This window comes from Mus musculus, chromosome 9 (assembly GCF_000001635.26).
Source record: "Mus musculus strain C57BL/6J chromosome 9, GRCm38.p6 C57BL/6J".
Taxonomy (NCBI): domain Eukaryota; kingdom Metazoa; phylum Chordata; class Mammalia; order Rodentia; family Muridae; genus Mus; species Mus musculus.
Window position 1 is genome coordinate 59,965,293 of NC_000075.6, and position 1,074,311 is coordinate 61,039,603.

General features: G+C 45.5%; 4 protein-coding genes, 9 long non-coding RNA genes and 2 pseudogenes across 44 annotated transcripts in view; 10 read left to right on the forward strand and 5 right to left on the reverse strand.

Moving 5' to 3' along the window:
• Positions 1–1,638: 1,638 nt before the first annotated feature.
• Thsd4 (thrombospondin, type I, domain containing 4) lies at positions 1,639–556,821 on the reverse strand. 5 transcript variants are annotated; one of them, XM_006510906.4, is made up of 18 exons: positions 556,574–556,821; positions 531,806–531,913; positions 517,131–517,203; positions 462,872–463,233; positions 428,807–429,254; positions 410,661–410,763; positions 287,358–287,494; positions 91,559–91,763; positions 37,559–37,734; positions 34,649–34,745; positions 31,714–31,989; positions 23,672–23,801; positions 22,633–22,837; positions 21,967–22,140; positions 17,432–17,605; positions 14,477–14,656; positions 10,896–11,040; positions 1,639–7,246 (listed from the first exon to the last, which is right to left on the reverse strand). In XM_006510906.4, the coding sequence occupies exons 2-18, from the start codon at positions 531,832–531,834 to the stop codon at positions 7,104–7,106; spliced, it is 3,057 nt and encodes a 1,018-aa protein (XP_006510969.1). In that variant the 5' UTR covers positions 531,835–531,913; positions 556,574–556,821; the 3' UTR covers positions 1,639–7,103. The 5 variants fall into 5 exon arrangements, with proteins under 5 accessions (XP_006510969.1, XP_006510970.1, NP_001035516.2 ...); XM_006510907.3 differs by having other exon boundaries at positions 556,503–556,578; NM_001040426.3 differs by lacking the exon at positions 556,574–556,821 and adding an exon at positions 545,549–545,743.
• Positions 368,817–369,676, forward strand: 2010001M07Rik. Its single transcript, XR_003948171.1, has 2 exons — positions 368,817–369,027; positions 369,491–369,676. It is a non-coding gene; the product is annotated as an RIKEN cDNA 2010001M07 gene (long non-coding RNA).
• Positions 454,571–454,693, forward strand: Gm22099 (annotated as a pseudogene).
• On the forward strand, positions 554,530–561,711 carry Gm51679. Its single transcript, XR_003948172.1, has 2 exons — positions 554,530–555,884; positions 560,790–561,711. It is a non-coding gene; the product is annotated as a predicted gene, 51679 (long non-coding RNA).
• On the reverse strand, positions 558,675–580,590 carry 9230112J17Rik (RIKEN cDNA 9230112J17 gene). Of its 2 annotated transcripts, NR_040463.1 has the most exons (5): positions 580,434–580,590; positions 577,904–577,968; positions 563,024–563,138; positions 561,091–561,203; positions 558,675–560,672 (listed from the first exon to the last, which is right to left on the reverse strand). It is a non-coding gene; the product is annotated as an RIKEN cDNA 9230112J17 gene (long non-coding RNA). The 2 variants fall into 2 exon arrangements; NR_040464.1 differs by lacking the exon at positions 563,024–563,138.
• Gm17853 (predicted gene, 17853) lies at positions 582,903–584,251 on the forward strand (annotated as a pseudogene).
• Positions 621,932–722,875, reverse strand: Lrrc49 (leucine rich repeat containing 49). Of its 18 annotated transcripts, none has more exons than NM_145616.4 (17): positions 722,520–722,842; positions 721,847–721,903; positions 719,743–719,830; positions 715,213–715,410; positions 714,777–714,879; positions 711,788–711,991; positions 706,003–706,069; positions 700,997–701,140; positions 684,188–684,249; positions 656,277–656,424; positions 649,802–649,885; positions 644,966–645,129; positions 637,287–637,524; positions 636,011–636,196; positions 632,794–632,903; positions 628,314–628,467; positions 621,937–622,599 (listed from the first exon to the last, which is right to left on the reverse strand). In NM_145616.4, exons 1-17 carry the CDS (start codon positions 722,565–722,567, stop codon positions 622,396–622,398), a joined length of 2,259 nt encoding a protein of 752 aa, NP_663591.3. In that variant the 5' UTR covers positions 722,568–722,842; the 3' UTR covers positions 621,937–622,395. The 18 variants fall into 18 exon arrangements, with proteins under 18 accessions (NP_001298024.1, NP_663591.3, NP_001139519.1 ...); NM_001146047.1 differs by lacking the exon at positions 722,520–722,842 and adding an exon at positions 722,119–722,242; XM_030243986.1 differs by having other exon boundaries at positions 621,943–622,599; positions 649,707–649,885; positions 722,520–722,809.
• Positions 722,876–747,828: 24,953 nt separating this feature from the next.
• On the forward strand, positions 747,829–773,509 carry Larp6 (La ribonucleoprotein domain family, member 6). The gene is made up of 3 exons (NM_026235.4): positions 747,829–748,113; positions 758,855–759,065; positions 771,698–773,509. The coding sequence occupies exons 1-3, from the start codon at positions 747,914–747,916 to the stop codon at positions 772,763–772,765; spliced, it is 1,479 nt and encodes a 492-aa protein (NP_080511.2). The 5' UTR covers positions 747,829–747,913; the 3' UTR covers positions 772,766–773,509.
• A 29,107-nt stretch (positions 773,510–802,616) lies between these two features.
• On the forward strand, positions 802,617–804,984 carry 1700036A12Rik. 2 transcript variants are annotated; one of them, XR_001779186.1, is made up of 2 exons: positions 802,617–803,460; positions 803,556–804,984. It is a non-coding gene; the product is annotated as an RIKEN cDNA 1700036A12 gene (long non-coding RNA). The 2 variants fall into 2 exon arrangements; XR_001779187.1 differs by having other exon boundaries at positions 802,617–803,452.
• A 22,929-nt stretch (positions 804,985–827,913) lies between these two features.
• Positions 827,914–915,139, forward strand: Uaca (uveal autoantigen with coiled-coil domains and ankyrin repeats). 7 transcript variants are annotated; one of them, XM_017313609.1, is made up of 21 exons: positions 827,914–828,568; positions 828,712–828,827; positions 829,275–829,400; positions 875,548–875,681; positions 880,701–880,789; positions 883,330–883,394; positions 884,153–884,210; positions 884,838–884,908; positions 885,009–885,115; positions 889,024–889,211; positions 890,906–890,943; positions 893,848–893,925; positions 895,760–895,867; positions 898,099–898,131; positions 898,308–898,406; positions 901,073–901,109; positions 902,140–902,192; positions 904,283–906,991; positions 908,741–908,893; positions 911,070–911,135; positions 914,882–915,078. In XM_017313609.1, the coding sequence occupies exons 3-21, from the start codon at positions 829,317–829,319 to the stop codon at positions 914,951–914,953; spliced, it is 4,242 nt and encodes a 1,413-aa protein (XP_017169098.1). In that variant the 5' UTR covers positions 827,914–828,568; positions 828,712–828,827; positions 829,275–829,316; the 3' UTR covers positions 914,954–915,078. The 7 variants fall into 7 exon arrangements, with proteins under 7 accessions (XP_017169098.1, NP_001344337.1, NP_082559.1 ...); NM_001357408.1 differs by lacking the exons at positions 827,914–828,568; positions 828,712–828,827 and having other exon boundaries at positions 829,150–829,400; positions 889,024–889,205; positions 904,283–904,738; positions 905,249–906,991; positions 914,882–915,139; NM_028283.3 differs by lacking the exons at positions 827,914–828,568; positions 828,712–828,827 and having other exon boundaries at positions 829,150–829,400; positions 914,882–915,139.
• Gm33643 lies at positions 899,391–903,136 on the reverse strand. The gene is made up of 3 exons (XR_379504.3): positions 902,751–903,136; positions 901,946–901,980; positions 899,391–899,614 (listed from the first exon to the last, which is right to left on the reverse strand). It is a non-coding gene; the product is annotated as a predicted gene, 33643 (long non-coding RNA).
• Positions 915,140–1,022,749: 107,610 nt separating the features above from the next.
• Positions 1,022,750–1,068,373, reverse strand: Gm51680. The gene is made up of 3 exons (XR_003948176.1): positions 1,068,175–1,068,373; positions 1,030,751–1,030,882; positions 1,022,750–1,024,224 (listed from the first exon to the last, which is right to left on the reverse strand). It is a non-coding gene; the product is annotated as a predicted gene, 51680 (long non-coding RNA).
• On the forward strand, positions 1,048,138–1,050,697 carry LOC115487176. The gene is made up of 3 exons (XR_003948175.1): positions 1,048,138–1,048,267; positions 1,050,115–1,050,229; positions 1,050,402–1,050,697. It is a non-coding gene; the product is annotated as an uncharacterized LOC115487176 (long non-coding RNA).
• Gm5122 (predicted gene 5122) lies at positions 1,051,777–1,054,505 on the forward strand. Its single transcript, NR_040767.1, has 3 exons — positions 1,051,777–1,052,346; positions 1,053,090–1,053,298; positions 1,053,648–1,054,505. It is a non-coding gene; the product is annotated as a predicted gene 5122 (long non-coding RNA).
• The window catches only part of Gm33699, a 24,693-nt gene continuing 17,320 nt past the window's right edge, over positions 1,066,939–1,074,311 (forward strand). For all 3 annotated transcript variants that reach the window (XR_001779190.2, XR_003948173.1, XR_003948174.1), the window contains exon 1: positions 1,066,939–1,067,554. This is a non-coding gene — a long non-coding RNA (predicted gene, 33699). The remainder of the gene's footprint in view (positions 1,067,555–1,074,311) is intronic.

The following is a 1,074,311-nucleotide window of genomic DNA, read 5'->3' on the forward strand; positions in this document are numbered from 1 at the left end:
GCCTTTTCTGCAGTGTGACCGAGTTACTTCTGTAGTGTATTTCCTCCATGCTACTCATCCAATTCAGATAAGGTGATGTCCTGCAGAACCAGCAGGCGAAGGCTCTGTTATAGGCAGCTTGTGTATTGTGCTTCCAGATTGTCTCTCACCTGAGTGGTATTCAAGTTCAAGGTCTGAGCCACCAGTAGTTGTAGTCGGAATGAGAAGTTACCCCCTACCCGCTTCTAAACACTCAATTCCCAGTTGTTGGTGCTGTTTAGAAGGTGTGGCCCTTCTGTACTGGAGGAAGTACTTCACTGGAGGCCGGCTTTGAGAATTTAAAGCCCCTCTCTATTTGCAGGTCATTTTCTCTGCTTCCTGCTTGCAGGTAAAGCTTTGATCTGCCCCTGCCACCACTCCTGGCACTTACTGCCTTGCTGTGATGGGCTCTTAGCTCTCTGGAACAGTAAGCCAAAATCAACTGTTATATAAATTGCCTCTGCCATAGCATTAAATCACGGCAACAGGAAAAGTATTTAGTATTCCAACTCCCCCACCCCACCCCACCCCGCCCCCTACAGGGCTCAATTCTCCTCTTGGGAGGCATTTTGGAAGTCATGTAGAAAAGCCATTCTCTTAGCTCCAGCTGTCAGCTCGACACAGCCTAGAGACACATGAGGGAGCCTCAGCAGACTGTCCAGATCAGATTGGCTTGTGGCTACTTTCGATTGATGATTGATCTCGGGAAGGCAAGCTCACTGTGGGCAGCCCACTGTGTCCCTGGGCCGTGTAAGAAAGCTAACTGAGCATGAGACAGTGAGCCAACCATCTAGCAGCACTGCCCTCACTTCCCCTCCGTGATAGCCTGTGACCTGGAAGCGAAAACCAGATACCATCCCCAGGTTACTCTGGGTCATTTGTTACTGCGGCAGAATGGAGCTAGAAGAAACATCCTTGTTGAATGCCTGTCCTTTGGGTTTATGGATGTTAGTTACCCTCTTGAACTCAGTAGCTTTGATTATCCATAAGAGAGCTATCTGTGCAAGATGGTGCCCAGTAACGTCTGCTGTGGAGGGGGAGGTGCCGAGTTCCCCTTCTCTTGGATATGCAGCCATCGCTGGGGTCAGAGCCATTTTCTTCAGTGGTTAATTTATTAATTTCATTGACTCACTAAGTTAGACTTGAATGGAATTGTTCTTCTAGTTTCTTAGTGCTCTCTCTGAGGTTGGAGGCTACTTGTTCACCTCTCTGGGAAAATTTCACACAGCTGAATAGAGCAATGTGGTGGTTTGAGTAAGAGCGGCCCCCATAGACTTGTACATTTGAATGGTTAGTCACCAGGGAGTGGCCCTATTTGAGAAGGGTTAGGAGGTGTGACCTTGTTGGAGTAGGTTTGCCTTGTTGAAGGAAATGTGTCACTGGGGGTGAGCTTTAAGGTTTAAAAAGAGCATGATAGGCCCAGTCTGTCTGTCTGTCTGTCTCCTCTCTCTGCCTACAGATCAGGATATAGCTGTCATGCTCCCCACCATGGTGATAATGGACGAAGCCTCTGAAACTGAGCTAGTCCTCAGCTAAATGCTTTCCTTATATAAGAGTTACCTTGATCACTTCCCAGCGACGGAATGGTGACCAAGACAAGCAAGAACACAGACAGCTAACTAAGCAGATCTTTTAACCACTTTATTATATTTTTACAATGAAAATAAATTAGTTGTACACAAAATAGTGCTGGAAACCAGCTCATATTTGCTCATATAATTCACCGTCTACCTGCCTCCCCCCTCCCATAATAACTTAAGCCTGCAGAGGAGACACGGAACTGGCGGTGTCCTCGGGTTTCTCAGTTTTAATTCTGCAGTTCACTGGTCATCCTCAAGGCCCTGGCCCCCACAGTCCCCAGCAGGGACCCTGGGGTTGCTGTGTGCCCCCAAGCCTCTCCCAGTCCCTCAGCCCAAGGCGTCCACAGCTCTGACCTGAGCAATGAGGTGGGTGAAGCTAACGGCCAGCCACACTGAGAAGGGACGAGAAGGGCTAGTCACCTTTCCTTCTCCAAGTGTTTGGGTGTGAGGAGAGGGCAGATCATATGAGAAAGTATATTTAAGACAGAAAGGTGGCAGGCTTAGTCAGGCACAATACCAGGGGGAGAGCCCCTGAATACGTCAAAAGCGGAGTTAGTTATATTTTGTTTTAAACCCCCAAAAGTTTGGCCAATTACCATATAAACAACTGTAAGGATTGACATAGAATAAGACACTGTGGTGCAGCAATGTGCCAGGAAGCTGGCTTGGCCAATCAAACAATTTTATGTAAATGTGGATGGCATATGTAAATAAATACCTATTAGGTCCCTTTACAATGCACATATTCTAAATAACAGAACTATTCTGGTGTTGCAGTCCACTCTGCAGATATAGTTCAGAATACATATTTCCTATAAACATCTTGTATTTACAGGGAACAAAATAATAAGTTATAGCAAAGTATATCCTTATGTTGGAGAGCTGGGGGGCTCAGGAAGGTGGGAGTTAGTGGATGTAACAGAATGGACTTTTGTCCACTGAGGCAGGGGCTGATCATCTGACAAGGCTGGGAGTTTCTATATTCTTGGGGCCACTTTCCACAGAACAGCACAGCACGGATCCCAACAGAACAACGATTCAGAGGATAAAGGACCGTGTGGGGTAGAAAGCCATTGCTCTTTGTCGGCAAACAGTCCCTCAGGAAGGCAGCCTGTTCTTACAAAAGGGATTGGAGACAAATAGCCCAGGCTAGTCCAGGCTGCCTCGGTGGAGCGTTGTGACCCCAGGCAGGCAGTTAGCTGCCCCCATGCCTGTTTGTCCCTCTGTGAAGCAGGCACAGGGGGATGGCTCTGCCTGGGTTGCCAGTGGCTGCCATATGACGGCACACACAACTTACAGGAAGAGGCACTGATGGGTTTCAAATGGCAGCAAGGTAGTAGCAGTTAGGAAGGATATGAATGAGCCACTCAGAGCTGTTCCACTTTGGGGAGCCTCTCCCCACATCCTGACACAGTGCCATCCTGCCTCAGCTGCTTATCATCTCCAGCATCCCTGCCCCGTAGAAGGTGCTTGCAGAAAGCTTGCCATTCTATAGGAACAACCTGTTTCACTCAACTTCCTCCCTCTGACTCCTGAGAGGGCTCTCAGGGTGTCTCTTCCGCAGATATCCCACCTCACAAGTTCCTCACACTGTCTCCGACAGGCTGTCCTCTTTTATCAGGATTGGGAAACCCCATCTAAATGTTACCTGTGAGCAGTAGTCTTCCTACAGACACCAGCTTGACCCTCGCCCGTGCTTTCTCTGTGGCCTTGGTGGCTTGTGGAGTGGCTTACACACGTGTGTGTGTGTGTGTGTGTGTGTGTGTGTGTGTGTGTGTTCATGTGGAGGTCAGAGGACACCTGTTGCTCTTCAGGTGCTATCCACCATGTTTTGAGACACCATCTCTCACTGGCCTGGAACTTGCCAAGTAGGTGGGGCTGGCCAGCTGGTGAGCCCCAGCGATCCTCTCAGTCTCTGCCTCCCTAGTGCTGGGATTACAACTGAGTACCACCACGCCCGGCTTTTTGCATGTGGGTTCTGAGACTCAACTCAGTTCTTCAGTGCTTTGCTGACTGAGCTAACTTGCGAGTCCAGGGGTCCTTTATATTCTAATGCTTCCTCCCACTCTTTGATTTACTTTGAACTTAGCTGGAATTCTTCTCTAGCACCTTTCAACTGTACAGTTATTCTTTTATTCCAAAGGTAGGACTTTCACCACCTCCCAGGGAACTGTTGAAACATATACAGGCCTTCTCGTCAGGGTTTTTATAACATCTTTTCAGATCCCTCTTACCCTAGCTATTGGCTCTCCAAGATCAGGACATCAGCCAGTTTTCTTCAAAGACATCTAAGCTATGTGCAAAATGTTTTATCTGGCAAGGATCTGGCCTCCACCTGCAGGGCTGACAGATCATTCACCCTGTTGTGACCGTCGTTTTGTTTCATTTTGTTCCTTATAGGAAAGCTCTATAGTGTCAACACTAAGACAGCTATTAATGAAACGAGGGGACTATCTTGGGCAGGTGCTAGCCATATCTAGATTTCTCCATACCACACAACGAATTAATCTAGCATCTCCCGTTTCTCAGTCCTTTAGAGAGCCACTGTTTAAAAAGAGAAGTTTGGGTGTAAATGAGTAGAGAACAAATAGATGATGTGTGCTAAAAGCAAGGAGGGAAGGCGGAACAGAAGTCCTGGGCTGACAAGCTCCCCTGGCTGAGCATAGCCAGGCTGAGCCTGGCTATGAGCAGGGAACTCCCTCTAGCGGCCAGATAGCATATTCCCAGCCTGCCCTGAGAGGTAAAGGGAAATAGAGACTCAATAGAAGCTCAAAAGGAAGGTTGTTTTGTTTTGTTTTGTTTTGTTTTGTTTTGTTTTGTTTTGTTTTCCAGTGAAAGGGAGACAGCACACGCTTTTCATTTGGGGCTTTGTTGACTTTTGTCGAGAAAGGCTACACAGTAGCTTTAATTTACCTAATTTTTCATTCAGAGAGCATGATGTGGCCAGCTGGCACACCAGAGGAAAATCAATATTGAAATATATAATTTCAGTTCCAAACCACAGCCAATGAAGGGAATGTGAAGAGGCCCAAGAAGAAGGTGGCATATAGAGCACCATCTCCAGGGACAGGCATCCATCCCTGGTAATCAGTGGGGATCCCAAGGCCACACTGCCCACACAGTGTACGGAGGAGGCTATGTAGGGGACAGAAGGAGGAACCAGGACCTTTGCAAGATTGGCCTTCTAAACAAAGTAGTTAATTGCCCCATTCTAAAAATCTGCAACCTTCTCAATGGGACTGAACTCTCAGGAACAGCTGATTTCCCTGGGAAAAAATCCCCTGAACTCAGATGAGGTGTTTTCTAGTTTTGTTGGTGGTGTTTTGTTTGGTTTAGTTTGGTGTTTGCCTAAAGACCAGAGCCTGCCCCATTTTCTCTGACCTACACTCACTTACAAGAGGATCATTGTCCTTCTTAAGAACTGTGTGGTGACATCTGAGACATAGGATAGACAAAGCCATCACTAACCCAGCCCAGCCCTGAGAATTTGTGAATTTGAAGGACCAGAGCGCTCACCCTCCACAGAGAAGTCCTTTAGGCCCTGTGACCATCCATTGTTGGGTGGCTTTGGTTGCTAGAACACCTTCCTTTCCTGGAGCTGACGCCAGCCTGCATTTTACCCACAGATCCGGCCTGCACACAAACACCTTCCAAGGAATCCTTCAAATGTCTGGCTTGTCCAGCAAGATCTGAGAATGGCTGCATAGAGGGAAAGCTGCCCAGGACAAGCAGAGGCACAGTGAGAGGGACAGGCAGGGAACTGGATAGAAGCTGCTCATGTGGTGGCTTCTCTCTGTGCTTAGCATGGCGAGTGCGGTCTCTGCTGGGCTGTGTGTCTCCTGCTCCACAGGAGAGGTGGGCTGCTTACGGATGGAAGCAGTGCTTCGCTTCTCAGGCAGAGACAAAGGCTGAGGGGACACTTGCAAAAGGTGGAGGCCATTGGAATCCTCATGAAGTGCAGACCGGACAGCTTATACCATCCCCACAGCCGTGAGCGGTCGGTCATAGTGCAGGCTGCTTCATGGAGAGATCGTATGCTAAGAGTATGTGCTTTCTTTAAGGGAAACATGCCCAGGACCCGAAATAAGATCCTTTCTGTAAGTTTACAATTTTTAAGAAAGAAAAAAGACTTCTCCTAATTGTCTCTCCCCAGTCCCTGGCACCCCAGGATGGTTCACCTTTCAATAAACACTGAGTCCCTTCAGGCCTGGGCCTTTGGAATTACAGTTGGGCAGAGTGAGTCAGCAGAGCTACGGAGGGCTTCCTAGCTCCTTCTCTCAGACCTGCAGCATTAAAGTTAGTCTCGATGGTCAAGGCTTGTGGGAAGAAAGAGTCATGAGTCACAGTGGAGGGGAGCGATGCGAGACCACTAGATAGAAACTCCAGACAGTCCACAGGCTCAAATAAGACCCTTTCTATTGCAATACGGACATCTTGCTGGTTTAACTGGCGTGGCTGTACACGAGGTGGTACCATGAAGAACCCAGGAGAGATGGTAGAACAAGAGCCTGTGGGAGTTTGTTCCAGTTCCAGAACGGCCCAGAGAATCCCTGGCAACTGGCCAGCTCTCCCCATGGCTCTCTTGTCTCCAGGGACAGTTCTGTTAAGAATGGAACTTAGCAAACACCAGATTCCTGTCAGCAGGAGTTGTGGCTGAGGGAAGGGGGACAGGGGTGCAGATATCTTGAAAGAACTCATTTGAGGCAGCACTTGGGGACAGAGGATGGGTCTCAGAAGCCTGGGCTGTTCATAGAATGAGAAACTTCTCAGCCTCCTGGTCAGACAGGAAGCCCCATTCATCCTTCAGACTATAGGCCCTGGAAAGAGCCCAGGTTGAAGGTGCTGTGGGGAGAAGGTTGTGCTTAACCATCTGGGGTAGGCACTTAGCCTTGTTCCCAAACAGCAACTCAGTTATGTGAGTAGACCTCAGTCTCCTTGCTAGTAAAGTGGGAGCACATATTCACCCCCTGCCTCCCATTCTGCGATGCTGCAGCCTCCAGGGAGCTAATGTCAGAGAACGTGTGTACCTGCTAAACAAAAAAGCACTCTGTTGTGAGATACCTCTGTCCGGAGACAGGGAACTGTCTCTTGTCTTTAAGAATGGCAACAGATGCAGCTGGGCTGAGGTATCAGGGGTGCACAGGTTTGTCGATGCTGCAGGATGGGGTGTTTCCCTCTCTTGACTTTCCAAAGGGGTTCTAATTTTGGATAGGCCAGTAGCACCAGGAAGGAGGCTGTGCTTGGTCAGGGGTCCAGCTGCTGCCCTGGATGACGGCAGGTCTGGAGTTGGGATGAGAGCTCTATGCTGGATTTTCAGAAGGCACCATCAGTAGGCGCCAGGTCCCAAGGAAGTTCTCGTCATCAGGACAGGGCAGTGTTCAAAGGGTCAGCCATGGCTTTCCAACATCCTGGCTACCATGTGGCTTTATGAAGGTGAGAGTGGGGTCCCTGGCAGAGCAGCAGCCAGCCGGGTGCACTGCTTGTAACCCCAGGAGTGCAGGTGTGTTATCGGCTCCCCAGAAAGCCCACGTGTCTGTTAGCCACTCGGGTGCAAGAGGCACAGCAGGCAGTCTTGTAGTAGTTGTAGACACAGAGGCGTGCCTGGACCACCACGTTGCAGTTGTAGTACTTGTCCTTGCAGTTTTCATCTACGGTGGAAGAGAACAGAAGAGACTCCTCAGCCGAAGAGGCAGCCAGGGACAGTGGGAAGAGAAAGGGGAGGGGACACAGCACTTCACGAGGGCCCTGCTTGTGTGTGTGTATGGATACATGTGGGGGTATGTGTATTTATTTGTATGTATGTATGTATGTATGTATGTATGTATGTATGTATGTATGTGTCTAGGTGTGTCTGTATGAGTCTGTGTGAACACATGCAGAGACCAGCGTAGGATGTCAGAGATGTCAGGGAGGAGCCTTGTTAGGGCTCAGTAGTAGTAGGAAGGGGTTGAGAGAGAGTAATGGGGGGTGTAAAAACAATTTCAAATATTAAATATGTATATGAGAATAATAAAAAATAATAAAGGAGTGCCGGGTGGTGGTGGTGCACGCCTTTAATCCCAGCACTTGGGAGGCAGAGGCAGGCGAATTTCTGAGTTCGAGGCCAGCCTGGTCTACAGAGTGAGTTCCAGGACAGCCAGGGCTACACAGAGAAACCCGGTCTCAAAAAACCAAAAAAAAAAAAAAAAAAAAGGAAAAATTATTTCTCTTATTTGAGAAATAATTTGAAGAGCAGTTGAGGAAGATAGTGGATGACTCTGGCCTCCACATACATGCACACACATACATACACATACATGCACACACATATATACATGCACATGCGTGTGGGCAGAAAGGTCACCCAACTTTAACATGGGTCCTGTGGATCCAAATTCAGACCTTCAGGCTTGTCCAAAAAGCACTGTACCAACTGAGCCATCTCCCCTGGCTCCTGTATGTGATGGTGTTTTGTTTATTTTTTAAAAAGATTTATTTATTTTATGTACGAGTGCTCATCAGATCCTATTACAGATGGCTGTGAGCCACCATGTGATTTCTGGGAATTGAACTCAGGTCCTCTGGAAGAGCAGCCAGTGCTCTTAACTGCTGAGCCATCTCTCCATCTCCCATCTCTCTTTAACACTGTATGACACCTAAACGTAAGACATTCATAAACTCTTGGCCACCTTTTTGAAATTGAACTTATACATTTGTTTATATCACTCAGGAGGATAGCCATGTAAATATATAATGTATCCATTTTCCACTGGTAGACATGTTTCCAGTTTTTTTTTTCTGTTATAAATAGTGATCTTTTAAACAAAATTTAAAGTGTTCTTTTTGAGTTTTAAAACACATACAGCCTTATTAGATGTGATGGCTGTCCTCCAAACTATGTGAAACTACTTGTATTTCTCTTGGCAGAACAGTGGAATCCATTTTGGGGGGTGAGGTGGGGTGGGGTGGCATGGCAGTGAGAAGAAGCAGGGTCTCACGTAGCCTCAGCTAGCCTTGATCCTGGGGGATGAGAAGTCCTAATCCTCCTGCTGTCATCTCCAGTGCTGGGGATGATTCTAGGTGTGTGCTACCATGTGATGATTCTAGGTGTGTGCTACCTACCATGCATGGTTTATGCTGGGCTGGAGATCAATCCCAGGGCACTGTGCGTGCTAGGCAAGCACTCTGTAGCTGAAGTGCATCCCCAGATCAGTAGAACTGTATTTGTGTCTATCTAGTGAATGCTGACCTCTCCCTGGGTGAGGTGAACACATTGTATCAGTGTTTGCGGATCAGGCTCCCTTTGCAGGGGGTAGCTCTCCTTCTGCCTGTGAACTCACCAAGTTCTCTTTATGCAATAGATCCCTGTCTTTACTGGCTGCCGAGTTGCTGGCATCTCCTCTAAGCTTGTAGCACCTCTGGGCACTTCTTTTATGATGTCATGTGATAAGCAGACACTTGACATTTTAACATTATTGGTATTGTCATATTTTCCCTTGTAACCACTCCAGGGTTTTCATTTAAAAAATTCTTCCCTACTCTAAGATAAAACAGTTTTCCCCTCAAAGTCTTTTCTTAAAGTTTAAATTTCCTGATTACATTTATTTCCTTAATTCTCCAGGAACTGGTGAGGGTGGTGGTGATTGTGTTTGTGTTTGTGTATGAGTGTGTATAAATGTGTGTCTGTGTGCATGCACATGAGCACGTGTGTATTGAGAGACAGGGATTCAATGTTGCTGTTTTTCCATATATGTAAGTGTATATGAACTGTTTCATTATCGTCTAACAGCTCATCCATTCCCCAGACTCCTACGCTAACTCTACCACAGACCAAGCATCTCTGGTTCATTTGAGGGCTTCCTATTGTATGCTTTTACCTGTTCATCTCTCCTGTGCCGGGCATGCCTTGGTTTGTGGCAGAATAAGTCCTCCAATGCTGTTATACTCAAAGTTGCCCTGGATATTCTTTGCTGTTATTTGATATATTTGATTCATATTTGATATATCCAATTTAAAATCCTGTATGGATTGTGACTGACATCACGAGAGCGATGGGAAAAAGGAAGGCTCAGATGTGTGAAGACCTGAGTGAGTTTGAGCCTCAGGACCCACACGGAAGAACTGTGTATGTAGTATACCTTTGTCATCCCAGGCCTGGGAAGCTCTCTGAAGTTTGCCACTAGCCAGGCTACATAAGCCAAGCAACAGGCCAGTGACAGACACTAGCTTGCATAAATAAAGGGAGAGGGTAAGGAAGAAGAGATGTAAGAAAATACTTGAAACACATCTTAGGAAAATATGCTACAATCAGTATAAAGGACTCGGTAGGCAGGAGGCTTCAAAATAAATATTGATAGAATTCCTAAGTCTGAGTCATGCACACAAGCTATTTACTTATTTGTCTTGGCAACACCACACAGTTGAAGTGACTTAAATTTGGATCATCAATTGTTCCTTGCGTTGCTTTTGAAAAGGCTGCATTAAAACACAACATTGAAAAAGAAAGTTGTCTCAGGCACATAGACCTGGGGAATTAAGGAGGGCTAAAATTGCCAGATCCTTGGAATTGATTGCATAGATTTTGGAGCAAGGCGTGGCTGCCATATCCAGTCTGTGCATTCTGGAGGCTCATCTCTCAGCCAGCACACACTTGTCAAAGGCTTCTCACTAATAAGATGTGAGAGGGCTTTGTTCTGAAAGAGGTTTTATGTATCCCTGGCTGGCCTTGAGTTTGGGATTGGGAGGTGCTGATCTTGATCTTCTGATTCCCCTGCCTCAGGCCTGGAGTGCTGGGATCAGGCACTCACCACTACGCCTGTTTATGTGATGCTAGGATCAAACCCGGGGCTTTGAGAATGGTAGGCAAGCTTTCTGACACTCAGCCCTGGTCTATGAGTTTTCTTTAAAAACCACTCTGGTTTGGTCTTCCAGACTTAGCTATGGCGTCTTTTCAAGGGAGGAAAATGTCATTTCCAACATAAAATCCAATAAAGGGGAAGAAAAGGAAATTATAAGGTTAACAAAATAGAATATATACATAAACCTTGATGACTGTCTTTAAATGACTCTCAAAGCTAAAGTTAAAAATGCCCAAACCAGTAGCACACATTATGAGAGTCAGAGGACATCTTAGAGTGTGGTAGTCTTAAACTATGAAATTATAACATCAAAGCCTTCCCCCCTCCTACTGACACCCCCCCCCCCCCGTGGCTGTGCACAAGGTCACAGAGAAAGGCTCAGCCATTTTCACCCTGGATAACTTGACAGAGTGAGAGGGGGCTCATTTCTCTTTTCTTCAGATGGGGACCCCAAACTCACCAACTTCAGGGACACAGTCCTGAGTGTTACAAGACTCTCTCTCTTCTGGTTTCAACTGGGGGTCGCAGAGGCTACTTGGGGTCATGTCATCTGAGAGACACCGAACTTCCCGCACCCGGAATCCGCCCTGACAGCTCTTGGAGCACTTGTGGAGCAAAAAGAGAAAAAATGTCAGATTTCTCAGCAGCCTGTTAGGTCCCCGAACCAGGGAGGAAGATGAGGGAAACTCACAGAGCTCCCATAAGGGAAAATGAGCACCAGAACATACTGCCACATGGCACCAGCAGGTGGGCCACCTGGTCCTGTGTGCCCCACTCCCACGCCCCTCCATGCATGGTTCTGAGTGAATTCTAGTCTCCCACCACACCTTCCATAATATTTTATGGCTCCAAAAAGAAGGAACCATAAAAATGTACCATTGCTGTGCCTTATTATGTTAAAATCTATAAATTTACTGTTTCTAGTCTCATTTTAAAAAACTTGGTGAATCTTTCATATTTAAAATATATATATTTTTTTAAATCAGGGTCAGGATGGAGGAAAGTAGACACGGGTAGACATGGAACGTATTGCATAAGTGTAGGGCATTTCTAAATGATAAATACAAAGTATTATTTTAAAAAGAAAACCTAAACAAAACAGGGGCTGGAGAGATGGCTCAGAGGTTAAGAGCACTGACTGTTCTTCAAAAGGACCTAGGTTCAACTCGTAAGTCTCCACGAGTGGCTCACAATAGTCTGGAACTCCAGTCCCAGGAGAGTGATACCCTCTCCTTTGTGCTCCAAGGGCACTGCACACAGGTAGTACACTTCCATATATGTAAGGCAAACACCCATACACATAAGATAAAAATAAACATGAAATAATAATAATAACAACAATAACAATAATAATAAAAACTAGGGTCTTATCTCAGTTCTACATTGTAGTTATAATTCTTAATCTAAACCTGCGGGTCTTTCTTCTATTACCTTATGCTTGTTTACTTTTAATGTTAAAAATTAAAACAAATTTTCTTTGAGACAGGGTCTCACTGTGTAGCCCTGATTTGGCCCGGAATTCACTCTGTAGACCAAGTTGGCTTGGAACTCATGGAGATCAGCATCTTCCTGAGTGCAGGGGTTAAAGGTGTGGGCCAGCACATCTCTAATGAATATTTCTCTTTAAGTACAGTTATCATGTGTGTTTGCGGGTTCCATGGCCTGTGTGTGGAGGTCAGAGAACAACCTGAGGGAGTTGGTTCTCTCCTTCCACCATGTGGGTCCCAGAGATGGAACTCGGGTCTTCGGCTTGGCAGTTACGTGCCTTTATGTGCTGGGCCATCTCACTGCCACTTAATTTTTATTAATTTAAAAATTTAAATTAAAATATTTAAAACAAAAAAAAGATTGATTTTTCTGGAGACAGGGTCTCATGTAGCCCAGGCTAGCCTCAATGTAGCCAAGGATGATCTTGAATGTCCCTTACTCTTTTGAAAAGGTGTTATTCTTTGACAGTGGACACATGCATTTGTAGCTTAGCTATTTTCTTCCCTTACTGCCTTTACTCAGCTCTTCCCACTCCCGCTGACCCCCCTTCCTCTCGACGACAAGTCCCTTCCTCTTTTCATGTCTCCTTTGTGTGTGCTTGTAACCCACTTTAATTAGGGTTGTTTGCATGAACATGGTGGGGGCAATTTATCAGTGATTAGATTGCTAAAGAAAGTGATTGCCCCTCCCCCAGCAACCCTTAACTGAGGGCAGTTTCTCAGAGAGGGGTGAGGCCTCATGAATCCCTTCTCCTTCTGTGAGGGAGTGTTGCCGAGACCTATCTTGTACAGGTCTTCTGAGGATAGCCTCAAACGTCTCCTGCCTCCATCTCCCAAGTGATGGGATTACAGGCCTGTGCTGCCATGCCCAGTTTATGTGGTGCTGAAGACGGACCCCAGGGCTTTGTGCACGCTAGGCAAGCACTCTGCCAGCTGAGCTGTGTCCCCAGGCATTACAGTTCTTTTGGAGAAAGAACCTCGAGTAATCTGCTCTGTGGAACCTTCCTTGTCTTGACTGCTGACCCTATCCCCATAGCATATTTTAATACATCCCTGTGTTCTCCATTTCCTGGAAACTGTTAGTTGGATCTATAAGAGGCCTCAGCAAAGCCTGAACCACAGAGTCCTATGGTTGTCTGTCTTTTGAGGATGTCAGCAGCCAGTGACATGCAATGTCTCAAACTATTTAGTTCATCTGGTGTTGTAAGATAGTGACATTTGCATCCTGAAGAGGATTCAATATTAAAGACTCGCTGGCTCCTACTAGTGTCAATCAAAGCTGCATTCTGGGGGGCTGGTGAGATGGCTCAGCAGGTAAGAGCACCTGACTGCTCTTCCGAAGGTCCGGAGTTCAAATCCCAGCAACCACATGGTGGCTCATAACCATCTATAACAAGATCTGACGCCCTCTTCTGGAGTGTCTGAAGACAGCTACAGTGTACTTACATATAATAAATAAATAAATCTTTAAAAAAAAAAAGCTGCATTCTGGCTGGGAGAAAGTCCCTTTGCTAGTGGGTCTATCTGGTTTCTTGGCTCTTTCAGTGGGTGGAACTGGGAAAAAAATTAAAAGACAATTCATTTTTAAATTTACCATCATTGTTATTATTATTAGTTTGGTTTATCGAGATGGGGCTTCTCTGTGTTATAAATAGCCTTGGCTGTCCTGGAACTCACTTTGTAAATCAGACTGGCCCTGATCTCACAGAACTCTCACAGAGTTCACTGTACAATGTAGCACTTTAGTGTGTGTGTTCATATATGTGTGTGTAAATGTGTATATGTGGGGGCATGTGTTTGTGGGTCTGTGTGCACATGTATGGACACATATGTGTAGGCCAGAAGTTGATGGTAGATATCTTTTCCAATTTTCTCTCCACTGTATGTATGTATGTATGTATGTATGTATGTATGTATGTATGTATGTATTTTTGAGGTAGTCTTTCTATGTAGTTCTGGCTGTCCTGGCACTTGCTATACAGACGAGGCTGTCCTTGAACTCATGGAGATGGCTTGCCTCTGCCTCCTCAGTGCTGTGATCAAAAGCATGCTCCAGCATGCCTTGCTCTCCACTTTGTTTTTTAAGCTAGCATCTCTCGCTGAACCTGAAGCTCATTATTGCAGCCAGCCTGTCATCCCAAGGCTGTTCCTGTCTCCATCTCCCCAGTGCTGGGGTTGCAGGCTCAGGCGGTGGTACCCAGCTCATAATGCAGGACTTTAAGCAGTATCTTTGAGGCCTTTCAAACTCCAATATTGTCTGCAGCAATGTCTGTCAAGATGTAGCCCAAGGATACCTGTGTACTGCTTGGCCAGGAGGGGCCCAGAATTAGTCTTCTCAAGCAAGACCCACAAATACACCCCAAAAACTTGAGAATCACTGGATTATGAACACTTCTGTGTAGAAACCCAAATCTGTAAGTTTCTGGGTTCCCCAACAGAGCAAGGTCTCCCTCATTGTGTCTACTGAGAGTAGATGCCACAGGGAATATAGCATCTCTTCATGGGCTGGGCCCAGGACCCTCCCCAGAGTCATCTATGGACCACCGTGACTTACCATGCTCCATTCTGTGCTAAACCATTTAGCTCCACAAGGCTTGAGGTGGCAGGCCTGCTGGCTTGGGGGCTTCTCCAGGAATGAACACTCATAAGGGTCTAGCACTTCAAAGGTGTCTGCATTCTTCCTAACACAGATCACTTCCCTCTGCTGTGTCCCACTGCCACACTCGATGGAACACTGGAGAAGAAGCAGAGACAGATGGGTGTCACATGATACAAAGGGGGACGAAAACCGTGATGGTGGAGGGACATCCTTAAGTCTTCCACTGAGGCATATGAAAAGGAGCAAGACAGAGGCTACAAGAATAGAAATTGGGGATGGAAAGATGGCTCAGTGGTTAAGAGCACCAGCTATTCTTCCATAGGGTTCAATTTCCAGCACCCACATGGCAGCTCACGACTATGTGTAACTCCAGTTTGAGAGGTTCTGACACCTTCAGTCACACATGCAGGCAAAACTCCAAGGCACATACAAATTAATAGAAGTTGGTGTTGATAAGGAATATAGGGGGCCAAAGAGATGGCTCTGTGGATAAAATGTTCGCTGCACAACTGAGAAGACCCGAGTTCAAATCCTCAGCAACCAGGTAAAAAGTGAGTGTGGCTTTTGGTGTTGAGAGGCAGAGACAGGGAGCTCCTGGAGGCTTGTTGGTCAGCCCATCTAGTCAATTAGTGAGCTCCGGGGTTAGAGAGAGAACTGGTCTAAGAAAACTTAGCTCCAGCTGCATATGTAGCAGAGGATGGCCTAGTTGATCATCAATGGGTGGAGAGGTCTTTGATCCTGTGATGGCTCTATGCCCCATTATAGGGGTGTGCCAGGGCCAGGAAGTGGGAGTGGGTGGGTTGGTGAACAGGGGGAGGGGGGAGGAGATAGGGGGGTTTTGGAGGGAAAATTAGGAAAGGCGATAACATTTGAAATGTGAATAAAGAAAATAATCTAATAAAAAATAAAAATTAAAAAAATAAAAGAAAACAAGGTGGATGCAGATGAAGGAGGAGACACTGACAACAATCTGTGTGAGGGGTGAGACAATGTCTTGGTGTAACCAACACCTGACCCCCGCTGCAGCCATGTCTGTGTGACTGCATCAGCACCAAGGCTCAGAGAAGATTGGCCAGGGCCTGGGTCTCAGTGGGTTCTCAAGGACAGGGTACACTCCAAAGAGAGATCCATTTTTATCTGTAGGTGACAGCAATCTTGGGGAGAGGTGGTGATGTTTGCAGGGGTGACAGCAGCCACACCACTTGGGGTACCCTCTGTCTTTTCCACTTCACTACTGTATTTTTCCCCAGAGGGATAACATTTGAAATGTAAATGAAGAAAATATCTAATAAAAAATGTATTAAAAAGATGTGGGGTGACTGAGGAAGGACAAATGGTGTGTTCTGCCTCCTGCCCTTTGCTGTCAACTTGCTTTCCAAACGGTCTGAATCAGTTACAGAGAAAAGCATTTTCATCAAAGCCTGTCTTTTAAGCTACTTTAAAAAATTCCTACGGAGCAAGTGTCTGAATACTGTGCAAATCATGACCTTCAGTCAAAGGCCTTGGAGAATCAGCCAGGCCTGGGAGCCAGAGCTAAAAGGGCCAAGAACTCAAATCCAGGCAGGCAGTGGGGGTGGTGGGGTAGGGGCTGTGACAGTGCAGTCACTGGGATGGCTCTCTAGATTTTCCTCAGGGGTTCATATTCAATGCTGGAACAAGGAGGAAGAATCAGCCTGTCAATGTGTAAGTTACTTTAGTTTCTTTATTATCTTCTCTTTATAACATACACTCCACCTGAAAAAAATTGTGGTGAGCTGGTGAGATGGCTCAGTGGTTAAGAACACTGGCTGCTCTTCTAGATGTCCTGAGTTCAATTCCCACCAACCACATAGTGGCTTAAGACCATCTATAAACGTATCTGATGCCCTCTTCTGGCATGCATGTGTACACACAAACTAAGCACTCCTATACAAGCAAACAAATACATATCTGTGTGTATGATGTATGTGCGCATATGTGTGCATGTGTGTGCATGTGCGTGCATGTGTGTGAGTGTAGGCAAACATGGACCATGCTGCATGTCTGGAGGTCACAGCAAGCTTGCACATTGACCTTCACTTCTACTTCGAGGCAGGGTCTCTTGCTGTTTGCTTTCTTGCTGTATTCCAGGCTGGCTGGCCTGCAAACCTCCATGGACTCTTCTCCATTTCACATCTCAGCCGAGACGTACCGGGATTACAGATGTGTGCTGCTGTGTCTGGCTTTCACGTGACTTCTGGGGAATATGAATGCGGGCCCTCGAGCTTGTGGGACAAATGCTTTATCCATTGACCAATCTCTCAGGCCACCACCCCCAGATTTTTATTTTTATTTATTTATCTTGTTTTTCAAGACAGGGTTTCTCTGTGTAGCCTTGGCTGTCCTGGAACTCAATCTGTAGACCAGACTTTTCTTGAACTCAGATAGCTCCACCTGCCTCTGCCTCCTGAGGGAGGGGATTAAAGTTGTGAGCTACCATGCCCGGCCCCGTCTCCAGATTTTTAAAGGGCAGTTTCTGACATTGTTGAGTACTAACAAACCAGCTAATGGCAACGATACAGCGGCGGCGGCAGCAGCCACCTGCTGCATTTACTGTATGCTAGGCTATGCACTCATTCCCTGAGGCACGGAGATTTGTTTTGCTCACAGATGTAGCTCACATGCTTAAGTGAGCACATCGTAGGTACACATTGAATCTTGTTGGCTGAGCAAGGTGCTTAAGGGAGCACACAGTAGGTGCACACTCAACCTTCTTGGCTGACCAAGGTGAGCACGCAGAAAGGGTGCCTGAATGATATACCAAGAACATAGCAGCTTTTCCTGGTCACAGCAGGCAGCTAGTAGCATAGCCAGATTCAAAGCTGTCTTCTAACCCCTCTGCTAATTGCCTCTTCCAGGAACAGACAGATGTACCCAGCTCTGGCTACGTACCTGACTCCAGCTGCCAGTGAACCACTCCACCTTGCCTGTGCAGGGCCCATTGTCACACGGCGTAGCCTCCACTGGCCTGTTGTTCCCACAGCCTTCCAACGGCAGGCTGCTGACGTGGTTGGTCATGCACACCACTGAACGTGTCCTCACTCCTGCCCCACACTCCGCTGAGCACTGTGAGACAGAAGGAAGGCACATTAGTGGGGGCCCATGCAGGTTCTGGGGATCCTTCCAAATGATGCCAAGGGCTCACTGACCTCTGGCGCTTTCTTCTATACATAGCTGACAACCTTTTCTCACTCAGTACACTCTCTAGGATGGGAGTCTCCTCATCTATTACTTTTGTCTTCTAGGGTTTTAGTTACTCACAGACACATGTTTGTACGTGTTACGTGGGAAACTCTAGAAACAAACAATTCATCCATTTTAAGTGGTCCTGACTATCCCATTCTTCAAGAATTCCAGTTCCAGTATTCCACCCTGTACCCCATTCTGGATAGTCAGTGTTGCTGTAGTCCCATGACCACATGAGGGGCTCTGAGAGCACATGGCTCCCTCTTCCTGGATGTTTTCCCCTTCACCAGGAAACAGCAGAAGCTTGAGGACTGGGCTCCAGCGCCCTTCCTCTAAAGCACCCCTGCCTGCCCCTTGAACAAACTCTTTGTAGCCTCTGAAGTCATGTGGTTCTCTACCCACTCCCTCCCTTTGTTTTCCAAATTGTTTAAAATTTTTGTCTGTAAGTACAGTGTGTAAATATGTATATATGCTTGTGTGTGTGTGCATCTGGGGGCCTGAAGTTTATGTTGCTGTGCCCTCCTCAACTGCTCTCTACCTTATTTTTTTAGGTCAGGGGCTCTCACTGTACTGGATGCTCACTAATTTAGTCACAGTGGCTGACCAAGGAGCCTCAGGGATCCATCCATCCAATGTCAGACGGGGTAAGGGCACTCTTACCATTAGAGACGGGGAGTTGGTGGTGAGATGATCCGTTAACTAACCTTTCTCTACTCTCACTTCTTCTCACATCTCTGTCACTCCCACACTCACCTCCCTCGATGGCCACTCCCCATCCTCTGATCCTTTCTCCACTATGTATCTTTCTCCTCACTGAAGGAGGGCACGAGCCCTCCAGACAAGCTCCCCTTCTGTGGTCTCCACAAATCGCATAAAATATCAACATCAAATACAGTCTATATACGGTTCTCTAGTTAATCATTTGTTAGTTCAAGTACAGGCTGAAGACAGACTATACAGGTAGAAGTAGTCCTGATCCTTTCCCCAGGGTCACACACTGTCATAAAACTTTAGCTCTGTTTGTACTGTTGTGAGGATTCTGAGACACCGAGTCAACTCCTTGGGTTAAAAAGCTATTTGTTACAGTAGGCAGAATAATCCAGGCTGGAGACCATTCGTGTGGTCAACTCAAGACAAGGTATTTAATCTGGGCGTGGTGGTACACGCCTTTAATCCCAGCACTTGGGAGGCAGAGGTAGGCCAGCGTGGTCTACAGAGTGAGTTTCAGGACAGCCAGGGCTACACAGAGAAACTCTGTCTTGAAAAACCAAGACCAACCAACCAAACAAACAAACAAAAGACAAGGTATTTAAAATCTCTTGTGAAGAATAAAAAGTAAAGTCTTGACCGTTAGAGAGGTGGCTCAGCGGCACTCGTGTTTGCTAGCTGGGCATGGTAGTGCTCACCTTTAATCCTAGCACCAGGTAGGCAGAGGCAGGCAGATCTCTGTGAATTTGAGGCCAGCTTGGTCTATCCAGTGAGTTCTATGTCAGCCTAGGCTACATAAAGAGACCCTGTATCAAAACAAAACAAACAAAACCCAAAAAGAAACAAAACTCTAAGTGCCAGCTGCTTTTGCAGAGGAACCAAGTTTGGTTCCAGCACCCACACTGAACAGATCACAACTGCATATAAGTCTAGAGTCATGGAATATGAAACGTTCTACTGTCATCTGTGGCCACCCATAAACATGGCATCCATACACATACACATGCATTCTTACATGTACACATAGCATCTTTACATATATACATACACATGGCATCCACACATATGCACATGGCATTTTTACACACACAGCATCCTTACACATACATATATACATACGCATGACATCCTTACACATACACATGGCATACACATACACACACAGACACACACACACACACAGACACACACAGACACACACACACACACACACACACACAGATAATAATTAAAAAAGCAAATGTTCAAAAAGTAAGCCAAATGTCATATTTGCTGCCTCAAGTTCTACAGATATTTCTCCCTACATAAGTTTCCTCTGCTGAATGGACTTATTTAATCTTCTGCCTTCCACACGGAGGTGTGTCCACCTGGGGCAAGCTGGTCTCCAAATCCCCATGGTCAACGATGGAGCCAGGTCCAGAGAGGGGACCAGGATGACAGGATTTGAAAGCTTCTCTATTACGCCATTGGCTGGGGGAAGCATGGACAATTTAGATCCGAAAGGAGCTTCTTGGAGCTTGGAAGCCTGAGAAATGGGGGGAAATGGGGGAAATGGGGTGCCCCCCTTACACAGCAGGGACTGAGCCACACATATCTGCTCTCCACTCCCTAGATGTGCTCTGGAAAGACTGATCATGTCTGTTGAGGTAGGCAGAAAAGAGACAGCATCCCAGTCACACTTGGGGGCTGCAGAAACAGGCACACAAGGGATTCCAGAGCCTCTCCTGGTGAGCGTCACCTTGCGTAAGGCTCTTATAACTATTCAACATTGGATACCTTCCTCAGTTGCTGTCTGTCTTGTTTTTATTATTTATGCATTTTCGTTTTGTGAGAAGAGTCTTATTATATAACCCTGGCTAGCCTGAAACTCACTGTATAGATCAGGGTATCCTGGAATTCCACAGAGATCCACCAACCCTCCCTCCTGAGTGGTGGGATTAAAGGTGTGCACCACAGTGTCTGACTTTACACTTTTTTTTTTTTTTGAGTCAAGGTCTCCCACTGACCTGGGAGATCCCAGGGTTCAGATAGGCTGGCTGACTAGTGACCTCTACCTCCCCTGAACTAATAGTACAGATGTTACCATCATGCCTGGCTTTTATATGGGTGCTGGGATCTGGACTCGGGTCCTCATACTTGAGCAGCAATCACCCACTAAGCCATCTCCTAAGTCCTTACATTTTTTCCCAATCACAGTGACTAGATGCAAGATCCACCATTTCAACCACTCCTGAGTTTCTTCTTCCTTGCTTGCATGCATCTTTTCTAGCCATCCCCAGAATCTGTCTTTCATTAGAAACTCTATTTCCATTTCTGGCAGATGAAGTCAACTGACTGCTGGCTTCTCTTGCATACAGTAATGAGCAGAGTGATGACCAGCCGCATCTGCCTGTGAGTTTCCTTTCATAGCTCAGCCCTGAGGAGTAAGTGTCTACTATATTTCAGGCACAAAAATCTATGAAGTCATCTCCTAACCTTGGAATGCTGAGGAGAGGCAAGCTATTGTTTTTTTCACACCCCCTCCTTAATTGCAGAGACCCTTGGTCCTCATAGGAGTCTATAAACCTGAGTCCGTCTCTAGCCTTTTGTCAAAGATATTGTGGCAGCTGGTGGTTCTCAGAGCAAACCAGCTGCCATCTTTAACAGATCAGCTGAGCCTGCTTGTAAGGGCCAGTCACAGATGGGGCTGTGGGATGGTGACATTTCTCAGAGATGGAGGGCTTAGGGAGGGTGCATGGACTTTGGGCTTCTGCTACTGGTGTGCAATTCTTCTCTAGCTTACACACGGCCTAGAAGGCCCTGAGAATATAGACAGGGGTGGGCAGGGAGGGTGGTAATTGTGGTGGTTTGATTAGGAATGGCCCCCACATCTCATATATTTGACTGTAGGATCATGGGGAATATAATTAGCTGAGAGGGATTAGGAGGTGTGGCCTTCTTGGAGAAAGTGTGTCACTGGGGATGGGATTTGAGGTTTCAAATGTTCCAGTCTGGCCCAGTGTCTCTTCTTCCTGCTTCCTGTGGCTCTGGATCTGGATCTAGAACTTTCAGCCTCTCCAGGACTCTGCCTGCCAGTGTGCTGCCTTGCTCCCCCACCATGATAACATTAGATTAAACCTCTGAAACTCTAAGCAAGCCCCCAACTAAATGCTGTCTTTTATAAAAGTTGCTATGGTCATGGTGTCTCTTCACAGCAATGGGACACCGACAAAGGCAGTAGCCAGAGGGGATCCATCCATAGATGCACACAGCCATGGATGCAGCTATGGGGAAGTTGTCACGTATTCACCCGGTGTTGCTGTGTTGGCATCGCCTACACTCCTGCAACAGTCCCTTGCCCATGCTCGCAAGGGAGCCCAACAAACACTTTGGATTCCCAGGGTGGACTTTGGTTTGCCATTGGAATCTTATGAGGACGAAGGAGACACTGTTGATGTCTCACTGGGGAGGGAATGGACTTTGGGATTCTGAGTTACAGTGTGTCCCTGAGTGGCTCAGGGGAAATCCTGTGACATAGCCGGGGGCACACTCACCCTTTCACTCCACTCTGTGAGGAACCAGCTCTTCGCACAGGGCCCCATGTCACAGTTCTCGATGTCATTTGGCCGGAGCTTCATGTTGCACTCCTCGTCATGCACCATGTCCCCGATGTTGCTCACACACTTCACGTCTCGGGTCCGCTGCCCCACGCCACAGGGCACTGAGCACTAAAACACAGCAGGCTTTGGTGTCTCGTTCTCATTCTTGGTCACCTGACCCCCAACAGATAATGTGAGGAGGACCTGTGTGTTGTTGGGTCCACTGCAATTCCCAGGGGAGAAAGTGATCATGGGAAAACTCCCTGGCCTGTTCCTCTAAGAACCTTCTTGTATGGCATACCGGCCGGCTCTGGGCCTCAGCCTTTCCAGCTCCAGGACGGATGCACAGCTAGAAGGCACTGGCTCTGACAGTAGTTGCTAACCTTTTCTTAACGCGTGGGAGACATAGGGCAGGTGAAGTCTGCAGACACAGGACTCACACAGGCTCACCCACGAGAGTGGATATAGGCCATGCATACTAGCCTGAACTCCACTGAGCGTTGGCAGGAGCCATGGGTGCTAACAGGCTACCCAGCAAACATTCCCCACCCTACCCAAGGGTTACGAATCACTGTTGTAGTAAGGAAGGATGGATATCGGAGGGAGGGGCAGGTCCTGTACCGAGGTCCAGTCGGTCCGAATCTGCCACTCGCTGCAGATCTTGAGCTGGCAGGTGCTGGTGGTCTCTGGCTTCTCCAGGTGCTGGCAGCGGTAGGGTTGCACCGTCAGGCTACGGTTGGCATACACCTGGCGACACAGGACCTGGCGGTGCTGCATGCCCAGACCACAGGTCTTGCTGCACTCCGACCACTCCCCGATGTCCCAGCTGGTTCATGGAATGGGTTGGGGTGGACAGAGAGGGGACATCGGTTAACACAATCACTGGGTGGGGGAGGAGCCCTTTCCCCGGAGCAGCGTCTAAAGGCCCTGTGATTGTAAGAGAGCCGGTTGGGCATGCTGTTCACCGTGACTAGACTGCCCAGATTCTTGCTCTACACAGTTATCGAAAGAGCGAGACGGCACAGATGATTTCTATTTAGTGATCAAAGCAGAATCTCTCAATGACGCCTCCAAATTAGCTTAATTTCCTTATGATGCTAACCCACTTGGGAGCTGAGAGATCTACAGCCAAGGTATCTTCTACTGCCTGTCATCTCATGGCCAGTCTCAGCAATTAGTGAACGAAACATGATTAGACGTACAGCATGTATTTGGATAAAAATTACATTTTTTTTAAATTCTAAGGATAAATCTTTGACCTTTTAGGACATGTCCTAATCCATCTAAGGCTGTCTCATTTATCATCCAACAACCCAATGCCAACTCCTCTCAGATATGCTCCTGACTCCTCCACACCAACTAGGCACCGTCTGTATACTCAGCTCACATATGAGCTTCTTTACTGGGTTCTCACTCCTATGACCTCCCGCTTTCCTGGATGAGCTTCCTGGCTATGCCTGTTGCTTGTTTCAGACCATCAGCTCCTCTAGAAAGGCAGGCAGGCAGGCTTGCTGAGGGGCCTGTATCTTGCACACAGACCCAGTCAGTGTCTGCACATCAAATTTGAATGGGGTTAAAAATCCAAATGCATGCGTTACTAAGCTCTTATGGCTGTCAGCCAGAAGGGACCTGGTGAGAGGTGACCAGGGAGGCCTCTTACAAGGCTGGGCAGGGGAAGAGGTTGCAGGGTTCCTCCTCTGGGGTCGGCTTCATGCTGGAGTCACAGTAGCTCTCGGGAACCTCCTCGTGTGTGTTTCTGTGCACGCAGCGGAAGATAGGGTACTGCGATCCTGTAATGACAAGGAAGATGGCTGAAGGCCGGCCCACACCTGAGATGCTGAGCTGTGGTAAGGATGAGCAGCCAGTGAACGCGTGGATATATGTATACGCACATGCACATACATGCATGCGCACACATAAATACACAGAGACAGTAAAAGAACTCACTAGTTAATGGGGTATGCATAGAGTGGGCACAAACAGAAACTTTCCCCCTTCAGGGTCTGGCTGGAGATAGAGAAATAGCCACATGTGTCAGGGAAAGGGGCTGTCCACTAACCAGAATAAACGGGCCTGCTAGGCAGGTGCATACAAGGGGTTGAAGCAGAAGAGATTCAAGACTTAGAGCAGAGCAGCTGCCTTTGTAACACATTTCCCACGACCCAACAGTGTCCCGATTCAGGGGCTCGGTCTTTTTTTTTTTTTTTAAGATTTATTTATTTTATGTATATGAGTACACTGTAGCTGAACAGATGGTTGTGAGCCTTCATGTGGTTGTTGGGAATTGAAGTTTTAGGACCTCTGCTTGCTCCGGTCAATCAATTCTGCTCGCTTTGGCCCAAAGATTTATTTATTATTATATATTCGTACATCGTAGCTGTCTTCAGACATGCCAGAAGAGGGCGTCAGATCTCATTATGGGTGGTTGTAAGCCACCATGTGGTTGCTGGGATTTGAACTCAGGACCTTCGGAAGAGCAGTCAGTGCTCTTACCCGTTGAGTCACCTTGCCAGCCCAGGGGCATGGTCTTTTTAGCATCCACCTGTTTTCCATGAGGTAGAGCTTCCCTGGACAGGTCAGTTCTGGTTTAATCAGAGGTCTAAGCTTGTAGTACTTTTCCAGAAAGCTAGTAACTGCTTCATGTTTTTGTTTTGAATATACAGACTAGTTTCATTGCCTTAATAAGGACAAACTATTTTCTATAAAAAGCAAGTTAAGGGAAATTTCTAGGTCTCAATTCAATTTTGCCTTTCTCTCTGCTGCCATCTGCTGGCAGAACTTGAGAGTTACTCGAGGCCATTATGAAACTAGGCCAACTTGCAACTCTTCCTAGGATGAGCATTGTCATTCATTTAAAACTATGCATATCTGTGCTTCTAACTGGTTAAACTCCCCCCTCCCCCAAGAGCTGTAACTCACCACAGTTTTAATTGTACCAGGCTAACTTTTTTTCTTTTAAAGTTTCTTTAAGAAAAAACTTTTTTTTTAAATTAACTTTGTTCTTAGACAGTTTTTTTTTTCCAAAATGGCTCAACATAATTTATGTTTTTATGTTAAAATGTACAGAGTTCTTTTGAAAGTACTTGCTAGAAAGGGGGAAAAGATATTACATACAAGGAGAGGGAGGGGGGCTGCCTGGCCAGGTACATACACAATGCATTCTGATTTCTTACATTTTCTACCCCTGCTATCACCTGCTTCCTACAGGGAACCCACACCTGGTACTCTAAATCTGGTTAAAAACCCACGGCTGAGGAGCTGTTGGCTCTAGGGGAACCCACTACTGTTGTAGTGATGGAAATCTCGTCTAGCTGCCTTGTAAACACTTGTGTTCACACCCATCTGCGACTCTCCGTGTTAGTCGGAGAAATGTCCTTTCGCCCTGGATGGCGGCGGATGCTCAGACACACAGCTGGCAAGAGACTGAGAGTATGTGATGGTCCAGTGCTCAGCTACAACTCTTAACACAAGTGCCTCATGTGATCCATCATGGATACAGGGCAGGGGTCCTTCAGGCTGGCCTCCTGCAACTCCCTGAGCCATAAATGTGACAGTCTGTGAGAGTTTTGAATCTGAAATAATCACTTGTTGAAACTACTGTGTTAGTAAATATGTACATGTAGCTATAATCTAAGACCATTATTTAATATGTTCCAATTAAGTCCAACTGTTAACTGAGTTAAAGCAGTTGTGACTATGAATTGAATAGCAAAAAAAAAAAAAATCCTGTTTTGGTATTAAATTTTGTTAAGCAACACGCCTATCTCCCTTACATAGGATATATTTTTGTTTAATATTTTAAAGATTGATTTATTTTTTATGTGTATAGGTATTTTGGCTGCATGCATGTCTTTTTGTGCAGTGGTCACAGAGGCTGGAAGAGACTGTCGGTCCCCTGGAATTGGAATGACAGACTCTTGTCAGCAGCCACGTGGGTGCTGGAAATTGAACCTGGATCCCCAGGAAGTTAAGCAGATAGTGCTTTTAACTGCCGAACCATCTCTCCAGCTCCAGGAGATATTTTTAAATTAAATTCAACCAACATTAAGCACACCGTGCTAAGTTACAACGATACTAAGACCCAGTCCACAGCCTGCAGTGAACATTTGAAACTCAGCTATTAGAGGATTAGGTGAAGTTCTTAGGTAGCCTGTTCCTTTCCCTCTAGACCGTGTGAGTCTAACTTTTCCACTTACAGCTTTGCGGACTGAGTAGCTAAAGTAAGGTACCCCGACTGCTTGGCACTCACAGAAGGGGAAACCTAATACACACAGCATAGAGGATATAGGATACTGTAGGAATGCTCTGTGCCTGGAAAGATGGATCTTGCTTGGGGTTGTCTGGCAGATGGCCACTGCCTGCCTCTCCTCCCATCTGACTGCTCTTACATGCACTGTGTATTGTCCATGGTCCAGCTCCATGGAAAGGTACCAAGCAGACGAAATGAGAGGCTCTTTGTCTCTCCGAGTCTGAGAAAATGTCAGCTTGATAACTTTTGCCTCTGGTGACTGCAATGGTTTCTTTCTTTGGGTTAGCTTTAGTATCTGCAGAAGGTATCATGCAGACTTAGCATGTCTCCTCCAGTGACTCCTCTGGTTGCCAACAAGCAAGGCCAGGGTGTAGGGGAGATGCTGGCTGGGCTCAGGCAGCAGGATGAACTTAAGATCAGTTGTCCAGACTCACATCAAGGCAAACTGGTCAACACAGAAGCAGAAGCACAACACATTGCAAACGGAAGCTGTGTGACACTATAAAGAGTTAGATAAAAGAAGTGTCAAGAAAAAAATTGAAAAAAGAAAGGGGAACTGCTGGAGAGATGGCTCAGCGGTTAAGAGCACTTACTGCTCTTCCAGAGGTCCTGAGTTCAATTCCAGCAACCTCATTGTGGCTCACAGCTATCTGTAAAGGGATCCGATGACCTCTTCTGGTGTGTCTGAAGACAGTGACAGTGTACTCACATACATTAAAATGAATAAATTAAAAAAGAATAATCTTTAACAAAAAAGAAAGAAAAGAAAAAATGAGTAAACGCAGACTTAGAAATACAGGAACCAAGAGAGCCCCATCAGGAGGTTGGCAGAGGTCTGGGCATTTGTGAGGGACAGGGGCTGATCTCTCCGGGACAGGGACCTGGGTTGTGTAGCTGAGGAGTACACAGTGGCGGCAAACTTGTCACTTGTGCTGAGCGCTCAGTTTACCCACGTGCCTTGTGCACCTGCATTGCATTGCCCATGCCCTGCATGTCTGCTGCCACCACTCTTAAGGGGACACAGGGTTCCAGGGGTGTCCCCCCTGTAGCCCAAGGGTGGCATGTGGTCAAAGGTAGCTATGAATGCCACTCGAGACAAAAGTTGTAAACTTATTTAAAACCAAAAAAAAAAAAAAAAAATTGAACTTGATTGTGAGGCTCATGAGCAGGAACTTTGTAGAGAGGACAATATTGTGGCACAGCGTCAAAGGTTGGCAATGCTTGCTGGAGGGAGCACAGGAGGTGTCCCACCATCTCCCGCTGTTTGTCACAGAGAGAGGAAGGGAACTGTACCCAGTTGTGCTTTATTTTCAAGGCACCCTTCAGAAGCTCTCTGGCTTCAGAGCCAGTGCCGTTTGCAGGGTAAAGAAGAGAATGAGACAGTTGTCTCAGATGCCTAGAGCAGCAAATGCCAAGGGTGGCACGCACAGGCACACATGGGTGTGCATATGTACAGTGTACATATTTGAAATGGATCATGTGGATATCACATTTCATACTTCACATTCTGGTGTGTGTGTGTGCGCGCGCATGTGTACAGTATAAAAGTAAAGACTGCCTTAGAAAAACATGATTTAATTTGGACATACAAATTTACATTCTTTGGACTGGAGAGATGGCTCAGCAGTTGAGAGTACTTCCATAAGATCTTGGTTCAGCTCCCACCATTGTCATGGTGGTTCATAACCACCACTTCTAGGGGCTTTGATGTCCCCTTCTGGGCACTTTGGGAACTTCATACATGTGGTGCAGATAAACTTCTGCAGGCACATACACACAAAGTTTTGGTTTTTTTAATTTAGAAAAAAATAAATTCACATTCTTTATGCCACAGAGCATGGGTAAAGGCAAGAATACTAAAGGTATAAGTACCCCTCTTGTGTCTTTTCTGATAGATCATATTGTGTACATTTAAACTGTGGTAACAATGTATCAATTTATTCAGGAATCATCTGAGGAGCTCACTCGGAGAAACATCAGGTGCTCACCATGATGCTGAGCACTGAGGCTACGAAGTGCAAACTTGGGGAGACAGACATTCCAGACAGCCAAGGAACATGCCTGAAGTGTTGTGAGTTCCTAGGAAAGAGTGCTTACTTGGAACATGCAGAGTCAGGCAGGCTCCACAGTGGAAGAGACACCTGACCCGGGGCTTGGAATATATGGTGGTTAATATTGTAACCTTGGAGACTCACCTATGAGACCAGCCTCTAAATGTGTGTAAGGGAACTTCTAGATTAACTGAGGTAGGAAGACCCACCCTAACTGTGGGCAGCTCCATTCCCAGGGGCTGGGTCCTAGACTAAATAAAAAGGAAGAGGGGAGCAAAACATAAGCGTTCATGGCCCTCTGCTTCCTGACAGCGGATACAATGTGACCAGCTGTTCCTAGCTTCTGTTGCCATGACTTCCTACCATGATGGACACTCACACTGCAAACCACAACAAAACAAAACAAAACAAAACAACAACAACAACAAAAAAACCCTTCCTACCTTAACTTTGCTCCTTGTCAGGTCTTTTGTCACAGACATGGGACTAATGGAGTATGAAGAGTAGTGTGCTGTGCTGTCAGGTGCCGGAGGATAGTAATGGAGGGAGAGGGAGGCAGCTAGGGGAAGGCTGAGGGCACTCTGACTCTGCGATGTTTCTCCATCACCTCTCTTACAGAACAGAGAGGGGCTTGCTGAATGACCACCTGGATGATCAGTTCTTCAGGCCATACCTCACTATATCCATAAATCAATATCGTGTGGTCTCTACACAGGGTGGGGAAGAATCTTCTACACACATAATTTTGGATTGCAAACCACACAGTGGCAGTTTCCTCTGAGCTATCCAGGCGCTGCATCAATTCATAAGTGGCAGAAGAGCTGGAAAGGAGTCCATTTGGATCTCAGGTTCCTTTGTCAATGCTGAGATACTCTGCTTATCTCTGTAATGCCTAGGATAAAATCTTATTAAAATGATTGTGGCCTTTTGGCAGAGTTATCGCTAGCTGTCTGGCTCTGTCAAGACACAGTCTACAGGCATCTCATTTCCCCTTACAGATTTACAATAGAAGCCAGTTCAGCTGCTCTTCAGGCCACATCTCGGCTCATGTAGTCTGAGCACAGCAAAATGGATGCAATAAGAGCTCATACATTAATTCTCCAATTACCAGGCGGAATCAATCATTTTGGAATCATCAAGGCTTTGAGCATAAAGAATTCCAACCACCCAGTCCTATCCTTCTACCCTCAAATAAAAACGAATCAAAGACTTAAACTCTAGCCCCAAAAGCCATTACACCAGTGCTCCTTTGAAAAAGATATCCTCAGATCCAAGACTTTCTTGGATCTGATCTCTCTCTGTCTTTCTGTCTCTATCTGTCTCTGTCTGTCTGTCTCTGTCTCTCTCTCTGTGTGTTCACATGTATAAACGTCAGAGGAAAACCTAGTGTGCTGGTGGTTTTTTCCTACTTTTTTTTCCAGACAGATTTTCCTTGTGGTTTCCTGCTGTGTAGGCCAGGGCAGGCAATTTGGGAGTTTTCACATCTCTGCCTCTCATCTCTCTGAAGGGAGCTGAGGATTATAGAGGCTTATGCTCCACGTTCAACTTTTATTATGTGGGTTTTGGGATTTGAACTCGGGTCCTCATGCTTGCATAGCAAGTGTTCTTGCACACTGAGCCACCTCCCCAACCCAGATTCAAGTCTCTTGAAGAGAAAAAAGACCACCAACAAAACAAACCAACCAAACACAAAACTCAACTAATCATCAAATCAATGCCTCTCTTGGTGGATTTCCAGGTTTTAGGAAGTTTGGAGTGGGGCAGAGCTTTTGTTTCTATAGTAACGCTTCCTCAGAGAACAACTGTTTCAGGGCAACAACAGAATCTGATGCCCTCAGCCTATATAGGGAGAAGATTATAACTATGTCTCAGCGGTTAAGAGCATTGACTATTCTTCCAAAGGTCCTGAGTTCAATTTCCAGCAACCACATAGTGGCTCACAACCATCTGTAATGGGATCTGATGCCCTCTTCTGGTGTGGCTGAAGACAGCTACAGTGTCTCATATACATAAAATAAATAAATCTTAAAAAAATAGATTGACTGTAGTTCATGGGTGCTTCCTTGTAAAGAGGACCATAAGTCACCTTGGAACAGAGGCAGAGTCAACTTGCAGACCATGGGGCAGAGCAGTCACACAAGGGTTTCCAGAAACTGATTCCCCGATCTTTCCTGACTCTGGAGTTGCCAAGGGAAGGGCACTGGGTCTGTGTTACAGTCTAGACCTGATGTGGACCTCTTCACGAATGCCACCCTTGATAATAAGCCTGCAGTCATGCTTTACTTTGAGCCTATCAAAATGCCATTTTATCTAAATTCACCCAAACGCCACCCTTCTCCTCAGTCCCATACCGTCTGCCTTTTCCTTGGAGAGAGGTTGTATGCACATACACACGGGCACACTGGCTCTCTTCTTACAACAGTTAACAGATGTGACATTGTTAGGGCAGGGGCTTTTCTCTGGTGGTCCTGGCTGACTGAGCTAGAACACTGGATGAACCTGGGTTAGCATTTTTATCAAGAGAGTAGGAAAGGGAGGGGAGGAAGATGAAAGCTTGCAGTGAAACGCTAAGACCCCAGGTGTATTGTCCCCCTGAAACCTTTAGGTCATGGCATTCACACCAGACATCTATAAACCCGATTTCTCAATTTTTTAGACTCTGGCGCCTGCATGCACATTCTCTGATTATAGCCACAGGAAAAGCTCAACTCAGATCTATGCTAGCTGTTTTGTTGTTGTTTTGCTTTGGTTTTTTTTTGAGACATGGTTTCTCTTGGCTCTCCTGGAACTCACTCTGTAGACCAGGCTGGCCTCAAACTCAGAGATCCATGCACCCCCAATGCCTGGCTCTGTATTTTTTTCAATTGTCCGTCTTTGTTGAGTAGCTTCTGAGACACAACCTTGGGGCACAGTGACACTCTGCTTGAGTGTTTCTTATGCTTGGGGTCTTGAGTCACGAAGACCTAATGTGACAGTGAAGGTCGTCTGTTTCTGTGTGCTTGATGCCCTACTATGTCAGTGTGACCTCTGAGGTGCTAGCGTGAGGCCTGGGAATGCTTTTGTAAACCCCTGTGCATCAAAGCTTGGATGAGCACGTCTGGCTGGCAGTCTTTGGTGTGAACGTATCATTGCTGGAAGGGAGCCCTGGAAGCTGGTTTCCTGGACTTGGTTCATGTGTCTACTTGCTCATTCAAATCTGTATTCGATCACTGTGATAAAGGGGGTGGGGGCACAGATTTTCTGAATCCCACTACTGGATGAGCCTGTGGGTTATCTTGGGAACCTGTCAGCCAGTCTGTTACATGAACAAACCATCTCACAGGTGGTTCAAGTTGGTGAGAGGCTGCCTCATTGGCTGGGCCCTCCCTTATCTGCTGGCTTGGGATTCCTACGCAGGCTTACCTTTCCCACAGGTGGTGGAGCATTCTGTTGTCCCCAGCTGCTTCCAGTTGTGGTCCCGGCTTCGCCTTGGGGGCTGTGGTGCTGGGGGCACCAAGTTGTCTGGTCGGTGGGAAGGGAATCTCTCCGGATGCCTGACTGGGAAGGTCTGCGTGGATTCTGACGTGAATACCTCAGGGGCCTCGACTTGTGAGTCTTCCTTTTCCTGGTTCTTCTCCCTCTCTTCTCTGTCCTCCTGGCCTCTGTCTTCCTCTTCCAGCTGCCCATTGAAAGGTTCTCCTAGGAGAGGCAGCACACGTACAGAAGTGAGAAGTCTTTGCACACTGAGTTGGAAAAGTGTGAAAAAGGGGCCTGCCACTGGACAGGATGCAGCAGGCGTTCATTTGAAATAGCAGTGATAGTTTTAAAAAGGAAATACTCATCTCTCTTATATTTAAAACATTATTAAAAATCAGTAATAAGGGGCTGGAGATATGGCTCATTGGTTGAGAGCACTGACCACTTTTGTAGAACACCCGGATGTAATTCCCAGACCCATACAGTGGCTCCCAACCATCTCTAACTCCAGTCCCAGGAAATGCAACACCCGCTTCTGGCTTCCTGGGGTGACACATGTGACACACAATGAGATACTCATACATAATTAAAAAAAATCTAGAAAAAAAATCAGTAAGGAACTGCAAAGGCCACAGGAAGATGCCCCCCCCCCCGCCCCAACAAACATACAAACAAGCCAAAAGCCATAAAAAAAATACTCTCTCAGCTTCACTCATAATGAACATATCACCAATGTAGACACAGGAGACTCTCAACTCTTTTCTACCTTATGATAAGAGTTAGAGAGTTTGGAAGCTCATGTCTCTGAGTCCTGTGGTGAAGCTGACATCCACTTCTTTCAGTATGCGTGATCTTACAGATGCCAGCTTTTGGCGAGCAGACTGGCACCAGCACTCTAAATTTTAAATGCACACCCTCTTTGACCTACTTATGCTGTTTCAAGAATAGTTATCCTATACACGGTCTCGTTCTTTTACTTAAAGCTGTACATAAAAATGTGGTTACTAAAATATCCTATGCCATAGCAAGACAACAGGCTTCAATGTGTAGTGACAGTAAAAATTAAATGACATCATAGCACAACTATGAAGTGGAACAAAAAAGGATGCAGCATATATATGCTCTAACTCAGCAGCATGACAGGTATGTTGTTTGCGGAACAACAATGCATAGACTTGGCTTTGTGCACACACGGACACACACGTGTGCAGAGAGATGCGGCAGGCCACTTTTGAGATATGGGGTCTCTCTGTTTTTGTTTCTCTTCAAGTCTGAAAGATAGCTATGCTCCAGGATTTTCTTGCTTGTTTTCATTTTAACAGATAATGAAAGCTGTCTGGTTTGAGGGGGGACCCTCAGGAAGGATAAAGCAGAGTTCCCACAAACATCAGTGGTGGGCAGGGCAAGGGCACAGCAGAGAAGGCCTAGTTAGACATCAACTTCCAATGGCCTGAGGCTTTGCATTTCCTGAGCACTAAGGGCCCCAGCATGGACCACACAATGTCCTAGGAACCTTACCACGTCTGGGGTGAGATTGGGGGTCAACTCTCAGTCTCACCCTCTATTTTTGCCCTCAGCAGGAGCTGGAAGGTTCTAGGAGGCTGCTCCTGTGGGCAGGTCAGCAGAGTCAGTGCAGAGAGACAGGACCCACACATCGCTTTAGCCCCTTGCAGATCCCAGGGCCTTTCCCTAAGCTTACTGTGAGCATGCATGCACACGGACACCCACCCATCAGGTGTCTGCAGCCTCTGGGTTGACGGAGGCGGAATGTTCTGCCAGCTTCAGAAGCACGTAATGTTCAGGTTGGTTTTGAACTGACTAACTGCAAGCAGTGATATTTGATATGTAGACAAATGCTCAAAGTATCAGCAGACATGCTTTATTTATTTATTTATTTTAATAGAAAGGGGTTGAGGCAGAGTCATCGCACTGGTAAGAGACATTCCGTCTGGGAGGAAAAGGGAATTAAAAGCTGATACTTTTTTGTTTTGTTGTGTTTTGTTTTAATTTGTATTATTATTAGTTTTTTCTCTGCATGTGTATATGTGTCCATATGTACGAACCTGTTTACATGTATGTGAATGCACACGAGTTAGAGTGCATGTACGCATGTATGTGGAGGTTAGGTTGATATCCAGAGTCTTCCTTGATTGCTCTCTATCGACTTTAAGGCAGGATCTCTCAGCTGAACCAGAATGCACTGCAACAGCCACTGTAGCCAGCCTGCCTGCTCTGGGATCCTCTGCCCTGGCTGTCTGAGCACTGGAACTGTGGGTAGGCTGCTGTGCCCATCTGGCAATTAAGTTGATTCTGAGCTCTGAACCCTGGTCCTTTCCTCACTGGGTACACAGTCCTGATGCTATTTTTGGAGCAGTTTTAGGTGGGCAGGAAAGACTCATCAGGTTGGCTTTGGGGGTGGAGGAAGGGTCAGAAGCCATGGAGGCTGAGGCTTCTAGTAGCTGAGACCAGAGAGAAATGGATTCTGCTTGGAGCATCTTGGTCTTGGCCTCATGAAACCCTTTTGAGACCACTGATCTTTAGAACTCTAAGACTGCTACCTTCATCTTGTTCTAAGCTACTGGTTGGAAGGTCATTTGCTACAGCAGCAACAGGAAGACAACGTAATCATCTCAAATGTGGGATCAGCATGTCTATCTGTGGCTTAGCATCAAGTGAATGAAAATAACCCATCAGTAAGGCTTAAATGGAGAAACATGTTCTGATACCAAGTCCACTGACTTGAAATATGTGCCCACAGGTTTTCTCTGCATTGTTCAGGACACAGAGGGCAGGGGCACAAGAAGAGAGAGAGAGAGAGAGAGAAAGAGAGCTTTAAGAAAAAGTGACCCAGCACGTTTGATGGCAAACCAAGGGGCTTTACCTGGTCTCCTGTGTGGTGGCACCTGTGGGCTGATGGCATTATTCCTCATGATCACGTACTCATAGTGGACTCCTGGGTTGGGCTGCTGGTGTATCATCTGAGGACACAAAGTCTATGTTACCACAGCCTGCATGCACACATTCCTTTCTGGATGGCTTTGGTCTCAATAACGTAACTAGTACTGTAATTAAATGTGTAAGTTCTCATCTAGTTGTAGCAATAAACCAACGGCATTCTTAGAGGTTACTTCCAGTGGCTTCTTGTAGGTTGCTCTCGAAGAATTAAAGACTTCATGTGCATACGAATCAGAAGAGAAGCGGGCAAATTGCAAAGATTTTATGAAGATAAAAGTTAAGGTTTTATAAAGTCCAAATTGGACAGTATCTACAGCAGGCGAACCTGTGGCTGGCAGCCATACTCAGCCAGGGCTTGGGTCAGTGGCCTCGAAAATGTTCCAAGACCTTCACACTGCAGAGGAACCTGTTTGAGTACTAGGTGGTGGCAGAATCAAGCAAACAAGGACCAGCTCTCCTGAGCAGGGCTAGCTTAGAACAGTAAGGGTCCTTTAATGTTGTCCTTTAACGTCCTTGACTAGGCCACTAAGGCTCGCTGGCTCAAGTCGGCCCCAGTCCTCAATCCTCTCCCTGTTGGCTGCATGGTCTTACTCATTTTCACCCACAGGAAGCCCCTGAACTATAATGAAATAGAGTAGAAAAACAAAATCCAGGCCAACAAACCAAACCAAACCAACAACAAAAACCCCAAACAAACAACAACACACACACACACACACACACACACACACACACACACACACAAAACCCAAAAAACCAAATGAGCAACAAAACAAAACAACAATAACACTTATAAAAGTATAAGGCTACCTGGGTCATATTCTTTGAGGAAACAATGATAAACACAAGCAAATGAGTAAGCAAACAATCAAAACTCCAAGTAGGCAGGATGGCAAGCCCGAAGCTAGTTGGGCTGCAGAGAACTGGGACGGAGGCACAAGATGACTGAGCAAGTCCAACAGAAATATCCCAGTCTACCAGCTCATCCTGTGCTCACAGCTATTATAGGAGAAGGCACAGTGACGGTGGATTGGAGCAACAGCACCCCCAAATCTATAAGTTAATTGGGAGCCAAGCAAGGGGACACAGTCTTGTTGGTATTTCCACTCTGTAAAGTGGTTCTTGCCAACCAGGTAGGCAATCCAGAGTCAGTCTCTAGACCTCTTGTTTGACTTTCCTCATGAGGAGGACTGAGGAGAATCCTGATTGGCTTTTGAGGGCTCATAGCCCTGCACACACCCATGAGTCACACCTGGATCTCCCACTTAGGCCACCCCACCTCTTGCCCTCTTCCCATTCGTGATGTGTTTCTTCCCCATCACTCACCCAGAAGCAGGCAGATGTGAGAGGCACACAGACCCTCACACCACAAGCCAAGATCCACTCACTGGTCCTGCAGGAACTGGGTGCTGAGCATGGGACCCCAAGGGACACTGCTGTGTGACTACAGACCCTTGCTGACCACCCCAGCCCTCTAAGTCCCTTCTGTACAAACTCTGTTTCTCCTTCTGCCCTTTCCTGTGCCTCTTTTCTGTGAGGAAGTGTACTAGACTCTGCCACTGAACGCCTTATGCTGTTTATGGGGTTATTGTTGGCCGCCTCTCCTAGACCACCCACAGGAGGCAGTTCACAGGCCAAGCCTTCACCTCTGAAGCCATTCACAGTTACCCAGAGTCAACCAACCAATGGATGACTCACAAAAAACACCCCAAATGAACTAAAACAAGGCTTCTTTTGTAACTTCCAGCCTACTATCCCTCAAGAGGAACAGACCAGAACTCGAGAGCTGGAGACACTATTTCTAAAGCTCTGACATAGCAAATATTAGAGACCACTGTGGCTCTGGGAACATTTGGAATAATACATTAATATTTATTAATAATAAATATCTGTGTATTTATTTTAAACCTTTGTTTCTTGACATTCTTTAGTTCTGCATCTTTTTAGAAGACTGGATTCTAGTGGCTTAGTGTGGGTGCACACGTGCATGTGTGCTTGTGGTGGTCAGAGATCAACTGTGGGTGTCAGACCAACCATGCTATTTGAGATAAGGTCTCTCACTGGGACCTGGGGCTCTCTTATTAGGCTAGGCTGGCCGGCCATTGAGTCCCATGGATCCTCGGGTCTCTGTTCCCATAGTTCTGGGATTATAGACATGTGTCACCACAACCACCTTTTACGTGGGTGTTGAGGCTGGAACACAGGTTGCGAGACTTTATAGACTGAGTGCCTCAGGCCCCTCTAGTAGTTTCTTTTTAAAAAAGACCATTAAAAACAACTCTTGGCCAACTGAATATTCTGGCTTCAAGTAAAGTAACTGTAGCCTTGTGTGTGTGAAGCAGGGAACTTGCACTGTAGCTAAAGCGTCATCGTCCCATCTGGGGTCATCTGGAGTGTTCCTTCTCCATTCGCCTTGACAGGGCTGAGATGGTTGAGCCCGTGGGCTGCTTTGCACTTGGCATTTTCTTTCTTTTGCCATAAAAGAAAACATGCCAAATTAGCGTTGGGAGGAAAGAGCCTGGAGGGGCTCCAGGCCTCGTGAAACAGGGGATTTGTTTGCCTCTGATTGGGTTCAACAAGTAAGATTGGTTTTACTGGGTCCATAAACTCCGAGGGTAATAAAGCACCCGGTAGAGTTTATGGTTTCTGTGGGCCTCATACACTCAGGGGTAAATGTCAAAGACCAATGCCAAGCACTGGAAGGAGTCCCTCAAACAGGCTTCACTCAAACGCTTCTATCGAGCCTGAGCAAGGATGTTTTGCTTATTCAAAGTGTACTCCTTGGAAGCGACAGAAGCCCAAACTCAGAGAGCACCCCCAGTACCCCCAAACTCACATAGACATCCAGGATCTCATTAGTGGGACCCTCAGCCAGAAAGGACTCCCCCGCAGTGCTGGAGACCTCGTTCGGTCGTTTGTAGGTGAACATTGTCCCTCCGCCCTCGTACTTCCCCGGGCGATCGATTGCCCAGTTCCCATTGATGATGGAGCGGCCAGAGCGACTTCGCAAGGCTGTGGAGACAAGAGAACCAGTTTCTCTGGTAAGCTCAGGTGTGCATAGGAAGATAACCCAAGTCACCTAGCTAATATCCCCGGGGCACTCATGGTTTGGAAGCATACCGCCTCTGGCTCGACTGTTCCCTCACCTCAACCATTCCCTTCCCTGTGAACTTGGAAGAAAAATGAAGGATGGGTGGGAGTGGCTGAAGGAGGAAAGGATGCAAAACAGAGGGGGAAGCCAGCAGGGGAAGAATAAGGCACCGGACAACTAATTTATGCTGTGCGTCATTACTGAGGTGAGGGGCTTCTACACCCCAGCCCATGTGCTAGTTTTGGCCAAGTTCAGCTCTTGTAGTGTTTTTGTTTGCGTTTTTGTTTTGTTTTTTAATATAATGAAGCATAAATGTGAGAACTGGGAGACACTGCATAAAATTTTGAGTCTTGGCTTTTCTTATAAAATAGGAAGGCATGTTAGCATTGGCGCAACATTATCTCAGGGCCTCAGACAACAGGAGCTCAAAGGAATGCCTTTCTTTCTTTTTTTCCACTAATCAATCAATTAATTAACTTTACATCCCAATCACCGGCACACCTTTCTTCCTGGTCCCCCCTTACAAGTCTTCCCCTTCTCCTCTGAGAATGGGGAGGCTCCATTGGGCCCCCCAATGGCATATCAAGTCTCTGCAGGACTAGGCACATCCTCTCCAACTGAGGCCAGGCAAGGTCGCACAGTTGGGGAAATGGGATTCACAGGCAGGCAACAGATTTAGGGACAGTCCCTGCCAGTTGTTGGGGGACCTGCATGAAGACTGAGTTGTGCGTCTGCTACATATGTGCAGAGAGCCTAGGTCCAGCCTGTGTATGTTCTTTGTTGGTGATTCAGACTTTGGGAGCCCCCAAGGGGGGGGCACCTCTTTCTTATAGGAGGCTTGTAAGCTCTGATCAGTTCCTGTTTTCACCCATCGCCCATCATTCCTCAACAGTGAGGTGAGTCTTGCCTTTTTCCTTACAGGATAGCATTAATTCCTTTGGATAGCTCTCTCTCTCTCTCTCTCTGTGTGTGTGTGTGTGTGTGTGTGTGTGTGTAAGCTTGGAGGCTGATGCCAGGACTCCTGCTCAATCATTTTCAATCTTGTTGTCTGCTTACTGAGGCAGGGTCTCCTGTCTTTGGATATGACTAGTGTGGCTGGCTTGTTCTTCGGCTCCCATCTCCACAGACTGTTTTTACTACAGGTGGGCTTCTCTTTCCACCCAGAATTTCTCTGAGTCCTGAAGATCTAAACTCTGGTCCTCATGCCTGTATGAAAAGTGTCTTAATCGATGGGCCACCTCCCCAGCCTCTGTGGGCTTTGGAGCCTGTGGGCTGTGTTGGAGACTTCTGTGGGTGCTGTCAGGTATAATCCTCGCCATGTTGCTAGGCAGCTGTTGCTAGCCTCAATTTTCAGGCACTCCAAGTTGTGGTTTGAATGTGGTGTTCACCACAGACTGAAGTACTGAACACTTGGACTCCAGATGGTACTGTTTGGGAAGGTTTTAGAACCTTTAGTAGGTGGAGCCTTACTGGAGGAAGTAGGTCACTGGGGGGTGGGCCTTGAGGGCTTATAGCTGAGTCCCACTTCCTGTTCATCTCTCTTTGGTTCCTGATTACAGCTACAGTGTGTGACCAGCTGCTGCCTCATCCTGCCACATGACTCTCCTGCCACTGGGAGACAAAATAAACCCCTTCTGCCTTGAGTAGCAACACACTGCTTCAGGAACAGCTTTAAGTTCATGAGGGCTCAGGATCCCAGTGAGGAAGGGAGAGAAGAACGGCAAGGAAGGTGTTGAACTAATGGGAAAATAAGTGGTGGGGTCCATATTGGGGGGTTTTCAGAAACACATGGCACCTGGAAGCCCACATGACACTGGTATACTGGGCTTAAAGATGCCCCCATTTTCATATATGTTGGCAGACTGCCTTCTGATACGTATGTTTGTATCCAAGTTAGTGCTGCCTTGGCTAGAGAAACTTGTTTCTGCAGTGGATATGCCATGCAGAGGCTCACAGCTGTCAAGAGTGCTGAGAGTAAGTGGCTGTTGAGAGTCCAGTCCTAAACCAGACATGTTCATCAAACCCCCAAGGCTCAAGCCACGTCCTGGGAACAGGCGACGGGGAGGGTGCTGAGAAATGCTGTCTTCTGGACAGGACTTGGCCACTGCTCTTATGCACTCACTGTGGTCGTGGTCACCTGCACAAGAGAAGGCCTGCAAGGACAGGTAGCAGTCCAGCAGGCAGCACTAACTGGACTCAATAGGTTAACCACAATGGGAGGGGGACAAGAAGGTAGAAGGGGACATATTAAAGACTGTCCCCAGTTAGTGGTGGGGGGGCTGGGTATCGTCAAGATTCAGGACTCATGTGTGGAACTGTCAAAGAACAAGTAAAGAGGTATTCTAAAAACAATTAAAACAGATGTTTAAAAAAAGAGACAAGTCCACATTTTTAATGTCACAAACATAGTGGAACTCCATATCTTTGTGCCTTTACTTTACAGAATAAATCAGTTTAACCTTTTAAAACTCCATTATGAGCTGGGTGGTGGTGGTGCACACCTTTAATCCCAGCACTTGGGAGGCAGAGGCAGGCGGATTTCTGAGTTCGAGGCCAGCCTGGTCTACAAAGTGAGTTCCAGGACAGCCAGGGCTATACAGAGAAACCCTGTCTCGAAAAGCCAAACAAACAAACAAACAAACAAACAAACAAACAAACAAAAACTCCATTATGGAAAATTTAGCTATAAACAAAATTAGACAGGACAGTGTAACACCCACTCCAATTATCCATCACCCAGGTCCAATAAGGGTGACATTCACGGACTATCTTACATATCTATAGCTGGCTTTCCCTAGGCCGTCATAGCCAGAAGATTCCCGAAGGGACAGAAGAGTCTCCATACTTAGGCATTGCCCCCTGTACAATGAAGTCTGACTGGAGTAGGCAGAAATTAAGGAAGAGTAGGTTCAGCATCTTAAAATGTTATTCTCAGAGGTAGAGGAGATGGACAGCTTGTTGGTGGATCTAGAGAGCTTACAAGGCATGCAAGAAGACCCAAGTCCTGCCCCCAACACTACATAAACCGGTGTGGGTGGCTCATGCCTGTAATCCCTGCACTTGGGAGCAGACAGAAGAGGATCTGAATTTCAAAGTCACCCTTGGTCATCTGGTGAATTTGAGGCCAGTGTGGACTATCTAAGACCCTGTCTCAAAAAAAAAAAAAATCAGGCTGGGCTGGAGAGATGGCTCAGCAGTTAAGAGCACTGACTGATCTTCTGAAGGTCCTGAGTTCAAATCCCAACAACCACATGGTGGCTCACAATCTTCTACATCTCCAGTTCCAGGGGACCCAAGGCCTTCTTCTGGCCTCTGCAGGTACCATTCTTGTATATGGTGCATGGACATTCATGCAGGCAAGACACCCATTCACACAAAACAAAAATGAGCAAATCTTTAGAAAAGAGGCACATTTGTCACATTTGGGAGAGACGGCTTGGCAGTTAACAGGACTTGCTTGCTACTCTTTCCAGAGGACCTAGGTTCTGTTCCCAGCACTCATTCTGGGGGACTCCTAACCACCTGTAACTCTCTCTCCCTCTTCTTATTTCCATGGTAACTCCCACATGATGCTCCTGTGAAAACACATTAAAAAGAATATTCTTAAGACAAACAAACAAACACACAAGCAACACATGCACACAGCTCATTTTTCTGAAGGTCCAGACAAGGTTTCCTTTGGCTTCTGTCCAACAGTTCATTGAAAGAAATGACAGTGATTGCCACTAATACTTCCATGTTGCTAAGTCTGCTCCTGGGTATCAGCTCATCTTATTCACAGCAGACCTCCACGATTTTTCTCATCTAAAATGTCCCCCAGTGTGTATGTGTGTGTGTGTGTGTGTGTGTATAAGAGAGAGACAGAGAGAGAGAGACAGACAAACACACACACACACACACACACACACACACACACACACACAGAGAGAGAGAGAGAGAGAGAGAGAGGCAGAGACAGAGACAGAGATAGAGACAGGATTTCTTTGTATAGCCTTGGCTGTCCTTGAACTTGATCAGTAGACCAGCCTAACCTTGAACACAGATCTGCCTGCTCTGCCTCTGGAATGCTGGGGTTAAAGGCGAGCACCACCACTGCCCAGCAACCTCTAAATCTTACTCATGCCTTAGATGCTGGTTTCCTCTGGAGTGTCTTCTGCCCAGCCCAGCCCATTTCTAACCTCCTGTGCTCTAAGACACACTGAGCCTCCCTGCATGGCTATCATCCATCTCTCACTAAGCTCCAAAGAGGCCAAGCCCCTGATGTTATCCACAGAACAGCTCGAGGGCACAGCACACTGCTGACCATATAGATATTTACTGAACCTAAGAGTACTGGAGAAGAAAAAAATAAAGGAAAAGATAGTCAGGGCAAGAATAACAAACAGGCCATTCACAGAGAGCCAAGTCCACATATTCCATAAACAAATGAAGTGCTGTATCGGGCCAACACTAAAAAAGTTCAATATCGCCAATATTGTCAGGTACAAAATAAGCAAGTCCCCATAATGCAGTTGATGAGAATGTAACTTGGCTCTGCCACACTGGAGGGCAATTTGATCTCACTGTAAAAACCCCATGTGTACTTTGGCCCAAGAGGTCTACTTCTGGAAAAGTATTTGAACAATATATTCCTGCAAGTCTACAAAAGTGTTTATAATGATGATGTTCTCCAAGTATATAAATGATCCTAAGGTCTATCAATAAAAGATTGTGAGAGCAAATTACAGTGCTGATATGCACACAACGGAAGCTCCATAAGTGAAGGAGGAGAGGAGTCTGGGTATAGGAAAGAACTCCATGATACATTTTAAATATGTATGTATGTATGTATGTATGTATGTATGTATGTATGTATGTATGAATGATGTTTTGATGCATGTGTGCGCATGCACATGCTTGTGTGTGCCATAATGTACTTGTGGAGGGTGTGAGGGCTGTCAGTCCCACCTTCTACTGTGTTTCAATAGGATCTCACCACCGCTATGTACACCAGGCTCTCCGGCCCATGGGCTCCTAGGCTTTCCTGTCTCTAACTCCCATCTTGCTGTAGAAACACTGGGATACAGATATATGTTGCCACACAGGGCTTTTCTGAGGTTCTGGGGATAGTGCTTGTGTGGCGAGTGTTTTGCTCACTGAGCTGTGCTCCAGTCCAGTGATTTTTAAATAATATTTAAAAATAATCAAAACAGAAAGGAAGACCTGTGTGAAGCTCTTTGATTGAGGGTTGCTTTCGATGACACTTTATAGATCTTTGTGTGTATATATATATATATATATATATATATATATATATATATGCACATATATAAATGCACACAGAACTAGAACAGTGGTTACACATCTGTCAGCAATTGGGACAGGAACTAGACATAGGTTACTGTGGGAAAAGGAAGACACTTGGTTCCCATTTGGCCCACTTCACTTTTGAGACAGTATCTCTCAATGTAGCCCTGGTGGGCCTGCTGCTTGCTATGTAGACTAGACTTGCCTTGAACTCACAGAGAATCCTCCTGTCTCCCCATGCCGAGTGTGCCACCGTTAGCCTTTCATTATCACTTCAAATTCATTTTGACATATACATGTATATTCATTAAAGTGTGAAGGTTTAACAGTTTAAATACATAGGACATGGTACAAGCAGAAACCCTCCTTCAGTATTTAGTGCACCCTCCATTTATCAGCTTCTCTCTAAAAGTCCATTTATAGCATCCAAAGCTCTGAGTCGAGGTTTCTGGCTAAGGCTTTATTGTTGGGAATGGCAATATGGAGGAAGAGGTAATGCTTTGGAATCCCAGAAGTCCATTCATGAAGCACTGGAAATATTTCATAGGAGGAAGCTACGGCAGCTGCTCTGGGACATAAGACCCCGGGGATCTGGAGTCTTTTTTACCACTGATGACTGTTCTCATCACATCCCCTCTGATCCTTCTATCATGCAGTAGCAACAAATTAAAAAGAACCTATCAGACTTTAGCAATATGGTCAAGGTTCTAAGTGGCTCGGCTGGCTTCTGGCATAGCTCCAGACAGAGCCTGACCTGGTTGTGCAGACAGAGAGCAGCTGCAGCCACACATTGTGTGCCTGTAAATAGCTCGAGGCCTGCTCTCAGAAAAGGTACAGGTGGCTCGGGTCGTGGCAAGAGGGTGGGCTCAGTGAAAGCAGAGCTTGAAGGCAGTCTGGGGCCTGTTACTGTGAGTCCTCACTCGGCTCCATCCTGGGTTTATTCAGGGTTAGAGGCTGGTAATGGGAGTGTTTCAAGCCTAAAGTCTGTGTACTAGCTGTGGCCATCTCTGTGACCCCTATAGAGATAGCTTATGCACGCAGGATCTGATACACACGCCCTTCACTCTATCTCCTGACTCTGATGCCTCCCTCTTTTAGAGACAGAGTCTCACTATGTGCCTCAGGCTAGGTTGGAAATTGTGAGCCTCAGCTCCAAGGTTGGGGTTACAGGCCTGAACTACCACCCTGGGTTTGCTCCCACATGTGTGTCTACCTTGTTTTTTTGAGGTGGTGTCTGCTCTAGAGCTTGCCAGTTAGACTAGGTATAACTAGATGGTCAAGGATCTTTTCTGTCTCTGCCTCCCTAACAATGGGGTTACAACATGAGACACTATGCCTGGCTTTTTATATGAGTGCTAAGGACCAAAGCCACTGTCAGTCTCTGGCCTACACACACACACACACACACACACACACACACACACACACACACACGAATACATGAACACATATGTGAGCAAACCACACATACACAATTACACACACACACACAAAGAATCCTAATGTTAAAACCACCCTCCTTTCATCAGGAATAAGTCATCTGACATGTGCAAAGCCGAGTAAAAATTCTGTTAACCAAACAAGAATCGGATACATCTGAGCAGAGCAGATCCAGTGTGATAGAACACCCAAAGGATGGTTCTTGTTAAACAGACACAGACCTGCCAACCCCTCTCTTCAGATTTACTTTGGACAGATCCAAACATGTGTGTGTCCTGCAATGAGCCACGTCACACTCGAACTGGAAATCAGGGGGTCTCTGAGCAAGGAGGTTGGGGTTCTTTGGGGGGCTCTCTGATCACCGGTTGCAAGGGCTCAAATAAAGGGAAACACCACGGCTTTGTTCTTATCTCATTGTAAAATTGTAGATAAGTATGGCTAATTATCATTCTTTAAAATGTCAGAACATTTGATTTATTCTGACTCCAAATTTCCTTTGAATCCTTAGTGACTTAGGAGAGTCTGTGTGTTGTTCAGCTTCCAATAGAGCATGAGATGGAGCCAGGCTGTGGTTTAAGTCAGAAAAGAAGCCAAACAAAGTGGTGGGGGGCAGTAGTAAAGAAAGGGCAAAGCCTGGGACTTTGGGAGGCCCCAGGCCTCCTGGCACCAATGCAACATGAAGAGAACAGCTGGTCTCATTTCCATGGAGTACAGAGAATCTTGGGAAGGGGTGGCATTTGAGCGTGGCTCTGCAGCAAGAGAGCTGACTGATTCTTCAGACAGAGCAGGAGGAAGGGCATTTGGGACAGGATGGCTGCAAGTATACTGTAGGGTACCCTAGTTTGGATTTCTATTGCCGTGATAAGATAGCATGACCAAAGGCAGCGTGGGAAGGAAAAGGTTTATTTCAGCCTACAGTTCTACATCACAGCCTACCATCACTGCGGGAAGCCAGGGCAGGAACTTAAAAGAGGGTAGCAGCCTTAACGCAGGAGCTGATACGGAGGCCATGGGGCAGTGCTGCTCACTGGTTTGCTCCTTATGACCTGCTCAGGCTGCTTTCTTATTGCACCAAGGACTCCCAGCTTAGGAATGGTACTGTCCACAGTAGCTTGGGCCCTCCCACATCAATCACCAATCTAGAGCATGCACCACAGACTTGTCCACAGGCGAATATGGTAGGGGCAATCTCAATGGTAGTTTCCTCTTTGGAAATGACACTGGCCAGGTCAGTTTGAAATAAAGCTCTCCAGCACAGAGGAATGGTGACCTGTTATGGCTGGATTAGGAATCTAGGGTGTAGCGTGAGACTCTCTATAGATAAGATTGGAAGAGAAGACTCCAGGGAGACTGAAGATTCTGGGCACTGGGAGCCATGAGAGGCTCCATGAGGAGAAGATTCAGGCTGGGGAGCCAACCCTGGCTACACTGTAGGAAGACAGACACATAGAAAGATCAAAAGTCTTTTCTTATTAGAAACACGTCCTGGGCATCTAGAGTTTCTCCTCTATTCTCAGACTCAGCTCAAGACCAGCTCTGTTCTTCAGGCTGAGCTATCCATATGCTACACATGCCCACCAAACAGAAGGGATTCTGGGAAGGTTATTCCAGTGACAGGTCTTAGAGAAACTCAGCTTTAGGGATAAACCTAGTATCTTCCTCTGGCGAGCCCACTTGCTGATGCCCATCTTTAAGAAAATATCCCATAATGCAGGTTCAAATTCTGACAGTCTTCTTTGTGTCTTGTCTTTCTTCCTCCCTGGCTAGGCTCTTTACCACTGTCCCCTATAACCTATGTCATGTTAGTCTGCCTCTCCTTCCCCTCTTGTCCAGTTACCTCAGACATTCAGGGTCCCTTGGCCTTACATCCAGACCACAGGAGAAGTCTGACTATGGGTTTCTCTGCATGCTGCCCAAGGTCACTCTTCACCCAATGCCATTACTTCCTTTTGCCTGTCTTCTGCTGCCAAGTTTCCATGCTTAAATTATAAAGCCCACCCACCGGCCTCTGGTTCATGGTCCAGGCCTTGTTTGATCTGTCCTGTTAACCACTCACACAATCCCCCTCATTGTCAGTCTCTCCTCAGGGCAGGAGTGCTGTTCTGTTTAGTATTTCAAGCAACAGATCCTGATGAATGATGTCAGCATCTCCCTGGGGTCAAGTTCAAGTTCTGACCATTTAACAACACTGTCAACCACCTGTCAGATGGCCTGACACTAGCTCCCAAGCTTGTCAGAAACACAGCACACTAGACAGCAACACACACACACACACACACACACACACACACACACACACACGGAGCTCCTATCCCAAGTACATGTGTTAATTAGAGTATACATACGAATACGTGACTATACTAATTTCTTCTTTATTCTAAGCAATTTTTCAAAGGCTACGAAATGCTGGGAATTCAGGTACTTTTTTTAAATTACAAAAATTGATTACTAGGAATAGATAGTTGAAGTTTATGTTTGAATCTAATGGCTCATCCATTCCTGAGCCAAGAAGTAGTGTCTTAGTCAGTGTTCTATTGGTATGAAAAGACACCATAGCCAAGACAACTCTTATAAAGGAAAGCATTTAATTGGGGCTGGCTTACAGTTTCAGAGGTTTAGCCCATTATCCTTGTGGCAGGAGCATGGTGATGTGCAGACAGACATGGTACTTGAGAGTTCTACATTTGGACCCATAGGGAGCAGGAAGAGAGATATACTAGGAAACCTCAAAGCCCACTCCAGTGACCCACTTCATCCAACAAGGCCATTCCAACTCCAACAAGGGCATACTTTCTAATCCCTTCAAATAGTAGCACTCTCCAAACATTCAAATATCTGAGTCTATGGGGCCCATTCTTATTTAAAGCACAGGCGGGGAGCATGGCTTTGAGAATAACCACACCAGAACTAACCAGAATTATACCAGAAAGATGCTATTTAAGGTTTCCGTACATATCTGGTCTGATAGAACACCACTGTGTAGTCTCCCCTCCCCTAGCCTGAAACCTGCTTGCTCGGGGTGGAGCTTCCTGCTCATTCGTTCTGCCACGCCCACTGCTGGAACCTGCGGAGCCACACAGGTGCACCTTTCTACTGGACCAGAGATTATTCGGCGGGAACCGGGTCCCCTCCCCCTTCCTTCATAACTAGTGTCGCAACAATAAAATTTGAGCCTTGATCAGAGTAACTGTCTTGGCTACATTCTTTTCTCTCGCCACCTAGCCCCTCTTCTCTTCCAGGTTTCCAAAATGCCTTTCCAGGCTAAAACCCAGGTTGTGGTCTGCTGGCCGGACACAACACCACTGGGCTGATGTCTTACTCATAGGTAAATGTTAACTTTTCAGGGCTCCTGGGGGGGCTTACTGGAGAAGTCTGTGCAGTGCTAGTGCAGTGAGTTTACCTCTAATCTACTTGGGAACTCAGAATAAACCTCCAGGGGTTGACCAGATGGCTTAGTGGGTAAAAGACACATGATGGGCAAGCCTGGTAACTTGTGTTCTATTCTTGGGATCCATGTAAAGCTGGAAGGGAAGAACCAACTCCACAAAGTTGTCCTCTGACATCCACACATGGGCATGTGCATCCCCCTCACTAATAATACAATTAACCCCTTATCTAGCTTATAACACTGCTGTAGTTTAAAGTATTGTGGTGGAATTTTAACCATATTAAAATAAGAAAAGCAGTATGGTCAATCTTCACATTCGTGTTGCCAAGCCTAAGAATTCCCAGCATGCACCTCTTCTTGTTTCCTGGGATCTCTCTAGTTGCTTCCCAGACTTTTTACTTCCTTATACGCGTGCATTGGAGGGATCCTTTCACAGTGACAAAATTTTGATTTTAGAACCAAATGGATATGAATTAAAATGAAAAATCATATTAGAAAGAAAATACCTAAGTATTAATGTAAGATATAAAATACTGACAAATAACCACTTTACCTCTTTGAGGCCAAGAATATTGACATTGTTTGTTTATTTTTATATCTATGCCTCCTTTCTACTTCCAGGTTGGAATAACAATGCAAGTCAGAGCTCAGAATGGACTTAACCCCAGCTGGGGCTGTTCTTACACTTGAGCAGCAGGTGAAGGGTGGCCCAGCTGCAGGGACCATGGTTCCCAAGGTCTGACTGCTGGACCAGCAGCATCAGGGGACTTGCTGCCTGGGGACTTGGCAGAGGTGGGGATGCTCAGCTTCCATCTGCAGTCTCCCGCCATAGTCCATTTTGTATTGCTGCAATCAGTCCATGACACTGGGTAATGTATAAAGGAGAGAAGCTTTCCCAGCTCACGACATGGTGGCTGGAAAGGCTACACAGCATGGCATTGCTGTCTGCCAAGGGCCTCTTGGCTACATCACAAGCATAATGGAGAAACACTAGGAGGAAGTGTGGGAGAGACTCAGGCAGAGGTGCGCAGTTGCTTTATGACAGCCTGTCCTTACAGGAACCAGGGACCAGGGAGAGAAGCATTTCTGTCTCAAAAGACTCCAAAGGGCTCAGCATGAGGGTTTTGTTTTTAAAAAATAATTGTGTGTGTGTTTGTATTTGTGTGTGTGTGTGTGTGTGTGTGTGTGTGTATGTGTGTTTGTGTGTGTGCATTAGCTGCTGGTCCTTGCCTCCTATCTTGTCTGAAACAGGGTTTCTTGTGTTCCCCACTGTGTATGCTGGGCCTGTGGCTGCCCTTGAGCTTCCTGGGAGTCTAATGTCTGTGCTCCCCCCCCCACCTCAACCCCCCCCCTAAGGAATGCTGGGATTACAGATGTACTCATTACCACATCCAACTTAAAAATTTTATTCTTTATTAATTAAGAAAAACCCATTGTGTCTGTGTGTGCATAGCACTGGCATCCAAGAAGGGCAGAGATGCCAGGCCCCTCTGGAGCTGGAGTTACAGGTGGTGGTGAGCCATTCAACATAGGGGCTGAGATCTGAACTCGGGTCCTCTGCAAGAGCAGTATGTGCTTGTAATGGCTCAGTGATCTCCTGCAGCCCTATGTCTGGTTTTTAAATGGAGGTTTGGAGATCAGAACTCAGGTCCTTACACTTGTGTGGCATATGCTTTACCTACTGAGCCATCTCTGCAGCCCTGCCTCACTTCCAGGCCACTCTGTTTAACACTGCAATAAGGAAATAGGATGAGGGATGTGTAGGTAAGAAAGGGATGTATAGGTAAGTAGACAGATCAGTTTTACAGAGACTCTGAGATACTGTCAAATACAGTTCTACCTAGGATTCCTATGTAATTCATCTACAAAGCCCTGAAGTGGTCAGGCCCACTGAAACACCAGCACACTCCTTTGATATAAGATATTCAGTAATTTCCTAATTATCCAGGAAGATGGCTGAAATGACCTCTTTCCAGCTTGGCAGAAACTGGAATAAATTTATCTGAGTTGGAGCAAGGCAGGAGACTGAATACCTACGTTCTACTTTGATCTCCTAATTGGTTCCAACGGTTACCGTAGTGGATTGATTCTTCCCTGATAACACTCTGGCTAGTGCAGTAATGGCAACAGACTACAAAATATGGCAACACCAGAGTCTTACAGGATCCTAACAAATAAATACATCTATTCTATACGAGACTCAATTGAGCATGCTACTATGACATAGAAGATGCTTGGAGAGTCTGTAACCTGACTGACTCACTGACTCTCTCTCTTTCTTCCTCTCTCTCTCTCTCTCTCTCTCTCTCTCTCTCTCTCTCTCTCTCTTACAGAACCCCAGGAGGTGGCAGATGCTCAAAGGAACAATGGCCATACAGGAGAGATAGAGGGCCTCATGTCCTCAATCTGGCAATCACCCACAAGGGACTATGGGACACATGAAGAGCACAAGCAAAGAGCAGTAAGAAGAACCAAGAAATCCAGAGCCCAAGATTCAGAGCGCAGGCCACGCACAGCCCCAGAACAAGGAAGAAGTTAACGTTTGGCAAGGAGACCACATGGTGGGCTGTCTTCCCCAGCACAGGGGGGCAGAGTAGACTGGTCTCTAGAGAGATTATACTGATGGATTCTTGGATTAAGACTCGTCCAGCTATTGTTCACTCTGGGTACCTAATCTCATTAAGCCAAGCCTGCCAGTTGCCTTGGCTGAAGCAGCCAGAGTTGCCTCCTTACTGACTGTAGCATTCAGGGTGAGCAGTACATTATGTTGATTCAATAATTACATTGATTTTCAGAGATAGGGATTCGATGCTTTACACTTGTATAGCCTCAGTTCTCTTGAGTGACCATTAGGTAGTAAAAGCCTTTCCAGCCCTCCATGAGGGCCACTGCCAATTTGCTCTCTATACATTCTCTATTTGCCAGACAAACAATAGTGCTCTATGGTTCCTTTACAGCCCATTTACCTCCCAGCACAGAGTTGAAGCACTTGGTGTTTGCCTCGCTCCCTCCCGAGGGACCAGGGATACTACTCTCAGCGCTAGATGGTCTCGCCAAGCTTGTCCTGGAGATCTTTTTAAAAACATCTGTAGGAATTCCTTTCCTTTTATAGTTTGCTTTTGTTCTTTTTTTTTTTTTTTTTAACAAAACAAAACAAAACAAAACAAAACAAAACAAAACAGGAAGAGGCCAAGGGAAGACATGAGGTGTCCTGCTCTATTACTCTTTATTCCCTTAAGCCAGAGTCTCCCAATGAACATGGAGATAGACTGGAAGCCAGCAAGTGCCAGCAATCCTCCTGTCTCCATCTTACATAGTGTTGGAGTTACAATTGTGTGCGTGGCCAGTCCCACCCTTTTGTATATGTGCTAAAAATTTGAATTCAATCTTTTAAGCTCACACAGCAAGCACACTTAGCTACAGAGCCATCCCCTCAGCCCAGATGTTGAATATTTAAAATTTTTTATTTTCTATTGAGATAATAATTTTTTTCTGCATCAGTCTGTTAAGATGGTGAATTACTGTAACTGAACTCTTATTATTAATGTTTTTGTGGGCCGGAGATGGTGCATGTTAAGCAAGCAATATACTAGTGACTATATTAAAATTAAAACTTTAGTGTGTGTGTGTGTGTGTGTGTGTGTGTGTGTGTGTGTGTGTGTGCAGGAACACACAAGCATATACTATAATGCATATGTGAAGGTTAGAAGACAACTTCTGAGAGTTAGACCTCTCCTTCCTCCATGTGGGTCCTGGGGATTTGAACTCAGATATTCATTCTTGTTGATATGCCCCCTCTGAGTCATCTTTATTCTAAGAAAGTAAATTTTGAAGGTGACACATAAACACTGTATATATTTATGGGATATCGTATAATGTTTCAATATACATATACATTATATAATTATTAAGTCAGGGCAAGGTATCCATTTAAATACTTTTTATTTCTTTGTGCTGGGACATGCTACATGATTGTCTGCAGTCAGCTATTATGTAGTAGACTCTCAGAAACCTGTCCTTCCCCATAGCTAGCTGTACCTTGGTACCCAAAGACCAACAGTTTGCCATTCACCTGGGAAATAAACTTCAGTGTTGAACTAGTCTTACATTCTGGGAGTAAATTTTCTGGGATTGCGATATATTGGCCCTTTATATCTGATATATCCTATTCTTAATATTTTAAAGATCCTTTTCTCTCTAGATTTTACACCTGTGTTGAGCAAGGATTAGCTCTGTCCTTTTTTTGCTTTTCTTACTGTGTCACATCTAGACGTGGAGTCAGGGTAATGAGGAACCATAAAGTGAATTGGAAAGTTTTCATTCATCTTTGCTTTTCTGGAAGAGATGGCAGAGAACTGGTATCATGATCTTTTCTCCCATAGATAGAGAGTAGGGTTACTTAATGCAACCACATGGCCTGCTTCTATGCTGGAAGATTTAAAATTTCAGAGTTAAAAACGTAAAGCATATTTTAAAAAGGACTATTCATATCACCTATCTCTTTGGATGTGTTTGGTAGCCTGTCTCACTCTAGGGATAAATTTCATTGAAGGTTCTGACTTTGTGGACATAAAGTAGTTTATATGATCTAACCCCCAAGTTCTCCCCTAAATCTGCAGAACCCATGGTGATATTCTCTTTTCAATCCCTGATCGTAGTATTTTGTGAGTTACCAATTTTGTATTGCTTTATTTTCCTTTTAAATATTTATTTTATTTTATGTGTTGTGGATTTAAATACACACACACACACACACACACACACACACACACACACACATTCGGCTTGTATTAGTTACCTCTCTGTTGCTCTGATTAAATACTGTGACCAAACAACTCAAGGAGGAGCGTGTTTATTTTGGCTTCTAGTTCCATAGGGAGGAGAGCCTGCCTACCACGGCAGAGAATCATGGTGGCAGAGACAGGCAGCCGAGGCATCACATCTTAGACCACAAAGCAGAGAACAAACAAAAGGAAGGCAAGGTCTTGAGAAAGTCCACTCTAATGAGGTACTTCTTCCAGCAAGGCTTCATCTCCTACACCTCTAGAAAGAGAGAGACCGACTGGGACCAAGCGCCAGAATAAACGCTCTTGTCCTCAAGCTGCATTTGATCACAGTGTTTAATCAGAGCAGAAGTGAAGTAAGTAATGGATACAAGCTAAATGTGTGTGTTCGTGGGATCATAGGCCACATATGTGTGGTTACTCTCATCTCTTGACTTATCAGAGGCCAAAAGAGGATGTCAGATCCCATGCAGTTATAGGTGGTTGTGAGCCTATGTGAGTGCCAGGAACCAACTCGGGTCCCTGGGAGAGCATCAAATGCTGCTAACAGCTGAGATATCTCTCTTAACACCATATTGTTTATTGCGACAAAATTCACACACTATAATACAAACACATAAAATAAACAAAGTGTACAATCCATTGGATTTTACTCACAGAGCTGCATGTTTACCTTAATGCATAATTTTAAGATACCTCTATTATTCTCCAAAATCTCATAGTCATCGTCGATACTATTTTGGCTCCTCCACTCTTAGGTAAGACTAATCATTCTATGGGCACTTCTTGTAAAGACGTGTGTGGCTTTAGTCATTGGCTTCTTATATGTTTTCAAGGGCTCTCTACATTGTGTTTATATCAGTACTTCATTATTTAAATTTTTCAATGGGGTGGGTGTCGGTCAGAGAACAATTTGTGGGAGTTGGTTGTTCCCTTCCACCATGCTGGACCTGGGGAATGAACTCAGATCATCAGGCACGGAGGCCAGTACCTTCACCACTGAGTTTTCTCTTTCCCCTGGGCTTCATTTTTAATTGGTTGATTATTTAACAGTTTGTTGCTTCATTTCCATGTATTATTCAACTCTACATACTTGGGAAGCTTCCAGTTTCCTTTACTGATTTTCATTTAAATACTATTGTTTGGGGGAAAAATCCTATTTATATGGTTGTAATTATAGTAAATTTGTTCAAGTCTGTTACATAGCCTAGGCTTATCATGTTGGCTGCTTCATGGGCACTCAGAGAGAACATGTATTCTCCTGCTGGGTAGAGGTCAGAACAGGGCGACTTAGCCAGTTATTTCATCAGTTGCTCTGAGGGGATACCAAAACATGCTTGTGGGTACTTCTGTTTCTCCATCAGTACAGTCTGCTTTCCTTTTTTTTTTTTTCCCTCTTCAAGACATTGTCTTAATCATGTAGCTCTAGTTTGGGACTTACCATGCAAACCAGGCTGGATGGACTTGAACTCTCAGAGATCTGCCTGACTCTGCCTCCTAGGTGCTGGGATTAAAGTTGAGTACCACCATGCCTAGCTGCTCTGTAACTTTTAATCCATCTGTTTCATTATAGCAAGAGTGGGTTTCTTGTAGGTAGCCTATTATAGGGCTTCCTTCTTCAGTCTGTTCTCATGACACAGCTCTTTACCTGGGGAGCTAGACAATAGATATAGATGTTGATGATTGGTCAGCTGCTGTTTTATTAATGTTCTTATCTCCTCTGCTATGTGTTTTCCTGTTCTTTTTTTCCCTTCCTTCCTTTGGGATTTGAATTTTTAAAAATATCCTATATAATTTAACTCCTGGAGTTTTGGTTGTAAAGTTTTGTACTACTATCTGGAGATTATAACACTCAAACCTAGTTTATCCCAGTAGTTTATTTGGATTTTATGTTTCCTACCGCAAACCAAACAATTCTTAAAGACACTTGTAAGGAACTGACTGACTGTCAAGCCAGTTGTTGTCTTTCACACATCCGTGGAAAGGAAGCTCTCTCCATCCTAGTACTTTGAGACATGCCGTGCTGCCCGGGCAGCACCCAGTCCTGAGAAACGGAGTTATAGTCCTGCACCCAGTTTCTCAGTTGCTCCCCAGTTCTTCCATGTTCTCTTTGTGTCAGAAGAATATTCTCACAATGGCAGAGACTGCTGTGGAGGGAAGCGGCAGGCCCACTGCAGTACACCACATATGCCATAGGTTTTAGCATAATCATACTATAATCTAGAGAAATAGGAGCTATGAACAGGAAATTAAGCAAAATGCTGGATGCTGTTAATCTTTTGTCTTATTTTTTTTTTCTGTTCTTAAACTACAAGCTATAGATGTCTTAGTTCTCACAGAACTTCTGTCTTTTTAAGCTAACTTGTGTATTAAAAAAAACAAAACTCTTGTAGGATGTTTTGTGCCATTGCCAGATGTCTCCTGTGATGCTTTCAATTGCCTTGAGATTTTTAAAAATGTAGCATTTGAACTTTTTTGCCAATGAAAAATAAATACTATCCTAGTGGGAAAAAAAAAAAAAAAGGACAATGGTGGTGAGGGTGTGAGGTGAATGTGACCTGATTATGACCCCTCAGAACCCATGTCAAAAGGAAAAGACTGTCAGGCCTGGTGATGTGCCCTTGTGACCCCAGTACCAGGGAGGCAGAGATATGTGGATGCCCAGAGTTCACCGGCCAGTCAGCCCAGCCTTCTTAATGATTTCCAGGTCAACAAGAGGCTCTGTTTTAGAAACCAAGGCAAACAGCACTTGAGAAATAACAGTTAAGGTTGTTCTATACATATACATATACATATACATATACATATACATATACATATACATATACATATACATTCATGACAGTCACACACTCTTCCACATACATGTTCATGTGAACGCACACACACACCAGAAGAAGACAATCTATGCCTATGATGAATGGGTGTATATGGGGAATCTCTCTCTGCATAGCTCAATCCGGGGGAACACTCAGCCAATGGATCGAAATCAGGGAGATTATCAAGCAAAGGGCCTTGCAATGCTCTCTCTGCGGCACACAGTGAGCCAGAAAGGGTAGCTCCTATATCTACATGTGGCACCAATAGCAGAGATTGACCTGGGTCTAGTTTCTAGGGCAATGGGTCAGCCACAGTCCAGCTGATGCCACTACTGTTCCCAGCTAACAAGCAGCTCCAGTCTGCAGTCATTTAGCTTGGCTCTCCTCCTCCTGGCGTTGGCTGCTTCAGTTCACCCAAATAATCAAGATTCCAACAGGAAGTGGCTGAGTATAGGATTCATCTCTGGGGAGACTCCATTTTCTTTCTTAGTGGTTTTCAAAGCTGAGTTCCTCAGAGATTTTTTTTTTCTTTAGTTAAGTTTGTGAAATTTTTTTCAGCAAGTTTCAAGATTTCCAAGCAATGTCCTTACAGGTCATCATGGAGAAGAGAATGGAGTGGGGGTGAGGGTGGGGGTGACATTTCCTTCTTTGTTCCTTGGAGCCAAAGAAACTTGACAGCTTCCACATCAGGGAATTGCTTCAGTAACCCTACCTCAAGGGAAAGACCTTGAGGACTATTGACTTTGGTATGACAATGGGTATCAGGCTCAAGTTCACCATCACTAGGTGTCATCCACTCTGGCTCTAAATGACTCCTTCTGTCTTCAGCATCTTAACCCTTTGCTAGGCTATGTGTAACCAGACCTTAAGTAGGTCATTGCTTCTCAATCTTGCCTGCCTGTGTCAAGTACCTGGTGAGTTATCAAAATGTATATACTAAAGCTTGGATCCTATCTGCAGAGTTTCTGATTTAATTAATTTGGAGGTGTAGGCGGGGCCACTGGAGGTATCGAAGTTTCCAAGGTGGTTCCAGTTTGGAGTAAAGTTCGATCCCGTTGCTTCAGGAGAGCTGAGACCCATACGTTTAGAGTGCCCATCCCAACCTCTCCCCACCCAGCCTTCAGCAGAGCGTTTCACAGTCTTCCCCTCCCAGTAATTACCCTGTTTCTCCCCCACAAGTGTCCTCTGCTCCCTAGCGCCTGGCTGGCCTCTTTCTGGAGACTGGCTTGCTTCCCTGCTTCCCAACACACCAAGATGAAACTTGTTCTGTGTACTACTTCCACTGCTGCAGCTTCCTCGGCCCATGTGTGGTAAGCCTTGTTTTCACACAGGTACCTCTACAACTCCCTACCCCCCAGTTTTGAATTCCGACAGTTTCTGACTGAGGCTTAGCAATAACCAGAAAATCAAATTAGTAGAGCCTGCAGACTCCTCCTTTTCCACTGTGTGGCATTTAATGGTTTACAAACTAAACCCACACACATATTTCCCCTCAGCCCTCCACCTTCCAATTCTCATTTTCAGGTGAAGGAACTGAATTTAAAATACAGCCATATACCCTAAGCCACAGAAGCTGGGGATGTGACCCAAAGCTCCTTTTAGCGGTCCTCATACAAGGCCTCAGAGCCACCCATGAACTGTGTTGTCCAAAGTAGGCTGGTGACGGGACCTCACAGAACTTGAAACCTCTAGCTAGTGCCGGTGTTTGACATGGCAGCACTCCAGGGCCACCCAGGCACAGTTGTGTGTAGCTGGACAACCACAGGGCAGGAGGCAATACCACAGTGCTGAGGGAACAGGCCAGGGTTCAGGGCAGCAGGGAAGGCCCCTGTCTAGATGCTGACAGAATTATGTGGTTACTTAAAAACATCTGTGGAGAAAGGTTGCCATGTGGTCACACACATATGCATGCAACACACACACACACACACACACACACACACACACACACACACACAAATTTATAGCAACCTGCTTGGCAAAAATCAAAACGTATCCCACACTGGAGGCCTTCCTGTCTGTGCCATCTTCTCCTAGCTCCTTTCTTGATTTTTCCCTCAGACTTGAAAAATCATTAGCAAGCACTCTTCACAGAAACTTTCAGATTCCGGCTCAGCTCTGAGGTGGACATTGTTTCTTGCTGCACATTAGGAATGTCTCTGGGGCTCCCTCCCTCCATGCTCTCATCACAAGCCTTAATTTCTCTTATTTAGCACTGGGCCAAAGGTGTGACACTCACTTGCAAGATCCTGAGCCTGGCCCATCCCAGGTACAGCCAATGAGGAGGGGTGCAGTCTGTAGGTCCCTTGTCTCCCTCCCCTCCTCTTTCAGCAGAGTCTCATTAGCCCTGGCCAACCTGGGACCTGCTATGTAGATCAAGTTGGCCTGGAACTCATAGAAAGGCTCCTGGGATTAAAGGCATGCACCACCATACAATGCCCACCTCTGCTTCTGGACTTCAAATCAGGAAAAAAAAAAAAAAAAGCAAAAACCTCAACAACAACCCACACTAGCACAAACCCCAGCAACTCACAATCTAGAAGCCATGTTTTATCACTGTTACAACTTTTACCTACGTTGGATTTGAGCTCTCTGGGTACATCTCTGGAGACATTCTCTCACAGACAGCCACCTTAGGTGCTATAGCCCTGGGCTCTGCTTCTGTCTTGTGCCAACAGTATTGGGCCAGGCAAAACTGACACGAAGAGATCTGGGGAGAGAGCCCGGTGGGTGAGAGCGCTTGCTGTGTGAGCTTGTGGCCCCGAGTCTGAGTGACAGCATCTATGTGAAAAACTGGCCATCGGTGCACATGCTGGTAACCTCAGCACTAAGGGGAAGCAGGGACAGGAGGGTGGCTGTTGCTTGCTGGTCACCTACATGGCTCCAGGTTTAGTGAGATATCTTGCCTCAAGGGAATAAGGCAGAAAATGACAGAGCAGGACACCCAATGTCTTCCCCCAGCCTCCACATACATGCACACACACACACATACACACAAACACACATGGAGAGGCACACAAGACACACATGCACACATGAACACACTCATAGATACAACTACAGACACATACACAAGCACACACAGACACACATGCAGAGATATACAAGACATGCATGCACATACACACACACACACAAAGACACACAGATATACACAGATACAACTGCAGACTCACAAGCAGACACATATACAAACACATACAGACACACACACACAGACACACATGCAGAGACACACAAGACACACATGCACACACACACAAAGTTATACACAGATACAACCGCAGACACACAAGCAGACACTGACACACACAGACAAACAGATATACACACATAGACACACACACACTGACAGAAGATGCAGATACACACAAAGATATACAGGGAAAGACAGACACACATACAGAGATATACATGCACAGACACACAAAGACACACACACACATAGATACACACCAATAAATAAATTCATGAATAGTGACTGGAAGAAGGCTCGGGAGGACTACCACAAAACTTCAACGAGAAGCCATATGTCCCTGTAAGACCGGAGCTTCTACAGCAGAAATAAAACCCCAGGAGAAAACTGGATTTTAAAGGCACCAAGAACGTTTCTTATACAACCCACTGGTTATTCCTAAGCACTGAAAAGAATCATGTTGGGAACTGACACCATGAAATCGTTCTTATTTGAAAGACATTTGTTTGGGAAAATGATGCTTTCTCCAAGCAAAATGTTAGCTCGCCTGGTTAGACGCTAATCACAGTATTTATTACTAAAAGCCAGCCTGGAATCTTGGCTTGAATTCTTAGAAGCCGATGAGTCAGGGTGGAAATTACCTATTCAACCCGAGGCCACTAAGCTAAATGTTGATCTGATAACTGCTTGTTTCAAAAGGGCCCAAGAGATAAGAAAGAAGCCTGTGACAGGATACAAACCAAACTGGGTTTAAACCCAGGGCTCTGATCATGGAGTGATGTCAGAATGCCTGTCACAGGGCCTGGAACTTCAGAGGGAGTGATCTGTGGGGATAAAGGGCCAGTTGTCTTGGCTCCTCAATTAATGACGCCCCTGCTCTTTTGATATCTACAATGTTTACATGTTGGTTTAATTAAAATATTTGGAAGCCGAAGTTCAGCATCAGGAGAGAAATCATGCATTTGATGCGTGGCTTAGTGTGCTTAAGTTTGATTATGGAATCTGTCCTTCCGAGCAAACCTTACCCCGTAGTCCATCTTCCTTTAGCCCCCCTCCCCCCAGACCACCAGCTGGTTTGGCTGCTCCAAATCAACAGCCTGCTTGTCAGCTGCTGCATGGCCTGACTCTTGGGGGTTTTGGGTGGATCCCTCTGGAGGATTTTCCACAAAAATGTAAATTCCAACTGTCAACAGGTCATGACCTCAGCTTTGATCTCTCCAGCCTCCACGGGGTTATCTTCTGTCATGCATCCCATTCTCTCCCACCTCCAACCTTCTCACAGCCAGCTCCCCATCCCCCCCCCCCGACCCCCCCTTAAAAAGGGAAAGGGAACTGTGTCTTGCCTTGGGCCTGGGACTCTTAAATCTTTCCCCTCCTCTGTTGTCATGCATCCTGGATAGCATTCCCCTGTACCTTGCCTTGTCCCTGCTCTCTGGCTGGATCCATCTGCCTCTTTGCCCAGGCACCATATCTGATCTTAACCACTGGTGCTAAGACTTAAGCTGCCCTTTCTTGAATCTCTTTTATCTCTGACCTTGGTCTCGTCTCTGACCTAATCCTTGGTCCCTCTCTCCTGCAGTTGCTATGGGATTGTAGGAAGGCAGATGCTCCCCACACAGTGCACACACAGTGAGTTCTGGAGCCTCTAGTTCCCCACGCTGAGCTATGACTTGGGCAGTATCAACTATACACACTGGAGAGATGACCCCGAGTGGTGGCACTGTGTTTCCCATCACCTGCTAGAATCTCCCTGCCCATTTAATAAACGCCGTCCCAAACTGTACACATCGTTTTCTCTCCCATACTCACTTTCTCTTGGTCACTGACCTAGTGTCTCCCCAGTCAGTGATGGTTTCCCTGGCTCTTCGTTCATGCTTCACATCTAATTGATTCTAATTCTCCCCACTCCCATCTTCCTCACTCTGCCAAATGTGGCCCGTAATTGCTGCAGGCCGAGGCTGAGCCCACACTATGACCCACTTGAGTCTTGCCTAGCGATAAGGCCTCCTTTAGGTAACAGCTTGTTTGGAACCAGTCTTCACTGGCTTATCTGGCACAGACCAAGGTCACTCTCCAGCTTGCTACCTTTTCCTTAGCACATAACAAGGTGGTTCTCAACCTGTGGGTCGAGACCCCTCCAGGTCACGTATCAGACACCCTATACATCACATATTTATATTATGATTCGGAACAGGAGCAAAATCACACTTATGAAGTTACAATGAAATGACTTTAGGGTTGGGGATCAGCACAACATGAAGAACTGTATTAAAGGGTCACAGCATTAGGAAGGCTGAGAACCATGAGTTTAGATAGATACCGAGGAACTTCTGGAGTCTCTGGATGCTATCCGTCATCTTGACAGCTCTTCCCTAACCTACTGGTCCTTCAGTATTCACTGAAGCAGCACCCCCCACTCCCACCCCTACTTCAGTGTTCTTTGACCCTGCCTGCCTTCCATCTGGATTCCTGCAACATTTATGCAGCTCTTTAGGGCAAATGTCCTAATTACTTCCCTCCCTTATCAGGTAGACTGAATGCAAGTCTTGGAGTGTTGGACCCACATGCTGTTCTTTGTTTTCTTGCTTTGATCCTCTGTGTATACAGCAGGCACTCATGGCATGGCAGTTATTGAATGAGTATCCTGAAAACCCTCCTTCTGGATGAAAAGCTTACAAGTTTCTAACTTCCCTCTGGCCACCATCCTGACATAGGGTCAGGATGGCTCTGTCATTCTGAGAGGGAGGCCAAAGGGTGGGCCAGTTGGGTAGATGGACAGCTGATGGAGATGTTAATACACAAGGCACTGAAAAACTTCAGGACAAGTAAGTAGTATCTACAAATGTAAAGAGACAAAGGACTCTCCAGGAGTGGTAAGAGTGACACCCATCTTAGTTGCCTCCAGCAGATGGAGACCAGCTTCCACCGCTGAGCAATGCTTACAATAGAGGTTGAGCTGATGCCTCTGGAGAATGCAGGGTTGCCTATCTTTGGGGCTTTGGCTTTGCTGTGTGGTCAGCATTGGCATCCCTTCCCCTCATACAGGAAATGACTTCGAGAAATGGGGCTGTAACAAGTACTGGAAGACTCAGTTTTAGGAGTGCCTGGCTATGGTGGATGCAGGGGTCCCTTTAGTTTTGGCTCCCCAACTTCCCAGCCAGACCCTCCCCACCAGTCATAGCTTTCTGGTGTCTACTACTGTCATCTTTGGCCTCTGTTTTTCTCTTCTAAATTCTACCCATTCTTCAAGGCTTGAGACTTATACTCGGCTTCCTCCACCTCCCCTCTGAGGCTGCTCTTTAGAGCGCTCCTTTCTTCTTGATTAGAAACATGAAGTCACTTTGTACATCCTTCCCAGGCCAAGCACTTTAATCAGAGTCCACTCTGTCCTTGTCACTGTCCCCGTCACTGCTCATGTGTGTCTGAGCCAGGGCTGTTGTCATGGTACCATGCTCCTCCATTCATCAAATACACTGTAGTAGAGGCTCCGTCTAACTGGTCTTGGCCTGTCCAGGGCCAAGGGCCTGGTTCCTAGTATTCTGGATAAATGAAATGTTTATATAACAAAACAAACACTTAACTTACAACTGTAATTAGTATTAACTTGTGTGCCCTTTTCATCCAGTCCCAGTGTTTCTCACAATAGGTGATAACTGTAAGACAATGGCATTGCCAGGTGTGCTGGTACACACCTTTAATACCAGTACTCAGGAGGCAGAGGCCAGCCTGGTCTACATACCAGTTCCAAGCCATCTAGGATTACATAGTCAAACCCTGACTCAAAACAAACAAATGGAGGACACGTTCCCTATCAAACGGTAGGTTCCGAAGGTTCCCTGTCAAATGGTAGGCAAACAGAAGGCTGAAAGAGAGGAGGATGGGGGAGGGCATCTAATTTACAGAAGAGATTTGGGACTTGCCTGAGTGTGGAGAAAGAGCTGCTTTTGGGGAAGTGCAGAGAAGTCCATATGAAAGGCAGGGAAATCCTTTGTGGAAGTCCCCAGGTCAGAAGAACTTAGTTTAAAAAAGGAACCGGTAACTTTGGTTCTCATGAATATAAATGGCTGTATTCACCCTTCTGCAGCTGGGCAGGCAGAGGCCTGGCAAGAACATTCTGTGTAGCAGGAACAGCAGTTGGCTCTGATAAAACCTGAGAAACTTAATGAGTCTGAGCCCCATTCATGGTCTTAAATTGGATACTATTTATTAACGGTCCTTCCCTGGACCTCTTATTCCTCCTGTATAACATGCTAGCATTGAACTAAGAAAGATCTCCAAGGTCCCTTTAAGTGAAATGGTCTTTACAAAGATCCAATTTAATTAAAACAATAAATTGAAAATGATGAACTCAATTAAGAGTTTAAATAAGACGGTGAGTTCTAAGGCATCGGTGGCAACTTCCTCCCTTCTCTCATGGTGCTGCTCGAGGTTCCAGCTGAGGGCAGTGCTATTTGGGGGGCTGAGTCAGCTCCTGGGCAGCCAGGAGAGAGCAAGGGCACCTGACACCTGCAGAGTCACAGAGCCTTTCTTAGACAGTTCAGGAGCCTTGGATGAGAAAGAGGCTGGCAGGGTGTGTCTGTCTAAGACACCTTCCAGATTTGATTTATAAGCTGTGGAGCCCTCTCACCCCTGGTACTTTCATGCTCCATATGTTTTTATAAGAACAATTTCAATTTTTTAAATAACAGCAATAAATCAGGATCATTTTTTTTAAATTAAGTGTCCAAAATGAAATGGAAGTTTTCATTTCTCCGTTTCCTTAGTCTGAAAGTCACTTCATGTCACTAACACAGTCACCTCCAGCCACTGATCTCCCTAACCCAGACTTTGTTATGTATATAAATACAATGATACATAATTGCATTTAAAAAGTACTTGTTTCTGTTTTACATGTATGGGTATTTTGCAGGTATGTATGTCTGTAAACCACATGCGCACAGCACCTACTTAAGCCAGAAGAGGGTGTCTGACCGCTGGAGCGTGAGTTACAGACGGTTGTGATTGGCCATGTGGATGCTGGGAACTGAACTTGGGTCTTCTGAAAGATCAGCCAGTGCTCTTAACCAATAAGCCATGGCTCCAGCCCCTAAACAGTACATTTTAAAAATACACGGATGGGACGCTATACAATTTGTTTCATTCCAACATCATTTCAAAGTTCTTCATTAGATACAGAGGTGCTCCATTATTTTCAGGGCTAAGGAACACTTCACAATAGCATAGTTAGCATACACATCTAGCTAAACATCTTATTGTTTAGTTAGACTGCATTTCATTTTTTTTTTCAGTTTGTAACACCAGTTGCAATGAACATTCTTGTGTGCTCATATGATTATTTTTCCCTTTTCTTATTTTGAGAATATATGTGTATATATGCCTGTGCATGTAGGTATATGCATGCATGCCTCTCTATCTCTCTGTCTCTCTGTCTGTCTGTCTGTCTGTCTGTCTGTCTCTCTCTCTCTCTCTCTGTGTTTGTGTGTGTGTGTGTGTGTGTGTGTGTGTGTGTGTGTGTAGAGGTTAACCTTTGGTATCATTCCTCAGGACCCATCCACCTTTTTACCTCTTCACTCGTTATGCTGTTTTATTCTGTGTATATGCCTAAATATACGGGTATATGTATACAGGAGCTGGAGGTCAGCAGAGAGCATCAGGGATCCACCATGTAGTTGTGAACTGAACCTAGGCCCTCTGCAAGAGCAGTAAGTGTTGTTAACTGCAGAGTTATCTCTCCAACCCCCTACCTCCAAATATTGCTTTCTGAGGCAGAGTCTTTCACTGGGATCTGGAGCTTGCCGGACAGGCTGAGCAGGCTGGTGAGTGAGTCCCAGGAATCTTCCCGCGTATGCCTGTGTATGGCGGCGTGTACACCACATACCCACACACCTGGCTTTTATGTCAGAGCTGAGGATCACACCCAGGTCCTCATGCTTTGTAATAAGCGCTTTCCTGACTGAGGTAGCTCCTCAGCCCTCAACTGGCCCCTTCCCCAGTCAGAGTTTGCATGTTCAGGCAGAGTATGCTCCTGACACACTTCATGAGGACGATCAATGTTGCCTTACTTTTCCCCTAAACTGTATTTTACAACATTTAAAATGTTTACATCGTGCTAGGCAAAATCTATAGCAAACTGTAACACTCTGCACCATCCTGGTCACGAGTCGGGCTACATACTTTCTCATGTGTTTACATGGCTGACATTTTCCCAGTGGGATGAGATGTTTCTATCATTTGCCTCATTTACAATCTGTTCTTTCCTTTTCCCTTGGGGTATTGCAAGGACTAGTTTTAAATATGAGAGATATTAGCCATTAGTTATCTTCTTGTTTACTCTGCATTCTTAAGTAGTTCCCAGTCTATTATTTATATTTAACAGAGCCTTTTGACACAGAGAAGCCTCCAGTTAACAAACTATTTTCATTGGGGCTGGAGAGATGGTTCAGTAGTTAAGAGCATTGGCCACTCTTTCAGAGGAGCCAGGTTCCATTCCCAGCACCCACATGGTAGCTCACAACTATCTGTAACTCCAGTTCCAGAGAATCTGTTGTATTCTTCTGACTGTCTTGGTGCCAGGCACACATGTGGTGTATATATGTACATGCAGGAAACACTCATATACACAAGATAAATAAATCTAAAACTATTTCATGACACTCATTTATTTGCATACATGCATGTGTGTCAGCATGCAGGGGGAGGAGGTCAGAGGACGACCTTTGGGAATCAGTTCTTCCTTCCCACTATGTGGGTGCTGGGGATTCATCTCAGGTCATGAGGCTTGGTGGGAAGCACTTTTATCTTCTGAGTCAGCTCACCAGCCCCAATTTTTAAAATTAAACCAGATTTATAAACCTTGAAAATGCTCATAGATCCTGAAATGATTTAGGGTCTTGCTAAGAAGTTCTTCTTGTCATGTGATTTGAAAGTGATTTCCTTGGGTATTTTTACAGAACTTATCTTTATTTTCTTGTGGTATATTTATAGTTTTCATTCTGGATTACATTATGAATGGGAACCAAACTTAATTTTTTTCCTATGTTGATAACTAATGTTGGTTATTGAGTGATCTAATCTGTGTTCTCAATTATCAATTCACACTTGGCCATGAACTGTATGCTTATGCACACAGGGCTCTGCATTCAGACTAGTTCATTTCATTGAGTTTTCTGTGACTCATACTATTCTCTGATCTTATACCATTTGTTATCTTACATGACATTTTGCTTCTATCTTTATTCAAAAATGTCTGGTAAACATTTGCTCTTTTAGACTTTAATGTAAAGTTTAACCTCAATTTCAAATATATAATACGATATTGTTAACTATAATACCAGTACTGGCTGGTTTTGTGTCAATATGACACAGGCTGGAGTTATCACAGAGAAAGGAGCTTCAGTTGAGGAAATGCCTCCATGAGATCCAGCTGTAAGGCATTTTCTCAATTAGTGATCAAGGGGGAAAGGCCCCTTGTGGGTGGTACCATCTCTGGGCTGGCAGTCTTGGATTCTATAAGAAAGCAAACTGAGCAAGCCCGGGGAAGCAAGCCAGTAAGAAACATCCCTCCATGGCCTCTGCATCAGCTCCTGCTTCCTGACCTGCTTTAGTTCCAGTCCTGACTTCCTTTGGTGATCAACAGCAACATGGAAGTGTAAGCTGAATAAACCCTTTCCTCCCCTGTAGCCTCCTTCAGCCTTGAAGCAGGCTGATCCAGACTTTGACCTTGCTGCTGCTAAGGAGATTACCTAGGGTAGAGCCTTCTGACCTTGATGGCTCTATTTGCTCTTCTCCAAGACTCTGTTTCCTGCAGAAAGGTCCTTGAGACACAACCTGTAGATCACCTATGAGCTGGCTCCAGGCACCAAGAATGGGCTGCCAGGGGATGGGCCTACCCTCTTTATAAGTACGGACTCTCAGTAAACTTCAGGGCCCTTGAACAGAAACATGTCTTGGCCTCCATTATTTCTCTCACCGTTTCCTTCCATACAGCTCTGGCCTCCCACTGAGGAACCCAGTTAGTGTGGCCACAGGCGGCTACAGGCGGCTTACACTCCCCAACTTGCTTCTTGGTCATGATGATAGAAACCCTGACTAATACAATACCTATGCTGACCTACCTTTAATAGTTGAATCTTTGAACCCTTTGATTATTTCTGTTTATTCTCTGCCCCCCATGCCCTAGTAACTATCACTGTGCTTTCTGGTTTCAGTTAACTATTTTAGCCAGTCATCTAAGTGGTGCCCTGTAGAGTCTGCTGTTCTATGTCTGTCTTTCACATAGGACATCACATATTCTAGGCTCATTTAAGTTGCCATAAATGTCAGAATTTCTTTCTTTTCTAAGGTTGAATAACATTCAATTGTATGGGCATACCACAGTCTCTTTACCTACCCATGGACTTTTAGGTTGCTTCTACATTTCAGATATTACAATGTTGTGAAAATATAGGAATATAGACATCTACTTGATGTTTTGATATAGATATATTTAATTAACTATTAATATTAATCTTTAATAGTAACATTATATTAATAGATATTATTATATATGGGTCATATAGTATTTTTGTTCTTAATTTTTAAAGAATCCCCATACTGTGTTCCATAATGGCTCCAACAATTTAAGTTTATGTGTAGGGTACCTAGAGGCCCCTTTTTCTCCAGATGATATTCACACTTATTTTTAATTTTTTTGATAGTGCACCTTCTAACAGGTATGAGGTAGTGGCTCACTGTATTTTTGATTGCACTTCCCTAAGGACTGATAGGGCTAGGTAACTTTGAATGTGTCTTTCTCATTAGGAGACACAGATGTTCAGGTCCTTTTGTAACTGGCAGAAACAATTCTCCCTTCCTCAGTGAGCCTGGGGTTCATAATACACTTGACACAGCTTTAGCACTGTCCTTCACGGTTAATCTGTGCTCCATCAGTTTGACAGCGACTAACACTTACAGAATGCTCTGTGCCCATTTACACTGGACAGTATTGCATGGTTTGTTTTCCTCAGTCTCTCTCTCTATGTCACCTTTGGGACTTTGTTGATCCTTCACAATCCAGTTCAGAGCCCTGGCAGAGGGTTGGTGGTGACTGTCACATTATGGTAGCTAGAATTGCTGTGTTCTAGTATGTTCTGCTTCCAACCGGCTCCTTCCTAGCTTTGCATTCCATGTATGTCCCTCAGTGTTCATGCTGCTGTTCCCACCCCCCCTTTCCACTCTGTCACCTCGTGTTCAGTTCATAGCACAGCTCCCCTGCGTCATTCGTTGCCTCCTGACTTGTTTCTTTTTCTTAGCTCTCTAGTGTAATTTTTCTTTAGGGTAGCTTCTCTGGTACATCATCCAACATGTTTCCCAGTCCCAGTTAATGACTCGTATCACGTGACCTTGACAGTATCTATCTGATTGGCCCTCTTTTGTTCTCCCACACTGCCTTCAGTCATGGATGGGAAGCCTCCCTTCTTTCCCCATTTTCTCTCCCAGGGCTGTGCAGTTCACCAGCTCCCTTTAAAGCCCTGTCTGTGCCTCTTCCATGGCCAAGTGCTCTCATGCTATATAATGTAACTGGCATTTTCAGGCCTAGGCATCTGGAAGCAGTTTCAAACTTTAGATCACACTGGCTCCCTTCTCTCTTCCCTACGGACAGATGGTCTCTGCTCACTACAAAGTCCTATGGCAGGGCTGGCAGAAGCTCGAGTTCTCTTTCCCTGGGACATGGTGTTCTTTGTTACGTTGTGTTGACACTCTCTGTCCTCGAGGTCCGTTGATGAGATGACTTTGGTATCATCTCATTTCTCCTTTTATGTGCATGTGCTAGGTGTACGTACGTGTTTGGGTGGCTGAGTGTGTGTGCATGCCCCGCAAGTGTCTGTGTGTCTGTTGCATGTGGAGGCCAAAGGTTGATCTCAATAATGATTGCTTTTCACTTTATTTTTGAGCCAGAATTTTACACTCAACACAGAGCTCATCAATTCATCTAGACTGGTGGGCCAATGAGTATTTGGGGTCCCTGGGGGTCTCTGCCTCATTCCCAGGGGTGAGGTTACAGAGATGTACTGCTGCCCCAGGGTTGGGGTTACAGAGGGGCACTGCGGGGTGGGGGAGAGGAGTGGAGAGAGGTGGGGTTACAGGGGAGCACTGCCCTAGGGTTGGGGTTACAGAGGGGCACTGCCCGGGGCGGGTGGAGTTACAGAGGAGCACTGCTGTCCTAGGCTTCAGGTGAAGGCTGGAATTCTGAGCTCAGGCCCTCACATACAGTCCATGTTTTACTGACTCTTCTCGATGAACATGGAGGGAAATTGGGAGACTGGTACCCAGTTGCCATCCTTACTCTCAGTCACTTATAAGTCTTTCCTTTTCTTCTTTTAGATGAAAGTAATTTCACATGAACAGAGCTTTGAAATGTCCTGAGAACTTTACAGGACACTCATAAAGCTAGCTGACAATTCCTAAGGATTTACAATGTCCCAGGCAAGCAGTGGGTGCTTCACGTGTATTTCCTCATTGATGATCATGGCTATTTTCTCAGGAAGATCCCTCTGGCATTCATGTCTTACAGGGGAGCAATTTCCCCAGCATGTGCACAGTCTCACACTTCAGCCTTTGGATCAGCATCGTGCACTGCACTGTATAGATGAGGAAGGGTTCAGAGAGGTGAAGTAACTGTCTAAGGCCACAAAGCTTGACTCTGGCTCCAGATTAGGCTCCCTGGTGCAAGGAGGGGAAAGTAGCATCTGCTTGGGCGAATGCAGGAGCTTGTGATGCTAAACATTGTGGAAGACAGGGCCCTTCTTACCTGCCTCTGCTATCTTCACCACCTCTCCTTCACCTAGCATAACAGGAGGGATGTTAGCATCTGGGCCAATCTTGAGCCTTCCTTCCCCCTGTGTGGTGGTCAGGGCAGAGGATACCTGGAACTTATACTGTGGCTGTTTGGCTTTTTGGGGACAAGGAGCATTTCATGGTCAGGCAGGTAGGCTTCTCTCTTGGAACTGAGGGTGAACTCTGAGGTTGAGTAAGGAGGAGCTACAGTTTGCCAAGACCTTTACCGAGCTTGGCCAACTCCCATGGGATCTGTGTCTCACCCACGGGACCAAGCCTGAATTAAAAGATCCTCTAATCTCATTCCCCATTCACAGGGACTAGATTTCAGAGGACCTGCAGGAGAGCACCACGCACCTCGGAAGATGGATGCACCATTGGAAGCATTGCTATCAAAGACCCCAAGTCAACCAACACAAGTGCTACACAGAAACAAAGATGGTGTGACAAAGACCTGCAGGTTGGGAGGAATTAAAAAGACCTAGTTAAAGATGAGCAGGAATAAACAAAGTATAAGGAAATGGGAGAAAGTGGCTCTTAGCACACAGGAGCTGTGAAATGGCCCACATACTTTGCCATTTTCGTGCTCCTGTGGGGTCTATACTGGTGGTGTCCAGTGCTATGAGGCCGTGGACTGCCACAGAACTATCTCAGCTCCTGACAAAGCTATATGCAGTTACAACAGTGTCCTTGATGTTTGCATTTGGGATATGAAAATTGCAAGATATTTCTCTTTTAATGTTTCTTTTTTTTTAAATTGGGAGTACATGTTTTTCACTGTTAGAAACTGAAATAATTACTCATAGTATTATTTCTCATAACTGCATTTGAATACACGATTATTTCAATAAAATTTTCAATTAAACTATAGAGAGGAGGAGAAAAAGAAGTTGCCAGGCAACATTATGAACAAATGGAAGCAAATGTTTAATTCTTGGAAAGCTTAATGAACCACTGCTAGGAGAAAATATCATGACCCCGAACCATGAGGGAACACGCCAGGTCTTCATTAAGAGTTGGCAGAGGCTGCAGGTCTTGGAGACAACTGTTGAAAAGTTAAGCAGATCCAAATCTATAGTTTAGGGTAAAACAGATCAGAAAGGAAAAGGCTGAAAGGGTAGGAGCCCAAACATCCAGGATGAGAACTGGCCACGACATCACAAGGACACGCACTCAGCTGTTGGTGGCTTTCCCAACGGAGCATCTCGCCGTGAGTGCCTCTCATGTGGTTCACACGGCAGGGTTGAGCCTCATCTGGAGGGGAATCTCTCTGATCACACATCTGTGGAGACCCACTCAGACACTGGCTTCTCACATTATTTTTTCTTCCAGTTCAGGGTTTCATATGTATGAGTGTTTTCCCTGCATGTATGTATGTATGTATGTATGTATGTATGTATACTATGTATTTTCAGTGCCCTGAGAGGTCAGAAGGGGGCATCAGGTCTCCTGGAACTGGAGCTAAAGATGGTTGTGATTCACTGTGAGCGGCCTAGGACAAAAACCCTAGTCCTTTACAGGGCAGCAAGTATTCTTGGTCACTGAATCGTCTCCCCAGCTGCTCAGGATTAAAAGAAACAGAGTTAGCTCTTTAAAAGTGTGTTTGTGTTCATGTGTGTATGTGTGTGTGAGCACCTGTGTGCACATGAAGGCCAGAAGAAAGTATCATATCCATTAACACTTGAGTTACAGGCATTTGAGTGATGCCACCTGGCTTGTTATGCAGGTCTGGGATCCGAACTCCGATCCTCACGAGTGTACAGTAGGCACTGGTCACCACTGAGCCATCTCTCTAGCCCTCTACTGTGGAGCTTTGCTGCCAGGGGATCTATGGAAATATTTTCTGAGATGTGGCCCTCCTTGTGCCACCCAGGAGTGTTTTCTGCTGAGAGAATTCTCCCCATATCAGTAGCACAGAGCAGTGGCACCTACTAGGGAGCATTCCTGATTTTCTTACCACATACACCAGATTTCTCTCTCCTCTTCTACATCATGAAATTAATAGTGAGTTAGTATCAGAGCTTATCTAGTCTCCAAATTTATTCCTAAACACACAGAATCACAGCAGGAAATCTGAGATGTTCACTTCTCCTTTCAGAAGAAACTATGACCTCATGTGCATTGTTGGTTAAGAAATGACTCCTTAAGTGATCATTCCTTCCATAATTGCAAGTTCTATGGAACGACAACCCCAGGATGGTAACTTAAAAACAGAGTTTAGCTACATAGAAGGTAATTCTAGGCAGTGCATGTCCAATTGCTTTTATTGGGACATGAGAATGGGTACAGAGCAGGGTTTTTTTTTTCCTGCCAAGACTATAGACAGCAATGCAGCCAGCAAACATCTACATCAGTGTCACCCCAGTCTCTCAGCTTGCTGTTGCTGCTTCCCTGAAAATGTCTTGAGATAGCAGAGCTATTCTTACACTTAAGATATCTCCTGGTTACCTCCTCTCCTCCCACAGCACAGAGAGGAGATGGAAGGTTGACCAGTTGGAGCATTAGATTTTGATGGCTGAATGGAGTTCATCATGACTGAGTCTTGACCTTCAGCTCCCTGTATACTGAAGAGCAAAATCTTGAACTCTAGTGAATAAAAAGAGATCCACAGGAAACTTTGTCCTGACATAAAACACAGCCTTTCTCTAGGATCACCTTGGCTTTCAACAGCAGTTGTTTAGAATGAGATAAAGCATTTTGAAGAATGGCTTGGAATGTGTCATCTCTGCAGTCTTAGCGATGCACAGCTATCAATTCTGCTGAGAATAATGGGCATACTAAAATTAGACTCATTATCATTTTTATGTGCACATCCAGTGTGGTTCATCTATAAGTTTGTGCCTGGGTATCTGGAACACTCATTTGCACACATTAATGCCCTGCTATTCTGTTACTCTGAAAGTAATCATGTGGGAGAGGTCCAGGGGAGGCCCTGGCCACTTGCATTGAGAACATGTGTGTGACTACTACCTGTTACTCTCGTAAACATCCTAGCTGGAAATTTGCCCCACCCCAGCCCACCCTGTTACAATGTTGTTCTGTGATTAGAGGCTCTTGACTTCTGTGTTGTTTTTCCTCCCCTGTGGATAGATTAGGCAAAAGCTTCATGTGTTCACTGTGTCTAGTCACCAGGCGCTTTCCTGAGCCTACTAACAACCGTGTCATTAGGGATCCTCAGAGCGAGTCTTTCTAGGGTTAGGTTGGGAATAAACTGTCACTCTTCCACTAAAAACAAACTCTTCTCTGAGAAGCAGAGAAGAGGGGCATCTCACCTCATCATCAGTAAAAGCAGCTATGTGCTGAGAATCAACTGCACACACTATCTCAACAGCACCATATCACAGACCTTAAACCGTCCATAATCCCACTGGGTATGTGAAGGAGATGAGCTTGGTAGTGTTCAAAGAACAATGCCTAAGAGCTGCAGGTACTAAGTAGAAGTTGTAGAGTTCAAAGCCTACCACCAGGTCCCTGTGTCTTCAATGAAAGAGCTTCCCTCTGGGAGCTCAGAGCTGCCCAGTGCCTTAAGGAGCTAGCTAGTAGCTTCCCTACCAGGGTGGCAACACCAGATCTGAAATCCAGATAAAGAAAACTTATCTATTTAACACTCAGTCAGGAGGAAGGACACTGAGGAGTTTGGTGGGTGGGTATAGGTGGAGTTTCAAGGTATGGCGCTCCTGATGCTCTTCTACCAGGTGAAGATGAACAGAAGACGAGGGGCAGGAAGATGCCTTTGCTGTCTAGAGGGACTGGCATATGCTTCTGGGACAACTGTCAGAATTGGGAATGAAATGTCAGCATGAACGACACAAGATGAAATAAAACAGGAAGAGTGGAGAAAACCTGGCAGGGCAATCACTCCAAGATGCTAACATTCCATTCCTCAAAGTAGCCTTTAAAAAAATTATAGGCAGGCACAAAAAGAAAAAAAATATTAAACAGGTAATTTAACAGAAGAGTGCTATTTTTAATTACCAAGGTTTTAATTTCCCTTTTCTCCTCACTTCGTTATTTCTGCTAATAAGCTTGTCATCTGGGCTGGGACTGATTATAAGGGTCTGGGGAAAAGGTTTTATTGTCTGGAATGACAGTTTTACATGTTAACATTTTACCTTTCAGTTTTATGAATCAAATGTAATGGTGGAGTCTCTTTAAAACTTAGGATGCAGTTCAGAACATTACCTCAGGATGACTTCATTTGAGCGTGCAGATACACCCATCCTTAGGGTAAAGTCTGGGTCCCTGTGGTGACTACACAAAGGCTTAAAGGCAGAAAGGAACCCGTGAGAACTGGCAGGGAGCTAAGTGAAGCATTCTGGATAGGGTTTCAGACAGAAGACTGAATTATAAAGGTCTCCTACCAGCCGGTAAATTAGAATCACGCACTAAATCTTTACTGTATACAGAACATTCAGTTGGGAACTGTGGGGGAAAAATCAAATCTGTGCTCACAGGAGCTGTTTAAAAGGCAACATAGAATCAGTTACAATGTAGAATATGTACGAACCTGTGTGAACAGGACAAATGTAACTAAAACAGAAGCCTTAGCTGTGGCTTGGAACAGACTGGGCCCATAGCAGATTCGGTAAATATTCCGGATGAAAGGATAAGAGAATCGATGAGAGAATAGGTAGACAGCGCACACAGTACAATCATCATTTGTGGCTTACAAATATTTGTGTTAAAATACATTTGGGCACTACAGATGAATTTCTGGGATGCTAGCTTTTAAGCTTAATTTGTGAGATTAGTCATCTATTTAGTGTGTGTGTGTGTGCGTGCGCGCACAGTGAATGCATATGTGAATGCATGTGTGTGTGGTGTGTGAATGTACATGTGCATATGTGTGTGCATGTACATGTGTGTGTGCATGTACATATGCATGTATGTGTGTATGCCAGAAGTTGATGTCAGGTGTCTTTGTCTATTTTTGATACAGGGTCTCTCATGGAACCTGCAGCCTGCTGACGAGCAAGCTTCTGGAATCCTCTTCGCTCTGCCTCCCAGAATGTTGTTTTTCCATGTGTGTGCTAGCGATGTGTACTGAGGCCTCGTGCTGGCACAGAAGCACGTCACTCACCAAGCCACCCTTCTAGCCCCTTAGCTTAGCCTTTTAAGTGGTAGTTCATACTCTACTTTTGTTTTATGTTTTTGAGTATTTTTCCTGAATGTATATGTATGCACCATGTGTGCACAGTACCTGTGGAGGCTAGATGAGGGTGTTGAATCCTCTGGAATTAGAGTTATAGTGTGGTTGTGAACTCCCATGTAGATGCTGGGAGCCAAACCAGGTTCCCTGCAAGAGAAAGTGCTCCTAGCCACTGAGAGAGAGAACAGGAAGTTGGGTGAGGCTATAAATCCTGAGAGCCCACATCCAGCAATGCATTTCTCCCCCAGCAAGGCTGCATCTCCTAAAGGCACCAGAACCTTTCCACACTCACACAGGGAGACCAAGTCACCAAATGCATAGGAGATGGTGGAGAAAATGTGAGAGACTAAGAGCTGCAGAGAAGTTCTAGAAGTTCTCCAAGTAATTTATTGTTTTTTAAAAAGTGTAGGAGTGCTCCCTGTATGCTTCTAAGGGTACAATATGTGCAGTGTCCATGAAGGACAGACGGGACATCTGATGCCCTGGACTGCAGTTACAGACAGTTGTGAACTGCCATGTGGATGCTGGGAATTGAACCTGAGACCTCTGGAAGAGCAGCTCCTTACCAACCCCCCCATCTAAGGTAATACATTAATAAAGTGTTCTAGAAGAGCTGAGGAGGAAGCTCGGTCAGTCACGTGCTTGCTGTGTAAACCCGAGGACCTGAGTTTGGTCCTGAGCACCCACAAGAGAAAGAGGCAGAGCTGCGAATGTCTGTAATGGTGGCCTGAGGGACAGTTAGTGTAGATGAACGAGGAGCCCCGGGTTCAGTGAGAGACACTATCTCAAACCTGATCAAGTATTTAGAAAATAAAGAAAACACCTACTACAGGCCTATGGTGCCCCCCCCCCCCCCACACACACATACAAACATGACACAGACATGACGCACACCAACACCAACCACCATTGGCTGGGAAGGTGGACTGATGGTTAAAGTGTTGGCTGCACAATTATGAAGTCTGGAATTCTGACTCTAGAGCCTGCGAGAGCCAGATGATCAGCTTCCTTTTTTTTTTTTTTTTTTTTTTAAAGACAAAATTTCCATCCTAATAATAAAACTTTATCTTCATAGTTAGCATTGGTCTGGAACTCTTGGACCAATTCTAGAAACAGCCAGCCTGGGATTCTTTTCAGGCTTGTTAAAAATAGAGGAATCCAATTTAAAGCACAGATTTAGGCTAGGGTGGGGCCATGCTGCCTGCTGCTAGGATCATGCCTTTCCCAGGGTGACACTCTTGCTCAATGCCCACTGACATTGGCTCAGAGCACACCACCAAACAATGAGCGATGGGATGAGGTTCCAATGTGCTGCTTCAGAGACAAGCAAGGAACTCAGCCACTCCCAAACACAACTCAGACCTCCCCTGGTATAAATCCACCCAGATTCCGAAATGCCCTATCTATGTCTCCTTAGCTTTTGCCCCTTCTCAAGATGTCAAGTGCAGCTCAGCCTGTCACTACCCTGCAGGAGTTACTTTGTGTCATGCTGTGTTACTTTCTTCTTCAGTAAGATACTTAACCTACATCCACATATTATAATTTTAAGGCCACAAACAGTACTTATTGAAGGGCAAATTTATTACTTGGATTCACTAAGCCCATGCATACATCTGTATCTTTGTTTGCTAGTCAGATGTCTCCTTCCCCAGACTCTTGTTATGGACCTGGTTTTCCTGCAGTAATAACTGTCTGTTATCCTTTCCTTCTGTTATGGCTAACATTGCCCTCAGAGGTTGGGTATGATCCTGTCATACCCAGCTCTAGTCACCATCACCAATGACTTGACACTGAGCAAAGACTTGACCCACACAATGTACTGTGGGATGAAGGTCTTCTGCAGTCTGGAGCCTGGTTGTTTCCTATGATTGTAGCCTCAGAGGTTATTGTTATGCCCGTCTGGTGAGAACCACTCCTATAGCACGCTCATTCATGTCTCCTCTGTGCTGCAGCCCACGCTGCACTTGAGGCAGAGATGCTCTTTCCCCTACTTCTACCAAAGCCCTCTTGTTCTGTACGGTGGGCTGGGAACTACAGCATGGCCACAAAATGCAGCAGTGGCTTTTTCATAGATGGAGTTCTCCAGTGCTCACCCATGTCCATCTATTAGCATCTTGTCTCCCATCCAAGTACTAACCGGGCTCAACCCTGCTTAACTGCCAAAATCAGAGAAGCTCAGGGAGGTATGACTGTGAGCTATTCTCCCACATCTGCTTTCTCATGACGTGGTAGGGCGGTTGTAGTAGAGTTGAGGTCCTGAAAAGATTCAGATATCTACTCTGGCATTCCAAAACCAAACCAAACCAAACCAAAAACCTAAGTGAGGATGCTGTATTAGTCAGGGTTCTCTAGAGTCACAGAACTTACGGATAGTCTCTATATAGTAAAGGAATTTATCGGCAGCCCAATTCCCAACAATGGTTCAGTCGAGTTGCAGCTGTGAATGGAAGTCCAAGGATCTAGCAGTTACTCAGTCCCACAGGCAAGCAGGCGAAGGAGCAAGAGCTAGACTCCCTTCTTCCAATATCCTTATATTGTCTCCAGCAGAAGGTGTAGCCCAGATTAAAGGTGTGTTCCTTAATCTTCTGGAATCCATAGCCACTATGGCTCAAGATCTCCATACCAAGATCCAGATAAGGATCTCTAAGCCTCCAGATAAGGGTCACTGGTGAGCCTTCCAATTCTGGATTGTAGTTCATTCCAAATATAGTCAAGTTGACAACCAGGAATAGCCACTACAGATGCCAACCCTCTCTCAAAGCCTCGTTCAGAGACTCATGGTGTCACCCCAGAGAGCCTCGTTGAGTACAAAGATGGAGAAATGACTTCTCAGTCCTTACAGGAGTCCCAAGCAGACTGTAAATGCATTGCAAGGCAGGGGCCTTGTATTGCTGTCCTCGCTGTAATATGCTGTACTTGGCAAGTGCTTAGATGTATCTGTTGGAACGCTTTCTTCAGGTCAATGTTTGTTTTGCACAGGTATCAAATCAGATAAGCAGCAGGCTTTTACTTAAACGAGAGCAGTTTCTGATTCAGATGGCCTGAGCACTAGATAATAAGAAGGGAACATAAAGTCTGGACAAGGAGGCACATTTTTGTTCCCCACGCTTAACAAATGTTGGAGCGACTCAGGTCATGAGAGGAGCTGATGGGGTAGGGCTAGGATGTCAGCATGAGAGCTGCAGATGCTAAAATAGTGGGAAAAAGATAATACAGGCAGACTTCAGTTAGAAAGAGAAGTGGTGAGGCCAGAGGGATGCTCAGGTGTTAACAGTGTGTATTGTCCTTGCAGAGGACCAGGGTTTGGTTCCCAGCACCCATTTTACAGAGCTGACAACCACTTGGAACTCTAGCTCTAGGGGATCTGATGCCCTCTTCAGGCCTCTTCAGGTACTGCACTCACAGGCATGCCTCCTTACATACACAAAATTAAAAATCAGAATAAAATCTTTTTAAAAAGAAAGAAAATAATCATCCAAGTTGGCTAAAGATCTAGAAGAGCAGAAGCCACGAGTGCTCTGTTGAAGGAGGAAGGGTAAAATACCCTGACCTCTGGTGGAAAGGCAAGACCTGGAGGAAGAGGGGTGGAATCTAAGGGCAGACCTCCTGTTTCTGAAGTTCTGACTCTCAGAGAAGGTGAGGGAGGGCCAGCTGAGAGCAGGGGTCTTGGACAGGTAGCCAGCTGCCTGCAGCTGGAATAGGACAATGTCAGAGTCGTCTTCCTCAGGTGTCACTTCTTTTTCACGAAGTCAGCCATGTTTAATGCGTGCTGCTACATGTCAGCTATCTCTGTGATTTACATACCACAGAAGGGCAGGGCGTGGTTCAGAGGGAATGCAGAGGTGTATTTATAAGTCAGCCATGGGTGGATTTTAGACTTGATGTTATCTACCCTGTACTGACTCAGGGATAGGGATCCTGATCTATTCTGTATCCAGGTAGGAGTAGCCTAGAGTGTGATTGGCAGTCCTGAAAGATGCTATGTGGGTGGGGGCAGAGGTGGGGGCTGGGGAGATAATGTTCTTCCTACAAGAATGAAGGTGTCAAATCACTTCTATAACAAACCCAAGACCAGGCTGGTTGTCGTGGTACATGCCTTTAACCCCAACACTTAGGAGGCAGAGGTGGGTAGATCTCTGTGAATTCAAGACCATCTGTGTCTACATAACGAGTTCTAGGCAAGCCAGGGCTACACAGAGAGACCCTGTCTCAAAAACCAAAACCAAAACCACCCAAGCGAACAGAAACCCAAGTTCCAGTTCAGGGGTTGCTTTCTTAATCCACAGAGAATGTCCCCAGTAGGAATCAAAAAGCAGGAGTTGACATTTTGCATATTTCTGAGACAGACAATACAACTAAAGGCAAAAACCAAGTCATAATTGAACTCTTTCCCATGGGACAAACAAGCCAACGTTTCCAGGGGAGCAGTGTGAACGCCTAAGGATGGGGGCCAAGGGTCATTTTGTTCCAAGGAGATCCAGAAGCTTGTCAAGCCGAGGGATGGTGGAAGAAAAAAGCAGGCAGATGTAGGGACATACGGGGTCTCCTAAGTCAAAGGGAGGGGCACTGCCAGACTCCAGGTGGGAGTAAACATAAAGATAAGCAAAATCTCAAAAAGTTACGTATAGCTGAAACAGATGTAGGAAGCAAACAGGTTCCACACGCACTTGCATATCTAGGCAGTGACCCGGAGGAAAGAAAGGTGTCACAGATCAACAAAAACTATAAAATACTTAAAGATACACCTGATAAAGCTGACAGAGTTAACACAAAGAAACCTTATTAAAGCTCGTGACCCAGGGCACACTTTGATGCTCCTGATTCAAAAGACTCAACGCTGTGGAAATGGCCCCTCTCTACCTCGAATTAACTTACTATACGGTTCCTGCAATCGCAGTCACGATCCCAATGGGTTTTTAAATAGATTTTGAAAATCTGACTTTAAAGTACTTTTAGAAGAACAAATGCATACACACACCCAAGAATATTTAGGGCAGAACCAAAATGACCAGGTGAGGAGTTAGGGGAGGGGAAGACTATGGCTCTAAAGTAAAGAAGACTAATCTTATCAATGGATTCGTGCTAAGGGTCCACCAGGGTGTCTATGCAGGTTTGCATGTAATATGTGACAATAGATATTTCAATTTAGTGAGGGAAATTTGATAAATGGTTTGGAGCAAGCTGTCTTATCTGGTAAAAGAAAGTTAAATCCCACTTCACACCCCACCCAAAGATCAGTTCCATAGGCAATAAATATTTAAATATAAAACTGGAGCTAGAGAAGCTGTGGCTTATGAGTAACTTTTATCACGCTGGCGGTGGGCAGGCCTTCCTGAGTGACACGCACACTGTCGAGCGTTCAGGAAGGTGATCGGCAGACCTGACTAAAGCTAAAAATCCGCGCACTACATAGGACTGAACACAAAACACGGAGCAGAAACACAAGATAAGGACTGAGATTTTCAACAAAGACAGGCAGAAAATACCTATTACTCATAACCGTGAAAAACAAAACAAGATAGCCGGCCACCTTCCGGACCGGAGGACAGGTGCCCACCCAGCTGGGGAGGCGGCCTAAGCCACAGCAGCAGCGGTCGCCATCTTGGTCCGGGACCCGCCGAACTTAGGAAATTAGTCTGAACAGGTGAGAGGGTGCTCCAGAGAACCTGACAGCCTCTGGAACAGGCAGAAGCACAGAGGGGCTGAGGCAGCACCCTGTGTGGGCCGGGGACAGCCGGCCACCTTCCGGACCGGAGGACAGGTGCCCACCCGGCTGGGGAGGCGGCCTAAGCCACAGCAGCAGCGGTCGCCATCTTGGTCCCGGGACTCCAAGGAACTTAGGAATTTAGTCTGCTTAGGTGAGAGTCTGTACCACCTGGGAACTGCCAAAGCAACACAGTGTCTGAGAAAGGTCCTGTTTTGGGCCTTCTTCTTCGGCCAGGAGGAGGTCCAAATACAAGATATCTGCGCACCTTCCCTGTAAGAGAGCTTGCCAGCAGAGAGTGCTCTGAGCACTGAAACTCAGAGGAGAGAATCTGTCTCCCAGGTCTGCTGATAGACGGTAACAGAATCACCAGAAGAACAATCTCTAAACAGAGTCAACTATAACTACTAACTCCAGAGATTACCAGATGGCGAAAGGTAAACGGAGGAATCTTACTAACAGGAACCAAGACCACTCACCATCACCAGAACCCAGCACACCCACTTCGCCCAGTCCAGGGAACCCCAACACACCTGAGAACCTAGACCTAGATTTAAAAGCATATCTCATGATGATGGTAGAGGACATCAAGAAGGACTTTAATAAATCACTTAAAGAAATACAGGAGAACACTGCTAAAGAGTTACAAGTCCTTAAAGAAAAACAGGAAAACACAATCAAACAGGTAGAAGTCCTTACAGAAAAAGAGGAAAAAACATACAAACAGGTGATGGAAATGAACAAAACCATACTAGACCTAAAAAGGGAAGTAGACACAATAAAGAAAACTCAAAGCGAGGCAACACTAGAGATAGAAACCCTAGGAAAGAAATCTGGAACCATAGATTTGAGCATCAGCAACAGAATACAAGAGATGGAAGAGAGAATCTCAGGTGCAGAAGATTCCATAGAGAACATCGGCACAACAATCAAAGAAAATGGAAAATGCAAAAAGATCCTAACTCAAAATATCCAGGAAATCCAGGACACAATAAGAAGACCAAACGTACGGATAATAGGAGTGGATGAGAATGAAGATTTTCAACTCAAAGGTCCAGCAAACATCTTCAACAAAATTATTGAAGAAAACTTCCCAAATCTAAAGAATGAGATGCATATGAACATACAAGAAGCCTACAGAACTCCAAATAGACTGGACCAGAAAAGAAATTCCTCCCGACACATAATAATCAGAACATCAAATGCACTAAATAAAGATAGAATACTAAAAGCAGTAAGGGAAAAAGGTCAAGTAACATATAAAGGCAAGCCTATCAGAATTACACCAGATTTTTCACCAGAGACTATGAAAGCCAGAAGAGCCTGGACAGATGTTATACAGACACTAAGAGAACACAAACTGCAGCCCAGGCTACTATACCCAGCCAAACTCTCAATTATCATAGAGGGAGAAACCAAAGTATTCCATGACAAAACCAAATTCACGCATTATCTCTCCACGAATCCAGCCCTTCAAAGGATAATAACAGAAAAAAACCAATACAAGAACGGGAACAACGCCCTAGAAAAAACAAGAAGGTAATCCCTCAACAAACCTAAAAGAAGACAGCCACAAGAACAGAATGCCACCTTTAACAACTAAAATAACAGGAAGCAACAATTACTTTTCCTTAATATCTCTTAACATCAATGGTCTCAACTCGCCAATAAAAAGACATAGACTAACAAACTGGCTACACAAACAAGACCCAACATTTTGCTGCTTACAGGAAACTCATCTCAGAGAAAAAGATAGACACTACCTCAGAATGAAAGGCTGGAAAACAATTTTCCAAGCAAATGGTATGAAGAAACAAGCAGGAGTAGCCATCCTAATATCTGATAAGATTGACTTCCAACCCAAAGTCATCAAAAAAGACAAGGAGGGACACTTCATTCTCATCAAAGGTAAAATCCTCCAAGAGGAACTCTCAATTCTGAATATCTATGCTCCAAATACAAGAGCAGCCACATTCACTAAAGAAACTTTAGTAAAGCTCAAAGCACACATTGCGCCTCACACAATAATAGTGGGAGACTTCAACACACCACTTTCACCAATGGACAGATCATGGAAACAGAAACTAAACAGGGACACACTGAAACTAACAGAAGTGATGAAACAAATGGATCTGACAGATATCTACAGAACATTTTATCCTAAAACAAAAGGATATACCTTCTTCTCAGCACCTCATGGTACCTTCTCCAAAATTGACCACATAATAGGTCACAAATCAGGCCTCAACAGATTCAAAAATATTGAAATTGTCCCATGTATCCTATCAGATCACCATGCACTAAGGCTGATCTTCAATAACAAAATAAATAACAGAAAGCCAACATTCACATGGAAACTGAACAACACTCTTCTCAATGATACCTTGGTCAAGGAAGGAATAAAGAAAGAAATTAAAGACTTTTTAGAGTTTAATGAAAATGAAGCCACAACGTACCCAAACCTTTGGGACACAATGAAAGCATTTCTAAGAGGGAAACTCATAGCTATGAGTGCCTTCAAGAAAAAACGGGAGAGAGCACATACTAGCAGCTTGACAACACATCTAAAAGCTCTAGAAAAAAAGGAAGCAAATTCACCCAAGAGGAGTAGACGGCAGGAAATAATCAAACTCAGGGGTGAAATCAACCAAGTGGAAACAAGAAGAACTATTCAAAGAATTAACCAAACGAGGAGTTGGTTCTTTGAGAAAATCAACAAGATAGATAAACCCTTAGCTAGACTCACTAAAGGGCACAGGGACAAAATCCTAATTAACAAAATCAGAAATGAAAAGGGAGACATAACAACAGATCCTGAAGAAATCCAAAACACAATCAGATCCTTCTACAGAAGGCTATACTCAACAAAACTGGAAAACCTGGACGAAATGGACAAATTTCTGGACAGATACCAGGTACCAAAGTTGAATCAGGATCAAGTTGACCTTCTAAACAGTCCCATATCCCCTAAAGAAATAGAAGCAGTTATTAATAGTCTCCCAGCCAAAAAAAGCCCAGGACCAGACGGGTTTAGTGCAGAGTTCTATCAGACCTTCAAAGAAGATCTAACTCCAGTTCTGCACAAACTTTTTCACAAGATAGAAGTAGAAGGTATTCTACCCAACTCATTTTATGAAGCCACTATTACTCTGATACCTAAACCACAGAAAGATCCAACAAAGATAGAGAACTTCAGACCAATTTCTCTTATGAACATCGATGCAAAAATTCTTAATAAAATTCTCGCTAACCGAATCCAAGAACACATTAAAGCAATCATCCATCCTGACCAAGTAGGTTTTATTCCAGGGATGCAGGGATGGTTTAATATACGAAAATCCATCAATGTAATCCATTATATAAACAAACTCAAAGACAAAAACCACATGATCATCTCGTTAGATGCAGAAAAAGCATTTGACAAGATCCAACACCCATTCATGATAAAAGTTCTGGAAAGATCAGGAATTCAAGGCCAATACCTAAACATGATAAAAGCAATCTACAGCAAACCAGTAGCCAACATCAAAGTAAATGGAGAGAAGCTGGAAGCAATCCCACTAAAATCAGGGACTAGACAAGGCTGCCCACTTTCTCCCTACCTTTTCAACATAGTACTTGAAGTATTAGCCAGAGCAATTCGACAACAAAAGGAGATCAAGGGGATACAAATTGGAAAAGAGGAAGTCAAAATATCACTTTTTGCAGATGATATGATAGTATATATAAGTGACCCTAAAAATTCCAACAGAGAACTCCTAAACCTGATAAACAGCTTCGGTGAAGTAGCTGGATATAAAATTAACTCAAACAAGTCAATGGCCTTTCTCTACACAAAGAATAAACAGGCTGAGAAAGAAATTAGGGAAACAACACCCTTCTCAATAGCCACAAATAATATAAAATATCTCGGCGTGACTCTAACGAAGGAAGTGAAAGATCTGTATGATAAAAACTTCAAGTCCCTGAAGAAAGAAATTAAAGAAGATCTCAGAAGATGGAAAGATCTCCCATGCTCATGGATTGGCAGGACCAACATTGTAAAAATGGCTATCTTGCCAAAAGCAATCTACAGATTCAATGCAATCCCCATTAAAATTCCAACTCAATTCTTCAACGAATTAGAAGGAGCAATTTGCAAATTCATCTGGAATAACAAAAAACCGAGGATAGCAAAAACTCTTCTCAAGGATAAAAGAACCTCTGGTGGAATCACCATGCCTGACCTAAAGCTTTACTACAGAGCAATTGTGATAAAAACTGCATGGTACTGGTATAGAGACAGACAAGTGGACCAATGGAATAGAATTGAAGACCCAGAAATGAACCCACACACCTATGGTCACTTGATCTTCGACAAGGGAGCCAAAACCATCCAGTGGAAGAAAGACAGCATTTTCAACAATTGGTGCTGGCACAACTGGTTGTTATCATGTAGAAGAATGCGAATCGATCCATACTTATCTCCTTGTACTAAGGTCAAATCTAAGTGGATCAAGGAACTTCACATAAAACCAGAGACACTGAAACTTATAGAGGAGAAAGTGGGGAAAAGCCTTGAAGATATGGGCACAGGGGAAAAATTCCTGAACAGAACAGCAATGGCTTGTGCTGTAAGATCGAGAATTGACAAATGGGACCTAATGAAACTCCAAAGTTTCTGCAAGGCAAAAGACACTGTCTATAAGACAAAAAGACCACCAACAGACTGGGAAAGGATCTTTACCTATCCTAAATCAGATAGGGGACTAATATCCAACATATATAAAGAACTCAAGAAGGTGGACCTCAGAAAATCAAATAACCCCCTTAAAAAATGGGGCTCAGAACTGAACAAAGAATTCTCACCTGAGGAATATCGAATGGCAGAGAAGCACCTGAAAAAATGTTCAACATCCTTAATCATCAGGGAAATGCAAATCAAAACAACCCTGAGATTCCACCTCACACCAGTGAGAATGGCTAAGATCAAAAATTCAGGTGACAGCAGATGCTGGCGAGGATGTGGAGAAAGAGGAACACTCCTCCATTGTTGGTGGGATTGCAGGCTTGTACAACCACTCTGGAAATCAGTCTGGCGGTTCCTCAGAAAATTGGACATAGTACTACCGGAGGATCCAGCAATACCTCTCCTGGGCATATATCCAGAAGAAGCCCCAACTGGTAAGAAGGACACATGCTCCACTATGTTCATAGCAGCCTTATTTATAATAGCCAGAAACTGGAAAGAACCCAGATGCCCCTCAACAGAGGAATGGATACAGAAAATGTGGTACATCTACACAATGGAGTACTACTCAGCTATTAAAAAGAATGAATTTATGAAATTCCTAGCCAAATGGATGGACCTGGAGAGCATCATCCTGAGTGAGGTAACACAATCACAAAGGAACTCACACAATATGTACTCACTGATAAGTGGATACTAGCCCAAAACCTAGGATACCCACGATATAAGATACAATTTCCTAAACACATGAAACTCAAGAAAAATGAAGACTGAAGTGTGGACACTATGCCCCTCCTTAGAAGTGGGAACAAAACACCCATGGAAGGAGTTACAGAAACAAAGTATGGAGCTGAGATGAAAGGATGGACCATGTAGAGACTGCCATATCCAGGGATCCACCCCATAATCAGCTTCCAAATGCTGACACCATTGCATACACTAGCAAGATTTTACTGAAAGGACCCAGATGTAGCTGTCTCTTGTGAGACTATGCCGGGGCCTAGCAAACACAGAAGTGGATGCTCACAGTCAGCTAATGGATGGATCACAGGGCTCCCAATGGAGGAGCTAGAGAAAGTACCCAAGGAGCTAAAGGGATCTTCAACCCTATAGGTGGAACAACATTATGAACTAACCAGTACCCCTGAGCTCTTGACTCTAGCTGCATATGTATCAAAAGATGGCCTAGTCGGCCATCACTGGAAAGAGAGGCCCATTGGACACGCAGACTTTGTGTGCCCCGGTACAGGGGAACGCCAGGGCCAAAGGGGGGGAGTGGGTGGGTAGGGGAGTGGGGGTGGGTGGGTAAGGGGGACTTTTGGTATAGCATTGGAAATGGAAATGAGCTAAATACCTAATAAAAAAAAATGAAAAAAAAAAAAAAAAAAAAATAAAACAAAACAAAACAAAACAAGAAAACAGCATGAGAGCCTCAATTTTAAACCTGTCAAAATTAAAATCCAGCAATTTAAAAAAATGGCAAATTTATAAGAATATGAAAAATAATTTTTAAAGAATCTGGTGGTTAGAAAATGCAAATAAAGGCACACAGTATTGGAGCTGTTAAGTTACAAGCACGGTGTCCGTATACTTCAAGGCTATTGGTTCAATGTAAGACTGACCATGAGGGGGTCCTGTCCTTCTTGTGTTCTATGTCCTGTATGACGCCACAGTTTTTCTAACATCCACAAAAAGGAAAATCTTTGGGATTAATTGTCATTTATGCATATGACATCATGTTTTTTCTTTTTTGTAAAGATTGACTTTCAAACTATTTTTAATTATGAATATGTGGGGGGTACATACATGTGTGTAGGTACAGGTTTCCTGAAGCTGAATTTACAGGCCGCTGTGAGCCATGGAAGCTGGGAACTAAACTTGGGTTTTCTATAAGAGCAGTATGTGCTCTTAATTGCTGAACCATTTCTGCTGTCCAAGATGTCACATTGTTTTAAATATCCTAAGCCTTCCCATATGGAAAGTTGCTCATCTAATGAAATCTGCAAATTACAGATGTTCCATGATGGTTTTTAAGATGTTAGGTGCTGGCCATTATTATTTAGAAAACATATTCATCTTTATCTTATATGTATGAGTCTTTGCCTCCACGAATAAAAGTGCCCTGAGCACATCTAGACCCACAGTGGCCAGTAGAGGGCGCTAGATCTCCTAGAATTGGAGTCAGGGACAGCTTGCGCTGCCTTGTGGGTGCTACTACCATGTGGGTGCTGGGAACTGGACCCAGGTCCTCTGCAAGAGCAGTGGCTTTTAACCACAGGGGCATCTCTCCAGCCCCAGGTATTATTATTTTAAACTTTCATGAGAACATGTTTCAGTGGAACTGTATTTGTTTTTAAGATCGTATAGATCTTCAAGAACTCCTTCCAAGTCTACAGTCCATGGAGGCTGTACTTGTTGGCAGGTTGACCGCGTCCTGAACAATCAGTCTCTGCCTGCTGTGCTTTCATGTCTGATATCTGAACTGTGGCATAATGACATTAGTAAACTGAACTGACTCAACTGCGCCAAGCTTTGATATTTCAGCTAAAATAATTTTACAACATCTTATTAAGGGAGAAGCGAGTGATACAAATGGCCAGCCGTTTTAAAAACATTAGATCCGTTGTTTCTTCTTCAAATAGCAGGTCTGAGAATAAGTCACACAGAAAAGGAGAATTCAGAGCTTAACAACAGACAGCAGTTTCTAATGTCTTTCCAATTAAAACCTAGCTCTGACTAACAGGCTAAGCTTTGAAGGACACTAACAATTGCTACTATACAATTTTAATAAACATGGTGCCACTCTTGGTGTGTTCTCAGTTTTATAACCAGAAATGAGAAGAACGTGTGTCATTTCTCACGCTATGTGTGCACCATAAGTATCCCAGTTTCCTCATGGTTGCTCGCTGGAGGTGGCCTGCTCCCACAGCTCCATGGGACCAGTCTTCCTACGAGCTATGGAAAGGCAGGGGCCAGCAGGCCAGGCCTTGGTGGCAAAACTCAGAGTTAGGTTTAATGCAGTGATATGACTAATGTATTCGCTAAGGCCTGTTAGTAAACATGCCTCCTTCTTCTATTTAGGCATTTAATTTCTTGGGACTGGATTTACAGACCTTTGTGAGCCACCATGTGGGTGCTAGGAGGCTCTACTGGAGGCTGAAGCAGAAGGCTTTCAAGTCTGAGGTCAATGTGGGTTCTATAATGATATTTATCTCAAAAATTTTGCCGTTCAATTCTCATACCCTAATTTTGAAATTGCACCTCTAGTTAGTAACTCTAAATGATTTTTTTTTTAAATGGAATTTTTAAAAAGTTAACTATGGTCTGGAGAGATGGCTCAGTGGTTAAGAGCACTGGCTGTTAATGGAAATACTGGCCTTGGAGTTTAGAAACCGAAGCTGAGCCTGTGTACTAACGGTTGTTTGTAGAACTCAGGCAATCTTATGCAAACAGCTTTCAACAGAGGCTCCATAGAGCAGGAATTGACCAATTGAGAGGAGTTAGATAAAGAAAGCCTGGTATAAAAAAAAAAAAGACCACCCTACCCACTGCACTGCAAACTGTATGTGACCTGTGTCCCAAGTTTTAAAAGGAGAAGGGAAATTGAGAACATTCCAGGTGACATAAATGCTGTGGCTGGAAGCTTGCACTCCTCACTCCTGGAGTCTCCACCTTAAAAGCCTGCTTCTGCTTCTCTCTCCTTGCAGAGAGCATCACATAAGGATGTTATGAATGATGTCTTTCTCATGAACACATTGGTTTCTGGGCACAGTGACTTTCTGAGTCGTTCTCCCATTGACTCCTAGTCCTATGGGAAGTGGAGATTTTTTATTCTGTAATTTTGGCATATATATATATGTGCATACATGTGTGAGTACATATATGTAAATATCTGTATGCATGTTCACATGTATGGGTTGTGTGCAGATAGACAATAGAGTTAGACATTGGCCATCTCTCTCTGTTGGTCTTCACATCTTATTTACTGAGGCAGGGTCTCTTGTTGAACTTGGAACTTGGAGCTCACTGAGTGGCTAGTCTAGTCAGCTTGCCCCAGGGCTCATGTCTCAGCCTCTTGAATGAGTGCTGGGATTCAGGGTTGGATTACGGAGCTGGGACAACATGCCTACTTGGCATGATCTCCAAGGCCCCATACTTGCTTTATCCACCAAGCCATCTCCCCAGCTGGATTCCATTTTAAGCTTTATATCCTGACTAACTCTGAGACAAAAGGAAGAAAGAAGAAACCTGTGAATCACCAATAAGAAAGTGCCGGAGTCCTTCCTGAGTATATCTGTTGAGTCTTATGACAAAGTCCCATACTCTAGATGGAATGAGCCAGGCTCTGGGCTGTTTCTATTCAGATACCATGCAAATGTTCACTAAGAATATCCATTGTATGTTCAAGGAGCCTGAAACTGATTACAAAATGGGGCCACTGATAGCCAGGGAACATTTACTAAAAACAACATAAAGCTAATAAAAACTGGCATTGTTTGCCAGCGTGCTTAAACACAATCACACTTCAAATAACCCCCAAGGAACATTTTCCATTGTAAGCGGCAGGATGTGTGTGGAGATGTGATCTTGTAAAAGCATCAGAGAAAGGCGGAAACACAGAGATCATTATTTGAGATTTAAAATAACACAAACTGCTCGCAGGGAAACTAGGCTTTCTGCCACTTTGGTGGCTCCTAGATGTGCCGGAGAAAATGTAACAGTTTTCTGCTTTAATTGGGTCTGTCTCAGAGACACATCTGCCACCCTTCCTCCTCTAGACAATCAAGCCAAGTGAAGTTGGTTTGGGCTGCGTTTGAATGGGCAGGGAAGGGATGGTTACAAAGTAACTGCTGGAGAGATGGCTCAGTCAGGAAAGTGCCTGCTTTGCAAACATGAGGACCTGAGTTTGAGTCTTAGAAACCCCAAATCAAAAGCAGGTGCAATGGCTCATGCTTGTAGCCCCAGTGCCGAGGACACAGAGACAGGCAGGTCCCTGAGACTTACTAACAAATCAGTCAGTATCGATTACACTCCGAGCTCAAGAGCAAGGTGGCTACCACCTAAGGAACGATACCTGAGGCTGGCCTCTAGCTTCATAGGTATGTATAATCATGACTACACACACACACACACACACACACACACACACACACACAGACACACCACACACAGACACACACACACAGACACACCACACACACACACACAGACACACACACACACACACACACACAGACACACCACACACAGACACACACACCACATCACAAAATGAATGGTATTTCAGAAAACCAAAACCCTCTGGTGGACACTGACTGCCACATGACCAGCGGTCTAGTGGAAGAAACCTATGGGTATTATCTCACACGAGACTTCCATGCCTAGAGCTATGCACCCCCTTGGTTTGATTCCCAGTTCTGCTGCTTCCTTGCTGTGTGACTTTGGCAAGTTCTATGATCTCTGTATGTCTGTTTTATTTATAAAATGAGCCTGGGAATAGCTTGTAAGTTATAGGCTGGTTCGAGTGCTTCAGGGTTTTATACAGGAAAAGCCATAAATATATTGCCTGGCACATTATTTGTCCTAAACAAGTTCCTGTTTAACAAATAACGAAAAACAAAATGTCTATTTCTGCTATTTCTGCTCATTGGAATGTCTTGAAGAAATGATACCTTCAGCCAGACTTGGTGGCTTACGACTAGGATTCCAGCGTGTAGGAGGAAAACCAGACTGGATTATATTATGATTTTCAGGTTAGCCTAGAATACAGATCAAGACCTTTCTCAAAAAATAGAAATGGCACCCCTATAACTAACTCCTGCTTAACGGATTGGCACATGCTGATCTGCGGGAGAAACTGGTAAACGCTCACTTTTGTGACTGCTGCACAGTGGAAGGGATCCAAATGACCTAATGTCCAGAGGAAAGGCCTGGAAGGCTCTGGCCTGCAGGGAAGTGGGTAGTGCTGAGGTGACAGCTGAGGGCTCTGCTGCAGTTCAGAAGACACACAAGGGCCTGCTGCTCCAGGCAGATGAAGCAGAGAGAAGGTGAGGATTGCTTTTGCTCTGGGCCTCCATCCGGGAGGAACCATCAGCCGCTCCTGTCCCCAACCCCCAAGACTAGCAGACCTCCCTGCTTGATAAAGAGCCCCTCTCAGCTCAGAAGAGTCTGTTGCCTGATTCATGACCACATCCTTCTTGAGAGGAGTAGAGCCTGATTTAAATATATAGATCTTAACCCTTTAGTTCTTCCAAGGATCCCCCCTCCACACTTCCCCTTCATTCCAGAGGGCAGGTCAGGAAGACCCTAATGGCACTTCCTGAATGTCCTGGAATGCCTGGCCACACTGTGTTCACCTCAGCATCTTGCAACAGATTCATTAACTGCACTGACGACAGTCTCTTGTGCCTGTGTGGAGAAGATCAGTGAACTCACCTAAGTAGTTGTTGCTCTTGTGCATCTCTGTAATGTTAATTTTCGTAGCTCCTTGGGGAATCTCTACAACCCGGTGGTAGCCCAGGCTGGTGAGGGCGTGCTTGAACACTCCCGACACCACCTGGCAGCCCGTGTTATCACCTCCACACACCCCGCACTTGTCCAAGACTTTGTCAGATCCCAGGAAGTCGTCACAGCCAATGCTCTGCAAAAAGATAGAAAAGGTTTACTGGCATGGGTCAGGAGCATCCGGAAGGAAGGAGCGAGAAGGGTCGGCAGATCTAGTGCCTCAAAGTAACCTTCCTCCCTTGCTCCCAGGACTGAGGAAATGGCTCAGGATGGCAAAGAGACACTTGGTGTACAAGCATGGGGTTTTGAGTTTGGAGCCCAGAGCCCATGTAAAAAAAATCCAAGCATGGCAGTAAATGCCTAGAGTCCTAGCACGGGAAGGCTCCTGAGGTCTCCTAGTCTCTAGGCAACCAGTGAGAAACAGTTCTGTAAGAGACTCAAAGAGTAATTAACATGGAGAGGAAGAGAAGAAAATAGCTCACGTTACCCGCTGATCACCACATGCACATGCAAGTAGTATGCCCATGTACCCATATGCACATACATATACATTCTTAAAAGTTCATGCATGCCTTCATTGAACAGTTATGTCCACAGCACCTACTCTGGGCAAGAGCTTTGCATCTCAGCTACTCATAAAATGTATCCTCCAGGGGGAGGTTGGGGGCCACACAGTAAACAAGACAGATCAACTCAATAGTTCACTTGGTCGAGGTAATTGATCAGGAGAAAATGAATAGGAAGGAAGCAGGGTTTGATATTTATATAATTGGGACAGTGGAGTTGTTTTTATATCCCAGGCTCCTACCCTGGACTATAGAGGGTCATGGATGCCCCATGCTGGGAATTTCCCAAATCTCTTTGGAGCCACAGTAAATACCTCACTTAAAACTAAGGTTTGCCTCCGAGTCTGTTCTACATTGCAGATCCTACCACCATGTGACAAAGTCACCCCCCGCCCCCCAAGTGCGGTTTCCTGGCCCAGTTTCATGGGAAATAAGAGCTCAGGTCCCGAGTCTCCACTGGTGACTGTTGTTCTGGAGACCCGAGCACAGGCACATTTGTGTGTTTCTCGGAGGCCCTTCCTCAAGCGCAATGCCTAAAGCACCACCAGGCTGCACGGCAGGCAGGCTTCCAATAACAGGCTTCATCATACGGTCAACCTCAATTGTGGAAACTCTTGTCTAACTTGAATCTCATCCCTCCAATTTCATTATTCAATTTTTTCTTCTTTGTTTCCCATCAACTGTCTATGTTTCTATTAGACAAATTTTATTTTGCATTAAAAATAAAGCTTTGGAACAAAACAGAATGATCTTGATTGAAATCTTTCTCCCACTGCCCAAGCTGGCTCCACAGGGCTCATGATCCCACTTCCTGAATTCAAAACTGGAACTTGATGTCTGAGCAGAGAATTCTGTCACATTTCCATGGGCAGATGGAAGCCAGCAGAATGTAGTTTGGATGATGAAATGTTGGGATTACAGGATTATTCACCGGGGTCTGGGGTTACAGAAGATGAAGTCAGAATGGTATTCTAAAACTTGAGACATATGTTCGCTGACTCACAAGCTTGGTTTGGATTTTGAATCTAATAGCAACCATGAGATCACATCGCGGGAGCGGAGTGGCCAGCAGACCATTCAAAGCTCACTTTTGATTGCCCTAAATAACCGTGGGTCTATCCACGTGGGTCCTACGGGTCGAATCCTGTAGCTAGGGTCAGATCAGAAGGTGTTTACTTTTGCTCCTCGGCTTTGACTGACATTTCTGCAGGCACCGTGTACTCGCCCTTATTGCTTCCATATTCCCGAGCCCACATTAGTCCATCAGTAATCACTGGTCTCTCCACAAATAGCTTCTCTGTAAAACATTATTTCTGACAATAACAGGACATCACCTCAACATGTTCACCCATATGCCATTAGCCTTTCAAAATGCCATGTTTGCTATGTCTTTCTTTCGCTTTAAAGGGAAGTGGTCCCCCACCCCCGAACATTTTAGCAGGAAAGTCACAAAAACGATAGCCACACCCTCTCTGTCTTGCATTCTCCCTTGAGACAAGAAATGCTACCACCATCAGATTAGGGGTTCTAGATGATAGAAACCCTGGGGATGGAAAGATGGCCCATTGGTTAAGAGCACTGGCTGCTCTTGAAGAGATGTAGAGAGAAGCTCTTGTTCAATGTATGAAAGCATCCCCTGTTAATAATAATGTTGGTCTATTAGTTTAGGCAGGAAATAGGGAGGTGGAAATTGTGGGGCAGAGAGAGGACTCTGGGTTAGAGACAGGAACAGGGGTGGGGGTGGGGAGGGATTCATCTTGGACCACTGATAGAGACAGACACATGGAACCAAGAAGAGGTGACCAGCCATGTGGCACTCACAGACTAGAATATACAGGATAATTGAGTTATGAGCTAGTTGGGGAACAAACCAAAGCTATTAGCCCAGGCATTTATCCATAATAATTCAGACTCAGAGTCATTATTTCAGGAAACAAAGTGGCTGGGTGACAAAGCATGTGGTTACACCCTGGGCTTGATTCCCATCACCTATATGGAGACCCACAACTATCTGTAACTTCAGTTCCAGGGGATCTGATGTCCTCTTCTGGTCTCCATGGACGCCACAAACATGTGGCTCACATAAAGATATATAAGCAAACATAAAATAAAAATAAACAAACCTAAAAAGAAATAGATTTGACTCTACCAAAGCTAAGAGTCTTAGTTGATGATTATGGACAATATGGTGATCTGAATGAGATGTCCCTCATCAGTCTCAGGCATTTGAATAGTTGGAACCCAGTTGGCTATTTGGGGATGAGAAGGCATAGTCTTGTTGAAGGAGGAATGTCACTATGGGTAAGCTTGTGCCATTAACAATAGATTCTCTGTATCCTACTGAAAGCTTGCTATGGGAGCTCTCATTTGTGCCTGATGCCAAGCTTTGGCTCTGCTATCATGAGCTCTTACACTCCCAGAACTGTAACCCATAATGCTCACTCTGTAAGTTGCTTTGTTCATAGTATCTTACCAGATTAACATATAACTAAGACAGAAAAATTGATCAGCCCTCGCTATAGCTCACGATCTTCTCCCTCTCTATGACCTTTGGTCCATTCTGGCTAACCCTGGACTCATCTTAAGTAGAGAGAACGTATGTATACACAAAGGCACAGAAGAAGGAATGAACAATGCATGTGCATAGAATGGTGAGGTATATCGATTAGCAGAGGCAACTTAAGGGTGGAAGGCTCATGGTTTGAAACAGTACAGTTCCGTGGTGGAGGAGGCATGGTGGAGTTCATGATTGGGAAGTGTATGACTGTTGCTTGTTCTTAGTACCAACCAGGAAGTAGTGAGCATGGACTGGAAGTGGCAGCCTCAAAGCTTTGGTGAAGGCTGTAGCTACACACTTGATGTCAAGAGATAACAGTGTTACCTCTCTTCACCCTTCTTCTTTTGGTCAGATCTCACCTTGGACTCTCAATGCCTACAGTTTACTCCTCAAAAGAGAAGTCAAAAAAAAGAGTATGGGACCCTTCCCCAAGGCATGGAAAAATCTCACTGGAATATCTTTCTGATGTTCTAGTAGCTTCTCAACTCTTAGAGAGATGGATTTGCTATAGAGTTACACAAAATGCCACTCACTTCACGAAGCTGGAAGGACAGCTCTAAAGTAAGGACTGGGCAGACAACATGCATTCAAGAGCTTCATTCCCAGCTCTAAGGCAACAGAAAATTTATTTAGATGACAGCTGACCTGTCTCCTGACAGGGCGATGCTGAAGAGAAGTGACCTAATGAAGGACAATTTGTCTGACTGAGAAAAATGACATTCAGACTCAAAGGATAAGAAGTATTGGTTTCGACAAGATCTAACCATGAAAATGTATCTTTTATTGATGATGTCATTGGGTGACTACATCAGGGAAGTCATTGGACAGTTGAATAAGACTGAGGTTTTACCTTCTGGGGTAGGGGTTAATTTTCAGGGCTAACTTGGCACACAAAGAAATTATCAGAAAATTTTATGTTTTCCTAGAACAGGATCAAATCTTCTTTAGAAACTGAAAATTGGCTACTTAAAGACTACAGGGTACTTCAATATCCTAGCTTGAAGTAGGGTCTGGGGTCTGAGTGCTTTTTAGATGCAAGATGAACAGGACCTTATGACTGGCTGACAAGAGGAAGGGAAGGAAGCTTTAATCTCCCCTCCCCATTTGTTTTCAACTTCATAGCGTCTAACACTCCGAGCATTTGCTATATTATGGCTCCTCTTGACATCAATCTTTTTTCCTCATTTTATTTTAAACACAGTCCACGCAATTGCTATAAAGTTCAGAGAGGCCAAATATCTCGGTAAGGCTGCGCTGTTCGTTTTAAGGTTCAAAATCAAGAATCACGTTTTAAAACTATTTAAGAAAGGATTAGAGGCCAAAAGACCAGTGGTCACACAGAAGATGACAGTTTCGCTGAAGGAGTGGATAGTGGCAGTGACCATGTTCAGAGAATAAGTTCAAGGTGATGCCACCAAGGAATCCTGGACAGAGCTCAGCCCAGAGGTGACACTGAGGTGCCTTTTTTCTAGTCTTATGAGAGACCAATCACATGACACATCTCTCCCACACTGGCTATTTGAACATAATACTCTACATGTAGCAAATGAATAAATATTTTAGCTTGTCTTCCTATTACATTAAATTCTTATTGTAAGCACTTTTTATTTACTTTGAAATACTTTGAATCACAAGAAGTTGTAAAAACAGTACACAGAGTTTTGTTGACCTTCTACCCAGATTCCTCTAATGATGACATCACACTATGCATTGTCAAAGTCATGTCTACTACTGGCATGGGCATTATACCACTAACTAAAGAGTAGACTATATTTGAGTTTTGCCATTATTTATATACATTTCTTGGAGGGTATGGTTCTGTGAAATACTATCCTATGTGTAATGTTTCCTTTTCAGAACAGCTGATTCTTCCTGTCCTGGTTAGCCTTCTTGTCAACTTGACCTAGACTAGAATCATCCAAGAGAAGGAACCTCAGTTGTGGACTTTCTTAGATCAGATGGTCTATGGGCATGTCCATGAGAGATTCTCTTGATCATTAGCAGGTGGAGGAGGGCCCAGCCCACTGTGAGCATTGCTGTTCCTAGAGCAGGTTCTCCTGGGCTATACAAACAATGTTAAGCTTGAGCCAATGCTCAAAACTGTTGAGTGCACCAGCAGGCAACAACAGTCTTCCGTGGTTTCTTCACCAGATTCTTGCCTTGAGTTCCGGCCCTGACTTCCTTCAACAATGGACTGAGACCTGGAAGTGTAATATAAAATAAAAACACTCCCCTCCTAACTGTAATCAGAGTGTTTAATCACAGCAAGAAAGATCAAACTAGGAAACCTTCCCTGATTAACACTGCCATGCAATTGTTAAGTATAATTGACACCACCATCTAGCAGGAAAAGCAGTTTGGAATGAGGGAAAGAATACTGAACTGGGAATAAGGAAGCCAGGGGCATAGACCTGGCTTTGTCTTTAACTTAATGTGAGAGGACAGCCAAGCCACTTCTCTACAAGGTGCTGGAAACAATCCTATCCTGCGATTTCAGGGAACCGTGGCTTGAACTCTTGCATGTGAATCAGGATGCTGACCAACTCATGTCTAATGGAGACGACTCAGAACTGGTGGCTTATTCCCAGACTCTTTTGGAGGCTCCAGCACAGTGTCATCATGTGCTTGAGGTGAGCATGGGCGCCTGTGAGCCCTGGGTCCTGTCCTTGCTCTGTGCTTATGAATCCTGGCCCTTTGTACAAGCCAGGTGAATTGGCTTCTGGGTGCTTTTGGAGCTGTGACTAGAGATGCGGTAGTATTGACCTCCTCAGGCTTTTGGAATGAGGAGACGAGGAAACCGGAGCTAGAACCCTTGATGTACCGTCGAAGCTTCTCGGAGAATGCTGGGGCTTGTTATCACCATTTCTATAGATTTGATTATGCCTGAAAAGCATCTAATTTTAAGTAAATCTCATCACCATGTAACCAGAGGACCCATCCCGTCTTCTATAACACTCCTTTACTAGAAACACTTTCTTCTTCATTCAGACAAAAAAAAAAAAAAAAAAAAAAAAAAAAAAAAAAAAAAAAAGGCTAAAAAGCCAAAAGGAGGGCATGGGAACCCCAAGACAACTCCTTACACGGCTTCTTCATTCTCGCTGTTCAAACAGCATCTACTGATGACAACCAGAGCCAACATCTGCTTCCCATCCCTCCACCACTGGTTTGTGTTCTCCGTTCACCAGGTACTGCCTTTCAAAAGAGGCACATGTCAATGTTACAAAGGTGACGGGACAAGTATCAGATGTTCTCAGTAGTTTTCCAGTGGTTTCTTTTGCAACACATTGTAGGAAAATTTTACACGTTGCAAGCCATCAAAAAGAGAAATTGCTCAAGAATTACCCTCAATTTATGTGCCAAAATTAACCTAAATGAGATTTCCTGAGGGAAATGAGTAATCTGGATGACATATTTGGTGGTGAATTTTACAGGGAGGAGGCTCTGTCCATCATGGCAGGGAGGGTGGGGCCAGGCCTTCAGATAGTGGGTGTGGTTCCCAATTCCCTAATGGGAAGCAGGTGTTCTCTATGTGTATCAGAACACGCAAAGCAGGGCAACCTCAACAGGCAGGCAGGCAGGCAGGCAGGCTAGGTGACCTGCATAGGTGACACATGGAGCCTTTAGAAGCATGCCATGACAACAGTGTGGGAGAATATTCAAATGATTTGGAGCTAACAGGAATTTTCTTGTATTTATGGTGAACTAATCTGTGGAAATACATATGGAGTCCAACACTTTTATGGCTGACATTCTGTTGAAAGAAGTCTTCTGCATGTGATGAAGCTCTGTGTCACTGTGAGGAATGCAGATGAACACTGCCTCCTTGAGAAAGCAATTTAGCAATCTATGCTGCTTCAAGTGCTGCATTCTTCTAGGAATGTAGGCAAAGGAAATGATAAGAAAAGAGGCCAACAGTTTCGGGATGACAGAGCCCAGCACAGTGTTATTATCAATAATAAAAACACCGGGACCATCCTTAGTGATCAACATAAGGAGATGGTTAAGCAGCACATAGGCTCCCTGGGAAATGTGGGCTCGCTCTTTCTCTCTGTGTTATTATTATTAAAATGTTCTCGAAGCTGTGCTTGTTCCCTTGACCCTCGAGATCATTCAGTAAGTTTTCTGAGCTGATCACAATAGAGGCCAATGTGCTGTGAGGGCAGAGCAGCCATGAAGAGGAACGAGACGTAGATCCTGCTTAGAGTCTAACCTGAGTTAGCAAACCACAGCTTCCAGGCCAAATCAGGCCCAAGCTTTGTGTTTGTAAATAGAGACCAACCTGGACACAAACATCCCGTTTATTTACTTAATGTTTATGGCTGCTTGCGGGTTATAACAGCAGGGCAGCGTAGTAACACAGACAGTTTGGTCCACAAAGACTAACATACTTATAGTCTGGCTCTTAAATAAAGCTGCCAGTCATTGGTCTAAGTGTAAAGACTCAAAAAAATGTACTTCAATGTGGCTCGAGAATGTTTTAGGGGTGGTGGGCACAGGGTCATATGAGGCAAGATGAGGCTCAGGGAGTTGCTCTCAATTGACCCCGATTGCCCAATCCTGAATCATTCATGTTCTCTTTGCTCTGTTCTAATCTGCTGTAATTGTTATACAGAATGCAAAACGTTATTATCTAAGGGTCTGGGAAGATGGGCTCAGCTAATTAAAGTTCTTGGCACAGAGGCATGAGAGCCTGAATTTGGAAACTGCTTTTAATCAAGCCTATGGCTGTCACATTTGCAAGGCCCATCCTGTTCCATCAGAGAGTAAAACCTCACTAGTGGACTCAACCAGAAGAGGACATTAGCACTCCTGTGGGGTACAGTTGGGTAGGAACCAAGTACAGCAGTGTTTACAGACCTGTCAGGCAAGCAAGACATCCCAAGCTACATGCCAAGCACTCAGTTCCCAGGGACTGAGATGGGGTGGGCGAAGGAGACATGGATTAATGACAAGCATGATATACAAAACTAAGGTGTCCATACATTCATCGAGTAGACGAATAGAAACCTCTGGACTTACAGTTTTTAAGCCTACAAGTGAATTCAGTTTAAAGATATTAGACAAATCTAGCAAAATTGTGTTGTAATTTCTCAGGGTCTCAGAACAAGGCTGGCATTAGGAAAGTCCTGCACTGGATGGGATGTGCCCATCAGAGGCTGTGGATGTGGTGATCAAGGTGTCAGAATGGGGAATTTCTACAATAAAGAAACAAAGAAACCACCTGTACTCTATAGCATTGAGTTCCAGAAGCAGACTTTCAACTAAGAGGGAAAGAGTTTGTTGGGCTGAGAGTCCTGCATCAAGTGGAGGCAACTTGGACACCGGCCAGATCTCTAAGCCCTCTGGAGCACAGGCAGCTTGGGTCCACGGATCTAAACACAACCAGAGGCACCTATTAGTCTTATGTGAACCCAGAGACCAGAAGGCAAGGATGGAGACTCGGATTTGCACCTCTGCCACCCCTGTGATGCACATTCTATCTGCAAATGTGTGTGTGTGCCCATGTGTCTATGTATGCAAATGTGCGCTGTTCTCCACAAGATGGAACCTATAAGCCTTATAGAGAGGCACTCACCTAAATGACTAGTTTAGGAATAAGGAGTAGTAGCCAAATATTTAGAGTAATCATCTCTGGGAAACATAAGAGGAAAGAAGGACACATCTCAGGCTGACTAGATAGAATGGTGAACTGGCTGGGGTAGGCTGGGAGTGGTGGAGTGAGAAGTTTTACAAATGATGCCTGGCAGACACAGGCTGTGCTCAGAAAATGGAGGAACCTAGAGGCTGAGAAGCACACAGTAGCCTGCATTAGGATGGACAGAAATGGCTGGGAGCCTGGATGCTGGGAATAGATTTAGAACAGAGGCTGAGGGCACAGAGGTGGTGTGCTGAAGGAAACACGATTGGACTGAGAATGGCCACCAGCAGATGAGGGCATGAGGAAGCCTGAAACACACAGCCAGAGACCTGCCAGGATGTCAGTGCTCTTTAGATCCAAGTCCTGGGCGGTAGGGATGGGGCAGTCATGTGATGGAGTCACCTTACAGCCAAGGTCCAGTGTGGACCCGAGATCATTTTTATCTATTTATCCATTACTGAAGTCGCTCATGTTCATCTTCTCGCTCTGCCTTGATCCCTGTAAACTGCTTCTGCAACTGAAAATGCTGGTATTTTAACTTTGGAATGAAAATCTTCTTAAAAGAACTCAAGGCTAAGAAGTTTACTTTAAGAACTGGGATATAGCTGAGTTGAGAGAGTGCTTGCCTCTAGTGCATCAGGCCCTGGGTTCCATTCCAGGTCTGTAGAAATTGGCCATGGTGGTGCAGGCTTCTGCTGAGGGAGACGACAGAGATAGGAAGATCAGACGTTCAAGGTTGTTATCAACTACATGGCTGGCGTTAGGCTAGAGCCTGGGCTACAAGAAGAGAACTTGTCTCAAAAAATACATACACAATAACTTATCACATCTGTTTCAGATCCTGGTTAATCAATGTGCAGCCATAGCACCACAGACTAGGTTTCACCGGTGGCTTTTATGTTCAGGAGAAGTCTTGGGGCCCTCCCTAGGCATGGACAGAACCTATAACTTACCCACAGGTGATTCTTGAGTCTGAGTACACAGAAGTCTGCAAAGTGTTGCTCTACTTCTCAACAGGCAGCAAATCTTTTGTACAGAGCTAGACCACATGGTCTCTGTTATCATGGCAAGCTGTCCCAATAAAACTTTATTCACAAGAACAGAAGATGACAGCTAAATAGGACTTCTAGACTAGATTCGGTTCCCCGGCCATATTTACTAGAGTCAGGCCGCAGGCAGTGTTCTAAGTCCCAGATCAGATTGTTCCCCGATGCACTGAAGGCTGAATCGCCAAAGTGGCTCCATCCCATTTGGATGCTGGAAGCCACATTTTGTAACTGCGGCCACCTTCGTGACTTTCCATGTGGTTGTTTCTTGTCACTGGGGAATAGCCAAAGGGCAAATGAAATAACCCAGAACTTTCCGGACCAAAAAAGTAGACTTTTCAGCTGTGCCCCATGCTCAGTGAAAAGTCTTGGGCAAGTTGGTCACTGGCTCCAAGGGCACGCTCTCTTGTTCTCTTGTTCCTCATACCATTTTGCTTGCTATGTGGAGGTTCTGAGAGAACGAAGAGAAACCAAACGACTATTACAATAGATGCTTGTTAAGCATAAAGCGTCCCACAAATCCAAGCTGTGGTGAATCATTTCGGTTGCTCCCTACTGACAGCGTCTATGTTCCTGAAGGGCTTCAGGGAGTGTTTCCCTCATGATGTTGAATTCCTACAGCAACCAACTCTAGTGAGGCCCAGCTCTCAGGAGATTTTGGAACTTGCCCAGGTTGCCCATGCACTAGTGAACAGAGCTGGCACCTGCCGCCGGTCGCATCTGCCATCGGCCTAGACCAACTTGCTCTATGCATTTTCAGGTCAATAAGCAGGATGTAAGGAGATTTGTGATTTCTCACAGGTTTCTCCTGCTGCCGTCTGGGATCATTTGACCTGTTAGGTCACTTTCTGTTTACTGTACACTCTTCCGTCTTTACTCAAGTTGCATCCTGGCCCTCTAAATGACAACCAAGTCTCTATCCAGTCAAAACTAAGACAACACAACATGAACACTCTTTGGCTTCAAATGGAAAACAAAATGCCTCTGGAAAGCTTCCTTCTGGCTGTGATATTTATAATAGTGGTAAAGGTGGAGAGAGGACATGTTTGAAATCTCATCCTCCTGAGAAGCCAGGTCCTCAAAAGCACTGACAGATCTGGAGTCAGCCCCCTTCTCTACAGACAAAGAAACCAAGTCCCAGGAAGTGAAGGGACTTCTCCAAGTTGGCTGGGTGAGGGCTTCCTGCCTACAGCCTCCTTCTCATGACACCATGGTGTCCTCCTTCTTCGTACCTATCTACCTGCCTTAAGAGTTTGGGCTTTAGGTCCTAGCCCCTCTCTAATTCCATAATCTGAAGAAATCTCCTCAGTGGGGCTGTACTTTGGGGAGTCTTTCTCTAGATCCCTGGCTGCAAGCCTAAGAACAGTCTCATGATATCACACAGCCACGGGTGACATTGCCACCTGTAAAATGACAGCATTGAAGGAGAATTCACAGACCTCCTGTGAGGCTTAGCAGACCAGGCAGGTGAAGGTAGCTTGTTCAGAACTGGCATGGGAAAGGGGCTAAGGAGAGGGCATATGGGTCTGCCCTATGCTTTCGAGGCCCCCCATGGTTCTTTCGGGACTCCGTTCATCGGGAGCCCGGCTGCTTTACCCCACACAAGGCAAACACACCTCTGCACCGGAAGGAGGGCTTGTATGCTTATACAGTCCCCTGAAATCCCACTTCTGTTCACACCTGGTTCTCAGGTGGGGTGTTTGGCCAGAGTGACAGTACAGCTGAAATCACAGGGGCCCATTTACGGTTTGATAATGTTCTGGGATAATGAACAAGACTTCTGCAGATTTCTTTTTAATTACTTCTGCTATTTTTTTAGATTCTGCTTTAATTATGCAATCTTCCCCTTCAGAAAGATTTCTTATAACTTTGCTTTATATATGTGTGTGTGTGCGTGTCTGTGCATGCTGGTTCATGTGCACATGTGAGGGTATGCAAGTGGAGCTCAGATGTTGAATGTCTTCCTTATCTTTCTCCGTCTTGCTTTTTTTTTTAATTAATTTTTATTTTTTGTAGATGGGTGTTTTGCCTGCATGTCTGTCTGTCTGTCTGTGCACCATGTGTGAGTAGCTAACAGATGCTGGAAGAGAGTATCAGTATCCTGGATTGGGAGTTACAGATGGTTATGAGCCACCATGTGGGTGCTGGGAATTGAACCCAGATCCTCTAGAAGGGCAACTACTGAACCCTACTCTAGCCCCTTTGCCATGTCTGCTGAGACAGGTTCTCTCTGTGTACCTGGAGCTCAGCAGTTGGCTAGAGTGGATGGCAGCAAGCTCTAAGGGATCCTCCTGTTTCTGCCTCTCCTGTGCGGGGTTACCACCAGACACCACCATGCCTAGTTTTTATTGTTGGTGCTAAGGGTCTGGACTCATGCCAGGCACTTGGCCAATGAAGACATCTCCCTGGCATTTATTTCTGTCTTTTAAAATGTGCCTTTAAGTGTGAAATTCGCAGTTTTTCGTGGAGGGCAGCTATAAGAAAGTCTCTGCTAGCAAACAAAGATCATGCTGACTTAGGAACAGCAAGGGAGGCAGTCCAAGGGAGCCTGGAACTCAGGCATGCTGGACCACAGCCTTCAGATGAACTGTAGACGCAAACACAGACTCAAGCGTCCCTTGGAAAATCCAATGGCAGAAAGCCGCAGGAATATATGGGACAGTTCTAGACTGGGGCACCCACATGGTCTCAAAATCTCACGTACCATCCTTTAGAAATCTCAAGAATGTTATAGGGATCCACCCCATAATCAGCATCCAAATGCTGACACCATTGCATACCCTAGCAAGATTTTATTGAAAGGACCCAGATGTAGCTATCTCTTCTGAGACTATGCCGGGGCCTAGCAAACACAGAAGTGGATGCTCACAGTCAGCTAATGGATGGATCACAGGGCTCCCAATGGAGGAGCTAGAGAAAGAACCCAAGGAGCTAAAGGGATCTGCAACCTTATAGGTGGAACAACATTATGAACTAACCAGTACCCCGGAGCTCTTGACTCTAGCTGCATATGTAACAAAAGATGGCCTAATCGGCCATCACTGGAAAGAGAGGCCCATTGGACACGTAAACTTTGTATGCCCCAGTACAGGGGAACGCCAGGGCCAAAAAGGGGGAGTGGGTGTGTAGGGGAGTGGGGGTGGGTGGGTATGGGGGACTTTTGGTATAGCATTGGAAATGTAAATGAGCTAAATACCTAATAAAAAATGGAAAAAAAAAGAAATCTCAAGAATGTTGAGAGGTAGAAATCATTCCTCTTACCTGTGGCAAAGCCCAGAGAGGTTTTGTGTCAGAGGTCACACAGGGGAGGTGGCTGTGAGGTGCCAGGATGGGCTTTATGGCTCAGGAGCCTGGGTTCCTTCTCTGCTGGTTGGACAGTCCTTAGGGCAGTGGACATTCCTCTTCCCCTGGTTGCCAGTTGCACAAGGGGCACACATACTTGTTTATATTTCTTGGGCTATTTCCAGTTTTCCCTAAGACCCTTCCACATTGGCTCAGCTCCCAGTCCAAGGCCACCCCTCACACAAGGACTGACTATAACATAGCAGTTCTCTTCTACAGCTTCTCCATTTTATAACTCCTGTGAAAACCTCTGTCGTACCTATTGCTCTTGCGGTGGGATGAGTGTCACACAAACCCTTCCTCCTATGCTGAATTTCATAGGTCCCAGAATTCTCACTGAAATCATGGCTAGTTTTCACACTTGTCTTTCTGGGGATGGAAACTTCCAGTTAGTATTTATGACTTAAGGAAAAACACCAGGCTTCTTGGGAGATGTTATGGCCCACTCTGAGCACCTACTCTTTCAGGCTCGGATAGTCACCATGGAATTAGAGATAACTCCTCCTTATTCTCTCTTCTAACCATATACACATCCAATATGAACAGTTATTTCACTAGGTAATAAAGACATTGCACTTTACACATTCTCAGAAGGAAGGCATTTGGCTAAAATATTTAAACATGAAGGCTCCTTTATACATCTTTCGAAGGATGGCTAAGAACAGGCCTATCTGTCAAAGTCAATGTGTTCCATAACAACAATGCAGGTGGCAGCCAGATGAATAAGGCTCATGCTGGCAGAGTATTTCCTTTCTTTGGTAACTCTAATCCAAAAGGTAGGGTAATGGCAGACATGACACCTGCCTGTGTGTGCTTCTCAGTGACCACACCAAGGATACGAACTTATAACAACCAATATCTGGGACATGTTAACCAGTTGGATAAATACTGATCCTTCACCTTCCTTGATGGAACCTTGACATTCTTAATTTTCTCCAGTCCCTTCCTTAAAATCCTAACTATATTTATGAGCATTTAAATCATGCCCCCAGATGTGGACACAGCAGCAAGTCAAAGCCTCACGGTTTGAGGTAATCTATTCTGCATGTGCACGTGAGATTTATCTTTCCAAGGTGCTGCTGTCAGCATGTCATTCCATGGGCTCAGAAGACTTCCTGATGTCACCTGTCACTTAAACAAGCTGATCATTTCCTCGTAGCCATTACGTATACACTTAGGTTCCTGATTCCAGATGGGGAGAAGCTAATGCCCGAGGCTGCAGCAGCTTCAGGACCATTTCACCCCAGGTGTGTATAACCCTGCAAATGCAGACCTTTTGAGAATGATCCATTGTCTTCAATGTTGGACAGCAAAGGCTTTGTTAAGGTGCTAAGACATACTAACTAGTGGCAGTAATTAATAAATATATATTCAAAATTTTCTGAGTTAGTTTTCTGACAGTAATGGGTCCCTTTGCTTATAGAAAGCACATGGGAGGAACTCAATGCTATTATTCTTTATTTAAAGTCAAGTGAAAGAGAGCATAGCAAATTCAAAGAGATACAAACAACTTTTTATCCATTCCCAGCTTAAACAAAGGCTGCCTTGGACCGCCAGTCAGCTAGAGAATGGACTTGGAGTAAGTACTGTAAAGACCCGTGGGCAGGCAATACAGAAGGACAAAGGGAGAAGCTTTTTCTCTGGGAGAACCAACGTAAACAAACAGTGCAGAGCCAACCACAGCAGGAGAAGAGACAAAGATTCACTTTCCAAAAGTGATGTCTCTGGTCACTTTGAGCTGCTGGCAAGGCTGCCCTCACTATGCAGAGGGATCACTAGGGGTGCTCATGGGCACACAGCAAAATAATAGAAAGGAGGATGGGTATTTATTACCATGAAGATGGGTGAAACTACTATTACAGATTTAGTAGGGAAGGGCGGCCAAGGTCACAACCAAAAGCCCTGATCTGAATCCCAAATGGCAGCTGCAGAGAGAGAATGTGGAACTTGAAAAGGCAAGACCAATGAAGGGATCAGAATAGGGAAGACTGTGGGGAACAGGCAGGAGGCAGCCTGGTGCCAGGATGCCTGCAGTCTAGGCAGCCCCGGGATGGGAGGAGCTAGAAGGACTTGGATTAAAGCACAGGGGTCACCACCTCACCATCACCAGGAAACACCAGGCTTTGAGCTGTATCTTCTCAGCTACACACATACTACCTGGAGCCCTGCATGAAAAGCTTTCTAAATGCTTCAGTTGCAACAAAAGAGTCTAATGCAGACCGCACCCCCAGCTAGTGTGAATCCAACAGACTGGGTCTTCACAGTCCTTGGGATGCGTTCTATTTCATCAGGTAATTCACTCTGTTTTCTTTTAAAATGGTATTTCTTATTACGTCTTTGAGAATTTCCTATGATGTATTTTGTTCATAGTCAATGCCACCCCTGACTCCCCAGCACTGTGGGCTGACATGGGCAGATCCTGAGTGCTCTAGGGCTGGCCCAGCCATGCCAGAACAGCGAGCTTCCAGGTCAGTGTCAGATGCTGTCGGAAGTCAATAAGGCAGAGACACGTGACATCCTGCAGCACACATATATGCTCCCCTTCAGCATACCACGGAATCGCCATCACTACACCTCTATACCCCCATCACTGCAGCACTACACCCCATCATCACACCACCACACACAAGAACTAAGGGATGAGAACAGCAGTCACAGCCTGTAAGTCACAACTATGCAAAGCTTTTCTTTTCTTTGGGTATATGCCTATGTGATGTGGATGTGTGTGTGTGTGTGTGTGTGTGTGTGTGTGTGTGTGTGTGCATGTGAGTACGAGCCAGAGGTCGTCATCAAATGACTTTATCACTCTCCACCTTATTTTCTGAGACAAGGTCTTAATTAACCTGGAACCCGCTGGTCAGGGAGGGGTCCATTTGTTTTCACCCCTGGCCCCTCATATGTACCATGTCCAGCTTTTACATGGGTGCTGGGGATTTGAATTTAGGTCCTCAAGCTTGAGTGACAAACACTTCACTGATAGCCACCTCTTTAGCCTGAGACCATATTTTTGTTGTTTTACAACTTCATTCGACAATAAGTTGTTGAATAGTCTTAAAGTCTGGCATGACCCACTGCCCATTGTCATTTCTCTTTAGAAAGGGACACATGGGATTTGACTCTGCCTCCCTTTCAGAATGAGCACACATTAGGTAGTAATAATTCTTGAATTAAGTACAATTCTTCTGGCTACAACTTAACTTGCACCTGATTCATAGAATGTCTCAGTTCAAGAATGAAGAGATGTCAGTTAGAATGGCTAAAATCAAAAACTCAGGTGACAGAAGATACTGGAGAGGATGTGGAGAAAGAGGAACACTCTTCCATCGCTGGTGGGATTGCAAGCTGGTACAACCACTCTGGAAATCAGTTTGGCGGTTCCTCAGAAAATTAGACATAGTACTACCTGAGGACCCAGCTATACCACTCCTGGGCATATACCCAGAAGATGTTCCAACTTGTAATAAGGACACATACTCCACTATGTTCATAGCAGCCTTATTTATAATAGCCAGGAGCTGGAAAGAACCCAGGTGTCCCTCAACAGAGGAATGGATACAGAAAATGTAGAAAATTTACACAATGGAGTACTACTCAGCTATTAAAAACAATAAATTTATGAAATTCTTAGACAAATGAATAGAACCAGAAAATATCATCCTGAGTGAGATAACCCAATCACATAAGAACACACATGGCATGCACTCACTGATAAGTGGATATTATCCTAGAAGCTTGGAATACCCAAGATACAATTCTCAAACCACATGAAACTCAAGAAGAAGGAAGACCAAAGTGTAGATACTTCGATCCTTCTTAGAAGGAGGAACCAAATACCCATGGAAGGAGTTACAGAGACAAAGTTTGGAGCAGAGACTGAAGGAAAGGCCATTCAGAGACTGCCCCAACTGGGGATCCATCCCATATACAGTCACCAAACCCAGACACTATTGTAGATGCCAAGAAGTGCTTGCTGACAGGAGCCTGATATAGCTGTCTTCTGAGAGGCTCTGCCAGTGCCTGACAAATACAGAGGTGGATGCTCATAGTCATCCATTGGACTGAGCACAGAGTCCCCAATGGAAGAGCTAGTGAAAGGACCCAAGGAGCTGAAGAGGTTTGCAGCCCCCTAAGAGTAACAACAATACTAACCAACCGGTACCCCCAGAGCTCCCAGGGACTAAACAACCAACCAAAGAGTACACATGGAGAGACTCATGGCTCCAGCCGCATATGTAGCAGAGGATGGCCTTGTTAGTTATCAATGGGAGGAAAGGCCCTTGGTCCTGTGAAGGCTAGATGCTCCAGAGTAGGGGAATGCCAGGGCCAGGAAGTAGGAGTGGTGGGGGGGAGGGGATAGGGATTTTTTGGAGGGAAAACCAGGAAAGGGAATAACATTTGAAATGTAAATAAAGAAAATAGCTAATAAAAAATAATGAGTGAAGAGATATGAGCTTAGATCCTTGTATTACAAATGGGAATAATAATAATAATAATAATAATAATAATAATAATAATAATAATGAAAGACATTGTTAATCAAAGTACAAATGAGCAGTGGAGTGGGTAAATTTGATTACTTTTCTACTGACATTTCATCCAATCTTTACAAGAACCTACAAAGCAACTATTCTTTTTCCTATTTCAGTTAAAGAACCAAAGTTGAAAACAAGTAAAGTGGTTTGGTGGAAGTCACATGACACAACATAACCATGATGCAGTGCTGGCCTGTCTCCATAGCTTGCAAGCTTCCTGCTCTGCCAGGATGAGGCACCACCGAGTACCAGGAACCTCACATGACACAGACCTCCTGAAACGGGAGAACTGACCCCAGCTATCAGATCTGTGACCTTGGGAAAATGGTCAAACAGGCTAAGCCTCCATTTTCTCATTTATAAAATGGGTATATAAGGGCTAACGAGATGGTTCAGTGGTCAAGAGTACATATTGCTTTTGCAGAGCACCTAAGTGGTTCACAGCATCCATGACAGCTCACAAGTGTATGCAACTCCAGCTTCCGGGGATCCAGTGCCCTCTTCTGGCCTCAGAAGCACCTGCACTTGTTTACATAGATCCCACCCCTCCCCCACACATATAAGGAATTAAAATAAAAATTTTGAAATCTTCAAAATGGGCACATATTAGTACCTACTTCATAGGCTTTGAAGAATCAAATGTGAAAATCCTTAAAGTGCTGACATTTAGAATGTGAAAGTGTAAACCCCAGTAAGCCCTTAGTCTTAGGGCTGTGATTATTGACCATATCAGGATTTCTCATATGATGCCCATGAGTCATAGCAATCTGGGGAAGAACACATATTGTAATTCTATGCAGTCTTTGCATAGCATGAGTTTGGATGATCGTTTTATTGATTGAGAGCTTCACCCATGTATGCAATGTGTTCTGATCAAGTCCAGCCCCCATTCCCTCCCCTCTAATTCCTTCCCTAGCTCCCCAATCTTTTCTGTCCCCTGATTTCTTATGCTAGCTCTTTTTAAATTTTGATTTGTTTTAAATCCACAGAGTCCATGTCACGTTGTCAGTACGCATGGGTGTAGGACCGTCTGCAGGTGCATGGGGAGCCTCGCAGGGCCACAGCCCTGAAGGACTGATTTCCAGCAGTATCTCTCAGCAGTCGAGAATCTGCAATAGTTCTTTAGCTAGGAGTGAGGCTTCCTGCCACCCTCCCCTCCTATGCTGGGATGCTTTCTGGTTCCATCCCGCACAAGTCCTGTGAAGGCAGTCACAGCCCCTATCAATTCATATGTGTGACTACTCTGTAATAGTGAAACCAGGAAATTGTTTCACTACAGTCATCCCCTATGGTTGGCTCTTTCAACCTCTCTTCCTCTCCCTTCTTGGTGATCTCTGAGTCACAGGATAAGGGATATGATGCAAGTATCCCATTAACTTGCTATTAACTGATCATTTGATAACTAGTCTGTTTTCCAATCAAGCAACCATCGAGAAAGACAAAAGAAAATACACTCAATTCTTATGCTTTCTAGTTGAGTATGTTTGTAAACTGATCCGTTTTTTAATCTCACAGAAAACTAAGCTGTTATCTTCAAGATTGATTTTCACTTTCCAAGGTGCCCCAGACAAAGTCAGTCATTCATTTATATTCTCTCTCTCTCTCTCTCTCTCTCTGTGTGTGTGTGTGTGTGTGTGTGTGTGTGTGTGTGTGTCCATCTGTCCATATTCTCACCCAATAAATCTCCTGTTTGGCAGAAAATGTTGATAGCTTCCATGAAAGAGTCTTTTTGTCCCCTTCTATCTAAGAAGCTTTTTCATAATATGCCTGGAAGTCAAGGTAAGTGCTGTGGCGATTCAAGGACCTCTTGGCTTTTCTCCCACATCCAAATTATCTCTTGGAAAAATGAAGTTCTCTATTTCTCGCAGTCCGCTAATAGAAGTGACAGTTCAGAGAGCTTCAAATCTGGCCTTAATTAATGGGCTGTACACAAATGTGACCAAGGCATATTTTTGTAAAAAGGGGGCTTTAAATAGCATTGAATGCTTGTGAGCACAAGGCCATGAGACGGCAGGAAGTATCTGACCATCTTAATGGGATCAGGCTTTTGTGCACAAACAATGGCGAGCCAAGCCCAGCCCAGCACACAGCCATTAGGATGGCTTTCATTTGTGGTGGTGTGGAGAGGCCCTTAAAGAGCAGCTAGTCAGAAAAGAAAAAAAAAGAAAGTGACTCAAGTACAGTGGACAGGGTGTCCATGAGAGACCTCATCCAGGGGACAGCCCAGCTTACATGGGATGGTGCTTGCTCCAACCCTGTTGCTTCCCTGGCGATGGCAGTTAGTTAGCCTTCTCCTCAAAGACTCTCCGCCTCTGAGCTCTGAAGTGAGTTTTAGTGCATAGTTTCGATATGCCCTTTCCCCATTTGTTCCTGTCTGTCCCATCAGTAAGGATGTTTGTTCCTAAGTTCTCCCCTCTAATCTGGGTCTCTGGTCTGAGATTTTGAGTAGGGTCTTTTTCAAATCACATGGAGATGTAAGAATATCACTTGTCCAGAGACTAAGGAGATGGCTTATTGGGTCAAGTGCCTGCCAAGCTAGCATGAAGACCTGAGTTCAGATCTCCAGAACCCACATAAAAAAGCCAGGCTTGGCCACACGTCTCTGTAGTCCTTGCACAGAAGAGGCAGAGATGGCGAAGTCCCTGAAGCTTGCTGGCCATTCACTTCAGCCAGTCAGTATGTTCCTGATGCAGTGACAGACAGACCCTGTCTCAAAAAGATGTTAGAAAGTAATTGGGGAAGACATGTAAAATGCATGAACATTTTACACCAGACACACACACACACATACACACACACACACACACACACACACACACACACACACACACACACACACACAAAGCCTAGCAGACACATCTCATCCATTTCAGCACCAGTTCCCAAGCATTGCTTATTAGAACCCATGGAGAAATGGCAACAGGAACAAGATGGCTATACAATAACCCATAAGCTATATGGCCAAGGAATCAGAGCTTGTGCTCTCAAAAGAAACACTGCTGACAAGTGCTACATGCTCTCACTTAAACATAGAAACTAAAACTAATCTCAGAGGAAGAAAGAATAGAAGAGTAGTTACCAGAGCCTGGACGGGGAGAAATGGGGTGAAAGAGAGGTTGGAAAAAGGATGGAAATATATCCACAGATGTAATTGGATGGAAGGGTCAATTTCTTTTTCAAAAATACTTTATTTTTAATTATGTGCATATGTGTCTGTATGTAGGTTTGTACATGTGAATGAAATCCCTGTAGGTTAGAAGAGGGCATCCCTGGAGCTGGAATTACAGGCAGTTATGAGGTTTCCAGTGTGGCTATTCAGGAATTAACTTGAGTCTTATGCAAGAGTAGTGAGTGCTCTTAACCATTGAACCATCTCTCTAGCTCTGAGAAGGACAACTCGTTCTGTAGCATGGTTGGCTAACTACCATTCACATAATGCAGCTAGGAGAGAGAGGGGGTGGAGGGAGGGAGAAAGGGAGGGAGGGAAGAAGAGAAGAGAAGAGAAGAGAAGAGAAGAGAAGAGAAGAGGAGGGGAGGGGAGGGGAGGGGAGGGAAGGGGAGGGGAGGGGAGGGGAGGGAAGGGGAGGGAAGAGGTGTTTCGAATGTTCCAACTATGCAGAAATGATGCCTGCCAGAGGTGACAGATAAGACAAGAGTCTTCATCTTAAAGGCATGTATTTTGATGTCACACTACACCCTATACATGGTGACAACTGCTACATAGTAATTAAAATAAAGTGCACTTAAAATAGCTTTTATAAAAGACTGTTGTATTAGTTAATTTTCTACCACTGTGATAAAAGACCATGACCAAGGAAGCTTATAAAACAAAGTGTTTAATTAGGCTTAGGATTCTGGAGGGTTAGAGTCCATTATGGAGGACCAAAGACATGAGGGCAGCAGGAGCTAAGAGCTCCCACCTTGAACTGCAAGCAGGAGGCAGAGGGAACGCATTTAAAATGGCCCAAGTCTTGAACCTCAAAATCCACCCCCAGGGACACACTTCTTTCAGCATATCATTTAAACCACCACAGCTGTCTGTAGTGAAGCACTGTGTGTTCTATTCAGATCTGACTCTGCCTTCAATGGGGTCTCTCTCCAAAGTAAGGGTGGTCATTGGTGCCCAAGAGACAACTGTGACAAAGGTCAAGATTTAAAGGGTCTAACTTTCAGAGTCACCAGGAAAATATTTCTGAGAGCATTTGCCTGCTGAAGGTTAACCAAGACCCAGAAGTCCTTAAGAGTTTGATTTTGAAGCCGTTTGTCTGTGTATATGCGCGTGCATGTGCTAATGTGCACATGTCTGTGTGTGTATGTGCTCCTGAGGGTGTGGGCACATGTGTCACTATTAGGTGTTGTCTTGGGTTGCTCCTTATCTTGGACAGGGTCTCCCACGGTACCCACAGCTCACTGATTTGACCAGGGTGAGTGGCCAGTGGGTTCCAAGCATTTGTTTGTCTTTGTCCCTTCCACACTAACCCAACCCTCCAGTGTAGTGGGTCTACCTTGCTCAGCTTTTAGGTTGGATTTGAACCCAGTTCCTCAGGCTTGTACAGTAGGCGCTTTCCCACCTGAGCGGTCTCCTTGAGACCGTCTGTCCTTTACCTCTCTTCTTTTATGCTTCTTTTCCTTTCCTATCCCAACGTCACTTTCAGATATAAGGCAAGCTTCAAGACTGATGTCAAACTGTGGAGACCTGAATAAAGCAACTGTAGAGGACAATGGCCTCGCACACAGCTTGTTGTTATTTGTGGGCTTGTGGTAGGGACAGGCTCAGACAAGAGCAGGAAGAACCTTGATTTCTACTTCCCCACACTCACAAGCTAGCCTTCATCGTATGTGTTGCCAGGAAAGAAAAAAAAAAAAACACCTCACGTGGAAGCTGCTTGTGAAGTTGTCTTGTTAGTGTAAATAAACAAGGTCCGTCATGAGATGCTGGCGAGAAATTAATCATGACCAGGCAATGCATCCAAACCACGCCTAGAGCTCACTGGGAAAACCTAAACGTTGTGTTTTAAACATAACAGAGGGAAAAAGTGCATCATTTTGGTCCAAAACACATAAACTGTGGACAGGGAACTTCATTTGACCAACACTGAGAGTGGCTTGAAAACAAGACAGGCATTCAGAATCCAGGCATGGAAAGCCAGTCAGCACTCTTTGGTCATGGGAACCACAGCTAACGATTCCAGCATGCTGGAGGACCACAGCGTTGCCTAAGGATTCTATTCTGACCGTATGGCATTTGGATTTTAGCCTGTTGGTTGTAGAAAACTGCAGGCAATGGTCATGAGTAGACAATGACTCTAGACACACCTAAACAAAGATCAGTTGAGTGGCAAAGAAAGGTAGACATTACAGGAAGGTGGCCCAGAGCTCTGGCAGGAAGGGGGAGGCAACCATTCAGAAAACATTTCCATGGAATACAGAGCAGGACTTCTTGAGCCCTCATGTTGGTGCCCAAGAATAGTCAGCAATAGAAGCTGATGTCCCTAGAGTGCCCCCCCCCCCCAGTGCTTGCTGGGTTATCTTATTCTTGGAGGCAGGTCTGATGATTACTCATTTGACAGATGGGGAAACTGAGGCCTAGTGAGGTCAAGCCGTTCATTTTCCTAAGCTCTTTCTGTTCATAAGACATGAGCCCAGAAGTTAAACATGCCATTTCCCTGTGATAGTAGAAATAACAGTGTGAAGTGGTCACACATCTGTAGCTCAGGGTCCTGGGTGGTATGACTGGAAACCTAGAAACCCAAGTGTCCTATTGCTTGGCTTCTCTCTTAAGGATGAATCTTATACATTACAGAGGAAAACAGTGGGTTGTCACAAGATACCCACTGTGTGTGTGTGTGTGTGTGTGTGTGTGTGTGTGTGTGTGTGTATGAGAGAGAGAGAGAGAGAGAGAGAGAGAGAGAGAGAATGAATGAATGAATGAATGAATGTACATGTGTCAGGCACAGAAGTGAAGGCAAGAAGTCAACCTTGAACGTTATCTCTCAGACCCTGTTGTTTGAGACAGGATCTCTCCATAGCCTGGAACTTGCTGATTATACAAGACTGGCTGCCCAGTAAGCACTGGGGATCCACATGTCCCCACCCCTCCCGAGCTGGGATTACAAGCTCACATCGCTCATATCACTGTACCTAGATTTTTCACATTGAGTGCTATGGATTGGGCTCAGGTTCTCCTCCTTACACGGCAAGCAAGCACTTTACCAACAGAGCTGCTGCCCTCAACTGACACTCTGAAATATTTCCTATTTCCCAGTTAACTAGAACTGTGGGCATTGAGAAGGGCTGACTGCTAGACCAAAGAGCCCTATCTCTGCGAGTGTTTTAGGTTTCAGTGCCTAAGACCCTTTCTTTCCCTTTAGGGATCCTCCTCTTACAGACTGGCTGCTCTTAGCTTTCTGCTGATGTGATAAACACCAAGACTAACAACAACCTGGGGAGAAAATGGTTTATCTCATTTTACAGGTTCTCCTCCATCATGAAGTCACAACAGCTCCAGACAGGAGCCTGCAAGTAGAAGCTGAAACAGCCACTATGAAGGAGTCCTGCTTACCAGTAAGTTCAGGTCCACTTGCCTAGGGATGGAACCGCCCACAGTGAGCTGGGCCCTCCTACACCAACTAACAATAAAGAGAAATGCCTCACAGACACGTCCACAGGCCAGTCTGATGAAAGCGATTTCTCAGCTGAGATGCCCCTTTCCCAGGTGACTGACTCTAGGTTTGTGTCAAGCTGACAGCTGAAGCTAAGGATGATACTGGGATATGAGCTGTCATCCAGTCTCCTCCCCTCTTTCTTTCCTGACACCCTGGAAGGAAAAAAAAGGCATAGGCCTTCTTTATCTCATGAGCTCTACCAGCCACTATGCAAGGCCAGGAAAAGAGACACAGGTATTTGGTAAGGCTGTTTGCCTTGCCTTGCCTTGCCTTGCCTTTCCTGCTCCCTAGTTAATGAAACTAAAGTGGCCCAAGCCTTCTTTGCTGGAGGAACTTCAAGCACCCAAGACAACATTTGGAAATATCTGGAGATAAGTTTGATTCTACAACTGGCAGCAAGGGAGGTGTGCTATTGGCATCTGGTGGACAGAGGCTGTGGATGCTGATGAAAGTCCTGCAATGCACAGGGCATCTCTGTGGCAAAGGGGGATGTTACTATGGAGAAATTACTGTTGGAAATGGAGACACACATTCATGAGTTTAATTTCCCAAGGAACACTAGGGCTCTGCTTAGAGGACCTCAGTCTTTGTGAGGCTCTTTCTTCTCTGGGTATTGTGGGTTGGTGTTACCATCCATCCTCCCTCCCCTCCCCTCCCCTCCCCTCCCCTCCCCTCCCCTCCCCTCCCCTCCCCTCCCCTCCCCTCCCCTCCCCTCTCCTTCCTTCCTTCCTTCCTTCCTTCCTTCCTTCCTTCCTTCCTTCTTTTTTTTTTTTCAGGGCCTTGTAAAAGGGCATGCAAAGTACTTGCATGCAAAGTAAGGCACATACCACTGAGCTATATTCCCAGCCCTCTGTGACCATCTTCAAACAATGCAGTGGAGGTCGATTAGTCATGCCCTGTGGCCTTCACACTTGGAGGTCGATTAGTCATGTCTTGTGGACTCCATGCTTGAGAGGGCCTCTCTCTGTCTTCAGACCAAGGACCCCAGCTTCACATTCTCCTGCACAGTCATGTTCAGAGCACTCACACCTCTTTAATTACATAAAGAGAGTTCTCAGGGAAAGCATGACAAGAAACAAGAACCCTGAAATTGCGGGTAAAATATAAACAAATGTTTTGGCTGATGCAGTGCACATTTTTTAATCACACAGCGTGTTTTCAGAGTGCACAGAGCCCTGCCCAGAATGGCTCAAATTAAAGATCAAAGGCAGTGCCGTGACAAGACAGAGTGGTGCTCCAAGCCAACTTCACATGCCTGCTCCCCCTCCCTGCAAACAGCTCTGTGCTCATCCCTTCCCCTAAGAGGAGTTTGTCTGAAGCCCCCATTAAGACAGTGAGCACTGATTAAAGGGTGATTTATCTATTTATTTATTTTTGATCTGTTTAGTTTCTCTTTCATGGTGGGGGATGTTTTAGAGTATAGTTAGATAGCACATATTTAAATAAACGGAAGACTGTGATAGAAACAGAGCCAGTTTTCAAAGACACATACGTCTGAGACTCAGAAAGTAGAAACTATCCAGACATTCAAACTTGAGGCAGGAGATAGAAAGCTGGCCAAGGGTGGGCGGAGGCCCCTCTGGGAACATGCAGGACACCTGGCCACATGAGCCTTGGGTGCAAAGGTGACTCCAAGAATCCAAGAGCCCAGATGTTCCTACCCTGTTGTGTGGGCAAAGCACAGATGAAATGAGCTAGAAATACAGAGGCTGTGTGGTCAGCAATCCTGAAGGGATACATTGGCTGCTGTGGGTATGATGGCTTTGATCTGGATGGGGACAGGGCACAACAAAAACAAAGAGAAGCTTACAGGGAGGCTGAAAACTGTGGGTTTGAGAGACAGCATGAGGGTGGATCTGGAGGGGAAGAAAGCATGTCAATCATTGTCACAAAGGAATAATTGGAGGTGGGGGAGGGAAGCTACAAATCATGCTATGTGTCATGTCTCCAGCACTGACCAATGGATAATTAATGGACCTAAGAGCCACCCCACATGACCCTAGCACCCAGAAGTGGAGGCAGGAAGACCTGGGGTCATCTTTAAAGACATACTCAGTTTGAGGACAGGCAGGCCTACGTGAGACGGCTGAGGAGATAACCCAGCGGCTAAAACTCTTGCCATGGAAGTGTGAAAACCAGAGTTTAGACCCTAGAAGCCACTTAAATTCCAGCTGGACATAGTGGTCTGCCTCTAAATCCAGCTTTGGGAGGTACAGAGAAAGGCTCTTCAGAGCTGGCCTGGGAGACTCTAGCCATATTGGTGACCTCTGGATGTCACTGAGGAACCCTGCCTCAAAGGATGAGGTACAGGAATGATGGAGATGATTGCCAGCTTCAACCTCTGGCCCCCACACGCATGCAAACACAAATGCATACACTTCCACAGACGTGTGCCCATCTATACACAGAAATGTGCACACCCCATAGTGAACAAATTGGAAAAAGGAAAAACAAAATAGCAATGAGTTGCCTGGTTGCCAGTGACAGATGTAAAACACCAGGTCCCTCTGAGGATGTGCTCAGAAAGAACTCTCAGCTCCTCCTGCACCACGCCCACCATGTTCCCGCCTTGATGATAATGGACGGAACCTCTGACCTGTAAACCAGCCCCAATTAAATGTTGTCCTTATAAGAGTTGCCTTGGTCATGGTATTTGTTCACAGCAGTAAAACCCTAACTAAGATAAACAGGACTGCTGGAGGCTCATGTACACACCCTGATCTCCACTGAAGTGGGGCTAGGCCTAGTACACCTCAGCTTAAAACCTGCTTTGTGCTTCTTGGCTCCTGTGCAGCCTTGGATAAATTAGTTGTTTTCATGGCAAGCATTCTCATATTTATTACAGGGATGAAAAACACACAGGGCTATTACACAGTATTAAAGGGGGTCACAGTTACAAAAGTTCCCTGGGGGAGAATCTGGAATATTCAAAGGCCTACTGAATATTTGTCTGGTTATCTTGGTGTGGTCTCCTCTAAAATACTGTCTTTCTGGGCATGCAGTATGCCTGTGGTTCCCACTTGCCTTCCACTGTATTTTAAAACCAAAATTTTGTCTTGAGCCAGGAGGTGAAACTTTTTGAAACACATCCTCTCTGCCCTGAGTGGAGGAAGACACACAGCTCAACTAGGGAAATGTTCATGCTGAAACCAAAGCCACTTCCCACTGCTCCCTGCAGGGATGGTGCACTCCACTGAAAACACAGAAACGTCTCACTCAGGGGAGTTTCGTTTTAAGGTTCAGAAGACATTTACCATACCCTCAGGACCATTCCCAGCCTGGCTTCAGCAGGTGGTCCTCATAAGAGATTTATAGCTTTCAGCAAGCTCTCTGAGAGGCTGTTATGAGCTATATGATATCTCTGTCCCTCTAAGAGATAATCTTACTTCTGGTTTAGTGAAAGGTCTGCTACTTGCAGCTGAGAGTACAGAAATATAGCCTAAGCTTAGCTTACCTTGGATTTTCTCCAAAGAAGTCATTTCAGAAGCATGGACCCTTGGCTGCCTGGGGACCAAGAAAGCCAGGGGCAGAGCTGAGAGTCACTGTCTCGGTCCCAGGTAAATATGACAGGGAGTTTATACCACACAAACTCACAGAAGCTAAACACTCGCCTCTCAAGAACCTGTCTTTCGGACAAGCGATCCGCTGATGAGAAGGAGCACCTAGGGTCCCTCAAAGGAACACAGATTCTGCCAGCCCAGTGACGGTGGCTCTCCTGCAGCAGCAGTAGGGACATTAGTTTTCATCCTGTAACCCCCAGGTGGGTATTTTCCTTTTCTTCAGTGATCACCTAAGTAAAGTGAGAGCTAGGGAGAGTACACAGAAACGTTGGACAGATCAGTATGACTGGCCACCTCAGTGACAAGATAATTAGTCACCTAAGGTGACACCTCTCCCTTCTCAAACACCAGGTCCAACATTCAAAAAAGTTTGTTCCCAATGATAGACACAGGAAAGTGGGCAGGGGAGAATAGCTCAGTTTGTAGAGTTGCCATGCAACTACAAGAGCTGAGGGTTACGATGGGTTCTGAGTTCAATCCCCAGCAATCACTAAACAATCAGGAAGCTGGGTGTGATGTTATCTAATCCCAGTACTGGGGAGGTGGAGAAGGAGGTTCCTTGGGCTTCACTGGCCAGTCAGCCTGGCTGAATCAACAAACCCCCAAGATACTTGGTCTCAACAGAGGTACTTCAAACATTCTCTATAATTAACAGCAATAGGATATACAATAAAATGTCCCTCTAAAAAACAGCAGAAACTATGATGTGTTTAGGATGCTAGCTCATGTACAATAAATATCTTCCTGGGACACAGCACAAAAGTCCTCTCATAGGACATAAAGATCCAAGTAAAGAGATTTGCCACAATTAAAGACGGGCCGATTACTGGATTTGTCCAGTAAGGAGTCCTCCAGACCTCCTTCAGGAAGCCCCCCTCTCTCCTCTAGGTGCCTAGGGACCGTGTCTGTGCCACCCTAAGTCCATGCCCTTCTTTCCCCTAACTCTGTCCTCTGTCATTCTCTTTCCCTGTCCTGACTGTGAGCTCCTTGCAGGCAGACAGTGATTCTTTCTCACCTTGTATGTCAAGCTTCTTGCTTGGGAACACAGTTAACTAATGCTCACTGCATGCATGAATAAAAGACAGGGGTTCATAGGTCCATGTTCCTGCTTACAGGATACCCATCAAGTAAACACAAGGCTATTTTCATCCAAGAGTACTGAATATGGTAATAAAAATAAGCAAGACAAAGATCCGAGGATTAGGGATTTCTCATAGAACCCCTGGTCTCTGGTCCCCAGTGCTGTCCTGCAGGTTTCTCCCATCATTTGGTTGTGACATTTTAAACAGACACCATCTTTCATCTCTACATGATACTTTCTATTTCCCTCTCTCTCACCCCTACGTGGTACTTCCTACTTTCCCCAAGATGATCTTTCTTTCTGAGCTTCAGCCTATTGAACTCTCATCTATAGACAGACTCATCAAAGGTGTTTGCTGGCCATTAGAAAAGGATTTTCATTCTGGCAATCCAGAGACACCATAAAAAGCCACTCTGCCCGGATCCCATCACAGCCATTGGGACTCTGCTTCCTTCAGAGGTTTCCTGCTACTCTCTAGTAATTTTGGCACATGCCTGCCTCTACATACAAGGCGGGCAGCATCTCTGCAAAGGACTTAAAGAGTAACTTCACAATGCCGTATTTGAGTTCTTGGCCTGTGATGGCAATCCATGGCCTTTGTTTAGACTGAAGCAGGAAAGTCAGACCAGACTTCTGTTTGAACAAGGCACCACAAAAAAGAAGATAGGTGTAAAATACCAAGGATTCCCACATTGACACCAAATGCACCCCAAGCAAATATTACAGTTGAGCATGCACTAAATGCCTTCCGTATTTGACTGCTTTCATGAAGAGCCAAGGCTGCCCCTCTGCAGCAACTCAACACTGACCGTTTTACTGGATGTCTCATGTTCACCAAAGTAGCACTTTGAAATGTTTTGTTCCAAGATATAAATGTAGGTGTTTGCACACCGAGAAGAGCTAATTAAAAACATATTTTCTTCTTTTAAAATTAAAACATGATCACACACATCCTCCTTCTCTTTCCTTCCACCAGCTCCTCCCATGATCCCATGACCTCCCCTACCCCATACTCCCTCTCAAGTTTCTGGCTTCTTTTCCTTAATTATTACATACACATATACAAATACAGCCCCCTGAGTCTATTTAATGTTGCTGGTATGGCTATGATTTCAGGGCTGGATACTTGTTACCCAGTTACCAATGGGGGCTCATCCCTGGGGAAAGCCACTTCTATTCGCAGCATCCTTAGTTGCCTGTAGTTTCTCGTCTAGGGGCAGGGTCCTATGAGATGTCCCCCTCTCATGTTATTATGTCTATCAGTATTGTCCGTGTTCAGGTCTTGTTTGGGTGCATATATGTGTGCACTCACGTAAACACACACACACACACACACACACACACACACACACACACACACACAGAGTCTAGCCTTTCTTCTGGTTGTAGCTGAGTTTCCAAAGAAAGATGGAGCTGAAGAGATGGCCCAGTGGTTAAGTGGTCAAGAGCAGTTGTTGCTACTGCAGAGGATCTAAGTTTGGTTCCCATCACCCACATAACAATTTACAACCATCTGTGTGCACTTGTGTGTATGTGTATGTCTATGTATGTACACACATACACAACACACACACACATACACACACACACACTGTGCTGATGTGGCATACTGTGGTATGGTGCTTCGTACTCCCGGAGGACTGAAGACAGAGAGTTACAGCTAAGTTCTTGCTCAGAGCCTGGCATCAGTGGCAGGAAGCTGGTCTCCTAAAATTCCTGCCCCATTCTCAGGGGAGTCTAATGGCATCTTGGTGAAGGTATAAGAAAGCCCTGGCACTTGGCATCACTGGGCCCCTCTGAAAGGCCAACTTGGCTCCTAGATTCCAGGAGTATCAGCTGAGGTCTCTGTTGTGCCTTCCCCATGCCCAGTGGGTTGTCCCTGGCATTCCTTCTCTCGAAAGATGCCCAAACACATGCAGCCTCAAAGCCTGTTTCCTATGGGACCCAATTCATGACACCTGTCTGGTCTTCAAGTGTTTCACCATTATAGAACTTGATTTCCTGCTTATTTCTTAAAGACCTGGGGTAGAACACAGTTGTCTTTAAAATTTTATAGCTTCTTCTTATTTCTGCCTTCCGAAGTATTCCAGAAGTCCCCTGTCAATCATATCACATGGTTCAGGTCAAGACCTTACTTAGGGGGAAACATGTAAATGAAATCCCTGGGAAATGAGACTCAAATAAAACATTTAAAATTACATAGAACTTTCCATTGCAGAGTCAGGAAGGATTTCCTGGAGGGGTCGGCAGAGTCGGGAATGGACAAGTCAAATGTGGCTTTCAATGTGAAGAAACTACAGATTTAGGATAAAATAGTTTTTCTCTCCTCAAATCCATGTAAAGTACACAGGGCACAGCACAGCCGCATAGGCAGCCAATGAGCTGCTGGCAACATCGCCCCCTGGTGTTCATCTGGTGGTAGCCTCTCTTTTCTTTTTTCCATGCTCCACTATGTACATTTGATTCTTTGTGTGTGTGTGTGTGTGTGTGTGTGTGTGCACATGTGCATGTGAATGTCTTGTTTTGTTTTTTAAATTAATTATTTTATTTGTTGACGTTTCTCTTCCATCATTTTTCTTCCATTTTGTTTTCCTTGTAATGATTCCTTTCAGTGTTCCCAGATTCTCTTAAGACAAGGTGTCATTTTGTCATTCTTCCACTTAAGATCATTCAGAGACTTCTGATGACCCAGACAGTGGCAAACAGGCACCATTGCACTATCCGACCACACTTGTACATCTGCTCCACTATACAGTCTGTGTGGCCCAAGGGACTGTCCAACCACACCCACGAGTCCACATCTCATACTGTCTGGGCGGCCCGAGGTACTGTCTAACCATGCTCTCATGCATGTTCCTCTGTTCTCATACAGTCTGGCAGGCTCTGTCTTAGTTTATTTATTTATTTATTTTTTTATCATTCCATATCTTCTCAGTTCACTGCAGGCCCCACCAACCTCACTGCCTCTCAGTTTAATTCCATATCTGACCCTTCTCTGAGCCCTCACTTCCGGCGTTTTCCTCCATTGTGTAACCAAAGGTGTCCCTAAAGGCCTAATCTTTCTTCTGGTCATAAGTGAGTTTCCAAAAAAAGTTGGGGCTGAAGATATGGCCCAGTGGTTAAGAAGAGTTGTTGCTACTGCAGAGGGCCTGGGTTTGGTCCCCAGCACCCACATGGCATTCACAACCATCTGTAACTCCAATTCCAGGAGATCCAGCGCCCATTTCTGACTTTCTTGGGCACCAGGCATGCATGTAGTACATATCTATGCATTCGGGCAAATCACTCAGACACATAAAACAAAATAAAGCAATCTGAAAACAGATGCTAAAAAAGGCTCACTTGGAGCTCTTCATTAGAATTTCCTGAAAATGTTGCTGTTCTGGGGCCTCCGTTGTCCTTAACTATTTTATACCATTAAGATTGATAAAATTATGAAAGTAAAATAGAATGGAGAGAGAGAGAGCGAGAGAGCAAGAGGGAGTGAAAGAGATTTAAAATATGTTAGGAAGAAAAAGCTTTCACCCATGAATAACGCATAAGACCAATGCTGCACTGGGGTGAGGTAAGGAGACATGGATCTGTCTAAAGGAGTCAACTGGCTTCCAGATTCAAGGCATCGATGCCTCTGAGTTATTTTTACTGGTAGAGACTCCAGTTTGTGAGTAACATGTGAGCCAGGATCAGCAGTCAATGGTTCACAAACTCTTGAAACAGCCTCCAGTAGAAAAAGGTTTAATTAAGCCTGACAGAAACTATCTCGCAGCTTTTATAAGTAATTGCTTTTGCTCAAAATAGGAATGACTCATAAACTGCATGATTTCAGAAATGATGAATCAATAAAAGTGTTTATAGAAATAGCCTTCTGATGAATTCCTTCAGACTAAAATCTGTGGGACATGTGATAAAGTGCGATTTCTACCATCAATTAGGAAGACTCCGAAATCAAACCCAGCTTTCCGGATAACCGATCCCAGATTCTGGAAGTGGGAAGGACTTCGAAGCAGCCTCTCCAAGGTCAACCACGTCACACCTCCGACCCTTACTCTTGAGATGGTCAGCTTCATTTCCAGCCATGCTAATAATAGCCAAGGGAGAATCTGACCATAACATATCAAGGTCATTACGGACGCTTGAGAAATCAAGCAGCCTGGTGATGGGAGGTGGCACAACTTCTTGTCCTGCCTGAATGCTCAACCACAAAGAGAAAGCATCAGCAGTCACAGCGAGGCAGGAGCTAACACGGGAGTACGAGCCACAAAGAGCACAGGACATATTTGTTTGCTATGTGGTACTTTGTTCACCGTAAATGCCTCTTGAGCTTCCATCAGAATCTAAAGCATGTTTTCGTGTGTATTTGCTGCGTGTGTGCATGAAAATACAGGTTTGCACACTGCCTGGCTCCTGGCTGCTACTTAGAAGAGAACCTTGGATGTTGATCTTTGCTTCCCACCTCGTTGGAGACAAGGTCTTTTGTTTACAGCTGCATATACCAGGCTAGCTGGCCTGTGAGTTTTGGGGGACGCTCCTACCTCTGCCTCCTACCTCACCATAGGTATGCTGGGTGATTATACCACATCTAGCTTTGCCCAGCCTCTGGGGGTTTGAATTCTTGTCCTCATGCTTGTATATCAAGCACTTTATCTATGGAGTCGTCTCCTCCATCCTAAAGGACCTTCCAAGCCATCAACAGATGTACGACTATTTTTGTACCAGTCGTAGTATATAAAGACAATCCCTGTATCACAGCTTACATAGCACTGAACTAACCAGAATGTCAGTTAACAGCACACGGACAGTGCATGTGTATAAAATTACTGGGATATTGGAATTTTCTGGTTTTGTACCTCCATATGCTTTGCAAACAAACAAACAGACAAACAAACAAACCACTAAGTACCTAAAATAAAGTTTGCATGACATAGCTCTTCTGGTCTAAGAAAAAAAAAATACATCCTGACAGTGATTTCTACAGTATTTTTTACTTATGATGTTTTATTGATGCTTCAAATGTTCACAGTTTAGAGCATTAAGGGTTTCGAACATTTGGGTTTGGCCATTTCTGTCTGGATTAACAACTACTTATGAAAGTTCTCCCTGGAATGGGAGAGTGTCTGTGTTGTTAGTTTGTGCACCCTGTCTGGGACCACACATGTGAAGTCCTAAAGTACTGAGCTAGAGGCTGTGGAAATGTTAAGTCATTTTAATTATCAAGCAGGACCAAAAATTTGCAGCGGTCGAGTGTGACCACAACTTCAGTCATTCAACAGGAAGCATGTATGGCTTTAGAGCAGGCTGCTGGAGGAGAATCATGAGTTGCTTCAGACACAATTCTTCTGTCCCCTCTGTCTTCTCTGAGGCTGGGGACTCGGCTTGTCTCCCTGGTGCTGAATCCTGCTTTCAAGCTTTCTGGATGTGAACACTAGTCTGGCTGAATTTGGAAAATATGTAATGACATAGAAAAGTATTAAAATGTTATATTGAAGTGTTCACTAAATTAGTTAATGCTTACATTTGCTTAGCTTAAATGATCTATTTATTTTACATTTATGTATGTATGTTTGTGTGTGTGTGCATGCACATATGTATGCCACTGTGTTCACATGGAGGTCAGAGGACAACTTTTGGGAACTGGTTTTCTCCTTATGATGTGGGCCTTGAGGCTTGAACTCAGGTCAGCCAGCTTAGCAGCAAGCACTGTCACCCGCTGGGTCAGCTCACCATCCCCAAGGCATTTTCCTTTTTAAGGAAACACTGCAGCACTAATGCTGAACCTTTGTATCCTTCTCCAGGGCTTCCTGCTCCCCAGAGGCAGCTCGGGAAGCTGAGGTAAATATCTGTGCTCTCGAATGTACGTTTTGTATTTTACTTAAAGTTTACATGATGGAGACTACATAATTGCATAGAGAGCGAGGATTCGCTGTATCTCTCATAGCTTTCTTCCCCTTGCGTTGCTTGGGGATCTATCCATGCCCACACATGAGCATCTGCTCTCTTCCTAACTGCAGTGATGTGAAGTGTGTGTATTCGTGTTGTGATCACAGATGGGTGTCCTGAAAGGTATAGCTAAAAGCAAGATTGCTTGTTATTAGTGTGTGTAGGCTTTCATTTTATCAGTATGCTCACTGTCTTTAAGCTTTGCCTACCAGCTCACACAGTTTCTACATCTAAATAAGTCCTTTTTTCAACCTACCCAGGGTAGGATAGCTGGGATAGCTAAGCACCATAGTTTTCTTCAGAAGGCTGCACTGGATGTGTGTGGCTCTTAGATCCTTTCATGACTGAGCCTGCTTCCAGGCTCTGGGCTAGACCTCTGGATGGACAATACAGACCCTTGTTGCTCAGAGGTGTGTGTTGATTATGTGGGGTCTCTGGACATTGACTGGTGCCAGCTGGGTAGGAATTGGTAAATGGCTCCTTTGAGGAAAAAGACAAACAGAAATAAAGAAATTCCAGTGCTAACCGGGAAACCGTTGCCATAATTCAATTTTGTTTTACATAACCTTGTTCCCCAAATGTTAGTAATTTAGCCCCATGAGCTGGTGTTATTAAATAGTCACCAAATGTTGCAGAGACAGCTCAGAGAAACTCACGAACAAACTATTTTATGACCATTGTTTCACCTCGAGGGTGGCTCTCTGCATTCTGTTCCAGGTTCCTAGGGCCCTGAGGGGATAACATCTGTATTTTTAAAGACCAGCTTTATACCACACCTGTGTATCAATTCTCCCGCTCCACTTTGGCTGCACATCTGGTTTCCGGGGCACCACTGGGCACTGAAAACAGAAGCTTGACCGCTCTGCTGCTCCTCACCCCATTTTAAGTGATGCTAATTGAGTTCTGGGAAGGTTTTAAATGTGGAATTCTTAGAGAGAAAGGAGATGAAAGGAAATGAAAGGGGGGGGGGAGAAGAAAAGGAGCAGGCAGTAAGAAATTGTGCCCAAAACAGAAGTTGCAGCTAAGCGATGGTGGAGACACTTCAAACAAGTGAGCTCAGAAAAATGAGTACATTTCCGTTTCATGGGCTTGCCTCAATTTACTTCTGGATGGCATCTGATTTCACTTAGAAGATAGAAGATTGCAATTAAATGTTCAAAAAACAAAACAAAACAAAAAAAGCCAACGGGAGGAGAGAAGGCTGTGGAATTAGCTCACGATGGCAGATCTGGCAACAGAAATCGCTAGCTACTGCCGTGTGCCACAATAACACACGACTTGGTGTGACTAAGTAACAAATCAGTGTCTAGTAATCAGAAGCGATTACAGACTGGCTAGTACCAGGTGACGGGCAGTTACTTAATTAATGGGTAATTCCTTTCTAGTTTTCCAAGCCCCTGATATAGCCTGGGTTACTGTGAACAGTAGGCTGGGTAAAATAAAGTAGACAAGGCTCTAAAGGGCTCTGCCAGAGGCTCTAGTTTGGAGAGATTCCCTGTAGAGAATAAGGTGAATCAGTCATGGGTGCTTGGCACACAGGACCACCCGTCCATACTCCTTGCCTACTGCAGGAATCCCATCTGTCCTTCCTAATGAGGATTTGCAGCAGCTTCTAGAACATTCGCTGCGAGGCAAGCTCTTTGCATCTGGAGGCAATTCTATTTTCTAAAAAAAAAAAAAATCTCCTTCAGGTGGACTGAATGCCTTTCATTACTTCAACCCATTAGACAAGTTCTCTCCCCGATAGTCATAGAAAGCAGGTAGACACTTGTTTTCTAAAGCATCACAGATGCAATGTTGCCTGCTTCTGCCAATCTCCTCCAACCTGCTGCAGGGTAAGTGGTCTTTTTTCCTTCTGAACGCTATTTTTCCAAAAGTGGAGTTGGAGTTTATTTAAAAAGGATTCTTAACATAGATGTAAGGATGAAGATTAATAAAATGAAAGCCACTCAGAGAAAGAAAGAAAGAAAGAAAGAAAGAGAGAGAGAGAGAGAGAGAAGAAGGAAGAAGAGGAGGAGGAGAAGGAGGAGGAGGAGGAGGAGGGAAGGAAGAAAAGACCCATTTAATCGTGGGTGTGGGTTTCTTGGGGGAGTCACCTCAACAGTGCTCATCTAAACCAATGGTCCTGGCCACCCTCCTGTGATTTTGTTCAAGTTTAGCACAGTCCACCTTAAAATAAGTTTCCAAGACAGAATACAGTATGGATGGACCAGACAAACAAGGGAGAATGATTGATCAGGACTCCCGTTTCTGTGAATGTAATACAAAGCTGCCTTTCCCTTTAAACATTTCCATGGTGCTACTGGCCTCTCTCTGAAGGTCAGCTCAGATCTGCAGGCCAGTGTGAGATGAGCTTCATTGTTCTAGACCTAAAAAGAAAGCACGGTGAAGCTGAGGTCTCTGGAGCTCTCAACTTGGAACCATTTTCTGTTTTGAAGCTGTTGACATCTGTCCAGCTCTCTTCTTCCAGTACCTCAAGGAGCTACTATATTTACACTGTACATCTATTCAGGGTAAGAATTAATCCTCTTTAATCCATTTAATCCTCAGAGCAGCTCACTGGCTCTGTGAAGTCCCAATGTTCATCCTGTTACAAGCACTTTGACCTTAAGCCCAGGCTTTCCCACACTACAAACATGCCTTTTACCCTGACCCTCTGTCCTGCTTCCCTGATTATCTGTGGGCCAACAAGGTATCAAAGCTGAGGGGTGACCCAGGTAGCCAAGTATTTGCTGCATAAGCAGGAGAGCTCAGGTTTGTATCCCCAACGCCCATTGAAAAGCCAGGTACAGCACTACATTGTGTAATACAGATCCAGGTAGAGCTCTGGAGGTCGGTGTCCAGTCCAGTAGGCCTAGCCAAATCCCAGAGCCCACGGTCACTGAAAACCTTGGTTCAAAACGTAACGTGGAGAAGGATTAGGGAAACACACTATCAACCTCTGTCCTCCATGTGCACACAGACACACAACAGCAGGTATACAGACATGTCCATAGGCACACACACACACAGACAGATAGACATATACACATAGGCACACACATACATGGACACAAAGATATACACACAGACACAAAGACAGACAAAGACAGACAGACCGACAGACAGACACATAGGTGTGTATGCTCGCGCGCACACTCACACATACCAACAGGCATACAGACATACACACAGACACAGACAGACAAATACATACAGAGACACACACCAACAAGCATACAGATATATACACACAGACATGCCCATAGGCACACCGACATACCCAAAGGCACACACATATATACTCTCTCTCTCTCTCTCTCTCTCTCTCTCTCTCTCTCTCTCTCTCACACACACACACACACACACACACCAACAGGCATGCAGGCACAGACACATACCAACAGGCACATGCATATACACACAAGACATAAACTATCTAGAACCCTTTTTCACACGAGTCCTAATGGACTCTGTCAGGCCTCCCCAGCTCTGTTTTCCCAAGTTCCATGTGCTGTGCTTTTCCATGGCTTCCAGGCCCCTTCCACACATCAGAATCACCTTTGGGAACCCAAGTTAGTAGTCTCATGGTTTCTTCCTTTCCCTTGTCTCAGTAGTGTTCTCCATCATAGAAAAGTGACCTGAATTGAGGGGCTTTGCTTGGTCAGCTTTTTGGCTTAATTCATGTTCCCACCCACCGACATTTAGTGTTTATTCCTTCATTCTGGCGCAACCGTGTCCATCTGGGGTTTCTGACCGCTTGACCCTGTTTATATGAAAAAACAGCAAACCAAACCAAACCATGGAGACTGCACACCACAGAAATCTCATTGCCATCTTTAACATTTGCATTTAAAAGAAAAAGTGAACAAGCCCAGAAGGCAGACATGGAAGGCTATGGAGCACTGGTCAATCATGTGTTACCAAGGCAAATCTATGCGTGGAATTTACATAGAGGGTGGCAGTCGTATGATCTTATGATCTGAGAAATAGCCTGAGTGCTGGCCCTCCCTCAGATGCTATTTCTGAATGTTCTCAGGCCCTCCTTTGGTAGAGAGACATCTTCCTGTCACCAGGCCACTTCAGGCTTAGGCCTTCTCTGCTGGCTGTAGTAGCTTGGAGAGGGGAAATGCCCAGGACAGCACCCAGCTTTAGGCTTGTACCTGGAGTGATATACAGGGGGCGTGGCTGCATTCTCGTGAGTTCCTCTCCCTTTGCCAGAGCCTAGCTCATCTCTGCTTTCCTTAAAAGGAGGAAGAGATGGTCCCGCTGATTCTCTGACCTTCGAGTATGAAAATATGCACGCACCATATCCATCTCCCCACAGACTGGGCTATGGGGACCTTCCATGATTTTCTAATTCGTGTTCTTCTCTTGTTTTCTTCTCAAGAAGGTCATGAAGGGGTGGAAAGGGCCAAGCTGTGAAGAGGGGTAACTGGCTCTGGGCATGTGCAGCATCCTTGGGAACTCTGAGATAGGAAACAGTGGCCACTGGACACGTGCAGTGTCCTTGGGAACTTTGGGATGGCAAACAGGAATAATTAAGTGGCAGTGAAGGAGGCAGCTGTGTCGTTCTTCTCAAACACTTTTGAGATCTTATTTGGAGAGGAGAGAGAAATACTTAGATAAAATAGTTAAGCTGCTTAATTTGGGAGAGGATGAAATAGGGCACTCTAGAGAGTAACAGATGTCCTACGCCAACCACAGAACACTGGTGTCTGGTGGTGGTGTCTAAAGTTAAAAGTTGAATTGATAACCCCTGGATTGAGAGAAGAGATATGGCCTATTTGTTCATGTGGTCATGATCTAGTCTGTGGTCTGAAAACTCTGGTCAGAATTCTGTTTAGAAGGCACATGGGTCATCTGGGAGTTTGGCCCGAATGATACACTTCCTGTCAATCAAGACTACTGAGTAACACGTGGATTTGCTGGTTTAGGAGAGATATGCTCCCGGGTATAGGCAGAAGCAGCCCATTAGAACACACGTGTGGAAGGGCCTGGGTCCACAAGGCAGGCTGAAGGGGGAAACATAAAAATGTGGTCAGATTGGTTTTGTTTGGGCAGGTGTGAGGAGTGTAGGTGGCAGGGAGATTCGGACAGAGAAATTGTGACTCATTTTACATAAGTAGCTCCATGTATCTTTTGGATCAGAAGATGCCCTGTGTAAACAGGGATACCTCCCGCACTGGGATCTCTGCTACCCTGTGCCATGAATATCCACTGAGACCAGAAAGGAGCTGGCATCACTGCGAGCCCAATGCTCTTTTCTCTTTAATACTGGTGTGTGCTGTAATTCAGGAAAGAAATGTACATGGCTGGGTGTGTTTGGAATGGATTATCCCAATCTGTTAGCAAGCAGTTTTCACCTCTTGATTGTAGATGATGGTCTTGGACATTTTGCCAGGGAGCCTGTATTTAATTTGCTTTGCTTACTGGGCCCCAAACATGCCAGAGGGAATTACTCTCCCTAATTGCCTGACATATAGTAAGCACTCAATAACAGTCGCTCTGGTTGTCATTATTCTTACACGCACTCCTGTTGTGTGACCATGTGAAGTGACTGACCTCGCGGTCTCTGAAGAGAGCAAAACGAATCCATGCAACTAATGTGCCTGTAGCTAAACCTCAGGGACCCCTGGGCCCTGGAAAAGCATCACCTCTGACCTGCAGGTCCAAAACTCAGAGATGTGGAAGGACTAGGAGACACGGCGGAATGAGACGGAGCACAATGGCATCCCTATGAACGACCCTGTCTGCAGTTAGGAGCCACTCTGCTCTTTAGAAAGGGCTGCGGCAAGTTGGATTTGTTGACAGGTTTGTGCAGATTCGTGAAACAACACTTATTACTAGTAGTAACTCACACCATGTTTTTCTGTTCTTTGTCACTCTCTTCTTGCCACAGAGCCAGCCAGTAGCCCAGGAAGGCTCTGAAGAATGATGTGACACTTCCTGGGCATCAGCTGACAGCGAAGTCTCCACCCATGTCAGATAAGCCAGCTCTAAGGTGTGCATGTCAGGGGTTCTGGACTTCTCTGACCAGGCAGAGGCATGTCTGCTGAGTCAGTCAAACCAGGCTGTGTTGTCTCTGTACAGAGCAAGTATGCAGCTGGGGATAGGTGGAAACATGGACTGGCCTCACTTTCTCTATCTGTAAACTAGGGCTATGACTCACTATGGAAACTACTCATTGCATGCAGATATACATGAGGATTAAGTGCTGTTGGATTTTAAGTTGTAACACTCATTGTGGGAGAGCCATTTGATGCTATACCATCAATTGCAACATAGACTCTAAGGACTTTTTGGAAGGAGGGCATTGGGTCTCGCTCTCTGCTTTATTCCTTTGAGGCAGGGTCTCTCCATTCATCTGGAGCTTGTGTTTTTGGCTACATTGGTGGCCATCAAACCACAGTGATCCTTCTGTCGCTGTCCCCTCAATGCTGGGGTTACAGGCATGTGTGGGACCATGCCTGGTCAACTGTGTGAGTTAGGAATTCTGGTCCTCATGTGTGAATAGGAAGGCCTTTTACCTGATGAGATAGATTTCCAGGCCCAACAAAGCATTAAAAATAATATGGGGAGCTGGGCTGGTGGTGCACACCTTTAATCCCAGAACTTGGGACGCAGAGGCAGGCAAATTTGTGAGTTCAAGGCTAGCCTGGTCTACTGAGTGAGTTCCAGGACAGCCAGGGCTACACAGAGAAACCATGTCTCGAAAAACCAATAATAATAATAATAATAATAATAATAATAATAATGGGAAGCATCCTTTGTAAAGTTAAGTAACAGAAAGGTGGTGGAGATTTGAGCAGTACAGAAAGATACATAGTGGTATGCTGCCAAGAGAGGAGCATTCCCTTCCTTGTATTTTTTTGGTCACAAGTTTTAAAAACATGAAGATCACAAATCAACGGAAACAAAAACAAAACCTTCCATGTACCAACCCTTGGCTCCTCTCTCAGCACCTCTCCCTGTTACATTACAAATATCTGGCCCCTGTACTTCCTTCTTGCCCATTTCCTACTCTCTTTCATGTTACAGAAACTTCCATAGTTCCTGATTCCTCTGCTCCCCTGGACATTCCAAGCTCTTCTACACTCTGGTGTGTGCCCATGCTTAAAAACTACAGGAAAATTCTATCATACCTGTCCTAGGTCTGTCTGTGTCTGTCTGTCTGTCTCTGTCTCTGTCTGTCTCTCTGTCTCTGTCTGTCTGTCTCTCTCTCTCTCTCTCTTTTTCTGTGTAGGGGCGGATACATCACATCTGTACCGAGACAAGACAGGCTCTGCCTCCTGGACTCTCGTGAGCTCCCTTCTCACTATTAATGTAATATGGGTGATGACTTCACACTGTAGTTTCTCCAAAATGACAGCAAACTATAGCATGTGTACAGACAGCACCTTTTCACCTGTGAGTTCTCAGTGTAGGGCAGGACATGTAGCTAAGTAGCTACATGGAGTAGCTAAGTCATACAAGCATTGGCACACAAGGCTTCTCTCCTAACCAGTGACTTATAGCTCCCAGCTCTCCAGTTTCTGGCATTCACAAATACCCTCTGCTCTTGCCTTTGAGTGTTCTTACAAGCTAAGGCACCACCTGGGATAGTCCCTCATTATCCCATATTCCCAAGATGGGGAATTTTCCTTTCCCTGATCTTTGCGGTAGCTCCTAAAATCTCACTCTGCTATGAAACAGGACCTCCTCCAGCATGTCCCAGTCTGAGGAGTGCAATCACATGCATGCACATGTGCCTTCTGGTCTCCAGTGGAGCATCTCTCATAACTTCCCTTCAAGAGCTTTTACAGCCTTACCATGTGGTCCCTGGTCAGTGCATTCCTGCAGGTGCTGCAGAGGCTTTGGCTTCTCTAAGTGCTCAGTGCATTTTTTTCTTTTCCTCTGTGTCCGGAGCAGCCAGCTGTTACCTGCCCCACCTGCTCTTTGCTCTTTGAAATTTTTTCAGACCATCTCCCAAGCTCAGGATTGCCACATTACAAGTGTCATTTGAAATACATCACTCTGGGAGGTCCTGTCCCTTTGAGCACTGTATCTTGTTTCCTTGCTAGACTTTGAAGCTTCCAAGCTGCACCCCACCTCTGCACCCCACCAGTTTAAGTGGCAGGGGATTTAAAGCAAATGATCTCACTGTTGCACAGTGGCCCTCCCCCCAAAAAGCCAGACCCTGACAGCAGAGAACAAGACAGCTTCTGGGGTCTCTCCACCGAGGCACGAAACAAGTCAATTAAGAAAGGTGTCTTCCTTTGCCTCTGTCTTGCCATAAGGATGGAGGAGAGTGTTTGAGGTTAGAAGAGGAACACTCAGAAACCCTTTTCTCTTGAACTTGCTGCCACTCAATATCTGCCCTTGCTGTGTTGTCATTTCCATCGTCAAGGTTAACAATGACACCAGGCTACTGAATCTGACTGCCCACACTGAATCCCCATCTTACCTATTGGACACAGGACACAGCAGGTTACCCCTGCCTCCTTGAGATGCTCTCATCAGCTGGCTTCCAGAATAGATGCCCTCCTGCCTGCCTGCCTGCCTGCCTGCATTCCTTTCCTCCACTCCCTCCCTTCTTTCCTTTCTTCTTTCTTCCTTTCTCTATTTCCTGGACTTTAAATACTGGAAAACCCCAGGGTTCAGTCCTTTGGCCTCCTCTCCTCTGTCCACACCTGGCAATCTTATCCAGTGTTTCAACATTAAATATCACATTCCTATCTCCAGGCCTAACCTCACCCTGAACCTTGTGTTTTTGTATTCACTGGCTCTTCAGCATCTCTGCTGAGGGGGTACTTTTAAAAGAGCCTGTAAACCTCACTGTCAAAGTCTAATTCCCTACTTTCCCTTCTGAATCTCTCCCTGCTAGTCTTCACCACGTTGCTGGCTAGCTGAGAGCCTTTCCATTGTTGAGGCTGAGAGCATCATCATGCCACCAGTGTGGCTCAATCACCTTTCCCATCTCCCTTGGATTTGCTCAATAGACAGCTAGCTCCCCTGCGTCTGTCAGAATGATCTGGTGGAAACACCAAGAGGCTCCCATCCTGGTATGCATAAAGCCCCTAGTCTCTAGATTGTGTATACTATAGGTGATTCTAAATCCCATAATCTAAACTCTGACATCCTTCTGAGAATGAAATAATATCTAGACAGCAAGCGAAAATTTGAACCACTCAGGGCCAACAAGGGTTCCGTCCTTCCTATAATGCCCTTAGAACCTTGCCTGATCAATTCTAGGTTCCCATCTTTATGTCCTTTGGTCCTGCTATAGTCACACCCTGGTGGCTCATTTGTTGATTTTAACAGACAATGTTCAGTTTGCCTGGTGCCGGTAGAATGCTGTATCTGGTATCCAAATACTCCAGGACCTTTCTGACTTCTCCTGTGAGTTCCCTGTGCCATTCACTCAAGGTCATCCTTAGCATGAAGTACATTTAATCTGAGAGTCTCAAATGGCCAAAGGAATGCTACAGTAAGTCGAACAACATGGGTTCATAAAAGCAGCCAGTAACCGAAAGATGTCAAAGCAACCTGCTAACTAGCAAGAGATACAAGCAATACACAGTGTAGGGAAAAAGCCAGGAGACCCTGGTTTGAATCCCAGCCTACCTACTTACCCACCAGCTTCCTGCTTATGAGAGCTTGTCTTTGAGTCACAGTTTCCCGCTGATTACTCTTTGATACAATTCACACAACTGGACACATTACCCTTTGAAAGTGTGCAATTCAGCAGTGTATTCACAGAGTCACATAACTATCCCTACCCTGTTCCAGCCCATAAGCAGCTGATCCCATCCCTCTTCCTCTCATGCCCTGGGAATCACTCTGCTTTCTGTCTTTCCAGAATTGAATATAACTTACATCCAGCATGGTTCAGGGCGGGTTGCCATTTTCCAATGCGTGTAGTTACAGATTTGGTATCTAAGAGGACCCCCAGATGATACCCTTCATTCCAGCTGTCTCGTGCTCTTCACCCTACCCCGCCTCTTTGGTTTTACCCCTCTGCTCCTCTCTGCTCTGCGGATCGATGCCTCTTGTACCCTGGCTGAGACCCATCTCCTCCATAGGACTCTTCTCCAGTGTAACCACCTTGCAATGGTTTTCTTAAGCTCCCTAGAGAGGAAGGAAATGTCCTTTGAGCTTAACTTTAAATATTTCCTAGAATGAGATTCTGGCTACAACTCTGGGATAATTTAACTAGTGTTTATTCTAGACTTTGTTTGGTACATATACAAGACTACATTCATATACAGAATATGCACACAAATAAACACACAATATACACATGTACACATACATACTCACAAACATACATGTACACATACTAATATAAGCAAATATGTATACATATGTATACATATACATTCACACACAACAGTTACATGCATATACAGATGCATACACACACTCACACATATATACATAAGCACATATATACATGAAAACACATACATACACACATACACACACATACACATGCACTCACATATATATGCATGTATACATATATACATACATAAATACATACATGTATAAGCACATGTACACATGTACGGATATAAATACATACATGCATACACATACATACTTACATATACAAACATGTACTCATATATACACATACACTATACACATACACACACACACATACATAGCTGCTTTGTTACAATAAAGAAAAAGAATGCTACAGAATTGTCTGGAGAGGTTTCTGATCTTGTAACCAAACTTCCATGACAAGACAACGCAAAAGCTACAGCCAGTGGCATCTCTGTGGCTCCCTATACGGGAGCTAGATTTTCTCACATTCCTATGATTCACAGGTTCAGAGCCATCAAAGATTATAACCTTTTTGGAATTTATTTGGTCTTGGAAACTTTTAAAAATGAATTTGACATTTTTATTAGGCTCAAAGTCATAGACCAAAGCCTGGTGCAATTACAGTCACTTATAAAGTACCCAGTATGAAAGGAGGCTCATGGCCATGCATGGTCCAGGCCAGCAGCCTGCAAGTGTTCCTTGGTTTGCCATTCCCTAGTTTTGGAAGCATAAAGATCCCTAGAGGATCCTAGGGTGTAAGAGAAGCACACACATACATACACATATAAATACATATACACACTTACATATATAAACATGCACTCACATACATACTCACATAAATACATGCACACACACACACAAACACACACACACACCCTTCCCTAGAAGATCCTTGGCTGTAAGAGCAGGCAGCCTGCAGTGCTCTTCCCAGGATCCAGATGTTTTCTTCATGATCTGAGGTTATAAGTGTTTCATGACCTGAGGTTATAAATGTATAACTTTCCCATTATATCTGCCCCTTGAGGGAATAAAGAGACAATTCACAGGCAGCCTTTGATGTAACAGAATGGTTCATGGCTCTTGCTTTGTCGTCAAGGGTCTGGCTTCAAATCTTACTTCTACCACCATATCAATGTTTGACAGTCTCATGGACTCCAGGGCTGATGATCTATCTAAAACCAAGGTGAGAGACACTGTCTCAAAAACAAAGTGGATAGCTCCCGAGGAATAAGCGCTGAGGTGGACTTCCAGCCTCCATGTTTGCTCATGCATAGGCACCTGCACACACCGACCATGCATCCTCCAAACAAAACAGGAGAGAGTGGAAAGAGGCACTGTGGCCCTCTGTTTGCCCGTAAACTGCCTGCACATCCTGAGGGATGAGCAAGCAAAACCCTATAGAAATTGAGAAGACAACTGCATTGAGGAATGACTATTGGAGAAGGCTTTCTAGAGGAGGTAGTTCTCAAACTTCTGGAGCAATATGATTTGACCTTGTGGGAGCAGTGGCACTCCAGAAAGACGGCACACATCCAACATAGGGACAGAGCTCTCTGGGAGTGACAACCTTACATGGAATTCTCTCTGGCCCACACTATGGACTGGAACTAATTAGTGGTATTTTCCTGAGGCCACACTGCTGTAACATCTTAATTGCTATGTCAGTCTTTAAGAAAATGCTTTTGTTGCTTGAATCAGTCACTTTGGGAGAGAAATTAATAGGTTTTCATCGGATGGAGCCACAACAGAAAGATGACTCTCAGCCTGGAGGTTTCAGAAACAGAAACAGGAGTTTACAGGCAAACAGAGGTCCACAGTACCTCCCGGTGTGCAGATCTAGGGCTTGGTGATAAAAATGAGTGTCCCAATTGTGGGGAGACACAGGGAGCTTTATGCTACACTTGGGTCTTTAGGCACAAAGCTGGCTTCTCCACAGTATGGGAAACATTTGTCCTTGGATGTACACACATGTATTCCCTCTGGGCTGGCAGCCAGAATCCACCTGGGAACTGGGCATCAGAATAGAGGTGCCCCAAGGGAGCACATACCGCTGCCCTGATGGAGTGTACTGTATTATGAGCTAGGCAAGGATCTGGGTTCTGGTAGGGCCTCTCCACTCTTGGAGACACTGTAGTGCATCTCTGTGACCTTGCAGGTGGTACAGGCCAAGTCAGCACAGTGAGGCATCTGCAGGATTCAGAGTTGGCTTTAAGCGCTCATAGAAAGCGTATGCTAAGAGCTCAGTGGGGACCCAACCTGTGTCTTGTCAGTATGTGACAGTGCAGATCAATACAGTGGCAAGAAGCTGGCCCTTTGCTCAAAGGACTGGTACTCTCGGCAAGGGACAAGCATCTGCATTTCTACTTGAACATCATCAACAACAAATCAACCAACTAACCCTTGTACTGGAAAAACTGTGCAGTCAGCTTTGTATCCTGGTAGATTCTTAAGACATCTAAAATGCTGTTACTAGTCACAAAGACTTATGGTTAAGAAGGCAAAATGAAGTCACATGACATACTCTTACCCAGTATCATTAGGGTTTACTGAGGTGTTCAGGTAGACCTGATTGTGACTATGGATCAACGTAAGAGAAATTCAGAAAGGAAAGAAATGGAACAATTCTGAGTAGCTGAAAGGTGTGGTAATGGGCTTGGGACTTAAAGCCACACCATTCCTAAGGTAGGTGGCAGGTACCTTTATCAATATCTAAACAAATTCTATTTTATGCACGAGTATATTTGTCTGTATATGTGTGAGGCCATAGGACAACCTAGGGTGTTATTCCCTAGAGACCACCCGTCTTGCTTTCGAGACAATGTCTCTCCCTGTCCTAAAGGTCACCAAGTAGTTCACTAGTGAGCCCCAGGGATCTGCCTAACTCTATTTCCCCAGGGCACTGGCTTTTTAACATGAGTTCTGGGGACTGAATTCAAGTCATGCCTGAAAAGCAAACACTATACTAACTGAACTACCAATCTGGCCCCTCTAAAAAAGTTAAGAGGAAAATAGGCTCTATCATATTTACCTAGAAAGCTAGTGGGGCGGTGGTTTGTGAGTTGGGTTGGTTTAATCAAAAGGTAAGACAGGATTTGCCCTCAAAGCTGTTCTTGAACCTTACCCAATATAATCCAACTCTCCCAAGTGCTAGTCTCACCCCAGGAATTATAAAACGATATGGTTCTTTCTGAAGCACTTTCAAAATAATATGACTTTCCTGGATCCTGCATTTACATAGCTGGAAGGGACAGAGAATGAAAATACAGCGTCTGACAGACCCGATCTGCTGTCCAGGGCATACTACATTAACAATCCACAGAGCAGCTGGACTTCCCACTTGAGAGAGTGATTATGAGAATACTGATCTTGGCATTGGCTTGAAGAATCTGCCATCTTTAAGAATGCCAGAAATCCAACAAGCGGAGATGAGCGGGGCCAACAAGGCATAGAGTGAGAGTCCTCACAGGGCATGGTGGGATTTTGTCAAACTCACCCACAAAGTCCTATTGGCTCTTGTCAAGAACATTTTTTGAATGTATATGAATGTTTCGCCTGCATGTATGTCTGTGCACCAAAATGCCCACAGAGACCAGAAGAGAACATCAGATTCCCAGAACTGGAGTTATAGATATTTGTGAGCTGCCATGTGGGTGCTGGGAATCAAACCAGGTCCTCTGGAAAAGCAATCAGTGTTCTTAAATGTTGAGCCATCTCTCCAGCTCTCTGCAGCATGTCCTGCTCATGAAAAGATACAATATAAATATCCTGTATTAAACAGCCAAGAAGAGCTGTGTGACACACACACACACACACACACACACACACACACACACATACACACACACACATACACACACACACACACACACACGCTCACACACACACGCTCATATGTACAATGCTCATGTGCCCGTGTTAACATGTATATTCTATTTAGCAACTCTTGAGAAACTTGCAAACACCATCAGTTTTAGCCAGGCTGTTTTTACACATTCCTTTCTACCAGAGAAAGAATTCTGAGTCCGGGTGGCATCAAGGACAGCCTCTGACAGGAAGCACACTCAGGAATCTCAGAAATTTGATGCTACAATTTCAAAATAATCTAAATAGTCTTTGGGTCTACCCAGAGACACAAGATTAAAAGCACAATATTGTTGGAACAATAAGAAAAGAAACAACTTCAAAGCTCAACTTTCAACAAAGAATTCAAGCTGAAAGCAGAAAGTGAAATCTAGTTAAATATTTTGGTTTAGCAAGAGTTCTTTGCCTCACCCAGCCCTGTTCCCTAAAGCTTGTGGCTTCAATATTCCTTGGCTTCTTTCCTTAGTCCCCACCTCCAACCCCTGGCTGTAGCTTCTAAATAATAGCATTCCAAAGCTGGAGGGCCAGGGTCACTCTGGGATCTAACAATGCACCAGTAACTCTTTCTATTATTGGGGAGGGGTTCTGCTTGCCCCTCAACACAGCAATGCACGCCCCCCATAGGAAACCTACATAATTCCAATTCCACCAAGCAGAAGGGGAAACGAAAGTTTGATCGCTGACAGCTTGGCCAAATTGAGTCTGAAGCACTTCATCCAAACAACTATCAGTCTAGAACGTAACCCCAAGGGACCTTAGCATTCAAAGAATTGCCCAAAGTGGAGCAATCTGGAGGAACCAGACATAGCTAAATATCTCAGCGGTCTCCATGGAGCCAGCCCTAGTTTGACATGACAGACAATCTCAACTACTCACCCTTTATTCACTACAGAACTCTTAGCCAATGTTCTCACCATACTGTCTAGAAGATAGACACTTGGATTTACTGTGTCGGAGAAACAGATGGCCACTTCTGGAATGTGGGGTAAGATGTTCGTATGAAATGAGCTTTTGGATAATGATCTTATGTTCGTCCTCAGAGAACACAGAGAGAAAAACCTCAATGATGTCACAGTGTCGAGTACATACCCACCCCCAGCAGGATGGCACAGCCTGTTGTTTGTGGAAGGCCACTCTCCCCTCAAACTAGTCAGCAAAGCAGAAGTAGTACCCATTCCACCCATCGCCACAGACACGGTGATGTGCTGCAGATGTGGCTTTAATAAAGGGGGGGGGACGAAGTCATAAGAAACACAAGCTTGGGAAATGAGAGAGACTTCAAGGACATTCTAAATGTGATTTCAAAAAACACAAGACAAGCAGAGCCTTTGGTGGAATGGAAACTCAGGTGAGGAGGTTGGAGACGCTTGGCAGGTCTGGGGAAAAGCTGTGGAGTCTCTCTTAGCCATACCCATGTGTCTTGTATGAAAATGGACTCAGATCCTTCTTGGTAACTTATGCTGACTTTAGCCAAGTTTTCTAGAATCTTTTGCCCCTCGTTTCCTCATCCACACAATGGTATAAAAGGATATAACCATCTTTAGCCAGAGAGCAATGAACTTGCAAAATCTAGAACAATGGAGACTTCTAATAATTCAACAAAGACTCTTCTTCATTGAAAGACATTTGCAGTTAAGGATGAAATACAAAACTAGGCAAAGGTGAGTCTCCTTCCTCCAGAAGTACATGCCTACATGTGCAAATGTGTGTGTGTGTGTGTGTGTGTGTGTGTGTGTGTGTGTGTGTGTGTGCGTGTTAGAGTTGCCAAAGGTCTAGCTCTGTTGCTTGTTTAAATATCATTAGAATTCATAGACTGCTCTCTGGGCCTTTCTGCCCAAAATGTCTTTCCCATAATTTCCTCTACCTTTATGTAATCTAATCCCAACCTGGTTAAAGAGGGAAGCTCGAAAACATAGTTTAGTAAAAATACCACCTGATTTTCAAACTTGGTTTATCTTTTTCTTCTAAATTGAACTTCTTTGGGTCACACTATACTCAGTTGCTACCACTGGGATTGCCTGACCCCTGACACAGTTGTAAATCCTTCTCTTCCTACTACACCCAACTGAGATGTCACCTTCTAAAAAGGCATCCCTAGTTATCTCCATCCTAAGGGAGACCAGGCTACTCACCTACTTCTATTCCCAGCTCTCTGTAGATATTTAGTGCATGAGGCAAACTCTGTGTCCATCATTCTCTCTCTTAAGTATGAACTCTGTCAGACTAACACAGTATACTGCTTTGCTTTAGGCTGTAACATATCACATGAAGCTGACAACCCATAATACTAAAATAAGGATGTTCCCAATGACCTCCTAGAGCTATGCTAGAATTCAGGGAAGACTTACTCATCACTCAGACTGACTCCTGGTTTGTGTGGCTGCTGTCTAAACATCAACTTTTTTCTTCTCAATCAGTGAGTACTTCTAATACCTCAATGCCTGATAGTCTAGTGTTGCAGACACATTAGGTCTCAGGTTAGGTGTTTAGCTGGAAGCTGAACTACAGATACGTCCCTGTGTTTGGATACTCAGAGCTGCCCAGGAAAGCCACTCTGGCCCATAGTGGACTCTGTCATTGCTCTGCAGATGAAAACTCAAACAAGGAGGATATGGTTTCCATGGAAACGACTGTTATGAATTATAACCTGTGCTGTCAGGCACTCACCTCACCCCCTCCACGGGGAGGTGACCACTGCGGATTGGGCTAGCAGCCTATGTGATCCAAAGCCATGCCTGGACAGTGCCAAGAGTGTCAGGAAGCCATTGGAAGGCTCCCTGTCACTCTTTCCTGAGTCACTTAGTCCTTTGTCTGTCTGTCTGTCTGTCTGGTACCTCGCCATTGTGTGGGAACTTCAAGGGCAGGGCTTTCCTCCCGACAATCATCTGCTCAAGAACCTTACGTGGTTTTGTCTTTGAAAGACCCGAGCGTCATTTTCTGGAGTCTGGGGTCCCCCGAGATCCTGCTTCTCCTTGTGACAGCCACATGCCAGCTTCTTCCCTTTGTCAAGCACACTGCATAAGTGATACAGAGAAAACACTGGACGTTGGAGAGCAAAACCCCAGTTCAAATCCTGGTCACTACACACAGCAACAGTGGGGACTGTGGTGACAAGGTGACAAGCAATGCCTTAGCTCTTTTCCTTCATCAACGCCTGCCTGGTGGAGTAGTGAACCAAAAGTCCAGCCTGAGACAGTGTCCTTTATAACTTACTGTTCCCGCCAGACATTAGGCCCACTGTTTTCCTTTAGTTTTTTAATATGGCAAACCACTTTGGGACATCATTCACTTGACTCCCTGTCAAACACCTACTTTGTCACTGGTTAGCTCCAGAAGATATCTGGGTTCACTTCATTTCTCCCCGCTCAGGGAAACTTCTGACCCCAGAGTAAGATCTTACTTGTGGACCAGTTGCAAACATTCTCTTATTAGGTTGTGCTGGGTTTCATGCTCCCAAACAGCAGCCACCCGACATCCCCTGAAACTCTGTCCCCCTGAGCCCACCCCCACCAGGTGTGTGCAGTGGGTAGCATTCTATAGATGCTGTCCACTTGGTTTTAGTTGTTTGCCTTTAAACAGCCTCTCCCTGGCCTGGAACTCAGGTCAGATAGGGTAGCTAGACAGCAAGGCCCAGGAGCTGCCTAGCTTCACCTCCCTAGCACTGAGCCTAAAGGTGTGCTGGTTCATAGCTGTATGTGCCAGATGTGTGATGTGACGACTGGTTTTCTGGGTATAATCATAAGCAACAGTTCTGCATTTTGCAACAATAAAGTGAGAAGACCTGTGTTGCCATGATTTTTCTATCTTGGAAAATTCTCCCATACTGCCCAGCATCATCGTCCTTTCTGATTTCACACATGCTTGGGGATGGAAATGGCCTCTTCCATCCCCCTCAAAGCCGTACTACTGCATGTCTCCACACCACACCACACTGGCTCATCAACAGCCTTACGACACTGCTCTACACAACTCTTATGCACTATGTCCGGTCTGTAGGCAAAGGGGCGGAGTGACCACACAGACATCTGTGTTCTCCACCTCAGATCTGGGATGACCCAATAGCCATGACTGAAATAGCCATGACCCTCTCCTCTCCTCATCAGGACCACTGTCCTCGATGTGAGAGTGTCATTTTCAAGCATAGCTATGTCCCTACAGATTTATAAATCAGTTAGTAGTGTTCCAACTTCTAAAAGTATCTACCAAATCATATAATAGTACGTGTATAAGTCAGAAACAATTTTTAAAATGAATCTTTTGGGCTTTTTTTTCCCTCCACGCTGCTACATATGGCTCTAGTTTTGTCTGTGTTTTCCACTGTGACTCTGAACTTCATTACACGCATAACTTACAACTTATTTATCTATTCTCCCGAGGACAGACACTGAAAAGTGTGTTTCTAGTTACCAGTGATTATCAACAGCACTGCTCACCACATTACTGAACTTGTCTCTGTATTCAAATAGGCTAACTTCCTCTGGACAGTGCGGATTTCCCAAACCCCCATAGTCTATTCCACAGAAAACAAAATATGTATGCACACATGCACAACCTGGAGCTGTTTTAAGAAATAAGATATTGGTCTTACTGTATCCTGTGTCCTTCCATTCACCCGATCCCATTTGAGTCTATATTTTAAATGGCAGTAAAAACAAAAAAACAAATACAAAAAAACCACTGGACTTTTATAAGGCAATAACAAGCCTAGGGTATCTACCAAGACCTGCAAAATGGATAGAAGCCTCTGCTAGGTAGGGCTCGGCCTGTCTATAACAGAATGATATTTGAAATCACTCTGTAACTAACAAACAAAGGCAACCACACCACCCACATCTCTGATGCACACAGTCTTCCAGCAAAGTCCTGGACTCTCCCACCAGGCTCCCCATGACCCAGCGACGTCCGTGAACACACTGTTAACACTCCTCTAGCTACCTTGCTGGTCACCCTCCTGCCCCACACCAGCCTTTGTTTGTTCTTCCCATTGCTCAGTGTTCCCTACCTCATGTTCTTTTCTCTCCCTTTCTGGATACTTGATAGCATTTCCCAGTGTGCAGCCATCCCTCCACAGCCCATGCTGCCCTGCAGCCTCAGCCCCAGATAAAGGCACCCGACCCTGCTTCCCTCTGCCAATGCTGTCCTGCTTCTCCCAGTGATAAGAGTCTTTTAAAAACTTTACTATGACTCCTAAAGTTTTACTTAGTATATCATTATATATATATATGAAATATATAATATTATGTATCATGAATTATATATAATTCATATATATATATATATATATATATAATGAATTTTTATATATGGTTTTGGTTGTTACCAATATATAAAAATTGTATACTTATATATAATTCATATATATTAATCATAGAATTCATATATGTATATGTATATATGAGTGTTTGCATGTATGTATGCATATGACCACATGAATGCAGTGCCCACAGAGGTCAGAGGAGGGTACCAGATCCCCAGGACCTGGGGGAATGAATGGTTATGAACCAGGTGGGTGCTAGGAACTTAATTATTCCTGTGCAAGAGCAGCAAGCACTCTTAACCACTGAGTCACCTCTCCAGCTCCAGTGTGTATGATTATTTTGGAGGGAAGGGAGGGTGTTAGAGATAGAGTTTCTCTGTACAGCCCTGGCTGTACACCAGGCTGGCCTTGAACTCGCAGAGATCTGCTTTCCTCCTGAGTGCTGGGATCAAAGGTGTGTGCATCACAATGCAAGCTCTCAAATGATAAGATTCTTGATAGTGGAGACCCAATATAAAGTTTCCACCTCGAGCCATGAGGTTTCACTCTTGAGGTGACAGTTCCACACCCCAGCCATTTGTGTTTGTTCTCTGTTTATCTTAACCACTCAGCTCCAGCTTTCTCCTTCATGAAAAGAAAATGTGGTGCCATGTAAAAGTTTTAAAACACTTTCCTTTTTGGACACACATGGTGGGAGGAGAGAGAGCCAACTCCTGAAAGTCATCCTTTGATGTACATGTACCATGACACATACACAACACACAAAAAACTAGCTTCATGGAAACTAATCTTCCCAGGGACCAGTGAGCTTCCAAGGAGACCCAGAACTCAAGATGACGATGGCTCCCTGGTAGATACCTTCATTTTAGTCCAGTGAGACCCTGAACAAGAAACCTAACCATTTAGGGCCTGAAAAGGAAGGGTACAATACATTTCTGTTGAAGGGGGTGGTAGCAAGATCACAGAAGTTGTGGCCCATGACCCATACTTCCTCCATAGAAATAAATACATGGTGTGCATCCATGGTCTCAGAGTACCAGCTGTGGACTAGAAGCAGCATAGGCTTCCTATGGACTGAACTTCAACTCTTTCCATGACAACATCAAAAGGAACCAATGAGGTGCCAGCAACTGTCCTGGCACTTTTAGGTCTACTTGACAGAAGTCAAGAGTCATTTGGGAAGACAGAACCTCAACCAAGATGCTCACCACCAGACTGAACCACAGGTGAGCCTAGGTGCATTTTCTTAGTAATGGATGTTGGTGGCCCCAGCTCATTGTTGGTGGCAGCATTCCTGGGCAGGTGGTCCTGGGTGTTATAGGAAAGCAGGATGAGCAAGCTGTAGGGAGCAGAGCCGTAAGTAGCACTCCTCCAAGATCTCAGCATCACCTCCTGCCTCCAGGTTACTGCCTTGAGTTCCTGTCCTGATTTTCCTAGATTATGGATTATAAGATCTAGGATGAAATAAAGCTTTTCTTCCCCAAGTTGCTTTTTGGTCATGGTGTTTCTCATGGCAAAGGTAAGTCTAACTGAGACACATCCAACTAGTGAACTCCCTGACTGCTTAAAACAATCAACTTAATGAAAGAGTGTAGATTGACAACTAGATGACATCAGGAAAGTACTATGTGAACAGTGATACACTCAACAAAGAGTAGAGGCCAGAGCTCAACAGCTCAGTTATTGAACCAAGAACAAATAGGGACTTCAACAACAGACAACAGTGCAGATAAAGCAGGGAGCTTGAAAACTGGTCATTTATAATGATCATTGAGAGAAACAAAAACTTAAAAGCCAAGAATGATAAAGAGTAAAGAAAGCCTAAAGCATTTAGAGCCTCAGGCTAATCAATATATGTAGTATAGGGTCCCAGGGAGGAGGGGGGAGGAGGGAGAAAGAGAGAGAGAGAAAAGGAAAGAGGAAGAAAGAGGGGAGAGAAGGGAAAAGGGGAGAGAGAGAGAGAGAGAGAGAGAAGAGAAGAGGAGAGGAGAGGAGAGGAGAGGAGAGGAGAGGAGAGGAGAGAAGAGAAGAGAAGAGAAGAGAAAAGAGAAGAGAAGAGAAGAGAAGAAAGAGGGGAGAGAGGGAGAGAGTTTAGTCAATGGCATAGCACCAAAGACGGGTAATGACTCAATGGTCATGGTTTACAAACCCCTTTTTCCATTTTGAAAACTTCCCACAACACATTTAATTCCACTCTCATGAAGGGGAAATGGTCACTCAGCACCTTCCACCAGTGCTGGAGAGCTGAGCCATCACGCTCAGCATTGGAGAAGCTCAGAATCAGATAGGCAGATGTTTCTGAACTTGCTCATCCTTTGTTGTTAAGATGGATTTTTTTTTAAAAAAAAGACAGGATCTCTCTATATAGCCTTGGTCTGCCTGGAACATGCTTTGTAGACCAGGCTGTCTTGAACTCACAGAGATCCGACTATCTCTGCCTCCTGTGCCACCATGTCCTGCACTGAGAAATTTTTTAAAAGAGAAATAATTACCCTATAATTTTTACTATCATTTCATACAAAACATTCTAACATCACAAATATAATAGAAAGGACATAAACCCAGGGTAAGAAGCAACTGTATATACAAATGAACAAACTTCCTGAAAGACTGCAAAATTGATTTCATTAGGGCGCTTGCTCAGGGCCAGGGCCCAGTGTACTGAGGGGCTCAGGAACCTTTGATTTCTACTATAATGCCTTGTAGCCAAGGCTAGTCCCATACAGTGACTCCTTCCTGACTTTTTTCATGGCCTTGCTAAATGCTTGTAGATACAACCTCATGTAAAAGTTAGATAGGGGTCATGCATCAATTTTCCACAGGGGGCCGGAGACACGGCACAATGGTTAAGAACACTTGCTGCTGTTTAGAGAAACAGGATTTGGTTCCCAACACTCACAGAGTAGCTCACAACCTTCAGTAACTCCAGTCCCAGGGACCTACCACCCTCCTCTGGCCTCTGAGAGCACCAGGCACACAGGTGGTATACAAACATACACATAGGTAAAATGCTTCAGTCCTCTGGGAAGAGCCCATGTAATCAGATCCATTTTAAACATGAAAACAAGACAGCATCACATAGTGGCCACAAAGACAGCTCCAGCCTTTCTAGAACATGGTATGTATTTTGACTCATTACAGAGCTTCCAATATAGCCTATTAAACAAACTAAACTTTCAGTATAGCTCTAGATATATGAAGGCTTTCATTTCCCTTGTCCATTTATTCCATGATTATTATTTTCCTAAAACGGTTAACACAAAGATCCAGAAAATAAGAGACTGCAGAGTGTTCAGTCTTGAGTGGGACATCTGTATCACACTCCTGCTTCCAAGGCTTGGGACTCTTGTGAAAGATGGGGACAAAAGACCGAATGAGCCAGAGGTGCTGCTGTCTCCAAGGGAGACAACAGAGCAGTTACACATAGGAACTCACAGCAATTATGCCAGCAAGCAAAAGACGGGCAAACTCAAGCCAGACAAAATCTCAGCAGGGAGAGGGGAGGTGGCACCAAGTCTGGGACCTCACCCAAGCAGCTCTTGAGATTCGATAGCTTCAAGGACAGGAGAGTCAGTTTTCCTTAAGGGTGTGGCCCGAGTAGATTGACCAAGCTTCAAGGACAAGCCCACACCCAAGAGTTTTTGGAAAACATAAACTGAGCTGAATAGGCAGGCAGATAGATAGATAGATAGATAGATAGATAGATAGATAGATAGATAGATAGACAGACAGACAGACAGACAGCTAGAGGGGGAGGGAGAGACAGGAGAGACAGGAGAAAGGGAGGGGAGAGAGAGAGGAGAGATGGGGAGACAGGGGAAAGAGAAAGAAAGGAGAGAAGCATAAATTTGGGTGGGTCGTCAGTGAGTGTGGAACTGAGAAGTATTGAGAGATTTGTCAAGATAAGCAAAACCAAATTCTCCAAGAATTAAGAAGAATATTTAAAAATGAATTTAGGGCAATTTACAAAAATATACAGTATGATAAAAGAAGATTTAAAGTAAGCAAGCATGAGATCCACTCAAGTCAACAAGAGGCTAAAATAGGTATGAAGGCATGCATCCCAAGTCTTCTGACTTGCTAATATGGACTAGACCTTGAAGCTTCCTAGCACATATCCTGAGAGGAACACAGCAGTGGGGTGCGAAGGGGCTCAGCTGGTAAAGGATGGACCACTGCCCTGGCACAGGCTTGAACTAAGAGCCGCACTTCACTGTTAGCCAGGATGAGAATGGGGCCATTCCTCAGAAGGGTGCACACTGAAGGTCTACCGTGACCACGGTGACCATGGCCTGGAGCACACAGGGAGCTGAGGTGACCTTCGCAAGTTTACAGTTAAGTCTGCGCTTTCCTGAACCACAGGGATCCCCTCTGGCTCCTAAGATTCCTTGGAGGAGCGTTTTTTAAAGCACGGAAAAATCCGCCATGGAGAGGGCACTTAGTAGGCACCTTGCTTGTTCCAGGCCTCTAGTAGGAGGTGGGATACAGTGAAAATCAAAGGTAATCAAAGCTGCACAATTAGTATTAAATTTCTAAATGAAGTCACAACCTGTGAGGCCGCAAGAGATCAATCAGGCCTCATACTGACATTTATTATGGGCCATAATCCTTCAGAAACAGTTGATTCATAACCAACCCCTACGGTGGTGGTGCACACGTGAATGAACGCATTGTAGAGGGGAAATTAGATTATCCAATTCCCTAGAGAGCCATTAATGTATACAGTGGGTTTCAGGAAATATTTTTACATTAAAACAGTACGGTGTTTAACCTATTTCACAGGTGGCATTTAGGGAAGAAGGGAGCCATTGACTAGAACCAAACTATGCAATTCACAAAGCAGAGATTAAAGTCTAGAAGGGTCTAGAAACATTCCATTGGCCAGTCTGCTCCTACGGCTGAATGCCTTCTCAAAAGTCACACTCTGGGTTTTGTTCTTGACTTCAAAAAAAAAAAAGGTGTGTGTGTGTGTGTGTGTGTGTATGTGTGCGCGCGCGCGCGCACGCGTGCTGGTGCTTAGCTTTAAAAATCAATTAATTGCATCCTGTCCCTTCCTTTTGTTGATGGGATCTGTCTTCTGTTCTCATTGTCAGTGTCCCTGGCATTTACAGCCTGGATTCCCATAACAGCCCCTTTTACAGGTATAGCAAATAGTGGGCATCCAGTGTGTAACAAACACTAGGCAAGGCTGTGGGTTAGTAGGCAACCGAAGTCACAATTCTGTCTGCAAGACTCAGAGTCTCCATCTACCAATCGTTCCCAGGAACTCTTGAGTCTCTCAATTCTGATGCCCAGTGATCTGCACAGATGCCACCATGAACTTAAATTCTGCCTCCGGTTCAGGCCTCTGTATGCAAATTGTTACAACTGCACCATGTCCTTGAGATAAAGTCCCCAGACCCCATGTGGCATCAAAGGCCTCTTAACATCTATCTGTGGCAGAATTCCCAGTGTAACCCCAGTTGTATCTTCAGAGACACCCTAAGCTGGGCCACATCACAGCCCTGGCACAACCCGGCCAGGCTCCCCTTTTCTGTGTCAGACTTTCCTTCAGCAACTGTTCCCTTCTCCACCCACCTCATTTTATCTTTACACAGCTAAAGGGGGTAGGGGCTGGGAGAGGACTCAGTTGGTGATGTGTGTATCTTGCAAGCATGGGACCTGGGCTTGATTTCCCAAAACCCACATGATAAAAGCTGGATGTACTTGCAGTCCAAGAGCATGGGAGATAGTAACAATAGCCAGCTAACCTAGGTACTTAAGAGAGTTCCAGGCAGGCAAAAGACCCCGTCTTACAAACAACGACATATGAAGAACAGTACCTGAGATTGCCCTGTGGTCTCTACATACTCATATACATGTGTGTATACTTACTTACATACACATGCACCCTTCATGCACATGTACCTGCGCGCGCACACACACACACACACACACACACACACACACATGCATACACATGAAAGAAACTAAAAGTCAGTTTTTCTTGGAGACCCCATCTTCCCCCACCCTTGGATACCACCTCCAAACAGTACCCCTCAGGTTACTCTGTGACTCTGAAGTTGCCTCCTGATTTCAGAATTACGTTAGCAGGCATAGTACACATTTAGTACCAGGGTCCCCTACTCCTCTTCCCAAAGGTAAGCTAGCATCTTCGTTTCCTTACCCCTGGAGGCAGCCAAGTGCCTAGCGTGCACCGAATAGTCTCTGTGTGGCCAACACATGATGGTGGCTGACTTGAAGGTGAGTCTGATGTGAAAAGGTGAAAGCTATGTGAAGCTGAGGGCACAGAAAGTGGTTAGAATAATGGCCTTCCTTATGTACATCTGCCTGGTACAGAGCTCTTGACAGTTCAGTGATGTGCGATCATTGTTTACGGTATCAAACAGCTTTTACCTTCTAGATGCAAATTTGCATTCTTGGCAAGGACTGAGGATAAATGTGCATAAGCACACATTTCAGGCTATTATTGTGTATTGTCTATGTGTGTGTAGAAGGGGTTGTGCTTCTGTATGCAAGGAGGCCAGTAGACAGTAGAATATGCTGGGTCTCCTGCACTACCAGGACTTCCCTTGCTCCCCCGAGACAGGGTCTCTCATTGAACCTGGAAGTAGGCTAGAGGCCAATATGCCCCAATGATACTCTGTCTCTCTCTAAGGCTCCCAGAGGAGGGATTGCAGGTGCACAGTCAGCCATGCTGGCTTGAACAAACATTTTTTTTTCATTCATTCATGTTTTGTTTGTTTGGATAGGGGATGACGTATGTGCCAGAGGGTTGTGTGTACGTGTCAAAGGACACTGACAGGACTTCACTCTCTCCTCTCACCATGTGAGTTCCAAGGAACAAACTCGGGCCATCAGGCACGGCAAGTGCTTCCGTTGGTTTAACCATCTTTCTGGCCCTGACTTCTGCAAATCCAAAATGCTAATAGCAGGAGCTCGAGAACTAACCCAACAGTTGTGAGTACTGACTGCTCTTTCAGAAGACCTTGGTCCAATTCCCAGCACAACCTTTTATAATTCCAGTCCCAGTGACCAATACCCCTTCTGGCTTCCATGGGTACCAGGTACAGACAAAATAGCCATACACATAGACTAAAGTGGAAAGAAAACCACCGATACCCATAAGCTTATTGTAGTGGGGCTTTAGTTGTTCTCAGCGTACTAGTCTAAATTCCTCCCCACAGTGGCTGTTTTTGTCTCTCTTTTCTCCACAATCACTATAAGTTAACAGCTATAATAAAAGACAAATACCCAGAGCAGGTTAGACTGGCAGAGATATGAGGATGGAAAACAAAACAAAAACAAAAACAAAACAAAACAAAACAAAAGAAATAACAAAAACTACTCTGCTACTTTTCTGGAGAAAGATACTGTGGGATACCACCCAGGTTGTTCCTGGATGTCATGCTAGCTAATGAGATAAGCCGTCTGTTGTCATCCAGCAGTTGGCTGTCCTGCCACTGAGTTGGACAGACAGCCACATAAAAGTGCAATATTGAGGGACTAAGGCGATGACTCCGTTGGTAAAGTGCTTGCTGAACAAGTACAAGGACCTAAGTTCAGATCCCTAGCACCCACATCATAAAAAAAGCCAGGCTCAGCAGCACACATCTGTGATCCCAGAGCCGGGGCAGAACCAGGAGCATCCGGGGCCTCCTGATCAGCCACTCCAGCTGAACCAGAGAGTTCCAGGTTCAGTGAAAGAGGAAGTCTCAAGAATACAGTAGAATTAAAGGAAGATATAATACTGACCCTTGCCCATTATCCATGTGTGTTCACCCCACATGTGCACTCACATGCAGACAAATGAACATGTGTGTGCATGTGCACACACACGCACACACACACACACACAGAGTGCAATAGTGTGTAGTATATAAGGGCACACACATAAGCACACAAGTGCAATAGTATGTAGAATAGAAAGGCTGGCACAAATGGGAGATGGGAGTGCCTGTGGACCATGGCAGAAACATCTACAGTTTCTTCAGCAACCTTTATAAGAATATTCATCTCCATCTCTCCTGCAGGGCTACGGGAGAGTCATGTCCACCATAAGTACTCAAAGTGTGTTCCAGGGGATAAATACAGGCTTAAAAGGAAAACAAAAACCAAGCCACGCCAGACAGCTGAGGATTCGGCGATGTGACCTTGCCTCACCGTAATGGGAACATGGAAATCGCATTTTGAAATACAAGCCTCGGGATCTCTTTTTTCCATTAAATAAGGAATTTCTTGGGATTTGCTAAACATTTCTGTTTTATTCAATACAGAAACTTTAAGGCGCGAGGGGTGCCAGAAACAAACCTGGAACCTTAAGCCTAGGATGGGGTTTGTTTATTTGGGCACAGGAAACCAGCACACAGCGTTCTGCACCCCTGCTCCCCGAGGGAAGCCCTTCCACGGAGGCACCAAGAGGAATGCAAGTGTGCATGGGTCCCTGGACTTGGAGGTTTTGTTTGTTTTTTTTTGATGAGTTCTGTAACAGGTCTGAGCCCAGTGTCTGGAGCTCTCTCCACTTTGCCTCTTGCTCAGATAATCCACGGGAGATTTCAAAACATCCATCAAGTGGCAACAAAACACACCCTGTGGGCAGCCTGGTCCTGTGGGCAGCTTGGAAATACCCTTTGTAGCATGTGGACTCACAGGGAGTTCTGGCTTTTCTCAGCCTGTAAGACTCGGCCTCCCTGGCCCCAAGCAGGCTGAGGCAACGGAGAAGGCTAAGTGATGCAGAAACACCGAGTCCTCCCGCAGAACAACTGCTAATGTGAAAATAACTCGGAACACCCTGGAGTGCAGTCTGGGAAACCGCCTGGAGCCACAGAGACTCTAGGCTGCTGCAGCTGGAATGAATCTTCCAGATAAGTCATCAGCCCTCTCACTCTCCAGCTGAAGAGGATGCAGCTCTGAGAAGAGAAGGGCCTTGTCCAGCCCTACACGGTCCCTTAATAGCAGGCCTAGGCCCAGACTCCCAAAGCCAAATGTTCTGATTTCTATCACCAGGGGCTGGCTCCCTGTCATGGTTACTGCTGAGTGTCGTCTTGATGAGATCTCTAGGAGATGAACCTCTGGGCATCTCTGTGAGGGATTTTCTAGACTGGGTTAATTGAGACAGGAAGACCCATGTGGGTTGTGGTCGGGCATGGGCTGGGTTCTAGGCTGAATAAAAAGGAAAGCTAGGTTGTAGCATTTGTCTTACTCTGCTTCCTGACTGTGGGTGTCTCTTGTTCCAGCCATCATGACTGCCCAGCTATGACAGACTGTATCCCCTCAAACTCTAAGCCAAGCAACCCCTTCTGCCCACAACTGCCTTCCTCAGCTACTTTGTCACATCTACAAGAAAAGTCATAACTATATCCCTTAAATAATGAAGTGGTGAAAAAGGCTATCAGAAAGTTCTGGATTCACAGTCCAGGTCGCTGTGGATGGATAAGTCATGTGATCTTACTTGCCTCACGTGTTATGAGCTGAATTTGAATCATTCCCCACAGGTTTGTATATTGAGTGCCTGTTCCCTAGTTGGCAGTGCTATTTGGTAGTATGTATAGCCCTGCAGAGGCCAGGCCGAGTGGGCAGAGGAGGTCACTGGGGTGAAATTTTCAAGGTTATTATATCCAGCCCCTGGTTCCAGTCCTGGATTCTCTGCTTCCTGGTCTGTTGCCAACATCATTTCTGCTTTCAATACATAAGCAGTGGACATATGGCGTGTTTGTGCTGTGACCGTGTTGGTTAAGGTTGTGGTTGACACATGACAAGTTCTGGGCTGGCATTAAGTTATCCGGGGAGCAGACCAACCATTTGGGAGTTAACCTTGCCTCAAACCCTCTGTTCCACTCCTGCAGCCTCTTGGCTCAGTAGCTCTCCCCAGACAAACGGCTTTATTTTTCTGCCCTACAAGTGGTATAATCGAATAGACTGGTTCCTCTGTTTTCACTGCTGGGAAATTCAGAGCAAAGTCTCCCACATATCTCCTGCAGTCACCCAAACACTGGGCTTTTCACAAGAGCATTATTTGTGTCTTTCTTTTGTTCTACCCAAGTTTCTCCTTTATTCCATTTTTTCCTTCCTTATTCTGCCTTACATACCATATCACTTAATTAAATAGGGTTGCCTCAAATCGTTTTTGGAATGAAGTCTCAAACAAATACCTTTCAAGAGATGATCGGCCAACACTGTCAATTACGGAAAAGGGAGGCAAACAAGGGCCAGCAAGATGATGGTTCAGCAGGTTAAAGACACTTCAAAGTGTGATGACCTGAGTTTGATCCCTGAATCCCACATGATAGAAGAAGAAAACTGGCCCCTGCAATCTGTCCTCTGACCTGCACACATGTGCCATGGCACACACGTGTGTAGTCACAAACACGCAAAGTAAACACATGTAAAAACAGTCACACAAGAGTATAATTTATCCTTTGATAATCCCTGCCTAATTCTTTCCTCCTTTTAACTCTTACAGGTATGATATTTTCCCTGAAATACAAAACCAAGTGGCAAAGAAAACCAAATGTGGGTCTGCCGCACATCTGTGAGCATCAGAGGGCAGAATCTACATCCCTTCAGAGCTTTGGACCAGTGAAGAGAACAACCAAAACGTTGAATTTTTCAGTGTCAGGTCGCATTTTATCTTGCATGCTTCTAGCCACACAGCTAGTTTTAGAAAGGAAACCATTTAGGAGAGAGGTCAAGGACGGGGAGGAACCATGATAAAAAGTACTCAGATGGGGAAAAATCGTTCCTGTTTCCTCCCCATGGGAAACAATGCATTTTCATTAGAGAAAAGGACCACATACTGTAAGATAAGCAGTGAAAAAATAATTGATAAAAATCATAAACGGAAGGGAATATTTTGAACATTAGCTTGGGAGGGCATGTGAGATTATAGCTATGGAAAGCTCTGAAGGCTGCTTCTGCAGGTCCTTGTTTTTGTGTGTTTGTTTGTTTAGCTTTTGGCCCTGGGGGTCCCTGGCATAGCATCAATCATGTGATGTAGTCTCCTATTTTATAACATCACGCGCAAGAGAGGCAATCTGTGTCTGTAGTCACTCTGAGGAACATGTGCATGTAACTTAATTTGCAGTTCCCTTGTGAGTCAGTTCACACTGGCTGCCTGAGCAAGAACCTGGTGGGGTTTGTGTTGTTGTTGTTGTTGTTACTGCTGCTGCTGTTGCTGTTGTTTTTCATGCAGTCAGAAAAACAACATCTTGACTGTAGAGAGCAGGGACTCTGATTTAAAACATAAATTTATATAAAACAAGAGGAGAGCCAGGAGTGAGATGGATGCTGAGGCTAGCCCCAGGCTTCACTCTGTTTTTGCTGAGTAACTGGGTTTTGTAATTATTTGTCCCCATCTGATACTAATAAAAGGATATGCAGGGTTTTCAAAGGCATAGAAAAATAGGATAAGGATAAATATGCAAGAAAAACGGGGCACAAGGGAAGCCAGGACGAGAAGTAAAGGTGAGAGGGGTACGAAGAGTCCTTTCCTGGAGAACTAGTAACCACAGTGGGCTACAGATTGGTCTTCAGCTTCTAAACGCCAAAAATGAAGATGCAGACAATGAGTCTTCAAATCAGCATTTGTAGATAACCCAAAAGCCTTCGTTGCACATTTGTGTGTGAGCACACACAGACCACAACACAATCACACAATATATACACACACATCACACACCCACACACACTCTATCTCTCATACATACCCCCCTCTCTCTCACCCTCCTCTCTCTCCCTCTCTCTCTCTCACACACACACACACACACACACACACACACACACACTCTTGTTTTCCTGGCTTTGACTGTTGATGGTCCCTCCTCTTGTGGACCCTTGTGAAGGGCATTGCTGTTCTGCCAATCCCCTGTGTTCTGTTAAACTTCTGAGAAGAGTTTTCCGGGATTGCCTGTGGCTCTGTCTTGGAGTGAGTTGGAGGTGCTGGACTGGGAAGGTGCCTGAGGTGTCTTGGCTGGAAAAGGTGTGGATGGATAAGTATACCATCCCTCTTGCTTCTCCATGGGATAATTCACAGCTCTGAGCTCTGAGCTGCAGTAACTCCCAGAAGTCCCCAGAAGAAAATAGCCTGGGTTCCCAATGTGGCCACTGAGTGATGATACCCCTGGGTTGGTCCTTTCTCTCCATAATGTGTCCTGGGAGAACCAGAACCAAACAGACTCTGGGTTCTAGTCAATGGTGGTTTCAACATGGCTCAGCACACAGTGGTGGTCAATACACACTACCTCCTATAGAGGTCCCCTTGACCATGCAAGGGCACATCTGCATGAACAATGCCAAGGCTATATCCAACATCACTCTGGTGAGGGACCATTTCATAGAGTGAACTTGTAGCATCGCTGTGTGAAGCTGAATAACTAGCTTTATTTAGCCCGCAGTTGTCTAATCTGTCTATATCTCTCCTCCACATACCTCTCCCAGCTGTCTGTGCGCCTCTCTTTCTCTGTACCTGCCCCTCTCTCCAGGGTCTGTATCCCAGACTAGCCTTAAATGTTATAGTTGAGATTGACTTTGAACTCTTCATCTTCCTGTCTCTACCTCCTTCAGGTGCTGATTATAGGTGTGTGCCACCACACCTGGCTGTATATGATGCCAGGGATTGAACCCTGTGGATGCTAGGTAAATACCACCAACTAAGCTGCATCCCAGCCCATTTTACTCCCCTTTCTAACAAGCGACAACCAACTGATCATTGGTCCGTCTGGCTCTGAAATCCCTTAACACACAACACGCTGCTTCTACATGAGTTCCAGTGTTTGAGGCAGGGAAAGAAAAATCAGAACCCTTTTTCCTGATGTGCTTTTTGGAATCCCAGTCCATTCTGCTCAAGTCTTCAGGGTGGAAAGCTACGCAGTGGCCCCAGAAGAGAGGAAAACCAGTGTCTCAAGTGGCTGTCACCTCTCTCAATGCGATACGTAAATGGAGTGGCTTTGGGAGGGACAGAGCTGTCACTGTGGTCCCAGGAGTATGAGGGCAATTTGTAAATGGACAGAAAATACCAAGGCCTTTGGAGGCGTGGAGAAGCACAAATAGCACCACCTGCTTACAGTGAGTGGATAGCAGGATGGGGCAGACTAGCCCGAGAGCAGCAGCTAAGCCCAGGAGCTCTGGGAGCCGGATGCTGTCATGCAGAGTGTCTGCGGGACAAAGAAGAATCCCAACCCTGCCCTCTGGCAAGCTATATCCAGTACACTAGACGTCTCTAACCCCGAAGTGTGATACTAATCTCCATCATGTAGGGCTATGGGGGAGAGTTACATGAGACTGTCTAGCCCCTGACCACAGCATGGATGTCCTGTCAACATCGGGGTTGCAGTTTGTTAGCTAATCCCGAGCTTGGGAAATACAAGGGCACCATCTTGGGCCGCAGACGTGCCAATGCCCTCAAAGTAAGCTTTTCTACTCACAGCTATTTCAGATCTACTTTGCATTTTTATTTGATTAAATCCCCATAAAGAGAAAACACATCCAGATTATGCCCTCTTACAGAATATCCATGCCTTAGGGCACTTGAATTCATGATTTGAATTTCAGGAGGAAAAGAAGAAGAAGAAAAGACAGAGAGAAAGAACTCTAAAATGAAACCAAATGAAATGGTTGGCCTGCTACTTTTCTGTAAGAGTTAGCTGGTATTATACTGAAGGACTCTCTTCCTTGGATCCCAGATGGGCCAGATGCACGGAAAGTGCTATTCTTTTGGATCGTTTGGTCTCTTTCAGTTCTGGGACCCCCCCTGAGAAAAGCAGTGAAATAAGTCCTTTGTGTGGTCAGAAAGAGCCACTTCTGTCCGCCACTGTCGCACTTGTGTTCTGAGCATCTTTGAAGCCGCTTAGCCCGTGTACCCCTAATGGGTCCTTTGCTTTTCTTTACTTGTCAATAAATTAGAGAATATTTTCCCCTGTGTCACTATTCTCCTGTAATTTATGTCCCGCAGTCTCGGGGGGTTCATTCAAGGCTCAGGAAACTCGGCTATTCCTTGAAGATTCATTGCAATGTTTGTTTGTAATTAAACTTACAGCTGAGTTCTGTAAGCAGAAACCAGAGGTAGTTGGTCTCCACTGTCACTCTCAGCAAGTCTTCCCAGGCTTAGCCCCGGCTCTGTAGAACTCAGTCTGCAGCAGTTCTCTTGTGTTTCTAAGCCATCTGATCTCTGAGCTGTGCAATTAGCACCTTGTTACGGATGTCGCAATGTTCCGATTGTCAGCATCACACACAACTGAGAAGAAGACCTAGTCCCTGCTGTATTCAAGCAGCCTGGTTTACAGTGGGCTCTAGAATCAGAGAGTTGGCATCCAGAACGACTTCTGCGCCTAAGATTGCATGGCAATAAGCCATATTGTGTGGTGACATTGTCGATCCCAGATATCTGTAACCTTTAAAGAGATTTCTTTGTATTATTTTTAATTACATGTATATGCATGCATGCCTGTGTGTATGCATGTGAGAAAAGGTGTCCTCAAAGCTCAGGACAATGTCAGAGTCCCTGGGGCTGGAGTTATAGATGGCTGTGAGCTGCCCAAGATGGGTGCTGGGAAGAAGATTCAAGTCCCCTGCAAGAGCAGCTCCTCCTCCAAATCTCTCGGCCATCTCTCCAGACCCAGAGACGTTTATTTTCTGCTTACTAACCTCCACTTTTTCGGAACTACAACCCCCAAGTCACTCTGTGATCCCAGCAGGCTGAACCTACTACCGATTTTCAGGTCTGTGCCAGGACTTAAGCTCCTCAACTCGTGCATTTCCCTCATGGCCTCTGGGCTGAGTGTATAGCCTAAGTCAGCTCTGCGACAGTCAGGAATCTGCTGGGACTGCAGACACGTTCTTTTATTCAAAATCTCTAAATCTGAAAGGCTTAACAATTCAAGGTGGATTTTTAGTGACTGATGTTTGGTTATTTATTCATGGTAAGTTTGGTTTTCTACTCATTTGGTTGTGAAACATGGCTTCACTGACGGCAGGCCATTAATACGAGTCTTGATGAACCCCACTTCTGTGACTGCTCAGACACAGTCAAGGGTTTGAGGAAAACCCAGGCTAAGTCTTATACCATACTGACATATTCTGAAACATCTGTGTTTTGGATAAGAAATATGAACTGGAGCAGACATTTTGCATTTGTACATACTATTTCCCGTCTGGAAAGTTCACCTACCCCACACCCATCCTTCTCAACTTAAAAAGTTCTGCTTATTTCACATGCTCCAAATGAAATCTCTTCTCTGTAGGGAAGCACACACCCTGACCTACTCGGCAGAATCAGCCACACTACTGCTTTGTTTCTGTAAGTGCCAACATAAGGGGCCAATGGCATAGCATGGGGTAGAGCTTTTGCCAAGCATGCATGAAGCCCTGGGTTCAAGTCTCAGTATCATTAAGAGAGAAAAAAGTCCCCAAACCCCAGGAAACCAAATATTGATCCATACACATTCCAGTGGTCTCTACACTGTACTCAATCAACTTTGTGAGCCACATCACCTTCCCTGTATGCTAGGAGCAGGGACTTGTCTTGGGGGTCTATGAGCAGTGTGGGCACGGTAGCAGTAGAGTATCTTACCTATATTGAGTCTCACAGAGGGAAATAGGGGAAATGTCACAGAGCCACTAAAAGCACACATCTAGTTCTTTTCGTTGGAAAGCATAAGTGTCAGCCTATTTTGTAAAAATGCAAACAACTGTATTTTCATCAATATAGAAAAATAGTGAGACATGAAACACAGTAGAGAATTGGCTAACAGGCACATCATCTGATTCCAGTGATGGACAGACACCTCCTAATCCCAGCGAGCTAAGGCTGCCTCAAACCTGTCAGTCACAAGACCTCTCTGGGGGCCTGTGCATGCCGAGGACTCAGTGTGTATTTGCCAAATGGAATGAAATTCCTATCCACTGGGTAATTTATTGGCAATGAGAGCGATGGCCAGGAAGAAGGGAGCCCCAGCTGCAGAGTAGCCCCTTTGAGACTGGCCAAGGCCTTATCTGTTAAGGATACTGACAAACATACTCCAAACCCAGGGAATCAGAGGCTATGAGTGTACTCACGACTCGATTATTTAGAACTGACTAATTAACATGTGTGGACTTTACTTGCTACTTCGTGTGCTTTCCTTTTTAGGAGTAAGTCAGTACCAAAATGACTGTTACTTGGCTTAACCACTGTGAGGTGTACCTGGCTTTAGGTGTTGATTTAGAATCCTCCTGACCGTGAAAATGCTTCACAATCAGAGGACTCCCTGCACCTGGCGGCCCTGACGTGCTTCTACAGAGTGCATATGTTTTCAATGGCGTTTGGGACTTCGATTGCCTTTGAATGGGGTTTCTGGAGCACTGAGAAAATACGGTTGCACGTGAGCTGCCTCGCACTAGAGCTTACACCAATGGTTCCTGGGGAGCCTGTGCTGGTGGGGTGGACTGCCAGCAAAACCCTGCTGTGCCTTGTCTTGACAGATAGCCCCAGCCCGTGTCACACCAGACAGCTTCTACCCCAGGATGATTGATGTAAAGACTAACCAATTGTGTGCTACACGCATGTAGTCAAGTGGCCAAAATGAGGGAGGGGGCGGGGAAGGATGGTTTCCCATCTCCACGTGCTTCCTGGCTCAATGGGAGACTGGAAGGTCAAAGGAAGGCCTGCCAACGCAGCAACTCAGGTCAAACCAGACCCAAGGATTTGTCACAGAATATGCCAAAGAAGGTATGGCAAGGCAAGTGAAAACCAGGGATGGGTGCTCAGGTGTCCCGGCCTGGGTGGGACTTTGCATGGGCAGAGTGCTAGAGGTAAACCCCAAATTGCATCCAGGCCAAGACAGTTCTCAGGCGTCTACTTCTGTTATACTTTCAGGGCAGGCATGCTAGACTGAAGTCAGGATCTTCTCTAACTCACTGGCATAAGCCTCCAGCCACGCGGAATGCTCCCCAGCTTTTATGAATAATGTGTTGAGTAAACGAGGGCCTAGGTGTGGTCCCACCCTTCCCCTCCTCCTTTACCTTCCCACAGTCTTAGGCTGCTGGTATTCAGCTCTAACCATGACTGTGAGGTCAGCATGCTCGGGGGAACAAACTAAATGCAACTGAGGTCCCCATACAAATAATGGTCAATACATTCAACATCTCCAGTTTAAACACATTCATTTAAAACCACATTCTCAAGCAACCCCTAAGCGTTTGCACATTCAGTGGTCTTTGATGGCACAATTGTCTCCTGAAGATCCAGTTGCTCTTGAACCACTCACCCGTTCAACTTTGGCTAAGCCATGCAGTGGTCTTGGGCACACCATAAAACCTTCTCAATGATTTCTGTGCCTCCTATGTAAAATGAGAGCGCTGGACTGGATGATGGCGGAGTCCTTCCCCTCATCCACTCGAGCGGGATTGTATTTAACATCTCTTTTTTGGTTCTAGTGAAGAGAGTGTTTGAATCAAAGTTACAGCTGAGGCTTTGCTGTGAAGACCATGTAGGCATGCTAGCTTTGTGCTCGTCATCTGGGATGATAGGACCAACCTGGAGCCTTAGGAAGCCCACTCTCATTCTTTCTCCCTTAACAGCATTCACCTCCTCAGTGCTGGGATTACACGCATGCACCACCATGCCTGGCTTTTTAAACATGTGGGCCCTAGGGCTCGAACTCAGGTCCTCAGACTTGGGTAGTATATAGTTTACCAACTGCACCATCTTCTCAACCCTACACCGTGCTTTATCTTGACATACACCCTCACAGAATGTCCTAATACCCCTACTGACCTTATGCTAGGCTTTTGAGACTAGTTATTTTCCTGTAGTTATGACCAAGATGTGTGAAAAACATGTTAAAAGATTAAGGACCTAATCTCATGATTCATTTCAGAGGTTCTGTCCACTATGTTGGTAGGAACATATTAAAGGAGTTCCTCATCTCTCTGTAGGCATGAAGGAGACTGGGAGGAGCCTGGGACAAAATATGCCCCCTTCTCCCCAAGACCTGCCCCAGTGACCTAGTTCCCTCAGGTTTGCTTCATGTGTTAAACTTTCCAGAACATTCCAAGACAGTACTATGGGCTGGAGGAATTGAATGTGTCTATGGGGGCATTTCATATTCAGATCATAACAGACATAGGCATTGCTTTTCCCAACGTTGAGAGCTGCCACCCATTGAGCATCTGCTCTGCATAAGCACTCTGTGGGAGCGCTCTCCTCAGTCTCCCTGACTCTGATGCTGATGTGATCATGAACACTGCTAAGTGATGCTTAGAGGAGTTACCCAACCCAGCTAAGCAAGAGACACAGAGGACCAGTGATTCAAGTAGAGGTCGGGCACCTTCAAACCAGTGGGCTCTAAGTGCCCTCTGTACTAGGCACTAATGCTAGTCAGGGTTTACAGCCTACATTTGTAGCTCAGACAATTTTAAAGTTGAAATGCATTTAGGAAATCATTTAATCTTAGCGAGTTCTTGGAGCACCTAGAAGATTTAAGAACACATCTAAACAGAATAAGAGAATGGCATAATTATATGGATGGATGCCCACACATTACACATGTCTATATTTATACTACAGATGTAAAGTCCCTCTTTACAAGCTGCCATGGAACACTCTCAAAAATCGGTATATATTTGGCCAGGAAACCTCCCCTCAATCCTTTTCATTTAAAATGCTGGGGTTGTATTGGGAACAACATGTCCTCCAGCCTACATGCATTATCTTCTCCGGTGGGGACTTAGTGTTCTAGCCAAGAGGAACAGAATTGCCATTGTCTAAATATACCCTGCTTTCCCCCGACTCAATACTTTCTTTGTCCATATTGTTCCTGGGGCTTAGAATGTCTCCCCCAAGTATCTGTCTATGGAACTTCTATGCATTCCTCAATCCCACCTCAAAAACTGTCTTCTTCTCAGGGCTGGTCCTGACCCTTACATTTAGATGAACTCACATGTCTGCCCTCACTACCATACATGGTAGTGCCAACCTTTGGCATGACTTTGGGTCCAGTCTTAGGAATCTCTAACACACAACATGAAACCTTCCATGCTCAACCGTACACTAGACATAGTCACATAGTCACTGAGTATAATTCAGGGGTGCTTGCACTGCAGGGATAGTGTGTGTGTGTGTGTGTGTGTATACACTGATTTCAATATATTCTAATAGAAACCACTCTGTTTTACATTAAAAACTCATTTTGCTCTTTATGCCTTTGTTGAAACTGCAGCATTCTTTCTATTATTTGCATTAACTTTCTAAGCTAAAGTAAATAAGTTTATATAATAGGCTGAATCAGCAAATAGGATTAAGTCAAAACATCTTTTAAAAGGAGAAATGGCTAATTGAGTGTGAGTGTCAATAGTTAATGTAAAGAAACAGAAAGAAGAAAAGTCACCCGTGATAGGATTTGTTTTTAGACAATCAGTACTTTTATTTGTAAAACATACAACTTTTTAAGAAGCATGTGTGTACAATGGTGTGTGTGTGTGTGTGTATTATGTTCATGTACATGTATATGCAGGGGTATACTGGTTAGGTTTGTTTTTTGTTTGTTTGTTTGTTTGTTTGTCAACTTGATACAAGCCAGGTCATCTGGGAAGAGAGACCGTCAATGGAGGACATGTCTCCATCAGACAGGCCTGTAGGCACGTCTGTGGGGGTGCCTCCTTGTCTAATGGTTGATATGGGAGGACTCAGATCACTGTATGCAGTGCCATACCTAGCAGATAGTCCTGGGTTGTATAAGAAAGTAGGCTGGGCAAGCCTCCATGATCCTCTATGGTTCTGCTTCAGTTCTTGCCTGTAGGTTTATGCCCTGAGTTCTCCCCTTGGTTCCTCTTGATCTATCTGTAAGCCAGACAGACCCTCTCCTCCTCCAGGTGCTTTGGTCAGTGTCTTATCATAGCAACAGAAAGTGCATATGCTCACGTAGAGTACAGAGGGGCAACCTTAGGTATCATTTTCAAGAATCTCACCCACCTTGAGGCAGGGTCTCATTGGCCTGGAGCTTACCAATAAGTCTGGTCAAGTTGGCTAGCAGTCTCCGGAGAGTCTCCTGTCAGTCTCCACCTTCCCAGTGCAGGGACTACAAGCATATGCCATCGTACCTGGCATTTTTATGTGGGCTTGGGGGGCTGACCTCGGGTCCTCACAGTTGCAAGGCAAGCACTTTATGGACTGAGCCATCCAGTTAGCCTCAAAGCATAGGACTTTCTACAAATGTAACCAGTAGTTTGTTGGCAAATGATACTCTCAAAAAGTGCATCCTAATTTTTATCTGAGCCTCTCAGGATATCTCAGCCACTACTGGCCACTTTCCTGTGGTGCAACTACACAAAAGGAAAAGTTAAAGGAAGATGCTGAAGACCACCCTTTGCATTTCACGGACCTTACCAGGCTCTATCAGCACCGTCGTATTGGTGCTGCATACACTACTGAGGTCAGTATTACCGTCACCATCTTATATGAGACAATGGACATCTAGAAAAATTGCCTATCCAATAGGGAGGGAAAGGACCCAAATACATCTTACAGGGTCAGATGGCTGACTTAGCAAAGGTGTTTGTCTTCCTCTTCCCTTCCGCCAATTACCTGGTAACGGCAGAAAAGATACACATACAACAACATCTATAAAACCAGAAAGGATGTGGTCAGCAGATAAAAGTTCTGAGGGATTTCTGGATGTGAGAGTTTATGATGGCGAGAAGCTTCAAAGTGGAAGGGCTACCCAGACGGAGCACTGTGGAGATGAAGACATCCTAAAGTCAGAAGTGGCTAGAACAATGAGAGGCAGGAAGCTGCTGAACACAAGGGGCCATGAGCACAAAGGACAGGGTGGCTTAATGAGTGACAGCAGCCATGGCCCACCCCTCCCAGGATGAGTGACAGCAGTCATGGCCCACCCCTCCCAGGCCTGTAAAGCTGCTGGTGGGAGATCTCAATAACCATCCATCAAATATCAAAAGATATACAAACACAAGTAAAGATATGGAGGTCACCAGCCATTTTATCTATAACCCTAGTTTAATGGATACACCAAGGCATCCCAATTTATTATTCACAAAAGGAATCAACCTAGGCATCCATACGTGGAAGAATGAATAAAGAAAATACGGCATACATATATACACACAGTGAAGTGTTATTCAGCTCACAGGGGTGAAGCTGTTGTTCACAGCACTTTGGATGGGCCTGGAGAACACTGTGTTGAGGGAAACAAGCTAGGAACAAAGAGACAAGGACTGCTTGCCCTCACTTACCTGTGGGAGCTTGAAAATGGCTCTCATGAAAGTAGACAGATAAGCGATCAAGGGTGGAAGGAGGGGTGGAGGAAGGCTGGTTGGCGGAGACAGGAATGCAATTGGATAGGGGGAACGTTTAACGGTTCTGCAACACAGGTGAATAGCTATGGTTGATATTAATTGTGTATTTGAGGTGATACATATACCAAGTATCTTGATCTAATCATTTTAAATTGTATTGTAATATTCCATAAATATGTGCATTTATTGAATCAATGAACAATTTAACAGACTAGCAGAGAGGCAACTCAACTGATAAAATGCTTGTTGCATACGCTGGAAAGCTTGAGTTTGGTCCCCATGTAAAACGCCGAGCTTAGTGGCGTCCTTTCATTGGGACCTGCAGCTTGACAATTTAGAGACCCTCATTGCTAGGGAGGCAAAGCCAGGGCACCCCTAAACTGGGAAGCCTCAGATCCCAGTGAAAGATTCTGTGTCTGACAACAAGGTGGATGGCTCCTGAGGAAGGATAGCCAATGCTGGCCTCTGCTCTCCATACACAGGCACAGGTACACTCACATTCACATGCATCTTAATACCTTGCTGCAAACGAGTACATAGCTCCTACCCACTCACCCCCATATACAACTGTAAAGTACACTCTTAAGGTTCCAGTACTCAATTATAAATGTATGCATCAAAATGAACATGCTCCTCAAGTAACTCTCACAATGTTTACAGGAAACCTGTCCGTAAAATAAGGCAGAAAGCAACAACTCTGGAAACCCCAGAGTCACAGACACTGCATTTTCTGACCATAGTATAATCAAGTTAGAGGTTAAATTGGGATTAGGAAAAAGGAGCCAGTTCTCCATACTTACCTTTCAAGTACATAACGCACTGGTCACATCGATTTTTAAAACACATGAGACTGAAAAATCAGCACTCTATATCAGATCTTACAAGATGTAACCTAAATAGCAATTTCCCATGCTGATAGATTAGCAGAAGAAGACCAAATTATCCCAGTAGACAGAAAATATCAAGTAAAATCCATGACCTAAAGCCAAGTGTGGTATAGTATGCCTTTAGTCCCAGCACTTGGGAGGCAAGGGCAGGCAGCTATCTATGAGTTCAAGGTCAGCCTGGTTTATGTGGAGCATGCTGGTGGTCCCGCCAAGGCTACATATTGGGACCTAGTATGAATAGCAATGGCTATTCATAAGAGAAGTTCATTATCTTGACAGAGTAAGAATCAAAGATACATTATTAAACTAGTAAAGTGTACAAGCAAAAATTTATGGTAAGCTGTTTTCAGTAGCAACATAAGAACTGAAAAAGGCAAAATGATCATTACTACAAATAAAATTATGCACTTAGAAAGAAAAAAGTTACATTTTCTTGAAAATCTTCAAAGACATAAGCAAATGTGAAGGTGATACTATGTTCACAGATAGAATGTCATAAAAGCAATGTCAGTGTTCCCGAGTAGAACTACAGACTCAAAAATAGGTTTGATAAAACTTCTAAAGGATTGTCAAGGAAAATTGAAAATTACAATTTTAAAGTTCATTAGAAAGTGCAAGTTTTTATATAAAGCCATAACAAGAAGGAGAGACAGGCTCTACGGATTGAGCTTTGCTATAAGCGTTAGTAATTAAGACCCTTAATTACAGATGTAAAGGTGGAGAGATGGTCAACCGAGGACAGATACAGAAGAAACTATGAGTGGAAACTCAATATCGGACAGAGTCTGGTGAAAGGAGGAGACTATTGCATAAACAGTCCTATCATTGAGGGACAAAATGAAAACAGATCCTACTCACAATACATAGAAAAATCAGCTCTGGGGATCTCCATGTTAAGTGAATTACCTATTAAATAGTATATGTTTTCTCTTATTTGTAGTTTTTAGGAGGTGTGTGTGTGTGTGTGTGTGTGGATGTGTGTGTGTGTGTATATGTATGTATTGTGTATATGTTTGTGTATGTGTGTGTATATGCATGTGTGTATGTATGTGTATGTATGTGTATGTATGTGTGTGTGTATGTATGTATGTATGTATGTGTATGTATGTATGTGTGTATGTGTGTATGTATGTGTATGTATGTATGTATGTGTGTGTGTATGTGTGTGTATGTGTGTATGTATGTGTATATATGTATGTGTGTGTATGTGTGTTTGTTTCTGGGTGACAGAAGAGACCATCAGGAAAGAGGAGAGGAGAAGGAGGGTGCAGAAGCATGGATGAGGAATAATCTCAACATACACAAGCTTGAAAATAAATAAAATTACAATGCTTTTAATCGTGAGTTGCAAGACTTTGATACTTTTAGAAAGAAATGTAAGAGATTAGCTTTATGTCCTTGGGAATAATTTCCTAAGAAGTAGAAAGACTCACTATAATGACATAAAACATGCATTTAAATTTATTAAAACTAAGGGCCTCTGTTGAGCCAAAAACACTATAAAATTTAATATGAGCTACTGGAAAAAATATTACAGGAGCTAACGAGAAAAACATTCATATTCAAACTATGTAATGAGCCTCTGACTTGGTGTTGAAATAGCAAAAATCAAATTTAAAACCAGGAGGTACAGACAGCTCACAGAAGATGTATGGACAGGCTACACAGTGATTGATGATGGCCAGAGAAATGTCAATTATACAGTGATACTATTTTATGCCTAATATAGCAGTAAAATTAATCCATTCCCTAATACCAAGTACTGGAAAGACGATGCACCCTTGAGAACTTGCCTGCACTTCTAGTAGGCATGAGTGTGGACATAGCAGCCGAGCAAGTCAACTCGGCATATCTTATGCCTCCCAGACATGTTCGGTGACCTAGCAAGGCAACGCGTATGCATACCCTGCAGGGATCCTTACTGATGCTTATGAGGACACATGTTCCAGAACATTCATAGCAGAATGTTTATAGCAGGAAAACAAACAAGAAAACCCAAATATTTGGGGCTGGAGAGTTGGCTCGGTAGTTAAAAGCCCTTGCTTCTCTTACACCGGACCTGGATTTGATTCCCAGAACCTACATGGTGGCTCATCATTGTCTGTAATTCCAGTTCCAGAGGATCTGATGCCATCTCCTGTCCTCTGAGGGCACCAGGCACACATGCAGTGCACACACATACATGTAGACTAAGCACTTGTACACGGGGAAAGAAAACTTTTTTTTTTTAAAAAAAGACAAGTATTTATTCAAAGAATGATGCTATATTTACATATATTAAGTTCCACATACTCATGCTGTGTTGTGCTAAAATGAAGGAACCACAGCTCAGTGTACCATTCATGTTAAATGAGAAATCAAGCTGAAGACAATGTAAAGACCATGCTAATACAATTTAAAACAAAACAATATTAAATAATATGACCTTTATAGATATATACATGTGTAGTTACCACTACTACTATTACCAAAAATTACATTATTTTAAGATGGTGTCTCATTATGTAATACTGGCTGTCCTGGAACTTGCTATGTAGATCAGACTGGCCTTGGATTTAAAGAGATCTGCATGCTTCTGCCTCCCCAGTGCTAGGATTACAGGTATATGCCACCCCCCCACTAGCTGCCATTATTGTTTTTAAAGGCAATGATGGGATAACATAAAATTCTGGGCAGTATTTTCTCTAAGGGAGAGAAAGCAGGGTGGCTGGAGCCCCTGGGAGTGGCACACAAGGCTAGGGATGCCTGGTGTTCTTAGCGGGGCAATGTCCACAGCTGTCTGTTAATTACCTGCTTGACAGTCTGCTTCCACAGGACATGTTTTCTCCTATACGTATTAAGTATTACACCTTCTATAGGAACAAGAGTCATGTTTTAAACACTTAAATCCTCGAAACAGCTTGGTGGTTTTATGATTCACTTTTAAAATCCTTTAGGCCAAGTGATAATTTCTCTGGTGTTTAAACTGTTTCAAAGCACGTGAGAAGATGAGGGACTGATTTGTAAAACTTTGGGCTAGCATCATTAGATTGGCAGGACCCAATGGCACTGACTTACAAAAGAGAGCAATGCAATACTCATAAGTCGTATCAGGTAGCAAAGGCAACGACTACATGGAATCTAGCAGGTGCATCAGTAGACAGGCAATTGTACAGACACAGACATCCACTGATCACATAGAACCACTATGTAAATGCAGCAGAGGAAACAGGCAAGTGAGTGTTTTAATGAAGGTGAACAAAATTTGGTAAAGCTCAACAACCTTTCCTTATAAAAATGTGGATAGGAACTTATAACTGGATAACAGTATCTACCATACATATCCGGCGGGCCACACACTCAGTGGTGAACTACTTCTAGAAATACTTCATCACTGGAATGAGTTAAATCTGGAAGGAGGTGAGACTGTTGGTTTCCATTGCTCAGACTCAAAAGCTTTGGGTTCCCGGGTCACTGAGAGATCCTGCCCTATCCCTATTGGGTTCCTGGCAATTGATGCTTGCTGAGGGAAGGAGAGTCACTCTCCTTTGGGGCTATGGCTGCTCGTAGGTGGCCCTTGCTCCAGTGGCTGGCTACATGCCCATGTGAATACAGGAAGCATTAACTGGACTCAGGGTTATTAGTAACAAACAAAAAATAAAAAGACATCAAGTTGGAAGAAGACGGAATGTAGGGCACTGGGGGGGTGGTGGATACAGTTAATATGTACTGTATACTGTGTGAAGCTTTCAAAGAATAAAGAATGTTAATGAACTGAACAAGGATGTCACCAAAGAATAGGCCAAACTGGACATGGCCAAACCCTACATAAAAACTACAGGCAACTGTGGAAAGCTGGGAGTGGAAGAGGAGGTCTTCCCCAGGGAAGAACACATTGATTGGTAGGCCAGTGACAAGTCAATCAGCCTTGAAAAATACACACAAGTAACATTATATGGGCATTATACACTATATTTAGTAATATAGATGAATACACACATGTAATATATATTATATATACACACATATGTATTTGATAACAATTAGTGAAAAAAAGGAGGTCATGAATTTGCAGGAGAGCAGGGAGGGTTATATGGGAGAGTTTGGAGGGAGGAAAGGGAAGGGAGAAATATAATGAAATATAATCTCAAAATTAAAAATTAACAAAGTAGAGAGATAAAATGTATGGCATTGACGTTTGACCTACACACACACCCACCCACACACACACACACACACTGTAATTTGGGGGTGGAAGTGTAGATTACATAACTAACATATATGATGTTCTAGGTTTATTCTCCAGCACATAAAATGGAAGGAGAGCTATCATAAGTGGCTTTTAGTGTAGTCACAGAACGGTGCAATCACCCTGCCACCACCTAACTCCTAAACATTTTCATCACCACAAAAGGAAAGTCTGCAAGCATTAGTGGATATTTCTTTTTAAGTCTGATAGGTTTTGCCACATTGCCTTACAAAGTTAAAATAGCATCCTTTAACACTGTCCCACCACAGCATCCTTTGACACAGTCTCACCTCAGTACACAGAAGTTCAAGGCTTTCAGGTTAGCCCTACTTCCTTCTCCTCCCTCCATATAACAGGACCTCACTGGTCTCCTTGGATAAGGACAGGAAATGCAGTCCCTCACTGCCTATCTCTATCTCCACAGAGACTCTGACTGCATCCCGGCATGCTTTCCACACTTGCAAAGGTACAGAGACAGCTTGGAATGGGGTGCGTGTGGTGTAGAGTTTCTGAATTATTGGAAATAGGGACTAGATGCAACAAAGCATGTTTTAAAAATTGCATCAGGGCTGGAGAGATGGCCCAGCAGTTGAAAGGCTGTTCAGAAGATCTGAGTTTAGGTCCTCATACTATGTCAGGTGACTCACAACCATTTGTAACTCCTCCTTCAGGAGCGCCCTCTTCTGGCTCCCGTGGGCACCACACTTATGTGCAGATGTCTATCCCACCCCACAGAATTACAAATAAAAACAAACACTTTTTAAAAATGCACTGAAAATCCAGCATGACTTCAAGTACTTTACAGTCCTTCAGAGGATGCACTGATGTCTGTAGGTATACATGGTTTCTATTCTGATATTGTCAAAGTTAAAGGCATTCTAGTGACCCCAAGGTTCTAAGTTCAATGCCAAGGCAACCAGGAAACAAAGGCAGCAACAGCTTTCCCCTCCACCTTCCTCCTCCCCCCACCCCCTGCAGTTAATACACTGACCTAATACCAGCTTGCTCTGTCCTGGACCAACAAGTACCTCCCCTACTCAAGCCCCCAATTATCTGCAAAGACTTCACACCCAAGACAACAACTGGTCCCAGCTCTGCTGCTTGGCTCCCAATCCCAGGCTGAGAACATAGCCAGCTCAGCAGCCTGGATGGACAACGCCTGCTCCCCTTTCCTCCTTTCCTCCTGTGTGTTTTAAAGAGCATCCAAAGAGAAGATAATTAGAACCTGCATGAAAACCCATTGGTGGGCAGGAGGAAAGAAAATTGTGGTGACTTAGGGACGCCACTGAATGTTTATGGGAATGCTTTTGTGGGTAACATGGCAATAAAAGAGAGGCCCCTATAAAATGCCACATTCTTCAAAGCTCTTTATAAACAACATTCTCTTTTAAGGAGTGGGGGGCTCAGTCATGCTCCTTCCTCATCATTTCGCTTCCAACAAGTGAAAGGAATTCTAATGATAGCATCTCCTAGTAGTGCAGGCATTTACAGAGCCAAGTGCACAGAAATATCCACATACTTACATGTATGCACACAAGCACACACATACACACGTGCAGGAGAGATAAAAAAAAAAAGAAGGAGGCATGGGGAGATCTTTATATGGTACAGCTGTGTAGTGCGGGGGGGGGGGGCGGGTGGTGGTGGCAGGACAGACATCTTACTAACCCTATTTGGGTCTTCTGACTGGTTGTATTAAGCATACATACTTGAACTCCAAAGCCAGTCTGGTCCCACTCTCCTGAGTGAGCACCCGGTGCTATCTCTATACCATCAAGGTAAGGGCATGCCTGTGTGCTCTGCTTCCCATGTCCCTCCTGTGTGAGAGGCTCCAGGACATGCATTCCAGAGTGGCCCTCTCCGGGAGCCAGTTGTGGGCAGGTAACCGAAGCTGCCTTCTGCCTTGCTGTTAATAAGAGTAATTGGCGCACCACGGAGGGCCTGCTACAGTGCTGTGATTTGCCCAGTATGGAGGTCTCCCCTGACCAGATGTGTCGGCAGCGGTGATAGAAATATTTTCCACATGAGCCTGCCTCTCGCCTGCTTAAGTGCTCTGGGCTGAATGAGGTGGGCCCATTTGTCATTTACTCCACACAGTAAAAAAATCAACAGGGAAGTCGCAAACTTTGACTTCAAGCAGAGACCAGTGGTCTGCTTTCGGCGGTCAGCATTTCTAATCTACTAGGCATCTTCGCTTCTCTCTCAAGAGCTCTGTTCCCCCAGAGGCTACGCACAGCACAGCGCAGAGGGCTTGGGTAACTAACAGGCAGGCAGCCTGGGACAAATGACCACCCCAGCCTTGCAGCATGGGCGTGGGTTGGGGAGCACGCCCGGGAGCACGGAAGCACGCTTAGGGGAAGAAGCAATTACATTAGCTTTCAGGGTTCTCTTGGCCCCTGACAAGGCAAACAAAAGGCAAAGCCGGGAAGTGGCCTTGTGGCCCTTTTAAAAGATATAGAGACGTAAAAGTCACTAGGCTTTTCAAGGAGGAGGACGGGTTCAGGAGCAAGGCTGCATTTGGATTATTCTTGTCTCTGAGAATTTCCATCCGAGTTAGAAGTGAAGGAGTAGAGGAAGATTCAAAGTTGGTGCCCGCTCATTTGCAGGGCAGGGTGGAGACATTAAGTGCTCCCTCCTCCCTACTCAGTGATTAACACTTCCAGACTCTGCTCCCATCAAGACCGTCTCTTGGAGGTATCGGTCATATCCAGAAACATACCCAGCAAACACAGGAGCCAGATCGATAAGAAGTTGTCCTCACAGACACTAAGACATGCCCTTCTGTTTTTCCCCTGTCAGATCTGGGCATACCACTCTTTCCCCTCCACACCCACGGCAGAAAGCAAACTGCAGGTTTACCCATGCACATCAAAGAGAAGGAGGAGAAATTACGGCATGAGGGCAGGGGGAGAAAGGTAATCTCTCACCCATGCAGATTCTCTCTGAACACAAGAGGAGAAAAGCCTCAAAAGCAGTGTCCGTCGTCCTGCATCAGCACCAGACCCTACTGGAATCTCACACGCATTCCCCCAGACCCCTGAAAACAGCAGAAGAAGAATGCATGCCTTAGACATCTGTCACCCAGGCCATGGCAGGTCCCCAGGGAGGCAACTGCGTGGACAGGCTCAGCATGAGATTTTAGAAAGCATAGGCTCCTTCAAGAGGAATAGAAATTTCCCTGCAAGAAAAACCTAAAACAAAGTCATAGAAAGCATTATTCTTTACACACCACAAAAACCTATTCCCCGATCCCTCTTCGTAGACAGAAGGGGAAATTTAATGCTGACAAAAATATAACTTCTGACAAGATATTTTATTTGGCTTACCTCTCCCCCAGGTCTTGCTAACATTGCTGTCTCAGTGTGGAACAATGTTAATAACAGGTAGCTGACAAACATTATTATCCAGAGTCAAAGCTACCCTGGAGGAGACTCCGTCTGCCAAGTGCTAACGCTAGCAGATGCACTTGTGTCTCAGGGATTCCAGCCTGGAGTTCCGTAGGCACCGCGCTGGTTCCCTGGCTCTTTTCCCCCACTGTACTACCCCGTGCTCTGAGCTCAGCCTCTGCTCTGAAGAAAACTGGTAAGCTGATCTCTTCATGTAATAACTTCTCCTGGCTGGGGGAGGGGACAGGAGCCAGCTGGGAGCTGGGGGGCTGCCTTTAACAGAAAGCAGAAAAGGGGAGGGACAGAAATGATCAATGTGGAGCGTGCATCTGGCCTCATTCATGAAAAGGGGTCCAAGGTAAGCACTCAGAATGAATGCAGGGGGATGGCTCTGCCTCCTCCACTGAGGCAGGCAGGAGGCAGTGGGCTGCAGCAGGAGGAGCTGCAGGCAGGCAGACTGGAGAAGCCAGGAGACCCGGGGCATGCACAAGTTGCCAGCCCTGGGATATAGTTTATTTTTCCCACTGGCCCCAAGTCAAGAGGTGGGTGGATGGCTTCTGCATTCCCCTTTCCATCCATTTGATAGTTGTAGAAATCTAGGCAAAGACACCACCATCAAAAGGCAGCATGGGAAGTAGTCACCAGCATGCCACTTGCTTGTCATATGACCAGGAATGGATGTGAACGGGGAGCCACTGTGTCCCCCTTCTGCTGCATTCCTGGGTTGTGGTACTTAAACCAGTATATTAAGGAATTATTGTAGAGGGTGTAAAAATAAGGTGTAAAGTGGGGACAAGAGAACTCTGGGTGGTAGTGTTGTCAAGAAGGCGTAAGGAGACTCTTAGCAGACTCAGAGTGACCATCAGAGTGGAATTGGGGGACACATGGAGGAGAGAGGTTTGCACAGACCTGCAGAAGCCTGAAGAACTCCAAACATCAGCTTTGTTCTGTAATAGTATGATTCAAAGTCCAAAGTGGGTTGCAATGTACCAAGTAATGGATTCTGCCTATGAAGGCACACAAAAGCATTCTGAGGGTACTGGTGGCCAGGGAGAACAGGGTGGCATCTGACCAGTAGAAATAGCTCCAGTACTAGAATCAGACATGTGTTGGTTCAAAACCCACTTCTATAATTAACACCCTTGAGCCGTGATGGTCCCTCCTGTGAAATGGAGAAATGTCACCCAATGGTCAGAAAGATACTTCAGAGGTCACATAGGCACATGACTTGGCACAATTTGTGCCATAGAAGTTCTGGAAGTGCCAGGCTTTGTCTTTGGCCTGATTTAAGTTCAGAACTCAACCCCAGAAAGTAAATTAACAAACACTTGAAAGCCCTGGGTTACAGGCATTATTCTGCACAAAAGAGGAACCGGTGAGCCTAACTACAGTTTGCAGCCTCTGATTACCACTGGCACTGGCCATATGGTGACATATTACCAGTGAGATTTCTAGGAGGACCTGCATGGAAAGCACTTAGAATTCCTTTCCAGAGAATCAAGAGAACGGAGGATGCAGTGGTCCCCATATCCACAAACTGTACTTCCATGGCCACTTGAGCCCGAGAGTCAGGTTTTATAAACCATTCTGTTTTCCATCCATTCTCCTGACAAGAACACTTGGGGTTCCCATGGTCCCACCCTAGCATCCTCAACAACTATTCTTCAGGCTATAGGGTTGCCCACAGTGACCAAGGAATGCGGCAAGGAGAAAGAAAGAAATGAATAGGGTTTACTTTATTTTATCTTTTGCCTCTGCATCCTCTTCCTTCCTATTCATTGTCATGTGCCCGCACTAGGTCCCTTCTGCTCCCTTTTTCTAAGAGGCAGTGTTACTGACTCAGTAGCCTGCCAGAAGTACAGGCATTATTTTAGAAAGCCCAATTCCTTAAATGACCAGGGATGTTTCCTAGCCAGGGGTTGGGAAATTCCCTTCAGAGGCTCTGGTAGTAAATATTTTCAGTTTTGCAGCCCATATGGTCGTGTCTGGGGCAGCTACTTAACTATTCATAATGAACACAAGAAGTCTCAGGCGATACACACATGATAGATGTGGCTGTGTCACAGTAAAACTTTACTTGTACAAATAGTCTCTTGTTGGCCTGGAACTTTGCCCAGCAGGCCAGGCTGGTTGGTCCTCAAGCTTCCACATATCTGTCCACCTCTGCCTCCCATCCCACTGCTGCTGAGCCTATAAGCTTATATCACCATGCTTGGCTGTAGATGTGCGCTCTGGGAATCCCAAGTCAGGCCCTCAGGCTTTCAAGGCAAGTGGTTTTCCCAGCTGAGGTTGTTTCTCCAATTCTGCAAGATGATTTCTGGCAACTCCCCCCACCCCCATCATAGAAGGCCTGGAAATGTCACCAGTGGCCCCACCATCTCAAAGTACAAGAGGTCATGTTCTAGCCATTCTGTGACTTCTCAGCATCGCTAACCATGATGCCCTTTTAAGGGAATGCATGGTGAGAGATACCCAACTCAAGATTTGACCACCATTCATTATGCAATTGAGCAGCATTGTAAACACTCCCAATACTGCACAGCCGCAGTAACTATTTGTTTCCAGCACTTTCTCATCATCCTCCACAGGAATTATGTGTGCTCATGCACAACTCCCTATTCCCGTTGTCCTTGGTAACCCCCAATCTACTTTCCATCTCTATGACTCTGCCTATTCCCAGAAATGGAATGACACACGTTGTCCCCTTCTGTCTGACTTGGTTCACATAGTGTACTGCTCTCAGAACTTCCTTATGCTGTGGTGTACATCAATTCATTTTTTTAAAAGGCAGGATAATAATCAGCTGTATAGATTCACTACATTGTATGCCCTCTTGACAACGGTAACACTCCAGAGAACACAGGCTTATGAGTATGTACCGGAATCCCCGCTTTCAGTTTGTCTAGACCTAAATCTGAGAGCAGAGTTGCTGGATCCGATGGTGACTCATGGTCCCGATGCTGCCTCTTCAGTGTATCCTGCCAGCACATGCCAACACAGATGCCACCACACAATGTTTAGCTTGTTGAGAACCAAGCACACAGTTTTCCAAGGTGGCTATGCCATTGACTTCTCTATGTGCAATGTGCAAAGGTTCAGGCAGTCTTCACCCCTGGCCAGTGCTCGTCATTTCCCACCTTCTGATACCAGCCATCACAGTAGGGTGACATGCATGTCCTCTTTGAGTCACTCTCTTCCATGGCTCCCTGAGAGCCCTGCTTGCTTATTTTTTCATCATCCAACAATCTCTGAGCACCTGTAATCACAGCAACATTCAGGCTGTGACTCATCTAGTGCTGACAACAGCCTTACTGTGCTAACTTGTCTCGTGCCATACAACGGGAATGGGTAGATGGTAGGACTGGTCCACCTCACGCTCCAGAGCTCATTTCTGAATGATAGAATGGCAACAGCCACCATTTTCCTGAAAATCCTCTAGTCTCCACGACACCTCCTGGGCTGAACTGTAGACACCTGTGTTCTAGCCATTTCCCTTCTACGTCTGCTCTCCCTGGGCCAGCTCACTATTTCACAAGGGAGGTCCTCAAGCATCCTTTGCGCATCCACGGCTGCCCCTGACTAATTACAGCCAGGACTTTCCCCTGACCTTCAGACCCACAGTTGTCTAGTGTATAGGTCTATCTCCCTGGTGTGTTTCAACTTCAACAGGTCTAAAACAGACCAGCATCCCTGAAACCCAGTCTTCCTCCTGTTTCTTGTCATTGCTCCAAGAATGACATCACTATGTATGGCGGTGCTACCTGTGTGACTGCAGAGGCCGACGGTGGCACGAGTCTTCCCAACCTCCTCCTTCTTTATTTAAACCACCGCTGGGTCACACAGAGATTCTGTCTAGCCACCGCTCTGGAGCCCTGCTGTCCTGCTCTCTTTAGGTCTGCTGTTATCTCAGTATGAAAAGTCACCCCTTTTTCTTCTTCCAGTCCCTTCTCCATCAAAAATGCCAGGAAGGCACAAGTCTTGTCATGCTGATCTGAATTTTTAAAACCTCTTTAGGCCTGAAAAAATTTCTAACATAATTTAATCTGGACAGAATAGTCATGCAGGGAGACAATATCAGTTCTCTCCAATGTTAGGATCTGAAATAGCTGGAATGCAGCTATGAAAACTAAGATGTTAACACTGTGCAATAATATTAAGTTAGCTGTGGACGTGCTTCTGATTTTTCCTGTTTAAAAAAAAAAAAATCTCCATTTCCAGTTTTAGAACCCAACCAGAATCAGAATCACAGGTTTGAGGAAACAATATCATGGACGTGATGTGCCCACCTGACTACATCCACCAGGGGCGAAACTACTGACATGATACATTGCTGACAGTGTTTACCTTGGGACTTGGCTAATGTGGTAACAGCCAGATATCTCACGGGTAAAAGTTACTATTACTTTCCTTTTCCAAATTCTACTCATTACAAATGAGTCTCTAAGTCTAGTGGAATTAAGTTCCACTTCCTAGAAAGGAAGTCTCAAAGTATATTTGGGTATGTGTTAAAAAAGCATCATTATAATTAGTAAATATGTAGAGGAGATGTTTTGAGGCAGGCAAGTATTGCATTTCTTAGAGTTTTACCGATTTTAACATCTATCTGTAGATCCTGTCTGCAGCAAATTGCTACTGTGGCATTCTGGGATGATTTCTCTGTTTCCCTTATATTTCCTACATAGACAATTCACCAGTATGGAAGGTTGCCTGTCTTCTCCCATTTGCTCATTAATTATATAATTTACACTCCCCTGCTTCTTTAATGGCTCTCCCTTAGGGCTGGTACCCAAACTCCTTAAGTGATAACTCTGATCCAGTCTCTTCTGATCTTCCAGCTCCTTCCAGTCTTCTGTCCATAGCCACTCCACTCTCCAGCCATCATTACGCACAAGAAACCACCACCACCACCACCACCACCACCACCACCACCACCACGTGTCCCTGGGTTCCAAGCTTTCTTCCATGTTAGAGTCTTCTAGGACGCCATTTTCCAACCCTCACTTCCTGAGCTCCCTCTGCTCAGTGCCTCTGACAACTCAGGTCAGAGAGTTTGGATGCAGTAAGTTTTCACAGCCATTTAAATGCCCACTGGGAAGGACAACTGGGACAACTGGTGACATCCACAAAATGAGACACTTGCAGCAATGCTTTTTGGTTATTTGTGGTTTTTGAGACAGGGTTTTGTTCTGCAAAACCAGTCTGTTCTTGAGTTTTCAATCTTCCTGTCTTAGCCTCCAGGTTCCTGAGAGTTCAACATCACAGTCTACTCTGCAGCAATGAAAGCAACAACAACAACAACAATAACAAAACCGCTATGTTGTTTCCTATGTAACGATAAGAAACATTAAGATTGACTATAAAGGGATGAAGAAAAGTTGTGCCGCAGAGCGCCCACCGACTCTCATGGACATACTTCTAAGTGCTCATACATGCACTAACCACCTGCGGCTACACACACGCAGAGCCGTCAGTGACTAACGGGAGGGAGGGCGACTGAAGAGCTTCGGAGAAGAGAGAGGAACAGATGCACTACTGTGTATCTATGCTTTCTTATGTGATAGATACTTAGTCACCTGTGGAGACTTGAGCACTTGAAGTGCAGAGTCCAACTTACAGTGTGCTGTAAATGTTAACATTGGGATGATATTAAAGAACTTCATTTCATTTTTTTTTCAGTGTGGCCATTAGTGGAATTTTAAACCACCTCAAATTTCTATTGGCAAGCATTTCCATATTCCCTTCACGCTGAATGTTCAGGCACAAACACATGGCTAGTTACTGTTAAATAAAGATGGCGTGATGGTAATGGCAATAGTAAAGAGTCAATGAGTTACTACACGCAGGTCCCACTCACTGACACAAGCCTAAGCAGCACCTTTCCCAGGAGTTACACTGCATCAGACCCCTGCCCAGTTGAGGCTGGGGACCCTGGCTCCTGTGTCACCTTCTGCTCACTCTCAGTGTGGCATTTACCATCTTTTGTGGTAACTGTTAACGGAACACAGAGTGGGCCCTCTGTGACAGCTGATGTGTCTTTGTGCCCATGCTCAGACTCCACAGGGGCTGCCCTGTTCAGGGTGGGCTGAGGAAGGGAATGGGGGCATAGGAAGGTCTCACAGACACCCCTGTTTCAGTAGGATGAGTGCACAGGGCTAAGAGTTCATCTTTGAAAGCAGGAAAGGTAAAGGGGACAGGGGAGCATCCAGAACACTGTCAGGGAACACCTAAGTGACAAGAAGTGTGTGTGTGTGTGTGTGTGTGTGTGTGTGAGAGAGAGAGAGAGAGTGCACAGAGATCTACAACCATATCGTTTATATTTTATGCACTTCTGTCTTACTAAGAATAAATTCACAGTGTATTTTCCCCTCTAAAGACCTTATTTTATTTCTTGCAAAGAATGTCACTTGAAGGAAGATGGAAGGTGCAGCCTTCTTCACAGAGGCACACACTGTATAGAATACACCAGTGGCAAGGGTGGGGCCGTCAGACAGGGAAGCCGGCCCCATTCACTCGGAGTGGGAGAAGCAGGTGCTAGTAATTAACTCCTGCTTTGTGTGAACTGAAGAGCCATTAACTGGCCACAGAGCTGGGATGTGGAAAGCACAGTTCTGTTACATTTCTAGCAACTTCTCTCCATTAAAGGCAAGGGAAATAATGAGCACCTATAACAAAGGGAGCCACCCTGCCCTTGTTTTTGCCCGAAGCCTGGCTGTATGAGCACCTTCAGTCAGCAGGGCAGCTCTGTGGGCTTACAGAAGGTAGGGTGACTATGTGGCTCAGCTCAGCTGGGTTCAGGAATGAGACACAGAACCGAGAGTAGAGACCTCAACAGGACAATGTCCACGTGCCGTGGTTCATCCTAACTCTAGAGACCACAAAGAATTACCTTAGAGAAGGCAGCGAGGCCATTCATAAGTTGGCCACATTTGTTATCTCAAGAATTTGCTTGAAAGTACAGTCTCAAAATGTATTCTATGAGGCTGGAGAGATGATCCAATGGTTAAGAGCACTGTCTGCTCTTCCAGATGCCCTGAGTTCAATCCCCAGCAACCACATGGTGGCTCATAGCCATTTATAATGGGATCTGATGCTCTCTTCTGGCACACAGGTGTATATGCAGATAGAGCACTCATATACATAAGATAAATAAAATCTAAAAAAAAAAAAAAACCAAAAAACTAAAAAATGTGTTTTCTGGATTAGAATCTTCAGGGAACTTTGCAGAGATACAAATACCTGCTTCCCACCTTTTATTTACTGAACCAGGAATTCAGAGAACAGGTCTCATCAGCTGGTTATAGCACAAGCAGATGCTCATCCAGGCATCCTCAGCAGGTATTCTCTGCTCATATGTATCATTATACATCACTACTAAGTGATAGTTTTGTCTAGTCAACCTTATTTCAAATTTCAGCACATGGTATTATTTTAATTATTTAATTATTTAAGATGAGCCCACCAGATATTATAGCATATTGCCAGTATACAATAAATAAAATTCACCCAGTGAAGGAAGAGACAAGCCCCAACTAGACATGTCTGAGCATTGGTCAGTGATCATCAAGCCAGTTCAAACCAGGAAAGGAAGGACGGAAAAGGTTAGGGACATCGCTAACCATTGTGGCCAATGAACTTACTTATCTAATTTCCACCATACGTCAAAATAATTTTCTGGTGGATTAAAGAGCTCAGGCAAACAAAACAAGTCTGAAAACTGCTTAAGGAGATGGGTGAGTATTTCTATATTCTTGATATGGAAAAGACTTATATGCACGGCTCTAATAAGGTCAGAAATTAGTTTTAAAAATTACGTATTTTATGCACCTTTTAAAAAATCTCACCCATCAAACACACCATAAACAGAATTAAAAGTCTAATACCGAGTAAGATGCATACTTCACTTGTTCATTTTCTTAAGATGTCAGATCTTTTTATGGGACCCGAGAATGCAGTGATCAGCAAACCAGACACACGCAGTTCCAGTCTTTGTGGAGCTGATTGTCTCAGGAGACAATGCTAATGAAATCCAAGAAATATGCCTAATAGCACAACGCTACGGGGGCTGCAAAGGAAGGCTATGTGGTGGTCTAAGGGGCTTGTCCTCCCTCATTATGGGGATTGCCTTGCCTTGGGAGCAATAATGGCTTTTATGACAACCAGAGAGGTAGCAGGTGTGGCTGAATAGAAAGTGAGCAAGAAAGAGGCCAGCATCAGCTTGGGCCGGAGACAAAGAGGCACACCATGAAAGAGTTTTGTCCTTCGTCCAGCAAGCATCTGATGAAAGGGCAGGGGCGGCAGTTCCTAGGACCAGATTTGCATTTTGCAAAGACTACTCTGTTGTACAGAGAGGAATCAAAAGGCATGAAGAAAGGAAGCCAGGAGAGGACTCGGAAGATTACAGCCACGATCTGGATTAAAAGGAAGAAGAGCTAAAACCAGGATGGTTGAAAGGGGTGAATGACTTCCATGCAAAATTAAGAAAATATATCACGGGAAAGGGGCCATGCCAGTAATATAGCTCTTAAAAGTGTATGATCACATAGAGGCAATTTCAACAGTGAAACGTCAGATTTGACACTCAGACACAGGAGAGTGCTTGAATAAAGCATGGTATGCCCCCAAAGTAAAATCCTACCCAATTAGAGTCAGCACATCATTTAATTATTGATACTGGCACATTCTTCTGCTATGCTTTAAGGCAAAATGAGCCCACACAGTGAAGAAATCTCTCAATCAGTAGAGTCAGGATAGAGGGACAGTGATGTTCCAAAGAAGGAAGATGGGTCCTCTAGCTTCTACTGCACAAGACGAATCTAAAGTGTCCATCCATATGTTCATTGTCTATAAGAGGCTCTGTTATATAGTAATACAGTGTATGTCGTGCCTGTATATAATATTGCATAGTGTACAGTAGCAGATTATGTTAGATTACATACTTAAAAGATACTCTCAGCAAATTTCCAGTGTGAGCCATAAAACCCGAATATGAGACACTAAGTATGTCAACAGTTTGATTTAGTCACTCCATGATGTATACATATATCAGAGCATACATATATGTGATTTTTTTACCTGTCAATTAAAAATAAGAGAAAAAAATCCCAGACTGAGTAAAGCCGCCATCATGTCTCCATCCTAATCCCTGGGGTCTGGGAACATGCTATGTGTGCTGGCCAGCATTTTGTCAACTTGACACAGCTGGAACCATCAGAGACTAGGGAACCTCAATTGAGAAATGTCCCCATGAGGTTGGTCTGTAGGCAAGCCTGTGGGACATTTTCTCTGTTAATGCTTGGTGTGGAAGGGCCTAGCCCATTTGGGGTCACTGCTATCCATGGTCCCGGGTGTATAAGGAAGCAAACTGGGAAGCCAGAAAGCAGTGTTCCCTCCTAGTCTCTGCTTCAGTTCCTGTCTCCATGTTCTTTCCCTGGCTTTTCTCAACTGAAAGCTATAAACTGAAATAAACCCTTTCTCCCTAAGTTGCTTTTGGCCCATGTTTTTCTATTCTTAAAAACATGGTTTTAGATTGATTTATTCTATGTGACAGTTTTGCCTACATGTATGTATGTGTACCATGAGCATGCCTGGTGCCCATGGAGACCAGAAGAGGTCATTGGGTCCCTGGGACTAGTGTTATAGGGGGGTTCTGAGCTGCTACATGGATGCTGGGAATATACCCAGGTCCTCTGCAAGATCAACAGGTACTCTTAACCACTGAGTCAACTCCCAAGCCCCTTTGGCCAGTGTTTTATCTCAGCAATAGAAACATAACTAAGACATGGCCACGGGAAATTAAAGGAGCTGGGAGAAGTACCATGGTTAATCTGGTGAATTTATACTAGGTAGGTTAGCTTGGATTATCTAGGTGGACTCAGTTAATGACAAGGATCCCACAAGCACGACAGAAGTGGGTAGATGATGATGTCAGAGATATCTGACTTGAGAGGAACTTAGCCAACCACTGCTGGCTTTGCAGTTGAAAAAGAGCCCTGAGCTGAGAAGCACGTGCAGTCTATAGAAGCTGCAAGAGACAAGAAGGTGGGACTCTCCCCTTGAGTCTCCTAGGTATCCAGTCCTGTGAACACCTTTTTTATTTTATTATTACCACTATTATCATATTATTATTATTATATATGTATGTATGAATATGCATGTACTGCTCATATATGCCACAATATACATGAGAAGCTTAGAGGAAAACCTTCAGGAGTCAGTTCTCTCCTGCCATCTTCACATGGGCTTGGGGGTTCAAACTCAGGTCACCAGCTTGCACGGCAAGTACTGTGGTATTTGGATATAAGAGGTGAAGCTACGCAATGAAGTACCCTTGAAAATATAAAACTAAGTGAAGGAGACCAGTTCCAAGAGAGCATTTGTTGGCTGATACCATTTATGTGAAAAGTTTGGAATATGCAAATTTATAAAGACAAAAATTAGATTAGCACTTTTCTAGGCTGAAGTGCTAAAGGGAAGATAGGAGAATGACTGCTAATGAATACAGGATTATTTGGAGGACTGTTACAGTATGTATGAATATGTACACATATATATTATATACCGTGTGTGTGTGTGTGTGTGTGTGTGTGTACACACTTTAGTTAGAAAACTGCATGATACATGAAGTAGATCTCAACTAAACTGATTTTCGTAGCAGCCAAAACACAGTGTCCTTAAAATTCTCTTTTGGGTAAGCAACCAAAAATATTAACCCCATTCTTGTTTTTCAAATCTTAGTTATTTTTTACTTTTCTTTCATACCAGGCCAAAATAAACAAGTCAGTTTAACCAACAAATTTATTTATTTGAAAAAATATGAAATAAAAGTAGGGAAGGCTATGAGCAGACAATCAGTAAATAGACACTGAATTGTGCAAAAGAAGTGGACTACAGAAGATATTAGAGGTATTTGAGGAGACTAGAAACAATGAGCTGCCACGCTCACCTCATCCACCTGCACAGAAAATTATTTACACGGGGAAGCAGGTGGTGTGAGGCACTTGATGCAATCATAGGCAGTACAGGAGCTTTCAGTGTGGGCTTCTCAAACGCTCTGTGTACACACAGGTCCCTGAAATCTGTATATCAAAAGACTGAGGTGGGTGATAGCCCCAGCGAAGCTGGTAGTCTTTGCTTGGAGAGGCAGTGTCCACACTGAGTCATAAAGCCTTTAGCAGGCAATACCAGAAGACTTACTAATTCATACGTTTTGAAATGATACCAATTCTCTATCTATGAATGACAGGAGTCCAAATTTTCTAAGGACAGCTTTCAATATTGTTTGCAAGAGGGAAAAGCCTTAGGAATGTAAATATTTAACCACAGATTCTGAGTCACCTTTCTGTTTAATTTCGACTGCGACTTACTTATATAAATAATATGTTGCTGGCCCACAGAATCCACTAAGCTGAGCTCATAGAAGCTCAGAGAGACTGAAGCGACAACCGCAAAGCCTGTATGGTTTGAGCTAGGCCCTTTGCATATATGTTATGTTGTATAGCCTGGTGTTCTCGTGGGACTCATGAGCGGTGGGAGTAGGGGCTGTCTTCTAACTCTTTCACCTGCTCTTAGGACCCTTTTCCTCCTACTGGGTTGCCTTATCCTGCCTTGATATGAGGGGTTGTGCCTTACTGTAACTTGTTATGCTGTGTTTGCTTGACATCCTTGGAAGGCCTGTACTTTTCTAATGGAAATGGAGGGGAGTGGATCTGGGGCAGAGGGGAAGTGTGGTGGTGGGGACTGGGAAGAGTGGAAGGAGGGGGAAACTGCAGTTGGGATGTAATGTATGAGAAAAGAATACTAAACAAACAAACAAATAAAATGTTGTGATGTTTGTGGACACTGGGGTTTACTGTATTGGCTGTCAAGTGAAGAAAAGTAGCAATGCTCAATGTCAAGGGTGGAACCATTTCATCGTGAACATACAGAAAAAGGTATTAAGAAGGTGACTTTCCAGCAGGATATGGCTAGTTACCTCTGAGCGGTAATTTTGATTTTTTTTTCCTCCTTGTGAATCTGCACCTTTTAATGTCCCCACCACAAACTCATGAAATTTTAATAATCTTAAGTAGTGAATTTTATTTGAATTCAGCTTAGATCCATGTAGCCCAGATCAGCAAAACATGCAATAGAGCCCTCTAGAGTTCATTCATTCAAACTGCAGACACCTGGTCCCAGAAACCCAGTGACACATTACTCAGTCCAAACATCTCACTTTACAGAAGATACACAGGTGGGTATCTCAGAAGTAGTAAGGTTTTTTTTTTTTGTTTGTTTGTTTGTTTTTTATACCAGTGGTGTTAGTTCTCTGTGTAAATGGGGGCTTTAAACCTCTTACCAGCTGGGCTAAGACAATATTTCCAGTGGATTCACAACAGTGTGCTAATTGATTACTTTCTCTTCTAAAGATCACAATGATCACCTGCTTCTAATGTTAATTTGACTTAGTTAAATATGGGTAATTTCCTCATTTGAAAAGAACAGAGGTGATTCTTTTTCTCTGGCTTTGTAGTAACAGGCCTGTCAAACTCCTATAGCAGTAAAGTAATACCCCACCTTTGTTGGTAGAATGGCTTAAACCTGTAAGATAACGTTCCATACGACAGTACTACCTTGCTACCTTCAAAGTTGTTCTAATTTCATTGATGTTAGGACAACAAAATACCTTGAGCAAAACCAATTCCACTTTATGGCCTACTGTTGAGGGGAAGCCAAAGGAGAAATGTAAACAGCTGGTTACGTCACATCCTCAGTCAAAAGCAGAGAGAAATGAACGCACTCAGGTTGTCGGCTTGCTCTCTGCTGCTTATGCCGAGATACAAGTCAGCCTGAGGCAGTTCAGTGCCCAGCCTAGGGAACGGTACCACCCACAGTGGGCTCGATCAATTAACAATCAAGACAATCCACCAGACATGGCCATGGGCCAACTTTATTTAGATAGATCTTCAACTGAGATTTTCTTCCCAGCCGATTCTAGGTTGTGATGTGGGAAAACTAACCAGTACAAGAGCTTTGGTCAATGCCAGGAGTTTAATCTTGGGGCTGTCCATCATATCTGTCTGTCTTCCTGCATCACTTCTTTTAGGCAAAGGCTATGAGATAAGTGCCAAAGGTTCCACAAGCTTTGTTACATTTCCAGTCATGGATGAAAACCTCTATGGCACAAGTGTGCTCACTTCTTAACATTGTGTGGGTCCTTATATCAGGCTACAAAGCTCACAGAACTTTCTGACGGTATGTAAAAATGTAGAAATACCCTTGTAATCTGAGTTTCAGGCTGTTCCTAATAGTGAGCTAGAAAAGTGGATAGGAAGTGGGGTATAGTGATGTGTACCAAGTCCATGAAGGATTTTGATGAAGGCCTGGGCTTGCTTTACCAACAATGCTCATCATAATTTAGGGGGCTGTTTCCCAGTTTTTGCAAGTTTTATTAGGCAACTGAAAAATACATATGGTGGTCTGCTGCCCCCAAAGCCTATGCAATAAGGGCTCTGTGAAAGTACATGGATACAGAGGCCAGAGGTGAGCGTATCGTGAGGTCATGTCAAGGTGTCTTCTTTGGTCATCCTCCACTGTGGGTTTTTTGGTTTGTTTTTGCTTTTGTTTTGTTTTGTTTTTGTTTTTAGGACAGAGTCTGTCTGTTTTACCTAGAACTTTCCAATTCATGTTGTCTGGCCAAGGGAGCTCCAGGGATCCACTGGGTTCTGCCCTCCCAGCACTGGGATTACAAGAGTATGTCATTAGATCCAGAGTTTTTATGTGAGTTCTTGGGAAGGAACCCAGGTCTTAATGCTTGCAGAGGAAATACTTTATTGAACGAACCACCTCTAAACTTAGTATCACCTCCTTATAACTTGCTTACCTCAGGTATTTTATCACAGCCACAGAATGCTAACAGATCTGAGAGAGTAATTCGGAGCAAGTTGTAAGTAATAGCATCATTGAGAGGTTATTGTTCCCTGCCTTTCAACAACAGAAAAACATTATTTACTGAAGACTTAATCTAAGCCACTAAACACTGTTAAGGGAGCATGATGGTGTTGTACCAATTACATCACACATCAAATTAATCTATCGGTTCTTTTTGCAGATGAAGGGACCAAGGCTCAGAGAAGTTGAATTGGTAGTCAACAAGCTGACCATTGATAGGTAAAGGAGAAATTCAAAGCCAAGGCCTCTGCCTCCAGACTGAGCCCTTAATCACCCTCAACAGAGATTAAATTCATCCACCTCTAAACAACTCCACTGCTTTCACTGGCCAAGCTATCCAAGCCCCTAGATACTTTCAATGGACTCCTAACTGGTCTTTGAGATTCTACCCTGATTAACACTGTAAACCGGGAGTGGAAACCAGTTGTCCCCTTATTACCTTAAAGTTTCCCATTAACTTTGAAATAAATGAGAAGCCTTTAGACCTGAATTAAGAGGCCCATAGCACTGTGGGAGTAACCACATGCCTAGTGCTGTAAATCTGGCCAAGAACCAGTGATGGGAAGCACTCAGCTGGAGGGTAAACCTACTACTATAATTTTGCTCGATGAATGTAGTATCATACTGCTCTCTAAATCCCTCTCTCTCTATCAGAGCATAGCATCATTCTCATACCTCATCAGATGTTCTTTGTGCAGTGGATGGTGGTTAATGTATAAATTCATAACTGATCAAATGCAAAGAGTATCAGTGGAGTGCTCGGTCACAAACGGGACGTCTATGTGCCCCCTCCCCTAAGTCTCAGGGTCTATAGTGGAAGAGGGGACAGAAAGACTGAGATCCAGAGGTCAAGGAGAACCAGAGTAAAACCATGTCTCTAGACATGACAGGAAGCTGAACTCATGCACTTACAGTAGCTGTGGCTGCCTACACAAGACCTGCACAAGAGCAGTCAACATTCTAGCGTGGCATGGGAAAGGGATTGGAAAACCCCCACCCCTGAGGTGCTATGGAGAGGTGATGGCTTCTGGGGGAGGGAAGGTCAGTGTTCTTTGAGTGTCTCTGGTAGGTTGACCACACTCCAATGACTGGCCCCATACCCGATGACTGTTTGACCTCATGAATGGCATGGGCAGCATCAGTGGAAATAGATGGGCTATTGAAGTTTGAAAAGCCTGACGTCTGAGCATGAAGCATGGATGGATCTAGACAGGGTGATGGGGAGGAGTTGAGGGTAGGTCTGATCAGAATATATTATATGAAATTCTCCAAGAATTAATTAAACTATTTACTTAAAAAAGACATAAAGTTGGGGTGGTAGGAAGGTCATGGAGGATCTGGGAGGAGATAAGAGTGAATATGATCAAAATACATTGTATGAAATTCACACAGAACTAATAAAAACATTTTAAGAGAAGTCCTTAGTAGAACAGGAAGTGCAGTGGGACCTGACCCTTCACACCCCACTCAACTCCCATTGCCATCCCTCCAGCTGTAGATCCTCCCTGCTCAGTTTGCCTATGGCTGAAAACTCCACCCTATCTCCTCCCCCTTTTCCCTTTGGCTAGGGCAATGTCCTCTCAGGTCTTATTCTCCATGAGGCCTGCTCACCTCAAATCTGCCCTCCCCACCCTACTGACACCAGCATGATTATTATTGTCCTTGCCTGTACTTTCCCCTCTGAGCCCCTTTCTCCATCTACAGCACAGATTTCTCACTTATCTAAGATTACTAACTAGATTACTAACTAGACTATGAGGCTTTGATGACAGAGCCCAGTGTGGGATTTTTTGGAGATGAGGGGTATGGCACATAGCAGACGTCAAACACCCTACGGAAAGAAGATAAACATTACCCAGATCCAAAGTGATTAGGTGAGATTTCCCTTGTCAAGGCACACTGGATGAAGAGATTAAGTCGCTGAAATGTCAACTGACTCTACCTAGAAAGCATCAGAATATTGGCACAATTCTGCTGGGTAACCAGATGGTGTTTCTATTGTTGTTTTAATGCCTGGTCACATCATTTTTAGCTTCAAAGTTATTTCAAACCCTGGACATCTTTTCTTCCTTACCTACTCCTCTCTCCATTTCTCCTAGCCATGTATGCCCAGCAAGATCGGCGTGAGGGCACAGCTCTGAGTTCTGCTAACCTCCACCTGTGTGGAACCAGCCAGGCTTGGTTCTAAATAAAGCAGCGCAAGCTGTTTTAAAAGCTGTTCCCCAGAAGAAGGTGTTTGAAGAAGACACAGGTCATGGTGAAGAGCCAAAAGTGACCAGAAGACACCAACCAAAAGGCAACAGTCACTGTGATGATGGAGTCGCCAGTATTGCTTAGTGTGTGTTGAGGGTAGCAGCCAAAGATGATAATCCAACTTCATAATTCCAAAGCAAATTTCAATGAACAAAACCTCGAAGGAAAGATCAAAGGCCTTTATATGTACTGTGTGTATTATTTATAAGCATTGTGTCATGCATTAGACCGGGAAGGAGATGTGACACTCCCCCCCCCCCCCCAGGTTGATTCTCTTATATTTTTGGTCATGAGCCTAGCCTTTAATGGCTGAACCATCTCTCTAGCCCCCAACTGCTCTCAATCCTACAGCATTATAGCCTTCATTTTCTAGACTTGCAGAAGCTCAAGTCTGGGAAGATAAAATTTCTTTCAGTGTGCTTCATTTAGGTCAATATAAACTAAGAGATCAACTGAAATAAGTATTTAGAGCAAACTTGGGTAATTTTCTAATTTCTGAGTTTGAAACTGAGAAAAATAATACAGTTGTTTCTCCTGTTCTTACTAAGGAGCCCAACTCAGGCCAGCACCTGGCAGCAGGAGTGTTTAATCTAATTTAAAGCACAATTCTTAGAGTTAATCACTAACTCCAGCTTCCAGCTGAAAACTGTTGGGTAAAAGAAAAAAAAACCACCAAAAACAGACCTCTAGCTGACAGAGAACCACATTCCATATGTCTTATGATCAATAAGCAAAGAGTATTTTAAATAAATGGTAGAGTTAATTTTTAGGCAACTGTGAAGTTTTTTCTTCGGTGGTAACCAGCCATATAATGTGCTATCCTGTTCAGAAGAGTGTCAAGTATTATCCTAAGAGAGGGATGCTTTTTTCAAAAATATTCTTTGTCTCAGCAGATTCATTAGTTAAGAGAAAGCTAGCACATTTACAGGGACTCCTTTGAATCTCAGCAGTATGGCAGAGCTCCTGTCCTATTTAGCTCAAGCCTAGAAGTTGGAGCAGGAGTGCATCATTCCTCAGTGCCTCTGAGGGACCCAGGTTTCCTGATGCACTGGAATTTGAGCATGTAATTTCTGACAGCATCCTAGACTTGCTACCCACCTGGCAAACAGGGAGGAGAGATGGCAGGGGATCCTCAAAACAGGCTCACCTTTCACAGATGCAAGAGAGCTGGAGAGACACAGGCACAGGTCTGGCAAAGACTCTGGTCTCCACACCACAGTAGTCAGGATATCCTGAAGCAGACATCTCAACCCCTGTATTATATATTTTTCAAAAGATGAAGTATGTTTGTGTCACACAGTCCAGACTCTTCCTTACCTTCTATGAGGAATAAATAAATAGCAGATACATCTAGTACTAAGATTTTCCTCTGCTCCTGATTCAGCCACATTCAGCCAAAAAAAAAAAAAATGGGATGAGTTCCTTTAAGAAGTATGTCTCACCATACCAACAGCAACTGTGTGGCTATTTCTCACCCAGAAATAGAGGTGGTAGCCCATTGAGGGAGTCTCAGCTTACATTATCAGGAGCAAGGAAGAGAACACTCATTGAAGGCTTGCTCTACAGATATCAGGGGACAACACTGTATTTAATAGCATTAAGAGAAGAGATTTTATGCCCATTTTCCAGATGAGAAGGGTGAGCTCTCTCTGGATGGGAGGACTCTGCCAGCACCATAAAAGTGGACCTAGGTAGGTCTTTGTGCTTAACATGACACACTGCTAACCATTGAGTCCCTGTGGTAGGGCCTAGAATGAGAAGTCACTGACAAAGCCTTCCAGAGGCAGCTCCTGATATTCTTATAACAACTCTGAAGAGTCACAGAGCCTCATCCATCATAAAAATCCCACAATGCACAGACAAGAGCACCTGCCTCTGGCCCTTCCATGACTTCTGACAATGGCAGAGATGGAAAGATGGCTGTGAACATCCAAGTCATCTGTCTCTCATACTCAACTTTTGTGATTTCCAGTAAAGAACATTTTGAAACTTAGAGGGTCTTTCCAAGACCAGGTGTGGTAGTTTGAATAAAAATGGGCCCACAGGCTCATATGTTTGAATACTTGGTCCTGAGTTGGTGAAATTGTTTGGGAAGGATTAGGAGGTGTGGCCTTATTGGAGGAGGCACATCACTGGCAGAGGTGGGAAAACTTTGAGGTTTCAAAAGTCAGTACACTTTCTTCTGTACATTGCCTTGATCATAGTGTCTATTACAGCATTTGAGAAGTAGCTAAGACACCAGGAGAATCTGATGCCCTGCTTTTCCCCAGGCCCCCTAGGCTACATTATAACACCAAAAACAGCAGCCTAAATCAACAAAAACCATGGTTGTATTAGTGAAAAAAATCACTTGGGGCTAGGACTGTAGCTCAGTTGGTAGGGTGCTTGCCTAGCATGTACAAAGCCCTAGGTTGATTCCAACCTAGCATTTCATAAACCGAGTGGAATGGTGCATGTCTGTGCCCAGTACTTTGCAGGTGGAGTCAGGAGGCGTGGACGTTCAAAACTGTCCTTGGCTATAGTGAGTTTGGAGCTAGCCTGTCTCAAAAATGAAAAAAGTCTACAAAATTTGAAGAAAGTCCAAAACATGTAAGTTACTGGAGGGGGATTCTAGGAAGGGAGAGATAGAAAAACAGAAAAACAGGGAGAGGGAAAAGGAGAGGGAGGGAGGGAGAGAAGTGGGGAGGAAGAAAGAGAGAGAGAGAGTTGATAGATTGATTGACTTTGTTAGAGCCTATTGATAATACTGTGAATGGGCCAGTGGTTTGCAATCTTTTAATGTGTGTCTACAAGGCACTTTCAAATACTCAAAAGTTGTACATATAGGGCCTAAGTATAACACTGATTATAAAAATCAATTTCATGAAGGTGCAAGAATTTGCAACATTCTCCATCCTGTGGTCCCTGCCATTTGAAAAGTATTGTTTTACTGTCCTGCCCACAATGCTCTTTCTTTTAGTCATGGGAAGAAGTGTTTGCATATTTCAATAAACAATTTTGTCCATGTACACTTCTATAAAAACGTTGAAACTGACTAAATGACCAAACTTCAAAGTTCATTTCTTACAGTTCCTGAAGCCAAGATTAAGGCGCTGTCAGGCTTGGTGTTGGTAGGGGCCTGTGTCTCCTAGGGAACTGGGATCTTGTTGCTGGGTTAGGCAGAAGAGGAAAGACCTCATGGCTCCGTTGCCTTGGAAACCTCCTACACCTCTTCACATTAACACATCGGGGATGAAGTTTAACAAAATTTGAGGGTCATTGGTTCCTAGCAGTGGCCATTTCGTACATGTGGTAACTTGACGTAGAATCATGGCACGGCACATTGTGCCTCACTGGGTGCCATGCCCAGAACCCACTCAGACACTAAGAAGCCTATCCTAGGTTGAAATAAAAATACATTTTACACAGAGACCAAAGCTTGGCAGAAGAGCTATTGTCTGCTCCGTGGTGATCCATCGCAGGGCTGGTTTTAAGGATCTGCATCACCTAACTGGAACTATGTCAAATAAGATCCCTGGCATTGGCACAAGTGATGAATGAAGTTTCCTTTCACATGTCTGGTCTGTCATCCAGCCCATAAACACGCCAAAAGAGATTCAAACTCGTGTATCCAACGCACACTGAAGAAATCATTTCTTCCAGGAACAACCCCCAGCCCTCAAACACAACCTTTAAAACGTCCTCAAATAAACTGAAGAAAGGCACAACATGACTGACTGCCAAGAATGACTGCCTGGCGAGCCGGGAGAGCTAATGTCTGTCTCCAAACGAGGAGGGGGAACTCAAGAATGCCCTGCCTGTGCCTGTGTTGTGTGATTTAAGAGAGGAAATACTTAGGGGCTTAGGAGACCTTTGCAGGGATCCTGGAAGCTGCCTGTGAGTTTGAAGACACTCACATCTCCCTGAATCCAGGCTCCTTTCTCTCTGGGAGCCACCAGGAAGTCGAGCCCATACACTGAGATTTTAGAAGCACTGTGAAGCAGGCAATGAATCAGAACAATTGAAACTCTGTTCAAGTAGATAGCAATATATTGTGCTGCTGTCACGGCTACAGGGAGAAAAGCTAGACTTTTACAGTGAAATAGTGGCAGGTCACCAAAAAGCTTTAACCCCGATAAGGTATCCAAGAGCAGATGCAGCTGAATGGGCCGGGCACCTCTTCTGCAGCTCCAAGAGGAGTCTGCAGGGTGCCAGGGGCTAGAAGCCCCTGGGTGAGCCACACTGCCCCTGCCCTCTAGAATGCAAAGGCTATGAGAACTTGAACAGTATTTCAACAGTTAGGGATGCTACAGGAAGCTGCAGAGGTCAGAGCCTTTCAGTATTTACCAAACACCATGGCTTTCTTTATGCGCATCTGACAGCCTCGGGTGTCATTCCTCAGGTGCCATCTACCTTTCTTCTTTAAAAGACTAAGAAACATTGTGTGTATGCATGTGTGTGTGCATGGTTTTACACACATGAGTGCATGCAGTACCTAAGGATGCCAGAAGAAGGGAGTTAGATGGACCGGAGTCCAGGCAGCTGTGAGCCACCTGACTAGGAACCTAAATGGGTCCTTTGCAAGTGCATTGTGTGTTCTTAACTGCTGAGCCACTCTTAGGCCTCCCCCTTTCTTTCCTGAGACAGGAACTTAGTAAGTTAGGCTGTCTAGTCAGTGCACACAGTGCACCACCTCCTCTCTGTCTCTGCCTCTGAGAGATGGGATTACAAAGGTGTACCATCCTGCCTGGCTTTCTGCACAGGTGCTGAGAAGTCAAATCAGGTCCTGCTGTTTGCTAGACAAACACTTTACCCGCTGAGCTATCTCTTGAGTTCGGCACCATGTTTTTCTCCTGCACACAAGTCAAAGGAAACCTCTCTACTTCTCAAAAGCTTCACTAGGTCCTGACACTTAGTGGGATTTCTCCTGCTGACTTCTGAGCCCGGGTCCTGTGAAATAGAACAGTAAGAATGCTCTCTCTGTCCATGGAGTAGGATAGCAGCAATCAACTCTTTGAAACTTGTCACTAGGAAAAGCACCCCACTGCTACACAAAACGCATGCTTAGAACTGTTAGTTGTGGCATTCAATTGCCTTGAGTCAAATGTAGGTAATATCATTCCTTTGCTGTGTGTCCTTGATAAATTTACTTAATCTCTGTGCCTACATTCCTCATCTATACAACAGATGAACAGCAGCACATATCCCTTAATGATGTTATAAGAATTAAATGATGTTATAAATTAAATGAGAGGCAGGCTGGATCTCTCTGAGTTCAAAGCCAGCCTTGTCTCCTGAGTGAGTTCTAGGACAGCCAGGACAGAAATCCTGTCTCAAAAAGAACAAAAACAAAAAGAAAACCTCTTCTGAATTTTTAACGTAGTCTCACTCAGTTGCATGGGTCAACCTTGAGTTCATTCTGTAGCCCAGGCAAGCCCTGAACTTGCAATCTTCCCAGCTCAGACTCTTGAGTTGCTGGGACTCCAGGCTTGTATCATCAAACTGGCTCCTGGCGCTTCTTACTCTTTGTTACACAACTGATGAATATGTTTCCATTCTGAGTAACAATGATTTCCCTTCAAAATGAGGAAAGCATGCCAGTGATTAGGGAGTCTAAGTTTAATGTGGCTACTGCTGGTCTCAGTTGACCCCTTTGAAATATATAAAGAAAGGGAGTGGGGTGTGTAGCTCTCTTTTGCTACTTTGTGGGTTCTTCTTTCTTCCACCTGTTCAACCCTGTAACACTAAATAAGATAGATAAAAGGCTAGAGAGGAAAGGAAAGAGATCCCTAAAGAAAGCCAGGGATTGGAAAGGGGGTGACAATATTGATAGACTGCTTAGGGATGATTAGGGGCACTGAGTTTCTTTGAGCATGTTTGATCATCATCAGGATATTGATTTTCTTCTTTGCCCACAACTACTTAACAAACCATGACCATCATCAACCAACAATAACCAACAACCCACCACCAACAACCAATAACCCACCCTGCCTCTAGGGGCCCTAGCATTTATATACCCCCTGAAAAGGTCCCAGAATTACAAATGTCACACAATGGCAGAAACTATCTACAGCTGGCAAAAGCTTACACGTCTACTAGAGCACGAGGCAAATCATAGTCAGCAGCTGTGGGTAGCCCGAACCAGCCCCATATCCCATACCTGGGATTAAAACAAAAACACATTCTTATGTCTGTGTTTTTCAACAAATAAATCAAAACTACAAGATTGTCACTACAGGGGTGTGAACAAGGTGAGGTCTTAGCTCCTTGTTTTTCTCCTGTACTCATGGCAGACATTGCTAGTCACCTGCGGCACTGTCTCCCACCCAGCCTCCCTGCATCTCAGAAGCTTAGCTTCCTCTACATGGCCTGAAAGTCAGCCACCCAAGGGATGGGAATCACACACAGATTGCCACACCTACTCCAAAGCAGCAGCTTCTGCCATGGAGAAGGTTCTAGAAAGACAAAAACTAAACCATACAATAGCTGTATAGTCTCTGAAGAAAATGAATGGAGTCTCTGTGCCAGTCTGCAAATGGCTTCTGGCAACTGCCATCTGCTGGTGTATGTCCCTGTGGCTCTCCTCAAGGTTGGCAGAGAGCTAAAGGAGGAAACCTGGCCTTCAACTGGCTACCTGGTTCAATTTTTCTCCTCTCCATCTTTCTGGAACCTCACGCCATCTTTCCTCAGAGGGATGGCAGGGAGCCACACAGCAGTATTTTTCAGAGGTGTGAGAATCATTTGGTTTTTTCCAGATAAACTGACAAAACAGGTCTGTGATCAACATCAACAGGAATAAAGTCTGTCCCCAGAAGGCCTAAGCCAGAACAATAAATATCACATTAAAGGCCAGAAATCCTAAAGGTCATAGGCCTGCCCAGTAATGGGAGACCCACTGGCCTCTCTTCTTACCCAGTGCCTACACTGTGCCTATCACATCTCAAGACCCAGCGCTCCATAGCACACAGCTCCCAGTAACATGTCTAATTAAAATGTTTTCCTCCTTATATGAAAAGAATCTTATATGACACCAGTCAGTCACTGAGCAGTTGTCCATAAAGTTTCTCCTTGTTCTGTATCCTTTGTATTCCCATGGCTTCCACTTGGGATTGCTCTCCATTGATTGGAGCATCCCATGAGCCTGAGGTTTCCTCCTGCCTCCCCTCATCACCCTTGCCATCCTACATCCCCACTGAACCAACTTTCTAACACCTCAGAGTCATTAAGACGTGTCCATTCCCCAACCCTTGGAACCTGGGAAAGGGACCTTATTTGGTAAGAAGGGTCTTTGTGATGAAAGTAATGAGATCATTTTGGATTATAGGGCTAGGCCCTAACCCCAATGGCAAATGTCACATCTGGGTGTGTTTATGTTTTTGTACATGAGTGTGGAGACCAGAGGTTGACAATGGGTGTCTTCCTCAATCACTCTCCACCTTGGTTTTTGAGACAGGAACTCTTGCTGAATCTAGAGTGCACTGACTTGTACAGACTGGCTGGACAGTGAGTCCCCTCTGGATGTCCCTTTAGTGCAGGGACTACAGACATTTGCAACCATATCTGGCTTTTTCCTTGAATACTGAGTATCCAAACTCAAGTTCCAGCTTCCACACATACAGAGACTGAGAAGCAACCAGAGGAGAGATATATATCGTGTTGCATGTGTGTGCAGGCATGCACCAGGATTATGTGCTACCAGATGTATGCTACCATGTCTGGATTTTACATGGGTTTGGGGGATTCAAACTTGGGCCCTTAGGTTTGCACAGAGAGTTCTTTACAAATCACTGAGCTATCCCTTCAGCCTTAGAGGACAGTTTTGAATTTATTTCAGTGGACACATTGTTGTGAGAGAGACTGGCTAAATAAATCCAGGCAATGATAATAAACAAATTGGAAAGGTTTGGAGACACACATAAAGTATACAACAATCACACAGGATTTTAGTTTAGATAGAGGAAAGGGTCCTAACAGAGTACCAGGGAGTAAATCTGAGGTCTGGAGCTCCATTCTAGATGGGTACCTCTCTAGGTTCCATCATTCCTTAAAAGGCAGGAGGGCTTCAGGATCTATAAAGCCATGACCTGTAGTGGGTACAGCTATGGGAAAATTATGAGAAATGTTCAAGTAGGCCCAGCTGATCCAGGTATGGCGATATGTGACTGCAAACAAAGCATTTGAGAAGCTGGGGCTGGAGGATTGAATCTTCAGGGTTAGCTTGGGCTATTTGGCAAGACCCTGTCTCAGAAAACAAAGCAAACTCAAAGCAAATAGACAAACTGGGATTGTGGTGGTGTAATCCCACAAAAGGAAAAGGGCCACAGACTGGGTGACTGTACAGGTAGGCATCTGCTGCTGACCTTTGTAATCACTCCTTCAGGCAACAGCCCCTGAGAAAAATCTCAGCTGAGGCACCGTGTTAAATCCGGGACAAGTATACATGTTTGTGAATGCTGAACAAATGTCCCTTATTTGTAAGAATTTCTACCAAGAAACTCAAGGAAACAGTTGGTTAGTGCAAAATGTTATCCACCACTGAGGCCAAAGAAAATGGACTGGCACGATAGCAAGTGAGTTCAGGACAGGACAAGGGACAGACAGCAGCCCAGGGATCACCTTGTCTCACAGGGCCAGCTGGTATAAAAGACATGGCCTCTCAGCAGTCTAGTTGCCCATGTGGCTAGGGACTGTCAAGTCAGAGGAACAGATACATGGCCATGATCACAGAGACCACAGGTCTAACCATTCACCCATACTTTTAGATAGGAATAGATACAATGCCAAAGAAAATGTATTCAAAAAAAAAAAAAGGAATGAAATAGATTCAATTAAATATACTGCCTACAGAATCTTATTTTATTTTATTTAAACAATTTCTTTTAGAGCTACCTTGTATTTGGGGTTGAATGTGAAGTGCCCTCCACAGGCTCATGTGTTTGCATACTGGGTCCTCAGCTGGTTGGTGCTGGTTGGGAAGGTTGCTGAACTAAGGTGGAGTCTTGCTGGAGGAGCTCTGCTACCAGGGACAGCAACTGAGGTTTTACAGCCTGGTCCTGTTGGGTGTCCTCTCTCCATTTCCCAAGCTAGAAGACATGTGATCGTCCAGCTTCCTGTCCCTGCTGCCATGTCTCCCCCAGCGGGATGTATTCTCCCCATGCTGACCTGTGAGCCAAAGAAAACCCTTCTTTCCTAAGTCACCTTGGATCAGCATATTATATCTTAGCAACAGAAGAGAAACTACACATTTGCTTCATTTAAAACTGTGGGAAGCTAGGACCGAAATTGTCTGTAATTTCCCTGCCTGTTTTGTTTGAGGGAAAGAATGGAGACGTGGACAGAGTTCTGGGTACGTACTGGGCAGCATTCAGAGGACATACATGGATAGCGTGACCTTTAGACTTGACCTTTAGACTGAGCGTGGAAAGCAGGGAAGCCTGTGGATTTTTGGTATTTACATCACCTTTGTCTTCCCTCAAGGTCAGCACCTTTAGGTCTTTCCTGGCACTGATGCTTCACCTATCAATGTTTCAAAATCTGTATGGCCACAGAAAGAGATACTGACTGCTCTTCTCCAAGCTTCTCCCCTGGTGTTGTAGCAGCCTGTTCCTTCCTCCTAGAGTGAGATTCCTGGGGAAACCCCCAGCTCCACAGGACCATTGTTTTGCTAGTCTGGTGGTGGTCGAAGGCAGCGAGGAGGGGCAGGCTTCTCTTTAGAACCTCTTCCCTCCTGCCAGGACAATTATGCCATCACTGTGGACAAATTATGGACCGTGTGTAGAGCTTAGGGGATCCATGAGAAAAGCAAAGGGTAGCAGCTTTGTTCTAAGAGGATCCTGTTTACTGGTGAGATGGCGCATGCCCAGGGCCCAGCACTGCATCTGGTACTTGGAAGGCTTAGTCATCACAACAGTTTCTGTTCTGGAGAATGGTAGCAGAAGTCTGTGCAAACCTTGCAAGCCAGGGATAGTAGGATAGGAAGGAGCAAGAAGATATTGCCTTGTTGAGAGGAAATCATTGCCCCATAAGCCACCTAAGACCATTCTTTGATGCAGGTCCTGGCGCCACCCTGTGGGAACTGCGGGACACAGCAGCTGGTGGGTGGCAAACTTCAAGTTTAAACGTGCCCCTCTGTCAATCACAGTAATTGGGACCATGGAGCAAGCTTTCTTACATCCACTGAACCCCACTTCACTGCTGTCTCTCTAATCTCCACAGCACCCCACCCCTCTTTAGTGAGATGGCTCTGTATCACTCTCTGATGAACCTCCTTCCTACTCTGACTCTCGGTTGTTCCAGCCTACTGCTTAGCTTAGCTGGTTTAACTTCGTGCCTCATTTCCCCATGGTAAGTGGGCTTATTAGCGCCGTGCAGGTCAGCTTTTCATGGCTGTGGCCAAGTGCCTGAGAGAAACTACTGAAAGGAGGAAGGCTTGTCTTGGTTCATAGTTTCAGGCCATGGCTGGCCGACTCTAGGACCATAGGCTGGTGGTAAGGCAGAATACAATGGCAGCAGGAGACTGTGCCAGAGGAGGGAGGGAGGGAGGGAGGGAGGGAGGGAGGGAGGGAGGGAAGGAAGGAAGGAAGGAAGGAAGGAAGGAAGGAAGGAAGGAAGGAAGGAAGGAAGGAAATAGATAAACAGACAGACAGAAACAGACAGTTAAACACACAGTCAGGAAGGAGCCAGGGCAAGATAAAGCCTTTAAAGACACCACTTCAATTACACTTCTAATCAGATGCCACCCTGTAATGGCTCATCAATTTCATCAATAGATAAAGTTAGTGTTCTTCTGATCCAATCATTTTTCAATAGGACCACTGCCTGGGGACCAAGCCTTCAGCACAGGAAACGGTTGGGAGGACAGCTTCTTATCTAAACCACAACAAACAGTATGACTGTGAGATCTAAGCCTTTGCAGGAAAGGTTTATGCTGCAGACACATCGGCTCAGGAGAGAATGGCCCCTGTTACTCGGGTTTGATGCAGGCACCATGTCAGTGAGTCCTCTATGCCATCTACTCCTCTCACCATACCCCTCTCTTTCACCCACTTACAGGGCCTGACCAGCTTCTTAGAGGCCCTGCTCAGATTTCAGACTTAGAGGGGGAAATAAACAGACTTTTCAAACCTCCCTCCCTGGCTGCAAAGAATTAACCCCCAAAGCCTTGAGTCTCTTTCAAGTTCATGTTCTTACAGACTTTTCTTCCACTGTCTCGCTCATATATGCTCTGCACCCCACACAGAAGCCAGTGTGACTGTTCCAATTGTCAACTAGAATTAATTTTTTTGCTTTAGGAGCTGTGGTGGTTTGAATAAAAATGTCTCCCTATGGGCTCATAGACTTGAATTCTTGGTCACCAGGCACTGGCACTAAAGAGGTATGGCCTTGCAGGAGTGGATGTAGCCTTGTTGGAGGAAGTGTATCCCTGGAGGTAGACTTTGGGGTTTCAAAAGCCCAAGCCAGGCTCTGTCTGATTGACTGTCTGTCTGTCTGTCTGTCTCTCTCTCTCTCTCTCTCTCTCTCTCTTTGTGCTGCCTGTAGATTCAGAGGTAGAACTCTCAAAGCTACTTCAGCACCATGTCTGCCTGCACGCTGCCATGTTTCCCATTATGAAGATAATGGACTAAATCTCTGGAACTATAAGCCAACCCCAACTAAAGGTTTCCCTTTATAAGAGTTGTTGTGGTCATGGTGTCTCGTCACAGCAACAGACCATTTGACCAAGACAAGATCCTTCTGTGGCATCCGTGATACTGGGAACAAACTCCAAATCCTAGCTACATTGCATAACTTGCCCCCACTTGCTACATTGCAAAGTTAACCTTGCTGCTGTTCCTAAATGACAAGAATGACTGCTCTACACCCAGAAACTTTGCAATCATGGTTTTCGTTGCCGTGACTACAGAGCCATCATTCCATCATGCCCCTCGGGTCTGATTAAGAAGTCATCTCCTTAGGAAATCCCCCAGGCATCCCAGCACAAAGGGCCCTGCATCCTCGATGATCTCAACATAGTGCTTTTAGGGCTCTACCAACATCTAATATGTAATATTTGTTTTAAACTTCCTGATTCTCTCTGCCTGTCATTTCCATGATATGAGTTGCATAAAATCAAAGGTTGTATCTTTTGAATCAATCTGTTAGGTCCAAAGGAAATTCCAATTCCCCAACTCTAAAAAGCAGTCCAAATATCCAGAAATGGGCTTGAACTGAACTATAGGAGGATTTCTGGTGGTTAGATAAAATCCAGCATCCCATAGGAACTGGTAAAGCTGGCTCCCATCTACTAAAAGGACTCATTTCAATTAACATATAGCTGTGGTACCCATCAGGCATATCAAGGTCCATGCTAACTTCCAGGCTCCCCCTGACCCTCTCACAAGTGCTCAAGGCCCCCCACAACAGTTTCCTGATCCTTCCCTCCCCCCAGCGACTCACCCTCCTTATAACCCCGCTGTTCTCTCTACCCTGTTCTCTCATCCCTTGCTGTCTCAGTTAGGGTTTCTATTGCTGTGAAGCTGCACCACGACTGCGGTAACTCTTATAAAGAAAAGCATTTACTTCTGGATGGCCTACATTTCAGAGGTTTAGTCCATCCTAATCATGGTTGGAGCATGGAGGCCTGCAGGCAGGCATGGTGCTGGAGATGTAGCTGAGAGATCTACATGTGGATCCATCAGCAGGTAGCAGGCAGAGAGTGAGCCACTGGGCTTGGCTTGGGCATTTGAAACCCTAAAGTCTCCCTGCCCCCTCCCCTCCCCACCCCCAGTGACACACTTTCTCCAACAAGGCCACACCCCCTAATGCCACTCCCTAAGCATTCAAAACTGTGTCTATGAGGGCCGTTCTTATTCAAAACACCATATGTGCTGATAGCCATGGCAATGTCCAGTCTGCTTGCTATGTTCAATCTACTACTTTTCCCTCTCTGCTCTGAACTCTTCCAGATGCCTTTGGATGCTTCTCTCTTATCTACAACAAAACCTTCCCCTTAACCATACCCTCGAATGATCATGTCGTCAGTTTCTTTACTGCACCCCTTTCATATACGTCTGGTGCAACTCTTGTATGTGATTTTATTTTGTAATTTATTTATCTCTTTATTTGTGTGTACACGTATGTTATGTATGCACTTGAGTATGTGTGTAAGTGCAGGTAGAGGTCAAAGGACAACCCAAGTGTCATTCCTCGGACCCTGTCTACCTCTTAAAATATCGATTTAATTATTTTACATGTATGAGTGTTTTGTTGCATGTGTGTAAGTGTGCCATGCACATGCTTGGTGTTCAGAGGTTAGAGAAGGATATTAGATACCCCAGAACTGGAGTTACTGATGGCTCTCTGCCACCATGTAGGTGCTGAGACTAGAATCCAGATCCTCTTAATCTCTGAGCCACCTCTCCTGCCCTATTTTTATATTTTTATTTTATATTTATATTATATTTTATATTTTTTATTTTATTTTATATTTTTATATTTTGTTTTATATTTATATTATATTTATATTATATTATATTTTATATTTTTCACGCCAGTCTCTTACTGGCCTGGACTTTGCCTGGCTAACAAACCTAGGAAATATACTTAACTCTTCCTTCTAGTATTAGGATTACAAAAATGTACCTTAAAAGTGTGTGTGTGTGTGAAAGAGAGAGAGAGAGACAGACAGACAGACAGAGTCAGAGTTCTGTGCCTCAAAGTCCACTCTTTGCTTGCAGGGCAAGCACTTTACCAACTGATCCCCAGTTTGGATTATATCTTCATTACTCATTATGGAGCCTCCTGAACCCAGACCAGTGCTTGGCCCACAGTGATCCTCAGTGAATACTGCTGGATGCAAAAGGACAGGACGGTGCAATTCAAATACCACAGAGCTCTGACATTTGACACAGTTGGCTTTGGATCTATATGCTGTGTGGTTTTTGACAACTTAATTCTCTGGGGCTCAAATTCTAACTAAAACAGGGAGGAAGGAGAATCACATCACTGGGCTACCGTGAGGATGCATGAGGGTGTGACCACACATCTATCACAAGATGTGATAGATCACCACATCTATCACACAGCTTCAAGGAACAGGTATTACAGTAGCCATGATCCACGGGAAGACGAAAACCTTAAATACGGTTAACTAGCCATAGGATATCTGTACCATCCCACCCAGGTAGAGACTTCACTTCTGGAAAACTGCCTTCCTTTGTCCAAGAAAGGTATCAGCGCATCATGCGGCCCTTCCTGATGAAAACCGAGCCCGTAGTTTAGGGCTTAAGGCTGACAGATGCAGGATCCCCAGGTATCCTAACGTCTTGTATAAATTAGCTAGAGGAACTAAAATTTTCCATAGCCTAATTGAATGTTTTAAGAATAGGGGGAAAGAATACAGAAACCTTTCAGCTTCATGCTCCCAGGGAATGACTTATTTTGTGCAATCAAAAAAATGCATGCCTGTTCCCAGAGCCTCCTGCGTCTCTGAGGCTTCCCAGAGCAGCCTCTCCTGTTCTTCCCTGCCTGGGGTCTCTGGATAATTAAGTAAAGAGAAGGTCTGGTCCATCCCATTTGCCAACATTCACAGCCATCAGAAGAATCATCTGCCTACATAATGTTTGACTTCCTCTAGGGACCCTCAACAGCTTCACAGCTCTGGCAGGAATATTTATATATATATATGTAAGTGATTCAAATCTGGGGGCTGGAGAGGTGGCACAGTTGGTAACATGCTTGTTGCTTGAGCATGAGGACCTGAGTTCCATCTCCAGCACACATGTACGGAGCAAGGCATGATGGGGTGCATCCGGGAGCTCAGCATTGGAGAAGTGGAGAAAGGACGGTTGGTCCCTGGGGCTCCACAGTCAGCCAGCTTTGTCGGGACACTGCAAAAGCAAGGCAGATAGCTCCTGAGGAATGACACCTGAGGCTAACTGGGAGAATCTGCATACATATCACACACACACACACACACACACACACACACACACACACACACACACACACACACTGAAGCTCTAAAAAGACTCTTGAGCCCAGAGAGTAAGAAGAGTGATATTTTAAGTCTCTGTCACTTTAGAGAGAATGAGCAGGGAATGGGGCATTGACTGGGTGACCTCCTGAGAAAGTGGAGATGGGTAAACTGAGCTCTGAGGTTATTGGAGAGCTCATCAGTCCACTCAACACCGATATGGTCACCATGGACACCATGGTGTGAAGCTGCCAAGGCATGCCCACAGAGCATGCAGACCATGGGGTGCCAAGTTCAAATGTCATCTTACCTGATTCCCTCCTTTCCCCACTTGCTAACATCTCAGGATGCTGTACAGACTGTTTTAGTGGCCCACGGATGCTTTTGTAAGGAATACAACCCCTGTAAGCTTTTAGCTCTATGTTTTCTATGCCCCTACACAGGCCCAGGGTGAGTACCCTGTAAAAGCCTGGCCTCTGCATTGTGAATGTCAAGAGTGTGTCCTCCTGTATGGAGGGCATCTCACAAGCCATTACATCGGCTGATCCTTTGAAAAACATGCCAGGGTTTTGCCAGAGTGTGCCTTGAAAGATAGCCAAGGCACAAATTAACACCCACTTTCCGGCAACGGGAACTGTTCCTGAAAAAGCCACTGCAGAACCGGAGGCAACCTGGCACAATCTGGGAGCCAACACACGATTTATTACTTCACAAAGAACAGAATTGTGGTCCAGCAGCAAGCTGGCTGCTGGGGTTTTTCCTTTCCCACCCAGCTGTATTTCAAAGGCATGACACTCAGTTAACAGGCCCGGCCTTTGAGAAAACAGCAGGCGACTTACAGGATGCCATAACTGAAATGCGTATAAAGTCTGTGCCCTCCTCAGTCCCTCACCCTAGGGATAGGAGCCCAGGGGGCCCAGAGGGCTAGGTCAGGCACTTGCCCACGATCCTACAGCAACACACTGTTGCAGCCAGCCCCCAAACCAAAGTACCAGGACCACAGAACCACTCTGGTTTTAGCTCCTCTAAGTTTTCTACAGCAGTCAACCCCTCCATGTGTTCAAATCAACATTTTTAAAGAACTATTTTTCATCTCACAGTGGCAGAATATGAAAGGCATCACCTGGGAGTTGGAGCTGGACAGTATCAAAGTAGATTTCTAGCCCTAAGAGATGATGGTTCTGTAGAGTACTTAACACAAGCACTGCCTAAGAGTTCAGGGGACATGAATGAATCCACTCACTGCTGCAGAGTATTCAAATTGATTTAAAAAAAAATCTAAAAGGAGATTCTGATAACACTATCAGGTACCTTAAAGACAGCAAAGCCTTTAACCCAGGCTTTGACTTCTAAAACTTTCCTTAAAGAAATTCTGAAAAATTGAGCAAACGAGATGCTTTCTCACAGAAGGACAGTAGGTAGTGGCAGCACGCTGGAAAAATTAAACAACAAAAACAAATAAACCCTCACCAAAACCTTAAATATATAATAACGGAGATTCTGCTTTAAAAAATTGGATATAATTATCTATAAAGTTACACACCTAACAGCAATTGATTTATTAGTGTGTGGACATGTCCTATGATAGAAGTATTTGTTGATTGCTGATCAAAAGGCACTTTATAAAATTAGTATATATGTTATAAGCCTATTTTTATTAAAAATTAAAGTATCTTTATTTGCCAGAACTGATTTAAAAGATGATTTATTATTATTGTTATAGATAATATCTTTTAGTTTATATTTCCCTTTTTTGCAACCGAATACATTGATTTTTTATGTCTATATGCAAATGTGGTGCACGTGTGAGTGTAGTGTGTGTGTGTGTGTATAGGTGCATGTTGTATATGCACTACACAGGGTGCTGTGCACACAGAAACTGGGGAAGGTTATCAGGTGTCTTGTTCTACCACAGAGCATGCAGACCATGGGGTGCCAAGTTCAAATGTCATCCTACCTGATTCCCTCCTTTCCCCACTTGCTAACATCTCAGGATGCTGTACAGACTGTTTTAGTGGCCCACGGATGCTTTTGTAAGGAATACAACCCCTGTAAGCTTTTAGCTCTATGTTTTCTATGCCCCTACACAGGCCCAGGGTGAGTACCCTGTAAAAGCCTGGCCTCTGCATTGTGAATAAAAGATAATTCACCCACTTTCTGCTGTATTCCCTCAAGACAGGATCTCTCACTGAAACTGAAGCTGGGCTGGTGACCCACAAACTCCAGCTATCTTCCTATCTTATCCCTCAGTAGCACTGGGATTATATAGATGTGCACAGCTCTGCATGGCTTTTTACATGGGTGCTAAGGATTTAGTCTTGGGGCCTCATGTTTACACAGCAAGCACTTTTTCCTGCTGAGACAATATCCAACTTGGAGAGATGCGCTACCATACCGTTTATGCAGAGCTGGGAATCAAACCCAGGGCTTCAGCAAGCTAGGCAAGCACTCTCCCTATTGATCTATGCCTCCAGCCCATAGTGAAGATGTTTACAAAGGTCTTAAGAAGTGGGCTGTGAATTACCAAACCCAGACATTATTGTGGATGCCAACAAGTGCTTGCTGACAGGAGCCTGATATAGCTGTCTCCTGAGAGGCTCTGTCAGTGCCTGACAAATACAGAAGTAGATGCTCATAGCCATCCACTGGACTGAGTACAGGGTTCCCAATGGAGGAGCTAGAGGAAGGACCCAAGGAGCTGAAGGGGTTTGCAGCCCCATAGGAGGAACAATATGAACCAACCAGTACCTCCCAGAGCTCCCAGGGACTAAGCCACCAACCAAAGAGTACACATAGAGGGACTCAAGCCTCCCTCTATATATATAGCAGAGGTGGCCTTGTGGGACATCAATGAGAGGAGAGGCCCTTGGTCCTGTGAAGGCTCTATGCCCCAGTGTAGGGGAATGCCAGGACAGGGAAGCAGGAGTGGGTGAGTTAGTGAGCAGGGGGAAGGTAGATGGCATAAGAGGGTTTTCAGAGGGGAAATGAGGAAAGGGGATAACATTTGAACTGTAAATAAAGAGAATATCTAATTTTAAAAAAAGAAGTGGGTTGTGAATATAGAGAGTGTTCTCTTACAGGGAGACAGTGTGCAGGTCATGACCTCTACTTATCAACTGGCAATGATCCCCATGGTTTTATTATTGATTATCTAAGTGGCTTCCTACAGAAGAGTGACATTAATGCCTACTCTCTGGCTAACACCTGCTCAGAGGACAATGCTGATCTCTGCTCTGACATCTGTCAAACCCTCTTGATTCCTGAAGGTGGCCATGATAGAACTTGCATTTCTCATATCAAGTGCCATCCCAGGACAAGAATATGGCCTTGGGGGTTACTGACATTCTTTTCCCTGATACCTGTCTCCCTTCCCCTCCCTAGCTGCTAAGCCTGGTATCGCTCACCTACTTCCTACGCCACAGCGTGAGTCCCTGACTCTGATGTTAGATGGCCCATGTTCAAGCACTGGCTCCTTTGTTCATTTCCTGCTGGACTTGAGACCTTTTTGAACCTATTTATTTTGAAAATGGATAATTTATACACCACAGGACACAAACCCCCAAGTGCATAGCTTGCTGAGTTTTGACAAACATTTACAAATGTGATATGTTTATACATGTGATTCTACAACCATAATCAAAATAGAGGATATTGCTATCATCCCAGAAAACCACTCCTATCTATTTCAAGTCTGTTCCCTAAACCAATGTGTCTTAGAGGTGCAGGCAAGTTGAATCCTACAGATCAACTTTATCATTTTGATGGAAGCTTCTTCTTCCCCCTCCTCCTCTTCTTCCTTCTTTTCTTCTTCCTCCTCTCCCTCCTCCTTCATTTTCTTCTCCTCCCCTCCTCCTTCTTCTATCTATAAGTATGTTTTTGTGTGTGTGTGTATGTGTATGTATGTGTGTGTGTACTATGTGTGTGGGTGCCCTAGGAAGCCAGAAGAGGACATAGAACCCTTGGAACTTGAGAAACAGATGTCTGTGAGTACCTGACATGACATGAGTACTGGAACAAAACCCAGGTCCTCTGGAAGAGCAGCAGGCCCTCGGCTGCTGAGCCGTCTGCCTAGCCTTATGCTTTTAATCAACACAATGGTTTTTGGGATCCATTATCCACACTGTTGCATCTGCTGAGAGTATCTCTCTCACTAATCAGCCACAACCTGTTTACTCATCCACCTACTGAATGATGTCTGGGTTCTTTCCATTTTTGAGTTAAGAATGCATCTGGTATTAATAGCCATGTCCACATTCCCTCTCTTCTCCTCTTTCTATCAATGAGTGTGCACAGGCTTGGCTTGATTTCTTTTCAGTAAATACAAAGAACGGAAATTGCCAGGGCACTTCTCCAATGGGTTGTGCAATTTCACGTGCCCGCTAGCAATGCATGTAAGGCTCTTTGGTCTCCCATCCCTTTCAACACTTAATATCTCCAGGGATGCCATCTTATGGCATTACCAGCATTCCAGATGGCTTAGGATGTTGAACATCTTCATACAATAATTGACCATTCATATCTCTTTCCATGCTACACACTGATTTGAGTCTTTTACCCTTAAAAAATTAAATTGTTAGTCTTACAATTCATATTTTGAGTTCTTTATATATTCTGCTTACAAGTCTTTCATCATTTAAAATGGTTCTAGGGATACTTTCTCATCAACCTTGAAGTCAGGACACCTGAGATGATGCTATGACATTTATGGAACTTTATCCTGCTCTTTATAAGCACAGCAACACTGGGGCTGGGAACAATGGAAGAATGACATAACCCCTATGTACAAGACAATGGATGCCAACATCTCTTTCCATCTTGGGAGTCCCCTAGCAGCACTGCACAGGTGGACGATCTACTATGCAACCACTGTGATTCTTTCTTCTGCCCCACGTGACTTCTCCATCAGCTCCTGTTGCTTTGTACTCTGACCAAAAGCAACTTAGGGATCCAAGCTTGGTCTCTTGCTTGTGAAGTAGGTGTTTTTGCCTCTGAGCCATCACCCTCTCCTAGAAATGCAGTATTTAAACAGTGCCAGAAGTAAGTAGAAATACATCAGAAAGCTAAGGGTGGAAGGAAACATTTCCAATACAGCATGCTTCTTCAAACTCTTAGGAAAACCTTAGTTCACATAACCATGTCTAGGGTAGATATTACATTTAAATTGAGTACATGAGCAGAAAAAACAGGCAGACGCATAGCGTGGGTAGTCTCAACCCCAGAGTGCCCTGTAGTATAGCACTGGGCATCTTGATGGTTTGACTAACATCAGATAGGCTGTATGAAACAAAGCCTAGATCTGTCTTGTGCACTGCTGTGATTCCCAAGTTGTGCTCAAAACAGCCTTGTTACTCAACAGTCGATAGAGAAACAGGTGCATGAACCCCTAAATGTGAGATGCTAGAGTGGTCTTGCCCTGCAAGCAGAACACTGCTGTGGGCCACATGGCATTCTATAGCACCCCAACTTTCTTCTCTCTGATCTTAACTGTGCTAGCATTTTGATTCTTATTTTGCATATCCACGTTCATTTACTACAACCTGAAAGTAAACATAGATATTTTATGCCTGTTTGAGAAAGGACATCAGGAAAGACTCCTTTTGTGAAATGAAATCTTAAAAATCCCCTAGGACTTCTGTGATGTGCTTTTCAGGGATTTCCTAGAACTAGCTCATATGGGCTGAGTCCTACATTCAAAAACACGAAACCCCAAACCTTATAAGTGCCGTCATCATGATGCTACAAGTGGAAAATTCCATAGCAATATACAGGGATAGGAATGGAGTTCCAGGAGTAAAGTGCCTGCCCAGCACACGGTATCCTCAGCACTAGTGTATGGTAACACCTGTAATCCTAGCACTCAGGGAGTGGAGGCAGGAGGATCAGAAGTATAGTGAATATATATGCATAGTGAATTCCAGGCCAGCCTGGGGCATAGGAGACCTTGTCTCAAAGTCTAGTGCCTTAGGTATAAACTACTAAAAATACTGCATGAATTACCTCCAGGCTAGCTGTACAAAAGGCAATTTTTAAACTACAGTGCATAAGCTATGGAAAACAGCCTGGCAGTCATAGAATGGCAGGAATACACCTACTTCATGAGTCTTTGTGAATGGGATTAGAGCTCTTAATTAAAGAGGTCAGTGGGATCTGTTTGTCCCCATAACCAGGCAGGATGCAGCCAGAAGATGTCACCTGCACGGTAGAGCCAGAGCCGACACCAGACACTGAGTCTGTCAGTGCTAGATCTTAAACTCCTGGCCTCCAGAACTGTGAGCCATGAGTATCTGCTGTTTATCAATGATGTAGCCTAATGTAGTTGGGTCACTGTACTCCAATGGACTAATACAACAGCCAAGAGTTAAGTCAGCACAAATGACATTGGTGAGTAGACAGACAACTACAACATGTGGAGTTGTATTTTGTCACATAATGGGGTGAAATATTGGCACATGCTATAACATAGATGAGCTTGGAGAATACTGTGCTAAGTGTAAGAAGCCAATCACAAAGACCATATACTGCTGTGTGATTCCATTTCTGTGGAATAGAGTAGGCCAATCTAGAGACATACAAAGGTTAGCGATTGTTTTCTTTCTCTTTCTTCATTTTTATTTTTCCTGTGACAAAATATCCTGACAAAAACCAAATCAGTAGAGGAAGGGGCTTATTCAACTTATAAGTTCAGATCACAGTCCATTGAGCAGAGAAGTCACAGTGAAGGCCATAGCAGCTAGTCATGTTCTATCCACTCAAGAGCGGAGACAAAACAAATGCATACAAGCCTGCCTGCTTGCTTTCCCCTCTCACACAGTTTAGGTTCTCCTGACTACAGAACTGTGCCACCCACAATGGTCTGGGGCTCCCTCAAATCAATTAATAGTCAAGATAGTGTCCTGTGGGCATACTTATAGGCCAACCTGAACTAGACAATTCTTCAATTAAGGTTCTCTTCCTGAGTGAATCTTTTGGGTTGCATCAAGTTGACATTTAAAAAGGAACCAACACAGTGATAATCTAGTGCTGGGGCTTGGTGGAAAGGAGGAGTGATTCCAAATGAGTATAGGGTGCTGTAACCTTACACACACACACACACACACACACACACACACACCACTAGAGCCAGAGCCAGAGCCAGAGCCAGAGCCAGAGCCAGAGCCAGAGCCAGAGCCAGAGCCAGAGCCAGAGCCAGAGCCAGAGCGTCAGCAACAGTGGGCTATGGTAAATGCAAAGGCTAAGTTAAGCCACCAAGGGAAGTCCAGGTAGGAGTTGCCACTCCAAGGTAAGGAGGGGCTAACACATGACCCATCATTAGTTTTTGTGGGCCTTCTATAGATGTTTAAGTCAACTCTTAAGAAACTACCAGCATGGTCTAATACGGAAGTTGCTACCCTGGGATAGCTAGTTTTAAATTGTCAACTTGCCACAACCTCAACTCACTTGAGAACTGTGCAGTTCAGGTTAGCCTGGAGCATGTCTGTGGATAATTGTGCTGGTTGTCAATCCATGTAGGGAGAGCCCTACATGATGGGCTGCACCATTACCTGGGAGAGGCCCCTGAAACAGAAGAAAGGGGGCAAGCAGCAGCATCCATGCATTCACATACATACCCACACACAGCTATTTACATTTAAGTTCTTAAATATGAAAAGGATTCAGAACCCAGCTCCTATTCTAACACTCAGTAGCCATGATCTGGCACACACCAAAGACTGCCAGCCTGGCAGAAGATTCTGATCCAACAGGGCTTCTCTAGATGGCTCTCATGATGACCTTTTGCCATCTACCCCGGGCAGTAATGGTGCTTTCTCTAGCATGTGATCGCTAACGTTGTACATTCGCACCACACGAAGAAGCAGGACCCTGTAAAGCACGGAGGCCCAACGGGGCCTTCTCCACATGGGTGTCACTCGACACATACGCAGTTGTCCTCTCCTGTGGGGGTACTGAATGCTTTCTTTCATTTCTTTAAAAGAAACACAGGAAAGAAGGCGGCAAAGAATCCTGGTTTTGTTTTTACAATGCTGGTGGAATAATAAACAACTGTTTAATGTTCTGAGTGGAAAGACTGAACCCCCAGGAGAACAGGAGGGAAGAGATCAATATTTACCAGCAGCCCTTATCCCACATTAAATATTAGCTTAAACTTAAAACCCAGGCTCTGGTTGCCACCTTCTCTTCAGCTCATGTTGCAGTGGTGGAGAAGCAATCACTTCAGCAGCAGTGGGAACAGTTTGAACTATGGCCATTCTAGATGTTTTACTGTCGCCTGTGATTGTTTCTGTAAATACAGGGGTCTCGGAGAAATACTGCGCCCCTAAAGTGACACGTAAACCTCGGAGGAGCTGTGGGCACAGCTGATGTGCTGAAGGAGAAGCATGGTAAAAAAATGATTTGTGGGCTGAGGGGAAGGCTGGAAGTCTTAGTGACTCAATACTCGTCCTGCAAATGTGAGGGACTGAGTTTAATTCCTAGCACTGGGAGAGAGCCAGGCACAGTAGCACCCGCCTGTGGTCCTATGGTTCAACAGGGGGCAGAGTCAAGACACCATCCATAACCGTACAGGCCGGGCAACCTGACAGGCACAGACACAGCACTAAGACCTGGTTTCAGGCAAGATGGAAGACAAAGACCCTCTCTTGAGGTTGTCCTCTGATCTTCACATGTGCACCATAGCAGGTGTGTGTCCACATGGGCACACAAGCACACACGGAGAATACAAAAGAAAAAATAAAGTAATTCGCTAGAGTGATCAAGAAAACGGTGTGAGCTGAACTGGAGGTCTGGCGCCACTTCACAGCTCTGCATGAACCCACAAAATGAGGAACAGTAGCTGGTGGCTGCTAGGCCTCTGCTGACAGTGTAAGAAATATGCTGAACTGGAACCTTCACACTAGAAAGGAACGCATGAAGCAAGGCAGAGAACCGGCCCTTTACTCATCCCTGGTGCCAATGACAAAACTTGACCTTCATTCTTAAAACAAGTTTGGGCTGGCCAGATGATGCAGTGGGTCAAGTTGCTCACTGCCAGGCCTGATGACCTGAGTCAACCCAGGGCTGGGTCCCTTCTACATAGTAGGAAAGAAATGATTTCCATTTAAATTGTCTTCTGACTTTTACATGAACACAATAACATGGATGCACCCACAAACACACACTCAGAAAACAGATAGATAGATAGATAGATAGATAGATAAAACAATTCTAAAAACCGCCAAACTAAAAAAGAATATTTAAAAAATCTAGTCTTTAGAGGGGTTAGAGGTTTTCTGTGGGGAATCTGGAGTCAAACAAGATGTCATTCTAGAACCCCTGGGAAAGTGCCAATCATTGAAATATTCTCCTATGTCACCCTGTCCAGGCCTTCAATAAAGATCCTTAACAAACACTGAATGAATACAACCCCCCACTGCCAGCTCTGAGGATGTGTGCGTTAAATCCCAGGCTTCTTCATCAACGGCCCAGGGGTAAGGGAACTGGCTTTAAGTCCCGACAGGCAGGCAGCCCAGGTGCTCTGCCATCTGAACACGTTTGTTGAACTTCGTTGTAATCACACAGAACCTGACAAGAAACAGTCACGAGACGGAACACTCTGGAGGCTGAGCAGTGATTTAATCAAAGTAGCTTAAATTATTCATGGTTGTAAGGCTCAAAGAATCAATGTTGAAGACAAAGCAGAAAGACAAAAATCAAATTGCGGGCAAACTGGGTGAGGTTTGGGGAATCTGGTTTCTCCCACATAGATCATTGATGAATTTGAACCAAACAAACGCTCAAACATTGGTAACGAACCTTTTGCTAAGACAGGATTCCTCGAAGGCCAGGCTGGCCTTGAATTTGCTGGGAAGCTCAGGGTGACCTTGAACTTCTGATCCACCTGCTTCTCCCTGCCAAGTGCTGGGATTACTGGCGTGTGTCACCATTCTGGATTTATGTGGTATTGAGGGATAGAACCCAGGGCTTCAGGCACGACAGGAATGCAATCCACTAAGTGAGCAACATCCTTAGCCTATGAACGTATGTTTAAATTGTTTTCCTCGGGGGAGGGGGCATCTTTTATGGTGCGAATACCCAAGTTTAAAAACTCCTCATCCTGTTACCTTCATTGCCAACTCTCACCTTGATATGGAGAAAAACGTGTGTGTGTGTGTGTGTGTGTGTATATATATATATATATAGCCCAGAGGAGATGTCCCCCGTCCCGCCCTTCACTCTATTCCAAATGTACATGAAAACCAACCACACTATGGTCAATTGTGTGACCAGGCCACAGACAACACAGCCTTTCCCTGCTCCCAGTGACCCCTGTTTCTCATCCCATTTGATTCCGCCCAAGTCAGGCTTCAGAATGTATCGTCTTTATCCTTGGTCAAAACTCCCCCAGATCACTGAGTCATCACACACCCGCCATCATCCACTGTCCAAGGCCTAGAATGTGGCAAGACTTGTTAAGTTCAAACAAGAACATACTTTCTGCCCTGCGGCAGCACCTGAGGTGACAGGAACTCTGAGCAGCCGTCCTTATGCGGAGCCTCTTCTGCCTCTGGCTCTGGGCCCTGGACAGTGGGGACTGAGGTTTAAGGGAGACCTGGGTCCAGAAGAGAGGAAAGGGGTGGGCTGTAAACAAACCTGTATCCTTTTCAGTTCAGTTTCATGCTGTTCTATATCTGGGGAGTGTTTCTCCCCGTCTCCATTGCTCCCCTCCGCCCAACACCCCCGCTTTAGTCACATTCTCAGCACATACCATGCCAGTGCAAGGGCCACCCTGACCATGCAATCTAAAACAGCTCCTTCAGTTTCTTTTTACTGTGCATGCACTTGTGTGTACCTGTGTGTGCATGCATGTGTGCGTGCACGTGTGTTGTATAAGTGTGGTATACGTGCACATATTTGGAGGGCAAGGGAAGACCTTCTCTATCACTTTCACCTTATACCCTTAATGACACAGTTTCTCACAGAACCTGGAGCTAGTCTGCCAGTCAGCAAGCTACAATTCCCCTGCCTCCACTCCCCCAACTCCTGCCCCAGCACTGGTGTTACCGGTTCCTATGTGGCCATACCTGCCATTTTACTTGGAAGCTGTGGATCTGAACCCAGCTCCTCGTGTTTTCACATCTGCTCTTACCCACTAAGCAATCCTCCCAGGCCCTAACTAGATGCTTTTTATACATTTTTTAAAAATCAATTGTGGGAGGGGCACAGATGCATCACGGCACGTGGCACGTGTGCATTTGGACAACAACTTTTCAGTTCTCTCTTTCTTATTCTGAGGCAGGTCTGTCTGGTTTTCTGCTGCTGTGCTGTGTATTGACCCTGCTAGCTTCCAAAAAATCTCCTGTGTCCACCTCCCATCTCCCTGTCAGAGTGCTGAAATTACAGACACACACCATGGTATCTACCTTTTCTTTAAATGAGTTCCAGGGTTTGAACTCGGGCAGTCCGCTTTCCTAGCTTTTACTCACTGAGCCTTCTATCCAGCTCCTTAGACGTCCTGCTGAGCTTGTCTCTAATATTGGATGTCAGATACTTGCCTACTTGTTACTCTTTGTAAGGGCAGCGTCTTCAGCCTCACCTACTGCTGCGCCTAGTATGGTGAATATCCTTTTAACAGATGCTCAGTAAGGCCTTTGGGACAGATGAGGGGATCCACAGGCAACTCTCATTCACTGGGAGAAATGGTTGCTAATCCCAAGCCCTAATTATTACTACCAGCTGCAGAGTGTTTTTTAGATATTAAGACACTATGCAGAGTCAGCTTTAGCAAGCAGCTCTCTGGGTGTTCCACCAAAGTGACTTTATATCAATGGGAAATGCTCTGGTTTAAATCAATACAAAGCCTCTTACCCTAGTACAACAGCGTCACATGTCCCTAGGGCTGTTCAGTACCCCTTCCTCACCCCAGTCTGGAGAGCTTATACTTTCTGCCAATGTGTATTAGAGTGATTCCTACTGTATTTGTTTCATTTTTAAGAATATTACTGGAGAAAGAAATTCTTTTTAAAGCCAATAAAACACCACAATAACCAGATTTGGATGTTTTCACTGAATCTGAATGAGCCAGTTGTGTAGCTTGCTGGATGAGTCCTCCAAATAAGTCACAGATGGTAAATGTTCCCCAGGGGAAGTGGCCTCAGCCTTGACACCTCGCTAAGGTCAGCGGCTTTCCTTATTGAGGAACCCATCTCAGGGGCTGAGTTCATTTCACACAGCATGTTTACATGGAAAAGCAACTGATAAAACTTGAGGTGTTGGGGTCCTAAAGGTCCAGGTTTGGTTGTAGCCCTGGTATGCATTGCATAACCCAGATGTCCCTGTATAACGAGCATGCACTCATTATTTGGTCCAGGGGTTGAATTTATCCCGCATACCAGCTGGGCCAACTTGGTGAGGTTTCACAGATACTGACAGATCTGAGATGGCTGGACAAGGAGACAAAGAACTTCTCTCCATGTGGCTCAGCCGGCAGCATGGGCATCCACATTTGCTCTCATCATGTTTGTTCCAAGTGCCTCTTGTAATGTGTTTGTGTGTGTGTGTCTGTGTGTGCGTGTGTGCGCGCACACGCGTGTGTATGAGGTCAGAGGTCATCACTGGTTGTGCTCCTCAATCACCTTCCACCTTTAATATTTGAGGCAGAGTTTGTCACTGAACCTGGAGATCAGTGGGGTCGGCTAGACTGCTGGCCAGCAAGGCCAAGGGATCCTAGTGTCTTTCCTTCCCCAGTGCTGGGATGGTAGGAACCCGCTACCACACCCAGCTTTTTAAAGTTGGTCCTGGGGATCAGACTCAGAGTCTCATGTTTATATAGCAAGCACATTACAGACGGTGCCATCTTTCCAGTCTTTGGATACCACTATACTGCATTGTCACCTACAAAGTTCACATGTGAGAAACACACAATCAACTTACAGGTTTTCTTCATAGTGCTGTAAGTTTATGATTTGTGTTGGGTAGCATTCATAGTTATCCTGGGACACATGTGGCCCACAGGTTTCGTGCTGGACACCCTGGCACAGGCTGCCCGTGCAGCATGTTGATCCAGCAGCAGTAGAATACAGACCTTGGAGATGCGAGGCTTTTACAGCACTCAGTAAACAAGACTTGAGACACGAAAGTCAAGCAGGGGTTAGGAGTTCCTGCCAGGTTGTCACGAGGACTGGAGCTCAGATCTCAGCAATCTATGATAAACCAGGAGCCCTGTGCACACCTGCAACCCCAGCTCGGAGGTGGAAGCAAAGATGGGAGGGTTACCCAGGCTCGCTCGCTTCCAGCCGAGCTGAGGAAATGTGAGCCTTGGGTTCAGAGAGAGACCCTGCTTCTAAGGACTAGGCGGAGACTGATAGGGTCGGGGACGCAACACTACTTTCCTAGAGTCTGTGCTCTCAAGCACTTGTCCATATACTCACAGTCATGTACACAAATAAATAGTGAATCTCAAAACATAAGCCAGCCTGTTCTTCACCCTAGAAGATGCCTCGCTCCAAGCACAATCTTGGAGAGTAGCTCAGGTAAGCAGCAGCTACGGCTCATAATCTCGGCATACCAGGAAGCCATCAGCATGAGCCACCCATGGGGAACTATCTCCCAACACAGAAACAATGTGATGACATCACGTTCTAAAGATGCTCTCTCTCATTTTTGTGAAGGCTGTCCTCCATGAAAGAACTCTCTCGTTGCTTTCAGAATCACTCCTCAAAAGATTTCTAAATGTTTCTTCTAGAAGGCTATTTTCAAAACAGTTTAAAGTGTTAGGAAGTCATTAAACCTGATACAGATAGGGTGTTGGCGTGTGTTGGCACGATGGCTCAGCATTCAAGACTTCAAACTGCTCTTGAAAATGACCCATGCTGAGCAGTTCACAAATGCCTGGAACTCCAGCTCCAGGGAATCTGACATCCTCTTCTAGGCTCAGTAGGCCCTGGAACTCACATGTGCACATACCACCCCCTACATACATGTAATTAAAAAAAAATAAAATAAAGCTTTAAAATTATATATGGAGGGTGAGAGATGGCTTGCTAGTTAAGAAAAGTGGTTGCTCTTCCAGGAGACTTGGGTTTGATTCCCAGCACTCGCATGGTGGCTCACAAACATCTGTAACTTCAGATCTGACGCCCATTTCTGCCCTCTATGGGCACCAGGCATGCATGTGGTAAAAAGACGTGCATGTAGGAAAAACAAATATAATAATATACATTTTTTTTAATTTAAAAATTGTACTGGGGTTGAGGAGATGGCTTGGCGGTGCAGTGCTTGCCAGAGCAGAAATGAGGAACGGTTTTGGTTCCTCGCACCTGCATAACTACTGAGTGAACATGGCAACCTGCTTGTAATACCAGTGTTCAGAAGGCAGAGATGGAAGATCTCCAGAACACACACTAATACACGCAACACGCCCACATACATGCAAAATCTGTATATGTAGGTCATGTTACACACACACACACAGAAGGATGTCTACTGGCCTCTGGCTGCCAGGAAAGCTGAGGATATGAAATTCTGGTCTGCTGAGGCAGCCATGAAAAAGTCCACATGGGAAGCCCAGCAAGTTAGAGGGAACCTAAGGCTTCTTTTCCCCTTGAATTTGCTTAAAACAGATACCAAAATGTTCCTGTGTACTTAGCCTCTTCTGAGTTTCTCTCTCCCTCTCTGCCCACTGTGTGTGTGCTCACATGTGTGTGTACACATGTATTTCTATTGAAGAGAATAATCCAATGCTCACTACTCTCTCTCATAGTTCAGGAAACAAAGTATAGATACAGATATAGATAGACGATATATAGATATATAGACATATAGACACAATTTCCCCATTGTTTGTTAACCAGCATCATAATATGAGATGGAACACCACAGGCTGCACTGTCTAGAGGGAGCTGGCAGGAGGCCCTGTCATAGTCGAAGCGTGATGGGAGGTGCCTCTTTTGGACACCCCTGAAGGCTTCAGAAAGAGCAAGCAAATCATGTTTCACTGCAACTGAGATGCTATTTTAGAATACATGCTCTCCGCCTGCACGGCAGAGGGGAAAACGAGAACTGTAAATAGGAACTTGTCTGCAGGGCTGGGGGTGTGGTTCAGAAGAGTCAGTGCTTGCCTAGCATTCACAAAGCCCTGAGTTCAAGTCTCAGCACCACGCAGAGCAGGCGCTGCTGCAAAAAAGGCTGCCTTTCAGAGCCACACAGCTCATAGCTACGACCTCAGCACCTGGAAGATGCAAGCAGGGGGATCAGACGTTCAAGACCACCCCCAGCTACATCAGGGGTTCCAGGTCTGTCAGAGGTACATGAGACCCTGTCTCAGAAAGCAAGCAAGCAACAACAGTTAAATTTGATCCCAGGGATTTGGTTCCCAAGACATAAATCCACAGAGCTGCAAATGGGAGTTAGGTAAGAAATAGATTTAAAGTAATTGCACCATGACTTCTTGTGGGCAGAAACCAACCCTTGACACCATGCCTGAGCGGACAAGGTCACACCACCTTCTCCTAGAGGAAAGAAAACATGAGTTATGACACTGTGGGCACAGGCCACGGTCAGCAAACACTTCCCTTGCACTTTCTTCTCCCTTAGAATAAACAAGCAAGATGCCATTTTGCTGACCTAGTATTTGTAAAAGATTTCTTCAGCTTTTTTTTAAAAATACTTTTTGCTGTTTGTTTCTCAAAACCAGACAAACATCTGGACCTCCTGATTATACAAAGAAAACAGGCCTAAGTGCTGGTTCTCTGGATGGTCCTTCAGCCTCCTCCTCCAGCCCAAGCTAATAGCTATTAATCACCTACGGCTGCCAAAAGGCTGTTTGTGCTTTCTAAATTATAGCACTTTCCTTCAGCAAGATCAGATAACTGTATTATTTGGCATTTCATTAAAAATCACTTTACCTACTAGAAATGTAGTTTCCATCTCTGTTTCTATTCCTATGCAAACTTGAACCACTTAAATTTCCTCTACTTTTGCAAAATTTTGAAGTTGGAAGCTCTTTCCCTCTCTTTTATTTTTAAACTTCAGCTCCTGACCATGGCTTTGCCATTTTGCCATTTGCCATTTCAGTCGCTAACTTTGGCGGCCCTGTTTGCTTTGGCCCTGTTTGCTTTTGGCCACCATCTTGTTTCTTTTCTCTATCTAACTTAGCATTTCAGCTCATTTTCTTTCCTATCCCCAAGCCCTGAGAACCTCCTTCTAAAACCTTTCTTACTTTCTTGGTAAAGAAAGCCAAACATAATCCTTACGGACATAGAGTCTCAGTGAGATCCGGAAAGACATCCCTGAGCATCCTTTAATGCCTCTGAAACCCTCGAAGACAGGTGCTGGGTAGACAAGACTGTAGCCAACACAAATCAATGTCAGTATCCCCAGCATGGTATGTGTGTACCATGCATCCTCTAAAACCAAGATGAAGATATTTTACCTCTGTGGTCCTCTTCCCCTAAAGCCATCGTCCCAGTATGACTTCTGGAAAAATGCCTGACTACCCATCTGGTCAAACAGTCTACAACACACCTGCCCACATTCTTCAAAAACATAGTGACCATAAAAGAAAAGTCTGAAAACTGCTACAGACCCGAGCAGACTATGGAGGCACAAAGATTCAGGAAAGCTGATCCTGGGACAGGAACAAACCCGAGAGGCTGAGAAATCCAGAGGAAGTCTGGAATACAGTTGATAGTAAAGTACAAAGGATGGCTTTGGTCTTGACAGACGTGATAGCTTAAGGAATTTAACGTGTTGGTGCCAGCACCAGCTGAGCTATCCCCAAATAAAATACCTATCCAGAAAAGGTGATCTGAGCATTATAAGGAGACCTGCAACTGCTTGGATGTATGGCATTAGACACAGGTTCTATTTGCTACCGCTCCTCTTCTCTTCCTCCTGTGAGCATTCACATAAGCTGTTGGTGAGATGAATGTGTGGGTCTAGTTTTCATTCATCTGTAATTTCCTTCAAGATCCTCTGTCTTAGTCCAGACTCTTAACTTTCATAGTTGGTCTAATGGGATGGCCAAAGTGCTTTCTTTGTCAACATGAGGGTCTGAGGTCAGTCCCCAGGGTACATGTGAGAAAGCCAGGAATGCTGGGTGGCCTGTGCTTGTCACCTAGCACTGCAGAGGCAGGGATGGGGGAATCCGGGGCTTGCTGGCCAATGAACTTCAAATGAACGTCAGGCTAATGAGAGACCTTGCCTCAAAGGAGATGGTTAGCTCCCTAAGCATGTGAACCAAAGTTGTTCTCTGGCCCCCATATATGTGCATATGTATGAACACACATACATGCACACATTGTGTCATGTATGAACATACATGAACACTTGCACGAACACATGTGTGTCTATGCATGAACACACACATGTGCATGAACACACATATACACACATGCAAAAAAAATTCCATGGTGCTTCTTAAAATCAACAATAGTGACTATCTTCACCACTAATGGTCTCACAATCTTTAACCTGCACACACGAATGTATGCATTTCCTCATGTATTCACGTGCCATGCACAGACTTGGGATCTACCACTGGCTAGGTCCTGAGCTACACCCTTGATCTGATCTGCTTCTTGGAGTGCAAGTCCTGCCATCATCATGATAAAGGATGTAGAGCTTTGTAGAGCTTGCTTATAACACGCCAATGGCTTATCTCAGGGCCCACTGCTGAACCAGGAAGTACAGCTTGCTGGACACTGGCCTGAGCACTGGTCGGATCCACTCTTCATAGATAACATAGCACAGAACCCTATCCTTGTGCTTGGCATATGGCTTTCCTCCCTTGAGAGGGACAGGAGGGGTGGCTCTGTGAGCGGTGAGTTTGCCTCAGTTAATGTCAAATCAAACGCAGACATTGAGGCCAACATCTCTAGCTGTCTTTAAGGAGATGGTACCCTTGTCTGGGGTGTAACTTAGTGTTCAGGAGCAGAGTACTTGCCTAGCAAGGCCTGGGTTCAATCTCCAGCATGAAAAGAGAGATGAAACTGAGTCCTCTTCCTTACTAAAGATGCCCTGGGGAAGCCCCCAGCATACAACACACAGAAGTCCTTGAACAGGGTCCTAAGAAGGCTCATGGAGTCCTGCTAGCTTCCTGCACATTGCAGACATATAGGGTGTCTTGGTTTTTTTTTCAGCTGTGGACCAGATGGGCTCTCAAAGGGTGGTCTGAGAATCCCAATGTAGAATGGCTCCCTACAAAATCCAGGCCATGAGGACTCAGAGATGGGGTCCGGGGATGGTGAGAAAGTATGTTATATACTTGAGTTGAGGAGAAAACAGTAGGCTTCATGTTCAATCTCACCTCAACTGTCTGCAAAGAGAGGGATCCACTCACATTTATCTAAAGTAATCCTTCCCTTGAACTACTTCCGTGGCTCCCAAACTGTCTTGGTTTATGTCACTCTAATCCATTTGGAAATCAGTTCTGAACTGTGCACGTTTAACTCAGCTCATGAACTTCACATACACATAAGCACAGACACACATATGTGTACACACACAAATATAAAACAGAATATGTATTATATTGTGTTCTATTTAAGCTCACATATCGTATAGGAGTTAATTTGACTCACTGTGACTTAAGTAGACAGAGGACCCTGATGCACACAGGGATCAAGACACTAGCACATTCAGTTTTAGGACCAAGGACTCTAGGATTTTGGCCATTTGTCAAAAGGCTTCATTTACAAAATAATTCATTCTCTCTCTCTCTCTCTCCAAATCTCACTTAAAATATTCCCTACCTTTATCCATATAAAGATGGCAACTGAACTTACCTTCTGTGGAGCAGCTTGCTTCTATGTATGTATGCATGCATGCATGCACACATACAGATGTATAATAGTCTCTATAGCATTAAATCCGTGGCATAGCAGATTTGATGCTTCAGAATGCCATGTCAGTTTTTCTGATTCTTCTGATGCTTTAGTGTACAGTGCCTAGTCCTACATCAACTTGATGTGTAAGTGAGGGGGCCATGGTACCCAGAGGGAGCTTCCCCTTCTAAAGGGAATGGGGAGAGGGTTTGCGTGAGAGGTTCTGGGAGGAGAGGAAGGGCTGATATCGTAAAGTGAATAAATAAATATAACAATAAAACAAAACAAAAATCCCTCTTACTGTTTTTTAAAAAGCTTACAATTACATTTATTTATGTGGACACTATGTGACATGGTGCATGTGTATAAAGGTCAGGGGACAACTTACAGGAGTCTGTTTTTTTCTCCTACCAGTGTGACCTAGATATTGAACTCAGGTGGCCAAGTTTGATGACAAACACTTTTACCTACAGAGCCATCTTACCAGCCCCCCTCTTTCTGGCTTCTGATGGCAGATAGGTTTTTTTTTTTTTTTTTTTTTTTACTATGGCATATAAAGACTTGAAAATTGCTCACGCTCTCTCTCTCTCTCTCTCTCTCTCTCTCTCTCTCTCTCTCTCTCTCTCTCTCTCTCTCAGGTGTGTGGGTGTGTATGTTTGTGTTTGAGGACACTGGGTGTCCTGCTGTTACCCTCTGCTGTATTCCCTTCAGGTTGGTCTCTCGCTGACCCTAGAAGCAGCCAGGAAGCCCCATCTCCCCGCCTCTACCTCACGCAGCACTGGAGACATAGGTGCACACAGCTATACCTGATTTGAACCCAGGCAAAGCTGGCTCTTACTGAGTGGCTCCCGCAGCCCTTCACACTGTTTTCTACCAAAAAGTTCACCTGGGAGAGTATGCATCATTTTCATTCATTTCTTGACCCTAGTACCATAAGTACTGTTACTATTCCTAATAATTTCTGAGACACACAGAAAGTTCAGAAGGGCATTCTGAAGCACTGCTCTGACAGCATTCAGGCATCTCTAAGAGGTCCTGGCCCCGCTCTGCCCATTCCTTTCAGTAACTATATCAACTCCAGCGACCTTACCATAGATTCCTGTACAACGAAGGCCCAGTTCCCACAAATGGTCTGTGATTTTATGAAATTCGTCTCTATGGGACCAGTATTGTGGATTAGATCTACTTTATTCTTGACATCCATCACTGTCAAAGACCTCATTCACAGCCTCACATTTACCCGAGGTCTGCATTCCTGGGCAGATCTGAAACAGAGAGTGGTCAGTGTGTTTCTCTGCACGACACATTCCTTCGTTGGTGGTAGAAATTCTGTAACGTGCACTAGATCAAGGATGCAGAGATAAGAAAGAGGAGCCCAGAGATGGCCCTGAAGGGTCACCAGGGGGTGGCATGAGCAGGGTTATTTATAGCTTTAAATGTACATTTACCTACTGATGTCAGCTGATTCCAAGGCAGTAGTTGAGTGTAGTGGCTGGAGCCAGGCCACTGGGCTGTTCTAGCCACTCAGCCTCACCGTGTTGTCAGGCTTTCTCCCAGTGGCCTTGGCATTATCTAGCACTGTTATGAGGATAGTCAACGGTTCACAGTGACTGACCTGGAGAACAACAGCGTGGAAAAGGGAAAGTGGGAACAGGAAAGGAGAGATTGGAAATGAGAAGCAACAGGAGCCACGCTGGAAAGCCAGACAGACCTGTGCTAGCTGATCCCATGCAGACAGACCTGTGCCAGCTGATCCCGTGCAGACAGACCTGTGCCAGCCGATCCCGTGCAGACAGACCTGTGCTAGCCGGTCCCGTGCTGCCACCACACAGCAGCCATGTGGCTCTTGTAAATACAAGTTAGTAAATGTGTCTCGGCCCTTTCCTTTGTAAGGAACGTAACCACACATTGCACAGTTTTACAGTGAGAATAACTGTGTGCGACAGTGATTGTGGTATATATCTATTAGCTGCTGCCTTCCATCTTCTCTGGAAGAAAATGGGGTGGGGCGTGGGCGAGCCTTAGTGGCTTTCTAAACACTATCTTATCATCAAGAAGTGTCTCATATATAAAAATCTATACTAAATAAAAATGCTCCATAGTTATGGATTATAAGACTCACTACTGGGGCTAGAGAGATGGCTCAGTGGGTAAAGGCGCTTGCTGCGAAGCCTGACAATCTGAGTTCGATCCCTGGGAGTCATACCCACACCACATGGTAGAAAGAAAGAACCAACTCCTACAAGCATGTCTCATCTCCAGGTAGAGCAAAGCTTGCGTGTGTGTGTGTGTGTGTGTGTGTGTGTGCCTGTGCATGAGTGCATGTGTATGTATTTGCATGTGTATATATGTGTGTATGTGTCTGTGCACATGTGTGTGCATATCTCTGTATGTGTTTGTATGTATGTGTGGTGTGTTTGTGTATGTGTCTGTGCACATGTGTGTGTATATCTCTGTATGTGTTTGTGTGTATGTGTGGTGTGTTTGTGTATGTGTCTGTGCACATGTGTGTGTATATCTCTGTATGTGTTTGTGTGTATGTGTGGTGTGTTTGTGTATGTGTCTGTGCACATGTGTGTATATCTCTGTATGTGTGTGTATGTGTGGTGTGTTTGTGTGTGTGCCTGTGCATGAGTGGATGTATATATATTTGCATGTGTGTATATGTGTATAAGTGTCTGTGCACATGTGTGTGTATATATCTGTGTGTGTGTTACCACAATCAAAAGGAAGACTAAGGGCTGGTGTAACTCAGTGCTACAGTACGTAGCTGGTGTGAGAGGACCTGGGTTTGGTCCTCAGCAATACAAATCAATGTGCCAGTCACCGGAGCAACTGAGTTGTCTGGAAGGGCCGAGGAGATGCTCATCCAGTAAAGCACTTCCCCTGCGGACACGAGGACCCAAGGCTGAGCCCTAGAACCATGGGGAAAAGCCAACTAGGGTGATATGTTCTTATGGTGGCTGTACTTGTAAGGTAGAGAAAGGCAGGTCCCTGGACCTTGCTGGCCAGCCAAACTACACTAAAATAGGTTATCTCCAAGTCAGAGAGAGAACCTGTCTACAAAAACAAAATAAAAGATGGACACCTTGAGAATACCACCTCTGGCCTCGAAACACATGAACACATATGTGCACCCACATGTACTTCCGTGTACACCTGGATACAGACACAATGGGATACAAGTTAGTATACAGACAATACAGCACGTGATTTCCTATGTGACATAGTGAGAACGTGCTGGGGACAGCATGACATTCAAACACAAAGTCTACTATTGCTTGGGTGGTCACAGCAAATGGAGAAAGGCTTTTTCTCAGGGCCCAAGAGGTGGAAGAACTCAGGAAGTGGAGTACGAGGTGGGTGGTGCTGGAGATGAGGAGTGTATTGTACAGACTGCAGGGATTAGACATCGAAAGTCTGTGCTTAGAGGTTTCAGGAGATGGAGTGGGATAGGCTGGACCCCAGCAGTGCACGAAGCACTAAGAACCAGTCCACCATCAGTTCAACACCAATGCACTGGAGTTTGCCAATCCAGGGACCGCGGCCTTGCCATATGAAGACTAACCTGGTGATAATGCTGAGATTTTATGGGAAAAGCAGAACTGAGGGTCAGAGAGCATGACCAGTGGCTCTTGCCATGTCTGGGAGCCCCTGGGGGAGTGTGTGCTTAGAGCATGAGAAGTCGGGGAGGGGGGATGACAGATGGTACAGAAGAACATCAGGAAAGACCCCCACAGAGGGGGAAATCAAGACATTACAAAACTAGAACAAACAATGACTGTGTCCCAGTGACTATTAGCCAGATTGCATTAACTTGCAAGTAAACCTAGAGTGGAAAAATGATAGAAAGAAAGAAAAGAAGAAGAAGAAATATGCCAGCATCCATTGCTGGCATTGAACACACAGCAGGAAGGTTCTGTGGGGCTCAGCTTGCAGCAAACTCTAAAATATTAGCATGTTTAATTAGGGAAGAAGTAATCAGCTTTCTCAAGAACAAGTCATTCCCTAGAAAGCATGATAAATGATCACGTCCCTCGATTCTTTCTATTTGTAAAGTGTTACAAAGCTTAACACCATCCAGGGTAGTCTAATCCAGCAGCAGGGTTTCTATTTGTTAAGCAGTACTTAATGGTTCAAGTGCTCTGAGTATTAGGTCCCCAGCAGTTTACCTTCCTGCTGCCCCGGCGGCTGGTAAACACCCTAATCATCCGGCTCACTTGCACCTGGCCTCCCTTCACAAAGGATTCAGATTCCTTTGAATATGATTTTAACCCCCCAAGAAAAAACAATGTGGAATTCCTCAGTCTGAGAAACCCAGTAGCATGGCCCAGACATTTAATCTCGGCTATAATCCATTAAGTAGATGGTCCCAGAGAGATGCCCTGATTCACAGAGCATCAGGAGCATTTATCTTGCTAAATGTGGCATTAGAAACTCACTATGAGAAATCTGTCGCCCCCATGGTTACACGCAGAGGCTGAAAACCTTATGCCAATAAGTGGAAAGAAAACCGCCCCAGGCTCCACACAAGAGGAAAGCTTGTGGTATTTATCCTTTTGAGTCTTGCTATTCCACTCAATAGGATGAGCTCCAGTTCTGACCACTTTTCTGCAGATGGTGTGTATTTTTATAGATTTATTTATTTATTATTTTTAAGTGTATGGGTGCAGTGCCCGTATATGTCTGTGCATTATGTGCATGCATGCATGCAGTGTCAGAGGAGGCCAGAAGAGGGCGCCAGATCCCCAAGGCTCTAGTCATAGATGGTCTTGTGTCACCCAGTGGGTGCTGAAACTGAATCCAAAGTCCTCCAGAAAAACAACATGTCTTAACTGTTGAGTCACCTCATCTCTCTAGCTCCCAAATGATATATGTTTTATCTTTACAGTTGAAAAGTCCCATTGTATAGATGTCTCTCATTCTCTTTGTGTAGTCTTTTTCTTATAGACATTTGGGCTGATCCCATAATTTGTCTACTGGGAACATGCACATACGCACACGCACACACACATGACAGAGCAGGAAGAAAGGGGGCTAATAGAAGGAAGAGGATCGGAGGGAGCCAGGGAGCAGGAATATAATCCAAGTATATGATATAATCGAATAAAAATATCACAAAGCTCGTTTCTTTGTATAATGAGCATACACCAATTAAAAAGAAACTTTTCAAGTAATAGCTAACAAAATAGTAATTTTAAAAAAGCCTTATCAGAGGCTTCATGAGCCGAAGACCCATGTACCCCATGAAGCCATCCTGGCAGTGTTACAAGATTTAACCTGATATCTGTATATAAGCTTTCTGGTATAAGAAGCGGACCGCTTAAGCCCTAGAATACAAGCTTATCTGAATATGCATACAGTCTTCTTGTTTAGAGTCTCATATATGCTAGGTTGGCCCTGAACTGGTATGATGGTGAGGATTGCCTTGGGGATTCCTGTCTTGCAGGTACTACAGGCATGGCTGCCACACTCCGTTTTTATGTTCTATCTGTGTACAGTCTTCCAAGGACATACATACGTTCAGAGACACAACCAAACACCCTCTCTCTCCTCCTCACTAAGGAGACATTTTGTGAAACTTTTCAAACTGTCTTCTTGTGGAAGAGTCCACTCTGGGGGTGACAGCTTCAGAGCCTGAGCGCACGCTGCCTTCCTTCTTGCCGACCCCTGTCTGGAGTTAGAAGCCGTTCTCAGTCCTCCTCGCCTGGGGAGGTCTGAGGTCCGTTCCAGGCTCTTGTGTTCTCTTCTTGTCATTCATTTCGCTACTCCATTCAGGACTGAAAGCTTTAAGAAAATGATCCCAGGGTGGCTTCTCGGTCAGCCACTGCCACACCCAAGCTGAGAGGCAGAGGACACACCAGGCTCCGTTTGTTAATACTGCTATGGCAGATGATCCGAGTCACTCTCCCGTTCCCAGCCTCCCCTCTTCCTGAGGGCAGATGCCGGTTATATTTTATACTCAAGACGCCTGGTTGGTTGAGTGCAGTGTCTGCCCCCTTCCCCAGGGAAAGGCCTTAATCAAGAACATAGAGGAATATACTCTCTGCTCTTCTCCTCTCCCATTAGTCTGGTGACTGGATTGCAGTTCTGTTGACAGGAACTCTGGCAGCCACCATGGAACTTTAAACAATATGGCTGAGAGGGGCATGCTGGGAGGTGGGGGTGGGGTTAGAAGAAAGACGGAGGAACCCAACATGGCGGCTGCCCACTGTCAGATTCTTTCAAGTGAAACTACTTTGGGACTGATGGTTACCTTTGAGTCTCCAGTGTGTTTGATTCCAATAGTGCTGTGTTGTACTCTAAATGAACTTTAATACATAGAGCTTATTTGGTTGTGCCATGGAAGTGGCATCAGGATCAAAAGCTGCAGCTCGGGTTAGTGACAGGTATGGTCGAGCGCACCTAAATTGGCTTCCCTCGGTGTAACCCAAGCATATCTCAGACCCACACAGAACCAGGGCATCTGTAAGTCAAGCAGCAGAAGTGGGGTATTTAGCCATAATCCACCTCTTCCCGCTCATGTGCAGCTGTCGCTGCTAGGCAGACACAGGGAGAGTTGGGTGTTTTGCTGCATGGGGGAGAGAGGCATGGGAGTCCTGGCTGTCCCTTCAGAGTAAAAAACGCCTCCAGAGCCTGGACTTTGAATCTGCCCCTCCAAGGAATGCCATAGCTTGTAAGGTGTGCTTCCGTCTCCTGAGGGACGCTCCAGAAAACAACCCGAAGCTGAAAGTACGGTGTCCGATGAGACCTGGGAGCGAGGAAGCGTGTGCGTGAAATAGTTCTCGGGCTGAATCATCCAGCTCACTCCTCTACGGCACACGAGAGGATTCACATTCCAGATGTGTGCACACGAGCAGGCATGTGCACATGGAAGCCAGAGGACCAACCTCAAGTGCCGTTCCTCCAGAGCCACCCATCTTGGTTTTTTGAGACAGGGTCTCTCACTATTTTGTGACTTATTTTGTTCTTTTTGATGGAGTGACCGGCCAGTGAGCCCCAGGGATCTGGCCATCTCTGCCTCTGTGGTTCTTTACTAAGTTAGTCCTGGGGTTAAATTTAGGTGCTCATGCTTGCTTGACTAACTAGTGCTTTACCAGATGAGGAACCTCACAGCCCACACTCCCAGACATCTATCCACCTCAAGGACAATGGTACTGGCCTTCATCTTCACCCGACATTACGTAATCCACACCCATTTGGTTTGTGGGTATCAGAAGCCTTGAGCATAGACATTAATGCTCTGTTCCCTCTCCTGCCATTGTCCAACAGAGAGAAATGACATGGTTAGGATCCTATTTCTGCTTACAGTATTACAGATAGGAGTGGAGAAGGATATTAGGGATAGCCCATGCTCAGAGTCCACTGCTGTCCTGGCAGGCCTTGGCTCTGGGTTCCTGGTGGTCTCTGTAAAAGGAACTTGGGTGTCTGGATCGAGGCCCTGTACTTGAGGGTAGGGCTGGCACCATTACAAGCCATAGGAGGAGGCCATTCATTTTGGCATTTTTTTAAAAAAATCACTCAGATGCCTCAAATTTACAGCAAGAAAAGTGAAGTTAGGTTGCTACCGCGAGCTGCCCCCATGAGGAATTGGCCATTTCTACCTTTCGAGGAAACCAACTCCAGTCTCTCCCTGCATGTCTCCCTACTTTCTGAGAATCCATAAATCATTCATGTTTCCTCAGGCTCCCTCCCTTCACCCTGCCAAGAGCCATAGCTGGGTCAGCTGTATCAATACTTGGGAAGGTGCTTGGCCCATTAAGTAGGGGAGCCAGAGGGGTCCTGTCTCCCGGCACCTCATCAGGTCCCATAAATCACTTCCTAGGCCCGGGAAGAGAAAAATACACCCCCAAAGCTGCCGATTTATAAAATGTTTTCCTATCTTTATTCTATTCCTCCAGCTTCATGTGGTATAAGCGGCGTGTAACCTGGATGCCGGGTCTTTCTAATAACCAGCTGTGAAATTTCACTAGCACTGGTGCAAAGTCAGGGGCCAAAAATAACTCATCCCAATGTATGAGCCCTCTGTCTTCATCAGGCTTTGATTCGCTAACGGCTTAGGGAAGCCATGCTTCTTCCTGGACAGAGGCAGAGCTTCAGAGAAACAGTCAATGCTCTCGATGGCGCCTGGCCAGAGGGTATTTCTTTCGGGGCCTATCATGAGGTGGTGGAAGGAGAGAGCTGGGATAGAGAATCATGAGGAGGAGGAAACACTATCTAATACAGACTTAGGTTTTTTGAAAGCTTTCAGAAACATTTAATTGAAAGCCAGTGTCCTGGGCTGGGGATGGTGGTAAGAGTGCTTGCCCCGCATGCATGAAACCCTGGGTCCCATTCCCAGCAACGGATGAGCTGGGCATCATGGTGAATATCAGCTACCCGAGCAAGAAGAGGATCCAAAGTCCAAGACCATCTTAGGTTACAAACCAAATTTGAGGCCAGCCTAGCCACATGAGACTCTGCCTCCATAACAGAAGTCCTGAGATTCTTTAGTGCAGCTCTTCATGTTGTGGTGACCCCCAACCATAAAATTATTTCATTGCTACTTCATAACTGTAATTTTACTACTGTTATGAATTGTAATTTAAGTATCTGGTATTCGGGATATTTGATGTGTGACCCCCAAAGGGTTGAGAACCATGCTGGTTTAGGGGCTGTCATGTTTCTCCTTTGAATCTGTGGAGTGTGAAGGCAACTTGTGACTTTTGGCACATCCAGGGCACAGGTTCCCATTTGGTGGACTCAGAGAGAAGAAGCTGAGGACGGAAGTGATCCCAGGCTGCCACCTTCCATGTTATTGACGTTTATATAACACCAGCCTTGAGCAAGCTCAGTTTCCAAACACAAGCAAGAGGAGCTCACCTGGAAAGTCGACATTGGCAAAGCTTTGGGCATCAGTTTGAAAACCTCCTATCAGTACATATAATTTCCTCAGAAGGTTCTGGGGCCTCTATTTATTCCACCATAAAATGGAGACAACGGTCATGTTTCCTCACACATGATAATGATTCCATGCAAGAAGTATGATGGGCGTTGTACAATCATAGGTTATTATTAAACCTGAGATGGTTCCGGTCCAAACTCAAAGGAAAGGATACAAATGTGTCAAAGTTGTAGGCTGGATGAGAATTTAGTAGCAACGTGCTTGCCTTGCAAGCATGAAGGCCTCAGTTTGATTTCCAGAACCCATTTATAAAAAAAGCCGGGGCAAGGTGTTGTATGCTTGCTATCCTAGCAATGGGGAGGTGGAGACAGGCAGGTACCTTGGGCTCCCTAGCAAGTCAGACCCCCATTTGATGAGTTCCAGGTAGTGAGGGCTCCTCTCTCAAAAACAAGGTGTATGGCACTTGGGGAACAATTGAGACTGTCCTCTGACCTAAACACTCCTGCACACATATGCTGGCACCCACCACACACATGTACCCCTCCCACACACAAGCATAGGTACAAACACTCACACATGTATAGACATGTACAAAACTCAGAGCAAAGGCCGTGATGGTGGCACATTTCAATGTCAAAAACCACTGACTCTGACACAAAAATTCTGCTACTGTCACACTGCCCCAGAGGATAGGGAGTCTGAAGAAGGGCAAGCTGGTCTAGTGCTCATGCTTGTCTGAAAACCCCACTGATAGCATCCCAAACTAGTGTTGCCTAGCAATGCAGGCAGCTAACTTCTTTCAACACATAAGGAGCACCCACGTTTCTCAGAAGTGCCTTTCTGTGGACTCTTTGCAGCCAAGATATCTAACTCAAGTCATGCTTTTTTTTTCTCCTTTTTTAAAAAATTCTTTTAATTTATTTTTATTAGATAGTTTCTTTATATACATTTCAAATGCTATCCCAAAGTTCCCTATACCCTCCCTCCACCCTGCTCCCCTACCCACCCACTCCTGCTTCTTGGCCCTGGCATTCCCCTGTATTGGGGCATATAAAGTTTGCAATACCAAGGGGCCTCTCTTTCCAATGATGGCCGACTAGGTCATCTTCTGCTACATATGCAGCTAGAGACACGAGCTCTGGGGGTACTGATTAGTTCATATTGTTGTTCCACCTATAGGGTTGCAGATCCCTTCAGCTCCTTGGGTGCTTTCTCTAGCTCCTCCATTGGGGGCCCTGTGTTCCATCCAATAGATGATTGTGAGCACCCACTTCTGTATTTACCAGGCACTGGCATAGCCTCCCACCCAAGTCACACTTTTTATTTGGAAAGTCTGAGGCCTGAAGCAGTGTTTTCAGGGGGCAACTTTACTCATTACAGAGATTAACCCCATTTACCAGCACGTTACATGGTGTCTGAAAATACACACAAAAAACCACGTAAATGTAAATACGGAGTATTCAGGATAATGAACGCCACAAGCAAAATGACCCCAGTTACTGGGCTCTTTGCACATGGAATTGATTTAGGGGCTTCTTCAGGAAAGTGGGGGTGCTTTTCTGTCTTGGAGAAATGTTGTGTTAATTCTAAAAAAAAAAAGCACAGAAAAAAAAAGTTGCTTCCTCTTAGCGGCAGCTATTTTCCTGAAAGCCTCCTTTTCTCAGGTTAAAAGACTAAAGGGAAGTTGGAGCCCAAGGATGGAAATAAGTTTCCATTGAGGGTGATAGGGCCATTGGTCCCTCCTGGCCACACTTCAGGGGTTCCTTCAAAGCAAGCCCACATGTAGGGGTGTTGACACACTCTCTCAGTCTCAATGCTGGGAGGCAGAACAGGTGGGTCCTTGAGGCTCACGTGTCAGCCAGCCTAGCATTCAAGGACAGTAGGAGACTGTGTCCGAAAAAAAATAATCAGATTGATAGCATTCCAGGAAGGACTGCCAGGATTGTTCTCCTGTCTCCACATACATGCACATACATATGTGCACATGTGCACACAGTACACCGGCACACGCATGCACGCACACACACACACACACACACACACACACACACACACGTGCGCGTGCGTGCACGAGCACTGTCCTTAATCCCTACCCACAAGACTGTGCTCATTGTCATAAGACTGTGAGCACGGGGACAGACTGTCACTCTCATGTCATAGTAGTGCATTAACTTTGCTGGTGGACAAATTGGCCACTGCCAGTCACACCCTCTTGACAGAAATACTTCCATTTCTTTGGGACAATACCGAGAAAACACATATATTCACAGAAATAAGCCTGTTTTGTAGTATGGGAACTTCTATTTGAAAGACAAAGTAGTTTATATTTTAGGCTTGGCAGGTTTCTTTTCTTTTTTTGCTTGACAGGTTTCTAAATGAGTATTCAACTCTGCCATTGTATCAGTGAGCCCACCATTGACAATACAGAAATAAATAGGCATGACTGTGTCCCAGTAAAAAAACCCATGGATAAAAACAGGCACCAGTGAATAGGTTTGCTCTATAAACTATAATTTGTCAACCTGAACATTACAAATTATAATTTAAAAATGGAGCCATCTACATTTCCACCAGTCTGGAAATGACAAAATACTTCATATGGTCCGTACAACCTTTTCTTAGGGGTATGGGGATGCGCTCGTGTGGGAAAAAAAAATCTGGACCCAGGCCATAGGCTTAGCGTAATCCTAATTCCCCAAGGGCCAGAAACTATGTAAGCATGGAAAAAGGATTAGAAGAAACGGACAAGATTTTAACAGCAACTATGGTTTTAATTTTCTTTTTATATTTCTCAGGCTCCAAATTCCCTATAATGTGTGTGTGTTTAATTTTTTTAAATTGAAAAAACAAAGTTTGGAATGACACAAGTGGACTTCTGTTGTGAATAGTATTGCATAAGTCAGTCATTCCCCAGGTTCATGTGGAAATAATCCAAACTTGAAAACAAAGAGGAAAGTCCCACCATTTTCCATCTCTGCCAGAACCTGGAGACAAACAGCAAAGTTTAAAAATATTAAAAAAAATTGTGCGTGTGTGTGTGTGTGTGTGTGCGCGCGCGCGCGCATGCGCATGCACATGTGCATACTGAGGCCAGAGGAGGACATTGACTCCTCAGAAACTGGAGTTACAGGTGACTGTGGCCCAATATGGGTGCCAAGAACAGAACTTGGGTCCTCTGGAAGAGCAGTATGTGCTCTTAACCACTGAACCATCTCTCCAACCCCTAACAAACACCAAGATTTTTAAAAGGAGATACACATAGGCAACACAATTTCTGCAGAGGTATACGTGGGTATGCATAAAGAAGAGACTTTTATAAAACCATAAAGATGATGCCCATAGGGCCTCTGTCTCTGTCAAGCCCCACTCCCAGAATGTCTCACCGCCACGCTACAACTTTCCCTAATTTTTTGTATACACAGCCTGATTCACATTTTAGGACAATACGCTTTAACATTCAGGAACTCAGAGAAGACTGCTCCCACGAAGCTTCTGGAAGAAGTCCTGGAAGATAAACCCTGGCCAACTGGGAAGTAACGGGGTAGAAACTGGGACACTCTGGATACACGGTAAAAGCTAGACCACAGAAAATGTGGGCTTTGTAAGTTACACTAGGAAAAACAAACTGAGGAGCGGCAGGAAGGAATTAATAAAAATAACATCAGGTATTAGAGGGGTGGAATAACTCACTAATAGTAGAATAACAGAACTAAAAGCTTTTAGAGTGGAGATAGCCATCTGCTAACTAGCTTAATCAGGGAAGGGGGCAGGAATAAACACTGCCAGTAAGACATGTTCTGACGAAATAACTACAAGATCTAAGCAGGGCTCATAAAAGACTACTTTACTACAATCAAGACCAACACATGTGAAATCCTAGATGGACGGGACAATTTTCAAACTAAGTCGAATATTCCTAACTCGAGTCCAGAAGAGCAAATGTAAACAGACTGATTTCTATAAAGGACTAAAAAGCAGATCATTGGTAAGGAGCCTCTTCCACTAAAAATACGTCAGACCTAGCTGGTTCCACAGAGGGCTTCTACCCAGCTTCACAGAGCAGGAAAGGCCAACGTTCTCAAAGCGACTCTAGAACCTAGATGTGAGACACGTCTCCCACATATTCCAAAGTCAATGCTAAAAAAATATGAATGAACCCCTTCAAAGAAGAATTAACAACCATTTTGTGTGCATATTGGTGCAAAAATCATGAGGTAAATATTAACAAACACTCCAGGACACTGACAGAACTATCATAATCAGGTGGTGCTTATGACAGTAATAAAGACCATTTAATTATAAAAGATACATTAATTTGCCCTAACTTTCTTTTTTGTTTTGTTCTCTCTTCTCCTCTCTCCTCTCTCCCCCTTCCTCCCTCTCTCTCCTCTCTCTCCCCCTTCCTCCCTCTCTTTCCTCTCTCTCCCCCTTCCTCCCTCTCTCTCCTCTCTCTCCCCCTTCCTCCCTCTCTCTCCTCTCTCTCTTTTCGGAGTGAGGAATTGAGTCAGGATCTCACTATGTAGCCTTGACTGTCCTGGAACTCATCTAGACTAGACTGGCCTCAACTCTTACTTCTAATTCCCAAGTACCAGGGTAACAGAGGTGCACCACCCCCACATCAGTTTCACTACCTATTCTTCATAGGAACATTTGAAAATAAGAATGCTACTTATGCTCCCTTATAATATAATATAATAACAGTAATAAATCTAGCTATATAGCTATTATGGCCACTGCAGACACAAGTCAACTATGAGTTGCTCTAAACCACACTGATATTCTGTTGACAGTTTCTTGAATGTGGTAGTTCTCAAGGCACTCACCAGATCTAGTCACATATGAGACCCAGAAACTGTGGATATAGTCAGCAAGAACAGGTTAGCACTGATCTTCTGCAGTGCAGTTTCCATGAAACTGGGGGGTTAAACACTGATCTGCAGTTGTTAGCAAAAGCCACTGAGTGCAGAGACAAAGGGAAAACAACAGGCTTTCTTGTTCCATAGTGAGATGTGAACTGACACAAACAGCCCATCTTCCTCTTCTAGGTACATGTATAGGTTTGTTCTGACACACACATAAATACACACATACACATATAGACAAAATATAGACACAGACACACACACACATGTACACACCATATAAAAATTCAGAATAAGAAAGAGAAACTTGAAGGTATTACAAAATAAATAGAAGAAATACAAAGTCAGATTTTATTTAATTATTCATTTACCAAAGAACTAGGAGTTGCACCAAAGGGGTCAAATGTGGTAGACTAATGCTTTGACACTGAGCTGCCTACATCCCAGACCCTGGCTGTGGTTTTAAAGCAGCTGCCATGCAGTTCATGAGTGTGATTGTAGCCAGCCACTTCCACACCCAGAGAGAACTAGATACGAGGAAAGTTCTCAGATAGACCTGGAAGCTTTAGGAAATGGTGGGAAGATAACAATAGTGTTTTCAGAAATGTAGACTTTAACATCAATGCTGTTCTATGCCAGCCTCACATACTCCCCATTGATAACCTATCTAACTCATACAAGGGGGTGTCTCTAATACAAGGACCCCTTATGAATTTGCTCACACTCTAGAATCTCGCTGCTGCCATCAAACAGCAGTTATCTCAACAAACAGAGGCATTCACAGGTAGAGATTGCAGGGAAGGGTCAATCTAAAGAGGCACTTAAAATTACATCAGAAATGTGTGTGTGTGTGTGTGTGTGTGTGTGTGTGTGTGTGTGTGTGTGTGTATACATGGTCTATAAGATGGATTACTGGATAAAGGTGATTGATGCCAAATGTATGGACCTGAGTTTAATTCTTGGAACCCACACAGTGGGAAGAGACAAGTGATTCTCACAAGTTCTGACTTCACACATGCACCACAGTATGCCTGCCCACCTAATAAAGAAATGTAACACACACACACACACACACACACACACACACACACACACACACACACGGACACGGACACGGACACAGGGGCAGGGAGATGAAAAAAAATCAACACTTGAGGAGAAACAGACTGAGGCATATGGGCAGCAAGTTCCCGTAAAGGTTTCATTAAGATGTGAGCAAGCCTGCAAGCTACAGTCAAGGCAGTACCACAAGGGAGAACGGACACTTGCTTCCAAACGATAATTATAGGACAGGCCTTGTTCTAGAAAGTGGCTTTCTCATTTCAACCATACAATGAGGACCCTGTGGGGTAAAAGCATTCTTCCCATTATTTTTAACTGGACTTTAGACAAATTAACTTTCCTGGAGTCACATCGGGAGAACCAGAACTTCCAAGCCAGCCAAGAAAGGGGGAGGAGGCATGGCTGCTAATGAAAGAATTAAGGGCTTCAAAACCTTCCCAGGAGGTAGAACAGAATGAAAGAAATGCTGATTGGAAAGGAAGATAGACACTAGTTCAGCTCTGACTACAAAAGATTTTAGGATGTGGTGTGCTGGTTCGTTCTGTCAACTGGAAAATCTAGAATTATCTGAGAAAGGAGTCTCAGTTGAGGGACTGTGCACATCAGATTGGCCTGTAGTAGACTGTCTTCAGAGCTGACCTAGTCCACTGTGGGCAGCACCATTCCCTAGGCAGGTGGGAGGGCAGGTGGGCATCTTGGACTGAATAAGAGTAAAGGGAGCTTCCTGAGCAAGCAGTAGCATGAGTGCTTTCTCTCCTTCTGCTCTTGACTGTGGATGTGATATGGCTAGGTTCTTGAAGCTTCCTGTCTTCATTTCTTTGAAGTAATGAACTGTAACCTCAAATTATAAGATAAAATAAATCCTTCCTCCCCTCATTTGTTTTGGTCAGAGTATTTTATCATGGTGACAGAACAAAAAGCAGAGAACATTCAGGAAGAGGTATAAAGGGTACTTGAGACTAATATATAATACGTATAAAATGTCTCATGTACCCAAACCTAATCTTCTCTAGCACAACCATTTTTGCAAGAGGAAAAATGATCTGACTTCAATTTGTTCAGCATTTATTTTCTTTAAATATATATATATTTGCCACAAGTAATTACTGTGAAAAGGGAACTATGCCTGGGTAGAACATTTTTAATCATGAAATGGTATTTGACAATGTAATTATTCCCATAGTCTGAAAAAGGAACCCATCAGTGGGCTACAGAGTTCACAGAGTGTGAGCAGAGAATGGTCTATGCTCCTGATACCTACAGACACCTACTGAGGAATGGCATAAAATTCCTATTAATACCAATGTGCAACTCTATGAAAAACAATGTAGGAAACTGTGTGTGTGTGTGTGTGTGTGTGTGTGTGTCTGTGTGTGTGTGTGTGTCTGTGTCTGCACCCATGCACATGCATGTGTGCAGATGATGCATGGGATCATTGTGTGGTGGTCAGAGATCAACCTTGGGATTCAATCTACTCAAGTTTTTTAGACAGGATCTCTCACTGGCCTAGAATTTGCCACCTATGCCAGGCTCACTGGTCAGCGAGATCCTGGGTTCTGCCATGCCAGTGGTGGGATGCAAAAGTATACAACTACAACCAGCTGTTTTCTATAGGTCCTGGGGTGGGGGTTAAGCCAAATCCTCCTGCTTGCAGTTACCAACTGAACTATCACCACTGCCCTCATTCTGTTCCTTGTAAAGAGTTCAGAACCTTGGAAGTTGTTTGGGTGTGGTCTCCTCTTCCATAGGTGAGGTAGGAGGCAAGTCTCCAAACTACAACTTTGCTTCCAAAGTCTACTCTGCTTAGGTCTTCTCTCCAGCAAGACTGGCAATGCCCAACAGTGCCGTGGCCATGACTAAGCTCAGTTTTCTCAGCATTAAATATTTCAAAGCATTTTAAAGATGAATTTACATTAACCTCTTCTCCTACCACTTAACCACAATCATTTTGAGCCAAAATTGGTCAATAATGGTGAGTCGTAACTCTGTTACAAAAAGAAAAAAGAAAAAAAATCTGGGGAAATTCCCTAGAGGGTTTCTTGATCAACTGTCTCAGCTAAAGGATGGTGATGGGAGGCCCAAGGATGGAGAGGAAGGTTACTACTGGGGCTAACCTTGGCCTGGAACCAGTTTCCTCTGGTTCTTTACCTAGGGCTTCACACTGTGCAAATGAGAACCAGGCCACTGAATAAAGACAGACTAAAAAATATACACAGAGATGTTGAGCCAACAAGATCTAGAAGAGGCCACCAGCACTGATGGGCACAGCAGAGGGGACAGTGATGCTAATTCATGCCACACCTTCCCTTGGCCGGCCCCTTAGCTTCCACATCTGAAAGCTCTGGCTGGGGAGAACAGTTGAAGGGAAATAATAGAGAATTGTCTTGCTTGAAGACGGACTGCTGCACACACTGCTGAAATGTCACCTAACCGTGTTATGCATAGCAGCAGGCTGGAGCAGAGGTTAGCTCCAGAGAACACGGCAAAGCTTCAGTGGACTAACTTGAATCTTTCATCAGGTCATGAACCTAGGGCATTTAGAAACCCTAATGCATCCCTAAGAGTGAGAAGGAATCTTAGCTCCAGGTCTTACCTCACAATGAGGTTCTACTCCATTGCAAATTGACAGGCATTGGAAACTGCCATGTCTCTGAACCTCAGTTTCCTCATATGCAAAGTGAGGCTACAAACTCAGTACCATCCCCCTCACAGAGTGAAGGAGAGGTTACATAAGATGTTCTTAAAGGAGAAGGAAGAAGAGGAGGTAGGGTTTTGTGTTAATGTTACCTTTGACCCCTGGCTCAAGGTGAGGTTAAGAATAATGCCTTAGAAGGATCTGCCCAATGGTGCAGGTCTGTTACAGGGGCAACCAACCATGTTCTGACTTGATGTGAGGCCCTCTCTGGAGAAAAGAATCCTCACGTGGTACTATAACCCTGGTCACAAGCATACCGCTAGGGACTGTCACAGTCTCTAATGGAAAAGCTACTGCTTCTATTTTATTAAGAGGACAGGACATGCTCATCAAACTGCCTTCTAAATAAATATATGTACACCCATAGGTTAGTGCTGCTGTCGGCCTTAATCAGAGCAGCTGCTTTTTGCAATGGGCAGAGGTAAGTGCAGAGGTTCATCACCGGTCAATGTGATTAGACTAAGTGACATTTGAATGCTAAGCCAGCAGTAGGGCATTTATATCCTTCTCCAAGGCCTAGGAAGAAGAAATGGCAGAAGGCATGTAAGAGCTGAAGGGGTGGAGGTTACTATGGAATGCTGGCTTTGAAAAATGTCATGGCCACTGCATTCCTGAACATATGACAGTTGTGATTCACCAAGCAAGCTCTTCACATGGTTGGGCTGTCAAGATGCTATCACAAGCAAGGAAGAGCTCATACAGCCATCTCATCCTTGAGGGTATGTATAGTTAGTGGATACATCCTGGGGAGAGAGAGACATTTCTTTTAGTGGTGAAACTGGTTAGGTATCCATGCTCCTGTAAACAGCTAGAATTTAACTTACCTCATTTGGAGAGAGAGAGAGAGAGAGAGAGAGAGAGAGAGAGAGAGAGAGAAACTTTAGCATCACTAGATGAGAAGAGAAGGAGTAGGAGAGACATAGGGAGAGTGACAGGAAGTAGGATGATTAAAAAACATTATGCAATATATGAAAGTGTTTAGTATATGAAATATATGTACTAATACAAAATAGCTCTACTTCAGGGTAAGATAGATTGTGTTTAAAGGCCAGGCTTTGAGCATATCAACACCAAGTTGTTTTCCTAAGTAAAGTGCCAACCGGCTAAACATTGTTCTCATAGCACTTCTCGAGAGCCACTCGGCCAAGGTCTAGGATATCACTCTCTCAGAAATAATGTCTGTCCAATCAAAGCCCAAACGTGCCTCAGACAAGAGCCATTAACAGTCCCTCACCTGTTATGAAGCCAACATATGTACACTGAAGTTGAAATAGGTACAAGCTTCACATACACTGACCTACTTGGAGACTGGGAGCAGTTTTAGAAGATGTTAACTTGTGTTCATCAGATTCATGTTACTATAACACAGTCCCTGAGATAAATAACTTATTATGGAAACTGGTTACTGGGGCTAACTGATTTGAAGGTTCTGGTCCAAGACTGGGTGGGTTCATTGATTGGCTTCAGGTGGGAACAGTAATGGTGAAGAGAGTTGGGGAGGGAAAGTGGCTCACCAGTCAGCCAGGGAGCAAAGACAAAGAAAGGACTGAAGGTCTAACACCTCCCACTGGGCTCCTCCTCCAGCAAAGCATCTCCCAGTGACATCACTCCAAGTGCCAAGCCTTTAAGTCTTGGGGCCTCCAGGAGGCAGTCAACATCCAGACCCATTAGTTCTCAAGAATGTACGGAGGTACAGGAGATAGCTCAGTTGGTAACATCATAACCCCAAGCTCCATCCTCAGAAGCCACAGAAAACAAATAAATAAACAAGCAAACAATAACACACACAGTGACGGACACTGTAATCCAGGGCTGGGGAGGTACAGATGGCAGACGCCTGGCTAGCCTACCTTCCTCAGCAAGTCTCAGCCAGTGAAAGACCTTGTCTCAAAAACCAAGGTGGATACCAAGGTGGTACACACACACACACACACACACACACACACACACACACAAACTAAGGTAATCTGATATGATATAACCAAACCAGAAAGGCTTTTGTGTGTCTGAACACTCACTGTCAGCCCCTGCCCAGCAGAGCTCATTTTACATCTCATTAGCCATTCCCATCACTAGTAATGACAAAGGTTGGGAAAATGAGCATTTATCTTAAATTTTTATCTATTATTGCATACACACACATATATACATATCATATAAAGAAATATGCACGCCATGATACATGTGAGGAGACTGTTAGACAATTTTGTGGAGTTTCCTTCTCCATAATGAGCCACCACCTTACTAGCCCATAAAATGGATAAGTGCTGAGAAGATAGTTGATCTTATACCTGTGAGCAGAAAGTCAAGAACAATATGGAATACAAAATACCTGAGTGTTGTCTGTAATAGAAAAAAAGAAAAAACCCCGGGTGTTCAGACACACAAAAGGAGGATTCAGTTTTCTGGCTTGGTTATATCATATCAGATACCTGTGTGTGTGTGTGTGTGTGTGTGTGTGTGTGTGTGTGTGTGTGTGTACGTGTAAAATGAGCTCTGCTGGGCAGGGTCTGGCAGTACACACGATTGTGTGCATGTGCATGCACAAGTATGTGTGTGAGAGAGAATTGTGATAGAATGCTTGCTTAGCAAGAGAGACTGCTTCCTCCAACAGTTCACTTTCAACCAATTAATAACTTAAGTAGCTAAGAGTTTCCAATCAATGGTTGGAAATGTACCAAGAATCCCCTGCCTCACAGGGGAGTGGTATTGGAGACAGCCTGTGCTAGAATAGTGTTTGGAGATGCTTATTGTCTATCAGTCTCTTTTCATGGACCCAGGGTACTTTCTTCTCCCTGACCTGAAGCTAGGAATCAAATTTGATCATGTATCTTGCTTTGACCAATGAAGCATTCATGCCCAAGGATGTCTTCTAAGGTGTGGACAACACCAGTGGTGGACATGCACTCCCATACTTCAATTGCTACCATGAGAACATACAGCACTAGCTGGTGTCACTAGGACTACTACCACTTCTACTCCAGAAGGCACAAGACACAAACAGTCTCCCATCTGTTTCACTGTCAATCAACGTCATCCGAACCATCATGAAAACTCAGGAGCAAGAATGTCTATGTTCTGCATGTAAAAGAGATTCTGGCATGGGCACACACTATATTATGACTGACACACAACCTAAATCTAAAAAGTAGATAGTTTAATAAATTGTGATATATATGATTTGTGGTAGTTTGAATGACACCCCCCACCCCCGAGACTCGTATATTTGAATGTTTGGTCCCCAGTTGGTAGAACTGTTTGGGAAGGATTAGAAGTTGTGACCTCAGAGGAGGTGTGTATCACTATGGGTGGACTTAGAGATTTCAAAGCCTATTCCATTTTCAGTGTTCTCTCTCTCTCTCTCTCTCTCTCTCTCTCTCTCTCTCTCTCTCTCTCTCTCTCTCTCCCTCTCTCTCTCTCTGTGTGTGTGTGTGTGTGTGTGTCTCCTCTCTCTCCTCCCTCCCTCTCCTTCTCCTCTCTCTCCCATCTGCTTATGAATCCAATGTAAACAAGCTCTGAAGCTACTGCTCCAGCACCATGCCTGCGTGCCTACTCCCCTGTGTGTTGCCATGTTCCCTGCCATGATGGTCATGGTCTCATCCTTTGAAACCACAAGCTACCATTAAATGCTTTCTTTTATAAGTTTCCTTGATCATGGTGTCATTAATATTAGTGATTTATATCTCTTTCTGAATAGATACAGAAAATGAGACATATTAAGAAAAACCAGGGAATAAACAGGGCTATAATTATATAAATCAGGGCTGGGGATATGGCTCAGGGTTCAGGATGGGTATTGGGAACCAAACTACAGTTCCAAACTACCGTTACAAAGGGCTGTAGTTTGGTTCCCAGTACCCACACCAGGCTTACAACCACTATAATTCCAACTCTGGGGAATGAAGTATCGTCCTCTGTCCTCTGTAGGTGCCTGCTTACACATGCATTCATACACATATACATAAATAAAATGAATCTTAAGAAAAAAAAGAGTGAGTACTTCAACACAAAATACAGATGCAGCATTTAACATGTTAACAGCATTTTTTTCTGAGCAGAAAGAATATAAATATTTTTACTTCCTTATTTCTATTAAAATAAACATATAGTAATTTTACTTATGATGAAAATAAATGATTTTATTTATATAAAAAACGCTTAAAACTTTTACAGATAATTTTGACTGTAAGTTGAGAAGGTGTTGTTATCATGATCAAGAAGAGAAAGCCTTTTGCAAACTTTCTAAAAAGTTTGGTTTTGTTTTTAATCTGGCAACTAAGGATTGGAGACTGCTTCAAAAGTTAGACTGGAGCCCCTTCAGCATGCAAGAAAAGAGCTTGGCCTGTTTCTTCTACAAATCTGTTTATTGCATCAACTAACAAAAACTCACTGCCTGCTTCAGCCTCTGAGCAGGGTGTCCACACATGTCCGTATTTCCAAAGGTCAAACTCTCCTCTTTCCCATGACTAGCCCTCAATGACTTGCCCTTGATCTACCCATAAAACCCCGAATCCAGAAGCCATGATTAGGAGACCACAGCCTCCAATAAAAGCAATTTCATAAGTGTCAGGGACAGAGAAAAGCCAATTAAGAAGGAACAAAGTTTGTCATCAAAAACAAGCTGTGGCTATGGTAAGTAATACAGATGCATAGATGGTAGACAGTGTCTACCTCTCCTGGGAGTCTGTATAGTACACCTAGCATCTCTCTATGGTGCAGGGAGAATGAAAACACTTCAATTATAAGAGAGAAGGGGGGGGAACACCCAAGCCAGCTGGCATTTACAGAGCCAGACCAGAGCTTACAAACATACATGGCCTAATTTCCTCACACATGTTTCTGTTCCCCCAGGACTGCTAGTCACTGCTGGGACCCACTGCATGCTGGCACTGAGAAGTAGAAACTGTTTCAGTTACTGGACAAGAAGCAGACCTGTGGTTTCAGGAAATATTAAAACCCTGTTCAATTGTAGAACAACGGCAGGAACTTTCATCTCAGTTAACTGGTAAACAGTCCTCTCTCCTAATGGCCCACTGGGGAAGACCAGGAGGGACAGACTCTCAGAACACCTTGCCCAGCGCCTACACAGGCTTCTATGGCTCTTGTCTCTCACACAGCCACTCAGTGGGTTGCTAAGGACCTCCCATTAAAAGAAACGCAGTCCTTATTTTGGTTATAGGTAGGCACGTTTAAGCTACGATGACTTGATGTTTGATTGCTACCTACCTACAACTGAAGTTCCTTCTGCCACGCCTAAATCTGAAATCCTCTCCTGTGGCAACCCCAGGTCTAAATCCCCTTATAATGTGGCACTGCTTGTGATACTGTTGCCAAAGTGCTGTGACTTGGACTCCTCCTTTGGGTAGACGCCATCAAATTGTGGTGTCTAGAAAAATGGCAAGTTTCTATTCAGCATATATGTCACTACAGATACTGTGTATGTATATCCACTTATAAAATGAATATGGGGGATAGAATTCTGTCTGTATAGTACCCCACTTTAAAGGAGGCTCATATATATATATATATATATATATATATATATATATATATATATGTGTGTGTGTGTGTGTGTGTGTGTGTGTATATATATACATATATATGGCAAGATACTAGATAATGTATATTTGAGGAAGTAGATGAGAGTACAAACCCAAGTGTAGGGTGAGCATGAAGTGGGACTGTAGGGACAATGCTACTGTGCCTGTGAAAAGATTACCCATATATTATTCAAATGCTGACTTTTATGCCCCCGCCCCTGATATCTGGTTGCAATTCTTATTCTGAGAACCTCCTGTCTCAATGTTGTGTATATTGCTCCCCAAACATCCCTTGATTGGTCAATAAAGAAGCTGACCAGCCAATGACTGAGCAGGAGAGAGAATAGGACTGGACTTCTTCCTCCAAGCCAGGGGAGGGAAGGAAGAAGAGAGAGGAAGTGGGAATTTGCCATGGGGAGAGTGTTCAGGATATACCATAAAAAAACAAAATAATAAAATAAACACACACACACACACACACACACACACACACACACACACACACACATACTCCTAGAGCCCAGAGAGCCATATCAGTACTAAAATGCAAGTATCATTGGGGATGGGGATGGGGTAGCCAGATTATCTCAAAGGATTAAAATAGCATAATACTGCTTAGTCATTGTGCCCTTAAAGCTTGTTAAATAAATATAATAGTCCAGTTTCAATTAATTTTGGAGCTAGCAAACTGCCACTAACATGGCTGGTTGGTGTGGACGGTCAACTGGACAGGACCTGGAATCACCTGGGAGATGTGTGTCCGGGCATGTCTGAGGGAGACTACTTGGTACCATTCATGATCTGGGAAGACACAGCTCGACTGTGGGCAGCACTAGTTTCTGGGGAAGGGATCCCAAACTCTCAAAAGGAGAAAGCAAATTGAGCAAGATGCATGCCTTCGTTGCTGTTTTCTAAGTGAAGACATAATGTGACCAGCTGCTCCAAGCCCCTGCTGCCTTGATTACCCCACCACAGTGGATTATACCTTAATCTGTGAGCTAAAATTATCCCCTTTCTCTCTTAGATTGCTTTTGCCAGGTTATTTTATCACAGCAACAGGAAAAGGAACTAAGATGTAAGATTGAGTTGTGCTATAGGCTCTAGGCTTTGTAGTGTGAGTGTCATCAAAAGCAGCTGCTTGCTCAGGACAGTGACTGCTATTCCCACTCAGCAACTCCTATATAAAGTTTATCCTGTCATAGGCTGCTGTGGAAAGTGGTGAGCAGCATCTTCAAGAAAAAAATAGTGCAAAGACACCAAGCAAGTGAGCAAGCAAACACGGTAGATGCTACTTACAGCAGTCCTCACTGTAAAGTCCCTAGAGCCACCTGAGAGCAGCCAGCTCTGCTACTCACTGCCTAAGGCAGAGCCAGATTCTGGCACGTGCAATAAAGTGTTTGTGTACGTGTGCATGCGTATATATGCAGTGCAGTTGCACGTGTGCCTTCAAGTGATTTTGAGACAAGGTCTCTCAGTGGTCTAAAAATTACTAAGTATGCTGGGCTGGCTAGCCAGGGAGCCCCAAACATCTGCCTATCTCTACCATCCTAGTCCTGGGATTACAAGCATGTGCCACTATTCCTGGCTTTATTTCACAGAGATTCTGAAGATGGGACACAAGTCCCAAGCATGTGACTGACTGAGCTACCTTGTCAGTCCTTTGAAGTGAAACTTAAGGGCTCTTTGGAAAGTTGGTTGGATGGTGTTTTGCTGGGGCAAACACATGAAGGAATGTTTAGCTGAAGTGGACACAGGTGAAAGACTAAGGCAGACTCATGAAGGAAGATTTCACTGAAGCAGACACAGCAGAGAGGACATTCTGCTAAAGCAAGCACATGAAAGGACACATGACAAAGGATTCTTTGCTAACAGCACACATGTATCGGTCAGCCTTACATTGCATAGTTGAACTCCATTTGTAGGGACTCCATAAAGAGAAATGCACCCCAAAACTTCTGGTGGTGTGCTGCAGTTTCTTGCTGCTTCCACAGACTCAGGTTGATTGGCAGGGTGATGTCAGCTGAGACAAACACACATGCTGAGGCAAAACCCATGGAGGAAACATGATGTTTGGGGGGTATAAATAGGACTCTACGGACAGTGATGGAGGCTGAGCTAGGCTTGCTTATAGAGCTAGCTGTGCACTACTTGTCGGTCTCTCATTGAGAATTTCTTCTGGCATTCCTCCGAGTTGCTCCTGCTGACTCATGCCAAGGCTGAGGCCTGATGGTCTCTGCTAGGTAATGTCACTGCTGCTGATTCATGTTTGCTATCCTGACTCTACCGAACTGGACTGCTGGCATATCCATGAAGTGTTTGCGAATGGACTGAGCAGCCGCAGCTGATCTGTGAACTGAACTGCCAATTTCTAGACAACACAGACAGGAGTTGCTCCAAAGAACCATTTCTAAACAGGTCCATTTCCCCCATATCCTTTCTTCCCCACTGCCTCTGGAGGGTGGTGGGCTACAAGGAAAGTTAAAGTGTTTAAGAACCATCATTAAAAACAAGGTTTAAAAAATTAAAGTTAAAGCCCTGAGTAGCACTTTCTTAAGGTACAAAGTCCAGCTCTCAAGTGAAGATTATCTTGATGGTTGGAAAAGTAGCCAGAGAAGAAGGATGGAGTCAGGGGAGGAAAGACAGCAGTTTCAGGGATGCTGGTGTGAGACTTTCAGCCAAAGGTGCAAGGAGGAGGCTGGGAGGAGACCTAGGCTACATGGTGAGGAAGCCGGAGACTCCACCTCCAGGAGAAGGTGACACAACAAGGCTGGAAAGGGGTGAATGCAGGAGGGACCAGGGGCCCAGGGCTAGCAAGGCACTCATGAATGAGGCACAGGAAGCAGTGGCTTTAATTTCTTTTTCCCATCCTGAGCAGCATTCTCCAATGTGGCCTCCATATCCCCATACCACTCCTGTCCACCCATCCTTTCATCTCTTGGCACCTAAGCTGCCTTCCACTTGGGGAAATGAATTCAATACCCGTGTCTGTGGCACGACACATCACTTCCTCTACCTCTGCACAGCTTCCAAATGGTCTCAGTGGCATTTTCCGCTTTCCACACATGTGCACAGCTGCACTTGCCGTCCATTTATGTTCTCCTTCAAGGGGATGCTAAACAGAAGAAGCTGGTGTCTGACAGGGCCGATTGTGTAACAACTTTACACAAGTCTGCATGGCGGGAGGGGGCGCAGGTGAAGTGCTGGCTTCCTTTCTGCAACTTCATGTAGAGCTCTGGGGTTTGAGACGTCTGTGAGTGTGAATCTTTAGTACAGACTGCTTGTATGTTTACCTTTGGAGAACTGTGCTACCTGGGGGACTTGAATTGCATATGTATTTCCACAAGGGCCTGTGTGTGTGTGTGTGTGTGTGTGTGTGTGTGTGTGCGCGCGCGCACTCAAGTGCATGCGTGTAATAATGGGCATGGTCAAGTTCCCCCAGGAAGCTGAGTTTGCACACAGCATATGATGTTTTGAACAATGAATAAAATATGGGAGAATGGTCCCCATAAGACTATAATAGAGCTGAAAAATCCCTGTCATCTAGTGATGTCGAAACACTACTGTTTAGATTGACAGACTGGTTTAGGTTTTCAGTGATGCGGGAGGATATCACTGCAGATCTCAGTGTTTGTGCTGCTGGTTCAAACACACCTTTGTGTTTTGCACCAATTTGTGAGAAGGTACAGCACACACAGATCTGAGCACAACTTGATGCTTGGTTCACTGACCATGGAGTAGTTTTACAATGCACTCCTACTCTTAGGAGAAAGAGCTCCAGTCAGCGAGTGTGCTGGTTGGTACTGCACAGGCATCCATCTCCTGCCTCTGATGTGTTACTGTGTCCCTTGACTAAGAAGTCACACTGGGAAGCATGGAGGTGGGCCAGTGAGTAAAGGTGCCATGAAATCTGATGACCGAGTCAAGTACCCAGGGTGCTCATGGTGCAAAGACTCTGGAAGTTTGTCTTGTGTTACATGTGCAATCCTGGGACACACACACACACACACACACACACACACACACACACACTATAAAAAGTAATAAAGATGTTTTAGCATAAGTCATACTGAGTCACTGATGAAGACTGTCTAGGTGTCTATTAGTATACGCTGACATTTGCATAACAACCACGCTGATCATGGAGACATGTTTAGATTTGCAGGCTGGTTTAGATTGTCAGTAGTTCGGGAGGGTATCACTACTGTTCTCAGTACTTGCATGGATGGAGCCCTGTGGATGAGTCTACAAGAATCCTCAACCACCATTCTGTCAGGAAAGCTTTATCATCCTGCCATATAGAAAGGGAAACTGAGGAAGAGTCAGGACTTATAAGTCATGTGGTCCCTGTTTTCCACTGGGAAGCTGCTACCAGGTCCTCAAGGATGTATCCTACAGGAAAAGGAAAACCAGAGACCTATCTGTCCAGAGCATGGACGGGGCAGCTGGGTTCCCTCGGGCTCATTTTTCTAACAATAGCAACAACAAAAATCCTGAACATTCATTGTTCAAACAGAACTTCCCCATTGCAGCATCTGCATGGTGTACAATTGCATAACCCAGGTACCTGCCTGTGTCACGTGAGACAGCTCCCACAACTTGTCCCCCCCACCCCACCCCCCCGCCCAATTGCTGCAAAGGTTTCATTTCCTCCTCAGGAGAGGTTTTCTAAATTTAGATACAGGTCACCAGCCACAGCTTCAATTAAGATGAGCTTTATGAGAATAACACGCCATGAAACACCTGCAACACCTAACCACTCTTAAAACCTGAATTCCAGTTCCACGTAGGTCAGTGAGCAGAGAGGGGTTTCTTTTTGGAACATTCATCTAGGAATGGAGAGGAAAGTCCTTAGGGAGCCCAATCCTGGATTGTCTGCTGTGGAGCTCTGCCCTTTACAGAGGCTCTGTTCACTGCAAATTGCAGAATCCTTTCCCTCCAACTGGGGGAGTTCTCACCAGGAACCACAGCAGACCCTTAAGTGGACGGAACAGAAGGTTCCCAGGGATGTCTGAGCCTTTCTGGGAAGGGTCTCTGCTCCTGTCCTCATGAGCCTTTTACAAACACTCAGCAAGCTTTCTCCAGAGGGGATCAACTCCTCATAGTGGTAGAGATGAGGCTAATGACTCAAAATAATGGTGACATTAGCTGGGTATGTTGGCTCAAGTTAGTAAGCTCCATGCCAGAGAGGCTGCAGTAGGAGTCTACTGCGATTTGAGTTTCTGATTGCTCTGGGTTGCAAAGAGAAAGCCCCATCTCTAAAAGTGAACAAAAGCCCTGAAAGCAGCTAATATTGATGACTTTTGAAAGTGTGGAGTGTACCTTGCAGCATCCTGGGCACTTGGCTAAACTAAGTCTCCAGCATACACGTAATAATGCAGGTGTTGTTATCATGAACATTCTACAGGGGACAATTGACAAGGTCACTTAGATGTAGCCAGGTAGGGATAGAACCCTCTATGTGCCCCAGCTCACTGGACTGTACTTTGCTACTTAGACAACTCCCAGTGCTTGCTTACATGGATGGGGGCCTGTGGACATGGCTACATGAATCCTCACCCACGGCTCTGTCAGAAGGCTTTATTATCCTGCCATAGAGAGGGGGAAACTGAGGAACAGAGAGCCTGGAAGAGTTTTCTAAGGCACGTGGCTGAGCTATGACGTGAAGCATGGCTGAGCAGGGCAGTACTTAATCCTCACCACGGGACTGATCTCCTGTTACCTTCCTTACACAAGGGAAACCATTAGCCAAAGGACCTGGAAGGAAGGCAGGCACAAAGGGGAAGCAGGGAGTGTTGGCAGGAGGGATAACTGGGGGGGGGGGGAGGGTCTGAGGGTGGACAAAATGACCCCCTAAGAATCCCAAGAACACCTTGGGACTGTTGATTCCTCAGTTTCCCTCTCTATACACAGGAGGGACCAGGAATCGAAGGGAGGGAGAGCACCACTGAGCTCAGCTTTCAGGAGGACGTGGACAACATCAAGCATATTTCCCACCCTGGAGGGAGCCTGGACCCCTCCCTGTAGGGCCACCAACACTCTAGAAAGTATTACCCTAGTAGGATACACAGGTACACACACAGACACAGTCAGACCAACAGACAAACACACACAAATAATTAAATGAAGTTTTAAAGAGATTTAAAAAAAAGATACAGTCTGCTAACTTCAATTGCAAGCTAAAGCTTTAGAGCTCTACAGTTGAGTTCAAAGTCCTGCCTCAGGTTCTTATTGGGGTTGTGACCTTGAGCAAGTTTCTAGATCTGTCAGCCACATACATTATATATACACATGCATACATGTAACATACATATGGTATACATTTTCTCTTTGCTCTAACATACAACGTGTGGCTCTCCATTTAGACTTTCAATTATTTTTGTATAGTCTGTGTTTGTCACACAATGTTGATTCATATCTTTATTAAGCAAACACTGATGGGAAGTCTACCATGTGTCAGGTCCCACTCTGTCCCTTAAAGGACAACACAATGGAGAGCAAGACAGGCACCATTTAGTTTAAACAGAGGGAGATAAAGAGACTGGGTTTCCTGCATTCTTCCCCTTACAAAGGCAGTCTTCCAAAGGTATATTAGATGCAGATGTGCTAGGCAGAAGGTGAACACACATCTGGCTCAATGTCTTCATGTGGAAGCTACTCCGTAGATAGATCCCAGCTGTACCTCATCTCACCGGAAGGGGCCATCAGAAGTCACTGGCTAGCCACATTGTTGCCAGCCCCAGGTACTTGTGCTTCTGGGAGACTGAGGATGGAGCATCCACAACACTCTTTCACTGTGCTTGCTGGTCCATGCATTTGTGACTTGCAATTCCAACTGAGAACTGGGCTATCTGACCTAATGAGCAACTGGGTATGCATGAGAAGAGCTATGTGTGGGGTTGGGGATGTGACTCGGTTGGTAGTGCTTGCTTAGCCCATGAAGAACCCTAGGTACAATTCCCAGTCCCACCTAAGCCCAGCTTGGTAGCACAAGTCCATAAGCCTAGCACTTGACAGGTAGAGGCTCAGAAGCTGAAGGTCACTCTCCAACAAAGAGCTTGAGGACAGTCTGAGAGGCAAAAGACCCTGTCTAAAAACAACGAGGAATAAACAACAAAACCCCAAGTGGTGTTGGTGGTATGAGGCACCCAAGGATGCCCACTGCTCAGACCTCCAACATCTTGATGGCCTGGGCAGCACAGGTCATGGGGGCTTACTGTGGCTCCCAAGACTGGCCCGCTGCTTCCTCTTTGGCAGTGCAGTGGGCTGTAGGTATACGGGAGAAACACTCACGTACTGTCCTTAGACACATGGCCTGAAAGAAGTGTAATCACATGTGAAATGAAGCAGGCCAAAAAGAGGGATGGGTGTTTATTGCTACAGGTGTGATAAAGTCAGCAGGCTGCACTGTACCCCTATATTGATTCTCTGTACCTCCAGAATCATATGACTAAGGGGTTTTTGTGAGGCATATGCCTGGATAGAATAAAGAGTACATTTCCCAGACTGTCGTGTCATGTCATTAGATGTTGCCATGTTACTAAGTTCTTGGCAAATAGGAAAGAAGCAAAGTAATGTGTCAAACTGGAGGGATCTTTTGGGGTTTTGACAGAGATGAGGGTAGAACCCGGGGCTTTGTGCATGCCAGGCGAGCAACTCCACTCCTGAGTCACACCTTCAGTCCCTCGGACTTTTAACATTTGAAACCTTTCAATTGTATGTGTATGTTTCTATGAGTGCAGGTGCCCCATGGAGGCTACATGAGGGAGTCAGGAGCCTGGAGCTGGAGCTGCAGGAGGTGGAGGGTTGTCCAGCTGAACACTGGGAATCAAACCTTTGTTCTCTGCAAGAGCATCAAGTGCGCTTAGCCATAGAGTCATGAGCGTGTATACTCGTCTTGCTGACAGGAATATGTGTGGAGGTAGGAGCTGCCATAACCCCTTTGGATGGTGTGGTCTTGATAACAGAAGCCATGCACACAAGAAGACAGCCAAGGGCTGGGTACTGCAGATACTACCACTACCCTGGACTTCTCATTTCTAGATTTGTTCAACGTGAGACTCTGTTGAGTGTTGAATATCACTTTTTTTTTAAAGGGACTAGAAAAAAGGAGGGATGTGTCAGTAAAGGATACTTATTAAAGTCCCTTCTGGTGGCATTCTGGATATGTCACTTCAAAATATATCACCTTGGCATACTGAGTACTTTAAGCTGAAGGGACCCTAAAGGTAACATGTGCAAGGAAGACTGAGGCACACTGTAGCATTTGTAGTAAATATATGTGTATATCCCCTGTTAATTTGTATAATTTTAGAATATACAATGGCTAAGGAAAAAGATATTTCACCAACTTTCATGCTTCATGATTACTCCAAACTTAAAAACATTGAGTTAGTGCCACGTAGATTTTTGTGTAAAGTGATTCTAGGGGCTTTATGTACAGAGACCAAGGTAACACCCAGGACTGCAGATAGGAAAGGTCAGAAAAAGGAAGCTCCTAGAAGTCTCTAGGGAGCCTCAGGATATTTGGGGCTTCTAGACTTTTCTATCTGAGATCCTTGGAAGTGAGAGGATATCCCCCTTTCAGGGAACTGGGTTAGAGATGAGGGCAGTACCCCAGGGAGGACATGGAACTAAAAGTCTGGCCACAGAAGGCTCTTTGGTGGGTACAGCCTCTGAGCAGAGAGCCTCCTGGAGGTACTAACTCCTTAGTTTTGTTTAGGTGGCTGGAAAGGGGCTAGCTAGACTGGGAGGTAAGCAGAGGCCTGGTCCTTCATGGTTTCACACCTTGTCAAGAGGCAGGGATTTTAGCTTAGGGTCTGTGGGAAATGAGCACAGACCAGAGGCCAGCTGACAGCAGTGTCTGAGCCAGTCAAGCAGGATGTAACTGTGACTTTTACTCCATGGGCAGGAAGCAGAGGGCTTTAGAGAAGGATCTAGAAGAAGAAGGAGCCTCCCGGGGAGCAAAAAGAAAAGGTGGGAGAATGCCCCCGAGGGCCTGGCTTTGTGGTGCACACATCCTTCCAGGGACAGGTCCTTCAAGTCATCCTTTCAGGTCCATCCGTTCCCTGGGTCAGTGTCTGTCTCTCAAGCTTCCATCCCTGGGCCAGTGTCTGCCTCTTAAGCCTCCGTCCTCCTTTTCCTTTCCACATCTCATTAGGTGGAAAGGGAGACAAGGAGGAAGCCCTATGCTTCAGCATCTGAAGGGAGAGGTGCAGAGCTCCTCCCTGCATCCCACATGCCTGGTTCAGCCGAAGGAACCCTGACCATCACACTATCCTAAATGGGAGGCTGACAAATGCTGTGAACAGACATTCTTTTCTTTGGCAAGACTTCATTTTTATATGTATGCATGTGTATGTGCTCATGTGAGTGTACATGGGGTGCCCTTATATGTGCACATTCATGTGGAGGCCATGGGTCAATGTCAGGTGTCTCCCTATACTGCTGTCCACTTTAGTTTCTGAGACAGAGTCTCTCACGGAGCCTGGGGCTCACCAGTTGGATTAAGTGAGCTTGCCAACAAGCTCTAGGGAGCCTCTTGCCTCTGCCTCCCAGCACTGAAAGGAGAGGCAAGTGCCACCAGGCCTGGCTGTTGACAGGAGTGCTAAAGAACAGAACTCAGAACGTATGGAGCAGGCACTTTACAGGCCAAGCCATCTCCCCAGCCCCCTGAATCTTATTTTGTTGTGACAGGGCCTTTCATATTTACCTGTATCTCAGGGATCAGTGGCCTGGCTGGCGAGGCAGCCCCAGGCATTCATCTGTCTCCACAAGCATGCCGTTATAGCTTGAGTTTTTTTAAAAAACATTTGGGTCTTCATGCTTGCACAGCAAGTATCTTTACCCATTGAGGTATCTTCCTGTCCCACTCTTTGCTCTTATTTAAAAACCCATGTAAGGGAATTGAAGAGATGACTCAGTGGTTAAGAGTACTGGCTGCCCTTGCAGAGTACTGAACTTAAGTTCTTAGGCCCCAGTTCCAGGAGAGCTGACAGCAGAAACGCGCATAGTATACAGATATACATGCAGGCAAAACACAAATACACATAAAAAGAAGATATCTTTAAAACTCATATGAATTGACCTAGGCCAGTTCAGGTCTCTCTCCTCTCTAACTGATGCTGGGAAGGTTTGGAAATAAGAACCAAGCTCAGGCAAACAACCTGGGGCTGAACCTCCCTCACAGGGCAGACAGCAGACAAAACCACTGTGGAGGTTTCAGTTCTGTGGGGGTGACTCGGGTCACAGTCTGGGCAAACACAGGTCTTGAATTGAAATGCGTGTCACCCAGATTTGAAATAATGAGTCCTCTTTCATCTGGACTCATTAACTATGAAGCCAACAGGGGCAGCTAGGGAGAAAATAAGATGTAAATCTCCCAGCTAGCTCTCTAATGCAGAAAGGACTTGAATTCCCCAAAAGGTATGAGGAAGCGCCTTTCAGCCCTGCCTTTTGTCTGTCCCAGCCTGCCTCTCACAGGCGCCCTAATTAACTGTAGCACAAGAGTCCAGGCCAAGATGCAGTAGAAGTCTGTGCAGCAGAGCTCAAAGGGGGCATCTTTGTTTGTCACTATTATGCACGGAAGGGTCAATCCCAGCATGCTCCTGTGGGAGGCCTCCCTGCAGTCAATACAGGCCTTGCTTGCTTCAAAACAGAATGCAAGAAGAGATTGGTTATGTTTGAAAACGGGCAGAGACAGGCTGGTTTAGTGGCTAACAGCTAAGATGTCCTCAGTTAAATCCTAGCAAGGATGAGGGATCTGTTTTCTATCTCTAGTCATTTACCTATGGGGTGGGGGGAAAGAAACTAGTTAGTTGTCACACACAAATAGAAATTTTACTGTTTTACATATTTATACTTGCTTTATTATTAGGGCATATGAACACATACTAGAAATGCAGAGGTAGGTATGGAGGGAGCACACCTATAATCCCAGCACTTGGAAGCCAAAGGTAAGAAGATTATGAGTTCAAGTCCCACCTAGGTTCTAGAGTGAAATGCTGTCTCAAAGAGACAAGCAAACGAAATTACTCATTTTTCTCAGTAGGGACTGAGAGTTTAAAGGAAGGAGTGTTTTCATCTCTTATGCTAACTGAAGTCAAGGTTTCCAAGATCTGGAAGAACAGGGAAGTGGGTACCCTTCTTAAGCTCGCTACCCAGAGGGCACTTCTTAAGAAGGCTTGTCAACGCTTGGACAGAAACAGTGTGTGGCTCTCAAAAGTGGGGCAATGGTAGCACTGTGGTTTCTGACCTGGAGGATTAAAGCTTATGCTTCGGAAGGAAAATGTCATGTGGTAAATGGTGACAGTATCATTTGAAGACAGTGGGTGTCCCAGAGGGAACCACCCAACCCTGTATCCCCTGTGAAGAAACTGGGCAGGCGGATGAGGGATGATCCTTGTAGACCGAAGGGTTAATGCAGTACTAATGCATGGAAACTCAGACGACTTGCTAACCACAAGTCTGTCTCCTAGTCCACCACCGCCTCTTTGGATCTTTCTGACAGATAAAGATGACAGGGTGGACCATAATTCCTCTCTTTACCCACAATGATTGACTCACTGGAAGGCATGCACGATGAAAAACGAGGTCTGAGCTAGAGGAGAGAAAACCTAGGTGGAGTTGTGCAACCAAGTTGAAACCAAAACGGAGGGCACAGTCAGAGAGGGGTACTGAGACACGTGGCCAGATAGCTAGGAATGTGGGAGGAGCCCAAGCTGAAAGGGCTTTCATTGAAGATGGAGCCAAGCTCCAAGATGGCTCATCCCAGACTCACATTTGGACAGTGTGGGGGAGCTGGGCAGGGTGTGCTCAAAAGCACTGGTATAGACTGGACATACCTCGCACACGACCTTGCATGTGTGATAAACTGTTAGGTGAAGATTTCTGAGAAAAGTCCATGACCCTGAGGTTGGAACCATGGTAGCGAGGAAGAAGTTAAAAGGTGAGGCAGGGTCGCCAGAGGAATAACTGACGGGGAGTTTGCAGCCTGGGCAGCACACCTGACTTATGAGGCCTACAAACAGTGAGATAAGTCCTAGAGTCTGAGGACGAGTCATCCAACAGATCTACCTTTATGAACCCAGAATTCTCCTCCTTTCGGGGCTAGGGGACTCTAACAGAGAAGACAATTCCCAGCTTGCCCTAGCCCTTTTCTTCCTCCGGAGCAAGAAGCAGGTCACGACAACTGACAACTGTGAATGTCAGAGACCCAGAATGTATTGATTAATCAAGGCATTTGGCAAAGCCTCTCAGGAAATTCTTGTGGACAAGATGGAGAAATGCAGACCAGATGACAGTATAATTTGGGCGACTCGGAGTTGGCGGAAAACCTGTTCTCCAAGAGTGCTGAAGGAAGAGGAGAGCGAGGCAGCCTGGGGCCCTGCCAGAAGGCGCTGTTCCTGCGTTAGCCTCCTCCTCATCACAGAGAACAAACACCGAAAGCCAATGCTGATCAAGAGCACGGAGGACACGAAGCCGGGAGCGGTAACTCACACGATGAAATCAGGATTGAAGAGCTAGCAAATATCAGATGAGCTCAACAGGCTGGAACAAGGAGCTGGACCAAAGAAAGGTTTGGATAAGGATGAATGTGAAGTCTTTAATTTAGGTTCAAAGAAAGCAATTACATGCATATCGACTCGGGAAGTCCTGATCTGCCAACAGTCCCCTTCTACAAACAGATATTAGTTCATCACAGCCAAAGATAATCCGGCAGTCTGATATGGCTGTAAAAGGAAGCCAGTGGAATCTTTGGGTTTAACAATAGAAATGTAATAACAGAAATAAATGGGTTTTGAAGGACAGTTTCGCTTGCTCCACTCCGTTCTTTTCAGACATCTGGCCTGGCACGGCCCCTTGCCAATAGACAGCATTCAGCAAATACTTGCCTTGCAAATGAATGGATAACACACTTTCAGATGGATCTCAATGTGAAAGGGATTTGGAGAGTGTCCTAGGAAGAGAAGCCTGAACAAACATGGAATGTACAGCCTGGAGCAAACCAAGGAGACCCCCATGAGAGGAGGTTTCAAATATTTGAAGGAATATCAAATCTGGTTTTGTTCCAGGGGAGAAAATCTCAAGGATCAATGGTCAGAAGATACACAAAGCTAAAGGTTGGCTCCAGTAAACAGGGAAAATTGTTTGTAGCTGGGTTTAGTAACACATGTTGATAAACCGAGCCGCTGGTGGCTGAGAAGGGAGATGAGTAGAAAGGTTACAAGTTCAAGTCCAGCCTGGGCTATGTACTGAGCTGGAAGCCAGTCTGTACTACATAGCAAGATGCTGTCTCAAAATATCCATTGCCCCCTTATAAAAGAAAGAAAAATATAAAGAAGTGATAGTAATGTGTCTTCTTATTGAAAGGACTAAAACAGAAAGTGGCCAGCCATGGTCATGCCTTTAGAGTTTGGGAACACATACACTGGAAGCCAGCCTGGACGGTCTCTACAAAAGATATGATTTTCAGGGCTTGGGAGATAGACAACACAGCAAAGCGCTTGAGGACCTTAGTGTGATCCTTAGCACCTATATTTAACAAGCCAGGGTGGCACTGCGAACTTGCAATCCTACTGTAAGGTGGATTGCCGGGGTTTGCTTGCCAAACAGCAGAGTCCATGTGGTGAGTTCCAAGCCAGTGAGAGATCTTGTCTCAACAAGCAATGTGGCTGGCACCTGAAAAACAACCCCTGAGTCATCCTCTGTCCTGCACATGTGTGCAGTCCCTCCTCCCCACACACTTGCATTAGTGTGTGTGCATGCATGTGTAACACACACATACACACACACACACACACACACACACGAATGTGTGCACACACAAAGAGAAGTGATCTTACAATGCTCTGTCGTTTTGCTCCTTCAGTTCCAAATAAACTCCTGGCTCACTGGAGAGCTCTGTGCCAGGCAATCTTGGCCGTGGACTTCAGAGCAGCTGCTAACAAAGAAAACTGGCTCCCATGCCAGGATGCGAACTCAGAGTGGTAACCTGAGTTCTGAATGAGGCCGAGTTCTGATTTATTTGTTTAACTTTCCTCAACACAGACACCAGTGGAAGGGAGAAAGCTGACAGCAAGCTTGCAGTTCCATCAGAGCGAATGAAAACCGTGCTTAGAAGTTATGATTAAAAGCACCCAAGCCTTGACTTTTCTGTGTGTCTCTCAACAAACATCAAGTTAGAAGTTTTGGAAGAAAGCGCCTTTAACAGAATAACACTGTTGGATAATCATATTGAACACTCAAGGGTTCCCATGTATCACAGCAAGATATGAAAACTTCCCACTAAAGGCCTCAAAGTCCTGAAGGGCCATGGGTAGTGTCGTGGCCCATCTCTAGAGTGGCCTCCAGGAGCCCTCACCCAACAGCATTCACACCCAGTGTAATACAGATAGATGAACCAGTGTCCTCAAACGTCCCTGTGCTGAAGGTCCTCAGTCCGGTGCTAATGGAAAGTGGTAGAGCCTTTAGGAGGTGAGGCTTATCAGGCAGTCCTCTAGTCACTAGGGACATGGAGTATAAAGGTTAGCAGAATCCCAGCCTTTTCTATTCCCCACCTCTTTTGCATCCCAAGCTATGTGTGGAAATAACTTTGGTTTGTGACACATCATTCCCCCCACCCTACTACACACACACACACACACACACATTTGAGACCAGAAGAGGGCACTAAGTGACCTGGTCTATCACCCTCTTTACTCTCACTGACTCTTGTGCTAAACTGAAGGCCACCAAGCCCCAGCCATCTCCTTATCTCCACCCTCTTGCCCATAGCACTCAAATTACAGGTACATGTAAGACCACACTCAGCCTTTAGGTATTTTCTGGGATCTGAACTCAGGTCCTCATGCTTGCCCAGTGAGTGCTTTTACCCATTGAGCCATCTCTCTAGCTTCTAGGTTGCTAGGTTTTGAAGCAGTTCATTATGCAAAAGAAAATGTATTGGGACATTAATGCAGAGTTATCATTGGTAAGGGACAAGGTTAGAGGCAGTGGCAGGGTACACCACGTATTGAGTATTTGCAAAGTCTGGGCTTCAATCTCCAGCACCCAAAATAAATGAAAAAAAAATTTCTTTGTACAACCAACTGATTGGGCAAGCATCTCCAGCGTCCAATCCTACCTTGATGGGTGACAACGATCAGACATAGCGAGATCACTTGTGGCCTTGGCACTAGACCTCAGACATGCTGAGCTAGCCTCAAACAGGTTAAACTTACTGTTTTCACCAGACAAATAAAGGGACAGCTACCAACCTCTCCAGAAAAAGCTTAAAACCCGGACAGTGCAGTTTCTGTGGACTTGGGTCCTGGTTAAGTCAGCCCCTGCAGAGCCACGTGCTTGATGGCCAGCTTCCGGCATGAGGTCAGGACTTGAGTTGTAAACCAGAGTGTTTCTAGAATGTGCAAATGTGTCCATATGCCACTCACTTCTGTAGAAGGTGGAATGTATACCACCCATTGACTTTATAGGACAGGTGTGACACTTAGGTACCTCGTGTCATACCTACTTAATCTACCCCTGGGCTGTGCAGGGCCAGTAGAATACTTGTTTAAAATGTCAGGTAACACACATTTCTCTCCTCCCTGCTTCTCTTATGTATTTTGGAAAGTGTTGGTGAATTATTTCTTCTCTTAGTAGAAGAGGCTCAAACCACTGGTCAAACATTCCAACCTTTTAGCTGTCCCCGAGGGATCCCTTTGGGAATGTGCTTGGAAAAGGAATTTACCACCAGTATTATGGGCCACAGAGTTCAAGAGTAAAGAGGAGGCAGCTCTCAACAAGAAAGGGTCGTGGATCTTCCTGTAGAAGAGACACAGATGTGGCCTCATGTGAAAAATCAGACACCTGCCTCCAAATAAGGAGGGCCGGCTACTCCGGGGGCACAAATGGGACTGTTGACTGGGAGACAATGGGTAGACTTTAACATGCTTTAAGCACAAGCTTATTTCCCTAATAATGCTTCTATAGAATATATCACCCAACCTTGACTCTAGCTCAAAACTGTACAGGTACAAAGTCCAGCGCTTTTAAAGATAAAAGCATCACGCTGGAATAACCATATTATTATCCATATATATAGATATATATGTCTGTGTAGATGCAATCACTTCAAAGTTTATAAATAATTTAACTATGAGGATTCTGAGTAAATTTTCATGGATATATATATATATATATATACTCCTTTTAAAAAAAAATCCAATTAAAAAATATTTTTCAAAGGTTAAAGAGCAGGCTGGCGGGGTTGCTCTGTGGTTAGAGCACATGCTGCTTTTGCGGAGGACCTAGTCTCAGCACCCATGTCAAGCAGCTCAAGACCACCTGCAGCTCCAGAGAGCCTGACGCCCTCCTCTGGCCTCCATGAGTACTACACCTCCCCCACCCCATAACACATACACTTAATAAAAAAAAAAGTCTTAAAAAAAGGTTAAAGAACAAGAGTAAGCCTTGCTTCCAGTGTTCTATTTTTATGCATGAGATGAGCCATTCTGAAGCAAGTTTACCATATAAATGTTTCAGTCTCCCTTGAAGCAAAAAGATAGACAAAAGTCATGCCTGGGACAGCATTGGACTCCTCTGGTCACCAGCTCAGGAGGTAGACAGCCAGGGGACAAGTGAACAGCCCATGTCCAAGGAAGATTAAAAAAAAAACCTAACAAATTCAAGGCCAGGAATTTACCAGGAAGCTGCTGTAAAGTGTGACCTCTTTCCTCAAATGTTTTCAGAAAGAAGTCATGACTGCTTATTTATACAGAGTGCCTTTGCAAGGGAATAACAGAAACAATGTTCTTAAAGAATCAGCTTTATTTAAAAGAAAACTGTCTGGGCTGACAAGATGGGCTGGTGGGTAAATTATGCTTGCCACAAGGCCTGGCGGCCTGAGCTCAGCCCCTTGGGGCCTGCATGGTAGAAGGAGAAAAACAATTCCTGCAAGTTGTTTCTTCTACAAGTGTGCACCACTGCATGTACATGCTATGCTAAGTGCATGCCCACACACATGCACAAATGTATGTGCTCACACCCCAAATAGATAAATGTGATAAAAAGTTTAAGACGATTCCATATGAAAGCTTAAAACACAAAGTCATAATGACCAAGGGTGACAAAGAATGACTCCCTCCTGGTACCATAAATGTCATAATTTTTTTTCTCATAGCATCTAAAGGTGAACAAAATTTCTATGTTTATTTCTCTCGTAGAGAGTTTCAGGGTGTCTACTGTTTTGAGAGGCCAATTACGTGGTGCTGCTCACAGACTTCTTTTGGCGTCTTGCTTTCTTTGAGTTTAATAACAGCTCCCAGAGGTGGATACCGTGCTGCTACGGGTGACTTCTGCACGTTCAGAAGTCAGTGAACACTTATTAAGTGCCTCTCGGGGCATGCTGGTCTGTGTGGGGCATTTCATATTCAATGCTGCAGACAGACCTAACACAGTCCTTTTCCAAATGCATAAGAACACTGATGCTTAGAAAGGGAAGTATGTTGCCTATAATAAATAGTATTACTATAAATATACAAAAATAAAGACTAAAACTAAATAACCCTTTTAAGCTCCAAATCCCAAGGATTTGAACAAAGATGTGTAACAAGACGAACAAACTATCTCCTTGTGAATCAATGTCACAAAATTCTTGTTCCAAAGTTGCACAGTATTGGGGTGTTGCTCCCAGACTTGGAAGCCTCTTTGCCAGCCATCTACTCGGTTCAAGACCTTAGATAAACTGCTGTGCACTGGGGATTCCCCACTATGAAATAAATTAGGATTATGACACAGAGTTCCTTATAAGCGTGTTCTGGAGTTGGGTGAGCTGGCCCAGTAATGTGCTCACAGCATGAAACTGCTGTCACAGCCTGTGATGAGGAAAGGGTTTGTTTGTTTGCTTTCTTTTGTTTTCCTGCAGGGAGCATTGCCTTTTAGCATCTTTACTATCTTACCAAGGCTGGTGACCTGAAGCCCTAGCTAGCATCCACCTCACAGAGATCCCTCTCCCTCTGCCTCTGCCCCCAAAAGCGCGTGCTTGGATTAAAAGTATATGTCCACCATGCCTGGTTATTTCACCAATATATTCTGGTGGAGCCTTTTTCTGTGGGCAAAAATTCTCTCTGGAAGAAGAATAAATTTCACAGGCCTAGAACAGCCACAGTGTGGGGGAGGGGAATACACAGGGTGGAAAATTAGATGAGCAAGCCCCGCTGCTGCCTTCCTGCCTTGGGCGCTTGAGGTGGCTAATAGGGAACGTTTCCAATCTATTTATTTAAGTAACCCAAAAGTAAGCCACAGGAGGTCAGAGAGGGTAAAAGCAGGCCTTCCTCCTATGCACAGGAAACTACAAAATAGCATTGCCACCCTCCCAGGGGTCCTGAGTAAGGAAGTCAGCCTGGCCTTACTTTGCAAAAGGTAGATCAGGCTAAAAGGCCAGTGGGTCTGTCCAACTGGGCTGAAGTGGACATGTGACTCTGGCAGGCTCACAAAGAAAAGAAACCAAGCTCACTGAGGGTGGGAGGAGTCAACAACAGCTTCTGTTGCTCAAAAGAAACAAGTGTCAGGGAAGCACAAGGCCTGGCTAGCCGCTTGCCTCAGTCCAGAGCCACAAGTGTGAAGACACCTACAGTGCCTTTGACACTTCCTGCTTCTCTTTCAGGGTCTACTTCAGCCAAATTTCTGCTCTTTGCCTCTTATCCAAATTACAGTCCATATGAGTTATACCCCAATTCATGTTTACACCAGGGAAGGGAGCAGGCTGCCAAGGACAACAGCAACGTATTATGGCCTGATTTCTGAAATTGAAGGAAAACTCCTAGGGCTAGGGATGAGGCTTGCGGCTAAATGGATGGGACATGACTTAGAATCAACACCGAAAGCAAGCTCTAGGCATGTCTGTGATGGAGTTTCTAGACTGGGTCAACTGAGGTGGGAAGACCCACACTACATGTGGGCAGCACCATCCCCTAGGCTAGAACATAAAGGGACACCATGAGACTACCTGTCTCAAGCTCTCCATACCATGCTTTCGCTGCCACTGTAACTATGAGCAGAAATACATCTGTCCTTCCTTAAGTTGCTTTGCCCAGTATTTTGTCATAACAAAAGGAATAGATACTGATAAAATGGACCTAGCTGAAGAGATGAGCTGCGGCACACACCTTTAATCCCAGCACTCGGGAGGCAGAGGCAGGCAGATCTCTGAGTTCAAGGCCAGCCTGGTCTACAGAGTGAGTTCCAGGACAGCCAGGGCTATACAGAGTAACCCTGTCTCGGAAAAAAAAAAAAAAAAAAAACCAACAACAACAACAAAAAAAGACAGAGGCTCCTCCCATCTAGGAAGCAAGTGACCTACAGGAAAGCTGGGTGCTACCTCCCCATGCTCTCCTCCAAAGCAGCACATCACTGAAACACAAGACACCGTCCCTAGGTCTAAATGATAAGCCCCTTACTGTGATGCCGGAATGGCTAGTTTTATGTCAACTCAATACAAGCTAGAGTTATCTGAAAGGAAGGAACCTCAGTGGAGAGAATGCCTCCAGAAGATGTAGCTGTAAGGCATTTTCTTCATTAGTGATTGGTGAGGTAGGGGGCTCAGCCCAGTCCATTGGCAAGGTGTCATCAGTGGACTGCTGGTCTTAGGTTCTATAAGGAAGCAAGCTGAGAAAACCATGGGGAACAAGCCAGTAAGCAGCTCTCCTCCATGGCCACCACTTCAGTCCCTGCCTGCAGGTTCCTGTCTTGTTTGAGTTCCTGTCCTGACTTCCTTCCATACATGGTGTTTAGTAGCAGCATTAGAAATGCTAGCTCCACAGAGGTTCATACAGCTTGCACCTTTGCTTCCGTGGTGCTGCTGGTGAACACGTTCCTCCCTCCAGCAGCCAAGGCTTCAGTTAGAGCTTTCTCCTCTCCCAGTACACAGCCTCCCCAGCAAGCTCACCCAGGGAACAGAAGTGGAAAAGCTTTGTGTGGGTAAAGAGAAGACACCTTACCACGGAGGGTCCAAAGGGGTCTGGCTTGAAAGAGAACACACACCTCTCTTCTCTGTCCCTTTAAGTGAGTTTTGGGGAACTTAGTTATTCCAACGGACTAAGTCTTAGCAATGGATTTGAATTTATTTGGTTGTTCTCTGGCATGAACTGAGTGCCAAGGATTGCTGATCAGAGAGAGAGACAGAGACAGAGACAGAGACAGAGACAGAGACATGTGGAGAAAGCCTTCATTTTAATTTCCAATCACCTTCCGGGCCACTCCAAACGAATTTTAACAGCCGAGCTTTTCCTGGGACATTTTTCCTTTGAACTCCCAGACTTCCCTTTACTGCCGTTGCTGTAATATGAACCAGATTTCTTTCCCTCCCTCTTGTTTGCTTAAAAGGCGTTAACTATAAATTAGAGTGTCTGAAGAGCGAGGTGTCACTCGTGGGGCCTGGGCTCCTCAGGCCCTGGAGCCTCATGGCTGGGAGGGAGGCCAGGCTGCCCCTCTCTTTGGCAGCCAGGCTCCCAGACCCAGGCCAGGGCTGATCTCACCCTCCCTTTCAAAGCTATCCAGTTACATCAACATACTCACTGCCTTGTTTGAATTGAGCATTAAACCATATTCCTCTTTCTTTTTTTCTTCAAACTCCTGTCCTAGAGGAGCAGAAAGGAGAGTTTTAAACACACACTTCTGCTGAGCTATTTTCCATGGGATGCCTTTGTTCTAATGAACCTTCACCCTGTATCTTTCATGGTGTGTGTGTGTGTGTGGTATGTTCACATGTGTTCAGGGGCACATGCCCATACATATGTGGGAGGACAGAGAACACTGGATGCCATGGTCTGCTAGGTTTTTCCTTGAGTCAGGGTTTCACATGGAACCTTGAGCTAGGTTAGTGGGCCAAGAAGCCCAGCAATCTTCCCATCTCCACTCCCAACAGTGCTGCGGTTCCTGGTATATTCTTGGCCACGCCTGGCTTTTCCCCATGAGTGCTACAGGTCTGAACTCAGGACTTTGTACTTGCACAGTACAGCAAGTGTTCTGACTTGCTCAGCCCCTGTCCTAACCCTGGTGTTAATTATTAAAATGTGTGTATCCATTAAGAGTCTGATGGGAGCAACTGCCTCAATTGCATGCACTTCCCTCTTTCTGGATCAGGAAAGCAGTCATCCACATACAGACCACCATGGCTTAGCTGTTTTTATGGTACCCAGACTCATAGCTGTCCCTCAGTTCAAACTGTAGAAAACAGTCACTGAGTAGCAAGGATGTTCAGTGGGTGTGAGTGGGGAGGCAGAAAGCAGAGAAAACTCTGGTGTCTTTTCTTTCTTTTTAAAGTTTATCTTATTATTTTATATGTGGATGTTTTACCTGCATGTATGTGTATGTACCACATACATGCCTGGTACTCAAAGAAAACAGAAGAGGGTATCAGATGCCCCTAGTCCTGGCTGCCATGTGGGTGCTGGTAGTTGATTTTAGGTCCACTAGAAGAGCAGGCAGTGCTCTTAACCTCAAAACCATCTTTGCAGCCCCTCCAGTATCTTTTCTTAAAAGAACATTTAACCTAAATAGCTTGCTCAGGGCTTCCTATCAAAATACCATCCAATTGAAGAGCATCTTTGATGTATGAAATGCATCTTTTTGAGAGTAGAAGAAGGGGAGGCACAGGGATTCAGAGATTAAAAAAAGCAGAAGGAGAGATTGACGAGCAGGAAGAGGCAGGAGGGAAGACTGGAGACTGCCAGCCATCCACTGTGAACATACCTAGTTACAGAGACCATGGCTGAGAGAAATGAGGTAAGGGCAGAAGTGTTGCCTAAAGCCATGGGCATATTCCATAACACTATGGCCAACAAGAGCCTGCAGAAAAGAGTCAGGACTGACACCCTTTCTCTGTGATCCTAGTACCTTAAGGTTTCCCAGGATACACTGGCCCACACTCTGATTCCACCCAAGGAAACAGTCAGAGAGTGGAAAGGAAGGGACTTTTGAGCAGGAAGGAAGACCCCTGAGAGTGCAGGGTATCCAAGAGCACGAGTCAGCACGGAAGAGATCTGGAAGTCAGAAACTGACAACTGACTTAAAGAAGAAGTGGCCTCCCTGCCTCGTGCCCTTGTCTACATTACATCTGTCAGGTAGAGAAAGGGGGCTATGAGCGACTTAGCTCACTTATGAATATGTGCTAGCTCACGGACTCCAACATGTGGCTAAGTCCTACTTCTTACACTACATTCGGTGCAGGAATGACTGGTTCCATCTCAGATGTTCTGGGACCAGAAACTGCTTGTCTACACGGCAGCAAAGTTGGATGTGAACTGGAATGTTCTGGGCCCGGGCTCAGTGTGCTTCCTGATGGCCGCCTGTTCTGCTAGCCCCGGTTTTCACTGTGCAGGCACAGCTCTGCCGGGTGGAAATGAGAACAAGAATGGGTGTCTCGCTGCCTCCTGCAGAGCCCTGGCAGGGTAAGCTCCCCACCCCACCCCGTGCTTGTCTTCTACTCCAGCTGTTTGGTGGCACTTGAGGCCCTGCAGTGGTGACAGGCACACTATTCCCTTGAGTTTTCAGACACACTGCTGGATGTATTTGTCTCAAGTCCAAACTCTCCTTCCCTGTTTCTGCCTTTAATTTCATCTGAGTTTAATATCCGTATCTCCCTTAGGCTGCTCACTGCCATGATGGAGAACTGTCCACTGTCAGGGCCCCATCCCACTGTGGTACCACTTTGATGCTATGTGTAGCTTCTTTCTACTTTTAACCTTAAGTGAGTTTTTTTTTTTCCTGTCTGCAAAGGCTTTGATGAAATGTGTGGCAAGCTGACCACAGAATAAGGTAAAGACTGGCTACTGATATTTCTTTTTTTTCTCTTTCTTTCTTTCTTTCTTTCTTTCTTTCTTTCTTTCTTTCTTTCTTTCTTTTCTTCTTCTTCTTCTTCTTCTTCTTCTTCTTCTTCTTCTTCTTCTTCTTCCTCTCCCTCTTCCTCTTCCTCTTCCTCTTCCTCCTCCTCCTCCTCCTCCTCCTTCTCTTCTTCCTCCTCCTTCTCCTCCTCCTCCTCCTTCTCCTCTTCTTCCTCCTCCTCCTCCTTCTCCTCCTCCTCTTCTTCTTCCTCCTCCTCCTCTTCTTCTTCTTCCTCCTCCTCCTTTTCTTCTTCCTCCTCCTTCTCCTCCTCCTCTTCTTCTTCTTCCTCCTCCTCCTTCTCCTCTTCTTCCTCCTCCTTCTCCTTCTCCTCCTCCTCCTCCTCTCCTTCTCTTCCTCCTCCTCCTCCTCCTCCTCCTCCTCCTCCTCCTCCTCCTCCTTCTTTTGAGAGACAGGTTCTCAGGTATCCCAGGAAATCCCTGAACTCCTTATATAGTTGAGGATGACTGCGAACTCCAGATCCTCTTTGTAGCCAAGTGCTGAACCATTACCACCACATCCTGTTCATGGGACACCTAAGAATCCAGGGCTTTGTGCATGCTAGGTGGCCATTCTACCAACCGAGCTACATCACCAGCTGCCCCCATGGATCTTACATAAGCACGACTGTGTTCCATATACTCTCACCATCTAGACAGGGAAGTCCTAATATGGCAGTTCTCTTCTGTGGTGACCATGTCAGACTATGTGACAAATGGAAGAGAGTTCTCTGCGTGCCTTGCTAGTGCTGAGGCCTCCAGGAAGAATTGGCCGGTCTGTGTCCTTCTTTGCCTGCATGGCTGCAGGGAGGCAGAGGATGGAGTCTACACAGGCACTGGATGTGTTTACAGACAGTCCTCAGGTTTCACCACCTCTCCTTTGACCGAATCCGTTCACCCAGCCACACTTGAGAGCCACTAATTCTGAACTTTTCACCACCTTTATTGGAGAATTTGTGATTTCTTAGGCAGTTAAAAGGTTATCCATCCCTGTATGAGCTCCACTTGGTGTGCGGGCGCCATCTAGGTGTGAGTGAGGGTGTCTGCAAGGCTCTTCCATGGGCAAAGTCTTTCCTTCCTGTTTCTAGAACTCTCCATCCAGAGAAAGCAAGAAAGACCATGACTGACACCTCCATGGTTTGACTTTATCTAGCATGCAAGGTAACTGTGGTTTTCTGGTTTTGAAGAGTCTGTCATGTAAGGTTGGAAAAATAAGTTAATAAATCCAGTTGTTATTATGTCAAAAAAATTTTATGTGCACTAAAACCATTCCTTCCCTCAAATGATGCAAAAGTTCTACTGAAAGTTAAGGGTAGGTTGTTTCCTAAAAGGTTTGTGTCACTAAAATATCTGATTTTGTCTTGGGTGAAAGGCAAATCTATGGACCCCAGTCTTTCCAGATGTGTTGTCTACATTCTTAGAGTGGTGTATATTCTAGTTAGCTTAAACTGTCAACTTGATACAGCCTAGAGTCATCTGAGAAGGGAGCCTCAACTGAGAGATTTCCTATATCAGATTGACCTCTGGATTTATCTGAACCAAGGAAGGCTGTCTTGATTGACATGGGGTGGGGGTGGGGGCTATCCCACTGTGGGTGGCACCATTCCCTAGGCAGGTAGTTCTAAATAAGAGAGCTAGCCTATGAGTGAACTTTTTTTTCTTTTAAAATGGTTTTGCTTCAAGTTCATGCCCTGATTTCCCTCAGTGATGGACTGTGACCTGGAAGTGAAAGCCCAATAAATCCTTTCCTCCCTTAATTTGCTTTTGGCATGGTGTTTGTCAAAGCAAGAGACAAGAAAGTAAAATAGCGGGTCATATGACATAAGCCATTCTTATAAGGACCATGTGTAATCCTTGCTATTATTTGAGTTCAAGCAAGTGTAAGAAATAAAGTTAAACCATCTTAAGACTCTTTGGAGCAGGGCTAGAGAGATAGCTGTTTTTCCAGAAGACCTGAATTCAACTCCCAGCACCCACATGGGGGCCTATAACCATATATAGTAATGTTTTCAGGGTTATATATAATGATATATAAATATGTTAAATATGTTTCATAATTCAAGTTTCAGGGGATCTGAAACTCTTCTGTCACCGTGGCACCAGTCATGTATGGGGTACATAGACATATTTGCTAGTAAATATTCATGCACATAAATAAAAATAATAAATCATTTTTAAAAGACTCTTTGGAAGTGACACTACCTAAGTGTATAAACAACAGCCAACTACTCTTAGTCCCTAACAGAACCATGACAACGCCTTGTGGGTTCCAAACAAACAAACTCATGTCTGGCTAATAGGATGCAACTGCAGGTCTGGGGGGTAGAGGGATCAAGACAGCTGCTGTTGATCCTTGGAAAGACACTGTCCATGGACAGCAGTTATACCAGTGGTTCTCAACCTTCCTGACGCTGTGACTACAGTTCCTCATATTGTGGTGACCCCATCATAATATTATTTTTATTGCTACCTCCTAACTGCAATTTTGCTACTGTTATGAATTGTAATGCAAATATCTGTGTTTTCAGATAGTCTTAAAGGTGACCCTGTAAAAGGGTCAACCCCACAGGTTGAGAACCGCTGCTTAAAACCCTTCCTCCTGTCTGGTCCTGGGCTCAGTGGAATAGAATAGTCAGTGAGTGCTCATGAGACCATGTGGTCACACACTGCAAATGCAGGGTGAGACCCTTGAAATACCCTGAGCCCATGATGAGTTCCAAGGACATCTGTCAGCACAGGGCTATTCCTCTAGCGCTGCCTTTCACATGCAAAATGTTATTCCCCATTGGTAAAAAATACTCCAGTGCTTTTCTGTGCCTGGAGGGAGTCTTTTCTAACAGTTCAATTCACAGTTTGACATCTGTGGCTTTTTGCTCAACCAGTATTGCAATATGGGATTGTGGTAGTGTCCAAGGAACAGTGCTGTTCAAGGTAACTCCATCTCAAAGCCTTGGTGGCCTGATGGGGGCCAGCTCCAGGTAACAATGACTCTTGGGAAGGATGGGGTGGTGAGAGAAGTCTTATCAAGGGGGCTCCTTACTGAGTGTCTTAGTTAGGGTTTTACTGCTGTCAACAGACACCATGACCAAGGCAACTCTTATACGAACAAAAATTATTTGGGACTGGCTTACAGGTTCAGAGATTCAGTCCAGTATCATCAAGGCAGGAGCATGGCAGCATCCAAGCAGGCATGGTGCAGGAGGAACTGAGAGGTCTACATCTTCATCTGTAGGCCTCTAAGAGAAGACTGACTTCCAGGCAGCTAGGACCAGGGTATTAAAGCACACACCCACAGTGACACACCTATTCTAACAAGGCCACAGCTCCTAATAGTGCCACTCCCTGGCCCAAGCATATACAAACCATCACAGTGAGCATTTGGGAATTAGCTTATCAAGCAAGAGGGAAGGCTTCAGGAGACACCACTGTTCTCAGTTCCATGAGGATCTTCTTCTCCTTTGCTGATACGTTCCTAGGTTTCCATTCCAGGGTCCTTATCTCCAAGTCCTGGCTACCCTAGATGCCCTTGCGGGTGGTTGGTTAACAGACAGGCATAAGGTGAATGTTCTGTGACAGACAGGTTCCAAAGACACTTTCTCCATTTGATCAGAAGATGCTCCCGGTAGAAGGGGCTCTTCCTTTAGATAGACCACATGTCTTCCCAAGATGCTCCAGACCCACATCAGACATCCTAGAAACTGGCTGGAAGTGAGTTTGAGAATCTACACCAACAGCAGTGGAATGGACAGGTGAAGGCCAAGTTTATCCTCTGTGATACGGTAACTTGCTTTTATCTACTCTGGAACCAGCAGATGCCAGGACTGGGGAAGGTTCACAAATCTTGGTGTTCAAGCCCTTGGGTGGGATTTTCTGTACCTGCAGCCAGACCTATCAAGGCCCTCCAGCACAGTGGTTCTCAGCCCTCCTAACACTGTGACCCTTAACACAGTTCCTCATGACCTCCAACTATAAAGATATTTGCATTGCTACTTTGTAACTGTAATTTTGCTACTGTTATGACTCCCCAGGTAAACATCTCTTTTCTGGTGGTCTTGGGTGACCTATGGAAGAATCCCTTGACCCCCCAAATGGGTTGCAATCCACAGGTTGAGAACAGCTGATCTAGATGGAAGCAGAAACCGACATGGAAGAACAGAGAGATGCAGAGGAAGATGACCTGTCTTAAAAGCTAGGAGCCCTATGCCGTGAATGTGATGACAGCTCACTGGGACAGAATGACCCAGTCAGTGCAACAGAGGGACACCTGAAGACCATGGAGAAACTTCTAGAGACATGTTTAGACTTGCATTTCAGAAGACAGCACTGGCAAGTGTGTATAAGAAAGAGCAACCTAGGAGACAGGAAGGCCCAGGCAAGTCACCTGATTCTCTACACAGTGGTGATGAAGACTTAAAGAGGGGGCACAAAGTTGCTAAGGAATATGTTCCCTTGGGGCCTCATCACTGTGTTCCAGGGGATGATGGAAGGAAGAATCTAGGCCGACGTTCATATATCAGGCCTGGCTGACTGGTGGTGTTCATGAAGACAGATAAACAGGGAGGGGAAGGGGAAGGGGGGAGGGGAAGGGGAAGGGGGGAGAGAGAGGGGGAGGGGAGAGGGGAAGGGAGAGAAGCATTGCTGATGGCCTATTGTCTTCTGGGGAGTGTGTGGGTAATGAAAGGAGTAAGCTCAGTGTTGACTACCCCAAGGCTTCAGGTTCCCATTGGACAGCTGGGTGGAGCTATTCTGCATGCTGTTGCTATGAGGGTAAGGTGTGGGCATGTTATGAAGCAAGGGAAAATATATCCCGTCGTTAATGCTTTGATGTACAAAGAAAATACTGGGAGTCCAGGCCCCTCAGGGGTAAGCTTTGACTCCTATGTTATCCTGCAAGCGCCTTCAGCCAAGACAATGTACCTATAGACTTGGGTACCCCGTTGTTCACTTGCACCTGCTATTTAGGACTGACCAGGAGGATCATCTAAAACCACAGAAAACCACCTGCCAATGGAGTTGATGGCATCAAAATGTGGTCTCTGGACACACATAGAGGTGACACACCTGTGCTGGATGGTTGTAGGGATATCCGGGTACACCTGGTAAGAAATGAACAGGTTGTATGAGGCTAGCTAGGTAAGTCCTGCTGCTTCCCAAGGCAGCCTTGTGTCAGTCAAACCTGTCTTCTGTGTAAAGACTGTGTGCTGACTCACTGTGGGGACAGTGGAGGATCAAAGATGAATAGGACAAGCTTGCTTCTAGGGCTAACGTGTTTCTGGGCATCCACGGGGAAGCAGACATGTGAATTTAAAAGAGCAATAGCGAATGGCAGGTATAAGGAGGCACGGTGGTGCACACCTATTACCTGACACTCCAGAAGTAGAAGCTAGAGGATCAGGAGTTCAAGGCCAGCCTGGGCTACCTAGTGAGAGCTTGTCTCCAGAAGAAATAGGAAGGGGAAGGAGGCCTCTTGTCAAGATCAGAAACTGAAGAGCAGGTTCAAGGTGAGAAGTAAATATAAGGAACTAGGCTTTGGTGGCAGAGGCCGAGGAGGCGCTCCGAGCCAGTGTGCAGAAGTGTATTGTAGAGTTTGGAGCCCAGGTGAGAAGTCCCATTGCAGAGGACACATGGATTCTTTTGCTATGGTCCCGTTCTGGATTTTCAAGTTTTCCTTTGAATTCTTCAGAACTTCGTACTTACAGGATCTTAGAAGCAGAGGGATATTGGGGTGTTGCAGATCCCAATTAACCCTACTCAAATCGACCCCTGTGGTGGTGGTGGTGGCACTCCTAGATACCCACCCCAATGTTCTGGGTTCCTGAATGAAAGACACCCATGCATACAAGCAGCCTTTATATTCTAATATGCCTTAAATAGCTCAATGGCTGGGCCTAACTTCTACGTGAAGACAGAGGTGGGTCTTTAAGAGTCCCAGGCAATTTTGGGGACCAAATTATACAACACAAGCAGCATTAGGCCAAATCCATAACATAGGGGTGATCCTGTCCAAGCTTGTGTTTAATTTAAACATCCCCACCTGTGCACCAGCCTATCTAGCTTGTCAGTCAGCCACCCACAGCCCTGACCCATTGGTGCCACCACTCTGCCCTGCCTGGCTACTCACCATGCACTTACAGGGTACTAACGCTGCTTTGGAAAGCGAAGACATCCCACACTGGAGAGGGCATTCCCTCTATTTCTTAGGACCTTTTTTTTTTTTTTTGAGACAGGGTCTTATTCATGTAGCCCAGGTTGGCCTTGAACTCATGTAGCTGAGGACATCTTTGAATTCCAGATCCGACTGGCTCCACCTTGTAGTGCTGGGTTTACAGGTGTCTGCTGCTATGCCCAGTACCATGCAGTTCTGGGAATGCCTCCTGATTCCGGGCAAGCATTCTATAAGTGAGCTGCATCCCCAGACCTCTTAGTGTTTTTTCTTTTCTTTCTTTCTGTATCGGCTGGAGATAAAAGCTTTGAGCTTAGGTGATTATGGGATTGTCAGGTTTTAAGTTGACAGGGTGTTCCTATCTTTCCTTCCAGCTTTTGCCTCAGACCTTCTTTCTTCCAAATAAACAAATAAGCAAGCCCTCAGAGAACATCTGTTGCACACCTTTGAAACATGTTGCAACCCCATTTTGCTTGAACCCAACACAGCGCGCTGGTTAAGTGGCGCCTGCTTCCTTAGAGGGAATGGGGCAGAGGATGGCTTTGAACATACATTTCAAAAATGCTTTCCCAAAGAAGAGCACAGCTTATTAATGACCCTTTAAAATGAAAACAAACAAACAAAAAAAACCAAACAAACAACAAACAAAAGTCAGGCTGGCGCAGTTCTGAAAACTGCCAGCAGGGGGCCCAACAGTGACCATACTGGGGCGTGAGCTAGGTGTTTTGCTTTACAGCACTGTTGTTTCGTTCTGTTTTCCTGCTTGGGAGCTGGAGGGCAAGCTGGGTCAAGAGCTTGGACAGCTCATCATGTTCTGGTTCTGAACAGTACTTAGGAAACCCAGAGAAGTCAGACAAGAAAGGGGAAGAACACAGGACAGGCTTCAGGGCTCCAGCCCAACCTCCCTCCACTAAAGACACACTTTAGGCAGGAAGGAAAATGGCAAACCTTCCACTTTCCCCTGTCCAACTTTGTACTTTGAAAGACTTCAAACCTAAAGAACGTGTGTAGGGACAGTTGGCCCAGGCTGGGTAAATATCGGCCTCTCTGCCTCCACCCCTGTATTCTCTGTGTATCAATGATCTCTGCGTATTAACAATCTCCGCAGAATGATCAATTCTAACAACAGTTCTTACGTTCTTAAGATCAATGTTCTGCCTTCAACCTGATCACGGCTTCTCAGGGTGCTCAGGTGTGTGAAAGATCTGAAGGGATCGTGGGAGACTAATGGGGCTGGAGCCAGAGACGCAGAGTAGCCGTGCCAGCCAGCCTCCCTGCAAAGCTCCCGGAAAGTTTCTGCCTGTGTGGAAGATAACACAGTTAGAGGGAGCTGCTCCCTGGGTCCCGTTCTTCGTCTTCTTCTCAACTCCGTCCTTCAGAGAGTAACAAGGCCAGATGAGACAAGGATCTATGTGCAGCTTCTGGTTTAATCTTCACAACCTTGCAGGGCTGCTACGTTACCAACCCCACTTTACGTGAGTGAGAAATGAGGCTCAGAGCAGTTAAACCTGGGCAGGGCAGTGTGAATTATCCCTACTGAATGTCAATTGTGTCTGTTCAGGACAAGTGGTCCACTCTCCCCTAGGCTGTTCAAGGCCAACTCCCCCAACCCCTGCTCTGCCTCTCCTCCTCTGCAGCCAGCCAGCAGCCTTCCCTACTCTAGGACCGTAGCAGCAACTGGCTCCCTTTGTCCGAGACTCACACATCCTGTATTTCTCTGTATGTCATAAGGTGGTTCCTGAGGCTCTCTGATCCCAGAATCTAGTCATGGTACCCAGGAAAACATCCATGCCTAGCCACCAGTTATTGCTAACCCCACAGATGAACCTAGACACATTCTTACACCATCACTTGCCTTCTGTCACTACAACTGCAGCCATCATTACCACCATCCCCCGGCTCAGCATAGTTGGTGTTGTCATAAGGAGAATTTTCTCTTCTAGTTAGAAGTTCACCCAGTTCTTAACCACAGAAATCTAGTTCCATTTATTTCATTTGCTCTATTTAGTCTATTGCCATCTCTCAATGAAAACAGTACTTTATGATAGTTTCCTTCTGGGCAGCTCTAAAGGATGTGCACTTTTGCCTCTGACCACTAGATGTCGCTGCCAACCAATTCTAGAAAACATCATGCGTGAACCCTGTAAAACATGTCCTGCCTTTAAGCTCCCAAAGTCTCAGCTGACGTGTGACATGATCTATCTACAAAGACTGAAACGCACATTAAGACTCAGGCCACTGCTGAAACATTACAGGATCCCAGGTGCAGTCTGGGGCGGGGGTGGGGACCAAATGTCTATTTTTATAAAGCATTTCCTCACAAACAAGTACCACTAACCCAGCAGACACTGTGTGATATTTTATATTGCATTTGAAAGTTCACATCATACACACGTGAACTTTCTAGAAACTGACCGGGAGCACTAGAGGGTGGGTATGCTTTAGGCTGGGGACTGAGCTCAGGTGGTAAAGTCCTCGCTTTGCAAGCATGGGGACCCAAGTCTGGCCTTCAGAAACCAGGCTTTTCCAAAAAGCCAGGTATGATGGCACGTGCATGTAATTCCAGTTCTGGTAAGGTGGAAACATTGGTTGGATCCATGTGACTCACTGGCCAGCTAGTCTGACACACATCTCCCCAGGAAGTAGGAGGAAAGTAGAGGGGAGAAAGCGATTTCTGATTCTTCAGAAGACAGATAGATACTGCAGACAAACTGCTATGATCCTGGGGCTGCAGAGGGGACTCAGCAGTTATGAGTTTCTATCATTCTTCCAGAGGGCCCAGGTTTCGTTCCCAGCAGCCACAGAGCACCTCACAAGGAGTCCCAGGGATCCAAGACTCCCTTCTGGTTCCCAAGGTATCAGGCATGTACATGGTACAGGTATGTACATGGTACAGATGTATATGTAGGCAAAACACCCATACACATAAAATAAAAACAATACAACCCATATGAGATAAAATACGACATAAGAAGATAGACACTACCTGCTTCCTGAAAGACAGTAAATGACTCTGAGATCCATGTTGTCCAAAGGCGCAGTGGTTTCCCCCACCACAATCTAGCTTGTTCTAAAACCAGGTAGACACAGGATTATTTATGTATGCTTAGCTGCAACTGTCCACTGACCTTTGATCTAGCCTATCTCATTTTGCCATCTGGAAAATTGCTACCCTAAAAGCCTTGGGAAATTCATTTTTCAAAATCAAGTAAAAATACAACATAAATTAAAAAGTTTATAGCCAGGCTGGTATACCTACCTGTATTCTAGGCAGTCGGGAGGCTGAGGCAGGAGCAGTTCAAATTTGGCACCAGCCTCGGTTAGAGAGAGAGAAGGAGGGAATGAGGGAGGGGAGGGAGGGGAGGGAGAAACAGATCCAGGCAAACACACAGAGAGACAGAAAGACAAAGATGTAAAGACAGAGACAGAAACACAGAGACAAGAGACAGAGAGACAGAGAGACAGAGACACAGAGACAAGAGACAGAGAGAAGAGAGATTGCACTAGAAGTCTGTGAGAGCATACTTGCTAACAGGGAAGAACAGGCTGTCTTTCCTGACCCTAAAATGCCTGTGTGTTTTACTTGTCTTTCAAAACATATAGATGGGAATGTGAATAAGGAAATACTCTACAGAGTAGCACAGAAGGTCCTACTATGCACCTACAGTAACAAAGTCCCAAAGACCATCAACAACAGAAAAAATGTAACTGAGGCACCACACGCAAAACAGTAACTAAAATCTACACCTCACAAGACACGTAGGACAAATTCCAAGTGGATTAATATAAAATATAAGAGCATAAATGCATAGAACCATGTGTTACTATTAGAAACACAGGAGGGAGGTATTCACTACATATCTCTGCTGGCTTCAACCCCCTGATCCTCCTGCCTCAGCCTCCTAAGTGCTAGAATTAGAAGGTCACATAACCATACCCAGCTTGAGAATTCTGTATAACATCACAGTGTAAAAGCCCTATGATATAAAATTCTTAATCATAAAAAAAAACCCTGATCAATGCACCACTCACAACATTTTAAACTTCTGCACCAAAGAAACCCCCACCAGTGAAGGCCCAGCTCAAAAGGCTACCTGGCCCCGCCCTCTAAAAACATTCTTGCAAATCACATTTTAAAAATGTCTGTCATATGAAACATTCTACTGCTGAAGAAAATGACCAACAGCTGATAGGTGAATGTGCAGAGGCTGCAAGAAGACAGATCATGTAGAGGAATGTAAATGGTTGTGCCTCATCAGGAGGGTCCATGACGGCTGGACCAAGGCAGGTCAGGAGTCTGGGGCACACATTTAAGGAGACCTGCCAATCAGCAACTGCTCCTTATGCCTCACACTCCACGTGAGTTCAGGCTCCGAGTGGTCCTGAAGGTGTGAAGAGTCACTATCCCAGTCAAGGTGAGACAGAAACAAGGTTGACCTGAGGCACCATTTCTCATTCATCAGACTGGCAAAAATCTAATGAGATATGAAAAATGGCCTCATTCGTTGGTGGTGGGAGTAGAAGCCCTGTCAATCACTCTCAGGAGCAATGTGCCAGCCATTGAAATTGCAAATGTACATGTACATATCCTTTTTAAAAAGATTTTGTGTGTGTGTGTGTGTTATGTACATTCATGTGTCATGAGTGTGAGTGTGTACAGAGACTAGAAGGAGGGCTTAGATCCTAGAGATGGAGCTATAGGCAGTGATGGTTCATATAACATGTACACTGGGTACAGAACTCTGGAAGGAAGGAAGGCAGGCAGGCAGGCAGGCAGGCAGGCAGGCAGGCAGGCAGGCAGGCAGGCATGAGTTCTTAACTGCTGAGCCATCCCTCCAGTCCCATATATGCACACACTCTTATGTTGCTTCTGAGACTTTATCAGGCCAATTCAGAAAGAGCACCTCATCTCTTCAGAATCCTATGGAAAGGGCCCTGAATCAATCAATCAAAATCAATCAATCAATCAATCTCTCTCTCTCTCTCTCTCTCTCTCTCTCTCTCTCTCTCTCTCTCTCTCTCTCTCTCCCCCCCCCCCTCCCCCAGGAGGAGACAACAGGATCACACTGGAAGCTCTGGACATCCTGTCCCCAGTCTTACCCACAGACCTGTTTTGCTATTGGATACCCTGGATGACCTCAAATTCTATTCTGGACTCATTCTGTCATCCTGTTTCCAGGGGAGTCTGCCGGGGTCTAGACAATGGCTTAGTGGAGGTTTCCATTGCTAAAGCCAGCACATGTCCAGGAAGACGGAGACGCTTCTTTAGCTAAGGATGGCCCCATCAAGAGACCAGATTAACTGTGGGCAGAGAGCAGGGCAAGCACAAACCAGGTACCTCTACATCTGCCAGCCCCTGAGCACCTCATGGGAGCCAGGTCTCCCCATCCCACAGCGGAGGTTAACAGCACTGTCTCCACTCGTTACCTGGACCCGTCCTCCTTAGACACCTCCCTGTGACACACCACTTAATGTGACTTTCCACAATTGTTCGTGCTTTCAGGACCCTGGTAACTGCCAAGAACGTATCCAACTTTGTAATCCTTTTGCCACTCAACTGGCTTTTTACTACTTTTTCTGCTAGGTTTCAAGCTCAGCGTGGTAGCAGCCCTGTTGATCTTTTCCATTGCTTTAGGGCCAGTGTCCAGCCCCAGCGTGTGGCAGGAATCTGTTAGCTGTTGAATGGATAATTATGTGCAGTATTGAGGATAACTAAGAATATGTGGTACCGAGTAGGCAAGAGTTACATAGGAGGTGACTGAGGAAGAAAGACTGCAGCTGTGTCTCACTCAGTACCCAGGCCTCTTGGTCAAAAGTCTGAAAAGCATTTAAGCCCAAGGCTCATTGCCCCTGTAGTACCAATGGCTAAGCCATCAGGGCATTTTCCCATACACATGTACTGAGGAAGGCTCTGTATCCTCAAAAGAGCTGGACTTCAACTTAATATCATGTGCACCGTGATCCTAGCACCTCCTTTACCTTTAGCGGTTTTTCTACACGATCATGAGGAGATTTAGCTCCCTAAAACCTAACTGCTATGATTTAAGAGGGCAAAGGGTTACCTTATACCATGAATATGCAATCTGACACATAAATATTCATTAAAAATTCTTTAGCATTCACGACACAGAATCTACTGGGTTGTTTCCCAGATTCTCTTTAGAGTGTGTGCTTTGCTACATGAACTAACTTCTGCTTTGACTGCCTATGCCTCTCGACTGAATTCTTTCCTTCAAGAAGACCCAAGAGACCCCAGTAATGTCTCTCTTTCTGTGTATGTATAAGTAAAATCAAGCATATATTAATCAAGAAATCAAGACAGATTTTAATATGTTAGGTAGTTGTCCAAGTGGTTAAAATGAGAGAAAGAATACCTAATAGAAAAGAGATATATAACTAGGGAACTACATCAGGTTTCTGATCAGTTTCAGCTTTAAACATGTTTAAGGCAGCTTGCCATAGGCAACGTTCTTTTGCTGGAGTCCTGAGAGCTCGGCTCCTCTACACTGCTTCACACACGGGCCCTGCAAGCTACTCTTGTGTTCTTGAGCAAGGAAAGTTCTTCCTCTTCTTGGACCGTGTATGACGCTTTAGGAGGGGTGCACGCCATGGTGCAGTGAGGGGAGGAGGCACCTGCCGAGCCACTGGATGGGCAGAGTCAACACTGATGACGGATGTGATGCTGTGGCCGGGCCCACGCACATCTTTCAGATTTTTAAAAGGTCCTCAAAACAGTGCAAGGGCTGTAAAATTACAACCCTCTGTAATCTTGTTCTTGATTCTATTCGAGAGAGGAGAATCGTCACTAACATCTCAGTTTGTCTATTCATTCAGATATTTAAGAGCATTTTCTGAATACTTTATAAATTTTATTAAGCACTGAAGATAAAATATGTGTGATCATGTCTCTCTCTCTCTCTCTCACACACACACACTCTCACACACACACACACACACACACATGCACACACAACATATAAAACAGTCTCCTGGTTTAGGCACTCAGGCACTGTTAACATAGCATGATGAGCTTTGAACGGTCACCGCAGGTACCATAAGAATGACTTTCTTGGAGTAGCAATCAGAGGGAGTCCCCAGTGGGGCTCATAAGCCTGGAATTCAAATAAATGAGAAGTCTTACATCCTAGCTCAAGACTGAGTCATGCAACTGTCTCTAGCAAATTACCCAACTCAATTACTCCAAGTGACAGTCTAATTCTAAGCAGATTCTCCATGCAGCTGGTGGGACGGCAGAGGGGGAAGAGGTGCTTGCTGCCCTTGACCCGAGTTCTCCAGAACCCACATGAGAGAAGGAGGGAACTGATTCTTTCAAGTTGTCCTCTGACCTCAAACTGAATGCCAATATACATACTAAAAGTGTGGTTGTGTGTGTGTGTGTGTGTGTGTGTGTGTGTGTGTGTGTGTAAGCAGAATCCACAAACTAAAGCTGGTAAGCAAAAGAGAGGAGGCAATTTGGAGTAAATGGGCAGAGACATAGGTGTGCACTAATAGTCCCAGGACTGGGAAGGCAGAGCTAGGTGGATAGCTGGAGCCTCCTAGCCAGTCAGTTTAGCCTTATCAGCCAATGCACTCCAGCTTAAGGAAGAGACCTTGTCTCAAAAACTAAGACAGAGAGCAACTGGAGAAGATAACAGAGTCAACTTCAGACTCTACATGCATGTACACACACACACACACACACACACACACACACACACACACACACACCAAAATAAAAACTCCAGAGCATATAGCACAGGGCCCAGCACAGAGCAACCCTCACAGGGAGCTTTGCCAAGCCTTGCCCTGTTGGGATGTTGAACTAGCCTGTTCTTTGCAGAGTCTACTCCTGGGCTGTTCCTTTATGACCAAAGATTTTATAAACGACAATGATGATGTTGACAGTGATTCCTGACAGAGAAGGTGGTGGGCCTTGTGGGCCTTCTGAACCTCAGGCCTGGAAGCCTGTGCTTTCCGAACAGCTGGTCACCGACTTGTGGCTAATCCTTTATACAATGTGACCAGGTTCCTTTGAACGCCAGCTTGACCTTTCAGGCCACGTTTCATCTCATTTTCTTAAGGTATGGTCCTACCAGCAAGGGGGTCAGTGCCTTTTAGGGTGGGGCACTGAAGAGATGGCTCAGTGGATGCAACATCTGCTGTGCCTGCAGGAAGGCCTAAATCTGGACCCTCAGCATCCACGTAAAGCCACACGTGGAGGAACATGCTTGTAACTCCAGCATCCGATGGTAAGATGGGAGAAATTCATGAAGCTTGGACCAGCAGGGCTGGAACCCCAGCAGGAACAATAAGAAACCTGTCTCAAAATAAGGTAAGAAGGTAAGGACTCCCAGCAGAGGTTGACCTCTGACCTCTACACACGTGCTATGGCAGAGGCATGCATCTGTATCCACACACATAAACACATACGCAGGGGTTTTGTTTTTGTTCTGAAGGTGATGATGGAGGAGGTTGTACATAGAGATATATAAATTATACTCTATTAGCTCTGATATTAAACATACAGAAATTTACATTTGAAAACATAGCCAAAGGGCTGGTCCTCAGATGAAAGTCACCATTGCTCGGTATGACCCATTAGCTAAGACAGTATTGCAGCCTGTCTTGTGTGGCTACAATTAGACCATAGCTCCAGAGAACCATTTATAGACAGAAGGAGGGTAGGGGGCCAGGTAGAGACACATATGGCTATGAGGCCGGCGTTCTCATATTTAAGATGAATGCTGACTAATGGTACTTTTTGTTACCATGGAACATCCCCCACTGAATGCAGGTGGGAAGTTTGTGGAGTGTGTTGGCAATCAGGCACATTCATGGACAGCTAGAAGTGACTTTATAAAAATCAGGCATCTTTACAGTTCACTCTCAAGGGACTCAGTGACAACACACATCATCTCTGGTGAACCAAGAGGTGGCAGCGTTGCTCCTGTGTCTGTCCCTTTGCACATGCACTATGGTCCTTGTCGCATGTCACTTTGTGCATGCACCACAGGCCCAATAAATACCTTGTTCTCCCCTTCTCTTCTTGCCCCCCTCTCCCAGAGGCTGCCTCTGTTTCCCCTCCCAATAAACCTCCCAGTGAGACCTGTTGCATGGTGTGGTTTGTTTGGGACTCGCCACTTAGTTCTAGCAGAGTAGATTTCAGAAGCCTGAGGAGATGTGAAACGCTGTGTTTAAAGTCCGTCATCTGCTACAAAAGGCACTCAACAACTTTCCTTTGGAGGCCTGCCTCACAGAAGAGGCAGGATAAAACACACCATTCTCTTAAAATGCCACCTGTACATTGGTGCCATCCGTTTCCAACTGAGACTGCTATGCCGGCTCTACAACCCCCATTCTGCAGATTGGGAAGGAACACCACGCCTCACCAGAAAAGACTGTCAAGGGTCAAGACCCCTGTGAAGCACACAGTGTGAACACAAATCATTAGACAGTAGAAAAGCTAGCATGACACAGGGCAACTCAAAGATCATAGGCAGGGAGCTGACAAGTTGGTCCATCTCAGCCCACTGCCCCAGAGCTCCTAGCTCCAGGCTATCCCTTCCTTCCCTGGAAAACCATAGATTGCGGGCTAAATACCCTGCAGACCCCCAAGTCCATCGCACTTACCTTGCACTGCCCCGACACACAGATTGCCGTGCCATTCTGATCACAGGGTGTGCCATCGATGACCTTCTCAGCTTGCCGGACGTAGAAGCGGTAGCCGGTTGCCTGGCAGTTCAGCTCACACTTGCGATTACCCTTTACTACAGAGAGAGAGGTGGGGTGGGGGGGAGAGAAAACAAAGATGAGGCTTGAGAGACCTCATCTCTGTAGAATCCACCCTCACCCTTCCACCTATATTATTAATGGAGATAAACTTCATATTGTTATGAGTTGACAGTTTTGATCAAAGTGGGGTTAGTATATGTAACATAAAGCTATACTATCAATTGCCAAATCAAATTTTAAAACATTTTCATCACACCCGAAAGGAGCCTTATGCCTGTGAGCTGCCTCTTCAGTTCATCCTCCAGTCTGGCAGCCACCAGCTTACTTTCTCTCTGTAGCTCTGTTCTCATGTACTTCTTATAGTTGTAAGAAAACCATCAGACTTCCCACAAGGACAGTCTAGAGAAGGCTTTGTATCTTCATCTACTGGTGTACGGTAGAGATCTGACTCTAACAGAACACCGTAAAGGAGTTTCAAAGGATCTCACCATTGCAAATAAGATTCTACTGTTACACACCCTATGCTTTGATTATTGCAGAATTCTGTGTAATCTTTAGGCTCTGCTATGCTCTTTTCTCAGAATTTATAGAGCTACACGGGGAACTGGGGAACGCAGCTGGGACTGTGATCATTTGATAGAATTTTTGCCTAGCAAGCGTGGGGCCCTGGGTTCGATCCCTAGCATAGCATAAACAGGACATAGTGGACCGTGCCAAGGTCACCTCTATGGTGACGTAGTGTGCTGGTTGGAATCATCTGAGAGGAGGGAACCTCAATTGAGAAAATGCCTTCATCAGACTGTCCTGCAGGCAGGTCCAAGTGGGGCTCTGCCTCTCACTGACTGACGATTGATTGATGATGGAGGACACAGCACCACATGGGCAGTGCCACCCCACCAGCAGTCCTGAGAATGTAGTTGACTGAGCCTGGAAGCAGGCCAGTGAGCAGCATTTCTCTGTGGTCTCTGCTTCAGTTCCTGCCTCCAGGTTCCTGCCTCAAGTTCCTGCCCTGACTTGCCTAAAAAAGGAAGTGTAAGCTGAAAGATGGCAACAGACTCTTTCCTCCCCAAGTTGCTTTGCATAATCGTCTTTACTATGGCAATAGGAAGCAAACCAGGACACATAGTGAGCTTCATGGGCCATGTGAAGTTCTGTCTTAAACAAACAAAAAGACCTTCATGGTCGCATCATCTTTACCCTCTCAAATTGTATTTGTTTATGTGTTTATTTATTTGTTTCTTTACTTATTTAATGTGCTTTAGTGCCCGTGCATGTACACGCTTTTCCAGACATGACCGAGGCTGGAAGACCTAGCCTAGATGGTATCATGTTCTGGGCTGAGGACAGGAGAGGACAAAGTGAGTCATATACCAGCATGCGCCTCTCTCTCTCTCTCTCTGCTTCCTGACTGGGGCGCCATGCCACCAGCTGCTGAACACTCTTTCCCCACATGATCAGCTATACCTGCAAGCAATGGGCTAGAAGAAAATCTTCCCTTCTTAAGTTGCTTTCGTCACATATTTTTGTGCCAGCAACAAGGAAGTGACACACGTTGTCTTCTCTTTACCCATCCACCTGCAAATTGTATGTCCCCACCTCTGACTCTTTAGATTTTTGTCACTTTACACAGAGTCTGGTACATAGTAGGTGATCAATGTGTGCTAACTGTTGTAATAAGAAACAATCTAGTTGTTTGCAAAAGAAAAAAGATGATTAGGCAAAATATATTTCATATCTAAAACAGACAAGCCAAGTACACACTGATTTTAAAACGTGCTTTTGAAGACAATATAAATTCTGTGCTTAGTCACAGACAGCACAATCGGGGTCATGCCTCTGTCTAAAAATCAGATTATTGGATCTCATAATACTGGCTTTTCCCTACACAACACAATACATCATGTTTTCCCTAGAGGGGCTACCTGCCTGTCATGGCAATAAAGTTCTTTATTTTGTTCCAGAGCCGCTGGATCCCACTAACATGAGGATACAGAGGGGCTCTAGGACCACAGGATTCAGGGAAGGTCAAATCCTTTGTGAGCTCTGGGCTGTAGCATACAGGCCCAGGGACGCTTTCCTGCTTGGCTACACAAGAATTGAAAGGGTGAGTGCGGAAAACTATCTTGACAGAATACTTAATACCAAGATGGAAGCATCTTTGGGGATTTCCTCAGATCAAATTATTTTATTGGCTTAAGAAATCCAGGGACTGAAGGGACGGCTCTATGGTTGTGTGATAAAGTGAATAAATAAACTAATAAAAAAGTCAAGACAAATAAACAAAACAAAAAACCCTGGGTGTCTATAACTCTAGTACTAGAAAGGAAATTGCTAGCTCCCCAGAGCTCCCCTGACAGCCAGTCAAACCAAACGTTACACTGTGTTCAGTGAAAGATCATGTCTCAAAAAAAGTGATGGGGCAAGACATACAGTATCAACCTCTGGCCTCTATACATACATACATATATTACACACACACACACACACACACACACACACACACACACAGACACACACACACACACACAGACACAGACACACCAGATCAAACATATATGTTATATGCAAAAAAGAGTTAACAGTTACAGTTTTGAAACAGAAGTACCCAAGAACACCAGTCTTAAGTAGGAATTGAAGCTTGGCAGTTCAGGACATGCAAAGGAAGCTTCAGAAAGAGGGGACAGTGGAGGCCTGCAAACAAACACTCTGCCCTGGAGCTAAGGAGTGGAGCCTACACTTTCCAGAATGGCTCTGCAGCACTCTGAAAATCAACCTGCACATAACACAATGTGGATGTTGGCAAAGACATCTGGAGTGGCTACCTCTTTCTTAATAGGGTGGGAATTGTTGAGACAGGGTTTCTCTGTGAGTCCTGGCTGTACTAGTACTCCCTTTGTAGACTGGGCTATCCTTAAACCCACATGTCTCTGCCTCCCAAGTGTTAGGATTGAAGGTGTTTACCACCACACCCAGCTTTGGAGTAGCTATCTTAATGGCCATCTTAATTCCAGATGAAATAGATTTGAAAACTGTTACTAGTCAAATTAAAACATTTTTATAGGTACAAAGAGTTAATTCATCAGAAAGACAATACCCCAAAATACATGAAGGAAAAGGGGATAGAACCAAACGGAAAAGCAGGATGTACCACTTCACAAGGCCTTTGATCACCCCCAAGCAGGTTAGTTCCAACCGTCCACTTGACATAACCTGGAACCTTCTGGGAAGAGATGCTCAAATGGATGGATCTGGAGGATATCATCTTGAGTGAGGTAACCCAATCACAAAAGAACACACATGATATGTACTCACTGATAAGTGGATATTAGCCCAGAAGCTCAGAATCCTTCTTAGAAGGGGGAACAAAATACCCATGTTAGGAGTTACAGAGACAAAATTCAGAGCAGAGTCTGAAGGAAGAACCATACAGAGACTGCCTGCCCCACTTGGGGCATAAACAACCACCAAACCCAGACACTATGGCAGATGCCAACAAGGGCCTGCTGACAGGAGCTTGATATAGCTGTCTCCTGAGGGCCTATGCCAGTGCCTGGCAAATACAGAAGTGGATGCTCACAATCATCCATTGGACAGAGCACAGAGTCCCCAATGAAGGAGCTAGAGAAAGTACCCAAGGAGCTGAAGGGGTCTGAAGCCCCATAGGAGGAACATCAATATGAACTAACCAGTGCCCCCAGAGCTCCTTAGAACTAAACCACCAATCAAAGAAAACACATGGTGGGACATGTGGATCTAGCTGTATATGTAGCTGAGGATGGCCTAGTGGGTCATCAAGAGGCCCTAGGTCCTGTGAAGGTTCTATGCCCCAGTATAGGGGAAGGCCAGGACTGGGACTGGGAATGGGAGTGGGTGGGTTGGGGAGCAGGGGAAGGGGGGAGGGGATAGGGTTTTTCGGAGGGGAAACTAGGAAAGTTTTATTACATTTGAAATGTAAATAAAATATCTAATTAAAAAAAAAACTGAAAAAGAAAAAAAAATAATTACCTAGACTAGGTTGGTCTACAGGCATGTGTATTTGGTTTGCCTTGGTGACATTTCAGGTAGAAAGACTCACCCTAAATATGAACAGTACTGTGTCCTGGGCCCAGCTCTGAACTATACAATACAGAGGAAGCTAGCTGAGGCCACAGCAAGTGAGGATGTATTTATTCTCGTCTCTCTCAGCTCTTGACCTCAGGTAGGCTGTGACTCACTGCTTAAATCCCACTTAACGTTCCCCCAGTGATGGGCTGTAACCTGGAGTCAGAAGTCAAATCAACCCTTTCCTCCCCTTTGTTGCTTTAGTGTGCGTTCTTTATCATAGCAACAGAAACAAAACTAGAATAAACCACTCTTGAGAGAGGAACTCTATTCCTGCAAGAGCTAATCCTGTCTCTTAAGGATTAAGCGTTCATCTTTAAAGGTACTCCCTCCCAACACCATTACACTGACACACCCCAGTGTGAGCCTTCCCTACCCACACCACTGCACTGACACACCCCAGTGTGAGCTTTATTTGTGACAAGTCACATCAAGACGACATCTCTTTCAAAGGCTTCATTTCCTCATTACTATCATGGTAGAGATAAGATTCTAACAAATGAATTTTGGGGTGGACATTCAGATTACAGTAGAAGCATCATTCATCAGGGATAAATACTGAAATAACACAAATATACTCCACCTAATAAATGAAAAAAATGATATTTCCATACCATGGAGCATCATTTACCAGTACAAAGAATGAGGTACTCAAACACTGGGTGATATGGGTAAGTCTTTGAAGACCTTATGCTGCATCAATGAAGTGAGTTGTGTAAAACCACATATTGTATAATCCCATTTATATGAAATGTTCTGCAGAGGAAAATTAGTATTTTCTCAGGCCTACAGAGAGGGGGGCCATGTGGGTGCTGCTGACAGGTATGAACATTTTCTTCGGATGGTGGGAATCTTCTGCAGTTTCTATCATTGAGAAACTAAATAAATAATCCAAACACACCAAAACTCGCTGGATTGGTGACTTTTTTTTTTAGATTTATTCATTATTATATCTAAGTACACTGTAGCTGTCTTCAGATGCACCAGAAGAGGACGTCAGATCTCATTATGGATGGTTGTGAGCCACCAAGTGGTGGCTGGGAATTGAACTCAGGACCTTCTGAAGAGCAGTAGGTGCTCTTAACCACTGAGCCATCTCTGGTGACTTTCACAAGATGAGAATTTTAAAAATGCAGGAGCTGCAGAAACAATTATCTTCCTAGGTTCACAGAGAAATGGTGTCAGCTGTAGAACTTCATTTTTACTTTACTACAATGAGTGAGTTAGCTGTGATGAGTACAGACAGAATTTAGAAGAGTCTCACATCAGAGACAAAGGGTACAGGGGATGGAACATTAGCAGGCTTACTCAGTCTTCCTTGCTCTCAAGCCCCACAGAGGCTCATGGGAAATTTGTCATGCAGTGGTTTGCAATGCAGCTAGAGAACTGCAGGCCCGAGGGATCCACTGCAGTTACAGGGAGCAATGGATACTCTGCTCTTTGTTTTGAAGGAGCCCTATCCCCTACCTCAAAGTTGCTCAATGCAAACACAACTTTGAGAAATGATCTTGTTTTAGAGTGTTCAGGGCCCTGCATTCTTAATCCAGTTCACAAGACTTCTTCTTCACAAGACAAGGGTACCTGAGACCCAGAGAGAAGTGTCTCTGGTGAACAGATATAAACTCATCCCAGGGCCACATCATTGCAGAATCTCATGACACTCGGGACAAAGACAACCACAGCCTCCAAGATGGAAGAGGCACACTAAGAAAGGGACATCGGAGTTCCCAGCAGCAGCTTGATGATAACTAAACACGCATTACAATTTTGAAGAAAATAACATCACAATTAGAGTTCTATATTAAGTCAAATTTACTTATCCCTAAGGAAAACAAAGCATTTCCAAATGTGGTTTGCCTCTCATGGACTCTTACTGGAAGATGCATTCTCTTACAATAAAGGAAGAAGATGGAAGAAGTGGTACTCAGGAGACAGAAGATCCAAGCCAAAAGAAAGCAGAGAATGCTACAGACTGGGATAAAAGTAGTTCTACCCAGACAGGTGTGCACGGGCAACACATTTGTAATCCCATCACTCAGGAGGCTGAGGCAGGAGAATCATGAGTTTGAGACCAGCCTTCATAGTAAGACAATTGTTTCAAAAATAAGTAAGTAAGTAAGTATTGGAGGAGGAGTAAGTATCAGAGCTAGTTTACTCCAAGATATACACAGGTTTATATAAAAACAAAAAAATTAACTTTCAAAGGACATAAAAGGTAACCTTAATAGGTCCCCACCTCAGTAATAGGAACCCCTCTCTGTTGGGGCCACCGATGGCAGGCCCCTCCCCTCTCTGTTGGGGCCACCGATGGCAGGCCACTCCCCTCTCTGTTGGGGCCACCGATGGCAGGCCCCTCCCCTCTCTGTTGGGGCCACCGATGGCAGGCCCCTCCCCTCTCTGTTCAAAGGAACACACAATACACAACTCTTGCTGTCTTTCTAGGAATTTTGTATAAATGGGAAGTAAAACCATCATTTTTAGGAGAGCCTGATGTGCCTGTCATGAGGGTGGGGTAGGGGGGAGTACTCTAGATTCCTGGGAGCTTCACAGTAAGAAAGGAGCCTCTGGGTGGATGATAGGACGGCTGCTGTCAGGAGGCAGGTTCAAGCTGTTCCTACAGCCAAACATGGCTCCTCACAGAGAGAGAATTGCAGGTGAGAGTGGAGGAAAACGCCTGCACAGAAAGACGCAGGTCTATTCTTAGACCATGGGTAACATCCGGGCTTGGTGTAGGATCCATTCAGTCAGGAAGAGGAATATATGGCAGCCCTGTTCAAGATGAGCAGCCTTATAAATGCAGCCTGTAAAATCTGGACATGGCGGGACGCTGACCTAACCATGCTAAGGAGAGAAACGTAAATGAGTTAGGCGCATGTGGATATAGGCCATGAATGAGTGTGGGACTTAAAATAACAACGTGGTGTCTGAAGCAGAGCCATGGATACGGGTTTCTGGAGTTGGTCCCAGAAGCAGCAGTGGCTACCGACCCACGTGCCACTCCTGTTTGTGACAGAGGATCTGCTTGCCCTTGGACGCTGAGTTCTGCCTCGGATGATGACTCTTTAAGCAGCTTGCCCTGCCGCCAAGACTGCATTTTCCAGGACAAAGCTATGGAAAATCAGACGAGCTGAATGCTTCTAAGGCCCGGACTCTGCTCTGGAATTGTAAAACTATTCTGAAAAAGGCAGAAGAACCGAGCGGCGAGACCATCTGATTCTGAGCTTTTCCTGTTCAGAAGAGGGAAACCGTTTGGAGAGCATTGCACTATGAAAGCTTAAACGCAAAAACATCCCACTTCTCTGCTGTCTAGTGTCCCTAACCTTCCATAGCACTCACGAACCCTGGGCACCAGACTTTTGCGTGTGGAGCCCCAATCAGTCTGGTTCCACTGACAGTCTTAATAGGCTTAGGATTAGAGACAGACAACAAAGTTAGCCAGGTTGAGGCCAGTGAGATCTAGAGATCTGCCCGTCTTTGCTGCCCCAGCGCAGGGAGAACAGCATGGGCCAGCTTGCTTCTGGAACTCAAGCCCTCACTTTATTGCCTGAGCATTTCCTCAGCCTCTGAAAAATGTCTTTGCTTTCTTTTATTGTATAATACTTTATTGGTATTTTTGGGAATTTCACATCATGCACCCTGATCACACTCATGTCCCATTTCTCCCAAGTCTGTCCCTCCACCCTTGCAACCTTCCCTCCCAAAAGAAGGAGGAGAGGGAGGAAGAGGAGGAAGGGGGAGGAGAAAAAGAGGATGAGGAAGAAGAAGAGGAAGAAGAAGAGGGCAAAGAGGAAAAAGAAGGAGGAGGAGGAAGGGGAGGAGGAAGAGAAGGAGGAGGAGGAAGGGGAGGAGGAAGAGAAGGAGGAGGAGGAAGCCCATTTTGTGTTGCCTACACATATACTCACTGGAGCATGGTCAAACTCCCAGTAGTCTACCCCCTAAAGAAAGCTGAGTAGAGGCCTCGGAAGGAGGACGTCCCTGGTTGAGCTTTCAGGATGGCTGATACCTTACAGAAACCAGATAAAAGGAAATTCTGAGTATCCTAGCATGTGTATTCCCCTGACTGACCTAAGCCCACCTTTACAGTTTTGCTCATTTTGAGATGGGATTTAATGTAGCCCAGGCTGGCCTAGAACTCACTTTTGCTGGTGTGTGTGTGTGTTTCCCCAGATTGACACAAACCTAAAAATACTTGGGAAGAGGAAATCTTAACTGAGAACATATCTCCCTCAGATTGGTCTGTAGGCAAGTCAGTGGATTATTTTCTTGGTTCATGACTGAGGTGGGAAGGCTGTCACCACCTTGGTCAGTGCCACCTCTGGGCTGATGGTCCCAGGTATTGTGAAAGAGCAGGCTGAACATGTAATGAGGAACAAGCCAGTCAGCATTGGTCCTTGTGCTCTGAGCTTCAAGTTTTGCTTCCAGGTTCCTGCCTTGAGTTCCTGCTCTGACTTCCTTAGACCATGGCCTAGGACCAGAGAGCGGTAAGCTGAATAAATCCTTTCCTCCCCAGTTTGCTTCTGGCCATGGTGTTTTATCAGAGGAGCAGAAACCTGACTAAGATATAGGTGAGCAGGACCTTGAACTGCTTGCTGATCCTCCTGATTCCAGCTCTGAGTACTAGGATTGGTATGTGTCACCATGCTTGGTTTTGTGTGGTACTGAGATCAAATCATATGCCAGACATGCGTACTACGAGATGAGCTGCCTCCCCATGTAAGTCGTCCCAGCTACGGAGAATGGGAACACTGAAGTCTGAACAAGTTCAATGGCTTCCTCACAACACACAGTAAGAAAGTGATAGAACCCAGCCATCAGCAGGTTAACTCCTGTTCGCACGCTCTTCCACCTGAACTATCCCATGCTGAAAGACCCAGATCTACCAGATGCTAGGTTACATTCCCACTCCCATATCCACTGGGTATCCTGGATACCTGGGCATTTTCTGTGCCTGCCAGGGCCTCTGGTAAAGAAAGCCTGTTTCCTGCCTTGATCTTAAGGTTGTGAGTAGCCTGGTTCTGCTCTGGTTTTCAAAAGCTGCATGTTTGTTCTTTCCACAATTTCCCAGCATTCCCCCATCCATTTCAGGACACCTGCAGAGGTGGATGGGTAACCTCCATGCCAAGCACTAGAGCTGGCTGTCACTCTTCCTTTGATCCTTCCGTCCTGGCCCCTGGCTGCCTGTACTCAATCCTGCATTCAGCTGGAGGCCAAGAAATCCTCTGCTGGGCTGCCAATCCCAGATGCCCATTTCTAGGAAACAGTCTGATCTTCTCAAGGATGGAATGCGCTTCTATGAGTGGCGATGGGAAACCACTTTTACCTCTTGTCCTGGCTCTGACATCAGGTGTGCCATTCAGATGTGCTAGGTTCTCCCTTGACCACTCACCATTCATTCCTTCTACAAATCCAAGCCCGGCCCTCTTTCAGCTCTGTCAGAAGACACACGAGCTCCCAGCCAGTGTCCCTCACTCCAAGCTCCTGCCTTCTCCCCACTTCAGACTTCCAGCTCTTGTTAAGTAGAACACTTAAAGATGTAACCCCCCCCCCCATCACCCAGCTTGAAGAGCATGAACAGCATGTTTTCTTTCTCCCATAATGACATTTGTTTTTAGTCAGGTTCAAGCAGTGTGATCCCTAAGTCTTTCTTCTCAAGCAACCAGCTCGACCATGGATGTTTCCCCTTCATGCCTAGGGAGCCACATCTCCAATACCATCCTGGCTTAAATGCAACACACGCCTTCTCTGTGTTGGGGGCTCTGCACAGTTTTCTTTTATCTGGCTGGCATCCAGCATCCTACCTTCTGCCTAAAACAAGTTCTATCTGACCTTCCAGATGTGGCTCAGCCACCACTTCCTGGAAACTTGCTCTGCCACAGTCACTCCTCCGATGCTGCTGTCTCCTTCCTGCATGTCCAAGTCTAGTCACACTTGGAAAGAATCCAGCCATGCCCTAACCCTCTCATTCTGCACAGTAGGAGACTGAAGCTCAGGAAGACAAGAGGCGAGGTGTCACCTAGAGCCACTGTAGTCGGATGACCTCTCTACACTTGAATGTACAGAGATTTGCTGAGTCACTCAAAATGTTGCCCAAGGTGAGGGAGCTTGTATCATGCTTCATGCTTGGGAGGCAGTGAGTGTGGGACCACTCCATGTCACCCTGACGACTCATCCTATTTTATAGATGAGGAGCCTGAGGCTGAGAGGTGAATTCACTACAAAACACATGCCATCCATCATGAGGACTTGAGTCCTGAAAGCCCACAAAAAGCTGGACATGGCAGCACAAGCCTGAAATCTGCTCCTATGTCGAGATGGATGGCAGAGCAAGAATCCATTCCTGAAAGTTCAGGTCAGCTACCCTGAAGCACACAGCAGCAAACTACAAAAGAGACCCTATCTCAAACCAGATAGAAGGCTAGGGTTGACACCCTAGGTGGTATTTTGACCACCACATGCATACAGTGGCATATTTGTGTGCCCACAAACACAAATCCAGGCTTGTGCTCTTTGTTACTGTAGGGTAATTCCTTCCTCTTGGTACATATTATTCTTCTAAGTGCAAGATCATCTCTTCTAAGCCACTGGGCATGGCATCATGTTAAGCAGTGGTTCTTGGTCACCTGTGATTTACTGGTTACTTTTGTGTGACAGGCACCACACTGGAGTATGTCTCAGAATCTCTGCCCTTGTGGGGCAATCAATACCCATGCACTCGTGAGTTCTCTCAGTTTGAGAGACTGTCTTACAGTTATTACAGAGGACAGAAGCAAAGGACACCAGGTCCCTGAGCAACTATAATCCCATGGAGCATGCTGACATCAACCCAGGAATCAAGGGAGAAAAGGTTTATTTAGACTATAGTTTTAAAAGTTCAAAGGCAAGGGACTTGTACTGGCTCGGTTCTAGGGAGGGCAATGGATAGCAGGGAGGATCAGAACAAAACCAAAGAGGTTGCATCAAAATCCAAGGAGGGAGAGAAGAGGGAGGGGAAGAGGGATCGTCTTAGTTAGGTTTTTTTCTGCTGTGATGAAAAGCCACGACCAAAAGCAACTTGGGGAGGAAAGGGTTGATTTTAGCTTAGCCGCTGGCTAACAGTCCACCACTGAGGAAAATCAGGGAAGGAACTCAAGGCAGGAACAGGAACGTGGAAGCACGGGGTAAAGCAGAAGCCATGGAAGAACATGGCTTACAAGCTTGTTGTTCATGGGTTGCTCAGCCTGCTTTCTTGCAGCACCCACGATCACTAGCCCAAGGGCGGCTCTGCTCAGGGTGGTCTGAGTCCTCCCATACGATTCATTAATCAAGCAAATATACTACAGCTTTTCCCACAAGCCAATATCTCATGGAGGGGGCTTCTCAATTATAATTCCTTCTCAGATGACTCTAGCTCGTGTCAAGTTGGAAATAAACTAAAACAACCAAGACAGGGGGTAAGGGGAAAAGGGGGTGGAGAGAAAGGGGGCAGGGAGAGAAGGGATGGGGAGAATGGGGAAAAAAAAGAAAAAGGGAGAGGAATGAGGGAGAGGGTTAGAGATAGAAAAGAGGAGAGAGAAAGGAAGAGAAGGAGAGAGAAAATGAGAGAGGATAAAGGGGGGCTCTACAGTTCCCTTGAGGACCCACTCCCTCCATCAAAGGACCTCCCACTAGGCCCCACTTCCTAAAGTTCACAGCACATTTCAATACTTCCACAAACAGACCAAGCCCTTAGCATGTGCTCTTTCCAATAACTCTAAGATTACACCTACACTACAGAGATGTGCCCAGAGGCTAGGGACCTGACCCACTAAAGTGATGGAGAAACCTTCTCCATGTCTGAAGAAGGCCAGTGAGCCTGGCTGACAGCCAACAAGCTGCAGAAGGAGGCCAGCAGCCCAGGCCACGCATGATCAGTGTGTGTATAGAGAGAGTGGAGAAGGTTCTCTTGAGTCTTGGGGCTACCAAGGCTTGCCTTCCACACACTGTTCTAGAGAGCCCTGGAAACGGCAATGGCTTCCTGTTTGTAGCAAGTTCCTGGACACACAGTCTCATGGGAGTCGGTTAAGCCAACGTTGGTCGAGTCAGCCAGCCTTCTAAAATGTGTCCCTTTCCTCTCATGTCACAGCAAATCCAATGCTGGAAAAAAATGACTAAAAACAAATGTCATTATGGGAGAAAGAAAACATGCCGTTCATGCTCTTCAAGCTGGGTGACTGGGGGGAGGGGTTACATCTTTAAGTGTTCTACTTAACAAGAGCTGGAAGTCTGAAGGAGCCTGTCAGGAGAAAGCCAGCTTGGCCCACTGTCAGGGAGGCAGCCTGACAGCTCCAGCAGAAGCAGGAGCTCCTAACGAGTTTCTTATGGCTTGGGGGAAACATATGTCCATCTGAGTGGATAATATATGAGAACTATGGCAGGCGCACACCCTCCTGAAAGACCGTGTGGCAGAGGGTTCTCGTTAGGGGGCCTGACTAAGGCTGTCAGAGGCTGTAAGAAGGAAGTGAACTCTGGTACAAAATGTTCTGTGAAAAAGCCTCAGAAGCCAGAGACCCTCAGGCAGAGGAAATGGTAGCACTTCAAGTGAGGCCCATGGGAATACGTCACTTCCAGATATTGATCAACTTAGTAAAATCCATATGTATACATGTACATATGTGTGTGCATGCATGTTATATATTGTATGTATATACAGTGTAGATGAATGGGTTTATGAGTTGTGTCCAAATATGTGTATTTTGTGCTTATATATACATGTATACATTCATGTGTGTGCATAGATCTGTCTCTTCTGGGGTGTGTTGGTATTAAGCCAAAGCCATTTACAGTAATATGAACAAACCATAGGTGTCAAGAGCTTCCTACTATGGCTATTCTTATTAGCTAGCTTGTTCTGGTGTTGCCCTGTTTTTGCCTCCAGAGGCTAGAACTATGGGCAGGCTACCACATCTACTTGGCATCTACATGGTTCTGGGAACTCCAAACCCAGGCTTGCAGAGCAATTGCTTTAATGACTGAGATACCTCCCCAGCCTGACATGTCTTCTTAATTATAAACGTCCTACCTTTTAGCTTGCTTGGTATCTTTCCATCTCACTGATCACCATCCCTGACTCGGAGCAAGAAGAGTCCTTAAGCACTCAGCTGGGAGGCTAGAAAGATGGTACAACAATTAAGAGCACAAGCTGCTCTTGCAGAAGACCAACATTTAGTCCCCAGCAGCCATGGCAAGCAGTTGACAGCTACCTGGAACTCCAGCTCCAGAGGGATCTGACACTTTGGTTTCCAAGGAAACATGCACTCAGATACATATAGTCACACACGGCCACATACATGTACATAATTAAAGAAAATACTCAGGTTGGGATGGCGACACCCAGCTTTAATCCCAGGAGTCAGGGGCAGGCAGACTCTGTGAGTTCAAAGCCAGCCTGGTGTACAAGGTGAGACCCTGTCTAAAACAAGAAAACAAATCTCAGCCACCCTAGTGCTTCCTCTGGCAGCACAAATACTAAAATCTCAGCCAGTCTGACCATTGTCCTGTATACAAGAAAAGGCTCAGCAAGGTGTGTAGGGCTTTTACAGGCACAGACAGAGACCTCGGGGACTCTTTCATGCCTCCCTGCTGTGCCTAGGTAAGCAACAAGTTAAAAACAAAACAAGCAAACAAACAAACAAACAGCTTAATCAGTTGCTCAGCTGAATTAACAAACTCATTTACATGTCTCTATACTGAGGGAGCTGAATAGACCCAATCTCAGATGTCCAGGAGCTTTCAAAACAATTGGAGCAAGCCAGACAGCTCATGCACACAGCGGGCAGACACAAAGGACGCCTGAAAGCAGCCTTTCCACTGCCAACCGCAGGTCTTCCACAGACGTCTACAGGAGCCTGGGAATGAGGCGTGCGTCTGCGGGCTTGGTCCTTTGCGTGTACAGGGCAAATGTGAAAGACAGTCTTTTCTATAGTAGGGTTGGAAACACTGACCACTTCAGGCCCCAGTTATTTGTTTTGGGGGTTTTGGTTTGGTTTGGTTTTGAGGCCTTCTCTATAGGCAGAACACGTTCCATCCAAATCAAAAGCCAAAAGCAGGCTTAAAAAAAAAGGCTGGGGGCAGCTCCCTTCACCACTACCTACCAAACAAATGTAGCCCCTGACATTCAAGCTCCACATTCATGGGGATGAATGCTGGGGAGACATAATCCCCCCACTGAGCTTGGCTTTCTTTAAAAGATGTCAATCCTCGCCCCTCCCAGCCCCCCAGTCACAATCACAGGCCAGCATCTCTTTCCCCAAAGACAAACAAGGCTTTGGAGAAATGAGAAAGGAGGTGCCCTGTGGCAGCTTGAAAAGGAAATTCTGCAGGCAGCGCGGCTCCCTCTGAGGAAGCCCAGGGAAGGATGGTCTCTTCGGGCCACACAAAGCGTGGCATGGACACATCATGCCCGAACCTAATTGAAACCTCAGGCTGAAACAGTATTTTGCAGCAGTCGAGAAGAAAAGACAGGCACAGACAAAGAGGGGAAACAAAAGCAGGGTGTGGAAGAGGCATGAGAAGCAGCCCACTTCTTGACCGTGGGACAATTTGGATGGTGGCCACCGAGTTAACTGAGGTGTAGCCTCCCTCCCAGGCTAACTGAGACCTGCCGCCCCTTTGCAAACTGAACTGCTGCCAGCGCTCTGATTCCACAGCCAAGGCCTTTGGGGCCCAAGAGGCTCTTCAAACTGTCAATGTCTTCAAAGATGTATAACATGGAAGGTACTAGAAGGTGCTGGTTAGCCCTGGAAGAACAACCTGCCAGAGACCTGCAGAAATGAGGTAGAAAGGAAGGAGGGGACTGTGGAATGGGCTCAGTTAGTAAGACGGTTAAATGAACACAAGGCCCTCTGGATGGTCTTCAGCATCCATGTAAAAGCCAGGTACCCATGCAAGAATGTAAGATGGAGAGCAGATGAAGGCCACATCTAACAGCAACCTCTGGCTTTCAACACAAATCCATACATGCCGGCCGCAGTGGGATATTTAGGTAGTACAATGATTTCTGCCTGGCTCTTACTCGGGTCTGAATCTGAGTTCTGCCACTAATTGAGCTTGTGCCACTAGACAAGTTCTGGCTGTAAACGGCACCTTTCTTATCTGTCAGAATGAGTACTGATTATCTCAAAGACTTGTCTATGAGACAAGTGGATTAATTGTGCTTGTAAAAACACAGGCTCTGGACACAAATAAACTTCTTTCTTTTGTCTTGAAACCAAATGCTCCTGAATGTGATGGAAACTCTGCCTGCCCACCCACCCACCTGCCCACTTGCCTGCCCATCTGCCTGTCTGCCCACCTACCTGCCTGCCCACCTGCCTGCCCGCCCACCTGCCCACCTGCCGGAGTTTTAAAACAAATGCATATGATGGAACTATGGGTCTTGATCCCAAAGCAGCAGCCAGTAGCTGATTTTTAACTCTATGGAGCTTTCCCTGGCCAGAAGGTAGTAGATTGTTAGGTTGTTGCCAGTTCTAAGTTGTCTGCTTTTTCTTTTCTTTGATAATTATCATGGAAGCACAGCTGAGTTGAAATGTGCCTGGAAGAAGAGTAGACAGGTCAGTGCTGTGGCATACTTCTCAAGTACAGTTCTGGCCGTGCTCCTGGGCTCCGACTGCTTGGTAGCCAAACCTTGGGAACCCTGCTTAGGGGCTCATGATTCAACTTCCTTTGTCTTCATGGTCTTGCAAACAGCCACCTGCAATTTTTATTTTGTCAATGGACCTGAACAGAGACATTGTTTCAATCTCTCTGCTTATGAGCGTCCGCTATGGTCTGAAGGGTCTCCAGCAGATCAACCGTTACCTACTAACAGATACAACCTGTTTATTTTGTTTTTAAGTTACATTTATGTATTTATTTATATTTGTTTGTCTGGGTGCCTGAGCTACATCTGTGCAGAGATCAGAACATCACTTCCAGGAGTCGGTTCTTTCTTTCTACCCTGTGGCTTCTGGGGATTGAACTCTGGTCATCACACTTGGCAACAAGCATCCTTACCCATGGAGCCATCCTGCCACCCCTATATTTGTTCTATGAGACAGGCTCTCCCTGTGTAGCCCCATCTGACCCAAACTCACTATCTTTCCAATCCTGAATGAAAGGACTACAGGTGTGTTCCACCATGACGAGTTGACAAATACAATCTTAATGAAGGATGTGGTGGTTCAAAAGAGAAATATCTCCCAATGGCTTAGGCATGATCCCTACCTGGTCAGTATTTGGGGGCAGAACGGGGAGAGCCTAAGAAGTGTGGCCTTGATGAAGGAAGTATGTCACAAGGGTCAGCTTTGGGAGTTTATAGCCTTGCCTCACTTCCAGTCCCCCTTACTCCCCACCCCCACTCTCTTGTCCAGCATTACAGACATTTCCTCTGGAAACATAAGCCCGAATAAGCTCTTTCTTCTGTAGGTTGCCTTGGTCAAAGTATTTTATTACAGTCACAGAAAAGTAACAGATACAAAGGATTTATTTACTAATCTTTTACTTCAGCAAATGTTCCCACCAACAGATATTTTCAGTGTTAATGAAAAATGTAAATAAACTGTGAGACTGGAAATGCATACACACATACACACACACACACAGATACATACACAGTCACACACATACATATACCACATATGCACATACATACACACACACACACAGAGGAACATGTACAAGTACATGCATACTATGTGCAGCCACCGCCAGGAAACCTTTATAATGATGATTTTCTGGAGTTCACGTACATACTACCTTGACTCTGTAGCCACAGACTGATGTTCTGCTTCAGTTTTGGACAGATGTAGCCAAGCATAATTATCTAAAACTCAGAGGGCCCCAAAAAGGAAAGAGAGCCCTGTCTGGGTATCCAACATATTTATGATGAGAGGATGTCGTATTTCTGATGGAACAATCCCAATTGCTAACCATTCTCCCTCCCTGTGTACCACATGGACCAGGATCCGAGAAAAATCACCAGCTAACTTAACATTACAAACTGCTCCTCTGACAAGGTTCTGACAAATGGGCAAGCGCTAAGATCTAGACCTTTCACAGTCTGAGAAGCCTGGAGCTGAGAGGGAGGCTATAGGACAGTGAGGACCAATGAAAACCAGATTCGAACTCTATAGAGTCGAGAAAGGCAAACATTGGTAGCTTATCTATGCAGCCCACACACCTTGCAACAGCCCAAAGCTTCATATTCTCTCTAATCTAGTCTGGGTTTGCTCTTTCAGTTAGACCCATGGAGCCAGTTCATCAAAAGAAAAGGCCCATTGCAATGCTTAGTGTTAACGACCCAAAGGAAACACAAGAAAAGGAAACACACAGGAGATAAACCTCCAGACATACCTATGAGGGACTATCTAGCCTCTGGCCAGGCCTGTGAGGGATTATGTCTATTAGGTTAATTGGGGTAGGAAGGCTCACACTAAAAGTGGGTGACACCAATCCCTGGGCTTGGGTCCTAGACTGTATAAAATGGAGAAAGTGGGACAGGAGAGATGACTTAGAAGTTAAGAACACCTGACGTTCTTCCAGAGGATCTGAGTTCAATTCTTTTTTCTTTTTCTTTTTTTTTTGGGGGGGGGGTGGTTCGAGACAGGGTTTCTCTGTGTAGCCCTGGCTGTCCTGGAACTCACTCTGTAGACCAGGCTGGCCTCGAACTCAGAAATCTGCCTGCCTCTGCCTCCTGAGTGCTGGGATTAAAGGCGTGCGCCACCACGCCCGGCTCCTGAGTTCAGTTCTTAGCATCACCTGCTAACTCTAGTTCTAGATGATCCAATGCCCCCATCTAGCCTTAGTGAGTATTCATATACATGCTGCACACACAAATACTCAGGCACACATACAATTAACAAATGAATAATAATTTAGAAGAAAGACAGTTGAACACAAGCATTCATCTCTCTCTGCTTCCTGATTGTGGGTATGATATGACCAGCTATTTTCAAGACCATCCTGCTTTGATTTCTCTACTATGAAAAATTGTATCACTGAGTTGTGAACAACAACAACAACAACAAAAAATCTGTTCTGCCTTAAGGGGATGGTCATGGACTCTAACCCTCTGGAGCCAACAGCCCCAAATTAAATGTTTTCTTTTATAAGTTGTCTAGGCCATGGTGTTTTGTCATAGCTTTAGAAAAGTAACTAAGGCAGCAGGAATGTAGAGAAACCAGAGCCCTACATGCTGCTGGTAGAAATGTAAAATGCTATGGAAAATGATAAAAATGGTTTCTAAAAATAGTTTGAAAAGAACACATGACCTAGCAATTCTACTTCTGGTATTGTCCCCCAAAGGTTGAAAAGCAGAGTCTTGAAGAAATATGTGTGTGTGTGTGTGTGTGTGTGTGTGTGTGTGTGTGTGTGTTTGTGGAAACAGCTGAAGGATTCAAAAAGTAAATGGGTAACCAAAATGAATGTCTAATATGCAGTGGAATATTATTCAGTTTTTAAAAGGGGAATTTGAATACATGCTGCAATATGGATGAAATCTGAGGATATTATTTTGAGTGAAATAACGTCAAACCTATATGATTTATATGAGGTACTAGGAGTAGTCAGACTTATAGAGTTGGAGGGTAGAAGGGAAAGAGGGGGAAAGAGAGATAAGTAAATATACCTGCATGTTTACATTCAGAGGCTAGAGCAAGAGGCAGGAAGTCCTGTTTGATCACTCTCTACCTTGCTTTTTCTTTAGGCAAGGTCTCTTATTGAACTTAGAGCTAAGCTGGTAGCCAGCCAGCTCCAGTGACTCCCATCCCTCCACCCACCCCTGTCTTCCTCCCCTCTAGTGCTGGTATCAAAGACATGTGCCTGGCATTCTTTAAGTGGCTGCTGGATCTGAACTCAGGTCTTCAATCTTGCACGGCAAGTACTCTAACTCATGGAGGCATCGCTGCAGTCCCATGAAACTGCTTCTTAATGGGAGAACTTCAGTTCTGACAGATAAACAGCCTTGGGGATTGTTTGCACAGCATGAACATGTGCTATACCACTGACCTACACACTTAGAAATAGCAAGAATGGTTAAACTTAAGTATATTACATTTAAAAAGTAACCAATATGCTAGAGTTTACACAAACCTCTTAAACAGTGGTTCTCAGCTTTCTTAATGCTGTGACCCTCTAATACAGTTCCTAATGTTGTGGTTGTTGTGGGGAATATTAAAAAAGAACTGGCACTTAAAGCCAGGACATTTGTTTCTAGAAAAAAAAAAAAGTATTGTGGGTGGGCCTGGTGCTGTTCTTGTGAACCAATCCCCTGATGAATAAATGAGCCAATCACTGGGCGAGTAGGCGGGACTTCCAGGTTGGACAGAGGAAGAGAGGAAGCAGGAGAGAGTTAGGACTTTTGGGATAAGGACAGCATAAGGGTAGCTGCTAGAGTTTCCTGATATCATGGCAGATCTGCAAGGATTCACCACCAGAGGAATCAGATTTTAATAAAGCTTACAAGATTAGGTTTTAATTGTTGTGCCCAGAGATTGAGTTACCACTGTTTCTGAACTAAGCTTGTGTTGTGTTTTTCTTCACGCAGCCGCTCGCTCATCTGGGTTCAAGAGAGAAAGGTATGGCAGCAAAGTGTGAGTTTGCCTGATGTGCACCACAAAGGTCGTGGGGGTTTTGAAGCACGAGTTTGGCATGGTAATGACCCGCCAGTGGGAACCTAGAGAGCTGGGTGGAGAGATTGTGGAGTTCTGAGTCAGAGTCTCTGCAAGATAAAAACAGGTCGGCCATTGCCCAACAGTGCTGGGACAGAGGCACAAGCTTGGGAACATGAAATGTGCTGGTTCGATTTTTTTTTTCCTTTTTTGGTTTTTTGAGACAGGGTTTCTCTGTGTAGCCCTGGCTGTCCTGGAACTCACCCTGTAGATCAGGCTGGCCTTGAACTCAGAAATCTGCCTGCCTCTGCCTCCCAAGTGTTGGGATTAAAGGCGTGCACCACCACTGCCCAGCAATTTTTAATATTTCCCACAACAGGTGGTAACCCATAACCAAAAAATTATTTTGCTGCTACTTCATAACTGTAATTTTGCTACTGTTAGGAAACATAATGTAAATATCTGATATGCAGGATATCTGGTATGTGACCCCTATGAAAGGATCATTTGACCCTCAAAGGGGTCATGCCCCACAGGTTGGGAACCACTGCTCTAAAAGCTGTACACTCCTTCTCCATACATACCCCCAAAGTACCTAATGAGCACTGGAGTACATAACACCACTGGCCAGATGTAAGAATTGAAGGTGCAGCCTATTCCACCCTACAGGGTTCTCCCCTCTCCATCTGAAGCTGGGCGAATAGAATAAGAGTCTGAAAAACCCAAAACCTTCCAGAAAGGAATGTGTTCTGGTAGATGGAAATACCAGCCAGCTTTTGGAAACCAAGGTGACGTTACTGACCCAAAATCAATGAGGCGAGTGTAAAACGGACTGTGTGTGCCATTCCTGAGGTGTACATCATGACTCCACCTGACTGTACTCTCTCTTACACTATACTGGTACATGGTGGGTCTCTGTAGCTTTGCTGGCCAAACCAATGAATCATGGGAAGGAAAGAGGAGAGAATTCAGCAGCTTGCCTGAAGGAATCTAAGAAGCCCTTAGAGTATTCAAAACTCAAATTGATCGCCTCTTGCCAGACAAATCCAAGGAATGTTTTGTGTACAGCAAGGTAGAGTGCACGCAGAGTCTCAGGTTCCACAGAGGATATGGAACCTCCAGAGTGCTGTTTTGATTTGTATTCTGTGCACGCATGGAAACTGAAGAAGCCCTTAACTGTTGATGGCCAAGAAACAAATGTGTCTGCCTCTCCCTGGAGAGATTAAATAGTGGAGGGAAAAAGCCAGATCAAAGGAAAGTCCAGCTATTCCTGGCTGGACTGTAGCTAGAGGGTTCCTGGCTTGAGGAGAGGTGACCTCTGCTTGAACCAAGAGGAAGGTGGAAGAGGGGTCATGGCTGGCAAGGGAGATGCTTCTAATAATCTGCTCACCAGGGAACTGAGCTACATGCTTGAGAGTCCATGACTCTCACCATCACCCCTAAGCCTTTGTTGTATACACTAAAAATTAACACAATAGATTTGTTTTTAAACAGTTTATTTATTCTTTGAAAATTGAATACATTTATAAGTGCATTTGAGCACATCCCTCCACCATTACCTCCCTTCAACTCCATCCACCCAGTGCCCTCATCCCAACTTTATTCTCCACCCTTTTTTTCGTCTAATTGGTGGTACCCATTATCCATGGGTGTGAGACCATCTACTGAGAGACGTTTCCCATGGCCACATCACCATAAGAATGACGACTTGCTCCCTCTCTTAGGATCTATCAAACACCAGTAACTCCTCGGCCAAGCATGAAGCTTTGTAGATCTATCCCACCCTGCATGCTGGAATTTTGATTGGCTTGATCCTTTGCAGGTCTTGTGCAGATAACAACATAAGCTACTGCCGTTGTTCTTGGTTACAGATAAAAACCAGGTAGTAGTACCCTATTGTTGAAGACACCTCTCATTTGTACATAGGAGACAGAGAAGTCGACCTTGAACTACCCAGGGAACTCTCTCTTGGCTGGCAATCTTCTATAGTAGCAGACAGAATCGTTTACCTGTGTATGTGGGGGCGAATGTCCATGGAGGGCAGAGCACATCCTAGGTAGCATTCCTCAGGTGTTATACTAGATGGGTTTGTGTGTCAACTTGGCACAAGTTAGAGTCCTCAGAGAGGAAGGAGCCTCGATTGAGAAAAATGCCTCCACGAGATCCAACTGTAAAGCATTTTCTTAATTAATGATTGATAGGGGGAGGACCCAGCCCATTGTGGGTGGTGCTATCCCTGGGCTGGTGTCCAGAGTTCTATAAGAAAGAAGGCTGAGCAAGCCTAAGGGAGCAAGCCAGGAAGCAGTATACTCCATGGTCTCTGGATCAATGCTTGCCTCCGGGATCCTGTCCTGTTTGAGTTCCTGTCCTGACTTCCTTCACTGATGAACAGTGCTGTAGAAGTGTAAACCAAATAAATCAATTTCCTCCTCAGCTTGCGTTTTGCTCATGGTGTTGCATCACAGCAACAGAAGCCCTACGACAGGTCTTGTCCACTTTTGTTTTTCAGGCAAGGTCTCTCACTGACCGGAGGTTGATGAGTAGGCTGGCCAGCTATTCAGTGAGCCCAAAGATACAAATGTCTTCACACCCCTAGCATTGGGATTCTAAGTACACAGCCACCAAACCTAGCAGCTGCTGTTGCTGCTGCTGCTCCTCCTCCCACATTTTTAAAAAATGTGGTTCCAGGAATCAAACTCACATCTTCACGTTTTCAGGTTGAATACTTTGTGACTGTGCTATCTGTTGGCAATTTTTCTGCCTCCACCCAACAGCAACCTAGCATCAGGTCGCTTCATGAGCCAGGATCCAGGCATCATAAGACCACTAGTTACCACATTCTCATTCATATTCTCTCTCTCTCTCCCTCTCTCCTTTGTTGTTCTTTCTCTGCCTCTACCCCCTTTCCCACGTCTCCTTCCCTTCTCCCAATAAACTTCCTTTTATATCTGGCTGATTGTTTAGGTAGACACCTAGGCACAGGCCCACCCAGACTCCCCCCACCCCACCACATTGCACCATGGTTTTATAAAACACAACACCATCTCCCCAATCCTTATTTCTTTTTACAAATTATATGAACATATTGAGCTCAGTATGAAAGCGGTAGCTTTGTATAACTGATGCAATGCTTTGGGAAAAGTGAAGCAGACACTAGGTGGCGTAGTGCACCCCCAGTGACCCACTCACCCTCCTCCTGGAATTTATCTTTACCCTAAAATCTGAGAGCGTTTCCCTTCATCATCCGAAAAAGGAAGCAAAATACAATCTGAGATCTTCTGTATTGAACCATTAGGAAAACGACCAAGGAAGAAAAAACAAGTTATGAAAACGATCCCTTTTAAGCTTGCAGCCACACTGTCACCTCATGGAAGCCCTCTGTTGGGCCATATGATTTGTAGCGAGAAAAAGCATCAAACCAGGGAGCCTACAGCAGATCTGAGAATGTTTCCCTAACCCCGTGGTCGCCCAGACAACAAAGTCCCACGATCATCATCCCCCCCCCCCCCTTCTGCAGTAGGGCGGCCCTTGTTGTTGTTGTTTTAAATGTTAATGAGGTGAGCCTCATTGCTCTCTCCCAGCTCAGCCTTTCAGCTCTTCCAACCTGAGGCAAAAGCGCCCTGACCAAGCCTTCAAAGGCCCCCAAACAGAATACAGGCAGCCTCTGGAAACAACTTGACCCTAGGCCTGCAGACAGAAGAGTAGAGAACTAAGAAGAAAAAGAAAGACAACAAAACCTTAAAGCTTGCAAACTTGACTCCTAAAGCATCCAGTACTATGATGCAAATACACACACACACACACACACAAACACACAAAAACACACACAGGGCTTAAGAAACAAAAGACAAGGGGCCAAATCCACCTCAAACAAGGAAAGAGTGAGCTAAGGCTTTTATCCTTTCAAACGCCAACTCTCAGAGAAGCCCTGGTCTCCCTGAAGTTCTCCATAGAAAACCTAACTGATTTAAAGCTAGGAAGCCGACATTTTACAAAGTCCTCTCTGCCTCTCCCAAGGACTGAGTGATCCAGTCCTAAGGAGCAGGAAGTCTGGGGCAGTGGTACCTGTAAACGGTCTCTTTCATGTGGGAACATCTCCATCTGCTGGAAACTCCGATGTCTGCATTAAAGGCACAAAGTTAAGTTTTGTTTTTCCTGTAAATATATCCATTTCTAGTTTCTCTCAAGTACCTGTCACTATCTGACTGAAAGCAGCTGTCCCTCTTCCTTTTCCTAAGGTCCCTGGTGGCAATGTTTATCTGTGATATTTACGGGACAGCCCCAGCCCAGGGTTAGACATGTCCTTCCCATCTGTCTTCCCTGACAACAGGACATCCTTAGGTCAGTCCTAAAAACCTCTACAAAACCCTCCTGAGTCAGGAGATTGTCTGCCTGAAGGTCAGAGGTTTCTGAACTCCAGGGAGTTGGCATTCCGTTGAACTATGGTCTTAGCTTCTTACACCACCTGAGTGCCTTTATTTGTCAGGGCTAACTGTTCAATAACAACCATTTCATCTTTGATTTCAAAAGTACACAGATTTACACACATGTGGGTGAGGAGGGCAAGGCTGGGTTTGCCATTCTGGTATATTTGATGTGAGAGTTCTACTCCAGAATGCTGGCATTCTTTATATGAATGCTGGAGTTCTTCAACCTTGATGGAGTGCCTCAAAAACAGCCTGCCACACTTTAGATCATAAAGTCTTCCTGAGCCATGTTAATGGCTTGGTTCCCAAGGTGGTGCTGGTGGGAGGTCTTCAGGTTATTGAGGGCCCCTCTGAAAGGGATTACAGGGCTCCTCATTTCTCCTTCTCCTCTTCCTCCTCTTCTTCCCCCCCACCCCCCAGCTTCCTGGTCATAAGGTGAGTAGATTTGTTCTTTAATAATCAATCCTACCATAATATAATCCTGGCTCAAAGCAAAGGGCAATCATCTCATGTACTGGAACACTGACATCTGTGAGACAAAAGCCAACCTTTCAATGTAGTGACAGAAAGCCGAGTAATGCACAGCTCTGGAAGGCCCAGTGCCCACAGGACAGAGAGCACCAGGCTCCTCCTCTTTCTCTTCCGTTGGCAGCTCTCTAAGCATCATCTTCCTCTTTCCTCAGCATCTCACTCCATTCTGATGTTCTCTTTATTTTTGTTGCTTTTTAAAAGTCTTTTTTAATTATTTTAAATGCATACATACACATTTAAATTTACATACACATGTGAGTGTGGGTGACCAAAGTGGGCACTAGATCTTCTAAAGTTGGAATTACAGACAGTTGTGAGCTGCCCAGCATGGGTGCTCAGACACCAACTCAGGTCCTCAGCAAGAGCAATGCATTCTCTTAACTTCTAAGCCATTCCTACTGCACCACACTCCACATGACAGTCTCCTCTTTAGTACTGTGTGTGTGTGTGCATGCGCACACATCCAAGTGCGTAACCGCATGCAAAGCCATGTATGTGGACAACTCCCGAGAGTCAGTTCTCTCTTGCTACCATATAGGGCCCAGGGATTTCACCCAGGTCCTCAGCTTTGGCGGCAGGCGCCTTTACACGATGAGTTATCTCACAGGCCCCATTCACTTCTTAAAAGCAAAATGATACATAGTCCCATTGGTAAATCATTACTTCCCCATGTTAAAGTCACAGTATAAACTTGAATGGCTTCCTGGGCCTCTCTCTTTTTACTGTATATAGGGGGAGGTTGGGATGGTCTCCTTCTATTCAAGAAGGTCTGGGGAAAGGCATGCATGTGAAACGAAGCCAATACAACAGAGGCTTCTCCTGTATAACAGATCTGGTGGGAAGAACGCTGGCTGTCCTCGTCACTGCAGGGCTGGTAAGAGCCAAGCTACACGTGAGAACACCTGACAATGAGAGCCATAGACAGAAAACACGAGAGAGCTGGGATCCTCCCCCACTTCTCTGGGGGACCAAGACTACCTTCCCTCACCTTCCAGAAACATCAGCCAAAATGGAAGGAAATCAAGGAGAGAGACTAAGTGAGCACCCCACCCCCTTCCCCAGACCTCAGCTCCTGAGCCAGGAGCAGAGAAGCCTTCCAAAGCTTTTGATCTCAACAGCCAGCTCCAAACATGTTACCTTCTTAGCCCCAGAAGAAAGAATTTGGGTTATTAAGTAGTGAGTCACAATAGGAGATCCATTTGTAAAAGTATGCTTTTATAACGGCTAATAGTTAGGATGATCCCATTAACAGGAAAACAAATAATGAACTAGAATAGTGATTGGACACGTCTGAGTCCTGCCTCGAGCAATTTCCACACACACTTGCTGCAGGAATGTGGGATCCTGCATTGCTCTCATGCCCAGAGGACCTGCCAACTTCTCAGCGAAGGCTCTTCCTGAAGATACACAGTTAGTGTTGGCAATACACACCTATCCTGAAGCCACAGCCCTCCGCTGTTGTCCATGCACACATGCCACAACCTCATCAGGTCCCCTCTCCTTCTCCCGTCCCTCTCAGCAACCGTGGCCTCCTGCTTTCTGACCACCACCTCCATTCCTCTTCTTTTCCCCCAATGCAGACATTTCCTGAGGGTCGTCCATAGCTCCTTCCTTCAGTCTCCCCTCTCCTGCGGTCTGCTGGGATGGCTGTGGCAGTGAGAAACGATCTCCTATGGGCTCCTTCTTCTACACAACAAATCTGGTGGGAAGAACGCTGTCTTCTCCATTGCAGGGCTGGTAAAGAGCCAAGCTACACATGTGAACACTGTACGAGGCTGAGGGTAAGAGAAACGCAAACCCCGGGACCAGCAGACACAGGCAGTGTGGAGCACAGGCTGAGAGGGGGCAGAGTCAGAAACAGCTAATCAAGTCTGGGGAGGTCAGCCGGGCTTGGTGGCACACACCTTTAATCCCAGCACTCGGGAGGCAGAGGCAGGTGGATTTCTGAATTCGAGGCCAGCCTGGTCTACAGAGTGAGTTCCCAGACAGCCAGGGCTATACAGAGAAACCCTGTCTCGAAAAGGCAAAAAAAAAAAAAAAAAAAAAAAAAAGTGGGGAGGTCAGAGAAGGCTGCCCAGAGGATGGCACATCGGCTGTGACCTGAAGACACAGGAGAAAGGAAGCAGGGAGATGTGGAGGAATGTACTTCCTGCCTTGTGCTGTTTGCCTTTTGTGTGTGTTCGTGCCTGCATGCGCTACTCTATCTCGCCTCCCCATCTGAAAACTGACTAACCTACCTAGATGAAAAGATTGCCTGTAATCTCTCTTCACAGACACTCCTTGGGATGCTTGGGTCCTGGCAGGCAGTTTTAATTTTCTTATCTTTGTGCGCATGTGCACGATGCATGCATGGTGGGCATGTGGTGGTCAGAGATAAGTCTGTGAAGTCAGCTCTCTTATCACACCTTTATGTGGATTCCAGGGACCAGACTCGGGTGGCTTGGTTTGTATGGCAAAGGAGCTTAACCCACCCAGCCATCTTGCTGGCCCCAGTAGGTAATGTTTAATCCCTGATGGAGGGCATGCAATTGCAACAGTCCACAGTTGTTTGGGCTTTAGGGACCAGGGCTGGAAAGAAGAGAAGTGTGAAGGTTTGGGTAAGATCCTCTTTGTCACTTTTGACACTTCCTGTGACTTTCCCTAGGTACTGCAAGACATACAACATTAAGCCCCTATAGCACACCTGACATCAGCCCTCGGGCAGGATAGGATCCCAGCAGCCTATCTGCAGATGATGACTAACGATCCACCATCCCCCTCTTCACGTCCACTTGCAGCCCAAGCCACCATCTGTGAGTGGTCTCTTGCTTGACTAATGACTTGTCTCTGAGAATTGTTTTGCACGGTTATAAACAGAGATTGGGCGTTCACCCTCATCGCCTGTCTTTCTTTCCTTTCTTTCTTTCTTTCTTTCTTTCTTTCTTTCTTTCTTTCTTTCTTTCTTTCTTTCTTTCTTTCTTTCTTTCTTCCTTCCTTCCTTCCTTCCTTCCTTCCTTCCTTCCTTCCTTTCTTTTTTTTTTGGTTTTTTGAGACATGGTTTCTCTGTGTAGCCTTGGTTGTCCTTTGTAGACCAAGTGAGTAAGCTGACCTCATCCCTACAAGTATCATCTTTTCTAGAACTCAGTGTGTATCCTGGCGTTGTTCATTCTCAGGCTGCAATCTAGCACAACTCTCAGGAAGTTGCTGGGATGCCCTGGACTCCCCTGAGATAATGGAAGCTTTTCTGATAGCTGAACTGGCAGACAAGACCCTGCCCCCAGAACCATCTTTGTATATGCGTGTATCTCTCTCTTTCTGTGTCTCTGTTGCTCCTCTACCGTGTGTGTGTGTGTGTGTGTGTGTGTGTGTGTGTGTGTGTGTGTGTGGTGTGTCCACATGCTTTACAAGTCCCCGTGTATATCCATGTATCTGGAGAACGAGCTTGGTTGCTGTTTCTTAGGTGATATCTATCTTCTTGTTGTTGGGGTTTTTGTTTGTTTGTTGTTGTTTTTGTTTTGTTGTTGTTTTTGAGTCCCAGTCTCTGACTGATCTGGACCTCACTGGGCTGGGCTAGGCTGGCTCGCCAATGAACCTCAGTGGCTTATCTATATCTGCCTCCTCAGTCCCAGGGCTACAAATGTGTACCCCCATGCCTAGGGATTGAACTCAGGTTCCGCAGACTGAGCGAGCTATCTCCCTAGCCTAGAGAACACTTTCTTAATTGGAAGCTGAGCTGAGTATCTATGGTCCTCTGTTACTGTGCCCATTCCTTGGCACACAGAATGTGGTTAGCTCCTGTCTCATGTTTGGAGGATTAATAAGTAACCAGTACCCACCAGTGTCCCCCCCCCCCCTGCCACTCTTATTCATCTGGCCTCCCTCTAAGATAGGATTGCTTAACTATGAAGACAAAAACCATGGAAAGTTAGTGTTCTACAAGAATTATGCTTCCCACTGCATCCCCCGTTTGAGAGCTCATTCACTTCACAGGCCAGGGCATCAGGGGAGAGGCGCCAAGCACAGAAACACGTGTCTGCATCCCCCTGGGGATGGCCGTGCATCACTCCGCTCCCCGCACAGCTGTTCTACAGAACAAAACACAAGGCAGCATTCTGCATATTCCAATCTACCCTCTGACCTAGCTTGGAACGGAATTCCTTCCAGTGTTCATAAAACATCTCGAGGAACGGTTATTCCAGTGACCTCACAACTGATTGCCGACCAGCAGTCGGCATTTTGTAAAATCATGACTTTAATTCCCAGGGACCAAGGGTGCAACATTTGTGTGTGCATAATGCTTTATCCCCCCCAAAAAAACCCTCCCTCTTGGTGGCAACACCCTCTTCCATGAACTGCCTATGACCCTCAGGAAAAAAAAAGTCAGAGACCCACCACACAGTCACAGATTTTTGTGAAGAGAGTGGACTTTAAGAACATCTGCCTAGATTCCATAGTCACAGAAGGGCAATTTCCCCGGAGTTAAGTCCTACACAGCACTGGGCTGAGAACTCAAGGATCCTGGTTCATCATCCAAAGCTGTTTCAGAAGCAGGAGGAAGAGCTCCTGCCCTTCAGAGGGGGCGCAGTAGTACCATGTAGTTAGAAGGCTGGGGGAGAGCTCCGTGGGAAGTGTTTGCTGTGCTAGCAGGAGGGGCTGTGTGGGATCCCTAGTGCCCTCTGGAAAGCTAAGGGTGATTTGTACATTTACAACCCCAGCTCTGAGGAGGCAGGCAGACATATCCCTGGGGTTCACTAGCCAGCCAGCCTAACCTAATTAGTGAGCCCTAGGGTCTAGTTAGAGATTCTGTGTTAGAAAACAAGATGAACAACTCACTTGAGGTTGACTTCTGCCCCCTCCCCTCCACAGCACACATACCACACATATGGAGATATATATATGTAACACACACACACACACATGCTTTTTAAAAATAAAGTTGAGGGGATGGAGAGATGGTTTGTAGTTAAAAGCACTTGTTGTACAGTCGTGAGGACTGAGATTTTGACCCTAGCACCCATAATAGAGATCCTATAGGGCAAGCTAGGCATCTTGCCCATGCCTGTAACCCCAGCAATGAGGGGGCAGAGACAGGAGACTGTTGGGGCTTGCTGACTTCCAGTGCAATTGGGAAAACGGGAACCCCAAGTTCATGGAGAGAGCTTATTTTCATAGGAATTGGTAGAGGGTGACAGAAAATGACACGTGATGGGTCTCTTGAGGCCTCCATGTGTACACACACACACACATACACATGCTCAACACACACACACTGAATAAATATTTTATTAATGTATTAAAATTTTAAAAATTGTATTTTATTGGATTGATGAATGTTTTATCTTCATGTATATATGTATAATATGTATGTGCGTGTATGTGCATGGTACCTGTGGAAGTCAGAAGTAAGTTTTTAGATCCTATAGAACTGGAGGTAGAGATGGTTATTAGGTGCCATGTGGGTGCTGGGAATCGAACCTGGGTCCTTTTCAAGAGAACAAGTGCTCCTAACTGCTAGTCCATCTCTCCAGCTCCCAGCAGACACTTTTTAGAAGCAGAGTTTCGGCATGTCAATAGGCTATGATGATATTTTGCTATTTGGGGGTCATAAGTGGCTCTAAAACACCATTTGTGATCCCTCTGAATGAGAAACCATGAAAGGCCAAGTTCAGAGAAAGCCTCAGAACTTCACACCCAACAAAGAAGAAAGCAAACCCATTCTTTTAGAATGCCCAGTTACTAAGCCTGCCCTTGTATTAGCAGAGAGCTTACCATGTCATGAAAGTTAGGACTCGCTTCCACAGCATTTCTCATAAAACAGAAGGACAAGAACTTAGGCATAGGGTATTAAAAATAATGTGTTTTTAATTCACTGGTTTGTAAGTTACAGGCATTTTAAAAAAATAACATTTTGATCAAGACTGAAACTAGGCACTACTTAGAGGGGGTTCTCAGGTCAATCCTTTAATCTCTTAATTTTTCTTGTCCCTAAAAAGAGGCTGCCACAAAGATAAAAGAGGGCTTGGCACAGAATTACTGCTCAGCCACTGTGGCAACGGCATGGAGACCATGCCTAAGAAGCAAGGTGCTAAAACGAGGCCGTTCTTGTTCAGTTAAGACACTGCAGCAGGAGGAGCTGCATTCTGAAGAGGTAGGAATTGCAAAGGTGATGCGCCACAACTCAGCCCTGGACTCTCTAAGTCCCCAGCTCACTGTGGGAAAGGGGGTGCTGGAGAGCCATGAGCCAGGAGGAGCTTGAAAAGGAATTTTCTTGGTGGGAGATTTGCTGGCATTTCTCTGCTAAAGCAAAGAGGTGGGTCCTTTTCCCTGAAGGACGTGGAAAGGGACCCTGGGAAAACCACTAGGGGGCTTAGTTGGGTTTCCTTACAGTTAATGGGACAGTGAGTGCTAGGTCTAATTCTTAAGATTATCTAGTGGAAGGAGAGGAGAAGAAGGTGTCCTGGGCACGGGTAGTGCAAGAGCCAACAGAGGAAAGCAGCTCAGTGGTTCTTAGGATGGGTCACAGAACTTAACATGTTGTAAGTACAATGTGCCTAAAATTTTGATGAACATGTTCACACCTCACACAATGACAGAATTTATTGAATAACAATATGCACACAAAGTTTAGCAGTGTCCTGGTTGGGTTTTTTTGTCAAGTGGACACAAGCTCGAGTCATCTCAAAAGAGGAAGCTCAATTGAGAATATGTCTCCATCCGGCTGACTGAATGCAGGTCTGTTGGGCATTTTCTTCATTGCCAGTTGATAGAGGAGGACCCAGCCCCCTGGGGGCAGTGACCCTGGGCAGATGGTATAAAACAGGGAGCTGAGCAAGCTAGGAGATGTAAGCCAGGAAGCAACTTTGCTCCTGAACTAAAAGACTCACAAAGATCTCACAGAGATCTGCCTGCCTCTGCCTCCTGAGTGCTGGGAATAAAAGTATATACTACCATCAGATCTGTCTGTGGTTGATTGCCTTGGTGTTAATTGATACAGGAGGGTCCAACCCACTATGGGTGGCATCATTCCCTAGGCAAGGGGTCCTGGACTGTATAAGAAAGCTACATAAGCATGAATCTGTGAGCAAGCAGCCTCCCTCCATAGTTCCTGGAGCTCCTGTTCTCACTTCCCTCAGTGGTGGACTATGATCTGGGAGTGTATGCCCAATAAATTTTTTTCCCTCACGAAGTGCTTTTGGTCAGTATTTTGCCACAGCAACAGAAAGGAAACTAAAGGCTGCATGTGGTAGTGTATGCCTTTAATCCCAGCACTCAGAGAAAGGCAGGTATATAGCAATCTCCAGGCCATCCAAGGCTATATATCATGAGATCCAGGTACGGCTACACAGTGAGAGCCTGCCTCAAAACATTAGATGGCAAGCAATGAGGAAGATGTTTGACATTAGCCTTTGGTCTCCGCATGCACAGAACCTGCCAAAGCTGGCCATCATTTTCATCAAACCAATCTGATAAACTTGTGCCTCCATTTCACATCCTCTGTAGTGCAGAGGAAAATGGAAGCATTGACTACTATGTCTGAAAGGTTTATCTGTAGACAGCTTAAAAGGGGGTGGGAGAGAATGAGTATAGTTCCCAAGGAATAATAAGGCATTGTTTAAAAAGCCCTTTCTGGATCATCAGCGTTTATAGGTCTGTGCCTCTCACTGTTTTTGGCTAAGCTACTTTTACAGCTCTATAAACTGTAGACACTGGTAGTAATGTAAATGAGTCCTGTCAGTAGAGAGGCAACTCTGAGCCTCTCTGCTCCCCAGGGAGCCAGCTTATAGAGGTAGCAAATTCCTTGCCATTCTTCAGGGCACTTACTGCTTCTGCTCTCTGAACCAGCTCTGATACCACACAGGGCCCTCATTAGCTAAATAAAATCTCAAGACACATTCGTTTTATTTCTGCTGCCAATCAGCCGGGACTACTCCAGTCATTCCTTCCTTTCCCTGATTTTCTTTCTTTCCCATCTATTGTATTCTGTCCCTACTCTACTCTACTCGACTCCATTCACAGAATGGTGATGTCACCTCCTCTTTACAAGTCCCTTTCCCCAGGGACCACAGATTCACACTCACACACATACTCATTCACACACACATTTTCAAACTTGTACACTATGAACCGTAGCCTTCTTTTAGCAAGAGACAGGAAGGAGGATAACACATTAAAGACCAGGAAACTCTGGGTTTAATAAGGTAGATGGATGCAAGGAACATTACTCTCAGATCTGACACCCTGTCTTCAGTTTGTTGATCATAATCTTTTGCTTTGATTTGTCTCATTTAACTTTCTAAAAAAAAAAGTGGTTCAAAGGGGGCCAAAGAGGAAACATACTCTCCAATGTGTGCACTCTGGTCACTTATCTAGGGACAACTCTGTAGCTCTCCCTCTCACTTCTGGGCCTCCTTATGGAGAAATGTCCTTTAGGGAGCTATTACCAGAACAGGGAGGGTTTGGTCAAATTGAAGATCTGCTCTGGCAGGTAACTTCCATCAGCTCCCCTGCTTTCCAGAGGCTCTGCAGCCCCTGCTGTTGGTATTCTGTCTGGACTCCACCCCCACAGTTACCTGGCAACAGCCAGGTATGCTCCTCCCCACAGTTACCTGACAACAGCCAAGTAGGCCTGGCCCACTATAAAAGGGGCTGCTTGCCCCCTCTTTTCTCTCTCTCTTGTCTCTCTTACTCCTGCCTCCCTCCTTTTTCTCTTGTCCCCTTGCTCCCTGTCTCTCCCCATTCCTTCCCCTACCCCCTCCACGTGGCCATGGCCGGCCTCTACTTCTCTACTCTCCCCTTCTCTGCCTTTCTCTGCCTCTATTATTTTCTTAACTCCCCTCTCCATGCCCTGAATAAACTCTATTCTATACTATGCCATTGTGTAGCTGGTCTCTCAGGCGGAAGGGATGCCTCTGTTTGGGCCTGCTGAGGCACCCCTTCTCCCACACCTCACCACACCTCCATAGAACATATTTCTATACTCTTTATCTTTTCATAATCACAACACCTGCTCACATCAAGGTTGCATCACATTGCCTAAATCCCAGCACTGAGACCTTTGGCTTTGGCTGATGGCCATACCACTGAGAGGGATGGACCTCTGGGGACACACAGGTATGCAGAGGCCAGAGGTCAACCCTGGGGATCTCTCCTCAGGTGTCATTCACTGTTTCTAAAAACATATGTATATTTGCATAGTGGCATGAGTGCAGGAGCCTAGGGAGAGCAGAAGGGAAAGCCCCTGAAGCTGGAGTTATTGGTGGTTATGAATCACCCTGGTGGGTACTGAGAACTTCATTCTGGGCCTCTGAAGAGCGGCATGTGCTCTTAACTTTGGAGGATCTCTCCGGCCCAGAGACCTCCCTCGTTTGTTTCAATGATTGTTCTGAAGTATGATTCTTTCTTGGAGCTCATCTACTAGTATAGACTTGCTGGTCAGGGAGCCCAGGGGTCTGCCCATCTCTGTCTCGCTAGCACAAGTGCCTTTCCACGCAGGTGCTGGAGAGCATACTCAGGTCCTCACAATAACACGGCAAGCACTTTATCAACGCAGCCAGTTCCCTGACCCTCTAATGGGATTTCTGTTGGCCAGGAGGTGCCAAGGTGTGTCTTAGCATACTCCCCACTTACAGTATGGTGAGTTACAATTATTGAACATTCCCTGGATAGTCCATCCTTTCATCTTAGCTCCAAACTTTGTCTTTGTAACTCCTTTTATGGGTATTTTGTTCCCTATTCTAAGGAAGAATGAAGTATCCACCCACTGGTCTTCCTTCTTCTTGATTTTCTTGTGTTTTGCAAATTGTATCTTGGGTGTTCTATGTTTCTGGGCTAATATCCACTTGTCAGTGAGTGCATATCTAATGACTTCTTTTGTGATTGGGTTACTTCACTAAGGATGATATCGTCCAGATACATCCATTTGTCCAAGAATTTCATAAATCTGTTTTTTTGTTTGGTTGGTTGGTTTTTTGGTTTTTCGAGACAGGGTTTTTCTGTGTAGCCCTGGCTGGCCTCGAACTCAGAAATCCACCTGCCTCTGCCTTCTGAGTGCTGGGATTAAAGGCGTGTGCCACCAACGCCCGGCCCGTTGTTTTTAATAGCTGAGTAGTACTCCATTGTGTAAATGTACCACATTTTCTGTATCCATTCTTCTGTTGAGGGACATCTGGGTTCTTTTCAACTTCTGGCTATTATAAATAAGGCTGCTATGAACATAGTGGAGCATGTGTTCTTATTACCAATTGGAACTTCTTCTGGGTATATGCCCAGGAGAGGTATTGCTGGATCTTCCAGAGACTACCCCACTCAGGGATCCATCCCATAATCAGCCACCAAACCCAGACACTATTGCATATGCCAGAAAGATCTTGCTGAAGGGACCCTGTTATAGCTGTCTCGTATGAGGCTATGCCAGTGGCTGGCAAATACAGAAGTGGATGCTCACAGTCATCTATAAGATGAAACACAGAGCCCACAATGGAGAAGCTAGAGAAAGTACCCAAGGAGCTGAAGGGGTCTGCAACCCTATAGGTGGAACAACAATATGAACTAACCAGTACCCCCAGAGCTCGTATCTCTAGCTGCATATGTAGCAGAAGATGGCCTAGTTGGCCATCACTGGGAAGAGAGGCCCCTTGGTATTGCAAACTTTATATGCCCTAGTACAGGGGAATGCCAGGGCCAAGAAGTGGGTGGGGAGGGGAGGAGGGCAGAGGGAGGGTATAGGGAACTTTTGGGATAGCATTTGAAATGTATATAAAGAAAATATCTAATAAAAAATAGATAAAAAACAAAAACAAAAAAAAACAAAACAACAACAACAAAACAAAACAAAAAAAGAACATTCCCTGGATGATTAATAAAGGTGTAAGGGCCAACCTGACACAGGGACTCTGCTAAACCTCCAAGAACAGAGGCCAAGGGGAAATGAAGGCCCAGCTGGGAAGGACAGGAAGGGCAGGAGCTGTGAAGGGCAGGAAGGGAGGCTACCACAGCACAAGGCAAGGCCAGCACCTGCAAGGGCCTCAAGGAATTTGACTAAGCCTTTCAAAGCCCAGAACAGGGGAGGCTGGGAAGACAGTGTAACGTGCACTGTTTGTAGGAAAGAGTTTTCCAGGCAGGGCAAAACCTGAGAAAGGACACCCAGCTGCCCTTTCCCAAAGAGCCCTGGCCTCTAGTTTCTACATCCGCAGTCAGCCAAATCCACCATCTTCAGACAGCAAAGCTACCTCTCAGAACCTCACCTGAGATGGAAGTGTTTGGTAGCAATTGCAGCCCAGGGCCAACAGGAATTATTATTATTATTATTATTATTATTATTATTATTATTATTATTTTTACTTTTCAAATCAATAAGGCAGTTAGTAGTGTGTTGAGGGACAGGCCTCAAAACAGATTATTTTGCAAAATAACCCAACTCAATTATTTTCAGCCGGCAGAGAGGGAAAATCCATTTCTCGCCACATTTAATTTTCTCACTCTCTTTGCTTTATCCTTCCCAAATCTGTATCCCCACATCTGGAATGTGATCCTGATGTGCAGTCCCCTCTCTCCGCCAGAAAGGTTGCCGACGTCTGCCAAGACACTTAATCCAGCCCCCGCCCTTATTGAAACTGCAGGCTGGAAAGCAAGAGAGAGCAGGGGCAAGGGTGTGGGGGCTTTGCTCAGGCTCCCCAGGCCTTGAATACTTTCCCTAAACCTGGCAGCCGCCCCCACCGCTCTTGGCTGCTGCAACCCACGCCCTCCGGAGAAGCTGGTCCTCGGGGAGTTCCACCTGTCAATATGCCGAACTGTGCACGGAGGAGCGAGCCTTTCAGCTCGCACCAGGTCGGCTGGCCAGCGGTGGTATAAAGAAACCCACGCTTCTGCGCAGACCACGCTGAGGACATCTCGGTGTGGTAAAGAGGTGCCCGAGTCTGAGACTACAACACATGGGTGACTTTCTCATGAAGTTGTCAGGTTTGGGAGCCAAAGCCAAGCCTAGGAGGGTTCAGGAGGCTGGGATTAACACTCACTTCCTGCAGAAAGTGTTGGTATTCTGTCTGGACTCCACCCCCACAGTTGCCAGGTAGGCCTGGCCCACTATAAAAGGGGCTGCTTGCCCCCTCCTCTCTCTAGCTTCTTGCCCTCTTGCTCCCCCTCGCTCCTCATTCCCTTCCCCCCTCTCTCCACGTGGTCATGGCCGACCTCTACTTCTCTATTTCACACACCCCACCCCACCCACCTTTCTCTGCCTCTACTCTCTTAACTCCCCTCCCCATGTCCTGAATAAACTCTATTCTATACTGTCCTGTGGCTGGTCCCTCAGGGGGAAGGGATGCCTTGGCATGGGTCAGCCGAGACATCCCCTCCCCCCACACCTCACCACACCTCCATAGAACATATCTTAATATTCCTTTATCTTATGGTCACAACAGCAAGCCAGCTATATCAATCTTTTATCACAGGCAGTCGGTACCACACTGACCTTTCCTTGTAACATGTTTTAATCTGTAATTCATGGAAGCCTTCAGAAAGAAGGCTCTAACCTTTAAAAGGTCATGGATCTAAAAGAATCTAACCCAGGGTCTGGTTCATTCAGCAAATGGTACATTTATTTTTTTGTTTGCTTGTTTGATTTTAGAACATTTTGTATATGTTTCCGTGTTAAAGCAACAGGGTTCTCCAGGAGAAGAGGGGAGCGCCATTGCTTCTAGGCAATTCACCTCCTCTCCAAAAAGGATCACAGGAAACATCTAGAACGGGAGGAATGCAAGGCTGGCTTGATGTCTCAAGCCCAGAACCCCAGCACCCAGGGGGCTGAGGCAAAAGGATCAAGGCAGGCTCAAACAACAGCAAATCAAGAACCAAAAAAGAACAGTGAAGCTTAAGGGGAGACATCTCTTAAGGCTCTGGAGGACCAATCAGTCGGAGATGTAAATAGACTCAGCAACCAGCACCCACAGCTCCGTCTTGCCTGGAGAGTGATGTGGACTCTAGTCTTCCAGTCATGCAGAGGCTCAAGGTCACAACGTGGGGCCCATATGTTGTATAGTTGATTCATTCTGTGACTGTGAGCAAGTGCCCACAGGAGAGGAAGGGGTAGAAGAGATAGTAGGGCCTAAGTAGCGAGGAGTTAGATCCACAAGACAAGCTTCATGGCATCTACAGCTTTGCCCGGCATACTCCGAGTAGCCAGGACATTTGTGTGGAGTGCTTAGCTCATCTCATGCTTCCTGAGTCACCATTTGGAGAGCTACTCCCTAGGGTCTGCATGCCAAACCCAAGCTGACAGGGCTCCCTGGCTTCTCCTCAGTTTCCCTGATCCCCTTTCAGACATTTCCTTGGATATTTCTAGTCTCAGTTTCTTTTCTCCTCCACACCCGGGGATTTCAGCCCCTCTCTTTAATTACAGATGACGGACCCCGGCCCCTTCCCTTTTCCCATCTTAAGTTTCCAAGTGTGGAACTATAGGTCAAAGGCCACTCAAGCAGCAAATGGCAGAGGCAGCATCCGAATTCAGCTTCATTTGCTCCTCAAACCCTTTTCTTCTATGCAAAGAAGGTGAGAGTTTATGAGCCTGGCACCGAGCCGAGGTTCCTGTTACTCTAGAGACTAATACACCCTCTAAGCTGGTATGAGAGCACCCGGCCTTCCTCCTACAATCTCCGGTCCCCAGGAAGCTTGTCAGCGACTCTGTGTCAGGGGCCTCAGTTTTAAGATCCCCAGCCTGTAAAACCTTTGAACTACTTTAAAGAAAACTGATGTGTGGGTGTTCTTTCTCATCTGCTCTGACCTACTCCAGTAAGCAAGATAGAAACACTATATTATGGGCTGTTTTATGAGCAGCTTAAACATTTTAATGAAGAGCTGGGAATTTGGCTAAGTGATCAAGTACTTGGCCAACCATGCACAAGGTGCAAGGTGCAATCTAGAGCACTGAGAAACAAAAGGGCTAAATCAGTCAGTAGAGTGCTGTGTTGAGCGTGCCTGAGGGCCTGTGTCTTTTGTTGTTGTTGTTGTTGTTGTTGTTGTTGTTGTTGTTTTTTGTTTTGTTTTGTTTTGTTTCGAGACAGGGTTTCTCTGTATAGCCCTGGCTGTTCTGGAACTCACTCTGTAGTCCAGGCTGGCCTCGAACTCAGAAATCCACCTGCCTCTGCCTCCTGAGTGCTGGGATTAAAGGCGTGCACCACCACTGCCTGGCCCAAGGACCTGTGTCTTATCCCCAGCACAAAATAAACTGGGCATGGTGGCATGGGTCTATAATCCCAGCACTTGAGAGGTAAGGCAAGGAGAATCAGGAACTCAGTGGGGATATATTCTGTTCTAGCAGGCCTGGAATATGATGGGAACCTAACTTATTAAACCATAAATAGATATTAAGGACTACAGAAGAACTTGTCTCAAAAAGAAATAGAAAGAAAATGAAGTAAGTTCATCCGACTTTTATCACCCCGGCTCATTTACTATCAGTTTCACCCTAGCTTAAGCCGACTACAGACACTGTAGCAACATGAGGATCTGATTTCCTCTTCTCCCACCCTCACCCAGTGGGAGACATCCCAGGAAGGAAACTGAGCCCTCCAGCTCAGCAACACTGCCCTGCCTTACTGCTGCACATGGATAGCTGTGAGAAGAGGCTGAGTAGGCACAGCAGGTAAGACTACTTGCCACTAAATTCTGGAGGCTTAAATTCTGTCCCTGCAACCCACATAAAAAGCCAAATGTGGTGGCTTACAGCTGCTATCCCAGTAACCCTGTGTTGAGACCAGTGGCAGACACAGAAAAATCAGCCAGAAGCTCCTGGGTCAGCTAGCCCAGAGCACACAGTACATTGGCGGAATTAACCAAGAAAGATTCAGCCTCAACAAGGTGGAAGCTAAGAAACAACTGGAAGCCGTCCTCTGACCACACACACACACACACACACACACACACGCACACGCACACGCACACGCACATGCACACGCACGCACGCACAGGGGTTCACTGGACACAGTAATTACTAAATGAAGCCCAGGGCTGTGAGGAGTTAATCAATGTGCAGTATTGCTTGCAAGGTCCTCGGAAAGCTGTTTAGACCCTGCCTTAGCTTTACCTCACCTCCTAGCCCTCCCTCTTACCTATCCAAGCCCCAGATAAGCCTTGCAGAAGCAGCATCTTTCCTTACTCACACCGTTCCTTTCTTGTAAAATGTCTTTCCACACATGTGTCCAAATGGAAAATTCCATTAAGAGCCAGCTTAAGGGCTGGAGAGGTGGCACAGAGTTTAAAAGCACTGTCTGTTCTAGGAGAGGACCTGAGTTAGATTCGTAGCACCCAAGCTTACAAATGCTTGTAACTCTAGTTCCAGGGGACCTGATGCCCTCTTCTGGCCTCTTGGGCACCAGGCATACATGTGGTACATATACTCATACATATAAAATAAAAGCTAGCTTTTTAAAGCCCCAGCTTGAATGCTAAGCTTTCATGAGCACAGTGGATAAGCATCAGTCATGGCGCAGAGGACATTGGGTTATGATTGTTCATTTCTGCTCCCTGGCATCTCTGAGCGTTTAAGAGAAGACCCATGGATCCCTAACAGACCACATGGACTATCAATAAACACCCCTGGAAATGAACTCAACTATACCAGCAAATCCCAGGATGCCTGGAAGGCTTAGCAAGTCCCCCCTACCCATGTTCCACTTTTCCTGGCTTCTGAAGACCCAGATCCTTCAACCATGTCTGTAAGGGATCCAGTATACAGAGTAATGTTGCTACTCAGCTTTGAGGCTGTAAGTGTGAGAAACATTCTGTAATTCGCCTCCATATAAACACGTTGCTAAGGAAAAGAAACAGGTCTCCTTTGTTGGAGGGAATGGCTGGCAAACAGTAGGGTCTGGGATAAGCTCAGGCCGTGTGTTGGCAGCCAGAACTTTACCTTGCAGACCAACCATCAAACCTCAGCCTGGCTGAGAAGTGCATGTAACAGAAGGAGGGACGGCAGGCAGGGCCGGGAGGCTTCATTCTTTCCAAATGGACATTCAGCTTGCTTCTGGTTGGAAAAGGATGCTAAACAGATGAAGACAGGAAAGCATCCACTCTGCTTAAACCTCAACTCTGCCAAGCAAAAAGCCACGTGGAAACCTCTCTTCTTGCTTTACTGCTAGACCCCTTGGGGGAAAGGAAGAAGAATGAAGTGTGGAAAATAGAGTTGTCATGAGTCTTCAAAGGGGTGAATGTGTGAGAAGTGTAACCAAAGAACCAGGCCATTCAGGCTGTGGGTGGAAAGTCAGATGCCAGAAAGACATGAACTCCTTAATGGAGATCAGAATAAACAAGTTAGCAGCATTTGGTGATTGACTTCTGGATTCTGATGGCCCTGAGGTGGGGGTAGGGGGAGACAAAAGCAAAGAGATGCACTGGGAGGTTTTCTCCTCATCTCCAGTCTCCGAGGCAGGTCTCCCTAGGAACCTGGGAGTAGCTGTGGCCTACATTCTACAGGTCCACATGGGAGGTAACCCAAAGGCATGTGGCTGAGGGATATTTGAACAGCTTTCAGGGGTTAGAAAAGGCTTCCTCGGTTGTGCGGGGATGTCTTGTTCTACAAGTGTCAGGAGCAGTGTTTGAGTCCCCGGAAACCTTGTAAATGATGACTGGGCATGGATACCTGTCTGTAATTCCAGCCCCAGAAGGCAGAGACCTGGCATCCTCCAGACAAGCTGCCTAGCAAAGCTAGCTGTATTGGCAGGCTCTGGATTTGACTGAAAGACCCTGCTTTGCTTGAAGAAGATGGAAGGACAGTGCAGAAATGTAGGAAGCACAGCTTAGAATAAGCATGGGACTGACTGACTACCTGGAATGCTAGAGTGCCGTGGTCAGACAACCTCGTGATCTATTTATTAGCAGCCATTCTCCATCTGAATTCTTAGGCCGTAATCCTGGGCGTTGTCTCTCAGTGAACAGAACGTGTGCCTTGCTTCCTTGACCAACAGACTCCGTCCTTATGTTTATTACATTACTACGTATTCTTCCTCTCTAGGCCCTAGCCCTGAGCTTTGTTTACCAGTCGACAGAAGTCACTCTTATTGTAAAGGTCATATAGGCTTTACTAACTTGTAAGGGGATTCTGATGTAGCTAGCCCTGAGGAGAATTATCGCACGGAGACTTTTTATTTAAAACCAAAGTTCTATGTTTTAAATGTGTAAGAAAATCAAAGCAGACTTTAGAAGTTTTGATCCAGTCTGACCAAGTCTGGCTACACCCAGTTTTCATTCTGTTCTCTTTGGTTTGCTCTCCCACAGTGGTCATGCCTGCAGGGACCCCTCCCCAGCGGATGATACCTATCAATAACCTTGGCTTCCACACATGTGTGAACTACAGATGTATGCATGTGCATGCAAACACACACACACACACACACACACACACACACACACACACACACACAGAGAGAGAGAGAGAGAGAGAGAGAGAGAGAGAGAGAGAGAGAGAGAGAGAAATGGAAAGAAAAAGGAAAAAGGCTTCCTTAGTTTTGTGTCCAGAGAGGAAATTATAGCAGGTGGCTGACAGAACCAGGAATACTGAAAGCTGTATGGAACCCATAAACAGACAGCAAGCTTGGTGCCAAGAGGACAAAACCGGTCCATAGAAGCAGCCCAGTTACACATGTGTCCTTCATTTATAGATGCTTTTCCCACAGAAGGACTTTGCTGCTATCAACTCCTTCTCCCTCTTTCCTCTTCTCTTCCAGTTCATCCTCTGCCTCCTTCCCTTCTTCCTCTGGCTTTCTTCTCTTTCTGCTTTGTTTGTAATAAAGCCACAAAACAGTGTGCATGTGGTGGGGAATGCAGACAGCTCAACTCAGCACTGGCAACAGAACCCTGCTTGTCAATAAGAGTTCGAGCCCTTTCTTTTACTCCACACCAGTCAGGCTGGGCCAGATGCTCCCTAGAACCCTGCAGTACTCCCATCCTGTGATGGCTTTACCATGCAGTGCTGAGCGGGGGTGCAAGGCTGTCTGCTGACAGGATGAACGGACTGCTTCTACTCCCCAGGGCATTTCCACAATAACCCACTGGTCCTCTGGGAGTGCAGCTGGTCTGGGAAAGCATTTTCCAAACAGAGGTCATTGGTACCCCAGCTAGCACTCAGAGCAAAGCTGTTCCAAGCACAACGTGTCGACAGGCTTGCCTGATGGTGCTCTTTGAACGCAGGGACCCAAGTGGCCTCACACATCACATCATCTTAAAGGCAATAAAACTCCCCTCTATGGAGTTTCTTAGAAGAACTAGCAACAGGCTTAATGTATAAGTATAGGAACTTGGCCATGCACCTTGCCTACAACAATGAAGGCCCTCACCTGATATTTGGAAGTGGTACACCCTCATCATTAACTCTGGATTTCCCATCTCTCCTACCTCCTCACTCTTCTTCTGTGCCTTGCCTCTAAATTTCCAAGGATATCTCAGGCTTGTTGGCTGCTCTGTCTAGCTAAGTGTCTCAGAAGTTTAGGAAATCCACCTTCCAAGTTTTCTTTCAAGGGACTATATTGGGCTGGAAGTGGTTGTCTTGAAGAACAGAAGGGCAAAAAAGAACAACTTGATGGTGTCACTTTAGGGCAAGGATATGGCACGGTGGACCGAGTGCTTACCTGGCAGGCACGTGGCTTTGCGTTTCATCTCTAGAACTGGGAGTGGCGGCACACACCCAAAAAGTCACAGCACTAGGGAGGTAGAGGCAAGAGGATCAGAAGTTCTAGGTCATTCTCAGTTACATCGTGAGCTTCAGGCTAGCCCAATACACATATAAGCCTGTCTCAGAAGCAAACACACAAACTTATATTCATTTTAGAAATTCTAACACTGGATAACTCTCAATATGCCAGAGACCCATAAGGGAAGACAGTCAGACAGTTCCTGGCAGCCCCAGGTTCAGAACTCAGGGCTTTGGAGTCCCATTTTATCCCTAGTCCATACAGGAATGACTTTCTAGGTTCTAGGGTGGCTGGCTCTTCACCAACAACCTGCACTTCAAAGCAAAGGCATCAAAAAGAAACAGGCAGACACCGACACCCCCTCACTTCATACACTGGACAGCAGGACTCCAGGGTGTTTCTAGTGACTACATTCTTGTTAAAGTCAAGGCTAAAACTGGATTTTGCTTAAAATAATGAAGCTTAAGTTACCATACCCCGCCTTGTGTTTTTGGCATCACTACCCACCCCCTTTTAAACTTTGCAGTTTCTATAATTATAGGGCTGAAGTTCTATCACACCACTGGGCAAGTAGTCACTGTAAATGTGCTAGAATAAAATGTAGATGGAGATTTAATTACCATGCTACCACAGTTTTCCTTTAAAAAAAAAAAGAAAAAAGAAAAAAGAGCAGCATGTCAGCACTTCCATAAACCGATTTGCATTACGTTAAAATTAATGGACCAGAACCTTGCACTCCCAGAGAAGGAGAAGCGGACCATACCCCAGGCCCTGCTGCTCTCCACCTCCTCTTCCCAGGATCAGCTGCACATTGGCCAATACTTGACTCTCCACCACAGTTACAAAGCCCCTGTGGCCTCTAAGAGTAAGACTGCCTATCCTAGCCCAAACCCACACGGATTCCTTGCTCAGGTATCCAGGACCTGCTGCAGAGAAACAGCAGCTCATCAAAACGCTGAGTCTCAGAACTACCCAGACATACTGGATAGTTCATGCTCACCTTCCTGTGTGCGTGTGTGCATGTGTGTGTGTGTGTGTGTGTGTGTGTGTGTGTGTGTGTGTGTGTGTATCTACATCAAAGCATTTTCATTTGGGGGGGTCAAAGGAAACTTGGAGAAGTCAGTTCTCTCCTTCCATCATGTGAGACCCAGAGATCAAACCCCAGTCACCAGGCTTAGCTGCAAGTGCTCTTACCTGCTGAAATACAGAGGAGCGGAGTCTGAAATACAGGACAGCTGACATTCCGTGCTAGTTTTCCAGGCTGATTGGATTATCTGTGACTTTTAATGGGTGCATACTGTCCTCTTGACCACACCTTTGCTGACCAGGGTGCTGTGGAGAATTTCCTCTGCTACAAGAACTTTTATCCATCAATGTGTCCAATGGTTGGACAAGGAAACACGTAAGTTTTGTCTGGCTAAGCCAAAAAATTGGAGGTTAGAGGTTAGCCAGTGTCAGAAATGAACAATGCCCTCTTGCATTGCTGCCCAAGAATATGTATCTTGATGATGTTCACATGGAAGGAAGTTTGAAAAAGGCTTCGTGCACCGGGAGGCCTCTATGTTGTTTTCAGTCCAACTTGGCCACAGAGATGTCAAGGAGGAAGTCTTAAGCTCAGGGCTAGGGCCAGGGAACTGAAAAGGCAGCCTGGAATTGAGGCTCACAAGCACAGTGCTACCCACTTTTGTGGTCAACTTCCATGTGGGAAGAGAGTCTCAGCGAGGGGTTGTCTGCATCAGGCTGGACTGTGGGCGTGTCTGACTTTTTTAGTTGGGTGACTTGAAGTGGGAAGACTCACCTTGACTGTGGGCAGCACCATTTCACGGGCTAGGCCCTGAGCTGATAGGAGGGCAAGAGCCCTCTGAGGAGCAGCAACCACAGGAGCCCAGTGCTCTGTGTTCTTGACTGTGGGTATAATAGGACTCACTGCTTCAAGTTCCAGACTCTCTGACCTCCTTTGGTGATGACTGTAACCTGGAACTGTGAGCCAACCACACTCTTTCTCCCTTGTGTTGCTTTTTAATCCCAGCAACAGGAAGGAAGGAAACCAAGATGCCAAGGATGACCGGAAGAATGAGCTTTTGCAAAAGCTCAGCGCAGCAGGGCTGACAACTCTCATCCTTTCTTTCCTTCCTCCAGCATCCTTCCTTTTGTGTATGTGGGGGAGGGGTAGACTCACATCTAAGGGTACCAGAGGTCAATTCCTGGCATCATTCCTCAGGCATCTGCCCCCTTGGGTGTTTTGGAGACACTTGCCTGGGGCTCATCAATTAGTCTAGGCTAGTTGGCCATGAGGCACTATCAATTCACCACTCACCTGTCTCCAGTTCTCCAGCACTGGGACTGTAAGTGTGCAAGCCATGATAACACGGTGTGCATGTGTGTGTGTGTGTGTGTGTGTGTGTGTGTGTGTGTGTGTGTGTACACACTGAGACTAGAACTGGGGCCCTCCTAGCACAACTGACAAAAGCAGTTTACTACTGAATTAAACTTCTACCTCTCAATTTTATTTATTTTTATTTTTGTTTTCTAAGATCAGCTTTCACGTAGCTCATGATGGCCTCTAGCTCATGGTGTGACCAAAGATGCCCTTGATTTTCTTGCCTCCAGTTCCCAAGTACTGGGATTATAACTGCAAACCACTAAAGACTGAACTCAGAACTTTGTGAATGCTAGGCAAGGGCTCTACCAACTGAGCTAAATACCAAGTCCATGTTTAATTTTAATTATCTTCAACTTAAAAGCTGCTCATGGCTATTGATTATCTACTACACTATAGGCAACATGGATATATAAAAACACCATGGCAGCCCCTGCACCTGTCTCAGGCCTAGGAGAACCAGGACAGTCCCCATTAAAGGAAGGATAATGATGAGATACTAAAAATGCCAGCCAAATAACCCAGGAAGCCTTGAATAGATAGATTCATACATGTTGCAAATGGAGATCTCAGGAAAGTTAAGCCCTTTGCCTTTAGATATATTTAGAGAGCCAAACAAGGAGTTTGCCAGATCCCCAGTGGGAATAAGACAGCGTTCACATGGGAGGCAGACCTGGCAATAAGAGAACATTCCTATCCAGGGAAGGGTGCAGGGAATATTCAGGGTGACTGAGCAAATAAGCAAACTTATCAAAGATAAAAGGAGGGCCAAGGGAGATGGCTCAGAAGGTAAAGTGCCTGCCTCAGCAACATGAGGCCCTGAGTCCAGAGCCTACACTCATGTAAACTGCCAGACATGCTGACACAGGCCTATAACTATGGTGCGGAGGACAGAGACAAACAAATGCCAAGGACCCAGTGGCCAACCCATCCAGTGCAAAGAGACACTGTCTCACTCAAAACATAAGGTGAGAAACAAATGAGGAAGTCATTCTGACATCAAGATCTGGCCTTCATTTATGCTCACAGAAGCATGCACATACATGTGTGCACACATGCATATAACTACCACAGGATTGAAAAAAGAGCTAAAATTAGAAAGAGCTGTACACTATTAGAATTCATGATTTTAAATATATATAGATTATATATAAGATAGGATACAATTATGTACACATACATATAAACATACAGAGAGAGAGAGAGAGAGAGAGAGAGAGAGAGAGAGAGAGAGAGAGAGAGAGATGTTGATCGGCACTATTATACAAATCCTGGGGGCAGCAATACTCCAATAGCTATAGGCACATCTACTGCTCAGAACTTGGCTTCAAAGTACCATTCTTCATTAAAACTGGTAAGGTTTCTGTGGTGGTTTGAATAGGTTTGGCCCCCATGACCTTATTGGAGGAGATGTGGCCTTATTACAGGAAATGTGTCACAGTGGAGGAGGGTCTTTAAGGTTTTAAATGTTCAAGCTATGCCAAGTGTAAAACACATCCAGTTTCCTGGCTGCTTTCAGATCAAGATATAGAACTCCTGGTTCAGTCTTCAGCACCATGTTGGCCTACTTGCTGCATGCTTCCTGCCATGATGATAACGGAAAAACCTATGAAACTAAGCTAGCCCCAATTAAATGGTTTTCCTTTGAAAAAGTTGCCTTGGTCATGGCATCTTTTCAAAGCAATAAAAGCCAAACTAAGGCAGTCTCTTTGGAAAGATGGCTGGTTCTAGGCAGGTAAAATACAATGTAAACTCGAAACATCTGATTACTCCAGCAAGAAAGGAAGTACTTAGACAAAGATGTAAGGATGAAGGCATATCAGAAAAGACATTGGAGCTGGGCTGAACCGGATCTCTATGACCAAATACAGGTTGAGTGCTATCTTAATGTAAATGATGACAATGACCATTAATTACCTATTGAGTACAAAAGAAACCCACTTGCCACCAGGCAGTGGTGGCGCACACCTTTAATCCCAGCACTTGGGAGGCAGAGGCAGGCAGATTTCTGAGTTCGAGGCCAGCCTGGTCTACAAAGTGAGTTCCAAGACAGCCAGGGCTATACAGAGAAACCCTGTCACACACACACAAAACAAAAACAAAGCAAAAAAAAAAAACTCACTTGCCTTTACTGAAATAAACAAAAGACAGAATAAAAAGATTAACATTGTATAAACTAAAAGGAGATAGAATAGAGAGTGCCCACCATCACATCTGTGATGTTCCTGACCTGAATTCATAACCTGAATGCCATCATGTGGATAATTTAGAAAAGTTCAATATGCAGACCATTTCACAGGATAATAGTCTACTCAATTCAAAGGCCATGAAGGTCAAAGGCAGACTTAGAAAAAGTTCCAGTGTAAAGAGACCAAAAGAGTGGGATATCACAGCTAGGTATAGAATCCATCTTAACCAGAGATGCTAGCTATAAGAACAGTGCTGAGAAGACGGGTGAAACCCAGTGAGGTTTGAGCTGAGCTTGAAGGAATGTACCAATATTAACATCTGAGTTGCATGGGTACTTTATGGCTACACAGTGAAATGTTTCCTTGTTTACAGGAAATTCAACACGGTGCATGTCTTAGTCAGGGCTTTTATTCCTGCACAAAACATCACAGACAAGAAGCAAGTTGGGTAGGAAAGAGTTTTTTCAGCTTACCCTTTCATATTGCTGTTTATCACCAAAGAAGTCAGGACTAGAACTTACACAGGGTAGGAACTTGGAGGCAGAAGCAAATGCAGAAGCCATGGAGGGATGCTATTTACTGGCTTGCCTCCCCTGGCTTGCTCAGTTTGCTTTCTTATAGAACCCAGAACTTCCAACCCAGGGATGGGCCACCACCCACAATGGGCCCTCCTTCCCTTGATCACTAATTGAGAAAATGCCTTTCAGCTAGATCTCATGGAGGCATTTCCTCAAGGGAGGCTCCTTTCTCTGTGATAACTCCAGCTGTGTCAAGTTGACACACACAACCAGCAAGTACAGTGCTCATACTTGAACCCAGAGGAACTTTCACTCAATTGACTATCAGATCTAAATTAGCCTGTATTGCAAGATACAATTAAAGAAAGACTTATAACAGGAACTAGGTATCAAAGAGGACTCAAAATAAATGTAAGTAAGGGCTTAGGAGCAGGAATCCAGCCAGCACCCTGCCTGCAGGCCTGGTGAGGTGGCACAAACATTTCCAAGAGGTTGTCAATGTGGTGTGTTGAATGGTGTTCTTAACCCTCAAATATGCCCCTGTCCTAAGCGTAGGGCCTATGAAATGATGCCTACTGGCATCATTCGGTCTTTGCAGAGCATAATGAGGTTAAGGATCTAAATGATGTCATGCTGGACTTAAGGTAGCCCTATGCATCCTTAAAAGAGAAAGGTGGGGGTAGGGTGGAGTGGGATTTGAATCACAAAGACACACAAAGAAAATCTTAGGGGTCATAGAAGATGGAGGCACAGGGTGCAGTGGTGCATCTAGAAGCCGAAGATAGCCGAGGATATCTGGGGCTTCCAGATATTAGGAGGCAAGAAAAGAAACTGCCCTGAAAACTTCAAGAAGTTACCAGCCCTCCTGATAACTTCTAAAGCTCCTGATCAATAGTTTCTGCTCCGTGGAATATTGAAGAAAGCAGTCCTGTTGCTTTAAGCCACTGAGATGGAGGTAAACTAGGGCAACTAGCAGATGAGGCAGTCATTTGGGAGCTGGTTTTTGTCTCCCTGTTAGGGCACCATGAGGCCAGCAGGTACAAAGGTCTCTGGTTTGGTAAGGTCACTTCTCTCTAGGTTCTTCTTATGTATACAGAACCACACAGAGAAGGCAGAGGGCAGACAAAATGGAGGCCTTAAATATCTGCTGAAGTTCAATACTAATAATAGCAGAAGATATTTGAGGTACAGAGACACACAGAAACAGTAGGCCAAAGTTCACCAGGAACAATGGGGTATCTGAGGCAAATAGCTGCTTTTTTCTGGGCCAGCTCACCATTATCCAATGAAGAGGTACCTTCAGGAACTGTTTGGGGCTGCCAGGCTTCTCAACACTTCTAACAGCAATGAATATATGAGAGGTGGAACCCTTTCTGCAGCCCCTGGAGAGTCTGGCCCCAGTAGAGCAATCTATCTTGGGGGAGGAGGCACACAGGGCTCCTGGGGGGAGAATCCAGAGGGGAGATATTATTGACAACGGGAAGTTAGAGAAGGGTCCACGTGCAGCAAAACTGACTTCTGTTGCTGCTTCTTGCATTTCAGATTCCTCAGTCTAGGGTTGCCAGGTATCTGGGAGAACCACAGGACGGAGCTGAGCCCAAGTCCTCATCATGTGTGCCAGGTTCCCATAACAGCCTTGCCTGCTACCCAAAGGATGAGCTGAAGCCTAACCTGTTATGCGATTTTTAAACTCCAGAAGGAAAATAGGATTTAGTAGATTCTAGTAAGTGTAGTGTGTATAAGCTCATGTGTATATGCATGCATGTAGCTCTCCTTCCACCTTGTTTGAGATGGTTAATTGTTAGAAGCTGTATAAGCCAAGTTAGTTAGACAGCACGTCTCTGGGTGTCTCCTGCCTCTGCTTCTTACCTTGCTATAGGAATGCTGGGATTACAGACATGTGATACCACGTCCCGCTTTATCTGAATTCAGGTCCTCAGGCCTTCATGGGAAACACTTCACCCACTGAGATCATGCATGCCTTTAAATATATATTTGAAAACCATTTTGGTCAAGTCAGACAATATACCATTTTCCACCTTTATTCATTCTCTCCCTCTCCCTCTCTCTCCCTCCCTCCTTCTCTCTCTGCCCTTATGCTTTCCCTCCCACCCTACCATCTACCGAGAGATGTCTGCAATCATGCTTTCTTATTGCCAATGCATGCATTATCAATGTAAAACTCTGGAGTGATCTCTTACTTGCTGCTTGGCTTTTAACTACATGTCTGCATTCTGGATGCTGAATGTACATTAGAACATTCTAGAAGAAATATAGTAAAATCCTTTTATGTGAAAATGAACAAAAAGGAAAAAAGACAGAAAAGAAAGAAGTAAGGAGGACAGAGGGGGGAAGAGATAAAGGAGGAGAGAGGGAAAGAAGAGAGGATGGAGAAAGAAAGGCAGGTGACAGAAGGGAGGGTGAGAGAGAGGAGAGAGGGACATAGTCAGAGGAAGGAGGAAAGAAAGGAGGGGAAAAAAGGAGGGAGGAGAGAAGGAATCAAAACATGAGTGAATGCCACATGCCAGTGAATCCATCCCTGCACACCCACCTATGCACACTCACCAGTGAGGCCATCCCTGCACACCCACCTATGTACACTCATCAGTGAGGCCATCCCTGCACACACACCTATGCACACACACTAGTGAGACCATCTCTGCACACCCACCTATGCACACACACTAGTGAGACCATCTCTGCACACCCACCTATGCACACTCACCAGTGAGGCCATCCCTGCACACCCACCTATGCACTCTGGAGACCAGTATAGGAACCCCCTCCCCCTACACACCCCATCACAAGAGAATGCCTAGGTGCAGCTATGCTAACTTTCTAGAAGCTCATTAAGGCTAGCCTGGGCAGTGGGAGGCCACCATGGCTAGGGCACTCTAAGGGCAAGTATATGGCCACCCCTTAGAACTTAATCTGATAGGCTGGAAGCTCCCAGCTACAGGGAGGATAGCATACTAGCCTCTCTGGTTCACGTTCCCATGCAGACGTCCCAGGCTTCTGCCCATGTGGCCTTTAGCATGCTCTTAAGTCATTTACACTCTCTGAGCCTTAGCAGCTTGATCTATTATGCAGGGACAAGAGGCCCATCACAGCAGGAGTGAGTCCAACCCCACGAAGCACAGGGCAGAAGCTCTATAGCTAAGTGTGGAGTCTAGTCAGAGAGACTCACGATACACAGCATGTCAGCAAATATACTGATAAAGTGCTGGGCTCTAAAAGCTGAGACGAAGCCTAGAAAATCAGATCCAACTCAATCCTACTTAAGCCAGAGCACTTGTAAGCCTCACGCATGCTCGCCATGTAAAGTCTGCCATGCCCACCTCTGGGAGGGAGGTAGCCTATGATTCCCATTTCATGGACCAACACTGCTACAGTTTGGATCTGAAACTACCTCAGAGGCCCATGGAGGCAGTGCAAATGGGGGCGGAGGCCCTTTACTTGGTATGACCTTTGTAAGGTCCTCAGCCATGGAGAGACCTGTTCTTAAGAGGGCTTTGGGACGCCCAGGCCCTCTTCTTTTTTGTTTGCTGGTTGGTTGTGCTGTTTAATTTCTTGTTGTCCACTTGACACGGTCAGACTGTCCTGTGGCCATGTCTGTAAGAGACTATCTTGAGTGATAATGGCTGGAGGGTCCAGCCTATGGGCAGCCCTATCCCTAAGCAGGCAGGCCTGGGCTAAGCATGAGCCTGAGAGAAGACAATTAAATACAGGAGCAACTTAACACTTATTCCTCCATGTTTCCCACCTCAGTTCCTGATTGACTTCCCGCCCTGATTTCCCTCAGTGATGGACGATGGCCTGGGAGCAGAAGCCAAATAAACCCAATGCCACTGGACAGGCAAGCTTCACTCACAGCCCCAGCACTTTCAGGCTGGTTCCTCTTCACCTCTGGCCTTCAGCTCTGCTCTCTGGTGGTTTGAGTTGGACAGTCCTTTCTACTTTGTCCCCTTCACCCTTCTCACCTCACACCGGGTCTTTGTCACTATAAGGGGATGCTTACTCCCGGGAGCCTTTTTCTCCCAGTCCCCTTGGCTTGGTTCACAGTTAGGCCAAGCAGAGACAACAGAACTAGCTCAAAAACAAGAGCCAAACTCTAAAGTGCTGGATCCTTGTGTTTGTACATTCCCAGTCACTGCCTCCAAGTCTCCCTGCCTTTCTCTAAAGACACCATAAAAGGAGAAATCAGAACAGAAAGGACCTTGCTACAGAGCAGACCCATATATTAATTTACAACAGTCCACATGCTCTGGGCATTACCTCATGGCCAGTGCCTAGGTTCCATGCAAGTGTGTACCTGAAGGTGGCTGACTCCAGGGCCAGAAAGCATTTCTTATGGAACACAGAAGCATACATACTCTTTGTTTTCCAATCCTCCTGTGCTCTTGAGGAGAGTCCAGCAGAAAGGGCAGTATAGGTGTGAGTGAGCCATTACACGGTGAGTCTTTCACTTCAAGGACAGCCAAGACTATGGGTCTGGTTGTAAGCCACAAAGCTAGTTGGGAAAACTCCAAGACTCAAAGCTCAAGGTCTGCACAGTAGTACTAGGGGATGACTACAGTTACAATCAGGCATTGGTGTTCTAACTTAGCTAGTAGACAGGATACTAAATGTTCCCATCACAGGGGAAAATGCTTGTAATGATACGCATGCTAATTATCCTGGTTTGCTAACTATACACTATGTGTATACTGAAGCATCACATTGTATCTAGTTGTCAGAGAAATAGGAAAAGGGGGTTTCTGAGCAGAGGAGAGCTTAAAAACAGAACAGAGAAGGGAGGTACCATTGACAAGTCCCTCTGCTGCCTGCTCTGGGGTATTTAAAGAGAGTGGTGTTTTGTTTTGTTTTGTTTTCTGATTAATTCTCATAATCCTTTAAAGAAGTTACCAGTACCAGTTCATACAGGGAAGAGACTGAGGCAGGGAAACATCCAGAAATATGTCTTCGGTTTCTAGCTACCTATTAGGGAATGAGAGTCCAGAGTAGATAGAGTCCATTTGACTTTCAAATAGGCCATTCTGCCCTTGTCCCACACTATCCTAAAATGTTCCCTAATCTTCCAGCCCAGACAGTACCCTGGGACCTCAACCCTCTATCAGGACCCTCTAGGGTAGCCAAGAGCTTTCCTTCCCTGTGTGTGCCGACAGAGGCTCATCTGCCAGCCTGGCTGGGAGCCTTTCCTTAGAGCCTAGCTTCTGGAAGCCTCGCAGAGCTTACTAGAGGCACAAGCAGTGGACACTGCCCAAGCAGGACAGCTTGCCAGTGTGGGAGCTCTTTCACCCCAGCCCTGCCTGGAAACCTCCTGGCTATCCATCAGGCCAGACCAGTTTAGTCAGTTTCAGCTTAGAATAGCGTTTCATAGCTATAACCAGTTGATTCCAGTGAAACAGGATTGGCTCACGAGACAAACTTTCTCCAGGGAAGGTGCACTGCTGCCAAACCCCAGACAGGGTCTTCCATCTGCATTAGACTCCCCTGCTTACTGCTCTCTGCGGCTTTTCCCCAAAGCTCTGCTCTGAGTCCACCTGGGTTGTAATGTAGTCACCTGTTCTCTGGGCCACCAGTCTGGGACAGGCACCTGCAGAGTTTACCTCTTGCATGGCACCTGCAGCTCCTACCACCTCCCAGGACTCTCTCTTGGGTTGGGAAATTGACACTTCACTTCGCTAGTAGGTTTTAGGCATGGAACTAGGGAACTGGCTGAGGACCACACCCACCCACCCACACCTATTTGCACATCTTCCCTCTGCCTAGCCCAGCCCCTCAGTGACCACCATGGGCCTCTCTCTAACTCCCATTATTTCAAGTCACCAAAGCAAAGTACCTGTACACACTTCCATACACACACACACACACACACACACACACACACACACACACACAACACACTCTAAAATTAAAAGAATGTGTAATGAATTGTTCTTTCAGTGGTACTTGAAAGAAGACTCGGATGTGTTAAACATGGAATAAAGTTCATGACCAGCACCAACGCCAACTGCTTAAACCACTTGCCTTCAGTTTCACAATAAACAGTTCTACCCAAATGATCGATTACTTTCCTTAAAGGTGAAGATGATAAAGCAGAAAACTCTATGTGCTACATATTACTAGTGAGAATTTTTAGCCTTCTAATAACTTGGATTTAAATTTTTGTTCTTGTTTTGTGTTTTGAAAAAGGGTCTCATTGTATATTCCCTGGCCAGCCTGGAACTCATTATGTAGTCAGGGCTGGCCCTGAACTCACAGAGATGCGCCTGTCTCTGTCTCCTAAGTGCTAGAACTAATGGTGTCCACCACAACACCCAGCTAGCTGTTTCTTTAGGTTTAAATAGAAATGAGTCTTTGGATCTAACAAGATACTATAAATGTTCAGTAGAAGGCATTTGTAATCTAACACGTATTTCCATGCTACTTCTATGAGACCTTTGTCACTCAGAATAAAGTCATAAAAACTGACCTTTGCTTTTAAAGCTGGGGTTGAGGCAACGGCTCAGCCTGTGCACACTGGCTGTGTAAGCTTGCCCACGTGTTTGAATCCTAACCATACAGAAGGCTGAGCATGGTGAGACACTCTTATAATCCCAGTTCTGGGGAGGCTTGCTGGCCGGCTGATCCAGCCTCATCAACCATCCCTCAATACCAAGGGGAGACCAACCGTGCATTAAAAGTCAGGGTGGGTGGCTTCTGAGGAGCACATGAGGTTGACCACAGGCCTCCACACATAGATACATGCACGTGCACCCACATGCATGTGAACACAAATCCCTACCCACGCACACACAATAATTCCCTGAAAGTTGAAAAACAATTGTCCTAAATAACTAAACGGATTAAGGCTTGTGTCTCTGGAAGAGGAGAGAGAGCAGGCACAGGCTTCACACATGCTGGAGGAGGAAGAGCAGGGTACGGAGGCCACGGCTCTATCCCTGTTTCCCCTCGATGGATCACAATGCCCAAACTGCCTACCAAAGTGGCCTTTCAGGATGGAGATTTGTTGCATGCCATGCCTTTTGGGATCCAGCTCTTCAAATGCGACGTCACACATTCTAGCTCAACAACTGGCCCTTACCCCTTCACTATGAGATGGCTACAAGTGAGAAACCCTGTCCAGCATCTGCTCAGACTTTGATTTGGGCGGGGGTGGGGGTGTTATTTGACACATCCGCATTCCATGGGAGGCTCCCTGCAGATGTGGGGGAACCTTCACCACTGACCTCTTGGTAAAAGATACCCAGCCAGGAACTGGAAACATGCAGCATGACAACACAGCTGCCCAGATCTCCACTGCTCACTAGAATGGCAGGCTCCAGAAGAGAGGTCTATTCCATTCATCAAGCCTGCTGGGCCTAGAAGGTCCCTGGTAAGGGTAGAGATGGTAGAAATAGAGCAATATGCCCCACACATGCCTTCCTCCCACACTCCCTACAAACATTACCAATCAGATCGGTAGGTAGCTGCATGATTTCCTCTAAGCCTCAAATCAGATCTCCTCTCAAAACATATTAAATCTGCTTGTTACCTTCAGATGTTTTTAGATGTGTGTGTGTGTGTGTGTGTGTGTGTGTGTGTGTGTGTGTGTGTGTGTGTGAGAGAGAGAGAGAGAGAGAGAGAGAGAGAGAGAGAGAGAGAATGTTTTGAGACAGGGTTTCTCTACGCAGCCCTGGCTGTTCCTGGAACTTGCTTTGTAGATCAGGCTGGCCTTGAACTCAGAGATCTGCCTGCCTCTGCCTCCAGTAGCGAGTGCTGGGATTAAAGGTGTGTGCCACCATGCCTATAATTTATTTTTAATTTTCTATCTTACTATGTAGTTAAGGATGACCTTGAACTTCTGAGCCACTTGGGGGCTGGCAAAAGGCATCCATCACTCCTACTTTATATGGTACTGGAGATGGGACCCAGGACATTGCACATGCTCAGTACACATACTTTACCAAATGAGCTACTTTTCCACCTCCATTCTTGAAAGACACCCAAGACACCCTCTCTCTTTATGAGACAGATCCTCATGTATCCAAAGCTAGCCTCAAAATTTTCTAATCAACATTGATATGCACCCAAGGATAACCCTTAGTTTCTAATCCTCTGACTATGTACTGGGGTTATAGCCATTCATTTTTTTCCCTTCTGTATAGTGATTAAAGCCAGGGCTGTGTGCATGTCAGGCATACATTTTACCAAATGAATTATATCCTCTGCCTAGAAAGTACAACTTTCTCCTTTCAGAAAAGCCTAATTTTAGTGAGGATTCTAAGAAGTAAAGATTTCTCTCTCTCTCTCTGTCTCTGTCTCTGTCTCTGTCTCTGTCTCTGTCTCTCTCTCTCTCTCTCTCTCTCACACACACACACACAAAACAACAACAACAACAACACCCCAAAACCAAAACTAAAATCCGAATTTCTCCTAGGAGTACAAATGTAGTTCAAGTCCTTGACAAAGTAGGCAGGCCTGCTTGCCTGAAACAATGTTTCCTAAGCTGACAGCTCTGGTTTAAGCAAAGAGACACCACCCAAAAGAAGATGCCGCTGCTGGCCTGTTCATGCCTCTGGAGTGTGAGCTGTATGGCAGGCATTATTCTGATCATGTCACTTGTACTGTCTCGTATAATTAATAAAATATGATTCTGATGCTAACACAGCCGAGGATCCAAGACTCATTTCTCAGATCCAACGTGTTTCACAGATGAATGCAACCCAAGTCACACAGGCCTGCTTCGTGCCAAGAGTGCGCTCACCCGCCCAGGACCTGACCTCCAGCAATTCTGCCTGGGAAGCAGGGCCTTCCTGAAATCCGGCCCAGCCCTGGCCCATCTGTTCCAGCCTGTCACTCGGCCACGTTCTATTTCTGAATGCCCAGCTTCAAAAAGCAGCTCGTAACATCTTTGCAATTTGTCCCAGATGGACAGTGTGGCTTCCATGAAGGCTGCTCCTCTTCTCCTCCGTTTCTTCTGACAGGTCTGAGAACAGAGAAGGTTGCAAATCTGTCTTCTAACAAACTCAGAGGATGCCCAGGCTTTAACACTGTGAGCCAGTGCGGGAGCTGCTGCTTGGCCTGTGCTTGCGTCAGACACTGGCATGCTGAGCCACCTGCCCTGTAGGGCCAGCCTTGGGCTGCAGCCCTGGGCAATACCAAGTGTGGTGCCGTTCGTCCCTGGGGGATAGCCCCTGTGGATCCCAGGTGCAGCCTTACAGCAGCTGCCCTGAGAACTGGAGCATGGGGGAAAAAAATGACAAGTGTGGTGATAAAATCCATAATAAAAGTGAAAGTTACTGATTTTTCTAGGGATATTTATTAAGTAGCTGGCAACGAGCCACATTGGATTCACAGGCAGTCTCACCCTTCACCCCTGACCTCTCCTCTGACCTTGGTTTTGGAAAGAGAGATGTTTACTCCCTAGAGAAAGTTCTGGAGTGGCCAAGGGCTGCTTTTCAGGCTGGAACTGTGAGGCAGTCTTAAAGTCTGTTTCTCTTGTGATCAGGAAAGGCGCCCCTGTTTGGGATTGTGTGTTGGCTGCCTTTATCCCACATGAGTGGGCTCTTTACTCCCCCATGATTTAACTGAGCCCCAGTTTACCATGATCAGGGTTGTGGATACACTGCTCTTGTTTTCTGTTTGCTACATTGTATCTTATCACAAGTCAGTCTCCCCTGTCACTTTTCTAATCCATCCCAACTGCCCCGTTAAGGATCAACCGGTGACTAAAGCCGTGAGGCCTGGAGGCAGTGCATTTCTTGAGGGCAGAGGTCACATCTTACTCATCTCTGAATTCACATATTTGGCATAGGAGGCCCAGTGGATCCATGCTACTTGTGGATAAAAAGGAAAAGGTGGGGATGGAGAGGGAAGCAGAGCCGCAAGCTTCTTTGGAGTTAACTTGTCCACCAGAGCGAACGGTTCTCTAGCAAGCACTGGCTAAGAAACATTCCCTGCCTGTTTGATGCTATCTGAAAAACTGGGTGTCTGAGGAGCTGAGAGAGAAGGCTTAGTCAGAAAAGTGTTCGCTGAACAAGCATGAGACACGAGTTCCATCCCCAGAGCTAGGTGGAATGTGAATGGTTTCAGGGCCATCACTAGGCAGGCATTGGGCTAACTGGGGCCCATTCTCTAAATGCAGGCAAATACACCTGTTATAGCTAAGCCAAGAACTCTGAGTTCTGCCCACCCCCCAAAGAAAGAGAAAGGAAGGAGGGGAGGGGAGGGGAGGGGAGGGGAGGGGAGGGGAGGGGAGGGGAAGAACAGTAGAAGACACTCAGCTTTGAACTCTGGACTTTACCCACATATGTGCACACACTACACATACACATTATAAGTACACACACACACATACACACACACAAACACACACGGAGGCACAATTTGGCTACTTGATACAAACGTTGGCTTGGCTGAGTGGGAAGCAGCGCACATAAAGAGTAAGCCATAAACTTCCTGTGTTCTCAATGACAGCCAGAACCACTCACAGCTCCATCTCGCCGGTGCTTGGGAAAACAGGAATGCCCGTGCCGGCGCCATGGGAATGCTCACTGACATCTTTGCCCTCCTGCATTGTGCCAGCTGCCAACCACTTCAATCCGCATTTTTCCTGTCCAAAATTGCAAATGCCCAGAGTGGCAAGGCTCCTGGCCAAGGAAACACAAAGGCTCAGCCTAATTAGTGCACATTGAGGGTGAGAAAGCTAATGTCCAAGAGGCCGAACATCACAAGCGGGAAGCTTGGAAGCAGCTGTTTGGAATCACCAAGCCATTCTCCACTTCCACGCCACAGTAACAGTTGCAAGAACAGTTAACAAGGGACTTTGGGCTAATTGGACCCACCCACAGAACACATGCCTGATCTGGAAGCCAGGCCTCATAGCTACAGAGAAAGGAAGCTCATACATTCAGGCTGGGCTGCTGTGTCAACACATCCTGCATCTTTGTCCAGAAGGCATCCGTGCCCAAGTGGCTACTTCTGCCAGGGTCTTGTGGGCAGGAAACAGCGGAGGGTGCCTCTCAGTCAAGATTCCACTCTCCCCACAGAGCTAGTGCTGCTACAGAGGCCTCATCAAGGAGAGTCTCAAATGGAATCGCAAGGAGCTAGACTGGATGCCAAGCTCAAAGGGCCATGCTAATACCTCATGAGTACCTTCTGGATACAGGCACAACTCATGAGCACCTTCTGTATACAGGCCCCTTCATAAGCACTAAAGATTCAGTATAGCACAGTAGACAGAAACTTCCCTCTTCATTAACTACGCCTACCTTTGTGACAGCGCGTGGATCGTAAGGTCACAGGACTTTCTTTAACCAGGGTTCCTATTCAGGCACACTGCATTCTGAAGTGTTGATATCAGGCAGCCAGCTTTTCTGGGTTCTGGGGAGATTTAAATTAAGGAAAAAACTCGAAAGATTTCAGCAGGGCCCTTTCCTTCTTCAGGTCTTCCGGACTCCATGCTAATATTAATTCTTTCCTGTCTCACATCCTCAATGTCCATACATAAACATAATCACATAATCACACATAGAAAGTGTCATCCGTAAAGTATGATGTGCCATCTCTCTCACCCTCCCAGACACTCTGCGGTGTGGCTAAGTGTGGCACCCATGAGAATGAGAACACTCTACAGACCTCAGATTACAGGTCATGAAACTGGCAAGAGCTCCGGCTGCTATGCTTCAAATCCATTACAACAGTGGTGCTGGCACCAAGCTGAGCTTCCCACGGCCTGTTCCCAGGGGTGACGGCTGATCCCAGTGGGGTACAGAGGCAAGACTATTCCCAGGAGACCTAGGACTCCTCTAGAAACTTACTTGACTAAAAGACTCCTAGATGGCCTTGGTGACCCTCCATGGTGACTGAGAATACTTCCCACCAACCTCCGACCCCTCCCTCCTTTGATGGAGGACGGGCTTCTGTTACTGTCTGACTGGTCTCCTAACCATCTGTTTCCTCTAATAAAACCTTGGCATGTTTAACTCCATATTGGTGTCGGGTTCTCAGAAGATGCTGACAAGAAAGCAGTATTGTATCTTCACACAGCAAAAACCCACGAGACAAAGGCCACCTCAGTGGCATCGAGGTGGGGAAGGTTCACAGCTCAGAGCCAGCCCTCTATGAATCGCAATGTGAGGGAGCCTGCATCCCTTCCACATGCAGCCCTGGACTGGGACCCTGAGGTGTTTCCTGAGAGCCGGACTACCTTTCCATGTCCCTGGCTGCCCCAACTGAGGAAGCCTGAGCAGAGAACAGAGCAAATTCCTTCAGTATCCAATGGGTTCTTCCTGCTTCCCCCTTAGGGAGGAGACAGGCCCTGGTGCCATCCCAGAGACGGGACCTCTGCACCCATTCTCACATCCAGTGCCAGTAGAGCCTCACTCAGCATGTCTTGCCATTTAATCAGTGTGTTTCAAGACCATAATTTGACAAAAAAAAAAATGAATCTATCAACTTGAAGCCAGAGGAGACATGATTAGTCTTGCCAACTGCAAAGTCAAAGGTAAAGCTACACTTCTCCCCAGTGACTGTGGCTGCAGGAGACCCAGTGGCTTCAGATGGAAACCAAGTATTCATGTGACCACATCAAAATTCTCTTTGGCATCCCAGCTGGCTATCTCAGAGCTGTTTTCCCAGTGCCCGGAGAAGCCCAGGACAACGCAGCCAGACCTCCGTCACCACCAGGGGCCATACACTCTGATTTCTGTACCCCCGTGGCTGGGGAGACAGCCATACTGCACCCTGTGACCCTGTGGCTGGGGAGAGAGCCACAATCACTTCAGGAAAACCAATCAGCAGTGTTTAAATGTCTTAGCAGAAAACTGAAAGGGGAAACAAATAGCTTTGCTGGACAAAGGCCACTTAGAGAGGCACAGGGAAAAGCGTTCAATCTGCCGAACCCTTTGGGAGAACAAGCCGCCAAGGCTTCCTCATGGCCAGTGATGCCTGAGAAACTGGCTTGGGTCTGTGTCATTCACTGTCTACTGTCCATTAATGTCTAAGTTATGCACAATTTAGCTTCTTTCTCACTCTTGGTAACAAACAGCCAGTGATGGCAGCAGCAGAGATAGGACATACATACAAGAAAGCATTTTTTAAAAAAAGTAACTTAGGGCAGCATAGAACTGCAGTTCAAGATAGTACCAGAAACCCCGAGACAGCAGGAAGGAAATGGCTTAGTGATGGAGGCCTCTTCTATATACCAGGCACTGGGTGCTAATTGATTTGTATGAACTATGTAATGTAAGACTCTAAGAAACTAGAAAACTGACATTATTCTCATTTCGCAGAAGAAACTGAAGTTCAGAGTCATGAAATATGTTTCCTCACACCTCTCCATGAAATATAGATCCAAACTGGATTCTGACTGTGCAACATTAGCATTTATGCTATGGAGGAATCTGTGGCTATAGCTCAATGAGTAAACTGATTGTCTAGCATGACTGAGATTCTGGGTTCCATTCCCAGAACCCCATAAACCAAGGGTGGAGTTGCATGCCTGTCACCCCAGCACTCAGGAGGTGAAGGCAGGATGATCAGACGTTCAAAGTCATCTTTGGCTACATAGTGAGTTTGAGGCCAGCCTGACATACATGAGACCATATCTCAAAGGAAGAAATAGCTTATCTTGCTTTATAGATGTACATTGTGTGTACATTGATACACACACATGATTTTATGTAACTACAAAATATAGGAACTACAAATGAGCAAGAACATATATTTGTCTGTCTGCAATTGGCCTGATTCACTTAATATGACATCTCTATTTTCTTGCAAAAGATATCATTTCATTCATCCTTTGTTTGAGGGCATATGGTTAGCTTACCTTCCCTGCTGGAAACTTCAAAGGTATTCTCTCTACTGCCCAGGCCACTGGAGGGCTTCCCGGGTTTACTAACTAGCTGCCAGGTATTTTGATTATGTTACCTCATGTAATTATTATTTTAAAAAAATTTTATGGAGCTGAAGAGCTGGCTCAGTGGTTAAGAGCACTTGTTCTTGCAGAGGACTTGGGTTTGATTCCCAGGACCCACGTGACTGCTCACAACTGACCATAGCCCTGGTTTGAAAGGGGCTGATTCTTCTGATCTCTGGCTCTGTTTTATCCACTGAGCTATCTGCCAGTGCTCATGTAGTTAAAATTATACTTACTGATTTTTTTAAATGTATATATGTATGCCTGCGTGAGTTTATGTGTACCACATGAGTCTAGGATCCTGCAGAGGCCAGAAGACGGAGAGAGTTCTTCCAAAGCTAAGGCTAGAGGTGACTGTAAGCGGCCGTGCAGCTGCTGGGATTGGGACCCAGGTCCCCTCTCCAGCAGAAGTTGCTAACTGCCGAGCCATGTCTTCAGCCCCTTCACGTAACTCTTAGAATAACTTTTGACAGTTTAAGCTTTACCTGTTTCTGAGCAGAGGGATTCAGAAGAGATGAACTTCACAAAGGTCATTGGGTTAATGGGGACAGCTTGACTGAAATCACACCATGAACCCGTCCCTGTGACCACAGGGCATGCTCGGGGGCAGCTGCAAGCATTCCTTGTTTGGTGAGACGGTAGTGAGTGGGTGGAGTAGGGTAGTAGTGTGGTCAGGGTGGGTGTGAGCTAACAATACCTCCGGAGTCATGTTAATCATTCAACATTGATCTTGTGCAGAAGGACACGTGGTACTATAGCCCTGTCAGGTAAGCAACTTTGCTTCTGTGTCACAGGGAACTATGCTGGGCTCAGAAGGGCAGGACAACACCAGTCATCTGAGCAGAGCTGGATTCTAACCCAGGGCCACCATTTTGTCTCCCATGGTATCTTACAGGAGGCTCCACCCTCTCAACTTTGACATTTCCACTCCATTAAAGTGTACATTTTCAGGGCTGGGAACTAGCCCATTCAGTCATCACTTGTAGCATATGTATGAAGGACGGAGCTCAGATCCCCAGCATCCCAGGAAAAAGCTAGACATGCCAATGGCTGCCTGAAAACCCAAGCTCTGGGGAGGCAGAGACAGGTGGATGACTGGAACTCACTGACCAGCCAGTCTACCTGCTTCAGCGAGAGACTCTTCAACAACAAAAACAATAACACAAAGCTGAATGACTGATGAAAACCCTAGATACTGACTTCAGGTCTCCATGACAGGCAATCGCATATAGGTAAGTTCGCTGCATACAGGGGCACACAAACACATGACAACATATAGAAATAATACCCCATCTACCCATGCTCCTGAATGACGTGTCTTTTTAAGGTGCTTTGTTAAGAAAGTAGCCAAGAAGATTTTAGGGTTTTATTTTGAACTTTCCCCTAAAAGAACCTTCTAGAAGTTATAGGCTGTGTGCATCACTCAGTGCTGGCTACCTTTCTCTCTACCTTGCACTTTGCTGTAGCCTCCCACAGTCTGCCTCAGCCTTCCCAGGAAATCTCAGTGCTTTCTAGCTAGTGAGATTCTAGCCGCAGCCTGACCTCACCCTCCACAGCCCACTCCCTGTCGCCAGGCAGCCAGACCCTTGTTTGTCCTCTCCTGATGATGGATACAACCTGCCAAGGAAATCTGGGAATATTTTTAGCTCCTAACTGATTTTTATCTAAATTTAACTTTAGACCTCAGCATAGCACCCGCAGACATGCCCCGGTTGGCGGCCAAGGTTCTCATGGAGACACATTTGCAATGTAGCAATAGGAGCTCAGATTTTCTCAGATGTCCTGGCTCAGCTTTTGGCTACACAAAGCCAAAGGCTCTTCAGGAAAACAATCTGGTTCTTTTGTGTATGCCTGTATGTGTGTGGCGTATGTACATGTGCAGCAGGTATCTTTCTTTGTTGCTCTCTGCCTTATTTTGTAAGGCAGGGTCTCTCACTAAGCCTGGAACTAGCTCACTGATTCATCTTGATTGCCTGGCTGGCAAGCTCAGGGATTCTTCTGTCTCCACTTCTTCAGCACTTGGACCACAGGGATGCCTGCCATGTACAGCTTTTTCTGTGAGTGTTGAAGACCCAAAGTTGGGGGTCTAACATTTTCATGGCAAGTACTTTACCCAGTAAGTATGAGACATCTCCCTAGTCCCAGGGTCTCAACCTTGAGTATCAGAGCCATCAGGCTAGAGAAACAGAATTCAGGCAAGTTTGAATAAGTTGAACCACAATGCTTGGGTCTTGCTTTGGTGGCCTATGACACCACATTGCCCCTAGGGAACATGTTGAGTTCATCACATGGGACACCTGTGGAGGGCCATAACACAATTTTATAAGTCATAAAATGCACATGCTACAGAGTCATAGAGCTTTCATCGGCCGAACCCTGATCTCTGGTATGCAGTGACGACCCGGCCATTCCGCATGTTTAATAAGCCATGGAAAGCGGACTTGGTCCAAGGTCCAAAGTCTAAAAAAAGTTCCAGCAAGACGAGGTGGTGAGTGTTTCTCCCCCAGAGAACAGGGCACTATCAGTTTAATGCCCAAGGCCTGGAATAGCATCTGGCACACAGAGATCCTTGACAGGTATTTTGTTAACTGGCAAGCTGACCGAAGGAGTAGACAAATGGGTATATTTGATAAGCAGACTTGCCAGGCCTGACATGGGCGCTAGAAAGAAGAAGAAAACAAAGACCTAATAAGGAGGTTTCAGCTTTCTCTCTCAGCTCCTATCCACTGAGATGCCCTGCCACACTGTCCTTCAGCGGTTATGAAAAGGCTTGTTGTTGGGAGCCGCGCCCACATTCGCCGTTACAAGATGGCGCTGACAGCTGTGTTCTAAGTGGTAAACAAATAATCTGCGCATGTGCCGAGGGTGGTTCTTCACTCCATGTGCTCTGCCTTCCTCGTGACGTCAACTCGGCCGATGGGCTGCAGCCAATCAGGGAGTGACACGTCCGAGGCGAAGGAGAATGCTCCTTAAGAGGGACGGGGTTTCGTTTTCTCTCTCTCTTGCTTCTTGCTCTCTTGCTTCTTGCACTCTGGCTCCTGAAGATGTAAGCAATAAAGCTTTGCCGCAGAAGATTCTGGTCTGTTGCGTCTTTCCTGGCCGGTCGTGAGAACGCGTCTAATAACAGCTTGTATAGTCAGGTGGTAAAGGCAGGTAGAAGCCCACCGGCTTCAGCCATTTACACCAAGGACCCGATCATGTGACTGAAGAACACATGAAAAAGAAAATGGAAGCAAATAAAAGAATGGCTGGGAAGGAGTGGATGAGCTGAGTGGCAGAGCTGACAACAGAGAAGCCACCAGGGTCCCAGGGTCTTGGGGCTCTGAGCTTTATTATGTTACATCAATGCAGAGCTTGGCAGTGAACAACATCCATCCAGTCAGCACGGCTGCAGGGACAGTGTCTTATTAGAGTAACTTGTGGGTAAAGAGGCCGTGCTTGCTGGGGGACATTTATTTAAACTGAGAAGTCATCTTTCACTCACAGACAGGACTGAGTTCATCAATGTGTCCCAAGGCTCAGATGGAAGCTGAGGCACCTCAGGCCTCATCCTGAAACGCATTTATTTTTGTAAAGAGGTCACTAAATATATAAGCAGGACAGCTTATTATCTCTGTATATTTGACAGCACATGATATGGGAAGTAGGGTAGAAAAAGAGAGAGAAGAAAGAATTTATTGAGAAAAAAATAAATATAGTTTTATTTATTGAATATTCCCTATATGTTCATGTTGTAAAGAATCTGGGGAGGGTGTGCAGAGAACAGATGTTATAAAAGAAAGGAGACAGAACTCGGAAAGATAAATATAACTGACTGCTTAACTTCAGAAAGTTCAAGTTTGCTAGAGATAAGGCAAGTGCAGTAAAATAAATAATATCAATTTCCTAGCATCACAAGTGAACCGTCCTCTAAGTGGGGCAGCTCAGAGAGACTCCGTCAACAAGACCCTTGCCTTGGGAGGGCAGCCAGCGAGGGACAGCTTCCTGGAGGAAGCCACAGGAGAAGGCAGAGCTCAGGACGTTGGAGTTCAGCAATGGCAAGGACAGGAGAGTGGGCCCCTTCATGACCATGATGGCTTTTCATAAGGGGGACAGGCTGCCATGAGCAATTAAAAGAAGGAAACGGAACACAGAGTGGACTGGTGGGAAGTTCAATGGTTTGCTAAATACCTTGCTCACAAGCAAAACCAGCCCTTAGCAGACCAACCAACCTGCACCTGCTTTCCCATGCAAATCTGCTTCACTCCACACTCACCAAGATCCAAAATCACAGTGTGAGTGCGGGCGACAAAATGCCGCACACAGCAGCTATCGGCCCACACAGCTCCAGTCCTTTTACTGTGCCTCCATGCCAGGTGGGGTTTGTGCTCCTCACAGATAAATTTAAATAATCCTTCCCAACCATCATGTCTTGGCTCCAAGTACAATGCAACCAGAAAATCCTTTCTTCCTCACACTGCAACTTCTTCCCCCATCCTTGCCACTGTCACTGTCACCATCTTCACAATCACTCCAGGCATCCTCCTCCTCTTAACCATCACCATCACCATCATCATCACAGTTCTCCCTACTGTGTCATCACAATCACTGTTATCACCGTCACTAGGAGTGTCAATCATTTTGTCACCTACAAAGTCAGCACCACTGCCATGGGTACCATTATCACCATCATCAGTATCATCATGAGAGTCATCACCAGCAGCAGCATAAGGACCACTACCAGGAATCACTACCTCTACCACTAACATCAGTATAATTATCACTATTTCCCCACCACCATTTACCATCATCAATATCATCATAAGAGTCACTACTACCATCAATGTAATTTACCACCATCATCAACACTACCACCAGAGTGACACCATTATCACCATCATCAGCTCTGCCACCATGGGTACTATTATCCCCATTACCATCATCGTCAGCTCTACCACCATGGGTATGAGTATGATTATCATCACCATCACCATCTCCTCTATCACCACAATGGGTACCATTAGCATCCCGATGATGACTGCCACCACTGGTGCAGTCATCACAATTCCTATCACTATTATCAACAGCGTTACTGCCATCCTCATCTAACTCTGGACCATATAATGATGGAGATGCTATCATGCATCACTTACTGAGTCCCCACAACCACCCTCTAGGGTCTGTAGTGATTACTATCTTCCCTCTGTGCACGAAGAAACTGAGGCTCGGAGAAGTCAATCACTCCACCCAGCTGCCATTACTGACTGAGTCTGGAGTCAAGCCCCGCCTTTCCCTCACACCACCCATTGCTTGCTATGCCTATCTGACTAAATCCTACCACGGGCAGCTCTGCAGAGCAGTCACATGGAATCATTAGCAGATGTTCTTGCTCTAATAGAAGGCGACATTTATTGCTAAGGCCGAAATCGTTAGAGGATTTGCCATAAAATATTTCCCATGCATATCACTGGCACTGCTCAAGGAGAAAGAGAGAGAAATACTCCCAGTAACATCTTGATTTCTGACTTTGATGTTATCATGAACCTACAGTGTCTCCTGGACGTGGGACACTATTTAGAATTCCCAGAGAATTTTTATTTTCTTCATATTCATAAGTCCAGTGCATTTCCATTTAACATTTCCTGTGACCACAATCCGCGTTTGGAGTTTTACCAACTGAGCCTCAGTCATTGGAGGTTTGAAAAGCTCACCAGGATTCGCTATGGAGAGAAACCTCAAGGGTTAAGAGTGTGCATTGCTCTTGCAGAGGACCTGAGTTCAGTTCTCAGTTGAAAAGCTAACAACTGCTTGTAACTCCAGCTCCAGGGAATCTGACATCCTCTTCTGCACTGTGGGCACCTGCACACATGGTCATATGCCTCATCCCACATTTACACAAACCTAAAGCTAAAAATAAAATTAAAACAAGCTAGTCAATATCACCGTGCTTCTGTATGGATAGCTGTGGGACCTGAGTTTCAAGGACTGGCTCTGTGTCTCACTTGGAACCCCTTTGGGTTGAGTCTACTCTTTAAACGGCACGCATCTGCAAAGTTTACATTAGTATACTGTGCAATCAAGTGACAGAAGAAAACCACTAAAAACAATCTCAGAGTGTTTTAGGTAGGCTTACAAGGATGTTGAGCTACCTCCGTAGCTACTCTTCAGGCAGTCAACCAATAGGCCATGGGTTGGGGAAGTCGGTGTATAGCTAAGAATATTCTATGGTACTCCTTGGGTATCTACATTCCCTGCGTCCTTCTCATCTCTACAACTGCCTCTTTCCAAACAAATTAATGTCTTAGCCTTGGAATAAGCTGGGGCCAAGTATGTGGTGTGTTTGTGTGTGTGTGTGTGTGTGTGTGTGTGTGTGTGGATGTCTGAAATGAGCCATGAAAAGAAAAGCCAGGGTCTCAGATCTGAAGGAGTGAACCAGTGGAGGCTGGAGACAGAATGCCATTCTTCTGGATGAGGAATAGGAGGGAGCATGAGCAGAGGTAATGAGAGGAGAGGTCTGTAACCCCCATTTTCAGTACAAGGGCTTGAATATACAAGTTACCACCTACTCACTTAAGGAGACATCTTAAAGCTATTTTAACAGATAGCTACAGTTCATGTGCTGTCAAGGAGGGCAAATGTGCATTCACTGGAGGCTGCATCCCTCCAAAGAGCTAAACATAAAAACAGATGCATGGTACAGAGGCATCATTATGATTCCATGGTGGTGTCAGAATGGTGTCTTATGGGGGCACTGATGCACAGCCGGCTAAAAATTGCTCTCAACAGGGAACACCTTAGACACTAGGATCCATGTGAAAATCAGGGAATGACATCACTTTTACACACACAGAAAACCAACCAACACACACACACACACACACACACACACACATACACACATACACACACAAAGACATGGGAGGAGATAGAAAGACACAAACAGAGACAGACAGAGAGACAGTGAAAAGCAGGGAATGATACCACTTTACACACAGAGAAAAACAACCAAAACACACACAAGGGAAGGAGAGAGAGAGAGAGACAGAGAGAGAGAGAGACAGAGACAGAGAGACAGAGAGAGACAGAGAGAAAGAGACAGAGACATAGAAAGATAAAGACAGACAAAGTAAGAGACAGATATTAATGTATTCCTATCACTAGAATACAGACACACAGAGAGAAAGGGAGAGACAGAGAAAGAGAGACAGAGACAGATATTAATGTATTCTTATCATTAAAAGAACACAGACTCATTTTAAATAACAGTTTTTGAGTCCAGACTTAGGGCTACAAATTATTTTTATGCTCTTCTTGCTTCTCTGTAGTTTTCAAAGCGTGTATAATAAACATTCCTGACAGGGCCTCATATATCCCATGCTGGCTGGGAATGGGCAGTGTAAGGATCTTGAATCTTTGACCCTCCTGCCTTACCTATGGAGGCTGGCTGGTATTAGTCAGACACCACCATGCCTGGAGTTACACAGTGTGGGGGAGAGAACCCAGGGCTTTGTGAAGGTTGCATTATAGACCTGATCCTAAACATAATCTTTTAAAAAATGTGTCTGGGTGTTTTGTCTTCATGCATGTGTGTGTACCACTTATGTGCCTGGTACTTGCAGAGGCCATAAGAGGGAATTGGATCCTTTGGAACTGGAGTTACAGAGGGATGTGAGCTGCCATATGATGCTAGGAATCAAACCCAAGGTCCGCAGGAAGAATAGCCAGTGCTCGTAACTTCTCAGCCATCTTTCCAGCCCCTCTAAACACATTTCATGGGAGACAAATGGTTCAGTGAGCATGCTCCAAGTCAGATTTCTGTGTTTTCCTCGTGCAGCCCGGGTTCTTGCTTTATTCTTTATCTCTCCCTAGCTATTGACTTTGGTTTTGTAGCCTTGGGACTCGTGCACTTTAATGTCAGGATTTTCTGTGGTGCTGATAGCTTTGTGCTCAAGGTGACCTCCCTAGGCCCCACATGAGCTTGAAGCTCTGCAGACAGCCTGAGAGGGAGCTGAGAGGACAGGATGGGCCTGCTCACTGCCCCATGTCTCCCTGTTTCCTCGCTGGCTGGCTTCACACTTCACCTTTCAGTGAGAAGTGATTTCCCTGGGACTTAGCAACCTTGTCTTCTCTATGCTGCCCCCACTTGTCTAGCCCTTGGGCCTCCTCCTCCCCTAAGGCTGAGCTTTCTCTACTGTGTTCATAGTCTTGGGGTCTTTGTTGTGATAGTTGGTGGCAAAGTGGCTCCCCATGATGGACACCATCAAGACAGTGGTCCCTCTGAAGCCACGAGGAAGTAGTCCTGGGACTCCATAGATACCCAAATTCTCAGATGTTCAAGTCCCTTAGATAACATCCTCATATTTGCACATGCCCACCCACATCCTCTGTGTTCTTTCAAACATCTCAAGAGTCTTTGCTACGGCTTATACAATGTATATACAATTTGCGTATAAAATGTCACGTTGAATTGTGTAGGAAATGACAACAGATGGAAAGGATCCTTCTGCATGTCAGTTCAGATGCAATTCTTATTTTGGATATTTTGATCTGTGGTTAGTTGACTCAGAGATGAATAACACTGGCTGTTCTTCCGGAGGACCAGCATGGGTGATCTCAGCCACTGTGGAAGTAGATCTTTTAGGGTCAGATCACCCTAGAGAGACACAGACCCAGAACCGCCACCCACATGTCTGAAGTCCGAACCCACAGGAAAAATGTTTTGAGATAAATATTTATTGTTTCAAGGCAGTAAGTCTTAGGACAATTTATTGTGTAATAACACTTAACTAATCCATGGGTGATTTTAGAAGTCTACTACTCAATATCTTAAAATGAGAGTCAGACATGGGGAGATGGCTCCGACAGTGAAGCATTTAGTATGAGAACGTAAGAGCCTACCCCAAGCTTATTTTCAGCTCAGTCTGATCCTTATTAAAAGAACAAAAGAGAAACCTGCATCGTCATCTTTCTCCATTCTAAATTTCCCTTTTAGTTTTTAGTGGTCTTTGCCATTAATGTTTGCAATTGTTGACTGGGGCTTCTAGTTGTTCTAAGCTGCTTTTGGGAGTTTTAAAAATTCGAAGGGGGAAGTCTGCTCATACTACACTGACTATAATAACTTAAGTTCTTTCAAGCATTGCTCACATTCACCCATTTGTTGTTTACACAGGTTGTAAGTTGTTCAAATGTAAGTCTGTTGTTCAGTTGTAAGGTGGTCAAATCGCCTACCTCATTAAAAACTGTTGTCTTCTGTTAGAGAATTTCAAGAATGCAATTGTGCCTATTCAGTTCAGGGCCCTGGCACTCACAGTTGCTTTTAATATTTTAATTACTTAAATAGTTCAAATCTGTTCTCAGGGTATGGCTTTGAATTATTGCAGGGAGGAAAAAAAACAACTTTAAAGAAACTATACAACTCTCATTTAATGGATAGGCCAACACTAAAGTTTGAAAGAGGAAGAATGTTCAGGAAGACCCTAGAGCAGTGGCTCTCAAACTGTGGGTGGAGACCCCTTGTGGGGGAGGGGGAGGGGGAGATGGGGGTGAGGAGTGACCCTTTCACAGAAGTCTCCTAAGACCATCTGAAAGCACAGATATTTACACATGATTCATAACACCAGCGAAATTACAGTTATGAAGTAGCAACAAAAATGATCTTATAGTCACAGCTCACCATAATGTGAGGCACTGTATTAAAGTGTCACAGCACCAGAAACCTCTGCTCTAAAGATCTTGGTCCTACCTCTCACTATGGCTGTCACTCTAGTAGGGACAAGTCTTTTGGCCTCTTCAAGCATCAGGCTACTTATCTGAAATATAGGTCCACCGAGGCCACAACTTGGCTGCATTTCGGACAGTGGCTGGGCAGCTGCTAGGACTGTGGCATTGGCCTTGGTGTCAGTGTTGTAAAGGTCACTGTCAAAGCAAATTTATCTAACTGTGGTCCAAGGAAAAACTGCATCACTTTCCACCAAGAAGAACTCACAGTGAAATACAGAAGGAAACCCATGCTATCAAATTCCCTTGGGTGCTGCTGAAGGCAAGCTCAGTGGAGAATAAAAACCTACTTGGTGTAACATTTTCCTCACTGTTTAAAAGTATTTGGTTTGATGGCTGAAAGAAAACTGAAAAAGGCATCTCCATATAGACTCTGCGTCCTCCTGAGGTGTCTAGGTCTCATGTACACCCAGGGCTGGGAGAACAAGGCCCTCAGAACAGGCTTCCCTGATGAACCAGAGCCTCTTTCACATGCTTGCAATTAATCTAAGGTGTGCTGTATGTGTCAAAAAGCCAAACACCAGGCCAGTAGATAAAAATGCTTGCTGTCAAATGTGAAGACCTGTGTTTGATGCCCAGGACACACATGGTAGGAAAGAACTGATCCTCTAAAGCTTGTCTTATACACACACCATGGAATACGCATGCACATTTATATGCACCATACAACAAATAAAAATAGGAGAAGAAATTAAAGATAAACAAAAAGCCAGATGCAGGAGCCAAACTATTTAAAGTCTTGTGGAAAAACTGGGCCCTCTTAGAGGAGGAGATAATTGGCTACACAAAGCCTCCTTGCCAGGGTCTCCAGTGAAATGGGAAAGGAGACTAGTTTGGGGTGCAGGCATGGCATGCTACAAAACAGAAACCACTCTGAACACGGTCAATAACTCTGAAGAGCTTACATCTGGGTTGTCTGTTAACAGCCACTCTGTTTTGTACAGAAGTGCTCCACGAAGCCGAACCTGACTCACTCCACCAGACTGGTGTGGCTCTGGGTGACAGCACTGGGATGTGCACAGGCAGCATCCTCATTCAAAGGCCACCCTACGGGAGTGGGAGTGGGAGTTCACCTAGAAGGCCCATAGACTGAGAGCTCAGCAGTGTGAACTGGAGTCTGTGAATCCCCAGCTCACTCTCAAGGAGGGGCCTGGGAGCACACTGGTAAAGCAGCAACCTCCACCAGCCTGAAAAAGCTCTGGACTTGTTCTAGTAGTGAGGGTTACTCTGCCTTCCTTTTGAAGATCTATCTATTCCCTCATGCTAATACAGTCACAGCTCTGAGAATCCTGTAACGAAGAACGTATCTGCCTTGGCATACCCATTTCTAACATGCGACCAGATATGCTTTCACATCTTGCCGAAAAAAGTTCATGTTCATGCTGGTCCCACCAAGGGGATCCCGGCAGCCTTTAACATGACACAGAGAAAATGGACTAGAAACCATGCTCTATTTTTCTTGAATGCTTCAGAAAACCTTGGAAATTAAAAGAGGATTTGCTGGAGTTGGATCAGGGGACATCTTAAGAGTTTTGGATATAGACTTAAGATTTTTCTAAACCTACTTCATTTAGGGTTTTAGAATGCTTCAACCTCCCTACTAGCTCACTGACCAGAGGTAGGAGAAGAAGGTTTATAGGAAAAGGGGGTTGTGGGCCTGTTTAGAAGTAGTTCTTTGGAGGTGATTTTACTCTTTGTTGTCAGGATACCAGCAGTCCAGTTCAATAACAAACACCAAACATGAACCAGTAGCAGTGGCTCAATCCAGTAGAAACCGCAATGGGCACACGTCAGCAGAAGTGGTGAGAATCGGCTGGAATACCCCAAGACGTTCTTTGGTGCATCTGACGACCAGGGAAGGCCAGTGAAGTGTTGCTAGGCGTGGCAATGCAAGAGCATCCTTCCACTGTCTGTGGGGTTCTACTTAAACTCCTTCCAAACATCACCCATCCTCCCACGTGTCTGTCTCAGCAAAACATCCTCTCTCAAGACAGCTTCTAGAAACACAGTACGTGACACAACTGAGTTTCCAAAGAGACCGGAAATGCCCACTTCATTTGGAATTCTCGTTTCATGCCGGCACTTCAGCGCTCCTCACTCCTCCACTACCTGCCATCATCACTGTCTTAACTGGGACTCTAGCGCTGAGATAAGCACCATGACCAAAAGGACCTCTAAGAGCTCAGGGGTTCCTCGGCTTACACTCCCTGATCACAGGGCATCGCTGAGGGAAGTGAGGGCAGGAACCAGGAAGGGACAGGGCACAGAGGAATGAATGCTGCCTACTGGCCTGCTGCCCCGGCTTCCTTGTTCAGCTTCCTTTCTTTCATAGCCCAGGACCTAGGGGTGGTACCACCCACAATGACTGGGGCCCACCCACATCCATCCTTAGTGGTGAAAACTGCCCCACAGACCTGCCTGCAGGCTGATCTGATGGAGAAATTTCTTAGTAGAGGTACCCCTCTTTCCAGATTGCATCAAGTTGACAAAAACTAACCAGAGCAGTCTCTGCATGAACTACTGTGGCCTAGCAGATTAAGGACATAACCCCAGACCTTTGAGTCCTTTCTCCCCCCAGCACCACTCCATAGTGACAGACAGATTGAGTAAAGAATACCCTAGCTCCATATTAATTCTATATTCCACTATTTCCTCTGTCTACAGTAACAATAGTGAGGCTCACAAGAACCACTAACATTTATCCTGCACTGATTAACTACCCAGCATTTCCTAGTCAAGCATTTTAGGTAACTTACTTCATTTAATACCACAAACATCTGCAAAGGCAGAGAGTAGGGGGATGGCTTAGCCTGAAAAGAGCTTGCCTCTCAAGTATGAGAACCTGAGTTTGAACCCCAGAGTCATATAAAAAAGCTAGGCATGATGGCATATGCTTGTAATCTCAGAGCGAGAGACGTCGAGACAGGGTGGAGACAGGCAGATCACTGGGCTCACTGGCCAGCCAGCTTAGCCCACTTAACACAATCCAGGCCAGTGAGAATCCTTGTCTCAAAAACCATGATGGGCAGCACCTAAGAAGTGAGACACACACATACACACACACACACACACACACACACACACACACACACACACATATACATACATGAATTTACATATGTACACACACACACACACACACACACACACCTGACACACACTTGAACTCTTTGAAGGTTGAAATGACGACTTAGTTAAATGCCGGAATAGAGTTATGGAAGTCAACCAAGAACAAACCTAGGTCTAACCCTGTGACATGTGTCATTTTTAAAATCAAACCTTTCACCATATTCCTTGTCAATCAATTTTTGTTTTTTATTTACAATCTCAGAAAGCTCACGTCAGAAGCACCAGCTCATGCACATCTTACTGTTTTGTTTGTTTGTCTTGTTTTTTACTTTTGAAGCTTCACAGATGACAGCAAGATCAGCAGTATTTCCCACATCCCCTCTTTCATGAAATCAGAATCATGACAATAAAGAGAGCTCTTTCTTTTCTTAGTTCTTCTTTTCATCTTTCCTATGAAGCCAGAATCTCTGCTTCATGAATTTGTTTCCCATACTCCTACCATGGTACTGATTCTTTTGTTGATAAAATAAATTGATTTTTCATGCAAAAAAAAAAAAGAAAGAAATGACGACTTAGGATTGTAAAAAGAGACAAATTTTCCAATGGGCACATGCCACCATCTTCAAAATTATTCTATCTAGTGGTCATGGAAATGGATTTACAGAAAGCAATGTTTCTTTAAAATATAAGGGGCCTTCACTCTGAATTCTCTCCATCATAAGTCTATTCCAGAGAAAAAGAAAGTGGAGGCATGGTAGCTTTCTTTTCAACCATCTTAGAATCCAATATCCAATCCTAGAAGTTATCCCCAGCTGTATTCAGACCACTCTTATGTAAGCAAACATGCAGGCAATCTAATCTGTCCAAACATTTTCATTCTGCCCCAGCGTTTTAAATCCTTGGGTTCTGCCAACACATTCTAAAGGACTTTGAAAGGCAATTCCCAGGACTCCTTTTGTGTTGCACGAAAATATAAATGTCAGGATTGGGAATGGTTTATGAGGCCACACTGATATTGCAACATGGACTAGCATGATAATTTGGGTCTGTTCCCAATATGGATTTCTTCTACAGCAGGCAAAAACAATAACAAAAAAATACAATAAAATAAAATGAAGGTCTTAACAGGGAATTTCTAGTTTCATCCCCAACAATCCATTGCACTGCCTTCTGAGTGAACTCCACTGAGATGACTGGGTGTAACTCTATGGCCAAATCCACCTGTGGACTGGTGGTGCCAGTCTCCAGCTCGAAGGAGCCTTATCGTGACACTAGAACTGAGGAAACCCTTCCCCATGTTCAATTCTTTAGAATCCATCAGGACTTCCAGAAACCAAATTGAAAAGGTTGGCATGGGCCCTTCCCTACCAACACGGGCCAATGTTGGGAAGGAAGCACTGTATCTACAGAGACACAAAAGCACCCAGGCCTCTGTAGGTAACTCTACCACTCCACTCCACAAAGGCAGGTCCGTGCTTCATCTACACATCCGACATGCTCTCCTTGGGTCTTCCTGCTTCTTCACTCCCTCCCTTCTCTCTCCTCCCTCTCTTTGTCTCTTCCCTACCCTCCATTCTTATTCCCATTCTCTTTCCCTTCTTCTTCCCTCCCCCTTTCCTGCCTTGCTGTCCCCATCCTAGCAGAGGTAACTGCGCTAGATGCTGAGAAGCCAGTGAAGCCAGTGGGATGCAGCCAGCATGTTCTGATTTGAGGATGAATGGTTTCTGGGTTTGAAGGAAGGGCTCCATTTACCTGGTGCTTATCTATTCCATTTCTTCTCAAACTCCCAGCTAGACCACATTGCTCAGAGTCTCTCATTGATATAGTCATATGACTTGGCTGGGCTGCAGTCAATGGCACATGGGCCACAGCAAGATATGCCACCTGCAGACTTGGCCATTGACACCTCCAAGCAAACCCCATAGGCTTATGTCTTTCTGCACACACAGTCCCAGAGCATAGGAAGCACTGCAGGTCCTAAAGGCTCTAAGAGACAGCAAACCCACGTGGTGGAAGGATTCACTCCATTCACTTAGACGTGAGGGTTGTCTCTTACAGTAATGAGCCTACCACACTAAGCACTCAAGGCATAAGTGTCAAAGACGTGGTCTTGTTTCTCTGGTAAGGCTGCTAAGCTCCTATAACTGTTTCTTTCAGAAACCTCCAAATTTGGGCCAACTGGAGGGTCTCAAACTTGGCTGGATTCGCCACACAGATGGTAGTCATCAGGGAACAGCTTAGTGTTCGGTGTGGTGTGTTCTTTGAAAACAGATCTCTACATGCCAAAGGCAACATGACAAATCAGTGGAAGTGGGTGGGAGGGAGATAAACCACTCAGTGAAGAGTAGTGCCACAAGAAAAATATATCATTTAAGCTCAGGCTTAAATGGGGAGGCACAGGCAGGTGGACCTGGTCTACATAGTGAATTCTAGACCAGTCAAAGAGACACAGTGAGACCCTGCCTTAAAAAGAAAAGAGAAACATAACAATTACATGCACAATGAATAGTAATATAAAAACAAATTTCATGTAAATGAAATTTTAAATGTAGAAGAAAGCAAGGTCTAAAGGTGTAAATAAGGGAAGGGCATTTAATACAAAGTGGAGAGGCGGTTTGGTGATCAGGAGTGTACACTGTGCTTGCAGATTTTTGTTGTCATAAGTAAAGTCCCTTCTGAGCATGCATTTGGACACTCGAGACAACCCGTAACATCGGTAATAAGCCGAAGTCATCCTAAATGCAGAAAGTTGGTCAAAACAGGAAGAGAGGCACCTGAGTAGAACTGAGTAAATGCCACCTGTGAGAAGTAATCTGTAAGCTCGGCAAGGGGGTATACACTTGTAATCCTGGCACTAGGGAGGCTCAGGAAGAAGGGTTGTGAGTTCAAGACTAACCTGAGCTATAGAGTGAGACCCTCTGTATAAATAAATAAATAAATAAATAAATAAATAAATAAATAAATAAATAAAAAGCAGGGAGGGAGCTGTGGCTCCTAAGTGAAGGACTGGTACAGAGGAGATCAGGTCAGGATGTCATCTGCATAGCAATAGGAAAGGAAGTCCATACAAGCAGGTTATCTCAGGCCAGATAGGGCGTGTCCTAGGCAAGCAGGTAAAATGCCTATTTTCCAGGACACATGCACTCTGATCACTACAAAAGACATATCCAGCTCTTTATTTAAGCCCTCTTTGGCTAACTCTACTCAAACTCAATGAGCAAGAACCCTTTTAATAAGAGCCTTGGATTAGGGCATATAGTCCCCTGTAGTTCAGTTAAATATAGTGGCTACTAGGCTATTTTATGAATGAGAAAACCAAAATTCTTCAGAGGTAAGATCACATAAGTCACAGCCTATGAGAAGGACTCATTTGCAAACTCTGTGCTGCCAGCCCTGGTTCAAACCATGTACCCTCCACTGTGTTACCACCACTGCATCACACTCCCAACAACACCTAGCTTCCTGACACACATTCCATCTGGTTCAAACCATGTACCCTCCACTGTGTTACCATCACTGCATCACACTCCCAACAACACCTAGCTTCCTGACACACATTCCATCCCGGAGAGGAATGTGGAGATCAGCTAGTGTGAGTCTCCAGCTCATTACTGGGACAATCATTACTCACAAAGGAGGGCTCATGTGAGAGAAGCCAATAACATCTAGTCTTGGTCCTGTAAAGTGATTTCAAAGGTCCCCATTCCTCGCCTCATCCTTTGGCATGGCTATCATTTCTCTGTTTAAGCTCTAAATATTTAATGCATAATTCAGACAACTAGTGAGAAAGAGTGAACAGCCCACTCAGTAGCCGGTCTAGGAGAGAACATGACTGACAAGTCCATGAGGTGATAATTGAGCTCAGCAAAGCTTGAGAAACCACACAAAACAATTCTAAGTCACACCCATAGACCCACAGGAGCTTGACACAGCAAAAAAAGGAGTGGCAGAAACTATTTGGCAGAAATAGTACTAGGCTTCTCTCATGTCTCCTTGGCCAGTTTTACAGAACCACTCTTGCTAGATCAGAAGAAGGCAGTCCAGCGATGACAGAAGTTTCTGCTAGTCAAGGCATCAAACAGAGGCTTGGCTGGCTCCTGGATCTATCTGCTCTTTACCCTGATACCATAAAAAAAAAAAAAAATGAAATCCAGACCCTTGGGTGCCATCCCTAACTTCCAGGTCTGGCTTCCGTCCCATAGCCTGTGCACCAGCCCAGCCTGGTGGAGACCACCAGAGATACATGTCCAGTCAGAATGCAGAGACTAACTCTCCATGAGGTGCCCAACCCTAATTGATACATTTTCAGTGCAATGTACCACCTATGGCTCAGGAACTATCCCAGAAGAGGGAATGGCGAGATTAAGAGACGGGTCCCAGGATGCCTGCTGTTAGAGAGCCCTTAGGAATGACAGGAAAATGTACCTACAAATAATCAACAATAGGGATACCTGAACAAGACTGGCAAGAAGCAATACCAGTTGATGTGACAGCATAGATAGTGGAAATTCTACAGGGCTGAAGAGCCTGATCAATGGAGGCTGACAGAGGGAGATCAGCTGTCTCCAAGAATGAGCTCGCACAGAGGGTGCACAATTCTAGGTGATCAGCGCTGGGGATGGACCATTGGCTAAAAGCATTTATTGCCAAACCCAACAACCTAAATTCAATGGTAGAAGGAGAGAACTGATTTCACGGTTGTTCTGTGACAGCCACCCATGTGCCAAAGCATGCACACTCACCCCCTCCCCATTCAATGAATAGTATACCTTTATGTTCTAATATCTTTAAAAGTAAGACTTCAAACATTGCATCTGTTTTTTGAAATAGGCTTAAAAGAGATCATTTGAGTCTACTGTGTCAATTTTAACACTCTCATAGGAGGTATATTTATCATTCAGAATAAATAACATACTTGGTACACTATAACTACATGGTGGTCACTCTTGTAACATAGACAAGATTATGATATAGGTATGGTTTGTCTGAGGCTGGAAACATAGCTACTTGGTTCTTGCAAAATACTAAAAATAGAATTTTTTTTCTTATAATAACCGATCAAAATCAGAGTTATCAAGCCTAAGCCTAGACATGTGAGTCCAGCCTAAAACAAAAAGAGATAAAAAAGAAAGCTCAGTCTGACTTCTCAGTCAGCCATACTCAGCGTGCTAAGAAAACCTGTGGTGGCTCGGCAACCACTTCTTAGGCACCAAGAAAGACGTCTAAGGGCTTCTAGAACATCTGTGCTCAAAGCGCCTTTGTATAGAGTAATGCACACACATGCACAGGCACACACACACACACACACACACACACACACTCATACACACTCTAGTGAAATCTTCCACACACTTTGCCATGTGTGCTGAGAAAATGGGACAGGTTTAAATGATGGCTTTTATTTGCTTTGATTGGTGGCAACCAATCTGTGCTGTTTTCTGCCTACCTGACAGAAACCATGGATTCCAACAATGACACTGCGGTGGCAGTGTGACAGCCAACAGAGTTGGTGTCAGTAAAGCCTGGACACCCCTAGCTCAAAACTCTGAAATCCAAGTGGAAAATTCTATACCTGGCCTCTGGGACAGACTGTTGTCAAAACACAAGAGTATTAAAAATATGGTTTAAAAATACCCTCAGGCCAGAAGGTGTAAATGAAACACAAACAACTTTCATGTTTAGACTTGAGTCCCATTCCCAAGATAACTCATTATGAATATGCAAATGTAAAAAGTTTGGGATCCTGGTAACAAGCAGATAAGAGCCACTCAACCAGTGCCAATCTGCTAAAGTGGAGAGAGACTGTTACAGGAGACACAGAGACGGTGTTTAGCTGCATTGGGGAGGCGCTAAGCCTGGAAAGTTGGGAAGTCAAGGATGCCACAATTTCCCTAAGAAACTGTTCCCAAGGGCAGCCTTAGCCTTCCTCACAAAGCAGCAGGAATACATATATTGCAACTGACATTCTCATCCACTGACTGTTTCATTCCAAGGGCTTCCCACGAGGTTCCAGCAGGTGCTAGATGCTGTCCTAACACTTTGGAGACATAGCAAGGAATGGGATGAGATAAAAACTGGCTGCCTTAGTGGAACTACAATTCCAGGTATCAAAGCAGGAAGTGTGACAGAGTGTAAGGCTATTATGGCGGTTCCTTTTAACTACCAACTGGACAGAACATACTATCACCTGGGATCAAAGTCTCAGTGGGGCATTTCTTCTTGAGTGTCTCAACAGATCTGGAAAGACCCAGCTTGAAAATGGGTGGCACCACTCCTGGGTTTAGGGCCCTGGACTGTGTGAGAGTAGAGGGAGCTGGCTGAGTACTAAGTATGTATCCTTTTTCTTTGCTCTTGACTGTGGATATGACAAGACCATCTGTCTCAAGTTCCTCACTGTGACTTCCCCATGGTGATGGACTATACACCTGGAATTGTGAGTTAGAATAAACTCTTTCTCTTCTAAGCTGATTTCTGTAGGGCTCAGAAATAAAATAAGGCCGTGAGAGCATTTGTGGGGGATCTGAATGGTAAGGAGGGAGCTGGCATCAGATTATTGCAAGAAGCAGGAACAGCAAGCATAGGAAGGCCTTGTGAGGGGGTGGGAGAGGGATGGAGTAGGAGGGAGGGAAAGGGTGAGGAAGAGGGAGGGAGAGGGAAAAAGGGAGAGAGAGGGAGGGGGAAGGAAGAGGGAGGGGAGATGGAGAGAGAGGGATGGAGGAAGGGATGGAGGGAGAGGGAGAGGGAGAGGGAGAGGGAGAGGGAGAGGGAGAGGGAGAGGGAGAGGGAGAGGGAGAGGGAGAGGGAGAGGGAGAGGGTAGAGGTAACCCATTCCATGGAAGACTGTTAGTTTGCAAAGGCCTCTCCAGAACCGAATACAAAAACACGTTTTCTTATAGTTCCAGGAGGGAGCTGTGCATGGGCGTGGCACTGGCAAGGCTGTTTCCTTGACCACCTCACCTCAGGCTCGTCTTTCCTCTGTCGTTTCCCTGGAGCTCATCTCCTCTCTGCATGTACCAGTCTCTTCATAAGATCACCGGCCAGGCTGAATTAGTTCCCACCTTAATAAACTCGATTTAAATCTCTCTCTTTTGGTCCTACTTGCATTTACATTTATATTCTGAGAAACTGGAAATTTGGGCTCAAATATATAAAATGGAGGGGTTTATTATAATTTAGTTCTGAACAGAGGTCATGGGAGCAAATAATTGTGGATTGTCTCGGCCATATATCAGGAAGGACAGAACGGGGCTGAAGGAAATGCCAAGTGCCCACTGAGCTGCATGGAGAACACGGAGAGGATGGTATCCTAGATGGGGAGAAAGAGGACAGAAACAGGCCACGTCCAGGACAAGGGGTCAGGGTTGCTGATGGATCGAAGCACAGAGATGAGAAGCAAAGGCAGTTCCTTAGCATTTGGCTTGGAGAGACTGGGAGGATGGTGGGTGGGCTAGACTGACGGTAGCGTGCATATGCACACAACAGAAGTGTGACATCAGCATAGGACACTAGAGTCATCATTTATAAGTGTAAGAGAATGACTTGGCAGTCAGACGGACGGCCAAGATGGAAAGAAAATCAGCCAATGCCTCACGTGAATCTCAGAGTTTTAGGAGTCCAAGACTACAGCGAGTCTGAGGTACAGCACCTCTCTAATGAGTTTAAATTTTTTCTTGGGATAGGTCAGGTTCTAGGAGCTGTTCGGTAATACATGCATGCCAGAGAACGCTGGATGGCTTCCCAAACACAGTATCTTTCATAAAAATAGAACTCTGGGCTGAGCCAGTGGCGTTCCCCTTCTATGACTTCCTTGAAGTTAGGTGTGGCCAGAGGAGGCCAGTATGGCCAGTGGAATGTGGGTAGAAGTATCCTGTGGTGACTCCCAGGAACTTTCTGCTGTGAAGCAGCAGGTCTGAGCGCTGTCCTCACTTCCTGAAAAATCTAACACAAAGGCTGGGCCACTGACTGCATCTGGAGTCTAAGAACCAGGAGCAAATCCCAGGGTAGATGAGTGACACCTGGGGATGTAGCTCAGTGACAGAATGCTAGTGACATTAGCTGGGCATGAACGAGGCCCTGGGTTCAAATCCCGGGATGTCAATCACTCTCACCTGGTGCCCTGGAAATGCCCAAGTCTAAAGCAGCTGGCATCCTAGTACTGGATTATCACCCACTAAGTGTTCCCGTCATGGAGAAATCTGTTTATCTCCTTTAATCCACTTTCTTTGTGGTGGGAGAGTATCCACTGCTTTCACAGTGAACTCAGTCCTAGCTGATGTAATAGGCAAAGGATAATTGGTGAATTGTGGCGAGGGCACTTGCACAATGTTCCCGGCATTTGTTTTAACTTAGTGATAGCTGGTTTCTAACAGATCCAACCCCATGGTCTGAGCGTCATAAAGATTGTACTGGTTTCATAAAATGGAATCATGCTAAGTAGATAAAGAACTAGGCAGAACTGTAGGAGGCCAAAGTGGCAGGATTAGAGGAGGCAGGGGTTCAAAGAGCACTGTGTAGAAAGCACCGCCTACAAGGCAGAGGGGTAGCCATTATCTGGCTGGTCTGGCTGGGAGCTAAAGTTATTACTCAGACTTTTAGGGCTTGTATGAATAATGCTGCGGCATGAAGATGAGCTGCCCAAGTGGGCACCAGCAGCACTTCAGAATATTAGTGGGAGAATAGAGAGCAAAGCAAGGCAGGAGCGCTGGGGCCTTCATGCCAGACCCTGTTCTCACTACAGCAGGACCTGGACCCGAACACACACATAACTGTTAAGAAACAAAAGATACAGACAGACAGACAGACAGACAGACAGACAGACAGAGAGAATGAGAATGAGAATGAATGAATGTCAAAAATGATTTCAAGACCATTGGGGGGGGGGGAGACTCATAGACAAATGGTATTAGGCCAACTGGATGTCATATGCAAATGAATGAAGCTGGGCCCTTACTTCACAGCACATACAGATGGATCTGAGACCAAAATGATATAGAAGCTTTAGCTATAAAAATACTAGAAGAAGATGTATGTTTGCCAGGCACTGGCATAGCCTCACAAGAGACAGCTCTATCTCGGTCCTTTTAGCAAAATCTTGCTGGCATATGCAATAGTGTCTGCATTTGATGGCTGATTATGAGATGGATCCCTGGGTGGGTGCTCACAGTCAGCTATTGGATGGAACACAGGGCCCCCAATGGAGGAGCTAGAGAAAGTACCCAAGGAGCTGAAGGGGTCTGCAACCCTATAGGTGGAACAACAATATGAACTAACCAGTACTCCCAGAGCTCATGCCTCTACCTGCATATGCAGCAGAAGATGGCCTAGTCGGCCATCATTGGGAAGAGAGGCCCCTTGGTCTTGCAAACTTTATGTGCCCCAGTACAGGGGAACACCAGGGGTAACACAGGGAGTGGGTAGGTAGGGGAGAAAGGGGGAGGGTATAGGGGACTTTTGGGATAGTATTTGAAATGTAAATGAAGAAAATACCTAATAAAAAATTGGAAAAAAAAAGATGTATGAATCGTGACCTTGAAGAAGACAGTGGGTTCATAAGTGTAAAACCAAGCACGCAGGCAACAGAAGAAAAGAAAATAACAAACCACCAATCGAAATTTAAAACTTTTGCACTTCAAAGGACACAATCAAGAGAGTGAACAGATAAACTGACAGAAAATATTAGAAAATGGATCTGATAAATATCTAGAGTAGACAAAGAAAGTTACAATTTAACCATAACAAAAAGAAAAACAACCCAACTTTAAAATGAACAAAAGATTCAAATGAGTATTTTCCCTAAAGAGATATGCAAATAGTCAGTAAACATACAAACTTTGTACATCAGGAGACATTAGTGCAAGACAAAATAAAATCCCAACAAGCTATGCCCTACCAATCAGAAAAGAAAGGGGATAAAAAATGTCAACAGGGAGGTGAAGTTGGAGTCTTCCTGGGATGCTGGCACCTGTGAAATGGCGTCGGCCATGGGAAGTAGCGTGGCAGCTCCTCAGAGGAAAAAAATGCGGGGTTGCCATATGATCCAGCTGTTCCCTCCCGGGAATATGCCCAGCACAAGTGAAATATGCGTCCTCACTAAGCTCACACACCGATGTTCATAGAGGCACTGATCCAACTGCCCATAAACAGATGGATAGAGTATATTATAGAATATTATGTAGTGATTAAATAAATGCAGACCTTATACACGCCACGGCATGGAAGACTGTTGGTATATGACAACAAGCTAAATAAAGGAAGCCAGTCACAAACGGCCCTGTACGGAACAATGCTACTTATATGAAATTCCTACCACAGGAAGATTTAAAGAGAAAGGAAGCAGCCAATGGCTTCAGGATACAAGAGGAGCAGTGGCCGGAAAACAAGGTTCTGTTGGGCAGGATTGTAAAGTTATAGAATTAACTCGAGGCAATGATTACACAACACAGTGACTACACTGAAAACCACCAAATAACATACTGTAAAATGGTAAAAACAAAAAACAAAAACCAAAAAAACCCCCAAGGGGTGGAATGTTATCTTGAGGCAAGATGAAAAAAAAATAGGGAAAGCTACAGCAATGTGGGAAGAAAGAAAAGTCGCTCACCCTAGGCTCTGGTTTACAGCTCATGTTGAAGGCAAGTCAGACTTCAATACAACTGGCCAAGAGGCTTTTACCTAACAGGACAATGTTTTTTCCATGAGCTATCTTCAAGAGCTTGCTTGCTTACAGCCAGGATGTTTATGATCTCAGAGTAACAGCCATATCACTCTTCTCTTATATGTGTATATGTTTGTGTGTATGCTCGAGTGCACTTGTGTGCATGTATGTACTCATATGTGTATGCATATGTGCAGAGACAGGAGGACAATCGCAGGCATCATTCCTCAAGGCCTCACCATTCACTTTGGTATTTTGAGATCTCTCTATGAGTGTGTGTGTGTGTGTGTGTTTGTGTGTGTGTGTGTGTGTGTGTTTGAAACAAGGTTTCACTGTGTAACTCTGGTTGTCCTGGAACTCACTATGTAGACCAGGTTGCCCTTGAACTCAACTCACAGAGATCTGCTGGCCTGTACCTCCTAAGTGCTGGGACTGTACATATTTTTGTTTAATTAAGGAGCATTTATTTTGTTACCATGCTTGAGAACTTCACACCTGAGTATCGTTTTTACTTTATTTTCACCCTACACTAATTCCCCTCCAAGTCTTCTGTGCCATTTCTTCTCGATTCATGACCTCTTCTTTAAAAATATGTGTATTTATATTTTTCAAACACAAACATATACACACACAGCAACACTGTATAAATACACCCCTCTGAGCCCATTTAGTGTTGGCAATATGTGTGTGTGTATGTTTTAAGATAACTGCTTGGAGTTATATAACCCATCAGGGTGCTCTCATCCCTAGAGAATATTGTTTCCTCCTCTAGAGGAGGAGTTAGAGCGGGCACTAACTGCCTGTGGCTCTTTACCGAGGGATGGATCCCCATAGGATTATATCCATTATTGCTGGGATGCCAACTGATATTGTCATTGTGCAGGTCTTATTTAGATATCTATATTATATCCAAATTTAAACTTTACTTAGTCTTCCAATGTTTTCTAAGTTAATTCCTTTGAGCAATGTAACTCACAAAGCTAGAGACACACGGCTAGTCAGTGTAAGAAATGTCTAAGCATGATTTGTTCCCTTGAGAGGCCCACAGTCACACTGGGGTACAGACTGCCATCTTCCTACTTGTCTACCAGTGCTTACACACATCTGCTTCTACATCACAGACTCGCTCATGGCGCCTCATTTGTAAGTCCTTTGCTTGGGTTTAATCAAGAATATGGCTTTATCTGAGTGGAGGTCACTGAAGGGGGAAACCTCTCTGGCTACAGGCAGGAGAACAGGGCTGCATTATTCCGAGAGAACAAAACTTACCTTTACATAAAATAAAAATAATAAATCCTTTAAAAGGAAAATCAGAAAGGGCCAAGGAAGAGACAACAGAGCAGGCCTTCAATACTCAACCCCTGCATGTGCTAAAGCAGGGTTTCAGGACTGACTCTTGGGAGGTTCCGGGGCTAAGCACAAAACCCTAAGCCAGACCCTCTAAGAGTAGGCTTGTGTATGCTTCAAGGACTTGGGCCACGCTATCTCAGGGTGAATACTTACTTCATGCCTAATGTATAAATCAGCGGCACCAGTGTGGCCAGATAAGCTGATCCTACCAAGATGATAGTGAAGGACTGCTTTGGCTTTGGGGTTGGGCTGAGGGGTTGAGGGGAAATGGAGCCTAAGTATCTGACCTCAATCAATATAAGCTACTGCACTTCCAGGTAACTGACCTCAATACAAACCCTGGACACCAAGGCTCAGATGCTTCTCTGGCTAAGCATGCATCACGTCTGTGGTCACCTGTCACTCACTGGTGGGGCAATCGGTGTAACTCCACTGCATATGTGGAATCTTGTGTCTGGTTTTGCTTGACTTTACCCCCATGCACTTCTACCCCCTGCCCAATTTTACCTCTCTTTGCAATATATAGACTATAACTACCTGTCTAAAGCCTGTTTCTCCATCTGTGGGCTGAGACGCCACAGGGTTTGTATATCAGATATCCTGCATATCAGATATTTACATTACAATTCATAGCGTAGCAAAATTACAGCTATGAATAAGCAGTGAAATAATTTTATAGGTGAGGTCACCACAACATGAGGAACTGGATTAAAGGGTCGCAGTACTGGGAAGGAAGATTGGGAACCACTGGTCTAAAGGGTTCCCACGTCCTGTGTTTCCTTTGAGTGAAATCATCAAATCTGAGACTCCTGACACATCGAACCCTAATGGGTCAGTGCCATGGTGCATCCATCCGCCCTAACACCTGAAGCCATGGATGGAGCCCAACACAGCAATGGACCACAGTTGAGAAAGATGGGACTTCACATTAAAGCTACACTGCCCCTGCTGTGACTAAAGTATGATATGGAAATCCACCCTCACAGGTCATTGAGGATAAGCTGAGTAGCCAGCCCATGAGGCAGAGGAAATGGACTCTTAATTACAAAGAGTGACCCCAAGAACAAAGGAGACAATGTGGTCTTTTGACTACAGAGCAACACTTGAAGGGAGGGCAATAAGGAACACTCTTGGATGGTGCTGTGTGTGTGTGTGTGTGTGTGTGTGTGTGTGTGTGTGTGTGTGCATATGTACATATGTGTGCCTAAGTGTGGCAGCCAGAGGTCAATGTTGGGTGCTGTCTTCTATCTCTCTCCGTGTTATTTTCAAGCAAGGTCTCTCACCAAACCTGGAGCTTGCTAATTTAGCTAGGCTGGCTTGCCCATGAACTCCTGGGATCTGCTTGTTTGCAACTCCTTACCAGGCTTACAGATACAAACCACAGCAGCCAGCTTTTACATGATTTCTAGGGATCTGCACTTAGATGGACATGGTACCACGGCAGGTACTTGACAGAGTCAGCCATCTCTCCACTTCTTTACGATAGTACTTAACCTGCAGCAGGCACTGGAGCTGACCCCCAGGGTTGTGAGAGCTAAAGAGATGCCCTATGCCTTACTAACTGTGTACTTGGGAGAGCAGCACCTCACCTGGGCAGCACAGTAGAGCTGGTCCTTGTTGGCAGGGGCATGGGAGAACTGGCCCTGCCTCTTGTCTCCTCCCATTTGTCCTCATCACCAGTGGCAGGTGGGAGAGTTGGCCCCCAATGAGGCTATAAGAGCAGGATAGCTGGGCCTGTCCCATGCCTGCTGCTGCACTTAGGAAAGCCAGTTCTGCACCTTACCTGGGTAACAGAGTAGAGCTGACCCCAATGGCAGGAGTGCAGATGAGCCGGCCCTAAGGGTCTGAGCACAGGAGAGCTGACCCTGAAACCTGTCTTCCATGTGGCAGAGTGGGCAAGAGAGAGATGCCCTCTACTACCCTTGTCCTTTGGCAGGCCAGAGAGCTAGCCCTGGAGTCATGACAATAAGCCCTGCACCTCACCTAGGCAGAACAGTAGAGTTGGCCCTGGATATGGAGGTTTTAGATGAGCTGCCCAAGAGAGGGAAAGTGCAGGAGAGCAGCCCTGCCTCTTGTCTGCTGTGCGGTGGCACGGATGAAGGAGAGATGCTCTCCTTCCCTTCCTTATCTCTCACCATCTATGGCAGGCAGAAGAGCTGGGCTCAGGGTCATGAGAGTGGAAGCCATGTCCCTCACCAGCTGCAACACTTGGGAGAGCAGGCCCTGCACCTCACCTGGGCAGCAGGATAGAGTTGGACCTGGTTCAGGGGGGGCAGTTGCTGGTGAACCAGCCTCAAGAGCTGATGGGCTGGCCAAGTCTGATACCTCTCAGGTCCAGATCCAGGGTTTTGAATTGGCCTGCCCCAACATCTACTCCATCAATGATGAACTTCTGGAGTGCATGATGGCCAGTCCTGCAGATCCAAAACTACAGGATCTCCATGACACGGGGTAGTACAAGATATCTGAGAGGAGTCCCAGTGAGGTTCCAGTATTGACAGAGAAGCAGAAGCCAGAGACCTTATTACAACGAACATTTGCAAGCAAAAAAGTGTGGATAGAAGGGTGAACTGTGGGACACACTGTGACACACCACAGCTTCTACAATGAGATTTCTTTTCTCTGTTGTGAGGAGAGGTTGTAAGGTGGAAGGCAGGTACAAGAGGAGGGACAGATGAGTGAGATTGGAGTATCTGGTATGAAATTCATAAAGAATCAATAAAAAGATAAAATAATAATAACAATAATGAAGAGGAGGAGGAGGGGGGAGGAAGAGGAGAAGAAGAAGAAGGAGGAGGAGGAGGAGAAGAATGAGAATTAAATAGTGAAAAACTTGCCTTAATCAGATCTGTGGAGCATTTTCTTGATTAATGACTAATGTAGGAAGTCCCAGCCCATTGTGAGAACCATTCCTGTGCAGGTGGTCAGAAAATAAGAGCTGGCTGTGGGGAGAGAGCCAGTTATATAAAGCAAGTCGGATATCAGAATTCCTCCACAGTCTGCTTCAGTTCCTGCTTTTAGGTTCCCACCTTGAATCCCTGCCCTGACTTCTCTCGATCATGGGCTATGACTTGAAAGTGTAAGATAAAATAAGCCCCCATTTGCCCAAGTTGCTGTGGCTGTAGTGCTTCTAAAAGCAAAAGAAAGCAAACTAGAACATTCACTCCCCGTTGAGAATGACTTTTCAATGACAAAGAATGATGCTACCATACCTCAGGCTCATCTCAGGTACTGAATGTTTATTATGACAACCTCACTAATCTTCCCCCAAACTCAGAGTAGCAGAGAAAGGGAGCTCAGAGGGGCAGAAGACCTTTGGCAGTGCCAGTTAGAAAGTAGCAGTCAGGAGTGGAACCCTCATGTGTCCGTCTCCCATCAGTGATAACCACAGCCCGGAACAGCGCTGAATTCCCTCTTCCCTTGCCTTGTAGTCCCATGGCCCACCCTGGAGGTAGTCTTGAGAAGACAGTCTACCCACATCAAGAACCTGGACTTTGGCTGTAATTGGACATAGCTCCATCTGTCCATCCGCACATAACAGATTGCAGGGGGTCTCTAAGACTCAAACGTGTCCTCTGGTGACTGGTAACGGCCTGATTTGCAATTCATACTTTGATGTGTTAGGCAAAAAGATGAATAGAGCAGAACATTCTGTTCCAGGCTGGCACGAGACTGACGATGTGGTAGCCATTTTATCCATCACGTGACCCTTAACTCTTGAGACATGGAGAAACATCTTCCACCTTTTTAAGAGTTTGCCCTAGGATTCCCATCAGAAAACACTCCTCTGCTTCTCACAGTGTTGAGAGGGCTGGGAAAGAGGTTAAAGGGAAGAGGATAGGGCACGTGCACAATGCCCTGAAGAGGTGCTACACACACGCCTGTGTGTTTACTGCCGTGGCCAAGGCGAGAAGCGTCTTTATTGGAAACACGTATCTGATAGCATCTGGATCCACTTAGAAAGCATATTTATTTCATAACAACATGAGCTCATGATGCCAGGATGATTAATGAGCTTTTATTCTCTGACACTCACTTTGCATAAATCCCTAAGTCGGTTAGTGAGATTAATTACCCGGGATGCGGCCTGTTGGTTACTTTTGAGCAGGGTCCCTTACATGGAATCTACTCTGCCAATAGATAAGGCTAGAGCCTCCCTTGAGGCACCTCCAGAACCAGTAGCACCTGGATCCCCAAAACTAATTTCAAGGGTTTTAGGGAATACATGTATGTTTTCAAACCCCAGGGAAAATGCTGAAAGGATTCTCAGGCTTGGCAAGAAATGAGAAAAGAGAGATTTGGGGCTGGAATTTTAGTGATAATACTGACCATTGTGCTGCCAAACATTTTTAAATACGCAAAGCAATATCAAATATTTTAGCTTCTCTGGAAGCAGTATCTACTGAAACAGGACTATCATTTTCTCTATGGCAAAATTCAGAATTGATGACACACACATGACACACACGTCTTGACCTCTATCCAGGACAGTTTTCAGTCGGCAACATTGTTGCCATGGTAACGCTCATCCTCTGTAAAGCAAGCAGGCTACCTCTTCCTCCTCATTCCAGCAGGTCTTATCCAGAAAGAACAAAGTTTCCTTCCCATTCATGAGGAGAGAGGCTCTAGTCTTTATGAGGCACAGGTCTCTCGGCTGGTCACAGGCAAGTTCACCTCTGGGGCAGCTCCTGTGTTCAGACCTTAGTGTGGAAGGCACCCTACCCAAGGAAGTGCCAAGGATGGACAGTCTGCACCCAATGTGCCTCCTTGGAGACATGCCCCTCTCAATGAGCTGTTCTCTGCAGAAGTGTGGAGCAAGGGAAAAGCAATCAGATCTGTCTGCTTAGCGATAGGCCTCCATGGGCATCACACCGTAGCATCTGAAGCACAAGACCTGGGAGTTATTAAAGGACATATGTGGCCTTTAGTGGTCAGGCGATATTGCTCATGGCAACCATGCCAGACTTACGGTGCCAGGTTATGACATATGTTCAACACCAGGAAAATAAGGACACCAAGGACCTAGGACATCAGTAAAGAGGAGGTAGTACTTAGGATGAATGATATTAAATGGGAAACTTCTGTAGTGAATGGCTGGAGGGAAAAGCCAGAAATACAAGTCTAGAATAGGCAACACATCCCCAAAACACCAGCTTGTACAAAGCCCATAGTTCCCCAAATTCCAAACCAAAACCAAAGAAGCAAAAGTCTCAACGGTAGGATCCACCTACAACCCGGCATCTGCGTTTCACATTTACAAGCTAGCACCTCACACATCACCCTTTGCAACTTTAGAGACCATTATATCATTTCCCTCCCATTCTCTCCTTAGCCAAAGCAGACAACACTGTGGGCCAAATATTTGTGAAACATAGCCCGTGCTGACTACCCATTTCTTCCCTCGACACCCTAATTAGAGTCTGTGGCAACTCCACCTCAACCTCCAGCCACCGTACTGTCTGATGGCAGATGCACAGTGCTCGGACCCAGCGACTCCTGAGCCTCTGAACCCTCCTGCCACATACTGAGAAAGCTCAATTTTATTACACATTGCTTTTTGAGGCAGGGTCTCCCTCTGTATCCCTAGCTGGCTGGGAACTCCAGACTGGCCTCAAACCCACAGGGATTTGCCTGCTTGTACCTCTTGGGTGCTGGGATTACAGGTCATCACACCCAGCTCATAGATCTCCAGGGTTTCCCCTAGCATCCCCTCCCGGTTGAGAGCTCGGGGATCAGAATGGTCAAGTGTTCCATTCAAGGTACAGTAGGCAGTATTCTCCTCTTAGACAGAACTTGCTATTTCTGGAGCCAAACCAGGGACTCAGGCAAGTGTGAGGCTGGGCTGGGAGGCCCTCCTGAGCCCTTTGCACAGAGAAGAATGGTCAAGGGAAGGAGGTCTGCATGAGGATTCAGCACACAGCATCCGAGCTGCAGTGTTAGAAGGAAGTACCACTCAGCTCTGTAACTCATGAGCTTCAGCAACCTAGACGTGACTAGCAGGTCATCACATGCCATTTCCCCTCAAGTTACACACACTTCCTGCTGAGCGGGAAGAATGCACAAGACTGGGAAGGAGTATGTGTGGAGACCGCAGCTTCTAATCCCCAGTGCCAGTTTCCCCAGAACTTCACAAACCAGCCTGCTTGCCTCTTGACTGAGTAGGAATGGTTCTGATCTGATCTCAGGGCATCAAGCAGACTGGCCTGCTCTGCATAGCTGTCGGAACCTCACTGTCCAATCCAAGTGTTGCTCAGGTGTCCCTCTGACGCCTACACTGGCCCTCCAGCCATAGCTTCTGTTCCAGTGCCTGCGGTACCTCTATTCTGTTGGATACCTGGCTTTCCTCTTAGCTCTTATGGTCTTCACTTCTCTGTCTATCTGCCTGCTCTATTCTGCCCATCTCCACCCTCCACCACCACGGCTATTTATTCCAACATGGAGATAACAGCTCTGCCTATCACCAAATAAAGACAGAGAACTCTACATATGCCTTTAATCTATAATCCCAACACTTATGAGGCAGATACAGGAGTATCTAAGCCAGTCTAATCGATGTGAGTTTCAGGCCAGGCAGGGCTACAAAGCAAGACTCTGTCTCAAAACAAAACATAAACACATAAACACACACACAGAGAGGCACGTGCACATGAATGGTGACTATTTTTGACTAGAACAACGGCTTTGCCCTAGACCAACATAATTAATGTAGAATTGGGAGATGAACTTCAATCATTTTGAAAGATGCCAGGGAATGGATTCCGATGTGTCATCACAGTTAGAAAACTCTAGTAATTCAGAATGGGGGTAAAGAATGGGAGAGAACAAAGTTCCCTTCTGCCACAAAATACGAGGGCAAATGAAAGGCATATGGAAAGAGCAACCCTTTAATTATCAAAAAAACAAGGAACAATTCATTAAAAGGACACAAATGGCCGGAAAACACGCAGAGAAGCGCTAAAAAGAAGTCAGCCAGTAACTTCCAATAGCAAGGAAGGAAGAACACTTAGTTATTTCTGACTGATGCAAATAGAGTAGATTTCCCCCCGTACTGCATTCTGTCTCTGTTTAAGGACAAACAAAGATACACATAAATAAAACAATCACAACCTTTAAAGGAAGAATTGTATAAGGTTGTTGGTGGAAGTGATCTGAGGGCAGAAGGGGCTTTCTATCCTGTAATCAAAGACCCGGATTATTTTACATGAAACATGTTCTGTTTGGATTGAATCACCTCAGCCAGCAAATTCTTGTGTCCTAAAAGGGAAATAAATGGACATTCTTTGGAGGATGGTGGTGGAGCAAGCAGACCCCCCGGGCCATGAATTCAGGAGCTGGGAGTTGGTTCCTGGGGAAGATGTTTATCAAAGATGCTTTGATCTCCACTTAGAACGCGCCAGCACAATCCATTTACTTTATTATCGTGCTTGTAAGTTCTTAATTTGGTACTTAATCGAGTTCTTTTGTGTACCAGCTCCCTGCCAGACGTTACACGAAGAGTTTAAAACAAGAAAAAGAACACATAATGTTATTGGAACTCTTTATTTTTGCCCTAGTGTGTGCTTAGAGACTTTTGGGACAGGAGAAAAACGAGTGATAGGTATTTAACAGCTGAGCTCCACTTACCTGTGGGCTGAGGGGTTTAGTATAGCGAGTGGAAAAAGACTTCAGCAAATACAGCCTGACCACTCCAATCAACAGGTACTCAACTATCCTAAGATCCCTGCTATCTCAGGACAGCTCTGAAAGTCCCAACAGTAAGGATAGCTTAGGGAGAGGGAAAACTCTAGTTTCCAGAACTCTCAAGGCAGGCCTGGCAAATGATTGAGATCCTGGAGGGGTTCTTACAGTGGCACCCATAACCAGCAGGACTTGTAGATGACCACAGACATTCTAAGTAGCATTCCCTTCATGCACACTTTTTAAATTGCACTGCACATGACCTATAAGTTTCCCCAAGCAGAAGTGAACTGCCCAGAACAACAAAGGAGGCGGTGGCCCCAGAGGTCTTCCTTTCTCCCCAGCCACCCTCTGAAGAGGGCAGAACAAATATGCCAGGAATACAAAGCATCTAGTTCTTCCGCTTGCTCCTGTCTCCCAACCAAGCATTTTGAAAGTAAACACTAGACTATGACCTATGGCTTAAAGCTTCAAAATATGGCAAAATGTTTAGAACAGACTCATAAACAGCCACCCATGCCTCTAATTGCTCCTCTTCAGACTAGTCTCCTCTGTGCCTCTCATCCCTGCTGTCTCACTCAGACTCATCAAAGTCCAGAGCAAAAGCAAAAAGCACTAGGCCAGTACATCAGGGAAACAGAAGCAATAGCTTCCAAACTGAAGGTCAAGAGAGGATTAAAGAACACGATTCAATGTAATGGCACAGGCCACCCGACTTATTTCTAGTACATGAGGCCTGTCTGTCTTCATTTGCTTCTGGAGAGCTTGTAAAGCTGTCTCTCTAATCTGTGTATTTCAGGTTTTGTTTTAGTTTGAGGATCTAGGAAGACAATGTGCAATGGAGAAAGAACACATCGATTCTTGGGAATCTAAAACTTTTGCACAATGAGCAGCAGCATCTATGAAGGAGGTGGGAGGGTTTTCAGAGCATCTGAGTCCCTCCACCAGATGTGGGGCCCCATAGCTTTCCTGCCTCCCCTTTAATCTGATCTGGGTATTAGTCCTGCAGAGTTAGGATCCGGGCACCAGCACAGGGAGAATCCGAGGTCCACAGCACTTAAATACGCGTCTAAGGTAAAGCCTGAGCACGAGAAGACTCTGTGGGTTTTTTGAGTTTTTTACTTGTGCTCTTCCAGAGAGTCAGATAGAAACTATGGAGGAGGAATGTCCTCAATTGCCTGGATGTAAGGATTGGGCTGAGTCTCTACACTTTCTCAACACAGGAACTCCACCCTAGGGCGTTGCTGATGGGCTGAGCAATTTACCTGTTGATGACATAGAGGGTCCCTGAGAAACCTCAGTCAAAAAAATGATCTCAACTGCAATCCACTTGCAGAGCCTCCTGGGGTCTCATTCAGAGACCTTGTCCTAAGGAAGTACACCAACAATCAGGGTTGGTAATGAAGACAGGAAAGGCAGAGCTGGGTACTTTCCTGAAGAGGGACCCTCGGCTGAGGGTTCTGAGCAGCCATAAAGCTCCAGAAAAGGAGGAAAATATTCAGGGGAGCCTTTGATAGAAGAAATGAAGTCTCATCATATTAAACAGAGAGAGGAAGAGAAGGAGGGAGGGAGGGAGGGAGGGAGAGAGAGAGAATGAATATACATACATGTGTGGCTTTTATGGCATACACAGCTGATTCCCTGGGCAAGTAATAATCCTTGTGCTATTGAATATTGCAGAAGAACAGAGTTGCTAATTAACAGAGAAGAACAAAGAGCACTAAAGATTCATAGTTAAAACTGGCTAAAAGTTGATAATTATGAAGCAGAGTAGGAACATGGAAAGGTTAGGCATAGATCAGTAGGAGTAGAATGGAGTCTGTGGCCAAGTGCTTTGGGACAAAGGTGCCAAGATTATTCAAAGGGAAAGAATATTCTCTTAACATATGATGCTGAGACAATTGAGCAGCTACATGCGTTTGGGTCCTTACCTCATGCCACATATGAAAGCGAACTCAACATAATCAAAGACATAAATTTAAGCATTGAAACTGTAAAATTCTTGGAAGAAAACATAGGGTAAATCTTTACAGCCTGGGACTTGGCAGTGGGATGTGAGACCAGGACTTCAAAAGCATAGGCAACAAAAGAGAAATGAACTGGCTATCATGATAATCAATACTGCCAAAGGACATTATCAACAAAGTGAAAAGACCGTAGAGGGGATGTTTGAAAGTCCTATAAGGGTCAAATAATCAGAATATCATTCCAGATTAATGATGACCACATTCATGATGGCAATGTCCTAACTCCTTTTCCCGTCGCTGTAAAAAAGTTCCTGACAGAGGGCCTTACAGAAAGGGTCTGTTCTGGCTCACAGTCTGAGGATACAGTACATCCTGCCATGGAAGGCACGAGGGCAGGAGCATCAAACAGCTGCCTGCATTGTGTCTTGCAGTTAGGAAGCAGAGAGAGATAAACGCTAGGGCTCAACCCACTTCTTTCTTTTATTGAGTTTGGAGCCCAGCCCACACTGGCACCAACCACATTTGAAGTGGGAAGTGGGTCTTCTCTCCACTATGAACTCAATCTAGAAAGCCCCTTGCACACACATATTTGGAAGGTTGTCTCCCAGGTAAATCCAGATCCTGTCAAAATGACAATATTAACTATCATAGTAGTCCCTAATGGTGATATTGTCAGGTAGATGGTAGTAGAACAACCTTTAATCCCAGTACTTGGGAGAAAGAGGCAGATGGATCTCTGTGAGTTAGGGGCCAGCTGGTCTACGGAGTGAGTTCTAGGTGAACCAGGGCTACACAGAGAAACCCTGTTCACCCCCAAAAAATGCCTAGTGATAGCTTTTGTAAGGTTCACACATTGGCAAAATCCTCAGAGTATCCCTATTAGTAAGCAACACAGAAGTCCAAATGGGCCAATGATTTGAACAGACATCTCTGCAATAAGATAAACCAATGGCCAACAAACACATGAAAAGACATACTTTCAAGCAATGCCAATCCAAATGATATTGACATTCCCCTACATACCCACTAGGGTAGCTATATGTTTTTTAATCCTTTGCTCATATATGACATTCTGACTTCAGCCTCCCCTCCCTCCCCCTACAATATATTCTTTTAAGAAGCCCATGCTTATAATCCCCAAACTTCTGGATTATTAGCAGGAGAATCAGTAGTAGAAGATCAGCCTGATCCATATAGCAAGACCCCACTGAAAAAAGGAGAGTAGGAAGGAGAGGAAGAAAAGAGAGGGCACAAAGTAGGGAAGAAATTTATTAATTTTATGTCATATGAGCTTCAACTCCTTAAAAAAAAAAGCTATACGTGTGCCCAGCGACATGTATCCAGAGATACATGTCCCAATGATACATGTCCAGTGACAAAGATGCATGACAGCAGAAGAGGACATGGTACATGGCCAAGTGAGAAGAAAGACCAGGTCCTATTGCAGTCACATTTTATAGGTCACCTCACTGAATCCTCACCAGACCCCTGATGTCACTATTATCAACTATACTGCTGGGGGGGGGGGAGTCTCAGAGCTATTAAGAACCTACTCACAGCTAATAAATGACAGAGGTTGGGACAAGCTTGCTCCAAAGTAACAGCAACTTAAGATCATTGCTTACAGGAACACGATATTTTCCGATGCACTGAAAACTAGCCCCTTGGTTTTACAGCACTTTTACAATGTGATAACACATAAAAACCTGTGATAAAGTTTTATGTGGACGAAGCCAGGGACGCTGAGCCCTGGCCTGGTCTGTGGATAATACAGGGCAGGTGCTACACAGATTTACACAGGCTGCCTGGAGCAGCCTTGGGCCATAACTGCTCTTCTGGTCCCAAGGCAAATACTGAGACAGACCTGGCAAAAGCCTGAGTCTTGCCCTAGGGGTACAAACTAACAGGGACAATTGGCTTCAGGAAGGCTTCAGAGGTGACCCAATCCAAGTGAGTTCAGACACGTCTACTACCAGATGGGTCTGAATCACCTGGAGGCTTGTTAAACGCAGATTCCTGGGTCCCACTCCAGACCCTAGGGGAGGAGGGCCCAGTAATGAGAATTTTTAAAGGTTCCCTGAGGAGATAAGCCCTTATGTACTGTTTGTGGGAATGTAAAATGGTACAGACATGTTGGGAATTTTCCTCAAAAAATTAAACACAGAGTTACCAGATGACGCAGCCATTCTACTTTTGGGTGTCTACTCAGGAGAAATGAAAACAACGTGTCCTCACAAAGACATGCGGGTGGATATTCTTAGCAGGTTTATTCATTGTTTGCAAAGTGCATCATGTGGATCAACACCAAAGTTATGAATGAATAGACAAATGTGTATATTTCTACAATGGAAAATCAGAATGAACTGTAGACACGCTCCATGAACCGAATTATACTAAAGAAGCCAAATGCAAAAGATCTGTACTGATGGACTGTACTTATATAAAATGTCCAGAGGATGTAACTCTATAGAAAGAGCATATGTTTTACTTGTCACCTTGGAGCCAGGAACAGGAGATGCTCAAGAGTACACAAGGACCTTGACTAACATAATCATTACGTTCTAAAACTCATCTCATCTATGGTGAAGGGTGCTCCAGACTTGACTTTAAAAAAAAATCCCTGAATTGTATACTTGAAATGTATACTTTTATGAGGTCTAAATTATACCTCAGAGTTGTCAGTATGTTTTTTTAAGTCCCTCCAACTTGCTAAGATCTAGAAGATACCTAGGAAACAGACAGGACATGTCTATCAGGGAGTTCCTTGATGGGATTCATTAAGCCAGGAAGGTCCATCCTAAATATAGGCAATACCTTCCATAGCTTTAGGTTCTGGTCTGAAGAAAAGAGAGAAAGGAAGACTGCTAGTGTGACCAGCTCCCCGCAAGTTCCTGCCACTGTGACCTTCCCACTGGGATGGCTTGGAACTCTCTGAACTGAGTCAGAACAAACCCTTCCTTTGTTAAGTTGCTTTTGTCTGGTAGCAGAGGTCTCAGCCATGAGGACAGTAACTATTGCCTGTCCCAGCAGATTTGAGAATGAATAAATTCCAGTGTGCATATCTGATGTGGAGGGAACCGCAGCCCAGAGAAGGAAGTGATTCACTCGGTGTTAGAGAGTGTATTTACAGAGCCAGAAGACCATGGATCTAAATCCATGGAAAACATAGTTCTGAGGAGTGGGTGGCCCTCAGAAATCAAAGAGGATCGGCCACCAGTCCCAAGGAATGAATCCCTATCCGTCCCCCTTTTCCTGGAAATAGCAGGAAGTTGTCTTGTTTTGCTTGAGTGATCCAGGAAAGGGCTGAGGAAGCTGCTGTAGGGTGGTGAAGGAACTAGGGACCTTGGATTCTCAAGGAGGCATGTGGCCCTGACAGTCCATGGTGGCTCTGGATCGGTCACCTCACCGTAGTCTCATCTTGTTGATTGGTCTATAAAAGCAGCAATAACACCAGGCTCCTGGGGTCACAGCAGAACCAGGAAGGAAGACATTAAATAACCAGGCAAGAGATGATTCCAGAAGATCTCCTCACTGACTAATGTAAACCCTCAACCACCCAGTTCTATCTGTTTATCTATCTGTTATCCCAAAAGCATATGTCCCTTCCTGTCTATGAGGCCCTCATTTTCCCTGACTCACACATAGCTTGTTTGCCCACGCCAATGGGTCCCCACCTCCACCTGATGTAAGTTCCAAGGTGCCATAAAACTCGGGAAAGGTGGGAACAGGATTGTACTTGTTGCAAATATAGAAGCCTCGGAATAAGAATATATGTTTAAAAATAACAACCTTCCAAGTAGCCACCAATGCATCAAATCCTGGATTGGGTGTGGTGTTATTACAAGACCAAGAGAATGTAAAACATCCTATAATATAGTTTAGCTAGAAATCATTGCCAAGGGAAAGAAATCTGTCTTCTATCTAAGAGGAATGTTTGATAATTGTTTGGGCCTTGGATAAACTCAGGCTATACATTTTAGGCCAGGCATTTACATTAGGAACTAATCACAAAAACCCCATGTGAATATAGACATGGTGGGGCAAGAAGCACAGGCTATAAGAATAGTCAAAGTGGCTTCTATAGTCAGTGTAGCAGCCTGTGCTTGGTTGGTGTTCATTTAGATGAAGATGTGGATATGGCCACTGAACTGAAGCTGAGTGGATTCTCAGCCGTCTGATGTCAGAAGGCATGGGTGAAAAGGGACCATCCAACCCAGCATGCTCAGGCCTTACCTTGCTTACTCTGTTAGATGCAAGAGCAATCTGACTTCTGAAGGGACTCTGTGTATGTTATTCACAGTTACTGAGCTCAAGGGTGATAACCATTAGGTGGTCCCCATAAAAGGTCACTTGGAACTGAAAAGAAGACAGAAGAAACAGAAGCTTGACTCACAAACCTGAGCAGACTTAGGCGCCGGGAAGGAAAGCTAGGCTTAAGAGAGAGAGGCGATAAAGACAAGAGGGATACCTACAGGGAGAAGGCAGGTGGTGAAACTACTGTGGCTAGGAAAACATAGAGATCCCTGTCCACCAAAGAATACAAAGATGGGCAAACAAACATGGGAGGCCAGAACAACAAAGACAGCAAGCAGCACATGTGTTCCAAGTACCCCAGCCCTAGATTCCTGGTGGCCCCGGGACCCCCCAGGCAGCAACTCCCCAGGCCTGCAATGCAAGCTTAGATTATTTTTTCCTCTTTTGGTTAAATATGCTTCCTTCTTTTCCCCAAAGCCCTAAGAAATGGTCAACTAAAGAAACGTAAGATGCTTCAGCTCACAGAAGCAAAGGGGGGTGGGTGGGGGAGGAGAAAGAAAAACAGGAGGTATCTATGAAGAAAAAGGTTTCGCCATCATCAATCTTGATGACAAGTGAGCGAAAGAGCCGTAATAAAGTCTAAGTTATAAACTCAGTGCCCACACCACACAAAAGCATCTGGCCTCCCAGATCCCCAGCCCCTCAGCCCCTGGAAGAATAGGAGGTACCAGGAGGGATAGGGATTAGGCTCACAATGGAAAAACAGAGCTACAAGGCCCACTTTATACAGCCAGACCATGGTGTGTCCCCAGGCCCCTCTCTAAATAAGCAATAAGTTTATGGTCTGGAGAAAGAGAAGAGGGGCCGCAGAGCAGGAAGCAGGCACAGGGGAGGGAGAGGGGCACTTGGGAAGCCAGCCCAATGTTCACCCTTCCAGGCAGGAGATTGCTCTTATGGAGAAAGTGAACAGCCTCAGGAGAAAGGAATCTACCTAATCTGACATACGTGTGTTTGTGTGCGTGAATGTGTGTGTGTGTGTGTGTGTGTGTGTGTGTGTGTGTGTGTGTGTGTGTGTTGTGTGTTGTGTGTCCAACAAATCAGCACAGTTCAAGATCTGTTCTCACCAGCCAAGGACTCCACCTATGCATGCAGAAGTTTCCATTTGGCTTCTACTGCCCTGCTGTCCAATGTAGATAATCACCAAGAGATGACAGGCATTTGGGGAGAGTCTGTGACATGAAATATGGAATCAAACCTAACCAAAATCAAATCAAATTGAGGGCTAAAAGATAGCTCAATAGGTAAACTGTTGGCTGCTTAAGCATGGGCCCTGCATTTGGAGTCCCCAGTCCTCACTGGAAAAGCATGTCACAATGGAGCAAGCCTGCAATTCCAACCCTGGGAGATGGAGGAAGGCCAATCTCTAGAGCTCCTGAGCCAACCAGCCTAGCCTACTCAGTGAGTTCCAGGCCAGATACCCTGTCTCAAAAAAGAACAGTGCCTGAGAAACATAAAGTTATCCTCTGGACTCCATGCTTAACCATACACACAGAGACACAGAGAGAGAGACACACATGAACACATACACAGAAAGAAGAAACACAGTGTGCGAATGATAGACTATTTTACGTGTTTGAGCGCACTTGGAAAAATGTGTTACCATGATTAAATTTTCTATGTCAATGTGAAGGGTCACAGGGTACTCAAATATTTGTTCAATCATTCTAGGCTTGTCTTTGAGGCTGTTTCTGGAAGACATTAAGATGAGAATGGGTTTGCTGAAGAGAACCCATTGCACTGCCCTAACCCAGAGTTGGCAGGCCTCATCCAATCAGCTAAAGGCTGGAACAGAACAAAGGCCTCCTGCTGACAGCTGAGTTGGTATCTTGGTCTCTTCCTGCCCCCAGATTCCAGCTCACCCATCAGCTCTTCGGGCTCTCCAGCTTATAGGCTTTTAGACCAACACCACACATTCTCCCCGACATGTACTGGAAAGACACCATTAGCTTAACTGGTCTCCAGCTTTCCTGTTCAGATCCAGAGACCCCGTTAGTCTCCAGAATCACACGAGCCTAGACCTGCTAATAAATCTCTTTACCCATATACATACATCATTGGTCCTATTTCTCTGGAGAACCTGACCAAAACATTTTTTGTTTTTTTTTGTTTGTTTTTTTGTTTTGTTTTCTTTTGTTTTGTTTTTTTTGAGACAGGGTTTCTCTGTGTAGGCCTGGTTGTCCTGGAACTCACTCTGTAGACCAGGCTGGCCTCGAACTCAGAAATCCACCTGCCTCTGCCTCCCGAGTGCTAGGATTAAAGGCGTGAGCCACCTCCACCTGGCTGACCAAAACATTTTTAAAAAATTATTTTAAAAAGCCATGTAATAACATACAAAAGAGCTGTAGTAAGTGGGATTTTCATAATCATAATAATGTAAACAACGATTCTTTAAAAGTTTAGCTATATTGGAGCTGGAGCAATGGCTCAGAGGCTAAGAGCACTGGCTGCTCTTCCAGAGGACTAGAGTTTCGTTCTCAGCAGCCATAGGGAAACCCACAACCAACTGTAACTGGGGTCTGAGGGAATCCAATGCCATCCTCTGGTCTCTGCAGGAGCTGCACACACACTGCACACACACTGCACACACACTGCACACACACTGCACACACACTGCACACACACACACATGTGCAGGAAAAAAAAACACCCATACAGATAAAATGAAAAAACCACACAAAACCCTAAAGTTCAGCTAAGATAAGAAAAGGGTAGGGGGGCTGGGATTTGGGGGTGCCACAGTTACACTTGAAGAAAGCAAATGGGGAAGTCACATTGTCTAGAAACACTGAGACAAATGACAAGAAGAAAAAGCCCAGTGGTTCTGGGGGACAATACAGAATTGAGGAGGAATGCCATTGTCCTTGGGAGCTGTTTTATATGATTTGTTTTCATATCATGCATGTGTCTGTAAGTAAAATTTAGGAAAGGAAGGCAGGTTCTTGAGACACTAATGGTACACTAATACATGAAGACAGGTAAAGGTAGAACTGAGGAGTGGCAGCAATCGGACCTATCACCTTTTGCAAGGTCACTTATCTGTAACCAATGACTCTGTATGGTGTTAAGTGTTAGTGAGTTATAAGCAAAATATAAAGGTTATAAATTTATATAGCATCACCAAGCTAGTCGCTTACGTAATGTTTGAAAGGAAGCAGTGGTGAATGGTGTATCTGCGCCCTTTCCAAGAACTGAAGTTGGTAATAAACCTCATGACAAGGTTTGCTTCCTCTTGGCAGCAAAAGGCTGTTTATCACTATAAACAAGACTATATTTAATATATGCATGCACATATTTGTGTGCATTTTTGGAGACCAAAAGGGAACCTTGGGTCTTTTTCATCTCTTTTGAAGCACGGTCTACTACTAGCTTGAAACTCATCAAATTGACTAGGCTGCCTGGCCACCAAAGCCCCAAGGATCGCCTTCTCTCTGCCTCTCTAGTGTCGGGGTGAGTGCTCACCATCACAGCCCCACCTCCATTACTGGCTCTCCATCATCACACTGCTCTCCATCACTTTACCTGGCTGCTGGAGATCGGACTTAGGTCCTCATGCTTACAGACTGAGATATTCCCTCGGCACATTAGCCAGTTTTTAAAAAAGGCAAGATATCCACGGAGAATTGTGGAGGTTGCAGAGAGATCTCAGGAGAACAAATGAGGGGCAGGATTCCAATGGCATGCACATGAAAGCTTGGGATGTTTCCAATGACAGCAGCTCTTGGGGACTCAAAAGATATTTTATTGCTTGGCCACAAACACAGAACTCACTCTAGCTATTTAAGAGGTAAATATATTTAAAAGGTATGAAGCCATTCATAAGGAGCAACTCAGCTAGAAAGGGAAAACACATCACCTTAGAAACAGGGTAGGATTGTAGACCTGGGACTGTCACCAGCTATCACCAGTACTCCACAGGGTACTAAATCACTAGTACTCTACTCCACAGGGCACTAAATCACCAGTACTCCACAGGGTACTAAATCACCAATACTCCACAGGGTACTAAGGCACTACAGTACCATGCAGACTTTCTAGTACTCTCTTCCATATTCCATTGACCATGGGAAATAAAGAACTGCTATGTCTTCTAGGGTTGGGTGCAAATCTGTTTCAAGGAAAGCTGGGTGAGCGTCTTGGTTTCCCACTGTGTACAGTAAAGATCCTATCTGCAAGGGTTTTCAGTTGCTACTTCGTCATAGATCCCCAGGACAAGAGGGACTCACACTTACCAAATGAAGCAGTCTGGGCATCGGGATGCTTCCTTTTCAGTGGGGTTAAAGTAGCAGTACAAGAATGTCCCCATTGTCTTATGTCTCGACACTGTTTATGGCTGTCACTTATCAGCTGTGTTCAAACTTATGACGTTGAGATCTGATGCTATCACCCACCAAGTTCACTCTCAAGAAACTTGCAACTACTAAGATCCAAAGAAAGTAGTTGTGTTCTGCTTTGTTTTGTTTTGTTTTTGTTTTTAATTAAATCCCATGTTTTAAGTAAGCCTATGAATTTGCCTTGGGTCACATTCATACCTGTCCTTGGCCCTATGGCATTGCCACCCATAAGCTGCGCATACCTGGAGCTACAGAGCATGTTATATATATTGTACATATTTACCTAAATATGAAAACAAGGAAGTCTATTTCTCCAGAAAGCTGTTTTCCCAAGATTTTAGGTAGTGTGTTCAGCCTCTACCACAGAAATCATTTATTTAAGACACGGGAGGCATCTGTATTTCTGCCATACTTAGCGTCTGGCACCTTCTATCACTTGGGATAGAAGAGCTGCTCCAACTCCAGCAGTAAGCATTTGACACAGGTGTGCTCAACCTCCTGACATCTGCCCCGGGGTTTTGGTCATCACCTCCTGGGTGGCAAGGGTTCATTTTTGTTTCAAAAATGTACAAGACCATATTCCAGAAAGTCATGTTTGTCTCATAAAAGGCTACTTTGAACATTTTTAATCTCATGTTAAGTTCTCTACCTGAGGGCTTTTTCTAAGAATATACTTTTTATTTTACCACAGGAAATCAGATTGTTTTTTAGATAATGTCTGGAACTGCTTTGGATATAAAACATCTAAATTTAAAAATGTCCTCATGCATATCAGAGAAGAATGTAAGAACATTCATATTATCCCATAATGCCTATTACAGATAGAGCTATGGGGGACAGTCTCGATCTGTAGGCTTTTATAAAAACACTGTGGGATAATAAACAGATTATACTCAAATTTTCTTGGATGCTAGTACTGCTTTCTAAATATTAAAAACACTAACCCATGGCTCTGTAAAATAATGAACTTTCTTCTGTCGACTTCTGTAAATCTATTTTCAGCCATCATAGGCCATATGTGCACTTTGCTTTTTCTTTTTCTTTCTTCTTCTCTTCTTAACCCACTCCTGCTCTTTTCCTTTTTTTTTTTCTATTTGTGCTTTTTTTTTTCTTTTTCCAAGATAGAGTCTCATGTAGCATAGGTTAGCCTCAAACTTTCTGTGCAGCCAGAGGTGACCTTGAACTCCTGATCCTCCTATGTCATCTCTCCAAGTGCTGGGGTTTTGAGCATCAGCCTCCACACATCTGGTTTTACGAGATCCCGAGGATCAAACTCAGGGCTCCGTGCATGCTAGGCAGGCACCCCAGTAACTAAGCCACATCCCCAGTCCACTTTCTATTATAAAATACTTTGTTTTCCCCTGTTGTATTTTGAAGGCAGTGGATATTTATGAATTTGTCTTTAACTCAAATACATTTTCAAACAGAAGTATTGGGAATAAGAAAATGGCTCTGCGGGTGAGAGCACTTGCCGTAGAAGTGTAAGGACATGACTTCAATCCCCAACACCCATGTAAGAAGCTGGATGTGGCTAGGTGCATGCCTGTGATTTCAGTGCTGTGTGCAGCAGAACCTGGAGGATCATGGGGGCTTGTTGACTGCCAGTCAAGCCAAAGTAGCAAGCTCTAAGTTCAGTGAGAGGCGCTGCTTCAAGGAAACATGATAGAGAAGGACGCTTGGTGTCTTCCTCTGGCCTCTGTATACATACAACACACATACACACACACACACACACACACACACACACACACACACACATTCATGCATACAGCATACGAGTTGAGAAAGGAAGAAATCAACGAGCAGGAGGAAGAGGAAGGATCCTTCACAGATCTGCTCAGCTTTGCAACGGGCTCTGGAAACCGGAAGTGATTTAGATAGACTAAAAGGACTGGGCGACTCCTGCGCAGTCAATACTTGAACCAGTTCTGGGTGATGCAATTGCTTGAAGTAAGAAAGCTATAAAGTCTGGCAGTGAAAGCAAGCGAGTGTCCACTGCAGGCCTGTGTGATCCACACCAAGAGTGGGAGAGCAAGCGAATGCTCACTGCGGGCCTATGTGGATTCACTCGGGAGAGTGGAAAGCAAGCGAATGCTCACTGCGGGCCTATGTGGATCCACGTGGAGAAGTGGCACTTAGATGTTGCATTACTTTTCTTGTTGTGACAAAAGGCCTGCCAAGAAGCTGCTTAAAGAGGAAGGGTTTGCTCCCCACACTCAGGCCCTGCAAGGAGTCACAGCCATGCAATCTCTAGGTGAGTGTGTGCCATGTCCCTTACCCTGGGCTGCCCTTCCATGCCCTGGCCCAGCCAGCAGCCACATTCAAATGCTTTCTTGATGAGTCTGCTCAGTTCCTTGTCCAGAGTCATCATTCTCATCCCAGACTTTTCCAGAAACTAAATTTGTGCCCATGGTCAACCCCCACTAAATTTAAATCACACTGGTCTCACTGATCAAAAATCAACACTGAGTCTCCAAGGGACTCACCTAAAATCTCTTCTTCTGTGATCTTGAAATTTACCAAGTTTGGAGAACCAGGAAAAGAAAACCATACTTCCACTCAACATAGACAGGCTAGAACCTCATATCAGACACCCCATCAATCAACAAAATCCACATGCCAGCTCCCATCACAACACAAATACATGGAAGACCAAGACAATATGTTCTCCCAAAGACCACTTGTCCTATAGAAATATTCTCCAGTGATAATTATGGAGGAAAACCCTAGGCACAGAATTTAAAAGAACCATTTTAAACCTAATCAAAGAATTCAAGGAGTTTAAGGAAGTCACACATTAACATCTGTATAGTTGAAAGATGACAGGAATAAGTTCCTGATTAAAGTCATAGAAAACACAGATAGCTGCATACAATTATGAACAGTTCAGGGAAAAAGTTCGTCCAACAGAGGGAAATTTCCCTTACCCCATTTTACTGATAGGAATGCTAAGGCCTCCATCCTGAAGCCAACAGACTGAAGAGTGGACACTTTAATGATTATCTCACATGGCACCATGCAAAAGGACAGTATACATGGTCACAATGGATCGAGATAAACTAGAACCTTTGCTATCAAACAACTTTAGAGTCATCACTCAAAATCAAATTCCTGGAGGTAATAAACCAATCTTTAACTACTGAATGAGCCTCACTTATATATGCGAATACTTTTGAAATGGCATGCAGATAATCTGAAAATTTCCTAACGCTCTGGGAAGGTAACTCCCTTCAACAAATTGTATCCCAAACCACTGCAGGCACTGACTTCCTATAAATCAAATTGAACCATATTTATTCAAGGACTTTGCTAGGGTGAATATACAGTAAATATTTAATAAATGAAAACTCACTGTTGCAATCCTTATAGTCATTCAATAATTTATCTGTTTTGGAAATTTGGATTTATAGTCAGACTCTTGACATTCCTCAGGCATACATCCGGAACCTTCTCAAATTCCCGGATTCACAAATACAAAAAAATGTTTATAGAGGCTCCCAGCTTTCTCCTGAATCACATTTCCATGGAGAGTCGTAGAGGTTTCCTGTCCGTGGCCTTGTACCATACGTGACAAGTTAACCATACTTAAGAATTTCGCCAACTAAGCTGACTTTAAAAGGCCTCTCATTTAACTGCCATTTTTCACAACACAGAATGATTTTTAGTTAGCCAAGCACTGTTAATCAACATTTGCATAGAGAACAAGAAAGCTGAGTGGCCCTCTCCCTAGGGCTACTTTGTGAAGGAGACTGAATCATTATCTCCATAAACCACAGCTTTAGACTCCTAAGGGAACACATATGCAGCCACAAACCTGCAGTGAAGAGGCACACACAAAGGACCTAAACACTGGCATTTTCTTGAGTGGGGGTATATCTGTGAAACCCATAGGCATATATACATGAGGCTCATCCAGTAGTTCCATTGTTCTTATTCCAGACAGAATTAAAGAAGTTAATTCTGGGCCCAGAAGACTGGTTCATCAGTAAAATGTTTGGCACACCATCACCAGGATCCTCTGAGTGAGGTCACCCAGACCCCTGTCCAAAGCCAGGCAAGGTGGTAGGTGCCTATAATCCCTGGAAACGGGGAATCCCTGAGCTCTGCAGGCCAGCCAGTCTCGCTGAATTTGTGAGTTTCCGGTTCAAGAGACCCTGCTTCAAAACTAAAGTGAAGTGATGAAGACGCCATCCAACAACAACCACCCCTGGTCTAGACAAACACACACACACACACACACACACACACACACACACACACACACGTATGTACACATAGAAAAAAAATAAGGGGGAGTTTTGAAGTCAACTGAGTTGATTGAGTTTGATTACAGACGTGCTGGCCCCTGGGACTACAAGTCTGTACTTTGTATGTCTGGGTTGACTAAAAGCTAAATATGGAGGTTTGCACTGTCTTCAGCAACAGAGCTAGTTACAGCCGATGTGCCGGCCACACCCCAAGCTGTCAGACCTTCATGAAGCATCTTCTGGGCATTCATCCTGTGCTGAGTTAGGTTACTTGCCCCCAACCAAAAGAAAGGAAGGAAGGAAGAAAAGAAGGAAGGAAGAAAGAGGGAGGGAGGGAGGAAGGGGAAGGGAAGAAGGACAAAAGGTAAAAGAATCCACTAAGAACCCCCAAAAGGCACACAGGAGTGATTGTATAAGCATTGAGGACAAGTGGTCAGGATGAGGAGCTCACATGCTGCCCCTGGTCTGACATCTTAGTGCTTGGGAAGTGGAGGCAGGATTGGCTCAAGGCTGTTCTTGGTTACATCTTGAGTTTGAGACCAGCCTGGATTATATGAGACTCTGTCTTAAAATATCAGAAAAAGCAAAAACAGAAAGAAATAAAAAGAAAGGAGGGGAAGGGAGGGAGTAGGGGTGGGGCAACGAAGAGGAAGGGAACACAGGAAAGAAAGAGATGAATCTTGGCGCTGATGAGAAACAGAATCTCGGGATCATTTGGAATACCTAGCGCCTGCATTTTGGAACACTTGAAAACCCTCCAGCCAACGTGCTGGATTGCTTCACTTATCTCTGCCCCTTTCCGTCCTGAAGGTTTTGCAGCATTTTGCTGCCAGATTCATTTTCCTGAAGCCCAGCTGTGAGCCTCTTACTCCTGCCCCTCACTGCCTATAAAATAAGTCCAATTTCCTCGGCTTTCCTCCTGTTTGAGACCCTCTGTAACCTGGCCCCAGTGATCTGGGCCAGTCATACCTGGCATTTCTCTCATTCACACCCCTTGCTCCAGCCAAAGATACTTACTGATGTTCCTAACGGCTCTGGATATTTTATTTTACATTTTCCTTTTCTTTCTTTTCTTTCCTTTTTTCCTCCCCATCCTCCCTCCTCCTCTTCCTCTTTCGCTTCCCCCTCCCCCTCCTCCTTGTTTTTAAGATGGGTTCTCAGGTAGCCCAGGTTGGCCTTGAACTCCGAGCTTTCCAGGCAGGCAGGAACGCCACCACGCACTCACTTTGTATTCAGCATTCTCTGCCTGGACGCATTACTTCTATTTTTTTCCTCTGTCAAGAATGTCCTTTATCCTCTGTCTTCATGTGCCCAGCCTGCCTCCCTCTTAGTGGCTGGGAGGTCACGTGTGCAACAGGCATCCCAGTACTGTGAAAGGATAACATTTACGCATCTTTATGCACAGCCATCTCACTGGAAACCATTTCTTAATTTTCCATATAAGAAACCATGGCCCCAGGAGGCTGGGGCATGTGCCCAGGGATGGATGGGGTCTTCTACCAGCTGCTTTTCCTGCTGGTGCCCCAAGATTTGGCAGGACACTTTCCTAGTATCCATGAAAGCACAGTCCCCCCCCCCCACCCCCCCCACACACACTCTGGATAAATCAGGTATGGTAGTACATGCCTCAGAGGTAATGCATGCATATGAGTTCTGGAGGTAGAGACACAGGAGGTCCTGGCCTTTGCTCAGAACAAAGAACGGCTTTAAGAAACAGCCAAGCAGTATTCTGTCTCCTTGGGGATTGGGGGTGGGGGGCAGGGAGCAGTGCACTTTTGCCTTCCGTATGAACTCCAATTCACTTGTCCAGCCCTGAGTCACAGTTTCACTTGGCAGCCCCCTACGTGGCCCTTGCCAGGTTCCACCAGGCAGGACACTAGCTCATTGAGAAGGGCATAGGCTCCATGAGCCAGGGCAGGTGAGATGCCTGATGCTCCCTGCCTCAGACATGCCATGAGAACACACCCCATCAGCAGCCTCGGATCACGTGCCGCTGGAGGATGTTTAAAAGGTGCCATTTATCACCCAGGGTGGGACGGCAGGTTGCTAAAGCTATTTATACAATCACCAAAGCTGGCTTAAACAAACAGCAGCCGGGTGTTAGACATGGCGCCATGATTGACTGATGGAGGTCTATTAGGCACGCAAACCCCAGTACCTACACATGCCCTGGACTACGGCCAAAGCTATTACGTGATGCGCTGTTACATAAACTTAACGGATGGAATTTGGGCCGTATACATCTCATCTGCTTCCCCTTTCTAACTTGTTTGGCCTTGAGAGGGTATTTGGATGACTGGAATGTAAGCACTCACTCCTCCATCTTCTCCCTTTTTAAATGATGGGCAGGTCTGTGAACAGAGCAAACACAGCTTCCAGTGGTTACTAAAGTACCAACAGCTTGCCCCAAGCCCCAAGCTCCACTCTCCTGTGTAACTCTGACCTATTTTTAAAGGGTTATCTTACTTTTATGTGGATATGTGTGTGTCTGCGTGTGTGTGTGTGTGTGTGTGTGTGTGTGTGTGTGTGTGTGTGTGTGTGTAGGTGTGTGCAGATGAGTGTAGGTGCCCGGGGATGGCAGAATAAGATCCTGCCTGAGGAGGAGCCTAGTTCAGGTACTTGGGAGCTGCCTGAGGGAAGTGCAGGAACCAAGTTCTTAGATTACCTGTGAACTCCTAGGCAGCACTGCTGGTTTCCTGCTGTTCTATTGTGATGAGGACTTAGTTGTGGGTGCCTTCTTGGAGCTGCCTAACCAAGCATACCCTGGGCCTCCTCAACCCCTTAGGAGGTACCTGATGCTTTCCCAAGGTCAGCTCCTACCCCAGACAATACACTCTCCTCAGCCTGGCCCCACAAAGAAAGAGCAAACCAGCAGGATGTCAGAGACACAGACCAACCACAGGCAAAGTGGGGCTTCTAGTCTCCAAACTTTCCTTGATGTCTTGTAGCAGTTACAAGTTCTGGACTTCCAGGTTGTTAGTCAATGCTGAAACATTAGCAACTGTTAAGTTTTGAGTTCAAATTTTAGAATTGAGAGTATGGCTTTTGCTGGTTTTCTTGTTTTCTTTAATACAAAATGATATGTATTTTATTTGAACTCATTTGGGTTTTATGCTGTTGTTCTTGTTGTTGTTTTGAGTTGTTTGTTTTTGTTTTGCTTTTTGAGATAGGGTCTTCTGAACTCCATGCTGGCCTGGAACTTGATCTTGAAATTTGGGATGGACCTATGTTCCTTATTGAACAAGGAGATCCTTCCAGGTGCTTCTGCCTCTACCTCCTTGAGTCTTGGGGCTAAAGGCATGTGCTGCCATGTTCAGTTTACACAGTGCTGGGGAATCAAAGCCCAAGGTTTTATGCATGGTGGGCAAGGCCTCAACATCTGAGCTACATCCCAGCCCTTCTTGACTTTATTTCTGAAGCATTTAAACATGGATAAGCATGTCTGTTCACAAAAGTAATGGTAGATGGTGAGCAACAGTGGTGGTGGCGGTGGTGGTATTTATATACCATGCTAGGAGGAAATGAAAGAATACACACTGAAAACCAGACCCTACCCACTGATGGGAGCACTGGGATATAGGCAATGGGATGTAGGCAATGGCATGCTTGCAATGGGATGCAGGCAATGGGATGCAGGAAATGGGACGCAGGCAATGGGATGAAGGCATGGGATGCAGGCAGTGGGGTGCAGGCAATGGGATGAAGTAGAGCAACTGCTTAGTGTGGAGGGGAACTATAGCCTCAGTCTCAGTCTCATCTTTGTCCCCAAAGACCAGAAAAACACTCTGAATTCAGAGAGGCTGCTGGAGATCAAAGGACACTGCCAGTGGCCAAGAGTGATCCAGCTGAGGTAGTGGCGTCACAGAATGGGGAGAAAGTGAAAAATCTTAGAATGCCTCTCAGATTTAACAAAAATTGGCTGTGAATTGTAGCTCTTGGTAACGTGTCACAATTACCAACATCAGAGAAACACATATCCCTGCCTAATATCTGCTACAAAGTGCTTGGGTTTATAGGACCTCCAATAGTTGCTTGGGGGCAAAGCCTAGGCTTCGCAGCTAAGAGATGGTGATGATTTGTGTGATTTCAGAATCTGACGGCAGTGCTCTCCAGGCTGTGGCTGATGACAGCTGGTTTTGGAAGCAGAGCAGCCCACATACAAATCATGGCTGTTCGATCGTTTTGTTTTGCTACGGTGGATAGAGCCTCAGATGCAGACAGGAAGTATAAACAGAGGCAGAAGAAAGCGTGTTTGCTGGAGCTGGCATGGTGTTTTCAACTACCTTGATTTTGTTCCTTTAGATCCACTGTCCCCATCGTAAATTTCAGAAGTTAAAATATTGTGCTCAGTGGGAGAAGGGAGATGATTTAGTCGTATAAGCGTAAAGAGCTCTCTTTGAGCCCTAGAATCAGGTATGGTGGTAGTGAATGCTTGTAATCGCAGTGCTGCGGGCATGGAGCCAGGCAGATTACAGACCCAAGCTTAGAGCTAGCCTAGACCATTTTTTGTGAGCTCCAGGCCAATGAGAGAGCCTATCTCAGCAAACAAGGTGGACATTGACTGAGAAACAATATGCAAGTTTGACTTAGACCTCCACATACATATACATGCACAGACATTTCATACTCCTACAAATGAGCATGCTTTTACACACACACACACACACTCACAAGCAAGCACACAAGTGTACTGAGAAAGGAGCTCTGTCTCTGACCATCAGTCTTCATAAGTCTTCTTGCTGTCTGATCCATATTGTTGGATTTTTATTTTCATTTAGATTATGAGCCCATGTTAGGCAATGTATAAATGGTGTATGTTCTTATTCATTTGCACTACCCTTCCACCTCCACTGATTTTTAAAAAATCAGAAGTTTATTATAGACATTTGCAATGATACCTAAGGCATTACCTGGTTAATATTATGAACATATTAAAAATCGCATCCCTGTAGCTGAGGATGTAGCTTGCTTGCTTAGCAAGTGCTAACTTAGCATACATTAAACTCTAGCTTCCATCCCTAGCACTGCACAAACTGGGCATGCTGCTGCACACATACCTACAATTCCTGCACTACTGCAGACAGAAGCAGGAAAGTCAGAAGTTCAAGGTGACCCTCAACTACAGAAAGGGTGCAAGGCCAGCTTGGGATACAAGAAGACTTTGTCTCCCCAAAATACAAAAATAAAAAGAATCCCATCTCTGGGATATAATAAGGAACCAATAAGGCATATAGGTTAATCCCAAATTTTCAAGCCTTAGTGAGGTCAACATGCTTAGCTTTGCAAGCATGACTTGAAAAGCCACAGAACTGAAGATGCAGCAGGTGTGCTATTATTCGAGCCTTCCACGTTCAGCAAGACATCTGTAATCAGTCCCTGACACTCCGTGAGCCTAACTTATCAGCCATGCTCAATCGAAGCTGGCACCTATAAGGAATGCCCTATATGCTAAAGAGAACAGCCCACATGCTAAACACACAGCACATACCATACTCCAGCAATCAGTTGAAGGGAGGAGAAATGTTTACAGCCTTACAAAAGGGGAATCCAGGATGAAAAGTTGGCTGCTTTAAAAGATCTGAGTGGGGAAACGTGGGCCTTAGCTCAGCTGGGCTGCAAAGGGTAGCCAGGCCATAAATAATCACTCCAGGGCAAACTGTAAGGCTAAGATAAGCATGCACAGAGGCCAACTTCACCCAGGTGGGGGCAGGAACACTCCCTCTCTTCTGCCTTGGACTACAGAGATACGTGGGATTTCCCCCTCTAATACTTTAGAAGCACGTCCTACTGAATCCCGAAACATTCTCTGCAATTTCTGAGAAACGGAGATGGGGATGGGCGCTATTTAACAGGTTTGAGGGATGGATCATGTCAGTGGGAGAGAATGTTTTTGATAAGTAGGTAAAGGAGAGCTGATTTTACCATTTAAACCCACACTGCCTATCTGTTGGTCAAATTCTAGTTGTAAACCGCCTCATTACAAAATCCCCTCATTGCTGGCCAGACAGGCATTTCTCGGCATCCACACAAGGTTCGAGAAAGGGTCCGGCCACTCCTTCTCAGAGCCCTCTTCCAACCTACAAGCTTAGGGCCTCGGGAGGGTGAAAAGACAGTGCTACACGAGATTTAAAAAGAGCCCCAGGATTTCCTGGAGAAGTCTTGACAGCCCTTCATGTACAAACACATTTGTTTGTTTTTTAAAGAAAATGACTCAGTCACAGCTTCGTTGAAGGAGGGGAGAGATCCCTTGGTGGCCCCTGAGGCACAAGACTCCTCTCAGGCTGGGAGGCTGTGCTTACGCAATGTTTTTCTCTGTGTGTGCGTGTGCACGTGCACGCAGAATTGTGGGTATGGCACTTCAAGAGGTTAGAGAGCAACCTCCGGTGTCAGTCCTCAGACACCTTCTACCTTTTGGTTTCAACAGTATCTCTCAACAGTGTAAGGCTGCCAAGCAGTCAGGTTAGCCTGTGAGCTTTCGGGGATGCTCCTGTTTCTACCTCCCATCTAGCAGTGATGAGATTAGAGGCATATGCCACAGCTCTTGGATTTATGCAGGTTCTGGGAATCTGAACTCAGGTCCTCATGATCGCAAGGCAATCACTTTACGGATTGAGCCATGTCCCCTATGCCCATAACCTTTTGTTGAATCCATTTTTTCCCTCTACAACCTGGCTAGACCATGCAACCCTCAAGAGCTCCCCATGGCTGCAGAATGGACCTACTGTGGAGTATGACATCAGCCCTGTGTGGAGCAGTCCTTGCAGAACCCTGAGAGGGAAACAACAGGCTTGGGACTCGCTGTTTAATATTTTGCAATGGGCTTAAGTTCTATGCTTGATTTCAGATCCTCAGGATTATTTATATTGAAACTAATCTGCTTATTAGATGTTGAAACACTCCCTCAGGCTACTTTTCACTAATTACCCAGAATGACACTGGTTCAGGTGCCAGGAAAAAAAAAAAGCTTGAACAAGAATCAGCTGCACCTTCCAGAATACCACAGAGCAGGGACAATTTCCCCTCTTCAGCAACTTTCCCTTTTTCCTATCCTAAACTTCCCAGTAATGTGACTTAGAAAGTTGGGCAAAACAGGCCCCATCCTGCACTCACCTTCCTCTCCAGCTAGCCAGAACAGTATAGAGGCAAGCAGCAGACATGTTCTAGAACATTCCACATTTATAATTCTAAGTGGGGAAGGGAGGTGGAGAGCTGATCTATGGAGTAGGAGTAAGGCTCTCAGAAAAGAGGAAAGAATCATCATGAACTCCCTTTGATACCACTCAGCCCAGAGGCCATCCTCTTACACAGAAAGTAGCACCGTAGGCCCATGTGCAAATGGACACTGTGCAACCAGTGTCACAGACACATAATGACTGTAGATACAAGGGAGCCACACAGCATCATGCTATCCACATGTAAGGAGACCCATTCATACAGTCATTAGGAATGCACAAAGCAAGAAGGATGGAAGACCACCAGCTCCAATCTAGAGCACAATTCCAACCATCTTCCAATGGTATTGAAAAGCCTTCCCAGAGGCTCAGTGGGTATAGCGCTCACCACTTGAGTTTGGTATTTGGAGTTCAGAACCTTAGCATCCCCTGTAAATGTCAGGCCAGCAGCCAGACTCTGAGCTAATAGCCATCTGACAGATGTGAGGCAAGCCACCTTGAAATTCTAATTTGCATTCCCTGGTATTCAGTGATGTTGGGCGTTTTATGATACATCTGTTGGCCTTTTGTATGTCCTAGAGAAATGCCTGTGTTGGCCTTCTGTCTATTTTAAATAGGAATAGCTTTCATGCTGTTGGTTCATTTGAGTTCCTCATATAAGCTGACATGAGCTCTGACTTCAAGCAAAATTTGCAAATAACTTCCCCCAACTGTGGGTTGCCTCTTCCTTCACTGCTTAGTAGAGAAAACATTTTAATTTGCTACAATCCTAAAGGCCTGTAATCTTTGAGCTCTGTCTTAGTTCTATGGCTGTGAAGAGACACCATGACTAAGGCAACTCATAGAAGAGAAGCATTTAAGTGGGGGCTTGTTTGCAGTTCCACATGTTTAGTCCATTATCATGATGACAGGAAGCATGGTGGGTGCTAGAGCAGTAGCTGAGAGCTATATCTGGATCCTTAGGCAGGGTCTCGGGGGTAGGTATGACAGGCTTCTGAAACCTCAGTGGCATACTTCTTCCAAGGCCACGCCTCCTAATCCTTCTAATCCTATCAGAGAGTTCCACTCTCTGGTGGCTAGCATTCAAAGATATGTGCTTATGGGGTCATCGTATTCAAACCACAAGTCCCCGTCAGAAGGCAAAGGCAAAGGCAGATTTGTTATGCTTCCAGTCGTTTTGTAACTATCACTCTGCTGTTTTGGGTCAGGTTCCTCTGTGGCCAATTTAAAAAAAAAAAAAAGATAACTTCAAGTAAGGGTGGGGACTAGGGAATTTTAGAACAGTTATTACAATTACAACACTTATATTGGCTATTTAAGTGTCACCTTCCAGGACTGAAAGGACAAAGGAAGAAGAGGAAAAAGAATAACTTCTAAATTACAGTGTGTGTGTGGGTGTGTGGGTGTGTGTTAAGATGCATATGTGCAGGTCAAAAGGTCAAAAGGAAATTCTGTAGGAGTCGTTTCCCTCCTTCCACCATGTTGGTCCTAAGGATCAAATGCACACCATGAAGCTGGGTAGCAAACCCTGTTACTCACAAAGCCATCCCACTAGCCTGAGAATACACTCTTAAAGTTCTTTAAATTTTTTTGTGTGACTATGATGTTTTGCTTGCATGTGTGTATGTGCACCACATGTGTGCCTTGTGCCTGTGGAAGCCAGAAGAGCATTGGCTCCCCCACTGGAGTTACAGCTGGTTAGGAGCTGCCACATCAGTGCAGGGAATCACAAAGACATAAGAACACACTTCTGCAGGAAGAACCCAGTGCCTCCTCAGCATCCTTGCTTCCAGGACAGTAGGCGTTTGTAGATAGGCTTCTAGAAAGTTCTTACACAAATTCCTCTATGCACATCTCACTCTTTCAGTCCAATGGGAGAGTATCCGATGATCTTAATTGTTGAGCTATCTCTCCAGCCCAAAGAATAATTTTTGTTAAAGTATAACTCTACCTAATAAAATGCTTGGGTTACACAAGAACTGTCAGATGGAAAAATGCATACACCTGTGTAATAGCCATGCCAGTTATGTGAGAGAGCATCAACATCAATCCAGAAGGCTCTACGGTGCTTTCCTTCTAGCTAAGCCCACCACCTGCATAGGTTAAACACTGGCATTCTCTTACCATAACCTGCCCCCCATCCACTTCTATAGCATCACAGGAATGGAATTGGACAGTGTGTTCTCTTGTGTCTGGCTGACTCTGCTCACAGTAATGTTTCTGGGCTTCAACCCGATTTTTATATGTATCAGTAGCACATTCTTCTTTTTATTGCCAAATAATACTCCACCGGGTGAATGTACAACTAGTTTCTGCAGAATCCTTTGCTGGATACTTGGTTTGTTTCCAGTTGATCTATTATGGAAAAAAAGAACTAAGAACATATTTTGAACAAACACTGCTGTTGACATATGCTTCTTTTCATTCATCTTGACTGAATTAATCTGTGTCTATAATTCCAGAGCTGTGTCATAGATATGGGAAGATTCTAAGTGCTTACTGGTTATCTTCCAGTTTAATGTGAGGCTGTTTCATGGGATGAAGGCAGAGAGCAGCTGAGATAACACCTACAGTCCTTTTCTCTGGCTTCTGCATACATATGCATGGGTGCATGCATCCATCCCCCACATCCTTACACACACACACACACACACACACACACACACACCCGGAGGGGGGGGGCGCGGGAGGCTCTGACTCATATGTCATGGTTGCTAAGATTGACAGGACCAATGAGATATCTTGAAAGAGAAGTCACATTCACACAACTTTCACTAGACTGTGTTGTGTACCACAGTTATATACAAACAGAAAAAAAAATACTTGTGATTAGAAATTGAAATGTACCACCATAGGCCCACTTGCTTGAACACTTGGTCCCCTGTAGGTGGACCAAGTACTGTTTTGGAAGGGTGTGAAACCTTTAGGAGGTGGAGCCTTGCTGGAGGAAGTGGGTCATGGGGTGGGGGGTGGAAGATAGACGGTGACATTTCATAGCTCAGCACCACTTCCTGGTCACTCTGCTTTCTGCATCTGAACGCAAAGTGACCAGCCAACTTCCTGCTTCTGCTGTCACACTTTCCCTGTCTGCTTCCTAGTCGTCTTCACCATGATGGATTATAATCCTCGGAAACCATAAACCAGAATAAACCCTTTCTCCACGAGGATGCTTTTATATGGTTATTTTACTATAGCAACAGGGAAGTAACTAAGATAACAAGGTGTACAGGACGTGGAACTATCCAGTGTTTCAGCACCTATGGGGGACCTGGGGTGTATCTATCATGCATAATACTAGATGGAGTACTATATAATTTGTCCCAGTGTCCAAGTCATCATATTAAACATTCCATTCTAGGTATGGTGACCACATAATGCATTATCGAAACCAAATATGAGAGTAAAGGAGAGCTGGGATGACAGCCCCCAGACAAGACCCAGGGCACCCCAATTCTCCCTCCACCCTGTTACAAGCTTAAGGTCTAGGACTGTGAGAAAAGTTCCTAGAGGCAAGATCCGAGGCGAGGTCATCATATCCAGGAAATGTGATTAGAGGCCCTGGAAGAACCATTGGGTGAAACTGATGTGTTTATCAGAGCTCTCTGCTTTTACTATTCTATGTGGCATTGTGCTGAATGAGCGCAGCTGTTTCCCTAAGTAGGCACAAGCGAATAGCAGAAGACATACAAACACAGCCCAGATCCCAATGCAAAATCCAGCCGTCAAGGCTGAACACCACACAGAAACACTAGCAGCCGCTCCCTCCCACTGCTCAGCCTGGGAGTCATTTGAAAGGAAGAAGAATAACATCAAGAAAAGAATGTTAGTGGGAGGGGGAGAAGAAAAATTATTTAGACAAAGCCAAAATAAATGCCACTTCCATAACCATTTGTCTCCTTACAGCTATGTGAGAAACACCATTGTCAGTAAATATTAGAAAACACAGCTGAATTTTTTTAGTAACACACTGTTAGATATAGTTGGTAAATCCTGGATTATTTTGGATGTGGCTTATAGTGAAAACAAACATATTATTTTCTCTGTCTCTGTCTCTGTCTTGTCTCTCTCTCTCTCTCTCTCTCTCTCTCTCTCTCTCTCTCTCTCTCTCTCTGTCTCTCTCTCTCTCCCCTTGCCCATATGCATGTGTATGTTCAATGATATGAGACACATGTGGCTGTACATATGAAGACCAGAGTCAACTTCAGGGACCGCCCACCCACCTTATTCTTTGAGACAGGATCTCTTACTAGGCTGGGTGACCAGTGAGCCCTAGAGTCTGTCTTTATCTCCTGACACTGGAATTTGAGTTATGCACCATACCTGGCTTTTTCCATGGGTACCGAGAATTGAACTAAGGTCCCTTGGCTTACATAGTAAGCACTTTAGTGGCTGAGCCATCTCCCCAAACCTCATATTGATTTGTGTGGAGGAATGTTTGAATGTCAGGCTGACTCCACACTTGATTTCCTCTGTTTCATGGGACATGGGTCCCTGACCACAGGGTCAGACACATGGCCTGAATTAGCCCAGGGAAGCTGTGCCTTAAAACAGAGTTTAGGGACAGAAATATGATCAGAAAAGATCACTATGCAGTTTTTCTGACAGAGGTTCCTAGCACTGATGTAACATACCACGTAAACTACGGGCAACAGCATTGACTCACAGATCTAGTGGCCAGAAATCACAGTCAAGGTGTGAGCAGGGTCATGCTCTCTTCAAAGTGTCAGAGAGGGACGGTGGTGTAAGAGTCTTCCCATGTTTCTTCCTGGATTCTGGCAGTTCCTGGAAACCTTTGGTGATCCTGGCATACGGCCATGCAACTTTACTTCCTGTCTGTCTCTGTCATGGCTGTCTGTGACTTTGCACTGGTTTCTCAGTGTCTGTACATGGCTATATCCCTTCTGAGGAGGGCGGTCACAGCACACAGGGGTCTACCCAACCTTCCACCTACCCCACCCTCTTTAGTCTGAGCTCACCTTAACTGACATGTTGGTTACAACTAGAAAGATTCCTGACAAGGTCACTATCTTACTTGGGGTTCCTATTGCTGTGGCAAAATACCATGACCCAGCTGGATATGGTGGTGGCACACATCTTTCATACCAGCACTCAGAAGGCAGAGGCAGGTGACTATCGGAGGTTGGGGCTAGTCTGATCTACCAAATGAATTCCAGGATACTCAAGGCTACACAGAGAAATCCTCTCTTAAAAGAACAACAAACAAACAAACAAACAAACAAACCAAATTTTAAAAATCCACTATGACCAAAAAAGCAAGGCGAAAAGGGCATCTTTTCTTATGGTCTGTTGAGGTCAGGACAGGAACTCAAGCAGGGCAGGAACCTGGAGGCAGACACTGGTGCAGAAGCCTTGGGGGAGTGCTACTTACTGGCTTGCTCAGCCTGCTCTCGCACATACACCAAGACCACCTGCCCAGAGGTGGTACCATCCACAGTGGGCTGGGCCCTCCCACGTCAATCATCAATCAAGAAGATGCACTACATACAAGCTTGCCCACAGGCCAGTCTTGTAGGGGTGTTTTCTCAATTGAGGTTCCTTCATTTAAAATACCTGTAGCTTGTGTGAAGTCAACGTAAAACTAGATAACACAGTCATATCTACTGGTACTAGAAACTAGAGCGGCTCTTCTCAACCCATGGGCCCCACATCTCTATCTCCCAAAGTATTTCTTGGTAAACCTCTACTCCCCAAATATTTACATTATGATTCATAACAGTAGCAAAATTACAGTTATTAAGTAGCAAGAAAAAGTAATTTTATGGTTGGGGGCATTCACCACAACATGAGAAGCCGTATTAAAGGGCCACAGCATTAGGAAGGCTGAGAGCCTCTGAACTAGAGTTTTAACATGTCTTTTCGGGAGCCAGGGTGGGAGGCATGTACATGCTGACCCACAGTACCAGGTGAGAAAGGCTGAACTCTGAGTGCAAAGTTCACGCAAGTCTGCTCACCTGCCTGGGCAAGAGGCAAGGGGAGAAGAGAAACTGAACAGGGCAAACATCTGGGTTTTCAGGAATGCAGCCAATCTGAACCCAGCCCAACACTTTAATTTCTCAGTAATACAATGAACAAAATGTCTTTTTTGATGAAATAGATTTAGTTTGGGTTTCTCCCACAAGGAACAGTGCTCTGTAATACAAATCTAAGTAGTTCCCTATGATCTATGTGGGCTACTTATAAAAATGCATCAGCCATTAAATCAGGCATAGGGGCACATGCCTGTAATCCTAGTACTTTCGAGGTAGCTACAGGAGAATCACAATAATAATAATAATGAAGAAATATAATAATTCCTACTGACACAGCTGAGTCAGGGAGACCCAGCTGCCTTACCTTCTGCAAATGGTTCCCATTCATAAAACCGGCCCATGAATGGCTTGTTGTTGTAGGATGCACACTGTACCTCCCGGATACTTCTACCACTTTCTGGACACGCCTAATAAAGCAGATATAAAATGCAGTTAGTGTTCATGCTTTCGTAATCCCAGGATACCTTCCAATCTGAAACCAGGCTTTCTGAAAATTTTCTGGTCATCTTTATTAAAATGTTTAGTGCTGAGGTGTAGCTCAGTGAGGCAGTTGCTAGTTTAGTCTGTGGGAGGTCCCAGGTATGCTAGTACTGCAAAAATAAATACTAAAGTAAATAAAAGTGATAAATAAATCTAATGGCTGGGGAGATGGCTCAGTGGTGAAGCATGAGGATCTAAATTTGGATTCCTTGGAATCTATGTTTAAGAAGAAGAAACCAGGGGCATAGTACTCAAAACCCCAGCATTGGGGAGGCCGACAATGGAGGCTCCCAGGATTCATAGATCAGTTAGGCCAGCCAAAATGGCAAGGTCCAGGTTCAGTGCAAGGCCATGTCTAAAGTGACAAGAATAAAGCTCAGAGAATACTGTGGAAGAGGGATCAGGGAGACTGGAAGAGGGTTGGGGACTTATGTGAGATTGTGCTTTCTAGCAATATCAGAAGCTACAACTGTGAAGTCTCACCAACACAGCCACCCAAATGTGAGCTGAACCAGGATGACAGCAGAGAAGAAGCTAACCTGGACAGAGAGAAGCCTCTCAGCTCTTAACCCTACACCAAGGACGACAGGCAACTGAGGAGAGCTAGGCGTGGAAGAGGGGGGCTTCCGGTGGGAGAGCACGCCAACTGGTTAGCTATTGCCATATGGTCAGCCCTGAAACCATACACATCGGTAACATTATGGGTTTATGGATTATATTTAGTAAATACAAATGCATATATGCCTTCATATATGCATATATGCCTTCATATGTGCATGTAACAATGAAAAAAGAGGTCATCAATTTGAGGAGAATGAGGAGGGGTTTGGAGGAGGAAATGGAAAGAAGAGATGTTACAATTAAATTACAATCTCAAAAATTAAAAAGATACGGTGGAGACGGCTGGAGGACAACATCAGACATTGCACTCTGGCTCTGGCCTCCACCTACCCCTGTACATACCTGCACACACGCCTGCACATATGCACATGCGTGAGAAAAAGTTAAGAATAATCTAATGCAGATTGCCAGGCTTCACTGCAGCTTAGAACCACTGTGAGAATGCTTATGTTTCTTTTCTTAAAAACAAAGCAAAACAAAAAACCCCCCAGGTCAGTTTACTGAGACTATTTGCCAAGCCTTCAGCTTCAGACTGCTAAGTGGCTAAGTGTGCTTCCCTCCCTCTTAAAGTCACTCCTCCTGCATGTGCCTCACCTGGCATGGAACAATGCCCACAGCTAAAGCATCCAGCGCCCTTGGCATGGGCCAGGTGCTCTTCAAACGTATTCTACATGTCATTCCTCATGGCCACCAACAGGGCAAATGTCACAGTTCCATAGATAATTTTTCACAGACGGGACAACTGAGGCACAGAGGGGACATGGAGCTTGGGGGAGGGCTAGCTTTCAATCCACACAGGGTGGTATCCATAAAAAACTCTGCACTCCTTTGTTCTCCCAGTCTTTCCTTGTCTGAGTTCTGTCTTCTCTCCAAATCAAGGGCTCCCAACCACCACCATGCAGGAAAACCACCCAGCCCTGCGCTAGTGATTCCTGTTCCTTAAATCTAGAATGAGATCTATCAAGCTGTAGCCTATCAAATGTATCCAGGAAGCGTCTGGTACCCAATGAAAATGGGCAATTCCATGTGGCTTATTTCTATCTAGCTTGTAAGTGGCAAACACAGCAGTGTTTGATATAAAATAAATATAAGAGATCATAACCATTAGATAACATTGTTGCTAAAAGTATGATCTGTCATTTCAAAACCCAGTTATACCCTGTTTAAAGTGTGTGTGTGTATGTCTGTGAATGTGTGCATAAGTTTGTATGTATGTGTGTGTATATATGTATATGTATATATGTATATATATATATGTGTGTGTGTGCATGTGTATGCATGTGTGGTATATATGTTGCTATGTGTATGCATGTGTGGTATATATGTACTTATGTGTGTGTACATGTATCTCTCCCTCTGTCTGTCTCTGTCTCTCTCTCTCTCTGTCTCTCTCTCTCTGTGTCTGTCTGTCTGCCTGTCTATCAATGTTAAAAGAAGAGAAGGGAAAGGAGCCCCTTGGCCTCTTAAACATTACTAAGTACAATGCATAGAAGTTTCTGGAATAATCTGCTAATAGTTCAAAACCCTCAAGGGTTTATAAAGAATTCTGCTGTATGTCATCAGAAATACTAGATCTTCTGGAAGATGAAAGAAGAGAGGGAGAGGGAGGAATGAGGCTCAGCAGGAGGAAGCCATCCCCTGCTTGGGAGGGGAGAGAGGAGGGAGGCCGCTGGTCCCCACCTCAGGGTGGCCGGGGCCGGCTTGGCCTGATGCAAACCATATGGAACAAGATTCCATTTGAAGCAGAATGTGAAGGAATCGGTGAGGAGAGGGACCGGGTGGACAGGAAGGCTGGGCTGAAATCTGGCAGTCCATGAGGAACTGATTGCCTAGGTCAGCCCATCTCCCGGGGACCTGGAAGCCTACCTGCTGGCCACCCTGACTACTGACACACACGGACTCCCAACAATCACAGCTGCAGGAGGAGAAGGTTCGTTTCACTCTTGAGACAAAGTCTCACATAGATAAAGTCCCCGAATTTATCTGGGAGAAAAAACAGCCTACTAGAACTTGTTAAGGAGCAAGCATCTTGGGCTCCTGAGATGGCTCAGTGGGCAGAAGCATGTGCCAGCCAGCCCATTAGCGTAAGCTCAATCCCTGCAAAACACACACACACACACACACACACACACACACACCCAACACACACACACACATCCTGCTCCAGTTGCAGGTGGGAAGAGGGTTCAGTAATAAAAGTCACAGTGCCTCCCTGGCAATGCTGGTGTACCAGTCCCAGACCCACCCTTGTCTATTTCTCTCCAGATCAATTACCCCAGAAGCCTGGAGCTGAAGAGAGAGAACCTAAGGCCTTTAACCTGCAGATGTGAACTTTGAGGCCGGAGAAGTGGTATACCTTGCCTAAGATCCCTTAGGACACAGAGGCAGGGCCCTGAGACTGACCACAGCAGACCAGTCACTGCACTGCAATTGTTGTTCCCAGAAACAGACCAGACCAAAGAGCTAAATGTTCTGCTCCTTCAATAACCACATCCGCATAGAGCCATGCTGTTCCACAATTAGGTAGAAGCCACCACTCATTAATTAACCTGGTAGCACATGTCAAAACTGAAGATCACAGACCACAGAGACTATGTGTTTCATCCTTGTCTAAGAACACAATGTGGCCTGGGTAAGAGTGGCTCATATATTAAGTACTTGGTTCCTAGTAGGCAGCACTGTTTGGAAAGGGTTAGGAAGCATGGCCTTGTTGAGGACATGTGCCGCTGAGGGAGGTACAAATGTGTACAGCCGCTACTGAAATCAGTGTGGCAGCTCCTCAGGAATAGGGGACAGATCTACTTCAATATCCAGCTATACCACTCTTAGGCGTCTACCCAAAGAATGCTTCATCCCATGACAGAGACGCTTGCTCAGCCATGTTCACTGCTGCTCTGTTCATAATAGCCAGAAATCGGAAACAACCTAGATGTCTCTCAATGAAGAAGTGGATAAAGGAAATGTGGTAGATCTATACAATGGAGTATCACTCAGTTGTTAAAAAAGGAAATAGGGTTTGCAGGTAAATGGATGGAACTAGAAAATCATCCTGAAGGAAGGACCAGGGGTGACAGATAAAGGAAACGAAATACATAGTTATGGATGAATGTGGTGATGGTGGTGGGGTGCTGGACTGGGAGAATCCCGGTAGGGGAGGAGAGGGAAGAGTGGGACAAGGAGAGAATACAGCTATAATTATGGGCCATTTGAGGGGTAGTATGGAAACCTAATAGTCAACACTTCCATGTATATATATATGAATGAAGGTGATCTAAATGCAATTAAGTAAAAAGTGAGGACATGATTGATATGGTTTGTAGATATGAGGGAGAAAACAGCCAGAGGCATCTAGAAGGGTCCAGGCCAGAGGACTGAACCTGGCCAGCAGACCGGGGCCATGAGAGGAGAAGGGATGGGGTAGAGCAAGGGAGGAAGAGAAAACAGAAGGAACAAAGAGAGAACATGGGAACCTAGAGACCAAGAGAAGCTCAGAGTCAAAATGACTAGATCTTATAAGGAATCAGAGAAGGCGCAGGGGTAGAGATGTTTAGGGTAGGTGGTGGGATGTGTCAGCCAGAATGTAACAGGTATTTGCTATGCTGAGAGCCAGGCTGCCAGCGCCTGCTTTGATACCCCCAGTTAGCCATTTGTCCAGGGTTTCTTTGAGACCTAACAGAATTCACCAAATAATGAGCGAGACAGAGCCCTGACTGGCCACCTCCTGTCACCTAAGAATGCTTTCCTTACACAGATTGGGTTATATATAATTGAGTTGTTTGCCAAAGGGACTCAATCCCCAAACAACCCAGGCTGTTGCTAAGACTAAAGCTGCTCCACAAACTGTCAGCAAGGCTCTGCTGCTGAAGACGACACCCATATAACTCAATGACTATGGAGAAGTTGAGCTGACGCCTACAGAGAGCCACTACACTCTAGTGACTTTCATACAGGAAAGTACTCTGGATACTACGAAAGAGAAGTGTAAACACCAAGCCAGCACAGACCCTTTGACCTACATTGCTGTCTTGCCTGAAACATACGCTTCAGCTATGTGGCACATAGCTTGTGGGAGCATCCAACCAATGACTTAAGGCCCACACCAAGATAGAACCCATACCTGCCACTGCTTGGGTGACCAAGAGCCTGAGACTAGATAGCTGAGGGACATTGGGTAAAGCCAAATGGCATGGTTCTTTAAAAAAAAAAAAAACTAGCAATAAAATGATATTCTGCTGTACTGCCTTGTTCAGCCACCATCGCAGAAGCTTCCTCCTGAAGCAGAGGGGAACAAATACAGAGACCCCCAGACAGACATTAGGTAGAGAGACCTTGGGACACTCAGCCCTAAATGTATGTCTTCATCAAATTCCCTGCTTCTGAGCTCAGGGAACCCTGCACTAGAGAAGGCTGAGAGAGTGTAAGAGCCAGAGGGACTAACAAAACAAGGCTCTCTAAATCAACATGAACAAAGCTCACATGAACTCAGAGTCTGACAGCACACACAGGGCCTGCATGGGTCTGCCCCGGGTCCTCTGCAGATACATTATGGCTTCCAGTTTAGTGGTTTTATAGGATTCCTTAGAGTGCACATGAGTGGGCACTCTCTTGTGCCTTCTCTTGGGCTCTTTTCCTTCTGTTGGTTCGTTTATCCAATTTGGATGTATAGCTTGGGTTTTATATTTTGCTATATTGTAATTAATTATCATCCCTTAGAAGCCTATGGTTTTCTAATGAGAGACAGAAACAGACTGGATCCAGATGAGAAGGGAGATGGAGAGGAACTGAGAGGAGAAGAGGGGAGGGCACCCATATATAACTAGAATATATTATGTAAAATTATTTTCAATAAAAGGGAAAAGAAAGAAAGAAGAACTATCCTCGTAGCAGTTTTCAGTATTGCCTTGGAGAGGGAAGAGCCACTAAATATTTTTAAGAGTACTGCTTCTTAGGGCTGGGGTGATAGCTCAGTGGGAGATGTGCTTGCCACATAAGCCTGAAGATGAAATTCACAGCCCTGAGTAGGAAGTCTCCATCACACTCCTCCCCTCAAGCCTCAAGGACCTGTGAGGAAGAGAGTGGAGGAGATTTTAAGAGCCAGAGACGGTGAATGATTTCAGGAAAGATAGCGTTTCCTAGACATAAAGGGCAGATACACGTAATAATTCACAGTGACTGGGACATGTATAGTTCAAGCCCGCAGCATGGAGGAGGGGAAGTGCACATGGAGCTCTGCCCCTAGCCAAGGATGCGGCAAGAGGGAAGGTCAGTTTCTTTGGTGGAGTGATGCCTGGTCTATCAACCACACTCCACGGCTGACCCCACGCTTGGGAGAAGTCAGCTACCACAAACCAGACTCAGTGTTTGAGCATGGGGAGGTGGGTGGGTAAATGGATGGAAGAGGATCCCACGAGGGGAACGTGGGCCAAAATACAGCGCATAATGCTCTCAATGAATAAAAATCAAACAGTATTTTTCAAGGAAAAGAAAAGAAAGCTGTTCAATTCCCAATATCTGGGGGGGAGGGGGAAGGAGGGAGAGAGGAGAGGAAGGAGGGAGGGTCGATGGGAAGAGAGAGAGAGGGGGGGAGAGAGGGAGAAAGAGAGAGAAAGAGAGAAAGAGAGAAAGAGAGAGAGAAGAGAGAGACAGACAGACAGACAGACAGACAGACAGAGACTCTCAAGTACTGGCACAGGACCTAACAGCGGTGCTGACCACCTATGAGACAGGCCTGGAAGCCTAGGTCACGTTCAGCCTCACAGGCCTGACAAGGCGGCTGTAGCCTTAAGGAGTGAGGACACCACCATGCAGGGTAGGGAACTCCTGTTTTATGTCTCTCTTGTAGATCACATCTGTTTGCACTTGTCTCCTATTATCAGCATATAATCTCCTCATTTTTAGCAGACTCTGTGAAGCTAATACTTCCAGGTTCAGATGGCTGTACATTTGTTAGATCTTTAGATTGGCTGTTTCCTGATGTCACAGGCTGAGTCACCCTTCACCGTGTCAGTAATCATCTCTCTGTTAGGCGGTGAGCCTTGCCTGTGGGGGCACAGATTCTTACAGTCTTCAGGCTAGAAAACTGGCAATAGAGGGAAGGGGTAGGAAGTTGTGTAGAAAGAGAACGGTGTTATTCAGTATGGAACCCACAAAGGCTACATACAGCGTTCCAGCCAAGGAGTGCCTGCCCCCTGGGAGACAGGCTCCCCTCAAATGGCCCTGTCCACCCAAAAGAGGGAGAGCTGTTTCCCTCGGAGAAATGAAGATGTACTTCAGTGTGAGCTGAATCCTTATAAAGCACCATGTGCCCTTTCCAAAATCCTGTCTCACAAGTGCCCGGGGGATGCGATGAGTCACACAGAGAACTATGGAAATTCAGGCTACATTTCTAGTGACCCTGGTTAATCAGAGTTGACAATGTGGAGTGCTTAATTCCACTGCTCAACAGGCCACCAGCAGCGATCAACACTCACCTTTTGTTAATTAAACTATTTTCCTTTCCTGAGGAGATGAGGGGCACCATGCCCAGCTGAGAAGCATCATACACAGTGAAGATGGTGCCAAGACACTTGACCTTGACTCTGCCCAGGTCAGATATGTCCTTTTTGTTTTTTCTTTTTTAAATCCTTGAAGTTACTCTGGATTCAATCAAAAGATCAGCTACTATGACAACAGAGGGTATATTTAACTTCTCCCTTGAAGGGATCTAAAAGAGGAATCTCGAAATGTTCTCAAGCCTTAATGAGGAGGTGGCTGGCAGAAGACATCCTAAAGAGACACTGCATCCCTCGATCTGACAGAGGACCTCAAACAAATGAGACTTTCCTTTAAGAGTCCGATGGTAGGAGAAGGACAGGGCACCCATCAGAGAATGAGTCTCCAGAAAAGACACACACAGTTTGTCAGAGCACCCTGCAGGGTAGAATAGCAGCCTGGATAGTGGCAGGTCAGAGTGGGGCAGGACCACACCTTGGTTGGACTGCTTAGAGCTGAATATCCTTAGCCCTCTATTTAAACTTCACTCTCACTTCAGGACCCCAAGAGGAAGAGGGACTTGAGGGTTCTGCTGGATCTCTGCGCTCCTTTCCAATGTGGTCACATTTAATGCAAAACCCTTTCTATTTTCTACTTCTATTTTGACTCTTAGTTCACTTCATGAGGACAGGTAGGCAGGCCTTCTTGGGATAGACTGTGACCTCCCAAGTCAGTGACTACCATGTGACTTACTTAGGGGCTTGGAGAGATGGTTTAGTCATAAAAGTGCTTGCCATGGAAGCATGGGGACCTGAGTTCAGATCCCCTGGGAGCCTCTGGAACCCATGTGACAAGCCAGGGTAATGTACATTCCTGTGACTCCTGCACTAAAGGGACAGAGACAGAAACAGTCATGATCACTGGCTGAGCACTCATCGAGAGCCCGTCTCAAAAAGGAGAGGAGGTGAAGGAGATTGAGGAAATACATCCCAAGTTGACCTCCACACGCGTCATAAGTGTTCCCGTCAGCACACGTCTGTGCGAGCGTGCGCACACACACACACACACACACACCATCTAGTTAGTTTCTCATGGCCTAAAGTGTAAATTATCACAGGGAATGGCAAACTTTGCATTTGCCCCAGTTGGGTGAGGTTTAACCCAGTGTGCAACAAAGTTGCCAGTTTACAGCACTGTTCAGTGAATGGCTGCTTAGCTGAACACACAGAACCTCTGAGGGAACGACTGGAAGGAAGGCTGGCACTCTTGGCAAACATACTCCTTCTAGCACTTTCAGAGCTGTAGAATGGGATTCATCCTCCATTGGAAGAGCAAGAATCCAGGGATCAGAATGCTTTCCCGGTTACCAGTGTACGTACCATCTCCTTTCTCCAGCCAAACAGGACCACCTTCCCAAAGGTCCCTCCCACCACTCCTGTAATTCTCTGGTCACTGGAAAGGTTTGTCTGAAGTCAAGGCCTTGCACTTCAGTTCCAATCTGATTTTTTCTTAATTCCCAAGTGCATCGTTTCTCATCCAAGAGAAGAAGCTCGTAATGTTCTCCCAAAGGAAAGTTTTCTTCTCATTCCAGGGCACAGGTCAAAGCCCCAAAGCATGTCAATGTAACTAAATCCATCCGCTCACCCGGAGGAGTATTTTATTTTTTTAAAAGACAAGGTCTCATGTATCCCAGGCTGACTTTGAACTCATTGTTTGGCCAAGGGTGACCTTAGACTTTTGACCTTCTTGCATTTACTTCCCTAGCGCTGGAATGAGGGCTGCGTCAAATCTGCTTTATAAGGTCCTGGGTATCGAACTCACAGCCCCAGCTATGACAGGCAAGCACTCTCCCAACTATGTCACATATGCCACATTCCCCCTCCCCCCCCAGCCAGAATCCTCCAAGTGTCTCTCTGTCTCTCTGTTTCTCTCTCTCTCTCTCTCTCTCTCTCTCTCTCTCTCTCTCTCTCTCTCTCTCTCTCTCACACACACACACACTACACACACACACCCTAGGCCCTGTCTCAGGTAATTTATTTATGTATTTATGTACTTGCAATTCTTGAAATTATCTATCAATGTCTATAGCTGTATGGACATTTTTAAAAGAACACTTTTTGCTAACTAGTTGACAATGCACGCATTCATTCAAACATGCACAATGCAAACTAAGAGGTAAGGAACACAAACCTATTAGTGGCTACATCAGGAACACCATTAACAAGGACCCTCTGCTGCTGCCTAGAAGGATAAAAAGTCCCACTGCAAAGCAAGTCATTGCTCTGTGTATCAGAGCTACGGAGGACACTGAGAAGACTCATACCAGTTTCTCACAGGTCAACTCAAAAAAGATACATAAAAACTCCTGGTGGGGGGGGCACAACATCTAGGGGAGGGGGTGGGGTGTTCAGCCAGACACTCAGTGTGTAATCTAGCAAAATGAAGAGTCAACTGATCCTTAATGATGATAGATGTTTTTTAAAAAATGAAATCAACATGCTTTGTCTGTGTGTGTGTGCATGTGCATGTGTGTGCCTGAGGGTACGTGTTCATGTACAGGTTCACTCATGTGAGAGCCAGACAATACCTCAGGACTTATTTCTCACATGCTGTTTCCAGCAGTTTTTTGGGGGAGAATCTCACACCACTGTGGCGCACTGATTGGGTTAGCTTGGTTGGCCAGCCAACCCCAAGAGTCTACCTCCCAGGGCTGGGGTTACATGCAGACAAAGACAAGCTTTTATTTGTGTTCTGTCCGGAGACCACGCTCAGGTCCTGACAGATAGAGACATTCCCCAGCCTAGGAACCAGAGATTTTAAATGACTGATCATTTTGTCTTGGGAGACAGATACACTCACTTCTAACATCGCAATGTTGGTATTTGTACAGCTTAATTTTAAAGCGGTAATTACTAGTCATTGTTTATTGAACCACTTTAAAAATAACATTACATTTTGTTTATTTTGTGTGTGTATTCTTGTGCACACAAACATCTCCCCACACCCCCACCACAGTGTGTATGTGTGCACATGTGCATACATGCATGGGCCAGGATAGACATGTGGGGGTCAGAGGACAACCTGAGGGAGTCAGTTCTCCTTTTTGACCACATGGACCCTGGGGCTTGGACTCAGATCGTCAGACTTGGTGGTAAGTACCTTCACCTGCTCAACAATTTCATTGGCTCTGTACAATATTCTTATAAGATGGACAGCGTTGGTAATGAACAGCACATGGGTACACACAACTCATATATAACTTATGTGCATGTGTATGTACAAATACACATATATACATATAAATATGTATATATGTGTATATATATATATATATATATATATATCTCAAGTACATAAAAGAAAAGTTACCATAGAGATTCTGAGACTCCAGAGCAGAAAGCAGAGTTGCTGAAAGCACCTACAGACAGTAGCACTGATTTCTCAGCAAGAGCAACAGCAGTGAGATCATACATGCTGAGGCCCCCAGCCCGGTGGCTAGACCATCCAGGCACTGGCCCCATGGTTCCCTGCAGCCTGTCAAACCTTCAGAAGTGCCCTGAATTCTTACCTGGATCGTTTCTAAACCCCTCCATCAAACAGCACTCAGGAGGTTCCCTTTCAGTTCCACTCATTGTCAGTCAGACCCAGGACAGAGTGACTTCTGCGTGCAGAGTGGGGGCTCAGCTGCCCTGAAGAGCTGTTCCCTTCACTGTCAGTTACCTTCAGGCAGAAACAACCACCACCACACCAGAAAACCCACCCCTACCCTGATGAAGTCTGCAGCAACAGAATGCATGCCATCTGTGCTTGCTGAAAGCAACTTCTAGCCCCTGGTATTTCTCCCCTCAACAAATTAACTGCATGCAAGGTGCAAAGGCTAAGTCCAAGATGGCCTCTTGGATAACCAAGCCACTTGCCACTCTTAAGCTGGTCCCTGTCACTTTACACCTCCTCCAGAGGAGACAGCATCAGTCTGGTCCCTAAGGAGATGCAATAATTTCAGTGGGCCTAAGAGAAGATGCCAGGGAAAGACAGACACCTTAGTCACAGGTGTCTTGATGGCTTACTATATACAGCACATATTAATATAGACCTAGAAGCAGATGGTAGAATAGATCGTTTAACTTCATCTTCTTTTTTTTTTTCTTTCCATTTTTTATTAGGTATTTAGCTCATTTACATTTCCAATGCTATACCAAAAGTCCCCCATACCCACCCACCCCCACTCCCCTACCCGCCCACTCCCCCTTTTTGGCCCTGGCGCTCCCCTGTTCTGGGGCATATAAAGTTTGTGTGTCCAATGGGCCTCTCTTTCCGGTGATGGCCGACTAGGCCATCCTTTGATACATATGCAGCTAGAGTCAAGAGCTCCGGGGTACTGGTTAGTTCATAATGTTGATCCACCTATAGGGTTGCAGATCCCTTTAGCTCCTTGGGTACTTTCTCTAGCTCCTCCATTGGGAGCCCTGTGATCCATCCATTAGCTGACTGTGGGCATCCACTTCTGTGTTTGCTAGGCCCCGGCATAGTCTCACAAGAGACAGCTACATCTGGGTCCTTTCGATAAAATCTTGCTAGTGTATGCAATGGTGTCAGCGTTTGGATGCTGATTATGGGGTGGATCCCTGGATAAGGCAGTCTCTACATGGTCCATCCTTTCATCTCAGCTCCAAACTTTGTCTCTGTAACTCCTTCCAAGGGTGTTTTGTTCCCACTTCTAAGGAGGGGTATAGTGTCCACACTTCAGTCTTCATTAACTTCATCTTCTAAGGCACCAGAAGTTTGGTTTCCCCATCTCTGATAGTATTCCCCCAATCAAAAAACCTAGCATTTAAGTCTAGGACAGTGGTTCTCAGACTGTGGATCATGACCCCTGTGGGGGTCAAACGTCTGTTTCACAGGGGTCATGTATCAGATAGCCTGCATATCAGGCATTTACATAATGGTTAATAACAGTAGCAAAACTATAGTTATGAAGTAGCAAGGACATAATTTTATGGCTGGGGGTCACCACAACGTGAGGAACTGTATTAAAGGCTCGCAGCGTTAGGAAGGTTCAGAACCACTGCTCTTGGGCCTGCCTGTAAAAGACACACTGTTGACTGAACTTCCTGGTCTTAGCCATTAGCCAGCAAGACACAGGGCAACTGATGAATCATGAATCACAACCCTCTATGTCAGGGTTGTATCATCTTCACTCGTGAAGGTGAACTTGCTCCTTCCTTGCTGGGGGAGACTTGGCTCTCTGGGAAGATTTCCTATTCTCCCCAGAGGTTCCCACACTGCCTACTCCTTCTCAGCATGCAGGGAGAAGTTCTAGGTCTCACTGCTGCTTTAATCCACTGCACCTGGAAGCTCCCATTGCAAAGCCACCTTTGTGGGCACTAACTATCCCATGCTGTCTTGCAAGTCTAATCTTTAGTTAAACCAGACAGCTTGCTTGCTTTAAAGTAAAGCAAACAACAGCAGGGTCTCTGTGGATCTTTAGTGAGCAACCTGAACTGGTCTTGGACTCAATCCTACCTCACTCTCCCAGGTCCTAGGATTACAGGCATACAGAGTAGCTGAAGCTGCTTTCTGACTTTCGCTCTGCATAAAATGTTTCAATCACAGGCATCTAAAAGGTCAAGCAAGGCCCACACTGTGTTGCTGTATTTTGATCCGTTAACAGATACATTCTGATTAAAGGTTTCTGATTATTCATAGTAGGAGTGGGGATGGGGAGATGGACTCTAACCACCTGGCAAGGTCCTGAGTCCCCAGCATAATCCTGCCTGCTTTTCCCTATCCCTGTCCCTGTCCCTGTCCCTGTTGCTAGCCCTTTCTTTGGCCTCCCAAGCTCCTTTTTGTCTTTGCTGGCCATTTTTATAGGCAAGCTTAACCACACCTACTCAGTAGAGTCTTCCCCAACCCAGGGCCCCCACTCTACACTCCCAGGATTTCCCCCTGCTTTGACACCTATTCTAGCACCATATATAATGGCAGACAAGAATCTGCAAGCAGGCCTCTCCCTGCATCTCTTTAGAGCCAGTGGTTCTCAACCTGTGAGTCAAGACCTTCTTGGCAAATCTCTATCTCCAAAAATATTTGCACCACAATTCATAACTGTAGCAAAATAAATAACTTTATGGTTAGGGGTCATGCCAACATGAAGAACTGTATTAAAGGGTCACAGCATTAGAAAGGCTGAGAGCCACTGTTTTAGAACATTATGCTGTAGAGGGAGGAGCCATGACCAGAAATGAGACAAGGTTCTGATTTATATAAGCCTGTAAAACATTTGTCTTTAACCCAGCCTCCTCAGAGTCATCACCATACATCTCAGAACTGAGATACTCACTGTTGAAGGAATCTTAGAACCACCAGGGGATCCATCAAAGCTAAAGAGATGCTGAACATAAGTTTAAGGATGGAGTTAACAAACTGGTGTTTGCAGACTGTGCTAGGTTATATCCCCTTCTTCCTCTTCTCCCAGATAACAGCCAGAAGAGAAAAAGTGCAAGCCTATTTTTTAATCTTTGGAGAGGATCTAAGTGCTGACCTACATTCTCTTGTTAGTTTGGGTAATATTTTCCATAATACTGTCCTGTGGCATTTTCCTCTTAGACTAGGAAGATCTGCATAATTTAGGGCTGCATTTCATCTCTTCATTTTGGGGATCAGGGAGGGCATGGAGCCGTCTAGATGACATCATTGGCTAGGATGTGGAAACTGCTCTCCTTGGAAAAGGCTTTTTGCAGAATCAGTCCATGCCTGAAGTCTAGGAACTTAGGCTTCAGGGTAGTTCTCTTCACCCTCTAATGGTAACCATGATCACCAGGACTCAAGTGTTTCTATAAACCACCTAGTTTACACAGAGCATCTGCTTTCCTTTGGGAGTCTGGAATTTTGTAATGAGACAGAGAATGGGCACATGAAAAAGCCTTGGCATAGAGAAATGAGTCTCTAGCAGAAAATTCATGTGTCTCTCAATAATTCATAAAGAGAGGACCTATGATGAGATTCCAACGGAGAGGACTCTTGGGACCCAGTGCTTGGCTGTCTTTGGACTTGGTCCCCTGTGCCTTTCTCTTCTCCAGGTTTTCCTTGTATATTTCACAGCATAATAAGCTAAGAGTATGAGTATATACTAAATCTTGGGAAACCTCCCAAGAGATCATTATACCCAGGACCAGCCTTGGAGGATACCTAAAAAAAAAAAAAAAAAAAAGAAACCAGAAGCTTTTAAGTTCTCATGGAGTGCGGTGCAAGTCTCAAGAAGTCCAGAGCTTATAAAAAGAAGATAGGCATAAAAACAGCAGAACCCATGGGAGATGGACAGTGACATGTATTGTATAAAAGATCGCAACAGAAAACATGGAATGAGAAACCTCTACAGCACAGGACATTTGATTCTGTCCTGTTTTGGAGACTGTGGTGGTCTGAATATGCTCAGCTTAGGGAGTGGCACTATTAGGAGGTGTGGCCTTGTTGGAGGAAGTGTGTCACTGTGAGGGTGCGCTTTGAGACCCTCCTCCTAGATGCCTAGAAGAGTCTTTCTCTAGTTGCCTTCAGATCAAGATGTAAAACTCTTGGCTTCTCCAGCACCATGCCTTCCTGTGTGCCACCATGCTTCCCACCATGATGCTTGCTGCCGTGATCATAATGTCCTCTGACACTGTAAGAGTTGCCTTGGTCATGGTGTTGCTCCACAGCAATGAAACCCAGACTAAGACAGAGATTTAACTATTTCCCACTGTTAATGCTGAGAGGGTATGTTGGTGTGTGCTTGCAATCTCAACTTTTTCTCTGCACTTCTGTCTCCTTGGTGTGTCTCCTTAATGCCTTCTCTGGCTCCCAGGGAAGCTATGGCTTCTACCTGCTGTTGGCAGCACAGAGTGTGTGCTTTAAAGATGCAGGTCAAGAGGCCAAGGCACCGAGAGATGACTTTCTGTACAATTCCTAGCTCATTTTGTTTATTTTGTTTTTGTCTTGTTTTTCTCTGTTTTGGTTTGGTTTTTGGAGACATGGCCTTTCTGTGTTGCCCTCACTATGTAAACCAGGCAGGTCTCCAGCTCATGGAGCTCAGCCTGCCTCTGCCATCCCAGTACTGAGATTAAAGACATAGATTACCACACCCAGACCTAGATCCCTATTTTACAAACAGTAATGAGATAATAAATCAATGTGCATGGGGCTGGAAAGATGGCTCACGTGTGAAGACCAATTGCTGTTCTTCCAGAGGATCCAAGTTCAAATTCTAGTACCTACTTCAGATGGTTCACAAATGCCTGTAACTCCAGCTGCAGTAACACACACACACCACAGCACTCTCTCTCTCACACACACACACACAAACACATACACACACAGCACTCTCTCTCTCACACACACACACACAAACACATACACACACACAGCACTCTCTCTCTCACACTCACATACACACACACAGCACTCTCTCTCTCACACACACACATACACACAGCTCTCTCCCTCTCTCTCTCTCTCTCTCTCTCTCTCTCTCACACACACACACACACACACACACACACACACACATGAATGCAAATAAGATGAAAGAAGATTAAGTACATAATGGTTCCACATTTATTCCCAGCATCCTCTGTCTTTTCCTTTTTCTTGATGACTTACTTTGATCTCAGAATTTCCAGCCTTACTTGTCAGTGGGAGAATGTGTGTGACTTTACCAAAGAATTGGTTTCACTTTAATAGAACAGCAATGGCTATTCAAAACAAGAGGCACATCTCATCCTGTAGGCGAATAACTCCTTACTTTTTCAATTCACAAAACATTTTTAGGCAACACCTCATTTGATCCTCATAACAACACTAAAAGGTAGATTTGACTTTTTTCTTTTTCATTTCAGAGGACCAAATGTAGAGCCTCGTGCATGCTAGCCAAATGCTCTACCACAGAGCTTCATCCTCAGCCCAATAGACAATGGGACTTTCATCCTTCATGGTACGGAATTCATTGCAATTTGGTTGGCTGGCTAGCTCTGACTTTAGAAAAATGAGTGCTTTATAGAAACGAATAATCCCTACAATCTCACCGTGGAGGAACAGGCTAAAAGGCAGAGCAGGCGTTTGGAGGAATTATTAAGATCACAAATTAAGTCACTTCTATGGACTCCATAGCAGGAAATAGATTTTTAATGAGGAAATTGAAGCTAATATGTACCAGCTGTCCTGTTACCCACCAATGAGTATTAAGGCAGATTAAATTATTAATGAAAACTGTAGCAGCTTAGAAACTTAACCTCTTCCCAGTCCTTCCTCCTTTCCACTCTCCCCAGCCCTCCATTGCTGTTAGAAGCAGAGCACCTGGCCCTATACTGTTCATAACAACCACTGGCTTTACTATCCGGGGAACCGTGGTGTCTGCCTAAGTTGTTGAACCTTTCTTTGCAAGTGTGAAACGAAGAAGGGGAACAAATTCATTGAGTTAAGTGGAAGATCAGAGGAGGCAGGAAAAGTAGCATGTGCAAGGCCTGGCTGGAGGCGAGTTAGTGATGAAAGCAGAGATTGCTGAGAAGCCGGAAGAGGGAAGGACCAATAACTACTTTTTGAACTAATCTCCAAAGTGGGTATTTGGACGATCTACACGATGACTGCTATTCAAATTCTTAAAACCCTGAAATACTCCCACCCAAGTGAGAAAGTAATTGCTGGCCAGAGCCCTCCACACACATCTCCCATCCCAGCTGCCCTGGTCCTCTCCTAAGATGGGAGTCTTCATGTCCTCTCCATTTTCTCCTCTGTAGTACATCACCTGAGGTGTTGGCTCTATGGAGTAGCAAGGAGCTTCCAGGAAGATTGCTAGGTGGCTCCTCCCCAAACACCTACTTCCTTGGCAGCCAAACTGCACTTGACTCATGAACAAAGAATGAATATTGGTGGGGCGAGGAGACGGCTCATTTGGTAAAGTGCTTGCCACAAGGGTGTGGTGGTGTGTGCCTGTGATCCCAGCACTGGGGAGACAGAAACAGGAGGATTCTTGGAGCTTGCTGGACAGCTAGAATAACTAAGTCCGTGAGCTCAATGAGACCTTGCCTCAAAAAATAAGGTCAGCAGTTAAGAGTACGTACTGCTCTTCTTTCAGAAGACTGCGGTTCAACTCCCAGCACCCACATCAGCTCACAACCACCTGAAACTCCAGGTCCAAGGGATCCAATATCCATTTCTGGCCTCCATATGCTCCTGAATCCTGCATAATATACATACACTCACAGAGGCCCACACACATATGCAGAAATAAAAATAAATAAATACTTAACCAAACAAGAAAAATAAATTACATATAAGGTAGAAAGTGAGTGAGAAAGACATCTGACATTGGGCGGTGCCCTATACATGCCTATGTGCACACACACAAATAGGTACAAACATACAGAAACAATGCAATTACTTTTGGCATAAGCCACTGAGACTTTAGAAGTAGTAATCCTGAAATCGCTGCCACACAATTGTTGATGTAACTCCATCAGTTATGCGTGCGTGCGTTCGTTCGTTCGTTCTTTCTTTCTTTCTTTTTTTCTTTTTTTGGTTTTTTGAGAACTCACTCTGTAGACCAGGCTGGCCTCGAACTCAGAAATCCACCTTCCTCTGCCTCCCAAGTGCTGGGATTAAAGGCGCGCACCACCACGCCCAGCACGAATTCTTTCTTTTTAAAGCATTAGCTTTACACACACACACACACACACACACACACACAAACGTAGCACATATGGGTGAATACATGGAAGAAGAGAGGGAAAAGAGATAAAAGGTCTGCTGACATGATCCCCCTCGGTCTTCCAGGTAGTGGGTATCAACTGAGCAGGAATTAAGAAAATCAGCTGCCTCCAAGCCCAGTCTGAGGTGCTGCGTACTCACATTGGTGTTGCACAGTTTGTACTGCCGATAGGCCCCGATGCAGGAGATTGCTGTTGATCGCAGATGCTGGGGAAAGGCTTGAGCTGCCCCGTGGGGCCTAGCACCATGGTGGCTGCTCAGTTCCGGTCTGTGGAAGAGACTCGACGCTGCAGGATAGCTTTGGTCGTGAGTCAAGGGCAGCTGGTAGATAGAAGCCTCAGAAGGTGGCAGTCCAGAGCGAGGGCCACTGTCACTCTGGTAGAGAGGTTGGCTGTGGGAGAACTGATGGGTTGGTGGCCGATAGCCCTGCTTAGAAGCAGATGCCTCCTGGGACCTGGAGTGCCTGGATGAAGGCCTCTGTCTCCGAAGCCTCTGTGGAGTATGCGTGGTATCCGTCTGCAGTGGTAAGATGTAGGGAGCCTTCCCATAGCCATACTTGCCAGGGCCAATAGGACCTCGGGTCCTGCTCCTAAAGAGAAGCACAGAACAAAGACCAACAGAGTCACGTGAACTGCATACCAACTCAAAGGCTCTGGACCCATGGCTCAGAAGAGATATCATGGAAGCCTAGGCGGAGGCTTCCTAGAGACAAGAGGAGAATGGTGGTGGAAATCAATGGCTGGATGACCTGCAGGTGATGTGGTTAGAAGCAAGGTTGGAATCACAAGCTGTCAGTGCTCATTGCACCAGAGAGCCTGGCCTTTTCTGTAGGTCATAGGGAGCTTGTAAGGGTTTCTGAGACCCATAATGACACAGTTACAATTTCAGAAACAATTACTTTCCCATTCATTTTTTCCCCTGATAATGTGGGGTAGGGTTGGGTTTTTTTGTTTGTTTGTTTGTTTTTGTTTTTTTTGCTTACTCAGCTGTGTGTGATATTCCACACGATCTCCAAGACCATGCATAGTCAAAGAACACTCTTGGGTAAGCGGAGCTTAGCCTGACCCATGACATTCCACTACAGCCCTGAGACCTAACTTGCACTGTCCTTAGAAGGCCGGAGGGGATTAAGCAATTGTCTACCGGTCCATCGTTCTCAAGGAACTCATGCTAAGCAATACATCATCCTCAGGCTGGTTTGAATCTTTAGATGTTTTTTTTTTTTTAAGATCCATCATCTTCCGAGACTCTGTAAAAATCACATATGAAGTGGCTATGCTCATAAACGTGTAACCACTGCATTTCTCAAAGCCAAATGCCATGATGGGAAGCATTTTATAAATACTCCCACCTTGGTCAGCTTCATGCCTCCGGTGGGAAGATGCAGTCATTTCTAACGAGCAGGTTAAAAAGCAGCAGAGCTGGGGATGTAGCTCACTGGTACATCCTCTACACACACAAGGCTTGGTTTCCACCTCAGTACCAGTGCAGCCAAGGAAAAGCAAAAACAAGCCCAGAACTCCACTGCCTGTCAATTTATATTATTAGCATTTACTTATATGATTATTGTTTATTTTTATTTGTGTGGGAGAGTGCAGAAGAGGGCATGAGATCCCCTGGAGCTGTAGTTACAGGAGGCTGTAAGCTGCCAGACGTGGGTACCAGGAACTCTCCTCAGGTCCTCTGTAAGAAGAGTGCACACCCTCCAGCCCCAGGCACCTCTATTTATTATGCAACTGCTGTTGACAAAGCACAGAGCTAGGAATGGTACATTAAAAACAAAAGTGAACCAGGAATAAGTTCCAGGATCCTAACCTCACAGCTGAAAGCAGCCATAGCAGAATGCAGGCCAGAGAAAGAACTTTAGAAATAACCCACCTACTTGTGTCTGGGGAATTCTGAGGCACAGTGCAAGGGGTCTGAGAAGGAGCCCTGGTCACTGGTCTGAGTGCATGGAAGCCCAGCTCCCAGTGCTCTGTAGAAGGACTCAAGCCCTCCGATTGTTACTTATTTGTGAAATGACGAAGCTGAATTAAAATGACCGCCAAGGTTGCTCCAACTCTAAAATTATATGCTTTCATAATAATTAATTCTACATTTATGTAAAACTGGAAATGTGCCCAAGGGTTCCTACAGGATGGCCCCATTAAAATAAGCACATTAAAATAGCAATCAAGGTGAAACATTGATTTCTTCCCTCCTGGGGAAATTCTTTCTCCACTCTATATAACCATGAATATAAAACTTAACAGAGCACAACTAATTATTAACATCTTTATCACTAATTGCACCTCCATTCTTGGCTGATACGGTTCTGAATTAAACTAAGCTGCAGTATTTACTTTCCCTTCAGGCATTTCTCAACTAATCTTGGCAACACTTGGGACTCAGTTAACGGTGGAGGCTTTAACAGACGCCATTAAGAAGTTAGTCTTAGAATACATCTATGAGTTGGACCCAATTTGCCTTTTCCTTTCTTGTGGCAGGCCAGGTAAAATGAATGACATCATAGGAAGGCAAAAGAAGGAATTTTGGAGTGTGTATGTTCTTAAGTTCTGAAAGCTGACCAAAAAATGAAACCTAGCCCCAAAGTAAGTGCTCAGTGGAGACTTTAGTTGAAGGTAATGGAGAAACCCAGACAACTGGAATAGGACGTCTCACAGTTGCTGGTGCCTAAGACCTTGTTGGGATGCAGGTTCTGGGTTGCAGAGGTGGCTTAGTTGGTCAAGTACTTGCTGTGCCAGCACGAGGAGCTCAGTTGATCCTTCCAGCACGCACATGAAAGATGCTGACCTGCTGGCCAGCCAGTCTAGCTAACCCAGAGAGCTCCAGTTGAGATTTTATCTTGAAAAAATAAGCCAGTGAATCATTAAGGAAGACGCTAAGGTTGACCTCTAGCCTCTTCTGGTGGGGTTCAGGGTGGGAGCCAAGAGAACTCCCCAGAAGTCTTAAAATGGAAGCTTTATTCTCTGAGCACTCAGGGGGGCGGCCAGTTCGGGGGTCCGAACCTCATCCCTGAAGGGAGAGTGTACAACGTTTTTATAAAATGGGAACACAAAGCAAGGGGGATGGGGTGGGCTGTTGCATGACCAATCATATTTTGACACAAGGGGTTAAGCCAGGATGTCAACATTGGTGACTGGGCCTTATCCAGGCCACCTGGTTTCAGAGACCTTGAGCCAGCTTTTGCAGTCAGGTCCTCTCCTGGACTCTAGCCTGGAATTTTGGAATGATAAGGAAATAAAGGAGTGGGCAAGCTGCACATAGTCAATTAACTAGGAACACATTTGTGACTTGTGTGCCTTCCTGTAGATAACGGGGTAACAGCATCTTCCCTCTTTACATCCTTTATGGGTTAGCAGACAAACATGAAACATCTGAGGAAGCTGGACAGGAGTTGGGTTCCAGGCACTGGGGACATGAACTCAGTTTTGATTCTGGTCAGCAAGGTATGGATGAACATGTTCCTGAGATGACTGGACTCATAAAACTACCTCCTAACACCACACACACAGGTGCACATCAAGTACACACAAACATACTATATCTTTATCTTTAAATATATGGGTGGGTGGGGGGAGCGCGCTTTGCTCAGAGCTCTGAGATAGAGCCTCAATCTCTCCGGAGATTCCGGTGCTGCTGGTCCACGGACCCACAGGTTTGAAGAACACAGTCACAGAACAGAATTGCAACAAAGGGGAAGGGGTCAAAATTCAAGATCAGAAATGACTGGGCTTAGTGAAGAAAACAAACCAACCTACCCCTCTGTGCCCTGTGCCCTGTGCCCTGTATAAAAGGGTCTGCTTGCCTGTGGACAGGCTGCCCTGCGGTCACTGGCTCAGTACACACTGATGAAGCCACCCGCACCTGCTTGATAACACTTGTGGGCAGCAGAGAAGGAAGCTGCTATGTCGGGTGATGGGGAAAGCATCTTGCCCCAAACAGACCCTTCCCCTAAAGGAGAATCCACATTAACAAGTGTCTAGTTTTATATTCATTGCTTTTTGGTGTGCGGTGGGAGAAGGGGGAGGGTAGCTCTTCCCAATACCCTAAAACTACTCGAAATCTCTTGAAACAACCACACCTTTGAAAAGATAACGATGTGAAAGCCTTAAATGTTCATTTCATCCTGATAAACAGACTACAGAGAATGAGCAAGCCAGCCAGATGTGACTGTAAGCAATTGGATTTCTTAGTCCTGGACTCCCCACGGTGGGTGAGCAACCCAGTCATCCCCACTTGGCTGAGACAGCAGTTGTTTTCCTTGTGACCCAGCAGGGCAAACAATCCTGGTGGTTCATGGTGGCCTCTTCCTCACCAAGACAGAGACCATCTGGACACTTGCAGGGGGCCTCCACAGAATGGGATACATTTACACAGAGTTGTCACAATAAGCACAGATGTGTCCACAGGGCCCCACGTGGCTGTTTAACCCTTCCAGGAGAGCATGCAGTAGCTACCCTGGGGAATAAGTTGGCTCATTCTTGAGCTTTGTCTCTCAGAACCAAGCTGTGGGGCTTTAGGAGCTCCACATGACACAATTAGCAACTTGGCTAATTGCTAAAAGTTAGGCAATGTGCTGGTTAGTTTTAACTGTTAATTCCACAGCACTAGAGTAACCTGTAGTCACCTGGGAAGAGAATTAAATAGGTTAAACTGGCCTCTAGGCAGGCCTTGTTAGTTTATATAGGAAGACCCACTCCATTGTGGGTGGTACCATTCCTTAAGCTGGGCCCTGAAGTATGTAAGAGTGGAAAAAGCTAGCTGAGAGCGGGCAAGCAGGCAGCATAGATACACTCATTTCTTTCCGTTCTTAGAAGGAATAGTTTCTGCCGTGATGTCCCCATAATAATGAGCCATTGCCTAGAACTGTAAGCCAAATAAAGCCTTCCATCCTGCGTGGCTTTTAGTCAGGGTCTTTGTGAAACACGAAACTGCAGCAGGCAGTAAGTTTGAACAGTTACAGTTCAGAGTTCAGAGATGTGAGAGTAGCAGCCTAAGATACACACTCAGCCCTGAAGCCTAGAACTGTGAGTTTGAACCTCAGCTCTGCCACTGGTGGAGAGGACAGAGGACTAGCTTAGGAGCTGTGAGTAAGTTACTTGGTCTTTGCGCCTCAGTTTCTCCTAGTGGGGTCAGAATTAAGTTCCTGCTCAGGGAATCACTAGGATGTGACATTTCTTGAGATACCCTCCAGGCTGGCAAGTGACGGCTAGAGCCATTAGTGATGGTGTTTATATGTTACATGCTGGGAATCTCTGCCACACTCCAATTCCAGTGCTAAACCTAAACGCATTTATAAAGATCATGTCACAGTTTGGTCATCCTGACTACACCACAGTCCTGAGCATCAACCCCAATTCCTGCCTTTAGGCTAGCCTGTGGGATACAAGCAAATCTCCTAGTAGGTGTGTGTGTGTCTGTGTGTGCACGAACACGCATGCATATGTGTGATCACAATAAGCTTGTGGTTTGTCCGGTTTGAAGGAGGCCTGATTCTGCAACTGTGACAGCCCTTTGGTGTCACCCATGCAGCAGTTGGAGGGCTATACTTTAGCAGTGGTCCTAGACATTGCCACACACATATAGAACCAGCACGCCCCAGTCTGGGCTCAGCATCATAGACTAATGCCCTTCTAGTTCTTCACAGCCTTTCTCTGAGTGGCCATCAGAATCCCTTGGGGTACCTATCACAATAGATCATGAAGCTCTACCTGATAAGTCTAACCTGGGCCTGAGAATCTGTATTTCCAACAATGCCAGGTTGGTTGGTGCTGTCACTCTTTGCCTGGGAACCACTCCGTGAGGACTGCTTGATCCGTCTACAGCACCCCAGCCCAGACATGAACTGGCTCTTGCCCTTGCTCTCTTCTCTGCATTCTCTGGCTTGGCTACTGCACCTTCTGTCCCCTAGGCCCTGGATGGACCAGCCCTGCCGCTGTCTCTGCAGCTTTTCCACAGGCTTCCCAGCCTCGGTCTGTATCGTTTTTCTCCTCTCATGCTGCCTTCCCAGCACAGAACCAGAAATGCACACCTAGCTTCGACTGAGATTCTCTTCAATGCTCGGCTTGATCCAAAGCACGCTTCCACAGAAAATATGCGCTTTTCTGGCTTCCCATTGGACCCCATGAGCTGTCTGGGTACAGCCAACTTTTCTTATGTGTGCTTAGATTCCTGCCTAAGTCACGAGAAACAGGCTGGGGGCGGGGGCGGCTAGGTCTTATTTATCAGTATCTCCATAGCCTACCGCAATGACTAGTACATAACGGGTGTGCACTTTTACTAGCTAACCACTGATGGGCTAGAGAGATGGCTCAGAGATGAAGCACACTGTCTGCTCTTGCAGAGGATGTGGGTTCAATTCCCATCATCCACTTAGTGGCTCACAACCTTCTATAATTCCAGTCCCAGGTGATCTGGCCTCTGGACACTGCACACACTTTGTATAGAGACATAGATGCAGGCAAAACACCCATACACATAAAATTAATTTCATTAAAAATTAATAATTAACCACTGGAAATTGTAAAGCACAAATGAGTGGCTCTGGTCATTGACACACAAGGGAAGCGTGTCCCTTTCCTTAACTGTTGCATTTCTCTCATTTCTTTGATATGAAAAAGTCAGAAGGCTGAGTGATAAATAGGCTAAGATCAGATGAAATGTGATCAATTGACAAGGCCACCTCCCTCTAAGTAAGAATCAAAATGTTCTTTGTTGGGTAAGAAACTTCCAGGCATCAGACACCTAGAGAAGAAGCAGGTAGACTAGGAAGGAAGGTCCGACAGGAGCCGATCACATCCTCTGTTCTCAAAACAAGAATATCTGGACAATAGGCTGGAGAGATAGCTGGGCCAGGGAAGGGTTTGCCTTGCAAGCACGAGGACCCTACTTCAGTCCTCAGAGCCCACAGTTAAACAGCTTGGAGTGGTGAAATGGGTTTGAAATCCCAGCATTGGGGATGCAGAGATAGACAGATCTCTACGGTTTACTGAGCAGCTGGCCTGCTCTACTTGTGAGTTCCAGGCTAGTGAGAAACTCTGTCTTAGAAAGAAAAAAAGATGTGTGCCAATTAAGAAATAATACCCAGGTCACACCCATGCACATCTGCACACGCATAAACATGCAAATGTACACACATGCATTTTTTTTAAAGGAGTGAAGAATTTAGCATGCCAATCTGTGCACGCCCATCTAAACTTAAAAGCCACCCAGGCAAGGCTGGCAGTCACTTGTAAGCAATAGATAGAAGGCTTGCCACTGCTTGGTTGTCAGCATAGTGAGGAACAGGCAGTAGGGGACTGTTTATGTTTCTTATATGTTCCCTGTTTATTTCCATTCTCTTTCCCCCCAAAGCTCAGCCAGGTCCCTGCAAGAGGCCCAGCCCCTCAGCTGTGCTAACATTAACCACATTCAAGGACCCAAAATCCCAGGGAGCAACAGCCCTTGTGACTGCCAGCCTCTGAGAGCTGAGGGGAGTATGGTCTCTGCAGAGGGGCCACCTAAGAGCCCCAGTGCTCAGCATGTGCCAAAGTCTCCTTGCTAGAGTTTTCCACGACCAGAGAACTAACATTCCTTGCACATAGATATATCAGCTGAGTTGCTAGAAAAAAATTCCCCAAAGAATACGGCAAGGATGCTTGGTGGCAGAAAGACCATATCCCCAGTGAGAGCAGACTGACATGAGGTTGGATGAAGTCCCTGTGTCAGATTCTGATGAAAACATGGCCCATGCTGTATCTAATGGATAATGCCCACAGGGGTAGAAGGGCTCTTTCCTGCCACATTCTAACTTTGCACTGTTCTCTATCAAGCAAAAACACCTAGCTAGTGGTTTGCAGCCAAATTCCCAACGGAGGAAGTGTGATGCTATGTATTGTACATCCCCAAGTACAGAGATGCCACATCTGAAGGTTGCCCTCTACTCCTGGCTCAAGATACATAGGCATCTTCCTGCTCTCTTCTCCTTCCTCCTGGTCCTCGAAGCTAGGAGAAGCAGGAGGAAACTAGGGCTTGCAATGAAGACAGCCATTCCTAATTCATCAGTAAGATCAAATATTACCTCTTAAAAAGGCTTTCAGTGCTGTGGTAAAACAGTGCCTTCTGGGCACAGCTGTACTCATGAACCCACAGCAGATGTGGGCTTTCTACACAAAACCTGTGCAACGTCAAGCCAGTCAACACTCTATCTGGGGTTCATGAGACCCCAGGCCTAGCTGCAAGTTAGTGCCAGTGTATGGCTACTGGCTGCGAGAGAGCCTTTGGGACTGTGGCCTCAGGTAGGTGCTATGCCAGTGAATGGCCTACACCCATGCACATACAGATAGCTCCAATTAGACCCAATGATTATAAAGGAAAAAGAAACAGGCTATGAAGTTGGGTGGGGACTTCTGGGGTATCTGGAGGACCTGGAGGACTTGGAGGGTAGAGAGAATCAAAACACACTGTATACATGCATGAAATCCTCAAAGAACTGATAAATACAATTTAAAAACAAAAACCATTCTGAGGGTTTTTAGGGATTAGGACTATAGCTCAGTTGGCAGACAGCTTGCTTAGCCACACACAAAGCCCTGGGTTCTTTCCCAAGTACTGCAGAAACTATGTGCAGCAGCACACACCTGTAGTCGCAGCACTTAGGAGGTGGAGGAAGGAGGGCCAGGAGTTCAAAGTCATCTCCAGCTACACAGTGAATCAGAGGCCAGCCTGGGCTACAGAGATATCTCAAACAAAAAATAAGTAAAAAGATTTGTGAGCAAACACACACACACACACACACACACACACACACACACACACACACAGAGAGAGAGAGAGAGAGAGAGAGAGAGAGAGAGAGAGAGAGAGAGGACAGTAGGAACTACCTCTAACAGCTGTTCTCAGTGCTGGCAGATGTACAAGAAATCAGGGCTTAGGATCCCACCGCAATCCGCTAAGCCTGCAGCACTGCTGGTACCCTAGCGGAGGGATGGTCTGAGGAGATCGTAAGCCCATCTCTTCCCTAAAGCGCATTTCCAGAATGACACTGAGGACAGCAATCCCAGAGAGGAGCCAGATATCATCACAAATTGGGCACGGTGGCATATGCCTATAAACTCAGCACTCAGGAGGCTGTGATGGGAGGAGGAAGTTCAAGGCTAGCCTGTGCTACAGTAGTGAGTTCCAGGACAACCTGGGCTACCATGTATGATCCTGTCTTGAAACAAAGTAAAATTATCACCAGGGGAAAGGAATCTTTAGGTGTGGGCTGTGTTGGTGAAGAACCAACCTCCAGGCTGCAGAGGGCAGAAGCCCAGCTCATACTCCAGGCGATGGAGAGGAGTTAGGACCTAGAATCATCCTTTCTTCCAGCGTGAGTCTGTGTAGCAGTCAGACGAGAGAGGAGCTGAGAGGCAACAAACACTGATCAGTCAGATGCCGCAGCTCTGAGTACATCTGAGAGAACACAAGCTTTGTGGAAAGTCTGTTACCAACATGGCAGCTGGTTAGGTCATGGCAGTAAGCCATGTTGCTACCCAAATTGTGACCGTGGATCAGAAACCTGAAGCATAGTGTATGCGCCCTTCAGCATGGGAACTCTGAGCCAGCTAAGGTACGGCCCATTCAGACACTGGAGGAAGACGGTTAAAGGACAAGCCAGGTGCACATACATAGATGTAACAATGTAACAAGCTCTCCAAAACATGGAAAGGTGAAAGGAAACAGGGTAGAGAGGACACTAAACTAAGGACATTAACGAGCTCCTAGTCATATGAAAGAGAGAGAATGAATGAATGAATGAATGAACAAATGAACCAACACACACAGCAAATGTATGCATGTCCCAAACAGAACTTGGGAGACTACAAAGATGCTGAGCTGAGGCTATTCTTCCTGAGGACTGGAGTTTGATTCCCAGCCGCCACATGGCAGCTAACGAGCATGTGGAACTCCAGTTTCAGGGGATCGGATGCTGTCCTCTGGCTACCATGGGCACTGCATGCACATGGTACATACAGGCAGGCAAAATACTCATACATATAAAATAATAATTAAAAAAAACTTATATAGAATATTGATTTCTTTTGGGCACCAAGCCTAAGAGGATGGAGTAGAGGCAGACACACCTGACTTCCTTCTCTTTTGTACTGCCATTGCCTTCCTCAGAACACACATACACACACACACACACACACACACACACACATACACACACACACACACACAAGGGCTTTCAATATATGAACGCAATATGCAAAATTCTGAATTGTTTTCCATTGAGTCTACAAAACCCAACCATTCCTATCAATGCGCCCTAGGGAGCAGACACAGATGTCTCCTAGCAGAGCAGTCCTGATGCAGTGTCAAAGAGAGAACTCAGTGAGGAATCTTAGTCCTTATACATGCAATGCCTCAATTAGGGACACAAAATACCCACTTATGTACACACTGGAAGCCCCAAAAGCGGGAGTGGGTTTGATCAGGATTCAAAATGTTCTGAAATGTCTGTCCACAGCAGAGAAGGTGAGTACTCCAGGGAGATTCTACGTCATCAAGAATCATCAAATCGCATACCTACGTGAGGCTTCTTAGAACCCAACCTCTCTGTGGAAAGACTCGTTGGGATTGTAAAATGTCCACTCCTCTCTTTTCAGAGAGGTCAAGCATGCACAGCCTTAGTCCCTGTATGGCTAGAACCAACCTTTCTACCAGGTACCCAGTCCAGGAGCCCCTTGCACTTTTGATTTTTCCCACATTGACCTGGTCAAAGTCATTACCCTCTATGTACGACACTTTTATGGGAGCTGAGGGTATGTTTCAGTCAATAAAACGTTTGCCTTCCAAATGTCGTAACCTGAGTGTGGTCCTCAGAACCCATGCAGAAATCCAGCATGCTGGCCAGACACTATAGTGGAATCACTGAGTTCCAAATTCTGACGAGTCTGTCTCAAAAATTAAAAAAAAAAAAAAGTGGACATTTCACCTGAGGTAGACTTGCATACAATGCACGCACACATTGTGTTGCACACACTCACACATAAGATAAATAAACAAACAAGCCCGTTCTGTGGCTCATCTCTAGCTAGAGAACGAAGTCCAATTCCAGAAGAGTTTAGGTTTGTAGTTATCTGATACCCTCCACCATGAGTCCTTAATCTTCTTGGTCTACTCTCTAGTCTTTAATTCCTCTTGTATCCTGTACCCCAACAGCAATGTATCATCCACCAAGTCCCCAGCAACCTGACTCCATGAGGAACACTGCCTCACTGGTACACCTGTGTACTGGTGCAGGCTTTTAGGTCCAACATGCACATGGGCTCCTCCTGGTCTGCTTGCCCCATTATGAATGCCCTTGCTAGGCAGCCTGCACATCCTTCTTGGTGGTGGCATTAACACTCTGGGTGACAGTGGTAAGTCAAGATCCAGCTTTCTTGTACACCTTTAGCTTCTGCAGGGCCAGGCTTATCCACTGCTGATCCATGTGTGTATAATCCCGAGCTAGTCCCGCATCTGCTACAGAAGCACTCTAAATATTTGCTGAAATAACAGACGTGAGAGGCAGAGAGCTTAAATGTTTGCATTTCTAACCAATGGGCCAGTAAAGCCCACAGCTCTAGACTAATTCGTAGAGACCAAAAGGCTCTGAGTTCCAATAAACCAGCCTGAGGCACCCAGGTGGGAAGCCAAGAGAGCTAGCCAAATTAGACTGGTAGTCAGTGACTATCTAGAAAATTCTCAGAGCTCCAAATTAAAGGGAGGAAGTTAAGAGGGAATAGAATTAAGGAACAGAAACACATGTATTCCAGGCTGTAATCTGAAGCAAGCTGGGAAGAAAGACGTTTGTGGCTGAGGGCTGGACGGGCCTTATTTTCCCTGAAGCTCCCAGTTTCTTCCCCACCCCCTGCCAAAGGGGGGGGGGGAAATATCATGTGCAGCCAGAGTTCAAAGAGGCTTTGAGCAAGTGGTTTGGGTTGAGTGCAGATGACCTTTTAGAAGTTCAGAAGACTGTAGCGCCTGCCAGGGTGGGTCTCGGCAATAAATTATTTGGTGTCTACAAAAGATAAGAAGCAAAACCTCCGGCCACTCGGTGAAGTAAACATTCAGATGATGAAAACCACAGCTTTCCTGGCTGACTACTGTGTAGCAAAGCCACGCTGAGGGTCTGATCAGACCTGCCTCTGTTCCCCATGGCTGAGGTAAGGGGTAAATGACAGAGTGAGAGGCCACTGAAAGGCGTACTCTGAGGCTGCCTGATGGAAGGGACTCCCTCCTCCCAGTGCTCTCTGCAGGTGATGGGGGCATCTCACTAAAGGTAAAAGGAAGCTGTTATAGGTACACCGGGGGATGGTCCCACAAGTCAGGAACGAAGAGATCCAGGTAGATGGATGACAGGCAGCTTTGGAGTGACTCCCAGCTTATTTTTCTGTTGTAAGATTTTATTTATATTTATGTGCATGTATGCTTGCCTTTGTATACGTGTGCATGGCACAAGTGTGTTGCTGCCTGTAAAGGATAGAAAAGGGCACTGGATACCCTGGAGCTGGAGCTACAGACAGTTGTGAGCCACTGAATAGGGATGCTGAGAGCTCAACTAAGGTCCCCCGGGAAGAGCAACAAGCACTCCTTACTGCTGAGCATCTCTGCAGCCCCGGCATAAGGAAGCCCAGCTTTAAGAAGACCTCATCCTTGGCCCATCTACTGCTTCCTACATGGATGAAGTTCATAGGGTGGTGCCCTCACACTACCACCCTCTGAAATAGGCTGAAGCAGCGGCCTTCAGAACAGACCCAGTCCTCTTGGGAATCAGCCCCGGGGGAGACGCTGACCCCAGGCCTTGTCTTCAGAATCATATGCAAAATCAGCCGTGTCCCTAAGAGCAAGTCACACGCTGCTCACAGGGGCTGTGTACCTGAGTGACCCAGGCCTGTTATTCAAAGGGACACAAAAAGAAGGAACAAGGACAAGCAAACAGACATTAGAGGAAACCAGTCCCCATACAGCAGAACAATCAATGGTCAAACAGTAAAGATGGCACTTAGGGCCATCTTTATTTATTATGTGTAGTTACTCACTGCACAAGGGTGCCTGAGAGTGCAGGGGGTGTGCCCTCCTAATGGGGAAATGACTTAGATCAGAGGAAGAGATACCTTCATGATTTTCAAAAGCAAGAAATAAACCAGTAGATGTCTAAGACATTCGAGCAAAGCTGGTTTCCATGCTCTATGTTCTGCTAAGCATGGGGGTAAGGGTTTGACTGGCATATAGGTGTTACATGGGATGTAGAAAGAGCCCAGATCTTCTATCAGCATCTTTGCCTGCCGGCCCCTCTGTGACCTGTGTAACCATGGACAAGTCCCTGGACAGCTCTTCTATCCAGCATGCCTACTACATCTGGCTATTGTATAGACTCAGTGAAATCACTCCCAGAAAGTGCTGAGCTCAAGGTGTGGCTGCAGTGGCTACTCCCTAGTAGTGGTCCCCATGAAGACTTCACTGCACTGAAGGTTAAAGACAGAGCCTGTGACCTCCTCCATGTGGGGACCACAACAGAGGCTGACTGCCAAACATGGCACTGAGGGCTGAGGAATGGCTTTGCATAAAAGAACAGTGAATGCATTCATTCCTCCAGTATGAGTAAGAGAAGCCCTCTTGGGAGTCCAAGCTGCTGCCAATGTGGGCTGTAATCTGAGCCCCGGTGGCTCTTGGGACTACAGGGGTTTAAGGGGAACTGAATGGGATTACCTGTAGGGCAAAGGGCCTGGCCAGAGCAGATGCTGAGTGAATACTGGCTCCTAACCCCTCTCCCCTGGGGCCTCTCACAGTGCCCCTTGCCCCAGTGGCTGATCCTCTATAGGCTGGGAAAAAAAAAAACCCAAAAAACAAAAATCTTAAGATTGATTTTTCTGCAAGTTCTGCTGAATTCATTAACACAACAATGATAATGATTCTAACATGAATTATGGTTTCTGAGCATCTTTTATGAGATGGGCTCATAGCATAAATATGCTTGGATTCTGGATGCCTCTGAATTTGTATCTCTCTCTCTCTCTCTCTCTCTCTCTCTCTCTCTCTCTCTGTGTGTGTGTGTGTGTGTGTGTGTGTGTGTGTGTACAGGTACACATGTGTGTTTATGTATGTGGAGGTCAGAGGACAAACATCACCTAAGTATCGCTCTTCTGGCTCCTCCTCCTCATGCTCCTACTTCCCCTCTTCCTCTTCCTCCTCTTCCTCTCTTCCTCCTCTTCTCTTGCTTCTGTTCCTCTTGCTCCTCCTCTTGCTTCCTCCTCTCCCTTCCTCTGGCTCCTTCCCCTCTTCCTCTTGCTCCTTTTCTTTCTCCTACCCCTCCTCCTCTTGTTCTTCCTCCTCCCCTCCTCTTCTTCCTTTTCCCCCTCCTCCCCTTGCTCCTCCTCCTCCTGCTCCTCCTCCTGCTCTTCCTCCCCCTCTTCCTCCTTTGTTCCTTTCAGTCAGGCTCTCTTTCTGCCCCAGGACTGCCAGGCTAAGCCGGCTCACCGCAATCCTCAGAGATCCTCCTGGCCCTGCACCCCAGTCATTCATGACCAGTGTTGCCCACCACACCTAGTATTTTCCCATGGATCCTGAGGATGGACCCAAAACCTCATGCTTGCAAGGCAAGCACTTCACCAACTGAGCCATCTCTGAGTTCCTTACACCACTTCCTATGTGTCAAATTACCATAGATCACTTCATCTTTTTCTTCATTAGAAATATGGGGGAAAAAATCACACATAATAATGCAGTTTCTTTGCATTAAAGGAATTTCTTAAACTTAAGGCTATATTTCTTACTATAAGAGATATAAGCAAAAGATGCAGAAGTTATTCCTAGAGTTTTATCTGATCTCTAAACATATTCAACATAGTATATTTAAATAATATATGAAAATAGCTGTCATGCCAAACACCTGCTAGTGTTTCATGTTACCACCACTTAACCATCATACAAATAGAGAAATAGCTTGTCTCATTTTTTTTAAATGAGAAAACTGATGTTATGTGACATTAAACAGTCTGCTATGCTGGTTACTCTGTGTGTGCAGACATCATTTATGATATTAATGAATGCCACTGAATGGATAATTGATAAGCTCTTAAGGAGCAAAAGCAACTGCAACTGGTACAAGTTTTAAATGCCACCTTCACACTGGAAGATGATGGACTATGTGCTATGTTCATTGAGGAAAAGGGACATTGTCTGCCCATTGCTGCAGCATCCACACAGCCCATGAGGACCAGATGCTTCTACAAGGACAGGCTCATGAGAGGCTGAAGAAAATATTCTGTGTTGGAAGGCAGCTAGTCAGGGGACAGGGAGAGAATCTCAGTAGTTAAGAACAGGGGCTCTCTGGATTGGTGATATAGCTCAGATAGTAATATGCTCATCTTACAAGCTCAAGGACCTAGATCTGAGCCCAAGAACCATATTAAAAACAAACCAACAAACAAATAACACCCCCCACTGCCTCCAAAAGGCATAGTGTTTGTAATCCTAATGTTGAGAAAGTGGAGATAAAGGGCTTGCTGGCCAGACAGACTAGCCATACTTGGCAAGCTCCAGCTTAATGAGATTTTGTCACAATGAAATATAGTAGATTGCACCTGAGGAACCACAACTAAGGTTGTCTTCAGGCCTTTGCAGGCACTGCCCCCACTACACACATACTAACTAATGCCCTTGAACATAAGCACACACGCACACATTCACACTCCAGGACTTAGGAACTATCATTTGTCTATCTAAGCATGAAATGCTTATCATGCTATAGAGAAGGGAGAGCAATGTAGATGCTCTACACATGAACACTGTGAAGTTGAGTCAGAGCCTCGGATGGGGAGGTAGCTTCCTCAGTCACTCTGTCAAACTCCCATAGAGTCAGTGAATACCCTCATAGCCCCGGACATGATGTTTAAAGTCAGCACTGCTCACTGAAAGCCAAGTGTTCACGAGACCTTGATCCCTTTGGCCTATAATCCTGTGTCCCATGGTGTCTTCAGATAGGACACACAACAGTGGTTATGTAGGATTCTATCACCGACTGACATAGCCATCTTGGTTTGTATAATAGACTCTACAATGTCCACACAGCAACAAAATACTAAAAACACATTTTCTATAATACATCTCTACCACTCTGTAACCCATAACTAGCCTTTTAATTTTTTTAAAAATCTCTTCCATTTCCTGGTGATGCCAGCAGCCCTCTTAGCTTGTGACCACATCCCTTCAGCAGTCAGGAGCATCCCCCTTAACTTCTATTCTGCCTCCACATGGCCTTGTCCTCTGTCTGCTTATGATATCCCTATCTGCCCATTATAAGGACACTCGCGACTGCATTTAAGTCCCTCCCCTCACTGTCCTCCCCTTTCGTTCTTACCTCCCTCTTGCTGTTCCCTTATTCCACTTAAATGTGACATCTGCATCATAATAGATCCCACTCTGCTATGGTCAGAGGCAATTGACATGTATGTATGAAAATGTCATAATGAAACCCATTGCTTTTTATGCTGACTTAAAATTAATTTTAAAATTGAAAATAAGAAGACTACCTGGCTAACCCAGGATCATCTCCCCATCCCAAGATGCTTAACTTAACCACTTCTGTGAAGACCCTTTTCCAGATAAGACAGATAGGTAAGCATTTAGAGACTCCAGAGGCTAGGGCTGATATCATTGGCAGTGGGAGAAAAGGGTTATCCCGGCTCCCATGCAGAGTAAACTGTCCCTCTGCGGCAATTGTTCTGCTTCTTGTTGTTCATGGAAATAAGTGTGCAGAAGACAGTCTGTCAGGGTCAAAAGAAATCGAGGACCTGAGAAGCCTGGGGCTACCAGGGGGGGCTATGAATACTTCATTCCAAGAACCAAAAGGCAGCTGAGCAACACAGGAACTCCAGCAGCCATCCTCCATGGCTCTCCCATGGTAAGGGCACCCACAGTCACAACTGTGAGGTCTGCTGTGGGAAGAGCAGTTTCCCAGAGGTCACAACTTCTGCATTCAAGTCCCACCCTGCCCTGCACAAGAGCAAGACAGTGTGGACATCTTTAACTCAGCTCAGTGTCTCTGGGATGGCTGAGATGATGAACACAGAGAACAGAGCTTCATCAGTGTGACAGATGGCACAGCGTGCACTGGCTCCCGAAGGTTAGTACCAGGGAAGGAAACACTCGCTACTCACATAGGAAATTCACCTCCATCCTTAATGAAGGCAGTTGAGGCCACCATTGAGGAGCCCTGAAGCTCCTAAAGCTTCCAAGCCAGGCTCCCCACCCTCTGGATCATACATATCGCAGGCAGGCTTTTTCCACGGTATCTCTCGTCTTGAATGCCTTGGAGAGGGTTCAACACAGCATTCTTCATAGCGACTGTGATCTCTGCTCTGATAACTAATGGAATACTTCTGACACTTAACGAAATGCCGAGAGGAGTGAACAGGGCGCTCTTTAGGGGTTTGGCTGAGATCAGAGTAACTCAAGCTTGCAAATCTGGCTCCAATCTTCCCTAACCTACAGGCAGAAATGCACAAGCAGCCGAGCCCAGCCCTGCGCTGCGACAGACGGTGGGCGAGGCCTAAGGTTTTCCCATCCAGAACTAAAGCATATTAAACAGCTTATCTGCTTAGCATCCACAGGTAACTTCTTGTCCGACAACTCGAGGACCATGTGATATTCCTGACTCAGAAGGGAAAGAAGCAAATCTTTACTGGAAAGAGAAAGAAAAAACGACGACAACAAAACCAAAACGCGAAGCTGGCATTGCAAACACCTGTACCGGTTTCCTCCTTACCTACCTGGCATGGCCAAAGATTTTTTTTTTCCCAGAAAGAAACACAAACAAGGCATTAGATTTCTCTTTTCCTTACCATGTGGTTTCTGGAAATACTCCCCCAGCCTCACCCCACCTCCCTGTACCATGTAACAAAACTCCCTAGGTATCTACGGAGTGCCGCTCTGTGAAGTTGAGCTAACAGAACATCTTCTTCTCTAACATGAAGGATCCCTGAGCTGCAGAAGCCCCCCAGGACAGGAATAACATGTTAGCCCAGAGCTAATAATGAGAAAACGTGAATGGCTTACAACGAAGGAGGTGGAAAGGAGGGCCTGAAAAGCAAATAATTGCTCCCTGAAGCCAGGACTGGGGAGGGGAAGGGGGGAAATGAATGAAGAAAATCTATGAGGGAGGCATGGCCCTGGCTGTCATTTCTGAAGGCAAATATACAACACACATGCATGCACATGAGAGTGCACACACACACACACACGCACACCCACAAAGAGAGGAGGGAGGGTTCAATAGTTAAGAGCACTTGTTGCTCTTCTAGAAGACCCAAGTTCAGTCCCTAGCACTAAGTCCAGTGACTGTGACTCCAATTCCAGGGCTCCCTATTCTCTTCTGGCCTTGGCAAGCCCTCACACACATGTGGCACATATACATAGACATACTTTCATGCATATCAATAATAAATCTTACGCAAGCACATGCATACAAATACAGACTTATGCATGTAAAGCATGCTTGAACACATACATACAAGAAGTTCCAGAACAACTTCCAAGTACTATCTGCTTCATGATATTAAAATCGCTACATCATGTTGTTTCGAGAGGCCTTATACTTTGTGAGGAACTTTTACAGCTGTGGCCTCATTTGACGCCCCCATAACGTGCCCGTGTTAGACGAAGGACATGCAATTATCCATGTTTTATAGATTACATTAAGCAATTCCCCTTGGTCTTGCCATTAGCCAATGATGAATCTGAGACAGGAAGTGGGGCCTAATGACTCCCAGCTCCAGCAACTTCAACTAGGTAAGAAATGGTAGTCCTTCTAATGCAAAAAGGCTCAGGCCCCGGGGGAGTCCAGTGGAAGTGAGCAACACTTAAGGGAAGTCCAGGAGATGAGATAGAAGTTGAAACATATGGCTTTAAGTAACTGTAACATCGGTACATAGAGAGGAGAAAAAGAAACTGCCAAATGTTCCAGAAGGATGCTTGAAGGCACGAGGTGAGCCGAACCGACACCTTCACTTCCTATTGTACTGGGCGGGGAGAGCAATGTAACGCCATTTAAAACTAACTGGTGTTAGGTCTATGACTCAGCTGGAGGTGAAGTACCAGCCTAGCATGCACGAACTCAGATTTGATCCTCAGCCCGTGGGAAATTAAGACAGGAGGATCAGAGAGTAAGAACAACTTCAGCTACATAGTGGGCTAGAGGTCAGCCCGGGATACATTAGACCCTGTCATAAACAAATACAACAGCTTACCACAGTAACACATACAAGCCCGTAATGACAAAACCGCTGTACTTTGCCAATGTGGAAACTGAGGCCCAGAGAGAGGGGACTTACCCAGAATCAAAGCACATGTGAGAACTAGGATGTGAGCTATGACTTTGGGCTGCAGAACTGTGTATGCCACACCAGCTGCCTTGGGCATGGATTGTCTTAACTTCATTATTATAACCATCCCTAATTAATACCACAAGTTGAAATAAAAACACTTAAGGAGAGGGTGGGGAATGTGTGGTTTCCCTCTTTGTTTTTCTGAGAAACTTCACCTAATTCCACAAATACCCCCCAGGGATGCTTGGAAGAAAGTCCAGCTTGAACAGAAATTATTCTACTGCTTGAAAATCCTCATCACCTTGGGGTATTAGAGTATGTCAGGAGGCTGGCTGATATCTGTCTCAAAGGGGTCCACCAGGCTATCAGTGTTACCTTATGTAGCAAAGGGACTTTGCAGTTAGATGGCTTGGCTGTTAGGAGCATTCCCTGCCTCTCCTGAAGACCCAGATCCAAATCCCAGCCTGTGCACATGTCAGGTTGCTCACAACCACCTTCAACTCCAGCTCTGGGGGAATCCGATAGCCTCTTCTGGCTTCATCAGGCGCCTGCACACGCGTACACATTCCCGCACATAGACACACAAATACATACATAATTTAAAAGTAAAAGAAATCTTTAAAAGGCAATAGAAACAATAGAGATTAAGCCAAGGAACTTGTGACAAAATCGTTCTGGGTGGTCAGGGCAGCTCAGTGAAGTGACATCGGCCCTTCTAAGAAGAGGGTAGACAGTTACTGAGAACCAGGAAATAACAGGATAGACTGTGAGGCTGTAATGATGTGGAGACAGACAGGGAAGCCACCTCTCCCCGGACACTAAGCATGTGGCTCTTCAGCACTGTTAAAATCTATTTAAAGCATTATTATGGTTAGCCCTAGTAAGCTCTTACTGTGACTACTCCCTCATGGTCAGTTTCCTCTGTAAATAGGCAAAGACAATGGGGGAGGGGCAACTTGGCTCCCTGATTGGAAGCTGGTGTACTTTTTCATGTTGCTTTGGCTACCTTGGACAAAAGGATCATTAGTCAAAGAGCGAATTAAATTACCCGTATGCTAGCACCAGCCTTCTTGACCACTCCATGGACATAGCCAGAGAACTGCAAAGGAAGGTGGCTGACTGCACAGCTCCCAGCCTCAGCCACTTCCACTTGGAAGTGGACACTTTATACTGGATGTTTTGCTATTATGAGCCTTGCTGAACTCTAGTGACACAATAATCATTTCTTCTTGGGGTGGGGGGGGCATTTCCTTGGCTGCCTAACAGTGAGCCTGTTGTGGCTGGGACTGAAGAGGAAAGACTGTGATTGCCACACACAAACGGCAGCATTTATATGGGATTCCCATGACTGCTTGTCTCTCCCACTGTTCTCATTTTTCTATCACAGGATAAACAACAGAGACTTGTGTTGGAGGTGGTGTGTCTTCTAGGTGTTTTCAAGGGCAAAACAGTTTTGTTCATTTCTTTTTAAAATTATTGGAAATGTATGATTTCATACAATATATTCTGATTATGGTTTGCCCTCCCAAACTCCTCCCAGATCCTCTCCACCTCTCCACCCATCCAAATCCACATACTTTTTTTTTCCTCTCTTTCATGAGAAAACAAACAGGTACCTGAAAATAATTTTAAAAAAATAAATAAGGTAAGGTAAAAGGTAAAATAATCAGGCCAGAATAGGACAAAACAAACAGGGGGAAAATTGAGGCAAAGAAAAAGTACAAGAAACGCATGCAGGTATAGAGACATACACAACGCACACAGACATACCATAAAAACGCAAATCCAGAAACCATAATATATATGTAAGCAAGACACTTGAAAAGTTTTTTTTAAAAAAATAAAAAGCCTAGACAAAGCATTATGAGATTAAAAAAAAAAATCTCCCAAAATGCCATTGAGTTCATTTTTGTGATGTCCATTGACTGTCTGCCTGTAAGTGTGCTTAAGTGTGGTTTGCACACCTGGTAAGTCTCCCCTGGAGAACAAGTGCAGATAACTTCCGGGTAGTTGATGAGTGAGGACTTGTGTCTGCTTCCCCTCCCCGTGCTGGGACCCATCTGGCTTAGACCTGTGCAGGCCCTAAGTATGTTGCCACAGGCTCCATGAGTTCATACATATATCAGTACAAAGTCTGTTTTTTTTTAATCGAATTCTTTAAGTTAAAATATAAGTACATCATTTCTTCCTTTTAATGCCTTCCATGAGCCTCCAACCTCACCCATCTCAAATCCATGGCTTTTCTCTGTATGTGTACACACATGCACGCACGCACGCGCGCGCACACACACACACACACACACACACACACACGAGGTATATACATGTATAAATAGATAAACACAACCTACTGAGTTCATTTAGTGTTGCTATATGTATATGATTTCGAGACTGATCAATTAGTATTTGATAACCAATTAGGGGGCTTGTCTCCGGGGAAAACTAATTCTCCTACACCGTGGAAAACTAATTCTCCTACACCTGTCTAGGGTTAGAGCCCCATACGATTTCCCCTTCCACTTTAAGATGTCAGTTAGTGTTGGCCTTGTTCAGATCTTGCTTAAGCAGCCACATGGTTGAGATATCATGGGTGAAGCGTCCGTGTCATTTGTAGGGTACAATCTACAGCAGATTCCTGGTCCTATGGTTCTTACACTTTTCTTCCCAAGAGCACATGTCTTGTCTTTTGTTGTTCTCTCCTCCCTGTCACATGCTTGGGGGGGAGGGGCAGCTCATCTCCAGTGAAGGGGTCTGAAGTTGATGGGCTAGCGACCCCACAGCCAGCTTCTCAGTGAGCTCAAACAGAACATGATGATTTTTTTGAATATTCTGTATATTACATACCTGATACTGCCTCCTCCACCCACTGCCATAGCTCACTGCTGCCTAGCTCCATAGGAAACACAGCCTCCCACAGATCAGCACCGGACAAGCCTCTCCTTACCTAGCTATGATTTTTATCAGGGTGGAGCAGAAGGTCCCTAGCCAGCTGATGGGTAATGAAAGGCTGGAGGTCTATGAACAGAGGACTGAACTGAGGGTGACAGCAGCCTAGGAGGACTGACTATGGCCCTGGAAGGTGGACGGGGAAGGAAAAATTCTCCCTGCGGCTGTAGAAGGAACAGGGTCTTGCCAGCTCCTCAATCTTGAACTTCTGGCTTGAACAGATCTTTTTCATTATACGTATTTGCCATTTTCATTATTTTAAACAAATTAAGTTTGTGGTGAGTGGCATACCATCATCAGAAATAAATGAATGTGTTACAGAACTAAGGGACCAAGCCTGGGCTTTTCGGCCAGGAACTACAGCTTTCCTGAGATAGCTGGGTATGCGAAGGTAGGAGGAAGAGCTAACCAATGTGATTCCAAGGGTGCTAAGGAGAAATTTAAATGAAATGCAAACATGGATCCACTGCCTGTTTTAAAGTGAGAGACAGTTGGCCTTCTGGATTTAAGGGGCTTGCCTTTCTCAGAGGATTTCTAATTCAGTCCCCATAGGATGGAAAGTTTCCCCTCTGAACAGGAAGCTGAGGACTTCCCCAGGCTAGGCTCTAGTCCCTACATGCCCTCTACTACCTTAGAGTGTGATATGCTCACTCATGCCCCAGGGCCTCCACCTTTGTGGTTTACTCTTTGGGAAGTGCACTCTTTGTCCAAGGCGTGCTAAATCTCTTCTTCAAAGTGCAGCTCTTAGTGACTTCCTCTTAGAAGACTTTCCTGGTTCCTCAGGTCTCTGACTTCCTGCCTCTCACCCCACATTCTGAGCAGCCCTCTAGCTCCTCCCTGGGTCCTCTGCCATCCTCTTGCTTCCTCTTCTCGCCACCATCATCTGAGCCTCTCCAAGACCAGAAGGGTTAAGTGTCCCTCTTGTATCACCAAGCCACTGGTATCCTTCACATATGCCAAGTCTTCTTTGGCTCGTTCCCATTTCTTCTTACCTAATAAGAATGCAAACTCTTCCTTCCATAGTACTCTCTCTCATGGTCACTTTTGATTGTCCAAGAACTAGACCCACTGTGTGCCCCCAACAGCCCTCTGCTCATACACATCACCAAACATGTGGCATTCCCTCTTAAGACATGGAGGTCTTTGGGAGCCATGTGTCTTTTACTGCCTATTGCTGTTGGGTCTAGCATGGTGTCTGGTGCTTAGCAAATACACAAAGAAAAAGAATGCAATAAAAGGTAAGGAAAAATACATGGAACAGCAATGGCCCTGTCGTCTCTGTTGAGCCTTGAGAGGCAGAGAGAGACCTGAAATCAAAAAAACTGCACATGTCATGATGGTTAGTCTTAACTGTTAGCTACAGTCACCTCTTAGGAAGTGTCTCAGTGAGGGTAGTTTAGATCAGGTTAGCATGTGGGTATGTCTATAGGGGACTGTCTTAATGTGGCTGTAACCATCTCTTGGTCCTAGGGTGTGTAAGAGAAAGGTAGCTAGCTGAACAGAAACATAATATGTCTGTCTTCCTTCTCTACTTGTAGATATGATGTGACCATCTGCCTCGAGTTCTTGCCTTGACTACCCTGAAATAATGGAGTATTACCTGGGATCACAAGCCAAATACTCCCCTTTGTTGCCATTGATAGGATGTTTTATCATGGCAATAGAAGTGAAATTAAAACATGCAAAGGCTTGGCATAGCTACTTTCTCATGCTGGCTAGCCAACTTTCTCTTGCTGGTTAGCCAGGGTTTTCTCTGGGCTCCCCTTGGAGGCTTTGGAGTGCCTGGCAAAGGCAGTGTCTGTGTTTTTAGAGCAAAGCCCAGGGTAGATATTAGAAAATTATTGTCCTTTTCACCTCAGACATGAAACTATTGCTTCATTGGTCTAGGTAATGAGTGCTACCTTTAATCTTGAGCAAGGGCTTTCTAGAAGGGCACATGTGGAATGAGAATCAAGTGCAGACTTGAATTTCAGCCTGACCCCTCTCTGCCATGATCTTGAAGTTCACATCGACTCTGACGTTTGAGTTCATCATCTATAAGTGGCAACAGCACAGACCTACCACACAGTTGTGATGGAGACGGGTGAGAGTGTGGTGTGTAAAACCACTGCCAACATGGCTGGCCATGAAGGGCATGTGGCCGGCCACCTTTAAGAAGTGCTTACAGTCAGAGCATAATGTCAGAAAACAGCTGCTGTTCCTGTTTCAGGCTCCTCCCTTTCACAGATGCTGACCAACCAGGCGCCTGCTGGCCTCTCACCTGGGAAGTGAGCTAACACTGAAGCAGGCATTGCTGCCAGACACATTCTGCTCCCCACCCGCTTCCCTGCTTCCTATCTGGGAGTCACAGAGCCCAGCTTCTGGATCTTACTAAGAGCCACTCCCATCTGCACAACATACCCATGGATATCTCTCTCTGCAGGGACACCTGCCATGCTGTTGTTTTCTGTCTGTCCCTAGCATCAATAACTTTTTAACAAACTCATTGTTCCCCAGTAATCTGTATCAGTGTCTTTTTCAATGCTGCCTGAACCCTAAACCTAACAGAGTTAGGTACCCACAACTATACTAACCACAAGATTTTCAACTCGATCACAGCACCAAATGACAAGCCAGATTTTTATCCTCTCCAGGGAAAACCTGGGCAATGTGGGCAGGACCCAGACCAGTGAATGCACGAGTTAGGCAGAGACTCCAGCCCTGTCCATTCAAGCCAGCTGTGGTCTCTGTAGTCGACTGCAACACAACTTTATTTTAAACTGCCTATAACTGCATGGCATGGATACTACACTCATGAACTCAGAGCAGTAGAGGCTACATGCAGAAGACTGGGTTTATCAACATGTCATCGTGGATGGGAAAGACTCATAAGGTCCCACTTCCCCCAAAGATTGAGACAGTTAATCGTCACTGGGGACGGGGTGGGGGGTTGGGGGTGGGTTCTGGGAGCGTGGGGAGAGGGGGCGGGCAGGATCACATTCCTCAGTGGTGTAGCCACAGCTAGGTTGCCCTTGCTCAAGTAAATAACCCCTATTCCTGTTCATTCCTGCAATCCTAATTAAATGCAGTGGGACACAAAAGGAAGTCTGAAATAATAAGTTAACAATAAAGTACCAGTAATTGATATCTGCCCACAAATCATCCCTGCAATTCAGGTCGGGTTGCAGAGCCTAGAGCAGGGCATCCTGACCTGGGCGGGCATCTCCCAAAGGAAATGAGCTCCATTTCTCAGGGGAATTCTGGGAAGCCCATCCTATACACACACACACATGCAACGGGGGTGGGGGAGAGACTGACTAATTTTTACAGATGGTATTACATGTCTGAGCACCTATCTCCACATCTCCAGGAGGTAAAAGCTGAGACCTGGCAGTGGCTGCTGGAAAGAGGAAAAGCTACCGAGCACCTCATTCCTCAGATCCCAGCGGGCTAACAGGTGTAAGGACACCTACAGGCCAATGGAGGCAAGTGTAAGGGATGCAGCTCACTGGTAGGCCAGGCCAGAGAGCAGGCCTGTGGGCAACCAGAGTACTTGAAAGTACTAAGGGAAGTGGCTGCTGCTGCTCAGCACACTGTCTTTTGGAAACGGAAATCAATGGACTAATAAACATAAAAACATGCATCTGCCCACCCTGAGAGGCACTGCAGGTGTGGCTGCTGTCACATGTATATCAGTAGGTGGCAGAGAGGAGAGAGGCTATGGCTAAAGTTCTGACCTATGAACATCTGAATGTGGCCCGACCTGCCCTGGAAAAAAAAAGAGAGCCCGAAACAGCCACCAGCTGGGCCATGTAGGCCCAGAAAGACTCCCAGAGTAGGGAGTGAGCTGGAGACTAGAAGAGCCTTACCTAGGACCATGGGTCCCAGTGAGTGTGAGCCCGAGATGACCACCCAAAATGAGAGCCTGGACAGGGAGCTAAGCTGAGATGACTACTAGTTTGGCACCATGCAGACTTGAAGGGCACCATGAAGAGAGACAAAACTGGAGACTTGAGGATAGTGAGGAACAGCCTGATGTGAGTAGCTGGTGATGCCACTGGCGACCAAGGTGGGGTCCTGGCCTGTGCTGCCACTGGAGGCCACATCTGGGTCCATAGCAATCTGTTACCATCAGAGGCCAGACACACATTCCTGGTCTAGGCTACTACCTGGGAACGTGTTGATGTCTGAGGGCTGTGAAAAACTGGATCCACCCCTTACCTGGGCATTATGGGAGAACTGGCCCTTGAGGGCACGAGAGCAGGAAAGCTGTCCCTGCCCCTAACCAACTGCAGTACTCAGAAAAGCAGGCCCTGTGCATTGTGGGAGTTTCGGGTGAGCTGCCCAGAGGGTAAGAGTGTGAGAGAGCTGGCCCTGCCACTTGTTTCTGGCATGTGCAGTGACATGGATGAGAGAGATCCCCTCTTACTCCCTCGCCACACATGGCAGGACAGAGAATTGGGCTTGGGTCATGAGAGCTGAAGAGCTGGCCCTGCCCCTCACCTGCTGCAGCACTCAGGAGAGCAGGCGCTGCACCTTGCCTGGGCAGCACAGTAGAGCTCCCTGGTAGTGTGGGCACGGGAGAGCTAGGCCTGAGGGTACGGGAGAGCCAGGCCTGAGGGCACGAGCATGGAACAGCTGGCCCTGCTCCCTGTCTGTAGTGCAGTGGCACTGACAAGGGAAAGATGCCTTCTCTCCCTCCCTCATCCCTTGCCACCCATGTCAGGCAGGAGAGCTGGACCTGAGATCAGAAGAGTGGGAGAACTGGCCATGCCCCTCACCAGCTGCAATACTTGGAAGTGTGTGCCCTACACCTTACCTGGGCAACAGGGTAGAACTGGCCCTGCTTTTGGGGGGTTGCTGGGGAGCTGTCCCCAAGAGTATGAGAGTTGGAGAGCTGACCAGCTGACTAGCTCAGACACCTCTCAAGCCCAGCCTCAGTGCTTAGAATTGGTCACGCCAGCATCTACCCAAACTGCTGGAGTACATGAAGAGGCTGGTCCTACAGGATCCGCCAAAACTGCAGCATCTCCATGACACGGGGCAACGGCAGGATATTTGAGAGGAGTCCCAGTGAGGTCCCAGTATTGACAGACTAGCAGAAGCCTCATAACCAGACTAGCAAGTCATTGCAATGAATATTTACAAGCAAAGAAGTGTGGATAAAAGGGTACACTTGTGGGATGCGCTGTGACACACTACAGCTTCCACAGTGGGATATATTTTTCTCTGTTGTTGGGGAGGTTGCAAGGGTGAAGGGCAGATACAAGGGGAGAGGCCGATGAGTCAGAGTAGGTAATGGGAAATCCACAAAGAACTAATAAAAGTTTTTTTAAAATGCATCTGTAAGGCTGTATTCTTGACTCTGGATGTCACCTACAGTAAAGATTTTAAGAATGGGGATCAATCATGGTTGTCTTGATGTTATAAAAGGAAAAGTTCAAGGACACGAGGAGACATTCTTTAAAGAAGATACATACACAGTCAGCAAGGGCAAGAAGAAAATGTAAATCCAATCACAATGAGACACACTCTCGCTCTCTACAACTGTTAGAATGGCTTCCACAGGAATGCACAGACTAACAGGGCACAGAGAAACTTGAACCCTTACACAATGCTATGGCGAAAAAGAAACTGGTATAGCCACTGGGGAGGACAGTGTGGCAGTTCTTCAGAAAACTGAAGCTGGAGGGTTGTTGAGAGGGCTCAGTGTGTCAAAGCACCTGCCATCAAGCCTGAAGACCCAGGTTCAATCCCAGGGACCCACACGGTGGAAGGAAGGGGGACACTGACTTCTAAGAGTTGTTCTTTGGCCTCCACATAAGCGCCATGGCAGATACTGTGCATCCAGACACACAGCAATAATACACAAATATAACTCAAAATGAAAAATAGAAATACAGTCTAATTCCAATTTGCTTCTGGGCATCCACCCAAAGAACTGAAAGCAAAGCCCTGAAGAGACCTTTATGTGACCCGAGTTCATGGCAGCATCATTCACAACAATTAAAACCTGGAAGCAGCCCAGGTGCCCACTGATGGATGAATGAATCAACAAAACATGGCACATGCATGCAACAGAGTATTACTCTACCCATGCTGACAGCACGAATAAACATTACAGATGTTAGACTGAATGAAAGAATTCAATCACAGATGACAAATACTGTCTTGACTCCATTTATGTAAGAGAGTCAAAAGTGGTGTGTGGGGAGCCGCCCTCACATTCGCCGTTGCAAGATGGCGCTGACATCCTGTGTTCTAAGTGGTAAACAAATAATCTGCGCATGTGCCAAGGGTAGTTCGCCACCCCATGTGCTCTGCCTTCCCCGTGACGACAACTCGGCCGATGGGCTGCAGCCAATCAGGGAGTAACACGTCCTAGGCAGAGGATAATTCTTAAAAGGGACGGGGTTTCGCCATTCTCTCTCTTGCACTCTTGCTCTGGCTCTTGCTCTCTTGCACTCTTGCACTCTTGCGCTCTGGCTCCTAAAGATGTAAGCAATAGAGCTCTTGCTCTCTTGCACTCTTGCTCCTGAAGATGTAAGCAATAAAGTTTTGCCGCAGAAGATTCCGGTTTGTTGCGTCTTTCCTGGCCGGTCGCGAACGCGTGTAAGAGTGGTGAGGCCAAAATGAACCCTGCATGGATCCCAGCTGGTGTAAGGAGAAAGCGGGAATTCCCGTGTAATGGGTTGGGTTTGTCCGGGATGGTGAAGCATGTTACAGAGATAATGGTAGTGATTGGCCATGCACCAACAAGAACACACAATGTCACTGAGCTATATACTTAAAGATGACTAAGATGAGGTGATGGGGAGATGGTCACTGGGTCAGGTGGAAACCTGAAGGCTCACAGAAAATGAGATCTAGTCCAAGAGGGAATCAGGGTAGCATAGACTGGGTCCAGCCAAGACCCTATGGCTGGGGCTCTCCACCTTATGTTCCTTCTCCCTACAACTTGATCAGAAAAGCCTTCCACCAAGAGAACCTTCCTGAGCTGTTGAGTCAGGGCAGTGAAGGTCTTGGGAGGCATTGGACCGGGGAAATTTGACCTTCAGGCCTCAGCCAGTGGATTCCATAAGGACTCAGCCAGGTTCTTTCTCACTTCCTAAGGCACTGGTCAGAGGGGAAAGAGTGGGTGGCAGAGGTGAAAAGGAGACTGAGCCCTGCCAGAACAAGCAGCAGCACAGCAACTCATACCCATCAAACTGAAGATGTTTTCACAAGAATAGTCTTCCCTCACAATTTTGGAAAATAAGTACCTATGGACTGGCGAGGGGGAGGGTCCTGGAAGGAACCTTGTTATTATGTAACCTCCACCATCCCTTTCCCCCTCCAATTAAAAAATTGCATTTAAATATATACCACAGGGCTGGAGATGTAGCTTAGAGATGAAGTATTGACTAACATCACACACAAATGTGTTTGTGCATGTACGTACGTGAGTGCACGTGCACGTGTGTGCATGAGGTATACATGTGTATGTGAGCTGGTATGCTCACCACTGTGGAGGCAAGAGGGTGACATCAGAATGTCAGTCTTCAGTCACTCTCTTTCTGAGACAGGATCTTTCACGGAACCTGAAGCTCACAAGTTCACAGTTTGGACTGGACTGTCTGACCAGTGAGCGCCTAGGTTCCTCCTGTCTCCACCTCCTAGAGTTGGAGTTACAGGTGTGTGTGTGTGTGTGTGTGTGTGTGTGTGTGTGTGTGTGTGTGTGTGTGATTTCTGGTTTTTATGTGAGCACTGGGGATCTGAGCTCAGGTCTTCAGGCAGACCATTATGGGAGCTGGAGCAGGAGGTGGCTGGTCATGTGGCATGCTCAGTCAGGAAGCAGGGAGTGGGAGGATGCTGCTGCTCAGCTCCTTGGTTTTTATTCAGCCCAGGGAATAGCGCTGCCTGAAGTGGGCTTTCCCATTACACTCAACATAGACTAGATATCCCCTTACAGACAAGGACACAAGTTCACAAGGTCTGTTCACAGGTCTGACAGAGATCAGGGTGAGACTTATTTTCACCTCTGGGTATTTTGAAAGGGAGGCTGTTGGTACCCAGGAGGTGTGGTCAGAACAGCTGGTTAGAGAGCAGGAAGTCTGTGCTCTATATTATAATGTGGAAGATATTTCATAGTCAAGACTTATTCTGAATCTCTCTCTCTCTCTCTCTCTCTCTCGCTCTCGCTCTCTCTCTCTCTCTCATACACACACACACACACACACACACACACACACACACACAAATGCATGCACACACACATGCATACCCCAGTAGGTTTTTTGTAAAAAACAGCTGCAGCCTGCTAATATCAGCCTTACTGTCCCATAGACCAGACTGTACTCACGTTTGTGTCTGTCCCAGGGCCTTCGGATCCACTGGATACTCCATAAATATTTGGTTGAATAGTCCTATTTATTATATGGCTCCAATTAAGTCCTCAGCTGCTTGGTATAGCAACCTAACAGTTTTTATAAGCCGCTAAATAGCACTAGCCTCTGCCTCAAATCTCAAACCCACAATAGAGAACAGGGGAGCCAGCTCTCCGTGGAACATGCTGACATTTTTCCTTGGGGTTAGATCGACTATGCAAGCACCTAGTGACTGATAAATATAAGCAAATTCGGATTGCATCCACCAGGAACAGCTCAGCATCCATCAGCAGCACAGCCCCCCAGCTTCTATCTGGATTGTTTCTTCTGAAAATGCCAAACTACAAGAGCATGATAAAACCACGGAGGAACCTTACAGTAAGCAATTACTGGCCCTCCGTCAATAAGTTAAGAGGGAAAAGGTATCCTGCTATCAAAATGCTCAACTGAGGGCCTACAGTGTAGGCTTGGGGCCCACAAGAGGCTGCACCCCCAGACAGTTGTCCTGAAGCTCAACCACAGAGAGTCCTTTCCTCACAGAGTCATCAGCCCCAGCTTTCTAGCCCCACAGAGACCTGAGTGCTGTACTGGAAGTCTGACACACACCGTCAGATGTCGCCTTACAGGCCAAGTTCTACAACTCTGGGTTATCACTCGAACTCCTCAGTCCCCAGACACTGCGTGTATCTGCTTTATAAATTCCTTAGAACCACCACTGCCTTGATGTGAATCCTGACTCTGCCCACTGCTTCTGTAGCCTTGGGGAAAGCGCTGCATGTCTCGAGCCTCTGAGAGGAGGGTGAAATCGGCACCTGACTTGCTGCTGTCAGCGGAAAGCAGCAAGAACGGCACCTGGTGCGCAGCGTGCATGCAAGACACCCTAGGGACGACCTTGCTGTGGTTTTGAAATCAAGAGTTTTGAAAAACAAGTTTTTGTCTTTTTATGTTTTAGTGACGATGCTCACTAGGCAGGAAACCTGATCTTCACTAGTCTGGGCTATTTATAGTTTTATTATTATCCTATTTGGTAGAAGCATTCACTGTTTCTTGGATAAGTAATCCCATGTTTAGCCATAAAAAATCCCGTGTTTAGCCATAGAGGCTATACCACACCATGCAGGGAATGCTAACCATATATGAAATACATCCTGAATTATCTTTCTAAAACATGGACAGTTTGTTCTGTGTTCTAGAACACACTGTAGGCTGGGGAGATGAGATGAGCTTCAGAAAACTGGCATCCAGTCCCAGGGTCTATTGAAAATACATCCTAGAAACTCTCTAGAAAAGAATTTGCTATTGAAGGTCCATACAACCACAGCTGGGGGTGCACCTAAGACTCTAAGCATAAAAACTGCCCAAAGACTGGCAACATAGATCAGCTCTTTATATCCCTCCCTGCCCTTTTTATTGAGAATTTCATACATGAGAACTGTATTTTCATCATATCTATTCCTATCTCCATTCTAATTCCTCCTGTGTCCCGTGTCCACTTACTCTATGTGACATTTGTCGTCCAATTCTTTATATATTTGTATGTATGTGTGTGTATATGTATGTATGTGACTACGTGTCCTGTTACGTCCATTTAGTTCATATGTACTTGGGGCTGAGCTCCTGGGATTGGACAATCTCTCAGGGGCTCACTCCTGGAAAAGACTCTCCCCATCTCAGCAGCCATTACTTGTCAGTAGCCCCCCATTTCCCCTCCTTATTGGTATGCCGCTTGCTATTGTGATTATCCAGGTCTATTTAGGAGACCACATTATTAAGCAAGTCTCTGTATTCAATGTCCTCTCTTTAAATCCACACAGCCTGTGGCTAGTGGTTTCTAGTCCCCCCAGCCTAATGGTGGCATCTTGGAACCCAGATGTCTTAATTAGAGTTGCTATTGATGTGTTAAAACACTGTGATTAAGCTGGGCGTGGTAGCGCACACCTTTAATCCCAGCATTTGGGAGGCAGAGGCAGGCGAATTTCTGAGTTCGAGGCCAGCCTTGTCTACAGAGTGAGTTCCAGGACAGCCAGGGCTACACAGAGAAACCCTGTCTTGAAAAAACAAACAAACAAACAAAAAAAAACAAAAAACAAAACAAAAAAAACCCCAAAAACATTGTGATTAAAAGCACCTTGGGAAGGAGAGGGCTTATTTCACTCACAGTTTAACTCCATATATTTTACTTCATATAACAGTTCATCATCAAAAGCAGTGAGGGCAGGAACTCATGCAGGGCAGAAACCTGGAGGCAGGAGCTGATGCAGAAGCCATGGAAGAGAGCTGCTTACTGGCTTGCTCCTCATGGCTTGCACAACCTGCTTTCTTACAGAAGCAAAGACCATCAGTGCAGGGATGGCAGCACCTACAATGGGCTGGGCCTTTCCCAATTAATCAGTAATTAAGAAAATGCCCGCCGGGCAGTGGTGGCGCACGCCTTTAATCCCAACACTCGGGAGGCAGAGGCAGGCGGATTTCTGAGTTCGAGGCCAGCCTGGTCTACAGAGTGAGTTCCAGGATAGCCAGGGCTACACAGAGAAACCCTGTCTTGAAAAAACAAAAAACAAAAGAACAAAAAAAAAAAAAAAAAAAAAAAAAAAAACATAACAAAAAACAAAAACACTGTGATTAAAAGCACCTTGGGAAGGAGAGGGCTTATTTCACTCACAGTTTAACTCCATATATTTTACTTCATATAACAGTTCATCATCAAAAGCAGTGAGGGCAGGAACTCATGCAGGGCAGAAACCTGGAGGCAGGAGCTGATGCAGAAGCCATGGAAGAGAGCTGCTTACTGGCTTGCTCCTCATGGCTTGCTCAACCTGCTTTCTTACAGAAGCAAAGACCATCAGTGCAGGGATGGCATCACCTACAATGGGCTGGGCCTTTCCCAATTAATCAGTAATTAAGAAAATGCCCTACAGCCAGATTTTAAGGCAACATTTTCTCAATTGAGGTTCCCTCCCTTCAGCTAACTCTAGCTTGTCTCTAGCCAACACTCTGGTTTTCCTAGCCCAGCTCTTCCCTCCTTCCACTCCTTTGAGGGGCTCCCTAAAGTGTGAGGTATAATGGCGTCTCAGAATTCTCTTCACTTTGAAAAATAATTTTATAATCAAAAAGCAGGGTAGGAGTAGCCTTGGTTCTGTAAAGGCAACAAAATGACTGAAAGGCCATGTGAGGCTGGGAAAGTGGTCAGTCAGTAAAGTAATTGCGTGCAAGCAGGCAGCCCTAAGCGCCATCTCTAAGAACACATGTAGGGGGTGGGGGCAGCAAAGCCAGGCGTGGTTAGGGAGGAGGAGATGAGCAGAATCCTGGAGAGTACTGCTTGGTCAGCCTAGCCAAATCAATCAGTAAGGGACTAGGTTTTTGTTTGTTTGTTTGTTTGTTTGTTTGTTTGTTTTTAAATAAAACAAGAGTAGGTTTTGGCTTGAAGAATCGACCCAGATGCTGTCCTATGGTTCCATTGGCCTCCATGGGCACATATGAATATGGTGGCAAGAATTCCTCCCATTCTGCAGAATCAAGGTAGTGGCTCTGCTGTTGTCCAGGCAGGGACAGACACAGGGACCAAGATGTGCACATACCTTCTCTCTGAGGGTTCACGGCCCCGGGCCTGTGGATGTCGGCTGCCTCGCACCACTGCAGGGCCTTGGCGGCTAGCATTGGAGCCAGCCAGGGCTCTTTGGTCCTCCTGGCTTCGATGCAGTGGTACTGAGGTCCGTACGGCTGACACAACGTGGCCAGTGATGGACAGTGCACGGCCATTGGGCCGGGAGCCTCCTCGAGCACGGTAGGAGCTGGGCAGGCAGGGCCGTGTCTGCTCCATCACACCACCACTGCAGCTGCGAGAACAGGCAGACCAGGGGCCCCAGGAGCCCCACACACCTGGGGAGCCACTGCCACTGTCCTCTGGGGTTCCCTCGGTCACTGCCATCCGTTGTGGGACCTATAGAAACAGAGGCTGGTTAGAGTCTTGAACCTTAGAGGCTTGGGAAAGAACTCATTTCTCTACTGGACCCATGTGGACACAGGGTACAATTAAGAAGCAAAACAGAATGCACAGAATTCAGCCTGGGTCTCAGTTTATATGGACTCAGCCATGAGAGACCAATTTAAGTGACCAGGAGAGTCACAGTGCAGCCCTGGCTTTGAGCACTGTGATGGCTATTCTGGGTTGTCAACTTGACTATATCTGGAATGAACTACGATCCAGAAATGGAGGGCACACCTGTGAGAGATTTTCTGCTTGGTTTGAAGTGGGTGGATCCACTTCTAGTCCGGACCTTGGAGGTGGAAGACTCACACCTTTGATCTGAATACTGAGGCAGGAAGACATACTAAGCCTTTGATCCAGAACATAAGGCTGGACGATACAGCCTTGATCTTGAGTCAAGAAGACATACCTCTAATATGAGCTGTGCCTTATGGGCTGTACCTTCTGCTGGAAGTCTATCTAAGGACATAGAAGAAGGAAGCTTTGGCTCCTTGCCTGCTTGCCCTCTCCTTGCTAGTACATCCATTCCTTTCCTGGCATCGGAGACTACTTCTTCAGAATTCCAGCTTGTGCAGAAGACCAGCTGAGACATCCAGCCTTGTGGGACTGAGCAACTACTAGATTCTTAGACTTTCTGCTCATAGCTAGCCATTCTTGGATTAGCTGAACTGCAGGCCGTAAGTCATAGATAGATAGATAGATAGATAGATAGATAGATAGATAGATAGATAGACAGACAGACAGACAGACAGACAGACAGATTGATTCATACAGTAAGTTCTGTGACACTAGAGAACCCTAACTAATAACTAATAACCAGCTTAACTGTGAGAGTTTTTCTAGATTAAGATAAAATATAAAGAGCCACTCTAAGTGAGGGCAAGACTATACCATAGCCTGGGGTCACAGACAAAACCACAGAAAGCCAGCTAAGTAGAAGCATTGATCCCTCTCTGTTTTCTGAGTGTCTGTCTCTCTGTCACACACACACACACACACACACACACACACATATGATGTAGCCAGTTTCCTCCACACCCTCTCCATTATGGTAGATTGCATTCTCAAACCAAGAGTCAAAGAAACCTATACTAAGTTGCTTTTGCCAGATATTTGTCCCAGCAAGGAGGGAAGCATTTGCAATCTCAAAGAGGCATGGTGTCCTCAAGAGTCCTTCAGCTTCCAGCTTGATGCCCACCCCTAGGCCAGAAGGCCTGGATTCCCTTTAGCTGCCCAGAAATTGGCACTGTGTCTCCCTGTAGTACCAGCAATGGCTGGAACAGTTTGTAGGCTGTGCCTGGGAAACACACTGTGTGTATGTGTGGGGGGTGGGGTGGGGGAGGGGGAGGGGGTCTGCATCCCTACCAGTGTGACTAAGAAGCTTCTAAGCCTCCAAAGCTAGTCCATTTAATAAGGGAACAGTCCAAGTGCCTTCTAGGTCATAGGGAAATAAGTGAGCTTGTCTGTGCACAGCGAAGTTTGGCATTAGGAACGTGTTAGAAGACAATCATGATCATCATTTTCCTGCTTCCACACACACCAGAAGGAGTGGGAAGCACCACAGCATGCAAGCTCTAGGCAGAAGGTGACTCACTTTGTGGAGCTGGGCCTTTCAGAGACCTTGCCATGCTAGGCGCTATGCTAAAAGCAGCTCCAGTGAGTCCTTTGTTATGCAGATGTGGAACTGAAGTTCCAAGAAAAAAAGATTGCACACATGTTAAAGATTCTGCAAGGCTGAGTGACCCAAGCAGACCTTCTGTGGTTTTAGAGAGTCAGAATATTACAGTGCCAGACTCCAAATTACCCCGGATTCTCTTTAGTCCCCTTAGTAGCCATTCCTTGCTCATCTCTGGATTTGACCTAACATCCTTGAGGCTATAGACCTTCTACTAACCTATAGAGCTTCTACTAACCTGAAGGCTAAGAATGTCATTAGATAACATCTTAGGCTTATAGCAGAGACTTGGTTGTGACCCGTCTACTGATGCTCCCACCAATGTCTTTCTCAGTTACTATAAAAGCACCACGAGTGTTTGAACATGGGATAACCTGAATCTGTTTTCCTGGACCATGATCACTTACATTTGCTTCAGAATAAACTCTCTCTCCTTCCCATTGAGGAGACAGCTATGTTTTTGCCGCCACAAACACAATCTGAGCACCAGCTGTATACCTGGCTCAGAGTCAGGCAGCCTCCCATTTCACTTCTGTTTCTGTGATAAAATACCCTGACGAGAAGCAACTTAGGGGAGGAAAGGTTTGTTTTAGATAAAATTCCAGGCCCGTTATTACAAGGCAGTCAAAACAGCAGGACGGTGAAGCACCAATAGCATGACAGCCATGCCCCAGAGTGGAGAGAAATGAATGAATTCACACATCTGCCAGTGAGCTCACTTTCCCCAATCTTATACAGACTGGGGCTCAAACTCTGCAATGGTGTCATCCGCAGTGAGCTGGCTCATCCCGTATCAGTGAATGTAACCAAGAAAACCATCCTTGGACACGCATGCCCACAGGCCAACTTGATCCTGACAATGTCTCACTGAGACTTTCTTCTCAGATGATTCTAAACTGTGACATGCTAGCGAGCTAACCATACCAGGCACTGAGGACAAAGAGGAAAACACCCAGGTCCACACAAATTAGCCTAAGCCCATCAGCAGCAGGCCAGTGATGATGATGAGGATCTTAGGGACTGGCTGCATTGGCTGGCTGGCTGGCTGGCTGGAGCGGGAAGCTTGAAGAGGTTTCCAGAGGAAATCAGGGAGTTCCAGTTGGTTCTGTGACGGCTAAGCACCTACTGGGTACATAACTACATAGGCAGTCTGAGTCTTATGCCTGCCTACCAATCTCACTCACCTTATGAAAGGGAAATTGAGGCTCAGAGACATTATATGGCTAGTCCCCCGTCACCGTACTGGATTCAGAAATAACCAGTTTCTCAAAATTTACCTGTTCTGGTACTTGCTGCTCTCTTCCCAGCAGTCAGACAGATGTTTTTGCCTTTCCAAAGCATCCTCCTAGTACATCTTCCTAGAAGGGTCTCAACCTTCCTAATGCTGTACCCCTTTAAAACAGTTCCTTATATAGTGGTGAGCCCCAACCATAAAATTATTTTTGTCGTTACTTCATAACTGTAATTTTGCTACTGTCATGAATCGTACTGTAAATGCCTATGTTTTCTGATGGTCTTGGATGACCCCTGTTATCCCCAAAGGAGTTGGGACACACCAGTTGAGAACTACCATCCTAGCACATCCTTCCTGTCTTTCAAGGACTGAACAAACCTATGGCTTTCTGTAGGCAATCTACTGGTTTCAATAAGCTAAGGGCTTATCTATGCAATGCCAAGATGCCTACAGATTATCCTGGCTCTTGGCACATTTGTGTTCTTACTGACCTTGGCTTTGGCGGCTCCAAGTTCTCACTGGGTTGTGCTCTTCTTCTGCTTCCTCAGAGCCTGAGTAGTGAGGCAGTCCAAGAATTATCTGGAACAGACCTGACAGAGCTGACTCTGGTGTCACGCATGAAGTCACCCATGAGTGATGGCACTAAGCCTGCCTCAGGAGGCAGCTGTGAGAACTGACCAGGGTCCTGCCTAATAAGCATGAGCAAGCACTCCAGCTGTCTCCTGGTCACCAAAAGCCAGGGCTCAGCTCTTAAGCAAAGTTCTTGCCTCAGGCCATCAGTCACCATGAACCTACTGACTTGTATAATTGAGGTTCCTTTAACAAACGTGCAGCGTGGAGTGGCCTGAGATGATCTCTATGGCTCAAGTTGGCTCCTGAAAGTTCTGGAAGTAACCAGGGTAGGATAGGATAAGGGAAGCAGCCAAGAAATGGGTAAGGGGTTTGCCACACTAAACTCACTAGCAGAGCTCTGCTGGTACCAACCAAAGGACTTAGGGAAGTGACACTGAGAGAGCCAAACCAAGCACACCAGTGATGTAGGGTGAGCAGACAGGGTCAAAGCAAGAATAAGACAGACAGGAGAGGAGGCAGGTCTGGGTGATGACTGACAGCAGCTGAGGAGAGGACCCGGGTTCCGACCTCAGCCAGAGTACATGAGCACCCTCAGCCCACTGCACTGGGCACACAGAGAGCTGCTTTGCTCCTGTTTATGACCAGACCAAGGCAAAGATACAAGGACAGGGGTCTGAGAAGCAGGGAAGTCATAGCACGGAGGCACCGTACCACCTAAGCAAAGAGTACCTGGATACAGTCAAAGCCACAGGGGGCCTGGAGCCACCAGATGCTGAGGATGCTCCACCCAGAACTTTGGGAAAGCACACATATCTGGTGACATCTGGTCTGCAGAACTGTGAGGGAATTCATCTCTCTGGTTTTATGCCATCGAGTCTATAGTGAGAGAGCACTGGACTTCTGAGACAAGGCAGAAGAGTATGCCAGTGGCCCTGATCATGGGTTCTCCCTGTTGGACAGACGTACATATTAGTCAGATCCACGGCAGGACAGAGACAGCCACTCACCACCCAGGTCATAGTTTCAGAACAACCCCTCCCCCGGTTCCCCACCAATCACCTGGGTTGGTGTTATTCTGTTTAGTGCATAGGGAAGAAACTAAGGAACCATGGTCTCAGGCTAGTGAGAGGCATATATCAATCTAAAATCCAGTTCTCTGTTCCCCTAATCTTGTGGGGGCTTTCCTCCTGCATGCGACTGCCACCCTGCCGGTACTATTGGTGGGAAACAAGAGTAATAGGTGGGGTAATTCCACGTGTATGGTTCCTTTACTGTAAGTATGGTTAGGGATGAAGGAACACAGACAGGAAGATGTTTCTGGTATCTTTGGGGATACACACTGTCTGCCCCTTCCCAGTCTCTTAGTAATAGATAACCAATATGCTTTCTGTAACATTCCACTAGACATGCAGCCACACAGGGGACCACTTCCCTCAACTAATCCCACCCTAATTTAGCATCCGGTTGCCAAATTGGGCACGATCCTGGTGGGAAGGGAACATAAAACCACATTCCATCCTATTCTGCAGACATGAATTCTCAAATTTATAGTGTGATTACTACAGGGAGTGACCTGAAATTCCATGAGTTTCCACAATGAAAGTCCAGACACACACTCCTGAACTGGGTTTTAATAGTATAGTCTACCTTCCATAGTTTATGCTAGCTATACTCAAACTATCAAATAATATTACATACAGATTATACACACACATATACAAAAGTTGATATCAAATCATTATATGAAAAGAACAAACTGGAACTAACTATGGCAAGTCTAGACACATCCTAAATAAGAGCCTGGGTCAATGAAAGTCACCTTCTCTATATAATGGAATATAATCATCCTTTTAGAATGAAGTCAATTTACATTCATTAAGATAGTTTCTATAACATGTTAACTGTTGAAAAACAAAATGAAAAGAGGGATTATATAAGAAATCTGTTTGCAGCTATATCTCTTCAAGCATAAAAAAGTTGTTCTTTGACCAGATCAGCCCTACAACGCTGCAATTTCATATCGGTTTTTTGACTTAACATGGCTTAAGAGTTCTCTGGATCTGCCAACCAGAAGGGCCCAACTGGAAAATCATTCTGTGCCAAGCAGAGTGGCTGGAATGAAAAGAGCAGAAGCCACTGTGGCTCCATCACCCACCTGCTCACCTCTACTGGCTTTGTGTCACCAGCTGGCTGCCCCGGGGGATCATCAACATCACAAGCAGCTGGAAAGCCAGACCTATTAGAATATGCTTAACAACGGGAATGACAACTGCCAGTTATTCAGTGTGGAACCTGTGCCAACCAAAGAGCTAATTGCTTTAGTTGTATTATCTAATTGAGCACCCTGGAGAAATCAAACAAGTTAAGAGTGTTTGCAAGATTTCTATCAGCTCACAGATAGTCAGGATGCTTTTGTGGCAATCCCCAGCCATGTCTGGAGACATCTGAGGGATGGAGCACACATTTGAACAGAAGCTCACTAAAACTGGAGTGATGACTTTTAAATGACTCCATCCTCAGAGACTGGTGTCTCCTATGGAAACTTTCCATAATCAATTACATAAATGATCAGAAAAGGAAACAGGAATACACAAACAGCAGACGCCATCTCCCATTGTAGAAAGCAGCAGCATACGGGTGCAAAGGCAGGAGTGGGTATTGACACCCACAGAAATGGTGTCAGCATCTCTGGAAAAGGGATAAGACTCCTCTGGAAGGACAGGGGAGAGCCAGAGGGTCACAACAGGAAGAACAAAGCAGAGGGGCAAACACATCCTCATGTGCTGAAACCACTCAGCACGGACCAGAGCCTGATTCTCACAGGAGCATTCCATGGCTCCCATCCCCACTTCACAGATCAGTCCCATAGTCTAGCATGTGAAGCTTTGAAAATGTGGAGACTTAATGCCACTCCATCAGGGTTGTTGGGTGACTAAGTAGGACATCTAACAACCCCACCTAGCAGGGGCAGGGGGCATGCTTCTATGCCCCTTTCTTGGGAGGATGGATGGCATGAGTCCAAAGTCTTACAATGCTTAAGCAGCAGATCCCACCATAGAATCAAACAGGCACTCTCTCCACCCCACTGGGAGTTTTCAAGGATGTGAACAGGGAGGTTTATGGGTAGGATAACAGAGTTAAAGAATGGACATCTTGAAAGTGCACATACCACATTGAGACCCTTCTCTGGAGAATATGATGAGTTTCTTGAGGGGTGAGGGCTAGAGTCTAGGGAGAGATCTATTAAATAAAATCCTACAAGCCCTCAGAGGTCCTCTTCCTTTAAAAAAAAAAAAAAAACTATGAGGTCATATTATAGGAGGTGTCTCCTGTCTCTGTCTGTCTCTGTCTGTCTGCCTGTATGAGTGTGTATGTGTGTGTATATGCATGTGTGTGCATGTCCATGTAAAGGTCAGAGGTCAACCTCAGTGTTGTTCCTCAGACACCATCCACCTTATTTCCATGGTTTTTGGGACAGGATCTCTCACTGGCCTAGAATCCCATAATTTGGCTAGGATGGCTAGCTAGCAAGTCGAGGGATCAATCCATTTCTGCCACACCAGCACTGGAACTGCAAATGCACTCCATTATGCCTGGCTTTTGTCTGTGCATTCCGGGGCCAGAACTCAGGTCCCTGTATGTACAAGGCAAACACTTCAGTGACTGAGCCATCTCCCCTGCACTCTGGGGCCTCTGACTTAGTGAACAGTCACTAAGGAACAAGAGCAAAGGGATGAAAGGAAGGGACAGCACTCAGAGACATGAGAAAAGCAGGAAGTCACATCCCAGTTTAACAGAACTTGGGATGCACAACAGTGGAGCTGTGATAATGCCAAGGGAGACTGAAGTTCCTCATCCATTCTGGATGATGTAACTAACATCACTTGGGCTCAGACATCTAGAAGGCTGCTTAATGCCAGTCAGAGATGAGTATAAATCTATACACTTGGGAAGATGTGTGCACAGTGTAACCTGACAGCCCTTTCCTTCTGGCCCTTTAGGAAATCTGTCTCCATGCTGCATAAAAGGCACTGGGAATGCACTCAGGAGACAGCTAGCTGAAGTCAAGGTAGATCAACTGGATTTGCTATCTACGACAGAGTGGGTTTGGGTCCTCTGCTCTAGTATTAGCTCTCTTGATCTGTCTGTGCTCTGAGACCATCTGGTGCTGGTGCTGTTCTAGCTGATACCCACACCCTACCTACACCGGACTCATCCCAGCCTGGTGTCCCCTGCATTTGCTCTTTCTGTGGCTTGCAGTAAAGAACTCTAGATGATATCTAAATGATGGCAGATTTATACACATAAAATGTGGCAACCAAAGTGATAGGAAATGAACCAGGTCTGCCTTTGGCACAGGACATGAAGGAGAGAAAGCAGCTCTGGGGGATTGCCAAGAGAGATGCGGCTGATCTGGGCCACTGTGCTGGGTTGTCTCTGTGAACTTGACACAAACCTGGACATATCTAGGAAGAAGGACTCTCAAATGAGGAACTGCCCCCATCAGATGGCCCTGTGGGCATGACTGTGGGGTATTCTCTTGGTTGATGATTGATGTCAGAGGGCCTAGCCTGCTATGGATGCCGCCACACCTGGTCAAGTAATCATGGGTGGTATATATATTAACAACAACAAAGCAGGCTGAGCAAGCCATGGGCTAGCAATCCAATAAACAGCCTTTCTCTCTGATCTGCTGCACTCAGCTCCTGCTTCTTGGTCCGTGCCTTGAGCTGTTATCTTGTCTTCCCTCAGAGATGAAGTGTGATCTGGAAGTATGATAAAATAAACACTTTTCTCCCCAAGTCATTAGCATTCTAACACAGCATCAGAGAAGTAAACTGGGACAGCCAGAAAGGAGGCTCAGGTAAAGGTGCTTGCCACCAAGCCTAACAATCCAAGGTTAGTCCTTAGAACCCATATAATGGAAGCAGATAAGCAATTCCTGTTGTCCTCTACACACACATATATACACATATATACACACATACATATATAAACATATAAACACATACACACATATACATGCACATACACACATATGTATATATGTACACACATATACACATACATAAACACATATATACACATACATATATGCATACTTACAAATTAAATATTACATATACAAACTAAATAAATACATTTTAGAAGAAGAGTGGTTGGTCTTTATTTGTCAGAAGCATAAGCATGGAAGAAGCCCAGGCAGAGTTACGTACAGACAATACATACAGACAATAGCTAAACCAGAGTAACCAGAGGACCAAGACATGAGATGCGCTGAGGCTGCATGGATCAGAGACTGCAGGAACAGACGCTAGGCCAGCTCTGGAACAGGAGACAGCACATACCAGCCCCATCACAGCCAGGCTTTACTGCACCCTAACCACCTCATCCCCAGTTGTTGGTTTTTTTCTTTTTTGAGGCAGTCCCACTATATAGCCTTGAACTATATAAACACTACACATCTGGGCATGAACTCATGATCCTCCAGAGCACTGGGTACTGGGATTATAACCATACACTACCACACCCACATTGTATAAGGCATGAATTCATAAAGCCAAATAGAAAGATGGTCAAATAGAATTAGGGCTTCATGATTCAACAAAAACACCATAATCATGAACAATACAATGAAATAAGCAGACATGTAATATAATATAAAGTTTAAAATGCCAAATACAAACTTGAAATTATACCATGATTATACTAATGTAAATGTTCTGTTTGCCTACAAGCAAAGTCTGGAGGGGGACGTGGAAAAATGAAAACATCTGACCTGTCACCAAAGCTGAGTCTGGGAGTTTCCTTGTAATTTCAAAAATTTCAGCCATGGTTACAATATTGCTTGCTCAATAAATAAAAATAAATAGATTAAAGGGGGAATGATTCAGAGCAGATTGTGGGGTGGGAAGTAAGAGGCACAGACTAAACCAAGATAGATGGTCATCCTGCTTCACTGAAGAGCCCGGAAATTTCCCCTCGCCACCGGGAAGCCCCTAACTCAGCACCACTAAATGTCGTCAATGTATTTGGGTTTAGCACTGATTCGAAATCATGTCCCATCTCGCTGGCTTTTAATTTTCTTGCTGAAAATTAAGCCTCCCATCTGTTCTTCATGGAAAAGGAGTTATAGGGGGAAAAGTCTTTTATATTCTAAAGTCTTGTTCCAGAAGAGACAAGAAAGAGTAGGTTTGGTTTTAGCCACATAACCAAGCCAATGCCCTAAAGAAAACACTAGAAAAAGACACCTTGGAGTTGGAAAGCAGAGGCAAGGTTTTCAGAAAGCTGAGAGCAGAAGACTGAAGGCCAACCAGCGAGCAGCTCACCAAAGCCATTTTACCAGGGACCCTGGCTGAACTGTCAGCTCAGAGAGTAGAGAATCTCCAGTCAGATTACGTCACCCAAGGGCATCACTTATGGTTTTCTGTCTGTCTGTCTGTCTGTCTGTCTGATGTCTGTTTTTAAGTAAATGATTTGATCTCACATCATAATTGCCTATGCTGACACAAAAGGATACAAATCATATTTGTCAGCATTAATATTGATGCAATTAATACAAAATGAATATAAAAGTCTCAAGGACGGTTGGGAAGATAGATCAGTCCCTTGCCACACAAGCATAGGGACCTGAGTTTGATCCCCAGCACCCACATAAAAGCCAGGCATGATACTACATGTCACATCTGTAATCTCAGTGCTGGGAAGACAGAGACAGGGGGATCTCTGGAGTTTGCTGGTCAGGCAGCCTAACTACATTCCTGAACATCAAGTTCATTAAGAGCCTTGTCTCAAAATATAGGGTGGCAAACGATTAAGGAAGGCATCCAACATCAACCTCTGTTTCTGCATGCATTGTCAACACATATACACACATATGCATAAAGAGAGAGGCAGAGGGAGGGAGAGAGGGGGATGGGGGAAAAGGGGAAAGGGGAAGGAGGGGGGAGAGAGGGAGAAGAAGAGGGGGAGAGGCAGGGGGAGAGGGAAGGACAGGGAAAGATTGAGGAAGAGGGAGAGGAAGAGGGGGAGAGACAGGAGGAGGGGAGGGGAGGAAGAAGAATTGAAAGATGGAAGAATACAGTAAAACCCCTTAGCTTTGATGGGGTAAAAACCTCTCCAGTGGCTAACTACTCAAGTGAATGCCCACTACAAAGGTATTTCAAGAGCAGGTGAAACAGTGCATTTACACAAAACCCAAGTAAATGAGGAGAAAGAACAGGAAGGCACAAAGAGGTAGCTCTAGCTACAGTATGAGCCATACAGAAGAGAACTCCAACCACATGCAACCAGCCATAAGCCATCCAATAGGTGTCAACTTAGGTGTGCTGCAGACTGCTGCTCCATTTGCTCTGCTCTTGGTCCTCTCTGAAGCCCTGAGGCTTCCAGTGGAGAATCATTACAGTCAAAACCTCAGGGACTTCATCTCCACCACACTCGTCCACATCCATGCTATTGAGCATAACGGTCTGAACCAAGTACTGAAGGGTAATACAGGCGCTTTGACTTCTAGTCCTGTGCTGTGTCTCTCAAGGGTGAGTCTCAGAATGACTTACAGCACAACCCACCTCACAAAGCACTGAGAAATGCAGGAGCCTGGCTCTCACCCCAAATTTATCAAATGGGAGGAATCCAGTGGTAGGCTTCTTCAACAAGCTCCCCTGGTTTGAAGGAATCACGGATCACTGGCTATGATACACTCAGATGAGACTCAAAAGAGGACGTTTTTAAACAGATCTCACCCTCTAGGCTTTGAATCTCTATGCTTTGTGGCTCCTTCCTTCAGCCTCAAATATTCCCTCCACATCACAATATCACCTCCAAGCCTCCTACCCCTGCTTCTGCCACTCTACATGAAGGCAGTTCCAAGTCTATGACATAGGACAGGAACACATTTGTGTGACCGTACCTACCTAACATGGGACATAAACCGGGAGGATATTTTAGAAAATATACTCTTGGTAAGGAAGTTGAGCAGCCAATGAACCATAGAAAAATGAAAGATGGGGAGACAGAGAGAGGGAACTATGGGTAGAGATACCATTGTGTAGACCCAAGGCTGTTCGGCTCACTTTGTGACATGCGACTAGCGTGTCTGTGGCTCTGACAGCCCTGTAGATCAAATGACCTGACTGGATTTGACTGGGACAGACATGCCTTCTGCCACCACCAGGCTTTGGATTTATTAATCTGCCTCAAGTATCATGAGAGCAAGAGAGGTGACCTCAGCATATGCCTAGGGCTCCCCTGCCAGTAAAGGAGATATCTTTCATTTCAAAATGCAAGGGAAGCCTGAATGTATTTGTGCTGAATTCAAAGGCAGGGCCCATCCAAATGATGCAATGAGGTAAATATTTGGATGTGATCTCCCTAACAGGAAACACTCCCCGCTTCTGAAATTGACCTGTCGCTTTCATCACCAGCCACATGGAAATTGTCCTCCCTTATAACTAAATCATAACTCGGAGCATGTGCCTGGGTACCGAGTCCGCCCTATGTTGCCGAGTACTTGCTGGGAAACAGAAGCAGATGTTACTGCAAAGGGCCTGGAGGTATTCTTTGGTGCTGTGGTTAGCCTATTTGGCCTGATACTCTCAATGGCAGTTTCCTATTTGCAACTTAAGCCAACCAAGACAGTGAAAATAACGAGTAACGCACAGAATAAAGGGTGGCGAGAGGCCAGTTTGGGAGTGGCAACCTTCAGCTGGAGAGTCTGTTGGGTGATTCAGTTACCCACAGCTGGGTCGATACTCAGCATTACTTTCTACAAGGCTCTGAGGATCAGAAAGATCCTCCTAAGAAAGGCACATTATGCAGCTGGGGAGACAGCTGCAGTAAAGTGCTTCCCAGGCAAGCATGAGGATCAGTGTTCAGAATCCCAGAGCCCACCAGGTGCAGGAGTGAGTGCCTAAATCCTAGCACCAGAAAGGTGGAGAGACTTCCTAGCTGAATCAGTTGGCTCCAGTGCAGTGAAAGACTCAATGCTGACCTCTGACCACCCCTACCCCTATGTATATGCATACAGATGCAGGCGGGCGGGCGCACGCATGCGCACACGCGCGAGTGCATGCACACTCAGAACTGCCATGCCACCAAAGTTTACTCTTGAAATGCAGCCCAATTGTGTTGCTCTTTTGCTTAGCAGTGAACCCTGGGTTCCCATGTTCTAAAGGATGAAAGCCAAATTAACTCCTAGTCTAGTCCTTTTAAAATCTTGCCTTGCCGGGTGGTTGTGGTGCACGCCTTTAATCCCAGCACTCGGGAAGCAGAGGCAAATGGATCTCTGAGTTCAAGGCCAGCCTGGTTGACAGAGTGGGTTCCAGGACAGCCAGGGCTACACCGAGAACTGTCTCAAACAACAACCATCTGGCCTCAGCCTTCCTTTCCAGCTCAACCCTTATCACTCCCTCCAACCAACAGGCAGGAAGGAGGACACACTCCTTCTTTCTCTGGCCTTTACTGTCCTCTCAGCTCAAAGGCATTCTCTCCTCCCCTCCGTCTGTGAACAGACGTTTTCCATCCATGCCAAATGGTCCTTTCCCATTTTCCAGAGCTGTTCTGCACATCCTTTTCCAAAGCGCTTAACGCCTGGCACTAATTATCTTTGGTGCAATTATCTTCTCAGCAACACCACAAGCTCCTCGGGGCAAATCATGATTTATTTTATCTTTGTATTCCACACATTCTCATCTCTGCCACAATCTGTCATCTGGTAGCCCCTAGGGAAATACTGAGTGAGTGAATGGATGGGCAGGCGGATGGGCCAGAGGGATGAGAGGATATCTGGGTGAGTAGACAGATAAGTGTGTGTGTACAGATGGACAGTTAGGATAAATGGACAAGTGGATGGATGTATAGAAGGATGGACCAAGAGTGCCTATCTGTGAAATGTCAAATACCTCCTCTCTCTGCTCAGTCACTTGGCTGGGAATCCATGATGCCTCTACTACTCCCCTTGTTCCATTTTGCCTGAAGAGTGGAAACTGGCTATCCAAATGATAGTTGTGTTTTCCAAAGCAAGTCACTCAGAATTTGACCCTTAGCTATGCTCTCTGTGTGAAACCTTCTCTCCTCTTGACATTGGGAAAACACACTGTCCTGGTTCTTCTCCTAAACTTCTGGTCACCCTTTTTCTGGTGTCTCTCCATTCTCTCCCATGTCAAGAACTGGGGAGACATTCTTGGTAATCTACTCACCTTGTCCAAAGCAGGGGAAAATCTGGGGTATTAGCAATAGACTTTGTGGTGATGTCTTGCAGGTAAATGAGTAGTCTCAAACTCCCCTCTTCCTCCACTTGGACACAAACCCCAGCCAGTTCTATTCAGAAATATTGCTAGATGCTGCATCTCCCCATCCTCTTAGCCTACAGCTTAGTCAGCTTCTACTTCCATTTGCTTGGACTTGCCCCCAGCTATCCTGAACTGTCTCGACTTTAAGAATTACTTCTGCAAATCCCAGCATCCAAACACCATGTGGACTGGCCTCTCTGAGCACTCCCGGCATCTGGAACGGAATCCAATTACCCAAAGTCCTCACTCCTGGACCTCCAGTTAGGCCTGCAGCCTTTCCCACCAGTACATCCTATTCCTAATATGTCACTCAACCACACCAGCTGTAAACAACCACGTCTCCTGCTTTAAAAGCCTTTCCTCCCCAAATCCTACCTCACCTGACAAATGTCTGCTCATCTTCAAGATCTGCCAAATTTGGAGTTTCATACCCCCCTTGCAGAACACCCTAGCTCCCCATGTGAGGACAGTGGCTCTCTCCTGTAGGCGCCTACAGTTTTTTGAACATATATCACTGTATTCTAATATAATTTCCATTTTTATGTATCACACCACAGGTTGTTAGCCAAAAACAGCTGTCAACTTCTTAGGCTTATTACTCTGACTCAACTGTAAACAAGTTTCAGATGGAATAAACACAGATCTTAAAACAAATAAAAATTCAAGTGAATAATAATTGGTGTGTGGGATGCAAATTCATGATATGCTTGTAGAGGTCAGAGGTTAACTTTGGTTGTCAGTTCTTCTGTACCTTCCATCTTCTTTGAGACAGAGTCTCATTGGCCTAGAACTTTGACACACAGGCTAGGTAGGGGACCCACAAGATTCTTGGGGTCCACCTCTCTCTTCCTCTTATCTTTTCATCCGTGGAATCACAGGTTTGTACCATAATACTTGCCTTTTTACATAGGTTCTGAGGATCCAAACTCAGGTCTTTATGCTTACAAACTATGAAGGTATTTACCAACTAAGCCATCTCCCCAGCTCCAATCTATTAAGGCAGCAGATGAATAATAGAACAACAAAGATACAATTGGATACGACCACAGGTGCTCTTAGATTATTCTGAGTTTAAGCATGATGGACCAGCATTTAATTACTATTATTTATTTATTTTTTTAGAAAATGAACACATTTTGAAGCACTGGCCCATTACTGTAGAGGACCAATCTACAAGATAATCAATGACTACACGCTGCTCAGTGGAGGACTATCAATACCACTCCCCCCACATTGCTAGTGGGTGATTGTGAGCCAGCAGAAGATGTGAGCTGAGCACAAAAGCTGCAAGGGAACAGCCATGACCTCTAAGGGCAAGGTCTTCAGGGCCTGGTACCCAGCTGTGAGGATCAACACGCCTTCAATGTTTTCTCACACACAGCGAGATATTCAGGATATACCAAGTCCTCACTCAGTTTACTCAAAGGATTGCATCTTCAAGTAATCACTGAACTAAAAACCATAAGCTTTAAAAAAAAGGGAATTTAGCAAAAGCCCCGGCTGATTAAATAGAACCACTCAGCAGTCATTCCCAAAAGAAATATGATAACTTGGGGTGTCAAAGACTTTTCTCATTGTATTATTTCCAAAATTCAGTTGAATTGCTGTGAGACTACTCTGATTACATCTAGCAAACCATAAACATCTCCTTTCAAGGGCTCAAATAATACTTCTGTGATTCTTTTACTTTTTTTTTTTACATTTTTATTATATTTATTTACTCATTTTGTGTAGGGAGGTATGAGCACACATGCCAGGGTGTGTGTGTGTGGAAATCAGAAGACAACCTGTGGACGCTTGTTCTCCTGCTACACAGGTCTGGGGGCTCAAACTTAGGTGAGGTTTGCTGGCGAGTGTCTTTATCCAGAGCCATCTAGCTGACCACACTCATTGATTCTTGAAGAAAGTGTTGACAATGTGCCCAATACTTAACTTCAGTTAGTCCTCCGAGCTGCCCTTCCTATCACTGGGATATTAATCTATCATCCCTCATAGGGGTCTCTGGAGTAGTGAGGGCCAAACTAGCCAAAATAGTGTGAGTACATGTGAGGGACCATACACATACACAGAATCATATGCACATGCCCACCACACATACATACTAACATACACACTGCACATGAACTCATACACATACAGTCACACGTATAAAACAGTCTCACATTGTCACAAACACATGCTCATATACACATGCACTCATATACACACATTACTATAATGCCCTCACACACATACAGATACACAGACAAGAGTCACAAACACACAATTATATAGAGTCACAAATACCCAATTAGAGAAAATCACACACATACATGAGTCATATACACACACACACATACATAAGGGGAAACACACAATCACACTTGTATAACCACAGTCTCACATACAGAATCACACTATAGAGTCCTACACATAGCACCCCACCTCACACACACACACACACACACACACACACACACAGACACACACAATCACACTACCATGTTACTTTCTTCTCTTGGTGTTTCAGAGCCTGAAATGTTATTATTTGCTTGCCTGTTTATTATCTGATCCACCTACCTATTATACATAGGGACTTTTTATACCATGGCCCCAGCTCCTATATATCAAAGCTTGGCACAAAGTTGGTTGTTGTACAATCACTGTACCCTGTCAGGTAAGATGTTCCTTTGTTACAGAGGAGAAGCTGCTGAAAACCTCCAAAGTCAGGCTGCTAGAAACAGCACAGGTAGAATTCAGACTCCAATTTACCAGCTCCAGCAGCCAAGAGCTGCCCTTGGCCTGGAATGCTCAAACTCAGGTGCTATCGGTGAGCCAAAGGGCCTAGATGTCCCTTCCTAAACTCTCATTTTTTCCCTAAACATTTACAAAAGGGCTGACATTCCCCCAGTTAATTACTTTTTATGTTAATCTAACTAATGATTTTTTTTGACAATTTAAATGTTATATATTGAATGTCACATTTCTGATGACTGTCTAAATAGAGCACACAGGCCATGTGTGTGCACATTTGCAAACATGTGCCCATGCCGTGGGCATTCAGATGGAAGCATTTGAAAAGCCCTTCAAAGTCCTGGGCAGGACCCCAAAGTGCTAATATTGAAATGCGTAAGCAAACAGAGATGTAGCCAAACAGATGACCTCCCTAGACAGGATCTCAAGGTCATATAGGGGGCACTGCAGGCAGAAAGGGAAGAGCCTTTTAGTAAGGGTAACACATTTTGGGAGTATTTAACTCAGTGGTAGTTTGCCTGCCTAGCATACAAGAGCCCCTCAGTTTGATCTCCAGTACCACACAAACAAAGAAAATAAAGGATTGGCTGGAAGGCTAGCATCTCCTCAGAGTAGTGCAACGCAGGGCAGAGTTGTCTTTCTGGGACAGCTTAGGTATGGTCTTGCCTAAAAGAAAATCTCTGGAAATTATTTCCACCTCAAACATTCTGTGCAGGCAAATTAGGAGTTCCCGTCACTGCTTCTGGAATGAGCAAAGGGACCGCTTTTAACAGTCTCTGGCTGATCGGAGACTACTGGTTCCAGATATCCATGGGAAAGGGAGCCCTGCCCTAATTCTTTTTGAAGCACAACCCACCCTCTAGCCAGGCTGACAGCACCAAGGAAGCACCTCTTTCCTATCTGCCTGGTTGGCATGAGTCATGTGTGTAGCAGAAACAAGCCCTGGATTCTTCACAGAACACACAGGCTTCCCCAAACATTTCAAGTTGCCCTGGCTATGAACCAAGAATCTTGCTCGGAGCCAACCGCTTACAGCCCATTAAAAAACCCTGTACAAATGCAAACACTCCATCCATTAGACAGGGAGAAACAAGAACCACATCTTGGGATGGAGCTAGGCATTGTTGAAACAAGACTAGGGGCTGGGGTCCCCTAGGAGGAAACATCACTGTGTTAGAAACCACAGCTATTTCCAAAGTCAAGGGCATGGGAGACCAAAGGTGCCCTGGGAGGCAGTAAGCAGGCAAACTGATTCTGTTGTGTGCCACATACCTCCAGTCTGGGGAAACAGGAGGCAGCTTGGGATTTCTAGCTGGAGTTTGAGGTTCAGTGTGTTTAACAAAATGTCTCCTACACTGCTATAGAAGCCAAAGACCCTAAAGGAGACTCTACTACTACTATTTTCCTAAGGCAATATAATTTCTAACCTTATTCTATATATAGTATCTGTATACCCATAGATAAATGTAGCATTCACTTTTTATCAAAGAAGCTTAAAAAGAACCATATGGAGATGATCACAGAGATCTACAACTGGTAAAATGCAGAGAAAACTGACTGTGAGGAGCCTAGACCTCAATTGATACATCTACAATGGCACCTTCCACCCAGGGCTCATGGAAAGTCACAGAAGTGGAGTCATAGAGAATGTAAGCTCCAAAGGACTAGGATACCTGCTGGTAGGCGGTATCTTCTAAACATGATGGGAAGATGGGCCCATGAAATCTCTACAATATAGTTGCCTAAGCAATATCTCCATGATGATAATACCAGTTGACATGCCAACATGGATAGTGGAAAAGTCCCCATCCCAAGATGGAAAACTGTAGACAATGAATGGCTACTGAGGTGGGGAGAATCAGTTTTCTTTAGGGGTGGGCTCCCTGATGGGTTATCCAATCCTAAATGGTTAGCTCTAAACATGTGTGCTTCTGAATCACACTAGATATGTGTGTGTGTGTGTGTGTGTAAAAATTCATTACTCTTGGATGGAATTCTCAAACAGTTTAAGTAATTAAAAAAGAAGAAGGAGGAGGAGGAGGAGGGGGAGGAGGAGAAGAAGGAGAAGGAGAAGAAGGAGAAGAAGGGGAAGAAGGAGAAGAAGGAGAAGAAGAAGAAGGAGGAGGAGGAGGAGGAGGAGGAGGAGCAGCAGCAGCAGCAGCAGCAGCAGCAGCACCACCACCACCACCACCACCACCACCACCACCACCACCACCACCACCACCACCACCACCACCAAGTATTCTTCCCACCCTGAGCCTGCAAATTCAACAGCACCCTTGTTTAGAAGCTGCTGCACTGGCTAGCTGGAGTCACAGATGCTGAGAGGACCAACTGAGTAGAGGTTGTAAGCATCATGTAAGTTTCTACTCACTGTGGCTGCCTTCTACCTCACAGAAGCATTCTCTAGTTCCTCCTCCCATTCTTACCCCCCTCTTCTTCTTTTCTCTTCTTTCTCTCCAGCCCCATGTTGGTCACAGCTTTGAGCTTAAAGAAGGCCCTGTTGAGGCCTAAAGTCCAAGCTATATGGCACTCTTGAACTTTAACAGGATGTCACATAAAGTATTTGCTGAAATTTGATTCCCCAGATGAGACTTCCTTCCTTCTGTAACTTGGATATAATAAGGATGATTAAAAACAAGCAGCCACCATCACATGGTTCTTGTCATAAAGAGATTCCGGTGGGAAGCCACTGTGGGGCCCGGATGCAGCAGCTGCTTCCAGGGCTGCACACGGCTACACTGGAGCTCGCCACCCACAGGGCATCGCAGCTACAGTGGCCTTTGGTGGTGGTCCTGGTGGGCAAAGTAGCAATGTTTCTGTTTCCTGCTCCCACCCCCAGTGGCTCCAACTTTGTACTTTTAAATAAAACGATGGATTTTTATAACAATGCCAATATGTTTTACCAAAATCTACCTTGTGTCTATTAGAAATATTTAACTAAAATTCTTAGAGGAAAAAAAAAACCTGTAATACAAGTGTAAATTCTTTTCCTTTTAAAAATATTTATAAGATATCATGTATGTGTACTACGTTTATAACGTTCCCACCCTTCTCCCTCCAACCCCTTCCAGCCTCCAGCTCCCTCTCAGACTCATGACTTCTTTTTCCTTAATTATTATTGCTATATATTTTATTGTTTTATACATGTATATATGTGAATAAATATAGAAGTACCACTTGTATGTCTATTTACTATATGTATGTTTTCAGGAATGTTTTCAGCTCACTGGGAGGTGGGCTCCTCCCCGGAGAAGACCAGCTCTCTCTCTCAGCAGTCACTAACCCTCTCCCCTCTCCATACTGGCATGCCAACTGGTACTGTCATTGTTCAGACAATGCTGAGACTCCGCGGTGCAGCTCCCTCGACTGAATACACCGTCTTGAGGAGGAAAGGCTAAACCATAAAAGACCAGGCAGTAAAGATCCAAAGAGAAAAGGCTGTAAGAGCATGGCTGTGTGGGAGTTCACATGAAAGGAGGCCTACTTACATCCTGGAATCTGCCACTAACATATCTTGGCACCAGCACATAGGACTGGGGTAGACCACTTGCTTCTGGATCCATCACTGGTAAATGCTGGTTGCTGTGAGCGGCTTTTTTAACAAAGTGACTAATACAATCATATGACAAGGTTTCCTGGTGACTCCATGAAGGGAATCTTTATGTTAGGTGATCAAACTTGATACTACATAAGTGGCATTGTAAGGATACTCAAATGAAGTTTTAACAAAAGAGCTTTGCTCTGATTTATGAAATATTGAACAGAGTCCTATAATGTCTGAGCCTTATGTGAAGTTTTATTCAAAGGGACAAGTCATCTTACCAAGAAGTGGCAGTGGATCACTAAATGCAAGCTCAGAGAAAAACAAACCTCATCTGGGCTTTGGGTGCCAGGGCTACCTGGACAGCTAGAAAGAGGTGTAATGTGGAATGTACCAGACTAGCAAGCTCCTCTTACACACACACACACACACACACACACACACACACACACACACACAGTCAGGATAACCTTCTGAGCCATCCTATTTTCTTCATCCAAAGCCACATCAGAAATGACACTGAGTGCTATTATTTATAGTCCCCAAACATCTGTGCAAACTGGAGGGGAAAGGAAGCCATGTGGGTGATCTCTGAGGCTCCTCCAGCTGACATGACACAATTTCCAATGTCTCCTCCATAGAGGCTAATCATGAATTGATCCCAAAGGAAGGAACAGAACGCCCAGCAGGGAAGAACCACGCGAAGAAGATGGCATTTTATAAAGATGGCCTTCCTGGCGTGGCCTCACTATGAGACCCACTGGTTTCCAACCTCTATTGTCACATGTACTTCTCCAGGTGCTCATCTTGTGGCACCAGCTCCAACTCTTATTCTGGTCTCTTAAGGGTGCCAAGAACATATAGGGTCAACAAACCCCATAAGCATAGTCCTACCTCCAAAGCACCAGGGATCCCATGCAGTGAGCAGTAAGATTCTCCAGATGCAAAGAACCCTGCAGCCCACAGAGGCAGCGAACAGCCTTCTCCCTGTGGGCCCCCATCATGAGGCCCAGGGCACACAGACCACTGATATGGAGCTCAGCTAGCAGCGCCACTCTCCTCTAACCTTCAGAGCAGTCTAAGGACCCTTTCATCTGTCACCTGTGTGTCACCTGTGAGCTTTCCCATGGTATGGAGAAAGAGTGCACAGCCCTGCCAGTAGTAGCATGGTCTGGTTTCTAAATCTGGGGAAGGAAGATGAAAGGGAACTCTTCTAGAACATATGGGCATATTGTACACGCTTTAGCTCTGATTCCAGAATGACCCAGCAAAGAGTTGTTACCATATTCATTCTGCCGAGGAGGAAGCAGGCTCGGAGGAGAATCTTCTGGCCAGCAGCAGCAAAACACATCCCAGGGCCAGTCACCCACTTGCCCCAAAAGCACAGGAATCTGAGTTCAGTCCTCAGCCCTCACGTAAACAGCAGGGTATAAAAAGGAGCCCACATTTCTCATCCTGGCACTGGGGAGTTGGCGCCAGGCAGATCTCTGGGGCTCACTTGCCATCCAGTTTTGCCTAACTGGCAAGTCCCAGGCCAAGGAGAGTCCCTGCCTCTAAACTGAAATACAAGGCAGGTGGGTTGATCCGTCCAACACACACACATATACACATACACACACACACACACACACACACACACACACACACACACACACACACACACACACACACTAGCCTTGGCATGTTTTAATATGTTTTTCTGAGGCTTTCCAGAGCAGAACACCTGGGAGCACCTTCATGCACAGCTGCATGGTGAGTGACTGAGCCCACCCAAGTTCATACAGGACACTAAGCTCGACTCTGATCACCTACCAAAGCAGCTCTTCTTCTTGTCTGCCACCTTACTGCTCCTCTTGTTGCTCCTCCATCCCTCTCATGACTTCCTTCAGACATCCCTGCTTGAACATGCTTTCTGCTTTCTGTTTCCCATAGTCCTGCAGCCGCATGCCCACAGCTTGTTCAGAATATAAACAAGAGGCTGGCAGGTAGGAACTACTTAGCATTTTTGACACCTTCTTGTCTCACTTCTGAGACTCATCTCCATGTCTTCACTCCTGACCCCCCAGGAGCCCCTCCTTGTGAATGCTGGTGTCCAGTGGTAGCACTGAGGCTCTCTTGATATCCAGAGCTCACACAGAGGCTTGGCTTATCCCTGCCTGCTTCCTTCCCCTTTAAACCAGACAACCTGCTCATCAAGTCTTCTTGGCTTCAGTTTGATTATAACTCTTAGCTTGGGTCTCAGAATTCATAGCGAAAAGTCCCTCTTACTGCAGCCTGGGTCCAAATACTGCTTCTGCCTCTTATGACTCTGACTCCATGAAGGCTGTTTGGCAGAATAAGCCTTGCTTGTGTTACTGGTTATGCATGCTTATCTTGTGAAGTTATTAAATATGAAAGATACCACACACGCATAACATTCAGCTCACAGTACTCAATAATTGATGACTATTATTAGTATTTGTATTCACCCATTTTTCATTGCTGGGACAAAATGTGTGAAAATTAACTGAAAGGAAGACAACTTCAGGTCCATAGCTTCAGAGACTCCAGGAATGGCCACTTGATGCCATGTCTCTGCCATGAGAGGCCTGAGCGGAAGTGAATGGTGGACTAAGGCTGTAAAGGCAAGGTAGCCAGAATGTGAAGTGAAGGCAAGGAGCCACCAACAAGGTTCACCCCTGAAGGACATGCCTCCAGTGGCCTCCACCCCCCTGCTGAGCCCTACTTCCCAGTGTCCACTACCTCTAAATAATGTCATTCGAGTATGACTTTATCAATGGATTAAGAGAGCTTTCACAATATGATTCCTCCCAGAAGCTCTGCTTCTGACCTGCATTGGCTGCTGGGCCTCCACTCAAGACTGTAAGGGTGATTTCCCATCCAGACCAAAGCAGTGTTGTTACTGTCGTCAGAAATACTCCTCCCACCCCTCACAGTCTCCACCCAGTCACCCTCTGCAAGCCCCCACACTCCACCCTTAGCACCTTCACCTCAACATACAGAGTTCCAGTGCTATCCTATACCCAGACAGGTAAGAGTCGGGCATGCCTAGCCTGCTATCTATGGTCTCCCCAGTCCAGACCCAACCTGCTTTTTTACACTTGATCTTAACCAAACCAAACCAAACCAAACAAGCAAACAAAGAACAATAAGCAAGCTTTGGGGGTTTTCTTTTTAGGACTTTTTAAAGGACTGGCTAGAGCCTAACCCCACCTCCTTGCTACCCACTACCTACAACCCACAAGCACATCTTCTTTACATCCTACATGGATGGGTCCAAGTAGCAATGTTAGAAAGCCTCATTTACTCCCATCGTCCCACTGGTTCCCTGGTGTAATTCAGATCTCCATCACTGTAATGAAATGGCCAAGGTAACTGACTAACTGGATACAAAAATGTTCAATTCATCTCAGAGTTCTAGAAGTATCTGTGTGAGATCTGGTAGGCCTAGCCCTTTGGGCTGCAGGGTTCATGGCTCCTAAGGGCTCCTTCGCTTTCCAATATGCTGAGTCACTCTCAGAACCAAGTCTTTAAAGTGTAGACCTTTTGTACCAAAGACTGTGTTAAATATGGCCCTCAGTCACTTTCCACCTTATTTCTTGAGACAGACTCACTGACTCAGATTTGGGTAGACTGGCTGACCAGCAAGGCCCAGGGATCCTTACACAGCCAACCCCCCCACCCCTTCAATGTGGTGCTGGGAGATTGACTTCAGACCCTCATGCTGACACAGCAAGCCCTTTTACGGACTGAGACATTTTCCCAGACCTAACACACGGACCTCTGAAGAACACCTGTCCAAACCACAGCACTGGTTTAATCAATCAACAAGGCAAATGTCCTTCCTGCCTGCCTCCCCCTATTGGACACTTCCACACTCCTAAGGCTGCCCCGGACTAAATTCAGTGCTGCTTGCTTTGTTGTCTTTTTACCTTTGGTGAAAGAAAGCTGTATCTACACGGGCACCCTATAGATACCACTGTTTCTTAACACATCCCTAGACTGAAATACTGTTAGGTCCATCCACAAGCCGTATTACTCTTCTACCCTCTACAAAAATATACTTAGTATTTCCTGACTTAAAGGAAGAGCTCCTTAGGGAGTGTGTGGAAGGCTCAGCCTGTATTATAGAACATGACAGACATGTCCACCCTGGGATCTCATCTCCAGGCCATGTCATTCTATCTGTCTGTCTGCCTGTCTATCTGTCTGTCCGTCTGTCTATCTATCTATCTATCTATCTATCTATCTATCTATCTATTTTATATCCCTCACTGCCCCTACTCTCTGTCACCCCCTCCCACAACCCTACCCCTTTCCCTTCTCCTCTGAGATGGTGGGGCCCCTCCTGGATATCACCTCACCCTGAAATATCAAATCTCTGTGAGGCTAGGTGCATCTTCTCCCACTGAGGCCAGATGAGACAGCCCAGCTAGAAGAACATACTCCATGGACAGGCAACAGCTTTTGGAATAGCCCCTTTTCAGTTGTTCGGGACCCACATGAAGACTGAGTTGCACATCTGATACATATGTATGGGGAGACCTAAGTCCAGCCTGTGAATGCTCTTTCATTGGTGGTTCAGACTCTGAGAGCCCCAAGGGTCCAGGTTAGTTGACTCTATTGGTCTTCTTGTGGAGTTCCTATCAGCTTCAGGGGCCACAAAATCCTTCCCCCTACTCTTCCATAAAAGTACCCAAGCTCCATTCATTGTTGGCTGTGGGTGTCTGCATCTGTCTGAGTCAGCTGCTGGATGGGTCCTTTCAGAGGAGCTAGCATGGCTAGACTCCTGTCTGCAAGTATAACAGAGTATCATTAATAGTTTCAGGGCTTGATGTTCGCCCATGGGATGGGTCTCAAGTTGAGCCAGTTATAGGCTGGCCATTCCCTCGGTCTCTGCTCCTGATTCTTAGGCAGTTCCTACAGCACCAACTCTGAGTAGAGCATTCCACGGGATGATAGTCACCCACAGCTTCCAGAGAAGCCACTGGATTGGATCCTAATAACCAAACATTGTATGCAGAAGCCCCTGAGAGACACTGCAAAAATGGTCTGGAAGCCAGAGAGGAATACGGTTCTTGCTTTAAGTATACGCATTTGCTCGGGAGCCTGGGACAGCACCAGGAGTCTGAGTCTCAGTACAGCCAGCCCTCAAATGGTCCCCTGGCCTGGGCGAGGTACTTAACCAGTACCATAAGCCAGGTCCATGCAGAGGACTGGGGAGCTTGTGAGGGTCTCTCCAGGCATGGCCCCACTCTGGGCCACATCTTAGATTCCATGAGAACGAGAGACAAAGAGGAATCAGATCCAGCAAGCCAACAGAGCACAGAATAGGTGACTGGGGATATGGGAACCTCATATTTCCTTAGGTTTAGGTTCTCCTGATGGAAGGATTCACCCTGAGCCAAAATGTGGAGGTAACTGGCTATTTCTAGAGCTCTCTGCAGTGATCTTAGTGCTGATGACTTGGGTAGCCAGATAGTTATTAATTCTGGTAGCCCATTAAACTATGCCAAATGTGGTGAGATATGCTGTCTAGGGTTTGCAGACTAGAGATGGGAGCAAGATATTTTTTAATTGTCTACTAAAGAAAGACAAACAAACAACCGGAACCTACACAGACTACGCTTCAGTAAGCCCAGCAACTCTTCTCTCAAGTAACAAGATTCTATAGCATTGACCTAGAGCCCAAGATCAAGCAGTGGAGGCATGCAGACATCCTAAGTGTCATCTTAATTCAGTGAGTGTCCTGTTACCGTGCGCAGAGTTCAGTGTAAGGCTTATCGCTCACTTCTACTCTTAGTATCAAGCACAGCAAGCAGCTTGACTGAGGCCCAGGCCAGGGGACCATTTGAGGGCTGACTGCACTAGACTCAGACTCCTAGGGCTGGCCCAGGCTCCTGAGCGAATGTGGCAACTGCTGAGCATCCCCAGGGTCCCACCCATCCCACTGGAAAGTCATTTATATTCCTGTGTAGTCAGTGCTGGGTTTGCAGCCAGGTTTGGCTGGGGAGGTCTCACTGCTCATTTCTCTCCTAAGCCTCCCTGGTGTACCGCCAAGTCTCCATTTTTTCTCAAACTTTAAAACCAGAAATGGATGAAGAAAAGAACGATTCCCAGGAAGGATGGAAAACTAATCTAGCAAGCGATTACAGCTGTGCGAGAGCTGCTGGGGGACTGGGCACCTTAGCAGAGCAGCCCCCAGGGGATGGGGCGGGGTCTCACATCCCCACATACGTCATCCTGCATACGGACAGCCGCCACTGAGGAGATGAAATCAAAATGCTCGCCTCTGACCTGAAGCATGCTAGGAGCTGTGGGACACAACTAAGTCGGTGACACACTTGCTGTCCTCGAGGGTTTATGGCCCAGCTAGGGACAAACACTGAAATACTTGAAAAAGGAAAGGGAAACTGGATTCATATTAAAGTGCACCAAAGGGAATCAGAACACATGCCATTGTGCTTCAAGGACTTATGAAATCCAGAGCACATATAAGGGTCAAGAAGGCTAAGTGTGGGGAGCTGTGTTGCCCCTAGGTGCTGGATGCCACCAAGGATTTAGGCAAAAGTTAGAGGAGATAAAGAATGAGCCTAGCCGGGCGGTGGTGGCACACACCTTTAATCCCAGCACTTGGGAGGCAGAGGCAGGCAAATTTCTGAGTTCAAGACCAGCCTGGAGTACAGAGTGAGTTCCAAGACAGCCAAGGCTATACTGAGAAACCCTGTCTCAAAAAACAACAACAACAAAAAAAAAAACCAAACCAAAACAACAGCAACAACAAAAAAAGAACGAGCCTATACATCGACTCCTCCATAGGAGGATGCAAGGAAATGAGATTGTATAACTGGGCTAGGACAGGCCTGGAAAAGTCCATGTCCTTGGTCTTCATGTGTACTAGAGCCACGGGGCTTGGACAAGCAGTTGAGGACGATGCATATAATTAAGGACTCGGAGCTTAGAGTCAACTGGAATGGTTGTACCACCATTTATAATGTTCCTGACCACCTCCGATGCGTCTCCTCAAGGCAAAATAGAGATGAGGAAGAGAAAGAGGAGGAAGAAGAAGAGGAGGAGGAGGAAGGGTTCTACTGATTCATACATAAGGATGGTGTGAGGCTACCTTCATAAACATTACTTAGCATTGAGCCTGGAACATAAGAGGTGCTCAATAGACATCTGTAGCCAGGGAGAGGAAACCCATACTATACGCAGGATTCTTGAAAGAAATGTAGACAAGGGATATGAGTCTGGGAGTTAAGGGCTGCTAGAAGGTTGTCACGGTGACCCAACAAGAAGGCAACAAAGATGGCAGGAGTAAGAGGAAAGTGGGAGGAGACATGGAGCAGACATTTCCATTGGCAAGAAAACGGGGCTCAACACAGCTGGGATCCCATACCTGGGAGATTAAAAGAGATATTCATGCTGAAATAAAAATAAGGAAGGTGGGCCGGGACTGTAACTCAGTGACAGAACCCTCGCCTAGCATGTGTGAGGCCCTAGAGTCCAATCCCACACAGACTTTCATAAACATACACTCACATACACATACACTCACGTACACTCACACACACTCACATACACATACACTCACGTACACTCACACACACTCACATATACTCACACATACACACTCACACACATACATTCTATACACATCCACATACACACTCACATGCACTCACACACACTAACACAATAGTAAAGAGATAGGGTCAATTTGGTAAACACAAAACAAAGTTCTGTTCTTAGCTGCTATGAAGGGATTGAAACTCATGAAGCAAATCAGGCCAGCACCACAGATCCAGGGAAGGGACCCATCCTGAGGAAGGATGGCGTGCTGAGGATACTGAGGAAAGCTTTCATGCCCAGGCAGGAGGCAGCAACAATACAAGGAAGGGAAACAGAAGAAATATAAAGAGGACAGGTCATTTCAGAGATGTAGAGCTGAGTTCTATGTCCAAAGCTAAGTGCTGCTGAAGAGGGAACCAGTGATTTCCAAAAAGGATCGTTCTCATGAAGCCTGAGAAGTAGCCCTGAAAGAGTGGATCTGCAAATCAGCAGGGTGGGATGCAGGCTCATCTCCCAGACTTGGGAAACTCCAGGAGGTTAGCTGTAGATAAAAGGCAGCTGCTATTGCTAGCATTCAGTGCTTTTAGGCTCTGCTCCAAGCTGGTGGCTTCCTTCTGACAGTTCTGAAACTGGCGGCTGCCACCTATTCCGGCTTCCTCCTCTCGGAGGCATTTGAGGCAAAAGTAGGTAAGCACATGGCTTTTGGGTTCCCTTCTGCCCTGCCTGATGGGAAAGGATGCAGGGAGAGGTTGCTGAGCAACAGGATCTTCAGCGGGGAGTATAAGGAGTTGGCAGTTGAGCTGCACGTGCCCTAGGCAGATGCCTCTGACCCATGTTCCCAGTCCTATTTGTACCTTAGAATCATGCACGATATACTTCAGGCTGCCTAGCTATAACTCTACTTCCAGACACTGGCATCCAATGTACCTACAAATGACCCCACAGGTAGGTAAGTTGTCATTGTTGTTGTCATTGTTGTTATTGCTTTATCCCCCTAAATGATTCTAACCCACAACCAAGACCAAGAACTTCCCAGTGAAGTTGTAGTATGAGTTTCACAGATATTTCAGAGCTTTGATTTGAGATAGGCTCCTAGATCTGTCTAAATTTGGCAAACACAAAACCCAAACACTAGTGGGTGGTGTTGATGAGGGCTGTGCTACAGGGAAAGGGAAGGGCCCCCGAGCCAGGGCACAGCTAAATAAGTACCAGGATCAACTGATGAGCGGTCTCTACCCCGCACTGGGAGGGAGGGAGAGAGGGAGGGATGGCTGGGGTCTGATTATGCTACTCCAGCTAGCATCTCTAATCCTATCATAGCCTCCACTAAGCAGCCTGAAGCCTGCTGAGACTGGAAGCCCAGGAGCCCACCGTCCAGCAGCTGCTGGCTTGGATAAGCTCCAGCATCCCCCAGGGAAGCAGCTTGGAATAGTCACAGCAGCCATCAGCACCACACTCCACGAAATGAGACTTTCAGATCCATTTTGGGGGTTCCGGGAGCTCTCGTCTCCAGGGAGAGCTTCAACCCGTGACGCTTTTAAGAATGATTACTCTCGGAGCCTTAAGACAAAAATCAAGAATCTTGGAGATGCCAGGCTCCACCAGAGCTCACCCAAACAGGGACTTTGAGCGCAGAGTCCAAGCGCCTGCACTGCTTAGCAGCGATCACCCAGCGGATAGACGGGATCCACCCAGCAGGCTAGGGAGCAAGGAGCTCACATTGCTCTGCCAGCAGCATCCCTAGGGACCCCTGCTTGATGACAACCACCCCAGAAATGGGCTCAACAAAACATACAACTAGTCCCTAACCGCTCGCTCTGAAGCTTAGTTCTTCCTCTGTAAAAGAAGAGTGCTCTGACCCTAAGGACCGTACTGCTGTGAAGGCAGAAAAATGACATCATCTTGCTTACAGTGGGACCCTAGAGTTGGCATGGACAGACCTTACTAGAAAGTAATAAAGCACTGGGCAGGTTGGTGCACACTTGTAACCTCAGCACTGAGCAGTCAGAAGCAACAGCACAGTGAGTTCCAGGCTGGCTTGGAATGCACCGTGGGACCCTGTCTCAGAAGCTAAATTAAATGCAAAAAGGGAAAGGAGAAAGATCATAGGAAAAGAAGGAGAGGGAGAGATAAGGGAAACAGAGGAGAGAGAGAGCTACAGAAAGAGAGAAAGGAGGGAGGGAGGAGAAGAGAGAAGGAGGAAAGAACTGAAAGAAAGGGAGGGGGAGGAGAGGAGAACAGGAAAGAGATAGAAGGAAGGAGGTGGAAGAGAGAGGATGGACAGGAAGAGAATAGAGAGGGAAAGGGAAGGGAGGAAGCAAGGAGGGAGGAGACAGGAAGCAGGGACATGGAGCTCTTGCTCTGATCCAGACAGCTCAGCAGATATCGCCCACCCAAATATACAGTGGTCACCCGCCCAGAACACAGATAAACACCCTGCAGAGTCTTTCCCTGACAGCCCCCAGAGAACCGCATATGTTCCGACTTCACCACAGGCTCCTGGAAATGACTTTTGAGTTTTATTTCCTTGTCAAAAATCTTGTTGAAATAATCGTCCCGACCCACGCTGAAGCAGCAGGCTCGTGTCGACTCTTGGCTGGAAGCTTCTGCTCAGCAGAAATCAAGAGACCGGAACATCCATTTGTCACGTGCAGCCGTGTGTAAAAATCTTTAATTGCCCTGCTTAATGGCATGGAACGTGGGAGAGGGGCAGGCAGTGGGTACATAGTGGAGAATAGGCAGAGGTAGTCTCCATGCGCTAAAATCTGCCTGCCATTGGCAGATGGCTGAGTGACCATCAAGGCAAGGATAGTGAACTTCCTTTTCTTTATTCTTTTCTTTGCTGTGGTGTGTGTGTGTGTGTGTGTGTGTGTGTGTGTGTGTGTGAGAGAGAGAGAGAGAGAGAGAGAGAGAGAGAGAGAGAGAGAGAGAGAGAGAGAGAGATCAGGAGAAGGGTTTACACGCTCATGTATGCCTGAAGAAGGCAGAGGCTGCCTTCATGAATGTCTTCCCACCATATATACTTAGGCACAGTATCTCACTGAACCCGAAGCTCACTGATTCTACTTGCTCTAGCTAGCCAGCCTCCATTGCCTCCAGAGAGCTGAGACTGCGGGTGACCACTGTGTGGGGAGCCGCCCTCACATTCGCCATTGCAAGATGGCGCTGACATCCTGTGTTCTAAGTGGTAAACAAATAATCTGCGCATGTGCCAAGGGTAGTTCTCCACTCCATGTGCTCTGCCTTCCCCGTGACGGCAACTCAGCCGATGGGCTGCAGCCAATCAGGGAGCGACACGTCCTAGGCGGAGGATAATTCTCCTTAAAAAGGGACGGGGTTTCGCCATTCTCTCTCTTGCTCTCTTGCTCTTGCTCTCATGCTCCTGAAGATGTAAGCAATAAAGCTTTTGCCGCAGAAGATTCCGGTTTGTTGTGTTCTTCCTGGCCGGTCGCGAGAACGCGTGTAAGACCACTGCCCTACCTGGATTTCACTTGGGCTCAAAGATCTGCACTCCAGTCTTCACGCAGGAGGCAATTCAACCACCGAGTCATCTCCGCACTCCCAGAATCTTCCTTTCAACCTTTGCTTTTCCAGGCCAGGAGCCCTACTGGTCTTTTTGGCCTTTAAGTCAAGGATGTGTCCCCCAGTACCCTCCCATCCCCCAGGTCTGCCCTTCCCACCTCTCCAGCAGACTCTAGGCTCCCTGGAGGAACTTTCTGAGGTGCTCAACACTCTCCCTCTGCTCCCACCCTTCCCCCATGCTCCCACCCTCACCCTTTCCTTTGAGCCATCTCCAGCTTCTGAATCACCCAAGGTCTGCCTGGCCTTCCCCAGTCTATCCCAGGCCCAAAAAGGTCCTTCCCTGTCTAAACACCTATACCCTCAGCCTCGGGTCTTAACTCACTTTAAATTACCCATGACAAACTGTCTGCCCACCCCTTCTAACACAGAAGCACTTGGCATGCATAAGCAGGGTAACTGTAATTCACCATCAAACTAGGACCCTTTTAAGAGGAACGGGGGTGTTATTAATGATCACATCAGGCCCACAGGCATAAACTACCACTGCCCCAAATGTCTAGATGCCTTCCAATGAGCCTAACTCTCTAATGATATCGAACCCTTTTAGCCCTTGGACCTTATGAACATGAGTTGACAAAGGAGCAGGCAAAAAAAAAAGCTTCTAAAACCCCTTGAAAGTTTAGGAAGGATCATCTGGCCTGCAGTGTGCAGGGTAAAGGACGGCCAGAATAACCACAGCTCATGGCTCGCGGTTACGAATAGAAATGAGCAAGCTACAGGCTGCTTTCATTTCATTCTCTATAGAGATGCAAATGTGAAGGCTGACGTAAGGTTGAAGCAAGCTTTGCATGAGAAACCCAGTTTGCATAGCTTAAAACAATTTAATATCTACCCATGGCCAGCTAAGCATCTGTCTCTAATTCCATGGCCACAGTCACTGTCATTGGACGTACACATCTGGGAGAGACTAAACTGGTCCAGCGCTTGGCAAGCTATAGCATCTGATCGCCAGGGCCCCTTCCATCCCAACATGCTGCTTTGCCAGCACTGTCTTTAGCTCCAGGGGAAGGACAAAGGGCAGGTCAATCAGGTCCGATCACCCTGGTAGGGGGCACCTAACAGGCAGGTCCACAGAGAAAGACACAAGGGGTAATTGGGGCTGCACAGGGAAGGCCACTTAACTCTCTCAGCTTTTGCCCTCTTCTCTGGAAAGGCTTCAGTGGAAGAGAAAGGTTGGAGGAAGGGAGCGCCTTGCCTATTAGCAAATATTTCAATACAGCCCTTGACCTTCCCTGTTTGATGCGTGGGATGAGCCTTTGCAAAGATTCCTTGCATGGGATACGGGGCTCAATCAGGAATCCCGGCTTGGGTGCTTGTTCTCATTCTACTTGCTTTTCTTGCGGAGAAGCAGCTCTGCCCCACTTGTAAAAAAGCATCCCGCCTCTGGTTTGGTCTTGTCCGTACCACATGCTGCGAACTGATGTTACATGGAGGCCAAGATGAAATTCCCGGTACCATCGCCACCCAACGACGTGGAAGGCAAAGGCAGAGGTCAATGGTATCAGCTTCGGGGATCTTGACTGTGCGAGTGTATATAACTTCAAGATGTTGTCATCTACAAACTTCACACTCAGGAACTGGGCAACGGAGTTACAGAAATAAATCACAGAAATTACCTAGGAACTACAACATGTTTTAAGTCGGCTTAGGATTTGTACGTTGGGCTACAACCTAAATTATATGTGGGCCATGGGTTGGACCTGCCTCTGCTTTCCCCTTGAAATTCAATGTACCACCTGCAATGCCTTGCAGTCAGCAGTGCCCCACTTCAGGGGGTTCTCTGCTAGACTCTGCTTTTGAGGACAGCCACATTCTTGCTTCCAGGGTGAACAAGATACAGAGCAGACAGCATGGAGCAGAAGTGACTTGCCCAGCATCATGTGAGATGCAGCTCTGGACACGGGGAAGATCAGCAGCCCTGACAGCCCCAGCTTCCCCAGAGAAGCCCAGCTCTCATTTCCCCTAAGCTAAGAATCACACCCACAGAGTGATCCCCGCCCTTAGTCATGGACAGCATCCCATAATCAAGTGGCCCCACCACCTGAGACAAAGGAGAGGTGGGCAGACAAAGTGACTTTTCCAAAAGAATAGGTCACATAATTTCCAGATCCTGCAAAGGAGGCTCAAGGGTCTTGGCTCCTGCTGTCCCCTGGGCACACAAAGCCCATCTACTGGTTTCAAGTCTTTGTGCTTGCTGGTCCCTCATGCCTGAATCATTTCTTTCTTCCTCTAGATAATCCTTATTGCATTTATTCATTCATTCATTCACCCATTCATTCATTATTTTATTCATTTACAGGGGTGCCACAGCACATACTCAAAGGGTGAGGGGACAATTTTCAGGAGCTGGTTCTGTGGGTCCAGGAGAACAGAGCCCAGACTGTCAGACTGTCAGAGCCATCTTGCCAGCTCCCTTTCATTGCACCTTGCATTTTTCAGACCTCTCCCCTTGAATCATTCCTATCTGACTTTTCAGATTCTTCAAAGCTTCTTTGAGCCTGGACCTCCTCCCCTGGTACAGAGAATAGCAGCAGCCCTTGAGGACAAAAGCTTAGGTGGTGGGCAGGGAGATCCATGCCCACAAGCACCCTCTGCTGTGATCCCAGTCTCTGGCCAGAGGGCCACCACTGGCTGCCAGGCCTTGTTCTTGCCGCCCTTACTAGTCCTTGCACTCGGAGCATGCTCACTAAGCCTCTTGCATTGTTCACACTGATCGACACATCCAGCAGGGGTTCTCAGCCCTACTCCGGAGGGCCCCTGTGTCTATGTGATATGTCTTCCATGTGAGCAGCACAGGAGGCACATGGAAGGAAGGGCAGGGTGTTCTCCACACTACTCAGAAGTAGGCTCAGACACTGTGCAACTCATTTGTCCTCTGATATTTTATGATGTCCATTCTTTCTGAGCGCTTTCCACAGATGCTGGGTTTTAGTATTGTTGCTGATGTTTTTTTTTTTTTTTTTTTTTTTTTAACCATAATGACAATACAGAGCTGGCTGAGATGGCTCAGTGGTTCACAGCACTTGCTGCTCTTCCAGAGGACTGGAGTTTGGGTCTCAACCCTCACGCTGGGCAGTTTACCACTTCCTGAAACTTCAGCCGACTTCCAAAGGGCACCTATTCATGCATAATAGACACTTACACAACCTAAACATATAAATAAAACAACGTAAATATTTAAAAAAAAACATATACTACATGCTATCAAATGTTACCAAAGCTAATGGTTACAATATAGAGTAGAAAATTAAAGTGGACCCATGAAGGTTCATTTAAAAAAAAAAAGGAGGATAGGTCAAGGAAGAATCATGTGACCCACGGGATTATGGTTCAAACATAACCTTGTAACATAAACTACGATATGTCAAGGAGAAAAAGACACGAGACCCCCCAAAAGCTGGTGCATTCTGAAAAACAGACAGTACAATCAACTCCATAAAGGACCTTTAAGTTAGATGCTACCCCTTTTCTGCCCTAAGTTATTAATATGTGTGTAAACCTTTGCATAGCGGTGGGCTAGTATGTGTACACACACACACACACACACACACACACACACGCAGCTGTGCATGTAGAAGTTAGCACCTCTGGTGGTGTCCCTCAGACCCTTTCTTCTTTTCCTTTGAAACAGTCCCTCATTATACTAACTTCACTAAGTATGCTCCCTCTCAGGGCTGGCCAGCAAGCTCAGCCTTTCATCTCACTGCTGATGTTTACATGGCTGAACTCAGGTCCCTACAGCTGCCAGCATCTTCAACTGAGCCATTTCTCCAGCCCCACCTTAAGCTCTGTGCATCTTTTGTAGTGTTCTAGGATAGAACTGAAGGTATATTATTATTTATAGAATTAATAGGTTTTAGTTTGAGAATTTTTTTTGAGGTTGTTGCTATTTTCAGGGTTTTTTTGTTTGTTTGTTTTTCAATCAGGAAACCTTGCCCATCTCTCCTCCTACACACACTCTCTCTCTCTTTCTCTCTCTCTCTCTCTCTCTCTCTCTCTCTCTCTCTGTGTGTGTGTGTGTGTGTGTGTGTGTGTGTGTGCAAAACTTTGTAGTCCAAGCTGGCTTCATATTAGATATGCTATTGCCTCCTGCCTTCTATCTCCAGCCTCCTGAGTGCTGGGATTATAGACATGTGCCATTACCCCAGAAATGTACTAGATTAAAAGGAATCGGTCTTTGGCAAATTTGGATCTTAAGTAACTTAACAAGGAAGTCCTGGCTGTGGCCCATAGGCTTAGTGCAACCCTACTTTAAAATTTACAGAACTTGGTCAGCCGGCAGAAGTTCAAAGTCAGCCCATCCAGGGAAAGGAGGAGATGGTAGTTACTGGTTGGGGATGGGGGCAGAAATAGGAGTGAACACAGGTAGGTCTTAGCTGGGACATTACTGTCATGAAAACAAGGTAAGAGAAGACCCTCCCCATCACATTGCACGTCAGTGTAAGGCTAAAGACTGACAGTAGTGTATGGCTAGGGTGGAGTGTGGCACCTAAATCCAACTAGAGTACAAATGGGACATCCCATAGGGGAACCGTCATTTTCCAGCAACAGAGGAATGGGCGATAGGTGAGCTGACAGGAGGACACTCATCTCTAGGTGAAGAAGTTTGATTCCAAAGGTAAAACTGTCCTACCTACATATGACCCACCTACTCCACTTCCCAGTGTTCACCCAAAGTCTGCACATCACAGAGACACTACTCATCCATGTTGACTACACACTGCATAGCAACAAAGGAAAGAAACCAACCTATGTGTCCATCAGGATGAGGAAACTGTGGCGCGTGTGCACACACATGCACACACACTCACACACACATGCAATGGGATTTTTCAGCCATAAAGAAGAACAAAGTTATGTAATTTGCAGGAAAATGAATACAACATTAGATGAACTGAGTTCAAGAAAGACAAATATACATGTTTCCTCTAATTTGTAGGCCCTAGACCTCATTGGTATACAAAAGTGTATTTGTACTGATGATGTGAAAACAGAAGTCAAACTGTCTGCAGGTCAAAGGGGACCAAGAGAAGAAGCACACTCAGGGGAGTGTGCTGAGGTCTGGAAAGATATGCCCAAAGTACCCCACGCACTGCATGAAAATGGCCTTACCCAATTCCACATGAGCTACAACAGCAAAGAGATTCGACTCCAGGTTCCTGCTGCCTGATAGCAGGAGACTTTGTGTCTTCAGGCTGAGGTTTCTTTGCCAATAACAAAGAAAAACTTGTCTTAGAAAGTGAAGAAAAGACACCAACATCCAACAGCCACCACACTCCGAGTCTGGGCCTGATGGTCCACTCTCAGCAAAAGGCAGAGGGCTGGACAATGTTCCTGGTTATCTCATCTCACACAGCACACATCCCCACATGCATGGCCCTGGATCCCAGCTTCTTTCCCCAGTGAAGATCAGCAGTAAATCCTTCAAGGTGTACATGCTGGGGTCTGTTTTCAAGAGTAGCTCTGATTGATGTCTTAGGAAGACCTATTTTTCTCTCTTTTTTTCCAGAGAAGCTGAAAACTTTACAAGAAGGAGGATACCCCTTTTAATTTAATTAATTATTTACCCCCCCCCCCCACACACACACACTCTGCTGTGTCTCTGAGTGTGGATGTGTGTGCATGTGCGTGTGCATGTGTGTGTGCATGTATGCATGTGTATGCGCATGTGTGTATGTACATGTGTGTGCATGTGTGTCTACATGTGTGTGTATGTGTATGTAAATGTTATACAACATGGGTATGTGGAGGTCAAACTGCTGGGCGTCAGCTCTGTCCTTCCACCATGGAGGTCACAGGAATAGAATTCAGGTTACCAGGTTTAGTGACAAGCACACCTGAGCCATCTTTTTGGCTCTGAGAGGACACTTGAAAGACACCTTTCTATGAAGAAGACCTCACCACAACACCATAAATTACCATTTTCCCAAACATGTGCTTTAAGAGGCACATGTGACATGATTCTTCAAGCCCATGCATACCCAGGGAGATGACAATGCGCCATAGGCAGCCTCCCCAGGAGGCAGGGTCCCTAACACTGTGTCTACAGAATTGACCATGCTTCAAATTGGTGATTCTAATTTATATATGCATGTATCCCTCCCTGAAGGAGACATCTGAAAATGCCTATAGACACTTGTTTGTCACAAATGGAGGAGCATCTTACCAGCATCTAGCAAGCAGAGAACAGGGAGGTCACTACCAGTACAGAGTATGACAAGTGTCTGCCATGAGATCCTGACAATGCCAAAGCTGAGGTGCTCTAGTGCAGGTCTGGGAGGCATGCGCAGATGGAGCCATGCTGACATTAGAAGGGAAGTGCCTTGCTGGGGAGACAGAGGGTCCAGGGGCCAAAGCACCTGCTGGGCTAGTGGGAAGATTCAGTTTGGGTCCTGGGACCTGCGTAAAGCCAGGTGCTATAGCACACGTGTGATCACAGCACTCCTGTGGCCAGATGGGAGGCAGAGACAGCAGAATCCCTGGTGGTTTTCAGGCCAGCTAGCCTGGTGGATGCAGCAGTGAACGAAAGACCATGTCTCAACCCAGGCAAAGCACTCTAGATGGCCTGGTACCTGCACATGTGAGCGCATATGATCACAATGAGTAAACGTAACTAAAACATTTGGCACTCAGCTTCTAAATCAAGCTGGCCCTTGCCCAAAGAGCAACTGGTACTAACATGTATACAGTATTTACTACAAGTCTAATGGTATTCTAAAGCCCTCCTTTCATGTGACTCACATAATTCTCAAAAAGACCTGATAGATGCTCTTCCCATCCCCATTATACAGATGAAGAAACTGAGGCACAGTACCTTGCTCAAGGTCCACAATTACTAAGCACAATTGGAATACCAACCAAGCAGTCTGCTGAAGCCCAAGTTCTCAGAACAACTTGATACAAATAAAGAATTAATGGGAGGGGTAGACACAAGTATAGGTTAAATATAGTATAAAGATAAAGACAAAAGAGGGTAAAATCAGGCACAATGCAGGGGTTCTCTTCACTATGTCTTCAGATGAGGGAAGCAGCAGCCTTGGTAGACGAGGACGATAGCTGGCATGTGGAGATTCCACTAGCCAAAGTACACCTTCGCCAAGATCCAAAGTCAGCAGTCAGAAAAGACAGAGCACCAGAACCATTCGGGACGGTGCTCCCCAGCCTCTACTGACTCTTTTTTTGTCTAAGGACTAAGATTTGTGACCCAGGTTAGAAGTTATTCTGTCAGTCAAAACTTTGTTTTTACTGTAATCCGGCCTGGAAATATAACATAGAGGAGCACTAAGAAGCTATTTAAAAAACACCTTTTTATGGTTTGGGTTTTGTGTGCATAAGTGTGGGAGGGAATGGAAATTTTGAGGAAAAAAATTAAAGCCCATAAAATGCTCATTTTCTTAGAACCATTTATGGTCCCCAAACCACTTTGTTAGTATCAAAACACACAAAAATATCTCCTCTGTAAGACATTTGTTTGGCTTGCTTGTGGCAAGATCACGTTTGCGATACGGGCATTCGAGATTGTTGAGACAATAATAACACATCTATACTGTGTTTATTTTTAAATACTGTTAGAAATGGAACCACAGACTTCCAAAGGAAGGAATTTATACTCTTGGATTGTGTTTTTGTGAAACAGGCAAAATGCGTACTACTAATAGAACAAACCAGCATTGCTTTGTTTAGTTTTGTGTTTGCCTTTGAACTTAGTCACAACAAGCCACCAACAGAGAGTGTTACGGGAATGAACACTGCTTTTACCATATACAGAGGGAGGCTCCTGATAGCCATAGCTTACTTTTTGATGCCCCTTCCTGGTGGCCTTTAGCACTTCTACAAACAGAATCAGTGACCTGAGCTTTTGGGGGCAGGCAGGGGTCACACATTTTTCCAACAAATAAATAAATAAATAAATAAATAAATAAATAAATAAATAAATATCCCTCCCTCTCTTTATTTCTGTTCCTACAGTTTGACTTGGAGTTCACTTTTGTTTAACATTATTACTGCCACTCCAGCTTTCTCATGATGCATATGGTTTTTTTCTCTGCATGTGTACATCTGTGTGCATGTTACTATGTGTGACAGTACAAACATGTATGGAGGCATGACTGCATGCGTGTCTGTGTGTCTGTGAGGCCAGTGGGCAGCCTCAGGTGACCTCATCAGGACCATCCATCTCCTTAGAGACAGCATCCCTTACTGGCCTGGAGTTCACTGATTAGGTTAGACTAGCTGACCAGCAAGACCCTCCCCTCGCTGCCTCCCCACATCTAGAACTACAAGCACACACTAACACATTTAACTCTGCATTTTAACTTGGTTCCTGATAGTCCAACACGTGCTTACAAGGTCAAATGGTAAAATGACTAAAGCAACCCCCACATCCTTTGGTGGTTTGGTTTGGTTCAAAACAGGATCTAGCTATATTGCTGGAGCTGGCTTCCAACTCCTGAGCTCAAACAGTCCTCCTGCCTCAGTTTACCAAGTAGGCACCACTATGTCTGCTCTCCTGAACTGGAGCTTTCCCACAAAGGACAACTCCTGTATGGTGCAGAGATAGGGGCAAATCTTGTCATCGTGAGTCTCAGGGCAAGCTTGACTCCCCTCCAATCTTCTCGGGTAACACTAGCATGGCCAGGACAAACACCCGGAACACAGGAAGATCCTGGTGGAGTCCACAGACTGGAGGGATAGAAAACTAACTCACATGAATTTGGATAAACCTGAAAAGTGCACAGGGCTCAATGGTAGGACAGGTAGGCTGGTAGGATTTCAGTATATATATCCCCTAACAGGTTCTTAATTGAATCTTTAGCATGGGGCATTATTGGGAAGGCTGTGGACTCTTTAGGAGCTGGCCAGAGTGGTGGGCATAGGTCACCAGGGGTAAGTCTTTAAAGACATCAGCTCTTGGTTCCTGTCTGGTGTCATCCACCCTGCCGTGCCTTCCTTGCAATGATGGGCTGACGTCACTGTCTGTTAGTGACTTCTGTCCTTATGGTAATGAGAGAAGTGTCTAATTATTGACCCTGTTGTAGTCATGAAGTCAAGAAACACTGGCGATGCTGGGTCCACTCTGCTCCACCTTCTACCGCCTCCCTATGAATAATGAGCAAGCTCCCAGATAATAACCACGGAGATTCGAGGGGCCCATTGGCTCCCAGTGAGGAAGCAACTCAGTGCCAGGCCTGCCCTGTGATTCCCCAACTAAAGGCCTGAAGATGGCCTCCTCTGCCCGCCACAAAGCATCACAACACCAAGTCCTACACTCGCTGCTGTTCTCTTTGTAGAGGCAAAAGTGATTTGTTTTTCCTGCAACTGGATTTGAACCCAAGAGTTCAGCATAGCAAAAATTAGTGAGTGCTGGCTGGACCCCTCTCTTAATAAGGCCTTGGAGACTATGACTTCCCTTAACTTTTCAGAAGCAGCTGGTCATTTTCACGACATTAGACACAGAATGCTTGACAAAGAGCAGCTGGAGAGGACCTAGTGGCTGCTTCAGAATCCACTTCTAACTCTGCATGGACCTGCAGCTGGATACTTGCCTGTTAAGAGCACACCTTGTGCTTTGAAGAGTATCTCAAAGGACAATCCAACACCTCTCCAGGGACTTCGTCATATCAGCACTGGTATTAGATTCGACATACAGGCTTTCTGCTTTTTCTCTACTGAGTGTGTGTGTATGTGTGGGGGTGTGACTGTGTGGCATGCACATGTATGTGTGTGCACAGAAGTCAAAGGACAACCTTAAGTTCTAGTCCTGAGGCTCCATCTAATTTTAAGACCAGGTCTATATTAATCAGGTCTCTAAAGGAACAAAGTCAATAAGATGAGTCCATGCTGAAAGAGAATTTGTTAGATTGGCTTATAGGATTCTTGGGGTAGTCCAACAGCGCTGGCTCACAACGGAGAGGCCAAGAATCTGTTAATTGTTCAGCTGGTGCCCCACATGTATTAAGGCAATCAGGACAGTCCAATCCAGATATGCCCACAAGCTCACCCGATGAAGACAGTCCCTGAAAGGGCTCTCCCTATGGGATTCTAGTTGTATCAAGTTGACTATTAGGCTAACCACCACAGACTCTCGTCAGCTAGGTTAGCCTAATGGACCGCCAAACTTCTAGGGCTCCGCCCATCCATCCCATCATTGAGAGAATTACAGGCTCATGCCACAGGTGCCCAGCTTCTTAATGAATTCTGAGGATCCAAACTCAAGTTCTCATGCTTGCAAGACAAAGGTTTTACTGGCACTGACATGTCCCTGGCCCTTCACTGACCTTTTAAATTGAGAGTTAATATGCATAAAGCCATAAGGTCTGTTCAATTGTAAATATACAGAGCTTTAGCCTTCCAAAACCCATATAGCCTCTAGCTGTGTCAAAGGGTTAGAATGTTTCTAATACCCTAGAATGTTCCCTTATGCCCTTACCAGTCACTAGCCACTCCCACACCCCACTGATACCTAAGGTTCTCATGTTAAAGGCTTATGTTATATTACCGCATGATCATTTACAGTTACCTTTTTATTTTTAAACTAAATATAAATGGAATCACACTGCAGGACCCTTTGGATGTAGGTTCTTATAGTCAATATAAAGACTAGAAAATTATTTTACTTGTTAAAACTGGAGAGATAGCTCAGTGGTTAAGAGCACACCGGAGTTCACTTCCTAGCACTCACATCAGGTGGTTCACAAGCTCTAAGTCCAGTTTCAGGGGATCTCATGACTTCTTTTGGCCTCTTTGGGTACCTGCACATATATGCACATAACTACCTCCTACACACATACACACACACACACACACACACACACTCACACACAGAGAACACTTTAAAAGTCCTTTAAAATAATTTCTTTCATTTGCCACTTGCGTTGTAAGTAGTTTATTAAGAGTTCCATTGAGGTATAATTGACCTATAATAAACTGTCCATAAAATGTACAATTTGATGTTGTTTCAGTCATATTTATTCATGATACCCCCATCACAATCACGATATGCAAGTATCTATCATTCTAAAAATCATCTTGCCCCTTAGTCATCGTCTCCCCCTTCCTTACATCTAACCCTCACAAACATAAACTATCCTTTCCTTAGGTTAGTGCCCATTTTTATATTTTTTTCTAAAAGGCAACTACTCAAGTCATTGGTCCATTTATGAATTTGGTTGCTTAGTTGTTAGGCTGTAAGAGTTCTCTATGTCTTCTTAATATCAATCTTTTACCAGAAAAACATGGCTTGCAAATATTTTCCCCAATCTATGACTGTCTTTAGGTTCTGTTGGCTTTGATGCATAATATTTTATCTTTTTAAAAATATTAATTTTGCCTACATGTAAATATATTCACATGTGTACTCTGCCCAAGGAGGCCAGAGGAGGGCATCAGATACCTGGAACTGAAGTTACAGAAAGTTGTGAGCCAGTGGGTGTGCTGATGAGCCTGGGTGCTCTACAGAAGCAGCCAGCATTTTCAACAGCGGAACCATCCCCACAGTCGAAACATTTGCTAATTTCATTACAACCAATTTGTCTAAATGTCTTTTGTCATTGTACCTGTGAGACTACGCCTAGGAAATCACTCCAAATCCACTGTCTTGAAGAGTTTCTCCTATGCTTTCTTCTAAGACAGCGGTTTTCAAGCCTTCCTAATGCTAAGACCCTTTAACACAGTTCCTCATGTTGTGGTGACCCCTACCATAAAATTATTTTGTTGCTACTTCATAACTGTCCTTTTGACACTGTTATGAATAGTTATGCAAATATCTGATATGCAACCCCTATGAAAGGGTCCTTTGATCCCCAAAGGGTCGTGACCCACAGGTTGAGAACTGTTACTCTAAGACTTTTGTAACTTCAAGCCTTAAGCTTAGGTGCTCGTTCCGTGTTGAGTTGTTGCTGTATGCAGTATGAACGTGGCCTCAACTCCACTCTTCTATAAGTGGATATCCAGTGTTCCCAGAATCACTTGCTAAACAGATGGTCCATTTCCCGTTGAGTGATCTTGGCACCCCTGGGAAAGTCACATGAGTACAGAGGCTCAAGCTTTGTTTCTGGACTTTCTGTTCTGTCCCACCATTGCTGTGTCTGTGCTCATGCTAGTACTGTCCTGGTTTGATCAATGTAGCTTCATAATAAGTCTAAAATAAAAAAGAGCATGACCTCTTGCTTTGTTCTTTTTTTTCAAGATTGCTTTGGCTATGTTTATTGTCTTGAAATGCCATATTTTAGGGTGACATCTTTATTTCTATAAAAACATAGCATTTTTTATAGCTACACTATTCATAGTAGATTCAGAGATGGCTTGGGTAGTCCTGACATCACGGGCACAGTCAGCCTTCCCGTTATCTATGTCCACTTCAATTCCAGTCACTCTGCAACATCACTGCTCAAGGCTTCACCTCCTTGGTCAATGTCCTGTTTTGACCAGTTGTTTTTACTGTGCAGATACCCAGCTTATCTTCATGTTGCTGACTTGGTATCTTGCTATTTTGCTGGGTACAATTGTGAATTCAGAAATTACTTTCCCTCTCTCTCCCAACTTGAGTGCCTCCTCTTTCTTTTCCTTGCCCGAGGTTTCTTCTTAGCGCTCCCAGTTCTGTGTTGAACAGAAGTGGCAAAATATGGGGGACTCTGCTTGTTCTAGCTCTTAGATGAAAACCATTCTCTCTTTCTCCATTGAGCAGTGTCATCTTTTAATATGTGGCCTTTATTATTGTAAAGAAAATTCCTTCTACTCTCCATTTGTTCCGCTTGAATTAATTCATATACTATTATACAAAAATATAGATTAAAGTCCACATTTTGGCATGCTGATATCCAATGATTCCAACATCATATTAAATTGGCTATATAAAGCTATAGATCAAAACTCAGTTTTTCATATATATGTGGATGGATTTTTATATTCCATTCTGTCCCATTATCTGTTTGCCTCTCTCTGTGTCAATAACATCCTATCTTTATAATGATCACCCTACCTGATAAGATAAATATTACATGGTATAAATCTTACAACTAAAAAAACACCACTAGTTTTGCTTATCTGAAGTCCTGTGCATTTCCAATGGGAATTTTGAAATCATTTTGTCAACTGCAGCAAAAAACATCTGCTGAAAATTGCATTAGGATGATGTCAAAGCTACAGATCGACCTGGGAAGAATGCCTATCTCAATATGAAGTTTCTCCAGCCATGAGCATCGCATACTTCTCTGTTGATTTAAGTATTTTTAGGGTTCTGTTTTATTTCCTTTTGGGTTATAAGCTGTTCTGTATTGTACTAATACTATGACTAATTTGTCAAATTTAACTTACCCAATTTAACATTCAAGGAATACGATACCATTTGGCACACAGAACAGAAAGGACCTCATGGTGTTAAATGTATCCTTTCCTGGGATTTATACTGTTGCCTTATATTTTATTTATGCATATGTTAGAAACACCATAACAAAGGATTATTCTTATTTAGACTCAATCTTTGAAAGACACTTTTTAAAACTCCTCACACATAATCTAGTATACATAGTGGTATTTTAGTCAAAGACAGACATATATGATAGTGGTCCCATGAGACCCTCTTGCCCAGTGATACCTTAGCTAACTCAGCTTTTGTAAGTACAATCTATGGTGTTAGCACAATGGTGTAATCACCTAACACATTCCTCAGGACACATTCTCCTTCACACATGGGGCACAACAGTATTCATTCCTTTATGTGGACCCATGTTTTTATCTTATATCTTCATTCTGTCTACAGAACTTCCTTTAGGGATGGCAGGATGGCAAGATGGTTCAGGGTAAAGTTTGCCATGCAAACTTGGTGATCTGTGTCCAATCCCTTGAATCCATGTAAAAGTAAAAGAGGAAATTACAAAGTTGTTCTCTGACTCCCACATGTACACTGTGCCAAGTGTATCCATAGACACACATCACACACACACACACACACACACACACACACACCCCAAAGAGTTTTAAAAGGATTTCCTTACCAACATTATTTTGAGACAGAGTCTTACTACATAACCCAAGCTGAACTTGGATCCTCCCACTCAGGCTCCCAAGTGCTGGAGTTACAGACCTGTACGCCATATCCAACCTCCTCTAATAATTCTGACAGGGGATCGCCACACACCATGTGTATGTTTTAAAATGTATTTGTTTTATCTTCATTTTGCTCAGTATGCAGTCCTAGATTGACAGTTTTATTCTTCCAATACTTTAGAGATATTACTGCGCTGGTATAATGAGAAGACACAGGAACCGATTCTTAATGCTGCTCCTGTGTATATAACATGGCCTTCCTGCTTTTCTAGAAACTTCGAATTGACCTCTTTGCCACTCTCCTTAGGCACATTGATTACAATCGCTACCATTTTCTTCATATTTCCAGTGCTTGAAATGCAATGCTATTGTTGGCCCATCATTTTTTGTTATACATTTGGAAAATTTCCTATTTCATTCAAGCACTTTTTCTGTCTCCCATACCTTCTCTCCTTTTGGTACCCTGGTTGCACATTGGTCCTGTCTGAAATTACTGATGCTCTGTCCATCTGTCAGAAACTCTTTTTACCATATTTCATCTTGTAGAAATTTGTCATCATATATTCAAATCCACTTGACTTTCTTCTCTAAATGTTGAGCCTGTGCGTAACCCTGCCCACTGTATTTTTCTGATTGTTGTTTTCGTTTCAAAATGTTTGACTTAGGAATATTCTATTACGTGTCTCCCGGGCCTCTGTGAGCATTCTGAGCATATGGAAAACCACTTTGGTGGGCTTACTGTCAAACTCTAAAGCACATGCGCATCTCCCCAAGTTGATAAAGATGATTGATTATACTCCTCATATGGAGGATGACATAATTTCTGCTTCTGTATATGCCCGGTAGTGGCTCAACTCACTGCTGGCCAGCCCGGGCTTGGCCACAATTAGTGTTGGGCATCTTTAGAGTCCTAAACTCTTTTATTTCAGTTCCTAGAAGTAAACCAGTGCTGTAGACACTCCAGGCAAGCCACCTGCCAATGGGCTAGACTGCGGCTCAACAGAGTCTTCTACTTTTGAGCTTTACTCTAGGATATGGTTGAGTTTTAAGAAGCAATTGGATCCTTTGGGGGCACAGTTTGGGATGACTGAACACTGAAGCAAGACTTGTCTCAGTCTTCTACAGTACATTTTAGATTGAGTTTTCAAAGTCTAGCCACCAGAGCGGACCACATCCCTATTTCTACGTGAACACTAAGCATTCTTTTCTTTCATGATTCCCAGTCATTGTTTCCTCAGCCTCAGAAGTTTTCCTCACAGGCATGTGCTGACCAGTGCCCTGCCCATGAGCTCTAAGGCCTTCCTTCTGAGAAACCCCATCCTCTCTGACCATCCATTTCAGACTCACACCACTCTGGTCTTCTCTACTCAAGCAATCTAACAGCTTCTGCCTAGAGTCCACCCAGGGCAGGAAACTCTCCCAAGGCTGTAAGCTGTCTTAGGAACTTGGGGGCAAATTAGTCAATTTCCAATCTCTTAGGGATCCCTGTCTTTCATTGCCTAAAATCCAAGAACTCCACCAACACTGGTCATGTTCTTAAGAAATACCTAAAAACATGTTGTTTCTGCTGAGGGTAAATCTACTGCCAGCTGCTCTCCTTGATGGGAAACAAGCTCACTTCTCTTGTCATGGTTGTTTGTCTTCTACACTAATGTACTGCGATCTCCTGACCATCCTTTTGCTGGTGGGCTTTTAGGGTATGTCCAGCCTGCTGTTATCATAAACCAAATGGCTATGATCACTGTTACTTGTATGTTTTAGTCCACATGTCTTTGCTTCTCCAGGGTAAGGACCTAGAAGAGAATGGGCAGGTCACAGAAGGACGAACATGGTGAGGGTTTCAAAGTGGCTCCCATTTCCAGGTTCTGCAGTTCTGACAGCTCCTGTCCTCAGAACCCTTGTCCTGTCAGCGTGTTCACTGTAGCAGCCATGGCAGTGGCATCTCAGTATCTTAATACACATTCATCCAGGGACAAATGATTCTCACCAAAAAGGCTTTTGCACACCCTTAGGGGCCATTTGGGTGTTCTCTCATATGGGCTGTCTGTTCAATACATTACTCATTTAAAACAATTTATTTTAGTGTTTATGCATATATACACAACAACAACAACATACAAGTGGAGGTCAGAGGATACCCCCTTGGGAGTCAGAGCTTCCCCACCCCCACCCCAACTGAAAGATCCAAACATTTATTCCCCTCCCCACTGCAAGATCCAACAATCACGTGGGTCATTACTAGGTTTGCCCAGTAAACCCTTTCATCCTCTGAGTCATCTACCCTCTCTGTTTTATCCATTTGTAAATTGGTTTGCTCAACTCTTCTTAATGATCAACAGAGCTCCTTTGTATATTCCAAACACGAATCTTCCGTCAAACACTCCATTATGACCTTCATCTAAATTATACTTTGTCCTTTTGTGGAGTCTTGATTTTCATAAATATTCAACTCCAACATAGTATAATCCTTTTCTACTTTATGTATCTGTTTGGTTTTTTTTTCTATAGCTCCTGTCATCTGTGCAGGCGCTCTGCCCCAAGCTACTCCCTCCAATCTTTAGTTATTAACTGTTCATCTACCTCAAATCACAAAGAGATCCTCCTATGTTTGCTCCTAGAAATGTCCGTTTTCTTTTTTTTCTCCAAATTTTTATTAGGTATTTAATTCATTTACATTTCAAATGCTATCCCCAAAGTCCCCTATACACCCCCCTACACCTCGCTCCCCTACCCACCCACTCCTACTTCTTGGCCCTGATGTTTCCCCTGTACTGGGGCATATAAAGTTTGCAAGACCAAGGGGCCTCTCAATGATGGCCAATTAGGCCATCTTCTGCTAAAAATGCAGCTAAAGACACGAGCTCTGGGGGTACTGGTTAGTTCATATTGTTGTTCCACCTATAGGGTTGCAGACCCCTTCAGCTCCTTGGGTGCTTTCTCTAACTCCTCCATTGGGGGCCCTGTGTTTCATCCAATAGCTGACTGTGGGCATCCACTTCTGTGTTTGCCAGGCACTAGCATAGCCTCACAAGAGACAGCTATATCAGGGTCCCTTCAGCAAAATCCTCCTGGCATATGCAATAGTGTCTGCATTTGGTGGCTGATTATGGGATGGACCCCCGGGTGGGGCAGTGTCTGGACAGTCCATGTTTTCGTCTCAGCTCCAAACTTTGTCTCCGGAACTTCTTCCATGGGTGTTTTGTTCCCAACTCTAAGAAGAGGCAAATTGTCCACACTTTGCTCTTCCTTCTTCTTGAGTTTCATGTGTTTTACAAGTTGTAACTTGAGTATTCTAAGTTTCTGGGCTAAAATCCACTTATCAGTGAGGGGAAAAATTCCTGAATAGAACAGCAATGTCTTGTGCTGTAAGATTGGAAATTGACAAATGGGACCTCATAAAATTGCAAAGCTTCTGTAAGGCAAAAGACAATGTCAATAAGACAAAAAGGCCACCAACAGATTGGGAAAGGATCTTTATCAATCCTAAATCAGATAGGGGACTAATATCCAATATATATAAAGATCTCAAGAAGCTGAACTCCAGAAATTCAAATAACCCCATTAAAAATGGGGTACAGGGCTAAACAAAGAATTCTCAACTGAGGAATACCGAATGGCTGAGAAGCACCTGAAAAAATGTTCAACATCCTTAGTCATCAGGGAAATGCAAATCAAAACAACCCTGAGATTCTGCCTCACACCAGTCAAAATGGCTAAGATCAAAAATTCATGTGACAGCAGATGCTAGGAGGATGTGGAGAAAGAGGAACACTCCTCCATTACTGGTGGGATTGCAAGCTTGTACAACCACTCTGGAAATCAGTCTGGCGGTTCCTCAGAAAACTGGACATAGGACTACCAGAAGATCCAGCAATACCTCTCTTGGGCATATACCATGTTCCAACTGGTAATAAGAACACATGTTCCACTATGTTCATAGAAGCCTTATTTATAATAGCCAGAAGCTGGAAAAAACCCAGATGTCCCTCAACAGAGGAATGGATACAGAAAATGTGGTACATTTACACAATGGAATACTACTCAGCTATTAAAAACAACAAATTTATGAAATTCCTAGGCAAATGGATGGACCTGGAGGGTATCATCCTGAGTGAGGTAACCCAATCACAAAAGAACTCACATGAAATGCCCGTTTTCTAAAGCACCAACAATACGAGAAGGCTTCTGTAACGGAAAGCTTTCTGTTCTTCCATAAGCTTTCCGCTCAGCATCCAACCCGGGGACAGGGTTGAGAGGGTAATCAGAGATCTTGGCTGCACTTCCCCTGGATTCCGCGCTGCCTATGACCTATCCTGAGGTCCCCTACTTGCATCATGACCTGCTTATCAGTTAGCAAAGCAAATATTTTACTTCCCTCACTCTGCTCTGTAGTGTCCCTGCTCTGTTTGTTTGAAAGTTTCTATAAACACCGGGCTGCAGAGCAGCTCCCTTTGGCCAGCAGCCCCGGCGAGGAGTTTGTATTTCCTTCCTCTAGCTTTCTTCACTTTCTACATGTTCTACAGTAACTGAGAGATTTAAATTAAAACGTGAACTTAATCACTGAGCAATTAAAATGAATTACTTTTCCACATCTAGAAGCTGAAAGACACTGTACTGGGCTCAGCTGACGAAGTGCACTGTGTGAGGATGCAGCCAGCACCCGAGTAAAGCTGGACACGGTGGCACATGTCTGTAAACCTGCTTCGGGGGAGTTAGAGACAGGAGGATCCTGGAGCCTCATTGGCTAGACAGCTTAGCCCAATCAACAACAGACAGTGAGAGCCTCTATCTCAAAAAAAAAAAAAAAGTAAAGAATAACATACAAGATTAACTTCTGCCCTCCAAACACAATTCATACAGACATACACTTGTCCTCCATACATACACAAAATACATAAATTTAATGTAAAATGGCACTATTCCATAATTTTTTTCTGTATAGAGTTTGTCTTGGCCATACTTCCTTTTTTTTCTCCTGTTCCTGGTTTCCTCTTTTTCACAAATAAAAACACACACACACACACACACACACACACACACACACACCCTCTAAAACTACAGTCATCTGCCAAGTATTAGCAATTAATGGGTGAGCAGTCTTTTGTGGGGTTGTTAATTCTGCCAGAAGAGGAGGCCTTCTGCATAGAAACATCTGGAAAGAGCTACTTACACTCGGCACCAGGTCCCCTCCGCCTGCATTATTACATAGGACAGTTCCTAAGGAGATGTAGCCAGTCACCCGAACAGCACTGAGACGTGCATAGTTTACTTGACAGCATTTACAAATTATGTCTCTTGGTCGGAATAACTTACGCTGTGGAAATGCTTCCATATGCTAAAGTTGGACACACCACAGTAACAAGGAAGAAAGGAGAGCCTTTGAGTAGCTGGCTTTTATATATACAATTGACTATAATATGTGCAAATTAATAACTCTGTCCCTAAAGAATTAACCTTTGATGGGCTTATAATTCTTTCTGCTCTTCTCTGCTAACAATCAAGAGTAGCAAATTTTACCCCACATAATAGGTCAGTGAGAATTATGAATGTATCTATGTAATGAAAACAACAAAATAGCAATTGTAAATTTCATTTTAATGTGAAACTCTATGATTTTTTCTTCCAATTCCCTGGTGTTCTTCACGTCTCAAAAGGGGATCTACCTTCAAATTCCAAAATACATGTGTGTGTGTGTGTATATATATACATGTATACACACAGAGATATATGCACATGCATGTGTGTATGTGTTCCTGTGTACACATGGGTGCCCTGTGTGTGGTATGTGCAGGTAAGGGAAAACCCTCAGTCGCCATCCACCATTTTTTTGAGACACAGTCTCTCACTAATCTGAAGTTCACCAAGTGGGCTATGATGGCTGGTCGGGAACCCCAGCCACCCTCCCATCCTTGTCTGCCCATGGTGGGATTACAAGGGCATGCCTTCATTCCTGGATTTTTAAGTATGGGTTCAAAGTTTTAAGTATTGGGATCCAACTCAGGCACCCCACTGAATAAACCATACCCTGAGCCCACAGTTAATTCCTTTCCATCCTGACTTTAGAGCAGAGGTTAGCAAACGTGGGCCCACCAGCCAAATCCAGCTCACCACCTATTTTTGTAAACAAAACTTTACTGGACCGCAGCCACGACTATTCATTTACAGGGTACCTCTGGCTGCCTCCCCCTCGCCAGGCAGAGTTAAATGAATGTGACAGAAAGTATGGCCCAGAAAGACTTACAGAATTCTGGGCAGCTCTTTATAACAGTGTTGCAGCCTGATTAATAAGCATTTCCTCAGTCTGGTCTCTTCATGGACACACTGTTGCAAGGCCAGTTAATGAGCATTTCCTTAGTCATCTCCTTGCCTGCCTAAGTGGATGCTGCTACTGCCAGCCCTGCTTTCACTGCCAGGTTTTGGGGGATCCCCAGGATGACAGGCACAGTCACAAAAAGCTCTAAGAAAACACTGAAAAGCAACCTAGCACCCAAGGAAACCCACGTGGCCTTCTTTTCTTGGACGAATGGCAAGAACCCTGGCAGCCAAGACACATGTGTTTATTATGTGCAGCGACTGCTCTGAAATGTCTTTCCCCTGAGTGAAGAAATCTATAAATGTCAAGGGGTGGAGGGAACTAGCCTTCAATTGCAAAGTTCTTAATAATACTTTGACGAGGAGGTACTACATACCAGGTTACGATACGGTTTTGCTTAGTGTTTTAAACCCAATGTTCTAAAGCAACTAATAAACCTTTCTTTTTCCGTTATCACGAAGAAGACAAGGCAGGAGGAAGACGAGGGGGTGGGCAAGATGGCTCATCGGATCATGACGCTTTCTACCAAGGCTGATGATCTCAGTTCAGTCTCCAGGGCCAGCACAGTGCATGAACGGACTTATGTTGTCCTCTGATCTCCATAGTGTGCCTTGGCATGTATGACACATACATACACATATGCACACACACACACACACACACAGTAACACTTATTTGGGAACCCAGAGATTTGATATATCTATCATTTAGGTATCTTAAATAAACAAAAAGAGATGACAAAATAATTGAATTATTTATAAACTATTTGTAGCTATGATTACATATCTGAGTATTGAGAATAACAAAAAAGAACGCTGTTAGGGCAAGTCAGTTATTAATACTAAGCATTAATGATTGAAAACACAATAATAACTTTTTAAAACCTTCTACCTATTGAAACTATGGCTGGGGGTGAGATGATAATAAAAGGCTGCAAATTCCCAAATCAATCTCGCAAAATGCTGTTTGGACCTTAGCCAGGTCCTAATCGCTCCATTAGTCAGTCATTCAACAAGTACTGGGTTGAGCACCTAGCTGTGCCAGGCATTACTCTAGAGTCAAAGTAGTGTGTGAGAAGCACTTGCATGGCTCTGACTTGCCAGTGGGGAACAAGGTACCACAGAGGCTTCTACCTGGTCCAGAAAAGCAGAACGCAAGCTCCCAGATCTAAAAGAAATTAGATAAATCAGAGGAGATCGCCACCAGCTGCTGAGACGAGGTTCGAGCCTCAGCACGCCTTCCTTTCTCAGTTCCTTTTTGATTCTGAACTTCCCCTGGGAAAGCCCTATCCTAGGAAAGGGTCCTGTCAGCTCAAAGCCACTTCAACATGAATTCTCCTCCCAGGACCCAGGGAGCTGACGGAGGCCTGAGGTACTTTGTTCGCGTGTCAGGTGTCCTGCTTCTCAGAAGCACTGACAGAGCTCCATGGCCAGGCAGCACCCAGCTGGAACATGGACATGAGGCAGGCATGAGGCAGGCAGCTTGACGAGAAGTGAGTTCCTCATGTCCCATGGGCCCAGAAAGCCGGTCTCTGGGGACTAGATTCAAGGACTGTGGTCAACTGCCTACCGCAGTGGTTCGAAAGCTTCCTAACGCTGTGACCCTTTCATACAGCTAATGTGTGGCACGCTCCAAACATAAAATTATTCTCATCGCTACTTCATGATTGTAATTTTGCTACTTTTATGAATTGTAAATATCTGATATGTAAGGTATCGTATATGTAAGATATCTGCTTTGTGAACCCATGGGTTGAGAACCACTGGTCTAGACTAATCCATGGGGAAGCATCCACAGAAGATGGGGTGGGATAACAAAAGGCCAGGTCCTTCCTTCCCTCCTTCCTTCCCAGAATCCTCCTGGCAGTAGAGACTCCCATCAGAGATCACAGCTCCATATGGAAAGGGAGGTTTCTCTCAAGCCACTTCAGCTTCTCCAATCGTCCCCTGCCTGTGACCTTGAAGGTGTGCTCGCACAGGCACCAACTCTGGCAAGCGTTCTCCACTCCTGAGCGGGGCCCCAGCTTGCAAGCTTTTGCAATGCCTTCCCACTCAACTCTAGGGACACAGACTGTAAAGTCAGCTCTGCTCTCAGATCACAGCACTGGCTTCTTATCTAGAAACCTGGAAAAGATGCAAAGACGGCAGAACATTCTAGAAACAGTGCTTCTACTCAGAATCAGCTGGGCCTCACCTCCAGGCAGAAGGAAGATAAGGGAAGTAGCCACAGTGGCCCTGCCCCCTCCGGCAGAGAAGCACAATGGCTCTGAGTGGCCGGGACTTACTTACCTTTCTGTGTTCAGTGGAAGGCTGCGGGCAGACAAGCTGAGAACCAAGCAGCAGCAGGAGGGTGCTCAGGGCACTAGGGAAGAAAAAGAGCAACAGACAGAGAGGTGAGCATGATCCTGGCAGTACCTGGAGGAAGCTGGCATCACCAGCTCATTGCTGGAAGGGAAAGGTCAGTCCACCCTGAGTCCTGAGATAAACTCGGAGAAAAGGAAAGAGCCCCACCCCAAGGACGGCCATGGCATGGGTGCAGGTGTGGGGGTCAAATCCCTGACCTATACCTCCCAACAGTGCTGTAGGTCTGAGATAACTTCTAGCAGCCTCGGTCACCCCGCTTTGAGAGATGGGATTAGCAGTTGGCTCAGGGGTATGGAGAGGGCTGAAAAAGATGGTCACCGTCCCTCGCACAGACCATAGCGCAAGCCAGTGTGTGTAGGTTAGCAGGGTAATGAGGTCAGCATGAAGAAAGGGTCTCTAGTGCTGGCCCAGGCCTGCTCCAGCATCTGTAGCCCTTTGATATCTCAACATGCTCTTCGTGGTGGGATTGACAACCTTAAGTGGGATTACTGTCACTGCCCCTGATTAGAACTTGTCATCAAGCAAAGGAAAAATACCCCTTTTAAAAAAGAGTCTGGCCCAGAGATAATAAAAAACAGTATGATATATCTAGGCATGGATCCTGATGCTGCCAGCCCCTCCCACCTGGGTGATCCTGGGCAAGCTAGCATCTCTAAACATGAAATCTTCTCATCTTCTGGGAAGATCCTGGGAAGTGGGAATGCACAGGGAGGAAGCTAGAGGAGATATGGGTGGGGTGGGGCCAGGGCTGGAGAGATGGCTCAGTCAGATGGCTTTATAGTGCTTAGCACCAAGCACAAGGAGCTAAAGATAATCACCCCAGAACCCACATATCAAAAGTCAGGTGTGGTGGTGAGAATTTGTAATCCCAATGTTGGAGAGGCAGACACAGGAGTCATCCTCGGGCTCTCTGGCCAGCCAACCTAATGTGGCTACTCAGTGAGTCTCACAGCCAGTAAGCAACCTAGTCTGAAACACAGGGGGTACAGTGCCTGAGAAATAGCATTTAAAATTGTACCCTGGCCTTCACCTGTCCATAAATGTACACACACACACACACACACACACACACACACACACACACACCAGCCACAAACACACACACATACACAAACACACACACATATACACACATACACACACATACACACACATATACATATACAAACACATACACACACACAAACACATGCACACACACACACACACATACACACACAAACACACAGAGTCTGGGCTTCTAATCAACAATGCCATTATTTTAAGCAATCTTGGATCACTGCATCTTTTGAATATTTTTAGTGCTTAACCCTAAAGGCATTTAAACTAAGTTGTACAGCAATTCCCAACCTTTTTGAGCCCTCTACCACTGAGGAGTACAAAACATTGCCCCATCCAAAAAAGCCACTGTGTGGGACTAGGAATGAGGAGAACAGAGAGTGGCAGCCAAGGCTACCGAGTTAGAGGCAGGTTCCACTCCTCCTTCAAGCAGCAGGTGTGCCACCAGGCCAACTGTATTATATGAGCGTGTAATATTAAGTTCAGGACACAAGTATGAAAGAGCTGAGCCTCTAGCTAGACCACTGCAACCCAGTAGGATTCCCTCTTGTGACCACATGCTCTATTTGCACTCTCCGATGAACAGTTACATCAGTGGTTCTCAACCTGTGGGCCGCAACCTTTGACTCAGAGCTCAACTAAGATGATCAGAAAACCCAGGTATTTACATTACAATTCATAACTGTAGCAAAATTACAGTTATGAAGTAGCAACAATAATAATTTTTTTGGTTGGGGGTCAGCACAGCACGAGGAACTGTACTAAAAGCTCACAGCATTAGGAAGGTTGAGAGCCAATGATCTACATTGTTTGGTAGCCACATGGCTTAGATTAAATAATAGATCTAGATGGTAATGTCACAGAGTCTTCAATTAACTCTAAGAATTATTTACTAAAACAAACAAAAAAATTCATCTATCGAAAACACCCCAAACACATCTTCATTGCAACATTTGGTTTCATTTGTTTCAGTTTTTAAGAAATGTCTGTTAGGGCAGTGCCTTATTCTAGATACCCCAGGCTGGGCGGGCACTCGCTGTGTAGTCCAGGTTAGCTTTGAACTCTCAGAAATCCTTCTACCTTAGCTTAGTCCCATCTGGGTGATACTGGGCATGCTCAGATCTCTAAGCCACAAATATTCTCATCTTCTGTGAGGAACGTAAAGCATGAAGCAGATGCAAAAACATCCAATACAGGCAGTAAAGTCAGAGAAGAGATGATTTCAGCACCTGGTGTTGGGAGACAGCTCGGCTGGGAAAGCACTTGAGGTATAAGTGGGGAGACAGCACTTGGGTCTCCAAAACCTCGGTGAAAAAGAGGCATGGTGGCACAGGCTTGGGTTTGTCTTCTGTTTTTTTCCTTGTGTTTAAAATATCCTTTCTCACAGAATATATCCTGATCACCTGATTGCAGCTTCCCCTCCCTCTACTCTTCCCAGGTCCTCCCCACCTCCCCTCCCATGTGTCTCTGTGTGTTTCTCTGCATAATGTCTAGCTGAGGGTATCTATATCTAGATTTGCTCCCCCTCTGCATCAGGAGGAAGCCTCTCTGATGATGCTGAACAAGGCACTGATTTGTGACTATAGCAGATGTCACTGGGGATCATTTTGTTACTATGGGGTCTTTTTTTTTTCTTTTTTAAACTAGTAGCATTTGGTCCTTGAGCTACCTAGTCTTAGGTTCTTGGTCACCCAAGCAGTGCCAGGTATGGGTTCCATCTTGTGAGATGGGCCTTTGGTTAAATCAGATATTGGTTGGCTACTCTCATAAGCTTTGAACCACCATTGCCCTAGCATACTTGGCTGGCATGACACTGTTGTAGATCAGAGGGTTTGTGGGTGGATTGGTGTTTACATTTCCCTTATACTCTCATGTGCCAAAGCATGACGAGTACCTTCCTGTAGCAAAGATGCTAGAATGTAGGGACGAAGGCTCTGTGTAGGGACCGGCTTGACTTCTCCAGTCCAGTGAGTTGTTAGGCGCTGTCTACAGCAATGGGGCCCTGCTGTCAGTTTGTAGAGAGCAGCCTGTAGTCTTGGCCACAGCCTGGGTTGTTTGGGGGTTCTCAAGAGACAATCCCTTTTCACTAATAGTTCAATTAGATTTAACCCAATTCCAGCACTGGAAACTTTATTTGTGAGAAAAGATAGCCAGTTGGGACTTAGTTGTCCCCATTATTCAGTGATTTCATTTAGATCACCCTCATATGTATGCATGTGTGTGTGTGTGTGTGTGTGTGTGTGTGTGTGTGTGTGTGTGTGAAGTTTCTACTATATTAGGTTTCCATGCTACCTTTCAAATGTCCCTTAATTTTAACTGTTTCTCCCTCAACCCCCTCTTCCCACGCTGGACCTAATCTTCCATCCCAGCCTCCCCATCCATCCATAATTACCTATTCTATTTCTCTTTCCTAAGAAGATCTACATGTTCCCTCTAGTCCCTTACACTATACCTACTCTCTATGCTTCTATGAATTGCAGCTTGGCTATCATTAAACAGCTAATTTCTACAAATGAGTGAATACATATGAAATTTGTCTTTCTGGTCTGGGATCTCTCACTCAGGGTGGCATTTTTCTAGTTCTATACATTTGTCTACAAATTTCATGATGTCATTTTTTTAATGGCTGAATAGTGCTCCATTGTGTAAATGTACCACATTTTCTTTATCCATTCTCCTATTGAGGGCCATCTAAGTTTCCTCTTTCTTGTATGAATAGAGGAACAATAGACACGGTTGAGCAGGTGTCTCTGTGGTAGATGAAGTGTCCTTTGGGTATATGCCCAAGAGTTATGCAGCTGTAACTTGAAGTAGATTGACTCCCAGCTTCCAAAGGAACTGCCATACTTATTTCCAAGGTGGCTATAGTAGTTTACACTTCCACCAGCAATATCTAAGTGTTCCTCTTACTGCACACATCCTTGCCAGTATGAGCTGTCAGGGGTTTTGGTTTTCTTTGGTTTTTGGTTTTCTTTTGTTTTGCTTTGTTGTTGAACTTATCCATTCTGACAGGTGTAAGATAAAATCTCAAAGTAGATTTTATTTGCATTTCCCTGATGGCGAAGGATGTCTAAAATGCCTTTAAGTGTTTCTCAGCCATTTGTATTACTTCTTGTGAGAATTCTCTGTTTAGATCTATGCCCCATTTTTACCTTAGTTGTTTGTTTTCTTGATATCTAGTTTCTTGAGTTCTTTATATATTTTTTTAGATATTAGCCCTTGTTGGATGTACAAATGGTAAAATAAGTAAGGGAGGGAGGGAAGGAGGGAGGGAGGGAGGGAGAGAGAGAGAGACCGACCATTCTGTAGTCTGAATAGCATGGATTTGTAATTCCAGCACTAGGAAGGGAGAGGAGGGAGGGCCTGGGGACTTTCTAGGCAGCCAACCTAGCCAAAATGTCCATCTTCAGCTCAGTGCGAATCCCTGTCTCAAACAGTTCCTAAGCAATGGCATCCTTATATGCACACACATTTATATAAACACACTTATATACATACATGTATGTATGTATGTATATATGTATATACACACACACACGCAGAGAGAGAGAGAGCGCGCAATGGACCAGAAAAGCCACCCAACATGTGCTCCAGTGTACAGAGAGACATCTGGAAATTGGCTCCCCAGACAGTTGGGAGAAGAAACATCTGGAGATTGGCTCCCCAGACAGTTGGGAGAAGATGGTACTGTCTACTTGTATCCCCACTAGATTTAGTTTATCTAAGAACTAAACACACACACACATCTCAGCTTGAGAGCATAGGCCCCCAGGTTGCATGACCTTGGTTAAACACATTCTTTCCCATACCTCAGTTGCCCAAGTCTTTAAAATGGGAATCATGAAGCCTGCCCAGGCCACCTCAAGGGAGCTAATGTTTAGGAACATACACTTTGAACCCGTGCCTGCAAATCAGCATAATTTCTAACCCAGCCGGGCACTGTTTACTCTTTTCAAAGAAAACCAGATTGGTGTGGCTTCATTACTAAGCCAGCATCAGTTCCATAAATGTGGCCATACCTCAGTCCCCAGAGCCCTTGCCTCACACAGTAGCCATAAATGTGTAGTGCCAACAGGAGCAGTTCTACGTACCCACTGGTTCCAGACTGCACTGCAGCATTCTCAGGGACAAACACAAGCGGGAGAGTCTGTGTCTTCCTGTCTCAGAACCTTCTCGAAGTTGCCTGTCCATTCCACCTCTCCCTCTCAGCTGCTCGGGGCTCTGCTTAGAGTTGTTTGTTTGTTTGTTTGTCGCCTCCTGTGAGTCTTTGTAGTTTCTGCACAGAACCACCTCATCTTCCAGCCAAGACTAGTACTTTTTCTCTAAATGACTCTTGTTAACATTTCCCCATCACTCTCTTCACATTAGAAAGTCTCACAGGGCTGGGGAAATATCACGGAGAGCAGAGTGCTTATCACTCAAGCACAGGACCTGAGTTCAGGCCCTACAGCCTGAGTGAACTGGCTGGGTAAGCTCGCTCTCCCTTGGAATGACACAGCGCTGGGGAAGAGCTCCAAGCCAGTGAGAAACACGCACACACACACATACACACACACCACATACACAGACATGCACCTCCACTCACATACACACACATAATACACATTGACACACATGCATATACCTCTACACACATGCATACACCATGCACACAAACACACACAAACACATGCGCAGATTGTAGCATGAAATTGGAGGGGGACATTGATTTTTGTCTCTGTCTTATCCCCAGTACTTAGCAGAGTGATGATACAGAAAGTACTTGATACATTGAATCAATGAATAATGTATTGAATTAATGAATAGTGCACTGAATTAATGAATGGTGCCTTGAATTAATGAGCGGTGCCTCCCATCCAGAATACTCCTGAAATTTTAGACAGATGAAACTCATGGGAATGAAAAGATTTTTATAATATCCAAAATAATGTCTAAATGTCCTTTTATAAAAGTTCCTTTTTTAAAAGAAGGGTTTAAAATTTTTTTCTATATGAAACCCACCCAAATTCTCACCAGATTTCCAAGAGACATGTCTGCTGATGTGTCACATTTCAAAGACACAACATGAACTATACTTAGATGCTCCAGTGTCTCTTTCCTTCACTAGCTGAGCCTGGTGAAGCCCAAACACATAGGAATCCCCAACAAAATCATTGTGGGATAAAAATCTTAGCTATTAAATGGGCTCTGCTCTGAATGGAATAAAATAAATTCCCCCAGAGGGGAAATTATTCTTTGGGCTGCAATAACAGCAGTCGGAGCAATATATAACCCCAGGGGCCAGAGGAAGCTCTGCCAAAGGCTGAAGGCTTCCACCCCTGCTCAGCAGAGGCTGTCTTGGGCTACCCAACCCTGCTCACACATACCTCACTAATTGATAGTCTGTCTCTGTGCCCACACTTCTTCCAAACACAGGACAACCCGGCACAAGCCCTGCTCCTCCTGACCCTGTTCCAGATGACTGCTGGAGAATGGGGGATCGTGTATGTGTCTGCGTGAGGCTCCTGGGTTATTTCACTTGGATAGTTTGCTTTGGCAAAGGGCTCTCTGCTTGCAACGTTCTGACAAATTGAAAGCTACCAGGACCTTTGGCAAATAAGTCAGGAGCTCCCCTCAATATGGAAGTGAGGAGCCACATACTTCCTAAGACTTTCTGATCCACCTTGCAGTCAAAACCACCAGTATTTCAGAGAGAGAGACAGAGAGAGAGAGAAGGAGGGGAGGCCATTTGTCCACTGCTGGCATAGGTTTCAAACACTCTATGAAAAAATAATGCTCAGTGAAATGGCACATGATTTACATCACGGAACCAGGGCTCTAGGCTTCTGTATTTGCCTTGGCCAACTCTGATGCCCTCACCCCACACCCAACCATCCAACTACAGCATGGGCTGTGTCTCCACACTGCCTAGGCCGCATCCCCTCAATGGGCTCAACACCATTTGAGCATCTCAAATACCCAAACCAGGGAAACAGGTGGGAAATACCCCTTCATTTCTTTTCTCCTTCTGTTAATCCGACCCAAGAGATACATTGGGAATGACCTAGAATTGAATCAACCTGTGCCAAAAATCTCAGCAATGACATGCAATCCCCACCTAGGGTGGCCACACCCTTGGCCCCAACACTGTCAGACACTGGATCTGCCTAGGAACAACAGTTTTATCTCTATAAACTAACTACGTGCTATTTTAATATATCCATTTTCCTTGCCAAGGCTATCCTTACCTACATAAAAAGTTCTAGGCCATCTTGGGCTACATGAGACCCTTTCAGGAAGAAGACAATAAGATGGAGAAGAGGAGGAGGAAGATAAGGAGGAGGAGGAAGAAGAGGAAATGGTGGCAGCAGTGGTAGGCAATCATGTGAATTCCAGTGTTTTAAACTAATCTATGTATTTCCCCTATTCTCTTATGCAGAGTGCTCTGCCCTTAAGGGACTTATCTTCATTATCCAGCATCATCATGTGAGTGTCATTCACGCACACAAAGTCTCCAGGCTTCTGGCGAGAGACAGAGGCTCAGACTTGTCACTGCCTCCTTCCTTCTCTCAGTTGAGACATTCACTATACAATTGTGTCCTCTTAATTTGTCTCCCATCAGGTGCCCCTGCCTGAGAAATCTGAGGATGACCCTGTATTTACGATTCTTCTGCCTCCACCATCTGAGTGCAGGGCAAACTGGGAAACTCAGTTTCAAACAATTGAGGGGAAAGAAGAACAGGGAAATGCAATCAAGCTGCAGCCAGACCAAATCCAACAGACTGTGGGGAAAGGCCAGCGTGGTCTGTGAGAAGCACATTTTATGGCATGGACTTAGACACCTCTCTAACTGCATGTGGGTTTTATTGAGTATTTACAGGTTTCCAGGGCTTGCAGCCATTCGCGTTCGCTGGGAATGCAAGGTGCTCTATCACACCACAGCTTTTGGAGACGCAGAACCCTTGGGTGAGCTCCTCTCTGTCTCTCCAACTTATGGTGTCTCCCTGAAGCCAGCAGAAAGATCAGTTCAAGGCAATTGAGGGAAGGCAAAAACAGGGGGCAGAATGAAGAGGTGGAGGGGAAAAAAAAAACAGGGAGGAAATAATAATGAAATGCTAAACGAGGGGCTGGGGTGTGGCTCAGTGGTAGCATATGGACCATCATGCTTGAAGCCCCGGGTCCATCCCCAGCACCACAGGTACAGCCCAGTGGTCTGGTTCTGTAGTACCTGCACACAGATGGTGTAGGCAGGAGGATCAAAAGCACAGGGTCCTCCACCGCTGCACAGTACATGTGAGGTCAGCCTGCGCAACATGACGTGACACCTGTGTTCAAAGAAGAAATCAAGAGGAGGAAGAGCAGGGAGGTGGAGGAGAGGAACAGAAGGAAGAGGAAAGGGGGGAAGAGGAAGAAGAGGAAGAGGAGGAGGAAAGAAAGGAGAAGAAGCAACAAATCAAAGTGAGGCTGTGAGATGCAACACTCCTCATCAGCTTTTTTTTAAGGCATCCCAGGATTCGCTGTGGGAGAGACAGCAAAGCTGGTAAAAGGAAGGCAAGGGAAAAGAAGGGCCCTACAAATTAGGGCAACTGGCTCGAAGTCTTGAGGAGGGAGGCCAAGCCTTTACCTGGGGAGGCAAGGAAAGGCTAGCTGGCAGCCCAGCAAACGCACCTTGACACGATTCAACTCCATCTCAGTACAGAATGTTCTAGCAAATCCTACAATCAAGCACTGAGTGATGAGGACGGGGTCCAGGTACGGGGCTGTGCCAGGCATAAGGCAAAAGCAACCCTGTCTGGACGCTTGCCGTCATTTTATAGGTAGGCCTTGCCAGGGCTCTCCTCCAGAAATTCATTTTATTTCCTCTGGCCTCGATGTCTGCTGTTCAGATGGCTCCCACCAGAAACCCACAGATGAGATTCCAGTAGGTTCTTCCTGGACAGACCTCCACACTCTCCCTATCAGGGTAGGAACACTCACATGCCCTGTGTTCCCAACCCTGTTTACATGGGTAGCACAGCTCAGCGAATGCACAGAATACCCAAGCGGCTTGCAGAGCCATGAATCAGAGCGGCAGCAGGAGTATTTGATGGTTGTCTCTACAAGAGTGAGCTCAATGCTGTGGAAAGACTCGCTAAAGGCAAGCAGCCAAGGGGGAGGGAGCGGCTGGCAAATTAGGTGTGGATGGGACAACTGTGGATGACTAGGGGCAGAAAAGAAAACCTGTAAAACCTAGACTAGCTCTGTCCTCAGAGCGCTTTGCAATGTCTTTAAACTCGCACACCACTTTAAAGTGGGAACCTCATTTGATGCTTACGGGTGTGGTTTGTGCAAGAAAGACGATCAGGGCCTCATGCGCAAAGAAATGCTCTTGGCCCCACATCAAAACGGTCTGTGCGCTGTGCTCGGATGAGCATGTGTTTTAAGTTTAAAGTAAACTGTTGAAGGTGTGCTCGTTCCTACGGTTTCCCTGCTGTAACCTAATTAAGTCACTGATTGTCCTGGTCAGGAATATAAAACTCTGGCCTAATTTCTTTCATATAAAAGGTAATCAGTACTTCCCGAGCTCGACAGGTCACTTGCAGTGGGTTATCCTTCGAACTGCGGGCCAGCCAATGTATGTACTGTCCCCTGAGTAGTGGTATGGGGGGCAGCTAATGCAAATCCTGGTCTGACTCGTGGTTTGTCTTGCTTGTTTGAGGTTGTCTTAAGACACGGTCTCATTACATAGCTTCAACTGTCCACCCTCCTCCAACTGTTCAGCCTCCAAGGGCTAGAACCATAGGCAGGGGCTTCCATGCCTGTCTGGCCTGCCTTAGGAACACTAGGAAGTTTAAATACTTGACTCAGTGCCTCCTCTTCCTTTTCCTCCACTTCCTCTTTCTCCTTCGTTCTACATTCCCTCCTCTTCTTTCTCACTTCCTCATCTATAGCAAAAGGAACGCTGATTCACCTCTGCCCTTTCCAATTGCCACGTAGGTCTTCACCCTGGGGGAGACCGCAGCATCCACTGACTGACTGCACCCCAGATCGCCAGCCCTATCTTGGACACTCTCACACACAGGCAAACAGTTCTCTGAGCCCACCTCCCCTCACATTCGTCCCCGGGGTCCTTTCCTACAGTCCTGAGAGCAACCACCCTTCCCGCTCTCGTTTCCTCAATCCCGTTCGGTCGTATTTCTAAGTGGAATGGCTGACAGGCATTAAAGTAATAATACTTTACTGGAGTGTATATCAAGGAAAAGAGAAACTAATGTTTTCAAAGACTAAAACCAGACACTTGACCTAAGGCCATGGACTGTAAAATCCTTAAAATGATCCAGACCTCTCCTCCGTAAGACCTATAAAATCCACCATCTAGCCGTAATGGCCCTAATTACATCTGCATTTCTTCAAAAACTACCGTTCAAAATAAAAACGGCCAAATCAGTTCTATTTCCTGCCAACGTAACCACCTCCTTGGCATTCTGTACTTCTGTTTCCTCCTTTGTTTTTATTGGAAATATGAAGTTTGTCAGCTCTGCTAAGGCACTCTGAGAAGTGGACGAAGAGCACCTGCCGCTCCGGTATGGCGGTGCCTACAAGAAAGGTAGGGCTAGCAAGATGGCTCGGTGGGTAAAGCACTTGCTAAGCAAACACGAGGACCTGAGTTCAGATCCTGAGGGTTGGGGGCATGGCGGCTGACATCTGTAATCCTAGGACTGGGGAGGTGGGGATGGGAGGATCTCTCAGGCTTGCCTAGTCAGTCAGTCTAGGGAATTGGTCCGGGTTCAGAGAGTTACTGTGTCTCACATGGAGGACCGGGAGACTAGAAGAGGCCTGGCTTGAACCTCTGGTTCTTGCATGCATTCACCACACATGCATGCACACTTGAATGCATAGGTGCATACAAGCATGCCCACATATACCACACAGCACACGCAAATGCATATATACACACAGGGCGTGTAACTTGAAGTCTTAAGAAATGCAGACACTTCTATGTCATATAGCACACTTTCTGTCTTGAAATGGATGTAGACAAATTTCACTTAAGCTGGTTTCCTCCAGTCCTTTGATCTGAGGAATTTTACTCATCCTGAAACTTCCATGTGCATCTGACCCGCCAACCAGCTCATCCAGAGTTAAAATCTTCACATATCTCCCAGAGCTGGCTTTGCCTAGGGTTCTCTGCATCACTATAGGCTCTGAGCAGAGCAGGGGTCTATGTTAACTCCGGGGCTTCACTGTCTCTTTCAATGTGGATGAAGTTGACTTTCTGTTGTTCTGTGGCTTGGCAAAGACTGGGGAGGATTTTTAAACTAAATCTCTGCCTGTGAGAATTGTGAATCCCCCTGAATTTTTTCTCCCCTCTCGGATTCTGTGCAGCACGTGTTAACGGCAACCTGCTTTCTCTCTAGGTAGAAAAATCCTCCGACTCTTCCCAGCCATCTTCACGCATTGGGTCGCTTTGATAAATATGGAAACGTGCCTGCTCCTCTCCTACCAGCTCTGTCAGAGGCACCTCACTCTTCATCGGAACCCAACCCCAACATTTGGAAGAGCATTGCAACAAAAAGCATGGTAGCACTGGTGTTATTTGCTTCATCTGTAAAATTAAAAAATGCATTTACATGGTCCTGGAGAAAAGCGTGCGCACAATGGTCGGGCCAGTGAGATGGCTTGGTGGGTAGATGTGTAATGCCCAGCAGGGTGGCATCCAAGGTCACACAGTGGAAGCAGAGAGCTGATGCTCAGACGTTATCCTCTGACCTCCACATCTCCCTCCCTCTCTCCTCTGTCTCTCTGTCTCTCTCTGTCTCTGTCTCTGTCTCACTCTCTCTCTCACACACACACACACACTTTTAAAGATATTCAGCGGGTAGTTCATGTCTGACTTATGATACAGGGGTTTAATGGAAATCTCCAGTTTTAAACTCCTGCAGAATTGCCTGCCCACCCACATAACTGACATTTTCTTTCTGCCATCCTGGCAGCAGAACCCTTGATAGAGTGCCTACCAAGAAGACCTGTCAAGGCAATCTTTGCCACAGGACCCAACACAGGGCCTGCCAAGATTCCACAGCCCCACCAGCCACGTAGCAAGGCCACATGCAGTTTCCAGTTGCTCCACCAGGCTAAGTTTAGAGGTGTAGGCAATTTCTTAGAATCCATGCCCAGTGCAGAGGTAAGAGGCAAGCCTGCTGTGAGGCCTCCCTCACATGGGGCCAACTACCACCCTAGCCCATCAATACAGAAGGGACATCCATTCAGATTCCAGGACATAAAGGAAAACATAGCAAACGGGACTTTTCCCTTGAAATGCTCTGCCTGTGTGGCCTGGGTGGTCATGTGCTTGGGGGAGCCTTTTTGATGACAGTACACTTACAGCTATTAGCTGTGTAGGGACGCCCCCTCTAATCCTCCACTGGCTTTCTCCATCCTTTCAAGGTCTGGACGTAACTTCTGATGCCTCATGACCCCACTAACTTGCCTTCAGTTCTCACTTATGTGCAGTTCTGCAGCAGCACTTTGGGACCTCCTAGTAGTCTGGCACATACTGTATGTTCAGAGATAGTGTATGATTTGGGGGTGACAGCTCAGCTGATAGAATGTTTGTCTAGTACACATCAAGTCATGGGTCCAACCCCCAGTACCCAACCTTCATGGTGGTACACACATACAATTCCAGCTCTTGGGGGGGTGGTGGAGTTAGGAAAACCAGGAGTTTAAAGGCCATCCTTGGTTTCACAAAGAGTTTAAGGCCAACCTAGGATATACAAGATCCTGTTTCAAGACAAATTTCATGTTTAAGTGGTAAGCTTTAAGTGTTAATTTAGGCTGCTCTGTTGATATCTGGATATTCCGTAGGTTGAGAATGAAACTTCCAGGCCCTCTCTTGCTGGCATGTGACATACCTATGACCCTGTCATCAATGATAAGTTTTGTAGTTCCTTCCTGTGGGATTTTGGAATTCTAGCCCACACATGACTTGCTTGTGTAAAATTTTACAAGCAACAACATAGTAAAGCACACATATACACTGCACTCCATTATATACTGGGTATGGGCTCTGAAGCATCTGCCTGGAAAATGCTGCAGCCTCACTGGGCAATTGCATGTGCTGACATCATAACACATTACAGACCGCTTGCATGTGCAGCACGAGTCACCGGAATCTGAAGCTAATGCATGGTTAGAGAGGAAGCAAGGCTAAGACACCCTGAGGGTGTGGCTCTTCAGACAGCACAGTTTTCCTTCCTCCCCTCTATACATATTGGCAATCAATTAAATGTAAAGAGCATCCCAAGACCTCAGAGTGACCTTGTCACAGAACTATCAACTGCGAGACCTTACTTGAGATGTTCAGGATGCTCAAAAAGCAATGCAGCTAAAACAAACATTGAATAAATTCAGTGTGAGGAAGATGTGTGAGAATCATTTAGAAATCCTGACTTCAAACGTTGGTATTTTAAACAACAGATTCATCGATCTGACAATGTGTAAATGTTACAAATCTGTTCCTAGAGAGTTCATTTTTATCAATAAAATCCTGTTGTCTATTTTATATATTGAGATCTCACTAGGATTTTGATGAAATAAATTTTAAATTATTATTTGTGTGGGGGTGGTGTGTGTGTGATGTAAAGTTCGGAGCACAACTTTCAGGTGTCAGTTCTCTGACCAATCTTACATCAGGTTTACAAGGCAAATGCTTTTACCTACTGAGCCATCTCACTGACCCTGATTAAATAATTTTAAAAATACCATTAGTTGACTAGACCAGGCTGGCTCTGAATTAGTCATACAGTCAGTTTCTGACTCTCATGCCACTGTTTCTTGTGTGCTGGGATTATCACCATATACAATACAGCCCAGATAATTCGATGCTGAGAGTCCAGCACAACCAACTGAGCAGGTAACCTACAGCCCCAGTTCCCTACCATCTTCTTATCTTAAGTATGAAAATGACATGCATTGCGTTTCCAATGGCTGGAGCCCTTTTCCGAGTCCACGGAGACTGCAAGACCATGTCCATAGTTTATTATCTCTGAGAGCTGATTCTCTCAAGTACAAAGTGAAAATGCAGTACTTACCCAGCTCTCCATCTGCACACACTTAACATAAGAATCAGGTTTTTAAATTAAAGTAGAAGGACATGGAAGTTTTGAGCAGAAGAAACTAGGATATTAATGATACCAGATAAGTTGTGTTAAACTCTATGGGGTCATAGCCAAGGTTACCTGTGGTCACAGAGAACCTTGAAACTTCTCAAGTTCCTTAGGTAATTCTGTTACATAAGACATGTCATATACATACAATATATAAATAGGAAGGACATTCTGAACTGCAGACAACTGCACACCTGGTCTACTGTAATGAATACTAATGATACACACAGCCAAGGGGCCAATTACTTCAAGGAACCATATAGTAAAACACAAATATCAAACACCATGTTGAGCCAAGGGGACATGCTTATTTGCTACGGTATAGACTGAACCCAGAGTCTGACCATGCTAGGCAAGTGCACACCACAGAGCTGCACCCCACGACTGTTTGTTTTTAAGAGGTTTTCTGCTCACCTGAGACAGCTCGTGAGATAGGAAACCATGATGCTGCAGGTCCAGGCTAAGACACGGGTTCCTCAGGGGTGTCCCCAGTTTTCTACAGGCTCAAGTGGTGTTCAACTCCTATAGAAATGAATGAGGTCAAATTTTAGTATCACTGGCTTAGAAAAGTTCTAGAGCCCAATCAGATGAAAGACCTGGAATTAAACAAATAAGAGAGGGTCGAAGCACGGTTCAGCAGGTAAAGACACCGGCCACCAAACATGACAGGCTAACTTTGATCCCCAGGTCCCATCCCTCATGGTGGGATGAGATAACTAACTCCCACGAGTTGTCTTCTGATGTCACCTTGGCAAACACACGCACACATGCTTGTGTACCTGTGTGTGCTTGACACACACACACAAGCTATTAAAAGAAAAAAAAAAGCCACTTTCCAGTTATGGTGACCAGGATTTCTCAGCTGAAGATGACACTGAATAAACAGGAGGGGACAGCCTTCTGGGACTCTCAGTACAATGCGTGACTATGACAGCTAATCTTCATTGCCAAGTTGAGTGTATTTAGAATCTCCTTGAATACACTCCTCTGACTGTGTCTGTGGAGTCATTTCCAGAGAGGTTTAACTGAGTAAGGAAGAGCCGTCCGGAATGTGGGAGGCACCACCCAGGAACTAGGATCCCAGACTGAAGGCAAAAGGAGACAGAGAGAGCCAGATGGCCATCAGCACTCATCTTTATCTGAGTCCTGGTTGTGAGCACCATGGGTGGTGGTGTGAATAGGAATGGCCACACAGACTTAGGTGTTTGAACGCTTGGCCCATAGCTATGGAGTAGTGCTATTGAGGAGGTGGGGCCTTGTTGGAGGAAGTGTGTCACTCTGGGGGTGAGTTTTGAGGTCTCATGCTCAACCTAGACCTAGCATCTTTTTCGCTTCTGCTGCCCACAGATCAAGATACAAAACTCTCAGCTCCTTCTCCAGCACCATGTCCGCCTGGATGCTGCCATTCTCCGTACGATGATAATGGACTAAACCTCAGAAACTGTTAACGAGTCCCAGTGAAATGTTATCCTTTATAAGAGTTGGTGTGATCATGGTGTCTCTTCACAGCAACAGAAACCCCAGCTAAGACACCCTGTGACCAAGAACACCTTGCTCTCACCATCATACCCTCCATATCACGATAAACCTCATCCTCTCAAACCGTGACAATAGACCTCTCTTCCCTTAGTTGCTTCTAGACTTGGTCACAACTGCACTGGAAATCCAGTGGCTCCTGTCTGGCTACCTGACGAGAGAAAGTCATCTGGCCTGTCTGAATGTCGGTTTCCCACCCGTATAGTATGGTAAAAGTACCGCCTAACAATTCAAAGCATGGAGTTACTCACATGGGCTATGGTACAGATGAACCTGGAGAAGAGCGCTCTAAATGAGAGAACCCCGACACAAAAAAAACACGATTTATTTATTTATTTAGTTAGTTAGTTATTTACTTTGGTTTTTCGAGACGGGGTTTCTCTGTGTAGCCCTGGCTGTCCTGGAACTCACTCTGTAGACCAGGCTGGCCTCGAACTCAGAAATTTGCCTGCCTCTGCCTCCCGAGTGCTAGCATTAAAGGTGTGCACCACCACTGCCCAGCTAAGAACACAAATTACATGACTCCATTTATAAGTTGTATTCAGAATAGAAAACCGCATGGAGACAGAGAGTAGATGAGGAGCTGTCAGGAGCTGGGGGAGGGGAGGAGGGAGGAGCTTGTAGGAAAGTACACCATTCACTCCTGGGGTCTACTAAAAGTAACATAGTAATTACCCAACACTGTGAGTAGACCAAAAACCATTAAATTGCTGATGAAATACATTATATGTCAATAAAACTGCTTAAAAATACTACCTAGGGCTTAGACTATAGCCCAGAGCTAGTGTTCAACTCCCAGCACAGAAATGAACAAACAAAAACTGCCTAAAACACCTCAGGTGAGTGTGGATTGCTGTCTATATGCAGGTGAGGGCAGGCACAAGATAAGGCTAGAGCCTGTGATTGAGCAGTGGAAAAGCAAGGTGGGCTGAGAGTTTTAGAGACAAGTACAGAGAGACAGAAAGACAGAGAGACAGAGGAGGGGGACGGAGAGGAGGAGTCAAGATGGAACCTATAGGAGAGGAAGAGGAGCCAGAACCACACAGTCCTGGGAGCCGTGAGTACTGGAGATTTCTTAGATAGATGGCTAAATAATAATCAGGATGTGTTTGCCCCATCTAGGTGTATAGTTTGTGTTTATATCAATTGAGTTTTGAGTTCTTTGTGTAGGCATTTTGTGGGTTGAGAATTTACTAATATAAATCTGACTGATAAATTACAAGCCTCTGGAAGTTTTGATTTTACCATGTTACAGGGATTGGTTGGCTGGGACTGTAAGCAGGATCTGCTGAAAGAGAAAAGCAGGTTGGGCAGCAGCCGAATGGAGACCCTGGTGGCGGGGAAACTGCCATGCTAGAAATTAGCTGGCACTAGCATAGGGGCCGTTTTTATATATTTCACGCAACAGGTGAGGTTTGCAGATGTGGTTCATCTGGTAGAATACTTAGCTAACACGCACAAAGCCCTGAGCTCCACCCCATCACCGTGTTAAGCAGGGCGAGCCTGCCTATAATCTTAGCACTTGGGAGATAGAGACAGGGGTAGGGTTCAAGACTGTGCTCGGCTACTTGGTAAGCTTGAAATGACCGTGGTGTACATGAGACAGAAGCAAAGGCTGTCGAAGGTGGTCATGGGGATTAAATGAGGAGACGTGTGAACATATGCCTGCCCAGCAGCTGGTGCAGGGAGACACTGACTGACTAAAGGGTGACTCTGGGGGTGCTCAGGCAAGAAGCAGAAGTGACACTTAGAGTATGTGATCACCACAAAATTTAGTAGGTAGAACCCCTCACCTACAAACACCACTTTATTCTGGGATCCTTGCTAGATAGAATTTCTAAAAACTGGCAAGCAAGCCAGTAGTCTGGAAGCAAAGTATAAACAGCATCAGAAAGGCCAGGTTAGGAGCCTTGGATGGAATGGAATGGAACTTGAAGGAAGAGAGGATGGCCAACCCCTGCTCCCCCCACTGCTCCTTACAGGAAAGTCAGATGCATGAAGCAAGAATACAAGGTACGGGGAGGGGGGAATGTGGGGCCACCCTCTCTCACACAAAGGCGGAGTTTTCAAAGACTTGCTCTCCACGATCTTCCCAGTCATGAGAATTGAACATGCCTATGTACAGGGGGAAAGAACCCAGATTTTAAGTTAGCACCCACCCCTCCTGAGGTTCGGGAAAGAAAGCCTCTTAACTGTAATCAGTCCTAATTACCCATCGGCAGCTCATGCAATTAATTACTCAAGGTATTGAAGGCCCTTTCAGTCTTGACTGTCAGCCAGAAGTTCCACCATGATCTACCAGGAAGATGTCAGCAAACCAGATCAGTTAAAATCCTCTCCAAATCCCAGCACAGCCTCTGCGGGTGGGTACAGGGCAGGTACGCACCAAGTCAAGGCACTGAACTTGGTAGGCAGAGCAAGCTTTGCCAAGCTCCTAAAAACCACTGGCTAATAAATATTTACTCACGAAGAGATGTGTTTGGGTCCCCTCCACAGTGCAAGAGATGGGGAGGTATCAAGATTAACTCACAAGGACAAGTACTGGAAACCTTCAATCTATAATATGTAACAAATATATGGGACAGAGCATGCAAGAGAGGGCCAGGTGCTATGTAAAGGACCCAGAAAGAGGACTCAGGTGGCCTAGGGCCGTGAACTTATCATCTTCCACACACCATGCCCGGTTTGCGCGTGCTGGGATTGAACATAGAGTCTCACGCATGCAAGGCAAACACTCTGCACAGGCTGAAACAGCTCTAGAACCTGTCACCATTGATGGCGCCATTCCAATCTCCCTCCATGTGCTTTAAGGGATTTACCCATCAGTAGGAAGGCATCCATTTGCATGCCATTTAAAACATAGCTTCTTTCATCTTTGCTTCACCTCTTTAAAACTTATATTTGGAGTATATTTTTATGTGGCTGGATAACACATTGATAGGTAAAAATAAATAAGTAGCCAAACATCCTGGAGCTGGATGCTCAATTACATTTTGACTAATGCTTAAAAATAAAAAAATTAACTTCAAACTTAAAAAAAAAAGACACTACTTCTTTTGATTAATTTCTTAGTTTTGAGACAGTCTTACTAAGTGATGATGACCTTGAACTTCTGGTCCTCCTGCCTCAGACTTCAAAGTTCTGGAATCTGCTACACCCAGCTCCTCATCAGATTTCATTAGTCGTCCCTACCTCCAGTTTGGGAGCTTCCTGTGGGAGAACTGCAAGCTCTGTCACTTCCTTGGCTTCCATGAGGTATCTTCTACCCAACCAACTCTGTTTATCTAACTGTGTGTCCCCACCTCCCATTTACACCATGAAATTAATTTTGTGAGTCATGACCAGCATTTATTAACAGGAAAATAAGTTAATTAGAGGAGAAATGCCAGCATCTATCACATATAGGGAGGGTATGCCTCACTGTGGCTTACAGACCTGTAAGTTCAAAGTTCCTTCTTGGAAAGGGCAGACACAATAAAGGGTTAGAGCTGTGGCTGTGTGGAATAAAACATGAGGAGCACAGTTAAGCCTGTTATCTAAGACCCTGTAAAGGCAGCATGGAGCCGATTCTGATGAGTTGGACAAGAAAGAGCTATTGTGAGCTCTGGAGAGGGGGAGCCTGGTAAAAGGAGGTTCCCCCAAGATACTTCTGGCAACAGTGTGTGAGCCACTGAGTAAACAAGGGCTCCTTGGGGCTGAGGCTCCTTCTGGGGTTTGCTCATGATTTATAGCTTTGACATTGAACATAAGGCCTAACAATGCGGTTTCTGTCAGAGTGGATGTTCCCGAGAGATTGGAGAGCTCACCTTCTCTCAGATCCAGTAAGATGCCAGGAAGGCGGAGCAAGTCACCTGATGTGGGTCAGTCACAGTCCCCACACCCTGGGAGGCCACAGGGCTTGAGTCGGAGAGGACAAGGGCATGTTGGAAGATCCAAGCCAGGGCAGACTATATTCCTTTGACCCCTGAAGATGCCAATGTGCCCCGAGCTATGATACACCCACATGGCCCCTTCCTCTGAGTATTTTTCCTGCCCTTTGTCCTCATGCTATGAACAAAGCTCCTACTCGACTCATCTGGTTCTGAAAGGGGGGTCCGCTCAGCCCCTCAAGTCAATACCAGAAGGGCCAAACTCCAGGTCCCTGTTCTCCACCTCTTGGCCCTCCTCCCACACAAATGCCTGGAACACACACAACGTAAGGCAAACACCCAAGCAAACAAAGGGCACAAAGGAAGTGACTCATAAGCAAAGAACCAGGGTCAAGGATTTTAGAAGGAGCCTGGCCATGTCCCAGCCACCCGTGTCTCCAAATATAGGGTAGCTGACGAAGACTGAAAACCATCTCTCACTAAGCACCTGATTTGGGGCGCAATGTGCTATCCAACCCATAAACAAACTGGGAAAGCAACATCTGGATAAGGGACGAGGCCTGGGGGAAAGGGCTGAAAATGATGAAAGCTTCCAGAGTTGTCATGGAGCTTAATATGTTTGGAATGGATGAACCTTGCCCTATAGAGAGGATGGGAAAATGGCAGAGGGCTGAGGACTGAGGGTCCAGTTGCGCCTGTGGCAAGCCACAAAGTAAAGACCAAGCTCTAGAGCTACTGGGAAGAGATGATACTGTTCCTTGAGGAGACATGGGTGTCCCCATACCCCAACAAAGAAACCACTATGGGTAGGAGGAAGCTTTGGCCGGAGAAGGGGAAAAGCTGCTAGAAATAATGCCCAAAAGCAGGAGGCAGAAAACGAGGCTTTGTTTCTTCAAGGGAGCCCTGCTTAAACAGAACAGGCTACCCTGAGCAGGCAGAAGAAGGCATAGCATTCTAGGCTGTCCAACCGGCAGCCCGCCGGCTACATGCAGCCAAGCACAGTTACAAATGCAGCCTAACACTCAATTATACATTTCTTTAAAACATTATAAGGATTCTTTGATTGATTGATTGATTGATTGATTGGAACTAGAGTTGCATCGTTCTCAATAGTGAACTTTGTAGACAACAACGTCCTACTGCAATGTCAAAAGGCTGGGCATGGCAGCAACAGTTAGCATTAACTGTTAACTAATAAAATAATGTGCAAACATGCCAGCTGAGAGGGAGGGGCACAGCCTCGAACCTTAAGAGAAGGAACTCTTGTCTTTGAACAGGTATCAGACACCATCTGCCTACACTTGCTCCTAGAGAGTTAGGAAGGTCTCTAAAGGCAACAGATAGATATAGATACAGTCTCTAAAGGCAAGAGACTGTAATTACCGTTATAAACACCAGCATCCAGATACACTGCCTGGGAGAAGGCAGGGAGCAAGAAAAAGCTGGCTGGATGGATGGACGAGTGGCTGAATGATAAACATGATGTTCTTCTCTTACTGGGATGTGCACACATGTAGAAACCAGAGGTCTGTGTCAAATGTCTTCCTTAATTGCTAGCCACCTTATTTTTATCCCTTTTTTTCATGTTTCGTGTGTGTTGTTGTTGTCATTGTTGTTGTTGTTGTTCTCTTCTTCTTCTTCTTCTTCTTCTTCTTCTTCTTCTTCTTCTTCTTCTTCCTCTTCCTCTTCCTCCTCCTCCTCCTCCTCTTCCTCCTCCTCTACATCTTTATGCACAGGCATAGATAAGTGGAATCATGTTTGATCAGTTTCCCTTTTCACTGGGGCAGGGACTCTCTATCAAACGCAGAGCTTTCCAATATGACTAGTCTTGCTAGCCAGCTTGCTCTGGAGAACCCAGCTCTGCCTCCAAAGGCTGGAATTACAAGCAGATACCACACCCCCTTGTTGTTTCACATGGGTTTCTATGGACCCAAATTCCCATCTTCTGGCCTGTATGTCTAGTATTTAACAGCCAAGCAAGCCATCTATCTGTCCAGCCCTTCACCTCATTTTTTGAGATAAGACCTGCCACTGAGCTTTGCCGCTGTCCTGTTTGGCGACATTGGCTGGCCAGCAAGCTCCGGGAATCCACCTGTCTCCACCTCAGCAGTGCTGGGATTACAGATCCCTCATCTGTCTTTTTCTGTGAGTGCCGGGGAACTGAACTCGCGTCTTCGTTCTTGCCAGCTCCCCAGCCAGAGCTTTACACAGCAGAGGGCAGGACTCTCTCCTTTCTCTGGAGATGCTGCCACGCATGTTCAGCAGATATTCACAGAGAGGCCTGGGAGTAGGCAGACAGACTAACCACTGCAGATACAGACAGACGCTGCTGCCTCTGTAGAGGCTCTGACCTCTCAAATCTTCTCCAGGCAGTCAGGAACCCACACAGCCCTTTCAGGAAATCCAGCCCCAGGCCACAGGGTGTCCACTGAAACTGACCTTGGGGCCTCCCCTGACCTTGTCACATCCCCAGCTTCTTCTCCCCTGGATGGAGGACAGCCAGAGGAATGTTCCCCGACCAATTTGTCCTTGGCTGATGGTCTTTCCTCCCACCGTGTCACGTCATAGGGCCCAGCCCTTTTTTTTCCTCTTGTCACTCAGCCACAAAACTCATTTCTTCCCATGGATCCCCCATACTGCAGAACGACTAGCTCACCCTGAGCAACGAGGAAACACACAGAATGTGAGTCAGGAAAAAAATGTGGCAATACATTCAAACACTCTGGCTCCTAGCAAGTAAAGCTCGCCACCGGCTTTGTTCTCCATCAAGGGAAAGCACCCTGGCAGCTCCTTCCTCACCTGGAGAAAGTTGGTGACCGCACAGACAGCATCACCTTCACGGTCATTAACACTGCTGTGGATTTATGTTTGTTTTCAACCCTAAAAGGAAAAAGTGTCTCCCAGGTAACTAGGGAAAATATTCAAGTGTCGAAATAATCAGGCAGGAAGGCAGGCAGGATGTTTCAAATGCATGAGCCATGTGTGCCGGCCTCTGGAGCATTGCCTTGTTCAGCGTCAGAAGACGTATCAGATCAAAGGGGAGGGACTTTCTCCTCTGGCTTCATCATCTGCCTGACCACAGAAGTCCATCAGCTTTGTGACATTGTTTCAGTCTAAATCTCATAAAAGGAACTCCAGTTCAGCTGCTGTCACAGTGTATTGTTACCATTAAGACTTCCTCCTCTTTTCTGAGTTGGTGCTTGGCACAGCGCTCATGCACAGCAGGTACCCATTTGGGTGACATCCAAGGCTAGCACTCTACCTCACCAGGAGGGTCTTCTCTTCAAGGTAGGCTGCCAGCAGGGGATCTGAACAGCAGTGGTGGTCTGTAGTAGCAAACACTACATGTTTCTAAGTGCTTCAGAGATGTGTAGTTCTAAAGCCCTGAACACCCAGGAAATAGTTGGGTCACAGGTAACCCTCCCTAGGATTCAGACACCTAGAGGCTGACGAATCCAGCTGTTCCCCCAAATCAGTTACAACTTCTCCAAGAATCCTCTTCCATGAACAGACTATACTGCCTGGCTTGGGGCTATCAAAGGAAAAAGAGCAGACTGCTTCTGCCCAGCTCTGCATGGGACCTGCAACTTTTCCAACGGGCTGTCCTGAGCTTCAACAGTGAGCTATACCATTCCTAACACCTACGTTAGGACGATCTGGCCAAAAGCAAGGTAACCCTGGGACAAGGAGAGTGTCAGCTCAGACCATCTTCCCCTTCTTCTGACTTAGGGTCTTAGCCTGCCTTTTCTTCATTAGAATCTATGTCCCATTACCTATAATGCCTTTGTCATTCTGCAGAGCATCTGTGTCCATACACACACACACACACACACACACACACACACACACACACACACCCCAGGGAAGGAGGGTTCACGTATGTGTTAACAATACAAGAACAAATTCCTAGAGAGCAAGTGACATGACATGCTCACTCACAAGTGGACCTGGTGAAACTTCAGAGCTGAGTTATGGATAACATGGTTTTTCTATTAGAAAAAAAAACCCATGTATACAAAATTATGCATGTTCCTGGGTACCAATCCCTATCCCCATTAAAAAAAAAAAAAAGCACATTAAGAAAAGCCAAAAACCTATAGAAAAAAAATGTAAATAGAAGAGTGCTAATTATTTACTGTCTCATAATCTAATGTCAAACGGCTCTGAAGCCTCCCCCGGCACTCAGCATCAACTGTACATTCCCCAAAGGCCTGATGGCCAACATTCTCCGCTGCACAGCACCCAGGCTGCAGCTGGGCTCCAGCCAGGGGAGGTGTAAGCTGTGCTCTGCCCAACTCACTGCCTGCCAGCTCTGGTCTTGAGTCTAGGATCTTTCCCCAGTTCCCTGCACGCCTGCTCGTGAGCATGAGCCATAAATTAGCTGGGTCCACTTTCTGCCCTTGGTACTTCCAAGTGTCAGGGGGATGAATTTGCCTTTTCCTGCTCTGCCCTGAGGCCTACACCACCAGGTTTGTATTACATCCATCTTTCTTTTCTCTTTCTTTCTTTCTTCCTTTCTTCCTTCCTTCCTTCCTTTCTTTTCTTTTCTTTCTTTCTTTCTTTCTTTCTTTCTTTCTTTCTTTCTTTCTTTCTTTTTTAAAGCAACAGAAATCTGGTCAATGATTTGTAGCAACCACAGCTGCAGCCTGTGTGCTGGAAGCTCTGACTGGCCCTTCAGAGAGAAGCAGAAATTGAGCACCTTAGACTTATGTTCTTGACAGGATCCATGACAGGCCAGCATTAGGTCAAGCTGGAATCAGGTATGGTGATTAAAAGATTAAGTCAATACCAAAGAGATGCCCAGCACATAAACTAAGGTGGCTTCTAAGGAAACTGAGCTCAAGCAAAACTATGAAGGGAAATTGAGCTTCGGAAGAAGAAAGCTGTTAACAGACCCGTCACTTGAACCCCATCAGCACTGCGGGGACTCCATTCACATCTGTCTCCCTTTCCTGGCTCACTCTAGCAGACACTGGAAAAATTGCTAGCAATAGCACAAGCACCACAAACTCTGACCGGTGTTCTCTCATCCTGACCTCTGTGACCGGGGGTCACATTGAGCTCCCGGGAGCCCCACATCTCACAACCTATCCGCCCATCAGCTTCTAGTTTCCTCCTGTCGATGGCTATTTCCGTGCAATGTGCACCAGCTGTACATTCAGCCCTGTATGTTAGTAGGGGCGTCACCGTGTCTCCAGAGACTGGAGCTCAGTGTTCACCCAGCCTTCTGTGAACCTCACTCCCTGTGTGTCAGGCTCAATCTTTTGCCAACTCTTTTCCTCCGCATTCTTTCTCCCATAACCTCTCCTGTGCAGTTTCCACCTGGCCTCATCCAACCCGCCAGTCATTCAACTGCAGTCCTCGTTTCTCCAACTTCCCCCACACACCTTTCTCAGAGACCAAGTGGGGAGCTCAAGTGATGACTCATGGGTAAAACAGTGGCTACACAAGTATGCAGATGAAAATGTGACCCCTAGGAACCCCCATAAACAGAGGCCAGGCACACACCTGCAATCCCAGCATTTGGGAGGTGGAGACAGGGAATCAATCCCCGAGAAAGCTGACTACCTAGACTAGCACAATCTGTGTGTCCCAGGTACACCGAGAAACCTGGCTGAGCAAGGAGAGTGGAACAAGAGAGGAAAGCATTCAGCACTAACCACTGACCTACACACACACACACACACACACACACACACACACACACAGGTGCACGGGCGCACGCACACGCGCAATCACAGATGAACAGGGATACCCGTCACTGTGATCCAAGTACCTCTCTCCAATCACACCACTCCCTCGCTACCCCTCCAGCTCCTCCTCCTTTATTCCTCTTCAAAATCAGTTTTCAGAAGTTTGACCGTGACCTTGTAATCTCAGCACTTAGGAAGCTGCAGTAAGACAACAGCAAGCCAGAGGCTAGCCTGGGCTACCCAGCAAGAGATTGTCCCCCAAATCGAAAGTTGACTGTTATGGGTCTTGGTGCTAGACTTCTGTGAGTTGAGGTTGCGTCTTATGCTACATCTGAAAACCTTTTTGGGAATGACTGCATCCGGGAAGCCTCTGGCCCTGTCTACTCTCTTCTCTCCTGGGACTGCACAAGCACAGACTTCGGATCTTTTGTTATAGTCCTACAGACACCTGACTTTTAGCCCAGGTCTGCTTCTCTCTGTGCTTCAACTTGGATAACTAGTTACATCTTCAATCCTCCTGCCTCTACTCTCCTAGGCAGTGCATCCAGTGAGACTTGATTTCAGTTATTATGTGTTCCCCTTCTAAAAATCCCACGCAGAATGAAAAACTTGAGACTAGAAACTATTTTTATAAATCGCAGAGATACTGCATAGCATCGCTGTGAGTAATGACTCTTTAAAATCCGATCCCCAAAGCACAGGCAACAAAACAAAAACATGGATAAGATTACAGCAAACACAAAAGTATTTGCAAGCAAAGGGAAAAGGAGCGGTGTGAAAAGATAGCCTGTGAACTAAGAGAAGATGTTTACAAACCCTGAATCTCGGATGGGATTATATCCAAAATACGAACAGGACTCCACCCAATAGCAACAACAACAAAGGGTGAGAAGCGGGCGAAGGGCCTTGATAGGCGGCACTCAAGAGAACATGAAGAGACGCTGAACAACTATAATCACTGGGAAACGGAACTTTACAGCAGGGATGAGTTTCCATCTTACCCATGTCAGGATAGTGACTATCAAACAGACTCAAGATGGCAGTTGTGGCTGAGAGTCACAGGGGTGGAACTTTCAAATGATACCAGTTAGAGCAGGATTTAGAGCAACAATCATGAAGTACTGCTGTATGGAAGTTTCCCAAAAAGCTGCAAAGAAAGTTTGGTACAGCAATTCCTCTTGTCGTATTTATTCTTAAGTACTTAATCTGTCTAGTGAAGAGATGTATGAGCTCTCAGGCTCTTTGCTGCCTTCTTCCCAATAACCATGATGTAGAAATGAATGCGAATGCCCTCAACCAAGGGATGGATAAGGAAATGCTAAGTGGAACACTACTCAGCCTTTAAAAAGGAAGGGAACCTTGTCATTTGCGACAACGTGGATAGAACTTGAGAATATTATGCTGAGTGAAATAAGCCAGACACAAGAAGGCACACCCATGTTCTCACTTACATGTGGATTCTAAAGCCATTCAACTCATGGAAGCACAGTGCAAATGATGGTTAAAGGTAGCAGAGTGGAGACAAAAGGAAGAGAAGATGGAAGGGTACAGACAGTGTCCCTGTTTAATCTATGGCATAGTTTAGTGAGCAGTTAACAGCAGCAGAGTAGACAGTTCATACTCACTGAGGCCATCTCAGATGTCCCCTCTGCAGAAAATGACAAGCATCTGAGATGAATAAGAATTAACTCGATTTAAACACTTCCCTTGGTACCCAAGAATCAGGCATTACTACAGCTTGTTAACTTGTAATAAGTTTAATATTTAGAAATAAAATTTCCAGGGCTTAGTGGCAGAACATTACTTATCATGTGTAAGACCCTAGATTCAATCCCAGCATTACACAGATAGTGAGAAGTCCAAGATATACATAATTGACAACTAGAAAGATACATAGCATATGATTGATTGATAGACAGATAGATAGTAAATTATGGTGGACACAGATAATTGATTGATTTATGTGTGAATGAATAAGATAGATAGATAGATAGATAGATAGATGGATAGATAATAGATGGTAGACAGATGTTTGATAGGCAGATAGATTGACAGATAATTGATGGATAATAGAGTCTTCTTTTTCTTTACTAAGATGTTTTTTATTTATTTCAAGCATATAGATAATTATTTATTGAGGCACTTTCATGATGGAACCTTCACTGGGTATCTCTAACATCTCTGTCAGCTTAGTGTTGGCCTCCACCTATTGTCCTTTTTCATTCAGCAGAAGACCTGCTTGGTTCTCGTGACTGCTTCTGTGCTAACCCTGCACATCATAGGCATTGTGCTATGAACAAAGCTCTTATTTAAAGCCTCCATTTAACTGTCTTCTTTTGACATGCTAAAGTCCTGGAGGGGCTTTTCCCTCAGCACGCTCAGCCAGAGACAAAACCCTAAGTCCCCATTTGGTCTCTGCTGAGGAAGGGGGAGTCACCAGTACTTCTGGCCAGGATGTGGTAGTTCCCAATCTCCATCAGATCCCCACGAGCGTTTCTCTGCTGGGAGGGGAAGGATGAAATAAAGCAGGTGCACGGGTCCTCGTGTGGTCCCCATCGAGGCCACAAGCAGGAGCAGAAAAGAGGGGATGTGTGACGTTGCTTCTGTGGGTGGTGGTCCCTTAGGTCCTTATAACCGACCACTCTCCGGAAAGAGAAGAAACATCGTATCACTGCCGGGTAAGGGCGAAGGTCAAATATCCACGCCTGTCTCAGTGATCTAGTCAATCGCTGTTCATTCGGGAGTGAAGAATTAGTGATACAACAATAGGCAATGACTCTGGCAGTCAAACGGCAAGCCAATGCCAAAGGAGAACTCAAAATTCAGGCCCACATCGCCAAGACCACTTGTCTATACACCAAAGAGCTCTCTGCCCAAGGACACCAGCCCCCTGCCCAACAAAACAATGAGAAAAACCCTCCCTGGCCAAAGGACAACAGCTGCCTCCCTTCACATCCTACCACCACCACCCCCCCAGGCCAGAAAGCACACATGCGCCATCGCCCCCTAAACAACACAAACGCACGCTTGCTCAAGTCGGGGTTCCATCCAACACATACAGTGAAAGCAGGTTTGGGAGCCAAGAACCACAGCCTCGCAGTCACCTTCAGGGCTGGTGGTCTCCCATCTGGAAAGAATCCCACTTTTCTGCCCATAGGAATCTCTGAAACCAAGATCCACCCAGGAGCTGTGGAGATGGAAGCAGTCAGCAGGCCTGCTGTCTCCTGTCTGGAGAGCCGGGTCTGCACCCAGCTGGAGCCTTGGTCCCCGGAGCTGGGGCCTCTCCTCTGGCCCCAACCAGCAGTCTGCACAGAGCTGTGTTTTGTCCAATGAGGGAGAGCTGGTGACCCGGGCGGGGAACTCAGCTTTCCAACAGCCTCTGTTTTTGTTTCCATTTAAAAAGGTTAGTGACTTTACTGCATGTGGAAAGAACCAGGGAAGCAAGCTCAAAGAGGCTCAGCGTGTTTTTGGAGCTGACCAAAAAACACAGGACTTTTGAGTCGGGTTGGGAGAAGAGGGAACAAGTTTATCCTGCATTCACCATGTGCCAAATGCAAGCCTGGGAGTGCCTTCCGTGCCCTTCCCTGCTGGATTCAGGCAGAATCGAGTCTAATTCCATACCACAGACCATCAGGATGGGAGGAGTCAGAACTACTGGACTCCCGGGATCAAATACAACAAGAGAGCAATGTGAAAAACACCTTTTAATTGGGAACTAGAACAGGATACAGTGTATTTACCCATCAATATTCTTAGCCTTGTCAGCATCGCCAACAACAACAGTATCCATGAATGCTCAAGTCCCTCATATAAAATGTCATGGTATTTGTATATAACATATATATGTATGTATGTATGTGTGTGTGTATATATATATATATATATATATATATATATATATATACATACACATACACACACACACACACACACACATATATATATCCATCCTCCCATATGCCTTAAATTACTCCTGGGGGCACTGATACTATCTCACACACTGCAGATACTATGCAAAAGACTACCTTATATAAATGGCATGGTACGGCATGAGCTGTGCTCATCCTCCTGCCTGGGCATTTTAAACCATCCCTGGATTACTTATACTGCCTCATGTACTGTACATGTTAGGTAAATGGACAGTGTACCATCTATCTCTAGTAGATAAAGACAAAAATCAAGGTCTGACCATATTCAATACTGATATAAAGTTTTAAAACTATTTTCAATCTGAGTCAGGCAGTGGTGGCATGAGCCTTCAATCCCAGCACATGGGAGACAGAAGCCATGTCTGAGTGTGAAGCCAGCCTGAACTATAGAGTGACTTCCAGGACAGCCAGAACTACACAGAGAAATCATCCTGAAAAACAAGCAAACATATATCTTTTTCAATACACACACACACACACACACACACACACACACACACTCTCAATCTGCAGTTGGCAGAATCTTGGAAAGGTATAGTATATCACTAAAGTCATTGATGCTAAGAATTTTGAAAGTCTATTTATATATACATACATACATATATATATATATATATATATATATATATATATATATATATATATATATATATATATATTATTCACTACAATGACTACTCAAAGTATAGCAAGTTGTATTATGGCGATTGCATTAAGTTGTATAACCCAAGCTCACAAATAACCTTTTTTTTTTTTCTAAAACTTATGACTTGAACTAGATTCTTAGGGACACTGGAACACCTATGATTTTTGTAGACTACCTGGGGCACTGCTGTATTTTAATTGTAATACGTCTACACAGTTGTGTATCTGAGCTTGGTTCCCAGTTGGTAGTGCTGTTTGAGGATGTGGTGGAAACTTTAAGAGGAAGCAGGCTACTGTGGGTGGGCCCTGGGGTCTTACAGGGTGGCTCTGCTTCCTAGCTGTGGGTGCAAAGAGACCATCCAGCTTCCTACCCCTGCTGTCACTCCTTCGTTACTGCAGTGTCTTCCTGGTCACCCTGGAATCACCCTCTTGAACTCTAAGCTGGGTAACCCATTCCTCTCTGAAACTGCTTGTCAAGGATTTTGTCACAACAGCAATACAAATTACTCACCCGATGTTCACAGTCACTCTTCCTGGCACTGAAAAGGCTTTCAATAGTGTGTGGAACTAGACTGGAAGGCATGGGTCAAGCCTGACTGACTGCCTGCCATTTAGGGGGAAGAGAGGGTCACATTTTCAAATGGTTGAACAACAAAGAGAGAGAGAGACAGAGAGACTGAGACAGAGAGAGACAGTGAGAGACAGAAAGACAGACAGGCAAAGACAGAGACAGGATAAGAGAAAGACAGACAGAGACAGAGTAAGACAGACAGACAGACAGAGAATTTGCTATGATGTAATATGGATGCCAGGATCATCAGAGTATCCATACAGGATTTTAGTGAGATTTTATTTTCCTTTAAGAATATGTGCATGTTTATGTATACAGGACCCCGAAAGAGGTCAGAAGACGCCAGATCCCCTGCAAGTGTAGTCCCAGGCAGTTGTGAACCACCCAATGCAGACGCTGGGAACCAAACACCAATCCGCCACAAGAGCCGCAAGGGCTCACAGCACTGGGCCACCTCTCCAGCTCCTAAATAAAGTTTTATTGGATTGCACCTATGACCTTGCCTTTATGGACTTCCCGTGGCTTCTCTCATGCTCAGAGGGCAGCACTAATTAGGTGCACCAGAGAACCATGTCCTGCAAAACTCGGATATCAACCCTCTGACCCCTTGTAAGGAGCGTGCTGCTGAACCCCGCCTGACACCATCTGTCAGGCTGTCATTCATACGTGCCAGGCTGAGAACACAGCAAGATAAGGAGGACGGCAGAACCTCACGGCTTCTGACAGAGCAAAGGAACCATTGTGGCACGCTGAGAGGAGGGGGTGCTAAGAGATACTGTGGGCTAGAAGCAACTGCACAGTGTGTGGAGGCTGTGTTGTGTACATAGAAGCAACTGCACGGTGTGTGGAGGCTGTGCCAGGCACAGGCATACACTGCATTCATCTGAGGCATGGGAAGTCTCACTTAGGAGAAGCTGGATCCTGCAAGCTAACCAAGGATATAGCATTCTCATAAAGGACAAACGGCTTCAGCTTCCTTTAGCCCTCTCTTCCCCCCACCCCCAATGTTTTCTACTGGGTCTTGCCTCCCACCCCATGTCTTTCTAAAGTCCCACCACTGAGTCCAGTGCCTTTTATTTGGGTCTGATGGGCTGTCCACTATAGTTATTATAATGATTTTCCTATTACCTGCCTCTGCCTATGGCTGTAAGAACCACCATGCTTTTAGGCAGAAATAACATCTTCCTACAAGACTATAAGACACACACACACACACGTGTGTGTGTGTGTGTGTGTGTGTGTGTGTGTGTGTGTGTGTGTGTAGATCAGAGTTTTCATGCTTATTAAGGAACATAGTAGCCCCTTCATTGTCTACTTTAATTTGAATGTGCCCCTCAAAGGCACATAAATTTTTTTCTTTTAAAATATTTGTTATCATTTTTATGTATGTGTGGCATACATGTACATGAACACCGATGCCTAAGGATGCCAAAGTTATAGGATCCCCAAGAAGATCTGAAGTTTACAGGCAGTTGGGAGTCACCATGTGGGTGCTGAGAACAAACTTGGATCCACTGAAGAAATAGCATGTTCTTAAACACTGAGGCACTTCTCCAGCCCACATGTTAAGAGTCTTAGTCCCCAGTTGGTAACGCCAATAGAGGGTAACAGCACATTTAGGAGGTAGGGCCTAGTGGAAGAAGAGAGGTCATATGGGACATAAACTTCGAAGCATACTGACATCCAGCTCCCTCATCTCTCTCTTTGGATTTGGGGCACAAGGTGGACATCTTCCTCTACTGTACGTTCCTGTCATGATGTACTTTGGTGCCACAAATAAAACCATAAGACCTCTGAAGCCATATGCCCAAACAAGCCCTTATTCCTTATATTGATTGCCTCAGGTATTTTGTTACAGTAACAGGAAGCTAACAAATGCAGTGTCTGAGCACACACTAGGCTAACTCTACTACGTTTTCTTATGTATAGAGATTACTGGCCCACTGTACAGGAGAGGAAACGGATGCTCGACTGATGCTGTCCAAAGCCACACAAGCAGCAGCTGGATCTAGATCCACAAGTTTTTACAATGCATGGTGTTGGTCCCCGGTGCATAGTAGGGACTGGGAGAGGGTTAGAAGCATGAATGAATGGTTACACAGCAAGGCCCATATGGAATCAGTAACGTGTGAGCATAATCTAAGAAGTTGCCAACATCTTCCTTCAAGGAACCTCTGAGAACACTGACATAATTTCCTTCTGTGGAATTCAGAAAGTCCCCACCCTACCATGGGTCTTCCTGGCCCAAGAAGCAAAGGGTGTTGAGTTCCCCTGATCTGGGCCTGAGGCAGGAACAGAATAAATAAGAAAGAGAGGAGTGGGTCACCGATGAGTCCTCCTCTGCTTCTGGTACTCACGTGGGCCTCCAGCTTGCTCTCTATGGGTTCTTGAATACCATGGGTCAGTATGACCGGGTGACCATGTGGCCTGGATCTGACTCCAGAGCAGAACATGAGGTCAGAAATAGATAAAGAGCAGCAGCAAATTGGATGCCTTTACTATTGTGCTGACTTTTTGAGATTGGGGAAGAAACAAAAACATTCCGGCTCCTAACACAGTGTATGGAAGGGCTATGGATATCATCACAATGGCGCACGCCTTTAATCCCAGCACTTGGGAGGCAGAGGCAGGCGGATTTCTGAGTTCGAGGCCAGCCTGGTCTACAGAGTGAGTTCCAGGACAGCCAGGGCTACACAGAGAAACCCTGTCTCGAAAAACCAAAAACCAAAAGAAAGGAAAAAAGAAAGAAAGAAAGAAAGAAGAGAAGAGAAGAGAAGAGAAGAGAAGAGAAGAGAAGAGAAGAGAGAAAAAAATGAGCCTGGAGAGGTGGCTCAGCATCAAAAAGCACTGGCTGCTCTTCCAGAGGACCCGAGTTCAGTTCCCAGTACCCACATCAGGCAGCACTCCAGCTCCAGGGGATCTGACGCTGTCTCTGGCCTCTATTGGCACCCATACACACACATGCACACTCTCACACACAAGCACATGCTGAAATAAAAATGAAGTAACTCTTCTTTATAATTGTTTAAAATGAGAAATATTTGCACACACCCATGTTAGCAAAAAAAAAAAAAAAAAAAAAAAAAGAGAGAGAGAGAGACAAATGTGCATCAGCTCATCTGGTAACTGAGCTGCACATTTGTCTTTTTTCTTTTTTTTTCTTTTTTGGAGCCAAATCAAACCTTCCCTCCTCAAGGTGCTCTGGGTCATGATGTTTAACAAAGCAACAGGAAACAAGTAAGGGCACTGTGCCTCAAAAAATAAAGTAGACGGCTACTTGGAGAAAACATCTACCATGATACTCTGGCCTACACACACATACATGCACATACATGAACACGTACACACACATATACCATATATACATACATACATACATACATACATACATACATACACACACATACACACATACATACATACATACATACATACAAACAAACAAAAATATATATAAGCATATAGGAAGGAACAAACAGACCACTAGATGCAGCTGGCATACTATGTGCAGATGAGGCACAGCTGGCATACTGTGTGCAGATGAGGGATGGAGTTTTACTCTCTGGTTGCCTATTATTCACTAACTGGTCTGTCTGGTCCCAGAGTATCTGTTTTAGAGCCAGGTAGAGCCCAAAGGTCACCCAGCTGTACACTTGCTACGTGAGCCTCTGCTGTCTAAGCTATGGAACAGGGTAATGTCTGGCTGATCGTAGAAGACCTGAATTCACACAGGTGAAGCCAGCACCTGATGTGGAGCTCCATGCACAGTAGGGCCCTCTCCCTCAGGTAGCTAGAAAGCCTCTGCACTTGAAGCAGGAGAAAGGCCTGGCCCTGACTAAAACATCGTAAGCGAAGGAGGGGTAGATAAGAGTCTATTCCAGACTTTCCATGGCAGCGAAGGCTGCATTGTTGGTACACAGCAGAGATGAGACTTCGGTTCTTGCCCTGCAGGGCTGGGGAGGTAGCTCAGTAACAGAATACTTGCCTGGCAGGCCTGGTCAGGCCCTGGGTTCAATCCCTAGTACCAAAAAAGGAGGAAGCAAAAGAGTAAGAACAAAATATGTGCATCATGGAGCTACCTGGCACTCAGCCGATAACTAGCAACAAGCTCTTCGTAGCTCCCAGGGGTCCTCCCATCCACTGCGGGGATTGATCCTAGTATCAAACATTATCAGCCCATATCCAGCATGAGGTGACAGGAGTTCAGGGAAGCCAGGATAGGGGAGGAGCTTGGGTTTGCATCCTGGCCAGATGGTCTCCACAACTCCTGATTTGACAGTCTTTCCTACTCTCAGTCACTTGGCCTGGGGATGCTGTGTCACAGCAAAGCTAACAGTGAGCAGGGAGGAGCAGAACTGACCTATGCCACCAGAGGTTCCGGCTGACATCACCACCCGGCCCACCAGCATTCTGTCCAGCTAGCACAGAGTCAGGGGGCAAGAGGGCTGGAGGTCTTATCAAAAGGGCAGCAGGGGGCCATGGGGCCAGCAGCAGAGGGTGGAACCAGAATTTAAAGCATGCAGGGTCAGGGGTCAAACAAGCCATATCAATCATAGAGTTAAGTCACTTCACAGAAGTGAGCCTCGGAGCCCCGGAGGAGGGGAGGCTTCTGTCCTGATGGGCTGAGATTCACAGGGATAGGAGAGGATAAAAAGATAGCTATGGTTGAAGCAGCCCTGGTGTGTGCTTGGAGCTGCGTGAAGCATTTTACAAAGTGGTGGATCTCCCCCATGGGGTATGCCGTGCTATTAAGGCATCATTTTATAGGTAGGAAAATTATAGCACAGTGGTTAAGGACCTTGTTTGAAGCCTATGGCATGCTGGGACGTAGGCTGGGACTCAGGCAGCTGCCTCTGGAGAGCTGTCATCTTCTGTTCTCCATATACAGGCTACTGGTGTAGGAGTGGACAGGACTCTGTTGTGGAGAGCCGGTCTGTAGCCCAGGGGCAAATGCCTTCCTTGTTTATCTTCCTGGAAAGGACAGGCTGTTGGCAGAACTGTTTCAGGAGAAGCTTGTCCAATAACTGTAAATTTGCCACTTGCGGATACCATCAGCAGCTTTCCAAGGAGGCTAGCAGGTAGCTTCCCAGCAACCCATGCGGCCCCGAGCAGCAGAAATTAATCATCTCTCTCATGATTTCACCTCAAAGAAAATGATCACAAAGCCCAGGCCCACGATCATTCCTACAGTAGTCAGACACGTGGCTGCATCCCCATGATAAATCAAAAGCGATGCCCAGCTTTCGTCAGATGCCTGCAGATAATTCCCCTGCCATTTCCCTGCTGGGACTCAGAGAGCCTTGGCCTAAAGGGTTAACATCTCATTTCCTCTTGTCTTTCAAGCCTTAATCCCCATCCTGAGCTGGGCACATTCCAAGCCCACCTGGAGCAGGTCAAGACCAGCTCCCAGCCCATGACTGGTCCTTCATTTCCCCTGGCAGGAGATTAGATGAGGGGCCCATTAATCACTCATTACCTCTGTCTTCCCTGCTGGCCAGGCCTCGGGCAGCCTGCCAAGGGGCCTGGGAGGGTGCTTGTGAGCTGTCCAGTGCCACCCTTCCGGGGACAAGACACAGAGGCTCAAGCCTGGCTAGGGACTCCATGGACCACACCCAAAAGAGGGAGAAAACCGCCTGGCTTCCACCTAAGCTATCCTTAAAGCTTCCCATCTCTGAAAGATTAGGGAAAGAGAGAAATAAGTTAAAAGTGGCTACTCTCCCAAGACGACTAAACACTAGGGGGTTGGGGGGGGGGGACAAACTCACTGCCTACCCAGTGCTTGTGCACTTTAGAGGACCCGGGGACACTGGGCAGGAACCGAAAGAATAGAGGATACTGGCTGGCTGGATGGTTACATAGGACAGCTGTGTGTTTAGCGGCTGGGCTGGAGTGCAGGGCTGAGTCCTTCAGACAAAACTCTGCACCTGACAGGGCTGAGATTATATGCAGGTTTCTTCTGGAGTGTTTAGTGAGTACCCACTTCTGGCAAGCACTGATCAGTCAGGGTAGACGGGAGAGATAGGAAGTGATATTGAGCACCTACTATGTGCCAAGGCTTTGCCTACGGGGCCTCAACCTCCCACCAGCCTTCAGCCATCGTTACTTGTAAAGATGGGCAAATATGACAGCTATTAAATGAGAAGCTGTCAGCCACCAGTCTAGGGAAGGAGAGTCGCTGTGGCTAGCCTGGCCAAGCCTACTTGTAATCTTCCAGCTCCTGTCACACCCCCAGCAGCTTAGGAATTTTCAAACCACGGTATTCCGAGCTTCTTAATACTTGTTGAGAGCATGGGCAGAAGGCTGGGCTCAGACGCTTTCAGGTAGGGCGAGAAGGAAGCGTTTTGCTTTCAAACACTTCGTCCAAAGGCCCCTTTAAGAAAAAAAAGGGGGGCTCTTCTAAGATCACAATTCCAATTCCCCACTACTTGCTCCCTAAGGTCCAAATGAAGGCCTCTGCTAAAACAAACAAACAAACAAACAAACAAAGCCAGTCATGTGCTTGGGCAGGCAAACACAGGCATCCCCCTGAGACTCAGATAGGCATCCTATGGCCTCTGTACCCATGTGGCACATGCACACTTGCGTACAGAAGGTGAGGGGGAGGAGGAAGGATGTGGTATTTGCAGTAGACCCTGCATCTGTCATAAAAGTATCATTCCTAGTTCAAAAGGCAGCCTGCAGCTGAGGTCTTCAAAGCTATTATGTGCACACAAATCAATTTCTCCCTCATCTGTGTCTGCACATGGATATTCTCTCTCTCTCTCTCTCTCTCTCTCTCTCTCTCTCTCCCCCATCCCCCCTCATTGTTTGTCTCCTTTACTTCCCTTCTTTCTCCCTGGGTGGTCATTTATTAGCTACTCTCCTCGCAGCCCCTGGAGGCCAGTGATCCAGCCAGTCTTGCTCCATATAAGCCCCCAGCACGCAGTAATAGTCGCTGGCACACAACAGATGCTCAGAAATATTTGCTGAAGACAAATTAAATGGAAGTGAATACTGGAGAGCCATTGTGATTCCTTGCAGGGAATGATGTGGTGAAGTCAGAATTTCAGGAATATTAATCTGTCAGCATGAAAGAAGATGGATTTAAAATGAAGAGAGCCACCCATGGCTGCGAGTCAGGAGGGAGATTGTTACTGTAATTTGGACATGGTTTAAGGTAGGGGCAGGAAAATAATTGGAGATATCATGAAAGAATGCGGAAGGGGCATTGTGATAAATGAGCTCTGCATGTGGGGAATGGGATACGGGTGCTGGGGGTGAGGGGCTTGAACATGGACACCAACAGCCAATTGGGATAAAAGTGAAGTCCTGGGGAGAGGAAAAGAACCATACTAAGACTCTGTGGGTAACAGACAAGATCACTAGGCAAAACAAAAACTTCAAGCCCTGATCTTCCTCCAAAACTCTCTGGTTTTCCTTACTTCACACCTGGCTAGAGAGACTTCCTAGCTCCGAAGAGTGAGGGAAAGACAGTCTGGTACCCCGCCCTGAGCTAGGCATGGAGATCATGCAAGCGCATCTTCCCCCTCCCTGAGGCCGATACACTCACTTGTGTCAGTAGGGGCTCCATGCATTCTCGCCACCCAAAACCATTTTGCAGGCTGGACCTTTGGGGATTCCCTGCTTCGGCCCTGCGGAGGTTTATAGGAAAGTCCCGGGACTCTCATCTGCTTCCTCACATTAATTTCCAGGGCAGAACTGTGCTTTTCAAAGGAATTCAGCTATGGTGCCAACAAAAATCTATAGGAATTGAGTAGGGCTACGTCTAAATCACATTTGAAAACTGTTTGCACCTTTGTACACAGAGACCCAATCAAGATTCTCTCAGGGCCAGCAACTGCATCCCTTCAGTCTCTACCAGGTCAGAAACATCAGTGATGTCCAAGACAACACAGTGGCTCTAAAAGGTGGGAGATCTTAGCTGATGCCCAGATGTCTCAGATGCAAAGGAAGTTGGACTTGAAAATTCCTTGAGTTCTGGCTATTTTACTTACTCCAAAGTCTAACGGGCTTCAGCGCCACAGATCCAAGACTTTATTTAATTCACCTACTGCCTGCAAAAGGGTGAGCCACTATCTGGCAAGGGATGCACTTTTTTAACAGCACAGAAAGCTTCAGGACTGCTTAAGATCTCACTAGACCCATAATTCCACGTGCTAAGTGGGTACCTCGAAATCCTCTTCCCAAGACACAGCTGAAGCTATTTCTAAGAAAACTGAAACTCCACTTCCAGATCTCTCCCACTTCAAGGTGAGCAAATTGATCAAAAGCTAACTGTTCAGTCGCATTCAGGGCCACGGGTATATGAGCTACATTTGACGTACAGAAGCAGCAACAGGTCCAATTAGGGGATCACTGACGCTGGATTGCAATGATTAACCTGACCTGGGGATCAGAGGCTTTCCAAGAAGCCAGAATGATGGAGGCCAGGGGCTGGGGCTCCAGAGGTGCTGACACTCCATCAACAATCCCAGGCTAAGAAAGGGAGAAAGGCTGGGGTGGGGACTACAAGTGCTATAGGTGCAACTCACCAGTTCAGCTCTGAGCTGCTGCGCATACCTCAGGAGGGCCAGTGGCTGCTTCCCCCAACCCCAGGGGGCCAGGCCCTAAAGTTGAGGGTCAAGGATGGAGAATAAAGGCAGAGCAGGCCTCCAGGAAAGAGAAAAGAAAGAGAAAGGTAGGGGAAAGGAAAAAGAAGAGGAAGAGGAAAGGGGAAAAAGAAAGGAAGAAAAAGGAAAGAGGAAATAGGAGAGGATGGGAAAGAGAAAAGGAAGGGGAAGTGTGAAAGAAAGAGGAAGCAGAAGAGTAAAGAGAAAGGGAAGAAAGAAGCAGGTACGACGTCCCGAGCTGCCGCCGGCCCCGACGTACCCACGCGCGCCAGTCTGCGGGGCTGCCCCGGGCTCCGGACTGCGGCCGGCCGGGCTGCGCGATCTGCTCACCTGGGCTAGTCCGAAGCGGCCGACTCCTCAGCCCCGCGTGCTTCCCGAGCGCCGCCGCATGGACGGCCGCCCGCCCCGCACGGGCTCCCGCTGCGCCCCGGTGTGTCGGGTGCGCGGGCGGCCAGCGAGTGCCCAGCGCACGGCTCAGGCGCGGTGTCTGCGGGTCGAGAGCGCGGTCCGCGCGCCCTGCCCTCCCGCGCGGCCTCCCGCTGTCACCTCCAGCCGCCCCTGCCGCCCCCTGGCGGCCGCCAAGGGGAGAGTCGGCCCTGGCCCACCCAACTACCCCAGGGACCCCTGGGAACCTGGTGAAGGGACATCCACCAGGAGAGGCAGCAGAAGGAAAGACTGTCCGGACAGAGGCTAGAGGGCAGGAGAGTGGTGATCATGGAACTTAGAGGGGGCCCGGGCTGCCCAGGGCCGTCAATGGGAGGTCAAAGAAGAAGGCAATGGAGACCAGAGTCTGAAGGCAGTCAGAGGCTGCCTTCATCTTAGCCAGCAGTTGGTGGGAGCCTTTGAAGGACTGCTGCCCCAGAGAGACAAGGACATCCTTGAGCATTGAAAAACAGCCATTCCGGTTGCAACCACGGGGTTGAGGCTAGTTTACAGTGAAGCTTTCCTTTCTAGCTTCCTGGGCATCCCTAAGACAAAAACTCCCTAAGCACCAGGACAACTCAGCACACCTGCCTGATCTAAGGTTCTCGGACTTGGCTGCAAGCAAGTGCATTTGCCTGCAGAGCCATCAAGCCATAGAGCTGGTCGCACTCCCAGGTTCTTGAGTCCAAACGATGCTAAAATGTTTCAACTCAGCCCATGTGTACTAGAGCTGAGAGAAGCAAGCAAGAGAAGGAAAATCTCCCCCTCCCCCTTTTCTCAATCGAGAGCAGGTTGACCTTAAACAATTGAAGAGGCCTCTAGGCACAGACAGGAGTCTCTCTCCCTTGAAGTGAATGAGCCTGTTTGTTTATGGCTGCCTCAAAAGCCTGCCTGCAGGGGCTGTTGGAAAAGGGCAGGTGTACCCTTGTGCTAATGTGGGTGGTGGCAGAACGCAGTCCTACTTCAGGGCCAGGCCACATCAGGGGTGGGTGTGGTGTGCTTTGTGGGAGCAGGAAAAAAAAAAAAGAGAGACAGGAAAGATACCCCACCATTAAAACAATAACAAAGAGAGCTGGGAAACACAGGGATGAGGCCAAAGAGGGAGAGTGGATTTTGAGAGCCTGGCACCTGGATCCAGCTGGGGCTGACGGAGTCCATCTGGTTCAAAACAAACAACTTTTGATGAGAGGCACCTGGGCGTGTGTGGTTAGACAACTCCAGGGTGTCTCACATCCAGATCCAGTGAATCAAAGAGATCTTGCACACTAACTCATTTCATCCATTTGAAACCAATAGCCAGGAGATGGCTTCACACCTGTAATCCCAACACTTCTTAGAGGAGGCAGGAGGATCAGGGGTCTAGGTCATCCTTAGCTTCATATCCAGTTTGCAGCTGGCCTGAGCTACAGGAAACTATGTTTCAGACAACATAGTTGAGGCTGGGAGTACAGGCCTATAATCCCAGGTACTAGGAGGCTAAGGAAGGGGCATTGAAAGTTCAAATCCAATGTGGGTAATTTAGGGAGATCCTATCTCCAAACAAAGAGCATAAACAGGGCTTGGGGTGTAGTGTAGGGCAGAGTGCCTGCCTGGCATGAATGAGGTCCTGGCTCTATCCCCAGCACCACTAGAAATCAAGAATTCTTAAAGGACAGAGTGGACTTAGTAACAGAATGAGGCAGGGACAGAGCACAAGGAAAGGGCAAGGTCTTCTTTATTGTTTTACTTTTGAAGAAATGCTGGACTTAAAGCTAATGTTGGAGAGATGGCTCAGCAGTTACAAGCCCTTGCTGCTCTTCCAGAGGCCAGAGCTCATTTTCCAGCACCCACGTTACCTGGAACTCCAGCTCCAGGGTACTTGACACCCCCTTCTGGCCTCTGTGAGCGCTCTCTCTCTCTCTCTCTCTCTCTCACACACACACACACACACACACACACACACACACACACACGGCAGTCACTCACACAGGCATACACATAAATAAAAATAAATCTTTAAAACAAACTCCAGTCATTATAAGATGAATTGTTTATATAAGAGCACTTCTTTATGCTAGAGGGGGAGGTTTCCTATTTCCCACTATTTACTGGCAGTCCTGTTCCACATCTTGTTATTAACTCATGGATGTATGCACATATGTATGTTTATATATTTGTTTATATATGTATCTATGTATGCATGTGTGTGTATGTTTATATATGTATGAATGTTTGTGTGTGTCTATATATGTATGTATATATGTTTGTGTGTGTATATATATATATATATATATGTTTATATATGTATGTTTGTGTGTATGTTTATATACATATGAGTCAGATGGGGAGGATTTTGTCCCATGTATGAAATAAGCTACTAACTCTAACCCAAAGACTGGGTAAAGAGGGCAGGTGTTTCTGATGACAGTCACAGGCCAGCTGCAGTCACTTAACTCTAGTGTCTGCCTGAAGTGCCAGTGTCATCTATATATAACATACCACTTTCACAAGCTAAGGACATAGGAGATATATATATATATATATATATATAATGTATCTATGTATCTATGTATCTATGTATATATATATATATATATATATATTATGTATCTATGTATCTATGTATCTATGTACACTGTCCCTGCATTCAGAGGTACCAGAAGGGGATATCAGATCCTGTTACAGATGGCTGTGAACTGTCATGTGGTTGCTGGGAATTGAACTGAAGGCCTCTGGAAGAGCAGTCAGTGCTCTTAACGGCTGAGCCATCTCTCCAGTGCCTAGGACGTAGGATTCTTACCACTTCTGAAAACAGCCCATGCTCTTGGTGCTCTTGGTTGAAACTCTCTGATTGAAGGCCCCTTTCCATGTTCCATTAAAGCCTCTACTATGTGGCTACAACCAATTGGCCCGTTGGGCCTAGAGGTGGCCCCTAAAATAGTAAATAACAAAAACAAACAAACAAACAAAAACCAACCATAATCTATCTGTAGTGTGTCAGCTCTGTACATGGAGGAGAGCCTCTGGATATACCGGTTTTCCCAAAATAATTTGCCAAAATAATTATGCAACCATGTTGCTCAGGATGCAATGGAAACAATGTAGTCACCCTATGGGGGTTGCCATCTCCTGAACCTGCCCTCTTCAGAGAGCTACACAGCACTGTGTTTGCTCATGCACCCCCAGGCTCACAGGACAGTGATCACAAGGGGTGAGGGAGGGCTCCTGAAAAGGTCAAGAGTGCTGTGCTGGGGTCTCAGAATTCCTGGATGGAGCAGGAGGCAGAGCTCAGTGAGGCAGAGCTCAGTGTGTCCCCAGGGAAGGAAAACAGCATGGGGTTCTGGCTCCTCCCCTCATCAAGGAGCCCTGAGACTGCCAGAGGGGAGACAGTGACAGCATAGCCCAGAGTCATTTGGCTATAGGTCTTTTAACCAGTAGACAGTTTCTTGAAGCCAGACGCCCAAGCTCTGAACACAGCAAGGTACTTCAGGGGCTGTGTCCCAGCAGGAAGGGAAGCCAGTATGTTAGCTGCTAGCATTTGAAGGCAGAAAGAAAACAGACATGGATCCAAACCCCTCAGTTCAGCCTCCTGTTGAGTCATGAGAATCCATCACCATTCTTATAAAGTTCTCTTCCTCTTCTTGCTTGGAAATTTGGATCCACGGTAAAGTCAAAGCAGGCTTGTGCTCAGCAAATGAGTGACAGGGAGAGATGGCGCAAAGGTTGATCCTGCCAACTTGACAGAATTTAGAATCACCTAGGAGACACACCATTGTGTGTGTGAGAGGGGTTTAATGAAGGGAGGGAAACCCAACCTGGATGACTGCCAGGAACCATAAAATCAACAATAAAGTCTCTTCGAGTGCTAGGAAACAGTATTGTTTTAACCCGTTTCTTGGGGGCCAGCAAGATGGGTCATCAGGTGAAGACGCTTACCACCACGCCTGATGACCTGAGTTTGGTCCCCAGGACCCCACGTGGTGGAAGGTGAGAACTGACTTCAGCACGCTCTATCGTATGTGTTTCCCTAGTATAAATAAAAAGGTGCGGTTAAAAATAAACCATCTGTAAAGTGGACCTAAGTATTTCAGGATGAACATTCCTGCTTGTCTCCTTAACTCGCTTCTTCTCCTTCCTCTTCCAGGGGTCTGGACTCTAACCTGCACACTGAGCCTGTGTCCTTTCCTATGGCTGGCTGCAACTTGACCTGTAACAAGACTACACAACAGTCCAGAGACTAATTTGTCTGCAGCCACAGTCTCTGAGGTCACGGGGTCAACATATTTAGATGGACTGTCCGGGGACTGTTGAAGATTCCCATGAAGTGTCCCAGAGGCTTCAGACACACCTCAAGTTATCTTGCTCTGCCCGTTCTATTTCCATCTCTCTCTCTCTTCCTCTCTCCTGCTCACATCCTGTCAGCAGAGATAGTGAAGTGGCCTTACCTGGCACAGCACAACTTTTGGAATTCCAAGTATTCGGATTATTTCTCTTTTCCCCACTTTCAGCCAGGAGGCAGCCTTCCATCTGAAGTTGCCCCTTGCTAAGAGAGGCAGCCCTGAAAGGAATCAGGATGGAACGGGATGAGCAAAGTGACCCAAGCAAGAGAGGAGAGAAGGGAAAGGTCTATTCTAGAAAGGAAGCCACCTGTGAAGGGCCAGAGGGAGTCAGAGGCAGCTTGGTGTGTCCAGGGCTCAGAGTGCCAAGAAAGAAAAAATGAGTGATGTGAGGCAGGGGATTAGCTGGGATGACCGAGAAGCACTTGCCAGGTGGATAAACACTAGATAACCACAAAGGCCTTGTTGTAGCGAAAGCAATAGAAGCTAAAGACTACGGCAGGGGAGACCTTGCTGTCCTGGATGATGAATTAGGGAGAGGCCCAGTGAAGAAGCGGGAACAGCTTGAAGTGGTAGCTGCCAATCAGCAAACAGAAATGTATATGGTTTTAAATGATGGAGAAAATTGTTCTGTGCTAGCCCATTCCATGTCAGGGATGTTCATGAGCACTTCTGGGAGTTGTATCCTCTCCTCACAAATAAAAGGAATCCCAGTGGGGGTGGCCCCTTTGTTGATGTTTTTTTTTTTTTTTTTACAAAATATATATTCAAAGTAATGCAAAAAGCGATCCCACAATTCTCTTTTAATGAAAATATTCAACGAAAAATAAAAGAAATCCATCACTCTAAAGGAATGTTGTTTGCCCTCCCTGCTTCCTGGGAGACTCTCCTAATAAGGGCTTGTCCTTCACACATTGCACACAGTGCCTCTTGTACCCGCTGTGGTCAGTACTGCAAACCCCAGAGACAGTCAGTGGCTGAGAGCTCCTCCAGGAAGCAGTTGTTAATCAACTTAGATCGCTGGAAATAACTATCACTTTGGCATCCTGGGCAATTTTCCCTCTTAGCAAACTAGCTCTCTGGTTGAAGGTGACATTGAGTAAAGCCTGTGTGACAGAGCAAAGCCAGCGTGCAGGAGTTTCCTACAGAGCCTATGTAGAAAACCAAGGCACCACAGCCCAGGAAGGCCAGTGGAGCCAGCGCTGATGGCTTCACCTGCCTCACACACTCACCTTCGTCCCGCCACTGTGCCAAAGCCTGCCTGCCTACTGGGGGCCAGTGGTGACTCCTCACCAGACGTGACTGCCTCAGTATAAAGTTTGTGTGTGCAGGTATGTGTTTATGTTTACATACGTGTATTAGCACGTGTGTTCATGCATGCAGAGCCTGAAGTTAATCTTGAGGCTATTCCTCAGAAGCTATCCACCTTGGTTTTGAAATGTTTATTTTGTTTATGTGTCTTTTGCCTGCACATGTCTGCGTGCCACATGTGTGCCCGGCACCCTCAGAGGCTAGAAAAGAGTGTTAGGTCCTCTGGTTGGAGTTTTACACAGATGTGAGGCACTTTGTAAATGCCAGGGATCAAACTCAAGTCCTCTAGAAGGGCAACCAGGGCTCTTAACTGCTGAGCCATCGCTTCATCTTGGTTTTTGAGACAAAGTGCTTCACTGAGACTTGGGGTTCACCAATCAGGCTAGAATGGCTGGCCAGCAGCCTCCAGGGACCTACCTGTCTCTGCCTCCCCAGCACTGGGGTTTGAAGCATGAGTCACCACAACTGGCTTTTTGCATGGGTGTTGCAATAGTCTTCATGCAGGCCATTGACAAACTATTTCCCTGGGGCCCCTCTGCTCCTTTTTACCCTTTAATGTTTCCAGCCTATGGCTCTGACTATGAAATAGGGAAGACATTGTTTATAAGGAGCAGTGTGTTATTAGACAGCCGAGTCTCAAAACCTATGTCAGCATTAGTCTTGGCCATCCATTGTTGAAAAACATGCACTCTACATCTGTGGTTGTCCAATGGGGGAAGCAGAACCACACCTGTTGGAAGAAAGAGACGCCACTCATGCATCTTCTGAAGCCTCTTCTAGCTCTCTGATCCACCACTGGCTCAGAAAATGCACGAGGGAAATTACATGGCTCATTGTGGATCCATCTGGGGAAACATGACATACACAGAGAAGTATGTGGCTTCTTTTTTTTTTTTTTCAAAAAAAAAAAATTTCAAGCTGCATTTGAAATCACTTCTTTCATTCACCACAACATGGATGACTGCCATATAGCCACAATGGCACATCAGGGCCGCAGGATAAAGCCCCCACAGCTTATGTCTTGGTCATGAACCAAGCTCCCATGCCTACTGATTTGGGGAGAGTCACAGGGCTCCTGTTGGAGACTGATCCTGAACAGCTCCCCCTGAATTAGGTGCCCGTCCAAGGCCACAGGATCGTGTCCAGGGCCAGATTCCTGCTATGCCCATCTTTTCCTATTTAAACTCATCAAATCCTAGTGTTTTTTTTTTTCCCCTCTTATTCTGCGTGTAGTCCAGGCTAGCCTCAAATTCATGGTTTCCTATGTAGCTTTCTAATTCTCAAATTTCAAATACCATACTCATTAAACCTCCCTTTCTTTCTTCGTGCGCTCGCGTGTTTGTGTGTGTGTGTGTGTGTTTACTAGACAGGTTTTCTCTGTGCAGCCCTAGCTCTCCTGGAAATCTTTCTGTAGATCAAGTTGGACTCAAACTCAGAGATCTGCCCACCTCTGCCACGGAGTACTGGAATTAAAAGAGTGTACCACTGCCCAGCTAAACCTGGGTATTTTCAGGGCCCATGTAAAGGGGATACTTCACCTAATCAATTTGCTTTTCTTCTTTGAGAGTAAAATAAAAGCACCACTAGACCACACACACACACACACACACACACACACACACACACACACACGTTTGTCCTGAGACCCAGCTGGGTAGCTTGCACCTGCAGTTTCGGCCCCGCCTTACATGTCTTTCCAGAACTTAGCTTTGTTTCCCAGGCTTCTAGGTGTTCATGACAATTTCTGAGGTCCAAGAAACAATATCCCTTAAACCTGAAGCCCAGCAGCTGAGCTACATGGCTACCACCTCACCCTGTGTCTCCTACACAATGAGTGAGACCTGCCCCATGTGTGTTGGTCAGCAAGCAGTATGGCCTTCTTTCCTGGCAAACTGTCAGACTTCCGTGGGAGAAAGCTGCTTTCCCTTTAAGAGACTGTCAACACACCTGCATGGGAACCAGCCAAGGTCACCAGACCACTGTGGCTCATTCCTTCAGGCTACCTAGTGTAAATTTTGCTTCTTATACTACATTCTCCGCCCAGGAGCATGCATGTCTACCACCTCTTCTTTCTGGACGCATGCTCTTACAACCTGAAGGATATATCCAACAGCCTCCCTCTTTGAACAGTGGTGAGCATGTTTATACTGAGCATCCATCCTTACACTGAGCATGCTCAGGAAATCACTTGCCCCGACAAGTACCCTTCTGTATGTACAAGCTCGCCAACAAATTCCCACTTTAAGAGCAAATAACCTCACAGCTCTTACTCGCCGCAAGTAATAAAACATTTCCTGGATTGTGGATGCCATTAGACAAGGTGGAGAACCCTGCATTGTCTGACAGGTATCAAGGCAATTCTAGGGGTGGAAGGATAGATGCAAGGCTGCCAAGTAGAGAAGATAAAAAAAAATAGTTATTGGGGGTGGGGAGAGTAATAATAGCTGGGGTTATTCTGGGCTCTAACCACATGATGTTGAGCAGACACTTAACCTCGCTGAGCCCCAGAACTCTCTTCTGAAGAGAGGCTTAAGTCTAACTCACTGCTAACTTGACTCCAGTGGCGATGTGGGAACAGACTCTCATGCTCTCGACCTTCCTGCTGGGGAGGTTTGAGGCATCATCCTTGGTGTGCTTAGCTAGGCTGCCATTCATGGGTTGTCACAAGACGTCTCTTAAGGATGAAGAAAGGGTATGAAACCAAGCAGGGAACAAACTCGGAGCAAGCAAGAATTAAGTATGGGGATTAAGATATAAATGTTTTCTGACCTTGCCTTGTGGATGGAAAATGCCACAGAGTGGAGGGAAAAACACATCACCCAATAGTCTGCAATCTGATATTGTTAGTGGGTCAAAGGGTGCCGGCCCGGCCCGTTTCCCTCCCTGCCTCCCTCCAGTCTTCCTTCCTTCCTGCAGGTTGTTGCGAGAGGAGGAGAGAAACCCATTCTCACAAGATAAACTTTAACTGGGGGGGTCAAAGTTTTTCCTTGTCAGCATCTGAAGTTCCCTTGAAGCTAATAAAAACTATTCCCTGCAGGAGGGCTTATGACGAAGGGGTCCCCACGTCTTGGAAGACGCATGCATGTGCACGCGCTAAGAGAACGTGCACGCGCCTGTGATCCCTGCTCTCCTCGCTTTGTCGCCTTTTGGAAAAGTGACTTTATGAGTCTGAGGGTTTTTTGCTGTTGTTCTTATTTGGTTTTGGTTTTCCCCACACTCAACTCACTCGTGCAGTTTGGGTAAGGTCACCTGACTCGGGGGGGGGGTCCCCACTCCCTCTTGGTGACAAGGGAGGATTTCACCTCCCTGTCCCCTTGAACTTATCGGTGGTCATGTGATGTGCTTTGAAAAAGTAAATGTAACCACATTCTTTGGGTTGTTTTGGTTTGTTTTAAATAAAAGAACATTGGTCAACATTCAGTGAGATAAACATATAGAACACAGTCTTCATTCACAGAGGGGTCAAGATGGTGGGTGCCTTGTCTAGCCTGAGTCTCAGAGGCCTGGGACTAGCCCAGAACCCTAAGTCCCCACTGGATCTTTTATTGTATTAAGCCATGGAGATTGGAATTTATTACTGAACACTATGACTGTTAACACAGTTGCTACAGTAAAATACTTTTAGTCTTTGTAAATGAAACCTGGCAACCTGATTGCTCTAAAAGCAACCTCCGCTGATTCCTAAATACCACTGCCGCCTTTGAATGCACCACAGACTGTGACCCAAAGAGGGAGCTTAGGGAACCACCCGACTCTGAGGAGTAGAGGCTTCTGGGAAACAGCACAGGCATACGGAGGAGGAATCAGTGCTAAAAACACAGACCTAGGGCCTCCACTGACTTGCAGGGGAGCCATGCTCTGCACGTGACCACATCCACATCTGCTATGCCACTGTCCTGTCCCCATGTTCTCCATTGGAGTCTGAAGCCACTCGTCACAAGTTCCTAGATTCAGGGTCTAGATCAAAGTCAGAATACAAAACTGTAACTTGGTGAATCGCAGTTGGGTCTTCATTTGTTGGTTTTCTTCAGCACTAAGATCAGGGCACACTCTATTCCACCAACTAGATGCATGTTCTAGTGAGTGGAACAGCTCAGCTGGCTACAGCCAGACAAGGGCAGGAGGAGAGCAACAACTTGCTCGTTTCAAAGCCACCATCCTCACATCATGGCATCAGTGGCATAGAACAATAAACAGAACACATAGCTCTCTGTCGAACATAAGGTTACTGCATGCTACTCTTTCTTCCTGCCATATTAAGATATAAAGCCAATCAATTTGGGAAACCAAGTTGTTATCTTTCCAGTTCCTGAGAAAGCAGGTGAACAGTTTGGTTTCACCTTGCCTGTATGGAATATCAGTAGACAGACAACTCCACTTTGATTTGTGTATGTGTGTTCATGTGTGTGCCCTAGAGGTTGATGTTGGTTGACTTCTCCAAATGCTCTCTGTCGTGACATTTTTGAGAATTATGCAGAAATGTTATAAGAATGTGCTTTCATTTTAACCCCAGGTGCAGAGATGAAGGGTGGCTTCGGACTGTCCACAGCAGCTGGCTATGATTTGCCTCACACAAATGCATGGTTTTGCCAGCTGCGATTTGTTTCTGTGATTGTGTGGTGTTCAGAATTCTGGGACCTCTAGAGAGGGTTCATAAATGCCAGGGCCCTAAGCAGCACGGTGTAGTTGTTGGTCATTTTGGTGGGATGGTTTCTATTTGTTAGTAGCTATGGCTTAGACTAACAGAATTTCAGAGAGGGGCCCTAGATAGCCTAGAGCTGGGACTGATTACTAACAAAGCCAAGTGGTCTGAAGGCTGGAACTTTTAACCTTCCTGCAAACTTCCAAGAATGGGTGGAAAGATGCGGGGAGAGAGTAAGGGCAGAAAGGGCATTGAACAATGAGATTGGATGAGCCTCCACGTGGTAAATGAATCCACACACCAGGAAGATAGCACATCCCTTTTGCATGGGACAGAAGCCTCTGTTTCTCATTGAACCCTCTCTGGCTCTTAGATGTACCCTATCCAATGAGATAGGAAGCTTAAACACAGTCTTTCCCTGGGTGCTGTAAGCCACCCTAGAAAACTGCTGAACCGGAGGAGGACATTTATGGAAAGCCTGGTCTACAGCTCCTTAGACTTGTGATTGGCATCTGAACTGGAGACAGTCTTGTGAAACCAAGCACTATCGTTGGGGTCTGATGCTGACTTCAGGTAGACGGTACCAAAACCGAATATGCTGTAGCAGGCTGGGCTGCTGTAGGCAGAGCTGGAGAGCTGCTTATCCCCAGAGCCCACATATTTTCTGCTAGAAGCATCCTTGTGACGGTGTCAGCTCCTTTGTGAGAGTCGCTCGTGCAAGGTCTGTTCCTTCGCCCTTGCTCAGCGTTCTCAGTGCCGAAGAGCAGCTGTAATGGCATCGCGAAGAGCCGAGCTGCTGAGTAATCAATCGCTCTTTTAATTCCCAGGCTCCAGAACACCTGGTGTCCTTCTTGTCCTATCAACACAGGTAATTCTCTTCCCACTGTGTTAATCCCGCGCATTAACTAACACAGAGCATATACACTGCTGTGGGGTAACTTGAAGGGAAGGACCATGGCTGCTAAAGATACAGGAACCCAAGAAGATGCTGGCTTAAGATGTTTCCACAAGAGGAATGAAAAGGAGACGCACGCCCTGGGCAATAAAAATGAATATTCAACATGAAGTCTTACCTCACCTCTTTTCCCTCATTATAGAAGCCCTGTTACGAGTTGGGGAGGTGGCTTAGTGGTAAGAGCGATGCCTGCAAGAGGACCTGAGTTCAAAGCCCCAGCATCCATGTACTAAACTACACGTGGCCCTGTGTACAGCTCTAATACCAGCACTGTAAAGACAGACAGGAGGACCACTGCAGCTTCCCAGGCTCCGTCCAGGTTCAGTTAGAAACCATGCATAAAAGAGACAAGGCGGAGGGCGGTAGGGCTGATGCTTGGCCTCTGGATACACACATGGGCATGCACACCTGCACACATATGCCCACATATACCTCCCATGCACATACATGAGCACATACTATTATATAACTAAGTTCTGAGAGATGGACCTCGCCGTCTCAGGATGCTGGCTGTCAGAGAGGCTGATCTTCTCACTGACTGCTCCCAGCTGTTGCCTTTTGAGTGATGAACAGCCAGGACCTAAATCTAGATACATTGTGAATGGAAAATCAGTCTCTGATTTTTTTTTTCTGTTCCAAATGGAGTGCCCGATCATTTCGGGCTATGAGAAAAAGCTATTTATTGGTGTCACTAAAAAATTTTTAAGTGAAACTCTAGAGGATAATAAATATCTTTTAGATAAACTAAGATCATTTCCCACATACTGATTATTTCTTTAATTTATATATCACATTTATTTACTTTATTATTTGTTTCATATTTGCAAGAATGTGCGTGGATATGTCTGATGTGGACAGAGAACAATTTTCCAGAGTCAATTCACTCCTTCTATCATGTGGGTCTTGGGGCTAGAACACAGGCTTGGCAGCAAGTGCCTGCACTCAATGAGCTGTGAACTTAAACCCATAGGAGCCTCATGTGGTCTGCGGATTGTATCTTGGGCATTCCGAGCATTTGGGCTAATATCAACTTATCAGTGAGTGCATTCTGTGTGTGTTCTTTCATGGTTGGGTTACCTCACTCAGGATATTTTCCAGTTCCATCCATTTGCCTAAGAATTTCATGAATTCATTGTTTTTAATAGCTGAGTAGTACTCCACTGTGTAAATATACCACATTTTCTGTATCCATCCTCTGTTGAAGGACATCTGGGTTCTTTCTGGATTCTGGCTATTATAAATAAGGCTGCTAAGAACATAGTGGAGCATGTGTCCTTATTACATGTTGAAGAATCTTTTGGGTATATGCCCAGGAGTGGTATAGATAGATCCTCAGGTAATCCTATGTTCAATTTTCTGAGGAACTGTCAGAATGATTTCCAGAGTGGTTGTACCAGCTTGCAATCCCATCAACAATGGAGAAGTATTCCTCTTTCTCCACATCCTCGACAGCATCAGCTGTCACCTGAGTTTTTTACCTTAGCCATTCTGACTGGTGTGAGGTGGAATCTCAGGGTCGTTTTGATTTGCATTTCCCTGATGTCTAAGGATGTTGAACATTTCTTTTGGTGCTTCCCGGCCATTTGATATTCCTCAGTTGAAATATTTTTGTTTAGCTCTGTACCCCATTTTTAATAGGGTTATTTGATTCTCTGGAGTCTAACTTCTTGAGTTCTTTGTATATATTGGATTTTAGCCCTCTATCAGATGTAGGATTGGTAAAGATCTTTTCCCAATCAGTTGGTTGCCCTTTTGTCCTATTGACAGTGTCCTTTGCCTTACAGAAGCTTTGCAATTTTATGAGGTCCCATTTGTTGATTCTTGATCTTAAAGCTAACCATTGGTGCTATGTTCAGGAAAATTTTCCCTGTGCCATGTGTTTGAGGCTCTTCCCTACTTTCTCCTCTATTAGCTTCAGTGTGTCTGGTTTTATGTGGAGGTCCTTGATCCACTTGGACTTGAGCTTTGTACAAAGAGATAAGACCAAACTGTGGGTGTGTGTGTGTGTGTGTCCTTCTTAGAAAGGGGAACAAAATACTCATGGGAACAAGTATGGGGACAAAGTGTGGAGCAGAAACTGAAGGAGAGGCCATCCAAAGACTGCCCCACCTGGGGGTCCATTCCATACACAGTCACCAAAGCCAGACACTATTGTGGATGCCAAGAAGTGCATGCTGATAGGACCCTGATGATATAGCTGTCTCCCGAGAGGCTCTGTCAGAGTCTAACAAATACAGAGGCAGATGCTGGCAGCCAACCATTGGACTGAGCACTCGATCCCCAATGGAGGAGTTAAAGGACTGAAGGAGCTGAAGGGGTTTGCAAATTCATAGGAAGAACAATAATATCAACCAACCAGACACCCCCCACAGAGCTCCCAGGGACTAAACCACCAACCAAGGAGTACACATGGAGGGACTCATGGCTCCAGCCATATGTAGCAAAGGATGGCCTTATCATGATGATCAAATCCCTGGAGATGTTCCTGTTCTCCCTGCCCACTAAGGATTCTGAGATTATTGGCTTTTTCCTGGGCAAATCCCTAAAGGATGAGGTTCTCAAGATCCTGCCAGAGTAGAAATATCCTGGGCTGACTGGAGGTCCAGGTTTAAGGCGTCATCGATACTGCTCACATTGGTGTTGGTGCTAAGTACTGCAGGAGGTAGGCACTGCCATTCCAGTGGCCAGCATCTTGGCCAAGCTCTCCGTTGTCCTTGTGCAGAGCGGCTATTGGGGGGACAAGACTAGCAAGCCCCATAAGTCTGTGCAAATGGCAGGCCACTATGGCTCTGTTTCGAAGACACTAACTCTGCTCCTGTAGCCAAGAAGCTACTAATGATGGCTGGTGTGGATAACAGCTACACATCAGCCAGGGGCTGTACTGCCACCCTGGGCAACTTTACCAAGTCCACCTTTGATGCCATCTCCAAGACCTACAGCTACCTGACTTCCAACCCCCGGAAAGAGACTGTGTTCACCAAGTCCCCTTATCAGGAATTCATTGACATCTTCTGTAAAACCCACACCAGAGTCTCTGTTCAGAGGACCCAGGCTCCAGCTGTGACCACCACACAAGGGATTTTATAGAAGAAAAATAAAGTGAATTAAGTCTGTTAAATAAATAAGTAAACAAATAAATATCATACAGAAGACAGGTGCAGTATTTGCCTGTGGTCCTGCCTACTTAGGAAGCCGAGGCAAGTCCAGGACTTGGAGATCAGCCTGGGCAACACAGTGAAACACTGGCTGAAAGACAAAACAGAAAGCAAGAGCAAAAGGGATTCCAATCCAGAAAAGATGGAGTAAGGAAGGATAATCAATGCAATTAGAAAATCTGAAAGAATGAATAGAGTGGTCCTTCATGATAACAAAACAGGTTGAGCAGGCTGACTGGACAAGAACCCAAAGTTCCACTGGACCAGCACTGGCCTTCCCCCTCCTGCACTTTTGCTTGTGTGTGAAGCATTCTCAAAGACTTAACCCACAACCAGTTTACCTAATTATTGAGCGGTAACTAGATCATGAGGGTTCTAACGTCCCTGACATGTTAATCCATTGATGAGTTCATACTGAATGAGGTATTAGGAGATAGGACTTTGTTAGAGGAAATAAGTCCCTGAAAACATGTCTGTGCCTGGGACCTCTCATCCCAGCCCCTTCCTGTCTGCCTCTCACTTCTTGTTTGCCATAATTGAAGATCAATACACATGTACACACACATGTCCACAGAAACACACATATACATTACACATCAACACACATGTATACACCTACACCACAGAAACACACACACATACATTACACACCGAGGGAGAAATGAAAAAAAAACATTTGTGACAGTTAAATAAACGGTCACAATATAATTCAAAGTTATTCAGCATCTAAAGAACTATTAAAGTCCTGACCCCCTAACACCACATATAGACGTTAGAATTGACAGTCAAAACCCTTGAAAGTAGCGAGAACAGCCATGTTGCATGAAGTAAAGTGGACTATTCCAAAAACAACATTTTAATTAAAGGCAACCACAGAATGGAAGATTCAACGACAAACCAAATGGAAAATTTATAATTAAAAGGTCACACTAATTCCCTGAGGGGGTGAAGGCACTTCAGTTAGTGAAACCCTTACTCTGCAGGCATGAGTACTCAACTGTGGTCCCAGCTCATCAGAAGAAGCTGGATCAGCACAAGACCTGCTCAGGATCAAACTGGACAACATCCCAGCACGGAAATACAGTAGCATAAAGTCCCACTCCTAACCAAGAAGCCATTTGCAATTGACACCTGTTGGGAGAGGGCAATCAGCTTCTTCCAATGAAATGACAGATGTCGAGTCCTTGAGTCAATCAAGCACACTCTGGGGCAGGCGCAAGCTCAGGGGTCTTGGTCAACACAAAATGGACTCCGTGTTTTCTGTGTGAGTTTTGTGTTGTTTTGCTTTGTTTTGGTATTTTGGGCCTTATTGTTTTTGTTTGTTTTGAGTTTTTACTTTAGGGGGTTGTTTTATTTCAGAAAGGGAGAGAGAGGAAGAGGTGGGGGAGAGAGAGAGAAAGCATGAATTTGGGTAGGTAGGGAGAATGGAGGCTCTGAGAGGGGTTGGGGGACAGGAAAAAAAATATGGTCAAAATATATTGAATGAAAAACATTTTAAATGATAAGTAAACACACAGCTGTGTACAGCCTATAATCCCAGCACCAAGTCCTTGGGCTTAAGGTCCAGCCAGTGTAGCAGAATTGGTGAACTCAAGGTTCAGTAAGAGACCAGCCTCAAATAACAAAGTGAGAAGTGATGGAGAAAGACGCCTGACATTGACCTCTGGTCTCCATATGGATACACACACACATGAACATATACACACAAACAAATGAACACAACATATACATGCACACACACACTGACACACAAACACATGAACACACATGAATGCACAAACACATGAACACACAAACATACACACATGAACACAACACATACATGCACTCACATACTGATACACATATGAACACACACATAAACACACACTGGAACACACACACAATTCATTGAGTAGAAATGAAGTCAAAGTTACATCAATTAAAGCTATAGCAATAGAAAATATAGAAATAATCTAATCTTAACAATTAGAGGAAAATAATAAAAGAGCCTGGGGATACCTGTGGGGAAAAACAGGGCTCTAATATTTATGTTATTATACTGCTGGAGACTAAGAGGGAGGAGCTGTGTTGAATATGGAAAACAATATAAGCCACCATGGTAGAGTAACTTTCCACAGTTCATTTAAAAAAAAAAAAAAAAAACAGTCGAAGATGCTCAGCTTATCCAAAACTGAACATAGTCAAAGGAATCCACACATCAGGACTCAAACTGAAGTAAGCCAAAACAAAGTATTTCTGAAAATTACAGAATGACTCTTCTCACACAGGGAAGCCAGAACTCCAGTAACTGTACTTTTTTTTTCCAGCAAAGTATGGATGCAGAAAGGAACTAGAATAACACTTTTACTGTGTTGAAAGAAAGATCTGTCAATTCAGAATTCTGTGTCCAGTGCTGGAAAAAAATATTATCTATCAACAATTACATATCCCAGCCCGGGGAGGTTGCTGGAGCTGGTCAAAGCACGCCTACACAAGCCTGAAGATGAGTCAGAGCCCTGGAGCCCTGTAAAAAGGTGGACGTTGAGGCAAGCATCTGTAACCCCAGCACTCAATGAAAGGGAAGGCAGATGTAGAAAAATCTGTCAGGAGCTCCCAGGCCAGGAGTACGCAGGGCAGAAAATCCCTGCCTCAACACTGTGGAAGATGAGAACTCCCTCTGAAAGTGTCCTCTAACCCACACATACACACACCACCATGGCATGCATGCGCACCTGTACACACGCACACATACATACGCATACACACTCATACACACACACACACACACACACACATGCACACACACATACATACTCATACACACTCATACATGCACACACGCATGCACACACACATGCACACACACATACATACTCATACACACTCATACACTCACACACGCACGCACACACACATACATACTCATACACACTCATACACGCACACACACACACACACACACACATGCACACACACACACATACATACTCATACACACTCATACACGCACACACGCACACACACACACATGCACACACACACATACATACTCATACACACTCATACACGCACACACGCACGCACACACACATGCACACACACATACATACTCATACACACTCATACACTCACACACGCACGCACACACACATGCACACACACACATACATACTCATACACACTCATACACGCACACACGCACACACACACACATGCACACACACACACATACATACTCATACACACTCATACACGCACACACGCACGCACACACACATACACACTCATACACGCACACACGCACACACACACACACACATGCACACACACACATACATACTCATACACACTCATACACTCACACACACGCACGCACACACACATGCACACACACATACATACTCATACACACTCATACACGCACACACGCACGCACACACACATGCACACACGCACGCACACACACATGCACACACACACATACATACTCATACACACTCATACACGCACACACGCACACACACACACATGCACACACACACATACATACTCATACACACTCATACACTCACACACACGCACGCACACACACATGCACACACACATACATACTCATACACACTCATACACTCACACACGCACGCACACACACACACATACATACTCATACACACTCATACACTCACACACACGCACGCACACACACATGCACACACACATACATACTCATACACACTCATACACGCACACATGCACGCACACACACATGCACACACACATACATACTCATACACACTCATACACACACACACACACACACACACACACACGCACATGCACAGGCACAGGCACAGGCACAATGGTATTTACAGTAAATCTCTTAGCCAGGGTAGAGTATGCTTACAATCCTAGCACTGTGCAAAGGCAGGACAATCATGAACCACCTTGGGCTGCATCATTCTCTCGTCGAGTTTTAAGTAAGATGAGCTTTATAGGTAGTTGCATCTTGCTTTTAAACATCTGTCTTCTGACTATCAAATCTGGTGGTCGAATCCTAAAACAGCCCCCACCCATAGTGAATGTATGCCCCTGCATAATCCTTCTTAGACACAGGTAGTTGCTATTAATTGCTTCTAACCAGTACTGGAAAAAAGAATATTATCTATCAACAATTACATATCCAAGCCCGGGGAGGGCTAATGGCCAACGCTGGACATCACTTCCTTGATCACATGGCCTAAGATATAACTTCCATCTTCCTTTCCCCTGTCACATACATTTTAAAGAACTTACATTTTCCTAAATGTTTACCACATCAACTGTTCCTCCTTCCTTATTATTATTGTTACATATTGGCATCACATTTCCCTTTACTATGAAAATGTTCTTTTAGCATTTCTTTTAGGCAAGATGTGGTGACCTGAAAGTTCCCTCCACCTAGAAAACTCTTCTGTCTTCATTTCAAGGGATATTAACTAGGAATAGTGCCTCCCACAGTGGGCTGGCCTTCCCATAACAATCATTTATCAAGACAACCTCTCACAGATATGACCTAGGGATGCTGCTTTCAACAGTGGGATGGTCTTCCCATAACAATCATTTATCAAGACAACCTCTCACAGACATGACCTAGGGATGGTGCCTCCCACAGTGGACTGGCCTTCCCATAACAATCATCAAGGCAATCTCTCATAAATATGGCCACAGGTCACTCTCATCTGAAGGTTCCCTCTTCCCAAGTGACTCTAGATGGAATTAAGTTGACAATAAAAACTGTCATAGCAATCAATAGAACTTAATGAATAAATAACAAATCCATAACAAGTGTTATGGATTTTCAACAATAGCGAAAATAGACAGGAAATCAGAAAAAAATACAGAATATCAAAAACCACCTGACATCTTAACTAACATTTATTGCCCTCCCTGTCTAAGAGCAGAATACACATTCCTTCCAAGGGGATGTGGCACATCTTCATATGTACAAATGGATTCTTTCCCAGCTAGGTCAGAAGCAACTCTGCCCCCAGAGAAATGGGGCCTTGGTGGGTAGTGGGGACTCAGTAGGAGGCAGACATCTTATTCAGTCTGGCCAAGACCTGACCTCCCTGAAGGTCACTGTGGGACCATTGAAGGGCAGTTCTCATTTTAATTCAATTGCAACCAGTTTAAACAACTAAGGAAAAATTGTATTTGCAGAGAATTGTTTAAACAAGTTTGATCAGATTAGACCTGGTATGAGGGCTAGTGGGTATCAGGTTCTGAAACACCAAGTCCAATATTTTCTTTCTGTCTGGGAAAGATATATGTTTAAAATGTGGTTCATGTGAATTATCTTTCCATTTTAGTTGTTAATCTGAATTGGGTTATACTTTAACCTGACCAGTCTCTAGCGTCTTGGATATATAAGTATCATTACTAATTGTGGCTCCTAGGTGGTCAGCATGAGTCTGAATTCATTTTGTCCCTTATCCATCAGCCAGTGAGTCTGTGACTCAGTATAAACAGCGGTGGTCCCTGCAATGGGTGATTTAGATCAGAAACTCTCCTAATAAAGGAACGTGAAAGGGTTTTATCAGAGCTTCATTCCCTTTGAGATTACAGAAGGATTGCTGAGCAGTGGCCAATTTATTTAGAGAGTGACTCTGCCCAGGGACACAGTGTCCTCTTGGGTCCTCAGGGATTTCTTCTCTGAAAATGTACCCTCCTGAGGGTTTGGCATCTCATGAATTACTTTGGATGAAGTCACTCAACTGTTGTTCCCATGAAAAGAAAACCTTTCCCAAAAATATCTCCATGCAAAGGCCGGCCCATGGACACAGAGTTTCCTTCCACTTGGAGGAAGTTCATCTCTAGATAATTAAGGGGGAAAAGTGGTTTTAGGCAAACAGATCACTCCCAATGTGATTAAAACTTGGGGTAGTAAAAAGTGTAAGAAATAATTTAAGGGATAAGTGCTTTCACATCAAAAGGAACTTCTAAGTCCGTGGACAAAACAACTTATGTGTAAATCACTAAGGAGTCTTTAAGTAAGAAACAAACAGGGTGTCAGTATGTAGCCCACACTGGCCTGTGTGTGTGCGCCTCCTCCCTCAGCTTCTTGATGCCAAAGTTATTGATATATTTCACCACACCTACTTGTGAAAAAAATTCAGTTACATTGACTGATTGATTGATTGATTGATTGTTGGAGGGGCTGTCATAGAGCACTTGTGGAAGTCAGAGAGAGGACATTTTCAAGAGTCACTTCTCATCTTTCCTCATGTGTTTCTCAAGTATTGAACTCAGGTGTCCAACTTGGCAGCAAGTGATTCTACCTGCTGAATCATCTCATCAGCCTTAGCCCTAACATTCTTCTTTGGATTAAATATAGAGAGGGCAGTCAGAGAGAGGAACAGTGAGAAACAATTCTATAGCCACAACTTCAACTCCATGGATTTAACCAACAACAGGGTGAAAGTTGTATCTGGGCTGGAAAATGGTCCAACCCTTAAAAGCCCATAGTGCTCCTGAAGACCGTTGCTCAGCTCCCAGCACCCACATCAGGGCTCACAACCACCTGTAACCCTAACCCTAAGGGATCCCCTGATGCTCATCCTGGCCTCTGAGGGCACCTGCACACACACACACACACACACACACACACACACAGAGATTCCCACAAATCCTACACAAACACACACAATTAAAAATAACTCAAATCTTCCCTTAAACATTGTATCTATGTTGATAATGTACAGGAAGGATGTCTGCCCTTCCTAAGCAACAGGTCACAACAGCTATCTACATAATTGATATTAATTAGGTATGATTAAGAATCTAGTGCTAACTTACAGGTTACATAAGGAAGTACATGCAAATGAGCAAATATCATACCGTTTTATACAAGGAAGTTAACATCCCTGGGGTTTGGTCTCCTCAGGCTGCTCAGAGACTGACACCTGTAAATACAACTCTATAGGTAACTTTGTATTTCAATAATCTATGAGAGGAAAATATAGATGATAAGTTGCAGTGAAGCCTCAGAGTGTGTGGTTAACATTTTTTGAAGTTCCAAGTTCTGTCCTCAGTGCCAGAAAAGGTAGAACACAGAATAACAATAGCACTCTAGTCATATCTTTCCTCCATAGTAAATGTATAATTGTAATATTTGGGAAACCATCTGGCAATGCTGCTAGATCAAGCTGGTTTAAACTGGTCAAAGCTGGTTCTAATCAGCTGAGGTAGAGCTTTTGAAATCAGAGCCGATCTGAGGCAGTTTAAAGCCGTCTGCTATGATATATGTGATCTTAAACTAGTTTCATTTAGAGTCTGTTTGCTCTGTTAAGAGTCACTTCACACCCTTTACCTCAAGTTAGGCGGCCATGGGAACCACGCCCAACTTCCTTTCAGAATTGCCGGCTGCCCACTCCGGGTTTAATCCACTGAGCAGGACGGATGCAGATTTATCTGGTCTCAATCAGTCAGTCTAAACTGAATCAGGTCTGTCTCCTTCTGGAACCATTGTTTCTGTTTAGGCTAGCTTTCTCAAGCTGGATCTTGGGAGGTTGGGTCTGACTTGCTTGGAACCAATTTAAACTGGTTTTAAACCAACTTCCACTTGGTTCTCAGAGATCTCTGGCAAGCAGCAGGGCCTTGTTCATCTGAACCTGAATAAACCTCCCTGACTCAGATTAAATCAGTTTGGTTTAAACCAGGAAGGGGTGGTGTTGGGAGAAGCCCAGGTTACGCAGGGTTAGAGAGTCAAAAAGGGAGGGTGACCTCGAAGGCACTCCATTTAGGTTCGTTCTTCTGGTTACCTGTTGAAATGGCCCATCATTTGGGACTAAGAGATAACATTTTTATGTGTTTTATTGTACATATGGATGAAGATCCCAGAAGACATAGAAAGACGTAGAATAAGGGGCCTGGGTAGGAAGCTAAGGAGCTAGGCATGTAGCTCAGTTGGCAGCGTGCTTGCTTACCATGTGCAAAGCCTTGGGTTCTGTGGCTAGCACCACATAAATGGGCCACAGTGGTGCACACTGGGATCCTGGCACAGAGGCCAGAGGGTCAGAAGTCTGAGGTCGCCCTTGCTTATATAGAGAGTCTGAGGCTAGCTGGAGCTGTATGGATCCCCATTTGTTTTAGTTTTTAAGTAAATTACAAGGGGAGATTATATGGCTCCTGGTTAGTTTAATATCACATGAAGAAGAAGACAGCATGTTTACCACAGAACTGTAACTCTAGTTCAACAACTGAAACAATGATTATTTTGATGACTGTATTAAATGTTCAAGTCTTCGTGGACACTTGGTTAGCATGTGCACATCTCTGTTTTGCCATCTTCATCCCTCCCTCAACCCCATGGAAGGATAAAGGCGAGGAGAATGAGGTGGACCATGGCTAGCCACAAAAGACAAGTTCCAGAAAGTTCCGGTCACAATGGGCTCCCAGTGAAGGGCTTCACACCCTGGGCTGTGTCCAGGTGACTGCCTGACCCCTAGCTCCTTCTGTCATAAATTTTGTGTCAGGGCTTCACAAATAGCAGAAACGACCAGCAGCCTGCTCAGTAGACTAATTCTGATGTTAGCATAACCACATGCCCTGTTTGTTCAATGCAATCATGCTCTTCAGATGATCTCCCAGGCTCCTTACCAACTATGGCTCCCTGTCACACTTGAATGTGCTGCAGTTTGGGAACAAATTAAATGATCTTCACTTTTAAGGCCCAACACCTTCATCTATCTCTTTCTTCCTTTGTTCTCTTCCATGGAGATTCCCCACCACCATCACCCCACCCCACCCCCAGCTTAAAACTCCTTCATTTGGAAGAAAACGCTAAGATCTCGTCCCTACATTCATAGTACCCACAGAAATGACATGTGACGATCCTTTCTGTTTACCCACCCCCAAACCCAGAAAACTGTCACCTGAATGCTCATCAAACCTGGTCCCGGTGCTAAAGAAAGGCAGAAAGTATTTGTTAATGTTTATTTGGAAAATAAAAAGGCATTTGTACATGTTGCCAGGGTTCCTCTGGAAAGTATCCAGGAACCGTTCAAGAAACTCCATTTCCGGGCGTGTTTCTTTAAGGCAACATGGTGGGGCTCAGAAGGGGTGCATAGGGCACCGCCATTGGCTGTGGGTCTTGCTATGTGGATCTACCATTAAAGGATTGCAAAGGAAGGAGTTGAGAGGAAAGAGGGCATGGACTTCCGCGTGCTCCTCTGCCCTCAGAAGCCTTATCAGGTAACTCACAGGCTTCCCTGCTTCCGGGGTGTGGGCGTGGGTAAACAGTGTTCTGCAGGGAAAGGGGGTGTGTTCTGGGATTGGGGAGTAAACCTGTATTTCTGGTGACTCTGGAGCTCCTATTTGAGGCTATTTTGCCCCTAGGAACTTGCCTGGGAGCTCAGAGGGTTCTTACCTTCTTCAGGAGCTGGAGAAGAAGCAAGACCACCTGGGGCTGACATCACGGGGGACCGGCAGTGTACAGCAACAGGTCAGCAGCTGTAGTCAAGACATTCCAGCCTCTGCAGACGGCCAGCTCCTCTGGAGTCACTACTGGTGGTTATTTCTAATCCATCCCTGCGAGAAGAGAAGCAAAGATCCCTGGGAAATTGCTGAATCATGTGCCTAGCACTGTTCAAGCTGCATCTATCTGAGTATGAAATATGAGCCCGGCTACGCTTAAAAATTATCTTAGATCATTTAAAATTTGATAGATGTTAACAATAGAAAAAGAGTCTTAATTCTGGCTGAACTTCCATTCAGAGGGAGGCTCTGCCAGGTGTTTGATGAAGAAGAACTGACCTAGTTCTTACATAGACCTTCCTGGCTAACAGAGACTCGCATGGAATCCTTATGGTCAGGTGGCCAGGTGCTTCTCATGCTCAGATGAGCCTCATTTTCACATCCACCCCCCCCCCCCACACACACACACACTGCACATGTTGACCGCAGAGAGACTAGGGGCACTTGATAAGGCGCTGGAAAGGCTGTACCTTGTAGTATTCTGAGATATAATCTAGTCTATGTCTAGAGGGAAGCTGGCTTCCTCTTCCCTTATGACTACTGGGTATATCCAGGTCAGCTGGTAGGGCAGATAAGGAAGGTGTCTGTCTGGGTCAAATCCTGAGATAAGACCTTCAGTAGATAAAGTTTACATAGGTGTCTGTATAGAACACAGCTCTCACCTCAAAGGAAACAAGGTGGGGTAAATTCTGAAGCCAAATGTGAGTGATAGTGACTGAGAAACTAAATCAGATTATTTCAGTGCCATGGTCCAATGTGGTGACAAAATAATTAAGTATTTACAGGAACAGGACAAAGAATGTCATGAAAAAAAAAGTCATGAAAAATGTCATAGATGGGTTACAGAAAAGCAGGGGAGTGTCTGTAATGGGTCTCGGATGCTCTTGGATGAATCCTAGCCTTTGGGTTGGTGGGAGATAGAGGTCTGCTTGTACATCTCCTAGAGCCCCAGAAAAAGATTTACCTAAGGCAAAGGGTGTTAGGAAAACACAGAGGCGGGTCACGCGTGGATTTAAGGAGTCTAACAATAGCTAAGATCCTTTGGGTACAAACCTACTATGTTCTGGCTCTCCTCAGTCAGGAATTCAACCAATCAACCTTGGAGAACTCCGTTCACGAGGGCCCGAGAGACTGCGGAGGTGAAATGATTATTAAAAGTCCTTCCCTGGGAGAGACGTAAACAGCATCTGCCCCTCCTCCTGAGGTCCTGACAACAAACCAAGATACAGTTCACCAAAGTTCCCCAGGGGAACCCAAGAGTATTAACCCATGAGAGGGTTATGGGCAGGTCTCACTGGAAGGTCTGTGGCACCCAGCTGTGAGGACAGGTTCCCCGTGACTACATAGATGGAGCCCTGCCCCCTCGTCCTTCCCCACCTGTATTCTCTAGTCCAGTGGTTCTCAATCTGTGGGTCTTGATTCCTTTGAAGGCCAAATGGCCCTTCACCGGGGTCAATCCTGCATATCAGATATTTACATTATGATTCATAACAGTAAAATCACAGTTATGAAGTAGCAATAAAAATAACTTTATGGCAGGGGGGCGGTGTCACCACAACACAAGGAGATGCAACATAAGAAAGGTTGAGGACCACTGATCTAGTCCCTCCCACTTCTACCTTGAAGCCATAAGCAATAGGGCAGATTTTCGGGTAACTGGTTGCCCAGGGTGGCTGAATACGCAGGTAAGGGTTCCATGATCCCCTGCCTGCCTTCCCACCTTCGGTGAGGGAAGGAGAACAGACAACAGGTCCAGCTGTGTCAGCTGTGACCTTTCGCCAGCAGGCACAGCAGAACTCTTGAAGATGGTAGCAGTTTGACTCTGGGGGAGAGTGCTGATCTGTAGAAGGACGGTTGACAAAGAGTATGTTGAGGGGTAGTTAGGGCGGTGGGCACCTGAGGACCCTCTAGCACGCTGTGAGATGTACCTCAGCTTTGGCTGTTGAGGGAGGGGCTACCCACTACCTCCAGCCTCTCACCGGGAGAAAGCCTTCTTAGAGTGTTCACTCGCTGGTGCTTTAGCTTGCGGAAGTGTCTTCAGGTGACTTCTGGAGCAGGCTAAGGGATGCTTTCCCTTCCAGGCCGCAAGAGAAAAGTAAAGCTTAGGAATAATGACTGTAGGAAAAGCGTGTGGAGTTGGCCCAACTTCACAGCCTAGATGGGAACCATTAGATGAACCAGCTTCCGGGCTGGAGCACGGTTTCGTCTACTTTATCCGTAGGTAGATAAAGTGTTTGCTGGGCTTGAAGTCCTGAGTTTATCCTCAGCACCTATGTAAAAAATAAGCCAGGCAAGGTCCAGGTCCAGGGAAAGACCCTGTGTTGAAAATTAAGGTAGAGATGATGCTATTTTCAGGTTCGGAATGCCATGCCCAGGCCATCTCCCCAGCAGGCTGCTCACCTTTCCCAGGATCGCCCCCTACAGGTCAGAAGTCATTTTTTCCATCCCAGTCAGTAGCCATATCCCACCAGCAATCTCAGTGGCAATTACCAGGAGCTAGAAACTGGGCTGCACTTGGAGGTTATCCAGCTCCAGGCTAACCATGCAGCCAGGGGGAGCTGCCGCCTATCCGGCAGCACAAGGAACTGGTGCCCCACCTGGTGGTGGAGCAGGCTTTTATGCCTATGTCTTATGGTGATGGAGCAGGCCAAGCCCCAGGACAGGTGGCTTTCCTGAAGGACAGATACCTTCTCAGTAATCCTGGGGGACTACTTATCCTACTTACCCTAAGCAGTCCACTGCAATGACCCAGGTCACCCAGGGGACAATGTGGCCAGCCACCAACTCCAATTCTATGAAAGATGCAGAAATTCTCCACAAAGCAGCAGAGCAGGTTGGGACAGACAAGCAGGCAATTGTGGATGGTGTGTTCAATTGTTTCAATGGTCAGAGGCAGCAGTTTTTATGACCATGTTTGGCAAGGATTTCATGAAAGATCCCGAGTCAATTGAGTGGAAATATGGAAGGAGTATCCCTCACCCTGCCCATGCCTGGAGTTTATGGGCAGCAATGCAGAGAGCAGAAACTTGAGGACCTGGAATAATAGGGAGTGTGTGCATAGGAACAAATCAGGAAAGTTGAGAATCTGAAAGATGTTATCCATCAGAATTCAGATGAGACCTTAAGAGGGACAGCAGGTCAGATACCTTAGTGCATTTTGAGTGTCTGCCCATACCCATGTACCTGGGAAACCATGGCGAGAACCCGAGTGGATACTATCAATGGCTCAGGGATACCCAGCACTTAGCTAAAAGCTACTGTCCACAGCAGCCAATTGAGAGATATTAAGCAGTGTGAGCCATGAGTTTTCTGGATTTGTTGGAAGTGATTTAAAGACCACTATGTGTGTAGTATGTATGTATGTATGTATGTATGTATGCATGCATGCAGTGCGCTCTCAGCTGCCCTACCTTCTCTGCTGAGTGATTCTTCTATTCCACAGAAGGGGCCAGCACAGACAACTCCACCCTGGCCAGAACCGCGGTCACACAGAGACCTTGCCATACATGGTCATAAAAACTGCTGCCTCTGATCATCAAAACAACTGGACACAACAACACCCACAATAGCCTGCTTGTCTGTCCCAAACCCCTTCATTGCCTTGTTCAGATAAAACCCGGTGGTCATCAGATTCATCAGAAGCCCCAAGCATGATGGTTGCAAGTGACAAGCGAAGATGACAGAAAGCTCCTTCTGGCCATTGTTAGCCAGTGAGAAACGTTCTTTTCTTTTTTGTTTTTTAAATCGAGTGCATCCTTCCAAGCAATGGCGCCTATGTGCGGTACGGGCAAGCATCACCTCCCCAGAGCAGCTTCTTACTAAGGACTGTGTGCAGGGCTATGCTTGTTTTGCACACGCTGTAACTGCCTTCAATCTAATGCTATGTTTTACTTCTATATCCAATCAGTATAGAAGTTTATCAATAACATAGTAATCTTACAATGTTTGTAAAGCTTTGTTTTTTCACTATTTGTATTTTTTTTCCATTTTAAAATTAGGTATTTAGCTCATTTACATTTCCAATGCTATACCAAAAGTCCCCCATACCCACCCACCCCCACTCCCCTACCCACCCACTCCCCCTTTTTGGCCCTGGCATTCCCCTGTACTGGGGCATATAAAGTTTGCGTGTCCAATGGGCCTCTCTTTCCAGTGATGGCCGACTAGGCCATCTTTTGATACATATGCAGCTAGAGTCAAGAGCTCCGGGGTACTGGTTAGTTCATAATGTTGTTCCACCTATAGGGTTGCAGATCCCTTTAGCTCCTTGGGTACTTTCTCTAGCTCCTCCAGTGGGAGCCCTGTGATCCATCCATTAGCTGACTGTGAGCATCCACTTCTGTGTTTGCTAGGCCCCGGCATAGTCTCACAAGAGACAGCTACATCTGGGTCCTTTTGATAAAATCTTGCTAGTGTATGCAATGGTGTCAGCGTTTGGATGCTGATTATGGGGTGGATCCCTGGATATGGCAGTCTCTACATGGTCCATCCTTTCATCTCACCTCCAAACTTTGTCTCTGTAACTCCTTCCAAGGGTGTTTTGTTCCCAATTCTAAGGAGGGGCATAGTGTCCACACTTCAGTCTTCATTCTTCTTGAGTTTCATGTGTTTAGCAAATTGTATCTTATATCTTGGGTATCCTAGGTTTGGGGCTAATATCCACTTATCGGTGAGTACATATTGTATGAGTTCCTTTGTGAATGTGTTACTTCTAAGAGGGAAACTCATAGTTCTGAGTGCCTCCAAGAAGAAACGGGAGAGAGCACATACTAGCAGCTTGACAACACATCTAAAAGCTCTAGAAAAAAGGAAGCAAATTCACCCAAGAGGAGTAGAAGGCAGGAAATAATCAAACTCAGGGGTGAAATCAACCAAGTGGAAACAAGAACTATTCAAAGAATTAACCAAACGAGGAGTTGGTTCTTTGAGAAAATCAACAAGATAGATAAACCCTTAGCTAGACTCACTAAAGGGCACAGGGACAAAATCCTAATTAACAAAATCAGAAATGAAAAGGGAGACATAACAACAGATCCTGAAGAAATCCAAAACACCATCAGATCCTTCTACAAAAGGTTAGACTCAACAAAACTGGAAAACCTGGACGAAATGGACAAATTTCTGGACAGATACCAGGTACCAAAGTTGAATCAGGATCAAGTTGACCATCTAAACAGTCCCATATCACCTAAAGAAATAGAAGCAGTTATTAATAGTCTCCCAGCCTAAAAAAGCCCAGGACCAGACGGGTTTAGTGCAGAGTTCTATCAGACCTTCAAAGAAGATCTAATTCCAGTTCTGCACAAACTATTTCACAAAATAGAAGTAGAAGGTACTCTACCCAACTCATTTTATGAAGCCACTATTACTCTGATACCTAAACCACAGACCCAACTATTTGTATTTTAATCAGGATTTCAAATCAGTAATCTCCAATAAATAAATAAATAAGCAAGCCCCCCCCTCAGTGTGTGTGTGTGTGTGTGTGTGTGTGTGTGTGTGTGTAGATGGCTCTGTGCTTAAGCTGTTCTTCCAGAAGTTCAATTCCCAGTACCCATATGGCAGCTCACAACCATCTGCAATTCCATGGGGTGTCATGCCCTCATCTGGTCTTCTTGGGCACTGCATGCACACAGTATGCAGACATACCTGCAGGCAAAACAGTCTTATACATAAAATAATGAGGAAAAGTGGAGGTACGATGTGGAAAGCACTTGTCATTGGCCTCATAGCTGCACACACGTGCGCGTGCACACACACATACACAGACACACACAGAGTCATGCACACATACACACATGCACACACACAAACACATGCACACACATACAGACATGCACAGACACCCACACAGGCGCACACACACACACACACACACACACACACACACACACACCCCTAGACTTCCAGAGGTGAGCATTTCATCCCCTTTTCCATCTCAGGACTGCTTTCTCCTGCCTCCTCCTTCAGTCTAAGCATCACAGGTGCATCCAGGAACATGGGAGAGGAGAGGGTGCTCACAGCTCCTCTCGGGGCAGCCATGGCCTTCTCGACACTTAGGGACAGTGTAAGCAGCTTTTATGGCAGTCATATGCAATTTTTTTTAAATAAAAAGTTTATTTTACTTTCTGTGTATGAGTGATTTCCCTATATGTATGTCTGTTCACATGCATGCCTGATATTTGTGAAGGTCAGAAAGTCATGTCAGATTCCTTGGAACTGGAGTTACAGATAGCAATGAGCTGCCTTGTGGGTGCTGGGAATCAAACCTGGGTCCTATGAAAGAGCAGTAAGTTATTTATTTATTTATTTATTTTGGTTTTTCGAGACAGGGTTTCTCTGTATAGCCCTGGCTGTCCTGGAACTCACTCTGTAGACCAGGCTGGCCTCGAACTCAGAAATCTGTCTGCCTCTGCCTCCCGAATGCTGCCCAGCAGTAAGTATTCTTAACCACTGAGCTCTCTCCAGGTCCCTCACAGGAGAAATTCCTAAAAAAGGTATCATAAACTTAATGTGGTGGACCCCACCTGGCAGGCTGATGCTACTGGGGTCAAATAATTCAGTGACCAGGAAAGGAGTTTGGGAATGAGACCAATCTGGAATCAAGGTCCAATTCAGTCTCTTGGTGGCTGTATATATACTTTGACACATGGTGAAAGTGTCTTCACTTGCTTATGTTGAAGTTTCCTCATCCATAAAATGAGATCAAACAGCAGCCAAACACTACCGCATTCAGTGGGAATTCAGAAAGACAGTGCTCATTCTCCAGTATCTGGTATGTAATAAATATCCGGTGGGTCCTTGTTTCTTAGTTAACAAGCAACTAGTAAATCCCCGCATGTTGAACCCTCCTTCAGGGGCCAGAGATACATTTGATGAACAAGATTATGATAGTCAACTTGATGGAATTTAGAGTCACTATGGAAACAGATCCCTGGGCATGTCTGTAAGGGATGCTTCAGCTGTCAGGGCGCCATTGCATGGGCTGGGGTCCTGGACTGAATGAGAAGGAGAGAGGGAACTGAGCACATGCATGCATGGCCATCTGCTTCTGGGTTGAGCATGCCATGCAACCAGTCTCTATGAAGAGGCTCCCCTGCCTCCACGTCTTCCCCACCAGGGAGGAAATGTGCATCAATGTCAACCCTTTCTTCAGTCAGCTATTCTGTCTCAGCAGCAAGACAAGTAGTAACCAATTCAAAGATAGACTCGATTTTTAGAGATTTTTATTGCATGTATTTGTTTACCATGCTTGCAAGTGTGTGGCATGAACCTGCCACAGTGTCACACATGTGAAAGTCAGAAGAAAATGGATAGGAGTTGATTCTCTTTCTCCTGTGTGAGTCCCGGGGATTGAACTCGGGACATCAGGTTTGGTAACAAGTACCTTTATCTGCTGGCTTCCTGGACTCCATCCTTGATGGAACATTTTGATTCAATTATCTTAGAGATAGTGAAAGCCTAAATGCAGTAACTGCCATTACACTTGGGGGTAGCAAGTGTGAGAGCAGAGATCTGTATCTCGTGGAGACGGTCTTAGAACAGCTCTGTAGACAGCAGATCCAGGAAACATGAAAATCCATGAAGTGAGAGAAAGTTAGCAGGCTGAAAAACAGTAGGGGGTCAGTAGAATAAGAGAATGAAGGACCGGGAAGGTGCAGATGAGGGGGAGACAAAGTAAGCTCACCTTAGACATTAGGGCTCCTCTCTAAGTTTTGAGCAGGACTGGCATGATTTGTTTTACATTTAAAAATTATGTGAGACAGGCAGATCCCTGGGGCTCACTAGCCAGATAGTTTAGGCAATTGGCAAGCTTCAGTCCAGTAATAAACCTTACCATAGTGTGTGTGCATGTGTGTTTGTGTGTGTGTGTGTGTGTGTGTGTGTGTGTGTGTGTGCCCCACGGTGAACAGTTTCTGAGGAACAAAATTCAAGATTTTACTTCTGGCTACTACATGAAGATGAACTCATGTGTATTAGTACCTGTACTGGCTAGTTTTGTGTCAACTTGACACAGCTGGAGTTATCACAGAGAAAGGAGCTTCAGTTGAGGAAATGCCTCCATGAGATCCAACTGTAAGGCATTTTCTCAATTAGTGATCAAGGGGGAAAGGCCCCTTGTGGGTGGGACCATCTCTGGGCTGGTAGTCTTGGTTCTATAAGAAAGCAGGCTGAGCAAGCCAGGTGAGGCAAACCAGTAAAGAACATCCCTCCATGGCCTCTGCATTGGCTCCTGCTTTCTGACCTGCTTGAGTTCCAGTCCTGACTTCCTTGGTGATGAACAGCAGTATGGAAGTGTAAGCCGAATAAACCCTTTCCTCCCCAACTTGCTTCTTGGTCATGATGTTTGTGCAGGAATAGAAACCCTGACTAAGACAGTACCTAAATACATATGTATCCAAACAAACATGAACACTCACACACACACACACACACACACACACACACACACGAACAGTCAAAAGATGGAGAGCAAACTCATCAAAAGGCAAAGGTACACACGGAGAAGCCAGTGTCACCTTTAGGCAAGCTCCTAAAAGTCCTTTGCTCGTGGAATCAGGATGGACATCCAGAGTACCTCTGCAAGACCCACCTACAAATGTGCAATAGTGTCTATTGGAAGTTCAGTGAAGATTTAGTGCCAGCTTTCAACTAGGGGCTGCTCACATAGGCTTGTTCTGCCTAGCAGACACTGATCATAGACTCTCAGAAGGAAAGGAGGGGTTCAGAGTGAACCACTGGGTGCATAAAAACCCTGTAGGTGCTGGAAGAAGTCTTTATTATTGAAGGAAAGGTTTATATCCAGTTTATGGGTCAAGTTCCCACATGCCGGGCAAGGAACCCTCCTAAGAACAGCAGCCTCAGGCAGTATGTGAACTCCTTCTCCTCAGATGTATATAATTATAAGGACACAATGAGTATAATGACACTAGACAGTTCTCATTCACAAGCCACAGTGCAAATATGAACAAACCCTTCGCTATCTTTCTGAAGTTTTAAGATAAAATACTAGCCCCAAATATTGATACAGATGTATATTTTTATCACAAAGAAGATCCCATTGAGACAGTAGGGCTTTGGAGGAGAAGGGGCTCATGAACCTCCACCCCCGACCCAGATGAGGGACTACGGGGAGTTGATGGCTTCTGGGAGAGGAGAGTCGGTTTTCTTTAAGGGTGTACCCCCTGGTAGGCTGACCCTGCTCCAGTGGATGACCCCACAGCCAGGAGTATATGGGCAGCACAAATTGGACTCTGTGAGTTATCTTTTAAGAAAGAAAAAAACCATGAATTTCCGAGGGAGCCATGATCACAAGGGTGGATCTGGGAGGAGTTATGGAGAGAAGTGTGAAGGGGAAACTTAAGGGTTCTTTGCTGGGGCAAACATGTTGAAGGAGTGAGTATTTTTCCTGAAGCAGACACAAGTGAAAGGATGTTTTGCTAAAGCAAGCAGATGAAAAAAACGTGAGGTGAAGGATTCTTCTATGCTAAAGGTGTGCATGTATTGGTCTGCCTTACATTGCGTAGTTGAGCTCCATTTATTATGACTCCATCGAGATCAATGAACCAAAAAAACTTCTGGTGGCGTGCTTCGCCTTCTTGCCACTTCTAGGGACTCAGGTTGATTGGCAGAGGGATGTGTCCACTTCCCCCGTATGCTTTCTTTCCCACTACCTCTGGTGGGTGGTGGGCTACAGGGAGGTTAAAGCATTTAAGAACCATCATTAAAAATAGGCTTTGAAAACATTAAAGTTACGAGAGTGGGGTGAATATAATCAAAGCACACTGTGTGTACCAAGAATTCTCAACAGAGGAATCTCTAATGGCTGAGAAGCACAAAAGAAATGTTAACGTCCTCAGGGCAATGCAAATTAAAATGACTCACACCTGCCAGAATGGCTAAGATCAAAACTAAAGTGACAAGTGACTTCACATGTTGGTGGGAACATGGAGCAAGGGAAACACTCTTCTATTGCTGGTGAGAGTGCAAACTTATACAACACTCTGGAAATTAATTTGGCAGTTTCTCAGAAAATTCGGACTAGTCTCCCTCAAAACCCAACTATCCTCCTTCTGGGCATATACCCAATACATGTTCCTCCATACCACAAGGACATTTGCTCAACTATGTTCATAGAAGCTTTATTCATAAGAGTCAGAAACTGGAAATAACCTAGATTCTCTCAACCAAAGATAAAGAAAATGTAGTACATCTATCTACACAGTGGAATACTACTCAGGTATTAAAACCAAAGACATCATGAAATTTGCAAGCAGATGCATGGAACTAGAAAATAATTGTCCCGAGTGAGGTGACCCAGACCCAGAAGGACATGCATGGCATGTACTCACTTATAGTTGGACGCAGCCATAAAGCACAGGATAACCATGCTAATATCCAGACCCAAAAAAACTAAGTAACAAGGAGGGCTCAAGGGAGAACGCTTGAATCTCACTCAGAAGGGGAAATAAAATAGACATCAGATGTGGGTGGAGGAGAGAATTGGGGGTAGAAGTAATGAGGAAGGGAATGGAGATGAGGATCAGATGTGGAGAGAGAGGGGCAGTAGAGGGCAGGGAGAGAGAACAAAAGTTGGTGTGTGTGGGAGGGGGCATTTCTGAGACCTGAGACCTGGGATGGTGGAGACTCCTGGGAGGGAGTCTATGGGGGTGACCCTAGCTGAGATTTCTAGAAGCTGGGGCTATGGAGACTGAAATGGACACCTTCTGTAGCCCGATGGAACTTCCAGTGGTGGGAGGGGTACATCAACCCACCCACAAAACCTGCAACCTAATTTGTCCTATCTACAAGATGTGTGTGTGTGTGGGGGGGGATGGAGCAAAGTTTAAGGGAACAGTAGTAGATCACTAACTGTCTCAACTTGAGACCCGTGGGAGAGAGTCAACGTGTGACATTGTTGATAGCATCATTAATGATGATAGTGATGTCTGCTATGCTTGCAGACAGGAGCCCAACATAACTATCTCCTGAGAGGTTTCATCCAGCAGTGGATGAAGGCAGATGCAGAGATCCACAGCCAAACATTGGGTGGAGCCTGGGGAGTCTTGTGGAAGAGTAGGGGATAGAATTGAGCCAGCCAGAGGGGTCAAGGACACCACAAGAAGACCTACAGAGTCAACTAACCTAGCCCATGGGGGCTCACAGAGACTGAACCACCAACCAAAGAGCATCCAGGGGCTGGACCTAGAACCCCTAAACATTTGTAGCAGATGTAAAGCTTGGTCTTCATGTGGGTCTCCTAACAATTGGAGCAGGGGGCTGTCTCTGACTCTGTTGCCTGCCATTGGATCCCCTTCCCCTAACTGGACTGTCTGTTCTGGACTCGGTAGGAGAAGAGGTCCTCATTCCTGCTGCAACTTGATATCCCAGAGTGGGTTGCTACTCAAAGGGGGCTCCCTCTTCTCTGAGGAGTAGGAGGAGTAATGGGGTGAAATATTTGTGAGGATGGAACTGGGTGGAGAAAAGGGAGGAGAGGCTGCAGCAGAGATATAAAGTGAATAAATAAAAAATGGGAAAAAACCACATTGTATGCATATATGAAATTCTCAAAGGATTAACAAAATATTACTTTAAAAAAATAGATGCTACAGCTCTAAGTTAGAGCTTTGGTTCCACCCATATATCACTGGATATTTGAGCAACTGTTTTAAAAAAAATTGACTTGGATCCAGCCTGATCTAGGGTTTGGTTTGCTTCTAAAAGATCAAAGCCAATCAGTCACATCGAGTCACGCAAGTGTGGACGGAGTTGGACACTGAAATAAGGGGACAGAAGAATCAGTGGAGTGTGCCCTTCAATGACTCAGAGAGGGAGGGGCTGTCTTTCTATACTGAGTGCTACTTCAAGGAGAGTCACCTACACGGTCCTCCAGGGGAAGGGGTGAGGTCCTCTCCAGGGTGTGCTGGTCAGTTCTGGTCTGAGCACAGGTGAGAAAGGGGTGTCGTGTGAGTGATGTTTGGAAATTCAAATTGAATTGTGATAGAGTTGGATATGCTCGCCATGGGCTGGTGTGTTTGAATACTCGTGCTGCTGTTCTGGAAGCCTATGGAGGGTTTGACTCCTGCGGTTGAGCCTTGAGTGTGGCTATAGCTCGACCGTGCTTTTGGTCCTTTCTATGCTTCCTGCTCTGTCAGAGGAGACGCTGCTACGTGATCTAAGCACCCTAACCTCCATCATAGCTTCTCCTCTGCGATGCACGGACCCTCAACCTGCGGCCCTAAGTAAATCCTTCCTCCCTTAAGAGGCTTCTGATAGCTATTCTGTCACAGCAGTGTGACAGGAGAGTGACATTAGAGCCCGTGTGGTGCACAGCAGTAGAAGAGGCAGGGGTCCAGTTCCTCCTGGATCCAAGTCAACTTTTCTTTGAACAGTTGTTTGATTATATAAATGTATGAATGGAAATACCCTAAAGTCAACCTTGAATGTGTGTGTGTGTGTGTGTGTGTGTGTGTGAGAGAGAGAGAGAGAGAGAGAGAGAGAGAGAGAGAGAGAGAGATTCATACATATTGGCCCTATGGAAATCCTAATTTGCAGCATTGTTTCATCTGATAATGACTTTGTCTGGTTTTACTTGACTTTCATCCTTTCTCCCACCCCCCATTCTCTTCAAAGGACAGAGCTCAGGGAACCAATGAGGGGAGATTGTGTCTCCTTTAATCAATTGGTCCATTCATAAAAGTCATATTTGGGTGTTCCTTTTAAATCCAGAACACCATCCTGGTGGGAATTCCCCTTCTGGGATCTTTTTTCTCGCTCCCAATTTAGAATCTGTCTCTGTGTGGGACCAGGGTGTTTCAGAACAGATGACATCATGAAGACCCACAGAAACAGATGTTCAGACTCTCTGTGCCTGTGAACTCAATCCCGTGCCATCTACTGGGGTTGAGAGTGGCTGGGCCGTGCAGAGGGAACTTCTAAGAAGAGTGGGTGGAAGGGCCCTCTTTCTGGCTTTGCTTTATTAAACATGAAGTGTCTGGGTTGACCACTCTGGCAAGGGCATCCAGCAGTGGGCACATGGAGCTGGTGATCAAACCTGCAGTAGGTAAGTGCTCTGGCTTCACTGAGTGGATTTCTAAGCTAGATGTTGAAATAATTTTCCATTCCACCCCACCCTGCATAAAGGCATGAGATAATGGGATACTTTTAGCAAGAGGGGAAAAAAAAGTCCTATAAAAATGAACACATACATACCATACAGAAGACAAGGTACCTTCCACCAGTTGCCAAGAGACTCATGGAGTAACGGTTACATTCATAACAGGCTATGAAGCCCAGTACAGGAGATGGACACAGGTCATCATGGGTCTGTAAAGAGTTGAAAAAGGAACACAATGAAGAAACTGGTCAGAAGAAAGCTTTACATAGTGAGAAGGATGGCACACATCCATGATCCTAGAAATCGAGAGTTTGAAATAGGATGGCTGTGATTTCAAGGCTAATTTGGGCTACATAGTGAAGCCCTGTCTCAAACACACAGACAGACAGACAGACAGACACACACACAGACAAACAGGCACAGAGACAGAGAGAGAGAGAGAGAGAGAGAGAGAGAGAGAGAGAGAGAGAGAGAGATCACAGGTCACTAAGTGTGGTTGGCACATTGTGTGACTATGTCTATGAGCTCCTGACCATCTTGAATTCCTAGACCCTTGGTATGCACATCCCCCTAACCTTGTGGAACTATCTCTGGCCTCTGTGGAACTTCCCTGTCTTCCCTCACTCCCCTATCCCTACCTCAAGCTAATAAATCAGCTTGGGTCTCCTCTCCAACCTAACTCATCTCCTCTCCAAGACCCTAGGCTCCAACCCAGTTTCCCCGAATGACTCTTCCAACACCCCACATTTACTTTATGGTGAGTCCTGCTGGCTGAACTTTCTGATTATGCTGACATTGGGCTAATTCTCTATACTCTGTGCCTTTCTTGCTCCCATGCTCTGTTTCCCAGGATCTGTCACCTGGGTCACTGAATCTGTTCCCGATGCCCCTACTTGTTTTGCCTTGTCCCTATGGACGAGGGTACGGTACTTTTGACGGTGTTAAGATAAAGGCAGGATGATGTCATTCTCTGCTCAGACTTCTTGTTCTGCATGGTGCCTTGGTTAGTGGTCATCAATTTGGCATAGCCTAAAGACACCTGAGAAGGTGTCAGCAGGGCCTGGTAGGCAAATGGTCGATGGTCTTGCTGTTACTTGATGTGGGAGGGCCCAGTCTACTGTGACTGGCCATTTCAGGGGCAGGTGATCATGGGCTGTATAAGGAAGCTAGCTGAACAAGAGCCTGTGCCAGCCGGCAAGCAGAGCTCCTCCCTACCCTTGCTGCCACCACTGTCTTTCCATTTCAGTTTCTGCTTGAGTTCCTACCCTGACTTTCCTCATTGGCAGACTGTGACCTGGACTTATAAGCTAAATAAAGCCAGTCTTCTCTATGTTGCTTTGGTCGGAGTGTTTGACCTCATCAATAGAGATAAAGGTAGAACAGAGCAGGAAGCCAAACTCCTTGTGATGGCCTTCAAGGCTCCTTGTGTTCTGGTCCCTAGTTGACACTTCTGTCTTTCTAGAGAGCCACTGTGTCACTGCACTGAAATCCCACAGTCTCCATGCCAGGTCTCACCCTCTCCAGACCTGCTCTTTGTCACCTACCCCTTGCCCTACTTTTCCCTCTGCCAGAAACACTTGTCCCTCAGATGCCCCCAGGACTCTTCCACTTCCTTCACGCCTTTACACAGGTGCCCCGTTCCTGTTCACACCGCCCAAAACCGATGGCCTGGACATGCCTTCTGCCCTGAGGTCCTCTGTGTCTCTCCCAGCTCCTAGCACCATCTTGCTGACTACAGAGAGCGCTTACTTACTCCTTCATTACACACCTCCCACGAGAATGCAAGTCTTATAAAGTCGTGGCTTCTTGTCTCTTGCCTGCAGTTTTATTGCTACAGAATATGTTCTTTTAAAAACGTATTACATGTATTTAGCTGGGAAGAGGAACATGTGCATTCCACAGCAAAAGAGTAGAGGTCTGATGACAAGCTGAAAAGCTGTTCCTCTACTTCTGTTATGTGGGTCTTTGGGACCAAACTCAGGTCATTAGACTTGATAGCAAGTGCTTCAACCCCCTGATGCAACCATCTCGGTGAAACTAGATGAGTCAGAGATAGTCACTCCAAACAGACAAACACCGCAAGTGGTCACCTGTGCAAGTGATGCTGTCACAGGGACTGCTCAGTAAACACTGGAGTAAGGCTGGCCATGAAGCAAGTCACCAGCTGAGCTACCAAACCCACTGGAGACCTGCAAGCACCACAGGCTTCGTCTGGGTCTCTGGGTCATTACATTAGCTGCCTCTAAACATAGAGGGTCCCTTGCCTCTCTCCCCATACCCTCTTCACTGTCAAATAGCCCTCAGCACCCTTGAGGCCTCTCAAAAAGATTCTCAATGCCCCTCTCCCACAGTACAGAATCTGCCTATTTATTTATCAGACTGATCTCCAATCTTGACTGTGGACCCTGTAATGAGGAGTCATCTGGGTGAGCCGAGTGCCAAGATGACACGAAATAATATTCTCTGAGTGAATGGGCAGCTAAGTGGGTAAAAGCGTGGATGGCTCAGTAGCAAACAGCAAATGTCACCTCCGTCAGCCCAAGGGAAACTTCATGGGGAGAGAAGAACACAAGCCAGAAGAAGTGTGCCTTGGGGAACGGGCCACCTCCCGGCTCTTGGTCCTCTCCTGTAACCCACCATGTGCTCATTTTCTCAGAGCTGTCTTCTTGGCTCTTCCTGTCCCAGTATTTCTGATTCCCAGAGCAACGGTTCCAAATTGTGTGCCAAACTTAAGACAAGCTTTTCCAAAACCACATTTCTTGCCTGTGGCTTTTCCAGCCGATTTTTCTACAGCTGTTGTTTCTCCATGATGTAGCTTGTCTATCTGGACTTGGGCATGCTTGCCTCCCAGGAACAAGCAGCTTTTCTGTGTGGCTAGAGAATCTGCAGGGCTACTCTTAGAGCCTCCTTCTCTGGTAGCAAGAGGAAAATGCATCCCCTGTTGCCATGGAAACATGGTATTTCGCAGCAACAGAAAACAGAGAAGCAAAGTTAAAATTAGTCGAGGTTGTGGTGATAGTTCATTCCAAAAAGTGTGTGCTGTGCATGTATGGGGATCTGAGTTAGACCCCCAGAACACTTGTAAACAGTTGGGTGTGACCTGTGTTATAATCCCAGTGCAGAGAGGTGGAGAGGTTGGCCCCGGGGGATTGCTAGCCAGCCAGCCAGTCTACCTACTTGGTGAGCTCTTGGCCAGTGAGAGACCGTCTCAAAAAAACCATGTGTAGTGAATTCTGTGATGGATCTCTGGCTTACTTGAGACCCCCCTCCTCCCCCCAGCACGTGTGTGTGTGTGTGTGTGTGTGTGTGTGTGTGCGAGTGCACTCGCACACACACACACACACACACACACATCTACATAGATGATAGACCCTCTGACACACATATAAAGTTAAAATTACTTGCCTCGCAGTACAATACAGCAGCTCATGTAAACTCACAGAGCCTAGCTGTGGAGAGCAGGTGTGGGAAACTTCTCCGGGCTCCTGGCTCCCTTTTCTCAAAGCCTTCTGCAAACATGACAAACTGTGGTTAAGTTAATGAGAGAGATGCTTATCGGTCAGCTACCCTCCTGTCTGGATACACCCGCAGCCAGCTGGAAAGCACACAGGCACTGAGGCGTTTTACAAGCATGCGCTGCTCTGTGCATCGGAATGCACCTGGGCGTCTTACCTTTCAAATCTACTCCTTTGCAGGCGCCTGCCCCTGCTCCAGCACCCTGTGCTAGATTTCAGAGGAAGTGTTCTGTGCGCTGCTCTTGTTTTACATTGTTGGCTGAAGTCGTAAAGTCACAAGACATGAGAGAGCGACAGACCCTGGGAGATTTAGCTGCTCTTACCTCCTCTTTTTTTAATGGAAACTGTCAGAGTGACTTTCATTTTGGATTTTATGGGTTCTATTTGTGTTGACATGACTGATGGCTCTGCTTCCCAGACAGCCTCATAAAAGGCGGCAGCTTACTTCCTGATGTGCAGGCGAGGACGCTACAGTGCTACCATCTTAACTTCCTGCCTCATATCCTTCCCCGGATTTGGGATGTAATTGGAGACTTCTACCCATAGCCTTTCCTCAAAGGAAGAAAAGTACGGTCTGATCTGAGCCACTGCCCATTGACCGCTCCAGTAGGCATCCATGGTTCCTGGAGTCTGTGGGCTTCTCTTTAAATACCTCAACTCCTGCAGGATGGCCTGCAGCTTCCCTTCATGGGGCGGGGCTAGAAGGCTGGAGTCGGAGCCTTAACAGTGGGCCCTGGTGGCTAGAGTTGTGTAGCACAGGCAAGGTGCTCTGAATTGGTGCATTGCTGGTTGGAATCTGGGAAAGACTAGAAAAACAAAAATCAAAACCCGTTTTCAGAGCCCATGGATAAGATCTGGTATGGAAAACCGGTTCCACATGATAGCTGGGGTTGGCAGTACTGAGGGGCTGAGAGACCAGAACGAATGTTAGGAAGGGTCAGGAGGGCGGCTTGGACCTGAGATTGTGGAAGTAGTGAGTGAACCGTGCCTTTTGTTTCCTTTTTTTGATTTAAAATTTATGTTATCCCCAAAACAACATGCACACTGTTTAAAACGTCAGGGGCTGGAGAGATGACTGCAGGAATGACTGACACTTAAGAGGTCAGACTTCTTTTGCATCGGACCGGAATTTACATCTCTGCACCCACGCTGGTAGCTCAGAGCTGCTCCCGCTTCAAGAGATCTGCTACTCCCTCTGGCCTCTGCAGAAACTGCCCGTGTGCACAGACCCACACACAGGTGCACCTGTACACATTCCTCTTTGAAAATCTTAACAGCTATAATGTAAAAACTCAGCGTTTCTACAGTTGTGATCTGTAAAATTTGTGTGTGCCTGCGTGCCCTGTGTGTATGTGTGTGGCATGAATGTGTGGTTCAGAGGACAACCTGCGGGAATCCGCTCTTCCCTGTTCTCGCCAGCCCTGTTTCCAAAGTTTGTAATATCTCTTCCACATCTTGCCAGTAGGCTCCCTCTCCATGGTGAGGAAACCATGTTAACAATGAGCTTTCGGTAGGGAAGCCTGGAGGGATACCAAAGTACGGAGATTATTCTGTGAAAATAGATGGGCGATCTGATAGTAAGAGCGGGAGCTGTTGGCACAAGTCAGACAGACTGGGTAGCAAACAAACCCAAGACTTGCTGTTGTAATCTACTCAGGAGACCAGGTACAGACAGTGAGGGTTGCCTTAAGGTAGTAACAATTTACCTGGCAGAGGACAGCCCTACATAAAAAGGCTTTCAGCCATCACTGAGGGATGTGGAGGTGAGGAGCGGGTAGTAGGTGCAATGAGGGAAGAAGGGCTTGATAATGTAGGTGTCCATGTGACATCAGATATCCCACTATCTTGGCTCTAGTGAAACCAATCTCCTAGGGTGGGAATCTGGTGGCAGATGGGGCTATCATACCTAGTAGGTAAGATACCTACTCCCTATACCCACCCACAGGAGCCAGCCTGGATGTACAAGTCCGGAAGCAGTGATGTATCAGTGAGGGGAAGATTCTTGCTCATTGTTCCTCCGGAGACTGTACGGATCGGCTCTTCCAGACATCCCGATGTTTTGTGTGGGAGCAGAGACTATGTCTCTGTATCTAATCAGAGGATAGTCTGGCTTCTTCATTTGTCCTTAATACGGTGAATGGCACTAGTTTGCGTTTTTTAATGTTATGTTAACATTACATATGTGAAAGCCATGCTGCCTTATCTTTTTGTGTTATCAGGTTCCATTCACTAAAATACTATTAAGAATTTTTGTGTCCGTGTTCATGAGGGGCTGGAAATGAAATCTTCTTCTTTAAAAAAGTGTTTGTGTGTGTGTGTGTGTGTGACGTGTATGTAGGGTGGCCACAGAAGCCAGAAAAGGGTGTCACATTCTCTAGAGATGGGATTACAGGCAGTTGTGAGCTGCCATGTGGGTGCTGGGATTCGAACTCAGATCATCTTCAAGAGCAGCACGTGGTCTGAACCACCAAGCTGTCTCTCTAACCCTACAGAACTTTCTTTTTCACAATGGCCTTGAATTTTATATAAGGGTCATGTTAAAAAGAGAGTTGGGAATTTTGTCTGTCTGCTTAAATTTTCTGGAAAAAAATATGTATGGAGTTAGTATTCTTTATTCCTTAAGTGTTTGATACAACTTACTAGGGACACCAACTGAACCTGGAGGTTTTCTTTGTGGGAAGGGTTTCAAGTAAAAGGATGCTTGTTACGTCATCCTGCATCTTGAACTTTGACTGTGTGTTTCAACTAATTAGCTCGTTTCATCTAAGCTCTTAGGTCCATGTGTGTAGACTTGCTCACTCATTCCTTTTGGATCCTGCCTATGTCTGTAGAAACTGCTATCTGTGTCTGTTCCTATTTCTTGACATTATTGTACTTTCTGATTTCTTATTTTTCCATTTTCATGTGTGTGTGTGTGTGTGTGTGTGTGTGTGTTTGTGTAGTTTAAGTGTATGTGTGTATGTGTATGTTTGCATGTGTGTGGGCACATGTGTGGGTAGGTGGGTAGCATGCACATGTATGTGAAGTTCAGAGCTGGAGGTTGACACTAGCAATCACCACCCATGGCTTTTTACCTTCTTCACTGAGCCAGGATCCCTCAGTTAACCCAGAGCTGGCTGACATGGTGGGTCTCACTAGCTACTTACTCTGGGGATTCCCTGTATCTGCCTTCCCCAGGCTGGAGTTAGAGATGGACCACCACACCCATGAGGCATTTCTGTGGGTGCTAGGGATCCAAACTCTCTGCTAAGCACTTTAACCAGTGAGGCAGCTCCCTTCTTCCTTTTAAAAATCTTAATTCTGATTTTAAAAAAAATCTTAATTCAGATTTTTAAAAAATCTTAATTAGTTTATTTCCATAAGACTAGGGATTATGAAGCTTGTCAATTTCTTTAACAGTAAGTATTCTAATTTTCATTAATTAAAAAATTGTGTGTGTGTGTGTGTGTGTGTGTGTGTGTGTGTGTGTGTGTGCAGCGCATATGTACCTAAGGAAATCAGAAGAGGGTCTCAGATCCCTTGGAAGTGACACAAAGGATGGTTGTGAGCCACCATGTAGGTGCTGTGTACTGAACCCGGGTCCTCTGGAAGAGCAACAAGTGCTCTTAACCACTGAGCCATCTCTCCAGCCATGGCTTTTCATTACATTTGAAGTTTATTTTGCACCCCTTCCTTCTTCCCTCCTCTGCTTTCCTTTTTTGGGTGTGGTTATTGTTGCTTTGAGACAGGGCTCACTCTCATTCTGGAGCCCAGGGTGAACCCCAACCCAGGATCCTCCTGCTGTGTCTCCCTAGTGCTGGGATTAGAAAGCTATGCCTCCAGCTATTCCTTTCTTAAGGGGGAGACCAATAAGTTGAGACCTTTCTGCATATTTCCTTCAACTATTAACTTTTATATGTACTTTAGTTTGTAAATCTGTGTGTGGAGAAGGTGTCTGTGTACCTGTGGGGGTCAGAGGATAACCTGTGTCTCTCCTCTCACATGTGGATTCCAGGATGTGAGCAAAGGCATCGTGTGTGATGGTGAGGGCTCTTACTTGTTCAGTCATCTCCATGGCCCAAATATTATTTTATCATCATATTTGTATATTTGAGATGGTATGTTTTTATACTCATGTGGTTCAAATACTCTTTTGGTTTCTTGTGTGTTAGTTTCCAAATACTTGGTTGTTTTCCAAGTATCTTAATCTTAAAAAAAACAAAAAACAAAACCAAACCAAAACTTAATTCCATTGTAGTTAGAGAATGTCCTTTGAAAGAACTGACTTATTTCTAATTCCTGGTGGCTCATTCCATACCCTAGAGCTATGTCTGTGACATCCACATTCACTTGAAGAGAATGTGTGTCATGTATTGGGTGGAATCTACAAGTACGGATCTATAAATGTCTTGATGTATAGTGTTTATTGTTTTGGTCAAGCGTCTTTGCTTTTATTGGCTTTCTACATGTGTTAGCAATTACAGAGAGATGGTAACATGTGTTGATTTCTCTTTTCAGGTCTATCAGCTTTGACTCTGGAGAGTTTGAGCTGCTGCAACTTGGTGCAGAAGCACTGAGAATTATGATGTCTGTATTCAGTACTTCTGTGTCTCTTAGGCCGGGATCCCCGACAGAGACAACTTAAAGATAGACTGATCTTGGCTCCCAGTTTCAGTCCATCACAATGAGAAGAGCTGACAGACCAGCTCGGTTCCTAGGGTTCCGAGGGTGTGCTGGAGCCTTCCTACATACCATGGCAAGCTAGGAAGCTAAGAACAAGGCAGGAAGTATGGCCCAAATATTATTTTATCATCATATTTGTATATTTGAGATGGTATGTTTTTATACTCATGTGGTTCAAATACTCTTTTGGGATTAAAGGCATGTGCCACCACTCCTGGCTTGCTTTTGTTTTTTAAGACTCAGGAAAATATGAGTATGTAATGACATCAAATGGCAATTTCATGTTATGCTATGATACACTGCATGGTAGTTATTATATGCTTTTAAGAGCATTATCATTCAGATATTTATTAATCTTGGAACCTATGGTATCTGAGATTTTCTCTGAATTCCCCCCAACAAATTATATTTTGTAAATATGTAATACACAACAAAAACTTTGAACAAGTTCTCTTGCTAGTTTAAGATTATGTTAATTTGATTAAAATCTCTTGAATCATTAAAAATACAATTACAAATTCACTATGGCTTCCTTTTTTTCTCTTCAAACCTGCACAAATGCACAACTCTCATTACTCTTAACGCAAGCCCAACCTAAGGCCACAAACAATAATAGGCTTATTCATTTCTTTGATAATTCATCTCACACCTTCCTAGGGGATACTGGTGTATGTATTTTAATATCTTCCTAAGGTTTCAGTTGCATATTTGTATATCTTCCCAAGGGTGGAGTCATGTTACCAGACCCTAAAGAACAAGTACTGTGCTCAGTCCCACCAGCTGTGCTGGTCCACTTTCAGTCTGGGCCCAGGGCTTAGCATCAGGGCGGGGGCAGCATCGGGGCGGGGGTGCAGTTTCCAACACTAGGAATGACCATAGCACCATTTTTAAAGCGACACCTTCAACCTGGCTTTGCCAACATTACTACAGTTGTTGCTGTTCTTTCCACCCTGGTGTCTTTTTAAGAAATGATGAGCCTTTAAAATCTTACTTTGCCAAAGTTACAAAACCCGCTGTCTTATCAGCATGCTATACTGACCGGGTCTGCTACCTTTCTAAAGAATTGTGCATTCTGCATTGGTAGTTTATTATTGAAATGAATAGGATTGATTGGTGCTTTCGTTTCCTGTGAGATGAAGCACTGGGGAAGGGTCTAGCATTCTTCCTCTCTGTGTATTAGGCAGCTCATCTCCTTTAGAGACCTTCACTAGGAGCCAACTGTGTGTCCCCTCATCCACATGTTAAAATTCTAATCTCCAAAGCCAGAGGGTCAGAAGGTGGGGAGATTGGCCATGACTACCCCAGGAGTGGTGTCAATGCTTGAGTAGACGAGAACTCTAGGAGTGTGTCTGTCTCTTCCACCCATGAAGGCATAGCAAGAAGTTGCCTTCTATGAATAACAAGCCCTCACCGGACAGCCAGTCTGTTGGTGTCTTGATCCTGGCCTTCCAGACCTCAGAACATGAGAGATAAGGGGTTGTTTCTAAGCCACCTGCTTTACGGCACTTTGGTATTTCAGTCTACTGAGTCTTCTACTCAATGATTTTGTGCAATCATGGATCTGGATTAAATATTGGAATGTTTGCTTGCCTGACTTATTATACATTAATCCCAGGCCTAGGCAAAGCATTCCTCCCTTCCTCTGACACAGCTCATTACTCTCCAGGACTATTGACTTGTTTGTTCCTTCATTCTACTTTCCCCTCAGAAATAAATGTGTACACATATTTATGTTTTTATGAATAGTAATTTAGTGGGAGTAACAAAATACCTGTATAAAAATGTATAAAACTTGATGACAATTTAAAAATTCATATCAAGAAATATATCCAGAACTGAATACCTTTTTTTAAAAAATTACCACCAGGGCTGGAGAGATGTCTCAGCAGTTAAGAGCATTCACTGCTTTTCAAAGACAGTTCCCATTTGCACAAGCACACTTGTATATGTGTCTCTCACACACATATGCACACATGCACACATGTGCACACACTCACACACCACATATACATACCACAGAAATGAAAACAAAAGTAAATCTTAAAACAATTACTACTAAGGTTTAATTTTATATAAATGTTCATATTTTATACTAACTTTAATTTTTCTTTTGGCCTATAATTATGAAAACATTGATCCTTCAAAGCCCTATCTTATTTCAACTTCCCTCAAAAACCATGAATACTGTGTGCTTGAACAGTCGCAACATCACCCACAAAGACCCTTAAGTTGGGTCCTTTGGTCCTCAGCTACTGCCTCTAACAAGTTTTTAAATAAAATCCTGACTTTCTGGTTACAAGAGGCTATTCCAGACTCATTTTGACTCTCTGAACACAGGCCCATCTGTCTCTGAGGGGTCCTGGTTTCTTTTACTTCAAACAGTGGGCCTGGGAGGACGTAGATGAAAGGAGACCCAGGGGAATCCTGCCAAGGCTGCAGAGCCATCTGCTTTGGAAAATGACTTCTCAGATAAATCATGGTTTCCACTGTGTTTGATGCTATATGGGGCTGAGGATGTGGCTGAGTTGGCAGAGTGCTTGCCTAGCATGCAGGAAGCCCTGGGTTCCCCAGCACTGCACAAAACCAGGTATGACAGTGAGCATTTGTAATCCCAGCACTTAAGATGTGGCGGCAGGAAGAGTGGAAGTTCAATGCTAGCTACATAGTGAGTTTGAGCCTCACACTAGGCTGTATCCAAATAAAACCAGAAAGATGCTATATCACAAAACCCAACTTTTCATACAGTGGGTGGCGTCTCCTGGCACAAACACTTTGTACCATACACCAACAGCCAGGTTAACAAACAGGTGAAGAAGTCCATTAGAATAGTGGCTGCCCAAGTCTGCTGCCTCATTGTAGTGTGGGAAGACAGGTATAAACCCTTGACATCTGAAGATGGGTGAAGTGACTACTTTAAAGCTTTTTAGACAAGCTTTCTTTGAATGTTTCTTCTTGTTGCAAAACCATTTCCTCATATTAATACAGGCCTATATCATTTGGCATCTGATCAAGTAACATCGGCGGTGTAGGTGGGTCGTGTTGCAGGGCCTCCTTACCTGACTTCAGGGACTGGCTCGGAGGCACTTGACTCAAATGACACCATTGGTCAAAACACTGGTCTCAAAATGTGCTAGGCAGAAGACTCCTCCAGGAGCCTGTTCACAGGTTGGTATGGAGACAGACAGCTCAAATTAAAGACTTCTCATAGCTCATCTAAGAGCAATGCTCTGAGGAAGGCATTCCCAGGCCAGTCTTCAAGAAATGTTTCTCAGGGTAACAAATCAATCTTGGCCAACCCTTAGGAAAGCGTCTTGCCAATTCTGAACCAAGTGCTGCTTGTGTCTTGCATAGCTCCCTTGAAACGGTCACCATCACCAACGTAAGTTCTCAGGACAGGTACCCAGCCACTGTTGAATGAGATGGGCAGAGCTGATGGAGACTTGCGATGAGCTGCCAAGGTGTCCTTGTAAGCCTGTTAAGAAATCAAAAGTTCAGGCTGGAAACGTGGCTCATATGGAGATAAGGGTAAAAAGCACTGTCTATGCATACATGAGGACCTGAGTTCAAATCCTCAGTACTTACATAAAAAGTCAGGACCACTCATGTATGACTATAACCACATCACTAGGGAGCAGACACAGGCAGATCCAAGGTGCTTGCTAGCTAGTCATCCTAGCTGAAATGGTGAACTCATGGAATAAAGGCAGAGAGCGATAGAGAAAGACTACCAGTGTAATCCTGTGGTCACACACACACCGGTATAAACACACACAGACACATGAATTTGCACATACATGTACACTCATATACCACACATATGCACTGCCTCACACAACATCCAACAACAATGACAAGGAGATTTTATGCATGATGAGGGACACGTTTCCACTGAGAGAGAGAGAGAGAGAGAGAGAGAGAGAGAGAGAGAGAGAGTCTGTCTTTGAGAGGCATTTCCAGCATTTGGTACACATGCTTTGCATTTTTATTCTCTTCTGCCTTACAGCACTTTCATCATGCCTAATGATTTCCATCTTTGGCCACTGCAATACCCGTGAGGTCTTCTTATCTAGTATCAAGAGTACATATTTTCCTCTTCTGCTCTCTTTGTTGTGCACACATGGTGACTTTGATAAGATGTAACGGTTGTCTGTTAGGAAGAGCCACCATGGGATTGCTCCGAATGCTCTTTGATGCTTGCTTCTAAAGGTCTGAGCTTGGCATCTGGGAGTTGCACAGGCCGGCAGCATAGAGATATTGGAAGAGCAGGATGCAGAGCTGCTGCCCTGGTTTTGTCAACTTGACACAAGCTAGATTCATCTGAGAAGGGGAAATCTCGTTAAGAAAGATGTTCCCATCGGATTGGCCCAAGTGTAAGTCTATGAGCGCATTTCCTGGTTAATGATCAATGTAGTAGAGACATCCCACTGTATGTGTGTTGGGTGGGGGAGCAGCTCACTGTGGGTGGTGGTATCCCTGGGCAAGGGGTCCTTGGGTGTATAAGAAAGCAGCCTGATCAAGCTATGAGGAGTAAGCCAGTTAGCAGTGTTCGTCCATGCCTCTGCTTCAGGGTCCTGCCTTGAGTTCCTCAGATGAAGGTCTGTGCTAAAACTGTAAAGGGAAACAAGCCTTTTCCTCCCCAAGTTGTCATGATGTTTTACTACAGCAACAGAAACTAAATAAGACAGATACTAAGAATGGGGACTGTCTGTGAAACGGGTTTATCTACAAAGACCGTGGGAAATCTTTAGCAGTCAACTGATATTTTACTAACTGCCAGAGACAGAACAACAAAGGAGAGAGACACTCCCAAGGAAACTTAGGCCACAAGAACAGGTACGTAGAAAAACATCACATGACACAATTGAGTGCCCAAAGAAAGTAGAACTTCCCACTTCACCATGTGTATTCTATGTTGGCAGTGGTCACTGTTCATGGGAATCACACAGCCATGCGTCATGTCTGCCATGTGTTAAAGACTCAGTAGATTTCTGCTGAGTATACTTTTTTCAAAGCCTTTATCTCTGTTGTGATTATCCCCATCTCACAAAACTGGCTAGAGGATGGCTCAGTGGTGAAGAGTGCTTGCTGCTCTTGCGGAGGACCCAAGAGTGGTTCCCAGAAGCCATGTCTCCAGCTCTAGGAGACCTCTTCTGGCCTCTGTGGACACTGCATTCAGGTCGTATACACACATGCAGACACACATAAATACAAATAAAAATATACCTGTAAAAGGAAACTTGTTGGAAGAGAAATGATGAGTGAATCAACATTACAAGGTAAATGAACTAAAATAGTGAGCTGAGGCCAGTGTACACACGGGATGGAAAGAACACTCCAGGGAGAATCTACGAACCAATGGTTTTACCCATGCACAAGGACCATCCTGTGACCTGAAAGCACAATTGTAGGTTAGCAATTCTATATAAAGTTTGGGCTTCAGGGAGGGGCAGGAGCAAGGGCTCAGCAGTTACACATAGGAGCTGCTCTTCCAGAGGACCCAGCACTGGTTCTCAGCACCCACACGGCAGCTCACGACCATCCACAACTCCAGTTCCAGGGGATGTGTTGTCATCCTCCGACCTCCACAGACTCCAGGCATGCAGATGATGCACAGACAAACGTGCAGGCAAAATTCTCGCGCATGTTAAAAGATAAATCTTTTTAAATTGGTTTTTATTTAATTGGTGGCTTTTTCACCTCTAGCTCTTCACTTCTTATGTACTATGGAACTACCCTAAGTGCTACATTATTTTTAGACAAAAGTTAACTTTGGTAAATAAGTTTACTTTTCCAGAACAAACAAATCACACCACTCTACCATATGAAACTCTACTACTCAAGGCAGAGACTGGAGTGGCTGATATTTCATTCCACAGAAGAAAACAGGTCCAAGCCATATCACTATCTACAAGGTATAAGCTAGCCATAAACAGGATGATGAATGTTTTGCTGGATGGAAAGTTGGAATTCCTCTATCAGTTGTTGTCATTCGGGGTTGCAAAACATCCCTGGCACTTGAAGTGGAGCCCAGACACTCTCACGTGTACCTATGGGCAGATGTTTGTGGTTGTATGGAGGACAGGCTATGTGGAGTTCAGATCGGAACTTGGCAATCGGTGTGGCACGTAGGAGGGGAACAGATTCAGTGACCATCTTCTCCAGAGAAACTTTGGGCTGAAGAACATTCTCTGTTTCTCTAGTTGATGCCAAGTTTGTGACGTAAACTGAAAATGAGGTCGTTTAGGTCCTTGTGATTGGCTGAATGTCAGCTATATTTCCAAGCAAGAAAGCTGATGTTAATAAATGGGTTCTATTCCCACTCTATTTTACAGAAAAAAAACCCCACTGGTTTGTATTTTCTTTGGTTTTGTGTGTGTGTGTGTGTGTGTGTGTGTGTGTGTGTGTACACAAACACATGCTCATAGGGAAACCAGAGGTCAGCAGTGTCTTCCTCAATTGCTCCCCATCCTACTCTCTGAGACACAGTCTCTCACTGAGCCTGTAACTCACTGATTAGAATAGATTGGATGGAAGTCCTAGGAAGCCTCCTGTGTCCTTCTTCCCAGAACTGGGATTACAGGCGTCTGTCACTACCACCTCCAACCTTTCCATAGGTGCTGGGCTAGGGATTTGAACTCAGGTCTTCAAGCTTGTGCAGCAAGCACTTTATCAGATGAGCCATCTACCTAGCTCTCTGGCTTCTATTTTCTCTGCGTTGATCATATGATAAAACAATTGACCAAAAGGGGGTTACTACGTGTCTGACTTTTTACCATGCTAGGTGAAGAAATGAACCACACTTTGGGAGACGTGATGGTAAGGTTTGTTTTATCTGGAGACAGGAGATATTCTATGACTTTGACTGGTCATAAAGAATGTCCTTTATCTCATCACCCACCAACACCACACACAGATACACACAAACACAGACATACATACACACACACACACACACACACACACACACCAAGGCTCTGGGTTCTATGTGGTAAAGTCAGCAGATAGATTGTAAGAGCCAAAGGTGGTGAATGCCTCCAGGCTATTTGCAGTGCAGTTTCTCCAGTGGAGTGTCACTAGGTCTATCAGCTCACTCCAAGGCAGACCCATGCCCAGGAGTAGTTAGGGAACACAAAACAGACTCCATGTTGTTTTTGGTGGGCAGTGAGGGCTGAGGGAGTTGCTGGTTTTTGTTTGGGGACTTTTGTCTTACTGTTGTTTTGTTTGTTTTAATTTTGATTTTTTGTTTTTTTAAAGGTATATCATTTATACATATGTGTATATCAAATTTAATAACTAACCTTTTTAAAAGGTGAATTTAGTTCACCTAGATCTGCTAACTGCAAAGTTCACTTGGGTTAAATTAGCACCTAACGGATGCTTTTACTTGTTCTACCTATTGCATGTTGTATGTTCCTCTTTCAACTGCTTAGTTTATGATGACCAAATTGTTTGTGTTTGTTTGTTGCGATGTTGCCAGTCAAACACAAGATCTCACACAGACTCGCAGGTGATCTACCTACGGCCCTGAGAATATTCTTTAGCCACACAGTTCACTGTTAGTAGCTGGACACCATTTAGTAGATGAACAGTGTGATTCTACTTTTGGAACAATTTCCCAGGAATTTACCACACAATCTACTGCCTTTGCATTAATTAACATTAATTCTAATGCACATCATGTTTATTCTCCCGGAATAAACATGTCCTTTAAACACCTTGGGACAGTTTCTCTCCATCCACCTCATCTCCTTTGGGTATGGAGCATTGCTTTGGGCTCAGTGTGTCCCTACAACCATTCATGTGTCGGAGGTTTGGCATGTCACCCTGGAAACTTTCAGACCCCCTTTGTATTTACCAATCCTAGTGACCAAGTTTTATTCTACGTATTTTGAACTCAAGACAGATTGGAGTCCTGGAGTCCATCCAGTGTATAGGAAGCCACAGTGTTCGCTTCCTTCCTTGTCAAGCTAGATTATCGAGTAAAGGTGGACATGGGGGAACTCCTTCCCATCTGTGATAAGAATCCTCATTTTCTGTCCTTGCATTATTCAGTGTTGGCTACCTGAGGGTACTGGTGCCAAAGGATCTGGAGAGGAGCATCCTCAATACCATGTCTCCTTCATCCTGACAGGACAGACAGCCTCCCCCAGTTGCCTGAGCCACAACTGGCTCTAACTGATCTACCATTGCAGCCTCTGAATTTCAGTGTCCGGAGCCCAGGTGGTCTATTTTTCATACCTGAGGCACTCTGACATAAAGTCTCATTCTTCCAGATTAATTGTGTTAGGATCGCTTAGGACTGTGCTTCCTCCAGGTCCACAAAGAACAGATTAGCTAAGTTTTCCCCTCCTTTTTATCCTATATCCTCCTTACCTCCCTATCCACTCAACTCCCCCCTCCCCTAAAAAAAAAACCCAATATCAAAACAAAAACAAAAAAAGAAACATGGAGGCTGGCTGTGGCAATATATGCCTGTAATTCCATCAGTCAGGGGGCAGAGGCAGGAGGAGCAACATAAACTTTGGGGAAGCCAGACTACAGAGTGAGGCCTCGTCTCAAAGAAAACATAACTGCACAACTATAGTAGAAACACAACTCTAGCTTCAAGGTATTAAATAATTGATCAGCCACGTAGACAAGTGAAAGGATCGAGATGATTGGAACAGGTGTTTAAGAATTTTGGCCTAGTTGACAGTGACAGATGTTATGGTCCTCTTTCAGAAATGGATGGATCTCCCCAGCCAAATTTCAGGTTAGATGTCAATGGCACCACATACACGTATCAAGAGAACAGAAGGTGTAGGATCCACCTAGTGGGATCAAAAACTTGGAAATTAAACAGTATGCCTAAATAGCCTCTGGGTCAAAGAAGAAATTACTAGAAAGTGAAGGACATATTTTAAAGCATGTGGCTCTGCCAAGTTTCCTTAAAAATTGGAATAGGATGGAATATGGAGACAAAAAAGTTTTATAGACCAATACTTTTAATACACAGAGATACAGACACAAATAAGTATCAGCCAGTAAAATCAAGCAATGTTTGAAAGAATAACATATAAATATTCTAGGAAGGCAATGTTGGTTTGAAATTTGAAAAGTCAGTGAGTGTAATCCTCACCAGAGGACTAAAGAGGAACTGTGCAATCATTTCAGTAGAAGTATGTAGTATTAATACAAAAGTTGTGCAAGTGTAAACACCGAAACGGTGTATCCTCAGAGCATTTTATGTTCTCCCAAAGAAACCTTTTCGTATCATGAAGTCACCCTGCCTCAGCTCTGAACAGTTATTAACTCGATTTTTGTTTCTATGAATTTGCTCATTTTGGGCATTTTATATGAATGGACTCCTCAGTCTTTGTGTCTGGCTTCTTTCACTTGGCACAGTGTTTCAAGGGCAATTAATGTTGTAGCATGTGCCAACACTTCACTCCTTTTTATGACTCTTAAGTATTCTATTGTATGGGTAATCCGTATTTGTTTATACCACAATCACATGCCTCATATTATACCAAATATATCACTATTGTGATGAACACTGCTAAGAATGCTTATGTAATGCTATGTTTGAACACTTAATTCTCTTGGGTATTATTTGTGAGAGAAACCACTAACTATTTCCACACTGACTGAAGCATTTCATATACTCACATTGTTCTGAAAAAAAATATTTAATAAATTCCACTGTGGGGTTGCTTCCTGCCCAAATGGTTTATGTGCCCAAATGGTTTATGTTCCCGAATGAAAGACACACACATAGCCTTTGTATTTATTATGCCTTATACAGCATAATAGCTGGGCAACTGTCTAGCCTCCATGTTGCTAGAATCTACCTCCCACCGATAATTCAAGTTACTGCTTACTAATACCTATATTCCATCTTGGCTGCTTCCAATTGAGCAGCCCTCTGGGCTCCGTTCTCTCAGCCCCTTTACATGGCAGCTCTGCCTTTCTGTCCAGCACACTCCTCAAGCATGGTGTCTCTATTCCTTCCTCCTTCCTCCAGGTCCCAAGCCCAGAAATCCTAACTCCAGGCTGTCTCTACTCCCCAGCTATTGGCTGCTAGCATCTTTATTTACCAATCAGAGTTAACTGGGGGCAGCTTCCCAGAAGCTTCCTGCATGAGAACTTGTAGCTGTACCAACCTTGGTCCTAAGACACTCCTGGCAAACCTGGAGTTCTTATGTTTGATTATGGCTAGACATGGTCAAAAGAGACTGAGATTTGTGTGGGTGATCTACTCTTACAGGCAGAAAGGACAAGATAACTTTGGTAGCTGGAACTTTCCCAGCTCCAATTAACCTTGCTTGATGTTTGAATAAAGAAACTAGAGTGAGCTAGCTGGGTGTTAGTCTTTTCCAAGAAGGCTGAACCCCTCTGCTCCTTTGTAAAATGAAGGCTTAGCATCTTGATAAGCTTCTCTCTCTACTGCAGCACCTGCAACTGACACTAATCAATAGCTTCCTTAGACATCGAATTGGCAATTCTAGCCTATGCAATAAGACAAGAAGGAAAAATAATGAAAATCATATAGAAAAGGAAGATGTATGTAACAATATCACTATTTGTACAAAAATAATTTTGTTTTGGTTTGAAAAGTCCTAAGAAATAATATGGGATGGCTCTGGGATACAAATTCAAAAAAGCAAACTTGTATCATTTAAGATTTTAAGATAGTTGTTTTCTATAAAGTTGTTGTGAACATGAAACTTGAAACTAGTCAATACCAAGTATCTGTCCCTATGGGAAAAATAAAATTAGAGTCATGTATTTTTTGTTTTGTTTTGTTTTTTGCTTGTTTGTTTTGTGTCAATCAAGCAAAGCATTCCTTTGCTTTAAAGTGTGTTTCTGCTTAAAGACATCTTTTCAAGTGGACGCTGCTAATTCATTAACACTGAGCTCATGCAAAGAGCACAGTGATTTCCGATCCAAGCAGAGTTTATCTAATAAATGCATCTTTTCTAAGATGCACAACATAACTTTTTTGAATTTAGGGACACTGGAGAATTAGGAATGGTAACTCTGTGGGGTATTTATTTATTTATTTATTTATTGTTTGTGAGTACAGCATTGCTGTCTTCAGACACACCAGAAGAGGGCATCAGATCGCATTACAGATCGTTGTGGTTGCTGGGAACTGAAGTCAGGACCTCTGGAAGAGCAGTCAGTGCTCTTAATCACTGAGCCATCTCTCCGGCCCTGTGGGGGGCATTTTAAACAGCAGAATCATCAAGAAAAGGCATAAAATGCAGTAACTATAGCAACAAATAACAAATGAAAGTGCACTTGTTTATATCTTGAAAAAAACAAGAAGGCAGTTTGCCATGTAGACTTCTGGGAGCATGGATATCGGGTTGCTCATGCTTTTAAACCACTTTGTGCATTTCCACTAATATTTGGGAAAACTATGAGTATTGACTTGAAGATTATGAATAAATTTTATCTAGGAGACAAATTTCCAAATATAGACGTTGAGAATTCTAAGAATTAACTATATATAAAACAACCATGTCTTTGGCTATGAGAATATAATAAAACTTTGATAAATAAAATATACTGTTATTCAGTTAAGTTAATCAACTTGTGTGTGTGTGTGTTCATGTGCAAATACATGTGGATGTGCATGTATTGGTGTATATATTTGTGTAGGGGCCAAAGGTCAACGTAAGGAATCTCAATTGCTCTCCACATAATATTTTTTAGATAGAATTTCTCATTGAACCTAGAAATAATCAATTCTTCTAGACTGTGCAGCCAGCAAGTCCCAGGGACCTTCCTGTTTCTGCTTCCCCAGGCCTGGGACCATGGCACCTGGAGCCATGCCTGGTGTTTACATGTGTGCTGAGGGTCAAACTGGGATCTTTGTGCTTGCATAGCAAACACTTTACCCATTGAGCCATCTCACCAGCATAGATAGTTAACTCTTAGAGATAGTTTCTGTAGCTCATGCTTTTAGACACTTTTGCCCACGGTCTGTTGGTTTTGTTGCTTTGCTTCTGAAGGTGGCTTTTGAAGCTATGTTGCTTCATGTAAGCTTCTTACATTGTAGCATCCATGAAGCAAAGAAGGAAGATTAGGTCCCACTGACTCCTTCCAGGACAAACACTCCAACACCTTCAGTTTCACTCCTACACTTAATTTCAATTTCCCCATCTGTTAAATGTTCCACCCCTACACAATCATAAACAGATCAACCAAGCCTTTAGCACAGAGGCCTTTGGGAGACAATGAAAGAGTCTAACCACAGCAATGCTAAGAAATAAATTTGCCTCGGAATAAAATGCAGTCTTAAAACTTAGGGCTGGAAAGTTTTTAAATGCAGAAAAAATATATCACATAGCAAGATAATAGTCATGGTTTGAGAGCCTCTCCAGTTCATTGTAGACTGGATAGAGTCCCAAGTCTTTTTAAAAAAATTATTGGCAAGACATTTCTAAAATTATATGAAAATACAAGAGACAGATTAGCTAAAGCAACTTTTTAAAGATTAAAAATGAAGTTCAAAGTATTATGATACTTGTTTTCAAGACTTATTTAGAGATGCAGTAATCAAAATAATGCAGGATTTGTGTAAAAAGTGAAAAAAGGACACAATAGTAATGAAAAAGAAATCTATATGAGCATATCTAGGTGAGTGGCTTGCTTTGCTTTTTCTTTTCAAAAGGTAAGATAGTTGAATGTGGGGAAGGAAACCCTTTGGAACAGTCTGTTTTGGAACAAGTGGGCTTCCACATGGGAGGCAAAATAAAACTTGACATGGGCCTCACACCACTGACAAGATAAGCATGGTAGGTGCATACTTGTATCCCCAGCACTTGGGAGGCTGAGGCAGGAGGATCACCAGTTTGAGGCCAGCTTGAGCAACAGCCTTGAGTTTTGAATTCAGCCTGGATTTCTTTATCTCAAAACAACAAAAAATCCAATCAATGAATCAATGCAAGAAGGGCCATAGTCCCAAGAGTAACCAGCACAACTATCCAGCACAACTGTACAGGAAGGAGAGCCAACCTTCCTAACTCTGTGACCCTTAATACAGTTCCTTATGTTGTGGTGACCCTCAACCATAAGATTATTTCATTGCTACTTCACAACTGTAATTTTGCTACTGTTATGAATCAAAATGCATATTTGGAGATGGAGGGCTGCCAAGGGGGTTGTGACCCACAGGTTGAGAACCACTGAAAGAGCGGCACGCTCTGCAAATGTGGGGTGGGAAGAGCATTTACAGAGAGATCATAAAAATCACACAGCATAGAAATGCATACACTGTTGCTCTATCTAGAATCCACAGAGGACTCACGTAAATCAGTACCAAAGACAGTTCAAGGATTTATAGAAAAAAAGAGGGTCACAGTCCTGAACATTTTACAAAAGATTTAAAGATGATCACGAAGCACACAAAAATGTGTCCAACAGAACTCCACATCACATCCACACACAGCAAAAATACAGTTAAAGCAGCAATGAACTGCTTGGAACAGTCACACAAGCACAGCTCACATCGTTTTAAAGCTCACAGCAAATGAGGGCAAAAGCAGATAGCTCTTGGAGCCCTTACCCATTGCTTTTGCTAGAGGCTGGGTAGAATTGTCTGTCCACAGTGAAAAAATGCACAGCCATTCCTACTAAAGTTAAACTTGCAACTATTTTGTGAGGAGAGGTTGTGCTGCAGAAAAGGATACCTGCAAAAATGTCTACCTGTCTGGAACCAGTCTGGAAACAGCCCAGCAGAACGGATAATCAAAGTGTGATATGTTTGCACTAAAACAAATCAAAGGGCTAGCAATACACAGCACAATCTAGTTGATTCTCGAAGCACTGTGTTGGGGGAGAAACCTGTATTCCTGTGTGGTTCTGCTCTCACGGTTTTACAGTTGTGCGGCTTACACAGGAGCGCAGGATGTTAACTGTTTCCAAACTGCACCAGGTTGTGTACTTGTTATACTCTGCTGTGCGCTAGTTGGCTTTCTAACACTGTGATAAACACTATGACCAAAGGTAACTTGGGGTGTGTGTGTGTGTGTGTGGTGGTGTTTGGCTTACACATTCTGATCAGCCAATCACTAAGGAAAGTTGGGGCAGGAGTAAACTCAAGCAAGAGCCATTGCAGAACGTTGTGTACTGGCTTGCTTCTCATGGCTTGCTCAGCCAGCCTTTTTTGTATCACCCAGGACTACCTGGCCAGGGTGGCAACAACTACAGGGGGCCAGGCCCTCACACATCAATCATCAATCAAGAAAATGCTTTACAGACATGCCCATAGGCCAACTCAAGGAATCAATTTCTCAACTGACATTCCCTCTTGCCCAGGAGACTCGAGCTCACTTCACATTAACAAAAGTCTAACCCAGCCCAGTTGTATTTAAACATCATCTTAATACAAGTTCCTTGAGTAATCTTTCCTCTGTACAGAAGATACCAACTTAGTATACAATATACACAGACAACTGCCACACACAAAACTGACACACAGCCTGGCACACATACATGAACATACATACATACATACAACCTGGAATACACAAACAAACACACACTCTGGCATACATATATGAACACACATAACCTGACACACACACCTAACCTGGTATACACACACAAACACAAACACACAAAATCTGGCATACATACACATACACACACACAACCTGGCACACACACAAACACACACACACAAAACCTGGCATACATATACACACACAACCTGGCACACACACAAACAAACAAACAATCTGGCACACACACATGAACGCATCATGCATACAACATGGCATACACATCCGAACACACAACATGCTGTTAGTGATGGTGTGGGACAACTGGAGATTGTCTGCTTGTGGAAAGCTCCAGTAGACATCTCTTTCTAAAGCAATGTGACAATAGTGAATACGGCTGCATGTGCTGCAGGCCAACAGGTCCCGTGCATGCTATGTAGCATATGTTCTTAAACATATTCTTAAAATACAATATATTATGTGTGTTCACGTGTGTATGCCAAGTTGTGTGTATATATGTTTATGTGTGTATGCCAGGGTGTTTGTGTGTTTGTTTGTGTATGCCAGGTTGTATATATGTGTGCTCATGTGTGGATGTCTGATTGTGTGTATGTATGTTCATGTGTAGATGTCAGGTATGTTTGGCAGGAAACTTTTTTTTTTTCCTCGAGACAGGGTTTCTCTGTGTAGCCTTGGCTGTCCTGGAACTCACTCTGTAGACCAGGCTGGCCTTGAACTCAGAAATCCGCCTGCCTCTGCCTCCCAAGTGCTGGGATTAAAGGTGTGTGCCACCACTGCCCGGCGACAGGAAACTCTTAATGTCCACTCACAGTACCCAGCCTATAGAGGAGTCACAAACAATATCAAACAGGAAACAACTACTATCATCAGTAAGGATGATCCTCAGAAAAATTGAAAAGAAAATACAGGGAGAAAACTGCATGTGATTTATACAAATTTGGAAAATATGAAACCCAATTAAATAAACTCCCTATGCATTTATGCATAACAGGAATAGTAGGGAAACAGGAACGGATAATCAGCATGAAATCCAATATAGTGGTTACCTTTAGGGAGGGAAGGAGGGGCTCGGGGGCTCCTTCTCTATTTGTAATGTGTTATTTTAAGAACCTGAGGCAAATGTGGAAAATATTAAGATCTGTTATGCTTGGTGGTGAGCCGGGTATTTATTTGAGATACTATTCAGTACGCATTTCTGCATGGTGAAATATTTCAAGATAAACACCAAGAAGGAGTCAGTTCTCTTATTGCTGAAGTTTAGAGGAACCATAATAAGGAATTCCGTTTCATTGTCTCGTAAAGAAACGAATCTGCTCCCTAAGGAGTGGACTTACTCTCTGGGACTCATTTACTCTCTAGAGCTTTCAGTGCACTTTGGAAAGGATTCGAGGTAGTTTGCAAGAAAGGGCACATACCAAGAACCAGGAAGACATTAAATATAAGCAGAAGGTCGGGATCAAAGATAACAAATATTCCATCAATACTGCTTGACCACAGTGGTTGTGATCAAGTTTCCAACTTGGCTCAGAATTTCTTGGCAACAGTACCCACCCCTCCATCTCAAGCTGACCCAGAAAAGCAGGCTAGGAAAACTAACCTTTGTTCTTTAAGGTTTAAAATTAATATTTTCCTGAGCACCCTTCCCTCTGTTTCATCTTATATTTGTTTTGCTGACTAGCCAGGCCCCTCTCTCTCCTCCTTTTCATCCTGATGTTTCCTCTTCTTCCCCGACTCCAACCCCAGAGTATCTTACTGAACAGTCTGAGAGACGGGAGAACTACAGCCGGAGTTTACTCACAGAAGAGCTGACAGGAAAGTGTGGGGTAACAGTAAGGAAAGGGGAGGCCTGGGAAGATGGCTTAGTCTGACGTGCTTCCCATGTGAGCATGAGGGCCTGAACTCCATCTTTAGCATCCAGGTGAAGCAGCCAGGGGTGAAGGAACTGTGCCTGAAATCTGTAATTGCATCTGTAACGCCATCGCTGGGGAGGTGGAGATGGGAGGACCCCTGTGGCTCATTGGCCAGCCAGTTCAACCAAATCCAGTGAGAGACCATGTCTCAAAAGATACGGGAGGGAGTGATGTTAACCTCTGACCTCCATACTTATGTGCACTAACACACACACACACACACACACACACACACACACACACACACAGAGACACACACACACAGACACAATCCCCCTCACATAAAATATAAGAGGATATGAATTATTATCAACTCTAAATCAGCTTAATTATAATCAAAGAAATCATAAAACACTAACAGATGTGACTACATTAAAAATATAAGAAGCCGGGCAGTGGTGGCGTATGCCTTTAATCCCAGCACTTGGGAGGCAGAGGCAGAGGCAGGTGGACTTCTGAGTTTGAGGCCAGCCTGTCTACAGAGTGAGTTCCAGGACAGCCAGGGGAACACAGAGAAACCCTGTCTTGAAAAATAAAAAAATAAAAATAAATAAGAAACGGTAAACTAATTTCCTGAAATATAAAGTAGTATGACACCAGCTGCTAAATTCTATTGGCTCAAAATTTTATAATTTAGTTCAATCCAAGCTTCCCCTTCACCTCTCACCTCCTATAGTCACACCCACTAAGGGTCTGTGCTTGGCTGCCGAGCCATTATCTGCTCCTCCCCATGGGCCACTGGCCTCTGTGGTTGGCTAGCAAGTATTCCCTTTTGCCCAAGCCAATCCCCCAATATTGCCACTCACCCCTGTATTCCCTTCCCCACACCCCACCAGTCAGTACACTTATTACCTCTGCCAATAAAATAAAACCAGATAGCAACCACTCCTGATACCCCCCACCAATGCCATCTGGATCCCACCATGATCTCTGCCTAGATGGGTACAGTACCGGCTCAACATGACCTGCTTAGTTTCTTTCTTGTACTTGACACATCATGTTGCCTATCCACACATTATTTATTGGTAACAACGCGGCCGGTATTCTTACACTTTCCATACATCCTCACTGCGTCACAGTATGCATGAGCTCATATGTATTTCATGTTAGACTTTATACTTTGTGTCCTTCAGTGTCTTTTTTTTTTTTTTTTTTTTTGGGTTTTTGAGACAGGGTTTCTCTGTGTAACCCTGGCTCTCCTGGAACTCACTCTGTAGACCAGGCTGGCCTCAAACTCAGAAATCCACCTGCCTCTACTTCCCAAGTGCTGGGGAGTGTCTTAAACATATTGGAGAAATGCTGTTTTAAGTTCTCAACATAATAACAAAACAAAAAAAGCAGATAAAAAGGCTACTAGGAACAATTATTTTTGAGGTTGGTGAGATAGCTTGACCACCAACCCTGATGACCTGAGTTCAATTCCTGGGTCCTAAATGACAGAAGGAGATAACAGACTAACACCAGCTGTCATCTGACATCCAAATGTACACTTTAGTGCACACACACACACATACATACACACACACATTTTCTTGACAGTGAACAGAGGACCTGCCTTCTAGTTTTTGGCTGAAATGTGATTAGCTGATCTTTTCTGCCCAGTTGTTCAATACTCAAATAGGTGTAACTAGAATACATATATTAGATTGTTAGTTTAAATACGTGGGCACTTGTAATGAGCCCTGAGCAATCTAAGACACTGCTCAAAGAATCTTGGTTGTCGTGGTCATTATCATTCAGCAAGGAGAATACGCATCTCAGAGTAGTGGCTGGCTTGATCAAGAACTTGGCAGGCTTGTGTTGGTCCACATACCAGGCATTCAGTGGAGTGAAGTACCATGAGTGCAGAGCTGATATCAGCTCTATCCTTGGCTCAGTAGTAGTTAAGTAACTTTAGATCACACTCCAAGTGTGTGGGTCTGACTGCTGGAGCTGAACACGGATGGGCGTGTGTAGGGGTCTGAATAGGAATGATCTCCATAGACTCAGGTGTGTGAATGCTTGGCCCAAAGGGAATGGCACTGCTAGGAGGTGTGGCCTTGTTAGAGGAAGTGATACTACAGGGGTGGGCTTTGAGATCTCCTATGTTCAAGCTTCACCCAGTGTGGCACATAGTCTCCTGCTACCTTCAGATCAAGATGTAGAACTCTCAGCTCCTTCTCCAGCACCATATCTGTCTGCATGCCACCATGTTTCCCACCATGACAATAATGGACGAAACTTCTGAAACTGTAAGCCAGACCCAATTAATGTTTTTCTTTATAAGAGTTGCTATGGTCACAGTGTCTCTGCACACCAATAAAACCCTAACTAAAACAATGCAGTATCTCCCTATTGAGTGGAGAATGGATGTTCTTACTTTGGGGGTAACCATGGGCTCAACTTCTGCTTGAGATTGCACAAAGAAAGAAGTGATCCTTTGGCACACAGGAACCTATACTGGGGCTAGGGGTGGGGGTTGGGAGTATTGGCATTTATTCTCCTTGCCTGATGGTCCTGGGAAATCCCAAGTAGAAAGAGAAGTTTGTTCCCTGGATCTCCACTCACTCCTGACAGAGTGCTCTAGTCCCTTGGAGGCCCTTTCATCCTGAGGTAATTCTCATCTCAGAACTCCAGTAATCAAGATTAGCTTGGAGGGTAGAGCTCGAAGGATATGAGAGAGAAAGCCCAAGGTCTAAGAGACTATGTTTAGAAGAGATGGAAGAAGAGGGAATGTGTCACCTTTTTGAGGAACTCTCCTTAAAGGAATAATTATTCCTCCTATCTGTTTAGCATGTCTTAAGGTGACTCCATCTTCCTGTCTGGTGGTCACTTAGCCAGGTTACTGCCCAGCCCGGCTGGAGTCTCACGTCTCCATCCAGGTCAGGAGTAGATACCATTCTCTTGACCAGAGGGAAATGACTTTCCCTTAATGGGTCTGCAACACAATGAAGAAAATCAGGTTCAGGTGGGTCCCAAGAGAGCCAGGCAGAAACCCAGATGCTGAAGCGCTAACCCAGCATAGAGATGCAAACATCTATGTTCAGAAACACCATAGTAACCTATGAAGCTGGAACCTGGGTCTGAGGGGCTGACAGGGAGGTGGGTCTTCCTTAGTGATGCAATGGCAGCGCTCAGCTTCCTCCTGGGCCTCTCTGCCTGGCTTTATGGTCTTACATCTCCTCTTCTTGTCCGCCCACATCCGGTGTTCTTACTGACAACAGTAGCTTGTAGGCAGAGTCTGAGCCCATTAGACAGAGTTCCCTTATTTACCTGTAAGATTGTCTTCCCGAGGTTGTATCATCCACTCTGATCAGAACGGATCAGCCAAAACCTCTCATTGTCTTATTTCCCTGTTTGATTTTCAAATTGAACTTAAAAAAACTAGAGTTTTCTATCCTTAATATTTCTGAAGGATGAGTGCACATGTGTGCCTATTAATCAAGACCCACAACAGTCAATGACAGGGGGAAACCCCTTTCAAAGAAGCACATTATATACATGCCTGCATCTGACGTGCCCTCCAGAGTCCTTAAGACCAAGCACTCCTTCCTGTGAAGCGCTCATTGCCTTCACATTTTCAGCCCGCACTGACTCCCTGTGGTACACTGAGGTACTTGCATAGCCTCTATCAGGCACATAGGAGAACAACAGGGATCCCACCAACAGGAGAAGAACACAACCATACAACAAACTGGACTTTTTTTTTTAACTAATGTATTTATTCTTCACTCATTAAAAAAAGACATATGCTTGGCTTTGAAATCATGACATAAAATAAAAAGGCAAAAAAAGAGGAAAGTCTCAGCTGGAGGTTGGTGGAGGCATCTCATGCTAGCCCATCAGCACACAGCGAGCTTGGGACTGGGGCAGACTCACCAGTCAGAGCGGGAGCCGAAGAAGCATTTCTGACCCAGCAGCCAGGCCTCCTCCAGTCGCTGCTTGGTTTCCCAAGGTTGTGTGGTCAGCATGCACGGGAAAGAGTCCCCCTCTCTCCTGCCTCCCTCCTTTCTCCACAGTGCGGGGGGGGGGGGGGGGCAGGCTTTGATGCCACTCTTTCTAGACTGTGCGGTAGTGGTGGTGTCTCATCATGTCTAACCTGCATCTTACCAAACTTCGAAAAAGCTCCAATTGCCCAAGTCTGAAGTAGCAGCCATCCCTATTTCTGGTCAGTGATCTGCTGCAGGCAGAGTTTCATGTAGGAATCCTTGCTGCGGATCTCTATGACAGCGTCTCTCACAAGCTCGATGAACATCTGTGGCCACAGCTTCTGCAGAGCCTCGTTTTTCATGTTGATGGCTGTGGCTTCCTTCACCAGGTCTTCTACATACAACCTGCAGAACTTCTTCTTGTCCTTTATTTCCTATTAAGAAAAGAAATGTTTACATTATCCCAAAACTAATCCAACAGCCAAAACAACAATTAACAGAACTGGAGAGGCTTAAAAGAATAATTCTGCAGGTCCTGGTCCTGGTCCTTCAGGGCGGGAATTCTTTCCCAGAAGCTCTTGAGAGAGGGCTCTGCCTCAGCGGGCAGCAAGTAGGGCCTCACTGCTTTCCAGCCTTCTGCTTCCACTGAGCCCAGGGCTTTGCAGAGGTGAACATGTTGGGGTGTTTGTTGATGATGAACATTCTAATTAGTCTGGGGTTAGCTACCATCTGCACAATCCTTTATACTCATACCTCGAGTTTACTCCTTGTAGAGAGAACTACAAAACATCACACTATAGTGGAGACTATTTGGGCAAAGTTTGAGAAAAGTGGCAAAGAGGAAGAAGAAATATCACAAGCCTTGGACCCACAGCAGGCCGTCACGATAGAAAGAACAGCATTCTTACTTAGCTTCGGGATCTGGCAGTCTGAAGGTAAGAAAGCTGTCTTCTAAACACAGCATGGTGAGTTCAGAGCCAGAAGACATTTGGGTATTCAGCTCCAGTTTCATCAAGGGTTCTAATAAAGCTATTCTTTTGGGGTTGGGGGTTTAGCTCAGTGGTAGAGGTTTTTAGTTTAGTATGCTTTAAGACCCTGGGTCTGATTCCCAACTCTCAACTCTCTCTCTCTCTCTCTCTCTCTCCTACTCATGTTATTAGAGGGAAACTTTGGTGTAATACATGTGATAATGAGAGCTGTATCCTAGGTAACTTGTGTTGATCAGGGTAGGAAGGCTAGGTGCTGATATGAAACTTGAGAAAAAGATCTATTTAAACCTCAAACTCAGCTGGGCAGTGGTGATGCACGCCTTTAATCCCAGCACTTGGGAGGCAGAGGCAGGCAGATTTCTGAGTTCGAGACCAATCTGGTCTTCAGAGTGAGTTCTAGGACAGCCAGGGCTACACAGAGAAACCCTGTCTTGAAAAACCAAAAAACCAAACCAAACCAAACCAAAAAAATAAACCCTCAAAGTCAAAACACAACATTTCTAAGATGAATCTAATTAATGGCACTGATATCATTGTTGAATGACATGGTTAGTCAGCAATCAACCAATGTCTAGCGAGGACAATCCCTGTTGTAGGCCTGAAGATGGTAACCTTCAGGAAGCACAGGAAACAGCAGGAGAAGCTGGGCAGGGCGCCCAGGAGGCCGCAGTGCTCCGGGTGGCTGTCAGAAGCTCACTCCATGGCCCTGGACAATTCCCGAGCTTCCAGTTTTCTCCTGGTCTAAGAGAAGACCTGGATTCTTTAACGTCCCTAAAATCTCTTTTAGATGAGGCACGAGAATGGATGGATGGGAGAGCCTCGGACACCACGACGTGCAATGAAAGGGACTGTTTAGCCTGATTTGTGAGCAGCTCACCTCCATTACTTTCCCCAGCCCCTCGTGCACAGGAGAGAGGCTGAGTCCTCTGGCTGCACTGCTCTAAGTGATTTTCAAGATGTGGGCGCTGGGTGTAGGAGCAGGAATGCTGGGCTGTGAGTCAGGAGACAGTGATTAAGGGACTTGGGCAAGGTCTCCCAGGTAATAAGTGGTGATCAGGGCTCAGGGCCAAGTCTCCTGACAACTAGCTTGGTGCTTGTCCCAAAGCGTCATGTGGCTTCAGATTTCTTCCTTTGCCTTTGAGCTGTCTCAGAATAGAAGCCCACATCTCCTCAAGTTACTTCTTCATTGTGTTTTTATCGATTAAGCCACTTTAATCCAGACTGTTTGTTTGATTTTGCTGAGGCTATTTTTATTAAAAATTACCTTGACTGTCAAACTTATAAAACAGTCTTCCTGTATAGTCGGTCACTTAGAGTGTTCAGAAGTTACATCTACCTTACCAAGGCTGTAAGGTCTCCTTAAAAACAACAACAACAAAAGAACTTCAGAGTTTTAATTTTATGCTTGATCTGGAGTTAATTTTTGTTGTACCATAGGGGTGGGTTTAGTATGTTTCTCTCCACAGTATCTATGAGGTAGACTGCCCCCACTAGTTTGTAACGGCTGCTGTCTGCCTAAGTCTCCCAAGCATGCACAGTGCGGCTCTGGTTCTGTTGTCCAGAGTCTGTCTATTCCTGCCTTGCCTTACCTGCAATATTACTCTGCTTCCAGAGGTTCTTTTCAACCTGACAGAGCCAGAGATATCTGGGAACAAGAAACTCAACTGAGAAGACAGGTCCATTAGCCTGGTCTGGAGGCAAGTCTATAGGTCATTTCCCTGACTAATGGTTGCAGTGGGAGGGCCCAGTTCATTCTGGGCTGTGCCACCCCTGGGCTGGGTGTCCTGAGTGGCATAAGAAAGTAGGCTGAGCAAGCCATTGGGAGCAAGTCAATAGGGAGCACACCTCCATGGCTTCTGTTCATTTCCTGACTCCACTTTCCTGCCTTGAGTTCCTGCCCTAGTGTCCCTGGATGAAGAACTACATCTGTAAGATGACATAAACCCTCTCCTCTTCAAGTTGCTTTTGGCCCAGTGTTTTAGCACAACAGACACCTAACGAGGAAGGACACATGCCCTTATCACAGTTACTTGGTATCTGGCAAAGCACCTTTACTCTTGTGTACTTACGGTTCTAGTGCTATCCAATAACGTTTAGGATTAAATAACAGCACAAACTTCAACTAGAACTGCATTATGAAGATTTAACATTTAATAGCAGAGAATGTGGGCTGGAGAGATGGCTCAGAGGTTAAGAGCACTGGCTGCCCTTCTAGAGATCCTGAGTTCAATTCCCAGCAAGCACATGATGGCTCAGAACCATCACATAATGAAATCTGATGACTCCTTCTGGTATGCAGATGTACATGCAGATATACATTAAATAAATAAAGCTTTAAAAAATAGCAGAGAATGCTTTTCCTATGAATATAAACTTTTTTCCAGTTCTTCTTCAGTGACCTGCAACAAACATTCAATTTTCCCTTTTAAGGGCATTCATTTGAGTGTTTGTATGCATGTTGAACCAAAAGGTCAATACCATGTGTTTTCCTCTGTTGTGTTCCACCTTATTGCGTGAGGCAAGGTCTCTTACTGAATTTGGAGCTCACTGATTCAGTGAGACTAGCTGGCCAATAAGCTCCGGGAAACTCCCTGCACCTGTCTCCTCAGTGCTGGGGTCACAGTGCACACCGCCACACACCACCACACACCACCACACATCGCCACACATCGCCACACCAGGCTTTGCACACTGGTTTGGGAATCCAAGCTCAAGCCCCCTGCTTGTGAAGTGAGCACTTTGCTGCCTGAGGTGTCTCCCAGTTCCAGCCTAGAAATATTTTATTATCGGTTCTCACAGTATATCAGTTTATTTTTTATCATTACAGTAAATGATATCCTATTTTAAATTTATTTTTACACTGGCTGTAAGAAATGTAACTCATTTAATGTTCTTTTGTATTCTGCCTGATATTTTATTTCACTTTTATTTTTAAGTGTGTGTGTGTATGTATGTGAATGCAGTGCCCACAGACACCAGAGGAGGGCACCAGATCTTATGAAGCTGGACCTAAAAGTGTTTAGCTCGGAATGAACTCTAGTCCCCTGCAAGGGCAGCCCGGGCTCCTCACTCCTGGGTGACCTCTCTGGCTCTAGCCTGCTGTTTTAAAGGACTTTGGTGTCCCTATGTCTAAGTATCTGGTCTGGCTCTTCTTTTTCTAACAATTTGGTAGATTTTAGAGTCAATGCTGTGTTATCTACCTTAAAACAAGAGTTTACTTTTTAAACATTCCTTACAAAATCAAAGTTAACACTCAGAAGGATCTAGTTCTCGAGGACAGACTCGATAACTTCCCCCATGAAATTGTCCCTGCTTGCAGGCAGCAATTTTATATTTTCTAAAATTCTTCCATGAGAATTTGTATATTAGACTTCCTAAGTATATGTGTGTATGTGTGTGTGTATATATACATATATACATACATATATATATACACACACATATAAACATATACATACATACACACATGCACATATACACACATATATATTTATTATTATTATTATTATTATTATTATTATTATTATTATTATTATTAATTGACTCACAGGACCAACTCTCCTCAGGACAAGGGCCCATAATCCTTCCAGCTCTCACTTTCCTCTTCTGGCACAACTAGGAATCCCTTATTAGTGGCACTGCGTTCTCAGCCTCACAGGGGTCTTGATCTCCTCATCTTATCTGACAACTTCCTCTAAGCTCTGAATCATTTTACATTTGACTCTGTTCAACTACAGAAACACTGACTGCGCATGTGCCTGAGTGATGCCTAGAATGAACCCTCAGCCCTGTGCACTCGGCAAGTGCTCCACTGAGCACCCCAGACCTCCCACACTAACTTAAAGCAGAAGCTAAGCACCCTTTAGGATGCTGCAGAAATGTTGAGAGATGGGTCGCAAACAGTTTCCAAGCTGTAACCCACAGGCTTCTATGGCCTCCAAAGATGCTTCAGATTGAGAGCAGGGTGAAGGGAAAGGGAAAACCCAGAAAATCCAACTACGTTCTGATTAGAGAAAGTGCAGAGCGCTCCCCACTGCGTTTCCTAGGGCACCACCACAGCTGCTGTTAGGCACAACAGCTTTATAGCCACTTCTCAATACAGAGCTTGGAGATGCCAGATAAAACACATGAACGCCACCTGCCTGTGGTTTTACTTCTAATTTATATATACATCTGTGAATCAATCTCTCTCTCTCCCTCTCTCTCTCCTTCAGTCCCTCCACCCCTCCCTCTCTCCCTCCCTCTGTTTACAATTGTATCTAACTTGTCTGAAGAGCTACAGTGATTTACGTAGCTCTCATACACAGGCACTGGACATGTTGTCAGATGCCACAATAACTGTGCCTGCTCTTTCTTGCCCTTTTGTCTTCTGTCACTGCACGGATCTGCTGCAGCGTGGCACTCTCTTGCTCTTCGGGTGCACAGCACTTCTTCAGCTATCTGGTGAGTGCCAGAAGGGCAGGCACTGCGCACTTTCTGCCCCGTGGCTCTGGGCACAGCAATGCTGTATCCCCTCAGTGAGCCTCACAGAAGAAGCCCATGCTTGCCCCTGCCTATGAAGCTCTGCTGGGAACGAAGCGGCCATACAGTGACATTAGGAAGTTCATGGTAAAGAATGAAATGCATAGGCTAACACACCACAGGCCGAGCCAAGAGCTCTGGAGTGGAGACTCTGCTGAGCTCTCTGCTGCTCGGGTACCAGCTGGACAAACACCCATGGACACATCTTTCCCTTTTTCTTAATTTAGACAGATCAGGCCTGTGCGGCCTATTTTGGGCCAGATTTTTGGCACAGCTTTCCTTTGAAGATGCTTTTGTGCTGAGATGGAAACACTGAAGCCAGAGCCTTCCTCTTAAGCTTGATGGCCTCCTGTTCTCTGCTGGTGTTCTCGGAGTTGTGTGTAAGGAGGACCAAATACAAGACCTCCAGCCCCGTGTGTGTGTGTGTGTGTGTGTGTGTGTTCTCGAGGTTGTGTGTAAGGAGGACCAAATACAAGACCTCCAGCCCCGTGTGTGTGTGTGTGTGTGTGTGTGTGTTTGTGTTCTCGAGGTTGTGTGTAAGGAGGACCAAATACAAGACCTCCAGCCCCGTGTGTGTGTGTGTGTGTGTGTGTGTGTGTGTGTACTACAGGAAGCAACAGACCCACAGATTCACGTACTTCCAGCTTCTCGTGGTAGAATTCTCGGGTGGTGTAATTCAGGGTAGCGCGGTTCGTGTTTTCCCCCAAGAACCTCTTGCTGTCACTGGTCTCCTCACAGATGATGCCAGGCTTTTTACCTTTGCTTTCCAGTAGATATCGGAATTGCTTTTTCCTGCAGAACATAGTAAAGGGACTCAGAGTTATTTATCAGAATAAAAAGGTCACGTGCAACTTTTGCTGACTTCAGAGGCAGTGAAGCCTTTGTTGAAGTCCAGATTTCTGAGTTTGAATAGTTGCTGTTTGAGCTCAGCTTAGTACCCCAGTGTTTCCACTACTTAAGGTATCTGATGCACAGTCTCACTACTGTAGCCCAGGCTGGCCTCAAATTCTCAGTCCTCTGGTCTCTGCCTCCTGGCAACTAGAACTGAAGGCTTGTTAGCCCCGCCTACATTCTCTTGTGACTGTCAATCATCAACACTAACACATCTCAAACATTTCTTTTTTTTTTTAATTAGGTATTTTCCTCATTTATTTCTAACAAAGCTAAATGAACTCTACCTTAATGTGAAATAATTCAAAAACTGAATCAAAGCATAAGCAATCAAAGAGGTGTTGGCCACCTCTACACAGTCTGTATAGCTTTATACAAAGCGCATTAGTTTGCTGGAGTAACCATATACACAGATCTCTCTTAGTTCTTTTATTTACCTGTGTTATGTTCCTAGCTAGAACATCAAATCAAGTGTGGAGTTAACTTTAGTAAGAGCGAACTGAGAGCAGTGAGAGTCCCCATGGGTGCTGGCAGGGCTAAAAGGAGGCTACAGGCACCTTGCAATCCAAAGGGCAACACCAGGGGGTCCTGGAGTGTAACAGCTGCCTGCTCAGAATCCCATTGCCTAGCACTGTGGTGCACAGACATACATGCAGGCAGAAACAGTCATACACATATAATAAAAACATACCTTTTAAAAAACAATAATAATATTGAAGAAAACACATACACATAGACACAGATACACACACACACAGACACACACACACACACAGACACACACACACACACACACACACCATTGGGACTCAAGGTATGAAGAGTCTTCTTATACTTATGAGATGGCCAGGCGCCAGAGACAATAATACTTTTTTTTTTTTTTTAGGAGGGGCTGGACACCATGAAGACCGGCACTCTGGTCTAGCCTCTAATATTGATCTAGTTGGCCTGATGTTGTACCTCCGTTCATTATGGTATACTCTGACTACTTCCGGCATGCTGAAGTTGAGCAGGCCTACCCTGGGGAGTCAGTATGGCTTTCTCATCAACCTCTTCCTATTTTTGTTTGTTTGTTTTTTAATTTCTGGCTGCTTTTCTGAGTCCTTCCACTTGCTTTTGCTTTAACTCTGGGATTTTTCTAGGTTCTCTTGGGGACACCTCTTTCATGACTTTCTTCCTCATCTTTTATTAGATACAGAAAAGACACACACGGCGTTTCCACTCAGTGCTTTTGGTCAGACCCCAGTGGGTCTGGCATACAGAGCTCTTGCTGTTAAGTGTGAGTTCCTTTTTCAGTTCAGCAGTGCTGAAACACGTTTAAAGCAGAACACACAGCATGAAAACGCTGCAGCCTGCAGTGCTTCTAACTAGAACTCAGGAAGAAAGTACTTTCAATGTACTTCTTAAAAATGAGAAAAATTTAAAAACAAAAACCAAAAAACAATACACACAGAACAAAAACTAAAGAGAAACCAGGCAGCACACACGTATACAATTTAAAAGATCTGTATACTTCCGCCCAGTATTGGCCCTTTTTCTTATTTGACATTTTTAGGTAACCACCCCCAAAACAAACCAAAACCCAAAACAAATATTTAAAACGCCAGGATATTTTTGAGCTGTATACCCTACTCTCACAAGCTGGGGCCTGCCACACAACTGTTCTGGTACTTCCTCTCTGGAACATCATAACACGCCCTAGTGACATTTCTTTGCTGTGACAGAAACTGACTGGAAGCACTTCGGGGAGGAGAGGGTTTAACTGGCTTACCCATTTAGGTCACAAGCTGTGGAAATTTGCATACAAATTCAAGATAGGAACCTAGAACCAGGAACATGGAAGAACACTGCTAGCTGGTTTATTCTCTAGCTCAGCTAGCTTTCTTACATAGTCCAGGCCCACCGACCTAAGCCTGGCGCCACTTACGAGTGGGCGGGGCCCTCCCACATCAACCATCAATCAAGATAATCTCTCACAGACATGGCCACAGGCTCATCTGATACAGGCCACTCTTCAACTGAGGGTTGATCTTCCTAAGTGACTCTGTTGTGTCAAATCAACAATAAACAAAAGGACAGACCCACTGTTTCATATAGGAACTGCTATTCAATTTTACAGCTACAAGTAGCTGGTCTTGTTCCACTAGTCTCACTACTTGTTATAAACACAGGCCATGAGAGAAATCCTCGACACATATTTATGTTCATGTGAAATAATTTCTAGGAAGAAATTCTGCTCAGTGAAACAGCTAAGTCGAAAGGCATGGCTAGAGCTGGAGAGATGGCTCAGTGGGTAAGAGCACTGACTGCTCTTCCATAGGTCCTAAGTTCAAATCCCAGCAACCACATGGTGGCTCACAACCACCACTAATGAGATCTGATGTCCTCTTCTGGTGCGTCTGAAGTCAGCTACAGTGTACTTATGTATAATAAATAAATCTTTAAACAAACAAACAAACAAAAAGGGCATGGCTACAGCAAGTGTGTTAGCATCGCCAGGCTGCTGTGAAAAGAACCACAGCATCAGCCATCATGGATAGCAGCATGTAGGACCCACCTTGCTATGTGGCTTGTTGTCACAGTTGTGGCTCTCCCCACAAAGTTAGGTCATTATTTGTATGGCTATAGCTTTGAATGGAGACAGATGGGCTCGTTTTTTACTTTTTAAAAGTTAAAGTTTCCTATATTTTATGTTCTGGCAACTTCACTTTTTTGTTATTTTTCTAGTTGCACCAAGTTTTTGGCTATCTCAGCTCATTAGCGACAGTGCCTCTGTGTCAGTGTCAGCTCTGTGACTCCATGGCCAGCAGTGCCATGTTAACTGTGTGCTCCTCCACCTCCACCTCCACCCCTTCCCCCGTTGTTACCACGGAGCTGCACACTCAGGCACCTGCCTCCCTGCAGCTCCTTATTTTCCGCCAGTAGACTGTTGATTGAAGACAATAATCTGATGACTATGGTCATTAAATACAGAGATTTTCTTTGAGTTTAAGGTGTATTTGCCTCTACAAACATCCCAGACATGCTTGGATACATTTTCCCAATCTGACTTTGGGCATCATATTCTGGGAAAAGGGTTTGAAATATATCTATTTGATAAATTATTAAAAATCCTTCATATTCTTTATTTTAATTTATTTGATCTGATTTATGAGGGCCTTTTCTTTTCAAGTTATTAAATCTTCTGAATATTATACCAATTCAGAAGAGCATAATTTCCGTTGATTTGTCTAAGCTATCACTTCTTAATTCAATATCTCTTCAATATCTTTTGTGCTCCACCAAGTATATTTGTGTATGTGTATTATGTGTTGGACTGTGTGTACATGTGTGTTTGTATGTGTGTGGTATATGTATGTATGGTGTGAATGTGGAGTATGTGTGTGTGAGAGTGTGTGTGTGTGTGTGTGTGAGTGTGTATGGTATGTGTGTGATTATGGGTATAGTGTGTGTGTGTGTGTGTGTGTGTGTGTGTGTGTGTACATGCTGCATCTATGTGTGTGTAGGCCAGAGATTGGCATCTGGATATCTTCCTCAGTTGCTTCTTCACTTTGTTTTATTGAGACAGGCTCTCACTCAACCTGGAGGTTGTCATTTCAGACAGACTGGTTGGCCAGTGAGCTCCTGGAATTTGCCTGTTTCCGTCCCTCAGCTCTGGGGTTAGATGTGCACTGCCACAGCCAGCTTCTGCATGGGTGCTGCGGATCCAAACTCAGGTGCTTATGTTCATTTAGCAAGCACTACCCTCAGGATGTTTATACCCAGAACAGTTCTGTGTGTTGTAGATGGGATGTACATTGATCAATCAAAGGCATTGAGTAAGATTTGAATTCAGAACCTATCCACTGTATGTATGTATGTATGTATGTATGTATGGTTTTTAAAAATAAATCTCTTTTCTCATATTCTAAACCTAAAAACCCTCTACTCATTCCCAAATAAATAAACAGAAAGCCTTTTCCAGTGTTCTCAAATGCAACTAGTGTCTCCCTCTACCCTTGCTGCTGCCCCTGACAGGCTGGACTTTAGTGGTTTATGCGCATCTCTAGCTGTGAGACTATAACCACAGGAGAACACCGACTTTGTCTTAGTCACACTTATTCCTTCTAAGTCTGAACATGGCCAGCCACAAGATTAGCCTGGGGTACGTTTTCTGCTGGTTACAGAAGTGGCACAGTTAAGAGCTAATTCTAGTGCAAAGGCAATCTATAAAAAATTCAGAGTTACCTGGCATCACCCAGAATTGAAATCATGCGGTACTGGGGCAGCTCGGAGGATGCTACATGTGCTAAGATTCCAAAGAGCCTTTCAGCCATTATCATGTCATTTTGAGTCACCTGAGAAGAAAGAGCAGAGAAGGATCAAGATGGCATTGCTTCTTAGCTAGATATAGCAAATACAATTTCAAAGAGACGTCTCGATTGGGCATTTTCTTTTAGTGCAGAAAAGTACATTTCCCAAGGCTGTGGAAGTCTCCACAGCAACTTCATTTTCCTTTGAGTCTAATTACAGAGGAGATGCTCAAATGTGACTCCTGGAAGCTGACTAGGGCCGGTGAGATAGCTTTGATTGGGAATTCAGGTGTCCTGAGGACTGTGCTTGAGGCACCTTAAGTTCTTAAAGGATGGCTTTTCTTTGTGTTTGTATGTGTGTGCATGTGTACATGCACATGTGTGTTTGCAGGTGTGTATGTCTGTGATATGCAAGCATGTGTGTAAGAGTGTTTGCAAGTGTGTGTGCGTGTGCATATGGTTTCGTGCGTGTGTGTGTGTTATGGTATACATGCACGCATGTGTGCTTGTAGGTGTGTGTGTGTGTGTATGTGGTTATGTGTATATGTGTGTGCAGTATGCCTGCCTGCATGCATGTATTTATGTTGGCAAGTGTGTGTGTATTGTATGTGTATGGTATCTATGCATGTACATAAGTGTGTTGCAGGTACAAGTGTGTGTATGAGCATGCATGAATGTGTATGTGTGTATGTGTATGGTACACATGCATGTGTGTAAGTGGTTTACAGATATGTGTGGTTGTATGGTTGTGTATGGGTGTATGGGTGTATGGGTGTGTGTGTGTACGCCTGTGGAGGCCCAAGGCTGATGTCTGTATACTTCATCAATAATCCTTCCACATTACATTCTGAAGCAGGGTCTGGGTCAACCCCAGAGCTCACCAGTACATACATTCTCACTGGCCATCTTACTCCAGGGATCCCATCTCTTCCTTCTAAGAGATCACAGGTGGATATTTATGTGGATTCTGGGAAGCCAAACTCCAATCTTCTTTCTTGCTTAGCCAGCATTTAAACAGCGCGAGCCATCTTCCCATTCCCTTAAAGATTATTTTTAAAAAGAAATACGAGAGTATCTCCTCTCTTGGCTATGGAGCAGGTTCTCATTCAGCCTGGATCTTATAGGTGCAGGAAGACAGGCTGGCCATGAGCCCCTGGGACCTACCTTTCACTGACCCACCCAACTGTAGGGCTCCTGCAACTGTGCTGCAGGCCTAGCTTTTACCTGGCTTTGGGGAATCTACCTAGGTTCTCATACTTGCACAGCAGGCACGTTTCAGACTGAGCCCTCTCTGCACTGCCCATTGCTCTTGTCACCAAGAGACAGGGTCTCATAGCCAACTCCTGTCTCAGCCTCTCCAGCGTTGAAAAAGCAGGTGTGTGTATTTGTGATAACACATTACAGAAGCAGCCTCTGAGGAAAAAATACCCATAGTTCACATATAATTCAGTCACATCAAGTGTATACATCAATCAGTGTAGACCACTTCCTTATCTTGGACCTTCATGGTGAAGGCTGCGGCTCCTTCAAGCCTTCCTTTAGCTGACTGCTAAGTTGTCTGGTCCAACACAGTCACCTAGTGGCCAATGCAGGCCACTGCTCCATCTTCTTGATGCTCATCATTCAATTCTCCCTCTAGCAATACTGCTCTACTACAGAAAGAGCAATATAACTGTAGTATATATGGTATAAAATGACAAGACTATGTGAGAAGGCATATCTTTCAGGCATTTTAATAAAATGTCAAATATCCCTGGTGCTGACATTTTCTAAAAGTTAAACTAGAATGCTGCATTGCTTCTGATTAATTCCCTGTACAATTACAATACTCTGTCTTTCCCAGCAGTTCTGTAGTAATGCAATCCCACATCTGGGCAATCTACTATTTATAGCCAACCAGCCAAACAGTCAAGCCATTAATGAGGAAGACTCCTTCACTTGCAGCCCCCGAACCTTTGTGTTTCCAGTCCAGATCAACTGTGAAAACCCTCCCACTAATTACCATGCCCTACCGGAGCTACAATCTCTGTCTGATGTAGAACTGAGGGGCACACGAGACTGAATGCAGACTCCTGAGAACTAGCTGGGGAGCTGTGGGGGCAACTTTTGGTCATCTCAAGGTTCCAGACTTTCCTGGCAATTTGATAGAAGGCTGATCTACTTTGGTTGAGGCATAGCATGGTTGCTTTTGACACGGACCCACAGATCTCCGTGCTACTAAGAACATGCTGGATTTTTGTAGGTCGAGGCTGGAGATGGCTGTGGTGTCCTAGTTGTGAGCAATACTACACCAGCACAGCTGACTACCAGTCATCTTATCATAGGGAAGTCTCCTGACCCTCAAGAGGCACCATAGTGAGAGATTAAAGATTATTCAGCTTCAACAATGATAGAAGCACAGTTCCCCTTTTTCCCTAAGTCATTATTTAAAGAGAACACAGTCTTTGAGTAGCTGGAGGCTTAGGCTTATGACAAACTCAGAAAAAAAAACCCATCTAAAACTCGCTTTTCATGAATAATTTTTCAGTTATTCAGCTGGGTCCTGAGTGATTCTACATCATGCCACTGCACCATGATCAATGGTTAATGGAGTAGTCCAGATGTGTGCTTGGACTTTCTCTCTCCACTTTCTATCACCCCATCTTTATGAGTGGACACTTAGTTTAGCTTCCCCATCCTCTCTTGGGTGCCACAGTCCCAAGAGCTCTGTGAAACATGAAAGGCTGCCTCGCCTGCAGAAGTTAGAGATTTTTCTTTTTTCTCTTTACAGTGTCATTTTTCTTCCAAGGTTTCTCTTCTCTGGATGCTTACAAACAACAGGAAAAGTAGCTACGATTCACCAGGAAAAGAACTGTTCACTGCTTTAGATCCTATACATGTGGACATGTGTGTGTAAGTGTGTGCAAGTGTGCGTGTCTGGAGGAGGATTGGGTGTGTGTTCATGTTCATGTTGGGGGGTATGAGCATGCGTGCGAGTGCACATGTGTTGCCCATGTGTGTTCTTCCTTTTTAATATTGTGAATGCTGAGATTTTATTTTGTAAGAAATGGTGTTTCTGAACAGTTCCATCACATCTGTATTCCCACCAAGTGTGCTGTCAGAGGCTCCATCAGGTGGGAGCTCATTCTGCAGTCTGCTTTGCTTTTTCTTACCTCTGTTCCATTTATTTTCTGCATGCTGAAGTGGCTGAGCCTGAACAGCACGTAGTACTTCCAGAGTGTAAAGTTGACCACTGGGTTTCCCTGAGGATCGATTGTCAACTGGTCAACCCGACGCAGCTGTGCCAGGGCATTGAACTGCTGCAGCATCACAAGGTTGGTCTCCCTGAATTTAAGGTGCTGCAATAGTAAACCACATACAAGGTCTTGCTCTAAGCTGAACCACCTTCAATACTAACCTTAACACATCACAGGCCATTTCCTGTGGGACCCTGGAAGCCTTAGGCTTAGGAAATAGGTCTTCAGTCACATTAAATCACTGGACTGCTCTAGGCCCATTGAACTTCAATGTACCCAATCCATCAGTCACTGGCGGCATCTACCCAAGACTCAAGTCTTAGGTGAGTCCTTCTGCGAAGGACATCCTCGTCTATCAGCAACTGGGATTCCTTAATGTTACCTAATAACTCAGACTCGTTCAATCATCACAGATTCTACACATTTTACATTAGTACTAATGTATAAAGGAAGATTCCAGAAACTTCTAAGCACAGGACTCACCCTGATGCTGAGAACCAGTATTGTCAACACTGCATCCTTCTGAAAGCCGTGCTGGTTACTTAACTTGGCCAAGGAGAATCAAAACACTAAAACAGAACTCCTAAAGCAAGCCGTCTACTTGCAAATTTGAATATTCTTTCTAAACACCTGCCTCTACTACAACTTATCTTCTTTAGGATGACAAAGAAGAAACATCATCTACTCTAAAAGGGGAAGTAAAGAAACACACGGTAGGGAAAGCTCTAGAGGAAACTTGCTGTAAAAGCACTGTTTCCCAATGTCTATCGCTAACTAGTGCAATACCCACAGTCAGGGAGGCTGCCGGCGAGTCAGCAGACTGAAGTAAACAGTCAGTGCTGTCAGAGGTCTGCGTCAGATCACACAATGAATATACGCACGCCATCCACACCGGTTTCAATGCCTGAAAACATGCTCGAGGGCTGTGTGTGGCTTTCTTTGTAAAATTGAGGTAGATAATATGCATAAAATTCCATTGGTCTTTTCTACTGAAAGAAGGACTGTCTTTAGAGATATAATTTCTAATATTCATACAAACCCACAAGGCCATTTATGGAACTAATTTAAATTCCAGTGCCAGAAAATCAACACAAAAGAAACTACAGAAAATGAAGTTGAAGCAGGCTTTGGCCTGAACACACAAGTTGTAATGAAGAACAATTCAAATATGCTTCCAAAGGAAAGTGTTTACCAGAGAATTTGGAAACTTCATCTTCAGTTTGGGAAGTACTTGGACAATTTCATCAAACTCGATGAACGTGAATGAGACCGTGGTGACCATGCCGGCTGTTTGAACACTCCAGTTTCGATCCAGGCATTCCAGCGCCCCTGAGCCGTACAGTGAGAGGGTTTCTCCGTCTATCTCCACCAAGTGTGTTTCTGTGACAGACAAGCCTTGTAACGCACTGCTGAGCCCTGCATCTAGAGACCTGCAAAAGTCTTTTTTTAAGTAACGTCTCAGGCACACAAAGGAAGTAACAGGCTAGAACAGCATGTTGGAAAGTGCTTTACAGTTTATACTCGTTACCCTCTGTTTCCAGTTAAACCTAGAGCATCCTACATTAATTACACTTAAAAAAAATCACATTTCAAAGTAACAGGCTTGTTGTGGTGTGTTCCTCTTCCGATGTTGAGCCTCTTCCTGCCCTCCTCCCCTCATCCCTCCTGCTGCTTGCTGCTCCCCTCCTCCCACAGACTCCCTGCTGCCTTCATGTCACATGTATCCTTACACTAATTCACTGGATTATCTGAAAGATTAACATTAACATCCAATCATGGTTACAGCTGAAATAGAAAAACTATCATAGAAACCTATCTCCAAGTCCAAATTAGTCATCATATTAATAAGATAATAATTTTATATATCTTAAATATGCTATTAAGATATTTTTATAACAACATAGTTTCCTGATTTATAAAGCTATATAGATAAAAATACATTTTAATATGTTTCCATAAGAATGATGAAATATTATTTATAAAATACAATATAGAATGTTTATAAAATATGTAGCTTTAACCTAGTTTCTATCTTGGTTACAGAGTGAAGTGAGAAATGCTGACTCTCTTTCTGAATAGTCTGATGCCTCAAAAACTCTAAGCATATTGTTCAGTTGTAATCAATAAGAATCAAGCATGTCTTCCCCCTAAATTGAAACAAGAGTGATAAAAACTAATTATGCTACACACAGTACCAGACTGGATACTCTACTGATAGGCCACTTCTGTTCTTTCAAAAGCAGGCCATGCTGCCTGTAAGAGCCAACCTGAACGGCCGAGAATTAGTAAAACTCCTTGATCCAACTCAAAACTCTGCTCTACAAATAGAGGTATACACAGAGCTCAAAACCTGGCCAACGCTCGACTTGCCCTGTGTGTCGCCACTGGGGGTTTGTTCTCTGCCCTCGACTGCTCTGTGTACAGTTAGCTGGGACTGGTACACCTGTCCAGTGCTTCCCGTCTCAGACTAATTACAATTATATGCTGGCAATTTTGTTTCATCCTTTACATAGTGAGTTCATGAAGCTAACAGCCAAATGTCTTCACATCTGGAGACCCGTGGGTTCACTAATGGGCTTTTCACAACCTAGTAACTGATTACAAGGGCCCTCAACAGTTTTAAATGATGATGTTGGACAGTAAGTCTGACAAACTATTATCCCACTGGTTTATTAGATTTATTTCATAGGCATCAGTGAGTTGTGACACATCTGGCTATCCATTAACAAGTTGGCTAATGGCATTTGCGTATTCAGAGTGAATGTGCAATTAAGAAAATACACACAATTATTTTATATGTCATCCTTATAATCAGTATCAAAGGATTAAGATGGGTAATAATCAAAACACCCATGAGTAGAGGTGTGGACCAGCCTTAGGTCTTAAAAGGTAAAAGCTGATAACAGCATAGACTAAGAAAGAACTATCTCCATCTACTGTGCTTTGAACAAGACAGTGAAGTGGGGGAGGGGGCAGCATGGTTCCTGCTGTGCTGGACAGCCTGCATCAGCATTTGCTGTACTGGAAGGAGGGAAAGTGTTGGTACACACTCACAGTAACAGCACTGACAGCGGCACACTGCAACAGTGCTCACTGAACACGGGTCTTTGCTAGTGTCAATCCTGCTGCCTGTACCAGGGCAGAGTCAACATCTAGCAATGCTCAACTCAACACATATATCTTGAACTAATAAACTGAGAAGACTTTCAAGGGTATCTATTAAGCCCTTAAAGGATGCTCCAACCATAGGTATAATACGGGCAAACAGGCCACAGGACAAACAGAGTGATGTGGACACACAATAAGAGCTAACAAGGCTGGCCAGGTGACAGAAGCAGGCGGTGAAGGAAGGTGAAGGGAAAAGTGGCGTTCGCTATGGGTGTGCTTCATGGCCACAGCACCAGACAAAGGTTAGTTTTAATGTTATTAGAGTGGAGAATTAGCTGGCTAAGCAAGCCCACTGGGAAGGGGTCTTGCCCCACATCACATATCTAAGAGAGGTTTGTTTTCTTCACCTATGTGATTAAATGACTAGAAACATAAACTCAATAGTAAAAAGTTGGGTATTACAAGGTGATTATTTTGTGCACACTTTTGGAAAGCACACCACTGGGTAGGAGTGAAAATGTAAGTGAGCCTACAGGCAGATGCTGAGACACCATTGGGAAGCAGGGTCAAAGGGAGCCTCCGAGGCCCTAGACCTCACAGAGATGAGACACATGGCTGCTAGGTGGCATACAGCTTACTCTTGCCAAGAAGAAACAGAACAGCTGTTACCCAGGCCACGCCAGGCCAAGCCAGCTCAGGATCAGGCTGCTGAGGTTGGCCTCAAATTCAGGCCACTGCCTACTAATTTGCTTCTCTAACAAAGCATGCTTGATTTCCACAAAAATGACAAGCTTGTCAAACAATGTCTATGTTGGAGAGAATCATTCCACTTTTCCTTATGTGAATTATTAATAGGTTCATGTTTTTTTTAGTTAGAGATATGCACATATTCATTTATTTTATTTACAATTCAAAGGCTTCTGGTTTTTAAAGACCTAAGCCTGAAAGCTGTTATGTTCGAAGTTCTATGCTAAGTCTTCTGGTACAGGTGACCAAATCATTTGTATTGATAAAGACAGACACAAGAGCTTGCGCATGTGCACGCACATACACATACTTGATATACATATGTATATCAAGACATATGTATAATATATATACATATATATGTATATCAAGACATTTATATATATGATATATCAAGACTATTGCTTTTAAAGCCAAATTGCAGAGCTATAGTTCTCCAAATATAGCTGCTGTGATCCCATCAGGCAAGCAACCTGATAAGTGCAGGGAATGTAATTTCCAAACAAAAATGACCTCACTATGTCATTGACGTAATCAGTAGGATTTTGCAGAAAGCGTATTATATGTCAGAGGTCTTATACTAGACATTGGAGATATTAAATAAAAAAAATACACCTGCTCTCAAAGATTTTGCAATCTGGATAGAGGAAGGAAAAGAAGATAAACATATACATTCAGTATAATGTGCTTGTTGTCACAGAATGGGTATTCCAAGCTTACGCCATGGAAACAGAAGAATGACAAATTCCTTTAGAGGGAGAAGCTGGGCCTCAGAAAGCAGCAGCCTTTGAACTGACCCTTGAGTAGTGGGCCCAGTTTTTTTTTTTTTTTTTACCAGGAGCAGACAAGGGACAAGAGGAAGAAGGGAAGGACAGAAGCCTGAGCATGTGTCACTGTGGGGAAAGTTCATTTCAGTATGTCCAGACTGTGAGACATAGTAACACAGACAGACAGAATAGCCACGTGGGGGCAAAGCTGAAAAGTCAGGTGTCATCCCATAGGGAGGGTGAACAGAAACAGCTGTAAAGTTGGGATTTAGCTCAGAAGTAGAACACTGTCATATTGTCATGTCTGGGGCCTTGGGTTCAATCCCCAGCAAAATACACATACACACACACACAGAGAGAGAGAGAGAGAAAGAGAAAGAGAGAGAGAGAGAGAGAAAGAGAGAGAGAAAGAGAGAGAGAAAGAGAGAGCGAGAGCGAGCACATGCACCCCTCTGTTTTCAAGGACCCGCATGAGAACGACTAGCACATGTACTTTGTGAAGAAGTTGGGAGGAAGAGGCTGGAGGTGGGGATATTAATAAGAAGACCAGTACAATATCAAGCAGCTCACAGGAGGCCATGAAAGAAAGACATGATAGCATACATTAGAGGTGGCATCGTTAAAAAATAACCCTTGACTAAGCCTCCAGACCTGCCACTCTCCCAAGAAGCTTCAGGATTTCTGAGTTTGAATTTCCTTGTCTGTAAATGGTGATCCCATTAAACTGTTTTCAGAGGTTTGTGAAGATTAGAAATAATGAAGGCATAAAACTGTGCCTGTATTTATCTCAGTGCATTTAGAGATCATTATCAATGAATGACAACATATTACCAGGTATTTAAGAGAAGGTAAAAGGAGGACTTATTGGTTAATTGACCATAAAATGTCAGGGAAGGAAGAATTAGGTATGAGTTCAGCTTCTACTAGGTGACTGGGTACTGGGCCCAGCCAGACTCCTATCCCCACTCAGCCTGAGCTACGCCCTGAGAAAGGCAGGGCTGCTTCTGTGGAATCAAACTTGATTCCACCTCACTACTATGTTTCCAACTCAAAGGTCAGGGATGGCAGGCAATAGACAGCCAGTGGAGATTATCCTCAAGCTCGTTGGTGGTTAATTCCAAGTCCAACTATCCTCAAACAGCTCTCTTGATGACAACCAGGAAACCTCCTGAGTCTCTCCAATTACTGGAGGAACCTACGAAAAGATGGAGAGTTAACTCGATGCAGTAAAGTATCAAATTCTTACGAGCCAGGCAGCTGCAGACCACACCCCAGTGAACACCATGACCAGAAAGGCGCTATTCCAGAGGCCTGCATTCATTTTTGTGTCTCTAGCCTTCTTATACCAGGCAAGAACAGGGACACTTCAAGTTTTTCCGAAGATTCTTTTCCCACAGAGTAAGTGGTGCTGATCCCTACAATAACTCAGTTTATGAATTTTCTATTACAACATTCATGAATGTGGAAATTCGTTTTATGCCTTAGATTTTATTATAGCAGCGTTGGCTAAAATGCTAGTGTTCATAGACAGGAAATGACCAAAAGTAAACCAGCTTCACACACGCATCCAATGGAAGCAGAGGAAGCATTACACTTAGTGCTTTGCCATTTCTGCTCGGCAAAAGACCTGTGCAGTGTGGTTTACTATTGAGCTGTCACAAGTTCAGAGAGTGGTAAAATCATTAATGGGACATAGCAACTTGCTAAAGAAATCCTTTCCTTTATATACCCATAATGTTTTCATGCACACTTGTTCCTAGGCATTTAGTTATATGCCCACAGGTCAAAGGCCATAGACACTGGAACACAAGAATGACCTTCCTTCCTTTTAGCACTATGAAATCCTAAGGACTTTCAATGATGGTTTAAGAGAGAAACCACTTGTAATATTTAAACACACATTGAAACACTGAAGAAAAGACCGTGGCTCTCTATATTAGCTTTCCACCTTTAGGAAAAATGGCTTACATCACTCACCACAGGAAAGTGTTAGTTTATTTTAAAGATTTGTAAAGAATGTGGGGATACAATCTCTAACATTTAAATGATTTACCCTGTATTCTCAGGCAAAATACCAGATTGGAATGAGCACACATGTCCAAATCTCTTCCCTCCAAGGTGCCATTTGGGAACATAAAGCGACTGAAAGGGTATAACACCACACAAGCTCAAGACGGAAGGATGGTTGGCAGCAGGGAGCCCAGCAGCTTTAGGAAGCTGGAAAGTGAAGACTGTCCAGTGCTGAAGGAGGAGCAGATGGCAGCCTTGACTGCAGTGGGAATAAGGTAAAGATGGCAGCCCCCCTGCTGAGAGAGCCCTCCGAGGGATGAACAGGATGGAGACAGGAGTGAGATGATGCAGGGGAGTGACTCAAGTGCTGAGGACCAGACTTGGGACTGAGCTCTGTGGAAGAGCTCTCAGTGAGAGTAGTGATGCCTTGGGTCAATCCACAGTACTGAGTTTGGAAGAAAGAAATTCTCACCTCCTCCCATGGTTAAAAACAAACAAAACATCCAGATAGATCCCAATGGGAAAAGGAAAGAGTATTTTAAATTTAATAATAAAGTGGTTGTTCCCATAGAAGGGAATAAAAAAACTAGCCCTTATCCCAAACATGCAAACCATGTTTGTAACAAACTGATGTAACAAAGACTGATGAAGACCAAACTTTAAACCTTTATAATGAGAGTTAATTTTTTCCTAATATCTTTCTTATGCAACATCTAAATGGGCAAGCCATAAAGGAAAAGATATACATTTTGGTGACCTTGTCTATAAATGGCATTTAAAGTCACCAACTTGCACAAGTTTCCTGGGTTGGATGGTGGAGGAGAAGGAGAAGAAAACCCCAGTGCTAGAGCTGAGGGCGTCCTTCCACCTGAGAGGCTGCAGGGACAGAAGGAAGTGTGAGAAAAGAAGAGATCCAAGTACAGAACAAAGTATCAGGGAAAGGGCAGTCTACTAAGGACTCGATAGAACAGTAAAGTGCCAAGGACATGGCACGCCTGGATTAGTCACGGAGACAGCAGACTTCAGGAAGTGGAAAAACACCTGAGTGACATGGAGAGCAGAAGGCTGTCACAGTACATAGCTTAACTCTGAAGTCAAAAGACCTATGTACCCCAGACCCGTGAGCTTCGCTGAACAGTTTTCAAGGTTTCGATGCTATCTGCTGTCAAGCTTTATGCCTGCAGGACAGACGTAAACGTCACTGATCTTTCAGTGCAGCAGCATAGGTCCCAGACTCTAACTAGAGCCCTACAGAGGGAGGAACGGGGGAAGAGGAGCTGGATTGTGGACCCAGTCTTCTCAACACGCACCCTGGGAAGACCAGTCACAGCCTTGTTCTCCGAGTGCTGACGTCTAAAGAGGACCATGACCATGGGAGAACAATGAATGCTCTGCTGAACTTCAGCGGGACGGGCTGGCATCCTCACTCCCCTGTTCATATTCTGCCAGCCCTGGCTTGCTGCTGCTCCTAAAGCTGACACACAGGGACGCAGTCCCCAACACTGTGGCAGTGTGTTCCCGTGTCTGAATCTGACCCTCCAAGGCCTGCCCTTGTTAAGCTTGCCTTGAAGCATCCTTGGGGCTAAGGCAGCTATTAGCTAGCATTTTCAGGGCTCGGCTGGAGCTGCCTTCTATATGCCTGGCAGGTACTTTTCCAGAGACCTACGCCCCAGTCTCTTGTCACTTTCTTTTTCTTTAATTCTGAGATGAAGACTCATTAAGTTGTGGGAATAGCCATGACATTACTCTGTAGCTCAGGATGGTTTTGAACTTGCCATCCTCTGGCACCAGCTTCCCAAATAGTTGGGACTTTGGCACCAGGTCTGGCTGTCAGGTGCATGTAGAAGCTGCTACTCCGGGCACAGGATAGCAGATGCGTCAAGCAGCAAGCTCACCCAAAAGCCTAAGATGGAAAAGGCTGAGGAGGGAGGTGCACAAAGGATGGGGGCTCTCACTTGGGCCAGGGCATCTAGAACCCATGTGTGTCAACAGAGGCTCACAGGCTATATTTAGACCTCTAAACTTACCCCTTACAAAACAATAACAAACCACGGGAGGGCTTTTTCATTAGGGAAATGTTACAGCCAGATAGATATTTTCAAAATTTCTCTTCTTAATTTCAACTTTGACTTTCTTTAAAAAATTATTCCTCAAAATCAATTATGTGTGAAACGGTCTCCCATCTCCATGTTAAAGTCAATTCTGGAAATGCTAGTAGTGAGAGTGTACCATCGCGTACCCTGCTTCCTCTGGAAAGGCAGAGATGTTGCCTCCGTCGAGCTGACAGGATTCCTGAGGCGGAGACTCCGAGTCCTTTCTGTCCTGAGTGCTGGCAATGTTGGCTACTCGCTGCTGCAAGTCCCACTTTCGAGCGACATTGTTAATGGTTAACCTTTTCTTCTCCTACAGGAAGTTAATGGAACGATGGTTATAGGGTGCATACTTAGCAGAGAAAAGCTTCTGTTACTTTCTGAGAGGGAATTCCTGTCAGGCAAACAACCAACACAGCTTCTGAAGCAAGCCCATGCGCTGTGCTCACCTCGTGATCACATTTCTTAATAACAATGCCAGCCCGCATGGAAAGTTACCTATACGATGAACACTTCTTGTTCTGAATAGTGAGCTATATATTTATTTCACTAACTAAAACTCTGACTTGGGAAAGTCATATGCCTTTAAACAAAGCAAGAAAAAAATACTTTCATTTTTTACTCAATAATTGGGGGAGGAAGGGTAGGGACTGATCAGTTTTTCATAGTTCACGGTATAACTTGGTTTTGAAAATATTTATACAAATATTTGAAATTTTTAAAAGTATTTTTATTTACATGAATGTATGTGTGGGTGCCCAGGGAGGCCAGAAGAGAGCATCAGATTCCAGGACTGGCGCTACAAGTGACTGCACCATGAAACATGGTTGCTAGGGACTACACTCAGGTCCCCTGCAGGAGCAGCAAGTGCCTCTAGCTGCTGAGCCATCTCTCCAGCCCTCACGGTATAAATCATGACATTTCAGGGTGCAAACAATATCATCTAGGCTACTAGAAGAAGTTGTGGAGTAAAATAATTTTCTTGACAACTATTATCATTCTAGAAGAGCAAGAAGGAAGAGTTAATTAAAGCAATGGATGCTTTAGGCGGTGGTTCACAAGCTAGGGTGCCTCAGCTAACCTGGAGGGTTTTACAGACGCTGAACCCGGTACTTGGAGCAGTGCTTGGAGGGCTCGGGAGTCTGCCCCTCTAATGGGCTCCAGCATGGCTCACACACTGAGATCCACTGACCTGTGGTCTTGAAACTCAACTGTTTCATAGAAACCCTGCTGAGAAAAGGAGACTGAAGCAGAAGAAGCTATGCTCCATTAACATGTCTCTAGTCTATATCCATCCAGCTTATAGTGACAGGGTGAGGGAGGCCTATTATGGTACTATCACCATTAGTAAAGGGTAATACTTTAGTTTTATTTTATTTTTAAAAGATTTATCTATTTTATGTGTATGAATGTCTTGCCTGCATGTATGTCTGCACTGCATGGATGCAGTGTCCATGGAGCCCAGAAGAGGGTGTCAGATCCCCAGGAAGTAGTGTTACAGGCGTGAACTGCCATGTGGATGCTGGGAACTGAACCAGTGTCCTTTGTAGGAGTAGCTAGTATTATTAACTGATGAGCCATCTCTGAAGCCCTTATTTTCCTTACATTTTGTAGTGTGTATATATGTGGTGTGCATGCATATGTGTGTGCGTGTGTGTATGTGTGGTGTGAGTTTGTGTGTGTGTATATATATATATACACACACACACACACACTCATATATATATATGAGTGTGTGTACATGTGTATGTACGTGTGTATGTGTGTGTATGCGGTGAATCGTAAGTCACATGTGTGGAGGTCAGAGGACAACTTGCACAAGGCCAGTTCTTACTTTCTAGCATGTGAGTTCTTGGGCCTGAACTCAGGTTGTCAGGATTGGTAGCAAAAGCTTGTATTTACTTAGCAGTCTTACTGGTCTCAAAAGTTAATATTTAAAAATGTCATCTTAGTTATTTCAGAATGCTGAAAATAGAACCTTTTTTCTCTTTCATTCAAAATCTGCCCTTAAAAGACATCTACAAAGTGAGCCACTAACAGCTCTCCAGGAGTCTGCTCTGGAAAAGGAAAGGGGAAGGGAGAGGGGAACTTTCCTCCCATCCTCCTGCACCTGTATAAAGGAAAGCAAGCGCTTCCCGCTGTACTTCTGCATTTGTTTACCGAAGAGTTTGGCAAATGTGTGTGACACTGGATGGAAACCACAAGTGATGGCTTGTTTAATGGAACTAACCTTTTCGAAATTCAATTTCTAAGTTTAGAAATGTTTTGAGCCTGAGTTCTTTGTTCTGCAGTTTTTTATTTCAAGTGTCTATGCAGTTAAGAGCACTGTAAATACTGTGCATGTGTTTCTGAAATGACTTGCATTTTGTACATAATGTTCTTGCACAGAGCAATTGAAATCCTGCTATACTACAATACAACACTATTACAAAAATCTAGAATTTAAAAAAAAAACCTTACCATATGAAATTCTATTTCAGTTATTTACTGATGGCTATGCCAACCCAACTCCCAATCTAAACAATGCAATTATTTCTACCTAGTGGTAAGAGCACATGCTGTACACATTTGGCTTCCTAGCTGGCAGGAAAAAGATCACAATGAGAGAGATAGCAGTGTTTAGAAAAAGTCATAGAACATGTTTCCACCATTGTATATGTTTACAAATATATAACAAGGTGGTCTCTGAACATACAAACACATTCTCGTGCCCACACCAAGTGGGGCTTCCTTTCCATAGGTTATTGAAAGCAGTCTGGCACTAGGCTGACTAAGTGAGCAGGTAATTTTGTTGGGGTCTTGAGAAGGAAAAGGGTACAGTAAGTCAGGAGTTTATCCTGCAATCAGGTGGGCATCCCTGGTTGGGCAGAGCCATCTGGGGGCTCAAGATGCCTGTGGAGCAAGAAGAAAGGATCTGGATTATGCCTCTGCAAGACTAAAGGGTACCCAAGTGTGCTCTGTTCTCAGAGATCATGAATGCTTTGACAGGTCAGCTGTATTCATGCCTATCATTGCTTAGGTGGCTGCCAATTGCCAAGTATATGTAGAAGTGGAAAATATCTGGGGAGTGAAGTTCATGTTCTTCCAGTTGAGTCTACTTGTCACTGTCCAGGCAGAACCTTATCAGTGTATGTCACAGTGATCACCTCAAAGGTGGCAGGTGAGACGGGAAGACATGAGGATGTGGCTGCAGACACAGGCTTTGTGCGTCATGGTCCCTCCCACACAGCTTCCAACATCTCCAGGATCAGTACTTGCATCTACAGGGATGCAGCCTGAGATGTGCTGAAGCTCTGTTCTGATGTGGCTTCAGCTCTCAGCAATGGCTAAATCTGGGCCTGCTGATGCCAACACTTCTCTTATCAAAACAAAAAGCTAAAGTTCATAATCAATTGGAGCTCCAGGACTTCAAACAAACTGCTATTCTCTAAAGTTGTCACTAAACTTTCCAAACACTCTTTTAAATGTTCACTAAAACCCATGGTACATATAATGGTAAGAAGCAGCTGAATTAGAGGATGGGGGTGGTAATACTGAGATAAAGTTTCAGTTGCACAGAAAGTCAAGTTGATCCTGTGCCTGGCCCCCATGTATGTTCTGTTCACATGGGCAGGTTGGCAGATGCCTAGCTAAATCATCAACAAGACTACGACGCTCATTCTTCCTTGCCATGCTCTGGGTCAATCGCACAGGAGGGTTCAGCAGGCCTCATCTTTACTCTATGAATGTACACACGTGTCTCAGGTTATCACTAACTCACTCACTTACACAGGAGCTGGACAGCAGCAACAGTGTGACGCAGAAGGCTGTGTCCCCGCCATGAGCAATTTGGGAAGGCTTGCCCACAGTGTGGCCTGGCAAGGGCAAATCCTACTCTTCAAAACTACTACTGCAGCTATATTTTTATAAACAAAATATTAAAAATGTACTTTTGATAAACTCTTAGGAGTAGTCCAACATAAGAAAATTAAAATCCTCTTAGGCAATGAGTGAAGAGGCATCTGTGTCAAGAAAGGGTTTAGGCACATGGGCAATGGAATCAGGGAGAACCACAAAGAGCTAGGGAGGACCTGGGGTCAACAGGAACAGAGAGGAAGAGAATCATGTGCAGTTGGCATTAACTCAAGTTATTTTTTACTTTCAAATATGTTGTCTTGAAATGCAAGGTGTTGGGGACAGGTTTGGATGTGAATTCAGGAATCATTTTCATAGCATAGAACAGTCTACAGCATGTCCTTGTGGAGCCTGGATCCCTACCACATAACACAGCCACCGTGGGGAACTAAGTAGAGTTCATACACATAACTGTGCCCTTCCTGGTCACTGAGTTTTTCATGTCACTTTAAAGAGAAAAGCAGCTACATAAGACAAGGAGTACTGCTCAGGACAACAGCTCCCACTACCCTGTGTGACACTGCTAAAAGCTAACCATTCTAACCTGGCTTTATCAAACTCTGTGATGGTAACATCAAGTATTTTAAGAGAAATCACTACTCAGGGAAGTTGATATCAGGTATGCTTGATCACCTAGAAATACTTTAAAATAAATAAATTTTCATTTCTGAATTCTTCAAGATTCTCCCCATTTCTGTATCAAAGAAGCTAATGAAGAAACACTTTAGGTTTTAATAGTTGTCATTAAAACCTCACAGCAATGCTCATAAACGCATATCAGTAAAGATGGCTGTCAAAAGCTATCCAAAGTGGTATGCTAATGCCAGGCAATCACGAAAAGCCATGCTGGCATGGGAAACTCTCTACTTCCCTTTCTATTGCTGCCAAACCCTTTCTTCTACAATGCCCATCTTGCACATCTTGTATTTCCGAGCACCTCTATGCAGGTCTAGTCACCATAGTAACCCATGAGAGTTTCCAGGAGTGCTTGCTTACAAAACACAGACTTAGTTTTGAAAGCCATGTTCCTGTGTGCTGGCCAGCGTCGAGGTGTCCTCCTGAGCAAGTGGAGGCCTCACTGAAGGATGTACCTTCAGCAAGGACTGCTTGTGACTCTCCCTCTTCTTCTCCTCCTCTTTTTTGGCCACAACAGATGCCACGCGTCTTTCTTCTTCCTAGAGACAAAATGTTTTTTAGAGAAATTATCCTGAGGAGTTAGCCATGTTGCAATGAGGTGTTGTGCTAAAAGAAAAGAGACCCTGGAAGGAAGGTTGGTATTTTCTTTATACTTTGTTCTCAATTCTTAATTCTAAAAAGAATTGCGTATTTCTAAGTCCACACCTATTCTGTAGATGAACTAAATCAGCTAATTAATACAAGAAAGAAAACAATATGAAAAAGAAAGGGGAATCCAGATATTTGTCAATTATATTTCAATAAAGATGGGGGGGGGCTTGTGAAAAGAATCCAGGACATATCAGAAAGATTTTTCACCACAGTCAAGATAGCTTTATTTCAGAGATGCAGAGATGGCTTAATACTCAATACATAAAAATCAATAAATACTATATATTACAAAAATGAACTGAAAGACAGAAAGATGATCATTCAATTTGATAGGTAAAGAAAAGAAAGTTAGAATAGAAAGGCCACATCTCAACACGATAAAGACTATACACAACTAGCCTGCAGCCAATACTATAATATGTAGAGAACTGCATACAAGCTTTCCCACTGAAATCGGGAACAGGAAGTGGGTGTCCACTTTCTCCAGTCTTACTCTAGAGTGCTAGAAGTCTAAGCTAGAGCAGTTCGACAAGAGGCAAATCATACAGATACAGACAGGAAAGGGAGAAGTCAGAGCATCTCTAGTATGGTCCTATACTTCCGAGATTCTAAAGACTCCAGAGGGGAACTAATAAATACCTTTACCAAAGTGCCAGGATAAAAAAAATTAATATACAAAGTGAGTGGCCTGTCTATATGCCATTGCCAAAAATAATGAAAACAAAACCAGGGAAACAATGCCATTTATACTACCCTCAAAAGAAACAGAGGAAGGGACTGGGAGGTGGGACAACCTCCCCACGCCCATGCTCATGGATCAGAAAGAATATCCTCAGAATGGCCACCCTATCAAACGTAATCTACAGATTTAATGCAATCCCAGCCAAAATTCTAGGGATATTATTCACAGAAATAAAAAAAAAAATCTTAAAGTTCAGTATGTACAAAAACAAACAAACAAACAACAACAAACACGAAACAAAACCCAAAAACAACAGTGCAGGGGGCATTGCCACACCTAACTTCAAGTCATTATACAGAGCCAGAGAATAAACACAGCATAGTAGTGGCACAAATGAACTCCCCGGGAAAAAAGGAAGAAGAGGAAAGGAAGAGAGGGAGGGAAGGGAAAGAAAAAAGAAATCTGAGGAAATAAAGAAGGAAAGCTCCGAACGGCACTGGCTCATAGTGAAGCACACAATCAGTGACAAAAGCCGGCCAGAGACAGGCTCGCTGGAAGGGTGACCTGTAATGTTGCCGCTGTTTAAATAAAGGCTTATTTTAGTTTCCTTTTCTAATTTTAGAGAGACAAAAAAAAAAAAAAAAAAAAGCTCAGAACCTAGCAGTTTTTGTCATACGACCAAGTTGTTTTAAAGGGAGTGGAAATTCAATGTGATTTTTGGTAATTTTAAAGTGATTTTTTTTTTTTACAGTATAAGTAAAAAGGAGAAATTAAAATTTCAGAGTTTTGCTTCCTAGCCTCACAAAAATAGCTGGTTTAGTAACTAGGCCAGATTTTTAGCCATTTTAGTTTATTTACTAACACTGCTGAGTGCTGACCACTATTCACTGTTAGAGGTCGTCTAAATGAAAAATATTCCCTATCTTTCTAGAAAAGGAAAACAATATTATGCCTGTGATTTTACGGATTGTGTAGCATTTTAGAGCCATGGAGCACAATGGATGTTTACAGCTCTCTGCTGAGATGGCTGTTCACCCACCTGCCTTTCCAGTTAACTTTAAAACCCACCCAGCCTGCACTGGGGCCACTGCTGAGACCATGGCCATGAACGAACTATTCTGGGCAGATTCTGAGGCAGCAGAAAGACACGACACCCCAGGGGCCTCATCTAGAAGACACAAACTAGAAACATCAGTTACTGCAAGGCTACGGACGTGCGCGGATCACGTAGGGCACATGCTTCCGAGATGATCTCATCTGACTATCAGAGAGAATGGGCGTCTGCTCAAGGCAGTAGGACTTTAAAAGGAATTCTAAACCCTGGAAAACTGGATTTATACCAAATCCATTTAAGCATTGAAGGTTTTAAGGATATATATGTATGTATGTATGTATGTGTGTATATACTGTACATATGTATGTATATGTATTTACATTTGGTGATTATATTTTAGCACATACAATTACTAAACAGCTAACATTATAAATAAAAAACCCCGAATCTCTAATTGTGAAGATGGGCCATGAATCTGTTGGCAAGAAGGAAAAGGAAAGCAAGGACTACTTCTGGCATCTCCAAGAGCCCAGCTCAGACTCTGGATGAAAGCCACATCCATCCTTTATGTAGCAAAGAAGGAATTGATCTGAACTAAGAGATTTAGACTTTTTTTCTGACTTTAGTTAGTGTGCCTGCACATGCACGCACGCACACACACACACACACACACACACACACACACACACACACACACACAAATCACATATATGAACACCCTAAAAACAACAGTTGAGTAATCAGACCATTGAAGAAAAAAATTGGGAGATTATTTCTATTTCCTGATTCTTTGTTTCTACAAATGACTATAGTTTGAAGCCATATTAGCTATCATTTCATAACTCACTCAATTTTGTGCAATCTTTTCCACACACATGGCTCAGACTCATCTCCATTCCCCACCCCCAGGGATTTTTCAGTCTGCTTGCTGTTATATTCTTTTTTTTAAAGCATATATATATATATATATATATATATTTTAGTTCTTTTGTTATTTTTTTTTAGATTTATTTATTTATATGTAAGTACACTGTAGCTGTCTTCAGACACTACAGAAGAGGGAGTCAGATCTCATTACGGATGGTTGTGAGCCACCATGTGGTTGCTGGGATTTGAACTCCAGACCTTTGGAAGAGCAGTCGGGTGCTCTTAACCACTGAGCCATCTCACCAGCCCCTAAAGCATATATTTTTTAAAAAGATTTATTTATTGTACTATATGTGAGTACAATGTAGCTGTCTTCAGACACACCAGAAGAGGGCATTGGATCCCATTATAGATGGTTGTGAGCCACCATGTGGTGCTGGGAATTGAACTCAGGACTTCTGGAAGAGCAGTCAGTGCTCTCAGCCGCTGAGCCAGCTCTCCAGCCCATGAGGAGACATTGTTAATGTGAATAGGGATTCTTCAGTCTGCTGCTGCTGCTGGAAAGTCAAATAATTTTTCAAATGATCCACTGTTTTACCTTCTTAGATTCTTCTCATTTTGCTAGAAAAAAAAGGTCATCAAAACTTTTCTGTAAAAAACACAGAACTGGGCCAACATTGGAGTACACATCTCACCCAGAACACAGCAGGCAGTTCTTTGTGAATTGGAGGCCAGCCTGGTCTTCATAGAGATTTCTAGGCTATCCAGGGATACATAGAAAGACCCTGTCTCAAAACAACAATGACAAATAAAATAAATAAAACTACAGGGACTAGAGAGACAGTCTAGTGGTTAAGAGTATAAGCTAGTCTTCCAGGGGTCCTGGGTTTAATTCTAGCATCCACATAACTGTCTGTAATTCCCAGGGGATCCAACACTTTCTTCTGGGCTCTGTGAAGACTAAGCATGTATGTGGTGCAAATATATACATACAGGCAAAACACTTGTATACATAAACAAATAAATGTAAAATAAAACAACACATGCATGCATTGTGCAATCCACACAATACAACTCTAAACAAACAAAACGTTAAAAATAAAAATATAAAAAGGAGATAAAAATGGATAATTTGCATTCTTCTACATGCAGACCACCAGTTAGATCAGCACCAGTTTGTGGCTCCTGAAATATATGTAGCAGAGGACTGCCTTATCTGGCATCAGGGGGAGGGAGACACTTGGTCCTATGGAGGCTTGATGCCCCAGAGAAGGGTGATACTAGAGGGGTGAGGCAGGAGTGGGTGAGTGAAGGGTGGGTGAGCACCCTCTTAGAGGCAAAGGGGAGGGGGGAGGAGGTTGGGGGTTCATGGAGGGGAGACCAGGAAGGGGGACATTTGAAATGTAAATAAATAAAATAATTATTTTTTTTTTTAAAAAAAGCCTCTACTGTATTAGATTTCCCTAACACCCCACATACGGATCAAACAGGGAAGGCACGCATACACACACACACACACACACACACACACACACACACACACACATTCCATATTTAGGCTTTGTGAGCCACATATGATTTTGTACTCAAATCTTTCTTCACTTTCTTTTATTCTAAGTAACACTTTAAAACTGTTAAACACTCTGCTTTGCTTGGCAGCCAATGAGCACGGCCTGGGGTGGATTTGCTCCCGGGCGGGTGCTGTTTCCAAACCCTGTCCTATGCTGTTGAGCTTCTGGACCCTGACTAACCACCCAACAGATCACCACTCTAACCTCTCCAGTTGCTATCCCTATATACTTCATCAGGGTAAAATCAATATTCTCTTATCTAGACATTAATGGTCAATCCAACGGGGTGTGGGGAAGTCCCGTGGTTTATCAGTGGAGACTTCTCAGAGGCTGACATCAATCAGCTCCTCTGTGTTCTGTGGTCGATGTGAACCGAGCACCCAGGCACCCAGCTTAGCTCAAAATGACAGCAACAAACTTATCCAAATGCTTTGCTCAAATACAAAGATATGGTCAATACCCATCTCTGAGAGGAATGGATATTAATAATACTATTAGTATCTACTAATTTATAATAATCTAATAATAGTAACAACCAGCCTGCTTTGACTGCTGTGTTATATGCACACACTGTAACTGTGTCCCATAAACATGGACAGGTATCATGTCAACAGAAAATGGTTCAGAGAATTCATTTTTCCTGAAAGGAACGATGCTCGGTGAATTGATGTTGACTCCCAGTGAGCCTGAAGACCCAGGGTCTAGTTCCTCAGTAAACCTCAAGCTGTCACAGCTGAGGATTTTATATTCTTCCCTTTTGTGACAAGGCATGCATTGCCCTTTATTACATATGAAATTTAGAAAAATTCCAAGAATTAATAAAAATCGTTATTGGAGCTTAGTAAATCCAACTCCACCCTGCAGCACTCTGCAGCACAGGAGGAGGGGAGGGGCATCAGTGCCTGTTTGCATCAGAAAGGGAAGGGGTGACTGCTTTCTCTAACCACTGTATATTGCTAAGACAGAGGTCTGATGTACAACAGTGCTAGCACACACTCAACTACTTAGCAGACGAGCCGTATATCTTTTCTGCATCATTTTCAGCAAGAAGGGTAATCGGAAGTATCAAGGATGCTCAATTTAAAAAGACACAGAGATAAGGGAAAGAGACATCCCTAAAATACAAATCACTGTGACGCAAATGTCTGAGCAAGCAGAGAGGACAAAGCACTGTCCCATCCTGTGAGCAGAGAATGAGGAAACCAGGACCCATGGTACTCATGAAGTCATCTACATGTTTAGCTGTTTGCCACTACTCGGGATGCCCACAGTGTCACTAATAGCAATGGAAATGACACACACTTCCATTGTGTGTGAAGCTGACATCCAAAGAGTCAGTCATGGGGCAATCGAGTAAACCTGCTGGAGAACCCACAATAAATCGCAGTTTATGAGAGGGGACGCAAGTAGAGGTTTAATAGTATTTTTAAGGACAGAGATGACCACACTGAGATTATCCCCTGCATATTTTCTGAGAAAGCAAATACTCCAATAAATGTGAAATGTCATGAAAGAGAGGCAGCATGTCTCATTACTACAGAATTTCTTAGAGCCAGTGCCATGTTGATACACCCTGAACACTGGAGAATCATATGCAGGTTTTCTTACAGCAGTGGCCACATCAAAATGTCTCACTATAGAAGATACAAACCAGAGACAGAATGAATAGAAAGGCCGCATTAGGAGGTCACAATATCTTCATAAGCAGCAATGACAGCAACCACAACACTATACAAAGCTCTCACTTGGAAGCTCTGTTTTCTCCTTTCAAAATAAATTACTAGCTAAATATTGAACAAGAATTTTAAAAATATGGAGTTTGATTTAAATATAAGCCTAAAAATTTTTAAGCTTTATTTGATGAAACTGGATGTGGGTGATAGATTAAAAAAAAATCCTGCACTTAAAATTATGAAGTTTATAATCACAATAACCCATAGTTTCCTAATTAGTTAAAATAACAAGCACTCATGCAACTGGATCCCCAATTTCCTAAGCCACATGCAAGGAAGCAGCAAGGTACACAGAAGGCCAGGGGAGCAGGGAGGGTCCGTGGGAGGCACACTCACTCAGGGGAGCAGGCAGATGCACAGAAGAGCACTAACCGTGATTCTCTTCATGTCTAGCTGGCGCAGCTGCATCATATTCTGAAGGACCGTGTGTTTGTACCATGACTCTTGAGCTATTGGGTTGCCATCAAAGGTGATGTCCGAGAGGGAAGTTGACTCGGCAAGGCAGGAAACACTTTCAAAGCTGCAGAAGAGATGCCACCACATTATTCTGAGACCTTTCAAGTAATATTTCCAGTTTTTAAAATAAGATTTTGGTTTGGTGTTTTGAGACAGTGTAACCCTATGTAGCCCTAACTGTGAAGGAACTTACTTACTAGGTAGACAGTGATCCTCAGCCACTCATGCTAGGATTACAGGCATGTGCCACCATGTATAGCATGTTCAACAGACCCTTTAAGGAATAATTTAGACCTACAGAAAAATTGAGAAGCTATACAGAGTCCCTATATACTCCCTTCCTCCCAATGTCTCTCTACATTTAGTTAAATACACCTGTGAATGTATGTGACTATCTACAATTAGTGCTCCTACTGTATTGGCACTACAGTATCTCTGAACTCATACATCCCTTGCTCCATTCCTGAAAGAGTCATTTCTCAGTGCAGCAGCTCCTGATATTAGGAACAGGATCACCAGCAAAGGCCTGGGAGGGAAGTGTCCTTTCTTGCCCTTGCAGTGCTGCTTCTTTGAGGCCCCTCAGCTAGAGAGGGAATGTGCGTGCACAGTGCCCTGTGTGGATGCATGGCACTCCTCGCTCCAACAGGGAGGGACCTGGCTCATACCACCCACTACCCATTTATTGGAATTTTCTTTTCCAGCATGTGTGTGTGTGTGTGTGCGTGCATGCACGCGCGCATGCATATGGAACTAAATTCTTTAAACTGCACCCACAAAATTATTTTCTTGATCAGATAACTGCACTTAGGTATCTAGCCCCCATTCCCAATGTTATGCAGGCTACCATGGCCCTCAATACTTGGGATTGCCTCATATGCTTACAATACAGTCAGAACTTAGAGAGTCAGAATCTGCACCCCTTCCTGGGATGTCCACGTCCCTTAAGAGTTTTTAAAGATGTTTTACACCTTGAGGTTCTCTTGTGACAAATGCATAGTGGCATGCGTTTACTACTAAAGTACTATATGGAATAATTTCCTGGTCTTCTGAAACTCCCCTGTGCTTTACCCCATCCCCCAAATTCCTGGTAAGCACCAATCATTTTACTCTTGAGTTCTGCAATTTCCAGAATGTTGGAAGGCTGGAACCAGGTTCTATGATACCCTCTGATGGATGGACTTCTTTACTTAGCAATATACACTTAACAGGCATCTACCAGTGACTTCTCATGGCTTCCTGGTGCCTTTCTTTTCACGACTGAGTAATAGCCCATTGTATGAGTGTATCACTTTCTCCATTCAGCTTTGGGGGTTGGTGAGTGAGGCTGCTGTGAGTCCTGTCCACAGCTGTCTGTGTGCCCATGTGTTAACCTCGGCCAGATGCACATCTCACATAAACATGGTTCTCTGGCTGTGTGAGAAACTCATCCAGTGCTATCAGCTCCCCGTCCCTGCCAGCACTTGCTCTCCATCGGTGTTTCTGGATGCTAGCTGCCCCAGCAGGAGAGCAGTGCTATGCCACCTTCTACTCTGCAGTTCCCCAGGGACAAGTGATTCGAGCATCTCTCACAAGCACATTTGCCCTTACTGTATCTTCATGGTGTTTTCAGAGCCTTTGCTCACTGTAAGTGGATTCTTGGCTTTCTTATTGATGAGCTTTACACGTTTTTTTTTTTTTTTAATATATGATGGTTGTCTGTCCTTTACCACATATATGCCTTGAAAGTATTTATTAGGTTTCTTTAAAAATATGTATTAATTTATGTAGTGTGTGTGTGGATGTGTACATGCCAAGGCACATGCGTGAAGGCCAGAGGGACACTGTAGGAGCCGGTTCTCCCCTTCCACCATTGGGATCCTGGGGATCAGCTCAAGCCCTCGGGTACCACTGCCTGCCTCGGGTACCACTGCCTGCCTCCACCTGCAGAGCCAGCCTCCACCTGCAGAGCCAGCCTCCACCTGCAGAGCCAGCCTCCACCTGCAGAGCCAGCCTCCACCTGCAGAGCCAGCCTCCACCTGCAGAGCCAGCCTCCACCTGCAGAGCCAGCTCCCTGGCCCCTCTTCACTCTTCACAGTGCCCGCACAGAGCAGGATGCTTTAATTTTAATAATATGTAACTTAATAATTTCTGTGTGTTTTTTTTTTAATCCTGTTTTGGTTCCTGAAGGCTGTCTGAGTTTTCTTCTACAATTTACAGTTTTGAGAGTTTTACATTTAGGATCACAACCCATTTTGAGTTAATTTAATGGGAGGTCCAAATTCACATCTCCACACACTGATGACCTGCCTGCTTTCTTGGTTGAAGTCCATCTGGTTGTATCTGTGTGTGTATTCCGACATGTTCTTGGTTCCACTGATAAATGTGTGTACACTTTTACCACTGTCCCACTGCCTCAAATGCTATGACTTCAGGGTAAGTCTCTGTAATGCAGCTTTGTAATGATTCTAAACACATCATAGTTCACTCTGTGAATGGCATGTGTCTCTGACAAGAATATGTAGTCTTTCTTTCCATGGAAATGTGACGCTAATGTACCTAATTAGGTCATACATAAGTAACTAACTGTCTTCAACAACTAGACTCCAAATATGTGTGAGTCCACACTCCCACAGACACTGAAGACCCAGCCTACGGCAGGGCTGCCTCTGTCACCTGTCCCATGTCTCACTCCCAGCATCAATTCCACTTGTGAGTGTGCAGGGACCCTGTGGGCCATCATGGATCTTGCCTGTCCTGGTCAAATCTCCCTTCACAAGAACATGTCATGGAAAAATATGCCTCGGCTTAATTGGACTTTCTATCTACAAAGGCTTCCTAACGCCAACACCAGCACCTAGATTATAGTTATTAGGTTCTAAGTGACATGGAAACCCCCTGTGCGGTCACTGTGCCCCATCTGTCAGGAGCGTCCCTTTCTCCCGCATCAAACACTGTGAATGAAGGCACAGGACTCCCCAAATAAACTGTGTGGGTAATGAAACCACAGGTTCCCAGTCACCTCTGCTCTCTGTACAGAACAGTCCTTAACAGGCTGGTGTGGATCCTCAAGCCCTGCCCTTCAGTATATGCCAGATTCTAGGTATTGGCCCTTACATAGGGGAGGTCGAAATCATCTTTTGATATCTAGAAAACTACACACTGGTATTTTGATTTTTTTTTGAAGATGGGAATAATCACAATACAACTCCTAAAAAACTCTGAGGAATTCATTTACACCAGACTCAACTACTACTACTCATGCTGAAGACTGCTTGTTCAGGATTTATATTCAAACCACAGCTCTATGATGACAGGACACAGAAAAGTATGCTATGGAAAACCACCTCATGACAGGGACGGTAAGCTTCCTTCCTCCTTATTGCCATAGTCAAACGGTTCAAATCAAATCATCCTGATGCTGCTCTTTAGTGATCTATAAGATGATTTCTGGATCTGAGTGTATGCCAAAACATTTGTGACATGTCAGGATAATTACAGGAAGGCATTTCAAATAGGAGAAAATGGGGGTTGACAAATTTAAATCTAATGATGGCTTGAAGTATAAGTAGACCTGGGGAGCTGGCTGATCTACATCTGCAACTCAAACATCAGAGATTCCAGGAGGAGGAGAAACAGATACTGTCCCTCAGTGCCAGCTCCAGCAGCTCCATGCCCCCAACACTCACATACACACTCACACACACCCTCTCTCACACATTCACACTTACACACTCACACACACCCTCTCTCACACATTCATACTCACACATACTCACACTCAGAGGCACACAGTCATTCATACAACAAACATGAAATCACTAGAAAGTTCCACAAAATATGTAAAACTGGTAGGATGAAAAACATAAAGGAAAAAGCATTACAGGAATTTGTATTGATGAACTTAAGAGGTGAATAAAATGTATTTGAAAAATCTCAACTGCTCAAAAAAATCAGGAAAGAAGAAAGGAAGAGGAGAGTAGGAGAAGGAAAGGGAGAGGAGGGGAGGGAAGACAGAGGGGAGAAGATGGAGGGGAGGAAAAGGAGGGGAATGATGAGAGGGAGATATAAAAAGGGAAGGGAGGAGAGATTTGTTACTTGGCTACCAATCTATAACAATTATTATTAAAGAATTACAACCTTTGATATATATGCATTATATAATCTGTATCTGCAAATCTGTATCTGTAAAGAGAGCTCTAACTACTGAGGGTTAAAAGTCTGGCTCACTTGAGCCAACATTCATGTATTTGAACAGCTAGTTCAGAGCTGTAAAAGGGAGAAATTCACATCAGTGCCTTAGCAACAGGATGGAATGCAGTGGTGAGGCAAGCAGGCTCCTCCAACTCTCCCAAGAACACAGTGAATGGAAGTGATACCTAGGCAGGGACATATGGCTGTCCATTCTTAGCATGCTAATCATCACTGGAGAATAGGAGTCTGCCCTGAGGAGGAAGCAGGAGCCTTTCCTATCTAGGTCAGGCAGACAGATGGCTTGGGGAGGTGAAAGAGGGTGGAAGTAGAGCACAGGAGGGGATGTGGGTCTCACCACACACACACACACACACACACACACACACACACACACACACACCACACGGAGGAAGGAAGGGACGGAGGGAGGGAGGGAGTTGGAGTTGAATTCAGAGTACTAGAGAATAGAAGGTTCTGCCATCTATCATTAATGTGAACACAAAATGAAGCTACGTGCTCACACGTGTAGCTACTGTTACTTTTCCACCCAGCTCCCTTTCCCTGTTAACAGACTTCTTCCCTGCAGTAAACCCTTCCACACTGGTATCACCCGCCCAGTTCCAGGACTGAGTGTGCTGTGCCCTTGGCCAGTGTGATCCCTTCCAACTGGTACCTAACCTAATTAAGGACACCCTTACTGGGAACCCTCTGCAGCAGCACCTCTCAACTGTGCACTGGAGTCACCACATCTCCGCAAACAGCAACCGTGATCCAGGAGGTCTATTATGTGGCTTGGCAACCTGAACTTGTAACAAGCTTCCCAGTCAGGGAACTGCTGATAGTTCAGAGACTTCCAACACTCCACTCCTCGGAAACTCCCCGACAGAGCTGTGAAGGGGCCTATTGGTACACACCATGGTGCTGGCTTTCCTTCACCCTGCCTGTCACTTGGGGTTTGGTGTGCTCTCTGTGACTGATCACACAGTTGTAGGAAACAAAGCCATACATTCAGCCCCTGCCACCCTCGATAATGCCATCTTTGGTGTTTTACACGAAGGATGTCTTATCAACTGGCTGGGATAAAAATGGTTCTTTAACAAAGAGGCGGGGAAGAGACTGTACTAAGCTGGGAAAGGACTCAGCAGAGGACACCCGGCCACAGCACTGGGCACAGTTGAACGTCCCTCTGTATCCTTAAGATTTACCTGACTCGCCCTCTATGAAAAACTGGGAGCACACTCAAGCCCCCTGAGCTCACTTAGGAGAAAGAAGCCAACCCCCTAATGTGTAAAACAGCAAGCTGCCCAGGAAGCTCCAGGTCACAGTACAGAAACCCTGCCCGGCTAACACATTCATCCAGCGCTTCCCATGAGCTGTTACTCAAAGTTAAAAAGGAGCCTCTGATTTGGAGGTCTACGACAGACACTGCCAATTTATTTTTAAGCCGTTACGTGAGAAGTTTTATGAAAAACAGGACCTGAATAGACATTTCTCAAAAGCATGTATGCGACCAGTCAACAGGCACATTAAAAAAAAAGAAGAAAGAAAGAAAGAAAGAAAGAAAGAAAGAAAGAAAGAAAGAAAGAAAGAGAGAAAGAAATCCCAACTGAAGCCAGAGACACGACCTCATCATCGTGTTTGTTAGAATGGCTACTTTCAAAACACAAGCAGTAGGTGTTGGCGAGGACCCTGGAGTCGTGATTTGATCCCAAGTGTGTCCACAGTGTTCTGAATACCTGTTCCCCATCCAGTGCTGCTATTTTAGGAGGCTTCTGAAGGCTAGGCCCAGCTGACACAGAGGTCACTAGGGCATATTTTTCAAGGTGACACTGCCCCTGGTTCTTGCCTTCCTCTTTGCTTTCTGGTCCTACTAAGATAATGAAGAGCCCCACTCCCCTCCCATCCACACGCGCACCAACACCTCAGAGCATGCCTTCTTCACCACAGGGCCCCAAACCCTCAGAAGGCCCATTCCTTCCAGGTATTGTGGTCACTTTGATGAAAAGGAGTACGTGGAGGAAGGGGACCTTTGGCTACCGTAAGCCAGGGTGGCCAATATGGAAAACAGTATGGAGCACCTTAAACAATTAACAAAGCTATGATATGACCCAGAAACCCCATTCTCTATCCAAAGGAAATGAAGTGACATATGAAGAGACATGCTGTGTCCTACACTCATGGGTACACTATTCACAACAGTTTCAATATGGGGCCAACTTTAGCATCTATTGACAGTTGAATGAATAAAAGGCTATGGTATAGTTGACACCGCTTTAGGAGCAACATCTGAGGGTGCTCTGTGCTGTACACATGTATATGTTGTACACATGTGCATTTTTACATGAATGTGTGTAAGCACGTGCATGCATGCGCACACAGGAAAGAAGATGTGAGGTATGAATACACAGCACAATTGCAGTCCACCTCAGAAGGAAATCTTGTCCTTTGTAACAGGGATAAAACTGGATGACACTGAACTGAGAAAAACACGCCAGAGACAGAGGGATGAATCTATTTGCTCTCACTTACATGTGGAATCTAACATAGCTGGCCTTACAGAAGCACTGAACAGAACGGGGGTTACAAGGCTAGCGTTAGAGCAGGATCAGCCAGTGCAATGATGCTGAGTGCAGAGCTCCGGTTCAACAGATGCTACAGTTCTATCAGAAGGAATGAGTTCAGGAGATCATGTTTAATAACAATGCATCATATGCTTGAAAAGTGTAAACTGGTCTGGTCATCCCACAAGATACACAAATGTCCCACTTTGCTTTCCATTGCTATAATAAACATCACCACCAAAAGCAATGCGTGGAGGAAAGGGTTTGTTCGGCTCACACTCCAGGGAAGTCAGAGCAGGACTCAAGGTGGGAACCTGAAGGAAGGAACTGAAGCAGAGGCACACAGCCCGAGTGGCTTACTCAGCTTGCTTTCTTATACAGCTCAGGACCACCTGGTCAGGGGTCGCACAGTGCACAGTGGGTTCACCCTTCTTACATCAATTAGGAATTAAGAAAATGCCCATAGACAAGCACACAGGCCAACCTTACAGAGGTAATGCTCAGTTTAGAGTCCCTTTCCCCAGGTGTGTATGACTGACAAAAGAAGCTAATTATGACAGCATATATGTATATTTCAAGTTGAACACCATTAATACACATAATTTTATAAAATAAAAAGTATCTTTTAAACACCAAAACAGTGTGCCCAGAGACTAGCTGAAAGCTTTGAACTATCCTTTCAGATATTTGGAGTTTATCATTAGTCACTGGGATAGCTTATCTCGTACTCAGGATAAACAAAGCTGTTAAGATTTCTCTTCAGTGCAAGAATCCAGAAGTTCCCTCACCTTCTTTATTTGCATGCAAAGGATCCTTTTATTTGTGTGTGTGTGTGTTTGTTTTGTGTTTTGAGACAGTCCCTCTACACAACCTTTGCTAGCCTGGAATTCACTATGTAGATCAAGCTAGCCTAAACTCAAGAGATCTGCCTTCCTCTGCCTCTCCAATGCTGGGATTAAAGGCGAGTGCCCCTAAGACAGACCAGCATGGAAGGGTCTTTAAAGAAGAAAATGGTGCTCTTCCCTCTTTAACACATCAAGTGCTCTGCAAGACTGGGTAAGTATTTTCCTTCCTGGACTGGTCAGGTTTCAGCACCACATTATAACCTTAATACTAAATCAAACATGAAGGAATGAAGAATCGGCCTGTCTAACAATCCCTACCCTGCATGCACAGCCTTTTTTTAGAGTTTGAATCTTTGATGCTACGGAAGAAGCTGGTATGTTAAGATCTGTTCCCTGAGGCAATGGTATTCAGAGGCCTTTGGGAGGTGACTGGGTCACAAGGGTTCTGATCTCAGGCCTGAATTCACAGCTCAATTGGACACTGGAGGAGTGCTTAGAAGGAACGGTCTGCTTGGAGGAAGCAGTCCTTGGGAATGTGCCCTCCAAGGGTATATTTTGAGCCCAGCTCAAGTCTCTACCTTCCCCTCTCCTTCCAAGCTGCCAGGAACTTGTGAGACTCCTTCCACAAGGCACTTCTGGCATGATAAACTGAGCTACTGCAACCTAACAGCAACTGGGCAAAAACCAGCGCTCATGAGTCAATCAAACCTGCCCTCCTTAGATGTCTCCACTGTTCTGTCACAGCAATGGGAAGATGACCAGCACACGTTCTTTCAAGAAGACCTCCCCAAAGAGGCAGACTGGGGGACAGGAGGGCTCACTGCACACAGAACCCCCCTCTCTGCTTTGCTGAACCACTGGTACCAGAGCTCTAGCTCTGCCCACCCCCCAGAAAAATGGCTCTCACCTTTCAACTCCTCTGCCAGCAATGGTGTAAACATTTGAAAAGATATATTGCCTGAGGCTGGGGAATTGGAGAGCTGCTATGGTATGCTATGGTTGGAGTGTTTGCTGTAGAATTATGGGGACTGAAGTTCTGATCCCAGCACCCAGCAAACAAGCCCGATTTCCCACAAGTGCCTGTAACTCTCGCTCTTAAGGATCTGATGCCCTGATATGGCCTTTGTGTGCACCCTCTCCACATACACACAAGTACATGCACTTGAATAGATCACACACACACACACACACACACACACACACACACACACACACACACGCATTCACATAGATCACACAGAGACAAACACACAAACACAAAAATACATTAAATAAAAATTTTAAAGCCAGGTGTGGAGGTGCATACTTTAAATTCTAGCACTCCTGAGGATGGTGCAGAGGCAGGCAGACCTCTGTGAGTTCGAGACCAGCCTGATCAACATAGCCAAGATATGTCAGGGCTTAGTAGAGAGACTCTATCTCAAAACAAAACCCAACTAACTAACTAACTAACAAGATAAATGGATCCTGATTATGCATATCAAAATTACATTCTGCTAGTTTGAACTCCACTTGTCTGACTCCTGTATCTCTTCAATTGATCCAGAACTTAGAGCAGAAGTTAAAGGCTAAGATTATCAAGCCCCAAGTTAGCAGCTTATGTAAAGACTCTCAGGAAGTTTGTTCATGCATAATTGACACAGCACAGTATTTGTGTTTCCATCACGAACAATATAAACAAACACATGCTCTTTCCAAACAGCACCATCCTGCGCTGTCAGAGGCAGCTCACTCAGCCCTGCTGATGGCTACATAGAGTGGGATAAGCTAACTACAGTGTAGGATGTCGTTTCTACAGGGAGATAAAGTAATGAAGACACACGTGTGGGGCCTTCTGAATGCTACATGACACTTGGGAGAGTTTAAAAATCTAAAGAATATATGTAGATTTAGTCCTTTTCTAAATTGCTCATCTCAATTATTAGGAAAGGTTTCGATAGAAGGCCAGCCTTTCAGTTGGCCTGAGGGGACAGACAAGCAAATGGGAGAGATGATTCCAATCAGAAGTCTGAAAACCTGAGAGACAGAATTGCAGTTTTAGCCACAATGATAGCAGACTTTTTATTACAATAAAAACTGCTGTAAAGCAAGAGAAAATATAGAATCCAAGTGTTAAATAAGGCATGGTATAGAGGCTGTGCTCCTTTGTGAGAGAGAAATCACAGGAAAGTCACAGTCACCTTGGCTTCTGCCTGGAGACACTTTCCAGATGACAGGATTCACTTGGCAGAGGATCCAAAGAGACAACAGAGGTCTCACTAGCGGATGAAACACAGCATATTCTGGGTCTGCTGCGAGTCCCAGGATGTGGGTGGTGGGTAGCGAAGATGGGTCGACATACAGAGGAGACCCAGAAGCCTGTAGAGGGTCTCTGAGTATCTGCCTGAGCACCAGGACATACATGCAGAACTGGTGCCATGAGCCCTAGCAGAATGTGACTGTTGAGGGGCCGTGGGATCAAGAGCATGTGTCAATTATGCAGGAACAAACTTCCTGAGAGTCTTTACATAAGCTGCTAACTTGGGGCTTGATAATCTTAGCCTTTAACTTCTGCTCTAAGTTCTGGATCAATTGAAGAGATACAGGAGTCAGACAAGTGGAGTTCAAACTAGCAGAATGTAATTTTGATATGCATAATCAGGATCCATTTATCTCGTTAGTTAGTTAGTTAGTTTTGAGATAGAGTCTCTCTACTGAGCCCTGACATATCTTGGCTATGTTGATCATGTCTCCCAGGAACTGGGAGACAGTAGCACTCTAGACAGAGTGAAGACAGCTCACTGAACAACCAGATTGTGCACTAGAGCACCCCAGTCCTCAAAGCCAGGCCTCAAGTACAAGGTGATCAGAGATGGTGACTATTTCAAGTTTCTCTATGATGGAGGCTTTAAAGGGTGATTAAACAGAGACCTTGAAAATAATCTAGAAATTTATTTCCCAGAGCTATGTGTTTACATTCCAAACAGAAATAAAATCTGGAGTCACTCGCTTACATTCCAGAGGCTAACAGGCTAGGAGACTATTGCCTGTTCATCTCAGGATGTATTTATATTAGGAAGATGAGGCCGGTTGGTCTCTCTCCCTTCTCTCCTCTACTCTCTCCACTGTTTCTTTTTCTTCTCTGGAGATAAGGTAGAGATATATGAACAGCTCCTATATAAATTCTAGGGCTAATAATTTGGGGTCCTGCTATGTATTGAAATCCCTCCCCATACATGTAGGTGGTATATGCCTTAGTCATAATAGCCTCATGGGGCAAAAAAGAACATGGGAAATACTGCAGGTAAATTATTGCTTCTCCCATAAGTCCAAAAACCCTATGTCTAATATAAAAATAGCACAAATACATAATTTAAAATGCATCATCTAGTTCTAAAATAAGTATTACTCTAGATCTGCCCTCTTCAATTAAAAAACAACCCTAAACATTCAGAATTTTAGTCTCAGCTGAATCAAAGCTGATTCTCCAGAAGGCTATCAAACAGGAGCTCCAGGCGTCTAAAGTCAGGCAGCATAAGCCACACGCTCACCAATGTCCTAGCGCTGTGGAATGCCCAAAAAATAGTTCTTAAGAATTGCCAGACCAAAAAAATCAACAATAAAAAATATAAAAAGGAACACATATTGAGAAGGGAAAAACAGTCCCAAGGAGAACCCGGATGCTGGTGGCAGTAGCCTAGGTCTCATCACGTTGTGCACAGTGACCTCTGTCCGGTCAGATCAGGTCAGATCTTCACACTAACAGATGTTTGCTTCACTTTGCAACAGATGACTTAGGAGCTATCACAAGGAAGGGGTCTGTTTTCTCCAAGAAAGAAATCTAAATCTTTTCAAATGTTCCAAAGTATGCATTTGCTGGTTTAGCCCACTGAGGAGATTCTTGGACTGGACGACCTTGAGACAGCTGTGAACAACAAAGTAAGCTGACTCTAACACAACCCTAACCTGGCTTCTCCGTATTTCCTTTTGAACAGATTTCCATCCTGGGCTGTGGCCACAGAAGCATTGAAGGACTGACTTCTGAGACTGCTACATGGCAGAACTTGCTGAATGAGGCTTTTAAAAGATCTATGAGAAGCAGGAGAGATCCAGCAGACCCAATAGCCTCTTCTGGCCTCTATGGGCATCAGAAACACATGTAAAACACTTAGCAAATGTAGGCAAAACACAGTTTTTAAAAAGTTACTTATGAATATTGAGAAACATCAGATTAAACTTGGCTTTATTCATTCATTCATTAAAGTGAGTTAATAACTATTGCCATTTGGTGCCAGGCATGACACACCAGAGTATCATGAACTGACTGGGGGCCCTGTATGTTATGAAACTGGATGTAGAGGAAGGAAGAGAAGAAACCATTTCTTCATTTGGGGTTGTATCCCTAAAGAATGAAAATAATTCTTTCCATTTAGGTTTGAGTTTTGATTGCAAAACAAAAACAAAAAAACAAAAAACAAAACAAAAAACCCACATTCCCTCCAGTAGATCAAACATAAAAGTTCTGTAATTGGAAGGACACATTTGGTTTGGGCATAATTGATTGTAGACAGGAGTGTCTGCTCAAATTAGCTGACGAACGTGTTCAGTCTCTTCAATGCTTTGCCTTGTCTGTTTGCCTTTGTATCAAGTAGCCACCTCTCTACAGTTAGGGTTTCATTTGAACACTGAGGAATTCATCTTGCCTTTGGCAGTGTTTCTACAAGGCATCTACACAAACACCATTAGAGAAGGTGAGCCACTTGGAATGTTTCTAGAGTTTGTTTTATAAACTGAATTTAATCAGTTCCCACCTTAAATTTGTTTCTGAATATACTCTTAATTTATTGCTGTTGTTAGAAAAATTTAAAAGGAAATCATAAGTATATATTGGTCTCAATTAGTCATACCTGTTTGTTTCTGAACCATGAAAGAAACTACCCAATATTTAATCACAAATAATTTTAAAGTTTAAGGGCCTTCCTTTTAAGAATACTCAACCAAAACCTTTATGCAAATTCAAGAACCTTTGCATTAAAGAAACCTCAGAGGGTCTTTGATTCATAATTGCTTTTTAAATGTCAATTCAACCCTCAGCTTCTGGGAAGAACACTATCCCCTGGGCAGGCTATGACAATTAAGTGCTCTCTCTCTCTCTCTCTCTCTCTCTCTCTCTCTCTCTCACACACACACACACACACACACACACACACACACACAACACACACACAGTTTCCATGCACCTTTTTCAAGTGTTAGCTATTCTTCCCCTCCATGCCTCCTCACCTTCACATCAACTGTGTTCTACTAATGCCTTCCCTCACGATTTCTCTCCTCCCACGCCCATCAATGGTCTCTCTGTTGTTTATCGGATTCTCTGAGTCCTCCAAGTTAAACAAGCAAATCTAAAGACTCAGTGCTGGGGACCCATGCATGCAGCATTTGTCTTCCAGGTCTGAGTTACCTCACTCAGTATAATTCTCTCCAGTCCCATCCATTTGCCTGCCAATTTTATGATTTCATGTTTCTTTATAGCTGAGTAAAATTGGATTGTATATAGGTACCACATTTTTATTAGCCACCCATCTGCTGATAGACACCTAGGTTGTTTCCATGCCCTAGCTACTGTGAACAGGGCAGCTATGAACATGGATGAACGTGTGTCGGCAATAGGAAAAAGAATACAGTGCCAGGTATGAGATACCTTCCTTCAAGCTATTGGTCAAGGGTGCCTGAGAGACCCACAAAACAATACAGGCTATTGCAACTTCTCTTGGTTGCTACCAGAACTAGATAAGACCTAACAGCTGATGACATCACAAACTTTGATCACAGGACATCAAAAAAAAAATTAAATTGGCCAAGAAGCTTCCTCCCTAATGGCTGGCTTTCACAGTGGGAATGTGCTGTGTAGACTGTGGGGGACAAAGTCATCTACAGTCTTACCTAGATGTGAGCCCTGTGCGCTACCATGACAACTGTGGCAAGACATGCCTATGGCTGCAAGTGGCCCAGTGTTATAAGGGTAACCAACCACATTCCTGTTGGATTTAAGGTCCATTCTAGGGGGTGGGGAGAGTACGCCTATCGTACTCTAACTCTGGCAAGAACCAGTGGTTGGAAAGCTCATGGGCCTTAAGGGTGAACCCACTACTGATATGTTGTTAAATGTGTCCTCTAAATTCAGATCTCTACCCATAGACAGCACAGCTCCCAGACCTCAGCAGAGAAGCTCTTTGTTCAGCAGAAAGAGGTTAACACCAAACTCATAATTGGCCAAAGTGCAGAGAATGAGTGTCTGTGACAGACAGACAGACAGACAGACACACACACACACACACACACACACACGCGCACACAAGCTCTGGGATCATCATGGAAGGAACACACACACACAAGCTCTGGGATCATCATGGAAGGAGAGGTAGAAAGACTGTCAGAACCAGAGGTCAGGGAAGACTGGAAGCAAACAATGTCTGCTTCATCATCACGGCAGTTATGGCTGCCTGCACAAGACCTGCACAGAATCAAGCTAGTCAGTGTTCTAGGGTGGAGGGACTGGGCTTATAATCCCTTATCCCAACATTTCTCAACCTGTGGACGGCACCCAGTTGGGGGTCTAACAACCCATTCATGAGGGGGGGGGTCACTGAAGAGCATCAGAAAACAGACGTTTATATTACAGTAGGAAAATTATAGTTATGAAATGGCAACAAAAATAATTTTGTGGTTGGAGGGGTCACCACAACATGAGGAACTGAATTTAAGGGCTGCAGCATCAGGAAGGTTGAGAAGCACTAACCTACCCCTTACTAAGAAGCTATGGATGGATGATGGCTTCCAAAGAGAGGGAGAGTCAGTTGTCTTTAAGAACTGGCCAATGGTTGGTATCTAGAACCCTGTCCTGTTGACCTGCTCCAGTGGATGGCCCTAAATCTATCAGTACATGGGCAGCACAGACTAGGCTCAGTGGGTTATTAAAAAAAAAAAAAAGACAGGAAATTGGTATGGGGTTGGGAGTAGGTCTGGGAGAAGTTAGTGGTAATTGTGATAATGCTTTATTTGCATCAATGGAATTCTCAAATAATTAATAAAATATTATATTAAAATTGTTAATGCACACCAGCATAATAGTACACACCTGTAATTCCAAACTTTAACAGTTCAATTATGCAGCAAGTTAAAGATTATCCTATGCTACACAGTAAGACTTTCTTTCTAAATAAACAATATACATACATTTATGCTAATCCATTGCCATAAATAGCTATCAGTCTCTTGGGCCAAGTGTGAATTCAGCCTGATGCAAGGTGTGGAAACAGCCAGCAATCAGGACCTTCATTTAATTTTAGTTTAAGAAGACTTCTTCGGGGTAAAACACCTCAATTTATTTGAACTTGTGAAAATGAACCTTTATAACTACAATAAAATGAGCTAGAAAATTCACTGTGACTTCAAAATCATTTGTGCTTATTTATAAGCTGGCTGAGAAGTCCCAGAAAATCTCCAATTGCTAATGATACCTGCTGAAGCGAGGTGATCTCTGCAGAGACCACAGCTGTGCAATGACTAACCTCAACAGTTTTCTCTGAGGAGCTGGACAGTACGCTCTGTGTCATGCCCTGCTTCAGAATGCCTCACTACAGCCAGGGCAGCATTTTTATGTACTTTTGTACCAGCAGAATTAACATTTTAAATAACTATAGGTAAAACAGGACAGAAGTAGAGGGTAATAAAATAAGGCATATAGTAACTGAAACAAACAAACAAACAAAGCAATGCTGCCCATTAGCGGTGCCTTGTTCCTTTAGCATCCATTCAAGGGAATAAATAAGCCTGAGAGACCCCAGACTCTCCGCTGACTTACACATTCACCTGTCCTTTTCATTTCTTCCTTCCTTCCTTGCTTTTTCTTTCTTTTTTTTTTTTTTCTACAACTGCTTTGTGAGCTCTGACCCTTCAATAAACTGCAAGGCTTATAAACACTGTCCTCAGAAAAAAAACATGTCTGAGACTAGAAAGAGGAGACTCCCAGTGTAGGAGGAAGCTGCTGTAAGGAAAACCACACTGTCAGCATCTCAATAGCCTCTGCAAACAACACTGCTACTGCTGGGACCAGCTGGTGTTCAGGGCGCCCTGATAACTTGCAGAATGAACCTCTATTCTCTACTTACATCGTGTAGATGCTTTCACTGGCAGTCAACTCCATACCCAACTTAGTGAATTAGAAGACACAATGTGAGTACATTCTGTCAAGAGTTCAAAGAGAACCTCACCCAAGTTATTACTGTACAATATACAAAAAGATGCAGAAGACGCACAAAGAAGTTGACTTCTAGTGCCTATTTATCTACAGAAACTTTTCCAGACAATGCTACACCATTCTGTTCTAGAGGAATGACAGTGATGTTTGTTTCCATAACAGAGGGAAATCTTGTACTTGCCTGGCATGTACAGGTTCTGAGCTTCATTCATCTCCAGCAACATACACACACACACACACACACACACACACACACACACACACACAAGGAGAAATAGGGGAACAAGAGAAATCATTAGTGGTTATAATTTCAGGCACACAATTAGAATATTTCCCTTTAAAAAAGTATTTTTATTTGGTATTTATGGGTACTTTGTCTGCACATATGTGTGTACACTACATGTATGCCTGGCCTACAGACATTAGAAGAGGGTGTTGGATCTCCTGGAATTAAAGTTACAGATGGTTGTGAACTGTCATGTGGGTTCTGGGATTCAAACTAGAGTCTTCTGAAAAAGCAGCTAGTGTTCTTCACTACCTAGCTGTCTCCCCTGCCACATTAGACTCTTTCTAACAGCTCTACTACTTCCTACAAAAACAAAATAGAAGCCTAGATTAAAAATTTCACCAGCTAAAGAGTACACATGGAGGAACTCATGGCTCCAGCTGCATATGTAGCAGAGGATGGCCTTGTCAGTCATCAATGGGAGGAGAGGCCCTTAGTCCTGTAAAGGCTCTATGCCCCAGTGTAGGGGAATGTCAGGGCCAGGAAGCAGGAGTGGGTGGGTTGTTGAGCAGGGGGAGGGGGAGGGGGCAGGGGGTTTTCAAAGGGAAACCAGGAAAGGGGATAACATTTGGAATGTAAATAAAGAAAAAATATAATTAAAAAAATTTCAATGTCAGAGTCTGGGAGATGGCTCAGCAGGCACCTGCCACCAAGCCTGGGAACCTAAATTCAATACCCAAGACAACATGAGGAGAGGAGGAAACCAACCCAGCAAGTTGTCCTCTGACTTCTATACTGCTGCTATAGCACTTGTCCCTGTCCAATAATAAATAAATAGATGGACAAATAAATAAATAAATGTATTTTAAAAAAAGACAGTGTTGAGAATAGCAGGATTGTTTTTATAACGTGGGGCTAAAGAGACAGCTCAGTGGATAAGAGCTCTAAATGTTCTTGGAAAAAAAATCCAAGATTAGTTCCCAGTACCCATATTAGGTGGCTCACAACTCCTTGTAACTTTACTTCCAGAGGGATCTGATACCCTCTTCTATCCCCCAAGGGTAAAAAAGCAGAAAGTTGTATGAAACAGCATTTCCCTTACAGTATAAAGTAGAATCTGGTATTTTTCTCTTTTGTCTTCTTTTCCTAGTCCTGAAGTACCAAGCTGGTTGTAGCATCCCTGATTATGTTCTGGACTGAGGTTACAAAACACAGACCAGTGATATTTTCAAGTCAGGTATAATTCCAGCTTTACCTATGAGTTCTTGAACTGAATTTAAAACTACAGAACTGGGACTGTGGGAGCTGTGAAATTGGAATCCACAAAAAGTAACTTCAAATTCTGCATTTAGCATGTGAACTCTTAGTGTCATTTAATCTGAGAGGTACAAGTTGATCTTGAGTTATCCTAACAGCAATAGGAAATGCAAAGGTGAAGGTAGACAAAAAGACCAAGTAGAGGTATAGGGTGTCTTTAAGGAGGCTAGGTAGGCCAGGATGTTGGGTGCTGTGGGGAAAAAACTAGAATGGGAAGGTAGGCCTGGCCTGTTCTGAAAGCTACCTCTTCTGGTGTATTCTACACTATGCCAAGAGAACATGAGTATTCAACGTAGGAAGGAAATTCTGACATGTAGCAACATGGATGACCTTGAGTAGATCATACTAAGTAAAATAGGCAACACATAAAAGTACAAACAGTGTAGGGTTTCATTCATGTGAGGAACCTCCCTCAGCAATCAACTTCAGAGACAGAGTAGAACAGAGGTTGCTAGTGTCAGAGGATAGGCATGCAGAGACTGGTTAGTGAGTATTGCGCTCCGGATATGCAAGATAAAAGAGCCCTTGAGACTGGCTGCAAAACACCATGAATATACCTCGCTGGCTTAGGGTTTCCATTGCTGTGAAGAGAGACCATAGCCACAGCAACTCTTATAAAGGAAAACACTTAATTGGAGCTGGCTTACAGTTTGGAGGTTTAGTCCATTATTGTCATGGCAAGAAACATGATCTTGAGTTATCCTAACAGCAATAGGAAATGCAAAGGTGAAGGTAGACAAAAAGACCAAGTAGAGGTATAGGGTGTCTGGTGTACAAGCAGACATGGTGCTGGAGAAGGAGCTGAGAGCTCTGCATCCAGATCATCAGACAGCAAATGGGAATGCCACACTAGGCCTAGCTTGGCATGAGACCTCAAAGCCCAGCCTTATGGTGACACAGTTCCTCCAACAAGGACACATCTACTCCAGCAATGCCACACCTCCTAACAATGTCACTCCCTATGGGCCATGCATTCAAACACAAGAGTCTATGGGGACCATTCCTCTTAAACAACCACATTCCACTCTCTGGTCCACATAAACTTGTAGCCATAACATAATGTAAAATATATTTAGTCCAACTTCAAAAGTCCCCATAGGCTGTAATGGTCTCAACAGTGTTTAAAAGTCCAAAATTCAAAGTCCCCTCTGAGATTCATGCAATTTCTTAACTGTAACCCCCTGTAAAATCGAAATGAAAAAGCAGATCACATACTTCCAACATATGACGGTATAGGACATAGACTACAGTTCCAAAAGGTAGGAAAGGAGCACAGTAAGGCAATACTGGACCAAAGCAAGACTGAAAACTAGTTGCACAAACTCCAAACTCTGCATCTCTATGTCTGATGTCAAAACATTCAGCAGATCTCCAACTCCTTACATCTTTGTTGACAGCAACACACCTCTATCTCTTAGGCTGGTTCCACTTCCCGTGAGCTTCTCTTCTTGGCAGGTATTCCACAGCTCTGGCATCTCCAACATCTTGGGGTCTCTAAGGCAATCCAGGTTTCACCTTTACAGCTTCACGCAATGGCTGCTCTAAGCCTCCATTTGGGGACACCCTTACCATGTGTCTGGCCTCAATGGCTTTCCTTAGTTGTGGAGGGGAGTTCCATAACCGCTTTCTTCTATCCTTGACTTTAAAGCCAGAATCATGTGGCTGGACCTGCCAAGTTCTACTTCTTGCTGGGGCTGGAACATGCCTGCCTTGTTCAATAACGTCTTCACCAGCTCTTTGGTTTCCTTCATTATCTAAGCTTGGTTGTCCTGGAGCTTGCTCTGTAGACCAGGCTGGCCTAGAAATTAGAGATCGGCTGCCTCTACCTACCAAATTCTGGGTTTTAAGGCGTGTGCCACCACTAAGCTTTTCTTTAATTCCTTTTCACAAATTGGAATCTTGGCTGGGCAGGACTTTGCCCTGAGATCAACACTGCATTTATTCCATAGCATCAGGATTTTCTATCTGTTTATCTCCATGAACAAAGGACTCAGCTCCATTCCACTTCCGGGTGCTCCTTTTCTTCTCCAGCTATGCATTTCATATTTTTCTTTGCTCAGTTCACCCCTTTTCACGGTAGATCTGCATAAGAGTGACCACTAATAACCACACAGCAGAGTCAATACTAGGCTGTTTTGAGATTTACTCTTTACTTGAACCTCAGGCAGAATTTTCTTCCAATAAGGGAAGAAAGCAGCCACACTCTTCAGCAAAATATCACAAGAATGATCTCTAGGTTACATATTAATATTCCTCTCCTCTGAAGCCTCTTGTGCCGGTTTCAGAGTTTAGCTCCCACAGTCCTAATCACCCTCAGCACCACTGTCTTTCATGCTCCTCCTAGGATGGCCCATTAAGCCCCACTTAAAGTGTCCAACTACTTTCCTAATCCAAAGTCCCAAAGTCTACATTCCTCCAATTTAAAACAAAAGAACAAAACAAAACAAAAAAAAAAAAAAAAAAAACTTGGTCAAGCCTATCACAGCAATACCTGACTCTTCATACCAACTTCTGCCTTAGGGTTTTTTGTTTTTTCCTGTGAGGAGACACTATGACCACAGCATCTCTTATAATGGAAAATATTTCATTGGAGCTGGCTTACAGTTCAGAAGATTAGCCTATTATTGTCATGGCAGGAAACATGGCAGCATGTAGGCAGATATGGTGCTAGGGCAGGAACTGAGAGTTCTACATCCAGATCAGCAGACAGCAGAAGTGAATGTTACACTAGGCATAGCTTGAGCATAGAAATTTCAAAGCCTCCCCCTACAGTGACACATTTCCTCCAACAAGTTCACACCTACTCCAGCAAGGCCATGCCTCCTAGTAGTGTCATACTTATGGGTCAAGCTTTCAAACACATGAGTCTATGAGGTCCATACCTTTTCAAACTACTACACTCACACTACTGATATTAAAAACAGCATTCCATTGCAGGAGTCATCATCTTAGCCATGGAAGATCCCTGAGAACAGTGACAGCAAGTGTTGGGAACTGAGCTCAAGCTGAATATGGAAAGAGAGAAGAACAGGGTTACAGGTATGCTCTGATGGCCAAAGCCAACAGGGCTCCTCCACTCCCAGGAGGCAAGTTTCATTACTGTATGTATATATCCTAAACAAAGACCAACTATAGATCAGATATGCTCCCTCCCTCCTGAACTTACCATCTGCACCCACAGAAATTTCTAAATAAGCCCGTGTTGAGCAAATAAGTTGTCTTAGTCATTTTTCTCTTGCTGTGAAGAGACACCATGACCATGGTAACTTTTATAAATAAAAGGAAGCATTTAATTTAATTTAACATAGGTTGCTTACACTCAGAGGTTTAGTTCATTTCATCATGGCAGGAAGCATGGCACCAAGCAGGCAGACATAGTGCTGGAGTGGTAGCTGAGACTTCTACATTGGTAGATTGGTAGACAGGAGGAAGAGCGAGAGAGCCACTGGGCCTGGCTTGAGCTTCTGAAACCCCAAGGCCCACCCCAAATGACACACTTCCTCCAACAAGGCCACATACACCCCAACAAGGCCATACCTCCTAATGGCACTCCCTAAGTATTCAAATACATGAGCCTATAGAAGCCATTCTCATTCAAACTACCACATAAGTCTATCTTAGAGCCCTTCATTTCCTAGCCTGGGCTACAGACTGTGTCTCGAAAGGAAAGAAACCAAAGAGAAGGAAAGCTTACTAATAAAGACACACACATTGTACTTGGTGGTTTGAATGAAGAAGGCCTCCAGAGGCTTGTATAGTTGGTGAATTCTGTTTAATTTTTAATTTCAAAAGATATTTTAATTTATTTATGTGTATGCATATGAGTGATCAATTTGCATGTGTGCCTGCATGACAGAAGAGAACTTTGGATCCCATTACAGATGGTTGTGAGCCACCACGTGGTTGCTGGGAATTGAACTCAGGACCTCTGAAAGAGCAACCAGCTCTTAACTAGTGAGCCATCTCTCTAGCCTCAAGGCTAGCATGTTTGAATACTTTGTCCCCAGTAGGCAGGACTATTTGAGAAGGATCAGGAGGTGCTGTATTTCTGAGGAGGTATGGCACTGGGAGCAGGCAGTGAGGTTTCATAAGATTCACGTGATTCAAAGTAGTGCTCACACTCTGCTAGTTTGTCATGGACTAAGATGTGAGCTCTCAGCTGTTTCTTCCCTCTGCCATGAACTCCAGCGTTCTGAAACTGTAAAGCCATTTAAACATTTTCTTTTTAAGTTACATTGGTGTCTTAGTCAGGGTTTCTATTCCTGCACATACATCATGACCAAGAAGCAGTTGGGGAGGAAAGGGTTTATTCAGCTTACACTTCCACACTGCTGATCATCACCAAGGAAGTCAGGACTGGAACTCAAGCAGGTCAGGAAACAGGAGCTGATGCAGAGGCCATGGAGGGATGTTCCTTCCTGGCTTGCTTCCCCGGCTTGCTCAGCCTGCTCTCTTATAGAACTGAGACTACCAGCCCAGAGATGGTCCCACCCACAAGGGGCCTTTCCCCCTTGATCACTAATTGAGAAAATGCCTTACAGTTGGATCTCATGGAGGCATTTCCTCACCTGAAGCTCCTTTCTCTGTGATAACTCCAGCTGTGTCAAGTTTACACAAAACTAGCCAGTCCAATTGGTCATGGCATTGTGTCACAGCCCTAGACAAGTAACGAAAAAAATGAGGCCCAGAACAACACTGAAAAGCAACAGCAGCTTAGAAGGGCTGGAAGACTGAATGACCCCAGCTAGATCATACAGCACGTACATACAGCAATCCTCCTGATTTACCCTGTTTCTCTCAGGATGATCATGAGCAATGTACTTTGGCAGATGCCCCTAACACTTTATGGGCTAGGTGAGGGCATAGAGTTAGTGCAAGATGAGTAAGGGAGAGGTTCCTACAGTGTGGACCTGGAAGCTTGAGCTCTCTGAGTCAAGTATACCCTTCTCTTTCCTAAGGCCTATTCATCACCAACAGCTCAGCCGAGTGGCTCTTCCTGCTCAGCAGCGGGTATGCATTTACCTCTGTGCTCCCCTGTTGTTGTCCCACATAACTAAGCCTAACACTGCACTGCAATGTGCTAACTTCACCTGTGCCTTCCCGTGTGAAGTCACGGATGCTCTGAGGGATACTCAGCAGAAGCACAGTCTACTGACAGAAGTGACATGGGATATGTGGGTCACTCTCTAACAGTAACTTTGATGCTTACTGACAGAAATCAGGGATGTTCTGCTATCTTCAGGCAAGCACACAATACAGGTCTATTTGATGCTCACAAGGAACCCACCATTAAACATAAGGACCTACTTCTCCCATGTTGGAGCTCTTTGAATTCCATAATAAAATCTCATTTTGGAAGTTTCTGCATTTCCACAGGGCATCTAAGAGTTGATGCTGATGGACCATTAAGATTCCAACAACTGGCCAGCCCCACAACACCTAGAGGCAGCTCCACTCCCAGGTGCTCCAATGCACCCAGGAGCAGAGGATCAGAGGTGAGGAGGACACAACATCTGTCCCCAACACCGGGAGTTACTAGGACCCGTGGGACCCAGGCACACAGGAACTCTGCCAGACCAGTGGCACGTGTTCCTTCCAGTCTGTCTGGGCTGGGGCCCTGAGCACACCTTGGATGCAAATTCCACAGCCAGCCCCACAATACCCAGAGGCAGCTCCACTCCCAGGTGCTCTAACATGCCCAGGATCCCAGGAGCTTGGTCACACCAGATCTCAAGGTCCCAAAGGCAGCTTGACTCCCATGAGCTCGGACACACCCAGGATCTCAGGATTGCAGGATCCCAGAATCACGGGATCACAGAGACAGCTTGACTTGGAGGAGTTCTGACACAACCAGGATCACAGGAAATGTAGGCTCCAGTCAGACATAGCCAGGGCAGGTAGCACTAGAGATAACCAGTTGTCAGGAGGCAAGCGTAAGAACATAAGCAACAGAGAAACCAAGTTTACTTGGCATCATCAGAACCCAGTTCTCCCTTCATAGCTAGTCCTGTATACCCCAACACACAGGAAAAACAAGATTAAGATCTAAAATCACTTCTCATGATGATGATAGAGGACATTAAGAAGGACATAAATAACCCCCTTAAAGAAATACAGGAGAACACAGGTTAACAGCTAGAAGCCCTTAAAGAGGAAACACAAAAATCCCCTTAAGCAGGCAAACACAATCAAACAGGCGAAGGAAAGGAACAAAACCATCTAGGATCTAATAATGGAACGAGAAACAATAATGAAATCACAAAGGGAGACAACCCTGGAGTTAGAAAACCTAGGAAAGAGATCAGGAGTCATAGATGCAAGGATCACCAACAGAATACAAGAGATAGAAGAGAAAATCTCAGGTGCAGAAGATACCATAGAAAATACTGACACAACAGTCAAAGAAAACAAATAAACAAACAAAAAAAAAGCAAAAAGCTCCTAGCCCAAAACATCCAGGAAATCCAGGACACAATGAGACCAAACCTAAGAATAATAGGTATAGAAGAGAGTGAAGACTCCCAACTTAAAGGATTCCCTGGTTGTGTCAGTAAATATCTTCAACAAAATTATAGAAGAAAACTTCCCTAACCTAAAGAATGAGATGCCCATGAACATACAAGAAGCCTACAGAACTCCAAATAGACTGGACAAGAAAAGAAATTCATCCTGTTATATAATAATCAAAACACCAAATGCACTAAACAAAAAAATTTAAAAGCAGTAAGGGAAAAAGGTCAAGTAACATATAAAGGCAGACCTATTAGAATTACACCAGACTTCTCACCAGGGACTATGAAAACTAGAAGATCCTGGGCAGATGTCATACGGACCCTAAGAAAACACAAATGCCAGCCCAGACTACTATACCCAGCAAAACTCTCAATCACCATAGACAGAGAAAAGAAGATATTCCATGACAAAACCAAACTTATACAATATCTTTCCACAAATCCAGCCTTACAAAAGATAATAGATGGAAAACACCAACACAAGGAGTGAAACTACACCCTAGAAGAAGCAAGAAAGTAATCTTTCAACAAACCCACACAAACATAATTCCACCTCTAACAAGAAAACTAACGGGAAGTAACAATCATTTTTCCTTAATATCTCTTAATATGAAAATTAATACTACCAACATATCCTAATCGATTGAAATTCAAAAATATGAGGAATTAGAAATTTGACAGCTGTCATTCCGTGGTCTCTCTAATTTGGTAATGGGAGAAATAGGTCCAATATTGTACAATCCATTTATACTTTCTGCTTGTTTATACATGACAGGGTCTTGCTGTGTGCCACATAACGGCCTTGGAATCATGCTTCTCCTATCTCAGCCTCTCTATTAGTAGGATTGTTGATTTGATGTTTTTACACTATACTATGCATGGTTTTCAGAACAGCTTACATAGTTCAAAATTATTTATACAGCCAAAAGAAATGTAGACAATTAATTTGGGAGGTGGCTTGTAAGAGAACAGCAAAGAGTAAGACTGAAGGTTTTGCTTGATATTTGTAATTATTGTATCATTTTTGAAGAAGAGGACTTTATAACTTACCCTTATTCTTTTTTTATAAGTTACTCTTATTCTAAGATGAATGCTTTTCAAAATCATCACAGCCAATGAGCTAGAATCTTACCCTTACCTAACGTCTGTGCCACCCTCCAAGCAGAACCATTCTTCATTGAAACAGTTGATGAATGACTTCATGGATAGACCATCTTAATACACATACCATTTCTTAAATGAATGTAACCTGTTCCCTGTGGGCTGGGAATGACAATAATCACTCAAGTCAAATAGCTTTGACCATAGCAAGAAATCTGTATCCAAAAATCGTGCCTACAACTCATTCTTTGGCACAGCAGAACTGTGCTTAGCTTAGCTACTATAGAGTTAAAATCCTTTGGTGATGTAAGGGACATTCAAGTACAGCCTTATTACAATGAACTCCAACGTGCAAAAACTGTTCTTATTTTGTGTTTGTACCACAGTAAGCCAAGATTTTAAGCTCTACTAAAAACAAAACAAACAAAAGACTTTATCTATTTTTGTTCATTAAAAAACCTAATAGTGATATATTATTTTAAAATATCATACAGTTAATATATTTGGAGTTATTTAAAATTTATATTGAGAAAAACATGTATTTTCAGTATTGCTGTAGACAAACATGTACATAAGACTGTTCAGTTGATTGTTGTTTTATATCAAACAACTTTTATAATACTCATTTTCATTGTTACCGTATTTTATACATTTTAAGAATGTGATAAAAAAACGAAAGGTATTACATAAAGGTTTTGAAAGGGGGGCTCTCCAGGAGGAGTTGGGGTACAAAAGGGAAAGAAGAATTTGATATAAGTCTTTTTACTCAAAATATGTTTTCAAATACAGATAAATTGAAATTAAAAAAAAAAGATTCCAACAACTTGGTGAAAACCTAAGCGGTCTTACAAGAGAAAGAAAGGGTCAATAGGTTTTCCCCTCTAAATGGCCATACACTGGCTCTCTTCATTTGCCAGATGCAGTTCACATCTCCACAGAGAGGACCAGAAGCTCCTATAAAATGGCCTTCCCTTTGTTGTTTCTCTCTGTGACCTCAGCTATCCAGGAACACAGGACTGGAAACCCTGACAGCTCTATTAACCAGAACGTGAGTCCAGAAGATGCAGAGTTGTCACTGAAGTAGTCTCTAGTGGCCAGCAGCACAGCTAACGGACATCCTCCTGTCTTAAGTAAAGTTCACACAAATGTTTTCAAGGCTATTTTTTCCTTCCCCAAACCTAATGCGTTCATGATACAAAACCTCTGGGTCACAGATATCAGTACAGAGCAACAGATTCATTTTGTCCCCAAAACATATCAGGTGGGAACACTAAAGAGACTCTAAAGCTCAGCAGCCTGTGGAGAAATACACAGATGGGTGGGGGAGTGCAGTTAAGGGTGGGGTGGGGAGTGGGCAGACCTTGAAGTGTTGTCTCACTTATTCTTAGGAAACCGTGCTTCATTTGTTTGTTTTCAAGGAAAAGAAATCCCACCAATCATATTTTGCAGGCTGGGTGACCCTCCCTTCCAAACTTTGAAAGAAAGCTCTCTAGTATATAAGCAACCAAACCAAACTCCTTATAAGCTCAAAGTTTAGGAGTTCAGAGAGCTTGTGTCCTGGGGCCAGGGAGCAACATAATCTATATATAAGCAAATATATGTCTCTTCAATTGCTCACACGAACAAGAAGGAACAAGTTCACCTGGGACTAGGGAAATCAAAGGGTTTGCAGCAGCTTAAACAGTGAGTGTTCTCTCTAGAGCTTTGTCAGTCATTAGGTAGAAATCTCCTAAAGAAAACCAATGTTAACAAAAAGAGCCACATTCCCCTTACACACACACACACACACACACACGCGCGCGCACACACGCACGCACAGGCACATGTACACGTACACACATACAAGCACACACGTGACAGCAGAGCAGTTAGAAAAGCATGGTGCAGGCTGAGAGAACCCAGAAAGTCCTACAGAAAACTTCCATGCCTCTCTATGGAGGAGAAAAGGGAGGATTGAAGGGCATTTCCTCTGAAATCCATCTCTCTAAAATGTTCACCATCTTGAGGTAACTGTTTTCTTTTAGAGACAGAGGATAGGAAAGTGGGGTTAAACTTAGATATGAGCCAGGAAGAGAAAGGATGTGACCAGAAAGATGCACAGAACCCCATAGTTTCTGGTCCTCAGGACCAGGTCCAGGAAGAGATGTGCTTTTAAACTTAATAGGTATCCTACACACATGCAAGTCCAGAGATCAGCCTTGAAGAGAAACCAAAGAACAGAGGGGAAGCCAAGTTCAGACAGAGGCAGAGGGAAGGAGATAGAAAGCCAGTAGGAAAGGAGGTCTTTCTGCACTGAGGGCTGGCCTCTGCCTCCACTTCATTCGCTAGCCTCCCACACTAACACTGGGCAACACATCATGCTATAAGGACGGCAAGCTAAATGTGTGCATTTGTGTATTCTCATGACCTTCTCAGCAGCACTCATTCTAAGCAGAAACTCACTTAGAAGGCAGGCACGGCCTAATTCCCATGCAGCTCAGTGACAAATATAGCCTGCTTCATCAAAACTGCTCAGTGGCGGTACAAATCGCAGACGATAATTTATGAAAGAAACTAATTCAACTAACTAAGGCAGTGGCTGTCAAACAAAGGACAGCAAATCCACACTGACAGCTCCATGCAGCCCACCAGCAGAACTAAAGAAAGGCCTACTCTGCTAACTGCATCATCTTTAGCAACAGAGGCAGAAAACACAAGAGCTTCCTTTTCCCAACAAAGAACTTTGTCATGGGCGGTCCCCCATTTTCAAATGTAAAATCTTTCAGGACAGTAAACCTCTCCCAGCATTGACAATCTCAGAGCATTAGAGCCCACACAGACAAGTTATCTATTAATGAGCTGGGAGTTGCCACCTACCTAGTTATATTGTTGAAGCTGAGGAAGAGGCGTTGGAGGCAGGGCAAATTATCCACATCTCTCTAGAAAATAACAGAAAGCAAAAATTTATCAGTTGAAAGAAAAAATATCGTATTAAAATGCCTTCTTGTTCAGCTGCTGGAAGATATTCATGTCTCTCCCCCTCCTGCAACCTCGCTACACCCTTCATCTCCTCTGGACTCGGAGAGCCATTCTTTGCTGCTGCAGAGCAGGCGAGTGGGAGGGTGTCAGCACATCCGCAGAGCAAGCTGCACCAGCGCTAGCAAGGTACAAAGCGGTGGAGGAAGCAGGGATCACTGCGGCTAGCTTCCTTCGAGCTCTCGGGAAGGATGCCAGGATGCTTCTTCAGCATTTACTGTAGCACAGGCAGTGTGATCCGGGCTTGCTCAAAGTCACTTTTCAAAAGGGCACACTCAAAAGCTTTTCAAACAATGGGGCAAATTTCAAAGCCATTTACCTCATTATTCTCAAACTGTTGGAAATAGATCACTCAGCTACAAGGACACAATACAGGGACAACCACTGCCAAACTAAAAGCACTATAAGGTCAGCTACAAATCTAGGCACAGAATAAAAGTTTAGACTGTATACTTTAACATATGCTAAAAAAATGTTCCTGCAGTATTTTTAAATGTTGCTCTTAGTCAATACTGAAAGATTTAGGCTCAGATGACTGAAAAAAAAATACATAATAAACACACTCAATTTCATTAGGCATAACAACAACAACAAACCCAAAACACAAAAACAATAAAAAAGCCTTCCAAAAGAACTGACAGAGTAGAGCAATAGCCTCTGCTAAGGAAGTAGAGCAATCTGACTTAATGTAGAAAAGACAGCACTTGAGGCGGCCGCAGGTGCAGCAGGAGGGTGGGCTGGCAGGTGGAGGGGGTTAACAGGGTGGAGGGCGGGTTAACAGGGTAGAGGGTGGGCTGTCAGGGTGGAGGGTGGACCATCAGGGTAGAGGGTGGGCCATCAGGGTGGAAGGTGGGCCGTCAGGTGGAGGGTAGGCCGTCAGGTGGAGGGTGGGCTGGCAGGATGGCTATACAGCCCCAGAGGCTGGGACAGGACATTCCAGACTTCAAGCGCTCTGCCACTTCCCATATAAAACCATTTCATTTCCAGTACAGTGTCTTCCTTCCCAGGCCTCTCTGGAAACACTGATCCATAAAGGTGAAGCAGTAGCTTCTATATCTTTCCATGGTACAAGTAAAAGTGTAGAAAACAGGACAGCAGACCAATCTCTCCCCCACGCCCATGAGTAGCGGGCTGTGTAAGTCGGCAAACTTCTACCATCATGTCTTACGCCACCTCTCTCTGACTTTCCCACAATTGAGAAGGAGGAGTGCAGGCTTCACAGGACCTACTTTCCCACAGAAAATGGCTGCTGCTTTCTTACCTCTCCAGAAACAAAAGTCAGAACTGACCTGAACGCCCTCTCTCCACTCTCTGACCCCAGACTCCTCCTGGATCTACCTGAGCACAAGCACTCTGGTACCCACTGGGGACTGGAGGCGCCGTGCAGCTCCTGAGAGTTACTGCAGTCTCACTCTTGTGTTTGAGTGTTTTGCCTTCCTGTATGTCCACAGAGCAGGGGCATGCCTCTTGCCTCTAAAGGCCAGAAAAAAAGCAATGCATCCCCAGAACTAGAGTTACAGCCAGTTATGAGTATCCAGCTGGGTGCTGAAAACTGAGTCCTCTAGCAAAGCAGCCAGTGCTCCTAACCAAAGCACGGTCTCTCCAGCCTCTTAAAACCTGTTTCTCTTTTTTATTATTACATATAAGTACACTGTAGCTGTCTTCAGACACACCAGAAGAGGGTGTTGGATCTCACTATCGACTGTTGCGAGCCACCATGTGGTTGCTGGGATTTGAACTCAGGACCTTCAGAAGAGCAGTCAATGCTCTTAACCGCTGAGCCATCTCGCCAGCCCCTCTTTTTTAAAATAAATATTTTTTAAACATCTTAATCTTCTTTTTCAGATCTTGTAAGTTGTTAAGTTTTGAAACTTAAATGTCATTGCATCATTTCCCCTTCCTTTTCCTCACCCCAGCATTATCATGGATCCTTCTCAGATTCATAGCTTCTTTTTCTTTAACTACTGTTACATACATATATTCTTAAATATAAAAATACAACTGGTTCGGCTGCTATAACGTTACTTGTATGTCTATGATTTCAGGGCTGACATGCGGTATTGGATTCCCTCGGGTGGCTGTCAGTAAATATCCTGCTTCGGAACCCAGACCAAGACTATGCTGAGGCTTTAAGCTGTGTTTTATCAGTAAGTTCTTCTGGTAGTAGGATCCATTCACCCAACTGCTTGGAACCAAGCTATGATTTAAGCATTTCAGAATGAAAGAGGAAAGAGAAATAGGGGTTGAGATTCTATAAGGATGCTCTCAGCCTTTTCCCTTTAAGGAAAAGACAACATGTTAATTTTATCATCAAGGACTCAACAGTCCTAGCACATCTTTTCTGGATGTAACTATTTCACAGGCAGAGCACTATTATATCACAGCTAGAATATTAATATACATAAGCATGAAAAGAAAATATTGATACCTACAGAAATATTTACAGGTCATATTATTAATCTGCTCATCACCTTATATTTATTGTACTTAAAACATGCTGGAAATCATATTCAACAGACTTCTGAAGTATGATTTAAGGCATTCAACATAGTTTTCACCAAACCCAGACACTATGGCAGATGCCGACAAGAGCTTGCTGACAGGAGCCTGATATAGCTGTCTCCTGAGAGGCTCTGCCAGTGCCTGACAAATACAGAAGTGGATGCTCACAGCCATCCATTGGACTGAGGGTCCCCAATGAAGGAGCTAGAGAAAGGACCCAAGGAGCTAAAGGGGTCTGAAGCCCCATAGGAGGAACAACAAGATGGACTAAGCAGTACCCCCAGAGCTCCTTGAGACTAAACCACCAATCAAAGAAAACACATGGTGGGACTTGAGGCTCTAGTTGCATATGTAGCAGAGGATGGCTTAGTCGGTCATGAATGAGAGGAGTGGCCCTAGGTCCTGTGAAGATTCTATGCCCCAGTATAGGGGAATGGCAGGGCCAGGAATGGGAGTGGGTAGGTTGGGGTGCAGGGGGAGGGAGGAGGGGAGAAGGAATTTTCAGAGGGGAAACTAGGAAAGGGGATAACATTTAAAATGTAAATAAAGAAAATATCTATCCAGGTGATGGTGGCGCACCCTTTAATCCCAGCACTTGGGAGGCAGAGACAGGCAGATTTCTGAGTTTGAGGCCAGCCTGGTCTACAAAGTGAGTTCCAGGACAGCCCGGGCTATACAGGGAAACCCTGTCTCGAAAAAAACAAAGAGAAAAAAAAAAAAAAAAAGAAGAAAGAAAGAAAAAAGAAATAAAAAGAAAAAAAGAAAATATCTAATAAAAAGATATGTATCAAAAATAGAGCTGATGGATCCAAGAGGGCTTGTTCTCATACATCAAATAGTTTGCTCTAGGGCACCCATGTTCTTTTTGCTGTGATCATGATTTGATATTAAATGTCTCCAAAATGTTTTTTCTCTGTATTGTAAAAAAAAAAAAAAAAAAAAAAAAAAAAAGAGCTGAATGAAATTGTGAACTTTGAGACTGATGAAAGGATTAGAAATCCTTATTTTTCTAAAAAATAACGACTTTACAGATAAAGAACTCATCTCATCTGCTCAACAGTGTTCTCCATATTCCCTAACTTTGTAAGTGAACTAAATGACTTAGCAATCTGCCTGTATGGACTGTCTATTACTCATGACTCAGCAATCTGCCTGTATAAAACACCCATTTCTCATGACTCAGCAATCTGCCTGTATAGAACATCCATTACTCATGACTCAGCAATCTGCCTGAATGGAATGTCTATTACTTGGGCTATTCTTAGTGGCTCTTCTTACAGAGAAATAAGGAGGAAGCAAGGTGAAGACACAGGGTGTGGCAATGCAGCAAACAGGACCAAGAAGACTGAAAGAAAACCATCTTTATTCTTGTTTCTGTTATTTTTTAAAAAGTCAGGATACAATATACTTAGCAGAAATTATTTCAGTTTGAAAAATTATAAATGGATGTATTGAGCATGTTTGAGAACAGAAAAAAGAGAAAAGAAAACAGAATTCCTTTTCATTAAAAGACTAAATTAATTCCAAGTTACCTGCTATAGCTTTCACTTTTCAACAGACACACATGTGTTACCCAAGGGCTGTGACTCCTAAGCCATCTATACACCATTCTAACCATACATTTATCAAGATGCCAGAAAGCCCAGGCAGCATCAGCTCATGCTTCTCAAAGGCATTCATAGTCTTAGCTGCTTTTCCTGTCCCCTACCCTTTCTATGGCAATTGACATCAATCAATCTAGCTGTACCCTGCTTTTCTGTAATCTCCCCCAGGAAGGCAGACTAGAAAGTGGGTGCTGATGCCAACTAGGGAGCTCCCCCTTAACCCTCTAGAAGCCCTGCTTTAACTGCTATGAGGAAAACGACTCAGTACCTCTATCTCACAATCAATGGCCTTCCTGTATTTGAATGTGTACCTGAAACCTACATCACAAGACAGGTCTAAAAACAAACAAACAAACAAACCAAAACTGACAGAAGTGTTGCCTGATGTGCAGACCTCTAAGCCTCCTAGCTAAGCTGTCAGGAAGACCCAGAGTCACTCAAGTTCCCCTGTGTCTGATTATCACAAGCCACCAACTTCTACAGAAAAAAATTACCATAGGAAGACAGGGCAGAAACACCAAGGTGCTAAGGCGGGGCAGAGAGAATTAACTCAATTCCGGCTGCAGACAGACGTCTACACTTAGAGCTTACAGGAGACATGAGGAAAACACGGCACCGGGAGTGATGGAGCTGGGGAGTCTGTGGAAAGTAAAAGGCAATTACTGAAAACTCGCTAGCTAAGACTGAAAATCAAATTAAATACAAGTTTGCGTTTTAAAGAGTTAATTTCAAGGTATAACCAGAGAAGCAATAAGGATGCAGAGATGCACCTGGGAGAACGACAATGACAGAAGTTATAAAGAGAGATTAAGATGTAAGCAATGTGATGAGATGGGCTGCATTATATTCTGAGGGCTTTAGTAAAAGAAAATTTCTTTATGAAAATGCAGATGCAAAATGTTCTCATAGGTGTGTTAATAAAAATTATGATTATCTTCAAATCTGCATAGCACCTGGAAAAAATAAAGATGGTGGACCTGTGATGGGGTAGCTGACCCCAGAGAAGTTTGAGTGGCAACTGAAGGAGTGCTTGTGGATTACTTACCATCTTCTCTACACAACATTCTTATGTCCTAAAAGGAAAGTTATAGACGATGGCCTAGTCGGCCATCATTGGTCTTGCAAACTTTATATGTCCTAGTACTGGGGAATGCCAGGGCCAAGAAGTGGGAGTGGGTGGGTAGGGGAGCAAGGTGGGGGGAGGGTATAGAGAACTTTCTGGATAGCATTTGAAATGTAAATGAAGAAAATATCTAATAGAAAATTGAAAAAACGGAAAGTTATACAAAGAAAATATGCTGCAAATGTCACAATATCATAAAGCATGATGAGTCTATGGGGAAATGCTTTGAGCACAGGGGTAGAACAGCGAATGGAAGAGAGAGCAACTCCAGAGAAGCTCATTGTAATTAGCACTTATTTTTATAAACATGACAGTTCATTTTCATAGGGAAATAGGTCTTTTCAGTAAAATATAGCCAAGAAAACAGACAGCCATATGTGGATAAAATGAACTCTCACCTATTATATCTCTCTCTCTCTCTCTCTCTCTCTCTCTCTTTTTTTTTTTTTTTTGGTTTTTTTTTGGTTTTTTTGAGACAGGGTTTCTCTGTATAGCCCTGGCTGTCCTGGAACTCACTCTGTAGACCAGGCTGGCCTCAAACTCAGAAATCCACCTGCCTCTGCCTCTCCCTAGTGCTGGGATTAAAGGTGTGGGCCACCACACCCAGCTCTTTTATTTATTTTTTCTTTTCTTTTTTCTTTCTTTTTTTTTTGGATCGCTTATTATCTTATAGCACACAAAAGTCAAAGATAGCTCAGAGTCTTGAAAGGAGCGATAAAGCTGTAAACCTTCTAGGAGGAACACTGGATAATACAGTCATGATCTGCAATGGGAAGAGTCCTCAGACAGGACACAGAAGACAGAGGGGGCAAGTTACAGATGATGCCATCAAGCCTGAAAGCTTCCACACACCGAAAGCTTTTTCCAAAAAGTGAAAAGAACAAGCCATGAAAAATGCACTCTCTGTAGACATCCAGACAGACACTGAGATAGAGAAACAGACAGACAGAGAGACAGAGACAGACAGAGAGAGAGAGGCAGAGGAGAGAGAGAGAGAGAGGAATCCAGACTGTCAGATAACTTATAACATCAATAGTCTAGACTTGTTCATTACAGATGATGGACAAGATGCTTGAAAGACACTCGATGCCTTTAACTCATCAAATAAATGCAAATCTAAAACGATAAGAATTATAGAAATGAATTACACAGATGCTCAGTGCCAACTGTTTCTGATAAATTTAGCATTTCCAATAAGTTCAGACAGTTTCTGATAAATTCAGACATTCACATTCCTTTGTTTCTACCTAAGAGAAATAGAGCTTTAGGTCTACTAAAATAAACAGATAAATAAAAATATGAACACTATCCATAGCAACTTTGTGCAAGCCAAAACAAACAAACAAAAACAAACCAGAAAGAAGATTGGAAAGCAAGCAAGCAAATGCTACGATGGCCTTTCCAGTGGAATCCAACCCAGAAATTAAAAAAACCTATAATAAACACACATTGATGACTGTCAAAAAGTTCAAGGAAGAATCTCTTCATGTACTCATGTGCTTTACAACGGCTCACAGCTAATGACTACACAGAGTATGATCTCAGTGTGAGCAGGCCACACCACCCAGGCTTACATGCAGGCTATGATGGCAATCCCATGACAAAACCACCTAAAACTATATTTTTAAGCAGGCATGACATGCATGACCTGCCATGACATGGTATGTGGTTGTACACAAAATTTATATAAAGTATCAATGTAGACAAAATTATCCAGAGACAGATATCAGAATACCCCTGGGGTACAGGCAGGACTGACTAGAAAAAGAGGTACAGGAGAACTTTCTGGAATAATAGGAACATTTCAGACATCTTGATCTGGCTGATAGTTAACAATAAAATAAAACACATTGAATTGTACAGCTAAGATGATATATTTTTATTGCACTTAGATTATAACTCAACCAAGTCTAGAGGAAAGTCCTCAGCAATGTGGGGACATGGAAGATACAGTATGCTATAGAAGTTCCTTCCTGTCTACAGCAACGTTCCCCAAGCAGTGACCACTCATTCTGTGTCTATAATATGCAGCAAATAAAGCAGAGCTGGGTAGGGGTGCTGCACCAAGCCTGACGACCTGATGGGGTGCTGCACCAAGCCTGACGACCTGAGTTCATGGGGTGCTGCACCAAGCCTGACGACCTGATGGGGTGCTGCACCAAGCCTGACGACCTGAGTTCATGGGGTGCTGCACCAAGCCTGACGACCTGAGTTCATGGGGTGCTGCACCAAGCCTGATGACCTGAGTTCAAGGGGTGCTGCACCAAGCCTGACGACCTGAGTTCATGGGGTGCTGCACCAAGCCTGACAACCTGAGTTCATGGGGTGCTGCACCAATCCTGACGACCTGAGTTCATGGGGTGCTGCACCAAGCCTGATGACCTGAGTTCAAGGGGTGCTGCACCAAGCCTGACGACCTGAGTTCATGGGGTGCTGTACCAATCCTGACGACCTGAGTTCAAGGGGTGCTGCACCAAGCCTGACGACCTGAGTTCATGGGGTGCTGCACCAATCCTGACGACCTGAGTTCATGGGGTGCTGCACCAAGCCTGATGACCTGAGTTCAAGGGGTGCTGCACCAAGCCTGACGACCTGAGTTCAAGGGGTGCTGCACCAAGCCTGATGACCTGAGTTCAAGGGGTGCTGCACCAAGCCTGACGACCTGAGTTCATGGGGTGCTGCACCAATCCTGACGACCTGAGTTCATGGGGTGCTGCACCAAGCCTGATGACCTGAGTTCAAGGGGTGCTGCACCAAGCCTGACGACCTGAGTTCATGGGGTGCTGTACCAATCCTGACGACCTGAGTTCAAGGGGTGCTGCACCAAGCCTGACGACCTGAGTTCATGGGGTGCTCCACCAAGCCTGATGACCTGAGTTGGTCTCACTGAACTTAAAGCTCACTGCTGGGGCTGGACAGACTTGACAGAGAACTTCCAAGATCTGCTTGTCTCTTTCCCACAATGCTGGATTACAGTGCGATGTCAGAAGAGATCTGACTCTTGCCAAATTATTCTCTGACCTCTACAGCCATGTGGGGACATGACTTCCCCTCCCTGGCCTCACAAAACAAGAATCAATCAATAAATAAATGAATAAGTAAATAAAGCAAAATATGAACTATTGACACGGCTTCTTACTTTGAAACTTCTTTTATCCATTCAGGGGTTGCTCAGTTTCTCCTCCTTCCCTCTGCACTGTTTGGCAGGGCCCAGGCAGCCTCTCTGAGCCTAGCTCAGTGGTAGCATAGCACACAGCGCCATGAATACATAGCTGTGCTCCTTTTGCTACAGTCAGTGCTTAACTATTAGAGTAGATGGAAGTGCAATCATCTCCTGGGAACCCATCTATCCCACTAGCTTAGGTTCTCACTGATATAGTCCTGTCCCTTCTGAAATAAGGGTAATGTTCCATTTATGCAGACCACTAGCCTGTTACTTTGGATACTGTTGCTCAGTGTGGGCTTGCCTAACGTGTCCTGGTCATTAGAGTAAGCTCATGTGCTCTTGGGAGAGCCGTCACAGAAGGAAAGCTGAGCTCTCAGCACTGAAGGAAGGAGTCATGAAGAATGCACAGCTCCTTAAAAACAAATACAGACTGAGACTTTGTATTAAGTTGGAGAATGTAAGTCACGATGCTGCTCCTGCTTACTGTGTATATTTGGGTTTAGACCCATGAATACACACAGCACATGCTCCTACAATATTGCCTAATAAAGTTGGAAGTCATCAAGAGCACTAACACATAACAATGAAAGGGACAATCTGTCAGGAAGAAATATCAATTGCAAAGTTATAATGTCTAGAACATAACTTCAAAATATTGACCATGTATTAGACATGTATGCTGACATGCTAGGCAATATAACAATATAACAAACTTCATAAAACTGATCCATATACATTAAACATAAAGCACTTAAATTAGAAAAGACAGCTATGATAAAATGAATAAGGAAATCACATGTTTCAAAAACTAAAAATACACTCCAGAGGCTTAGGAAGAGGTCTAGTGGTAATCACTTGCTATAAAAGCAATCTCTAGCATCCATGTAGGAATCAGATATTCTATGCACACCTGTAACCCAGCACTGCAGGGTAGAAACAAGATGATCCTGGAAGTTCTCTGTCAAGTCTATCTAGCTGAAGCAGTGAGCTTCAAGTTCAGTGAGAGATCCTATCTCAAAACCCAGGATGGAAAGTGACAGGGAAAGACATAATATCCTCCCCTGGCCTTTGCATGCTCACCCCATCTCCATACTTCTCCAATATATATATGTATATATGTGTGTGTATATGTATATATGTGTATATACATATATATATATATATATATTCCCCTCAAACCACATGCAGTTCAAAACCTAGAGCTTAGAAAATCCTTTGAGACCCAGATAGAACTGTCTCTTGTGAGACTATGCCAGGGCGCCTAGCAAACACAGACGTGGATGCTCACAGTCAGCTATTATCCAATATCACAGGGCCCCCAATGGAGGAGCTAGAGAGGGTACCCAAGGAGCTGAAAGGATCTGCAATCCTATAGGTGGAACAACAATATGAACTAACCAGTACCCCCCTGGAGCTCGTGTCTCTAGCTGCATATGAATCAGAAAATGGCCTAGTCGGCCATCAGTGGAAAGAGAGGCCCATTAGTCCTGCAAACTTTATATGCCTCAGTACAGGAGAACAACAGGGCCAAGAAGTGGGAGTGGGTGGGTGGGGGAGTGGGTGGGGGAGCATGTGGGGGACTTTTGGGATAGCATTGGAAATGTAAATGAAATAAATACACAATTAAAAAAAAAGAAAAGAAAAAAAAGAAAATCCTTTGATTTAAATGATAGTGCTAAGAAAGAGCCACGGGGCTGGAGGAGTGCTTGCCTAGCATGTTGAGCTTCATGGGTTCATCCCCAGCACTGGGGGGAAAGATGATTTCATCCATTTCATTTTTTAATTAAAAAATATTTATAGTGTAAACATGTGTGTTCATGCATACATGTGTACCTGTGTATGCATGTGTGCAAGCATCCTTGGAATTTAGTTTTACTCCAGAAAACATGAAAATCATCACTTCAAAACAATCATATTGCTTGATGTAGGATTCTTCCTGCATGGTGCTCCATACAAGGTCGGCCTCCAACAACAGATATGAAGGCCTTGGCCCTGGCCTACAGACATGAGGACTGCAGGTTTTAGGCCCATCTGGGCAAGACAGGAAAACCCTGTCTGAGAACCCTGCTCCTCCTGCTAGCAATGATGGTGACCAAGACTACAAAATTCAAGATCTGTAGTCAGAAAACAAAGGTGACTTTTGGAAAGAAGCTATATCTATAAATGTTAAAAATTATAAAAATAAATACTAAAAACTAAAATATCGTGTCTAGAACAAGAAAATAACAAAGAACAAGAGAGGTGATGGAAAAATCAACAAAATTATGTTTTTAAAGGCTACAAAGAGGTTCTGCAAAACCCAAAAGCAGATTATTTGAAAGTATTAAAATAAACAATATTCATCAAGAAAAAAATCCTAAGTAAACATTATAAGTAGTGGCAATGGGGGCAGACATACAGATCAAAATGAAAACAACTAAAACACGTGTCCTCATAGTATAAGAAAATTATCAAAACAGCAAGACTCCACCCAGTCAAAGTCAAACACACCCAGACATTTTCCAACTAACTTCCACTAAATGGCTGAGGAAGACATTATCTTTACCTCCCATCTGGAGATTTCTAAGTATAGAAGCACACTGGGAAATCAAAGGATATGAGTGTGGGCCCTCTGCAATCTGTCTGCGGTGGGCAGAGCATCATAACATCAGAAATGTAAGAGGAAAAGGACTTATGGGTCATGTCATATAGTGTAGACATAGCTATTACCAACAACCTCAGCAAAAGTCTTCAGGACTGTGCACTAAGCCAGCCAATGAATGTAGCCTGAATGTGTGCATCCTTGGAATGAGTTCTTTCCAACAAACATGAAGATCAATATACACTTCAAAACAACCCTATGTTTGATGCAGAATTCTTCCTGCACAGAGCTCCATACAAGGCCTGCCTCCAATAACAATAGCTAGATGCAGTACATTTTCTTTAAAATAGAGAATAATCCAAGAATCCACCTGCTCTTTTGCTTCAGCCTCATGCTAAAGGTTTTTCTAGCCCAGTGGAAAACAGAGCCATCAAACTCAGAGTCTAGTGAGAGGCCTTCACTTGATGGCTCCTTCTACACATCTTCACATGACAGAGGGGCAGCAGGCTTTCCTTCCCTGCCTCTCAAACCTTTCACACTGGTAACAAGGCCTCAATATAAATTTTGGTGGGAGACAAGCATGCCAACATACAGTAAATATATAATGTTTAGTAGGAAACTGCTATTATTTGTTTAGGAAAAAAAAACAACCACCAGTTGAAGTTTTGTCTTTTACTGTATATTGTAATGCAAAGTGCTGGCCTCCAACATCTGGAGTCTGCACAAAGCCCAAGGGACCCTCAGTTAATTAACCCAGTTAATTCTGATTGGTGAATAAAGATGCCAGAAGCCAATAGTTGGGGGGAAGAGACATAGGAGGGGGTTAGGTTTCCTGGGCTACAGACTGTGAGGAAGGAAGAGGAGAAGTGGCCATGGGTTAGAAAAGAGGTACAGGAGAGAGGGAGAGAGAGAAGAAGAGAAGAGACCATCATGGAAGAAGAACAACATGTAGGAGGGAGAAGGAGAGCTGCCATGGCCGCTGAGCCAAGAGGGCTGCCCAATGGGGTGAAGAGCAGGCAAGATGGAACCTAGAAATTAGTGGAGTTATCGGTAGGAAAGTGGATTCTAACAGCATGGAGGTTAGGCAGTGGCCCAGCTAAAATGCTGCTTAAGGCATATTAAAATATAAAGACTGTGTGTGTGTTTCATCCCGGAACATAAATGGTCAAAAGTGAAAAGAAACCCTGTGCTCGGATGTATTAATATTTTTTACTATAACCACCAAAAACCCCATTTAAATAGAACACCCACTTAGATAATTTACAGACATACTAATAGAATAAGTGATCAGAGCAAGATTGTTATAGATAACATCAATGAACCAACATCAAAGATGATTCCACATGTTACCAACAGTATCAAATCAATTTCTTAATAAAATTTCAAAACAAAAAGCATGTCAGCTATCTGTGGAGTTTCAAGACAGCTGACATAAGTAGTTTTACATCTAATGGTTTCTGTGCTGCCTTCCACAGATAGCTACCTGGTGTGCACGCCTCTGGAGGAGACTATTTCTCAGTCTAGTCCCAGCATTCCCCGGTTGCCTCTAGTTCTTTGGCTAGAGTTGAGGACTCGGAGTTTTCCATGTCTGCTCTGTTATGCCTATTGTTCAGCTCATGTTTGAGCAGTCGTATTGGCGAGACTTTATGGGTGTAACTTCTGACATTACTAGAAGACACAGTCTCACAGCAAACTCTCTGATCCTATTTCATATAATCTTCCTGCCTCCTCTCCCACGGAAAATAATCTTTTTAAAAGAAGGCAGCAGGAAGCAAAGAACCAATTTCTCATTGGTCAAGAAACAAGTTGAATGGCTGAGGATACCAGAATAAATTCAGAGCAATGTTTTTAATGAGATAGAAAAGAACAGATGAGGAGAGAACGTGGTAGTTCTTGGAAGAGGCAGGCGTGCTTCATTCTCCGTACTGGCCATGTGGACATGTGTGGAACAGCCACGCTTCAGTGATGATTTATTATTATAGAAAGTTACAAAGCCTTTAAAGTGCTGTCTTAAGAGAAGCCTCCACACACATGCACAAAGTATGGACTATTTGTGCCATGTGAAATAATGAAAAATTATAAATAATATGATTGTTCAGGATGGAATCATAACCATAAGATGGAATACTATATAGCTGCCAAAATTAGCAAACTAGAGTTAGAGGTATTAAAGTGGATGACTTTCAAGGCATGGTGTCAATAAAAGCAGACTTCAGAAGACACGTACTCTGAGTCAATGCCATGCACGAAGCACTCAAAAGCATAAAAACCTATTCCTATGTGTTTTTTAGAAATTTTTTAAAAATGTCCTAAGTGGAGCCGGGAGGGGGCTTGGTGGTGCAGCTGTGACTAGGGTGTGTAAAGCCCTGGGGCTGATCCCTAGCACTGAAGAGAAAGGGAGACAGAAAGAGAAGTGTGGAGAGTAGGCAACACCCGACTCAGAAGCAAGGCTACTTCTGTGAAGGCAGAGAGGCACAGAAGGGAACCTAAGGTCTGGGCTGTGCTCCAAAGAGTCTCCTTTATTAAGCTGTCTGAGAGCTCCCAACGCTGATGGTGTTGCCAGTTATGAGGGGTGGTTTTGATTGTTTTCCTTGAAGCAGAGCCTCACTCTAGCTCATGCTGAGCTGGAACCCATGTAGCCTAGGCTGGAACCCATGTAGCCTAGGCTGGACTTAAACTCATGGTAGACTGCCTGCTTCTTCAGCCTCCTGACAGTTGGGAGTACAGGCCTGAGCACCACACCCAAGCTTTCAAAAGGAACAGCATCATGGAAACAAAAAAGATATTTAGCTTGACACTGACCCACTTTCCAAGAAAAGACTGGCAAAGAACATGAGTCCTGACACTGAGTGCATGAGAGGTCCCTGTTCATAGGTAAAGCATTTCCTTCCCAGGGCTGAATAAAAATATTGTTTCAATATGAGTAAATTCTCAGAAAGTTACCAGCTGAAGGGCTCAGGGTTGATCAGAGGCAGAGTATTTGCCTAAAGGTTACCAGACAGGGCTGGAGAGGTGGCCGAGTGGCTAACAACATGTACTGTACTTTCAGAGGACATGGTTCAGTTCTAAGCACCCATATCAGACAGCTCACAACCACCCTAAGTCCTACTCCAGAGATGCGATGCCTCTGGACTCCTTAGGCATGTGTACCCACACTTAAAATTAATAATAATAAAAAAGTCTTTAAGATCACTAGCCAATAAAGAGTTAAAAATAAAGATATGGTGGTGCACACCTGTAACCTCAGTACTTGGGATGTGGAAGCTGGAGCGTTAGGGGGTCAGTCCTTGGCTATCGAGAGAATTTAAGGCCATCATGGGCTCCATGAGACCATGACTTATCCCAAACCTCCCACCCTCCCAAAGAAAGAAGTATGATAACTGACCCTAAGGAAAAGAAAAGATGAAGAAAAAATATGTATCCTCAGTTTTTAAAGTCTTTTGGATTTTTAAAGCAAAGGTTGCATACCAGGGCATGGAAGCTCACCACTGGGATCCTAGCACTCAGCAGGCACAGGTAGGTAGAGCCATGTGATCCCCAGGCCAGCCAGAGCCATACAGGAAGACCCACTGCCAATCAACAAATAAGGTTAAAGAACCCTGTTACCTACCTGAAATGGTAGAGGATCCTTTAGAATTGACTTAAACTTGGAGCTAAACTACACCCTACTCACTCCTAAATGCATATTCAACTTCCTGTGTTACATGCACTGCATTTATCACTATGGAGGGTATATGTATGCTACTGTTGTCTTTTTAGGTTTCATAAATGGATACAATTTCCCTTCTAGAAGACACTGCTGCTGCCTCAGCTCCACAGTGACAAGCAGAGATGACATTCACCCGGCAGTTTGGTGACTCCCTGCATGAGCAGCATGTGCTTTCAAAGGGAAGCCAAAACCCAAGAGGCGCACGCCAACCCAAGAGGAGCACGCCAACCCAAGAGGAGCAGCCAACCCAAGAGGAGCACGCCAACCCAAGAGGAGCACGCCAACCCAAGAGGAGCACGCCAACCCAAGAGGAGCAGCCAACCCAAGAGGAGCAGCCAGGTCAGCAGATTTCTGCCCCCACCGAGCGAGCTCTTTGGACGCTTCCCAGCGCCAGGATCCTGAGGACACACAAAGTCCTGACTGAGCAGCTTGCAAAGATTCAGCAACACAACAACGTAATCCAGTCTGAAAGCTTTGAAAACTAATAGCCCCACGATACCACTCTCTCCAACATGGGGAGGACTTGACAACTTCAATATTCATCCAATATGGAGAGGACCTTGTATAACTCAAAAACTGTGTGATACATCCGTGTCTTGGGAAAGGTTCTGAAAGTCTCTTCCCTCCCAGAAGACAAAGGTGCTATCTGCCTTAGACCTTCTGGGAAAAGAGAAAGTGAAACCGATCTGTAAGAGAAAGCCTGGGAACAAGACATCATCTGTTCCTCACATCTGCATTCCAGAGAGCACACTCAACTCTACTCAGGAAGGGCTTCTGTTAGGATGTGCCTTTAGAAGTGCGTGAATGACATCAGGGTTCCGCAGTGTTGAAACAAAGGAAACTTTTCAAATGATGATGAAGCCGAGTGCACTTAGCTGGATCATAGCCTAAAGCTGGAGTTGTGGTTTTAGTACCAGCCACCTATGTATCCATATATTAAGGCCTCTGTATTAGAATACTATTTAGTTGCCGGTTTCCAGCAAAAGCATCAAGTCCTTCTACAGGGTGCAAGAAGGGGAAGGATGAGGTGAATGCTGGGAACTGAGCCCCGTTCCTGCCGCCACAGCAGAGGAGCCTACACTCCCATCATGGAATGAGGAGGAAAGCATCACATGACTTAAGCCTCACTGTTATAACTCAGTTATAACACAGTTATAACAGTTATAACTCACTGTTATAACACACTGTTATAACACAGTTATAACACAGCACAACAGTCAGTCAAGTGCAGTGGTTCTCAGCCTTCCTAACGCTGGGATCCTTCAGTACAGTTCCTCATGTTGTAGTAATCCCCAACCATAACATTAGATTGTCACTTCATAAGTGCAATTGTACTACTGTTATGAATGGTAATGCAAATGTTTGCACTTCCTGATGTCACAGGTGACTCCTGGGGAAGGGCCATTTGCCCTTCAAAGGGGTCAAGACCCACAGGTTGAGAACCATACTGCTTAAGTGATGACAATATCTCTTTTCCCATTCTGTTTACACGCTAAGGTGTTGCTACGTACTTCTTTAAAGTCAGCAAGCACAAAAAGACACAAATGACAAGCCCAGTTACTTCATTCTAGACAAATCTGAACTGAGATCCAGAGAGTGCCAGTGTTTCACCCAGGGTCACACAACTGATTAAAGGTGAAGTAGCTGAGAGCAGAACCGGCCTCTGCAGCCCTGGGTACTCTTCTGTTTATATCAAGAGGCATCCTTAGAACTGCCAAAAGATGCTCATGTGGACCTCTCCATCTGCACTCTCTCATGGGAACAACAATCCCTCAGCTGTCACTCACCAACAGCCTTTGTCATCCTTTCTAATTCAGTGCTCAGGACAAAGGGATGAGGACTCAGTGACTGCGTGCAGCAGCTGCTTTACTGAGGGGTAACACTCACACCACGTAAGACACTGCACATCTGCATCACTTCCTCTGCAGAGAAGCAGAGCTCATCTGGAGTCCACTGTGTACTCACCACAAAGGTGATCTGGTTGTGCCGAAGGTTAAGTTCCGTTAGTGAATCCAGGCCGTTGAGATTGTCAACATGACTCAAGAGATTCCTGGCAAGGTTTAGAACTCTCAAATCACACAAATGATTAACATTTTCAATTTTGGTAATCTGTTAAAAAAGAAAAAAAAAAAAAGGGAACATGATTAGCATATACATGTTACAAAACTCCAAAAGTAAAATATTCAAGTCACCAGATTTAGAGCAAATTTATATTAAGTGTCTTATGCTGCAAGTCTTATGAAGTCATTTAACTAGTTAATATTAGCTAAGGCTCCTAGCTGATAATTTAATTATGAGAAACATATCAAGTAAATTTCCCTTTGGAGCTGCTCTAAGGCTGTAGGGTCCCAGGCCTACACACTACCTGTCCTAGAGACAACTCTGACCCCAAGCCACAGGCTCACAATGCTTTGCCAAGGCAAATCAAGCTTCTCTGAGCACAAGCAAAGAACAGGACTTGAGAGCAGGGAAGAGTCTGAATGGGAAAATCAAAGGAACTAGGGGCCCTGTGGGAGGAAAGATGGACTCTGTAACGGGAGTACTTAGGACAGGAGACGGCGCTCAGTCAGGGTGCAATGGTGGGCACTGGCCTGTAGGACAAAAGAACTTAGCTTATGGAAGCCACACAAGCACAGAAGTTATTTCTTGGCCAACACAGCACAGCAGGATGGATGTTTCCAACATAGGGTGGGGAGGGAACTCATCAACCTTCATAGGCCACCCTTAAACAGTGAAGCACTCGTGCAGCACTTTTCATTAAGGGGACATATTTCAGGGACTAGAGAGACCCTAAGGGGTGAGAGCTTGCTGATGCTGCAGAGGACCAGAATTCAGTTCCCAGCACCTACATGAAGGCTTATAACTGCCTGTAACTCCAGCTCCAAGGGATCTTCTGATGCATGCACGCATGCATGCACACATACACATACAAACATGCATGCACATAGGCATGCACATCTTTTCTTAAAAGAGTAGAATCCACCATCAGTGGATATTAATCTGCTCCTTTATATTGCTATAACAATTTGTTTTTTGTTTAAATCTAATACTTTAAAGCATGTTTGCTAAAAGAATCTCTTTTTAGATTTATAATATAGTTTGCATGCTGTAATCTAGGCTCTGCAATCTCATTTGGATTCTTTCTAGACTCAAGGAGAGACATATGTATGGATGTATTATAAATTGATAATACATGAAGGTAACCTGTGGTCATGTTTAAAATTTGTTCTAAAATTATTCATCTAATTGATTTAAAGTGAAATATAGTTATATAAAATTTTAAAAAGAAATAACAAGGTTACAAAGACTTGTAAATGACAGAACTGTACAAGTAGACACGTACAAACAAGTAGTTTGACACTAAATATATGATGTAATTTCAATATATAGACAATAAAATTGCAACATAGAGATTATATAAAGGGAAATCAGTAATGAAAACACAAGCTTGAAAAAATCAAAATACAGAGAATAAGCAAAAATAGAACTATCTACTCCACAGACAGACAATGATGGTGGGCATGTTGAGAATGAAAGCTTAACTGTGAGCCACACTGACTAGAGCCCAGGGCTTCTGAACACAGCAGAGCTATACGCTCTGGTGTTTGGATAAAGACAACTTCCCACCCGTGGATAAGGAAAGGGCAGTGTCTGACAACCACAGGGAGGGTGTGTTCTCCCTGAGAAAGCTATTACTGAAAGAGCAGAATCTTCTAGAAGCACATTTGTATCTTTTTGAAGCATCTCTAGAAAAACAAAATCTGGTAAGCCAGCTCAAAATCTGGACTAGAAGCTAAAGCCAATCTCCCAGATTCCTGAGTGGTCGCCACTACTCTCATACAGGAGGCTAGGCCCTGATGTTTCCACTTTTGAAATATTTATTCAGTCTGTCAGCTAACACACCTAGCACTAACATGTTCCCATCATGAGATTATTCAAACTAGTGTGTCATCTGTAAGGTCTCCAGAGAACAGTCTCCTCATCTGCTGATCAGTTTTCTATCACCCTGATACAAATCAGAGTTATTCAGAAGAAGGAAATATCAACTGAGGCGATGTCTCCATCACATCGGCCTGTAAGTAAGTCTGTGGGACATTTTCTTGATTGACTTATATGGGAGCACTCAGCCCACTGTGTGTGGTGCCACCCCTGGGCAGTCAGTCCTGATTGCTACAGGAAAGCAGGCTGGCCATGTACTGGAGAGCGAGCCAGTAAGCAGCACTCCTCCATAGCCTCTGCTTCAGTTTCTGCCTCCAAGCTCTGGTCTGACTTCCATTGACGACGGGCTACAGACTTTAAGCTGAAATAAGCCTTCCCTCCCAAAGATGATCTTGGTCATGGTAATTAGCACAGCCATGGAAAGCACACTAAGACATCACCTCCTCTTCTCTTCCCACTCTCCAATCCGTTTCCTGACCAGAGCCATCACTCCTCCAGACACTTTCATATCCATAGGGCAACTACGCTTAACATGATGTTCACTAACTCTAATGTCTAATGAAGTAGAATAAGCTAGAAGAGACAAAGATTAGACATTGACTTATTTAGTGTTTTGCTTAAAGCACTGCCTGTAACACCCTTTGCTGAGCATGGCTTCACTGGCAACCTGGAACAGAACGACCAAGAGAAGCAGCTGAGACAATGGGCTGTTGCCCTTAGAAACCTGCTGACTGCCACACAGGCTTCTTGCTGACTGCCACGTAAGCTTCTGGAGAGTCTTGCTGGCTTTCTCCCCACCCTGTTGTTTCAGATATAATGCGTAGACAGACTGTCCCTGGCATGAGAGCCTCTCAGGAGCTGTCCTGGCTTCGGTCCACTGGTGACATCTCTCTTCCACGCTCACTGGTGTCGGAGTGCTTACTCCAGGAGGGCTCCCACAATGCTAATGAGAGTGAATTCTAAAGATCAAGAACTTTCACTTAACTGAGGCTTAAGTTTTCTCTATTTTTATTACATTCAGTCATCTTATTCAGGGGGGAGGCATGCACGTGTCCAGCATGAGTGTGCGGGCAGAGAACAGCCTATAGGGGTTGGTTCTCTCCTTCCACCATGTGGGTTCCAGGGACAGAACTCAGGTCGTCAGGTTTGGGAGCACATGCCTGCCTTCACCCTTGAGCCACCTCACAGGCTGGTGCAATTTGCTGTTTGGATGGAAAGGTTCATCTCTTGATGTTTTTGGACCCTAACGTCACAGTGACTGTGCCTCTTCTCTCTGAAATACACCACAGTTCTGCTGGTTGAAGTCAGATATTTTGAAAGAAAACTCAGATTTTCATTTCAAATTCCCTCCTTGTGACTTCAGACCTTTAGGAAATAACTGGTACAAACATGAAATCTTACAATCAAGCTTTCAGAGCACAGTGAAGTTATAAGACATGCAATGAGGTGAGCCGCTGACACACAGAAGGTTTTCTGTAACAGTGGTCAGCGGTGATGCTGGTACACAATCAAAAGCCAAGGTATGCATGCACAGGTAGATGCCTGAGAACTCTCAAAGGTGTATCATAACTTGAAAAACACACAATGTGTTTATTATTTCTATATTAAACTAGCCTTGCTAAAAGTATAATCATCATAAAAAACTTTACTTGTAGAAATAGTTTTTAAAACAGTATGTTTGACAGACAGCTGATCTGGTTCCCAAGTTGACAGGATGTGGAATCAACTAAAATACAAGCCAATGAGCACTGGAGGGATGTTCTTCATCAGGTCACTGGAAGAGGGAAGATCCACCCTAAGTTTGGGTGGTGTCTTCTGGTGGCAACACAGATCAATGGACCCAGAAAAGAGAAACTGCTTTTTTGCCTGCTTGCCCTCACTCTTCTGGCAAGCTCAGCTGCTATGGCATCCCTTGATTGATGTTAGAACCAACTTCTCTGGGCTTTCACTGTAAACCTAAGACCAGCAGCTCTCCCAGAATCCTCTAGGCCTTTGCACCAGCCTGGAACTGCTGAAACACCCAGCATTGTGAATTGAGCAAATAGGAGATATTTTTTTGGTCACCTCAGTGGGAGACAGTCATTGTTAAACTGAATGAGACAATTTAATAACACACACACAGAGTCTTAAGGTTTCTACTGCTATGATGAAACACCTTGACCAAAGCAACCTTGGGGAGGAAAGCATTTATTTGGCTTACATTTCTATATTATAGTCCATCACTGAAGGAAGCCAGGACAGGGACTCAAACAGGGCAGGAACTTGGAGGGAGGGACTGATGCAGAAGCCATGGAAGAATGCTGCTTACTGGCTTGCTTCTCATGGTTTGTTCAGCCTGCCTTCTTACAGAACCCAGGACCACCAGCCCAGGAACAGCACCACCCACAAAGGACAGAGCCCTCTCCCATCAGTCACTAATTTTTTAAAAAGCCTTAAGGCTCGATCTTATGGAAACATTTTATCAATTGAGGGTTCCTTCTTTTCAAGTAACTTTAGCTTGCATCCAGCTAACACAAAACTAGCCAGCACATATACGTTATATGAGTTCTGTTCCTGTAGAGAACCCTGACTAATAAGTATGCTACAAGATAAAATAACACTTCCTTAGAGTGATGAAACCAACTTTAAAAACCAACAAAGGCATGATGGTCATGAAATCTAGGATACAAGTGACCCCTGATGAAGAAGCAAGGGGCAGGAAGAAGGAGAAACTGTGAAGCAGAAAGGGGTCAATAAGATTAGAATGGCTCTTGAGTTTTGCCTAAGTACAAATTGTCACACTAGACAGATCCCAGGGTCTCATCTGTGATTTACTTCTAAAACACTAGGAACTCCTGTACCAAAAGGTTAAAGACCTTAGACAGTCAATGAATCTCTAAAGTAACTCTTACAATTCAATGTTAGCATGATTCTCAAAATATTTCTAACACTTATGTGCTAGAGATTTTCAAAGGAGAAGGGAAGGAGAGAGGGATGGAGGGATGGGAGGGGGAGAAAGAGGGAGGGAGGAAAAGGAGCTAGCTGTACAGTACCTGATTTCCATGAAGGTCCAAGACATCTAAATTTTTTAGATTCTCCAGATTTGAGATTTTCTTGATTCTGAAAATCAGAATAAGAAGAACTGAAAAGCAATGCAGACACTTCACACCTATGAGGAGTCAGAGCGGGCTGAGGCAGCAAGGTACTCATCTTAATATTTAAATTCTTGCTCTCCCACTGCACACACAGAGCAGTGACAGGCGCATAAATGTCTTACTTTAGAGAAAAGCAGTTCTACTTCCAACCTTAGGTCAAAGTGTGTGTTGGGGTGGAGGGGGCAGTGCCAGGCACAGTGGCACATGACTATAGTCCCAACTACTTAAAAGGCTAAAGCGAGATGATTGATCACTCGTGTCCAGAAGTTTGGGAATTCAGAGAGAGCTTGAGGCAACAGAGCAAGATGATGCTTTAAAATAAAAAATAAAAGAATTTAAATTTCATTGCTAAAATTGAAACTGCCCTGGTGGTTAGGTCTACCCATGCTCTTCTCACTGCTGCCCTCTACGGCTACTCTGCCTGCCTTGCTGCCCACAAGCACACTCTTAGCATGAAAAGTACCTCTTATTTTCACGGTTCCTATGGGTGCTACAGATTCACACCATAACTACTCAGTAGGGAGAGAGGAATGACATAAAACCTCACCTTTACCACCAAGTGTCTTGTCTATCATTACCTATTCCTCTTGTCATTATTTATTGTCTCAAAGAGCAATGTCTACCTCGGCAGTGCTTCCAGAAGGCAAGCCACAGTGCACACTTAAACCTCGTGAATGTCTAACACTTTCAGACCTCAGCTGACATCATTGCCAGAACAAGAACTCCATCACCACCCAACTCAGTCTAACTTACTGATAAGAATAGTCTCCCTCTCCCACCCAGCACCACTGCAGCACGGCTTTAGCTCTTTTCCCCCTTCAGACATAGCACACTCCCCACAACCCCCTTATTTGTCTCTCCTAAAACCTCAGAGCCTATTCTTTTCCTGGAAATCAATTTAATCTACCAGTACTCCTAGTTCACTTCACTCGAACCATGTGCATCCTTGTGGACTCATGACCTTCACTGAGAGCAGGGTATGCCATACTATTCATCAAACCATGTGTGTCCTTGTGAACTCAAAAGCCTTTTCCTAAGGCCGGGTACTTCAAACCATCCTAGCTAACATCTAAATGTCTGGTTAACAGATGATTTCTCTTTTCACTTTATTTTGGTTTGGGGTTTGTTTGTTTGTTTGTTTGTTTTGCTCCTGATATTCCTAGACCACTTGGAGGAAGTTACAGGAGCCCAGCCATATGGCTTAGGCAGAGTCTTGCTTTCCAACAGCAATCTGACCTCATGGTTGCTAGAGAATTCACTGATCCCATTCTGTCATCTGGCCTAAAACAGTGGGTCAAACTCTTATGTGAATCAGACTTAGCTGGAGAGCTTGCTAAAACATCAGTGCTCAGCTCCTCCTACGCTCCTTTGAACTAGTTTTGTCCTCCAGCTGGTTCTCATACTGAGTTATGCAAACACTGGTTAAGCTACCTATCCAGAAATAGGGTGTGTGTGTGTGTGTGTGTGTGTGTGTGTGTGCACACACGCATGCTCGAGCGCGGGGTGGGGGGTGTTGAGGAGGCATATGTATGTGCATATGTGTGAGCACTGTGATGTATGCGTATGCATATATGTATGTGCATATGTATGTGTATGTGGTGTGTGTGTGTAGACACTCACTTGTGTGTATGGAGGTCCATATTGTGTCTGAGGTTGATGTGAGGATATCTGGCTCTATTCACTTCTCTCTTGGTTGTTGTTGTTTGGTTTTTTCTTTTTGAGACAGGATGTTTCTCCAAACCTGAAGGTCACCATTTTGAGTATACCACCTGGCCAGCAAGCCTCAATAATCTGCCTGTCTCCACTCCCTATCACTGGGGTTACAAGTGCATATAATCATGCCGGGCATTTTTAAGTGGAGACCTCATGTCCTCATGCTTGTTGGCGAGCATCTGAGCCATCTCTCCAACCCCAGTATTATGCATTTAACATTTCGAAACTTATCTCCAGGGATAAGAAAATTTGTCTTCACCCAGAACACTCTGATATAGAGGCCCAGTTATCAGAGCTCTCTGATCTGGGGTCTCAATGGGACCCATGTGCTCTTAAACAGAGCAAAGTGGGGCTGGAGGTTCTTGGGAAATCATGTAAATGACATCAAACCTGAGACCAAGGTCGAAAGGACACAAAGGCAACAGCACTGAAGAAGCTCCCCTGGCCATCTGAACCTAGAAGCTTATCAGCACTGGTTCCACTGCCTGGGGGATTTTCAAAAGAAGCTGGAGAAATCTGTTCTGACTAACGGGGGACAGAAAGCCATCCACAAGACACAGCTGGAGATGCTCAGTCAGGTCCCTTCTGCTCTCCAGAGCTCACCAGAGTGTACCAGAGCACTCCTTAGGACTTCTTTTTTTTTTTTTTTCTTTTTGAAGAGGGAGGGAGGGGAAAGGAGGGAGAGGGAGAAGGGGAAGGGGAGGGAGGAAAGCACTTTCTTTCTTTTTTTTTTAAGATTTATTTATTTTATGTATGTGAGTACGCTGTCACTCTCTTCAGACACACCAGAAGAGGGCATCTGATCCCATTGCAGATGGTTGTGAGCCACTATGTGGTTGCTGGGAATTGAACTCAGAACCTCTGGAAGAGCAGCCAGTGCTTTTAACCACTGAGCCATCTCTCCAGCCCTCCTTAGGACTTCTGTCAGATGTTCCAGCCAGAAGCACTGGCAGCTGATTTTGGAATCAGAGGTATCTGCTGTGGATACTTGAGGAACACCTGATCTTGGAGAATGTAGCTAGTTTTCCTGTGACAACATTTCACTTTAAATCCCATGTCCTAGCAGTTCAACAACTGTTTAACAGTGCCTCCTTCTGTGAAAAGCAAAGTATAGCTTTTCAGAACAAGCAAGCAAAAAGACCAAGGAGGAGGAAGAGAAGAAAGAGGAGTCTCCATTAGATTGTTCCTATTGCAGCAAAATAAGAATACAGCAGAGGGCACTAGGTTTCTCAGTCTAAGAAACCCCAAGAACTTCAATAAGGCCAAAACAATGCTGTCTTTTGGGTCAAGATGAACAAATTGTTTCTGAGAAACTGAGAAGTGGCAACAGGTGGAAAGAATAGTGAGATGATTCTCACTGAGTGTGACCCAGACCCAGCACCCAGATAGTGTTTAAAATAAGAGGTAGGATCACAGATGTCTCTAAAAAATATCTTGATCTAAGGATGAAAAGGGAGACCTTTGGGCAGTGATACTGAAGAATAAGTATGAGCTGGACACTAATAACTCAGAACCAGAAAGGAGTCCTGTCTGAGAGAACCAGCGTGGAGCGCCTGGAAAGGCGGGCCTTAGGCCAGAAGCCGGTGGCCTCCCTCCTCGTGTTGCTCAGGGAGCTGCCTGGAAACAAACTCCTGCTGTGTGACTGCATTTATACACAGCTGACCATGGCAGAGCCATTTGTCTGTTCTATTTCCACATCTCTAAAATGAAGGGTTTTATTTCTAATGTCACTTCAAATGTTGATAGTCCATGGTTTATTAATTTCCCAAATTCTCTCCAACTATGTGACTTCTTTTCTCTGTATGTTTAATTATGTGCTTATGTGTGTGAAGGGCAAGTGTGTACAGTGCTCACAGAGGCCAGAAGAGGGCATCAGATCCCCTAGGGCTAGAGCTGGTTGAGAGCAGGCCTGATGTGGGTACTGGGACATGAACTTGGCTTTTCTGCCAGGACAGTTTAAGCTCTGAGTTTAATCACTGAGCTGTCTCTCTAGCCCCTCAAACTCTCTAAGTTATTTTTTTAGTGGAATTAACACAGCATTTGAACTAATAAACTATACTGGTAGAAACTTCAGAGAAACATCAGGAAAAATGCAGTCCTAAAATTCTGGGACATGACCTTGGGGATACAGAGCTAAGAACACAATATCTCTGAACACAGCACTTCAAATATTCTATAATTTGAACTAAAAATTAAAGTAAAGTAAAGTCAGCAAACTGTAGAGGCAGGAAGGTCATACTCCTCTTCCTACCATTGTACCCTAAGGTGATAGATAAAGAGACTCTCTGACCTAAGTCCTCTGAAAGTACATCATAAGACCCTCTGTTCAGATGAGTCCTGCCTATAAACAGAGAACAACAGGAACAAACAAATACAGGATAAGCATGTACAAACGAGCCTTGCAGAGTTGTCCAGGTCCCCACATGGACCTCAGTCCTCTGTCCAATCACATCCTTCGACAGTTGCCCGCTACCCATCAAACCTAATATGACCAATGAACTTTAACCTGCTTCTTTAGGCCTTCTTATCTGAAGAGCACTAAGTCACATAAACTTGAACAAATGTGTTAGGATCTTCTCTTATGAACTGCTCTGCTCATCAGAGTGTCAGTCACGAACCTTGCAAAGGGCAAAAGACAAGGCTCTCACTATTATTCTTTGCTGATCCTTCTTCTGAGGTACTGAAAAGCTATTTGGGAAAAGGGACTGGAAAGTCTTGAGTACCCTTAAGGCCATGAGTCAGGACTTGCGTAGCAGCTCCTGTCTGGTAAAGCTCTAGATGAGGATCCAGGACAGTGGCAGTACACAGACAAGCTGGGACACTAAAACTCTCTGAGCGTCGGAAGGGTGACTCCACTCTAAGAGCACCTGCTGCTTTTGCAGGGGACCTGAGTTTGGTTCCCAATACCACATCAGGCAACTCTCAACGGCCTGTGATTCCAGCTCCAGGGGGTCTAATGCCTTCTTCTGGCCTCCACAGGTACCAGGCACCAGGGCGTACAGAGACATACACTTAAGAAAACATACACACATGCCCATATAATCAGAAACATAAACAAGTCATTAAATAAAAGCATACAGTGTCACAGAGAGTGACAGACTCTGACAAAGAGTCAAGGGTTGATCTGACAATCACAAAGGAATGACTGCCTCCCTCAGGAAAACACTAGCAAGAATGGCAAGGGAATCATACAAGCCTCAAGTGAGCACACATGCTTAAAATATACCCCAGGAAGTCATCAGTCAAAGCTGGCAACCCCCACTCCCTTTTAGTTAAGACATGGCACTAGAGCAGTGCCAGCAGACCTGCCAGACTGAGCCCCACAGAACAGATCATGAAGGGATGTCAGTGTTAGAACTCAACCCCAGGCTCTCATGCATGCTAGGCCAGTGCTACCACTGACTTCAACCAAGCTTTCCTCTACTAATGCCTACGGTGTCACTCTGCTGTGCCTTACCATCTGAACACTAGATGGATTCTATGAGGCTACAGGCAAGAACTGCTCCATAGCTTAGCAGCTAGGAGTGCTGCCTACACAGGCACACGGAACTGGATCTCCATCACCAACACCCACATCAAAAGCAGGGTGCAACAGTGTCCACCAAAAAAATCCCAGCACGGCAGAAGTAGAAAAGGGAATATCCTGGGCGCTCACACACTGGCCAGTCTAGTGCCCCCCCATACCCAAAATGCAAGATATAAATCAGTGAGAGACTTGCTTCAAGAGAAAATTGCAGAGAGTGACAGAGCAAGACACCAAGTTTCCTCCAGCCTCTATATGCACTGTGAACACCAGCATAGACATGTGCACATATATGCATATATTCACACACACACACAAGCACATATACATGAACACATGCATATACATGTACAGTGCACATATACACACACCCTACATACACATAACCCCCAACACACACAACACAGGTATATACCCACATATACAGAGAAACTGTTTTACAAATACCTGTTTTTCCCTAACAGGAGGACACGAAGGGATTTCAGAGTAGAAAGTCCACTAATTTCTTCAATCTGGTTATCATATAAGTCCAAGAATATTAGCCTCTGTAGATTAGAAATATTTTGGATCCGAGTTATAAAATTGTGCTGAAAGTTCAACAAACGAAGGTGCTCTTCCCCGTCGATGATAGGGCACACAGTCAACTTTTGTCTGGAAAAAATGCAAGGTTGGTAAGATTCTGAGTCCACATCCTTTTTCCTCCATCAGCTACTGTTAAGTAGTAAGTGCATCCAGGCTTGGAGAAGGGAAAGGGAGCTAGGGTGCAGAGATGGCTCAGTAGTAAAGAGCACTTACTGCTCTTACAGAGGACCCAGGTTCAGTTCCCTATACCTCACAACTCAGCTCGCAGCTGCCTGTGACTGCAACTCAGGGCATCTCAGCATCCTTTGCTGGCCTTCACAGGCTCAGGACTGCACTGTGGTACAGACGTACACTCAGGCACACATGTGTACACATAAAAATCAATAAATTAAGAATAAAAAGGTAATCTGGACCACTTCCTGCCCCACCCCAGGGATGGGACCTAAATTTAGTGGTGAATTGTGTACACAAAAAAAGGCAAACGGGCGCTAACAAGGGAGATTACTAATGTTCACTCTAAATTCTCAGTGCACTTTAAAACAAGTCTCCAGTGCTAATGAGTTCACATGGCATTACCACCAACAGGTTTCTAATGTAATTGTTTCCTATGGGAAAGGGTTAGGTGGTCAAACCTGTCCAAAAAAAAAAAAAAGCCTTGTTTTCAGTCACTGATGCCATGGGAGCAAGACTCTTACAGATGGGCTTCTTTTAGAATCACTGACTCACAGAATGTTTGTGAGAGCAAACAGAGATCCTGTCACGTACAATGGGGGACACTCATGAAATATGCCACATGAAGCACCTTCATTGCAAGGCAACCCTATTAACCCTCTCTGCAGAAAGCTAGATGCTGGGTTGGACTGTCCAACACTAGCTTTAACTCTGCAGAGCGATCATTCTTCTACGCATGGGATGGAGACATAATACTGCCTGTGTCTGATTGTATTTAACAGCAAGCCTCTTCTATGTAGACAGCTGGCCTGCTTCTGCTGTGAAGCAAACAAGTACACGGCCCACAGAGAACTCTACCCATTATAATGTGGCCAAGGAGGCTCTAGCCAGACCATAAGATGGTCCCACAGGATTCTGCATAGAGATCCAAAGGCTCCTCAAGAAAAATATAGCTCGGTCTATGCATCAACAATATTAGCATGACTCATCAAACACCACTTCAGTGAAAATCTCATGGGTGGGAGTTTTGAAGTAAATAAATCAGAATGTTATGAACATAGGCAGAATTTGGAAGTGATCAGAATTCTTTTTGCAATAAAAAATGGTTAGCAGGAACAAATAAGGGAATATTAATGGGCATATGGGTATGATGTTTTATAAACAGACCCTTAAAGCTGTGCATAGCAGTGCATGCTTTTAATCCCAGCAGAGGCAGGTGCATATCTGAGTTTGAGGCAACTGTAATGTACATACTGAGTTCTAAGCCAACAATAGACACAGAATGAACTCCTATTGCAGAGAGAGATGGGGTAGGTGGAGAGAGAGGCCTTGGAGAAATTGGATAAGAGAAAAGTAAAAACCATTGTGCCATAATAGCAGCTTTGTGTGGCTCATATTCAGAAATCATCTCATGCTTCATCCTCTCACAGAGGACATTTGTTGTGTAAAGTGTAACTTAAGCGGTTACGAGCATGCTAGTGGGAATGTGCATCTTTGCTCTTAACAAAGCCTGAATCGTGCCTTCCCTGCTCGGCCTTCTGTCTCTTGCAGTGAAAGTTGAAACTCAACCCTGGAGTCAGTCGTCACTCACACTGGAAAAGCACTTCCTGCCCTCCTTTAACAAACTGCTATGCCTTGAAATAAAGTAAGCAATGGCATAACGGCCTCCAAGACGGCCCTCCCACACCTATGAGTGCCTTGGGTTCTGAGACTGCCCGTTACTGGCACCTGCACAGAACCATGATTTATTGACTTCTGCTTCCTTCTCAGAGCTAATGGGCTTCCTTCCTGTATTCCAGGTCTACTTTCATATCAGTAAGGGCCAAGTATTTATTCTTAGGGCTAGAATCTTCTTTTGAACACTCAGTCCCTGACCAGAAATCCATACACTAATGCAGAAATCACTACTGTTACCTCCTGGCTGTCAAGCAATGTTTCCCATGGTGGTTCTTCATTGCTCACCCACCTTTCTTGACTACACACGTGACAGCTTATGGTTTCTAATGTCAAACAACACAAGACTGGGTTACTCTTCTTGCCTGTGTTTTTAAAGACTGAAGGGGAAGTTCCTTCATAATCCTTCAAACATTAAAACATAATGGGAATCTCAAAACGCACCTACTTTCTGAAGCTGTCATGAGAGATATTGTTCTCAACTAGAGCTCTGCCTACAGAACAGAGCCTTTCCCTGATACATGCAGGAGGGCCGATCCCACATGTCAGGGGTACACTGCTATGGTCAACTGTGCACAGCAGAGATGTTCTGTCTGATCCTCTACCCAGTGAACCATTATAGATCTCCTCCTAGTTATAAGGAAGGTCACCAAACCTTAGATATCCACCCCCTTATATGTCATTTTATCAAGAGCCCACTTTATTCTAGGCTCTGTTCTAGGTGCCTGAGACACATATTTGAACAAAAAATTATCCTTTATGAGACATATTCTAGGAGGTCACAGACAATAAACATAAGCCAATATTTAGCATGTTAAAGCTGTTAAGGTGGGAAATAAAGCAGAGAAGGGGGCATGTGAGGGTGACAGGAACTGTGTCTGGGGAGAGAGGGGCATGTGAGGGTGACAGGAACTGTGTCTGGGGAGAGTCACCCTTGGGGCGATGCCACCTCAGGGAAGCACACAGGAGAGACAGACATTGTGAAAAGGAGAAAAGAAACGTTCCTCACCTTTCTAGGGTCAGCCTGTCTGAGTAAAGTGTTTTCTCTTCAGAAGAGCGCTGGAGAATAGGAAACGCCGGCATGGATGAGCTCACCAGACTAATGTGGTCACCTAGGGAGAAGGATGCACAGATGCCTTGGTTAAGGTAAATCTCAGCGGCAGTCAAACTGGAGCCACTGCTATCTAGAGCTCTGTGGAGCCTACAGATATCTTTCCTAGACATTTCCACAGCCTCTGCACTGGAAGCTGATCACTACTGTGGGGTTGCTGTCTTCTTCTCAACACTAAGCTCTGTGCTCTGTGGGTGCCAAATAGCTTTCCCTTGCCTTACAGGTCAGCAGAAAGATCCAGACGTACTCTAGCGCTGTCCTTATCCCTTTACAATTCTGACTCCTGACACTACATGCCAACTACATGGTACACTCTATGATAGCCCCTCATTACCAGATACATTGGGGCCAGCACTATGACAGCCCTGCCGGATTCTCGGCTTTGAAGGTGTCTGAATGGAAGAGTCTCCAAATGCTGACAAGGAGGTTGTGGCAGCTCTCATGTCCAGCCCACAGAGGTCTGTCACGTTAGTTGTGGATGAGATGCATGATGACTTATTACGAGGCGAAGGACTTATTACTCTTCCGTCTCCTTCAAAATATCAAAGAATTTATCACAAAGCTACACAATACATGACTTTGCTATGGGGTATACACAGAAAGCAGTTTGGGATAGCAGATGTAAACCTCACATCATTGTTTTCTTCCTTCTATGGAGGCAGCTACTATTACTAGAGGATGCTGCAAAGACTCCAAAGTGGGTGTCAATAAATCTAGGACACTGTAGTTCGGATCCAGAGAGAATGTTGATGCCCCATGAAGTCTATGGGCTGTTGTTGGCTTCTGATAGTAAGAAGCTTCTCATCTCAAAAAAAAAAAAAAAAAAAAAAAACCTCCTATGAAATGGGCAAGCTGGAACAAGGTGTAAAACACAGAATGTAAAGGGACAGTCAGTGCTGCAGGGACAGCTCAGGGGTTAAGAGCATTGGCTGCTCCTAACAGAGGACCCAGGTTTGATCACCAGTAACCACATACGGCAGCTTACGCCCATGTAACTCCAACTCTGGAGGATCCTACTCCCTCTTCTGGCCTCTACAGGCACTGCACGATTGTGGTACAGAGACACACACAGGCAAACATTCACACACACATTTTTAAAATACTTATAACTACTCTTGTAAAAAGAACAGTATATTTGTGCTTAAGTGTATCTAGTTACTGGCAAATAAAGAACAGCACAGATGAGTTTAAGAAAAGTTAGATACTAAAACACATTCTAAAGAAGTAGAAGAGGGCTGGTGAGATGGCTCAGTGGGTAAGAGCACCTGACTGCTCTTCCGAAGGTCCGGAGTTCAAATCCCAGCAACCACATGGTGGCTCACAACCATTTGTAATGAGATCTGACTCCCTCTTCTGGAGTGTCTGAAGACAGCTACAGTGTCCTTACATATAATAAATAAATAAATCTTTAAAAAAAAAAAAAAAAGAACTAGAAGAGTACAGAATGGTCTGAAAGCAATGATGAAAAGTTCCAAAAATGTGAACACCCATATTTTTCTCTGTATATAGAGTCCACTGAAAGTAGCAAGTGATGAAGAAGTTGGCGATGGGAGCGAAAGGTGGGACGCTAGGACCTGAGGAGGCCATAGCATTCTGCTGCTTCAACTGCCCAACAAGAGGAAAAACAAGCCTAGAAGCTGACCCACCTTCAGGAGGTCGCTGTAGATATGGTAACAGCCTAAAATCAAGTCACACACAGCTCGTAACTGTAAAGCAGTAGTGTCAGTACTGCCAGCCTGTTCAGGTTCACAGGGACAGGGCATCTCGTTCTGTCCAGAAAACAATCAGTGCTCACATCTCACTTTCCGAGGTAACCTGAAACAGCCAACAGCTACTCAAGCTGTCCCAAGAGGTAAGCTTCTAGAACCAACACTGTGTTCACCAATGAACATCAACAGATAGGAACGCTTGCAGGCAGGGTCCGTCCCCAAGCCACAGGAACCAGCACAACAATTTGGAGTCCAAAGCCGAAAACAGCCCACAGATTAGCTCCAGCATCGAGATTAGCTGCCAAGGTCAGTGGAAGATGACGAAAGGAAACTCAGGGGACAAAGACTCTCGTTTGTCTGATGAACATTTCACTAGGTTCTCTGAACTACGATTAAAACTTCATGGAAGGTTTCCCAGCAGATCAAAGCCATCCATGACGTGGAACGCAGAGGCACACAGCAAAGAATAGATTTCATTTGCACTTTGTGAATAAAAGAATTCTATCTTACATGCTTCAGTTTCTCAGACATACAAATTTATTATTTTCAGCTGATAAGTTTACATATACATTAGACCATAAGTAGCAAAAGACAAAAATGATTAGGTAAAAAAGACCTTAAAATCTACCCATAAAAACATGTGATGGGGACATGGGAATCTTTGAATAGCCATAGCCATGTGTCTATGCAAGTGTGGGCACTCACAAGGAGGCTGCTGGGAGGGCACGACTGTCACAGACGTGTTGGTGCCAGTCTTCCCTAACATCCTCAGATCTGTAAGCTTCTGAAAGCTAGGTCTTGTTTTATATCCCAGCAGAATTTAGATGCAGGAGGCAATCAGTAGATGAACTGCTTTTCCAGTTTGTGGAAGCTTAATTCAAAATCTATTTTGTGTTTTATTTCTAGTAAGAAAAGAAAATCAGCAATTCCTGCATTTTAGTATAAGTAGTGCCTCAAAGTGCCCAGCGGCAAAATGGTCTACAGCCAGTAAGCACTCAGTGTGTTGTAGACTAGAGAGACTGTGGATGGTTGTGTGAGAGGGTGGTAGACAGACCGGTGGCTGCAGAGATAGCACAGCACACTGTGGTGAGCACTGCCTCCTCCCGCCATGCACAGATTTTACAAGATTATGTAAAGGGCTTGCTGAGACTTCAGGAGCATCCCTGGAGCAGCCTGTGGACACACTGATGCTCGGAGACCCCAGCAGGCCTGAAGGGAAGCACACCCATTGGGGCTTAGACCAACAAGTTTTGAAACATCAAGTTCCTTTATTTTGACCGAGAGTGCCACTGGTCATGTTGTGTTGGTAGATTGCATGTGTGGTCTGAAATGGGCTCTGGAGGACTAGTTGTGCGGGCATAGTTGATCACACAGAGGCCAAACTTTGCCTGACAAGATTTAAAAATTTTTTAAACTTTGTAGACCTAAAATTTTTCCTGAGTGTGCATGCTCTGGGTTGTAGAAAATTGAGTACAGAAGTCAAGATAATAGCTACAATGTGTCTGGCTTTCTTTGCATAAACTGCCTAGAACATGGGAGTGTTGGGGATGACTAAATCCACATTTGAGACGTATCAAAGGAGTGTCTCGTCACACAGAGTAATTTTGAATGGAATCTTTTAAATAAAAGCCAATTCAATTTTCTTCTGCCGAAATTTATTTTGTATGTTGTATTTTACATATACATGGCTTTTATATATAAAATTCTGCCTTGAGGGTTCACTAAATCAATACATCCACACTTTTCCTTATCAGCAAATATCTACTAATGTTGTATAGCTTATCATACAAATATAAATTAACACCAATCCCTTACTCTAACCCTAGAAACACTGTGAGAAAGTAAGTTTCCTTCATAGCTGAGGGGAAAATTAAGATTCTGTTATGTAAAAGTGTAAACGTAATTCACAATGAAGACAGACTAAGCTCTAGCTGGGAAGCTGAAAGCTGAAGTCCCAGCATCCTGATGAGAACAATGGGGACGGCACAGCGCACACTCTAGAAATGCACTCAGAACCAAAAGAACGAGGGAGACAGATATTTCCTGCACCACAGAACTAGGATTGTGCAGATGTCAATTCCAGGAATTGACAGTCTTGAGTGGAGGATGTAGAGAGAGAAAAGTCGGGGAAGATTATATGGGTCCAAGAGGAAGGCCCAGAGATACTGCAAAACCAAACCAAACCAAACCAAACCAAACCAAAACCACATACTAATCAATAGTCAAACTATTCAATACTGCCTTTGGCTCAAACAGTAATGAAATGGACAATCGAGGGGCCTCTGTTGACCAGTCTTCTTGTATAGACATCTAGACACAGCAAGCAAATCTAGAGGGCCAGAAAGCACAAGGGAGGTGGGGGGAGGGTGTGGGAGGAGGGAAGCAGGTGCTCCTAGGAGGAGGAGGAGGCAATGCTATATCCAAGGACCTGGAACTCATCTGCACTGGCACACAAGTAATGAGATCAATAGGAATCAAATGTTCTGAAGGAGACTTCACTTTGATTTTAAAAACATCTTTCAGAAGTACAACCAAATCATATTACCTAGCATCTGCCCAAGGGCGGGCCACACTCTACATCCCCACCGCACCTGTCAGAGTCAACTGTGGCACTGTGAACGCACATCCACAAGCACCATCCAAGCCTACAAAATCACAGTGGGGAAGAGAAGGACGCACTGAGAACTGGAGTTTTTAACAAACTCCCAGGTGAGTCACATCAAGATTAAGGCTTCTGATGATGCAATGCCTGTGTCTCTGTGACCATGGGACAGTGTGGTCCCAACTTTCCACTGATTTCTTATTTTCAAAATATTTGTCTTCCTATAGCCTCTAGCTTACTAATTAGCCATTGTTTTTATCTCTAATATATAATCAGAACATTCCTCTCCACCTGCTTTCAAACTAGAATAGGGGGAGTTGTTTTATTTGTTTATGCATTGGAAGCAATCCACTATGGTGTGTCTGTCTGTCTGTCGGTCTGTCTATGTGTATAGATCTATATTGCCAATTCCGATTTAAACAATATCAAACCAAGTTTGTAACCAATTGAACTATTTCATTTTGTAATTCAGGTTTCCTGGGTTCTAGTCATTCAACAATATTAAATGATACTGTTCAAAGGGAATGACTCCGCTCTCTGTTAGTGACAGTACCTTGCCTGCTTGAGTAGTTCCTCTCCAGGTCATGCTGTAACAGTCTACCAGGAAATGGTGGTGTTTCTCTGTTAAGCCTGAATTCAACCTGAAAAATAGTATTTAAGAATATATATTGATAGGAAGAAATTGACAGAGATAAACTTTATTATAAGATAACAGATAAAATGTGCTTTTTAAAAAAAGGATGGCCCCAGAAGGGCCACACATTATATGATTCCATTCATATGAACTACCCATGGTTGAAAAATGCATAGACAGAAAGCACATTTGCAGTTTCCAAGGGTTTAAGATAAGTGAGGAACTGGGAGCAACTGCTTAATGAAGATGAGAGTGTATGTGGACTGATGAAATGTCCTACATCTAAATGGAGGAGATGCTCTTGCAACACTGTGCATGGACTTAGTGCCCCTGAGGTGTAAACTTTAAAACGGGTTATATTGGAATTTGCATGGGAGGTACAATTTTTCCAAACTTACAATTAAAGGCAGTTACACAAGATCAGATTAAAATACTTCCAAACTGTCCACAAATATAATTGCCACAAATGCAATGACTGAAAGAATTATTTGCTCAATAAAAAAAGAAATGCAAACAATAAAAGCTAAGTGGAGCTCTTGACTTTTTAAAAATCCTTCACATGTCAAATTGTAATGCAATAAAATTGCATATTTAAGAATTTTAACTCTTTTTAATAATTTTTCATGGCAGAACTGAAAAGCCCAAACCAGTCTCGCCTCCTAAAACTGTCCATTAAAACTTTAAAAATCCATCTTCAAAGACTTCCGAGGCTTCTCCATCACCCACCCGATCACAGCAGCATTCGCACTCCATCAGTGTGAACACATGTCTACACAAGAGAGGATGGTATAAAAAGGATGTTGAAAACACAGCACTCCTACAAGCACATAACGGTAGAAAAAGACCCACCTGGCCAAGGCAGGTAGGAAAGTTTTACATACAGTCCATTATGCCTGATTCTAATAAATACATTTTTTTCATTAATTCAGCTGTTATTGGAGATGATCAAACGATGAGGTCAGGGGAGTCACACAGGGAAGGGTTGGCTATTTTGACATCCAAATGTAACTAGTCAGCTGCAGTCTGTTAATCAGTGGCCCCTCCCATTCAAACCTCCTATGGCCTCCGTTTAGTCTCTTCTTGCTGCTGTCTGTAAACTCCGGCCTTTATACTACAGAGTCCTTCCAGTGATGTCCACTTCACAATGTTTTAGGGAACAAATGAACTGTGACGGTTGAGAGCATACACATTATTTAAGGGGAGAAGTGTATTGTGTACGGCTAGCATAGGGGAGTGGGCATGCGTGAGTGCTGAGGTGAGTGAGGCAGGAAAGAAAGAAAAAAAATGTATCTCAAAAACCAAATGAAAAGCCAGAGACTTTGGAAATTACCAAGATATTACAAGTAAATGGTCTGGGTGTAGAAAGAGGGTTCAGTGGTTAGGACCACTGCTGCTCTTCCATGGGACCTGAGTTGGGTTCCTAGTACCCATGACAGGTGTCACAACTGCCTGTAACACCACCTCCAGAGCATCTGACAACTTCCTCTGGCCTCCAGAGAGACACAGAGACGGATGCACAGACACACACACACACACACACACACACACACACACAAAATAAGAATCTAACACTCAATACGTTATTAAAACACTAACATTTCCTCTGCTAAGCTAGTTTTTCTTCTGATTTAAAATGAATCACAAAGTGAAATCCTCCTAAAATGTCCCATTTTATCCTTCCAGAGATGCTACCATTAGAATGATACCATCATTTTACCTATGTCTAAGGAAGAAAGCATTTCTTAATTAAATTATGCCATACAACCACTTTTAAGAAATACCTTCACCAGAAATGTTTAAATGTAAGGGGAGGGGCTCTTGTAATGGAATGACCTAAATTGATACAAGAGGGATGATTTGGCTTTATGAAAGTAGACAGAAAATAAAGTCAGCTTTACATTGAAAACCAAAATAAGAGACCCTCAGCCCCGAGGTCAGAATCTATATATAAAATATACAAGTATTTGTGTACAATATCTGACCATTTATTTTCAACTTAAATACAAATCTGCTTAAATCTTACTTTGTTTTTGTCAGAAAGTGACGACGTTTGAATAACCAGATGAAGTCCACAGTTCACCTGAAATGTAAAAGTTAAATTATAAAATGATTTCTTAATGCATACACACCATAGTATAAACACATTATAAGAAATGGAACACAGTCAAATATTCCATCTTTCTTTGCCTTTTCTGGTAAATGAGCATTTTCTGAAGTCTAGGAATCAAGTAAAATCAAGTCAAATGCTTTCATTAATTTATTTTTCAAAATGTCGGAGGCACGGATTTCACCCACCTTGTACCTCAGGCTTTGGAGCCCCGACATTTCTGTTGCCAGTCAGGATGTCAGTGCTTGAATAAAGGAGGTGGGAGTGTCTAAGAACAGGTTCCTTTCTCAATAGAAAAAAAGGAAGAAGTGGGTGGGGGATAACTAAAGGAATCCCAGTGTTTGCCTAGCAAACCAGCTCCACCTTCTGGGGAGCTCGGGCCCTGGGCAAGATTTTAAACACCCATCATACAATATTCAAAAACTCTCAGAGTGCTTTGGACTAGCCCAGGAAACCCTAGCCTCAATGAGACAATAGCTTCAGTCGCCCCGATCCCAGTAATACAGCCCATCACCTAGGACAAAGACGCCAGTCAGAGAGGACAAGACTACTATCGGAAAGGAAGAAAAATCAGGAAGGCCCAACTCACGTTATTTGCAGCTCGGCCAGAAACGGAGCGATATTTTCCGGGAATCATGGCAGGAGACAGTCCAGGATGTTCAATCCTCCTTCGAGGTAATCCTACAGCTAAGATTCAAAGAGACCAAAAGGGGTCATCTCCCAGGCAACCCGCTCAGGGGTTACCATAGAAACCACCATTTCCGGTCTGGTCCTCGCCCTAGATCTTTGGGCCGTCCGGGCGGCTAGCCTCGGGGAGTATCTGTGGGGCCCCGTGCGTCAGCACTTCCTCGTTCTGGATTTTTTTTTTTTTTCCAGGCCGCTTGAAAACAGCGGGAGGATCCGGAGGAGGATAAGACGAGGAAGAGGGAGGACACATCGGTGGCTATGGCAACCATGACTTCCGGTCCTTTCCTCTTTAGGACCCGCCTCAACACTGCCCGCGGGAAGTTTGATTCCCTCTGCCTGCTGCTGCCTGTTTTCCTGGCAAGATCGCAGGGAAGAGCTGGAGGAAGGTGCTCATAACCTTCCCATTTAATTTGGCCCTTCCACTAAGCCGAGACAAGGAAGGATACAATCCGACCTGGAGATAGTGAAGGGAAGCCAGCTTTCCTGAGGCCCCTGCGGGCAGAGGAACGGAGTGCGCCAGACAATCGATCTGTCCAAAAAAAAAAAAAAAAAAAGACTAAAGCTGTGAAGCTACTACTGAAGACAAGTCTTGCTAATAACCCCTTCCCTTCCCTAAGCTTCTTTTGACTGATACTGGCTGCCTTCAAGTTCATGTTCCTGGCGAGCTAAACAAACTTCCAGTCATCTCCTCACTGCATACCTTTCTGCCCCCACCCCACCCCCAAATACTGATTACATATTCCTTGCATCGAATTATCACTACTTGCTCTCTTAAAAACTTCCAAGCCCTCTTTGGGACAATCCAGCTTCCACCCTATGACCATTATGTGGATTAAACAGTGGCTCTATGACAGTGCAGAAGGAATGTTTAGTTCTAAATCTGAGAAAAGGTTGCCAAGAAGTTAAGTGGTCTGTAACTGACATTTTGACTTTGAATTGTGAGACTTGTATAGAATGACAGGGCTGAAGGCAACCTTATTTCTCAACTAGTCCAAACCTATCCATTTTATGTGAGGAGACACATCCAAAAATTAACTTCTTCAATGGCCTGGAATTCTTATTATACCTCCAGTCACCAGAACAATATTCTTTCTGTAATACTAACCTGCTTCCCACATCTGGGTGGATGCCTAAGACCCTTCCTTTAGTGATATTCTATCATCATTTGGAATGTAAACATATAATTTTTGGATCAAAATTATGAACACAACTTACACATCCTTGCATGATTTTTCTCCTTTCCCTACCATCCTATTAATACCACTGTCCTGAAGAGTTCATAGACATAATGCTGATCTTTTGGTTCCTCAGCATTCCTCTCTTTTGAGACTGCTCACCTGTTCCCGGCAGTAACCATAGTTATTCCTTTTCCCATTTTCTGGCACCATCAATAAAGTTCTGTCCCTTTTTTAAAGCAATAAGCTCAAATATAGTTTCTCCTGATCCCTGACTTACATATTATGTTTTTTAAAATATTTATCTTTATGTGTGGGGGTGGGGTGTGGAGGTTAGCTAAGGTATGAAATCATGGTGGTTACAAGAATAAACTTGGTGGCCAACTCATGGGTTTCAGTTATGGTTCTGCCAATAATTAAGCATGCTTCCTATGCCCAGGTTCCTCATCTGTAATAGAAAGATGTTATCGCATCTCAGCCAAAGCCTTTCCAGAGCTGTAGAGAGTTAGTTACTTGGAGTAATGTCTGAGGCACAATACTTACCATATTAATTAAGCATTGATTGTCATCACAGTCAACCCTTGGCCCATGTATTTTGCTTCTGAAGCCTGTGTTCAGCCTGTCCTCTCTTCACTAACTCATTTTCAGGCAATGTCTTGAATGCTAAAAACAGGGAAGCTCGCAGGGACACAGATGTGGTGCTGAGCTGAAGCTTGGGGGAAGAACTGGGCAGCCAAGTCAGCAGTGTGGAGCTGCATGAGAATGCGGGCGTTAGTTCATGCTTGTTGCAGCTGAAGCAATTATCTATCTGATACAATCTTTGATGCAGTGCTCTCAGCAGGCCAACTGTGACAGCTGATCTGTCTGTCCGTTTGACTAGATCTATAACCAACTTAAATGGTCGTCATCAGGAACTCCTTTGAGAAAAGTCCTCCATCAGATCATTTGAAGCAGTAAGAGCCCACCCTCAATCTAAGTGGCACCTTCTGATGGCAGTCCAGGTGAATGGAGATTGAAAGTGGAAACATTGCTTTCTGCCTGCTTGCCATTTTTTTTTCCCGGCGAGTGCATCTGTCTTACTGCATTTCTTATCCAACAACAGAGTAAGTTTCTTTGGGCTTCCAGCATGTTCTGAAGACCAGCAGCTATCCAAGAATACTCTTGGCCTTAAGTGCCAGATTGGAACTACAGAGACATCCAGACTGAGTCACTAGCAGATTCTCAGCCTCTCTGATGTGAGATGATCACTGTTGAATTACCCAGACCTATAATAATCCTATCCTATAACCCAATCTAATAAATCACCTTTTAGTACATATTGAGTATCAGTCTGTTCCATATAGAACCCTGACTGATACACTGGCCTTCCTGTTGCTGGCAAACCCAAAGCCACTCTTCTTCATAAACGGTTCAGTAATAAAGGTAAAAACTCCTAAGTCCTGTTTAGTGGGTTTCTCTGGAGTAATTGAATCAAACCCTAATGACCCTGTCTGCTCCCTATGGGAAGAAGCAACTAGTCACTGACTACTGTGTCTCCTTGATGGACTTTAGCAGATGCTCAGCCAATACCTGATGATGAGAGGGTGTTCAGTGTCAGCTCTAGACATTTCGAATCTTCCTGATGCTTTCTGAAGGAAACCTGTCAGTCACAGACTCATTCCTTTTGTGTATATGTCCATTCTTTTCATTTTCCAGCTCCCCTGGAAGGGTTAGACCTGGAAGGTACTTGGGAAACCATCCTGTCTGAATGCTTCATTCTGTCAATGAGAAAATGCAGTAAAGTGGTTTCCGACACTTACACAGCTACTTAGTGACAGACAACACAAGCATCTCCCCTAGATCACCAATTTAAAAAATATTTATGTACAGTTAGATGGCTCAGCCATTAAAGGCACTTGGCACCAAGTCTGCTGACCTAAGTTCACTCCCCAGGACCCACAAGGAAGATGGAGAGAACCAACTCCCTCGAGTTGTCCTCTGACCTCCACATTCACACTATGGCATATGCGTGTACATACATACAAAAAAGTAATAACTTATTTTTTTTTAAAAAAATGTTTAACTGCTTCAGGTGACTATCAGGTATCTTCTACCTGCCCTTTGTTTCCTCCAGATTATGTTCTCAAGCTTAATGTGGTGGTTTGAATACACTTGGCCCAGGGAGTGGCACTGTTAGGAGGTGGTGCCTTGTTGGAGTAGGTGTGGCCTTGTTGGAAAAAGTGTGTCACTGTAGGGGTGGGCTTGGAGACCTTCCTGCCAGCCCTCTGGAAGAGAGTCTTCTGTCTACCTTTGGATCAAGATGTAGAACTTTCAGCTCCTCCAGCCCCAAGTCTGCCTGGATGCTGCCATGCTCCCACCTTGATGATAATGAACTGAACCTCTGAACCTGCTAGCCAGCCCCGATTAAATGTTGTCCTTTTTAAGAGTTGCTTTTGGTCATGGTGTCTCTGCACCGCAATGGAAACCCTAACTAAGACAGTCTCCAAGCCCACCCCCACAAGGACACACTTCCTCTAACAAGGCCACACCTACTCTAACAAGACCACACCTCCTAACAGTGCTACTTCCTAGATTAAGCATATTCAATTACTATTTTCTTCTCCCCTCATCTTCCTACTCTTCTACCACGAAACATTTGGTTGATAATTTTGAGTGTATATGGAGTTTTACTTCAATGATGCAACAGTAGACTATAATTGTGGAATAAAATTAAGCAGGAGCCTGGAGAGATGACTCAGCAGGTGAAAGCTCTTACTGCTCTTGCAGAGTCCCCAGGTTCAGTTCCTTGGACACAAGTCTAACAGCTAACAAATGCCTGAAACTCTCACTTCTGGCCCCCCACCAGCATCTGAACATACAGAAAGCAGGCATATTTCCATACACCCAAATAAAATAAATAAGAGTATTTTAATTAAGTCGATTGCAGGTGCTAATTTAAATCCAACTTGATAAGAATTTTTTAGCTTGAATGTTTTCTCTCATGAGTTTTGGAATCTCTTCAAGAAAAAAAAAATGTCCCAAATCCTCTCCATGTTCTACAATTTTAGATCCAAGTCACTGTCCCTGGTGGGCAGCAGCTGTCTTAGATCTGCTTGATTAGCCTCTCTGGTTTAAATTTCCTCTTTTATTAAAAAATGCCAGTAATTTTCTCCGTCTTGACAAACTTCCTTTCAGGACATGTAAACTTTCAGAAACCCTAAATTACATCACTACTTTATCTCCAACACCATTCCAGGCTTTCAGATCATGATTTCAGAGTCCCCAAACGGATGTCTTAGGAAGTTATTTCCAAATACTCATCTCTTAGCCCCATGACCTCGAACCCATCACGAACACCTTCCATTCATTCAGTAAACTGAGAATAAAACAAAAACCTGGTTAAAAAAAATCACTCCTTACCCTCAAAGATCTTCCAGCATACTGAAAGTATAAAAATGAATTTCCACCGTTTTCTAATTAAATTTGGTTGCGAGTAGAAAAGAAAAATATTGCAATCCCGGCATGGTGACCCTGAAAAAGTTAAACAGGACCCGTCAGGTTTATTCCTAGCAGTCTTGTCATGAGCCACAACACAGCCTGGGACCAACGAAGCTTCATGTGACCCGAGAGGGTCACAAAGAACTGGTAAGCAGCTGTACAGCATTGTGTGGATTTCTACAAATGATAAACTTCAGTTGGACTGTGTGAAATCACAGTAGAGCTCTGATGACATTGTGGGCTGCTCTGCAGCAGCCCCTCCCAATCCCGTTTGCCCATGACTCATCTGTTCCAGACTCCAGGTCCATAAATCAACAGGCAGAGCCATGCTCTATGTCTTTCATTCTGCTTTGGGATCATCCTAGCCTGGCACGGGAAAAGAACTTTGCTTTGACATTTTCCAAATTTGAAAGAATCTGTCTCCTAGATTTTGTACCCAACTGAAAGAAGTAACCAAACCAAACCTCCCGGTTTCTGAAGCTGGGTGTGAGAAATAAAAAAGACAGGAGGGGCAGGGAATCCAGAGGGAGATTCTCCGGTCAATATGTTTATTTCGATTTTTTAAATTAATTAATTTATTTATTTGCTACAGATCATTTCTGCAATTTTAGTCATATGTTCTTTTTAACAGCAGAAGTAAAACACATAGGGATATAAGACCAAAGTTATATAAATATTCACCTGGTACTCTGGGACATAATTACAAGGAAGAGAAACCCACTCTAATTAGCTCAAGACCAGAAGAATAACCAAAGCAGAGCTACAGTGATTCATACCTGTGGCTCTCCCCTGTCTTGCTTTGTAGGGGAGATTTGAGAGTGCCTTTGCGGTGAGGCAAGCCATGTGTTTGCTACATTGTTACCAAGCCTGTATTGTACTGATTGTAGTCATGGGTAAAGCTGCAGTCTGCAGTAGCCTTCTCTACTGGTGCTGCCCTCAGATGCTCACAGCCCTACAGCTACACGTATACATTCCCAGTAGCTGCCTAATTAAAGTTGTGGGTTTATCACTCCAAATTGACAAGAGCCCACAGATGCGTTCAACTTGGGTCAGGTGCCTATACAATGTTCAATCACCTACCCACTAGAAGGATGAGATCCCTTGAGATGCAGCCTCTTTGGGGAGGCCAATATGGAAGGATGGGCCTTATGGGTGGAAGACATTATTTCAGGAGATTAGGTGTGAAAGAGATAGTTACCATTTAGAGTACAATTATGCTTCCATCCAGAAACGATCAAGCTCATCTCAGAGTGTTCTTCAGCTGATATGTTGTATGGTAGCAATGGCAAGGGGCATAAAGGTATAGTTGACATGCTATACTGTGTGTGCATGTGTGTGTATGGCTGTGCACAGGTACACATGCCTATAAAGGCTAGAAAATAACCTCCCGGTGTTGTTTCTCCAGCACCATCCACCTTCTTCTGTTTGAGGTCAGTCTCTCATTGGCCTGGAACTTGCTAAGCAGACTAGACTGGCAGGAGGTGAGACCATGTCCCTGTCTCTACGCACTGGCATTAACAAGCACACATCATCATACCTTGTATTTTAAGACTTGCTTTTGTATCTAATTATGTACATGTGTGGTGGGAGTGAGTTGTGCACATGCCTGCAGTGCCTAGGGAGACCAGAAGAGGGTGCCAGACCCTTGAGGGTTGGAGTTACAGGACCATGTAAACCAAACCACATCCATTTCCCTGCTGGGAAACATACACAGAGCCCTGGGACAGCAATTGGAGCCTTTAACAGCAGAGTCATCTCTCTAGTCCCATACCTGGCTTGTTTTCACGGGTTCTGGGGATTGGCCTCAAATCCTCCAGTTTGAAAGGCAAGTGTGGTCCTGCCATCTCCCCAGCCTGACCTGGGCTCTTCACTGAGTAAAACACCACAGGCTTTTTTATCTTGTCATTAAAATCTCTCCCTAGGTACTTTGAGAGTGGCATAATATTCCACTATAGGGGATTATTGTAATTAATGAACTGTTGTGTGTGCACATAATTTCCATATGTCTAGCATTTTATACATAGCCACCTTCGCACTTTAAGGAATAGTGTGATGCAATGTGTTGGCATATCTTTTGACCTAGTTTTGGGGGGTTCTTATACCTCTCACCTTTCCGATCTTTACTCCATCCTAATCCCTTCCAACCACCCACAGGACTAGGTAGGAGACAAAGAAGGGGAAAGGGGACTTAGACCTCTTCAGGCTACTTCCTGATGATAAGGGGCATAGAGTTCCTTGGGGGTCAGTCCAATCTTCATTGTCAGGAGATCTCTAACTTCTTGTCAAACCACCACCACCACCACAACAACCAAGAACAGCACCTGCTTCCTCCTCCTCCTCTTCCTCTTCCTCCTCCTCCCCTTCTTCTTCCCTTTCTTCCTCCTCCTCCTCCTCCTCCTCCTCCTCCTCCTCCTCCTCCTCCTCCTTCTTCTTCTTCTTCTTCTTCTTCTTCTTCTCTTTTCCTCTCTTGAAGCTATGGCATTTATACTCTCTCCTAAATCCCCAGAATTAAAATATCTGCAGCTGGCAAAAATCATGCCCCTCTAGAGCATGAGACAATCATATTTATGGCCTATGAACAATCTGAAGCAGCCCCATATCCCACACCTGGAATTAAAACAGAAACATGTTCATGTAACATAACTGGGTGTTTTAAAGAAACCAGAATTCTCACTACAGCAATATAAAGGCAATGAACTTTCCTTTAGAATAGTGGCTCTCAACCTGCTGTGACCCTCTAATACAGTTCCTCATGTGGTGACCCCCAACCATAAAATTATTTTTGTTGCTACTTCACAAATAATGAATAATGAATGTAATGTTGCTATTGATATAACTCATAATGCAAATATCCATGTTTTTCAACAGTCTTAGGCAACCCTGTCATTCCACCCCCAAAGGGGTCACAACCCGTAGGTTGAGAACTACTGCTTTAGCAGGTCTGAATTTTTAGCCTAGATGACTCCCTTCTAGATTTACAAATTGGCATATTATCATGACTTAAGACCCTGCTGTATCTTTCCTTTCTGATTATTTCCTTAGAGAGATCTAAACTTGAAATTTATTAGATGGTGCCGATACTTACTTACTGACTTCTTTTTTCTACAAAGTTGGTACCAAAATGTACGTCCATCTGTAATGATTAAGTGCAGACACTGTAATTCCCATTTGGAATTACAAATTTCCAAAGGAATACCCATTTAACAAAGCAAAGCATGAGACCACACATTATGAAGAGGGAAAGTTTTACCAGTCTGATTGTTCAATTTAATTGAACAAGGTTTAAAGTGATTCTGCAAGCATGGTCCCTAGACCAGTAACATCACCATCACCTTGGCTCTTGTTAGAAAAGCAGATTCATCACGCTGTTCTCTGGCCACCTGAAACCAAAACTAAGGATGAGAGTTAGGGTCTGAATGTGAGTGTGTGGTGTGTGTGTGTGTGTGTGTGTGTGTGTGTGTGTGTGTGTGTGTGCGCCCGCGCCAGAAGTTAACCTCAGGTATCTTTTCTGTTTTGTGAGACAGTTTCTCAGTTTTGCCTGGAGCCTGCAAATTCAGTTAGGCTGACTGAGCAGGGGCCTTGCCTGACTTGGCCTCCCCAGTACTGCTATTATAGGCATTTGCTAGACTTAATTTCAGTGCTAGGGATCAAACTCAGATCCTTATACTTGCAGGACAAGCACTTTGCTGACTGAGCCATCTTTCCAAGGACAGGATTTCAGTTTTAAGAAGCCTCCTGGATCATGTTCAAGTTTGAGATGAACCTTGCCAAGCCCTCAGAAGTGTTAGCCACATGCCTTAAAATACCTAAATTCTGTTTCATGGCCCCTGACTGTTTATAAGGGGTGACGTGTTGTGACATAGAGAGGGACAGCTTGCTGCCCTGGGTGAGTCCCTAGCCAGTATGTGACCAAACCCATGTGATAATGACTCGTGACACTGTTGCCTCTTAAGGTCAGGGTGAAAATGTCTCTGCATCATTTAGCCCAAATGTGACACTGGAAGGGAATTTTAAGCTAAGTTAGGCCAGATGTTTCATGGTTATGCAAGAACGCAGAACACAGCATGTTTTCCTTACTGGATAAAAACACACGGTAAGTTTTCTTTAGCAGTGTGGCTAGGGCTTACAAAATGGAGTCATCTGACTACTCTTCAGGCTGCTTCCACCACCCCTCCTTCCCGCCAAGGGCAAAGGACAATCAAGCCAAAGTCAAGGAAGAACACAGTGCTCTCAGTCCACAGCTGAGACCTTCGGCTGCAACATTTGGGCTGTGTAAAACAGAGATGACAGTGTGAAGCATGAGAGCACTTGCTGCCTCTTCTACTTCAGACCACTGCATTCAGAATGACTCCAGAGGGCAGGCATGCCCACTGCTGGTCTCAAAATAATGCAGATGGTAGCAGCAGTGAAGGAAGTCAGGGAGGAAAATTATTTCCAGTTCTTTTCAAAGAGCATAGCAGACTTGACTGTCTCTTTCACATGTTTTTTGTTTGTTTGTTTGTTTTGTTTTGTTTTGTTTTGTTTTATATTTGCTTTTTCGAGACAGGGTTTCTCTGTGTAACCCTGGCTGTCCTGGAACTCACTCTGTAGACCAGGCTGACCTCAAACTCAGAAATCCACTTGCCTCTGCCTCCCGAGTGCTGGGATTAAAGGTGTGCGCCACCACGCCAGGCTTTATAATGTCCCCACTTCAGAGATCTTACACACCTTTGTGTCATGGCTTCTTCAGAAGAATGGCCCACAGTGTCATTGGACAGGTGATGGCTGAATGCTGACTAACATGATTATAAATCTATCCTGTGCCAATTTCAGCCACATAAGCTTTGCAAGAGGGGTGGATCATGCTGTTTGGATTAAGAAGAGCCTAGATCAGTGGTTCTCAACCGGTGGGGCCTGAACCCTCTGGGGTTGAATGAACCATTCAGAGGGTTCGAATGCACACCAGGTATCCTGCATATCAGGTATTTACATTACAATTCGTAACAGTAGCAACATTACAGTTATGGAGTAGCAATGAAAATAATTTTATGGTGGGGGGTCACCACAGCATGAGGAAATGTATTAAAGGGTCATAGTGTTAGGAAGGTTAAGAACCACTGGCCTAGATTAATAAAGCACACATCAAGGTGTGTCTGTGAGGACATTTCCAGAGAGAATTAAAACAGGGAAGATGTGTCCTGAATGACTGAAAGAGGGTGGCACCATCCAATAGTCTAGGGGGCCAAACAGAACGGAGGAGGGGGGAGAGGAAGTGGGAGGAGGGGGGAAGAGAAGGAGGGGGAAAGGAGGAGTGGGAAGAGGAGGGGAAGAGGAGGAGGGGAGGGAGGGGAAGGGGAGGGGGGAGAGGGGAGAAGGAGGAGGAGGGGGAGGGAAGGGAAAGTGGAAGGAGGAGGAGGAAGGGGAGGAGGGAGAGGAAAAAAGGAGAAAGGGGAGGGTGAAGGAGGAGGGGGAGAGAGGAATGGGAGGAAGAGGGAGGAGGAAACCCAATAGTGTAAACATTCTCATTCTTTCACTGTCTTGAGTGCTCACTCCACTCGGATCCCTGGCTGCTGAGACAGGCTGCCTAGCCCTGCCTCACCCTCCTGCCATGATGGACTGGATCCTTAAAAACCACAACCCAAATAAATTTTTCCTCTCTTACTGTTGTGTTGTTTAGATGCTTTGTCACAGACAAAAACTAACACCAGGTGGCATTCTGATTCCCTGAGCTTCCATTTCCTGACAGGATCTCACTGGGACAGCTGCAGGGACTAAGGAGGCCACATTTAATGGTCATTCCTGTCTTCTCCCTTGCAATGCTTCAGCGTCCTATCAGTACCTCAGTCTCCTACTGGTGGGGGTGGGGCACAAAACCATTGCACTGATATTCAGAAAGATCAAATAAATCCCATCATGCTTTGGAACATTCCTCTAAAGTGAGGAAGTGCTGATGTTCCTCACAGACTTGCTCATAAAGAGTAGAAATAAGGATTCCCTTCACAAAGTCAGACCTATGTAACTGGGTCCATATCACAGCCAGATCTTCCCTGGAGACAGGAGAAAGAAAGCAGAGGGCAGACTCTGAGGTGGAGTAGCCGGGCTCTTGGTTCTTCAAAATACCAGCCTAGATCATCACCAGCTGACTTCTTTACAACAAAGTAACTAACACTTCCTTAAGTCTATGGCCAAATCGGGCAGCCCAGGTTTTCTGCAGGTCCGACTTGACCTTGAGTTGACCTGCTCAGACCCACTCCCCTTTCCTTCTCAACCTAAACTTCTCATTCTCTCAGAGACTAGCCATTGAATGAGTCTGAGGAAGTGAGGAGGCAGTTACTCTTTTGAGTCTGACATTCATTCTCAGGTTTTCTGGCCTTTCCACAGACCTTTCTCACTTGGTAATGTTTTAATCTGTTCTTTGACTATCAACTTGACACAACCTAGAAATAGCTGCAAAGAGAATTTCAATTGGAGAATTGCCTAGGTCAGATTGACTTGTAGACCTCTCTCTCTCTCTCTCTCTCTCTCTCTCTCTCTGTGTGTGTGTGTGTGTGTGTGTGTGTGTGCAGGGGGTCGGGGTGGGGTTCTTGTTCATTAACTTACTATAGGAACATTCCAGGCCAGTGTGAGAAGCACCATTCCTTATGCCCACTGTGGGAAGCACCATTCCTTATGCCCACTGTGGGAAGCACCATTCCTTATGCCCACTGTGGGAAGTACCATTCCTTAAGTCCTGGGATGTATATGAAAGCTACTTGAATAGGAGCCTGCCTGCCAGCCAGCCAGTAATATCCTCCATCAGTCCTGATGAACTTCTTTGGCTGTGAAGTGAGTTCCTTAGTCAGAGGCAATGCTCTGTGGAATAACAAGCATGCTTTCTTTCAATTTTTTGCCTTGAGTTCCTGCCTTGACTTTCCTCAGTGATAGGCTGCAACCTGGAATTGTTAACTGAGATAAACTCTTTCATCTCCTGGATTGCTTTTGGTCAGGGTCTTTGTCACAGCATCAGGAATGAGACTAGAAAACCATCCAAGCTCCTAAGCACTGCCCAGGGATCTGCGGCCGTCCTCCCATTTCTAAGAGCTTTTAACTAATCACCTCTTGGTTGCTTCCTCCACTGGGCCCTCCCTCTCCGCTGGACAACAGCCTGTCCGCTGAGCATCTCTGACATTGCATTGGGCACAATTGTGTCCACGGGTATCACAGCTAAGGAGGAGCCCAGGAGATGCCAATGCTGTGTGTAAGAGACATTGTTCTGCGCATGCGCTGAGCTTGCTCCTCTGTGTGGAAGCTCAATCACGGGAGTTGCAAAGTCATACACTTTCTGTTGAGTAAGTCTGTAAAGGTTACAGAGAAACAACACTCTCCATTTTGATGTAGTCTCCTCAGATTGCAGTGGGATGCAGATCTATAACCGCTGGCTGTAAACAACAAGGGCTAGGTCTGCGCCCTCAGGCAAATAAGCACGTGTCAGACACTGATCTAAGCGAGCCCCAATCATTCATCCTATCTGACAGCGAAGCCTTTGTTAGTGGCTCAGGCTTGTGGTGCCTGGCTCCCACAGCGCGTGGATGAATACTCAGCGTCTCCGGTGAAGTTTGCAGAATCTGCTTCCCAGTTCCTGGAGATGCCAGATTCACGTAGACCTTAGTGAGGTCACAGTTTGAACTCCTCCTGGGACTTACAATTTGGGGTTATTTCTACTGCACCAGAATACTTGAAGAAGTTTTTATTTGTTTATTTATCTAATGACATTTTTAAGATTCTCTCTGTGTATTTGTGTGTGTGTGTACAAACATGCCACAGGTCTGTAGAAGTCAGAGGGTAACTCATGGGAATCTGTCCTCTTTATCTACCACGGGGATCCCAGGGCTTGGAATTTCCCAGGGTCTCAGTAAACTCTAAGAAGACCCTGGGCTTGAATTAATTCTGCTTAGTTGCATCTTGAAGTCTGGAGGACCAATACCTAAACCCTGGTGTGGAGAAAAATTGATCAGAAAAGCCCTGGCATAGACATTCCTACTTTCCTGTAGAATCAGCCAGAGGCTTGATATCTGCAGCTCGTCACAAGAGTTTAACTGAGAATATGCAAAGTATTTTAACCTCTCAGGTGACTCTAATGTCCAGTCAAAGCCAAGATCCTTGACCAAACCACGCCCATCCTGACCAGGGCAGCACATTGGCTATTGTGTGTTTTCCTAGGACTTGGTGGGCCAGAGTCAGGATCTCCTTTCTGACTGCAATGGGCAGGTGTTCCTCTTGATGTCTGTGGTCCAGGTTTACACACCCTCTTCAGGCTTTCCTTGGTGAAAAAGTGAATGCCTTTGCCTAGGTGTTCATACCACACCCTATAGAATCCATTTACTTCTAATGCGTCATACTCCCCATTGGCTTGATGAGCCAGTCCTTGGTAAAGCAAAAACTGCAGGCAAAGTTTGAATACGTGCTCTGACGTATGTACTGAAACAGAGCGGCTATACGCTGCATGTGTTGCTTTTCTAGGTGCTTAGACAAAATACCCAGCAGCATCACTCGATGAAAAAGAACTTATTTTGGTTCATGGTTGGAAGGGATATAGTCTGTCTTGCTGACAAGGCAAGGTGGCATGCATGAGTCCATGCCAGGACAGCCACCGACAACGTAGTCAAGAGACACTGGGCTTTCTATGACCCTTGATGCCCCTCACTTCCAGAAACCCACTTCCTCAAGTTAGGCTCCACCTCAAAAATATCCACAACCTCCCCCAAACAGTGCAAACAGCCAGGGATAGAGTGTTTGAACATTTTATGTGCAAAACATAACACATACACGAAGAAAACTCATGTTCTAGTAGCACTATGATATTATTATTATTACATTCAGCGGAGGTTATACTTGTGACATTGCACATATGCAGGTCAGAGGTCAATTTGCAGGGTCAGTTCTCTCCTTCCAACTTGTGGGTTCTGGGGAATCCAACCCAGGTTGTCATGAGGTTTGGCAGCAAACACCTTTTACCCACCAAGCCATTTCACTGGACCTATTGTGTTATTTTTTTAAAATAATAGGACCCAAACTTGGAACAATGTTACTTTCTTTTTCTTTTTTTTTTTAATTTGTTTTTTTTTCTTTTTTTTATTGGATATTTTCTTCATTTACATTTCAAATGCTATCCCAAAAGTCCCCTATACCCTCCCCCCACCCTGATCCCCTACCCACTCACTCCCACTTCTTGGCCCTGGCTTTCCCCTGTACTGGGGCATATAAAGTTTGCTAGACCAAGGGTCCTCTCTTCCCAATGATGGCCAATTAGGCCATCTTCTGCTACATATGCAGCTAGAAACACGCGTTCTGGGGGTACTGATTAGTTCATATTGTTGTTCCACCTATAGGGTTGCAGACCCCTTCAGCTCTTGGGTACTTTCTCTACCTCCTACATTGGGGGCCCTGTGTTCCATCCTATAGATGACTGTGAGCATTCACTTTTGTATTTGCCAGGCACTGGCAAAGCCTCACAGGAGACAGCTATATCACTATTTGTCCTTTCAGCAAAATCTTGCTGGCTTCTGCAATAGTGTCTGAGTTTGGTGGCTAATTATGGGATGGACCCCTGGGTGGGCCAATCTCTCGATGGTCCATCCTTTCATCTTAGCTCTAAACTTTGTCTCTGCAACTCCTACCATGGATATTTTATTCCCTATTCTAGGGAGGAATGAAATATCCACGAGTTGGTCTTCCTTCTTTATTTTCTTGTGTTTTGGAAGTTGTATCTTGGGTATTCTAGGTTTCTGGGCTAATATCCACTTACAGTGAGTGCATATCAAGTGACTTCTTTTGTGATTGGGTTACCTCACTCAGGATGATATCCTCCAGACACATCCATTTGCCCAAGAATTTCATAATTTCATTGTTTTTAATAGCTGAGTAGTACTCCATTGTATAAATGTACCACATTTTCTGTATCCATTCCTCTGTTGAGGGACATCTGGGTTCTTTCCAGCTTCTGGCTATTATCAATAGGGCTGCTATGAACACAGTGGAGCATGTGTCCTTATTACCAGTTGGAACATCTTCTGGGTATATGCCCAGGAGAGATATTGCTGGATCTACCTTTAGTACTATGTCCAGTTTTCTGAGGAACCACCAGACTGATTTCCAGAGTGGTTGTATAAGCTTGCAATCCCACCAGCAATGGAGGAGTGTTCTTCTTTCTCCACATCCTTGCCAGCATCTGCTGTCACCTGAATTTTTTATCCTAGACAGTCTGACTGGTGTGAGGTGGAATCTCAGGGTTGTTTTGATTTGCATTTCCCTGATGATTAAGGATGTTGAACATTTTTGAAGTGCTTCTCAGTCCTTCGGTATTCCTCAGCTGAGAATTCTTTGTTTAGCTCTGTACCCCATTTTTAATGGGGTTATTTGAATTTCTGGAGTTCAGCTTCTTGAGCTCTTTGTATATATTGGATATTAGTCCCCTATCAGATTTAGGATTGGTAAAAATTCTTTCCCAATAAGTTGGTGGCCTTTTTGTCTTATTGACAGTATCTTTTGCCCTACAGAAGCTTTGCAATTTTATGAGGTCCCATTTGTCGATTCTTGATCTTACAACGCAGGCCATTGCTGTTCTGTTTAGGAATTTTTTCCCCTGTGCCCATATCTTCAAGGGTTTTCCCCACACTCTCCTCTATAAATTTCAGTGTCTCTGGTTTTATATGGAGGTTTTTGATCCACTTAGACTTGAGCTTTGTACAAGGAGATAAGAATGGATCAATTCGCATTCTTCTACATGATAACCACCAGTTGTGCCAGCACCATTTGTTGAAAATACTGTCTTTTTTCCACTGGATGGTTTTAGCTCCCTTGTCAAAGATCAGGTGACCATAGGTGTGTGGATTCATTTCTGGGTCTTCAATTCTATTCCATGGATCTGTCTGTCATTGTACCAGTACCATGCAGTTTTTATCACAATTGCTCTGTAGTACAGCTTGAGGTCAGGCATGGTGATTCCCCCAGAGATTCTTTTATTGTTGAGAATAGTTTTTGCTACAATCCTAGGTTTTTTGTTATTCCAGATGAATTTGCAAATTGCCCTTTCTAACTCAGTGAAGAATTGAGTTGGAATTTTGATGGGGATTGCATTGAATCTGTAGATTGCTTTCGGCAGGATAGCCATTTTTACTATGTTAATCCTGCCAATCCATGAGCATGGGAGATTTTTCCATCTTCTGAGATCTTCTTCAGTTTCTTTCTTCAAAGACTTGAAGTTCTTGTCATACAGATCTTTCACTTCCTTAGAGTCACACCAAGGTATTTTATATTATTTGTGACTATTGTGAAGGGTGTTGTTTCCCTAATTTCTTTCTTATCCTGTTTATCCTTTGTGTAGAGAAAGGTCATTGGTTAGTTTGAGTTAATTTTATATCCAGCTACTGCACTGAAGCTGTTTATCAGGTTTAGGAGTTCTCTGGTGGAATTTTTAGGGTCACTTATATAAACTATCATATCATCTGCAAATAGTGATATTTTGACGTCTTCTTTTCCAACTGGAACAATGTTACTTTCTTGGGAGAATTCCTTAGACTTAAGAGAATGGGTGACAGTGACCAAATGCCTTCCAGAAGCCTTAGCCATCTCTGCCATTTGCAACAGGGACTAGATGTCTATTGATTACATTGATAATGCAATTATTATAAAGGATTTAGATGGGGAAATAAAAAAAACTCCCCCATGAGCACACAATTGCCTGTCCTAGCAGAAGAACCAAATTATACCTTTTGGAATCCTACATTATTCTTATCACATACTTTTCATACTTTGGATATATGATAAGTAGTTATATTGTTGAATTTCTTAAATTCTGATTCTAGAGATTAGAAAGCCAACATCTAATTGGTTGAGCAGCTATTATATCCTGGGGCCCTAGCGAGTCACTCCCCTACTATCTCACTCAACTTCTGTAATAATAGAATATCTTAGTATTAGAATTAATACTAGGTGTTGGTTAAGATATAATTTAAACTATTGTAAGAAAGATACACCAAAATACAGCATATTAAGTAGGATATGAATTCCACCATTGTCCTGATTATGACACATGAACATGTCCAGAGCTTCCCTTTAATTCCAGGGGCTTCCATCTCTGGGCCTGACATGGCTACTCTAGCCAATAGGTCAGGGGAAATGTTTTGGGAAACACATCCACATTGCTAGGGAGGGGTGGCAAACAATACATTTTATTGACCAGAACTTAGTCAGGTGGTTATGCCAAGATACAAAGCAGTCGAAGGAATATAATTGCTAATTAGTTGGTCATGTAGCCATCTAAAACTGGATCAGGTATAATCAAATAAAGGAGACTGGATAGTGATTGACAGTTCGCATTAGAACTGCCGAGACTAATGGCTTTGAGGGCCCAGCCCTAATGGATATCTACACCAACCCCCTCAGGGCTCAGGGAACATCTTGGAGGAGACAGTGAAAAGGATACAAAAGCCAGAGACTGGGGCAGAGGACTGTGGATTGCTGGGGAAGAGGGTCTTTTGGGCATGCTATACAGTCATGAACCCCTGGCAGCTATGGCTACCTTCACAACACCCACACAAAGGTCAGGCCAATAGAATCAGTCAACATTCCAGCAGGCAGCACAGCACTAACTGGACTCAGTGTGTGTGTGTGTGTGTGTGTGTGTGTGAGAGAGAGAGACAGAGAGAGAGAGAGACAGAGAGAGAGAGAGACAGAGACAGAGACAGAGAGACAGAGAGACAGAGACAAAAGAGAGACAGACAGAGACAGAGAGAGCTAGTGTGTGTGTGTGAGAGAGAGAGAAAGAGAGGGGGGAGGGAGAGAAGGAGGGAGTGGAAGGAAGGGAGGGAGGGAGGGAGGGAGGGAGAGGAAGGGAGAACACGAAGGAGGGGAGGGTGCATGTTGGAGGTGTCTGGGAGGAGTAGGACAGGAGATTTGGGTATGATCAAGATAAATTGCATACAGATATGAAATTGAATAAATAAAATATATTCTAATACAAATAAAAGGAACCCCACACCTATTTATAAGTATCTTAGTTCTTATTGGAGCTGAGAGTAAACTACAGGAAGATGCTGGGTGCTGGCCCAGAGAAATCCTTCACTTTGCCAGTAATTTGGGATTTGGTTGGCTCTGAAAGGTTGACTCAGCTTATAAGAGTTTGAGGTTTAACCCAAAACAGAACAAAGCAGAGAGGTAATGGCTTAATTTACCGAGGAGGGAGACACAGATGAAGCAATGGGAATGTGTGTGCCCCCCATTCCAGAGGAGATCTTCTTGATCCAGCTATCTTTAGAAAGCCACACCTACCACCGCATACTAAGCATCCACCTAGGTTGGGCTGTAGGCTAGACATCTTCCACAAATGATCTCATTTTAATCTGTGTGGTCAACTCCATTCGATAAGGATCATGCAGGCCACTTTATAGGCAAGAAAACTGTTTGTCAGAGAGGTGATGGAGTTAAGGATCCTGTGTCCAGCCCTGTTTGATACCGTGTCTTAATACCCTGCTGCTCATGAGTGAGCTCTCAAAGTAAGCTTCAGGGACTGACAAGTAGCTCGACTGATCCAGTACTTGCTGCATAGGCATGAGACCCTTTGTTCAGCTCGCCCGTGGGCCTGTAATAAAGCTCAGCGTCTGTGTCCTGTGCTTGTAATCCTAGCGCTGCAGAGGCAGAGACAGGTTGGACCCTGGGGGCTCCTAGCCAGTCAGCCTAGTTCTATTGGTAAGCCCTAGGCCAATGAGAGATCCTGCCTCAGAACAAACTAACCAATAGCAAACAAACATAAACCAAGATGAGCAGCTCCTGGGATACAACACCCAAGGTAATCTAAAGACTCTACACACACACACACACACACACACACACACACACACGCACACGCACACGCACACGCACACGCGCGCGCACACACACACACACACACACGCACGCACGCACTGGTGTCCATGTGAACAGGGACATTTGTACACAAATAACAATAAACCCTGTACTGTAGTTCACGCATTATTACTACAGTATGCCTTTCCAGGCCATCTCTGTCACCTGGCACTCATTCATTATGCCTAGGTCATTTTGTAAAGCTGAGTTGGTGCAGGCTCTTATATCTGACATGGGCCTAAGCAAATGATAAATCAAGTCATAAGAACACCCTCAGGCCGCTGGGTGAGTTCTCTTTAATACCTAGCCGTGCTAATCTTGCTGCATTTGCATCTTATTCCTTATAGCTCTCTTGTCAAGTACCATTAAAATACTTCTAAAAACAATGGGTTTTCGTGTACTGGGAAGGTCTTTGTAGACCCAGTTATACTACTCTCGGGCATATACCCAAAGGACACTCCAACCTACCATAGACACTTGCTGCACTATGTCCATAGCAGTTTTAGTCATAATAGCCAGAAACCGGAAATAACCTAGATGACCCTCAACCAAAGAAAGGGCAAAGAAAATGTGGTACATCTATACAATAAAGTATTACTCGGCTGTAACAATGACATCATGAAATTTGCAGGCAAATGGATGGAACTAGAAAAGATCATCCTGGGTGAAGTAACCGAGACCCAGAAAGACAAACATGGCATGTACTCACTTGTACATGGGCATTAGCTGTCAAGGACAATCATGCTACTGTCCACAGGCCCAGAGAGGCTAAGTAACAAAGAGGGCTCAAGGGGAAACAGTGAACCTCCTTGGGAAGGGGATATAGAACAGACTTGGCAGGTAGACTGGGGACTGTGGGAATGGGAATAGCCGGGATCTGGCGTGGGGGTTGGGAGGGATGAAGGGAGAGAGTACTTGAAGGAATTGTGGGGGAGGGGGCTTAATATAGAAACCTAGTACAGTGGAAACTCCCTGGAATCTTAGAGACTGACCCTAGTGAGGTCTCCCAGTAATACGGGATATGGAGCCTGAACTGGCCGTCTTCTATACTCAGGTAAAGCTCCAGCAGCGAGACTGGAACATTAACTCCACCACAAAACCTTCCATCTACAACCTGTCCTGCCTGCAAGATGTGCTGGGGTGATGATGGCTCGGAACCTGGGAGAGTGGCCATCCACTGTCTGGTCCAACTTGAGGCCCACACCACAAGAGGATGCTCATGCCTGACACTACCTGGATGTCCAGGAACCAGAGTCAGGGCAGCCCGGAGACCCAGGATAAAACCAAACACAATCAGGAAAAGTCAATAAAATTATTCCTAATAATATCCTGTTGTACTCAGGGATTAGTGCCTAGCCCAGTTATCAGTAGAGAGAGCTGTCATCCAGCAACTGATGGGAGCAGATGCAAACACTAGGTGGAGCCAGGGGAACCCTGAAGAAGAGGGGAAGGGAGGATAGTAGGACACAAAAGGGTCAAGGATACCACAAGAACACAGCCCACAGAATCAATAAGCAGGAATCATAGGGGCTCACTGAGACTGGAGTGACAAACTCAGACCCCGTATGGGTCGGAGCTAGATCCTTTGCATATATGTTATAGTCGTGTAGCTTGGTGTTCTTGTGGAACTCCTGTTTTGTTTTTGTTTTGTTTTGTTGTTTTGTTTTGTTTTGTTTTGTTTTTCAAGACAGGGTTTCTCTATATAGCCCTGGCTGTCCTGGAACTCACTTTGTAGACCAGGCTGGCCTCAAACTCAGAAATCCACCTGCCTCTGCCTCCTGAGTGCTGGGATTAAAGGTGTGCACCACTACCGCCCAGCCTCTTGTAGAACTCCTAACAGTGGGGGCAGGAGCTGTCTCTGACTCTTGCCTGCACTTGGGACCCTTTCCCTCCTACTTGGTTGCCTCATCCAGCCTTGGTATGAGAGCTTGTGCCTAATCTTAATGTAACTTTTTATACCAAGTTTGGTTGATATTCTTGGGAGACCTTCTCTCTCTCTCTCTCTCTCTCTGGAAAGGAAATGGAGGAGGAGTGGATCTGGGGGAGAAGGAGTGGAGGGAGGGAGAACTGCAGTCAGGATGTATGAGCAAAGCATGAGGTGTATGAGAGAAGAATACAAACATAAAAAAGTAAAAACAAAACAAGAGTTAAGCCCAAGCGCCTAAGGTTCCAGGAAAGGGAAAGATAGCATTTGCAGGTTGAAGTCCTGGTTTTGTTTTAAGAGACTTTGCTCATATCTCAGTGGTGTGCCAATTTTTCAGAGGTGCTGAAGACAAGCTTGGGAGTGGTGACTGGCCACCTCCCCCATTCTGGGGAGGAAGGAGCTGGAAACATGAAGGGGTTTGGAGCTCCTGGTTCATTTACCAGTGATGGACTGTTTGGGCCTGAACAGCTAAATTGAAGCTTCAGTGTTCCAGAAGCACGGCTTCCCCGGAGCACATACCGGATGCCGAGGGTGCTCTCTGACAGTCTCACTGGGACTCACTTTTTCTCATTTGACAAGTGACTGAGCTGACTCCTCTCATGAAAGTGAGGGTTCTTGTCTCCCCATCCCCAGATGTCATGACGAGCCAGATGCTAAATATGAGAACATTGTGTGAAGTTGCCTTAAGGTTTGCGTAAAATTCCAAAGACATTTCAGGGTGTTTTCATGTTCCTGTATGACTCTTCTTACAAATATTCAAGCAAAGTTGATAACTCAGGAAGATGCCCTATATTTAGCATACCTTGAAAGGTTATCGTGTGTGTGTGCTGTACCTGTGTGTGTGTCCACTAGTGTAAGCATGGGTGTCCTGCTGTATAAATTTCTGCCTTAGTCCCTTGGGGCAGAGTCTCTCACTAACCTGGAGCTATGGTGGCAGTCAGCAAGCTCCAACTCTCCCTTCTCTTCCCACTATACTCTAAGTCAGAGGTTCTCAGCCTTTCTAATGCTGTGACCCTTTAATACAGTTCCTCGTGCTGTGCTGACCCCCAACCATAAAAGTGTTTTGTTGCTACTTTATAACTGTAACTTTGCTACAGTTATGAATCATAAATATCTGATATGAAGGATATCTGATATTTGAGCATTGTTAAAATGTAATTTGACCCTTTCAAAGGGGTCATGACCCACAGGCTGAGAACCTCTGCTCTAAGGTTACAGGTGAGCTGTATCTAGTCTTTGCTACTTTGTGGGTTCTTTCTTCCACCCTTTCAACCACCTAACTTTTGATAAGAGAGAAAACGGATAGAGGGGAAAGGTAAAAGACCCCTAATAAAGACAGGGTTTGGAAAGAGAGGACTTCCTGCTGATTAGGGGCATCAAGTTCCTTGGGGCAAGTTTGGTCTTTGCCATCATGATATATAATTTCTTCTTGTTTCTATTTTGAGCACAACTACTTAACAAACCATGACCAACAACAACCAAAATCAACATACCAACCAACAACCCACCCTGCCTCTTGGGGCTTTAGCGTTTATATAACCTCTGAAAAGTCCCCAGAATTCCAAATGTTGCACAATCGCAGAAACTGTCTACAGCTCACAAAACCGTAGTACCCGGCTAGAGCACGAGGCAAATCATAGCTGCTGTGGACAATCTGAAGCAGCCCCATACCCCACGCCTGGGATCAAGATGAAAACATTTTCCCATACTATTTCTGTGTAAACAAAAAAAAAAAATGAAAACAAAAACAAGCAAACTTCCTTTACTTAGGTAATGGAAGTCAAGCTCCAATCATCACGCTTGCAGATCAAGCTCTCCTGGTTATGTCCTCGGTCACAGAGGTTTATTCTCTGTAGCACACCTGCTCCCTGCCGAGAGGAGCTGTAGTGTGAATAATCATTATCAATGTGATAGGATTGAGAGCCACTCTGTGTCTGTCCACAGGAGCGTTTCCAGAGAGTGCACTGAGGATGGGGGACCCTCCCCAAACACGAACAGCACCATCTCATCTACTAAGGTGCCTGACTGAACAAAAAGCGAGAAGGCACCAGCATTCACCTCTCTCTGCTTCCTGGCTGTGGGTGCCATGTTACTAGCTTCTCCAAACCTCCTGTTGCCATGTCTTCTCCACCATGATGGCCCTACTGCACCCTGAAACTGTGGGCCAAAATAAACCTTTCCTGTCTTGTGTTGCATTTGTATATTGTCATAGCAACAAGAAAAGGAACTAATACAGGAGCTCAGGGTGGAACGATGTCTGATAAGATTTCCAGATCCAAAACTCTTTATGGAGAGTTATAAATAAATAATACCAGGAAGAACATAGGAAGGACATTTAAATTATGTTTTTATTTTGATTTGTGTACATGTGTGTGTATCTACTTGTGGGTATGTGCATGTGAATGGAGTGCTATGGGGACCAGAAGAGGAGGTCAGATGCCCTGGAGTTGGACTTAAAGATAGTTGTGAGGCACCGGAAGTGGACACTAGTAACTGAATTCAGACCCTTTGCAAGAGCAGCAAGAGCCCTTAACCCCTAAGCCATCTTCCCAGCCCCTAAATTTGATTTCACCTAAAAAAAAAATTCTAACTAACTAAATAGTTTTGTGGACCATATTCACCTGCTACCTAGGATGCCTACTCTATGTAAGGTAGCCATACTTTTATAAAAGTCTCCAGAGGTGTTTGGTTTTAGTTCTACTTCCGGTACCAGGAACTGAACCTAGCGCCCTCTTCCTCTGGGGTCATCCTTAGCTCCGGGGCATACTTACAGCATTTGCAAACCTGCACATAAAATAATTATACATTTCTCATGAATGTAGGACCTGGTAGGGATGTGCACCATTGATGTGTGTACAGATGACCAGCCCTCATGTCTTGCCACACTGGGTGTCTTGGAGATCATGGGTCTTGCCTTATGACACTCAGGAAAGGCAGTTCTGTGTTTGTGTGTGTGTGTGTGTGTGTGTGTGTGTGTGTGTGTGTGTGTGTGTGTGTGCGCGCAAAGGGCTCTTCCTCCTGACCTCACTCCAGATGTGTGTGGGTTCTCCAATCTCTGCTGTTCTGGAAGAAGGTACATCTGGCTTTGGAAAAATACTTCTGCGTGTTGTTTTATGTGTACGGTGTTTTATCTGTGTGTTTGTCTGTACACTGTGAATGTGTCTGGTGCCCATAGAGGTCAGGAGAGGGTGCTAGATCCCCTGGAACTGTAGTTATAGATGGTTGTGAGCCACCATGTGGGTGCTGGGAAGTGAACCCAGGTTATCTGGAAAAGCAGGCAGTGCTTCTATCCAAAGAAATCTAACATGAGGGTAATGTTGGGGAGGGAGTAGAAGGGGGGTGGGCAGAGATCGTTAATCTCTGCTCCTGATAGAAGAGTCGGGTAGATCTCTGTGAATTTGGTCTGGACTACATAGCAAGTCCCAGGCCAACCAGATCTACACGGTGAGACTCTATCTTTTTTTTTGGGGGGGGGGGTAGGTCGAGACAGGGTTTCTCTGTATAGTCCTTGCTGTCCTGGAACTCACTTTGTAGACCAGGCTGACCTCGAACTCAGAAATCCACCTGCCTCTGCCTCCCAGAGTGCTGGGATTAAAGGCGTGCGCCACCATGAGACTCTATCTTAATAAATAAATTACACACACATATTATGTCTAATTATTAGGCATATTAATTTATTATGTATAATATAATACAAAATGATAAAAATAGATAAAATAGATCTACTCAAACCTGCAAAAGAGGGGCCATGGGATTGAGGACATAGCCCAAAAAGACAAAGTAATTGCCCAGTGTGCCTGAGACTCTGGCCTCCATTACTGGTCTTGAAGGGGGAGGGGCTTCCTTTCTGGGTTATTAAGTCTCTCCTGGCCCCAGCCCAGATACTCACAGGGCACTGTGAGTGGTGTCCTTTTACCCAGACGCTATTTTCCCAAAGACCAGGTTTCCTGAGTGTCCCCTACCTTGGGGTCCTACAGCAAAGCAAACACACGTGATCTGTTCTTTGGTCCTCTGATGTGGCTAATGTGAAATATTATGTCGAAGACCTTCGATGAAGAGCTTCGTGGATGCAAATTCAAGTCTTATCATGTCCCTGTTTCTGGACATTAAGGCAGCAGAGCTGGAACTCATCTTAAAGCTAAGTGTGGAAGTGTAGCTGGGCTTTAGAGCATCCTGGCATTTAAATAGTCACTTCATTCACCCAATAAATACTTAAGTGCTGTCTCAACACTACCTCAATTCAGTTTGAAACTTAGAATGCTCTAACATCATTGAGGGCTCCTTTAAGATGCAGCTCCTGATTCAGGCGGTTTGTGCGGGGCCTGACAATTTGCTGTTAGAACAGGTGCCAGGTATATTTGGTGTTGTTTAGGAGACAGGACACGGAGGAGCCAAGCTCTTGACCTGCTAAGACTCACCCTAACCTTATAAGCTTCTATGCCAGAGGAGCTAACGGTAGAGCTTGTGCTTTCTCTCACCTTGGCGGGTTTGTCAGGGAGACAAGCCTGGGAGCTGTTGACTTGTGCCTGTCTCCGCTAGTCCAGCCCAAAGCCAGAAGCCAGCAGAGCTGCGTCTCTGCGCCGGGTGGGGAGGAGGGAGCTGTGGGGCTGGGGCGCCACCAGACAGGGACGCAGGGAGGGACCTGGTCTGGGTTTTACCCCGGGACAGGCCTGTGGAGCGCGGGGGAGTAGTCCCTGAGCGAGTGCTCAGGGCGGTGCCCGCCGTGCGGCGTGGGGCGGATCGCGACCCCCGTCCCTCCCCGGGGCCGAGTCTCTGCCGCGCGCGCGCCGCCCACGCGCGATCGTCGCTATCGAGGGCTGCCGGCTGGCCTGGCCTCGCGACACGGAGACCCTGCCAACCATGGCCCAGCTCGGCGAACAGACTCTGCCTGGGCCCGAGACCACGGTGCAGATCCGTGTCGCCATCCAGGAGGCTGAGGATCTGGAGGATCTGGAGGAGGAGGACGAGGGGACCTCGGCGCGGGCAGCGGGGGACCCAGCCCGGTACCTCAGTCCCGGCTGGGGCAGCGCCAGCGAGGAGGAGCCGAGCCGCGGGCACAGGTAGGCTCGGTGGCTCGGGCCTGGCGAGGGGTACCCGGGGCTCCTGTGCGCGACAACTCACCAGGGCACAGGGGTTGACTCAACCCCCCCGACACGGAGGCTGCAGACTGAGTCAGAACCCGCTTTGGGGAACAATCTGTGTGTCCCAGCCCTCAGCAGGTTTTGATTCTTGATTGACAAGGCTTCCAAGGATGGGGGTGGGGATCTGAGGGACCTGGATTTGGGGCAGAGGGTTGCTCTGGGATCCAAAAAGGGAGATTAGCATGAGCCATTTTCTCCATGCCATCCCTACTTCTGAAGGAGACGCCCCCCTCGGTGGATGCACCCCACCAGACACTTGACCTAGCCTGGAGTTCCCCCATGAGGCTGGGCCTCCTCCTCCGGATGCCAGGGATCCTAAGGAGCCTTCATCACCATCATCACCTGCTCTGCTCATCATTCCAGTGGCTTCACTTGGCTTCTAGGTGTCACAGGCCAGGCACAGTTGACACATGCAGATGGGGGCATTCAGGAAAGGATCGTTTCCTAGTGGAGAGAGCTCTCCTATCCTCAGTTGAGATGGCCTAGGGCCTTGCTGCTTCCCCTCCCTCTGCCTGGGGGTTCCTGTTTCTGCCTGCCTGCTTGCCTACCTTCTGTACCTGGGGCTGGCTCCTTCACTGCTCAATGATGAGTGACTTATAGTGGGTATAGCACCAGTCTGACCTTGCCCCTGGGCAATGAGCTTTCTTCTCAGCCAGACACGCATCACTAATGTCTAGGCCCTTCACAACCACAGATTTCTTATTGCTGTTAAAAAGCAATCCCATATGGAACTGATGAGAAAAAAGAGATACAGCAATGGCACTAGCAGATTCTAGGGGCTGCTAAGAGTCCTTTGGTAAGAGTGCTCCTCTGAGAGGCTGTGAACAGGAATGATAGAAGTGCCTCTCTATCGCTGGAAGCTCAATTCCAGTACGGGAGCATACTGGGCCACAGCCAAGGGGCTGCCCCATCCCTAGTTAAAGGAGACCGGACCTTGGTTAAAAGGGTCAAGAACATGCCATTTCAGGCCAGATCAGCAGAGGCAGCTGTTGTAGGACAAAAGGCCAGTCTCAGAGTTCAGGACAGGCATGGTGACACAGCCAACGTCCTGGCACCCTGTGCACGAAAAGCTCTCTCTATGCCAAGCGCAAAAATGATGAGCAGATAAAGACAGCTGCAGAGCCAGATTAACTCCAGAGGTCACGCAAAATACCTGCAGGTTGCTCGCCTTATGACTTCGTTTACCTGTGAGACGACAGCCAGAAGCTAAATAGCCAAGGTGAAGGCCCTACTTATTTCTTGGTCCAAGAAAGAATCTCTACGGAGTCCTAGGAGACACTGATCCTCAGAGCCTTCTGCCTCATCCCCCACAGGTCACTCCAGGGCCATCCTTTGTCACTCTCAGCTCCAGCAACTCAAGGATCATGGGACAGTTTGGGTTGCCTTCTAGCACAGAATGGGCCCCTGAAAATCCCAGTGATGCTTCAGATTAGTGGCGCTGCCAGAGCCTCGTGGGCAGACCCCTAGGGCCTAAGGGATCCAACCGCGGAATGGATAATGCTGCCCCCTCTTTGGGCCCAGCCTGGTGAGGCAGCAGCTACCCTGTCTGAGTGTTCTCAGCTCCCAGTGCCTGAAGAAGGCGCTCCAGTTCCTAAATCTGTCTAAGATGTAACACCCACCTACCTCATGCCCTCAGCCCATGGCTGCCTTCTGTCTCATTTCATGCTCCCGGGGCACTGTCCCACGGAGCACGGCAGCGGGGAAGGGGTGTGTGTCTTCGTCCTTCTGCCCTCCCACGTTTCTATTCTCCATTGGGTTTCCAGTCAGCCTTGCAAACTTCACCTTCCCCACATTGCCTGTGCCCCTCCCTGAGTGAGCTAGGTTGGTCCCGGCCTCTGTGTTGTTTCGGTACTCTGCATCTTAGGGCTAGCACTTTCACAGTCCTAAGTCTGCAGTCACACCTCCCTCCGAGGTCCCTGTGCCTGCAGCTCCTGGGCAGCACCAGAATGGATGGGCATCTTGTAGATGTGTGTGGGATGAGTACACTCACTTTATAGTGTGAAAAGCAGTGTGCCCCGCCCCCACCTGTGAGACAGTGAGACTCTGGAAGGCAGGAGCTTTGTCTTAGCCCATTTCACACCCATAGTACCCAGTCCAATACCTGGCTTATACCCTGGGAACAAGAAATCAATGAACAGTTACTGTTGTTGTTTTGTTGTATTTATTAGATGGATATGATGTGTATGGTTTTGCCCAAACCATGTGAAGGTATGTTGTACACAGAGTCACGCCTGAAGTGCTTCATCTTGTAATTCTTAACAAGGATGTTCCCTGGGAAGCTGTTAACACTACCTTTGCCAACTCAGAAGACGAGCACTGACTCCCTAATAGAACGTCCCAGATTGTCTCAACAGTCAAGTTCCATGTTCAAAATCCCACAGTCATCTTCTACAGCTGTTTCTTATCCTCAGACCAGCAGGCAGTCGGGTCAGGCAGAGTTTGCCTATTGTGCTGTTTCAGAAAAATCTTTTAATAGAGAGTTCAGCATCTTAAAAATGATGACCTTGTAAAGTCAACAGCTGAGCCAGACCCTCGTGGGGGCAGGGTGAACATGCAGGTGCCCATGGAGACCAGAAGAGGGCATCACTCCCCAAATGCAGCCGTGTGCTGAACACTTTAACAACAATGAAAGGCTTCTGAACAAACAATGAGCAGAAATTAAGTTAAGTGTACAGAGAATGTGAGGTGTTTCTGGCAATGCTCACCCAGGCCGTGACTGCTCGGCAGCCTTAGTTCTGAGCATAGGGTGCACATTTTGCCAGGTGCATACTGCCACCCCACCCAGTGCCAGCAAATGCTGCCCCAAACCGCTCACCTCAGATTTGAGTTACAATGATACAGATCACCTTGTTTCTGCTGTGTGCAAAGTTTTCTGCACTCAGAGAAACATAATGGTTTAATTATGGAAAACATGGACTCTCTACATTTTCCTAGTTAGCTATTCCTTGGTGTATATAAAATTAATTTATTTTTTAATTGTTTAATTTTAACATCTTATTTTTATTTATGTATGTGAATTGTAGATGAGTACCAGTGCCCACTGAGACCAGAGATGGTGTCCAATCCCCTGGTACTGGGCTTGCCAGTGGTTGTAAGCGGCCCAAAATGGGTGCTGAGAATCTAACTCAGGTCCTCTAGAAGAGCAGCAAAGACTCTATTGATTGATTGATTAATTGATTGGTTGATTTTAAAAAATCACTCACTCGGTTCCTGACTTTAGCTTCACAAAAATATTGTTAAATGAGTTTTGGCTTGGCATTGACACAGAACTTCCAGTCGGTTGTGAAATGGCTCTAGACGTTTTTCTGACACTTTGCATTATATATTCATGGCAAGGCCCTGTTGCCAGCAATGGCAATGAAAAACTATTCATCTAAATATTAGTCATCCTTGGAAAAATGTGGGAGATGTCCTCCATGCTGCAGTGCCAAATATCAGCCTAGGCTTCGCACCTTACATCACAGCAATCGTGGCATCTAGTGCTGTGCCCATTTGTTTTGTCTTTAATAAACGATAAAGTTAGAGAGTTGGAGAAATGGCTCCGCGGTTAAGAGCACCAGCCGCTTTTCCAGAGGACTTGGACTTGATTCCCAGCACCCACATAGAGCTCACAACCGTCTGTAACTCCAGTTCCAGGGCAGCCTCTGGCTCTGCATGCAGATGGTGCAGAGCATACATACACCCAAGCAAACTACCCATGGGCATGAAATAAAATTTAAAAATTATTACCAAGGAGCTATTTTAAAGTAAAATTTATTATTTGTCATCAATAAATATTTAGTTTATATGCCTCTCTATCTGAGGCCATATAAAAATTCATATCAAAAGGTGTTGCTAGGGGGGAAGTTTAAAAAGCCCTGATCTGGAGCATTCTTAACATCTTCCTTTCTAATGCTTTTAATATTTGAAGAATGTAAGGCGAGACATTTTTTTCAGATGTTTCATGTTTAGATCAGTTTTCATAGTTCCATTAACCTATCCCTGTGTGCCGTAGACTTCCTGTTGATGTGGCAGTTAGAGGTTAAGGGGTTAATTGAATTTGGACTAAACATTTTGGCAAGAGTATTCCATAGGCTCTTCGTGACACTCCATTACCTCACCTCAAGTGACACAATTGGTTAAGGGTGTTTCTCCATCATACAGATCTGTCTTTGCGGTCTTCCTGTCCCTCGTTTATCAATGTGATATATCACAGTGTTTTGATTTGCATACGTTGTGCCAGCCTTGCCCTCCGGGGAAAATTCCTGTTAGAGTATGATGGATGAAATTTTGTTTACTCTAAATAACAATTTTAAAAGTATATTAATTATGTACATATGGGCACGCAAGTTTCCTTGGATGCCAGCGGAAGGCATCGGATGCCCCTGGAGCTGGAGTTACATGTGGCTGTGAGCTGCCTGACGTGGGTGCTGGGAACTGAACGCTGGTCTTGTGCGAGAGAAGTTCGTGCTGTGGGCCGCTGGGCTGTCTCTTCAGGCCCAGTCCCTTTGTTTTTGTTTATTGTTGTAGTTTTAGGGGATGGAGTCTCAGTATGTCACTCAGGCTAATAAACTCTTAGGTGTGTGTGTTCTGTTTCCTCGCCTGAGCCTCCCAAGTAGCTGGGACTGCAGGTCGACTCTCTGATGGCTGGCTGGATAATCATCCTTTTAGTGTATTGTTGAAATCTATTTGCATCTGTGCTCCTCAGGGGTATTGGACTGTAACTTCCTTCTTTGTAATGCCCCTGTCTGGCTTTAATAACAGAGTAACACTTGTGAAATGGATTTGCAAATATTTCATTCTATCCAACTTTCTGGGGTGAGTTTAAGAAGCATTGGTTCTCAGTCTTCCCTAAACACATGTGAACTTCAGCACCAGGGACATCAAATCACAGGCTTTTTTTTCTTTTAATGGGAGATATTTGCTTTAAATTTGAAATTTTGTTTCACATCTTACATGTTTTGCTTGCACGTATGCCTGCCTGTGCCCCATGTACAGACAGTACCTATTAGGGCCAGAAGAGGGCACCAGATACACAGACCTGGAGTTAACAGGTATGAGCTTGTTGATCCTAACCACTGAGCCACCTCTCTAACCGCTCTCCTTTGGAAAAGAGCTTTGCCTTCTCATCTGGATTGACCAAGTGTTTCTCCCAGTGAGGAAAGAAGAAATATTTAATTATCTCACCTTTGAAATGTGGGCCTTTTCTCAAACGTGAACTTTTCCTCGTGGATTTTTACCTATTTTTGTTATAATTAGTTACAGTTATTTTGGATGCTTGAGAGTCTGTCATGTAGCTGGGAACACCCCTCCATGCTGCCGTCAGCGCACCCTCTGGGAACATGTCTACTTGGTTTTGAGCACAACCTCACTTTTGGAAACTTCATAATTTGTACTTTTCCTACTCCAGTCATGGAATTTAGCCATTTCCACAGGAATCCATGGTCTTTTGAAACACTAGTAAGAAAGCATTTAGAAACCAAGGCTGAAAATAAAAAGTGCTTGTTTCTTCCCGGGCACCATCACTTCCCAGGCCTCTCCAGGCACAGGTCTGCTTTTTAAGATAAATTTGTATAATAATTCAGTTTGAACATAACAGATTTTTGGTATTTACTTCCTTTATTTTTTTTTTAAAATGATAATCTTGACTCCTGAGTTCAAATCCCAGCAACCACATGGTGGCTCACAACCATCCGTTATGAGATCTGACGCCCTCTTCTGGTGCATCTGAAGACAGCTACAGTGTACTTAGATATAATAATAAATAAATCTTTAAAAAAATACCATCACAACACCTATTTTATTTACAGTATACACAATGTGTAAAAACTCTACTATGTGCAAACCTTTTAAATGGTACCAGAATACGAGAAGCCAGTATGAATCCTACCTTCGACTTAGGATTCAGGGTGCTAGTGAGATGCGTACATGAGGAGCTATGATACAGTATAGACAAGCCTTAGCGAGGAGTGGCGAGCTCCTTCCTGGAGAGTCGCTTTTGAGATACAGGGCCAAGAGCGGGACATGCTGTTCAAGGAATCAGGAATAGCAGGAGCAAAGGTTTGAGGTAAGAAAGTTTGCACCATGGGGTCTTTCTATTCGCTTGGAGCAACGGGCCTTGAAGGAAGTCACCAGAAATCAGTTTGCAAGATGGAGACAGTCAGGTTCTAAGTGCATCGGAATACGGAGCTAAGCACTGTAGGCTTGCAGTGGAAACCCTGCTGCAATTAGTAGTAATAATGTTAAAGTACAACAGCTGCATATTACAATGCCTTCTTCACAATATGCAATGTGGCAATTGTGTGGAGGAGGCTGGAGCCCAAAATACAGTACAGGAGGAGGTAGGAGGTGAGAAGATACAACCATAGCAAGGCTCTGGGTGGGAAAGACATGAAAATACAGGAATAAAAAAGAGATGTGATATCCGAAAGGTAATTGAATTTACATTTTCCCTTTAGACCTATTTTCCAGCCTCTGCCTACCAGCAAAGAGACTCTGGCAACACGACAGGCACTGCCAAGCAGGAGCAAAGAAACAAGGCTGTCTTCTGAAGGAGTTGACTGTACCGCAGGATTCTGGGGAGGCTAAGGGGGAACTGGGAGCTTCAGGGCAAAACCTCTCTACTTTGGGTGGAAGGCTCAGCCAGATGGGTCTCTGTTTGCCCTGAATTGAAGCCTGCCCCCATTACGTGTCTAGAGCCAAATAGGAAGAAAAGCAATATGGGTAGAGAGCTGCAGGGGAGTCCACGTAGCCCACTCAGCAAATTATCAGCTCCCTCTCCTCTCAGATGAATAGTATGGAGCTTAAACTCCCTCCTGAAGAGTGGGCGAGGGATTCTGCAGTCTTCCAAGGGGAAGGAGTGATTTCCCAGTGGAGAGACCTGATGGGCACACAGCAACAGTTGCTAACTGTATCCTGGTATGATGTAGGGAGGATGGAAGTTTACCTCTAGGGTCCTCCTCCCCAGATGCCCTGCCTTAGAATAACCATGGTGGAGGCAATCAGAGAAACCTCAAAGGCAAGACATTCCACAGCATATATTTCAACACTGTCAAGGTCCTCAAAGGTAAGGACAGCTGGAGAAAGTCACCACCAAGAGGAGCCTTGGGAGATATAGTGCAGGTAGTGTGGAATCCTGGGTGAGATCCTTTAGGGGGAAATCAAAGGAGTCTAAACAAGCTATGTACTTCAGCTAATGATGCTGCATAATTGGCATCTCCTTAAGAAGTGTACTGTAATAATGGGAGACATTAATAATGAATAAGTTTGTACTGAGGCATATGGAACTCACTGTGCTATTTCAATAACTTTTCCATAACTCTAAAGTGATTCTAAAATAAGCTTATTGAAATTTTAAACAAAAAAGAAAAAAAAAGGAAAACCATTTATTGGTCCCTTGAAGCGAAGCAATAGCAGGGAAATGCATTAGAACAGGCAATACAGAGTACAGAGGTGGTGGTGGTGTCTTAAAAGTCAGAGCTCCAGTCGGTACACTGAGCGCTACTACATCCACCAAATGAAAACAGGGTGCTCTCAAAAGGGAACATCTTGGGGCTGGGGAGATAACTCAGTGGGTAATGCATTTGCTGTACAAGCATAAAGATCCCCCAACACCCACAGTCATGGCGGCCCACCGATCAACCCAGCACATACATGTGTACCCATATGCATATGAACATACACCACATGCACAGTCACATGCGAAGAAAGCTCTATACAGTTTGGAGGATCAAAACTGATTTTTTTAGGTACTAAGTGAATAGCCACTAACCGTTTAATGGTCTTAGTGACACCCCCTAGCATGGAAATTGAAGACAAAGACAGAGGGCACACAAGAAAGAATACGCACAGAAGATCAGTTTCAATGGTCACGTAACTATCAGAACACATTCATAAAATAAGTAGTCTTAGCAGAACATGGTGGTGCAAGCATATCTGTAATCCCACCACATGTAAGGTGGGGACACTAAGCTCTGGAGAGTCTAAGGCCAGCCTGAACTACACCGTGATATCAAGGCTAGTCTCTGCTCTACTGTATGACTTGTTTAAAAACAAACAAACAAAAAAAAAACTGTCTCAAAAGGGATGGGTGTGTAGCCCTGTGGCAGAGTGCTTGTCTAGTATGCCCAAGACCCTAGCTTTGACACCTATCCAGTAGTTGAATACTATCTTAGCAAATAACATTGACCTGCAGGGAATGTGTCTACAGAGTCACACTAATAAAACAGGTTGACTTTCAAAGTTCATATCTATCTTTAGACAGTACTTGGGATATTTCGCAGCATAGAGTGTGGTGATGAGCTTTGTCAAAATGGAGTAGAAGTTCTTCCAATCATAGATGGAGGATTGGGAATCAGAAGAGAGACAGTATGATGGGGTGATACAGCACATGTCTATATAGTGAGCAGTGATGGAAACGATTCCAACAAAAGAAAGAGCCATCTTAAATATACTCTCAAAAGCAAGCAGATGCAGGATGTGGCTCTCCTGCTGGAGTACTTACCTAGCACATGTAAAGCCCTGGGCTTGGTCCCCAGCAAGATGTAAACTGGGTGTGGTGGTGCACATCTGTACTCCCATTCCATGGGAGGTGGAAGCAAGAGGCTCAGGAGATCGAGGTAAGCCTCGGCTACATAGTGAGCTCGAGGTAAGCCTCGGCTACATAGTGAGCTCAAGGCTAGCCTGAACTGCATGAGACTCTGTCTGCAAATGGCCCAACAGACAGACAGAGGGCTAGTAGAAACCAACAGTAAAATAAGAGTGCTAACATTGGAAGAAAAGGCCATGGGATGTAAGTGACCCAAAGTTCTCATTTTATAATGGGATGCCCAGACACTACATCAGAAGATGATGACAACCACCCAAGGATTCTGATGCCAGTTAGCAGGGGCTAGGATGCCATGTGTGATGGGGCCAGTGGAGAGTTTTAGATGGACTCTAGTACATTGGCAAATGATAGAACTTACTACAAATGGCTCACACAGAGACAGGGCAGACCAGGAAGTTCTCCCACACTGGAGTGGCTGATTCCCAGTCGAAGATAAACTCATTTAAACAAAGTGAAGTGGAAAGAAGGCAGTGAACGAGCCTCTGTTTCACAGGACCTAGCCTGAAGCCCTGGGCTTTCCCAAGGCCAGCTGTGTCTGCTGCTTCTCTGCATCTCACTACGTCTCCCATCTCCCACTTCCCATGGGCCTCAGAAGATGGGGTCCAGCAAGGTCCCCTGTACAATGCCCCTCCAGGGACACCCAGCCAGAGTGTGTTTACCTGGGCTCCTGTGTCCCATTTGGTGCTCTTGTACCTCACTACAAAATTGAACAGCATCACCCACCTTCTCCATAGCCTCTGCCCTGTGTGCACAGGTGACTTTCTCTCTCTGGACTCATCCCCACCTATCTGCTGGTTCTGTCTCTTCTTTCCCCTCCTATTTCTAAATGTTCACATCCTCCAAGCATCTATCCTTGAGTACGTTGGGTCTCATTTCAACTGGGACCCTCAGTGTCTGTGACTGCATAATCATGAAGGGAGAGACTTTCCCCCAATCAGATAACAGATCAATTTTTTCTTTTGAACAAGTGTGGAGTATCTCTGGCACAGCTGGCCTTGGAAAGATCAGGGTGCCAGAACAGGCCCTGAGAGTCAGACACTCTGCTTCACTGTCTTCTAAAAAATCACATCTGGAGATGGGAAGATGGGGTGGGAAGATGGGAACCGCGTATGTCATTTCGGAGTTAGTGTGTCTCGCTAGCATCTGAGTGACTCAGAATCTCAGCAGATAGTGTAACTATTTTTCCAATTCCCTTTTTATTAGTCATTTTTGTGCAGGCATGTTTGTATGTACACATGTGCAGGTTCATGTATGTGGAGGCCAGCAGTCAACACTGTCATCCTCCTCAGTTGTTCTCCACCTTATTTCTTGAGGTAGAGCTTCTCTTTGAACCCGAGGCTCACCAATTTGGCGAGCCTTGCTGGCCAACAACCCCAGGCATCTTTCTGTCTCTGCTTCCCCAACGTTAGGATTAGAGACAGGCACTGCCATCTGCTGGCTTTTTACCCACGTGCTAAGGCTCTGAACTCAGGTTCCCATATTTGTGTGGCAGACGTTCTACCAATTGAGCCATTGGTCATATGGCCAACCAACTTTGAGAAAGCCAATTCAGAAATGACCAGTTTAGTTTCCAAGGGTTGCTATGGCAACCAAGTGCCCAGTAGATGGTGTATAACAACAGAGATGCATTGTCTTGTTAAGTCTGAAATGAGGGGTCCAGTCTGGATAATATCCCGTGTACACTCAAAGATAGATGCTTGGAGAATATATATATTCAGAAATGGGGGGAGAAAGAAGAGATGGGGCAGGGGCCTGCTTCCTAGCATGTCCCTGGGGAAGGATCTGCCAGGCTTGTCCCCTTGGTTTCTATACCTACACCCTGAGTAGCCATTTCCCTGTCTGTGTCTCTGTGTGTCCAAGTTCTCGATTTTATGAAGACCTCATCTGCATGGGATCAGGGGTGGGGTCATCCTACTCTACGGTCCTTACATTGACATCTTTACATTGACATCCATCGTGAGTGACTCCAGATAAGGCCATGTTCTGGGCACTGAGGGCCCGAGGTTTCACTAGATGGATTTACAGGGTGACAGTTCAGCCCACAGCTAACTCGCTGTCCCCCTCTGGCTACAGTAGTGCCACGACAAGTGGGGGCGAGAACGATCGCGAGGACCTGGAGCCTGAGTGGAGGCCCCCGGACGAGGAGCTCATCAGGAAGCTGGTGGATCAGATTGAGTTCTACTTTTCGGACGAGAACCTGGAGAAGGACGCCTTCCTGCTGAAGCACGTGCGGAGGAACAAGCTGGGCTACGTGAGCGTCAAGCTGCTCACCTCCTTCAAGAAGGTGAGGCTGACTTCTCAGAGGCCACTGGGGGGGGGGCATCTCGGGGGTGTGGTCTTTTGATTTGTACCCCCACCCCCTACCATAGGCTGCCTGCCTAGCAAATTTTCAATTAAATATGAGGTCTGAAACACACGCACACACACACACACAGAATCAAGAGTGGGGGTTTAGTGGAGCTAGAGAGCTAGCTCAGTCACTGAAGTGTTTACCAAGGAAACATGAGGACCAACATTTGATCTCCAGAACTCACAAAAAAAGCAAGCTTGGTCCCATGTGTGTCATTCCAGATTAGTCTACTGAGTGAGCTCTATGCCAGTGAGAAGCCCTGTCTTAAATATAGACAAATTAATAGCAAGGTAGACGGATCCTGTGAGGAATGGCACCCAAGGTTAACATCTGGTCCTCATATATGCATACATATTATAACACACACACACACACATTCGTGTATGCACACATGTGTGAGCAGGATATGAAAGCATTATTGAGAATATACTTGTTTGCTCAGTAAAGGGTTGTGAGTGCTAGGACCAATATCAGCTGGTGGCTATTAAGAACTGCTGTGACTTGTTCTCAGTAAAGTTTGGGTCCTCTTGCCAGGCACGTGGGTGCCCCGAGCGTGCTACACCAAGACAGGGGGAGTCCTGGAGGCCTCAAGAGATGCCTGTTGGTCTAGAATCCTATGACACTCACTCAAGCTTTCCACTTGCCAAGTCGAGTCAGTATGGGATGGGGGAGAACACACAGAACCCTGTGACGGGAGCTTTCTCTTCGACTCCAGCAAGCTCTGCTCTGGGTAATACCAAGGAGAACTCTGTGTACCAGAGTGATAGATGCTAAGGGGTCATGGCAGCCAAGCAGGAGGCTGAATGTCCCTGCTGTAGACAGATGTAGAACTTGGACCCTAAACTCCGTGCCCTCAAAGGACTGACTAACCACTTGGAATAATAACTCTATCTCCTGGGCAAGGCGCAGTTACTAGAATGGAAAACCACCACACAGCTTGTTGTATAACAGCTTATGTAAGGTGCGGGCCCATGCAGGGAGCGGGTCCTGGCCAGGATGTCTGTGCACTTTATCAGAAAGCATTGGAGAAAAGTTCTGCACCTTGGAGCTCTGCCTGGCTCCTTGGTATACTCTGCCATCATCTTGGACTCTTTTTCATTTATTCATTTGCCAGACATATTATTCTTTGTATTTGACAAGTGTTGTGTTACATACATGAGACACAAAAGGAATATGGCTTTCTATCTTTCCTTGAAACATTTGCAGCCCAATGAAAGATAAGAGAGCCATGAAATGTTCCAGGGTTACCACAAATGGATTGATGGAGACATAAAGATATCTGGGGAGGAGCTGATCAGAGCAATGGATCTTTCTAGAGAACTGAAATGCCTTCTTGGAGTGGTAGCATTGGGATATGGTCTTAGAAGATGAATAGGAGTCTACAAGGTATAAAAGAGAAGGAATATTTCATGTCCAAAGAACAAGCTCTAGTATGAAAAGTATTTCCAGGGTTGGGGAATCCTTAAATAAAAAACCAGCGGGATCCTCTGCACAGCCCCCCTCCTGTGCTCCCCAAGGGCTTCAAGGGACACTCTGGTTTTCTCTTTCTTAGCTGGGTGTATCTCACAGATACATGCGGGAGCGTTCTCTTCAAAACCAGCTGCAAGCCCAAGTCCACACCCACTAACTCAGAGCAGAGACTCCTTTCCTTCCTGAAGGTTTCCTGCCCATCACAAGGAGAGCCTATCAGCAGAAGGAGCCAACACAGGGAGATTGCAAAGCTGTAGTTCCTTTTCTCATCACTGTGACAAATTCTTGGGTCACAGTTGGGGGCGCACCCCATCACAGAGAGTGTTATTAAACGCGTTCTCACGCCCGGCCAGGAAGAACACAGCAAACCAGAATCTTCTGCGGCAAAACTTTATTGCTTACATCTTCAGGAGCAAGAGTGTAAGAAGCAAGAGAGAGAGAAAACGAAACCCCGTCCCTATTAAGGAGAATTCTCCTTCGCCTAGGACGTGTCACTCCCTGATTGGCTGCAGCCCATCGGCCGAGTTGACGTCACGGGGAAGGCAGAGCACATGGAGTGGAGAACCACCCTCGGCACATGCGCAGATTATTTGTTTACCACTTAGAACACAGCTGTCAGCGCCATCTTGTAACGGCGAATGTGGGCGCGGCTCCCAACATCTCCCCCTTTCCTTTTAATAAGAGCAAATAGGCCACCCATATTAATGAGAGTGGAGATAGAGGTCAAATCCCCAGTGTGTAGGTAAAGGAGCCATGTACAGGATTAGCTCTTAGGCTCACAGGCTTTTACCCAGAGCAACCCTGACCTGCTCCCGTGTCGTTTTGCCTGGAGAGAAGGACACTTGGACACTCAACCTTCTTGAAAGATGACATGTCTCCCTAGAATAGGCTCATATATGCCGCAGAGCCTTTCTACTGCAGTGCTTAGCCGTGCAACTCTCTCGGGCTGCTGAAGCACACTCACTCTATCCCGTGCAATGAGACTAGCCTCGTGAGATGTAAGAGCTGAGTGGCCAGCGACCTATTGCCTAAGCATAGATATATCAGGGGAAGCTCCATGTTCTAGTCCTGCAAGCGCCTGGGCAATAACCACCTTGTCTCTCCTAGTTTGGGCCTTAAGCTTACAGACCAATCAAAGAAGCAACACTAATCCACAGCAAAGTGTATCTCCAAATAATATTAATCCCACCCATTTTTTAAAGAAAGAAAATGCTGAGGAGATCCAATTGGGTAATCCTTTGGTCAGGGACAGGTCCAAGCGCGTGGAGTTGACCTGAAGTCTCAATTCCCGAAGGATCTGTTCAAATTCAGCCATCCAATTCTGTAACATATACTGAAAAAGACTTTTTGACAAATTAGCTGCCCTAGTAAATTTAACATACTGAATGGAAATAACACACAATCCCGGAAACTTTTGTTCACATCCCAGCTGAGTTATTTGTCATAATACATCTAGTTGTTTCTGGACAAGATCTATGCGTTGATTAACCAGCATGAGACCTCCCTGTATCTTGACATTAGCTGAGGCCTGTTTATCTATGACTGTAGTCACTGAGGCTGACAAAGTGTTAATGGTGTCAGTCGTCTGGACCTGTCCAGACAGAGCCAAGGCTGTCTGAATTAAGGCCAAACCCAGTTCCCAGTTAGTGGTAAAAAAGCAGGAGAATACTTGAGCATTATACATCACCGTCATTAGGAGTGGAAATGTCGACATTCTCCCCCAACGCTGCTCTCTCTTTATTATTGATGCCCTGGACATCACCAAGACGAGGGACATCAGTATTCCCTTGGTCAGTCTGGATTTTTCGGGTGAGTCTTTCTGGTATCCAAAATGGGTTGTCTTCATTCTGTGGGAAAACACAGACAGCTCCCCTGGATCTTATCAAGATAGGATCCGGGCCATACCATTTATTATCAAGGACATTTTTCCATTTAACCATCTCATTGGGCCTATCTGGCTCTGAACAATGACGTTCAGCCGCAGTATGGCCATGAGCATCAATATTTAAAAAATTGAGTGTAAAGAGTGCCATAGACACAGACACTCTTGGTGCTCGGGGTAAAATCTCTTCAATTCCCCTCTTTTGCTTTATAAGATAGGTTTTGAGGGTGCGATGCGCACGCTCAACAATACCCTGTCCTTGAGGGTTGTATGGAAGTCCAGTCAGGTGGGTTACGTCCATCTGACGGCAGAACTGCTGGAATTTTTGAGACGTATAAGCTGGTCCATTATCAGTCTTAAGGAGTTTGGGTTTCCCCCAAGCACTCCATGCCTCAAGACAATGTTGAATCACATGTGAGGCCTTTTCTCCGGTTAACGGAGAAGCAAACATGATGCCAGAACATGTGTCAATGGACACATGGAGATATTGAAGTTTTCCAAAGGAAGAAACATGTGTAACATCCATTTGCCAGACCTGTAGAGGTCGAATACCACGTGGGTTAATTCCCACATGAGGAACTGGCAAGAACTCACAGCAGCTTTGACATTGAGTAACAATGTCACGGGCTTCTTTTCTTGTCAAGGAGAAACGACTGCGTAATGTTTCAGCCGTCACATGAAAATTGTTATGAAAATTTCTTGCAGCCTCTACCGGGGATGATAGGGCAGCAGCCATCACTTTAGTGGCCTTATCTGCCAAATCATTTCCCAGAGCCATGGGGCCAGGTAGGCCTGAATGGGCTCTAACATGAGTAATATAAACAGGAAATCTTCTAGATAACAAAACTAATTGTATCTGCTGAAAAATATTGGCAACTCTACTGGAAGGCTTAATCACTCCAGCCACTTCTAAAAGATTTACTGCATTAACCACATAACAGGAATCTGACACAATATTAAGGGGTTCTAAAAAGGTTTTTAAAACTTCTAAAACCACTAAACATTCTACCACTTGAGGTGAAATTTCATTATACTGTTTGGATACCACTTTACCATTAGCCACATAGGCACCTATGCCAGTTTTTGATCCATCAGTATATACCACAATCCCATTTTTAAGTGGGTTTCTTACTGTTATTTGTGGAAACACAACAGATTGATTTTGGGCAAACTGTAAGATTGGATGCTTTGGATAATGGTTATCTATTTTTCCTGAAAAGGAGGTAACTAAAACTGCCCAATCATTAGATGTGGCTGCCAAGGTTTGAACCTGTGCAGCGGTATAAGGTACAATTAAAAGATATGGACTTCGCCCAAAGTGGGTGATTGCTGCTTTTAGACCTTTAAGGGCAAGCTGTGCAATTGCATCAGGATACCAATCTATTATTTTAGCTGGGGATACGTTTGGATGGATCCACAACAATGGCCCATTCTGCCACAAAACTGCGGTTGGCAATTGTGCTGTCTTAAAGACACACAAACTGAAAGGCTGCGAATCCTCAATACGTTGTAATTGTGCATTCTGTAAGGCTTTTTCCACTTTTTGTAAGGCCTGGTTAGCAGCTAGAGTAAGAGTCCTAGGGGAGGAGATATGAGGATCTCCTTCTAAAATACCAAACAAAGGCCTTAACTCAGCGGAAGGAATCTTTAAAAAAGGTCTGAGCCAATTAATATCTCCCAACAGCTTTTGAAAATCATTTAAGGTATGGAGGTGATCTCTTCTTATCTCTACCTTTTGGGGCACAATCTTATCTGGGGACACCACAGAGCCCAAGAATTGTCCTGTATCAGAAATTTGGACCTTTTCTGTGGCTATCTGTAAACCCCACTGACTTAAAGTTTTAAGTAGAAAAGGATATGCCTTTTGTAGCATGGTAAGGTCTTTATGGCACAGGAGGATGTCATCCATGTAAAGGAGCAAAATTAAAGAGGGGAATTGTTCCCTCACTGGCAAAAGAGCTTCTTGTACATAAAGTTGGCACATTGTAGGACTATTGGACATTCCCTGTGGTAAGACCTTCCATTGATACCTCTTATCAGGTTCCATGTGATTAATAGAGGGGATGGTAAAGGCAAATATGGGCCTATCTCTTGGACACAAAGGTATAGAAAAGAAACAATCTTTAATATCTATAATAATTAAATTCCAGCCACGTGGTAAGGCGGAAAGTACAGGGAGACCCCTCTGTACTGGGCCAAATAAGTTCATTTGCTCATTAATGGCTCTGAGGTCATGGAGCAGTCTCCACTTTCCTGACTTTTTCTTAATTACAAAAATTGGAGTATTCCAAGGTGAGGTAGAGGGTTCAATATGGCCTAGTTTTAATTGTTCCTCTACCAGTTGAATCACAGCTTCTAGTTTTTCAGAGGATAGGTGCCATTGAGGAACCCACACTGGGTCCCCTGTTTTCCATGGTATGGGTCGTGCTGCCCCAATGGCCGCTAAGGAAAACCCAGACCCTGTCTGTCTTGGTTTCCATTAGGTGAGATGGGCTCTATCCTTCCCTGTTCTTGATGTCCTAACCCTTTTCCTTCTTTATAACCCATCTTTGCCATGATATTTTTTGCTTTAGTTGAATACCCTCCCGATGGGGCGTTTTCATTGGACAAAATAAGGCCCAAATGCTGCATAATATCCCTTCCCCAGAGGTTAACCGGGAGTGGGAGCACATAAGGTATGAATTTCCCTTGCTGTCCTTCAGAGGATTCCCACGTCAAGGCAACGGAGCTTATAGTGGGACATGATTGATATCCTAGGCCCTGTAATGAATGAGATGACTCTGTGGTGGGCCATGCTTTGGGCCACCAATGTGTAGAGATTATACTTTTATCTGCTCCGGTATCAAGGATGCCTTCAAACTCTTTTCCATTAATCTTAAGGCGGAGCTTAGGTCTATCATTTAAAGATACAACCAAATAGGCAGAATCATTTCCTGAGGAGCCCATTTTCTTTATCTCAGGTCCTGCAGATTTTTCCCTGGTATTATCAGGGAGGAGCAGCAGCTGAGCTATCCTATCTCCTTTACTAATAGAAAAAACGCCCTTAGGGCTTGAGCACAGGACCTGTATTTCAGGGGAATGTTGACAATCTATAACTCCAGGGTGGACTACTAAGCCCTGCAAGGTGAGTGAACCCCGGCCGAGAATAAGGCCCATGGTTCCCAGGGGCAAGGATGGTATAGGCTCCACCGGCACCGGCTGAATACTCATTTGAGGCATTAATAGGAAGTCGGAGGCGGCACGCAGGTCCACCCTTGTGGGTCTTCCTGGGTCGCCTCTCTGACTGCTTCCTGGGTCCTGACAAACCGGTTCCCATATCTTTGAGGGCCCTGGGACCGAGGGCCCGATGACCCGTTTTTTGGCACATCAGTTGATTGACTATCAGGTGGGGGAAGGATTCTGCCCTTTATATCCCTCACAGAGCGACACTGGTCAGCTCTATGATAACCCTTGCCACACTTAGAGCAAAGAGTGAGAGTCCCTCCCTGTTTATCTGGAGCTCTGCAATCTTTCTTAAAATGCCCAGGCTTTCCGCAGTTAAAACATGTCCTCTGATTATTTCTGCTCATGGAGCGGTTCTGAGATTGGAGGATGGCGGCTGCTAAGCCTGCATTGGTGAGAGGTCCCCCAAGCTCTCGACAGACCCTGAGCCAGTCTTGTAAGCCTTTGTTCTTTCTTGGGGCTATGGCCGCTCGGCACTCCTTTGTGGCTTGCTCATAGATTAGCTGTTCTACCAGAGGCGCGGCTTGCTCTGAATCTCCAAAAATACGCTCTGCTGCCTCTGTCATTCTGGCCACAAAATCTGAGAAGGACTCCTGAGGTCCCTGGACAACTTTTGTTAATTGACCAGTGGTTTCACCTGCTCGGGAGAGCGCCTTCCAGGCCCTAATAGCCGTGGAGGAAACTTGGGCATAAGCTCCCCAATGGTAGTTTGTTTGATCAGCAGAATAAGCTCCCTGACCCGTTAACAAGTCAAAAGTCCAATCTCTCTGCTCTGGAGTCAAAGCAGCTGCGTTTGCTCGGGCCTGCGCTTGTGCAGCTTCGTGCCAAAGCGCTCTCCATTCCATATATTTGCCCATACTAGGGAGAGCGGCTTTTACAACCGTTTGCCAGTCAGCAGGAGTTAGTGCCATGCCGGCGAGCCTGTCTAACTGCACCAAGGTAAAATTAGCATTGGTTCCATATTTACGGACCGACTCGGCGAGTTCTTTAATTTGTAAGTATTCTACCGGAGCGTGGACACGCCCACCCTCGGCTCCTTCAAAGACTGGAAATGCCTGTTGTATTTTCCTTTGTTCCTCTCTGGGAATGAATGAGTCTGCGCACTGCCTCTCTGCGCATTGTCTCTCTGCGCAGGGCTGACGCACTACGCAGGGCGGGGACTCCGCATAGGGCGGACCTTGAAGCCGACTGCCCTGAGGCCAATCAGCAAACTGGCCTTCGCCAGCCGCTTTTGGCTTCCTTAACTGATTAGCTAGCACTTTACCTGGCTGGTACCCTTTTTTCTCATAATGAGCTGCTTCTTCCTCCCAGTCTGTTTCCTCAGAGGAGAATTCTTCATCTGCTTCAGAGCTACTAAGAGCTGGCTTCCTGAGCTCATCTAGTGACGAGTATCTCCTAGAGACCTCCGCTAATCGATCTTTTTTCTTTTCTTTTTTCTTTTCCTTCCTTCTAATCTCTCCCCAGGTATTCTTACCTGACCTAAACTTTTCCTCAGGTTCAAGACCCGTGGAAAGGCCTGTACGCTTATTTTGTGTACCATATTTTCTCTTTGCTCCTACTCTCTCTCCCCGCTTTACTTCTGATAGATTGTCCTGAATTTCATCTAGAATCCGCCCTGCCTTAACCACTTGATAACATGTGAAAAGGAACAAAAGGGCTTCTAACACTAGAGAAAGTTCAAGGCCAAACATACCTTATAAAGCTATTTTCCACTTTACTTCTGATAGACTGTCTTGAATTTCCTTAGAAAGTTCAAGGCCAGGCTTACCTCGTAAAGCTATACTCACTGGTACTCTCGTTCCCCAGCTGAAAAGTTCTGAATTCATGCAGTTGAATCCTTCTTAACAGTCTGCTTTACGGGAACCTTTATTACCGCGACCCGCAGTTCTGGTTCTGGAATGAGGGATCTTCCTTGTGCCGGTGATGGTAAACTCTCGTCCCGAGTTTTTTCTCGTCCCGGAATTCGGCACCAATTGTTATTAAACGCGTTCTCACGCCTGGCCAGGAAGAACACAGCAAACCAGAATCTTCTGCGGCAAAACTTTATTGCTTACATCTTCAGGAGCAAGAGTGTAAGAAGCAAGAGAGAGAGAAAACGAAACCCCGTCCCTATTAAGGAGAATTCTCCTTCGCCTAGGACGTGTCACTCCCTGATTGGCTGCAGCCCATCGGCCGAGTTGACGTCACGGGGAAGGCAGAGCACATGGAGTGGAGAACCACCCTCGGCACATGCGCAGATTATTTGTTTACCACTTAGAACACAGCTGTCAGCGCCATCTTGTAACGGCGAATGTGGGCGCGGCTCCCAACAAGAGAGGAAAGCAGGGCAGCAGGAGTGCAAGGCAGCTGGTCACATGGTGCCCACAGTCAGGACACAGAGAAGGATGTGTGCTGTGGCATGCCTTGCTTTCCCTTTTCTGTTCTGTCAGGGACCCCAGCCATGAGATGGCACTGCTTACAGTTAGAGATTATCTTCCCTTGACAGTTAAACTTTCACAGGAGCATCCTTGCAAACACATCCAAATATGTGTTTCTGTAGAGAATCTCAATCCATTCAGGTTGACAATTATGGTTAGTCACCCCATAGAGTTCCTGACGACCTTATAAAGTTCTGGAGGCTGCACAAAGCCAAACCCCCTTGTTTATTTTTTAAAATTTATTTTAGTTTATGTGTGTGTTAGTGTATGTATATGTACCATGGGCATGCAGTTCCCTCAAAGTCCAGAAGAGGGCGTCAGATCCCCTGCAACTGGAGTTACAGACTATTGGGAGCCATCATGTGGGTGCTGGGAATTAAATTCAAGTCCCCTACAAGAGCAACTAGTGCTAGTAACCACTGGGCCATCTCTCTAGTCCCCTTGTTCCTTTTCTGGGCTGATACCTGAAAACCATCATAAAGATCACAAACACAGACCTGGAGTGCCCAGGGAGTGGTTCTTAGGAGATCTGGCTCTTGCCTCTGTGTGTTCTCCAGTCCTCTATAGCCCTCCCCGGTCCTTACCCTTCCCAGTAAGGCACCAGAGGCTTCCTGCTCCGATTCCAGCCATCTCCTGCATGCTCCTTTCTGAGCCGTGCAGGAAAGGTGTGGCTCTGTCATATCAGGCCATGGTTTTCCAACAAACCGTGTGGTTTACAGTGACCAAAATTCATCTCAACCCCTTCTGTATTTTTGGCTAGCTGACTGTTCACTAGAAATCCAACCATCTACCCAGGCCTGTTTCTCTGTATCATAGTGATTAGTCCTATCACTCTGTGTAGGTGTCCTGGGGTTTCTTCATGCTAAGAATGAGAGGCCAAGACTAGAATGGGCAGAGCACACACTCCCAGCAGTGTGTCAGGACTCTGGGCTCTTTGGATGTTTCCCTGACCTGCCTGGGTAGCAGGCTTTCCCATCTTGCTTTCTGTGCCTTTTCTGTTTGAGGCCTGGGCACACTGGGGGTTCCTGGCTCCTCTGCAGATCAGTCTCATGGGCCCAGCCTCAGAGGACTCTGGGTGATTTTCCCTTGCAGGCTCAGGTTACCCACCCCACCCATATCTAGTAGTTCTTGAGATGACTCATGTCCCTGGCACATCCTTCACTGGAAGTGGGCCTCCGCAAAATTGCCGTTTTATAAAATAAATATAGCTTTTCATATACTGCAGTGTCTGTTTGCAGTTTCCATCATGGGAGGGGATTTTTAAAAATTTATTTATTTTATGTATATGTGTACACTGTTACTGTCTTCAGACACATCAGAAGAGGGCATCAGATCCCATTACAGATGGTTGTGAGCCACCATGTGGTTGCTGGGAATTGAACTCAGGACCTCTGGAAGAGCAGCCAGTGCTCTTAACCGCTGAGCTATCTCTCCAGCCCCTCTTCATGTGGTGTCTGTGCCTGTGACTCTTGGGAGAGATTACAGAGAAACGGAGGGTCCTTGGAAGGCTCCTCTTTGCTGTGAATCACAGCAGTGGAGAATGTGAGATCCTCTAACTCCTTCCTTAGTAGTAGCACATTCAGTGGTGACACTCTACAGTCTCTGCCTTTGGAGGCCTAGACTGGAGAGATCATGAGTTTGAGTCCAGCCTGGACTATAGAGCAAAAGCCTATCTCAAAACAAAATGAACAAAACCAAAAACAACAAACAAACAAACAAAAATCTGGACTGGGGTTGTAGCTCATGGAAGACTGCTTGCCTGATATTCTACATTCTGTCCTCGGGTCTGCCCCAAATTCACTGTGACATATACATTTGCAACAGTGATAGCACAATGTTATTGAGTATTCTATATTTTTTTGCACATACACCACACACACACACACACACACACACACACACACACACTGCACTTATGTAGTAGCTAGAGATCAAGCTTAAGCATTTCTCAGAAGCCCACCATCTTGGTTCTTTTGAGCGGAGTCCCTCCCTGGCCTAGAACTAGCCAAGTAGTCAAGGCTGGCTGGCCAGAATGCCTGTCTCTGCTTCCCCATTGCTGAGATTACAGGCACAAGCCATCCTGCCTGGCTTCTTCACATGGGGTCTGGGGGTTGAACTGGAGGTCCTTGTGCATGTGTGACAAGCACTTTTCCGACTGAGCCACCTCCCCAAACCCTCGCTACATCTTGTTGCAGTGCTATGAAGTAGACAGGTTCAATAGTTCTAGCACCCAGACAAGGCTGGGTTCTGAGAGACTAAATAATTATCCAAGTCTTCCTGGGGGATGGAGGTGACACTTGGGTCTATGCACTTAACAGCCTACTTTTAGAGCAGAAGTTCTCAACCTGTGGGTCATGACCCCTTTGGGGATCGCATATCAGACATCCTACATATCAGATACTCACATTATGATTCATAGCAGTAGCAAAATTATAGTTATGAAGTAGCCATGAAATAATTTTATAGTTGGGGACTTACCACAACACGAGGAACTGTATGTACTAAAGGGTCTCACATTAGGAAGGCTGAGAACCACTGTTTTAGGACTACAGAATCTGACCCGTGAACTTGGGCAGAGTTTGAGGCTGTAGCTCATTGGTAGAGTGCTTACCTTCTGTGCACGATGCCCTAGGTTAATTCCCAGTGCTGTCAAAATGTACAAATAAAACAAAACAAACAAACAAAAAAGAGGCAAAGATGTTTACCATCTGAAGAGAAACCAAGGCTATTGTTCCTATTGTTTTAGTCTCTCTAACAAAGACTTGGAATCAACCCAGGTTGTCCATCAACAGATGAATGGATAATGAAAGATCATATATGCATGAAATTTATGAAATATATAATATATCCTATATATACCATATGTGTATGTGACTACTACTCAGCTCTACAGAGAAATGTAATCACAAAATCTGCAGGAAAATGGATGGACTTAGAATGCATAATGCTCAGTGAAGTCACATGATCTCAGAAAGCAAAGCACTTTCTCATATGCAGAACCTAGCCAATAGCATATGTGTATATGTAAACAAATGCACGTGTGAGTGCAGGATAATGTGTAGAAAAGAGAGCGAGAAGAGCTGAGTGTTAGGAGGAGGAGAGACTGAGGTGCAGGTGACGGGCATGCATTAGAGAGAGAATCTAAAATCTTTCCAGTACTAACTCTGTTGTGGATTGTTTTCATTTTGGGTGATGGGTAACTGCATAAAATTCAATTGATATTGAAGCTGGAAGACTCAGTGTGAAACGTCACAGCTTCAGAATGGCTATTCTAGCTCTTCACTGAGATACATAGACTTGGGATCTGGCTAATTTCAGTTTGTAATTCTTTTTGCAATCTTCATAATAAAGTTTACGTTAAAGAACTTTAAGGAAAGAAAGCATTGAAGAAGTGGTTGGAGAAATTTTTCATTTCATTCTCTGTCTGGTATTTGAGTGTCTTCCACACCAGGGATGAGCTTAGTCATCAGTGCTGAAGAGGTGAGGAAGGGAGGGAGGGAGGGAGGGAGGATACTGCGTGTTCAAGTGTGGACAAGGAGAGGAGATACCATTCAGATCTGCTTTGTGTTCCTCAGGTGAAACACCTCACCCGGGACTGGAGGACCACAGCACACGCCTTGAAGTATTCAGTCACCCTGGAGTTGAACGAGGACCACCGGAAGGTTAGGAGGACCACCCCTGTGCCACTGTTCCCCAATGAGAACCTCCCCAGCAAGATGCTGCTGGTCTATGACCTACACCTGTCCCCTAAGCTCTGGGCCCTGGCCACACCCCAGAAGAACGGAAGGGTGCAGGAGAAGGTGATGGAGCATCTGCTCAAGCTCTTTGGGACTTTTGGCGTCATCTCATCGGTGCGGATCCTAAAACCTGGGAGAGAGCTGCCCCCTGACATCCGGAGGATCAGCAGCCGCTACAGCCAGGTGGGGACCCAAGAGTGCGCCATTGTGGAGTTCGAGGAGGTGGACGCGGCCATTAAAGCCCATGAATTCATGGTCACTGAATCTCAGAGCAAAGAGAACATGAAGGCTGTTCTGATTGGGATGAAGCCGCCCAAAAAGAAACCCCTCAAAGATAAGAACCATGACGATGAGGCCACAGCAGGTACCCACCTAAGCAGATCCCTGAACAAGAGAGTGGAGGAACTTCAGTACATGGGGGATGAGTCTTCCGCCAACAGCTCCTCTGACCCTGAGAGCAATCCCACCTCTCCCATGGCCGGCCGGCGGCACGCGGCCAGCAACAAGCTCAGCCCTTCGGGCCACCAGAATATTTTTCTGAGCCCCAATGCCTCCCCGTGCTCAAGCCCATGGAGCAGCCCCTTGGCACAGCGCAAGGGTGTCTCCAGAAAATCCCCGCTGGCTGAAGAAGGTAGACTGAACTTCAGCACCAGCCCTGAGATCTTCCGAAAGTGCATGGATTATTCTTCCGACAGCAGCATCACTCCCTCGGGCAGCCCCTGGGTTCGCAGACGACGCCAGGCTGAGATGGGGACTCAGGAGAAAAGTCCAGGGGCGAGTCCCCTGCTGTCTCGGAGGATGCAGACCGCAGATGGGTTACCTGTGGGGGTGCTGAGGCTGCCCAGAGGCCCCGACAACACCAGGGGCTTCCACGGTGGACATGAGAGAGGCAGAGCCTGTGTATAATGCCTTCTATTTTTTAATACCAGCTCCATCGGAAACCGTCTTTGTTTTCGAGATCCTCACTAATAGCTAGCATGACAGAGAATGGAGTTCAGTCCCCTTAGAAAGCTTTTGTATCCATGTAGACCTCTTAATTTATATATTTGTAAGGTATACAAACTGTCTGGTGGGCCATGGGTTTAGGATCGTCTTCTGGCTGGGGCTGTTGCTCTCAGCAAGGCCACTGTTCTGTCAATGCTTGGCATGTGTTAGTGTGGTGGCTCTGAAGGGCTGTGGGACAGAGGATCTCTGGAAAGATCTAGTAGTGTCGGACCGTTTTTTTCTTACAATGACTGAGCTGTCTTTGGCAGGCCGCGCAAGGGCTCCTCTTAAGACCTCAAAGGAGATGTGCTTTATGGTAAATCCTACAGTCAATAGCATGGTGTCTCATAGGACTGAGTGTGTCTGTTCCCTGTCAAGTGAATAAATAATAAAACACCCACTGGAAGTCCTTTATCTGAGGTCACAGAGATGCCTTTTCAAGACAGAACCCAACGGGGACATGTTCCCTCTCTCTAGCTCACGGTGTCCCTGCAGGGCAGTCCCGGACTCTCCTGGAGGCTTCTGGCAGCCTGGGAGGTCTGTCATCTCTAGGAGTCTCGCTGAACAGGCAGCTTAGACAGTTCCTGCTGTCTCCACAGCGTTCCAGACTAACAGTGTTTGACATCACCTGAGAACTTGCAAGAAATAAAAGTTTCTAGGCCCCAGGGAAGGGATTCTAGGTGTGTTTCTAAAGATTTCTTCTTATTATTATTATTTACATGTATGTGCTTGTGTGAGTGTATGCCACGCATGTGCCTGTGGAAGCCCGAATAGGCATCAGATCCAATGAAGCTAGAGTTACAGCTGTGAGCTTCTCAGCATGGATGCTGGGAACCGAACTCGGGTCCTCTAGAAGAGCAAAAGTGCTCTGAACTCCTGAGTCATCTTCCTAACCCCAATATCTAGAGTTTGAAAAGCCCTGCAGATGATCTGTACTAGTGTGAGAACCCCTGAGGCAGCCAAGGCTGCAGGACCCTGTGTCAGCCAGTCTGACCCCACACTCCTCGTTCTTATTCTTGGGGGTGGGTAACAAGCTTCCAAAGCCTTCTGGTACCCTTGGAGCACGCTTTGCTGCATGCTAGTGTGTGGGTTGTAGTCAGCCCTCCCTAAAAGTGGGCTCCATTTCCTTCTCACTGGGCTCAATTTCTGTCACCAACAAAAGCCATCTTGGTGTAACACCAAAGATCCCTGGCCTACATCCCAGTGTTGGCTTTACCCATGGGCCATTTGGGGGATTTAGAGCTGGTTAACAATTGCGCGGTGATTGTTTGCCAGGGATGCTGATTAAAACTTCCCATGCTTTCTCATTCAAATTATCCCATCACCGTGTGAAAAAAAAAAAAGATTCAGGTATTAGTGCTGCTTTTTACCAGATTTTTTAAAAAAGACCCCATGTAGATTACTAATCTGTCCAAGGTTTAATAACTAGGTTGATGGTTCTGGGGTTTGTTTTGTTGTGATTGCTGCTGCTGGTGGTGATGGTGGTGGTGATGGTAGTGGTGGTGATGGTGGTGATGATGGTGGTGGTGATGGTGGTGGTGATGGTGGTGGTGGAGGTGGTGATGGTGGTGGTACTATTTTCTGAGACAGCCTTGCCCTGTAGCATTGGCTGACCTCAAACTCCCAATACTCAAACCTTAGTCTATGGAGGTCTCATATGCACTATTACTCCAAGCTAGCATGAAATGTTTACTATTATTATTATTATTTTGCATGTGTGTGTGAGAGAGATAGATATATGTTTGTATAGTCAGGTCAAGCCATAGAGCATGTTTACGGAGGTCAGAAGAGTTATAGCTGTGAGCTACAGGAGTCAGTTAGCTGTCTCTCCCACTGGTGAGTTCCAGGGATCAAACCCAGCTCATCAAGGCTTGACGAGCAAGCATCTTACAAGCATTTGACTCTTGGAGGCATCTTACTGGCCCCACTACATGGCTTTGCCTGCCATTCATATCCATGAGACGCAGGCACACGTGTTACTGTGGATTCAGCAGCTCCCAACGTGCTGGGCTTTTCGGTTAGACAAATTATTTCCCTTGTCCTCAGCATCTCCACTGTCACACTGGTTAATTTACACTGGAAGCTGCAGAGTCAAGAGAATAATGCTCACCTAGAAAAATTTCGGAAGTGGAAAAGAACAAGTCCGGAGTGTTTTCGTTTTGAAATAGTCTGGCCTCAAAATCTCGATGTAGCTGGGGATGTATGGCCTTGAATTGTTTTACCCTCATCTCCAATGTGCCGGGACGACAAGCACACACCACTACCATATGTAGTCTTACGCAATGCCTAGGAATCAAACCCAGACCTTTGTGTATTCTAGGCAAGCCCTCTACCAACCTCAAGTGTATCTTTTAAATTATACAGTTATGTCCAAATTAGCAGATGATTATCTGGTCAGGAAGGTGGTATTTATTCCCTTTAAGGCCCAGAATTAGTACAGACAATACCGGCAGGAAGTGGGTTCTCCACTTTCCCAGCTACCTGATGCAGGAGCATGTCTAGACAGCAGACTGTGAGACCTTCTGACCCTGTGCATCCACAGCTCCCTTCCAGTCACTCCCTGTGTCCCCTTCCCCAACACAACTCCTGTCACCGCTGCCTGATCCTTTCCCGTGGTCACAGCTTCCAGTCTGTCAGGCTGTCTGGCTGTCAGGCTGTCCGGTCATCTCTAGCTCTTCCCTTCAGGATCTCTTACGTGTTGTTCCACTCCCTTCAGTTCCCACACAGACACTGGGCTGTATTTGTAGATGAATTCCAGTGTACCCCAGCTACTTTAAAGACCTTCATCTTTATACATAAATCCAGGCGGACTGGACCTGCCCTCTACAGAACTGCCCCGTGGGGTGCTATGCTGGGGTCCTGAACCTGAGCTCAGTAGCTCTGAGTTCTAGTCTTGGACTATTCCAGGAAAGAACCCTGGAGAAGTGATTTCTGTATTCAGTTCATGTTTCCCCATGCAGTCAGTGGAGAACAATCAGATAGGTGCTCCTGAGATGACCTAAGTCCCTGCAAGTGCTTTGTAGGCATTATTACATGTCTCGCCTTCCCATCATCTCCAAACACAGCCTACCCATTCTCCCAAGGGTTTGGACCTTGGTTCGTGGTTGACACCACTTGCAGAGCCTATTCCTCTGTTGGTCTGGCTCACACCATTCTGGAGTGAGGTTCCCTGAGTGACTTTAGTGGGTGGGCAGCATTAAGACTCCCATCATGCTGAGACAGGGGGCTTTAGGGACATGCACTTCTTCCCCTCCTTCAGGACCTAGTCCTGGTCTCATCTGAAGATGCCTCCACTGTCTCAGTGTATCAGACGCCTGGGCACTTTGACGGACCTACTTTGTCTATCTCTGCAGCAGCACTACAGCTGGGTCATGACCTTCCTGTTTGTTACCACAGCTGGCGTTTCTTGAACAGCTTGACCAGGAAACTCAGCCAATCATATTTTTACAGATGTTTCATTCTTTTTAACGAAAACCAGCTCCCTCCCCATGCTGCAACGCCAAGTCCGTTGGATATGTCTCCTTAAGGTGCTGGCAGAACATCAACACTCCACACGTGTCCAAAGAATCGCTTGATCTGCCATCCTGCCTTCACATGCCTACCTGCTCCTGACCACCCACCCCAGCAAGTGACGTCATCCTTTTTCCAGTCACTGAGATGGAAATGAGGCCATGCAGTCAAGGCGCAGAAAGTTACTTCTGGGTAAGACTCCAAACAGGTTTGCTTTCTTGTACCCCAGTTCTCTCCAGCAGAGAACAGTGGTGACTGCCTCTGGTGATGTGTTTGAATCGAGTCACAACACAAAACTTGCTCAAGGTCAGCACTAAAAGTATGGAGGCTTCCCTCAGTGCACCTTCCCTCTCCGTAGTGCGCATGCGCAGAGCTCCACGGGCGCTTCCTCATTCCCCACCCGTCCTGTGCGTATTCTCTCTTTGCAGATTTCTAAGGTTTGCATGTCCCCAGGTCTTATTTTATTTTGTTTTATTTTTATGTATATGTGTACACGTGTGTGTGTGTGTGTGTGTGTGTGGTCTAGAGGAAACTTCACGTGTTGCTTCTCCGGCACCAATAACCTTGTTTTATAGCCTGGCATTTACCAAGTAGGAGAGGCTGGCTGGACAATGAATCCCAGGGATCCACCTGCCTCTCCATCCCCAGTGTGGTTATCATAAGCATGCCCCACAATGCCTGGATTTTTATTTTATTTTATTTTTATATTACTTCTGGAGCTTGAGCGTGAGTCCTCATGACGGCCAGGCAAGCACTTGGCTGACTAGGCTGTCTTCCCAGCTCTGTGCCTCCAGGACTCTTTGCCTCTCTTCCATCCTATCACCAACTTTGTCTTAAGAAACTACAAATCTGTTACTTCTCTGTAAAAAAAAAAAAAAAAAAAAAAAAGAATGCTGTCTGTATTTTTCTGTACATTTTTTAAGGCCAAACTGCCTAGCTACCACCCCTGCCAACGCCCCACCATGCTGCTGTCTTGTGGAGAACACTCTGAGCATTACTTGGTGGATACACATTCTGTCAACCCAGGGTGACGTCCTGAGCTGGCACACAGCCTTCGGATCCCAAATCCTGCCCCTGTCTGTCTCTCGTTTGCTGTGGCAGCACCCCAGGGTGTGGCTGTCTCCAAAACAGCTCTGCCTGGCTTCTGCCGCAAGGGGCTAAACCGTGCCAGCAAGTCCTCTTAGGCGATGAATTGCTCATCCATTATTTTTATCTCTTTCCCATAAACCGTAAAGTAGATTTTCCCGGCAATTTTGAGCCCCATTCCTTGTAAAACCACTACCAAAAATGAACAGCAAACCTCTGAGGCAGGAAGTATGGGGGCCTCGGGAAATGTTGGCTTATTCTCAACAAGGACATCAATCCTGCTTGCTCCTCTCAGGTAAAATAACCCGAAGGCTTCAGCCTTCTTCATTCGTCCTCATGCTGTGCACTCCCAACAGCCCTATGTGACCCCCGCGAGGCGGGAGTCAGTGGCAGTTATGACGGACACTCAGTGCTTTTAGACCCGGAATGAATGTTATGGTCGGGACATCCAGAGTGTGTATGCAAAAGCCCCGTGGGAGCTAGCTACCATCACTTAGACCACTCTTCCATTAATTAGCTGTTTGCACACCACCCCTGAGCTGGAGCCAGCTCGAAGACAAGGAGAAGCAGGGTACGTATCACGTGTCTTCTTGTAGCTTACTCTGTTTACTCTCTGTCGCTGTCATGAGTCACCACAACCAAAAGCAGCTGGAGGAGGGAAGTGTTTGTTTGGGTTTTCTTGGCGGTGTCCCAATTATAGGTCATCATGAAGGGAACCTGGGGGCAGGAGCTGGAGCAGAAGCACGGAGGAGTGCCGCACGGAGGAGTGCCGTTTCCTGGCTCGCTTCTCATGGCTTCTTCAGCCTGCTTTCTTACATGAGCAGGACAGCCAGCTCAGTGGGCTGGGCCCTCCCACATCAATCACTAATCAGGAAAATGCAGGACAGTGGATTGGAGCTATTTTCTCTGTTGAGGTTCCTCTTCCCAGAGACGCGACTTTCACGAATACTATGAAGCCTGCAGTGGCGGGAGGGGTGCCAGCACACACACTATGAGATGGCAAGAGTTCTTGGTCAGGGCTTCCTACACCTTTCCTCTCGTGGTCCACTGTCACTTAGGAAATTCGTATTATAATTTTATATAGATCTCTAAAATAGATTTACAGCCTGATACTTGCTGATAATAAATCACAAACAACTGTATTTTAAAACAAATGTTTGGTGTACATACAAATTACCATTTATATTGCAGCTTGGTTTTATTATTGTCAGTGCCAAGAACACTTCTTACTCTGAAAGCATAATTCAAAATATCAGAACTAAGTTTAGGGCTGTTTCAGCAAATGTTGGAAACCCTGCCCTAATCCCAAGCCAATATGGTTCATGATTTCTAGGTGAAAATCAAATCAAGACAATATTTAAAAAAAATTAAGTATTCAAATGCCACATGATCCAAAGACACAAGCGCCGGGTAGGTAATGAGGGATGATGAAGAAACCATACTTGAAGTCTTTGTGTTTGACAATTAGCCCAATCTGTTCCCATGAGAGCAGAAATCTCGGTGTACTGGAAAGTATTGCAACCCACAGCATACGGCAGACTCCATTTAGACTTGGAGAGACCGGGGTGGGGGTAGAGGGCTGCGAGGGAGGGGGGTTAGTGGTAGAAGCTGGCAGAGTACGCATGCGTGTTTTGATCAGAGGCTGCACTGAGGTTAAGAAATGCCAGGCCGTTGCGCATTGCCAGAAACACTTCTGATTTATGACACATTTCATTTGGAACTAATTTTTGGTTGTTGCACATTCAGAAATCCTTTGCCCCTGACTAATTGTTGAGAACTGCATCCTGTTGTGCAACCCTACGCACTCAGCTGTGTGCAGATATTGAATTAGAATGAGAGGAAGCAAGAGTTCTAGACCAGGGTTTCTTAAGCAGGCAGGTTTTACATAGAGCATAATATTGCAATACAGTGTGTTAGGTGTTTTGGTGGAAGATGAATCCTGTGACCTTTGCCCTCATCTGTCACTGCAAAATATAGTAGACACTACAGTCATTATCAACCCACCTTCAAAGCAGGGAGATTGTAGCTGGCAGAGGAAAAACCCCGTTGGTTTGCTCTCATCGCCCTCTAGTGCCCACACTGGAGTATAGCCGTGCTAAATGGATTTCGGCCCCGCACTGAGTAACACGCTTGCGTGCCCTTTGCTGGGGAATTTTTAAAGATCCTTCTTTAAATCCCATCCATACTTCTTGCCAAACTGTGAGGCCGGCTTCTTATTTTTAAACCTTGGTGCCCTCGGCTGTGAAGTGGCATCCCACACCATCTATGTTCTTGTAAGGATTAAAGGGGTTCACTTGGCAATTACTACATTTTACTAACATTAAAACAACAACAAAAACAAACCTGCTCTCCCAAAATAGACCACAAGGAAGACTCTCAGCCGTAAGCTATCAGGATGGGGAGACTTTATCTAGAGCACCTGTCACCTCGTACAAATGTCAACTGTGTATGCTCCACTTCCTTGCTGGAATGTGAGACACAAGGAAAGGATGCCGGGTCCCATCACATATGATCTGGCCTGTGACGGGAGCTCAGGAAATATTTGTTGAGAAGACATTGAATAAAAACCCAATTTCCATAACATTAACAATATCTTGTGGGTTGGGAAGAATGGTTCCATAGGCAAAATGCTTGCTCTACAAACATGAGAACTAAGTTCAGAATCCCAGGCCCCTGTATAAAATGGGCAGATAGAGCAGCCTCTGTCTAATCCAGTGTGGGAGTCTGAGAGAGACGGGTGACCCCAGGAGCAAGCTGGTTAGCTGGCTAGCCAAACTGGGACGCTCTGGGTTTAAGAAAGAAATGGTGCATCCATATGTAAGGTGGAAGCCCACTGCAGAAGACCCTGGACTCAACCTCCGTCCTTCCTGAGCATGCATATATGCACACACATCTCCCACTGCTACACACACACACACACACACACACACACACACACACACACACACACACACTGCTCACTATACCATGTAAACTTTATGTTTCCAAATGTACAAGTCGACTTTCTTGCTGTGAGGGTCTATAATTTAGCATACTTAGCTCCTTGCCCCTGCCCTGATTTTGCTCTGGCTCTCAAATACACCTTTAAAGGTCCATGGATCTCACAGCAAAGCCTGGGAGGGGGACTCCTGAGTTCTAGGTCCCTCAGCAACCTGAGAAGGAGAGGGAGCCCTGGAATAGACGGGTGAGGAGCTTGGTTAGTAGAAGCCCTGGACCAAGCATGTTCTTCAGAAGTCAGGACCCCAAGCCTCCTTACGCCTTCTCTCTTCTGAATGAAACAGGGTGGTGCTCCCGGCATGAAGAACCTGGAATACACAGTGCACGAATGGCTCGGCTAACAAAAGCACATATGAACTCCATGTTCTTACGTCCCTAACATGCCATCCCAAGACTGTCATGGGGTCAGCTGGAGAAAAGGACAGGTAGAGACTGTTGTAAATATTAATAGTTTCTTCATCCAAAAATGATTATTCTATTTTCAAAAGTTTTTATTAGATTTATTTATTTTTGTAGCGTGTGTGTGTGTGTGTGTGTGTGTTTGAGAATCGATGTGGGGGTTAAAGGCCGACTTGGGAGAGCTGGTTCTGTCTTTCCACTGTTTTGGTCTTGGGGCTAACTCAGGTTTTTAGACATGGCAGCAGGTGCCTTTATCCACAGAGGCATTTTGCTGGTCTACCTAAATGATTCTTCTAATATCACTTAGCCATAAATTCACAATCATGAAAAGAATATAAATGGACAGAGAAGTAAAGTTTCACTTTTTAGTGCACACACACAAAACTATCTTTTAGGACTTAGGAGGAGCTAAGCACTAGGACAGGAACGTATTTTATTCTGTGTCATAAAACAGGGAAGCCAACTTTGACAACTGAAGAGCAGCGGCTAGTAGCTCTAGGCTGGTGGATGGCACAGTCTGCCCTTTGTTTGGGGTGCAGTGAAACGATTAAGATCACCAAGTCTATAAAACCACAAAGCTCTTCAAAGTTAAGAGCTTCGTGCTCAGCCTAACAGCAGGTGACGCTGAAGTGCTGGGCTTTACCACCTTGCAGATGGACAAGTCCCCAGACTGGGGTCACAACAGATTGAAGGAAACCCATGCTGGGTTTGGTTTCTGCATGCATCCATGCAGGCACAGGGTAGGGGGAGCCGGATCACCAGGGAAAACGTTAGGATTCCTCTGAGACAAAAAGGGGACTTCCCTGAAATCTTATTTTAAGAATAATGTCAGAAATAAAGTATCCGTCAACTTTAATATGCCCTGTCTGCGAGGTCAGGCTACATGCAAGGCGTGGGCCTCTCATTGAATGCTTGGGCCACACTGGAGTAGATTCGAAGCCTGGAAGAGGGAAGCAAACAAGACTGGACACATCCTATTTTGACGGTGCTTGCATTCAGAGGAATAAATAAACCTCACCAGGTCATGGTACAGAGGTAGGTAGGGCAGAAAGTTATTAAAATCATTATGAAAACATTTTAAGCGCATAGAAAAGAATAGAATGAACTCTAATACTGTCCCCAGATGGACAATGACCACTTTCCCCCATAGTTATGTGGCACTGTCCTTCTCTTTTTCCCTCCTCTTCGTCCCCTTTCTCCACTTCTCTTTCCTTCTTCTTCACTTTAAGAACATTTCTTCATTTAGTGTGTGTATACGTGTATGTGAGGCATACAGAACAGTTGAACTCAGGTTGTCAAGTGTGGTGACAAGTGCCTTTACCTGCTGAGCCATCTCTCGGGCCCTTCTTCAGTCTTTGTTAAAAATGCTTTAAAACAGACTTTACAATTGATCATTTTTTACCCCTACATACCTCAGTGTTTATCACTAATAGTGAGACTAGACAAAATTTTGAAATTTTGTTTAGGTGAATTTCTTATATCTCTACTTACAATTATGTTGGCCATGTCTTAGTACCCAACAGTGACTATATTTATAGCTACATAACATAATTATAGTAATATATACCATAAAACAGTTGCTGAGCATTGTAAAGTGACATTGAAAATAGAATTTCAAATAGCTTATTACTTAATCATCGCCTGAGCTAAGTAACTGATTATAAGTGTGTTTGCTTTTATCTTTGCTGGAACTTTTATGATTTTATTTCACTGTTGAAAAGCATCGTAAAAGGGACACAGCTGTATGACTATCACCCCCGTGTCCCAGGTGTGTTGGCTCTGGTTTTTTACCTTGTGATTTCCTTATTGAGGAAGCTGGGGTCCCTTAGTTCCTTTCACACGGAACTCATTCTTCTGTCCCTCAGTTTTCTATAAGGTGGCATCTTAGTTAGGGTCTCATTGCTGTGAAGAGACACCATGACCACCATCGCAACTTCTATAAAGGAAAACATTTAATTGGGACTGGATTACAGTTTCAGAGGTCTGGTCTGTTACTGTCATGGTGGGAAACATGGTGGCATGCAGGCAGGCATGGTGCTGGGGAAGAAGCTGAGAGTTCTGCATTTTGATCTGCAGGCAGCAGAAGGAATCTGTGTGTTACACTGGGTATAGCTTGAGCATAGGAGACCTCAAAGGTCTGCCCCCATAGTGACTATAAGGCCATACCTACTCCAACAAGGCCACACTCCCTGTGGGCCAAGCATTCAAAGCCTATGGGAGCCATTCCTATTCAAACCACCACAGGTGGTGCAGTCTTCTGGTCCTTGCTATGTATTGTAATGCTAAATTCTCTACGCCAAGGTCTAGTTGCCTTAAGATGAGTGAATTCACACTTATACCAGCTTTTGTTGTGCAAACCTTGTTCCTTAATTTAAAACCGTTGGTTGAATAAAGATGTCTACAACCTGTAGCTGGGCAGAAGACAGGTAGGTGGGGCTTTGGCTCCTGAGCTGGGGGTCTGAGGCAGACAGCAGAAGGAGAGCGGGAAGAAGAAAGGAGGAAGGCACCACCATAGGGCAGGTAGATCGTGAGAACATAGCCATGAGGACCGACCAGTTAAAGTAGGAGTTGCCCAGACAAAGCATGGCAAGTTATATTTCAGGGTTATTGACAGGGGAGTAGACAAAATAGCATAGAGTGTTAATATCTGCCCAGCTCTAGTGCTCCCCGCCCCCACACCCCAGACAGGGTTTCTCTGTGTAGCCCTGGCTGTCCTGGAGCTCACTCTGTAGACCAGGCTGGCCTCAAACTTAGAAATCCACCTGCCTCTGCCTCCCAAGTGCTGTGCCACCACTGCCTGGCCCAGTTCTAGTGCTTTAAGGCTGATTATAAGTATAAAGGTTTTGTGTCTTTTAGTTGGGAACTAAAATGATCTAGGGTGAAGTTGAAACCCACAAGTAGTATTTACTGCAACAGGTGGTTATCAGAGCTAGTCCTTAAAATGGCCATCAGATCCAGTTGGGATTGGCAGTTCGACTACATTGGCTTGCCTGGAGCCAGAAACAAGGGGACAGTGGGTAATGTTAACTTGTCTTTCATTGTTGCAGCAGAAGGTTATTTCAGTCAGCTCAGAGGTCATGAGAGTTTGCTGTTCTTCCCGAGAACACAGTTCAGTTCTCAGCACCCATGTTGGGTGGCTCATAGCTGTCTGTATTCTCCAGCTCCCAGGGAGTCAGTGCCCTCTTCTGGCCCCTGCAGGTACTGCACTCATATGTACATACACAGAGACATACACATGCACATAATTTAATATAAGAACAGTACCGGTTAAGATAAATGTTATCTACCTTGGTAGTTTTTGGGGGGGCTTTTATTTTGTTTTGGGTTAGGTTGGGTTGGGTTTTTGTTTTTTGGGTTTTTGTTTGTTTGTTTGTTTGTTTTTTCATCACCATGTCTTGGCCTTGGCTAGAAGTTTGCTCGTTCTCAGGTCTGATTTTTCTTAAGAATACTCCATAGCTGTCTGGATTTCTCTTGCCTCGTGTTAAGATGGACTAGCCATTATGCATGGCCCATAAGAGCACCAGGTACCAGGTAAGAGCACAAGGTACAGTCCTAACTGTGTAACTTCTTTGTTTTGTTTATAAAGTTAAATACATTCTTATCATCTGACCCATATGTAAAATGTGTGTCTGTTAGAGAGCAACAGTTCACAGTCACACGAATGCCCGAGCACACATGTTCATTGAAGCATCAATCATGGCCAACCCAAACTGAAAGTCCTTCAAACATTCTATAACCAGTAAAGGGTTAACGCACTGTGGAACATTGGTACAATGGACTGACACTCGGCCGAAGAAAGAAATGCAATGCTAGACATGCTAATGTAGTGGCATCTCTGTTACCTCACGGTTAATGAAAGGGCGCCTGGGCCTACAGAAGTGGCCCAGTAGGCAAACCCCTTCCTGTCAACGCACAAGGACCTAATTTTGAATCCCTGGAGCTGCAAACGCTAGATACAGAATCATGTCTATAACCTCAATGTCACCGAAGGAAAATTGGGGTTAGAGACAGGAGACTCCCCTGAGGCTAGAGGATCAGGAAGCTGTGTGTCTAGAAAAATAACCCTTAAAATAGGGTACGCTGTCAAGCCCAACACCCGAGATTCTCCTCTGACCTCCACACGTGCTGCTCTAGGTGTGACCCTCCCCCACTTTCTCATGTATACATACCACACACATAGATATTTTCATCAGTTGCATGATTGCCCTTATACAGCTATCTGGAAAGAGCAAAGTTTTAGAAGCAGAGAATAGATCTGATGCCAGAGGAGGAACAAGAACGGGTCATAACAGGAGCTGAGGGCAGTAGAATAGTTTTGTGGGCTGGTGGTGTTGAGTACCTGGGAGTGGAGGAATGTTACAGCAGCGGAGCATCAAAGCTGATGATGGTGGTGGTGGTGGTGGTGGTGGTGGTGGTGGATGTGCAAGGTTCTGGGTGTGTGTGCAATCTTACCCATCTCTACATGTCCCGAAAGAACCTGGTGAATATGTCAAATACCGGTCTGAATAGAGTTTGAAGAGCTTGGGGAAGAGAGGTCACCCAGTAAGAGTTGAGAGGTGCACAGATCCAGCCCATGGGGGACCCTGCAAACACTGGACAAAGAACCTGCTTCCCAAAGACCTTTCTGGCTACCATGTGAAGAAGAGAGAAATATTTCTTCATTTAAAAAAATATGGTTAAGCAGAAAAACACCACAATTGTGCTCCAAAAAGAAGTCCAGTTAATAGGAAAATTGAGGCTGGATGGAGTCCTGGGAGGGACGGAGGGAAACTGCCTTGCTTTGCCAGGATGGTTTTGCCTAGTGGTTAGAATTTCCTTGTTTGGCTAATTTCAGAGTCGCATAGACAGAAGTTCTCAGAAATGGGTGTACTCGACCTTCTGTGTTGGGATAAACAAACGTGGTGTCTCCAGGCTTTTCAGAGGGTCTTGGGTACAGGGTGAGGTGATCCAGACCACAGGAACTCTAGTGCCAGCCTGCTGCCAGTTCCCAGCGGGCCCCTGTTGCTATAAACACAGGCACAGGGCAAGTTTGAACACTTCCCCGGGGCCAGTCCCTATGCCTTCCCATAGCCAGGGAACAAATGAGGCTTAAAGAGAGGCATGGAGCCTCCCTGACAGGGCAGTACCTCAGAAAACACTGCAGAGTGAGCGTGGTCAGACTGTTGGATGCCTTGTGGCTTTGAGCAGGTGGCTGGGCGGTGGCTGCTACAGTGGGGAAGACTGGACAGTCAGTGAGGTATTTTGCTGGGCCTACGGGTTAGCAGGGGAACAGAAAAGAAAAAAAGCCAAGTGGCTGGAAAGATGGCTCTGTGGTTAAGAGTACCAGACAACATGGCACAGGACCTGGGTTGGATTCCCAGCACCCATATAGAGGCTCACAGCCATTTGTAGCTCCAGTTCTAGGGAATCCAACTTGCTCTTCCAGCCACTGTACGGCACACACATGGTGCACAGACGTGCCGAACACTCATACACATAAATAGAAAAATTAAAAAGAGAAAGAAAACCTTTTTAAAAGCTGAGCCTGGGACTCCTGGCCAGCCTGCTCACCATACTTGGAGATCTTCAAGCTACTGAGAGACAGTCTCAAAATATATGGATGTCACCTGAGGACGGACACTCGAGGTTGACCTATGGCCTTCTCACAAATACATGTGCTGCACATAGGAACACATACATGTATACATGTGTTCACATAATTACAGCCACACAAAATCGCCAGGGTTTTGGTTGAATCGTTGAATCGTTGGTTGAATCGTTGGTGAATAAATGGCCACACAGACATCCTTCGTGCTGGTAAAAGATCTTCCAGCTCGAGAGCAGACGTCTGCACTACCCCTTTCTTGAGTCAGATTTCTGGGAAAATTCCACACCTCTTTCCTGCTCTGTTTCTTCTCTTCAGAGGCACCCTGGTCACCTGGACTATGGACAACCAACGTCTTGTCAGTGAAGGGTCTAGGGCTTGGCCCCCTGGAGTCATCAGCCTGAGGCCCAGAGCCAAGGCAGGCGCTCCGTTTCAAGGTCTTCTTTCAAGGGAAATCATTCGATACACCCAGCCCACACAGGCCTGTAGTCAGGATAGGCACAAACAAAGCAGGGAATTCTAACTCGGAGACCCAACCCCCTGTTTGCACTGACACTGGTAATTGCTCTTCTACAAAAAGAGAGGGAGAGAGAGAGAGAGAGACAGGGAGATAATAAAACTTATCTTTAACTGGCTCGAGAAAACCCCATAAAAGGCTGGTGCGTTCCTCCGAGTTTCCCACGAGTTGTCTTCCATGTGTTCACTAGAGCCAATGTTCACATTCCCAGGGTCAGGGAGACACCTGGGAAAACTGAAAATACAAATAGGCTCTGAGTTGGGGGTCAAGAGAAGCAGGTTCCAGCCACAGTGATCTCAGTGGTCCCATCGGTGGTCATCCCCACTCTCTGGGTCTTAGTTTCCTCAGGTGTAAGTGAAAAACCAGGATATTATATCATACTGACTTACTCTTCTGTGTGTTGGAACCTTGTTCTTAGCTGTCTGCCTTCTGGGCTGGGGTGTAACTCAGTGGTAGAACTCTTGCCTGCCTACACAGGCCTTGGGGACCATTCATTAAGATTTCATTTTTAACTATGTGGATGTGTGCACATGAATGTAGTGCCTTCAGAGGCTAGAAGAGGGCATCAGATATTTTGGAGTTGGAGTGACAGGTGGTTGTGAGCTGCCAATGTGAGTGCTGGGAACTGAACTTGAGCCCTCCAGGAGAGCAAGCAGCAAGTACTCTTAACTGCTGAGCCATCACCACAGGCTTCCCAACTGTATTAAATATTATCCCTTGTTTATAAGAGGTTTTATAAATAGGACCTCATGTCTCTGCTTGAATGTGGCACTGCTACCCAAACTAAACTAAGCAGAAGCCATGCTCCGGGCTGGCCTTCTCTCTTACAGTGGCAGGGCAGTTTATTGTGAGGCTTAAATGCCAGCTTTTCCTTTCTCTTACGGGGCCATGTCCCTCTGCACTTGGAAGGAGGGTTGCTCCCACCCCATCCCACCCCTTCCCAGTTTCCCTGGCTTGTCTCCCTCTACATTCTGTTTTCTTCCAGAAGCTTTGGGTTCTGTGTGGACCACAACTAGGTGAGCCACCCCCAGCAGCCCATGCCTTTCCTGTGTATGTACAGGGAAGGCCACCATGGGGCCATTCTCTTCCCATGCTCTCTCAAGAGAGAATGTGTAACTTCTCGAGCTGCTAAAGGATGCTCCAGTGCACACGGAGAGGGTTTGCCTGAGCAGCCGAGGCCAGGCTTCTGGTGCTCACAAGGAAAACTGCAGGCAGTGGTGTGAGTGACAGGGCACACACGATGTGCCCTTGACCTTCTGCCTGTCTTCCACTTAGACAGACAGTCTCCTTTAAAAAAAAAATTAGACATTTACTTTATTTACATTCAAATGTTGTTCTCATTCCTGATTTCCCCTCTGAAAATGCCCGATCCCCTCCCCACTCCCCCTGCCCACCTACCCACCCACTCCCGTTTCCTGGCTCTGGCGTTCCCCTACATTGGGGCATTGAGTCTTCACAGGACCAAGGGCCTCTCCTCCCATTGATGACCAACTAGGCCATCCTCTGCTACATATGCAGCTAGAGCCATGAGTCCCACCATGTGTATTCTTTGGTTGGTGGTTTAGCCCCTGGGAACTCTGGGATACTGGTTAGTTCATATTGTTGTTCCTCCTATGGGGCTGCTAACCCCTTCAGCTCCTTGGGTCCTTTCTCTAGCTCCTTCATTGGGGACCCTGCACTCAGTCCAATGGTAGGCTGTGACCATCCACCTCTGTATTTGTCAGGCAATGGTGGAGCCTCCCCGGAGTCAGCTATATCAGGCTCCTGTCAGCAAGCACTTGTTGGCATCCACAAAGTGTCTGGGTTTGGTGATTGTATATGGGATGGATCCCCAGGTGTCTGGATGGTCATTCTGTCCATCTCTGTTCCACACTTTGTCTCTGTATCTCCTTCCATGGGTGTTTTGTTCCCCTTTCTAAGAATGATTGAAGTATCCACACTTTGATCTTCCTTCTTGTGTTTCATGTGGTTTGTGAATTGTATCTTGGGTATTCCAAGCTTCTGGGCTAATATCTACTTATCAGTGAGTGCATACCATGTGTGTTCTTTTGTGACAGCATGTGACAGCAGATGCTGGCGAGGTTGTGGAGAAAGAGGAACACTCCTCCATTGCTGGTGGGATTGCAAGCTGGTACAACCACTCTGGAAATCAGTTCGGTGGTTCCTCTGAAAGTTGGACATAGTACTACCGGAAGATCCAGCAATGCCACTCCTGGGCATATACCCAGAAGATGCTTCAACATGTAATAAGGACACCTGCTCCACTATGCTCATCACAGCCTTATTTATAGTAGCCAGGAGCTGGAAAGAACCCAGGTGTCCCTCGACAGAGGAATGGATACAGAAAATGTGGTACATTTACACAATGGAGTACTATTCGGCTATTGCAAACAATGAATTTATGAAATTCTTAGGCAAATGGATGGAACTAGAAAATATCATCCTGAGTGAGGTAACCCAGTCACAAAAGGACAGTCTCCTTAATACACATTCTCTTTAGAACGCTATGATTGGACCGTGTCACCCACTAACTGTGTGTCTGTCCTCAAGGTGCTTCCCTGGGCTGGATCCTCAGAAACCATGTCCAGAGCTGGGTGGGGGACTGAGGGGCTGGTTCAGTGGCTGAGATCATTTGCTAGACCTGAGTTCAAATCCCCAGTAGCCATGTAAAAGACCTGGGTGTGGCCACATGTACCTGTCACTCTAGTGCTATGAGGCCGAGACAGGTCTAAACCAGGAGCTTGCTGGCCAACCGGCCTAGCCCAAAATAGTGAGCTCCCTGTTTTAAGGGGGTAAAGTGAAGAGTAATAAAGTAGAGCATCTGACAGCCTCTGCTGGCCTCCATGGGTACATCCCTCCCCTCCCCCTCCCTCCGTCCACCCCTCCATCCATCCATCCACCCATCCCTCCATCCATCCATCCACCCACCCATCCATCCATCCATCCATCCATCCACCCATCCACCCCCCTTCCCCTCACAGGCATGGTGTGGTGTTACTGGGGAGGTAGAAACAGACAAAACATTTGGGCTTGCTGGCCAGATAGTCTAGCCTAGTTAAAAAATAGAGATCCTATACATACATAATACATACATACATACATACATACATACCATATATGACTACTGAGAAATGACAGCTGAGGTTGTCCCCAGACTTCTATATGCATACATATACATGCTAAATGTGAACATTTATCTGCATATGTGAACACACACAGCAAGAGGTCAATGGTCAGTTTCAGGTGTTTCCCTCAACTGCTTCTCCACTTTATTTTCTGAGGCAGGGTGTCTCAGAGAAACTGAAGCTCCCTGGTTCAGCTAAACTGGCTGACCAGCAAGCACCTAGAGTCTGCTGCCACTAACTCTTGCCTTCTAGCAATGGGGTTACAGGCATGCACCACCATGCCTGGCTTTGTATGTGGGTGTTAGGGCTTGAATGTGGGTCCTTACCCATTGAGCCATCTTCCCCAGCCCTGTCTTCCTTAATAATAGCACTGCTCAGAAACTCTCTGGGAACATGAAAACTATTGAAGTTCTCAGAAGATGGGGCCTGCTATTTCTAAGTTTCTGTCTCCATGTGGTGAAGGTGCAGATATCTGGTTTTGTTTGCATGTGTGCAGGGAAATTTGTCCAGTTATAATGGCAACAAACAGGATGGTGTCTGACTCAGGCTGTGGTGACAGCTCATCTTGCTTGTCACGTTGACACACCTGGGAAGAGGGGGATCTCAATTGAGAAATTACCTCCATCAGATTGGCCTGTAGGAACTGTTGGTTGATAATTGTTTATGAACACCCAGCCCACTCTGGGTGGTACCATTCCCTAGGTAGGTGGGTTGTATAAGAAAACAAGCTGAGCACAAGCCAGAGGGGGAAAGCCAGTAAGAAGCATTCCACCATGGTTTCTGTTCACTCCAGGTTCCTGCTTAGCTCCATCCCTGACTCTCCTCAGCGATGGACTGTGATGTGAAAGTCAAATAAACCCTTGCCTCCTCAAGTAACTTTGGTCACGATGCTCATGGGTTCCTATAACAGCAGCTACGGGGTATCTGTAGTGCATTTGATACTAATCCATGGTGAGCGTCTAACCACACAGGCAGAACCTTATATTTAATATGAATATGAAGTGAGTAAGTACAGTTACCACTGTGTAGTGCCTGATACACAGTGGACACTCCACAAACACGGGATGTTGAAGCATGAACATGCAGTTACCACTGAGACCACCAGGTGGCGAAACATCGAAGGTCACACTAGAGCAATGCTCAGGCCTGGACTTTTCGAAAGAAAAGGTGAAAGAGTACTTGAACCTGGAGATGGAAAAAGGAGCAAAGGTGTCATTTTTTTCTTGGTTTTATTTTGGCCCTTTATCTTATTAGGTAGATGAATCATAAACACTCAAAGTAATTGGAAAAACTTGAGAGCAGCAAAGCCTCTTGCTTGACCTCTGTGTGCTCACTGACTCCTGGGAAGTTAGACTTGGCCTGAGGACTAAAATATTTTGTCCGCAAAGATAGTAAGTGGTCCCATTCGGTTGCTATGCAAACAAGTCCCTGCCAAGAATATTTACATTTCCAGATAGTTCTCCATACCTTCCCACCAAATGGGTGACAGGGAAACAGACTTGGAGGAGACATAGATGCCAGGGTTGGGGCGTTTTGCCGATTCATCTTGGCTTCAGAAGACTCCTCTGTGGTGGTGGCTGGGCCTCCGAGACCCTGGGCAGCACCTCATGGCAGCAGGGGTGTGTGCAGGAGGCTCTCTGCCTCACAGTAGATAAGAGACAGAGAGAGCCAAGTGAGCACGAGGTCCTGAGTTTGAATCAGCACACTCAGGAGACAGCTGGGCGTGCTGCACGGGACTGGAGCCCCGCCACTGTGGGAGATGGATGGAGTGTAATGAAATCCTGAGCCTCTGGCTCAGTGACAGACTCTTTGGAGCAGTGATGCAGAAAGTGGGAGATAAGACACCCAGTGCCTTCCTTTAAGATCTGCACAGGAGCACATACCTGCACTTATACTTACGCATATACCACACACACACACACACACACACACACACAGAGAGAGAGAGAGAGAGAGAGAGAGAGAGAGAGAGATGAAACACACAAAGAGAGGGAACTACCTCACCCTGGCACTCAAGTGAAAAAGCCAGGCCGGGCGCCTTATAATCTCATCACTGGGGATGGATAAACAGATGGGTTAGGAATGGGGTGGGGGTGGAGCTCACCAGCTATTATACTTGCTGAGCTTTGAGCTTTGGGCCAATGAGAGACCCTATCTCCAAAGAAAGAGTCACGTGAGTGGCACGTGGGGAACTTCACCAAGCTCGTCCTTTGGCACACTCTCACAGGACCCCCAGCTTTTCCCCCCACTTTTAGTCCCCTGTGCCTCCATGACCCTTCACGTCAGAGCCACCACTGACATCCCATGTATGAGGGGGCAAAAATGCCTCTCTGAGTGGTCACAGTCACGCAGGCTCTGAGCTTGGCTGTCAGGACAATAGTTTGCTATAAATTAAAAACAACAACAAAACAACAAGCAAATAGAACCCACTTTTTACCTGGTCTCAGGTCCTACTGACATCATAGCTGGGTGTCATTAGTATGTCCCCAGACCACACTTTCTTGGAGGCCTCCCTAGCCATACTCAGTCACCTCAGTTAGACCCAGACCCGGGTCACAGCTTTAGCTATCAGTTCCCTGTTTCCCACTCCACTCCTCCCACTGGGGCTGGGCAGCCTGAAGACCACCCCCACACCCATCCCATGGACAAATGGCTTTCACATTTTCCAGCTGCCTCCAGCGTTGACCGTGTTCTGACCTGTCCTAGTGCCCAGGGCTCTGAGAGACGGTTCCTGCTTTTCTTTCCACACCCTGTGGCCTGCAGAGAATCAACCTCTGGGGCCTTTGCCGATGACCTCATGGGGAATTGCTGCCTGCAGACTTCCTGTTTTTATATTCTTTTCTCCTCTGCTTATTTTTCCTACTTTGCTGGGTTTTGTGCATTTCTAGCTCGCCTCCCTTAACCCAGCTTGCAAAAGCTCAACTTTATTTTCTGTGATTATTTTAAATACATATTTAGATAAGGAAAGGAATGCGCCCCCCTTCCTCCCCCCATTTGAGGAATTGCATTGAGTGTGTCTTCCCCTCCTCCCATGCCCCTCCTCATACCCCATGGTTTATTCCCACACTACAGTCTTCAGCTTCCACAGCTTAGAAGAGACAAACTCCAAGACCTGCGTCTGCCAGTGCCAGGTACACGCCAGGGTGCTCTCTCTGATGGAGATCCCTCTGCTGGATGCCACAGGAGACGGAGAGGTTTCCAGCTTCCCACAGCTGATCTCCTGAGCTCTCTAAAATACAATACACAGTTCCTACTTCAAAACCACACAGGCTCTCCATTTCTTCAAGACTTGAAGTCCAAATTCCTAGTGTATGTGGAAGATGTTCCATGGCTGGGCCAGTGTAACTCTACCACCGGTCTCGGATGGTCCGTCAGGTTCTGCCCACATCTCCAGCTCTTGTTCTTTCCATATGGTTCTCAGCTGTCACCTCTGTGTCCCCTACACACTAAGAATAAATATACTTATATTGACTCTAGTGGCTTAGAGCCATCTTACCGTTCTGTTTTCCTACTCTTTGGTTGGGTTGGCTGTGTTTATAGGCACTTACTTGGGTCCATTTCTCCCATCCCAGACCTAACCAGGACCAGTTTGGCTTTGCTTCAGGGATCAGAAGAGAATGGGTACATTTAGGGTGCTATGTAGATGTGTGCTTATTTTGGAAGCAAGTGGCTTTCTCTTTGATATTCTCTCTCTCTCTCTCTCTCTCTCTCTCTCTCTCTCTCTCTTTCTCTCTCTCTCTCTGTATCTGTAAGAAAGAGACAGACAGATAGAGACAGAGATTTTGCTCATTGTTGTCTTTGGATATGGTTGTCCAAGGCCCTGGGGGAAGGCATGAACTGAAAAGGTTGGCCGCTCACATGCTGATCTCCCAAAGCAGAGAGCACGGATCATTTAACAAGAAGCCAGAATCTGGAGCAGGTGCGGGGAAAGAAATACCATCTTCGGGGCCTTACCTTGTTAAAGATTCAGATTCCTGGGCCGCAGCTCCACCCCTTATAAATTCAAGTCTCAGGAATAGGCCCCAGGAATCTGCATGTTCATGAAGCACTGAGCTTCGGTTGCCCCAGTGTGGTCCCTGACCCAGGGGCTCCAGGAGCAGGAGGCCTCCAGGCCCCAAGTGTACACTTACAGCGGCTGCTATGCAGCTCTTGCCAGTGAATCCATCCCTTGGCGTGTTTCTGACACAGGCAACATTGTTCCCTTGTAGAGAGCCTTTCCCTTCTCCCAGACTGTGCTTCCACGTGCTTGCTCCTGGTACCTGTCTTAGTCTTGCAGCCGCTCCTCCTTCCCACGAGCTGTATCTGGCTCCATTTCATCCACAGCCCTTTTGCTCTTGGGATTTTTCCCAGATCCTGTCCTTGACTCTGTCCTTGACATTCTGTCCTCAGCCCATGTTTTCTGCCCCCTACATAGCCAAGCTGCTGGTGTCCAAACCGATATTTCCAGTGCAGTTACTCTCCTTGGCCTCCTGCCTAGGCACACACTGCCTTCCCGGCTCTTCCCAGCGTGAGGCCAGGCATCTCACGTTGCACATCTGTTTTGTGTATCTTCTCCCTTCACTTCCTGTGTCTGAAAAAGGAGGCACCCACTTGGCAGTGAACTGGACACCCAAGAGTCACCCCTCCCTTGCCGCTTACTAGCTGCCTCACCTAGAACAACCTACTTAACTCCCTTTGACTCCATTTCTTCATCTGAAATGCAGTCACAGTGGCATCCACCCCACTAGGTTGTGAGGAATAATGAGGTTCTGTCCATAAGGTATCTAGAACGATGCCTGGCATTCTGAAAGTGGATGATAAATGCCAGGTATTGATAATCATGGCTCCAACACTAATAAATGCTCAGTTGCTAATAACTGTGAGCACTATTGTGCTCTCTTCCTTCTCTAATGTCCACCGACAAGGTAGCCACTAAATCTATTTTCTATCTTCAACATTCCTTCTTCTCTGTAACCAGCCTCCCCTTCCCTCTCACCTCTGTCCCACCAGTCCTCACTTCTTCCCTCAGAGAGTCCAGGTTCTGCTCTCTCACCTGAATTCCTGAATCCGTTATCATCTCTGAGAATCTCTGAATGCACCAAACTATCTCTCCTCCCCTCTCACCTCTGCTCTGCCAATCCATATTTCTGCCCTCAACTTGTCCAGCTTGATCTCTCACCTGGATTCCTGAATCCTTTATCACCTCTGAGACTCTCTGAAAGCATCGACTGAGTGCAATCAGACTGACTGACTAAGTACATGACACAGGATGAGTAAGTTTTGGATCAATGGGTGGATGGATGGATGGATGGATGGATGGATGGATGGACAGACAGACGGACAGACGGATGGACGGATGGATGGATGGCAGGGTGTATGTATTACCAGTGGTCACTGGACAGAATGTTTCCAGGTTCTTAGCATCTTATTCTGAGAATTGAAGAAAATCTCTGGGATGGTCACTGTTCATTGTCAGCTTAACAGAATCTAGAATTATCCTGGAAAAGAATCTCAATGAAGGATTGTCTAGACCAGTTGTTCTCAACCTTCCTAATGCTGCAACATCACAGTGTGGTGACCCCCAACCATACTTACTTTAACTGATACTTCATGATCATAATTTAATTTTGCTACTGTTACGAATTGCAAGGTAAATATCTGACATGCAGGATATCTGATATCTGACCCCTGTGAAAGGGTTGTTTGACCTCCAAAGGGATCACCACCCTAGAGGTTGAGAACCACTGGTCTAGATCAAGTTAGCCTGTGGGCACACCTATGGGCAGATGTTATGTTGATTATGTTAATTGAGGTAAAAAGATCTGCCCACTGTGGGTGGCAACATTCCCTAGGCAGAGGATTCTGAACTGTGTGAGAGTGGCATTTAGCTGAGCACTAGTGTCCATGCATTAATTCCTTTCTCTCTGCTCTTGACTGAGGAGCAAATATGACTAGCTGTTTTAAGTTTCTGTCACCCTACTTCTCCACAAATGATGAACTACAACCTAGAATTATGAGCCAGATAATCCCTCCCCCCCCCCCCTTTACTTGCTTTTGTCAGGGTATTTTATTACAGAAACATGAGATGACTAAGACTCACACAAATAGCGTAGTAGCAAGGGGTTTTGTTTAAGGGCAAGGTGAAAGCATGTACTACATACAACCCAAGGAGGCAGAGTGCTTCCAGCAAGGGTGTTCAAGAGCCTCTATTTACATCTCTGGCTCCATTTTATGGATCCAGGAGGATAAAGAGTTGGTTCCTAGGGATAAGATATGGTTGGTTTTCTGTTTTGATTGATACAATTGAGTTATGTAAGTCTTTGATCATTGTGCATGTCATTTCCCATAATGTGTCTGATTTTACTCATTTGTAGGTATATATAAGGTGGTTTGTAGGGGTTTTCCTTTAATTTTTAACAAAAAAGGACACAGGTTACTTTACTGTACATATGCCCCAAACCAGCCCAAGTTTGGATAGGTGTACTTCCCTAGTTCCAGGCTGTGTCTGATTACAGAAAGGGGGTGCTAGAAAGTTACTAGGGGTTGCTAGGGTGAGGTGAGCTGTTGCTTCATTTATCAAGGAACGTTTGTCCGTAGCCCAAAGCAGGTGAGAGCCCATGCTTTTGTAAATTAATCTTGCAAATGACCTGCATCTAGTGATTCAAATCAAACACATTGTGTCAATCCCCAAAGGGGTAGAACACCTTAGGAATCAGGAAGGAGATGGGTAATCAGGGACTTGGGATAATGAAACTCTGATTATGGGGGATTCCCCACAGTGTTTCTGAACAGAAAAATGGCCACATGTCTGGCAAAGCACCTGTGTGGCTAGTTTTAGGTCAACTTGACAGAAGTTAGAGTTATCTGAAAGGAAGGAACCCCAATTGAGAGAATTCCTCTATAAGGTCCAGCTCTTGGGCATTTCTTAATTACTGGGTGGTATGGGAGAGCTCAAACCATTTTGGATGGTGTCATCCTTGGACCAGTGGTCAAGCTGAGCAAGCCAGTAAGCAGCATCCCTTCATGGCCTCTGCATCAGCTCCTGCCTCCAGGTTACTGCCATGCTTGAGTTTCTGTTCTGACTTCCTTTAATGATAAACTGTGTGATGTGGAATAGCAAGCCAAATAAATCCTTTCCTCCCTATCTTAGTTAGGGTTTTACTGCTGTGAACAGACACCATGACTGAGGCAACTCTTAGAAGGACAACATTCAATTAGGGTAGACTTATAGGCTCAGAGGTTCATTCCATTGTCATCAAGGCAGGAGCATGGCAGCATCCAGGCAGACATGGTGCAGGAGTTGCTGAGAGTTCTACGTCTTCATCCAAAAAAGCTAGGAGAAGACTATCTCCCAAAAGTTTGTCCAAAAGTTACTCATGTGGTTAGAAGGAGGGTCTGATTGCCCACTCCCACAGTGACACACTTCCTCCAGCAATGCCACACCTACTCCAAGAAGGCCACATCTCTTAATAATGCCACTTCCTGGGCCAAGTATATTCAAACCACTGCACTCCCCAACTTTCATGGGTCATGATGTTCCATCACAGCAGCAGTAACCCCATCTAAGACAGCCTGTCCCCCAGAAGGTGTGGACGCTACAGAGACAGCAGAAGAGACAAGGTCCTCATATGGTCAGAATGGCTGAGTTATCCTCAGAGGAGAGAAGTTCCACAATGTAGCCAGAGACTCCCCACTGCTGAAAAGGACACTGCAGAGGAACAGAGATATTCCACACGGATATTCTGATCAGATGGAACATTCCCTTGAACTCTGTTTCCTTCTCATTCCACCCTCTTTGAGAGATCTGCCATTTTTGATGAGTCATCTACTCTGAGGAACAGATAAGAACTGCTCCAGGATAGCCCTCTCTTTGATTTTGCCGTTAGTTTTTTGTTTGTTTGTTTGTTTGTTTGTTTTGAGAAGTGTGCTTCCTGGGAGTTTGTTCCTAATAGTTCAAGGTGTACAAACATGATGATTCTCCTGATCTAGAAGGTTGAGGACCAGATCTTTCACCATAGATAACAACTCGTGTAGTCTTCAGGCATCCTGAAGAACTAAGCAGAATAATAAATTGGGGGAGGAGTCTCTTTAATACATAGCTGTGTTCCCCAGTGACATAAACAATGTCTGGTTGAATCTTCTCATAGAGATCTGCCTTCACCTTCATGGCTCCTAGGAAGTGTGGCCTCACTCACTGGGAACGCCAATTACCAACTAGCCCTCTTCCATTTAACAATTTTGCTTTCCTTATTAATTGGCTTCTGTCTAGTTGATAACATGGAACAAAGATGAGAAAGATTTGGCATGAACACTGCCACTACTTCAGGTCATCCTTTAATGAATCATAGCTTTCTTTTCTATTACTTGGCCTATAAGCTCTTCTCAAGAAAACCCTCCAAGGTGTTGGAGAGGTTGCTCAGTGGCTAATAACATTTACTGCTTTTACCAGAAAACCCAAGTTTAGATACCAGCACCCATGCTCACAACCACCTATAACTCCAGCTCCTGGAGATCCAATGACATCTTCTGGTTTCTATAGGTACTGAGTATGCATGCACATGCACGCATGCACACATGCAAGCACACACACACACATACATATGATCTCATGTTTTTTACAGGAGTGGTGTCTCAATGATCTATTATTATATAACATACCAAGTGTCTGTGGCTTAAAACTATAATTGGGGTTGTTCATGTTTGTTTGTTTGCTTTTCAGTCAAAATTTATTTCCATAGCAGTAATGGTTTGTATATGCTTAGACCAGGGAGTGGCGCTATTAGGAGGAGTGGCCTTGTTGGAGTAGGTGTGTCACTGTGGTCATCGGCTTTCCAACCCTTATCCTAGCTGCCTGGAAGCCAGTATTCTGCTAGCAGCCTTCAGTTGAAGATGTAGAATTCTCAGCTGCTCCTGCATCATGCCTGTCTAGATACTGCCATGCTCCCACTATGATAATGATAGACTGAACCTCTGAACCTGTAAGCCAGCCCCAATTAAATGTTGTACTTTGTAAGACTTGCCTTGATCATGGTATCTGTTCACAGCAGTAAAACCCTAACTAAGACAGTAGTCCAGGCTAGCCTTCAACTCAGTCTTCCCACCTTCGCCGCCACTAAGTGTTCCAGGCCTGCTAGTTTGCTTGTAATTCTAAGGGAAGCCTATTGCTGGGCTAGGAGATTCTTTTGCGGATGTTACCTGGCCCCAACCATCAGACATCTCTATGGCAACTAGAGGATGTCAAATGGTCTCTCACATGACTGGTCTTTAGAGCTGTCTGTTGACTATCTTTGTCACATGGAATATCCCAGTGGATAAATATTTTTCTAGCTCCTGCTCCCCCTCCCCATGTTTACAAAGGTCTCATTGGCCAAAGCAAATCATGTGGCAAAGTCCAGCATTTATATATAAAGGGTAGCACAAGAACAGGCACTGAGGAAGGCATGGCTCATTGGAAGCCACGATGTAACAGTATATCCCACTCAGGATGTTATTTATCATATCAGAAACTCCCTAAGTATTTAGTATGAACCAGGACCAGCTTGATGGTGAGCACAAGAAAATCAATTCATTGGGAAGACCTCTGGAGACTGAAAAGGCTCTGATGTGCTGGGAAGGGAAGAGAAAGACTCCCCAAACACATAGAAACCCTGTCCAGGAGCCTATGGATAAAATGATTCTAGTGTGTCTGTGTCCTTGTCTATGTGTTTGCTAGATAAAGGCTATGGAGTCAGACCATTTATCCTGGCTCTTGCTCAGGTTGCTTTATGCAGTTGAAGCTCAGTAAATTACCCATGGCTTCCCTGGTGTTAAGTCCTTCCAGGTTTTTCCTCAGACTCTAAGACACTCAAAACAATCAGAGAAGTGTAGGCTCCACAAAGAGCTACTTGAGGTTTTTTTTTTTTCCCCCCTTCTTCTGGAAGCCTGGCCAAGCCTGAATTGGAGGCTCATGCCTGCTGACTCTGATATTTCCTCCCTCCCCACATTCCTGCCACCTACAGCTGCTTCAATCCAGAGTGAAAGTTCAGAGGTCAAATACTTACCACCCAAAAGCCTCTCTAGAGTGATGACAGAGATACACAGCCACGACTCCTACTAATGCTGACGACCCCTGCTAATGCTGCTCTTGGGCCTTCTTGTGAAGTCTACTCATGTCCTTATCAGATCACCCTGCTAGCCTTTTGTAGCTGGACAGGATGCAACAGACAGGGAAGCTGAGGCTCAGAGTAGGGACTTACTTCCTCAGTGAGTGACAAGGTAGGAAGCAGAGCTCTGACTTTCTGATTCCAGGGCCTGGCTCACCACGAATAGGAGGAATGCATGCTACCCAGGGCTAGAAGGGCTGCCTCCAAGCTCTTCCTGAGTTTTCTTCTTCCCACCTTGTAGTTTCACTGACAGCCACCTTTAACCTTGCTTTCCTGAGTTTCCACATGCATGAGGAAACATCAAACACCTCTAGGAGAAGATTCTCAGCCCATTCTCCACAGGCTCTTTGCAGGGTCAGCTTCTATCCTGTGAATGAACCAGCCAGGTTCTCTGAGCTGGAAGAGAGAGGGTCAGTATCACTCAAAGAAAATGTGGTACAGCAGAGAAGTCCAAAGCACCATCAAGGGCCAGTTTGGATGGAGTGAGCCATTAAACCAGGAAAGACTGCTATCTGTGGAAGTCCAGGCCCTTGTGCTGGTAGTGGGAGGCAACAGATCTGTTAGCTTGTTTGTTTATTTTATATGAGTATATATTTGTGTGAGTATATATATTTGTGTGTGTGTGTGCATGTATGTGTGCGTGTACGCATGCGTGTGCCAGCAAACGTGCAAAGGGCAGAGGTCAGCACCAAGTATCTTCCTCAGTCTCTTTCTCCATTACTTTTTAAAATGGTATCCTGCCACGTCCCAGTGTCCCATTGTCCCAGTGACCCTTCTGTCTCCCCTCCCCCCCAGTACATTAGTGTGTGCCTTTATGTTTCCCATTTTAACAGCGTTGAAGACAAAGCTTGACTGGATGTCTCTTTAGAGAAATAACATGGGGTCAGTTGCTGGGAATCTGCTTATAAGATTCTGCAACGCTAAACACTGTGAAAAAAAATCACAAACAACTTCTCAGAACCACACCAGGAGAATCATATAGAATGAGAGACGGAGCAACAGAGAAGCCAGAGAAAGATGATGGTGGCTCTTCTTTAAGATTTAAAAGCTGGGACCAGAGAGGGAAAGCTACTTTCTCAAAACCCCACAGCCTATGGCTGGAAGAACTGCATGCCTGTGTCCTCACACTGAGGCCAGCTTTTTTCAGTTACATTATATTCCTTCTTGTTTTTTCTATACGACAACGCATTTCCCCATCAACCTGCTTCCTGCCCCAGCAACTCTTTGGCCAATCTGGGAACTCTCTTCTTGAGAAAGGTTATTAGCTTATAGATTTAGAGACTAGGTGTCTCAATTTGATTTTTTTACAGATTAATTTTATTTTTAATTACATGCATTGTATATGTCTCTGTGTGTGCACATGTGTGTACAAGGGCCCACAAGACCAGAAGATGGTGTCAGATCCCCTGGGGCAGGTGTTATAAGCTTTCATGATCCATAAAACAGGCAATCAAACTCTGGTCCTCTGCAAGAGCAGTGAGTGCTCTTAACTGCTGGGTCACCTCTCCAGACCCCAGATGTCTCAACTTAAATTGAGCTGCTAAGGTGGTGTTAGAGGAATGCCCAATTGCCTTCTAATAAATATGATAACTTGTGCTTCCTTCTAAGGCTGTGTTGGAAACCCCGACTCTCCACCAAAATACCCTAAAAACAGAGATGTTAGGAGAAAGGTGGTCTTGTGAAACAGTGGATCTGGAAAGTCCCATAAACTTAGGACCCATAAACTTAGACCTCAGTGTACCTGAAGCCAGGAGGTGCAGGAAGGTCTGGCTGCATGTAAGTGAGCACTGGCCGGCGGAAGGTTCAGCACACATCCCGAGAGTGTCTCAGACCCAAGAGTGTCTCACCCAGCAGATGAGGGATTCCCGTCAAGAGCTTTCAATCGGAAGCTCCACACTTCCAAAAAGCTGAGTCGTCACCTTGGCTCCCTACCCCACCCCCCTCCCTGATGGGGTTTCTGGCTGTCACCGGGAGGTCCAGAGGCTCCTTTCTTACCATGGATGGTGCAGACACCACTGTACTTGTGTGGAGTCCACTCTCCGGGTCATCTCTCACCTCCTCCACCTCCACCTTTCAATGCTTCTGTCCTTCCTTAAGCTGGTCTTTGGATTGAGATTTCCTAAAGGGAGATGAAAGTGCTTCAGCCATTCTGAGCCTGGTTTGATCAGTTGAGGCTAGCTGGCCAGTGGACACCAGGCATCTGTCTGTCTCCACTTCGACGTTGATGGGACTACAAACACACACAACCATGTCTTACTTTGTGTGTGCTTCTGGGGATGGAACTTAGGTCCTCATGCTTGTGAGACACTCTGCTGACTGAGCCATCTCCCCGGCCACCAATAGAACATTCAGAGAAAAAATTGCCACACCCTGCCTACCGAAGATGGGATTCGTTATACCAATATATAGTATTTCAAGCGATGGGTAACTGGAAAGTTGGCCTGGTTTTGCTTGGAAAAGGTACATTTGTGTGTATTTTGTTAGATAGATAGATAGATAGATAGATAGATAGATAGATAGATAGATAGATGATAGAGTATTCTGATAATCTAACATGGTATTGGTCATGACTGTTTAAAGTGAGGCTGTGGGTATTTGAACATTTCTCCTTTTACTTGTATATATTTTCTTGAGTGAGTAATAGCACTTTTAAAAATAAAAAGCAACTTTTTATGTCTAACTTTTTAATCATCTTCATTCTAAACGGTCAATCCATACTGTCACGGAAAAGAAGCAATTTTACAAAACACATACTTTGAAAAAGAAGGGGACTGGCTGTGCCCATTAGAACTCAGCCAAGCTGAAGAACTCTGCAATGACAGTCCTCTGCAGGGCACCAGTGGCCTGGAGGAGAAAGCAGCCCTGTGGGCACAGCCGGAGAAGGAAGCTTCATCTCGGACATCATTTCAAAGGAATTCTTCTTTAAGCACAGCACCCACAGAAGAATCCTACAAAAACTCCATTTTCACTTAGTTCCGGCAGACAGATGACTGAGACCAGCCTGGGAAGAAACTCGCTGGGCGCCCAGCAAATGCGGTGGCTGCTGATGAGCTTGACCAGCTGGGAAGTGAGCTCTGCCCCATCACCTACCCTGGGGAGCTAGGCAGCAGCTGATTACATCCTCTGTCCCTTTCTTGAATTCCCACTGTGGACAGATCTCTGGGCTCAGTTCCCAGTGTGCTTTGTCTCTACTAGGTAAAAGCACCAAATATTCGTGTGTACTCGGAGGCCGCAGAGATGCAGTGTGACCCACGGCTGTGGATTAACACCGTATGTTGGTAACTACCTCTCCTGGGCAGTGGGGGGTAGATTCCACTCACGCGCCCCCTCTTTTTGAAAGTTGGGTTTCTCTTCTGTTTATCTTTCCTTTCAGGACACCCCGGAGCAGGAAACCCTCCTACTCTTCCATCCTCAGCCGTTTGTGTGGGCTTCCACGTTCTGTTGGCCGCCCCCTGGAAAATGCCTCGCTTGTGCTGTTATTTTTTCTTTTATGTTGAAGTCTCCTGGGGTCCGCTTGACTCTTGTAGTTGGTTAGAGTCCAAGTATAGACTCCTCTGCTTGTGACTAGAGGCAGGGCAGTAGGGTAAGGCTGGTGGGAATCAGGGAGAGGGGGCTTTTCCACATTTTAGAAGATAATATAATAACATGGTTGAGGTTGAGATAGAAATACTTCAGAGGAAGCGTGACTATGAGACAGAGGGAAGAAGACAGATCCCACCATCCCACCAACTGATGGCTGGTGGGAACTCTGCTCCCACCACCCGCACTGCTCACCCTAGCCCCAACACCAGACACCCTTCCAGACTGAGTAAGGCTAAGCCGCGGACTGGATCAAGGATTGGAACCTGCCTACCAGAAGAAAGTCAGAAAAGTGTCTATAAGGGCAAGATTGGGTTTCCTTTAACATGAGAGGGATATGGTGTGGGGCAGGGAATGCCACCCTGTCTCTTCCTAGGAGGTGCTCCTGTGAGCCTTCCCCCGGGCCCTGTCAATCATGCAACCTTATTTATCATACATCAGTCAGGTGCTGAGTCCAATGTGATAAGTGGAGAAACAGAGGCACAGACCAATTAGTTTGTCCAGCATCTCCTACTAGGAAGTAGAAGACTGCACAGCCCATGTGACTCATGCTTCGGGGCTTTTGCTCTTCAACTGGATGCCAGATGTTTGAGAAGATCAACGATTACCCAGGTGTTTCCTGGGTTTTGTTCCTGTTGCCTGCAAATGTTGTCTATGATCTGACTCTCCAGCAGCTGGGGTCTTCCAGCCTTGGGAGCAAACAGAGGACGCCCCAGTGTCTTGAGTGCGGTCACTTGCATACGTGGCTCCCACTCTCAGCTGAGTCCTGTGGAGGGTTCACAGGCAGAGCAGTCATGGAGATGAGTAGCCTCGCCTCCCAGGCCCAAGACCAACAGCAAAGCCACAGCTGGCTGAGGTGTTTGGAAGTAACGTTTCCCCTCAACTGCACAGCCCGGATTTAAGTTCTTGAGACTTCCTGAGAGGCCACCCTCTTGGAGCTTTAATCCTTCCCCCAGTGTCCTTCCTGCCACCTGTAGTCTAAACTTAGTGACAAGCATGCCTTCCCCAACCACTTTGGCAGGCCATCCTGCTGCTTTTGAGCAAGCATGTGCTCCTTCATCAGGGCCACCTTGAGAGAGAAAGCTCGAGTGGGAGCCAGTGACAATTATCTTCCTGTGGTTTTTTTTTAATTTTTCATTGATTCTATAAATAATACACAATTGGGAAACTGTACATGTCTGTCTATATCTATATGACAATAAATAACATCCTTACCCCTCGCACTAGAAGGCTTCAATGTTTTTATCCAGGCCTTTGTATATTTGTATATATTTGTATTTGAATACTCTTTTTTATTCTGACAGCAATAATAGCTTACTACCAATAAAAACTTTATCGGTTTTTACCCCCCAAAAAATATTAGATGAAAATGAACAAGAGTTATCTTAAAACTCAGAAGTAACAGTGAGCATTTTGCTAGGTTTCTTTTCAGTTGTTTTTTTTTTTTTCTATTTATTTCATGTCTACTTGGTTGACATCATGACAATTAATTCTTTCTCCCCCGTCTCTCCTCACTTATTTTGGGAATTAATCAGCCACCACATTTTGTTTCCAAACCATTTCTGCCATTTCCCAACACAATATTCCATCATTCCAGTGTACTGTAACTTGATCATTCCTTGGTTTTGGACAGTTAGATTAGAACGCCTGCATTTCCCACCCAACCCCCCCAAATTATGTAACTCGGTGGTGTTCATTCTTATCCTTTTAGACAGCATTTAGATCTACTTAAGATTGATGTCTGAGGCTGGGGATATAGGACTGATTATCTTGTAAAAAGCAATGGATATTTTTAATCACTATGACCTTTTATATAAGAATATTTTCCAAATAAAGCTTGAGACATTTTACTCGCCCTCCTCCTGGGGGTTTAAGGAGTGGGCAGGCAGCATTCTTGATGTGAGTGAACCCAAGTTCAAAGATAGAAAATAAATTGGGTTGACTGGAGAATTGTGGTCTAAAGGGAAAAGTCAGAAAGGAGGAGGGGGTGGGGTATGAGGCTCTGCCTCCTGTGGAGGAGGAGCCTCTTGGATGGGTTATGGGAATGACAGCCTGTTAGGGCTTTTCCCCAGATTTAGTGGGGAAGTCATTTCTTCCTCTGCGCCTTTTCCTGAGCAGCTGACTTCTATCCACTTCTCTGAGGATGCAAGACTGCGGCAGTTGTACCAGTAAGCCCTTGAGGTGGCCTGGGTCTCCTTAACCATGTCATCATCTGAGATATGTGAGCAGAGCAAAACCCCGTAGGAGCAGAGAACCTTCAGGATCCTGTACCTAAGTTCACAGCAAAGCCCCCAGAGATGAAGCAACTTGTCTAAGAAGTGACTCATAGGGAGTTTGTCTCTGCTTCTCCATTCTTGTGTGGTGATAAATAAAAATGGCTGAATTTAATTTGAAGGTTCAATCCCTTCAGACAGGAGTCTGTGTGCACGTGCCGTGTGCCCATACCCTTGCTAAGTGTCAAGGGTGGGGCTGTCACAAGGCTGCCGACTGTGCTTAGGCAACTGCAGTCATCTGGTACAGAAGGCTTCGGTTCCTGCTTCTCAGGTATGCGTTACCAGGGTGAACTCTTGTCTTTACTAATTTTCTGATGCTCTCAAAAGAAGTCAATCAACCAGAAGTCTCCACCTACATGGGCTCCAATTTGTCTGTGTGTGTGTGTGTGTGTGTGTAAAATGACACCTGATATATGTTACAAGACACCCAGGGTCCAAAGATTAGGAGCCAGAGGCCTTGTACATTTATTTTTATTTACAATGAAGCACAGGTTCCATGATGTTGCTTGAGTTGAAACTTAGGGCTTCAAATGAGACCTTTTCATTCAGTCATACTGAACCTTTCCTGAGAACAAGGATATACACTTACACACGTTTATATTTTTGGGAGAGTATTTTTTATACAAGTTTTATAGTATAGCCAAGCCTTGGCCTCCTGAGTATTGGGTCATGAGTCACCACTTCCAACCTGCTTCTGTGCCAGTGGACTGATCAATTAAGGACCATGCCTGGGCAGCAAGCACTAGCTAGGAGCAGTATGCAGCACTAGATCCCAGGGAGATAAGAGCTAGTGAAATGGCTACCCTCCACATCTTATGGTCTAGTTATAGATACCTGGCTGTGTCTAAATAAACAAACAAAACCACAAAGCACATTTATAGCACAAATCTAATGGATAACCTGTATAGTGGAAGAGAGAAAATGAGATTAATTTCAAATGAGTTAAATGGGCACTAACTGCTATGGGCAGTGTCACTAAAATTCCTTCCTAGTAGGGGATACATAAGTGACATCTACCCCTTCTCTTTAAGATCTCAACAGCAAATCAAAGCACTATTCTTCCAGGTTGACTCTGGAGAACCTATTAGTATATTAGGCTTTGTTACAAAGCATAGGTGAGGGCTATTTACAGGAGTTGGGTACTCTTCTTCCCAGCTGTCCACACCTGGAAAGCCTTTACCCAGTAGGGATGAAGGTTTCCCTGTAGCTGCATAAATGAAGCCCTACAAGTCCCAAGTCTTTCCAGCCCACATACTCCAGACTCTTTCTCCTTGAGGCTACAAGCTATTAAGACAGAGTTGCCTGTGCCGAGTGGTAGGGTGTCTGTACACTCAGGTGAGGGTCTCCTGACCATCTCTCACCCTCTGTGAGGAGATAAAAAGAATCATCAAGTCCAGTTGGGATGATCCTTTTGGAAGGGATATTGTTGAACTCCCCAAGATAAGATGAACTCCTCAATTCTTCGCTTGGCTTGAAGAATAGTCTCTCACAACAGGTAGTGAAAAGAATGCTAACCATGCCACCTGTGGTGGTTTGAATACTCTTGGCCCATGTAAAGTGACACTATTAGGAGGCGTAGCCTTGTTGGAGGAAGTGTGGCCTTGTTGGAGGAAGTATGTCACTTTTGGGGTGGCCTTTAAAGTCTTATGCTCAAGCTCCTCCCATTGGAGAAGAGAGCATCCACCTTCCTGGCTGCCTGAGGGAAGAGAGTCTCTTTCTGGCTGCCTTCAGGTCAAGATGCAAAACTCTCCACTCCTTCTCCAGCACCATGTTTGCCTGTACACTGCCATGCTGCCTGCCATGATGATAATAGACTGAATCTCTAAAACTGTAAGCCAGTCCCAATTAAATGCTGTACTTTATAAGAGTTGCTTTGGTCATGGTGTCTCTTCACAGCAATGAAACCCTAGTTAAACACCACTTGATGAACTGGAAAGCTTCCAGAGGAAAGGTTGTGATTTCCAGATCGTGAGCCTGAAATATCACTAAGACTTGACCACTTTTTCCAGATCCTGGAAGGTGCTCTGAAAATCACTGGATAGAGGAAGGGAAACATATGTACAATGAAATCCTCTTATTAAAATTTTTAATTGAATTTATCTATTGCTCTTGCAGAGAACCCAGCTTCAGTTCCAAGCACCCACATAATGGCTCCCAAACATCTGGAACTCCAGATCCAGGGCCGTCGTCTTCTGGCCTCTAGTCTTCCAGTCCCCTTCTGGTTTCTGAGGACCCTGCATGCATGTGGCACATATTTATATATAGGCAAAAGATTCATATACACATAATATAAAATTTAAAAAAATCTTTTTAAAAATTACCTCAGAATAAACTCATTAGTTAGGATGGCCTTTCATTTTGACACTTTAAACATGCCTTAACCATCTTTACATGCCAGTCTTATTTCCTATTATATGAGTAGAAATTTGTTACATAAGAAAATCTATGTCAAAGCCGGAAATTATTGTTTCCAAAGGTATGAACAAAAGATGTCAAGGATTTCAACACACTTCCCACAATAGCAGCTTTCTTAAGAACACCTTCTCTTTTTGCTGTGTGTTGTTACATCAGAACGTCTGATACTAGGCAATGAGCAAAGTCCTTGTAACCACAGGGTCTCAGCAGCATGGCACCAGCATGGTGAAGGCCTTCTTGGTTGTCACAACATGGTAAAGAAACAGAAAAGAAAATGACTATTCATAGAAAGGGCAAGTATACAAAAAAGGAAGCAAGAGAGATGCTGGGGGGGTGGTGATGGTTCTCTTATTACAACCCACACTCAAGATCCAGGAAGAAAGCCAGGATTAGCCTTAAAGACTCAGTCACAGACAAGTCCTAACCTTTCAAAGGTTCTTTCACCCCAATACCACACTGGGGACTAAGCTTCCCTTGGTACCACCACACTGGGGACCAAGCTTCCAGCACCTATAGCTTTGGTGAGACAAACCATAGAAGTTGAGAAATGAGATAAAGTGATTATCAGTGTGCATATTACCACATCTTCTTTATTATTCTATGGCTGTGATAAGACACCATTACCAAGGCAACTCATAAAGAAAAATCTAATTTGGAGCTTGCTTTCCAGTTTTTGGTTAGTCCATAGTCATGGTGGGAAGTAGTCAAACATGGTGCTCAGGCAATAGCTGAGAGCTTTTCATCCTGATCTGAAGGCAACAGGCAGAGAGAGAGAGAGAGAGAGAGAGAGAGAGAGAGAGAGAGAGAGAGAGATTCCCAAGCAGTTCCACTTACCAAGGTGTAACATATGAGACTGTGGGGTCTGTTCTCACCATCCTGTACCAAGAGTCAGGAAAGTGGCAGACTCCATGTGACAAAAACTTCTGGGAAGAAAGAGCAGTACACGTCAAAATGATCAAGGAAAGCTCCATGATGCCATCGAGCAGTGGTTGTGGCCTGAGTCACAGGAGTGGGCAGGGAACTGATGACATGCAGCATGGGAGACAGGTGAACTGGTCCTGGTCCCTTGGCCCCAGATGGGCAGGAAGAACATCTGTCAGGTAAATCAGTGTGCAAAACCTTTAAGGGTCACAGGGTCCTTCTAGGCTTCTCTGTTGAACGTCATTATGCACACCTATATCCTTTTGCTAATCCTTGGGCTCTCCTATCAGTGTGTTGAATACTTGACAGATAGAGAATTTGTTGTTATAACATTGAATTTCTTCTCTGCCTGTTGTCTAGTTCAAACATCTAAGTACCAAGGCAAGAGAGGCAAAGGAACTGGTGAGATGGTTCCAAGGTTAAAAGGTGCTCACAGCCAAGTCTCATGATCTGAGTTCAATCCCTGGGAACCCACCTAGTAGAAGAAAGAGAAAACTGAGTCCTGCAGCTGTCTTCTGACTTCTTCATGAGTTTAGCGGGCTTCCTTACAGAGCATAGGTGGGGGGTTACCTATAGGAGTGTGGGTGCTCTTCCACACAAATCTCTCTCTCTCTCTCTCTCTCTCTCTCTCTCTCTCTCTCTCTCTCTCTCGTGTGTATGTGTCTTTCAAGTGTACATATACAATAAATAAATAAATAAATAAATAAATAAATAAATAAATAATAAAGTGGCTTAGGATAAATAAATATCCCAAATAATTGCAATCAAGTCTGCAAACCAGCAAACATACCGCGAAAAGTGCCTCGGGCTTCTTTGCTCTCTCACAGAAGAGCGAGCAGAGGATGGGCTGGGACATGCTGTCAGTCATGTGGAGGAGCAAGCTAGGTCTAACAGGTGGAACGTTGCCATTGGCGTCTATTCAGATCACTTGTGCTTAGTACTAAGTGCTGTTTGGCCTCCCTGACCTCAGAGTTGTTGCTTTTCCCTCTTCCTATCACTGCTGTTCTCAAGCCTCTGTCCTAGGCTCCTGTTCCTCTGCCCACTTCCTGGGCCTGCCTGTGTACACGTCTATGGTTTGCCATCTCTGCTGCTGATATCCAATCCTTTATACCTCAGAGTCTCTGAAGCCCACCTCCACTTGAGATCCTGTGAGATAACTTTTAACCAACATGACTACAGCCTTTTAATTGGTCTTTGGTCAAGAACTTGCTGTTTGTCAACATTAAAAAAAAAAAAACTAACATTTTTTTGTAGTACAAAGTGCAAACTTGCATTCTGGTTCTGGTGTTTGTAGAAGAGCCCGGTGTCTTCCCAGACCTCATTTTTTTTTCATGGTTTGTGTCCTAGGGCTCTAACAAACAGCCTACATTGAGGTGGTCATCAGTATCAATCCACACATTAAACAGTAATAAAACTGAATTTATTTCTCTTTTTAATTATTTAATTAAGTAGAAACAGAAAATTCCATATTTTCTTCCCTTGTCACAAAGAATTGTCTTGGAGACTCTGAGGGGAGCCTTGCTTTACTTTGTAAACCACTAGTCCCTTCTATAAATTGTCCTCTGAAAAGATGCTCAGTTGATAAAGTACTTCCATTGCAAGCACGAGGAACAGAGTTTGTTCCCCAGAGCCCATGTTTTAAAAACAAGAGCCAGGTATCATTAGTGGTGTGCTTGTAACCCCAGAACAGGGGAGGCAGAGTGGGATAATTCTTAGGGTTCCTTATCGGCCATCTTAGCTCTCAAGAGGAAGGCTCTGGAGGAACCACACACAGGTTGTCATCTGGCCTTCATAACCAGGCTCATACACCCACTCATACACACATACATAGACATGAACACACACACACACACCATGCACCCACAAAGAGAAATATGTTTGAATCTAAGCCTCGGAACCTAAGAAGGTGCCCTTGTGTGGAAACAGGGTCATTGTGGATGTAACTAATTAGGGTGAGGTCATACTTGAGTATGGCAAATTCACAGCTCACTCTGACTGGTGTCTTAGTGAGGAGACATGCGGGTGTGTTTAGAAAAGAGACTGGAAAGCTACCGAAGAAGGCAGGCAAGGAGCGACCTGGCAAAGGCTGGAGACAAGTGATGCCTGCGTCTGCACACAATGGCAGAGGAACAGCATTGGCTCCGAGCAACCTTGGAGGAGTCTCTTCTGCAGCTTGCAGAGGGAGCACACTTTTGTTACCTCTTGAAGTTCAGACCTTTGGTCTGGGAGACAGTTATTGCCTAAGCACCATAACTGTAGACTATCATTATGGCAGCTGTAGGAGGGATCTAGAAAATGAGTGAAGAAAGTTGAGGTGGGCGTCAGGATCGCCCAAGAGTCAAGGATACCCACGAGCGTGGGGAGGAAAGAGAGTTCAGAAAGGCAAAGGCTCAGACACAAGGGAGGGAGCTGGAGGATGTGAGCAAAGGCCTTGGAATGTGCTGCAGAGGCTCGGAGCCCACAGAGGAAGCACCTGCCCAGTAGAGGTGCTCCAAGGAGAGCCAAATGCCTCCGGGTAGGACAGGCGGTGGGGCAGCTCTCCAGGTGCTCGTTCCTTCTGCTCTCCTGGGCTTGGATTCCCTCTTCTGGCACCTGAGCTTTTCCCCAATTCATCCCAGGCGGTTCCCTACAGGGAAATGTGTCATTTTGGTGACACATTTCTGGGCCGCCATCTCCATTTGTTTGCCCACACCCAGGCCCAGCCCTGTGCGCTCTGCCTAAAACTCTACCTCACTAACGTCTCCATCCAAGGCCCTTTTAATGAAGGTTTGGTTCATTGCTGCGGCTCCATTAATGGCACACCAAGCAGCTACTGAAATGCTGGTATTTCTAAGTAGAAAGAAAGGCACAGGGGCTGGAGAGATGGCTCAGTGGTTAAGAACACCTACTGCTCTTCCAAAGGTCCTGAGTTCAAATCCCAGCAACCACATGGTGGCTCACAACCATCTGTAATGGAATCCGATGCCCTCTTCTGGTGTGTCTGAAGAGAGCAATAGTGTACTCATATACATGAAATAAAGAAATAATTTAAGAAAAAGGCACAGAAAAGCTTTTAGAAGAACAATTCCATTGTTTTAATCTAAAAAAAAAAAAATTAAAAATGCACACACAGCATCCCTGTTAGATTATGGTTCCTTCTCCCCCAATACAAAAGCCAAAGAAATAAACTACTAAGGCCAACTTGCTTTTCAATGTATGAATTGTATATCCAAATTAAATACATGTATAGCCTATTGGATTATTTTATCTTTAAAGTCTTTACATTTATTTATTGATTGGTACAAAGCTTGTGTGGGAAGGAGAACAACTTGTGATCATCAGTTTTATCCTTCCATCGTGTAGGCCTTGGGGATTGAACTCAGGTAGTCAAGATTAGTGGCAAGCGCCTTTGCCCCTAGAGCCAAATCATTGACCCTCAAATTATTTAAAAAACTAAACATTCATTGTTCTGTTGGGGATGTCACAGACAGTTTCATATAGCTTATGGCGTGAGCTCACGGTGCTGGAGGGAGGAGACATGCTAAAGATAGAGACATGGAAGATAGACTGTGTTCCTGGAGACAGAGCCCCATTTGGTTCAGGCGTTGTCTGCTGAGCTGACAGAGATTTCTGCTACAGCAGCTCACATGGAAGACTAGGCTTACCTTCAGCTGCTCAGCTGATGTTTATTGCGTGCTGCCTTTATGCCCTTCCCTCCTGTGAAAACCATAAAAGAAAGGGAAACACTTGTAAATGTCATAATGAAAACCATATAGGGTTGGTGTTTCAAACATATTTATGTATCAGTCATTGCATATGATAGGCAGGTTGGTGACCCACCTAGGAAGAAGTGACCAAGCGTGACAAAAAAAAAAAAAAAGCCTTTAGAAATGTGACTATATTTAAGACTTTGATGTGGAGAGAGAATCCAGGTGGGCCGGATCTGATCATACTTCCTTGAAACAAAGAACCTTTATGATTGAGTTCAGAACCAGAGGGGGACATGACATGAGCTGGTTTTCAAGGATGGAAGGGACCATAAGCTAAGGAATGTGAGCCTACTCCCAGACACTGGGAAAAGCTGAACACTTTGTCACACCTTGAATTCAGCTGGGTGAACCTATGTGAGACTTCTGATTTATAGAGTTGAGTTATTTGGGGTCTCTACATTTTTGGTAATTTATTCAGCTGTGATAGAAAAATGAATGCTTCGGATTGGCCTATCAGACTCAATAAAACCAAATCTCTGTCTTGAAGAATTTATATATTATCAGGGCTTATTCAGGTGGAGATGTTTGTTTATTCAGTGTGTGTGTGTGTGTGTGTGTGTGTGTGTGTGTGTGTGTGTGTGTGTCTGTTTGTGCATGCTGTGAGCCTGAGTTTACATCTGTGTACCACATACAGGTGTCTGAGGCCAGAAGAGCACGTCAGATCCCCTGGAGCTAAATTTTTTTTTGTTTTTTTGTTTTGTTTTTTAATTTATTTTTTTAATTAGGCATTTTCTTCATTTACATTACAAATGCTATCCCAAAAGTCCCCCCAGACCCTCTCCCCCAACTCCCCTACCCACCCATTCCCACTTCTTGGCCCTGGCGTTCCCCCGTATGAGGCATATAAAGTTTGCAAGACCAAGGAGCCTCTCTTCCCAATGATGGCCGACTAGGCCATCTTCTGATACATATGCAGCTGGAGATATAAGCTCCGGGGGTACTGGTTAGTTCATACTGTTGTTCCACCTATAGGGTTGCAGACCCCTTTAGCTCTTTGGGTTCTTTCTCTAGCTCCTCCATTGGGGACCCTGTGTTCCATCCAATAGCTGACTGTGAGCATCCACTTCTGTGTTTGCCAGGCCCCGGCCTAGTCTCACAAGAGACAGCTATATCAGGGTCCTTTCAGCAAAATCTTGCTGGAGTATGCAGCAACAGTTGTGAGTTGCCAGGTATGAGCCCTGGGAACCAAGTCTGAAATCCTGTAAGAGCAGTAAGTGCTCTAAACCTCTGAGCCTCCTCTTCAGCTCCTAGGTAGAGATATGTAAAGAATATACTAGAGTTGTGAAGGAGGTGTTTACAAAGAGCTATGTACATAATATCCTCTTGCGGGCATTCTGCTAATACCTTCTGTCTTGGAAAGACTTCTCCTGCAACGTTGCTCACACTTCTGCAGCCCCCTTTCCTGTAGAATCCCTTAAAGAACTCACCTATTGATATAGTTCCCATCCTTACAGAATTTCCTCTGAAAGTTAAGTGTAGCTGGCCTTTTGTGTTCACCATGCTTGTGGTCCAGGTGGACAATGACCTCCATCCACTCAAAGCTATCCTGGTTGTCAGTCTTCAACCAGCACACAGATAGCCACCTGGACCACACCTCTTTCCAGGTTGGAGGAGTCCAGCTCCTCCTGGTTTCCAGGACCCCACCCTCTTGGTGCTCCCCTTTCATTTCTCTATCTCCTTTGTAGGTTTCTTGTCTTTTCCTTGGTGATTTACATTGTTTTTATTGGTAACATCATGACGTCTTGCATCAACCACAAGCTGATGACGTCCAAATGTGTCACTCCATCTCAGACCTCATCTGGCCTCTGGATGAGTAGATCTGGCCTGTCACATGGACATGCCACCAACCTGCTGCTAAACAGGCTGCTGCTAAACACAGGAAATGTGAATGTCCAGTCATCCCGGGTCCTCTCTACCACCTGCTCCACCCATAATCTTCCCCTCCACTTAGGCTCATAAATTTTATAATTAATTTTATTAGATTTATAATTGCCTCTTGTGTATCCCATCAGCCAGTAGGAACTTCGACTGGTTTGTGTATCCAGAATCCTCTGGAACTGGAGTTACAGATAGTTGTGAGCCAGCATGTGGGTGCCGGGAATTGAGCTCAGGTCCTCTGGAAGAACAGTCAGTGCTCTTAATGTCTGAGTCATATCTCTCCAGCCCTCAGCCCGCTACTTCCCCCCACCCCTTAATCCAACTCAGAACCATATATCTAGAGATATCACTGTGCTAAGTAGGCTGGGCCCTCTCTCATCAATCGTTAATCAAGAAAATGCCCCCAAGCCAGTCTGGTAGAGAATTTTTTATTAGAGAATTAATGATTGTAGCTTGTGTCAAGTTGACAGAAAACTATCCAGCACATTAATCTAGTCACCATAGCCCCTTACAAAGCCCTGACTCCTGCCAAGTTAAGTCCCAAGCCCATACTGTATCCTATCAGGCAGGCTCTGCATGCTTTACACTCTTGCCCACCTGGCACCTCTCAGGCTACCTCCTCAGTGCTCATTCTGCCCCAGTTGCACTAGCATGGCCTATTGTTTATGTTCTACTGATCGTGTTTAGCTGTCATGTCGGAAGAAGACATGTTAGTACTACAGATGTCACTTTGGTGCCTTTGATGTGGCCCGGATGGGGAACACAGAACAGACCAGGGTGGGACTCAATAAAGAGGGGATATCGTGAAGAGCATGAGAAGGCCCTGGGAAAGTCTCTTTTCCTTTGGACACAGTGGAGGATTTCAAGTATTCCAAACCGCGTTTGGCTCAGTGTAAGCATTCAGTGAATAGTGAGCTCATGAATACATTTTTTTTTTTGGTCATAAATTCTCACATGGTCTAATTCTCTCTATTTTGAAGAATGTTATTTGTGATGTCACTTTAAAAATTTTTATATTTACCCAGAATCTTGATTTGGAGGCACCATTGACTAGGTTTTTTAGTTTGAGTGACAAAGGATTGTAGGTTTGGTTGATGAGAGAGCTCAGCGGGTAAGGGAGCATGCTGAAAACCTGGGGACCCACATTCAATCCCTGAGGTCCACACAGTGGAAGGAAAGAGCCAGCACCTCTTTGGCTGTACTCTGACTTCTACATGTATACTGAAGCATGGTACAGCCCTCCCTCCACCCCACCCCACCCCCACTAAATAAATAAATAAATAAATAAATAAATAAATAAATAAATAAATAAATAAATAAGTCGTAATATCCATGTGATGCCTGGGTCACTGACATTAAGAAGTAATTCTAGAGGACAGATCTAAAAAGGAAACCCAGCTCTACCTAAAAGGCTTGTCTTAAGCCCAGAATCGAAGCCTTACCTGTTCTGACATGATCATGAAGGAAACAGGGAGGACACATTCTGAAGGTTCACCTCCCAGTCACCCGTGCCTCTGTGAATGCTCCTCTCTGGTAAACATTACTGCTCCTAAACCGGGAGCTAGAAGGTCAATGAATCCTTTGTTTAAATGGAATTAAGCTAAGACTCTGAGTGAATTGTTTTTATACAGAAACCTCGTTGGCTTACATGGTTGGATAAATTGACAGGCTCCTAATCTGGGAAACTGTGTCAGCTATTGTTCAAGAACATGGGCCTGAAGTCACACACACACACACACACACACACACCACATGCACTCACGCAACAGACATATGTTTCACACAAAAGACAATGACGCTGAAAATCTCTATACTGAACCTTTGCACACTCATGTGCGTGCACACACACATGCATGCACATACATGTTCCATACAGGAAGCAATTATTCTGAAAATCTCTACGCTGAACCTTGCTTGGTTGTCTCACTCACTGAGTCCTTTCAGTGCTTTGTGCAAAGGAAAGGCCAGGACTGGAATACTAATGCGTATCATGCCTAATCCTCACACTGATCTCAGCGATACATTCAAATCTCTATAATGTATACTTGGGGTCCCCTTTTCTGTTACATTAACTTGGTTCATGGTGTGTGAAGGGGGAAAGCGGTTCTATAATCCCAAACACATCATCTTCTCACTAGATACCCCAGAAAACATCCCCGTGGTCTCAGGTCTCATCCCAGGCTCTTAGTGCTGAGCTGGAGCTACCTCACAGAGAAGTTTCCAAGAATTTTGGGGAAATGGTTGGGGTCACGTGATAGTTTGAACTCCAGGGTGGAAGTATTTACACCCTGGAAATTGGCAGCTGCCGAGATGAGTCAGGTCCCTTCCCACCCAGTTACAAAAAGCCTGTTGTTAAACAACTTACAAGTATACCTCCTCACTGAGTCTTTCTTTCAACAGGATGATGACATCAGAGTTTCCTTTTTTTTCTCAACACAGGCTTGGATATAGCTTTCTATGGCATATCATGCATATGTATAAATTGTTTCATTTACACCTTGGTTTTTCCAGTTTTATATATGTACAAAGTATTTACAGACATGAATACAGTGTCCAGTTGAGGCTTGATGTCCATTTATACTCTTGGTGCCTAAGAGCATGGCTTGATTCTTAATTACTAACTCTCCATCCTTCTCCTGGACAACTCTAATGCTGATATAATTTAGCAGTGTAAGCTTCAGGTCCATCATTTAGTAAAACTGGGATATTATTATAGAATACATTACCCACTTAGTTAGTTGCTGGGAGTATTCAAGTGATGCTTGTAAAGAATTGAGCCCAGTGCTTGACACTCGGTGCTATGTTAATAAATGCTACTTATAGTGCTTGTAGTGAAGGGGCACAGAAGAGTGGAACATACTGTGTTGTCCACAAGTGTTTCGGTCAGTCTCCATCAGTGGAGTAGCTTTTGAACATAAATATCCTGTGCTCCTGGTGGCTCAACTGTTGGGAGCCAGGTATAAACTGCCCTTGGAAATACACCAGCCGGGAGATTATCTCCACTTTAGGGAGAATAGAAGCTATTTCTGAGACCATGCATACCTTGCTGATATTCAGGGGCTGTAAGTCTGAAATGTCCTAGCCTCTACATCAGACCTAGCCATTTCTTTTCAAACTTCCCTAAGCACTGTTCCCAATGATGAGAGTGGCTCATCTTCCTTCTGTGTGCCAGCCCACTCACATTGGTACCTGTAGCTTTCCCCTGAATGTCCCTATTCCATGCCCAAGCTTCTATTCATGGGCTCACATCCCTCCTTGCCTTCTTAAGGACTTGACTCATATATGAGAGCTGATGTTTTACCAGTTGGGCCCCCTGCAGGACCATTCTCCCAGCTGCATAAAAGTAATAGCTCCTACCTCCAAAGGGAGGGCTTCCCACAGATGAGTCACCACTCTCTAGTCAGTCTCACATTTCCCTGTTCCCTCCATACCACAGTCTCTACCCTACCATCTCCCATTCTCCCTAAAATCTACTCTAACTAGCCTTCCCTCCCTTCAACTCTTGGGAACTGTTTTGCCAAGGCCAGTGGTAGCACCTGCTGTATGAAACCTGTTGGCTACTAGTCTTTCCTGTGCTCCCGGCCTTTCAGAGACATCTGGCAGCCTTGGTCTTTGAAAGCCCACCCCCTCCTGGCTGCTGTCTCGTTACACTCTCTGGTCTGCTGCCATTCCCTGCCAGGCTCTTCTGCTGGTACCTGTCTCTGCTTGATTTCTGGACATTGCAGTATCTACATCATAGTCCTAGGCCCTCTTCTTTTGTAAAATACGTCTCCTGCTTCCATGCTTTTAAGGTCCACACATCTGTTCTGTCTGTGAATCCTAAATCTGTGTCTCCGACACCACCTTACCAATGAGTTTCAGACTTACACTTGAACTCCCTTTTTATAGCCTCCCTCTGCTGCTCAGTGGTCAGCCCAAACTAATATGGCTGAAGAGACTGTTCAAGCTTCCCTTCAAAGCATCATCGTTCCCACCTGCTCAGGGTCACCGTCTACCTATTTGCTTAACTCTACCTGTTGAGTCTCTATCAGCTGTGACCAACCTGTCATGGCTGTAGGAATGGATGGATGCCTGACACGGACATTTCTTTTGGCTGAGATTGCCTCTTATGGTGCTCCCTGCCCTGTGTGAAGAGCCATTCCTGCGTGGCATTTATTTCAGAATGCTGCACGGACAATTGCTGAGGACCTGCTGTCTTTTAGTTGTGATGCAACAGCTGCCCCACACGGTTTTGTTCATTAGGAATCTGAAAGCACCTTTCAAACTCAAGAGCCACAATTCCGGGCTGTCTAACGTGGACCATGCTCTCTCTCCCCATGCTTCATTTTCTCCTTTTAAAAAAAATCAGCACTATGTAAATGAAATGTGTTGCCAGTCTTACCTGATTTAGGGGAGAAGGGGAGGCAGAAGGGTAGACTGGTATTCCTAAGTTTTAAGTACACAGAAGAAATAACTTCTGATATTCTGTTGCTTATTAGGCTGACTGTAGATAATGATGAGCCATGTGGTGGGCTTTTGTTTATTTTTTGTTCTTGGTTTTTGTTGTTGTTGTTGTTGTTGTTGTTGTTTTGGTTTGGGGTTCTTTTTGTTTGTTTGTTTGTTTTGGAGGGGAACAGAAGACATAATTTAAAAATTTTACATAAATCAGTGGTAGGTGTTTGAGGAGAGAGACGAACACCGCACCAGTAGATAGAAACATACCACAGCTCTCCTTGAGTATAGTACACGCTGTATTCATATATTAGTCAAGAATGGTAAAACCCAAATGGGATTTAAATAAAACCATTGAAAATAGGTAGTGGTCGGCTGCTTGGTGGAGATGCTGACTTGCACCAGCATGGAGCTGGATGGGAGCTCTCTGGTTGAAAGGGTTATGTGGCAGTGTGAGCAGCTGTCACTGTTGCCAGGTGATGCCCTTATTTGGGAATTTCCCAAGATGACACTAGTTAGGGTTTGATTTGCTACTAAGAAGAGCCCGGCCACCTGAGTATGAGTGGCTTAGATTCATTTGCATTTTTGACTTGACACAGGTCACCGAAGAATCATGAGCCAAAGAGCTGACAGGTTCCAGGCATCTCTTGTTCGCTGAGTACTCTGTCTCAGAAGTGGGAGAACATACAGCTTTTAGTTAGCTTTAGAAGGCTATGCCTTGATCTTGGGTAAATGCATGGCTCCACCCTTCTGAAGTTCAAAGGAACGATTCTTAATTGCTGTTTAGTCCTAGGGTGGTTTTGAAGTTTATAGAGCGTAATAGATACATACTTCTTCCCAGAGTGATGATATTAAATGTAACTTGTTTGAAGTCCAGAGTGTGTTGGTGTTTCAGTTTATTGGTTATTATTGTATATATTCACTTGTGGCAACAACATTTATTAAAAGCAGCAATAGGAAAAAGGGTAAATAAGTTCATTATGTTTGAATATTTGTTGATATTTATACTACATAAACAAAGGTGATTAAAAAGAATTTATCTTCATGAAACAATGAAAGCACTCCAGCAGACAAACCTCTCAGAATTAAGAGTGCTTGAAAATGCAGTTCTGGTGTCCTAGATGCAAGACTTGTACCTTGATTTAAAATTACTTCCCTCTGAGACATGGCAATCAAATATTACTTAGCAACTAGATATAAAATTTTCAATGAAATATTATGTATTACTGTAGACAGTTTTCTAGAAAGAGGTACACAGGAAAAGAAATATACCAACTGTTCTCTTCCAGGGGACAAAAGTCTTAGTCTTCATAATCAAACTTAAAAAAAAAAATTTCCCTGGTGAATCATGCATCATGCAAAAAAATAATTTTTAAGCTTAATCTCTGTGTGGGATGGTGTTTTCTCCAGTCACTCTCATCTTATTTCTTGGACCTGGAACTCAGCCACACTGGTTGGCCAGCCAGACTCAGTGATCCCCCTGTCCCTGCATCCCCAGTGCTGGGATTCCAAGGGTGATCCACTGTGTCAGCTTTTCACATCCTGGGGTGGATCTTACATCCCCATGCTCGCCCAGCAAGCCTGTTAGCAACTCCACCAGCTTCCCACCCCCAACATTAATCTTATAACAGATATATTTTATCTAGACTTAAAGTGGAGATTTACATAAAGTACTATTCATTTGTTAGCATATTTGATGAAAGAATTCAAAGTAGCCCATTAAAATGTTTGAAGTGTTTCCTACCATCTCATATAAAGTATTCTTTCATGAATAAAAAAATAATACAATCTATGACAAATGTTAACATCTGACTTTATTTATGCAGTTCCTTTCAATAGTATTTTCCAATCTAAGTGACTAGAAAACGGTAAGGTCACTGTTGACCACCCGGAAGCTTAATTGGTTGCTTTTAAGTGCATTAAAAAATGAGATGGAGCTTAATTTTTGTGTTTTTGTTTTTGTTTTTTGTTTTTTTGAGACAGGGTTTCTCTGTATAGCCCTGGCTGTCCTGGAACTCACTTTGTAACCAGGCTGGCCTCGAACTCAGAAATCCGCCTGCCTCTGCCTCCCGAGTGCTAGGATTAAAGATGTGTGCCACCAAGCCTGGCTTGTTGTTGTTTTTAATCATACCTTTGCTACCTAGCCCAGGCTAGCCTTGAACTTGTGATCCTCTTGCTTCACCCTCCCGTGTGCTGTGGTTGCAGACTTACACCACTTTCGTTTGGTATATTCCTTGTCTTTACATTTATTTATTTATTTGTGTGTGTATGTGTGTTGTGCATGTATATGCATGTGTATGGGTATGTTTCTCCCACAGTATTCTTGTGGGGGTCAGGGGACAACTTGCAATAAATAATGTACTCTCTCCTTCCACACCTATAGGGATCAGGCACAGGCTGCCAGGGTTGGCTGTAGCGCCTTCACTGACTGAGTCATCCGCCAGTCATAGCTTGACTGATTCCTCCTAGAGTGTTCTTTGTTGGGACACAGAGCACTTCCTAGAGTATTCTTCATTGGGACAATGATGTGGTATGGAATTGGCTACATTATACATTGGTAGTTTCATCATCCAATCAAGACTATCTACCAGAACTTTGAGAGATCCCTTGGAGATCTGAAAGAGGAAAGATAGATAGATAGATAGATAGATAGATAGATAGATAGATAGATAGGTAGATATCAGACTGAGTAAATTTACTGCTTAAGCTCTTTAGAGGTAGACTTTGCTATCTTTTCAACTTAAACTCCAAAACCTTTCCTATTATCTCACAGAGCACCCCAATGGGCTTATCCTGGAATCCCAGCTAAGATAAGAAAATTCCAAGGTCCAGAAATCTTCCCTTAGATTCAGCTGAGTTCTGATCCCTGCGCTGAATTCCTGGCAGTTATCTTTACTCTGGGCTAGATCAGCTTGCTTTGAGGGTGATGGGAGCTTCAGCTTTGAGCCTGGCCTCAGGGGCCCATCAATCATCTCATTAAAGAGAAGGCCATCAGATTCCTGGAGCTCTGTATACACAAGATCGACAACAAAGGTTAGCTTTCACAAGGGGAACCAGTTGGATTTTCTTACTGAATCCAAGGAGCCAACAACCTTCAGTGTCCTGCTGCTTTCAGGTAGAAGGACAGCACCAGGGGTGGGAAGGATCTGGCTTCCATCTAGACTGTGACACCCCACCCCACCCTTCCTGCTTCTTAGCTCAGTCTTTCCATAATGGCATGCTGTGTGTCACACACAGAACAACAGCAGCCTGTAAACATCAAGGAAGACAGACAGAAAGCAGCCCTTTCTGAGAGATAACTGGTAAGCAGGAGCCATTGTTAAGCTAAACAGGAAGGAACCTCTACAGGGCAGGGGGAGAAGCTGTCCCTGTGGCTAAAGAGATGGCTCAGTGGGTTAATTGTTTGCCTTACAGTCACAAGGACCTGAGTACAATTCCTAGAAACTATGTTTAATAATAATAATAAAAAAAGCCAGGCAGGCTGTACACTTCTCTAATCCCAGCATTCGGGCGGCTGAGACAGGTGGATCTCTGGGACTTGCTAGTCAGCCTACTTGGTGAGCTTTAGGCTGCTCACAGGCTGTCTCAAGACAGGGGCTGACTGTTGCCATCTGGCCTCCATGTGTACACATGCCTATGTATATTACACCTGCTCACTCATGAACTTGCTCATGTGTGGATATTTTTTAAAAAGTTGTTTCTGTAAGAAATTGAGAGAATTGATAGGCCTAGAAGTTTTAGCGCAAACTCACTCAAGGGCGGAAGGTTAGATATATGGAGCAGATGCCAGCTCCTCATCACCCATTCCAGTTTTGCAGGATGGAGTCACCGGACTCAGATGGTTTTACAATTAGGACCAAAGATGAGCTGTTTATTTTTTAAAGCTCGCTTACGCAATGCACTTTAGTTTTTATCGTGGCAAGGGAAGAGGGTGTGAGAACTGCCTTGGGGCTCTCATTCTGGGGCTGAGTTCTGGATTGAGATTTCCTTCTTCATGACCCCGTGGCTGGAGGGTTTGCCAACTCTCTACCTTGGCATCAGAACTAGGAGAGGAAGGTTGATGTCCCGGCCTCTCCAAGGGACTGTGGACTGACTGCCTCCATTACACGGGACCACTGAGAAGCCACCAGGCGTGTGAGCCCTGAGGCTTGCTTGGGAGGCAATGGTCCTGTTTGGAGAGGGATCATTTGGGGTTTGATGGTTAGTGTCACTATGTTTATTGTTTAGGCTCCTTCTCCTGAAAAGCCATCTTTGTCATCAGGGTCTCTTTCATCTACGGTCTCTTCCCTGCTTCAGTAGGTCCCCTGGGTATCCTGGCCTACTTGATTCTGTTTCTCACTCTTGCCCATTCAAGAGATGGGTAACCAACCTTGGGCTCTTCTATCTCTGTAGGTTTATCTTCTAATTGTTTCCCTCTCTGACCCTGGGTCACATCTACAACCCTGCTATACTGTTTAGGAAGTAGACACCCAACGGAGCTATGTAGCATGGCTCTGTGCCCTTGTCTCATTCACACATTTCTTGATAGGAGGTCAAAGAAACAGGACACGAAGGCAGTGTGAGCCCTACATTGCTCTACTGTCCTACTACTACATTGTAGTGCAGAGACATCTTTGTTAGCTTGTTGTTTATGTGTACACACACACCTACACACTCTCTCACCATCCACCTGTGTGAGTATTGTAGCATAGTAAAACACCTTTGTTGCTTTTTAAGACACACTTTTTCTGTGTAGCTAGAATTCCTAGAATTCACTCTGTAGACCAGGCTGGCTTTGAGCTCAGAGATCTGCTTGCCTCTACCTCCTGAGTGCTGGGATTAAAGGCATGAGCCATCATCACTTGGCTACTAAAACACTTTTTACAGTGCATCACTCGGGGGCTAGAGAGATAGCTTTGTGGTTAAGAGGACTTGTTGCTCTTCTAGAGGACCCAAGTTCAGTTCCCAGCATCCATGTTGGGCAGTTCACAATGGCCTATAACTGCACCTCCAGGAGATCTGATGATGTCTTCTTCTGGCTTCTTTGGGCATCTGTGCACACAGGCATATTCACCTACACAGAACTAAAAAAAAAATATTTTAAGTGCATTGTCCTTTCGATTTACATATATTGCTAAAAGGCAAACCTTAATTAAAACTGGCTTCTGTAGATTTAGTATAATAAATAATTTTTTGAAAGTTTTCTCTGAAGATGTGTGTGTGTGTATGTGTGTGTGTGTTTCAAGACAGGGTTTCTCTATTTTAGTTCTGGCTGTCCTGAAACAAACTCTGTAGACCAGGTTGGCCTTGAACTCACAGAGATCCTTGCCTCTGCCTCTGCCTCTGCCTCTGCCTCTGCCTCTGCCTCTGCCTCTGCCTCTGCCTCTGCCTCTGCCTCTGCCTCTGCCTCTGCCTCTGCCTCTGCCTCTGCCTCTGCCTCTGCCTCTGCCTCTGCTTCTGCCTCCTGAGTGCTGGGATTAAAGGTGTGTTCCACCATTGCCTGGCTAAAATAAATTTTTTTAAAAGCAAGAGTAATGAACCAAACCATACCAAGCCTGTCTGGCTAAATGCTGATAATAGTGGCTCAACTTCACACAGGATGATTCTAGATCAACCCAGGAAACTGTGCTTCTTATTCAAAGTTGTGCTCTTTACTTGGTTGCTCACAAATGGGAGCGAGCAGACATCAGCTATCAAGTTTCTAGACTGGAAAAATCCCAAAAGGCCACTGGACATAGACACCATGGGGACATCATGCAGACAGTTCATAAAAATAACTTGCCTAACATTTTTGGAACCTGATGCAAACTATACTTGTGGCTGTGACTGTTTCCTTCGCTTTATCCAATAACAAACAAAAGAAACCAGTCACCCAGGCTACAATAACTCTGATGCTCCAGGAGACACCAACAGAGAGGAAGGCCACAATTAACTTGACAGCAAATTATGTAGGGGAGATATGCTACTGAAGGCTACACATGTAAGAGCCAGTCAGAAGACCAGAATATAGGGTCAGAGTGCCCATCTCAAGGCTCAAAGACAGGCACTGAGTGTTTGAGCAGCAACACAGCCTCCAGACTATTTGAGCTGTGTTCACATTTGATACCAAGTAATTGGGTCCCAAATAAAGGGCACATGGAAACTCAGAAAGGACGCTCCACTAAGCACAAACATTGGATCAAGTCATTCCCAAAGTACTTTTTGAGTTTTCCCTATGCTAGCATTCCAGGAGGTTCAAATATGTGGCTAGGAGAAGACTCAGTGGCTCAAGTACTTACTACTTAAGCAGGAGGCTGTGTTCAATTCCCCCACACCCCCCCCCCCACACCCCTGTGTAGAAAGCCAGACAGGCTGTGAGCTCTAATCCCAGCTCTGGCAGGTAGAGATGGGCAAATTCTGGGAGCTTGCTAGTTTAGCTGAACCACTGAACCTCAGGTTTAGTGAGAGACTCTTCCTTGAGAAAAATAAGGTGAAGAGTGAACAAGGAAGACACCCGGTGCTGACTTCTGGCCTCCACACAGTACACACTGCCCGCCACTCATATATTACATACAACACATAAAAATACATAGTGAAAAATGTTGTTATTCTCTTATGTTAAGGGATGAGCTTCAATGATAATCACATCTGAGAGTTGCAGAGGCTCTTCAGAAGGGTGTGTGGGGGAGGGGGAGGGGGAGGGGTAGGCTGCTTCCAGTTGAGCCATCAGGGAAGTTATTATTAGGGAACTGCACTTGGGAAGGAATTCTGCTTTAACTTTTAAATCACCTTTTAATTGAAGCATAGCACAAATGAGCTGGGCGTGGTGGCGCATGCCTGTAATCCCAGAACTCAGGAGACAGAGACTGGAAGACTGGGAGTCCCCTGGCCAGCCTGACCTACATATCAAAATTGGTCTCAAAAACAAATAAACAAGCTAACCAACTAATACTTAAGCATGCACAAGTCCGTGGGTTGTGACAAAGTGCATATATACTGATTATGTGACAGGCACCTGTGTATGGGGGTACAGCCCTTCAGGGTGCTCCTGTGCCCTGTGGATCTTTCCAATCAGGACAGAATCTCACTAGGTGACTGCAGACAGAGAAGAAACACTTAGTCTAAGTCTCTGCGTGGATGTGGACACTGGTAGCCATGAGTGAAGAATGGGTCCCACGTAGTTTGCTTTGCATGCTAGGTGGAGAAAGAGCTTAGTTAGCTTTTATTCACAAGTTTTTAAAGAGTCCCTCTGTATGTTTCCACTTAGTCTTTCTTTTGTTTCTTCCTCTCTATTTACTAATTCCCCTCTTCTCTGTCCCCATTCTTCCTCCTCCTCTTCCTCCCCCTCTTCCTATTCTCCCTCTTTCTCCTCCTCCTCCTCCATCAGTGTCTTGCCATGTATCTGGCTTTGAGCTCACAATTTTTCAGCCTTAGTCATTCTGTGGCAATTTGAATATGTGGTCCCCATTTGGTCAGTTTGGGGAGGTCTTGCTGGAGGTAGCCTGTCATTGGGGACATGCCTGAGGTTTCGAAAGACTGGCCATTTTGAGTTAGCTCTTTGTTTCCCGTTTGTGGTTCAACAGGTGAATTCTCAGTTGCTGTTCAAGACATAAGTGTCTGCCTGCTGCCTCTGTTAGCATCATCATGGACTCTAACCCTCTGGAACCCTAATTCCCCAATAAACTATTTCTTCTATAAGTCACTTTGGCTTGATGTTTTACCAACAAATAAAATGTAACTAATACACCATCCTAAATGCTGGTTTACAAACATACACTGCCACCCTGAGATTCTACCTGAGGAGTTTAGAGCACAGGAGGTTACTGTGTCAGCCTTTTTGGTAATGGTTAGGATTTAAGTTTGCTTTCTGTTGTGAAACAAGTAGGGAAGAAAGGGTTTATTTGGCTTACGTGTAATTGTCCATCTTTGAGGGAGGTCAAGGCAGAAACTGAAGGCAAAAATCTGGAGGCAGGAACTGAAGCAGAGGCCATGGAGGAACTCTGCTTACTGGCTTGCTTCCAGACTTATATTTTCTACCTTATACAGCTCAGGCTTACCTGCCTAGGTATGACACTGCCCATCATAGGCCAGGCCCTCCCTCGTCAACTAGGAATCAAGAAAATGTCCCACGGACATGGTCACATGCTAAGATGACGGGGGCAGTCCTTCAACTGAGGTTGCCTCTTCCCAGGTGTGTCAGGTTGACAACCAAGATGAGCTATCAGTTAGTCACTTGCTGTGATGGGCAAGGTGAGAACTAGAAACTGGGACAACGGCCATCCGTCCAGGAAGTTTCCCTAGGAGTCCAGCATGAGATAATGCTGGCTTTCTCTGTTAGCAGTGAAGACAGAGGGAACCTGCCCCCACAAACAGCTGGATCACAGTCAGCCAAGTCAGACCAGCTGTGGATCTTCCGGGGGGGGGGGGGCGGGGGCGCAAGATTCCTTAAGTTTAACCAAGAGAAACTTTAGCCATTTTCCCATTCTCTCTCTCTCTCTCTCTCTCTCTCTCTCTCTCTCTCTGTCTGTCTGTCTCTCTCTCTCTGTTACTGACTTTCTGCTGAGGATCAATGGTCTCTGAACACTGTATCTTCAGGAGAGTTCTGAAGACTTCCTCACTTTTACAATAAAGACTAGAGCCACTCTAAGGGAAAGCTTTAGAAAGAACTGCCCTTAGAGACAAAAAGAGCCTTTGTGAGGAGTTCAGGCTGTTTGTCTTTCCATGTGTGTGAGAATTAACATTTTGCCGGGGAAAATCTCACTCCAAGGAAGATTTTTGAAGCCTCCTGTTGACATGACATTAGTAGTTGTTGTTTGACAGACAGTGTTCTTATCCCAGCCTTAAATAGTTTTTCTTGGTTCAGACTTCTGAGTCAGATGAGCTAATGCCTTGTGTACTTATGCCTGTTGTGTCTACAAAAAGAACAAAGCACTTTAAAAACATAATATTTTACATTTTTTGAGAATTTCATATACAATATATTTCAGTTATATTTATCTTCAACTTCTTCCAGTCCCTTTTGGTCAATTTCTTTTCTCACTTTTGGCTACAAGTGAAGTTTTATTGACGATACTCTGTTCCATCTTTTCCTCCACAGCAGTGCACTAACACTTAACCACGGAGGCCAGAAGAGAGCATCACCTCTCCTGGGACTGAGGATAAAGACATTTGGGAGCTGCCACGTAGGTCCTGAGACTCGAATCTCCGTCCTCCACAAGAACAGCCAGTGACCATAACTGCTAAGCTATCTCTCCAGCAGCACTGCGGAAACTGACCCCTAGTCTGTTAACTGTCCATCTGAAAAAGCAGCTCCCTTTTCTTACAGGCTTGTTGTTGGCCTCAGAGATCCCCATGTGTGTGGCGGTTAGACTTGTGGTCCTGGAGTCGTGTGTTCTCATGAAGATCCTGGATGGGAAGTTGCCCCTGCAAGCTGGTTTGTAGGTAGGTAAGCCGGGACCCGATAGGAGGAAGATATGTTTAGCCTATAATGGGCTCGCGAATGGGAAGAAGAGGGGAGCCTGGGGAGATAAGAACCGGTCTAGGCTGGATTTCTCTAACCTTAGACCACCCAAGTGTGCAGGAACCACAGGCCAGAAGCCGGCGCTGTGCCTCCGCTCACTGAGTAGCACAACTCTACACGCTGCATAGCTGAAGTTCCCCAACTTTTCCTCCAGAGGGGAGAGGAAGAGTGTTACGAAGTTTAAAAGGGAAGTCCCGCCCCCTTCCCGGTTTCCGATTGGTCAGAACCGACCCCACCCCAGCCAGGAGACGGGCCCGATTGGCTGCCGGAGGGACCCGGTTGAGCGAGGCCCCCGGGGCCCCAGGTGGCAGGTGGGGCGGGCCCCGCGCGCTCCGGGGCGTCAGCAGCTCCGGCTCTTGCCCTCGCAGCCCGCAATCTGGTGGGAACCCGGACCCTTGAGAGCCGTGGCCATGAAGAGCCTCAAGTCCCGACTGTGGAAGCAGGACGCGCCCGGCCCCACGTCACCCTCATCGCCCACCGCGGTGGCCAGCACGGTGAGCAGCTCCTGAGGCGGGGACCTCGGGGACCCTCTCTGTTGCGTCCCTCACGGCAGATCTGAGATTCGCGGAGAAGTCCTACGTCCCCTTCTCACTTTGACCTTTGCGGAGTACCCTATTCCCACTTGTTTCCTCGGGGGGACCCCCTCTCTGTCTTCCCGTGGTGCCATCCTGCTCTTCGCTTGTCCCATCGCGCTCGGCGCCCGCGATACCGGGGCCAGGTGGCTCCTGTCTTCCACCCGGTGCAGCCGGTGCGGACTCCGGACCCACCAGGCTCCGCGGCTTTCAGCCGTGCCTGAGTTGAGAGAGAGAAGTTATGTGTCCTCCGCTGAGGCTGTCACAGGGGAAGTCTGGTTCTCAGCCAGGCTGGGCGAGAATAGGGATCTCTCGAATGCAGACAAAGCCCCGCTTGTGTTTGACCCTGGAGATGGCGAAGTCGGGAAGGTGATTGTCCTGTTGGCAGAGTAAATCCCAGGTGGGGCAGGTGGGTGCGTAACGTGGGTGCCGAGCTGAAGCCTGGCCTCGGTGTGCGGCGGGAGAGAAGCGGAGTTGTGAGGCTTCTCTGTAAGTTGGCAGAGAGAGCAGAAATCTTGGGAAACATCCTGACTGCAGATGTTGGAACTTGGATAATTTGGCAGGTTAGAATGGCCGTCTCATCAAAATTCTGCTATTAAGGAAGTTCTATTTTAAAAGTCTTGCAGAGTCAAACACAGAGGAAATGGAATGTGCAAATTGCCCGATGTTCGTAATTAAAATGGACTTTTATAATTTTATACAGATTTTAGTTAGGGGTTATATGCTTTCTATGAGAATACAAATTCATTTGTGCCTGGTTTTGAATTTATTCAGATCGGTGTCTTTCTGAAGGATTACCTTTAGTAGTAGTTTAGTTGGCCTTCAAGGAAACTGGCGAAACTAGACTTAAAAAAAATAAGTAGAGCCGGGCGTAGTGGCGCACGCCTTTAATCCCAGCACTGGGGAGGCAGAGGCAGGCGGATTTCTGAGTTCGAGTCCAGCCTGGTCTACAGAGTGAGTTCCAGGACAGCCAGGGCTATACAGAGAAACCCTGTCTCGACAAAAACAAAAACAAAAAAGTTGAAAAAATGATTTGGAGTCTGGGTGTGGTGATGCTTGTCTGTAATCCCAGCATTTGGGTGGCAGAGGCAGAAGGATCACGAATTCAAGGCCAGTCTGGGCTATGTAGGGAGTTGGAGTCCAGTCTGGGTTATATGAAAGCGTGACTCAAAACCAGGCAAACAAACAAACAAACAAAGTGGGATTGTGTGGGGCAGAGAAAGAAATGACAGTAGATTCGGACAGCAGGCTTGCTCTTTGATGTTTGACCACGCCTGAATTTGTTTGGTAAAGTCATGGGGAAAAGGTTTTCTTTTGCTTGGCTTAAAAAAAAATATTTGTCAGAAAAACATAGTGTTTTGGGGTAGCCATGGTTACAGATCAGCATCTTCCCCATTCCCTAGCAGAAGATCTGCCTTTCTCCAGACTTGCAGCTGAATTTCTCCTGGAGGAAGCCCTGAGGTTGTAGCTGCTGCTGCTGCTGCTGCTGGATTCAGTATGCGCCGCGTTGGCTTGACACGCATGAGTCTCTCTTGAGTTTGTCTTCAGTACACACTAAACTGAGCATTTTGCCATTTCTCAAAATAACACCCTAACAGTTAAAATGCGTGGTGCAAAAACTGTTCTTTCCGAAGCAACACACACTTCTCAGTTTGTTAAGGTGCAGAATATATTCCGTGGGGTTTTTTTTTTTTTTTTTTTAAATGAAAGGGGCTAGCTAAACCAGCCACGCACCAGCAGGATAATGTGGGTGAACGGGAAGAACAGACCCTGTAGCTTTTCAACCTATACAGCCCAGAATCTCTATCTCTGGTTTGGTTGTACGCGCGCGCGCGCGTGTGTGTGTGTGTGTGTGTGTGTGTGTGTGTGTGTGTGTGTGTGTATGTTTCTGACTAGGCTGCTCTCTTCATCTCTCTTTTTGCCTTTCAACCTTTTTGAATAAATCCAGGATATTTAATGTCTTCCGGGAACAAAAATATTTACAATGGTCTGTCAGACTGTCAGGCTCTCATCTCTGTCCTTCAGCCCCCACCTTCTTCAGAAGCCTCTAGGGTTATTATTTGCCTTCATGCCCTTCCAGAGGAAGCACATCTCAGCAGATACACACACACACACACACACACACACACACACACACACTGTCTCTCTCTCTCTCTGTCTTTCTGTCTCTCTCTGTCTCTGTCTCTCTCTCAATAGCAGCACATGTGTCTGATAGGTAAGATACAGTGTATCCTGATACTTTAATTTTTAAAAAAATATCTGTCTGTCTGTCTGTCTGTCTGTCTGTCTGTCTATCTATCTATCTACCTATCTACCTATCTATCTATCTATCTATCTATCTATCTATCTATCTATCTATCGTGTGTGTTTGCTTGTGTATGGGCACAAGTGTGTCAGAGTGTGTATGCAGAGGCCAAAGGACAGCGAGCAGGAGTCTCCTGCCGTGTGGATCCTGGGGATGGAACTCAGGTCAGGCTTGGTGGCTAGCCCTTTTACTCACTGAGTCCTCTCACAGACTGCTCCTAGCTAGTGCTCCTTTCGATCTGGATTTCCCTTGTGAGTGAACTTACTCTCTTTTGGTGTCCTGAGCCTCCTGCATCTTTTGCAAGGTTCATCTTTTTTAACCTTTCTGTGCATTGTTGACTTGTTTATGTATTTCACACCCAGGAAACTGAGGCCTTTCACAAAACGTCTAAGATTCACTCTTAGCTATTTGTTGTGATTCGTTATGGTCATAGCAATCCTTATGTTGAAAGGGGTTGTTTTGATAGAATTTAACTTTTGGTTTTATGACTTAATGTCACATGTTGATCTTCTTAAGTGGCAATATTGAACACAACCCTTCCAGATTTCTCTTAGTATGCACTTTTTTTTTTTTCTTAGCTTCATCACATTTATTTAGACAGGATCTCACTATGTGTAGCCCTGGCTACCCCGGAACACATTATGTAGACCAGGCTGTCTTCATAGACCCACCTGTCTCTGTCCCCTGAATGCTGGGATTAGAGACATGGGCCACCCCACCCAGCCCGGCTCAGTTTTATTTTTAAACATCTATTCCCTGTAATTTAAGAGGCCTTACAGCTTGGTTTCTCTTTCCAAGTTCTGAATCCCTTAATGTGAGTTTTAAAACATTCATTTAACATTCATGGAAATGATCATAGTTTACTACTTGGATATATTTTTACCATAGCTGTCTCTGTTGATATCTCAGTGTAACCAACAGACTGAAGCTGTAGATACGTGAGGGTTTGATGATGCTGGGCAGTACACAGCATCATTCCCTGCCCAGCCACAGCTACATGTAGGAGAAGTGGGTTTAAATCTTCTCAAACAGCAGTGTTAGACTGATGATGCCCAGGGGTTCAAGCTCAGGGACTAGGATGTGTTTATATACATATAAGTGCGCTTCACCGTGGTAACATAGTAGATATTTGAAGGTTGATTGTTCAAGTTTGGAAATAGCCACATCAATTAACTACAAACGTGGAAATCTCCGTGTTACATTTGTTTATTTTGAGATGAGGTCTCACATGATATCCCGGGCTAGCCTGGAACTCACTATATAGTCTAGACTGGCCTCAAATTCATAGAAGTCCCCCTGCTTCAGCCCCCCAAATGTTGAATTAACAGGTATGATCCACCATGCCTTTCTCACTCACTCACTCTCTCTTCTTTTAAAAAAGTGATTAATTATTTGTTTATTTCTATATTACATGCATTGGCGTTTTGTCTGCATATGTGTCTGTATGAGGGTGTCAGATCCCCTGGAACTACACATTTATTCCTAATTACTAAATTGGAGTTTCAGATTCCTTCCCAGTGGGGTCATTAAATGACAGGCAGCACTACATCAGATCTGTATCAGTTATATGATGCACAGTAATAGTAGGCTTGCTCATTCTCAGGGAGTTCAGACTGGGACATTTAGGCAATAAATTTAAGGGACTATTTCTAGATGGAGTAGAGGTGCTGCAAGCATACTGTAAGCAGCTTTTAGCGGAGCTATTTCCTCCAAATCTCACCGATCCCCAATGTTGTAATTTATTAAGCTCTTTAAAAAATTACTCATATGTGTGTGTGTGTGGTGTCTGTGCTTGTGGGTGTAGTGTTTGTAGAGACCAGAATATATATGTGTGTGTGTGTTGTATGTGTGCGTGTGCGCGCTAGCGTGAGCACGGGCTAAGATCCCAACTTGGATCTCCTGGAAGAGCATCAGGTACTCTTAACTGCTGAGCTGCAGCCCAGTTTTATTAAGTTCTTGACCGTAAACCTCATTTTGCGGTTCTTTCTCTGGGCTGCTTGTTTCATAGAACTGTGGATTTTATAAGTCAACTACATCTCTTCTGAAGCATCTTGCCACTCTCAGTCAATACCTCACACACACACACACACACACACACACACACACACACACACATCGACGCTTATAAAGGATTAAAGTTACAAATAGAGCCACTGGGGGAGGGGGGGACCTAAAAACCAAATGAAAACCCAAGCCGCGCATTTTCCCCACCAGGGCTATTAGCTCCTAGTAGAGAAAGCATGAGTGTTTACGTAGGTATTTGTCTTAGCTGTGGTTCTGCGTTAGCGCCTGGGCTTTGAATGTGCTTGATCCGATGCTAATGTTAATGCTGCAGCGACTTTGGGATAATGTGAATAATTAAGATGGCAAATTGTTACGCTTATTCGCTTATTCTAAACTCAGGACAAGTTACTAAGCACAGTTTACTCATTGTCATTGAAGAACCCACCCTTTAATTAACGATGTTTACCTTAATTAATGCTTTGTTTAGACAGCTTCTTATTGTTATCCCCGTGTTATTTCCTTGTGGTCCTGGAAGGGAGGTTACAAGCGAAGAGACTCTTCTTTTAAGGCTATGGAGATGGCTCAGTTGGGAAAATACTTGCTTTCCAGGCATGAGCCCCAGAACCCAGGTGAGAAAAGCTGGTGTGGTGACGAGTGCTTATAATCCCGCTTCTGGGAGGGAGATGGGGCAGATCCCTGGGCAGTGCTGGCCAGCCATGGTAGCCTACTTAGAAACTTTACGGCAACGAGAGACCGTTTCTCAGAACAGGGTGGGGACTGTCACTCTTCAGGAATAACATTCCAGGCTGTCCTCTGACTTTCTTGTGGTGCTGGGTACACACGTGTGCATGCGTGCACACACAGAGCTCTCTTTTTATACTTCAACATTAGTATTAAGGCTGCATCAGGTTCATCTGGAAACAGATGCACATCTGAACCACAAACTCTTACTGGCCTTCCCCCACAGTGTTCAAGCTCTTTTTTCTTTTCATTTTTAAGATTTATTTTTAATTATATGTGTGTGTGTTGCACATGTGAGTGTAGGTGTTCTCAGAAGCCAGAAGAGGGTGTCAGGTTCAATGAAGCTCGAGTTGCAGATAGTGTGTGTGTGTAATAAATATACTATAATATATACATATGTATACATATGTATACAACATCAATATGCAGTCCTCCCTGCTTCATGTCACATAGTCCACAGACTTGAGTGATAGTTTAAAATTGTATTTACCTATTATACATCATATATACACATTCAAAGCCATCAGGTTAGAAACTGAAACTCACCTAATTTATTTTATGTTTTAAATCTATGCATGTATGCATGTGTATTCACATGTGTGAGGGTGTGTACTCATGCATGTGGAAGAAAGCAGAGGACAACCTCAAGTGTCGTCCTCAGGAGTCCACCTTTGAGACCAGGACTTCAACTGAAGCTCATCCATTAAGCTAGCTCTGCTAGCCAGCCAGTCCCAGCAATTCTCCTGTTTCCACTTTCCCAGGGCTGGGTTACAAGCACATGCTATCCTGGCTTTCTGTATAGATTTGGAAACTCAAATTTAAGTCTCCAAGCTTGCAAGGCAAGCACTTAACCAACCGAGCTATCTCTCCAGCCTCACAGTTTTACCTTATCTTGTTTTGAAGCTATGAAAACATAAATTGGGTTCAAAAAATGGGTTAATAATTATACCCTCTTCGGAGAACTAGGCAACTCCAAGGCAGGGGCAGAGAAAGAAAGCCTAGAATCACTTCTTAGATTGGAATGGAAGAATACTATCAAAGATTGGACTTTGGAACCACAGTGAAGAGCCCCTCCTCCCTCACCAGGATGGGACCTTTTAAGCATCAATAAAGATAACATTAGGGGCCCGCAGTCTACTAATGTTTTAAATTGAAATCATTAGTCACCTTTGGAAGATGCTAGGGCACAGCTGCGCTCTTTTAAGCTGGAGAAACAAATAAACTGTTTCTGGCTGTTCCCCTGTGTGAGCTGTATCTCAGCATAACACAGTCTCTGAAAGGGAAGGCTCACAGTAGATGAAGGGCTGAACTAGTACATTGCTTATCCGTTCAAATGGATGAGGGAGGGGCAGGGGCTCACACCTTACAGTTTTACAGCTCTTAATGAGTTAATGGATTTAGAGTCCAGACAGAGCGACCATTAGAGGCTATCAATGTCTCAATACAGAAAGACAAACAGACAGAATTTATTGGTGGTCATTCCCACATTAGAGTTCTTATGAGGAGAGCCACACCCAAACGCAAAAGCCCTTCACGTTCATAACCAGTGCTTTTAGAAATACAGAGGACAGAGGAACATGGGAAGTAGCCACCAAGATTCTGGCTGTGGGACCCTCTTAGTTGAACTTTGAGATGGAGGGGGAACTTAGAGATCTCAAGTGATTAAAGGTTTAGAAGCCATTAACCGTTAGGAAAGGTGGACATTTTGAGGCCCCGAATAAATAGCTGTAAAATATACATGCTTCAGAGACAATCGTGGAAACGTAGCCAGCAGTTCTAAACGATCTGGAATTTTATTCAGCAAATCCCAGTGTGACAGTGGCGTGGCGGCGATGGGATATTGTTCATGCAGGCCATCTCTCGAGAATATTTAGAAGAGTACTGACAGATGAAATGATAGAAAGCCTGCGATTTCCTTCAGAATGGGTTGCAGAGAGGGGATATAATTAAACCATGATTCAGTGGTATTACTGAATTTAGCTAATGTCCTAAATGTTAGGTCTCAAAGAAACCCAGGTCAAGCCTCACTCTGTTGTACCTGTGGCTCCTCCCAGCACTTCTCACCCCGCCCCTTCCTCTAAACCTCTCCCTCTCAGGGGTTGGACTTTCCTTCCCCCTCCCCCAGCTTTTCTTCCCAGTATAGCTCAGCCAGTTCTTGGCTTGCACTTTCTTGGCCTCTTGGTCAGCTTGCCCCTCCCTCTCCTATCTCACTCTTCTACCCCCATAGCCCAGTTCAGTCTGCTGGCCACATTCAGTCTGGATTCTTCCAGGTGCCTTGGGTTAAATTCTCCTTCATATCTGCAATAAATTGTCTCCTCACTCATGCCTTAGAGTGGTCATGCCATCAGGTTTTTATTTACTGTCAAGTTTCTATACTAAAGATTTAGTCACAGTCTCCAAGAATTTGAAAGGAGTTAGACATAAAACCCTACCAAGACATGCTATGGTAGAGGTCTGAAAGTGTAAGGACTTGAGTTTGATCTCCAAACCCAGGTATCATGGTACTTGCTTGTAATCCTAGCATCTGGGAGGTGGAGACTGGGGAATCTCTGAGGCTAGCTGCCGACCAGCACAGCCTGCTTAACAAGTGAGTCCCAGACCCATGAGGGCCTCTGCTTCAAGCAACTAGGTGAGGGGCCACTGAGGAAGGCCAACTGAGGCTGTCTTCTGATTTTCACATGCACATACCTGCACACACTCTTTCACACAGTCTACGCACCTGAAGTCTGTATGTCTGTATGGATTGCTGTAGGTGCACAGATGTGTAAGGTGGGCTCAGAGGAAAGACTGAAAGCTTGCCAACTAGAATGGCCTTCTGAGACAGAAGAACAGGTACTGTGCACGCGTGCATACGTGTAGTTTTTTTTTTTTTTTTTTTTTTTTTGAGACAGGGTTTCTCTGTGTAGCCCTGGCTGTCCTGGAACTCACTCTGTAGACCAGGCTGGTCTCAAACTCAGAAATCCACCTGCCTCTGCCTCCCGAGTGCTGAGATTAAAGGCGTCACCACCACTGCCCAGCTAGTTTTTTTTTTAAAAACAAACAGACAAACAACAAACAAACAAAAAAACCCTTGAATTAAGTTTTTGAATTACTTGACAAGTTTCAACCATTATTTGGAGAAATCTTGTCAGGGCCATGGAACTTGTATTCTCAGAAGTGATTACAGCAGAGAAATAACAGCTTCATCTCTTCCTCTCACCTTCCTAGACAGAGACAAGTGTGAATAGAATTAAGTTATCAGCCATGCTGAACTTACTTGGGAAAAAGAGAGCCAAGAAGACTGGATAAAACATTACAGCTTGTGTGCACTCTCTCTGACCCTCCTATCACTGGGGTCCTTTACTGTTCCCTGTCTGAGTTAGGCAAGTATTTGCCCTGCCACCTAAGGGTGCTGAAGTTCCCACAGGCATGAACAGTCATGGGGGATAGGCCCAAGTGATCTCTTTAGGGAACTTGCCCCCAGAACAGATGGCTCATTTCAGAAATGACTCTGAAGTCAGAAGCAGGAGAGGGGGTGACCCGCACTGCCTTGCCCTTTCCCCCAAATGGTAACACAAAGAAAGTTCTACATAACTGTTCCATAGTTAAACAATGTATATGTGTTTCTTTTCAGCCAAACAAACAAAAACCGAACCAACCCCAAAACCAACCACTGCAAATAAATTGGGTGGTTTTGTTGATACTTCCAAGGGGACATCTTCAAATGGTGACATCTCCAACAGGGTGCTCCAAAGAGGAGCTGATGTGTTAGTGTGACCAAGGGCCCTGGCAAAGTAGCCTGTGACGAGAAGTGATTGTGTATTCCAGTCTGACACAGGATAGACCCTTCAGAAAGAAAGTTTAGGACTACACCTATTAAGATAAAAGACTGATTTAAAACCTCCCACATCTGGGGACTCCGTTCTCTGGATATAACCCTGACTGAGTCCGTGTGAGGTCCTAAGTGCTATCCTCAGAATCAGGAAGTTTCTACCTGGGAGACAGGCCTTCCTTCCCATAAGATCATGCGTGTTTATTGTAGAAAACAAAATATAGTTGGAGATAAAAAGCCAGGTTGGAATCCATTCACAGCACCATTAATGCTGGCTCTGTTTGAGAGATACCGAACTCCCCTTTGGTTATCCAGTTAGCATATGATCCCTTTGATAACAGTAATGATTTCTGAATCATATTTTATTCACATGAACTGTGTATTGGAAGCTGTTCATGGACTGGCAAAATGTTCAGGGGGTAAAAGTTCTTGTCCCTGAGCTGGACGTCCTGAGTTCCATCCCCCACATGCACATAGCATAAGGAGAGAACCAGGTCCTCTAGATTGTCCCCTGACCTCACACACGAGCTGTCGTGTGCACACGTGAGCACATGTGCACACACACAAAGCAGGTGCATATGAGAAAATAGTTTTAAAAAGCTATTAGTAACTTGAAATGATTTGAGCAGCTACAAAGAGCACCCTGATCGCTCACAAATTGTTTGCACAGATATTACTTAAGAGTAAGGAGTTTTAGAGACAGTACTCATAACTGATACTTCCTGAGTGTGTTGCTTGGCCTGCGTTTGAGTGATCTGTGTTCATTCTGTTTTCACAGCAATCCTGACAAATGATCCTGTTGCCTTCATTTCAGATGAAGTTAAATAATTTACCTGCTAGTAGCTAATAGCAAGTTTGGTAACCTGGTTCAGAAATTCAGAATACTGACCATTCTGAATGGATATAATTTAAGGTTTAGAGAGGGGTGGGGTAGTGCTCGCCAAGGCTACATCGAGAGACCTGTCTCAAAAAAGGCAGAACCAAACTTTAAATCTGGGCATTTGTCCCTTTAGGGGAGTTGTTTAAGGGCAAGGAAGGGCTTAGTACAGGAGCTCTCAAAGCCAGTTCATGTTTCTCAGTGATGCATGAAGCTACATCCCCGTATCCTTCTGCTGACAAAGAAGTTAAAGACCTCTGCCAACTTGATAGGAGAAGTATTGCTTTAAATGGATCCTGTTAATGGGATGTACAGACGTGTTTCCTTGACTCTGGTTCCTTGATGTTTAGTGATTACCTGTCTGAGCTCTCTGGTTTCTTCCTCTGAGGTCTCGTTCACATCATCCCTAGGAGTGCTATGCTACATCTTTCTTTGTTTTTGCTGTTTGGCCAGTCACAGCCTTGAGAGGGAGGGGCTTGTGTCCTGTCTCTCACTGCAGCTGGGCCTCTGTCTCCTTCCCTCCCATTTCTGAGAGTTTCTGTTTGAGGTGTTCAGTTTTGTGACAGTTGTTACATTAAGACTTGACTGTTTTATCTTTACAGAGAGGTCTCTGGTGTGTTCCGTTAGAGCTGCCACCTCTGATTCTGCACTGTGTGATGTCATACTTTCACTGTGCCCTGCCTGCCCTTTATGTACATGTGTGTGTTCACTGGCATAGTATCCACCAACCCCAGTCTCAGCAACTGATATTTAAGGAGGTATAAGTCATGAGGACCTAAGCAAACTAAAATTGTCTTGCTTGTTGTCTGGAATGTTGTGTACATGTTGGTGTGTGTGTGTGTGTGTGTGCACATGTGCACACATGTGCAAAAAGGCATATAGTGTTTTTGAGATGACATATTTTTTAGTGTTAACTGTTGTCTTAGTTAGGATTTTTACTGCTGTGAACAGACACCATGACCAAGGCAACTCTTGTAAGGACAACATTTATTTGGGGCTGGCTTACAGGTTCTGAGGTTCAGTCCATTATCATCAAGGAGGGAGCATGGCAGCATCCAGGCAGGCATGGTGCAGGCAGAGCTGAGAGTTCCACATCTTCATTTGAAGGCTGCTAGCAGAATACTGACTTCCAGGCAGCTAGGATGAGGGTCTTAAAGCCCACACCCACAGTGACACACCTACTCCAACAAGGCCATATCTACTCCAACAGGGCCACACCTTCTAATAGTGCCACTCCCTGGGTTGAGCATATACAAACCATCACAACTGTATTGATCAGTTGTTAAGACTGACATTTCTTTCCTAGTCAGGCTTTCCCTTTCATGTGCATGAAGTGGTCCTCCTCTTCCTCTTCCTCCTCTTCCTCCTCCTCCTCATTGTCATCATTGTCGTTGTCAATGTGACTGGCTTGGAGTCACTAGATGGGTGAAGATGCCTCTGGTGCCCTGGTGAAGGCATTCTGAGGGGAATGAGGGAGGAAGATCCCTGTGGCTGTGACTGGGGTCTGGCTACCAGACTCTGCTGGGGAAGTCACTAGAGAACCCTCTTCACTGTGCACACTGCTTAGTGCCTGTCAGGCTGACCCAAGCTAAAGAGATCTGGGACAGAAAAGCTGAACTGAGAAACACCTCCCTCCAAGTGGCCTGTAGGCAAGTCTGTGGGGAATTTGCTTGATTAATAATTGATGTGGGAGTGGCCAGCCCACTGTGGGCAGTGCTACTCCTGGGCAGGTGGTGCTGTGTTGTGTAAGAAAGCAAGAGCTAGCCATGGGGAACAAGCCAGTAAGTAACATTGCTCTATGGTCCCCGCTTCAGTTCTATCTCCAGGTTCCTGCCACTGGGTTCCTGTCTGAGTTACTGCCGTGACTAACTCCAGTAATGGAGTGTAATCCAGAAGTCTAAGCCTTTTTCTTCCTGAAGCTGCTTATGGACATAGAGTTTTACCACAGCAATGGAAAGCACACTAAGACACTGTGCTTTCTGGTAGAGGCCTCCTCTTTTTCCTACCCCATGCCCCTTTTCTTAGCTATACATGCCAGGCAGATGTTCTAACCACTGCTCTACATAGCCCCCATATAGTAATGCTTCTAAACCAACAAGAATATATAGTTCTTCCTTCTTCATTCAGTTATTTCCTATTTCTCTCATTTGCGGGGTGCTGCTCAGTGGAGGCTGGGGTATTTTGAAAGTAAACCTTCAGTGGGGAGCCTGTGAGGGTGATTCTAGGAAAGCAGGCACACTACTGAATTGAAGAGGGACTGTAAGGAAACTCACGCTGATGGTTTATGGAGGGTTTGACTAGGTCTTATCTAGCTAACCCTGGCCTCAAACTATGGTACAGGCTGGCTCCGAACTCCTGATCCTTCTGCCTCCACCTCCCAAGTCTGGAATTGCAGGCAGGTATCACCACTCCCAGCAAGAGTCTCATAACTGAGGTAGCTTTCCATGAGTCATTTCTCTCTTTTTGATTGATTTTTTTTTTAAAAAAAGAGAGATTTAAATGTTTATTCTTTATCCCTGTGCCTATGGGTGTGTGCACGTGAGCTCGGGTGGCTGAGGAGGTTAGAAGCAAGCAGTCCATGCTTTCCCTGGGGCTGGAATTATTTCAGGCTACCACTGTGGGTGCTGGGAACGGAACTTGGTCCTCTGCAAGAGCAGAAGTGCTTATAACCACTTACAGAACAAAACCAAACCAGCCGGCCAACCAGCCCGCTGTCAAATGTAAGCGGTAATCTGGTAATGGGCAAGGGATGTGAGGTAAAGGAAAGCACTTTTCAGTCCTAGCAAAGGCCTACCGTGGACCAAAGGATGCTGGCCACAGGTCCTGGAAGCCTGGACAGAGGGAAGGGGCAGTGTTAGTACACTGGTGCCCCGGAAGCAAGCTCTGAAGCCTGGGCATCTCGTGCTGAGTCTTGCCACTCTTGGTAATCGGTTTCATGACCTTTGAGAAGCTCCCTAAATCCATTGGTTTCTAAGTCTGGAAATGGGAACTAATAATTGTGTTTTTGCCCAGTAGTTGTGAACCAGAAGTGAGATAAGGTGTAACCAGTGCTTGGCCACATGGGCCACACCGGTCCCGTGGCAACCTCCTGAGAGACGTCAGTCATCAACTGCAACAACTTGGCTCTGTTGCCTTCCCATTTGTGCACATGCAGAAGTCTTTTCATTCCTAAGGAATACAAGCACTTGTAGGCTTTTATTTAGCCTAGACTCCATAATTCAGCCACATCTGCCTCTGGTAGCTGTCGAGAGAGATGACTGCAGTCATCAATGACAAGAGAGTAATATTTCTCAAGCATTCAGTCTCCTAGGTTGAGCACTGGGAGATGAGAGAGAGGCTCCCCGCTTTTTAAAGCAGCTCTGTCAGGATCACGCAGCAGGTGTGTGATGGGAAGCTGCTGGCCCAGGAGGGAGTGCAGGATACAGTGCAAAGGACTGGCTGGAAGGAGAGTGAGATGTGGTACACGCTCCTGGTCCAGGGTGGGGCCGGGGGCATGGGGAGTGGGAGTCAGGTGTCTATTTTGAACTGCTCACTGACTCTGTGCTTATGATGCTATCAGATACTTAGTTGCAGTCCTCACCCCAGAAGGAAACCACAGTCCCATTAAGCAGTCTCTTCCTACTCTCTCTTCCCCTGGCCCCTGGCAACCACCAATCTGCTGAGTGAGCTGCTTAACCTGAAGCTAAGAGGTGGGTGGAAGCCATCCAGGAAAGAGCAACAGCCGTTGAGAGGGAGAGGCGATTGAGAGGGAGAGGCGAAGGCACGGAGGAGAAATGGAGTGAGGAACCTGGTGGCTAGATGGGCAGCTCTGCATCTATGGATCCGAGAGTAATATCCAGGAGGTTGGGTGACAAGTAGGCAGGGAGAGGAAGTCACAGTGTCTTAAAGGACTCCTCCGTCTTAAGAGTGTTGCACTTGGGGCTGGATAGACAGATCAGTCGTTACGAGTACTCGCTCATCTTCCAGAGGAACTGAGTCGACTTCCTTTTACTCACAAAAGGTTGTAACTCCAGTCCCAGGAGATCTGACAGCCTCTTCTGCTTCCCTGGACATCTGGCCTGGTGTACATGTGTTGCACAGGCATTCATTGCAGGCAAACACTCATCACGTAAATATATATCTATATATTCTATCTATCTATCTATCTATCTATCTATCTATCTATCTATCTACCTATCTCCCTATCTATCTCCAGTCTATCTGTCTGTCTGTCTGTCTGTCTGTCTATCTATCTATCTATCTATCTATCTATCTATCTATCTACCTACCTATCTCCCTTGTCTATCTCCAGTCTATCTCCCTGTCTATCTCCCTGTCTATCTATCTATCTATCTATCTATCTATCTATCTATCCATCCATAATATATCCAAACACACACACACACACACACACACACACACACACACACACACACGCACATTTATATATATTTAAAAATAAACGAGAGGTTGGTGTGCACTGTGAACACAGAGGAGGGAATTCCATGTTCAGCACAGTTTTCATAGGTTTCTGGGATCTCCAGTGAGAGCAGATTTGAGAGGGTCAAGCTTGGAGCAGTTCCGAGCATTTGAAATGGTGCAGCCTGGAGCCGATGAGGGCCCAGAGCATGCAATGCTGGAGAGACTGGAGAGTTAGGCGCCTAAGACCTATACAAGTGACCATCAAAGCCATCCAGTCAACAGACAGATTGTCAGAATCCTACCCACCCCTAGCCCGAGAGAGTCCCACAAGCCCTGTGTTTGAAGCCAGTCTGTGAGTACCTGGTAATTATGCTCTTAGTAGGTAACCACACATCAGCAGCCCAGGTGGGTGTTTAAATATCCTTATCTGTAGTCAGATGAATGGCTCAGGGTGCTGTTGGACTTTGGAAAAATACCTCGGACAGCTAAACTTAGTAAGCACAGACAGAGTAAGCAGACCGGTGCTTGATGAAAAGTTGAAACACGATTAAAGAGACTAGCACAACGAGCGAGGGTGAGCTTGCCTGCTAGATTCAGAAGCAGATGTTTGGCTGTATTTTCTCTTCAACTTCTGTTTTCTAGATTGTGTGTTCTCTGTGTGTGTGTGTCTGTATGTGGTGTGTGTGTGTGTGTGTGTGTGTGTGTGTGTGCATGGAATTCAGCAGGCAACTTGAAGGAGGTGGTTTCTCTCTCTTCCACATGGGTTCAAGGGATTAAACTCAAGTCATCAGGCTCAGCACCAAGTGCCTTTACATGCTGAGGCATCTTGCAATTCTGGCTGTATTTTCTCTGCATTTGAATATGTAAACAAAATAAAGTCTATATACTATGAACCATTTGAAGGCAAGTTGTAGAATTATATCTCAGCTTAAATACTACATCACATCCCACTTAAGGACAGCTTTAGTTAGAGAGATGGCTCAGCAGTTAAGACCACTGGCTGCTCTTCCAGAGGGCCTGTGTTGAATTCCCAGTACTCACATGGAAGCTCACAACTGCCTGTAACTTCAGTTTCTGAGGATCTGACTCCCTCTTCTGGCCTTTGTCAGCACTGCACACATGCAGTGAGCAAACACATGCAGGCCAAACACCCACGTAAAACAAAAACACATCTTAAAAAAGAAAAAGCAAAAGCAATAGGACCCTTATGTATCTCCCGTGTAAGGCGCTGTGTGAAACTGTAGCTCAAAGATGAGAAAATAGAAAGGTGGTGTAAATAAGAGCCCGAAGACGTAGTGAAGCTTGCTCTCTCAGGCTGTCTTTCAAAGCCTAGCCACGGGAAGGCATGCCGTGGATGATTCCTGTCGTACCTGTGGACGTTCATGCTAGCTGGTAATGTGTTTTTATATTGACTCCCTTAAGGCACTATAAATACCAGGATGCCCAGTTAGGCAGGAAACTGTGTATCTAGCCAATAGGTGTAGGGGTGCTGGTGCTCCTTATAGACTCTATAGGGAGCAGTCATGATTACTGACTGGGATGGGTGTGAACAGGATGTTGGTATGTCAGGCAGGTGGCCTCAGGCTGTGTGTGAGCTTTGGAGCTGGCTCCTGTTGGGCCTATTACTCCAGAGTGAATTCCTGCAGCCGAATGACATGAAACTTCAGATGGACTCCCTAGGAAACTGCTGCCTGACAGCCATAGCAACGCCGTACTCCGTGGCTCTGACTCTTTGCGCTGTGATAAGTAAATGCTTTCCTGTGTGTGGGCTGACTTGTATGTGTGCGTTTGTGTGGTGCGATAATATATTTTCATGTATGTGCGCCTGTGGGGGCCAGAGATCTATGTTGGGTGTCTGTCTCCCTGTGTGATTACCCACTTGTATTTTGGTTCAGGGTCCCTCAGTGAACTTAGAACTCAAAGATTCAACTGGACTGGGCCAGCAAACTGCCTGCCCTCCTCCAGCACTGGGGCTAGACATGTGCATAGCACTACTTAGCTTTCGTGTGTGCATGCATTCATGCATGCGTGCGTGCATGAGTGTAGTCTAGGGAATATAAAAAAAAAAAACTCAGCCCATGTCTTTAAATGTCTAAAGCTTTTTTAAAAATTATTTTAAAGTTAATGAGTTTTAAGGATATAATATTATTTTCAAATAGCTACAAAAAAACTATTGAACTATTCAGAATAGCTCGTATGATTCTGGAAATTAGATTATTGCATCTCATATTTTAACCATTAAAATACATTTTCTAGTTTATAATTTTAGCTAACAGAATTACATTTTCTGTTGGTTTATTTAAGTAGGATTTTTAAAAATAGAATTTCCTTTTATATAAATTCTATTACCCCAGCTTTTTAAAGATTTATGTATATGAATGCATATACCACATGAGTGCTTCAGAGATAGGGCAGTGGTAAGCCACGATGTGGGTGCTGGAATTTAACTCAAATCACCACCAACACCTGGTATACAGTGGGTGGTAAATAGATGCTACACAAAACCAGTACATAGTAGACCATGAATACCATTACAGCCATCAGCACGTTCACCTCTAGTCAGAGCAGCCAGTGAGCAAAACCAAGAAAAACTACTAATGCCAAGCCATGCTGGCACTAGATCCAGAGAGGGGCAGTCGACAAGGGGGCTAACAGGAGTTCCCAGGAATAACCCTGCAGTGGGCAGCAAAGGATTGAGATTTTAAAAGAAAAAAAAAAAGCTTAAAATCTTTGCTGGAATTATTCCTTTTGAAGTAACTATAACTTAAACATTGGCAAACCTATGAGTTGTTCCAATGACTCGTCGTTCTCAATAAAACGAGGCGATTGTACCCATTCACATCAGCCAGTTGAAAGAACACATTGACAGCTATGAATGCCACAAGGAATGTGACATTCAGACGGCCCTAAGTATGAAACCCTTCGTCACAGTGTTCTACTCTGTGCTAAAGGTTAGCGGAGGGAAAACTGTGCCCCCTGTCACCTTTATGAAGATCTTCCCTATCAAGCACGCTTTGTTCAGCTAGCCACTCAACCCTACACTGCAGAGAAACAAAAATCGGACAATTCTCCACTCGTGGAACTATCATGAAAAGCCATTTGAACTAAAATCTGGAGACCTTTTTTTTTTCTTCTGCGTCTAAGCAGCAAATTTCATCTTTACCTCGGGGTGTGAGCCCCGATCTCTACTTTCAGAACTGAGCCAATCCAGTCCTGATACATGACAAGAGTGGTTGACAAATTAGCCGCCAATGATTCAAAATATTTTGTTTTGTGGACCTTAAAATTTCTGGTCAGAGTTTTGTGGAACTGGCCTTTCCCTCAAGTGTCAGTAAACTTCACCTTCACAGTTATGCTTCATATCCCCCAGATATTCAACCTGTGACCAGACAGTTGGTGTACACACACACACACACACACACACACACACACACACACACACACACACACCCCTACTGGGGCTATGAGATGCAGCTCAGTTTTAGAGTGCTTGCCTACCATGTATAAAGCCCTGGGTTGGATCCCTAGCACTGTATAATTCTAGTGCTATGGTGCACATCTGTAACCCCAGCATCAGAAATTCTAAGCCACCCACCGCTACACAGTGCATTTGGGTCTGGCCTGAACTACATGAGGCCTTGACTTAAATAAATAAATAAATAATAAATAAATAAATAAATAAATAAATAAATAAATAAAATGTAAATAGATACATAAATAAATGTATGTTATATTCCTATTTGCCCCAGCACCCTTTAACTTCAGATCAGTCTATTCCTTTCCAATACATTAGATTTTCTTTTTAATATATATTTATTAAATGTTTATAATCTTATGATTTGAAGGGACCTTGTGATTTTTCTAGTGCAGTGGCTAGGTGACCTTTGAGCTTTGTGACTGCAGCCTCTAGGGTGTGATGCAGAGGTGATGGATAATGGGCAGGACCTAGAATAAGATGAGGAAATGTGCTGATGGCTATGCCTAGCGAAGGTTCCTGGTCACTTTGTTCCCCGTGAGAGGCTCAGGTCTCTTAGCTCTACTCATATTAAAGATGAAGGCTTATGGAATGGGGCTGACAGGCTCAGAGAAAGGTAGTTCTAAGCATTGAAACTACCGACTTTCACTTATGGCTCTGGGTGCTGGTTTGAGGCATGACAATTGCCAGGAGCTAGTTCTTGGGAACCACTGAAATGCCCAGCTATATGTATGTAGCCGTTATCAGCAGCATTAGTCCATACCAGCTAACATTTCAGCTCTTGGCTTTGAATGTTGGAACCTTAGGACATCCCTAAGCTACCAGTGCTGGATCTCTGGCTTTCAAGACTTTGTAGCTCTTCAGAGCCTTCCGGCTGCTACAGCCTGTGTTTTATCACCCTGCCTTTGGCAGTCTGGACTCTGCCACTTGTCTGCTTTGTATTCGACTGTCCTTTTCCCGTCTCTGCCCAGGCTGACTCCCTGTCTCAGCCATTGCCTCTGCTGCTCACCTGCCTGGTGTTACTGGCTTGGTCTGCACTGTTTAGGAGAACAGTCACAAGTAGGCAAGAAAAAAATCATTCCACAGAAACCCTTTTTGGGGTGGAATGTTGTAATATCTAGGACAGCCTGGGAGGGTGTCTACCTGTTGACTCAAAAACAAAACAAAACACAAAACAGAACAAAACAGCCTGGAGAGAAACCCGAGGCCCTGCATGGGTGGGGCATGCAAATGAAGCACCAATCGCTGTCCTCCTGGTCAGGAAGCCCTCCCCTCCTGCAGGAGGGAGAATAGTCGGGGTTATCTGTAGTTCACCAGGGCTTGCTTTGCCTGGTGCTCCCTTCCCAAGCTTCTCTGGTGGTCTGGCTTGGTTATGACTCGGGTGAGGCCTCTGGAGGAGGAGTCAGGACGTCATTTGCCGTGGTCCTTGCAGCAGGAATGTTGTCAAAGTGTCATCACTACGTTCAGATCACCCACGCTGCCCTGAGGGTCAGGCTGACAGGTAGGCTGACCGGTGGATGGGAAGAGTGGATCGGATGCTATCTAAAAGCCTGATTGGCTCATACTTAGCAAATTTGCTCATTCGTGGAAAACAAAAGACAGAGAAGAAAAGCATGATAGGGACTTAAAGACTTAGAGAGAGCCCAACATAAACACAAGATTCGAAGCATTTCCCAGTACCCAACTCTGCTCCTATGTCCTAGGGAGAGTCGAGCCCCTCTGGTCCACCACAACAGCTTCAATGCAGCACAAAGAGATATTAGTCAGTTGGGTCTTTTCTAACTACACCAACCACTTTAAAAGCAGTTCAGGGGATGGAGAGATGGCTCGGTGGTTAAGAAAGGGCATTTATTGCTTTTCCAGAAGACCCTGTACATAAACTCATTTGCACATGTAAGTGTGCACTCGCGCACACACACATGCACGCTCGCACAAATAAGTAAATAATTTTTTTCCATGTAAAAAAAGCAGTCTGGTCTTCTCTGCCTCAAAATAGATCTCCAAGCCTGGGAGATGAGAAGGTCAAGAAGGATTGTCCTACTCTTACTGGTTGATAATGGCAGGGACCACGGAGCCTGGAATGTTGATGGCCTTTAGTGGCTGGGAGAGTTTCCTTGGTCACAGCTGGTAAAGAAACAAAGACCTCAGTTCTGTAATTGCAAGGAAATGTGTTCTGCCAGCAGCCAAGTTACCCTGGGTGGATTCTTCTGTACAGACGCTCAGTCTCACCTTGCCTTTTTAGCCTCGGGGAGATCAGACCTGAGGCAGAGTGTGGTCAGCCCTGCCCAGACTGCCTACAGGACTGTGAAGTTACATATTTGTAGTGATTTGTTATGTAGTATAGAAAATAATATGGGGAGCTTTTATGCAAATATATATGTATGTGTATATATGTATATGTACATATATATATATATGTGTATATATATGTAAAGAAAATGTCAGAAAATCGGGATAGAAGAAGGTGCAGTCATAACTCTAAAAGAGTCAGGAGAATATTGCATGCAAGCAGTGACCTGGAACAGATTCACAGATAATCATCAGACAGGGTGAAGCAGGTCTTAAAAAAATACAAAGACGTTATTTCTTTGTTATAACACATTTGTAATTAAAATAGACTTTTGTTGGTATAATAAACATTTATATGATGCTAGGAATTTTATTGAGAGAGTAATTAATAGGAAAATACATATTGATAGGCATGAAATACTTGCTAGATGTAGATATGAAGATACTTTGTGGTTGACTTAATTTTGTTTAATTATTAATATGATAATTGGTGTCAAAATCTGTAGGTAATAAAAACCTTGCATTTTAGAACATGGGCCAGTTCACTAATCTACCAATGAAATATCTGTAAACACATTTTAGTGCATTAATAAAACCTATTTTCTGCGTATGTATATGTGCTCACGCAACACATGTCAGTAGGCAACTCACACAGGCTGGCTTTCTGCCTCCACCACGTGGGTCCTGAAGACAGAACCCAGGTCTTCAGGCTTCGTTGCAGTTCCTTCATCTACCGAGCCATCTCTCCAGCCCCTGGTTTTGCCCAGTGTTGGTAAGGGGGATGCACAGGCCTGTAACCATTTTAAAAAGAGGTTCCGTGTAGGGGTATAGGTGGAGAGGGTCATTTCGAGTCGGTCATTTCGTGGAGGGGTTAAAGGGCCTCTATCTGTTGTCACGGTTGTCACTGCAGCTTAGGGTCAGCTTTGCTGGTCATGGTTGGTCATGGCCTTTCCCTGTGTACAGCAGAGAAGTTGAAGGAAGGTTTCCCCGATTGCTCTGCACTGATTGCGTTTTAGCTGTGGGAACCTCTGGTCGTTATGGGTGAGGCTGAGTTAGGAAGAGACAGGAACTGCACTTTGGACCCATTACAGACACTTCAGGGTGTGGTCATGTGTACCTCCAAGAAAATTCTTTGTTTCATTTAAGTAGTGAGGCTGTCTTATAGTTTTGCTAGGTTGGTTGTAACCTGGGAGGTACGCTCTTGTGGTTGCTTCTGACTGCTTAGAATCGAGGATACTCCTTAAGAGGACGATGCTTAGGGAAGAAATACTACTGTGCTCTGAAGAGGAGAGCCCTATCTTTCCTCACTTTTGCATCAAGCTTATGAATTAAAGCCACACACACACACACACACACACACACACACACACACACACACACACTAAAGCTTAAATAAAGAAATCTACAATTTGAGTTTGTGTAAACATTTTACTTTTGAGATTTAGGTAAATATTAGAGACAAGAATATTAGCCACCAGAAGTTGCATGGTTTGAGTTAGGTTTAAGCAAACATTCTCCAAGTCTAGAGAGATAGCTCAACTGTTTAGAGCCATTGTTGCTCTTGCAGAGGATCTGGGTCCCATTCCGAGAACCTCTGTGTGGCTCATAGTTATCCATAGTCCTAATTCCATCAGCTCTTCCATCTATACTAGGCACACATGGTGCACATACATGCGGGCAAAAATTAAATCCATCTAAAAATTTTTATAAAAAGAAAACATTATAGAGTGTGCAGAATTAACCTGTGGAGGAGACAAGGGAGAAGCAGGGCCAGGGAAATCAGCCATTAATGTAGTCCAGAATGCAGAACTGGAAAACGATATGAGCAGTCACCATCCTTATTGCCGTTTGATAATATGCTGGTTTTACTCTAGGCTATTTTTAAAGTGTTCATTTGCATATTTCCATATACTTGCACTTGAAGTAAAGAAAACAGTAGAGATAGTGATTAAAAATAATATACACACAAATTTATTTAAAAACTCATTTCCCATCTTTGGTGTGAAGTCTAAAGGAACAGCAAGCAACTCTAATTTAATGTATATTAGCAGCTAACACAAATACATTCTAACAGCACTTCCCCAGTCTGCCAGGGCACTGGGTCCCAGGGTCCTGGAATATATGGAAGCTATGGATCTACTGGTTCAGATAGGTAACAATATAAAAATATACAACCGTCTAGAAATTAGATATGTTCATTATTAAACATTTTCCTTAACCTTGAAGTAAAAGAAAGTCCAGGCATGGTAGCTCACACCTATAATCACCCAGAGTCTAAGGAAAACAGACTTCTTATCCCACACCTTGCAGCTGTGAACTCCATGTTACATCATTTTGTGGAGGGTTCATATATTAAAGGAGAGGGTGTGAGTAGCTGTCCAATGCTCCAGGCTCTATGGCCTTATCCCTAGTCCAACTGAAAAGGAAACCGAAGCCAACTGAAGGGGGACATACTGGAGAAACTACCGAGTGAATCTATACTTTTAAGATCTGAATTTTAGAGAGGTTTACTTAAATGGTTAAGAGAACAAACGGTAGAGAATCTGCTTTTAGCTGTTGAGAAAAGTCAGTACTACTTAAGATTTTCAGTTTTCTCTGCTTCTCATAAGTTTGTAAAAAGTTTTATTAGGTGACACCCGTGACCACTAGGAGAAGACCTTTTGCCACCTCAGTAAGTTCACTTCAGTTTCGTTTAATCAGACTCAACCCTGACTGTGTTTTGAGGTACAGAGTCTCGCTGAAATTTTGCTGATACGTTAAAGTTCATCTTATTACTATATAATGAGACCCGAATAGCTGGCGGGTGTGTGGTACCTCCATCTAGAGTCTCCCAGTGGAGGAGGAAGCTTGGCATGGGGGGGGGGCCAGAACAATGGCAGTATGTCAGTCAAGGCTGTAAAGTGACCCTGACGGAGGCGTGGTCGCTCCTCCATCTTCCCTTCTCTATCTCTGCATGGCTGGTGTCAGAGTACCCAATATATGTCCTGAACACCCCTGTCATTTCCTCCAGGTACACCCAGTTGTGTCCCCATTTCTGGGTTAAAGGATAATTCAGGAAGTATCTTAAGTCAGGTCAGGGTCCATCCCTCTGCATGGAGACTGCTGACTTAGCCTCCCACAGAGGTCCTTGTTCCGGCTGGAAGGACAGTGTGAAGGGTGGTGATTTCCTCCATGAAGTGTTGTCTGCTGCCTCACACAACTTGTTGGCAGTGGGTGTTCCCTGTGACAATTTATAGGACTCTGTGTTTCTTGTATTACTGACTGACTTTCAGGAGCCAGGGAAGGCTTCGTCACAGGAATCAGCGCTAACTAAGATTGACTGATCTGCTTTTCCAGTGGCGAGGTCCACAGGCTAGTTCCTGTAGCTGAACAAGATGATTCCCTAGGGAAGTCCAATTCTATCATAATCAAATAGCAACTGTATTTAGAAATTTAATATCCTTTAATATCACAAGGGAAACTTCTTAGCTATTCTATACCTCACTGCAGCGTGTGGGGGGAAACAATTACTATTTCAAAGTTATTAAATTTGCTAAAAATCCATCAGTTAAGATTATCAATTATCCTAGCAGCCCTTTATTGTGAAAGAAGTGCGGGGAATCTTGAGGGTTTTTAAATTGTGCGTCTTAGGTCTCCTTTCTCAAACACATGTATATGTGCATGTGATGTGAGTGTGTATGTCTGGTTATATGTGCTTGGGATGTACGTGCATATGCATGCAGGCCGAGGACCAAAGCTGACACTGGGTATCTCTTTTGATCACTCTGTTTATTTACTGAGTCACAGTCTCTCCCCAAGCTAGGAAGTTCCCAGGTCTAGTCAGCTTTCCCCGGGGCAGTCCCTTGTTTCGGTCTCTGGAGTGCTGGGATTATAGGTAGAAGGCACACCTCTCTGGCCTTTTACTTGGGTTCTGGGGATCTGAACTCAGGTCCTCATGCTTAAACAGCAAGTGCTTTATCCACTGAGCCACCTCCGTCTCTCAGGAGTCACTGTTTAAACAAGCAGAGAAAAGTTATTTGGTGCCCGACTGCTGTCTGCTGGGGAATGCTTGCTGTATGGGGGAAGTGTTAACTGTATAATGACCACATTTGAGGCAGTCGTGGGTATGCCTCGGTTGGAATTAGTGCAGACCACGCCCCTTCCACGAAGCTCTGAGCTAGGCCCCTTCTTAGAATTGGGAACAAAACACCCATGGAAGGAGTTACAGAGACAATGTTTGGAGCTGTGACAAAAGGATGGACCATCTAGAGACTGCCATATCCGGGGATCCATCCCATAATCAGCTTCCAAACGCTGACACCATTGCATATACTAGCAAGATTTTGCTGAAAGGACCCAGATAGAGCTCTCTCTTGTGAGACTATGCCGGGGCCTAGCAAACACAGAAGTGGATGCTCACAGTCAGCTATTGGATGGATCACAGGGCCCCCAATGGAGGAGCTAGAGAAAGTACCCAAGGAGCTAAAGGGGTCTGCAACCCTATAGGTGGAACTGCCTGCCGCTGATTCCATGCAGATCAGTAGACTCTGAAGGGAACACCCCAGCGCAGCTATGAAGCACGTCTCAGCTGAACATTTATTATAAGAAGCACACTATGTGCACCACTCAGAAGGATAATCTAGTGCTTTTCAAGGATATGTGTTTAGATTCCTGCACTCTTAGAGATTCTTCTCTGCAGGACACAGCTTGGTCCAGTTATTGTATCCTGTTATGTTGGATAATAAGGAGATTCATTTGGAAAGTGTCTGTTGTACATTGTCTGCCCAAACTATGTACCCAAATAATTTATTCATATGTCCTGTAGTAACAAAAACTAGTCTTGGTTGGATCATTTTGTTTGTTTGTTGTTGTTTTTTGTTTTTTACCCCAAGGCAAAGACCAGATTTCTTGTAGTGGCCACCAGAGGGAGCCAGAGAGGTTGATATTTTAATAAAAGCCTTGGCAGTTTTCATATTGGTAGTATTTATCAGCACTTCTGTTGAAGTTATATTAAGAATAATTACTTAAGCGAAATATATACATATTATGGTTCCATTTTTAGTTAAAGATTTAATGTGTATCTAGGTATTACAAACTCTGTAAATATCAGTAACAAAAAAGAACATTAATATGATCTTTTTAAAAAGATTTATTTTTAATTATGTGTATGTATCCAAGTTTGGGCATGTACATGTGAGTGCAGTGCCCACAGAAGCCAGAGGCATCAGTTCTCTCTGGAGCTAGAATTGTGGACAGTTGTGAGCCGCTTGATGTGGGTGCTGGAAACTGAAAGGATCTGCTGCAACAGCTTCCACGTTCTTAACTGCTGAGCCATCTCTCCAGCTCCCAATAGAATGGTTTTCATGGTGATTTTTCTTCTTCCCTTTTTTGCCTCTCTCCCATCTTGTTTAGAACATATATTAGTATTTTATTTAGTATTTGCTTTTTTTCCTACCGTGAACACACCGTTGTAGAACAAAATTCCCCCTGCGTGTAGTTTAGAAAGGGGTGTGGAAGCTTCCGAATGACTGCTGTGGTGTTTAAAGTGCCTGAGATGCATCACCCATTGTTTTGATTCATCATTAATTTGCCTTAAATTTTTTGTTTTGCATTTTAAAAAGTTATACTGAAGACATAACTTGTATGAATTTGCAGAGCCTGAATTTCTGTGGCAAAAACTTCAGATTTACTGAGTAGAGAACAAAGGTATATTGTTTTAGACTCTTGGCTGTTGCATCTATAAGAACAATTGGAGTATAAAAAATCTGATGAATAATATGTTTATTCAACAGAATTCAGCCTTAGAACTGAGTTTTAGGTATAAATATTCTCCTGTCTACTTTGTGTGTTTGTTCATAGTGTATTTGTGTGTGGGGGGGTGGGGTGGGGGGGGGGCAGGACACACATGCATGCCTGAAAAGGCTAAAGATTGACTTGGGTGTCTTCCTGTCCCTCTTCATTTGCTGATGTAAGGTCTTTGGCCAAGGCTTTCCCATCAGCTAGCCAGCTCACCCTAGGACTCTGTAGTCTCTAGACAGGCCATCATCACACCTACCTGACTGGGTTCTAATGCTTGCCTGGCAAGGGCTTTATCCTGACCATCTCTCCAGCCTCACTTTTATAACCAATTAGTAAATCTTTACCCTTTTTTTTTTTTTTTTTTTTTTTTTTGACAGTATGACATAGGAAAAAAGGTACTTCAGGGCTAGCCCAGGGCTGGAGTTTTAGCTGGCATTGGCAACTGTGCAATGCGGATAGTCACTGAGCGACTGCAAGATTCTTTTCATGGGCAGAATGAAGATGGTAATAAACTGTCTTGGTTATGGTTGAGAGCTGCGTGAGGTGCTGCCTCAGTAAACGCTGACGGTCTTAGTTTTCTTTCCTGCCGCTGTGATAAAATACACTGACGAAAGCAATTTAAAGGAGAAGAGGTTTATGTTCACTTACAGTTCAAGGATATTACTGCCCTTCGTGGTAGGGGAGTCAAGGCACCAGGAGCCGGAAGCAGCTAGTCTTGTTACATCCCTATGTCCACAGTCAGAAGCGAGTGATGGATGCTAGTCTGCATGGGAGTGCTCAGCTTGCTTTCTCCTTACACAGCTTAGGGTCTCCTGCCCAGGGAGTGGTGCCACCCACAGTGGGCAAGTCTTCCCAACTTAATCAATTGATTAGGATGCCCCTCAACAGACATGCCCAGAGGCCAGTCTCATAGCTTTTGTTCTTGATGACTGACACTAACCATCTGGGAAATCTTAGGTTAATTTTGGCCAGGGCCACTCTTCTAGCAACCAATCAGACTGATTTACCCTTTAAAGAACCTGCATTTACCCAGTTTACCCCTTTCCCTTTGATTTATTTATCTCTGTGCTAATCAACTTTGCTAACCCCCTAATACAGGAGGATTATCACCATTTTCCAGTTCAGGTAGGCTTTGGATTCTTCGCAGAACGGCTAAGACCCTGTGGTAGTTTGAATAAGAATGGCCTTCAGAGGCTCCTATATTTGAATGCTTAGGGAGTGGCACTATTAGAAAGGATTAGGAGTCATGGCCTTGTTGGAGGAAATGGGCCCAAACCAGGCCCAGGGTTTCTCTCTTCCTGCAGCCTGTGGATCTGGATGCAGAACTCTCAACTTCTCCAGCAACTGGTCTGCCTGTGTGCTGCCGTGCATTCCTCCATTGTGGGAGAGCAGAGGCAAGCTAGCTAATAGCCAGCATGGTAGCAGAAGCAGGAATCTGAGAGCTCCGGTGGTGAACTGCAAGCACAAAGCAGAAAGAGCGATAGAAATGGCCCAGGGCTGTTAATCTCAAAGCCCACCTCCAGTGTGGCACTCCTCTAGCAAGGCTGAACCACCTAAACCTCCCGCAACAGTGCATCAACTGGGAACCAAGTGTTCCAATCTCTTAGCCTGTGGGGAACATTCAAATAGCTACACATTCTGTCTGTGGCTGTTTCTATTCTACGGTGGCAGAGTAGAGAAGCTGCAGCCGAGAATGTGTTTGTCTGCTAAGCTCAAAACATTGCCCAACCTTTCACAAAGAAATTTGTCAATCTCTGAAGGGTTGCCATGGAGCAGGTGAGAATTACCTGTGCACCTTTGGGGAAAGAGAGAGAAGTAATCCTTCATTTCAATTTTATCAGCATCATGTATTATTAGAAATAACTATTGAACTGTGCCTGCTGCCTGCCTTCTTCTTTTAAGACAATAAAGTGGTTGGCGGTGGGACTGGAGAGATGGCTCAGTGGTTAAGTGTAAACACCAGCGGAACAGGGGGCCTGAGTTGGTTGCCCAGCACCCAGGGTGGTGGTGCTCATAATTGCCTGTAACTCCATCACCAGGAAATCTGATGCCCTCTGCTGGCTTCCACAGGAGACTTAAAACAACTACTTTATATGCGACTGAATCTGTAGGTGAGTGCTTAGTCTGCAGTCTGATCCATGGTTGTTGTGTTGCTCCAGGGCACTCTTGTGGCTACATTAGTGGAGTGGGACCACTAGGACTAGAGGACCTAACATGGTGGCACTGTGAAGTGCTTGCTTGGCTGGGCGGCTGCATGGCCGGGCTCCTTTTCTTTCATGATCGAGTATCCTCAAGGCTCCAGCCCCGTCCAGTGAGCCAGTGATCTTCTCAGAGAGCCACAGTGGTCAGCGCAGGTCTCCTGAGGCCTCACCTTACAGTCCCACAGGTTACCTCTGCTGCATTCTGTTGGTCAAGTCAAACAAGTTCCCAGGCCAGCTCACACTCCATGGATGAGGAAGTGTGTGCCAGGCCCCATGGGAGGAGCTGGAAGTCACTCTGCAAAGGGATTAGCTTACCAGAGGGGAGGGAAACAAGTCTGTGTCACCACCCACCACTGGTGATGAACTGGTTTCCTTAGAGCTCGTTTACTAGGGAAGAAAAAGCAATAGAACCCAAACTAAGGGTTCACAGGTCTCAGGGTGTGGCCCTTGTGTGTGCACTTAGAAGTGTTTCTCAGACAACAAGCTGTGATGGATGCTACATTTTTAAAAGATAGATGTAAATATGACAGCAGGCCATGCCCTTTCATTTTTATGTGTTTATAAATGTGAATGTATGTGTTTTATATATGTGTTTATATGTGGGTTTTTTGTGAATGTATGTGTGTATATATGTATTTGTACACATGTGTGGAGGTGCATATGCATGTGGAAGTCAGGGGTGGGCATCAAGGCACTAACCTCATTCACTTCTTTAGTGTTTTGAAACTGTCTCTTGCTGAATCTGTTGTTCGCCAATTTTCTACACAGGATGGCCAATGAGCTCAAGGTCCCCAGCCCTGGATGACAGACACAGCACCAGGCCTTGTTCTTTGATATGGGTGCTGGGGATCTGAGCCACAGCAGACACTGTACTGATAAAGCTCTCATCCCAGCCCTGGTCACACACCAGGTCTATGTGTGAGGCTTATACTAAGACTCCCTGGGACAGGTCCTCCCTAAAACAGCTATTTGGGAAGAGTTAAGTATTTGTGTAGAAATACCAACTTGATGTGTGAGGGGGGGAAAAACCCACCACTTTCTTACAACCGTCTCCTTTCCTGTGAAGCTTTTAGTGTTTCTCATTTTAGATTAAAAAAAAATGTTGGCTGGAATTATAAGGCTTGTTTTCAGCTTCATTCTTCTTTAGTGACAGAATTTATTTTTGATTATGCTTGCATGTGATCTAAAAATGGGTATGTGCATGTGAGTGCAATGTCCATGGAGTCCAGAAGAGGGTGTATATGAGCTTCCTGTCTTGGGTCCTCTGCAAGAGTCGAGCGGGATCTTCATTACAGATCCATCTCTCCAGGCCCTCTGCTTGACTCTTGAACAGTCTTTTGAGTTCTTGGGACCGTATTTATATTTCATTGTTGTTTGCAAACCCTTCCAAAAAAAACTCAGCTTATGAAAGGATTAGAGTAGCAATGGGCTGTTTTCCCTGTGTGTGCTCTAGCTTGAGGCTCTTTAGCTAGTATGTGTGTTTTGCCTTTGGTGTTTTTGAAGCTGGCAAAAACATTTGTCAAAATGTTTCAAGTATCCTTGTTGTCTTGTGTGTGTAGGGGCAGAAGCTTTTAAAAGTCCCTCCTTGGTTTTTACCTCTATATTAAAAAAAAATTAGTCATAGTATTTAGACATTTTAAAAAACTGTAATTTGGATACTTTTCCTGAAAATATTTGGGAGTTTACATTTTTTAATTATCAATTGCTAAAGGTTTGAAGGGTACACTAAGATCTGAGCTGCCCGAGAGCTCTGTTCTTGTATACCCTAGTTTGTTATGTTTGGGATGTGTGAGAGCAGTTGCCTTGGAATTCAGTGTATTTTCTTTTGGAGAGGTGAAATAAGTAAAGAAACAAAGACATGTGTTTGAATTGAAGAGGTAGTTTGCTGGCTAACTTTATGTCAGCTTCACACAAGCCAGAGTCATCAGGAAAGAGGGAGCGTCAACTGAGAAGATGCCTCCAGAAGACAGGTTGTGGGCAAGCCGCTAGGACATGTTGCTGATTGGTGATTGACCCACTGTGACTGGGGCCACCTTCGATGTTGGCGATTCTTCGTTCTGTAAGAAAGCAGGCTGAGCAAAGCCAGGAGAGCAAGCCAGTAAGCAACATCCCTTTATGGCCTCTGTGTCAGCTCCTGCCTCCAGGTTCCTGCCCTGCTTGAGTTTCCATCCTCACTTCTGTTGATGATGGACAGTGATGTGGAAGCACATGCTGAATAAACCTTTCCTCCCCAAGTAGTTCTGGTGTCTGTCTTAGTCAGGGTTTCCATTCCTGCACAAACATCATGACCAAGAAGCACTTGGGGAGGAAAGGATTTATTCAGCTTACACTTCCATACTGCTGTTCATCACCAAGGAAGTCAGGACTGGAACTCAAGCAGATCAGAAAGCAGGAGCTGATGCAGAGGCCATGGAGGGATGTTCTTTACTGGCTTGCTTCCCCTGGCTTGCTCAGCCTGCTCTCTTATAGAACCAAGACTGCCAGGCCAGAGATGGTTCCACCCACAAGGGGCCTTTCCCCCTTGATCACTAATTGAGAAAATGCTTTACAGTTGGATCTCATGGAGGCATTTCCTCAACTGAAGCTCCTTTCTCTGTGATAACTCCAGCTGTGTCAAGTTGACACAAAACTAGCCAGTACAGTGTCTTATCACAGCAGCAGTCACCCTGACTAAGACAGGTACCTTCCAGGCTTGATTGGTCCCCCTGCCAATCTCCTTGTTTTGATCCAAGGGCCTCCCATGCCCTAATTAAGTGCTCTACCACTAAGCCATGTCTCCAGCCCTCTTTCTACCTTTTGTTTTAAAGTGTAGTCTAACTAAGTTGCCCCAGCTAGCCTTAAGTTCACCCTGTAGCCCCCGCTGACCTTGAACTTGTGATCCACCTGGCCAGCCTCTAAGAAGCTAGGATTACAGGCCTGTGCACCAGCCTGGCTGCTCTCTCTATTTTTTTAATAAACTTTTTTTGAAGACCAGACAGTGCTAATAAAGGAGCACATGTCTGTCTAAGGGAGAGGTGGAGAGTCTGGTATTCAAGCAACAGCCTAGAATAGAATCGCGCTGGGAGGCCAGAACTCTTGGCAGAGCGTTGCTTTCTCTTGATTCCAGTTCTTTATAAGTATGTTATTCCAGATTCCGTGGCCGCTTGCGACCCAGAAGAGGTCAGGCTTGTCATTTAAGTCATCATCATTTTTGTCTTTGATATTTTTGTATTTATTCCTATGTATGTGTACATGTAGGTGTCCATGTGCATGTACGTACATACATGCCTGTTGGCGTGAGTGGAGGCCGGAGGTTGATATCAGATATCGTCCTCAGTTGCTCTCTGTGCTGGCTAGTTTTATGTTGACTTATCAGAAAAAGGAGAACCACCATTGAAAAAAAATGCCTTCATAATACAGTTTGCGTGTAGGCAAGTCCGTGGGGTATTGTCTTGATGGATTGTGGGAAGGCCTGTCTCCCGGGGCCATGCCACCCCCAGGCAGATGGTCCTGCATGCTATGAGAAAGCAGGCTGAGCAGGCCACAAGGAGCAAACCAATAAGCTTCTCTCCTTTATGTTCTCTGCATTTGTTCCCGCCTCTAGGTTCCCGCCCTGTTTGAGTCCCTACCCCGACTTTCCTCAGTGATGGTCTGTGATGCGAAGCTGAAATAAACTCCTTCTCCCTAAGTTGCTTTGGTCACGGTGTTTTATCACAGACACAGCCACCCCAGCTAAGACAGCATCTACCCCATTCTTAGAGGCAATGTCTGTCACCGGAGCTTGAGCTCACAGGTTTGGCTGATGCACCATGGAGTCCCAGGGACCTTGTCTTTGTGCAGCACTTGGATGCCGGTGTGCTGCCTTCCCTGCTGTTTTACCTGAACTCTGAGATCTGAACTAAGATCCGAATGATGGCGGGCAAGCACCGAACCACCCTCCCGCCTGTCTGACGTAGAGAGAGTCAGTACTGTGGGATGAAGTCTCTGTGCCTTGGTCAGAAAGAAGATAGAGAATATAATCTCTCTTCCCTCTCTTTGTTCCGGTGGGTCCTACAGCACACTTTCTGGGCATACAGCGGCAGCATAGGTGAGCGAGGTGTGGGGCATCAGGCGGGCATCAGGCGGGCATCAGGAGCAAGGAATAATCATAGCAAGGAGTCCTGCTGAGACAGACGCCAGCTGTGCAGCCCTTGTTTTCCTAGTCATTCTTTCTCTTCCTCTTCTGTCCTGTCAGCGCTAATGCTGTTATATAAGAGTGGGACCAGATGACCTCTGGACTAAATGGAACCCAGCAAATATTTCTAACCACCAGCCCGTGCGCTCTAGAGCAGGTCTTGATGAGCAGCCTAATCCGCGAGGAATGAGGAATGCCCACACAGTGAGCTTTGCTCTGTGCTGCTGGGTTCTGGGCCGGGTGGAGTCTGTCTTGGGTTTTATTAATGAGGCTGGTACTAGCAGGGTACTCTAGAAGCCTGCTGGGCTGCATTTCAGTTGGACACTTGGGGTTTATCTAAATGTACTTGTTATTTAGCATGTTCATATATTTTCCACTGGAGAAGGTTTTATTTAGTTGTCTCTGTAGTTCCCCCCGCCCGCCCTGAGAAAGACTTTTATCTTGAGATTGTGAGCGCCTAGTTTTAATTAAAAATATTCATGTATTTATAGACAAGGTCTCACTGGGACATTCAGGGGCCCGGGAACTCAGAGATCTGCCTGCTTCTGCCTCCTGAGTGCTGGGAATTATGGCATGTGCCACTGGGCCTGTTACATTTGTTTGTTTTTGTGGGGGCACAGTGCATGCATGTACCATGGTGTATGTAGAAGTCTGAGGACAACTTGCAGGAGCCGTTTCTCTTTGTCTACTATTGCATCCTGGGCTTGGTGGAGAGGATCTTTACCTGTTGAATTATCTCGCTGGCCCAAAGTTTGTTTTTTGTTTTTTGTTTTTGTTTGTTTGTTTTTAGTATAGTTGAAATTTTTGTTTATATTTTTAGGTTTGAAGTGGGTGAGATAGATTATGATATTTAGTGTAAATGTTTCAAATGGTTATTATTCAATATAAAATCTTGAAAGTGAAAATATAGTATGTCAGGTTAGAATAACTTTGGTGTATGTGTGTGGTGCAAGTGCATATATGTATGGTTCATGCACACATGTATGTGTGATATATGTGTTTGGTATATGTACTTGCCTGTGTGGTTGGTGTATGCACATGTGTGTGCATGCGTGATGTATGTGTGTGTGGTGTATGTTGTGTATGTGTATATGTGTGGTGCATGTGTGTGGTATATGTGCATGTATGTGGTGTATGCATTGAATCTTGGGGTAGGCCAGCAATAGCAAGCGTCTGTTCTTCTGGCTGTTTCCATCCCTACAGGCATGTGAGGGCACATAGCTTTTATGTGGTGCTGAGGATTCAAACCCAAGTCCTCGTGCCCTCAATGTTACTCCCTGAGCTACCTCCTCAGCCCCAGGAAGGGATGTTTGTAAAGGTGATTCTGACAAGTCCAAAGAGTCTCACAAAGGTAGTCAGTCACCTTAGTCTCTGAAGAAGTTGCTTTAGAAAAATGTTTATGCTACTGGGGAATCCATACTTTTGGTCTCAGTGCCTGCCTTCCCTCCATGATGTGTCTCCCCTGGGGTACCCTCCGCTTTCTGTGGAATATACCAGGCTCCCTTCAGGAGTGATTGCCTGTGTGGAGTGGAATCCCCCTGGCTGGTTCTCACCACTCAGAGCTTGCCCTGCAGCTGGCCTCAGTATCAGTTTCCTGGGTATCCACCAGACTCTGCCCAGCTAGTTCCTCATTCCTCCGGTTTACCCTTTGTCTGTCTCCTTCTAATTGGAGGGAGATTTGGGCTTAGCATTCCAGGGCCATCCCTTACATACAGTATGTATTTCAGAATGGTTTGCTCATACAAATGCCAATGTTTATATTTATTCCTTCATTTCTTTAGCTGTAAAAGACATTACATTTGAATTTCTTATGTCTGTTTGTTTATTTGAGACAGGTTCTCAGTATGTTGCCCCAACTAGCCTGGAACTCACTATGTAGACCAGGCTGGCTTCAAATTCACAAAGAGCTGCCTTCCTTTGCCTCTGAGTGCTGGAATTAGAGGTGTATACCCACATGAGGCTTAAATTTATAAGAGATATTTGTATTTCTACATCAGGATTTTTTTTTTTCATTTGTTCAATGAAGTGGAATAGCTTAGCTAGTGGAAAGAATACTGGCCAAGAAGTCCTGAAGGTTTCTAAGTGTTCTGTAGCTACTCATGGCTGCCTTAGAGTAGAGGGGATCCTTGGAGGACATAGGGCCTGAGGGATGGTTGACAGTCTCCATAGAATCGGGAAGGACAGGGTTGGGAGAGCTTCAAGCCTGTATACCCCAGCCTGGCTTTGTGCATCTCTTTGTTTTGACTTTTCATCTGTACCCATGACAATTCCCTTTAAAATGAAAGTTAGTATGCCCAAAGTTTTGGGCTGCTCCCATTGACCAAGTGTTGGAGGGAATTGTGGGAGCCATGGTTTGTAGCCAAACTATGAGGAACACAGGCCACAACCTGGGGATGGCAACTGACAGCTATCTTAGTCTGTTTTTCTGTGGCTATAGCAGAATACCCGAGACAAGGTGATTTATTTAAAAAAAAAAGTTGTTTTTTTTTTTTTTGACTCAGTTCTTGAGGCTGGGGAGTTGAAGAGCATGCATTCAAGAATGGCTTTCAGTTCTGGTGAAGGTGTCCTAAGAACAAGTGCAGGGTGTGATGCCCAAACTTTGTAACATGCTGCTCTGCTGGTAACTAACCTAGTCCTTCAAGAAAAGCTTAGTCCCTGTCAGTGACAAATCACCAGCCACACAGAAGACCAAATTCAGCGTGAACAGTCAAACCTGTTTAAATCACAACATCCGGGAGATGAGGGCCACTGGGCTCTTAACCCGGGAGAGCCGGAACTACCTCTAAGCAAGGGTTCAGCTCTGGGACACCCAGGTGTCCTCTGCTTGGCATGTGGGAAACTCCGCTCATCTGGGCAAAGAATTGTTCCTCAGGGAGGTTGAGAGTGGTGGAGTCAGTTTTGCCTCTCACAGAAGGCGGCCAGCTGTAAAGTAAAATTATCACTTGTGAGGTTGCACGAGAACACCCTGGCGTGCATGGGGACAGGCAGAGGGAGGCCAGCTTGGAGGAGTCAGCTTTCTCCTTCTCCCATGTAGACACTGGGGGGCAGACTCAGATGTCAACCTTGGCAGAAAGGCTCTTCACCAGCTGAGCCCCTCACTGGCCCCAATTTGCCTGTATTTTAAAGTCTTCCTATTTCTTTACATCTATAGCTTTTCCCCCTCAGGAATGCCTGTCCTAAATACCAAGGAATTCACAGTCAATGTTGAAATCACATTAAAAAAACAAAACAAAACAAAACAAAAACCCTCAATTCAACTTTAAACAAAAACACAGACAAAATGTTCAATAATGGTCATTTCTGATAGTAGGTGTGCTAGTTAGCTCTTGTTCACTGTGATAATAGCCCTCAGGCTGTTGACTTATAAACGTTGTATGACCAGATACCTAAGGGGAGAGGGCCTCCCCACATGCTGAAGAATTTTCCAGCAACCTCAATTGTGCATCCTGTGATTTAACTCAACTTGACACTGTTTACTTAGAGACAGTAGCAGATCCTGCAGGCTGAGACAATCAACTCAGGCATCTTGGCTCAGGCTTAGAAGTCCACATCCATGGTTGTTGGCCCTGTCACTTTTAGCATAGTGATGAATCAGGTATCACATTGGAGCAGCAGTAAGCAGCGAATGCACTTGTTGCCTCCAGGAAGGAGAGGTCGGAGGGAGGTAGAGGAAGAGGAAGATAACGAGGGCTTTTAAAGAGGCCACCATCAGTGATCCGTTTCCCCCACTTGCCCTGCCTCAAGTGTCTACTACCTCCAGGAAGCTCAATATGTATTCATGAATGGGAAAATCACATCCTGAGGCCAGAGTCCTTGTGATCCAGTCACCTCTGGAAGGTCCCATTCCAAGGACTATGCTGGGACCCAAGCCTTCAACACATGAGCTGTTAGGAAAATTTCAGAACCAGCCCTTAGCAGGGAGGTTATGGATTACCCTTTTCATTTGAAAGCGTGAATGTACTCAGGGCTTTCTGGACGGAGCCTGTGTTTCCTTTGCTGCTGTTTTGTTTGTGAGACAGGGTCTCCCTGTGTAGCTCTGATTGTCTTGGATTACAGTACATAGGTAGACCAGGCTGGCTTTGAACTCACAGATATCTGCCTGCCTCTGCCTCCCAAGTGCTGGGATTAAAGGTGTACACTGCCACATCTGGCCAAACACACATTACTTTAAATTTTATGTCATTTCTGAAAAAGTTACTAATGTGCAGTTGGTATGAATGAGGTGCCCGTGTTAAGACCTGGGAGGTGTTTGCTTTGTGTTGCTTAGCTCTTGTATTAGTTACCTCACTGCTGCTGTGATAAAACACCAGGTCCCATTGTGGCTTATCCAAGGGAAAGTTTACTGCTTTTACAGCTCCCAAGGGAGAATCCATAATGGCAGGGGAAACATGGCGGGCAGCTGGAGCAGGAAGCTGAGAGATCACGTTCCCATCCATCCAGAAAACGGCAAGTGTGAACTAGACGTGGGGCTGGATGTGGGGAAGCCCGTGCAGTCCAAAAGCAGTGTGAACTGGAAGTGGGACAAGGCACTGTCCCACCAAACGCCTTCCCTGAGGGACTTGCTTCCTCCAGTAAGGATCCATAACCTCCCATAGCAACTAAACCTCTGCATAGCAACTATGCCAGAGCCTCTTGGGGACATTTCTCACTCAAGCCACCACAAAGTGTAAAGTTACCCTCAGTTCTACCCACCTAGTGGAATTGCTGCTTTGCGTTAGAATGCCATATTTATTCTTGAGAGACAGCTGTAATTTGACTTTACCATAGGTATTTTGGATAGCTGCATTTGGAGTTGATTATCTCCTTTTCAAACCAGTACAGTGAGTAGCCATGGAACTGTCTGTGCTGGGGGATGGCTCACTTGGGAAAACTCCTGCCTTACAAGCACAAAGACCCATGAGAAAATGTTGGGAGGAATAGTGTGGGCCTGCGATCCCAACACTGGAGAATCAGAGAGAGGAGGGTCCCTGGTTCGCTGGCCAGCCAGGCTACGAGGTGGATACTCTTCCTGAGGACAACACCGAAGGCTTCTGGAACCACACACACACATGTACACGTGTATGCACACAGACACACGCAAACACATGTACATATACACATACACCTAAAATTAAAGAAAGAAATGCATTCGCTATATGCTCAACATTGGTGCTTCTTAGTAAAAATGGGCTTCTTGCGTTCAGGGTTTCTCAGGGTTACTGTTTCTGGGATGAAACACCATGACCAAAAGCAGCTCGGGGAGGAAAGGGTTTATGTCAGCCATCACTGAAGGAAGTCAGGGAAGGAACTCAAGGTGGAAACCTGGAGGCAGGAGCTGAGGCAGAGACCATGGAGGGATGCTGCTTACTGGCTTGCTTCCGTTTGCTTGCTTGGCCTGCTTTCTTATAGAACCCCATACCACCAGTCTAGGATAGTCCTGCCCCACTCAGCTGGGACCTTCCCAGCAATCAGCATCCGAGAAAATGCACCACAGGCCAATCTGGTGGAGCAGCTCCTCAGCTGAGGCTCCTTCCTCCTAATGCCTCTAGCTTGGGTCAGGTTGACATAAAACTACTGAGTACACAAGAGCTTGCCCCTGCCCCTGCGGGGCTGTGTAAAGTGCCTGGCTGCCACATGCCAAGATACTCTGAGGTGCGCAGAGCAGAGAGGTGGCTTCCTGAAGGACTGATGGGCTGGGCTTCCACTGCTAGTGACACGTAGGGCCTCCCTGGTTACCAGGTGACACAGCTTAAGGTGCCCTCCAGCAGGTGTACCGAAGCACATCCGAGCAGTTGATGGAACATCAGGCGAGAGGCTGGCTCTTAGTACACACTGCGGGCCTGTGCTGAGCTTTGATGGCTACTGGCAGCTGGCAGCCACTCTCACCCACCTTGGCATTGTAAAAAGTTATACATTTGTATCAATCATATTAATGGTATCTAAGATATCATATTTATCTTCAAGTTATTGCTGGGTCAAAAATCATAACATAATGTAAAATCACTCCACTGTGAACTGTAGCAGAGGCTCATCATTGTTAAGTGTGTGGTTCAGGGTTGTGTGTCCAGTGTCCTGCAGTGATCTGCAGAACTGTCTCAGCTGACAGGACCGAAACCGAAACTCTCCCTTTTCCTCAGTCACTCCCCTCCCCTGACAATCACCAATCAGTTTTTTTATTTCTAGGAATTGAACTACTTTTGATTCCTATGAAGGTGGCCTTATGCTTATACATCGTGTGAGGGTGGGGGGCGGAGGGAGGAAGGAGAAAGAGAGAGAGAGGGAGGGAAGGAGTGGGGTGGGGGGGGGAGAGAGGGGGGTAGAAAGGGAGGGAGGGAGGAGTAGAGGAGGAGGAGGAGGACCAGGGGAAGGAAGAGGAGGGGGGGAGGACTAACTTATTTAGTGCCATGTTTCCATGGGACCTGACTGCCTTCATAAGAACTGCATACTATTCCACTGTATCACTCATCAGGGACAGTCTGGGCTGTGTCTACTCCTGGCTGTTGGGAGGAATGCTGCAGTGGGCATGGGTATTCTTTTGAATGGATGCCCAGAAGTGGAGAGGGCCCATGCTCCCTGGTATCTTTTTCTTCTCTTCTTTTGATAGTAGTTATCCTAATGAGTATAAGATCATGTCTCAACAAACATTGTTGGGAAAGTCGATTATCTATCTACCCACAAAACATGAAGCTAGACTCTTACATTGCACCAGGTTGAAAAAAAAAAAAGCCGCCTTCACATGCTTAGAGACATAGGCACGTGCCTTATTACTGTAAAGTCCGAGGAAGCAAAGGAGAAGCCTTCAGGACAGTGGAGATCTTACATATGATGCCAAAGCAAAACCAGCCGAAAGAGTCACTGCAAATGTAAATGTTTCTGTCCAGCACAGGAAACAAGTGGCTCTTTGTGTGTGTGCTCGTGTGCATGCGTGTATGTGCATGTGCGTGTGCGTGTGTATGCATGTGCATGTGCACATGTGGAGGTCAGAGCACAACTCGCAGGACTCTGTTCTCTATTCTCCTATGTGGGTCCTGGAATTGAATAGATGCTTCTACTTGCTCAGCCATCGTGCCAGCTGATGGATTCCGTTAATCATGGAAAGCTGTCAAAGTTCACCAGATAGTTTTCCTGCATTAGTTGAGATGCCATCCTCTGTCCAGTCACTTGGTGGCATGTGACACTGATTGATCTTTACGTCATCAGCTCTCCTTGCATTGCAGTGATGGGGTTTGTCAGTTCTTCATTGTAGCAAACATGATGTTGAATTTGGTTCACCCTGATCATTTTTGATTGGGTTCAAGGCATGTAATTGATATCTTATTGTATCTGAACATGATATAACGTGTAATTTTTAAAAATAGAGCTGAAATATATACACCAACATTTTCACACCAACACCCTCCATTTTAATAATTGTTTCATGTCCTTATCTAGCTAGACTGTAGTCACACTCCTAAAAAATTTGTTTGCTCAGGGACCAACGTTCGCTGCTTGTGTGTGCTCAGCTGTTAAGAGTCCAGTGTCCCTTTTAACCTATCCATTGCCATCTTCCTTTCTTGCTGTGTCTTTTTTTACCTTTATTTTATGTGCATGAGTTTTTGCCTGTATACATGTATGTGCACCACATGTATACAGTGCCCATGAAGCCCAGAAGAGGGCGGCAGACCACCTAGGACTGGAGCTACACTTCTAGATGGTCTGCCAGAGCAACAAGTGCTCTTAACCACTGAGCCTCTCTTCAGCCCTTTCTTGGGCTGCAAGTGTTTTTTAAGAAACCATGATTTGCCCTAGCTAGATCTTTCATTTTCTTCTTTTTTAAAAAAAATTCTCTTTTATTTCTGTGTGGACCAAGGGAGCAGTTTATACCTGAGCTTCAGGTCCTTCAACTACAAAGCAAAAGCAAAAGCAAAGAAGGCAGAAAAGAAGCCATCTGTAAAAAATCAAGACTGCAACATCCCAGGATGCATTTGTGGCTTATTATATTTCTCTTCCCCCCCCCCCCGTATTGTTTGTAAATTACTATTTCTAAAGGTTTGAAGAGATTTCTATTTTTAATTTTTTGCTTAGACTAAGTCAAAGGTGGTGGTAAGCTCAGCCATCAGAAGATGTAAGTGTGGGTGACTACTTTTCTGTGATGTCAGCAGTCGTAAGGAGCCTGGTCCAGAGACATTGACTGAGTAAAGATCAAAAAGTAAAGTGCCTTTCTGTCCCAGGTACCCATATAGAGACACTTAAGGGCTCAGTTGGCAGTGTTTGTCTAGGATTCAGGGAGCCCTGAGTTAGACTCTCAGAACCCTACAGATTGAGCATGGCAGCACACACCTATGCTCCCAGTATTAGGGAGGTGGAGGCAGGAGTCAGAAGTATAGTAACACCATCCTGGACTATATAAAGTTCCAGGCTAGCCTGGGTGATATCAGACCCTGTCTTAAAAGAAAAGAACAAACCAAAACAGAAAAATTCTGTCAATGAGTTGGCTACCCCTGAGATGAAGTTGACATAGGAAAGCAGGAAGAAACACTTAAAAAAATATTTTTTAATACTTCTTTCTTGAATTTTCTTGTATTAGTGTCCCTGGCCAGGAGCACTTGTAACTGGCTGATCCTTCCACGTTGGAGGTTATCATCTGCCAGCCCCAGCCACCAGCTTTTCAAATGCATCCAATCTTTAACTTTTTGCAGGTGGCTTTTCTGTCCCTGTCTGCTCCCCTGGTGTACACAGCAGGTGTGAGCTCTTGTTTGTCTCTCCCTAAAGCTCCTTCTTAAGCCACAGCTAATAGGTTTCTGAGAGGCCCAGAGATGTCTGCTGTCTGCAGACCAGAAAGGCAGACCCAAGGTGCATGGCTCAGGAGGAGAGGACCAGAAGAATGGTTTTTTTGACTGGGAGGTGTGTGGACCCACTCGCAACTAGCTGAGCCACCCACAGCTTCCTGCCACTTTCCAGGGCAGTAGAGATCCTACCTAGTGAACAGGGAGTGTGGGAGAGAGAGGACTTGGAGACTGGAATTCTTCCCACCCCGAGTAAGAACCCAGTGGCTACCAGATTACCTATTTAAAAGTCAGTTTCATGGCTTCGAGACAGAGAACTGAGACCTCTGTTGTGTGTAATCATTGGAGGGATCATAGAGGGATGGGTGGAATTAGTGTAAGGACAGAGGTGACTGCAGTTTGAAGAAGGATCCCGTGTACCAGTTAGAGGGGTGCGTAGCGGGGAGTGGTGGGCAGCATGCTCAGGCATAGGGGTTGAGGAGACCTCTGAGGACAGGACATTTTGAGAGTGACCCAAGTGGAAGCTAGGGAATAGCCTTCCAGGTCTGCAGGCAGCAGAGTCAGGGCTGTACTCTGGTCCTTAGGAAGCCACCGTGGCGGTGGGTGTGCTTAGGGCTGGATGGTGGCATCTGAGGCAGCCATCTGCAGGGGTACACGTAGCCTGTCTCCTGAATTGAGAGGCCCTTGTGTGATTCTGGAGAGTCCTTCCAGGTTCCCCTCCTTTTTTATTTTCTCTGCCTTTGCTGGCTATTTCTAGAAAGAATGTGCTTGCTCTGTTACCCAAAAGGCCAAGGTCTGAGTTCCAGCCCGGATCTCCCCTGAAGAAGAGAGACTAGGCTGGGTGGAGTCTCTGGGGCCAAGTGACCCCTTGGTATCTCATGCGGTCTGGGAGGAAAATACCTCATTGTTTCCGAAAGAATTCAACAAGGCGTGTGTCTATATGTGCTTTATAATTAGAATATGGGCCTCCTGGCTTGTATTGCAACTGGAGGGAACTGGTTCCTTGTTGGAGTTCATGCAGCATTTTCAATAGGCAGTGTGATTTCTGGTGGGACAGTCACCTCCTTCCTCCAAGCATGGCTTGGAACGTGTCACATTCCCAGGAAACAGTTTTCCTGAATATGTGTTTTAGAGGATCTGTAAGTTATTCTCATGCTGCTGTGGTATGTAGAACACAGTAAACACATAGACACACATATGTACACACAGAGATACACACACTCTGAGTCCCACAGATACACACTGAGTCACACAGACACACTGAGATACACATATAGATACACACACACACACACACACACACACACCAAAATTAAACACCCTGAGCTGGAAGAGGGAGCAGCCTAGGTAATGTGGAGAATCTTGATGTTGTAGAACACATGGAAGGGTTGTCTCTTCCCCTCCCCACCTAGTTGTGTCTACACCGAAGCTCGGCTTTGGGCTGGCTTTTCTTCTGTTAGCTCTAGTCAGTTTATTTTACCGTGTTTTGTTCTTCTCCACGAATCCAGATCATCTTACTTTCTACCAAAACAGTACTTGCTCATTCTCACAGGCAGGGCGCTAAGCTTGGAAATGCAGGGTGCCAAGTGTTAAATTTAAAGTTTTAAATTAAAAATTGTGGCACAGTCTCCATCACCATGCTTGGCAGTGCCCTTGTCCCTTCTTGTTTGACATGTGAGGAGACAGACTGGCAGCAGTTGTAAGCTGAAACCTGGTTGTAGGCAGAGCTAGCCAGCCGGGGGTACTAACATTCAAGGTGGGGTGTGCGTGTATGTGTGTGCGTGTGCATTTCCTTAAATGAAAGCATGACACATTTGCTTTAAATAGAATTTTATATCCTGTTTGTTCAGGCTAGTGTAACTCTATGATAGATGGCCCTAAGATTGAAACTGGCTTTAAATACTGTTTTGTTGAATAACCAGATTTGTCTGTCCGCCTCCCACCCCCTGGTCTTCTTGTCACACACTCACACTGACTGTATTGACGTGGTCAGCGTGTTTCACAATGTGCTTGAGTCATTTCCCCAGGAGCCCTGAGTTTAGTTACTCAGAGGGAAGGCATGCATTGACAACGAGTTCTCAGCCCCTTTCTTTCACCCAGCTGTCAGGTTCTATGGAATCGAAAATAGAACTGCCCTAATGTGATGCAGGCCACACACTGTTTACCGGTCACTTCGGAGGTGGCCAGTCTTGTGCACAGCAGTGTCTGGACTGCAGCGTGGATGAAGCAGGATGTGGGGTGTCTTCCAATGGGGTCCCTGAAAGGGGAAGACTTTGGAAGCCGGCCGCTCACAAGAAAGTAAGAAAGAGGAGGAGGAGTTACATACCTGACTTGGGCAGCTCTGCATCCCGTGCTCGGCAGCAAAGAGGAGACCTTCACAGCCTTACGAAGGTGGAGAAGGAGCCAAAAGATGAAGAAATTAAGCCTGGGGATCCAAGCTACGTGCAGCCCAGCACGTGAGGGGCCGAGTCCCTTGCTAGGCATCTGCAGATCGGCTTTGTGAGCTGCAGAGATTTGTAACTTAATGCAGGGTCGTTCACGGTGGCAGCACGGATCAGGAGGCTGGCTATGATGAACTGTTGGCTGCCTTGTGCTTCTAACCACTCAGTAGGTATCTTGTGGAACAAAGATCTGTACACAGGCTTCTCGAGTGCTTTTCAAGTGTCCTGTTTTTTAAATGACAATTTCTGTGCTGACCGTTTCCCTTCTGCTTGCCCACAGTATTAACAACAGCTGAAAAGAGCTTTTGTTTTTCTGGACTTGAAAAGCACAGAATAGAATGTTAGTAACTTGGCGGTAGTGCTGTTAACTGACTTTGGACCAGAACTGGAAATGGTGCTTAATGATGTTGGATGTAGAATTACTCGCTCACATGAGACTTTAATCATATTGACCTGTCCTCCTCTTCCTCCTCCTGCTTCTCCTCCTCCTCCTCCTCCTCCTCTGCCTCCTCTTTTGAAAGGCTTCCTGTGGGGTTTGTAGAGCTTTGTGAGCTGTGCAGAGCTTTTTTGCTGCCCAGCAAGTTTCTTTGGGGATCAGGGCTGTTGTAAGTCTGAGGATAAACTAATCAGTTAGGGCAGGTATTTGTGTGGTGAGCGTGACCTAACCCTCCTGGCATCTGACAGCGCAACATCTCTTCCCTCTAAATCCACTGCTACTCCCGAGCCAGGCCATGCGCTAGGTTGCTTTGCTCTAAAGTGAAAGAGGTGAGGCGTAAACTCTACGTTAGGTTTTGAGTCAGGAGGTCGACATTGCTCACATGTTGGCTGTTTGGACTTAGGAAGTTAGAGGAAGATGGGCTGATTACTAAATTTAACCTCAGTCTTCCGTTTCTGAAGTCTATGGATGCTCAAACCAGGGTCCATGAAAATAAATCTCAGGAGTGAGTTAAAAACGTCTTCATGTTCAAGTTTTTCTCTTTCAAGTGTTTCATGAGTCACTTGCTAGGATTTACTATGAAGATTTTGGAAGTGGTGGGGTTTTTTTTTTTTGTTTTGTTTTTTGTTTTTTCTTTTTAAACATCTAGAGGGTTTTGTGGGCAAAGGGTTAATTGACTTTGCCAACTACGTGAAAATGCTTGCATCTTATAGAGTTACAGAAGTAGCACTGGTTTAGCACGGGACTTAGCAGTGAATTAATGTACTATTGTATTACAGTTTAAAAAACTTTATGTGTGGATGTACAAGAGTGTGCACATAGCATTGCTTGTGACCGGAGATCAGAGGCCAATTTGTGGGAGTCAGGCCTCTCCTTCTACCATGTGGGGCGTGGGGACTGAACTCAGGTTGTCAGACTTGGTGGCAAGTACCTTTAGTGTCTGAACCATCTTGGCAGCCCCAATGTGATACTTTGTAAGATTAAATCTTATGTGCTTAAAAACGTGTGTTCTATCACCCAATAATGAACTTTTCCTTGGTCTCCTCTCTAAATGTTAAACCATACCTATGCTTATAGATGTTCACATATATGTAAACATAGATGTTTATATTTTCTTTTTTTAGTAATTTATTTTTTATTTTATGTACATTGGTGTTTTGCCTACATGTATGTCCATGTGAAGGTGTTGGATCCCCTAGGACTAGACAGTTGTGAGCTGCCATGTGGGTGCTGGGAATTGAACCCAGGTCGTCTGAAGAGCAGCCAGTGCTCTTAACCACAGAGCCATTTCTCCAGCCCATATGTTTATAGTTTCATCCCATGTTCTGATACATCTACGCACTAAGAAAAGACCCAAGTTATTGGCCTCACGGTATGCTCTCGGATCAAAGCCAACATAACCTTGATGTGACTAAAATATATCTGTGTGCTACTTCCTCCTGTTTTTGAAATGACCTTCGCCTTCCTTTTAAGTTTATATACACTGAGTTTTTGCAAAAATAGAAAAAAAAATCTTCTGACAATGGTGGTGCATGCCTTGGGAGACTGAGACAGGAGAATGGCCTCAGTTTGGGGCAGTCTGGGATCTATAGGAAGATCCTGTCTCTTAAACAGCATTAGCAATAAACAAACAAAAGGGCAATACTTTAGAGTCTTTTAGTTTCTTTTTATCCTAGTGTACAGGTATGATTCATTCCTTATTCTATGGAATATTGTATGTGTACATCTGTATTTCTAACACCTTTGAAATAGGAGTCATTATAGTGTGCTACAGTGCACAGAGTTCCACTAACTGCACCTAGGGGTGCTGGAGATAGTAACTGGAGACAACTGTGAAAGTGTGAGCCATAGCGGGACAGGGACCCGTCGGAGCCAAGACCCAGCTCCACCATTTGATGCCAGGAGTGTGACTCCTCTCTTTGGTCACGAGTATCTCATAATTGTAGTTTTCTGGGTAGCTTGAGGAGTGGGGCGGGGGATTCAGTAATTATTAATTGCGTTTCTTTGCCCCAAAGATGCTAACAGGATATCAAACATGGAAAACATACATTTTTCTTTTAAGTTTAAGGTAAATAGACTTCTCATGAGTCATGACTTGGGAAAGGGTTTCTATGCCTTTAATCCCAGCGCTAAGGAGGCAGAAGCAGATGGATCCCTGTGAGTTTAAGGCCGGCCTGGTTCCAGGTCACCCAGGGCTACATAGAGAAACCCCATCTCCAATAAGTTAGTAAGTAACTAAATACATACATAAATAAATAATCTGCTGTTCTGGCCAAGTGAGGATAGCAGAGAGAGAGGCATTTGGGGTACAGCTGGGAACTGAGTGATGCACCCTCCAGGGCCTGCTGTCTCCTCTCCTTCGTAAGGGAGCTGACTAACGCGCTATGCTGTTTCCCTTCTCCTCCTCCTGTAGCAATCAGCGGAGTGGAATAAGTACGATGACCGGTTGATGAAGGCTGCTGAAAGAGGGGATGTGGAGAAAGTGTCCTCCATCCTTGCCAAAAAGGGCGTCCATCCCGGCAAGCTAGATGTGGAAGGCAGATCGGCGTGAGTATCCCCTGGTCACTGAGGTCTGGGTAGAGCCCTGGGGTCCAAATGCCATCTGCGAATTGTGGCTATCCCTCTTGTGACTTTAAAGGTCTGACACAGAACTGTTTACTTTGAACTATTTTAGACAAACTAACAGTTGTCCTCCATTTAATTCTTTCCTGTGTCCAGCTGCTTAGGCAAAGCCCAGCCTGTGCTATTTGGGGTATTCTCATTGACAAACTTTTCCTCAGTCCTTATCGTATTTTATCTTTGAGGCAGCCAAGCGAAAGACGCAGAGAGAAGTCTTGAGAACGTAATTAGCTTGTTCTGACCTCAGGAGGCCTGGAGCTGGGATGTGGCTCCAGCTTCCCACCTTGGGAGCATTCAGTAAAGGGCACTGCCCTTTCCTCCAAGCCCCAGTTGGAGTTTTTCATTTATTTAGATCATTTTTGTTTCAGCAAAACTGAGCAGAACAGAGAGGAGCTGGAGACCTGGTGTGCCTTAGGGAGACACAATTAGAGAGCCCACCCTCACTGCGTTTGTGTGAACGGACTCCCGGATTACTCTGTGCCTCTGAGCCAATGTCCCTTCCCCACCCGACCCAGATCTCCACCGTTTCCTTTCTGGTTGAGGCTAAGAGGCAGTAGGGTTAAAGGGTAGATCTTGATTCTGTTAAGACTCTAATTACAGCCCTGGCAACTGTAGCCAGGAGCCCTCCCAGCACCAGAGGTGAAAAGTCCCATTTCCTAAACTCCCTGTCTTAGCCTTGCAGGGGATTTTTTTTTCCTTCAAAATTGTGTGGTTGGAAGTGAGCTGCTAAATATAGAAGTGAATATTAGGAATCTAATCACTAATGTTTGATGTAGATTATGACTTTGGAATGTGTAATGTTTCAGTCGAGCAAAGTGAGACTACAAATTCAGGTTTTAACAGCAATAAACCTTGAAACTGTTGGCTTCACAGTCTTTCAGTTTTGTCCAGCAGCTTTCTAGTTGTCTGTTTCTTTGTTTGCTTTCATTGAGACAGGATATCTCCATGTAGCCTTACCTAACTTCACCAAGATATAGACCAGACTGACTTCAAACCCATGGAGATCCACCTGCCTCTGCCTCCTAAGTGCCGGGATCAAAAGGTGTGCACCATCAGGCCCAGTCAAGTAGAATTCCTTTTTACCTTAAAAATAAGTTAATTTTTATGTCTTCCTCCTATTTTTTTTTGACAAATCTTAAGCTGTTTGATGTGGCTTATAGCACAGATGGTAAAATGTAATTTCTACAAATGAGTTGTAGTCCCTTCTGTCTAGTCTTTCCCCAACGCTAAGGGTGGCAAAGCCCTCTGTGCGTGTGCCCACAGTTCTTGTACTTTCGGTGTTTGGAATGGGCGTTTGCTTGAGTGTCTGGTGTCTGTTGGCCAAAAGTTCATGTGTGCGATTATCTTTATTAACCGAGCCCCACAGAATCAGTGTCATTTGGTGAACACCTGGGTCCTGTTAAGACTTCCAGGGTTTCTTTGTAGGAAGTAGCCGTCTACGTGGGACGCACAGGGGAGGATGTTTCCCTTTTTATTTATATGGTTAGCTATATATTCTTTCTTAATGAAAGCACTTTGGATTTAGCTAACTTTAATGTGTTACAGATGTATCTTCTATATTATCTCTAGTGGCAAAACAATTTTAATTTGAAGTGTTTTTTTATTTTTAATTTTGAATGTGTTTTGTTATATTTTTCAAGACAGGATTTCTCTTTGTAGCCCTGGCTGTCCTGGGACTTGCTCTGGAGCTAGGCTGGTCTCAAGCTCACAGAGGAGATCCACCTGCCTCTGCTTCCCAAGTTCTGGGATTAAAGGTGTGCAACACCACTGCCAGGCTTAATTTTGAAAAATTTAAAGACAATTTCATTTTGAAAATTTTTTGTTTTCATTTTTTTACTTTTACTTTTGAAAATATTTTATTTATTTTATGTATATATACGTGTGTGTACATACCCAAGTATATGTATGTGGGCATTCAGGAGCCCACAGAGGCCAGAAAAATGGATTGGATCCTCTGGGACTGAAGATATAGACTGTTGTGAGCCACTGTGTATATGTACTGGGAATTGGACCCATGCCTTCTCTAAGAGTAGCCAAGTGTTCTTAACCACAGAACCATCTCTCTAGTCCCAAGGTTTTGAAATTCTTTTATGAAGCAACAAGTACTTCTTGAACCTATTGTGGTTCCAGAAAGATACTAGGGATGGTGGTAATGGTAGAAACCTGTGTTATTGATCAAGAATATCCAGTGCAGGCACACAATCCTGTAACTCCACTCCAGTGGATCCAACTCTCTCTGGCTTCCAGACATCCTCAAACACACAGGCACACACACACACACACACACACACAGACACAGACACAGAAAAACACACAGACATATAATACAAACATATATATATATATATATATATATATATATACATACATACATACACAGACACACACAGACATACACACACACAAAGACACACAGTCATAGAAAGACACCCCCCATACACATATACTACATGTATTTAAAAAGAAGAGGTTCTCTTGGTTGCAGAGTGTTTCTGTAAAGCTTTCTCCTATGTCACGTACAGCTCTGTGCCCATGTTTCTATGACTGACATGATTCTTCCTGAAGCATGCCTGCTATTTATAGTTCTGCAGCGTGGGCAGTGCTTGGGAATTAGCTGGGGATCCTGCTCTCGTGTGCATGGTCAGTGTCATGGTGAGCTGTTATGAAGACCATAGTCTTTGTAAATTTGTGAGCTGAGGAGTGCAAACAAATGATCCCAAACTGGCATTTCCACGGTCTTAGACCTTAGTAGGGAGGAGGACTCCACCTCTAAGGGCCACACAGTGTGTTGTGGGGCGTGATTGTCTCAGGAGACCTAATGATGCCTGTGGCCCAAATGTGTTTGTCCTATTAAAATGGAGAATGGGTTTATCTGTTAAGAACAGCTCTCTTGAGTGCTTTGAGCTGTCCTCAGCCCTGCTGTCCTAGGGAGGGGCTCATTCTCTGGTTGCATGTCACCTGTCTTAGTATTATTAGAGTCTCATAATGACCTGCTATCTGAGAATGAATTTGCAAGCTATTCCGCATTTTGCCTTTTGTCTTTACTTGTTCAGACATTTGAGAGTGTGGCGTCACACTTGTGACTGAGAGTATAACAAAAAGTAAAACAGACAGTAAACTCTGTTTTTATTATTGAGTTTGCAGTTGAGTGGGAAGAAACCCACAAGCCACAGAAGAAATCAATATTGGACTTATATGGCATAAACATGTTAATTCTACGGAGACTGGTGAAGGCAGGGATGAGGTGCCAGGAGAATAAGGCTTCAACAGTGGGAAACTGAGCTCCTCTGCTCTGGCCAGGGAAGGAGCCTCCTGCTGAGGGTGATCCCAGCGTGGGTCTGCACTTTCTCGCCCTCCTCCTGACATCTTCAGAGGCTGTCCTCTTGTCCAGGATCTCCTTCCTCTGTCACCTTGGACTCAATGCCTTTTACCCACAATGCCCATCTCCTCACAAGTTTGGATTTGGATAAGTTCTTGTCAGTGCCAGTTTATTAATAAAAGGTTTTATTTTATGTGTATGTGTGCACACATGTATATGAGCCAATGGAAAACAGAAGGGGCAGGTCCTCTGGTGCAGAGTTTTGGGTTGTGGTAAGCCAACTGACGAGGGTGTTAGGAGTTATCTGGAAGAGGAGCAAGTACCCTTAACTGTGGGTCCCTCTCTCCAGCCCCAAAGTTAGCGTCTTAAGCAGGCTTGACTACCTTGTTAGGGGCCTTCATCAATGGGGTCTGCTTGTGTGAGATGTCAGTCACATGGGTAGAAGAGGCAGAATTAAGTGCTGACAATAGTCACTGTGGGAGAGAGAAAGCATGGGATAGCTTAGCTTGGTAATTCCAAAGAGAGAAAGTCTATTCTGCTGTGGTCTTAACCCTCTTCTATAACGTTCTGGAGTAGTTTCAGTACATTTCAAATCAAACAAAATAACATTTAGAAATGTTCCAGTGTGGTTAGAAAGTGGCTTAGTGGGTGAATGCTTGCCACCCAAACACAAAGACCAGAGTTCTTATCCCTGAGCTCATGGAGAGGTGGGGTGCAGGGAGGAGTCAGCCTGTCAACTCCTGAGCTCAGAGAGTGGAGACTGGTGGGCCCTGGGCAGGCTGGCTGGGCAGGTGCAATTTCGAGACCCTGCCTCCCTGAGTAAGACAGAGCCCGATGAAGGAAGACTCCCAGTGTCAGCCTCGGGCTTCCATGTGCATTCACACACCCTCAAACACACATATACACACACACACACACACACACACACACACACACACACACACACACCCTCAAATACACACACATACACACACACCCTCAAACACACACACACAAACACACACACCCCACAGGGATATACACATGCTAAAAAAAAAAAAGGCAAGAGGAAAAATTCCAGTGTACATTAATTTAATTCTAAGAAGCACCAGGGGGCTTGATAGCAAAATAATAAATTACAGGGCTAATGATATTATATAATGACCTTTTCTCTCATCAAAGCTGTAGAATATTAAAGTGTTTCATATTAAGAAGATACTTCTAGAGTGTCCTGGCTAGTTTATGAATCAGATTTTTTAAGAATTTCAGATCTGGTAACTAAAAATACTCTATTTATAAAGGTGTTCTAACAAAGCAAAGCTTTTGTAACACTGTGTGTGTGTGCACATGTGTATGTTAATAAGGGATGATGTTGGTAGAACACTTTTTAAAATGTGAGTGCATGTTTTGCCTGCATATGTATCTGTGCACATGCATACCTTGAGCCCAAGGAGGCCAGAAGAAGGTGTTGGATCCCCCGGGACTAGAGTTACAGATAGTTGAGAGCTGCCATATGGGTGCTCGGAATTGAACCTAGGTCCTCTGGAAGAGTAACCAGTGCTCTTAACCACTGAGCCATCTCTAGCTCATGAACATTTAACCTACCTTTGTTAGTTTCCATGGCGTAACGGGTGTTCTCTTTCATTCAGCTTCCACGTCGTGGCATCCAAAGGGAATCTGGAGTGTCTGAATGCCATCCTTACGCATGGCATTGATGTTGCAACCAGGGACAGTGCAGGTACACCTCCTCCATTAATAACCCTCCCTCCCCCTCTCCCCCTTCCCTCTCTTCTTCTCTCCCTCTCTGCCTCCTTCTGCCTTTCTAAAGCTTGGGTCTTTCATACACGGGGCAAACACTCCAGCAGTTATACCCTCAGGTATTCCTCACATTCGAAATCAGACAGACTTGAAAAGTGAAATAACAGTTTCTGCTTTAGGTTATTTATTTCCTTACCATTGACTTTTAGATTTATTTTATGTGTATGCATTGCATGTCTGGCTATATGTATGTGCACCATGTGAGTGCAGTCACTGTAGAGGCCATAAGTGGCTGTAAAATCCCCTGGAGCTGGCTGCGAGCTGGCTGATGTAGGTACTGGGAACGGAACCCAGGCCCTCTGCAAGAGCAGCAAGCGCTCTTGTGCCACTGAGCCAGTGTCTTGGACCCTGAGCTGCTGAGCTGAGAAAACATTGACTCCCGAGTATCGCCATGAGAGAGGTCAAGTGCAGGGGATGTAGGTGCCGCAGTGCCGGCTTTAGAGACTTTAAGGGACTGTTTCATTTACATTCACATCCTGTGCCATGTCCTCTCTGTGACGAGGGCATTTGACACTCGGTTAGATGTCTTATGTGCTGGAGACATAACTGCTTCCGTGGTGGTGGTAGGGATAGTGACAGGTGACATTCTATAGCATCTGGGTGGCTGCTTTTCAGAGCTGCTGAGCACCTTACAGTCTTCAGTCATGTTAATTCACATCACTTCTCTGCACCTCAGCCAACAAGGGTAGGACGAGTGAGCGCTCACTCACTCATTCACTTGCCCCAGGCTCCACAAGAGTCCAGTGCCCCTAGGGAGCCTGGACTGGGTTTGCCTGGCTGGATCACAAGTTATTTAGACAGTTGGAATCTTATTTTTCTCCTCATCTCTTGCTTGCCCCTGTCTGTCTCTTTAAATCTCACTGCTGAGTTTGCACATTCAAGGTAAATATGCAAGTGTTTGGACACAGCTGTTGTTCTTCCTTCAGTGAGAGCTGTAGATGTTGATGAACTTGGATAAATATTTTTATTTATTGCTTGCGTGGATGGATGTGTGCAAGTTCACACTCACATGCCCCAGCATACACGTGGAGGTTGGAGTACAAAAGCAGAAATTGCTTCTCTCCTCCTATCTACCATGTGGATCCTGAGGAGAGAACTTGGGTCACCAGGCAGGAAGTGACCGCCTCTGCCCCCTGAGCCCTCTTGCCAGCCCTCTGAGCTATGCCTGCAGCTCGGGAACTGAAGTGTGCCACCATCATGTTTCACAGACAAGAGGGAGCGTGGGTGCAGTTGGCTGTGCTGTGTCTGGTCCTACACTCTCTGTGGTTGGCATTAGAACCTGGCTCATCAGACCTGGGGAATTGTACAGCCTACTTAAACTCACATTAAACCCTATGCGTGTTGAAAGCCTGTGTGTCTCTTTTCTAGCCAATGTGCTTGTGAAAGCAAGCTGCACATTAAGATATTTGTGAAAGAGCTAAAGGGCGTGACAGGTTGGATGTTGGCATTGCCCATGAAACCCTTATGCCTTTCACTATCTAAGTGAGATGTATGTGTAAGGACATATAGTTGCAGGGGAACAACAGGATGGCTCAGTGGACAGAGGCGCTTGCCACCACCCCCCCAAGCTGGATGGCCTGAGTTTTATCCCCACAGGGACCCACATGGAGGATGAAGAGAACTGACTCATGTAGCTGTCCTAAGACACTTGCTGTGGCACATGGCTACCCACAAATAAGTTAGTGCATATGCGCACAAGTGTGTGTGTGTGTGAGAGAGAGAGAGAGAGAGAGAGAGAGAGAGAGAGAGAGAGAGAGAGTTCTAACCAGAAATGTTAGGTGAAACCTAAGTGTTTCTTTTCTTTTTCTATACCATCTTTCTTGTCTTAAAAATATATATATTTATTTTCTATTGTATGTAGATTGGTGTTTTTTGCCTGCTTGTGTGGCTGTACATCCTGCTGAGGCCATAACAGGGTGTCAGATCCCCTGGGACTGGAGTTACAGATGGAGTCACCATGTGGGTACTGGGAACTGAACCCAAGACCTCTGCAAGAGTAGCCAGTGCTCTTAACTCCTGAGCCATCTTCAGAGCCTACCCTTTCCTTCCTGTCCGTCCCTGTGCCACTGTGTAACTACTGTGTCTCAGGCACTGCCCCTGTGCTGAAGCTTTGGAGGCACATGAAGACAGACAGACCTCCAACCCATTAGGGACTTGCAGGATTCGGTTTTTAGCTGCCTTTAGAGGTGTGTGTGTGTGTGTGTGTGTGTGTGTGTGTGTGTGTATGTGCGTGTGTGTGTGTGTGTGTGTGTGTATGTGTGTGTATGTGTGTGTGTGTGTGTGTGTGTGTGTGTGTGTGTGTGTTGCATTACTAAGATGTCAAACATCTTAGAAACTGAAAGCCTGTTTATAGATTATATATACTGTCAACCAGTTGGGCAAAAAATGTTGTATTTCTATGAAGACTCCTGTATGAAGAAACTAATCCTTCACACAGACTTGAAATGTTTGCTTTTGTAGGGAGGAATGCGCTTCACCTGGCAGCTAAGTACGGACACGCGTTGTGCCTGCAGAAACTTCTACAGGTAGGCATGGCGGGACACTTGCTTCCAAGCGAGACCCTAAAGCCTGAGTGAGCTCTTGGTGTCTTTAGAATCTGAGATCAAAGAGTGGCAGGCTAACCCGAACTATTCACTTACGTGGTAATTTTTCCATCCTTTGTGAAGGAATGTGAACAATAAGGAACAAGAATTCGAGGGAAGTGAATCACATAACTCAGTGTATTAAAAATAAACAATGAAGGCTTGACCTTCCTGTTGATGTGAGCTGGGGGCCAGAGCTGTCTGCGGCCTAGAGCAGGCGTGAGACAGGGGAGAGCACGGGCTCATGTGTTTGTGTCTCCATACAGATGACTCTCACAGCATGAGGGCAGTGTCATGAGTTTTTATCCAGCAGCCACGGGCTCGTGCTAGCCACTTGGCTGCATGAAGCCTCTGGCCGATGTGTGCAGCCTGTGTTGATCTTAGAACTGGTTTGTTCTCGGATTCATTTTACCTCTTGCTGGGAAGAAAAAAAAAAGAAGCCCGAACAATACCATCTTTTCAGTACTCCCGGCTATTGTAAGGGGCATATGTTTCCTGCTGGGTGAATACTGTTCGGTTCACAGTTATGTGGCATTATTATATTTGTTTCACGTCAAAATATTTAGTGTATTGTCTGAGCGTCTTTACTTTCTTTGATAAGTGGAATATTTTAAGATTAAATAACAGCTGTTCACTCGAATGTGGATCTTGAATTTTAAAACAAAGCCTTCCCACATCACCCCGTCGCTCTGTCTCAACAGTACAACTGTCCCACTGAGCATGTGGACCTTCAAGGAAGAACTGCCCTTCATGATGCAGGTGAGCCGAGACTCCCTCCCGGACAGGATGGTTTCTGAATACATCGAATCCCTGAAAGTAATTTTAAGGGTTTAGTATTAAATGGTGGATAAAAAATAGCAACAAATTTGTATGCTTAAAATTGAAATTTACTAATTGCAGCCGAAGAAGATTCATTCAGGGGTGGGTGAGATGTCTCAGCAATTGAGAGAGCTTGCTGTTCATCCAGAGGACCCGAGTTCAATTCCTTACACCTATGTTAGGTGGCTAACAAACAGCTCCAGGGGATCTGATGGCCTCGTCTGGCCTCCATGGGGACTGCATGCATGTGCACACCGTTTCCCCACCCTACACACGTGCCCACATAATTAAAAGTAAAGTAGAACTTAAGCCTTGAAAGAAAAGATTTATTCAGTGACTATTTACAGGCCGGCCAGTTTGGTAGCTAGGTAAGAGGTAAGGAGGAAGAACGCGGATTCCTGTTGGCCAGGAGTGCAAAGTGAATGAATAATTGTGCAGTTCTGCCGAGCTCCTCTTCTGTGCTAGGCTGAGGGAGAAGGGTGTGGAGTTGGGCAGCTTGTGGAGTGTAGTATTTAGGCTGCCCCTGTCAGCAGGTGTTCACTGTCACTGTCCCTTTGTGTCTCCAAGCCATGGCAGACTGTCCTTCCAGCATCCAGCTGCTCTGTGACCACGGGGCCTCCGTGAATGCCAAAGATATAGTAAGTCGGGTTGTTTCCTCTCCTTTCAACTGACATGTCGTGACACTCGCTTCCTGGAAGACTCCTGCCTTCATGTCCGTTTGTCTTTCTTGTCGCTTAGGACGGGCGGACACCACTTGTTCTGGCGACTCAGATGTGCAGGCCGACAATTTGTCAGTTGCTGATAGACAGAGGGGCAGATGTCAATTCCAGAGACAAACAAAACAGGTGAATCTTTTGTGGTGGTTCCTTGTAGCAGCTGCAGGTCTGTGACGCTGTTGCTAGGACATGGTCCTCCCACCTAGCTCTCTTCCAAGGAATGCTGGGTGTCACTGGACTTGTATTGGGCTCCCTTCCCTACCATCCTTCCCCACTCTATCCCTCCGACCTCCCAACACTAGGTAGGAGGGAAGGGGGGTTGATGTTATTCAAATACTTTCTGCTGATTAGGGTCATGGAGTTCCTTGGGGGTAAGTCCAGTCTTTATCATCAGGAGATTGCCAACCAGCAAACAGCAATGGTGCAGTGGTAGCAGGGGGAGCAGCCGCATTTCTGTGCCCTCTCAAGAGTCCCCAGAATTCCAAACATCAACTATATGCACCTGGCAGAATCACGACCCTGTCAGAGCAGGACACAAGTCAGAGTCAGCTGCTGTGGACAATCTGAAGCAGCCCCATATCCCACACCTAGGATGAAAACAAAAACATAACATAACTGCCTTTTTATTTTTTTATTTTAAAGATTTATTTATTTTATGTGAGTACACTATAGCTGTACAGATGGTTGTGAGCCTTCATGTGGTTGTTGGGAATTGAATTTTTAGGACCTCTGCTCACTCTGGTCAGCCCTGCTCACTCTGGTCAGCCCCGCTCACTCAGTCCCTGCTCACTCCGGCCCAAAGATTTATTTATCTATTATTATACATAAGTACACTGCAGTTGTGTTCAGACGCACCAGAAGAGGGCATCAGATCTCATCACAGGGGTTGTGAGCCACCATGTGGTTGCTGGGATTTGAACTCAGGAACTTCGGAAGATCAGTTAGTGCTCTTACCCGTTGAGCCATCTCACCAGCCCCCATAACTGCCTTTTAAAAGAAACCAAAATTCTCACTACTCTAGGGCCCATATTTGGGTCAGAAACCTAAGAAAACAGGAATCCTACCCTGGCTATTTAAAACTTTCTAAGGGTTTTTAATGTTATAGGCACACTTAAAGACACTTTAGAAAATATCTACAGTTTGTTTCTTTACATGAGAGTATATCTTGAGATCAAAGTAGCTCTTAGGTATCCTGGAGTTTGACAGTGGAACCATTTTGGGTTTTCCTTGGGGATTCCCCTTAGGCTGCCAGCGCTCAGTAATGCTGCCTCCAGGCCCGAGTTCACTCTGTGCCTTAAATGCTTGTTCTGGTTTTCTTCCTGCGGCTGGGTTAGAACACTCTGACCAAAAGCAGCTTAGGAGAGGAAGGGATGGGTTTATTTTAGTTTACAGAGCACTATTGAGGGAACCCAGGCCAAAGACTCAAGCAAGAACTTGAAGCAGACACCACAGAGGAGCTCTGCTTGCTGGCTGACTCTCAGGCGCATGCTCAGCTAGTTTTTATATACAGTCCAAACTCATCTGCTTAGGCATGGAGCTGCCCACTGTGGGCCAGGACCTCCTACGTTAATTAACAATCAAGAAAATCCCCCACGGTGTGCCTGCAGGCTAGTCTGGTCTAGATATTCCCTCTTCTCAAATGATTCTAAGCTGGTTCAGGTGTCAATCAAAACTAGCCAGGACAGAGTCTCTTCATTGATATTTCCTTCTGTATTTAATGCTATTTCAGTTGACATGGTCTGGTAATTTCTATCTATAATTGTCTCATTTCTTGATCAATTATGTCACAATGCTTACTTACACAAAAACTATAATTTTGGTTATTTCCTATTGACATATAACTGGAAAGTATTCCCTCAATTGTTTTATTTGTTATAATATTTTAGCCAGAATTTCTGAGCATTTATAATTACTAACATATGCCCATTTACTTTAATTTTATTCTTTTTAATGTACATCGTACTGTTTGTAACTCACTGGAAGTAGACAGATACAATAAAGTAGTATTTAGGTATCAGAGTTTTTAGCTTGAGTTTTTATTATGCAGATATTTCTTTTTGAATTGTTTTCTAAAATTCTTTTGGCCTATATTCCTTAAACACAGTGCTATGTTACATAAGGCTATCTTCATACAAGCACATGTTGTATATTGATCATATTCTGCCATTGCTCTGTGCCCTCTCCACTCTGTTACGCCCCCTTTATTTCAGAGAAGGAAATTCTTAAGTAAGGCACCAGTGGTTGAGGGATTGCGGCATCTTTGCGTTATCCTGGTTACGTAGCTAGCACGTGCCCAATTCCAGGCATGACTAAGAAGATTCGGTTTTGAAGTTAAACTTAGGATTAAAGAAGGGTGGCCACGCAGACCCCATTATAATGTTTGATATTTCTATCGACCTTACATGTTTCAAAGCACTTTGCTTTCACCGGAAATTCACTCTCAAAGTGAGGAGAGTTGGTCATATTTGTATAAGCTTGTAGCAGATGGTTTGGGAAATATAATTTTTGACACTTTTTAAGTTTTTCTTCTTGTTATATCTGTAGCATTTTTTTAAATCTAGTAAGAAAATTTTTATTAGTTTATGTATAGATGTTTATGATAGCAACTACAGAGGGGTGTGGCTACAGAAGAGAGCATGCATAGAAAAACAAGACAAGGATAGCCAGTGTTCACAATTGAAACAGGAGTCAGACATTGGATGAGTTTCTTTAGTGGCAATGGGGTAAGTCGCTTGATTGGATATGGGGTAAGTCGCTTGATTGGATATGGGGTCAGTCACGTTAGTGGGTATAGAAGCAGACACTTCAGTGGATATAGGATTAGTCACTTCATTAGGTGTGGCATCAGTTGCTTTAGTAGATGGAGGGTAAGTCACATTAGTAGTTATAGGATCAGTCAGTTTAGTAGATATAGGCTCAGTAATGTTATTAGCTATGGAGGGAGTCACTCATTAGATTAGTTCACCCACTTTCAGAGATGCAGGATCTGTCGGTATTTCTTCGGGTGTCTGTTCCCTCAGTGGTAAGGGTAGACATGACAAGACTTTCTAGGATTCTCCTGACTGAGTTGGGAACTTAGTTGTACTGCCACTGTTCTTTGTAGACATAAGTCTGAGATGCTCATGTGGAAGGAAACAGGATAGATTCATGATAGTGTGGGTAAACTTCTGAAAGGCCTGCCTACGAGGAAGCAAGGGTCTTTCATCCTACCTCCTATGCTTTACTTATTTATTGGCTTGCTTATTTATTTACTTATTCATTTATTTATTTAGGGTTGGGTCTCATGGATCCCAGGCTGGCCTCACAGTTGCCATGATGCTAAGGATGACCTTGGTCTTTTGATCATCAGGCCCTTATCTCATGGGTGCTGAGATCAGAGGCACATACAACCCTGCCTGCAGGGTACGGGGGATCAAACTCAGGGCCTTGTGCATGCTAGGCAAGCACTGTGAACTGAGCTGTGTCCCCAGCCCAGCAAGACTCCTTTAAACAGGACATCAAGAGCAGAATCTGACTTCCTCCACTGGGGGAGGGATTTGTAGGGAAAGTTTGTGGGAATTTGGTTAGTTCACTGAAGTGTTTGAACATTTGGGTTTTGAGCTGACAATTGTAGTTGGGGAAGATTTTTGCAGCCAGTTATAAGGTCATTGAAGAACTGGAACAAACTAGGTTGACTTAGTGATTGACATAGTTAAAGACGTGGTGTGCATGCTTGTAAGCCTAGCACTGGGGCCAGGGCAGTGAGAACAGGGCGCAAGATCACTCTCTGCTACACAATGAGTTCGAAGCTGGGAAATAGCAACAAAAAGAAGTTAGATTTCTCTCTCTGCAACTAAACACAGAGCAACAGGGTTTTTGTTTGTTTTAGAAATGGGATGAGTTAAAGATACAAAAAGATGAAGTAACATCTGAATCTGTAGGAAATGTAACTTCTCGAGGTGTCATCTGCTCTTTAAAGGGGAGGCTTTCCTAACAGGGTATTTCTGGAATATTCCTTGGAGTTTCCACAAGGTCTTGGTTTTTCTGTCTGCTCTCAGGACAGCTCTGATGCTGGGCTGCGAGTACGGTTGCAGAGATGCCGTAGAAGTCCTCGTGAAAAATGGTGCCGACCTGACCTTGCTGGATGCCCTTGGCCACGACAGTTCTTACTACGCTAGAATTGGTGACAACCTGGACATCCTGAACCTACTGAAGACGGCGTCAGAAAACACCAACAAAGGTGGCGGTGGGTTTCTATGAAGGACATGTTTTTAAATGTTTGCAAGTTTTAGTTTTAATTCTGTGTGTCTATGTGCTGGTTTGTGGAGTAGGTACTGTGGAGGCCAGAAGAAGGCCTGGGATCCCTAGAGCCAGAGCAGCTGTGAGCTGCCCTGCGGAGGCTGGGGCTGAACTCCTGTGTCAAGGTAGCTGAGCTACAGTCTGACTCCTCAGGGCTCCTCTGATCACTGCGGCCTAACTCTAGCTGAGGAAGAAGAGGCAACAGGGATGTCCTACTAATACTGCAATGGACACATAAAAACTGCCCATGCTAATGTTAGTAAGGAGGAGTGAGGTGATCGGATTTACACTTACCAAGTTTTTGATTTCTTTGTTTTGAGACAAGGTCTTAGTGTGCAGTCCTGGCCATCCTGGAACTCAGTAGACTAGAGTGGCCCCACAGAGATCCTAAGGTTGTTTTGGGTTTGTTTTTATATATATTTTATAAAAATATATAGTATATATATTTTTAAATTATGTGTATATTTGTGTCTGGGAGTTGGTGCCGTTGCCTGCTGAGACCAGATGAGGGCGTCAGATTCCCCTGGAGCTAGAGTGACAGGCAGTCGTGGGCCATCAGAATGGATGCCAGGAACTGAACTTGAGTCCTCTGCAGGAGCAGTCGATGCTCTTGACCACTGAGCTACCTTTTTAGCCTTAGGCTGTCAAAAAAAAAAGTTTTAAAGAAGGTATTAGTGTATTTAAAATATTCATCTGGCACGTGCCAAACGCCTGTGCCAGGTATGTGCCTGACTCTCCAGGAAGAGCTGGGAACTATAGAACAGCTCAGTAAAGTTAGCTGCTCGCTCTCTCTGGGGAGCGTCTGTTAGCATTTTGAAGTCTGCCCCTTCTAGTCTGTTCCGTACCTGTAAGGAAACATGTCAGCCACCCTCACTCTGAGCTGGACCTTAGCTGTGTCATATGATGCATTTGCAAGGCTGTTCCTGCATAAATTTTGATGGTAGCGTAATTCTTATTGAAACACACAATCTCATTTATTTAAACAAAGCAACTTTAAGTAGGTGGTGTTTAAGTTATTTAGGTTTCTACTGATGTGTGTGTATTTTTACATATTTTATAATCACCTAGATTAGTCCGTAGGGAGAGGAGAGATGGCTCAGCAGTTGAGAGCACATGCTGCTCTTCCACAAGATCTGGGTTCAGTTCTCAGCACTCAAGTTGGGTGGCTTCTACCGGCCTGTGACTTCAGCTGCGCAGGGTCTGCTGACCTCTGTGGGTACTGTACGCATGAATCCCCCAACATGCTCATAAAGAAAAAAATAAAGCAAATCTTTAAAAACATCATTCCCTTCCATTTGAATTACTCAATTACAGGAGATGCATATTTAAGTTTGTGCATAACCTGATAATTTACCTTTCTGTTTATATGAATATCATCATTTTAAAAAATCTTCACGATTTTGATAGGTAAAACAGACTATCTCACTATCATTTTAAACGTAAGTTTTGAGAATAAAGGAAAAAGTAGCAATCGGTAAAGGAAAACTGGATGTGCGTCTCAGTTGGGGAATGCCTGTCTGCCTATGTTACCCTGACGGCATAGCTGGGGAAGCCTCCCGAGGTTGCCCTGAAGGTGCGGTTGGGGAAGCCTTCTGCCTAGGTCATGCTGCTGTCTAACGGGCCTTCTCTTTACATCCCTAGGGCGAGAACTTTGGAGGAAAGGACCGCCTTTGCAGCAGGTGTGCCTTTACTTACATTTTTAAAAACTGCTTAACTGTACCATTTAAGTCATGTCTTTAGAATTGGCCAGTGGTTACACGTGGTGTGTTTTGAGTTTAACCACTGTTGTCTGCCCTCAGATAGTCAGTGCCCACAAGGTATGTGTTCAGGGCATGAGGTCTTGTTAATCATACCGCGCTTTGCAGCTTGAGGCAAGGGGCTTTGGCTCCTACTTTCCAGGAAGAAGTCACATCCTGACGAGGGCCTTGAACATCCCCCTCGTCCTGTACGAGAGGCGGACCTTACGAGGTTCTTCAAGGCACTTTGGCCTTAAAACCAGAGCTGATTATACTGTTAGAGAAGATTCTTCCAATGAAATAAGAAATGAAGGGGAAAAGTGGGTTTGTTTTTGTGTTTAGAGGCAAGAGTCTTGCTGTGTAGTCCAGGCTGACCCTGGTCTTGCTGTCCTCCTGTCTCAGCGATAATAGGTGTGTGCCAGCACACCCTCCTGAACACAGTTCAAAACTGATTATATATTGTGATTTCAACACCACTGTTAATGTCTTATTTCTTTTTCTTATTTCTTTTCTAGATGTGTTTAATTGGGGGGGAGGCTTGACTAATTAAAAAAATATCACAGTCCATAAAGCACTTTAGTCGGTACTAATTCTAACAACTCTCGTTGTGACCCGCCTCCCTTTGCATCCCGGTTTGAGTGAAACTCTTACACTGTCTTCTCATCTCTCCGAGTCTGGCTCCTAAGCCTGAGCCAGCAGTCTCCCCCCTCTGCTGGCTGCTCCCTTCCCGGCTCCCCACTCGGCTCTAGTCGGGGAGTCCGGCCACCTCCCAGCTCTGAGGAGGAAGGAACAGGTACTTTCCCAGCATCTCCCTCTCATCGCACTGTCCGCCCTGTCACACCATCTGAAGGCCGCGGCGCGCCTGCCATTCGCTCCATCAGATCGTAGCACGCGTTCATGCATGGGTCTTGTCTGTTGCTGATGCTTCTGTCTGGAGCAACTGCTTCCAGTCTTCCCTGTTGACCAGATAAACTAAAGAGCAGAGTTCTGGAATATACATGTATTTAAAGTAAAGCATTATTGATTGTCAGTATGGAAATGGAACTTTGCTTCCTGATGTAAGGATTATCTCAGTGAATGCAAGGAATCAATATTTTGCTGGGAACTGAAGACAAAATGGCTCCAATTCCCATGTTTCTCTGATTTATTGAACATATATAGAGAGATCAATTGTAGATTGGATTTGTTTTTTGCTGTGTGTCTAGTGTCAGAGAGCCCAAATGTAGTAGACAAAGGCAGGCTGGCCTTTGTTCAATAGGGGATTTGTTGAACACCTGTAGGGTGCCAGTTGCCATTTTAAGTGCTGAGGGATGTGTGGTGTGCTGAGTCCCTGCCCTCCTGCAGCGCTCTGGTTAGTAACAGTGAAAGACATGGTATTATGGCAGATCTGTGATAAAAGGCTGCACAAGAGGGATAATGATGCCGAGAGCACATGCTGTGAGAGGAGCCTTCCTGAGGGAGGGCGTGCCAAGGCCAGTGTGACAGCAGTAAGTGTAAGGAGGCCAGAGCCAGGTTAAGAAGGGCTTGGTGTGTCCAGGACTTTAGATGTATCTCATCACAGGACTGCTGACTAGCAAAGACAGGATGAAAGTCCCCATTCTGTATGTGGCGGTGCCACAGGAAGCCAGCGGTGCCTGGAAGGTTCCCCTGAGCCTTAATGGGATAGAACTGATGTAGTTAATATGTTTCAGGCTGGCAGGATGAGAGTAGACAGTGTGAGGGAGGGAAGAAGGAAGAGAGTCGAATGGAATGATCTGAGAGCTGTCAGATGCCACCTGGTGACCAAAGCCGGGAAAACAGTGCAGAGCAGATGATGGTTGCAGGACTCTGTAATGGAGCCCTGCCTTCTAATGCTGCATCCAGACCCACTCAAATGATGCTCTAAAGCTTGATTAAATAAACCTCATATAACATAGAAAAAAACAGACCCTCGGAGAGTTAAATCAGCAGCTTTAAGAAATAAAAACAACTCAAGAACAGAGAAATCGCTTTCTGGATTAGCTTTTGTGCAGACTTAAAGATAGGTGTGCATGAGCACTAAGGGAGAGTGGTGGTCCCCACTGCTGCGTTGTGGTTTTGTTAAAGCTAAGCTGGAATAGAGTTGCAGCAGCAGCAGCGGCAGGTGTATAACGGCAGAGGCGTACCCAGCTTAGCTCTGCGGAGCTCTCTGTGCAGATGCAGCCGAACCCCAGTCTGTCTCTTTCCTCACTGGCTTCTGGAGCTTCTGCTCCAGCCATGTTCGGAGAAGCCCATACTGTCTGTCAAACTTAGTATGATCCTCCCCCCTCCCCCAACTGCCACCACCAGTGTTTTTAAATGGGTTTGTTCTTTCGGTGGTGGGTGGCAACTTATAGAATGCCTTTTTGTTTTGTGTTTCTCGTACATTTTTTTTTCAGTTTTAAACATTTGTGACTTTAGTTAAGAGGTTTAAAATTCCGATTTACTTAATGCCTGTATTGCTCATGCCGTCCATTTGGCAGTTTTAAATGGAAACACTGCCACCTTGTGGTGAGGATGGGGAAGTGTAACATTGAATGAAAGCCACCTATGGGTGAAATACCTTAGTGATTCTCAACCTGGGGATGGAATGACCCCCTTTCAGGGGTCACCTAAAACCATCAGAAAACACATATATTTACATTATGATTCATAACAGTAGCAAAATTAGAGTTATGAAGTAGCAACAAAAGTAATTTTATGATTGGGGTGGGCTACCACAACATGAGAAACTCTACATGTTAAAGGGCCTCGGCATCAGGAAAATTGAGAACCACTAGATTAAGAGAAAGTGTACTTTCCTGTCACCTTGTACATCCTAACCACCGTTTTCTTCATGTTTTACAAAAGCGGAATTTGTCACACACTCAGGACGAAGGAAGCGTGAAGTCAACTCAGAGGGAACAGAGGGAACCCCACAGCTTTCAGGTAATGAGAGAAGCAAGCGTCTGCTTCCTGCCCGGCAAACCACACAGTCTGAGGCTCAGCTCACACGGGTGCCTGCTGCCAAATGTGGTGACCTGACTTCACTCCCTGGGTCCCACAGAGCGGAAGGAGAAGGCCTACCTTCTGCACACACACACACACACACACACACACACACACACACACACATTAAATGAATTAAATAAACAAATGCTTGTAATTCAAGAGGAAAAATGATTTGGATGTTGCTTACAGTGAGAAGAAGAGAGTATGCAGATTAGCAGGTGAGACTGTGGGGACCCTAAGGAAAACTCTCATGGTCTGCGGCTGGCTTTGCACCAGTCCCTTCCTTAGGAATTGACTTTTCTTATGAATCTTATATAAGTAAGTCCAATAATACTTAAATAAGTATATATGTGTGATATAATATACTATTACCATATAAACCACACATTTATGTTTACTCTAGAAAATTATAGTGCTTACAGTGAGAGCCACTAATGCTAAGGAGATAAAGCCCAAACTTAAGGTAGTATTTGTTTTGATTAAGAAAAATAATTTCACTGAGCTAACTGCACTTTCACGTCATATTGGCTAAAGTTATCGGAAGGAATTACTACATGGGTTATAGTGTAGAAAGAACTTTAATTGGTGTCCTTGATTGAACAACCTTCAGACTAAATGAACGATACTTTCAGTCTGACAGGACAAGAGTGTTTGGTTTGGGTTTTTACTTAGTGGTATAGCGTTAAGAAAGTAGACTATTGCTGGATGAGGTGGTTCGTGACTGTATTCCCAGCATTTGAGAGGTGGGGGCACAAAGGTGGTCACGAGTTCAAGGCTAGCCTGGGCTACTGAGAGATACTCTATCTCAAAAAATGGGCTTGGGGAGCAGGGGTGGAGAGACAGCTCAGTGGTTAAGAGCACACACTGCTTTTTCAAGAAACCTGAGTTTGGTTTCCAACAGGTATGAAAGGTGGCTCACAGCCTACTGTGCCTCCAGCTCTGGGGGATCCAGCACCCTCTTCTGGGCTCGGGGTGTGAGTGCACACACATACACACACACTCCCCTAAAAATAAAACCTAAACCATGTAAACTGAACCCTTATATGGGATATGGTAGTGCTCTGTCTAGCCGGCATGTGAGGATCGGTTATGGAGAGGAACTGGAGTGCCCTCCTAAGTGTGGGAACTCTTAGGCAAAGGCTAAGAGCGCACACCCATCTGCTACGGTGTCTTCAGAAGTCGCCTGCATTTTTCCCTTATCACAATGACAATTATGTGTTCTTGTTTTGCTTGTATTTACCAGCTATTACAGCAGTGATTTAATGTTGGTTTTCAGATTTCTCAATCATGTGAGAGCTGTTGAGACTATCACATGTGAATGAGGGGTGTGGCTTGTGGCAGGGCATGTTCAGGGCCCTGAGCTTGAAACCCAGCATTGCCAACAAAGCAAAATGCACAGAAAACTTTTAAAAAAGATTTATAGTTATTTTAGTGTGTGTGTGTGTGTGTGTGTGTGTGTGTGTGTATGCACACCTATGTGCGTGCATATGAAGGCAGGCACCTCTAGACCAGAAGATCTCAGATCCCCTGGAGCTAGAGTTACAGGTGGTATCTGCCCAACATGGGTGCCAGGAACCAAATTCAGGTCCTCTGCAAGAACAGGAAGCACCCAACTGTGAGGCCATCTCCCCAAACCCCACAACCCCCCTTTCCTATCACGTATTCTTTAAAGTGTTCTCTAGATACACATCTGCATGTGGTAGAGATGTGCTTTCAACGTCTCCCTGTGTTATTGCTCTGTTGTGTTGATTCATTTTCTTTATTATTAAAGGATCTAGAGATTGAAAATGAAGATTTAAGAGAGAAGTTGAGGAAGATTCAGCAAGAACAAAGAATCCTCCTGGATAAAGTCAATGGCTTACAGTTACAGCTGAATGAGGTAAATAGTCTGAATTAAGAAGAAAATCCAAAAGCTGTGTTACCATGGTAACAGTCATCTGCAGTCAGTCATCGCCTGCAGCTCTTCTCTTTGCATCAAGATACTAAAGGAGGCGGGCGCACTTGGGTCATGGCCCGTAATGGGTTCTGTAATCCTATAGGAACCACAAACTTTGATGGTTGTCTGTGCGTGTACATATATGCACATATATTATGTATATACACATTAGCATTGGACAGTTGACAGGCTGACAGTGGTCATGTAGAAGAGAGGACAGATCACCGCGGTACTTCTGAGGGGCCTTCTTGTGGGAGATTCTGCTTCACAGAGCTTTGAGGGAAAGACAGGTGGAGTGAGGAGGTCATCTAGGGGCACTGCTCCAAGCAGAGTCCCAGAAGCAGTGACATGTGGCGCATCCTCTGGCACGTGCGCCTGATGGGTGTTTCAGCAGTCAAGATTATGTGCTACTCTTGCAGAAGGCTCAGTATTCATGCCCAGACGCTCACAGCCTGCTACTCCAGCTCCAGGGGATCTAATACCCTCCTCTGATCCCCACAGGCACCCGCACTCATGGGCACATCTGCTTACACATAAATACACATAATCAAAATAAAGTAAAATCCCTTTTCAAATGCACGTGTAAGAAATATCCTTAAGTCATTGAGGAAGGGGGAAATTCTTGTAGTCCAGTTTAGCAGAGTCTCTCTTTGAGTGCACATCTTATCCAGGATGAGTTGTCATGGTGACATCTCAAGTGATCTTTGTGTTCATGAGGAAGAGGTACGCTACGGTTGTCTTTTCGATGCTACCTTCTTTAATCTTGTAGCCTGAGCTAGGCTCAATAGTGTCATCTTGCAGTGAGGTCACTTTGGGACACACAGGTGTACAGCTCCTGACTTGTTCACTCACTGTTGAACTGAGGAAAACCCAAAGTGTCAGCTACCCTAGGAGAGCCTCAGCTACCCCAAGAGAGCCTCAGCTACCCCAGGAGAGCCTCAGCTACCCCAGGAGAGCCTCAGCTACCCCAGGAGAGCCTCAGCTACCCCAGGAAAGCCTCAGCTACCCCAAGAGAGCCTCAGCTACCCTAGGAGAGCCTCAGCTACCCTAGGAGAGCCTCAGCTACCGTAGGAGAGCCTCAGCTACCCCAAGAGAGCCTCAGCTACCCCAGGAGAGCCTCAGCTACCCCAAGAGAGCCTCAGCTACCCCAAGAGACCCTCAGCTACCCTAGGAGAGCCTCAGCTACCCTAGGAGAGCCTCAGCTACCCTAGGAGAGCCTCAGCTACCCTAGGAGAGCCTCAGCTACCGTAGGAGAGCCTCAGCTACCCCAAGAGAGCCTCAGCTACTCCAGGAGAGCCTCAGCTACCCCAAGAGAGCCTCAGCTACCCCAAGAGAGCCTCAGCTACCCTAGGAGAGCCTCAGCTACCCTAGGAGAGCCTCAGCTACCCTAGGAGAGCCTCAGCTACCCCAGGAGAGCCTCAGCTACCCTAGGAGAGCCTCAGCTACCCCAGGAGAGCCTCAGCTACCCTAGGAGAGCCTCAGCTACCCCAGGAGAGCCTCAGCTACCCCAGGAGAGCCTCAGCTACCCCAGGAGAGCCTCAGCTATCCTAGGAGAGCCTCAGCTACCCTAGGAGAGCCTCAGCTACCCTAGGAGAGCCTCAGCTACCCTAGGAGAGCCCCAGCCCCAGGATATGGATACCAAGCATACATTGGAGAAACACAGAAGCAATGGATTGTGCAGGGAAAGGAAATCCAAAAAGAAAACTCTCCACTGTCCACTGTTAGCATTATCCATTAGACAAGAGGATGTTTTATGTAGGAATTAAAAATAGGATGTTTAAAGAGGGAACATTCTGATTCCAAAAATAAAACTGGAGACGTGTCCCATAACCTCTACAAAGGTAGGGACTTGGTGAGTGTGGAGAACAGGAGGCAGAGCGTGGGAGAGCTCAGCCTCTGAGCTGATAGGCATCCCACAAAGAGAGCAGAGCGAGGAAGCCAGCACTCGGACTGAAGATTGTTGACGAAGGCGGGTGAGTCTGGAGACGCGTGATTCAAACATCAAGCTGCTCCTGCAGCTCACAGGACAGACGTGGTACCCAGAGACGGGTTTCCTCACACCCTTGTCCCAGTTTTAAGGACACACCCCACTCCTTTCCAAGCTGTTTCCCAGGTTTATGCTCACTAAGGTAAACGTTCAAGAATTAAAACGTGTTTCTTCTTCTTAACCTTAGGAAGTAATGGTCGCAGATGATCTGGAAAGCGAGGTAGGCTGCCACGTTTTATTTTAAAACTTGTGTGTGTCTTGTAAATAGAGACTGGGACTGAAGTGGAGACTCAGGTCCTCACTGAGAAGGGCAGAAGCACATGTTCCTATTTCAAAGCAGATGTTTACCGCATCTCAGGCACAGGGTCAGCTTACTCTATTTCCCTCCCATTTCAGAGAGAAAAGCTGAAGTCCCTTTTGGCGGCTAAAGAAAAGCAACACGAAGAAAGCTTAAGAACCATCGAGGCCCTGAAAAACAGATTTAAATATTTTGAGGTACAAAGAAGTTTAAATTATTTTCTTTTAGTCTCTGTCTTCACAGTGAATAGCGGGAAGGGGCCTGGTGTCGGAATTGAACTTGAATTATGAATTCACTCTTTATTTAATGTGCCTAAATGTGTTCCCTAACTGCATGCCCCTCGTAGGCTAGGTGAGAACATCTCAGCCGGTGGTGGCGTGTAGGTGACATTTAGTTCCTTTCCAGACTCTCTTCCTGAAGCTGCTCCCTTGTCTTGTACTTTTTCAAAACCTTACATGCTGTTCTATCCTGTGAACTTGTAGCGGAGTGACTCTAAAAATGGGGAAACGCCATGTAAGTGATCAGGGACGCCCCAGGCTCTCGGGCAGGGCTCTGCCGGGCAGGCTTCTCTCTCAAACTGTTGATCTGGTTTGTGACTGGACAGATGTGCACATGTGGAAGGTCATGCACAGGTAATATTGGGGTACTTCAGTACATTTTAAAATTTAAAGCAAAATAGTGTTTTAGATCTAGGAGTGCCTTCGAAAGGTTATTTAGAAGCCCAGCTTTATAAGCTTCAGAGTAAGTTGAGGGTCTAAGGATGTTTCCCTCGGCATCCTTGTTCACGGTCCTGGATGACGTTTTAGTCATGGTTGTGAAGTCTATCAGTAGGCAATGTTTTCACACTCAAGCTGCTCAGCACGGCATGCAGTGACACACGGGATCCCCAGATGAAGGCTTCCTTTTTATCTGTACTTAAAGGGCTGTGGGACAGAGATTTACCCAGTAAGGGGCTCACACATTCTGCAAATGAGTCATTTAAAACTCTCAATAGGCTATGATAAACTATAGAAAAGTAACTAGTATTTCATATCTCAAAACCAGCATGCAGGTTTTCTAAACCATGTATTCATGTGTATGTATGTTCTGCTTGCATGCATGTCTGTGCATCACCACCTACTTTTAACTTTTTATTTAAAAGCATAAATATAACAGTTAAGAGCACTCATTGCTCTTCCAGAAGGTTAGGTTTGATTCCCAGTACCCACGCGGCAGCTCACAACTGTGTGTAACTCCACTTCCAGGAAATGCAGTGCCCCTCAGTGGCCTTCATGGACCCAAAGTAGGTGGTATGATCTTAGCAGGGGGCGCACGCGACGAAGACTTCCATCTCCTTAGCACTGTGTGGCATTGCTTCTTCCCGCAGTGGGTGTGACCATGACCCATGTCCTGTTTAGTCACTTTCCTGTCAAGACAGTGGGGACATTTCCCTTCGTCAGTACGTATTTATTGTGATGAATTCTTATACAAGCAATTTTTTTTTAAGCAAAAAGAAACTTCCAGGCCCTACCTATGTGTACTTAATGAAATTAGTCACATAAAGCCAATATAAATCATTTAATCTCAGCACTCCCTATCCATGTTCCTGAGCTCTGCATCCATAAATTAAAAGATAGTAAATAAAAAATATTGGGAAATGTCTCTACTGAACATGTGAGATGTGTTTCGTATTGTCATTTTCCCCAAAATAATCCCATACACTATTTGTGCAGCATTTCCCTGTGCTGGACATTATAAATAATCTGATCAGTTAAAGTCTGTGGGCGGATGTACACAGTTCTGCACTGCGTCCTGGGAGCGGTCTGAGTGTCTACGTCTTGACACCCATGGACACACAGAGCTGACCTGAGTGTTCACAGCATTCTGATGAACTGAGTGTAAACGAATTTTTTTATTTATCTTGTTCAGATTTGGGCGAAACCTGGGGACTTTAGAATGAGGCTAGTTTATGCTGTAATTGAGAAATTAAGAAAAGACAAGAAAACCAAGTTAAGTTTTTAACTCCTGTATGTATTGTGTCCGCCCCACACCCCCACATGCACATGTAAGTCCATAAATGATTACAGACTCTAGTATTAAAAGCCATGTAGAACGAACGCTTACACACGCTTAGCCCTGCCTTTGGGGCACTGCATTTAGCGGAGGCGAGTTAGTTTAGTTGTGAAATGCTGGGGGATACTAATTTAGGGGCTGGTTTGCCGTGTTCTCCTAGGCTGGAGGTTGGTGTTGAGCTGTTGAAGCTGACTCCGGCTGACCCTTGACTTATTATATATATTTCCAACTCTGCAGGAGTCTTTGGACACCCGCACTGGGAAAAGGGACAGTCCAAGTGTGTTTTAGCCCTGGGCATCTGAGGTGTCTCTCTGCTCTTTTCCCTCACCGCTGTTCTGCCTTGTGTAGGCCTCTGCCTTGGTTTAATTTGGCAACAACAATATCAGCACCTCAACAGCTTGCATCTCTACAGCTTGAAACAATGGATTGCAATCCCCCAGAGCTAGTCCCTGCTGTGGGCTTTCCAGTTCCAGGAAATCCAATTCCATTGCCTTGCCTGTGGCCACTTCCTTCCTCCCCTCCCAGGCACAGCAGGAGCAGAAGGGCGGCAGCAAGGTGCTCCGGCCTTTTGCAGCTCATTCTTCTTGTGTTCAGAGCAGTGCGGTGCAGCACTTGGCTGAGCTTGTCAGAGTGCTTAGAGAAGTGCTGGGTCCAGCTGACCCTGTGGGCAGCACTCTGTCCTTTGTAGGCCAGAGGAGCAAGGCATGTGACAGGCTGTTTCCAAGCATGGGATCCTTTAGAACTGAAACAGGTAGAGCATTTGACAAACCGCAGACACCTAAAAGGTTTTAATTCTCACTTCTGATTTCAGAGTGATCACCCAGGACCCGGAAGTTACCCGAGTAACCGTAAGTATGAACGCATGCATGGGGTTTTGTTACAGTTGAGAGTTCAGGACAGATGGGGATGGCTGTGTCTGTAGGCTGAACCTCCCTGTACACACAGCCTGGCTGCAGGTTACACCCCAGCACACGGAGGGGAGGCTCAGAGGAGCACTGTGGCCCCTGGTGAAATGTGGTAGGCACAGAGGCCCTGCATGCAGTGCCCATGGAAGCCAGAAGAAAGCTTTGGAGTCTCTAGAGATGACATTCAGACATTTGTGAGCAGGTTTAGGGGTGCTGGGAATTGAACCTGGATCCTTTGAAAGAGCAGCTGGTTCTCTTAACCACTGTGCCAACTCTCTGACTTACTTTTTTCCCCCAATGGAAACAAATACAGTTTTCTGATGGAGAGTGTGGGTGGAGAGTGATCTTAGTGTGGGTAAATGTTTCACATGTTTATAAGCAATTATTTATTTGTTACTATAGGATTACCCATAACTCATCTCCTCTATTGTCTTATTCTCTGGTTTGATACAATTTCCCTGGAGAACCTATCTTTTTGTTTCTCTATTAAGATCAACAGTAATGTTTAACCTGTAACTTTGACTTATTATATATATTTTACTGTAATTATGTAGCCTATAAAGTATATATTTTATTTTAAAATGTGTGTCTCTGTGTGGATAAGTATTCCCACAGAGGCAAGAAGAGAGCATCAGGCCCCTGGCGCTGGAGTTACAGGCAGTTGTGAGCTACTTGATGTGGGTGTTGGGAATTGAACTCACGAAGAAATAACAAATGCTCCTGACCACTGAGCCGTCTCCAGCCCAGCCTTATGTATTTCCAAAAGCCAACCTTAGTACCTGTTGTTCAGCCGACTGTAGGGACTTTCCTTTCACTGAAAAAGGAAAAATACGCCTACGTTAGAACAAGAAAAGGTTCATATTGTACGGCTTTTATTTTGATTATATAATAAAGGACAAATTATACCTACTGTAGCCTACACTAGGCCAACTTGGACATGAATATGTAAATATCATTTATTGGTTTTAATTAGGAAAAGAAGACATGCTGCATAAACAAGGTCAAATGTACACGACAGAGCCACAGGTAAGACGTTTGTTACTTAACTTAAAAACCTGTCTAAAGGGGCCAGATGTGGTGGCGCTTGCCTTTGCAGGTGGATTTCTGTGAGTTCAAGGCCAACCTAGTGTACATAGGAAGTTCCAGGCCAGCCCAGAACATAGTGAGACCCTGTCTAAAAAGAAAAACAAAACATTTTCTAAAAGAAAACATTTGGGTCTGTCTAAAAAGGAGAAACCTTCATATAACTACTAAGTATGTTATCATTGAGTAAGGTTTTCACAGTCCAAGCTGGGTTTGTTTGGTTTTTTTTTAGTTTAATACAAGTACATGCTGCTATTTCTAGGGTGACACCACTGTTTGTGGTGTCTTAAACAAGAGGTTGGCATTTCTGCCCGACCTCTTTGATTTCCAACTTCCTCATAGAATGTTAGCTCTTCTCATGTAGCTCATGTAGAAGGACACAGGTGTGAATCATTCAAAAATAGTTCAGGCATTGAAACATATTTTTTTTTTTTGCAATTAAATATCCTTTGTTTTGAAAATAAAATTTCTAAGAGGTAGAATGTTGGCTAATTTTCGTACCTGTTTACCCAGCATGCATGGAGCCCTGGCTCCCATCCCCAGCACGGCAGAAACCTGGTATGCTGGCAGATGTCTGTGAGGTCAGCACTTGGGTGGTGGGGGCAGGCAAAGCAGAAGTCCGAGGTCATCTTCAGATGCAGAGATTTCTGAAGCTAGCCTCAGCTGCTGAGACTAAGAAAAGAGTAATAATGAAAGCGTATAGATGCAGATCCCCAAGTCTGTAGTGGGGAGAGTGGTCAGAGCGTTTGGGAAGACTGGATAAAAAACTGATTGTAATACGTGTAATGGCTTGGAGGTGTGACTCTGTCAAATTGGCAAATTATACTAGTGTTAGTGCAAAGATAATTGAACAATTGAGAGCTGGTCTAGAGGCAGGCTAAGGCTTGGAACATATTCTATGTTGGCAATTTCTTTCTCTTGATTCAGAGCAAGGTAGTTTTAATTTACCCAAATAGCTTAAAACAAAACAAATAAATTTGGCCCATTGAATAATAGGATGTCTCCATAGCCCATTGAACTTATCGATGAATTAATACTTATATAAAAAACATTGTCGCTGGATGGGAAAGTAAAAATAGTTATATCAAGTCTTTCATGACTGCATGCCCTGATAGCTGAGCTATCGCTGTCAGAAGTTTAATTATACTTCTCTTCTGTCAGCATTAATTAATCGTGGGAACAAGGTATCCATCGAGTTTTATATTATGTGCTAAGATTTCTATTTATCTTCCTGCTAGAAGGGAAATGTATGTCTTTTTTGTTAGTTGATTGACATTTCCCTGACAGTTCTCATACAGGCGGGCTTATTTTGGTGGAATTTTTAAAATTTAAAGAGCATTATATTGGAGTTAACAGTGAGGCTGCTCAGAAGTCACATATATTTTATTAGAAATTTAATAATGTGTGTGGATCAGCCAGTTGGCTTAGCTGGAAAAGGCGGGCACCTGCAAGTCTGACGACCTGAGTTCAAACCCTGGGACCCACACAGTGGAAGCTGAAAAGTGACCCTCTAAATTTGTCCTCTACCTCATCTATGTGTACCCCACAAAACAAAGAAACAAACAAAGTTTAATAATATAGAATTCTATAAAATTATTTACACATTTAAAATGCAGTATTTTCTTAGGGGTTCTGATGGCTTGCCTTAGAACCTGAAGTTCTGGGCAGTTTCTACACCATGACATATGGAGTCGTGAGCGTGTATTGTTAGAACTAGTGTTCTTATGTAAGGCAGGCATGCTGACTGCAGAAAGGAAACTGAGCCCAGGGCCACAGCTCTTTTCTTTAGAAATTGCCTTAAAAGAATTCCCAAGATGTTTTAAGTGTAATAAGGAAATCCTACCCAGAACTGTTTTTCTAAACCAAAATCGATTCTTTATTTTGCTCCTCCCATCTCTCCCCTCTTCCTAATCTGAAAACCTTTTGATTACTGATGATGTAGATACTGTGTAGAGCCCTCTATAAAATAGAAGTCACCACAGTGACGTTAGGTTCTGCGGTTAATGGTTTTTGTTTGTTTGTTTGTTTGGCAGTGTGCATCACCGGGTATACCTCCCCATATGCATAGCAGGTCTATGCTAAGGCCTCTGGAGTTGTCTTTACCCAGTCAGACCTCATACTCTGAAAATGAGATTTTAAAGAAAGAATTGGAAACCTTGCGAACTTACTATGACTCGGCAAAACAGGACCGACTGAAGTTCCAAAACGAACTGGCTCACAAGGTGGCGGAGTGCAAAGCCTTAGCTCTGGAGTGCGAGAGAGTCAAGGAAGACTCGGACGAACAGATCAAGCAGCTGGAAGATGCCCTCAAAGACGTGCAGAAGAGGATGTATGAGTCCGAAGGGAAAGTCAAACAAATGCAGACCCACTTCCTCGCCCTCAAAGAGCACCTGACCAACGAAGCGGCCACAGGGAGCCACCGCATCATCGAGGAACTGAGGGAGCAGCTGAAAGACCTGAAAGGCAAATATGAAGGCGCTTCGGCCGAGGTAGGCAAGCTGCGGAGCCAGATCAAACAGAGCGAGATGCTGGTGGGAGAGTTCAAGAGAGACGAGGGCAGGCTGGTGGAAGAGAATAAGCGATTGCAGAAGGAATGCGGCACATGTGAAGTCGAGCTGGAGAGGAGGGGGCGACGGGTCGTGGAACTGGAGGGCCAGCTGAAGGAGCTGGGGGCTAAGCTGGCCCTTTCTGTCCCCACAGAGAAATTTGAAAGCATGAAGAGCTCATTATCCAATGACATCAATGAGAAAGTGAAAAGGCTGGCGGAGGTGGGGCGGGACTATGAAAGCGCTCAGGGGGAAATTCGACAGCTGAAGAGGGACCTAGAGAGTGTCAGGGCCCAGCATATCAGGCCGGAGGAGCATGAACAGCTCAGAAGCAGGTTGGAGCAGAAGTCGGGAGAGCTGGGGAAGAAGGTGTCAGAGCTGACCCTCAAAAACCAGACGCTGCAGAAAGACGTGGAAAAACTCCACGCCGACAACAAACTTCTCAACCAGCAGGTGCACAGCCTCACGGTGGAGATGAAAACGCGCTACGTGCCTCTAAGGGTCAGCGAAGAGATGAAGAAGTCGCATGACGTAAACGTGGAGGATTTGAATAAGAAGCTTTCGGAGGCAACACAGAGATACACAGAGAAGAAGCAGGAAGCAGAGAGACTGCTGGCGGAGAACGATAAGTTGACTAAGAATGTCAGCCGCCTGGAAGCTGTGTTTGTAGCTCCCGAGAAACATGAAAAGGAGCTAATGGGTCTGAAATCCAATATCGCAGAACTGAAAAAGCAACTGTCTGAGCTTAATAAAAAATGTGGTGAGGGTCAGGAGAAAATACGTGCACTTATGTCTGAAAACAGCAGCTTGAAAAAGACTCTGAGTAGCCAGTATGTGCCTGCCAAGACCCACGAGGAGGTGAAGGCCTCCCTGAACAGCACCGTGGAGAAAACCAACAGAGCCTTACTGGAGGCGAAGAAAAGGTTTGACGACACGAGCCAGGAGGTTTCAAAACTAAGAGATGAGAACGAAGTATTGAGGAGGAACCTGGAGAACGTTCAGAATCAGATGAAGGCTGACTATGTGAGCCTGGAGGAGCACTCGAGAAGGATGAGCACGGTGAGCCAGAGTCTGAAGGAGGCACAGGAGGCCAACGCTGCCATCCTGGCCGACCACCGCCAGGGCCAGGAGGAGATCGTCTCGCTCCACGCTGAAATCAAGGCCCAGAAAAAGGAGCTGGACACCATCCAGGAGTGCATCAAGCTGAAGTACGCGCCCCTTGCCCGCTTGGAAGAGTGTGAGCGCAAGTTCAAGGCCACAGAGAAAGGACTGAAGGAGCAGTTATCAGAGCAGACGCACAAGTGTCGCCAGAGGGACGAAGAGGTCAAGAAGGGCAAGCAAGAGAACGAGAGGCTGCGGGCGGACCTGGCCGCCCTTCAGAAGGAGCTGCAGGATAGGAACGCTCTGGCGGAAGAGGCCCGGGAAGCAGAAAGAGCGTTGAGTGGCAAGGCAGACGAGCTCAGCAAGCAGCTGAAGGACCTGTCCCAAAAGTACAGCGACGTGAAGAGCGAGAGAGAGAAGCTGGTAGAAGAAAAGGCCAAGCAGGCCTCCGAGATCCTGGCAGCCCAAAATCTTCTGCAGAAGCAGCCGGTCCCGCTGGAGCAGGTGGAGGCTCTGAAAAAATCTCTCAACGGCACCATTGAGCAGTTGAAGGAGGAGCTGAGGAGTAAGCAGAGGTGTCTGGAGCGCGAGCAGCAGACGGTGAGCCAGCTTCAGCAGCTGCTGGAGAATCAGAAGAACTCCTCGGTGACCCTGGCGGAGCACCTGAAGCTAAAGGAAGCCCTCGAGAAAGAGGTTGGGATCATGAAAGCCAGCCTGAGAGAAAAGGAAGAGGAAAGCCAGAAGAAAACCAAGGAAGTCTCCAAACTCCAGACGGAGGTTCAGACCACCAAGCAGGCGCTGAAGAACTTAGAGACCAGAGAGGTCGTCGACATGTCGAAGTACAAAGCCACCAAGAACGACTTGGAGACCCAGATTTCCAACTTAAATGACAAACTGGCCAGCCTGAACAGGAAGTACGACCAAGCGTGTGAGGAGAAGGTCTCTGCCAAGGACGAGAAGGAGCTGCTCCACCTGAGCATCGAGCAGGAGATCAGGGACCAGAAGGAGCGCTGTGACAAGTCCCTGACGACCATCATGGAACTGCAGCAGAGGATCCAGGAGTCCGCCAAGCAGATCGAAGCCAAGGACAATAAGGTAGGCCCGGCAAAGACCTCAAGGCTGGGTGGGGGAATCCTAGTGTACGGCTGTGGCTCCTTAGCACAGAACCCCACAGTCCGGTCTACCAAGCCATTTGAAAAGCACCACCCTGCCAGTTTGACCTCAGGTGTGTGAAAAAAATTCTAAATTGGAAAAGCACAAAAATCAAAGGCATTCTTCTGTCTGTTCCCTCAGCTGAGGGTTAGGGACGGAGGGGAGACTAAAGCTCACTTTCTTTTCTTTTCTTTTTTTAAATCCTTTATTATTTGTAAGTACACTGTAGCTGTCTTCAGACACTCCAGAAGAGGGCATCAGATCTCATTACGGATGGTTGTGAGCCACCATGTGGTTGCTGGGATTTGAACTCAGGACCTTTGGAAGAGCAGTCGGCGCTCTTAACCGCTGAGCCATCTCTCCAGCCCCCTAAAGCTCACTTTCTTGTAGCAATGAGTCCGAATCTTGTGGGCTTCTGGCTGCCAGGAGTCAAAGTCACTGGGGAGCATCCAGCCTCCGTCTCCCCACTCCCCTATACCAGCACGCTGAGCCCAAGTCACCATGCATCCTGCCCACAGGCGTTTCTACAAACCTGGCCTGGGATGTTTGGTCCTTTTTGTGCTTTGCTGCGCCCTGTGCACCTTTAACCCTTCACCTTTACCCTCAGTCCTCAGTGGCCAGTCTAGCCTGTAGCCAATAGTTCCTCCCAGACTGCAGGTTCATTTTAGCTTTGCCGTTCGTTAAATTAAAACATGTCAGGAGCAGGATTTTTAATTTATCTTTCCCTCTTGGTTTTCTTCCTTGTGGTTGGAGTTTTACAGAATAGGTAGGCATAATATTTTTGAAGCTGTTAGATGTCCAGTTTATATCATGGAGATGAAAACTGATCACAACTTAATACACTCACTAAGTAATTATGAAACGGCCTGTATGCGCTGGGGAAATTTGGAATGAGTAAAAGCAGCCTCAGCCCCAGCCCTCCCCAGCAGCACGGCTTCCCATAGAGCTAGCGTTTAAATCCGCCCGGCTTATGTGCAAAGTTGTTAGGATGCAGTAACACGTTACTGTGATAGCTGAGTCCTGCATCTACTTATGCATATTGCCGGTTATTAAACAGCGTGATTCCTGCGACAGCAGAGGCCGCTTAGCAGTTAAAAGCACTTGCTGGCTGCTCTTCCAGAAGACTTAGCACTGATGTTTTGGTCAGCTCACAACCTGTCACTCTAGTTTTTTTTTTTTTTTTTTTTTTTTGGGGGGGGGGGGGGAGGGACATGACGCCATCTGCTGGCCTCTGTAGGCACTGCACACAGACACATTAAAAATAAATTTAAAACAAAACAAAAAAACTTGTTTGAATAAATACTACAACCCTTGATGAGAAGAAAGCCCCTAAGTTAATCCTGTGTGCACATGAGCCAAGCTTTTTCAGTCTTCACACTCCATCTAATAAAACCCCTTTCCAGTGTTAAACATCAGAGGCCCCTTCATGCTCAGAGAACTAGGCTCATGTTCCAGGCTTAGGACATTCATGATGTTTATTCTCAATTTGGTGTTGTCTTTGGAAGACATTTACTGGAATTAAGTCCAAGAACTTGTACAAATAGTATGCTGTGTATTCTGTCGGTAGACTCTTGGCAGCATCTTAGCCGCTGTTTAAAGTTCGTGTCTCAAGTGAGGAGTGATTTCTGTGGGAGGGTTTTCATCCACAGGATGGTCTGTGTTCTCCTACAATTTCTCTCTGCCTCTCAAAAGATAACTGAACTTCTGAATGATGTCGAAAGACTAAAGCAGGCGCTCAACGGCCTTTCTCAGCTCACCTACAGCAGTGGCAGCCCCACCAAGCGGCAGAGCCAGCTGGTGGATACTCTGCAGCAGCGAGTGAGGGATCTGCAGCAGCAGCTGGCTGTGAGTGTCCCTGGCACTGAGGGGTGGGGTCGGCGGAGTGAGCTAGTGAGTGTGACCGTGTGTGAGAGAGTGTGTGAGTGTGAGTGTGTGGCTGTGAGTGTGTGTGTGTGAGTGAATGTGAGTGAGTGTGTGACTGTGAGTGTGTGTGTGAGTGTGTGACTGAGTGTGTGTGTGTGTGAGAATGTAAGTGTGTTATATGTGTATGTGTCATGAGTGTGTATGTATTTTTGTGTGTGAGAGTGTGTGAATGTGAGTGTATATGAGTGTGTGAGTGTGTATGTGTGAGTGCGTATGAGCATGTTATGTGTCCATGAGTGTGTGTATTTGTGAGTGTATGTGAGTGTGAATATATGTATGTTATGTGTGAATATGTGTGTGTAAGTATGTGTGTGTGTGTGCACGTAGCTTCCATGGAGTTGAAACGCATTTGAAGCTGACTTTACACTCGTGTGTGATCTTTATTTACTGTTACCACAACTTATAGTATGATAGTGCCACTTATTTGATGCCTAATGTATGCCACTCCAATAAGCATCTTGTTGTCTTCTCTCTGAACTGTGCCTCTGTTGCCATTCTGCAGAGCAGAGTAGTTTAGGGAGACTTACTTGGCTCATGGCTCTAGAGAGGTTGCATCTGATGAAAACCTGGCTGTGTCACAACATGGCAGGAGCTGTCACACGGGAAAGCCAGAGCAAGAGGGGCCAAGCTCACTGCTCATAAGGACCCCATTCTGGTAGGAAGAAGCCTGTGGTGATGACATTAACAATTTCATTATCAATATTGGACCTAATCACCTATGGGCGGTGGTGACTGGGAACTACTTCTAACCCACAGAGTCTGGGGCCGGTCACATTCAAACAGCCTGTGCCCAGGAAGGAAAGGCTACTAGCATGGATGGGGAACTGGCCTGAGTGGGTAGAGCACTCGGGTGTGTGAAAGGGAGGTAGAGGGTCTTCCAGGCCACGGAAGTAGAATGACAATACCCAGAAGTGGAATCTGGCCACCCTCCGGGGTGACAACAGGCAGACCTAGTGGGCACAGTGGAGCACATCTGTAAGCGGCACCAAGAGCAGAGGTTCTGGGAGGTGGCACAGCAGGGGACAGCACTTAGTGCACAAGCCTGACAACCGAGGAAGGCACTTACCGGTGGGGTGGGAGGAGAGAGCTTCCTCCAGTGTCACATTCTAGGGGTCCAGGACTGAGCTACCTCTTCCCTTTTGCAGTGCTGGCTCAAAGACTCCCAGGGGGATGCCTCCTTACGTATGAGAGAGAATCCACGCTGATCAGCTTGCTCTTCAGAGTCCAAATAGCAGAAGCCATGTGTTTTTAAGAAATATTTATGTTTTTTAAAGTCTCTGTGTGTGTCCATATGCATCCACATTCCCATTCCTGTCCTCCCACATGAAAGCAGTATTCGTGATCATTAATAATAGCAACAACAGCAAAAGCTTTTTTATTGACCTGAACTTGAGAGATGGATCAGCAATTAGAAGTATATACTGCTCTTGCAGAGAACTCAAGTTCAGTTCCTAGAGCCCACATTGGGCAGCACACAACAACCCATAATATCATTCCATGGAATCTGATGCCTTTGGCCTCTGCGGGCTCTACATAGACACAGACACACACAGACACACAGACACAGACACACACAGACACACAGACACATACACACAGACACACACAGACACACACACACACAGACACACACACACAGACACACACACACAGACACAGACACACAGACACATAGACACAGACACACACAGACACACACACACAGACACACACACACACAGACACAGACACGCACACACAGACACGGACACACAGACACATAGACACAGACACACACAGACACACAGACACACACACACACACACACACACACACACACAGACACACACACACACACACACACACACACAGAGTGATCCTCTGTGACTTGGGGTAAGTGGTGTAGCTTTCCTGGCAACATGAATATGTATTAGGGAAAACCTTACAGCGGCTCCATCATGCGTAATTCAGCGTCCACGCTTCTGTTCTAAGGGTGGCAGGAGCCCTTTAATAACCTGCCAATCTGCAGCAGGAGGTCTCACACTCATTTCTGCAAGTCTCCTGGTCTTGCACCCATGCGTGCTAACATTCTCCTCTGTCTACTTTCCCACGGCTATAGGATGCTGACAGACAGCACCAAGAAGTTATCGCTATCTACCGGACACACCTCCTCAGTGCCGCACAGGTAGGAACAGCTATGTCTTTGGAAAAGACTATTCATTTTAGGGAAAAATAAAATACTGTTTTTATTTTTTTGAATAAACTTACATGCATGTAATTGACATTTGAAGTTGCTCTAGCCCATATGCTTATTTAAAAATAATTGTGTTTCTTTTAATCATGGCTTGCATATCTCCCAGAACAATTTACAAAGCTACACAGCAACACAACATCTTAAATTTAGTGTTGTCTCCATCTGCTTGCCACTCATCCGCTAGACAGTTTGGCAACACACGATGGCAGCTCACGTTAACAGTGTCGCTAGCTGGGATAATGCCTTGACATCACACGTGGCTGTCAGCGGGGGGAGGTGGAGCGTAGGGGGAGAGAGAGAGAGTGAGTAGAGGGGGCTGCATATGTTTCCTGGTAGCTTTTGGGGGGGTGGGTTCTTTGAAGTAGCAAACACTTGAAAAATCGGAATAGGACAAAGGGGGTATGCACAAAATTGTAAGAATTTAAGGGAAAATTGGTCAGTTATAATTGCTTATTTACTCAGGGAGCCTTAAACTCAGTGAAGCAGAGGACTGTAAATTCTCTTCTTTTGTGTTGTCCTGAGAAGGCCTGTAAAAGAAATATGCTAAGGAAATGTTTAGGGTGTGAAAGATGGGTTGTTTCTGCTCCGTGGCGGCTGAGCAAATAGTCTCCCGCATTCTCAGAATAGATTGTGCGGGAAGACGTACTGAAAGAGACAATGTTGGAATCACGAGTGAGGGATACTAGAAGTTATTTGGATTTGAGATGTGTTAGCCACACTGTTCTGTTAAAAACAAACAGAAGCAAGGAGGGAAGACAGCAAATTTCAAAGAAACGTGATTTTTTAAAAAGAGAACTCAATTAAATAGTAAATGTACTTTCTGACGTCTGATTCTTAAAATCAGTAGTCTACTTTTCCTGTAGGGTTGGAGAGGGCTCTAAAAAGAGAGACGGCATGAAGGGTGCTCCCTGCTGCCCTCTGAGCGGGTAGGACATTAGCTGAGCTCTGAAAGATAATTTCACTTACTAGAGCTGTCAATGGGCAACAGAACAGGACGTTTGTGAGAGGATAGAACAGCACAGGTCAGGCTGCAGAGATGGCTCAGTGGGTAAACGCACTTGCTGGCCAAACATGGGGGCCTGGGTTCTGATCCTGGAACCCATGGAAAGAGACAGGCATGGCTACCTGAGTGCCCGTGAGCCGAGCTCCCAGAGTGGTAGAGACAAGAGGATTACTGAGGCTTACCACCAACCCAGAGTGAGGTTCAGTGAGAGATGATATCTCAGGAAATAGTGCAAAGAGTGGTAAAGCAGGACACCTGATACTGTCTGTGCGCGCACACACACACACACTGATACTGTCTGTGTGCACACACACACACACACACACACACACACACACACACGCGCGCGCGCACGCATACACACACATACACACATGCACACACACACGCGCACGAATACACACGCACACACACACACACACAAATACACACAGACACATGCATACACACACACATACACACACAGACACAGACACACACACACACACACACAAATACACACACACAGACACACGCATACACACGCACACACACACACAAATACACACACACAGACACATGCATACACACACACATACACACACAGACACAGACACACACACACACAAATACACACACACAGACACACGCATACACACACACACACACACACACACATACACACACACACACACACAGACACACACACACAAATACACACAGAAACTCAATACTAGAAAGGGTGAGAAACATCCTAGTCTTGGCCAGAGGGGGCAGAGCAGAACGCCATGACAACGTCAAAGACCTTTCTCCTTTGTGTAATGTGCCCTTCTGAAATCTCTAATTGTTTTCTGCTGCGTCCTAATGAAGCAACAGCAGCACTTGGCATCTGAAGGTGTCTTGCCGGCTGGCATCGTGCAGTTAACTATGGATCCAGTTTAGTCAACTGTGGCTAACATTTGAAATTTAAACACCCTGCTGCTGTAAAAACAGATTTGGGAGGCAAAACTTTGTATATTCATGGACGTGTCCTGCCAAAGCCTACTCAGATGCTCCGGTAATAAATTAATAATAAAGAAGAGAGCAGAAGCGTAGAAGCCTGCCACAGATTTGCATCTGCTTAACCCTGCTACTTAAAAGAGTGTGTATGTGTGTGTGTGTGTCTGTCTGTATATGAGTATGTGTGTCTGTGTGTGAGTGTGTGTGTCTCTGTGTATGAGTGTGTGTCTGTGTGAATGAGTGTGTGTTGCACACACATGCAGGTGTGTGTGGAGGCCAGGCCAAGCACATTGAGTGCTTTTCTTACTCTGCTCTCCGCCTTCTTGCCTGGAGGCATGGTCTGTCACTAGCCTGAATCTCACAGTTCAGCGAGGCTGGTCAACCAGAGAGCTCTTGATCCACCCGCCTCTACTCTGCAATGCTAGGGTTATAGGCTCTTACAGCTTTTCCCAGGGTTTTTATGTGGGTGCTTGGAATTCAAACCCAGGGCCTCTTATTTGCAGAGCAACCACTCTTACACACTGAGCCATCTCTCCAGACCCTACTTTAAAACTTTTAAGTGTTTTCTTTTAAAATATAAATGATTTACACACTCAACTTTGCAACAGGAGAGATGCCAGTATAGAAGAGGTACCTTTCATTGCCAATAGTTTGGAAGTGTTTGGAAAATGTGTCTTTTATACCCAGTCAGGTGGAAGTGTAAATAGTTATTTCTAATAAGCAAAATGTTGTAGTCCTTTGAAAATTCAAATATTGAGCTGGCTTTTTTTTACTGTGTCTTGGGTTTTTGAGACTGGTCTCATGTAGTCCAGGCAGTCCTTGAATTCCTGATTTTCCTGCCTCTATTTCCTGAGTTATGATATTATAGTTGTTCACCATATACCCAGTGCTTGAACCCATCTCTTAGCCAGCTACTTCTTCTCCAAGTGCCTGACTATATATATATATATATATATATATATATATGCATATAAAATATTATAAACATATATTAAATGTCTGATACTAGGGAAGAGGCGAGGACAGTTAATATGTCTTCATAGTGGATAGCACATAGAAGTGAGCAGTTACCTGGCTTTGGAGAAGGATTGCTATGTCGCTGAGTGAGAAGATGCGCTGCAGGGGTGTGTCATCCTGCTTATGTAATATTGTCACTATAGGATTTTTTTTTTCCTCAGTCTCTTTTCTCCTCAAAGGGGCAGGGCAGGGAGATGGCTGAGTGGGCAAAGCAATTTTTCTACAAGGTTGAGGACCAGAGTTCAGATCCCTAGCACCTAGGAACTGCTGAGTGGGTGTGGCAGCCTGTCTCTAAGCTGGATAGGGATGCTCACCAGCCAAATGGCAAGCTCTGGCTAAGGTTATACACACACACACACACACACACACACACACACACACACACACACACGCACGCACAGACACGCACATGCACACACACATGCACTCCCACACACACTCCACAACAGCCATGGGAAATGTTCATGGACCTTATTGTTTGTAATGTATACTGCAGAGGCCTTTGTTGCCCGTTGGTTTTCAGGAGCCCCTCCTGTGTACTTCCTCCGTGTGACCTGATGCCTTTGTTTCCGTGGTAGAGTTCCTATGGGGTACTCTTACAATGATGAGGTGTGCCCTAGGATAAAGGCCTCACCTTTGGAGTTCAGGAAAGATGACACACACTCTCCCTTCTCTGCAGGGCCACATGGATGAAGATGTGCAGGCAGCCCTACTGCAGATCATACAGATGCGACAAGGCCTTGTGTGCTAGCGGCAGCTGACTTGGAGCCTGTCCTGCTGGTGCTATGCATTCTGGGTGCAACTCTGTGCTCTTCTGGGCCTTACTCTGATAGTATCAGTAAAATAAACTATATTTTGTTCCGTTGTTGAATTTTACTTTTCTGAGATGAGTGTGTCACCGAGTTTTCCAGTGGATTAAAAGTTGATATTCTGTGTTACGTTTATTTCACACAGTGGCAAACAGCCACTTTTGTGTTTGTACTTTTAAATTTTTTTATTCCTTTTTGTTTTTTGTTTTGTCTTTTGAGACAGGGTTTGTCTTTATAGCCCTGACCATCCTGGAACTCACTTTGTAGACCAGACTGGCCTCGAACTCACAGAGAACCACCTGCTTCTGAATGCTGGATGCTGGGATTAAAGGCAAGCACCACCACACCCTTGTAATTATACCTTTTAAAGCTACATTTTAAAAATAGTTGAGTCCGTGTTAAAATATGAGCCATCTAAATGGGTCCATGTAAAAAGGAGTTGAGGCTGAAATAGCACTGAAAGATTGATTTTGGAGAACTAAGTTTAGCTGATAGCTGCTTTTAAGTGGATCAGAAGACCTTCCAGGGGGTGAGGAGATGACTTAGTGAGGAAAGTGATTTCTAGGCAAGCATGAGGACCTGAGCTCAGTCCCTCAGGACCCAGATTCCCGCCCCCAAGTGTAACAGCGTGCACCTGTAATTCCAGCGCTGAGGAGGCCGACGCAGCAGACACTGGCCGGCCAGTCTAGCCAGCTCAGCTCAGCCGCAGGTTCAGGGGGAGATCCTGCCTCAAAAAGTGAGATAGGGAGAAGTTGACAAAGATGCTAGTATCAGCCTCAGGCCTCCACATGCACATTCCCCCATGTGCGCACACATACTTACAAACAAGTTGTATTTTTCTTCCTGCGATCCTTAAGCCAGTAACCAAGTAAATCAAAACTCCTGAAGCTTATAATTTAACAATCAGATTTATGCATTAATAAATTCTCAATTTACAAGATGCCAATACAATAATTTCAGAACCAGTTGATAATGATAAAAGCTTTATCCCTATTATTCTAACCTTATATCATCATAACCACCTGTGGCTATCGAAAGCCATGCGGGGTCAGGTTCTTCCTCCTGTCTGTCCTCCTCCGTCTTGGCCTTCTCTTTTCTCCCCTCTGAGACACTCTCTGACACTGCCACTCTTAGCTCCGCCTCCCCTTTCCCTGTCCAATCACAGGCCTCCTGCTGCCCTAATATTTTAGTGTGATTGGACAGGGAAAATCCTGTCACACATCTCTGTTGAGCAGTCAGTCTAAGGAGTGCTTTGCCTCCTCCTTATGCTAATACTTTTTAAAGTGGATGTCTTTTCATATATGTTTTGAGTGCTAGTTCGCACAGCTCAGGAACAGGCAGCAGTGGGACAGTTGAGGAATTGGTGAGCCTGCCTGGTCTCCACAGCAGCATTTTAACTTTTCCTTACCGGGCTGACTTTTCTCACCATCGTCTTTAAAATGAGAACAATGGCTTTGACATTTGCGACTGTTGTAATCAAACACTCGTTCTACATGAGTCCTCCAAATGTCTCAGACTTATTTATAGGAGCACTGTCTGAATGGGATTAATAACAGGAGACACAAGTTTCTTGCAAAATTAGCATTCATGATTTGGGAAAACATCTTGAAGTTTTAGACAACAGTGCCACAATGCAGTAATGCTTCCAGAATAAAGACAGCAAGAAGATAATGGAATTGGATGTATTTTGTGGTGAATTCTCGAACAAGCTATTTCTACTAACTGCATCTTTCTAAGGAGAATTTATATCTTTACTTTGGTTAATATTTTGTTTGCTGTTCACACTAAAAAATCTCTAATTTGATGGTTTGCATTTCATTTCATAAACAGATCATTTCAGCTGAGCTTGTGTGTGAGTAGTGTGCACATGCATGTCCATTGTGTATATGGGTGCGTATGCATGTGCATGCACAGGTATGTGCACATGTAGAGCTTCTAAGTTGATGTTGTGTATCTTTTTCTATTGCTTACCATTTCATCTAGTGAAGCAGGGACTCTCAGTTGAACCTAGAACTTGAGAGTCAGCTGGATTAGTGAGCCAGCTTTCCCTGAGAATCTCCTGTCTCTGCCTCCTTGGTGCTGGGGTTTTAGGCATTGCAAACTGTGCCTTAATAATCCTTGAGCGTTCTGAACCTAGTTTTTTTTTTTAATTTTAATTCCTATCTTTATAGAATACAGTTGGAAAAATCACCACTAACACCAGGGGTATGCCATCATATTTCTTTTTTTGAAAAATCATGTTTTAATATGAGGTTACATAAGGGCACTTCCATGCCAGCACATAATGAATGTTAAGCATACTCACCCCATACCCTGATACCCCACTCCCACCAATTCCCCTTATTCCCTGATAATGTGATTTATGCTTTCAGGGCATCTGAACACCTAGGATCTTATGTCTCTGTAAAATCTGGGAACCACAATTGAGAGGAAACAGGTGCTGTCTGTCTTTCTGAAACTGACCTAATTGCTTAATTTAGTGACTTTAGTCACATGCATTTCCCTGCAAGGGGCATGACGGCATTCTTTATAAGTCAGCATATTCCACCTTTCTTCAGTGTATAAACAATGAAAAGTCGGATTGATTTACTTTGAATTCTTGAGGCAGGCACATAAAGTTTACAGGAGGGACATCTGCTTCCTTCAGTAGTTTAGTGTTGTCATTTGTCCTGTATTCTGTTTTTAAGATTTTGGTGCCACATATTGAAGTCCAACAGTCTACTGTTCTCCTTGATAGTAGGGGAAGTAACCTTATGCATATTTTATTTTGTTTTTTGTTTTTTTTAAATTTTGTGTATGTGCACATGAGTGCAGTGCCCATGGAGGCCAGAAGAGGGCATCAAATTCCCTGGAGCTGGAGTGACAGGTGGTTATGAGCCTCTTGACACCAGTTCTAGGAACAGCTGGAGTCCCTTGCAAGATCAGTATATGTGTCCATCCCCTGCATTTTGTCTTCGCCTGTCAAAAACTATTTCTTTAGAATTCTTTTGAGTATCCTTATATAAAGAAGACTTGAAAGTTAAGTTTTCCATTTCTTATCTTTGGAGAACTTGGAATAAAAACTGGCAGGGACCCAGATATGGAAGAAGGTGCTGAGAGCCTCTTAGGCCAATCCTGTTGTCATCCACTCACTTATATATGCCAGGCTGAGATCACATTTAAAGCATTGGTGATGAAGGCATTTTAGTTAGAAGTCAGTAGAACATAGGTCATGGATGCTCATATTTCTGTTTTATGTTCAGAAAGACTGTGAGACCTGAAGTAACTAGTTGTCACCTACGGATCTACAAGTTCTCTGGGAGAGTCACTGAATTCTTTTTTTTTTAAAATTATTTTATTTATATCTGTACACTGTCACTGTCTTCAGACACCAGAAGGAGGGTATCAGATCCTGTTACAGATGTGTTGTGAGTCACCATGTGGTTGCTGGGAATTGAACTCAGTACCTCTGAAAGAGCATGGAGCCATTTCTCCAGCTTGAATCAGGGAATTCTAACAGGGGTTGATCCTTTATTCTCCAGCCCTTAGGGGGTTTTGTTTGTTTGTTTGTTTGATCCTACTCATGGGGCAAGCTCATTTTTATTTATCTGCTGTCAGTATTAATAATTATCTATTAAAATTGAGCCAGCGAGGGCCTGGGGAAATGGTTTGGTTCCAGATCATTCCCCACATGAGGCAGCTCACATCTACCTGTAACTCCAGTTACAGGGTATCCAGTACCCTCCTTTGGTCTCTGAAGGCTCCAGGCATGCACACGGTACTCACCAGGAGAAGATGCTTACACCGAACCTTAGAACTTGATTTGATTCCTGGAACCCACTCCCCCAAGCTGTCCTCTGACCTCCACACACTTGCAAGCATGGGGCACATGCCCTACACTACACACCCCAAGCCTCCATGTCGTTCTCTCTCTAAGCGAACTATTCCTGCAGTGAGTAAGTACTGGGTGTACCTATATTGTTCTAAAATTTCAGGCAAAGTTAGTATAGTTTTGTTATGAGTTGGATCTTAAATGTTCCCTCTAACCCATGTGTTAAAGGTTGGTTACCAAGTGCTAAGGGGGCTGGCATAGAGGAATGTTTGGCAGGACTGAGTAGAGGGTGTTAAGGCATTAGATGGTACCCACAGAACAACTCCATGACCCTGCACTTAACTTTGCCATAAGTGAGTATATAGATTTTAAAATAAAAGCATGAATCCAGGACAGAAATGGCTTCCCACAAACCTCCCGAGGCAGTGCAAGGGCTACGGTTAGCATAATTGGCTATGTGGCACCCTTAATGGATTACAATGTATTTTCATTATTTATGCCTGCTTGAGCAAACATCACCAGTGAATGGATCCAGCCCAAAGAAGATAACAAAAATGTCATATGTAAATGAAAAAAGGGAGGCTTTTTGAAGTCTGCTACCCTAGTTATATAGACACATAATTTGGTCACATATATATGTATACATATTTATATGTATATATGAATTTACATTTAACAAAACAGAGGAGGACACATCAAGAAAACAACATCTCCATAATTGTTATTTGCTATCAAATTGACTTATTTAATAGGCGAGATTCTTATTTATTGTATGCAGGTTTGCAGATTTATTTTTTATGATAGCAGACCTGGGAATATCCTGAAGTCTGAAAAGAGTTTAGAGAGGTTATTGCCTTCTTAATAATTTAGAGCGTCTATTGCTGCGCCAAGTCAGAAGATTAACATTTAATAGAAAAAATTATATATCTATAATTCAGTCACGGCTATTAGATCCGATGGATTTTACATTAAGTGAAAAAGATGCTGAGCATTTAAGGACCATTAAACTACAGGACTCTTTTATTAGGTTTTAAGGCCTCTGAGCCAGGGTCCTGCTGTGAGGAGTATTTATTTTACATATACAGAACGCATTAAGGATAGGGAAAGGGCACACATTTTCAAAGAAAACAGGCCATGAAAAATTGTGATTTTCCACACTGTGAGCAGCTGCCGTGCAGAGTCCGCCTTATTTTATAATAATTCGTTTTATGCATCATTAAGTAGCTTTCTTGGAGATGAGGAGCAAAGGGTGAAGGCCACTTCCAAATGGTACCCTGCAAGAAGGCAGAGTGACAGCATCTCCTCCCTGCTGATTGGACTGTGAAAAAACGTATCCCTGAGAGGATGCTGAAGGTTACAGATCAGTGTGAGAACGCCTTCTCCAGAAATCCTTCAAGGCCCCTAAAGACAGAGGAGATGCTAATAGTTCTCTCTCTCTCTCTCTCTCTCTCTCTCTCTCTCTCTCTCTCTCTCTCTCTCTCTCGTGTGTGTGTGTGTGTGTGTGTGTGTGTGTGTGTAGGCCAGACATTGAGTATCTCCCCATTGCAGAAATCCTTCAAGGCCCCTAAAGACAGAGGAGATGCTAATAGTTCTCTCTCTCTCTCTCTCTCTCTCTCTCTCTCTCTCTCTCTCGTGTGTGTGTGTGTGTGTGTGTGTGTGTGTGTGTGTGTAGGCCAGACATTGAGTATCTCCCCATTGCTCTCATCCTTATTTTTGAGTCAAGTTCTCACGACTGAATCTGGAGTGCTCTGATTTTTTTTTTTTTTTTTTTTTTTTTGCATAGCCCAGCTGGCCAGCAAACCCTCTCTGTGAGTGCTGGGATTTGAACTTGTGCCTTATGCTTGCAAGAAGTGCTTTACCAATGGAGCCACCCCCCTCCCTACTGGCATTACCCTCTTCTAATGGCACCTCCAGTACCAGAGAAGGACTAGAATGTGGCCCCTGAGAGTATTGCATGCTAGTGAAGGGAAAGCCTGAGCCATCATTTCTATTACATACATGCTCGGAACACATTTTACATGTCTGGAGCAAAAACATAAGATATCTGACTTGCTTTTCTTACTCCCTATACCATTACTGCTGACTCCGCCTCCCCCACACACAAAAATACTGGGGACCAGGTTCACACAAGGGACTCGGAGACGATGTGGGAAGGAAGCTGGTCTCATCGGTAACCTTTTCCCTCTATGGTGTCCAAATAAAATTTGTGCTTCCCCCCCCCCTCCTTTTGCTTGCTATTCTAAGCTTTTTTTAATTGCCTCAAGTGGGACCTTATGGGCTGTTTAGGCATTTTCCTCAGGATTTAAAAATGAAGCCAATTTATATTCTCAGTCTTCTTGCTAAAAAATCTGTTAAACCACAATAAAAAGGACTGCTACTTAAACCCTCCCGCTTTGTTGTTGCCATAATTATTGGCTCTTTGGAGCTGCAAGATCTCGTTTATGCACAATTAAAAAGGTGGGCAACTGAGCAGTGCTGACCTGGCCCAGGTGGAGGACTCAAAGGCTGAGGTCCTCCTGCTGCGATCCGAAACTGAGACACTCTCTAGCTTGGAGGCTTATTTTTTTTTTCAAAAGCAAATTGTTCCAGTTGGCCCTAATCCCTAAGCAGTTCAGCTCCTTTAAAACCATCTTTATTCATTCACACCAATTGACACTTAAGAAAAAAAAAAAAAAGCCCCAGCGACTATTCATCTGAGTCTAAATATATCCGTCAAAGTCGAATGTGTTTAAGGGGATTTACCATCTGCTTATTCAAAATACTATTTGTTGTCAATATTTTTGGTCGGGCTTGTTATTATAATGTGCATAGCCACTTCACAGCGGCAGAACCCCAAAGCTATGGAAGCATTGGGAGGACCTGAAGGAGGGCTTTCCCCCACCTCTGCTCTGCCATCTGACATGGCCGCTGCGGCTCTGCGCACCAGGCAGAATTCCTTAATAAGCGCTCGCTCGTTCTCTCGCTTGCTCTCCTTCCAGACCCTTTTGGGCAATCACACCCCCCCCCCCCCCCATGTTCTCTAAGTAACTAGCAGTTACCAGGACAACAGAGACTTTGAGGAAGGTTTAATTGTGACTTGATGTCTAGCCAGAATAAAGCACAAGTGCCTTTCTGTGTGGATTCGGTCCCCAAACAAATGCCAACACGCTTGTTTTTATTAGGTTAAGGTGGCTTGCAATATTTTTTTCCCTTCAGTATGAGAGAGGAAAAGGCAGAGATAGTCAATGCTAAAAAGAGTAGGGAAGCAAGCAGTGACTTTGACCCAGAAAACATTTGGTTAAACACATCCTGTCTGGCTTGCTTTTCTAGAATTGACCTCAGTGTGAACTTCTTGTACCAAACAGGAGGATGAGAACGCATGCGTACGAGCCCCACAAGCTGCATCCATTAGGAATACTCGTTCCTTGTTTCTGGCCCTGTGGGTCCAGCATACCAGTTGGGACTTTTCTCAAGCCGAAGTACCTCCTTCTGAGAGCACATGCTATGGATAGCACAGCTTGCCAAAGCGCTTCCACTAGCCTTGCTGGAAAGAAGGTCAGCAGCTAAGCGCGTTTGTTACACTTTCAAAGATGCAAGTTCCAGTCCCAGTACCCAAGTTATAGCTCACAACTGACTGTAACTATTCCAGGGGGATCTGGCGCCCTCTTCTGGATTCTATGGGCACCTACATGCATGTGATAAACAGGCAAATAAATTATATATGATTACACACACACACACACACACACACACACACACACACACACACACAGGTGGACAGTGCCTTTGGAGCAACATTCATGGTTGCACACTCATGGGATTTAGCTCAGGTCCCTTTGCAGTCTCCCAGGCGCGTGCACGTGTGTGTGTGTGTGTGTGTGTGTGTGTGTGTGTGTGTGTGTGTAAGGAGTAGGTGTCTACACTGTGAGTCTACTTGGGCCCACAAGGAAACATCATTCTGTTCTCACTTTACTCCTGGCCCACAGATGTTTTCAACAAACAGATTCTGAAGGTCCAGTGAACTGGATATATATTTTTTATATATGTGTACTTCCCTTTCTGCTTTTTCCATCACTAGACCCCTCCCCTTCAGGCCTCCTCTGTGCTTAAAACCATTTTTTTGCTTGGCCAAACTTAAGGCCTGCTCCACAAGCGCCCTCCCTGGGGCCCCTCCCCATCCACGACCTGATTATTTCTATTTTAGCTAACAGTACTGCTGGGTCAGTCTCCAGGGAACCTCTCACCCTAAATATCCGCTCAGATTCTCCTCTTCATTGCCAAGGTGAGGTCTGATTCTTTGGGAAGATTCGGGTTTAATCTAGTTGGGTTGAATCCCATGTAACCCTGAGGTCTGCTCCTAGTAAGTCTCAGCTACCTGGTTACCGCCCTGGTTCTTGGATGTACAGTCCCCCGGGTTCAGGCTATCCAGGTCTAACCCCATCTCCTTCCCAGAGCCTTTGGCTCTGCACAGAACCTCCCCTTGCTTCAGTGAGTGTCCTTGGCACCTTTTTCCTTAGTGTACCCTAGGTTCCCCATCTTGACGCCGCCATGCCCAAATGCCTGTGCTGGAGTTTCCCTCCATTCAGAGACAAATCTGTATCATCTTCTGAATGCAGCGTGTCCAAAGTAGCCCCTATAGCTGCAAATAAATGATCACCAACATGTTAAGTTTTATTTTAAACAGGTCTCGCCATCACTCTGCCTTGTGAGGCTGGAGGAGATGAAGAGCCGTCTGCGCAAGCAGAGGGGCTGAATATGTGAAACACTTGCTTTCCCTTAACTTACTGTTTGCGGGGCAGGCGTGCCATGGCAGGCCAGTTCATTCCGCTCCCCAGATCCTAAGTATTGATGATGGGACTAAGTACTGTTAGAAGCGGAGGCAGGGCTGTGGGTAAACTGTTGACTGCACAAGTGTGGGGAGCTTTGTTCAAATCCTTAGCTCCCACATAAAGCTCAGATGCACATCTGTAATTGCAGTGTTCCCGTGGTGAGACGGGAGAAGCCTTGGGCACTCACAGGCCCACCAGCCTGCTGCACACACATGCAAACAATGTAAAAGAGATGCCCAGAGATGTGCACATGTACGGACCAGATCTACAAGATCACAAACAAGAGCCCACAGACAGAGAGAGATGCAAACAAGCTGCAGCAGAGATAGTAGGGATCTACTTTTGTGACCAGGAGGGTTAAGGTCACACTCACATCAAAGTCACATCAGCTCCTGGTGCAGGCATGAAGGTGGCTCAAAGAGCATCTCATGTAGGATGAAACAGATGATGTCTTCTCAACAGACATGCTTTCAGAATTATCTCGAAGCCTTTTTCTGTTGCTCTGACTCACCTGCCTAGAATAGCACCATCCTTACGGGGTGGGCCTTCCTACATCAATTAGCAATCAAGAAGATGTCCTACAGACTTGCCCACAGACCAGTTAAAGGAGACAATTCCTCAGTTTAGGGTCCTTCTTCCCAGGTGTGTCAAGTTGACAGCTAGCTATGGCACGCTCCACTTTATCCATGGAAGCAGGGTCTCTCCTAGAACTGGGCATTCTCTGACTAGGCTGGTTTAGCTACCCAGTTTTCCCTGGAAATCCCCCATTTCTGCTTCCCAAATTCAGGGATGACAGAGGGCTACAACACCCATCCAGCTTTTTACCTGGGTTCCAGAGATCCAAAGACCAGTCCTTGTGCGTGCACAGAAAGCGTCTTATCCCCTGAAGTGTCCCCGCAGCCCCTGGTAGCTATACTTTACCTAGTTCTTATATATTATTGTTGATATTTAAACCATCATGTGAAATTTGTTTCATAGTTTAGTATCTAAATTGCTATCCAGTTCAATTAATCTAACATTTAAAAACTTTGACTCAATAATCCTCATTTTATTTACTGACTTATACAATATGGGGCATTGAGCAGACCACCTCCCCATGTCTGGGGCTGCATTGTTTGTTTGTTTCTTTCTTTCCTTTGCCATTTTCTAGGCATCTTTTACGTCCATTCTGGACTCTGTCCCTTTCTCTCAAATACTTCCACAACTGTGTCTGAAAATGGTAAGTGACAACCTTGAACAGAAGATGGGGATTTAGGGTGACCTGTGAGTTCAGGATTGCCCTTAAGGAAAACAAAGTTTTTTTAATTGCTGTTTTTGTGTTTGAGGTAGGTATCATGTAGCCCAGGCTAGCCTGTACACAAAGTATCCAAGGATAACCATGAACTTCTGGTCCCCCACTTCTACTCTCAGAGTGCTAGAACTACAGGTATGACCATCGTATCCTGCTCGTGAGATTCTGGGAAAAGAACCCAGGGCTGCATGCACACGAGAGGCAAGCCTCACCCACCAGAGCTCTGCCTTTCTTTAAGACTAGTTTATGATGTGAGGGAGAAAGCATATTCAGACCATCTCTGGATTCTGGTGTATTAATAACTGTATTAAAGAGATATGGTCTGCTTTCAAGAACCCATCAGCTCAGCTGGGACCATCTAGTGACATCACAACGCTGGCCTTCACTGAGGCATAGCGTGATGTGCTCTTCACAGATGCCGGTTCCATTTGGTTGCCCGGTGGGTGGCTTTGTCCACATCAAGCAGATAGAAGATCTGCCTGGCTCAGGACTATCCCACAAAGGCAATGAAGAGGATGACAAGCAGTTGGTCAGTCATTCAATGTCTTGAAAAGTTCACCTCTACCAGTTGAAATAGTGACTGTTCCGTTCATGAAATGTTGACTTCCATTCATGAAATATTGACTGCTCCATTCATTCCCACTGTAACTCCCTCAGCCTTGAAGGAGCGACTCGGATTGTACTTCCGGAAGCCTTCCGGGAAGCCTCATGGGAGGGAACTTTCCCTTTTACTCTGAACCCCTTGCCTAGGGAGTGTGCTAATTTCCTATGGTCAGGCTTAATACGTCACCCTGAACTTGGAGACCTGGAATAACAGAAATTTATTCTCTCCTATTTCTGTCTGGAAGTAAAAAATCAGAAACTGGCATCCTAAGTCAAAATCAAAGCGTCTACAAAATTGCCGCTCCCCCCAGCAGCCATAGGATAGCATCCAGGCCTTGCCTCTGAGCTTCTGGAAGCTGCCAGCCAGCATCCCTTGGCTTGCAGCTCTCTCATTCCAATCTCTGTCTTGGTGGTCAGTCAATAGCTGACATTGGGTTGAGAAATCAGCTCTGAACTTTCCAAGTACCCCGGAGAACCCTGGGAGTGTTGGGATTTTTATGCCTCACCTTGAGCAACCTTTAATCCAGAGGGCGACATCTTTAGAACTGTGGGGACTAGAGCCTTTCTGTGGGTTTGCACTTCATGGCATTCTGTGGGAATGCTGAGCGCTGCTCCTCACAGAACACCCTTCTCTCCTGCACTGTACTCTGGGATGTCAAGGAGTCTCTCTTCCTTTGCTCAGTTGTCATGAAGGGCAACAAGAGAAGCTAACACCCACAGTGGAAAAACAATGCCATAGAATTCCCCAAGAGAAAAGCTTGCCAAGAACCTTCTAGAAGAGCATTGGCTGGGGGAAACATAAATGTATTGTGGGGAGGAATTCACGTTGAAACAAGTGAGAGGTGTATTTTCAGTTTCAATGGGCTTACCTGGAATTTTGGATTGCCTTTCTGTTCTATATTTTTAATTTTTTTGATACAGGGGCTAGAGGACCAGGGCCTTCCTCTTGCTAGGCAAGGGGCTTGTCTTGGTGCAGAAAGTTCCTTGCTTATAGTCAGGTCAACCGGTGCAGGCCTGTGTCCCAGCTATTCGAGGCATAAGCAGGAGGGATGCAAGCTGAGGCCTCCCTGGGCCACACAGTAAGTTCAAGGCCAGCCTGAACAACTTGATGAGACCCTGTCTCAAAATAAAAATAGTGGGATTGTGAGTGAAGCTAGTGGTAGCCATGCCTGCCCAGCACTTGCAAGGCCTTTCCCTCACAGGACGCCCTGTGAGTGTGGGTGTGGACTAGATAATACCAATGGACTTGACCCTAGCCAAAAGCCAGGGAGCAACTTCCCCCACCCCAGAACATAGTTAACAATGGGATCTTATAACGCTCTGTGAAAGGCAAAGCGTCAGCAAGATTTGGTTCTGTCTGAGCTAGACTGGTTATTGGCGTGACCTTGAATAGCTAACTTAACCCAGTGTCTGGACCTGAATAAAAAGAGAGATGCTTTAATATCACAAAAACATGCCTTAGAACACCCGTGTTATGAGATTCTAATCTTGCAGTGATTATCCATTCTCCACAATATTGAACTAATAATATTCTCATCCTTTTCTCTGAATTACCAACCTCGGAGTCACCATTTCTGCCACTGAGCTCGGCTGAGATGTACGTGTGATCACACAGGTCTTGAACCCCGGAGCAGAGCAGAATACAGCAGTTCTGGAGGTCAGAGCCCCGTGCTGCCTCTTTGACAGCAATGGGCAGAAGCACTGCATGGAAGGAGAGGCTAAAGGCAGAGGTGCTCACTGGGCGGGGAAGGGCCGAACACGTGGCTGAGCCAGGCTTCTGAGCAAAGCACTCTGCTTCTCTTTAAGTGTCTTGTCTCACCTGTGCAAAGGCTCTCCCTCCCTCTCAGAGTCTATTTGGTAGTGGGAACTAAGAATTTCAGACACATGAATATTCATCACAGATGAGATGTATTTGTTGAAAATTATTATTAAACAGTTAATGGGATAACCAGAAAGACACTATACTGGCTTTAAGATCTGGACAGCCAAGCCTTAGAAGTAAGTCATTGTACCACAGCCCATGGTTGCTGCTAGATGCTGGACTCAGGGGAGCCTTGCTATTCTGGTGGCTCTGGACTATGTAGCTGAGACACTAGTTACAAACGAGTCCAGGACGGTGGGTACTGAGGGTTATCAGTTGGGCCCCCTAAGATGTGCACCCCAACGAGAGAAATCAGCTCAAGTCTGGAAAGCCAAAATTAAATAAACAAAACCCACTTATCTCTGGAAGTCTTTCTTACAAAAAACAGTTGTAAAATATGGGCTGTGTTCTTGAGAAGTAGGCTTAATAAGGGGAGCAGCCCAGGAAACGATGCAGGTTCTGGGAGTCCTAGAACGGGATTTAGTTGTATCCAACTTCTGCGGGCTGTCTGTCACCATTTGCGGGAGTTGTGGACTCTGGTTTAAATGTTCAGAGAATAGTTCCGGGTACCTGCCACATGGGTACCAGTGAATCTGGGAGCAGGACGTTACCTCAGTGAGAAGGGATTCTGGGACAGTACAGTGATGCTAACACTCTTCAGCTGGGCTGGTCCCCATGTCTTTGTCCTGCTCTGGGAAGATCATAGTGATATGGGTCAAGCTCTCCATCTCTGGCTTCCATGCAGGGTCACCTGCCATTCCCTCCCTTGCTTTATTCTTGCCCCCACCCCCACCCCTGCATCCCCTGATCTTGCTGTAAAAGCATGAACTAAAAGAAGGGTCAGTAGAGGGTCACTAGAGCATCCTGGTCATCACCCACTGTGACATATGTAAGTTTGCAATGTGGCCCGGTGCTTGTTGTAGGGTTTCTCTGAACCAACTATGTCCCTTCTGTCCACATTTACAATTCAAAGTATACCAAAGCAAAACCCCACCCTCGCCAGCCTCATACAGGAAGAGACTTAGCCCTATCCTCAAGGGAGACAACCCAATGTCTCCTAAAAGCTGTGGCCAGGCCCCGAGTGTATGCACAGGTTCTCTGTGACTGAGCGGCATTTCTCTTGTTCTGTCAAATTCTTCCTCAGACTTCTGCATTCTGGTCTAGCGACTTGATTGTAAAGTCAATGACACTAAGATGGGGCTATAATGACAGGAACGATAAGGGTGATTAGTTAATATTCATGAGTCTAATGAGAAGCCGGTTCAGCAATGATGCTTACACATGGACTCAAGGCTACACTTAAGACGCTTGTCATCCGCACCAGTTAAGACTCGCTTTGCCTTCAGCTAGATCTGCTACATCTGGCCTCTTAAGGTCCCTTTCTGAATAGAATTGCCACGTCGGTGGTGTGCCTGGCTTGTTTTGTATCGTTTTGTGCAAGTGGACTAGTAAAGACTAGTGGACTATTCTAGAGCAATGGCTCTCTCATCTATGTGAGGTGTCCAAATCGGAAACCATGGGGCTGACCAGAATCCATCCTGCTCGTAGACCTACTGGTATCCATGCAGCAGCACTTCTGGGTAGACCCCTGTCCTCCTCCTGACCCACACACTATGATGAAAATCCTGGGTGGGATGCCTCCACCGGTGTCTGTCTCTGTGCCACCATGCTTCTCACCAAATTGTCCTGTCACTGGGGATCTGCCACCACATTCTCTTCTCCATGTTCTCACTGTTGTCCTGCATGGCCTTTGCAATGATGCCCAAGTTCTTTAATTTGCAGAATAGGAATTTTTAACGCCATCTGCCTCTTTGGCTTTGTGTCCTACCTTGCTCAGCCCTTGTCTGACTACACAAGGCTACTGACATATTAAATGCTGCTCCCTCAAACTCCTGTCCTAGTCTCGTCCCTTCTGGTGTCTTTATGTCTTTCCACAAGTCCTCTGCCTGGGCCCTTCAGGAATTTGCCTTCTTCATGCGTCTCTCTCCCCAGTACAAATGGAACTGTCCTTTCAGGCACCCGTGTGTCACCTCTGCTGATTATTCTTTGCACGAGGCTAGAGGGAGAGATGAACGAGTGCTGCCCAAGTGTCTATTGCAGTGGCCATGGTGTGTATGACTGCAGACAGGGGTGTTGGAAAAGAACCATGGGAGCTCAGGCCTCTGGCTTAGAGAGTGTGGGGCACACTGTGACTGTCCCAGAGCCTCTCTGTGTCATGAATGAAGAGCTAGTGAAACCGGCCTTAGATGCTATTTGAGGACTCACCTTAGGAAGTAACCACGCATCTCTGCCTCTGCGCCCCAAGTGACCCCAGAAAAGAGGGCTCACCGAGGCTTCCTTTCTCCAGGTGCCTCTTAAGAAGAGGGGACTACAGCTCCATGGGTCACAGGGATGTCACCTGTTCTTGAGCCTCAGCAGAGCAGTGACCTCCCGACAGCATGCTTCCTTGCAGGACAATTTCTTTTATAAAGCCTTTTCCTCATTTTGATCTGAGCTCTGTCTTGCTGAGGTGCCTAGATCAGTTGCTCACCCTCCTCCCTCCCTCATTCCCTTCCTCCCTCCCTCATGCCCCTCCTCCCTCCCTCATTCCCTTCCTCCCTCCTGCTTTCCTCCTTCCATTTCCCAGTCTCTCTCCCCTTTCTCCATTCCTTTCTCTCTCCCTCCTTCTCTTTCCCCTTCTTTCCTCCTCCTTTCCTTCCCTCCTCCCTCCCTTCCTGTCCTTTCTCCCTCTCCTCCTGTTTAGTCAGACAGCCTCATATGAAATCGTACTAAGTATATTCCAGACAAAGGCCTCTGGTTTTATTTTGGCATGATTAGGGCAGGTCTGTCAGCATTCAGTGTCGATTTTTGAGAAGAAACGGTGTGGGTATTTGACTCCTAACCCCCTTAAATTTCTTCATGCAGATTTAAGTCTGTCTGCTCCCAAGTCCTCCTACTTTGGAAGGGTTATGTGAGTGTCACAGATATTGCAAGTGGGCAGGAGGTGGCAGGAGAGAGCCATGGTGGCCTCAGCAGGACTGTGAAGACTTAAGAGTCACAGGAACCAGTCCATAGGGATAACAGGGAACCCTTGATGTGAGCAGCAGGAAGAGAAGGGAGGGCACAGACACACCAAGGCTACCAGAAAGGAGTGTGCAGGTGTGGTGAGAAGGTGGGGAAGGGGGAAACTGCACGGAGAGTCTGGGGAAAGATTCTTGAGCCCCACATGGCAGTGCAGCCCCAGAATTAGCATGTCCCGAGAGGGTAATGGGTAATGGGTCACGGAACCCAGGGGTGATGTAATGTTATGCCCTGACCATAACGGGTACCATCAAAGACTCCGTGTGTCACAGTCTCGTGTGTGCATAGGCCAGTGGAACCCAGAGGTCAATGAGGGGTGTCTTCCTCTATTGCTTTCCACCTTTGTTTTTGAGACAGGATCTCTTCCTGAACTTGTACTCAGCTGGGTGGCCAGGGAGCTGCAGTGAGCCTGTAACCACCTCCCAGGACCGGAACTACAGGCATGCACCACTGAGCCCGGCTTCCGAGGGCTTGAGGCTTTGTGCCTGTGCAGCAAGCATTTTTACCAACTGATAATGATAATCTCTTAATGAAGGAGAGTTATTGTTAATTTCAAACTGAAGATGATACTGTTGATCCCAATTATGTTGCAAGAAAATCTATGGGGTATGTGTGTGTTTATGTGTATGTGTGAATGAATGAATGAATGAATGAATGAATATTCAGATTTTACATTCTATATGGCAAGGAAAAGAAAATGATCAAGTTAACAATGCTTATTTTTTCTAAATCTGGCCTCTGGAATTTGTGCAAAATGTATAATTAGACACTTTCAGGGCGTTCAACTTTTGAGGATTAGGCTACAATGAACGGAAGGCTGCGGACTTTGCTTAATACTCAGAAATGAGGGTGGGCTTTCCTAAAGGCAGGTGTCTGTTAGCCCAGTGATCTGGACAATCACATTAGTGGCCCCTGAGTTGTTTCTCCGACACTGACCATGAGCTGGTACCCTGCTGGCCTTGATGGACAGAAAGATGAGCGCCCTATTGGATTCTCTTCATTCTACTACCTGTCAGGTATCAGAGTGGGATAAGCTTCTGCCCAGGACACAGGAAAGGTTAAACCACGGTTAATCCTGGAGGACCACAAACTACAGACCAGGGCTGTGCTTTAAGTGCTGGAAGGTGGGTCTCAGGTGAGGCAGTTTGCGGAGGTGGTGCGCCTTCAAGTGATGAACCTTAGTGAGTGATAATTAGATAATTATGTTGTTGCCCGAAGGCCATCACCTTTGAAGAGATTAACATAGTTCTCTTGGTACCCTTCTTTGTTCTACCAGAAAACAGTTATAGAAAAAGAGGCACGCTGGTCCCTAATCTTCCTGCCTTTGCATGTGACCTCTTCTACGTATGGCCAGTTCTCTTTCTGTTTCTCTACCTTGCTGGGACACAGCCAGAAAGCCCTCAGCAGGGTGCCAACAGCATGCTGTTTGAAGACTTCAGCCCTCAGATCACAAGCTTAGAAATTTTCATTAACTTATAAGTAACCCAGACTTAGCCATTCTGTTGCAGCAGCACAAAATGAACTAACACAGTTTGCACAAGGAAACATAGAGTCCTCTCATTGCAGGATCCTGTGGGGGGCCTGACAGAGACTGGCTGGTCTGTTTGGCTTGCCTGGTAGAGATAGTCCCTAGAGGAGTGGACTTAACAAGCCCCGGCCGTGCACTGTCCTGGTAGGGACGGCTCCTCCTCCTGGACTTAAGAAGCCCACCATTCTACAAGAAATTGAGAGGATCCTGACTCTCATGACCCAGAACAGCGGCATGAGCAGTATCCGATGGTTTTCCCTGTGACTTTGTAGACACCACACCCTGAAACAACCAGAACAACACTGGTCATTGGTTCTTACCAGCATGATCTAGCCATGGCCCACCATTTGACCCTGCTGAGACTGATTAGAATTTTGTTACCGGCGACCTGCTGTTCCTCACAATTTTGTGTCACTTTTACATTCAACAAATGTACTACTATTATCTTCCTCCCAGAGCCCTAGAAGCCAGATTTCCAGCAGACCACCAAGTGTCCAGGCATGCTTGGGACTGTTGACCACCAGGTCTTGTCATGCAGGTCTGAATGTCTCCACAGTTACAATCAGCTTACATCTGCTTTCTTAGTCCTGTGGGGATCTAGCCCCATCATAGTCTTCTCTCTCTGCCCAGACAGACCTGTCCCATGGGCATGCCCCCCAGGTTGCCCTACTGTACCCGCCCCCAGACCCAGTTGATTCCAACCCTTTCCCTCTTACTTGGTTCTCTGCCATTCTTTATTCAGGCTACAGAGTCTCCTGACTGGTCTCTCCCTCTCCCTCTCCCTCTCCCTCTCCCTCTCCCCCCCCCTCCCCTGCTCCATCCTTCATTCTATAACCAGCATAGACTTTTACATAGGTATGGGACTGAGGTATCACTCGGCGATAAAGAGGGACGAACTACTGATTCACGCTAAGTGAGAGAAGCTGCAGGCGCAAAAGCAGGGGTTGCATGGTTCCATTCATCTGAATTGTCTTGAAATGGCAGCTACGACGAGATAGACAGCAGATTGGTAACTGCCTCGGGCTGGGGTTAGGAGTGGTGATTGAGTATAAATGCACACAGGGGAGTAATTGGGGTGACAGAAATATTCTAAAACTGGATTATAGCGATCATTGCACAATTCTGCAGATTTATTAAAAATTACTGAATTGTACTTAGAAAATAATCTGACACATCTCCATGGGCAGAGTGTTCCAGGGTATTCTCCAAGGTTCCAGCATATTCTACTGTTTGGTGCATGAGGTCATCCTGGTAGATTTATGGATGAGATTACTGTGCTAATTCTTGGCTGGAGGGAAGAATTTTTCAACCAGAGCTACTAAGTATATTTACTGTGAACAAGATCTGACCATGTTACCATGCTCAGTAGCTTTCCTGAGCCGTATGCCTGGAGGACAGCACCTAGGGTCTTACTGTAGCTAGCACTCAGCCCGTCCTCAGCCTGCCTCAGTTGCTCTCTCTTTCCAGCTGCAGTCTAAGCACACCGAGTTACATGTGGTGTTCACAACCTGCCAAGAACATGCCACACCCCCACTTACCCTTTAGCTCCACCTCATGTCCTAGCTGGACTTCTATCCTGTTCTAGAGTGGGAGCTCTTAAGGGAGAGACCATTTTGCCCATCTGCATTCCTAGGCTCACAACAGTGCTGAGTCACATTCATTCATTCATTCATTCATTCATTCATTCTACAATCATTTGTTTAGACTAAGGATTCTTGAGTGTCATCGGTACTGACATGCTGGGCTAAGTCAGTTTTTCCTGTGGGGATCTTCACTTAGCACAGTGGGAAGTAATGCAGCACACCCAGTTTCTATCTGCTGGACACCAACAGTCCCCCCTACACATCTGTTGTAGCCCAAAGTGGTCTCCAGGCATTGCCCAAAGGCTTTTGGCAAGGCACGGATTAGGGAGGGAGGGAGATCGGGTGTAACATTGTCCCATGTTGACAATAGCCGGTGTCAGGCCCTTTCTGTACTGAGTTCTGTGCTGATCTTCATTCAGTTGTTCAGAAAAAACAGCTGGGACTGAGAACAGAGCCCTGAAGAGGTTCCTTGTTACGGAGAGCTTGTCAGCTTAGGAGCCAAGGCCTTGCTGGCTGCTGCTGTTTCTGGCTGGTGACCTTGTTCAGCCAGGAAGCCTGTTAGGCCCCTTAATCTAGTGTTGATTTCTTCTTGACTCTGCCTGTCTTCACCTTTTGTGTTCTCAGCCAATTCACCTGAGGAAGAAGACAGAGGTCAGACAGATGCTCGGCTCTCTCTGCCTCAGCACTGGCACGCTCTTCCCTCATTCTTGGCTGTGTTGGAACACATCCTAACAAAGCCCTTTCTATTGTCCTCGGGAATTTACAAGCCACAGCACATTCTGGGATTTGGCCACTCCATCACTCACCTTACAGGCTGAGGGTGGGGAACTTGGTTCTCTATCTCTTTTGGCTGGATCTCTTGCCCTCTGTCCTTTAAAAACAAAACAAAAACCTTGACTCCCCTGAAGCATCATGGGAAAACACAGGATCTCTGCAATTGCTTCTGTAAAATGACTTATTTCTGTCTTCTCATAATTGGAAGACATCCCCCATCCTTCTGGAACTATCTTCCTTTTCTAGAGTTCCCAGCTCTGCTTCTCCTGAGCCTCTTTCTTGAGTCTATAAATAGCAGTAATGTTAGCATTAAATATTTGCATACTAGTGAGGCAGATTCAAACACAGTCTGTCTGGCTCCCCAGCCTGGGGGAATTACATGGCTATTTGTTATGAGGATTTCCTTGTGGGGGTTGGGAGGACTAGGCAACACATCCTATGTACATCCCCTCTTCAAAAGGCCCTAATAACAAATAGGTATGACTCAGCCCAAGTTCACTCTGAGAAACCAACAAGTTTATTAGGATTACTAACAGATCAGTAAATAAAGGGTTATGGGCAGCACGAGTGGCCTTAAAGCTGCCACACTGGAAAGTCTGCACCCAGCAGGCATGGTAACTCCTACACGGAGATGCAGATTGAGCCTGTCCCTAGTCCCTCCCAGCCTGTAGACTTCTTGCCTTTTCCTGAGGTCATGTGCAATCAGGACAGAATTGTGCATAACTGGTTAGAGAAAGGGCTGTGTCCTCTCTGCCCCTCCTCCTACAAGGGATGGCCAACCATTGGCAAGCCCAGATGTGATACAAGCCCAGATGTGATGCACGCTTTTGCAAGTGGACACAGCTTTACTCCTGAAAGTGAGTTTGGTTCGGAAGATATTCCTGTCCACTGGTCTGCCCTGTGTCTCTGGGTTTCTAGAATCTACTTTCATGACTCTCACACTGTCTTTGTTTGAGTCTCACCAGACATAGATGCCAAGAAAAGAATGTGGGCACGATAAGGGTTGGGAAAGAGTAGGAGTGTTAAAGGAGAGGTGACTCAATGGATACACAGTGCTCTCTCTGTAAACACGGGGACCAGAGTTTCAGCCGCAGAGCCTTTGTAAGCCAGATATAACATTGCACACCAGAAGTGGAGATAAGGGACTCTGGGGGCTCACTGTCCAACCAGACCAGTGAGAGACCCTGTTTCAAAAACGACAGAGTATCAGTCCTGAGGAATGATGCCTGAGGTTGTTTTCTCTCTCTCCTCCCTCCCCCTGCCCCACGTGAATATGGACATATACACACAGATGCAAAGGAGTTTTTGAGAACTGATCTTACAATTACAGTAGGTAGTGAACTGAGGCACAAAATAAAAGAACCTGCCTGACACAGTGTGTGTGTGTTATCCTGCAGGCTGCTGCTGGGAGCAACCAAAGCTTAACCCACTGGGGAATCTCAGGGAGATCCCCTAGAGCACACTTCAGTGTCCCCCAGCAAAGGGAAAGGAAGCGATTACCCAATTCTCCAACTCTGAATGGCAGTGAGAAGCTTCCAGAAGCATTAACTCCTGGCTGCCTGGGTTAGACTCGATGCACAGTCTTGGGTGTTCACAGTAGATAACAGAGGACTGTAGTGGGAATGGCCTGGTCTACATAATGTATTGTAAGCTGCTTGTATTCCAGGATAGCCCTGAAGGGCTTTTAAGTGCCTGTGCTCCTGGTGGGTCTGCCTTTGGATCTGACTGCATCTCTGCCTCACTCTCTTCTAACTCCTGTCTCCTGTCCCTGAAACTCACTCCACAGGTGGCTTTCCAACAGTATTCAACAGGCATCCCACTCACTAAATTATAGCTGAGGCTCTTACTTCACTGTTGCCCATCCCCGCTCTTTCCCCTTTGCTGTGCCTACAGCCCTTCCCAGCCTCTGATGGAAGGCGTGTCTGCACCGCTCACCTCTGGAAGCCACTGTGTCTTCCTGACTTGCTTTGACCAAGGCAGTGTATCATACTGGCTTTTGAGTCTTACTCTTAGTGTATTTCAGCTTCCCTTATGCTCCCTGAACACCCTTCCTCTGGGATGTAAACAAACCCCTTCCAACTGTCTCACTCAAGAGCTGTGTGGGGGAACTGAGGCGCGCAGCCAGTAGCCAGTACCATCTGAGGCCTTCTCAGCTAGATAGTCCTGCCGAGCCATCCTAATGTTTGTTTGTTTAATTATTTATTTTGTTTATTTATTATTTATCTGTAGGTGGGTGTATGCCTTAGGTGCTTCCCAGCTTCTATTTTTGAGAAATGACCTCTTTGGATATCACCAATTCATCTGGCTGATCAGCAAGCTTTGTCTCCCCCTGTCCCCGCCCCGCTTCTTACCATAGTGTGCTTGGGGTTACAGACATATGCCACCGTGTCTGAAGTCCTTGGGTCCATACTCAGGTCCCATGCTTGTACTGTAATTACTTTACAGACTGAGTCACCCCCTTCCCGCCTCCAGACTTGTGAATTATGACCCACACAGTTGTAGCTAACACAGCATACAGTGACATTTGAAACCCCAATATTTTGTGGGTATTTGGGATTCAGCAATCACTAACATAGCATGGCCTCAAAATGAAGGGGTCAATGGCTTAGGATCAAATATGTGGCTGCCCACATATTGCCAAACCTCAGGGATGCCTTCTTCCCATGCAGCTCTTATGCATATCCACAGAATGGGGTTCCTTTGTCCCTGGAGAAGACCATCGGCGTTCTCCCCATGGTCTCTCTTGGAACAGGGGGGTGCCAGTGCTGTTACCTCTTAAACTCCCCGTGTTGAGAGAAACAACTTGCAGTCAAAAGAGCAAACGGAGCCCACCCTTCCCTAGAAACATCCATTGCCTGCCACTGCTCCAGGCAGAATCCCAGCGCAACATAATTCCCTTCTGCGGGAGCTGGCTCAGAGTGCATCCATCTTCGCAGGCTCATAATTCATCTGATTATTCTCATGCCGGCCCAGTGGGGACTCAGAGTCATCAATAAATCACCACATTGCTGCAGATTATGCTAAATGACCTGGGCAGAGGACTGGATGTGCTTGCCCGTCTCTATGACCACGGGGGCCGGAGCCACTCAAACATGATGCTCCACAGGGCTGGAGAGTGCTCGATGGATGATGGTGCACCACCCTCTTGCCCTCATTTGCTGTACTGTGATCATGACCCATGAGAACAGGTGCTCACAGGTCATCAGGTGACCCGAGTTCAGCCACTTTGTTAGCTGTGTGTTGTTTGGCCTCTCGGAGGCTTCTCATCTGTAAAATAGGAATTCTTGTGGAAACTAATGAAGAAGATAACAGATACACTGTTAAGTCTCTCTGTATGTATGTGTATTGGGAAAAGGGTCCTGATGGACACTCTTTCAAAGTGACCCAGGGATACCGTGGGGAGAATGGGCAGGGCTGGATATAAAACTGCTGCAAGAGCTGGCACATCCGAGCCTAATGCTCTCATGTGTTTCAGATAGGCTCAGTAGGGAATCAGAGCTCAGTGTGGGGAGTCCTTGGTCTCACAGTGTGGGATTGCTGAACCGCTCCTTCTCCAGGCTTAGACTTTCCTTTGCTGTGTGTGCTGTTTGCCAACACCTCGCTTTCTTTGGTTTCCAGTATTATTGAGAGGCTTCCCCAGGACTTCCTTAAGTAAGCAAGGAAATGAGGTCAGGGGTTATGATTTCTTTAAAAAAACAAAACCATAAAGAAATGTACTCATTGAACATTCACAATGTCACAGGCCTTCCTAGTACATTCCTCACTCAGCAGCCCCTTCTAGGTGGGCTTAACCTGGCCCTATTTTCACAGGGGAGGGAACAGGACCTCTGTGAAGCCAGGTCTGTCTATAGCTCCAAGTTACAGAGGGGAATTTAACCTGTGTTCTATCTGTTACTTCACCTCAGAAACCAGAGACCTCTGTCTTGTCTTTCATTATGTATGTTCCTCAACTTACCCCAGTTTTGATCTCTTTACTATTTTCTGTTTTGGCCTTCCTTCCTTCCTTCCTTCCTCTCTTTCTTCCTTCCTTCCTCTCTTTCTTCCTCTTCTTTCTTTCTTTCTTTCTTTCTTTCTTTCTTTCTTTCTTTCTTTTTCTTTCTCTCTTTCTCTCTCTCTCTCTCTCTCTCTCTCTCTCTCTCTCTTTCTTTCTTTCTTTCATCACAATCAAGACTCCCATAACCTAAACTCCTTTATGGATTTCAGAATCATGTGAAGTTGTTGCTGGTCCAGGCAATCAGTTGAGAATGAATGAATGAATGAATGAATAAATAAATAAATAAATAAATAAATAAATAAATAAATAAGATGAGCTGATGCATGAGGTGGAAATTTGGGGATTTTCATTCAGGGGAATTTAGTGAAGAATGCATTAGTAGATCTATGTGCTCTGAGCCAAAGGTCCTCCTCAGTAGATCTGTGATCTCTTTATGGCACACTTGGGAGCACATGACTATTTTAAGACAATGGTCAGATGGATCACTTCAGGAAGAAGTTGGTCCAACTAATGGATTCAAGGCATCCAATAAGCAGAGCCTTCTAATCTCCCCAGGTTCTGAATATCATGACAAATAAAGAATGTGTCTCATACAATGAGTATAGCTACTCCTTAACGATGTGCCTGACATTTGTGCTTTCATATCCCGAATCTCAGATGTTGGTGGATCGCACAGACCTGGATTGGTTTGAGAACTGAAACTCTTGGAGGAGTCTAACAAGTCTGTTTCCTTTAGGCAGCATTATTTTTAAATTCACTAATCTGGGTGAGACTGGAGGTAACAAAGAACAGTATCTCCTCCTCAGAGAGTGGCATGTGTGGATGGGGGAATGAGCTAATACCTCAAGGTTTAGGACTGCCGAGATAGAGCATATAGAAGTCTCTAGAAAATACTTTTAACTGCTGAAGAGGAATATAGTCTCAAATGAGGTGTTTAGGTTGATCGAACAAGGACCCAATAATATAAGAGGGGAGGAAGTGAAATCGGCCTTTCTCCAGCAAGACATTTTTTTAATACTAAACAGAAAATGAAGACTTGATGGAGGAGTCTGCCTCTGAGCACTGCTTGGAAATCCTCGTGAAAAATGTCTGATCCTGAATTTTGGGCCAGAAAAGGGGGTGGGGGTGGGGAACCAAAACAAAGAAAACAACTCACAAAACCTTGAAGCCCAAACTGGCTCATATCTCAAGAGCAGAGCAGGTTCAGTCAGTTTGGTCACCAAGGTCTTATGTTAAAGAACTGGCCTTGCTGAATGCTGTGTAACTATAAAAGCAAGTGCAATGTGGGACTAGAAGACTTGGATTAACCCCCCCCCCTCCTTGGAGCAATGGAAAAAAACAGACTAAATATGTATTAAAAATCAGACTGAAGGTAACAGTGGCTGATGGGCACAGCAGAGGACCAGAGAGGGACGGTGATGGCTCATGGGGATTGTCAACTTGATAGAATGCACTATCACCTAAATAAGGAGGATCTGGGCATGCCTGGGGCTGGGGGGGGGGGGGGGGAGGGGCGTGTCATCTAGGTTGGGTTGGCTTCTGAGCATGTCTGTCTTTTTATGACTGGAGTCCCGAGGGGAAAAACAAGAAGAAAGCGAGCTGAGTGCAAGCGAGCCTCCATCTCTCTCGGTCTCCTGGTTGCTTCTGCCATGTGGCCAGCAGCCTCACGCCTGCAGCCAGGACTTCCTGTCAGCATGCACCACACCCTCAAACTGATCCCAAACAATGTTTGTCCCTTAAATTTCCTTATTTGAGGTGTTCTTATCACACCAACAGGAAAAATAACTGAGATGGGTAACTTCAGAATTGGGAACTTTTAAGATGTATGCTCTGACAAAAATTGAATTAAATGAAAACAAAACACTTTCAAACCAACTTTTAAAGGTTGCTCAGTATGGTCCTACGTAACCTACACATCAAAGGAAAATAATCCCAAAAAAATCAAAGAACTGTTTCTCAGACTGGAAGCCTGAGAATAATCTAAATATGAGAGACTTGACTAAAATGGAGCTTAGAGAGAGGTGCTTCAAACTCACCTACTAGAAGTGATTGGAGGTCCAAAGTCACCTTTAAAGTCTAAAAGTAGCACAAAGAGAAAAAGAGCAAAGCAAATCTCCAGTATGTATAAAAATACAATAAAGACGAAATGAAAATCCTCTTCGAAGAGATGCGATAAAGATGAACTCATAAGGCCATCCTTGAGAGGATAAACAAAATTGATAAACTCCTACTTAGTGAGACTGAGCCTGGATACAGAGTGGACAGATGCCCAGGATCAGTAGTAAATGAAGGAAGGCTATTGCTATAGACAACGCCTGCAGACCTAAAAAGATAGAAGGAAGGGGGTGCTATCAATAACTTTATAACAACACACTCATAACTATTAGGGAAAAAAAATTCCAACTGGCAACATTAAAACAGAAACTCAGAATAGCCCATCTATTAAATACATTTTATTTGTTCTTTTATTTTTTAGTGTGTGTGTGTGTGTGTGTGTGTGTGTGTGTGTATGCAGGCCAAAGGCAGATGTTGGAGTACCTTCCTCTATTCCTACATCCTAGTTTGCTTTCTGTTGCTCTGATAAAACACTGACAAAGAGCAACATAGGAGAAAGGGCTTATTTCAGCTTATAACTTACAGTCTGCCATTTTGGGAAGCCAGAGAAAGAACTCAAGGCAGGAAAAAAAAACCAAACAAACAAACAAACAAAAAGAACTCAAGGCAGGAACCACTGATGGTGGGCTGAGCCCTCCTACATCAATTAACAATTAAGAAAATGTTAATTTTTCCCACAGACCACCCACAGGCCAATCTGATGGAGGCAATTCTTCAATTGAGAGTTCTACTTCCTAGTTGCGTTAAGTTGACAATCAAGATTAGCTAGCATACTTACCACTATATATTTGTGTGTGTGCATGTGTATATATGCATCACATACACATGTGCACACACACACACACACACACATGATAGGGTCTCTCCTACTGTGGAGCTCACCAGTTGTCTAGACTGGTTGGCCTGTGAGCTCTGGAATCTGCCTGTCTCTGCCCTGTCCCATCCCTAGCACTAAGAATACAGAAATGCAACACCATCCCTGGCTTTTACATGAGTCCTGGGGATCTAGACTCAAGTCCCTAAATAGCAGGCACTTTACTGACTGAGCTATCTCCCAAGACCCTCATTTGTTACAGTCAAAGAAACTTTCCACAGAGGAGACTCCAAGATCAAATAGCTTTATCGGAGAAACCCCAAAGATGAAATAAAACGCCCCAAGTGTATGCATTACTTTTCTCCTCGTTGGGACCAAATACATGAACAGCTTAAAGTGGGAGGGTTTCTTCTGGCTCCTGGCTGTGGTGCTATGGTGGTTGTGGCAGGAGAGGTGTGGTAGTGTGAGGCACCTGGTGACCTTGTGTCTGCAGTCAGGGAGCAGGGAGTGGTGACAGCCAGTGCTCACCCCACTCTCTCCTCTTCTGTTTAGTCCTGGACTCAAGCTCGCAGATGGTGCAACTCCTGTTTAGAGTGGACCGTCACACCTTAGTAATCTGTTCTAGCGATATCCTTCAGGGTGTGTCCAGTGCTTTGTCTCCTAGGAGATCCTACAAGCAGACAAATTGACAATGAAGACTAACTATCACACTGATCTGACACAAAATGCTTCAGAAAATGTACAAGCTGGGACAATCATATAGTTATGAGGAATTAACATAGCTCTAATGTCAGGAAACTTCAAGGAAGAAAGCAGTTTATAAACAAAATAGACCAGATAAAAGCATTAGTACCCATGTGTAATCCTGGGGCTCAAGGGCTTCAGCCTGGGTTACTTAATGAACTGGAAGCCAGTCTAGGCTGCATAGCAAGACACTGTTAAAAACAGACAAACAACAACAAATCCAATGGATCAAACAAACAAACAAAGAAGACCAATATTTTTCATTAAATCCAACAATATAGAAAAAGGTGAACACACCATGACCACATAGGGTTTATGTAGGATTAACATAATATCTGAGAATCAAACAATATAATTTGTCATATTAACATAAGTAAAATAAGATATAATTTCAGTAGGTACATTTTACTGGATAAAACCTTGAAATTAATGAATAATAGTGCCTCTATAAACTAGAAATGGAAACGTCCCTAACTGCAGTAGGTCAATTTTGAAAACTCAGTTAGGATGAGGCTCACTGTTACTGTTCAACTTTTGAATTAGAGATCACAGGTTCTCCAATAAGGTAAGGAAAAACATAGGAACTATATATCTCTATCTCTATCTCTATCTATTTATCAATATAGATATTTTTAAAAGTAAGAAGTAATCTACCCTCATTTGTAAGTAACATGATTGTTTATACAAAACATTTCAGAGAATCTCCAGAACTACTAGAATTAAAAAGTAAACCTAGTAGTTAGGTGTGGTGGGGCATAACTACAAAATCCCAGTCCTCAGGGGGCGGAGGCAGGAATGTCAGGAGTTCAAGTTCTTCGGCTACATGACCAAGTCAAGGCCATCCTGGGCTCCATGCGATACTGTCTTACAAATCAAAACAGTGAATTTAGCCAAGCTGCAGATACAAGTATAGTATAAATTGATTGTAAATGTATATGTTAGAACCAAACAATTGGAAAGAGAAATTAAAAGATGTATTTTATACAACATCAGAAAACATGGACATACACAGAACATTGCCAACAGAAATGAAAGGTTTAAATACAAATAGATGTAGACCATATTTGTGTATCATGGAACTCAGTATTGCCACATGTCAGCTCTTTCCAAGTAGATTTGATGAAATTTATAAATTAACAAAAATCTTAGCAGAGGTTTTGAAAACAGAAATTGGCAAGGTAATTTGTAAAAACAAAACAAAACAAACAAAAAAAAAAACCAACTGAAATTGAAAAAAAAAAAAAGAATTAGGAAGACAAATACAATTTTGAGAATTTTGAGAAAAAAAATAGAAAGGGAAAAGATAAGGCCTGTGGCTATGATAAAACACTGTGGCCAAAAGCAAAAGGGAGGGAAGAGTTATTTCAGCTTACACTTCCAGGTCAGTCTGTCAGTAAGAAAAGGCAGGGCAGGACCTGAAGCAGAGACAATGGAGAGATGCTGCTCACTGTACATATGCCAACACACACTGAACTAGACACAACTGATGAAAGTGGGTTCTTATATTCAAAATATGTTCCATGGTATTGAATTATGTAATGCTATGTTAAAGTCAGTGAGGAATAAAAACAAACCAAACAAGGTCCTAATGGAAAAAATGCACAGGCTAGACACTTAAAGAGAGACTGATAAATAATTACAGATGTGTCCAAATGCATTGTCAGGGTGTCAGGGAAAGTAACTTTAGACACAAATGGGTGCTCCCTATACATCCCTCGGGGTGCCTGAAATGCAAAGATTGCATGCAAACACCAGTTCTAAGTGTAAAATAGCAAAACAATCAGTTTTGATTTCTGTCTCCTAAACTGTAAGACCCTCACGCCATGACTCAGCCATGACTCAGCTCTTCTCGTTAGGTGTGCATTCAACAGAAGTATGCAGGTGCGCTAAGAGGCAGATGCAAGAATGCTTACAGCAGCGTTATTCAAATAGTCTCAGTGGACAGCCCAACTGTTTATCAACAACAGAATGCAAAAAAAATTAAGTGTGAGTTCTTCATACAAAGAAACGCTCAGCAGAGGAAATGAGTAAGCCCACAGCTTCTCCTAACAACGTGGATAAAGCTTGCAAAGAGAATGTTGGGTAAACAAAACAAGACAAAAAAACCAAAACAAAACAAAACAGACCAATTTTACTCGTTTCAAAGACAGTAGATGCACAACCAGACTGCTTTGTTTAAAGATTCGAGTCTGGCTGATAACAACACTGTGGAGGAAGGGAAGAGAGCGGTAACCATAGATATCCAGGTAGTTGTGTTCTATGAGGGAAATGGAGCCTGATGGGGAAGGCCCAAGCGAGGGGATGAGCCCTGCAGTCATGAGGGAAGCTGGGAAAGAATAAGCCTGGGAAAGGTGTTTCCCAATAAATAAATGCATTATTTATTTATATAATCTATAAATAATGTATCATAAGTATATAATAATATAAATAAATAATAACTATAAACAGCAAGCAAACAAATAAATAAAACAGAGAGAAGCTTTGGAGAAACTTCCTCCAAGACTGTTAGGGTACAGTGGACCCTTCAGAGCTTCCTGGGAGATCTGGTACCCAGACACTGGTGCTGCTGGGCAGGACAGTGGGGGCTGCTGGGGGAGTATATTAGTAACTTTACTGTTGCTGTGATGAAACTCCATGACATGACAACTTATAGAAGAGTTTATTTGGTCTTATGGTTCCATAAGGTTAGAGTCCATGATAACAGATTGAAGGCAGCAAGTGACAGGCATGACATCTGGACTAGAAGTTAAGGTCTCACATCTTGGACTACAAGCACAGAGAGAAAGAGAGACCCTGCCTCTAAGTGACACATTTCTTCCAACAAGACCACACTTCCTAAACCCATCCAAACAGCACCATCAGCTGGTGACCAAGCATTCAAATGCCCATGACTATGAAGGTATTCCTTCTTCTTCTTTTTTTTTTTTCATTCAAACCATCACATGGGAGGGAGGAAGTCAGTAGAAGGGTCTGCCTGCCTGAGTGAGTGCATAGCTGAGTGTCCAGCTGTGAGCTGGGGTCACTGCGGAGTCAGTATGGAGTATATTAGAAGGAAGAGCTGGCGGTAGGACATAGAAGAACAAGGACCAGTCCCCTGGTCCAGGGTCTGTCTGTGCTACGTGACATTTTCTGAGGAGACATGAATAAGTGTTTGTTAATTATAAATAGGGCACTAATGTCAGACTAAGAAAACTATCTTACCCAAGTAAAATCTTAAACCAATAAGTTTACTGGTCTTACTTACAGAAACACAGAAAGGAATTGTTGAGAAAGCTCTGAGCTTGGTGCAAAATGTCAGACTCGCTTTGTCAGAGAGATTTCTATTCTCTACCCGCAGGGTCCTGGATGCCACACCCTTTACCTGAGCAATGTCACTTAGCCCTTAGGGAAATTACAGGTCCAACTCCCTTTCTTCTTATAAGAAACTGTTTCAGCAAACACCTGGGATACTTGGAATGCCTCCCCATGCTAATGAGCTATCTCAATACCTTAGCCTTCGGCCAATGACCTTTTCCTCGGATAACCCTATCCCCTCCCCAGAGTTTTATATAAACATTGTTAACCCTGAATAAAATTGATCTGCCTCCTGGAAGCTGATCCCGGAGTGTCACCATTTCCATTCCTAATAGAGAGGCTTCTGAACTCACTGTTGTAGCTTTTGCTCCATTTGCCATCATGGACTGATATCAGCCAATCCCTGATCCCTGGAGGCAGGGAGGCTCACAGGGATGACTTATAAGAGCCTGGGTGAGCTGTAGCACTGGAAGCTCACCCTATCCCTAGAACTCTCTACCCATTTGCTGACCAGCCAGCGTCTCCTCTCCCCACCAATATTACTACTTATGCAGCCTTGGGGCTTGTGAATCTTGCATGTTTCAGGAGCTTCCTGGGCTCTGTCAGTTGTGTCTACTTCCTAAGCCTTAAAAGCTTTCTTCTTCTCTCCAGGTAAGAATATTTTAATTGACAGGAAATAATTATACAACACTCTATCCCTTCCTCTGGCTCTTAAATCCCTCCCTATTTCTTCGCTGTTCCCTAAGCTTTGGCATGGAAATTTAGAAGATATCTGGTTTTGTTTTGTTTTGTTTTTTCCCATCTATGGCTTGGCCATTTATATATCTCAGCAGCAATCCCCTCCATACTCCCAACACACTACAAAAAGAAGTTTTCCTTCATGACTGACTAAAGCTAATGGCAGAAATCTATAGATATCAGTGCAAATGTTTAGAAAGCAATTTGATAGGCACATCACATCCATTTAACAAAATACTAGTACTGCTTTTAACTAGGGCCTATGACCTCCCAAGCCATAGACTTCTGTCTTGGCTTACCATGTTAGACATGAGGTACTGTCCATTAAATGAGCCTTAGATATAATCAGAGAGTAGCTGGTTCTGCCCATAGCAGTTATACCACTGTTGTTCCAGAGGCCACATCTTACCCAGCATGTTGGTACTGTAGCACTCAGAGTCCTCAGTAGAGCAGGACTATCTGTGACAACTTCCCCCTAACAGCATGAGTATTGCTGTTATGCCATATGCTATGTATGCCAACCATATGAGAGGGAGCTGCCCCCTGAGACTCAGGCGAATTTCTCCATGTCCTACAGCCAAAGTATGCAGTGTTTTTAGCAGTAGAGTCTTGCCATCTAGTTCTGGCATCAGCTAACAGTAGTAACAATAGACTTATGGACTATGCAACCCTACCAAAAAACTCAGAGAGAGGTAGGCCATCTTGGCCTGGGGATTTTTACCCATTACATTGCATCCTGGGAGTGTCTTTTCCCCACACTCAGGACACCTCATTCAAACTCCTTAATTGCTATTTTTACTGTCCTTCCAGATGTTCTTATAGAAGAAGTCTGTAAGACACCCAAGAGTTAGTGTTATATAATGAAAATGTTGTAAAGAGGGCAGGCAGGATCTCTGAGAGCCCACTGTCATTCATTCTAAGTGCCTGTTAGCCTTGGGTGGCTAAGAGAATACTAAAATAGAAACATTAGCAAGGCCCAGAACAGCAAGGAACAATCCTATCAGCTGGATCGATTGCTTCATCAAAAGAGCACTGTTGAGTACAGAGGTGTTGAAATGTCTCTCATAGACTCCTGTGTTTAAATGCATGGTTCCCAGCTGGTGGCACAGTGTTTTGGAAAGATGTGGAATCTTTAGGATGTGGAGCCTCCTAGAGAAAGTGGGTGACTAGAGGTGGGCCTTGAGCCTTTAGCCCTTGGCCCTATTTCCTGTCTGCTCTCTGCTTCCTGAGTGCAGGGACTGGTTGTCCCTGTATTGAGATGAATCATACAGCCTTTGGCTCAATGGGAGGTGAGTAGCTATCTTCTTTAGTTTCTCTGCTTCCTGCTACTCAGGCTGATCCCATCCACACTCACGCCTCATGACCTCCTGAGCAGATCTGTGAGAGGTTCTTTAGCTGCTTATTTTAAAATTTTCCTAACTTAAGCAGATAAGATGCATCGTGAACTCAGATTATCATAGTTTCCTGAACTGGGCCATTAGCAAGGCCCCTGACTATATGTGGAATTGTGGATTTTTCCCTTCCTAGGAGGGGTATCTTCTCTGCCTTCTATCTTGCTCTCTCTTTTTATTGTCTTTCTTCCCAAGGGATTCAAGTTTCTGGATCCCAGGAGGGACTCTGCAGTACAGATCTAAGCTGTACTCTCCCTCAGAACCAGCCATCTGTACACAGCAGCAAGCCAACGCCTTTAACTCATCTTCCGTTTTCTACCTTCCTTGCCAAATCAGAGGCTAATGGAGAAGACAGTAACTGCATGCATTTCCCCATTCAACTCCCTCCCCGACATGGGCAAGTTCTTTCTGGGCAGTCACCTCAGTCTCTGCTTCATGTCTCATTGCCCACAGCAAAGGCTATGCAAAAGCTGCTAGAGCCTCACTATCTAGCTCCAATGCTTACTATCAGGAATGGCCATGATCTGAGTCTACCAGCCACTTTGGGGGATAACCATACTTGAGAGGTGAACTCTATTTATTAAGGAGGCACATTGCCCCATACATCTCTGAATAGTCAGTGAAGACAAATAATCCTGGATTTCCCTCCCATGGATTATCCATCAGATGGCTTGGGCTTGGTTACATGTCTTACCACCCATTGCAAAGACCATGCCACCAATCACTGCAGTTAGGAGGCAGCTGGGGGAGGTAAGGTTTTATTTCAGCGTATCTTTCCAGGTCACAGTCCATCATCAAGGGAAGTCAGGGCAAAAACTTCAGGAAGGCAGGAACTTCAGGAGAGACCACGGAGGAATGCTGCTAGGTGGCTGGCTCCTCATGGATTGCTCAGCTTGTTTCTTATACACCAGGACCAACTAGGGGCGGCATCATCCACATTGGGCTGGATCCTTCCACATCAATCATTAATCAAGAAAACGCCAGAGAGACTTGCCTACAAGCAATCTGATGGAGGCGTTTTCTCAATTGACATTCCTCTTCCCAGAGCAACCTCTGGGTGAGCCAAAGGGAGCTGCAGTCATGGGAAAGCCCATTCCTGCATGAGATGACTCACAAGCTTCATCCTTGAAGCTCCCTTAACAGCTTGCAGCCAAGTCAGATGCCTGGCCAGAGGTTGTGATTACTGCCTCCACATCCTTAGGGAAAGGCCTTGCAAGTCTTATAAGTTTCTGGTGCTTCCTGAGCCTTGTAAGTTTTATTATTTCCCAACACTCCCACCCTCTTCCTTCTCTATCCCAGAGCAATAGCTACACAACACACTCACTATGGATGCTATTTTACTTTGGCTTTCCAAAGACTGCTCAGGGAGGGAAAAAGAGACAGCAGGGATGGGGTAAGAGAGGGCAAATCTCTTGGAGTTATCCTCGGGGTAATTCAGGGATTCTCAAAGACCAGTCGCAGCTTAAAAAGTTGTGACTGAGTCTAAAACCGTAGTCAGTGGGGTAGATAATCATGAGGGGAAAGATAATACTAGACATACCCAGGATATAAAGGGATTTCTGACTGTGTCCTAGTTCCTGGCCTGTGTAGTGGCTGCATGGATATTTACTCTGTAGCTACCTGTCTTCACTCTGTGAACTGAGTGCATCAATATATGATGCAGAGTATCAACTACCATAGAGTCATGGTATGATGTAAGATTTCAAGGCCACATTTTAAATAAAATAAACATGGAAATCAAAGCACATGTGTGTAAGATCTCTTTTTCTCTTTCTCCCTTTATCTTTTTTTTTTTCTGATAGATTAGAGGCAGTGTGGAGTGTGTGTGACTGCATGCACATCTGGAAGCCGGAGGTGGGTGTCAGGTGTCCTGTATTTCTCTTATGTTTTGAGGCAGGATCACTCACTGACCCAGGAGTTCACCAGTTTAGTGAAACTGGTTGGCCATGGAACTCAAAAGTCCTGCCTCTCTGGGAGTCTCCAGCTCTGGAGTCAGAGTGCATGCCGCCACACCCAGCTTTGCACATGAATTCTGGGGATTTGAACTTGGGTCCTGATGCTTATGCAGCTAGCACTTTACCTGCCGACCCATCAGAAGCAGCCAGGCCATACCATTGCTGATTCCTTCTAGGAACGAGATGACAGAAAAGATGCAGGGAAGGCTCCCCCACACCAGCTGTTTTTACATTTTAAAACTTAAGCTCTTCAGGTAACAGGAAATTGTCTAAGAGCTGTAGTGTGTGTGTAATGTCAACAGTGGGCTTGGGTGAAAGGAAAAGCCTGATGCAGACATCACTTGGGTAAACCAAACAGTGTTTGCTTAGCTAGAGTAAGCAGAGGAAGCTATGAAGTGAGGATGTGGGACAGAGACGAGCATCGTTATCTGAGACAGGCAGCATCGCACACTTAATGAATGGCAAAGTCTCAGCCAGGGTCTCCTCAGACCTTTGTGAGGCTCCGCAGAGGAGCCCCCATCTGTGCCAGCTTAGATGCTGAAGGTGACTGTAGTCCTGCCTTTGACTGCATGTCCTTAGCTCATCAAGGCAGACCATTCCAGGTTTGAACTATGAGCAGTTCTGTAGTAGGTTGATGAGTTGATTTATCCAGGGCTCCTCACCTGAGCCAGGTATCTCTCATCAGTCTGAGGACTCAGATGAAAGCCTAGGGCTATAGTGTCATCCAGTCTACTTACTGCAAAACAGTGTTCTTCCAATACTTCCTTTCACACCCTCCAAGTCAGAGCAGCCCAGTTTCCACACCTGGTTCAGCCCAGCACAGCCATGGGCTAGAACAAAGTTAGTCACCCAGCTATCTCTAGAATCATGCTAACAGGCACGTAGACTGGAAAGAGATCTCTGGTGAAGTAATTGCAACAGAAGCAAACACAAGCAAGAGCAAGATCCCTGCCACCCTAACCCTCATCTCCCTGTTCCCACAACAGGCTCACCACACCCCACAGAGGTGACAGCAGCCTAAGAGGCCAGAGCCCCACCACAGAGGGACCTTCCTCCTGACATCCTGCTATAAGTCAGCATTTTGCCCTACCAACACCCCATAACTGGATTCTTAGTATGTAGCCTCCCATTTCCCAGAATCCTGAACTTGCTGATACCAGCAGGCTGGTGTCCTCTTTCAGATGTCAGTGCCCCAGTTCTGTGAAACTATCCTTCAAGGTCCTGGGACGAGTGGACCTTGAAGGAGAGCTTCCTCTTCTTCCCTTTGTGTGCTCCAGTCCTAGCTGAGTCCTTGATGCATGGGTGAGGTCTGAGGTCACCCGGACATGGTTTTCCTGGCAAAGCTTTAAGTCACTGGAGCCAGAGAATGAATGGCTTGGTGGAGTGTGTAAGCAGGTGGAGTCTCTTTCCTTTCTTGGGCCACTTCATGTGACCACAGGATGACTGCAGGAATCTGAGAGAGGGATGGAAGGAGCAGAGAAGGTTTGGAGATCATTGGTGGAGGTCATATGAGACAAGGGGTTATCTCTGTGACACCTCCCTGTCTCGATGGTACTCAGGGCCCAGGAGATCTTCCCTCTGCCTGGAAGCTGTGGTTCTCTGTGTGTTCTTCAGTGTTCAGATATCATCCTAGAGAGACAGAGAGCTCAGTCCCCCCGCCCCCCAAGAAAACAAAAGGAAGCTTCTTCATGCTGCTGTCACACCAGGAGAGGGAATCCTAAAGATGTTCAATGCATTTGGGGATTTTTGGTTGTTTGTTGTTTTGCGATGAGGTCTCATGCCACCTGTGCTGACTTTCAACTCATAATATATCACCATGAGCCCCCAATTCTTTTTCCTCCACCTCCCAAGTGCCTGAATTGCAAGCTGGAAGCATTCTTCTTCATGCATGGACCTTGAATACTGGGATGGTCCCACAACTGTTTCCAGCATAGAAGCGTTTATTTATTTTCAACATAAATTTTGGCAAGTGTTAGTGATATGGTGTGACATTAATTCTCCAGAACAGAATGTTCACATATAACTTAGGTGGAAAGACCAGGGACAGGTAACAGCTGTGGGTCATGGTTACTACCAAGGCTGGCTATAGAATAGACACAGGGTTTGAAGAACTGAGAAAACATTATCTAAAGTTTGTCCAGAATTATAGAAGATACTCCCATTAAAGCTGTCAAGTCTGAAAATAGAGTCCAAAGAGAGAAGCTGATGTGTGGGACAGGAGGATCTGTAAGCAGGAGGCAAAGCCATGGAGATGAAGGTCACCTGCCTCCTGGGCACTGGAGGGAGGAGTCCGATAACAGGCACGGTGGTGGAACCTGACTTGTAAAAAGCACTGATTGCCGCCTAGGAGAACCCATGACATTAGGAAAAATGAGGAATAAGCTGAATGTCCACCTCTTACCCTGCACAGAGATGAAGCCACTTAGAGTTAAGGTCTAAAACTGAAGGGTGGAACTGAAAAGCTAAGCAGGAGAAACTGTTGACAAATACCTTTGCCATTTAGGAAACAGCCAATAACTCATGGCCCTCAACACCATTCTCCTCGGGGAGAAAAAAAAAATGAGCACATTTGATGACAACAAAATTAAAGATTTTGTTGCATGAAGGTCTTCAAGGATGAAATTAAGGAGGTAACAGATTGAGACGTGGTTTTTAAATGTCAAAATAATATTGAGATAAATGAGGGATGCTGACTGTGAACTCAAATTAGAAATTAGTGTTGCAGATGCGGGGGAAAGGCTTTGTTCTGATGAGATTTACATGAAATCTAAGGCCTGCAGCTTCCTTTGGAATATGTTGACATCATGCATTTGTGCATCTTTACAACAGTGCGAATCTACTTAAAGCTCTTGATGGAACACTTAAAGATGGTGAAGATGGTACATGCTATGTTACGGGGACTTTTGTTGTTTGTTTTAAACCAGAACAAGGCAAAATAACTAACCAGTCAAAGCACAGGATTATAATCAATTAAGGACTGGGCTATCTGTCTGTCTGTCTGTCTGTCTGTCTGTCTGTCTGTCTGTCTGTCTATCTATCTATCTATCTATAATGAAACACATAAAAATGATTGACAAATAGGTTATGCAATAATATTCATATAACTTTTAACTAGTTTGAAATTCTCTGAAACAAAATTTTGAGGGTGATAGCAGTAAAGTAGTGTACAAAATATATAAGGCACTCTTGAAAACTGATAATAAAAAGATGAAGAACAAATCATATAAAAAATGAAAACATATGTCCTGAACAATACACAGAACAGGAAGTGTGGGTAGGGTGTACGTGAAGAGACGTTTCATACTGGTAAAAATCACAGGAAGGGAAAGCCAAAGCCAAAACGAGAGGCCTACACCACCCAGGAGGGTGGCATTCTTTGGAAAGCTTTATTTGCCAGGTTTGGGTGATGCTGGGGAGCTGATACCCACTCCTGCCATGTTGTCCCCTGGAAGCCAAAGGAAAGCTTAATGCTTAATCCTTAGGACAGGGCCCATAGTAGAGGCACAGGAGAGCCTAAAGGTAGTTCGTGTAGGAACAGAAAACCCATGACCCATAGAAGAGGCACAGGAGAGCCTAAAGGTAGTTCATGTAGGGACAGAAAACCCATGGCCCATAGTAGAGGCACAGGAGAGCCTAAAGGTAGTCATGTAGGGACAGAAAACCCATGGCTCAGCACATGATCAGCCTGGCCTCAGGTTCACTATTGTAGTCGAGGTTGGCTTTGGGCTCCCGATCTTCCTCCTTCTGCTCTCAAGTGCTGGGCTCACAGGTGTGTGCACCTTGCCCCATTTTATGTGGTGCTGGGGATGAGATTGGGCCTTCATGAATACCAGGCAAGCAGACTATCAACTGAGTAAGAAGAGCTCCAGCCTCTAGGACAGCATAGGTCTCAACCTTCCTAACGCTGTGACCCTTTAATACAGTTCCTCGTGTTGTAGTGAGCACCCAGCCATAAAATCACTTTTGTTACTACTTCATCATTGCAGTTTTGCTACCATTAAGAATTGTAAGGTAAATATCTGTGTTTTCCAATGGTCTTGGGCAACCCCTGTGAAAGTGGTGTTCAATCTCCAAAGGGGTCGCAACCCACAGGTTGAGAACCGCTGCTTTAGTGCCTGGATTTCTTAAGACTATGATGGCATTTACAACACAGTCAAAGCAAAACACTATTGGAAGGATGCTAGCAAGGTCTAAGCAATGTGTGGATGTGGCCCCAAGGAAACCTGGCAAAGGGCTGGGCTAGGGGCAGCTGCTTCCATTCCCCCTTCCAAGGATAAGAGGTCTTTTCAGGAAGAAAAATACTTAGAAATTTATATTTACTGAGCAGAAACTGTACAGAACCCCCCCCCAAAAGATATTTACTGCTTGTGCAACTTGATACTGCCTACAGTCACCTGAGGGGAGGGAACCTCAACTGAGGAAATGCCTCTACGAGATCTAGCTGCAAGCAAGCCTATTCGGCATTTTCTTAATTAGTGACTGATGGGGGAGGGCCCAGCCTATTGTGGATTGGTGGTCCCGGGGTCTATAAGAAAGCAGGCTAAGTACACCTCGAGGAACAAGCCAGTAAGCAGCACTCCTCCATGGTCTCTGCAGCAGCTCCTGCCTCCAGGTTCCTGCCCTGTTTGAGTTCCTAGCTCCATTTCCTTCTATGAAGAAGAGTGATGTGGACGAACGTGTAAGTCAGATAAACCAGTTCCTCTCCAGGTTGCTCTGGTCAGGGTGTTTCGCCACAGTATCGATAACTGTAACGTAAATACTGTTGTAGATTGATTCACCACATCAAAATACAAGCCTGAAGTTAAAAACCTTAATATATCAGCTTTCCGTTGATTGTTATTTATCTGGCCGAGACTCTTAAATACCAGGGTCTCTCTCTGGTAACCCGAGGGGCTGCACTTGCAGCTGCTGTAACCGTTCCTGAGAACAGAGAGGTTTTCTCTGAGTATGGAAGGGACGCTGCGTGCTGAACTTCTGCAGGGCTAGAAGCTCGGCAGAGGTCTGCTCTAACAGTGGCTGTATCTTCAAGGAGATGGCTCTGACACCTCTGCTTAGGCTCAAGAGGGGCAGACCTAACTCAGACCGACTGACTTTCCTGGGTCAGGAGGCCTGAGAGGCCTTTATCTCCTCTGCTCCTCTTAAAGAAGGGGCCATCTCTGTCTCCAACCCAGTTTATAGAAAGAACACTGGGCTTCAGGGCATTGAAGCAGCTTCGACAGTCCCACATAGCACAAGACTGTTGTTGCCTGTTGCCAGTCGATGGTCAGGCTAGGATCCCAAACCCACTCATTTCCACTCTGTTACACTATCACCCACAAACAAAAATGGAAAAATATTCTGAATTTATCTCTGGTTTTGGAAGGACTCCAGCTAGTCTGAGCTCATCTTCAACCCTATCCCATTTTCTTTATGATGTACTGACAGAGACAGTCAGCAAGGGGGAAACAAAACAAAACAAAACAAAAAGCCCACCCCCAAACCCTACCGTTTCCAAATCAAGTCTGTAAGTGTTGGATCGTTTAGACTGCCATTCAGCATATGAACTTTATTAATATCTCAGCTTTGGGTTCAAAATGCTAAATTCCCCTGGGGGAAAAATGTTTTTAAGTTCCCCGCAGCCACTGGAGGTTGGGAGGCTCTGTGCTGGGACTTTGCCTGCCTCTTGCAGGCTGGAAGTGCAGTCTGGCTTCTGAGCCTGGCTGCTACTAACCCTTCAGAATTCCTGGTCTGCAGAAAGGAAGAAGGCATGCGTGGCTGGCCCTGGCTGAGGAGGCTGAATATTTAAACCCACAATCATCTAGAACGCTAAGGAGGGAGTTGGAGTAGCCTAACAAATGAATCCCCTGAAAGAAAATGTCAGGCGGCCTGTTTTCCCCCTCCTTGGCCTTTCTTCCTTGATTGCCCAGCCTCCGCCCCCACACACTTCAATTTTTGGCTTATTTAAACTTCAGGAGAGTTGCCAGGCAGGCGGGAAGAAGAAGTTAAATTAGATGGATTTCAAAGCTTTGGTTTTCAGACACTAATAAATTAGGTGGATGACGAGACATTGGTGAGAACCCGTGCGGGGCCAACGGGAGAGCTGTTCTTCCTGCCTGTGTCAGCCTTGACCTTGGTGGAGCTGAGCAACCTGTTCGGTGAGGACGTGAAATGGCAGTGGGCACACGTGGGGCGTATCCTGAGTCCTGCCCTATCTGGGGCTGGGAAGGAGGAATCTGATCTAGAAGTAGATTTTGTGTAATTAGGGCCAACGGAATTGTCTGGCTGCCAGAGAGAAAGTTTGTTGCAGACAGGCCAGCTATGCAGGCATGTTGCTGAAAACCCTGGTGGGCCCTATTAGGAGATAACAAGTTTGCAAGAGCTGTTAGTCTGTGGCTCATTTGGCTTGGCCTGGCGAGGGGCTGTGTGATCTCTGGGCTCTCCTCACTGTTTTTTCTCCCAGACAGGAAAGAACTTGAATGTATGGCTTTCCTATTTTACAGGAAGGTGGTAAAATCTCATAAAGAAAGTTCTAGATTGCAATGTTCTAAATTAAGACTAAATTTTTATGGCAGTTTCTGTTTATCTACATATCTATATTCTAGTTATTTGTATACCCATTGACCTACATTTCATTTACTTACTTATTTATCTACTCTGGTGTCTATTACCACATTCTTCAATAAACACTTCTGATATTTTGTCTATATGCATGTGAACCTATGGATACACATGTGTGTGGGTGTGCATGCACACGTGTTCATGCATGTGCAGGCCACAGGTCAGTCCTTGGTATTGTTTCTCATAACAACCATCCATGTTGCTTTGGGAGAAAGGATCCGTTACTGAGACATGGGGCTTACTGATTAGCCTCAGCTGGCTAGCCTCCAATCCTACATATCCTCTGTTTCTACCGCCCATGTGCATAACACTATCAGTGGTGGATGGGGATCAAACGCTGGTCCACATGTTTTCATGGCAAGCACTTTATAGACTGAGCTATCTCCCCAACCTCTCAACAAATACAAATGTAAGGTCATAAGAAAAGCCCAACACAAACTTCCATGATGGCCCCAGGGGCAAACATTGAGTCACCCTCCCCGATCTCATTCAAAATCTTTCCAGAAGTCCTGACTTCCAAGCTACTATTCATTAAGTACTTACTTATTCATTACTAAGCTAAGTACCTAATATCTTGTCATCTTTATGGTACCCAATCTAATAGGAATGCCCACTCCCTTTACTTTACAAGAGAGGCTAACAAAAATGGAATGCTTAACAATCGGCTTCTAAGCCAGATTCATCCAGACTCAAAGCCAGCCACACCCGTTCCATCATCTGCCCTTCCCACAACCCACGACTCCTCCTTATCCTGATTCCATCCCCACCATCACACCTGGCTGGTCTTGATGCCACGTGCTCTAGCATCAAGCTGCATCTCAGGAGGAGCTTGGAATTCCTTGTTTGAGCATCAGCATCTCCAAAAGTTGGCTCCCATTTGTTTGCTCAACCTTTCTCATCCACTTCCCACATGCAAGCCCTCGGGCCATGTGGTTGGCTCTCAGTCTCTGGAATGACAAGCAGTTGCCATGAAGGGAGTTTCTTTGTTACTGTGATGTTTGGTTTTAAGGTCAACTTGCCACAGATTAGAGTCACTTGAGCAGGGAGCCGCACCTGAAGAATTGCTCGATGCCTTGATTGATGTGGGACCCCCTCCTCACGTGTGGTGGCCCAGAGAAAAGGGGGCCCAGGCGGAGTATTCAGTTATAGCTTGCCCACTTGGCCTTTCCTCTTGCTGCCAGTTGATTTTTGCTGCTGCTGTTGCTGCTGCTGCTGCATCTGCTACATCTGCTACATCTGCTACATCCTTCACTGACATCAGAACCAGTGTTTCCAGTCTTCCATCATGACTCCAAGGCTCCAAGAAACTTCCAGATTCAGTGCCAGATTGGAATGACTATGGTACCTTTCCCGAGGGACTGAACAACTCCCAGATTCTTGGCCTCTTGGGTGTGAGACAACCTGTTACTGGTTGTTTTTGTTTGGTTGGCTTTTGGTTGTTTAATTTTTCTCTCATATATTACACCCCGACTGCAGTTTCCACTTCCTCTTCTCCCCCAAAGTCTCTCCATCTCTACCTTCCCTCTCTCCCAGATCCACTCCCCTTCTGTTTCCCTTCAGAAAAGGGCAGGCCTCTTAGGGATGTCAGCCAAACATGGCATAACAAGTTACAGTAAGACTAGGCACATATACTCATATCATGGCTGGATGAGGCAGCCCAGTAAGAGGAAAAGAGTTCCTAAAACAGGCAAAACAGTCAGAGCCAGCCCCTGCTCCACTGTTAGGAGTCCCACTAGAACACCAGTTATACATACATAACATATATGCAGAGGACCTAGCTCAGACCCTTGCAGGCTCTGTGTTGTTGATTCAGTCTCTAGAAGCACCTATGAGCCCTGGTTAGCTAATTGTGTGGGTTGAGTTCTTGTGGTGACCGCAACCCCTCTGATTCCTACAGTAATTCCTGCCCTTCTTCTGTGGGGTTCACCGAGCTTTCTCTAATGTTTGGCTGTGGGCCTCCACATCTGCTCCTATCAGTTGCTAGATGTAGCATCTCGGTTGTATCTATGAGTATACTAAAATATCATTAGGAATCACTTCATTGATGACCTTCTTCTTCTTCCTCTTCCTCCTCCTCCTCCTCTTCCTCTTCCTCTTCCTCTTCTCTTCCTCCTCCTCCTCCTCCTCCTTTTCCTTCTTGGTTCTATTCTAAGTCTCTGGACCATATAGCCTGTGGTTCCTGGCCCTCCAGGCAGTATCAGGCGTGTGCTCCCTCTTGTGGCATGGATCTCACCTTGGACTATACTACCTGTTACTGTGTAAGCTGAGTTAATATATTCTTTTTACACACACACACACACACACACACACACACACACACACAAACACACACACACACTCTGGTTCTGTTCCTCTAGAGAACTCTGACTAATATAGCTACTTCCGAAGGCTCACTCATTCAACCACCCTGGGTTCTCTTCCCTTGCCTCTGAGGACTTCTCTCCTGCAGTCTTCCCATTTATCTTGCATTATTAACCTGCTTTTCTTCTAAAGCAAGCCTTAGGCAGGCAAAGTGTTCTCAAGTCTCCTGTATTAAACCCCTCTTCATAGCCTTCTTCCCTCTAGATGTAACATCTTTTCTCTATTCCTCTACCAGAACCTCTCAAAAGCATTTCCTCCAGTGACAAGCTCCTGCTTAACCATGTAGAGCCCCAGCCTTCTATAGAAATTGCTCACATCGAGGCCCTGAATGCTTTCATACTGAGAAACCACAGTGCTCCCCATATCCTCATCTCTCACTCGCTGCAATGTTGACATTGTTGGCTACTCCTTTATTGGATAGAGATGGTCATCAGGGTGCAATGACTCAGCTCCTAACAGTGCAAAAGTAATATGCATTCGACAGAAAATAGACTTCAAAATTGCATTTTGGTTATATACTATGATATTTTGTTTGTGTGTATGTATGTTCATGTGTGTATACTTGCACATGTGCTCATGTCAAAACCAGAGGACAACATTTGGTATCATTCCTCAGGTGTCAACCACCCTTGCTTTTGGAGACAGGGTCTCTGCTGGTCGAAAGCAGGCTGGGCTCTCTGATTGGCCAGACCCAGGGATCCATCTGTCTCCAGTGCTGGGATTACAGGGGCATGCACAGTATCAGGCTTTACCACAGCACTTATATGCTGGACCACTCAAAAACTGTAGCTCTCAGTAATGAGGGAAAACCAGCTTACATTCCACAGTCCACAGTGGTGCCAGCAGTTTTTTGGATGCAAGTACTTGATACATTGTATGAGACATTTGACCCTTTAAAATAGAATGTGTTAGATAACATTGCCCAACAGTAGGCTAATGGGTGTGCTCTGAACATGTTAAATGAAGTCTGGGCTGAGCTATGATACTTAGCTGATTAGTATATTAAAAGCTATTTTCAACTTACAAAGGACTTACCACCATCCTCCTCTCCCTGCCAAGAAACATGCCACCAGCCCACAGGCTGGGTGAAGCTTCTAGGCCTCTCATCATTGCTGATGGCAGAGCACCAGTTTGTAAGGCAGAGAATTACTAATGGGCACGCCTGAGCTCTGTGGAGTTCTGGAAGCTGGACCAGTAGGTTTCTTCCCAGAGCCTTTCTTCTCTGCCCTTCCTCAAACTCCTTCTCCTCTTCAGTCTTGGACCTTGCTTATAAACTAAGAAGCTAGACTTCCTTTCTTTGGCTTCTGATTCAGCGGAGTATCAGTTACCTGAATAAGATTCTATGCTAGGTTTCTTAGGCAGAACAAGATATATGGGAAAGAGCTGGATCCATGGACAGACATTGGAAAGTTGGATGTGCAAAGGCTCCATCTCATCTAGCCAGGATGATGGGCTTCTCAGAGCCCTGGAGAATGGGAGCTGTGGTGAGACTGGGAGGCTGTGCAGGGACTTCTGGCTCCAGGTCTGTATTGTCCCTGTGACAATCAATACCTGGCAGACCAACATGGCTGTACTCCAGCCTCATGACACTCACTCCCTAGGGGCCCTTTTGGATCCTTCACTGAAGGCATTACAGAAAAATACAATCTCATTCCTGACTGGACTCGCTGGGGACTGTAGTGGACTCTCTAGAGCCTTCTGAGGGATGCACTGCTAGAGAGAGCAGGGAATACAGCAGAGCTGTGGAAAGGTGGGTGAACTCTCTAGCTTGCTAGCCCCTAGGGGGCAAGTGAGGAAGACTACAAACAATGAAGGTGGAACTGGGGATCCACATCTGCTCCCAAGTTATCCTCTTTGGGGTTGCTTCCTTTCCCATGTTCCAATTCCCTATCTCCCCGTTAGACAGGACCCTCACTGCAGCAAGGCCTCAGAGCTGATCCCCCACACAAGGAGTGATCCTGATGCTGAGGCTGCAGGTCCAAGATGGCGGCTCCAGTCTGGGAAAGCATGAAAGTCTGCAGGTAGACCTTTGCCTACCTGACTGAGCTATCCCTATTTTTGGCTACAACAGTATACATTTCTAGTCTGGCATCCTGCCCACCAGCTCTGCCTCAACCTTAAAGTTCACTCTCAATGGTTTTCTTTCAGTGGTGGGGCACAAGAAACTCCCATTCTGACCCTGTGATGGTAACAGTAGGGTCAGGGTGTCCAGCCATGGAGGAAGAGGCTACTTCCCAAGACTCTGTATATGAGCACTTCCAAAAACTAAGAAGCCGGGTGACGGGGGCAGCCTTGGAATTCTGCATGAGGTTTGCACCCCAACCTCTGGCCTTACCTGACAAGATACACCTCCTGGAAGCATGCCAGTCCCCAGACACTTAGGAAGTTTAGCCTTCTGGACCTTGTGTTCTTGCTCCTCAACAAGCCGGCACGCCATTCTTGTGTCCCTACTGAGAAACTTGCCACCAGCCAACAGGCTGTGCGATGCTTCTTGACCTCTCCCACCATTGCAGATAACAGACCACCAGCCTGTAAGTCAGAGCATTCCTTAATGGGCCTGTCTGAGCTCTGTGAAGCCCTGGAAGCTAGACCACTAGGTTCCTCCACTGGATCCATTCTCTCCCTCCTCTCCCCAACCCCCCCTTCTCTTCTTTGGCATCTGACTATAGTTTTCTTTGAAGGAAGAAATTATTTTGCCCCAGGAAACTCATTTATAGCAGAATAAGTGAAAGGCACGGGCATCTGGCCCCACGTGGGGCTCATTTTCGGGTTATGGCTTTCACATGCCTTCATCTGGCTCCGCCAGGCTTGGAACCTCTCCCCGCCAGCATCACACCTGGTTTCGGCTGGAAAGGAAAGGATTTCAGCTTTTCATCTTCTGGGCCTCTTTGTTATTATTGGAGCCAATTTCTGGCCTGGGATCAGAGCGGGAGGAACGGGGCGGGAGGTAGACAGAGGGAGGCAGGGCTGGGAAACATAGTCAGGACTGGAAAGTGTCCCAGAGGTGGGAGAGAGAAAGGTCTGCTGTGGATTTGAACAGCAGCTCCTCCTGAGAGCATGGGAGCTCTCAGGCTGGCTGGAGACCTGCAGTCAGCTAGAACTAGAACCAGGACAGACAGACAGACAGATACAGACACACACACAACCACCCAATCACACATATACATGCAACCACACAATCATACACATACACACAAAACCACACACAATCACCCACATGCAACTACACCACACACACACACACACACACACACACACACATAACCTGAGGCCTTAGGGTTTTGTCAATATCAGACCCATGAGAGAAGGCCGCCCTAAGCCTCCTTTGATAAAAATTTAGAGTTCTTGGCTTAAAAGAGACATATAAAAAATGAAAATACAAAAGGAGGTTAAGCTCCGAAAACCATATGCTAGATTTTTTAGTAGGAAGATTGCTTTTTGGAACAGTTTATAGGTTAGCAGTTAATATTTCCTTAAAAGCTGGCTTATTTCTATCCTGTAACTTTTTTTTTTGAAAAAATAAATGTAGCTTTGAGAAAAACCAAATTACCCTTTAGCATGCCTAAGAGGATTTTGTCTATCGCGAGTTTCAGGATCTTTATGGTGTGCGTATCTACTGAAACCATGTCCCATAAAAATACCAAGGGAGGGCACCACAGTGGGATTCGAAGCTTATTTAAAATTAATTGCAGATTCATTTCACTGCACATTCGTTGAGGGCTTTTCTGTTTTCATTATTAATATGAAGAAATGGTGAGAGGCCTGCCTAAGTCTGAGGAGACAGTGGCTAATGTATGAGTCTCCCTGGGCAGCAGACATCTGTCAGGACGCACTCTTGCTCTGACCATGCTCAGGCCCGTCTCTGGTCTCTGATGACACTGGATCCGAGCTAAGCCATGAGGGCTCTCACTTGGTGTTCACTGGGCCATGTAGGTTTCTTGTGCTCCTCCTAGCTCCCCTCCAGCCTGCCAGCAGCATCACAGCAAGGCCACTCTGTGTGTGTGTGTGTGTGTGTGTGTGTGTGTGTGTGTGTGTGTGTCACTGGAGGCATCTACACAAGAGGTGGTTGAAGGCAGAAGAAAGAAAGGTAATATGCTAAAATCTAGGAAATCGGTGCTGGGGTCGTTTAATAGGGGAACACGTGCCTAGCATGTGTGTAGCCCTGAGTTTGATCCTAGCACCCACTAAACAAAGAGGGAGTAGAAAGGGAAAGAGAAGAAAGAAGGAAAGGAAGGGGAGGAAAGAGGAAGGAAGGAGAGGGAAGGAGAGAAAATCAATAGAGTGGAGCTGATTGCCTCTTGGAAGCCAGGAAGCAGAGAAAGAACGAAGAAGATAAGATACGTCTTTTCCTGACATGCCCCATAGGCCTCTTCCCTCTGTCTACCCCACCGCCCCACAGTTTGCTGCCTCCCAATAATAGCATTATATCATGACTACATCAAGCCAATTAAAAGCACTGGCTGCTCTTGCAGTTAAAAGCACAAACAAACCCAAGTTTGTTCCCCAGCACCCACATGGTAGCTCACAACCATCTGTAACGCTAGTTCTAGGAGCTCTAACACCCTCTTCTGACCTCTGTGGTCACTGCGTGAATGTGGTACACAGACATACATGCCAACACACACTTAACATATAAAACAAAATAAAGACACGTTTATAAAAAGATAGAAGCTGTTAATGAAGTTAGAGCCCTCCGGGTTCAGCCACGTTCTCAAAGACCATTCTCTGGCCACCGAGCTCCCAATACCTGAGCCAGTGGGGGCATCCACAGCTCAACAACCCCAATCTTCTACTGAGAAATGCGAACGCCCTGGATAAGTGCCTGGGCTTAAGTCTGTAGCCAGACTGTGAAGAGACCTGCAAGGGTGGCTCAGCTGCTAAAAGTGCTTGGCTCATAAACACGAGGACCTAAGGTTGATCCCTGGAAGCCACATGGGCATGGTGGCACACTCTTATAACCCCAGCATCTGGTCAGTGGTGGCTGGATCCTTAAGGTTTTATAAACACCAGCCTACATAGTGAGTTCCTGGCCAATGAGAGATCCTGTCCTTACAAAAGGCAAAAGAGCTGGGCTTGGTGATTGTTGACATACCTTCACAGGAGGGAGAGAAACATTGGACCTGGCCCTGAGATTCCAGTCACTGCTTCCAGTTATTTCCATGCAATACTGCCTTGATTGCACTTGACCGTGGGGGTCTCGGGAGGTGCTAGTGTAGATAGGCTGGGGAAGGCAAACAGACAGAGGCTCTGTCTATGTGGCCACCAATGAGGAAGTCCTCATTCTTGCTGCGTGCAAACCTTGCAGTACTTGTGCTTGAGGGTCCCTCGGGCTACAGTCTGTAACTCCTCACTCGGGCTTTATAAGTAAGGCTAATACATTCATTATTTCTACAGGGTGATCTTTGGTGGAACTGAACTTCGAGTTGTCATTGAGACCTTATAAAGAGGGCTTAGGTGTTGTTTATATCTCTTCTGGGAAAGATTTCCCCCAAGAGCATCCATACATATGCATGTGACACACACACACAGACCAAGAGAAAAAGAAGGCAGAGGCAACACTGGTGTCTTGATGAGCAGCTGAGTTACCTGGTGACCTGACACTAAGTAGCCTCGATGGGATGAGGGGACTTCCCAAGTTTATATGGCTGCCTGGAGGATAAACAGATTAGGGCCTCCAGCTCCTGCTTCTACTCAAGCATGTTCCATTCTGCACGATGCTGCGGTGCTGTGTGACCTTGTTCCTGGGGAGATATGAAAAACCAAATATCTATTCACCCCAGATAGAGAACTGATGACAGACCAAAGTATGGCTAGCACCTGCCCTAGTCAGTGTGCTATTGCTGTGAAAAGTCACATGACCACAATAACTCTTATGGAGGAAAGCATTTCCTCAGGGCTGGCCTACAGTTTCAGAGGATTAGCTCATTTTAGTCATGGCAGGGACTATGGTGGCACACAGAGAGACATGGTGCTGGAGAAGCTGAGAGTTCTATATCCAGATGGGGACTGCAGACAGCAAGAAGAGAGACACTGGGCCTGGCTTAGCTTTTTGAAACCCCAAAGCCCACTCATAGGACAGTTTCTCCAACAAGGCCACACCTTCTAATCTCTCTCAAATATTGACACTCCCTAATGACCAAACATTCAAATCTATGAGCCTACGAGAAGGGGTGGGGGAAACCATTTCTATTCAAACCACCACTGCACCGAAGTCCAACATGAGTAAACAAATGAGTTTTATTGTGGTTACTTACTGGAGCAGAAATGACTCAAGGACAGTTTTGTCACCAAAGCCTACCCCAGCATGAATGACAGTTCACAAAAGCTGGAAACCTTCAGCACACTGTACAGCCTGCAGGTAGCTCAACAGGCTGGAGACTGTCCTTTCTAAGCACCTCAGTTGGTCTGAGCCTCTTCTAAGCCGTAGGGCTTGTCTTTGTTTCTTCTAGGTGGCTCAGCTGGTCTCTGCTTCTACTCAGTGTCACGGCTTATCTCAGAGTCTCCTTTGTAGGTTGGCTCCTCTGAAAGTGACTCTCAGAGATCTTTATTGTGTATTCTTGGGGAGGGAGGGGCCTAGGAAATCTGGTCAGTTTTAGGGACTTCCTGAAGACTTTTGGGTTGTTTACTTCCTGTCTTGACAAGCTTCCCTATAGGATGGAGTGTAAACTGCTACACAACATATGTGGAACTTCCATCTCAGGTTCAGAGCAGAAGATAGAGCCTCCTGGGACCTAGAGCTGCTGGGAAGGGTTAAGGGAAAGCATAGCCCACTTCCATGGAGGACTTAGAATCTAGATATGGTGGCTAGGCACAGATAACTGAAATAATGCCCAAGTCTTTTTTCCTGTTTGGTTAGAGACTAGTATTGTTCTAAACCAAAAAGCAAATGTGTGTTACTGGCCAAGGTGACTCTGTGGCCTGTATTCGATGCTTTTCTTGTTGCTGTGTCTAAATACCTGAAGGAAGATCCACATCTTTGTGGAACAGAAAGCAGACAGATGAACAGAAGAGAAATAGATTCTTATAAACATCAAAGCCCACCTCCAGAGTGACCCACTTCCTCCAGCAAAGCTCCAACCCCTAAAGGTTTCACGCCTTTCAAATCCTGGTGCTACCAGCTGGAGACTAAGTTTGTGAACCCATGAGCCTGAGGAAATATTCAAACTACAACATGGTCTTGTCTCGTGAACATCAATGTCATTTGGACTCCCACTTCTGGGACAGCAGTCCTAGTGTATCTCCATTTGCAGGGGTGACCATGGGAATGGCATGACATGAAAGCACCCACTCCTTCAATCCCCTGGGCCTCCTCCACCACAGTGACACTTCAGTTACCTCAGTATTGATGTCAGCTTGGATACCACATCCAGCATTCCTTGGAAAGTCTGTGTGTTCTCCTTCTTCAAAGTCACCATAGTAACTTGCTGCATAACCTTTTGGGAAGGATCCAGAAAGCGATTGATCATGTCTACTTGGGATGGCTTTACAGGGTCCCTCATCCTGGGGAGTCTGGTCTGGTCTGTTCTTCAAACATGGGCCCCAGCTCTGTGAGCTGACTCAGCATTGGAAGTCAGATATGGGGTTCTCCTTTTCCCCCTTGTCAGCTGACACCAGATTCAGTGAGCTCTCTGGTGGGCTGCCCCCTCAGAACGGCATGGCCAGTTGGCAATCACTAAGATCTCTGTGTCAGGCAGCCTGATTGCTACTCCCTCCCCATTGCCTATTATTATAATCATGTCTGTCTCACTGCTGCTGATTAAATGGTTGTCCTAGCATCAACCTTTCTGGGATTCCCATTATCCCCACTTTGGATGCCAGGTTCCCAAGGTCACTGGTCATTGCTTCATAGTGGGTGGCGTTATGGGTTATCTCCCTGGAAAGACATAAACAGCTTCTACCTCCTGCTTACAACATGCCAGTGCCAAACCAGAGTTAACCCTGGGGAAGGGAGGGCAATGAGCTGTCTTGTCTTACTTAAAGAGCATGGATGACCTAGGAAGCTGCACTAAGAAGTCTCCACACAGCATGGACTATGGCTCCCTCCCAACTGCATAGAGCCCCCTTTCCCTTGTCTTCCCAGCATAGATACTTTATCACCTCCTCAAGACTACAATGCTACACGTAAGTTAGGGCAGACTGTGCACAAATGGCTATAAGTAGTGGCTGGATACTCAACCGAGGGTCCAGTAACCTTCCAACAACCTCCTTCTATGAGAAAATGTCAACAGCCCACAGGCCTGATAGTTATTGAAAGCTTGAATGCAGATGCAGCTGAAGATGGCAGCTATTTTTTTTTTTAAAGCAAGGTGTCTTACTTAAGGTTTTATTTTATTTATGAAGAGACATCATGACCATAGCAACTCCCATAAAGGAAAGCATTTTATTGGGGCTGGCAAACAGTTCAGAGGTTTAGTCCATTATTGTCATGGGGGGGGTGGTGCAGGGGGAACATAGTGGCATGCAGGCAGACATGGTGCTGGAGAGAGCATTGAGCATTTGACATCTGGATCCACAGGCAGCAGGAAGACACTGTGTGTCACACTGGGCATAGCCACTAGGCTTGGCTTGAGCTTGTGAGACCTCAAAGTCTCCCCCGAAACCCTCTAAACCAGTGATATACCTACTCTAACAAAGCCACACCTCCTAATAGTGCCACTCCCTATGGGGGCCATTTCTATTCAAACCACCACACAGGTGTTCTACAACAGGTGGAATCTGGCCACTCTGACATGCTTTCACCTCAAAGGGTATGTTCAGACCCTTCCAGTTTATTCTGGAGCCAAATATGAGTGACCATGACCAAGGAACAAAGTCTTAGCTTACTCCAAGTTTCCTGTTCCAATGCAGAAACAGTTTGATGACTTTTTCTTTTATAGTAACAGAACAAAGAAAGCTGTAAGTCAAGGTGTGTCTCACGTGCATTGGTGGAAATACCAAACAGTTTGGTTAAAGCAAACCACGGACACCTCTGCTTAGGCTTCAGATGCTGTCTGATGGCTCTCTCAGCTCTCTGGTTGGTAGAAACTAGGGTTGTTGACTTAATACATTTCAAAGAGTTCTAATCTGCTAGTCCCAGGGTGTTATGTCCAACACAGAAGTGGGTAAGGAATAGTTATTTAGTGGACTAAAGATAGACCAGATAAATTGTACTTAGGCAACAATCTAACCTCCCCATAGCCACTGACTTCTCATCAGTTAATAAACCTTGCAGAAGGGTCAGTGGAAGGAGCCATTTCTTTCTGAAAAACTTTCACTCTCAGAAGAAATAAAATGAGCCCCAGGCTTTCACAGATCGTATCCACTCTTGCATTTCCTCCTTCTTCAATATTACATCAAACATACTTCAGCATCTCCACTCCCCAGACTGCAGGCCTTCATTACCTGTGAGCTGGAGGATGCCCTCAGTAGCAACCTAGCTCCAAAGTCCTTACCACCTCTGACCCTGAGTTTCTGGGATGATCTCATGTAGGAGACATTCAACCTTATTTTTAGCCAACCGTGCTAAGCCTAACTTCTCAAGATCTCTACTCTGTTTGCCTCGTGGTTTTTGAAGTGCTCCTTGCTAGAGTGCTCCTTGCTAAAGTGCTCCTTGCAGTGCTCCCCAGCCTGTGGTGCTCTTCCTTTGGGATGTAAGCTGCTGCTTTGTAGACCATGGACTTGGATTACTGCTCAGACTGGATCTTAACCCTGGCTTGGCACAAGGAAACAAGTCATAGTGAAGGAAGACCTTGACGGAGTCGAACATCATCTTGGAGGTGACTCAGGTGAGGCTGCTTAATCTTTCCCGATATGGAGAGAATGCTTATGGCTTTTGGCATAGAAGAGAGACTTCCTTCCACATGATGATTCAGGACATCTAGTGGCCAAAACTTTCCACTTACTCAACTAAATATTTCTGTCCCAGGATCCAGGGTCTCACCGTTTCTCTTCTAAGACTCGAACTTTGATCTGAAAGGCTTGTTCTAGCTTTGGATATAGGGTTTGAGTTTTAGCCCAGCATCTCTATAGATATGAGCATGGGATATCCCCAACAAGGCCACATAGACCCTCTGCCTTCCATAGGGATTTCTGAGTTGTTTGCAGTTCTGTGGGGCCTATCAATGTCTTCTTTTAATCTTCTTAAAAAACAGACCATTTTTTAAGAGTATTAGTGTTATGGAAAAGTTGGACCATCAGCACAGAGCATTCCCAGCTTCTTCATACCTCCACCATGTAGAGCCACTACCAACACCCCTGCCATAAGTTTCTCCATTGGAATCCATGAACCTACACCAACATGTCATTGTCAAGTGAAGTGCACAGCTTATATCAAAGCACACCCTATACATTTTTGACAGATCTATAATGACGTATTTCCTCTGTTGTTGCTCGTGCTCAGCTGTTTTAATGTCCTGCCCAAATCCTTTACTATCTGCACATAGGTGCCTCCTTTCCCTGGGCTCCTGGAAACTGCTGGCCTCTTTACAGTCCCTATAGTTTTGCTTCCTCCAAATCGTTAAATGGAGTTGTATCTTGCTTAACAACCAATGCATTCTGAGAAATGCTGTGATGGGCATTGCCTCTGTGCAAATATCATGGGATATTCTTGCACAAACCTAGATGGGGGAGGTTAATCATGCAGCATGATTTCCTTGACGCTATTGAGAGATGTGGTGAACAAGACCGAGAGGAAACTGCTAGTAGAGTAACACAGCATGCCACTGGACAGAAGAACACTTTAAATAGAAATAATGCTCTAATAACAAAATGTAGCTATGGTGATTACCTAAACCAGTGACATAGTTATTATCAGTATCAGGATTGTACACAGCTGTCTATATGACTTGTAGCCACAGGTTTGCGTATGCCAACATCACCACAAATACACAATGTACTTCTCTATGAGATTATACTGGCTGGGAGTCACTAAGGAACAGGAAGTTTCAGATCTACTATAGTCTTATGACTATCTTCATACATTGGGTTGGGTCCATCATGGCCTGAGCTGTTGGAGTAATTTACTATGTAGGCTTTTCAGACTGTCTTCTTCTACTCAATAATATACATTTAAATTTCCTCTACATCTTTTTATGACCTAGTCACTATCTGATATGCTAGTTTATTTGTTTATCCTCCTGTTGAAAGGCATCTTGATTTTATTTAAGAGTTTAGGCTGCTATGAACATCTGTGTTTTCAGTGGAAATAAGATTGTACCTCACTGGACTAAATACCAAGGAATATGATAACAGATCACATGGTTTAGAATATATCACCTTTTATTGGAAAAGACTAATTTGTCTTACAAAGTTGCTGAACAGTTTAGTATTCATTCCTACCAGGAATGGATGAGAATTCCTGTAGCTCCACTGCCCTGTTAGCATTTGATGGTGTCAGTATCGTGGGATAGACCAGTGTTGTTTTGATTTGCATACCTTAAAGAGACAGTCCAAAGGATGACAGGTTTGTCTTACTCCAGAAGTTTTGGTACCTGGTCACTTGGTTCCACTGCTTTGGGCTGTAGTGAAGCTAAGCACCGTGTCAGGGATGTGGTGGGGCAAAGCTGTTCACTTCATTATGAAAGGAAAGCTCTGGGGATACATCCTTCAAATTCCAGGAATGCCACACCTACAAAAACACATTCAGTTATGACTGCATCAGTGGATTGAGCTGTGGGTGAAGCTAGAGCCCTTAGACCCGGTATCTCCCAAGTTAACCATGTGGCCATTGTCTTTAACACTGAAGTCTTCAGGAAATGATTAGAAAGATGTAACAATTCTTAACTGACAGTAGCTGTTAAAAAAAAAAAAAAGTCCTTAAAACAGGAATTAAAGCTGGGCACGGTGGCAGCTAACAACCTCAGCACTCAGCATGCTGAGGCAGGAGGATTGCCATGGGGTTGAAGGCAGCCTGGGATACTTACTGAGTTTTATGCTGTCCTAGAGTGAGATACGATCTCAAACGAACAGAATAGGAGGTAAAAATGGACAGGACCTTAAGAATAAATCAGCTAATTCATGATCAAAATGGATTTTTATGTCTTAACTGGGTCACATAGGAGATAATTAACAAAGATATGTAACATTTGAATAATACAGACAGGAAGTTCCGCCTAATAGACACAACACACATTCTTTGCAAACAGCCCCATGGAACAGTTATGAAAATTGACCATGAAACAGGCCTCAATAATTTCCAAAAGATCCATATGATTAGGCTACATATTGGAGCATAATCCAGCTAGGTTTAGAATCAATAGCTACACTGATGTGAAATCATCTCACCCCTTATTTGGTAGCTAGACAAGGAAACAATCCTCCACAACTTGTGCTTTAAAGAAATTACAATAGAAATAAGACAACATTTAGAAGTAAATATTAATAAATAGACTTTTTTTGAGGCAGAGTCTCATGTAGCCCAAGCTGCTCTTGAACTTGCTATATAGGTGAAGATGACCTTGAAGTTCTGGTCCTTCTGCTTCTACTTTTCAAGTGCTGATTCTAACAAATGTGCATGACCACAGCTGGGGTTGAACCCAGAGCTTCACATATAGCAGGTAAGCTCACCGTGCCTTACTGATGGTGCCATATCCCCAGCCCATGGATAGTCTCAAACATCAAAATGGGATGCTGCAGCCCGGAAGCTGGTGGCATTAAGTATTTTCATTAGAAATAAAGAGAGGCTAATAATTAATGAGCTAGTCATTGATCATAAGAGGTTAGAACATGAACAGATAGTGAGGTAAGGCAATAATGGAGACATGTGAAGAGAGGGAATGAAAAGCATCCTAAAGTTAGTGTGTGCTAAAAAGACTGATAAGATAATTTCCCAAGACTGCAATCAAGGAAGTCACAGAACTAGGAAGGCAAAAGTATCCTCTAGTTTATAAAGTGAATCTTTAACATTCTGATATAGATTCATAAAGAATCTATAACATTCTTGGCCTTTCCAAAACAACAACAACAACAACAATAAAAATATAAGAGTTTAAATGCTTCCTGCCCCTAGCCTGAGTTCTTCATAGGAGAACCCAAGCCGCATGGGCCGCATGGGACTTGTCATGGGAGATTTTATGGCCTATATGGCCTAGCATCAACCCGTCCTTCCACTCTGTCTGGCACAGAAGGGGTCGGACACAGAGGGTGACTCTGTTTCCCTCTATCTCAGCTCAGATACCCCATCTTCATGGATCATGGTGGAAGAATGTGGGGAGCATAAAAACGAGCTTATTTTGACCTTGACAAGTAGAATTCCTCCTAAAACTTTCTGAAACAGAATTGGGAATGGGAGTGTGTTTGGGACAAGAAGGCGGTGCGGCGTGATCGTCAAGATGCTAAACGTTGAAGACGCGAGAAGATTTGGGATTCTGTTCCTTTGAGGGCTCCAGAGGGAAGATCAGAAGAGATGTCTGGTTGCTTTCCATTGCTGTGGCGGAACACTGGCAAAACTAACATGAAAGGGGACGGCGGGGATGGGGCTTATGGTTTCAGAGGTTTGGGTTCACGCTCACTTGGCCAGGTTAATTTTAGCCTGTGGTGAGTCAGAGCATCACAGCAGAACTGTGTGGTGGAGGAATGTGGTTCACCTCAAGGTGGCCAGTAAGGAAGGAGGGAGGGGAAGAAAAGGGGAGTGGGCGGAGAAGGGGAAGAGAACCCTTTAATAACAAAGCCCTTCCCCACAGATCCACTAAGCAATGGATACGTCCATAGCTGAGACCCTCTGTGAACTCAGGGCTCCCATGTTACAATTCCTTCCCAAAGGCTTCACCTCCAAATACTGTGTCACTGAGGAGCAAGCTCTCAGCCCTGGAACTTTGAGGGCCATTGAAGATGCAAACTATAGCTAGAGGGAAGAAGAAAGAGGCAAGAGAATGGGGTGAGGCTGGGAGCCACACGAGCTCCTAGATCAGAATCCGTTCTCTAGGGCAGGTGGTGAGGCTAAAGTACTACCAAGGATCTGAGAGTGAACTTACTCCTCCAAAACTGGATCACCATGAGATACTGCAAAGCAGCTTGCCTGTGTCTGTGTCCTGACTTCGAAGTATTTTAGTTAACTTACTTCCCTTGCAATTTGTGAAGGGAATGTGTGTATCTGGGGGAGAGGGGAGGGACTAGAGATATGGCTCAACAGCTAAGAGCACATACTACTTGCTCTTCTAGAGAGCCCAACTTTAGTTGCCAGAACCTATGTTGGATGGCTCACAACCACTTGTAACTCCAGCTCCAGGAATATTTGACACATCCGGCCTCCAAAGACACCTTCTCTCATATACAGACACCCTCAAACAGATCATACACATGATTAAAAAATACTAAAATATTTTAAAATTTAAAATTGGAATAGTGGAATAGTCCTTTAAAACAAAACCAAACCCAAATGGAATTGTTGATTGTTAGACTACAAGGTTGTGGCAAGGGCGAGTGCTCAGCTGGTAAAACACTTGCTGAGAAAAAACCATGAGGAGCTGAATCTGAACACTGGCACCCTAATATAAAGTTGGGTGTGAGCCCACAGTCCTAGTGAGATAGCCTGTCTCATTAAACAAGATGAAGGGTTCCTGAGGAACAACACCAACACACACACACACACACACACACACACACACACACACACAGAGAGAGAGAGAGAGAGAGACAGGGAGAGAGAGACAGAGAGAGAGAGGACAGTCCAAAGGAGACTGACAGACATCTTGACTCTGAACCTCTCTTGAATGAGGAAGTGATGTTTGTATTATGGTTACAAGTGATAAAACAAACAAACAAACAAAAAACTCCAAAGAGTGGTTTAAACAGGCAAGCGAAAGGTACAGTGTCTCAAAGGTATCACTAGGGTTCCAGGAGCCTTCCTCTTAAGCAACTCCTCAACAGTGAGGGTGCAATAGGAGATCAAGACATAGAGTGAAGGGCAAGCTGCTATACATGAGAAGTTTGTGACTCCTGTTCTCTTTGCATAATGGCTGCTATCTCTTTAGCTTTCTTGCCTGCACTTCAGAAAAAGGATGAGAATGGGGAAAAAATAAACAGGTGAATGAATCTGCCTTTTGTCATAAACTTTCCTTGGAATGACAGTGACTTTGTCAGGTATAGGTCATGTGGCCATACTTAGCTGCAAGAGAGTCTGGTAAAATGACTGCTTTAGTTGGGCGTATTGCCTCCATATAAAATCAGGAGTGAATCATTAAGGAAAACTTGAAAAATAGCGATTGGAGAGTCAATTAGCTGTGCCTGCCACAAAGCTCATCTTAAACAGAGTTAAGTGGGCTGGGAGATCCCAGGAGCCATCTGGGTTATTTGGAGATGAATGAGACAGCCCTGAAGGAGTTGACAACTTAGAGGGGGAATACAGACAACTAATTGTAACAACAAAACATCACATTACATCTTAATATAATGCAGTTCAGGCAAGGAGCAGAAGTGAGTATGGGGGCTTTGAGGGACAGGGAATACAGCTTACTGGGGTGGGAAAGGTCGTGGGGGCAGATGTTAGTCAGTGGTAGCATGTTCACTGGATAAGGGGGAGGTGTCCTTAGACAAGGAGACTCTGCATGTGAAATGGAGTATGGAGAACATAAGGTCTTTCCATGAAGGGGGCATCAGTTCTGAGGTAGAATGTGCAAGGTGTAAAGTTGAAGGCAGCGTACTTCCAGAACCATCTCTACTAGGCTCAGATCTTGGCCTTCATACCAAAGGTTCTGAGGACATGGGAATGACTCAAGGGAGCTGTCTTCAGACAACCCCCCTGGTAGGAGTGTGGGCAGCTTTCCTCAGGCAGGGGCAGAGAGATTTGGAGGACAAGAGAGGACAAAGCTGTTCCAGAGATCCTTACAGCTTTCCCATCTCTAAGGTCACCTGGTGTTGTTTCTGAATAACTCCAAATAGAAGGCTGAGTGGGAAGGGTATGTGTGTGTGTGTTTACGTGTGTGTGTGTGTGTGTGTGTGTGTGTGTGTGTATGTGTGTATGAGTATGTGTGAGTGTATGTTTTTGTCTGTATGTGTGTGTTTATGTCTGTGTGTGTCTGTGTGAGTGTGTGCACACACGCCATCTTGCTGAGATAGGCAATGCATTTGCTGTGCTGTGTGGGGTTTGGGAAGACAGCAGAGAGGTGTCAGGTCCACATAGATCCTTTCCTTTTTCAAAGGGAGGAAACAGCCTTGAGAGGGGCAAGTAGGATGTCCAAAGTCACACATTCTTCCGTTTGTCTGAGCTGACTGGAATCGAGCCCAGCACTTGCTAAAGGGCAGCTCTGGCTTTTTTAGCTGTGCTATTTGCCACCTGTCACCTTACAAAATAGGTGCCTGGGAAGGTAGCACGCAGACTTCGGGAGGTGGGGCGGGTGGAGGTTGTCTTTGACGTTTAGCATGAACTCTTGTGAATATATAGGTCAGGTACAGAGGGAGATGCTGGGCAGAGGACCTAGGGATAGAGACCTGGGAAGGGATAGCAGCCTGGAGGGAAAGGTTGCTATGGATGTGTAGTCCTGGCAGCAGTCTGGGGAGTCTTTGAGAGGCCCTCCATCTGTGCTCACAGAGGCCATCAGTGTCCCAGATGACTTGGGCTCCAAGATGCCCAGTTTATTTTGGTTCCTGACCTCTTTGTTTCCTGAGTTCTTGAGATCTGCAGCTGTGGCAGGAGAACTGGTCTCTCCTTCGGAGGGACTAGGGCTGTACAGGGAAAGGGTCCGAGATCTGCCCGCAGGGGGCGCTGTGGACAAGAGCAAGAGGCACCGCTGCAGCAGCTGGCCTGGGTGGGACTCCAACCAGGCTGATCCCACCAGTAGGGAGTGAGGCACTGCAATCCAACCAAGCCCGGGAAAGGGAGAAACGGACTCCAGACTTCAAAGGCATTCCCAGAAATGTGAGAGCAACTGGAAGCCGGGCAGAAACAGGCAACAGCCCCCATGGAGTGACCTGCGTCCACCAGGGAACCTTGTGCTGCATTTAGTGGGGGCAGGATGCATTTCTCCAGCATCATGGGGGTCTATGATGTGGGGCCTCGGGGTCCTCCCAGACAGAGTCTGCGCAAATAATTCCCATCAAAGGCCAAAGCCCATGAGTGATTCCACTTAGGAAAAGATTTGCCTGCGGCTTTACAGCTGTATTTTGCTGGAAAGGATCACGCAGGAATCCAGGAGGAGTTAATCTGTTTTGCTTTGCGGCAAGAGTCAGGCTTGCATTTCCATGCAGTTTGGGAGCTAGGCACATTCCTCCTCTGTTGGGCCTGTTCCCCCATTAGAGAGGTGAAGGGATGGAACCAGGGCTTGGTCTCGACCTTCTACCCAAGGACTAAAAGAGACTCTTGATCACCCGCTATGCTAAAGTCTCTGTTTACCCTGGAGAGGTAGCAATGATTCACAATATGCTGAGGGCCACATAAAGTGTTTCTGGTGTCTTCTCTAGATTTAGGGGGCTACACACAAGATTCAGACAGGACGCACATTTTGAGGAAGAAACTGGATATCTAGTGCAGGCAACCAATTCAGGATCCAGAGAACTGTTAAAAAAAATAATGGGGGGACGATGTGCTGACCACCCATCTGCCAGCCCAGAACCCATTTGCTGGCCCCAGCATCCTTCTTGGTTTTGCACTGGTACTTGCCTTCCAACCTAGTGCTTGCTTTATGGAAGGTAGCCTGGGCTGAGCCGTCCACATTCAGGTATGAATGAAAGGTGTAACATGGAAGTGAGGCTTGCAAAGAGGCAAGAATGGGGTGTGTGCTTGTGGCTGGGGTGTGCAGAGAAGCCCTGGCAGACATGATCTGGGGAAGAATGTAAGGAATGGGGTCTCCTCTCACCCACCTGCAAGCTATCTGCTGTCATGTGTGCTGGGGCTCATTAATTGACACACACGACCTCTCTCCCCCCCCCTTTGCCCCCCCCCCCCCAATATCTCATCTCATCTCAGGTTAGCCTTGAACTTACTATGTAGCTGAAGATAAACTTGAACTTCTGATCCTCCTGCCTTCCCCTCCCAAGTGCTGGGATGACAGGCATGTGCCACCCTGCCTGGTTTATATAATTTTGGGGTTCCAACAGGGGTTTTATGAGTGCTGGCATTAACCTGCCAGTTTCATTGATCTCCAAAATGTGATCCTCCCCGTTGAGACTAGAGACTTGCCTGTAGGGTCATCTAGATTCTAGAGTCCCAGCATGAATGTTTGTGCACTGTGTATGTGCCTCGTGCTTGCAGAAGCCAGAAGAGGGCATTGGATCTCCTGGAACTGGAGTTACAAATGGTTGTGACCCGCCCAAGGTGAGTACTGGGAACCAATCTGGGTCCTCTGCAAGTGCAACAAGTCCTCCTAACCATTGAGCCATCTCTCCAGTCCCAAATACTTATGTTTTTGATATTGATCTTCATACTCTTTTTTCCTGAGTGTTCGTGATAGGGGGATGGCCAAAGGAACCATTGGATAATGGAATGGAAAACAGCAAAATTGCAGGTGTAAGGCCCATTCATGCACCTCGGCAAATAGCAAGAAAACAAAACTCCCTAGGAAACAATACATCCCTCCTTCAGGCCCGCAGCTCTATGTGGGCAAATAAGCAGAATCAGCTGGAACCTCACCAGGGAACCTGAAGGCTACTCTCCTCTAGGAGGAGAGGGAGAAAGGCCGGGAACTGAGGTTGGAGCCCAGTGATTTTCATCTTAGCTTTAATGTTTGAATCTTTTATGAGTTAGGTCATTAAAAATTAATGTTGAAAAAAATTTGGCCTTTCTTGTAGTTGTCCCCCAACCACCTATTTTCAGCTTCAAGGTGAGGTTCTTCCCTGTGGGGTGCGTGCTGTGCTTGCTCTGTCAGTCGCAGAGCACATGCGGGTAAGGGTGAGGTACTTGGCCCAGTTCATCTGTCACTGCCTGCTACCGACTTTTGGTGTCTTTGATTGGGTCCCTCTCAGCTCTGCCTTTCCAGGTTCTGCACCTAATTTCCTTATCTTCTTCACAGACGACAGCCTCCAGGGGCCCCAGGCATGTGTCACTCTGCTTTGACATCCACTGCCATATATGGCTCCACCCCACGGCACATTCATAGCCCCTCCCCTTGGCTGCCTATGGGGATGCATTGTAAGAGAAAGCACATTTTCTATTTTGTTTCTGGTCCATTTCCTGGTGCTATCTAGAGTTTAGTTTAACTTTGGAGTGCACAGATACCAACACACACACACATGCACACGCACACGTGCACACACACGTGTGCACACACACACACACACACACAGACACGATGCTATTGCTGGAAAGTCCTTCAGAAACTCACGTGATCCTCCCATAAACCAGTTTCTCCACCTAGCCCTCTCTCCCTCTTCAGGACTCTGCTATTCTGCTTCGTGCCTGGAACTGTTCTAGCAACAGCCTGTTGCTCTCTCCAGGCATCCCCTTCCTGCTGTCACTCCTCCAGACAAGTGCCACCACCTCTCTCTTGGGGGACAGTAACCATGGCCATTTTTTGTGCCCCCGATCATTTCCCTTTATCCATCCTCGGAGAAGTTCTAAGTTAAACCTGACTACACCCCTCTTTTGCTCACATTTCTCAAAGGCTTCCCTTTGAATTAGGCTTCAAGGCCTTAAAAGGGCTTGCAGGATTGTTCGGTGTGGATACAACTCATATTCTCACTGCTGGTGGAGGTGGGAGCCACCATCATTTCTGTCTTACAATTGAGGGCTTGAGCCTTAAGGGGATTAAAAGAAACATGTCTAGATTCACATAGGTAGTCGATGGCGGGGCAGCTCAGGTCTCAGTGGTAAAAGCTGGGAGCCTGCTGGGCGGGGTATGGATGTAACTTTTTCAGATCTGTTCCTAGCCAATAGAACAGTGCCTGCAACTCAATAACTGTTTGTGAGGTGAATAAATTAAACAAGAGATGTTCAGTGGGAAGAGGCAAGTGTAAGGCACAGCCTGCTCCCCACCCCTCCTCTGGATTCAAACTTATTAAACTCATTGAGGGGACATGAACCAACACTAGCTAATCTACTCTGGAGACATCTGTTATCCAGAAGAGAACATGATGACTGGCTGCTTGGACTGAGCTGCCTACATAGGGTTCAGTTAGATGGGGCTCAGTGCAGACAGAGGTCCTTGGATCCATGGAGTGGCTCCAGGGCCATTTCAGGAGTTTCATAGTAGCAGGTACCTGGAAAGTCCTGACTTCAGCACTTAGGTATGAGGGTGGATAGGGAAAAAAATCCCAGCATGCATTGCCATTTCATCAAAAGTGGGGTTTGTTGGGAGTTCTCTCAAAGAAGGGAGCTTTCCATTTGAGGACTATTTAGCTATATCGGAATTCACTTTTGTCTGGGCTTCTGATGAGTAGAGGTGAAGGATGCTGGTAGCATTCTCCCACACACTGCAGAGTCTACACGGCAGAGACTCTTCCCACACACTGCAGGGTCTACACAGCAGAGACTCTCCCACACACTGCAGTCTACACAGCAGAGACTCTCCCACACACCACAGGGTGTACAGGGCAGAGACTCTCCCACATACCACAGGGTCTACAGGGCAGAGACTCCCACACACTGCAGAATCTACATGGCAGAGACTTTGACAGTCCAAATGTCATCAGTGCCTAGGTTGAGATTTAAACACTGAAGTGCGTTCATGTGGTGAGTGAATGGTGTTTGTGCTGGTGTCTTCTCTAATGGCTTGTCAGTGCAGCCTGTGACAGAGAGGGCACTGAGAGCTGACAGCTATCCTTCTGTGTCCTCCATATCTCCACTCTGAAAAGCCCAGTACCCCTTATGGTCTCCTTGGCATCTCCTCATCCTTCACTCTTCTGCTAACCATTGTGGGACTAAAGGTTAGAAGCATTTCGAAAAGAGCACAGTAGGTGGTTTTCAGGTGTGAGGGTGCAGGTGATTCTCAGGTGTGAAGGTGCAGGTGTTTCCCAGACGTGAGGTCACATGTGGTTCTTGGGTGTGAGGGTGTGCATGTCTCCCAGGTGTGAAGGCACAGGTGGTTCGCAGGTGTGAGGTCACAGGTGGTTCTCAGGTGTGAGAATGCAGGTGCTTCCCAGGTGTGAGGGCACAGGTGGTTCTCAGGTGTGAGGGTATGGGTGTCTCTCAAGTGTGAGGGATCTCAACTCACTTAAGCAGGTGCTGGTTCCTTCATATAGTGGCCTTGCCCTAATGAGGCACAGCACCCTGCTCCCACCCTTCCTCCCCACTCTTCTTTCCTGGTAGTTCAAATGAAGTCTCTCCTGGCCCAAGCCAACTCCTGAATCTCCAGCTTCTGTCAGCCCCTGCTGCCGGCCCCTATGCTGGGTAGATTTTGGTCAACTTTATCCAAACTAGGGTCATCTGAGAAGAGGGACACTCAATTAAGAAGCATCCCCCTATCAGATTAGCCTGTGGAGGCATTTTCTTGACTATAAGATTGGTGGAAAGTGGCATAGTTGACTGTAGACAATGCCACCCTTGGGTAACCTGGGATATGTACAAAAGCACAATGAGCAAGTCAAGGGTAAGAGCCAGTAAGCAGCATCCCTGTGACCTCTGCAACAGTTCCTGTCCTGACTCCCTTCCCTTCATGCTGGACTACACTGAAGCAGAAATAAATCCTTTCCTCTTCAAGGTGCTCTTGGTTATGGTGTTCTCTCACAGCCATAAGTCAGCCCTCTGCTGGAATTCCCACTGCTCAGGGGGCAGTGCCCATATCCTAGCACCTGTTCAAGCTGTTAGGAGCCTGTTTTGGAGTCGTGAAGAAGTGTCTTCCTCCTCTTCGCTCCTTCCCTTCCTTTCTCTGTTATTAAGTGTGGACTTTTTCAGTGGAAAAAAGAAGAGCCCCTCTTCCAAATGGGTGGGCCACGTCCAACGTCCTCATCAGGCCCAGATGCCAAAGTTATTTGTATTCTTGACAAGATCTCTGAGATGCTGATCTCTCCTTCCTGGAATTCATGACCTCCAGGACCCCCATCTCTGTGTCCCTATCTTCTGTGCTGTGAGTCACACAAAGGAATTAAAAATGTGTCCCCTCTCCAGAGAAACTTAAAATCAACAATGGCCTTGTGGGTGACAAAATCCCTAGCCATCACGTCCTAGCCTCCAGACTCTGGCCTTTTGCATGAGATCTCGGGTCCTACCCACAGGGAAGAGGCCAGTGGGGCACCTGCCACAGGCCTCAAGGGATAGGAAGAGAAGGAGGAGGAAGGGGAGGAGGGGAAGAGGAGGAAGAGGAGGAAGAGGAGGAAGAGGACCATTCTCCTTCGGCCTTGTGCACAATCCTAATGGGCTTAAGAACCAACATTCATTAGTAGTCTGGCCAATAGTTAAGCAGAACACTTCAGGGGAGTTTTAGATCAGGAAAGGACAGAAGAGAAGGAAAAGAGGAGAGAGAGAGATGCATAGAAGGCATTCAGCTGAGAGATGTAGTGGGCATACGGAAGAGGGTCAGCTGAGGGATGCAGGAGATACACCAAGGGAAGGTCAGCTGAGGGACTCAGCCCCTTGTCCTACGCTTGGGAGGGCAGCTTGAATCCTCCCAAGGAAGAAAATGATAGTGCCTAGGGTATCAGGGAGGGCCGGGGCCCATTCCATTTCTCCAGCAGAGTGTTTGTGTGGCCTCTGACCAGCCTGAGAGTGCAAAGAGGTTAAACACTAGGATGTTCCAGGCATTAGAAGAGAGAGGTGGTGAGAACTAAGATGTTCTGTGGTGATGGAGGGGGTAGGGGACAGGGCAATCATCTGGCACAGTGTTTGGCTTTTTTTCCCCCTCACCCAGGAGGGACCAGATATTTTAGACTCTTGGAGCTTTAAATGCCTGTTTACCTATATTGTGCATGTGGAAGCCAGAGGGTGATGTGCAGCATCTTCTTCCTTTGTCTCCATCTTCCTCTTCCTCCTCTTCTTCCATTTTCTTTGTAGCTTTTCTCCCCATCCACTCTCTTAAGTCAGGGTCTCTCAATGAACTGAGAGCTCATTGAATATCTGATTGTCTAGGCTAGTCAGCTAGTCAGGTGTTCTAATATCTCAGCAACCCAAGAGCTGGGGTTCCAGGTGTGTGCTGCCACACATGGCTTTTACGTGGGTGCTGGAGAGCTGACCTCAGGTCTTTACGGTCGTGCAGCAGGCACGTTACCCACTGAGCATGCTCCCAGCCCCTCACGGGTTTGTTATGGCTTTTGACATCGTGGCAGCAAGGAACAGCCATCGTCAATCTGAACAGATAGGCATGACAGTGTCCCAATTAAATAGGTGGCAGACTGGGCTTAAACATATATCTGGGCTAGACCCTTGTTCCTCAAAGTGTAATCTGGGCCAATGATGTGGGCTTTATTTAGGGGCTTGCAAGAAATATAGGATCTCAGGCCCCAGCCTGATCTATAGAAGCAGACTTTCATTTGGATGGATCAAGCCCCATGGGACTTTTGGAATTGAAGAAAGGATTTTGATCTTATTTTCCAAGATTCCTTTCAGCATCTGGGTCAATACATAAAAAATGACAGGAAGCAGAATTTCACCTCAATGTCAGAAAGTGTTCATTCTCTACTTCAGAATCTCTGTCTTGCAACAGGTGGCTACGTAGGCAGTGAGTACCCTATCCCTGGTATGTTCAAGTCAGGGCTAGATTCACAGTTGTTCACAGAGGACACGGGTAGGGTAAATAGCCTTGTAGCTGTGTGCCCTTGCCAAGAGGCAAACTGCCCGAATTTGAATTTGTGGACAAGAGGACATTTCATTGATCTTTGATCTCTTTGTAGATTCTCTACTTGTCCAGTGGGGGTAACCAAGGACTTCAAAGGATGGTCCCATGCATCAGAAAGAAGCAGAAGAGGCCCTTAGCACACACAGAGTGCCCGGAGTCGGCTCTTAGTCCGTTATATAATCCTACAGCAGAGAGTCGTACTTTACGGCTGGACTAGGGACCTGCCTTTGTATGCGAAGTCTCTCCTTCCAGCTCCGAGCTCAGCAGCAGGAGACGCTTTGGGGAACACCAGTCCCAGCTGTTATGTTTCGAGTGTTTGGTATGAGCCAGGCGTTATGAAAACCTTGCTTAATGACTCAAATTACTTTCAGATACTTGCTGGCATGGAAGAGTGATGAGATTAGAATCTGTTGCCGTCCAAACGCTTTGCCTGTTTCAGCTTTAGAGTCAACTTGAGCCCAGAGACGATGCGCACAGCTTGTTACCGACAGATTTATGCCATGTGGAGGGCCCAGAATTCCCCTAGAGCTGGTTAAAGACCTGCCTCCACCCCACGTCCGTGTCTCAAGATCACGGTGGCAGGAGCAGGTTATTACAAACAAACAAAAACCCAAGGTCCCTGCAGGCTCTGGGTTGAGTTACTAGAGGCATCCCAAGATTCGATGTCTCTGTCCACACAGCTTTTGTGTGCACGGATGGAAAGAGAACTCGGTTTTAGCCATAGGCTCTGTTTAGGATTCTTACTGTGGGTCCTTTTGGCTGTGTGGTCAGGGGCAAGGCTCTGGTCCTCTCTGAGCCTTGGTTTCTTCTCTTCTGCAATGGAATAATAATGCAGCATGCTCCACCAGGTCACAGTGAAGATGGAGTGGGAGCGTCAGAGCACCGTGGCTTGCCAGGAGCTACACAAGTGGGGCTTGTTGTTTTGATGAAACCCACAAGGCTCTTTGAAGGCTCTGCCTCCCCCTCAGTACTGGCTACATCACAACAGCTCAGTATGTACTTTATGGCTATCAGAGGAGCAAGAGACTTTCCTCTTGGAGGAACTGTTCCTGTGGGGTGGGGACTAGGGCAGATTCCCAGGCCTGGCCAGCCCAGCATCTAGCCCTTGCACTCAGTCTATGATGCACAGGTCCCTCCAGGCACTCTGCTCACCTTTCTTCCTGGCTATAGCATTGGATCATTTTAAAAACAACAACAACAACAACAACAAAACACCAACAGCATGAAATTCTTTTCTACCCAAAGAAGCCTTTCAAAACCAACATGCTGAGTTTTTTATGGTTTCTGTATATATTTTGCTTCCAAAAGATGGGTAGAAAGAACAGCAAGGATGGCCCTTTGTGCCCAAGGACAAGATCGAGCAAAGCTCAGGGAGGCCTTTCTGACCTCTGACTTCCCCCCATTCTACCTCCTTGTCCTCACTCCCTGGCACGAGGTTTTTGATGTGCTCTGGCTAATTAATTTAAAGTGACGATCGTCTCAGATGAGGCTGTAAATTACTTTCAAATGGCCCAGCCAGGGCCACCCACTACTGGAAGATCACATTGCAATGACTACATCAAGGCTTGAACAAACCCTCGACAAAAGGGGAGGGGAGATCCTAAAACCTCAAGTAAGAGCAGATTTCCATGCTATCCTCACTGCAACCCCAAGAAAGTGGAAACAGATGGATGGCGGCTTTGATAATGAGCGCAGCAATCAAGTTTAGATTAAAAAAAAAAAAAGCTCAACCCGACCCAGAAGGGATGGGTTTGACAGTAAAATCCCAGACACATAATGTTCTGTTTAAGAGTCTATTGACATATTAGCCGGGAAGAGAGTGGGCGCTGGTGCTGGAAGAACCTAACCGTTTCTCCTGGAGCACCCTCCAGTGTCCCCTGGCCTCGGAATGCAGACTGCTCCACGCCCTGATGGAAGCCACCTCAGGGCCTTTGGACTGGGCTGATGGTCATATTTCCCCTGGAAATCACTAAGTGTTCTCAAGAGAATTGCCTACTGCCTGCTGCCAGGTCTGAGCGCAGAGCAGAGGCGCTTCAGTGTTTAATCTATTTATGCTTTGGAGTTAGCGTGCATATATGTGATTTGGGGCCCAGGGGCTGGTGGTGGGGACAAGATACCAGGGGCAAAGACAAGGGCTTCAATATTGAGAGAAAAGAATACTAACGATGTGGCTGTGGACTTGGACTGGTGCCTCGGTTTGCCAATCTGACAGTTGGGTGACTTGTGGCAAATCTCACTACTTCTAGGTGAGAAGGGCAGTACATAAATGCACTGTGGAGGTCGGAGGTCCACTTTGGGTGTCATTCCAGGATACTATCCACTTTGGTTCTGATTTGAGACCTGAGTTGTCTGGACTAAACTCAGTTCTTCATGCTTATATGGTGGGTGCTCTACCAACCGAGCCATGCTCTTAACCCAAATCCTGATACGGTGCCTCTATTGTTTTGTATATAGAATGAAGACTGAGCAAGCCCAATTTAAGGGTTCCCATGGGACTCAGGCATACTGTATGATTGGTGTACTGTAGCCTTACCTGATAGATTCTAGTGGCCTATCCATATCTTTTCTGGTGACTGACTTGGACTGGAGGAGGAGGAGAATAACACAGGCATTTGAGGGCTGGCGCTTTGCTTTCTCCAACTCTGCCATTCTCCAGTCTCAGGTTTGGGGCTGGGTTGTGTCTTCAGACTGACCCTCAGCTTTCTGCCCACCAGCCCAGGCTATGAGGGGCGGCTAAGTAAGGGACAGAGCACCCCTGTGGATTAGCAACCACGCCAGGCAAGGGTGCACTCTTTGCCCATACTTGGCACCTGCTGAACACTCAATAAATGGTGGTTGAAACAGCCAATCAATATGGACAGGGTTTGGACCAGGAAGAAAAAGTCATAGTTTTGGAAAGTATTGAAATAAAATCAGTCCCCACCCCCCAAGAGCCCCAGGAACTTTCTCTAGGGAGGTATTTGGGAGAGTGGAATGCCATGGGTGTACACCACGCAGCAGCAGGTTGTTGGAGACTTCTGGAGAGGAGACAGCTTCAATCGGAGCACGATCATGGTCGGGTCCAGCGTGTGTTTGCACAATTGCCAACACAGTCACTTTGGAAAAGGCAGAGCTTCAGTTCCTCACCAAACCTCCTGTCAGGCTGTTTGCAAAAGCTGTTTGGATAACATTTATAAGCACCCTGGGGACAGGGACCAAGGCTGCCACATTGGCAGGGTATCCTGAGCCTCTAACAGGTGCCTGCACACAGGAGATGAACCATAAGTAGTGCATGGCAGGTGTAGGCCCTTCTCTCTTTTCTTTCCCAGTTACCAAGCCAGGCTGAACTCTGAGCTCTGACACCTTCCAATTAGAGGGTTTGATATTCACCATCTCCTAGACCCCAGGGCTATGCCTGCTGGATGATGGCAGTCTTTTCTGGAGCCCTGCCCCTTACTGTACACAGCTCTTGCTTTAGGGTAGCCCAGATCAAATGCTCTTTTAGAATCCAGTTCTGTGTCAGCCTTCCGACTCCTTGCCTTGTATTCTCCCACCATACCAAGGGCACTTGTGATGTTGACTAAAATGTTGCTTCTCCAGGACCTCAGGGAAAGGAGATACCACCAAGAGAGAACAGTGGGCTCTGCAGGCAAACCCTCAGGTCCAGGTGTTGGTGGGTACTGGCCAGTGGCCCAGCAAGATGCCAACGCAATAGCAATGTCAGTGGCATATTTAATCCCAGCAAGCGTCTTCTCCTTTCCTTTGCCTTTCCAATGCCGTGCTTCTCTCTACCCGATTCCCTCCTAATCCCACATTAAAAATCTAGGTTTCTGCAGCCCTTAGGCAAGGAGAGATCAGGAGGTTGGATTGGAGAAAATTCTTTCATTATTTATCAGCGGGAGCCCTGGCAACGGTGCTTTTCCTACAGCTTTGCAAAATGGCCATCCACTGGCTATCTCCTAGACTCTTGGAGCAGTGCAAACCACGGCTCTGAGTTGGGCTAGATGTTCCGGGTATTGTTAAAAACACTTACAAATGCCTGTGCATCACCCAGTTTCCTCCCTGCTGCCAGTGCTGTTCTCACAGCTGGAAGGAATCTCCCCCTCATCTGCTGGCTTCAGTCTTTCACTAAGCCCCATCAATTTTGCCTTTGAAATTTCTTTTGTGCGGGTCCTTTCTCCCCTTTCCACTGCTAATCCCGAGGGCCTGGCTCTTACTCCTGCACGCCTGAGCTGCTTCGAGAAGTGCTTGGCAGAGTTCCCTGTCTCTGGCCTCTGTGTCTTTAATACATTCCACACGGTCAGGCCGCATCCATAGTTCCCAAGCTGTTTGCATTTAGGAGGCCTCAGCTCAAAGCCCCGAAGCTTTCCAGGGCACTTGGCACTGCCCCCACAGCTTGTGCGGATCTCTTGACCTCTGCCCACATCGGTAGCTGTGTTAGTTTCCTGTGGTGGCTGCAAGATGAACTCCAAGGCACCTGAAACTTGGTATCTCATAGTCCTGAGTCTAGAAGTGTGGGCTGAGTTTTCTAAGGTGTCTACTGGGTGCTTCCTTACGAGGCTCTTGGGGAGCATTGGCTACCCTGGCTCTTCCAGCTTCCCATGGCTGCAGTTCTTAGCTCTGGGTTCACTTGGTCTATCTTCTCTATGTAATCAAATCCCCCTCTGCTGACCCCTGTACCCCTCTATAGGGACTTGTGATTACTTGTGTGTGTGTGGGGGGGGAGTGTCCTTAACGTCATCACATTTGCCAAGGTCCCTTTGCAGTGTGCCCTCGCTCACTTTAACTGGACACAACCTAGAGCCACCCAAGAGGGCATTTCAGCTGAGGCATTGCTCAGATCAGATTGGCCAGCAGCACATGCCTGGAGGGGAGGGGTGTCTTTATTGTTAATTAGTGTAGGAAGCCCCGCCCACTGTGGGTGGCACCATTCTCTATGCAGGTGGTCTCGGACCATGTAAGGATCTAGCTGAGCATGAGCTGATGAGTAAGCCTGAAGGCAATGTTCCTCCGTGGTTTCTGCTTCAAGTTCCTACGTCAGTTCCTCCCCTGCGTCCCTTTAATGATGGCTGTCACCTGGAACTATAAGCCAAATCGATCTTTTCTTCTCCTGAGTTGCCTGTGGTCAGTGTTTTCTCACAGCAAGGAAAAGAAAATCAGAATACATGGTGAAGGAGCAGTTGCAGATTCCGAGTGTTGGGTATCATGGATGTTTGGGGGGTGGGATGAAATACAGAGCTGAGTAGACCCTATGGTGTTCTGGTTTCTATTGTTCACTTACTATTTTAAAGTCGGGGCCCATTTCTTGAAAAATAGTGGAGGATGATAACTTGGCAATGCCACTGAGATGCTCATTGGTTTGTATTCAGCTTCTGGAAGCACTTGGCCTGCTTGTAGTCCAGAGTCTAGGAAGTACACATTATAAAAAGCCAGCCCAAGCTATCCTGCACTTTCTTTGTAGATGATGATGACCTTGAACTCTGGTCTTCCTGTCTACCTCTTCCCTCTGGGATTACAGGCTTACTCCACACACAGTTCAGGCTGTGCTGAGACTCAAACTCGGGGCATTGAGAATGCTAGACAAGCATTCTACCAACTAGGACACAGACCTGGGACCCTCAGGAAGCATTTTAAATTTGCTGCACACATGTTATCTCAAAATACTGATCCCTTGTTTGTGTCTCAAGATGCCCCTGCATGCATTCTCTGTGGCCTCGGCATTAAGGGATTCCATGTTAGGTCCATGTGCACTGCTCTTCCAGGAGGAAATGTTAGCATCCTGTTCCTGGGTGTAGACACCCCCATGGCTCTGATTTCCCTTAGAACTTAGCAAGTTGAGTTTGGATGGCAGGTCATGTGGCTACTAGTGGATGACTACCGTCACATCACTGTGCCACCATCTCATTCAATGGATCCCTTTTCATCTGTCTCAGACTCTAGTGCATGTAATCTTATTTTAATGGAAACATTTAGACTTCTCCCATAGATAGAAGGTGAGTACCAGATGAGACAAGCCTACAAAGACAAGCACATTGAAACAATGTTATTTGCCTAAAATTTAAATAATGAAATCTGGAGTAAAGAAAGTTGATTGACACCCTCAAAAATTAATTTATAGACATGGCAAAATGAGTGGCTTCTGAGCAGCAAGGTATAAAAAAATATTGAGCGTAATGTCAGTGGATCGGAGATGACCATGGCTTCAATGGGAATTCAATTATAATGTTTGGGGTAGAAATTTCATATTTGAGAACTCCATCTGACATGTGTCCATAATTGGAAAGGTCACATTACCATTATTCAGGTGTGTGTGTGTGTGTGTGTGTGTGTGTGTGTGCTGTACTAGGGCCTTGCACGTGGATAAGCAAGTCATGTATACTAAGCTACATTCCCAGACTTTGTGTTTTGTTTTGTTTAAGATGGAGTCTTGTTTTGTACCTCTGACATATCTGGAACTTAGTAAGTAGCCTAAGCTAGCCCTCAATGTCTGGCAGTCCTCCTGTCTTGACTTCCTGAGCAACAGAGTTACAGAAGTGAATGACTGTGCCCCACTTCATAGTAAAAAGATAAAGATTAGGATGTCATACATAATGTGCTTCTGTGCATGTGAGAGCTTGAGGATGTTCATACATGTCTCGTGGGAATTTGTGTTTGTTTTCCCAGTTCTGCGGGTTAAACTAGAGCCGTATGCCTGGTGCATTCTACACTGCGCCCAGCCTTCTTGTTACTTTTTATTTTGAGGTAAGGTCTCAGTTTCTCACAATGGTCTTGAACTTTATAGCCCAAACAAGACTTGAACTCAAAATCCTCCTGCTTCAGTCTCTCGGGTGTCTATAGGTCTATAGTGGTGTAGTTGCATAGGCCTGAAACACATACACACATACACACACACACACACACACACACACACACACACACACACACATATATACACACACACAACACAAATACACACATATACACATACATGCACAAACACACATCACACACACACACACACACACACACACACATACCACACTCACATGCACGCACACATCATACAAGGGCCTCTGCCAGTTGTGATGAGCTGCTCAGGACAGGCCTAGCTCCATCTGTCTCTCAGAACAAGCTCCAGTGGCTCTGAGCAGCCAGGTTCAGGGAAAGCTTTCTTCACACCCTCTGCACCTGGCCCTGGGTCTTAGAAGACCCAATGTAACCGTGTGATGACTGGGGACCATGCACCTCTGACAGCAGCAGGGACAGACACTGCTCCTGAGAGCGTTTGAGCAGATAAGAGGAAAGGCGAATTAATTAACCTGTCACGCCCTTCTTCTCAGCTTGAGCGCAATAGATTCTTGTATAGCAAATTATTGCTTCCCAGTTGTGCCAAACATTCATTTTCTTGTTTCTCTTCATGTTCCGGTTTCTGGCTCCGGAGATAAGAATTAACATGGTTTTCACAGTACCAGCCCACACTGCAGCAAATATCACAACAGGGAACAATTTGTATTGCTCTCAAATGTCCATCTATCTGCAAAGCTCAAGCGGTGGTGGATGTGATATGTCCTATCGTCGATGAGATGGGCATCAAGTGTTAGAATTGTGAGTTCCCTTATTTGTATCCAAGTCTTTAATATATGATAGTAATTTGAGAATTTGCAATGATTAGGAAAAGCACCTTTGGTTAAGATTTGTGCTATCTTATATGTGGATGTTAGCTTTCAGTGTCAATATGCATGTTATAATTCACATAATCACAGAAATTAAGTATTGGTAAGGGACTAGAGTAGGTGGGTTGGTGGGTGAGGCAGGTGGATCTCTCAAGAAAGAGGAAATAGAATATATAGCTATGTAGAAATAGGAAGATTAGAGCAGGAGGGCTAAATGGGGAAGGAGATGGAAGGGAGAGGGAAGGAGGACATGGGAAGGACAACTGATTGTATTTAGGGCCCGCTTCATGAAATGGAACCTGTCTTAGTTAGGGTTCTATTGCTGTGAAGAGACACCAAGACTAAGGCAACTCTTACAAAGGCAAACATTTAATTGGGTGTTGCTTACAGTTTCTAAGGTTTAGTCCATTATCATTGTAGTAGGAGGCATGGCAGCATGCAGGCAGACATGGTGCTGGAGAAGTAGCTGAGAGGTCCACATCTTGGCCCAAAGGCCACTAACTTCCAGGCAGCTGGGAGGAGGGTCTCAAAGACCACCCCCCACAATGACACACTTCCTCCAACAAGGCCATACCTACTCCAACAAGGCCATAATTCCTAATAGTGCCACTCCCTGGGGCAAGCATATTCAAACTACCACAGAATCTGTGCTTGACATTGCATGGGTGGCCAAGAACTGAGGCTGAATAGTCTAGAGATGTAGGGAAAACCAAACACCATTATTCTGCTAAAGGAAAACTGCCATAAAATGACCCCTAATGACATTCTGTTGTGTCCATACATCCATGCTTCATTCAGCCATCAACAGAGAGACTTCTGCCTGTAGAAGATAAGAACTAACGCAGAGACTCACAACTGGACAATGTGGAGAGAGTCAGAGACCTTGGAACATCTGTCCTAGATGAAATGACTTCATCACCCTCTCTCCCAGGGCTTAGGGAGCTAAGCAGAAGAGGAAGCAAAAAAGTTGTAGAGCCAGAGAGGAAACAGTCATCCAAACACAGCCAGACTGATGCACACATGACCCACTAAGACTGGGGCAGCCTGCATAGGGCCTAGATGGGTTCAAGCCAGATGGGCCCCAGTGCTGAGAGGGGACGTGGACAAGGGCTAACAGTCATTGCTACGTTTTCATCAACGGGCTCTCACTTGGTATGTTACCCACATTTCAGGACAAGCCCCATGCCCAGCAGGATACGCAACACAATACAGACTCAATGATATTTTTGCAGACTTTTTTTTTTTTTTTTTTTTTTTGGTCTCATTTTGCTTTGCTTGGGCACTTTTTGTATTCTGTTCAACACCGTGGGTTTTGTATGTGTGTGTTTCTTGTAGGTTTTTGTGGGGGGAGTTATTTGTTTTAAAGAGAGAAAGAAATGGCGCGGAGCTTGGTAGGTCAGGAGGTGGGAGGATCTGGGAGGATTTAGGAAAAGTGTGATCAGAATGTATTGTATGAGGATATGTTTCAGTAAAAAATGAAAGTTAAAAATAAGTCAATCCAAAAGCTGCAGAAATGGCTGCTTTCTTTTTCTTTTTCTTTTTCTTTTTGCTATTGGATCAGTGAGAGGGCTCAGTGGGTAAAGGCACTTGCTGCCAAGCCGGGGGACCTGAGTTCAAGCCCAGTACCCACGTGGTAGAGGAGAGAACTGACGGCTACGCTTTGTCCTCTGGCCCCAGGCACACACTATGGCTCTCCTGGACCCCCTCCTCTTGCACACATACAAAATAAAAATAATTTGTATTCATTAATTGTCATGTTTAATTTTCTGCTTAGTTTTTTAGCAATTAGGAAAATTTGGGAGAGTGGATAACTGACTGAAATCATATTTGAAAAAAAAATTGTAGTTTTCAACTCTCAAAGTATCATGTTTTAGAAATCGAACCACACCATAGTTTATTCCATTGCAGTTACAGTCACATTTTATCTATTAATCCTTAGAGAAGTACTGCCAGCAGAATAAAGTTTGGTGAAGATGAACATTGGGCTGGAGAGATGGCTTGTGGTTAAAGTTCTTGCCATGAGAGCAAGAAGACCTGAGTGTGGACCCTCAGCATCCACATAAAAAGCCAGGGAAGCTGGCCTACGTTCTGCACTTCTTGAACTGGGAGGCAGAGACAGGCGATCCCAGGGGCTCCATGGCCAGTCAGCCTTAACCTGTGAGAGACCCTGACTCAGCAGAAAAACTAAGAACAGCTGAGGAAGATAGCCACTGCTGACCTGTGGCTACTGTATGCACAAGTACATACACATGCACACACAAACATGTGCCCACACATTGCATACACACACACACACACACACAAACACACACACACATGCACACTTAAAGATTTTACCACAACGAAGGCAAACATTTTCATGAAATCAATATAAAAATATAATGTAAATACTCTCTATTCTGTTACTTATGCAGTATTTGATAGCTGGTCAATGGACCACCTGAACACCCAGTTGTAAGTAAATTTATCTTTGATATTAAGACTTTCAGCCTTATAAAAATGACAGCTTTGTTCGTCCCTTTTAGTTGTGTTAGACCTATTCGTGTCAAGCCGAAGCTGGAAGCTGGGAGGTGAAAGCTTGCTTTGGGACTCATGCGCAAATACAGCGCCTGCCTGCCTCCTGCCTGCCTCCTGCCTGCCTCCTGCCTGCCTCCTGCCTGCCTCCTGCCTGCCTGCCTCCTGCTGGGGCAGGCTTGCTCCCTGGCTTCTTCACGCACAGCCATCTAAGCTTGTGATTCCAAACCTGGCAGCTATGTTGGCCAGGATATAACTTACTCCATAAGGAAGGGTTATCACTAGAGAGGAGGCCACATGGCAACCACGGGAGAGTGAGGTCCTGGGAGCCTCCCTAGGATACTCCGTGTCACATCTCTCAGAACAGCAGATGGCCCAACTGCTGTGCTCACAGACATGGGTGCAGACTTGATGGAGTTCAGATCAATGGCATAGAGTAAGCACTGCAGCTTCCTGCTAGTGCCCCTGTGGCCATATCCACCAAGCTTCTTTCATGGACAAGGACACACATTCCTACTCGGCAGGCTCCTCGTTGTGAAAAGTGGGGGATTGTACTTGAAGTTGTGCCTCTGGGATATGGATTGATGCTGATGAGCAAGGACTCCGGATGGAGAAACTGAGGAACAATGGTCAGTGTGAGGCAGTCAGTAGAGGAGTGGATATTCAAGGCAGGCTGACTCTGCTACTGTTCTTCCCACAATCTAAGCCCAGAAAAGGCAAAGATTCTAAGGAGCTTGTTTGCCCTTCTGCCTAGGTCTATACAGGGTGGGGTACCACATCCCGAACTGGGTCTGTTCGGGAGGCGGGGGGGGGGGGTGGATACTGCTGCCTAGGCTGGGCCTGTGCAGGGTGGGGTACTTCCTCTTTAACTGAGCACCTGCTTATGTCCCGAGGGCCCAGCTGTGAGGATTTACAGCCAGCCTGAGCCCACACTGGAAGTCTCCTTACCTGTAAGTTATTCTACTGGTAATTAGATTTCTTTCTGTTGTGGGAAGGCAGCATGTGTAAATCCAGAGGAACCTGGGGCCAGATGATATAACGGTCACCTGGGCCTCCACTCTGCCTAAAATGCATCTTCCAGGAAAATGATTTCTCAGGGCACGTAAGTTACTGCGGTCTCAAGGTAACCATCGCTCAGGCTCTGACCATTCCCGTAATGTCGTGTTCAAGTGATGGAGTGTTCATGGCTCCCTTGACAGCCCTCTGGGCTCGCCCTGCCCTGCTCTGAGGCAGGCACCTCAGGAACACCTGCTGCCTCTGGAGAAAATAAATGGACTGGGAAGGAGGGCAAGGTGTGGGGGGGAGAAGGCACACACTCAGTTTTCAGTCTGTTTTCCTTCCTGGGGTAGGCTGGCTGGAGATCAGTGATCCAAATGATGAGACGCTGCGGCATAGATCACTGCGTGCAAGACACAAGTGAGCTACATACTCATTCCAGGCACAGTATCAAATCCTAAAGAATCAAAGATCTGTAATAAATGTGTGAGTGTGTGTGTGTCTGTGTATATACACAAATATATATGTATGTATATATACACCCACATATATAGATGTACATACATACACACAAACATATATGTACATGTACACACATATATATCTTGATGACATGTATATGAGACAATTTTAACTTGTCTAGCTTAAAAGACAATGTAGAAAATTATACACTTGAGTATCTATTTGCTTATTTTCTATTAGTCAATCTATTTATCTTCTATCATCTGTCTAATCTATCATCTATCTTTACTATCAATCTGTCTTGGGTTAAAGAAATCCCTTTGAACCTGATAGCAAACCCAAAGACACCCAAGAAGTTTGGCAGATTGAGTTACCTAAAAAATTTAAAAAGTCAAACAAAATTGGTGGTGGTGCACGCCTTTAACCCCAGCACTCAAGAGGCAGAGGCAGGAGGATCTCTGGATTTAAGATCAGCCTGGTCTACAGAATGAGTTCTAGGACAGCCATTGCTACACAGAGAAACCCTGTCTTGAAAAACAAAACAAAACAAATCAAAACAAAACAAAACAAAACAGGCATCAAACTGAAGCCAGCACAGGACAAGTGAGACGATTCTTGATGGCAACCCTGGTGGTTTGAGTTCAGTTCCTGGGACCTCCAAGATGGAAGGAGAGAGCTGACTCCTGTAAGTGGTCCTCTGACTTCCCCATATACCCAATGATATGCACACACTCCCATAATATAAATAAAGATGTAATCCAAAACCGTAACAACAGGATAGGAGAAATAATTTGCTGCTACAGTCTACTAGAAAAAAACAGATATACATTCCATAGAATCCATTCCTGTAAATCAACAGATCCAAGCAGAGGGGAGTCTGTGTGTTGAGCAACACACCCACTCACTCACCCTCCCAGGACGTGAACGAATGACTCATTATCATTACGGAGGAAAAATCATCTAAGAGACATACAGCCTTAGTAATATCTAAAGATATTTACATTTCGTAGCCAATTGTTGTCCTGATAATTGAGGTCGAAGTCTACCATTGTCCTGGTAGCCTTCTGGGCTTTGTGGCTTTGTGCAAAATGGAGGACTCTTTTTTTTTTTTTTTTTTTTTTTTTTTTTACTAGCAGGGCTTCCTCTTAGCTTTGATTATGATTACCGGTTCTCCCCATAAGAACCCATTCAGTTAGCACCTGAGATTCCCGGAATGCTTCCAGGTGCTAATGAGGCAGCTCAGCACCTTAAGCCTTCAGCCAATGACTTTTGCCCATCCTGGATACTCCTACCCCTGTCCCCAAGACTATGTAATGCTTGAATCACCTCATGGAATGCTGATCTGTTCCTGCAGCTGGTCTGGGTGCCATCATTACCGAACGTGCTCACAGAACTCAAGGTGTAGAAATTTGTATTTTAGCTCATGATTTCAGAGGTTCATCCCTAGCTCTTGACTGCAGGCACTTGGGCAGAACATCACAGTGGTGGGGACATGCAGTCAAGGTAGTAGCAACTCCCATCCCAGCAGACAGGAAGTGAGAGCAACCCAGGAAGCAGCCAAGGATGCTATGGCCTCAAGAACACCGCCACCCCACCCAGGACCTACTTCCTCCAGTTATAGACCTGTCTCCTAAGTTTCCGGATTCTCTCTGAAAGCAAGACATTCAAGTCGCAAGCCTATAAGGGAACATCCAAGCCACGAGTAAAGGTGTGGTTTTGAACACTTGTCCTATGCTAGATAGTGTTCTAAGCTGGCCTGGGTGTCTTCTCAATCACTTTCTTTTCTTCTTCTTCTTCTTCTTCTTCTTCTTCTTCTTCTTCTTCTTCTTCTTCTTCTTCTTCTTCTTCTTCTTCTTCTTCTTCTTCTTCTCCTCCTCCTCCTCCTCCTCCTCCTCCTCCTCCTCCTCCTCCTCCTCTTCCTCTTCATCCTCCTCCTTCTTCTTCTTTTTCTTCTTCTTCGTTCCATTTTTGTGTTTTTATCCGTTTCTTGAGAATTCCATACAGTGTATTTTGGTCACACTCAGTTCTCTCCCATGCCTCCTGAATCCACCGCCACCTTCCCTTCATGTAACTTTGTGGTCTTTAATCCCTTCCACTGGAATGTGGTCTTGAACCAGGGTCTGTTTTAGTGAACCCAGAGAGCACCAGTTTGGTCAAGCTAGCTGACCAGTGAGCTGGAATCTGCCCATCTCTGCACTACCCCCATCCCAATGCTGGAGTTACAGCTATGCACCACTGGTCTTTAGACAGGTTGTTTCAATGAACCTAGAGAGCATCAATTCAGTCAGACTAGCTGTGAACTCCAATCTGCCTGTTTCTGGGCCACCTTCACCCTGGTTCTGGGTTATAGACATGCACCATGAATCATTGTGCCTGATTTTTTTATATTGATGCTGAGGTCTCCAGGCCTTTGGTTTAGGTAATAAGCATTTTACTGACCAAGCCCCTCAGTCCCTTAGTGAAGTTGTTTGGTTTTTTTATTTTTTTAAACATGATTGACATATGCTGGGCTGTCACTGTAGAAAACACAGTGCCAGAGGCTGTGGAGTAGACTGGACATCTCCTTCCTTCTGAACAAAGGTGCCTCCTGCAATGTCCCTGCTGCACTTGGTTCTCTGTTTTCTTCCCAGTGCCATGTTCCTGTGATACCCTACTCTAGTCCTTAAAACCCAGACAGCAAGCTGGGCACGGTGGAGTTAGATAAAGGTGCAAGGTTCAGAACTAAGTAGGTGACTGACGAACACTGGTCTGATATTAGAATCTGATCCATTTGCAGGTGGCTAGGGTGAGAGTCCAAAGAACTACAGCCACCCTACCCAGAGGGTACTCTGGGACCAGCCAGCACATGGAGCTATGTGGACTGTGCTGTGCTGGACAGCTGTGTGGATCAGGTCAGCACAACTGGCCACAGAGGTAAGCACCCAAGCTTGCAGAAAGCAGCCAGACCATGGTGAGCCACCGGGTCATTCTCAGGTATAGCACAGTAGTCCTCACTCAGTGATTTTGCTCCTAGTTGGCAATGTCTGGAGGTACTTTGGGCTGTTGTAATTGGGAGGGGTGCATGTCTCTTATATTCAGTGAACAGAGCCCAGGGACTCTCCTGAGCATCCTACGACGTACATGGCCTAATCATTTGGGTACAAGTCTCAGCAGTCAAAGCCTGCTCCAGACTAGTTCTCCCTGCTTAGTCTTGCAGCACGAGGAGTGACGGGCCCAGGGTCATTCAGAACAGCAAGTGCCTCTGCTACAGAAGAAGCGGATCTCCCCAGGCTGGAGTGAGGAGACCTAGTGGGGCCTTCCCTGGGGGCTGGTTTTTCCTGGGAGCTGGAAGGAATTAAGTTTAAATGATGACTAACATTGAGAACTGCACTTAACAGATGCCAAAGTGTTTCCTCTTGTGCTGGGGTTTAGTATAAACCTCTGTGCCCCGCCTCCTGTTGTACAGGGGTTGGGTAAGGGGAGGAGGCCTACACCTGCTTTTCATTCTCCCATGAAATGAGTTGCTTTTCTGGAACTTTCCATGCTCTCCCTTTGATCCTAACCGAACATTCAAACTGCACGGGTTACCAAGCTCTCCTATTGACTCTTTCCAGCCCAGCTGCTGAACAAATGTGTTCTTTCTCCCAATGCCATGGGGAACCAACATACGTGAACTTGACCTGGACTAGGCTGGCATGAGATGGGAGAGGTTATGTATAGGGATTTTATACCTGATAAATACAAGGTTGGAGGAAGAGAAGTGTCAACTGTAGGGACAAGGACCAGATACTGTGGGCCAGGTACTTCTTAACATGTTTTTATTTTTAACACTTGTTTCTCAATAATTCTTTTTAAAACAATGGTTTTGAGCCTCACCATGGCTGAACCATCTCTCCAGCCATGAGAGCAGGAGAACTGATCCTGTGTCTTGTCTTGCTGGCTGCAGCATTGGGTGAGTTAGCCAGTATAGTAGCCACACCCAGTGTGGGTGCAGAAGAGCTGGTGAGATGACCAACTCAGCTACCACCCAGGCCCTGATCCAAGGCTTTGTGTTGGCCCGCCCCAACATCTACCCCATCTATGAACTGCTGGCATGTGTGAAAGGGCTGGTCCTGCAGATCCAAAGCTGCAGGATCTCCATGACACAGGGCAACAACAGGATTTCCCAGAGGAGTCCCAGTGAGGATCCAGTATTGACAGAGTAGCAGAAGATAGAGGCCTCGAACCAGACCCATGACTCACTGCAATGAACATTTGCAAGTAAAGATGGGTGGACAAAAGGGTAGACTGTAAGACACACAGTGACACACTGAAGTTTTGTGGGGGAGTTTGCAGGAATGGAGGGCGGATATGAAGGGGATTGGGGTGCATGATGTAAAATTCACAAACAATCAACAAAAAGTAAAAACAACAAAAAAGGGGACTTTAGAGATTGATTTTTTTATTTGATTCATTGTATGTGTGAGTATGTGCCATGCATATTCAGGTGCCTGCAAAGGCCAGAGAGGGTTTCGGATGCCCTGGGACTGGAGTTACAGTCAGCTGTGAGCCACTAGACTTGGGTGCTAGGAACCTGGGCAGGTAGGCCTGGGCTGTATATGAAAGCTAGCAGAGCAAGATCCAGGGAGCAATCCAGTGGGCAGCATTACCCCCACAGTTCCTGCCTCTGGGTCTGCATTGAGTCTCTGCCTGACTTCCCTTAACCAGGGGCTGTGTGAGATCCACAAGTGTCAGATGAAGTAAACTTTCCCAACTCTTTAAGTCGCTTTTGGTCAGAGAGTTTCATCAAAGCAACAGGAAACAGACTGAAACAGAACTTGACCCCAGGGTTACCTCAGACCCTGCCAGGCTTGATGGGACCTTTCTGAGGGTGGGGGTGGCATGGGGGTAGGGTGGGGAAACAACTTTCTAAGATACCATGGATCCAGTGGGGACACGTGTGGACTGGGTGAGGGTAGGTGGTTGGAAAACCATGGACCTGGGAACAGGTTAGTTCCCAAGCCAATTACCTCTCTAGGGGTTGGGGACATCAGGTAAAGGTGGGCAAAAGCAGGCAGTGGCCTCTAGTAAGTGCTAAAAAGGCCTGTGGAGCAGAGTACAGTAGAAATACCAACAAGCATGGGGTGGGAATCTGTAGGCAGAAGTCAGATGCTCCATGTTTAAGAGCGGGTGACTCCCAGGGCTCCCCCTGTCAGTCTGAGAGTGCTCTGTGGCTGGATATACCTTTTAGGACCACTAGCTCTCATGGTGTCTTTGAGTGAATTAAAGAGGTGAATCAGACTTCTGGACAGGTACTCTGGTAGAGCATGGATTGGATTCGTGCATACTTTGCCTGTCTTGGTCTGATGCCTTTGTGTGATGGCTTCAGGATGAGGCCTCAAGTGGGCATGTCAGGGAGCCACATGGTCAGAAGAGAGACAGGAGTGGGGGGAGCAAGACCTGGTCTGGAACCTCAAGAGGGCATCTGCTCGGAGCTACAGAGCCTAGTACAGGTGAGCCAGAGGATGGCTGCAGAGCGGATGCCTGAAAGAAGAACTACATCCCAGTGGCCCCAAGGATGTACCCTCAGAAGATGTGAAGGTAGGAGGAAGGGAGACACTTTTATTATGTTCATTTAAGCTCAAGCCCAGTAAGTGCCAGCCAGCAATGGAGCCAGGGTGAAGACCTCAAATACCCTGGTTCTAGAGTTGGGCCTGCCATGCTGAGAATAACAGGGGCAGGCTCTCTGCAGCAGCAGTACAGGGGTGTCACACTGTCCTGGGAGGCAGGCTGTCTGGGAGTCAGTTTGTCCTGAGAAGCAGACTGTGCTGGGATCAGGCTGTTCTTGGGTCAGGCTGTGCTGAGGTCATGCTGTGCTAAGGAGGCAGGTTGCTATGGAGTCAGACTGTTCTGGAAGTCAGGCTGTACTGAGGTCAGGCTGTAGTGAGGTCAGGCTGTTCTGGGGTCAGGCTGTTCTGGGGTCAGGCTGTGCTGGGGTCAGGCTGTATTAGGGACAGGCTATGCTGGGGACAGGCTGTCCTGAGAGGCAAGCTGTCATGGTGGTGGCGGTGGTTAGGGTTTAGCCTGTTCAGGCTCTGAGCTCTTTGCTCTAATGCTCTGATTGTTGTTCTGGGGATAGGAGCCCAGGTCTTACCCTGGGCAATGCTTTACTACTGAGCTCTGTCCCTACCCCTTCCAGCAGAGAGCACCCAGCTGGTTCTGAAGAAGAAAGGGAGGTGGGGGCTTGAAGGGAATTCAGGAGCAGTGCATGGTAGCTCGGTGGTGCCACGCCTGGATGAAATTACCCTTTGGATCAATAAAGAAACCCCTGAGAATCCTGTGTTGGATGCTCACTTTCATGTAGCTTAACACCATAGAGGGGCATGGTCTGCTGTGGCATTTTTCTTTTTGTGAAAGCTCAGACTACACACATCTTCCCTGCTTGTGCCCCGCCCCCTCCCCCTCCCCCGTGTGTGTTATATATGTGTATATAATGTGTGTGGTATGTGATATATGTGTGCAGTGTGTGTGTGTATAATATGGTATGTGTATTACATGACTTGTGATGTGTATGTGGTATGTATATGTATGGCATTTTATGTGAGCAGGGTGTGTTTATGGATGCATGAGTGTGTGTCAGATGAGGCATAGAGCATCAGGTGAAGTCACAGACCAGGGTAGCCCAATCATTCTAGCCTTAGGAGTAAGGGTTAAAGTCCTGAGGGGCAAAGGGGGGGGGGTGCAGCTGTGTTCCCACCAGGATTGTGACCCCATAATCCTCCAGAAGTGTGGGTGGAGACAAAGGGCTCAGTCTACAGGAAGCAGGGGATGACAGGAGTGGTTATGGTTTCCTGAGCCAATGCCAGGCGCTAGCATCTTGTCTCTGCCTGTCTTTCCCTCTCTGTGTCTCCCCATCTCTCTCTTTCCATCTTTCTCAGTCCCTGGCTCTCTGTTTCTCTGTCTCTTTTATTGTACTAATTTATGCTTTTGTGAGTCAAGTATGGTGATTTGAGTAGGTGTGGTGTTCATGTGTGAATGCTTGGACCATAGGGAGTGGCACTATTAGGAGGTGTGGCCTTGTTGGAGTAGGTGTGGCCTTGTTGAAGGAAGTGTGTCACTATGAGGGTAGGTTTTGAAATCTCCTATGCTCAAGCTACATCCAGTGTGGCTCACAGTTTCCTTCTGCTGCCTATGGATCAAGACAGAACTCTTAGCTCCTCTCCAGCCCCATGTCTGCCTGGCTGCTGCCATGATGACAATGGAGTAAACCTCTGAACTGTAAGCCAGCCCCAATTAAGTGTTTTCCTTATAAGAGTTACCATGGTCAAGGTATCTCTTCAAAGCAATAAAACCCTAACTAAGATACAGGGTGTTGCTACATAGCCCAGGCTGGACTGAAACTTGAGATCCTTCTGTCCAAGCCTTTCAGGAGCTGAGATGAAAGGTATTAGCCACTCTGCCTGACCCTTCTTCATCTCTCTCAGGAGCATTTGTATGCATGTGAATTCCTTTTCTTTGGAATCAGAAGAGCTACTGAGTAATCCACAGCACCAGCAGGAAGAAGAGCCCCTGTCTTTCAAATGATAATGGACAGGGTCCAGAGATAGCAGTGAGAACTCCATTGCTGGTGCTTGTGAGTCCTGGGGTTGATCATAGGCACTGCTATTGCCCCATTGAGGGCTTCTGACAGGGAATCAAGATGCTTTACAAAGACCTGGCCTACCTCTGCTGGGCTGTTTCAGAAGACATGGATCCTCAAAGAGCCCCCAGCTAGGTGTAGCCCCAGGATTCTGTTTTACTGCTGGAAACAAAAAGGAGGTTATGGTTTACTCCTGGGCTTCCCGGCTGTGAGACTGCCTGCAACACTCATTCAAGTCTTACCCTGGCACAGGCACACTCAAGACCCCCAAACTCCCCAACAGGTTTTAAGGGAATTGATATCTTCTAGAAAGACAGAAGGGCTAGGTGTGGTGGCACAAACTTGCAATTGCAACACTTGGGATACTGAGACAGGAGGATTGCTGTGAGTTGAGGCCAGCCTAGGCTCTAGAAAATGCCAGGTCAGCCAGGACTACATAGCAAGATCCCATCTCATAAAACCCCAAAAATTAAAAGAAGAGAAGAGGAAAAAGAAAGGAGGGAGGAAAGGAAAGGAAGGGAAGGGAAGGGAAGGGAAGGGAAGGAAGGAAGGAAGGAAGGAAGGAAGGAGAGAGAGAGAGAGAGAGAAAGGAAGGAAGGAAGGAGAGAGAGAGAGAGAGAAAGAGAGAAAGAAAGAAAGAAAGAAAGAAAGAAAGAAAGGAAGGAAGGAAGAAAGAAAGAAAGAAAGAAAGAAAGAAAGAAAGAAAGAAAGAAAGAAAGAAAGAAAGAAAGGAAGGAAGGAAGGGAAGGAGGGAGGAGAGGCAAGAGGGAAGGAGGGAGGGAGGAATTTCAGGACACACTCTTTCTCTTTAGTTCCACAGCTCCAGAGTCTCCTGAGAACGAATTTGGCTGACTAGTGTGAAAGTCAGAAAGAGAAGGAAAAGTGGGCATCGGAACTGAAGATAATGAGGAAAACAGAGACGGGAGTCTTTTGCAGCTAGACCTCTGCATTGGGCTTGCTTACTGTGGGCCATAGATTTGTTTCTAGAATGAGACCCAGACCTGCAGGCAAATTGCCATTGCCTTTGTAAATGGTGAGCAGAGATGGTGGAGCAGCCATACCAGGGGAGACATCCTCTGTCGTCTCGTGGTGGGCTCTAGGAAAAGAGTCTATGAAAGCCCTGGGAGGGATGTGCTTCAGGGTACCGGCCTTTCCTGGAAACCTCGCGTGGCAAGACCTAGGAGAAGAAGGAGGGTCACCTCCTCCATGTTTCCTAACCAATTCCCAGAAATACTGAGAGGCCTGCAGTGAGTGACCCCAATGGAACCATAGCGGACTTCCCAGTTTATTTGTGCCAGAGAATCAACAGAGCCCTCAGACTGGGCGTGAAGGCAAAGGACATGAAAAACAGAGACACTGCAGATATCTATGATAGTGGCGGAGGATAGGTGGGAATCTCAGTAAAGATAAACACACTTTGCAAAGAAGTGTGTTAGCATGTGCATTTACATGCATGCAAATGTTTGCGTATCTATGTGTATGTTTCTGTATGTTAGTATGTATGTATTCGTGCACATGTTTGTATGCATGTGTGTTTATGTGCATTTGTATATCTGTACCTGTATGTTAGTAGGTGTGTTTATTCATATGTCTGTCTGTATGTGCTTGTATGTGTACATTTGTATGTGTGTGTGTGTGTATGTGTGTGTGTATACATGTGTCTGTTGTAATGGTCAGGGAAGAACAGAGGCAGTCATGTGACACCTTCCTGTCTACATCTGCCCAGGGAGAAGGGTCATTTCTCTTGATGACTGCCTCCAGCTACAGAAAGGAGAATATATATATATATATATATACATATATATATATATATATATACATTTTCACAACCCCTAGAAGTTCCTTCCTGTCTCAGAGTCTGGAAAATCACCTGCCCAACCTGTTGGTGCCACAGACCCTTTTCATCTTCTGGCCTCTCTGTTCTCTCCTAGTCTCTTTTGTCTGTTTGTTCAGCTGTTCTGTTTTCTTGTTATTGCAGAGTCTGGCAGCCCTGTGCTGTCTGTCCCTTCCCCTGCCTTGGCTGGGCTCTCCCTCAGTCTGTCACTTTTCTCTGTTCCTCCTGGCTGTGCTGAGCAAAGTGGCTATGTTGTCAGGGCAGTCCCTTGAGAGTCAACTCCCACAGAACAATGTTTGAGCTGGTGGGTATTTTGGCTTTCTGCTGGTTTTTGTTTGCTTGCTTGCTTGCCTGCTTTTGTCTACCCTGCTTTTAAACCTCCCTTGAAGCTAAGGGACATCTGGGGACTGGCAGGGACATGTTCGGAACCTCAGCCTCAGTACTTTATCCCCTCAGGACTTCTCCTAACTTAGAGAATCTAGTCATCCTGTCTTACAAATCGGAACCTCTCCTTCATGCTGGCTTTGGTGACAGCCACCAGATGGCAGGGATGGTTTTTATAGTAACTCATTAACCTCTTGCCATCCAACAATTAAGAACATTTCCCTGCTTTTGGCTGAGCTGTCCTAGGAGTGATTCGGGCACCCTGTGTTCATCATGTGAACCAGTTTGCAGCCAGAATCCCAGAGATGGGGAGCAGCAAGCCTGAGAGCATCCTGGAGATCCCACACTGCCTTTAGGGGCCCTTATGAGACGAGCATAAGCCTCAGCACCTCTCACAAGCCCATGGTTTCTCTGGACTGAGAAAGCCCTGTAGATCTTTCTGAATGCACTAGTGGTGGCCGAAGTTCGTTCTCTGGGTCAAGAGACTTGCCCAAGGTCACACAGATAAGGACTGGCTGCAGTCTGCCTCTGTTCCCTCTCCTGCTGTGTGTCAGCTCTCCCTTGTCCTCTGGAATATTCAGGAGCCTTGCTTCCATAGTGAATTCTGTGTTGGTACACAGCATCCAGTGGTTTATTCAAAATGAAGTTCAGAACATCTGGATAGACTTCCCTGCTAGCCAGCGTGCTCTACATGCCCCAGGGATAGCCAACCTCTGTCTTGCAGTGACACTGGGAGCCACTGAGTACATGACGCTGTGACCCCCATATTCCAGCACACAGTGTAGCTTCCACACCTGGCACATGCCACAACCATCCACCCAAGGCATCAGGGCTCTCAGCCTTAGTTCTTCCAGCTCAGCAGAACCCCACCCCCCTCTGGACCTCTCAGCAATGGCTAGCAGCAGGCTTTTCATCCCTTTTCCCTGGCTGGTGGCATTACAGGACATGTTTCCACTCACCTGCTGTTGAAATGCTCAGCTGTGAACAGCCAAGTTCTGTCTTTCTGGCGGAGCAACTGAGAAAGTTCACTGCCTAGTCCTTTCTGGCATGCACTTAAAGAACATACATGTGCTATGGATGTTGGGTGGACTATTCTATAAATAACAGGTCCAGTTGATTGATAATGTTCCAACAGTATATCATGATGGATCTTCTGTGGACTTGTGATAGCAACTAAGAAAGAAGGGTTGAAGTATCCAAATATAATTGTGGGTTTGGATATGTGTCCATGCAGTTCAATCAACTTGTCTATTAAAACAAGAACAATAACAGCAACAACAACAGTCAGAATTTGGTAGAGTCTGCAATAAATTTGCAGATTCATTTGACAATTATGTCTCTGATAACAATATTAAAACGTCCAATTCATCAGCACACGATGTCTTTCTGTTTATTTGGAGGTTTTTGTTTTTATAGTGTTTTGTAATTTTCAGTGTGTAAGCCTTGCACTTCTTTGGTTAAACTTATTCCTCCGCATATAAATGAATTTAATAAATGGTAGATGAACCTAAGAAAGATTTATTTTATTCTGTGTGTATACATGTATGCATGTGCACCACATTAAGTAGTGTCTTGCAGGTCAAGAAGAGGGCATCATGTCCCCTGGACCTGGAATTACAAATGGTTATAAGCCATCACTGGGTGCTGGGAATTAAACCTGGGTCCTCTGCAAGAACAGCAAATGCTCTTAACCACGGAGCTGTCTCTCTAGCCCTACATTTTGTTGGTTTTGATACTTCTGCAAATAAAAATGTTCTTAATTCTATTTTCTATTTGTTTGTTACTGGCCTGTGATATGCTTTTGCATTCATATGCAACTTCAATGAGCTTGTTAGTTCTTGCATTATTATGAGATGCTGCAGGACTTTCTGCATGTAACAGCCATCATCTATAAAGATAGTATACTATGCACAATGGAAAGCTCGTCATTCCTAGGAAAACAGGAAATCACTTATCACTTGCAGAGGAAGGACATAGATAAGCCTCAAGGACATCATGCTGAGAGAAACAAGCCATACATAGAGGAACAAATGCCACATAACCTCATGTGTATGTGAGATTCTATTAAGGTGATCTTATAGAAGTAGGAAGTAGAATGGTCTAGAAGGGTCCAGAGTTATTTGGGAGAATGAAGAGATTAGTCAACAGGTGTGAACTCTCAATTAGAGACAGAGAGATCCATTGACAACATATTGACCATAGGTAATACTATAGTGTATTCTTTAGCAATGCTAGGGGGGTTGTAGAGAGTTTTTATCCCCCAAATCTTAACTATGTAAAGTCTGGATGAGTTAACTAGCTACATTTTGGTGCTCCAAAAGTATATTTTAAAACATCGTGTTGCATACAAAAGTATGTAATGAATAAATAAGTAGATAAATAAATGGCTAGAGTTGAATTCTTCATATTCTTGTTGTCTCAAGCCACATACTTCTGCTAAGCTTGTTGCTCCCCCAGCTTTTTCAGAAGCTTGAACTAAAGCTAAGCTGATGTGGGCATCCCTTCACCTTTATCAAATGCATTAGCAGTCCAGGGGCTTGCAGCCAAGTGTGGGAGAAATGGGGTGGGGGAGATAGTAAATGGGACTGCGTGGTCATTAGACTGCTCCATCATGTTATAAACCTTACACATGGTACCAATACGCACCAGAACTAGTCAAGACACTTAAGGGTTACAGATTTCTGGAATGCTCTACTCACACCCTGCTTGGGTCATTACAACCCTAGGCCCCTGTGTCCCAGTGCACAGAGGCAGATTCAAAGTCACCTGGGCCTGACCAGCTCTGTTGTCTGATGTGGTAGCCTTTCTGGACTTTGCTTCTGCTCTGAAACTAGAGGTCCAGTCCTTTGCCCCATTCAGTTGAGTCCCAGGAAACCCTAGAAGCCAGCAAGAATGTCCCTGAGTGGAGAAGGCATTTCTGCTCATCTGTTGTAGTGGTAGAGGGTAACAAAAACCATGCCAATGGAAACATCTATGTTTGAGAGAACAGACGCTGGGGTGGGGAGTGTGAAGGACTCTGTCAAGGAAGGGAGGGAGAGGCAGAGGCTCCTTTGCATTGTCTAGGGTTCCAATGACAGCAGCACTTGAAGGCAAATGCTGTCTCATCTACTGATCTGCGGAACCTTGAAGAAGGTACTTGATCTGCTGAGCTACGAGGTCCCTTGCTCGAAAGCTGGATGAAAAAGAAGTACTATCAAAAGATGTACTGTCGGTCTGGGCTAGGCTGGCTTAAACTTGACTTTCAAACTCGACTTTCAACTTGAGATGAGATCTCATGTGGAATTCATACAGAGAGACACGCACACATTAATATGTAAAAAGAGGGTGGATACATTGATAAGAGCTTAGGGCAAGAAAGCGATCCGATCACTGGTGATGACTGCATGCGGCCTGCTTGACTGTGGCAGGAGCTTGGCTTGACAGTGACCAGGGGAGGGAAGGAGAAGAGCAGGGGAAGGAATGGAGGCCTGTGAGAGGCAAGTTTGTGAACTGTGTGGGTGGGAGCTGGGAGACCAGGCAGCCAGAAAGCACACACGGATGGCCCATGGTTTCCAAATGACAGGAAGGGTACGGAAACAATGTAGTTGCCTTCCCGGAGACCCTGAAGTCTTTAGTAAATTCAGTGGTGGGTTTGACCAATCTCCAAGTGACCGGCAGGCAAATGGGTTTGCTTATTTGCATATTCTTGTGATGATTTGCATACCCATTTTCTGGAAGGAGGTGGGAGGGCCTAGTTTTGTCATTCCTAGTTCCCATTGTCTCTTTGTGCTTAGGGCTTCCAAGGGGAGGAGGCCACAACTGAGACTTCTAGAATCTGGTACAGCTGCTGGTGTTGGGAGACTTGACCTGGGGCTCTTGAGTCACCTCAGCAGGAAGTCCTGGCAGACAGTGACATAGAGTGAGTAGCCACGCCTTTCTTGGGGAGGGTGCTGTTCCCTGGGCTCTGGACAGAAGGGCACTTGCAGTCCTGGGTTGTTTGGGACTGTCAGCTGGCCTGGGTGCCTCTGTGGAGTGGCATCTGTCTCCTGCCTGATGCCAAGACCCTCTCAGCTCTGGCACTGCTTGGACAGATTCTGGGGGCGGCGGTGACTGGGATGAATGACTCCTGTTTTGGGCACAGAGGACAGACCTCTCTACAGAGTCTAGGAAGGCTGAGCATCCTGGCAGCGTTTGGTATGAAGGCAGGCGTTCCCTGAAGGGGCTGGGCAGAGGCCCGGTTTGTTCCTCTTCACCCTAAAGGCTCCAGAGAAAGGAAAATCCCTGCCTTTTCTCCTCGTGCTGGATTACTCTTCTACTCGGGGCTCTGCGGACCTGTGTCCAGGTAACTCACAGAAGAGCTTAGTAGGGCATTTACAACCCGGTGTCCTCATCCCAGGAAGGTGCGAAGAGCTTCAAAGTCCCAAGTGAGAGGAGTGAAGCTGCAGATTTCTGAAACATCCCAGCTGGATATTCAAGCTCTGCATTCACTCTCTGTATAACGTGGGGACTGTTTCATCCTCTGTTGGGGACCAATAGTAAGGTTGTTAGTGATCTTTAAATGACCGGAGATTGGGGATCCCGAAACATGGTCCTGATTTCAGGGAGGAGATCTCCTAGTGAGAGTTTAGTATTCTGGGTGTTAACTTGGAGGCTCTGGTGGCTGTGGAAAAGGAAGCAGGCAGCAATGAGAGAGAGAAAAAAAAAAGTGGACTGTAGGAGAGTTCACTTGCAACCCAAACCTGACCCCATATGGAGCTCTGGGGCCAATCTGCCCTTCTATCCCTGGGCAGAGTCTTCAGAACAGTTCTCAGAGGGATAATTTGCTAGAGGAACAGACCTCAGCATAGTGACCCTTGTGGCCACAATTCAAAGCAGCAGAAGGACTCAGTGCAACTATTCCCAGAGGAACAGGCAAAGGATGAAGTGTCTGGTCCCATGGAAACCAGGGCTCAGCTTCCAATGGAGTGACACAGGACATGCTTCATCCCTCTAGCAGTTCATCGTGAGGTCATGTGTGTGTGCATCGCTGCAGTGAGTAAGCTCCTTGGAGACTAACTTCGTTATATTTCCTAGTGCCGTGATAAAATACCCAGGCAAAGGTAACTCTAGGGAGAACAGGTTTATTCCAGCTCAGAGTTGGAGACTACAGTCCATCACAGCGGGGACATAAAAATGGCAGGGGCTTGAAGTAGCTGCTGATACCACTCCCAATGTCAGGACCCAGAGAGCAACGATTGGAAGTTACTGTTCAGTTTTATGTTGCCATGAATACAGTCCAGAACCCTAGCCAGGGAATGACACCACCCACAGTGGGCAAGTCTAGCCATCTCAAATAAGCGTTTCAAGTTAATCTCCTAAAGGCATGCCAGCAGGCCCATCAAAAAGGTGAGTCTGGAAAGCTGAAGATAAACACTGTCTTAGAGACTAGGGGCCCCGGGGCTTCTCCTGGGGGAGTGAGCATAGGGCCTGCATTGTTAGTTTTCTGTTGCTATAGTAAAATGCCAAGACCAAGGGAATTTATAGAAGAAAGAGTGTGTTGAACTGGCAGTTCCAGAGAGTGTCTTTAATGGTCAGGGAGGCATGGCAGCAGGCAGCCTGACCAGGAAGCTCATCTTCAAACCCAAACACAAAAGCAGAGAACAAACTAGAAATAGAGAGACACTATAAGCTCCCAAAGCCCTCCCCTAGTGATGGACCTTCTCTAGTAAGACCATGCCTCCTGCGGGTTCCATTACCTCCCCAAACAGCACCACCAACTGAGGGCCAAATATTTAAATGCTTGAGCCCACGAGGAACGTTTCTCATTCAAACCAGCACAGGGTCCGTAGTTTAGGCCCTGTGCTGTCTGCCCTGCCCTGTACCTAAATGTCAGGCTCCCAAAAGAAAGCTGGTGTCCATTGCTGTTCTCAGATAGTCAGGACCTAATGAGCCATTCTCAGGAGGGAATAGAAGGGATCTCCCCCAGCTAGAATCCATGTAGCTTATCAAGGAGCCCTCTCTGGAAGGCATCACATCAGGAGGCTGTGCAAACTGCTGCACACTCTCTACCTCCATTATCATGGGATGCTGTCCTCCAGGGGAAGGGTTATAGCCTTGGCTGTGGCCCAAACCTCTGCAACTGAGAACACTCAGCTGCCTGTCCAGAGTCTGTTCCCTAAGACCTTCCTAGAAGAGGACTTGGTATGTAATTGTGGCTTGCAGACACGGAGAAGGGCTAAGCTGTGGAATGACAAGAGTCTCTACTGGTGGGCATCTGGCACACCTGGACATCACCTCATGTGGACTCTGGAGAGCTCACAGGAAGGCATGTGAGAGGTGATCCCCGCCCCAGACTCCTGGTGATGGTCACCTATCAATCATTTAGAGGACATGCGTGATGAGGGAGAGAGAGAGTGGGGCATGATGTTCACAGGGGACAGAGAGACAGCACCAGGGAGACAGACCATCTAAAGGTATAGATAGAGTGGAGCAGAGCCAGACATCCATTCTGTGTTGGATAGATCCCACCAACATTTTCCATAATCTGACTGTGAGGGTTTAGAGACGTAGTAGGTAGAGATCAATGTGGCCTCAGCCGCCCACTAAACAGCAGCCTGAAGTGTCATCAGAGAGATATAAGAAAAGCAGGGCAGGGACAAGCAACCTCAGGTGGCATGGAACCCAAAGAACTGAATGATCCTGGGTCTGATCTCAGGTGGTTTTCTCTAGAGCCTGACAGCCTCCTGGAGCTGCAGAATCCCATGTTGGAGAGCACAGAGGAGCAGAGAAGTTTCTGCTTGGACCGCTCTTACAATGGAGAGCTCAGCACCTCTTGTGCTCGTGCCTCAGCAAGCTACTGACCTTCCCTCTGCTGCGCTGGCATCCATTCCTTTGTTGTTTTCTGCACTGATCCCGATTTTATCTTTTAGATTGCTACGGAATAAGTGTAGTGTAGTGTGGTGCGGGGTGTGTGTGTGTGTGTGTGTGTGTGTGTGTGTGTGTGAGAGAGAGAGAGAGAGAGAGAGAGAGAGAGAGATGCACCTACCATGCAGAGAGGTCAGAGGTCAACTTTCAGGAGTCAATTTTCTCCTTTTACCCTATGGACCCCAGGAATTGGACACACGCTGTCAAGCTTGGCAGCATTCTCTCGTGGAGCCATCTTTCCAGCTCTCTACCTTATATTTTTTGAGACAGTGGCTCTCAGTGAGCTCGGAGCTGCCTGGTTCAGTTAAGTTGACCGGCCAGTGACCCTCCCCTCTCTGGCCCCACCCAAGTGTTGACATTACAGGCTCACACCACCATGCAGGACTTTTGTTTTTAAACATGGGTCCTGGGGAATGAGCTCACATCCTCGTGCTTGCACTGCAAGCACATTACCACTTGATCCATCTCGCCAGCTCCACAGTGAGAGGCTAGGGAACCAGGAGATGGCTTCCTTGTGATGCTTGGAGCAGTTGGACCCTGTCCTAGTTTGCTTTCTCTTGCTGTGAGAAACACCACGATCAAGGGGAGGAAACAAACGGTTTGTTTGGCTTACACACACTCCTCACACTTGACTTTTGAGAGCCGTCGGGTTGGAACTGAAGCAGGAGCAGCAGGAACCATGGAGAAGGGCTGCTTGCAGGCTTGCTCCCCACAGCTGTCTAGGGGTGGCATCACCCACAGTAGGTCAGGTTCTCCCACATCAACTGTTAATCAAGAAAATGCCCCACAGGCTTGTCCGCAGGCCAATCTGACGAGTCATTTTCTTAGGAAAAATATCTTCCAAAGTCTCACCGTCTAATCTATGTGCTATGCTAGTTACCCTTCTGTGGCCGTCATGAAGCACGTTTATGGAAGAAAGGGTTTATTTGGGCTTACTCCCATGGAGGAGTCCTAATGACAGAGCAGGGCAGAGCAACTGGAGCAGGAAGCTGAGCAATCACATTCTTATCCACACTCAGGAAGCAGGGAGAGCAAGGTGGGGCAAGGCTATACACTCAAAAGCTGGTCCTCAACGACATACTTCCTCCAGTGAGACTGCATCACCCTATCAGACTGTGTTATTAGTGGGGGACCAAGTGTCCATACCTGAACCTGTGAGGGATGCCTCTCATTGGAACCAGCACAGACACTCGCCTCCATGCCCAAACAGTGATGGATTTTCAAAACAACTGAAAGTTGTTTTGGCTGAGTCTAGAACTTCTGGCTTTCCTTGTGATCCTTCCACCCCTCTGCCCTCTAGAAGCATGGAATCCAAACCTCTCTGATCACTCAGATTTAAGTCTCCTGCCGGGCTCCTGCTAGGCCAGGACACCTACCTGCTACCTGGTGTAATATCATTCCTAAGTTTGTGTACCTTTAACCAGGAGGGTCAAGGAATCGTCCTGGCTTCCTATCTGCTGGTTGTGCAGCCCTTCTCCAGTTCCTTGGCCTCTCTGGGCTTCATCGGCAGACAGTGAACCAACATGTCTCCCAGCTGCTGTGAGGACTGAGAGCAGCAGGTGGGGATGACACAGACCCAGTGAGCCTGGCTTCTAGCAGAGTGATTAGAGTTTAGCTTCCTTCTCTCTCCCAGGAGAACCGGTGGGGTAAGGGATAGGAGCACCAACAGAGAGCCTTAAAGATGGGAGCTACAGACAGCAGGAAAAGGACCTGTTTACAAAAAATGAGATGACATAAGGTGGAATAAGAGTTTTGAGGGGCTAAAGGCCACCAGACAGGCAGACAGGCAGCCTGCCCGCCCCTGAAAAGATTTCTCTGGTGGCACTGTCCACCCTCCAGCTGATCTCAAGGCTAGCTTGCTGCTCTAAGAGCCCTGGCCCTCATCTCACCCCAAGGGAAGGACAGCCTGTGTCAGAGAAGGCACCGAAGGGATGCTTATGGTTTGGTGATCTATGATACAAGGGAACCTCCCAAAGGTCAAAAGAGGCATGAGGTGCTGTGAGGAACCAGGCAGGCTCTGCCAGCCCTGAGCCTGGGTTTCCTCTCTCTGCAAAAAGACCATGGGACTGTGTAGCAACTGGGAGACACTCATGCTTCATGTGTGTGTGTGTGTGTGTATGTTTGTCTGAGTGTGTGTGTATGTGTGTGTCTGAGTATGTGTGGTCTATGAGAGTATATGGTGTGTGAGTTTGTATGGTGTGTGTGTGTGGTGTGTATGAGTGGTGTGTGAATGTGTATAGTATGTGAGTGTGTGTAATTTATGAGTGCATGTGGTATGTGAGCGTGTGTGGTATGTGTGTGTGCTATTGTGACCCGTGAGAGCTCTGAGCACATATGCCTGATTCATATTCTGTGGATTCAAACCCTATCATTCTTTTTTAAAAGACTTATTTTTACTTCATATGTATGAGTGTTTTGCTTAAAGAGATGTATGTGTGCTGTGTATGTGCCTGGTACCTGCAGTAATTCTTCGGAAGCAGAAGAAGGTATCAGATGCTCTGGGTCTATAGATACAGTTTTTGAGCCTCCATGTGGATGCTGAGAACTGAAACCAAGTCCTCTGCAAGAGCAGTAAATGCCTTATCCAGTGAGACATCTCTCCAGCTCTACTTCAATGCTTTGACTTGGGATGGACAGGACTTGCCTGCACCCAGTCATCTTGCGCGTGCCGGATTGGCCAGCAAGAACAGCTGCAACAGGATCCTTCTGCACACGTTTATTGGGAGAGCTTGATTGCAGAGGTGAAGAGACCCCAAGCCCAGAACTGGTGCTGCTTATATAGGTCTAGGAGTGGCGTGTCTCACACCCGGATTGGTTGTGCTTGGGTTATGCTTATCACCTCATTTGCATGCCCACATCTGATTGGTTAACTTCTCTCTCATCTGATTGGTTAACTTCTCTCTCATCTGATTGGTTAACCTCTCTCATCTGATTGGTTAATTTTGGTTAATTCTCAAAACCTCATCTTGGCAAAAGAACTTTACTGCCTATGTATGCGAGGTGGCCAGCAGAAACCAGCGCCACCCTGCAACAGCACATATGGCTTCCTACACAGTCACACAGAGAGGCTTTCGTGTTAGCGTGCCCATGCACAAATCCTTTCTATTTAAGCTTGCTCCCTCTCCCAGCCAAGGTCTAGTCACTCCTACTGGACCCCACAGCCAGCTCTGCCCAGCCTTCCTCTATCCTTTCCCTCAGTATTAGGGGACCTAGGAACTACACTGTCCTCTCAGAAACTGGATTCACTTCTCTAGCATCCAGAAACCAATGTTTTTCCTTCAAAACTGACTATTCTTTATCTGTACGTATCGTTTCAACACTTTCTGATAAAATGGTTTTTATTTATTTTAACACCATCCTCTGTCTCCTCCATTGAGGCTGTGTTCCAAAACAAAACAAAACAAAACAAAAAGACAAGACTCCACTTATTTTATTTACTTCGTGTGTGGGTGTGTGTGGGCACACACATGCTATGGAGCGTGTATGGAAGCCAGACGGTGATTTGTGGGAGCCAGTTCTCTCCTTCCACCATGTGGAGGTCCTGGGGCTTGAACTCACGTTAGGCTTGGCAGCAGGTGCCTTCACAGCCCGAGCCATCTCACAGGCCCTGGGCATCTGCTCTTTTCATGAAGTCAGGGCTTATGTTGGTGGTGTCTCACTAACATTAGGCCATCCCTAGCTGTCTGGTCTCAGGGCTAGCTCAGATCCGCATCAGCTTCTTCTGGAACACCCCAGGTCCTGGACTGCAGGTTTTCTCTGCACCTGCCTCTCCTTGGCCCCTCTGCTTTCTGTCTTCCAGAAAACTCAAACGATGTCAGTTGCTAGACCCTCTCCTCCCGACTCCTCCCCTAATTTTAGAGTGCGCCTCGGTGAGACTGTTCTACCCTCCCACCTTCTCTTCCTCCTGCCCCTCTTTATCCTTCAAAAGGAGTCATTTCACGAACTGAGGAACACCTCAGCCAAAGGGAGAGGAGTTGTAACGTCTACTTCAATCCCTTCTGATCCTTTTGTGTCTCTTTATAATCATTAAAACCATCTTTCAAGAGAGATTTTTTCCCCCTCTTTTCTGATGGGAGAACTGGGAATCAGGATATCTGAGGAGTGGCGAGATCAGTGGGGTGGCTGCTCTCAGTGCACTCTTCCCCTGCTCCCCATACCCACCACCTGCCCTGGTTTCCTCACTGTTGCTGCGATAAAAATACACAACCAAAAGCAACTCGGGGAGAAAGGATTGATTGAGTATGACTTCCATCACGGGAGTGAAGTCTCAGAGCAGGAGCTTGAGACAGCTGGTCACATCACACCCTCAGTCAAGAGCAGAGAAACAGTGCACCCACGCTGCCTGCTGACTGGTTAGCATTCTCCACTCTTAGAACAGTTCAGACCCAGCCCAGGGAATGGTGCTTCCCATAGTGGTCTGAGTCTTCCTACATGAATTTACAATCAAAACGACCTCCACAGATAAGCCCACAGATCAACCTGATTTAGGTAACTCCTTCCCATAGGATTCTAAATTGTGTCAAGTTGACTTTTAAAACCAACCAGCATGCCGTCTCTCTGCCATCCCAGACCTCACACCCTGTTCCTGTTGTTCTGGATAATGGATGCAAGCCACAGCCAGTGTGCCTGAGAATACAAAGATCTTATCACAAAGCAAAGATGCATGCTCTCTATGAAAACTGCCCAGGAATATTCTGTTGTGTGGCCACATCATAACCTGGGGCACTCTGATACTGTAAAGGGCATGGTCTTAAAGTATATCACAGTTGGGGTGATTCAACAAGTCAGCACCTCTTTTCTGAGAACTCTCTCTTCAGATCACTAGCCTCCGTGGCCTGCCTTACTCAACTGCTAATTGATGTTTTCCCAGGAAACAGTTCTTAGTGATATAGGCTTGCAGTCCCAGGGGAAGGTGTCCACTAGCAACTCCCTCTCAGAAACACTGGGTCAGAGGAGTAGCTGCACTTCTGCTATAATTAAGATTTTCCACAGCGGGGAAGAGTCCCAGAGACTCAAGATGGTTGGCGGTTACCTTGAAGGTTGAGATTTGAACTTGAAAAGGGCATCAAAGTCCGTGACATGGTGTCTGGGGACATGTTCAGGTTAAGGTCTGGTCATTGACCCCTGTGAGCCTCACAAATTGCCTTTGCATGAAGCCAACGTTTGAAGTTCCTGGGGTCACAGGCTGGAAAAAAACCTGGGGTCTCCTTGGAGCCACGAGTTCAAAGATGGTGGAAAGCTATGCACTGGCAGGAGGGCAGCAGAAGAGGAGGCAGGGATCCTGGAGTCGGAGAAAGAGCTTTTTATCATTATGCCAGCTTCGTTCACTTGCTGTGACAAAGATCATGGCCAGACGAAACTTAAGGGAGGCAAAGATTTACTTGGTTATACTTCTAAGACACAGTCCATCCTTGAGGGAAGTCAGGGCAGGAACGCAAGCCGGAACTGAAAAGTAGAAGCCATGGAGGAATGGTGCTTGCTGGCTCACACTGGCTTGTGCCTTGCTGACTTTCCCGTACTGTCCAGGACCAAATCTGTCCAGGGAATGGCACCACCCAGTCAGTCAACAATCAGGACAATTCCTTCACAGACAGCCTGAAGGCTAATCTGATCTATTCTATTCCTCAATTGAAACTTTCCTCTTAGATTACTCTAGATGCTGTCAAGCTGACAATTAAAATTATCGAGCCCTTACAGCATAGTGGTAAGAGACCCTAGGACTATATCGGAAGGGAAGACCCCAGAGCCTAGCACCCAGGAAAGGAGCTAGAGATTCCCTGTGACTGGCAGAGTCTGGGAAGCAGGTCTTTGGGGAGAAGCAAGGTAAAGGACGAAGTTTCCACTGTCCCTTTGGAGGTACCCCAAGGTCTGTCCTACAGACACAAATAAAGAGTTGGATGAGCATCTCCATGGTTACGTGGGAAACTGGCCATAAGCTGGATTCACCTGTGAGGTTGCAGCATCCTGCCCTCCAGGACTGGCCTCTCTGAGGACTTATAGCAGTTTCCTCAGACTTGGGCTAAATTAGATACATGGGCAGGGAGAGGCACAGAAGCAGAAGTTGAAGCTCTGAGTTGGGCTATGAAATTTTAAGGAGAACATCAATATGAACAGTCTTCCACCTAAGAAGCTCTTCTAGGACACAGCAGGCAAGTCCACGCTTGCCGGGCTCTAGCTTGGTACTGGAGTGGCTACTCCAAGGATGGCATCTCCTGAGAGATCAGGTGCCACCTCTCCCTTTGTCTCTGCTATACATCTAGAGGCTTCTCAAAGGTAGGCTTTTTCTTCCTTCTCCACTTCCATTCTGTTAGGCTTGGCTTCCCCAAGACCATCACTAGCCTTTTCCCCACTGGACCAGGGGTTTCAGAACAGTATCTGATTCTATAAACCAAAAATCCTTCCCGTGGATATGGAATGCTTTCCCCTTTGGGGCTGTGCTTTAAGTAAAGGGGTCCTGTAGTGGCTAGTTTTGTATCAACTTGACACAGCTGGAGTTATCACAGAGAAAGGAGCTTCAGTGAGAAAATGCCTCCATGAGATCCAGCTGTAAGGCATTTTCTCAATTCTCAAGGGGGAAAGGCCCCTTGTGGGTGGGACCATCCCTGGGCTGGTAGTCTTGATTCTATAAGAGAGCAGGCTGAGTAAGCCAGGGGAAGCAAGCCAGTAAGGAACATCCCTCCATGGCCTCTGCATCAGCTCCTGATTCCTGACCTGCTTGAGTTCCAGTCCTGACTTCCTTTGGTGATGAACACCAATGTGGAAGAGTGAGCTGAATAAACCCTTTCCTCCCCAACTGCTTCCTGGTCATGATGTTTGTGCAGGAATAGAAACCCTGACTAAGACAGGCCCTTAGGATCTGGGTACCCTGTGTCTCTTCTGGTGCCCAGGACTGACTTTATACACCAGGGTGTGTGTGGGTGCTATCTACTGCCTGTGACACTGTGGAGCCTCTGGGCTAAATGCAGGTCAGGTGACTCTTGCTTGTCAGTCAGCTGACCTCATGCTCCCCTCAGGGTTATTCCCCCAGGTAACCTTGACCTTGCAATTACACGATTTCGTCACAGACTAAATGTTCTCATGGAAAGGACAGCACTCAAAGCTTGTCAGGACCAACGTGTTCTCGGCTTAATCTTCTTCAAATAGAAGCCGCTGTTCCAGAAGCTGATGTTAACCTGGGAATTGCTGGGCAGCCATTATATAATTCATTAGTTTGCTAACAACCTTTCAAGTGCTCCCCACCTGTGATGCTGTGTGACTGACGGTATGACAAGTCACCCCCAGAGCCTCGTTAATCTGTTCTGAGAGTCTGTGCGTGCACATGCGCACGTGTAAATGCACGTGTGTGGGCTTGCAGGAAATGTCGCAGGCTGTGGGAAGGAGGCAAGGATCTTACTGTGGCAGGATTTCAGTCTCACCAGCTGTAGAACCTTGGACAGGTCACGTGGCCTATCTGGAGCCCAGAGTGTTTACAACCTGGGAAGAAATTAACCAGTTCACCTAATTAACCTGTTAACAGATTCATCTGACCAGGTGGCTTCTCTGTGTTTCCCCTCCCTTCTCTATCTCTTCCCGCCCTTCTCTACCTCTTCCCTCCCTTCTCTCCCTCCTCCTTCCTCCCTCCTTCCCTCTCCCCTTTCTCTCTCCCTCTTCCTCCCTCCACATATATATGTTGGCCAGCCTGAGAGCTTTTGGGGAGTCTCATCTCCATCTGGGATTACAGACATGCCCTGTTGGTCCAGCTTTAGACGGGTTCTGGGTATCTGTGCTTGTATTCTCACACTTGACTCCTGTTTCTACCCTACCCCTCAGCTCCTAAAACACCCATAATTAAAATCAGAGTGCCCTGTGTGAAGCAGGAAAAAGCTAATGTGAGTCCAGATGTCAACCATTGTGGTGGTATCAGCATTCAAACCCAGTAAGTTTGCTCATTTGTCACGTTTAGTCTGGGTCATTCAAGGTCAAGGGAGTAAGGACCAGCTGCTGCAAGGCCCAGTGTGGTCAACACATGGAGCCTGCAGGGCCTGAATGCCATGTCTCTAGGGTAAGGTAAAGGTACGTCTCTGTTTTACTTGTGACCGACTGTGCTCCCACGGCACACTCAGTTTCCAAAGTCATTTGTGGAATTCAGCATCTCATGGTGTGCTGGTCACTCTGGGCAGTCAGTGACCTGGGAAGTCTTGGCACATCCACAGGAAGGTATGAGTTTAAATCCCAGCTCTGCTTTTAGTGTTCAATCCCTTGCTAGTCATTCAAGCTTGAGAGTCCCAGCTTCCTCATCTGTCTCCCCCTGGGCTTGCTCTTCCGGAGTGTCTGGTCACTCTCCCTCCTCACTGGTGTTGGGGAAGGCCAGGTTCTGCTGGAAGCCTCAAGCTTCACACTCCGAAGTCAGAACGCCAACCTAAGGGAAGCTTTTGTTAAGCTTAGGTGTGTACCTTCCCAGGGAGTCAGGAAAGCAGCCCTTCTGCATTAGGGGGGGGGGTGTGTTCCCTGCCTGTGAGTTTGTTTGTATTTCTCCCAGGAAAGTGTTCAGGGTACCTTTGTTTGAATTTCTCAAGGGACAGGAGGAGAAGGCCATCCTCAAGGAGGAGGGGTGTGTAGGTCTTGCTTTAGCTTTTCAGATAAGAAAGGGATTGGCACACCCCTGCTCTGGGGTGATTTAGTCTTGTCTGGTTGCTATGCCCCCATGAAAGATCCCATGTGAGCATCATTTTGGATAAGAAGAGCACCATGCACTTTCAGAGTATCTTGTCAGGCTAAAACCCCTTTGCCCTTGTTGGTGTCGGACACACCCCTTCCTGTATGTCCTTCACGTTTCAGTTATTTCGTATGGTGTTTGGGGTGCAAGTAACATGACCTACTAGTGAATGGAACCTAAGGGGTTGATAGAATTCAGACCGGACTGCTGCCTAGGCCAAGCTGAACCCCATGAGCCTCTTTCTTCTGTCAAAGAAATGGCAAGCGTCCTCTGGAGAGCCTGTACACCTCTAACTCATGGCACAGGACAGAGTAGGGGGAGCAGCCCAGAGGTCCTGGAAGCAGCTCATTGGACAGGTCCTAGTAGGCCACAAGTCCCAGAAACAAGTGTGTTGGTAAAAAGACAGGTTGCTGATGGATTATCACTGCTGCTGTTAGAGCTTGAGCAACGCTCTCCCTGCAGAGACATAGCAGATATCTCCACATAGGGCACCACCAACAAAGTGTGATTCTACTAGTCTACCATGGAGAACCAAAGTGCTCACTGGCTTTACATACAGAGCAGAGGTGCAGATTTACTTATAGGAGTGTAAGTGACCCCTCCAAAAGCAGCCACATTGGAAAATTCTCACCCAGTATGGATGACTTCCCCAAGTTGCATAGATGGAGTCCCCCTCTTTCAGATAACCCCCCAAATATATATTCTAACCCCCACAGAGACCAGGGGGGCATGTGAGGTGAAGACATAATTACATACAAATGGCTGAGATCTCAGGCGAGAGTTCAATGACTCTCTCCACCATGGAATTCCAGGAAGGAAGGCCAACCATCATCAAGTCCAGGGGTCTTGTGTCAGCTGCCAATGCTATACTGTTGAAAAGAGCTGCCGGTGGGTTCACCAATTTTGCACTTTCACTTTCAGATTCCATGGAGAATACAGTAGGCATGGTCTGTGCTTCCATTTCCCATTGCTGGCCCTCTTCTGGACTCTGCCAGCCCCTCAGACTTCCACCCATCACATGATACCCAGCTGGCCTGGCACACTGTACTCACAGGTGCTCTGGAAGTGACGATCAATGCCGGCATCCACAAGAGAGTGAGCCGCTGAGGGTCTCTGCCTGTGCTTACCCATCACTGGAGACAGTAACCAGCTTCCTCACTCCACCGAGATCTCACTGGGGTCATTAGCAGACAATGCAGAAGGCAAATGTGGGTTTGGATTCAATTCATGTCACAAGTTTGTTAGTCTCCTTTCTGTGGCACGAGGTACAGAGGCCACTCATGGGAACTCACAGCTCTGTCCTCACGCAAGGACAACTTGGGGACAATTTATTAATTAGCACACAGGCCTCCAGTGGTTGGTCCCAGCTGTTGTAATTCCAACCAGAGCTTCCTGGGAAATGGGAGTCTGACTTGTAGACATCATGTTCTTAATCTCCACCTTAAATTCCACACCCATGGGTTCATGGGATGCCAGCCCTCTCCCTAGTGAAAGTGGCCACTAGCCTTTTTCAATGTATTTAAACAACATCAGCTCTACCCTCGAAGCATGAAAGATCTTTATTAGTCCCAAAGATGCTGCAAGCCATACCCACTGAGGTTCCCATCTGCAAAGGTACTAGTGGGTAATAGTGTGTGTAAGGAATAGAGAGGAGTGATTTCAGTGACAGCGGACTCATCCAGCAGCTGATGTGTAAATATGACAGTTCATAAAGCCACCCATGCCCTCTCCCCCCACCCCCAGGGCTGTGTGGTGGCCTTTGTCTGCCCCTCGGCTTGCTCAAAGAGGAAGCTAGCATTTGAAATCCTCCTGGTGAATGGTTACTCCTGGAAAGGCAGCCTGCCTCCCAAGATGCTTCTCTGGGCTCCCTGGCCTGCTACCAGTTGCTTGCAGTCACTGTTGGAGACCTAGAGCTCTATGGACTCCATTAAAGAGATGGTAGAGACCTTGGCCCCAGGGAACCTGAAAGTAGAAATGGCCTTGACCATAAGGTAGGGACTCAGAGTCTGACTTAGGAGAGGGTCAAAGAACACAGAAATGATGCCTATCTTCCAGCCCAGGTGTTTCAGGCCACCACATGATTGACAGCAGTGCCAGAAGGCACTTGTATCCTGTGGTTGTGACTCAAAGATGGGACGGCATCGTGAAGTGGGCAATGATGTGGACAGAGATTTTTGAACTGGTTTTGAGCGTCTCAGGGGGAATCTCCTGGATGTAAGAAGGGGCATGGAGTGGTTTGAATGAGAAATGTCCTCCATAACCTCCGGCTTTTGAACACAGTTTCCAGTTGATGGCGCTGTTGGAGAGGTATGGATGTTACAGCTTTACTAAAGGACTTGGGTCACTGAGGGTGGGCTTAGAGAGTAAAAAGCCTGACCTATTTCCGGTTTTCCCTTTCTGCTTTGAGCCAAAGATGTGAGCCCTGAGCCTCCACACCTGCTGCCTGCTGCTCTCTCCACCATTGTAGACTCTCATTCTTTGGAACTGTGACTGCAATTAAATTCTTTCTTCTATAAGTTGTCTTGGTCACGGTGTTTTATCACAGCAACAGAATAGTAACTAATACATGGCTTTATTAGGAGTGAGAAAGGTCTCTTCCACAACAGTAGTGTCTGAAAGGGGGATAGAAGTCTGAGGATGTGGCTCAGTTGGCAGAGTGCTTGCCTAGCATGCTTAAAGTCCTGAGTTCAATTCCCAGCACTAGAGTATGATGCATAAGCTAATAATCTCTGCACTTGGGAGATGGCAGAAAGGTAATCCTTGGATAAATAGTGAGTTGGGCCCAACCTTGGATATGCGAGACAGTTTTTAAAAACTGGAAAGAGATGAGATGGGACTTCCTAGTTTGGAGGACAGAAATAAACTCATTCACTCGTCTGCTGAGGCTCCCCAGCCATCTGCTATTAACTGATGCCAAGGAATAAGCCAGACTCTGTGGTCATAATACAGAGGGCATGGGTACTGATGACTCTTTCTCCTCCCACCTCTTTGCATGTGTACTTGTGGTGTGTTTGCTCACATGTATATGAGCATGTGTATATGCATGTGAATGTGTGCGTGCGCGCGCGTGCTCGCGCTCATGCATGCATGTACAAAGGCAGAGGTTGTCATCAGGTGCCTTCCTATAGTCCTCTCCACTTTTTTTTTTTTTTTAAACTGAGGCAAAGTCTCTTGTGAACCTGGAGCTCACCAATTTGGCCAACTAGCTTAACCAGTTTGGTCCAGCAATCCCGTGTCCATCTCTGGTGTTCTGGGATTGTAGCCAGGTCGCCACATCTGTCAAGAAAAGCCATTGCATTCTGCCTGCCTACACTGACCCCTTGGTAAGTGCATCTGTGACTTCCCAGCATGTACAATGGAACCTAACTGAATATATCCCATATTAATATGCATTCATTCTGCCAATCCCATTATTTTTGAGACCCCTGTCTGATAATACAGCTCTTCCTAGGTCTGTTTTAGGTTCCCTTTCTTCCCCCAGCCAAGGAACAGGGGACAACACCAGTAGAAAGTTGGATCTCTGAACTTAATTATTGGTTTTTACAAGGCTCATCTGCAACCTACACTGTGTGGGTTCAAGGACTTATCCAGGGCAGCAGAATGTGTGGTGCATGATGAAGCAGAGTTTGGGGGCAAAGAAATAAATAGTCACTATTATGGAAGAAGTAGTTATCATGAATCTATTTTTAATCTCGCCTTCCTTTTAAAGATAATCGAGGCTGTCTTCTTAAGAGGAAGAATCCAGGCTTTGATATGTGGAAAGGTGCAAAGAGCTCTCCTCCCGTGGAAGATGCTAATGAGCCGCCATTTACCCCGCCTAGCCTTCATTAACTGCATTAGTCTGCATTAACACTTTTAAAACATCTTTAAAGACGCATTCAATTCCCTTTTTTTAATCTCTTCTTTTCTAGAACTGTGGAATCATCTTGATCCTCATCTTCATCTTTTCTTTGATGACAACTTTTGGTTTAATTTGTATTTGGAGATTGAAATGCAAATCTCCCATTACCCACAATCCCCTCCTACTTATGCTCTGCAACACTGTGGGAGTTGGGTTCATGGTAATTCTTCATCCCAGCCCCTTCTCGCTCCCAGGGTGAGCTGGGGGGGAGGAGTTTGCTCTGTAAATCCCAGGGCACTTTATACAAGTACCGAATGCTGTGTCACGATAGACTGTACCATGGTAGGAAAAGCTCCCGTGGCAGGGACAGGAAGAAGGCTGGGTGTATAAGAACACTTGCTTTGCAAGCATGAGGATTAGAGTTTGAATCTCCAGCACCCACACCATGTAAAAAGCTGGGCCTAACTGCCATGTGTCTGTAAACCCAGCATTACGGGTTGTCCCGAGATGTCACTGGCCAGATAACCTAACAGCCACACTTCTGGGTCAGCAAGAGCCTTGAGACCCACAGAGGAGGGAATTCTACGCCTCTGCTTTGCTTATAAGCACAGGACACAAACCCACACACACATGCACCCACCGCGAACATGTGCCACAAACACAAACACATTCCCTATCTGCAACGTAACAAAATAAAACATAAAAACATAAACAGGTTGGCTTCCAGGATCTTAAAGGTCTTATTCCTCATGTCCCTCTGTCCTTCATCATGGTGTTCTCGTGCTGAGGAAAAGGCTGTGGATGTTTGCAAGTGAAGTGCCTCACAAGCTGTACTTGTGGCTGGGCCCAGCAATGTAGGCCCGTGGTCTTAGCAGCTCAGGAAGCTGGGGATGGAGGGAAAGTTCAGGGCCAGGTCTGACAGCTTGGTGAGATACTGCCTCAAAATCGAAAGTAAGAAGAGGCCCAAGGACATAGCTCAGTAAGAGAATGGCAGCCTGGGATGCCATGTCAGCTCCTAACACCGCAGGGAAACACAACATAGGCAAACAAAAGCCATGTTGGTTTTCCATGAAGCTCAATGTAGAATTGCTGAATGACCCAGTCATTCTACTTCTATTCTATATGTAAAAAAAAAAAAAATTGAAAACAGGTGCTTTCACTACACACACACACACACACACACACACACACACACACACTCCTTCTCCAATATTCAAAAGTACTGTTCATAATATCCCCAAAGTGGAAACAGCTCAAATGTCCATCAACAAATAGATTATATGAACAAATATGGAGTACTATTCAGCCTTCAAAAGGAATGAAGTATGAGCTGAATAAAGCACAGCCTGAAGGAGCCTTGGAAACACTTTGAAATGAAGGAAGCCAGGCACAAGAGCGCAAGTACGCATGGATCCACTGATGCTGCGGCACGTCCTGAGTCTGAAACAGAAAAAAAGGGGAATAGCAGTTGATAGAAACATCCTGGAAGTATACAGAGGGATCGACACACAGAACTGAAATTATGTCAAATGCCATTAATGCATTTAATATTTAAATTAAAAATAAATGATTAAAGGTCACCATAAACTTAATATAAAACCATATTGGTTTTTCCACAGGGAACTGTGTTTATTTTTCTTCTCAAGATCATCTGAACTTCAGGTTAAAGGTTATAGGATGTCTGGAGAGGGAGGGGAGAAGAGGGAGACGGGCGACTTCAGTCCTGGTAGGGCAGAGCCACCCCTTCCTGGCAGGGTGCCATGGGCCTTTGACATTCCAAGCTGTGTAACTCACTGGCCTTGTTACTGTGGCAAAATACTTGAGCAAAGCAGAAACAGAAAGGTTCATTTTGGCTCAGATTTGAGGGGACAGTCTGTCATGGCAGGGCACGGCAGCGCATGGCAGCAGGAGTTGGAGAAGACTGCAGATAGGAGCCAGCGCTTTGCTTTCTGCTTCACTTCCACGAGTCCGGGGACCTCAGCCCCTGGATTGGTTCTCCCCACGGTTAGGACCGGCCCTCCCACTTCTTGCTGCTCATCTAGAAACTCCCTCACAGCTGTACCTAAAGGCTCACTGCCTAGGCGATTTAGATCCCGCCAAACCGGAAGTATTAGCCATCATCCCAGGAGCCTTGCCCATTTCCTCTGAGAAGGAGGCTAAGGATGCTGAGGCCCACGTGATCAGTGGGAGGGTAGGGGAAGCCTGGATGACTTTGCCAGCACTCACTGGTTGCTTAGTGAATACAGGGTCTGCTTTCCCTCTGCATCAGCAGAGGTTACCATCTCCAGGCTGTAATAAAAGCAAGTTTAATCTGAAATATTAGAGATTTGCAAATCCGGGTTATATGATGGAGTATAGGCATATCTGGGGAAGCAAAAACAATACTAATGCGGATTTAATTTTTAAAAATTGTTATTTATGTGTACACATGTGCCTGCTTGTCTTTATGTGCACCATGTGCATACAGATGCCAGAAGTGGATACTGGATCCCCTGCCCTTGGGTTCTGATCTACCTAATGTGGGTGCCGAGGAACAGAATCTAAGTCCTCTGCAAAAGCAAGAAGCACTCTTAACTGCAGAGCCATCTTTCCAGCCCCAACTTTTAATTTATTTTATTTCGTAGTACCAGGTATTAAACTCAGGACCTTGCACATGCGAGCCAGTCAAGCACCCTACCGACGAGCGATGTGAACAAGCCCTTTTATCGATGCAATGTTGACGTGTGAGGCAAGGTCTCACTAAACTGCCCAGGTGAGGCTTAAACGTGGGATCCTCATGCCTCGGCCTCCCAAGCAGCTGGATCACACAGGGCCACAGCTCCAGGACTGCAAACCACGGTTCTAAAGGTGAAATGGGTCTGTGGCTACCCCATCCCCGGCATGCCCGAGCTCATCTAGAGGTGAAGGGAGCATGGCTGTTCTAAGGTCCTTGTTTACAGGGATGGGCCACATGCAGGGTCTGGCAGGTCCGTGCTGTCCGTGTGGTAAGATCTGGTAGCCTTTGGTCCAAGGCTCTGTTTTCCAGAGCTCTTGAAATATTTTTTATAACAGCATATGGGAGTGACAACCAGCTGACCCCAAGTCTTGTCTGCTCTATTAGATTCCCAAAGGACTCCACTTTAATTCGGACAACTTTTACGTCAGCAACTGAAGTCTCTGTCAGGGGACTCATGCAAAATAAGCACCTTTATCGAGGACCTCAGAAAGAAAAGGAGATTTTCCTTGATGAGGGCAGGACCCACGTTGCCTCAGGCACCCACCCCTTCCAGATGGCAATGGGGCATCAGCTCCATCACAGCCCGTGCCAGCCACCGTGTGCCTCCTAGTTCCATTTTACTCTAGGAAGAATGTGAGTCTGCTTGGCTCAAGTATGTGTGTTCTTGAATTTGCACATGTATTTGTGTGAGATCTTAACCCGGCAGGTGGGGTGTTGGGCACCCTTATAGTCCTGTAACCACTAGAGGCTGTTCATGGGAACCGGAGCACCAGGCAGTCAGCCTAGGGTGCCGGGAACACTGTCTTTCTGTGGCTAGTGGTACTGAGCAGGATGTGTAGAAAGGAGACACCCAGTGAGGAGGCCTGTGGCCCCAGGCCGCCACACTTTCTCTTCCTCTCTCTGACGGCAGAGGCAGCTTCAAGCCTGCTCCTTCCTGCTTGTGGCTGAGCTCAGTCAGTTCCGCTTTCACTCTTGTCTATAGCAAACCTTCTGCAGAACCTCAAGTTTGCCTCCACCAGGAAGTCCTCCAAGCCAGTGCTCTCCCCAGCTGTTTCCTTTTTAGGCTTTCTTTCTTTCTTTCTTTCTTTCTTTCTTTCTTTCTCTTTCTCTCTCTCTCTCTCTCTCTCTCTCTCTCTTCTGGGCCCTGTACACTTCATAGTACCACTAGTGTTCGTCTTCTCTATGCACACTGTGTCTTTTTGCGGTCTCTGAGGTCTCATCAGGCACCATTTATGTGTAGTCCTGATGCTATTAGCACAGCACTATTTGAACAGAGGTACCTGGGCTTTATAATGATGGAGACAGATGAGCTGTGGATGGAAAAGGACCCTGGGCCTTGAGGCCCTATCATTCCTGCCTGGGACCACTAGAGTCACCCTGCACAGATAAAGGATATTTGCGTAGACCACAGGGGGGAAATCTCAGCCTAATGTGCAGTAAAAGCAATTGCACAGTGGTGACTCTGGAAGAGATTAGAAGGAAAGGCCCTCTGCCTTGGCCCCTCAGGTGTGAGTCAATTTCCACCGACGAAGGCCTGCATTTGAATGGCTTTGCTCTCCTTGCTGACAGGGTGGCTTGGGCAAACTTCAAACCTTAGGCTTCTTCAGGCAAAAGATGGGGAAAATAAAAGCCAGTGGCCTGAAACTGTGCTAAGTGGCTTGGCTGGCCTGGGGCTAGAGGGCAAGCTTTAGCCTGCTGAGGGAGCCGAGAGGAGTCTTCAGTTGAGAAGACTGTAGAGGGCCTCTGAGACTGAGAAGAGGGGAAGGACCTCTGTTCTCCCTCTGCTGCAGGCTGGGTACCTGGAGAAGCAAACTCATAGGCCTACTTTCCTAGAAGGTTCATATTTCCAGGTTTTTATCCTAAAGCCAAATATACCAGAAAGGATTTTTCAGATTCAAATCTTGGGGTTTGCACAATTAAAGAGACCCTTCTAGTGAATGCTGCTTTAATGAGACTTTTCTCTGGGGCATCGGGAGGCAGGAATGCTGGTTAAGCTATGTCCATTTCCTTTCTTCTAAAGTCCCAATGACAACCAAAGTTTGACCCACCAAAGCTCCTCCACCCCATGAACCCATGAGTAAGGGGTTATTGCTGGGAGTGTGGGTGACCCCCAAAGTAGCCACTCTGAAGTCTTCGCCTAGCATGGACGATGGCTTCCTCTTGGCTACATAGCTCTACCTCTAATCTTTCTCAAACTGTATATATTCTAGCTCCTTCCCTAAGATCCAGAGGCCACATGCATACAAATGGCTTGGGGGAGCAGCTGAATCCTCTCTCTTATGAGGGAACACAGTTTTTCATTGTGCCCTCCGCCTCCAGCCTTGAGTAGAGTAAACAGACCCACAGTGGTTTTACAACCTAGCTGGAGTCTCTAGTCTCTCAGCGTTTGCAATTTCCTACAGGAGTAGACTGCCTGCTTTGCAACATAATCCAGCTGAAACAAAGGATAGGGTCTGTGGGCTTTCCCTGTATAACCACAGAGCTGAACATTAAACTTTGAGCCTTGATCAGAAACTTTGTCTTGGCATCATCCTTCTCTCGCACCCCATTCCTTTTTCATTTTCAGCCCCCCTGTCAGGTAACCCAGTTCATCCATGGCTGCTGGACAGCTACATATCATCAACAAGCCCAGCTGGGATTGTCTGAAAGCAAGCACACCTGAACTCATGCAAACAGCGCCTGTTTGGCTGAGAGGAAAGTGCTGTGCAGTAGCAGCCCATGAAAGTATGTATGCATTTCCACCCACGCAAGTCTGGGGAAGACGAGGGCGCTGCTGGAATATAGATCCCAGGTATAGGCTTTCTAGATTCCAAGCCAAGAAACTGCTCACTAAGCCCTGGAACTGCTGTCAGGGAAGGCTGTGCTGTGCACTTCTGAGTTTCGGAATCCCAACTAGAATCTGAGCAGTTGGCGACACACCATACACATATATAAGCAGCAGGAAAGCAGCCATGACACTGGGAACCAACCCACTCAAGCCAATCCCTAATCTGGGGGAACCTTTTTAATGTGACACAAGCTGTGTTGAGAAATCACTGGTCTCCCGAAGTGTGAGAAGGTCAGGGTCGTTCCAGGTCATAGTCAGCCTATGAGTTGTTCCCATGACGACGTTGGCAGAAAAGGTCAGAGAACCAGCCAGTGTATAGAATAGACTTTGCTTATTAATTGGTGATGGGGGTAAATTACCAACTTTTAAAGCCTTGGTTTCTTTATCTTCATTCCCTCAAGTGTGTGTTTGTGTGTGGTATGCATGGGATCGTATCCGTGTTTACATGTGTGGGGGTACTCCTGTGTGAGGGTGTACAATATCCACGGCTGAAGGAGGCAGCAATAGACCTTGCTTGGCTGGCTTCCTCCTCCCATTTTGATCCCACCAGGGCTGCCAGCCCATTGAATGGTACTGCTCACATTTAGTCTTTGTCTCTGTTACTACGTCAAATGTCTCTGGGAACACTGCCCCAGATACACCCAAAAGTACACTTTGCATACCTCTTAGGCACCACTCAATCTAATTAGGTTGACACTGAAGATCTGCAGACCTGTGGCTTTCCCTCCTTCTGTCTTGGGGGGAGTAGAAGGCCTGCAGGGACCACGTGATGTGGGAGGCAGGAGGTTTTGAGATGAGCTGGGCTACACTCTGAGTTGGGGGTAGGCATAGAGCCCAGAATACTTGGTGATGAAAATCATACTTAGAGCAGGTGGAGTAAAACATGGGACAGATATGTTTTGTCAACTTGACACATGTGCTAGGTGTGGGGGTGGGGGGAGTGCTGAGTGAATGTGGAAGAGGGATTGAAGCCTTACCCTAATCAGGCCAAGGTCTAGACACACAGGTCATGGTAGCTAGCTAGCTAGGGTCATCAGAGCAGAGGGAACGTCAACTGAGAAACTGACTCCATCAGACTGGCCCGTGGGCAGTTCTGTGGAGGACATTGTCTTTATCAGTGATTGCAGTGGGAAGGACCATAGCACTGGAGGTGATATCAACCCTGGGCAGGTAATCCTGGGTAGTATATACCCTGGGCAGGTAATCCTGGGTAGTATATACCCTGGGCAGGTAATCCTGGATAGTATGTACCCTGGGCAGGTAGTCCTGGGTAGTATGCACCCTGGGCAGGTAGTCCTGGGTAGTATGCACCCTGGGCAGGTAGTCCTGGGTAGTATGTACCCTGGGCAGGTAGTCCTGGGTAGTATGTACCCTGGGCAGGTAGTCCTGGGTAGTATGTACCCTGGGCAGGTAGTCCTGGGTAGTATATAAACACAGACTGAGCAAGCCATGAATGAGCCAGCCTGTAAGCATGGCCTCTGCTTCAGTTCCGGCCTCAAGCTCTTGCTCTGGTTTTTCTCACTGATAACATCAAAGTGTAAGCCAGAAACAAGCCGGTTCCTCTCTTCAGGATACAATGTTTCAACTCTATAGAAACTTCTACACAACAGTCCTGAGGGTGGCTATTGTGCTTGTAAGGTAAGTGCTTTACAGACTAAGCGATCTTCCTAACCCCAAGACCGGAAATTTCTAATATGGTGGGGGCGAGGGGGGGTGTGGGTGAGCTGGCAGGCAGATTAATCTGCATAGTGTACATACATCATTCCTAACCCATCAGCCAGACAACATTAAAGCACCGCCACATTGCTTGTGAGACAGAGGGTGGGTATGCTGGCTTGTGTCCAGGACCTAGATGCAGAGGGAGGTGGAACACAAATAGTACTGAGAATGATCATGACACGGTAGGAAGGAGCCTCTAAGAAGTGCCGTTCTGGACCAACAGTAGAGGAAATCCCAGAAGTGAGAAACACGTGAGACTCATCTTTCTCCTATTGGGCATGGTACACCGTGCCATGGGGAAGCTGACAGATCCTTGCAGAGGGAATCTCAGTAGACAGCGGCTACCCTGCTACTGTGGGAAAGGCAGGACAGGGTTACCAAGGGGAAGGCGAGGCTAGAAATCTGGAAGCTGGAGGCACTTGTAGATGCTGGGGTAGAGTGAGCATCCATCAATCACGTTCCATCTTTTCACCAGGACACTTTCTCACACTGCTGGAGGTAGAGCTCCAAACCAGTGACAGCAATGACAAAGGCAAACAAGGTTTCCATAGCAGGGTTGGGCCTGGAACTAAGGCTGGTGAGACAATTGTAACTAATTTTTTCAAGCGCCTATTTTTAATAATGGTTCTTAAACACTTTAACCTCCCTTCTAGCCCACCACCCACCAAAGGTAGTAGAAAAGAAAGGATATGGGGAAAGTGGACCTGTTTAGAAAGGTTCTTTGGAGCAACTCCCATCTGTGTTGTCTGGAAATTGGCAGTTCAGTTCACAGGTTAGCAGACAGCGGCAGCTCGATCCACTCAAAAACACTTCCAGGATACACCAGCAGTTGAGTTCTGTAGAGTCGGGATAGCAAAAATGAATCAGCAGCAGTGGCATGAGACAGCCAGGCCTCAGCCTCGACACAAGTCAGCAGGAGGGACCAGGAGGAAGATCAGGAGAAGTTCTTGGCTATGCCTCTCTCAAGGAAGCAAATAAAGACGCAAAACTCACAAGCGTTGCACATCTAGCTCTGTTAGCAAGCCCAGCTCAGCCTCTGTCACTGTTGTTGAGTCCTTTTTATACCCACCAAGACGTTACGTGTCCTCCATGGGTCTTACCTCAGCATGTGCAGCTGTCTCAGATGACATCACAAATCTGTGGAAGTGGCAGAAACTGCAGCACATCACCAGAAGTTTTTTTTGGTGTGTCCCTCTATGGAGTCCCGACAAATGCAGCTCAACTATGCAATGTAAGGTGGACCAATACATGCATGTCGTTATCAAAGAACCTTTCAACATGTGTCCTTTCATGTGCTTGCTTTAGCAGAACATCCTCTCTCCTTTGTCTGCTTCAGTGAAACATTCCTCATGTATTTGCTCCAGCAAAACACCATCCAACTGACTTTCCAAAGAACCTTTAACTCTCCACGAGACACTCACCTACCTGGGGCTCTGCCTGCTTACCTGGGATTAGCCACATGGCTGTCCCCCAACCCCTAGCTTGCAGTTGACCCCTGAGCTGGGCGGCTTGCTGCATCAAACTTACAGAAAGCATATGAAGTTGTTGGAATGGCAGCCTTCTGTTCCCCACTTCCTCCCCTGCCTGGAAGCTTGTGGGAAGTGGAATCTTCTTTCTGTTTCTCCACCCCATCTCCCCCAGCCCCACATCGCCACGATCTTTAGAAGAAATTGTATGTGGTCATGCACAAGTGTGCACATGCATGCAGAGATTGTAGGTGAGTGGGTGCAGTAAAGAAACTGCTGACGTGACTACTTCATGGTATGGCTAAGGAAAAAGGTTTGTTTTGTGTTTTTTTGTTTTGTGTTTGTTTTGTGTGTTTGTTTGTTTGTTTTAACTGTAGATATGAGTGAGAGAACAGCCAGAGGCATCTGGAACAGTCCAGAGCAGAGAGAAAAAGAAGTAGACTGAACGTGGCCAGGGCTATCTGCAAGAGAGGGAAGAAGACCAGGATATAGAGAATAGAGATCATGATGAGAATTGCACCGTACATGGAGGGTGAGCATCTGTGGGGAGGGAGGGGCCAGGAGGCTGGAGTGGGCACTTTGAAATGTAGACAAAGTACTTATGGTACTTCAACCACAGGTGTGTGTCAATGGAGAGCCGTAGGTCCCACTGCTAGAGAAAAGAGAAATGGTCCCTTTGGCAGATGGGAAGTGGCCTCACAAGTTCCCGAGGAAGGCTGGCTTTTATTTAGCCACCAGAAATCCTCCTATGCAGCTCAGGTTGAACATTTCTGCATAGTTGGATTGGCTTTTGAAGGTTGAGGAACTGGAGTTTCCTTTGGATCTAACAGAGGTCTGAGGACAGCACTGACTCCTAGGTGCTATCTATCTTGTGTTTTGGGACAGTGTCTCTCACTCGACCTGGAACTTACCAAGTAGGCTAAGCTGTCTGGTCATCCAACCCCAGAGAACTGCCTGCTTCCACTTCCCCGGTGCTAGGGTTACAAGGTCATGCCAACCACTATGTCCAGCTTTTTAACATGTGGATCCTGGGGCTTGAACTCTGGTCCTAGTGTTTGTCTTTGTGGAATGAATATTCCTGAGTCCCTTAATTTTCTTTTAAATGAAAAGACTGTTGTTGGACATGGTAGTTGAGCTGGTGTGTGTGTGTGTGTGTGTGTGTGTGTGTGTGTGTGTGTGAAAGAGAGAGAGACAGAGAGACAGAGGGAGAGACAGACAGATACACACACAGAGACAGAGAGAGACAGAGACAGAGAGAGACAGACAGATGAGGGAGGGGGGAGGAGGGAGACCCTTGACAACCTCAACACCTTCAGGGAGGGGCCATCTGTTGATAGTGTTGTGGTATTGTATTTTGGGAGCCATGTTCTAGGGCCAGGACTGCAGAGGGCAGAAATGGAAGGCTTGCTATCTTCAGGACGGCGTTGATGGTGGTAATGGCCCCACTAAGCAGGAAGAGGGCACTGTGGAATCATCAAGCTTTGAAACTCTGGGTGGGGCCAGCCACACAGCTTCAAGGAGTCAAGTTGAACCAGCCCACTTGGTTGGTTAGCTACAAACTGCTGAGCTGCCTCAGCAACAATTCTACTATCAGCTGATGGCTATTAGAACCCTGTTCTGTAAGATCATGGTCACATTTGATCTTTACGGTCATACTCCAGTCTTACAGGTGGGAACACTGAGGCTCAGCAAAGACAAGAAAAGCCATTTAAGGTTAACATCATCTAGCTAGCAAACTGTTGAGCTGGCAATCCCAACCACACCTCTGACCCCAAAGCCCAAGCCACAAGCCACTTTGCTGTGCTGTACCAGAGCTGAGCTGGGCAGTCAGCATGCTTCCCACAGAAGAGTGGGGGTGGGGGTGGAGGTAGGGGGTGGGAGGTAGGTATATCACATAGCAGCTGACACCTGCCAACTCTACCTAGGTGTCAGTTGCTATTTCACAAGTAAGTTCTGCTCTGGTTTCTTCTCAAGGGCCACTAGGTCTGGCCAGGATGTGGAAATTTACCATCAGGTTCCGTCTGACCTTGAACGTTGCCAGTAGAGAGTAGGGTGAGGTCCGCAGCCTGTGAATCTGAGCTCAACCCCAGGTTGGTGAGGGCTCTTGGGTTGCCTACCTTAGGCATGGACATTTCCTGCTCATCTGCAGGGCCAGAGTGGATGATGTTCCAGCATAGAGAAAGGAGGAGCCTGGGACCTAGGACAGCTTCCTGGCATATGTCTGAGGCTCCTCCATCCACAGGATACTGGTAACCAGAGACTGGTTTGACATGAGGGGGCTGTGGGTAGTGATGGGGTGCCCTTTGGGAGAATGGGGAAGCCATGGTTAGATCTTGTCGTTCTGAGCTTCCTGCCCCTCCCTCACATGGGCAACAGAACCAAGCTGCCAGAATCAAATGAGCCAGAAGAGGAAGTTTTAGATGACTGACTGGTATCTTCATTTGCAGATCAGGAAACTGAGGTTTGAGGGCAGCTATGACTCATAATAGGTGACAAGTCACTGAGGGTTGAGATGAACAAGCACCCGAGCTCCCTCAACCCCTGCAGACACATGGCCTTCCTTGATGGGGGTTGGGGTGGGGGTGGTTCGATGGCGTCATCCGAGTCTAGTCGTCCTCCTGTTCCCTGGAGCCAGCTCCCCCTACAGGCCAGACATACATTGCCCTTTGCCAGGAGGTCTGGGCACCTTAGCTGCATGGTCTCTGTTCATATGTCAGGTGGCCTGCCTCCTCTCCTGAATGCTTGCTCGTCTTCTATTATGTGGAACACTGTTTTCTTCTCTAGTAAGGGTACCCCAGTTTCCTGCTGGAAATGATCCCTGCTCTGATTCCCACAACACCAGATCTCTCTCAGTTTCTGTTCTGCCTCTCTGTCTCTCCGTCTCTGTGTGTGTGTGCGTGTGCGTGCGTGTGCATGCATGCATGCCTCAGTTCTCTCTGTCTCTCAGCCTCTCTGTCCCTCCCTATTTCTTTCTGTATCTGTCTCTTTCTCTGTCTGTCTGTCTATATATATTTCTCTCTCTCTCTCTCTCTCTCTCTCTCTCTCTCTCTCTCTCTCTCTCTCTCATACACACACACACACACACACACACACACACACACACACACACACACAGCATGTTCCTCCTTTACCAGGTGATAGAAAGGGCAGGCACTAAACTCCGGTGCGGACATGAGTAATCTAGACTCTAGAATGTTTGAGGCTCACACCTCCTGAACTCTACACTCCCCATACCCAGGAGCCAATCTGTTTCTTCTGCAGAACCGTCTCTGTGATCTCGGAATGGCTTTCCCAGAATTGCACGGTGCTCCTCCGCCCATGCTGCCATATGAAGGACCCACTTGTGTGCCTGCCCTGTGCCTCAAGTGAGGCAGATGCTTGGTAAATGTACTGTGGCTTCAGTGCCGCCATAACAGAGAGAGCTGCTCATCTCCCCCCCCCCCCGCCCCCGGTTCCTTTCTGAAGCCTCCCTTCCCTCTCTGATTCCTCTTTGAACCCCCTTCAATTTCCTGCCTTTTCCACTGAATTTTTCATTGGGAAGAAGCGCGTTTAAAGATGTGAAGCACACGCTTTGCTGGGTCTCAGCTTTGATGAATCTTTGATGCTGAGGCTGAGGAGTCAAGGAGATGCACCAGGCTGGGGAAGGAGGGAGGGGCGGGGAAGAGGCCTGCAAGGATGTTATCCTCCTTCCCAGCACCTCCCACAGGGAGTTCATACACCTGCCATGTTCCTAGCCTAAGAGTGTTCTGCAGTGGGAACCTGCGTGCGTGCAGGCAGGTGTGGTGTGTGTGCGTGTGTGTGTGCGTGTGTGTGCGTGTGTGTGTGTGTGTGTGTGCGAGTGTGCGTGTGTGTGCGAGTGTGTGCAGGGCCATGAGGCTTGAGTAGAAGAGACTCCATCCAGCTTGAGACTGTACTTCAGCTGGCTGGCTGTGGCATCTCTGATTCCATGTACTCTGTCCTGAGCCCTTTCATTTCCTCTCACATCTCCTTGAGCTTTGAGGTCATGCAGTTTCTAGGCCGGCACAGTCCTTTCAGTGTGACTCCTAACCACACCCGGAGGCCCTAGCAGCAGACAAGCACCCCCCCCCCCCCCGGCCCCTGCCCTGCCTTCAAGAATTGATAGCCACCGCTGTCTTATACATACAACAACAGAGGATGATGGAGGGCCGGAGCCCTGGTCCTTGGCAGTGAATGACTGGCTTGGAATGCTAATCTGACCTGAATGTTGGAGGTGAAACGCTGAAGGCCTTGTGTGGGGAGATGCTCCCCCAGGCTCAGGGTCTGGTCCAGATGTTTGATGTGGTGGGGGGCCCCCCTCACCCTTACGTGCTGGTCTGCATAGCGTCTCTCAGGGTTGAAGGGATGTCACCAGGCAGGGAGAGGTGACACGTCCCTGTAATTCACTACATCTGCTTTTCACATGGTAAACACTAGGCTGCCCCACCCCTGCCCCACATATGTAGCATATGTGCAGCTTGCTCTCCATGCAGTTCTCCCAGCAACTAGAGTGGGGCTGTCCCTGACTGTGTTGCATGCCTGTGGATCCCATTCCCCTAACTGGGCTGCCTTGTCTGGCCTCAGTGGCTGTTTCTCTCATTTCTCTGTTCCTCTTCTTGTTCCCTTTGCCTCTCCATCTAGCAAATGAGCCCTTCTGATTGAGTTTGTCAACTATTTATTTGTTCATGTCAAGGAAAAAAGTAACTGGTAGAGAAAGTTTGTACCACGAGTGGGGCATTGTCATAACCATATGGTCCTAAGGCCTTTGGGACTGGCTTGTCTCCTGAGGGGAATGTGGAAGACGTTGGAACTTTCAGGTAGAGCAGTCCTAGAATGCTGCCAGATGCTACCAATGCTGGGCCCAGCATCCCTCGCACCGAGGCTCCAGCAATGCACGTCGGATGTTTCTAGAAGAAGATTCTTGGATGGGGCAGAGTCTCCCCAGCAGCAGGGCTCTCTTAGCTGGATCCCTCCCAAGTAACAAGTGCCAGCATGCATGTCCCTTTGCACCCACTTGCTTGTTCTACTGGCTGAATTTAATGCAGTGACAAACCTGACAGTAACGAGTCCCTGGGGTCCTTTCCCAGGCAAGGGTGTGCAAAGCAACCTTCCAGAGATCTCACAGACTGACCAACTGTCCTCTCTCTCTCTCTCTCTCTCCCTCCCCCCCTCTCCAATAGCACTATTAGTTGAGGACACATGAGTATAAATTATGTTGATCAGATTGCTTTTCCATTATCATTTTAAGAGGAGGAAATGGTAATTGGGATTGAATACATGCCTAAGTCAGGGCTTAAACTTTTTGCATCCTAATGAAATGGGTGTACTTGCTTATCTTCAAAGGAAGAATTAGACAGTGGCTGAATATTTGATGCTGCAGGATATTAAGCAACTTCAATGTTTTTCAGAGTTGACTGACAATTTGATTTTATGATCATATATACTGAGGAATCTACTTCAGGTAAACGCATAGACAAAATGGGGGAGGGGTATTTAAAACCATATCAGAAATAGTTTGATGTCAAAACAAAATTAATTTTGAAACCCCTTTTTAAAAATGAAACTCAAATAAAATTTAAAATCCGATATTTGGAACTAGCAAGGTAACTTAGCAGGAGAAAGCACTCGCCTTGGTAGGCTGGTGACCTGAGTCTGATTTCTGGAACTTCCATGGTAGAAGGAAAGAAGCAGCTCCATAAAGCTGTCCTCTCACCCCACATGACAAGTAACACGCGGGCCCTCACGCAGGCACATGTGAGGACACACATGGGAAGAAATAAACCGAACATTCTAGTACAGTACAACCCCACAATACACTAATTTGACGCTTAGTTGCTGAGTAATGACAGTAAGAAATATTGTCTTTGTTTTCTATAATTAAATCATTATGTATCTATAAGAGCCAAATACTTTTCATGCACATTGGAAACACCATAATTCAGCCAGATGTGTGATGCATGCCTTTAAATCCCTGCACTTGGGAGGCAGAGGCAGAGACCGTGGGTCTCTGTGAGCTCCAGGCCAGGCAGGCTCTACAGAGGGAGTTCCAGGCCAGTCCTAGCAGCATAGTGAGACCACTGTAACACACCACATGCGTGCTTTGTGTTCGGAAGCAAGGCTCAGTGATGTGATTTAAAGCAACATGGGTGAGTGTGGAGGTGAAGGGGCTGGCATCTTGTCAGACTGCAGTATGGGTCTCCTGGAAGGAGTTCCTAAGCAGGTGGTTGACAAACTTAAGGACTAATTCTGGCCTTCCATGTCTAAGCCTCAGCACACAGGATCCCTGACCCCTGTACGAGTGAAGGGTGCCTGGCTGGGCTGTGCAGTGCCTCACTCCTCAAACTGCTAGGGCAGTGGAGGAGGGAACTCAGCTAGACAGTTCTGCTCTACCACCTTGCTTCATACACAGCCCTGAGCACCAGGAGAAGGCAGTGCGTGTAGCTAAACCAGGGCCAGTGCTACCTAGCTGTGCTGCTATCCAGCTCAGGGTGCCACCTGAAGCCTCATGACTTGTCTGTGTGGTAAGGGGGCAGATAGTAGGCTCCCTGGGGACATTTGGGAATCGATGCCTTGACTCTTGCCACTCATGTGCATGTATGAGAACACATACATGTGTGTGGAGGGCCTCAGGTGGTGGTCCTCAGGTCCCAAGTTGTGTTTTATTGAGACAGCACCTATCTCTCACGTTCCCCTGAGACTCACCCATTGTGTGTGAGATAACACAACTGGCCTGCTGCCTGATAGAGACAGCTTGGAGAACACAAGTCTTTCGATCTCCTTGGGATTCTCCGGTTTCCTCGTCTGTACAGGACTTGCCCCCAAAGAGAAGAAGAAAAGGTGTGTATGTGGAAGAATAAAAAATGCACCCCGATACCTTTGACCTGAGCCTTTAGAACACCCCCCCCCAAACCCTTCTCAGCCTTCACTCCTGGATCTGTCCCTTTTGTGTTAGCCATCTTTATATGCAAATGAATGGCAGAAAGCCAGAAATGAGTATGATTAATGAGCAGAGGTTGTCACTGTTGAAGGGACAGTGGCTCAAGGTAGCGTCTGACCCCAATGGGTTGTGTAGCTTTGATCTGTCTGTGTGCAAAAAGCCTTAAGCCTCTGAAATACCCTGAATGTGGGGGGATTCCTCTCTATCCTGTGCCTACATATATCAACTCAGGAGACACAGTGGCTCTGTCTAGGCCACTGTGCTGGTTAATTTTTTGTCAACTTGACACAAACTAGAGACATCTAGGAAGAGGAACCTCTGCTGAGGAATTGCCTCCATTAGAGAGACAAGTTGGTGGGACTTTTTCTTGATTGATGATTGACATGGAAGGGCCAACCCACTGTGGGCTGTGCTCCTCCTGGGCAGGTGGTCCTGGAGCCTGTAAGAAAGAAGACATGAGAGAGCTGGCCCCACTCCTCATCAACAGTGGCACTCTGGAGAGCTGCCCCCACTCCTTACTTAGGCTATGCTCTTGGTAGAGCTGGCCCTGCTCCTCACCTGGGCAATGGCTGAGAGCTGGCCTTGGTGGCATGGGCAAGAGAGAGAGAGCTGGCAGGCTGATCAACTCAGCTACCACCCAGACCCAGATCCAGGGCTTTGAGTTGGCCCACCCCAACGTCCACCTCATCTGTGAACTGCTAGAGCGTGCAAAGGGACCAGTCCTACAGATCCAAAGCTTCAGGAACTCCATGACACAGGGCAACAGCAGGATATCTGAGAGGAGTCCTGGTGAGGATCCAGTATTGATGGTGTAGCAGAAGCCAGAGGCCTTGAAACAGACCAATGACTCATGGCAATGAGCATTGGCAAGTAAAACTGTTTGGACAAATGGGTATGCTATATCACACAGTTGACACACTACAGCTTCCATAGTGAGATTTTTTTTTCTTTTGTAATTTAAATTTTAAATTTTTTTTGTTTTCTTTTGTGGGGAAGGTTACAAGGGCGGAGGGCCGATATGGAGAGACTGGGAGATGAGTGGGATTGGGTGCATGATGTGAAATTCACAAAGAATCAATAAAAAGTAAAAAGAAGAAGGGGGAATGGGAGGAGAAGGAGGGAGAGGAGGAGGGAGAGGAAGACGAAGAAGGACGCAGGCTGAGTGGGCCGTGTGGAGCAAGCCAGTGAGCAGCACCCCTCTGGCTTCTGCATTCGTTTCTGCCTTCAGGTTCCTGCCCTGGATAACTTTAACCTGTAAGGTGAAATAAGCCATTTTCTTTTCCCAAGTTGGTTTTGGGTACAATCTTTTATCACAGTGACAAAGGAGCAGACTAGGATGTCGCCCAGTGAAAGGAGGGGTCCTGCAGAGCAGGCCTGAAATGTAGGCAGGTGGCATCCCCTCAGGTGGCTGATCTGATGTTACACTCTGCTTGGTTATGGAAGCCCCACCCAGGTGGGCCAGGGAGGTCCCAGGTGGGATACACATGGCTAAGACATCTGCTAGGTGAATAGTGACGGGGATATTTACAACAGACCAGTGCCTGGGGACTCTGCAAACATTTCTACTTACACTCTATTCTCTTTTGCCTTGAAGAGTGGGGACGCTCTCCCATCCCCCACAGAACTGCACGTAACACTTGGCTGTGAGCATTTGGATGTTCACAGACCCTAGGTGTCCACGCAGATGAGTCTTACTGTCAGAAAATTCAAAATAGTGTTTCCTCTCTCTACCTGGCTTCTGAGGTAAAAATCCTTCTCCTTCCTCAGCACCGGTAAGGCAGATCCTACACTGACTGCAATCCTCTCCCACCTACCCGCTCGCCCACCTGAGACCAGCAGAGAACATTTTCTTCCTGGCTGGGTTCATTAAGCCCAGGAATTTGGAGGTGGTAGAAAGAAATTTCCTCGTTTCATAAAAATTTAAACTAACGGCACAGACAGCTGTGGCCATCTAGTGAATTCCTCTCCAGAGCAGAGACGTTTAGTTATACCTTTTCTTGGCAAGGGGGAAGGTACCAGAAGAAATTGGAAGCAACTGACAGCAGAGTGGCTTGCTGAGTTTGCCGGCATGCTGTTTCCCAAGAACTCGCTCAACCCATCAGCATTGGAGGAGGGCTAAGTGCAGCCCTGGCACTCGGCATTCCTTATTTCTCTTCATTTGCACGGCAATCCTATAAAATGTGGATTCCTTGTTATGTGCTGCAGGTGGGAAATGGATCTTCAGAGAGGTGAAGTAATTTACCTAAAGTCACCTGGCTATGGAGCCTGCGCCCAGGCCTGCACCTAAGGCCTTCTGGAATCAAGATGGCTTCCTGGAGATGGGGACAGACCAGGAACATGCTTGCCTCTGGCTTTCAAGCTGTGTTAACTTGACACAAACTAGAGTCGCCATGGAAAAGGGAGCCTCAGTGGAGAATCTGCTGCCATCAGACTGGCCTGAGTATGTCTGTGGACTAGTTTCTTGGTTGCTAATTGATACAGGAGAACTCAGCATGCTTTGGACAGTAACAGCCTTGGGCAGGTTGTCCTGGGTGGTATAAGAAAGCTACCAGAGGGGCATGGTGGCACATGCCTTTAAAGCTAGCACTTAGGAGGCAGAGGCAGGAGGATCTCTGAGTTTCAGTTCAGCCTAGTCTACAAAGCAAGTTCCAGGACAGCCAGGGTGACACAGAGAAACCTTGACTCAACAAAACAAAACAAAACAAAGCTATCAGAGAAATCCAGGGGAAGCTGTCCAGTAAGCAGCACCCTCCATATTCTACTGTGATCTTCTGCCCTTGGCTTCCCTTGATAATGAACTCTTAACCCTTTTCTTCCCAGGTTGCCTTTAGTCATAGTGTTTATTATAGTAATAGAGCAAACTAGAACACGGATGGACAGTCTCATCCCTGGATCTGATCATTACATGGCATCAGTTCAGAAGTGGGTGGGATACTATTTGTCCAAGGTGGTCCCCAAGGACCTGATTTCAGCACCCCAAAAACCACGCCCTTAAGCTTGTGCTTTAGGGGAGACGAGAGTTGGAGCTTTCGGAGTTGATGTGGGGGTGCGGATCTCAGGTATTCATTAGCTTCTCAATGATATATCCAAGGAATGTCATGTGTGTGCGTGTGTGTGTGTGTGTGTGCGTGTGTGTGCGCGTGTGTGTGTAGGCCAGGGCTTAGCACAGGACTTCTCCTCAATTGCTCTCTATCTTACACTGAGATGGAGTCTCTCACTGAACCTGGAGCTTGGTAGTCGGTCAAGGCTGAGTGACCCTGCTGTCTCTGTGTCTCCAGTACTGAAGTTACAGGTCTATGGGGCTGGACTTGGCTTTTGTTTCTTGTGGGTTCTGGGGCATCACACACAGGTCTTATGGTTTCACGTGAGCCAGCTCCCTGGAATGTCCCTTCTCACACATCAGCGTCCTCATCTGAAAAAGGGACTAGGGGTGGAGAGATGGCTCAGAGGTTAAGAGCACTGACTATTCTTCCAGAGGCCCTGAGTTCAATCCCCAGCAACTACATGGTGGCTTACAACCATCTGTAATGGGATCTGATGCCCTCTTCTGGTGTGTCTACCCTCTTCTGGAATGTCTGCCCTCTTCTGGTGTGTCTGAAGACAGCTACAGTATACTCATATACATTAAATAAATAAATAAATAAATAAATAAATAAATAAATCTTTTTTTTTAAAAAAAAAGGAAGATTGGGATTAAAGGAAGTTACCTGTTGGGACAGTGAGAAGGTCAATGAGGCATTAATGTGTATACACAGACAGCCTAAGTCCAGGGTGTAGAGCATAGGAAGCACTCGGCACACGTGTGCATGTGCGCGTGCACATGCACTAACACACACACACACACACACACACCTGTCAGTTTTCTATCTAGGTAGGCCCTAAGCCTGTATGCTGCCAAGATTCTCACACCAGTTGTGCTAGCCCACTCCTCAGCCAGCATCTGCTCTCCCTCATAGCCTGGAAAAAGGCACATGAGGGTCTAATTACCTCTGAAGAGACAAAGCCCTACTTGGTGCTCTCTGGAGGCCCCCTCCCAGGGGCTTCTGGTACTGGCCGTCCTAGGGTACATTTTAGCTGTGGGCTTCAGGATTCTCTTGGTTGAGCTTTGGGGCTGTGGTTGACCTCAGGGCAAGTCTGTGTTCTGGCCTGGAGACTCCACGGGACTGTTCTGGTCCACCCTCACTGCATACCGGGGAGCTGTGCTGAGTCCCACTTTCCACCCCTCCTCTATGCGTTCACCCCTTTGCCCCCCTGGATCCCAGCTGGAGAACTGGCTCCTGGCTTCTCAATAGAAGCTATGCCACATGGTGAATGCTTCATTAACTCAGCAAGCATGCTGTGGACCAGACACCGCACTAAGGGGTGTCCTCACTAAGGAGCTCACAGTCTAGGGGACGGGAAAGAAACAGGCTGTAGTACGGGTGTGGTCTATGAGTGGAGTGAGGGGGTGAGAACCCAGCCTGAAAGATCAAAGAGCATCTCCTGGGGAAGGGATGCTGTAACCGAGCACGAGGGAGGACCAAAGGGAGGACCAGTTAGAGATAGAGGACCTCCCCAAAAGATGCTCCTCCCATGCCATTGTGGGGCCTACTGACTTTACTGATGGCTCAGATACCAGGGTACGTTTTCTGTGTCCGTGGCTGTAGATAGCCTCAAGTCATGCATGTCTTGTCAAAGCTTCAGGCTGGAGGGTTGGAGAGGAAAAGGGAGGGAATGTGTCTTCAGAAATGGCATGTCCACAGAACCTGCTTTGAGTAACTCCACTTTAGGAGGGGACATGCTCCCCCAAGGATGCCTCCTGTCCAAACACAGTAGAAGTGCTCCCAAGCAACACTTGTGGGAGAACAAAGGGGGAGGAGCTGTGTGCTTTGTTCTCTTCCTCTGCCACCTCTCTAGGGAGGTGAGTCACTAGCACAGGAAAGTCTCTTATCACCAGGGTGATGGCTGAGATGTCCAAGTGCCCGATGTGCATGCCACAAGACCAGACTTTGAATCCACATCACTGCCTGCTGGCCATGGTGACCAGTTTAATTCTAGCATTAGGAAGGTGGAACTGGGATTCTCAGAGTCAGCTAGGTAACTAGACTGGTCCATGCTGGCAGACTCAGGTTCAACTAGGAGATCCTGGCTCAATAAGAGTGATAGGAGGAGCCGGGCATGGTGGCGCACACCTTTAATTCCAGCACTCAGGAGGCAGAGGCAGGCGGATTTCTGAGTTCAAGGCCAGCCTGGTCTACAAAGTGAGTTCCAGGACAGCCAGGACAGAGAAACCCTGTCTCGAAAAACCAAAACAACAACAACAACAACAAAAGAGTGATGGGGGGAACTTTCAATGTCTGCTTTGGGTTCCACACCTATAATCACACACACACACACACACACACACACACACACACACACGCACACACACACACATATATACACACACATACACACATTAGAAGAAGAGACTTGAGGCTAGAGAGATGGCTCAGTGGTTAGGAGCACTGACTGTTCTTCCAGAGGTCCTGGGTTCAATTCCCAGCAACCACATGATGGCTCACAACCATTTGTAATGAGATCCGATGCCCTCTTGTGGTGTGTCTGAAGACAGCAACAGTGTACTCATAGATGAGAGAGAGAGAGAGAGAGAGAGAGAGAGAGAGAGAGAGAGAGTCAGAGACCCATGTCCTCATGAAGCCCTGTCCTATTAGGTACCAGTTAACTTCTGAGTTAAGTACACAGGGTTGAGGAAGCTCTAGTGGAGATCTGGACCAGATGAGAGGCAGAGAACAGGACAGTAACATCCCCATCGTCAGTGCAAGGCAGGTCAACCAGCATTTATAGTTTCTGATGTGCATGGGGCTCTGGAACAGCTGTGGGAAGGAAATGGACTAAAGAAACCACCCCTGGCATCCAGGAAGCAGCTGTGTGGAAAGAAAAACGAACGTGCAAATACAAGGTTACAACCAACTGTGTGAGGTAGTAAGGACAATAGCCATACCAGAGGGTGACAATTATAAAGCAGGCAAGCGAGCTTCAGATCTCAGGCCTGTCACAGCCAGCTGGGGGCATCCAGGGCAAGTTCCCAGAGTCATTCAATGTCTGACCCTTCTCTGTCCCGTGGGGACCCTTTCAGAACACAATGTGGAACATTCTGAGGATGAAGCGCTTGATGAATTCGGGGCTGTGCCAGCTCAGAATCGCTGGGCAGTGCTGGCTCTATGGATGGTAACATACAGAAGGGAAAGCTATAAACCCTGTCAAGGGGGCTCAGGCAAAGTGATGCTAAGTGAGGGGCAGAGCTCGGCAGGCAGCTGGGCAGGAGGAATAGAGACTGATCTGACTAAGCTCAGAGCATAGTGTAGGGTGAGCTATGGAGAAGAAGGGCTAGAAGTGAAAGAGATGGCATCAGAGTCGGGGCTGAAGGTGACACCCTGATGAGGAGATCTTAAACTGGCGCTCACAGGGATGGCTGATAAGCTTCAGTCTGCTTTTACTCCCATGATGCTCCTGTAGCAGTCATTGATAGTCAATGGTTTTCAAGTACCATCCTTGAATTTTTCTGGGAGCCAGGATTAGCTAATGGGCATTAGTGTGTAGAAGTTCCTTTCTTCTCTCCATCCTCTTCGATCTCCTCCTCTTCCTTCCATTCCCCCCCCCACCTCTCCCTTCTCCTCCCTCTCCTGCTTTCTTTCTGTTTTAAATTAGTGTATATTGCTTGTATGAAATGATGGATTTCATCGTGGGAATTTCACGCGTGTATTTGATATCCGTTGATCATATCAATACTCTCTAATGGCTAGTCTTACCTTACTCCCCCTTTCCTGGTGCCGTTCTTCCTTAATGGCCCCCTTTCTTCTCCCATGTGTTATTTGCTTATTTTCTATATGAGAAAGGACGCATTATCTTTCTTAGTCTGCCGTATTTTGATCGTCTTAATGATCTTTGGTCCCATCCATTTTCTGCAAACATCATTTTGTCTCATGGCTGAATAAAACCCAGACAGACAGACCTAGACACACATGCAGACAAATAGATACACAGAGAGACACATACACACAGAGACATAGACACATGCACATATTCTTTATCCATTCAATCTGTTATTGGGCACCTAGACTGCTTCCATAAGTTGGCTCGTTTGCATTGTATTGTGAGGTATCTCTGCCATAACTGATTTTGATCCCATCTGGGGGTGTAGCTGGATCATGCACTAATCCCATCTTTGGGTTTTGAAGAACCTCCAGGCTGACTGATCTCACAGTCTAACAGGTTAGATCGACTTGCATTCCTTTCAGCAATACACAAAGACTCCCACTGCCACCCGCCCCCACCAGCATTTGTTGTTTGTTTTCTGGATGACAGCCATTCTGATTGGGGCAAGTGGCATCTCTGTGTGGTTTTCATTCCTTTCAGTTTGAGTGCCCATTTATTGATTTGGATTGCTTGTTTTGTTTGAGAAATATATATATATGGCACAGAGTAGCAGGGGTGGTGGTGGGGAGGATGTGCATATGAGTGCAGTACCTGTAGAGACCAGGAGAGGGCATCAGATCCCCTGAAGCTGGAGTTACAGGTGGTTGTGAGCCACCCACCCAACATGGGTGCTGGGAACCAAGCTGCTCTGCTGAAAGAGCTGTCAGTCCACACTCTGGGCCATCTCTCACTGCCTTGTTTGCTCTTCTGATGTTTGCTTTTTTGAATTTAAAAAGATGCTAAACATCCCAGCAAAAACAAAACAAAAGAAAACAAAACCAAAATACAACGAACAAACAAAAATCCTAGAAATGATCGATTCAGCAAAGGAGTAGGATAAACAGCCAACCTAAAATCAGGAGCCTCTCTGTGCACTAAGGATGGACGTATTGACAAAGAAATCAGGAATTCACAAATTCTTCCCAACGAAGCTTGAGGAGAAGCTTGGCCAAGATGATAGGGCTCTGCAGGGAAGATGACAAAACACTGAAGGGAGAAACAGAAGACGATGCTGGGGGCTGGGAAAACCTCCCTCCATGTTCATGGATGGGAGAATTAATATTATGAAAATAGCTTCACCTGAAGAAGAACGAAGACCAAAATGTGGACACTTTGCCCCTTCTTAGAATTGGAAACAATCACCCATGGAAGGAGTTACAAAGACAAAGTTTGAAGCTGAGAAAAAAGGATGGACCATCTAGAGACTGCCATATCCAGGGATCCATCCCATAATTAGCCTCCAAACGATGACACCATTGCATACACTAGCAAGCGTTTGCTGAAAGGACCCAGATAGAGCTGTCTCTTGTGAGACTAGACCAGGGCCTAGCAAACACATAAGTGGATGCTCACAGTCAGCTATTGGATGGATCACAGGGCCCCCAATGGAGGAGCTAGAGCAAGTATCCAAGGAGCTAAAGATATCTGCAACCCTGCAGGTGCAACAACATTATGAACTAACCAGTACCCCGGAGCTCTTGACTCTAGCTGCATATGTATCAAAAGATGGCCTAGTCTGCCATCACTGGAAAGAGAAGCCCATTGGACATGAAAACTTTATATGCCCCAGTACAGGGGAATGCCAGGGCCAAAAAGTGGGAATGGGTGGGTAGGGGAGTGGGGGGGGGAGGGCATGGGGGGCTTTTGGGCTAGCATTGGAAATATAATTAAGGAAAATACGTAATAAAAAAATTACAGAATTGTACTATAAAAAAAAAGAAACTAGCTTCACACTAAAAAGTGATAAAAGATTTAACATAATCTCCACTAAAATACCAGTGATATTCTTCACAGAATTAGGCAGCAGTGAGACACTGGAAGGAGGACACCAAGAGATCCTGAGCAGTCGGAGCACGGCTGGGGATCACACCACCAGACTTCAAACTATACTACAGAGCCATAGGCACCAAACCAGCGTGGCACTGACATCAGAACAAAGACATACAGACCAGTAGAATGGACCAGACGATCCAGAAATACACCCACATAGCTGCACTACCTCCAGCTCAATGAAGGTTCCAGAAATACATGTTGGAGAAAACATAGCCTCTTCAGCAAATTATGCTGGAAAAACTTGATGTCCACAGGTCAAGGAATGAGACGAGATCTCCACGTCCCACCCATACAAAGATATCTACAGAACACAGATCCTTGACTTCAGTGTGAGACCGGAGACTTAAAAGCGCCAGAGGAACCAGGGGTGGAGCGGGGGTGGGGTCGATTCAAGATGCTGACACAGGGGGCGCTCTCCTGAGCAGGATCCAGCTGTTCAGGAAGTAGCAGGGAGAACAGCTGAGGGCATCAAATTAAAAAGCTTCCGCATGGCTAAAGAAACAGTCTAGTGAAAAGACTCCTCCCAAGTGGGGGAGAATCTTTACCAGTTATTCATTTAACAGAGAATTAATATCTAGACTATGTAAAGAACTGACATGTAGATCGGAGGCAGCCTGCCATCCTCGAGAGCGAACTAGACACAGGTTTTTCTTGAGCCAGCTCATCCGTTCCTTCCCCCCAGCTGGGTGATTCAACAAACTCTTCTGCCCTCCCCCGCACCGCGGTTTGGCTGCTTCTGACTGGCAAGCCTGGTCCTTCCTTCTTGAAAGCCAGCTTTCTCTGCATGGGCCTTCTAACCACAAAGCCAGCAGGCAGCTGGAACAGCCTGCTATTTGAGGTTTGGCTAGGTCTACACTGTTCCACTGTAAGGCTCCCCACAACCAAGGCATTGGTACCGCCTAGCCCGGGCCAGGGTGTGAGTGACTGCCTGGGTGGGCGGGTCCATCTCGCTGTAGGATCTGCAGAGCTTCAGCCACACAGCCTTTCCACCTGTGGCAGCTGCAGCCAAGACCCACTGATTGAGCCCAACGGTAGCTTTCCAAGCTTGCTCCAAACTTCTTCCAATGGGATGGAACCTATGGGCAGGGCAAGAGATACTCCGGGAGGGTCCACTGAGACAGAGGCCCGAAAGAGCCTAGACAAACACTCTGTAGCGCAGACATACTTCATTAACAGTGCGCTTGATTTCCAGGGGACCTGGGGTCAAATGCTGGCTTTGTCTCTTACCAATTCTGCCTCTTATGTCCTGAGAGCCTTTTCTTTAAATCTGGAAACTTATTACAGTTATTATAATGGGTTTATTGCAAGGTTTGCTCAAAGGACTGTAAGGCAGGCAGGGACGTTGGTTGCCCCTGTGAAGGTTAAGTTATCGAAAGCAGGGCTTGTGGCCAGATGGTGTATATTAGAACGTAAGGCTGTGTAGGAATGGAGAGCTACAGAGGGGCTTTGGGTGGTTTCCTCCCAGCTCTTAGGAAGGCAAGAGGGGCTGGGACCCAACAGCTCACCCTGCCCAGCCATGTCACTCCTAGGGAGACCTGCCCCCCCAAACTTGCCCCACCCAAAGGTGCTAAGGTCCCTGTAGTCTCCTCCCTCCTGCCTGGTAAGATGGGAAATAAACCTCCCTTTAATCCTATACTTAAAGTGCAGGAGTCTGCTCCCCAGCGAGACAATGAAATTAATCTGCCACTAATTTTCTGTTTGCCAACCCTGGGTTGCTCCAGCTCAGCTCCTCCGACTGTCTTGAGTCCTGGGAAACAAAGACTTAATCTGGCCTCTGGCCTCGTTGATTCTAAGCTGTCATAAACGGAATCCCATTGCTATCCTGCCCAACTGGTCTGGGGAAGGAGAACAGAAGGAGGCCTCTCCCCAGAGGCCACGAATTCTAGGACTAACCCCTGGCCTCTCCCAGCTCTCTGGGTGTAAGTGGATTAGGGGCTCCGTGTTCTTGTTGGCGTGTCTTGAGTTGCCGAGTACAAGGTGAAAGATGACTAACAGGTCTCTTCCTTGGGAACTGGGTGGCAGGGGAGGCCCTGGAGGTAGAACACCAAGTTCTTTTGGGTCCCCTTTCTCTGAAGTGCATGGGGCGGAGTCATGACCTGCCACCTTCTAACCTCTGTTCTCAGAACTGAAGGTCCTAACCATGCTGGCTTCTGCTCTTTCTAGAGCATGGTGGGATCTAGCTGAGTGAGTCCCCTTTCTTTACCATCCTTTCTCCTGCATTAGACAAGGCCTCCCTCAGTGTCCTCACCACAGACAGCTCACAGTTTCCATAGCATGGGTTGGCAAAGACTAATTGAGTCACTTGAAGCCATAGGAGTATGAGACCCTGGGCTAGGGGGAGCTACCTGGGAGAATGCTAACCTTGCAAACTTTGCAAGCATAAGGACCTGAGTTGGGTCCCCCAGAATCCAAGTTAAAATAAATCAGGGCACAGTGTGGGGTAAGCACATGTAAGCCCAGAGATGGGGAAGCAGAGGAGGGAGAGCCCTGGCCTGGTCTTTCTGGAGCACCTCTGACCTGCATGGGGAGGTCCAGACTAGTGAGAGACTGTTTCTAAAACACAAGGTGCGTAGGACCTGAGGAATGACAAGCTGAAGCTGTTTATGGGCCTGTACATGCACATGCACTGGTTAGCACAAACACATGCACACACATGTGCACACACATATGCACGTAGACACAGACATGCACACACATACATACACATGCACACAAGCACACTCAAATACACACATGCACGCACATGTACATACACACACACACACACACACACACACACACACACACACACACACAAAGTACGTGATATAAAGTAGATACTCAGTAAATAGGAACCCCTGTCCCTGATTCTGGGATACCAACCCCACCCTTTTCACAGAAAGAAGACCACTCTTCTGTGACCTCGGGGCTCCTTCAGGGGAAGGTCCTCCTCCACAGAACCCTCTCATTCCAGAGCTTCCTGGAGCCAAGGAACAGAATCCCACGGAGGGAAGGTACGTCTTCTCCCTGCCAGAGAAGGAATCAGAGCTACGGTGGTGATGTCATCCTGGGCCGTCAGGAGGATTAGTTGGGATTACTCTCATTAAGGGCTTAGCGTGGGGCATCGCCCGGAGTACATGGTCAGTAAATGTTTTATAATGTGTGGTTTCTACGGTTCATTGTTAGCAAAGGCGTGGATCGTTTATCCTGGCCCCTGCCTTTGAACTCTACAAAGGCAGACCTCTGGAGCCCACCTGCCACGTGGGAGCAAGGACTATGTAGCAGCGAAGACTAAACAAATGAGTGAGGCATGCCAGTCCAGAGCACAGGCCGGTCTCACGACCCCACCCAGCATGGTGTCCCTGCAAGCTACCTCTTGGGTCCTCTCTGGGAGTCAGCTCACATGCCTGGCATGCCAGCCTCACTGTATGTCTGTCCCAGTGAACATGATCACATCTCTCCCAGAGTTCCAGTGTCTCCCTCCGAGCCTAACTTAGAGTATCATGAGGTGGGGGTGGAGGTGAGGGTGAGGGTGAGGTTGGGGTTGGGGGTTGGGGGTTGGGATTGGGGGTAGGTATACCTTGAAACCATCTGTTCCAGCCTTCTGTTTAAGCTTGAGGAGATTGACGAGCAGAGAGGCTGTCCACCTGGCTGGTCTATGGTCACACGGCATGTAGGAGGCAGAGTTGGAATTGGCTAGGAAGCCTCTTAATTCTTTACTACAAGGATCTCCCTAACCTTGTCCCCAGAGCCACCACAGTTAGGGCACACTTGTCAAACTGAGTGCCGGGTACTGTGCTGGCTTTTGTGATGTTGGTTCAGTCATTCCTCTCCACACACATGCAAGGAGATGACACGATGTCCCCATTTCACAGACGAAAACACCCAATGTAGATCACAAGGCCAGGAGAAAGCTGGGGTACAACTCTGTATGTATCTGACTCTATGATCAGTGCCCTTTCTAGCCTTCTCTGGAGGGACAAGTCACAGCTGGGCCCAGCCCTGAGCGTGTAGGATGGATGGAGACTGCCGGCTCTGCATGAGTGGTCTCTCCCGGCTGTGGGCCGACCTTGAGGACCATGGTGACAAATTCCCTGAGGCCTGACTAGAGAGACTTTTCCTTCCTTGTCCCGAGGCCGGTCAGCCTGCACAGGTAGATCCTACCCCTGCCAGACCTGTAGGGCAGCAGAGACCAGGCCCTGCAGCAGTCGGTCGTGAGCCTCTGGCTGGTGGTGTCAGGAAAGGAAGAGGCAGGAAGTGGTCTGTGGGAGCAGAGACCAGGCCTCTGCTGTGCCGTGTGGCTCCGTCTGAGGTTTCTGCCTGGGAACCTGACTCATGTGGACACAGCAAGCTCCCTCATGATGTCCCCAGGGGGCCAATTAGAGTAATTACAGGCCAGTGTGGAGGCCAGGATGTGTTTAAAGGGGAGAATGAATAGGCTGCCTCGGGGCTCTGTGGTTTCTTCAGGCCAGTGGGCAGAGAGCGTGGGGAGAATGGGTGTGCTCAGGCTCTCTGGGCTGAACCGCCCAAGGAAACTGCGGACTGCCTGTGAACTCGGCCCGTTTACAGTCTCTCCACTTTATTCTGACTTGTAGGTGAACTCCAAGAGCCCCTGGCTTCTGCAGGCCCTATGACCAGCACTAAGAATTAGATGGCTGTCAACTGTCACTTGTTCCCAGGGGAGTACATGGTCAAGGTTGTAAAATGGTGGGAGGGATGCTCAGGTCAAAATGGAAAACACCTCTCAGGTATGTCCTGAGGGTATTGTGTGCCCCTGAGTTCCCCATCATCCCTCCCGTGTGTCAATTTCTTCCGGGGTTAACTCCTAAGCCACCTGCTATGCCCAAGGGATATGCGATCTCTTTTCCGGATTATTCTGGAGGGGCACGGGGCTTCGTGGACACCCTTGTTTCTTCTATCTCTCCCTGCTGTCCTGTCTGCCTCCTTTCAGATCCCTGGAGAACCTAACAGAACCAAAGGGACCTTACTGTCCAAACAGCAGCATTTTGGAGCAATCTCGGAAGCTTGGCCAGAGAACAGGGAGTGAGGAGGCTCAGCTCTCTTACCACTTTTCCAGGCTGTGGGGTTCCTGTGCTCGACGTGTGTGGTGAAGGAAGTGGTTCTCCATGAGGCAAGTTCCATTATCCCTGAGTGAGCTTATCCATCCTATTTATTTTTAATTTGCATTTATTTTTATTTAGGTGTGTGTGTGTTACGGTAGAGTGCAGTGTGTCATAGCATGTGTGTGGCAGTCAAAGGACAATTTCTGGGAGTTAATTCTCTTCACAGTGTGGGTCCTGGAGGTGGAATCTGGTTCTTCAGACTCGGTGGCAAGGAGACTTTACCTGCTGAACCATCTTGCTGGCCCCTTTATTCCGTTTATTGAGGGCTGGGAAATGAAATGGCTTGTCCAGCACGCTTTCCCAGACATAGATACTCATACAAGGACACAGATGCCATACACAGGCTCACACAATCAGACACAGACACACAGACACACACACAAACGCTGACATACACATAGACATACAGATGCAGGCACACACACACACACACACACACACACACACACACACACACAAAAGCCATAAGATGGCAGAATTAGAAGCAGAACTGAGGTTTATGGCCCTGCACTCCTGCCTCTTCACCTTCCAGACCTCTGAGCATCTGATAGCAGGGCTGAAATAGACTATTCCAGCCTTGAGCTTGTGTGTGTGTGTGTGTGTGTGTGTGTGTAAGGCAGACCCCTACAGGCCCTTGTGAATGGGGCTTGCTTCTATGCAGGTAAGCAAGAGAGATCAGAGGGGGATCCAGAGTCCCTCTTGGCTGGAAACTGTCTCACAAGAGCATCAGCAGGTGTCTCTGACGTGCCAGGGACAGAGTGCCCACCGGCCCCTTGGAGCTTACGGCTCTAGGAGGAAAGCAGGACAGGCAGAAGAGCTGCAGACAGACGTCAAGTGATGAGCCGAGAAGCTACTCTCTGAACGTCTTCCTGTATGAGAGCAAAGCATCATGGACAGATCCTTTGGAGATGAACACTCAGAGGAGCCAACTCACCAAGTGGAGACTGGGACACATTCCTGGTGCTGCTCCAGGCTCCTCTTCTCCTTCCGCTTCTGATCCTGACCGGTTTGTCAACCACTGAGTGAGAGTAGAAACCGAGCTGTCTGTCTTCCAAGAGACAGGGATGTCTTGGGGTGCAGCTGGAGGGAGGGCCCTGGGTCCCCAGCTGTCCACAGTGGATTTCAGCCTCCACTGGGACCTTTGCCTACAGAAGGCTGGAAGGTGGACCCTTCCTGGTTGGCATCTGATTGGCTGGAAGGGAAGGGCTTCTCTCTGGCTGCTGGTGGTGATGGAGGGATGGTGGCTGGGTGTCCTAGGGACCCTGAGTGAGTGAAGATGAATCCAGCTGTTTCCTTCTGCTCCTTCTAGTTGTAGTCAGAAGACAATGGTGTGAGAGCACACAAGGAGAGAGGTCGGACTGAGGCGAGAAGACATGAGCTTCAAGAGAGCAGCATTTGAAGACAGAACCTCAACCAACTCTACTGCAGACTGTATCCAGAACACATTACCACACCCATCAAGATGCTCTCTGGGCAAGCGGCTCTCCCTCACACTCACATCCTGCCTGCCCTCCTTAGGCATCTGGGGTGCCCCAATCTCAGTTCTCTCTGCTCTCATCAGAATCATCCACAAGAAAAGACACACCAGCAGGCTATCTCCCGTGCAAGCCTGCAGTGGCTCCCATCTTCCCGAAGTCTGGGCCTCCCTCTTCATTCCCCTCCTCTTTGTCTTCTATGTCACCGACTGGACTTCAGGTCACTCTAGGAACCCCTATATACCATTCTCTCCTCTCCCAGTGCTACCTAGTTTAGGGTTGCCAGATAAAATAGGGGTGAACTTTTGGGCCTAAATTTTAGATAGAAGATAAAGCCTTCCTTAGAATGTGTGTGTTCCAAGTGTCATGTTCATGGTTTTTCTGAAGTTCAAATGCAAGTGCATACCTTGCCCCGGTCCTTACTAAAATCTCATGCCCAGTCTACCCCTTCACACCCATGCATCCCTGAGCTCAGGAGTCTGCTCTTTACATGCTGTTGGGAGCAACGGTGGAGAGCTCTTCTAAAGGGATTTAATTTTAAATATGTTTGTTTATTTAAATAAGATATTGAATTTTGCATAGATGTATTTATTTTAAATACATTTTTCAGTACTGGAGATTGACCCTAGAGCCTCACACTTTAGCAAATTCTCTCATATTGGTATTCTCCCTCCTTTCCTCACTCCTCCTCCATTAAAAAAAAAAAAACTATGAAATAATTCACTTGTTGTACATGGGCTGTCCTGGAGACCACATTCTGGTGCCTTCCCTGCCCTCTCATGACCCAGACTCTAAGGGTTTTAGGGCAGGTGGGGAGAGACAGTGTCCTAAGTAAGGAATCTGGGTTCAGTGGCAGCATCTGGGGGGGTTGACTAGTGAGACCCGGCTGTCTAGGTTTGTAAGGTCACTTGACCTGGAATGTGAGGAGGCGGGGCACCATCCTGAGGTCTCTGCTGGCCAAATGAGTGCCAATCCTCTGGACCTCACAGGCCCACTTGGTGGGGCATGCAATTTGAGGTTATGGTCACTAGGGGTCAGGCTTGCACGTCAGTGGCTAAACTGATTTTTTTTTTTTTTGCAATCCTGGGGCCTCCAGGCTGAACAAGAGAGACAGTGGAGTGTTTTCCTGTGGATTCTGTGACCTGCAGATCCAGAGAGTGGCTGGTTCTTCTCTATCTTCGCATGTTCCTTTTTCCCTTCTGGAAGGTTCATCTCCAGCCCTTTACTTCAGATGAGCTTGTGGAAGAAATTGGGTAGGTGATTGGTACCTGGCAGAGACTCTGGGTTGGGTTTGGGAAGAGACTTGGGTCTTAGTTTCAAGCCTGCCTCGGTGAATATCCTTAGTAGGTCAGGTGACCTCCTGTACCTTCACGCATGGAATGGGTGTGTCGAACAGCGTGGAGATATGTGAGGCTTCTGGAGCTCAGAATGGCCGGCAGGCAGGGTGACTTCTGTAGGGGCAGCCCAGCCCTTGTCAGACTGCTCCATGGTGCGAACAGGCATGGGATAGGAAGACTGGAGAAGAGCACATGACGGGAGTTGCCATGAGAATCATTATCTGGTCTTTTAGCTGTGGGTGTGCGGGTGTGGGTTTTGGAAGAGAGGGCATAACACAGAGAGCAGGCTTCACTGGCTTGGGGTCGCGTCTCCAGTGGGATGGCTCAGTGCCTGTGGGCAGGTAAGAGCTAGCTCTCCTGAATGAAGAACACCAGTGCAGGTGTGCTCCTAAGTCAGGCCAAAGCACACATGCTGTTGGACTGCTGGGGTTTCTGGGGTAGCTCAGTGCATTCCCTGGGTGGCTGCTGCGCCCTGGGAATTCTTCTCTGTGGGCATAGCTGCCGTTAGGGCAGGGTAGTGAGCACCACGACCCCACAGTGCTCAGCTCAGGTACGAGAAGAGCACTCAGAGAGCGCTCAGCATAAGCTCAGGGTTGTCTAGCCTCCTACAAGACACTGTGCCAAATAGCCAATTAGTGTTTTAAAAAGTGTTCAACATCCCTCGTTACCAGGGAAAGGCAAGTTAAAACTACTTTAGGAGTACTTGCTGTTCTGGTAGAGGACCTGGGCTCAGTTCCCAGCACCCAGACGGCAGTTCACAATGGAGTACAGCTCCAGTTTCAGGGGATCCAACGCCCTCTTCTGGCCTCCACGGGCACTGCACCCATGTGGTACATATACATCCATGCAGGCAAAATACTCATACAAACAAACAAACAAACAAAAAAAAATCTTGAAAGAAAAAAGCCCTTCTTTGAGACACCTGCTCACATCAGTCAGAAGGGATACCATTAAGAAATCTGACCCCAAAGGTTGGAGAGGAAGGGAAGGGTCCTTCATTACTCTTGGCAGGAGTGCAAGTCAGCACAACCATTGTGCAAACCAGTTTGGAGTTTTCTCAAAAAACAAAAAAAAACCCCAGACATTAAAAATAAAACAATCATGTGTCCTGGCTCTAGCATTCCTAGACTCCAAAGCACTCCATATCCTACCACAGAGACATTTGCACACTCGTGTGCATGCCTATGTGCATACCATTGCTATGTTCACAATAACAGGGAAACGTGACCAGCCTATGCGTCCATCAACCGATGAGTGGATAATGGGGATCTGGCACATATACATGATGAAATAGTATGCAGTGGTGAAGAAAAATGATGTCACAGAATTTTCAGGAAAATGGATGGATCTGGGAAGTATAACGCTAAACAATGCTAAACCCAAACTTAGACAGAAAACACATTTTCCTTCATATGTGAACATATGCACAGGCATTCGCATGGGTAAAATCTAAAAGTCTAGAGAGACGGCCAAGAGAAGTAATATTAGGTAATGAGAAAGGACGGGGGTCAGGACACTTGGCGCTTGAAAGGGGAAAGAGATCAGAGGCAGCCACAAGGGAGGAAGAGGAACTGCTAGTGTGGTTGGGAGGGGAAGGGACTCACACTTTGTTAGAAGATATCCTACTGGCTTCTAACACATTATGCGCTAATTTAAAAACAGAATCATGTGTAGCCACATGCTGGCTGCCCAGGGAGAGAGCTCCATTCTGCTGGGGCCCTTTACCCAAGAGCTTTTTCCTTCTTCACCCAATGTATCTTTCTAGGTAGAAGATACACACTCCTCAGCAGGGTTGCTTTTGAAAGCCCAAGCCTGGGATGGGGGTGTGTAGGGGGTGGGGGGGTGGGGGGAGACTGTGGAGCTTTGCCCCTGCAGCTCCGATACAGCCCCAGCCCCACCTTTCCCTGCATTGTAGCCAGGTTTTTTTTTTTTTCCATTTGAAGAACGACTTCTCACCCACAGTTGCATCAATCTGTCCACAGACAAAGTGAATCATGTCGCAAGCTCTGGTTCTGGCCTGTGCCCTATGCTCTGGTGATGGGCTGGCTGGGCCAGGCCTCTAGTAGGGGAACTGTTTTGACTTGGACCTAGCAGAGGGAAGCAAAGGCCAGGAGAGGGATGCCAGGGGTTGGGGAGTAGTTATGAGATCCTGTTGAAGTCACCAGACAGAGGCCAGTGACCTGTGTTGGGATTACCCCAGTGAACTTTCTGGCTTGCTCATCCTACAGCCCTACAGCTAGCACAGCAGAAAAAAAAAAAAAAAAAAAAAAAAAGGAGCAAACCACTGGATTTACTTTGCTGTGCTGAGGGGATGGGCAGGCTTGGCCGCGTTGCTTCTCTTTTCTCTATTTGGGACTCTGAGTTTCAGTTCTCCTTTAGATGACACACAGTGGCCGTGGCCTGAGGGCTCCCAATCACAAGGGTAGTTTCTTCTCACTTTCTGCTTCAGAAACACAGCCTAGGTTTGGAGCCACACACACACAGGGGAAAGTCTGTCTGCGGGTGTCTGATGGCCCTTCCTGAAGGCAGAACCAAGTGTCCTTCTGCTCCAGAGACAGGAAGGTGAATCTGTCCATGTGTGTCTGTGTATGTGTGCAGGCACAGGCACTGCTAGTGTGGTGTGTACACGTGTGTGGAGAGATATGTCTCTGCTCTCAGGGAACTGGGACCCCATCTCTGTTGGGTCATTCACGGGTACCATCTCAGCATGACATCCACCATAAATCGGCACTGGGACCCAGGGTTGCATGGATAGCCATAGACTGGGCATCTAGGCAATGTCTCTAAGGCCGGCAAGGGTGGAATCTGAGTGGGAAGAGGGATGGGGTGGAGGGAGCAGCAGGTGCCAGAGGGTGCAGAGAACCATGTGGGGAATGACGAATTCAATGTAACTGTAACACGGTCAGGGGCTTGGGTCCGAAGACACTTAGGATGGTAAAGCAAAAGTACTTGATGGTGAAAATAACTGCAATGAATTGGTGCTTGGTCAAGGACTCGGGTTCAGTTCCAACACTGTGGTGGTTTGAATAGGAATGGCCTCTATGGACTCATGTGTTTGAGTGCTTGGTCATAGGGAGTGTCACTATCAGGAAGCGTGGCCTTGTTGGGGTAGGTGTGAGCTTTTGTAGAAAGTATGTTCCTGTGGAGATGAGCTTTGAGGGCTTATATGCTCACACTATGCTGTGTGGCACATAGTCTCTCCTTGCTGCCTGCAGCACCGTGTCTGCCTGCACACTGCCATGCTTCCCACCATGACGATAATGGACTAAACCTCTGAAACTCTAAGCCAGCCCCAATTCCGGAGTCTTCCTTTACAAGACTTGCTGTGGCCATGGTGTCTCTTCACAGCAATGAAACACTAAGACAAGCACCCACCATTATCCATAACCCCAGTCTCAGGGGATCCGAAGACTGCTTCTGGCTTCTAGGGGCACTAGCCACAGCCATGGTGCATATGCATACATGCAGACAAACATTCATACACGCACAATAAAATAAACCTCAAAATAATTTTTAAAAAGTCTAAGATGATGGTGACAACAATGATAATGACAATGATGGTGACGATGATAATGATGGTGACAATGGTGGTGATGAAGATGATAATGACGATGATGGTGATGATGATTGATAGTGATAGTGACAATGATGGTGACGATGATAATGATGGTGACAATGGTGGTGATGAAGATGATAATGACCACGATGGTGATGATGATTGATAGTGATAGTGACAATGATGGTGATGATGATAATGATGGTGACAATGGTGGTGATAATGACAATGACAATCATGGTGACACAGGGTTCTGGGGCGCATATAGTCTCATAGGAAAGAGTGCTGTGGTTAACTGGTGATGCCTCTATGGGCATTGGAACTAGAAGCCTGTATATCACACGTTCTGATTTTGCTTTAGAATTTGAGGCCATGGGGTAATTTTAAACAGGAGAGCAGAGCTTGGATCACAGGTTCAAGGCAGCACGGTATCATGACCAACATCCTAGAGTCAATAAGTAGAAATGGTATGGACAGAATCAAGAGATGGGCTGATAAAGAGCTCGATAGCGAGCAAACACTGACTCCTCGTCTGGCCAGAGGAAGAATATCTCCAGCAGGCTCGCCAGTGTTCTTTCTTCTTGCTGCCTCTTGCTTTCATAGCTTCATAACCGTGCCTGTCACCACTCCATCCGTGTCTGCGAACCATCTCAGCTGATGTTGTTCAGGGACACCCAGAAGAGGAGGGCAACTCATAGGTATTCCACAAACCTTTCTGAGATGTGAGGTCCTTCCTCTTTCGGGGGTAAAGCTACTATAGAGAGTGTCTGTAGACAGATGACTGGGCTCAGGGTGGGACACTGCGGCAGAATGTCCAAGAGACACAGTGAGGAGGCTCTGCCCCTCGTGCTCACGAGGACTGAGGCCGAGGGGGCAGTCACTCACCAGAAGGGGGAACTCAGACGGGCTCTGCAATTAAGTGCTCAGCCTATTGTGAGTGGCTTCCATTGATTCTGCTTGCAACCCATTCTTCACAATGAGTCACCTATCTCAAAACAAATGGGAGGAGGAACTGCAGTTTCCCAAGTGCCTGGGAGGTGAAACGCACGGGTGTTAGCAAAGGCGAGGGATGAGAATATTTCTTTGTAATGTGACTTGATGTGTGTGCCCACATGTGTTTGTGGATACATGCATCCATGCATTCATGTAGGGGCTGCAGGGGTGTCTTCTATCACTCTCCCTCTCAGTCTCTCAAGGCAAGGTCTCTTACTGAACCTGGAGCTTTGCTGGCAACTAGCAAGTTGCGAGCCATCCTCCTGTCTCTGCCCTTCACAAATGGGCACGGGTGAACGTGCTTCACTCTTTAGGTGGGTACCAGGAGCTTGAACCCGGGTCCTCATGTTTATACAGCAAACACTCACCTGGCCATCTCCTCAGTCTGATGACATTTTTGATGAAGATGGCTTCCAGCTTGGCTAGTCTTCCAGAACAATTCTTGCTGAAGCATCTCTCTGGGCCACTGGCTTTATGAGTACCTCGCTCTCCAACTTCCTCAATCTTGTGTGGAGAATCTACCTCTTCATCTTTAACATCCTCTGAGCTCGAGAACACGTGGCTTGCCTAGCTTCTTTCCGATTGCCTCTCTGGCTCCTTAGCGATGTCCTCTTCCTCTTTTACTTGGCCCTGGCCTTTGGGAGTTCCTCGGAGTATAGATCCTTCTTTCTCAACAGAGTCTACCTGCTCCTTGGCCTTCAGCTAACCCTTTGACATAGATGATGGCCCACCTTCCTCTAAGCCCCATGTCTGTCTGAGCCCTGTGTCTGCTTAACATCTGAGTAACGTCTCAGTGTCACCTCAGATACACTACACTGAAAACCAAAGCTGTAACCTTCTTCCTCCAGCATTCTGAATCTCACTGTGGTCTCACAATCCACAAAGCCAAGAGCGAATCGAGAAGCTTTCTTTCCCCAGGAACTTCCATGTTAAGTACTAAGTCCCATTGATGTAGCTTTAGTCTTTCTCTTGTGGTGCTTGCCTCCTCCTGATTGCTTTATGGTCTTTGGATGAGATTCCAGGGCATTCACACTCTACCCACTCATGTTATACTGTAGTTAAAAGGATCCACTCACAGTGGACTGTAACGGTATACACCTTCCCCACAAACCACTCCAGTGATCATCACAACTTGTAAGAAGTTGATAGAACCCTTGGTCAGGCCTCAGGCTACATCCTTAATTCATTCTTCTCCTAATACAATGTTTCACAGATAGTAAGTTCAGTCTCTTCTCCCTCTCTCTGTCTCCTCTGTCTGTCTGTCTGTCTGGGGTTGAATATGTCTATAGTTTGAATGAATTAATATAGCACATGAGAAATTGTCAATCAGTCAATTAGTTTGGATCTTAAGAAGCAGCTAGGACAGCTGGAATGGATTTTCTGGATACTGAGGATGGTGTAGGACCCCTAAGCAGAGATGGTGGCAGCCAGTGTAGGACCATTTTTGAGTTCTAAGCAGGAGGGTCATTTGCTGTCACCTCCATTAGGACCAAACAGTCTGAGCTGCCAGTCAACAGCATCCTGCATACTTGGGGCTTTAGGGTGCTATGTATGCGCCCCCCCCCCTTGGGCTGGTGTCAACAGAGTAGATGTGCTGTATTAAGGCGTCTGGGGATGGGATGTGGCAGAAGTGGGGAGAAGAGCTGGTGGTTGGAGGAGAGAGGTGTCCTTTTCATAGTTACCCTTCTCTTATCCGGAGAGCTGCCTGTGCCAGGTCAGGAGCTACGCAGGATCAGTGCAGGGAAATCTCTCCTAGGAGTCAGGGCTGAGTCAGGTTCTGAGAGTGTCACCGCTGGCCATGAGTCTTTCTTTTTTTCTTTGTGGCTTTGAAGTTCAGGGATGGAAAGCTCTGTGTCCACAGTGGGAAAACTTCATGGGAACGGGGACTTCATTTGAGATTGTAAGCCTCTCTAGGGAGGGCCAGGCTTCTCTGGCCTCTAGGCATTCAGCATCCTTACCCACGTCTTCCAGTAGGTCCATGTGCTGAAGAGAAGCGGGGACCTGAGTGAATGGATGTCTCAGGTTTCATTCTCTTAACCGGGAAGAAGCCACTTCCTTCATCTCTGTTTTCTGTGTGAAGAAATCAAAGCTTGGGGAGTTCAAGGGTTCCCCAAGTTGTGAGGGCGGGACTTGATGCTTTACCTGATTGATCCCCAAATCCAGCCCTATTCTCCCTCCCAGCACTTAACCTCTGCAGGCCAAGAAGCCCTGGGGAGAAGAAAGTTCTGACTCTTTGAGAGTCTCACTCAAAACAGGGCTGTGAATACATAGGCTTCTCATCAAGTGTAAGTGGAAGGAAGGGAAAGAAAACTGATGCCCAGCAAGGCTGGAAGCTGTGCTCAGCCCTGTTCTAAAGGACAGGGGAAAGGAACAGCCTTAAGGAGCCTAGTAACTGAGGACCCCTGGGGAAGACACAAGGCTTAGCACAGAAATGATTGTCAGGGCCCACCTTCACTGTCCCTGCTTTCCACCTTGTCTCCTGCCAGGTGGGGGCTCCTTCCTTGCCTCCACTCCAGAAGCCGAGAGGTCAAGGATCTGGGGGGATGATATACAGATTACTCTGTGGGGATGGAGAATGGGTGATAATAGACAAGAGACCTGCAGAGAGATGGCTACATGGCTGCATCTTCAGAATGGAGAGAGGGAGGAGGGAGGGGGGAGGGAGAAGAGAGAGAGCGTGGGGGGATCGATAGATAGATAGATAGATAGATAGATAGATAATAGATAGATAGATAGATAGATAGATAGACAGACAGACAGATAGATAGACAGATAGATGGATGGATGGATGGATGGATGGATGGATGGATGGATAGATGATAGATAGATAGATAGATAGATAGATAGATGATAGATAGATAGATAGATGGATGGATAGATGATAGATAGATAGATAGATAGATAGATAGATAGATAGATAGATAGATAAACAGGTAGATAGATAGATAGATGATAGATAGATAGATAGATAGATAGATAGACAGGTAGATAGATAGATAGATAGATAGATAGATAGATAGATAGATAGATAGACAGGTAGATAGATAGATAGATAGATAGATAGATAGATAGATAGATAGATAGATAGATGGATGGATGGATGGATGGATGGATGGATGGATGGATGGATGGATAGATAGATAGATAGATAATCAGTGTGTACATTGTCCCCTTTTGATCTTGCTTTTCCCAAACATGTTGGGATATATTCAGCTGGCTTCCTACCCTTCATAGACACTAGGAGATGCCTGTTACTCTCCATGCCTTGGGCTTGTACGTCTGCATCCTTAGCTGGTGCTTCCCCAAGGCAGTGTAAGCCCTCAGGTATCATCATCCTGGGTGAGGCAAGTGCTAGAACTGGGTTTCACTCACTAGCCTGTGCTTTCCCTGAAGGCTGGTTCTTATTAGTATTCCATTCTCTCAGGCATGGAATGGGCCTCCAGGATCTGGGTTGATTGTGGGCACTCTCCTGGCTTCTCTGTCTAGGTGCTGAGTGCCTGACTCAGCCATTTTGAGCACTGCCTCTGGCCCTGGGACCACCTAGGGCCCACAGCACCATCCTGAGACCAGATAAACTAAGACCTCAGGCTAGCTAGAAGCCTGCTGGGCCCTCGGGTCAATGGCTAGCTGACGTGGGCAGGGAATGGGAAGAGACATTAGGCTAAGCAGAGGAATAGAGATTGAGTTTCCTGAGGAGCCCCCAGATTCCTTTCTACCAGCCCTAAACCTCTGCCCAGGAGCCCTGGCTACTGGAAGTGGGGTGATATTAAATATTTATGAATTAGTGCAATTCAGAGTGTTTTCTGAGCCATAAGTTTTCATGATGTGTGTCTGGAAGGGAGGCGGCCCCGCTAGTGCCTGCTGGGGCATTAATCCGACTTGCCGTTCCTCAGCAATGTGCTGTTATAAATTATTTTGTCCTGGATGTGGGAAGGCTGAGGGATGTCGGGTCAGGCATTAGGAGAGTGGTTCTCCGCAGTGGCAGTGCCGTGGGCTGTGTGCCTGTGGAGGAGACTGCACAGGGGACAGATGTTTGGGGGGTTGGGGAGGGGGAAGCTCCAGCCTGGAGCTGACAAGAAAGATTCACAAAACCTTGTGAGAAGAGTCAGAGTCATTAAATCCTCATTGATAATGATTTCCCAAGTGGATGCTTGTAGATATACTGGGGTCCTAGCAACCTGAGGAGGGAAGCAAGCGCGGTTGCTATTGGACGTCCTTGGGAGCTGACTGTGGGTCTGATTGGCTCCATCTCTAAGCTGGTCTTACAGCGCTGTTAAGAGGTGGTACTGGGTGAAGAGGTTTGCTTCTGAGGGCCAGATCTCTGCAGGGCAGTGTGGTCTGGTGGGCGGAGGATAGCTGGTGAAGGAGTCCACCCTCCCTGCTCCTTGGTAACCCAGAATGCAAAATAGGAAGGAGGTTGAGCATCTCATTCCCGTGAGGTCACTCAGTTCCCTCTAGGCTTGCAGTGCCTCAGCTGCAACACAGGGTTTAGAAATCAGACCAGGCTGTGACGCTCTGAGGATGGTGTCTGGTTGGAAGCTCTCAGGGATCCCACGATACTATCCTATCCCTGCCATTCCCTGAGGCATTTTATGGCAAAGGAATAGGAGGGCCAGTATTGAAGTCTTGGTGCCCATCATAGTACAGGGTTCCAGCAACTTCCTTAGCCTATGCAGGGTCAGATCTGGATCTTCTCTTTGCTGTCAAGGTTGGGGAGGATCAACAGTGGCCCAAGAGTCAAGTGAGCAGCCTAGCCCCAGACACGGAAAGTCATGGCATAAGGAATTAGGCCCAGTTGCCATGGAGGGAGATGCAGGAGGGGGAAGATGAGAAAGGAGAGGCAGATTAGTGGAGAAGGTTTTCTTCATGGCAAGCAGACAGTAGCCTTTCCCAAGATGGTCTTACTAGGAAGAGGAGGAGGGAGGAGGGAGGAGGAGGAGGGAGGAGGGAGGAGGGAGGAGGGACTCATTTCCAACTCAGTGTCCTCATCTCCTTGAAGTTTCACCCAGTAGGATATTGCCCTTTGGACTAACTAGACAAACTAGAGATGAGACAGAGTCAGGTTGGGGTTGTGCCGTGGGGGAAGGATTCGGAGCCCCCCTGACCAGCTCAGCAGGAAGAAGAGAAGACAGAAGGACAACTGTCTGACCAGAGATGGTGGCCAAGCAGAATTCTATAGCTGGCTTGAAGGGGACATGGAGACTACACAAAGGGATGCCTTGCAAGTGCGGGGTTGGGAGGGAAGAGGAAGTGGGTGGTTTTCAGAGCCACTTAGGGCTGACCCCGGCCAGGTATTGGGTCCTTTCTGGAGCAGCAGAGGCCTGGTGAAAAGAGGGCCAAAGACTGAGAGCTGTAGAAGCCAAAAGCTGTTCATTTGCTATGCAGCCATAGCCTGGTCACTCTGCCCCTCTGAGTGGGATTTATAGATCTATAAACTCACACCCCCATTCCTGAGACTACCCAAGTCACCAACCGACCCTTCAGAGTACCCTTGCCATAGAATGAGGTGACTGTCCTTACAGTGTGTTTTATTAGGAGGCCCCTGACTCAGGGCTATTGGAATCCTGTCCCTCTTGTTCACAGTTTACTGAGCAACCAAGACCTGACTCTACCTACCTCTGTTTTTTTTTTTTTAAACAAAAAACCAAAAACCACCAAGGCCAGTTCTTTTCTATTGAGGTAAGCCATTCTCCAACAGTCTTTGGCTGTTAAGGCCCCCACAAGAATGGCCACCAAATTAACTGCATCGATTGGTTAGTACAGGCTTCCCAACCCGACAGCTCCTAGCATCCCACCTTACTGTCCTTAGGGCCTTGCTCTTATTGTTCCCCCTGCCCACTAAATTCTACCATCCCTCAGATCTCTTAGGCCATCAATCCCTCCTTATAAGCATTACCACAATTTAACAAGATGACCAGTTTGTCCAATTCATCTTCAGTCATCCACCTCCCAAGCTTAAATGCTATCTCTGGTTATGCTAGTGGGTGAGACAGAGACCGCATAAGCTTTAATCATTCCCCAAAGCACATTCACAGAGTGCCAAGGCATGGGATAAGGTCAGTATTAGGGAGATGAGCATTGGTATCAGACAGAGCAGGGACCCAGCCCCAAGACCAAGCCGTCCCCTCACAGAGCTATCCAATCCTGCAACAAGCCCACCTATGCTAGCATTTGGGTCCCCATCATACAGACAGCAGTCACCAGCTCTTAGTTACCCTTTCCATGAGCCCTGGCCTGGATCTGAGGACTCCCTGTACAGAACCTTGTTTGAGTCCAGTATCTAGAGCATAGATTCTCAGAGGGACAATATGCCCGGGTCTCACATAACACCCCCATACCCCATTCTCTGGCTGCCTGTGGGAACAGACCTACTTGAGGGGAATGGTATATGGTTTCGCTTTTATGCTTTTATAGTTTTCAAACAAGAATACAAAAAATGAGGAAAATTGAAACCACCCAGGGAAACAGCAGGGGTTCATTTGTCAGCAGCCTGATGCGTTTACTGGGCATTAGCATGAAGGGCCTGTCCTATTTATTTTTTTAAGGCACTGCCTTATGAATCCATTGGGTAGCTTGGTGGCAAGATGCAACCCATTATCAAGAAAATAGCTGAACAGTGCCCTGTCATCCTTGCCCGGTCAGCCTGCCACTCACGACTTCTGAAATCACTTGTTTTCTGGCCAGCGTGAGCCAACTGGAGCTGTGGTTCTTCGCGTTGCTCTCCAAGACCCAATGCCAAGTGCATTTGAGATACTTCAACAATCGCCTGGGCATGGCTGTGTGCCGCCGATGCGTGTTTGCTGTAATTACACAGCCTCCGAAGGAGGAGCACAAAAGACTTGTTGATTTTGGATGGACTCAGGCCCCTAAGAGATGAGAACTGACCTGGGCTCCTGGCATAGAGTTGTGGGCAGGCAGGCAGGCCCGCTGCCCTGGTGAGGACGTGACCAGCTGGAGCAAACCTTGAACCTGGGCCATGTCCGCCAGAACTTGCCCGGTTGCCCAGCTCTCTTGGCTCTCCTGCCAGCTGACTGAAGAGCCGGTTTGCTTTTGGAGAATAACCGGAGAGAACGCGGAACTGGATCCTATAAAAAGCAGCTCCCTCCTTCCTCCAGCCAACTAGTCCCTGAATGATAATCATCTCCGAAATTGGCCAACCTCCCTCCTTCCAGACCCCCCCCCCCCCGCGCGCGCTCCTCCTCCCCTTCCGTCCCCTCCCTCTCAAATGGCTAAACAGGCTCATTGTCACTCTAGTCTTTGTAGGGTTCCCGAAAGGACTTTCCTGGTGACTAGGAGCTTCCGCCCATCTGAACTTCACTTCCTGTTTGCCTCAGACCTGCGATAGTGGGCTGCTACAATGTGCTAGAGAGTGAGGCAGCTGGGTGGGGGGTGGGCGTGGGTGGCAGGGACCAGTGGGACTGGGCGTGGTCACAGTTCAGGTCCTGTGAGGTGGACAAATTAATTCTCCTTGAGGGATTCTCTTTCTATTGCCATTTTGAGATTTGAGGGACATTGTTTGCAGGCAGGGTCACACACGTACTCTGTCTTTCTAGGGAAGGCTGTTTGCTGCTCAGAGCTGACTATTTGATGGAATGAGGTGTCAATCCCACAGCCCCACCCACCCAGCCTTTCCAGCCCTAACACCTCCCAGAGAGCCCGAGGCCCTGGCACCTACTTTTATGGATAGCACAGAACACAAATTGAAAACCATGAGCTATGATCTTGAAGAGCTCTGCCAGCCTTAGGTTAGGAGAAGACTCCAAGCCTGCCGAGATACAAATGCTGAGGCTGTCGCTGACAATCTCAGCGGACCTGACTCCTGCCCAGAGATGGAGGATAAATCCAGCGAAAGAAGGTAAGATGGAGGCCCACGGTACCAACAACAAGAATGATTTTACTCGCGCTGAAGTTTCTTGAGCACCTGGCAGGCCGCCACGAATGTACTTAGGCGGAAAATCACCAGGAAAAAATGATATAATCTGACAGATTTTTCACAGGCTTAAATATTCATGAATTAAAGGAATTGGCAGAATTTTCTACATTATTAGCTTTCATCATGGCTGCAGGAGCAGTTGGTACGCTGGCTGCTCTTCAAGATCCATTAATCTCGTCCATCACGAGAGCAGCCATTTTAAAATTAGCCGTGTTTCCCTGAGTGATGGTGTCGGGGGAGATGAGGAGACTGGAAGGCCATTCCAGTAGCCCCTTCCCGTGTGAGAATCAGCCGGGGAAACAGCTCCTCATTGGGAAGCGTCAGCATCGCCCCAGAGCACAGGGCTGAGAAAGCCCAGGCATGGACTGGGGCTCTCAGGCCTTTGAAGCTTTCCCGAGGGCAGAAGCATCTGTCCCTGACCTTGACCCTGAGCCCTAGGCTGAGGACACACAGCGGCTAACTGGCTCTCTAGGAAACAGAGACCAAGAGACCCAGATAGGGATTCTGGGTGAGAAAGGCCATTATGACCAACAGCACAGTACCTCTACCAGATGACACTCCGGGTTCAGGACTCAGGACAGGCAGGCCATGATGCTCACTGTCTGTGGAGTGAAATGAGTGCTTTGGGCAGGATCCGTGCTGGACACACACCCTCTCATTGTACCTCTCATTGTAACAGACAGACTGTAACACTCACACATGCAGGCAAGCACACACACACACGCACACGCACGCACGCGCACACACACTATTCAGGGAAGAGGTCACGGGTTACGTCAGCTGTTCCTGATCCCACAGCAATGAGGATCAGGCCAGAACTCTCATCCAGTCATTGTATCCCCAGAGATAGTGTGTTAATCATCAGCCATGGCCCCAGGAAGGGGCGTTCGTATAAACATATCCAGAATATCCCAGGAAAAGGCTTCTTTCAAAGCAGGAGGCAGTGACAGGCTACATGATCCTTATGGAAACTTAAGGGCTGTCTTCACCCTTCCCTCCCTCCTATCAACACCATGTCCCCACCTCCCTCCTTCTCCCTCTTCCTTCCTCCCCACTCTTCCTTCCTTCTCCCTCCTTCCTCCTCCAGTTCTCTCTCCCCATCCCTCCCTCCCTCTTTCCTTTCACCCCTTCTTTGTTTTAAGATACAGCTTTTATAACTTCTCATATATGGTGATCAGAAGACAGGATGACTGCCATGGACAAACTCCTTAGACACTCCTAATTTCCAGAGCAGAGGCATGCTAACCACACCATGCCTTGCCACCTAGGACCATATGCAGAAGCACCAGGCCAGACAGGAGGCAGGGGGAATGAGGCGGATATGGGCAAGAGCTTTTCTCTGGGACGGGGGTGGGGACAGATGGACTGTGGAAAGGGTTAGGAGAGCAGCCCTGGATTGAGAGGTTAGGGTAATTTCAGTAGACTCTTAGAAGGCTGATCCCCTAGGTGTGCTCTGCTCTGGTACCTGGCCCTGGGACTGGATGAGGGATAATGGCCCTGAGCATGACAACCTAACCTAGGCCTAGTGACCACAGCTTCAGAGGCAGGAAAATAAAGACATGGAGAAGCCAGGCGTGGTGGCGCACGCCTTTAATCCCAGCACTCAGGAGGCAGAGGCAGGCAGATTTCTGAGTTTGAGGCCAGCCTGGTCTACAAAGTGAGTTCCAGGACAGCCAGGGCTACAACAGAGAAACCCTGTCTAGAAAAACCAAAAATAAAAAATAAGAAATAATAAAAAAAAAGACATGGAGAATGTAGTCCCTCCCATTTCCCCATCCACCTTCCTGTCTAGCTATGTAGTGAACACCTATTTATTTTGTTTTGTTTTGTCGGCCACGGACAACCTTAACATCCAGAAGGGATGGGGTTGGTCATGTCCCACCTACCCTGGCAGGGCTGCTTGAAGGATGCAGGGGCCGCCGCCCCTGTCCAGCTTCCTTTCTGGGTCCCAGAATGAATATCTGTGGTTGAGGAGTGATGTCTGTCTACAGACAGATTGAGTGGGGAAGCTGGTGTTTGGGTAGCTTTTCTCACGTTTATCATCGACAATAACCGTGATTACTCATCATAATAATTAATAATTATTTACACTTGTGTGGTGCTTATTTGTGGAGTGTCTACGCCACTGCCAAGCACTTTATAACAGCTTATACATGCAGCCAAAGTTTGCTGAGCCCTACTGGAGACCAGTTACCGCTGTGCTCAGCACCGTCTGAGCATTGCTATGCCCCCGCCATACATCCCAGTGAAACCACAATGCAAACTCCCGTTTACAGATGAGGAAGCTGAGGCTCAGGAAGGTTAAGGAATTTATCTGAGGCCACACTGAGTTGGTGAAAGGAGTGGACGTCTCAGTTCAGTTTCCTCCATCATCCAGCCTGACCCTGGACCCCTGAGTCCACGGAGAGTGAAGGAGAAGGTTCAGGGAGGAGGCAGAAGGCATAGGTGTTGAAACAGTGTAGGAGTTCCCTGGGCAGAACTGGGCCTTGCTTGCACCTTACAGCAGCCAGCCCTGTGCCCTGGCCAGCAATGAGCATTGAAAGAATAACATTTCAGGACCAAAGTCTTGGGAAATTTGGGAATTCAGGCATGATCCTGAAACCTCAAATCCAGCACTGGAGCCTCCAACAAACCCATTACAATGACAAGACAAGCAGTTCCCTAAACTTGGTTTCTTACGAGGTGTGATTTCCTCCTGAACTCACTGGTTGGGTTGAACCCTCAACCACCTTCTTGCTCCCATACTTTGTGCACAGCCTGTCACGTACTCTTAGGATGCCTTAGATTTCATATACTGATGCTTAGAATTTTGTAACAATAAAATGTTGTACATTTTATTGATATTAATGCTGGACTCGGGGTTCTGATAGAGGAGGTAGGCACGTGATGGTCTTCCTGCCCCATCATTTCAATGCCCATGAGAAGACTTCCCAAAGGCCAGACAGTTTCCCTCCAGCCCGACCAGAAAGGGTGGTGGATAGTTAGCCCATGTCCTGTGCAAGGTTTCTGAAGCTCACTCCCTTCTACTGCGTGGCCTTGGTGAGAAATGGATGGATGAGCAATGGAAGGTAGCAAACCAGAGATGTACATCCGTCCATAGGGGCAGCTCAGCACCAGCCCTCACCCCAAAGCAGAAGGCTGCTCCAGCATCTAAGTACCTGCTGCGTTGCCTGTTACCATTAGGCACGAACCCTAAAGGCCAGGCTCTAGGACCGAGGGGGTGAGGAGTCAGATATAGAGCCTCCTCTCGACTGCTCATAGCACCCTGAGACATACCCTACACACCACACACCTGACCAGCCCCTCAGATCACCAGGTCCCCATTGCATCTTTACTTCTCTCACACCTACTGCCTGCCCCCACCCCCAACTCGCCTTCAACCTCTTCCTCTCACCCCAAGTCAATGAATTTCCACGTGAGCTCCTTTCCCTACCACATCCTGAGCTATGGGGCAGGGCCATCCAGAGTCCACCTTGGCAAGGTTCCTGGCTCTCTTCCAGGAGGAGAGAGTATGTGCAGGGTGAGCAGAAGCTGAAGGGTGGAGGTGTAGGACATCAGGCACACACACGTGTGTCCCCAGGCTGTGTGACTGACAGCTGGGAGCAGGTAGACCCCTGGGAAGATAACAAACACACGTGGGAAGGAGTATCGAGTGATGGACGGTCACAAACAGTTTGGCTCCTGTCTGACTGGGCTCTGTGAGACTCTGGGGTGGAGGGGACTTTTTTACCCACAGCCTCCTCCCAGGTTCTGTCCTTGACTTACTCCCTAGAGCAGAAGGCCCTGGGCCTGTGTGAAGGGCCACCAAGCCCCAACTTGCTCATCTCTGCTGGGCGCTAAGGTAATGGACAATCCTAAACCAACCGTAGCTCAGAGGAGCCCTGCCTCAATGTCTTGTGTCCCACAGCCTGCTGGGCAGAGTGTCTCCTCACAACACTCAGGGAGGGCCTAGGTAGTTGGTAGTCTGTGATGTGAAGCTAGTGGACATTTGTCTGCTGGCTCTGTCCTGTATGGTCCCCTGGTAGAAATGACCATCCTTACCAGAGGGAAGCAGTACTCCAGGGAGCACAGTGGCTGAGGGTCACAAACTCCCTTGACCTTCAGGTAGGAGTGTCAGTGGGGACAGTGACCCCATCCCTGGTTTTCAACTCTCTGGCAAGTATTCTTTCTCCTCCCCTGTCTCTGTCTATTTCTGTCTCTGTCTTTCTGTTTGTCTCTCTCTGTCTTTCACATACATACACACACACACACACACACACACACACACACACATCCTTTGCTTCTCTCTGTGTGTCTATTTCTCTATTCCTCTATTGCACTGTGTGTGTGTGTGTGTGTGTGTGTGTGTGTGTGTGTGTTTTCCCGTACCTGCGGAAGCCAGGAGAAACCTCTGGTATTGTTTTTCAGGTACAGTCCACCTCATTTTTTTGAGCCAGGCTTCCTCACTAACCTGGGGCTATCCAAATAGGCCAGGCTGATTACCTCGAACACAGAGAGGAAACCATGTCCAGCTTTCTTTATGTGGGTTCTGGGTATAGAACTCAGGTCTGACGCTTGCAAAGCAAGCACTTTACCAGCCCAGCCATCTCCCCACCTCCTGACACATCCTTCTGACCTCTAACCCTTTATTTTCTGTTACCTTTGTCAGTATCCATCTCACACTTAATGATAATGTAGCCCCACCCCCCAGGCCTATGCATCCTCCTAGCTGCTCTCTGGACCCATGAAGCCCCTTATCCCAGCTCTGTGAGGACACAGAGACCATAAAGGGAGTCTACCTCACTCCCGGTCTTTCAGCTCATGGGCTCTGCTGCCACCAGATCTTTAGACAGATAAGGCAGCAACCAACTGGCCTGCTTTGCAATGCAGGGGTGGAGCTATCAAAGCTGTGATCTTCTAGTCCCTCCTCTTGATAATCATGAGGCCATAACCCAGCTCTGGAAATCTTCCTACCACAGGGGCCCCTCTGGGTGGAAGGAAGCGAAGGCCAGTCTCTTTCTTTCTGGAAACTGTGCGGCCCTTTCTGCTCCAGAACCACTAGTCCTCCCAACAGAAATGTTACATGAAAAGTAAAGACGTCTGGGCAGCTGACCATGCATGGGTATTGCAGAACCCAGGACTCAGTTGCCCTATATGTAAAATGGGGACAATAATGCCACTGCAATGGTTTTTATAAAGTTTAAAGAAGTAGGGTGTGTGTGACCCAGCCTGCTAATGGCAAGTCACGAAACAGAGCCAGAGCAGGGAATTTGCCCTGCTTCTCTAGCTGGACACCGTCCCTGGGTGGTCAGAGCCACCCAGCTCCGCAGCTCCATCTGAATTCCTGATGTAGCGTCTAACCTGCTGTGAGCCACAGCTCTCTCCATCCCTCACCCCTCTGTTTTGACTGAACCCATTACTTTCAGGACAGAGTCCTCCATCGTCTCCAGCTCAGGGGCCCTTCACAGCTTCATAGATTTCCTCTCGTGGGGAGAGCCATCCATCAGGAAAGCTGGCAGGCAGGAACATGAAGCACACAGCATTCCCTCCCAGGGACAGTGGGCAGACTGCCCCAGGAAAGGGGCACGTGTGAGAGGGTATGATCCCTGCCAGGCCCCTCACAGTGCCTGTCACCACATCAGTGCACTTCTGGGTACCCCCTTTTGTCTTGTGGGTCCAACATTGTTATTAGAACACAGCTCAGCTGCAGATTTCCCAGCATCCTACAGTTCCCGGGCCCTTGCTCTGGCTGCGCCCCCTGGGTGGTAGAGTGCCCACACACACTGGGGAAGGTCAGCTTTGCTCAGAGATCCTCCAGGATTGCAGTGTGTTTGAGCCTGTAGGTGGGAGTGGTTCCTGACTCTGATCAAAGGCAGGGAGAGTGGCTGCAGAGAGGGACCCCAGCTGAGTCTGGGGTAAGCTAGTCTGGGTGCCACTCGGGGCCTAAAGATGAGACTAAGGGATCAGGAGATTGGTGAACAGCCTACAGAGCCCACCATGGCTGCTGAACACCGAGCTTAGGAAGGTCAGACTAAAAGAAGAGTGTGGAGGCTGGCTCTGAAGCCACATTGCCTGGCTCTAATCTTCTCCCTATCTGGGGAAAGGAGAGAACCTACCCCCTCAAGTTGCCCTCTCAGTTCCAAACATGTGCCATGACATGAAGGCAACACCACCCTTCCAAACATACATACATACATACATACATACATACATACATACATACATACCCATACATACATTTAAAAATACATTTTTTAAATTAAAAGTACATGAGAGTCTATTGTCTTCTCAGAATCACCGTCTCCATTCAGCTAGGAAGTGTGAAACTGAGCAAAAAGAACAGATTCAGTGTGGAGGGACAAACCAGGCAGCCAACAGGAGACCTATAGAGGCAGCCTGTGCAACAGAGGGCTCACAGGCTCCTGTGCCTCCTATCAGCCTAGCCCAGGAGGGCTGATTCTCAAGCCCCCTGGTCACAGAAAATGCAGAGCTGGGCAGGAGCTCCTGGCTGAGTGGGAAGGGAGGGGACAGATAGAAAGCCTTCCCGCATGAGCTGCCCTCCACATGATTAGTTCCTGACAGCACCTTTTCATTAAACTGTCTCTTTCTGCCGGCTCTGGTCCCTAGGGTAATGAAGGCCTTGACTCCCTTCATTGCTGTCTGCCTGTCTTCCAAGCGGCTGCCTCTGTGCTTCTCCGAG

Coding starts and splice junctions, on each gene's coding strand:
- Larp6 (NM_026235.4), top strand. CDS start 747,914: ATGGCCCAGCTCGGCGAACAGACTCTGCCTGGGCCCGAGACCACGGTG. Junction 748,114..758,854: donor GAGCCGAGCCGCGGGCACAG/GTAGGCTCGGTG, acceptor CTCTGGCTACAG/TAGTGCCACGACAAGTGGGG. Junction 759,066..771,697: donor TGCTCACCTCCTTCAAGAAG/GTGAGGCTGACT, acceptor TGTGTTCCTCAG/GTGAAACACCTCACCCGGGA.
- Thsd4 (XM_006510905.4), bottom strand. CDS start 467,615: ATGAATTCCCTCACAGTTCTGCAGACCAGATGTCACCAGATATGTGTG. Junction 287,495..410,660: donor ATGGGAACCATTTGCAGAAG/GTAAGGCAGCTG, acceptor CTCTCTCTGTAG/TAAAGGGTAATCGCAAGTGT. Junction 22,141..22,632: donor TTCGGACCGACTGGACCTCG/GTACAGGACCTG, acceptor GCTGTGTTTTAG/TGCTCAGTGCCCTGTGGCGT.
- Lrrc49 (NM_145616.4), bottom strand. CDS start 722,567: ATGATTCCCGGAAAATATCGCTCCGTTTCTGGCCGAGCTGCAAATAAC. Junction 719,831..721,846: donor CACTTTCTGACAAAAACAAA/GTAAGATTTAAG, acceptor ACTATTTTTCAG/GTTGAATTCAGGCTTAACAG. Junction 656,425..684,187: donor AGCTTCAACAATATAACTAG/GTAGGTGGCAAC, acceptor TCTCTTCTGCAG/CTTTGAAAGTGTTTCCTGCC.
- Uaca (XM_017313609.1), top strand. CDS start 829,317: ATGAAGAGCCTCAAGTCCCGACTGTGGAAGCAGGACGCGCCCGGCCCC. Junction 885,116..889,023: donor TCCAGAGACAAACAAAACAG/GTGAATCTTTTG, acceptor GTCTGCTCTCAG/GACAGCTCTGATGCTGGGCT. Junction 890,944..893,847: donor AAGGACCGCCTTTGCAGCAG/GTGTGCCTTTAC, acceptor GTTTTACAAAAG/CGGAATTTGTCACACACTCA.